The 845,422-nt window shown below is 38.4% G+C and overlaps 11 protein-coding genes across 26 annotated transcripts; 4 read left to right on the top strand and 7 right to left on the bottom strand.

The window, feature by feature from the left end:
- Positions 1-16,595: 16,595 nt before the first annotated feature.
- On the bottom strand, positions 16,596-518,858 carry CTNNA3 (catenin alpha 3; the record flags this gene model as incomplete). The annotated part of the gene is made up of 17 exons (XM_080620404.1): positions 518,352-518,858; positions 512,042-512,234; positions 503,080-503,246; positions 491,954-492,073; positions 415,076-415,339; positions 407,838-408,041; positions 221,120-221,200; positions 216,031-216,183; positions 189,913-190,005; positions 164,132-164,288; positions 136,265-136,465; positions 105,942-106,093; positions 80,890-80,982; positions 77,668-77,849; positions 38,158-38,263; positions 30,698-30,832; positions 16,596-16,883 (listed from the first exon to the last, which is right to left on the bottom strand). The coding sequence occupies exons 1-17, from the start codon at positions 518,451-518,453 to the stop codon at positions 16,596-16,598; spliced, it is 2,691 nt and encodes an 896-aa protein (XP_080476530.1). The 5' UTR covers positions 518,454-518,858.
- Positions 290,326-378,719, top strand: LRRTM3 (leucine rich repeat transmembrane neuronal 3; the record flags this gene model as incomplete). Its single annotated transcript, XM_080621930.1, has 2 exons — positions 290,326-291,906; positions 378,510-378,719. The coding sequence occupies 2 exons, from the start codon at positions 290,326-290,328 to the stop codon at positions 378,717-378,719; spliced, it is 1,791 nt and encodes a 596-aa protein (XP_080478056.1).
- Positions 518,859-546,800: 27,942 nt separating the features above from the next.
- Positions 546,801-558,197, bottom strand: DNAJC12 (DnaJ heat shock protein family (Hsp40) member C12). Of its 2 annotated transcripts, XR_013957250.1 has the most exons (6): positions 557,145-558,197; positions 555,075-555,153; positions 552,576-552,715; positions 551,310-551,511; positions 548,892-548,994; positions 546,801-547,902 (listed from the first exon to the last, which is right to left on the bottom strand). XR_013957250.1 is itself a non-coding variant. In XM_080621929.1 (5 exons), the coding sequence occupies exons 1-5, from the start codon at positions 557,220-557,222 to the stop codon at positions 547,808-547,810; spliced, it is 594 nt and encodes a 197-aa protein (XP_080478055.1). In that variant the 5' UTR covers positions 557,223-558,197; the 3' UTR covers positions 546,801-547,807. The 2 variants fall into 2 exon arrangements, 1 of the variants encoding a protein (XP_080478055.1); XM_080621929.1 differs by lacking the exon at positions 548,892-548,994.
- A 4,648-nt stretch (positions 558,198-562,845) lies between these two features.
- On the top strand, positions 562,846-584,546 carry SIRT1 (sirtuin 1). 2 transcript variants are annotated; one of them, XM_080621927.1, is made up of 9 exons: positions 562,846-563,389; positions 566,120-566,236; positions 567,573-567,814; positions 569,006-569,158; positions 571,882-572,029; positions 575,246-575,325; positions 579,466-579,652; positions 581,005-581,565; positions 582,445-584,546. In XM_080621927.1, the coding sequence occupies exons 1-9, from the start codon at positions 562,927-562,929 to the stop codon at positions 582,765-582,767; spliced, it is 2,274 nt and encodes a 757-aa protein (XP_080478053.1). In that variant the 5' UTR covers positions 562,846-562,926; the 3' UTR covers positions 582,768-584,546. The 2 variants fall into 2 exon arrangements, with proteins under 2 accessions (XP_080478053.1, XP_080478054.1); XM_080621928.1 differs by lacking the exons at positions 562,846-563,389; positions 566,120-566,236; positions 567,573-567,814 and adding an exon at positions 567,901-567,997.
- A 7,624-nt stretch (positions 584,547-592,170) lies between these two features.
- HERC4 (HECT and RLD domain containing E3 ubiquitin protein ligase 4) lies at positions 592,171-629,649 on the bottom strand. Of its 5 annotated transcripts, none has more exons than XM_080620399.1 (26): positions 629,219-629,648; positions 628,130-628,295; positions 626,593-626,884; positions 623,503-623,662; positions 621,594-621,670; positions 619,046-619,267; positions 617,511-617,602; positions 614,065-614,195; positions 612,916-613,076; positions 612,446-612,522; positions 610,239-610,363; positions 609,652-609,711; positions 609,020-609,131; positions 608,505-608,694; positions 607,264-607,436; positions 605,555-605,671; positions 602,922-602,945; positions 602,325-602,423; positions 600,270-600,437; positions 600,002-600,145; positions 598,460-598,626; positions 597,936-598,002; positions 597,669-597,751; positions 595,286-595,469; positions 594,617-594,719; positions 592,171-593,526 (listed from the first exon to the last, which is right to left on the bottom strand). In XM_080620399.1, the coding sequence occupies exons 3-26, from the start codon at positions 626,816-626,818 to the stop codon at positions 593,318-593,320; spliced, it is 3,171 nt and encodes a 1,056-aa protein (XP_080476525.1). In that variant the 5' UTR covers positions 626,819-626,884; positions 628,130-628,295; positions 629,219-629,648; the 3' UTR covers positions 592,171-593,317. The 5 variants fall into 5 exon arrangements, with proteins under 5 accessions (XP_080476525.1, XP_080476526.1, XP_080476527.1 ...); XM_080620400.1 differs by having other exon boundaries at positions 628,190-628,295; XM_080620401.1 differs by lacking the exon at positions 629,219-629,648 and adding an exon at positions 628,571-629,204.
- Positions 629,650-658,084: 28,435 nt separating this feature from the next.
- Positions 658,085-704,470, top strand: MYPN (myopalladin; the record flags this gene model as incomplete). The annotated part of the gene is given in 21 exon segments (XM_080620571.1): positions 658,085-658,995; positions 669,182-669,357; positions 670,486-670,537; positions 672,066-672,213; positions 673,739-673,810; positions 674,020-674,161; positions 675,101-675,124; positions 677,261-677,377; positions 678,122-678,491; positions 680,403-680,990; positions 683,293-683,440; positions 695,163-695,384; positions 695,637-695,786; positions 696,826-696,905; positions 697,398-697,524; positions 698,194-698,269; positions 698,272-698,282; positions 699,051-699,258; positions 699,964-700,129; positions 702,445-702,578; positions 704,301-704,470. Coding segments are annotated over 21 exon segments (4,092 nt in total).
- A 9,150-nt stretch (positions 704,471-713,620) lies between these two features.
- On the bottom strand, positions 713,621-714,971 carry ATOH7 (atonal bHLH transcription factor 7; the record flags this gene model as incomplete). Its single annotated transcript, XM_080621539.1, has 1 exon — positions 713,621-714,971. One exon carries the CDS (start codon positions 714,969-714,971, stop codon positions 714,516-714,518), a length of 456 nt encoding a protein of 151 aa, XP_080477665.1. The 3' UTR covers positions 713,621-714,515.
- Positions 714,972-732,245: 17,274 nt separating this feature from the next.
- On the bottom strand, positions 732,246-785,418 carry LOC308222521 (RUN and FYVE domain-containing protein 2-like; the record flags this gene model as incomplete). Of its 2 annotated transcripts, XM_080620651.1 has the most annotated exons (25): positions 732,246-733,155; positions 737,825-737,887; positions 740,484-740,662; positions 741,783-741,871; positions 742,380-742,409; positions 742,563-742,672; positions 743,193-743,291; positions 746,153-746,252; positions 761,236-761,313; positions 762,251-762,299; positions 763,375-763,469; positions 764,066-764,195; positions 765,971-766,090; positions 770,012-770,109; positions 771,520-771,687; positions 772,019-772,135; positions 772,852-772,953; positions 774,177-774,246; positions 776,071-776,136; positions 776,750-776,811; positions 779,003-779,126; positions 780,382-780,483; positions 781,936-782,053; positions 782,538-782,711; positions 785,367-785,418. In XM_080620651.1, the coding sequence occupies 25 exons, from the start codon at positions 785,368-785,370 to the stop codon at positions 733,043-733,045; spliced, it is 2,460 nt and encodes an 819-aa protein (XP_080476777.1). In that variant the 3' UTR covers positions 732,246-733,042. The 2 variants fall into 2 exon arrangements, with proteins under 2 accessions (XP_080476777.1, XP_080476776.1); XM_080620650.1 differs by lacking the exons at positions 761,236-761,313; positions 762,251-762,299; positions 763,375-763,469; ... (12 more) ...; positions 782,538-782,711; positions 785,367-785,418 and adding an exon at positions 749,335-749,418.
- HNRNPH3 (heterogeneous nuclear ribonucleoprotein H3) lies at positions 750,086-756,290 on the top strand. 4 transcript variants are annotated; one of them, XM_080621584.1, is made up of 10 exons: positions 750,086-750,273; positions 751,508-751,644; positions 752,183-752,321; positions 752,870-753,012; positions 753,466-753,552; positions 753,896-754,014; positions 755,023-755,158; positions 755,409-755,489; positions 755,574-755,660; positions 755,987-756,290. In XM_080621584.1, exons 2-10 carry the CDS (start codon positions 751,527-751,529, stop codon positions 756,061-756,063), a joined length of 987 nt encoding a protein of 328 aa, XP_080477710.1. In that variant the 5' UTR covers positions 750,086-750,273; positions 751,508-751,526; the 3' UTR covers positions 756,064-756,290. The 4 variants fall into 4 exon arrangements, with proteins under 4 accessions (XP_080477710.1, XP_080477708.1, XP_080477711.1 ...); XM_080621582.1 differs by having other exon boundaries at positions 752,870-753,057; XM_080621585.1 differs by having other exon boundaries at positions 752,870-753,057; positions 755,952-756,086.
- A 4,865-nt stretch (positions 785,419-790,283) lies between the features above and the next one.
- DNA2 (DNA replication helicase/nuclease 2) lies at positions 790,284-809,923 on the bottom strand (the record flags this gene model as incomplete). The annotated part of the gene is made up of 20 exons (XM_080622009.1): positions 790,284-790,469; positions 790,594-790,776; positions 791,511-791,600; positions 794,900-795,092; positions 795,187-795,276; positions 795,387-795,580; positions 796,652-796,876; positions 797,865-797,974; positions 799,050-799,159; positions 799,253-799,369; positions 799,862-800,092; positions 801,002-801,196; positions 802,472-802,637; positions 802,940-803,057; positions 803,621-803,840; positions 804,774-804,899; positions 806,441-806,586; positions 807,963-808,146; positions 808,977-809,156; positions 809,913-809,923. The coding sequence occupies 20 exons, from the start codon at positions 809,921-809,923 to the stop codon at positions 790,284-790,286; spliced, it is 3,075 nt and encodes a 1,024-aa protein (XP_080478135.1).
- Positions 809,924-812,621: 2,698 nt separating this feature from the next.
- On the bottom strand, positions 812,622-831,083 carry SLC25A16 (solute carrier family 25 member 16). Of its 6 annotated transcripts, XR_013957224.1 has the most exons (10): positions 830,960-831,083; positions 829,897-829,989; positions 827,628-827,761; positions 826,010-826,073; positions 818,899-819,020; positions 818,358-818,424; positions 817,391-817,553; positions 816,399-816,467; positions 814,447-814,660; positions 812,622-813,174 (listed from the first exon to the last, which is right to left on the bottom strand). XR_013957224.1 is itself a non-coding variant. In XM_080621435.1 (9 exons), the coding sequence occupies exons 1-9, from the start codon at positions 831,051-831,053 to the stop codon at positions 814,504-814,506; spliced, it is 963 nt and encodes a 320-aa protein (XP_080477561.1). In that variant the 5' UTR covers positions 831,054-831,083; the 3' UTR covers positions 812,622-814,503. The 6 variants fall into 6 exon arrangements, 5 of the variants coding, with proteins under 5 accessions (XP_080477561.1, XP_080477563.1, XP_080477564.1 ...); XM_080621435.1 differs by having other exon boundaries at positions 812,622-814,660; XM_080621437.1 differs by lacking the exon at positions 830,960-831,083 and adding an exon at positions 827,957-828,065 and having other exon boundaries at positions 812,622-814,660; positions 829,897-829,978.
- Between the last annotated feature and the right edge of the window lie 14,339 nt (positions 831,084-845,422).

Raw genomic sequence — 845,422 nt, 5'->3', positions numbered from 1 at the left:
TATTCTTTTTTGTAAGACAATGTGAACAGAATTTGTAGTGTTGATTTCTATATTTGTTTAGATAACCAATTTACATTAGATTTATCATTAAAATTCTATGCTTATGAAGACAGTTTGGAGTTGTCTTACTCCCTTCAATGTGTGAAATAGTGTAAGAAAAAAACATTCTGTTTCATAATAATTCAAAACCTTCAAGCAAAGTTGGAATAGTCTGTTTTCCTTAATCATAGCTTCAACATACAAATTGCTGTATTAAATATTTCTCATAGAAGGGTTCTCAGCTGCAATTACTGTATCAGTGTAGGACAGAATAAATAAATACATAAATATTTCTGCAAAAAAAGTAACACTAGTCTTTTTGCAGACTTACAAATCTGCCTTCTTTACTTTCTCCATCTTCTCTCATATGCACTATCAAAAGTCAGCTTGTTAGGATATAATGGCATATATGAGTGTTCCTTTACAAGACTCCCTTTCAGTGTTTTCTCTCCATAGAGGAGACTGGTATTTGATGATCTTCTGAATCAGCAATTGTTTTCTGAAGCAGAAAATTAAGTTTTCTTTACTGTGAAGAAGCCAATGTGTGTTTCATATTCACACTAGACTGTTCTGACATACAAGCAGCAGAAAATGGGCAGATAGTGTGTCCAAGCAGCTAGGACAGCAAAACCCAGTTTTCCAGCAGTCTATATCAGAAATGTCTCACAGGTTGTGATTCTTATTCATACTAAGACACCTTTAAATTGCTTTGGGAATGCGAACAGTTTTCCCATGGATGAAAGTGTAATTTATGCACTTTGCACTGCCAAGAGACCGTAATGTAAAGAATCAAATCCTGTATCTATTCTCTCAAAACAATATGGTATCCAGATTTGAGCAAGGCATCTGAATTTTCAAGTGAGAACAAAGAAATGTCTCAGATAGTTCAAGTAACAAAATTAAAATTAAAAAAATTGGATTTTGAATATTATATGCACAGATGCTTTAGGAGAAGCTGAAAAGGGGAGCAGTGACAAAATTTGTCCCGAAATGTCAGGTTGTGTAGTATCATTAAAGTTGGTGAATGGATGTCTTCACTTGCATGGAGTTCAGATGTTTACCAGGGCAGCAGGTATCCCAGCCGAAGCACCCAGCCCCTTGCATTGGGATTTCCACTCAGAGGAAGTGCTTCATCTTTAGAATCCTGACAGTTGGGTTTTTCAGGTTATGCTGCTCTGGATAATCAGCCTAACATTTTGTCTTAGTGCTATTGTTATCACTTCTCTAGATCCTGAATCTGTTCACGTATATTCAGGATCATTTATTAAAACAGGGTAAAATACTGTATCAACCCACAGTGGGGATTATGTAATAGTTTTTCTTGGGGGCTTTCCTATAGCTCTACTGTAGACCTGCTCAATAATGTAATTCATTCTTCCTGCTGAACATTATTCAGCTCCTCCTTTAATTTAGGTTGGAATAACAAGCAGAGAATAGTGTATTGGGCCTTGGAATATGGGCTTGCTGAATACAGTCAGTACACAAGCTGTGTGTCTTACATGAAAGACATAGGGTTACCATAAAAGTTAATCAAATCACAGTGTCCCACTTCTCAGTAAATGGTACAGCCTTTCTTGTGTCTTTCTTCCCTGAAGTAAATAAAAGAGATTATGCTTAATTAGGCTGAATTTTGAAATAATATATATGTTTGTACTTGCAGAAAATAGGGAAGTGAAAACATTTTTTCCCATCCTGAACAGAAATGGAAGGGAAGCTAATCAAATGAGTGGAAACAGTACAGAAGAGCACTACACTCATATTAAAGATGGATTGAATCTTGTTATTCATGCTCTGTTGTTGGCAGATAGCTTAATGTATTGAAACGGACAAGAGAGCATTACAGACAGCATGGCATCATAGCTGTACAAATGGAGACAGTTCAGGCAGTAGCTCATTGCAGTTTGGGGAGTGACTGAGAAAAGAAAATGACTCTGTCACACTTAATTAGAAAAGTAGAGCTACAGTACAGAGTCAAAGCTCAGTGACAAATATTGTCCCTGCAGATCAAGCATTGGATACCTTGTACAGTCTATACGGAATCTTGCAGCTTCTTAGCTTACTCACTGCATAGGTGATACAACTTTTCACTAATCTGACAGTCATAAAGAGAAAAGCAAGCAAAGATCAGCCAAGGGAGGAAGACGCTGAAACTGGACAATTCCTTCGCTTCCTTCCTTCTTAGATAAATATGGGTCTCACTGCTGCTCTCACCTCCTGGATTTCTGTTTCAGTGCTTAAATATGATTTATTTCTGTGCATAACTGAATATCAGATCACCCTTCTGGATCCTTTCAGCAAATTTTTACTTATTTTTGGTGCAAGCAGCACTTTTGAAATCTTACAGCTGCTAGGAAAAACAAGGAACTTTTTTCTTTTTTTCTTTTTTTTTTTTTTTTTTTTTTTAATGTATTTCTTTTTATCCCTAACTTCCAGAAAATAATTTCTTCTTCTTAGCAGTAAGCTTTAATCATTTTCAGCAGTGATTTCCCTCTCTTTATAGTTGAAGTAATTTAATAGGTTTGAGGTGTCACAGACATTCTTTCAGATATCTAAGGTGCAGTAGTTTCATTAATGGATTTTCATTAATGGCTGTGGTCAGTTTTTGGTTCACAATCAGCATGAAGTGGCTTTGGGCCAGCCAGTGATTCCCAGCAGATAAATTACCTTGTGCTAGCATCATCGTTGCATACACAGCGCTAGTGAGCATGGCATGGCCCCCTCCCACGCCGTTTGCCCAGCCGTACCCTGTTCCATGCAGGTTATCAGATGCACGCAAGGGCAGCATTAGTGCAAGATGGACAGGCAGAGCTGAGCTCTGCTGCAGTCACCAACAGCTCCCTTCCCAGCAACATGTGTGAATTGAACCCAGGGAGACAAATCCCACCCAAGTTTGAGACCTTAGCTGGTTGTCTTAATCTCCCTAGGCCAGCTCTGTGGTCAGTGGAAAGTGATAAGACACAGCATAATTCAAAGCATATCACTGTGCAGGTGTTCTGAATTGCCCACAGGAGTTTAAAACATAAGTGGAGATTTAGTTAGTTTGTGTAGTTAGCTAATTTAGGTACCTAAAGTTGGAACAATATGAATACGTCCAAAGTTTCTGTGTGCTGTCCGAGGCTAACCAAATCGAGGGTTCATTCACAGATGTAATCTTGGTTACTGATGGATTCTGCAAGCTGTTGCTCTCATTGGCCTACAGCACTGATAGGGCATTATCTTAATTCCAGCACCCTGCCTAAAATTGAAGTTTTCCAGGCTACATGTTGTCTTCCTACAGGAGTGTATTATGTGTCCCACAGCAAAGGGGCTACAGGCATGAAACTTGGAGTTTTATCTTGAAGGGTTTATTGACTAATTAATTTTATGATTTGAAAACTTTTTTAATCCCAGAAAACTTTGACCAAAATTAGTTATCCAAACTTTTCAGGAATTTTGCTTTATTTGTCAGAAATGGATCAGTATTAATTGTTAATTCCCCCTCTGTCATTTGCCTAGTTTCTTCCTCTTCAAGCATTCTACCTGCTGCTCCAGTTCATGGTCATCCAAGAGGTTCCAGGCAGGCTGTCTACTGTTTTATCATATAAATAAATAAGAAACAAAAAGCATGTTGTTTGATGTTCTTTGTATACCTGCTACCAAACCATGAAGTCAGAGTTGCTTTAGGATTAATATAAAAGTCCTAGTTAGTCTTTTGCTTTTTCTATATTTTTTTTACCAACTTTTATGAATAAGAATGCAAAGGATCCTAAAGGAGGATCCAGGCTTTAACTAGAAGACCTCTTCCAGAAGTATATTTCCAGTGTTACACATTGTCTCTTCATGACCAAAGGAACAGGACTTCCTTAACAGTCCTTCCAAGCAGTTGAACAAGCTCACAATCAGCAAGTTTTTCATGGGGCACAATGATTTTTTTTCAAGGCGACTTTGATTTTTTCTGGTTTGTTTCTTGTTGTCATGCAATAGGTTATCCTTCAGTATATCTCTTTCATTCACAAAAACACCAAAGGTTTCACTCCTGGCATGTAAACAAGATCTTAGATATCCCTAGCATCTAAGAAAACTGGTCGTGTCTTTACTGGTGTAACTTAACAGCCTTCACATCCTATCTTGTGTATTTTACCTTTCTTTATTGTAGAGAATCCAACTGTTGAATTATAAATCATCTTACACATTTTTTAATTACCATAGATAAATTATGTAGCATTTCTGCACTTCATACTGCAGCAAAACTCCAGGTGCTTTCAGTTGGAACTTCACCTTAATGAAGCAAATCACCAGTGGCCCACAGATATTTAAGTCTTCAGCTTCCTAGGGAAGTTTTTTACATGCATTTACCTCTGTGTAACTTGCCAAGCCTGCCTGCTTGCCTTCCTCCTTCCTTTTTCTTCCTTCCTTTGTCTTCCTTCCTTTGTCTTCCTTCCTTTGTCTTTCTTCATGTCCTTTCTCCATATCTGTCTCTCCTTTGTGATAATGGAGAAAGCTGCTTTTTACCAATCTCAGTTCACTTTTTTTGTTTTCCTTTTTTTTTTTTTTTTTTTTTCCCTTTGTTGCAGTACTTTTTCATTTCTAGCTTTGGAGTTCCTGAATGTTTTGTTAGATGACTACAGTGGTGGAGGTATGGGATGTTTAGGAAGTAGAGCATTTCCTCAGTATATTTAATAAGCAAATTCAAATCTCTTTTTTAAACACCAATTCCTTTGAATTCCTGCTACCTCCCTCCTCAGAACAGGCTAGATTTTAATTTTTCTGTTGCAGTCTATTGCTCTGAATTTACTCTTTACTTTAAGAGCATTTCATTTGTTCTCCAGTCATCGGTAAATCATGAGAGTTTGCAAGGCTTTCCACATCACATGAAGCTTGTCAATCATTGTTTACATCTTACTTCCATCATCTAATGAGGGGCTTTCATCTAAAAGTCTTGGTTTACATGTTGTGGTTCTTAAGCTGAAATAAGTTTTCTGTGATTGTTTGCCATATCAGAAATCTTTTGCTAATCTCCTTTGTCCTTTACCTTTGGTTTGAATTGCTTTATAGAACTCAATTACACACATTCTATAATTACATCACCTGTGTTACTTTGTAATAATTCTCAGAAAGGCCAAATGACTTTCCTAAGGTTAAATGTAAGAAACCGAGACAAGACTCTCAAATTGTATAATTTATTCTAGACAGGAAATAAGGAGCTCTAGTGCAAAACCTTGCTAAAGAATAAAGCATATCTAAAACAAGTGCATATTAAAAATTATCATTAGAATGTACGATAGGTCCAGTTATTCTTTGTACAGCCAAATTACCTTGAAAATATGTGGATGTGGACAGAACGCACACATCCCTACATAAAGACACATTACATACAATTCTGTTATAAAAATCTACTCAATATGGCAAATAATTGGAAGAAGAAAGTTCAACTGGCTTTAACAGTTAATTTATCAGTCTTCAAATGTTTCCGTTTTCTTCAATAAAATACAACAAAATTATGGAAGATGATATCAGTCAAGATAAAGTCTTGTGCACAAAAGATTTATCCAAATAATTCATTCTTATCTGTACTTTGTATAAATTCATGCTAAACTAATTCATCATCACCCAAAATCCTGTTTGCAGGAGTTTATAAAGTTATATAGCTGTTCCTCCATTTGAATAATCCGTGCTATGCTACAGAAAGTTATCACTATCCAGGAAGCAAGACATGGCCTACTGCTTAGGTGGCCAGCAAAATATGAAGTAAAATCATCTTGATTTTGAAACAGAGTATATGAATACTGGATTTGTTTTGTTGTCATGCATTTAGTGTGAATCCTTGTTTTATGGTCTGTATCTTACTCTCCTGCAGTAAAATGTCCACAGTTGTCCTATTCGCATTGTTATTCTATTCCTGGAGTATGACACCATTTTCTCTTGGAGTGCATGCTGTTCTGAAAGCTGGAGACCCAGCCCCCGCAGGTGGTTGCCCCATGCTGGCCCAAACAGTGCTTCCTTGCTTCTGGAAATCAGACCAGCCTGGGGTCAATTGTGCAGATGTGGGAGACTGGGGGGAAGCTCCTCTCTCTAAATTCTGCATCTCTGACACACAGAACACATCCACATTGCAGGAGAAGGCATTCTTTCAGTCATCTGTCTTCCATTTGCTCACTTCAGGCAGTCAGTAGTATTTTGAAAGCTCCTTTCAGGTGAAATAATCCTCTTAAACATGTTACAGAGACATGATAAGGTTATAATGTATCTGAGTCTACCAGAGGATCAGCTTTCTTTTCATGAAATAAACTGGGCCTGCTCACAGTTCATTGCTTGGGACAAGAGATCTTGGGAAAGTTGCCTACAACCTACTACCATTTTAATGGAGAACAATAAGCAATGGCTCTTTTTTCCATGCCAGATGTATCTTAGAATTGCCTTGCAGCATTGTATATCTGTTATATTCCTTACCTGTGTGGCTAAGAGAAATAAAATGCCAACCTCTGAGATTCAAAAAGAATTAAAAAAAAAAAAAAAGATGGTCACTGTGCTTCTGGGAAGAGCTAGACATCAGCAATCACAGAATATTGAAACCAGTGTCCTTAAAACTCAGAAACAGCTACAGAAGTGAGCAATGACAGAGAGCTGGCTGCGGTCTTCTAGATACTTCATATTATCTCCTTTTTTTAATGTAATTCTCAGGAGATAGCTGATTTATTTGAGAGCCTGTTGGACTAGCTTATGTAACAAGGAATTGCAGTGCAGTGGCTTCAGGAGTCCAATGAAGAATTCCTGTTTTTGAAGTAGTAAATTTGTCTTGCATCTCTCTTCTGTCTAAAATTCTTGTTTTGTTTTATATGTAGTTTGCCATCTGTCCCCAGAGCACACATGTTTAAGGATGGGAGTTTTAAAAATTAAGGTAACTTTTTTCTAAACAAGTAAATATTACTGCTGTTGACAAATAGCATTGTGTTTTGCAAAACCAGAGGGAGAAGCCTGTGGCCACTGCAATTATTTTGTTGACTTTGCAAGTATAGCTTGTTCTGTTTGCAGTCTAAGGGTTTGAGGTTTTTGTAAGTTCTTCTCTGTGTGCTGCATTGATTCTTTAGTATTTTGCTACTAGTCCCTCTTTTATCCTCCCTTTAGATATCAGAATCAGTGGGCATTACAGTGGGCAATTAACACATCTCGCTAAAACAGACAGCTGTTGCCAAAAAAAAGAAGTTAGAGTTCTATTGCCAGGGAGACAGTGTTGTGAATGATTACAATTAGGCTGAGCCTGTGGTGGAAGCTGGTCAATGGATTTTTTTTTTAATTGATTTATGGAGATCTGTCTCTAAGGGAAAAAAAGATGTGTTGAAAAAATACAGGGAGTTTATATGTATCTGCTTCTGCCAGGTTAGAAAAGTGGGAGAGCACGAGCAGGGCATAAGCATACAGATTTGACAGGAGGAGGAAAGACATTTCACTCCAGAGGCAGGGATAGGGTTCAGGTAAATATTTGATTTTTATAAATAATAGCAGTATTAGAACCACTGCAAAGTGATCTGACTGCTGTCCCAGCAGCACAGCTTTGATTCAGCAAAGCACTTGCATATAATCCTAAAACCAGGCCTGCTGAAGAGATCATTTAAGGATGTGCTTAATTATATTGTCTGCAATACTGGCAGATCCATGAGACTTCTTTGAAGTGGGAATCATTGCTTGTACTCACTGTGATAAAATGTGATGAGGTATGTTATATTGGTATGTGTTGGAAGATAAAGCACCTTACTGTTAGTCTGACCAAATACAGCAGCTGTCAATTCAGGCTAGATTAACTGTAAAAAAAGATAATTCAGCCAAGGTTTCCTCACACACACTCATTATCTTACCTAACACTTGCATGTTATAGGGAATACTACATCTGAAATGAGTAATTCCATTTTTCATTATAACAGACTATATCAATCTGTAAAAATACCAAACCAACAAAGAAGTGAGAAGTATACCATATGCTATCTAATAACTTGGCATGATTCCTGGTTTAAATAAGTCTGTATCCCTTGTCTAGGTAGCATATTGTATGTTCCTTTTGAGTTTTTGTTAAGTCTGTTTATATGAAAGTCAAATAATAAGATATAACTTGTTTTCAAAATAAATACTAAATTGTAGTCTTTAGGTTTCTAGTTGCTTTTCCAGTCCTTCTGCGTTGGTAATAAACTTTGGAACCTTCAAATACTTGGTGGCAAATTCTGTACTGAAGTGTGCGTCTCATAGCTAGATGTAGTTGGATAACCATTCTTCTTTAGATGATGCCTTTTTTTTAAGGAAAAAGAGATTGCAGTATCAGGGTGCAAAGTTTCTGGATGAGGAATTAAGATTTGGCCAGAAAAGGGGCTTTTTAAAAAATGTCTTGCAAATTGCTCCATTTAAAATATGGCTGACCATGCTTTTCTTAACAAAACCAAAAAAAGCATAATGTTTTTATCTGACGAGTAGCCAACCCAAATTATTTCACAGAAATCCCTTCCTTGAATGACACACATCTCTTAATGCATAAGCCACTGGTGGGGGATGCATTCTATTAAGTATGTACCTTAACCAAAAGGTCCTCATCTACATGGTTTTTGAACACTTCTAGGGATGGTGATTCCACCACTGCCCTGGTCAGCCTGTTCCAATGCCTGATCACCTTCTCAGTGAAGAAATTTTTTCTAATATCCAACCTAAACCTCCCTTGGTTGCAGCTTGATACCGTTACCTCTTGTCCTGTCACTTGTTACTTGGGAGAAGAGACCCACCCCCACCTCACTACAACCTCCTTTCAGGTAGTTGTAGAGAGTGGTATGGTGCCCCCTAAGCCTTCTCTTCTCCAGACTAAACATCCCCAGTTCCCTCAGCCACTCCTTATATAACACTTGTGTTCCAGAACCTTCACCAGCTTTGTTGCCCTTCTGTGGACTCGCTCCAGCACCTCAATGTCTTTCTTGCAGTTAGGGACCCAGAACTGAACACAAGATTTGAGGTGCAGCCTCACTAGTGCTGAGTACTAGTGGGGGATGATCACTACCCTGGCCCTGCCGGCCACACTATTTCTGATACAAGGCAGGATGCCATTGGTGTTCGTTGCTGCCTAGGCACAAGCTGGCTCATGTTCAGCCATTGATCAGCACCCGCAAATCCTTTTTTGCCAAGTGGCTTTCCAGCCATTCTTCCCCAAGCACGTAGTGTTGCATGGGGTTGTTGTGGCCCAAATGCAGGACCTGGCACTTTGCCTTGTTGAACCTCATACCATTTGCCACAGTCTGTGGCCACAGGTCAATCCACCCTGTCCAGATCCCTCTACAAAGCCTTCTTATCCTTCAACAAATCAACACTCCCAGCCAACTTGGTGTCGTCCACAAATTTACCGAGAGTGCACTTGATCTCATCCATATCATCGGTGAAGATACTAAACATTGGCCCTAACACTGAGCCACTAGTGACCAGTTGCCAAGTAAATGTGATACTATTTACCACCACTGTTTGAGCTCGGCCATCCAGTCAGTTTCCAACCCTGTGAAGAATACACCTATCCAGGCCATGAGCAGCCAGTTTCTCCAGGAGAAAGCTGTATCGAATGCTTTACTGAAGTCCAAAAAAGTACGGCTACTTGGGAGCTGAAATATAATGTTTCTGAAAACCAATATTGTAAGGGCTGTTATACCTGGGAACAACTTCCTTTGTAGTCCTTTTGCTGCATTCTGTTACATTCTGCTGTTAATAATTTAGGAGGTGATGGGAAGGCTTGTTTGTGCATGTATTTTGCTTACACTGGACTCATGTATCATTGGCTGTCAGCTTTGGTCCTCAGCTGTTGGTGATGCAGAAAATTAATGGAGTCTTCAGCCCAGGCATTATGGTAATAGAGTGCTTGAGAATGTGCCATCACCACCCCGCATGATTCAGTAGTTCATTCTACCGATAAGCTCTTTGCCCTTTGGATTGAGTATTAATAACCTTCATATTTTGTATTTTGGTATTTTAAAGTTGACCCCAGCATGTCTAAATAAAGACAAGTTATTTGAAATGCAGCAAGAGGAAAGGGCAAGGAAGACATATTTTCTTTTGGGGAGCATATCTCTTCACTGGTGGTGTGCTTTCTACCTGTTCAAAAGCAAACTTCAAGGTGACTGATCAGTCTTAGCCATCCTGAATGAGGGATAACATTTTTAGGGAGCTGCTACAGAGGAAGGACTACCGTAACTACTGTAAGAGGGATATTTTACCACTGACATAAAAATAGCTTTGCTGATATAGCCTGACTGCTAAGCTGGCCACACAGCATTTCTCCTTGTTCTTTTGTTGTAGTGTTTTGACAAGATGATAAAATGAAGCAAGATCTTGGGAAATGGGGTGGGTGTGCTGATAGCCTATATGGTCTCCTTTCATTTAAAGAAGTTGCAGTGTCCAGGACAGAAGACAGGAGGCTAATGCTGAGGGAGAAATATCAAAATGATAGGAAAATAGGATAGATGGAAGCTAAAAGATGGCTTAAAAGGGAATAGGACAAGTGGGTTACTTGGTCACTGCCTACAAGTAATGCTAGAAAGTTGTGGGGAAGGGTTACGGTTCCTTTCCTACTTTCTTAGCCAACCTTGCAGACAGACATGCCAAGCACCTCTGTGAAGCCATTGAAGATCCACTCCAAGTTATATTCCTGAACATCATATGAGCTATGGCTCCTCTGAATGACACAGTGGGCACAGTGTGGTTACAGTATGTCAGTGATGAACAATAGTAAAAGAAAGATGTTAATCTAAGCAAGCCCATTCCCACACCTGACAGTAAAATACAGAAAGCTGTGAAAACAGCCACATCCTGAATGTGAAAGACCTTAGCTGCTGGTGCTTAAATAGGTAGCCTGCCATGACTATCTGAATCTTAATGCATGACTAGGTACCATCTACATGCAACATTACAGCTGTAATGCTGTTCTTCTTCCTCTAGAAGAGGGCTCACCTGTGATTGTTACACAGTCATGACTGAGCAGAGGAATATGGTACAAACCACACAACATATTTGCACACAAGATATTTACACAAATAGTAGGAATGATTTAATGCCTGCTTCTCTTGATTGCTGCCTATCCAAGCTCTGAGAGACATCACTGAGGCTTTGCGCTTTGCAGCTTGTTAGGTGAGTCCTTAGTAACTCAAAAATAAGTAATATGAAACAATCAGTGCAACTTACTGTTAAGGTGGCTTCCAGTATGTGCATCAGTTGCTGTAAAATAACAGCTGGGTGAATAATGCAAAATTTATACTTAGATAATCTGTGCTTAGGAGCAATTTAAGACTGAGAAAAGAGAGGACTAGAGTGGGCTCATAGAGGGATAAGAAGGTGGAAAAGAATCTCATGCTGTTTTTTTCCCTGGTCCTTGTAAAACTGTGACTCCAGGGAAATTTTGCTTTGCTGGAGAAATCATTCCTTTGAATGATGGTCTTTCTCCACCAGAGAAGCTGAAAAAAACAGGATAGTTTTCTTCCTTTCTTCCATCCCTTCAGCCATGCTGGTAGTTGACCAAACAGAGCATGGTGCTCTGTTCTGTATTTTGAAAGCATGGGAGCAATTTCCTATTGTGTTTCCATCTAATAAGGGAGCTCTGGGAACTAAGCAGACAAAACACCTAGCAGGAGGCTTGCTAGAGCAGATAGCACCAGCTCCCTTAACATCCTGCCTCCCTGAAAGAGCAGTGTCAAAAAGTAAGTCTGCCCCACAGCTCATGAGCTACATGATTATTTTCAGTTGCTGTTATATCACTTTCTGTCTTCTATAAAAATAATTGAGAACTACAGCAGAAAAGTCAATGGCTCTAAAATGGCCACGCTGATAGAAGACTGCGTCCAGAGGAAACATCATCCTGCATGACAAGGCATCACTGTAGTCTCCGGCATGCTTAAATGCCGTCATTTTCACCATCAGGAAGTAGAATGTGAATATTTCCTATCCTATAAAAAGCCCCTTAAAAATAAACTCACTAGCTCCATCTCGTGCATTGCAAGCTTTCATCTTAAGTATTTCTAGTTTTTAGCTTAACTATTTCTAGTATCCTGGATTCAAAACTTAGACCCTCAGCTTTTAATTCCTTTGACCATAGCAACAAGTTTCTTGTGTTGATAGTAAACAACAGGGGCTTTGAAGCATTTTCCTGCTTTGTGTTTATGTAACTTTTAAGCCATTTCTGCTTTGGATATATTTTGTTTCTCCTTATTGCAAGAAAGTTTCCACAGCATTACAGTTTATTAACTGAAAGGTGGTATTTTTCATTGCAGCAATACTTTTCGGTGTACAATACAAAACCCCTAAGATACTTCATCAACAGTGCTAGTGCATTTTTGTAACTTTAAGAAGTAGTTCTGAAAACAAACCCACTAACCATCTTAGGAGAAAGAGTAAGCCAATTCCAGTGGCCTCCCAGGGAAAACAAAAATTAAGCATATAACATCATATGCTTGATCAAATTCTTATTTAATTACTCTGCTAATACGCTTTACATTGCATGGTTTTGGACAATTTCAGATGACTGCTTCTGTTACCTTAACTTTCTCTTCCCAGCACTCCTGTGGTTTTAGTGGCCTATTAGAGGGGAAGCAGTTTATTAACAGTTGTGTATAACCAGAGCTGTCGAATAAGAATGGAGGTGGGAGTGCAGAAGAGGGTAGGGGAAGAGTCACTTGTGCCTCAGGTGTCCACCAAGAGCTGCTGGCAAGGACCAGGAGGATGAGAGAGGTGTGTTTTTCAAGACTCCTGGGGTTGAGGGGGTTGCAGGACTGTGAGGCAGAGGACAGGCATCATCCACTTGCTGAATCCAAAGTGCTAGTCCTAGTCTCAGGTACAAGATCAAGATGTCCGGCACTGTTTTATCAAACCCGTCTGTCTCTGGAGTTTCAACAACTTCCATGTCCTCTGACAAAAGTACCACCCCTGCTTACAAACCGCACTTACTTCTTACCCCAGAGCTCAAGGTGTAAGTACAGAGAGGGTTAGCACAATCTGTTCCCACCAAAAAAAAGGCCAATCAGTTATGTCAGAACCATGCAAAAGAGCAGGGCTCCAAGGATGGGCAGAGGTAGAGGGACAGGTGGTTTTACATTTTCCTGAGGGCCCAAGAGGTGAGAGGGCTTTCATTACTTACTGGGAGCAGCTCACTAAGTCAGGGCAGTAAGGAAGGAATTGGGACAAATAGCAAACTATGCGCAACCCAATCTGCAATGACAGAATCATAGAATCATAGAATAGTTAGGGTTGGAAAGGACCTTAAGATCATCTAGTTCCAACCCCCCTGCCATAGGCAGGGACACCTCACACTAAACCATGTCACCCAAGGCTCTGTCCAACCTGGCCTTGAATGCTCCCAGGGATGGAGCATTCATAGCTTCCTTGGGCAACCTGTTTACAGCTCAGCATCACTAAGTACTAAAGCAGTGAGAGCAGAGTGACACGATCAAGTTGCTTATTAAAAAAATAAAAAATTTAACAGCTTTGGGTTTCATGGAAATGGCATGGATGCGGCCTCTTGTACTGCTGTGCTTCAACACTGAAAATACCGTCTAGCGCAGGGCTTAGTGCTTCACAGAATTTTTTTTTATTTTTTTTTTTTTTCTAAAATTACCTTCAGTTGTCCATCGAACTTTGCTCTCTAATGGGGTGAGGACAAGGCAAGTTAGTGAAATAATCTGAGCTGCTGAGGTGAGAAAGTTGCAAAGCTGCAGTTAACAGCATAGTTTCAAGGGGCACACTGATACGCTGCGGACATTATGCAAACACAGAGGCAAGCAACAGTGGAGTGAAAATTTATACTCTGAAAACTGGGGCTAAGAAGGAATGAGAGCAGACTGCAGGATGAATTAAGTAGCTGCTTTTGAATAAAACTTACTGAGCAGCACATCCTCCTTTAGCATTATTGATAGTGGCATAGAAGTGGTAGTTCCCTACTTTGCAGGCTACAGAGGGGGTAATGAGCTATTGTGGTGGGCTTTTTACATCTCCAGGACTTGTTTCTTACCCTTCTGCATCTTGAGACAGGAATACACTTTACCTTGTAATGTTTTCACTTGCTTTTGAAATTTAGCCAAGAAAAAGCAGTCTAAATACAATTAACTTATCATTCTTTTGGCTGTTTTCAAAAAAACAGCAGTGTGTATTTTCTTGTTCATTTAAAAGGTTGGGTTTTGCCCAATATATTCAATGTAATAGGAATAGTACTGAAAGTTGATATCAGACTGGCTATTGAGTATGGCCACAATAAGAGAGTAGTAAGTAACACTGCAGGAAGGAGCATTAAATTAAGCAATAAACTGTGCTTTAATGATACTAATGCTAGGAAAACTCTCAATTAGACCTAAGTGTACATACACTTAGTGAGCTGGAAGACTGGCACCCCTATGGGCAAACCTGACAGACTTCTGAACTGAGTGTTCACTTGTCTTAGAGACCAATAAGGAGACACATCAAAGAAAAATAAAAATCCCACAACACTAGAAGACATCTTCTCAGTGGTGCAAATGCTTTTTATTAATAATGTGAAAACAAGCTATTAGTTGCAAACATTTGAGGTCAAGGTGACCTATATCAAAGGTGTAACCCAGAGACATGAGGATTTATTAGGAAAGTAACACCCTTCCAAAACAAGGAACTCTTCTGCTGGCTTCTGGACCTGAACATTGCTGGGGACATAGGTAGTCTGAGGGAGTGGGCCAGAATCTGGTTTTGGCTTTAAAGTGTGACAACAGTGTATGCTCTCCCGATCTGTGTACCAAACAGAATCTTTATCTTGGCTCTGCCAGTTTGCCAGCAGACCTACTGAAAGCAGGTGATACAACCTGCTCTGTATTAGCTCTGCCTGCTCCACTTGAATGTCAGCTGGTTCCCACTCGTTAGTCCCAAGAGGACGAGCAAAGACCTATACATGGTGCAAAGATCTTGATGCAAACAAGCTTGAGGGAATCTCAGTTTGAAAAAAGTACTTTTTGTTACAAACTTCTACTTTTGTATCATTTAACAGATAGTAAAGTTAAGAAACATGAAGTAGTGATCTGCAAAATTTTTAATTCATGATTGCTGTATGTTTCATGAGATTTCTTAACCAACAGCCTAGAAATTATACTGCTTTTCTGTCCTGAGCTTAAAAACATAGTGGTACCTGAAAGAAGATAAATGGAGTTTATGGTTATTTTTGCTGCCCACATTGTGCTGTGCCAAACAAGGTAATAAATGACATGGAGCAGCAGCCTATAGTCTGGAGCCACCTCACAGTGGTAGCCAATGACCATCATGAAGTTCTGGCATTTGAGCACTTTCACCTTAGCAAATACAAAAAGGATCTACTTAACTGCTAAGTCGGACATTTTGAGTAACGAGTGCAGTCTGGGAAAACTCAGTGACATGGCAGGGAAGAGAGGGGTTAGATTGTTTACCAAAAAAAAAAAAAAGAAAAATCATTCGAACTGCATTTGATTCAAACAACTTCAGAAAAATTGTCTTTAATTATCTTACAGAAGCCTGGTGTTGACCACAGGCTAGCAGCACTTACCTTCCTTATATATGCTGAGATACAGCACAGCCATTTAGCAGACTGCTTACTGGCACAGTCGTGCATTTAGGATTCTACTGTCATAAGAAAAAGAATTTAAGTCACTACAGTTACCTTGCAAAAATCTCGTAATTCCTAAGATTCAGGATAGGTGTATGTGTATTTCACACACTGATCTCAGAATAATGATTTATTTCATACTTTTTCTTTTGTGCACTGATTAGTTTTTTTACTGTTAACATCTGATTTATCTGAACTTCCAAATGTAACAGTTGGCAGATTTATTAGTGCTCACAGAATAGAGTAGGAAGCGGAACACAGTTTAATTTTAATGTTTCAAAAGGCCTTTTAAAGAGATATTATTACTGCTATGTTGTAGTCAGGTGTTTTTGTTTGTTTTTTTTTTTTTTTTTTTTTTTGTTATTACATTGTTATATCCATGTTGTTAGAAATTTTTTTCTATTTCATAAAAAAATTTCCAACTTAGATTTCTAAGATTGTGCCTTGGATGAGGAGAGATCTTCAGATCTTTCAATCTAGATACAAGTTGAGGGCCTAGACTCAGCTAGCATCAAGCAGTCCAGCTGATTTGATCATGGTGTAATGATGCTGATAAAGGATTTGGCCCAACAGCACGTTTGAAAAGCTGTATATCATAAAACACAGGGAGTTTAACAGTGGCTACATTCATCCCTGGTAAAGGAATGCTGAAGCCTAGTGAACATGGTACAACTTTGGGCAGGTTGGCAGATTGCATCCTCCTTTCCAACTACTGCACTGTCCCATAACATATCTCTCAAAGTGCTCTGCTGAAAACCAGTATATGTGCCAGTATAAAGCCATGATAAGTTTGTCACTGCAAGATGAGTATTTTTCAACTATGTGTTTCTAATTAATCCAAAAGCATTTTCAAATAATTTGTTACCTTACAGATTTAGAGAAAAGCAAAACATTAACATAGTATAGTTATTAAATAAGTGGGGGAAAAGATGAAAATTCAAAGATCAGAAATTCAAGATAGAAACCAAAATGTGGCAGAATATTAGACTACCTCTCTGCCTCTAAATTCACTCATGACTTGAACAGGATGGATTCTCTTCTTTGCAGAACCTTTCCTGACAGCTGCATAGATTTCTTCTGGCTTCTCTCTTTTAATTAGGGGCTTCTTTTCTGGAGCCTTCATTCTCCACATGACAACAGGATGTCGTGGGCCAGCAGGACTCTGAATCTTGATAATCTTTGTGGATGCAATATAGGACATCTTCACTGTCTGTACCACAGCATTCATTAAATTTTTGGCTGCCTGAATTAGTGAAGTGACGCTATCCAACTGTAAGAAGAAATAGAAACATTAGCCTAGGAAGCCGGTCTGCTTTTAAATTCAATATGTTCAGGAATAAACAACAGTTAAAAAGTAAGGCTACCATACCAAGCCCTAACTTCTTTGTTGTCCCTTGGCGTGTTTATATTCATGTTCCACAGCTCAGACTTAAAGTGATATACAGAAATTTGTGCTGGTGGTTTACAAATGCTTATTTGATAATGTTTATTGTTTTCTTTTTTTAAATGTGAATTTATGGTGCTTGTCTGCAGGGTCTCATTGCTATTACTACTGATGAGTAATGAAACCAGCTCAAAGAGTTATGAAAATGTGATCCATTACTTCTTTTGTATCGGCACGAGGCAAAGTCTCCAGCTGCTGCTGCTGTCACATTCCAGGCTCTCACACATGCTCCTGAGCAATGCTGGGATACTGTGAAGTGGCTGGTTTTGTCAGAGCTGGTGAACCTAGTCTTAGCTACCAAGAATTTTAAGGGTAATTATGAGCCAGATAGCACACAGAAATCGCAGTAACTTTGTGGCCTCTCAAACTGTTTAAGGAGTGCCAACCTAAGAGGCAGAATGTGTTAACAAACTAATCCTTATCACCTACTACCATCTTCAACAGCATAATCCATATGCATACAAGTGCTAAAGCAAAGGCATTTTCCCATCAATACTCATAGAAACAGTGCATTTAATTAGATCTGAAAATCTGCCAACTGCAACAAAAATGACAGCTTTAACAAGAAATTTGGCTTTGCCATACTGCACTGTATCATAATACAAGCAAACTCACCAATAGCACTGCTCCCTTCATAGATTTGAGGCCTGCAGGCTCCAGCATCTATAGGCTGAGAGCAGTGCGCTGGGGACATTACACTGTCCTAGTCACCTCCTCACATGTGACTGGCATCACAGCTAGAGGCTAGTTGCACAGTGCAGATGCTACGATCTTGGGAACTTTGGCTTATCAAAAACCAAGGACATGCACAAGTATATGACAAAAGACCAACACTGGCTAAAGAACTGTTGCCTGTAACTGGCCATCAGTATTGTTCCAGCACTTGGAAATGAGCCTTTTCTTTCATTTCTCCTGTTCCCAAAACACAGACTGATAAGGCTTAGGCTCATCCCTTCAGAAGTAACAGGGACAACAGACACATAATAGGTGAGAAACTGGGTGGGCAGGGGGTGGGAGAGGGCGAGACCACTATGGTTTGGATGTAAAAGTAGTAGGATTACTCTATGTAGGATTACTCTATGTATTACTCTAGGAAATGTAGGAGAACCTACATTTCAACTTCTAAACATCCTCTTTGTTGAAACATTTGCCTGTAAAAGCAATGAAGCCAGTGCTCTAAAAGGGCCATCCATTTTAGTGGGAGGACAGTCTTGCACTTTGTCATCCAGCCTGTCTTTTGCAATATGCAGGTTTGCAAGCTGAGTTTTTAGGAAAGGTTCAGGGTCTTCTCCCCTTTGCCAGGTCACATGAATTGATCAGGTGAGAAGAGTGTGTTATTATCTGTCATGCTGATTGTGCAAGACTTTGCACACATACACCCAAAGTCAAATAAGGCAACAACAAAAATGCAAGGGATGGGATTTAGTTGCATTCTGGAAACACCTCTGAACTGACAGAAAAACCCTCCGGTTATTATCATGTTTACTGCTGCTCTCTGGAAGTGAGAAATAACCCTAATACCCCCCAAAAACTAAAATAACGTGCACATGTGTGATGACAAACTGAAATTATCTCTGTACTCTGAGAAAAGGTGTAAAATTTACCAGATGGCCTCTAAAGTTCATTCCTTTCTGCAGCATGTGAGCTTTTTCAGAAGGGATTTGCACTGTATTATAGTCATGTAATCTTTGCATGGTAGTATTTTAACATAAGCTGGTAGGTGTACTTGGAGCCTGTGATGTATAAACTTTACTTTGGGGAGCAGGCTGTCCAGCCACTCTGCTAAGTTCAGCAGTACAACATATTTACTGTCATATGATTTCCCATGAAGTTCAAAGCACACAGTGACCTCCAACCTAAAGCTTATTTCAAATGCTGCTTTTAAACTAAACATGTTAAAAACCTCCAGGCTGCCAGTAAGGTGTTCTGCTCAGAGGCTTTGTCATTACCCTCCTGATACATCTTCAGTCTCCAGCATATCCATTTTTCTAAGGAGGCTGCCTAGTGGTGCAGCTTTAGCACACTGGCACATGAACGGATGTCCTGTCCAGTTTTCAAGCTGCTGAATGTTCACTGTTGTAATATTTATTTATTTGGTTGGTTAGAAGGAATCAGGAGGGGAGAGAGACCAAGTTTCATGCAAACGTTTTCTTTCTTGCTAACGGGAGGATTATACACACAGACACACACGCATACGGATGTGTACATAGTCCCAAAATTTCAATTTTCTGTTGTTTTCTAGAACAGCTGATGCCTCCATGTTCCTGACAGCTTCCTAAAGAGACTTTGAATAAGCTTTTTTTCTGTCAACGGTCAATATTGGTGGCATCATACACACTTTTCTAGCACTGGCTGTGTAGTAACACCACTATGAAGCTGCTGTATACCAGAGGGGGCAAAAGAAAAGATAGTCTTGGTTCTATGGCAGCAGGTGTATGGGCATAAGGGGCAGGCTTTTTCATGAAGTTTCTCAGTGATACCAGTTTCTGTAATCCTTCCACTCTTTTAAAGTTGCCTAGAGTTAAGAGTTACACTGGGAGGAAATATGTTTGCAGCTTCTACATGAAATTGGTAGCAGCATTGAGGCAGGATAAAGGTTGTCCCAAAACTTCATCCAGTTTTTACTGTGACTATAGTTTATACTGTGAAATACGGCTAATAAAGCAGCATCCTTTCAGGAGACCGTTACAACTTGCCTTTCCTCTCCTGTAGAAACTGAACAGTTATCACTTCATGCTGGCATCTGTAGCTCCTTTCACAAAATGGCTGTGGAGCAGTCCACAGCTCCTTCACCACACCACTGTGATACTGTATTTTAATTTATTAAACCATAATCATATATCTACTATAAACAAATTATAAACAAGCTTACTTAATAGGTCTTCAGTTTTGCTGAGGTTGGCATTACAAGGCTGTTTAATTTAGGGATTTGGCTGTGGTTACTTACCATAGTGGCAGAGGTAGGTGGTTTATGTCAGAACAGACAGCAATTGCCGTTAGTTTTACTTTGCTCTTAGCATCTCTGCATAGGCAATGAAATATAGGGAGACTTACATAATGCTGCCCTTTAGGCTATCCATGTTATTTGCTGTGTCTTAGTGTCCAGGTTCTCCCTCAGTTTTCTGGTGCTCACACTAGTCTCACTTCTATACAGAAAATGTGAATATTAATGGGAGGGAGAGGGAAGCTATTTTTCAAACTGCATTCAGAATTTCAGAACTTTCAGAAGATGTTGTTAGACGTGTACCACAGATGGTAAGAGTCAGGCCATATATGCCATCTTTTTTGTCTCTAGAGAGCAGCTGTTTTTATACTTCAATGCCACTAACATTATAGAGTTTGGTGTAAATCTATTCTATAAATCTAATCTACTTAGGGACTCCCTTCACTTGGTTGCTTTTATCTCAGATATTCAGCAGGCTTTCAAGGTCTCATAATGTATCTAGGAAAACTGATGAAATGAAACTTGGCATAAATGAAAGATTGATAACATATTCATTGAGCATTTAAGCTCATTTCATGTAGCTGCAAACTCTTCAATGTGTAGCAAGTGGTGCATAAAGATTCACCAGCAAAACAAACAAACAAACCAACCTCAAACTAAAAGCTGTTTTATTTTTGGGTGACTTCCACTTTTGCTCTTTTGGCACTTTACATTGAGACACAACATTCCCGCCTCCACATTTCACAGGTCTGACTGTGTCAGTCAAGACGGTAATTCATTAAAAGATTTAGGAAAAGCATCTTTTGCCATATCTTTCCTTATTTAAATGTCATCTGTACTGGTTTCCATTGCAAAAGAAACACAGAACAGTTCCATAACCACTGTGGTGAAACACGGAAGATACAGATCTAAAGACAGTGGGGTTTTTAAAAAAAGAAAAACCCGAAAACCTGCCCAACCCTTCTCTCCCCCAAGATCAGACTGGCAGCGCTCATGCTGAAATCGAATCCCTCTTCTCCAGCACTTGCATTTCTCTTCTGTAGTGAGTTAGATGTGCAAGTAAATTAACTCCACTGAAGAACAAAACCAAAGGGAGTTCAGAAAAAAATGAATTCTGAAACTTTATTTCCAATTTGTTTACATGTACCATATTTTTCACATTTTTGTAAAATAATTTCATGTCTTGGCAGCAGTAGCAATCCATTATTATAAGAAGTTTAACTGTATGGTCAGTAATTTTTGTTTAATATTCAGAATGATTAACAGAATCATGATTTAGAATATTAAGAAACTCTTCTGCTGGCAAAGTATTTTCTGTTCAGTGTGCCAAGAAATACTTGCCTTGTCAGGTGTCAGTAGGAGTTGTTTCCATATCAAATAAATAGAGAATTTCCTTATTTTCAAAGCCTGTAAATAAGTCAGTCTCCTGCTCACATTCTTTGCAAAGATTTGCAGATGCTGTCTCTATGACATAAACAAGTGGCAGGCAATTGCCTCCTGGAATAAAGCTGTGAGAACCTGTGCAAAACAATACTCACAAATCATTTCTTGATACGTAAGGCACCAGTTTGCTCAAACCCCAGCTGGGATACTCTTGATTGATCTGCTGTCAGCATTCATTTTTTTTGCAGGGAACTGAGATTTTACTATTGAAGCACAGATTTTTCAATTGGCTCTTTACAATCTCCCTAGTCCTATTTATAGTTCATCCGGACTTTAATTTTTCATACAGGTGAAAACTAAGAATTGACCATCAAACACACAATAATTAATGTTTGAAGTCTGAACTTAAGATTCTACTGGAAACAAGGCCAGTTATTAAAAATTAATCCTAATTTAACCTCTAGGTTTAAATATGTTCCTAGAAACAAATTTTCTTTGTTACATCATACTGTGAGACTAAAATTGAATCTTTATTTCTTTGACAACTACTTCTGAAAATAAAATGAATTCTACATTACTATGAAGAACAGTAAGCATCTGTGTAATGCTGCATTTAAGGTAAGGAGTACTTATTACATTGTCCTTTTCGTTTTCTATCACTTTTTTACTCTAACAATTTGCTGTTGTAAAATATTTTGCGGTTCTTTCACTGAGGTTGCTATATAAAATAAAGTCCAAGGTTGCTTTATAAAATAAAGCTATTTAATCTCTTAAAAGTAGCAGAACAATGCAAAACAGATAACATTATCAAGAGTGAAATCATGACAGCTGAAAATATGTGAAGTTTTCCTTGGCCTGGGCCAGGATTTTAACATTAGTTACTTGCCTTGTTTTCTGAGCTGAAGATATTCATCTTTCCACAGTTGTTTCTCCACCCAGAACTGTGATAATTTCATTGTAATGAAAACAGAGATCTTAGTGTAGAAGATGGGTATTCAAGAAAGCACAGGAAAAAATTCCAGAGTTGGAAGCACTACCATGTTTCTTCATGTAACTGCCAGGCGATAAATAATAAAAAAAATAATAAAAATTCCATAAATGGATTCAACCCCATACAGGTTATATATGGGGTTTATATTGGGGTATATAGGTATATATATACATATATATAGGTATGTATATATATATTGTCCTGGGTTCAGCAGTAGAAGTCACTTTTTCTCCTTCTTAGTAGCTGGTGCAGTGCTGTGGTTTTGACTTTCGGCCTGGGGACAGTACTGATAAAACCGATGTTTTCAGTTGCTGGTCAGAATGTTTAGTCTGACTAAGGACTTTGTGAGTCTCATGCTCTGCCAGGGAGGAGGGGAAGCTGGGAGGAAGCAGGGACAGGACACCTGACCCAAACTAGCCGAAGAGGTATTCCATACCACAGCATGTCATGCCCAGGATGTAACTGGGAGTTACCCGGAAGGGCACTCTCTGCTCGGTCAGGCTCATTTTCGGCGGGTGGTGTCGTATTCTCTCCCCTTGTTATTTCCCTTATCATTATTATTATTGGTGGTAGCAGTAGTGGTTTGTGTTATACCTTAGTTACTGGGCTGTTCTTATCTCAACCCGTGGGAGTTACATTCTTTCGATTCTCCTCCCCATCCCTCCAGGAGGGGAGGGTGGGGAGTAGAAACTGTGTGGCTGACTTGCCGACTGGCTTAAACCACAACATATATATAGGTATATATTGGGGGTTGGAACTAGATGACCTTCAGGTCCTTTCCAACCCTAACTATTCTGATTCTATGATATACAATAAGGCAAAAGGAGACTTGCCATTGCAGTTCCTTTTTCCCATTACTGGAAAATGTTCCCTCAGCATTTTGCTCACCTCTGCTTTGCCATGCTCTCTCCCTTTGGGATATCAGAGATTTATTTTATATATCCAATTTATGCAACTGGCCTCAGGAAATCTGCCTCACCATTTGGGTGGGTAATCTGGGGTGTTAATTTTCAATGAACTGAGTTTTCCTAAAAAATATGCTATTGGTCATCTATGTCTATCGGTTTATCTAGTAATTATGTTATACACCTCAAAGGTATCTGGTGTTTGTTCTGTTTTGGTTTACCTATTTTTCAGGCAAGGAAATTGAATGTAATGAACTAAATAACCATTACCAGAATCTGCTTCAGGCTATGTAGGATTCACAGAATGAAACCGAGTGCTATAATTGGACCAGGCCCTGTGTCTAAGTTAAATGATAAACAACTTACACTAAGTACTGTAAAACTGTTTCCCTGAAACACCATAATGGAACATATGCTCAGGCAGGCGGTTAGCCCAGTCCCTCCCAAGTCCTGCTGCTTTCACTGGCAGGATGGTTTTAAAAAAAAGGAAACTGTTTTTTAAAAAACAGGTCCTTGAGAAATGATTTAATAGAAATCCTTTCCTTGCTGTTTTCATCAGTTGCTTTAGTTTGTGAAGAAATGGAGTGCTTGCTGCAATAATCTTTTACATGCACTGAGGCCAAGAACTATAAAATACAATCTGATTTTGCTAATTAGCAAAGTAATTATTATTAGGAAAAGTTAACTGTCTTGTAGTGTACATTACCAGTAACACTTCTTGCTGCTTTAATTTAATTGTTCTCAGTAGAAAGCAACTGAGCTTTCTGTGAGTACTTGTCCTGGGTTCAGTAGTAGCAGTCATTTTTCCTCCTTCTTAGTAGCTGTTGCAGCACTGTGTTTTTGACTTTCAGCCTGGGAACAGAGCTGATAACGCCGATGTTTAGACTGACCAAGGACTTTGTGAGTCTCATGCTCTGCCAGGGAGGAGGAGAAGCCGGGAGGAAGCAGGGACAGGACACCTGACCCAAGCTAGCCAAAGAGGTATTCCATACCACAGCACGTCATGCCCAGGATGTAGAACTGAGAATTCCCGGAAGGGCTAGATCACTGCGGGGTGGGGGCGAGGTGCCAGTTTGTGAGCGGTTGTATTCTCTTCCTTGTTATTTCCTTTATCATTATTACTATTAGTGGTAGCAGAAGTGATTTGTGTTATACCTTAGTTATTAAACTGTTCTTATCTCAACCCATGGGAGTTGCATTCTTTTGATTCTCCTCCCCATCCCTCCAGGAGTGGGGGGAAGAAAGGTTGGGGGGGAAGTAGACTGCGTGGTTCTAATTTACGGCCTGGGCTTAAACCACGACAGTACTTAACAGGAAAAAAATATATCCCTTGCTTTGCTTCCAAAGGCCAGGAGTTCTATATACACACATACCAGCACAGACTAGGCAAAACCAGTGACAGATGTAGTGGTATTACATTAAAAAAAAACCCAACTCAAACAGTGAAACATTCCTGTCAACTCTCAGTAAAAGAAAATTTTAAAATAATATCCTAGCTCTTGGGGTTAACATCAACTTTCAGAAAATCAGCATTTTAGTATTTTCAGAATCAAATACCGATATAAGAAATAATTCTGTGCATAGTGTAAGACCCTACAAATAGTCTTCCACCATTAGTTCAAACAAACTGAACAGCAAGTTTCCAATGACATCAGAGAAATACCAAAGAGGAGAAGCAAACAGGCTGAACAAGGAGCAGTAGCTGTGCCTCTGGCACGCAGGCATCAGCTTTGTCAGAATAGCAGATATTAAAGATATTAAAGAAGGTAGAAGTAAAATTTTTTAACTAAAGGTTGCACAGCAGTAAAAGCAGGACAGTGGTACTGAAGTAAATGGAAAAAACTGTCTACCTCTAATAAATCAAGAGGGCTGTTGCAGAAGCCAGTCAATGTGACTGCCAGCTTGTTGTCCAGCTCTTGTTCCTATTCTTCAGTATTACAGGACCTGAAGCTAGGAAGCCATTCTGCACATCGTGACTTCTCTTTTAGCAGGAAAAAGCAAACCCAAACAGAAACCCTAAAACAAATTGAAAGGCACTACTTTACTTTCCATCTCCTCCCCTGCCAAGACAGCAGCTCTTCACGAGGTCAGCAAAATGCCAGCTCTTGCTGCATGGCTTCACTCGAGCAGTAACTGAAACCCCCCAACTGTAACAAAGGTGTTGAGCAGCTTGCCAGCTGCTCAGATGCTGGCCGAGATGTGATTTTTCTCGGATATGGTTATCCAAGGATTGGCGCTGTGTCAGCCAAAGGCCTGGTGGCAGCTATAGATACCCTACCTTGTATTTTTCCACCTGCTAGCTTATAGCTTTGACTCCATCTGTTTTTTATCTATGGTATAGCCTTCAAACCTGAAACATGTTCATAGGAATAGTGTCCAGGCAACTTTTGATTTAACTGGCATAGGAACTCAGTGGTAACTCGCTAAGTGAAACAGACATTTAAATACAGCCTTCAAGCCTAAAGTTAGAAGTACTAAATCACCTACATTTGGCACAAAAGTGGACTTATGTCACTGTTTAAGTAAGTCTGGTTCTTGACATACTAACAGGAAGAATCAAAGATGAATCAAATGATGCATTTGATTTATCCCATTTTTTCCCTGTGGCAGAACAGGATGCAGGGTTACATCAACATGGGCATCATCAGCAGAGATAAAGATCTCATTATCCTCCTATAATTGGTGCTTGTATGGCCACACCTAGAATACTGTGTTCAGGTTTGGTCCCTGCTCTACAAAAAAAAGATGTGGACAGGCTGGAGAGGGTTCTGAGAAGGGCCGCAAAGATCATCAAAGGACTGGGAATCCTGATCTACGAGGAAAGGCTGTGAGAGAACTGTATCTGTTCAGCCTTGAGGAAAAAAGGCTTAAGGGAAACCTTATTGCCATGTTCTAGTATTTAAAAGGTGGCTACAGAGAAGATAGAGCCTCTTTTTACAAGGAGTCACATGGGAAAAACAAAGAGGTAATGGGTACAAGTTATACTCCTGGGGAGATTCCGACTGGACATAGGAGGAAGATTTTCAAAATGAAAACAATCAGCCACTGGGATTTCCACAGGGATTTGGTAGATTCTCCAGCATTGGACACTTGAAACTCAGCTGGACAATGTGCTGGGTTATCTAGTCTAGATCACACTTGCCTAGAAAGGTTGGACCAGATGATCGCTGAGGTTCCTTCCAGCCTGATATTCTGTGATTCTGTGATTTGCAGGAAAAACAGAGCGAAACAGCCTTCAGTGCACAGGTAGGGCTGGCTAACCTGAGAGATCTTTTCTATGCCATTTATCAAATTCTGTGATACTGTAACTCTGAGAACTCTTTCTTCCAGATTTCTATTTTCTTTCTAAAGCAAAAAACCTTTAATGACCACCATAACTGGGGGTCTGAGCATTACTGTGCTACTGGCTAGAATGAAGGTACTGGATGGAGCTCAGGGAAGGGCATGAGACTACAACATTCTGTGGACTGAAGTCAAAAAAACATTAACTGAGGAGAACAGTTAGGAGGACTATCAGCTGGATACTCCCACAGCATTCCAGCTGCCCAGGTACACTGGCCTGTTTAACCTACACTAATGATATGGCAGGGATATTAATTTAAGTAAGAAACATTATAAGGGAGCTTGTTAGAGGAGTGTTACAGGGAAGACATGGGGGGGACAGAAGAAAAACAACTAAAGATAATGTGATCTAGAGAACGAATGATTATGAGCTGTGTTTTGTAGATTACAGTGTACTTTTTCATATGCATAATGCTCTTTGTTGTCATGGCAGTAAGTCCCAAACTGAACTATGCTGGCTGTCACCAGCACCTCCTTAGGTACAGTGCTTCTATCAATAAGAATACATTTTTCTATTGACAGATACATGGATGGCCTTACACCGTAGCACTGCTGACCAATAGTAGTGTATCAGGTTAATGTGTGATGCCATTTTATGTTTCCTTTGCTTTCTTCTCCACAGCTTCATCCAGAAAGATGACACTGGTAAGGCAGGTGTTACGATTTAGCTCTATTTCAAGATGAGAGTTCTTTCTTTTAAAGATCAACAAATATGTGATAGACTACATCCTCTGCTCTTCATCTCCCCTATTCTTTCCTCTGACTCGATCCTTAGGCTTCAGTAGCGCATTTTTTTCATGAACTGCTACTCTTCTTGTGAGAAATAAAACCCCAAACAATTCAAAATTCGAGACTGATTTAAATCCGAGATCCTTGTACACAGTTGGAGGAAGGGAAGTGGAGGATGGACATAAGTGCTACCTGACATCCGTATGACAGTGCTTTTATGTGTGGATTTGTGGTCTATTGCCAGCCTTTACTCAATCATTTTTACTTTGTGCAGCATAGCTGACTTCCCAGCTTGGAAGCTGATATTAACTATCTGAATGGAGCTTTCCTCCTTAGCTTTTCTGTTTGCATACCTTATCACAGTTCGTGAAGGAGACGAGATGACAAAAGTGAACTTTGAGGAGCCAATGACAGACATCTGAGAGATGACCAAGAATCAGGTAGTTCAATCTTAAGCATACATGTACATGGGCACAGAACACAGAAATCACAGGGAAACAGTGAAAGCAAAATGATTATTTCCTAATGCTCTTTCTAATACACTTTTTTTTTCACTAGATAGACCTTTACTATCCAGAGGACTGATGGAGTTTCCAGTATCTTTATATTTTTACTTAATACATAATGATAGCTTTACTATCTGCAAGGGCATGCCCTCTTTTTTTACTTATTCATGCCTGATGTCTCTTTTTCTGACTCTCATTCTTTATTAGCTGAAACAGAGGAATGAGAGAAAATAAGAACTGGGGAGAATATAATCCTATTCCAGCTGCAGTTCTGACTCCTTAAAAAATAGAGATTTGCTATTGATTTTGTGTGAACAAAATCAGAAGATTTCCTAGTGTTGCATAAACTATAAAAACCCCTTTTGGCTCAAAGGGTAAAACTCAGCTGCCTGAGCAGATACCTGACAGATAAACAGGACACATGTGCTGTTCACATATTTTCTATAGAGCTTTTTCCTTACTATGCTCCCAGATCCTGGAGTAAGGAAGGAGAACCTCTGTGCTTTCTTATGCAGAACGCTGTTTTGTCACTTTTTTCAAGGCCAGCTAACCTACCTGATCAAATTCTAAAGCCCCCACAGAGACTTTCAAAGCCAGAATTTGCTCCAGGTTTTTAAAAAAGTAATTCAATCAGCCATTTTGTATTAGTAGTGAATTTCTCTCCCTCTCTGCTTATCACTGTATACATACAACATATTTTTAACTCCCATATTCTCCTAAAATAGAAGCAAGAAAATACAAATAGTTCACTTACATACAGGTTAGGTTAACCTAATCCTCCTTCCCTGAAACAGGATTAAGCTTTATAGTCATCCCTCTGGGATTATGAAGTTAAGTTTGGGTTTTTAGTTTTAGAATTAAAATATTTGCACCAGGATTGTGTACTTCCCACTGTTGACATATGGGTTACACAATAAAATGGTAAAAAAAAAAAGCGACTATCAATTACCGTGGGAGAAAAAAAGAGGCTTTCAAAATTTCTTGCAGTAAGTCTACCAATCAGCTGTGCTCAATAACAGAAACAGGACCAGGAAAATTACAGCTAGTGTGTACTAGGCGGTATGCAGATTTTTGTAGCTCAAGGATCCTTGTGAATCCAAATTTGCCAAAGTAGTCAGATATACATTGTGATGTGCAAGAATCTGTATCTTTTAACTAGGTTTGTAAGTGAATGAAGTTTATTTGTGTTGCCCATTTATTATTTTTTCAGTCCTCCAGTAGTTTTCTATATTACTAGTTAGCTAATCTCCAAATTTCATGGAGACACAAAAATGCCAAAGACAAATAATAAATCTCTATCAGATCACAAAACCAGAGACTGCATAGAGAAAAAAGAGTCACAAATAAGAGATCTTAGAGGGAAAAAGGCAGAGACAGCCCAATTCTTGTTGGCTCTCAAGTGGGTGACCAACAGCCTGCCAGCACAGACTGAGCAGTCAGTATCTGCACCACTGTTTCTTGCTGCACAGCTGTTGTGGACTTTGGGGGAGGTTCACTCCATCTATGTATGTCTCTGTCTGTCTGTCATGATCAGGGGTGACATGTTAGAAACATAGAAGCTGAGGTAAAAAAGCATTAGTACTCTAAGAAACACGTGAACAGTTTATATGCAGGTGAGGGTAGAACAAAGTACTGAAATAAAGCCTCTAAGCACAGAGGGAATCATGGATTTCTGTTGTGTAGAACCATTGGAAGTAGGTTTAAAGACAACATGGGCAAGTTCAGAGCACTGACAGCAGATGTACGCACAGAGGGCATGAAACAATGAGATTTGGCTTTACTAATCCACTCTGCTCATTCAGATGTTGGTAAAAGGAAGAAGAAACATAACGAAGCTAAACTTGATTAATTTACAACCCCAGTGAAAACAAGTATTTGCTTCAGAAGGTATACATTCAATTCAAAATTACTAACCTGTAAGTTCTACACGAGGTTTAAATACGACCTCTGAATTTTCATTTGACTGTACCAACAAAAATGGCCTACAGAAATTAATGTTTCAGATCTTATATCAGATGTAGAGGCTTGATTTCTGATTAGTTTATAAACCATATAAAATGTACTAGTAGTTTTAGTGATGCATACATTCCATACTATGTGAATGTGAAGTCATCATAAAAAGCGAAGTACTTAAATAGTAAGAATGTAGGGTGGGAAGATTTTGTTATCTGGTTTATGTACCATTTAGCAGATTTTATGTCTTGAAATCATAATCCCATATGCTACAAGTAATAACGCTAATAAATAATATATGAATGCCTGGGATCAGATTTGTGCTGAGGACAAGTACAGAAAAGTTCCACAAAATCATAAACAATATCTTTTCTGCTGCTAATGATACTTAATTGTAATGGAGCTAATGACTCTTAAATTAATGCACAGTCAAGAAATCTGCTCAGACTACTTGCTCTTAATTTTAATTTTCTTTATTTCTATAGAGATGTAGAGTGTCTTTTATTACTTTCTTCTGAACTGGAAGTGAATCTGGGGATTTATTTTTTGGGTACAGACACACACGTGTGCTCCATATATGTAAATAAATGAGCCACAATCTTAAAAGGGGTTACAGTTCTTATATCAAATTACTCCAGAGTAACAGTGAAGAATAGTATGTTTTGAGAATTTAAAAGAAAAATAACTGCAAGTGATTACTATTCCTTTTAAGCCACCAATGTTACATTTCAGTGCCTCAGATGCTCTGTGTTAAGTCAGTGTAAAAAACAGGAATAAAGCAAGCAATTCAGGGCCTCACTGGAACATCTTGCAAGCACAGGAAAGCACAACTGAAATTTAAAACATATTTTGCTTGACAGAGTAATTTATGCCATTTTTCTACTTACAGCAGACATGATGAGCTCTCCACCTAGATTCTGGATTTCTGCTTTAACTTGGCTGCAGATTTTGAGCTGATGGGAGTACAGCTTGATCTGTTCCAGGTAAGCCAACAAATCCTGTTTGCATGATTGGTCAGGACACTGAAGATTAAGAAAAGAACAATTAATAAGGCATTTCAGCAATTGCTGATTCAAAATTTTGTCTGAAACATTATGTTAATATTTCACTGAGGAGTATTCAAATTGTATACCAATCTAGCCTTGCTTTTCACTGCAGCTGTGTCAGATCACAGTTCATTCCTCCTGTGAATCTTTTTAACAAAATAATTGGAGAAGTTCAGAATAATCCTACACTTTCCCATATTAACTTTTTTTCTTTAAACAGTGCTGGGCGTGCCTTAGGAATATTTCTAAACAAATTCTTTAATGTATGGAATAGTTACTTTCCCTTCAACTCCTAAGAGGTTATGCTTTCTTTTTTAGAAGATACCTACAAGAGCAATGCTAACATTTATAGGAAATTATGCTTAATTTTATAGTACAATCTATTTTTCTGTATTCCATCCAGAATTTATTCAACTCAATCCACAGATCTTCTGTAACAGTGGGAATAGGACAATAAAAATGTCTTACAGAAAACACCAGTTTCAATACTTTTAATAGCACAGGATTTTTTTATAAAAATAGCATCTTTCCACCCTCATTTCTTTGACCTCCCTAAATACCTGGAGTACTGGGCGGGGAAATACTATTCTGTGAGTACCAAGCTAAACACTTCAGGCCTGCTATGCGGTTGTTCTAAAGCTGCTTGCTCTGGCAGAACAAGGGTTCTTAAGGTGAATGGTAAGTCTCTATTGTGCTACCACAGATGTAAAAAGTGAGCATGATAAATAATAAATAGATCCCTACAAGTTTTTCAGAGATGTATTTTTAGCCTGTGTGCGTAGTTACATTAGAAATATGGTTACTGCCTTTTGATGGAAACTTGTGTTCAGCTTTGTGTATTAAGAAAGATATGTTCCCACCAACTGCAGTGTCAACAGCCATATATGGGTTTGTATAGTTATTTAAACTCTTGAGTCTTATGGAATTGTGGTCAATGGATTTAAATCCAAAACCTACCAGAATTTAGAAAAAGCACTAATTCTATTTAATTCATGAAACACTGTACCTAAACTACTGGCATGGCTGAAGAAACTTGATACTTGTTTAAAATGGGGGTGTGACAATTCCACACTTCATGCAGTTATGTTTGGTTAAACAAAGCAGTCCATGTTTTAGACTTAGGAAAAGATAATAAATACTGAAAAGTAGGGTGAACTATTTTAAATTACTTACTTAATATGAATTAAATGCTCTCGTGAGACCTCACTTGGGAGTATTGTGTACAGTTCTGGTGTCCTCAACATAAAAAGGACATGGAATTGTTGGAGCAAGTCCAGAGGAGGGCCATGAGGATTATCAGAGGGTTGAAGCACCTCCTGTATGAAGACAGGCTGAGAAAGTTGGGGTTGTTCAGCCTGGAGAAGAGAAGGCTGCATGGAGACCTCATAGCAGCCTTCCAGTATCAGAAGGGGGATCTGGGGAGGGACTCTTCATTAGGGACTGTAGTGACAGGACAAGGGGTAACGGGTTCAAACTTAAACAGGGGAAGTTTAGATTGGATCTAAGGAAGAAATTCTTTACTGAGAGGGTGGTGAGGCACTGGCACAGGTTGCCCAAGGATGCTATGAATGCTCCATCCCTGGCAGTGTTTAAGGTCAGGTTGGACACAGCCTTCGATGACATGGTTTATTGTGAGGTGTCCCTGCCCATGGCAGGGGGGTTGGAACTATATGATCTTAAGGTCCTTTCCCACCCTGACTATTCTATGATTCTATGAAATGTCAGTCCCTACCTCATGTTCTACTAGATCCATTACTAAAATGTTTTCTGTACTTTGGCAAAATTTAGGGGAAAAATAGAAAAGCTTCTTGACATCCTCTCTTATGTGTGATATTTTCAAAGTGTTAGCATATTACAGAAAGTTGTACTAAAATATGCCTTTGCTTCTTCCTTACTCAACACTGCTTTAAGAACTGCACAAAGCAGTATTTAAATATTAGTATCTCAGTTTAGAGAGATTAGACTGCTTGGAAAACTGGAATAATCATTGTTTATTTAATTAATAAAAAAATCTGTCCTATCAGTCAAATGCAACTGTAATCCCTTTAAGTGTCAGAATTAATTATATAAAGACAGCATGTATTTCCTGCAATGAGAGATGCTTGCTCCTCTTTTTTTTTTTTTTCCTTAAATATAGCATGATCTCTCCCCCCTGCCCCAAAAAACCCAAGAGATGGGCAAACAGGGTACTTACATAGTGTCTCATCCACTTCAAATAGTGACAATGTCAATTACAGAATGTCAGAGACAAGAATAATTTAACCTTATTATAGAGTACTCTTTCATATAATATTGGCAGGCCAGTCACGTTTACTATCTGTCTTACTTATATACCATATAGAGAAGAAATGTGTAACATTTTAGGAATGCTAAAGATGACGTGCATCAAAGACCAAGAAACTGCTGCTCAAAACCAAAATATGGAAACACTGTTCAATGCTCAGTAGATTCAAAAAAGGTAAATGCTAGGTGTTATTAGGAAAAGACTTCTGAAATGTAATTACGCAACTGTACAACTCTGTGGTACACCCACAACTTTTCCACCTAGTGGAGGTATGATGCATTTTTCCCTTGCCCACTACAAGGCATGTAGAAAAACAGAAGGACAACAAAGATTTTTGTGAAGACAGGTATTCTTTCCTCCACTACAAGAGGTCATTAAAAGTAACTAGCCTGAGTTCAAAACAAAAGGAGATGGCTTTTAACACTGTTGTTAAGTTGCAGAAATCTTTGTTGCAGGATGGTTATACTAAAAGCTTACACAGGTCAAAAAAGTTGCTGGACAAATTAATGAAAAAAAAATACCAAGGACTATTTAATGTATCAAGTGCATCAAAAATAGGTTTGGTTAAGTCAACTCTTGAATGGCTGCTGGAGGTTGGGAAACCATATTGTGGAAGAATCATGAAATGCACGCCATTATCTCACCAGGTTCTGAAGATACTCACTATTGACTATTGTCAACAACAGGAAATCGGCCTAAGTGAACCTACAGGGCCTGACTAAGTGTGCTCATTTTTATGTACTTTACCCATGAAACTTCGCAAGAGCATATGATCAAAGCAGGGACCAACACAATAGAAAGAAGAGGCATTTACAGGGGTAAAGATGAGAATTCTGCACTATTTTTAGCAGGATAATGACTAAAAGAAAAACAGCATATCCAAATCAACCTTAAACAGATGTTAGAAAGAAATGTACTGTGTAGAGAGGATAGTTCGTAAGGAATCCTCTACATATTGCTCAGAAGCATCTGGTACAAGTTGCTCACTAGTGAAACCAAACACTAGACTGCAACAGAAGGACGGTTAATAAATTCTGAGTTTAATCATCCCAAAGGTAATTGATGGTTACCAGTTTAATGCCTCACATTCTTAGCTAGAGATCCTGGCAAATTATGCAAGGTTCTTTTCCATACACATTTAAGACAGTGGGGTATTAACACAGGCTCTCCATAACAAGAGGATCAGAACTGACTTGCATCCAAAATATGCCGCCATGTTTTACCTAAAAGAGATAATATCCACAGAAACTTCCATATGATTTGATTAATTGTGCAGTGATCAAAATCACAGTGAAATCAGCATTCAACAATGAAATTAAAAAGCCACTGGCATAGTAGCGCCAAGACAAACAATTCTGCAGGAACGTCTGATTACAGCAATGCTGTTCTTACTTCACTATAATTTTATCCCTTTGCTAACAAAGTTTGTAGCATTTCTTTAGAATCTGAAGCTGTCTTTATGGTGATTAATACTGGGTATAATCACACACAGACCCACTACTATAAATGTGTAATTTATTGCAATTATTTGTTAACTGCAAGCTTTTAGGTAAGATGATCCTGTAATCAAAACATCTTTTTGGCACATCTGCTTGCATCATATTTATCAGCTTATCATTTTAGATGCATTTTTCATTTTACTTTCAGGTAAACATTTTTGAAGTACATGAAATCAGCTAAGTCAGGAGACTACCTGGTTCTACAGAATATAGATGTTTCATACTGATCCCTACACTTCCAGATTGGAAGTCTTTAACATTTCATTGCCTTGATGTATTGATCCTGACCAAGAGACCACTGTACATTTTGGAGCTGGTAACCCACACAGCAGCTGACCTGTGAACTAGGGCCAGACATAGGCTGTGCTGCAGTGCACAAATCCCTTGGCCATAGCGTACACCTAGCTAATGTACGGCTGCAGACAAGCTTGCAGGAAGCTCCAACTCAGTAATGAGTTTGGAACACCTGCATAGCCTTCCCTTTATCTGGGACTGCAGCAAAAAGTTCCATTGTGAACATCCCGTTTAACAGTGGAAATTACCTAGTTATTAAATTTATTATCAGTTTGTGATTAATCTGCCTAGTTTTATGCTGATGCTGTACTGTGATTATTTTCACAGTTCTTAACACTGAGTCATCTTAAAAGTGCTGTCAGGATGGATTGAAATGTAACATTCTGCTAATTGTATCACACTGTGTCCCTTTCCTTCAAACACAGGAAGAGAGGGTTATAAAAGCCTGTTCTGTTAACTGCAAAGGCAGAGTAATAGTTCAGTCATGGGATGACTGTGAACAGTAACGGGATGTGGCCTAATTAAATGACAGTATCAGACTTACAGGGTAGACTAAGCTCAATAGCAAGTGGTGAAAAAGTGGTGAAAAGTATGTGCAGGAAGTTACTTGAAACTGGTACAATGTAGAGGTCTTTTCACTTTTGAAACAGAGCATACAAATTCATTTTTACAGGGAGTAAAAATTCCACATAATTTAAATGTTATTAAAAGGCAACGGGTGCAATACTCCACTAAAAAGCATTAGCGCCATTGAGAAAGGCACTCATAAAGCCTCCTTGGAATTTATGTTCCAGTCTGGGCACTGGATTCTTGAAGAGCTCCTTCAGTTTGGACCATATTCAGAGAACAGCTATCAGGTATCCCAGAAGAATGTAGTTTATTTTATTTTAGGACCCCAAGAAAGCAGGGCATAGGAAATTTAGCAAAGTAATAGTTGAGAAAAGGAATTACTAGTCTTTACAAATACCTTGGAGATTAAAAAAGAACACAATGAGGAAAAAGCTTTATAAGTTAAAGGATGACTTGGCACAGGCAAAACAGGTTAGAGAAGTTAAACGATTTCTAGCCATCAGAGGAGTGAGAGGATAGTATTAAGCATCTCTGTAATAGGAGGAATAAAGGCAAGATTCTCTTTCATACTATGTTTGACACACAGCTAGCAATGCTTGTAGTTGTGCTCACCACAGTTGTACTGGAAGGGCTGCTTTGGTTCACTTGTTTATTTTTTTTTAAATTGTATATGCTCATTTGCTTCTAATCCCTATAGCATGAAATAACATCTAAAATACAAGCAACACCTCTAACAGTGTATTTCTGATGCACACAACATACCACAGGAAATAAATACCAGAGGTCAGGTGGCTCAAGGGTATCAACTATGTGCAAGGTTCTGAGCTAGGTCATATGGAAATAATTTGAGTGAATTCAATAAAAGGGTTACAATAACTTGAATGATGTCACATCATTCCAGCAGCTGCTGTTTCCAGCAGCTGCTGGGAAATGTGTCACACAAATTATTAGTACTAATGATTCATGGCTACTTTTTGCTCATACTAATTTGTTCAGGTTTCTGGTCTGCAGTCATTGTAGTAATACAGAAAAAGGAAAATTTTAGGAATGAAGTGACTCAGTGAGACTAGATTCCCTATTGTAAGAGCAAGAGATTGTGACCCTTGCTCATCTTCAGCTTTGATAACATATTGTTTTCTGCAATGGATCAGTGATGGGTTAGAATTTTAATTTGTAACTGGTAAAAGCTTGAAAGGAGCCATTCTCCAATGCTCTTGAAAAGAGGTAAGTGCTGGAAGAATATCTGTCAAGATCACAAATGGGCACTTAACAACATTTTACCTTGTTTTTCCACAAATCAGATCACAACTGTATAAATGGAAAATATAAGTTCTTTGTCTTGTTATCTGGAATTCAGACACATATGGCAGAAAACACTAACAGATTGTTGCTGCTTCACAAGTATTAGAAAAACAAGGGTTGTATATGAAAATTAAAAGTGAATGGAAGAGAAACAGTATGTAAGGGTGTGGAAGGCAGTGACTTGCATGCTGCCCTGGGCCTAAAAGGCAGTTACAAAGCCTAGGAATGTGTACATGCTTTAGATGTGATGCTTGCACACTGACATTTCACTACACTCTTTTTCTGGCATTGTCTGGCCCTAAAACCACCAAGCTTACTTAACAAAGCAGGCTGCATGTGGCAAGTTGCTTGGTATATTAATTTCCTAAGCTACTACGGAGTTGTCCTAGCGAGGAACATGAGCATGCTTATCGATTTACGTACATCTGGTTTAGGTATTTTGGGTGGGTTTTTTTGAGCTGTTTGAGGTATTTAAAATTCAGTGAAAAGAAAGTAGACCTTATTGTTCCAACTCTGCATTTGATGATGGCACATATTTCTTTTAAAGGCAAAAAAATCACCTCAAGACTGCAGGCATGCAGAGGCCAAAACTGACTATCCAGAAGGATATTTACATAGAAAACCATTTGACATCAGTACTCCAAAGAAATGGCCGCTGTTGGGGGACAGAAATGGAAGACAGATAAAACTAGGTACACCAGAAGTACAGATTCTGTAACTACAAAGGGAGATTAGGGTGAAAAATAAGTCATTTCAAAGAAAAAAGAAGCAAAGTCAGTAACCTTACTAAGGGTGGTGCTGAGACCTAGAACATGTCTAAGCCTGCTCAGCAGAATTCTATGCCAGTGCAACACTCCACTTCTAAGCTGACTCACCTGAAACAATTACAGTTGTTTCTAGGTAATTTACCCGAGGAAAAATGGACTATACATCTAAAATGTTGCATTCATAGCTCTAAGGAGGTATGAATATATGTATATATTTATACATGATATATTCATGTATCTGTCTAAAATTTTGCATTTATAGCTTAAAGGAGCTCACAAATATACCCATATGTACAAATACATGTGTAGATAAATACATAAATGCACATACACATCTGTGATATATGTACAAAGACATTTATGTGTGTTCATAAGTGTATTTAAACAGACACATTGATATGTAAGAAGAGAATCCACACATACATTTAAGACAGGATCTACGTATTCAAAAATTGAGAAGAAAAAGAAGATCAGACAGTAAAAATGTCATGAGCACTTTTGTAAGTGACTTTCTTAAGTGTTAGGGGTTCTGTGGATGGATTAATTTGTGACACAGTTTAATGCATTGCTGCATCAATAACCTACCTGATTGGCAATCAGCCGTGCTAGGACATCCATCCTTGATCCCGACTCTGAAATCATTTTTGCTGCATTAATTACATCAGATGTGTTCTTCAGTGGTCCTCTACCCCTTCAAATGAAACAAAGAACTCTCTTACATTATTAAAAAAAATGGGAATAAATCATATCCATGCAAGTTAGGCACAGAAGAACTCTACTAAATAAAATAATTAAACCATACGGAAGCAACATTAACAACATTAATTATTTAATCCCCACCGCCCCAACTGTTTTGTTTTCATGTCCCACAAATTTATATTGTTTGGCATCAAGTGGATGCAGAAGTACCAGAAAGATGTTACTGTGTTTTCATACTGGAAGCACAACACATGTCAAATCCTAAGGATAGGATAGGGATTTTAGAAGACTACTTGTGGCATTTCCTTTTCCCATGGTTATACGAATTTTTTGTGCCTTTCTCCCCCAGAAAAATTTCTAGTAAATATGTTCAAAGAAAGTTCAGCCCAGGGATGTATTTGGAGACTCTTATGGGTATCTGGTCAGAAAAATAGTTGTTTGATTGATTTTTGGTTGTGGGGTTTTTGGGGGGTTTCTCTTCCTTCCCCCACGCCCCAACCGAAAACTATGAAGTTCTTTTGAATGGTTTGTCAAGAAGCCAGCTAATATTTTTGTACATCCCCCAACCCAAAACACTTAATTAATTACATGAGACTGTTTCTAGAACCCAAGACAAAATGTGAATACCTAAGGTAGGCAATATTGACAACCATTATTTTCACATTTTCCTGTGCTTCAGCTTCTTCAATGCTGAAATACTTCAGATAACTAAACTAAAATAACAATTTTATTTCACACATGTATAAAGTGAGCAATCCTGCTAAGTAAGTTTAACTTTGCATTTCAACATCTTTGACAGGAATACTTTCAGTTTTATGCAGACATTTAATTCCTGAACACCTCACATCAATTTACAAGTTCTGCTCTACAAACTATAAGCAGTCCGGCACCCTCCTCCAAAATTACAACCCAGACTCCAGTCAGATAACACAAGAGATGAACACAGAATTAAACAACCCAGAATTAAAGCAGCAGGGAAAGGCGAGAGCACGTAACAGTGCAAGTAACTTATGCTTAGGAAATTCTTGTTAATATCAGCCAGCACCTTTTTTGATATGTGAAGATACGCTGGCTGGGTATTTTGAGGGTGAAGTTGGTAAATTAAACTAGCAATTTTCTTGTACCTGTGCAAGTCCCTCAGAGGATCTGGCTAATGAGAATGAAGCAATTCTAACCCAAGAGAGGTATTTCAAACAAATTAAAAGAAAGCATTTCTTCCCACCACAAAAACGGTCACTGTGAGAGTCATTAGAGGAACACTCAGGAATGAGGACTAAGACTTCTGCTCTATTTGCCACCTGACTGCACTAACGATTCAAGGTCTTCTCTGCTTCCTTCTGTAAGAAATGTCGGGCCGGATGCTTATGAGCTATAAACCACAGCTAGGTCTTGAAACAAATACTTAGAAATAGTGTTTAAGAATGCCTCGGCCTTATATTAGAGTGCTGAAAAACCAGCATGGTAAGTTACACGTACAAAGAGGTCTCCTTTGCTACACAACCAAGAAGAACTATCTGTGCTCGTTTTTTTTACCTTCACATAAAATCCAGATCCTTTACATAAAGTACAGCTTTAATTGCCTTGGGGTATGGCATAATGAGCTGTTAGTCCCAATTTATGATGTTTTGCAATTATTACCCACTGGACACTTTAAAAAGAACACTTGGGAGAGCACACCAGATCTGCTGAATCACCAGACAAATGGAAGCAACAGACAGGAAAAAAAACAGGATGAAACTTCTAAAGAGACAAGTGCACACTCTAGATTTTGACGAAAATCATCAACTCCATAGAGAGAGAGAGAGAGCCTATAAAGTTGTTTTGAAAAAAGACACAGGAATTATCACATGGGTCAGTCTGAACACCATGAGGTAGTGCTGTTAGGAAAGTAGCAGGTGCCACAATGTGGTACACAGGTAAAAGTTTTCCTTTCACTTTCTCAGTTTTATTAAGACTGCAGCTGCAGTTCTGTGTGGGTTTCCATGAAGAAAGTTTTGACACAGTTGGAAATTGCGTAAATAGGATGGTTAGATATGTCATAATGAATAAGGAATGACTGAAGGGCTTAGACCCTTGATTTGATTTAGAAATTTGAAAATTAGCAGTGGGGCAAAGGAGGAAGCATAAGCAAGAGAGCCTGTAGGATAGACATGGTAACAATCCTTAATTGGGCTTCATGGCTGTATTGGATAGGGGAGGTAGTACTGAGCTTATATTTGGGAAAAGAAGTTTCACGTGAAGTGCTGAGATGGTGAGAAACTGGAACAGAGCAGCCAGGATGTTGTGGTGTCTCCACCACTGGACGAGACTAGACAGACATTTGTTACGAATGGTGAGATGATTTAAGTCCCCTCTTGAGGTCTCTTCCAGTCCAACGTTTGATTATTTTAAATTTAACGAAGAAGTTTCATGTTGTTTGGCAGATGAGTACCAGTTTCAATGCATGCTGCCTTCTAATGTTATCAGTGCAGCTGTGCATTTTGTGAATTCCCAGTTTTCCTGATTTAGCACCAGATCAGCAGATTCAGAATGCCACTAGCTCAGATTAACTCCCTGAATCCAGATGTCAGAGATGCATAAAGTCCATTAAATGTTTTCCCCAGCCATCATGTGGCTTCCTACCAGTTTTATATTTACTTGTGTTTTGTCTTGCAAGTTTGAAGTATGGAAAAACACTTTATAGAGGAGGCTGTTTCCCTGAGCTACTCATCTCACTGCCTGGAATTTTTTTTTCAGATACTTCACTTAGTTCTCTCTCCACATCACTGTACTGACACCCCTTTCCTTCTACAGATGTAGTCCACGATCCTCCCCCACCAAATGCTTAAGAATCCCTGCCTAATCTGAGAGACTCTTGTGGTATTTTTTTTGTGGTATTTGTTAAAAATAACCAAATTACTAGAGATAATGCAGATCTGCATGCAGAAGCTTAAGATGAGCTTAACTCATGCACCTACAGCAGATGCTTAGACAGATTAAAAAAAATCCTTCCCACCAAGTACCATCTGGTGGTCAACAGCACCACAAAATTTCTCCTTCATGGAGTTCTCCAGCTTTTCCCTCTTCTACAACATGAATTCCAGTTTCTTAGAATGGATGTTCATGATGCTATGGCATCCATGGAACATGTCGGGTTATTTTTTAGTCACTGTTCTCTTACTATTTCTCCCTGTTTCCAGTCTCTATTTTCAAAGCCAAACTCCATCTTGCACACTCAGTTACTGCATTTACTGAAATTCTTTCCCAATAATTTGATTGGGTTCACAGCCTACAGTAGACTCTGAATGCCTGATCTGGATTCACTGCATGGGAAGTCTAATTTTTCTCACACTTCATTATTTCCAAGCATAAAGCCCTACTAGCTACGTAAGCTGGTACCATATTCAAGGCTATGAAAACAAAGATGAAACACAAAGTACTGTATTTATGAGCAATTATATGCCTCCAAGATAGTGATGGATTGTTCTCTTATATCACCTGCTCTACCCAATAAAGAAACTGGGAAGACCATGAATAACTTGAGAATCATCCATCTAAGTCTAAATAGAAGGAATGTAGTTGGATTGGGTACAACAAAATCAGTTTAGAGTATCTCCACAAAGCTGTAGGAGAAAAACAGGCTTCACATAAATGTTTCTTGAAAGATAAAATCATAAGAAGAAAATAAAGCTGGACTGCATTAACTGGTAGGACAGCACGGGTTTTGTAGAATTGTGAAAGAGAGATTTAAGCCTCTCATGTCTAAACATTCTTGCTTCAAGCCATGATAGTGTTGCAGTGTAACTCCATCCCTGTCTGCCTAAACTATAATTATCAGGCATCAGAATCAGGCACTGTGATCTGTTTTCCTTCATACTGGAATTTCACTCTGAAAAGTGAGGATCAAAAATATTCTCCTAATTTTACATCAACAAAAACTTGTACTCTTACCTAAAATCCAAAAGGCCTTTGGCATTACATTTTCCAGGAATAGTCTTCTGTCTCTGAGCAAAGCTGAGTGGCTTACCTCTACTCACTGCACTCACATCAGCAAATGTTTTGTACTTCCCCCATGTAAGAAACAACAATAGGGAGCTCTACTGACTAGTCACTCTCAAAAAATAAACTTCTATCTAAAATATGTCTAACATCATAAACTACCACCAAACACAAACATTTCTTAGCACCGCAGGCATTTGAAGATGTGCACTGAATTTTCACAACTACTGTCATCTCCAACCCAAAATCCAAGTGGCCTTTGTCACATTAAAGTCTTGAGTTTCAGACATCATCAGTACGAATTTCTAGCTCAGCAAATCCTGACAGGATTACAGGTTTTTCTGGGCACACTGCAGAAGAGGCACTAACTCCAAACCAGTATGGATCCAGCAACACATCTCTCTCTTTGTTCCTTGGTGTTCCCATGAAAGCTCTGTGCAGGATCCAGTCTGGCAATCCCAGCCAACCCCAGACCAATGATCCCCAGAATCGACTGGAACATTTCTTGACTTTGTGAAGAAGGTGCAAGCACTCATTCAGGTGACTGTCATATTACTTAAGATACACTGGGAGAAAGTGCATTAATTATATTGCTATGTGTTTAGTTTTATAAAGCACATCCATTATCTTACTGTCCTGGGTTCAGCAGTAGCAGTCATTTTTTCTCCTTCCTAGTAGCTGGTGCAGTGCTGTGGTTTTGACTTTCAGCCTGGGAACAACGCTGATAACACCAATGTTTTTAGCTGTTGCTAAGTAATGTTTATTCTGACCAAGGACTTTCTGAGCCTCATGCTTTGCCAGGGAGGAGGAGAAGCCGGGAGGAAGCAGAGACAGGACACCTGACCCAAACTAGCCAAAGGGGTATTCCATACCACAGCACATCATGCCCACTATATAAACTGGGGGCAGTTACCTGGAAGGGCTAGATCACTGCTCAGGTCGGGCTGGGTATCAGTCGGCGGGTGGTGAGCGGTTGTATTCCCTTCCCTTGTTATTTCCCTTATCATTATTATTATTGGTGGTAGCAGTAGTGGTTTTGTGTTACACCTTAGTTACTGGACTGTTTTTATCTCAACCCATGAGAGTTACATTCTTTTGAATCTCCTCTCCATCCCTCTGGGAGCGGAGCAAGGAAGAAGGGGGGGAGCGAGTGAGCGAGCAGGTCTATGGTTCTGAGTTGCCGGCTGGGTTTAAACCACGACACTTATCCACAGAGATAGAAAGATATTCCAAACAAAATAACTGTATTTTATATACACTACAGTATTTAGTTAATTCAGTTGTCACTAAATTCCATGGTTACAGTTCTGCTTCCTGCAGTTCTTCCTTAAATACTTAGCATTTCTCCATTCTTCTGCCTTCCTACTGCTGCTCTGCAAAATGCTTTAATACTGGCAAGGTTAAGAAATTTGGATTCCCACCACACATTCTGAGCTCTATCCAAAGAGCTGTTTCTTAAGTTTGGGTATTTCTGTTCCTGAGATTTTTACCTTTTTTTTAACCTAGTGATTGGATGAAGTCCTGGGAGCAGGGATAAGGAAGCAGGATTCACATCTCAGTCATTACAAGTGCTCTATTAAATTACTGAGTAATTACTGTTATTACACCTGGCTGCATGTCTCTATCAGCTATACCTAGACAAACAGGAGGCAGCAGAGTTCCTCAGGAAATTCAGTTAGGAGAACATAATTGTAGATTGTACAGGAGGATCCCAGAGCTGACCTCTGCCATTTCATTACTGCTGTAGACACAGAAGCAAAAGAGATTCTAATTTCACTTACTTTCTATCCCTGTCTGAGTTTACAGGTTTGAAAATCAGGAGAAAATAATTCCTAATGCTAGCGAAACTGCTAGCATAACTAAGACCAAACCCACACTGAACATTTCAAGATGCATTGGCTGAAGCAGTTATAGCCAGATGAGAAAAGGATAGTGTGAAGAAACACTAGAAGACATGAGACAAATTACCATAGATGCTCTGTATTAAATAATATTTTGTACCTAGAAACACTTTCTGTGAGTAAAGGAAATTAAGACTTACGAAAATATCTGGATTATATGAACCCAGGAATGGGTCAGTGAAGTTGCAGGCAATGTGAACGCAGCATATATATTACTATCTGTTCTTTAAATCTGGAAATAAAAATCAGGTTAAGACAGAAGTTCCTCTTCGTCTTCTTTTTTATCCTCCTGCACTGGCAATGTATCAGGTCTGCAACTCCCTCAAAGGGGAATAAGGGAGAGGATGCATAGTCTGTTTTACAGCAAGAGTGGGGTGATACAGATGAAACAAATACACTTTGTAAATGAGTATTACATGGGCTGATCTAGCTAAGACTGCTTTTTATTGGATTGATACCTTTGAGTGTGCAGAAGTCAGCCATAGACCCTGCTGAAGTTCCTGAGTGCCACCTTTCAAAATCTCTTGGTAGGAATGTTGGCAGAGCAATCGATCTTATTTTGTCTGTCAGTTCCAAATGGTGTTTGCTGAGAGCCAATAGATCCTATCATTTCCTAATCAAACAAACAAACAAACAAAACAAGTTGGAAGCATGCAGAATATAACAAAGAGATGAGTAACAGCCAACTTGATTTTTCAAGGATAAATATTGTCAGACCAATGTAAAATAAGCTTTTACAGCTTTTGAAAGATGACAAGCTGTAAATACCATATATCTTCAGACAGGCTTCTGAAACTGTCTCCTGTTGTATTTTCATAAGCTACCTAAAGAATATATAGTCTAGACAAAATACTTGGGAGACGCAAAACTGTTAGAAGAGCATAATCCAGGACAGACTGGTTATCAAAGGGCTGCTGTCACAATGGAGTTTAAAAATAGAAGGAACCTGGTTTTGCTGGAATCTGCCATGGTTTCTGTGCTGCTTATTTCTTTACTGATGATGTGAATGAAGGAAAGAAGAGAATGCTTAGTGAACTTGATACTGATGTGAAAGGAGAAGGAAAGGGGCTGGCAGGCCAGACTGGACTTAAGAATTATCGTGGGAAGAGTATGGAAGAAAAAGTAGATGCAATTAAAAAGGGATAAATGCACTTAGGTAGGATAATCAAATTAACAGATACAAGCGGAGAGTCAGTCTCTACACAACAGAACAGGGAACTCCAAGCAATGTGGAGTTTCAGTGGATCACAGATTCATCAGGAATGAACACTAGTATGCTGCAGAAGGCAGTGGGAAAATGGTAAACAGGGAGAAGAAGTAACACTTCTGTTCTTTTTTACAGTAACAGGGTCTCTAGAGAATTTCTGGGAAGATGTAAGACAATTTAGAAAAGACTGAGTGCCAACAGAATGGATTAGGTTTGGGTTTGTTTCATAAACCTAATCTAATGCTGGAATAAGCAGTAAGGCTCTGTGAAAAATACTGACATAGGAATTCCTGTTCAACTGCAGCCACTGGGTTATGTGGCACAAAAGGATTATATGTCATTTACACAGTCATGGTTACATGGTCTATCAACAATGATATCTTATGTAACATTATGCATGTCTTATCTCAGAGGCTCCTGTTCTGTCAAAGTGTCTACCTTCTGTTCCAGTGACACAGAATCTCTGGATGAACCTGCAATAATTAGCTCAATGAATTCTACAGCACTAGCTTTAAAGAAACAAAGATGTGTGAAAAATACTAAACACAGAATCAGTACAAATGTCCAGACTTTTCCTTTGAGTTATATTGGCAGGAGGCAAACTATACTTCCCCCTTCTCCCAGGCTTTTACACAGCGATAACGCAACTATGGATAAAAAAGTACTGAAAATGAAGGGCAATGCAATAATCCACGTGCGTAGTTAAATCATTTACACCACTGTGGCTGTTAAATGGGAACTGGAAAGTACTGTTATTTACAGCATTTTTTTTTTTACGTCAATGCAAGTGCGTATCAGTTTTATGATTTCTTTCTTTTTCTGCTCTGGGGCAGATTCTACTATCTAGATACTTCAATGTTGATCTCCTGTTGGTGATTTTCTTGTCTAGATCATCCTTCTCTCCCCAAATCCTTGTGCTTTTGACAGCTTTACAAAACAAAGCAAGCTATTATTTAGAAGGCTGTGCTCTAAGAGGAACCCAGTAATTTATTCTTTTTGTTGCTCTTACTTCCTGTATTTTGCCACCTAAGACCAAAATAGGGTAATCAAGGATTTTATCAGCACTTAGTAGACAATACAGAAGGAGATTTTTCAAAGGCCTTTAGTGTCTACCAATTTCAATTCTGACAGTGATGTCCAAAACTCTCTGAATTTCACTGAAAACATGATCATTTGTTGTGGCCTCTGAAGAAAGGCTTCGTGTTCTGATAATTTCACAATACATCATGAAGACTTCATGGTATATTTCTAGTTCATCTCTGGTGCCGTGCCTATGCAACAGTGATTCTCATTCGTGGGTCACTGCTGCCCCTCAGGCACTGCGATGCAGAATAGTATGGCCCTTCCTCCTTCTTCACCCCCCAGCTCTTGTCAGGTGGCATGGTCCTTGCAGGCTACCAGTCTGCAAAAGCCTTTACGTCCATCCTTGATAGTGTCTGTTCCTGACCTCTTCATACTTTTCCCAAAGCAAGCCACTTGTGACCCGGTAAAATAAAATGTAACTGCTTTTCAACAAACCAAATGCCCTTCATTTGTGTTACTGTTTGGACAAACTATTTGATAATATTAAAACACAGAAGAGACCTTTTCTTAATGATCCACTGTATTATTTTCCTCTCTCTGCTTTGCTTAATGAAGTACAAGTACAGCTATTTAAACGTGAAAAAGGACAAAACACTCTTGTTTCTAAGCTGACATATCCTATTCTGTCAGTTGTATAAACTTTGTCAGAAAACCCCAGGCACTGAAAACTTGGCTGAAAGGTCAAAGGTGAATATGACAGTATCTCAAAATAACTGTCACTAGAAGTGCTAATTCTGGTCTTTAAAAAGCATACAGCTTAACACCAAGGAATTTTTTCTTCAGAATGTAGTCCTACATAGCAGAGTGCTGCTCCGTCATCCTAATCATAACACTTCTGAAACGGAGAAATCCTGAAATAGTAGGGAAAAAAAATGCTGATATTACCTGAATAGTTACTGAACATTATGTTACCTGTCAAAGATGCTTCCTAACTTGGAACTGCATCTTAAAATAGTATGGAAGAAAAGTGAAGCAAGGAGATGTCGAGGCAGAAGTCAAGTGGAAACAGAAATGAATGTATGTCAAGAGAGAAGCTGTACATGTAGTCTGGGAGGTGTAAGAGCAGCTGAAAGCCTGACTACACGTTGTTAAATCAGAAGTCTGACAAAACTAATCATAGCAACAACAAAATATGGAAAGCAAAGCAGCAAAGGGATATGTTTGTACATGTCTGACTGTGATGTTTATGTATATGCATTGAATATTTATATGTGCAACAATCAGGCACAGAATTGTCTGTATAGAGATGAAACTCCAAGAATTGTGAGATCTTGTCATAGGTATATTTGTGCACACTGATAGACACTCTTTCCCCTCACCTATAAATCCCAAAGTCCAAATCTTCACAAAGACATGTGAAGCTCTCTTGCCAACCCTGAAGAAATGCGTTAAAGAAAATGTCCAATTTCTACCCAGTTAAGACCCACTGTGGGTGGTATATATATTAAAAAACAACAACAAACAAAACACCATATAATTAAATGTATTCTTTATATACATATATAAAAATAATATATAATTATTACTGTGATCTGAAGATGAAAAGCTCTTCATAGTGCTTCACAAAGCTAGTTGTTATGAAATTATTTTATCAATGGATTTTACACTGGACGCAAAGAAAGAAAACAATGCTGAAACCTGTAGTGATAAAAACAGAGGAAAGACAGGAAGCTGCCCTCCTGCAGTGGGTCACAACTGGGTATAAACCAGACATTTCAATGATGTATTTCATCAAAGAGTGCAAGAGAAGTTCAAATACCCAAGGGTGCTCTTCTGTGCACACAATTGCACACAGAGCTTGCAATTTTCAGCTCTGTAGATTCATGTAATCATATAAATATTTCAGTGTTTCGTAGTAGTTTATTAAAAAATAGAGATGAAATTGTAATGAGAGCAGTGGTTTGTACAATAAAGCTCACCTGAATAAATTTGATGTTGTTACTGAGCAGATGCTATCCATGAAGCTCAATGATTTGAGTTTTTGTTGAGGGACTGTAGTGATAGGACAAGGATTAACGGGTTAAAACTTAAACAGGGGAAGTTTAGATTGGATATAAGGAAGAAATTCTTTACTGTGAGGGTGGTGAGGCACTGGAATGGGTTGCCCAGGGAGGTTGTGAATGCTCTATCCCTGGCAGTGTTCAAGGCTGGGTTGGACAGAGCCCTAGGTGACATGGTTTAGTGTGAGGTGTCCCTGCCCATGGCAGAGGGATTGGAACTAGATGATCTTAAGGTCCTTTCCAACCCTAACTATTTTATGATTCTAAATAATTTACAGATGTAGAAACTGGCTCCCCCAGTCAGCTATTTCATAGCTATTTCACTTTTTCCTGCACCACCAGAAATCTCTCCCCAAATCTCCCTCTGATCTATCATATCGATACATAAACATTGTTGGTGCAATGTAAGAGAATACCACATCACAACTGAGTCTTGGTATCTAAACCAGGGATCAATTATTTGTTTCTCACCTCTTCTCCCTCTCATTACCTCTAAGATATTTCTCCATCTCTTCCTGCTTCCTGATCCAGCTTTTCAAAGGACACTTTGATTTTTTAGTTGCTAAGAAGGTCAGCAGACCTTCCCAACCATGGGCTTTAATTTGGATGCCTATCATCTTTAATTACTGTGTTACATCTTTACAGTTACTGTTTTTACTGTTGATAACAAGGAAAGTGTCTGCTATTTGACTCATCAGTCTCCCTTCTCCTATTTTCCCTGTCAGTCATGAACAGAAATTATCCAGGGACCTTAAGATCTCTAATACAAGACATCATCCAATAGCTGCACAAACTGTATGCTTCAGTAATTTTAAAAATTCAACCCTTTTCATGAATAGAAACTATTTGGTTATAAACAAATAATATTAAAATTGTACACATGTATGTTAATAAATGCACAGTTTCCTTGCAGAGTGACCTGGATTGTGCAACAAAATGGACAATGCAGAGATGTGAAATCTTGCCCTTTATGAACAGGCCAGACACACACTGATACTTCTTCAGGCACTGATAGCCTGTCTGCAGAAATATTTCAGGTTGTCTCCTGCAATAGCAGATGTTTGGCTATGTGGAATATGTTTCAAATGTAACAGCAAAACAGCCTCCATATTTGCACTTTTTCAAAGCACAGAGGTTAATTCCAGCTGAGACAGAAAGTCAACATTATCTCTAACGACTCCCACCGCTGAGTAGCCCCTCTGCTTCCCACTCTTCTGGACCATGTGTTGAATTTTCAACAGGAGTTATAACATGGTCTAGAAAAAGCAAGTGTTAACAGCCTGGAAGCAGAAAAAAAGCCATCAGAGGGTTACTAATGAAACAAAATATGAATGTAAGCAGTACAGTGCAAACATGTAGCAATGCCACTTAAATAAGTCAATATTGTCCTACAAAATCCTCTTGTTATGCTGTAAACTTTAAAAATGGAAGAAATATTCTTTGTTCTTCAAAGCATGTCTTTTCAGTTCTCCAATGAGAGAAAGCAAATAAATTATTCTGCAAATCACTTGTTGCATTTGTTTTCTATTAACAAACACTTTTCCTTAAAAAATAAAACCATAGATATATATGTAGTATGTATATATATATGGATATATATGTAGTGTGTGTATATATATAGTGTATATATAGAGAGAGATATATATATCCAGACTACTTCCTTGCTGCTTCAGAACATGCCTTGTACCAAGGCCTGTCATAGCCATTAACTCAGTGAATCCCAAAAGGTAGAGCTTAAAACTCAAATGGCAAATTTTAATTTGGTGCTTCATGACCACCATGCTATGATTTTTTGATGGTATTTATTCTCCATGTAATTTAAAACAACTTAATGCAGATCTTACCTTTGATATTTTACAGCAGTGCACAGACACTCTTGGAACAGACTGTTAAAATTGCATTACTGGGAATGCAGCGCAGGGTAATGCTGTTGTTGGAAATCACCTCTCTAAACCAGAATACTTGATCTCTCTCTGGACTCTATTGCAAGTGTCCCTACAACAGCATCTTCAGCTGGATTGTGAGAGCCTTCTCAAACTTCTGCTGAGCTTTTATCATTCAGTTGACCTGTGGTCCTAAATTGTCCCTTCAGCCTGTGCATGATCAATCCATTGCTATTCATTAACCAAACTACATGCATCGTTATTACTTTAGTGAGGTGAAAAGGACTGTCCTAAGTCACCATTTCTGCATCTGCAGCAACAGTTTCAACTGGCTAGTTACAAGTACCTGCTGTGTGTATTTTCATCCATTTTTCAGCAGGAACTGCTTGGGGAGTCTGGTGGGCCAGAATCTCCACCCTAGCTGTTTATCAACACAGCAGGAGCTGCCTGGGAAACCTTAAAGGCATGCTGGAGCTCCCACCAGAAAGCTTCTGCACCACTTGGCTACATCCTTCTTCATGAAGGTGGCTAGAAGTTCAGTCAGTCACCTTGTCTATGCTTAGTCCACTGTTCCAAGTCCATCCATTGTCTCACGGATGCAAATGATTATATGGGGAGTTCCTGAACCACACTCACAATTAAATAATAATACTAGCACATTTTGTGAAACATCAAATTGTCATGTTTTTCTAACTTTTAAATTCTCTTTCATGTTTTTACAACAAAGCAGGGATGAAGTGCATGGTAGGATCTGACCCCACATATTTTAACAGTAAAATGAATGGCATATATGAACAAACAGAAAGTACTTCCCCCTCTGGCCACAAGTAGGTATGATCATTCCTGGATGTAGAAAATAAGGTAATACAGAATAAATCAATGCAATTTAAAAACACAAACTACTTGGGGAAAACCATTAGGAACTCTGGCCGATGTGTAACTAAACACTTAAATTCAGGAGGGCTGAGCTAAAGGTTGAAGATGCCAACTACCCTCTGAACATGGAGTTATAAAGATGCTTTTAATCCCTAGGCATATGACAGTAGAACTGAGAAAGAGATAATGTTTTCAGTTTACTCTGATGTACGTCATAGTTTACATAATTAGACACCACATGTATTTTATGGTGAGACAATTAGATATCTTTTGGAGTAACTGGCTCTATATAGAGGCTACCTTACACACAGACATAAACACAGACACACAGAGAGAAACGCAAAATACCTTTATATATGAAGCAGAGCCCTGAGAGGCTCATCTACCTACAGGTCTCCAGAAGCAGATACTTTAAGGCAAAAGACAGAGACACTAATATTGTTAGATGCAGGAGAAAACTGGGAGAACTGGCAAAACTGATTAGCAGTAGTAATATCATGGGCTAGAAAGGAGGCTATGCTACAGTCAGGTTTGTGCTGTGGTGTTATTTTACTCTATGCAGTTACACTCTGAAAATCTCTTTCTAATCTTCCCACTAACATTTTTCGAATTCTTTGATTCACAGCACAATCATTTTACCTCTTTCTTGCCAATACTTCCTGGTGTAATATTTTTTACTGAAGGGTTTATCAGTCAACTGAAATGGAATGATAAATGAAAATAATTTAAAAGAAGATGAAATGAATCTTTCAGAATGCCTTTGCTACGTGTAACATGATCTCACTCATCACCAGTCATGCCACATTTCTGAGTTTACATATGCTGTCCTACTTCTGGTATGAACATGTGCTATTAATAATCATATTAATCTGATTAATAATCATATTTTCCAACACTTTTGCCCACAAGGTATCATCATTAGCTCTTAAAGCTACTTGAAAAACCTGCCTGTGGTGCAATTATAATTTTAACTACCCACTATGCACAACAAAGGAATCAGTCTTCTCAAAAATCCCCAGAAAAATACCAGTCCTGAAGTTTGATTCGAAAACTCACATGGCCTATCAGTAACCTGCTAATATTTTTTGCTCAAAAAGATGCACTTGACTAACTACATATATATAAAAATTCTGCAAAATTGTATTTCAGAGTGCTCATTTAGTACTTTGCAAAGAAAATTTGCACTGATTCACAAATATGAAAAGTGGAATTTAAGCTGAGTAAGTTTAGGACACAATATGGAGATGAAAGAAAGTTTGGAGTTAGGGAGTCATGTTTTCTGATAGTTAAACTACTATACCTTATAATTGTATTTATCAAGTTTTCCAGTTTCATCTTCAGAAATCAATGGTGATATTTGCCTCATGGTAACATTTGACATTTAGAAAAGGGAGTCACTCTACATGCCCTGAATTCAACAGCAGTTAAGCTATTGAACCTAGAGAGCTCCCAAAATCAGGATTACCAGGACCAAAATGCTTCAACAAACTTGTAATGACAGGCTGTAGGTGAGTAACGGAAGACAGTAAACTTCAGCTTTCAAAATTAGTTCATTCAATTGTAGTGAAATTTTAGAATTTATCAGAAAACCGTAGTCAGGTTTTTTAATAAAAGCACTTTCTGTGTGCATGAAGCAAATGGCATGACACATAATGCAATTAAAACATTTTGTAATAAAAAATAATAAATTACATATAAAAAATTTATGTTTTGCTATATATCCACCTAGCACATCTGCTATGCCATTGTGACAGATGTATATTAATATGGATATCTAATCATATTGCTAGATTGCTAATGGCTTAGTAATCCATCTTCTAAACACTGCATATGTTTCTGATTATATGCTGAACCAATTACCAAAATATTTCCTAAGAATTAGTTCTTTACCTCTGTTGGCCTCTGGAAAGCACCATGAACTTGCAGTTTTGATTTCAACAACAACGTACAATTCTGTCACAGCACTACTTAAAACATGTTGGGTTTATAATATATATGCTTTATGAAAGACTTAAAGACACTTCCTTAAATATGGTAACTAGTATGAAAACTAGATGATCTTAAGGTCCTTTCCAACCCTAACTATTCTATGATTCTAAAATTGGCTAAAATTAATAGAAACATCTTTTGAAAGAATACGTTCTATGTAAGGCTGGTGACCATAAAACAGGGCACAACTACTTTCAGTTATCTTCAGGAATGAAGGTCCTAAATACTACTTCATCATGTATTAGCCCACTCTAAAAACTGTATGCTTTGCAACCAGCAACCTGTTCTTTCTTCCTCCCAGTTTGGTTCTTGTGTTCAGAGGAAAAGAGTAAACTGCCCCACTACAAAATAGGACACTGATTTTCTAATTTCTTTTTCTTGTTGAATTTCAAAATCTAGGAGTACAAAGTCTCACATCTTCCTGCAAGAGTTCTACAGATCATGCACTTATTTGACATTCTGGCATTTGGCTACAGTGTTAATTAGTTGGACAATTTGATTAATTACTGAAATAGTTACAGCTGAACATCATTGTTTTCAGATTCTGCAAACTGTGGGAATAATAATGGTTTATTAAATTATACCTTCTTCTAATAGCACATCTTTTTCTAATAGCCCACCCATTAACTACTGATGCCCACTATGTCTTTGTACTCACCTTTACCTTGGACATATTCCCTTACCAACTCTTTTCCTAATTTCTAAGCCCTCATGAAGGTACAGATAAAGCTTACTTTATTTCAAGTAAGTTCACAGATGAACTGGACTTGCTGGGCTTGAATTTCTGAATTCTCTTGCTTTTTCTGATACTACTATAGCCCCAGTTATTTTTTTACTAGACACTGACTAGCTCACTGGCAACTTGCTGTTTCATGTGGCACTGCCACATTATGAGACTATAAGGCAACAGAAGCTTTTAAAAGTGTTACCTTAGACATCAGATGTGATCGGAATCCTTCAGATACAACTTTTCAGAGTTAATTCTGTTTGTTTCATTTGAAGGTTACAGGCCTTTGGGTTTGTTTGTGTTTTGGTTTTTTTTGAGTAAAACTAGTCACTTTTACTTTGTTTACTTTGTCTACTTTTTACTTTGTTTTTCTTGTTTTTACTTTTACTTTTTCCATATTACAGTTGCCTACTGGGCATGACCAGAAGCCATTTCAGTCCTAGGTGGTTTTCACGACTGCAATACTTAGAATCATAGAATCATAGAATCATAGAATAGTTAGGGTTGGAAAGGACCTTAAGATCATCTAGTTCCAACCCCCCTGCCATGGGCAGGGACACCCCACACTAAACCATGTCACCCAAGGCCTCATCCAACCTGGCCTTGAACACCGCCAAGGATGCAGCATTCACAACCTCCCTGGGCAACCCATTCCAGTGCCTCACCACCCTCTCAGTAAAGAATTTCTTCCCTAGATCCAATCTAAACTTCCCCTGTTTAAGTTTTAACCCATTACCCCTTGTCCTATCACTACAGTCCCTAATATAGAGTCCCTCCCCAGCATCCTTGTAGGCCCCCTTCAGATACTGGAAGGCTGCTATGAGGTCTCCACGCAGCCTTCTCTTCTCTAGGCTGAACAGCCCCAACTTTCTCAGCCTGTCTTCATACAGGAGGTGCTCCAGTCCCCTGATCATCCTCGTGGCCCTCCTCTGGACTTGTTCCAACACTTTCATGTCCTTTTTATGTTGAGGACATCAGAACTGCACACAATACTCCAAGTGAGGTCTCACACGAGAGCAGAGTAGAGGGGCAGGATCACCTCCTTCGAACTGCTGGTCACGCTCCTCTTGATGCATCCCAGGATACGGTTGGCTTTCTGGGCTGCGAGCGCACACTGCCGGCTCATGTTCATTTTCTCATCAACCAACACCCCCAAGTCCTTCTCTGCAGGGCTGCTCTGAATCTCTTCTCTGCCCAACCTGTAGCCATGCCTGGGATTGCTCCGACCCAGAGGTAGGACCTTGCACTTGGCATGGTTAAACTTCATCAGGTTGGCATCAGCCCACCTCACAAAGTGTGTTGAGGTCTCTCTGGATGGCATCCCTTCCCTCCGGCGTATCAACCGTACCACACAGCTTGGTGTCATTGACAAACTTGCTGAGGGCGCACTCAATCCCACTGTCCGAGACAGAGATGTTGAACAAGATCGGTCCCAGCACCGATCCCTGAGGGACACCACTCGTTACTGGTTTCCAGCCGGACATCAAGCCATTGACCACAACTCTTTGCGTGCGGCCATCCAGCCAGTTCTTTTTCCACCGAGTGGTCCACCCATCAAATTGATGTCTCTCCAATTTAGAGATAAGGATGTCATGTGGGACAGTGTCAAAGGCTTTGCACAAGTCCAGGTAGATGACGTCAAATGCTCTGCCCCTGTCCATCAGTTTCGTAGCCCCATCATAGAAGGCTACCAAATTGGTCAGGCAGGATTTCCCCTTAGTGAAGCCATGCTGGCTGTCACCAACCACCTCCTTGTTTTTCATGTGCCTTAGCATGCCTTCCAGGAGAATCTGCTCCAAGATTTTGCTAGGCACAAAGGTGAGACTGACTGGTCTGTAATTCCCCGAGTCATCCATTTTCCCCTTCTTGAAAATGGGGGTTATATTTCCCTTTTTCCAGTTGTCCGGAACTTCACCTGACTGCCATGATTTTTCAAATATGACGGACAGCAGCTTAGCAACTTCATCCGCCAGCTCCTTCAGGACCCATGGATAGATTTCATCAGGTCCCATGGACTTGTGTACGTTCAGGTTTTTAAGATGGTCTTGAATCAGATCCTCTCCTACAGTGGGCCTAGGGTCTTCATTCTCACAGTCCCTGCGTTCGCCTTCCAAGAGTTGGGTGGTGTAGTCAGAGCCTTTGCCAGTGAAGACCGAGGCAAAGAAGTCATTAAGAACCTCAGCCTTCTCCAAATCCTGGGTAGCCAGTTCTCCCGATAGCTTCCGGAGGGGGCCTGCGTTGTCCCTAGTCTGTCTTTTACTCGCTACGTACCTATAGAATCCCTTCCTGTTATCCTTAACATCCCTAGCCAAGTTGAATTCTAACTGGGCCTTAGCCTTCCTCACCTGGTCCCTAGCTTCCCGGACAGCATCCCTGTATTCTTCCTAGGCCGCCTGTCCCCACTTCCACCTTCTATAAGCCTCTTTTTTCCTTCACATTTTCCTGAGCAGCTCCTTATCCATCCAAGGAGGTCTCCTGGCCCTCCTGCTGCACTTCCTTCTAGTTGGGATGCAACACTCCTGAGCTTGGAGCAGGTGATCCTTGAATAACAACCAGCAGTCTTGGGCCCCCCTGCCCTCTAGGGCTGTATCCCATGGAACCTTACTAAGCAGGCTCCTGAAGAGGCCAAAGTCTGCTCTCTTGAAGTCCAGGGCAGTGATCTTGCTGCACGCTCTTCTCACTGTCCCGAGGATCTCAAATTCGACCATCTCGTGGTCACTGCAACCAAGGCTGCTCTGGAGCATCACATTTCCAACCAGCCCTTCCCTGTTGGTGAGCACAAGGTCAAGCATGGCACCTCTCCTTGTCGGCTCCTCTATTACTTGCAGAAGGAAGTTGTCTTCCACACTATCGAGGAACCTCCTGGATTGCTTGTGCCGGGCCGTACCTTCACTCCAACAGATGTCAGGGTGGTTGAAGTCCCCCATGAGAACAAGGGCCTGTGAGCGTGAGGCTGTTCCTATCTGCCTATAGAGCACTTTAGTCACAGATTCCTCTTGATCAGGCGGTCTGTAACAGATCCCCACAGTAATGTCTCCCATCGCCGCTCTCCCTTTAACCTTGACCCACAAACTCTCTGTCGACTATCACCCATCCCCAGACAGAGTTCCATACTCCCCAGTCTATCCCTAACATAAATAGCCACTCCCCCTCCCCGCCTGCCAGGCCTGTCTTACTTGACTCTTACTTAAAAAGTACCTGGCTTTAAAATGCTGTGCAAGGAGGAAACTAATTTCAAAATCTTAGAATAAAAATATATACTTTGCATAATGAAAAAAGTTTTAGAGACAAACTATCATATTTTCTTTGTATTTTATCAATTTGATACTTACCTTGTTCATGCTTTGAAAAAAAATAATGAAGTAAACATATTCTCATTTATACTGTTAATGACTCAGAGAGTTATTAGCAGCTCTACAGCACCAATGAAAAATGGTCATAATGTTTCCATCCTCCCAGATCACCCACATTTTTCATGGTGGGCTCTCCTCATCACTCTTACCCACTTATGTAAACACAGTGTAACATAGTGAGGGTGTGAACGAAACCTTCGTATTGTCAGCCTCAAACATTAAAATACCAGGAGTCAGGCTCCAAAATATCACAGAACTGGAATAAATACCATGAGACTTGAAATAATAAATCTGAAGTTCTTTGTATTTACTTTCTGGTTTCCAAGCCTTCAGGGGTCACATTTTCAGGATTTGCTCAACAGCCATGAAACTCACTTTAAAAATGCTGGAGGTAAGTTTCACCTGCAATAACATATCTCAAGTGCCAAGACATGAAGTAATATACATAGAAAGATCACAGTATCACAGTATGTTAGAGATTGGAAGGGACCTCAAAAGATCATCTAGTCCAATCCCCCTGCCGGAGCAGGAATACCTAGATAAGGTTACACAGGAAGGCGTCCAGGCGGGTTTTGAATGTCTCCAGAGAAGGAGACTCCACAACCCCCCTGGGCAGCCTGTTCCAGTGTTCCGTCACCCTCACTGAGAAGAAGTTTCTTCTCAAGTTTAAGTGGAACCTCTTGTGTTCCAGTTTGTACCCATTACCCCTTGTCCTATCATTGTTTGCCACTGAGAAGAGCCTGGCTCCATCCTCGTGACACTTCCCCTTTATATATTTATATACACTAATAAGGTCACCCCTCAGTCTCCTCTTCTCCAAACTATAGAGACCCAGCTCCCTCAGCCTTTCCTCATAAGGGAGATGCTCCACTCCCTTAATCATCTTAGTTGCCCTGCGCTGGACTCTCTCCAGCAGGTCCCTGTCCTTCTTGAGCTGAGGGGCCCAGAACTGGACACAATATTCCAGATGCGGTCTCACCAGGGCCGAGTAGAGGGGAAGGAGGACCTCTCTCGACCTACTGACCACCCCCCTTCTAATACACCCCAGGATGCCATTGGCCTTCTTGGCCACAAGGGCACAGTCTTGGCTCATGGTCATCCTGCCGTCCCCTAGGACCCCCAGGTCCCTCTCCCCTACACTGCTCTCTAACAGGTCGTTCCCCAACCTATACTGGAACCTGGGGTTGTTCCTGCCCAGATGCAGGACTCTACACTTTCCCTTGTTATATTTCATCAAGTTACTCCCTGCCCAACTCTCCAGCCTGTCCAGGTCACGCTGGATGGCAGCACAGCCTTCTGGCGTGTCAGCCACTCCTCCCAGCTTAGTGTCATCAGCAAACTTGCTGATAGTACACTCAATTCCCTCATCTAAATCATTGATGAATATATTAAATAATACTGGTCCCAATACTGACCCTTGAGGCACTCCACTAGATACAGGCCTCCAACTAGACTCCGCCCCATAGACTACAACTCTCTGGCTTCTCTCCTTCAGCCAGTTCGCAGTCCACCTCACTACCTGATCATCCAGACCACACTTCCTCAGTTTAGCTATGAGGATGCTGTGGGAGACTGTGTCAAATGCTTTGCTGAAGTCAAGGTAGACCACATCCACCGCTCTGCCATTGTCCATCCACAATGTTATTTCCTCATAAAAGGCTATGAGGTTGGTCAAGCATGACTTCCCCTTGGTAAAGCCATGTTGACTGCCCCTCATAACCCTCTTATCCTTGACATGCCTTAAGATGGCATCAAGGATAAGGTGCTCCATCACTTTCCCAGCGATGGAGGTGAGGCTGACCGGTCTATAGTTACCCGGGTCCTCCTTCTTGCCCTTTTTGAAGACTGGAGTAACATTTGCTTTCCTCCAGTCCTCAGGCACCTCTCCCATTTCCCAAGACTTGGTAAAGATGATGGACTTCCGCCAGTTCCCTCAGCACCCGCGGGTGCATCCCATCTGGACCCATGGATTTATGGATGTCCAGATTGCTCAACTGGTCTCTAACCCATTCCTCATCGACTAAGGCAAACTGCTCCAGTGACCTGACTTCATCTGAGGTCTCAGGAGTACAGGGCTCTTCAGGACTGCCTCCGGCAGAGTAGACTGACACAAAGAAGGCATTCAATAACTCTGCCATCTCTGTATCTTCTGTCACCAGGGCACCCATCCCGTTCACCAGTGGGCCTACCTTGCCTCTGGTGTTAGTTTTATCAGCTATGTATTTGAAAAAGCTCTTTCTGCTGTCCTTGACCCCTCTGGCCAGATTTAATTCTAAGGAGGCCTTAGCCATCCTAGCTGCCTTCCTACATCCTCCAGCAGCAGCCTTATATTCCTCCCAAGTGGCCAGCCCCTCCTTCCATGACCTGTAAACTCTCCTCTTCCACTTGAGCATATCCAGCAGTTCCTTATTTAGCTACGCAGGTCTCCTGGCCCTCTTCCTTGACTTCCTACGTGTCGGGATGCTCTGCTCTTGAGCTCGGAATAAGCAATTCTTGAATGCCAACCAACTATCTTGGGCCCCTTTACCTTCAAGCAGCCTTGCCCATGGGATTTCCCCTAGCAATTGCTTGAAAAGGCCAAAGTTTGCCCTGCTAAAGTCCAGGGTTGCAATTCTACTTGCTATTGTACTGGGCCTACCACTCAAGATCCTGAATTCCACCATCTTGTGGTCGCTGCAACCAAGGCAGCCCTCAACCTTTACTGCTTCAACCAGACCCTCCTTGTTAGTGAGGATGAGATCCAGCAGCGCTCCTCCCCTGGTTGGCTCATCCACCATTTCTAATAATGTGGTGAGTCATCAACACTAACTATATGAGTCTAAGAAAAGAGCATTTAAAAGATGGAAGTTGCTAATTCCTGTTCTGTTCATCAAACATCACTAAGAGAGCTCTCTTACAGCCACATGGTGGTGAGAGGTAAATAGTAGTATAAGAGGACATGGTCCCTGGCTAGAATCCATCACTGATGCCAGACAGAAAAAAGAGCAAAGACGTGGGAAAAAATTACTAACACGGGTGCTGTTCCCTAGAATGTATACACTCTGGCAGACAGTTATGTCTGCTTACAGTGTTGCACAGAGCTGCTTAGCTCACTTTACTGTTCCCCCCCCCCCATCTTAAGAATAAGTAATTTGTTACAGACTGGCAATAGAGAGCATTCATCATTTCTGCTGCAGAAATGCTGGGTGTGAAGAAGGGATTTCCTTCCCTGTAATGATGCAAAAATTCACCTGAATTCATGAGGCTGAAATGCCTGGCTGCAGAGACTGCAAACTAGAGCCAGGATTTGAGCCTTACATAGATCCTAACAGTTTTCAACTGCCTGGTGCAACCTCAGCACAATAGACCATTCCTGGTTATATTAATTACATACTTGAAAGGGTTTCTTAACAGCCAAGAAGGCTACAAACTTTTCTTAATCGATACAGAGTTTCTACAGGAAATTATATTCACACAATTAACACAATTCAATAGATCAAGTTACTTGCCATTGGCAAGTGCCACTGTCACATTGCTATGTCAAGATGAAAGCACTGGAAAAGATGTTTGGCCCAGGCTCTCTGGTTAATGACACTTTTAAATTTTATCAGTGTAGCTGAAATTTCATAGGACTGGAGGGAGAAGCATCCTCTGAGAGTATTTCAGTTGAATACAACATGCCCCAAAAGTAACATCATAGGCCTGAACAAAAATGCCACTTTGTCTATTTTTAAATCACAATTACACCATGCTTTATTCTGAGGCCTAAAACTAGAGCTGCAGCTTGTTTCCTCAGCCTACAGGACTTAAATTTGAAAAGAACTTTCGGAATCAGTTACTGCCTTGGCACACAATGCAGTACACACAGCAGCTTGTTCACTGAAATCCTGACCAAATTCTGAAGGTTTCTGCTCTGAGGCTTGTGCTCCCGCTCAGGCCATGAGAAGTTCTCTTTCTGTATTAATAACCCTGCTTTACTGATGAGAAAAGCTGCTTAAGCAACCAATTAAACAGGCATGTTTACTTACATACTTATCTTCACATTTATAATGGTCCACTCACTGCAAGATTATGGAGTTGTAATAGCTTTTTAGCATGGCTTGTTTTAGGATTAGTTGGAAAGACAAATATTCCAAATTTTGTTAAAGTACTAGTAATATTCACTCAGTCAAACACTGCACAGCCTGACTCTGAAAAGGAAACACAAGATGTAGGCTCCACACTTAAGCAAAGAGGTAAACAACAAAAGCATGGTGATTGAGAAACTTGGTGAGGACTTCCCTCTATAGTATTTCCATAATAATTCTTCTTTCCACCCACCTTTTGCTTGTTTCGCCTACTGTCAGAAGCCCAGGTGAGACCTTATCTGAGTGGTTTGCACTTGGGAATGTGAGAAAGCACGGAGGCGATGTGCATTCCCAATTCCAGCCCTGGCGGTTCTTTAAACACCTGCCAGATGTCACATGAGGTCCACTGAGAAAGCTTTATGATTACTGTGGGGCCTCAGGGCCTGCCATATTGTAGACAAGAACTGGTTTTGGAAAGAATCTGGTGGATTACTCTGGAAATGTCCTTCGAGGAAAAAAAATCAAACAAATCCGAGAGTCAGTTAAAAAAGGTATAAGAAGATAAAGTTAAGATTCTCCAACTCATTGCCTCTCTTATTAAACTATTTGAAACTGCAAGTCTCAGAAGCAAAATTATGGCTTGTGTAAAGGAAAAGATGCAAAAATCCCACATGTGAAAACCAGAACACTCTTGACAGTCTTGGCTCACAGAAGAGCTGCAATGATTCATCTGGATATGACCTACACATTTATAGCAACTCAATATTTAAAAAGGCAAACAACACATTTTAGGCATAAAAGGAAAATCAGAGGAAATACGGAGTGAACACTTGCAATACTCCTTCCAACAGCAGTAACTTCTTCGTCAGCAACTTTTTCCTGCCATATCCTATGTTGCCCACACCATGACAGCAAACCCCTTGGTGTAACATAGCACCAAACTCTCACAGTTGCTAGGAGCAGATGTCTAGCATCTGGTGCCTGCACTGAGAACTCTTTAAGGAAATCACTTTTAGAATATTCATGTTATCATCATCTGCTACCTCTGACTGGCCCACTTGAAAAGCAATAGACAGAGACCAGACAGCCTTAATGAAGACATTCAAGAGACAGAAATTGAATCATGCATATTCCCATATAGAAACCTTGAAATCCTAAATTAACTGGGAACTATGCTGTTCATAACAATTTAGCCACAAAAATGCTAATTAAGAGCAGAGCATTACAGCATGTCTAGCAATTACCACAGGCCCATACAGACAGAAGAAGCTTCTCAGCCATTACTCAGTGAAGAATATACTGCTCTGCACAGATGATTCAGCCAACAGAAAAAAGGTGTTTAAAAGAATGAATGGAACTGTGAAAGTAAACCATTACCTAATGCTAAATATAAATCAAAGGTATTAGTGTAAATGGCCAAATATTTTCTTATTTTTAGTTGCAGTTGATTAGTTTACCTTCAGCTCAAGGGAAGAGAGACAGACCCACCTAAGGATAGCAAGAGAACTAGTGATCAAGTCATCCAGGTGGAAGTGAGAGGATGACCTGCATGGTGAAAAGCAGAAATTACATTCTTCTGCTTCCTCTTTCTCTGACACAACACTAATCAGAAGCACACCATCTTCAGAACACCACACATTCCTGGGGGTAGGCATGTGAGACCAAGTGCACTCACAACCCCCCATCCCTCCTCCTATACACCTCCAGTTGTATTTTATTTTACTCCTCAGTATGTTGATGATATGTGGCCCTTCCATAAAACTAAAGATGTCCTCAGTGCCAATGTCAGCTACTTCTTTTATGGGAATAAGTGGTGTATATGTAGGGATGATCTCAATGGTCTGTAGCAGTTTTCTTTAAAAATAGCTTTTCAATAAGTTTACCATGAAGTGAAGATAGCCTGCTGAACTCTCAGACTCCTTCCATTAACTCTCACCCACCCAGAGTATCCTGAACAGTGTCACTCCTTCCCCCTGTTATCACAGAGCACACAGAACTAGTGAAATTGTTTGATCCACCACTTGCTGATAGTAAGGATAGTTCTCAGATGACCTTAACAGTTCTGGATTGAGACAGGTATGGGAAAATACTGAGAAAGAAAAATCTTCTGTTTGCACTCTGTGATACAAATCCCTCTACGTTTCTACCTTTTACTATTTCTAGAGGTCAGGTAACAGCTGTGATGCAATCTTTCAATAATGAAATCATGGTATTAGTGCTGTGTGGTGTATGCTACATTAAGGCTACATGTGCATGACATGACTGTTCCCAAATACCGCATCATGTTTACTCACACATCCTCCATATTCCCAGATACTGACCTCCAAGTGGTCAACTGGCTGTTGACATTCTACAAATCAGCCTTGAAGCAGCAATAATTTCCCATACCATATGTTCTGTGGCAGATAGAATGGCACCTACTCTAATTGTACTTCAACTTGACTGATGAAAACAAGATCTAGTATAGGGAGGCAGCACCATGTTCTGATCAGGTATTTGTATGAACATGCCTCACTGCAATAATGGTGATTGTTGGCCATCTGGCTTACAGAAATCTAGCACTATAAGCCAGTCCATCCAAATACAAACTTTGTCCATCATTTCTTGTTTGACATTCTTTCCATCATGTCTCTACACAGAACACAGGCCATAACAAGTGAAATGCCACCTTTATACCATGAAAGCTGAAATCTGCTCTCATCTAGCATCAGGGCACTCAGGAGTTTGGGCCAGAGGCTCAGTATGAGCCTACCTCTTTCTGCCCTACAATATTATGCCTCAAAGGTGTCAAGAATATAGGATGGAGATGCAAACCATTTGCTAACCTTTTGAGCAGTACTATTACATCAGGCCTAAGGCATACCAAGACAAGTTGAATGCCACTACCACTGCCATTCAAAGGAGAAAGACAGAATTTTAATTCCCAGTAGTACCAAAACAGCAGCCACCAAAGGCACTGAATAAAAAAAAAAAAAAAAGTGTGTTAAAAAGTGCTGCATAAAAACCACTGGCAGGCTGTGTGAGCCCTGAAAGGTCCTGGTTTAACTGAAAAAGAATGGAAGAGATTCCAGTTGTATTTTTAGCAGAAAACAAAGCAGTTCAGCATTTTTTCTGTTGTTTGCCATGCTCCCAAGGTGAGCATCTGTGAACACTTTTTCTCAGAACTATGCATATTCAAGAAAGAAAACTAAACTAAAAGTATACTAAATAAAATTAATCATATAGAAAATACAGTAAGGCTTCTTGTACCTCTGCAGCTTCTGGGACCAATTATATTTTATTAAATGCAAACTCCATCCTAGCTTGACTCTTGGCCATACAGAAACCAAGGTTCAACTGAAATTATTTCTTGTGGATTGATCATTCAGGCAGGAAAAAGGTCAGACATTTGGTAGGAGAAACAATACAGGTGAACTGATTTTATGAAGATGAAGGCCTTATATCTCTGAAATAACTGTGGCTTCATCTGCACAGAGTGCCTATAGCAAGTGCTATGTTGTGCTACAGTGCCATTAAAACAACTCGTCTGTAACCCAGTTTAGGAAAGAGGGGAAAATAACAGTAAAGTAATCCTTTAGGAAAGACTGTAGTCATGTACTGAAAATTCCAAACATATTTCCTGTCCCTACCCTATAATGTACTTCTCACATACCAAATGACCAAGGCCACATACACAATTTGGAAAGCCTCAAGCTGATTTGGATATGGCTGAGTACCTCTGTAATATCTGCTTTATACAGTGTGCTGTGCCTTCACCTCATTTACATGTTCAAGGATATGGGATATGTCCAGAACATGAAAGGCCAAAGCCTAATTTTTCTCCAATGCCTATAACTTACTGTACATATGAATGTAAAATAAGGTAATTTGCTTAAAGTAACTGGTTCTTAGATAAAAATTACAAAATCTCTTTGCTTCGGAGAATACAACTTCTGGCACCAAAATGTTTTTATGTTTTACATTCTGATAAAGAAGCCTTGAAATACAAAGTTGACAGAGTTTCTTCTAAGGGTGAAGAAAAGGGAATAAGATGGCAGAGAAGCCCCTGACTACAATCCTTCCTCCAAACTGCTCACTTCCCTCCTCAGTAGATAAGAGCAGCATCCCAGAAAATGACACCACTTTACTAGATTCATCTCATCGTGGAAATTGTGAGCAATCCTGTCAAGAGCATCTGCAAACTGTGATGACCAGCACTGCAAAGCCTACACAGCATCAAAAGCACTCCACTTTAAAAAATAACATCCTACTGAATTGTCTCCCTTCTGTTTCACTATCTGCAATTGCTATTTGTCTTCTCTATTTCAACTGTTACTACTTATTTTTACATATCAGGTACTATCTGTACTATGAAGTTTACAAACTCTACCTTGACAATTAGATTCCAGTCTTCTATTTCACAAATACCAGCCAGGTCAACAGTTCAGTAAGTGCCATAAACCCATTTTTTTTTCATGCCTGGACAATAAATAGTCAAAAGAAATATGAGTGTTCATCATATTCTGAATGTGACTGATCTCTTGGAGAAGCAAAACTTTCAGTTGAATCAGCATTAAATTCACAGGGGAAAAAAAAGGCAACTAATACTTTACGTAAAATTTCTGGTCGTAATTAATTCACTGATGTGCCTACACTTCCAAGGAAGGGCCTGATAAAAGCAATAGTTTCCTGCCTTTATTTCTTGGAAACTCTCCACAGGTTTAAGCTTCTAATTTCTGCTAATTAATTCAGGAGGAACCGGAACATATGGTGTTATAGAAAAAAATATACAGCATGTACAAAATATAGCAAATAAATTCCATAAGAATAGGCCTACATTTTAAAGGGGGGAAAAAGCTGGGAGAGGTGCTCTGCCTTTTTAATTACTTCCTTATTTCTCTAGGAGACATTGCTGGGTGTTCTTACCCAACAACAGCTTGAGCAAAATAAACAGAAAAAACAAGTCTTGCATTAAGCCATTAAAGGTCAAAATGTGGCTCAATGATGTGCCAACTGAAAAACGCTACAAAAATCATCATTTTCCTGAACATTATCAAAAGAACAACAAATTGTAATACGTACTGACCATGACTTCATATCCAGTTTGGACACTGTCTGCCCACTGGGTGGGCTTAAGCCACCAGAATGGACCAAGAAAAGGGACAGAGGAAAAGTGGCCCCAGTCAGAGTGATGGTGCTAACTGACCCTGCAGGACCAACACAGAATTTATTACTTCTATTACTTATTACTATTACTTCTGGGGTGCTCAGATGCCCACCCTTGCAAATGGTTAATGTCTACAGTGCACAACCTTAACATCTGCAAGGTGGCCCAGCACTTTTTCCTTGGTCTGTCATGCCCAAGGGAGACTGCTCTGCCACAGGCTTCCCATTTGTCTATGAAAACTGGTCTCAAAGCTGTTAAATTACTGCCTGAACTGCTCCTCCCTTACTATCCTTATGTCTCTGTGGGCAGAAGCTAATAGGTGGGAGTGTTTTGCTGAAGAGCTTGGGTTTTCCCAGTATGATTGCTCTGTCAATGAACAGTTTCAGAGGCTTAGAAATCTACCCTCTCCATATAGGAGAGAAAACATCAGCTAACTCCAATCCAATAGGAATTTAGCAGTGGAACAGTTCCTGCAAATTTTGTGAATTAGCTCAGACTTTGAGAGACTGGGAAGGAACAGTGACAATAATGTGCAACTAGACATTCAAAAAAGCAGAAGATGCTCATTGGCCATCACAGTAATGACTACCATGAATCCGACACTGTCGTGGACCCACTGGAGTACTTGCTAGGCAACCTGCTCCCAAAGAATGTGCAAGCTAACATAGAAGGAACAACAGATAGCTCCAAGCTAGTCTTCAGATTCATCTTTAAAAAGTTGGGGATATGCAGACCTAAAGGCTAAGGCCTCACCTCAGTCCTGGGGCAAATTAGGGAGCAAGTCTCCATGGAAGGCATTTTGAGGATGGGAATATGAATCTTGGGTCCTCTGTGAGCGTCCAGAGATTTGGGGCTGGAGCATATTATGTATAGAGCAGAGGCTGAAGAAACAAAGCTTCAGCCTCAAGAAATGAAGGCAAAGGAGAGGTCTAACCAACATTCTTCCACTATGTGAAGGGGAGTTTATAGAAGACATGGACTTGTTCCTCAGATGCACAGTACTAATAATTAAAAAAAAAAAAAAAATGGATAAAGTGCACAGGACACAAAAAATCCTGTTAGATCAAGATGTAAAATTTCTTTACTGTGGGTGGCAAAACACAGGTTGGCCAGAGGATGGACATGCTGGAATCTCCACCTTAGGAATTTCCAAAGCTTGACTGGACAAGCCCCTGAGCAAGTTGATGTAACATAGAAATTCATCTGATTGAAGAGGCTGGACTAGGTGACCTCCAAATGTCCATTCTAGCCTCATTTTTAATACGAGCTGGTAGGAACAAACTGAGAAGCAATGAGATGAGACTGGACTGCTGGGCAGTATCACAGTATCACAGTATGTTAGAGATTGGAAGGGACCTCAAAAGATCATCTAGTCCAATCCCCCTGCCAGAGCAGGAACACCTAGATAAGATTACACAGGAATGTGTCCAGGCGGGTTTTGAATGTCTCCAGAGAAGGAGACTCCACAACCTCCCTGGGCAGCCTGTTCCAGTATTCTGTCACCCTCACTGAGAAGAAGTTTCTTCTCAAGTTTAAGTGGAACCTCTTGTGTTCCAGTTTATACCCATTACCCCTTGTCTTATCATAGTTTGCCATTGAGAAGAGCCTGGCTCCATCCTCATGACACTCCCCCTTTATATATTTATATACACTAATAAGGTCACCCCTCAGTCTCCTCTTCTCCAAACTATAGAGACCCAGCTCCCTCAGCCTTTCCTCATAAGGGAGATGCTCCACTCCCTTAATCATCTTTGTCGCCCTGCGCTGGACTCTCTCCAGCAGGTCCCTGTCCTTCTTGAGCTGAGGGGCCCAGAACTGGACACAATATTCCAGATGCGGTCTCACCAGGGCAGAGTAGAGGGGAAGGAGGACCTCTCTCGACCTACTGACCACCCCCCTTCTAATACACCCCAGGATGCCATTGGCCTTCTTGGCCACAAGGGCACAGTGTTGGCTCATGGTCATCCTGCTGTCCCCTAGGACCCCCAGGTCCCTCTCCCCTACACTGCTCTCTAACAGGTCGTTCCCCAACCTATACTGGAACCTGGGGTTGTTCCTGCCCAGATGCAGGACTCTACACTTTCCCTTGTTATATTTCATCAAGTTTCTCCCTGCCCAACTCTCCAGCCTGTCCAGGTCATGCTGGATGGCAGCACAGCCTTCTGGCGTGTCAGCCACTCCTCCCAGCTTAGTGTCATCAGCAAACTTGCTGATAGTACACTCAATTCCCTCATCTAAATCATTGATGAATATATTAAATAATACTGGTCCCAATACTGACCCTTGAGGCACTCCACTAGATACAGGCCTCCAACTAGACTCCGCCCCATAGACTACAACTCTCTGGCTTCTCTCCTTCAGCCAGTTCGCAGTCCACCTCACCACCTGATCATCCAGGCCACACTTCCTCAATTTAGCTATGAGGATGCTGTGGGAGACTGTGTCAAATGCTTTGCTGAAGTCAAGGTAGACCACATCCACCGCTCTGCCATCATCCATCCACAATGTTATTTCCTCATAAAAGGCTAGGACTTCCCCTTGGTAAAGCCATGTTGACTGCCCCTCATAACCCTCTTATCCTTGACATGCCTTAAGATGGCACCAAGGATAAGGTGTTCCATCACTTTCCCAGCGATGGAGGTGAGGCTGACCGGTCTATAGTTACCCGGGTCCTCCTTCTTGCCTTTTTTGAAGACTGGAGTAACATTTGCTTTCCTCCAGTCCTCAGGCACCTCTCCCGTTTCCCAAGACTTGGTAAAGATGATGGAGAGTGGTCTAGCAATGACTTCCGCCAGTTCCCTCAGCACCCGCGGGTGCATCCCATCTGGACCCATGGATTTATGGATGTCCAGATTGCTCAACTGGTCCCTAACCCATTCCTCATGGACTAAGGCAAACCGCTCCAGTGACCTGACTTCATCTGAGGTCTCAGGAGTACAGGGTTCTTCAGGACTGCCTCCGGCAGAGTAGACTGACACAAAGAAGGCATTCAATAACTCTGCCATCTCTGTATCTTCTGTCACCAGGGCACCCATCCCATTCACCAGTGGGCCAACCTTGCCTCTGGTGTTAGTTTTATCAGCTATGTATTTGAAAAAGCTCTTTCTGTTGTCCTTGACCCCTCTGGCCAGATTTAATTCTAAGGAGGCCTTAGCCATCCTAGCTGCCTTCCTACATCCTCTAGCAGCAGCCTTATATTCCTCCCGAGTGGCCAGCCCCTCCTTCCATGACCTATAAACTCTGCTCTTCCACTTGAGCATACCCAGCAGTTCCTTATTCAGCCACGCAGGTCTCCTGGCCCTCTTCCTTGACTTCCTACGTGTCGGGATGCTCTGCTCTTGAGCTTGGAATAAGCAATTCTTGAATGCCAACCAACTATCTTGGGCCCCTTTACCTTCAAGCAGCCTTGCCCATGGGACTTCCCCTAGCAATTGCTTGAAAAGGCCAAAGTTTGCCCTGCTGAAGTCCAGGGTTGCAATTCTACTTGCTATTCCACTGGTCCTACCACACAAGATCCTGAATTCCACCATCTCGTGGTCGCTGCAACCAAGGCAGCCCTCAACCCTTACTGCTTCGACCAGCCCCTCCTTGTTAGTGAGGATGAGATCCAGCAGCGCTCCTCTCCTGGTTGGCTGATCCACCATTTGCATGAGGAAGGTATCATCCATACACTGGAGGAACCTCCTGGACTGTGGCTGGGTTGCTGAGTAGTCCTTCCAGCAAACATCAGGGAAATTAAAATCCCCCACGACGACCATGGCCTGTGACTGTGAGGCAGCACAGCAACTAACATGCCTGCCAGTGTCCATTTCCCAACCTGGAATGTTTCTGTGATATGCATTAGAATAATGAGCTTCCAAAGCACAGCACTGACTCATTTTAAAAAACTAGTAGGTGTTAAAGGAATAGGGTGGTATTATGAATGTTATGAGCTGGAGACAGAAGCAGTACTAAGTGAGAAATGTGCTTAAGGGTTTTGACAGTGAAGGCAGGTGGTTGGTTTGATGCAGCAGAAGCGAGAAGCATGTAGTAACGCTGTGGTTAAAGGAACAACAGAGATGATGTAGATGAAAATGCATGAAATTCAGACTCAGTCAAAATCTTTTGAGATGGGCAAGAGGACAGATACAGGATTTTTGCTTTCAAAATCCTCACTTGAGTAAGCTGGATTTGTATGTATCTTAGAAGCCCTGTGACGTTCAGGTAGAATGAGTGTTATCAGCTGATTCTGTGTTACATGGTATGACTTAACTTGACACATCTCAACAATTCATCACAAATCTGAGAGACCATGTTTCTACTTGAGGGTAACAACTGCCTGAGGCTACTACATGTAGTTCTTCTGCAAGGACAGTCAATATCCTGCAAGTACCGTAAAATCTTAAATAGTATTTACACTACTCTAGTTAATGCAATTCTACTGCTCATTTTAATAGTAAAATTTATATGCTTCATCTACTTTGTTGTAACAAGTAAATTCTGGTGGCTCTTTTTATCAAAGTATGTATAGTAAAACACATGCACTATGCACACACAACTAAGTTGAACTTCCTTTAGAAATAAATTTATTTATTTCTAATAAATGACTCAGCTGGACAACACCACTGTTTCAGAAACTTTTGCAGCCTTCAGCCTTCGTGTGATTTTTGATAAAATACTTGATTTTAAAGTTGTTTGTTCTTGTATGCATCTTATGATCAAACACTGAGCAGCTATGGACTCTCGAAAGCATCTCGGACTGTTTAATAAAATAATACTAACCTATGAATTCTCTGACATAAATAATGGAGGTAGGTAAAAGGGAAAGTTTTCTATGTATCTGAAGCGGAACTGTAGATGTAATGGCACTTAGGCAGGTCTGGGTTTTTTGTAGTAAAGGTACCATTATCTTTTGTGGCAGTGACAGACTGGGTTGATGACCAGAGAGAAAACAGAGTAGGAGGTCTGGGACCAGTGACTGATTTCCAAAGGGGTGAGAGTAGCTGGTTGAAACTGACAGAAATTTGAGGGCTAAGAGAGGCCAGAAAAAGACAAGGAAAGTGGATATTTGGGTGCAGTGGAAAAGCTGTACAGTAGTATTTCAGAAGCATCTGGCTGCTGAAGGGAAACTAGAAGGATCATGGGTACCTCTAAAGTGTAAAGGGACACAAGGAAAGATAAATCAAATAGTGTGTTATGGTGAGAATCTTCATGGATAAACTTGAGTAGGAATAGAATCCCTCTTCTCTTCCATCATCATCTTTCTGTCCCATGGTCTCTTCAAATCCCAGTAACTACAGAACTGTCATCTTTGACTACTCATCATCTTTTTAGACCCCCCCCCTTGATTTTCCTCAGCAAAGACTAGAATGTCATGGAGAACATATGAAATAAGACTGAAGACTGGCTGTTATCAGGTTAGGAGACTTGCTAGATTGGGCAGCAGCTTAACCAAAAGAACTACAGAGAGAAAAGTTAAGGCTAAGATGCAGTCGCTGGAAGTACTAGAGGTATAAGCAGAATTGTATTTAGCTTTACTGTAAGGATAAAGGAGAATAGCTTTTCTGGGATGACTTTGTTAGATTTATTTTTCCAAATCTTGTTAATTTGTTTTGCTATTTTTACTATTTTTCTAATATTAACACTGATATTGATGCCATTTTAGAAACAAATGTCAAGTATCAAGAGCAAATATAAGACATTTTCTGAACAGTTTGCTGAAAGCTGCACTTTCAAAAAAAAAAAAAAAGTTTTCATATGGTCTCATTTGGAATCTCAACAAACCTACAAAATGGATAAAAGGGATAAAAGCCCAGTGATTCTCATTTACCGTTTATACCACAGAAAACTGAAAGGGATTGTCATGGAGACTTCAACCAGGCACTGTGAATCCTGAATCCATGGACTGCATGCCCTCAGGACATTCTGTGAAACAGCCTAGCGGAAGTTAGTTACCAGAGCTGGTCTGTCCCTTGTGTGTCTTTAAAATCACCTCAGACACGGCAGCATGCTCTGCCTTGCATGTCCAGATCTCATCTGAGGACCTGGTACTATCTTTCCTATCAGCAAAATGCTGTGAAATACTTTCACTGAAGATATCCTGTAGTTTTCTGTTATTATAAAGGAATTTGCCTTGGAGAGCAAGGCTCAAACAGTAAGGCTGTCCACTACAACTATTCTCAACAAGTTCATGACAGACTTCCCTTTCTGCTTAAACAACTGACCCTTTCTTGCTACTTTGTCAATATAAATTAAAAATGACAGTGTCCGTATCCTAAGCACTGCTTGAATTAGGTATGAATTCCTTTATATAAGCCAAAGGAGATTTGTCTGTTTACTGGTAAATGCCCCCTTAATTACAAATCCACTGTGACAATCAGAAAACAAAACAAAACAAAACTGTTCCATTTACACAAAGTGTAGGGGAAAAAAAACCCACAACTCCAGGATTTTTCTTATACCTTTTTAGCCAGTCAGCAGAGAAATTAGAACATCTTCACCAAAATATTATTAAAACTATTACCTTACTTGAGGCAATTTCTTGTTATACACCTCTACAGGAGACATAGCAAAAAGACAGAACATTGACATGTGATTGACCCATGTGGTTAAATACATTTCCCCCATAAAATTAAAAGCTCCAACTCCTTTTTATACTTAGATGTTTTTCAGTGAATATTCATGCTTTTGCACCAGGAAAATGTAATGTGACAAGGCACAAGGAAGAAAAAATGTTCAAATCATGTAAGCACACGTGTATGTTTATAAATAAAAAAATGCCTATTTTTTCAACCTTCCATTCCTTTTACAGGTAGTTCTGCCTGTTGCACATTCCAAGACACTGTCAGAGAATAGAGATTCCTGTATAGCAGCATTGCTTTCTGAAGTCAACATATACAGACACGTGTGTATCTCCCTAACCCAGTGTCATCTTCAGGGTAATTTTGTCCACACTTTTCAATGTGTTTAAAAACACAATTCATGCTTGTATTTGAGATGAATGCATAAAAAAGCAGTTATTTCAAAAGCCCTGCAAGGCTTCTTTCCAATAATGATGTAATTTTAAAACAGTTAGAAGGCTTGGGGAACACAGTTTTTTCTTATTGAGAGGAAAAATGAGTGCATTTTGGCACTAGATCAATAATGTATCCAAGCCTGTTTATCAGCTACTTGCTCAGTTTCTGTAAACACAGGTGTGAAAAATAGTAACTCCAGAAGTCATCAGATGAGAGCTCTGAATTGCTTAAAGAATTGTAACCAGCTTTTCTTAAGAAAACTCTGAATCATATATGCTGGTTGTACCCTAATGTAGTTGTTTGTAAGTGCTTCAGAGTTCCTTGTTCCATAAAACTTTCTTTAATCTTAAAACTTTGTAAGATCTCTTTTATTTGAGGTGAACCAAGTGGTTCACAAGCCAAGATTTAAAACTAAAATACAGTGCACAGTATCTGCTTCCCAGATAGATCCCACTTCCCAAATCCAAAATAGTCTCCTCTTCCCTACAAGTCTGCTTGTTCAGATGCCAGTTCTGTTCTAATCTTTCATTTAGATACCACCCATTAATACAATAAAACAATGTCACATACAATAAAGTTTAAGCAGCAAGTTAACTGACTGCTCTGTATTTATACAGATTCTTTCCAGGAATTATGTTCACTTAAATGCTCAATTTAAAGGAATAAAACTCCTTCATTGCTAAGAAAGAAGCTCTTCCTTTAAACCAGTATATTCCCACACAGCAGGATGGGTCTCTCACAGATGCAAAAGTGGACACTCAAAACCAAAACAAACTTGGATTTTGAAACCGGTATTCATTATGTTTTAGATTGATTTTTCAAGTCAGCAGTGGCGTTTCTACACCTGTAGCATGTCAGATGTCAGGCATCTAAGACTACAAAGTTGTAGTTATGTGCAACTAAGTGAATATCACAGCACTTACTTAAATATATCTTCAGTACTTAGATACACACATTGCAGTGTTAGACAGCAGAAAACCCTACAAATGAGAGTTAAGTAATTCAAAATGGGTTTTGAATTTTGAAGTTTAAAAGGTGGGTTTAAACTAGATGTGTTGGGGGAGGGAGTCTTCAATCCATCCCCACACTCCCAGTCAGTTGCCAGCACCTGTACTAAGTGCTTGGAGCGATGCAGAGCTATTTCAGCCGCTCCAGCTAATGTGAGTCAGCCTTATTAGGAGCTCAGCTCAGATAACACTCTACGAACGCCCCTAGTATGAGAAATAAACAAGAGGAATTAGAGATGTGTGCACGCTACAGGGATATGATATCATTGGCATCACAGAAACATGGTGGGATGGCTCCTATGATTGGAGTGTTGGAATGGAAGGTTATAAGCTCTTTAGAATAAAGGCAGGCCTGGCAGACGGGGACGGGGAGTCGCTATTTATGTCAGTGATAGGCTGGAAAGAATGGAACTCCATCTGGGGACAGGTGATCAGTCAAAAGAGAGTTTGTGGGTCAGGGTCAAAGCGGGAACAGCGATAGGGGACATCACTGTGGGGATCTGTTACAGACTGCCTGATCAGGAGGACTCTGTGGATGAAGCACTCTACAGATAGGAGCAGCCTCACACTCACAGGCCCTTGTCTTCATGGGGGACTTGAAACATGCTGATACCTTCTGGAGGGATGGTACGGCTTGGCACAAGCAGTCTAGGAGGTTCCTTGGTTGTGTGGAAGACAACTTCCTCTTGCAAGCAACAGAGGAGACGACAAGCAGAGGTGCCATGCTCACTACCAGCGAGGGGCTGATTGTAAATGTTATGCTCCAGGGCAGCCTTGGCTGTTGTGACACGAGACAGTTGAGTTTGAGATCCTCAGGACAGTGAGAAAAGTGTGCAGCAAGCTCACTGCCCTGGATTTCAAGAGAGCAGATTTTGGCCTCTTCAGGAGCCTGCTTAGTAAGGTTCCATGGGATACAGCCCTAGAGGGCAGGGGGGCCCAAGACTCTTGGTTGTTATTCAAGGATCACCTGCTCCAAGCTCTGGCGCATGGGTGTCTTGACTAGAAGGAAATGGGGCAAGAAGGCCAGGAGACCTCCATTGATGGATAATAAGCTGCTGAGAAAACTTGGAGGGGAAAACAGAAGCTTATAGAAGGTGGAAGTGAAGACAGGCAGCCTGGGAAGAGTACATGGATGTTGTCTGGGAAGCTAGGGACCAGATCAGGAAAGCTAAGGCCCAGTCAGAACAGAGTCTGGCAAGGGATGTGAAAGATAACAGGAAGGGATTCTATAGGTATGTAGCAAATAAAGGACAGAGTAGGGACAACATGGGCCCTCTCCAGAAGCTATCAGGAGAACTGGCTACCCTGGATTTGGAGAAGGCTGAGGTTCTCAACGACTTCTTTGCCTCAGTCTTCATTGTCAAGTGCTCCGACCACACTGCCCAAGTGTTGGAAGGCAGATGCAGGGACTGTGAGAATGAAGACCTTAGGCCCACTGTAGGAGAGGATCAGGTTTGCGATCATCTTAAGAACCTGAATGTGCACAAGTCCTTGGGACCTGATGAAATCTATCCATGGGTCCTGAAGGAGCTGGAGAATGAAGCTGCTAAGCCGCTGTCCGTCATATTAGAAAAATCATGGCAGTCAGGTGAAGTTCCCGACGACTGGAAAAAGGGAAATATAACCCCCATTTTCAAGAAGGGGAAAATGGAAGACCCAGGGAAATACAGACGAGTCAGTCTCACCTTTGTGCCTGGCAAGATCTTGGAGCAGATTCTCCTGGAAGGCATGCTAAGGCACATGAAAAACAAGGAGGTGGTTGGTGACAGCCAGCATGGCTTCACTAAGGGGAAATCCTGCCTGACCAATTTGGTAGTCTTCTATGATGGGGCTACAGAACTGATGGACAGGGGCAGAGCAGTTGACATCATCTACCTGGACTAGTGCAAAGCCTTTGACACTGTCCCGCACGACATCCTTGTCTCTAAACTGGAGACATCAATTTGATGGGTGGACTACTTGGTGGATAAAGAATTGGCTGGATGGCCGCACGCAGAGTTGTGGTTAATGGCTCAATGTCCAACTGGAGACCAATAACAAGTGGTGTCCCTCAGGGGTCGGTGTTGGGACTGATCTTGTTCAACATCTTTGTCAGTGACATGGACAGTGGGATTGAGTGCGCCCTCAGCAAGTTTGCCAATGACACCAAGCTGTGTGGTTCGGTTGATATGCTGGAAGGAAGGAATGCCATCCAGAGGGAAATTGGCATGCTTGTGAGGTTAGCCAGTGCCAGCCTCATGAAGTTTAACCATGCCAAGTGCAAGGTCCTACACCTGGGTCAGGGCAATCCAAGGTACAGGTTGGACAGAGAAGAGATTCAGAGCAGCCGTGTGGAGAAGGTCTTGGTTGATGAGAAACTGAACATGAGCCGGCAGTGTGCACTCACAGCCCAGAAGGCCAACTTTATCCTGGGGTGTATCAAAATAAGCGTGACCAGCAGGTCGAAGGAGGTGATCCTGCCCCTCTACTCTGCTCTCGTGAGACCTCACTTGGAGTATTGTGTGCAGTTCTGGTGTCCTCAACATAAAAAGGACATGGAAGTGTTGGAACAAGTCCAGAGGAGGGCCATGAGGATGATCAGGGGACTGGAGCACCTCCCGTACGGAGACAGGCTGAGACAGTTTGGGCTCTTCAGCCTGGAGAAGAGAAGGCTGCGTGGAGACCTCATAGCAGCCTTCCAGTATCTGAAGGTGGCCTACAAGGATGGTGGGGAGGGACTCTTCATTAGTACTGTAGTGACAGGACACGGGTTAATGGGTCCAAACTGAAACAGGGGAAGTTTTGGGTAGATATAACGAAGAAGTTCTTTACTTTGACAGTGGTGAGGCACTGGAACATGTTGCCCAAAGAAATTGTAAACGCTCCATGCCTGGCAGTGTTCAAGGCAAGGCTGGATAGAGTCTTGGGCGACATGATCTAGTGTGAGGCATCCCTGCCATGGCAGGGGGATTGGAACTAGGTGATCTTAAGGTCCTTTCCAAACCTAACTATTCTATGATTCTACGACAAACATAGTTCAAAACTTCAAACCTCCCTTCCAGCATTTCAGTACTACTAGCTAGTGTGCCAACACTAACTATGTTAGCTTAGCTACTCCATTTTGTAAAGATGCCTGACATTAAAATCTCTGTATTTCCTGCTGTAACAATATGAAAATGGCCTCTAATATTTATAAATACTGAAATACCTTTTTTTGCATAATTACCTTGTGAAGTCAGTCATCTCCATCATAATCACACACATCCTCTTGGCCAAAACAATGATGTCATTGCTAGTATCGTCCCATATTTCAATCTCTGCATCAAGCTTACTCTTGACTTTTTTGAAGTCAGCCACTTGCTCAGCTATCTTTTCCTTTTCAGCCTCTGGCAGTTGAGTCATCTTTGCCTGAAACATAAAATAATTTGATTTGCAAAACTTTCATGTCTGGGTATTTTTCTTTTTTAAAACTAAATCTCTGGATATTATTAAATATGTAGTTTAAACACACTGTGGCCTGAGCACTTCTGATCTATATGCTATCACTGGGTTGAGCCGAATAAATTACTTCCATGTAATAGGGGCTGTGGTGTCTGTGAAACCATTAGTAATAAGTAGACAGGGGCTAAGATATTATGTGGCCATCTGGCAGTCCTGGCCCTTCATAATACCTCTGCCACAGGAAGCAAGATCTTTTGGCCTGTTTGTCTTGATGGCTCTGCTGTATACTGAGCACTTTCTCTGTGAAGTGGTCCATCTCTTGCACCACAGGCCATGAAGAACTCAGTTACATACAGCAACTATTAACACACTGTAATTTTGCTACAATTAAACAATAAAAATTCTTGTTTATAAAATATTATCTACCATCCATAAAATGGAAAAACAATTTGACAAAGCAAGAGGAATCCAGAGTGCTGTTATGCAAACTAGTATCGAGACAGATATGTACAAATAAATTGAATTACTATATTGGAAATGCCCAAAAGAAAGAGCTTAAAAAGGAAAAAAGGTTACTCTGCAATCTTGCCATCTCACTTCTGGAACACTGTCATTCTTAGTGTTACCACTGCATGCAAAAGCCTTGCAATAGCACAGAAATCTACTGCAGAATAAAAACCAAAACAATCCCTATCTAAGCCTTAAAAACTATCTTCCCTATACAGATTCTTCATATTGCTAAATAGGTTCTAGGTATAAATCTTCAAATACCATTATCAAAAAGCAGTCCAAAAAAAGAGGCCTTAAATCATTGTTCATGCTTGCTGCAGCAGCAAATACATTTGTTCAAACACTTGTTTAAGAAAAATGTCCATGAAGGTTTTGTCAATATGTTGATTTAGGCTGAGAGGACATGTACCTACTTTAATCCAAGCTATAATTTTCTATTAATTTTGCATGTAATGCACCAGTTATGGCCCTGATATAATCTGAAATATAGGAAAATTTTTCCCAACTAAAGATACAGAATCAGGCATTAAGCAATGACTGCTATCTAGATACCCCAAAAAGGAACATTTACAGTAATTGTATTATTTTGGGGAGAAATAGAAGAAAAAAATAGAAATGCACATCCTATACTGTCAAAATATTGTTGCTGGTGTTTTTTCAGGTGTATTAACCATAGTTTATCTATAAATAATGGTCTCTTCCACCTCCCCACCAAATTCACTGACAGTACAAATTATATATAATGTGTGTAATACACGGAAAATCATATGCCAAAGGTACCTCTCTACAGCAATAAACTATGCCTCTGATTCTCAATATCCAGCTCCCTACCTACAACAGTCTTCAGCATCTACTTACTGTTCCATGTAGTCATCTGGAAGTATGTGTTACATATGGGTTGTTTTTTTTTTCCCCAACCCATTCCCTTTAAAGTAGTACTCTGCTTAACTAAGAAGTGGAAGACCACATATGTAAACACGATATTTTAAAGCTTTAGTGGATCTTTTGTTATTACACTGTGACAGTAAACATCTACAAACTTCAACTTCTGTTCTCCCAGTAAGAGGAAAAACTTCAAGTGCTTTCATTATGGGGTATTTATGAAAATATGCAAGCACAAGCATCTGTACCTGTTCCAAACAAGTTGAAAGCATCCTATATGGTTAACATTTTGAAGGAAAACCTTGCCTGTCTTAACTACAATAGAAATTTCAGCCTGTAACGTGGTGAAAATGTGCTAACATTTCCAAAGAGTAATTTAAATTGAAAAGGGCAGCTAGTATATCTTAATTGCCAATCATGTTTATTGAGTAATAAGATTGTATGAGGTGATCTTTCACACAGCTGTATTTCTCACAAGTGTTTTAAGCATCAACTGACAACATATAACTGATACACATATATGCAACACAAGTGAACAATGTTCATTTTGGATTGGGTCTTTTTTATTATTATTGGGGTCTTAATAAATAAAATACTTGGTTTTGTTGAATTAAAAACTATGTGTCCTGAAAAACAGATGTGAATTAAAATGCCATTTTCTTCACATAACTCTTTTTATACTGAGAAGCTTTGCTTTTTCCCAGCTAGTTCTATAATTTGTAATTTCCATAATAGGAATAATACTACAATCAATCCAGTGTGAGAGAGATGTTATTGTTCTAGGTATTAAGTAAACAAATAATGAAGTAGACATTTCTGGTCCCATGGATCTTTTCAGTTCAGAAAGTTGTGAACATACATCTTTGCTGAAACATGATTTAAAACTGAAACATAAAGAATATTGTTTGCTAAATGTATCTATTTTGTGCTAAGAAACCTTTTGCTATCTCAAAAATGTTTTCAGGCTTTTAAAAACAATAGGCTCTTTAAAACAATAAAATAAACTGTAATGTAGTGAAGTCCTTAGGTTAAATGATGATACAACAGGAAAACCTGATTAAGCACTTCCAGAAACACTGAAATTGTCAATACTGTATTAATTTGTTCACGTTTCTTTATTAATTCCCCAGTTAAGCAATAAACTATAGAATAGGTTCACACATGAACACAGCAGGAAATGTCTGTAACTCATGCACTGCAACGGCTAAGATTCCAGATATATCTCTTTCTCTTTTGTGCATGTGAATTTGCTTGTACATAGAGGTTATTTTTTGTTAATTTGCATTGCAGCCTTCAATGGCATAAGACCAATAGAAACCTAGTTTCTATTAGACCAAGACACATTTATGAAACTGTAACATGGTGGAATTTTATTCATTAAGAATTTTTCTAATTTACGTGTTCACCAAGTATTTGCCACTTAATTACACTTTGACTCTTTCAGATCATACACATCAGTTTTATGCCCTCACCACATTTTCACAAATCTATTAAGAGTTGAAAAAGATTTTAATGATTTGCTGCATGCCTTTAAATGGCTTTGTAGGAGCAGTATCACAATTAGCATTTTTCCTGTCATCAAATTATTTTTTAAATCAACTGGTATAATACATACCCTGTCAGTTTTCCCTTCAGTCTGGATACTTGTACGACTACATGCATCATGGTCCTCTTCAAGGTCAGATACATCTTCTAGCTCCTCAGGTGTCTGGGAAAAAGAATACAGAAATGGATTATTCTCTTTTGTGCTTAGTAACTTCGGTATTAATGCCAAACATGTATTATAATTTGGTCTAAAATAATGTCTGAAAAACAAAAGTCAGTCCTGTTCCAGCAGTTACTGGTTACTGAATGCTAATTAAAATCAACTAGTCAGACAGCTTTGACTAGTTCAGAATAGCCATGCTTTAATTAAAGCACTGACTTTTTGAAGTTGGTACTTAGGTGTCCTGGGTTCTGTTATTTTTCTCCTTCTTAATAACTGGTGCAGTGCTGTGTTTCGGCTTTAGTCTGAGAACAATGCTGGTAACACACCGGTGGTTTTAGTTGTTGCTAAATAATGCTTACCCCAATCAAGGACTTTTAAAACACTCTCTCATGTTCTGCCAGTGAGGAGGGGCACAAGAGGCCAGGAGGAAGCAGAGAGAGGACACCTGACCCAAACTAGCCAAAGGGGTGTTCCATACCACAGCACATCATGCCCAGTATATAAACTGGGGGGAGGCACTCGGAAGGCCCAGATTGCCGCTTGGGTCAGGTGGGGTATTGGTTGGTGGGTAGTGAGCAATTGTACTGTGCATCAGTTGGGCTTTGTTTTTTTCCTTCCCTTTCAAGTTTTATATTCTCTCCCTTTGTTATTTCCCTTATCATTATCATTATTAGTGGTAGCAGTAGTGGGTTTGTGTTATACCTTAGTTACTGGACTGTTCTTATCTCAACCTGTGGGATTTACATTCTTTAGATTCTCCTCCCCGTCCTGCCAAGAGCAGAAGGGAAGAAACGGAGGAGTGAGTGAGCGGCTGCAGGGTTCTGAGTTACTGGCTGGGCTTAAACCATGATATTAGGGAAGCTCTTTTGTTTTAATACTGTGTTACTGCTGCTAGCAAAGGTGTCTTACAAGAAATCTTTACATGATGAGAATGCATGCCTCAGTTTTTAGAATCAAAACATTTTTCTACTTGCCTACTTTCTACTTTCCTACTACTGCTTTTCACTGCCCAGAAATATTAATACACCTACCCTCCCATCTTCACATTAAACACAGGTGATCTAGTAGACCCTAATATTTTTTTGTTAGTGGGAGTAGGAGGCTTCAGGATCCTGCTGATTTTTATTGCTACACTGACACCAAACAGTGCTACAAGTCAGCTATGTACTCTGGGAGGGAAAGAGCACCTCTCCACCAGTTTTGAATGTGTCACTTCTCAATTCTATCAAGGAGCACAAGTTCCTGCATTAAAGGAAAAATTAAGTGGCCCTAATTTGCTATTTATTTGTTTACATGGCACTATTTCATATGCCACTGTCTGTTCCTTTTTGTCACCTCAACTGCCAATAAAGCAACACCAGTTTATTACATGAAAATACATATGTGCGTTATGATAATCTGCTATTCTTTCCTACTGTTTGTGATGTTTACTCTAGGGCAGTCTGATTTCACCTGTAGGTATATAGGAAGAAGATATCAATTACTGACATAAACCTATTGCCTCATAATGGAAAGTTAATCCCAACAGCATTAGGTAAACACATTTCCACTTTATTCAGCATATAAGCCTTCCACAAACCTTAAACTATTATCCTTCAGTTACTATATACACTGGGAAAAATGTAAATTCTATTTTTAGCCTTCTCTCTTAAATATGCTTTCCTAGTTCTGTTCCTCCCTCTTGCTTTTCTTTTTACTTTATTTTTTCCTCGTAAGTTCCAAAACATGAATGATTTGGGCCGACTTTTACTGTGTATACTGTATGTTCTCTAATGTACCCTTAGTTAAAAGAATCTGTTTTGGAAACATATGGTTTGGGTACTAATTTCTTCAGCCATGCATCAGCAACTCCATCAAAAAACATTGTCTAAGTTATGACAAGAGGAATTGTCTATACGATCCAAGTCTTCACATTTATTTCCTCCTTCCCACTTAACCAAGATATTATTAAAAAATATTCTTCATCATAAGTTCTAAATTTTATTATAAATAACTTTGTAAAAAAAGGCAAAAAAAGCATAATGAACATGGCTCTGCAAAGGAAACTTTAAAAAAACCCCAAACACTACCAAAACCAAACATTAAAAACAACTGTACTCATATTATGAAGACACTACACACAGGCACACCAAACTTAAAAATATACAGAACTAGATTCCATACATAACTGGTGACAGATCTGCTACTGAATGATCTACTACCAGCTTGACATCTAGACTTCCAATTAGAGAGAAATCCTGATGGTCTTAGTTTCCCAAAAGCCTGACATGTGAAGAGAGACATGATAAGAGGACTATCAGATAACCTTACCAAAAGCGAGGCAGAAAAAAACCCTGGTCAACTCTTTTTTCAATCATGTCAAATGTAATTTTTTAAATCCAGAATTGCTACATGTTCTCACTGTCTTTTTTTACTGTCAAGTTACTTATAAACAAGATTTGTTGACAGGGACACTGCAGGGTTCTGTTATCTTATTTCTAGTCCATAGCACAGTAATGGCACTACTTAAACTAAACAAATTCACCTGCATACGTTGCTGGCATGTGGGAAAGCACCTCTGTGGCCAGAGGGTGGTATGTAAGCCACTAGACTTCCAACATCAGCCTTGAATAAAGGTTTAAATAGCATTCCATTACTTAAAGAGCACACAAATTTCCCTCACTGAAGAAAACAATACTTCCTATGAGGTAACACTGTAAGAAATAAGGAACTCAAAGCTAGTGCACATGCTGGAAGAAATACAAAGCTGGTGATGAAAAACACACCTAGATTTCCTCAAGAAAACAGGTAGTCAATTTGGGGATTAAAGATTAGCATAATGGTATGCTGGTAAAGCAGGAAAAGAAAAATTTATTTTCAGGCAAAGACTAACAATGTGATGAAGTCTCTCAGCTTTACTCCTGGAATTAGAGATAGTAAGAATTCCACAGTAGCCAAAAGCTACTTTCATAAAAAGTTTTTGAAAACCTGCAGTGTGGAAGGAAAATCACGTTTTGCTGTGGGTGGATATCCATAAAATAAAAAAAAAACCCTACCACAAACTCACTTTAATTGAAACACTTACAGACACTCTTATTAGAGGAACAATAACGAAAAGGTATTAAACCAGTAACTTTAGCTTCTCAGGATTACACTGGCCTTGAGGCAGTTAATAATAGCCTTGATTCAGTGCGAGATTTACAGAAAAAAAGAAATCTTTCTTTTTAAAGGTACACAATACTTGGTTACAACATAAAGAAATACATTGTGATTCTGAAGTTTTTCTAAACATTAGTTACAATTTCCACCCCCCCGAATGATCAAAAAGTTGGATTCACAGCAGTAGGCACCATTCCTTCCTGGGTGAACACACACTTGGGAATGTTTGACCATCCCACATTTCCAGTACATGGGGTTTTTTTAATTCTATAAAACATGGAATACAAGATGTTATGACAGGGGATAATAGTTCATAATTTTGAGGCAGTTGCATTATTTGTAAGTGACATGATTTAGACCACTGGGTCAGAGTTTAGAGTGCAAGTGAGCTTGTCTTTGAGCCCCTCAGCCCAGATGTTGTCAGGATTTTTTTTTTTTTCCTCTTTTAAATAATGTATATGCCTTTTTGAGATTAGTAAAATTTATTTGTGGCTACAATGAGAAGTTTCTTGTAGAAAGCCTATTTTCCTAGCCAGACGAGTGCACTGCCATTGAGTTCTTCCAAAGTGATTTTCTCTGAAGTCCAGATTTCCCAGGTTTTGAATTACCAGTACTGCAGAATTCAGAAAATAACTTATCCAGGTATTAAAGACTAAGGACAAAGTTTCAAAGCAGAAATAAGTTACTGTGTTATTATATCTGAAATGACAAACCATAAACCATAGTAATTTTCAGACATAAAGCATCAAAAATTGGGGGAGGAGGGGAGAGTAAAATATCACCATAATAATGAGGACAATAAAATTAGTTACTCAATTGTTTTCTCTCCTGGGAAGCTGTTTTATGTAATCCAAGATTTGTGATTTTTCATATTACTTGCATGATCCACTATTAAATACCTAAGACACATATGTGTCTATTTGTATTTATATGAGTATTCCATGTGTAAGCATACGGATAATCCATACTGGGAAAACTGAACATAACACAACTCTCTGTTGGTTTTGAATTCAACACTCACTCTGAATGTTACAGTAAGAAAACGTTACTGCATATGTGAACTGCTATGGACTACCAGTTTGTAACACAAGATAGGGTGCTATCATCCATAATGAGAAATTTTGTACAGAAAGAACAGCAGAGATTAAGTGCTGGAATAAGAATTTCAAGGAAGGGATTTGAGAATATTTAGGGCTCTCACATAAACTGCACATAACCTCTGACATAAACTGGAGTCTTGGCAATTGCAAGTGACAGAAGAGGAAGAGGGTTGGGCGTACACAGTCAGTGACAAGATGAATACAAGACATAATGGCAAATTCACTATTAAGACATATGAAGTGTGGAATTTCCAGTAGATGTAAGGAAGAAAGTTGAGGTATAATGAAGTCCTTTGCAAGACTCTGGTTGGCAACAACCTACAAACCTATGCATGAAGCACAGTGGTTGAATGAGTTCCGAAACAGATCTGAACAGGAAAATTTATAAAAAGATTTCCAGCAGCTATAGGAGCAGAACTCCTGAATGGTCTTCCCTAAGGGTGTTGAAGGAGGGGAGAAATCAATTGTAAGATGTAGCCTGAGCAGTCTACAAAAAAGATTTTTTAACAGCCGGCTGTTAAAAAAGAGCAAAGGTGTGAGATGGGACAGACCAGCTCTCCCAGCCTCCTGGCCCAAGATTCTAAAAGAGATTTTGGTCAGTTGTGGAAAGTCATTGTTGACCCCAACAAAAGTGCATCCATGTATGTCCCTAAACATTTAAGACTATAACTATAGGACTCCTACTTTCTTTCCAAATTTTAATGATTGTAACAAAATTTGCATTCCCTATGATTTTGCTACTGAAGACTCACTCTGAAGACTTGAAATAATATCTATAGCCGTGTCTATTACTCATGAATTTTACACCTTCCTGGTATTCAACTTCAAACTGCAATAGCAAGTTGTTACTACTGCGCATGGGTGATTTCAGGCTATGTATTACCTCTTCATCTATGAAAAGGAAAACTCTCTAACAAATACTTACTTGCTTTTCTACTAGGACATTAGAGAGAGTAATTAGTAAAACCAAGGCTTGGCCTTAGTCTTTAGATCTTTGACCAGTCTTTCCAAACTGGGTGCAAATGTGCTCTTTGGTTTATTTGCTTTTTAATCCAAGCTTTATAGAACTATGTGTTTGACTATGCTGTAAAGCATTTTATCCAAAACAAAGTTTTTTACTGTCCTGCTTTCAGCTGTAAGAGTTATTTTTCTTCCTAGAACCTGGTACAGTGGTGTGTTTCAGCTTAAGTCTGAGAATAATGCTGATTAACACATAGAATCATAGAATCACAGAATAGTTAAGGTTGGAAAGGACGCTAAGATTATCTAGTTCCAATCCCCCTGCCATGGCAGGGATGCCTCACACTAGATCGTGTCACCAAAGGCTCTGTCCAACCTGGCCTTGAACACTGCCAGGGATGGAGGATTCACAATTCCTTGGGCAGCCTGTTGCAGTGCCTCACCACTCTCAAAGTAAAGAATTTCTTCCTTATATCTAACCTAAGCTTCCCCTGTGAAAGTTTGAACCCATTAACCCTTGTCTTATTGCTGCAATCCCTGATGAAGAGGCCCTCTCCAGCATCCTTGTAGGCCCCCTTCACATACTGGAAGGCTGCTATGAGGTCTCCACAGAGCCTTCTCTTTTCCAGGCTGAACAGCCCCAGCTTTCTCAGCCTGTCTTAATACGGGAGGTGCTAGACCTCCCTTATCATCCTCGTGGCCCTCAGAGTAGAGCAAGCATTATTTATTTTTCCTTACTACATTAGTAGGAACCTCATGTAATTGTTGCTATCTATTCTTTAAAAGCACTTTCTAGGTTTTTCTGCTAAAAGCAATTACTTTGAGTGTTATTTTCAAAACAATAAACCCCACATTAAAAAGGACAAATTTAAAACCTGTGGTCTTAATTTATTTGTCAATATTGTGACATCTCAATGCTATGGTTAATACTATCCCCTCTGGTTATCATTAAAAATTATCATGTCTATTCTTTAAACCTGTTCTTGACACTTCCCTTAGAATTAAGTCCTTTGCATGCACATTATTTGGAATAGTATGAATATAATGCTAAAAATGGTTAATTAAACCAGAGATCAGAACTCTGCTAGCAGTATTTTCACCAACTCCTGTCAAGGAATTTGTCATCAAGTAATAGTAAAATCATTATCCTGCCACAGCCTACACACATTACAGATACTTTATTTTCGAATGCAGGTGATAAACAGTTCTGGTTACTAACAGAAAAAGTTGTGAAAAAGATCTTTTATATACATAAGTTATAATTTCATGTAAGGTTAGTGGTGAAAACAAACTTTGGTGAAGACCAATCAGTTTAATTAAGAAAAAATGATGACCCTCAACACTGAAAGATGAAAGTATTTTCAATAAAACATGATTAGGTTATACGGTAAACAGTTGAGGTTTTAAAAATAACAAATGCCTTGAACTCATAGTATGGTGCAAAATTCACCTTATGTCTACTGGATGCTAGGAGGTTTCAATTGCTTGTTTAATGAGAAGCCAACTTGGTTTTGTCTTGATCTCCTTAATTCCAGGAGATTAAGACAAAAAAGAGTAATCACCATTAGAAACAGCTAGATAGATCAATAGCCTGACTTTATGTGACAATTCCTGTGTTTTCAGTTCTCACTGAGCATACATTAAGATAATAGTTTTCTCAATAAATGGCCTGAGATACAGGAAGGGTGTGAGCAGTGAAGTCCAATTTAAAAGTTTGAAGTGAAATTTTTGAGAACTGCCTTCTGAAAATCCATTTGAAGTAAAAACTGTAAAGTTGTCATAGCTGAGTAAGCTGGCACAGAGAATTTTAGCACCTATTTTCTAAGTTACACCTCTTTTGCTGTAAGCCTGTATTTTAGGTGCAGTACAACAAATCCACTTCTGTGAACTATGCTTTGAAAACATGTGATACAGCCTGCCTGCCTGCAGAACTTCCCTTCCTTCCTAGAAAACTCAACTTTTTTATGAAGGAGAGTATATCCCAAAGCCTCATTCTCAAAGCCAAAACAAAAAAAATGTTTCATGGCTGACTGCATGCAAATAAGAAAACTGAAACTGCTTTTGGAAATCATCAGTATTTTGAAGTCAAAAAAGGTGCAGTGAAGATCTCAAAGTTTGACTGCCTTAAAAAGACATTTCAGTGTTCAGAAAGGACAAGAAACAAGAGGTAGAACAAACAATTCCGAATTCTGTAAGAAATGTGGGTTTCTCAGATGAATAAAGCCTGACCAATGGCAGCTCCTGCATCAAAAATCTTCTCTAATGTGCCAAATCCATCTGTTTCTGTTAAATAAATTAGAAAAAAATCAAATCTCAACAATCTCAAGATTTGTTCATGTCTCTTCTGTCTCAACTGACTCTCTCTACTTTACTGTGGAGGTGGTGAGGCACTGGCACAGGTTGCCCAAGGATGCTATGAATGCTCCATCACTGGTGGTGTTCAAGGCCAGGTTGGACAGAGCCTTGGGTGACATAGATTAGTGTGAGGTGTCCCTGCCCATGGCAGGGGGGTTGGACCTAGATGATCTTAAGGTCCTTTCCAACCCTAACTATTCTATGATTCTATGACCTGCATGTAAAATATATCTTCTTAAAAAAGGTACATAGAAAAAGCCTGTCAATCAAAAACTTGCACGTAATTGTGAAAATACACAATCTAAATGCATAGCCAACTTCCGAATGCACAGGTACCACTACCATCATCCTTCCCACACATTCTCCACCTATGACTTTGTGTTGAAATGTAAATTTCTCTGTTTTAGCAGATGTTCCTCCCAGACACTAAGACACTGAAAATAAAACCATCCTAGCCATGAACCATATATCCATTACTTTAATTCCTGTTTTAAATTATCCAGAGGCTTCTGAAGCCCAGGACAAGCATCCAGCCACATTTAGTCATTCAGTAACCAGTAACTGTTCCACTGAGCAATCACTGCCAGTTGACATGGAACTAAATAGCCCATTAAGCACATCATTGTGCAAACCAGCCTTCATGCCACAAATCAGTAATTAAATTCCACTTTATTATAAACTAGGGTCCCTAAGTGAAGTGGAATTAAGCACATACACACACCCAACCACCCCTCAAAGAACACTGTTTCAGGCATTGTTTCTGAACAAATTACTTATTACATGATTTTGTTACAATTTTTATAGGTGCTAAAGAGAATCATAGACCAACATCTTTTTAGTTATAGGTGCACTGCTATTACTAATGCATTTAACAGTTCATGGAAAATTCCTGGGTTTGGATGTGAAATGATTTAACTTGGGAAGATTTCATGACAAGAAGATACATGAAACAAGGCAGCAAGGAATACTCCCCTCTAACACATCAAATGAGAATTTTTTTCAGATCAGTATTTTCCCTTTACCTATTTTTTCACAATATGCAGCTTTGACAGCCGCTGTTGGCCAGTGAAATGGAAGGGGAGATATTCAGCATAACTCTGTCCTTCACAAACAAATACTACTGTAAATAAAAATGATACAAAGACACAACTTCTTTATTATCTATGGAAATTTAGCAAATTCTTAGTCACAGAATTTGGTTTTCAAATGTCTAAACTGAATCCTCCCCCATGCAGTTAGAGCCTACTCTCTTTGTATCCATTATGTTGAACAGAGATCTTCTCCTTAGAATCACAGAATCAACTGGGTTGGAAAAGACCTTCAAGATCAAGTCCAACCATTACCCCAGGACTTCCAAGTCCAGCACTGAACCATGTCTTGTGCAACATTTTATGTAACTGAAAAACAGCCATCAGATCTTACCCTTCTTTCTCCCCTTTTGTTGCTCTATTCACTAGGTTAATTAAGACTAATCCATTCAGTGTTTCTCTCATTGGTCACATTTTCTAATACTCTGATTATTCTAGCAGCAATAAATCAGAGTGCATTTGCTTAAACAACTAGGAAATTCTGGAGGTGCTCACTGCTCATCTTCAGATCATAAAACTACACTTCCCTTACTTTTAACTAAGGTACATAAAAAGCAGAATAACTGCAGCCAACTGAAACTCAATCAAATCTTGCTTGATTGCATGGGGTGAAAGTGGTCTTTCACAAATTGTCAGTATTATCTGACTTGAACAGTAAGTGAACAGTAAGAACTAATGAATCTAAATATCAATTTTGGCTGGTTATGGTTAATTTGATCAGTAACCGGAGCTGGTCAGCAATATTTTTATCCCATAGGCAATGGATGCAATTTTCTTTCAAAAAAAGTCTTTCTTACTAGAACAGAGCAGAATACAGACTGTTTTTCCTGAAAAAAACACCTTTGATAAATACTTGTTAGAAAAGTATTAATGAGATTCATTTGGTTTGTCAATGGTGCTGCCTACCCATAATTTTACATTTTCGTAGAAACTGCTTAGGCACATGAATAATTTAAGTAAAACCCCTTCACAGTCAGTAAATATTACAGCCACATCTAGTTTCAAATCTCCTGAAGAATTGTAATTTTGGCAATGAAAACAAACCACCCTTATACACATTTTATCCCTTTTATGGATAGAGGCAAAAGTTTTTGCATGCTTTCACATGACCTCTTATTCAGTAAATTAGTGAAATAGGTTCTTGTCCTGGGTTAAGCAATAGCAGTCATTTTCCTCCTTTTTAGTAGCTGGTGCAGTGCTGTGTTTTTGACTTTCAACCTGGGAACAGCACTGATAACACCGATGTTTTTAGTTGCTGCTCAGTAATTTTTACTCTGACCAAGGACTTTGTAAGTCTCATGCTCTGCCAGGGAGGAGGGGAAGCTGGGAGGAAGCAGAGACAGGACACCTGACCCAAATTAACCAAAGAGGTATTCCATACCACAGCACGTCATGCCCACTATATAAACTGGGGGGCAGTTACCTGGAAGGGCTAGATCACTGCTTGGGTCGGGCTGGGAATCAGTGGGTGGTGAGAGGTTGTGTTCTCTTCCCTTGTTATTTCCCTTATCGTTATTATTATTGGTGGTAGCAGTAGTGGTTTGTGTTATACCTTAGTTACTGGACTGTTTTTATCTGAACCCATGGGAGTTACATTCTTTCGATTCTCCTCCCCATCCGTCCAGGAGCGGGGTGAGGAATGGGGGGGGGGTTGAGCAAGTGGCCGCGTAGTTCTGGGTTGTCGGCTGGGCTTAAACCACAACAGTTCTAGATGAACCTATGATGAAGTTTGCACATAACTGGTTAAAAAATTATCCTCCAAACCAGTTACCAAAATTAGTCTGTCAAAATGACAGTGTTATCAAGTAGAAAACTTTGTACAATGGAATAGAGTGGTCTTACTAAATCTGTAGGTGAATTATTAAGACTGTGATTATAAAGCCAGTGTTAAAATGTAATGTGTCTTGACAAACAGACTGAGAAAGGAAGATAGCACAGTAGAAACAACTGCAAAGTACTGAATTTAGGCAGGAAAAATCAGCTGTACAAGTAAGAGATGGGAACTAAAGTGGCTAATAAGAACGCTACAGAAAAACTTTCAAGAATTACAGTGAATCACAGACTAAACAGAAAGCAGCAATGTCACATTCTTGAAAATAAAGGCAACCAGATTGTTGCAATTATCTGCAGGAGCACAGTAAGTAAGCCGTATGAAACAAGCCTTCTACCAAACTCAGAGCTGAGGCCTCCACTGAAAGTACTGTACCTAGTGTTGGGCACTGCACTTCCAAAAGGAGGTAAACCAGCTGAAGAAAAGGATCATAACAAGCATGAGCATGAGACAGCATGATATGAAAATTAAGAGTCTTTAAGTATGCAAGAAACAAGAAGGAGGAGATAGATAGTCTGTTCTCCACAGCCCTGATGTGAAGAAGAAAGAACAAGAAAGACAAGAAGCTTCCACAAGAAGACGTGGGGTGGATTTTAGGAAGAACTGCCTAAATTTAATGAAGGAGTAGAATAAATTGCTTGAAAACACCAGGAAGTTTCCAGCTGTTTGTAAGAACAGGTCAGACAAATGAACTTTGAGATTTGAAATTAATGCTGGGCTGCACAAGAAATGATACTGACAAGAGTACCACTGTGCTTCAACTACTGAACTGTAACTGGACATGAAGGAAGTAGAAGCAAATATTATACAAGATTCAAGTCTGTAATTTTTGTAATTTTTTTTTAAAAAGCAAAGATGCTTTGTTATGCACAGATCACATTATGGAACACCTGCTGTTAGAGTACAAGCCAGGTCTTTACAAGAATGATGACTTTAAACACAAACTGATATTACCTAATTAGAATTACCTTAATTCTAATTAGAGAGTGTAAATCCTCAGAAATAGATGAAAAAACATGTAGCAGTCATTTTGCAGATTTCTTCACTAATACAGCACAAACTGTTAATTTGTTGTAGGAGTTATTACTGCTTGAAAGCTTAGGACGGGACTTGCACTATTCAATGTAATGTAAAAACCAGACTTACACAATTGAATAGATTTTGCTTATAACTGGTCATAGATCCTTGATTCCTATAGGAAAATCACTTTTGAAAACAGTGATCACATAACTGATACTCTAATTCATTTATATAAAATTATTTGCCATAATGTATATGTTGATCAGAAAACCAGTAAATCATTTATAACCATTTCAATCATCCAAACTCTACAATTTTCTCTCACACTAAATAAAAAACAATCTACTTGCTGATTTGACTAAAACTTTTGTTTTCTTTTATGGAAATACTAACATATCAGTATGCATATATATGCAAATAGTACGGGTATTTAATTCAGTGCAAGATTTACTATTGTCAATTATTGAGATACCATGAAAAAACACACCTGCTTGCTAAATATACACTAGGGATGATACAATGACATATTACTTAGACACAGTGTATTAAGTTCACAGAGAACCTCAACAGTTGTATTTACTAGCTATTTAATAACTTTTAAGTGCTTGTTTCTAGAACATTCACAGTTTTTTAGTGCAGTATTTTAATATAGAGGCAACATAAGAAACAGATGGAAATGAAAACAGGTGCAAATATCTAGATGTGTCTGCAAGACTAAAAAGAGAAGAGAGTGGAACCTTACTTTAGCAAGTAAGAAATCCAATTCCAAATGGGAGGGAAGGGTAAAAAAATTACTTCAAAAAGTTAAAAAGCAGGAAATAACTAGTTATGAATGCTCAGTGAACTGTGCTGTACCACAGGACCACGTGAAGGTCACATATAGGCTGAGGGAGATAGGTAATAAATAGGTCTTATCACTATATTCCAGTAGGAAGAGATCAGCACATCCCTCTCCAACTCCGCTCCTCAGGAAGCTGTGGAGAGCAATGAGTTTGCCCCTCAGCCTCCTTTTCTCCAAACTAGATGAGCTCAAAGTCCTTAGCAGTTCCTCATACAGAATTCCTTCCAGCCCTTTCACCAGCTTTGTTGTCCTCCTCTAGACGCATTCAAGTACCTTAACACGCCCCTTAAATTGTGGGGCTCAGAACTGCACACAGTACTCAAGATGAGGCTGCATCAACACTGAATATGGTGGAATAATCATCTCTTGCCCTCTTGGCTGCCAGCACACCCTGCTTACTCCTACTGGGCCTGCTGTCGACTAGCATACCCAGATTCCTTTCTACAGGGCTGCTCTCCAGCCACTCCATTCCCAGTTTACACATGTACCCGGCATTAACTCTGTCCTAGGTGCAGAATCTGGTATTTCCACTTGTTAAATTCCAACCCGTTAATCATAGCCTAATGCTCCAATCTATCTAGATCCCTCTGCAAGGCCTGCAGTCCCTCAAGACAGTCAACAGTTCCTCCCAGTTTGGTATCATCAGCAACCTTGCTAATGGTGCATTCAATTTCTGCATCCCTATCATTGATAAACACAATGAACACAACTGGCTCTGGAATTCAGTCCTGAGAAACTGGTGACTAGCTGGATGTAGCCCCACTCACTACAACCCTTTGAGCTTTGCTGTTCAGCCAGTTCTTCACCTAGCGCACTGTGAATCCACTTATCCCATAGCTGGACAACTTGTTCAGAAGAATGCTGTGAGGGATAATATCAAATACCTTACTAAAATCCAGATAAACTACACCCACCACTCTCCCTTCATCTACCAGGTGGGTGACCTTATCGAAGAACAGAACTTTCCCTTTGTGAATCCATGCTGACTGTGCCTGATGACTGCATTATTCTTTAAATGCCTTTCAACAATATGCAGTACAATCTTCTCCATAATTTTTCCAGGAACTGGAGTCAGATTAACAGGTCTGTAGTTGCCTGTGTCTTCCCTCACACCCTTTCTGTAGATAGGAATAAGACTGGCCAGCTTCTAGTCAGCAAGGACCTCCCCAGACTCCCAAGACCTTTGGTAGATGATCAAGAGGGATCCTGCCATAACATGTTAGCTCCTTCAGTACTCTGGGATGAATCCCATTAGGCCCCATGGATTTGTGAACATTCAGCTGATACAGTTGGTCCCTTATAATTTCAGTGTTCACAAATGGAAAGTCACTGTTTCCACACTTGTGGTTCTCCAGCTCAAGGGACTGAGTAGGCAAGCTTACTTTTAAAAGCATGTTAAACATTTAATAATACTGACAAACTTTTAATGTGTATGTCCACACTTCTATCAAGATTTTTTGAATTGGATTACTGTATTATACAATTTCTATAGTTCAGCATCTTTAAATTTCATACTTGATTATACTATTTATTTTAGCCAAGATAAAAATCAGAATTCATGCACTAGTTACCCTTTTCCAAAGAGACTGGCACCCAGAGGGAATTCCAGTTTTCATGCTGTAAAGCATGTAAAAAAGGTAATTCTTACACTACCTCAGTACCAGGCAGGAGAGTGAATCTGCACACAAACAACACAGAACCACAGAATGATTTTTATCAGAAAGGGCCTTAAAGATTATCCATTTCCAGCCCCCCTGCCACAGGCAGAGACACCTTCCACTAGAGCAGGTTGCTGAAAGCCCTGTCCAACCTGGCCTTGAACACTGCCAGGAATGGGGCCTCCACAACTTTTCTGGGCAACTTGTTCCACTGTCTCACCACCTTCATGAAAGAAACTGTAAGGTAACAGGAGAGAAAATGGAAAAGGAAAATAGAAAAGGAGAGGAAGAAAAACAAGAGGATACAAAGAAACATTACTGTGTGAGGCAGGACAATGCATAGCTACACTTGTAATGCAGCACAATGTTTCTCCAAGCACGTCCTCATGGTAAGCTATTCATGTTGGTTATTGAATAGTCCCTAACATGAATTTCAATTGTTCTTTTACTTTCTCTTTTTGAAGGGTGGTATTTTTTGGCAATTAATAATGCTCTCAGATTTCCTTTTTTTTTTTTTTTTTTTCCCCCAGGCATTAGATAAATCTCTGGGCTCATCAACATATCCAAGAAAAAAAAAATGAAAAAGGAGCAGAGATATATCACAGCCTAAAATCCAATTATGCCTGGTAAAAGCTGCCTGCCAAACCTCTGAGCTATCTGGCAATCCTACAGACTACGTAAAAGCAAATCATTCCATGTCTAAATATCCAGGCTGCAGGTAATAGTCGCCACTGAGTTTTCTGAATTAGGAAGTATCAGGAGAAAATTACAGGATTTTTTTACTGATGAACTAAACACAGCCTAAAATTTCACCTGCATTTGACTCTACCAGTGAAGAAATGTGATAATTTTACTGGGAGAAAACAGTCCTATAAATTATAAAGGTAGTATGTTCTACAAATGCATGGTGCAATTTCATATACCAAAAAACCCCACACTCAAACAAAACCAAACATACAGCAGCAAAATTATTAGATAGGATGATCTCTTCATCCAGGAAAATAACTTCCTTCATGCAGATCCTTTCTGCAGTTAAAAGGCAACAAGGGTGAGTCATCTGCTTTCTGATCTGTGAGTTTCCTATAAACAAGAGAAAAATCAAGCAGCAAGCCTGTGACAGTGAAAGCTTCAAGGTGCAAGGCTTAAGGCTGTACTAATGGAATAGAACAGCAAAGTGGAAAGGGAAGCCTAAGTCTAGGCAAACACAATTTTAGGTTTCATCTCTGCTGTGATCGGGGCTCCATTTCAGAAACAAGTGATTGGTAAGCAAACCCCAACACTGGCAAATGAAGCCAAACTTTGTGCTGGTGCTGCTCTGTTTAAAATCTGGGTATGTTTCTACTTCTGGCTTCACTTACCAAGGTGACAAGCTTGTTTTATTTGTTGGCCACCAACCAGTGAGACTGAGCTTTATACATAAATAGATCCAGGGCACTGGTGAGATCTCACATCACTTCAAGCACGTCACTGTGTGCTACATAAGGTTTACCTTTGCTTGTTGTGGTTAGTTCTTCCTCACTGAAACAGCAAACAAATATTCACCTTTGCTCTTTATTTACTGAATATTAATTAAGCTACATACTTGTGTTTTTTTACATATTTGGAATCCATCTCTCACAAAACAAAAACACTTCAGAGTGTATTTAGTAGAACCACCTATGTGGTCCACAGAACTCAGACACAGCATAGCATGTATCATGCAGATGGGATGCCAGACTGGTTTCTCACTAAGGCAAAAGGGACTGATTCCCATTCTCATGGCACATCAGCAACAAAGAATGTAGAGTTGTCTGTCATCTGCTTATCTGATTCCTCAATGAGCAAATTACACACTGATTAAGAAGAAGTTAAAGGGCAGGCAGTGGTACGGTTAATACAATAAATATAGGCAGAGGAACAATGGATGTCAGTTATCCAGCTGCCTCTGAAACCAATTACTACAGTCAAGCATGTGGCCCTTCACTGAAAGACTACACACAGTCAGCCAGTGTATTTCAGCACACCTGAAAGAATGATGATATTCCCATTCCTGCACTGGCCATAGTCCCAGTGGAGGAAATTCAATTACACTGTAATAAGGGAATGAGCCGTTGCTGCTGCTCTGGGTGCAAGGGGGCTAACAAAGGTAGTCATGTGTTGACAAAGCCATTCTCAGGGACATGTTACTGCTCAAGCTGCTGCTGCCTCACTCTAGATAGCTACTGGCAGCTCTTTATCTTCAGTAGTTCATGCATATATGCCTTGCTGTATCGTAACATGGAAGTTGCTACTTTTTTTTTTTTTTTTTTTTTTTAATGAATTTAACAGATTCCATGATATTTCAAAGGATAATCAAATTGGCACAAAAATTTCTCATGCACTATTTCATGCTGAACTATGTCGAGGAAAAAGGAAGGCTTCTATTTTCAGGAAGAACTTGCTGAATAATTGCCTTTTCTTACATTTTCTACAATCATTTCATGCAGACTGCTTCAGGAGACTAGTATAATAAGGACACTTGGAGAAACAAACTAATTCTATATTAATGTTACTGTGCTAATTTCCTAAAGTACTGAGTATAGTGGGCTCAAAAAAAAAGGGCCTCAAAAGCTAATAGCTTAGTTATACTGAAGGAACGGTGGTCTAAAACTGCAATTTCAACACAATCCATGCACTAGATGATGCACAGTACTCTCTTGCTGCAAAACACTTCATTACCAATATACACTGACTTTGTTGATAATATAATGAAGGGTCTCCTTTCTGTCTTTTTAAGAACAGGCAGTAAGTCTCAGAGATTCTCAGGTAATTAGGTAGTATCTGGTTTGTCAACCTCTACATAATCTTTTCAGGTAAGCAGTACTTGAAAATAATGTCTTCCATTTGGCAAGCTCAGTAGCTCAGTGGAAGATTATTATTTTTTTTTAATTCTCCAAAGAATTTTCTTTCAAGTTTTCTGTTCTTTCTCAGTCAGTTTCCCTGTTATTAGTATGGCTCCTTACTTAGTGTGCTCACCTACCTTCACTAACTCTGCATTCCAACTTCATGAGCACACTTCAAAGAAAATAAACTGGTGTGATTCAAGTTTGCAAGCAATGGTTAAAAAATAAATAAATAAAAAAAAAGGCAGGAGGGTAGCTCAAATATACCTATGGAATACTAATGAATTAAAAGAATGTAAACCAAAAGAAACTACTCAGGGTTAAACCAATCAGTAATTCACCCCAAACCTTTTTCACTGCCACACTGCTGCATCAGCAGGGAAATGCATGACAACGGGACCAGATCTTACACCAAGGTCAAGGCACAGAATGACCCAGGCCATAGCACTACTACTCCAGTCTTGTGCCAGGAAAACTGAAATCACAGTTTAGCACAAAATAATCATTATTACATTTCTGAGGTCCCGTTATATATTGAATACATTTGTAATGTACCTCACTGCTTTTCTGCATCATGCTAAAGACAGTCCATTCTACCAGTAAAGCGATTCCACAGTGAAAATAATGGCAATTGAGAAGTTTCAACTAGGCCATGGACTGTACAGATGACTGTGATCAGTAAAAGGAAATCTATGGCCAGATTTACACTGAGCAATGAAGATCTATGAGCCAGAACTGGCACTAGCATCAACAGGGCTGATTTCAGAATCAGAACCATAGCCTGAGCTATTAACACTACTAAGAGACTGCAGTCTCCATTTCCAGGCTTGCATATCTCACAGTCCACTGAACCATGTGGCAGGATGCATATTTTAATATAGTATCTGTGATTTGTAACACTTTTGCTGCACCTCCCAGTTTTACTCCAAAAATTCACTCCTTCCCTTTTAACAGAATAATATTCATTCCATTTCTCTGGGAATATAACTTATATTGGACAGTAAGCACCAAATGGTATGGAAGGAATACACATCACTTTTCCTCGCTGTAAGAAAAAAAAACCCTCAGCAAAGATTTTAATGGTCCAGAAAAAATACTGCCTTGTGCTTAAGTTTCCAATAAGCCACAAAAGTAGAGCTACCAAATCATTCTGTTTTCCTGAGAGGGGGATGATTTTGTGAACAATTAAAAACATAAGCATACGTGACAGTTGTCATATGATTTAATCCCTAAACTGGGAAGAACTGAAATTTCAAGTAGTAAGTCAAAACTGTTCATGCTGCCCATGTCTGTAAAAAGCATACTGGCTTCTGTCTGAACCAGTAGCCCCAGCACTAACAGACTCTGATGATAAGCCATGCAGCAATTTGCTGCTGAGAAGTTCTTAATTCACAGCCTTGCATGGATACAGCCTTAGGCTGTATAGCTTGGGCAAGAGACAATGCAGATTTGCCAGGATGGATAATTACACATTTATACTGTAATGGATGCAGCATGCAGCTGACACTTTCACCACTGGTCCCTGTATGAGCATTTCTGAAATCATTCACTATTTTTGCTTATATATAGAGCCTTTCTTTTCTTCTTTAATTTTTAGAAAACAGCACATCTTTGCCATTAGCTGACACAAACTGAAAATCTAAGGCAGATTTAAGAAAATTACATTTTTAACCTGAAAAAGAGTAAAAAAAGAAAGAGAAGATGATTCATACAGTCATGTACTGAATGTGAACAAGCAAGCATAAACACAGCAAGCATAGAAGTATTATAGTCTAGTAGTGGCCCCCCCCAGAAGGGATGCCATCCAGAGGGACCTCGACACGCTTGTGAGGTGGGCTGATGCCAACCTGATGAAGTTTAACCATGCCAAGTGCAAGGTCCTACCCCTGGATCAGAGCAATCCCAGGCACAGCTACAGGTTGGGCAGAGAAGAGATTCAGAGCAGCCCTGCAGAGAAGGACTTGGGGGTGTTGGTGGATGAGAAAATGAACATGAGCCGGCAGTGTGCGCTCGCAGCCCAGAAAGCCAACCATATCCTGGGCTGCATCAAGAGGAGCGTGACCAGCAGGTCGAAGGAGGTGATCCTGCCCCTCTACTCTGCTCTCATGAGACCTCACTTGGAGTATTGTGTGCAGTTGTGGTGTCCTCAGCATAAAAAGGACATGGAACTGCTGGAACAAGTCCAGAGGAGGGCCACGAGGATGATCAGGGGACTGGAGCACCTCCCATATGAAGACAAGCTGAGAAAGTTGGGGCTGTTCAGCCTGGAGAAGAGAAGGCTGCGTGGAGATCTCAGAGCAGCCTTCCAGTATCGGAAGGGGGGTTATAGGGATGCTGGGGATGGACTCTTCATCAGGGACTGTAGTGACAGGACAAGGGGTAACGGGTTCAAACTGAAACAGGGGAAGTTTAGATTGGATCTAAGGAAGAAATTCTTTACTGAGAGGGTGGTGAGGCACTGGAATGGGTTGCCCAGAGAGGCTGTGAATGCTCCATCCTTGGCGGTGTTCAAGGCCAGGTTGGATGAGGCCTTGGGTGACATGGTTTAGTGTGGGGTGCCCCTGCCCATGGCAGGGGGGTTGGAACTAGATGATCTTAAGGTCCTTTCCAACCCTAACTATTCTATGATTCTATGATTCTATGATCTCTTCAGGTCCCTTCCTTCTGTGATCCTCTAGGTATGTTTGTCTTCTCTCTTTCTCCTCACTGATGAGAATGTGAGACAAGTAAAAGGTGCGACAGTAAAAAGTAAGGTTTGGTTCAATAGATACTGCAGTATTTTGGGTTTAGAAAGAAGGCTTTGTTAACCATAATATTTTGGACAAAATACCAAGTATATTAAAATAATTTAAAATACTGAAGAAAAGTAAAAGATGTTAACATACAGTAACTACAGTACTGATACTATCCAAGTAGTGAGTTCCTAGAACTCCTTCTAAGCACTTACTTCCATTTAGTCATACCTAGGGTCACCTGGATGGTGCATGTGAGCTGCTGATTTGGAGGGAGAGGAAAATCTTCACCATTAGACCTGTATGCAAGATGTAGCCTGACAACACCAACTGCTTTCTCATATGCTTATACATGCAGTTAGAGAAAGAGTCTACTCCTCCAACATATACATAAAACAGCATGAAAATCCTACATATTCTTGCTCGGAAGGGGGTATCTGCTTTTGACACTCCTATACTACAGGATGATTTCTCTGTATAGAAATAATATAGTACAAGAATGTAAAAAGACAATTTTGGAACTGCACATATGGGGATGAACAGGCACTTTTTTCCTACCCACTAGTCATTTTATTTGTGAAAAGAACACAGAATCTAAGATCAGAAATCTTCCTGTAAAATCTGAGCGAATGGTTGGAGCATAGGAGCAGAGTTAATACTGAGAAGAATGTACAATGAACTGAAAAGTTAAAACTTTTTATCCTGAAAGCGCAGGTATGTAGAAGCACAAAAGCTTCTTCTGTCTCCTTCCCCCTACATGAGGTGAGAACACACCACCTGTTTTTTAAATCAATAAATGAATCTGTTTTTCTACTAAAAGAGTTTTAAATTTTTTTGTGGGAAGACCTGAACTCTTAAGAACAGATACTTGTTATGGAAACTGTGGTTAACTCCAAACTCTAAAGATATTTCCTAGGGTAACCCACCCACATGTTCAAGTAAACAAGATGCAACTTTCAAGGAAAAGGAGAAGGTAGGGTTTTTTTAACAGATACGCTGCTGAGCAGCACTTCGTTCTGTAAAGCAACAAAACCAGCAACACTATAACACGGAGAACCAGAATGGTCATCTGATTTGTTTAAGGTGTTAAAGGCCTTAAACTAATGAAACTGGCAGAAAATCAGACCTTTGAGAGTTTGTTACACGGTACATAAATATGAAATGCAAGCAAACTGATATGTGTAGTTATTTGCCAGAAAACAGAAATCAGCTTTATTTGTTTGGAAACACAACAGACCTGGTACTATATGGAGACTAGCACTTAAAAAAATGTCAGCATATTAAACTGAAACATGTGCAGACAGTGTCCCAAAACTATTGCAGTATAGAGCATTTTGATGAGACATCTACAATGCAGACTCACAATAATAATACAGTTTATGATGCTAATCCAGACGTAAATATAAATATTTCTACAACATGAGATGACCTCCCAGGTCTGTTTATCTTCCAATAAAAACAAGTAATTCCATGAAACTTCAACTTAGTGAATTCTCTTTCACCGTTCTTGATGTATTTGTTAAGATGACTTTATTACTGCTTTAGCTATCAGCAGTTATTATTCACTTGAAGTTACTACAACTTTCCACTGTTTTTAATATTCTAATGGAATACTACTAGCTGTTACTTCAATCCACTGTCTCATTTTCTTCAAGCAACTATGCTTTCACATAGCAGCTTTTTCTTAAGTTCTAGCATCAGTCTTAATATTCTGCAACATTTAATACATGGTCTTAAAGACTGTCAACCTGTTTCCTTTGACTTTTCCATATATTTCACATGGCAGAATTCCTGTCTTTAATTCTACTATTTACCCTCATTTATTTCTGTAACAGCAGTATCATGGTTAAAACACTATCCAGATAACACTCAAATGTTCCTGTGCAAGATCAAGCTCCCAAAGCCTCTACACTTAAACAAAAATCAGATGCTTCAAGAGTAAAATAAGGCCTGAGGAACATAGACACTGAGAAGGACATGTAGCTGTATGCCTTGGATCAAGTATCTCATGATTTCAAATCAGCAGCTACCACTGGATGAATTAATCCTTGTGAGTGAAACAATTAAAGGCATCTTAAGGGAAGCATCCTGCAGCTCCAGGGGCATTTCTATGTCAGCTCATCAGTGCAGCACACCTTCTAATATCTAGTTGCTCTCAAGTGTTATCCACATTATACCTGCAGGACTGGAATGAATGTTTTATGTATCTATGGTTAAGTTTGGACATTGAAAAGCAGATCTGATTATCAGCATTAACCATACCATTTGGCAGAATTTCACATTTCGGAACTCCAGTTTTAAAAACATTCTATGTAATTACATGCTTGAAATCCTTCCTGAGGAACTGATCTGGAGAGTTTCTGCTTTTATTTTGATTTTGAAAAAGTTTCCCCTGTGGGTCACCATCCTCATTCATTTATACTTCTCAATTATATTTTGATTAACAATTTCTTTCCCTGATTTAGTCTTGCAATGCCCTGTAATTGGCAATCCATTGTTCTTTGGCACTGTATCTGTAAGCCCGTATAAGCTGGCCATGGAATACTTTTATTTCCTCACCTCAGCGGCTGTGGTAACAGCATACCTCTGAAGAACCATCAGATTTGCTAAAGCTTCTTCCAGGCAGACTGAAATGAAACTGGCATTGTCTGGAATGTATCTAATTAGGAATGCAAATGCATCCTTACTCAAAAATTTAATGCCAGGGTTTCCTCAGCACTCTCTGTGCTGGCAGTCAGTATCTCAAAGGGATGGCAGAGTAGCTGAATATCAATTCACCAAACCTCCAAAAAACCCTCTCACGGCAGTGTCTGAATAATGGTATTCATTAAGAAGAAAGCTGTGCATGTCCCTTTAAATGAATAAAATCCTTTTTGATCTCCTGAGCTTTTGTGAGGACTCTGCAATTGCTGGGCTGTTGAATACATTCAGATATAGCTGAACGCACTTCAAGTTACGTTTATTTCTGAGGCAAACACATACATTGTTTTGGATAATGAAAGGTTCGGCACAGGTGGAGGCAGGCTCAGAACTTCAGTTCACAAGAGGAGGAGCATCTGCTCTTTGCTACCCACAGCTTCAGGTACGGCCAACAAGGTAATTTCTGGTAACTTTTGCTTCCTCTTGCATTGTCAAATTGCACTCGCAAAGCAGAAGTGGAAGATGGCACTGACAGAAATCTTCATATTAATACTGTCAATTTAGGTGTGGTGCAATGACTTGCAATTTTACAGATGCACTATGCACTTCCATTGTACACATACACCGTGAATATATGAGTTATGCATATGTGCAATCTCTTTCAGGTGAAAGTATTTTCCCCTCATGCTTCAGAAAGTAGTACAGGGGATAGAGCATACTTTTCTTTTTTGAGTGACTGTCCACATATATATGCACATCACAGAGGACTGTAAGAATATATACTCAGAGCTTCCCACAGAGCAGTTTCTACAACTTCATAGAAACTGACTGAAGCTTTGTTACACTCCTCAATGAATTTCCAAAATTAATCTCTAAAAAAATAGTCAGTCATGATCAAGCCCAAGAAGACTGAACATATAGAAGACTCAGATCTCACTGAAGAACAGAGAGAAACAACTTTGTAATCTTAAAAAAAAAAGAATCCCTGAGTTACTAAGGGAAGACAGGATAAGCAACAGAGGCATTAAATGAAGCTTAACATTATACATGAATATATGAAGCTTATAAATGAGGCATTAAATGAAGCTTAACAACATTAAACAAATTATTTTTAAACAACAAAGCATCTAGACAAAAATTTGATGTCCTAACCAAAACTCTTAGCCTGTGTTCACTGAAGTAGGAACTGATCAGAAGACCTACAGAGGATCAGCCTCAGCCTGGTTTGTTTTGCCAGCTAACTCCAACTCAAATATCCTCCTAGAGGCAAGATACATGTTTCAGGATCTCTCTTCAGTATATAAAAAATTTCGTAATTGACAACTGCAATAAGGATGAGACATGTTAACGATTTTGCAGATTGGAATTCCTACTGAAAGGGTTTAACTTATACACCACAATACATTAAGACTCACTTATGCATATTAGAATCATAGAATGGTTTGGGCTGGAAGGGACCTTTAAAGCTCATCTAGTCCAAGCCCTCTGCAACGAGCATTGATATCTTCCACTAGACTAAATCGCCCGGAGTCCCATCCAGCCTGACCATGAATGTTTCCAGGGGGGGTATCTACTGCCTCTCTGTGCAACTGTCCCAGTGCTTCACCACCCTCACTGTAAAATATTTCTTCCTTGTATCGAGTCTGAATCTATCTTCCTGGTTTAAAACCATTCCCCTTTGTCCTATCCCTACAGGCTGTACCAAAAAGTAGGCCCATCTTTCTTGTAAGCCTTCTTTGAGTAGTGGAAGGCTTCCCTGGAGCCTTCCCTTCTCCAGGTCGAGTAAACCCAACACTCTCAGCCTTTCTTCATAGGAGAGGGGCTCCAGCCCCTTCATCATTTTTTGTAGCCCTCCTCTGGACTCACTCCAACAGGTTCACGTCTTTCCTGTGCTCAGGACTCCGGGGCTGGATGCAGACCCCAGGCGGGGTCTTACCAGAGTAGAGCAGGGAAGACAATTACCTCCCTTAACTTGCTGGTCATGCTAGCCTGTAATATTTTTTTATATTTAAAAGAAAGTTGAAATCTGTTTCTTTCTTTCAACTGAAAAAACAGTGCAGCAGACAAGCTTCCTTTGAAAAATGTATCTCCATTTTTATTAGTGCTTAATTTTTTTAAAAAATAAATTGCTGAACATACAGATAGTGCGGCTGAGTCGTTTTATCATTTGAAATGGGATTTGTGGGCTGAAGATATCTGAGGAAAATTCTGCGTATGACGAAACTATTTCAGATTTTAAAAATAAGCATCTTCTTCAACTTCTGGAAAGCACCAGGATTGGTACATTGACTGAGTTTGTGTAAAACTGATAGAAATCAGGCTGTTAAGTGTGTGAAGCTGACAAAACTTCAACAAGAGATTATCAGGATCACCTGAATCTCTGTTACTACATTCCACTAAATAAGGTGAAAGTTGAAGAATTACAAACAGATTTTGGTTTGTAGTCACAAGTTGGTAATTAATGAAGTGAATGAAGTTCTCTACCAACAAAATATAAATCAGTATTTTTAAACAACAAAGCAAATTTTAATGCGACACTGTGATCTAGTATTCAAGGCAACTCTCGTCTTCTTGAACTGTAATCATGTCTGTTTCACTGTAATCCAGATTTCCCAGATCAGTTCAATCTGGATATGAGTTTACACAGTTCACATACACAGTTCTAAGTTATCTTGAAAATGCCCTGATGTCTTGAACTATCTTAGAAATGAATATTTAATAAACAAAAACCTTACCCGAATCATCATGACTGAGCATCTGATGTTATGAATTGTATCATACACCTTCTTAGAAATGTCCACAAACTGGTTATCATCAAAAAGATGCACTGTGTTCTTGCTTAAGCTCTCCAATGCAATATTTACTTGATTCATAAACTCCGGAATCACTGTTCAAAAAACAAAACACAAACAAAATTCAGTGAGCATAAAAAAAAATAAAACATGCAATTGTAACATGGATTTAACAAGGCAGTTTACCTTGTCTGACTGAATCAAACAAATCATAATTTTTGCGTTAGTTTGATATTAACTTGTACTTTACCCACAATGTCCTGGCCTTATTTTGCGTGGCGACCTGGTACCATTATATCCCTCTTGATTATCAATTGAAAGCAAAGTAAACCCAACACACAGAATATAGAGTGAAGAGAGAATACAGCTGGAAAATGCATCACGCAGAGAAGGACCTCAAACAAGTACACATCAGGCTCATTTGCAACAACTGAAGACAGAAAAAATGGAAAGTATAAAGGGACAGAACTCAACTTCTGTAATATTCAATATGAGTAAGAACAGAACATGGAACAGAAGCTTTCTCAGGAATTGTGCTGGTTTCAAACACAAGTATAATATGTGTTCAGTCCCTTCCTCCACTATTATGTGCTATGTAATTCATAAATTCATACCACATGAAAGCAGTACTACCAATACCTTAATTACAAACCACTTCAGGAAAATTTTGAAGTATGTAATAAATTTTTATACTGACAAAGCTTCAAAGTCAGCAAGCTATCTGAATTAGAAAACCTGTAACATATACTTTAAATATTAGGAAAGATGACTCAATAATGTTTTAACCCCTAACTTTACATGGAGAAACCCACATAATGCTTGGAGACATTTAAATTCACTCAAGTTACAGTAATTTCACTGTCTTCAAGCTCAGTTATTTCTCTCTAGAATTCAGAACAATTACTTCATGTGTCAGTTCTTAGAAATATCAAACTTCAGTTAATTCAGTGCTAGTGGGAAGATTCATCTTCTTCTGTAAAACTGGTCCCCACAACTGTGAGACAAGTAGGTGCCATTTAATTTGAAAAATATTATATTTAAAATCCTTTCTTCCCTCTTCCAATTATCACTTGAATCATCCTGCTTTCTGAAAACATCAGTGGGAAGAACAGTTTCCTTAAATAGTATGGAAAAAAAGGCAATGTATATTTTTCATTAGCAACCAAATTAGCAATTAGGGAGAGCAGCTTCTATTTATTCAGTGCTTTCTGGGGAAAAAAAACCCAAACAAACAACCCCACCAAAACAAACAAACAAACAAAAAACAAACCCACAAAAAAAACCCCCAAGAAAACCACAACTCACAAATATACAATTTCAGAACTTTTTTTTTTTTCTCTGTTAAACAAAGACCTTGGCCCCTAGACTATCAAAATAATTGCAACCGTGGCAACTTTTAACTGGTCCATCACCTCATACATTTACATAAACATAAACATTCAGCTCTTCACATCTGTTGCAAAACTGCTGCAAAGGAGAATGTAAGAAGCTTCCAGGAATTCAAGATTTCCATTGGTATAGTGAAAACCATGAGGTGTTTCCCACAGTCTCATACATCCTCACATCTCAGTACATTGTATGTCATATACGTGCAGCACTGTAAAGCACAGACTTGCTGCTTACCAGCAGCATTGTCAGTGGCTACTACCTACCTCCAGCCCTCTTTTACAGGACAGACTATTTCTTCTCATTTATCTAGTCAGGTTCCATCTTGATGCCATATGCTTATTAATGGTTTTTTTACAGCTCCTTCTGAGACCAAACTCATTATCACAGTCTATTTGTTTGTCTGAATGAATACATTGCTTATGAAAAAGGATTTGACCCAGATACATACTCTATAGCTCGTATTCTACTGGTTGAGTCAGTGCTAAACCACAGGCTGCACTTGATTATAGAAATATGATCTCAGTGGCTTCACTTTGGGAACATTTTTAAGATGGTTGCTTTTCGTCAATATAAGTTTTAGACACTGACAATTAAAACACAAGACTAAACTGTAATTCTAAAATATGCACATAACAATCTGCTAATGAAGTATAAAAGTACACTTCAGCTGTTATATGATTATAAAATAGTTCTTATTGTTTGGTCATTTACCCTGTATCTGACCGGATAATTCCCTCAAATCCAAGATTTTTCTTGCCTGCATGCAATTCATTTAATTTTTGAGTTCCCAACTAAAAGACTACTTAAAAAGTGTTTTCAGTGGGCATACGAGTTCTTATCCATGAATCACTGGCATTCAAAAATACTTCATAATCCCCTAATAGTCCAGGCACCACTCTGAAATACTACATTAAGTGAACCAGAATTACATTAATATGCATCTTTGCTGTATTCTCCTTTACTTTTCTAGGCAGCCTAAATACAGCAAAGTGGATATAAATAAAAATAGATTGGACAAGATTGATTTTTACAATCTTTCAAAAGCAAAGAAAAATTAAACAAATTGAGTTGTAAGCAAAATGAGAAATAGCAAGCGTTATACAGTTGAGAAGTAGTATTAGGTTTTTTTATGATTTTAGCATTAAAATATTTTGGAAGAAAACTTAAATTTTTTATTTTTGCCTTTCCTCACCCCCCCTCCCCCCCAGTGAAAACATGAACATCTGTAATCCTGCCTCTCCTGAGGGGGAAGGAGTGGAAAGGAGGAGGATATTTTGGAAAATACCAATACCACTCGTGTCATGTTAAAAGTCCACAAACTAACTTACAGATTTCACACCACCAAACCACGTTCTGCTCTCTTCTTGAAATTATTTATTTTAAAATTCATCATTTCTTACCTAATTCTTCTCTTGTTTTAAATAAAAAATATTATTTGGCTTTCTTTGTATGCCATGTCTTTTTAGACCTTGATACCGTAAAAGTTGGCAGTTTAAACTCTAAGATTTGTGATGCTGAGATCTTAGAAAGCAGGCATTCTTTATTGCAGTACTGGAGACACGGGGGATCCTTCCACCTAACACGTCTACCTGGTGTTCCCAAAGCAAGCATTATATGGTAATAATACATACATATTTATTAAATTTCCCAGAAGAGTCATACGTATATCTATTTAAATCAAGCATGACAAGTTCATTAAGTTTCACGGAAAAGTTACGTATATATTTAAATAATTTCTTGAATCTCATTAATAATATTTTTCTTTTGTCAAAGTTTACCAGAGTTTGCTTCAACAGGGCCTAGGCCAATGCCCTTTGTTTCTATCTTGCTTACAGGGATACCTATTCTTCTCCTACTTAAACATTTTCTGTTATCTAAATTGCTTAGCAAAGAATGTGCAGCTCAGTTCATTATCTGCCAGGCTTAGCCCAGTCCATAAAGATTAACCCTTTAAGGCACAAGCAAGTTGAGTATCAACTTCTAATATCTTCAACCAAAAACAACTAAGGAATCCTGTTTGTAGTTTAATATCTGTCACAGCCCAGATCTTAATTGACGCTATCACATCTATATGTCACAATCACATTAGATAATACAGAAAAGTAAGCTTCACTAATCATTTTATTCCAGTTGGCAACTCTGTTGTTTTTAGTAACAGATTCATCAGGACAACTGTTTTTCAACTATGCAGAAAGCTAGTGACAACAGATGAAAACATGAGCCGTTCTACTTACACCTTTTGATGAAGTCGTGTTAAGTGATTACCATCACTTCATCAGTGATCAACACAGCTTGATACTGAAAAAGCAACGGTCTCCACAGCTAAAACATCCACATGTACGCAACACTCACTCTAAAGATTGCCTTAAGAAAATCAATGTAACAGACATGGACAGACATGACCTCCTACTACTGATAAAAAAAAAAAAAATAATTACTTTCATTTATTTATTTAAAAAAAAATCAAAATGTTTACGATTTTTAATTGGGGAGGAAAAAAAATCACAACAAAACCCTTGCTTCATTTATTTGACAAGGAGAGGGAACAAACAGGAAGCATCTTCATAAAAAAATAAACAGAGATTACTTATTTTCCATCATTCTTATACTCAAGCACTGAAACAGGACTATTTGGTACTCTGACATCTCTACAGGACAATCCCCAGATCCCATCCCTTGTGCTTATTATGCTGGAATTATATAGGCAGGGCGTTTTTCTCCCTTGCAGTTCCTCTCAAGTCAGAATGCCACAGTTTCTCTAAGGATGTCAAGGGAGAGCAGATGTGGTGGATTACTGAATGAACATATACACAATTTATCTCAAAAAATTAATTTGTTTAAAGTAACTAAACTTTCAACTTCAATGTTTTTCTGTATGTATAAACACCATGAGCAACTTACTGTATGGTGTAAATAGAAAAGGCTCAAGAACTCCCACTAGTATGAAGACTGAAAAACTGCTCTTTCAAAGGCACTTTTGAAATGGAAACAAAAGCAGAACCCAGATGAATGAATGAAGCTGTCTGTAGTAGACCTACAGATCCCAGGACAGGCAGACTGCAAGACTGCCACAGCTATTGCTTGAACTTAAGTTCAGTGACCGTTCAACAAAGAAGAATACTTTGTTGGGCAGTCAGCCATCCAGAGATGATATCTGTGCTCAGAGCCACAGGACTGTTTGGTAGCAGATATGAAACGATGAGCAGCCTTCCTACAAAGTTTATTTTCTCATTATACAAAAATACAGAATACCCAGAGTGAATGAAAACTTTCAACTAATGAAGCACATGAAAGTTAGTACCTAAACTGAACCTCTAATATTGAAGTGAATAATGACTGCAGGAGTATTTAACAAGAATGGCATGAGGATTTGTTCTAAGACTAGAATCTCCATCCTTAACAGTTAGTTGAAGTAACTGCTACAAAAGAAGAGCTTTTTCTTTTCTTTTAAATGTGGTCAAGATTGAGTTAAAAAACGGTTTTCCTCATAACGGTAATCAAATCAGGGTTAGTTATTCCTGATGAATTAGGATTCTAACAGGAGGAAAAAGCCCTATGAGAACTGCCAGAAGCCCACCAGAAGAGAGATTCTAAAAAAGGATGCAAAAGACAAAAGCTTAGTCATGTAAGGCCTAAAAAGATAATGAATGAAACTAATATGAAACTAGCATGATCACAGATCACAGAAATAAAACATCTGCAGGCAGGCAAGTTAAAAGGAGATGAGTGCAACCTAGACCTATGCTAAGCCAAATGTTTCAACCACTAATACCTTCTTTCAGCACACTATGCCCTTGTATTATTTAGCCCACAAGGAGAAAAGAACAGCTCCACTGAAATCTTGAAAACCATCCATCATTTAGGCAATAAGATGGCAAAACGCCTAGAGACTCATGTCTTGATAATGAGCTCAGCTTGTCATCATATCAGCAAGATATGAAATCACAGGAAGAGCTACAGGTCTCCAAACCAAGAAACACTACAACTCCTGAAACTCAAAACTATCTGCTGTAGCTCAAGATGCCACAAAGGCAGTCTTTTGTCATCCAGAAGATACCTCTTGACAAAAAACCCTCTTGAAAGTATTAATATACTACCATTCTTAACCAGAGAGGTAAGAGCACACCTGAAAAATCCCTGGAAGAGATTTCTTCCAGATAAAAAAAAAGCTGTCATTTGTTGATACTAAAGGTTAAGAAACTGATCTCAGGGCACCCACAATCCTGCAAAATGGTCTTCAGAACATCGTCATGTATCTCCCTATTTCTGAACATCAGCCTGAAGGAACTTAGGTTGCCTTCAAGACCAAGAGCGCTCCTTGGAACTAACCCAGTAATACACGAATCCAAAGCTCTCAACCCGAGACAGACAATGCTAACTTCAAGCACAAGTGATCATTAGGAGTAGTATTCTTATAAAAATACTTCAGTGCAACAGAGAAAACAAACCCCAGAATTCTACACTGCTAATGCTTCCAGGGCAATTTTAAACCAAAGAAACTTGCAGAGTTTCTCCAGAATAACATCTAAAGGTAAAACTAGCTGCCAAAGCTCTAAGAGGGACCTGTTAGTATAAGCAACATAAATGGTAGTAAGGCTTTCACGGCTGGCAAGACCAAACTACCTGAACAAGATGATTCTAAGCCTTCCAAAGATGGTCTTTATAAGATACCCTACTGTACATTACAAAGCACCCATTGAACTTTGAGAACCTGATCTAAGCCGTATTCATACAATAGCGTGTCTTGATTTGATCTCAGCAGGTCTGGGATCACACCAGAATGGATACTGGCCTTTGGTTTGACCCCATATGTTGCAGTAAGGTAACTCACACTCTTTCCTATATACAGGAACAACATTATCCATCAAATCTGAAATACCCATCCTTTTCTAAGACTGAAAATTTAAGATTCCAATTTCAGAGAATATACCATTGATTCTTTTAAGTTCTGTAGGCAAAAACTATCAGGAGCTGCTGGTTAGAAAAAAGAAACCTATCCTTGGAACAGCCAGCTAGTAGATGATACTTTTTTAACACTCTCCTGACTTCCCTACTTAAAGGAACAAGATTATACAACAAAGGAAATAACGAGTTGCCATGTACACTTAAATTCTGACACCAGGTAAATATTACAGGTAAGCAGCAAGGGTATAGGAATAGCTTCCATCCCTCAGGTTAACAGTCAAAAAAACCAACAACGATAAAGGGAAAAAAAACAAAACCAAAAACAAACAAAAAACCCCCCACCAAAACAAAAGGAAATATAATCAAAAGCAAAAGGAAAAAAAAACAAAACCAAAACAAAAAACAACCCCACAAAACGTAGTAAAGAAGCAAAGCAACAACTACTCTTCCACCAGGAAAAAATAAATCTTTTTTTCTTGTCATAAGGTAACTCACTATTTCTTCTCTGTATGTGTTTTCAATTTTCCTCTGTGCTTGTCTGCATACCTTGAGTTTAATTTTTATTGCATTTATCTAATTTTTTTGAGCAGTAAGGAAGTGGCATACTAAAAGGAATAAAAGCTTGAACTCTACCCTCTTGAGGAGTATATATATATCTATATCTATATCTATATCTATATCTATATATATATATATATATATCCTGGAATTGTACATGATGCTAAACTGAACTAATACAGAATTTATTCATGGGAATGAAAGATTTCTTTAAGGATGTCCTTCACCTTCCAACAGGAATTTCCAATGAGTCCTCCTTTGGCAGCATAAGCAGACAGTTGTGGCAAGTGGTGTGTATCTCAAGTACTTTATTATCTCCCATAATCTGATCACCAAGCATGAAAGTCAGTGTGATCAATACAGAGTTTGCTTTCAGAGGATTTAAATAGTTTTCCAGTTGCAGGGATTCAGCTAAAGTGAAGCATAAGCAAGATACGGTTGAAAAGATTAAAAACACAGCTACCACTTAAATATAGAGTAATGTTAGAGTAAAGAAGAAATCAGTTAATTAACTAACAGTCTGTATTTAGTACTCCTTTACTGCATTTTGCTCTTTGAGACCAAAGAAGAGTTTGTACTCCTTGCAGTTTAAAATGAAACATTTTCAAATTTCTTCTGGAGTGGTATCTAAAAATTTCAGGTAGTAAGAAGACCATATTTTCCAGTAACCCAGTTTTACTGCCAAGTATTACCTCTATTCTTAATGCCATTTCAATTCAAAATATACAAAGTTACACAAAGAACTAATAAGTAAATAAAATGAAAACCATCTAAATTAAGGCAACTGCACTGGTTATGGCGTACCATCCAAAATACAAGGACTTCTGGCAGAAGCTTGAGTTACATGATCCACTCTTTTTAGAATGAAATAAATCTGAAAGAAAAGATCTCTGAATCACCCATTGTGCCCATCCCTCCTTGACTATTTAGAGCACAAGCAACTATAATTATCTTTGTGGTGTTTAGTATTTTATGCTGAAGTTTTTGCATCCTTAAAGTGTAGCAGAACATGAAGTAGCCAAGGCAGAGGCCTGTTGCATGTAAAAAGAATTTGCATACTAAAAGAAGGTATGACTGTATTTGCTTCTCCTTAAGCCAAACATATGCATACTAAAATAGTGAAACCAGAAACAGTGTATAAGCATTTTGCAACACTGTATGCACTTGCAAAGATGTAATACTGGCATAACCAGCAATCGTTTAGTAACTGTCCTGGTTTCAGTCACACAGCTAAGCATAAATAAATGCATATAAAATAAATATTTAGAAAAATAGGTATGTATATATAAATGCATGGAATATTTATTTATAATCTATGCACATGTTTACATTTATATTTACGTATAAGCTATACGTATACGACAGCAAGTTTGTGGTATTACATCTTTACAGCTAGGGTAAGACTTTTCAGAGTTAACTGTCCTGAATCTGAGAAATTATTGGTAATAGGTGAGACCAAATTATTGGCAGTATTATTAAAGAATGGCAACTGAGTAAACTGCTGCTTTTAACTTTGAAAAGGTCATACTTTATCCCTCTTTCAAACACACCCATGACAAGTGATTCAACTTCCTACCTGGAAAACACACTGATTTTCATTTGCACCATGACAGTTTAGATATATACAAAGTCACTGTTACTCTGTAAGCAGACTGGACAGGTAAGGGTATGGGTACAGTTAAACGAGCCTCTGGACTTTCCCCTCCCTCAAGCTCTCTCTCCACAGTCCTTGCACAGCCTGGCAAATGCACGTAACACTGCAGCTGGGAATTAAGACCATCCCTGTAATTGAACATCATGTTTCAAGACTGTAGTGGTGGCTTAAAGGGATCTTTTTTCCCTCACTGCACAAATGTCCAGAAAAAAAAAAAAACCAAAACATAGAGAGAGGGTGGATTTGGTTTTGAGGGTGTAGACTGATTTCCCTATATGAGGTATTAGAGGCAGGTCACAGCATCTAAAAGACCAGAAAGATACCTGTAGATCACATAAATAATGTACACGTTTAAATCTCTCTACTCACTGTGTTTTTCTGCCATGCTCAAGGACAGACTAACCATTAGATCTCAGATGAGAAAGACATTTCCCCCTAGGTCATACTAGTGAAGAATTTTAGGACTTTTTTGCATTTCTTCGCAAACAGTGTGCACCGTGTGGGCCTGTCTTATCTCATCAGTGCCCTGCTATTGCAGGGCCTTTATGTGCTGTGGGAATATCCACTTGCCCTAAACACAGTTCACAGTACAGAATAGCATGACCTTCTTTAGCCTAACTGGGCTTAATTTAGAGGCAACTGTAATAAATTGAATGATGTGATACATATAAGCTAAGACTAGTAAATACCTTTAAATATGTACCTAAAGAAAAATCATGATTACTTTTCATAAGTGAATTTCATGGGGCACACAGGGTTTCAGTTCAGCTTACCTTCAGTCCAACTGCAGACTACCATAGAACCTCCATATATATACCCTCACTTCAAAACTAGTGATCATACAGCAGCATGATGACAAAGTTCAGTGAACTGAAGCAGTTCAAGATTTCATTTTTTTTTTGGCTGCCAAGCTAGTATTGAGGTCGTTCCGTATTCCAGCCCAACTTGCTACCAGGCCAGATAGTTGACTTGCTAGTACTGGAACAAGGAAGGTGGCATGAAAAGGCAGATGGGGCAGGCGGGCACCACTGCTGTCAATAAAAGCTGCATTTAGAACCACTTAAAATGACTGTAAATTGCAGCCTCCATTTCTCTGACTAGAATTTGTTACAACAGATTTCTGATGAAGTTTTTCTTCACTGGTTTTGTTATATCCAAAGCCAAAGCTCTACCAGCAAGAGCAGGGAGACAACTAACACATCAGGCAATTTCTAAAGGCTGCTGAACAAATAAATAATCCCAAATTGGTATTGTTCAAATGTACTGAATAGGACACAGGAAACGTACAACCTATTAAGAGGAAATAGAGGTCGTTCTATGGGGTAGTCCCTTCATCATATGTAAGAGAGATTACCTGAACAGAGAACAGCTTTTCAGTAATTTAGGTGGAGAAACAAGCAGCACACACCCCCACAAGCCACCAACTCTGTGAAACTTGGTTGTTTCTAGTGAATAAGCATTATGCTATATACTGCTTTAGCTAAAGAATGTTGGGAATTAGCAAAAAAACTAAATCAGTCAGACTTCTCTATTAATATATGTTTTCTTTTAGTTTCATATTTAGAATGATAATTTCCATGAAATTTGAAGTAATAAGAATTATGCTTAACAAAGTATATTATGGGGTATTTTGAGGTAACACTGTTTTAGTCATTAAAAAGACTGACCTTTTAAAAGGTTATTTCAAAGATATTTAAAGTCATTTAAGAGTATTCAAAAAGAAACTAAAATAGAAATCTTATTAAGTCTGATCTGGAGAGGAATACTGAAAAGATAACAGACTTCACTTAATGCAATAAATTTGCTGTTGTATTAGTCTACCTATTTGGGAAAAAGACACCCTGGAGATGGAATATATTATTATTTCATGTGCAACGCAATCCCAGGTTTTGCTAAGATTTTATACATTAATATTGCCATGACTGAAATGCAGGCTTCTGCATGTATTTCCCTATGAATGCCAAGACTACCTGCAGACTGACAGTCTGCATATTACACATTTACTTTTGCATCCCAGAAATTGCTGGTTAGAATTACCCTGGCCTATGCCCTGGGCTTGTAACTCTTAGTGCACCTTCTCCTTTTTTTGAAGGTAATACAAGCATCTTCAGAAAATGCCCAAAGCGTTCAGATTTCATCGGATAGTAAAGGACAAATGAAATAATAAAAACAATCTGTTGCTGCGTAAGGTAAATCTGTTTGTAAATATACTTATTGTAACAGAGCAAACACATTCTACGTAAGTATTGTTTCTGAAAACACAATGTGTTTTTTAAAAGAGAAAGCAGTATTACAGGATTATTTTTTCACCTTCTGTCTGACAGACTGCAATTTCTGAGTCTTAGAAAAGCGGCCTCATTTATTTTCCTCACTATGAACCATAACTTAAACATTTTAAACCCTCTAACTTTCTATTCAACTGCATAAACTTGTATGTACACACATACACACTTTCATATCTATTGAACACTTTAACTAGCTTGCTTCTAGCACTTGACTCTTAATAAACAACATCAGTGCAACAACAGGCTACTCTCACTGATTTTTCACCAATCTTGTGTTGGGATAGACAAAGCACTCTGATTTTTAATACCTAGTATCAGATTTCATTTCCAATTAAAAACTGTCATAGTGAGTGGGATGTGGCAAGTTACTGTTTTCATCTGGAGGATAATGATGACGTTTAATTCAATTTAAGCATGTAGAAGTACTGGGGAAAACCAATCAGAACAATAAAATCAATGGACAAACACTAATATCTAACTTCTCCCTAAAGTGCAAATAGCTAAACGTAAATAGCTAAATAGTGATCTTGAAAATAAGATCACTAACACTGCCTCTAAAAACAAAATGAAAATGTACAAAGAATCAAGAGAAACATATATTGGCTTTTGTACATTGTCTTCTTGTTGCCCCCATCCCCAAATGGGAGGTGAGGGGAAAGCACATGCACAGAAGACCTCACTGAAAGCACACTGGTAATATTTGGACACATCTAATACTACAATGTCCGAATGCCTTAGTCTCTAATATGCTGCAGTGCTCTGAAAATGCTAGTCATGTTTCCTAGTAATAGGAATGAGTCACCATCTTCATAACAGGAAAGCCTGTCAATTACACAATGGCAAAAAACACTTGTTTCTACATTTTCCATGTATCTGTAGACAGACCATAAAAATAAATTACATTGTTTTGGAAAGAAACAAGTCTGTGATGCTTGCACCAGCCTTCTCCAGGCTGATCACCATGTAACTTTTCATGAACTCAACAGCGCAAGGATTTTGTTCTAGACCCCTTTATGTCAGATTAACATGTATCAAATGCTACAGTGAAGGATCACATAACTTTCATAAGTTGCAAGGTTGATCACTTCTTCATTCTGGCCCCAATTACTGCACAACACCCTGCTAACCAGAAGGAACACCAAATGAATGCTTTAATCCAAGCATATTTGTTTTGTTATGCAGGAGTTGTATTAAAATTATATTTTTAAGGATTTCTTGAATCAGTTTCAAGTATAAAATTACCTAAAAAAAGATTATTCAACAAGGTAAGAAATTCTAAGACTTTTCTTCCCCTTTACAAATGTAATGTTTCCACCAAATAGACTTTTTGAGAGACAAAGAATGATGCAATTCAATGACAAACTAAGAAATTAGATTTCTCCAAATAATTTTATAACAAAGATATTTAAATTATATTACAAACAAACAAGCTATACTGACTGGTACAGTACTACCTCACTTTCTCCATCCTATTGTGTTTTCTTTGGGGTGTAACTATAGACACTTTTCAGGCCCTACTTTTATAGCAGAGCAAGCGATACCTCAATTAACAAAAAGGCCACCAAACACAGAAATAAGAATAAACAAAATAAGAAGAAATTATTTAAACCTGCATCATTACATTTTTTGTCTAATATGAGTAAGATAGATACTCACAGACTGGCATGCACGTTTCAGTGTAACACTAGCACTAAGTACACAGTAGTTTGACCAGTGTTTTGTACCATTACCTTTCACATCTTATTCCAGTTTGACTTGCAATGTCAAACTGCCACTGCACCCCTTCAGTACAATATGCTTTCTGCAGAGAAAAAGGCAGAAAATCCATTTATTTTAAGGAGAACCATCTAGGCCATAAATCTGCAAAGGAACCTTTTGTAGCCTAACATGCTTGGTCTGTATGACGCATCTTAATATTTCTCATATCTAGGCACTTTTCTTTGCAATTTTTACAACACTTTGGGATGTTTTATATTACATCTAAAGGACAAAAATGAAACATGGTTTTGTTTTTCCTCTGCATGTCACACTACATTTCATTCAAGTCATGAACAACAAAATACAGGAACGTAAAAGGAAGAACCTTTCTGCAACACTCCCCCCTAATCCCCCCCCCCCCAAAAAAAAAAAGGCAGCTGTATTTCTATTTTCGACAATTTGAGACATGGCACAGAATGTCTCTTTTGCAATGGCAAAAATAGTAACATGTCAGAGTTTCATAAATAATATTTCAGAGTAGAGAATGTGGTTTATCAAACACGACAAAAATGGATTTGTCTACACAGAAGCATTAAGCAGTGGGTGTATACTATCTTGAGTACCAAACGTAACGGGCTCTTGAGCCAAATATATACCTGTAAGAGAAGACAAGGCTATGTCCAGCACCCTCAGTTACTGAAGAAAGGTCCAGACCAGGCAAAACATGGGAGCAGTAACTGCAGTCCTGCCCATCTCTTGCTAGAAATGTAAAGTTTAGAAAGATGCATAGGTAGGTATGTGTGAACAGAAACAAGAGCACCGCATACACCTCTGCCAAACACTGCTAGAAATCTCTACACAAGACTACTGTATTTGTTGCCTTCGGCAGTAAAAATATGTCCCTATAAAATCAGCTGCATACTTGACACATGAATGATTTGTTTCCCAACGGCAGCTTAGATTATTTCATACCTGTAAGATAAACTTCAAGAATCAAAACAAATCTGAATGTTAACATTGTTAGAGTTGCCTGCAAGGCATACTTATTTAAACTGGTATTAAATGAAACAACCATTCTACAGGGACAGCAAGAATTGGATTCCAAGTGGAGAGAAAGAATTTCCCATGAGAACAGGGGAATGCTTCACAAGGAGAGGTGGGCTGCATCTGCAGGTTTAGAGAAAAAACTGCAGCAACAATGTTCTTCAAATTTCTCCCTCTATTTACCACCCTAACTACAGAACACAAATGGCATACCAGAAATGAAAACTAATGGCTACGGCTATAGTATTCTGAAAGAGGGCCTTCAAAAACGTCACAAGACATGCTGTCCACTCTTTACATTTTGCCTCCTTGCAAACAACCTGCAGGTTATTAAATGCCTGTATGTAAGTTCTGGGGCTAGAACATGCTGGTTTTACAGGCTGCCCAGAGAAGCTGTGGACGCCCCATCCCTGGCGGCGTTCAAGGTCAGGCTGAATGGGTCTTCGAGCAACCTGGTCTAGTGAAAGGTGCCCCTGCCCATGGCAGTGGGGTTGGAAATGGATGATCCTTAACATCCCTGCCAACACAAACTATGATTCTATGATTCTATACTCCAACAGTACTTGAGAACATGCTTCTGAAAATGTGGGGTCCAACAGTGGTGAGCTGTATCTTGAGAAATGTCTTTTTCACTATATCATCAAAAAGCATTGTACGGTGCATATGCAAACACTCTTTGTACAGCTGAGGAACTCTGGTCTCATTAAAAGCTCCAAATTACATGCAGAGTTCAATTTGCAAAACTTGTATTTTGCTTTTAGAAGTTTCCAGATCTGAAACATCTGTAGGAAACAGTTCCATTCAGATACCTCCAGAGATCTGTTCTCTTGCCTAATTAATTTGTTCTCATAAAGCAGATCACTCATTAGAAAACAACAAAACACCAAACCAAAACAACCAAAACAAACAAAACAAAAAATAAAAACCAAACAACAACCCCCCCCCGCACACACACAAAAAACCTCCCACCAAACAAAAAAAAAAACCCACAACAAAAAACATCCCCTAAAAACTTGGCCAAGAATAGTGAGCTACAGTGACAACTTCCATAGTGTTTAAATTCCAAGTGACATAAAACTTCAAAGTCCTATCTCAACAATACTTAGAATACAATCAAAATTGCCATGAGGCTGATGAGCAACAGATATAGTGAAATATCAGGAAAATGCAGTGCCTGAATCTGAGTTAACTCCAGTAATCCTGTAAGGTAAAGAAGAAGGGAAAGCCAGCCCTGAGTCCCAGAGTTCCTAACATACAAACTTCTGTATTATCTCCAACCCAGTGACAAATATGACTCACAGGCAGCCTTCACAATGCCACCTTCTGGACAACCATTTCTACTTCAGGAAGGTAAGAAATGACTGCTTGAGAAACAAATGCTGTCCTGGTAACATTCTTCCAGCATCTCTGCTTACAACCAAATTTTGAGGCCAAATCACATTCATGGCCATGCAGAAAGACAAAAATGAGCTCTAAGTATAGTTCCCAGCTTCAGACAGAGCCTGCGGTAGTTACGACCATACTAACACAACCTGTAGGAGGATCCTCAATTTGGACAGCTTTGGGCCTCTCCTATTACATCCCTAAATATGCTAAAAGTATACATCGTTCTCAAACTTACAGACACTTAGAACATTGCATTTTAATACGTAAGGTTGCTACCTACTATAAGAACTTGACCCAAAGTGGTTTTATTTTAGTGGTCCTATTTGTAGTGAAAAATTACTTTCAGACTAGGGAATAAAATAATTGTAATTAGAAGATCAGTGAACAAATACCAAACTGTACATATGAGCAAACTAAGCACATTTATCACATAATCAAGCATCTACCTATGCTGTAAATACAACCGTAAAACGAAATTAGCAATCCAATCTCCAGACTCACAGATCCCTTTTTATTACAGCTATGCTTTTAAAGACTCTGTCAGAAGTGTTGAAGCGTGAGCTCACCATCTTACTGAGCTGAAAAAGGAGGCCAAGGAAGAAGATTTTTATAAACAAAGGAATTTAGGGTGGAAATTCCTACAATTCTAAGTATAATGAAAGATGGACATTATCATAATATTCTTGCTGCAAGCAGGAGAGCAGCCTCTGGACACCTGGCTTCCCTGAACGTAAAGTCATATCTGAAGAGAAATTTTCAGTATTGGGACTCAACCATTTTACTCACAACCCTCTACAGAAAGTAATGACAATTAGAGACATATAAGATAACAAAGAACACCTTTCTTTTGTAGAAAACAGTGCTGCTGTGCTTGAGCACCTTCTTTCACAAAAAAAAGTTTAGCTCTAGATGAGGCTATTAAGGAGCCCAGTTCTACTGGCTCCTGCTTGTTATGGGTTTGAAAAGGCTCAGGTTCCCTAAACCTGCCTTAAACCACTCACCAATATGAAACAAATAAAACCAAGAGGGAGCAATTTCAGTGCATTGAAACAAGTGTCAGAAGGCAAAAAAAAAAAAAAAAAAAGTTAATTTCTTCTAGCAGATGGCTGCAAAAGTATAATAAGCATCAAAGTATGCATCAAAAGAGGGGCATCACCAGGTGCTCTGCAAAAATTCCTACATACAGACAATGCTTCAGGGAAAAATAAACCAACACGACTCAAGAAATCAAAACATCATCTAGTTCACCTTCTGCTCAAATCATTATGAGTTGTGCCACACTTTGCCCTATTGGACTTTGACCAAAATCCTACTTGTCAACCTTTCAAAAGCTGTCATGAAGATTTGGATAGAACCTGCATATCTTTTTATCTTGTCAAAACTAATTTAACTATATCTACCACATGTATTTTAGAGCATTTTTTGAGTATCTAATTAAAATCTAAAACCAAATGTGAAAGTCATTCTGAAAATTGTTTCAAGTGGAATCAGAAGATGACTGAAAGCCCAAAAGATCAAACATAAATACAACAGAATGAGCAGAGTATCATGGTACACAATGGCCCCCAAATCAGATAGGATTCACATGAAGAATTAAACTATTCACACAACCTAACAAAATTGCTTTTATCTTTCTTACTTTTTTACTAAAAGATGAAGAAACAGAGCATATAATACTCTCATTTACCAATTCTCTACTGAAAACAGCAGGATGGGCTACCACATAAAATAAAGAAGAAAATAAAAAAAGGTAGAACACTGAAATAATCCCAGTCATACTATTCAACTTGCTCCTTCCTTTGATTCTTATCCCAGGGAAAAAAAAAAAAAAAAAAGGCATTCAAAGCAAGAATGGGCTGTTTGCACTCAGTATATTGACAATAATTCCATCTTGCATTTCATATTTTGCCCCTACAGAAATCTTGCCTTAGCCAGTTAGCTACCAATAACATGTTATTGATACATTCCTCAGTATTTACCTTAAATTTCTTAATCAACATCACAGATATTAGTGCAAATGCTAGTATTATTAGCAGGAAGAAGTTCTTTAGGTAAAGAAAGTTCTGTACAAGAACACAGAGAAACAGTGACAATGATTAACTGTTCTGTACAGACAATCATTTTGAATTCCAACTGCAAAGGACTGCTGACAGACAAGAAAGTGTGTGTTAGTTTTATTTCCTCCTAATTTCACTTCTATGTAGAGAGTATGGAAAGGCTGAAAAAGTTCCAGAAGGTCTTTTAGTTCTTTACTTGTGGTTTAGTTTACAAAGGCTGACCACAAGAATACTCCCTCCTAACCTGCAATGCAGAAAGAGTAACTTCTCCAAAATTCAAGAACATCAGTTATCAACTCACTAACAATGGTTATAAACTGAATAAAAATGCACTGAATAAAAGTAACATTACTTCTAATACTATTAAGATATAATCTCTGAAGGTGTTTTCAGCTACATGTACTTATCTGCCTCACAGAATATATAAGCAAGATACGCAAAGAAATTTGAGTAAATACAAGATGACTGTGCTGTTTTGAAGAAATCTGGAGCACTGTTGAAGATCATACTCTTAACTCTTGGGAAAAAAAGAAGCCAACATAGTTTTAAAAGAGAACACTACAGAGCAAACAAACATTTTGAAAAACAGAGTACCAATAGGCTTTAAATGTTTATCTGCCTACCTGGAAATGTATGAGATTAAATCATGCGATCAACTGAATCCATTTGCAACTTTGCTATGCTTCACCTCTGCTTAATATACACGGTACTTCATATAAGAAATTTTTATTAGCATTCTGGAGAAATCTGTAGATTCAGAATGAGGTTATCTACAACCCTTTTGCACTAAAAGTCCTTCTCAAATACTAACACTCTATTTTTAACAAAAAGATAGTCACTAAGGAAGAGAAGGAATGGTCCTCTGAGAATTTGAGACTGCTACCGCAGAGTATGAATGCACATGTTAAAGCAATTTCCCAGAAAAAGTTACTCTCATCTGAATGTTGCTGGTGTCTAACACAAGGAAAAAAAATATAAAACTTTGTTTGAAAATTACTTCCATACATCATTTGGATCAACCTCCTCCTTAAAAATAAGAATAACACTACATCAGGTCATAGTTTTGGCTACCTAGGTCCTAAAAGCCTCAAAGGAGAGAAATCTCACTGCATGTCTTCAAAGAAAAAAATTCTCATTGCACCTCTCTTCTAGAGCTGCACTACACAGGAAATACTCCGTCTCCTGCTCCGTGTCCTACCAAACTTCTCATACTGCATACTGTGGGTATTGCCCTTTATTGTGCTGTCTCTACCAAGAAAAGTCTGACATCATTGTCTCTAACCATCTCTCAAGAAGTTGTAGGCTTCTATTTGATTGCCCCTTGGCCTCCACACAAACCCTCAATCTCTCACTGTCCTCACAGGTCACCTGCTCTAGGCCATGGCCAATCTGAGAGCCCTCTGTTTTCCAGAGCTTTTCTCTGCTTTTAGCTTACATGGCATGCCAGGAGAGGATAAAATAATTAATCAACGTCAGAGTGGCCAGGAGAAACAGACCACAAAGCCTTCTTATGTTTTCTCCTTGGCAGGTGCCTTTTGAATGAGAGAGAATGTAACATTCTTGAACTGGAGAAAACAGACAATCCCTACTGGACAAAGAGAACTGCCATTCATTTTGCATAAGCTGTTGTGATGAGCCTACAAACTGTATTTGAAAAAGGCAAGTGAAACATCTAGCAAAGTCCTTAGCTTGTGCACATAAGCATGTAAGACATAGAAAAGCTAAATAAAAAGCAGATGGAAGTGCACTTGTATCAGCATTCCTATCTTCTATTGCTAAGATAAACCACCTTTTCCCAGGAAAAAGCAATGCAGTACATTTAATCCACCCTACAGAAACATTTAATAAAGTACCTTACCGAAAATTTCTGTTTCTTTGGTGGAGTGGACTAGTATTAGCATGGAGGCTGCATAACTGATCACACTGAAAAGGCTGGAAAGTGAGACTCTGGAATGTGGCCAAAATAACAATTTTGGGACCAAGAAATAAACAAATGAACAAATAAAATTCATTACTGATAATGGCAAACAGTTAAATGGCAAACGTTAAAGCATGTACGTTAGGGCATGTAGTGACAGGACAAGAAGGAATGGCTTTAAGCTGAGAGAGGGTAGATTCAGATCTGATATTAGGAAGAAGTTCTTCTGTGAGAATGGTGAGACACTGGAGCAGGTTTCCTGGAAAAGCTATGGATGCCCCACCCCTGGAAGTGTTCAAGGCCAAGCTTGATGGGGCTTTGAGCAACCTGGTCTTAGTGGAGATGTCCCTGCCCACAAAAGGGGGTATATGGACCTACATGATCTTCCCTGTCGCCTTCCAATCCAAACCATTTAATGATCTTTGTCTCCAGCCTTTTCCTTGTTTTTTACAAGATCTAAATAACTAGAGGATTTATATATGTGTATACATGCATATGTAAGTATACAGTATATCATACATTGACATGAAAGCATAACTACAGCTAAAATTTGCAGCTACATAAATACAGGCTTTATTCAATATCAACAGAATATGCTTTAATATATATTATTTACTTAAATTTAACTGCAGCTGATTCTGGCACAGAGTAAAATAAGAGAGTAGACTTTGATATTTAGAAGTCTAGTACAAGGTTATTTTTCCAGTTATGAAGAGGAAATACCTTATGTTTTTATAAACAATGTTTCTAGAGCTTTCATTTTGCTTTCATGCAACTGTACACAAACCCTATGGAAATGCAAGGATCTGCATATTTGAAACTAATCAATAGTGCCAGACTTCAGGAATGACAGAAAGGTACCAGTAGTAACATTTTCACAGTCTTAATTAACCATACCAGAATAACACCTGAAGCTTTTTTTTTTTTTTAATATTATTTAGCTATTTATTACTACCTTTGCACTTGTAAAATCAAGATAGGAAATGCTAGGTTAAACAAGTGCCTGCACAGAGTATGCAGACTACATGATTGAACACTCTTTTTTCTCCAGTGGTCTGTAAAGGTTTCACACAGAGCCTGAGGCACACATTTTCAGGGCATGATTCTCCATGCTAACTTCCAGTCATCTAGAGTAGCAACGTGGCTGCAATGCTTTGCAGCTCTCTCTCCTACCCACATACATACATGCCCTTCCCACTGAAGCCTAAGAACAGAAGGAGACAGAGTACGTTCCAGTCTCACTGTGATGAAGAACAAGGATGCAGTGAGCATGATACTGGCTGAGACCAGGAGCTGGGAAATGTTCCTGCACCCCACAAGTAGCTGTAGCTTCATGAACTTACACAGTATCACAGGGGAACTCAGTACAGACAGTGGCAGTCCAAATGACCTATAGAATCACAGAATCATTTACGCTGGAAAAGACCTTTAAGATTGAGTCCAACTGTAACTATACTCACAATCGGACCCATACTCTCTTCCAGCAGTCTTCTGCTTCATTACTTTCCAAACTGACCCTATGGACACCAGCCCTTTCTAATGTGTGACCCTGGCATACATCTAAAGCAGGTCCATCCAGAGACCTGAATTAAGCAGCTGTTTTGTAATGTAACTGCATATGATCACTTAATCACAATGCCACAATTCATACACAGAGTGCAAATCAAAGCTGCAAAGACAATTTTAGTTTTGGTATTACCTAACTACTAGGGGCTTGACTGCACAACATAAATGGTATTCCTACATGGTCTTGTTAGTTTGTTTGGGGTTTTTCTTCTTGTTGAAGAAAAAAGAAGGAGCAAAATGGAGGAGTGACATAACATAAGCCTGAGAAAACAGACACTCTATTGTATGGTGCTGGCAAGATCCACTCATCTATTAACAACTTGTATCTAAACAGGACTACTCAACCTGAGCTAAGGAATTAAGCACCAGTTTCTAACACTCACTGTAAGGCAGCATTATGATACTACTGTTGAACAGCTCACTTTACTATCTCTAGTATACCTGATGTCTTATAGCTAAACACACAGATTAGCAATCTTATGCTCTTTTCTTGAACATACTGTAATGCAGAGAATTTAAGCTCTTTTTTTCATATAAATTACCTCAACATATGTGCTACAATTTAACCTCAGTCTTTGTTTTAACAAACAGTAAATGTAGGTTCCTCCTTATACACAATTTCTCTGTTCTGTTACCTCCAATCTGCACTCTTCCCATTTCTGGCTCATGTTCTCTCTTCAATTTTTCTTTTTATTTCTCTGCAATTTCTGTGCACAATATATGCTATAATTCTTTTTTCTACTGCAATAATTTCTTTCTAGTAACACATTACCTTTTAACTTGGTGTAAAGGATGCACTTCACTGCCATAGGTTACTCGTGTAAGCTAACTTCAGAGCAAATGACAGCATAAATACATAGTTCTCCCCTAGTGAAGTGCACCTTCCAATCAACTGGCTCCCAAAAGTCCCAGAAGTGATACAATATTTTTGGCTACACCTGAGGGCTGCAGCTTACCCACATTTTCCCTGTAAGCTGTAACAGTTAAACATAAAAATGAAAACCATCAAGCAAACAAAAAACATGACTTGATGTTTGTACACTGCAGATCAGATAAATATGCGTGGGAATGAAAAGCAAATTTCTTTTTTTTCACTGCTATTGAATGGTGTAAAGAGAATGAATCTTCGGTTTGAAGTACTACAAAGACATCTAAGATGACACCATGCTTGATGTCCCTTGACAAAGCCAAACATTCCAACTAAAACCAGTTTTATGTCTTGCTGTTTTCTGTAGATAAGACAGATTTAGACATGTTATATATTACTGTCAAAGCAAGGCAACAGAACAGAAATCAGTGTCATAGAATCACAGAATAGTCAGGGTTGGAAAGGACCTTAAGATCATCTAGTTCCAACCCCCCTGCCAAGGGCAAGGACCTAACAATAAACCATGTCACCCAAGGCTCTGTCCAACCTAGCCTTGAACACCGCCAGGGATGGAGCATTCACAACTTCCTTGGGCAACCCATTCCAGTGCCTCATCACCCTCTCAGTAAAGAAATTCCTTATATCTAACCTAAACTTCCCCTGTTTAAGTTTGAACCCCTTACCCTTGTCCTATCAATACAGTCCCTAATGAAGAGTCCCTCCGCAGCATCTTTATAGGCCCCCTCCAGATACCAGAAGGCTGCTATGAGGTCTCCATGCAGCCTTCTCTTCTCCAGGCTGAACAGCCCCAACTTCCTAAGCCTGTCTTAATATGGGAGGTGCTCCATCCTTGTGGCCCTCCTCTGGACTTGCTCCAACAGCTCCATGTCCTACTTACATTGAGGACACCAAAATTAAACACAGTGCTCCCAGTGGGGTCTCACGAGAGCAGAGTAGAGGGGCAGGATTGCCTCCTTCGATCTCCTGGTCATGCTCCTCTTGATGCAGCCCAGGATACGGTTGGTATTTTGGGCTGTGAGCGCACACCACTGGCTCATGTTCAGTTTCTCATCAACCAATACCCCCAAATCCTTCTCCACACGGCTGCTCTGAATCTCTTCTCTGCCCAACCTGTAGCTGTGCCTGGGATTGCCCTGACCCCCGTGTAGTACCTTTCACATGGCTTGACTGAACTTCATGAGGCTGGCACTGGCCCACCTTACAAGCACGTCAAGATCCCTCTGGATGGCATTCCTTCCCTCCAGTGTATCAACTCAGCCACACAGCTTGGTGTCATTGGCAAACTTGCTGAGGGTGCACTCAATCCCACTGTCCATGTCACCGACAAAGATGTTGAAAAAGACCGGTCCCAACACCAATCCCTGAGGGACACCACTCGTTACCGGTCTCCAACTGGACAATGATCCATTGACCACAAATCTCTGTGTGTGGCAATGCAGCCAGTTCTTTATCCACCAAGTGGTCCACCCATCAAATTGATATCTCCCCAGTTTAGAGATATAAGGATATTGTGTGGGACAGTGTCAAATGCTTTGCACAAGTCCAGGTAGATGATGTCAACTGCTCTACCCCTGTCCATCAGTTCCGTAGCCCCATCATAGAAGGCCACCAAATTGGTCAGGCAGGATTTCACAGAATCACAGTAACACAGTATGTTAGAGATTGGAAGGGACCTCAAAAGATCATCTAGTCCAATCCCCCTGCCAGAGCAGGAATACCTAGATAAGGTTACACAGGAAGGCGTCCAGGCGGGTTTTGAATGTCTCCAGAGAAGGAGACTCCACAGCTCCCCTGGGCAGCCTGTTCCAGTGTTCCGTCACCCTCACTGAGAAGAAGTTTCTTCTCAAGTTTAAGTGGAACCTCTTGTGTTCCAGTTTGTACCCATTACCCCTTGTCCTATCATTGTTTGCCACTGAGAAGAGCCTGGCTCCATCCTCGTGACACTTCCCCTTTATATATTTATATACACTAATAAGGTCACCCCTCAGTCTCCTCTTCTCCAAACTATAGAGACCCAGCTCCCTCAGCCTTTCCTCATAAGGGAGATGCTCCACTCCCTTAATCAGTTGCCCTGCGCTGGACTCTCTCCAGCAGGTCCCTGTCCTTCTTGAACTGAGGGGCCCAGAACTGGACACAATATTCCAGGTGCGATCTCACCAGGGCAGAGTAGAGGGGAAGGAGGACCTCTCTCGACCTACTGACCACCCCCCTTCTAATACACCCCAGGATGCCATTGGCCTTCTTGGCCACAAGGGCACAGTGTTGGCTCATGGTCATCCTGTCGTCCACTAGGACCCCCAGGTCCCTCTCCCCTACACTGCTCTCTAACAGGTCGTTCCCCAACCTATACTGGAACCTGGGGTTGTTCCTGCCCAGATGCAGGACTCTACACTTTCCCTTGTTATATTTCATCAAGTTACTCCCTGCCCAACTCTCCAGCCTGTCCAGGTCACGCTGGATGGCAGCACAGCCTTCTGGCGTGTCAGCCACTCCTCCCAGCTTAGTGTCATCAGCAAACTTGCTGATAGTACACTCAATTCCCTCATCTAAATCATTGATGAATATATTAAATAATACTGGTCCCAATACTGACCCTTGAGGCACTCCACTAGATACAGGCCTCCAACTAGACTCCGCCCCATAGACTACAACTCTCTGGCTTCTCTCCTTCAGCCAGTTCGCAGTCCACCTCACTATCTGATCATCCAGACCACACTTCCTCAATTTAGCTATGAGGATGCTGTGGGAGACTGTGTCAAATGCTTTGCTGAAGTCAAGGTAGACCACATCCACCGCTCTGCCATCATCCATCCACAATGTTATTTCCTCATAAAAGGCTATGAGGTTGGTCAAGCATGACTTCCCCTTGGTAAAGCCATGTTGACTGCCCCTCATAACCCTCTTATCCTTGACATGCCTTAAGATGGCACCAAGGATAAGGTGTTCCATCACTTTCCCAGCGATGGAGGTGAGGCTGACCGGTCTATAGTTACCCGGGTCCTCCTTCTGGCCCTTTTTGAAGACTGGAGTGACATTTGCTTTCCTCCAGTCCTCAGGCACCTCTCCCGTTTCCCAAGACTTGGTAAAGATGATGGACTTCCGCCAGTTCCCTCAGCACCCGCGGGTGCATCCCATCTGGACCCATGGATTTATGGATGTCCAGATTGCTCAACTGGTCTCTAACCCATTCCTCATCGACTAAGGCAAACTGCTCCAGTGACCTGACTTCATCTGAGGTCTCAGGAGTACAGGGCTCTTCAGGACTGCCTCCGGCAGAGTAGACTGAGACAAAGAAGGCATTCAATAACTCTGCCATCTCTGTATCTTCTGTCACCAGGGCACCCATCCCGTTCACCAGTGGGCCTACCTTGCCTCTGGTGTTAGTTTTATCAGCTATGTATTTGATAAAGCTCTTTCTGCTGTCCTTGACCCCTCTGGCCAGATTTAATTCTAAGGAGGCCTTAGCCATCCTAGCTGCCTTCCTACATCCTCCAGCAGCAGCCTTATATTCCTCCCAAGTGGCCAGCCCCTCCTTCCATGACCTGTAAACTCTCCTCTTCCACTTGAGCATATCCAGCAGTTCCTTATTTAGCTACGCAGGTCTCCTGGCCCTCTTCCTTGACTTCCTACGTGTCGGGATGCTCTGCTCTTGAGCTTGGAATAAGCAATTCTTGAATGCCAACCAACTATCTTGGGCCCCTTTACCTTCAAGCAGCCTTGCCCATGGGATTTCCCCTAGCAATTGCTTGAAAAGGCCAAAGTTTGCCCTGCTGAAGTCCAGGGTTGCAATTCTACTTGCTATTCCACTGGTCCTACCACTCAAGATCCTGAATTCCACCATCTCGTGGTCGCTGCAACCAAGGCAGCCCTCAACCTTTACTGCTTCGACCAGACCCTCCTTGTTAGTGAGGATGAGATCCAGCAGCGCTCCTCTCCTGGTTGGCTCATCCACCATTTGCATGAGGAAGTTATCATCCATACACTGGAGGAACCTCCTGGACTGTGGCTGGGTTGCTGAGTAGTCCTTTCAGCAAACATCTGGGAAGTTAAAATCCCCCACGACGACCACGGCCTGTGACTGTGAGGCCACTCTCAGCTGCCTGTAGAAGGCCTCGTCAACTTCCTCACCCTGATCTGGTGGCCTGTAACAGACACCCACAACAGTATCGCCCCTGCCAGCCTGCCCCTTAATTCTCACCCACAGACTCTCAACTCGCTCGTCATCTGTCCCTGGACAGAACTCAGTACATTGCAGCTGCTCTCGCACATAAAGAGCAACCCCACCACCCCGCCCGGCTGGCCTGTCTTTCCTGAAAAGGACATAGCCCTCCATGACTATATTCCAGCCATGTGAGCTGTCCCACCACGTCTCTGTAATTGCCACCAGATCATTCCCCTTAGTGAAGCCATGCTGGCTGTCACCAACCACCTCCTTGTTTTTCATGTGCCTTAGCATGCCTTCCAGGAGAATCTGCTCCAAGATCTTGCCAGGCACAAAGGTGAGACTGACTCGTCTGTATTTCCCTGGGTCTTCCATTTTCCCCTTCTTGAAAATGGGGGTTATATTTCCCTTCTTCCAGTCGTCGGGAACTTCACCTGACTGCCATGATTTTTCTAATATGACGGACAGCAGCTTAGCAGCTTCATTCTCCAGCTCCTTCAGGACCCATGGATAGATTTCATCAGGTCCCAAGGACTTGTGCACATTCAGGTTCTTAAGATGATCGCAAACCTGATCCTCTCCTACAGTGGGCCTAAGGTCTTCATTCTCACAGTCCCTGCATCTGCCTTCCAACACTTGGGCAGTGTGGTCGGAGCACTTGACAATGAAGACTGAGGCAAAGAAGTCATTGAGAACCTCAGCCTTCTCCAAATCCAGGGTAGCCAGTTCTCCTGATAGCTTCTGGAGAGGGCCCATGTTGTCCCTACTCTGTCCTTTATTTGCTACATACCTATAGAATCCCTTCCTGTTATCTTTCACATCCCTTGCCAGACTCTGTTCTGACTGGGCCTTAGCTTTCCTGATCTGGTCCCTAGCTTCCCAGACAACATCCATGTACTCTTCCCAGGCTGCCTGTCTTCACTTCCACCTTCTATAAGCTTCTTTTTTCCCTTCTAAGTTTTTCCTCAGCAACTCCTTATCCATCCATGAAGGCCTCCTGGTCCTCTTGCCGTATTTCCTTCTAGTTGGGACACAATGCTCCCAAGCTTGGAACAGCTCAGTGATCTTTGAATATCTACCAAGGTGATCCTTGAATATCAACCAGAAGTCTTGGGTCCCCCTGCCTTCTAGGGCTTTTCCCTAGGAACCTTACTGAGCAGGCTCCTGAAGAGGCCAAAATCTGCTCTCTTGAAATCCAGGGCAGTGAGCTTGCTGCATGCTCTTTTCACTGTCCTGAGGATACTGTCCTGAGGATCTCAAACTCAACCGTCTCGTGTCACAACAGCCAAGGCTGCCCTGGAGCATAACATTTACAATCAACCCCTCGCTGCTAGTGAGCATGGCACCTCTCCTTGTCAGCTCCTCTGTTGCTTGCAAGAGGAAGTTGTCTTCCACACAACCAAGGAACCTCCTAGACTGCTTGTGCCAAGCCGTACCATCCCTCCAGAAGGTATCAGCATGTTTCAAGTCCCCCATGAAGACAAGGGCCTGCGAGTGTGAGGCTGCTCCTATCTGTCTGTAGAGTGCTTCATCCACAGAGTCCTCCTGATCAGGCAGTCTGTAACAGATCCCCACAGTGATGTCCCCTATCGCTGTTCCCGCTTTGACCCTGACCCACAAACTCTCTTTTGACTGATCACCTGTCCCCAGATGGAGTTCCATTCTTTCCAGCCTATCACTGACATAAATAGCGACTCCCCGTCCCCGTCTGCCAGGCCTGCCTTTATTCTAAAGAGCTTATAACCTTCCATTCCAACACTCCAATCATAGGAGCCATCCCACCATGTTTCTGTGATGCCAATGATATCATATCCCTGTAGCATGCACACATCTCTAATTCCTCTTGTTTATTTCCCATAGTAGGGGCATTTGTACAGAGGCATCTGAGCCGAGCTTCTAATAAAGCTGACTCACATTGGCTGGAGCGGCTGAAATATCTCTGCATCGCTCCAAGCACTTAGTACAGGTGCTGGCAACTGACTGGGAGTGTGGGGATGGATCGATGACTCCCTCCCCCAACACATCTAGTTTAAACCCACCTTGACCAGCCTAGCAAGTCTCCTGCGAAAGAAGCTCTCCTCCTTCTTTGTCAGAGCAGCTCCACCAGCCTCCAGTAGATCTGGCCTCCCAAATTGAGTCCCATGTTCTAAATAACCAAACCCCTGACTATGGCACCACTGTTCTAACCATTTATTAACCTGCCAAATCCACCTGGCCTTTTCAAGGTCCTCCCCTTTGATCTGGAGGACTGATGAAAAAAACTATCTGAGCTCCAGAGCCCCAACCAGCTCTCCCATGGCTCTGGAGTCCTTCTTAATGTTGTCCAGGCTACTGCTATCTGTATCACTAGCACCCACATGTACCACTAGAAGCACATAGTAGTCAGTATTACATGCCTAGACCAGGCAGCCTCTCAGCAACATCCCTTATCCGAGCCCCTGGTAGGCAACACCTCCCTTAAGACTGGGTCAGGAAGACACATAGGTGCCCCTGTGCCCTTCAAAGTACAGTCACCTACTACTATGACCCATTGCTTTTTCCTGGGGGCACCAGCAGTGATCCTCTTTACTGGTGCATCAGCAGGTTGTTCATTTGGTGTGGTGTGCGCTTCCCCGTTAGCCCCCTGCAGAGCTGTGAAACAGTTCTAGGTGAGGAAATCAGATTTTGGAGGAAGATCCTTGCTTTTAATTGTCCTCTTCCTCCTTTTTTTTTTTTTGTGTTGTTTTTATATTTGTTACTAGCTCCCAGCTTCCCAGATTAATGCCCTCCTTTTCTGTATGCGCTATGGTGGACGCTTGTGCCCCCTGCACAGTTTGGGCCTGGAGCAAGCAGTCCAGTTCCCTCTCAGCTTCCCTGACATGTTTCAGCCTACTGACAGTGTCCCGCAGCTCAGCCTCTGCTGCAGGAGGACCTCCACCAGGGCACACTGAGTGCAGCCCTGTCCATTACGCACTCCTGCCTCAATAGACAAATGGAAGCACCCACTACACCCCGAGCTCTGCACTGCTGCCTCCCCTCTCATCGGCTCTGTTCGGTGCCGACCGTGTCACCGCCGGGGCAGCCAGAGCAGAGCTCCCAGACCGGACCCTGGCCCTGAGGCGAGCGCTCCCCATCCCGCTCGCCCCCCATCCCGCTCGCCCCCCATCCCGCTCGCTCCCCGCTCGCGCCGCCGGCACCAACTGCCGCGCCACGCCCTGCTCCAGCGCTCCCCGGGGCGGGTTTTGCCCGCTCAGGGCGGTGCCTCCCTCCTGGCACCGCCCCCTGTGAGTCCCTGCAGCGTCAGCAGAGCTGCGGGCTCCTGGGCAAGAGCTGTTAAGGTGTTGAGGCTTCCTCGGTGGCTCTGGCCGCTCAGAACTGAGGCTCCCGGGCGCGGGGTTTCCTCTTTCTCCGGGATTGAAGGCTCCTCTCTGGAGGTATCTCGGCAAAACAGTGTTTAAACATTACCAGTTTCAAGAAAGAAGAGCTCTGCTGTTACATGGGTATCAAAACCATGCTTTCCTGGAACTGCTAATTCTCTTGGTATTTATATACGTCACAGCACTTTCAGATGTTATGAAAAGAAGAATGTCATGTTGAACGTTCTCAGATTTTTTTATCAAAATATCAGAAAAGAAGATAAAAACATTCAAGTCTATTTCAAATTCTTCTCACTATTCTGTCCCTTCTGCCAATTTATTGCAGTGTCAGTTCACTCTTTTCACATGAAGACAATTCTGTCCTGGATGTATTTGAACTGATGAAGAAAAAGCTCCAACAAAATTCCTGGTTTTTTTGCAGTAGAATAGAGTAAATGTCAAATATAAGGTACAAGAAATTTGTTTAGACTGAAAGAGCTAGGATTTAGACTTCTGAGTTCATGAAGCTAAACCCTGTACTCCAGAGATGTTCAGACTTGCCAGAAAAATTCCTAGTAACAATTATTTAACTGCCTGACTATTAGACTTGCTACCAATGAAAACATGGAAGTCCTGGGAATTCCACATATTTTTTAATGTGAAATATACAACATGAAAGGCCAAAGATTCATTTCTATAAACAACAACTGTTGTAGACCACAGAAACCATCTATAGAATAGTGCTGTTACACCCCTCCTAACAGTACAGGAATATTCCAGTACAGAACACCTTCTTTTTGAATATTACGAAAAAGTAAATGGACATTATTTACCATTTTATGAAGTTCCAAATTTGCTTAGCAAAACTGAAGGTATTTGGGAATATTTAATGACTTTTCAACTGTCCTTAAAGTTTTGTGGTAGTACCCACAAATCATGAACCTGCTTCTCTTTCTCTGAGTTTGCCTTTGATCTGCTTACAACAGATGTGGTGAGGCCAGTACAACTAAGTGGAAAGCTGCTGCCTCATCAGTTGCAAGTCTCCAAACATGCTACTTGCATTTATGTAAGAACTCCAGTCACCTGGGGGCTGACCTACTAGAAAGCAGCTCTGCTGAGAAGGACCTGGGAGTACTGGTAGATGGTAAGTTGACTATGAGCAGGCAGTGTGTCCCTGTGGCCAGGAGGACCAATAGTATCTTGGTTTGCATATTAAAATTAATCTTAAAAATTAGTTTTTAACTGCATGATATCATCATAACTGGATAACATGCTGAAAGGAGATTAGAGCTCATATAGTGAATCATTAGTGCATTAGAGATTCACAGGATTCTCTTTAAATGTGAAATTAAAATAAGTATTTAAAGTGAAGTTTATATCATGAAAGAAACCAAGAATATATTTTAGAAATCAGACTTACCACTCTTGGTCAAATACTGAACATTTGACATCACTTCTTTAGTGTAAGTCCCTGGTTCATAATTATCCATCTCACCCGAAACAATATGAGCTACTCTCGAAGCACGACCTCGGATTGCACCTGCTGCACGATCTAAATTGTCTGCATTTTGCTCTCTCAGGGCAATGATACACTTGTTTACATCCTCAAGAATATGTCTTTCTGCAAAGAAAACAACATTTCTTTTAAGATGAGCCTCTTATACAATCAGACATATTTTAGACATGGAGTTGATTGCATTTTTCTTCCCCTATTGAAATGCATTGGCCAACACAAGCTTGGATAAAAAACTTACAATGCAAAATGAACACTGAACTGTCCTTGAAATTCTTAAAACAACTTACTGAATCTTAGAATTCAAAGGTATGGTAATAATCTCCTATAAGCAACAGCAACAATAAAATGTTGAGAAGAGAGTGTGAAAAATCTGAAAACCACAAAACCTCACATGAATAGCAAATATTTGCAGAATGAAGGAAAATTTCATGGGAATAAAACTGTTACTTACTGTTGAAACTTTCTTAAGCCTTAAAGTGACAAAAGTTGCCGTGAGATGAATCTCTGTCAACAACTGCTCGAACAATTAAACTAACCTGTTTTATATCAATGTGTTAGGATGTTCATGCTGAATCAAACTCTTAGATGAATAGAATGAGCAGTATTTTTGCCTAGTATTAAAATTATGCTACTACTTATTAAATTATTGCAATACGCATCATTATAGATTACATATTTTACATATGATTTACATTTCTTATTTATAGCAATATATTTACTATATTATAGTATATTATTTACTATATATATAGTATATTATAGGTTTATATGCTATTGGTGAGGTTCAAATAAATACGTGCAAATATGCACGCACATACAGTATCACTTATCAATATATTAAAATGATGACACAGCACTGGCTTTCCTGATACAGCTACTTTATTTCATTATGTCTTCTTGCCAAAGAATATTCCTCCCCTTCAGCTATCTCTGTTATTGCCTAATAACAGCACCTCTTTTTTATATGATGATGCTTTCATTCCTTCAATATTCTTTCCTTGTTAGAATTTTCCTGTTTAAAATTCATCATCACCTCAGAAATATAAAGCCCCATTAAGGAAATAAATTATTTCTTGCTTCATCTTTTCTACAGCAACTGGTTTATTGTCAACGCTTGTTACATGATGTGCTATAACATATTCTAAGCTTATACATTTTTACTTTACAAATTAAAACATACACACACTACAGTCACCTTCTGTCTGACCAAATATATATACATTCAAAATTTTACATTTGTGGCACAGAAAAGAACACAAAGTCTGGGACTAGCAGGGACATGCTGGTAATCTATGTGAAACACATAATGACAGAGAACCCCTGAAAGTCAAAAAGTCTCTTAGACACCAGTTCTTGAATGAGAAATCAAATGCAACCACTTGCTTCACCCCATCTCCCACCCTGGGAAACTGCAGAAGACAATCAGACAAAAGGTAAACCCCATAGGTTAAGAACAGTATAACTGAAATGAAGTACAATATAGTAACAATCGTATATAGGACTTGATGAAATCCATTCGTGGGTCCTGAAGGAGCTGGCAAATGAAGTTGCTAAGCAACTGGCAATCATATTTGAAGAATCATGGCAGTCAGGTGGAGTTCCAGACAACTGGAAAAAGGGAAATATAACCCCCATTTTCAAGAAGGGGAAAATGGGTGACCCAGGGAACTACAGACCAGTCAGTCTCACCTCTGTGCCTGGCAAGATCTTGGAGCAGATTCTCCTGGAAGAAATGCTAAGGCACAAGAAAAGCAATGAGGTGGTTGGTGACAGAAAGCATGGCTTCACTAAAGGGAAATCCTGCCTGACCAATTTGGTGGCCTTCTATGATGGGGCTACGAAACTGATGGACAGGGGCAGAGCAGTTGACATCATCTACCTGGACTTGTGCAAAGCATTCGACACTGTCCTGCATGACATCCTCGTCTCTAAATTGGAGAGACATCAATTTGATGGGTGGACCACTCGGTGGATAAAGAACTGGCTGGATGGCCGCATGCAAAGAGTTGTGGTCAATGTCCGGCTGGAGATGAGTAACGAGTGGTGTCCCTCAGGGATCGGTGCTGGGACCGATCTTGTTCAACATCTTTGTTGCTGACATGGACAGTGGGATTAAGTGCACCCTCAGCAAGTTTGCTGATGACACCAAGCTGTGTGGTTCAGTTGATACGCCGGAGGGAAGGGATGCCATCCAGAGGGACCTCGACACGCTTGTAAGGTGGGCTGATGCCAATCTTATGAAGTTGAACCATGCCAAGTGCAAGGTCCTCTACCTGGGTCGGAGCAATCCCAGGCACAGCTACAGGTTGGGCAGAGAAGAGATTCAGAGTAGCCCTGCAGAGAAGGACTTGGGGGTGTTGGTCGATGAGAAAATGAACATGAGCCGGCAGTGTGCGCTCGCAGCCCAGAAAGCCAACCGTATCCTGGGCTGCATCAAAAGGAGCATGACCAGCAGGTGGAAGGAGGTGATCCTGTCCCTCTACTCCGCTCTCGTGAGACCTCACTTGGAGTATTATGTGCAGTTCTGGTGTCCTCAACATAAAAAGGACATGGAAGTGTTGGAACAAGTCCAGAGGAGGGCCACAAGGATGATCAGGGGACTGGAGCACCTCCCATATGAAGACAAGCTGAGAAAGTTGGGGCTGTTCAGCCTGGAGAAGAGAAGGCTGCGTGGAGACCTCATAGCAGCCTTCCAGTATCGGAAGGGGGCCTACAAGGATGCTGGGGATGGACTCTTCATCAGGGACTGTAGTGATAGGACAAGGGGTAACGGGTTCAAACTTAAACAGGGGAAGTTTAGATTGGATATAAGGAAGAAATTCTTTACTGTTAGGGTGGGATATACTGAAATGGGCTGCCCAGGGAAGTTGTGAATGCTCCATCCTTGGCGGTGTTCAAGGCCAGGTTGGATGAGGCCTTGGGTGACATGGTTTAGTGTGGGGTGTCCCTGCCCATGGCAGGGGGGTTGGAACTAGATGATCTTAAGGTCCTTTCCAACCCTAACTATTCTATGATTCTATGATTATCGTAATGAAAAAGGAGGTAACAAAAAGAGAAAGAAACAAACCCCAAGAAAAAGCAGTCATGCAAAATGAAGTTGTCTCACCACTGACCAATTCCAACCCCTTCCCCAGGTAGCCATCAGGCCCCTTCCAGCCAACTCCCCCCAGTTTCTATACTAAGCATGACATACTGTGGTCAGAATATCCCTTTGCATAGTTCTCGTCAGCTGCTCTGGTTATGCTCCGCTGTGGCTTCTTGTGCCCCTCCTCACTGGCAGAGCATAAGACTGAAAAGTTCTTGACTTTGGATAAGCACTACTTAGCAACAGTTAAAACATTTTGTGCGTTATCAACATTATTCTTATAGTAAATTAAAAAACTGTGCCAGCTAGGGAGAAAATTTATTCTATCACAACCAAAACCAGGACATATTTTCTCAACATTTTTCAAATTACAATATTAAAGTTCTATCTGCTTAAACTATTTTTTGATACTCAAATACATATTAATAGGAAAAAAGAACATCAGCAGGAAGGATGGAGATGAAGGAGAAAATACTGGTACATTAGACTGGTCATAAAATCAAAGGCTAACAGGCCTGAGTAAGAAGCTCGAAGACAGTCACGTCAAGAGTTACAGAGTGAACAGGTATGTCATGTGCTAGCATTCCCATCTATACCACCAATACTGAAGGGCATATTCCATTTTTTCAGGCAAAGCAATGTAAATATAGAATTTAACTTAGGATATAGAGGGTAATACAATATAATTGAAAAAGAGAGTATGTTTATAGCCTTAAAGTTTAAAGACTTCTTAAAAACTTCCATATTAGTTTTGGCATTTAATTTCCTTTTGCCTCTCAGAGAACAAAATAGGAATATCAGAAAGGTAGGATGTGAAGGTAACAGGTTTTCTGTATCTTCAAAAGAACCAACGTGAAACATCTCTTGCACCAAACCATGAAGTAATTCAGAGCTCATGTTTTTTATTGTTAACTCCCATGGCTGCTATTCAGTACACCAGTGTTAAATTACATTTTTTGTTATACAGTGAATTGGACAACCACAGTAATTTGGACAGATCAAACATACCGTTACGTAATCCTGAATTACTGACTCCACCTGACATGAGTATCTTGGGATTCTACCTATGCAAAATTTGTGAATTCTGATTCAGTTTATGGCACTTCTACATCACGGAACACCTCTGTGAATATGGAATGTCCAAACCCTTTCAGGTACATGTCACCAACCTCCAAGGTCAGCCAGAAAAGAATAGCTTAATAATGGAGACTTTGTTAGCACTGTTTGTTTAGTCTATACATACTCTGTAACTGCACCCATGAGCTACCATCTACATGCAAGTCGAGCAATAAGAGGTCCAGCAACTACTTCAGTTCCACCCACGCCAAAAACAACACATGAAACAATGATAGAAAGGGCAAATGACAAAATGTGCACAGATGTTACAGGGACCACCCTGTGCTGTACAGGTTAATATCTCATCTTTCTTTTCTCTGGCATCTTCTGTGCATTCCACAGTAGGAATCTTCCAAGCAAACCAGTTTGCAAATGTGTCCAAGGTTGAAAAAGGCTGAAGAACTGAAGGAAAGAGAAGGTTGACGTGCACAGAATGCAGGAGAAAGGACTAAACCCCACACTTCTGCTGCCATAGTTAAGATCTGAAGTAGTATACGTCACCACTGCATTATGTTTAATATTGTCAAGTAGTAATAATCACAGAAATAAACAGCACAACTTCCAAGGGCCTTTGTGTGAAGAATACACTGCCTTTTCACTGCTCAGCAAAGACAACTAAAGAACTTACTCCTGTGTAAATAGAAAGGTAGGGCTCTTCTGATATCTACCAAGTGAAATCTCCATAATGGAAAAGTGTAGTTAACTGGTTATTTTGTGTGATACACGTCACAAAATCATAGAATCATAGAATAGTTAGGGTTGGAAAGGACCTTAAGATCATCTAGTTCCAACCCCCCTGCCATAAGCAGGGACACCCCACACTAAACCATGCCACCCAAGGCCTCGTCCAACCTGGCCTTGAACACTGCCAGGGATGGAGCATTCACAGCCTCCCTGGGCAACCCATTCCAGTGCCTCACCACCCTCTCAGTAAAAAATTTCTTCCTTAGATCCAATCTAAACTTCCCCTGTTCAAGTTTTAACTCGTTACCCCTTGTCCTATCACTACAGTCCCTCATGAAGAGTCCCTCCCCAGCATCCTTGTAGGCCCCCTTCCGATACTGGAAGGCTGCTATGAGGTCTCCACGCAGCCTTCTCTTCTCCAGGCTGAACAGCCCCAACTTTCTCAGCCTGTCTTCATACAGGAGGTGCTCCAGTCCCCTGATCATCCTCATGGCCCTCCTCTGGACTTGTTCCAACACTTCCATGTCCTTTTTATGTTGAGGACACCAGAACTGCACACAATACTCCAAGTGAGGTCTCACGAGAGCAGAGTAGAGGAACAGAATCACCTCCTTCGACCTGCTGGTCATGCTCCTTTTGATGCAGCCCAGGATACGGTTGGCTTTCTGGGCTGCGAGCGCACACTGCCGGCTCATGTTCATTTTCTCATCAACCAACACCCCCAAGTCCTTCTCTGCAGGGCTACTCTGAATCTCTTCTTTGCCCAACCTGTAGCTGTGCCTGGGATTGCTCTGATCCAGGGGTAGGACCTTGCACTTGGCATGGTTAAACTTCATAAGATTGGCATCAGCCCACCCCACAAGCGTGTCAAGGTCCCTCTTTGTTGGCATTCCTTCCCTCCAGCTTTATCAACTGAATCACACAGCTTGGTGTCATCGGCAAACTTGCTGAGGGCACATTCAATCCCACTGTCCATGTCAGCAACAAAGATGTTGAACAAGACCGGTCCCAGCACCGATCCCTGAGGGACACCACAGTATCACAGCATCACAGTATGTTAGAGATTGGAAGGGACCTCAAAAGATCATCTAGTCCAATCCCCCTGCCGGAGCAAGAACACCTAGATAAGGTTACACAGGAATGTGTCCAGGCGGGTTTTGAATGTCTCCAGAGAAGGAGACTCCACAACCCCCCTGGGCAGCCTGTTCCAGTGTTCCATCACCCTCACTGAGAAGAAGTTTCTTCTCAAGTTTAAGTGGAACCTCTTGTGTTCCAGTTTGTACCCATTACCCCTTGTCCTATCATTGTTTGCCACTGAGAAGAGCCTGGCTCCATCCTCGTGACACTTCCCCTTTATATATTTATATACACTAATAAGGTCACCCCTCAGTCTCCTCTTCTCCAAACTATAGAGACCCAGCTCCCTCAGCCTTTCCTCATAAGGGAGATGCTCCACTCCTTTAATCAGTTGCCCTGCGCTGGACTCTCTCCAGCAGGTCCCTGTCCTTCTTGAACTGAGGGGCCCAGAACTGGACACAATATTCCAGATGCGGTCTCACCAAGGCAGAGTAGAGGGGAAGGAGGACCTCTCTCGACCTACTGACCACCCCCCTTCTAATACACCCCAGGATGCCATTGGCCTTCTTGGCCACAAGGGCACAGTGTTGGCTCATGGTCATCCTGTCGTCCACTAGGACCCCCAGGTCCCTCTCCCCTACACTGCTCTCTAACAGGTCGTTCCCCAACCTATACTGGAACCTGGGGTTGTTCCTGCCCAGATGCAGGACTCTACACTTTCCCTTGTTATATTTCATCAAGTTACTCCCTGCCCAACTCTCCAGCCTGTCCAGGTCACGCTGGATGGCAGCACAGCCTTCTGGCGTGTCAGCCACTCCTCCCAGCTTAGTGTCATCAGCAAACTTGCTGACAGTACACTCAATTCCCTCATCTAAATCATTGATGAATATATTAAATAATACTGGTCCCAATACTGACCCTTGAGGCACTCCACTAGATACAGGCCTCCAACTAGACTCCGCCCCATAGACTACAACTCTCTGGCTTCTCTCCTTCAGCCAGTTCGCAGTCCACCTCACTATCTGATCATCCAGACCACACTTCCTCAATTTAGCTATGAGGATGCTGTGGGAGACTGTGTCAAATGCTTTGCTGAAGTCAAGGTAGACCACATCCACCGCTCTGCCATCATCCATCCACAATGTTATTTCCTCATAAAAGGCTATGAGGTTGGTCAAGCATGACTTCCCCTTGGTAAAGCCATGTTGACTGCCCCTCATAACCCTCTTATCCTTGACATGCCTTAAGATGGCACCAAGGATAAGGTGTTCCATCACTTTCCCAGCGATGGAGGTGAGGCTGACCGGTCTATAGTTACCCGGGTCCTCCTTCTGGCCCTTTTTGAAGACTGGAGTGACATTTGCTTTCCTCCAGTCCTCAGGCACCTCTCCCGTTTCCCAAGACTTGGTAAAGATGATGGACTTCCGCCAGTTCCCTCAGCACCCGCGGGTGCATCCCATCTGGACCCATGGATTTATGGATGTCCAGATTGCTCAACTGGTCCCTAACCCATTCCTCATCGACTAAGGCAAACTGCTCCAGTGACCTGACTTCATCTGAGGTCTCAGGAGTACAGGGCTCTTCAGGACTGCCTCCGGCAGAGTAGACTGACACAAAGAAGGCATTCAATAACTCTGCCATCTCTGTATCTTCTGTCACCAGGGCACCCATCCCATTCACCAGTGGGCCTACCTTGCCTCTGGCGTTAGTTTTATCAGCTATGTATTTGAAAAAGCTCTTTCTGCTGTCCTTGACCCCTCTGGCCAGATTTAATTCTAAGGAGGCCTTAGCCATCCTAGCTGCCTTCCTACATCCTCCAGCAGCAGCCTTATATTCCTCCCAAGTGGCCAGCCCCTCCTTCCATGACCTGTAAACTCTCCTCTTCCACTTGAGCATACCCAGCAGTTCCTTATTTAGCTACGCAGGTCTCCTGGCCCTCTTCCTTGACTTCCTACGTGTCGGGATGCTCTGCTCTTGAGCTTGGAATAAGCAATTCTTGAATGCCAACCAACTATCTTGGGCCCCTTTACCTTCAAGCAGCCTTGCCCATGGGATTTCCCCTAGCAATTGCTTGAAAAGGCCAAAGTTTGCCCTGCTGAAGTCCAGGGTTGCAATTCTACTTGCTATTGTACTGGTCCTACCACTCAAGATCCTGAATTCCACCATCTCGTGGTCGCTGCAACCAAGGCAGCCCTCAACCTTTACTGCTTCGACCAGACCCTCCTTGTTAGTGAGGATGAGATCCAGCAGGGCATTGTATCAGTATTGTATTACAATCAGTAATTTTAGAATCTTAACTATCAACGCCCATAATAATATTAAGGAATATAAATTAGAATGTGGCATATCCTTCCAGATACTTTGTTTCAGAGAAGACAGACACATATTTAATTAACTGTATATTGTCTATCCACCCTGTACTAGAAAAGATGTGCAACATGTTTTCTTGCTACATCCATGCACTGCCTACATGTAAGGGGTCAGTTGAGAACAGAATGTACGACAATATGTGCACTCAGTAAGCATAAATGATCCTGTCTCCACATACAGGTGCTATACAGCGGTTGCCTTTCCAAATATCTATAGGCAACACACAGTCTCTCTCAGTGTTCTGAAGCTCTTTCCAGATGAGGTGGTTCACAATCAAGAAAACCTTGCTTAACTTCATTTTCCCAAGGCACAAACAAGTTCATACATTTGCCTTAGTACATCAAATAGAAATCAGCACTGATCACAGTCCAGCTGAGACTGTTTTAACCTGCATCTTTCTTACAGATGCTTCCTCCTATACAAAATACATTAGATCAACTTTTGATTTTCATCCAAGTATCCTACTTTCCAAAGCAGAAAAACGAACTGTAGGATGATGTACCATCTCTTTGTCATCAGTCAGTGTCTACTGTAAGAGTCAGTTGTAACAATGGATTGATAGATGTTTAAAGAAATTGTCAAATTGCCACAGTCACCAGAGCAATTATCAAGAGTGGCACACTGTACCTTCTGATTTTCCTCTGGGATCTTGGTGTAGTTGTACTGGCCAAAAATCATATCTCAGCTGAGCCAACTAGTGTATACTAAAGCTGTCTTTGACAAAGCCATGACTCAGACTGTCTCAGGGACAAAATCAATAGCTCTTCCTTTGCATTTCATCTGAAGAAAAAGATATGTGATGCCCTTCCACTCCACTTGGCACTTACTAAGGTCTGAGTTGAAGTACTTTTTATTAAAGTTTTCCCATTCAGTTCAAGAAAATTGTGCACCAAATGGAGATATGCCAGGAAAAAAAACGAGATTTAAGAAATATAGTATATGAAAAAGTGTTAGAAAACTCTGTTTGGTCTCCTGAAGACAAGATGGAAAATAAAAAGTACTTTTCTGCAAACCCCAAACCATAAAATTAGATGCAGAAGTATGCAGTGATAATTAAGCCTGACCAAAATGATTTCTACCTTTTACCATCCATTCACATGATAAAATGGGAAGCAAAGCAGCTTTTTACAAAAAATAACCTTCCTTTCAGACCACTCCTATTTTCTGGATGTTGTGGTACCTTATAGTGTTCTGCAGAAAAGGATTCCAATGTTTCCAATAATGGCACTACCTAGTACAGCAACAGACATGCTTCCACAGACTCACAATGCTTTGGTGAATCCCCAAAAGATTTTTGAAAGCAAATATTTATTAATAATATCCACACTTAGATTTAGCAACTTCTGGTTGTTAAAACAGTTAAGACAACATGACCACTAAGTGGAAGGTGCAAGTCCTAGTATACCATTCCACGCTATCAGTCCTCCTATATTCAGAACAAAAAAAGAAGTTGCATTTAATTCCTACCTTTTTGCTACATACTGAAGTTCAGGGAATACCCAATGAGCAATCTTATGACACAGATTTTCTTGGCAGATTTTCTTGGCACTTAGGACTCTTTTGATATAATATCTACACTGTACAAGCAAGACAGTGTCTTATACATTTTTCAAAAAAATAATCACTGATGATCACTTAATGTTTAAAGACCCTGGGAACGTCAACAGAACAATTTTTAAATTAATAAAAAAGTGGAAAAAAAATTACTCAGAACAAGGAAAATAATTTCTTCTCTGATTGTATTACTAAATATATTTTATCTGTAAAAACTATTTGTTTATTATATTTATATATATCTATATTTTATAATATCTATATTATATATATTAGAATATCTAATATTATTTGTTGCTAATCCATCTGAAAACACTGTCATTCTATCTCAGACTAAGAGTGGCATTGAGAGGCAGGATTCGTAATGGTCTGATATTTACTCAACCGCATGCATGGTGCTTCCAAAACTTTTTAGACACATACACCTATAGTATAAAATGCACGTAAGTGTGATGTCAGGCAAGGAGAAGGATCCAGAAAGTTATAGGCTAAGGCTTCATATCAATTCCTGGAAAAATTATTGAATAAGATCTCATGGAAGGCACTTTCAGGCCTTGAAGGACAGGAAGATGATAATGAATAAACAGCATTTATTTACCAAGGGCAAATCAAGCATGGCCAAACTGACTGCTTTGAGTGACATAGGACTGGCTCTGTGGATGAGAGGAGAACATTGATTATTGCTTACTTCAAGAACATTTTTTACACAGTCTCCTTACAGAAAAACTAGAGTGATAGCATCTGGATGGGTGAAGAACAAGGTGGATGAATCAGCAGTCATATCATCAGGCTCAGAGGAGTGGTCAGTACTTCAAAGTGAAACTGGAGGCTACTTAGGACAGCTGCTCTTCAGGAAGGGATGATGAGGCTGATAGTGTTTAACTTCTTCATTAACACTTTGGGCAATAACACAGAACGCATCTTCAGCAAGCCTGGTGGCGACATCAACTTGCTAGACTGGCTGGCTGGTACTCTAGAGGACAGGGCTGCTGCTCCGAGCAACTGTGACAAGCTGGGCAAAAGCACCAACAGGCTATTGGTCAGAAGCTGAAGCAAAGAAAACTTAGAACTTGATGTAAGGGTCATGGAGGAGTAGGAGGGATGGGAGTAATTCTTCATTATGAGCATGGTGGAACACTTTAACAAATTGCCTGTGGAAACCAGAAATTAACTGATGCAGAGAAATGGGTGCAAATGCTTTTGTTTTCAGGTGCTAGGTAAAATAAACTAGTAGTATTTTTAAACTGAGGAAGTCTGCCACAAAGACAATCTCTTCCTGAAAGAGTAACTGTGATGCAAAGAGACCAAATTTTGAAAAACACATACATGAAAAGCCTCTTAGTTAATAGGTATGTCTCACATTAATGGGTATTAGACTGCAAGGACAAACTTTCCTGAAAGAGCATACCTAGGAAGTATGCCAGAGAGTTCCAGGAAAGAGTGAGCTAACCTGGAGAAAGGTAAGATAAAAGTGTCCAGTGTTATGGACATAAGCACCATAAACACAAAAATATGGTGACTATCTCACACAGTGAGCCGAAGGCTGAAAGACAAAAGCTACAAGAGGAAAAAAAGGGATGGAAAATGAAGGTGAATGTGGGCAGAGAAAAGAGGGAATGGCATAAAGGCACCCCCCTAGGCAAGGTACTGAAAATTCTTCAGGATCTAGCACTAGTTATGCAAGTCTCTACAAATGACTTCTGAAGGAAAAGAGAAGAAACATATTCAACTGTATAATAAAGTTCTTGTTTATGGTTCTTAAAACTTCAACTTGTAGTCTGAAACATTAACTTCTGTTCTATTCACAGAAAATTCTGTTCACAGATTTTACCTTAGGGTGAATAAAGTATTGATTGAGTTGGCAGCCTCTCCTTAAGGTTCATTTTTATTCACATATGCATAAATGATTCCAAGATGTTAGCATTTAAACCAAGGAAGCTAAAAAGAGAAAAACAAACAAACAAAAAAATCCCCACCACATCACACACATACACACACAAAAATATCTCTGAAAATAACATTTTTTAAAATGTTTATTAATTACATACTTGGCAACCCAAAACCATCAGTTTAACTGGCTAACAGTTTTAGATTACAGAATATTTATCTCCCTGCATGACTGAGAACCTTATAGCAATATTAATCCTTTCAACAGTTTTATTTCTTTCCCTCATTTATTTTAACATGATTACAAAGAGATTTGGTTCATCTGAGATGGTAACTGCTTGTGCTTCAACCCTTGCCCTCCTTTTCCCAGGCACAAAATTCAGCCTACGAACAGGCTTTCTTGACTGTCAGCTTCCCTATTCAGCATCTAGTTGTATTCCAGGACCTTGGGGAAATTAAGGAAGCAGTGTCTTATATTCTCAGCATATTTAAGTCTCTCTCCTTTCCTACATGAGCAAGGCCCAGAGAACTCTGAAAATGAGGAAGTACACTGTAAAAGCATACAAGCAATCTTAATGTCTAGGTAAGGATCTGGAGAGAAGAAAGGCAGAGGAAAAGTAGACCAGAAACATGGAGACCTGGATGGGCCAGAGAGAAACAAAAGCCAGAAAAAAGCAAAAACGTGAGTATACCCAGCTGCACAGGGGTCAGTATCTGCATACTCCAATTCTCTCCTGGCCTACAAAACCAAGGAAACACTTTACCCCAGAAAAAGGCAGGGGTGGCATGCACTCATATAACTTGCTCCTAGCCTTTTTATTTGGCCTAGTCATCTTAAACACACCCATAACAACAACTGAAATTACATGTTTTAGAGACAATCAACCTCATTATTTACATACACATGTAAACGTATATCAAATGACTGAGCCCTTTGAGTACCCCATTTCTTCCCTCTGGCTATAAAAAGCTGAAAATGCTTACTCTAAAAATTACAGGAGATGGTTCATACTCCCATTATACATGATACTGTGCAGGGCAACAAAGAATTTTTGATGTATTAAAACTCTGTAATATGATGCTGACTTTGTAGGACAAGATAGAAAAATAATGAATTGGAGATGGTAACAGGACATTAAAGAAGAGACAAGGAGGGAGAAGAAGAAATAGAGCATTCTTCTTTAATCTCTGGAAATCAGCACAACCACAAATTATGTTGCAGTATGTCCTCCCACCTCCAGCTGCTACTAACTTCCAGAATTAACAAATTTTACTCAGACTAGCCATGTCTCAGCTATGAACCTAAGAAACTATGTTAATAACCATTCTCTCCTTAAAGAGTATTCTCTTCACCAAAGCACCTATAACCAACATACAGTAAATTTTTTTGGTGTGTAATTTACCTTTCTAAAAAAACAAACTGAACTTCAGCTTCTTCAAGTATAATGCAATAAACCACTTCAATCTCATGTTAACTTCTGATAACACTGACCAGAAGGCCATTTGGCCTAGACTAGGAAGCTAGGCAGCAGTGGACTAGATGACCTTTTTTATTCTCAGCTATTGCAGGTAAGGCTGATGGTTCAATGTTATGTTATTTATATTAGAAGTCTCATAGTACACGTGTATCTCTTACATCTGATCACAAATGTGGGACCTAACAAATGCCTCCCCTTTCCTCTTCCATAACTACTAGTACTTCAGTGGACCTGCATTATACATCCAGTTTTGCTTAACAGCTCCAAAAAGCACCTCCACCATTTAAATACATTTACACCTAAAACAGTAAGTGCTTCCAGACAGATGAAAGAAGCCATGAATTAACCATCATACATCGCTCATCTCCTATGCCACTTTTCAGAAATATAAGTTTTAGCAAACACATCATGCTGGAAGAACATTGCCAGGTAACCTTAACTCTGCTTTAATAGGTTAATTGACTTTTGTCTTTTACTTCTTCACTGAGGTGTGAGGATGGTGAATGAGAGATAACAGTCAAAATAGAACAGTGGAGGATCTGAAGGGGGTGGGGAGGAAATCACTGCAAGGATAATGAGGTTCACTAGAATAATTAACAGTCGCTCAGACAGGTTGCAAAATCTCTGTTCTTGGTCCAAACACAGTGTGAGCCCAACTGTGAGTAATAGGATAGACTAAACCTTGAGGTCCCTTGCAACCAGAATAATTTTAAGATTCTGTGATAGAGGGAAAAAACAATAAAAAGTGCCAGCCAAAACGACCTTGGGCTAAGGCAGACCTACCCAGGCTCTACAATTACTGAAGCACCCTTCTCTGCATCAGCAAGTCCTTTTACAGATTTGATCATAAAATTCTTCAGAATATTTGCCACCAACTGTCAGCTTTAACTTATACTTTCCTTCTCAGTTTGTTATCTCAGACATAATAATTACTTTTCACTCTTCCCTTCAGCTACTGGATAACAGAGAATTGTTTGCCTTACTAAAGAAAAATATGGCTGATTTCTTATGTGGCATTCAGTTCATAAAATACACAGGAAAACTATTTTATTTATACTCATTCTGGGCTTGTTCCCTTCATTTATACAGCAATGCACAATCAAAGCATTTATTATTCTCCTCAGAACACTCATTATCAAAAAAATACGGGAGACAGCTTCTCTTTCTGTCACCTTTATGAACCTCAGCTAAAAATTTTGGGAGGCTTCTTTTTCCAGTGAATGAACTACAAAAGAAGAGATACTTTTCTTTGGAATTTTTATTTTTGACATTTGATTCTTCATTCCAATCAGCCTTTCAGCCGTGTACTGGAACTGTCTTGTGGAGGAGAATTCTTAATGACAAGAGAAGATTCTCCTTCAGCATATGAGCAGGAGTCTGCATCATACACAAAATGCTCCATAAGCCTTTGTTTGGTCTTTTGTGCACCACTTGCCCCTTTTGAAGGCAGAGTTGCTCACACAGCTGATGAATTAAAGCAGATAGAGACTAAAACAGGAGTTGTATTCTCAGTGATGTAGTTCTCAGTAGAAGTAGAGATTCAATTTTCCGTATCATTTGCTCTGCCAAAAGAGCTGAAGTCTGCAGTTTTACTGCCCTAGGTGAAATATGAGTTGGCCCTAAACAGGGCATAAATAAATCTGTTTCCTGCCCCTCTGTGGCTGTGAAATGAAAAATCTATTGTTGCTTTCTAAAGTCTGCATTGAAAATCCAAATCTAGCTAAAATATTATTTAATTTCATGAGAATATCTCTTAAAAACTCAGAAAGGTCTTGATAAATCATAAATCCTTAAGTCTAAAATGGCAAAAGCAATGTTATCTGAATAACAAATTATCTAGAGGAATTAGTTTATGCCAGGAATTACAGTTTTCCACTGCGCTCCAGTCTTACCTCACTAGAAATGAAAGCCTTTTGAACAGTGAAATAACTAGGCAGATTACACAGAAAGAGTTCAGAGCACATATCTTAAAAATCAATGTATAGCTGGTATCCTGGTTATCAATTTCAGTGGAAATGCTATTGCATGAAGACCTGGCCCTTTTCCTAGTTTGGACCAAAAGCATGAAGAAAAAAATCTGCAATTACTAGGGAATACTCCATGCCTATCTTTGAATCAGTTTAGGATTTGGTCAATTTAGCACCTTCAAAAGATTTAAGGGGAGGGAACGGGGGGAAGAATTAACAAACATTAAAATTTATTACCTACTTCCTTTTGATGGATTAGTGGTGTATAACTGGAGACCTTTTGCATTATCTGTTTTACAATGTGTGCAACAAAGCAGATCATATTATGTTAAACGGTAGCTATTTCATTTATGTCTAGAAAATATTGTCAAAAGGTAATAGTCATCTGCCACTGTGATAATTGTCCAGGTGAAAACACTGACTTTATAATAATATTATCTTGTAACAGCTCTATATCTGCTATAGTGAATATCTGATGAACACCAAATAATTCTGTTTGACAGAATAGCCAACGCACAGATACAGCAAATGTTAACAGAGGGAAAACTAACTGACAAGAAATAATTTGGGGTAGGAAACTCCAAAGCCTTCCATCAAAAATGATAAATTTTAAGCTGTGATAAATTTATCAGTTTTCCTGGTGGACGCATTATCCTGAAATTGCATTGTTTACTGTTGAAAATAGTTATCTCTCAAAGTATCAAACTTGCAGAAAGAAACGCTGCCTTTTCATTAGATCAGTTTTTCCACTGAAGTGTAAGCTGGCATGATTTTTGGTGGTGGTGGAGGGCTGGTGGTGATGTTGGTTTGAGCATTTTTGGGAGGCTGGGGTTTTGTTTGTTTTTAAAGGTTTACCATGCACCACATTTCTGGGGCCAAATTTAACATCTCTGCTAAATTTGTTGACAACAGCAGCTTAGACACATCAGAACTTGTGCAACCTATGAATTCAATTATGCACATTCCTTGATTTTGCACTTTTTTTTTTTTTTTTTTTCCCTGATGTAACAGACACAACTGGAGGTTCCAAAAGGCAGGCTGCCTTGCGGTCAAGAAAACCTCATTAGTATCTTACTGCTTGTTATCAAGATCACAAGAGAGGAGCTTAAAGGAATAGATCACATTTAACCATCAACTTTTGCTGCACATGCATGTACATATGTCTGTTTTCTCAAGTTTCATTTTTAAAGAAAATATAGGTTGGACATGCTGCACATTAGCCTAGCTGGCTGTCAGTAGGAAAAGCACATTCCAGGAGTTTCCGAACACAACTGGAACCTGCTCTCCCAGTTAAAGATTTTGTGTCCTATCCTAGAAACAAGTCTGGCAATCTGTACCATAGTAGCACAGAATCACAAAATATCTCTTAGCATCACTGATCAAAAAATCTTCCATTATCATTTGGTTGTGCTTATTTAGATACCATTTTTTAAAACACTTGCATATGCTTCCAGTAGGCCCCATTAGATTAAGCAAGCAGATCAATTCCTGCATAGCTGCACAAAACCATTAAAAGCTACTGCCATAGCTGCAGCTGGAAAGCTATTAGCAACCAACCTGTTAGGAAATACATGCAGAAAACATTATTCCCAATCTGCATCAAACCCATGCATCTTTGACCATGCTCCAAAGGCTGCCAAATCTGAACTCAGCCACATCAAATACAAAGTGAATTCCAAATGCATGAGTCTTTAAAAATCTGGAAGAGGCTGCCAGCAATTTGCCCAAAGGTTGTGATAAGAAACAAATCTTGCAGATAACTACACCTCAGCAACAACTTACTGAAATCCAATATGGAATTAAATATGAAATTTCATTTTGGTATGGAAACTTCAATAATCCAAATGACTAAGTCCACAGCTGAACTGCGCTGCCTAGCTTCTTACTCCTGCCTGCTTACCGAATGACTTGCTCTTATCCTCTACAGCTCTGCCAGAAGTTCACCATTAAAACTTTCCCAGGACCTTAGTAACAGGTACAACAAAGTCTTTAATTACAAAATGCTCATTTGAAGTAGCAGGGTTTTATGGGCCAACACTTGCCAAAACAGTTTCTGAAAATCAGCGTGTGATACATGGTCCAATTTAGTGGCTAGAATATGGCATATCTAAAAAACAGTCTCTAAGAATGCATCAGTTACCTAAGAAGTGTAACACCATTATAATGTTTGCCCTTGAGCCTAAGCAATCAGTATTAAAAGAGTAATTTGCATGTATATCGGTGTAACAGGGACTGTCTGCTACCTCTGACGCAAGAATATGGATAGCAAAGGAAGGGAGGTGGCAACACTACATTTTCAGTTAAAACAAAATGGATGCAATGAGCATCAACAAATTTGCAGGAACAAGACATTCCTCTAAAGGAAACTGAAAACGAACTGTTGCATTACATCCCTGGCGGTGGTCAAGGCCAGGTTGGACCGAGCCTTGGGTGGCATGGTTTAGTGGGAAGTGTTCCTGCCCATGGCAGGGAGGGTTGGAACTAGATGATCTTAAGATCCTTTCCAACCCTAACTATTCTATGATTCTATGATTCTATTACTTGTTATGACATGTAACATATCAAGTTCTATTAGCCTTGATAATACAGTAAGAAAAACTGTGTACTATGGTGGTAACTTTTAAGGTGTTTGGACGGAATGAAGAGAAACAAACCTATATAGAAATAATTTCTGTTGGGCAAACAGGTAGAAACTTTTATATAAATCGAACAGAGAGAGTTCTTTATTAATAATCATACTCAGATGAGTCAAAATAGCTTTGTAGAGAAACATGTATCACTAACTAGAGATTTTTAAAGGTGCTAGTGAACAGTAAGATAAGTGATTCATTTGATAAGTACAGACTGGATTTCCAAAAGGCTTTCAACTACTATGCCTAGACAACTCTGAGATGGCATGGGATAAGATGACATATTTTCCTGGGTGTTAATTCTTATAAAACAAAAAGCAAAGATAGAAATAAGCAGACTGTCTTCACAATTACATAAACCAGCAGTTCCACAGGGATGGGCTCTGAAATTGTGTGATTTGATTCTTCAGAAAGAATATAAAAAGACAGTATTGAAGCAACAAAAGAGGGATTTTTTTTTATTTTCTCATTTGAATAGCAAAGAACTGAAAATGGGTATCACAGTAACAATGATAGCCACATTCATAGAATCATAGAATAGTTAGAGTTGGAAAGGACCTTAAAGTCATCTAGTTCCAATCAACGTCAAAAAAGTCAAATTAATGTGTATAATGAAAAAACAGCCCTAACTCTCTAAAAAGTACTGAGCTATAAATTAGTTACTTTAAGCGTAGAATTTCTGAAGCCAATTAAAAAAATTCTAGAAGCACACTTGCTCAAGAATTAGAAGGTTAACAATGTTAGGATCTTCCAGGAAAGTACCTGACAGTAATGAAAAAAGAAGTTTATTATTCCATCATAAACCATGATATGTCTACATGCTGCAAATATTTATTGTCCTTACTTCCATCTAAAAGCATCAATTTCAGTAAGCAGGAGGACTAAAACCAGAACAACCTACTTTTTCACTAAATACATCTCTAACTTGTTGAAATAATAGTTATATAATGGCATGGAAGACAGACAGGTTAAAAGAAACAAGACACAGGAAAGGATATGCCCAGCAAGAGCACAGTTGTATGATGGCTTCGACAGAACTTTCAGGTGGGTCATAAAACTGATGGAAGCTATACCAACAGAAGCAAACTTTGTGTGTTCAGTGACACATGCATAGAGCTTTTAGTCTTCATCAAAAAGGGAAAAATTCAAAGCCATTTTCTTATACTACAGGTGAGAACCACAAAGAAGAAGCTCAACTGTTTTAGCGAATTACTTACTATCCAGAAGCACATGACAGTTGGGCCAAACAAACTTGAGATAAATAGTATTGAAACCCACTGTATAATTTACCTTCCTGTTTCAATACTGTTTCACCTTAAGTAAGTGCATGTACCTCTACTTAGATTCTTATAGCTCTTTGAAAAAGCATGGCATGGCATTTTGCTAGTGCAGGTGACAAAAACCCAGCATGAAAACATAAAATGTACTCTTAAGTGTCTGAATAGCATCTTGTTCTTCTCCCTTATCTCCATAGCTACACTAAGAGTGAATCTGTAATTGGCAATTTTTGTGATGTTTTCATCTGTAAACGTGGTACATAGACTGGAAAAGTAGTAATAAACTGAACCAGAACTTTAAACCATTGATGGAAAACAAATTACACCAAGAGACATAAGCAAGCCAGAAATCTGAATCATTCCCTTACTTCTCACTCAAGTATTTACAGTATATTTTGTAGTTTATTTTGAGTGACTTTAACTGTCCAGATTGCCATCTTAATGATTGTAGCTGTCCAAAGTGATTTGAAACATGAGCCTGATCAAAATCTAAAATTTAATGCAATAAATACTTACAGACCAAGGCCTGGCCTTAAGATTCATTGTACTTGAATGCTATTCATCAAGCGTGGGTTTTTTAACAGAAGATGTAGCAATATTATAAGGTTAAAAGAAGGGTGACCACAGTCATAAATTTGGTGGATGGACCACTCAGTGGATAAGGACTTGGGTGGATGGCTGCACGCAAAGAGTTGTGGTGAATGGCTCAATGTCCCATTGGAGACCAGTAAGAAGTGGTGTCCCTCAGGGATCAGTGTTGGGACCTATCCTGTTCAACATCTTTGTCGCTGACATGGACAGTGGGATTGAGCGTCCCTTTAGCAAGTTTGCCGATGACACCAAGCTGTGTGGTTCAGTTGATACACTGAAATGCCCAAGTGGTGGACTTGTGTCTCAACTCTCTCTCTGCCTGCATTGTTTGTATTCCTTATAGGCTTTCTGTAAATTTTGATTTTATGATTGGTTGCAGAGGTTTGTTAATTTAGGTTTGGTACAGCTCTTTCCTGTCTTACTCTTCCAGGTTCATGAGTCTACCCTTATCCACCAAGTAGTCCATCTACCAAGTTTATGTCTCTCCAGTATAGAGACAAGGATGTCATGCAGGACAGTGTCACATGCTTTGCATAAGTCCAGGTAGATGACATAAGATCCTGATGCCCCTATCCATCATTTCTATAGCCCCATCGTAGGCCACCAAATTGGCCCTTAGTGAAGCCATGTTGGCTGTCAAAACCTGCTTGTTCCAACAGCTTTACAATAACATCCTATCTTTTGCTGCTTTCCATGAAGTAAAAGTAGTTTCTGATGGCACAAGTTTACATTAAAAGCCAACTTGTCTTCTATTCTAATGCTGTGGTATCTCACTGTTTAGGCTTGGAAAGACTTAACAGATTCCAAGGGAAAAATTAAGATATTGGGAACAAACTTCTAAGCTGCACAACTTCAGATTTTTAGGAAATTCCTCGCATGCACAGCATTTGGAGTATGCTCTTCTCAACTCCATTGAGTGGGAGAGCCAACTTTTCCCTGGATTTCTTGTGAAAGTCTGTACATCACAGTGGAACAAGATTATTACAGGACAGTGAAATATGACTCTCCCTCTTGCCAGGAGTGATTTGTTCCAATTCTTTAGTAAAATAAAAAAAAATACTCCCTTTTGCGTACTCAAGTCAGCTTGAATGATCTTTAGTCCTATCACAGAATTGCCTTAGCAGCCTCAGAAGTCTTTATTTAAGACACTTCAGTCCAATTTCTGCAAGAAGTTGAACTGTGGGGCACATCTGTACATAAGTACGATGTATACAGTAGAAAAATGAAATCTTCTCCAGATTTTACTGCAGATTGATGTGCTGATGTTTAATGTCCACGTTTACCACTGTCAACTGATAGCAGCAGAAACTGAACAGGGGAGTTACACAAATCCTTACCTGAGGCACACATTAAGTCATTCAACTCACTTTCATTCCGCCAGGTAAATGGCAAGTAAAAGAATTTCTAGTAGAGAAACAACAAACTAGACATTAGACAAAACCATCTCAACATCTAATGACTATAAGCTACTACTTGGAATGCATTTACACTAAAAAAAAAACAAACCTCAATTGAAAGTGTTGAGGCTACAAGAAGCAAAATACATTTTAGATAAATTTTATTTTAAGGAGGTATTTGAAATGGCAGAGAGCAGAGACATCATTACACTGAGAACACAACAGGAGAAAGTCTATGTTGCCTGCATAACAGTACATGAGGAGGGATGAGAACAGAGATGAGCAAGGAAGTATTTTTATGAAAACATTAAACTTCAGTTTTGGCAAAAGAGGAACTAACATTGTAAAGATGAAATGACAAACCAAAACTCAGATTTAATGAAAGGCTGGAGAGAAGTTTCAGTAGATGAAACAATCATTGTTTGGGCAAGGATCCTAAGAAGAGGACAGAAAAGCAGCACAAGGATCTGCCATTCAAGCTCTTCAAGACCACAGAAAGGAAAAATCACAAATCCTGATAATTTTGTGTATATAAACACACTTTTGATGCTTTTCTTACTGATGCAGTCCTTGTAGTAGCTAACTCTTGGACTAAAGGATCTACCTCTTCCTGGTTTTCTAAAACATAATAATATTAACATATTTAATAATGCAATTAACTTGACATTGCAATTACACATCATCATCATCAGAAGATGAAAATATGTATACAAAGCAAGGAAACACTGACATTCGAGATTTTCCATCTATATCCGGAAAGTTTATTAATATAATTTTGAATAGAGGGTAGTAAATTGACACAGAAGAATCAATATTAGAAAACGGACGTCATTAAATATTTTCAGCCGAACTGCATCAGGAAAGAGACACTGAAGAATCAGTTTATGAAGTCAATTGAGGATAAAAATTAAGATTCACCAACATAAAATTACAACCATATCAAAACTAGCCTCCTGGTAATTCATGCATCAAATGCAATAGCACATTTCAATTTACTTATATGAATCTAAAACCTTCACATCATCATGATAAATGGATGACATTGGTTTTTAAACTTAATATCAATGGGTTGTAAAGATTAATACCCTCATTCTTCCTTGCATAAATTAATTATCCAAAACTGACAGGCTGCTACCAATTCTCTGTTCTTAGAAAGTATAACAAATCTATGAACAATGGTATAATAATTTATACTATATCGTAATTGCAATGACACTGAGATGACCCAGAAAGCCAACCGTATCCTGGGCTGCATCAAAAGGAGCATGACCAGCAGGTGGAAGAAGGTGATTCTGTTCCTCTACTCTGCTCTCGTGAGACCTCACTTGGAGTATTGTGTACAGTTCTGGTGTCCTCAACATAAAAAGGACATGGAACTGTTGGAACAAGTCCAGAGGAGGGCCATGAGGATGATCAGGGGACTGGAGCACCTCCCATATGAAAACAAGCTGAGAAAGTTTGGGCTGTTCAGCCTAGAGAAGAGAAGGCTGCATGGAGACCTCATAGCAGCCTTCCAGTATCGGAAGGGAGGCTATAGGGATGCTGGAGAGGGACTCTGCATTAGGGACTGTAGTGATAGGACAAGGGGTAACGAGTTAAAACTTGAACAGGGGAAGTTTAGACTGGATCTAAGGAAGAAATTCTTTACTGTTAGGGTGGGATACACTGGAATGGGTTGCCCAGGGAGGCTGTGAATGCTCCATCCTTGGTGGTGTTCAAGGCCAGGTTGGACGAGGCCTTGGGTGGCATGGTTTAGTGTGGGGTGTCCCTGCTCATGCCAGGGGGGTTGGAACTAGATGATCTTAAGGTCCTTTCCAACCCTAACTATTCTATGATTCTATGATTCTATGATTATAAGGAGCAGACGTTCATTTAAACTGGCTAGCTGCAATCAGACCTCTCTTTCACTTGTAAACATCCGATTTCATCTACTTTTTTGTTTACTGTAGTGCTAGTTTTCCTTTGAGTACAGTATCACATACAGAGAAATAGCAAGAATAAACCACAACTGAAACAAAAAAATATTTCATGAGGATAGGTGAATCTGAAAAGGAAAGACCAATACACTTACAAAAGTAAGAACAGCATTACTGGCACTTTAAAAAAAAACAACAAAAAACAAACCACAAACAAACCCAAACTTTTCAGATGCTCACAATTCACCCCTTTTGATCTGCCACAGAACTCTCCTTCCCCTAGTGCTACATCAGAGAAGTACATGAATCACAACAGGAGAGACGCAGTTTTGCTGTGTGCATATGTTTTGTTTCACATGTGGCTTGCGAAGGGTCACAAGATCTTTTCATGTAGAGCTCAGTTCCCTTATTCAGCATATTTTAAGGACAAAAACATCCTGAATTGAATAAACATAGGAAATATTCCACTTGCTACTGAGCTCTGCACAAAAATTTGCGGTGACATCACGAGTTACACTGTATTTTAAAAATGTTCGTAACAGAAAAACAGCTAAAACTACTTAATTTGCCCTCCAAACGACCCCCCAGAATAACTCACATTATATATACATATATATATATAGACACATCCTTTTGTAGAATGACTTGCCATCCAAGGCTCAAGAGACACTGTGAAAAGGGCTACATAATGTATCTTTTCACCTCAGTCTTCAACAGCAAGTGCTCCAGTCATGCTGCCTAAGTCACAGAAGGCAACAGCAGAGGCTGGAAGAATGAAGAACTGCCTGCTGTAGGAGATCAGGTTTGAAAACATCTAAATATTAAGTTTATGCACAAGTCCATGGGACCTGACAAGAAGCATCCACAGCTCCTGAGGGAACGGACAGATGAAGTGGCTAAGCCGCTATCCATTGTATTTGAGAAGTCATGGCAGTCTGGTGAAATTCCTGCTGACTGGAAGAGGGGAAATATAACTCCCATTTTCATGAAGGGAAAAAGGAAGACCCAGGGAATTACAAGCCAGTCAGTTTCACCTTGATGCCTCACAAAACCATGAAGCAGATCCTCTTGGAAACCATGCTAAGGCACATGAAAAATAAGGTGATTGGTGACAGCCAGCACGGCTTCACTAAGGGCAAATCACACCTGACAATTTAGCGGCCTTCTGAGGCAGGTTGACAGTGTATATGAATAAGGGGAGAGCGACTGACATCATCTTTCAGTGACACCTGACACCACACAACATCCCTGTCTCAAAACTGGAGAGGCCTGGATTTTATGGATGGACCACTCAGTGGACAAGGAATTGGCTGGATGGTCACACTCAAGAATTTGTGGACAACAGCTTGATGTGCAAGTGGAGACCAGTGATAAGTGGCATCTCTCAAGGGTCAGTGTTGGGACCAACCCTGTTCAATGTCCTTCTCAGTGACATAGACAGTAGGACTGAGTGCATCCTCAGCAAGTATGCCACCTACACCAAGCTGTGAGGTGAGGTCAACATGCTTCAGGGATGCCATCAGAGGAACCCCGACAGGCTCAAGATGGGACTGTGTAACCCTCATGGAGTTCAGTGAGGCCAAGCACAAGGTCCTACACCTGGGTCAGGGCAATCCCAAGCACAAACACAGACTGGGTGGAGAACGGATTGATAGCAGCCCTGAAGAGAAGGACTTGGGGGTGTTGGTTGATGAGAAGCTCAACATGAGCCAGGAGTCTGCGCTCACAGCCCAGAAAGTCAACCATATGCTGGGCTGCACCAGAAGACTGTGATGAGCAGGTCTCTCATGAGACCCTACCTGAAGTACTGCATCCAGCTCTGGGGCCACCGACACAAGAGGAATGTGGATTTGTTCAAGCATCATGAAGATCAGAAGGCTGGAGCACCTCTCCTCTGAAGACAGGCTGAGAGCTGGGCTTGCTCAGCCTGGAGAAGGCTCCAGGGAGATGTTAGAGCAGCCTTCCAGTACCTAAAGGGATCCTACAAGAAATTTGGAGAGCGACTTCTTACCAGGACATGCAGTGATAGGACAAGGGGAAATGGCTTTAAACTGACAGGGGAGATTTAGACCAAATATAAGGAACAAGTTCTTTACTCTGAGGGTGATGAGACACTAGAACAAGTTGCTCAGAGCAGCTGTGGCTCTCCCATCCCTGGAAGTGTTCAAGGCCAGGTTGGATGGGGCTTTGAGCAACCTGGTCTAGTGGCAGTTATCCCTGCCTGTGGCCAGGGGGGTTGGTACTGAATGATCTTGAAGGTCCCTTCCAAACCATTTTATGATTAATGTAGACTACAAAATACGTATTCCCAACTCTTCAGAAGTTTGGGAACTCTGTTTCTGTCAGATACATTTTGTATCTGGTAGAGAAATCTGACCTATCAATCAGAAATGCATTTTAAAATAAACTTTCAAGTAGGCAATTCTGTTTTATGATTTAGAATTTTGAATCACCAGAATTACTAGGGAAAGCATGTTTACCATATTTATTAAAAAAGTGTACTATGTTTTCCAATGTGATTTTAACACTACAGGACTAATCACTACTCTCACCAATCTGGAAGATGCAGTCAGGGCTGCATCCTCAGCCATTCAACTCAAATGTAAGTATCAGACACTGAAACAACACAGTATCAATTTTGAATGGAGTATGTTATTTAAAAAACGCTCTTCCCCCAAGTATGTTCATCCTGGCATGTGGTGTAGAATACTATTTTCTGTAGAAAAAACAGATTCATTATACATCCATTCCTTTCATCCCAAAGATGAAAAAAACTCAGTATGCATTATTTTTCCTGATTACCAAGGTATTTCTGAAAAAGTCAGATACCATCTTCCATTATACATTTAACTTTTCTATTTAAATAGAGCTACGCATGAATTTTCTACTCCCTCAGAACATAGTAATGGTGCTATAACACTGAGGAGTAGACAAAGAGTGGCTTGCACTATTCCTTGCAAGTAGCCTTAATAATTGCTGCTTTGTACATGAGCTAATAAAAAACCCAAAGTATCTTCTCAAAGCAAGAAAGTTATACCACCACAGGGAAATATCTACTCACAGCACACACTTAAGAACAAGCATGACACTGAAAGTTAAACAAATTAAATTCACATGTGCCAAAAGGTTCTACCAAAGCCTACGGAAGATGCTCTACACATGGTTTAGAGCAAATACATGAATGTTTACATTTTGACCTCATGATAGGCAGGCCTACACATCACTGCTATTCTAGTTACAGTTTCTGCTTTACTTACGGTGAATTATTGTCAATCATTCACTTGTGCTTAATCAAAGAATATAACGTACATCAAAAATCCTGGAGTCTACTATGAAAAGAGCAGCTGTCCAATGACAGATCGCTCACCACCACCCCCCCAGTTATTACTGGAATGTTTAACTTTATTCTTCAAGTCAAGGAAACTTTGAAAAAATATCTGTAATGTGTCATTTAAATGAATCATAGTTGTAAAGTTAGCAAGAAATGTTTAGCTCAGTGAATTTTAAAACTCAGGAGACTTCACAGTAGAAGATAATTCACTTCCACTACAGCCTATCTTACACAGAGAAAATTAACCTCTGGTTATTTTTTTCTACACTAAGAAGCTGAGATATACTTAGGAGAGTAACTCAATACACTTGCACTAGTTACAATAAATTCTTCTACATTCAGACCTAAATCACTTGCTAGATATATGTCCTGGCAGCTGTAAAGCAAGAACAACTTTCATGCTTACAATTTTTATACTGTAATATCCATATTCTGGGGACTCCAGTCCAGCAAATTCTAGTTACCACAGTAAAGGTGGTATTTTTGAAGATATGCAAGTAACCTTTAGAACAATTATATCCAAGCTAAATCTCCCTCTAGACAAGATTCCAACCTCATGTTTAGTAACCAAAGAATAATTTGGGTAAATTAACTTAGTTCTAACTTATTTTTTAATGGTTTCACACTACTGACATTTGTAGAACCATTCATGTTCTAGATTGCTGCATAAACCAAATAATCTTAACAAATGAAATTAAGCGCAAAAGACATGCCCAGATTAAAATGGGCAAAGCAGGACTCACTGGCCATCAGGAAACACAAAAGTTAAACTACATTTAATGATGATGAGACAAAATTTTCTTCCTGTTCAGGTTACAAAAGTCAAAAACATAGAACTGAGATCTTTGAACTGCAAGAAAGAAAACAAATGTTTCCTATCTTTGGCTTAAATGTTGAAGACACTCACTGCTTCAGTAAGTACAATTTACTGCTACCAAAGGTCTCTTCAGTGAGAAGACTGAAAAGTACATTTTGCTTGACAAATATTTGCAACAGTGAAAATTTGGGAAATGCTACAGTGCATTCCATAGTAATTGGAACACAGGATATCGTGAGAATCTCCTTGTTTATGTATATGCACACTGCTACACACTTCCTTTTCTAGAAGGAGACTACTCACAGCTGTAGAGAGGATTTAGAAACTTAATACCCAAATGAACCTTCGAGGATGGATAAATGTACCCACTGTAACATACCCGTTCTGCTTCATGCACCTAGTTTGCTCCAATAACTGCTAGCTGGGTCCACATTGTGCAGAATATAAATATATACTGTGCTTGAACATTTTAAACAGAAGCAACAGCTTCACAAAACCTTACATGATCTAACCTTCCATTGGTTTCCTGTGGAAATGTTACTAAAAGTTTTTAAAGCATATAAAAGAATAATCAGATTCTGAAAATTATCATACCTGATACAGCAAGAAAATCATCAATACTTGTTATATCATCCACAGCTTCAGTAAGGACATGGATGTGATTCTCCCATGTACTCCTATACATCTCCATGTTGTTTTTCACAACTTGACTTTTTGGTCTGGCAGCAAGAGCTAAAGCAGCATTAATAACCTGTACCAAAAATAAAGACAAAATCCAACATCAAAATAATTATGTCTTCAGAAACAAAATCTAATGTTTTACTTAAAACTGCAGAGCAGTATTTCTGTTCTCTAAGCAAAAGCAATGTTCAGTTTTTGTTTCTGTTCTCAGCAGGACTATCAGGCAGATGTTGCTTAGGCCATCTTCCATGAGCTTTTTAACTTACGAAGCTAAAAAGGAATATGATAGCAAAAATCCCAACTTTTATTTTTAGTTGGAGAATTCATACTATTCCAGTTTGCAATATATTAATACAAGGAGGTTTTTACTTCCACAAACTTAAAGCATACACTTACTGGTATGACATACATCAGTTTTAAATTTAAACTCTTTTAGGAACTGTTGCCACAGAGCTTATTATGGAGTATCTTCACTGACAGAGGTATTATCAACCTCTCATAATGATAGAGGTAAGTTTTGGCAGGACAACAGGTATCTTTTTTAGGATCAGTGGCATGGGACATAACACATACTACATTTATATAAAAGCCATAGACTGATATTTCTATACCAGTTAGGCCTAAAAATAGTAACTAAGTTCACATGAAGAGGGTAGATCCCATCTCTCCCTGGAAAGACTAATTAAAGACAGAAATATTGGATCCTAAAGTGATTACTTCTCTAGATACCTCTTCAATCAATTAATTAGCTAGAGGATTTTCTTCCTAATATGGCTTTTTGTTGATGTTTTATCTGTAAATGTTATTTAAATTAATCTAATACATAATCCAGGCAGAAATGAACATTAGCCTTATAATAATCTTTTTTTCCCCTTCCCAATGTTGCTTACTTATCAAGAGTAAAATTGTTTTAAGACAAAAAACACCATGTGAAGCAAAAAATGAGAAGATTAAAACCAAAATGCCACACTAATCCCCAGTGCTGACAGTATATGTTCCTGAAATGTTCTGGTACATCATGCCACTCTAACCAAGTCATATTTCTAACTCTAAGCCCACCTGATGTCTCTTCTACAATAATATCAATCCTCTTGACTCTGTTCCAGCTCATAAGCTAAATCTGTAATCAGTTCGGTTTGTATTTTTATGTATCACATGAACTTATACAGCGGGTGAAATTTAAATAATGACGAACTTACTAATGACTCTCCTCTCTAAATCAAGGAACGTGTATCATTAGTCTTTCACAAAGAACACTGCTAGGATTGAGTCTTTTTACTAACACTTTTGATAAAGAAGAAAAGATCATGTGCTTATTACTTTACCAGCCATCTGGAAAAGACAGAGTATGCAACTACACTGAAGGAAAGGGTAAGATTTCTTCACAAGTGATTTTTAAATAAAATACAAGTCTGTCCTGTAAATAAAAACACAAAAGGATCTTACTCTCCAGCAATAAAACCAAAAAAAACCTCAATAGGTAGAAGAAATTTAGAATTGGAATCAAGTGGACAGGTAGCAACAAAAATGCATGTGCGTTTATAGTGCGTCAGTCAAATGCAAGTCCACTATGCCAAGTGGTAGAGAACAAAAAAACTACTGTCACAGAAACCAACAGTCTGAGAAGCAAAACCAGAATTCCTGAAAAAAAACCCCAAACATGAAGCAAGTGTTTTGCTCTACTGCTGTACTGTTAAAGTTTTTAGGTGGAATATTGCTATGCATTTTGGGGCACCATGCTTCTAGAAAGACAAGGAATTTCTTTTCCACTGATGACAGAACCACATCAGTATCATCATTATAGATTAAGAAACATAAAAACATGAGAAGACTGAAAAAACTGAAACCAGTCTAGAGAAAGAGAGAACCTAAAGAGAGAGCAGCTGCAGAGATTAAATGAATTAACTACTCTATATGCATTATGAAAAGCAAAGAAGCTGTAAACTGAGAAAAAGAATAAAAGCTACAAACATTACCAGCAAAAAAACCAAAAAACAAACAAAAAAAACCCCACAACAAAAAACCAACCAAAAAAAAGAAAATCAATGAAAAAGCGAATTCATTTTTGCAGGCAAAAAGCTCTCCATTTACCTGAAATTATCTAACACATGAAAACAGTAATTTGCTTAAGATCAAAATATCAAGCACATTAAATGCTGAACTGAGGAAGATGACATTATTAATTTGTCATCAGCTCCATAAAATAGTGCTAACATGCAATATTACATCAACATATCAGGATGATGTACAACATATTTTTGTAAAACAAGAATGGAATTATCATAAAGAAGTTACTTGATTTTAAATAATGATATAATATGCTTAAACCCTGTTTAAATTTTGTCTAAATTTAACCAATCAGGAGCCCGAACATCTCAGAATTACTACTGAACTAGTAGCAATCTCCACTGCAAAACCTTCTTATTCTGACAAAACATCTGCAAAGTTATGCAGAAAACCACAGAATGCACTGAATAAAGCAGACGTGGTCATTCTCCCCATTTTCTAGATTACTAATACCCAAATTATTTCATTCATTAGACTTTCAGCTTTTCGACAATAAATTCTGCCTTCATATATACAGCACAGAACCACGCAGCTACCTTAAAGAATGTGCTACCAGACTACCTGTATTTGAAAAAGAATTTAAAATTTTAGTAAAGAACCAAAGTAAAGAATCATGTTAATTCTGATTAAAAGCAGAAAGTATATGCTATAGGAAAAAAACTGCTGAGCAGATGAGCAATTAACAGTTTGAAATTCTTGTGTCCGATCAGTGTTTAAAAAAAAAAAAAAAAAAAGCTACAAAATTTTTACAAAATAGAAAAATAAAATACAAATCAAAAGCACCTCAAAATCCACCACCACCTGCTACGGTTTCAGCAGTTTTTTTGAAAGTTCAGTTCAGCTCACCAGCCACATAGCATGGACATAAGTAAACGCTCATTTAAAAGAAGTCTGATTTCATGCAGTATCCTTAAAACTAAGCCACTGACTTTTAAAACAGTTAATGTTACAAGCAGGTGATAGAATACTGCTCTAACCAGGGCCTATTAAGGACTTGGAAATTACTATTCTTTTTCCTTTCTGATTATAATTTTGTTTGTGCCATACACAGAGTTTTCTTCATAGTTTTCAGACATCCTTTCAAAAAAGCCCCTTCCTTGTGTTATACAAGTTTATTTTGTCCATACTCCAGATCTACAAAATCTGTAGCAAAAGCATTTATCAGCTGTATCAACTGGCAGCAGATCTGTCTTAATGGTGATTATTAATTAATTAAATAAATAATAAATAAATAATTAATATTAATATAATAATTATAATATAATAATATAATACATTATATTATATTAAATATAATTTTATAATTAATTTTTTAATAAATTAATTATTAATTATAAAATATCTATAAATTTTTATAATTATAAATAATATTAAATATAATATCATAATCATAATATAATTATAATATATTTAATATTAATATAATAAATAATTAAATTATTAATTAATTAATTTAAAAATTTAATAAGAAATTAATTCTACCACTAAAAGCAGGCAAACAATTTGTGTCTCATGTTAAAACCACTATCTCAGTGTAAAAACCACTATCCCAGTGCTCTCCCCGCCCCCTTTTTTTTAATGTCAGGAAATATATATGTTTAAGAATCTGAATGTACAAGAGATGCCTTGTATTTTAATTTGTAGATAAAATTCTCTCCTCCAATAAAATGCAGGACAGAATCATAGTAACTTCTAGGGGGATTGAAAGAGCAGCTCTCCCAGATGAATGCTGAGTGCAGCCTGCCAATTTTAGCCTGCTGATTTTAGCACTGTTAAAATCATACACCGTTTGTAACATCTGAAAAATAGTACTAGCATAGCAAAGCTGACACAGATGAAAATGTTCATCATTTATACTTTATCAAAATGTAGAAATTACAAAATGAGTCACCAGGGACTTTGAAGCCCTATTCAGACACCAAAGGTGCCTATAACCTAGGCATAGGCAAAGCATCGTAATAAACCTTCTGCCTACATCCCCACACACACTACTTATTTGCAGCACCACCTTGGAAACATAGGGTCTTTTCCTGCATACATTTATTTATGGTTGGATAGCCGATTGCTTCTGGCTTCTCAAATAAGTCAACAGACTACTCAAGCAGCTGAAAGCTTGTATTTCCATTCATATACATTGCTCCTACTGAAGGCTCTCTGCGAGTACAGACTGTAGTGGGGTTTTTTTGGGGTTTTGGTGTTTTTTTTGTGAAGAGTTAAAGCAGGGAATTTAAGAGCATATTGGGGTACCTTTTTATAAAGATAAGTGTACAGCAAATTCCACAGTTGCACTACAAACCTCACAGTTCAGGTAAACATTACCAGTAAGTTGTTAATACTCCTTCTCTATTGCTTGGGCATATCGTTAGGAGCTAAATTTATAGTTTTCAAATACCTCTTTGCAATTCTGAGCGAAAGTTAGCTGAGGACAGCATTTTTTATTATTACTTGCATTCATGTTCATCTGCATCTCCAGCAGATGAATTTTGAACAAAATTAAGTGGGCAGATCCATCAAAATGATACGCTAAGAGCAGAGCCAAATTCAGTCATTTTTTTCTCAACTATGCCAGAGAAATTTTCTTTGAAGAAAAGAAGGGTCTATTCTGCTCACTCTAGGATACATGGTTTACCAACCGAATCAAAATAGGAACATGCACAGCTTTGAAAATAAATATTCTCAAACCATTTTATTCCTCTGGGAGATTAGTAATACCTTAAAAGTCTACATGTAATTATAACTAAGTATAACTGCGTACAATTTGAAATGATGGGGGAAGAGAGTAAATTTAAGCCTCCTCTCATTTATAACTGAATTCTAATTTTTCTGTAACCAGCCTTTCAATTATCTACACACTTCTATGCCACTGATAATTCTTTTAATCAGGTCTCTACAGAAGGTTGCTACAAAGGTGAATGTGACACAGTTCATTTGGTGAACTCAAAACCAAAAGTTGATAGTCATCACTGTATTGTCCTTAAGAATTATATTACCCTAAAAAAAAAGGCTTCTGACACTGAATTTACATCTCTGGTTGTTTCATATTCTGTGCCTTATTTTCTTTTCTACACTGGCCATGCTATGCCAACTTTACTCACACTGAGCAGTAAGGGTTTATAATGGCTAATATTTAAAACAGATTAGCATGAAAAGCACACACATGGACAACTTTACTCTTCAGACTCAACTGCTGAGTGATTGACAACTTCATACTAGCCTTTATAATGATGACATGCTTCATTTACTGTGCATGGTGTTCATCTCTAAGGCATAGGCATGGATAACTATGTAGAAAAATAAGATCTATCTATCCGATAGTATGCATATGGAAAATGGATTGCACTCAAATGTAGCTCAGCACAGCTATCACGGACTCAGCCAAAAGGGTCTTTCAGACATACATACCACAAGTGTAGCTCTTGTGCAGAGAATACAAAAAATTAGCTCCAGACACTATTACAGAAATGTAAAAAACATGCTCATGAGGTGAAGTCCAAAAAGGGACTCTACTTGTTGCCTTCTCTAGTCTCACCACGTTGGCAAGCACAACAGTCTGTAAAGTTGGTGTTCCTGAGTAACTGCTAATGTTCACAGAAGATGTAAAAGGCCACAAAGTTCTCTTAATTTATGTGCAGAGCTACATGATTGAGAACCATGGCCCCAAACATTAAACTAACTCATGTTTCTTAGTATTACAACTGTACATCTATCTTACATACATTAACATAATCTCTTATAAGAAAGAATTCGTTTGTGCCTTAATATTAGAGGATAATTAAACGTAGTTGTAAAATGGTACATTTACTGCCATCCTGCTCCCTGAAATACAGTAATAGGTCCACACTTTCTCCAGAGCAAATCCTCCCAGAAATTTCATGTTCTGGCTGGGGTAAAAAGTTTTGAGCTGAATGTAGGCTGGAATTCCTCTGGAGTCAAAAGTATAGAAATGGTTTCCAATCAGTTCTTCCTGTGTATAGGACAGCAGCCCTACATTCATGTAAATAGATAGAAACTGAGTTCAGCATCTGACTTGACTGTAAAGTTTTATTACTTGAAGATGGAACTCAGTAGCTCTGTATTTTTATACCTAAGAAAAGTATAATGGGATGGTCATATTCAAGGTGAACAGTACATCAAATATGCTGTTTGATTCTGTTACTTACAGAAATCAGAATGTATGTCAAATGCAAAATCAAAACTATTTTCTGCATCTTGTATTAATTCCAATTCATTTATGTAATGCGAACAGTTTCTAAGCATACCTCACAAGATTCATCGAGGCATGCACACGAGTAACACAACAAAATAACACAGAAAACTCTTTTTTGAGCTTCTAGAGGGTCCTTTCTTCCAAGCTATTACTGAACTAATTATCTCATTCTACTTCACAATAGGAATTACAGTACGGATGGGACAGTATAAGTATGTTCAGTCATGTTCAACTACTTTTTATCTAAGAGAACCTAAGGTGCTTTTTCCATCTCAAAAATGATAGTTAACAGAAAAAATGTGAACAGTTATCAACAGATAATGCAACAACATTTCCTGACACAAGGGTTACTACTAAAGAAACCACAAAAACATGTTGGCAGTCTGTCTTTTTGTTCTTATAAACAGAAAATTCTGCAGAACCTTATTTCTGTCTATCTGTGCCTTTTATTTCTCTTAAAAAACACAGCAGGGGAGCTTAAATATCCATACATCCCCAAGCTCTGTAAGAAGGCATATGTATGTACTACTAATGCAAAAAACAACTCTGCAAGTGAAAAAAAACCACTCTAATAACAAGGCTCAGGGATACATGACACTGTTGCTTAGGTATCTGCCATAAAAGCCATCAAAATAACAAAGATCTGAAATCCCTTAAAAATTTAAAAACTTTGAAAGCTGAGTATCTTGTATACAAAGTATGTCAGTCGATATAATTAAATAAAATTGAGGCCATGTTGATAACACAGCTCTAGACATCGGACAAATTTTACCCAAGGAATAAGTGCATTCCAAGAGCAAATAAATTACTTGCTATATTTATTAATAAAATCAACTTTAATTGCTTAGTAAATTAAAAAGGTGAAATCTACCCTCACTGAAAATCTGATCCAAAGTTAGGGAACATTGTTCAATCATCAGATCAGAAGCAACACATCAGTAACAAAGCAAGATTGTACTTTCACAAGAAACTTGTCTTCTGAAAACAGGAAAAGTTCCATCTACAGCAGAGCACTTGCTCTCTCATACCATTCTGAAAGACTTCTATCTCAGCAGCATTATCAAGTACTGACAGTTGTGAGCAGTTAGGTGTACGGCTGTTATGACAGGACAAGTACATCACTGTAAGTGTTTACATTATATTCAGAAAAACTAAGACACCTATCGCTCCAGGCAGAGATTCAAAAATTCCAGCAAGACATAATGATGCAATCATAAGAACACAGCAATTCTTAAAATACTAAATGTAACTGTTAAGATACTTAGGACAAATTACGATCTAACATTATTTTTCAACGTCCTATTTGCAATCTCTTTCCCCTTTGGCAAAACTGGCATTTAAATAACTTTATGTTCTGTTTCTTTCTTCTTTCCAATCATTTAAAGCTGGAAGAAGGGATTGGCACTGAAGGTACTTGGTCTGATAGTGACATAGTTGACTATGTTTGGTAGTAAGTTTTAGAGGTGAAAACCAAATAGTTAACTTGAGAAAAGATCACTGACCAAAGTTGGTACATATTAATCCACTGTTCAAATATAGCAAAGGCCTTCTTGAATATCAACCATTAAATGCATATTTACATTGTTATTACAAGCCAATGGTCAAGGATCTTGAAAATAAATAAGGAGCACACAGGGAAAGCAACCCCTCAAGAACAAACAGAATTGTGGGGCTGGGGTTAAGCCAACAGTACAATGAACATTATTAATCTGACACTCCAGGGTAAAAATTAAATACAATCCTGCATAGCTTTATCTTCTGATGTTTGGGCATCAGTTGCTGGTGAGACACAGAAATATATTTTTATTACACTGCGATAAAGTTTTTGAATTTCATTAAAAGTTTGTGTAACCTAACTCAAAAGCATACCTCCCAACATAGCCTAGCGTTGCTGAGAGGCATGGTGCACTCGAAGAAGACAACAAAACGAAAACCAAACAAAACCACCACCAAAAACCAAACCAAACCAAACCAAACAAAAAACCTCACCTCTACTAAATCAAAAACCACACAAAACCAGCTCTCTAAAGCTCTACCCTACCCTCAGCCATAACTATGCCTTGGTTTAATATAGGGACTACATGCACATTTCTGAATGCATCTGAAAACCTTTTACAGGAAAGCCACACAAAGTTATCTTCAACACTTCAGGGACTGAACAGAGGTAAGGCTTTGACAAGGTCATGCACTTTTTTAGGTCATGCTTTGCAAAGAAAGATTGGTCCAGACTTAAGGTTTCTTCCAACCTGGCATTCTATGATTCAGAGATATAATAGAAATATTCCAAGACAAGAAAGTTAAAATAAAGCTTAAAAATAAAAACATACATTCACATTATTTTAGTTTTAAATTTCACAAAAGTGTAGAAGAACTGAAAATGCACTAAAGTATTCAGCATTCACACATTTGGTGGATAGTTTATTTTTTTGAGACAGAGCACAAAATAGACTGAACACTTAAAAACTCATTTTTAAATCCATCTGACAGAACCTTCTTTCCAGAACTAATTCACTTGACCTGAAAAGTGAAGCAGACAGCAGATCACGAAATAAACTAGGTTTTTTTTTGCAGGTCGGATTGCAGGTGCTTGATTCACATGAAATTACCAGTTTCAGTTCTTAAGTAGTTTCTATATTTTAAAATGCTGAAACTAAAGTAATGATAATAAATATTTCTGTTATGCTTTATTGAATACAATGTCTGTAAATGACCAGGGAACATTTTGGACATGATAGTCAAAGGTCTGGGGGGTGGATCACACAAATCTCTTAGCTTTATTTCAAGGATGAAAAGTATACTTTTCCACTAGACACACTATTCCTTAAACCATATTTTTTTAATTAGATACACAAGCAGTATCCAATATCTTATTTAGGATCAAGAAAATCATAAATATTGGTCAATTATCATAGAATCATAGAATCATAGAATAGTTAGGGTTGGAAAGGACCTTAAGATCATCTAGTTCCAACCCCCCTGCCATGGGCAGGGACACCCCACACTAAACCATGCCACCCAAGGCCTCATCCAACCTGGCCTTGAACACTGCCAGGGATGGAGCATTCACAACCTCCCTGGGCAACCCATTCCAGTGCCTTACCACCCTCTCAGTAAAGAATTTCTTCCTTAGATCCAGTCTAAACTTCCCCTGTTTCAGTTTGAACCCATTACCCCTTGTCCTGTCACTACAGTCCCTGATGAAGAGTCCATCCCCAGCATCCTTGTAGGCCCCCTTCAGATACTGGAAGGCTGCTATGAGGTCTCCACGCAGCCTTCTCTTCTCCAGGCTGAACAGCCCCAACTTTCTCAGCCTGTCTCCATACGGGAGGTGCTCCAGTCCCCTGATCATCCTCGTGGCCCTCCTCTGGACTTGTTCCAACACTTCCATGTCCTTTTTATGTTGAGGACACCAGAACTGTACACAATACTCCAAGTGAGGTCTCATGAGAGCAGAGTAGAGGGGCAGGATCACCTCCTTCGACCTGCTGGTCACGCTCCTCTTGATGCAGAACAGGATACAGTTGGCTTTCTGGGCTGCGAGCACACACTGCTGGCTTCTGTTCATTTTCTCATCGACCAACACCCCCAAGTCCTTCTCTGCAGGGCTGCTCTGAATCTCTTCTCTGCCCAACCTGTAGCTGTGCCTGGGATTGCTCCGACGCAGGGGTAGGACCTTGCACTTGGCATGGTTAACTTCATCAGGTTGGCATCAGCCCACCTCACAAGTGTGTCTAGGTCCCTCTGGATGGCATCCCTTCCCTCCGGCGTATCAACCAAACCACCCAGCTTGGTGTCATTGACAAACTTGCTGAGGGCGCACTCAATCCCGCTGTCCATGTCACTGACAAAGATGTTGAACAAGACCGGTCCCAACACCGATCCCTGAGGGACACCACTCGTTACCGGTCTCCAGCCGGACATCAAGCCATTGACTACAACTCTTTGCGTGCGGCCATCCAGCCAGTTCTTTATCCACCGAGTGGTCCACCCATCAAATTGATGTCTCTCCAATTTAGAGACAAGGATGTCATGCGGGACAGTGTCAAACGCTTTGCACAAGTCCAGGTAGATGACATCAACTGCTCTGCCCCTGTCCATCAGTTTCGTAGCCCCATCATAGAAGGCCACCAAATTGGTCAGGCAGGATTTCCCCTTAGTGAAGCCATGCTGGCTGTCACCAACAACCTCCTTGTTTTTCATGTCCCTTAGCATGTCTGCCAGGAGAATCTGCTCCAAGAGTTTGCCAGGCACAGAGCGGAGACTGACTGGTCTGTAATTCCCCGGGTCATCCGTTTTTCCCTTCTCTAAAAATGGGGGTTATATTTCCCTTTTTCCAGTCGTCGGGAACTTCACCTGACTGCCATGATCTTTCAAATATGATGGACAGTGGCTTAGCAATTTCATTCGCCAGCCCCTTCAGGACCCATGGATGGATTTCATCAGGTCCCATGGACTTGTGTACGTTCAGGTTTTTAAGATGGTCTCGAACCAGATCCTCTCCTACAGTGGGCCTAGGGTCTTCATTCTCACAGTCCCTGCGTCCGCCTTCCAAGACTTGGGTGCTGCGGTCAGAGCCTTTGCCAGTGAAAACCGAGGCAAAGAAGTCATTAAGAACCTCAGCCTTCTCCAAATCCTGGGTAGCCAGTTCTCCCGATATCTTCCGAAGGGGGCCTACGTTGTCCCTAGTCTGTCTTTTACTCGCTACGTACCTATAGAATCCCTTCCTGTTATCCTTAACATCCCTAGACAAGTTCAATTCTAACTGGGTCTTAGCCTTCCTAACCTGGTCCCTAGCTTCCCAGACAACATCCCTGTATTCTTCCTAGGCTGCCTGTCCCCACTTCCACCTTCTATAAGCCTCTTTTTTCCTTCACATTTTCCTGAGCAGCTCCTTATCCATCCAAGGAGGTCTCCTGGCCCTCCTGCTGCACTTCCTTCTAGTTGGGATGCAACACTCCTGAGCTTGGAGGAGGTGATCCTTGAATAACAACCAGCAGTCTTGGGCCCCCCTGCCCTCTAGGGCTGTATCCCATGGAGCCTTACTAAGCAGCTTCCTGAAGAGGCCAAAGTCTGCTCTCTTGAAGGCCAGGGCAGTGAGCTTGCTGCACGCTCTTCTCACTGTCCCAAGGATCTCGAATTCGACCATCTCGTGGCCTCTGCAACCAAGGCTGCCCTGGAGCATCACATTTCAACCAGCCCTTCCCTGTTGGTGAGCACGAGGTCAAGCATGGCACCTCTCCTTGTCGGCTCCTCTATTACTTGCAGAAGGAACTTGTCTTCCACACTATCGAGGAACCTCCTGGATTGCTTGTGCCGGGCCGTACCTTCACTCCAACAGATGTCTGGGTGGTTGAAGTCCCCCATGAGAACAAGGGCCTGTGAGCGTGAGGCTGTTCCTATCTGCCTATAGAGCACTTCATCCACAGATTCCTCTTGATCAGGCGGTCTGTAACAGATCCCCACAGTCATGTCCCCCATAGCTGTTCTCCCTGTAACCCTGACCCACAAGCTCTCTGTCGACTGCCCACCCGTCCCCAGACAGAGTTCCATACTCTCCAGCCTATCCCTAACATAAATAGCAACTCCCCCTCCCCGCCTGCCAGGCCTGTCTTTTCTAAAGAGCCTGTAACCTTCCATTCCAACATTCCAGTCGTAGGAGCCATCCCACCGTGTTTCTGTGATGCCTACTATATCATACTCCCATAGTTGTGCACACATCTCTAATTCCTCTTGTTTGTTCCCCATTCTATGGGTGTTTGTATAGAGGCATCTGAGCCGAGCTCCAAATGTAGCTGGCTCATTGGCTGGAGCGGCTGGAATACCTCTGCATCACTCTGAGCATTTATTGTAGGTGCTGGCAACTGACTGGGTGTGATGGGATGAAAAAATGCCCCCCTCTCCCAACACATCTAGTTTAAAGAAACCTTGACCAGCCTGGCAAGCCTCCTACCAAAACCACTCTTCCTCTTCTTTGTCAGATCAGCTCCACCAGCCCACAGTCAGCTCCACCAGCCCCCAATACTCCAAGTGAGGTCTCACAAGAGCAGAGTAGAGAGGCAGGGTCACCTCCTTCAACTTGCCGGTCATGCTCCTTTTGATGCAGCCCAGGATACAGCTGGCTTTCTGGACTGCAAGCACACACTGACAGCTCATGTTCAATTTCTCATTGACCAAACCCTTCTGCAGCCAGCCAAACAACCAAACTAAAAAAATAAAAGAATTTAAAAAGGGTGCAAAGTGAAAACAATATGTTGACAATATCTTAGCGGGTATGCATGACATTAAGGTAAGCTAAGTATTTCCAAATTTCCTCTAAGCTTTCATTGTCTGTTGTATGTTTCACATACACAGAAAGTGCAAAAACTAACATAAAATCCTTGTTACCTTCCAGATAGCAAGGATAATTCTGGGCAGATAATGAGAAAATCAAAAAAAGAAAATCTTTTCTCCTCTCAGGAAGGAATCTTTATTCTGATGTTATTATTAAGAATCATTTCTGAAGCTCAAGTAAAGAAACTCATAAACATGAAATTAGGTTCCACCATATCATTCACATTATCATCCTGTAAAAAGGAACACGACATTGCCTAAATTGTATGCCACCCACCATCAAATGACTACGTCCCCCCCAGGCTCTTGTTGTTGGTACTATTTTTCTAATGACTTCAGTCTTTTAATATATTTCCCACAGACAGAAACGCCAGCAGAATATTGATTTAAAATAGTATCTAGAAATAGGCAAGCTATTGCCTCCAACAGAAAGATGTACCATTAAGGAAATGAAAAATGGGGTGATTTTTGAAGTGTCTCTAATTATTTATACATGCCATGGCACAGGTAAAATTAATGTTGGAAGGATGCAGTGTGTTATCCAGAAAAAAATTCCTTTTGAGAACATTTTTTCCTTCCCAGAAAACTATGCACAGATGAGTAATAATTCTGCCTTAAAGATACAGATCAAGCATCAACAGCAACAGTCTGCATTTTTCAAGAACTTCATCAATGCTACAGTAGACCATAAAGTTAGTGTGACTGCAGTTATTAATTTAAAATTAATTTTGCATTTTCCCTGAAAAAGTTGAAAGGTGACTGAAGTGATATACTGAGAAATACACATACCTTGTATCTATTTGACGCATAAACATAAACATGAGTTCACATCTAGCTAGCAAGTCATGTAACACAGCAAGTTCCAAAGAAATCAAAAAGAAAACTTTGCTTGGAATTATTCTGTTTAAAAGAGTAGTGACAGCTTTAGGATGGTAAACTTAAATTTTTTCTAACTCAGCACAGCAAATTAGTATCAACAATAATGTACAATCATCTAAGAGACAAAGGAATAGAACCAACTGGTGCTATACTTGCTTTTTCTATTCCTTACAAAGCTGCTCTTAATGATACATTTCCTAACGACTTTTAAATTTGGAATTTAGCAAAGCATAAAGTCAAATTGCCAGAAATACTTTGCATTTACTATTCTGCAAATGTAACACAGAAAATCCAGTTGCAGACCACATTACCTCTCTTTGTCTTTTTTAATGACATTTTAACGTTTCCAGAAGAAATCATGAAAACAAGAAAGGTAGCCATCTGCTTCCTTGAATCTGAAGCTACTTCACTAGAAACCATTTAAAAAATCAATTTAAAAACTTGGAAGCTCAGAGATATGAATTGGACAAAGTTTCTAACATTCAACTTCTTCATGCTTCCATCAGAAGTGTGCTAGAATTTCCTGTCTACATCATCAGCTGCCTCCATGGTGCTGAAGCACCCATGAGGATCCCCATCGCACTTAGAATCAGAGACTCATAGAATAGTTAGGGTTGGAAAGGACCTTAAGATCATCTAGTTCCAATCTCCCTGCCATGGTCAGGGACACCTCCCACTAAACCATGTCACCCAAGGCTATGTCCAACCTGGCCTTGAACGCCACCAGGGATGGAGCATTCACAATTTTCTTGGGTAACCCATTCCAGTGCCTCACCACCCTTACAGTAAAGAACTTCTTCCTTATATCCAATCTAAACTTCCCCTGTTAAGTTTTAACCCGTTACCCCTTGTCCTAGTTGGAAAAACATCTCAAAATTGGTAAAAAGCTGACAGTAGTGATATCCTCAATGCCAGAGAACAAAGTCAAGTCAGATGGAACCATGTATCAATGATTTTAGCTTCTTGCTTCAACAAGAGGAACGTGCTCTCTTGTCAACCTATGCTTGCTATATCTCTCTATTAGTGCCTGCTATAACTATTTACGTTCTCAGCTCTTCATTGCTGTTCACCCCTTTCTTTTCAAACCATGCAAAACTACATCTCTAAACAGTAGTATTATTTTGCCATCCTGTACTACTCTAAGCTTTCCTACTGTATGACTACTCTCCTCCCCAGACTCAGTAGGTTGGGGGTTTTTTTTAATCACAACAAGCCTCTAATAATAAAGTTTTATTGCTTTTCTTTCCTTCCCTGGCATTCCGTTGCAGGACTGTCACCAAAAAAATGTGGCATCTCAGGGAAACTTATAAATTCAGAAAAAAGGAAGAAGTCAAAGAGGTAAAAAAGAAACACCTTTCCAGGAAGAACACTTTGAAGTTTTAAGGGCACAGTGAAAGATAAATTGTTTATAAAACATTAGTAGCATTTTTGTGCGGTACAAATCTACAGCTAATGCCCTCCAACAACTTTAAGATACTCAATCATTCTCATGTCTTATGCCCACTAACTGCAGGTGGGGCAGGTGAAAGAGAATAAAACAGAACAGTTTCTATATTGTTACATAAGTTGATACTTTGGGTTGGTATTTTTATTTAATATTAGAAACTGAAAATTAGTTGAGCATTCTAACATAACAGATGTTGAAAGATGAAAGTTAAGACTAAAATCCTCAAAGCATTTAGTAGTTATTCTCTCTCTGATTACTATCATAAAACTGCCAAGCGCCACAGCCAAAATGAGACTTCCAGGAGAATCCAAGTCACACTTTAGGGTTTTTTTTTTCCCCCCTTCAGAGTGTTTACTGGAGAAGTACAAGCCAAAGCAAAAATCTAGCTAAATCCATTTGTGTAAGAGCATAAAGCGTTAGGCCTTCCAAAACATTTTGGTGGCCCACAGCTTTAGGATTCCATAATACTGAACCAGCTAAAAATGCCACAGGCTTTACCATCTTTTTAAACCAACATTTTAAACCAAACTTCATTTTCACAAACCAAGAAAGGTAACATCCTGTGGGGAGTGAAGGCGATTAAGATTTGCATGAAAAAGAGTTTGGGAATGAGCTCTGAGGTCTTGGTGCTTGACAAGCCCTGGAGCAATGAGTTGGAACATTGAAAGACAGGGAAGGTAAAAGAGCAAGCCTTGGGAGGATGGGCCAGGATGTAGATGTGGCAGGAATCTCAGTTGTAGGCCAGAGGATGTGGGGGTTGTGCGAGGGTCTGCAACATTGCGATTGGTCTATTTACCTGGACAGTTTCACAGTGGCCAATGAGATTGAACGTTCTATGTATGTGCCTGTTGGGAAAGTAGTAAACAAAGGGATAAAAAGTGCTTGGTGGTAATAAACGAGGATTTGAGTCTCTCCATCAACTTTAGTCCGTGTCATGAAATGCCACAACATCCTACAACTACTAGGTCAGTAAATTACTATAGAGGATATGGAAAAGGTTTTCTTCTATCATTTTCAACCCTTGGGAGATAGCCAGACTGGAAATTGGAGCACAGCTAGTTACACACATGTTCCTTTTTTGATGAGTGCCTGTCACATTAAGACTGCAGTGTTCTGATGATACAAAGGATCATCCATCCAAATAAGATCACTATTATTATTATTATTATACTTCTGAACTAGACTATCAACCTCTTCCATGCAATGTCTCCTAGAAGCCAGTAACAACAGCTGTCTACTAATACTAAAACCAAATATTAACTTCCAGCACCAAAGATGTGCCACTATCAGCTCAATCTGGCACTGCCAGTGGCCTGCTCCAACTTCACCCTCCTTTTCCCTCACTCCTTCCCTTGACCCAGTAAGGATTGTTCATACACCCATGTAACAGACAACATCAAGCAACTGGCTTTAATCACAGAATGGTTTGGGTTGGAAGGATTTTAAAATATTATCTTGTTCCTGCCTCCCTGCCATGGGAAGGAATAACTTCCACTAGAGCAGGTTGCTCAAAGCCCCATCCAGCCTGGTCTTGAACGCTTCCAGGGATGGGATGGCCACAGCTTCTCTGAGCAACCTGTTCCAGTGCCTCACCACCCTCACACTAAAGAATTTCTTCCTTATATCTAATTTAAATCTACCCTCTTTCAGTCTAAAGCAATTCCCCTTTGTCACTACATGCCTTTGTAAAAAGTTCCTCTCCAGCTTTCATTTCTTGAACAAAAACTGACCTTCTTACTTGTTTCCCAGGTTAATTCTCAGCTGCATCAGTATTCTGATTGAGATTGCTGAATAGCTGTTAAGATTGCTATTGTTAGTCACAAGGAGGAAGGCAGAAATAATAGACTGAAAGTAGAGAGGGAGATCAAGTCTCTAGCAGCACTGATGATGTATACCAGATTAAACTGGTTGAAGAACAAAGATGTAAGAGAAAGAATTAAACATAGGATTGCTCCAGCAGACTACCACAGCTATCAAGGTTAATGACAATTTCTTCATGAACTTCAGCAGCACTGTGTGTGGACTTAGCCAACATGGTGAAAACCTACATGGAAAATGTATCACTTCACCAAAGTATCTTTCCTGTAGTTTCAAAAATATTACTATTAAGGCATGATACGCACTTTCAATTAATCTCTCAATTGAAAGGTTGAGGATGGTACTTCAGAAGATGTCTGATACTGCTAGAGATACTAACATCTGTTTTCCCTCTTTTAAAGCAAATGGTAGAGAACTCACTGGTTTACCATGTCCTTGCAAAAGACTACTGTATTTGAAGAAAATGGTATTAAGACAGATAAAAGGAGATGCCACACAGATGATTCAACCAAGAAGATGAAACAATGAAACAACTGGTTATTAAAATGATATTGGTCAAGAGTTTTTCCAAGACTAATACGAAACTTCTTCAGTGTCTCCTTCCATTTAATGTACCAGAGCAAATAACAAAATTATTGATTTTCCCTCATGAAAAAACAAATACATAGGAAACACAAAATGTGCTTCAAAAATCCACTGGATCATAATATATAATTAAACTCCAATACCTGAAAAATGTAACACATCAAAAGATGCTGCCCACTTATTAGATATCAAGCCTCATTTTTGTGAATGAGAATATTCAGGTTTGTTCAATACAGTACCTACTTTCTAGAAAATAACACAGAAGCAAATAATATCTGTCTATCTGTATCAGCTAAACAATTTCAGTGTAAATCAAAATATAGCTCAAAGGAAAGACTAAACTCCCTGTTCATTTTTATAAAGGAAACATGCACTGATAAATGTTTAATTTTGAGTATAAGATTTTGTAGGACATTCACATTTAAAGCTTGAGCAAAACTTACAGGAAGCATAAGAAAATTATGATCATAGTTTTAACAAAAAAATAAAATAAAATGCAGAGAACATGCAAGCTGTGCTTGGAAATTAGAGCTTTTCAGCTGAATATTCATATGCATGGGGCACACTGATGTAACTGTTAACCTGCCGAAGGTTTTCATGTTATTTTGCACCAGGTTATAGGTGTAATCAATGTACTTTGGAAAAGGATGGATTACAATTGGCTTGTGGATTGGAGATGCCTTTTCTGGATCACTTCTACAGCCACATATAAAAACACACTATACAAAGAACATCTCAGTTCCTCAGCTCATGGTTCCATGCTATTTCTGAATTTACTGATAAACACAAACCATTTTATATGATCCTAAAAACACACAGCAGGCTTAATAGTGTCTGCTAGATAGATAGGAAAGAAAGCACCACAACAGTGCTGAAATTACTACAACTGAAAGAAAGGAAGGCTGCAGAGGCTAGTTTTTTGCAAGGGGTCTTGGTGGGTTTTGCCATTCTCCTCATTGCAGGTACACACGCCAATAGAGAAGCAGATCTGTAACACCCAAAACAACAGTCAATTCCAGACAGCCATTCTGGCACGGAACATGAGGTGAATTACGCTGGACAAACCAAATACAAAATGTTAAAGACAGCTGTCAGATCAGTATTTGAATGACCTCAAAACATAAAGTGTAGAAATATATTCCCACTGATCAGCTTAGCATCTTGCTTATCCAAATACCGGTCCACGTTACTTGAACTACCACACTGACTTATTTCAAACCCACACAGCCAAAAATTCAGCTTCTGTATTTAGTGGCAGCAATATTAAAAATAACTACCAGCATACTAAGTTCCAAGCAGCAAGAAAAGATGGCACTGCAAATTAGAGTTGTATCTTCCACAAATGTGACAAGTGTTATGCTCTTTTCAGTCATTTTACTATTATTTTTAATTATTGTAGGAGGGCGCGAATAACAAATATAAAAATAGAAACCAAAACTCCATTTTGGGAATCAGCCATTTTGTTAAGAATTTACAGCCAGTTTTGTAGCATGGTATTACTGAATGGTGTTAAATTATATAATCCAAGTAATTATTTAAAAGATGACAGATAAAAAAATGTAATTTCTAGGCAAGCTTATTTGGATTGTGGGAGTGCTGAAAACTGCACCGAGATAGGATGCTTACCAGAAGCTTTTGCATACATTCAACATTCTTAGTCAAAGAATTTTGTGGGAAAGGTGAGAGCACCCATTTAAAAAGCAACAATTCTGTGTTCTATGTAATTTCTGTATTAAATTCTATATTGAAAAAATGACATCTTAGCAAAACAAACCTAGCAAAGCCAGACATCCAAAACAGGTCCTAATGCACTGCAAACCAAAATAATAATCAGCCTGATTTAGAGCAGAATACTAACAAGGCTGTTTTCAGGAAAGAAGCAAGCAGAAGTATGACCAGAACATCTATGTTTTGTTCCCAGGACTTTTTCAAGTGAGGGAGGATGAGTCTATACATATATTTTTATATTCTGAAATTTAAACAGAAGCACTGGAAGTTTCTGAGACATCCTTAAAGAGTGGGAACACACCAAAACCCCTTGTGTCCTTTCTAAACCTCTCACAAAGACAGATAGGAGTCTTATAAAGCCCTCATGTAGTTCTGTAGGAGTTCATGAGTGAAATCACGATTTTGATTGCCCTGCATTGAGAACAATGAAACTATGAAGCAGTTTCTTACATTTTGATCAGTGAATTTAGTAGCCTAAATAGAAAATGGACTCTTCTAACAGAACATGTATGAAGAATAGCAAATTATGGGGTCCAATGAAGTCAGTCCATGTGTCCCTACTAACTGAAGTTGGAGTGAAACAGCAAACGGTTTTTTCTAGAGGCAGCTCAGTTTCATAAGCACAGAATATCTTTTTTTTTTTTGTTTAATCATGTATTTCAATATTTGTAACATAATTATCTCATTTAAAAATTTGACAGAAATCTGGTGTGAAGTATTCCCAGAAGTTTTTGCAAGATCTCAAAACTAAGTCTGCTGTCATGTGTCATCACTACAAGTTGCCAGTCTAACCTCAACCGCTCTGCTTTTCTCACTGCCTTTTAACTATTTACAGAATTATAAATTTCGTTAGATCCTGATTACATTTTTGTTATTTTCTTGCAGCTTTTTCCTACTAGAAGCATTATAGGAATAGGGCTAACAAACTTATGCCTCCATTTCCAAATACACCAATTTAACTTCTTGCAGCACAGTATTTCGCTAATGCGTAAGAGGAACTGTAGGTGCAGATGTACAAGGTAAACAAGCGTAGGAGGAAAAGAGCCCTAAATTAATTACAGAAGATATTTTAACTTAAGGAGAAACAGGATAAAGAAGAAATCACACACACTTAGATATCCATTTGCTGAATATTACAAACTCAGTAAATCAATATGAGCAGATAAGAGTAAAGTCTGTGACACAAAGATTGCTGACAATGAACATTTTATTCTTTGGCAGGAAAAAGTTCTGAACAAGCAGCACAGGGCAAAAATGCTACCATAGGTACCAAACCTCGCCTACAACTGGGCATGCCACTGCAGAACAATCTTATGAGCAGAGACATCAAGATAGAGACACCAAGAGAACTAACACATCCATTACAACTACAAAACAAATAAAACTATATCAAATCTCAAATACTGTTTCCAAACTAAGATACTCCACATAAACCAGTGAAGACATGTTAGAAGCATGTAATTTGCTTTAAAAATAACATCTTCCTGTTCATACTTTTCCTCAATAACTAGTCACCATGAAAAAAACACTTGCCTCTACAGATGTTACACCAGCATGTGAGAAAACATAGAACCATATGTTCCATGGTTCTTAGAAGAAATGTGCCCTTAAATAGAGTGCAAAAGACCAAGAAGAAGCCAGCTTCCATCTAAGCAACAGTAAGTAGTTCACTACAAATTCTACGATATTTGCCCACAGAAGCTGTAGATGCCCCATCCCTGGAAGTGTTCAAGACCAGGTTGGATGGGACTTTGATCATCCTGATCTAGTGGAAGGTTTCCCTGCCCATGGCAGCAGGGTTGTAACTACATGATCTTTAAGGTCCCTCACAACGTACTTGGATGCCCAAGAGCTGCGTAGCTGATGCTCTGTCATTAAAGGTTCACTCACCTCCCCTACTTCCGAATGGTTTCTTCAGAATGGTGTAGGGCTATGGCTGGCAAAAAATAGTTTAAATTATGAACTCTTACAGGCAACAGGTAACTGGGCAGGGAAATGTCTGAACTCTCAAGCTCTAGCCTGGTACTAGCCAATTGCAACTGGTATGTGTCGGTTTTAAATTCTGTTAACATCTCAACTAAACAAAGATGACATCCTGAATCATACAACTAATAAAGAGATATAAAACCACAGCCACCAAGTAGGAGGTGGATCACACTTCATGCTTCTGCACACACACTTAAGACTGGGAAAAATCAAAGAGTTATGGGGCCCAAAAAAGAGGCTGATGAAAATCCTGGCTAGATAAACAGTCCTAGAAGTAAGGACAGACCCTTGAAGTCAGGAAACCATGTGGTGACAGATACTGGGAGACCAAGGGACCTTGGACAGCACGACTTAAGACAGTTTACTGCAAGCAGATGTAAAAGACAAAACCATCATAACTTTCCACCCAACTTTCCAGGACTAGCAGCAAATTCCCTGCTCAGAAGAAAAGTCGAGACCCAGTGAAAATAATGCTGTGTGGAAAATCAAGAAGTGAGCATGTGGTATCATCAAGCAGGGTGAAATATGATCTCCCCAATTCTTAAATAAACGCTAGTATCTAGAACTACTACGGCCTGTAACTCTGTCTTGCTTGTGAAGACACTTTTGGCCTACCACAAGGTGCTCACTTTTCATCATATGTACTCAGTAAATGTTGTGTAATGAGCACTACTTTTTAGCCAATAGCTCCAATAGCCTTAATACAAAGATAAGACTCAGGCTGACAGCATTCTCAGAACCAGTATCATCATCTGAGCATGTACACTTCACATAAGAAGTGACAGCAAATTTACTTGGTTCAGTGTGCCTTTCATACCCATTGAATCAATGTCTTGCACATAATACATTCTGCATCAACAATAGCTAGCTGTAAAGAAGGGTGTTTATGTCTTTGCAAAATTCCTCCAGTAGCTCAGGAACTAGTTCTGAAATATGCTGCAACATCTGCGTTAGGTGCAAGCTAGGAAGAGAAATGAGATGACAGCTTCATATACATTTAACAAGATGAACACTTTTTTTAAGGCTATTCCCCCCATCTCCATTTTTATTTTTTAAACACAAAGAACAACTCAACGTCTAATGTATTTCCTATTATACAGAAACCATCTATCTGCACAGCCATTAGATGAGAAGGAAATTTATCTATCTCACAATAGTTCAGAGAAAAACAGAAGTGACCAAACGTACTAAGATATAAGGTTCTAGTTATACCAGTGTGCACCTTTTCTTTTTTTAAACAGCTGGTAAAAATATTGCATGAGATTGAATGATTTTATAAAAATTACTTAGCACCAAATAAACATTACATGAACATACATGTGGTTTTCCTGTATTTTGCTTCCTTGCATGATGCATCAGAACTAATCACCCTGTGCCATTTCGGTAACTAGTAGAAAGCTCTAGTAGCAATCTCTAGCAAGACCTGATCTCCAAAGCCCTAGAATTTGCTTTTTCAGGTATAGCTTTTACAAAACAAGCCTAAACCTCCTGCTCCTTAAAATTCTCCAAGGATCTTTATGCTAATAAAAAGGCTCTAGCCAGAGCCCTGTGACATGCTGAAACTATTTCCAACTGCTGCCTTGAGACTAGCCACTTCTGATCTCCACTTTGAAATATCAGTTCCAGCTTTAGGCTCAAGGTCATTCTTCCCCTCAAAAATACCAGCTCAGGATCTGCTTGTATTGACGTTCTTGGCACTCCCTGGCTGTCATTCATTCATGGAGGAAAATGCTATTACCTTCCATTATGTGCATGAGAGCCCCTCCACTACATGTGTTTCTGACAAACACAAGTTTCAGAGAGAACAAGTACACTGTCACTCACCTCAGCTGCTGTTCAGTCTTGCTTTTCTGCTCTCTTCCAACACCATATCCTTATCCCAGGTTCAGTCACGTCTGAGGCCTTCAACTACATCGAGGTTCTAATCAATGGCTTCCTTCTCACCGATTCCCTCTTTCAGAGCTTATTGCATAAGGCATCCTTATTCCTCAAGTTTATCCCTCAGCAGAGCTCCCCAACCCAGTAAAACCAGAGGCCTACCCTTAAGGGAGGTAAGGAAAGACAACCCAGTACTAACACAGAAGTCAGGTCAAATAACAGGCTAGATTCTCCTTATACACAAATACAGTTTTTTCTAGGTCTTTTCTCCCTTGTTCCTCCTTTTGTTGGCCTGATGTAGCAGACATACTTATTGAACCACCTGAAAGCTCATTAGCCTGTAAAAATGTAAAAACCTATAAAAGATTTAGAGAAGCCACATTCCTTTCTGCTCATCTCTGCTTTCCTACATTTAGGATATTTTTCCATCTCTATATTGAAGGTTTACCCTTTGTGGGGTATCTTTGCCTATTCCAGAGGACTATTAGAAGAACCTAAGACTTCTTTAAACATGACACTGAACTGAAGCACGCAGATACGAAACCCAAGATTTGTATTAGCCGAACAGTTCTATGGGTTTATACCCTTGCTGTTTAGAACAGAAGCTTGCTTGCCTTTGTGGGTCCTTTTCCTTTTCTCTCTTCCTCATATATGCAATGAGATCATGACTTTGCACACCAGGAGAGTAACATGGACTCCCACACAGAACAAGTGACTATGTAGATTCTATCTACTTGACAACACTCAAGAAAATTCTTGCAAACAAAAGCTAGCTGACATGAACAGAAATAATTCTTCCTTCATCAGAACATATTCTAGCAGCCTTTTATTACTTTATTCTATTCCTTATTACTAATTTAAACATTATATATTCTTAAAATTAATTTCTCATGAAGCATTCATGAAATTTCAGGAACAACACGCATTCTGTGTTTTGTGTTGGCTCTAACATACATGCCTAGCTTATTTCATTTATTGTACAAAATATTTGCTAATAGTCTCATTTGAGGAAAAAAAAAACCCAACCCCATGGTCAGAGTTCAGAACCAACCCTCTCCATTTTAAATACAGTACAGTGTAAAAGAAGCAAAAAGGCTCTTCTTCAGGGTTTGCCAACTCTGTATCTGCCTTTTCCGTAGCGCAACATAGGAAGTTTTCCTGGTCAAATCTGCAGAACTCTCAAGACTCCAAGGCGTTTTCTGTAGGTGGTGGTTTTATTGCTGATTTTTTGGTTATGTGTTTGGGTGTTGGTTTTTGGTGGTGTTCTTTTCCTGTTGTTGTTTTCTATTTCAATTCAATCATTTCAGATTTCAATCCAAAACATGTGGTTCCCGTCAAGAAATAGATTTTTCAGAGCACAGAAGAAAACATTTTTTACTTTGAAGATTTAAAAATATTGTGGAGTTCTAAATACAAATATCTCCATTCCAAACTCCAATTGATATGCCCTGCAGGGATCTTCAGAGATAATTCTTTTCCCTGTGGAGGATTTTTAAATGATACGGCATAATCTGATTTACTGAAAAATGCAGAATCCTTATTCAACTATTTCTTTACTTAGGTAAAATGCCAATTGCTTTCACAGAGAATGACCCTTGTCTAAGCAAGCAGCAAATCCTGCACCATGAACACATCATTAATAGCAACATGATCTTATCGTGTGCACACCACAGTCTCTGTTTGGACAGATCTATAATCAACTATTTCACCCCTGGTTTACCTTGAGGTTTAAAAAGAAAAAAAAAGTTCTTCTTACAAGCAAACAATCTTACAAAACCAGTTAACAGGTTAAATCAAATAGAGTGGGATGTGAATCACAGAACTGTAAAAGTTATAAAAAAAGACACTGAAACTAGACATTTCAAGAGAGAACACTGATCTGTGATATTTTCAGAATACCACATTTCCTTGATTAAAGTTTCTCTTCCCCTCTCCCCCCCCAGTCTTGCATTTACTCAACAGGCATAAAATGGACTTCTCAAGCTTATAATTGAATATATTACTAATATTTGCTCTTCACCTCCTATTTCAACCACATTTAGCCTGCAAACACACAAAAGGATAATAATATTTAGGCCACTGCGTAAACGACAGTATTCTTCAAAGAACTAATGATCTGGAAATTATGCAGCTTCAAGTCTGAAACATTCAAGTCTGAAACACAAATCAGTAAAAATCTTTGCTCTGAACAGATGTTAACTACAGAAGTTTTACATCTCTATAATTCTAAACATTACAAATACAGAGTGAATACACATTTTATAATGTTTTAAGTACCAAAAATTTATTTGTATCTGTGCTGGTTTTCATTCATTTGCTTAAGACAAGCTTTTGAATTGGTAATAATGAGAAGAATCCATAATAACGTTCACATACACAAAATCCAAATCAAATGGTAATAATATTTCACTTTAAAGGTCAAAATATGTTGCTTTCTAAGTGTAAAAATACTCCCAATTTGCCTATTATGTTACACTGTTCATTCAATCAGGTGTAATTTCAGAAACAGAGCAGCATGTTTCTTCAATTGCCATTCCTACAGCTTTTTAAAACTCCCCAAATTATTTACAATTCCTATGTTAACCACTAATAAAAAAATAAATCAACTGAGTATTTGCCCTTGATTTATCATTTGGTCTCCATTTACTCACTAAGCTGTATGAATGGAATGTGAAGTTAGACTGAAGGAGCATGACTACTTATGCTGTGTGACAAAAATACAGTGTATGCTCAGTGCACTGTAATGCGAATTGATTGAAAAAGCCATACCTGTGGACACAAAGTCTCTATGTGATAAGCTGCCATTTGGACAATTTTCATTCCATCTTCATTTGTTGATAAGGAACAAGCAAGATTAGCAACCTTAAATAAACAAACAAACAGTTTTGTAAGTATTCATCCGCAGACTCTGAAACTTGCCAAAAATACATCTCTGCCAGAAAGCTTTAACTACTTGGGGAATTTAATTTGTCAAAGAATGTATCTGAACAAGGAAACACAGGAGAAGAAGGCAGGGGTGGGAGAGCTGTATAAAGGTGTGACACTAATGAGGAATCTTGTGACCTCTCCCCAATTTAGGTTCAGCACATAATAGCTTCAGAGTGCTGTTTAGATAATATCATGAAATTTCAAAGATCCTAAGGCTTCAGCTAGACTGCTTGATCATGACTCTTTTTCAGACCACTTCAAACGATGACCAGATTTTTTTTTTTTTACCTTACTTTAAAGACCTTCAAGATCAAGTTCATTTGCCTCGATTTGTTGTAATGAAACACAGATTGATTTATGCCCTGCACTATCCATAGGTCATTATTCTAATTAGTGGCACAGTTTTCTACTGTAATAGTCATATCAGTGTAACTTGCACTAAAAAAATCTAACACCTAAGGGAACCTGAAGTTTGAAGAAATGAAGGGAAAAAGAGCACTCACTGCAGCTCACTGCAACTCAGCATCAACAGGCTGAAACAGATAGGGTTGACAAAGGTATAAAGAGGGGTTGGGATACTGACATCAGTTGATTTTTTCATCCTACTCAAGTCATGTAATGCCCTTATGTAAACTACTTCACACTTGCTAGTCTTCACAGCCTTCACTGAAGCAGCTGAATTACATATATATCACTCCAATGTTAATGTAGATCAAGAGCTGCCTGAGAAATAGACCTCTGTAGTGCTGCAAATACTAACAGAGATATAGGTATGCATAGTTAATGCTGCAAAATACAAGCCAGGCTACTAGCATTTTACAACACTACTTCTAAGGGGGAACAATAGTCAATGATGGTCTATAACCAAAGGATTTATCATTCTTACATAATTGATAATAATAATTACAGGGAGTTAGTATATAGTCAAATTACTTTTCCTGTCCAAAATTCAGAAAAGATTACGTAAGATGCTTCCTGAAAAGGATGAAGACTAGAATGCATGGTCCTCCACGTTACACCTATGCCTACTTATAAATATTTTATGAACCTATCCCTGGTATTCCAATACAACTCACTGGTTGCTCTCAAAGCACAAGTAGCAAATTAAGGATGTAAGCATTAGGAATTCATGTTAAGCCACTTTACAATGACAAACAGAGATCTATTATTTAAATTGCATGTCTTTGAAAAACCAATATTCAAAGAAGGCTACTTTAGAAAACAAACATCATGTTACACTTCTGCTGGTTATTTGGAATTCATACTACAGAGTGCTATACCAACAGTGAATTTAATCTTTTGCCTTTTATTTTGATCGACATTAGAAAATGTTTTGTTTCCGTTAGAAAAAGAGTAGAATTTTCTTCTCCCAGTATTTACGTGTCACACTTTTCTACACATAGCTTATGCATAAGTAAAAGGGTTCTCTGTCAATCTCAGTAGGTGATCAGGCTAACAGCTCTTCCATCCAAAAGACAATACAAGCAGTCATTAGCATGGTTGCCACCATCAGTACACTCACTGTCAGTATTTTCCTCACCAGCTCCTGAAAAGATCTCCTTAATGCAAATCCAAAACACAATAATCCAAATAAATCAAATGGGAAGAGTCAAATGGGAATGTTCCTGTCTTGACATCTTTTTCAAAGCCTCAATGTTACTACTAAGGATAAGGAGCTGTTTCATCACTACTAAAGGCTCATAACCCATAAGAAAAGTCAGGCCCTAGCTGTAAGAAGATCTATCACCTAACTTTCTTTAAAGTACCATGTACATCTTGGAACGTTCCTCAAAGAGCAAAAATCCTTTATTACACTACAATCTCTCCCATAAGCATTGTAAGCTCCATCACATTTCTTTTGTATCCTCCAAGAGAGCTACTAGCTTTCTTTAAAGGGACCTGAAGTCCAAGTACACTGCAACTTCAAAAATAAGTAAAATTTTAAAATGAAGAGCCAGTGATTCCTCTCAGTCTGAAAATCATTCTCTTTCTGAAGAGCAGTGTTTGTCAGGACTGGTCTGATTGAAATCAGCCCCAACATAACTTTAAAAACAAAGAAATTTTTCAACTTTTTTTTTTTTTTTAACCACATGAAAAAGCTTGCTTGTTCACCTTGTACTACTCAGTGCAACAGACCTATTTGTAATCATTCTCTTCAAACATTTCCAAGATACTATGAAAGCAGAACATAGCTCTTCCTTGAAAACATTAAGAAGTGAACAAACCAGGATTTTTAACATGAATTAATACACTAGTTAAGGTGCAGTGGCAACAGCAAAACTCTGAACTGAGCCTGTAAGTGTAGGGTCAACAGTAGACAAAATACTCCATTAGTCTGATGGGGTTTTTAGATTATTTGATGCCCATTTTGAAGAGTAAGACCTGTGGATACTAGATGCAATCAATAATTAGGAAAAAAAAAAAAAAAAAAAAAAAAAAGAGAAACAACCCCCAGTTAATCATATTCCTCTATTCCTCTCACACATTACAACATTATATGGAATGTGCATGTATATTTAGGGGACTGCACAACTGGAAAAGCTTTTATCTGAAAATGTGTGCATTAACTTCTCAAATTCCTACTCTTTATCGAACAATCAAAAGTAAAAGAAAATAGTATTTAGAGGCTGTTTGAGATATATTATCTATGAACAAGCTTGCACAATTCTGAAAAATTCTTGAGATGGAAGGCTTTTTACCTTGACTACGATCACACAAATGCACTCACACTACGTATCATAATGTCCTCTCCCTTAGTGGAAGGTACATGCATTAAGAAGCCCTCAGCTTCTTTCATCCTCAGATTTCCAGATGCTTTCCACTGGACATAACAAGGCTAAAGGGAAAAAAACATACAGGCAAACAAAAAAAAAATATTCTTGGAGATCCATCAACTGCTCTCAGTGGATCTCCAGTAAGGTGTGCCAAGAAAGATTCTTCAGAAAGATATGGTAATTTGCAGCAGCTAATGCCCTAAAGCCATATATGGCTGGAGGTGATGAAGATAATGTAATATCCTTCCTGTAAGCAAAAGAAAAATGCTCCCAAACCATTAAGGGCCTCAGGACAAGTGGAAATTCACCTGCAAAATGAGTCTGCCTCTTCACTGTCAGAGGAACAAGAGGTCTTACCATATTCATTCTGCTGAAAAGGAAGAAGAAAGCACAATACTGTTGGTAAGAGTCCTTGAGAGAGACATTCCAACCGTGACTCAAGGATGCATGAGAGTGGTTTAAGAATGAGCTGATGCTCAGAGTTAACTCCAAGATGAGAACACATGTGCAAAGCCAAATGCAAAGTGAGATTTTTAGAGAGGAAGAGTAAAAGCACTACATTGCCTCACCACCAGTTTCATTCTCAGGTAAGAACAGCTTTATTGGTCTAGTACTGTGCATGGTTTAAGTCCAGTCAGTAACTCAGAACCATGTAGTCACTCTCTCACTCTCCCCCCTTCCCCCACTCCCGGAGGGATGGGGAGGAGAATTGAAAGAATGTAACTCCCACGGGTTGAGATAAGAACAGTCCAGTAACTAAGGTATAACACAAATCACTACTGCTACCACCAATGATAATAATGATAAGGGAAATAACAAGGGAAGAGAATACAACTGCTCACCACCCGCCAACCAATACCCAGACCAACTGAGCGGTGATGTAGCTCTTCTGGGTAACTGCCCCCAGTTCTACATCCTGGGCATGGTGTGCTGTGGTATGGAATACCTCTTTGGTCAGTTTGGGTCAAGTGCCCTGTTCTCTGCTTCCTCCTGGCTTCCCTTCCTTCCTAGCAGAGCATGAGACTCACAAAGTCCTTGGTCAGAGTAAACATTACTTAGCAACAACTAAAAACATTGGTGTTATCAGTGCTGTTCCCAGGCCGAAAGTCAAAACACAGCACTGCACCAGCTACTAAGAAGGAGAAAAATGACTGCTACTGCTGAACCCAGAACATACTGTTTGCCCACACTGCAAGCTAAGGATTAAATGAACCCTGAGGGATTTTTTTTTCAGTCAACTTTACTGCACTAACACCAAAAAATTAGTATTTTCTTGGGAATAGTCTGCCAACTACTTAAATTCCTCTTATATACATTGTACAAAATGAAGTAACATGTTATTAGCACATGGAACTGTTAAAGGACATGGAACTGTTAAAGGACATGGACATGTTAAAGGACATGGAACTGTTGGAACAAGTCCAGAGGAGGGCCACGAGGATGATCAGGGGACTGGAGCACCTCCCGTATGGAGACAGGCTGAGAAAGTTGGGGCTGTTCAGCCTGGAGAAGAGAAGGCTGCGTGGAGACCTCATAGCAGCCTTCCAGTATCTGAAGAGGGCCTACAAGGATGCTGGGGAGGGACTCTTCATCAGGGACTGTAGTGACAGGACAAGGGGTAACGGGTTCAAACTTAAACAGGAGAAGTTTAGATTGGATATAAGGAAGAAGTTCTTTACTGAGAGGGTGGTGAGGCACTGGAATGGGTTGCCCAGGGAGGTTGTGAAGGCTCCATCCTTGGCAGTGTTCAAGGCCAGGTTGGATGAGGCCTTGGGTGGCATGGTTTAGTGTGAGGTGTCCATGCCCATGGCAGGGGGGTTGGAACTTGATGATCTTCAGGTCCTTTCTAACCCTAACTATTCTATGATTCTATGATTAAGATGTGCTGCCCCTCGCTCCACCAAGAAGTGTTTAGTATCTTCCCATTTTTTTTCTGGACTCCTAACTCAATTATACCATAAATCACTTGTGTTTCCCCTTCTTGGTGAAGACTTCCTATTCTTCATAGCTAAAACTTCCTGTCAAGGAAACCCAACCGCTACCCCAGTATGGCCAAGTCCATCACTAAACCATGCCACTGAGGGTCTCATCTGCATGGTTTTTGACCATTTCCCTGGCCAGGTAATAAAGATCAGAACCAAGCACAAGTACTTCTTTCTCTTGAGAACTCTAATCAGATACACTGTAAATTTAATGTTGTCATGGTTTAAGCCCAGCTATGCAGCTCGCTTTCTCATTCCCCCCACTTCCTTTCCCCCACTCCCGGAGGGATGGGGAGGAGAATCGAAAGAATGTAACTCCCACGGGTTGAGATAAGAACAATCCAGTAACTAAGGTATAACACAAACGACTACTGCTGCCACCAATAGTAATAATGATAAGGGAAATAACAAGGGAAGAGAATACAACTGCTCACCACCCGCCGACCAATACCCAGCCCGATCCCGGCAGTCAACTAGCCCTTCCGGGTAACTGTCCCCAGTTCTACATCCTGGCCATGGTGTGCTGTGGTATGGAATACCTTTTTGGCTAGTTTGGGTCAGGTGTCCTGTCTCTGCTTCCTCCCTGCTTCCCTTCCTCCTAGCAGAGCATGAGACTCACAAAGTCCTTGGTCAGAGTAAACATTACTTAGCAACAACTAAAAATATCAGTGTTATCAGAGCTGTTCCCAGGCTGAAAGTCAAAAGCACAGCACTGCACCAGCTACTAAGAAGGAGAAAAATGACTGCTACTGCTGAACCCAGGACAAATGTGTATATGAATTTATCAAGTCACTGACAGGATGACTGTAATGTAGGAAATTAAAAAGGCTGAAACCGAGATGAGGACCTTGCTTTGCCAAATGTTTCAAAGAAGGCAAAGCCTCAAAGACCTTGTGATCCATCAAACTTTAACTGCCAAAGAGATGGGCATCAAATACAAACAAAACAATAGGGAAGGGGAAGAGCAGGGGGGAAAGAACGATGGCATAGGGATGATACACAACACATCATACTACAACACAGACACAAATGCAATAAAGCAATCCATTAACGTAGAAATTAATCCTGAGTAATCACTGTTCAGAAGATATTTCATTTGTAGGAGCAGCTGAATACTGAACTGATGAGTAACATTATTTTCAGCATTACAGCAGTCAACATGGCTTTTGATATGTTATATACTCTCTGAAAATTGATTTTAACTGTTAGTCTGCTCTCCTCCAATTATAAATGAAAAAAGGTACTTACATATTCTTTGCTTCTAATTTCGTGGTATACTAAATTATCTTCTACAAGTTTATTATGCATTCTTAGCTTCGACACCTAGCTCTATTCATGAAGCCTTAAAAAGTCTTTTGAGAAAAATGACTTTTCATATAAAAAAAATGCCATGGAAAAACTAAAAGGTCAGCAGTAAATAACAACTCTATATTTTTAAGAAAAAGGCTACACTGATGTATGTATGTATGTCTTCTAGTTGTTGCTGCATTTTTATATGAATTTATGATTATTATGTGCATTTTTACGAGCTTAATAAAACACAGACTGCAATATTTGTTTAGAGTGAAAAAACGTATTCCTATAGACTGAAAACTTATCCCCAAGTGTGCAATAAAGTAGTATCACAATATTGCTTGTTTTTCATCCCATTTACCCATTTTCTATAGTAAAACTTAACTTTTTTCCAGATCAAGTAAAATTGTGATACTGAGCTATTTATAAGCTGCCTCCAAAGTTTATAGGTTATTTCTGCATTGCTTATAAAATGCTTTAGGGTACTTCAGGTCAAAAGCTACACTATTACTTTAATTTTTATTACTCATCACTTTTGTGGGAATAGATACAAACTATACTGAAAATATACTTAACATATATTATGTTGCTTTCTATGTTTTTTCTAGCTTACACCTCCAAGTTTTCAAGAAGGATTCTGGAAACTGCTAATTTAGCTACGGTGGAGGACTACATATCTGCAAGCCTCTACCTGTTACACTTCGCTTAATTTTACATGTCTCTCTCCTCCATTTTTCTGCAGAATTGAACTCTAGTCCATTAATGCCACAATCACTACTTTGACAAAGTTAGCTCTACCTTGTACATCCGAGGCTTATCGCTGCCCCTGTTCAACTGTAACCAGCTACCTTGTTAATATGAAGAAACTCCTCAGGGTATTCTAGAACTTTAATGTTTCCCATAATGTTATTTGTCAAGCATGCTAAAGATTCTATTTCCATAATTAATTAATAAAGGATATTTGAATACCAATGGACTAGTTCTCTCTTTTTTTTTTTTATTTTTTTTTTTTTTAAATCTACAGAAATCTAGAACAACCCAGTTCAACCTATTTATTTCAACTTTCATGTGCTTAGGTAAGTCTTATTTCACACAAGTTCGTTTAGGAGACTGCTTTAATAAACTGGCCCTCAACCAAATTAAAAATGGAAAATAACACAAACACAACAATGCAATACTCTGAGGCAAAGATCGTAGATGTGTAAGGGAGAATTCTGCACAGTAACATTTCACAAACCATTTCCTTTTTGGTAAAGCTGTCAAGCCTGATGCAGAGCCCCATTAATCTTTCTCTCACTGCTTTGCATCACAGTACAGACCACGAAAGAGCTAAGCTAAAGATTCCCTCTCCAGACCCCAGTCTGTAGAGCCCCAGTTACAACCAGGGAGATTACACTGTATCTCGACTGCATTTGTGCTCTGCAAGCCAAGTTAGCTGAAGAGTCCACTAAACAGTAACAGTCCACAGGTGTGATCTGTGTCTCACTGAGAGTTTCTCAAAAAAGGCACCGTCTGCATGAGCACTAGACTTAATCCATTGGAATAATCACAAAGTGGCCTTTGATATGTGAAGATAGGTCCTTCTTTAGCACCATTTGCTGAAAAGTTAGCGATAGATGGCTTTCCAGCAGTACCACACAAGTACAGAAATACAAAGAAAACTATGTGAAAAGGAGACTAGGACAAGCAAAGAACTGACTGAAATGCAACAGTTTTACCCCTTACCTCTTTCTTCATGCAGACAGAAAAAAATGTCAGTATAAAAGCAAAAAGAATATTTTACCAGGACACACAGATGTTATATACTGTATTAAACTGGAAGAGAGCACGGTTTTCAAAAGGAGAAAGTGACTATCCAACTCCATAAGCATGTAACCAATAACCAATCTTCTGATTTTCCTTATCTCAGCCTGACAACAAACATGGAAAATAAAACAGCAGTTCACCATGGAGCAAGTGAAATATGCCATCAGTCATGCACATTATCAGCCAATTCCTTACAATATGTAAGACGAGGAGTTGTCAAAACTTAATGCCAGAATATACAGTCCTTGAGGGGAATGGGCACCACACAGAGAAATGCTTCTGAACACATTAGTGAGCTGGACTCTGCTGTCTGACACTGACCTTTTGGACACCAACATCTATCACCAACTAAAGCCTGGAAGGATCAGGGTGGATCAACCACTTCTCAAAACAAATGTATCATCTCATACTCTGAATATCCCATATATTAATCTTTTTTTTATCGTAAATGTTTCAGTGTAAAATTTCCAAACATCTTTTTTCTTTTGCATGTGCATTTTTCTTCTTTCCTCTCTGCATGAAACCCTCTATCTCCTGCACCTAAATAACAATGAGGCATATAGTAAAACTGTCATTAGAATACACAAGATTTCAGGCCCTTCCCTGTATAAAACAAAGGTAAGCTCCAAACATACCCATGAATACACCCTTACTTATTTTCTTACTACTCATTATTCCAATATTCTACGAAACAATATCCATTACCCTTGCTTTACAGATTTTTCTGTTAGACTAAATAACATATGGCTTTGTCATCTACAAATACCTAAGCATACTTGGGTGATCTTTGTTTCTCTTAGCCACATCTTAGACCCTAAGATGTCTTAGAAACACTTCTGTTGCCAGAAACGTCCACCTCCTTGCCTCTGACTAGTTAACTGAGATGTAAATCAACCCCAGGAGATGCAGTGTAGTTCTTCCAACGTGCATATAACCTATATCATTAAATCAGTGTGAGCTAAGATGACTCTCAGTCTACTAACAAAATGAAACCACACAGCTCTCACTTAGCATTTAATAAATATTAGCAGAGCAGGAGAGGAAACACACTTCTTTTTAGCAGTGTAATCACACAATCTGCTAGAAATTCTTTCATTTCAATGTAAACGTTTTAAATTTCTTGAAGTAGGACACCTGACAAATAAAACATTACATGATTAGTTTTGAATGAGGGAAAATAAAATAATAAAAAAATCACAGTTCAGGTAACAGTTCTTTCAAGAGTTCAAAATAGAAGCAAAATGTCAAAATAGACATTTATCCTTTTACAAAAAAGAGTTATACTCTAAGCACATTGTTCTGATTCAACACCTGGATTCATTACACATGCTATAGATTTACATTCTTATAAATAAAAGGTCGATCATACTGATCATAAATTAATCTCTGGAAAGTTACAAAGAATGACCATTCAGAAATGTAATAGACATTGTATCACAAATACTTTTCAAGAAATCATTATGAGTGGGGAAGAGACTCTGACAATCCACCAACAAATCCACAGATAATCAAAGATAATGCAAAGATAGCACATCTACACATAGGAAAAAAAATGTATTTTCAGAATTTTTGTTTGTTTGTGGTTTACAATTAATTAGATGACTGAATTCCTGCCTCACACACACACACACACACAGGGCTTTCCAACAGCTGAAATTTTGACAACTGCTGTTTCTTGGAATGAAAACAAAGGAAAGGAACTTAGAGGAGCCCTTGTAGAGAAGACTACCTTAATCATTACCAGACAGCAAAGTAGACCTTTCCATATCGCCACATTCAGGACAGGAACCAATCACAGCACACAGATGCATAAATTTATATCTACCATAAGCAAGAAATACATTCATTTCAGAGTTAAACAGGATACAATATACCTTACTGTTATCAGTGCTATTATAAAGACCTTAGAATGTTCTTGTCCTGCTTCCACTGAACAGGACTTGAAAAAGTAATACCCAGAGGAGGACTACTTTACTACTCCATCACCAACCAGCTGTAAGCATAAGCATAATGAAAAATAATTAATTTCAAATACTGACCAAAATAATACTCTAAGCTGTACCGTATGTCATTCACTTACACTGATCAGCAGTTGCTCACACAGGTGCTCCCAAAATCTCATGATTGCTTAAATGCAGCCCTTTAAAAGGAGGCCAAACATTCAGACTGAAGAACTGAAACTGAAAATTTGGGAACCTAGGAAAACATACACTTTTTAATATATTGTTTTCTACTGTTTCCTCACGGATTAGTACTTCAGATATTACATTGCACTAAATTAGGCCTTAAAATGACAAGGCTATTGAGCTTATTGCTTGCAAAAGGCAAACACCACCTCTTACCATATACAACTCATAAGTAATAAAAAAACAGAGTCATTACTAGCTCTTAGCAGCCTGAACTGCCCCGCAAGCTCCGGCTACAAACTGGCCTGCCCATGCAGTTTTCTCCTCAGCACCCAGCAGCTCAGCACTCAGAAAAGCCTCAGCCAGGAACAGCAGAATTCTCCTTCCACAAGACATAACGCACTTTTGGCTATCTACATCAAAACCTCGATAGAGAAACGCACAACAAAACTTACCCACACCCGCTGGCCATGACCCGCCGCCTCTTACCTAGACACAGGCAAGAGCTTCACCACAACACAACAGCAGGGTGGCCACTGAACCTTCCAGAACGATGGAGGCGGGGCTAGGTGTTGCTGGGGGTTGGGGCGCTGCCACAGAGTAGAGGTGCAAGGTGGCCTGAAGCGAGGGGAACGGTGCACTCTCCGCCTCACTACACCCAGCTGTTCCACGGCTGCTTCTGTACCCGCAGTGGCTGCGTCTTAAGTGCGCAGAAAGGGGACTGAGTGTAAGGGATGGTGCCTCAGCTTCGGCAGCCAGCCGACTCCCACCAGGAAGTGAGGAGTTGTGGTGCGGAGCGTGGCAGTGACCAGCCCAGCGAGGCCCAGCCATAGCAACAGCCGGATGAGAGACATCCATGCCTGGAAAGCTTAAAAGAGCCTTTTAATTGAAAGGGTGGCTTAAAAAAAAGCCACTTTAAACAATGTGACTTCCTACTCCCAATGGTTTTGATTTATTCTCACTGAGTACTAACTAACCGTACAGGACAGGCATGAGGTCTGGGTCTAGCTCTTCAAAAAAACTTCCCATACTGGAGTGACTTGAAAATTTAAATTGAAATTTAAGGATGTAAACATGCTTTTTTATGAAATGCCCAAGCAAATGGAATTTGCGGTGGCTGTAAAGCAATCCCTGACTCACTTATAATGAAGTACATACATGTACGTATACTAGGTATCTAAGTTAGCAGAACGTTACACTGCTTTAGTTTAAAAATCAAGTATGTGCCACAGGCACATAGTATATTCTTAACACATTAAAATACGTCATTAGTGCAGTTATATTCTTACACATTCACTATAGGCTGCATTTCAAATATCTAGCAAAAATCTATTTAATCCTCTTGTTCATTATTACCCTTCCTTTATCCCTTCAGTGAATATCTAAAGAATTTTGCAGGTTTATAGTTTTTCTTCTCTTTGTGAATGGTGTCATGAGCTGTGCTCCTGCAGCTACTGAGAAAGCCATCTATAGACAGCAAATTCCAATTGCAGTGGAGCTGGAAGTAGTCTCCTAGCTACTGTAGTTTATATGGAGTAAATGTACTAACATAAAATGTTTCTGTGTCAGTGGAAGTCTTTATTTCATGTTGAGTTTAAAGGTTCATAAGATATTTTATAAGAAATCCTTGACTCATTTGTGCAATGTGATCTCTCATCTAGGAAAGGTAACATTGATCACAAAGGAGAACACATAAAATGCAACCTTGCAACCAAAAGCTTACATATAAAGTCATCCAGATTTCAAAGTTGCAGACTGCAGTGCAGTCTGAGGCATCGTGTGGGCTCACCCTTAAGGATGTGGATAGAATTCAAAGTACAGGACTGTTACACTACTAAATTCGCTGATAAAACTCTTACAGAGACTCTATCTTGTTTACAGTACGCTGACCTTTAGAAGGGGCAGATGAAGTCACTGTTAATCACTGTAAACCAATGCACGGATGAGAAACAGTCTTAACACATGGTAGACATCCATCCAACAACGACACAGTAAGAGATGCTAATACATTTCAAAAGAAACAAATGCTGTGCAAGACAGTCTAGAATTATGAACTATAAATGATTCCTAATAAAGGACTGACAGGGTATGTGTTAATAAAGCTAAAACACAGAATGGTGATCTAAACTTGCCACTGCAAATGTACATGGGATATGCCTGCTACTGTCCGTCTGTCCCTTTACTGGACCAGTTGTGTAAAAGACAGATGAGAGAGTTGTGGCTGATGACAGTTCATTAGAGAAAACATGCCTACTTTAATTCTGTCCTACTGAGTCTAGTGAGGAGGTTTCTTGTTCTAGCAAGACCAGCCTGTGTTTTCCAGAAGAAGAAAGATTCAGAAATTTGTTATGAACTTAGTATTTTCAATACTACACTAACAGTTATAAAAAAAAGGACTTTAAATGATGTTAAAATGTGAGCAATGTGATTTCCTTGCAAGTAACTATGTTGACCTTACTACATATTGCTCAAGTTTGTTGTTCAGTTTCTTTTACAGAGCTTCTGCAGAGGATGAATTACACCAAAGGAAAATACCTAACTGTATGCACCTTTTGCCTCAAAGCTGTCAAAAACAAAACCAGCCAACTTCCCTGTTAAACAAAGATCTGTTCCCTTCCTTGATCAGAAATTCTAGTCTATGACTTCCCATTGTATGTTTTCTTAATAATTTTCTTGCCTTTTTTTTGAGAGTTCAGCTACTATTAGTTTAATTTTATTTCTACTGTTAAGTCTGTAATATGAAATTATTCGTCCTGCATTTTGTTTTCTTGACTCAAATACAAGATAATAGATAGCTTCTCTAAGTATTGTGCACAAACTGCATTTCAGAACAAGAACATTTATTACTTATTTCAATGTATTCAGGAATTCACATTATTAAGTACAGTCTTGTAAAAACCAACAGCCTGGCAGTGGGGAAAAAAAAACCCCACTAGCTCAAAAGCCCTTTGGCAGTGCTAAAATAGCCAGAAGGATTCATAGAGAAGTGATTAAATTTGACAAATAAACATGTTGCCTGATCGTCTACAAAATACTCTTAAAGTCGTAGAATGCTTTGGTTGGAAAGGATCATCTTGTTCCAACTCCCTTGTCACGGGCAGGGACACCTTCCAGTAGACCAGGTTGCTCAAAGCTCCTCCTTCACCAGATATTACAGCATCCATGGTCTAGGGGAGAAAAAAAAAACAACAACCACAAACCAACAAACTTCAACAGGTACACACACAGAGATATTTGGTATTTAAAAAGCACAAGCTTTAGTGAGCTGCTGTTAACATTTTGATGTGTGACTTTTTTAGCACCTTCAGAATTATTCTGTTATAGGTGAGTGGCTCAATACAGATCAGTACTATCAAAACTGTGAGATTTGGGGGGATTAAGATAGAATCATGATTCCTGATATTGTGAAGAACTTCTAAATCTGGTTTCTGTAGTAATACAAGGGAAAATTCACTGCCACTGCACTTGTGTCAGCTGCCTTTACATTATCAGCAAAAATGTTAACTGGGTGTATTTTGATGAGGAGTCCATGTTGAAGCAAGAAAATTTTCCTTTTGAAGCTGATATAACTTAGAGTACGCTCTGCCTCACCATTCTAGGTGGCTGACATTTCTAGCTGTAGAAATATGCCTCTCAGACATATGAAGTCTGATAAATCTTCGTGTTGTTTATCTTTTGCTCCCTTGCGTCACACTTATGCAATAAAGGCTGTGATTAAGAGGATTAATGAAAATGTCACCATTTATCACCTGAAGCTCAATCAGTAATAGGAAAGTTGGACCTTATTTGATTAATTACATAAAGGCGCAAAAATTCTCACATTATGAATTCAGGACTTGCTGCAAGATGCTGGAACTCTGTGAGGTCCAAAATCTCAAGGTTCAAAGTCTTAAAGTTTACATACACTTAGAAGTACATGCTTAACTTTAAGCTAACTTTATTGAATTAGTTTTCTTAATTCACTAACTCAACCACATTAACTCTGCATAAAGCCTCCATCTACCAGCTCTAATATATCAAGGAGAAGTCACCTGTCTTTAAAAGCCTCCTCTCATCTGCCTGCTACCTCTCAATTACTGTTGCCAGGCTTCTTTTATTAGAATTTAATGTATTTTTGCATTTAAAACATTTGTGCATTTTTCCTGTGCTGCCTTTCAATTTCAGAAATAATTCCACACACCTCCCACAGATGCCATTACCATATTTAGGCTTGCCTTTTGCATGCTATCTGCATGCAACCAGGCAGAGCCACTCCTGACAACAGAGGGTTCGTAGGCTGTAATCATTAACGATGTCTATGCGGTTATTGACAACTGTCACATCTTGACAATCAGGTCAATTTGCTGAAGGCAAAATTTTGAATTTCTAGAGCACAGAAATGAATTCTAGATTAAATGGGGAAAATACAGGTTTAGACCTAAATCTTGGGCTTACTGGCATAAAATTTGTGTTTCAGACATTGAAAATCTGATTTTTAAAAAAAAGTTGAAGAGAAAAAAAATACCAGTAAGTAAAATAAGGAATTACATTTTTGGCTTTGTAGTTAGATTGGTAGTTCTTGCTACAAACCTATCTAATCTAAATGTCCCTGCTCATTGCAGGGGGTTGGACTAGATGGCCTTTGATGGTCCCTTCTAACCCAAACTATCCTATGATTCTATGATCCTAATTACAGATTCGCTAAAACTAGCTAAATCAGCAGTTGGGTTGCTAAAATGGATCTATTTAGATCTCTGGATTTAACTGAATTGCAGCAATGAAGAACCTACAAGAAAGGAACCTTCGCTACTGAGATCTCATGAATGTGCCATTAACTAAATCCTGCCTGAAGAGGCAGACTGCACACTGCTCTCTCTTGAAAGTGAGATAGTGAAACAAAACAAGGGTAGTGCTGAATGGAAATTCTGAATCACACAAACTGAGGATACATAGAAATTAGCAAACCGAAGGTGATTGTCCTCGCAAAACCAAAGCATTATGTTAAATAGCTAAATAAAGAGTTACAAAATAAAATGGGTGTGATGAGAGGAGAGTTAAATTTATCGAGGTTAGATTGATTCTAGAAATAAATATGGTAATGTAATGAAAATCCACTTCCCAGTCATAAATATTGATCCTGCTTGAAAGTGCTCATCTTATTTACAAAAATTGTCCTCCTACTCTGCTGACAGGTACATTTTATTCCCAAATGCTGACCAGTATTCTGCATGCATATCTCTATATGCTTATTGCTTCATGTTTCACACTTAGATACATGCTCTTTCAAGCAGAAAACCATACTTAAGTTCTGTGTCCACAGATCATATTGTACAACAGGATCCTGCATTCTAGTGACAGCTGCTGTGTATGTTTATGTAAATGATAGAAGTTACACTGTAATGCAAAAATAGGGATGACAGTATATTCTTCAATTTAGAGTCTTAAACTGCTATTATGACACAGATGTGGTTAAATATTATGCCACTGTTAATATATGATGGTTTTAAGAAAAATAGTAAGAACAAAAGTGCCAGGAAAAAAAAAAATTACAAGCCCTGGGCTTAGATCTTATATTTGGGGATCAAATTCCTCACCATTGAATTGCCTGAAACTAAAAACTTCTGCATAACAGGATTCATTTTTCTTGTGATTATGCTCCTAAGAAGAATGATAGAAGATTCTGCTCTTTTCTGATATCCTGAAAGTTAATAAAGGTGTTCCAATAATCTGTCAGTTTGACCCCTTCGTATGTAGTTGTGGAGTTTTGCCACTGTCAGAAGTAGTTTTGTGTTTCAATAGCTCAGTAAAATGAGAGTCTTCCAGTTAACATGACTTTGTATATGTAGTAGTTTAATATGTAAATCAAAATTCATTACTGGATTGTTAAATTCCATTTTAGATTAAGTTGCTATTTGCCAGGAAACTGTGTTACATTGAATGGCAAATCTGGGGGGTTTTATTGGTTTTCAGAATGCAAGTAGTTTGATTCCCATTGCCCAAGTGGCAAGTAAGAGCTATCATCTTTTATATATATGTCAATAAAACAGATTGAAGTAGAGAGATTTTCCCCACTGTACTTGAAGAGAAATATTTACTGTTTGTATAGAAAATGAAAAGCAACTGATCATGATTAAGTTGCAGATTCTGTGTTGAAACTGGTTCCTGGCAGAACTGTTTTCCACAAGAGGTAGATATAGAAAGCTTTAGTTCAAGACCCAGTTGCCCTGTGTTTTGCTTGAGAGAAAGTAAGGATTTTATGTAGCATGCTTATTAAGTTATTATCAATACAGATTCATTTTGCTTACAAAATACTCTACTGTTATTTCCACCATGCTGGGTTTTGCAAATATTTTAACACATTTAACCCTGAAAATGTTTCATTGTACCACATGTGAGTTCTTCCATAGCTTGCCAAAATGGCATTTTAATAGCATTGAATGAAAAATAACTTATATCTATGTATATCACAAACTTCAAATTCTTTCTAGAAATTGCACCAATTAACGGTTTTCTAAATAGGAGTTAATTCAGATAAATCCTTACATGTACATTCTTAACCAAGTCTAATGGTGACTGATTTTGAGTTAGCTAAATTCACTTATCTCTGTTTCATTCCAGGCTCTGTCATTGATCCATAACAGATTCATTCTCCCGTTCTGCCTTCTTCTACAGTTTATCTGTCTCATATTTTTTCCCAAATGTAGGGACCCAAATATTTTGTGGTGTCTCCAGAATGCTACTGAAACACAAATGTAGTAAATGTTACCTCTGAAGAACGTCTGTGAAGGATGAGCAATTCTGTAAGTTTGGCTCACGTGAATTCAAACACATTTTCTGAGTCCAGCTCTTAGGTAAGTAGGAGAGGCTCTAAACCAACAAACTAAAAAAATATTTATACTTAAATTTAAAAAAAATAAAGGTGCCAATCCAAACTGCTGTCGTTCAATACACAATAGTTTGATTGTGGTAAAATGGCAAAAAGCTATGAACTCTTCAGTTAGTATTGTTTAAATTAATTTCCCTTATCCTTATTGCTGTGCTGTGCTATCAAGAGACAGAGACCACCTTCTCAGGTAAGGGGCCAGAAGCCCTATATTAAGCAAGGAGTGCCTGGACTCAAATTATAAGTTGTGAAGGAAAGTTCTCCCAACACATTCAGGACATCAGTCTTACCTTTTTAAAAGCGAGTTTTAGAAGTAACTGAAGTAACAACAGCCAGCAAGTTATTTTATTCAAGATCTTAACTTTTTTTTTTTCCCTCCTTGAAGTTAAGGTTCTATCAGTATTCGCATAGTTTGTTCCTATGCATCTTGTTCAACTAGAAAGTGACAAACTAATTTATTTCTATATACATATATATATATTTATAACTCAAGATTTGTTCTTCCTTACCTCTTCTAACTTCATTTAAAAAGAATGATTTCTTAACGAGAATTCACATTGAAAATATGTGCTGGATTCCCTGAACTGAAAATCTTCAATAACTGGCAAACTTGTTTTAACAACACTCTATGTTCTGTATGCCTTTCTTGTTCTACATCAACAAATTACAACACTGATGAACTTAAATATATGTGCTGTGTGTTACTGTCCATTGTTTATAACAGATTCAACCTTAGAAATCCTAATTCCTAGGAAATGGGAATTTCAATGACAAAGCCAGCACTGTCATATTGGATACACTCAAAACTGAAAAAAAACCAAAGGCAACAAATAGGCAATAGGCTAAACCCTCAAGTTTATGTATCAGAGTAGTAGATCTGAAGTCAGTGTTATTAGATCAAACTACAGAGAGTATGATCTATCCATGTACTGAGAGATGAAGAACCCAAAGTTCACTTCATCATCACTTCCACTTCTCCTGTTAAATCTCTCAGCCTCTGCTTCATTCAGCTGACCTTTACAGTGGGAGATTTGCATCTGAGCCAAAAGGAAAGATAATCAGAGGATTCTTCCCCGCTTCCACCAAATTCCTTTTTTAATCTCAAGTTCACCCAGCCTATCACTCCTCCTTTCAGAAAGCATTACATCTCTTTTATAGATCGGCTCAGGAGAACAGCCTGTCAGCTTTCCCAAACAAGAAATTTTCAGTAACAGAGGACCTGCTTTTTTCTTCTGTAGATGTGACATTTCATTCTTCCTTTTTACCTCTTTTGTTCATTTTTACATACTTGTTCTCTCAACACCAGAATTTGTTTTGGTCTTTGGCAGAAGTGAACCACAGGCACAACACTATATTCACTAAAACCAGGCACGTCTTACAAGCCAAAAAGCTTGTAAAGCACAAGAAGTCCCCTAAGGCTTTTTATTATTATTGTGTCATAACTTTAAATAGTGGTTATATTCAGAGCTAATTTTCAAATTCTCTAGAAGACAGGACTGTTCAAAAATATTTCCATATAATCAAATATTTCAATTAGATTTGCAATTTAATTGTAACGTTTTAAATGTAAAGGCATTTCAAAGCAAAGCCAAATGTGTGAAATCTCAAAGCAGTTAATACTGATTTTTTGAAATATTTTTATCAAAATTGCTGCATTATAATAAGGAATTCCAATTAATAACAAGCCTTTTCTAACAGAAACAAACCTTTTGGAAATTTATTTTAGCCAAGGTTCACAGACAAACACATCAAGTACAGACAGAATCGTAATCCAGATTTGGTTGCTTTTTTCATTCTGCAATATACCCTAGTTTTTCAATGTCACAAAATCAATATTCACACTCACAAATATTTAATGCAGTATATGAGCAATATAAGGCACTGTAGCCTAGAATAATCTCCATCTGAAGAATCTTTAACATGACCTTTGCTACTCATGAAGATACTTCAGCTATGGAGTGTCCATTTCATACGTAGGAAGGGTTCGATATAACAGCCAAAGTGGACATCTTAATGTTTTGGGTTTTTTTAGTTTTTATGGTGTAACTAGGACTATTTAACTTCCTCCACAGAACAGAAGATACTATTCACATTCACAACTAAGAGACTCTGTTTTGTGCAATTACTGTGCAGCTATAATACTGCAAAGATATTTGCCAAGGTATCTCATATTCTTTGCCACTGTTGGAGGTTTTCGAGTACTAGCACTGTCCACAAAGCACCAGCTAATATTCCTCCGCAGCGTGGCTAACATCTCAAGTGTCTGCATTTTTTAACACAACCTAGAACATCTTGGGTAAGAGCACAGAGTAGTTAATAAACTCAGGAGAGAGAAAACATAAGAAAAAAAGGAAGAAGATATTACCTACTACCTTTGGAAACATCACTGTCCCAGACGTGGTATTCAGTCTTTCTGTATCACTGATGTTTTGTACTTCACTGAATTCATAAACATGCTCCTGAGCTGTATTATATTGTAATGTCTTGAATCAATTTTGAAAGGAAAGACTGTAACTTCCAAGTGTTAATTCAGGAGAAACACACTTGTAACAGATCTTAATCCTCAGACTTATTTACAAAGGTCACTGGCCTATGAGGATACTGTTTGTTTTTTAAATTACAATATGAGCACTGAATCACTGTAGTGAGCAGTTTAGCTTAGCTCAATTAACTTTGCATATTTAAAGAGGAAAAAAACACGCTCTTCCTCAAGATCTACTGTTTCTATTTGAGAAGTTTTATTTTTCAGATTAAAACAGAAGACACCAAAAATCTTTCTTGATATTTCAAGTAGGACTTCTAAAATCCGTATCAAATTCATTGCTGGAGAAACCTTTGTGAGACGATGAACTTTTGTTCTTATAATGTCCCACTCAGTCTATTGTATTTATATACATAGCAATATCATAACCTACTATTCAAATGTCCCTGGTCTTTCAAAAACAGATTTAAAAAAATGCACTGAAAAACATAGAATCATAGAATCATAGATTAGTCAGGGTTGGAAAGGACCTTAAGATCATCTAGTTCCAACCCCCCTGCCATGGGCAGGGACACCTCACACTAAACCATGCCACCCAAGGCCTCATCCAACCTGGCCTTGAACACCGCCAAGGATGGAGCATTCACAGCCTCCCTGGGCAACCCATTCCAGTGCCTCACCACCCTCTCAGTAAAGAATTTCTTCCTTAGATCCAATCTAAACTTCCCCTGTTTAAGTTTGAACCCGTTACCCCTTGTCCTGTCACTACAGTCCCTGATGAAGAGTCCATCCCCAGCATCCTTGTAGGCCCCCTTCAGATACTGGAAGGCTGCTATGAGGTCTCCACGCAGCCTTCTCTTCTCCAGGCTGAACAGCTCCAACTTTCTCAGCCTGTCTCCATACGGGAGGTGCTCCAGTCCCCTGATCATCCTCGAGGCCCTCCTCTGGACTTGTTCCAACACTTCCATGTCCTTTTTATGTTGAGGACACCAGAACTGCACACAATACTCCAAGTGAGGTCTCACGAGAGCAGAGTAGAAGAACAGAATCACCTCCTTCGACCTGCTGGTCACGCTCCTCTTGATGCAGCCCAGGATACGATTGGCTTTCTGGGCTGCGAGTGCACGCTGAAGATGGCTCATGTTCATTTTTTCATCGACCAACACCCCCAAGTCCTTCTCTGCAGGGCTGCTCTGAATCTCTTCTCTGCCCAACCTGTAGCTGTGCCTGGGATTGCTCCGACCCAGGTGTAGGACCTTGCACTTGGCATGGTTAAACTTCATCCGGTTGGCATCAGCCCACCTCACAAGTGTGTCGAGGTCCCTCTGGATGGCATCCCTTCCCTCTGGCGTACCAACAGAACCACACAGCTTGGTGTCATCGGCAAACTTGCTGAGGGTGCACTCAATCCCGCTGTCCATGTCACTGACAAAGATGTTGAACAAGACCGGTCCCAACACCGATCCCTGAGGGACACCACTCGTTACCGGTCTCCAGCCGGACATCAAGCCATTGACTACAACTCTTTGCGTGCGGCCATCCAGCCAGTTCTTTATCCACCGAGTGGTCCACCCATCAAATTGATGTCTCTCCAATTTAGAGACAAGGATGTCGTGTGGGACAGTGTCAAAGGCTTTGCACAAGTCCAGGTAGATGACATCAACTGCTCTGCCCCTGTCCATCAGTTTCATAGCCCCATCATAGAAGGCCACCAAATTGGTCAGGCAGGATTTCCCCTTAGTGAAGCCATGCTGGCTGTCACCAACCACCTCCTTGTTTTTCATGTCCCTTAGCATTTCTTCCAGGAGAATCTGCTCCAAGAGTTTGCCAGGCACAGAGGTGAGACTGACTGGTCTGTAATTCCCCGAGTCATCCATTTTCCCCTTCTTGAAAATGGGGGTTATATTTCCCTTTTTCCAGTCGTCGGGAACTTCACCTGACTGCCATGATCTTTCAAATATGATGGACAGTGGCTTAGCAATTTCATTCGCCAGCTCCTTCAGGACCCATGGATGGATTTCATCAGGTCCCATGGACTTGTGTACGTTTAGGTTTTTAAGATGGTCTCGAACCAGATCCTCTCCTACAGTGGGCCTAGGGTCTTCATTCTCACAGTTCCTGCGTTCGCCTTCCAAGACTTGGGTGCTGCGGTCAGAGCCTTTGCCAGTGAAGACTGAGGCAAAGAAGTCATTAGGAACCTCAGCCTTTTCCAAATCCTGGGTAGCCAGTTCTCCTGTTATCTTCCGGAGGGGGCCTATGTTGTCCCTAGTCTGTCTTTTATTCGCTACGTACCTATAGAATGCCTTCCTGTTATCCTTAACATCTCTAGCCAAGTTCAATTCTAACTGAGCCTTAGCCTTCCTCACCTGGTGCCTAGCTTCCCGGACAAAACAAGATACACCTGATTAAAAACTGTTATATGGAGCATAAGAAAATGTAACCTAATGTATGTCTCAAAATAGACCAAACTCATGGTATAATTCATCTCATCTCACTTCAACCATCTAGAAATTAAGACATCCAGGCTAAACTAGTCATTTAGTCAAAGAAGAGGAAGGCAGTTAATATAATCAAGATAAATCATCATTGGGAAATCTTTATCTTGAGTTAAGATTAAATGGGCTAAATAAGGTTTTAAATTGGAAAAAACACCAACACAATGAAATCTAGAATACCTACCTGAATTTTTCAGCTTTGAAAAAAGATAAAACAAGTGAAACAAGTGGAGTGATACTGGTGGTTTGGGGAGTGGAGAAGGGACAGTATTGTTAGTATATGCTTTAATTTGAACAGAAAAACAACACAAATATCAATGGCTTGTTTTACTTAAAAATAGATTTAGATCCTAACCCTGTAATACCAAAATCACTGCATTTTCTATCACCACTGGACTTGCTTGGCTGCAATACTAAAACTGATTTTTAAGTGATTGGAGATGTGGCTATACAAACACTCAGGCCTTTGTGGACCAGATTCAGAATTTTATTTTGCTAATTTCTGCAATCAAATAAAATATCATGGAAAGAAAATTAAGCACTGATGGTTTTATCAATATGGCAACAACAGCTTCATTTACAACTGACAAAGTCATAGAATCATAGAATTGTTTGGTTTGGAAGCAACGTTCAAGATCACCTAATTCCAATAAAGGACATATTGGAGTAGGTAATAAAACTATGCTGATTCAAATTATGGCTTACTGATTATTTTGAGAATGCAATATCATCTATTTATTACAATATGTTGTCCTGCCTCCATTTTTAAATTGATATTATCAAATGAAACGTAACCCTGGCAAAGGGCTAGGCAACTGTTCCAAAGGGCAGAGGTAATGTTAATACATTAGAAGTTTCACCAGGAAAAAGTAAATTATTTGATAGACAAATGGATAATAGAAGTAGCAAGGATTCAAACTCAACTCATCTCCTTTCTATCTGTTCTATCTTTCTTGCAGAATCAGGCTCCCCAATTTTAGTAGTAATTTTGGCTGTGCCTGATTTTTATGGAGTACCCATAACCCACGGCACAATGTCCAGTTGAAAATGAAGCTCCATACATATTTGTCACTTCTCATTTTCTGAATGTCATGGTTTAAGCCCAGCTGGTAACTCAGAACCATGCAACTGCTCGCTCACTCCTCTCCCTCCCTCCACAGCACTCACTCCTGCAGGGATGGGGAGGAGAATCAAAAGAATGTAAATCTCACGAGTTGAGATAAGAACAGTCCAGTAACTAAGGTATAGTACAAAACTACTATTGCTACCAGCAAAGATAATAATGATAAGGAAACAAGAGGAAAGAATATAAAACTAAAAGGGGAAAGGAAAAGAACCCAATAAACACAAGTAACGCACAATACCACCCATCAACCGATACACAGCCAGACCAGAGCAGCGATCGGGGGATTCTGGGTAACTCCCCCCAGTTACTGGGCATGACGTGCTGTGGTATGGAATACCCCTTTGGCTACTTCAGGTCAGGTGTCCTGTCTCTGCTTCCTCCCAGCTTCTTGTGCCCCTACTCACTGGCAGAATACGAGAGACTGAAAAGTCCTTGATTGGGGTAAGCATTACTTAGCAACAACTAAAAACATCAGTGTGTTATCACCATCATTCTCAGAGTAAAGTCATAAACACAGCACTGCACCAGCTACTAATAAGGAGAAAAATAACTGTTACAGTTGAACCTAGGACACTGAAGTATGTGTACGTACATGCATGAAAACTAAGACAACTAAGATCGAAGTCTATCTATCTGTTCTATTCCTTGAGAAATTAAAGCAATAGTGCAGTGCTCTACAACTGTCAATTTAAATATATATGCATACTCTCAGTTTAACAGGCTTCAGGCCACTTAAACCAAAACATGCTTCTAATTTACAGCTCTGATTTATTTAAATGCTATTCCATCTAGATCAATTGAATTTGTATTACACTTTCCACAAAACAGCTGCCATAATTCTTTCTCTTTGAATTTGCTGTCAGAAATGACTGAATTTTTCGTAAAAATCAGATAAATCTGTTCGTGTATAGAAAGCCCCTTTGTGGCCGCTTGCTTAGCTGTCAATATTTTTTTGATTACTGGTTGTTTATTTTAAGCTTGATAGGCTAGCAGTTGATGGATGCAGTACAACTACTAATTAATCTGCTGGAGAGTTTAGCAGTACAGGTTATCAAAAAGCCATAAATCAAGCTCTTACTTAGGGATAGTGGAAAGTGCATTAGACCAATTTAAGCAACTTTTAAATAAGATACTTCAGTTCTAGTAGATATCCAGAAGATAATTTCAATTTTATTTTATATTCATTTTCAGTAGCACCATATGATAAAAGCACCAGTAGAGCAACAATCTGGAATAACTAGTACAACAACAAGAGGTGGTACTGGGTACAATCTCTTTGAAAGCTACTTACTTACAACATTTTTAGAAGTACGTTCTCTTTACTGTATGCAGCATATTATAGGACAAATATAAATATTTAGATTTAATACATAGCCTGTATACTTATACATAGAATAAGATGATGTAAGGCTACCATTTAATAGAAACCCTTTTATACAACATCACTAAGGATAGCTGTCTTCTGGGCAGTCTTATGTTCACAGGCAGCTGCTACATGTCCTTGTAGATTTTTTAGTCAGTGTATCTGTGTAGTCATCAGTCCCTTTAGTCACAAACCTAGCCTGATGGCCAGCTATTCTTTGCATTTTGGAAACAAATTCAAACCCATGAATGGAAATTAATATTGGATTTTTGGTTTCACATCTTCTAAACTGAATAATGATTTGGGTATTCCAGCTGACCTGGCCTCAATTCCAAATTCAGTAAAGTTATCAGATATTCAGAGATCACCTGTCCTTTCTAAAAATCTAGCTGCTTTAAGCTTTAAAACCTTTAAAACTTCAGGTTTCTGCTTTAGTTTTCATTTGATTTTGCAGCATGGTAAAAATGAGACACTCTTGTAAATCTTTTTAAGATTTAAAAATTAAATTTTTATTTAGCTTTAAGCTTTAAAAAGCTGCTTTAAGCTTTAAAACCTTTAAAACTTCAGGTTTCTGCTTTAGTTTTCATTTGATTTTGCAGCATGGTAAAAATGAGACACTCTTGTAAATCACAGAATAATAACTAGTGTTAGTCTGTAACTACATAACCATGAAGAGAAACATAAATACAATACCCTACTTTTACTTTAGCTATTTAACTATTTGTCTTTCATTATTTGTAGACCACCCAAGATTAATTCATTCATTCTGAGCCAAATACTTTTTCTAAGTAAATTTTCAGCCACAGACGGAATTCATTGATTTTTCCCATTTTTTGCGTTTTACTGCACACAAAAAGCACTAAAAGCTTAAAACCCCACAAAAATTAGCAATTCATTCCTTACAGGCACTTGAGATAATATTCCTGCAAAATCCATGACTTCTGTATTCCAGCAGTGTTTCCAGCTCCAGTTTGACTGAGTTAAAGTCAGTAAATATTTAGTCACATTTACAACATTGATTGTCCAGCAAACTGAAATCTCCCCCAGATTCTATCTGCAAATTGCTAAGTGATGAGTAAGTGTCATTTATAAGTAATAAATAAGTATATATTTTAGAAATGAGTATACGATGTATGCGAGCGAATTTTTTCAGCAATGCTTAACATGCTTTCAGTCTGCTAGAGGGTTCATGGCTCTCAACTGGGCGTCAGCACCAGTTCCTTTTCAGCATATCATTACACAGGCTATGAACTTTCAAAGTGAGAAAGCTGGCAAACAACTAACATTAATATGGTCTTTCACATAGTTTGGGTGGCAGTTTCTGAACACTTTGAGCTAATACTCTTTAGAATCACACATTTGATCAAGTTCACACTGAATATCTTACGCTGATTTCTCTAATTAGGATTCCCCACCACCTCATTTCTATGCAATGAAATACTATATAAATGCTAATACCATAAAAACCACTATCTTACTCCATACCATTATATAAAAAATAGAGTACGTTTACTTTACCCTAGGCCATCTATTTATTCTTTCCTGAAATGTCAGGCTTAATTGTTTTATGATATCTACCAGCAAAGGAAACGTGCAGCAGCAAGTCACTTGTACCATATATTCAAAAAAAGTGGAACTCATCAAACATACCTCCACAAGCCTGCTGGTATGTTCTCGAAATATAGCAGCATATTCCTTTATTTCTTTCTCTCTTCCATTTTTAGCAGCTTCAATGAGAACTAGAAGGGGAACAGTGGTATCCAAGAAGGAGTCTGAGATGTGATCTATAATGGCTTTACGGAGCTGCAAAAGAAAGCATTACATTAGTATCTCCTAAGTAGACTATTTATTAAAGCCTACTGTACTTACTGTCTAGTAGTATTTTATAACATAAACCTGTACACACTGTATTCCTGCATTATTTGCAGGATTATGTGTCTGAAACCTACTGCACTTGCAATTCATCTATTACACAGAAAATTATTTAATTTTAGGGACAATTTTAATATCCCACTACCTAAATATGCATGTTTGTATGTGTGAGTGTACATGTGTGTGAGCACAGATACGTAAAACACTTCAAACATGTAGTACTTCTGTTGAAATCAAGGGAGCCGAATATTCATGTTCCTTGATGAACAGAATGATTCCACATATGAAAAATTACTGTTAGACCAAACCTAATATCTCCTGGGTACTCCTTGAAGTTCAGGTGCCAAGGGAGACGGCTGTTTCATTTTATAAAGAAAATATTAATTATGTTTATACTCAGAAAACAGCCTACACCACATATTTTCATAGTTGTAAACTTACTCAAATATTTTCAACATTGCTGGAAAACCCAGCAATACAGTTTGATTAACAAAATGCTAGTCTTCATGGTTATTATACCAGTAAGATTACTAATAATGCTACCTGAACATAGAGTGAAAGAGCAAGAACTATAAATGAGTCTTAAGTTCAATTTTCTCTACTTAAATTAATTGTTCTTGAACTTTTAAAGTTATTGAAGAACAAATTACATCTCCGAGATTAGGTTTCATGTAAGGTTACAACTGATCACTGGGACATTACTTCACCTAATTCCATGTTACAAACCCACACATGGCAATCATTCATTTTAATCACAGAACACTACAAGAAATGTACCAATTGTAACAATACATGCAATGCAACTAAATTATCAAGTTTCAACTTTAATTTCCTACTGCAAAAAAATTTTTACAATATATAGAAAAGATATGGATTGGAACAGAAAAGAACACAAAAGGCTTTTAAGCTCTTAAATGCTGACAGGCTTGTTGCCAAAGGAGGTGTTTTTACTTGGTATTTTACTCCAATATATCTATATGAAAACTCAGTAGAAGTAAAAACTCACACAGCTAGAAAAATGCAAGAAACCACAATCTTTTTCATGCTGTTGTCCTTGCAGGTAGTCCAGTGAATATGCACAACAGAAGTAATAGTAGATAAGTCATTTGATTGTCAAGACAAGATTTGGATATGAATTCCTCCACTAGATTTTGGGTAAACTCACATTCTAAAGCCAGTTCTCATTGACTCACTAGGCACATGGGACAGACAACTCTTCCAAAAAATGCAGGTAAGTTTACGTTTGGAATGTTTATGTGTCTTCTGACTTACTGTAACTTACCACATTAGGATATACTATCTGGATATGTTCTCAAAAGTAATTTTCACAGGCAGAGCCTATAGGTTTCCAATACAAAAATAGAATTTTAGTGTCATGTTCACATTCCCAGCTTTAATTTGTGGAATCACAGTTTAAAAATTAAGATTTCAATTTACAATAATCAGCAACAGAAGTCTGTTAAATCATATCCATGGCCAGTGATCCATTACACCAAGAGAAATATTTTTGTGTTCTGCATAGCCCAGATTGTAGGACTTTTGCAGCCTTCATTGATTATTTGAGAACCAGTGACTGCAATAACCTTAGTCACATTGGTGGCGAACTTGAGGCATCCAATTTTCAAAGCAGCAGCCTAATTTAATGTCGCATCACATATTTCTTTGCTGCAGCTTTTTACTGGTTTGCTTGGTTTAATTAACCTTTCACATATAAATTGTCATTACTATTTTGTTCTAAGAAATACTCTATCCTGCAATTAAAAGGTAAAAAGCTTCTTCAAAAACAAGATAATGCTGTGTCTTTGCTGAATACAAACACGTTTGAAATTATGTTCCCATTTCAGCTATGTGTAGCAATACATGAGGGCTGAGATTTTCAAAAGATGGCTTGCACAGCATTAAAGAATGAAGAAATACAATGTAGAACAAAGAAAGGAAAAAGCCAAAAGAAAAAAAGGAGTATCTGAAGCAGTATCTATTTCTCTTCATCATAATTAAAACAATAATTTTTCACTACTCGGTAAGTCTGTTTCTGACTCTGGCCACCTCTACAGCAAAATGCTAAAAGCTAAGTAGCCATACCAGGAGACACATAAAGTGACAAAGAATAGCACCAGCAGTGTTAGCAGGGAATACCAGGGAAGTTACTGTGCTATAATTAATATTTTTCTCATACCTCTAAGTAAAAGAGACACCATCAGAAGTGGGAAGATAGAGGGAGAATGATATTTGACAAACTAATTTTTAAGTTGCAAGGCCTTATTCTTACCCTTTGAGCAGATTGTTACAGAAGTGGAAGCATGGAGCATTTTTCTTTTGATATTGAGGTGCATTGAAAAATAACATAGAAACATGCTGTTTATAAAACGAGGGGCATAAGGTTGTCAAAAAAAGTGGAGGGTAGAGAAGAAAATCCCAGAAGCTGTTTACAACACTATTAAATATCCATATCCTGATGAGTACAGAAAACAGTGTTTGCCTCTATTTGCCTATTGCTTCTCAAGACTACATTGGCAAAAGTCCTGGAAAAACTAAAGATTAGCTTTATTGATGGCTCTCTCTTTGCTGTTTCAAAGGAGTACTGGAAGACAATCTTCTTTAAGTTCAGAAAAAGCTATCCATGGTGAAAAAGCAACACAGAAATATAAGAATATCATCAGGATATTCTATAAAAAAAAAAAAAACACAACAACCAATCAAAACTCTGGAGCAACAACAGGAGGAACATCTGTGCAGTCTATTCACGGTATGCTGGAAAACAACGGGGAGGAAAGAACTGAGTATGGTAATTTCTCAGAATTAGAAATCAGAATGAATAGGCAATTTCTTCCTAAATATTCATACAGCTCTACTAGGCAGGGAAGCAGTAATCTAGGTAAAACTGCACACACAGAAATGACATGCTACATCTCTGGCACAATACCAGTAAAAATCAAACCAAAACAGAATAGTTTAAAATCCCCACAAGTGCTGGCCAAGTTCCTGAAGTGAATACAAATAACTTCATTTGAAAAGACAGAGATTTTAAAAACTTCCAGAATACACTGTTCTTGAGATACTTTTGCCATCCTTCGCTCTACTTACTGTGGTCTACAAAGACATTCCACAGGGGCCCATGGCATAACCCATTGTCAGTTGGTGACTGCATTAGCACTTATGTGACAGTTTTGTTTATTGTACACAACACTGAAGAGATTTCAAAATTACACCTTCATATGGTTTCATCTTCAACCCCAGCTTTGCAGAGGTATCCCAGTAATTGACTGAAATCTGAGTACATTGTGCGCATCTTAGCCCCAAGTCCAGCATGAGTGTCTTATATGAGACAAGCTGTGGTGCTCCATACCATTAAAAGAAAATTTTAAGTATTATAAAAGCTGCAAGTGTAGACCAAATAACAATGTTAATGTTTCTAGAAAATGTGCTGAGAGGCAGAATAATGAATGTTGTAAGTGAAAGCAAGTAAGACTCTACTGCAATACCTGCAGGCATAGAACTTGCAATTTCATGTTTCCCAGATCAGGAATTAGACATGCAGTAAGCACTCCTCCTAAAACAATTCTTATGCAATTCACATGTATGAATACAGAACAGGATGAAGTAGATTAAGTATTTCTCATAAATACCTTCCAGTGGAAAATGTCAAGAAAGCATACAGCTACTCTGGTTAGAGAAAATTACTGGTTCTAGATTGACTGTAAATTGGGAATAATTACATTCAGCCTCAGTGTTTTTCAGAAGTTTCTAGAAACACACAAATTTAATTATTTAATAGATTTTAAACACTGTAATAGAATCAGTAAACTGCTATAAGGTTGAGTTTAAGTAATGGACGTGACAGTAGGACAAAAGGGAAATACATGTTTCTAGACACACTGAGCCTGTGACCTAAGACGCTGGATATCTGATCTGAACATATTTTTGAAATTATATAGCTAGTTAGTTGTAGATACTATAGTTATATTATATTCATATCATCTTTCAAGGCTGGCCATGGCTGATTATTGGGGGACATGAAGGAAGTTATTCATCACCTTGAAGCACAGGCTGGCTTGTAAGACTGTTCACAAAGTTGGGAGGGATATTCTTCCATCAAGGAGCTGACAAATAGCCACAGCTAGAGATAGCATGAAAGCAGTGTGTGCTCATGTTTTGTGCAGCCATAAATTTTCATATAGTTGTTTGGGGCAGCCTTGCTGAAAGAACTGCTGGCTTTCTAGGTCTTTTTTCTGAAGTGGCACATTTTATACTTTCAACATAATTTACAATTTTTCTCAAACATGTTCCTTGAAGAAAAAGGATTTAAACACAGCTAATGTCTACTGCTCAATGTCTGCAGTACACTGAAGTTGTAGATTTTGGTGCATGTCTTACATTAGTTTTAGGATACTGGGATGAAAAATGGGTGCGTGGACTGTGGACCAGGTATTCCAAGGACCCTTTTTTGTTGTATGAGTTCTTACAACTGTATAGAACTAGACATAGTGACTCAGTGTTCCTTTCAAGGTATCTGTTCCAACAACCAATAATAATTCAATCTTATTTAAAATAAAATTTCTTTTGATGTCCAAAGTACATTACCAGTATATTTCAAAAGCAAGTACATATTTAGACATGTACACATGAAGAGCTTTGTTTATATACATACATATAATTCAGCTGGTATCATTTGCTAGAGTTTTTCCCCTTACTTTTGAAAATTTGCATGCATATGTTCTGGGGAATAGTGTAACTATCTTCAGTATTTTCTTAACATAGAAGAAATATTTATTTTCAAAATGCAGCGCTACAAAAGATGAAAGAAGCAATTTGGAAAAGCATCCTTCAAGTCTCCTTTTCTACCTTTTCAGTTCTCCAGCTTGCTTACCTGTCTGCGGAGGTCTCTTGTCTTCTTGCACATACTATCTATTGCAACATTCAAGGCATTGCTTCTCTCTTTCTTGTCTGTCTATAATAAATACAATAGAAAACACAACAAGTTATTTGTGATCTCTTAGAAAGCATGTTCTTTGTGCCCTCAGTTCATCACAGCATTTCTTAAATCATATATGCCTAAGGAATTTTTTGAATTTTAATACATTTCAGGAACCAGTACCACAATATTCACAGAATGCCAATTTCTAATGATAAATATAATCTGCTGAATCAAAACATATGCTTTACAAGCAGTATATCCAAATGAAATTAAACACTTTTTTTTTTTCCTTCTGAATTGCTGTAATACTCTGTTTATAGTGTAGGGTTACTTATGGAACAGCATTAATGTAATAATTATTGTATTGGCAATATAATGTAAGAGGGTGGTGAGACATTGGAACAGGTTGCTTAAAGAAGTTGTGGATGCCTCATCCCTGGCAGTGTTCAAAGTCAGGTTGGACAGGGCCTTGGATGACTTGATCTAGTGCAAGGTGTCCCTGCCCATGGCAGGGCAGTTGGAACTAGATAATCTTTAAGATTGCTTCCAACTATAACCATTATATGATTATATTATTTATGCCAATCCATTATGACCAAATTCATATGAAAAATCGTATTATGTTTCTATAATCCACTTATAAATTCAGCTGCCCACAATGCAGTTTGGTACTGCTTTAGTCTACAGCATATATTATTTTACTCCTGTAAAACAAAACAGGTGAATTTCAAAATGTTGCAATGCAAACATTCATTGTCATTGAAAATGGTCAATCTCTTCATTTAACAGCACATTCATTCTCAGCATCAATAGAAGACTGAGTTTTGGAGATTTTTGAGAGTTCTTCCCAGAATCAGTTGTATACTTCCAAACAATCTTACTTTTTTTTTTTTTTTTATCTATCAGCAAAGTGGTTATATCATTATTAGCTATTTGAGAAGTGTAATTAACACTTTTACTGTACTACTTACCTTTCTTCTATACAATATTAACACAGTATTTCTGTGTCGACTAGCTGTTTCGAATAAGCTTTTTTTCATGTTTGTACAGAAACTATATGAAAATACAAAATGTCTGATGAACTTTGTTTCTCTAAAGCAGTCATTCATTACTCACTATTTTGGACTGCCCTGGTCCAAAGGAAAGAAACCAGAAACAGTGAAAGTATCTTTGCGTGAAGTTTTAAGTCAGTATACATTACATCTCCAGGGAGAGGACCAGATTCTCAGAAATGCTGAAAAAATAACTGTGCATACTGGTTATAGGATTTGGGCTTCAGTTATAGTACACTAGGGAGTCTATTATTATGAACATGACTCTTGTTTTATAAATCATACTAAAATAAATACTAGTGAAAACAAAAGTAGTAATGTACTGGTAGGCACCTAGGTGTATAACTTTGTTATGTACAATATATCATACTTCAGAGTTATTTCCTTACTAAAAAAAAAAGCAATAATCTTTGAACAGAACAATATCCTTAATACTAAAGCAAAGACTAGACAAGATCAGGAAAGAACTTTTTACATTGAAAGTGAATGTGTCACGTAATAAATGCCTTGAAACGTTTAGTACATATTTAACTCAAATGAAAAATTGCTTCAAAAGATAAAGCTTATATATTCAAAGTGACTTAGAAATTTTCCTATTACTTTACTTTTCTGAAATTGCTTACAGTCTTTCCAGGGAACAGCTGGTCAAACACAGGTCTTGGAGAGAGGTCTGAACTCCACCTTGAAACCATCAAGGAATCCCTGAAGGCACATACTGACCTATTTCATAGTAATGGGACCATTTTTCATACCAATGTTTGCATATGAACTGAAGTAAATAATGACTCTTCTACTGTATTTTTCAAGCTATTGTCAGCCTTCGCAACAAATCAATCCCTTCTAAACTGTGAGGTAAACAGGACCAGTAAAAGCATTGTGGATACAACTCAGCTTATGCCTATGCATTTTCAGATTACAAAAATGCAGTTCCGCATTGAAACTTTAAAAGCTTTATATTTAGAGCTTATTTTTCTAAGACAACAAAATTAATGTAAAATATTGGGTTTTTTTCAGGTTGTCTAGTAAGCTGTAACTTCAAAGATGGCAACTAATGATGCAACTCTAAGCAAACCTAAATCTTTGAGGCAGCTAATATGAAATAACCTCACTCAGCGAGGGACATAAAAATATTGAGCAGTGAACAAGGAAAAAATACTTCATTTGCAAACTCTTAATGTAATTGTCAATAGACAAAGTCTAGAAAGCAAAACTAATAATAATTGAAGTTATTCTTCACCTTGTGTTTTCCCCAAGAACTAAATACACTGTAAAATGCAGCTTCGGACTATAGAATGTGGGCAGGCTCAGAACTTGGGTAACCTCAAACCTGCAAACTCTCATTCTTCCTTTGATATTTAAACATCAAAAAGAACACATTGCTGTTTGGATCAACCCTGACAAAGATTTAAATATTTCAAAATTGTGTGCAGTCTGTTAAAGTCAGGGGGATGCCTGATGACAAAGTCTACTCTGGGAGCACTTCTAAATACGAATGGCCTCGTGCCATTTTGTCCAGCTTCCGTAAGGTATTGTCCATTGGGCCCAAGTATATTTGAATGCTGAATTATTCCTTTAAGTTAAGTTTATACTCCTCTGCAGACTTCCACCTCAGATATAAGACAGTAACAGTTCAAGATCTACACTATGATTACACTTTTATAGCTGAAAAATTCTGTATTTAATATTTTTTAAAAAATCTATTAAAATAATGGCATAATGGAAGTAAACGTGATCTGACCATCTCTATGCAATGTTCCACTTTCCAGTAATGCAGATAACGCCTGTGTTTGCAATACTCTGCATCTGGTTGTCAATTAACATTCTTCTCATGACTGCTGTACTTAAAAACAAGCAAGTCTATCCTGAAGTAGTTCATTCTTGTACAGGGTGACTGAATTAAGAAAAGGGGTAGGAAAATTATGCACATTTTTCTAGGCTCTGGATTTCAAAAATCATGCAGTTGAGCTCACTCCTTTCAGTTCTCCTGCACTCAGCTACAGTTTTATTCTGTAAAATATATATAATAACAGCTATATGGTTCCCTTGTGAAGATATTATAAGAAATATCCAGCTCCTATTTCAATGCACTTTTAACATATGGAAAATTTTACAAACACTAAGTCATATTATTATTAATACTCCACTAAGTGAAAACAAGTATTTTTAATTAACACTGCATAGCCTGAAGACAAATGCTGAGTATTGCCAATAATACAGCCTATCAATTTCACACACTGACATGCAGCGTTAGTTGCATGACTCAAAAACCGCATGTGCAGAAAATCTTTTCTGACAGATTTTCATTCAAAACAGTACATATCTAAGGGCAGATTCTCTGTTGAAACAAATCACAATATCTCCACTATTTTTAATGTAGGAGTTTTTTTACATCAGCAGGGGACCATGACCTTCATGGTTATTACAGATCCTTCCACACTCCAAGGTGTCTAGATGCAAAATAATATGTTTTTATTAGCTACACAATGTAAGGACTCAAGAACATGTCTGCAGTGGAGTCTTTTGTGGGTACATGCCAACAGTTAACAGTATTAACAAACACAATGGTAATTCAACAGCCTTCACACTTCATTGAGTCGAAGAGATAGCTTAAACAAAGGCATATCATTATTGTGACAAGGTTTTGAATTTCACTTTGTTTATACTACTGAAGTGCTACAAATATTTACCCAATAGTTGCACTAGTGCCTCCCATCTGAAAACTGATTAGCAAATTATAAAGAATATCTGGGGCAGAACTACTTGAGTGATCATCTAAACTCTTCAAGTACTGAGGCTAATAGATAAGGAGTAAATTTATGAAAAAGGACATAAAATAGGATATTTAAAGAACACAATCAGCCATAGGTATTAAAACAGTAATATAACCCCTTTAGTCATAATCAAGAATTCAATTACAACACAGAAATGGTCACATTAGCAGTACTAAAATAAACAAGACATGGCCAAGTGAAATGGAGACATTTTATCTGGGTATGTACTGGTGATAATGTATTAACAAGGATTTCCTTAAATCTTGCAAGGCCACACTCCCTGTCCCCTTATAGTCATCAGAGAAAGTAAACCTCTGAAGGTTCTGAGCCTGTACTTGCTAGGTGAGAGACACCTAGTTTGGTAGGTTGGAGTTTTGTCTTGTGATTAGTCCCCAGAAATACTCATTTCATATTAAAAAAAACCTAAATTCATAAAGCGCCCTGGGTATTTTGGACATATCCACCTGAAATAGGTACCAAGATTTCAATACAAAGTAATTGTTTTTCAGAAGTAGCCATACATGGTCAAAACCATGTCTGTAGACTATAATTTTTCAATGCTGTGGTATAAAAGGGAGCAATATTAATTTATCACATCCATGGTGATATCAGATATCTTCTGAATTCTGTATTCCAGAACAGCAGGAATATTAGCTATAAACCTAACCTATTTGACTTTAGTCCTAAAGGATTCCTTCAAATATTTTTATGGCAACAACACAGTCAGGACATTCTACAGCCATGCCATTAGGCAGGGCCTCAAGATACAACTGCTGAATTAAGATCTAGATTGCAAACAGCAGAAGCGGTCAGGATGTATCTGGGTCCCCTATACAGGAAAAGTGATTTCGAAGAAGTGAATGAAAAACCTGGAGCTTGAGCCTCACTCTGAATTTTTAATAACTGTCCTCCTCAGCCAGGTTGTCTGTAAAGGAATAAATACATGCAGGTACTGGTCAGTATAAGGTTATAAACAGAATGCATCAATATAAGCTGAGTTAGATCATACACGTCTCTGTGTGCCATTGACTGCAGAAATTACACAGCAGTAAGCAATTTTTCTTGTAAGGCACCCTGACTTTTTTTCCTTAGACACCACTATAAAGAATTATTTGCAAACATGCAAAATAGGCTTGAGATTCAGGGCATTTGTGATGTTTGAGGATATTCAGATACAAGTTCATCTTGCACGCCTGGGCTTACCTACAGGTTTAAATTAACAGGTTAAAAGCAAGCAAGCAAGCAATGATACTTCACTGCGATGTTTGAAATTACATACATGACCAAAAACAACCTTAGAACCTTAATCCATATTGTACTTTCCTGAAAATAGGTTTCCATACTTAAAGGCCTAAGGCCAGAAACTGAGCACTTGGTTTCCTGGAATGTGTCTGTTCCTAAACACTTGATAAAAAATAAATCCAGCACACTAGCATGATTTTCATTGCTTATCTCTAGCAGCTGCACCATGACTCTGTGACAAACATCTTTTGATTTAGTTCGATGTATCCAAGGACAATTATATTTTTAAAAAGACAAGCTTATTTATTGAAATTCGTTCACTATGGAAGTATCAAAAGAATGTCAAGCTATAAAGTAAACACAATTCAAAACAACAATATATTAATAAATGTCAGAGTTCTAATTAAATGACTGATCATTTCAGGCTATATGTTGACTGACAATAATCCTGTAACTCAATATTTATAGGGTCCTGTACATTGTACCTTGATAAAAAGAAAACAACAAACCCTCACCCAACCTAAATAAGATATTAACACGAAGTCACAGTCTCTACAGAGATAGCAGTCATTTTATGCCTGCTGTTAAAATTTAACATTTACCATTTTTTGATATATGGTGCTTATAAATGTTTCCTCTTTTGAATTATAAAATCATTTTGAATTCTAGACAAAACTAACTGATAAAAAAGTTGCATAAAAAGCAGCTTCACAGCTTTTTGTGTGTGTTGAAACAATGCTGTCATTACTTGGGAAAATTCTCAGCATGAGTTTGCTGTGCAAAGACAGAAATAAGATTTTTAACTTTTTTTTTCATACCCAGGTCATAGAAACTGTGATCTTTCAAATCCTGTTTTGCAATTAAACAAAGTAAACACAACTGCAAGGATCTGTCTCAAAAAAAGCCCAAAAACCAACAAACCAAACCAAACACAAACCATAAGCCTTTATGAGGGAAGACCCAGCTCAATCCTGTTGCAGTCTTCATTTATATTTAAACATACGAACTAACAAAGAAAGGGCAAGAGGCTTGTTGATTACAGGGGGCTTGCTTCTGGAAAAATTAGTTAACCCAGTGCTTCAGACATTAAAAAGTATATAGAACTAATTTCACTGCTTACATTTTTTTTGCTGGGAGAAGGCAAATGACTTGTCACCTTTAAAGTCACATGAAGAGTGAAGAAATCTGAGATGAGTGCTTGGCTATGAAACACCTTTTAGAAGTGCCAAGTCTAGGGCAGCCACACCACAAGAATGGTAACAGTGCCCCAGAAACATGATGGGAACAGCATAATAGGACATGGAAGGTCCAAATCAGCAATGCTGGAATAACCTCTGTTTCTCACACCTCTTGCCAAAGTGAGGCCTCAGGGCAGCTATTTCCATGTGGAGAACCTCCCTCCCTCTGGCATCTCCTCTTGCGGAACAAGTAACTAGAACCATATAATCTAAACCCTTCTCTGATCAGTGGGCCTTACTGTAGTCAATCTGCTTGCCACTAGGCTACTGTGTGGGCCTCCTCTCTGCCCCTTGCTCTGTGCACAGCCCATGCTAGCTACAGGACTTGCACTGTGCAGCAACAGACACTTCTCTGGCATTAGGCCCCCTGGAGTCCCTGTATTTCTTGGGACACCGTAAGTATACTATTACCAGAATCTGAAAATTAAGCTTCAGCTGTCTTCTCATCTAACAGAAATTTGTACTCAAATGCATCTGGCTTCCTAGTTCAATCTAATATAAAGAAGAGATCTCTCAAGCAAGTTTTCTTTCTTACTGTCGCCTTGTCTCAGTTTAGACTGATAAATCCTTCAGTCCTGTTGCTGTTTGGTCCCAACCCTACAGTTCCCAGCACAGTAGGAACAAAACCTCTATTAACCAAAAGGCAAAATCAAAGAAATTTAAATGCTGTTAAGAACCTCTTTCTACTTCCTTGTACCAATTTGTGTATCGCTAGGCCCCAGGAATATTTGCTTTACATGAAGAATTAATGGAAACAGTATTTTACCCTTCAAATTTTCAACTTGCTCCTCAAAATACAACTTCCATACAAAAGACAAGATCCCTTGTTGAATGTCATATGTCTAGTTAAACAAACCCAAACTATAATATCCAAAGCTATAGATATCACTAGACAAGTTTGTGTCTGATTCAAACACAAAAGAAAGCCAGTTGTTTATAATTCTAGTTTCTAAGTATCTCTCACACTTTTAAACAAACTTTTGAAAAGACCTCTGTGTTCCTCATCCTGGAAATGGATAGCAAAAACTTTTTAAGTGCAAATAACTTCATTAAAACAATGGGATGATATAGATGCATAAACTATTATTTGCATGTTTCTCCTTCCCTCCCCTCCCCCAAATCTTTAAGGATTCACAGCATTGCCATGTTATTAACTGCTGCCTGAGAAATTTCTTAAATTAACATTTAAGAAGTTATTAGGGAATCCTCTGACAAGACAGTAAAGGCAGAACTTGACATTTCTGACATTTTCATACGGCATTTCCAAGCATATTTTTACTGTACATCAAAAGTCTGCAAAAGGAAATTCATTTATGGGTATATTTATTACCTTTCTTTGCTAATACAGGAAACATACAGAATGAATAATCCAGGAATATTTTAAGTTGAAAACCACTATACTCAGTAACACAGATTCCCTTCTTTAGCCGAGTACACTTTTCTTAAAGACACTTGATTCAAGAAAACCTGTTTCTATGAAAAACAAGTAAGTATATTTAAATAGTGTGAGGGAAAAAAAAAAAAAAGCTGGGGGGAGAGGAAATGTCCCACAAAAAAACAACCAACCAATCAAACACAACAAGAGCATGGAAAATCATATGCAACTGAGGAATCTTTCATTAAGGAATCTTTCATGTGGAACTGTTTCTCATTATAAATTCTTTTTCTCCTCAACAGCTTCAATGAGATTGTCATTTTTTGCTTCTTCAAGCCATCATGGACAGGTCCCTGTGGATCTAATGCTGTGAGATGTGAAATTCCACATAAGAAATGAATTACCTCAACCTCTGTCAATATCAAGTGGAGTACCAAGGGCTCACCCCACTGTGTGAATTACCCCTTCTCAATCAATCTGCAAGAACTCTTGAATGTAAAGCCTCTCTGTATAACTCTCTTAGCATTCAGTTAGATGTAGTTCATAATACTGCAAAACAAATTTAATTCTAAATGAGCATGCATAAAACAGCCAAACCCTCCCCCCAGAAAAACAATTTAGAATTTATAATCCTTTAGCTAAAAAAAAAAAAAAAAAAAGAAACCCAAAAAACCAAAACCTGAAAATTTTAGATCCTAATGTGATCCTAAATTATCAGAAATAATTATGTTGCTGGAATATACGTAACATTGCATTTTCTAATACATGCTGAAAAACATCGGTGCCGGGCAACTGAAGCTGCGGAGGTTAGCAGGGATTTCTCTAAGGACGGAACTGGATCCCTCATTTCTGGTAAGAGAATAAGGAACTTGAAATACTGAGCAATCCAAAAAGACTGAAGGAGGAACCTATGCTGCTTTCAGTTCTTATTGTTTCTTTCTGCTATATAAGGTAAATATCTTATTGTATCAGTTTTTCTTTTACTTTTTTGCATTGGCAACATTAGAAAAATTCAGCACAATTCCTAGGTGAACTTGAAAAAAAAACCCAACCCCTCCCCAAAAAAACGAAAAACAAAACCCAGGCTTTGCTTCTACTTATTTGGGTTAAAATTGTCACAGGAAGTAAATGCATCGTAACTGGTCTATTGCAAAGCAAATATAATCATAATTTACTTTTTCTAACGAAAAATCAAAAGCAAAGGGTACTTAGTATTTGAAAAATGACAGTCTTCACTTAACAGAGAAATCATAAAGACCAATGGCACTGTATTTTGGTTTGCATTTCAACTTTAAAACTATTGGAGGAATCTGCAGGGAGTAAAAAGTTAATTTTCTTTCAATCTGATGTTACTGTCATTCACTGATGATGCAGGTAGGTAAAGCAAATATAACCAGAAACAGAGCAATATCCATACTACAGAAATGAAAACAGGAAACATAATTAAGGTTAATCTGCTTTTTACTAATTTTCTAAGTTCGTAGTACGTAAGTTTTTAATTGAATATCCATCTACCATTCACCAAAGTGTTTCGGCAGTTTTACCGCAGCAAAATAGGAAATTAGTTGGAGAAAATCTCACCTTACAGCTACAGCGTAAGAGTTTTGTATGATGAACTATCATATAAATTGCTTGGAGTAATCTCTGTTGTCAGAGGAGGAAAGTGATGGAGGTGAAAGAAAATTCAAAATAAAATATAGTAGAGTTGCTGAAACAGTCCTTCACATACAGATTGTTTAAAAGTCTGAGCTGTACTCTAAATCAAAAAGTTAAACAGGAGTCAAACAGGGAAAAATGTCCAGTGTGAAGCTACTTAAGTTCTTCCATACCTTGGGATATACTGAGATACTACAAGTTCCAAAGTGGTATTTCTACAGCAAAGCAAAGGCATATCCTGTGGTTTTCAAGACAACAAAAACCAATTTAGTGTGGTTTTAGATGGGGTATTTTAATGCACTATGTACTACATAAAGGGATTCCAACAGACTTACAGGGAGTATAACAGCATTCAAATCAATCAGCACATATATATACACACACATATTTAAATATATACATGTAGTGATTACAAATATATTTCTGAAAAAAGGCCTCTTTCAGGTCCTCATAGCCACTCCTCACCATCCAGTAACATCACACTCTCTCCTTATATTCCCATCATATCAAAGAGCAACATGACGAGATAAGGAAGGTAGAACAGTAACAAGATGGTAATTTTTTTTTTTTTCCTTCATGAAGTTTGATGTACATATTACATTTATTATCCTGAGATAACCTCTATGATCCTATTCATGATCACTTACAGATCAGACATGCCATATTTCTTTTCACCCAGCATACTTTTTTTTCGCCACGGATGGGTAATGAAGATTGATTTCCCTATTTCCAAAATTTCACCTACTCACATGTCCATAAACAAGGGAAGTTCCACTTGTAAATATTACTTAAAAACCTTGTAGTTTCACTCACACATACCTCATACTCTATGGAGTGGAATGATTTCAAAGCAGCTGTTTGAGACAAACAGGGGTGGACCCATGACAGAACTTGGTCTACAGACAGAAACTTTATGAAAAATAGCTACTTGTCATAGACTTTCGTTCTAAACTGGGCAAAATTTGGTCTTTTCAGATAACATCTGTGTTACAGATTTGGTTTTGTTCATAACCATGCTTTTAAGTAAAAGCTAAGGCTGAAACCCAAAACAGACAAAAACTGTAATTCCATGGAATTATATATTAAATTTATTACCTAATCCCTTCCTAATCCAGAGCAATTAATTTAATTTAACACTATACTGTGATGTAATATGTGAATCTAGGAGGCTAGGAGTCACTTAAGAATGTGCAGTGAATGAAAATCCATCTTCTAGGGAAAGGACTAGGGCAAGTGGTTTAAACATTTAGCTCTGAAATTCACAGATACTTCAGCTAAACACTCACCATACTGCACATATAATGAATCTAGAACGTGCGAATTCCTTTATACATATCTTGTAGTCCTCTATTATAGACAAGACAAGAGATAGCAACATAAGATGTTCTGGGCATTGTCAAAGCAAATAATAGTTGATGCAATCACTTCACCAGGTGAATACAGTACTACCAGTCACTCCTGAATAAAACATACCATTATTTATAGCAACACAATGAAATGACTCCAAGGTGTTATTCCCAGAAGCTCATGATTAAATGTTTTCAATACTCAAATGTTATTTAAAAAAAACCACTATTCTTAACTAGAGAAAATCTATTCCACTTCAGATAGTTTCTGCTGTTAGGACTTAAAGGGGAAAGAACATGAAAGAGATTGATAAAAGAGCACTTGAATGATCCTTTTCACACTGAGACTGCCAGAAAAGAGGCCATTGCATAGCCATTTATTTAGCAAATTGATTTGGAGAGTGAGAAAGCAAAGCATTACTTTGGCCGTTGGATTATACTCTTAGTACAAGTTTGAAGATCCTGGGTTTCTGTGCTACAAGAGAGGGTAAAAAAAAGCAATGTGTTATATGTAGCAGCTAACAAATGGAACAAGGGAGGCTGTATGTGATGGCATGCAGGGAAGACAACTGAAAATTACAGTCTCCTACAGAGTAGGGATTTGCAGGATCCTGCATGAGATCAAGAAAGTCTGCTATTCAGGGCATATTCCTCTGCAGTTCTATGCAAAAATTCTCTGCTGCTTTTTTCTGTATTTATTTTTACACAGAAAAAAAAACATATACTTGTGAAAAAATTCAAACTCAGCATACAACATTCTTGTCATTCTAATGAAATGATCATACTTTATGTTGGAAGTTCTTTTTCTGATGTACTTTTAGTTTAAACATTGTAGAGAATTTTTGTCTAAATTAAGATTTCCAAGTTTCATGTTTCATTTTTTAACCATTTACATCCCTAATTAGCCAAAGAATTAATTTACTGTAAAGTAACCTAAATTTGTATACAATTGTCATCACAAAGAATGTAGCAAAAATGGAAAGGAAATAAAAGTATCCAACTAGAACAGAATCAGTAGACAAGTAACAAAGAATTACGTTGAGTAAACCTAGGAGCAGAACAAAGATTCATTAAAGGTTTAAGAGAGATGTATGTAAGTTAAAATCGTGTCATAGAATCATATGCTTATGCATCATTAATTGTACAGAGTGAGCTTTTAACTTGACAGGCAGCAGCGAAGGTAAAGAGCAGTGAAAAGTCCTTGGCATAAGCAGAAAGCTTAAGGAAAACTGTTAATACATAGGTAGAAGAAAAGACACAGGAAGCATGATGACTTATGGCTATAGAAGTTAAGAGTCATGCAGACTAATGACATTTGAAAGTAAACAGGAACATACCCTGTAGAGGTATGGCCTACTGGTTTTAACAGCCGTGTTCATACTTTTAGATAGCCATACATAATGAAGCAATGGGTAATAAAAATGCTCTGGAGAAGAGAAATTAATGGTTGGCACCTGGTGACAGCATTTTGTAATGACACCAGTTATCTCAGTTGAAGTAGAACCAGGCAAGGTGTCTAAATACGCAATGATATAAGCTAGTTTCATGGACTATCCCTGCTGAACATACAACATATCAGAACCAAAAATCCCTAATAGATTCAAATTTGACTTTTAGTGGATGATAACATGTTTTAAAAGTATGTTACTTACATTTTAAAAGCATGCTACTTATGTCTAATCAAGAGACCAATAAAAATTACAAACCCATGGTCTAACAAAAGCTGCATTGAAGGTAGACATCATTCTGCTTCTTTAAGAAACCACACCCACTTGATATACTTTTATTGGCATAACATCAGAGATATGGCAGCACACTGCCACCATACAGCAGGAAAAAAGAAGAAAAAAGGAGCCTTAAAATAAAAAAAAAAAAAAAACCCCACCAGAAAAATACAATAAAGTGAGGTTTTTCACCAATACAGTAATATCATAGAGTACAAAAAACATTTTTGCCTGTAAGATTAATACTCTTACCTTCACTTTCAATGAAATTAATGAAATACCTGACTGAAATCTAATGAAAAACCTCCTCCTTCTATTAATGTGTGTTACTTAATTATATGTGAAGTTCAAATAATGTTTAAAATACACAAAGTCAGAAGATTAAAAGTAAGAAGTTAAGTAGGATCATTTTAAGTATTGTTTACTGCTTGTTATGTACATGTAAATTCAGACATGTATGTCTGAACATTTATATTAAAGGAAATCCTCAGGTTGTGTTAATGACCTGTAACCAGGGTCTTAAAAGATACGCTGTTTGCATACTCTAAAAGTGCACCACTATGTAAGATTTTAATATTTTCCTTATAATATCTACAGAGTGTTTGCTCTCAGACATCCCCTACTGCTCCTCAAGATAGTGCATGTAGGTCACAGTGACAGCTACTAGTTCAGTTAACTCTCAACCACATGACTGGCACATAAGAATAAGAAAAGACAGGTGGGAGTCAAATATCCACACAAACTGCGAACTTCAAGGAACAGTTTACTAGTAAGGAAGTCTTCTTTATACACTACAAGGCCTTGTACATATTCTAACAGGTGCAGCTAGTTACCATTTTCATTTATTAGCTCACAGTAGTTTTGACATTTCTCATTTCACAGAATCACAGAACATTAGGAATTGGAAGGGACCTCAAAAGATCATCTAGTCCAATCCCCCTGCCGGAGCAGGAATACCTAGATGAGGTTACACAGGAAGGCGTCCAGGCGGGTTTTGAATGTCTCCAGAGAAGGAGACTCCACAACCCCCCTGGGCAGCCTGTTCCAGTGTTCCGTCACCCTCACTGAGAAGAAGTTTCTTCTCAAGTTTAAGTGGAACCTCTTGTGTTCCAGTTTGTACCCATTACCCCTTGTCCTATCATTGTTTGCCATTGAGAAGAGCCTGGCTCCATCCTCGTGACACTTCCCCTTTATATATTTATATACACTAATAAGGTCACCCCCCAGCCTCCTCTTCTCCAAACTATAGAGACCCAGCTCCCTCAGCCTTTCCTCATAAGGGAGATGCTCCACTCCCTTAATCAGTTGCCCTGCGCTGGACTCTCTCCAGCAGGTCCCTGTCCTTCTTGAACTGAGGGGCCCAGAACTGGACACAATATTCCAGATGCGGTCTCACCAGGGCAGAGTAGAGGGGAAGGAGGACCTCTCTCGACCTACTGACCACCCCCCTTCTAATACACCCCAGGATGCCATTGGCCTTCTTGGCCACAAGGGCACATTGCTGGCTCATGGTCATCCTGCCGTCCACTAGGACTCCCAGGTCCCTCTCCCCTACACTGCTCTCTAACAGGTCGTTCCCCAACCTATACTGGAACCTGGGGTTGTTCCTGCCCAGATGCAGGACTCTACACTTTCCCTTGTTATATTTCATCCCATTTTTCACAGCCCAACTCTAGTAGCACCATCATGTGAAAAGCCACATCATCTCCTGATTCTTCAAAAATGCTGTCTCATTTGATAAAAGTGACTCAGCTTCAGGTGGCAACACAGCAGCATCTAGAGTTACAATCTCAGCCCAGCCACAGAACTTTTCAAGGAATCTTACAACATGCTCTGACTATTCTAAGATGGCTCCTTTCAGCAGTTTCCTAGCAGGCCCAGATACAGCTTGCTACCCACTTCAGTAGTCCTTAGGAAACAGCTGGACACAAAGATCTCCCAATAGCGAGCACCAGTAAATTGAAAAACTTCACAAGAGAACTGTTTCATTGACTCTGGGTGGTGCATGAATCATTCATGTGGAGAAAACAGTATTCAAGGATGTATTTAAAGACTGTGCTAGCATGTGTCCTGCTGATAGGACATGATAGGTGTGAAGAAGAATCTTAATTCCACAATTTCCTTGCTGCTTTGAATTTCGTTGCCATTAACTAGAGATCTATGGATTTGATCGTACACATAGCCATATGAGGAGCGTGGCAAACAGGGCGGGCAAACAGGATGGGTCGAGGCAGATTGCGCGGCAGTTCGCGCAAGCAGGCGAGCGGGATGGTGAGTACTCGCCGTATGACCGGGGCCCGGTCTGGGAGCGTTGCTCTGGCTGCCCCCGCAGTACCCAGCGTAGGCACCCAGACAGAACCGATGAGAGGGGAGGCTGCAGTGCAATGCTGAGAGTGTAGAGAGTGCCTGCACTGGTCTCCTGAGGGAACGGTGCCAAATGGGCAGGGCTGCACGCAGTGCTCCCTGGTGGAGGTCCTCTTGCAGCAGGTGGCTGAGCTGCAGGATGCTGTTAATAGGCTGCAAGATATCAGGGAAGATGAGAGGAAGCAGGACTGTTTGCTCCAGGCCCAAACTGTGCAGGGGCCTCAGGCGTCCCCTGAAGCTCATGGAGGAGAGGAGGAGGCTGTCAACCCGGGAAGCTGGGAAATAGTAACAACAGAAAACAACAAAAAAAAGAGGAAGAGGACAATTAAAAACAAGGGGCTTCCTCCTAAAGCTGTTGTCCCCACCCAGAACCGCTTTGCTGTCCTGCAGGGTGCTAAGAAGGAAGGGCACTGGCACCAGAAACAACCGGCTGGTGCGCCGGTAAAGAAGATCACTACTGGTGCTGCCAGGAAAAAGAGGCGGGTCATAGTGGTAGGGGACTCTACTTTGAAAGGGACAGAGGCACTCATCTGTTGGCCTGACCCGGTCTCGAGGGAGGTGTGTTGCCTACCTGGGGCACAGATCAGGGATGTTGCAGAGAGGCTGCCTGCTCTAGTGAGTCCCACTGACTATAACCCACTTCTGGTGATCCATGTGGGTGCTAGCGATGTTGATAGCAGTAGCCTGGAGAACATCAAGAAGGACTGCAGAGCCCTGGGAGAGGTGGTTAGGGGCTCTGGAGCTCAGATTGTCTTTTCATCAATTCTCCAGGATACAGGGGGAGACCTTCAAAAAGCTAGGAGGATTGGCCAAGTTAATAAATGGTTAAAAGGATGGTGCCATAGTCAGGGGTTTGGCTGTTTTGAATACGGGACCCAAGTTAGTAGGCCAGGTCTACTGGGGGCTGGTAGAGCTGATCTGACAAAGAAGAGGAAGAGTGGTTTTGGTAGGAGGCTTGCCAGGCTGGTCAAGGTTTCTTTAAACTAGATGTGTTGGGGGAGGGGGGCATCGTTCCATCCCAACACACCCAGTCAGTTGCCAGCACCTACAATAAATGCTCGGAGTGATGCAGAGATATTCCAACCACTCCAGCCAATGAGCTGGCTTCATTTGGAGCTCGGCTCAGATGCCTCTATACAAACACCCATAGAATGGGGAACAAACAAGAGGAATTAGAGATGTGTGCACGACTACGGGAGTATGATATAGTAGGCATCACAGAAACATGGTGGGATGGCTCCTACGACTGGAGTGTTGGAATGGAGGGTTACAGGCTCTATAGAAATGACAGGCCTGGCAGGCGGGGAGGGGGAGTTGCTATTTATGTTAGGGATAGGCTGGAGAGTATGGAACTCTGTCTGGGGACGGGTGAGCAGTCGACAGAGAGCTTGTGGGTCAAGGTTAAAGGGAGAGCAGCGATGAGGGACATTGCTGTGGGGATCTGATACAGATCGCCTGATCAAGAGGAATCTGTGGATGAAGTGCTCTATAGGCAGATAGGAACAGCCTCACACTCACAGGCCCTTGTTCTCATGGGGGACTTCAACCACCCAGACATCTGTTGGAGTGAAGGTACGGCCCGGCACAAGCAATCCAGGAGGTTCCTCGATAGTGTGGAAGACAACTTCCTTCTGCAAGTAATAGAGGAGCTGACAAGGAGAGGTACCATGCTTGACCTCGTGCTCACCAACAGGGAAGGGCTCATTAGAAATGTGACGCTCCAGGGCAGCCTTGGTTGCAGTCACCACGAGATGGTCGAATTCGAGATCCTTGGGACAGTGAGAAGAGCGTGCAGCAAGCTCACTGCCCTGAACTTCAAGAGAGCAGACTTTGGCCTCTTCAGGAACCTGCTTAGTAAGGTTCCATGGGACACAGCCCTAGAGGGCAGGGGGGCCCAAGACTGCTGGTTGTTATTCAAGGATCACCTGCTCCAAGCTCAGGAGTGTTGCATCCCAACTAGAAGGAAGTGCAGCAGGAGGGCCAGGAGACCTCCTTGGATGGATAAGGAGCTGCTCAGGAAAATGTGAAGGAAAAAAGAGGCTTATAGAAGGTGGAAGCAGGGACAGGTGGCCTGGGAAGAATACAGGGATGCTGTCCGGGAAGCTAGGGACCAGGTGAGGAAGGCTAAGGCCCAGTTAGAATTGAACTTGGCTAGGGATGTTAGGGATAATAGGAAGGGATTCCATAGGTACGTAGCGAGTAAAAGACAGACTAGGGACAACGTAGGCCCCCTTCGGAAGATATCGGGAGAACTGGCTACCCTGGATTTGGAGAAGGCTGAGGTTCTTAAAGACTTTTTTGCCTCAGTCTTCACTGGCAAAGGCTCTGACCGCAGCACCCAAGTCTTGGAAGGCGAACGCAGGGACTGTGAGAATGAAGACCCTAGGCCCACTGTAGGAGAGGATCTGGTTCGAGACCATCTTAAAAACCTAAACGTACACAAGTCCATGGGACCTGATGACATCCATCCACGGGTCCTGAAGGGGCTGGCGAACGAAGTTGCTAAGCCACTGGCCATCATATTTGAAAAATCATGGCAGTCAGGTAAAGTTCCCGACGACTGGAAAAAGGGAAATATAACCCCCATTTTCAAGAAGGGGAAAATGGATGACTCGGGGAATTACAGACCAGTCAGTCTCACCTCTGTGCCTGGCAAACTCTTGGAGCAGATTCTCCTGGAAGAAATGCTAAGGGACATGAAAAACAAGGAGGTGGTTGGTGACAGCCAGCATGGCTTCACTAAGGGGAAATCCTGCCTGACCAATTTGGTGGCCTTCTATGATGGGGCTATGAAACTGATGGACAGGGGAAGAGCAGTTGATGTCATCTACCTGGACTTGTGCAAAGCGTTCGACACTGTTCCACATGACATCCTTGTCTCTAAATTGGAGAGACATCAATTTGATGGGTAGACCACTCGGTGGATAAAGAACTGGCTGGATGGCCGCACGCAAAGAGTTGTGGTCAATGGCTTGATGTCCGGCTGGAGACCGGTAATGAGTGGTGTCCCTCAGGGATCGGTGTTGGGACCGGTCTTGTTCAACATCTTTGTCGTTGACATGGACAGTGGGATTGAGTGCACCCTCAGCAAGTTTGCTGATGACACCAAGCTGTGTGGTTCGGTTGATACGCCAGAGGGAAGGGATGCCATCCAGAGGGACCTCAACACACTTGTGAGGTGGGCTGATGCCAACCGGATGAAGTTTAACCATGCCAAGTGCAAGGTCCTACACCTGGGTTGGAGCAATCCCAGGCACAGCTACAGGTTGGGCAGAGAAGAGATTCAGAGCAGCCCTGCAGAGAAGGACTTGGGGGTGTTGGTCGATGAAAAAATGAACATGAGCCGGCAGTGTGCACTCGCAGCCAAGAAAGCCAACTGTATCCTGGGCTGCATCAAAAGGAGCATGACCAGCAGGTCGAAGGAGGTGATCCTGCCCCTCTACTCTGCTCTCGTGAGACCTCACTTGGAGTATTGTGTGCAGTTCTGGTGTCCTCAACATAAAAAGGACATGGAAGTGTTGGAACAAGTCCAGAGGAGGGCCACAAGGATGATCAGGGGACTGGAGCACCTCCCGTATGAAGATAGGCTGAGAAAGTTGGGGCTGTTCAGCCTGGAGAAGAGAAGGCTGCGTGGAGACCTCATAGCAGCCTTCCAGTATCGGAAGGGGGCCTACAAGGATGCTGGGGATGGACTATTCATCAGGGACTGTAGTGACAGGACAAGGGGTAACGGGTTCAAACTTAAACAGGAGAAGTTTAAATTGGATCTAAGGAAGAAATTCTTTACTGAGAGGGTGGTGAGGCACTGGAATGGGTTGCCCAGGGAGGTTGTGAATGCTCCATCCTTGGCAGTGTTCAAGGCCAGATTGGATGAGGCCTTGGGTGGCATGGTTTAGTGTGGGGTGTCCCTGCCCATGGCAGGGGGGTTGGAACTAGATGATCTCAAGGTCCCTTCCAACCCTAACTATTCTATGATTCTATGATTCTATATTATGCAAACACACTGCAATACTCACATACGCATGCAAATATAAATACGGGTAACAATATGTCAGACTGCATCTGGTCTACTTTATAAACACTGTTTGGACTGAAAGAACTGGCAACACCACATGCTGATCTGATGGAAATCTGGAAACAGCAAGTTGCACAAAACTGAAGGACTAACCTGACAGCTTCCCATGTTTGAGAGCCACCTGTTCAAGCATTGCAAATCAAAGAAACCCAAATTTTCTATTAATTTAAGCATATATAATCACAGTTACCATGGAAAACACTGTTAATAAATGCCATGGAATGAGAGTTTAGCATATAGTAAAGTGAATGAGATTCTGAGAACGAAGATAATGTTGATACTTATTATATATATTTATCTTATTTCAAGCTTTCATGAATAAAGTACTTGCTATGGGACTGTGAACAATATGGCAGAATGTAAGCTTTCTTCCATTATCCCTTCCACTCCCTCTTTTGTTGCAACAAAGGATAACCCTACATCTCTATTCTAAAATCACAAAGAAAATTATATGCCTATTGAGGGGAGGGGGGGGAGTGGGAGGGGGGAGAGGGAAGTGGAATCAGTTTAAATATCAACTGTTTATGGAAGTATAAGACATATTAAAAAAACTCAGTGCTGAAAGTATAACTTTAGTTTGGCATCATCTTTTGTATATAAATAAAGGTATTTAAAACAATACTTGTGACATCAAGTACACTTCAGCGTGCTATGCTTCCAAACTACCACAACAAGCATTGCCTGAAAATAAATATTCGTAGATATGTCCTTTATCAAACTACTTAAACTCATCACACTGGAGGTACCTATATAACTGTCTATTTTTCAGGCATATTAAAGGGTGCATATATTCATTTTTAACTAGAATATGTGTTCCAATGTAGACAAGACCTCTACAATCACATGACAGCATATATATTAACAAAAACCTAAAATAATAATTGAACAAAACCACATTAATGTGAGCCAAGAAAATATAAGAGCAATTGTACATGAAAAAGCTTTATGTCAGATTGTGCTGACAGCATAAGAGAAAACGGATGCTCTAGTAAACCATATTACATAAAGAGCAAATCTGATGTGACAGTGAGTCTGTGAAGAATATTAAGAAGAACAAAATCATTAAAAAAAGAGAATGGAAAAGCTAAGCAAGAAAAGCAAAGTAAGTATTCCAGGCAAGATTTGTTCTCTAATTATGAAATAGAAATTATAAATTATGGATGAGTTGTTTCCTACTCACAAGGCTAAGAAAGGTACTTGGAACTGAAACAAGTTTGCAGAACTGGGGCTTCATTTTGCTTAAGACTACCAAACTCAGGCTCATGATCTTTTTTTTTCTTTTCTTGTTCCTTCTTAAGATTACTGATACACTTCTTTTCCGCTCATCCATAACAACAGCATATTAAATATACAAGATGTTTTTGCTAGTGATAGCAGAAATTGCATACATAGGGTAGATCAAATAGGCTAAATAAAATACACTGAATAATATCTGTTTATTTCTCATACAATAATGAGATAAAGATCCATGATATGACAAATATCTGTAAACACTTACCACTCTATATTTACTGAAAATGTTGCACATTTAAATTAGCATTATTAACTGCTTTAACATTAGTTTGTTAGCAATCACAACATAGTGACATGTGCAGCACACAAGTGCTATACTTTTTACATATTTCATCGACTAAAAACTAATCCTACCTAATGGCATCCAATATAATTTTGAAAGATAAATACACTTAAATTTTACCTGTAACCTTACATTTTTACCTTTATTTTAACCTGTAACCTGAGCCTAAATAAAAACAAGGCAACAAAACTTCAAGATTCAATGCATTAGTTGAAAGAGTTGGTACACGTAAATACACTGTAGGCAACTTTGTTGATAAAGCTGAAAAAAAAGATAAGAACAAGCTGCTAAGAAGCACAGACAACACTTTGCTTTCATTTTCATATATAATTAAAATACTGAAGAGTAGTATACGCAGAGATTCTAAATGATGTATGAGGGAAATCAGTGAAGAAACAAAAATCAAGTAACTTGATTCCAGTATCAATCAGGCAGAATATTCAACATATTTCAATGATAGAAATTGTCAGTTGTTACTGTTTAAATTTCTGAGGTTGTTCCATGCAATATTGCCATCCCTGAATTTTTAAGGTACTAACTATAATAAAAAAACACATCATCACTTAGCAGCTCGTTCCTCATCCACTTCAAGCATGATATGAAGAGACATAGCATAAAACAGAGGCATGGACCAATTCTGTAGACTGAAGCAGAAAATTAACAGATTCCCATTTACAGAATAAGTTTAGCAATGGAAAATGGACAGTTGAGCATGAAAAAGCCAGAGGACAGAATGGCATCTTGGGAAGCTAATTCAAGAAAGTCTGAGAACAATATCTATAATTAACAAGTTTACTGTTGACTTATTAGGCAGCAATATGGAATTGCAAAGCAGGCTTTTTCAAGCGATTTTTTCCAGTCTTCGGACATAGAAACTTAAGTTCAATAAACAAAATCTTTGGTCCAAATTTCTCTTTGTTACTGCTTTTACAGAACAGTTCAGTTAGCATCCTTTCACAAAATATGGGTCATAATCCTTGCTGCATAATAATATGCACTGTTAAAACAGTTAAATTGGTGTAAGAAAAGACTAATCCGATTTTGAATCCATATTTAAATAAGACAAAAATCTGATTCAATTTACTGATTGATAAGCCAGCAAATGACATAAATTTTATGTGTGCACAACATGCACTTCTTTAGAGCACAGACAACATCGATACCATTCTTGGAATTTATATTTAAATGAATCTAAAAAGTTGCTAAACTGAAAATTGCTTTGCAATTAATTCCCTTCATTAGCACATGCACTGCAAAGTGATGGAAGCCAGCACAGAAGACTCAGACTGAAACTCTAAAAGCTGGTGTTTCATACGAAGTATCACCATCTGTGACCTCATGAAGAATTTAACCTCCACGAGTCTTTGGACCATTCACTGTGTTTGTAACAACGCACTCCTAAATCTCTTCAGTTTTTTGACATCTGCCAGAACAAAATTAAAGCCTCTCTTACTCAATTTTGCTAACTGCAGAAACCCATTCACCTGAGGCTTAATGATGAAAACTTGATTCAATTGTAAATCAAAATCAGTAAGTTTTATAAAATAAATTTTCTGTCTGCACACTGTGAAATGCTATGCTAAAACAAATGAAGTTCTCTCTTTTTTAATCTTTTAAGTATCTAAGTGCTACTTGTAGTTTACCAATATAAAAGCTGTAAACATTTTCAGATTCTGCTACAAGAGTCTGTTTAGATTCTCTGCCTCTTATTCTTTAAAGTTAAATAAAACTTCGGTAGGTAAAAAGCTTTTGAAAACTACATGCTGTCATTAAGTAATTACTCAGACTGTCTAATATATATGTCGCATGACATGGCCATAGAAGTACAGCGATGTTTGTTAGCTGTGTCATGATTTTCAATAATTCTTGCTAGATCCACATACAGATTAAGGTAACTTGCTCAATAAAGAGAATGCTGAAGAACAGCTACCCCTAGTGATCAGAGAAATAGGAGATGAAATTCAAAGTCTATCACTGTTTATAGGAATCCCTTTTTTCTCCACAAGCTTGTAGCCAGACACAGAGCAAACACTGAACAAAGACAATACCTCCATGTGCATACACGTACGTGGATAAATCACTGCAAATAATTTTACCAGAAACAGCTTTCTGAATAGGTTTGTGTCATATTGATACATCCAAGTCAGACTCCAGTTTCAAAGGCTAATGTGCCATCTAAAGACTTAAAGCCCAATCTCTGTAAATTTCTCTGGTGTGACCCCCTGAGACACAGAATAGCAAACAGAATCTTCTCTGGATCTCTATGCAATATGTATGCATTTCAATGCATTAAGAGCAGTCTTTTTTAAGTGTCCTGATCACTTAGCAAAGATCCCTTATGTGGAGAGTCATACATGGGAGTGGTACCAACAGCAGATGGAGAGCAAAAGATAAGAATTTAAACTGGGCAACAGGGGTAAAAGTCCTCAATACAGTAACAGGCCCTGAGCCAAATAGTGTAAGGGAGAGGACATCAACGCATTTATACTGTGCCTAACAGAGTACCAGTTCATAAGAAGAAAATCCAGATGCTATCACAGGGAAAAAAAAAAAATCATAGAATTATTTAGGTTGGAAAAGACCTTTATGACCATCAAGTCCTACTGTTAACCGAGCACTGCCAAATCCACCACTAAACTATGTCCCTAAGCATCACATCTACATGTCTTTTAAATAAGTCATGGGATGGTGACTCCACCACTTCCCTGAGCAGCCTGTCCTAAGGCTTGACAACTCTTTCAGTGAAGAAATTCTTCCTACTGTCCAATCTAAACCTTTCTTGGCACAGCTTGAGGCTGTTTCCTCTTGTCCTATCCACCGGAACAGGTTGCCCAGAGAAGTTGTGGATGCCCCATCCCGGGAAGTGTTTAATGCCAGGTTGCATGGGGCTTTAAGCAACCTGATCTAGTGGAAGGTGTCTCTGCATGTGGCAGAGGGGTTGGAACCAGATGATCTTAAAGGTCCCTTCCAACCCTAACCATTCTGTGATTCTATCGCTTCTAACTTGGAAAAACAGACTGACACCAACCTCACTACAACCTCCTTCCAGGCAATTGTAGAGAGCAATAAGGTCTAACCTCAGCATCCTTTCCTCTGGGCTGAACAACCTCAGTTCCCTCAGCCTCTCCAGGTAGAACTTGTGCTCTACACTCTTCACCACTTTTGTTACCCTTTTTTGGACATGCTCCAGCACCACAATGTTTTTCTTTCACTGAGGGTCCCAAAACCAAACACAGTGTTCCAAGTGGGGCCTCACCAGTGCTGGATACAGGGGGACACCCACCTCCCCAGTCCTGCTGGCTGCAGGATTTCTGATACTGTTGGCCTTCTTGGCTACCTGAATATGAGCTGCTGGCTCATATTCAGCTGGCTGTTGACCAACATCACCAAGTCCTTTTCTGCCAGGCACCTTTCCTGTCAGCAACACAGACTACTTGAAGATGTTATTACCTGGAACTTTCCGAGTGCTGTATGGGCTCTTTACTCAAGTTATGCAACTCTATTATGCAGGTCAGAGTTCTGTCTGTGTTCATAAATACTATACAGTTACTTCAAAATATGCATAATATACTGTTTATAGACTCAAAAGATGGATGCAGGTCTAGGAAAACAATTTTTACAAGAAAGCAAAGAAAAAAATTAGCATAAAGAATATTCATGTGGCAGGAAATTTAAAGCATGCAAGCTGCAAGAGCAAGAAGAGATAAGAGTGAGGAAGAAATCAAAATCTCAGTGAAGGGAAACAAAACAGAGACAAATTATAAACAATATTATTTTCCATAAAGCAGAAGGCAAAATCACTACATTCCTTGCTTGGAACAGTGCAATTTGCTATAAACTTCACGCATCTTCTATGCACATATCAAATACTTTTTTGAATTGTATTTGCCTTCTGGACAGTCCTGCTTGAGCATCTTCCTTACACCTCCTGTCTATACTCACTGATTTCTGACCTCTTTTTTCTCCTAATAACCAAATATACTGTACCAGCCTCCATCATACCCAGCTCTTCTCAGACTTGATAGTCTCTGGTTATTGCTACTTGTCCACCTTTTCATTCACCATTTATGGATTTACAGAACTTTCATGTGATAGATTCTGTACAGATCTTTGGAGAGATTATTTAAATCATGTCTTCTCCTGCACATAACTTGTATCATTAGCTTTCTATGCAACCAAGAGAGAAGCTGAGTGAAAAGAGAGAGAGAATATGCATGTGTGCAAGGATTTTGCTCTATACAACCTCACTTTTAAAAAAAAAAATACCTTTTCACTTTATACTCTTTCTGTGAAGTAAGAGTGAAGTAAGTGAAATAAACCAAGTCAAAACCAGCAGGTTACACTACAAGTGCCTTATCATAGGTGCTCATTTCAGAATGTAAACACTCCTTTGAAAATAGGAGAAATAAGTAACATTGCATAATGGCTATAAAATAAATAGTCTAATCCAGAACTAGAAAAATTTTTTTCTAACATTTCTGTTATAAACCACCAACTCTCAGTTTATTTGAAATAAGGGAGAAAGACATTTGAGAGCCCAAGAAAAAAGTCAGTTTGCAGAATATATGTACATTATAAAAGAAATAAAAAAGGAGGGGGGGGAGGAAGGGAAAAAGAGGGAGGAGAGACATAGGGAAGGGCGAAGTTCATTATGTAACTTTAAAATGTGTCTTCCACTGACACATCACATCTAGATGACTGCAACAATTTTCCATTTAGATCTCTGCAGAGGAAAACCAGAAGGTGGATAACTGCTTCCTGCATGCTAGAAGCAGCATGGACCTGGCTTCAATGAGGGCATGGTATTTCTGACAGTACAAAGCCCAGTGCATGGAATCACTCCACACCTGAGACCTGAGATACAGTTAATCTACAGCCTGGCTAACCTGTCTGTGGGTGACATGGAGTTATCTTAACAGTGTTAAGCACGGACTATGATTCTGTCATTTTATGATTAAACTGAGAAATCACTGAAAAAGTTGTGAAATACCTGCCCCTTTTAAAATAACTACTTTCACAGATTGTTGTCTATAAAATGGCTATTTTCATTTTGAAAGGCAAAAAAGATAAACAAATTGTGTTGGCCTGCTATAAAACAGGGAGGCATATTTTCATCTCTATTACTCAAAAGATAATAAAAAATAAGTTTCAAATGTGGTCAGTGATACCTGTTCACCAGCAAGTATCAACTGGGCATATCAACATGAAAAATGCAATATACGGATGGAGCCAAACTCTGACAAATTCACTTTGGGTGGGAAACACTTGAAATCAAGGAGCATTACTTCTAGTGCCAGGGAAATGCAGCTGTCAGGAAATAAAAGCAAGGTCAAAACACAGATACTATCTCTAAAAAGTAATAAATCCTATTCAAATGTAACACTGGAGGTGACTTGGAAGCTGACACAGGTAAACACAGAACAGACAAGCTGGAAGACAACAGCAAACTGCAAAAGAGTGGACAGTATTAGCCACTCTAATTAATGTGTTATTACAGGGCACATGTGCACATCCAGCATATTATAATTCTTTACTTAGATTTTTTTACTTTCCATGTTGGTACGCATGTGTGTATATATAACGGTATCTTCCCTATAAAATATTTCCTTAATATATATCTAATGTGTCCTGGGTTCAGCAGTAGCAGTCAGTTTTTCTCCTTCTTAGTAGCTGTTGCAGCACCGTGTTTTTGACTTTTGGCCTAGGAACAAAGCTGATAACACTGATGTTTAGACTGACCAAGGACTTTGTGAGTCTCATGCTCTGCCAGGGAGGAGGAGGGGCCGGGAGGAAGCAGGGACAGGACGCCTGACCCAAACTAGCCAAAGAGGTATTCCATACCACAGCACGTCATGCCGGGGGATGTAACTGGGAGCTACCCGGAAGGGCACGTTCTCTTTTCTGTCGGGCTCTCTTTTCCGGCGGGCGGTATCGTATTCTCTTCCCTTGTTATTTCTCTTATCATTATTATTATTGGTGGCAGCAGTAGTGATTTGTGTTATACCTTAGTTATTAAACTGTTCTTATCTCAACTCGTGGGAGCTGCATTCTTTTGATTCTCCTCCCCGTCCCTCCAGAAGCGGACGGAAGAAAGGTGGCGGGGGGGGAAGTGGACTTTGTGGTTCTGATGTACGGCCTGGGCTTAAACCACGACATAATGTTAAAAAAAATTTATGAGTTTGTCAGAAAAAACACCCCAAATTACCTAAAATCTAGAGGAAGTGAATTCATAGCTGAATTTCTAGAACTGCTTGCATTTTCTGAAGCAACTGCTAGTCCCATTTTAAAGATGTCAATGCTTCTCTCAAGTATATTTCTGTTACAAACAATTTTGTATCATTAGTTTAAAAGAAAGGTATTTTAAAAGCCAAAAAGAAAAAAAAATCCCTTTTGATATTCAGAAGCAATTCTATGAACTGCCTGATTTTGACTAGGCCATTCCTTACAATGAAAAAACAATTTAAGGATGTAAGTGGCATGTTATTACTCAAACGGAAACCCCTCCTTGAGATAAAAATTCACACAACATAAGCTTGTTCTGAGGTAACAAAAAATACAGATACCATCTGCTAAATAACTGCTCCAACTGTAATAGGCATGAACTGAAAATTTAAGGCATCTTAGCCTAATATAAAGGCAGACTACTTTAGCTATGAAGTTTACAATCAAGAGTAAGCTCAGTTGTACAGTAAGCCATCTCAGTAATACAGGAGGGAGACGCGCATACAATGTTAACATCGCTGTTAAAACCCATTCTAGTTAAAGCCTATGTAAACACAAAAAAGAATGAAATCTATTATCTGCCTTGCTCCTACTTCTCTTGCAACCTCCAAAGCAAATATTCAACTTGAGCATTATCACAGTAACTAGATGCTCGGCAATGAGATCAATAGAAGCTTTTCTCCAACTATATCTTCTGATGCTTTTTCAGACAATTTTCAACATTCATCATCTGACAGACCTAATAAGCAGCGCCCTGGACTTCTCAGTGAACCCAGAATAGAGAGCTATTGGCCCACACCTTACAAAATGCATACAGAGACACTCCTGAGAGACACTTTCAGCTCAGCTACTAAATACACTACTTTGTTGATTTATTTTACTCTTCCTGCAAAAAAATAGGATCTATAGCCAAAAGGTCTTCTCTGGAGACACAGGTTGACTCATTAGTATTTATACTTTGTTATTATGTCAATACAATCAGAATAATGTAATACATAATTCATATCACAATGAGGCCAACAACTGCAGAACTGAAAAATATAATAGCAATAATTAAATCTGAAACTGAGCTTTTCTCAAAGTGTTTTGCAAAACTCTTCCCTTATTTTCCCATGAGAAAACTGAGAACAGTGAAGTTACTTGGCCATTGCCACCTTCAGTCCACCAGCAAAGATAAGTATAGAAAATAAAACTGAAAAAAAGCAATCTTTAAGTCAAAGGGATCATACCTGAAATGGTGGTAGAAATGAACTCACTGTTGGCAAACAAAATAATTCACAGGTCATGCAAACTATAAAAATGAAAATGCATTTCTTCTGCTTAATCTGGATCTTACTCTGTGTGGAATTAGATGAATTAAATAATTGGTTCATTACTCATCCTAATAAGGACCCTCAAATTAGATATATTTTCCTGAACGAATCTCTACGAATTCCAGAAACAGAATTTGCAAATGTTATCGAGTTAGGGCAATAGAAAGAGTTGGCTGAAATACTTCCGCACATCACAAACTAAGCCATGAATTAATTACAGCAAAAGCTTAAATTTATCACTTCCAAGATGAATGTCTGCAAGTTGTTTCAATGTCTTTGGAACAGTCTATGGCACATAAGTCTTACAAGCAGCACCATCCCTGTCTGTCTTGGTCATCATTAACCAAGCAGTAGTGAAAAGCAGTTTCTGTTACTGTTTTGTTCAATGGATTTGAGGATGGATAAATCTTATTTCAGTTCTCCAAAGTGACAGTTCAGAGTGTTTCGGATGAACATTTCTTTGTTTAACTATGAAACTAGTCAAAAAAGCATGTCAGAGCACAATAAGCTACCACTCATGATTTCTTTTTCTCTCACATTACAGAATAACTCTCAGAATGAAATTATTTAATTTTACACACCCACAGAGTCCTTAGCTTTGAGGTTAAGAAAATAAAAAAGGATTCAAGTTTATTATATAATAAAAATAAAAGTAAGCACTGCCCTTTGGACTTGTCCTCTGTTCAGCCATAACAGTTATTTTTCTTCTTCCTAGTAGCTGGTGCAGTGCTCTGTTTTGGCTTTAGTCTGAGAACAATGCTGATAACACGCTGATGTTTTAGTTGTTGCTAAGTAATACTCACCCCAATCAAGGACTTTTCAGTCTCTCATGCTCTGCCAGTGAGGAGGGGCACAAGAAGCCAGGAGGGAGCAAAGACAGAACACCTGACCCAAACTAGCCAAAGGGGTGTTCCATACCACAGCACATAATGCCCAGTACAGAAACTGGGGGCAGTTACCCCAGAAAGGCACATCGCTGCTGAGGTCAGGCTGGGTGTTGGTCAGTGGGTGATGAGCAATCGTATTGTGCATCACTTGTGTTTATTGCTGGGTTTTTCCTCTTCCCTTTTTAGTTTATATTCTGTCTCTTGTTATTTCCCTTATCATTCTTCGTAGTATTAATAGTAGCTTTGTATTATACTCTAGTTATTGGACTGTTCTTACCTCAACCTGTGGGGTTTTACATTTTCTCAGTTCTCCTCCCCATTCCACCTGGAGGAGGGGGTGAAGTGGGTGGGTAAGCAAGTGTCTGAGTTACCAGCTGTGTTTAAACCATGACATGACTGCAGTCAATATACCTTTTTTCAGCAGATCAAACACAGCTTCACATTTTGAATTTTAAGTTTTCCTCCTATTTCCTAAGGACATGCAACTTAATTCCAGAAAGTCTGTTCCTTACCAATTACATTCTCAGGTGTTGCCACTCTAGTGCTTCTACAGAGCAGCAGCTGATCTGCACTGTTACAATATGCAGGTACGCTGAGATCTGTCTCTCCAATGCCAGGAGGGATGAATGTGCTTCTCAGAGTACAGAAGAGGACAAACTATCTTACTGTTCTTGCAACCTCTCCCTACACAGTGGCAATGGCATACAGGAGGCTTATTAGCCATCATGAGTCAATTCCCCTGGGCCTGTACCCAGCAGGCTGCCATAGCCACCCTCTAGACTGCAAGGAACAAGCAGGATCTCTGCACTTACCACTCACAGGCAACAAACACACAGTTCGAGGGGAGCATCTGGAGATCTCCCATTTGTTTGTTGGCAAAAAGAGAACAATACCATAAAGCTTTAAATCTCTTCAGCTTTTACAGTGTTTAGGAATCAACGGTGCTCCTGAACTATACCATCAATACAAAAGTTGTCTCTGGATAGAATCATAGAATAGTCAGGGTTGGAAAGGACCTTAAGATCATCTAGTTCCAACCCTCTTGCCACGGGCAGGGACACCCCACACTAAACCATGTCACCCAAGGCCTCATCCAACCTGGCCTTGAACACCGCCAAGGATGGAGCATTCACAACCTCCCTGGGCAACCCATTCCAGTGCCTCACCACCCTAACAGTAAAGAATTTCTTCCTTAGATCCAATCTAAACTTCCCTGTTTAAGTTTTAACCCATTACCCCTTGTCCTGTCACTACAGTCCCTGACAAATAGTCCATCCCCAGCATCTTTGTAGGCCCCCTTCAGATACTGGAAGGCTGCTATGAGATCTCCACACAGCCTTCTCTTCTCCAGGCTGAACAGCCCCAACTTTCTCAGCCTGTCTCCATACGGGAGGTGCTCCAGTCCCCTGATCATCCTCGTGGCCCTCCTCTGGACTTGTTCCAACACTTCCATGTCCTTTTTATGTTGAGGACACCAGAACTGCACACAATACTCCAAGTGAGGTCTCACGAGAGCAGAGTAGAGGGACAGGATCATCTCCTTTGACCTGCTGGTCATGCTCCTTTTGATGCAGCCCAGGATACGGTTGGCTTTCTTGGCTGCGAGCGCACACTGCCGGCTCATGTTCATTTTTTCATCGACCAACACCCCCAAGTCCTTCTCTGCAGGGCTGCTCTGAATCTCTTCTCTGCCCAACCTGTAGCTGTGCCTCGGATTGAAGAACAGTGAAACACTTTGCCTCTTAGAAAAACTGATAAGAAGTGTTAATGTAGGATGCATTAAGTATAAAATCATACACAGTCCAAAAGATGACAGTATGGAATAGACAGAACCATCCAGCCTGGAACTGAGGCAACAACCACTTGTGCATATATGAGCTACTACAACAGCTAATCCATCCAGATTTTGGTAGATTTATGAATCAATCTTTTGAACAGTCCAAACTATGATTATGGACCAATGTTGAGCCTTCAGAGTAGGCATTTTCTGGTCACTAATAACTTGAGGCTTAAAGGCACATCTGCAAAGCATCTGAGAAAAAAAAAATCTATTAATTGTACTGTCAAGTCAATACCTTCCCTAATTGAAAAACATTTCATCAGGTGGAATATGTAGTACAATATCTCCTTTCCCACTACACCTGGCAGAAAAAAACCCCTGCAAATCCATTATGCCAAAAGCAAACCATAACTGGGGTTTGCAACTCCAGTGGCTGGACAAGTTCCTGTGTGATGTACTCTAGGTTACTCTGCTCTTGCAGGGGGGTTGGACTAGATGATCTTTTGAGGTCCCTTCCAACCCTTGGGATTCTGTGATTCTGTGGCTTATTAAATGTCATAGGTTATAAAAGGCCATGTGGACTGTCATGTCTTCCAGTGAAGGAACTGAATATTGAGGCTGTATAACCTGCTGTCACATCAAGAATGTAGAAGAAACATCCACAGCAGCTTTACAGGCCTGACAATAGTGATGCCTTTCCTCATACATGCTTCTCTGGCTCACCATTCCACAGAGTAACTTTGCCACATAGTAGTACAGCCATAGAGATAATAAGGCAACTTCTAATGCATTTAGTCATAATAAATACTCTGGATTAAATGGCTGTTAGTATCCAGTTTGCAAAGTGCACTTTGCAGTTGTGAAATGTTTATAAACAGCCAAGCCTTTGTTCATAACTCAGCAGAACAATCCTATAGTGCTGTGTTTCACATAATGGGAAAGGCAGTCTTGATGCTACTCGTACTTTGCCTCTATTCTTTTCATGAGATGCCCACATGAAATACTGGTTATGACCATTACAGAAACACAATTATGTGCTAACCACAGAGAGTATCCCTGGACAAGATTTTGACTGGCTTCAGCATGAAAAAAATATTTCCCAGACACCTACAGTTACTTCAGAAGCAATAGCGATACAAATAAAATATAAAAACAAGAGTCTTTGAGCTGTTCAGATCACCAGGAAATACAGAGCCTAATTTAGTATTGATATATGCCTACTGGGAATTTACTGGTGTGCGTGTCAAGTAGATTTGCTTGAATTAAGTAATTATTAAGAACGAGAAATATTTCTATGGTTTACTTGCAACGTCACATGGGAGTATTTTTTTTTAAAATCCTTTTTAAGGTCTTTTTTATTGGTCCTGCAAAATGGACTTCATATTACAATTGCGTTAGACTTCACTAAGATACAATACCTTTATTACACCAAATTCCCTTTATTTTTTTCAGCCTTTAGGCCACAAATCTTACAATGTTTCATGGTGGTTATTTATTTCTTTTATTTGTTCTAACCCCAGTATTCATTTTCCTCCACAGAGTATTTTGATTAGGTTCACAGTCATTCCAATTTGGACGAAGGAAAAAAATCAAGCTTCCACAATTTTGCACTTGACCACCACAAAACTTACTTGTTTTCTTTTTCTTTTAAAATTATTTATACAGCATTTGGGATTTATACCCAAATGGGCCTAACTGACTGGTACAGTCATAGATCTTAGAAATACCAATTCCCTTTGAAGGGATTACAAGCTGCACAGAATGTAAAATAGAAGTGGAATAACTGCTGGCTGGACATCTAGCATCACATTCAGAACTGCAAATTCATCTTTCTAAAACAACCTATCTTGTTTAGGATAGTCTCAAACAACTCACACCTACTTTCCAGGTATTTTATGAGATCTCAGAATTTATCGTTTGCATTATGTTGACAATATAGCATATCACAGCTGGTAAGGTAGATGGAGGAAGTATTATGTATAGGAATTTACGCTTCTGACCTTAAAGGTTAGTTATCTTCTGAATTCTATTCCAGCTTCATATTTTGATGAAGTCCCCTGATCTTTAACAGCATAAATTAACAAATTCAATTAAAATTGCTGATCTATTTTCTAGCTATTTTTAGTCAATATCTGAAAGACCCTACTGTATCAAATGTTTGCTACTTTAAATTTCAAGTTGTCTGTTTTTAATATCCGTGTCTATAGATTCATCAACACTTAGCAATGCAACAACAAGAAAATTCACACATTGCAATGCAGGCAAATCATCTTACTCAGTTCAAACCATCTGACTTCTGACATCTACAGTATTGATATTTAAACCCGAGTGAGTTGCTTTGAACTTTTACTGTGTCAGTGAAGACAGAATCAAGACAAATGGTAGAATTAAACTCAGCCTAAATTTAGCATTTATATTTGATCAGACTGTAGACTCCACTGATTGTACTAATTCATCCACCCAGCACTGTGATGGGAACCTAGACAGCTAGGTTAGGTGTCAATCACTACACTGGAAATACTAAAAATTAAGCAACACTCTCAGTGTCGAAAAAGCAGAGATCCCTTTATTTTTAGATGGGTTTGATGGGATCATTATAAAATGTCTTTCACTGCATAATTTTAAACTAAAGGCCTCCAGATTTTCTGTATTTCCTTTTTTGCAAAGAAGCATAAAAAGCATGTCCTCTGAGTCAAGAAAACTTTTTACAACTTCCTTAGGCACTACAGTAAACACCTGAAATTGTTTAGCTATCAGCAAATCTGGATGAAAACATATAGACAACAAAAAATATTTCAAACATTTGATAGAAAATAGTAGAAGATGTAATACTGCATTCACTGAAGGCAGCAGGAGCACTACCATTTACTTAAATGGAAGCAGAATTGAATATAAGATTTTTTATGAGAAAGTTTTGAACTATTTTGAAACTAAACATCTATTTTCAAAATATGTAAGTTTTTAGAAACATACAATTAAGATTTGGGTTTTTTTCCTGAGGGTTTTTTTTTTTTCATATCAAAAGCTCCAAAATATTTCTAAAATAAAATAGAAAAAAACCTGGGATTTCCTGCTTGAATGATTTTCAAGTAAAAGTGGCAGTCTTACAGAAATGTTACTGAAAAATACAGATTTTCCCTATGTAAAAGTCATACCAACATATTCTCTTTCAGCAGTTCAAGCCAAATGGGAAGATTTCACTGTACTACAATGATATGGAGAGTTTTGTTAGAAGTTAGCACAAAAAAAAAAAAAAAAGAGTAATATTTTCTTTTCTTCCCTGTGCATTAAATAATTGGAACTATAGCTGGGATTCCAAAGAAGACCTACACATCTCCCTCACAATAATGAAACATGAGAAAACCTGTACACTGCATGAAAGCAAGCTGGCTATCTATAGGTGTGAAACAGGAGGTGACTGTTGAGCCAAGGAAGCTGATGTCTCTCTCCTTCCACACTCTTCACCTCAGCCTGGCCATCCTCAGGTCAGTTATGCGAAGTGAAATACACTCCTTTTTATTTCAAAATGTAAAAAGCTTTCTATTCCTATCAGAAAAGTTACAATAAAATGTTCACATTTTCATAGTCTTAATCAACATTACCTTACCTCAAAGTCCCTTTTCAAGAGCAAGAATAAAGAATTGGAGTTTTTCAGAAGATTGAAACTGCCATTTCAAAACAAACTATTTTGGGTTATGAAAATAAACATTACCACTGACAATGCCATTTAAAAGTGTACTGGGGCCCATGTCCAAATGCTGGAAGCATGGCTGAGAGTTCTCTGTGAGAAGAGGCTTGGGCTGCCCTGTGCTGAACGCAGCTGGTTCCAGCTGGTTCTGAAAGGTTCTGGAGTACTGCAGGCAAACAGAGGCTAAGCCCCTCAGTCACACTGGTAGTGCCCTATGAAAACAGATTTAATAAATGGCAAAAACACCAGAAAGAAGAGGAATACGGAAAAAACAGTGTGAGGAACAGCCCAGTGAGCACCTAGGGATGAAGGGGGGAGGTGGTGGTACTCCAGGAACTGGCACAGACTTCTGGTTTTTTTAACATTAGGTTCCAAGACAGATTTATGCATAAAAAACCCTTTCTCAGATTTACAGATAAAACCTTCCCTTGTGGCTGTATATTCATTGACAGATATAGCATATTATGAAACATAAAGATAATTTAATATAATTAAATGACAGGTACAATCTGTAACAGTAGCCAAGAAAAAATAGCAACTGAAAGCAAATATTAGCTCATTGAAAGAAGAGAATAATATCTACCTGATAAAAAGCCAAAGATGAGTAAACAGGACAGAGGTTGATGCTTTCTTTGCAAAGCTCCTAAATTCTGCTCACAAAGCTAATTCTATTTTCTATTATAAATCCATTCACTTTAAATATCTTTTACTGCCTGTCATTAGAGAAATATTTTTTTAGCCAAAGCCCATGTTATGCACTAGACCAAGTCTAAACCTGAAATTTCAGCAATATACAGATATCCATTAGATGTGCAAATTTTAATAATATTTTGCTATTACGCTTGCAAAAACTGGGGGAGGTTTGGTATAACTTAATTTAAAAAACAGATTTCATGCTTATTCTTTTTTTGTTGTTGTTATAGCTGAATTCTCTACAATATATTACAGTATTTCCTACAGACATTACCCTGATTAGTGTAGCTTAACATAGAGCAGCTGGCCAACATGGTCAGATTTAACTGATCCAAAGGATGAAAGAGAGAAACTGTGTTGTTGTGCATGCAAACACATTGATATTTTCATGGACTTTAATTACAGTTAAAAATATGGACTGAAAATACATTATAAGATTACGGCAAATTATATACTTCCTCAGAATCAGCCTGATACTATATTTCGATTTTTAAAGATGACATTCCTGGTTTAATACGTTTCTGTCCTGAGTTTGGTTCTTCAGCTGTTTCACCTGTGAAGTCGTTTGAGACAGAAGAAAGTCCTGACTGTCCCAGTTATGGACTAATATTCTCACAGATAACACCTCTAACTGCATCTCTATCAATAGCTGCAAGAATACAGGTGGGCAAAAGCCATTTCCTCAGAGCTGAACTGAGGGTGCTTGAAGACAGGCAGCTCAGTGCCCTGGGAGTTTCAGAAAACTACGCCAGTCATCAGCACATACATTCCTGTTTGCATCCAACAAGGTACAACAGTACATTTACCACAAGACCTGAGCTAGTTCATTCTCAATCAGCATAAATAAAGTGTTTTTCTACACAATTAATTTTGTTTATTACTCAAAGTAAGAGCCTAGTGTACTCCACAAGTCATTCATATACAGCCCCTCAACAGAACAATCTGAAGGAGGGTGTACATATTTATGCAGAGAGACTATAAAAATGGAGAGAAGAATAACATGATGGCACAGCCTCTGTTTGCAATACATTCTACATTGATGGATTTCAAATAAACTAGTTATCACTCACCACTAACAGGAATAAACCAAAATGGCACATTACAGAGAAATGCTATCTCAAAACAACAGCTGTATGCATATTTTGGCTGTGAATGCAACTGGCACACAGTTCCAGCAGCGTTGCCTATTCTGTCATCCCCCCCCTCCCCGGGAATCAACGCCTGATTACATTTATCATGGCCTCTCTTTTTGCTACCTTCATTTCATCTGCTAGGAAATCATGATTCTCTGTTTTTCATTTCCTCCCCAAGGTTTCTTTGTCCCTGAATTCCTCAGATTACTAATTCCCTGTTCACAGTCTTTGTATATCTTTTTAAGAGCCAGAGCCCACACTGGAGATCTTTTATGTCGGGTTTTCCCCTCCAGAAGTGAACCTGCAATCCTTCACCATAGAGACTGGAAAAAACCTTACTGCACCAAGTTTGGCACCATTCCACTGCCTTAAGGTAAGTTAGGGAACACTGTGAAGAGTATGCTGAGTACACTATACTTCCCCTCCCAACCTCCCCCAAAGCAAAAAGTTGCGCCCTGCACTAAAGAATCTACCCAGTGGTGGAAAGAATATAGCTAAGCCTCACAATAGTAATTTCATGTACAGGGAGGGGTATGGGTTCCTTACTCTCCTTATTTAAGATAACACAAGATTTGTAGTATGCAAAAGAAGCACACTTTACCTCCAGGTTAAGTGGTCTCTCAAATCAATATTCATACCTTTGAGATTATAACATAGCTGACTGGTGTACCAAAAACATATTGACATTTCTACAGTTAATGTACAAGGATTTCTTCTTTACTGAGGACAAACCAATTCATCATAACTATAGCAATGCTGAATACCTTGAAAAGTAAATGGATTTTCTGAAGTTTCCAGAATGTCCTAAAGACTCATCTATTAATTCTCCATTAATACCCATTAGTATATTGGGAATTACACTAACACTTCTCACAAATTATTTTCAGGTTTTTTTCCCTTATTATAGCATATATTCAATATAGAATCACAGAATCATAGAATAGTTAGGGTTGGAAAGGACCTTAAGATCATCTAGTTCCAACCCCCCTGCCATGGGCAGGGACACCTCACACTAAACCATGTCACCCAAGGCCTCATCCAACCTGGCCTTGAACACCGCCAAGGATGGAGCATTCACAACCTCCCTGGGCAACCCATTCCAGTGCCTCACCACCCTAACAGTAAAGAATTTCTTCCTTAGATCCAATCTAAACTTCCCCTGTTTCAGTTTGAACCCGTTACCCCTTGTCCTGTCACTACAGTCCCTGATGAAGAGTCCATCCCCAGCATCCTTGTAGGCCCCCTTCAGATCCTGGAAGGCTGCTATGAGGTCTCCACGCAGCCTTCTCTTCTCCAGGCTGAACAGCCCAAACTTTCTCAGCCTGTCTCCATACGGGAGGTGCTCCAGTCCCCTGATCATCCTCGTGGCCCTCCTCTGGACTTGTTCCAACACTTCCATGTCCTTTTTATGTTCAGGACACCAGAACTGTACACAATACTCCAAGTGAGGTCTCACGAGAGCAGAGTAGAGGGGCAGGATCACCTCCTTCGACCTGCTGGTCACGCTCCTCTTGATGCAGCCCAGGATACGGTTGGCCTTCTGGGCTGCGAGTGCACGCTGAAGATGGCTCATGTTCATTTTTTCATCGACCAACACCCCCAAGTCCTTCTCTGCAGGGCTGCTCTGAATCTCTTCTCTGCCCAACCTGTAGCTGTGCCTGGGATTGCTCCGACCCAGGTGTAGGACCTTGCACTTGGCATGGTTAAACTTCATCCGGTTGGCATCAGCCCACCTCAGAAGTGTGTCGAGGTCCCTACGGATGGCATCCCTTCCCTCTGGCGTATCAACCAAACCACACAGATTGGTGTCATCGGCAAACTTGCTGAGGGTGCACTCAATCCCACTGTCCATGTCAACGACAAAGATGTTGAACAAGACCAGTCCCAACACCGATCCCTGAGGGACACCACTCGTTACCGGTCTCCAGCTGGACATCGAGCCATTGACCACAACTCTTTGCGTGCGGCCATCCAGCCAGTTCTTTATCCACCGAGTGGTCCACCCATCAAATTGATGTCTCTCCAATTTAGAGACAAGGATGTCATGCGGGACAGTGTCAAACGCTTTGCACAAGTCCAGGTAGATGACATCAACTGCTCTGCCCCTGTCCATCAGTTTCGTAGCACCATCATAGAAGGCTACCAAATTGGTCAGGCAGGATTTCCCCTTAGTGAAGCCATGCTGGCTGTCACCAACCACCTCCTTGTTTTTCATGTCCCTTAGCATGTCTGCCAGGAGAATCTGCTCCAAGAGTTTGCCAGGCACAGAGGTGAGACTGACTGGTCTGTAATTCCCCGGGTCATCCATTTTCCCCTTCTTGAAAATGGGGGTTATATTTCCCCTTTTCCAGTTGTCGGGAACTTTACCTGACTGCCATGATTTTTCAAATATGATGGCCAGTGGCTTAGCAACTTCGTTCGCCAGCTCCTTCAGGACCCGTGGATGGATGTTGTCAGGTCCCATGGACTTGTGTACGTTTAGGTTTTTAAGATGGTTTTGAACCAGATCCTCTCCTACAGTGGGCCTAGGGTCCTCATTCTCACAGTCTCTGCGTCCGCCTTCCAAGAGTTGGGTGGTGTAGTCAGAGCCTTTGCCAGTGAAGACTGAGGCAAAGAAGTCATTAAGAACCTCAGCCTTCTCCAAATCCAGGGTAGCCAGTTCTCCCGATATCTTCCGAAGGGGGCCTACGTTGTCCCTAGTCTGTCTTTTACTCGCTACGTACCTATGGAATCCCTTCCTATTATCCCTAACATCCCTAGCCAAGTTCAATTCTAACTGGGCCTTAGCCTTCCTCACCTGGTTCCTAGCTTCCCAGACAGCATCCCTGTATTCTTCCCAGGCCGCCTGTCCCTGCTTCCACCTTCTATAAGCCTCTTTTTTCCTTTGAATTTTCCTGAGCAGCTCCTTATCCATCCAAGGAGGTCTCCTGGCCCTCCTGCTGCACTTCCTTCTAGTTGGGATGCAACACTCCTGAGCTTGTAGCAGGTGATCCTTGAATAACAACCAGCAGTCTTGAGCCCCCCTGCCCTCTAGGGCTGTGTCCCATGGAACCTTACTAAGCAGGTTCCTGAAGAGGCCAAAGTCTGCTCTCTTGAAGTTCAGGGCAGTGAGCTTGCTGCACGCTCTTCTCACTGTCCCAAGGATCTCGAATTCGACCATCTCGTGGTGACTGCAACCAAGGCTGCCCTGGAGTGTCACATTTCTAATGAGCCCTTCCCTGTTGGTGAGCACGAGGTCAAGCATGGCACTTCTCCCACCATGTTTCTGTGATGCCTACTATATCATACTCCTGTAGTCATGCACACATCTCTAATTCCTCTTGTTTGTTTCCCATGCTACGGGCGTTTGTATAGAGGCATCTGAGCCGAGCTCCAAATGAAGCCAGCTCATTGGCTGGAGTGGCTGGAATATCTCTGCATCACTCCGAGCATTTATTATAGGTGCTGGCAACTGAGTGGGTGTGTTGGGATGAAAAAATGCCCCCTTCCCCCAACACATCTAGTTTAAAGAAACCTTGACCAGCCTGGCAAGCCTCCTACCAAAACCACTCTTCCTCTTCTTTGTCAGATCAGCTCTACCAGCCCCCAGTAGACCTGGCCTACTAACTTGGGTCCCGTATTCAAAACAGCCAAACCCCTGACTATGGCACCATCCTTTTAACCATTTATTAACCTGGCCAATCCTCCTAGCTTTTTTAAGGTCTCCCCCTGTATCCTGGAGAATTGATGAAAAGACAATCTGAGCTCCAGAGCCCCTAACCACCTCTCCCAGGGCTCTGTAGCCCTTCTTGATGTTCTCCAGCCTACTGCTATCAACATCGCTAGCACCCACATGGATCACCAGAAGTGGGTAATAGTCAGTGGGACTCACTAGAGCAGGCAGCCTCTCTGCAACATCCCTGATCTGTGCCCCAGGTAGGCAACACACCTCCCTCGAGACCGAGTCAGGCCAACAGATGAGTGCCTCTGTCCCTTTCAAAGTAGAGTCCCCTACCACTATGACCTGCCTCTTTTTCCTGGCAGAACCAGTAGTGATCTTCTTTACCGGTGCACCAGCCGGTTGTTTCTGGTGCAAGTGCCCTTCCTTCTTAGCACCCTGCAGGACAGCAAAGCTGCTCTGGGTGGGGACAACAGCTTTAGGAGGAAGCCCCTTGTTTTTAATTGTCCTCTTCCTCTTTTTTTTGTTGATTTTTGTTGTTACTGTTTCCCAGCTTCCCGGGTTGACAGCCTCCTCCTCTCCTCCATGAGCTTCAGGGGACGCCTGAGGCCCCTGCACAGCTTGAGACTGGAGCAAACAGTCCTGCTTACTCTCAGCTTCCCTGACATCTTGCAGTCTATTAACAGCATCCCGCAGCTCAGCCCCTGCTGCAGGAGGACCTCCACCAGGGAGCACTGCGTGCAGCCCTGCCCATTGGGCACCGTTCCCTCAGGAGACCAGTGCAGGCACTCTCTACACTCTCAGCATTGCACTGCAGCCTCCCCTCTCATCGGCTCTGCCTGGGTGCCTACGCTGGCTACTGCCAGGGCAGCCAGAGCAGAGCTCCCAGACCGGGCCCCGGTCATATGGTGAGTACTCACCATCCCGCTCGAACTGCCGCGCAAACTGCCTCGACCCGTCCTGTTCGCTGCGCCCCCAGGGACAGGTTTTTAACCAGAGAGAGCTGGTGCCGCTCCTCGTGGCTCCGCCCCCTGTGAGTCAGCTGCTCGCGTCAGCTGAGCTGCCGGCTCCTGGGCAAGTCCTGCCGAGGACCTGAGGCTCCCTCGCTGGCTCTGGCCGCTCTGAGTAGTGGCTCCTGGACGCTGATCTCCTCCCTGCTCCAGTGTTGAAGGCGTCCTCTCTCAAGCTACTCACCTCAGCAATTGACCGACAATGGTCCAATATGCATACATGACAGAGTAAGACATGAATAAGCCCACAGGAAACAACATAATGTGATGTGAAATTCGAAAACTATTGAGAGTAAAATCAATTCATTTAGGACACATCATCTTGGCTCCTCTTAGATGGACATATAAGACTATAGAGGCCTTTGAAAAATGAGCACAACATCCATGTAGTGATTTCCAGTGGATTTGTGCTATACACCTAACAACCTGTCCCATTCTGTCTGCTCCCTCTCTCATGTGTCCTGTCCACTTAACAGGCCACATGTCAGCACGCAGCATGAGAAGCCAGGTGTAAGGTTATTCACCCATCCAACTATGCTGACTGACCAACAGGCCAGTGACCCTCTCACTATGGCTAAAGTGTACTTTAAACTACTTCATGCTCCATCGAAGCTCTAATGTGGACCTCTACTCCCCAACCAACACAACTGATTTTTTTTTATTTTTTGTTTTTAATCTTTATCATAATAACTTCCACACTGACATATTGACTGGAATCAGCCAAAAGTTTAAAAATTATCAACAGGGGGCCCACAGTTGGCAGTGTAATCACTTACATCTAATTTTCCTAAGAAACCAAGCTAAATTAGTGATTATTTCAGAAAAGCCCCAAGACAGGAAAGCACATTAAATGGATGTCCTATTTTAAGTAGGAATAACTCAAATTGAATAAGCAGTAGCATAGCAAAGGGGTTTTGAGTGCAGTAAAACTTTGCACACCAACAAATAAGACAGTCCTCATACTGGTTGCACCTTTTCCCATCAGCAGATGAAACCAGCACTGGAAACTAATAGAACAGGCTTAATTTAAGCAGAGACTGTTGAGCTCATGTCAGTTCCTACTCTGGTGATGTAAATAAGACTTTTTACTTTGGTTGGTTTTTTTTTCCCCCTCTGTTTTATTTTTTGCACATAATTCCTTTATAACCAAAACAATGTGTACAGTACTGTTTTAGCATTTACTCTATTCTGTATACACATATTTTAAATCTGAAGCTCAAACAAAATTTCAAGATAGGCAAAACTTGTTTTTGAGATTTCTTACTGATAATATAACCAGTAAAATATGCATTTGCTCAATAATAGCAGCTAGAGTTTCTAATGACATTTCCTGCAAGAGTATACTATAATATGTAAATAGTAGTATAGAAAAAAATACTTTATGCAGTAAACAATTATCTATGATACATCTTAATAGATAAACAATTTTACTGTACCATGAAAATGATATTGTATTTTTTACTATCTTTTTTCCTCTTTTTCCTCTCAATTTTAAACAACAGAAAATCTAATGCCATGCAGAGAAAGAAGTCTACCATTTGTGTACAGGACATATATTGCATTTATAATGGAGCGCAGAAATAGACTGGGTGAGGAAGCATTTAACAAGAAGGAACACTCTTAAAGAATAAATATGAAAGAATTCAAATTAAGAAATCTTTAGTATGCTGTTGCTACTACAGTTTCTATCATCCCATTCAGCTACTCCAAACTATACCAAAAAATCAAAATATATTTTTATTACTCCCTATGTCCTAGACTTTCAATTCACTGAATTTTCATATGACCTTCTATCTGTCTTTAACAGTATCGTACAGGTTCAATAAGAATCATTCACTTAGTTTCAATGGTAAAGTGAGGAAAAATTATCTCTTCCATAATTCAGCAGAACAATCTACCTAACACAATAGCAACCCATAAAAATGACCCCATGTTTAATGTTTGTGCTCAGGTGGAAAGCATTTTCAGATGGTCCCCAAAAGATCAGACCCAGTTAATTGTTACATTAAACCAAACTACATCAGAAAAGGTATACACACAAGTACTTGGGATTTCAGATAAATGCAGCAACATGTGTAAGAGATCAGACCATGCATCCCCACTGCTTCGTGTCCTACCTCTGACAGTAATCACCCAGGAACAGTTACGAAAAGTATGTAGGACAGAAAAAATACACACTGATACTTTCTAAATTGCGTGCTCAAACCTATTGGCAATACACAGCAACAATTCCTGAGCTTGGGACTTCTTGAGCCAGAGGTGGCATCCACCTCTTAGTACAAATCCACAGCTGCAGAGAACAAAAATGTGTCTTACTACTGGCTATGCATAATTCACTACTGTTCAGTCACCAAATCTGAAGTAGAAACAAAACTCTGTGACCTAGGTGACCAGCTGCACACAACGAACAACCCATCGCAATTAATTCAAGCTAAGAGTTTATGCCCGTGGGCTAACATTTGTTTACAAAATATTTCAATTTCATTTGTGAATAATATATAAGCAAAGAGGAATGCCTGTTCATGAACAATTCACAGTCAAAAAAACCCTATAAATAATGCTGCTTTAGACAGATAATTCTTCCGTGACAAAGAATTTGGCCAACTTCCATGCTCAGAGATCTGCTAATTTATGGTGGTCTCCCCTTCTCTTCTCTCCAGGTTCCACTGGGGGGAATGTCAATGATTGAGGGATGGGAACTACTAGGTCATCTGAAGTCTGTCTCTTCATTCTAACTCCTTTACTTTCCCTGAGCATGAAGCAAACAGAAATCAGCCAGGACCACAGCCCCACAGCTAATGTTTTCTACGTACTGTAGCAATTTCAAAGATGCTTCTCTTCTCTTTCCCTTCAATTTAAGATGCTACATAACATGAGGAGCAAAAAGACAAGACAGTAACATGTGTATCTCCTGGAATTTCTAGCCATGTCTCAATGCTGCTATCTGAGAGAAAAGAGGACTACTAGAAACTATCACTGAAAAACATGCTACCTACTGCTGACATTGATATTCACTACATACCAAAGAGTGGAAGCCCCTTCTAAATGTCTGTCCCAAATCCCTTGTGTATCTTGTTAATCCCCTTCAATTTTCAGCATTTCCAAACTAGTTTTCAAAACAGCCAGAGGGTTTAAACAAAGAATTTCAATATAATACACAAAAAGAACAGCTACCAAGAGGTAACTAGTAGAAAGTAACAAACACAGAGTGCATCCAATTCCTCTCCTAGCTTGAGAGATTAGATCCATACCTCTTCCAGGCCTGACTACCAGATTTTAGAATAGATTAGGTAGGTCAGTGTTTCATCCCTCACACTGAAGGAGGGTGACAATGGAGGTGCCATAGAGCCAGAGTGTGCACTGACAAACTTCAGGGTAGACCACCCTGAAAAAAAATCTCTTGACTTAGTTTCAGATTTTGTACTCAGTTTCTGAACAACTAGATTTTATTTTCACTGGATCACTCAGACTTGTCTTATTGGGTTTTTTGATGTTAAAAGAAGCAAATCCCCAAGGTAAATTCTCTTTCTAGGTATTCACATCATTGCAGCATTCATTTGGGATCTCAGTTCTATTTTGTGCTGATCATGAAAATCAAACCTCCTGCTTATCCCATTAATACTGGCAGATAATTTAATTTTGTTCTTACTTGGTAGGGATCCATTTTTGCCTTTGTTTGTAGAAGTCCAAAATAAATTCAAAGGCGATACCAAGTCAAATTAAGACTAGACTTACAATACTGCAAACTAAAAACTCCTGTTAGTTGGGTTTGTTTGTTTGTTTGTTTGTTTGTGGTATCGCACATATTGTTAGATGATTAAAATAGAGGAGGAGGGGGGATTGATCTCATACTACTCAAGTTAACCAAATAAACTCCATAAACTCCAACAAACAAGCCTTAGCTGCTAGACTTGTCATCATATTCCGTAAGTTGTGTTTCTAAATCATCTGCACTGCTTTGCAAATTTTATATTGAAAGATTGAAGATTCTCACAAAAGTCTCCTCCATTAGTATCAATGACTAAACAATAACACAGTATACGAAGTAAAATATACAGCAAAAAAAATATATCCTATGGTAAATGAAGCCAGAGAAACAGAATATTTCCAACAGGTATGGCAGGTATTACAGAAATCATATTTTTATTCTTCGAATCTTGTTCACCAAATTAAAAATCAGTAAGTTATCCTCTTTGTTTCACACTTCATAAAATATGCATTCTGCTATAACAGTATTCACTGTACATACCACTTCCATTTTCAGTCTTTGCCACACGCATTCATATAAAACATGACTGCCAGCAAAAAGCACATATGCTTCTAGATACCACTTAAAATTAAGTATGTCCTAATCTAGTAACAAATATATTCTCTGACACATCAGAATTCTTCACTATTTTGAATGGGAATGAAGACAAAATACACCAGTGCTAACGATTTTGTCATCAGACCAACCATATTATGCCATACATTCTAAAACCAACATTTTCCTTGGCCTACCAGTCAGTGCATATACAAAATGTGTGTGAAACATACACCTCAAAACCGCGATTTTGTCATGAGTAAACAGCCCAAATATTTAACTATGAATCTAAATGGCTTTGAAAACACAAACAAGGGTCACACGCACACGAGCAGATATGCATGTAGTTTTACATGCCTGCCCAAGGCATTTCCTGATAAATCAAGTCCTTAACTTAGCGAATATTTGGCTTAACAGATATTTACACAATAACCAAAATTGAAATCTGGGCATTGTGAGAGGATGAAGAAATCCCTGTGAGGGCTATGAATAGCAAGGGAAGGACGTAACCAGCATTCTTGGGCTGCAGAGAACAGAGGACTGCCAGCCAGCTGTCCTATGGGGTTTTGGGTAGTCATCTTTAAGTGTCTGCCTTTCCAAATTCCAATTAATGTTGCCCCCAAGTAATCTTTATACTTCCCACTCTCTCACAATTTGTCCTGTCCTACAGCCTTCACTTCTCAGTTCTCCTCCCTCACGGTTTGGATCCTTCATGTTTGTGCTTTCACGCCTCTGTGGCTCCCAGCTCACAAATTCACAAGCCTAGATGCTGTCTTTTCACTCCCAAACACTTCACTCTCAATTTTGAGACAACGTTGTATGACTACTGGGGGCATCAAGAGATACAAATGCTGTTGCTACTACCTCTTGTAACCAGTATTCCAAGGATCTGACTTTACTTGAAAATGTGTTAATTTCTATAAAAGTTAAGTCAACACATGCACACCTAGTCTCACAATTATGTGTATGAAAAAAAAAAAAAAAAGAAAACCAAATAATTGCTAAGTATTATATTTTGAATGCAGGAATCGAAGCTTCCTTACAAAGAACATTGTATACTTTTACAGCTTATTTCTGAAGTTTAGCATCTCAGCTCAAACTACTAGTAACATTCCTGCAACTTACATTTCAAGTTTTGACTCTGGGATGACAATTCTGCAGAGTTGCATCATTCATATGTTTATTTGCCCATCAAATCTAATGCTAAACACTGAAGCTAATATTTTCCTACTTTACATACTGCAATTACAAGTTTATTTCTATAAAATATAGTTCTGTTGCTAGAGATGTCTCATAAACCCTGTTTTTTTCCTATAATTTCAATTCCAGACCCTATAATGAGAATCAGGGATTAAAAAAAAATATCACTACTTTAAAACAGTTTCCAGGCAGTGTGACAGAGTTGGATACAGTTAAAACATCTATGAAAATGACTGAGGCATAGAGACTTTAAATCTGGCATCTTAAACCTGATTAAACTCTTCTACAATGCAAAGAACTGCAACTATTTCTACCAAAAATTGAATTTAGCCCTGAGTACAGAATAAGCACTTGAGAGCTGCTGTGGGATGGCAAACTGAAGGATCACAAGTAATGCCCTCTGGCCCACAGAGGGTTTAAGGAAAGCAGCTCATTGAAGTGACGCACATTTCTCAGATTTTCTGAGCTTATATAGAAGATAAAAAGTACAAAGTTTCATTTCTCTGGCTTTCAGTGGAAATCATATGGCTAGTTATTTAATCAATGGTAATTTGACAAACCAGTAAACCAAAACGCATTTCTATCAAAGCAGAAAAACCATGATTATTTTAATGTCATTTACAGCCTAACTAAAGACAAAGGCATATACCCAGTATTGAGTTAACAGAGAAGTCTGGTCAACACTAACTATATAGTTCTGCCTACACTGCTATTTACCAATTGTGAGGGGAGATGGGATTTTAACAGTGAAAGTATGAAGCTCAGCATACATCCTTCCCCTAATTAGCTTTTTAAATACTCTGAAAATGTAGTATACTTTCAGGGGAAGAGTACTTGTCTAGCCCCATAGGCACACTGTGGATTAAAAATTGTACTTCATCACTGGTTTCAGCATGTAACCTCAGCAGCAGCCACAAGCATGCCAGAGGTGATGGCTGCCAGTTATATTCAGGTCAACCAACCTTAAAAATTTGGCAAGGCAAGCACTGGTGGCATTTGAAGCTATATTTTTTTATCATCAGTAGGTTAATATGATTTATATTTACACCAACTTCCTTGGAAGAAAATAAACCTCTCAGTAAAGAGCCTTTTCTAAAGCACCCACACTTCAGCATAGAACCATTTGGCTGTCATTAACTGAGTCACATTTATGCAGATGAGGAATTCACCAATAAAATCTATGAACATGGTTATCTTGTTCCTCATCTCTGATTTTCAGAATCTAAACAAAACAATAAAAATCCTGATTTCTTTTATTGTTATCAGCCCATCGTATTTTGCAATAATGTTAAGCTGCTTGCAATTCTCAGAGAATGTACGCATTCAAACATTATACATTCTAAAATTCAATGTCATTGAAAAGTGCCAATGCAATGCGTACGGTAAATTAAGACTGTTCTGTACATGCATTAATTTTTATTAATTCCATGCTTATTAAGTGTTAGTTAAATCCAGTTTGCCGGCTAATTCTAACATAAATACCTTTCTGTAGTCTTGAGAAATGATCTGCCTTTTGCTGCAACAGTGTAACATGTTTCTAACAGAACTTGTGTAATTATTTCAATTCAAGCAGCTTCCACTGTGAGAGACAATTTGGTTGTGGTCTGAGAGTTCTGTGGTCTGAGATTGCCATAAGCATCCAAAGAAATCACTTTAATACATACTCAGAATTAAACAATGCTGTTTCTACAAGGTGACATTCCCACTGAGACCAGACTGGCAGGCAAGTCTCTATGTTCTATAATTTCATTCTTCCCCAGGGAACAATTTTTGCCATAAAAGTTTCATTCCCATTCAATAAATTTAACTCCCCTTTAAGAGAAAGACCTTTTCTTGCTGTAGGATAAACAGAATTTTAAAGATTCAGGACTGAAGTTTAACTTATCCCATGCCGTGTCCAATACCTACAGCCTGACTATGTTACACACTCCATCCAGACAACGTATCTTGCTGGAGTCTGTTTACTCTCTTCTTCCCCTCTTTTTGTTATGTTTAATCACTCTATGTAGAAAGATTCACCAAGCTTTTTCATCACCCAAGTTGTCTTTTTACATAATCCTAACTAGTGGGGAAGAAAACAAGTGTGATTTTAGGTAGGACAGCTATGGGAGCCCTAGAGATGTGCATTCAATACCCAACACAAGAAATAATTAAACACCCTTACATACTATTATTAAGTAAAACAGTGAGGATGGAGAGAGATATGTGCATTTCATTCCATTTCTGAAAAGAGAAGCAGTAATTACACCACTACTAAATATTTAGTGAATCCAAAGAAATCTCAAAAATCTTTCATCACACAATGTGTACAACAATTAGTTTTTGCTAACAATGTAAATACACTAAGACTGAAATCCAAAGTACAGACAGGTTTTCCTCTTTCTCTAATTGTCGACAGACAATTATTGAATTGTCTAACATGTGCTGTGCATTGTCTAATATGCTTTTCCTATCTGTGCTAAAGACCACCTTTCAGGTAAAGCTGGTCAATTAACCTTATTTATCAGTGTATAAAGCACTATGAAATTGAAGCACAGCAGTGAAACTACAGTATATACTTTTTTGTCTGTAGTTGTAGTTTCATAGCACCAATTAGGAAGGTGAAATCGGCAGCAATTACTCTTAACATTCCAATCAAGGCAGTATGGGTCAATAATGTGAAACCATCAAGCTGTACAGAAAGTTGGTCTATGCACAGTTCTGAAAAGAACTATCACATCTTCCATTCTTCCAGTCCTTTGAGAGCACTTGTCATGTCTTTTTCTCATAGAGGTTATAAACTCCTAGGGCAGGGATTAAGCCATTCGGTATACTGTCTACAGTTGCTGCTCCAGCCAATAATTTATGCATTGAAGATCTTCACAGAATTTGTATTTTAAATTAAAATTATGTTATCAAGTGCTGATGATTAATAAATCTAGAACCATTTAATTCCTGAACACTCCCCATTCAGTGGTCCTAAAAGCACAGCACCAGCTACTCTTGCCTAAAACAGCATTTCATTCTCTATTTCATAATCCTCATCCATGATGATCAGCCAAACCTAACACTTAATACCTAGCTGAACAGAGTATTAACCCGGAGACTTCAAGATCAAGCAATACGCTCAACCTTTTGAATTCTGTTCCAGTCAATACCACAGAAATTGATTTTTCTCTTATTCAGTATAACCAAATGGTTTCATTAAACTGAAAGACCTCCTAACAAGGAAAGGCCATCAGAACCTATTCTGTAGCCTGTGTTATATAAAAGCTCAAATCAGCAACCACTATCTGAGAATATCGAACACATCCACCACAGTTATTATACAACAATCACACTGGAAGTTGTGCTCAGAAGAAACTATGAACAGAATATTAAACTATCAAATTTTGGACATTGTTAAATGTCTGACAACAGATCACACAGCTGGATTTGGACTGTATGAACATACAAATTCAGCCATTACCAGTTCATTGTAGCAAGTATGTCAGGAAGTTTCCTAATCCAAATGCATTCGAGGACTTTGATACACCAGAAAGTTTCTCCCTCTCAGGTGACAACTTCCCCCAATTGCATGTTTAACCTAGAATAAATGGGGTAATGACATTACAGTCACTATTAGCCGTAAATGCTTTACTTCTGTAGAGGTGGTGAGGTCCAAAGGATAAAGGTGATGTCAAGAGTATCTAAAAGGGAGAATGTGTTTTATCATAGAATCCTTTAGGTTGGAAAAATACCTTTAAGATCATTGAGTCCAACCATTAACCTAGCACTGCCCAGTTCACCACTAAACCATGTACCTAAGCACCACATCTAGACATCTTTTGAATACCTCCAGCAATGGTGACTCCGCCAGCTACACCATGCTGTCATCTCAAACCCTCCTGCCTTCATAGTACCTGGACTTACATTCTTCTACCCTAATCCCACAATGACCATGACCCTGCACACACATTTACACTAGCCATCCTCCTTTGATCCCTCGTTCAGCCATTTGAGTCCACACATGCTTGTTCTTTAACTCAATTAAGCAAATTATATTTTGTAGTGTGTGGTTGATTGGGTGCAGGCATGAGGAAGAAGGGGAATGAAAGAGTAACCTCAAAAAACTCTGCGTAAGCCAGCAATTATTAAAACAAGTTTTTCCTGACAAGAGCGTAGGGATAAGCAAATGCTTTGCAACTGAATGGAGGATAGCAACATTTCATGGTAATTTTCCCCAGTACTTATCCAAGCTCAACAGCAAATACATCTACTTTACATCTACTTGTCTCCACAAAAATTAGAGAAAAAAATAAAAAAAGCACTTTGCAAGATTTTTTTAATCTTGTATTTCTTCAAATAAATTAATTTTAGAAAATCTGAGTTAGGGTTAGCCTGGTGGAAAAACAGCATACCATAGAATAGATAGTGTTGGAAAGAATCTTAAGATCATCTAGTTCCAACCCCCTGCCATGGAAAAACCATAAACAGGAATTTTAAAAGTGCAGTTTAACAAATGCTTAATCCCAATGAATCACCAGTAAAAGGAGGAAAAAAACCCAACAAAACAAAATTTATTGCATGGCAACACTGTAGTGGTGGGAGTTTTATCTGACAGAGAAGAAATAAGGGAAGGAATATTAACCATTCCATGCCTTAAATCAAAGCTGGGGTTTTTGGGAGGATGAGTTTTCTTTTTTGGTTTTGGCTTGGTTTGTATTTTGTTTGTTTTGATTTTTTTTTTTTTTTTTTTATTATTCATTCAAAGCACGTTTTCCTGATTATAAGGTTCTGGAAGATCCTAGGCATAAAACAGACATATAATAATGTATACTACTCATTTTAACCTGCTATTGCCCTTTTAAATTAAGTTATAGGAATGACACAAAAATTATTTTGCCATAGACACTCAGATTTAATCTGAAAATAATATAGTGGTAGCAAAGCCTTTTTGAAAATAATATAATACTAGCAAACCTTTTTTGCTCCATCCCTGGCAGTGTTCAAGGCCAGGCTGGATGGAGTCTTGGGTGACATGGTTTAGTGCGAGGTATCCCTGCCCATGGCAGAGGGGTTGGAACTAGATGATCTTAAGGTCCTTTCCAACCCTAACTGTTCTATGATTCTATGACTGGACTGGGGAAATATTAAATTTTTTTGCTCTACCCTCACTCTGTCAGTACTGTTTAAATCAACTCCAAAATGGAAAGCTCCAATCTTTCCCTAACTCCATCCATTTCCATACAGCTTCAGTAAACCATGAAACATTCATAAATGATGAAATGCCTCCTCAGTAAGACCAGTGATTTTCCTTGCCCCAAATCTTCCAAGACTTTGTTTTCTGAGCACATTTCTTAACACAATAATATATAACTTTAATACTCAGCACAACCCTACATTTGGCATATCCATTCTGAGCCCAGGCAAGACAGCTTGACAAATTCCCAACCTCAACCTTTATTGAAAATAACTGTGGAGTCCTTATGCTTCCATAGAATCAGTCAAACAATGGCTGCAGATACCTTTATCTGGATAAAAGACAAGCACATGTCAGTGCCACACAAAAAAAACCAAGATATGCAAAACTGGTCAGAAATTAGACCACATAGTTAAAGTGGCAATGGTTGTTGCTTTGTGTAGGTTTGTGAATGTGCGGTAGGGAAAAGCAGGGAGAAACATTACAGAAACAGACACAAAGTAAATTAAACTATCTAATCTCACCAGATCCCGGGACCGTAGAACCCAGGAAAAAACCTAAGAGAGTATGTTTTCTTGGGATGTGGCCCAGCTGAAAAAGACTTGAAACAGTACTGACAAGGCCTAACTCAACAGCTATTTGATTCTTGCTGTGTACCAGGAAACTGGAGTTAACAAGGAAGATAATCTTTGCCTCCAACATTTACTCTTCCTCCTAAGCAAAGCTATTGGCAGAACTGTAACATCTGTCCACCTCTCACATCAAAAGGGATACCAATACAGACATAAGCCCAAACACACAACTAACTAATATTTTAAGCACATTTAATAAAATTTCTATTTCTCTACATTCATATATGTTTAATCTAAATGAAGCATTTCTAAATTATCAGCATAAAATACTTCAAATAAGCTGAGGCAATTTTGTACTCCTTTCGAAAATCACCTCATGAAATAAACCCTGAAACCTTGATTTTCAACACAATTTGTGATTTAAAACCCCACAAACCTTGAAAACTGGTAAACAGTAGGAGTAAATTTCCCTGCCAATGTGTAATATACACAACACAAAATCTGATGTCAATTTACTAAAACAGCAGCTGCTAGGAAAAAAAAAATTAAAAACTAATTTCTATATGAAACACAATGCCATCTAAGCAGTCCAAAAGCACGTAAAGTGGGTCACAGCTGGTGCTCCCCTGGGTGAAGATATCAAAATAAAACAGCCAGATAGGGAAGAAGACATAAAGAAAATTCAGTGACTCGCTCTTTGCTTCAGTCACTAAAGAAAGCACTTAAGAACTGCTGTGTAACTATTGTCTTCAAACATGAAAAGTCTGAAGTAGGAGGAGGAAAAAATCCAAACATTTCCAAGGCTAAAAATCTAAGGACTAAAAACACAGGATCATAGTGATTTACTAACTATATTGCCCTTATTTACAAGAAAGATTTTCAAGACTTTAAAGAGGAGAGGTTTCAGGATTTTGAGGCGGGGAGAGCTATATTTTAGGTCTAGAGAGCTGTTCCCAGCATAGAGGAGGTAACAGTAAGGTAGGCTGACATACAACAGTGACCATCTGGACAGCAATATAAGATACTGTCTTACAGAGAGAACATTGGAAACATACCTTTACCTTATGAGATGGAAACCTGCATGGTCAACAGCCATCTATAAAATCAGGGGGGTTTCTTTGTTTTTAACAGATGAAATGGCAATAGTGAAGTTCCTCATGGTTAGAAAAGGTTTGAATCAATGAATAAAATTGATACCTTTTTATCTAGCTGCTGTATCTACTTGCTGAGCTTCAAGCATATTTTAATTTCCACTTTTATCTCTTGAACAGGAAATGGATCCCAAAGAGACTGCAAGAATGTCTAAGAACAACTTTTTTAGCAATCTGGAATTCATGGTAGTATCTTTTTTTTTTTTTTTTTTTTTTTTTTTTATCTGACCTGTTAAAAGGTTATAAATTAGCCATTAAACATAGACATTTTCTTAACAACCTCTTCTGAATTTCTTATTAAGTATCCTATCAAACTGGCAAGAATAATTATACACCATAGATAGAGACAAAGCTCTTAGATACAGCAGTAAATATAATGCTTTGCTTTCTTTTTGTAATAATCCCTATTTGGCTCACCTGAAACAAAAGGTCTGAGTCACAGGAAATGCAATACAGAGGAAAGTGCACTGAATTTTCATCACTGTTATGTAATCTTCAAAGACTCTCTGTGTTAAATTTTTCAACCAACATGCATGTTTCTACAATAACTTCAGTTCCTTTCCAGCTGTGTGCATAGGAGCTCTGCACTTTTAAACAGCTAAGGAAGAGAAGTGAAATTCACTTGAAACTTACACAAAACTTTGTCTATACCCTGCTTCAACCAAATGCTGTGAGCACAGGTTGACTATCTTCATAGATCATAGAATCATTTAGGTTGGAAAAAGACCTTTAAGATCGAGTCTAACCATCAACCTAGCACTGCCCAGTTCACCACTAAACCATGTCCCTAAGCACCATATCTGCACATTTTTTTAATAACTCCAGCAACAGTGACTCCACCACTTCCCTGAGGAGCCTGTCCCAAGGCTTGATGATCCTTTCAGTGAAGAAATTCTTCCTGCTATCCAACCTAAACCTCCCCTGGTGCAGCCTGAGGCTGTTTCCTCTTGTCCTATCGCTACTTACTTGGAAAAAGAGACTGACACCCACCTCACTACAATCTCCTTCCAAGCAGTTGTAGAGAGAAACAAGGTCTCCCCTCAGCCTCCTTTCCTCTGGGCTAAACAACTTCAGTTCCCTCAGCCTCTTCTCATAGGATTTTAGACCCTTCACCAGCTTTGTTGCCCTTTTTTGGACATGCTCCAGCACCTCAATGGGTTTTTTTTTTCATTTAGGGGCCCTAAATTGAAGACAGTGTTCCAGGTGGGGCTTCACCAGTGCCCAGTACAGGGAGACACTGACCTCCCTAGTCCTTCTGGCCACAGGATTTCTGATACAAGCCAGGATGCTGTTGGCTTTCTTGACCACATGAGTACACTGCTGGCTCATATTCAGCTGGATACTGATCAGCACCACCAGATCCTTTTCTGCTGGGCAGCTTTTCAGCCACTCCAAGCCTGTAGCATTGCATGGATGGTTGTGATCCAAGCACGGGACCCAGCACTGAGCCTTGCTGAACCTCACACAACTGTCCTTGGCTCATCCATCCAGGCAGCCTGTCCAGATCTCTCTGCAGAGCCTTCTCACCCTCAAGCACATCAAGTCTTTACTAAAGTCTAGATAGACAAAATCCACAGCCTTTCCCTCATCCACTAATCAGGTCACCTTGTCATAGAAGGTGATCACGTTAGTCAAATAGGACCTGCCTTTCATCAACCCATGTTCACTGGGTGTGATGATTGGTTGTCCTGTACATGCTGCATGGTGGCTCTCAAGGTGATCTGCTCCCTAGCCTTCACCAGCACCAAGGTCAGACTGACATGCCTATAGCTTCCCAGATCCTACTTCTGGCCTATCTTGTAGATGACCATCACATTTGCAAACTTCCAGTCAGCAGGGACCTCCCTGATTAGCTAGGACTGCTGATAAATGATTGAAAGTGGCCCACTGAGCACTTCTGCCAGTTCCCTCAGTACCCTCAGGTGGATCCCATCTAGCCCCTTAGACTTATGTCAGAAGCATTCATTATTGTGATTAAATGGGAATGTCAAGTATCTTGATAAAAGGATTATTGCATTTCCCTTGTATTATTTTCCAGAGCAATAACATTTTTCAACAATCTTCATAAATACCAAACAAAAATATTGTCTGCTATAGCAAAATTTCTGTATATAAATCTCATATGAATATTTATTTATTTGTGCATTAGAAAATGATTCAAATTATATCTTGATTAAAGGGAGTAGTGGGGAGAAGGAAAACAACTCAAATCATGCAAGAATGCCACTATCACCAGGCTGTAATGAACCTGTAAGCTTACAAATTGGTACCAGTACACTTGGATACACACACAGACTCTCAGAAACTACTCACTTCAGTGTAATGTGGATGAATCTGCATGACTTAAAACTGACCTTTAATTGTAGATCTAAGAAGGAGCTGAGAACAGTAAAACATGACGTCCTATATTCCCCTACTACTTAGCAAAAATGAACCTTGCAAACAAGAATTTTAGCCAGTACCTGAGGGACTTTTCATAAGGTGGTGAGAATCTGATTATCTCAGCCTCTTTCCCTGTGGAATACTAATCCTGAATAACTGGACACAAAAGCTCTCCTTTAGAATGTCAAATAAGTTATCTGCTTCAGTTTAACGTTAATTAAGATGCAAATTGAACACACAATGCTACAGCATAACTCCCTAACCCTAAATGAAGACATTCAATAGTACGAGGAATAGCTGCTCATAATAGAAGAACAATCTTCATGCCAGTATGTTTAGACTAAATGGAATATACTTCTTGCGGTAACCAGAGCCAAGCAAATTTAACTCTATGCTGTTTATATGGTTCTTGACTTATGAAGGCAGTCTCCATTTAACAGACAAATTCAAAGTGTTCTTCACATGAAATAATTCCCTTTCTTGGGGAAGGAAAGACAATGGAAGGCCCGTTCAGCTGACTACTGAATGCCAAAACCTATTCCATTACATAAGAGTACAGACAAAACTCGGGAGAGACAGCAGGACTTTTTAGTGTGTTCTTATTTATTAATTTTTTTTCAAATCCAGCAGCAACTCCTTTAGATTGTCTACTATAGATTCACTCCAAGACAACAGAATATTTCCATTTTGGATTTTATCAATCTTCTAAAATCACTGGCTACAGCACACACAAGTAAGTCTAACACATACTCAATTGGTCCTGTAAGAGTAATTACAGCTTAACTTAGAAAGGCATAAACGAAATTTTAATACAAAACATGATGGCTGAATCAACTTGAATATCAGGAGTAAAACTATCCAAAGAGTGACTCTACGCAAAGTATTTACTTCTGACCCTTGTTCTAATCATGTAGAGTACAAGTTAGAGACAAATAGAGACACAGTCATTAATTCCACAGGGAACAGAAATCAGCAAAACATACTCCCAGGAACTGTTATGTTAAATCATGAAGCTTATCACTAAGTTCCTAATAATGACCTCTGGCAGACATATCTAAAATATGTGCTGGAGGATACTGTTGTCCTGACATACACGTTCATACCTGACTCACTGATATGCCTATTCACTAGCACTCCTGAGAAGTGTTTAAATAGTATATCACTCCATATAATGATGAGCAAAACTCTCCATAATTTTTCAATTCTTTTTTGTTTGAGAACATGAGAAACTCCCTAATGATTTCACAAATGGTTTTATATGTGGTTCCTACCTTTCCTGAATGGTAACAATGGAAAGAATGTGAACTGAAACAAAGCAGATTCCTTTTCTATTGCTGACTGGTTTTGCATTAAACTGTGGTGAGTAAATTAAGCCACTACTGACATGTGATACCTTCAGCAAACATCTGACAGGGAAGTAGGATACAGTATCAAGCAAATTGTCCAGAAAGCAAAAGACAAATACTAGTGAAGGGTGGAAGAGGATGCAAACTTGTAAAGCACTGAAAGCTTTATTTTAAAATATATTCTAGGCACAGTGGGACATATAGGACTTCATGTATTTTTCCTGCAAGTGGCCTTGAGTAAAAAATGCCAGGTAAGTGGCAATGTAAGCAAAGAATACAAACACTTTGAAGTAGGACATAAAATAGCTATCAAGTACTTCCAGTAGTTGTAAAAAGAAGAGCAACAGAAGAAAGGTCACTGGCATATGTATTAAATTATATGCAGAACATTCAAGAGGCTAATTTTGCCAGACTTAAAAGGGTCAGCAATTCCTCCCATAAGCTTTGGATGAAACTTGTTGTACTAGTTCATGATATGATACGGGATTAAATATTCTAAAACAGAGAGAAAAACATACACCAATGGAGAATCCTCTCTCACTGTGAAATTGAGCAAACGAACTACATTCATTACGTGATAATTAATACTGCCATCAGTTAAGACATTTGACTGTAAAAAAACTGTGCTACAATGAGTAAGAACTCTCTTTCTCAGTGTCCCTGATCTAATTTACAACAACTTTTTCTAAGCAGAAAATCCAAGCTAGAAGTTTATCAGTACTGTGCTAATTCCCACTATGTCAGTAATGGGCAATGACAGGAGTAGGCTTCCAGTTCTCACTAAAGGTACAATAACTGTTACAAACCGATTGGACTTTGTACCCAGATACAAATAACCAGAGTAGTAACTGTTACTAGAAACCTTTTCTAAATCTGGCTTTAGATAAAACTTTTTTTAAAATCAAAATAAAGTAGCTTTGCAAAATCAACTCTTGCAGTTAAACTGTTACAGAGCCTGGCATATTCACTCCTATGTTCCTCTTGTGATTCTGTGTGTAAGGAAGGGTGGACTGTTAAATCCTGGTACTTATGTGAACATATGAATTATCAACTTCTTTAAAATCTTAATCTTTGATCAGCAAGTATCTGATACAAAATACCATGCTATTTATGCAAGGAGGAAATACATACAAGGACACTTAGAGCTTTCGGAGATTCTCTCATACACTGGTATACACCTAGACTTTTATCCATTTTCCCTATTCTAACAGTATATTTCTACTTGACTAATTCACACAGAGAAGAACATTGAAAATGCTGTATCAGATAACAGAACTAGGTCTCTTCCAGCTTTCTGTCTCACAGTGACAAGTACTAAGTATTTTAAAGGAAAATGCAAAGATCTTCATAAGAAACAGCTCTTATTCAGTACTATGGCCATACAGTCCTTTTTTTTTCTTTTCCCCCTAAAAACCGTTAGTTACTTTTTGGCTTTTACATTGAAACATGAGACTTTTATGTCTTTTAGCTTTCATTATGTGAATTTTTTATGCAGGCAAACAGCACCAAGGCACATCACCTTAGAAAGAATTGCACAGAAATTGCATTGTGGGGTTCAATTACCACAGTGTACTATACTATACAGGTGAAATTATGCATACAGATTAAAAAAAAAGTTTTTTTTAAAAAAATTAAAGGTATATTTGGCTTCCCCTGAAAAGTTCTTTGCTACTTTTTCTAGGAATTTCAAATAAAACAACATTTTGAGATCACTATATTCATAGTTGTTCTGTGTATCAGATTTTTACATAGTTATCTTAAGATTAGGGTCCCTTTCAATCTTACATTGCTATAATAAAGCACATTCCTTTTCTACAAGCTTACAGTCTTACAAAGTAACATGGGAAACTGCTCAACATACAGCACTAGAAATTCCCACAAGAAGTATTTTTGTTGTGTTAATTATACTGGTACACGACTATTAATGCTCTGGATTTCAGTCAATCTGTCCAAATGACAAGCAAGTGATGACACAAACATATGCTGTAAGATCAAATCAGCAAGTCACATGATTTACATGTTCTCTCTATTAGACAGAAGATTTTCTGTCATATATTTATGACAAAAGAGGTGGCTTGTCAGAACAAGTGGATGGAGATGTGGCTGCTTCCTGTGTCTGAGGCAAAATGTTTGGTTTTGAAACAGCTCATATTTACAAGACCTTACTGTTTTCTCCCAATTCCTGTTACCATTTAGAGACACAGAAATGAAGCTGTTGACTCACTCAGGTTCAGCTCTTCAATGTCTCCACTATGTGGGCTGACCAGAGTCTCTACTTGGTTATCAACTGGCAGCACTTCTTGCTTTCTAACCTTTTCTGTATGCAGCTAAGCTATAAGAGAGAAAGGTGGTTTTAAGCTTCTTACCTACTTAAGAGACAGAGAATACTGGATAGAAGAATTTACAAAATAAAAAAAAAAAACCAAAACCAAACCAAACAAACCCCTATCTGACTGTTGTTGCAAGAAAGAGAAGAAAGAGTGAATGCTCCAGTTCTTTTCATGTCAGCTTCCTCTCTTCCTCCCTGTGCCTGCGGCACTCTTCAACATTTTGGTCAATCAGAAATTAACATTTTGCAGACATTTATTGTTTTATACTGCGACATAGCAGACAAATGCCACGTATAATATTTGAGTCCCTCTGAGTTGGTTTTGTCATTTGTTTGCTGTCCTGTTCACTGGATAAAAGACACTTAGTTTTAATAAACAGTAGTGTGTACTCTCACAGAAACAAAAATAGATCTGCTGTAACCAAGGTTTTTGTTCTGAAATTACTTATATTGGAGTCCGTTGCATTTCTGCAAAACATTTAAATATGCTGGGATTCGGGTGCATGTTTGTTTTTTTATTTAATCACATTTAATTTAGGACAATTTTCTTTGGTAGGCATGGCCTGAAAAGATGAGCTAATATGTCATTTAAATCACGTATGTTTTTTTCAGAGCTCTGTTTGCCAGACACACCAACGGGAAAAGAATAAGAAGGACGGCAAATACAGAATAGAATAGCCAAAATGGACCTGCAACATTCCAAATTTTGTTTTGTTTTTTTTTTAAACCAGAAAGTTGTAGTCCATCATTACTGGGCATGGACGAGAGACCTCTGTGATGAAGTAGAAGCAGGTTACAGTTCGGGTAACTAACCAAGACTGTCAGTATAATTAAGATTCTAAACTTTCTCAGGAGCAGCAGCTACTAAAGCTGGAATATCTAAAAACTGCTGTAGCTTGCCTTAATTAAAAAAGACTTCATCGAATTATTGAAAGCTAAAAAAAACCCTGAACCTTTTGATGAAAAAGAGCACAAACATGTATTTTTTTGCAGGCAAATGCCAGAAAACAGAATTAGGCTGAAGCCAGGGAAGGAAGTGACTAAACACACAACTGTAACCATTTGGAATAAATCATTTTTATGCTAGTCACAGTGTGAATGAACATAATTATATGCTTCTTAACTTTGTTCATGTTTTTCTCTTTCAGTTGCAAATCTGCTCAACTGTCATGTTTAGTTTTCTCTTCAAAATGTTACTAATGCTGTATAATAACACATCACTTCACCTGTCTTTGGATTTGAAATCACAGTCTCAGAATACCACACTTGAGTCCAAGTATGAGTCCTAATTGAGGTAAGCTAGAATGTGGTTTTCCCTGTAGAGCTGTTCATGCATAAGCAAGTGAAAGGAGAAAATGGAATTATTTAAGAATATTTCAACAAGTCAAACGAAATCAAACTATTCTGCATTCTTTACTTGCTTACACCTGTATTACTGTTTGCACTGAAGAGCAGTAAGACTAGGGAGTACAAGAACAATTGTCTTATCTACTAATGTAAGTCTGATCCTAAGAAATGCTGTGTATATATACATTTTATTTCAACTAGCTGAAAAATGTTAGCCACCTGTCACAAATTTTATATGGAAAATTACAGGCAGTATTCAGAAGATTCCAAAACAGTTTTCAAAATGGTACTCTTGTAAGATAAAAAAAAGGTCCTGCAGTGAACAGAAGTTGACAAGCTTTATTAATCAAAGATTTAAGATAATTTTGCATTTTGAAAAAAAAAGCCTGTTTTCCTGCATTTCACAATGATATTGGCCTCACATGGAACTTTGCTATTTCATCATTCTAGATCAAAAAAAGTGCATCAAAATAAATTATACCAATAGCAAGTAATAAGAGCAACAACAGATACGGAATAACTTGTGTTGAAAGTCCAAAAACTAATCATAGAATCATAGAATCATAGAATAGTTAGGGTTGGAAAGGACCTTGAGATCATCTAGTTCCAACCCTCTTGCCATGGGCAGGGACACCCCACACTAAACCATGCCACCCAAGGCCTCATCCAACCTGGCCTTGAACACCGCCAAGGATGGAGCATTCACAACCTCCCTGGGCAACCCATTCCAGTGCCTCACCACCCTAACAGTAAAGAATTTCTTCCTTAGATCCAATCTAAACTTCCTCTGTTTCAGTTTGAACCCATTACCCCTTGTCCTGTCACTACAGTCCCTGATGAAGAGTCCATCCCCAGCATCCTTGTAGGCCCCCTTCAGATACTGGAAGGCTGCTATGAGGTCTCCACGCAGCCTTCTCTTCTCCAGGCTGAACAGCCCCAACTTTCTCAGCCTGTCTCCATACGGGAGGTGCTCCAGTCCCCTGATCATCCTTGTGGCCCTCCTCTGGACTTGTTCCAACACTTCCATGTCCTTTTTATGTTGAGGACACCAGAACTGCACACAATACTCCAAGTGAGGTCTCACGAGAGCAGAGTAAGATGGCTTAAGATGGAAAAGACACGTTTGAAAGTAACCAGTGTCAGACAAAAAGCAAAGCAAGTCATCTATTATGCTGATCAACTTATAGGATAATTAAATGTCACTATCCCTTCTCTCATAAGCGGAGATACTAAGACCAAAAGATAATTACAGTAAAAGCTGAAATTTGGAAAGCACGTTATAAGATTTTTAATATCTTTTGATATGATGTGGATGTCATGACTTGCCTATAATGAAAGTTCTTGCCAGTTGCATCCCTCTAGCAGTCAAAGAGGCACAGCAGACAATAGATATTCCCATGCTGACCTGAACTCTACAGCTTCAGCATATGGTGAGATACCAAGGCAGTTCAATTTGGAAAAACAAGGAGCAATTAATGAAATGCATAATACGGAATGTCTGAAATTCCTAAGAACACGTGTGAACATGCACTGTACAGCTGAGCAACTGATAAATATTTGTTCCTCAGATATACATATAGGTATTTGTTCCTCAATATATGTAGGGTAGCAGATAACAAGGAGAAGCTTTAGGCAAAGGCATGAAGGCAGAGAGAACAGCTGAGAAGGAAAGGCTAGCCCTGAGGTTTTTAACTACACATCAACATTGAAGACTGCAAAGGTCTAGGATTTGGTGGAAAATAAAACACTGTCAAAATGGCCATATTACTGACACTACTACCACTTCATTAGTCCTCAGTCAAATGTTCCTGTTCTTACCAATAGGACAGGACATGCTCAGAACATCCTCCTTTCCCTCTGGCCAGAATGGACACTGTCAGGATCATTTTTATATGCAACATTATCTACCCTGGGACAGCTTAAAGACCTCTGTGACCTAACCACAATGTACAGATTTAAACAATACTGTACAGCTGGAAAAGCTTCTTTATTCAACAGTGTGTAACTGTGCATGAGGAAAGCAATAGCCTGTGTTGCCCTGTGAAGAAGCACAGCAGTGAGGAAATCCTCCGGGTATACAGAAACTGACAGATGTGTCCCTGATGTCCTCTACAAGCAATCGGATGTTAAGGAGTTTACTGACTCCAAAAAAGGGGGCACGGCTCCTATTCAGCTTCAGATGTTCCTTCATCTTATCGCAGAATTCGTAACATGGGATCCTTTCAGAGGCCAGGGGAAGCCTTGCAAAGCTAACTGCTCCTAGCAGGAGAGCAAGGGGATATTTTCACTTATCCATCTACCACTTTACCACCATGGCCCTTTAGGTCAGTACAGACAAACCGCTGGGATAAGACCCTCCCTACTCTTAGTCCTCTTTCCCTGTTTCTTCAGAGCATTTTCTGTTGCCTCAATTTCCCTTGCCTGCATGTTCCTTGAATCTGGCTTTCCCACACTTCCTTTATATCTGCCTTTAGCCAATCCTGCATCCTGAGTTTCCTCTCTGTCTTCCCACGCTCTGATATTTACACTGGGACTTACACTCCCCCAGCTCTAATCTGATCCTCATGGAACAGCAGGTTCATTTAATCACTGGCTCAAAAATTGTAAACACATTTTATTAGACTTATCTACTCTTAATGATACAGTAACACACTACAGTACCATTTAGAACAAACTACTATTGCTAACCCAACTGACTCCTAGTTTCTTTATAGTGAAATAAAGTCAAGGGAAAGACATGTGTTGTCACTTCATAAACCAAAAAGAACACAGCGCAGCACTTGTTAACTATGGTTCTCCAAAGGATCATGCAATTACACACATAAAGGCACTCCTAGACCCAGGAGCTCTATCCGTGAACAGAAAAATGCTGTATCCAGAAGTCAAAATTCTGAAGTTTGTGTGCTAAGAACATAATGCAGTGTGGCTAGAAAGATCATACTGCTTTTCTGAATAGATTTCTTATGGGAGTAACAGAAATGGAAATATTTTTTTCTTTATTATTTCTTTTTTTTTTTTTTTTTTTTTTTTTTTTTTTTTTTTTTTTTTTGGGGGTACAGTATCATTGAACAAGAACTGCATTTTAAAGAGTAAGCATGAAATGTCCTCAGGAAGGCTGATGAGAAGCAAGTGACAGAACAAGAGAAGGTTTTGAATGCTGATTTACATGAATTCCCACCAGCATCTCCTAACTGCTGGTTCCTTAGGCTTTGGGAAGTTTATATCTCTTCCCTGCACTCCTCATCCCCATTCTACTGGAGCCTGATCATTATGTCACTCCCCTTTTTCAAATGTACTTAGCAAACAGATGTACCTGGTCATTAGAGGTGCTTTCTCATAACCCTAAAAATGGCAAGATTTGCTGTTTCCCCTTTCTTCTTCAAAATGTTTAAATTCCAAACTAGCTCTGTGGAGGAACAGGCTTTCACAGTGTATGTCATCTTTTGATTCACTTTCTACTATTCCAGCTGTAGTTCATGTTAAGCTTTCCATAGGGAAGTTGCATCTAAGTACAGACACCACAGCCACAATAAATGAAAAAAGAAAATATACTAGAATTTATCTATATAAGCAAAACCAAAATCAATCATGAAACTAAATTAAAGCAAATTACTACAAAATCAGGTAATAGTGAAATCCATCTAGAACAATTTCCAGGCAGAAAACCTATTGAAAGTTTAGTAACAAGAGGAAAATCTAGGCCATCACTACCTTGGGATAGTGCTTCATTTCCAAACAATTTTGACTTTTATTTGTCTGTCATTCTGTCACGGTTTAAGCCCAGGCCGTACATCAGAACCACGCAGTCCACTTCCCCCCCGACCCTTTCCTCCCCCTCCTGGAGGGACAGGGAGGAGAATCGAAAGAATGCAACTCCCACGGGTTGAGATAAGAACAGTTTAATAACTAAGGTATAACACAAATCACTACTGCTACCACCAATAATAATGATAAAGGAAATAACAAGGGAAGAGAATACAACCACTAACCAACCGGTACTTCGCCCTCCACCCGGCAGCATTCTAGCCCTTCCGGGCACTCTCAGTTCTACATCCTGGGCATGACGTGCTGTGGTATGGAATACCTCTTTGGCTAGTTTGGGTCAGGTGCCCTGTCTCTGCTTCCTCCCGGCTTCCCCTTCTCCCTGCCAGAGTATGAGACTCACAAAGTCCTTGGTCAAGGTAAACATTCTGACCAGCAACTGAAAACATCGGCTTTATCAGTATTATTCCCAGGCCGAAAGTCAAAACCACAGCACTGCACCAGCTACTAAGAAGAAGAAAAACTGACTGCTGCTGCTGAACCCAGGACACATTCTAATAAAGAAAACAGTGTATTCATCACAGGCTCCACCCAACACACCCTTTTTCACCTGCATAAATGTTAAGACATATTTAGGTACACATTTCTCAAAGTATTTTCTGATCTATGCCATTTTCCCTCTCTATGAAATCCCAAAAAAACAAGTTGGAATGATCATGGAGGTGTACAACTCAAAACTAATAAGCTTCACAGGTTCTGTGGCACCTCAATTTATGTCTAAGGCTGAAATCCCAAACTATAAACTGTGTGCAAGAATACATATGAACTCATGTCGTGGTTTAAGCCAGTCGTCAAGTTAGCCACACAGTTCCTACTCCCGCCCCCCCCCCCCCCCAAAGGGATGGGGAGGAGAATCGAAATAATGTAACTCCCACGGGTTGAGATAAGAACAGTCCAGTAACTAAGGTATAACACAAATCACTACTGCTACCACCAATAATAATAATGATAAGAGAAATAACAAGGGAAGAGAATACGATACCACCCTCCGAAAATGAGCCCGACAGAGAGAGAATGTGCCCTTCTGGGAAACTCCCAGTTACATCCCCAGGCATGACGTGCTGTGGTACGGAATACCTCTTTGGCTAGTTTGGGTCAGGTGTCCTGTCTCTGCTTCCTCCTGGCTTCTCCTCCTCCCTGGCAGAGCATGAGACTCACAAAGTCCTTGGTCAGGGTAAACATTCTGACCAGCAACTGAAAACATCGGCTTTATCAGTATTATTCCCAGGCCGAAAGTCAAAACCACAGCACTGCACCAGCTACTAAGGAGAAAAACTGACTGCTGCTGCTGAACCCAGGACAACTCACATGGAGTAGAGTTACATTCACACCAAGCCTTCAACAGTGCATTTTAGGCATTCAGGAATTGTAGTATTACTTCTAATGAAAACTAGCTTATCTATAAGAGATGTTAACTACTTTGGCCTCAATTTCATTCTTCCTGGTTACATGAGTTACATGGTAATGCAAAGGGGTTGCACAGTTATATAAGGTGGCGTTGATACATAGTAAAGATTAAACAACCTACAAAAGTTATCTAAAACACAGCTTTAACATAATTTCTATTTTTCATAGTTTATAATATGGTTGGACTAGTCTGAAATTTTGTATGAAATGTTTCCTACTGGGCACAGCTTTATTTCCACAATTTGAAAAGAATCCATTCAGCTGTACGAAGATACAGAAATGAAATTTTCAAAACCTGTTTATCAGACACTGGCACTTTTCCTGCTTGTGTAATTCAAAAAGTATCTCAGTAAAGAAAATTCAATTTGGCAATCCATTAACATAAATTTGATGCTCTCTCTGTTCATCTCTTGATGTCTCGTCCCTTTCAGAAAAATGAAAATAACTCATGGTAAAAAAGTGGCTGTTCCCTCTTATTTGTCCAGTATTATATTGGCAATTATTAAAACCCTGGAAGAGCTGCCGAAGCTCTGCTCACTCATGGTGGCAGAGAAGTTACTTGTTAACTCCACATGAAGATGGAGGAGGGAGAGGAAACAAAAGAGGAAAATTCAGAGACTTGACAAAGTTGGGCAGAAGGCACAGAATGAGCTGGTATACTGAGTAGCACCAACTCTTAAGAAAAAAGAATTTGGATGTTATCTGAAGCTTTACATGCTGTGTTTGAACCAGATAAAGATGCAGACCTAGTTTCATGCCATCTAAGTTTAGGAACCTAATTGAGCCATGTCAATAAACAGTTTACTTCTTACAGGCACCTCTACTATCAACAGAGGAAGAGCAGCAGTTCTAAGAGGCAAATTGGGTTACCAAAGGTCTGAATTGTCTTCTGAAACTGTCATTCCTGATCCATCGAATCCAGAGAGATCCCAAAGCCTACAACAAGTGCACCAGGACTGACATGTAACACTGCTGTCAGCAGAACAGCTCTCCAGACTATTGCAGTTCCCAGTGCAGTCTGCAGTTTGTTGTTGGCTCCTCAACCCTACAGATAGATCTAAGGGCCAGAAACAAGCTGTGGTAGAGAATGAGAGATGGTGACAATGACAGAGATTAATGGAGTTAACCCTTTTGATCTCCACAGATCTGACCCAAAGGAAAGAATTTTCACAGGATGTGCCTTGACGCAGGTATGTATTTCTGACTCACATGAAAGATGTTTACAGCTGTTAGCCAGGGGTGACAGTGCTCCTAATTTAGGCACCATGGATAGGTGCATTAATACTAGTGGGATTACTCTGAGCCTGAAGTCATTCACAGACTAAGTAAGTACCAAGCAATGTTGGCATTTTAATGTGTGGAAAATTTCGGGTTTCACCTCATTTTAAGTTCTATGCTCACAGCAGTGAATAGTAGGGGAAAAGTCAAAGCACATTACTCCAAGGGGTAAGGATTCTGCCTCAGAAAGGAAAAGCAGTTCTCAGAGCTGTCTGGTTGCATTTGAGGGACTGTAATCTGTACTCCTCTTCTAACGAGCAGCATACTTCTCTTCAGGCTCTAGACTATTCTTGCACAATAAAGAGTCATGATTTTATATTTCCCCACCATCATCTCTGATCACATATTTCTTGGTGAAGGAGGACTGCCAGCATGGTGCATTTGCTGTAATGCCATCTTACCTTTGCTCTACACAGACAAAAGGATGTGTCCTTTCTCTACTATGTGCAGGAAAGAAGGGAGGAATAAGGAAAGAGAAGGCAGCTCTTTACGTGTCACACATCTGAAAAAACCCTCTGCATATTGTACCTTCACAAAAAATCCTGTACACATCATAAGTTACAGTAAATGCAATTCACCTGATTAAGGTACTACACCAAGCTGCTTAGTCCCTACATTGTAAGGGTTACAGAAGGCTGTGTTTGAAGTGTTAGTGCTGTGGAACAAAGTGACAGCAAGTTGGAAAATAAATGAGCACAATATCCTCCTGGCACTGTGCCTTTTAACAGAGAAGAAAAAAGAAAAAGGCAAAATGTCAGCTCCAAAACATTTTTCATGTTGTAAAATATAGTGTCCCCACAGAAACACTTGATAAGAGACATACTGAGAGGGCTGATACTTCACTAAAAAATAGTGAATTATTGCAAAAAGGTCATGTAGATACATCAAATGCAGTAAGGAAAAAAAGAAAAAAATCCACAACAACCCCTATGAGTGAAAATTTCTATCTATGTTCTACCAATGTCATGTTAGCCCTTCAGACAAAAGTCTTGGCAGTGCATGCTGAGCTGTTAAGTTCAAAGATGCAAACCAGCTTTCATAAACAGCAGAAGAGACTAAGAGGATTTGGATCTTCCAGCACACCTCGCTAGTTTACATCGATGCTGCCCATTCTGCTTCTATTAGTCACTGTGAACAGTCACTCTTCCCAGCAGAGCTTACTCATTTGCAGGATAAAAGGAAGGCATTTCTGCACATGCCCATAATACTCTTCACCACTGGGGGCAGCTTTACATAAGACTGCATTCACCGAAACCAAAGCAACAGTCGGACGGAGCTTTCAGAATGACAGTATGCAGAAGTGAGCAGGGCTTGTTTGTTGTGCGGGCTTATTCAACCTTCTATGCTACAAAGCAGCTTCCTAGCTGGACCGGGTACTAAGTAAGGGAACTGCTGTTCTATGGAATACAGATGTGTGAATTCAGATAGCTAAATGGTGCTTGGAGGAATTTAACATGCTTTCCTTTAAAATGATATTTTAAAAGCCAGGTTCTTAACTAAAGATGCAAAAACGTAATATCCATGAAGATCCTATTACCTAGGAAGAATCTGACATTTTGCTGCGAATGCTGTGTTGGGATTGATTTATTCTTGGAGTATTCTACATGGCTGGCAAAGAATAATGTTCCAAAATCGGTCCATCTCCCAAGGGGTCCAATTTTTCTTCCCGAGTGTCAGCGAGCCCTGACTCACTACAGTGCAGCTGACAGGGGCTGCCATGCTTGTGGCACACTAAGCAAAAAACAAAAGACCTAAGGACGACCTTTGAACAACACAAAGGATGGGTATGTTTTTCATGTTATTTTTTTAATGTAGAGTTAATAGTCACTGCATAGCCTGTGCTTAAATTACTCCATAGACTTACCTTGATATGCTTTATTATTACAGTTAAATTGATTAGGGATTACATCTTTTACCCAGATGTTTTTCAGTATTTCTATAAAGGTATTCTTTAAAAAAAAAATCTGAGTAAAGAAAACAGTGTGAAAAGTAGTTGAGTCGAGCTAGGGATTTTTAAATGATTGTTGAAATAAAAGATTTTAGCATGATTGAAAGAAATGACTGATGTGTGGGGGGATAACTTTTCTAAGTTGTTTTTATTTCCAGGTTTCAATGTAATTAGGCTACTGAGCGGATCAGCTGTAGCTCTGGTAATAGCCCCTACTGTATTACTGACAATGCTTTCTTCTGCTGAACGAGGATGCCCTAAGGGCTGTAGGTGTGAAGGCAAAATGGTATATTGTGAATCTCAGAAATTGCAGGAGATTCCCTCAAGTATATCTGCTGGTTGTTTAGGTTTGTCCCTTCGATATAACATCCTCCAAAAACTAAAATACAATCAATTTAAAGGTCTTAATCAACTCACCTGGCTCTATTTAGACCATAACCACATCAGCAATATTGACGAAAATGCTTTCAGTGGAATACGCAGACTAAAAGAGTTGATCTTGAGTTCCAACAGAATCTCCTATTTTCTTAATAATACCTTCAGACCTGTGTCAAATCTCCGGAATTTGGATCTGTCATACAATCAGCTGCAGTCTCTGGGATCTGAACAGTTCAGGGGCTTAAGGAAGCTGCTGAGTTTACATTTGCGGTCCAATTCCCTAAGAACCATCCCTGTTCGAATATTTCAAGATTGTAGAAACCTTGAACTGTTGGACCTGGGTTATAATCGCATCAGAAGTTTAGCAAGGAATGTCTTTGCAGGCATGATCAGACTGAAAGAGCTGCATCTGGAGCACAATCAATTTTCTAAGCTCAACCTGGCACTTTTTCCAAGGCTAGTCAGCCTTCAAAACCTTTATTTACAGTGGAATAAAATCAGTGTGATAGGACAAACTATGTCCTGGACCTGGAGCTCATTACAAAGACTTGATTTATCTGGCAATGAAATAGAAGCTTTCAGTGGACCTAGTGTTTTTCAGTGTGTGCCCAATTTACAGCGCCTCAACCTGGATTCAAACAAGCTCACATTTATTGGTCAAGAAATTTTGGATTCTTGGATATCTCTCAATGACATCAGCCTTTCTGGGAATATATGGGAATGCAGCAGAAACATTTGCTCCCTGGTAAACTGGCTTAAAAGTTTTAAAGGGCTGAGGGAAAATACAATTATTTGTGCCAGCCCCAAAGAGCTGCAAGGGGTGAATGTTATTGATGCAGTGAAAAACTATAGCATCTGTGGCAAAAGTACTACAGAAAGGTTTGAACTAGCACGAGCTCTCCCAAAGCCAACGTTTAAACCAAAACTCACCAGGCCTAAACATGACAGCAAGCCCCCTCTGCCCCCAACTATTGGAGCCACTGAATCCAGCTCTGAACCTGCGCATGACACAGAACATATCTCCTTCCATAAAATCATAGCAGGCAGCGTAGCCCTTTTCTTGTCTGTGCTTGTGATCCTGCTGGTAATTTATGTGTCATGGAAGCGTTACCCAGCCAGTATGAAGCAGCTGCAGCAGCGCTCCCTCATGAGAAGGCACAGGAAAAAGAAAAGACAGTCACTGAAGCAAATGACTCCAAGCACACAGGAATTTTATGTAGATTACAAACCTACCAACACTGAAACCAGTGAGATGCTGCTGAACGGAACAGGACCCTGCACGTATAACAAATCAGGCTCCAGGGAATGTGAGGTATGAACCATTGTGATAAAAGAGCTTTTAAAAGCTGGGGAATAGTGGTGCTTTATTGAACTCTAGGGACTATAAAGGGAACGTTTTTCTCACTTTTCTGGCACAGCTCTTCCATGTCTCTCTTTTGTACATTCATAATACTGGTCATTTTACTCCCATACATAATCAACTCATTGAAATTTAAATACCGCAATCAATGTGAAGCCTGAGCTCTGGTTTAATACAATACCTATTGTACAAACCCTCTCCTGATTTCATTAAAGTCTCTCTTGTTTTTAAATAGAAAACTTATTTCGTAAGTAATCCACTGCACCTGCAGCGACTGTGCCTCTATGTAGGGGGAAAAATTACAACAAGGGGGGGGTGGTGATCAAGCTCAGTCATCCCCCTTTCCCACCTCCCTCCCCACGCACACACCTAACCCCAGCCTTTGCTCTGAAACTCACTTTTTGAACCAAGACCAAACTAAACACCCAGGTACTGTAGCGTCATATGAATACTGAGTTGTCTGAGGAAAGAGACAGTGCAGGAGCAGCTCTGAAAAAATGTCCTATTTCTGCCCAACACAAGCTGTAACAAAAAGCCAGTGGGGAGTTAAAGCACTGTCTTAGGATATGAGGTATCACATCAAAAGCAAAGCAGAGGGAAGCCTAGACTTAATAAACATTTTAAAATAAAAATAACTGCATTATAATGCAGTGTTTTTAGGGCCGATAACAATTAATTGAAACCTGTTTACGCGACTTCATATAAAAGGTGCCAGTGTTTATCCCCTACATCCAGTTGCCTTTCAGAAAGCAGTCAAAAGGCATTCATTAAGTGAGGAGTAGAAATTCCTTACTGATGCAATTAGAGGAACTCAAATGTGCAGCAGCAAAAGCAAGACCACTTCCTGCACACATTTGTTTCAGTGCTCATTAGAAATTCTCTTTTCAAAGACTGTCAAAGACAGCTGAGGAAACCATTAAATCTGTCATTTTCTTCTATTTCTTTTTATTTGCTGGGCTGAGCTTTTTAGGGTTTTGTCATGTGCTTTGCACACTGTCCCTCTAATAACTAAATAAAGCTTCATTACGTACAAAGCCAAACAGTGTACATTTTAGAAATAATACAACTGCAAAGGGCTTTCTGAGAAAATTGGGTACTCACCGAGCTGAGTGCATCCAAAAATCCTTAAAGAAATCAGTGACAAATTATTTTTCTCTCTTAGCAAAGCCCTAACATCATTACAGAATTCACAGATGTTCATCTCTAATGCGCAGTCATTCATCAGTGATTCTCAAAAATACAGATTTATAGCACAGATACTCCCTGCCCTCCCTTTCCCAAAGTCATGTATTTGTGTTGGCTGCAGAAGAATATAACATCCTCCAGATTTCCAAATAAATCATACCATTTTGACTATCAGGAAGGGGGTAAGGAGGGTGGGTGTGTGTGGGTGTGGGTGTGTGTGGGTGTCTTTCATTCTTGAAATAATACAGTGGCACCTATATAGAAGCAAGTCAGTAATCTAATTATCTCTATTTTGTGACTTGATTTGGCTTAGTAAACTGCATGTCTTCAATCACTTGGGAAGGAATGTTTCTACAAAGCAGTTTCACTGCAGCATATTAGAAAAAGCAAAACCTTAGCAAAATGTTCTTCTGCATTTTTATTGGAAAAAACCTAATCACAGCCAATCACCTTGAAAAATGCTAGATACCACTGAAACCAAAGCTAGAACACATCTCTTGAAAAGAACTAATACATCTAAGGCAAATTGTTTTGGTTTTTTTCATATAATGAAAACATTCTCATTTCAAGGACTGTAGTGAAGAAATAGCCAAGAATAGAAGCTTGAGACTGTATTGAACCCTGCAACACTGAGACCCTGTTTTACTGAGTGCAAAGAAGATCCCACACAATTAATAATGCAAATGATTGAGATGTTTTCCCAGTACTGAGCAGGCTGTGATTTTTAACCTGAGTTACACCTTGAAAGTTGCTAGTAAGAAGCCAATACACATCAAATTATCTTTCCTATTATAGGATTCAGTTTTCTACCAGCAGGTCTTGGTTATCTCTGTACTGAAGGATTATTTTGCTGTAAACTTTGTGTTAAGAACCATCTCCATACTTCTAAAGGCTTTAATCTCTGCAGTGGACTAACATTAGGTACAGCCAAAACAAGACAGATTTGTCCTAAAACATACATACATTATATATACATACATATACACACACACGTGTGTCTGTGTATATATATAAAAATAACAGAAAATTTTGCTATTTAGTTTTGAGAGGGCTAACTGTAATCAGAAAATAATTTCAACAATTTCATACTATTAATTTAGAATTTTTGCTATTTAAAAACATTCAATACATCTTTTAAAACTCTTTACTGGAGTGTGATTGTGAATGAGTTGTACGTAACTTGAGTTCGACTTTACATGCTTCCTTCTGTGTTTCTTTAAGCCTTGTCCTCACCATAACAATACTCAGAAGGAGCCAATTCATAACCTCCTACAGGAAACAATACCTGTAAAATTATTACTACCTCCCTTGGAAAAAATATTTAATTATGATCATGAAAAAGAAAATAAAGCCAGTATGTTATCCATCATCATAGATGGATAATAAAAATAACAATGAAAATCCAGCATGTCTATATTCAAGCACAGACATGCTCAGATCAACTAATTCATTTATTGCCTGAAAAACTATAGATTCACTTTTCATGAATTTCCAAATACATACCAAATGACTACAGATGAATGTCTAATTGCTGCTATAGTCATTGATAACGAAACCACTGTCTACACAACAAAAAAGATGCCCAATATAACTCTTTGAATCCTCTTGCACAGACTGAGGCCTGCGAGCTGAGTTTTTTAAACCCACTCTAGTGGCTATTGCTCAGAAAACATTTTAAATCTGCTTCATAGCATGTTAATGTACATTACAAACTCCATGCTTTCATCTGTGCAAAGACTACATGAACTAAGCTAAACTTGGTCTCATAATTCTCACATTAAACACTACAGAAGTGACTTGTTTTGGGTGGCTAGGCCACCAGAGTTACAAATTCTAATAATCTTGTAGGGAACAACCTGGTCTTAGCTGAGCAATGTTCAGTCCCTGTGAAAGGCTGCCTCTTTCCTGAATATAAACTGTTAAAGCCTCAAGGATTCCAAAGAAGAAATTTCTCCTTTGCTTCACTCCAGCTTGGGCAGCAGATATGTAGTTTGATATGGGGTTTGGATATTTTAGTGCCAGTCTCTCACAAACTTAAAACCTTGCTGGAGTGATGTCAAGGAATCCTCAGAGGATGCATCAGAGCAATGCTGGCTCCCAGAAACCTCTAAACCTTAAGGCATTTAAGCACCAACTCGAGGAAGGAGATGTGACTGAGTGCCTCTAATGACCTGGCTATCCTTTAATGGATCTGATGCTGCCTACATATTCCAAGTTTAGGAGAGTAACAATGCATTTTGAAGGTGTCTGGGGTTTGCAATGTTGTGTTGGGGTTTTTATGTTTGTGGATTTTGGTGGGTTTTGGTTTTGGTGGGAGTTTTGGTTGGTTGGTTTTTATTTTTGTGTGTGTGTGTTGGTTTTGGTTGTTTCTTGGTTTGGTTTGGTTTTTTAAATCAACTTCTGTTCTGGGGCTACCCCTTGAAGACCAGAGCTTTTCAAGACACAGACAAAGTGCAGTTACTCTTCCATGCCTGTTTTCATTTTCATTGGTTTTGCAGTCTACCTTTATTTAAACAATGGAATCACCACACAAAACTGTTAGTTTGTGTGAAAGTTGGAATCACCACACAAAACTGTTCCACTTTAGTGTGGCACCCCAAAAATCTTAAAATAAATCAGGACTTTCTCTGCTAGACACTGTACAAACATCTTTCAACAATTTCTCACATTAAATGTTTATATGGTATGTTGAGAAGACAGAAGATGGCAAATAAACGTGACAGATTTGAGGTAATTTGCTCAAGATCATACACAGGTTGAGTACTGAGAATATAATCCAATCTCCTCACACCAGGACACCCTTCTAGCCAGTGGACTACTTGGCCTCTCAAATAAATGACTTAGCTCCTGTAATATTCAAGGGGTATTTCAGAATAATAAATCACACAGACGGCAGGTCTTTGGGAAAAGAAAATAACTAATGTACCAAGCAAATTCAAGGAGACTGGTAATGTTCATTCAGTGTGTTGAGATTACCTCCAGCAATTGCAGAGTAAGAGAATAATAATGAGAACAAGTGGCTTGAGTATAATAAATGCAAGCTTCTCTGCTGGCTGGTAGGTTTTCATTACTATCTGCACTTACACAGTCATCACAGCTTAAGGTTTGGCAACGCTCTTTTTTTTATTATTATGAAATAGTGAACCTTGATGTAAAATGCAGTTTCAAGATGAATATAAATGTACAATATTCCTGCAAACACAATTAGAAATTTTCAGTTTGCTGCAAGATAATGGTCTTTGCTGTCAGCCACGCAACTCTAGATAAATATTGTCTCAGATGAATTTCAGTGGAACAATAGTGACATCCAGCGGGTAGTTAGCTTAATCACAGGTATCTATTGTCTAGATCAATTCACACAGATGTGTTTGCTCTTACTCTGCATTCTTCTGTATCACAGGGTAACAGCAGCAAATCCTTTCAGCATACATTCAACTTATCCATGTATAGGAGCCATAACTTGAATGCAGTGAATAAGTGGAGACAATAAGAGTAGATGAATGCTAGCAAGAAATAGCCTATCTAGTGTGCAAGTCACTACTGTCAGTAAAAGGCAAGAAACATATAATAAGTGAGCTAGGACATGAGCTGTAACAAATTTGTGGCCACTGATTTAGAACTTATTACTTATAAAACACCAGTAAGTGACTTTAAGATACTATAAACTCAAACTACTCATTCAGCTTCCTAACAGCAAAGATTAAAAAAAATTATAAAAAATATTGTTTATTTTACAGTAATGACAGAAAGATCTTATTAGACGTTAATAATTAATTCTTATTACTTAATTAACTATTAATATTATTTAGTAATATTAATATTATTTACTAATATTAGTACTATAATAAACAAGTTAAAGTAACAGCTTCATCTCAAAAACACACAAGGGACAAATGAGACAAGAAGCAAACAATGGAAGATCAAATTCACAAGCAATAGTAAATTCAAGCAAGGGGAAACTCACCAGGAACATAAATATGCACTGCATTTGCTTGGGGAAAGGTTCCTTGCAGCAATCTCTGGTATGTTTTGCGGCAACTGCTTTAGCCTCTTAGAGTAACTCTATGCCAATGTTACTGGCAGTTATTTTAAACCAGAGTGAATAACATAAGAATTAAATCAGGACTACAGCTCTATTGACAACAGACAGATTTCAATTCCCTTAAAAAGATGCACAAGAAGTCATTGCACTCTGCACTGAATGGAATACAGCTGAATTTTTGATGTCTTATTTACTTAGGTGTGTTTGGAGGTTACCTATCTGTCCATGTTATGTAGCTTTGATTTTTATTCCTAGCTAGGCTTTCCAGAATCGGTGTTATCACAGTGCTACAGAATAGGATATTGATGTGATTCTCAGGGTTACAGCCAAACTATTTCTTGGCATAACAGTGAATGGAACACAATAAGGTGTATAAGTGGTAAAACAGGAGTGAGCTATGAACAGATCACCAATGTCATAAAGTAAAAAAGGAGTTTATTCAAGACAGTTTGGGATGGCTCGTTGATGGCCAACATTTTACTCACCAGAGAAAATGCAAATCTCATTTAGAATGAGCACAAACATCATAAAAGCAATAATCAAAAGATTTTCAAGTAGTAGGCAGAACCTTTTATATATCAATTCATCACAGAAATCACATCTCCCTACAGAAATCACATCTCCCTATAGTTTCTATCTTGCTTGTATAGTTAGACTATCATGACCATAGCGTTAGCATCCTAATGCAAGAATGAGCATTGTTTACTGAGAAGGGACAAAGGGGCAGTTAATCCCTATTTTCTTTCTAAACAACTTTGTGAAACTTACTGATGTAATATTTTATTAGAAATATTTTTATTATATTAGAATATATTAGAATTATATTAGAATATTATATAATATTAGAAAAATAGAAAAAAACAAGAAATATTTTATATTCATGGTAAAAATTACAAGTTTAAGATTCTTCACTACTGAAATCAACCAAACTCTTTAGCAAAACAAAATATTTCATTCTTTACTTACAGCTTCTTACTGTTTTTCAAAACTCTTTTGCTTGCCAAGAAGAAACTGTATGACTGGAGATGTAAACTTGAAAGAGTTCTCCAACAAGCCTCCACATGTGTCACCTTAACCACTAAAACCATCCCCTCCTGTGTTGCTGCGTGACTAATACATTGGCCATGTTTCACGGCTTGAACTCCTGCTATATGTCAAATTTCTATTACTTCGGAAGAATTACTAGCAGTAGCACTCAGATCATGTAAGGCTTCATAATTACAGTTCAACCTTGCAAATTCTCAAAGCGTTCTATGGCAGCCAACCTCATCATAAGGACATACAAAAATAAAACATCCTAATTACTCATCTGTTTACACTCCAAAGACATAAATGCATTATAAGGTTTATTGCTTCACTAGACCACTGAGAAAATCATCTGCTCAGTTCTGTGTTCAAATCCTTTTCTTCTTTAACCTAACAAAACATTTAACTAGCTAGGTCTCTCAGGAAGCTAATTGCCTAATGCTGACAGAAAAAAACCCTCAACATGTTGGTATTGACAGCAGCCTGCAGAAGTTGTCACCATGAACTCAGCCTTTATTAGTTATTCTCACTTGAAATCCATCACTACCTCCTACACTTGTCATGTATTATACCTGCACTATATCCTGCACTATAGTGATGTACAAGCATCCTAAAACTTTGCATTTTTATGTGCACCTCTATTCATGGGCATAATTATACTGAGAGATGGAAAAGAGAAAAGACTCAGGAAAAGGACTGCATATAGCTTACAGTGCTAGATAAAAGTTAAGGATTACTCAACTTTTCCATAAGTTAAACAACTAGTTTTAAAGGACATAAAATCACATTCTAAAGCAAAACTGGAATGCTAAATAAATATTTGTGCATTTCTTAGAAGTATTTTAAACATCTGTTTTTTAAAAACTACTACTGTCTGGTTCTAGGCATCTTTAAACATCAAACAAAACCCTTCTCTAACTTTTGTTTCTCACCTAACTTAATGACAGGGAGAAAATAAACTTATAATAGAAGACACCTTTTTCTCAAATTGCGAGGCTGAGCTGATGAGGAATAATCAAAATATATTTCAAAATACTACTTTGTTGTTTCTTGTATGTACATTCACAATATCTGTAGGAACAATATGATACTGCTAACTGGTAAGATCTACAATGCTCTAGCTGAGTACATTCTCCTGGCATGTATTTTGTGTTTCATGACAAATCATAAGTTGTGTTTTTGGGTCTTCTATGTGCCCTTTATGGTCAGGAACAACTTACTGAATGTCTGAATACCAGTTCTTTAACTAGTTTCTATAATAGTTCATGCTGTAGAACTCATAGTTATGATTTTAAATCGGGCACTTATGTTTTTCACTTCCTTAAAGGCTGCAAAACTCACAAATCAATTTCAGAATAATGTAATGACATTACTATCCCCTTCCTGGTTTCGCTGTAACTCAGGGAAGAAAACACGCACAAAACATTCAAAGGTACAAACCAAGATCTCCAATGGAAGCTGGGCATCCTAGTTGCCGTTTTAATTCTTCCCTTCATTGCCCTCAAGATTAAAAGCAGCTGTAGATGAAGGAAACGTGAAGACTGAACATGTGTTTTGCTAGAGTGTGGATAAAAAGCCATAATAATACATTAGTCATACAATCTCTGAGCCACTGAAAATACAACCATCTTAAACGGATTTGTTATTCTGAAGTACAGAGTTTATAATATATATTCTATCATACACATTGTTTCTTGTAGGCTGCTTTTTTTGTTTGTTTTTGTTTTGTTGTTTTCTTGTGGGTTTTTCTAACACATGCAGGAACATCTATTTGGCTTGTGATCAGTTGTGTAAAAGCTGCAGATAATGAAAGTATAAAAAAGGGAACACAGTTTACAAAATGAAAACTAGAGTAAAACTGAAAAACACATTAGACTTCATCTTAATTAGTGTTTTGGTACTAAATTTTCAGTTCTCCATAGATTATGCTCTTTAGTTTAAAACAGACTATAGGAAAGATTTTCAAAACTGCAACACCCAATTGTGATAGAAGATTTATCTCCTCTCCCCTTCTGCCCAGACTCTGAAATTCAAACAAGACTGTGTGTAAGGTCTGAGCAGCTGCTCTGACCAGCTTCATGAAGCTAGTTTAAAAAAAAGAACCTACCCAGAGACTTTGGTAAGTTTTTTTGCAAGTGAAAAGAAGCACTTGTGCCTCAACGTTGTGCAAATGCATCATATTAACATTGAGTGGGATGCATATTGGAAAGGGTATATACCGGAAAATTGCCTTCTGATCTATTACAGAAGAGATTGATGCTAATTCCTGGCACACAGTTAAAATCAACTGACCTCAGAAAAATAATTACCTATGGTTTGGTTTAAAAACCAGCTACAGATTCTGAAGTCTGTTTTTTTTAAGTAGGTGAGTTTATTCCTCATATTCCTCACTAATAACAGTCATAGCAATCTCATACAAAAATATTTAGTCAAAGTTTGAGATATGGAACATCTTTTTCTCTTAAAAAAAAAAGGAGTATCAAATAATCATTCCAACACATCAGACTTTTGTTAGCAGTGCACTATTACTTGTAATATAACACTTTCATATCACAGTATTAGCCTTCTAGCCATCTGTAATATGAGTCATATTCTCAGAACAGCGCAGGCTTCATTCTATATTGCTTCATACCAGCCAGCTTCTCCCAAAATGCACTGTACTATCCAGAATACATATGCACTGCATATAATAGCAATTTCCAACTCAAAAATTAATTTCATGTGCTATTACACCTGTGACTCACAATGTAATATACATACTATCTGCCCTCCAAGAAAGGATCACAACAGACAGGGATGGAAACCCTTCAGTGGTTACTTTTCGTAAGGCTAATTGTACCTATCGGAAAGAGTCTTCATATTTTTGGGACAAAATGTTTACTTTTTCCCACTCGCATCTATCCTTAACAACAGTTTCCAGGCTACACTACTGATACAAAATGTGGGACTGAAGCAGAACCTATCAGTATTATTATATGGGTTCATAAGCTCCAATTACTAGCCAGTAACTTGCCCTTCATTAAAGAACAGATTTACTTCATATTTCATTTTTACAGCATATTTCTATCCATCCCTAGTGACATCTGCAAGACAAAAATTATTTTGCATTTTTCTTAGTAAGTCACAGTCACAGAGAATATGGGGGAAAAATACTAACATTCTAAATCAGAATCTTTATACCTTCCACATTTTGCATAAGTGGCTTCTTATTTTTAAAATATGTATGTCAAAAATAAACTATTTGCCACAGGGGAAGGAATAAGCTTTGCGAGGCAGTCTGTACATAACTGCCAGTAACCACATTCTTTTCACTGAGAGTTTGAACTTATAGCCAGTGTTTATTTTACTGCTTAAGGAAACCTGCAGTACACAGCTCTGGTGTCTCAACAGTCTCTTACTTTTTTATTAACTTCTGCATATGACCTTTCTTAGGACAAACTTTGAAATATTTTAAAGTGAGAAATCATTGACTATCAGGCTGAGCAGAAGGCAGCAACACTGTAGGTGTAAAAGTGAGAAACTGAGTGTGAGTGGTATACAGCTGCCTTTAATTTGCATTTACTAAAGTTCAGCAGTATTCATTGAGGTTTGTTTTTATGAAAGCTCAGTAAAGACACAGTAACTTAAACAATTACGCATAATTCCTTGCTATCCAAATGATACAGGTTTGCTGTAGCCATTGCATACAATAGTGAGTTCTGATGTGTAAGAGATATCTTATAGCAGTATAAACCAATTTGAAATCATAATATAATAGACTGCATTCTCAAATCTGAAAGCATGCTGTGTTTGGACTGTAACAGTATCATAAATTAAAAATGCCTATATATTGGTAATAATAATAATTATAATAATAAAAAATAAAATGCATTTTACCAAAGCTACAGAACTAATGCTTTGGCTTCATGTATAAACTGACATGGCAAATCCTAAATTTAACAAAGCCAATTTTGTTTAAAGCTTCCTCACGCTAATTACATCCATCGAGTGTGTAAAATAAATTTTGTCAGCTAGGAACAGAGGACTTCAATTAAATTTAAATCCTTATTCAGCACTTTAAGCTGTTAATGGCTCAAACTCATTAATGAGATGATGAAAAGAAACTGCTCCTACATACAGATTCTGTAGTAAGAATTTAATACAAGCACTCATTATTTCCACCTAGTTCATATACTTAAAAAGTGTTCCATATTTATGTCAACACTCCAATGTGAACAGAGAAAGATACCAAAATAAACTTGTTCGTGAATGTACTTGTATACATATTTGGAGCTTGACAGTCATTTCCAAGAGAGATGACCTTCTTCCCTAACCAACAGGCCTCCCAGAATAGCCAGTAGGACACTCTAACCAGCTGTGATCTGCTGTTGATTCAAATTTAAGACACCTTCTGTACAATGCTTGCTATAGCTATTTGATAACCTTATTGCGCAATACTAGCAGTTCATCTGAAAAAATATTTCATGTTCCCAAATCTTTCTTCAGCCATCCAGCAGCATGGGTATCTAAAACTGACAGCAAAGTTCACCTGGCAGGTACCAAAATTCTGCCTCAGAATCAAAATAGAAAAGTCTGTCTTTTCAGCTGTATGGTTGATAAGGCCGTAACTAGGGGAAACTGAGAGACAGGTATTACAGGCTAACTGTCCAGCACTGGTTTTTTTTCAAATAAGTAATATGAACACTAATGGCAGACTGCACAGCATGCCTGGGCTCATAAATTTTTTTATCATTTTGGATAGATCCTCTATTTTAAATAGTTCAGAAAAGCTGTGGAAAGAGGTTTACAGAACTACAGGTGAACTACTACAGCAGGACAAGGGGAAGCATCTGTGTCAGAACATAGCCCTGTTCTACAAAACTTGTAGATTTCATTTCAATTTAGCAACATCAGGATTTACAAATTTTTTTCCTTGTTGTGGACCAAAGGATTTTCTGTATGTGCTTATAACCTTCAGGAATGTTATTGAAGGGATTTCCCAGTTGCAGGACTCCCCTAGATGAGGCTTAATTCTTGTAGAAAGTAAAAGTATAATTCTATTGATTTCTTTTTCATGTTTCTGTCTCTCACTCCACTCTCTTTTTATCCTCCAGTCTGGGCTCCTCTTTTGATTATCTATTTCCTAGAAATCAAAAGAGACTCCAAGGACCATATGGAAGCATACTGCATGCCCTTGAATTTCTAAGTCTACCAAGTTCTGCCCCTGCAAAGCCTTGTTTACAAACAAGCTCAGCTCCAACAGCAAGCAAGCTTTCAGCAACAAAGAAGCATTATAGACATTTTCACAACAGTTTTGAATTACTTCCCCCAGTAGAGAAGACTCATTGATCAAATAATATGTAAAATGAGATACAGTGCAGTGATTCATACCCAAATACTAACAACAAAAAAAAAAGGTTGTAGGCATTTGTACCTTCTGCAGGAGCCCTATCCTACCAATTTTAAGTGAAAATTAACATAATGTTCACAAATTGTTATGCATGGGAAAAAAAAGTTATCTCAAATCATGGGCCTTGCTGTAACAGTATCATGATTAGTTACAAAGAATTTAATTTTTTCTATCAACGCTTTATTGGGCACTGTATGGACAGGACAGGACACATCCCTGTACAAAAAGAAACAGTTTTGCCAAAGGTTAATTCCACACTAGCTTAATTATTAATTAATCTCTCCCAAATGCTTTTTTTTTTTTCTTTCTTTAGTGTATGTAAAAAGGCCTTTGGAAACAGAAGTCCTCTGATTATCGATAGGATAGTTTTCAAGGCAGACAGCTCTGCTGCAGTATATCGACAACATTTCTTCAGCTGATCTGGTTAATTAAAATGCATGATTATAACAAGCTCTGTTAGAACTGCAGCTGAATAACCCATGATCCTTTTTTTCTCAGTACCACAGAACTCTTTGCATGTATTTAATAGGGCTGTTTTCAGGATTTAATCAAAGATTTCCAATCTACACTCTGGAACAAGTGGTCCTTCCCTTTTTAAAAGGTTTCAAATAAAACACTAATTTTTGTAGAGATCCCTTCTGAGTATCTGTAGCCTGTGTCCCTTACCTACACCTTACTTAATTTAATGCTTGTTTCATGCAATTTAACACTTCCTCTTCCACTTCTCTCTATCCTTAACACAAAGAAAAAACAAACACCATTATGACATGTTCCTTCCAGCATAAATCTGTAAGGCCAATTTCATTGAATGAGTTCAGGAGAACATATTAACAGCTTTGAAGGGGGAGGGTAACTGAGAGAAATGTGAAAGCTGATAGAAAACCTGTGACAGGCAGTTGATGAAGCAGGACTGAAAGTGGAAATCCACCTGATATGTAGCATTTGCTAACACACTGCAGTGGTGCTGCATGCTAATATATGTAAAAGAAAGAAGAAGGGGATTTGCAAATGAATATTAACTTCGAAGATGTATAGCCATTAAATTGTTTGGTAAACAGCCCAGAACAAAGGCTCAAAATCAACCACTTAAAACTAGTGGACACTTGAAAACACAGCCCCTTTCTATTTCTGTCTATACATTGTAAAAATCACTGTCATAATTACAAGGCTCATTTAGTCAATAATGGTAAAAAATGTGGACACCTGAAAAATAAATATCTTCAATTCAATTTCAATTCTGACTATATCTGACTCAGTTCCTTCAATTGGATCAGCTGGTTATTCACCCAGAGCTAATGTGGATTATTTATGACAGTATCCTGGAAGAATCCTCTATGCCAAATCTCTAACTCAAAATCTCGAGTCAAATACCTTGACTGGGTTGGCCAGTTGGCATCTTTTCCAAGCAGTACTGGAAGTCTCCAGTAAGTTGATATGGCTCTGTATACTTCAGAGAAAGATTCTGTATTAGGCCTCATCTGCATTAAATTCAGCTGTCCCATGAGCCTACCAAAAATGACCAGAAAGCAGCCGTTCTCTAAAACATATTTTGCTTTCTAACGGGCAAACTCAAGTAGACCTCCATGGTGAGAATGCAAAAGGGGCCCTAACTGGCAAGACCATACTCATTGGGCATTCAGAGTGGTCTGATTATCTTTGCAAATAACTTTACCTTCTTTTTATGCCACTGAAGCAACACAGATCAGCGAGGAATCACTGCACATCCCTCTTCTGCTGGTTTCATTCTATTTAAAGAGTTTGTTTAATGGACAAAACAGTTCACTTTCCAGGTTCTTCAACAGCAGCATTAGTTTTCTCAGTTTAACAGTCAGCTCCATATACGTTATTTTTTAGGAAGTGCTGTTTTGCTTGACAGTAGTAACACTATAAGAACAATATGTAAAAGCAATAGCCTTATGCTTTCCTATTCTATTAACGTTCCAGAAATCAAGGCTTGCAGAGCCTGTGGGAAAGAAGCCAATGACCATTAACCTTCACTTTATTTTAAGCTTTTATAATTTTAGGAGTTCAATTTCAGGCTTGCAGCCTTCAAGCTGCAGAGTTGAGACTGAAGTAAAATACAGCAAAGAAGAAAATGTGTGGTACAAGTTAAAAAAGCTCTTATCCTGAGACCCCTTGGTCATTTCCTCAGCCATAATGCAAAATTCAGTTGAAAGTCTTTAACGTATTTTTCCCTACTTGGAGTAAATGTGATATAGTTTCAATTTCAAATAGATGAGGAGGGAGAGAGATTTCCAAATCTTCACTAAGAATCTTGTGAAATCGCCACTAACTTTGCACCACAGACATGACCTGCTTTTGTAACAAAGAAATGCCTCCTGGTTTGATTAGTGGCTGGTTCAGTAAATCTCCAGACCTCCCTGAGAAGTTATGCTGAATAGGCAACACTTGACTATCTTTTAAACCCTGAATTTCTTATCAATAGACTGGCTGAATCAGGGCTGGAGAGATGGCTAGGACAGCAAACTCATCTCTTAATTTTTGCAATTCATATGAATCCAGCACAAAATTCTACTGCTATTAAAAAGCAGGAAAACCACTCTTGTACCCTCATTCTCTCCTTTTTTTCAAATCGGATTGGTCTACTGGAACTCAAGACAAGTTAAGAGTTTTCCAAAGGATAAGGGTCCCGCAAAACTCAAAGACGGAGCTTATTAAGAATGCTCTTGCAGGAGTACTTTCTGGGTATGGTTACCCATAGAGCTGAAAGGGTGTTTCTGAGAGTTTAACCTTTATAACTAATTCATACAGTAAAGCATCCCAAAAGGTTAGCTGAATTTTACAGACGACTGTCATACGCTGTGGTGTTTAAATCAGCAGTATGAAAGTAGGACAGTGGTACCATGCTGACAAGATGCCTTAGTATTTTAACAATTTCATCACTAAATAAGCATGACTTGTGGTGGCTACAACAAATCCACTCTTCTCAGTGTCAGCTTTTCAGCACAGCCATTGACAGGGGGAAGGAAAGACGAAGAAGCAGCCTAACATACCACCTTTCCTTCTGAACACAACACACAGCAGTTGAAGTATGCCCTTTCCATAGCATCTACACACTTCTGTACAGCACAAGGACCAGGCTGGAGCAGCTGAAACATTACACTACTGTTGTTGAGGAGCAGAACCAGAAACCATCAGTGGGCTACACCTCAGACCTTCACAGACATGTGTTACACTAATGTAACATTATTCCTGTTAAAATTCCTATTAAATTTACAGAATTACTCAGTTTAAGATTTACAAAATTGTGGTGACTGTATAGGGTGCAAGGGAAACCAGCACTACAATGAAAAGATGATTAAATCATAAACAGCCCTTTTTGCATTCTATTTTTCACAGGCTTGGTTGATTAAATAATATTCATTAGCTCCTATTACACACGAAAGCTGTAGAAGAGGGCAACAAGGCTAATCTGTTCAGTGGAAAGGAATATGGCACTATTGATTCTTCATGCCTCCTAGAAATCAGGGTCAGGGGATTCAGGACATCTTGACCTGTAGATGAAGAAACAGCTGATAATATCTATGTCATGTCCCAAATCCTCCTCAGGGAGAAGATTCTAGAGCCACCACACTGTAAAAAGGGCTGTTTCTTCCTCTGAGTTTTATGGGCTGATGGCTTTCAGTAATGGATTATGTTCATCTTATATATCACTGTCTTTTCTGTTCTTAATACTCCAGGTGAGAAGGCCTGGCAACAGATGCAGGCAATATTCTGACATGCTGCAGTATGCCGCTGCAGGGGAATCAGGCTACTGCCCATGAGCCCGCAATTCCTTCCAAACCAAAGGAGGTCACAAACCACCAAATTATTTTCACTTTTCCAGTTCAAGCCAGTCCCCCCGTGAGCCAAATACGTGTTGTGATCTTCATCTGTCAACCTTCATATTTATGTTTTGGAAAGTTAACAGCTAAGGACATAAAGATTTTTTCTCAATTATAACCTCAACAAGAAGGCAACAACTCTTTTCTTTTGCTTCTTTCCTTGGTGCATGCAGAAATAAAACTCATCAATCTAGCAAGTATTTTTCTTATTTGGAGTTTTAATATCAAATATTAAAAAACCCCAGGAATTTTCCATTCCAATTTTGCAGGAATTTCAAAATGAAAATAAACAGCTCATCAAGTCAGGTATCAATTAATAAATTAAAGCTTATATTCCTACCCATCTGCTTCATAATAGAACAAACTACATGTAATTAGAAATAGAAGTCACTCCTTAAAGTAATCTTAACAACAAAAATATTGAAGCACCTTTCATTAGAGTCTTAAAACATTTTACGAGACATTACTAATGCCATGTATAAAGAAGAGACACCTGGTTTTCTTACAGCCTATGTTAGCATTGGAAGCAGATGCTCAGCCTCCCACTCCCAACCCCCAGCTCTGACTACTACATCTGTGTGACTGTCTTTTTCCACACAACTCAGAGCAACTTTTTTTAATCAAACCAGAGTGGATTTCCTTTTCTGTTTATACTTTAATGACGGTATTCAAATAAATGTTGTACTTGGGAAAAGGGCTAGTCTCTCTGCATCTTAAGAACCTTTTCAGTGACCTCTTTTGTGAGATGGGTGGGAAGAACATCCATCACACAGAGTGATGGATGTGAGTGCCTCACAACCATCAGAGAAACTTCGTAGGTTTTTCCCAAAGGCAGGTATGCTAACTCTCAGATGTGCCAAACAGCTTTAACTGTGCAAGGGAGCATGGACAACCTAATCTGTGCAGCTCTTAGCTGCAGCTTAGGAAACCTAATGAGAATTGCCTTCCCTCCATCATACATGGTAAAAACTGCATCTTTATCTCAGCTATTGTCTAGCTTCTACTTCAGCAGCAGTGGTGGTGACATTTTTGTTTGTATGATTAATGTAATCTCATTTTATGCAAGGAAAATTACATATTATTGCCTCTACATCCTTATTCCATTTTTAAAAGCTTATTCATTAATATTATTTTATCATTTTCTTACAAAGAAAGTGGAAATCGGGTAGGAGGAAAGTCAGATGAAGTGAGAGTGAAAGACTATGCAGCAGCAAGTGAGCAACCTCAGAAACTACCATCTGAATTTAGAAAGGTACATTTTTTTTTTAATTAAGATATAACTTTAATCCCATAATAGCACACTTTCACAAGTGTTGTTTGAAGATGTATATAGCCAGTCAGCCCATAAAATAAAATTACTCAGAGCTTATAATTACCACAGAAATCACATAGGCCTGTTAAGGTTTGGCAGGCTTTCCTTGTACATTGACAAACATAAATGAGATGATGGTGGCCTAAGAACTTCAGGGAAACATATGCTTGACAGCATAACACCACTGTATTGGAAAGCACTGTATGTCTTTCAATAAAATAAACAGGCTAGAACAGGCTAAATATTCATTCCAGCAATTATGACCACCACAATAAATCCAGAGTTTCAGGTTTTCTAGTTTTAAAAGACTCATTCCACTTTGTGAATGACTATTCTTTCTAAAGTGGCTCATGATCTGATTGGTTAGAGATTCATGTACATTATTGAGAATGCCCATTCAGACGAATGCTTTCTATATATTGAGAAAATTACTAAAATCAGACTTCGTATTTATCATGAAGTAGCAATTTTTTTGTTGTTGTTGTTAAGAACAATGGAAATAACTTCGTATTTATAGTACCAGACAAAAATCTGTTTCATTGCCAAACTCTGTATATTGATTTTCACTACCTGTCCTACCCAACATGACTTAGCATGTTGTGCTTATAATTTCCAAAGGTCCAGGTTTACTGTTAAAAAACAACACATTTTGATCCAAGTATTTATATTAGTACCAACAAGTAGCATTGAAACACAACTGTTTACGATAAACTAATGAAATCCAATTTAAAGACAAGCAGTGATCTGTCCTAGCAGAGCCAGGCTTTCCCATACAGAAAGAACAGGGGATTATTTACAAGGAAGCAGACTGCAACAAGTGACATACTACCACACCCTCTACAGTAGTAGCAGCTCAAGACAGTTCTCTTACATTCATAAAAGGGGTCTAGCTACACACTGCCAAATGCTGCTTTTCTCCATCCCTCCCTATAAATCATGATGGCAGGTGAGGAGGGTGTATAAATTGTCTTTTACAAGCTGAAAATTCTGATCCATCTTCTGTTGACCACATTAGCATTACAAAGGAGTTGGAATACTAACGAGATTATGCACTCAGAATCAAACTGAAAAAAAATCAACATGAAAATTTTTTTTCTTTAATTCCATTGTGACTCTCTTTAAAAAGCTCAGATCATGATGTCACATGATACAATAATCTACCTTAAATTCAGGGATATATTTGCAGAAGCACAGACAATTGCAATACCTCATAAAATGAAGGAATTTAAATATACTGCATTTAACTATTTGTCCTTTCTCCGAAGCTGAGAGTATCACAATAACACTAGGAAATGTCATACTAGACCTGCCTAGCAGGCGCTCTAACTGTGAGTAACCTGTGTCTAACAGATATAAGCATATATTGATACTGGATAAGCAACAATAGTTAGAGAAAAAAATGCTACTGTCTTAGTCCTTAACGTATTATACCTTCAGATATATGGATCACATATCATACTTTTTAAATAACATACTTATAAGTCTTCTCATTATACATTTAGAAATAAAATCTTTTTATTCATAAATTCTATTGAAACTTTAACATCACCAAGTTCCAGCAGAATGTTCTACAGATGAATTACACACTGTGAATAAGAATATTTTAATAGGCCATTATAAAACCAATTCCTCATCCCTTGAATCAAATGCTTCTAAACATTTCACTCAGCAAGTTCCAAACCCTTTCTGTTTCAGCTAACCTTCTTTGATAATCCATAAGTAGAATGGAACATAGGCTTGAGAGAAAAGGTGAAATATTTACACGGAGGCATTTATTAATTTTTTTCTGTATTTGCTAGTCTATCTGTACTCTGAACAAGCCTTTTGAACACTGCTCAGAAGGACACAACATACTTTTTTTTTCACTGCTAACATTTTGCTTAAATACTAACAAGAGATGCTTATAGTTCAAATTATTCCTACCATTGCCAACAGGTGTTATTATACATTCATCAATTTTGCAAAATTAATTCATGCAATTAATTTTGGTATGGTAGTCTCATTCATCAAGTTTTGTTGAGATCTGGAAGGTCCTGGTTGCATTTCCTAGATCTGACAGACTTAAACAAATGTACATTATCTGCACATTTTATTATTTTCCCTTTCACAGAGACTACCACATGAATCTAACCTGAATACCTGAAGGCTCCCTCCTGTTAACTTTTTGCTATGTGGAAAACTGACACTATTCCTTCTCTTTGTTTTCTGTCTCCAGCCAGTTTCTACCGCAGAAGTAACTTCTACTTCCCCTTTCACCTCACAAATATTTAGTTTCCTAAATGGCTTCCTATAAGGAACCCTAGCAAAAGCTTTCTGAGAGCACAGATAAATTCTGCCAATGTGCTCTTCTTTACCCTGTCAGACAGTACCAATTAGCTGTTGTGCTAAAGCTGTTCTAGAAAGAAAAAAAAAAATATTCCTGGTTTGGTGCTACTTTTGAGCACATAAGGCAGCAGTACTCAGCTCTATTTACCACATCTACTTGATATGACATTTAGGAGACTGATAAAAAGCAGCTATGTGAAATATTTCAAGTATATACTGTACCACTCCCTGGGAAACACGTAAGAAGGACTTTCCAACAGTGGTTCTGAATTTTCCTCTTTGGTGAATTCAGGTCAAACCCCTAATGTTACCCTTAATTATTTTTGTTTTCTGATTTAATTATGCTTAGCGCTAGTTTCCAACAGGATGTCCTTATATTAGGCTAGACATACTACAAAGCAGTAGGGCTTAACAGAGTGTAAAGATACAGATAAAGATACTGTTATTTTAATTCATACACAATGGATTAAATCTAGAAAAGTTTATTACACAGCTATCATTCTGTAGGGAGAACTCAGTCAACAGTTCTTTCACTTCCCCTTTGGAAATCAGTAAGATGAATATAAAAATCAAGACTTACTATGTTAAAAACTATCATTCAGTAATGAGTGTGGAATTAAATTTCATTAGAGTCTTATTGATATACAATGCAAATGTATGTAAATGATGAAAATTAAAATCTATTTATTTTATAGTTTACAAGTAGAAGTGTATGTAATACTAGACACAAATAGCATGCAAGTCTACAAGCATAGTCAATATTCAGATAAAGGCATATTTACTTCAAGTAATGTCTGTTATTCTAATAATCAATGCATGAACGCCTCCATATTAGATTAAAAAAGAGAAGAAAAATAACATTATACAAATTACTTATTTATAAAAAACATATATGACATCAGTCACTTTTTTGGCTATCCTATTAAAATACCATCTTACAAAAACTACTACTGTCTCCTCTGAGGTATTTTTCACTAAACAAATAATTTGTCCCTTTACGCCACAAATAGACAACACTATAAACACATTCTAAGTAAACATATTTTTATACATCTTGCATATATAAAAACAGGAGCCACTGCTTGTTAATGCCAATAATTAAATACCATCAAACGATATCTCCAGATATCTTCATGGCACTATAATTCAAGCAATTTCTTCTTTTGAATACTAATCCACATAAAAAGACACATGCCTCTGTGCTTCTAGCTAGGCTATCAAATCCTAACACAAGTACCTTAACTTCTATTCCAGAGGTAGATTACTGGTGTGAGGTATATGGAAGAGGAAAGGACCACACCAAACTTCACAGCAGCAAACTCAATACCTACATTATGAATAAAGTATCTTATTATCCATCCACCTAAATTAGACCCAGTATAATCACAGAGGTGTGAATGGGCCTGCTTAGTGTATAAAATTGAATGAGGTAATGGATGTTCTCAAAGTAACGTTTGGATGACTACTTTAATAGGTGTGGTTTTTAAGATTCAGGCCTCCATCATCAATTTCTCTTTAGGTGGCTAAAACAAAGTTGTAAAAGTTCAGCCCTGGCTAGAACATTGTTCAAATGTATTTTCCCTTCACAGTTTTATATAGTGTTCATTTTTAATGTACTTCAAATATTTGTAGATATGCGCATACCTTTTCAAAGTACAAAGCCACTATTATAACACACCTGTTAAGAGAGAAGCTTCAGAAAACTGTCTTGTGCAAAAGTAGAAACACTGCAATTTTCATAGTCAATAAAATGCATACCTTTATTTACAAAACCGCAGAGCAATATCTATCTTGCAGGTGCCAACAAGGCAGGGTTTATTTTTCCTTTTTGTAATCAATTAAACAAAATTTAAATTAAAAACCATTTGCAACTAAGTTACAGAAATGTCATTGTAATATGGAATATTGTTAGTTCATCTGCCTGCTTTATCTGATCAAGATTAAATCTATTTGTGCTAATGTTATTCTTACAGCCCCACAGAAAGTTAAATATCTCATTTCTGTAATAAATCAGCTGTTCTCTGATTGCATGTTAAATAGTATGTATTTGTAAAACAGCAAAGGAAATAGGCTATTGCCATATGAGTACAAAATTTACTGTGGTTCAAAATCCTATTTCATCATATAGCTTTACACCTCATTGCAAAAAAAACAAATAAAAAAGCAAGCAAACAAAAAAACCAAAAAAGCAACAAACAAAAAACCCACAAAACAAACCCACTCAGAATTTTCTCGTATTCTTGTCTCCTTTATACATTATTGCCAATAATTTTTCAGATTATTTTAGGAAATTATTCGGTGACATTTCTAGAGCAAAGCAGTATGGAAAAAACATTTAACCCTAAATGTGCAGGGGCTTATTCTTCACTAGCCAGTGTGCATAATGACACAAACATTCTCTTTTCTTACTAAAAATACTGAAGCTCCCACTTGTATTACTTGCCTTGCATTTCTAAAATGAAATTGGAACAGTTTTGAAAAGTTCATCAAATGCTATCAAAAAGCAGCATTTTTCACAGTGCCCCACTTACTTCTACAGATTTCAGGGCAAGACTTCAGCCTTAGCATCTGCAACTATGCTCACAAAAAACATTAACTAAAGCTGACTCAGGAATGAATTTAAGCAGCTGATTGAAACTTCATTAATTTGAGTCACCCACCCCATAAACATAAATCTGTAATAAAGCATGGAAACTCAACAGTCTACCTGCAAAATTCACCTGAGTATTGAGATTTTGTAAAAAGAGAAGAGGATCCCCAAGGAAAGATAAATGCATGGTGTGACTTTATGTCTCCTTCCCCCAATCTGTCCACAAACAAAAGCACAGAAAACATTATCAGCCAAAGTCAAACATGAAACAGCGAGAGCACTTCCCAGAAGAGACAGAAAATAAAAGAAAAAAAACCCAAACATATATGCGTTTCTACACAAATGCTGGGAATGTTAGAAAACAGATGCCTAAAGTAGAACACCTACTTTTAAGGGACTGTGTTTTGAAGCATGTCAAACACTTGGAAGAAAGGGACCAATTATTGTTACTTTAGTACCTGGACATAAAGGATAAAGAAAAGATGCAATATCTCATGTCAATAGAGGAATCGTACTAAGAAATCGTATTACGAATACCTTAGAATCAAATCAGAGCTTGGTAAAATGCAGCAATGAATACAGAGAATCCATAAAATTTGAAGTCCATGTCCAAATACAGGAAAGACATATTATTAAGGGCAACCTTCCCTCTGCCATTTGGCAGCTGCGTTCCAGTCATGCCTATAGAAATAGAATAATTGCTAGCAAAGGAAGAACAGCAATAATGGTAGATCTTAGTTATCTCAGACATGCTGTTATGCCAAACTTAATCTGCAGATTGCACTTCATGGAGTGGCTAGACAGGGAACACACTAAAAGAAAACCAGCTTGTGACACAGACATCAGCAACATCAAGGACTTCACTGAGAATGACCAACAAGATGACCCTCTGTAAGAGGGACGCAAATATATTTAGATTCAAAATATCCACAGTAGACAGGATACACTTCATTTTAAAATATACTTCATTTTAAAAAGGTGATCTAACTAAATTTGAAAGCTTATTAACAGAAAACAAAATACCAAAAGGCAAGTACTGGCAAGTATATGAATGTTACATATGCATTGCATAGTAGACCAAAACTGAGAAGGCATTTTAATGCAGAGTAAATGGAAAAGGTAAACAATAAGGACTCATCAGGACCAGCCAGAATTCACTCACAAATACAAAAGAAATTCAAGTTAAAATAAGTAAACTAATCACTGTGGCATGCAACCTAATGCTTTGAAACTACATCAGTGTTAAAAGAACAGAAGACAGTACAAGTGACACAGGTTCTCATGAAGAAGCCTTGACCACAAGGAACAGTACATACAAAGTCCATCTAATGTTAAACAGCACGTAGGAGCAATAACAAATAATTAAAGTAATAGGCAAATGGACAATTACTGTGTCTCAACAAAGGGTTAAGGAGATTTTTGTAAAAAAATTCACACCTATTAAATTAATTCAAAGCTATTGAAACTTCAGGTAGCACTTCAATAACAGCTGGGAGAGCTTTTCAACTAGTTCTTAATTTAAAATCTAGAAACCTATTAAAATTATATCCATGGTGGAGCAACTGACTTGTAAAATGTAAAATCAAAATTGTCACACACACAGAATAAAATCCAGCTTTCTAGACTCTCAATACCATATATCTCAACTGGGATTTTCAAAGGTTAACAGAATTGGGCATGTATGTGTACTTCTTTAAATACTAGAATTTAACATTTCTCAGCATGATTCTGTGACAAAGTTAGCTCCATCCATTCCACTAACAACTACCTCCAACTCATTTCTGTTATTTCAAGGTAAAATTAACTCCTTGAGTGGTGTTATTTTGCTGCTTGAACACCATAGTTGTACAAATCCCAAGCTGCTCCTGAAGTTTAAAATACATATATTGTTTTTCTTTCACCGTCACTGTTCTCCTACCTTCAAAATTCTCTCAGTCCTTATTCATCACACTCCAATACGTATTTGATAGATGACAAAATGGCAGACAACTAACAAAAATATATTTTTAAAGTTTATGTTGAGAACAACAGCCAGCAAAGATCAACTCACTCTTTTCATAAGCAAAGAGAAGGTTATATGGAACTTCCAAGGAAGATGGAAGTAAGAGCTCACTGAAGGAGGAAGGAGATGGGCAGGTGGACACACGGTTAAAAAGCCCCCCAGTAAGCTCTGCTTCTATTTATTACTGGCCCTCTCCCCCAAAGCCAAGCTGTCTATGCCTGATTCAGAAGGCAGCTCTTTCCCCCTTCCTCTTCAAGATTCCCTATTGATCCACACATGGGGTCCCCGGTCTATGACCTCAAAACAAACTTCTGGTGTTGTACAGCCTGTCCCTACTGATAAGCTTTTAAAGAAGAAGTGAAAGAAAGTAAAGTTGAGAGTGTAGGGAGGGGACGGAGGTAAGAGGAAAAGCAGGGTAATGAAGAGGAGAATCCAAGCACTTTTAGACACACAAAAGGATTAAAAGGAAAACAACAAGTAACAGATGACTGTAGCTCTGCAGATTAATGTAACAGTGTTAAATACCACACTAAAACACAGCTATGGTGGCTGTTTTCTGCTTCTACCTTGTAGCAGTTTTTTCTTTGCAAGGGCTCTGCATTAATCAAGATCAGACACAAAAGCCTTAGAGATTCACTTAAAGCACTGCAGTTTTATAAATCTAAACACAAGTCGTGCACAGTGTGTCACACACACGCTTCAAAGGGAAATAAATACAAATACATCTTTAAATGTTATTAAAAAAAAAAATAAAAAAAAAAAACCAACCCAAGAGTGAAGAAAACAAGTGATACACTCAACTAATTCTTAACAAAACCACCCTTCACAGCTACCATCTTCACTTTAATCACTAGTTCCCTGAACAGAGCCTTGAGGAAATTGAAACAAAGTGATTTAGGCTGGATTTAAAGCTACACCCTAAATACCTAAATGTTGTACATTGTGCTCAGATTTGGAGAAATTCTACATGTCCATGGGTAGCAGTGAGCAAGTCCTCTCTCAGCATATGCACTCTCTGCAGCAGTCTGCATCTCTTCCTGCTAGTATTTAGTGTAGAGCATTTTCCATGGCGAGCTGACCACTGCATCAGGAGTCAATGAGATAGAAAACTTTCAACCCTATTACTAGTCATGCCTGCCCATTCTTCAGCCTTAAACACAGTGCTGGGAGAAATAATCTCCCCCTGTGTGAGGCTGTTCAGGACACTGAAGGAACTGAAGGACATTCAATTCCCGCCCAGGCATGTTAGGCAGCTCATAATTAAACCTTCTGCTGCAAAGCTTTTAAATATTTTTCTATTAACTGCTACAAGGCATTTTTTGAGCAGCTCTACTTATATAGTACCAATTGTGACTTTCTAGAAGAAACATTAATTTAATATGCCATGCTAGTACTTCTCTTAAAACAGTAAGAGCAAAGGAAAAGCTTTATAATACAGAAGAGATTTGGATTTAGCAATTAAGCCTTAATTTGTATTTCATTTAGCAATATGAGAATTCTGACAGTATCTGCAGAATATTTTTAATATATTTGCACTAATGCACAGCACGTAACTCACCAGTGCTTTCATTTACTAAGAGCTCTAATGCAGCTATAGTTACCAGATCAGCTGGTGCCTGGCAAAATAATTTCCTTGGTTTGACTAGATTATCCAGTCAGCTTCAATGAAATAAAATTGAAGCAGTTCAAAACTTCAGCTTCAGAAAAACTCTAATAGATTACACTTCATGTTAATCAGGTCTTTCAAATAACATACAACCTTCAGTGACTCAACATTACCATTCAGAGAAGCAAGAGTACTACATTAAGCAATTCTTCGGTCAAAAGAAGTCTTTCAAAATACAGGTATGTCTCTTTAATCTATTTTTCATGCTATAAAAATTAAATAGACTTTAAATTCTAAAAGGACTGATGCAGTGTTCCCTTTAAAGCAAAAAGGAAGCACAACAACTAATATCAGCCAGCTACGCAAAGGGGCTCCATGTTCCCGGTCTCAAGGGAGAATTTTGCTCAGAAACATGTTCTTATGAGGTTTATATTGTATCATTATACTCACGTCATTTCAAGGAGGCGCATAATTTACGTATTAGCTCAAAGTATGTGTGTCCTGTCAATGGTGCAATACGAATTTATCCTTCCATCCTGCTTGCAGTGATCCTTGAACAAATCAGCGCTATGGAAGCTCTGCACATAGATGCAATCTACATTCCATTGTAATAACAAGGACTGCCCAAATCATGCAGATTTTCCAGAACAGGCTCTTAGAATCGATTCCTTTTTACCAATCTAACAACCATTCTTCTGTCTACTTCCCATACATTTATGAGTGATTATGCTTTCCTGGTCTGAGCCACAAACTTATTCTTTGAAAACGTTTTATATCTGTATGTGAGCCAAAAATGGCTACCTACTTGAGCAGTCAGGAAACTTGACTTCTCCCATGACTCATCCATCTAACACTAATAAAAAAATACCTCATTTTTTTATATTTGGAATTAAACATCAAGAAAGAACAATTATATTATTGATCAACAATACTGGAAAAGAATATAAATTAAGATTTTATTAATATAGAATCATAGAATTACAGAATAGTTACGGTTGGAAAGGACCCTAAGATCATCTAGTTCCAACCCCCCTGCCATGGGCAGGGACACCTCACACTAAACCATGCCACCCAAGGCTCTGTCCAACCTGGCCTTGAACACCGTCAGGGATGGAGCATTCACAACTTCCCTGGGCAACCCATTCCAGTGCCTCACCACTCTTACAGTAAAGAATTTCTTCCTTATATCCAAACTAAACTTTCCCTGTTTAAGTTTGAACCCATTACTCCTTGTCCTGTCACTACAGTCCCTAATGAATAGTCCATCCCCAGCATCCCTAACATGGCATTAGGATCCACACCCACTGCAAGATAAGCAAGAGAAGTCTAGAGGAAATGATTTGTTGTAAAATATTTACCTGGGTCTTGAATTAGCCAGGGCTAATGTCCCCTTTAAAGGTGTTACAAGTTGTTACAAAGAAGAAAAAACAAAGCCTAAAGGCCAGACTGTGATCCCCTTACTTATATTGGCTAATGTTAATCAATGGTGTTTCCATAAATTCATATGAGTATGGAATGTACTCATACTATGTACTGATGAGTATGGAGTACTCATACCCATATGAGTATCCTTGTTTCCACAGGAGATAAGGACATCACTACCTAGGTCTGAAAACACGGAACATGGGAATATAAATGGAAAGAAAAAAAAAATCTTTAAGATAAGCAAAAGTCCAGCAAATTCAAGACTCTTCCTCCTACCTTAAGATTGCACGATAACATAATTTCATGCAAGAGCACCAACCTTCATTAGCCAGCAGGCTACTGTGCTGAAACAGTAGAAACCTCCTAAAGATCTGCAATGACTTTTTTCCTTTAAAATGGTTCCCTTAGGTAACCACTGTTACCACTAACCACTAGTACTGCTAATAATTCCCTTCTCCAGGAAGAAGATACAATACCTGATAAAATACTGGTGAGGCTTTGAAGCCATTTTTGTTCTAGGGAAGGATGAACGCAGACCATTTAGATATCTTCTCTGTCCCTGGGACGCTGTTGTAAATATTTCTTAGAAAGTCAACTCTAAAGTCCTGAGCTCTGCCTGAGGTAGATAACTAAAGAAATAGAGCCTGTTGGATGGCTTTTGCTGTTGTTTGTTTTTTTAATTATCAGTATTATTAAATCTGTTATTTTTAAATTGGGCAGAGCTGTGATTTAAAGTTTATCACTGTCCTAAATCAGTCTCTGAACCACCCATTTACTCACTCCTTTTTAAAATAATCTGTTTGATTTGATTCATCCAGCTGACAAAATGTTTCCGTTTCATCATGACAAAAAATACATTTTTCTGTGATTTTGGTTTGGTTTGCTTGCTTATTCTTAACTACTTCAGCTTTCAAAAGCAACTGCAAATGCAAAGCTACCCTCCAAACTTCCTGATGACAATAAATAGTTCTAGCTACAAACTACAGTAGCAGTGAGAGGCAGGAATAAATCCTGAGAAGCAATAGAGTAGCTGATGAAAGTAAAGAAGTGAGGAGAAAGGTGCTAATGGGAAGTACTAGTGCTTGGAGCATAGGAGGGAAGTTCCAGGGTGCTGTAGGCAGGCAAGGAATGAATAAAGAGAACTGAGCCTTCAGCATGCTTTTACTGCACAGGCTAGACCCTGCTGCTGACTCAAGACAATCAAAAGTCTATTGTACTGTATGCAATGCCTTCAGGAAAATAAGCAGACTAGATAATGAGAAAGAAACCCTTATCAAGAGAAGAATTTGCCGATCTTTTCCACCCCAGGCTGAAGCTTCACAATTACTTCACACTGACCTAATTACAGACTGTTGTCTGTATGAGGGTGGGGCAGCCAGGATTTTCTCTCCCTCCCTTGTCCTGGCACTAGACCTGGTATTGGGGCACACTGAGAGAAATTTGGAGTTTCACACAGGGAACTGAGTCAACTGAACACTATTTTTTCTGCTCTTTGTAAATTCTTATCAAATTACTTCTAGGTTGGATCAGTTGCCTCCTTTGGCTGAGCCCTAGCATCTCAAAGGAACACTTGGATTATACAAAGCATGAAACCTCACCTAGAGAAGGCCCTAGTCCTGCTTAGAAAGACAGAAAATAACCATGTCCTGGGCAACTCTCCTACCTTTACAGCAACTCCCTGTGGTTTTTAAGAACTCCCATCCACTGCTACTTAATAAGCATTTCCAGTCTGCTCAAATCACTAAGTTTTTTTTACTCACAGCAAAAGGCTGCAAGAGGGAAAACACTCGTGTGCCCACCAGACTGCAAACAAGCAGATACAACGTATGCAATGTGTAGTGGAGAGATTTTAGACTTCAAGTAACATGACACAGTTCAGCAAGGTATCAGGAAGAACATTTGGCTATCAGTTTTCCATAAATAGCAAATTTGCAAAACAAGCTACTCAAGTTCTAGAAATCGGTCACTTTTTTATTTTTCATTCTTTACCTCATTATTTTATGTAAGTGTTTGGAACAGACTTCATACTTCTGAGATTTAAAGTGGATGTCTTTGTGGTTTTGGCTAAAAGACTACATGCTTCACAGATACAAAGGATGGAAATTAATTTGTGTGATAAACTAAATAAGGGATCAAATGGCTGTAGCTCCGGTTCTGCAAATCAAGCAGTAATCATTCAAAAATTAAATAAGAATCACTTTATAAGCAGAATTGCCATTTACATTTGTCTGTAAATAAGCAATTTATTTCTTTCCAGAGCCTGCTCAAACAAACTTTGAAGCTCCTCTTTGATGTTTCTCAGTGACACTAAGTAGATTCAAGAATCACCTTTTAGCAATTCTCTAGGCCTCTGTCCTTCTTTAGCTGCTTAAACATTGCTCCTTCTGGTTGATCTGTAGCTCCATACCTGACAAACCATTCTTCTAGGGTTTTTTTGTTAAGTTTCATTTCTTCCTCTTCCCCTTGGTCTCTCTCACTCTAAATGGAAAATGCACAGAAGTACCAAGACAGTAATTTAGAGATCCTGCTGAAACAAGCTGGCTTCAGACAAGTCAGCTGTAGGACCATTCGGGAAGTGCATCGTAGATCACTTCGTCTGGAAGAAGATACGATTAGGATGGAAAGAAAGGAGTGAGGTTATATAAAGGGCTCTTGGATCTGAGACTGCAGAAGTAATTACAGATCAAAGACAAATCCAGAAACAAAGTCACTACTGCCAAAAATTACCCTGGACTGCTCTTCATGGACGCTACCACTTAGCATATGGGCCTGTCAAAATCTTCCATTGCTGTGCCTCAGAAACATTAATGAAATCTGAGAGAACTGGACTACTGAAACAGATAAATTAAGACTCATGTAAGTCAGGAGTGAACATATAGCAACTGACAAGTATCATCTTTGATAGATCTATCCTTAAAACCAGTTTTTAGAAGAGCTCTTGGTTGAACTTAATCATGAAATTTAATATGTACACTGCCAATTCACACATAGCCTAAAAATGCAGTACTTGTGCAGAAGAATACTGAGAGCTCATCCTTCCAGTGAAAAGTTTAGGAACTCAGTTAAGATCAATTTTGCGCAGTTTATCTGTTCATTTCCTAAGACATAAGTCTATGAAAAATATTACCTCACTGGTATTTCCCAAGAACACTGAAATAACTGAAAAATTTCAGCATTTTCTCAGATCATTGTTGCCATGAATATGCCATGCTGTTCAGGTTCACTCAAACCTAGTTCAGGCTCCTCAATACTCTCACAATGTATTAGATAGCAAGAGAAAGTACTTTGTGTTTTTTGAGAGCTGACAAAAATACAGTCCCTAATATAGCTGCTTTACTGAAAAGTGGAATCAGATTACTCTTGTAAGAACAGAAGAGAAAGTAGTATTTTCTCACATCTCTTAACCACTAAGAATTATTCTTCCCCTTTTCATTTTATATTAAAATGAAGGTCAAGTTAGTGACTCAAATAAAACTGATGCTGTAAATACTGACCTCCATAGGTCTGAAATGATTGCTGGTACCACTGAATCCTTGAAACAGGGTTGGAAGAAGTAAGTTGAAAAGTTCTGTAAACTACTGTAGAATTTTCTAGTGCTCTGTGCACCTTGTGAAATCTTAAATATCTGCCAGACTGTATAGACAGAAGTGATTTAAAACAAACAAGCTCTGTTCAAAACTAGCTAGCACTGAAGAGCTGACTGATTCTCATTTAACATTATTACACAACCATGAATTAAAATAAGAACTCTCTGCCTTTCCAATGTGAAACTCAATTTATCGCAGTGTCTCTTTCACGCTTCATGATAAATGACAAGATAATTTCTGTCTGTTTTGTTTTGTTTTGTTTTTTTATGTAACGCAACCACAGTTTACAGATATTTACTGCAACATATCATTACGCAGGTTAACATGCAGCGTGGAATATCCTCATAGTGTGTTTATATAAAATACAACTTTTTAAATGTCACTGAGTTTAAAGAGATAACTGGAATAGGAAGAGTGGAAAATCCATTTATTCCTTCTCCCTGAGGATAAAGCCATTTTTACTTCAACAGACAATGAAAAGGAAAGTAGGAAAAGAGTTTTCTGTGGAGCACCTTTGCACATAAACAGGTATAGAGGCCTAATTTACAAAAATAATGCAAAACAGTTCATTCCCTAGACCTCTGCCAAAAAGCAGCTTAGGTAGATCCTTACAAAGCTTCAGCTTCACAGAAACTCATAGCTTCTAAAAAAGCTAGACAACTTGTGAAATAGTATATTCCCTAGCGGAGGTCTTAGCAGACTAAATGCAACCCTGGGGAGGCTGTAATTGATTATGCTGCTGTCAGTGGCTGAATAAACAAATGAAGGAGCAGACATGGTCACAGTTTCATTTATCAAGCTTTAAAATTCTATGTTGTCATATTTGCTCAATTAGTAAGTAAATGAGTTCACAGTGTAATCTTTCATATTTAAAGATGAAACGAGCAGTATCTATTTGTACTGGAAGCCAGGGACACACTCATTCTGCTGCCCAAAGTTCACACACTTTGGGACAAGTGGCACTACAATTCTTATCCTGCCACAGAGAAAGACAAGCAAAATGAACCTCATAAATTGAAACCACTTTTCAAACATGTTTATGATGCAAGCAAGCCTTTTGTTCATTCAAAAAGAATGTTAATTTAAAAATACTACTAATTTTAAGTAGTACAAAACAGCACAACATTAAGAGGCATTCACTGATAATACACTAATTAACTGTCAAACAAAAAAAGTTATCCAACAGAAGAAACCCCCAAGCCCATAACATACTAAGAATAACCGAATTTACTTTAGTGGGAACCTTGGATGAAAACAAATAGACTTATCAGACCAAATATAGTTCAACCTGCAAGTCTAGAGAAATAATGCAACTGCTATTTAATGGAGAAAACTGATCTCACTCTGAAATAATTGTCATGAAAGTTAATGAAAGCCTTGCTAGTGTTTTATCATGGGAACTTGATTGTGCCTTAGCTTTGTTTCAGTATCAGAGACCATTAGTCCGCTCTGTGGTTTCTAACGGGCCAGGAAAGGGCTGTGGGGAAAGGAACAGGTACTAATTCTGAGTAGCCAAACAAAGTAACTACCTGAAAAGCTGATTTCCATAACAAATGTTTCTGAAATTCTGTTAATTCCTGCTAATAATTTACCCAGATGGATTTTAAAAGGTCTGAAATACAGGTCAGAATAAGGGTTAGTGACATCAAAACTAATCCATGGTGTGTAAGTACTGTGAATATTGGTTACTAAAATTTTTATGCATAAGATACTAAGTATTTGTTACCTGATTACATTTCAGGAGAACTACAGATGAATGGAAGCATCTTTTTTAAAATTCTGCCCCACAGTTCTAATTAGCCAAGCACACTTACATTTAGGAGAAAAGGAGCTTTTAAAGAAAAGCTGAAAATAAGGCTGATGAGAAATCTTGACAGTACTCAAGAAGAATGATTATATGAAAAAATGGGACTGGAGGAAGGAAAGAACAGATACCAAAGTTACCTTCAAACAGGATAAGCAATTAATGTTGGCTCCAGGATATTTTATATAAAGCACAGAAAACGTAGTAGAATTATTTCACTACAATTGACCTGAGCTGATACACTGCATCCAGTTGCAGATACTACATTTTAAGGAAAATAAAGAAAAAACATAAAACAATCTAGAGAACAGAAAAGAAAATTAGAAATAATACTGTTAAAATTACCTATGATGTGTTAAATTGGTTCAATTTGGAAAAGATTGAACGAAATTAGAGAATAATCCTCCACATCATAAAATTTTGGGGAAAAAAACCCACAAAAAACCCAACAAAAAAGTACAAAAACACCAGAACAAAACCCAAACCAACAAAACAAAACAAAAACAAAGCAAAAAAACAACAACAAAAACAAAAAACAAAACCAAAACAAAACCAAAAAAACCAAAACAAATAAACAAACAAACCACAAACACATTCCATTTCAACCATGGTTCTGAGTTGTCAGATGTTGGCAAAGAATACATAAACTTCTTACAAGCCACAAATAAAAACCACAATCTATCTGAGGTTCTATGCAACTTTAATACTTCCTATATTAGGCTATCAAAGATATGAAGTAGTCTTAGGTTAAAGCAATGTAATGGATTACAAGTTTGTCAGTGCAAGTAGAAAACCAGACTTCAAAACAATGACAGATTTACACATGACAAAACATAAATGGCTAGCTGTATAAATAATACAGAGCAAGAGGGGTGATTGTCAATAAGCTAGCAAGAGGCAAACAATAAGACTTCAGGACCACACAATGCCAAGATGTCCTAGAAGTTTCTCTACCCTGGGTCAAAGAGTAAAATCAGTGGGTATTCCAGTAAAGACAGACTCTAAACCGCTAAATATAAAAACCATGCCAATGAACTACAAATCACATATTTAGCACAATAGGTAATAAAGATGCCTCAGAAATAAAGGAAAAGCAGTAGCAGCCAGGTATGATGTCATCGAGCTAATTTAAAATATGCCTAGACCTAATTATAACAGCCCAAGCTCATTCCACCTTTCAGTATAAATCAAGTCTATGTGTTAACTGCATGATGGGATGTGCTAAAATTGAGCGATAACATAGACTTTTACTTTCTTGCATCTCCCTGAAACTGGGTATAAACTTAGTTTTTCAAGGCACATCCTTCTCTAAAGAAACTGAAACATTCAGTAGCATATTTCAAGGCAACTCAGTTAGGAGGCTGCTAATATGGCATGGAATTTGGCACCAATATGAGTGAACACAATAGCAAGTGTTTTAAGTATACAAAGTTGCTCAGAGACAAGTATGGCCTTTTATCTTGTAAATACCTATGGCTGGAAGGTATTTAGCTCCTGGCAGATACCAAAGGATAATATTTAGTTGAGGAGTCCGGTTTGATAGCATATGTGTTACAAACAGTTAACAGAAAACATTAAAAAAAAACATTAAAAAAACCCATTAAAACCAAAAGGTTAACACATCAGGGAGTTCTGAGGTACAACTAAAACTTCGTGTGAAAGGATCAAAACTTATAATAATCCTGCCTTTTTTCCCATGTCCCCACCCAAAATCTCTAAAGCAAATGGAATCAGATTTGCCTCACATCTCTCCATCTCTCCAGAAAACACAGCACAGGCTCCAGATATAACGGGCAGATTTTAAACCTGACCATTACATTGAAAAGTAGTTAAGGCTTGCCATTTAATTCTGCCTTTCTGATGCTCACACCTTCCTCTCACCTGCTGTTAGTCAGTGAAATTAATTCAGCAAGCAGATTGTGTAAAGGCAACAGATTATATCAGTTTAGTTTTCCTCACTTGTTCTGTATACTATTCTCTTAACAGCTGTTTTGAAGTGCCATCTAGAGGTCTTGGTGAAATCATGAAACTGGCCAGCATTTCGGAGCTGAAAAACTGCAAAATAAAATATTACTAGAAATAGTAATAAAATATTACTTGAAATATGAAAACTGGAAAATAGAGATGGATTTAAAAAAAAGGGGTGGATTTTAACAGCTATATTTAATTACATGAAATGAGAATAGACAGTATTTGTCTGAATTAAATGGATAGCTTAGCAACTTACAGACAGGACAGCCTACCTCATACACGGGAGATTGAGAGTTCCAGCGGTATTCCATGTTGCTCTTCTACAGCCCAAGGTCTTAGAAATGCTTTGAGAAGAACAGCTTTTATTGTCATGAATGTTCATAAATTCTGCAATGCCTAATAGCTCTTCTTTGCCTGGACAATTATACAAATAGGGCTAGCAATTTTTTTTCTTTTTTTAATATCAAGACAAAACTCCAGCTCTCCTTATACCACATACTGCAGCTAGAACTGTGACATCTGTCTTATTTTCAATGTTTGCTCCATATCTAGAATTCTCATGTCACAAGCCAACAGCCACAGGCCTTTTTATAACCAAATTCTGGTTTATGTAATATAGGAGAAAATGCATTTCACTTGAAAGCTGGCCTTCTTCAGTGTTCTTTACCTAAATCAGGAGGGTAAGCTTGGCTAATCCCAGCTCAGCTGCTTCTGACTCTCTGCCAACTACTACAGGAGAAATTGTCACTTGAAAGTACACCTCCCACAGAACAGTACTGTGCCTGTGCAGGCTTCCTACCAAGAGCAAAAGTCAATACAGCAGCTAGGCTTGTCTAATGTTATGCATGAATAAAACATTACCAAAAAAAAGCTGCAGCAGAAAACCTAAACGCAAGTCAGAGATGTTCTTGAATCAAAATCCTAGACTTGATCATCATCCCAAACTTTGGAAAGCCTCAGTACTGGACAGCATGCTGTCCTCATAAGAATAGGTGTACAAACTCTGTGACCTCTTCTTCACTTACCAGCCTGATAGAATGCAAGCTAAGAAAAAGCAACTTACCCCCATTTAAAGGTGGAGCCATCCTCATCACAACTGATTCTGTTCACACAACTGGATGAAGTAAGTGTGTGCCAGTTTGCCAGAGGGGACTAGAAAATTAGGTGTTTAAACAGCATAGCGAGTACAAAGATCTTCTGCAAGAGACAAAGTACCTGCAGTGTTCCTCTTCACATTTGTTTCCAAATATGTGGTCTTGCTATCTTCTCCCAACAGATGAGGTAGATAGATACAAGTCATGATCCATCTTACAGCACTGAGAAAATATTAGCTAAGATTTTAACTAAAAAATGATGATACAGATTTTGCATGCCAAAATTAAGTGCTAATAGAAACAGGCCATATTAGTCAGGTGCGTACCATATGCACAAAATGTATGCAGAAACTAACCACAAGGCCAGATGACGTTCAAAGACACAATCTCCTGAGAACCTCTCCTCTATGTTTTCAATGTCCTAGTACCTTCAGCTACTGAAAGCTCAAAAGAAAGCATCTCTAAAGCTCCGAAGTTGTTCTTTTGTCCTTTAATGCAGTTTAAAAATATGTCAAAACTACTTAATTCTTGAGACAGGCATATTTATCCAGAGACTTAATAGCATCACTTAGTGCACCACATTCAGACAAATGATACCAGTTCTCAAATACCTTTGTAAGAGTTACAACCTTCTCATCTGAGTACTACAAAAGGGACTCAAACCAAACTGGCTTCTCAGAGGCAATCACACATAAGACGTTAACAGCATTAATACCCTCTTTGTCTAAATGCCCATTGACACAGACTACACATCTAGTTACTAACTTTCAAGACACCCTACTCTCAAGAAGCAGGTGTAATTTCCTTTTCTAACTATGCCACATAAAACCCAATCTAGAAAATACACTAGATTTTGCTAATATATTACAGGTAACCACTATCCCTTAGTATTTTTTATCTAACTCATTGGTTTTGACTTGAAAAATAAACACATGCATTAAAATTGTCTTTTCTTATAATTATACAATACCTTTCCCTGTAACTTTACCAAATATTTATCAAATTTTTAACTACAAGTTACTTAGGGAAGGTCTTATTGTACTGCCATTATTATTGCCAAGAAGTTCAATCAAATTTAATGGCATCATTTGTTTAATAAGATACTACTCAACATTAGAAAGAATGGATGAACTCAACTACCAGTAAGGTGTCTGCCTTATTTCAGCCAGAATTATGCTTCTGCTAACCACATACACATTACATGGTAATTTTCTCCCATCTTTCCCCTGTGCTAGCTTTTCAAGTAGTTCTTAATTAGCTCTGTTTTATTTATGAAAGCATATTTTGCTAGACTCTCCCAAGAGCTTTAGAAAACTACTATATAAAGCTTGATTTATCACATTTCCTGTAATGCTTTCAAAAAGGAGGGGAGAAGAGGAGAATGTTTAGAGGGCTAGAGCTGTGTTTGGGTATGAAGGTTTCTGCTACTTTTAGCCCACCTCTTAAGCCCTATTTCCTCAGGAAATCGTTTTTCCATGTTTATATATGTGCAAGTGCCAATTTCTCTCCTTTCTTGTTAGCTTTTAGCTAACTAGCCTATTTTGTCCTAATTTAGTGGAGGGCAAAGCTCTTAAACACACAAACTTCTTATAAATTCTGGGAACTCTGGGAATGGATGGAAGAGACTGTGGACTATTCAGCTCATTAGGTGCAACAAAACTGAAAAGAACTAGCTTTTCCCTCCAAGGCAGTACTTCCATCAACACTGACCATCTGGTATTGCTGTTTTCCACACATACTTCAGTAGTAGTTGCTGAGTTTACAAAAAGGATGGCTGTTAATTGTCTTGAAAGGATGGCCATCACTCTAAAGAAAGGTAGAAAAGTGTTTCCCTGGTTCTGAAAAAACAAGCACTCTCAGCCAGGAAAGAGAGTTTAAGCATTCTGCACCTCAGTTTAGCATGCTATGCTTCAGTTTGCTGGACTGTACCAACCACATTTAAAAAGCACAGAGAATGACAATAAATATATTCACCTTGCAAATCACTTGCTAGTGAAATGAACTGCTAATGTTATATGACAAACCTCTTCTGAAGCAAAAAAAAACCCTACATACTTTTTATTCCATAGAGCTCACATGCAGAATGGGGACTGTAAAATGGAAAGTGAATATGCACTCATTTACTTCTCAGGCTAAACAAATCTTGCAGCTTTTTGATTTTTAATTTTTTTGGTTGTCATGGTTTAAGCCCAGCTGGTAACTGAGAACCACACAGTCACTCACTCACTCCTTTCCATTTCCCACCTCCAGGGAGGATGGAGAAGAGAATCGAAAGAATGTAAACCCCACAGGTTGAGATAAGAACAGTCCAATAATTAAAGTATAAAACAAAACAACTACTACTACTACTACTACTAATAATAATAATGAGAACGGGAAATAACAAGGGGAAAGAATATAAAATAAAAAGAGAAGGAAAAAAACCCAATAAACACAAGTGATACACAATAGAATTGCTCACCACCCACCGACCCCAATCAGAGCAAGCAGTACCTAGCAACAACCAAAACACTGGTGTGTCACTAGCGTCGCTCTCAGATCAAAGTTGAAACACAGCACTGCACCAGCCACTAGGAAGGAAAAAAATAACTGTTACAGCTGAACCCAGGACACTGATGTATACACATCTAAGAACTGATTGTCCATCTAAATAGTCCAATAAGTACAGTATCTTTCCATAAAGTGGAGAAAGAAACAGAATTAAGTCAGAGAAAAATTTTTGCCCCACCTCCTTTCTTTTTTTTTCTTTTCCAATGAGCATAGGTACCTAAAGGGACATAGAAGAAAGCTGGAGAGGGCTTTCTACAAGGGCATGAAGTGATAACTCAAAGAGAGTAGATTTAGATTAGATATTAGGAAGTCCTTTACTATGAGGGTGGAGAGACACAGGCACAGGTTGCCCAGAGAAGTTGTGGACATCCCATCCCCGGAAGTGTTCAAGGCCAGGCTGGAAGGGGCTTTGAGCAACCTGCTCTAGTGGAAGATATCCCTGCCTATGGCAGGGGGGCTGGAACTCGTTGAAGTTTAAGGTCCCCTCCAACCATAACCATTCTGTGATTCTATGAATTTCTAAAAAATGCCCATTTTTCTCCAAAGAGCAATTATTTACTTATCCTAATTGTCAGCACACCCTCTGATGCCACTTAGCATCCAGTACTTGTACAGTTCTTTATACTAGGAAACAGTGGTATAAGTACAGAAGCCTCTGAGGAAAAGAAGGGGTACATAGTCTAGGCACAGGATTGAAAATAACTCCTGTGATTCCTTCCAATGTCTTGGGAAAGTTATCTAACTTCTTTCCTTTAATCTCCCCCTCTTTAAAATCGGAATATTAATACTTAACAACTTTGAAGGATATGATGAACATTAAGTCATACTTGTAAACTGCCCTGAAGGCCAAAAACACTATATAAAGGCTAAGTATCATTCTCATCATCAGAAGTTCATGGTATGTCCTTTTCTCCTCCAAATATATGAAGGCAGGAAATTATCTGACCAGGGAGATTGATGGCGACTGGAAATCGTAGGCAGCCACCCTCTAAATTACTGTGCATGAGTCACTTTAAAGTATTACAGTTCCTTCCTCAATGGGAATGTGTTGACTCTAGCATATATTGTCAGAAATGTATTACAAAGATGTTTGTAAAAGGGTAATTGTTACTGAAGACTACTTGTAACTGGTACATAAAACAGCTAGGGTGAACTTCCCGATGATGGAAGAGATGTTGGCTGTGTTTCAGTATTCACAACCCAAAAGATGTATTTCAGATCATGCTAGAGAGAAGCTGCGCTGCATGTTCAAGGTGCCCCAACACATCAGATAAGGAACTGACAAAAGATATTTTAATCAAAAGCAAATTTAGAATAAGAACTATTTCTGGTTCTTTCGAACAATTCATAGGCAGATCCTCAGTAAGTTTAAATAGCTTCCTTTATATTAGTGGAGCTCTGCTGCTTAACAGGGTTTGAAGATAGGTTATTTAATTCTAAGAAATAACTAAAGCACCACTTGAGGTACTTGAAGATGAATCTCCACTGAAATTTCGTTCCTTATAGCTTCATCTTCTGATGGTCTGCATCCATTAGTCTTTGTAAGAAGCAACTTCATTCTGCTACTCTATGACAGCCATAGTATAAGCACATGAGCTGTTTGGGTTTGTCCTTGTGCAAATGAAATAATGATGAGTGACGTTCTATGAGGCAGTGACAGCATACACATTAAAGAAAGTTTAGAAGACTAAAACTGACCACTCAGGCTATTTTGACACCAAACCTGTCTGCCCAAACTCCGAGTCATCATTTTGGAATCGAACACATGACAATCAAGGGTTCACATAAAGATAAAGGACCTTTAGTTAAAAATATTTATTTTTTCTCAACCTAAAATTGCAGTCTTACATATCTCAGAAACAGAAATCTAAAACCAAAACAATCAAATTTTTATTTTTTCGCTATCTCACCTTGTAAGGCTGCAAAGTGCCTCATATCTTAGTTTTAGCCTTGAAGTGCCTCATATGTTAGTTTTAGCACTTCAACTTCAAGGGTTAAATTCAAACTGCTAGAACATATCTTCTTCTGAAGGCATTGAGCAAGTTCAACAACATTTTATGCATCAAAAAACTGTTTCATCAGTTTCCATCATCTCTTCCCTCAACTTAGCAAGCCCAGCTCTTTCAATCTTTCCTCATAGGTATTATTTTCTAAGTCTCTTATTTCTATTTCTCCAGCTTGTTTACACTCTAAGAGTGATGCCCAAACCCAACACAACATACTTCCTTTTCATAATTAAGTAGTATCCAAACTGCACTTATCCTAAGCATGAGTACTGTAAATGTTTCAGCAATATCTGAAAATATCAGTAAAAATATAACTGAATCTCCCACCTCTTGAGATTTTGCTGTGTGCATATTTTCCCAGCATGCAAAAGTGAAAGGTGAAAAAAGTGAATTATATGTTACTTAAAAAAAAAAAAATGAAAAAATGTTAATAAGTCAAGAGTAAAGATTCCAAAATTAAGGTGAAAAATAAAAATAACTTTTACATGCATTCATTCCCCATCTCCTTTTCCCAAACCTTATATTGTGATTTTGGACAGTCCAGTTGGTGCCTTTTGAACACTTTCCACCTTTGAAAAATTGCCAGTGCTTTATATAAGAAACAAAGCAAAAGACACTCCTGAAAAGTCTTTTTTCTCTGTTACATTTAAGATAACAAGACATATACGTGACCTAGTGTTCTCTCAGCACTAGAGTAATGGAAATCATAAGTAATTCTGTCCATACTATGAATTTTTCAATTTGATTCTTAATATCACTTTGCATTTCCTGTTTCCAAAGGAAGATGAATACTGTCACACATTGCTCATTATAAAGTATTCTAAACTAGTTTTTCAGCCTTACGCATTATGACTGATGTGTGGAAGAATACTCTTGAAAAATTGAAGCTGAAAATCTCATTTGGATTACGTTCTTTCACATGATCTCTAAGAATGAAAAAATGGGTTACGGTCAGAGAGAGCAATTTCCACATATATTTTCACTGTGCATAAAGGACATGTGAAGTTCTGTCTTCAAGAGATACAATTTTTCAATTTTACATTGATTTTGACTTAATAATTTTAGGGATGACTTGAGAAAAGTAACGTAAGAAAGCAGAAGACACAGAATCATGCCACTAGAAGTTAAAGGCTGAACACTCTTCTTAAGAGCATGAGGTTAAGAAAATTCTTCTATTAATCTTACTTAACACCATATAAAAAGAAGTGCAAACTTCTAAGCAAGCTTTTTTCTTCAGTTATGATTGTTTCCATCGGTGATAAAAATCAAATGTATTTTAAGCCAACAGAAAACAGCACAAAAAGACTGCAAAAAAGGTGAAGAACCATTTAACTCTCAAGCTACCATAGACAAGCAGGAATTTAATTTCTATCAGGAAGTGAAACTTTTTTTAAGGAATGGTAAAGTACCCATCCACCTTCTATTTTCACAAGTGTATCCAATGCAAGCCCTCAAAACCCTTTACAGGGAGTTTTAAGTTGTCAGGCACTTCTTCCCATGCAGCCAATGCTTATTTTGCTATGAAAGAGATTTTTTTATTTTTCATATGAAGACTAACATAACTCTAATGCGGGGTTTCCAAACATCCTGACATGTCAGTGTGTTCTCTGTGTTGCAAAATAAACAGCATAACTCAAATACTCAAGGCATTAACCTATATTATTCATAGAATGAATCAAAGCATCACTTTCTACATTACACTAGAGATACCTGCACTTCCACTTCCAGTATTTTTTCCTAATTGTTCTGATGCCAGCTGCCTCCATATTTTTGTTGGAGCAGTATAACCACCACAGCATGTCCTGCATGTCTGGGAACAAATGAGAACAAGAACGTTCCCATTTTGTTCATGTCCCTTCCTGTTATGCTGTATACATCAACTCTTGGGTCTGATACTTCAGTGCATGACTTCTCACGTCACAATGTATTAGCTGCAAATTTGCAGTTACTACTAATCTCCAAAACAGTTTTATAAAGATGTGGATAGGCATGAATAGGTAATGACTGACAAAAACACCCAGTTCATCAGTAAATCAAAAAGCAGTGTCCAAAGGTCAGCGTAAAAAATCTGCATTTGAGAGACGAGGAAGCCAGTTTTCCTGTTCCTTATACCCTCCGCACAGGACTGACAAACTCAGAAATCCAACCACAGTTTAACAATTTTACTCTGTTAAGCCAGGCAATGATGCTAAAACCAAAAACTGTCCACTCATGTAAACAAATGGTTTAACTGCTCAGGATAATGTAACTAGTACAAAAAAACACCCGAACTTCATCTTTCTTCGATTAGCCAAGATTTGATAGCTAAAGTTTCAGGATTATATAGGCATTACAGACTATATCGTATCAACCATTAAACACAAAAACAGCTGATCTGCAACAATTCCACCTTTAAAGTGCAAGTTCAAAAGACTCAGTACTAGAAGCCTATTGCTAAAGACATAACTTTGGTGCACAGGAAATGTGGATATAAAACATAGTCTTTATGAAACTGAAGCATTGATATTAATGAACAAGGCCAGGCAGGTCTTGTTCAAACATTTCCATAAGCTCTGTGAATACTCATGAGTCCTAACCTCTGATGTTAAGGTGTGCCTTTTCCAAGACTGCTGCAGTGGATCTTGAATGTTTCACTTTTCATGAATAAAAAAGTAAAAAAAATATATTACTATTCATGATGTTTCTTAAGACTGCTGTTAATCAAGAAGAGTTAAGATGGAATAAAAATTACAGGAGATACAATTTCAGAACTTGTAGTGTTGCCAGACTTCTGTTAGCTGCCTTTACATTCATTAAATAATAGAGTCAGCAGGAGGATGGGCAAGTCACCTATACAGGAGCATTAACTAATGAAATCCTCTCTGTCCATTTAGGTGAGAAAGTACGACCTGGCAATAATGCCTTTTACCCCTTAATAACAGCCCCTGAACATGATGATTTCTCATTAGCTGAAGATTCCTTGCCACTTACAGATTCACTTAAGGGAAGAATACACTGGTCTTACCTCTCAATCTGTGCTTTTGTTTGCAGTAAAAGCAAGCACTGCCTTGCTGATAATGACAGTTTTAAAAGATGTCAGACTTATAAATTCAGCATAAGAAGAGACAGATAAAAAGGTCTACATCAACCAGGCAATTCCATAATCCAGCTCCCTATGAATTTATGACCAGTGTCAACAAGTTATTGCAGCAAACTCTAAAATTAACAGTGATCATAAAATAAAATACAGCTTCCGTAATGCCTTTTGTTTCTTCCAGAAACAGCTACCAGCATTTAGCCTTATTCTTTTCTTAACAAAGGATTGTGCAAAACAAGCACAATGTAACTCCACTGAATGCAATGGAAGTATCCAAGAAAATGCCAGTGCAACTGAGCTGCAAATGTGAGGTAGAAATACTGAAAGTTGAGTGGGCCAGAAGTATTTGCTGCCTAAAGAAAATACTATGTAAAACACATTACTTTTTAATCTCTATGCAGAATTGGTAACATTTTCAAAGTAATCAATTATACCAACTGAGCCACGATTTTTAGCGTTGCTCTATTTCAGATCTTTAGGAAGCTGTCTTAATTAGGGCAGTAGTCAATTAGTACTTTATGCCATCATTGGTCTTTCTTCTTCATGGTCTGATAACAACATTAGAAACCATTGAAAGCCTTGATGAGTACTATCTATTTCAGACTACTGACCAGATTTTACTAGTCACTTCTCTGTCATCTTACCCAATGCAGGCATCTCTCATAATAGCAATCACTAGCTTTCACTGACTTCAAAATAAATCTGAGATTGAGTAGGTATTTTGCAGTATTTTCTTATGATAAAAAGATGTAACTGGGTGTCACAGTCTCACAAATAAATTATAGTACCCATACAAGCTAATACAGTGCCAAATCTTTTGATGCTGTAAATGTCATCAGTGGAATTTTTACACTGGCAGAAAATTTGCCTACAGATTTAATAAAGCATCAGCAAACACATTTCAGCATTTTTGTGGAGGCACAAGTTGGAACTCATTAGGTTTCTGCCTAATAGAAGTAGCTGATAGCCAAGAAACTCATCTGGAGTATTGAAAATTAACTTCATTAATCACCTGCAAGCACTCTTAGTATGCTGCCTTCTCCTCCAGCTGTTATAAACCATGCATTTTGCAGGAGACACAGATGAAAAGGTACAGTTTATGTCAATTTAGTGTAATCTGACTGAGGACTGCTATGAGCTATCAGATCAAGCCAACTTGAGGAATAAAAAGTTGCATCATTTCTTGATAATATGTTAATAGTTGGATAAAACATCCCAGTGACCTGATGTTTGGAGCATCATATCAGAAATACCATGAAGACAGAACAAGCAAAGGAGGATCATAAATTTAGACACTAATATCCAAAAATGCAAATGCTCATCTGGAACAAACCAGAAGGTTATGGATGCTGACTCATTGCAAAACTACCATCTGATCTTCAGTTTACAATACCAACTTCTGAAATTAATGGGAAAGCCATAAACCAGCATGCTAATTCCATATTCAAATTAATTTCATATTCATATTCAAATAAACCCAGCCTCCTATATTCTACACAGGCAAATATGAATACAAAGTTTCTTTGTAAGAGTTCTTGAAAGAGTTGTGTGTTTAAAAAGGATTACTTCCTCAGAAAGGTGACATATAGTGGCACTACAAACACAAAGCCCACCAGAATTCTTCTGGTTAAGATTCTGTGCATTCATGTTCCTCAAATGTCCAATAGTTTCCTCATCTCAGGAGACACCTGCTGAAAATGATTCTTTAGTGTTATTCCCTCTTGTTCTGCAGAGACCACCTCCAGATTAGTGAAAGAAACTCATGCCCATTAAGTTGTTAGACTCTAATGAAACTGGCACAATGAGGCCCACTTTTAAAAGAGTGAGAAGGGAGACTGCATGAAGGCTTCCAGCTGGAAGTATATTTTTAGGTGCTGTTTAAGATTCACTACAAGCAAGAGTAGCTCTTAAACTGAAAAGCAGCTCTGGAAGCTACAGGAGCCCCTAACACCTGTGACATTTGCTGAGGATGGGGAAACCTGAAAAAATGCAGTCACACTTCTTGCGACATGGGAGGCAGGGAAGAATCAAAGAAATAATGATATAAAACATTTTCAAAACAGGTGCCTGATGTTAGATTGCTTAGACATGGCCTCTAACAATAAAAATCCCACCCATGAGATTTAAAACAGGTTCTTCTGCATATGGATTTTACAAGCTTTCTAAGTTCTAGTTTCATAAATTCAAACAGCCTTCTGGCAGCCTTCTTCCCCCAGATAATCCCCTGACATTTACCGTTGTCAGGTTTATTATATACATATTAAAGCATGACCACAATTTTGTGCTTCCCTTAACCGAGTTATAGTCCAACTACTTCTAATTACTTATATACATTATAAACTCAGAGAACAAGAATCAACATTTGCACACTGAATATAGTTATAGCACTTAGAACTGCTAAAAGGATACAACATCAAAGACAAGAAAAATAGGTAAATCAGTCATGAGCAATGAATTTGTTGCATTTTGCAAGAAAAGTAGCATGGTCTGATTCCTGAATTCTGTCACTCCAGGACAGTTTATTTTCAGTCTTTCCTACATAAGGTATCAGTTAAGGGTAGAGGATAAAAAAAAAGTACCAATTGCAAAAGAAGTGTTCACAACCAGACTGTATCAGATAGTCTAAAGATGCAACGTTGGCTCCTAAACCAAAGGAAATATGAATCAATTTAAAGTGAAAAGTACATTCCCTGTATATTAGCTGAATAGATTTTCAACGGACTGTTATTACTTCCCTTGCCCTAAACATGTAACATATGTATCTATAATTTCTTCTAAAATGTTACTTGAGCCTATCAAACTGACAATGTTAGCAGCTCCCTGACTCAAAGGACACCTTTGCGTTGTTATGCTCCAGAATTAACAGTATACTTCCTGACCCTCATTCCTGTGAAAGACTTTTACTCCCCAGTTCTACAACCGTGTCCTGGCCTGCCTCAAAAGAAGTGTGACCAGCAGGTTGAAGGAGGTGATCATGCCCCTCTGCTCTCATGAGAACTCAGAGTATTGTGTGCAGTTCCCGTGTCTTCAACATAAGGACATGGAGCTGTTGGAACAAGTCCAGAGGAGGGCCACGAGGATGATCAGGGGCTGGAGCACCTCCCGTATGGAGACAGGCTGAGAAAGTTGGGGCTGTTCAGCCTGGAGAAGGCTGCGTGGAGACCTCATAGCAGCCTTCCAGTATCGGAAGGGGGCCTACAAGGATGCTGGAGAGGACTCTTCATTAGGGACAGCAGTGGTAGGACAAGGGGTAATGGGTTCAAACTTAAACAGGGGAAGTTTAGATTAGATATAAGGAACAAGTTCTTTATTGTTAGGGTGGTGAGGCACTGGAACAGGTTGCTCAAGGAAGCTGTGAATGCTCCATCCCTGGTGGTGTCCAAGGCCAGGTTGGACAGAGCCTTTGGTGGCATGGTTTAGTGTGAGGTGTCCCTGCCCATGGCAGGGGGGGTGAAACTTGATGATCTTAAGGTCCTTTCCAACCCTAACTATTCTACAATCCTATGATTTCACCTCTGAAACTTCTTCCCCTCAAAGATAGTCACAGCTCACATTTGGACTTCTATAAAGCAAAAAAATGGAAAAGCCACTAGTTTTGAGGAAGAGATCAGCAGTGAGAATTCTGGGGTGGATACGCAGATAGTTAAAAGAAAAGCAAAAAAAAAAAAAAAACAAACAGTGTTTGAAGAGAAAGTAAACAGCAGGTGAGAGATTATAAATGGTTTATCTCAATATTTTCATTAATGATCTTAACATAAAAAAGTAAAATTATGCTAATGGAATTTGCTGGTACACAGATTTATGTAGTATCATCAATAAAGTGGGACTGGAGCATTACATTGAAAGAGGGAGATGTCAGAGAAGACTGCAATAGTAGGAAAAAGATTAAAATTAATGGGAAATAGTACAAAGTCATGCATTAAGAGACAACTTTTTTTTCTGTAAACAATAGGCTTATTCACTGGAAATAACAGCACAAAAAAGGATATTAATGTGTTCAGCAACTTCAACCGTACTGTGAAGGAATAATACAATATGGCTTTGAAAAAGGTAAATCTGATCCTCAGTATGCCAACTGAGTCACTTCTTTAAAGGGAATTGTGAACATTATTATAAAGGGTACAAGAGTTAAATGGACAATATGTAACTGTTCAGCTAGATTAGAGAAAGAGATTCAAGGTGAGTCTCTGTTGGAGAGATGAACCTGTATGAAAATCACTATGATGGATGAAAGGAAATTAACAGCTTGGATTTTTAGTATACAAAAATTAAGGACAAAGGAGAAAATTAGGTATATATCAGTAAATCGTTTCCAGGAGAAAATAAGGTTAATTTAAACAGAAGGGCAGCAAAGTGGGCTTATATTGATCCTGTACTGTAATCAGAAATTAAAGAATTTCTAACATCAGGAAGATGAGGTCTTACAACAAAATTACTGAAAGAAAAAGGAAGGGAAAAAATCTGGGTTTCAGAAATGAGCTTAAGCAGAAAAACGAGAAACTTATAGATTTACATTCTATTCATCCCAAACCACTGTGTTGAACAGAACCCTTCCTGAAACTTGTCTCCTATTGCTCTGTATCAACACAGCCTCAACGGTACTGCATAGAGACCTGGGTGTATATGAGCGAATGTAGGCTGTTTTCTGTTAGCAACCTCTGCACACTTGAGCGTACAGAGAATGAAGGAGTGTCAGGCAATGAATGAAAAGGACATCTCAGAAATACCTAATTCACTCCAACACATTGCTATTTTAAAGTAACCTGTTTAAAAATAATGTGTTGGTTCCCAAGTTGACAGGAAGTAGTTCTAGGGCCCTTTGTACAGGAATCAGAAACTGGATTCAGCAGAGAGACATTTCACAAGCTTTTGTCCTTAGATAGGGTATCTTTTCCTCCAGGTTACATTTGATGGTATCTTGCAACTAGATTAATCACATCAGATTTCCCTATGTCTTTTTGACTAACTCATATTCCTACAAAACAGCTGCTCTGGTTATATGCACTGAATTACGGAAAACCTCAAACCTCTGACAGATGCTGTACCAAATTTAATTTTGAATTTGAGCTGGTTTTGAGCTATTTTTAAGGCTTCTAAGATTTTGGAAGCAGAGTTCTTTGGCCATCACAAATTTAATCAAACTACTACCAAGTGGATTCATGACCCTTTTCTTGTCCCTAGAAGATCTTTTAACATAAAAAGAGATTACTAATAAAAGGAGCAGAGCTAACTAGAGAGCCTAGCAATCTCATTATGGTCCTCCAGTGAGATGCTACTTTTTGACACACATTTGTTATACACTTGCTTTTGGACATATATATGTTGCACAATCTCTTTTGGACACAGAATGCTTACGGTTATGGTTATGGTTTCTACAGTGAACCCTTGATTATGAGAGAATAGTCAGAACAGATTTTTATGGCACAATTTATTCATTTACCAAGCTCCTTAATAAAGGTAAAATGTGCCCAGTTGCTTTCTTGACTATGCTGTCCCAGAAATTATGTTAGCATAAAACATACTTTTAGTCTCAGGGATTTCAGGAGATAAATGACAAGCCTTAATCATTAAAATATTCCTAAGGCAATGCAGATACCAAATATCACATCCTGTAATGCTGTAACCCTTGTCAGGAGGATTTACAGGATTATAAGAAACTTTAGGATTATATAGAAGCCTGAAAGCCCTGAAACTGATGACTTCTCTGAATTCAGTGAGTTTTAAATTCTCTTTTTTACAGAAGGTGTTGCAGCTTTCAGACAGATCACAGTAAATAGAATCATAGAATCATAGAATAGTTAGGGCTGGAAAGGACCTTAAGATCACCCAGTTCCAATCCCTGTGCCATGGGGGGGGAACCTCCCACTAAACCATGCCACCCAAGGCTCTCTCCAACCTGGCCTTGAACACCGCCAGGGATGGACCATTCACAATTTCCTTGGGCAACCCATTCCAGTGCCTCACCACCCTAACAGTAAAGAATTTCTTCCTTATATTCAATCTAAACTTCCCCTGTTTAAGTTTTAACCCGTTACCCCTTGTCCTATCAGTACAGTCCCTGTATATTAGCTGAATACTTAATACTTAGGGAAATACTTACGACAGTTAAGGTACTCCCATTTAAAAAGACCAATGACAATCCTGGGGGCATGGGAACCATGAAGATTGTCCAGCTATTTTGTATTATTTGTAGTTCCTACCATCTTTAAAACATTCTGACTGTATCTATTGAGAGATTGCCATCCCTATGTCCATTTCACTGTAGCTGCTGACTACATACTAGCATACTGGTTGAAGAAAAATAATTTTAGTACTTCTGACAAAATCTGCAGTTTAAATGGTTGGGAATTTCCACCTTATTCATTTGAACACACACGTCTGTCAGTACATTCAGACAAGCACTGCAAGAGCTTATCACATTTTGGCTGGTGCTGCGCAGTGGTCTCAAAGCAAACAAACTGCGCTCCTTTTTCATGAAACTAAATCAGAGGATGTGCTCCAGGAATGTTTCAACTGCTTGAGTGTGCTCCCTTCCCAAGATCAGACATGGTCTGATAGAAAAATCACACAAAGCAGACTCGGGTCCTCTTCACAGACTCTACACTCTGCCTCTGTTTGCACTCATTAATTTAGATATAGCCAGTGGCTTCTCTAGAAGCTCCTCTAACAAAAGCAATACTGACGTGATACAGGGTCCATTAGACCTGATCCTTCTTGGAACAGCAGAAACTGAATGAAGACAACAATTAGCTGTATTTTTTTTTCTTTCTCCTAATGAAAGATAAAAATAATAATAACTTTATATTGCAAAGCTTCTGTAAAGCAGAGGAGACCACAGAACAAGATTAAAGAGCACAAAAATAAAACAAGATTACCATCTCCCAGAGGTATCCATCCTGATATGCAGAAGACACTCTCCCCATGAAACAGGTTTAAACTTCCAAACTATCATGCGCATGCTAGGCTATTTTATATAAGCAACATGCTTATTTTCAATTCTTTTCCCTGTTCCACAGCATGCATAAGTACAAAGTATGGGAAGCTATGAAATCAGGCCACATTAATATTTCAAGTAAAACTTGACATTTAAATCAATTACATTCAAGGTACATAAATATCACCTAATCACAATTTCCAAAATTTTCATTTGGCAAATTGAGGAATGCTTTCTATTTCATGACACATCAATTTCAGACTTTTTAATAACAAAATCACACGCTCATCAATATGCCTGGTTAGATAATACAGATGCATAGAAAATCGCTAGTGTTAAAAAATAAATAAATAAATATAGGATTAATTATTTTACCGGTAATTTTCTTTGCAAAACATTGCCTCTGCAATGTTCATATGTCCCTGTGCAATGTTTCTCATTAAAGTAATTTTAGGATGGTATTAATGGAAGCCATTGGTGGTACTGTTACAACATCAGACAGTTGCAAAAGGTAACGAAAATCTAGAGGGACTACTGTCCTATGGCAGAATGATGTCACTGCCAGTCTGAGAAGATGACTTCAGAGCAGTCACTGCCCATGAGAGTCTTTGTGGATGACACCATGATCACACCACCACATTGCAGTTCTGGTAAAGCCATAATAATTTGAAAATTTAATTTGATTGCTTGATATCTAAATAAATTACTCACATAGAACCAGCTGGAAACTAATCAAGCATTGACTCAGCAGCACTCACTCACCAGTGCCATAAAATGATAAATAGAAACTTTCAAAGGAGATGAGGTATGAGAAGAAGGGAAAGCTAACAAGCAAATTATTTTGTGTGCAACTGCTGGAACAGACCTCCCTAACAAACAAATTCTGCATTCATCATAATTACAAATAGACACAACCCAAGAATATGTTTATTTTGCTGGCATTTGAATTCTGAGCTCATCTGTTGATGCCAAGCACCATTTCTGAAATGTTACAATACAAATAATGTCTCCCAGAACTCTGAGACATAAGGTATTAAGATTTGGATGCAAATTTTGCAATTCAAGTCTACTTCTACCAATCTTAAATCAAATGTCCTGAAAACACAGTTTCCAAGTACCTGTCTTACAGGGGGCAAGGGGAGTTAAGAAAGAGAGAGAGAAGGAAACAAAGGAAATAATCAAGTAGAAACTTTAATGTTGCTAAGTAGTACAAAACTTTTCAAGTCAGGATTTACCTTGTTCTTATCTATGCAATTGACAAATTTTGTTTTCCAATCCTTCTGGTGATAGTAAAATTTTATATAGTTGTGATATTAAGAAGAACACTACACCATCAACATGTTCTTGAAGTGCCAAACAGGACACGGACACCTGTCTCTTTTGTCATTTCATCTTTCTCAGTATGTTTCATCTCTTTGTCTGAGATTAATTGCCAACAGCAATAGAGTAGATAAGTAGGATTTTGGTGTGACATATTATTAATGAATGTGTGATAAATCAAATTTCTGGTGCCTTTCAAACTCACTTTCTCCTCAAAAGGCATATCCTGTTTCCCTCCTAAAAGTTCCTTTGCTAATTATTTTAATTTTTTTGTCATCTCTCTATTTTTCTGTTAGACTTTACAGGCTTGATTCTTACCCCCTTTAAAACAGAGAAATGCAAAAGCCATAACGCTCAGTGCCTGTGCACATACTCATAACAAATTTACAGCAATGACTCCCCAGATCTAGTTTCATGAAAAATGTGTGACAAAAATTATGGCTTTATTAAATGAGAGAAAAACAAACAAACAAAACCCACAACATTTTTAAGCATAAAAAAGACAGCCTTAGAATCACAAGGACTATTTTCACAACATAAGGAACAATTATACAACGTATATACATGTACTATCAGGCAGATTTGTTTGTTCTCCACTTAAAACTGCTTCTGCCTCTTATGTCTATCTGCAAATACAGATGAGAGGTCAAGTTTGAGAGTATTGCACTTGGCCCATAACACTTAAGAGGCTAAAAATAAGTAAAGAAAAGTTCTTTTGGTAGGCGTGATAATCTAAATCACAGCAGATGGGGAAAAGCCTTTCTCTAAGCAACCAGCACACCAAAACACAAAAGGAGATGGAACCCTCAACTTTCCCTCACACACTACAGATTCCACACATTGTCTGTCTCCCAGGAGGAGAACAAGCAATCTCCACTCTGACACCCTGAACAATCCAAAGACTCTTCAGAAGATAAAAAGAGAACTATTTCCAGATTATGTGACTGAATTCAATTCTCTTAATTCTGTTGCAACAAAAATTGCAATGAAATTAAGATTTACTGGGCTTGTCATTCCTGTATTCCAATGTCCCTACTTTAAAAATAAAGCTACAAATAACACAATTTCTTTTATATGAATTGTAGTCCACTGACCAGATTTTAGCTCAAAATCTACAGGTATAAAAAGTAGTTACAAGAGTATTGAATATATATACTGTATTGGATGAGACATAGAAGGTAAAAGTTAAGCTAAATACTAACCTTTCTAATAAAAGCAAATATTTTCTACAGAGTGTTTAAACTAATGACCTGAAAAGCCCCACTCCTGAACCCATGTAAACCTTCATTATAATGCTAAAAACACCCCAAATAAAGTTGTAAAAAATAGTATGCAGAAGATAAAAAGATAAAATTATGGAGGTCCCTGTAACTTCCAAATGAAATCTGTGGCTAGAACTTTGATGAATTTTTTTTTTTTTTTAAACAGTTATTTCAATCCTACCTCACCTCAGTACCTGAAAAAAATACGATTTTTTCAACTACAGACTGCAGATTCTCCAACTAATACACACTGAAGACCTGGGAAAAAAGCTGCAAAATTTAAAATAAATAAATAAACAAAAATAAAACCAAAACCAAACCACAAACTCCCCCAAAAAACCCCAAAAACTTCGTTATGCCTAAATGATAGCAATTTCAAAATAAGCAAAACACTAAAAAATGACAACGATAAGTCCATTAACTTTAGGCTACTTTCATTAGGTTATCTTTTCACTGTCACTGCAAAATGGAATGCAATCATTAGATAAACTACTGAATTACAAATTCCACCCACACATGAACAGGTACATAGGGTTTTCACAATAATTTAAGTATACATTTCTGCACCAGGATTACTAAGAAGCATTCCCTCATTTTTCCTTCAAGTTTACTCACCACAAAAGGCAACACTGATTTCATAAAACTATTTGACAAATGTGGGTTAAATTTACAAAATTGTTTTTGCCAAACCACTAAAAATATAGGGGAACATGAAGGATACTAACTTAACTCAAAACTATTTTACTTTATTGAGGTCTTTCAACCCTTCCCATAGCTAGTTAGAATTGTTGAGAAAAGGCTGTGATGAAGTTTCAGCAAATAAAGGTAGCAAGTTTTTTTTTTTATACAACTTTTTTGTATGTCATACAGGTTTTTTAATTAATAACAATAAAATCTGAATTCTACAAGAGGCAAAAAATGTCAAGACCCACACTAAATAAGTATCAGTAGTCTGGAAGTTGATTATACTATCACCTGTGCTTTTTTCTTTGCAAAATTCCATTGCAAAATTCTGTTTAGTGTACTTTTACTCCATGACATAATAACCAGCCTTATTTCTTTCTGGATGCTTCAGACAAGAGAGAAATTATTAACTATTCAAAATTGCAAATTTATCTTTTCTAGTAAATACATGAGACTTCAACCTTCTTGTCCTGAAAGACTTAAGGTATATCCTATTTCTGGTTTAGTCCAAATATAAAACAGCTGCTTATGAAGATATTGGTGATTCTTCTATTCACATTTAATTTGCTGTATTGCTGTAACTCTATCATAAACACAGCCATGCATGAGATTAAAATGCATTTTATGAAATAAGAACATCATTTGCTTTATTTGTTTCAAGTCATTCAACCCTAGTGCATTTAACAACATAATTAAGTTAACACCAGTGCTGTTCTCTACTGCATTGTGTCAGGAAGTGCCACACTTAAACCTGCATCAAGGTCACCTTTTCCCATAACTCTCATAATACCAAATCACCACACAATAAATAACACCTGCTGTCAGTGTCTGAACAGATTTGACTTTTGACAGCCTGGTAGAATTAAAGAGTTGTGCTACCTCAAATAAGGGCCAGATTTTAAGTTACTAGGCAAGTAGGAATATTAGACACATACTTAAAATGAGCTATGATGCTTCCCATATTTCATAAAAGTCAGCTTCCTTGGTGGCTTCTACAGACCTATAGAATTGCACTAAAACTTTTTGGGAAAGGAGAAGAAATTGCTCATTATACTAAAACTACCTCACTTAAATATATTTTGTTTGGCCTATTTTAAATACGGTCAAGTGATATTTACAAGGCATGAAAATGATATGAATACCATCACAGTAGAAAGTAAAACTAAGATATATATATATACAGAAGTATACCGAAATAAATATATATATACACATTCACTGCAATTGGCTTCACCATGGTAGATTAGCAGACCTGCAAAGAGACCTCCTTCAGTCAGCTAAGCTTCAAACTGGCCATGTGTCTAGCAGATCAAAATTCACTAAGTAGAACATTTCATAATTTCTTTGTATTTCCAATATATAGGGAATACATGGAAATATATGCACAGAAAACTTTCATGCTTATTTCTCTTAAATTGTCATTTATTAGACTTTATTACAGTCTTTTGACTTTCATTACAGACTGGAAAACTCTCAGTATCACAGAACAGTATTTGCTGTGTGAAAGGTCACAGTCCCACAGATTTTATTCATCGATCTTAGTCCAACCTTGTCCCACCTTGGGGCTAAATTATATTTTCAAGTCCTGCTTCCTTAAAATAAGGCTTCCAGAAACTAGAGACGCTAAGAATGGCACCAGAGCATTTTTCTCTACCCAGATTTTCCAGTCTAGCTATTTAAAAAGCACCTATTGCTGCAATTCAAATGCATACCTCCATATTCTGTACATTTTTAGATACTTAGGTCTTAACCCACACTCTGTGTTGCTACTGATCTCCTCCTGCTGTACAGCACTTCTAGCAGGATCATCCAGAGGTTCTTCAAGTAATAGCTCCCTCCCTCAATTTCAGAGAAACAACATAATAAATCACAACATATATGCACTTTTACAGATCACACTGCATTTTATTACTTCACTCTCTGTGTCTGTTATAAAGGTAAATGCAATCTATAAAGCAGTGAGCAATTATTTTTACTGACTTAGCAGTTCTGCAGCTTATATTGCAAGACAGCAGCGCCCATGAACCGCTAACTTGAATAGATTGCTATAGAAGTTAATTTTTTTCACTGTATGATTAGTATAGAAAGGCTGGAAGAGAAATTATTTGATCCAGGAGAATAACACTTTACAGAAGACCAAATGATAATTTTCTAAGTTCCATCACTGGACATGAAAGATTGACTTAATCAGTCTGGATTTCAGGAAGTACTCCATTTCTACTTGTCTTTTGATCAAGCTATATGTGTTAACGTGCAATAACTCCAGGCAGGCCAAATTTATGCACAAGCTTCTTTGAACTTCAAACAAGCTTGTTGGACCCTTTAAATTCAATTTTATCTGCAACTCAATTACAGAGAAGCAGTTCTCTCTCCTCCCTGCAAGAAAATATATTTCCATTTGCATCATCCCATAATTTCATATAACCTCTAGTGGAATCCTATTTCCCTTGTCAAATGTGATCAGCTTCCCTGGGAAAGTTACAGACAGGAGATAGCACAGTATTTATTCACAAAGCTTTCTGTAGTCTATGGCCAGGTGAGGATGATTTCAACACTTAAAATAATTCCATTATTGTCATATATGAAAAACTAGAAACATACCTTGTAAGTTTTGTACTACAATCAGTTTAGTTCTCTATATACTGACATCTTGTAGGAAAATCACCTGATTTAGAAAAAAAATTGCTTATAATTTGTTAGATGCTAGAGATGTGTGGGCAGTCAATCTTGAGAGGAAACTAACAGCAACAAAACCCAGACTGCTATTACTTAGCTATGTCTAAAAGCAGATATAGTACCTGCAGTGAATACATGAGTACAACACAGGAAAGAAATGCAAAGCAAACTCTGTACATACAGATGCTACATGGACATCGTAGCACACAGAACTTTATCACAGTGGGAAACTGTGATTCCAATGCGATACAATGTCAAACAAAATACTGAGTTGTCTTCTGACGTATTTCTAACTCTAAGTCAAAAATCTGTTTCTACTGTAGGCCAAAATGGCAAAAATCTTTTTGCTCAATAAGACTGGTATATTGTCAAGAAGTCACGTACTTCACCTTCAGCCTCAGGACCCATTCAGCTATTACCAGATCAGTCTGACGGTATCTAGAAGCTGTCCTGATGACAGAGAATCCACACCTTCCCTACACAAACTGCTTCAATATTTTGCTATTTTGTATTAAAACAAATGAAGCCCGTTGCTTCTTGTCCTATCACTCAGTCCAGGAGAGGAAGCCCCTTCCCCAAAAGCAGTTTTTAAAGCCTTCTCGTGCAGTTACCTACCAGGATTGCTATCAGATTTCTTCCAGCTCAATTCATAACACTGCTGATACAGAAATAGAGAAGGAAACTTCACATATCTTAATGGTTGGACAGACAACTCAAGCTAACTCCACTGCACACCAGCTCTGCCTACACACTGATTCTCTTGCACACCATATTATGCTATTTAGCCAGAATGGTGAGGCTTAACCTGGGTAATCTGCTTTATTTAATTATCTGAATTACAAATTACCAATAAATCTTTTATTAAAAACTTCACTACCTTTGCCAGTAACTTAGCACTCTACAATCCTGGGCAAAACTGTAGTAGAAAGATGATATCTTGCAGCCAGTTAACAACTCCTGAACTTCAAAGCTGAATTTTTGCAATTGTATGGTCCTGTGCTCTCAGGAAACAGTATATAGAATAAACAGCAATGACAGATATCCCCTACTGCTTTACATGCTGTTACATATACCCTTCTAGCAATTGAATTATTTTATTTACAAATATATCTAACAGAAAGAACTTTTTAATCCATTCTGAATTTGCCCTTACTCAAGTAGCCTGTGCCAACTCTACAGTGCTTTAGCACTCATTTTGCTACAATGCTGCAGCATATTCAGTTCATTGCCATGTGTGGTATGAAAATAGGGCCAGGCCAAGAAAGAAACGTTAGGAAAAAAGATGCCTAGCTTCCAAGGAAACACTCAGTAGCTTACAATACATGCATTTAATGTCTCGAATTACCCAAGAGTTATTTTGACAAGTGTGGTGAATTTAATTAAGTCCTAATGAAATATATCAGATTAACCCCCTGTTTTTCTTTTACCTCTACTGTGTTATTACAAAAACCCAGTTGAATCAGTCCTGATTTATGATGCTTTAAGTGGGAGTATAATTAAATCCATTATCCCACTCTCCCTGAAATAAAATATGACATATATCATTCTAACTGGCTTGATGGGGGGAAAGGTATTACATCTACCCTCTTTTGCATTTCAAACATTAAAGCCTTTGTGCTGTCCATCCTACAGAACTGTCTCTCTCAGACTGCTGCCACCTTCAGCAAGGTCTCATTCTCCAGGATAGACAAAGAGAGAAACTCCATTAGAACTTCTATAGAGAACAGACAGAAATGGCAGCCATATATTCTGAGCAAAATATTACGCAACAGAACTCTCTTCAAGGAATGCTTCTCTCAAGAGGAAATATCCTCTTGTCTCTCCCGTGAGCCACCAACAAGCAACACAAAGAAATATTCCTCAGACCTACAGGCTACCCACACGGGTGCTGCAATAAAATGCAAATTCAGGATTTCCGATGTTTTAAGCCTGCTGTAGGTGCTATCCTTCAATCACTCAGCCTCTAGATACATTCCCAGGCTATAGGCTACCCATGATTTCCTTACCACAGAGCTATGCCATATGCTATAAGCTACATGCTTATGACAGAGGATTCAGTCCTCAGTTTTCCTATAATTTCAATTAAGGTGCAATTTTCCTGTTTCATAGTTACTGATAGGTGTGATTAACATACACACTAACACAAACTTTGCAAAGAGTCCTGAATACAGGGTTTCTCAGTCAGTTACACACATCTTGAGTGGGGTTGTCATCTATGTCCAGAACAGCATAATCATTCCTTTACTTGCTTCCATTGGTTATAGAGGGCTTCTTAAGCTTTGCTGGATCAGACCATTCCTTGATCAGATGACTTTACTACCAAAGAAATCTCTCCATGAAAACTCAGTCACTATTTGTGATATCTGCATTTGTAGAGACAACCAGAATGACATCAGGACTTCAGTCAGTTTGTTATGTCTGCATCTGGATTGCTAGCACAACAGAGATGTGAAAAGAAAACATTGCTGAAGAGCTGAGCTGATGGGACTTTGGCAAGAAGATCTCTGATCCCACACAAAACATACATCTCTCCAAATTCTCTTTTAACCTACTTGCTGGATCTATTTCTCTACCTTACAAGGACTATCCTCACTTAAAAGCACATGTCTTTGGTGTATACCTTTTAATTCTGGAAATGATCAACAGCTTTTACTTATCTAGGAACTAACTAGGCTAAACAGGATTGTTTTCTAATTATTTCTGGGGTGGGGAGGAATACCAATTCCAACTACAACAAGAGGAAGTTTTCTATCTAGAAGCTTACTGAGAAAATATTTACCTCAAACCAGTCTTTGGAAACACAATAAGATTTTCTTTTTTTTCTTTTTTTCTTTTTTTCTTTTTTTCTTTTTTTTTTTTGTTTAGATGCAAAACATCTTTGAAAACTTACATTTTAGAAAAAGACTGGAAGGGGGATCACCTTGCTCATCACTTGCCCCAGGAGGAATGGCCATGATCTGTCTGTTATCCTTGACAGAAGTCTGGCTAATCTATTCCTAACTTGCATCCTGTGAAGTACACTTCACTATTTCCTCTGGCAATCTATTATATTACTTAACTATTCCTAATATGAAAAGCTTAATCCAATTTAATCCTATTTAAGACCTACTTCTTGTGTTACCCACCATTATGAGGGAAAACAGATCCTCCCTTCTTTGCAGCATCATTTCATGCATCTGAAGACTTTTATCACATCTTGCTTCATCTTCTCGTAAGACTCCAAATCATTCCCCTAAATCATCATTTCTAGATTCTGATTTCTCCTGATGCTGTCCTTCAGACTGTCTCAGATTATTTTGTATTTTTCCTTAACCACACTGCTCAATATTGGTCAATATTTCTCCCCAGCCAGTGCCTCAGCAGTACTGTATAGTATGATGTATAGCACTATAGTCAAATTAACATACACTAAACGATCTATGTGAAGTACCCATTTTGTCACTGTTTTTCAATTTAATAACATTTCTGCAATATGCGAATATTAGAAAGATAGCCTATGCTATAGATACATTAAAACCCTACTTTCTAAACATACAATTAAAACATATCTAATATGCAAAATAGACATTCAGATTTCTTCTCTAGTGTTTGTAGTTTGTATGGCTACCAGGTAGAAAACTGATCATAATACCATGTACCACAAGCGCCATGAGCAGTCTGAAACACATAGGAGATTTTGGTGTTACGGCACATGTCCTAAGCAGGGGCAGGCATGTCAGGCACATCTACTGCCTCTGTTCAATATTCCCTGGACCCACTGAGCCAAATGCACTAAGCAGATCAATTGCACACATTCAATAAATGGAGGTATGCCAGCTCTACTGTTCATGTGTGCAGCTCAGGAGCAGAGAGTGATCTCTTAGGAAACACTCATGCATACACCTTTGAAATCATCTCTCTCCAATTTTAATATATATAAGTTTGAGAGTTCCTCCAAGAACATACAGAAATCAAATAGAAAAGAGAAGCAACTGTGAATATAATAAAAGCTAATTCACTTACCATGCATTTATCTACAGCTACTGTGAAAATTGCTTTAACCAGTCATAGCTGTAGGGTGAGAATGAAATACACTCTTTTTAAAGCTTAGTGGAAGAAATAGGCATTAATGAAACACTTGGATTTTAAAAGCAAAGATAAGAAAATTGGAAATTAAAGTTCCCAAAGCAACTGAAACTCTATCATATTTTATATGTGTATTGAAGTAAAAAATGAAAATGCATGTATGCACAAATGGAGATAATTATAAGAACTGCTATGAAACAGTATAACAGCACAGTATATCTTCAAGGACAAGTTTCATCAGATTTATGTTTCACTCCCCTTCTGGAAATGCAGCACATCCCAAGAGAACGGAGGGCTGGATCAAGGAACACAAAGAATTTCCTTGAAAAATCGAAAAAGCAAAAGGACCTTTCATCTAGACAGGTTTGAAATCAGGATTAGTACTGTTATACTAGCCAAATGGACCACAGTTGTACACAGATGAAAAATCCTTCACAATTGGACCTGGTCTGATATTAATTAACGCACTACTCATCTTGAAGTGCTGATCTTGATGAAAAGTAGCTTCAATTATGACAGGAGCAGATGTTCTTCGTAACACTTCTGATACCTAACAGACACGATCATAACCAATTAACAAACACTTCAAAGCTAGGGTATTATACACACCAAACTACAGTGTTACTCAACATACTCATTTTGAAAAAGTGTAACTTGCAACAAGTAGACAAATGCAACTATGCAAGGTGCACGCACAGGAGAGTTTAACATGGGATATTATAAATAAAGACAGTTTAAAATCAGCCTGCAGCTTTTTAAAATTCATTTACAGTAAATAGATGCTCGGTGCCATGTATAGAATTGAGATTTTAATATACGATCACACATTATCATTTACAAGCCCTGATGTCACAATAAATCAGGAGATTTCTGAAAGGACACCAAGTGATACTGAATACTCTTTCAATACTCTGAAATCTTGATTTAGTAAATTCTCTCATCCTGATTTCTAATAAATGTATATACAAGAGGCCAGACTGGAATACAGAGCCTGAATTTCTGATATTATTCAAGGATTAATAATCCGTCAGTGAGACTGAATATATCTGTCTGTCCCTCACTGTAATTCAGTAGTCAGCTGAAAATATTATTTGATCAATCAACCATAATGACTGAAAGGATAGTAACAGATTAGATACAGTACCAAGATGATATATCAATCTTTGATTTCTACCATTTATTTGAACACAGAGATATACTATATCAGATGCAAAAGATGCAACAAAACTGTGAAATATCTGTGAAATTAGTAAGACACTGGCAATTAAGAGAAAAGGAATATTTAAGGCTGAGTAAAGATTCTCATTGTATACTTCAAGCAAGATACTCAGCAATAATCACCCAGTAACATTAAGAATATATATTAATTTATTAAATATAAATATTTAAATATAAAGAAAAAAATAACATATATTAAGAATGTATATAGTTCTCTTGCTGCTTAAACAAAACTAGCCTAAACAGCCTTTTCAATCTGAAGGAAAGAGCTTTAAATTATTGCACATTCTACAAACACCACAAGCACCTGTTTAAACTTAAAAAAAAACCTTCAGCCAAAACAAGGGGAGAAGGATGGGCAAAAAATCGAGTAGAAATGTTTTATGCTAAATCCTCTCTGCACAAAGACTGTCGCTCAAAAAAAAAAAAAAAAAAGGGATGTAAATGAAATGTTATTTCAGTTCAGATTTATATGTAAACAAGGTTTCAGTACAGTTCAGTCTACAAAGGCATCTAGTAAAAAAAACTCTTTGCATACACTCTTAACTGGTAAATTAGAAACACACCTTCTCAAAAAAACAGAGGGATAGTATTTTTTAACATAACAATATCAAACGACTTTTACATAGAATCATAGAACAGTTAGGGTTGGAAAGGACCTTAAGATTATCTAGTTGCAACCCTCCTGCCATGGGCAGGGACACCCCACACTAAACCATGTCTCCAAGGCTCTGTCCAACACTTGAACACCGTCAGGAACGGAGCATTCAGAACTTCCTTGGGCAATCCATTCCAGTGCCTCACTACCTTTACAGTAAAGAACTTCCTCCTTATATCCAGTCTAAACTTCCCCTGTTTAAGTTTGAACCCGTTACCCCTTGTCCTGTCACTACAGTCCCTGATGAATAGTCCCTCCCCAGCATCCTTGTAGGCCCCCTTCAGATACTGGAAGGCTGCTATGAGGTCTCCACACAGGCTTCTCTTCTCCAGGCTGAACAGCCCCAACTTTCTCAGCCTGTCTCCATACGGGAGGTGCTCCAGTCCCCTGATCATCCTCGTGGCCCTTTGGCATGTCTACGTAAATACGATGGTAATACTAGTACTGCATCTTTCCTAAGTAGGTCACCATAAATACTTGGAACTACATTACGTTTGTCAAATACGAAAAGTAGGATTGCAGCTGGTAACAACCTCTGCCAGTTTATGCATCTTGGTGCAACCATCCACCTTATATTTATAGTAAATACTTCCACAAATACATAAAAAAGACAAAACTTTAGATTTCAACATTTAATACAGACCAGTTGATTTAAAGATCCTGTGATGCCCTGTATTTATGATTTGTGTATGATTAAGAATCATGCTAGTATACAGTACTATTCTAATACTGACAATGGAGCAGTCTTAGTAAAAGAAAATTCACTCTATCCCAGCCAAAACCAGCTTGCTTAGGTGATGGAGTAGTCCACTTGTTTCACTGGAAAGTAATACTGACTCTACCATCCAGGAAGTTAACAATGGCGTATATGTTAAAAACCTCCTAAAAACTGGCTACTGGGTGTGCTGGCTTGTTTTGACAACTACTCACCAAGAGTGAGTATCCTAGAGGATTTTAATATGTCCTCAAATTTCTGAGGAATAAAAAACCTGTATTATATGCACATTTGCCCTCTTGCCTACACGGATAACCATTTCCCTTCCCTATCAGACTCAGTCTCCAAATAAGAATGAGGTCTAGCCTTCCAGTTAGTTAGAACATTAGGTAAGGAGAAAAGCCTCTCTCTTTCTGCCCCAATGTCAATGGCTACTCACTTGCTGCTTCGATAACACACAATCCAAGTATTCACCTCATGCCCTGGCTTTAAGAACCCTGGGTGACAGCCTTTCACAATGGGAAGGCGAAACCATATACTTGGGTTCGGGTTTTCCTCCTAAAACAAGAAGAGATTGCTATCTTCAAAAGCAATGTAGAAAGAAAAGAAATACTTTCTTACGAATGCATGAAAAGCAGGTCCCATCCAGTCTTATTTCACCTTAATATCACAATACATACAAGAAACTTCTGGGTGATTTGGATGAGATAGAGTTAACATTGAAGACATTATTTTATTGTTACACATTCTGTATGAAGTGGTGGTGCAATGCTGAACAAGGAAAAAGATGGCTGGCAGGAGCAGTATGAGTCTTTTAATTACAAGAAGCTACATCCTGGCTGGTGCTTTATGTTAAACAATTTGCTGGTTAAGCAACCACCTCTTCCATCAAGTTAGAATTGGCCCTGACTTAAGAAAAACATTTAGAGAGGCAGCTGAGAAATATTAATAATCCTCCAACACTTAAAAAATCTTAAAGGAAAAAAGGGATATACAGTTCTACCCAAAGCAGAATATTCCATGAAAATCAGTAAAACGCATGTTTGTTGCATATATTTTAGATGCTAGAACAATCTAAAGAACAGGCATATTCCTGATTACAAAATAAAATGAAGATAGACAAAAAGCTCTGCCAATCCTCATGTTACCATGACCGTATGATGGAGCTCTGACAAGTAAGTGAGGTATCACACACGTACAAAGGGATGCTCAGTGAGAAAGTCACTAACACAACCATACAGGAAGTAATGCTGTGTTGCTTCCTATGTGGAAGGTAAAGGAGATACAGAAATGAAAAAGCATCTATCTGAATAGCTACCATGACATTGCTCAGAACTCAATATATTACGATCACAGCACAACAGGCAGATTAAAAAGGACCCCGACCAATGGGAATATCAATAAAAATTACTATGCTTAAAAAAAAAAAAAAAAAAAACCAAAAAAAAAAACAACTACACAGAATACTTCTCAGGAAAATTGTTTCATTCCTGGAGAGTTTTTCTCCAAAATGGTGTTTTCAACATCAAAATTAACAATATTTAGCTTGACAATGGCAAATATTCCCATAATTCTGAAAACCTAGCATTGAGGTTCTCAAATAGGACTGCTCTCACTGCACTAGTTTTTCCCAATCGGACACCTAGACAAGCATAGCTTTTTAAAACCACCTTCTTATGACATGTGCATTTGTGTTGCTTTTCAACAGATATATTGTCTCAGCAATATCATCATGCTTCTCATAGTTTGGATAAGTTGCAATTTCCTTACCTTTCTTCATTTATGTGAACAAGCTGCAAGAGTTACTGATTTCCTTGCACTAGCCATGAGATTTCTGCACAGTTCACACTGGCTTTATGTCTGGGCTGTGAACATCAGATCAATGTCATTCAGACCTTGGGGGGAGCTGAGCAGAATCAGTGGAAAAAGTACAGTATACGCAGCAAAAATAACAATCTTATTTCTCACATGCAAAAAAAATGCTATAGTTTAGAGACTATGCGTTTGCTGAAGAGAAGCAAAGCGGTGATATAAAACAGTAGCACAAGTTGCTCAAACATCTCCAGAGGCAGAAAGGAATAGAAAGGACAGGTAGATTAGAGACTAGAATACTTTAGGGATACTTTTTTTCGTTTGGTTTTGTCTCCTCATTTTCTTTTAGTCAAACACTATGTGTGAAAGCATCACATAATTGGGTAATAACAGAACATAAAGAATCTCAGAAACTGAAAATCCCATTAGGATCCTGTGTGGGAGGAATAGAATACTTAGCAAGGCCACAATTCTGGATTTCCGAAGGGCCGACTTTGGCCTCTTCAATCAATTGCTAAGGGAAGTCTCACGGGAAAGGGTACTAGGTGGTAAAGAGGCTCAACATAGTTGGTCAGCATTCAAGGACCACTTCTTCCAAGCTCAGGATCAGAGTGTCCCAAAGGGTAGGAAATCAAGTAAGGGAGCCAGGAGACCAGCATGGTTAAACAAGGAACTGCTGGGCAAACTCATGTGGAAAAAGAGAATCTATGGATTATGGAAGGTGGGGCTGGCCACTTGGGAGGAATATAGGACAGTTGTTAGAGGATGTAGGGAGGCAATTAGGACAGCTAAGGCCTCCTGAGAACTTAATCTTGCAAGTCGAGTTAAGGACAATAGAAAGGGCTTCTTCAAATACATAGCAGATAAAACTAACACAAGAGGCAATATAGGCCCACTGCTGAACGAGGTGGGTGCCCTGGAGACAGAGGATATAAAGAAGGCAGAGGTGCTGAATGCCTTCTTTGCCTCTGTCTTTACTCCTGCAGACTCTCCCCGGGGGCCCCAGATTCCTATAGCCCCAGAAGGAGTCAGGATAAAGGAGGAGGTTGCTTTGGTAGATGAGGATTGGGTTAGGGATCAGTTAAGCAATCTGGACATCTATAAATCGATGGGTCCGGATGGAATATACCCACGGGTGCCGAGGGAGCTGGCGGAGGTCATTGCTAGGCCACTCTCCATCATCTTTGGTAAGTCGTGGGAAACAGGAGAGGTGCCTGAGGATTGGGGATGGCAAATGTCACGCCAGTCTTCAAAAAGGGCAAGAAGGAGGACCCAGGTAATTATAGACCGGTCAGCCTTACCTCCATCCCTGGAAAGGTGCTGGAACGACTTATTCTTGACACCATCTCTAGACATATCAAGGATGAGGGGGTCATTAAGAGTAGCCAACATGGTTTTACCAAGGGGAAGTCATGTTTGACCAACCTTATAGCCTTTTATGAGGAAGTAACTAGGTGGATGGATGATGGTAGAGCGGTAGATGTGGTTTTTCTTGATTCAGTAAGGCATTTGATACTGTCTCCCACAGCATCCTCATAGATAAGCTAAGGAAGTGTGGGCTTAATGAACAGGTAGTGAGGTGGATCAAGAACTGGTTGAAAGGAAGAAGGCAGAGAGTTGTGGTCAATGGGGCAGAACCTAGCTGGAGGTCTGTGACTAGCGGAGTCCCTCAGGGGTCGGTGCTGGGACCAGTGCTGTTTAATATTTTCATCAACGACCTGGATGAGGGAACTGAATGTACCCTCAGCAAGGTCACTGATGACACTAAACTGGGAGGAGTGGCTGACACGCCAGAAGGCTGTGTTGCCATTCAGCGGGACCTGGACAGGCTGGAGAGTTGGGCGGGGAGAAACTTGATGAAATTCAACAAGGGCAAGTGTAGAGTCTTGCATCTGGGGAGGAACAGCCCCATGTACCAGTACAGGTTGGGGGTTGACCTGCTGGAAAGTAGTGATGGGGAAAGGGACCTGGGGGTCCTGGTGGATAGGAGGATGACCATGAGCCAGCAATGTGCCCTTGTGGCCAAGAAGGCCAATGGCATCCTAGGGTGCATTAGAAAGGGTGTGGTTAGTAGGTCAAAAGAGATTCTCCTTCCCCTCTACTCTGCCTTGGTGAGGCCGCACCTGGAATATTGCGTCCAGTTCTGGGCCCCTCAGTTCAAAAAGGACAGGGAATTGCTTGAAAGAGTCCAGCGCAGAGCCACAAAGATGATTAAGGGAGTGGAACATCTCCCTTATGGGAAAGGCTGAGGGAGCTGGGTCTCGTTAGCTTGGAGAAGAGGAGACTGAGGGGTGACCTCATCAATGTTTACCAATATGTAAAGGGTGAGTGTCAGGATGATGGAGCTAGGTTTTTCTCAGTGATGTCCAGTGATAGGACAAGGGGTAATGGGTGTAAACTGGAGCATAAGAGGTTTCATGTGAACATCAGGAAAAACTTCTTTACTGTGAGAGTGACAGAGCACTGGAACAGGTTGCCCAGGAGGGTTGTGGAGTCTCCTACGTTGGAGATATTCAAGGCCCGGCTGGACAAGTTCCTGTGTGATGTACTCTAGGTTACCCTGCTCTTGCAGGGGGGTTGGACTAGATGATCTTTTGAGGTCCCTTCCAACCCTCGGGATTCTGTGATTCTGTGATTAGGCTGTAGGTATTGCTCTTACAGATTAAAACAGACCATGTCATGAAGGATAAATGAACATATCAACAATTTAACACCGAACCATAAAATAACATCTCTGAATGGTAAATAATTTTTACCCTTCTCATTTTTTGTTTGTTAAAGATTTTCTTTCCAAACAAAAAAGATAATATGTCATTTATTCAAAGTGCATTAACTACTTTTCAGAAAACGAATTCATAAAAGTGTTTTGAAACCTCTACTGTGATTTTTACTTTTACTCCATAAACTGAATGACAGCATGCACTGAAAAAGCTGGATATCTAGGATGCTGAGTGGTGTATCTTACAGATACAACCCAAGTTTAAAATCAGTTGTTTCTCCCTTCCCTTTTTGAATTCCTTTCAGGTTGCTGCCTTATCTCTGGAGTAGGCTGCAACATAATTTTTCCATCCTTTCTCTCATTAACATTCAGACAATGGTAACACTGACAGTGTTTATCATTTTACTTTCTTAATTTCAAACAAGTTATTATTTCCAGATAAGCCAATTTTAAGTATCACTGTTACAAGATTTAAAGGACACTGCAGGTAAATCTGCACTGCAGAGCAACGGAGAAAGGAAGCAATCCAACCCTGACTGAGCTTGCTTATAAACAAAAGGCAATGGGGCTGGCAGTGTTACACGCAGACCTTACGTAACTGTATTGCTTCTGGGATTTGAGTTAGCAGTTCTGTTCCACAGTGTGTAATTTAGAAACTCCCTTTAGGGCATTTTCATTGGACTGATTTACTTCCTTGAGTATGGTACCTTTGCTCAGTATTTTCAGGCATCCAGAAGTCTAATCAGTGTATCTCACTGTACTGTCAAGGACATAATCTTCAGATATGACAGGTCTTTGATACCTTAGGGAATGGTGAAAACACTGATGGAGAAAATGCAAGGTACTACTTTAACTGGCAGGAAAACTAGCAAGGATTACCTTGTGTTGACAGTAAAGCAAGAGCATTGTCTTAGAAAAATCAATGCAGTATAAATCAATATACACACCATTTAGTTACTTCAAAGTAACTTCCTTCTCAAGCCAGCCTTGACTTACTAAAGAAATTAACACACTTGAAATTAGTGCCTTTGTCCTCAACAGTCAATGATTTGGCTATATCTTTCAATAATCATGATGACTGAACTATTCTATCACCCTTCTTTTACAACAGAGTGCCAAACTAAGAGTTATCACCAAATAGTCCTTTTCCACCAATTTCCTGAAATAGTCCTAAGAAAAGAATAATCTTTTCTGGACAGCATTTCGCCTCCTCCAGATCCATTTCCTATCAATGCCAGATCCAGAGGGCAGATAAAGTCAAAGACTGTAGCTGCTCAGACAGCTTTGTGGAAGGCAAATTAAACAGGACCCACCCATGTGGCTGGGACACAAAACCACAGTAGAGACATAAAGTCTTCTAACAAACTTCCAGATAACCAAAGCCAGATGCCTGATTTAGGTGCCACAGACTCAGCGCATGCTACTTTTTAATCCTTAGGTGATTTAGAAAATGTGTTATTAACATTCATGACATTAGAGAATTTTGTCTGTACAACTGTAAAATCCACTGCTAGAAAATAAACATGCATTCCAGTTAACTTCACTAGCTTCAAGGTAAAAAGCCTTTCATAAAGAATTTTCCGATACAGATTTGAGAGACTGGCAGATTCCTGTACCAGTCACCTGGTTAGCTCAGCTGAATAGCTCTCTGTTCATATATTCTTAATGTGCAAATCACATTACCAGAAGGAATTAAATAATAAAATAAATAGCAAACTAGTCTTTAATAACATCTCTGTCATATGAAGTTACATAGAATATTTCTCTTCTCAAAAATCACCCTAAAGAAATTCTGCCCAATTTTTCTTTTTTTTTTTTTTTTTTTTTTTTTCCATTTAATTATATGTTACCTGTGACACCCGAGTGTGAAATTTCATCAGATTTTCACAGCCCATCTGGTGTGTATGTTAAAGCATGTAGATCCAGATTTTGAGAAAGTACTAGAAATTAATTATGTTTTGGTCATTCTTAAACAAATTCTTGTAACAAAAGTTTTGCACAAAGGTTTTCAAGTAAGATGGATGTAGAGAGGGTTTTATAAGAGGTAAAGTTAGCCAAGACAATTGCCTGTGGGATCCCACAGTGGTTTCTCAAAAGATATAGGCTCATCAAGCACCTATACTGGTCCTTCTTCAGGTCTCGTCAGATTCTTTGAATGAAATGCTATCAGTATATATAACTAGTGTTGTAAGCGAATATCTATCTTCCATTCCTTTAGTGGTCAGCACCATTTAATCCAGCTTTCAGATCCAAACACCACTTAACACAGCTGATGGATTCCCCAGTAGTCAAATTTGGGTGGTTCTGAGTCTACAAGTAACACTGAACTGCAGCACTACAGGAATTTACAGGTCGAAAAACTAAGGAAGAGGACTAGGGGTTTCCTTCTCTGGTTCAGGTACATTAGCATCCACTTAAGTGCCATTTAAGCTTAGACATCCTTCTGTCAATGAGGCCTTTAATCTGCTGCATGACTTTTAAAATCAGACCCGTAAATACTACTTTGAACATGCATTATTTTCACAGGGAATGGTCCAACTGCATGCCAGCATCCTCTAATTCAAAAGTAGTTCAGAACTGATCTTGTAGGATTATAGAACCATAAGAGCACTCGATGGTGACTAACCGAACAGAGGAAAATCCTGTTCTTTCACTGACAAAATGCTATTTGAGCTGTGAATCAGTCAACCAAATGCAAGTAATCTGTTACTGTTCTGTTGTCAGCAATTCCATGCAAGAGAACAATACTCCAAAGAAGTGACCTTTTTGTTTCCTTATAGCTAATAAATATTAAAATAGAAATTTATGATTACATAAAGTCACATTACTCTCAACACCTTTTGCCTTAGAATTCCTAATACGATACAGAATAGGTGGCATCAGAGCCCTTCACATGAGACAAGTCAAAGTTTGTGCCTATTCTTTTATCACTATACTCCAAAAGAGAGAATGCAGAAATGCCTATGGAAATCATAAGGAAGAAAAAGGGGATCCATGCCACATACTGGTGCATAACATACACCAGAGAACGGTTTTCTCAAGCAGCCAGATGATAAAGAACTGACACAGTGATTATCTATATTCTTGCATGACAGCTTAAGTCCTTTAATCATTACCAGCCACTAAGCACTGCATTACTACTATTAGCTCAATCTATTGCTGTTAGATTGCCTTTTGTGTCTGAATCTGATGTCTCAGATGAGATGTGATGGTACCTTGCTAATACCATCATGCTAATGGCATTATCTGGCCTCAGCAAAGGAACCAATCCTTGGCACTATTCTCAAGGTACTCAGAATTGGTCAAACACACATGGAAAGATTTTCAGAATCCAATCAACAAAAGGGATTTACAAAAAAAAAAAAAATTCCGAAACAACTGCATTAGACCAAAATATTCTCGTTATGATTTTAATACACTGTTACCATTTTTAATCTCTAATGATAAATCACATTGTTACAACTTTATTAATACAGCATGCAACAAAACCAGAACAAAATATTATAATTCAAAATGAACAGGCTTCAGTGCTGTGAAAAAATTAAGGTCCTAAACTATTTTTCATTCTAATTCACTCTGTATCCAAAATCTCAGTTTCCTGAATTTCCATCTAAGTGGAAGTTTATATTCTATCATCAGGAGCTCCCTAGAGCTACTGAAGGTAGAGCACGCAGGCTACTGAAGGTACATTAATCAACATTTTGAAAAGCAGCACTATTTTATCATCTTTAACATGCACAGACCCATTAACATGGATAGCTTACACATCATCTTCATATTTCTCAAATACAGAAGGTAATTCCTTTATTACCAGCACAGTCTTGCCCTCTTCTCACTGCCACCTACAGACAGCAAATGCTGCATGGAGACCTCATAGCAGCCTTCCAGTATCTGAAGGGGGCCTACAAGGATGCTGGGGAGGGACTCTTCATTAGGGACGGTAGTGGTAGGACAACGGGTAACAGATTCAAACTTAAACAGGGGAAGTTTAGATTAGATATAAGGAACAAGTTCTTTACTGTGAGTGTGGTGAGGCACTGGAATGGGTTGCCCAAGGAAGTTGTGAATGTTGCATCCCTGGTGGTGTTCAAGGCCAGGTTGGAGAGAGCCTTGGGTGACATGGTTTAGTGTGAGGTGTCCCTGCCCATGGCAGGGGGGTTGGAACTAGATGATCTTAAGGTCCTTTCCAACCCTAACTATTCTATGAGTCTATGATACTAGGCCAAACAGACTAATGAAGATCTAGTACACCTGTATTTAAATTTTCCTTGTACACAGCTGGGCTAGTTTACTATGCCTCACTCTTGAGCCCTGTAAGTTTGTAGTTCTCTCAGATAGCAAATAAGTTATCTGATAAGAAACACATCTTCTATTGCAAATTCTGTGGAAGTTTCCATATAAAATTACATAAATAGAATATATTTATTACATTTGTTGTAATATTTTCACTTGTTTTAAAAATATTCTGGATCCACACCAGACCCATTAGAGGTGGCTGGCAGTGCTGCTCATGACCCACTTTGTGTGTTCCTTTAAACTCATGCTGGACTTCTGCTATACATGTGGGCTTTTTTAATACTGCTTAACATCTCAGGTTGCATGTTCTGAAGAGAACCATCATCTGCCTACCCACAATACCAAAAATAGTACAAGCTACTTCTTTTATTGCAGCAACATGATTCCATTTTGACCTAAAGAAAACATGCTAACCAAAATAGCCATGCAGTAAATATGTATTGATGATCCTGCCCCTCTACTCTGCTCTCGTGAGACCTCACTTGGAGTATTGTGTGCAGTTCTGGTGTCCTCAACATAAAAAGGACATGGAACTGTTGGAACAAGTCCAGAGGAGGGCCACGAGGATGATCAGGGGACTGGAGCACCTCCCGTATGGAGACAGGCTGAGAAAGTTGGGGCTGTTCAGCCTGGAGAAGAGAAGGCTGCGTGGAGACCTCATAGCAGCCTTCCAGTATCTGAAGGGGGCCTACAAGGATGCTGGGGAGGGACTATTCATCAGGGACTGTAGTGACAGGACAAGGGGTAACGGGTTCAAACTTAAACAGGGGAAGTTTAGATTGGATATAAGGAAGAAATTTTTTACTGAGAGGGTGGTGAGGCACTGGAATGGGTTGCCCAGGGAGGTTGTGAATGCTGCATCCTTGGCAGTGTTCAAGGCCAGGTTGGATGAGGCCTTGGGTGGCATGGTTTAGTGTGGGGTGTCCCTGCCCATGGCAGGGGGGTTGGAACTAGATGATCTTAAGGTCTTTTCCAACCCTAACTATTCTATGATTCTATGTCTCTTTCCATAGTTAATATAAGAAAGTAAACATATTTGCATGACTGGGTACTAGAAAAGATCAAAGTGACTGGGCCTAACTGTCCGGCTCTAGATGAATATCTTTATCAGTTTTCATTCCCTCACTACTTCAGAATTTCTTTAAAAGGGAAATGCATTTCACCTGTACAAATCTGAAAAGAGTATTACTGGTATCAACAGGAGGATGGGGTTTTAAGATCCACTTGTCAAAACAGCCAGGAAGCAGAATAACCCAGACACAGAATGAGAGAGGGTCTTTTTCTTTTTTATATTAGGTCTATTCTAGTTCCTGTACCAGAAGGATTATAAAGGAGTCAACTGTACAGAGTTAACTGAACAACCTCCTAATGGCTTCTGGTAATGATCACACTGGGCTAAACACGAGTCACCTGGATATCTAAAACTTTGAAATAGAGTTTGAAATAGAGTCCCAATTCTATGAACCATGCAAACCAGCAATTAAGGTCATCTTTAATGAACCAAAAAGGTCTATGACAACATTTCCAGGATTTTTTTAAGTCCTGTACTCAGCTTTGGTCCCCTGCCTGCACACCTCAACTCTGTCACAGTGTATTGTCTATGCTCCCTTCCTTACCATAATTTCCCTGAAAATCTGGCCTGAGTGACACACAAATATCTTAGGAGCAGTGCAACTGATGCACACAATATAAATATTTTAACAAGTGCAAATAATAATACTTCTTGTCAATAGAAATAATCTAGCATATACTGCTTGGAATGTAACAGCTTTTTCTTTCCATGATTATAAAATGATGTAATATGAAGGCCACTTATACATACAGTTAAAAGAAAATTATTTCACTAGCACAGATATTAAACAATATGCGTAGAGGACGTCTTGGTTAAGGAAAATAAATGCTGTATTATTACTACTGTCACAGCAGTAAACAAAAATTTTGTATTTGTCAGGTAAACACAGTGAATTTAAGAACCTTTCCTAAGAAATGAAAGAATCATATATCCCATGCTCCCCATCCATGAGATACATAAATAATTTTAACCCTTGCTCTTGCTTTAAAAGCTGCATCTGGTACTAACCTTGTGTTATAATATCATTCAATTTTTAACAAAGTTTTTTTTTTAATTTACTTAAATAATCACACAGAGCTTATTCACTAACGTAATCGAAAATAATTCACTCAAATGAGTTTTATGAAATTGCACTATTTTGTGCAAATAAACAAAATGCTGCTCATTGCATGATAAATTACAAGAACTGAGTCTTTTTAAAGCAGTATTTGAACATTAAATGAAAAATCCTTTTTTTTTTTTCTTTCAGATATATTAATCTCTATTAATACTATAAGTTTCCAGATAGAAATTCGACTTTTGGTTTAAATTCTGTGTTTTGGGTTGTTTCTACCAATATCCTTTAGGAAGTCTCTTCACTCTGGGTAAACATGTCAGTTCTCCTACCACTAATAAAGGAGGACTTATTCCAGGAAAGCCTCTGCCAAATCTCTACTAACATTCTGGCATCATTCAAAAGGTTTTCTTAAGATTCATGAAAATGCCCTTGTTCAAACAATTAGAAAAGAGCAACACGCTAACTATATGTAGAATTGATTTTTTTTTATTCTATTTTCTTGATAGATGATGATGCAATTCTTTCCACTCCTCACATGCATTCTTTGAGCAACACAAACCCACCCCACAGAACAAGGACTCCTACTAATTAAGAGTTGCTTTGTGACTGTACACCCCTACATTAACCCCCCTCAACCTGCCTGCCTTCACCTCCCATTCTGTGATGTCCTGGCATTGCCTGAGTTTCAGCATAATGCTCACTGTACACACAGCTACAAACTACAACTGACAGTACCAAATTGCCTTTAGCCAACCAAGAGTTTCCAGCTTTTGCTTCTTCAGCAGAGAAGAGTGTACTTCACAGCAACAACAACAGAAACAAAAACTAGCCTTTGTCGACTTGGTGGGGAGAAAGAACAAGAAAGAAAGGATGGAAGAATACCTGGAATTCTGTGCAGCATGTACTAAGTTTTTCAAATGAGAAATGCTCCATAGATGCGTCATACAGTTCAAATTAGATTTTAAATATAAACTACTTCCTACAATAAATAAACAATTTAAGCTTCGAAAAATTATTTAATCCCAAAGGAATTTGTCTATGTCTTCCAACTAATTTTAAAGATCCACATGCAAAACTCAGCATGTGGGGCACATCTGGATTTCAGTCAGGTACTTCAAGGGACTTTGGGATGATAAAAATCAGCAAATGGAATAAAACAGTCTCAGATAGGCTTTCCATATCTGAGAGGGATGTCTGAATTAGTCACTGAAATAATACTCGTATCATAAGCTGATGCAAGTTATGAATGTAAGTCAGATTTTTAAATCTTATTTATTAATTTAAGAACACTGTGCACAAGAGGACACCACTCCATGAAAACTGGTTGTTTAAAACATAGAAAGAGGCATTTATATTGCAACACACTTGAGAATGATATTAAAAAACACATGCTTAACATCCTCATTCTTCATAAGTTGTTTACTACATCTAAAGATATATTTTCATAATACGCCTTTTAAATGAATCCACATATGCCACCTATATAGAGGTATATTTTGGGCAACCTTAAGTACTTATCAGCATTCCCTCACAAAATAATGCAGCAGTACAAAGAGGGCGTAAGCTGAAGTTGAAGCGAAAGAGTTTCTTGGTTTGCGGAAGGAGGGAGTGTCGACCTTTCTTACATACTTCATAAGGCTTCTGGAACTTGAGATTTCATTACACAGGAATATTCCTGATATCATATCGCTGACCACTGAATGCCTCAGTATTACTGAAAGTCAGCCAAGAGAGCTGTAACAGCAATCACCCTTATTAGAAAAATCTAACAGCAGGCCCCCTGCACCAGCTGAAGAACATCCTGACTAATACAACCTAAGCTAATAAAATTAAGCATGGCTTCATCCTCATGAAGGGTTTTGCCAGCACACAGGAGAGGATTAAAAGCATCAGGTTTTGGTTGTTGGTTTTTTGTGTTTTTTAAACTGATACCTCAGTTTAATCTTGAGCTATCAGTAATGTAGAATTCAAACGAAACACATCAAGTTTGTCTTCAACTCAGTATTCTACACAGAGAGAGAGCACAATTTCTTTTCCCTTCAGATCTACGAATTTTTTGGCCTTGGCATTTGTTGGCCCATACAACTCCAACTTATACAAACACTAGATTAACTACATGGATGTCTCATCAGCTTATTCTAGCAGGCTAGTCACAACCGCATGCAACAGTTGGCAGCATTAGACTTCGGACACTATGAAACACACAGTCACACTCCATTCAGCAGAGAACTGTTGGGAGATAACAGAGAAAGGGCAAAGTGGAAAAAGGAAGACATCTATATCATCAGTATTATCAAATTTCCTGATATTTCCTAAATCCCTACTATTGGAGCTTTAAGAACTTCAGCTTTAGCAAAAGTAAGAACCTAACCTTTTGTACCAACTCTTCATAGCTTGGTACAAAAGCTATATAATATTCCCCTAATGCTCACACACCAGAAAGTAATCAAGAAGCTAAAGATTATGTCAACAAAAATATCCTCTTTTTCTTAACATAGGCTCATGACTTTTTCAGAGCCTGACTCATAGTTCAGAATACTCAGAGTAGGTAATACTTCAACTTCTGGTTTATTCAGCGTTATTTATTTTGCAGCTGGTTTATTTCTCTGTAAACAAGCTTAAAGAAAAGTAATGAGATTGCCTGTTATAGCACTTAGGGGATATTAAAATTGGTTGTTACATTAAAATAATTAGAGAAGGATAAAGAAAATAAGATCCTATTAATCACACTCTACACAAGCCTATCAAATATATGAGAATATAACATTTGAGGAATAGAGTTCTCAAAAATCCTACTTACAGCCCTGCAATGGGCAAAGAAGTTCAGCTATGAGCCAAAACAATCACCCTTAATGAAAATCTGGAAAAATAACTGCAGTCTGTACTACAACTGATTAGATTTTTGGATATAGCCACTTTTCAGAGATTTCTGCCCATTAAAAGGACACACCTTACTCTCCACTGAGACAGGAAGCATTCCCTTTGATTTCTGCAAGACATCCTGCATGACCAGGCCCTAGGATATTCAACTAAAAAAGGCACTCCAATGTTTTTCTATACTTATCTGTAATACATTGTCTCTTGAACTTGCTGATATAATAGGGATTTTTTTTTTTTAAGTAAAATAGACCTGCCTTAAATAAGAAACAAATCTTTACTATAAATCAAACTCATTTCACTCATTCCTTCCATTCAGCTCCCTTTTATTCTACATTTACCAATAAAGTCTAGTTTCCTTTTTAGTATTCTAAAGCTTTCAGAAGAAAAGGGAAGGAGCTCCACTGACTTCTTTTAGGTCTTGTAAGGCTTACAAGTCTATCCATACAACATATACATATCTACCTACGTATGTGTGCTTTACAAACTTATTCCTTTAAGACATCTCTATAAACACATTATTTACTTCTGAAAGGTGCCTTTTTTCATGTGCATTTTATGTATGCAGAGTCTTCATATTTTAAAATTATCTACTGATTGCTAAATAATAAATTATAATGAAGATCAATTATGATGGTCCGGTTCTCCAAGCCACAACAAACTTTACTAAGACAAAAATAGCTAGTTTTTCCTAACAAAATGCTTGCTGTCTAATATTTCAAACTGAATTTAGTCAGCATCTAAAGTAAAAACTATCTGCACTGATTTACTTTTAGATCCATGAAGTTCAGAGCTGTCTTTTTTAAATGATACTTCTTTTTTAAATCATATGCCTTCAGAGTCTATCAATGAACACCTAGTTTTGTATGCAAACAAAAAACCATTAAGAAATCTAAAAAGATACAGATCTAACTGTAATAACATTTTTAGAAATACTTAAGGCAATATACACTTCATTTTTAAATATTATGAAGCATATTTCAAACAATGTATTGACTGAAAAGATAAATTTTTACTCACAATCATACACTCGCATAAGTACTTCCATAATTCAGTTTACTACACTAGCATTTGAAGGACTGTTATTAAAAAAAAAAAAAGTGTTCAAAATTGCAGGCTGTTAAAATAAAAATAATTAAAAAAACCCCCATAAACGCCCCCTACCATTAACACAAACACACAAATTAAAAAAGAAAAAATCAGAAAGGCAGAGCAGAACAGTATATAGAATTTGTTCATTTTTTAACATTAATAGCTAACAGATCTAACAAAATAACTAAACCAAAATGTAATACATACGGCTTTCAAAGCCAAGCAAGCAATTAAAGATAATCAAGTCATAAGCTGTTCTCATCTCATGAATGTCACATCCTCTGCAGGAACGAAATATGTTAAGCAAATGTCAACCTGTTTGAATTTTGAGAAACTAACAACATGCAAGACAAAATGTCCAGCAACTAGAAAGTTACAGCTATTTGTTAGTCTGAATCCGAATGAAAAATAAAACCTTTTTTGTTCTGTTTCCTCCTCTTCCTTATCTTCTTCTACTTAAAAATGAAATTTATAGGGTGATACTCTGTAGCAGCTGTTAGCAGTTGTTCATTTTGGCATTCCAAACACTGGTAAAGGCCGTTGTCAAACCTAGTATATTCAACTTGCAAAAAATTTTTGCCAATTCCTTCTACTTAAAAATTAAAATACCAAATCTCCAATAACATAGCTAAAAAAATTTGTGTGGTTTTTCTGATGGAATCCAACAGTGGTTGAATGATGTATTCTCCTCCATCCCTCAGATCAAAAATAAGCTTACTGCTTACATGTCCAGCATTCAACATAAAGGTTTGAAAGTACCGGCCTTTGTTTTTAAATGTGTTTTTTAACACCACCGTCCTCTCCCAGGGAATATGCTGCATCAAAAATTACTTAAAATTCATGTTAAACATTGAACAGATAAGAATACTATTACTGATGAACTATAGTACTAATCATGCACTTACTAAAGCTTCTTTTTTGGTATCAATATAAACACAGGGTATTCAGCCACTAGAAGAAGTGGCTACTTCAATAGGATCTCTCAAATAATACGGTTTTTATATTGCCATGGAGACAACTGGTCCTCATCTACAATGTGGCTGAATGGATGGTTTAAAAAGATGAAACCACAGATGTGATGCAGACCTCTCATCTGTCCTTTGCTTCCTCACTCTGATGAGAATGCACAGCTGTGACACATTCAGTTGAACATGGCACTGAAGACTGGGTGCAAAACTGTTATTCAGTAACAAGTTTGGTTTCAGTAGCATTATTTACCACAAAGTGGGACCCCAATTTAGGTAACCAGAGATAAACACATTGGAATAGAAAAAATTCTAAACCAAAGCAGAGCATATGAAACATATTGCTACTGTACTTTATTGCCCAGATTTACTTCAGAGAAGGAAAAATCATAGCAGAAGAAAAGCAAGTATCCTTGAGCAATAGAAATTTTCGTATTGAAATCCTATACAAAATCTGAACAGATGTGCCCTTTGAATAGAAAATATAATACTCCCTCATCAGGAGGGCATTAACTTAATGTTTGTACGAAGAAAAATTTTGCTGTTTCACAAAAGCTATTGCTACTGCTTACACTTCTGGTACACTTTTAGTTACAGCCTGAACTGGGGAGAGATTAATTTTGAGAGAAGCAGAAAAACGTTGGGGAAAAAAAAACTTGTTTCCCTTTGTATTCCTTCACTGCACAAGCACAACTCTTCCCTGCCATTCACAAGTAAAACTGGGTGAGTTAATACCAATACCTTGTGACATTTCATGCCAAAGCTCTTACCAGCTGATCTAACAACATATTGCTCTTTCCCAAGCCTTTAGAATTTGAACTTAGAAAGACTGAAATATGCAGACACAAGTTTAAAGAATCACCATCTAAGAACTTGGAAGTTTAAAGGAAAACTATAAGGTCTTTAAAAGTGAATGGCAATTTTTGCAGTCCATTTTCAGCACTTCAAAGGGACCACAACTCAATCTGAGGTACTCGTGGCCCTACAGTAAGGCCTCCTCACAGTGTACACAAATACCACCAACAACAAAAAGTAACTTTTCGTAACCTTACCCCCATAGATGAGTTACAATTTGGTAGCTCAGAGCTTGGAGGATCTGAACTGTAAATCCCTGACCATCACAAACTGGCTCATCAGATTTACCCTGAAGCTTGAGTTTCATTTTCTCTCGTTTCACAGAACAGGACTTCTATGTAAATATGCACTTGAAGAAGCAGACAATGAAAGTAATGGGATAAAATCATAAACAGATAGGTACTTTTTTTTCATAACTATACCTACCAGATAGCTGTAGTGCCTTCACAGAAAGCCACTGGACATGCTACTTGAGAGAAAATAAGGGACTTGTTACATGCAAGACCTGCCTAAATCACAGAGAGGATTTAAATGCACCAGTGCAGGGGATGGAGGCATAGACAGAGGTACAGAACAATTCTGCTATAGTCCTGTGCTAGGACTCCATAAGGAACAGGGACTCACAGTATCACAGTATGTTAGAGATTGGAAGGGACCTCAAAAGATCATCTAGTCCAACCCCCCTGCTGGAGCAGGAATACCTAGATAAGGTTACACAGGAATGTGTCCAGGCGAGTTTTGAATGTCTCCAGAGAAGGAGACTCCACAACCCCCCTGGGCAACCTGTTCCAGTGCTCTGTCACTCTCACAGTAAAGAAGTTTTTCCTGATGTTCACATGGAACCTCTTATGCTCCAGTTTACACCCATTACCCCTTGTCCTATCACTGGACATCACTGAGAAAAACCTAGCTCCGTCATCCTGACACTCACCCTTTACATATTTGTAAACATTGATGAGGTCACCCCTCAGTCTCCTCTTCTCCAAACTATAGAGACCCAGCTCCCTCAGCCTTTCCTCATAAGGGAGATGCTCCACTCCCTTAATCATCTTTGTCGCCCTGCGCTGGACTCTCTCCAGCAGGTCCCTGTCCTTCTTGAACTGAGGGGCCCAGAACTGGACACAATATTCCAGGTGCGGTCTCACCAGGGCAGAGTAGAGGGGAAGGAGGACCTCTCTCGACCTACTGACCACCCCCCTTCTAGTACATTCCAGGATGCCATTGGCCTTCTTGGCCACAAGGGCACATTGCTGGCTCATGGTCATCCTGCCGTCCACTAGGACCCCCAGGTCCCTCTCCCCTACACTGCTCTCTAACAGGTCGTTCCCCAACCTATACTGGAACCTGGGGTTGTTCCTGCCCAGATGCAGGACTCTACACTTTCCCTTGTTATATTTCATCAAGTTACTCCCTGCCCAACTCTCCAGCCTGTCCAGGTCTTGCTGGATGGCAGCACAGCCTTCTGGCGTGTCAGCCACTCCTCCCAGCTTAGTGTCATCAGCAAACTTGCTGACAGTACACTCAATTCCCTCATCTAAATCATTGATGAATATATTAAATAATACTGGTCCCAATACTGACCCTTGAGGCACTCCACTAGATACAGGCCTCCAACTAGACTCCACTCCATAGACTACAACTCTCTGGCTTCTCTCCTTCAGCCAGTTCGCAGTCCACCTCACTACCTGATCATCCAGACCACACTTCCTCAGTTTAGCTATGAGGATGCTGTGGGAGACGGTGTCAAATGCTTTGCTGAAGTCAAGGTAGACCACATCCACCGCTCTGCCATTGTCCATCCACAATGTTATTTCCTCATAAAAGGCTATGAGGTTGGTCAAGCATGACTTCCCCTTGGTAAAGCCATGTTGACTGCCCCTCATAACCCTCTTATCCTTGACATGCCTTAAGATGGCATCAAGGATAAGGTGCTCCATCACTTTCCCAGCGATGGAGGTGAGGCTGACCGGTCTATAGTTACCTGGGTCCTCCTTCTGGCCCTTTTTGAAGACTGGAGTGACATTTGCTTTCCTCCAGTCCTCAGGCACCTCTCCTGTTTCCCAAGACTTGGTAAAGATGATGGAGAGTGGTCTAGCAATGACTTCCGCCAGTTCCCTCAGCACCCGCGGGTGCATCCCATCTGGACCCATGGATTTATGGATGTCCAGATTGCTCAACTGGTCCCTAACCCATTCCTCATCGACTAAGGCAAACTGCTCCAGTGACCTGACTTCATCTGAGGTCTCAGGAGTACAGGGCTCTTCAGGACTGCCTCCGGCAGAGTAGACTGACACAAAGAAGGCATTCAATAACTCTGCCATCTCTGTATCTTCTGTCACCAGGGCACCCACCCCATTCACCAGTGGGCCTACCTTGCCTCTGGTGTTAGTTTTATCAGCTATGTATTTGATAAAGCTCTTTCTGCTGTCCTTGACCCCTCTCGCCAGATTTAATTCTAAGGAGGCCTTAGCCATCCTAGCTGCCTTCCTACATCCTCTAGCAGCAGCCTTATATTCCTCCCAAGTGGCCAGCCCCTCCTTCCATGACCTGTAAACTCTCCTCTTCCACTTGAGCATACCCAGCAGTTCCTTATTCAGCCACGCAGGTCTCCTGGCCCTCTTCCTTGACTTCCTACGTGTCGGGATGCTCTGCTCTTGAGCTCGGAATAAGCAATTCTTGAATGCCAACCAACTATTTTGGACCCCTTTACCTTCAAGCAGCCTTGCCCATGGGATTTCCCCTAGCAATTGCTTGAAAAGGCCAAAGTTTGCCCTGCTAAAGTCCAGGGTTGCAATTCTACTTGCTATTGTACTGGCCCTACCACACAAGATCCTGAATTCCACCATCTCGTGGTCGCTGCAACCAAGGCAGCCCTCAACCTTTACTGCTTCGACCAGACCCTCCTTGTTAGTGAGGATGAGATCCAGCAGCGCTCCTCTCCTGGTTGGCTGATCCACCATTTGCATGAGGAAGTTATCCTCCATACACTGGAGGAACCTCCTGGACTGTGGCTGGGTTGCTGAGTAGTCCTTTCAGAAAACATCAGGGAAGTTAAAATCCCCCACGACGACCACGGCCTGTGACTGTGAGGCCACTCTCAGCTGCCTGTAGAAGGCCTCGTCAACTTCCTCACCCTGATCTGGTGGCCTGTAACAGACACCCACAACAGTATCACCCCTGCCAGCCTGCCCCCTTAATTCTCACCCACAGACTCTCAACTCGCTCGTCATCTCTCCCTGGACAGAACCCAGTACATTGCAGCTGCTCTCGCACATAAAGAGCAACCTCACCACCCCGCCTGGCTGGCCTGTCTTTCCTGAAAAGGACATAGCCCTCCATGACTATATTCCAGTCATGTGAGCTGTCCCACCACGTCTCTGTAATTGCCACCAGATCATAATCTCCTGACTTAACACAGGTCTCCAACTCCTCCTGCTTATTTCCCATGCTGCACACATTGGTGTATAGGCATTTCAAGGAGGGAGCTGAGCTCACCGATTTCACCCTAGGATTATAGGAGGCCTCTCAGTCTTCATCAATTCTAGAGTGCTGCCCCACTGGGGCAAGCCCAGTTACAACCCCATCCCCCTTCGAATCTAGTTTAAAGCTCTCCAAATGAGCCCTGCTAATTCATGCCCCAGCATCCTTTTGCCTCGGTGAGATAAACCTTTCCCACGTGCCATCATCCGGACTGGAGCCTTAAAAAACCAGCCGTTATCAAAGAATGCAAAGCCCTGCCTGAAGCACCAGTCTTGTAGCCAATTGTTTATGGACTGAATTTTCCCATTCAGTCCCACATCATCACTGGAAGATGGAAGAAGTGAGGAGAAGATCACTTGAGCCCCAGACTCTTTCACCATCCGCCCCAAGGCCCTGCAGTCTTTCTTCATCCCCCTCAGACTGTGGGAAGCAGCTTCCCCCCCACCTGTCTGGAAGACCAGCAGCGGGTAGTAGTCTGTTGGGTGCACCAGGTTGGGGAGCGCCCTGGTGATATCCCTGATCCGGGCTCCAGGCAGACTACACACTTCCCTATGATGAGGGTCAACTCTGCATATCGGGCCCTCTGTTCCTCTCAGAAGGGAATCGCCTACAACAGTGACCTTCCTTTCTTTCTTTCTTGTCAGAGGCAGTCTTGAGGTGCGAAGTCGACCACCTTTTCCTATGTGACCTTGTAGTCTGGCCTTGCACCACATCCTCACCTACCTCTCCATCAAGATCCAGGGCCTCAAACCTATTACGGAGGGGCACCTGGGGAAGCAGGGCAGGAAGGGAGGAAGGTTGCCCATGGTTCCGAACTGGAACTTGTTTCCAGTCCTCATCGTCTTTTTGGTCCCTTACCTCTGTGCGACAGCTACAGGGCAGGGGCTGTCTCGGGCCATCCCCCTCTGTCTGAGAGGGCAGGGGGTCCATCCCCTTTTGGGGGGTATCTCCCTGGAACCGTTCCGGCTGGCACGCCAGGGAGTTACTCCACCAGTCGATCTCCCTTTCACACTCCCTGATGGTCCTCAGCGTCTCGACCTCCTCCTTAAGTTCGGCCACCAATCTAAGCAGATCTTCTACCTGCTCACACCTCACACAGGTGGAATTCTGGCCTCCCTCCCTCGGCAGCAGCAGGCTCTGGCACTCCCTGCAGCCAGAGACCTGAACAGCCACGGTTTGGGGCAGGGTCTCTGTCTGAGTTGCTACAGTCTCCTCACTGCAAGCTCTCCTTCTGGAGGCGACCATATTGGTCAGCAGTCTGGGACACCAGCAACAGGGCTCGCAACACGACCTGCTTGTTCCTCCCTGCGCCTGGTGTCGCTGTCCTCTCAGAGGCTCTTTCAAGGCAAGGGGCAGGGGTGCGGTCGCCGTTACCGCGGGAACGCCCCCTGCCACGTCAGCCGCTCTCTCGCAAGGGCTGCTGGGGCTTCGGGGATCGGGAGATGTCGGGAATCGCGATGTCTCTGCGATATCCCGTCTGATTTTCCTAATCTCTGCTGAACCTCGTGGTCTCTGAAGCGTGCCGGCTCCGGCTCTAGCTGGGCTAGCTCTGATCAGCTTCAAGGAGAAGCCAGTTAAGAAGTTTGAATGAGTGTTCAGGTAATTCTTGCACAACTTTATCAATAAACCAGAATACTGTGAAGTACTTCAAACATTCCAAGACCTGTCTAAGTTATTTGAAGAAAACAGGAACCACTAAGGAGCAGAGTATCTGCAAGGCTACTGTGCTGTGCCTGGGGTGTCCATTCAACTGGTTTTCTCCATTTAGCATGAGAAGTAGTTCCTTACGCGAGCCAAAAAATTCACAGAACTGTTCTAGTCCAGCAGCATTAGAACAAGACTTTTTGGATTACACTCTTACATAGCACTTTCTCTGCATCTTAGACCAACAGAAGAAAAGGGAACAATCAAGTTAATATAGACCTCTTCCGGAAAGAACAGTGCTAGAGAGCAATGGAAAATCCCACTTCCAGAATTTATGGCAGTCTTTAAGTTACATATAGACAGGACCAGAAATGCTTTCACTCCACAGTACCACAGCAACTGTAGGCACAATCATCCTAGGAGGGATGGAATCTGTCCTGTTTACAGTAGGGCTTGAGAACTGTGACGGTTGTATTGAAACAGCTACTTGAGGAGATCATTAGGGTTCAGGGTTCTGGATGTGATCACAGTAACAGTGAGTACATAGCAAAGCCCTGTAGTCTTTCATCTATCATGAGAGCAAAGCTTCTGGAGAGAGTACGTACATGCTAATTGCACTGCAGACTACGAAAGTAATCAGTGCCCATAGTGCATCCAATATTGTGCTGCATCCATTAAATTAGCTTAGGAAATATATCTTGAGCTGTAAAAGGAAATGTTGAATAGTTTAAGAAAAGATACTGCTAGTGTTTATGAAGCGGGGTGAGGAAATGTGAAGCATTTTTTTTATTGCATGTATTTAAAATACCAGAGTTCTTCCTCAGATAAAGTCTCTTCATTATTCTAAGAAAGCCCAGGTGTTCATCAAGGGTTTAATAAAAAAAAAAACAACCAAACAAAACCAACCAAAAACCCAAACCCACATCCAAGGCGGCTACATAAACTGCAGAGAGAGCTCATGAATATTTGGAAGTCAACAGTTACAGATCACCAGACACCTGTGATACAGTGTGGCATCTTTAACCTTAAATCTTTCAAATACAAGAGTAAGGATAGAAAAAGGTGTATCTCACTGTTTTTCTGCTTCTATTCTGTGAAGGCACAGTTTTGTCATTGGTTTAACTAATATTCTTTTGATTCAGACAGTACAATCATATGATGTGCCATGTACATCCATCTTCCAAGCTGAATGTTATTCAGCTCTTCATGAGCTATCAATATCTTATGTAGGTAGAAAAAAAAAAAAAGTAGAAAACACATCAACCAGCTGTGTTAATGAGAAAGTTTTAGTTTGTACTATTTCACTTTTCAAATTGAAATGCTTTTAAATATTACCTATCTTCATATGAAGTTTTATTACATTTCAGCCAATCTTCAAAATGATAACAAGAGAACAATAAAAGGAACAAATAAAAATTGTTCTCTTTGGTTTTACAATGGACTAGAAATCTGATTTTTAAATACTTTAACACATAACTCGCACAGCCATTACAATATAGTCACCTTTTCCATCCTTAAATTCTCTTAATACATACAAAAAGAAATCTTATAATACAGATGCAGTTAAAAATATGAATTAATTTCACCTGTGATTCTACAGTGTATTGTAAATAATTCTATGCTGAAGTGTGCTCAAAATCCTCAAGAAAATTGTAAAAAAAAAAAGTTAATAACTTTTCAGCCTAAAGCATTTGAAGGAAACCTACAATAGTGAAACTTTCGGAGCTACCACAGCATGGCAATGGATGAAGTCATCATCTACCATGGTCCAATATTTACCGAAAGCTGCTACATTCAAGTCAATGCTTATGCTATAAATAATAAGAAATGTGACATCTGTATTTCCCAGCAGACCAAAGGTATCTCACCCACTGACATATTCAAGCAAGATCCACCAGCCTTAAGCCACTCTTAAACTTCAAGTCATTTAAATTTCATTTGACATATTCCACATATCTTCAGTTGAGTCACTTCTCTTCCTCCTGCCTGATAGATTGATTTTAACAGATGCTAATTACATTCTAAAGATAATTTGAATTCAATTACATCCTAATCCTGACAAACACATTCAAGCACACCCTGTGCCACAAGATCAAAGATGGCAGTGGTTAGGCTTAAGATACCCTAGTAAAAACCAAGGTTTGGGTGGAGTGGAAGGGGTAGAGGGATAGAGAAAAGGAAGAAATTTGTTATATGCAGCACTGCATTTTGCATTAGCTAATGTTTTAGACAGTCCATTTCTTAGACATCAAATTCAGGCAAGCACAATTTGATTATGTCTTGGTAATTGGCTAGTGTTCATCTTTGTTTTTCCCCTAGATACCATTGTCTATGAATGTGTCGACATTTCTTGCTTATGATCAGCCCACAATAAGTTACTGTGGAGTACATCATGAACTGCTTGCTCACAAGCCCTATGACTCGAATAACCAGGAAGAAACAGTGGAAACACACCTAGAAACTGACCTGGATCTGAGCACAATAACAACAGCAGCACGAATCAAGGAACACAGTCAGCAGCTGGCTTAACTGGGTTGGAGTTTTTTTGTTGTCTTTTTTTTCCTGTAGCAGAGGCTGCAACCAAATTCTATGTAACATTATGGACCGAAGTTAGAAGACATATATTATGGATTCTAGGATCCCTGTTCAAATTAAAAATTGATCACAAAGATTAATTGTTTCGAGTCTACAATTTGTAATTAGTTAAGTTGTGCAGTATTTTTTTGACTTCAAAGTATGACCCTTCAAGTGAATCTTTTTCAAAACTCATCCTACCTACCTGTATAAACTGTACAGATGTAATGTATTTTTCATATTGTAAAGTTCCAATTTCCAAGAACAACTGGTATGTACAGTACCATAATTTAATTACATCTTAATTTACAAGTTTCAGTTTCTAAAGTTTCAAATTAACAAAAGTTATTTCTTGTGTTATTAAGTTACTCTGTTTTGTAGGGATCATTTTGTTACCACTTTTGTGCCCAGAAAACTTTAATCTAAAATTCTGTACTTTGCAGAATATGCACCATTTTTACTGTGTTTAGTGTGTAGAATTTTATCTACTGGTTCCAGAAGTAATGCATTAACCAAATGGAGGGTTTAACTATTCAGACTTCTAAGAAATTCTTGAAATATACAAGCAGGTTTTCTTACAAATGAAAATATAAAAAAATTTAACAATTCTCCTCAAAGTTACCTGTTGCCTTGAAATACAGTCTGATTTCTGAATCAGAAAAACTTAATGGTAAACAGATGTATTTTAACAACAAAGTTTATGTATGCACTCTTGGTCGATGCTGATGTTTGTAAAGTCTCACTGTTCCGCAAGACAATATGGACAGGAGACTTCTCTAGGCAGCTGTCTTTACAAAATCTGCTGGGAAAGTATAGCCTACCAAATTAGGCGTTTGTATTTCTACTTAAAGACAAATGGGCACAAAACCTACTTCTGTCAAAGATAGCTGTTGATAAAGGTGGCAACAGAAACAAGCCTTTGGAATTATTCTACTGCTAGCATGCAAATTGTTACTGAAAAGTAAGAAACCTCTACTTTGCTGAAAAATACAGTAATTTGGACCAAATGGTAAAGGGTAATAATCCTTTAACATTCTGATACATCAAGCTAAGAAACAAACACAAAAAAACAAACAAACAAACAACAAACCACCAAAAAAAATAAATAAAAAGAAATCCAAAAATCAAAAAAGAAAACACAAAACCTTTAAATATTTAAAAAAAAATTTAGTATTAAGTCTTTAACAATTACTACATTGCTTATTTGTCTAGCATTTAATATCTGGATTGAAACATTGTTATATCCCATTCTTTGGTTTTAAATCTTCAAGAATTCTTGATACTGTATGAGAATAACTTTTATAATACTACCCTCATGCTGTAATCAATAAAAGATTACAAAAATTAGAAACACATTATTATCACGCCAACTTGGTGAATTATAAAAGGGAACCTGAGCCTTCCAAAATATAGGAGAAAAAACTTTCATATGGTGAAGCAACATTTTTTATAATAAAGAGAAATTCTATAAACACATACCTATTTTTCTGAACGTTTATCTTACCATATTTCCATGTAGCTTCAAAGCAGAAGACTGAAATTTAAAATTACAGTTCAATTGTTTGTACAAAATGTAAAACAAATATAATGAAAAATAGCTTCAAAATATTGTTAACAAATTAATCTGCATTCACTATCTTTTAAGTGGAAACAAAGTATCAAAACAATACATTGTATTGGTTGTTTATTTGGCATTTTAGATTTTGTAACATATTTTGCATAAATTATTTGCTATTCAAAACATTACTTGTCTTTTTAAGACTCATCTTAAACCTCCATACTTCAGTTTCTGATTTCTTTTCTACATGGGTTCTTGGATTTCTGGTAATCTTCTACAGTGCTGGCATTTTACTACGCAGTTTCAAAATGCATTTTGCCAATTATAACATTAAACCAGAAATGCAGGTGTCATTCTGGAGCCGAGTGACTTTTGTACAGCAGGAAGAAGTTAACTGCTTCATTTGAAAGTTGTTTTAAGGTTTAATGTTTAGGCATTCTGGTCATAATAGAAGGCCTGAGCTGTTAGGATCACATATCATTCTCCCAAAAGATTATTTCAGTTATTCTGTCCTTCCTATTCTTTACTTTGACCCACTGCCTTCAGATATTTATGGTGCTCAGAAGTGATCCTGGCACCAATGCAGTTACTCAAAATGCACAATGTTCAAAGGCTCCAGGTACTTCTAATTTATGGAGAACTGTATGACATGACTATTTTCAATGTTAGACACTCTAATGAACCTAGGATAAGGAACATGATAATATATTTTCTTATGCCAAGTGACAAAATCTTTTTGACGTTACCTGGTTAAACAATCACAACTGGGTATGTATTCACACACACACAAATGTTTCTCTTCCTTTTTTTTCCTCAATGATGAAGCATACATTAATGAACCTGGTTTGTCTCGGACCTCTCCTTGAAAGACTTGTAGTTTCAAACCAGCATATCAATACACAAGTGGTACAATGGCATGGTCACAGATGTAGCAACGATTTTGCACCTCACAGGTCTGTCACACTACCACAATCAAGGTTTTGGGCATTTGTAGTGCTCGCTGTAGTGCCAGGCTCTCTGTGACCCCAATGGGACACACCAGTGCTCTGAATGACAGATACAACATCCCAGGGCCAAAAGCAGCAATCGAATACATGCCAACCCCAAATTTAAATGTGTTAAAACATATTTTTCACTACATATAACTTGATACCTTTTTTTTAATGGACTCTATCAACCTGAAATCTGCTATTCTCAACAAGATGACTGTCTTCAAGAAAACTAAATGGCGGGTAGGTACCTTCCCTGAAAAAATCACTATAATGAAAAAAATGTGTTCTGGTTTAGCCCCTGCCAGCAACTAAGCAACACACAGCCACTTTTTCACTCCCCTGTGTCAGGGATGAGAGACAGAATTAGAAAAGTGAAAAATCTCATGGGCTGAGATAAAGACGGTTTAATAAATAAAGCAAAAGCTGTGCACACAAGCAAAGCAAAGCAAGGAATCCATTCACTACTTCCCATCAGCAGGCAGATGTTCAGCCATCTCCAGGAAAGCAGGGCTCCATCATGCATAATCATTACATGGGAAAACAAACACCGTTACTCCAAATGTCCCTTCCCTTCCTTTTTCCTTCCCCAGCCTTCTGTGGTGAGAAAGATGTCATATTATATGGGATGTCCCTTTGGTTAGTCTAAGTCAGCTCTCCAGCTGTGTCCCTTCCAAACTTCCTGTGCACTCCCAAGCCTCCTTGCTGATGGGCTGGTGCGAGATGCAGAAAAGGCCTGGACTCTGTGTAAGCACTGCTCAGCAATAATGAAAACACCCCTGAATTACCAACACTGTTCGCAGTACAAATCTACAACATAGTCCCACAGTAGCTACTACAAAGAAAATAAACTCTACCTCAGCCAAAACTAGGACACTCAGTTAAGCTAACACAAACATGTACTCACTCATAACATTCTATGTCAGTGTGTGTACACCTGCTTTCCAACAGGTTATTGCAAACTATATATTGACTCAGCATGCACAGAAATAGTAAGTCCTCTAGTTATGTGGACAAAACAAAAAAGTATCACCTAATACAGCCCCAGTCTTCTAAGCTACAAGTTAGCAAGAAGAAAGTACACCAAGCCTATGGGCTCAAATATCTATTTACAGAGGGTTACTTTCATATATCATTTCCCTTTGCAATAAGATCCATAAACCACAAATAGAGGTAAGCCAACAGCATCAATCTCAGTCTTACAGTTAAGTGACACCACTATATACTGGTAGATCATTTCATCAAGAAAAAGCTGGGTAAATTCATTATTATTGCAAAATACAAACTGATGGAGAGTATAACCTCCATCAACATTATTTCCCCAGAATGCCCCTGTGGTCCCCAACAATTTGTAGGTCAGGGACTTACTGAGCCAAATGTGGTGTCTTAATAGTCACTCTTTGAATGTGTGCATGGCTTCTCTGAAACCACATAAATCTGTCATATTCACAAGTCCTGCAGAAAGTAAATTTACATTGACAGGAAAACTGTATCTCGTCATTGTTCCAGTAGAAATAAAAGATGGAGGAGTGTAATAATAACACTTCTCACTTCCATTTTTGAAATAGAAATACCATAGAATGGTTTGGGTTGGAGGAGACCTTAAGATCATCTGGTTCCAAACCCCCTGACAAATGCAGAGACACCTTCCACTAGAGCAGGTTGCTCAAAGCCCCACCCAGCCTGGCCTTGAAGACTTCCAGGATGGGGCATTCACAGCTTCCCTGAGCAACCTGTTCTAGTGTCTCACCACCCTCACAGTAAAGAACTTCTTCCTAATATCTTATTTAAATCTATCCTCTTTCAGTTCAAAGCCATTCCCCCTTGTCCTGTTACTACAGATTATTTCTGTAATGATAATCTAATCTAAATCTACCTTCCTCCAGTTTAAAGTCATTCCCTCTTGTCCTATCACTGCATGCCCTTGTAAAATGTCCCTCTCCAGATTTCAGGTAGTCCGCTTTTACGTACTGGAAGGCTGCTATAAGGTCGCCCTGGAGCCGCCTTTTCTCCAGGCTGAACAACCCTACGTCTCTCGGCCTGCCTTCATAGGAGAGCTGCTCCAGCCCTCTGATCAGCTTTGTGGCCTTCCTCTGAACTCAGTCCAACAGGTCCACATCCTTATGTTGGGCAGTATGGCTGGAGCACTAGCTGCTGAAGACCAAGGCAAAAAAATCATTGAACACTTCAGCTTTCTCCACATCCCGGGTAACCAAGTCCCTGATTTCCTTCTGGAGAGGGCCCACATTTTCCTTAGTCTTCCTTTTATCACTGACATACCCAGAAAAGCATTTCCTGTTGCCCTTGATGTCCCTTGGATTTACTTCTGTCTGCCTTCAGCTTTCCTAACCTGATCCCTGGCTATTTGGACAATTTCTTTGTATTCCTCCCAGGCTACCAATACTCGCTTCTACCCTCTGAAGGCTTCCCTTTTGTACTGGAGTTTGTCCATAACCTCCATGTTCATCCACACAGGCCTCCTGGCATTTTTGCCTAACTTCCTCTTTGTTGGGACGCATCACACTGGAGCTTGGAAGAGGTGACACTTTAATATTACCCAGCTTTCTTGGGCACCTCTTCTCTCCAGGGCATTATCCCATGCTACTCTACCAAGCAGATATATGAAGAAGCCAAAGTCTGCTCTTCTGAAGTCCAGGGTAGGAAGCTTGCTACACACCCTCCTCACTGTCCTACCACCATTTCATGGTCACTGCAGCCAAGGCTGGCCTCAAGCTTCACATTCTCCAGACACTCCTTATTGGTGAGTAAAAGGTTCAGCATAGTAACTCTGCTTGTTGGCTCCTCTATCAGTTGCAGAAGGAAGTTACCATCAGCGCATTCCAGGAACCTCCCGGATTGCTTATGTCCTGCTGTGTTGTCCCCACAGCGGATATTGGGGTGATAGAAGTTTCCCATGAGGACCAGGGCTTGCAAAATATGGTTATCACATACTTAATAATGACAGACTGTCAATTTCCAAATAGCTTGAACAACATCCACCCAGTCCTCTAAAGTACAGACATTAGCTGAAACCCTGTACATTTACTTATCAGATTACCTTTAGAGGCGGGTCCTAAATCAAGATCAATCTTACCAGAAAGCAGAATATTATTTCGGCTTTTTCAAGTTCATCACGATGGTAAACAAAAAATAAGCCTATTTCCTACAAAGTATTGCAAAACACTTTTCCTTGTAGAAAGACACATATGAAACTCTTACTAGATACAAGTTTGATTGTATGATCCATATTTAAAAGCAGATGTTCATTAAATTCCTCAAAAAATTCTAAGATTTAAGTGAATTAATAGTTCTACTATAAAGTAACAAGGCCAAATACCATTTTCCTGCTCTACCTAATTATAGAATCTGATTAATTTTAATTAAAAAGTTTCAAAATAAATCAATGGTATTTTAATGAACACCTAAGGAATTAATATTTTGCCACTAGAATCTTGCCAAGAATTTTTATGTAAGATGAAGTGCAGCATGTACAACTATGAAAATCTCACATGGCATGGAGCTTATATTCTCCTTTATCAACATCAATTTTGTATGCAAATAACTCATTCTCAAAAATGTCTCTTTAGATGGTTAAGTACAAAGTAGCACCCACTGTGTAACAGCAAATGAGCCTGCAATATGGAATTCATTATACCTGATCCTGTTACATTAAAGCTCTAATACACTCATAACACTGGACACTTCAAAGTGTCACCACTGTAGTCAGGATGATAGTAGTATAAAAGTGAGCATTAATGTTGTATCAGTACGGAATTTCTTTGGATTGACATTGATGTTTGATCATTGCTTTATTAATTACCTTAGGTCAACTGACATATACAGGATGGACATTACTGTAATAAACACTAAAGGAATTTAAAATGTTCAGTTATATAAGAATACAGGTTTTTTCAACTTACATAAAATACCTTCCACTTTGTATTCCATAACAAAGAGACTTTCAAGGTGGATGCAGCTCAGCAATAGGTCTATCTAATCTAATTGTAAAGTGATTGCACCAGTGAAACATATTTCAAAGTCAAATAATTTAAACACGGTATATACTAATTCTGTGCTGCTTAGACAACAAAATCTCATCATCTAGAGATGAGAATACTCATTAAAAAAAATTGAGGGTTCCCTCCAGCACTGTGCACTTCATTTCAGCAGTTTTATACAAGAGTGTGTCATAAATGAGGCATGGAAAGCCATTACCTGAAACATTCATATTGAATACTGCTTTTAGTAATTTATTCCTTCAAAAGAAATAATCTAACTGATTTATTTTGCTAGTAATGATGATGCACCCCCCTTTTACATCTTGCTATTGGTAACTTCATTTTGAAGAACCTCTAAACTCACATGATTAGCCTAGACTTCACTATCCAAAACCCTTATTCACATTTGTAAGAAAAGAAAAAAATACAGCTATCGATGGTATATCTGAATATGCAAATAAGATTAATGACAATCTGTTTTTCTTGTTTTCTGCTGTAGCATTATCTCGACAGTTCATCTTACTTCTACTTACGCTTCTGCAACTTGCCTCCTTCTCCAAGTTCAGACTTGGAGGATGGGGGGAAGTGTAAATGCCTTTCAGGTACCCATCTCCAGAGGTGAACAGGTTTGCTGCCTACCAACCGCATGCTCAATCTTGTCTGACTTAAGTGCCCTTTACTTCACCACTAGACCTTGCAAATATAAACTCATAAATATCCTAATGCTGTAACATACTAATAAACTTTTTTTTTTTTTCATTCTACTACTACACACAGTGCTGTTGGGTTTCAGTGGGGTTTTTTTGTTCAATTTTTTTTTTTTTTTTGGTGGGTTTTTTTGTGGGGTTTGGTTCTTTTTGGGGGGGAGGGGAGGGTCTTCTTTTTTATCTGTTTGCATCCTAAGGCCTTAAATACAGATTATTATTGGATGTCACTATAAGCTGTCCTAATTCCACTTTTATCGTGTGATCGCAACACAGACTTTAAAAGTGAAACTATAAGGGATAAACATGATGTCCTCCCTCAAAGCAAAATCAACTTTACTATAAGAGACACTTCTCTAGCTTCTTCAAAAACCTTCAGTCTTTGGGGAACACAGTATCTGCATCGACCTGTATCCATGCTTAAATATTCTTGCTGTTAGAACAATTTTCCTTATGCCTAACTTAATTGCTACTTGTAGCTTTTGAGGTCTACACCTATATATGCTTGGAAAATGTCATACTGACTGAAAATCTCACAATGTTTTAAGGGAAGAAAGTAAGATATTTTCCAGTATTGGAGCTTTCAGAAAGACAAGTGTACTGGTTGTGAAGATGAATGGTACATGGGGTTTTTAACCTTTCTTTAAAAAAATATATTTAAATAGGAATGGAGCTGATTAACCTAACTGGGAATCAGCATTAATGATTACATTTCTATTTCCATTTTCAGGATGATATAATTCGTAAGGTTTGTAAAACAAGATTTGTAATCCTATCTAATGTCTGGTGTAAATATAGCCATTTCTATGCTACTTTTTTTCCTGAAGCTTTCCTTAATTTATTTTTTTTAATAATTCCTTGAGTCTACGAAGAATTTCATTGAAAGCAAATGGATCCCAAACAGGCATAAAGATCTGCTTCTGCTCTCCACTGAAGGATTAAATTTAAAATGACAACTCAAATGTAAATTGTTTATGGTCTTTTCTCCCATATTCACAAGCTTTGGCACTTGTTCATGTTTTTTTTCCTTACCTGCATGCATTTTGCCTCAAGATTTTTGAATTTCTTCTGCAAAAATATTAAGAAACACACTGAAATTAAGAACTGATTTCAGATAATTTATACTGCTAAATTATATTTTAAGATTCCTTCACGTAAAATAGAAGTACCTTACTAAAACTCAAAATTATTCTTAGAAAAAAGAATAAATTGAGCTTCCAGAAGTAAGAATTAATGGCCTATTGTAAGACTGTGTGTTTTTCTTCTAAAAATCTGGAGGAAGGGGGAAATTTATGCAAGGGCAATGCCAACACCACAAAAATATAAGTTACTGAAATAAAACACATTGCTAGCAAAAACGACATTACTTCAATGCAAAGAAAATTCAGTGTTACTCCTGAGAGAGGATGCAAAGAAAGAGGATATAAACAACATAAATACAACTAAGTTACGATACAGAAACAAAATAAAATATTCTCAAAAATTACAGGGATCCAGAATAGAAGATATTTAACGCTGTTTCTTAAAAGCACATACAGGCTAATAAGGCACTAATTAAAGTAGGAGATGAGGATTAGATTTAAGTCTGGACTGAATACACACAGGCAAACAACCTGATAATGAAAATGTCTCCTGTCTTCCTCTCAAATGAAAAACATTTTGTTTCCATTTTCTCTGGTACACTAAATATCTTCTGTATGTCTGAGTAATCAGGAAGACAGTATCCAAATGTAAATCACTAAGAGCAATAAAAAAGCTGGCCTTATATACAGGAACTAAAAAGCGTGAATGACCACAGAGAAAAAGAAGATGAGACCCACATATGCAAACATTTAAATCTTAATTCTCTAACTGCTCTGGGAGGCAAATAACTCCACATTAGAGACTAAATCACCTGCTTTTATGTTAAAAATAACATTTTGCTGATGACCTTTAAGAGAACTTTAGGGAAAACAATGGAAGCAGAAAAGTAAATCAAAGACAGAATCATTAATAAATAAACAAATACATGATAATATACGTAAGAACACCAAAATATTGCTCACATGAGAATTACTCAGTCACATGGGGCAATGAGGATATACAATGCTGACTATAAAAACAGAGATCTGCTATGCTTTAGCATCATATTTTTCCATTAACAACACAGTTTTCAACACTCTCAGTTGGAAAATAATGTAAAAACTAAGCAAGGGTTATTAAAAGGAGTCTTTAACATATATATTGTAGCATCGACAGGTCTCCTAAGCTGAAATAGTATGAGTTCCTTTACAAGTTGTCTATACTGTCTGTCACTTAGTAAGTTGTTTATACTGTCTGACTGAAGAGATAAATAAGCAAACCAGCAATTAAGAATGAAAGTGAAATGTGCTAACTAAGACCCCTTTAGATCCTTACAGTTATTTCTCACACAAAGCAAATAACTCCATTAAAGTTGACCAACAATGAATCAGCATTTCACTGCAAAACATCATCTTCTATGCCACAAACTTTGGGAAATAAATCCAACTAGGAAAAAGATTGATTCTATCTATACAAGAGAAGGGGTAGATATGTAAAATGGAGAGAGAAAACAATAGAAAAACTGATGTAAAAGGAAGACCAAAATGATTCAACTAGGAAAAACTTGAAAAAAAAAGTATAATTGGTCATTATGGTAACAGATTAAGATAAGCAAGTAAGTAGGAATTAATGAAAATGTGAAGGCACAAATTAAGCTGCTTGTTCATATTGATTAGCCCCAAATCAGATTTAATCCTCTGGGAACAGGAGTGAACACAACAGCAAGACTCAAGAAGTTGTCTACCTCATCCACCACGGCAGTAAAAACAGGTGAATAAGATGTTATGTTATGTCAGGATAGTCACACAATATATACATATATTAAGACAATTCTACCTGAATGGATGTTATCTTTTGAGCTTGAATACTTCATTCTGTTTGGACATCTCAAGGTAGATCCATTATTTTTCTATTGACAAAATGCGCTTTTACTTTGCAGCAATAACTCTCTAAAGAATTAGTTTTAAGAAACGTATTTTTCACCTTTAATAAAGGCACACCAAAAACTGTAAATACTCCCCAAATTCTTCTAAAAATAAGAGCTTTGCAATCAGTTATACGTGATTTAAGGATAATGAATCAGGTTTTTTGGGCTGCAGGACCTTATCAATCTTTTCTGATATCTTTTGAGGTAGAGTGAAAATGGGAATTGTTGAAGGAAAAGACAATAGATTACATTTCCTGCAGGTAATAAGGCTTCCTACAAGGAGAAATGGCATACTCTGAATAATTACATGCACTTTGAGGCCAAAAGAGACAGAGAGAGTCTAGTCCTTTTTGGAAATTTTATCTGCCAGAAAATACTGATTAAAAATGAATAAGAATAACAGGATAAATTCACACTATTTTTCAACATTCTTTTGGTTTGACTGATTTCACGTAGTTTAAACAGCAATTTCTTCCTTCTGCTTTGCAGAAACTCTTCCATTTTGCCTCATGAGTGTCAATAGTGAAAGAAAATTGTAGCCAAACTGCACAGAATATCAAAACATCAAAACCACACCACAATAACAACAAAAAAAAAGATACAACCAGAACTGTATTTTAACAAAAATATTGAGTACATTTTTCCAAGAATGTTTATAAGCCACTACAATATACATGGGTGTCACGCAATACAGATGATAATGAAAAGCACAGCATGAAACACTAAATACATACCACGCTGCTTAAACAATATGACTCCCTCTGTCCCTCATCCCCCCTAATTTTTACCAGATGCTACACAGCTGTGTTTTAATATCCACAGAGCTGAGCTTAACTCCTTGATAGAAGATGATACCCTGGCTCCATTAAAATCAGTTGAAGTTCGTCCATTGGCTTTAGAGCATTTGACCTTTTATAGTAGTGGGATTTTTGCACTTCTACTGATGATAGTCAAGAGTTGGCAATGGAGATAAGAATGTTTTTTATGTAGCAATATTTGACATAGGCAATAGCCGCAACACACAAGCTAATCTCCTAACTAAATACTCACAGCTTTCTGAGACATTTTCTATAATAGAAAGACTATTTGATGAGAGGGTAATTCCTTCCTTCTCACAATGAAACCATATATTGATTTAAGCACTTAAATTTTATGTGTCACTGAGAAATTGCTATAAGGAGCCTTCTTGACCAGAACCTCCTTCACTTTCACCGTATCAAAAAGGAGAATCAAAAATCCACTGAAATCAAAGTGTGCCTTACTGCAACATAATTCTGAAAAAGCAAAAACCTGAGCCACTGGGTAGAAGAAACTGAAAAATCAAAGTGTTAGCTAGCCAATCTCTCTCATGCTCATCACATACCCTTCCTTTCCTACAAGCTTGTTCTCAGGCTATGAATTTTCAGAGGGGTTTTTTTGAGATGCAGTAACTTTATAAAACTTCCTCAGGGTCCACAGAAATATTGCCTTCTTTCTCAGATCTCCTCCAAGAGCTACCAGTCCCTAGCTTAGGAAAGTCCAGAAATTCCCCTAAGCTGAGCACGCTCAGCTGTTCTCAAAGGAAGTGCATTCTCCTTTCTGAAAAAGCTCCACCTCAACAAAGGCTACAAGGGAAAACAAGGAAAATAAGCAACTTTTCTTCCTGCCTCTGAGCCAAGATATAATATACAGTAACATTCAGTAAAGAATAAAAAATCAAATAACAAAAATCATACTATCAATCACATCATTCCAGAATATCAAAAGTCACATCTTATATCACAACTCATAGGTCAAAAGCATCACAATAACTTAACTTTTTCTTCCTTGTAGTTTTAGGAACTTCAGGCCATTTTCTAGGTTGCCTTATGTATTACTTCAGTACAAACTAACAAGATAGTGAGAACTCATTAGCGACTGGTCAAGTGTGAACAGCCCATCAATCACTCTAATTTCCTTACTGTCTGCAATTCTATTTTCAACTCTGGAAAAAAATTGTGGTTTAAACTGTGATATATCTTACATAAAATAGTGATATTGGATAATATGTTTTTAGATTCTTAGGCTTATTGTGAAGTCAGTTCAACACATAACGAAGTCATTGTTTCTCTATAACCACCAAACCCAATTATAAGGGAAAACAAACTTGCTTCAGCTAGATCAGACTAACAGACTACAATCTATTCCAGAATAAATACATCAGTTTGCACTTGAAGCACCTGTAAAAATTCTGGAAGAATTGCAAAGCTGCTTCATGCCTTATATTGACACGATTTCTGCCCAGTGAAAAGCAATTACATATTCTGGGTTGTTCTTATATTCCAGTCAGTTACTATATCCCAGTCAACCAGTTACTGTAAAAGGACCTTTCAGCTGACGACAGGAATCACATTAAAAGAATTACTATTAAAAGTAACAGTAGGTTAAAAGAGTAATGCTTAATATTAAATATTATTTATTAGATATTAACACTGGGAAATTACTGTGGATTTCTGCCATACAACCAAATTCTAGAAAGATTTTTCTGTTGTTGGTTGGTTGCTTTTTTACAGTGTATGTCAACTTTCCTCAGAGAAACATGTTTATATGAGAAAACGGCTCACACATTACATTACACAAATGCAATTTTCTGGCTAAACATTTAATCTTGTACAGCAAAATTCCAATCTTCTATTTCTTTTACTTGAGTCCTAGACAATGAAAAGATTATAGGATCTAAAATTGTTAGGTAGATTCTAAAATACTATACTTGGGTAAATCTTTCTAATGTATTCATAAATTTAGCGGGGGGGGGGGGGGGGGGAATCCTGAAGATATGATAAGCTGAATCACTGTTCAATGCACTACATTCATGCAAACAGCTCATGAAGAAATAGACTCATAGTATGCTGCCGTGGTTTAAGTCCAGTCAGTAACTCAGAACCACGTAGCCACTCGCTCACTCCCCCCTTTCATCCCCCCCACTCCTGGAGGAATGGGTAGGAGAATCAAAAGAATGTAACTCCCATGGGTTGAGATAAGAGCAGTCCAGTAACTAAGGTATAACACAAACCACTACTGCTACCACCAATAATAATAATGATAAGGGAAATCACAAGGGAAGAGAATACAACCACTCACCACCCGCCGACTGACACCCAGCCTGACCCCAGCAGTGATCTAGCCCTTCTGGGTAACTGCCCCCAGTTTATATAGTGGGCATGATGTGCTGTGGTATGGAATACCCCTTTGGCTAGTTTGGGTCAGGTGTCCTGACTCTGCTTCCTCCCAGCTTCTCCTCCTCCCTGGCAGAGTATGAGACTCACAAAGTCCTTCATCAGAGTAAACATTACCGAGCAGCAACTAAAAACATCGGTGTTATCAGTGCTGTTCCCAGGCTGAAAGTGAAAAACAGAGCACTGCACCAGCTACTAAGAAGGAGAAAAATGACTGCTACTGCTGAACCCAGGACGTATGCATACAACTATTTATAGCTTCTTTGGACTATATCCAGCCTTCCCCAGATACTGAAGGCAAAATTGTAGAAGGGACAGATAACCTGGAAGTCTAACAGCCCCACCAGATTTCAGTCCAGCTCCAGTAACTGCATACGAAAAACATTCACCATTACAATCCTACACTAATCTGGGGAACAGGAGGAAATTGTGGTAAGAAAATAAACAATGAAGACTGAGAATATTACTTGAATAAAGATGCAAGCCAATAATCAGTGGGGCTAGAAGAGCCCTTGTGGACACTTTCTCCATTCTGACCACTCTGAAACAGTACAAATGTTCCTAGAGCTGCCCAAATAGATGTTTGTCTAACCAGTAGTCTTTAATTGTGTCCACAAATGAATCTCTATTGTCTCCCACGGTAACTTCGTCCAGTGTTTGCTTATCTATATGGTTGATTTTTTTTAATCTTAACAATGCACAGATTTCACCTTTTGCCAATTACATGTCTTTCTCTTAACAGATATAGAGAATAACTTAACAACATACACCTTATGAAAACCTCTTCCATATTAGTGATCACTTGCATCTGTCATTTCAGCATGCAGATTTCATGCCAATTCTCCAAATTAATGAAAAAAAGAATAAATAAATAAAATAAAAAAAGGGAGGGGATGTGTGCTTTTACTGGTATATAAAATAATTCAAACTCTCAATAAGTCCATTCTTCATTCCCTCAGCCATCTTATTAATGAAAACATGTAAAACACAAGGACCTTGCAGAATCACACTTTACTACAATATCTCAAGTTGACCCACAATAATATAAATAACAACTCACTAGGAAAGTTATTTTTCAGTGAACTGTATTTTCCCTTAATACTAAGTTAACTATGCTTCTAAAGTTTGCTTATGAAAATGTCCTCCTCTCAGTGTGACACACTGTGCACAAAGTTACAGAATCACAGAATGGTTAGGGTTGGAAGGGACCTTTAGGATCATCTGGTTCCAACCCTTCTGCCACATGCAGAGACACCTTCCACTAGATCAGGTTGCTTAAAGCCCCATCCAACCTGGCATTAAACATTTCCCGAGATGGGGCATCCACAACTTCTCTGGGCAACCTGTTCCGGTGTCTCATCAACACTCACAGTAAAGAACTTCTTCCTAATATCTAATTTAAATCTACCCTCTTCCACTTTAAAGCCATTCCTGCTTGTCCTATCACTACATGTCCTGGTAAAAAGTCCTTCTCCAGCCTTCTTGTAGGCTTCCTTTAATCAATGGAAGGCTGCTATAAGGTCTCCCTAGAGCCTTCTCTTCTCAAGGCTAAGCCCAGCTCTCTCTGCCTGTCTTCTTAGGAGAGGTACTCCAACTCTCTGATCATCTTTGTGGCCGATCTCTGGACTCGCTTGAGCAGGTCCACGTCCCTCTTTTGTTGCGGTGCCCAGAGTTGAATGCAGTACTTCTTGTGGAGTCTCACAAAAGTGGAGTAGAGGAGCAGAATCACCTTCCTTGACCTGCTGGCCATGCTTTTTTTGATGCAGCCCAGCATACGGTTGGCTTCCCAGGTTACAAGCCCAAACTGACAGTTCATGTTGAGCTTCTTATCAACCAACATCACCAAGTCCTCCTCCTCAGGGCTGCATTCTCTACCCAGCCTGTATCTGTGCTTGGGATTGCCCTGACCCAGGTGCAGGACCTTGCACTGGCCTTGTTGAACTTCACAAGGTCTGAGCTGGCCCACCTCTCAGGCTTGTCAAGGTCCTTCTGGATGGCACTCCTTCCCTCCAGCATGTTAACCATACCACATATCTTGGTGTCATCAGTAAACTTGCTGAGAGTGCACCCAATCCCACGTTTACTACTGGAACAGGCAATTACTATTTCATACTTACTACTGTGGATTTAAATTCACATCTTTAGTATCATGTTTCTTACTTTCTCATAGTATTTTTGACCAAATTACTTCCAGCACTCAGATTTCCAGCACTCTTCTTCACTATTAAAAGTCACGAGTTACTTCTTTTTTTAAGAGACAAAAGGTCTTTGATGCTATACAAAAACTTGTTGGAGTGTGCCTTGCCTTTTGCAACAGGATGTTTGTTATTTGGACAAATGAGCGAACAGCCATTCTGACCTAGAAACCACATACAAAAACCATCTGGCCAACAACCAGACCTTACAGAACCGAGGAGAAGGTGTGACTTTCATAGACGGATAGCAGCAATGGTTTCCCAGTACTCCTAGAGGAGCACTGTTACAAGGTTGTCCTAAGCAGAGGTCTAGATCTCACAGCAACTCCATGAGACTATTTGCAAATTCCTCCTCATTTACTTTCTCCTGTCACTGAAGATTCACTCTCACCACCAGCCAGAGGGAATACCAAGGACAGAATAGTATTTCGACTGTTAGCAAGCAATAGATGATTTGAGATTTACAGGCTGGCCGATAGATCTATATCATAGATACACAGAGACTCTCCACTACAATAGTAAACTAGAGGATAAAAAAATGAGTTTCACTTTGAATTAGTGGCCAAAACAAAAACATAAAAACACTCCTCCTGGTTATTTTTTTCAACCTCTCTATTTTAATTAAGTTATAATAACTATTTGGGTTTGTAGTAGTATTCCACCACGCCTTTATCTAAATAAATGCTAGGCAAATAATTTAATAACTGACCAAACATCACTTTTGCTCCAGATATGGAAAATCCAAACTCTTTGACAATGTGTATGAATATACAGAAGTCTGAATTACATCACCAAATTCACCTCTGTCCTCACCAGCATTAAGAACAGGACTGCCTCCTCCCTTTGTTGCAAATCATAATCCTACTAATAAAATTTTACTTTCCTGTTGTTTCTTTTTTTAAATACATGTTCAAAGGAACGTCATCTACTTCCCCCTTTAACCTCACCCTTGGAAACTGTCATCATGTAGCTCATACACAATCCACATGACATTCAATTACAGTGTGTTCCTGGAAAACCCAGTTTCCCCAACCTGGCTAATCACATCTGCATTTTTTTTGTCTCAGCCAAGATCCAATTATAATCTACAGATACATGCAGAACAGACACATTAGCTTAAAACACATTATACACTGAAACAAATCACTGAGACACAAAACCAAGTGAAAGGATGGAAGAGGCCTCTCCTGTTTCCAAGAGTAAGAGCCGTTAACCTAAAAAGAGGTGTTGGCGTATCCAAGAAAGTGAAACTGGCTTACGTTTCTTCATTAAAATAAGGATTATCTTTCTATGGGAGTGCAAACCAGAAAAAAATCATGGAGGAAAACCTCCTTTAAGCTTTCTAAGGAGGAATGAGCTAGTATGCGTTAAGAAGCTCTCTAATGAGAACCTCTCTATGGGTGCAACCTTAGGCTTAAGACACATAATAACAGCAAAGCCATAACACACACCTAGCCAAGAAAGGATGACAAGTCAGATGGTTAAGGGAGAAAATGAATGAGTCTTTCTCATTTCCCAGGGTAGTGCGATTTAATAGCTCACAGTCCACAAAAGGAGCAGTTCTGCTCAGCTAGCCCACTTCTGCACTCTCAGTTACACATTCCTGTTTCCCTGGGGATGTAGAAATCTGACCTGATTGAATATGGCCCTGAGGAGCCTGATCTGATCATGTAATGGGCCCTTCTTTGAGCAGGGAGTATTACCAGATGTCATATGTCTCTGATAACCTAGAATATTTTTATATGATTACATTTTAACTAACAGTTTCAATTATTGATATTGATGAAAGCTACAGATACAAATTTACAGAGACAAAATTAAGAAGTCAGAGCGCTTACTACTTGCTTACAATTCTATCAAACATTTAAAATCACATTGACAACATTTTAGACTAACTGAAAAACAAATATAAAAATTAAAGCACTGTCGTGGTTTAAGCCCCAGCTGTAAATTAGAACCACGCAGTCTACTTCCACCCCCACCCCCCCAGAGGGATGGGGAGGAGAATAGAAAGAATGTAACTCCCATGGGTTGAGATAAAAACAGTCCAGTAACTAAGGTATAACACAAATCATTACTGCTGCCACCAATAATAATAATGATAAGAGAAATAACAAGGGAAGAGAATACGATACCACCCGCCGGAAAAGAGCCCAACAGAAAAGAGGACGTGCCCTTCCAGGTAGTTCCCAGTTACATCCCCCGGCGTGACGTGCTGTGGTATGGAATACCCCTTTGGCTAGTTTGGGTCAGGTGTCCTGTCCCTGCTTCCTCCCAGCTTCTCCTCCTCCCTGGCAGAGCATGAGACTCACAAAGTCCTTGGTCAGTCTAAACATAGGTGTTATCAGCTCCGTTCCCAGGCCGAAAGTCAAAAACACAGTGCTGCAACAGCTACTAAGGGAAAAACTGACTGCTGCTGCTGAACCCAGAACAAGCACAACATCAGAAGTCAGGAATACAGCTGACTGGATATTCTCCACAGGAATCTTTTTTCTACTGAATTTTGCTATTTTATCATAAGTAAAATTTTCCATGGAAATAGTGCAAGTACAGCAGATCTTCTGACAAAAACATATGCCCTGCCAGCTCTGCAAAATGGTCTTGAAACCAAAATCTGAAAGTTTCAGATCCACTGCTCCCAGTCAGCTCTGGGAAGAACTTGGAGATACCAGTCCCTAAGTAGTCTTGCTCTAAAAGTCCCCTTTTTTTACAGCTCAGAGGGGCAGGTGTTCTGAGGATCACAATAACTAAGGAGCCAAAAAGCCTAAGAATCTGGAAGCCTTATCTGGGGCTTATTCAGATTTTGCTTGTTCACTTACTCATACGCAACAGCCAAGAAATAAAAGCTCAATTTTCTAGCCAATTGTAGCAAGGATCAAAAATGTCATTATAAACTTGCATCCTTACAAAATGGCTACAAGCTATCATGTAGAATTTCACAATTCTTTATCTAGTCATTGTTTGGTTTCATTCAGTTCACACTTTCTATTGGAGCTTTGCAAAATTTTTATCTATTTCTCTTCCTTATTATTCCAAACAGTAGACTGGAAACACCATTACCAAACTGAAGTGGTTACTGCTTGTGTGCATATGGTCTGTCACATATACATTGTCCATTTGTGTATGTGCACAGTTAGTAAAGACATGTTAATAATACAGTGCTTTTGTTGTATTAAGAAAAAAGAAAAAAAAAAAGAAGTACTAATCAAGTTTCCAGAGAAGACATTTACCCTGGACTCCAGTTTTATTTTTTATTAACTGCTTCTAGGGTGTATGTAATTATTATGTTTCTTATTTCTACCTATTTATGTGGAGTTCAAATTGATGATTATTATTCATTTCTCCTGCAAAGAGCTAAACATATTCAGTAAGAGAACGCAGGAAGGAATCCGTTTATCAGTTATTTTTTCAGACTAGTAATTCCTCCTCTATAATATTAAGGTTCTGAAAAAATTAGAAACATCACTGTTTGACAGAAAAGATAACCTTAAATTATTTCTCAGTACAGCTCCTTTTAAACAGGTGGCTCATCCTTCTTTTCCATCTTCAAGTTTTCTTTTTTTTGCTGCTGATAATGAAACAATGTTCAAAAATAATTGGAATAATCTACAATGGCAAAGATTTTCCAGTACACAGAGTAATTAGATGACTCTATTAGATTATTAGTAGTATGTTACTAAGCATTGCAGCTGTCTGACTCAAGACATTTGTTTTTTCACTCTAACAGAAAGAAAATGTGCCAGTTGGCAACAGAGGCTTAGAAAACAACCACAAGAAGCAGTTCTTGAGGAAAGCTGATCTTGAAAAGACCTTTTTGGTTTTTTAATATGATATTGCAGGTTGGTTATTTGCTTGCTTTTCAAGCCTTCTAATCATACACATTGGTCATAAATGAAATTATACAAAATAATATTCCTTTTTAGCTAGTTAAGAAAAATAAGAGTAGCACATCAGACAGAGAAACAACAACGGGAAATTAATCCACTGAAATGAAAGTTAAAATACAAAGGAAGTGCCACTAAATGTTGTTTAGGACCACAAAGAAAGATCTGGTTTTATTCTTTAAGCCATGTTTTGATTTTGTTTTCAGAAAGAAAATGGAAATGTGGAATTTGGATTTAGATCCCCAATATCTTTTAAATCACTGTTTTAAGATCTGGCTGAATAGTAAAGACAAAGCATTAGAATGTTTTATGATATAGTACTGATTTCATTAAAAGAGATCATGAGCTGTTTCACATAAAACTCCTCTGTTCATTCTTCATTAAAAAAAAAAAAAAAAAACAACAAAACCAAAACAATAGAAGTTAGGCAAGAAATTAAGTTGAAAAGCCAGTTGAGAACTATGCAGATATCTCCATTTCTATCAAAGAGAAGCCACCCTCAGTTTGAGAAATTAAGAACTGCAGCATCTCATAGGTTGGTGGTGTTCCAGTAAACTACATCTGAGTAACTACAAGAAAAATCGTTTGCTTTTTACTATGGAGTAGACCTCAACACTCTCGCTGATGAAATTCAGAGGCACAGCCTTTAATCAACCACTTCCCAAATAATTTTTACAAGGAATTCAAAGTGCCATTTTAACTTTTGTTTTATAACTGGCACAGAACTTACCTTAGTAACTACTCATCCTTTTACCAACCCAAGGTGGCCAGAGATTATTTAAATTAAACAAACTTTCTTTTTACTACTTTTTGTAATTTCTTGTCCTACCCTCATTACCAGAGTATCTCTTTATCTTCCATTAACAAATAATGGGATTTACTTTACATTAAAAGAAATTGGCAGGGACATCCAGGAAGTTGCACAGACTTTGGAATTTATTCAAATGTTTACAAGCTGCATATTGAAGTCAGCAGGGATGTCTAGAGATCATCCAGTTCACCCCACTTTTCAAAGCACAGTCAACTACAGCCAATTTTGTTTAGGGTTTCGAAAGGGGAACTCCACAAACTCTCTGGGAAACCTGTACCAGTGTCCTTCCACTCTCACATAAAAAAAGAAGTTTCTTCTTATTAAAGTGCAATTTCCTGTATTTCCATTTGTGCCCATTGCTTCTTGACCTGTCACTAGGAATCCCTCAGACATGGCTAGCTGTGTGTTCCTTACTCATTCCCATCAGGTATTTGTACGCATTGGTAAGATCCCCCTGGAGCCTTCTCTTCTCCAGGCTGAACAAGCCCAGCTCTGTCAGCCCCTCCTTGTACGGTCAACACCCCAAATCCTTAATCAGCTTCATAGCCCTCCACTGGACTCTGTTCAGTATAGCTGTGTCTCCTTTGTACTGGAGAGCTCAGCACTGGACTGCAGATGCGTCTCACCAGAGTTCAGTAAAGGCAAGGATCACCCCCTTGATCTGCTAGCTGTGATTTTCCTAATGGAGCAAATGAGTCTGTTGGCCTTCGCTCAAAGAGCACATTGCTAGCTCGTGGCAAATTCAGTGTAGGGTCACCTAGTCTTTCCCTTTGTTGAACTTCATGAGGTTCCTTGTCAGCCGTTTTCTCCTGCCTGTTAAGGTCCCTCTAAAGGACAGTACAGCCAGCTGGTGCACCAGCCATTTGGCTGAGATCTGTACTAGCTGCAAGCTTGCTGACAGCGCTCGCTCCCATCATTCAAGGCATTAATGGGTTAAAATGGCACTGGACCCAGTACTGACCCTAGGGATATACTGCTAGCTACTTGCCTTCAGCTGGACTCTGTGCTGCTGATCCCAACCTTCTGAGCACAGCGCTTTAGCCAATTTTCAGTCCACCTCACAGTCAACTTATCTACTCCATACTTCTTCAGTTTGTTATGGGAGACAGTGGCAGAATTGTGACTAAAGTTAAGTTAAACAACATTCAGCATGCTATCACAGTGAACACGTGTTTGAAGATTGCATATATAGAGATATTTGGGGTATTGTAGGTTACATACTTAGCCATTAAGAGAAGAATTTAAGAAATCCATGATTTGTTTAGAAAGAAAGTAATTCTTTCATTAAAACATTAGATTTGGTCTTCATTTGTCTGCAATAGCAATATTCCATTAACAATTTCTAAACTACCAAAACTTAATCTTAATGAGAATTGTTACATAAACAAGCAGTAAATACCTTTCAATCTAAAACAGAATGCAACTTAGAAATATATTCAGACAGCAAAATCAGCTGTCCTATAAAAAGGATAAAAAACCAATATAAATGCATTCTGAAACACCAGACTTCGACAGCATTCCTAGAAATGCTATAGAAACATTTTGAAAATTATCAGTCTTTAAAACTCTTCAGAAAATAAGAAACTGGTCAGGAAAAACCTCACATAATGGCAACCATTTTCCATTAACTGTTAAAAATGGAAAAAAAAAAATCTTGTAAATTAAAGTTAGGTAGATACTGAGTTAACGAATACCTTAATATTTATTTGCAATGCATGTTTATAGCCATAATCAAGATTTATTTCATCTTGGGAGAGAGGAAATGCTACTTTATTGAAGGTTCCCTGAAAAAAAAAAAATCATTCTTCAACAACCCAATATATTTCCAGTACTGTCAGGTGTACCAAACACAAATTACAGATTATTGTACTGAATCATACTCTACAAACCCATGACTCACTCATCGTGCTACATTACTTCAATGCAATCCTTCCGTTAAGATCTGATTAATTCTGAAATAGCTTGGCTCAGAAGCATTAAATGAAAAACAGGGCTTAAGAATAGAAAGTCTTTCATTATCTTTACCTAGCTCATGTGCATAAATTTCAGTTCACTGTATGTTCTGTAAGACCATCTATAATCAGGTAAACTTAACTGCAGCTTATTTCTCAACTGTAAATCTATTTGGGGAATTCACAAGACTACTCCTGTTTTCTAAGCAGTTCATATCTTATTTCCCTATAAAACTGTTTGACAAAAGTTGACATTTAGAAAAATAACTTTCAATTACACATGCTGCATATAAAATGTAAGAAAAGCCACTGCAGTGATGCTCAAAGTCAACTGAACTAAGTAATCAGCCAATGTCAACAACAGAATTATGAAAACTGCATATTTTCCTGCATAAATGCCATCATAATGTGCAATATGGGCCAACTTAATAGAAATAAATCTTTTTTATGAAAAAAATAATATTTGATAAAGTCATTTAAAAAAAAACTGAATAAGAAAAATCTCAGTGGCACTCTCCACCACATATCACACACTAAAATTTTTATAATTTATATTTTGCTATACCTGACTTCCAAAATTCTCTGGAACAGCAAGTTTTTTAAATGTTTGACTGTGAAGTGGACACTGAAGTATGAACATTTGAGTCCATTCTTTTTACAAAAAGAGAGGAACAGAATCCCTGTTTGTTGATGTTCCTATATAGAAATATAGAAAAAAGGATTTCAGGAAGCCACTTGGTTAAAAGAACACTTGCATGAATAACCAACAGTTATTCTGTTCTTGAAGACTTTAACATAGAATTTCTTTAAACTCCCTGGTTAGTCTAGTCTGCCAAGTTTGGGCTCAGTTCTTCAACAAGAGAGCAATTACACAGAACTTTTCAAGATACATTTTAGTGAAAGAAAGTGGAAGTAACCAAAAAAAACAAGTCAGATAGTGCCCTAGTCTTTGCTCCCTAGACATCACTGGCTCCCTCCTAGACATCACTAGCAATAATTTGGAGCATTCAAATACTGAAGCATATTACTGAACAAATAATATAACTCTAATGAGTTGCTGTAATCTTCAGCTGCATCATATGTGATTGTTCAGAATAATTTACATTATATGGAGGAAGTTAGAGACACATCAAGCTAAACAGATAAACGTACAAAGCTGCATATGAAAATGCATTTCTTCAGTCATAGCTCATATTCTTCAAATAATGAGCTGAATTATCAATTTTACAGATTCACAATATCATGTAGCCACACAGACAATTTCACTGGAAGCTACGATCCACATTTTGGAGCTATGAAAAAAGGTATACACACCTTAGCAGAACTGGCAATGTCCTTCTAGAAGTTTCACCATCATCATCAACAACAAAGGACAAACAATGTGAAAATGGTAAAACACACATATCTAGACACGCAGCAATATATGATCTGTTGACTGGTTGTAGCACTTTTGATCTCTTTAGACAAAATTTTAATACACAACATTATAGCAGCTTTCTATAGAAGAATGAACAGTAGCTGGTAGGTACTGAGATGTGAAGGTTTGCGTTTTTAATCATGGAAAATGTATCCATGAAGGAAATTATACATTCCAAATACATTTTCAGCATACTATTAAAAACAAATTCATATTAGACTGCTCACTACACTCCCTACTCCAAAATATAAATGCAAATTAGCCCCAAATTAATGAAACTTTAAAGTGCCAAACACTATTTTCTGAAACAGCCCGTGTTCTCCAAAGCCTGTCTGAGAGGAACAGGTTAGGTGAACACTTATGTGAATGAAGAACATAAACTTCATGGTAAATTAGCAGAAACCAAAAGTGTATGGGGCTTTTTCACAAGTTAGGTTATCTTATTCATGCAATGTGAATTTTCTCTGGCAAGACATACCATTTTATGCCATAATTTTTATTTATGGAGTACCACTCTTTTCGCATACATATTACTGAATACTAGTAATCCACTTTTCTGGAGCTATAGCACACAGATAATTAAGTGAAAATAGCCCCAAGAGATACAAATATCTAATAGAAACAAACAGGCCATTCTTTACATTGAAAATATGAAACATTCCCTTTTTAAGCTGAATAAAATTATTCCTTCAATCTGAAATTACTCTTTTGGCAGAATTCTTGCAATTTTCAGAACTACCAGAAATGTTCCCCCAAGTACTGAAATAAAAAATCCACTGCTCAGAGCAAGATTAAGTAGCTTAAATGCAAGACACACTGCACCACTGTGATGATAAACCAAAGTGTCTTGTCTTCCCTCTACCCAGGGAAGCATTAAAAGACTTCATCAGGAAACCATAAAGTACAAGTAACACGAAGTTTGAGATATCTGTATTCTTGATGCATCTATATGTCCTTCCACTCTAAAAGAGTAAGAATCGCAATAAAATACCACACAGGACATTGTCAATCACAGGTAGTCTCTGCATAGAGACAGAGGGTCTGACCTTAAGCTGTTTTTCAAGAGTACTCAATACAGGAGTAAGGCAAGGCATGAGCACTCCACAGGGCTCAAATTTATGAGTTGACAAGGGAAAGGCCCAGATCATGCTATCAATAAACAAAAAATCCTGGCTTTCTATTCACTTTCTGGTTTTAAATTTTCAATCTTTGGAAAGATCATAAGAATATTGGTTTTATACATATATTTTCTAATCTCAATGCTTCAGATATTCCTTTGAAACTATTTTTAAAGATAAAAATCTTAAAAATTTCGAAACTTTCAAAGTAAAAACTTTGAAAACAACAATGAAAATGCAAACTGTTTAACTGACATTATTTGACTCAAAAAAACTTAGGTAATTTTAGCATAAACCCAGTTAATAAACAGAAGGCTTTGAAATACATGAAAGAATGAAATCACAACTTATCAAAAAAGGCATAAAGTATACTGGCCCAACATGAATAATACTGTGTGTGTATACCTACCCAAATCCAACCAATATCCAGAAGAGCTGAGAAACTACTAAAGCTCAAATATCATGAAACAGCATTCTAAAAGTAATGAAACTTTAATTCAATTTCAGCTATTCAATTCAGCTATCACACCATCAGCATATATGACCTTTCCTTACCAACCTTTTTTCAGCCTTGCCTGAACAATCTAGCCAGTTTTCATTTTATTAAAACCCAAAGGTGGGTGCAGAATAATTATTCAGACATATACCTTTAATGAAGGCAGAGAAAGCAGTGCCTGCAATCATCCTAATTGCTGCTCACAACAGCCACTTTAACCCACATTCAATTGCAACTCTATTATTGCTTTTGATCACCCAGAGAAGTGCAAATTCCTGTTATGTGTCGGAGTAAAAGCAGACAGAGATCCCAAACAGCATGGAATTAGTATCACTACACTCCAACGTATTCAATAACTTTAAAGGATGAGTAGAGACAAGACAAAAGCTTGTCATTAGGAAAATGCAAGTGCCTATTATTAGAACAAAATGATTGCTCCTATGAATACATTTTTATCCACACACTGTAGTTTGATTCTGCTGTTGATAAGCTATCCAAATTTACAGTAGTAATTCTGTTATTTGATGTGCTGAAAGGCAAATATATCCCTTAACAATGTATGTCTGTGAGTAAAATTCAGAGAGGATAACAATAGTACATGAAGGATCCTCAAATACCAGAAGAAAAATTGCTGCCTTTCAGAAGAATTACAAATATATTTGCAATTTACTACATGTCTGAATTACTTTGTGAACAGAAGAACTTAAAGCTTCTTGGAGACAGAGGGTGGAGGGGTTCTTTATTAGTGTAGAGAACATTTTGATAACTTTCCATTACACCAACTCTGTGATACAGCCTCTGTGAAAAACAGCTACTTACTTAAAGGCAGTATCTGCTGAAAAGATGTTTCTCCCAGCTTCCAGTAAAAACTAAATTTCATCACTAGCACCAACAGGCCGTTGATTTCACTTGATATCTTTCAGGCTTACTAGAGGCTTTGAGAAAAAAAATAATAGGAACCACAAAAGCTACATTCCTTGTACTGTTTCAAATAGGGTTAAAACATAAGTTCCTGGATATTTGTTTAGGCACTGAGGGCTAGTTTCAAAAACAAAGATGATGCAGAACTTAACTTCAACAGAATTCAGGCACTCAAGACCTCGACAATGATCCTATTCAAGCTAAACACTTATTAGGCAGGTCGCACCTACCATTAGCATCAGACTGAGGGGCTTCAGAGATCAACTGAATGTTACCAGTGTCAGCACAGCTCATAAAGCTTCCTGGCAAACCAGCTTTCAGAGAAGGATTTGCAAAGGTGGCACAAACCCTGTGTGCCTCTGAAGCCATACGGCTCCTGCCATCAACACTCAGATAGGGAGAAACCTTAAGAAGAGTAATCAAACCAATATACCAGCAAGAAATGACAGACACAAATCCAGGGGGAAAAAAAAAAAAAAAAGTCTTCCAAGCAGCTGACAAGTACAGTTCAAGTGACTGAAAACAAATCAATTGACAGTGGGTAGGCTATGTTTTGTGAACCATACGCCATCAGGACAAAGACAGGAGCAAAAGCATGCTCCTTGTGGATAGTGGGCAGGGTAAACTTTCCATTCTCACATTCAAGCAGAGCTACAGAGCCTCTGTGCCTTGCTCTGGCACAGGGCACAAATACATCATGAGAACATCAACATAAACTCACATGGATTTTAAGTAGACAGTGCAACTGCTTCTGGAGTACAACAGTGTCCCCAAGGAGAGGAACAGAATCACAATGTACTCCTTAAATTGCAACTATGTTAACAAACATCTGGCATAATTGTAATAGCTCATTCAATTCACAGTTATAGCTTATTGAAGTTATTAATAGAAGACATTCTATCTCAGAAGACAGTCATAAGTCAGCACTGTCTCCTGGATCCATCATCTATTCTTCAGTGAGTGTGGAATAAAGTAACTGACACCTGATAATCTTCTCATTGAAAAACTTATTAATCTGGTCTCAGTAACAGCCATAAACTATTCTTGGTGAGAGTTTTTCCACTGAAATATTAATTGTATAAGCAGATCAAGAGCACTAAAAGCTACTAAAAGCTTTAAATACATTCCTGTCATTCAACCCTAGTTGAACACCTCCTACCTTTAAACCTTCTGTATTTTTTCTTTTCTGCTTCCCTCCTTGTCTATGTCACCTTGTGCAGATACTTTCCCTTTTTGCCATATTTAAAAAACTGCTTCCTGACTTGAGAAAGTTGAGGGGGTTACATATTCCTCTTTTCCCCTTAGTCTGCACTACGTAACCCTAAAACTGTGGTTATTTCTCACATAGAAAAGATAATCACAATTTTGTTTCAAGAGTCTAAGAATTTAAGACCATTTGACTTAACACTCATGAAGTTTTACTTTAAGACCATCGAGTGCAATCATTAAAGTTTGATGCCCTCTCTTATTAAACTTTCAGCCATGTAACAGCAAACCTCATCCACCCTAGAGCAGATACTGCAATAGACAACTGCTGCAAGAAGGTGTCAAAGACTAACTTTCCAAGCTAACCAGACCTAAAGAAATCTCACATAGCAAATCCCTGTGAAAAGCACCACCATAAAGGTTCAAGAATTGTGTTGCATTCAACAGAAGCTGCAGCTATATTTTGAGTAAAATATGACAGCATCTTTATCTGGCATAGGGACTGAAAGAGGAACTTGAATTCACAGAAAATGAAATCAGCTGTGAATTCCACCTGCCTCCTGATAAATAAAGAGAAAATAGCCAAAAGTACAGTATCTGTGAAATGAAAAAACATCTGACGTGCACAGATTATCTTAGTCCCTACACTTCATTATTCTAATGACAATAGGGTAAGACAAAGAAAACAGTCTTATTAGAACAGCTTCAGACTGCGTTAACTAGCATGACTTGAAGGAGATAGAGGAATTTCAGCTTCCCAAAACCAATAGATGTATCATACAATTATCCTCTCAAGTGTTTGAGGAACCATCTTGAGGTATCTTTAGATAACAACAATATGTGTACCAAAAAATGTTTCCAGAGGAAAAAAATTATATTAACACTGTGTAACCATATTAATAGTATCTGAGTCTCCACTACTTTACTGCCAGACGTAGGTGCCAAATCCACTCTATAACAGTTATTTTTAAAACATAATCAAACTTTAATCCTTTTAAAAAATTCACAGATTAATTGGCCTGTAAAAATGCCAGACAACCAAACTTCTGGGTTTACTGAGCAGCCAGCCCCAGCTTTCTAATTTATCAATGAAGTCATTTTCACACTTGTAACTTGGTGCTCTTACACAGAGCAAATCTCTACTACAAACTTCTACACTCTACTTTAAAATGATACTAAGTTTACTTAAATTTTAGCACATTGCTATTTAAATTGTTGCATCCTACACAAATAGAGATTACATTTTAAAACTGTAGTCAAGAAAGTGACATTACAAAGACACTCTCGCTGCCAGCGTATGATGGATTACATCTGTTCTTACTAGTGACTGTTCACAATAAGTATAAATTAACCTAAACAAGTACCTTGTACCTATAATGCAATATTTTCCACTGATTGTGTGATATAATATGATTCGTACTCATTCTGGGGATATGTATTTAGCTTTTGCTTAGATTTATGCAGAAAAATGTTCCCTTCAACCTTTTAAAGAGCATGTTGAGAAATGATGGTTAAACTCTAATTTACACTAATTATAGGTTAAATTCTAATGTACACTAAAGTAGGCTTTGAAACACACATAAAAAAGAAAAAGAAAAAAAGAAAAAAAGAAAAAAAAAAAGAAAAAGCCTGGTTACCTACATTGTTTATGTATTCAGAAAGCAGGTCTTGGAGAGCTTGGCGGATAGCATTGCATTCAGCAATGATGCGTTCTCGATGAAAATCACGTGTGCAGGAAGAATCAGCTAGCAAAGCCGCTCCACTGATAATAGCTTCCAGACGTTTCTCTAGTGATGGCCTTATTTTCTCTTCATTCACTACAATAGGATCCAGGATAATTAAATTCTGGAAAATATTAGGAGTACAGGTAGGAAAAGTCAGCCCAATTAAGTTGCCGCATTTTTTTTTTTTTTTTTTACCTGCATGAACACAGAATCATAGAATGGTTAGGCTGGGAAAGGATCTTAAGACCACCTAGTTCCCATCCCCTGCCATTCCATTAGATCAGGTTGCTCAAAGACCTATCCAATCTGGCCTTGAACACTGCCAAGGATGGAACTACAGTGATTTTATGCTTTCTAGACTTGCAACTAGACCTTTCTGCTTGAAATACTTAAATTACTTTTGACCATGGCAAATTCTGTTTTCCTTACTGGGGCTACACATACAAGTCATCTGCAGACAAAGCCAAGTTCTTTCTGCCATTCAGCTCCCACTAGTTCTAAGCCAATAACCACTTTATCAAATCCCACTGGCATGGACCCAGTGCTAAGATGGCCACAGAGCTTTCAAGCTGGAGCTGGTTCATACCTATGCATCTCACAGAACAAGTAGAACAAGATCACATCTACCTGCAGAGGCCACGTTGACATTTTCTGACTATAACTGCCTTGTCTTTGAATCCTTCCTCTGATACCTATTTTTGCTGCATGAGATTCAAGATTTTCATCCTCATCTTCAGTCTCTTCTACACCTGTATCTAAGCATTTCTTCTTCTACAAGGCATTTCACTTCTGGAAAAAAAAATGTTATTTGTCTACCTTTATAAATATGCATGCACTCTTACCACTGAAGTATCTATTTGGTCTATCAGTCTTTACAACATCCTACTCTACAACAAAAAGCTATCAACCCCATTTTACAAGCAAAGAAATGAGTCCCAGACTGCCAGGTTCATGGCCATACAGAAGGTATATCTTAAAATACACAACTGTGTGACATCTTCCCAGTTTCTCAATCAGCATTGTTTCTCCTCTTCAAGCATTGACCTTGTGGCTGTAAAAAAAAAAAGAAGTATTTCTTCTTTCAAACTCTTTCATGTGTCTGTCCATGCTTCTTGACGGTCATCTGTCTTCTTTATCCTACCATACAATGGGCCTGTTTTGTATACTTACTTTGTCAATTCTTAAAAAAGATAGGTATCTTATACTAAGCTTGTAATGTCTATATACAATCGTGACACTGTGTATGAGTTTACTACTCAGTAACATTCCATGTTTTATCCAAGTATCTCAGGCCAGACTGCCAGTTTTGTTTGAAAGAGAGGTTCAACACCCCCAAAATTTAGTCTTTTAGAGATCAGGAGGGCCTCTTTATTTAACACAAAACCAGCACTGCTAGCTTACAACCGTGAATGTTAAATCATATTACATGAGCAGTCTAGTTCTGCTGATTTTTACTCTGATAGAATCCCACACTGTGACAGAAAGTCACTGCTGCTACCTTTAAGAGACTGAATACGGGCAAAGATCAAAATAGTAGCTGTTGTTCAACAATTCTTTTTTTTCAAAGGACATAGATATAAGTGTCCTTTTGCTTTTCACTACCTAGGGTAAACAAAAGCCATCTGCCACTCTGGCATAATAAATTAATTACATTTATGTGTCAAGCGAATCGTCTAAAGAAAAAGTAGTGATATTTTCATGAAATGTGAAAGTAAGTATATTCAAGCTTCAGCATTTCAAGAAATTCAAACTAGTAATTTTTAATCTAACTGAACATCTGAAACAGTGTCATGACTGTCAAGACCACCAAGCTATATTCCATTCAAATCCATCCATCTATTAAATCCATACGTGGTTCCAAGCTTTCAGAGAAAATATTAAACAGGCAAACTATGCCATATACCCTTAAGTAGAATTTAGGTCAGGTAAATCAGAATTTATCTGTGTGTATCCAGTATGTACCAGACTACTTTTAAGCTGGAGAATTTTAATTGTACTTTTAATTTAATGTCACAATTTCAGGTACTGTCTAGCTTAGGCAATTCTAAGAGCAGTGAGTGTTCTACCCAGAACATCGTAAGATAAAAGCTTAAAAAGCTAGGAAAAAAGAGTACAGTTACCTTGAAATTTTCTTGTTGGTTATTAATAACATGCTCTTACACACTAGGAATGATTTAGGGAAAGGTAAATGCTCCATCCCTGGCAGTGTTCAAGGCCAGGCTGGACAGAGCCTTGGGCAACAGGGTTTAGTGTGAGGCATTCCTGCCCATGGCAGAGGGGTTGGAACTAAATGACCTTAAGGTTCTTCCCAACTCAAACCATTTTGTGATTCGATGAAATAAAATTAGTGAACAATGAGCCTTATTAAACAACTTCTATAAGACCTTCTGTGGCCTGAAGTTCTAGGATTATGTTATGCTTTGTACCAGAAACTCGGACTACATGAACTCTAGCCCTCAAATTTCTATGGATAATGACTAGAAAGAAAAGGTACTAGCGAAATTCTGTCTGTCTCCACATTTTCCACATTGAATTTTTGAATTTTCATACCACTGCAGTGATACTGCTAGTACAATTTTCTATTGTCTATATTATGAGAGACTATAAAAAGTCTAAAACTAAGTTATAGACTTGTTTCAGCAACTGACAGGATAGACATGGTTTATAAGTCTGTGTCAGGGTCAGGTGTTTATGCGCATCTAGCAGATGCAACCATAGATTAACGTATTAAGCATGTACTTCCAAACTCCTGGATTTTCTCAAACCAATGGTCACCTATCCAGATACACATAATATACTGAAAAGGAGTTCATATGCAAGCAGAAGGGAAAGAGCATAAATATTTTGAAGATGAAAACCACAGCTATTTGTATATCCATAAAAGCAACATACTAACCCCCTATTTGTATCTCTGGATTATTTCCTAATTGAAAGATATAAAAAATATTTTGATTATGGAAACATTAATCTCACATGCAACTTTGAAACCAAAGCCAAATTGGGATGGAACAATAATATGCTCAGTCACAAAGACAAAAACAAAGGAAACAGGTAGTCCACTGCCTCCCTCTTCTTTTGCGGAAGTAGAGAAGTTGGAGCCAGTTAAGAACTACTTGGTAGTTACAAAAAATTCAACTTCTGTACTCTTCAGGACAGAGAGAAGAAAAGCTGAAATTCTGTCAGTACCTGGCAGACCCTGAAGGCTATGCCATGAAGGCTAAAATCCAAAGAAATGTGCTTGGATAGAATAAAGATGGCTTGCTCTTCTACTCTGAAACATCTCCATATACCCTAAGCTCTTGCTGGCAGTGGATGAAGCCAGACTGGCTCTCCCTGGCAACAGCACAGAAGTCATTTTGCTTTAGTGGGCAAATTCTTAATTATCAATGCCTAGAGTCAGGTCTCATAACAGCAGTAATACAGATCTTCATGTTGTCATGAGAAGCCTTCATTTTCTATAATACTTCCACAGAAGAAAGGAAATGTACTTGAAGACACTTTTCTGGAAGGGTGAAGGTAGTGAGGTACCGTTTTTTTTCCACAAAGATAGTTTAGTGACACATTAAGAGGATTAGTATCAGGCATCCATTTTTGCCTCATTTCTTCTCTTTGTGGAGCTTTCTTACAATAGTAAGATTGCAGGTGAGTGTAAAGAAAAACTGCACCCAACTTAGCTGGAGGCAAGCTAAGTGACTACATGTCTCAAACACAATATGCATTGCATGAAATTACAGAAATGCAGTAAAGGAACTCTTTGCACAGAAAAGCTAAGAAGTGCCATGAAAGACTGAAACACAGCTGAAATTAACCCCTTTCAGCTGTCACCTCTCTAAGAAAGAATGCATAACCTTAAAAGTAGACTCAAAATAGTTCTCAGCAGTAGGGCCTTCATTATTTTGGCCATATCCAAAGACACAGGAAAATTAAAAATAAGTTTTGATTAGCATATTGATACAGATTTGTAAAACTGCATAAAGCTAGTCATTAATGCTTAAATACTTATATTTTAAAATATATAAAAGAACTTACTACACCCAATAGATAGTTTTAAACTAAACTTATACATAAAAGACTCATCCATAATGATCTAAGAATAACAAAGGAAGGCACTGTAAGATATAGTCAGTTTCTAGAGGTCAGGACATTCATCCTGATGTGGAAGACAGCTTTATTTGTGGTAGAGACCTGAAATTCTGTCTCCCTCATTCACATTACAGTCCTCAATACCAAAGTGTTCTGTGCACCTCACCTCTACTGGAGTTGTGCCACTTGGTTACTATTTATTGGAGCAGCAACTTCACTGTTGTGCACTCACATCTCAAGTAAGCACCCTTAATACTAGGCTATACATAAAATGTCCATCATAATGTAAAACACACCTGCCAAGTAGAATATTTAAGTGTTACTACAAAAAGAAACAGCTTCACTGATTGTGGAAGACTAAGACACACCTGAAGGCTACAGCAAATCAGCCATTTAGCAAAATTACTGCCTTCAGTTTTCATACAAAATGTGAGAAGAAATGTCTTCTTTAGGAAGTTCATGCAGAGATGGATATATATAATAATAATATAATAAATAATAATAAAAAAACTACAGTTCATCTCTAAATTAAAAAAAAATAATAATAAAAATCCAGGTAATAATAACAAGAAAAATATGATTTAAGATTCTGCTCACAGATTACATACTTCAAGAATTTTCATCAAATATTTATGATCAATACATCTACGCAGAAAAAACAATCCAATTTCCAACCAATTAGAAGACACCAGATATCCAATTAGCAGTATCATGGTTTTGCTTTAACAGGACTAAACAGTGGTTAGCTACCTCAGTTCTTAAGGACAAACTGGACATTTAAAAGGAGTTATTAGACCTGTATTTTCTCCCTCACTGGTCTTTCGATGCATGAAAAAGAGAGATCATGGGTATCTACAAACTTTGTTATATTTCCTGAGGGTTTTGACTGATTTACCGTATTTTAACATCTCATATGAAATTTCTCTGCTAGATAGCCATGGTCTTTAAAGGACCACATATCAGATGAATATACTGACAGAGTCAGGCATGAAGACTTGTATCATTTTGTGAGAAATCTCATATTCAGAAGATGCAAGACCAGTGAAAGGCATTAAATAATGTACACTCTTTTAACACAAATCTTAATATGCAATTAAATTCATAATATTATGATTTCTTGCTTATTTATGAACAAAAATGGTAGTTATATGGAGCTTTTAAGAGAAATTCTTGAGAATCTACTGATTTAATTAGCTGCTCTAATTTTACTGACAGTTTCCTCACCTGTAAATCTGTAACAACTTACACACCACCAGCACTGGCAAAGGAAGAACGACATTGCAAAACATCTAGATACTAGACTGTTGGGTAAGCTCCATGATACATTTCCACACTGTAAACATTTGATGAGATTTGTTCTTTATTAGATTTGTGATTTACTACAATCTATCTATCAATCTATTTCATGGCACTGTATTTGGCACAAGAAGACAGAGAAAAGTTTATTTCAGGCCCTTAGCCAATAGAACTTTCTGTGAAGAAATAGAAGTGCAACCATCTAATTCATAAAATCATCTTAAGAAGTTAAATGCTCTATAAATTGTGTTTTATCTAACCCACACAGTTTCAGTACCCATTTGTGTTACCTAGGTAAAAATGTATTTAGAACTCCATAAACAAATTTTTTTTACAACAGTCAGACTTCTATGTTCTTATGTTTCTGGATATAAACAAATTCAATCCAAAAGACTTTTTTTCCCCCATTTTGTTATTATTGCAAATCTTAAGCACTTTAAAACAATAATAAATTTAATTAATTTTTAAAATCATTAAAATGGTACTGCTTACATACAGTCAAGATGCATTAATCTTCAGTCATAAGATGCAATCTTTTGGCCAAATTTAGGTTACAAAATTTTAAGTAAAATAGGTAAATAATAGCTCTCATCTAAAATACATAATTTGTCATTCAGAGTTTCATGTATATAAATCATGTATTACTCTTAAAAAGTTTACCTTTTTCTTTCATTTATTAAAGAAAATAGATTAGAAACTGTAATTTTAAAACCCAGTGTGAGAAGCATGGAAGGATGACATATGACATGTAATTGGAGTCTATTCCTTTGGGGGGAAACTTTAAGCATGACTGAGAGGTCTGTTTTGATCAATAAAGTGCCACTACAAGATTTGAGTCCTATTTCAACGTATTTCTCTAAGCTTTCATTGAAAATCTTAGCCAAAATCTATTACCATCAGTCAAAACATTAATCCTCCTGAAAATGTATCAACAAAGTTTGCGTTCTGAGCCTGATATCTGGAAAGTCTGAGAATTTACAACCAAAAAGACCCATATCTGCAAAGGTGTTTAGAAACTTTTCATTCCTTTTTTGTTGATCTGGGCCTACATCAGTTACACCAGATGAGAAGCATTGTTGGCAATCTCATCTACAGGAGTTTTTTTACCATTTTGGCAGGACAATGAAAAATAACACTGGTAAGAGGCAGAGCAGCTGTGAGAAAAGGGGAAAGCTCTGTACAAAAGGGTCAGTCCAGGAGTAGAGAAAGAACTACCTGCTCAAAAAATTTGTTTTAATATTGGAAGTAGAAAAGCAGAATTTGTGAAAGCATATTGGTTATGTCACTTCAGTTAATGATAAGCAAAAACATAATCAGGTTTCTAAATCCTTCAATTATATAAATTATATAATGATCCAAATGAGAAGTTTTGGAGTAAATGACTTCAACTTCTGTTGTACCAACTGGAATACAGCCATGGTAGCAGTGATCACCATCATCTGATAATCACTTATTTGTAAACTAAACTCATGGTTTTGCCCATTTATTCAAGGACTTGTCAATCTCCATCATTAGTGATGCACTTGCAACTTTCCTGCTCTTTGGATGAACCTAATATTGAACATACATGAAGACTTAATTCCAAACTCTTTTGAAGGAAGTGATCCCTTGCAATGAAATAATTTATAGTTATAGTATTTAGACTAGGACTAAGCAGAGCATAAATTTCTAATGCCATTAGGTCCATCACTTGCGACAGCAATAGTTAATTAAAAAAAAAAAAAAAAAACAAAACCTATTTTTCAAAAAATGTTTTAGTTTCACAGGTTTACATACCTCAAGCTCATCAAGTGCACTTCCAAGAGTAGCTGCACGAGATGTAGGTTGTCCCTCTTTATTTCCAACTCCTTGGGAAGCATTAGAAATTACACTGAGAGCATTCTGTATTTCACTGCAAATTGTATCTTTGCTGGCTGATAGGGATGCAACATCTGAATGTTCCAAACAAGCTGAACATATTGAATGTAGGAGAGAGGAATTTTCCTTCAGGGATGCACGTGCTGCAGCAATTTCATCTCGCTGATTGCTGGATTTCAAATCCTGTCAGCAAAAGAATATGCTGTTTATTTCCAAAAGCACTTCAGAACTGACAAGTAATGTATAAACAAATTTCTTCTATCTGTTTAAGGAAACATCAAGTTGAATTTATCAAAGATTGCGAAAAGAGAGCACAATAGTGTTTACAATTGAATCACCTTTATATCACAAGAAATGAACAAACTGTGTGTAAAATAACCCCAATTTTTGTTGTCTTATAACCAGCACCATGAACTGTCCATATTTTTCTTATTTTTAAGCACAGTTTTCCTATGAGAAAACTGGCCTGGAAATAAGCTGTCTTTCCTCCCAGACATGTTTTTCTTCATAAGCAATAGAGAAGGACAAAGGTGCAAACAGGGTTAAACAAGGAATTCTGTGATTGTTCCATCAAAACAAATCTGTGTTTGCTTCCCTGCCCCACCAGCATATATTCCAAGCATACTGCAGAAAGGAACAGCAGGTCAGGGATGAGAATCCTGTATTCCTGGGAAATAGGAAGTATGAAAGGTGTGGAAATTAAAATAGCGCTTGAGAGAAGCCATATCCTGGAAGTACCACTACCTGTTTTTCTTCTCTCCCCACTATGTACATACTTAAAACACTCAGGTCCCACCATATTGATCTTGTTCCTCCCTTCTCCACCCAGATCTTCTTGATACCTTACTTCCTCCTGCCAGCCCAGACAATAAGGAACACACAGCTCAACAGAGCTGCCAAGTCGGATTTAACTGTTTCTAGGAATCAAGCTTGGGAGCTGTTATTTGGACAGACAAAAGTTACGGACTTTAAGACAACCACACAGTCAACATCAGAATTCTAAGGAGCCTCCTGTCTCATCCTACTTTACTCTAGATATTCTTCCCACTCTCCTTCTGTATCTTGTCCTTTGAAAACAAACTAGTAGATATTTGCAAAATGGCTTGTGTGAAGGAGAGAGTTAAATTCCAGGCAAAAATAAAAAAGGAAGGAAAAATAGTGCATCAGAACAACAAAAAGCCTATGGCACCAACTTCAAATAATGAGAAGAGGCACAATGAAGAATGAACAACAAAATGCATACAAAACTGCTTGTGGCCTGCTGTAAAGCAAGCTGAAGTCTTTCTAATTATTTTCCTTTGCATTGCATCAGGCTCTAATATGCATTATTTACAAAAGCATCCCAATATCCACTTTTCACTGCATAAAGTTTGTAAGTTTATGGCTGAAGAACATTCAATATTAAATGAACCAGTCTTATGTTTTTAAAATCTCGTTTACTTCAAGTTATGCCCTGGACATCAGACTGTGTATTACTTCCTCAGGGTAACTCTGAAATCTCAGGGATATACTAAAAAAAACAAAAAAACCCAAAACCAAAACACCACAAATGGGAGAGGGGGAAGGAGGGGGAGAGAGAGAGAGAGAGAGAGAGGTGGAGCCTTAAAAAGAAGCAGAGAGCTGTTTAACCAGCTGATCATCTGAATTAGAAAACTGACTTACTCTCTTGGGCATATTAGTACTTAAAATATCTTTATATTTTCAACAAACCAATATATAAATGAATCACCACTGTGCAAGAACGACTTCATTGCCCAATGTGCTCAAATGCAAATATTAGCGCACCTCCAACTTTGATAAAGCAGCTGCAGTTTAATCCAGTGCACTCTCAGCAGAAAGTGCTATTTATTTTTAAACAGAAACTCATTCTACCTTTCCTACAATTAAATATAAGACAAAAGAAGGACCTCTTTCCTCTTGTGCTGCAAGGAAGCCACAGACCTAGAGTTACAACGGTAAGTTAATGTAACACTTCAGTCTAGCTGCCTTCTTCGCTTAAACGTGTTTTACTTTGCTGTGTCATATGCAAACAGTCAAACTCAAAAGTCCTTCCGAATTACTTTTTCCTTCTAAAACAGTACTGTCTAACAAGGAAATGAGGTGTTCACAAGATATAAAAAACTGGAAAGCCAGTAGCAGAAAGCCCGTAATGGCAAGTTACATAACATGGCATCTGGAAACATGTCTGGAAACAGTCCATAAACTCAATGCATTAATGTTCCTAAAACACAGAATGTTTTGTTTCACGCGATATTGTGTAGAGTTTCAGAAACATGGTATCATGGTATTGGTAAATTCACCTATGAAAAGCCTTGCATTTGTTCAGTAATACTTAAATAGTTATTGAGTACTTAAATATTCAATAATACTTAAAAAAAAAAAAAAATAAAATAAATAAAGTTTAAATCCATTAAACTCATCACTACTTTGCTGTTCAGTTGTGAGCCTTGGACAGCCCCGAAAGAAACTGTAGGGTCATTTTTCTTTTCCACCTTGATGAAGAATTAATTCCTCAAAATTTTTCATGTGAACAGAGGCATCTGACAATCTTAGTCTGATCTTCTGCAAAATCGGCCAAAAAAACACCACCTAAAATCAACTGATTTCTCTATCAAATCTTTGCACATGTGGACTATCAGACTAATGTAACTAGTTCTGTTAAGAAAGAAGTTAGTCTCTACAAACAAATTATTAATCCATAGTCCATAAACTTTTTCCACTGGAGAGAAAAATACAGAAACAACCTGATTGCTATTTTATTTTTCAAAGAGAATATACCACTAGTAAAGACAAGAAACTCAAACAGGTCTTCTTCACATACTGAACGTTGCCCAAAGTTCATACTACATTACCTTTGATACAGAATACAAGAAGACAACATGTTACTCAAGCATGGGAATCATACAGAGGAAAAAGTACGTATGTATAGGACTGAAATATTTATCAGTAAAATATGGCACCAGAACAAGAGGAACAGGAGAACGCAAACTACAACTATGTTTTTTGTTATTCTGAGATTGTTGTAAAGATGGATCATCTTTCACCTGCAGAGAGGCAAAAGACAAACAGGACTACAGAGAAGAAATTTCCCAAACCAGTTCTTATTACTACTCTCTTCATACCATAACATCTGAGCATCTGTAGTCCATCCAACTGCATTATTGAGCTTTATTCTGTTTTTTCTTTTTCTTCACAGTCTACCACTTTCCTCTTACTCAAACTTCTTTTTACATTAGTGGACTATTTCCACTGGTCTGGGATGTGATCTTACATACTCAGTCATCAGCTGAGCTCTAGATATGCCATAGGAGATGAGCTGGGATCAAGGATAATCCTGTTTCCAACCACTGCCAAACTAAGAGGGCCAGTATAGTGATAATTCCCCAGGCTGCTGTCCCACACCCCCGGGATGTACTATTATGTCTTCATCACCATACCTGGTTGTCCCTGATAAGAGTGGAAAATGAACTGATAGTCACAGATTTCCAACTGTGGCTTGTTTCAGCTAAATAGGGTGAATAAACAAGAAGACTCTGAATTGTAACTTGAAAACTACCTTCACAGTTAAGCTTCAGTTTTACTACTTCGTTAAGAGTTAGAAAAATCAATATCTGTTCTTTATAACTCTTTTAAGGTCTGAGAGCACAATACACCAGGAACCCAGCTCTTGTTCACTGTGCATTCCTATCAGCACAACTCATGAGGACAAGGCCTCATGATGGGTATAAATCACACTGCTGTATTTTACATCTGCTGCAGTCAACACCAGGTTCACAAAGGTAGCTTCAAATAAAGCATGCTGCAGTCCTCTAGCTCACTCTTTGCAGAGACAGATGTCATGGAACTGAGTTTTACATCCAGCAAAAACACAGATATAACAAACTCCCACGATTTCATACTACTATATGGCTGTGGGACAAAAGCATTACTTTTTATCACAGCTTAAAATTGGTCTTTAGTATTCAGCCAAATTCAGTGACTGCCAAATTAAGTGTATTTGGTGAATCAAAGACAACAAAGCTCAAACTCTTCCAAGTGCATTCATGAACCATTTATCAGGGTAGGGCTCCAGTTTACGTATTTCATAAGTACTGTGTAGTCTTATTCAGTTGAAGAAGATATCTCACAGACAAGAAAGTGAAAAAGATACTGACTCTTACATCATTCTTGAGGTGTGTCAGTTCTTCCAAGGTAATACTACTTTCACACAGGTTTTAAAGGCTTATGCCTGTCAAGGCCCTGAGAGCACTACTAGGTCTCAAAGGCCTGCCTAGCCTTAGCTGGGGCTCCATCCACCTCTCACCATTGGGCCCTCGAGCTCCCTTTCAGCTCACCCTGGGACCTTCAGTCCCTGTCTGAGCTATGTTGCAGGAGTGCTGGTCTCCAGCTCAGTCACAGCTGCCACACATCTGGCCACTGTCCCCCAGTCTAGACTGCCACCCACAGACTGACCTCCTGAGCTGTCTTGCCCTTACAATATCGTGCTTCTGAGATATCACTGTCTCTCACTTTCTCAAGGCCTGACCCTCAACTTGATCCATGGACTGACTTCCCATCTTGTCCTGACATACCTCATTACCACAAACTTTCCTGATGATCTGGATTCTTGGTTGAACACAGTCACCATCACCTGGCATGCCCAACTCTGATGCAGGGCAGTTGGACAGGGCCTGGCCAGAGAAGCCCCTGCCTCAGACAGCAGCCAGCCCTTGCTGCGCCCCGACAATACCTTTTTCTAAACAAATAAGCATTTGCCATCAGCAAGGATCACTTTTTACAAACTCTATTATAAAGCTGACTCTGCCTGCTCTAGAAAATGCTAAATATACAGAAGTTGAACAGCATGACCTAATGGATCCTCCATGTAAGGCTTTTAGCTACAGATCTGATGACCTACACAAATGACTGTAACTGTACAAAAGAAAGACTACAAATACACATTGGGAAAATTGCCTGACATAGGATAATGACTTTCTTAAAACAAATGAAACATCACTAGATCACAGAACTGTACAACACTGACTACAAAGGGTCACCTTACATGCATTCCCACCAAGTTAACCACTCAGAAGGTATGGCAGTAAATTAAGAACAGCACTGAATCAAAGGAATTTGTTTAAAGACACCTTGTGCATTTCATATTGATGAATTTAAATCTTTCCATTACCTCTAGAAAGCAAATGATTATATCCTCCAGTAGAGATGTAAACTCACTGGAAACTCTTCTTAAAAACATCTCATCTGCTCCTTCACAGAGAAAGCATGTACTCCTGAAGCCAGTTTGTTCACACTTTGTTGCTTTGGTTTGCTGGATTTTTTTCAAATACATATGTTTCCAGAAATTATTCCGATAAACTAGCCCTGTTAACACTCCAGAAACATAAAAATTGTTCCTTTCTCATTTCTCTTCTCCAATAGACATACAATCCTGAAACACTGACAATCCTTAAAACAACAGTGTTTGCAGGCAGCACAGAATTAAGCGGTTTTCAAAGATGCATCTAATAGATTGGCCAGGTCTAGAGACAAAAGTAGGAACTCACATTTACAAAGCAGCAACACAGTATGCTTGATTGCCAGGAATTCCAAGCTGACTTGCTACTAAAAAACTCTTAACCTGCCTCGATTTATTTTTCCTGACTTCAGAAGTCATCAGTAGTTCTTAGTGTCTCATGCTATAATTATACTACACCATGTATACAGAGTACATTAACACCATACATACATACACACATAATATATATACTCTGTATGGTATAAACTGTAGGCAGTTTGCTTGCATCAACCTTATGCATGAATACACAAATGTGAAGTGTTACAGAACAAAGCCATACTAATGTTATGATAGGACTAAGCCTTAAGCAATACCCTCTGCCTCTAAGAAAACTCTGAACTGTCTTTATAAAACCGTAACTTTCAGCTAACTTAGAGCAAACAAGAAACAGATTTACAGAACTGAAGTTCCCAGTAGAAGTGAAGCCTTGCAATTTCCTCTCTGTATCTATTTATTATTAACTGTATTTAAACTGGTAATATAATATCACATAAAAGCAAAGCTGTCTTACACAGAGGATCAAAAACTGCCCATGACAGGTTAATATCACAGGGTTCCTTCAATTCAGTAATTTTTTTCAGGAATTTACTGTTCAGCTATGGAAGATACCATTTATTTTGATGCATCAGATGGCAATTACTGCACAATATTCTGTACGTCTCATGCTTCAGCAGCTTCTAGCCCAGTTACAGATGGTAAAGCATCACCTTGCTGTCACTTCTCTATCCATTATTTTACGATTTGGTCCCCACACTTTTAATACCTTGCTCTGTTAACTTTCAGTCTCCTAGATGAAGTACCTGGTTTTGAAAGATAGCAAAGCAATTTTTCCCTGGAAGAATGAAAGATTTTTTTCTTTAAATCCATCAATCCTTCTTCCGCAAACACATACCAGTTAACGTATTAGCTCACAAAGGTTTTCTCCGAGTATGATTATGATCATATTTGTCATGTGCTTGGAACTACAGCAGGAAACATTCATCAGGGAGAGGGCTTTGAAGAACCTCCAGAAGGTCTTATCATACCTTGAAGAGAAAAAGATGGCTAACAAAGATGTGAAGATGAAGCAAGGGGGGGGGGGGGTGGGGTGGGGGGTGGAATACAGCAGAAATACAGATTAATTTAAAGAGAGAAAAATAGGAAACAGAGGAGATGCAATATAAAAGAGTGAGAGTGAAAAAGTGTAAGGAAGATTCAGAAGAAGAAATAATGGATTTGGAGAAGACAACGATATACCATCCTTACTTGATTCCAAACATTTAAAAATACAATAGCCAGTGTAGAAGCATCCAAAAGTAGGGCAGCAGCAGCCTACAGTCCTCTTATGTAATATCATGAGTAAAGCAGCAATCTTTAATTTGTAAAGAAAATAGTAAATAAAAGCAGCACCTTTTCTTTGTTAACATTTCTACCTAAGAAATACCTTCTCTTTACCCTGCTGTCAAATAGAGCTTAACATTTTCACAAGTCCAGTGTTTTCATGGCATTTTTCTTTTTCCTATCTGAACTTGCTTTGTTTTCAGTGTTTAGCACTGAATGTGATTTAGAGATAGATCTCTTTCCAGAAAGCTGAAAAGGTGGTAGATATAAGCTGCTTGTTTCAGAAGCATTACTGTTAGCTTGACCCATGAGAAATCAGAGACTAAAACTACTCCGTAAACATTCATTAAAAAAAAAAAAAAAAAAAGAAAAAGAAAAAAACACACTACATAGAGCAAGGCTCAATACAAGATCTTCCATAGTGTAGTTATTTCAAAGGTATGGAAAACACAAAGTACCAACATTCATATATAGTACAATGCACATAATACAGTTGTTAAAGCTTTCAGGAAATATTTTCGCCTGTAACTTTTTCAATTGAAAACTCATTGAAAAATGTGGCAGAATGACATTATCCACAATTACTTATTTCTGCCATTTTATTACATTCTCATAATACCATACGTGATTATCTTTTTCTTGTTTCTTTTTTTGAGACTTTAAAGTTAGAAGAAATTTGGGGATATTCCTTAAATTGAAAACTTGTTTCATTATTTGCACTAGTGGCCTTAGGCTACCCAGAAAAAACTTAAGTAAACCTATTAGTAATGGAAGATCATGTTATACACAGTCCACTAGCATTTGCACTGACACACAGTTTAACAGGTACCAAACAAACAGATATTTCACATTTAGCCTGTTCTGGTTTAGCTTTTTTTCATACAAATAATCACTTCTAAACATATTCCTTCTGACGGAAGAGTTCAGGATCTCTTTCTCCAACAGATCAGCTTAAGTTCCACCAGGTACAAGTTTCTCCTGATCTTGAACCGGGCACAGTTCAATTTTCCTAGCTATAGTATCTCAATGTGAAAGATGTGAAATCATCAACAATAAACAGATAAACTACTCCTATCAGGCATCCTGTTCCAATTGCTGTTTTCTCAGAGATTACATAATCAACAAATATTCATGGCCCTAGCCCCTATTTTTCTGTCAAACTCCAGGTACTGTTTAACTATTTTTAACATTCATTATACATACTTCCCAAATATTTAAAATAAGCTAGTTTCCCTTTATTCTAATTTAAAAAATCCAAAACTAAAGCTGAATTGAGTAAAGCAATGACAACTTCACACACTGTCTTAAGATGCACACAATTCAAACACTGCGGGGAGTATTAAGTTTCTGTAACATGAAGACACAGACAATTGACATGCATAAGAAGTGACACTCAAGCAAACGGAACTGAAATGCTAATCCATCAAAACAAGTTTATTAGCATTACCAATTTCAGAAATGTTAACAGTAGGTTTTGATTTTGCTGTTCAGCTTAAACTGAAAAATGAGCTGTTTTCGAGTATTTATCATGGACAATATAGCACTCTTTTTTTTTTTTTTCTTGTATATCAGTTTAAGCTTTCTGATGTTGTTTTCTGCAGACCTTGCAGACACAGGACAGCAACCCAGAGCAAGAAAGAAAAAGCCACAAGCCCTTGAGCTCTGTATTGAATCTTAGTGCATTTGTATATGATAGGTTTAATACAAATACAAAAATAAATTACTTCCAGCAGCTATATTCCAGACCTGTGAGTACTAAAAAATCCATACAAAGAACAGCTGTATAATTTACAGCATCAGTATCTGTCAAGAAATGCTGCAAATACAGAACCCGATTTTCTCATTTTAACATTTCTATAAAAATTAGAAATTCCCCTTACATAGATTCTACTTAGATTAGAAATTGTATTCATCTTCTCTAACGACACTTCAGTGCAGAACACTATTTAATTCTTACCAGTGTTAAACTAAATCCAGGAAGCATAAACACCAAATTATAAAACACAGAATTTTTTTTTTTTTTTTACACAGAATATGCTTTGAGAAAATCAGAATAATACTCTGATCACATGATTTATGCAATATGGCAGATGCATGCTACACAAATCTACAAGAAGCAAAACTCATGGCAAAGGTTTAAACAGTTGGATTTTTCTCAAGATGCATCCTTACTAACAGTACTGACAGCCACCGTATCACACACTCCTTCTTTATACTTGAGAGAATTTTGCATTACCTTCAGAGCATTATGTGACCAGTCCCAGTATGACTTAATATACTATAAAAACATGCACCATAACACAGCAGCTATAAAAACGGTATACACTGTAACCAATACTCAAAACTGGCAGAATTTCATTAATTTTATGGAAGAAGTCCAAAGTTTTGGATCCCAAAGTCAAATACCCACTTAACAGTTATAGATTATTGCTTACTTCATAAAATCATAGAATAGTTAGGGTTGGAAAGGACCTTAAGATCATCTCGTTCCAACCCCCCTGACATGTGCAGGGACACCCCACACTAAACCATGCCACCCAAGGCCTCATCCAACCTGGCCTTGAACACTGCCAGGGATGAAGCATTCACAACTTCCTTGGGCAACCCATTCCAGTGCCTCAGCACCTTCACAGTAAAGAATTTCTTCCTTGGATGTAAATCCAACTTGAACTTTCCCTGTTTAAGTTTAAACCCATTACCCCTTGTCCTGTCACTACTGTCCCTGATGAAGAGTCCCTCCCCAGCATCCTTGTAGGCCCCCTTCAGATACTGGAAGGCTGCTATGAGGTCTCCACGCAGCCTTCTCTTCTCCAGGCTGAACAGCCCCAACTTTCTCAGCCTGTCTTCATGCGGGAACATTTATGAACTCCAAACAATGGAATTTGAAGGTATGAACAAGATCTGAATTTTTCACTAAAGAGGTAGTACAACTTACCAGTCTGTGATTTTGATTCAGAAAATGGGGGGCAAAAATCTGACTTTTTTTTCCAGACAAGAGAAATGTTAAAAGCTGTATTTATAAAAAACAGTCTGTAGTAACATCCTTATTAACACAAGTAATTTCAAAATTCATGGAACCAAAGTGATTTTGTTTTGTTGAAGGCATTAAAAATAGTTCCTTCAAGAATGAGATCAACATAGAACTGCATTGGCTAGTATGTCTATTACTTTAAAAGATTAATATCTGTTAATAGTAGTTTAAATGCCCAGCGTCAGCTTCCAAATCTATTGTTGAAATGACCCAATTTACAGCCAAAATTACTAAGTAGGAGACAAGGTCTTCTTGGTTTTATAGCAAATGACAGCTAACCCTATAGTGCCTTTCTTATATAATAATGTTAGTAAACACAGTTTTCTTGATGTCTAAATATATAAATAAGGCATTCAAAGTCCCATGAAAAATCCACCTGAGGTAAACTGATCTGAAATAAGACATTTCATTACAATTCTTGATGCATAAAGTCAGAAAAGTTTCAAAACATAATTTCCAAAGTTCAACCACATAAAAGACCTTCAGATCCATCAGAATTCAGCTTTATTCCTGTATCAGACACATAACACTAGAAAACAAAGTATCAAGCCTGTTTGTATTATCTCACACAGCACTAGCTGTTCGGATTCAGTGGGTTCAACACCCTTAACCTTAATACAAAGGGTATCACAGACAACATGATCCAAGACAGCCATGTTCAGAAGATACAACATCACAAATATTATGATTCTTATTAATACAAGAAAAAGCAGTGCAAAGCAGTCACAGTTTAAAGTTCATTCGAGGAAATTTGATGAGGACTGTACAGATGCTGTGAAACACTGAAATTTTACTTTCACCAAACCGTCCTTTAAGAAATAAGTTACAGAGTTGCAGCATATCTCCTAAAGAATAAAATTATGAATCCACAGCTGATGATAGTAATCAGAAAGAAACACTTTGGTATCATCTCTTTACCTCAGGACAGACCAAAACAAACTATAATGGTCTTTTCATGAAAGAGAGGAAACAGTGAAGAACTTAAAGCTTCATGCAGCAGCGGCAGTAGTTTTACCAAACATCCTCCACACATTCATATGCTGACTTACCTATTTTTTGACTCATCTAGGAGATAGAAACCTATTAATAATTTTTCCTCATTAATGCCATCTTTTGACTAGAAGCGGAAAACTTCTGTAAATGGCTAAAAACTGTTATCAGAATTAACTGGTTTTTTTTTTTTTTTCTTTGGTAGTGTTAACTGAGTGGAAGAACACTGATGAATTAGAAAATCCAGAGATTCAGCTAGTCCAACTGCTTGAGAAGTTTTTTAGTCCAAGGGCTTTGTTTAAGTGCAGTTATCCCCTGTAGTATCAAATTCTTCCTTTGGAGCAACTTCTTATTTTTCCTATACACCCCTCAGCATAATAAGCCTTAATAGAATGCAGGCAGTTCTATGACTAGCAGTTTATATCACAAATGATAATAAGGTCAGGTTTTCCATTGAGGGAAGGTCACTGTCAAAGAAAATGTCCTCAGCAGCAGCATTTCTAGTTACAAACTACAACACTGGAAGGACCTCAGACAATTTAGGGACTGCGGTACAACCTGCTTGGTTGAGAAATACTTACATCACTCAGACTTAAGTGTTCCTAAATAAGCCATTCTTTCCCCTGTTGAATAAAAAGATACCTCATTAGTATCAGCTAAACCCCAGAACCTTATAAATTGTAAAATAACTTATACAGTCTTCAGTAAACACTTGTCATGGTTTAAACCCTGTCGTCAAGTTAGCCACGCAGTCTCTCTCTCACTCACCCCTTTCTTTTCTTCCCCCCGCTCCTGGAGGGATGGGAAGGAGAATCAAAAGAACGTAACTCCCACGGGTTGAGATAAGAACAGTCCAGTAACTAAGGTATAACAGAAACCACTAGTGCTACCAGCAATAATAATAGTGATAAAGGAAATAACAAGGTAAGAGAAAACAACACCTCACAACACATCGACTGATACCTCGCTCCCACCCTGCAGTGAAACAGCCCTTCTGGGTTACTCTCAGTTACCTCCTGGGCATGACGTGCTGTGGTATGGAATACCTCTTTGGCTAGTTTGGGTCAGGTGTCCTGTCCCTGCTTCCTCCCGGCTTCCCCTCCTCCCTGGCAGAGCATGAGACTCACAAAGTCCTTGGTCAGACCAAACATCAGTGTTATCAGCACTGTTCCCAGGCCAAAAGTCAAAACCACAGCGCTGCAACAGCTACTAAGAAGAAGAAAAAAAATGACTGCTACTGCTAAACCCAGGACAACACTTAAAGTGATCATGGTAAAAATCTAGAAAAAAACATCAAATTATTTTATTTAAGAAAGTTAAGAGGTTAAAAAAAAAAAAAAAATCATCTTTCTCTGCTTCCTTTGATCATAAGAAAAATCAAAAAAACAAAAAGAACAAAAAAAAAAAAAAAAAAAAAAAAAAAACAACAAAACAAACCCAAACCTTAGGACATGATTCTCTGCAGATAGTTTAGAAAATTTTAGAAAGGCAGGTATGTTTTACACTTCCTCAAAAATAAGTCACAAGCTTTCACGTTTGTCAAGTTTTCAAGAGCTCAGTGGAAAGGAGCCACGATTGTTAGCTGTGCAGGAAGACACAGCATCAGGCTGCAGGGACTAGGTTTACTCAGGCTTGAAAAGAGAAGGTTGCACAATGTGAGGGATCCTGTTTACAGTCTTTCATTGTGAAGACGGATCTAATGAAGAACATGGAGCCAGACCCTTCTCAGAGATCCACAGCTAAAGGATAAGAGGAAAGTATATTGCTATCAAGACTTACAAGGAGGAAAAAACTTCACATCACAAATGGATGATGCACTGCAAGAGAGACAGACTATGACATTTTCATCCTTAAATATACTCAGAAGCCAATCAGATAGGACCTGAGCCCTCAGTCTAACTTAGAACCTAGCCCTGCTTTGAGCAAAACATTAGACTAGATCTCTGGAGGTCCCTTTCAGCTAAAATATGATACTAACTTTCATTATTTAAGAAACCGTTACTAGGACACAGGATTTGACAAACATTAGAAAAAGCAAAAATTAGGGGAAAAAATAAGATACGTAGGTAAGTGAACAAGGAGGAAGAACACATTGAAGGAAAACAAGCTAAAAAGCAAGAACATTTAATTAAAGAAAGAGGCAGGGGGAAAGTTAAAGGCAACAAGCAGAAAGAATATCAGGTTTAGCAGACTAGTACACACTAGAATGAGGCCAGGTAAATCAGTCTAAGCAGCACTGTGCTGAATACTTAAGGATTAAGACTGTACACCACTGTATACTTTTCACGAGTGGTCACTCCTCTGAGATGAATACCATGTTACTAATGAGCCTATAATTTTCCACTGTTAGTTAGAATTCAACTGAACAAAGATTTGATCCAAAATCCCCTCAAGCCAAGAGGAAACTGCTATATAAGTCTTTGCAAAAAAAAACCAAAAAAAAGTTAATAAAATACTGTAGCATAAACCACAACAGTCATCTCATATTTCTGGATCTACTTTTTAAAAAGTTGACTTATTTCTTTCATTGACTAGCTAAGTATTGCCCAATTAATTTAAAGTTAATTACTTTCATCTCATTATAGTATCAGCCTTCTCTTTGCAGCACACTCACGAATTCTAAGATTTACAAGTATCCAGAGTACTTTTCATTTATAATTTTGGATGAATTATGTAATTTCCTGTTTTGCTGAGACTAAAATGCAGTAAATTATATTCTTTCTTTATCCACCGTAAGCCACGCTACAATCAATGTAACATCTATAATTTCAGGACTGTGAATTAGATTTATGTAAAAACTGCAGTAGAGTTCTTTTGTCTTGGAAAGTTCATTTAACATGAAAATAACCTTTCTGAACTGTTTCCTTTCTTCTAGAAATTTTCTTCTAGAAAGGAAACATTCTTATGATCTATTAATGCAGCATTAGTTGGGGTTTTTTTATAAGACAATACCTCACTGTTAAAATGATAAATCACACCCAATGACTATCTAATCCATTTACATTCTAGACTATCGTTAGAACATCATTTCTGAAAAGTGAACAGAATTTTTTAAAGGTGTAATCTTTCAGAATGCATAAATGCCTTCTGAAAAGGAACAAATGTTTTGTATTTTATTATATTAGTAAATTTTCGCAGAGTATTGGAGAAGTTATTTTTGCTCAGGAAAAAACCTCCATTTCTAACATAAACTTCTTTCAGAACGAATGTGAGATGCAGTTGTGCATTTGTATATTTCAAAAGTTATTTTCATAGGTTCTCCTCCCCATTAGAATTTAAACTTGTGAACCATATTCTGATCCTGCAGTATTAGCTCTTGAAGAGAACAGGTAAAGAATGTCCATTCCTCTGCTAGAACAGTTAGCTGTAGGATTGCATAGTAGCAGCTGGGATCATAGTCTTTGCATACAAGAACTTCATAAAACTAAGATGATGGACACTTAGCTCCAGACACAAGATAAAAGAAACAGGTCATGCTATAAATAGATAAGAGAAACTACATGGAAATGAGAAAATAAACGCGAGCAGATGGATACATCATTTTAGCCACATGTTCAGCTTTTTTTTTTTCTCTTAAGCACAATCAGGCTAGCAGGAGAAAGGAATGGAATAGGAGAAGGCAGGAAGTGTTTGTAATTATATGGGACTGCAACAGTCTTAGGAAAGCTTGTTAAATTTATGTGACATTCTCAGCATGTCAATAATAGTAACAATAAAAAAGATAGCTCACTCCTTTTAACAGTTTCAGAAATGGAAAGACTAGCACCTGGCACAGCAGTCTTCTAACAGAGAACAAATGAACAATGGTCTCAAACGAACAAAAACCATCAGGACTACTGCAAAATATCAGTAAAAAACACTCCTATCTCATCTTAAGAAGCCATATATTTCCCAGTTTGGGGAGTGCTTTTTGTGTTGGGGTTTTTTGGTGAGATTTTTGTTTGGGGTTTTTATGGTTGTTGGTCTCCAACATAATTTCAATGGTCTTCATCTGACATTCTCTCTACAAAATTGTGATCAAAATGGAAACTGTATTAGGAAATTGTAGCATGGAAAACATTCCTTTGTTAAAGTGCTAATTATGCACTAACAACAGCAACAAACCCATCCAAAAAAAACCAAGTGCATACACCTTACACTTGCATTCTGCATATTTACTCAATTTAGAATACCCACACAGCAGCTGTGGTATGTCTGTTATTAACTATTTTTCCTGCTTTACAGATGCTCCTAATTTAGACAAAAATAATTTGTCCTTTTTAAGCAGTCACAGAATGCCAACTTCTAGATTTAAAATTAGTCTCATCAATCACTCCAGCAGAGAAAAATGTCCCAAACACAAAACATTTGAAGCTCTTTTGAGCACTGTATTAAACAGCTAGCCCTGAAAGCTCAGGTTTGTGAAAGCCAGTGAAATACGTTCAAGTCCTCTACTCATTCAGCCTGTTAATGCCACAGGAACATTTAGACCAGGAAGCTGACAAAAAATCCAATCCCATAATAACAATTCCCACTGGAAACAATTTTGAATTTCAGTCTCCTCAGGTCATCAAGAAAAAAACAATTTAATATCTCTATAAAAAGATTATTTTTTCTTTCATAACAAAATTCTTGCTATAGCATTTGTACGTTGCATTAAATAGCGGCTATACTGTAGGAATCCCTCTGATAGCTCTGGACTACTGCCGTTTTTGTTGTTCAACGCAGTACACGTGGCAACTCTATGAGGGTCTGCTTGTGGACTTGCACCTAGTCATCTGCAAGGAGGTTTGCGTGTTGATTAGTAAGAATCCTTCAAAAGAGAATGAGAGATACATAGATGATTGCTGAAAAGTACGTAAACTATGTATTGAGAATTCCAATTATGATAATCATTACAGTTTACAGTAATCATACAGTAATTTGCAAAACCAAAATACGCATTTTACCTGACCTGGCTAAGCTTGCAGTTTCAGTAAATTGCAAAAATAGTGGCTGAAATGGATGCACATGCCAGGAAAATAAATAAATAAACAAACAAATAAATAATCCAGGTGAGAAAAGTACATCACCAATTAGTGATATATTATGAGACAAGGGGAGCAAAAGTTCATTGTCTGTGCAATGTAAATATCTAGGCACCTTTTACCCCACTGGTTGCTGCATGGCCAATACTGCTGCAGGCGTACAGTTCTTCACAGAATGACTTAATATAAGGATACTCTCTGCCCCCTCAAGTGAAAATGCCAGGTCAAACTCGTTTTGCAGTTTAGGATCTGTGGCCTGCTGTCACCTTGGAGGAAATGCAACACTACTTACTCCCTTCTGGAATGGAATAATTATCTTTGCTTCCAAATGAGGCTACTTAACTCCTCCAATAGAGATGGTAGATTTCCTCCTCCTTCCCCTGAGACTTTGTACCTAAAGAGTACTGTGGTGTGCAAAACCTTGTTAACATTACTTCTCCGCACTTAACTGAAAACCTGCAGGGATTAATTAGTAGCTTTTGGAAAGCTTTGCAAAGCTGCAGCTCCAAGTAGCTTTATATTCTGTTTAAAGTGTTGCTTCCTGTTGTCCTCCCTATGATGAAAAATCTCATGTGGAATGGAAACTTACTGACTTCCAGCTTGCTCCAAATAGGATATGGATGAGGTTAGCACAGAGAATGCTGGAGAACCAGCAAAAGCTGTGACCTCTAACAACTGAACACATTTCTCCTGTGATTAAAGAGGGATGTAGAGTGAAGGAACGTGACAAAACCCTTCCATGCACCCAGAAACCCAGGCAGAAACAATGACTACTTAAGTCCATGTTTCCCTAAGCTTTCACTTCCTAGTGAAAACAGGCCTGTTGTTTGCTGTTATAAAATAGGAAAAATTGAAAAAAAATACACCAAACAAATAAGGAAAAAGAAACCTTCAGAGGACAAATCAGTAAACCAAGTTTTAGCTACTTCTGATGTGCAAAGAAAAATTGCTTCAAAATTGTAGCAGTTTGCTTCTTAAAGAGAACAAAACCAAAATGTGAATGTTACTAGTATCTTGCTCTTTAAAAACGTTTCTTATCAATACACAGACTAATGTACTGGCCTATTAGTCCCTGTCAGACCTGGACTCAGCTCCTACACACAGGGCACCAATCCAGGAGAACCTGAAAAGTATGACTAAGCTTTTAATCATTGAGCTGGAAACAGTACCAGCTACAGCATGACCTTCAAATAAGGAATAATTTATTTTCAAAGAGTTGACCTAGACTTTATAGTTAGGTTAAAGAATAATTTATTCTGCAGTTTCTCTCCAGGGAGAGGTGCAGAATTTTCCAACAGGCTATCTACCCATCCACTAACACTGGGAAAAACTGTTCCAAAGTCATTACAACTCATTCTTTTTCTTCAAGGAACATTTTTTAGAAATAATTTTTTTAAGATAACAAAGAGACTTGATTCATGAGAGACTGCACCTATGCTCTAGTCATTCAAGAGAATTAAGTCATTCTCTTCAGTTCTGATTCAGCAAAGGACTACATAAATCTAACTGAAAACACAAGTGACATCACCAACCTCCATGGGATAAGAGACATACTTTCTGCTTAATTTAAAATAATTCTAATGTGGGCATTGCTAGATAATAAATGGACAGAGATGATTGCCAGTAAGACAGAGAACAGCTGTTACTGTCATCTCTAATCATCAGAAGAATGTTCAGATTTGAACCTCTGGTCTTCAAGAGAAGGCCCCATATACTGGTATCAAATCCTTGGACAAAACAGTTCATCAAATACCATACGGCAAAAATCAAAGATTCTACACAAGTCTTCCTAGTCAGAAATGAATCCTCAAAGAAAAATCATTCTATCCCTTAGATGGAATACATTTTACATATCAGAGCCTTCAAATTGATAGTTTGTACAAACCATAAAACAAGACTGTTCGTTAGAAAAACTACAGGTAATGAGTTTATCATCTTTCTGTTGTACAGTCAAGAAAGAAAAACAGACATTTTCACTCCGAAATCAACAAAAGGCATTCATCTTTTCCTAAACAGACAATTTTTGATGGTAGTTAGGAGAAAGCCAAGAGCCATATGCTCAGAATATGGTGTAGTTAACACAGCCAAGAGATCAAGGCAGTTTGTTTTGTATACCAAAATCTAGAAATAATTCAACATAAAACTCCTGTGCTTTCCACTTTAGTGCACAGGATGTCCAGTTTTTACAGATATTGGTACATTTTTTGTCAGGATTATGGTTCTATATGCTAGCAAAAATAGATCAACTTCTGTAGGACTCAATACTCTTAAATGCTGCAAACCTTTTTGTAACCTCTTTGCTTGCTTTTGCTTTCAGCTGAGGGAGGATAAGTGATTAGAATAATAGCCTTTTTTTTACTTCAAACTTGACTTCAAAGAACAATTGCAATCATTAGTTAAAATCAGAAAAGAATAGTAAGATTCCAGATTAATATTGGAAAAGAACACAGAATACTTAGGATAACATGGCAGGTTTAAAATTGCCTAAACCTATTTAGTTTAATCCCATCATACCTTGACCAAGCTTGAGAGTCATAGGAGATTAAACTGAGACCTTGTTGATGAGGTAACTAGAGGACTAGCAGAAAAACAACAAAAACAACCCCTCAAAACACCCCAACTCTTTAGAAGTGGGGATTCCATAAAAGGAGGAAAACAAGAAGCAGTGAGGGAACAGACATTTAACTGCAATTAAAAAAAAAAAAAAAAAAAAATCCTAAATCCCTTATTTGTAAGCACAAAAAGGAAAAGCAACAAGTGAATTAAGCTAATTTGGGTTGGCTCAAAAAATCTAATTTCCTTCCTATAACAGGGCCATGGGAGTGTGACTGAAAGTTGTAGACAACAATAACGTACTCCATTTCTCTAGCATGGTTTTTAACCCCATCACAAATAAGGTTCTTCAAAGCAGGCTCAGAAAACACACTCTAAATGAAATTAGTGTAAGAACCATACAAAAATGTTGATAGTGGAAGTATCTTGGAATAGATAACAATGGACCACTATCAAGTGGAAATATATATCAATTAAGGCTCTTACAAAATATTTTCTTTGGCTGGAAAAAACTAAATATTCTCAACCGAGGTTATGAAAAAGAGAGAAAGCTGAAAGAGAAAACAAAGATGACAAAGGGAAAGATTAAAATTTGCAGAAGCAGGCCTAAACATAAAAGCAATTTTAAAAGCACATGTTTCAACACGCAGGAATGTCTGTAATCAAAGTGAAAAAAATAAACTGCCGGCTATATTATGGTCCTACAAATAAAGAATCACAAGCAATCAACAAATGAATTCACAAGATTGGTGCAAGGAAAATAAGCTTCCTTGTTGTAAATCCCTTTCCTGTCCAAAACAGCAAATATCAAAGTTAAGTGAATGAATAGAATCTAGCCTGTAAAAATATCTGGTTACCTTTCATCATCTCCAACAATGATAAATCCAGATCTGATGCATTGTGAATAGTTGTGGCATTATAATTCATTCCCCTCACACCCCCTGCACTCCCCAGCTCCAAAACCCTCTCTTCAAACAAGAGGGAAGAGAGCACTGAGCATGCACAGAAAGCCTAAGAAACCCCACTTTAATTTAGAGTAATAACAGGGGAGACTGAGGCTGCAAAGAGAAAAGTTATGAGAATTATGGATCTTTTTCAAATAAATAAAAAGGAAATGAATCATTTGTCTCTGTGTTCACTGTGGACAACAGATTAAAAAAAAAAAAACCAAAACAAAACCAACAACAACAACAAAAAAACCCACAGGTTTAAATGACAATAAGGAAAACAATTAAAGGAGAAGCATTTTAACAGTAAGGACAGTGAAACGGCACAGATAGGGATAGATATTAAAAAAAAATAATAATCTGTTGGGATTGGTCACGATTGCTCACTTGTATTTAATTCTGGTTTGGGATGCACAGATACTGGATGACTTCCTGTGTTTCTTTCAGACCTACTTTTCTGATTCTGTGAACACACATTTGGAAATGGCTAATAAATATCACAACTCTCCACCAGACTAAGCAAAGAGAGATTTCACATCAAATACAGCAGGAAATGTTCTGACTAATAGAAGAGAGCTATAAAGGTGTTGTGGTTTAAGCCCAGGCCGTAAATCAGAACCACGCAGTCCACTTCCCCCCCCCACCTTTCTTCCCTCCGCTTCTGGAGGGACGGGGAGGAGAATCAAAAGAATGCAACTCCCACAGGTTGAGATAAGAACAGTTTAATAACTAAGGTATAACACAAACCACTACTGCTACCACCATAATAATAATAATAAAGGAAATAACAAGGAAGAGAATACAACCGCTCACCAACCGGTACCTCACCCCCACCCTGCAGTGATCTTGCCCTTCCGGGAACTCTCAGTTCTACATCCTGGGCATGACGTGTTGTGGTATGGAATACTTCTTTGGCTAGCTTGGGTCAGATGTCCTATCCCTGCTTCCTCCCAGCTTCTCCTCCTCCCTGGCAGAGCATGAGACTCACAAAGTCCTTGGTCAGGGTAAACATTCTGACCAGTAACTGAAAACATCAGCTTTATCAATATTTTTCCCAGGCCGAAAGTCAAAACCACAGCGCTGCACCAGCTACTAAGAAGAAGAAAAACTGACTGCTGCTGCTGAACCCAGGACAGTATCCACCCCTTATTCCATACCATTCACGTCATGCTCAGATCCCACATTTTCAATATACCATCACTTTCATCTCAGTGTACTCTTATCTTAGTGCACAGACCAATCCCTATAAAGCTGCTGAGTCCATTCGGTCCATGATGGTGGGCTCCATCTCTTGTAACAGTCTTTCAGAGCAGGAGAGGCCCATTGCAAAGTCCACCCCTCGATCATGAGTCCATCTCTGTGTTGCATCTCTGCCCTGATGGCCTGAAGTGCCATGGGCCCATCAGGCTCAAAATAATTCACCCTCCCCTGCAGCAGTCTCTGCAACTTGTCGTCGGGGACTCCATACAGCTGCCTTCCATCTCCGATGCTTCCAAAGCACTGGAGGGGCCCAGTGGATTAGATACTCGCCCATTCTGTCCCACACACCGTGACACTCATGGCTGTCCAGCCTCGGGGAAAATCTCTCGGTCCCCCTATTTTGTCGTCTAACCCCAGACAAGACCCAAACCAGACTCTGCTTAACTCTTGAGATCAGACGTAATGGTTGTGAACAAAACACACTCTGTATGCGTGCCAACATGGTGACCCCCATCACAATCAGCAAACAGGTCTCAACAATATTAAAAGGCCACTCAAAAATTTCAAAACTCTCAAACGATGCTGTAAACGGTCTGGGAGGGGCACTGGGAGGGTAAAAGAATGTCTCCTTCATAGGTTGACCACCCAGGAAGGAGAAAAAAGACGTATAGTTGCTAAGCATTTGTATTATATACCTCCCAAAGTATAAAGGTGGTGACCACACTGGGAACACAAGCCAGATCAGTTTCATGATCAATCCTTCTATTGTATTACAAGTCATTGCCACAAAATACAACGAGACAACAACCTCAGCCCAAGCCCCACACTTGAAAAACACCAACACAGCAAATACCGGCTCTAAGTAACCTACGGCATATTGAGACTGTGAGATCAAAAACAACAACTTTGAGAGCCAATAAATCAGCATTGTGACGAGTGACTATTAATCTAAAACACTGAATGCTTATCACAAATACGATTAGACACACTCTGGTCAGATCTGTCGTTATCTCAACCCTTCGTTCCCCACGTTGGGCGCCAAAAAGAACTGTCGTGGTTTAAGCCCCGGCTGTAAATTAGAACCACGCAGTCTACTTCCCCCCCCCCACTCCCCAGAGGGATGGGGAGCAGAATCGAAAGAATGTAACTCCCACGGGTTGAGATAAGAACAGTCCAGTAACTCAGGTATAACACAAATCACTACTGCTGCCACCAATAATAATAATGATAAGAGAAATAACAAGGGAAGAAAATATGATACCGCTCGCCGGAAAAGAGCCCGACCGAAAAGAGGACGTGCCCTTCCGGGTAGCTCCCAGTTACATCCCCCGGCATGACGTGCTGTGGTATGGAATACCTCTTTGGCTAGTTTGGGCCAGGTGTCCTGTCCCTGCTTCCTCCCGGCCCCTCCTCCTCCCTGGCACAGCATGAGACTCACAAAGTCCTTGGTCAGTCTAAACATCAGTGTTATCAGCTCTGTTCTGAGGCTGAAAGTCAAAAACACAGTGCTGCAACAGCTACTAAGAAGGAGAAAAACTGACTGCTACTGCTGAACCCAGGACAAAAGGCATAAAGAGGTTTTCACTGTGGGTCAGTAAACTGGATCTCAGTTTCTCTGGTCATGATCACAATAACTGCTTTGTACAGACTTATGTAAAAATACCAGGTACGTTGTCAGAACAAGCCATGTAAGGTCCATACTTCTGCTCTATTGGCCTTGTGGCTAAACAGACCCATGCATGTCAATTCTGTTCAACGCAGCACCTTGCACACCAACTAAATGTTAGTACCATACAGTGCTGTGCTATGCCGACGCCACAGGCTGATTTTACTGTCCCAGAATAACTCCTCCAGATATAAAGGATTAATATCTCTGCTGTTTTACAATGAGCAGTGTAGCACAGTGAAAGCATGACAGTTCAAATCATCATTCAGGTGTGTGTGCCTACCAGATTTCTTTGCTTAGTTGTAGTTCAATCTCTGTTTCCTTTCTGCATGTGAAATCCATTCCATGCACTCTGTTTCTCTGCTATATGAAGGTCAGAAATATCACCAAACATACATACAGCAATTTTATTGATTTTCCCCCCCCCTCATAGAACCTGTGGAAAATGTTTCATGAATCATAGTAATATTCATTTCATTATTAATAGCAATAATTTAGTTATGTATCTTCCAACCTGTCACATAAACTTTAAGCAAGCTATTACTCATATTCTGCATATCATTACAGTTCTCAAGCTTGAAACACACTATCAGGCCTAAAATCTTCTTACAGACTCTTGAACACATCTCAAACTTTTAATTGAAAAATCTCTTGGAAAACACTGCTTACAAGAGTTCCATGACACAGTCACATACCCTGGCACACCACAGTTTTGCAGACCACTAACTTAGAGGATCTTTATACATCACAAGAGTGCTGTAGCTAGTGCCATACAGACCGGAAAGTAACAGAGAGAACTGATTAACCACAAGCAGGGAACTTTGTTAACTGTTAAAGGTTTTAACAGGTAGTCAACAGGTATCCTATCAAGTATACCATCCCATTTTTTTCCCACCACTGATTAAAATTATGTGCCTCTGACAGCACCTTCTTCCCTTCCCCTTCCATTTCCTCATCTAAGTGCTCTTTGTTTACTTGCTTTACTGGTCTTGTGAGGCAAGCAAATTACAGACATGTAGTTATCTGTTCCATGGGCAATGCAGGTTTTAAAGTCTTGTTATTCTCTCCCTCAAGCCTGTGACAAATAATGTTTACAAACACATGTTATCATGGGTCTTTTTTAACTACACCAAACCAGTAATCACCCTGAAATATTTCCTCTTACAGCATGTTTAGATCATACTACAGTTTTGCATTTAGTCATTGTGGGATCTCTCACAACTCTTCTACAAAGAATATCATACAAATAATACTCAAAAAGAACATTTTTCAAATATTTTCCTGCTCTCCAGTTTCAAATCCACCATAAAGCTGTACCAAGCCACCTATCTCACGTTATACATCACTGCAAAATTTCAAAAGATGAAGAGTAGGAAAGTTAAATCAATTAACATGTACTTCTTCACTATGTGTTGAAATAAATCAGCATGAGAGTATAAAAATCATTGCTTTTTCAAAAGTACATATGGATAGACAGAGGACTAAGACTCACATTATTTAATACATTTTGTTTTCAATTCCATGTTTACAGTGAGTGACCTTTCATTTTCATTTCTTGGAAACTCTGGGCAGATCAGTAAACTAATGACAATTTTGACATATTGTTTGAACTAAGATCTGACTGTTACAAACCTTTTATCTTAATTTGGCTGCATATCAATTGATCTTGTGAATCCTATGCTAAATGTGAAAACCTGTCTTTCTCATTTAAGCACAGGCATTCCTGAACTGAAATAGTTTTCAGATAATTATTCACAGATTGGGAGTTAACTCTGCAACCTCAGATACTCATTACATAACCTCTATATATTCATTTGAAGACTGTCTTCTCAGTTTATTATTTCCAGTCAAGCACAACAGATACATAATGTGTTCATATATGAAACATGATTAGTGGCTGGCCATGGTGAGACATCAGTCATGTTTCATTGCAAGTGTTCAAGATTATTTGCTCTACTTCAGCACTTACAAAATATGGCGAGACAGTTATATAGATGAAAACATTAAATCCAACCTAATGAACACACAACTACCTCTTCAATACTCCAGCCCTGCCTTTCACACAGAAATTACAGCCCATGTAACCCCCCCAAATTATCCTAAGTCTGACATGCAAGTCACAGCTATCAGAAGTAGGAAAGAACTTTTCAGAAAAGGCAGAGACTGGCCACAATACTAAAATCATTTTCACCACCATTTGTGTTTTGCATTCACCGTCCTTAGTGACCTCAAGATTGAGAACTGAAAATCCTAAAATTAAAACTTTCTGAAATTCTGATACAAGTCACAAGCTTAGAAAAGAAGAAGCTACCCTGACACACCTCTACACATTTCATAAACAACAGTCACTGCTCAGCAGTCTGTCAGTCATTCTGCACTCAATGAATTTCCGTAACATTTCCACATAGAGCTAAGGAACAGCTTTAAAGGAACATATTTAAGATGTTTGTGCTGGCATCCCGGCCCCATCAGACCTTTAGCACTGACTTTAATAAAGAGGAGGAACTAAAACAGGAGGGGAGTGAGGGGAGAAAAAGGAATGAAAAATTCATTTTAAGTTACTTAAGTTATTTACAAAGCAAAACACTTCCTGTTTTCAAGGACATTTCACACAAGAATAGAAAAGGTCAAGATTATTTTGTTCTACTTAACCATAAAAAAGAATTTCTAACATTTGAGAAGTCTGCCTATTTAAACAGAAAGCAATAATATCTACAGCAGTATTGCGCAGGATTTTCAATTAGAAAATAACTCCTACAAATACTATGAAATCAGAAGAATCTCTAAAAAATAGATAATTATTCCAATAGATTAGTTAATCCATACACAACTTCAGTCCAACTCTTAACAACTATGACACATCACATTTTTAAGTATCACAGAAGGCCTTACTTTGTAATACAGCTGCACTACCATTAGCCCAAGCTAAAAATAATGTATAAGAGCAGCAGAATTGCTTAAATGTTACATTTCTTCATGAATGTTAAAAATTAGGAAAATTATGACATTTCTTTGGAAATAATGTAAAATATATCTACTGATTAGTTTACTGAATGTCAGATTTTTTTGGTGTGGTGGGTTGACCTTGACTGGACACCAGATGCCCATCAAAGCCACTCTATTGCTCCTCCTCCTCAGCTGGACAGGGGAGAGAAAATGTAACAAAAGGCTTATGGGTTGAGATAAGAACAGGGAGAGATCATTCACCAATTACCATCATGGGCAAAATAGACTGAAATTGGGAAAATTAGATTAATTTAGAATCATAGAATTATAGAATAGTTAGGGTTGAAAAGGATCTTAATATCATCAAATCAGAGAAGGAAAATGAGAAAGAAAACCAAACCTTAAAAACATCTTTCTCTCACCCCTCCCTTCATTCTGGACTTAACTTTACTCGCAAATTTTCTATCTCCTCCCCTCCAGCAGCACAGTGGGATGGGAATAGGGGTGTTGATCAGTTCATTACATGTTGTTTCTGACATTCCCTCCTCAGGGGAGGACTCCTCATACTCTTCCCCTGCTCCTGTGTAGCGTCCCTTGCATAGGAAGACAGTACTCCAGGAACTTCTCCAACCAAGTTCTTCTTACAGGCTACAGTTCTTCACAAACTGCTCCAGCATGGGTCACTTTCACAGGGTGCAGTTCTTCAGGACCAGACTGCTCCAGCATGGGTACCCACAGGGTCACAGCTTTCTCTCACATGCATAATGCACATTCATTAATGAATAGTTGAAAAGTTTAACAAAGAGTACAGACTCAAACTCTGTAATACAAACTCCTTAATTCAGCCATGTAAAAATTCTCCATGGTATCCATTCTCCCACAGATCCGAAAGCCAGTCTTTGTCACACGAGCAGTTTCTCCACAGTGCAGAGTAACTACTCCATTTCTCTCGTAGTCCATATTCTCTCCTCCTCTACAACAACAGACCATTCAGCAACACTGAAGTAGAAAAAAAAAAAAAAAAGGAGGTGGGAGAGGGAGCAGGAGGGAGCTAGCTCTCTTTTTGAGAAGTAGATAGATTCACTTGCAGGGGCAAAGAACAATCCCTGTACTCCCGATCACAACAGCTAGGAAACTACCAGGCTTTCCATAGCAACCACACATTAATGATAACTGAGCTTTATTTCCCTTCAGTTGCCAAAGGTATCCTATATTTTCTAGCTACTGAACCAAGGATTCAAGAAGGCATTCTAGGGGAGACAACCCATGTTTCATTTCCATCCGGTTTTGACAAGTTTTTCATATCTCCTTTTGTTCTGCAGGATAGAGGAAGTCAACTCCCCAGCCTACATACTGCACACCATCATGAAAGGACTGCCAAGAAGCAGGAGGCAGTAGGTTCAGCACTTTATGGCCACATAATACTGCCTGCATAAACAGCTGTGTAAACATTCAGATATTTAAGATTCAGGCTTCAAGTAGTATTTCTATAAAACAAGCTCTAGGAAACCACAGTTATATTATTTTTTCTGATCAAGCTATGCATACAAAAAGGACAACAAAAAAATTATCAATGTGTATTATCTTTCATGGTCATATTAATTTAATGGAAACATATACAGCAACACATTAAAAAGAGCTTCAGTTATTTCACAAAGCCAAGGAAAACCCTGAGAGGTTATTCATTATTCATCTGTGCTTCCATTAGAGCCATAAAATCACCTATGATATTGAAAATACTTTAGAGACTGCAAAAATGCAAAACAAAAAGAGATCTATAAATATACTTAAACATTATGAATGCTAAGTTACATAATAAAATTAGAACAAAACCTTTAAACTTCTTCTTTTCTTCCAACATTTACACTTTCCTTGAATCCACACAGGTCAAAGATGCTAACAGAATATTGCGGCTAATTATACTTCTTATTTTTGGTTTGTCATTGAAAACAACCTGGTATAATCTTGTCTTACTAACTCTTTGTTCCAAAATCCTGCAACCTTACATCCCTAATGGCTGCTGTGATCAATCATTTGAAAATTATTGCAACAAATCATAGAATCATAGAATCATAGAACAGATAGGGTTGGAAAAGACCTTGAGATCATCTAGTTCCAAACCCCCTGCCATGGGCAGGGACACCTCACACTAAACCATGCCACCCAAGGCCTCATCCAACCTGGCCTTGAACACCGCCAAGGATGGAGCATTCACAGCCTCCCTGGGCAACCCATTCCAGTGCCTCACCACCTTCACAGTAAAGAATTTCTTCCTTATATCCAATCTAAACTTCCCCTGTTTAAGTTTGAACCCGTTACCCCTTGTCCTGTCACTACAGTCCCTGATGAAGAGTCCATCCCCAGCATCCTTGTAGGCCCCCTTCAGATACTGGAAGGCTGCTATGAGGTCTCCACGCGGCCTTCTCTTCTCCAGGCTGAACAGCCCCAACTTTCTCAGCCTGTCTCCATACGGGAGGTGCTCCAGTCCCCTGATCATCCTCGTGGCCCTCCTCTGGACTTGTTCCAACACTTCCATGTCCTTTTTATGTTGAGGACACCAGAACTGCACACAATACTCCAAGTGAGGTCTCACGAGAGCAGAGTAGAGGGGCAGGATCACCTCCTTCGACCTGCTGGTCATGATCCTTTTGATGCAGCCCAGGATACGGTTGGCTTTCTGGGCTGTGAGCGCACACTGCCGGCTCATGTTCATTTTCTCATCGACCAACACCCCCAAGTCCTTCTCTGCAGGGCTGCTCTGAATCTCTTCTCTGCCCAACCTATGGCTGTGCCTGGGATTGCTCCGACCCAGGTGCAGGACCTTGCACTTGGCATGGTTAAACTTCATAAGGTTGGCATCAGCCCACCTCACAAGTGTGTCGAGGTCCCTCTGGATGGCATCCCTTCCCTCCGGTGTATCAACCGAACCACACCCCACAGTGCTCCAGCCCTTCCGGGAACTCTCCATTCTACCTCCTGGGCATGATGTGCTGTGGTATGGAATACCTCTTTGGCTAGTTTGGGTCAGGTGTCCTGTCCCTGCTTCCTCCCAGCTTCTCCTCCTCCCTGGCAGAGCATGAGACTCACAAAGTCCTTGGTCAGTCTAAACATCAGTGTTATCAGCTCTGTTCTGAGGCTGAAAGTCAAAAACACAGTGCTGCAGCAGCTACTAAGAAGAAGAAAAAATTACTGCTGCTGCTGAACTCAGGACACTGCTCTGCCCCTGTCCATCAGTTTCGTAACCCCATCATAGAAGGCCACCAAATTGGTCAGGCAGGATTTCCCCTTAGTGAAGCCATGCTGGCTGTCACCAACCACCTCCTTGTTTTTCATGTCCCTTAGCATGCCTTCCAGGAGAATCTGCTCCAAGAGTTTGTCAGGCACAGAGGTGAGACTGACTGGTCTGTAATTCCCCGAGTCATCCATTTTCCCCTTCTTGAAAATGGGGGTTATATTTCCCTTTTTCCAGTCGTCGGGAACTTCACCTGACTGCCATGATTTTTCAAATATGATGGCCAGTGGCTTAGCAACTTCATTCGCCAGCCCCTTCAGGACCCATGGATGGATTTTGTCAGGTCCCATGGACTTGTGTACGTTTAGGTTTTTAAGATGGTCTCGAACCATCAAATGTCAAAATGGAAGAAAGTAAGATAGAGGTTGCACTAGAAGGATTATGTAAAGCACATCACACTACTCTGATTTAAATAGGTCTTGAGCTAGAGAGGAAACAAACACCTCTCAGGTACCAGGGAGCTATGTAATGTTAAAAACCTTGCCTTTTCTCTGACACTGTAGGATGAACAGAAATATACTGAATTCTATTAGAGAATTAATACTAAAATAGTTCCATTTTTATCAAATTTGTTCATCAGAAAATTCTAAAATACTGTGGAAGCCAAAATAATTTCTCAAAAAAAAGTGGGAATATTCCATGGTGGCCATATTCCATGGTACACAGGAACAGTTAGACTTCACATAGAACCAGATACTCTGTGGTTCAGCTATTTTTCACACTGGATTTCATCTGCAGCCCTGAAAGATTTATACCCACTGCACATCACGTGTTGACTGAATGGCTCTCATTTATTTTTTTAGAATGTTTCGTTAAAAAATAGGTTATGTTCTAACTTTTCAAGGTTTCTGAAATGCTGTCCATGAGCATTTATGCCAGTACTAACAGGAATGCTGGCAAATCCCTGTTAAATCCAGTTTGATCCAAAGCCCAATAGATAGATCCTTCTCTGATAGCAACAGATTCTACATTAGTCCAGTGGTTATGCAGCTGTCCTAATTTTTACATTTTTCCAAGCTCTCAATGTTGTAGTCATTTAACAGTAAATAGGTTTTTCAGAGAAGGTTAGAAATCCTAATACTTACAAGTCTCAAAAATCTTTACAGAAGATTACAATGTAACTATGTAATTTGGTATCATACTGAGCTCTTTAGTGAGTCTTTAGTGATTACTGAATATTTGCCAGGATAAGCTGCATGTTATTCCCTACATTTTTCATTATCACATGACTACCATAAGCTTTAAAAGCATTTCTTAAAAGAGTAAGCATGATTATAATTTTTCATCACGAGATGCATGCCGTCTTCTGCACTTCTATCCTCTGTTATTCTTCATAGGTTTACCTTTCTTTAATGGGTTTGAGGCACTACTGCAGCTCCTGAGAAGAATCCTGTGAAGGTCTAAAACATTTTCATTACAAAGAATGTTTCCAGTTTCTTTTTCATAGTTGTTGTCAAGTATTTCCCAAGAAGCCTGCACATCTCACAAACAAACAGTTAGTGTTAAACCCTAAACAGAATTTGTGTTCCTATGCCTAGGGTCTTATTCCCATCTGATCCTAGCTGTCACACGTATTTTAAATGCAGACACATCTTGCTACATGCAAAGGAGGTGTTTGTACCCCTTGAACTACACATGACCTAAAAGCAGTGTAAATGCTGCTCCCACATAACTGACTGCATGAGTAATCTCCAACTAGAAGAGCAGGACTGCAGACTTAGAAGGGGCTGCCTTAAAATTTAGACAGATGGACAGTGGCAGAACTACTCAATGATGTCTTCCCTTCCCTGATCAGTGAAAATGTGATTTTGGTGTGAGAAGCACTAACAGATAATTGAGTAGCAGGTCAAAATTAGGCAACAGTTGTCAGAATAGTGTATGACAGAGCATTAAAAAATAATTGCTACAATATCTGCAGTCTCAGATGGCAGGAAATACTCAGGTAACTGAAGAAGCAAGACCCGGAGAAAAAAACAAAACAAACCAAAACAAACACCACCACACACTTGGATGAGGCCTTGGGTGGCATGGTTTAATGTGGGGTGTCCCTGCCCATGGCAGGGGGGTTGGAACTAGATGATCTTAAAGTCCTTTCCAACCCTGACTATTCTATGATTCTATGATCTCGACTTACTGCTTTTCCAACATTACTAGTTCCAACTTTGCAAAGCTACATGGGAACAGACTTGTAGAATGCTATTTTCTTCAAGTGCCACACTGCGCTACAGTTAAAAGTTGAATTGTGTTCTTTTACATAAACCAGAAATGCCTTGATCAGTACTTCAATTTTATCCTATAGCAGGAAATGACCCCCTAAATCCAAAATACAAATTCAGTTTACAAATATTACCATCAGTCAAAACACACTGCATTTTGTTGCAGCTTAACATTGCTAATGAAGTTTATGCCGATTATGCTGATTAATAAAGGTTATGCTTATTTAACTAACAAGCCAGAAACTAAAGAACCATGTATAATCAAAGCTATCCCATAGGCTGTTTTAAATTTACATCTACACTGGAACATTCAGATTTATTGCCATAATTTTAGTAATTGCCACTAGACCAGCACATCAAAAGCAGATATGATGACAATATAGACAATGTGTACATGTCAGTATATAGCACTACTGCTCAGCATATGACAGGGTTGCAAAACAGGTCCAGGATGAAGAAAAATCATCTTATTGTTGCAGTAAAGTGTTATAACTAGCACCACGGTAGAGACAAACTCCTTATAATACACAGTTGTGTCCATGTAGATGTCATTCATCACTGCTTTTTAAAAACCACTAAAATCCACTTTAAAAAACAAACAAACAAACAAACAAACCCACAAAACCATCTTCCCCTTAACCACCTTCCCGTAACACAGCTGGTTTGGAATTTTCAGCACTTGCTGCATGAACATGCAACTACATAGTGGTTTTTGTAAAAACTTCATGGGCTCTTCTGCTCCTCATGCTCTCAACAGGCATCATTTTTTCAAGTGTGGTTAGCCAATTAGGCATTGAGCTCTCAAGCAAGATGTATTTTTAAGAACATGTAACACCAACCATTCAGTGAGAAAAAAGGTGTGGCTCACAATTTGGGAAAACAGGCTACTGCACTTGAAAACACTGATCTATCCACATCGTAATTGAACCATAATTGAAAGGACCATAATTGAAAATGTGTAACCCTACATCAAGACCCAGGCAACTTGAATTGTTCAGCAAGTTTATCAAGTGCAGCATGAAGATATTTGCAGAGAGAATTTAGGAAGCAAGCAAAAAGGAAGATTTTCTATACTGGGGTAGAGAAAGAGGCAAAAACCTCTGTAGAAGGGAGCCAAGAAAAATCAACGCACTTCTAGAATATGCCCCATTTCTTCTCCCCTAGAAACTTACTACAAAGTTTCAGGAGTCCCATCTTTAAATGCACACAACATAACACCTGGAATTCATTACCTAGGTGGAAAGCCAAATCCAGCTGTCTTTAGAAAGGCAATTAATAGTTTCAAAGAAAAAGACATTTAGGGCATGAAATTTCTCCAGCATAACCCAAAAGCAACATTCTACTCTTGGAAATTTCAGTCTTACAAATACCTTTCTACCAAATGCTCACCTTTTTCTGCTATATTTTGCTCATTACTTCATTACCATTTCCCACCCTTCCAGATCTATGGAGAGAAATAAAAAAAAAAAGAAAAGTCTGATGCGCTTTATGGCCTCTACTCCTGAGATTTGTACAGACATGGTTACAACATTGGTCTACAACAGCAAAGCTGTGAATGACATGATTAAGGCATCAGGTGGAATACTTGCCTATTTGTGGTTAAAAAGGTATTCAGATGCTTGGCTGATTCAGGACATCAGTATTTTCGAAGAACAAACATTAACAACAGTCTCCATGTTTTCCAGGTTGTACAGATAATGACTTCTGTTTTTTTCACTTTGAGGGAATCTATTTAAACAAGAAACTGTTTTTGCCCTCCTGCAGAAACAGCTGTGATAAAGACATTAATATTACATGAGTGAGGTAGGAGGCAAAACTGAACAGACAATTCTTTAGAAGTTATCTTAAAATTATGTCCAAATGTAGATGTTATGGTTCCTTAAGAATTCAGGGGTTGCTAGATTTAATCAGAAAGAGTAATATAGGATCTGTCTGCATTTTAAAATGAAATTTTAATCTTAAAAGCACTGAAGTACATATCATGACTCTATACTGAGCATATGACATATCAAACACAAAGCTAACTTCTAAGAATCTTCCAGAGCAGATTATGTTCCTATGTCTTCACATAACTTTATGAGTAAAGGGACTAGACAGTGTTTTCTCCTGCATCCAAAAATAAGTTCACCTCTGAGAAAAGGTCATCCATGAAAAATTTTAGCCTCAGGGATGAATACTTGGAAAGCTCTGAGCATACAAAATAGAATGCCAAAAGAAAAATATTATTTCAACTCAAAGCACACGCTGGTGTTTCAAAAGAGCAAATTTTGAAGGAGAAATATATTCTAGTGCTACTGTGAATTTCTATTTCCTCACAAATAACACTGACCAAAGGAATTTATTTTCCTTGAAAAGACACTCATTTTGGAAAATTAATTTTTTTTGTTTCAAAAATTTTATCAGAGACATATTAATTCCCTTCCTCTGGATAAACTGTATGCAATAAAGAAAAATGTATCTAAAATTATGGGAGAGCACATTTTCAACTGTATTTATAGTATCAATAAGAAATTCATGTACAAATGTAAGCCACAAAGTATAATAATGGGTAAATAAATCCTCGTTGGATTTATTTCTAAAGCTAATATAAATAACCTATTGGTAGACTTTTTCCCCTTTAGGGAATGAGTTACATCTTTGTCTAGTTTGCAGTTTCTTTTAATAATACACACCAGATACCAGAAAGATGCTCTCTCAGCCCTTCCAGTCCAAAGATTACAGCCTGCAGGTTCACTCTATATGGTATGGTATATTGGAAAATCTGTATAAAGTATGATTTTATTTATTAGCTATTTACTTACAACCTTTTAAAACCATTTCAGGTTTACCATCTCCCATTCCAATACTTCAATTAACTTAAGTAAAAATCTTCCAAACCTAGACTAATCAAAGCTGTAGTTTCTCATCTAAGCAGCAAGTATACACAGATATCTATGTACATTTTCCTGTATTTTTAGTATATGTATTTTTTATTTCATTGCTGGTGCTAAAAAAGCCATAAGTACGTTATATACATTAAAAACAGAAACATAGTTGAAAACTTTTTCTGCTCAGGCATTTTCAGGGATGATCTGTCAAAGGAAGAAAAGGGCAAAACAAGGTCAAATATTTTCCATTTTCTTGTGCATTTTAAATAATCCATTTGCTCCATTATTTGCACTAAGAAGAACTAACCCACTTTGTTCTCATGAAGATTTACACATGATTAAATGCACTGCATAGTTTACACAGAACTTTACTGTATATTATACCTTCAAGAATTGTTTCAGAAACTTAAATGAGCTCCTATCTATCCCATTTTTGCCACATTTGACATGATTTTGTGATTTCACTGTCTTTTGGGTAACCTGAACCACAGAAGACTGTAAAATACAGCTCTGCTAATGTTTAGATTGAAAGATTTGGTCAGGACTATAATGAAGACCAAAATAAAACAATACATTGTAAATTTCTATTGGAAAGACTGTAAATAACTGTAAGGTAAAAGAACTCTGAGAAGCAGCACTATATTTTTTTATTCACTACGATGAAAGAAAAAAAGCAGGAATGACAAAAAGAAGATGACTTTAGAAGTCTCTGGGGCCAAATTCATTTTGAATACACCTTGAAAAATTGTTCCCAAAGCATTCCACATTCATAAATGTTTTGATTAGGAAGAAGAAAACCACTCCAAATACAAGAAGGCCAAATTTATTAGCAGTCAAGGCTCACACTGCTTTCATATGAACTACTAACATTCATTGCATAGAAAAAGACAGGACACACACGTGTGAGCCAGCAATGGCACTATATTACACCTGTTACTCCAAAGGAGATCCTCACAAGCAGCATTATGAGCTACAGATCCTGCTTCTTATGGTTAAGTTACATAAATCCATATATGAATCAATATACACGGTTCTGAAGACGCAAGTCCCTGATTTGTCCCTATGGCCAACACAGAGAGATTACCACAAATATGCACTGGATCAGCTTGAAGACTTTTTATTTTTTTGTGCAGAAAAAAATGTGAAGCCATCTACTCCCACAAAGAAAAACCCGTAACAATTAATGGTCAAAATAAATAAGCTGCTTTTTTTGTGGAAGATGAGTGATTATACTTGCTACTGACAGGTAACAGGAGTTTTATACATTTTCCATCAGATGAGCATACGAAAAGATAAGAGTAGCAGCCCTTCAGTAAAGCTGTGATTTAACACTGTGCAAAACAGCAACATGGAAAAAGGAAATGTCTTCAAGAACATGGGGAGAAGGAAAAAAAAAAGAAGAGGAAGAGAAGAGGAAAAGGAGGAAGAGGGAGAGGGGGAAGGAGAAAAGAAGGAAGTAAAAGGAAAAAAGGGAAATGGAAAAACGGAAAAACAGAAAAAAGGCAAAAAGAAAAATGGAAAAAAGAAAAAAAGAAAAAATGAAAAAAGGAAAAAAAGGAAAAAAGAGAAAAAAGGGAAAAATGGAAAAAAGGAAAAGGAATAGGAAAAAGAAAAGACAAAATAAAAAAGAAAAAAGACAAAAGACAAAAGGAAAAAGAAAAAAGAGAAAAGAGGAAAAAAAAGGAGAAGGAAAAAGGAAAAGGAAAAATTAAAAGGAAAAGGAAAGTGAAAAGGAAAAGAAAAAAAGACAAAGAGAAATAAAAAAGAAAAAGAGGAAAACAAAAAGAAAAAGGAAAATAAAAAGAAAAAGAAAAAAAAGAAGAAGAAGAAAGAGAAAAAGGAAAAAAAGGAAAACAAAACTAAAAAGAAAAAAAGGAAAATAAAAATTAAAAAAAGAAAAAAAAAAAGAAATAAAGAAAACAGAAAAAAGAGAAAAGAAAAAGCCCAGAGCTGTGCTAGGAAAGCACTCCTAAATGAGATGTGAGAACCTTAAGTCTCCGGCCACACTGTCGATGAGGCTCAGTCATTGCTTCCTTCAATGACATTCAGGCCATTCACCTCATCCCTGTTCTTTTCAAGTGCCACTCAGTCCACACTGAGGCCATACCTGCTGTATCACACAGTCTGTTCTGCTATACCCTGAACCCTAGAAGTGGCATGTAGAGCCCAGCATGTTTTGTGCCTTCTAAGAAGAATCAGTTTCCTTTCTGCTTTGTGGTGGAGCATCTTTAACAGACCTGGACACACAAAGAAGTTCTACTGGCTATCTCGTACTGGTTCAAGGAGTAGGTAAAAACTGAGATACTTTGTGGATTCTTTGGCTGCAAAAATTCAGCTGTAAATTGGAGCAAAACTGGGAAGAGTCTACTTGACAGAGTCCACATTCAGTTCATTTCACAGCAGATCCTGAAAACCATCTCTTGCATTCACAACATCCCACAGTTCTTGGCCTTCTAAGCATAGCAATGGGAGGAAAGATGCATTATCTTTGAATATAATCCACTGATAAATTGTAAATGCAGGAATAATACAACTCCATCTTGTTAATAGCAGTCCTTCAGACTTACAAGATCCTATGACATTCATGAAATATTATATAACTGCGCTTTGGAAGATTAGAATAATATTTTGATACAAAAGCAAATTAACTTTCAATGTAGGAATTTTTTTTGTCCGCTGCCTTTCAACCAAACAGATACTGCACAAAAAATATTAGCTATTTGTATACAAAGTAAAACCCTACTAGAAATACTTAACATGCTCCTTCAGTGTATTATGAGATCAACCAAAATGAGATTGCTTTACTTCTAATCTTATCTTTAATACCATACTCTCCAAATTTACAGAAACATTTTCCTGCACAGACAAGTAGGGCAATACAATACTCTGCATTAAAGCCTCTACTCAGCTTTTCTTCCTCAAGCAGAATTCCCAGTGAAATCAAGGGAAACTGCGCAAAACAGGGCTGCTGAAGAGATCCAAAAGTAGTGATGCCTCCAGTTCAGGACAATTTCTACCTGCTAACAGGCTACAATCAGGCATGAAATCCTCACTCTACTGAAATCAAAGGATCCTGCAACTGGGGGTCTAGACTTCACCCTTTCTACTTGGTGTTTTTGTGTCCTGAAAGTGCTACAACACCGCTCTTCAGAAGAGGGATAGCACACTGGCAGGACATAGACTATACTTGGTGGTCTACACATCTTTCCTGTTTTCACATATACTGCATACTACTAAGATAACAATTTTGTGCACGTCATCACAGCAGAGAGAAATAAAAGCAGTTTAGTCTGTGAGAGATTTTTAGGTGAACTACAAAGTCAACCCAATATGACAGTCCCTAGGAGTTTGGCTTTGCCAAAACATATAAACAAAGATGGTTCCTGATCACTTAGAAATCAGCTAACCCTGTTTTTAATGTGTTGCATGCATGGTGTTAATAGAAGTCCATGAAGAGAATGCAGATCAATTAAAATGCTTTTATCAAAACAAATCCGATTTGGGGGATACAGGTTTGTAGAGGTTTTTTTTACTTACTTACTCATTATTAATTGGATTTATAATTGTATATAATTCATGCAGATTAAAAGTCATCTGTCACACTGTGCTGCTTTTTTTTTTTTGCTGTAGTGGCACCTAAAGGACCAAGTTCCAACCAAATGCCAGTTTTAAGCGTCAAGAATATTTTGGTGAATTTTCTATTTTTGTGGTAAGGATGTTCAATACAGAAGTCAGAGACAAATGTACAGCTGTACTGTCCCTTTGTACTAAATTGCTTTTCAGGAAAGGAATACACTATGATTTATCTTCTTTCCAATGTAGCTTTACAGCTCAGAACAAAGCTCCATCCTGTGATAAACCCCCACAAATGTGCTGAAGAGCAACACCAAGTACTTGTCACAGTTTATGAACTTAAAAAAATAAATACAAACAAAAAACCCAAAACAAAAAAACCCTACCAGCACTTGACACTACAAACTAGTGCTACAATAAACTGCTTTAATTTTAGCAATAAATAATGCTAACAATACCACTGAATTTCTATCACTTACAATCTCATATCCTTTCACATTTTAGAAGCAACTACAGCAAATCGAGCTACTGTTGTAATCTCTATTTATTCAATCTAACCAACTACCAACTCTAAGTTTTGCTTGTTTGAATATAGAATAGCACATTTCCCTGTTCCCTAATAATTACAGTTTAAAGATTATTAGTTAACAAAGACAAAATTTTCTCAGTCATCAGTCTTTGCTTGCATGTGCAGACATTACAGATTTCCTACTTAATTTCCTACTAATCTTACAAAAGTTCTTTAAGACCATATAACTGAAATATTCTAATTGGTCTCTAGAGGCAGGATCACTGGAAAGACTTTGCAGCAGAGTGCCAATAACAACATGAAAGGTATACAGGAACATATGAGAGGCAGAGTATTTTATTTTTTTCACTTGCTAGACATCAGTAGAGGAAGAAAATATTACATTCCAAAATGCTTTGATACAGCATATCAAAGGGATTCTCATATTCTAAGGGATTAGGTCTAGAATTGTCGTCGCACACGGAGGGAACACATGCACAATCAATATGATTGATAAAAGTGATCCGTTTATTGTGCTCAAATAATGGGTATATATACTGTCAAACTGCCACGTACACACAGCTTCCTGTAGTGATTGGTTGGCATATACAGCATTGGGTACATTCCAGGTGCATTTCGGTGATTTCCCCTGCTCATATACACATCCTCCTCTCAAGGTCTCTGCTCCTAGTTCACAGACAATTTTTAGCTACAAGGTAGGCCAGCTGGTCTTCTATCTCTATTGGTTAACTTCCAGGGTTTTTACACTGCTGGCAACTGTACACAACTGGTGTTTTTTCTCACTTTCACAGAATCTGTGCTTAATTAAGCTCAGACATGGGAACATGATCTTTGCTCGCTAACCATGTCTCCACATAGAATCTCAAGCAACACTGTGAATCTCACTTCTTTAAAATGTTGCTAAGTATGGAAGGATTAGATAAACTTGTTTTAATGTACAGGCTAATAATATTTTTGAACAGTCAACATGGCTGTTAGCATTTGCTTTTATTACAGTAAATTTGTTACTTTTCATGTATTTAAGTACTGCAATCTACATTCTTTCTGTTACCTTTTGTTTAAAAATGGATGTATCACGAAAGAACACGAAGTGACCTAAATAATCCATAAGTCTACATAAAGTCATATCCAGTGTTCAACGCATGGCATAATGAAAATATCAGAGCATGAATGAAAAATAGAAAACTGATCTTTTTAACATTACAGGACCACTTTGAATGTTACAAAGGACTTAGTAAGGTGTATTTTTTTGAATGGTTGACTGTGGTCTTATTCAGTAAGTGATTGAGCTGTGCTGAACTGCACTTCCAAAACTGCTGTTGTTGATTAACATTACCTGGACAACAAATGTCAAAATACAGCAATTATATCTGTCAAAACTTTCTCCCTCCTCTTCCCCTCATTCCTCTTTTTTTTTTTTTTTTTTTTTTTTTTAAAGTTTCTCAGAAATGAATTGTTGGCAATATTAAAATAATTTTGGGCAAGCTGGTTTCAATGGAAACTCACTTTCAAAACCAACATTATTTTCCAATTTTTTCAATGTAAACACAAGTTATAAACTTTCAGAGCTGACTGGTTCCCGGAAACAATTTTGCAATATATGAATGCATTTTTGCTTATGTTTATGCCACCACTCCATATATGTGAATCTACTTAGACATTTGAACAGCTTTATTGGATTATGGCCATAAAGACCAATGCTTTAAGTCTCTGTACACAGAAGCCTCATTCAAATCAACAGGATTTTTATCCACTAAAAAATGGCATAACCAAAGCCATATGGCTTTTTGGCTTGTATTATAGTGTCAAGACTTTTTACTCTCCTAAGGGCAAATTAACATAGTCATGGAATATGCAGTATCCTAAGGAAGTATTTGTGCCCAAAACCTAGAGCTGACTCTTTAAAATCACAATGCTTGTTCTTTCGTGTTTCTAAAGTAAAGCATTGGAATTCAGTCAGTAACTGTTGAAAAATTTACAATATATGATGCACTTACACTGTTCTGTTTTCATTTCTTTACCTCTGCACCAACAAATTTAGACATACACATGAAAATATTTGCACCTTTTAAAGTAACTAGTTTACACATTGACTGTTCCATTATGCTAAGGTGGCTAATACACAATTCCAATAAAATTACTCATGTAATTCTTTAATGAACAAACCACTAATATCCTGCAGACTTCCACAGATACAGAGGAAGAAAATAAATAAGTTGATATTTCTAAATCATTGATCTTATTTCTATCATAAGTAAGTGTACATCATTTTTATCCTCACATTCAACTTCATAAAAACTCCCAGGGTTTACTTCTGTATCAGTGTTCCCCAATGCTGCAACTCAGTAATAATTAACGTCTTCCCTATTATAAAGATGTTAACATAGTTCTTTCAAGTTTCATTACTGAATTTTTCAGAATGAAGATGAATGTTGACTTGTGTAAACCTCCTGGTGCTCTGTACACCTGCAGACTGCCTTATGTAGCCCTCCTATTGTCCAGAGCATCTGTTCATATTTTAACTTCAAAACATACTGTTTCTTCCCATTCCTATTTCACCTACAACTCCTTAGTAAAATCTTTGTAGAGTCAAATGGTGAGAAACTGTAAGCCTAGCAAAATTACTTTCCATTTTTTTCCAATGGCAGGTTTTGTAGTACCTCAAAAACTGCTCCATTACATCCCCTTGCAACAGTTTTTTATTAATAATGCATTTAAGGCAATTAGGGGTCACTGAAACAATTTACTTCCCAGATGAAGAGAGTACATAACTTGAAAATATTGAATGCTAGTCATACAAAATTTATTCTGCCACTGCCTTTTAATTCCTCCTTGAATTTCTTCCAATAGCAGCATTCATATGACTAAATTCCCAAGAATAAGCCATTAAAAACAGGAATACAATATACTTATAATGTGCTAAAAAATCTGCACTAAATTCTATTGAGTTTTACCAGAATGGCAAAAATCTACAAATCACAAAAATTATCCTATTCAAGTTATTCCAGAGGGAAAAAAAACCCAACTTTTCCCAGATAGAAATGCTTTTGTAACTGCATGCTATCTTTAATCATAAAAGCTAACATCTGGTTTAGTGGTTTGCTATGAAAATAAAGTATTTTCTAACCATTAACAATGGAGAAATACTATAATTCTAAGGAAAAAGCCCTACAGACAACAAGCTAAAAAATTGCGTGCAACAAATCAAATCTACGATGAAAAGAAAGTATTTTTAAATATTTTTTTGTTGGAAGGAACCTTTCTATGTGATCAGAATTAATCAATACTACAGGAATAAACCTAACAGATAATGACCATGACAGGTAGTTTCAGACATGAAACAGAAAAGGAACATATCTCTGCATTGTCTCTGTCTTTAAATTTAGAATTGATAGTGTGTGCGTATAAACATGATCTTTGCTACATATATTCACAAAAAGATAGAATTATAAAAATTTACTCAACAATATAATTTTAATAAGCCACTGTCCAGCTCATGGAGTAAAAAAGCTTATGGGAAAGAGGTGTGATGACTACTAAAGCTGTTACAAAATCCTGTTCATAAAGTATTTATACCTACAATTTCTGATTTTTTCTTCTTTAAAAATGGCATTTAAGCAACAGTAAATGATTCTCTGTAGCAAAGAAATATTGCCATTCATCCCTCTGTTACTAATGCAGCAGCCACATTTGTCTCTTTCTGTAATGCAGGATTGTACTGAATGGACATGATATGAAAATACAATTTTATGTTTTTTATTATGAAAATAACTTTTCCTCTGTGCCACAAAAAATCTCATCAATGTTGTAATGAATTACAATGTACTAGTCAAACCTGCCAATTCACAAACTTCTCCAAGTCCTTCCCCATTCCTATGGAACGATTTAACAGTGCAGGTGGCCGAAATTCTGGCTTATGAATACTCCATTATTTTCACAAGGTATTTATCAGTACACTATGAATAAGTCTACGACCACATAGCTATGAGTTCTACAGTTCTTCCAAGCAAACATCTACAAAGATAATTATTGCAGCAAAAAAGTACCAGTATCAAACTAGGACACACTGTAAAAATTTTACTAGCAGTAATTCTTCTGGATAAAGGGGTCACACAAAGTTTGAAAGCTTACCAGAAGCCATAGTAATTGCAAGCTGCCCCTCTGCTGAGGTGCAGGCACAATACTTCCAAGGAGCTAACACGAAAATGAGAACACCAGTGAAGAGAAAGAATCAAAACTAAAGTTTCAGAAAGGGGCATTGTCGTGGTTTAAGCCCAGCCAGCAACTCAGAACCACGCAGCAGCCTGCTCGCTCCCCAACTTCCTCCCGCCCAGCTCCTGGAGGGATGGGGAAGAGAATCAAAAGAATATAAAACCCACAGGTTGAGATAAGAACAGTCCAGCAACTAATGTATAACACAAACCCACCACTGCTACCACCAATGATAATAATGATAAGGGAAATAACAAGAGGAGAGAATATAAAACTAAAGGGGGAAAGGGATAAAAAAAAAAATAAATACAAGTAATGCGCAATACAATCACTCACCACTCACCACCCGATACCAGCCCAACCCAACCAGCGATCTGGGCCTTCTGGGTAACTTCCCCCAGTTTATATACTGGGCATGACGCGCTGTGGTATGGAATACCCCTTTGGCTTAACTTGGGTCAGGTGTTCTGCCTCTGCTTCCTTCTGGCTTCCCGTGCCCCACCTCACTGGCAAAGTATCAGAGACTGAAAAGTCCTTGATCAGCATAAGCATTACTTAGAATTAACTAAAAACATCAGTATGTTTATCAGCACTGTTCTTAGACTAAAGTCATAAACACAGTGCTGCACCAGCTACTAAGAAGGAGAAAAATAACTGCGACAGCTGAACCCAGGACAGACATAAAAACATATGGCCCCTCAGTAGTACTGAGGATTCCTCAATATCTGCTGGATTTACTGGAGAGAAACTCACTCCACTAAGATGAGGGAACCAACACATGGAAACAAGTCCATAATCAGGTAGACTGCTTTTTCCCCTTCTTATGCCATTCTGATTACAGTCACTTTTTGTCATACTATCACAATGCGTTATGGAAGTAAGAAATATAGAGGAGTCATCCACTGTGAAACAGTATCATGCATTCCTATCTAGCAGCTCCCAATGCAACGAAGAGCAAGCGTTACTAATTTTTTTTATTTATAATTCTTCTTATGAGTTATGACATAAGACAGGAGATGGCATTTTTTTCCATCCAAGCATTTGCTTCCTTTAATTTTGAGACAACACTCCTATACTCAGGAAAAACTACAGATTACACATATTGCAAAATAATTCATCTTCTAAGATAACTGCAAAACAATTGTTAAATAAGATTAAAGCCTCTTCCACTTAAGACAACCATATGTTGGAATGACCACTGATTTTACCAGCCTGTTGAATTTTAAGTCATTTGGTCTACTGCAAGTTGCAAAAAGAAGCAGTGTACAAGGCTGTAGGAAAAAGTTCCTTCATTTGTAAGGAAATACAGAAAACACCTTCATGATACTGCCTTCAACAACACCTGAACCATAAACACATACCATTCTATTTGCAGAATAGTATTTATAAAGTCTATGCACTATAATCTAGCCACAGAAAAGGGATTTACTGTATAACTTACACACACAACATAATTAGAAGACCATGACTCTTCACATGCATATTTCACTGGCACTAGTCATGCCAACAAAGATATCAGCCTGCACGTACAGTGTCAAAGGGATTCTCTGAGAAGATGCTTAAAGAACTGAGGGATCAAAAGTATCCTGGGCTATATTATTATAATCAGTAGGTCAAGGGAAGTGAATATTCCCCTTTATTTGGGGTTTGTTAGATCTAGAAAACTGTTTTTTGGGCCCTCTGATACAGGAAAGACATCAGGAAGCTGCAGATTACTGATCTGACATCATTAATCAAATGATGGGGAGGGCCATCAAATTGCCAGGGGGCTGGAGCACTTCTCTGTCAGGAGTGACTGAAAGAACAGGGCTTTCTCAGCCTGGAGAAGATACAGCTTTGGGTGCACTCACAGCAGCCCCTCCAGTACCTATAAGAAGGTCATAAATAAGACAAAGTCTGCACAGCAGTGCATGGTTGGAGGATGAGAGTCACAGGCATAAACTAAAAAAAAGAAAGGTCCAGAATAGATGTAAGCAAAATCCTTTTCCCCAGAGGGACACCTCAACAGTGGAAGAGGTTGCTCAGAGAGGCCATGCAGTCTCTCTTCTGAGGGATTTCCAAGATGCAACTGGATAAGGTCCTGAGCAACCTCATCTGACCCCTAAACTGACCCTAATTTGAGCAGGAGGTTGTACCAGGACCTTCATGAGGTCTCTTCCAATCTGAATTATTCCATGATTCTATAATTGTAAGGAGAAACTAGAAGACCTGGTAGTCATAAATGAATCACTGTGACATTTTTGTAGCATATAAAATAATATTGCAGCAAAAATATTATACAAGAGTATAAAGTCTTTATACAAAAATCACAAGCCATTCTTACAGTATGTATGAACATAGTAAAATTTATATGCATGATAAAATGTGTAATTTTAAACTTTTGTAAGATTTAACTACTTACATTTTATTAGCAATACTTCCTTCCAAAAAAGAGGATTAAGTATTACAATTAAGCACATCTTGCTAAAAGGCAAGTATGCATTTTAATATTTAAGTAATGGACATGCTTCAGATTTTAACTTTGATTTTCTAACTAAATAAATCTTATCTGTGCCAGAAAACTTTACAGAACAATTCCCACCAGTTCAGTCTTTACTGAACTCCATAATTCCATACCACAGTATTCAAACCAGATTCTTTAACTAGGACCAATCTTTTCATTTTGTCCCCTACCTTTCCAACTTAACTACCAGAACAGGAAATGTGCTGCAATAACGTGAAACCTTTTTTACATTATGGCTAACATCAATTCACTTGAACCCACCAGAAGAGGGGTGTTCTGTTGTGGGTTTGTGGTTTCTTTGGGTTTTTTTAAGTGTGAGATGTGCTTTAATATCTCTATACCTGACTACACAAAGTATGTTTCAGTCACATCTCCAAAGCAGTTTTTTGAGAGCACACAGTCACGTTTGTTCATGTATTTCCTACATCTGTCAAACTCTGTAACAGAGAAAGCTCGAAGAAACAAGATCTGAGCAGAACTCTTTCAGAGAATGCATGCACAAAGCAATACCCCTAAAGGAAAAATATAACATATATGGATCAGACTAAATGTATGTTTTGTCAAACATCTCTGACATCTGAATAGGACTAGGCCAATCACAGCTGCCTCAAAGAATATTGATGAAAGGTTTGACTTCTCTGGTTGGGGCTTTAGGGTATTTGCTATAGTAGAACTTGGAAAATTAGAAATATCAATGTGTGTACCTCACAGCATGCTTCACATACAGTTTCATAAAATTCTGATTTGGTATAGGAATGAGCACCACAACAAGCCTTTTGTCACAAGTCACATCAACAACAGTGACAGAAAAGAGAACAAGTACTTAATGCAATGAGACACATTTTCCTTTCCTGGCTTTCAGGTACATTGTTTCCCAGCTAAAAAGTACTGTTTTCTAGCTTTCTTTTAATTGACAGATAAGTTGATCTCTATACTAACCAGCTGACTATCTGCAAATTAAAGTCTAAGCACAAAAAAAAATACCATTTATTTTTTCTTGTCTAGTTCCCATATCACTCAGATGTGGATGAATACTACTGACAGCTCTCATCCCACACTGGGGAGTTCATCCTAGGCAAAGATCCATAAACTGTGGGACCATGAAAATACGAGTAATGTAGGCTAACATGTACAGATGTATGGGCTTGCAGGACACTGTATAATTGCAGCTATGCCAGACTCACTTAGCAGCAACACACCCACTGCTTAGACATGTGGGTGGTCAGTATCCTAAGTTCTGCTTCCATCATGAGTACTGTTTCCTAGAGGGAAGGGTACCAGTGCTCAGTGGATAGGTGACAGCTCCCAGCAGAAATACATGAAGATTCCATCTCTAATAACATTTTCTAAAATCTCATTCCTAGTAACATTCCTTGCAAGACTCCTGTAAGATGGGTTAAGGTTTATAACTGCTTACAAAGTATTGTCTTAATGAGATTACAAAAAGCAGTAACGACACGATAGAGACAGAATGGATTGAAATTATTTTGAATTTTCTTACAATATTTCTCTTCTGCATCTTCTTTGGAGGACTCCAACAATGCCCAAATCTTTTTTTATATTATTTCTGTTTATATTTTATTTTCACAGAATCACAGAATGGTTTGGGTTGGAAGGAATCTTAAAGATCATCTCGTATCAAACCCTCTGCCACATGCAGGGACACTCTCCACTAGATCAGGTTGCTCAAAGCCTCATCAGCCTGGCCTTGAACACTTCCAGAGATGAGGCATCCACAACTTCTCTGGGCAACCTGTTCCAATGTCTCATCACCCTCACAGTAAAGAACATCTTCCTTACTTCTAATCTAAATCTACTCTCTCTCAGTTTAAAGCCATTCCTGCTCATCCTGTCACTACATGTCCCTGTAAAAAGTCCCTCTCCAGCTTTCCCGTAATATTAGTATTACTGCAAACACAACCTTTGCAGGAATCTTACTCAGAGACATATGGTGAGCAGCTCATTTCTGGCACATTATTTGTCTATGAACTAATAATCAGTAAGGAAGTTATATGTAATGCTACACAGTCTTCAGATCCTGAAACAATCTATTGGCCTCTACTAACTTAGCAGAAGAGGAGGAATACTGCAGTATTTTTCTCAAGACAGTCAACTAAAGACTCACGTAACATTGGCTAACTCATCTGAATGTATGAAGAAACATAAAACTTCTCTTTAGTGTCTGTCCTTGCTATGAGCATAGTGTAATATCTGCATCAGTCAGTAAAGAGAATCAGTAGCTCACAAAACCATCAAGCTATTACTCAAAATACATAATCAAACACCATCAGCTCCAAGGACTTCCATCTCACACTTTCCATTTGCCACTTGCTGTGATGGTTTGTGACTATGTAAACAGTTCAGAGAACACAACTGCTTTACTCTCAAATCTTTTTTAAACTGACTATGCCTAAACTCACTGTTCCAAGCCAGATTTAGTACTGATTGTACTACAGTACAATCTGAAGTACTTTCCCAGCAACAGATTTGAATTATAACCTTTTATATATTCAGTCTATACCTACCGCACATTACTAGACCATGTCAAGATCACATAAGAGCAACCCACAGTCTGCTGATCAGACATTTTGAATCCATAACAGCAAATCTTCTAGGTCTCATTCTTTGTTTGTGGGCCATGCTCCAATTGCAAATTAAATACATCCCTGATACAGAAACTCTACACTTCAGACATACCATCTGCAGGAACTGCTCAGAGACACCTTTCCCAGGTACCAAAAATGAAAAAAAAACTCCAGTTCTCTTTTCCCTGAGGATATTTAACTCTACTCTATGACCATGTGGTTGGTTAGTCTCTTTTGTAAGTTAGTGAATACACTGCTGAATTTCTTGAGTGCAAATAACAGAACTCAGTAAGTTTATATTATAAAGCATGCCTCTAATTTTTTTTTTCCTTTTTTTTTTTAACACTTTCTGACCTAGCTAAAACAAACTACATAAAGCTGTCCTGCGGTACAGTTTGTACTTCTCCCCTACACACCAAACAGGATCTTATCTTTCTCTGGGTGTTAACCAATCAAGCTACAGATAAAATTACAGTAATTGATGTTGCATACGTAAAGCTTGACTAAAGTAAGACTTCATTACATATTATAGAATCATAGAATCGTTAGGATTGGAAAGGACCTTAAGGTCATCTAGTTCCAACCCCCCTGCCATGGGCAGGGACACCTCACACTAAACCATGCCACCCAAGGCCTCATCCAACCTGGCCTTGAACACCGCCAAGGATGGAGCATTCACAGCCTCCCTGGGCAACCCATTCCAGTGCCTCACCACCCTCTCAGTAAAGAATTTCTTCCTTATATCCAATCTAAACTTCCCCTGTTTAAGTTTGAACCCGTTACCCCTTGTCCTGTCACTACAGTCCCTGATGAAGAGTCCATCCCCAGCATCCTTGTAGGCCCCCTTCAGATACTGGAAGGCTGCTATGAGGTCTCCACGCAGCCTTCTCTTCTCCAGGCTGAACAGCCCAAACTTTCTCAGCCTATCTTCATGCGGGAGGTGCTCCACTCCCCTGATCATCCTCGTGGCCCTCCTCTGGACTTGTTCCAACACTTCCATGTCCTTTTTATGTTGAGGACACCAGAACTGCACACAATACTCCAAGTGAGGTCTCACGAGAGCAGAGTAGAGGGGCAGGATCACCTCCTTCGACCTGCTGGTCATGATCCTTTTGATGCAGCCCAGGATACAGTTGGCTTTCTGGGCTGCGAGCGCACACTGCCGGCTCATGTTCATTTTTTCATCGACCAACACCCCCAAGTCCTTCTCTGCAGGGCTGCTCTGAATCTCTTCTCTGCCCAACCTATGGCTGTGCCTGGGATTGCTCCGACCCAGGTGTAGGACCTTGCACTTGGCATGGTTAAACTTCATCAGGTTGGCATCAGCCCACCTCACAAGCGTGTCAAGGTCCCTCTGGATGGCATCCCTTCCCTCCAGCGTATCAACCGAACCACACAGCTTGGTGTCATCGGCAAACTTGCTGAGGGTGCACTCAATCCCGCTGTCCATGTCACCGACAAAGATGTTGAACAAGACCGACCCCAACACCGATCCCTGAGGGACACCACTTGTTACTCATCTCCAGCCGGACATAGAGCCATTGACCACAACTGTCACCAACCACCTCCTTCTTTTTCATGTCCCTTAGCATGTCTGCCAGGAGAATCTGCTCCAAGAGTTTGCCAGGCACAGAGGTGAGACTGACTGGTCTGTAATTCCCCGGGTCATCCATTTTCCCCTTCTTGAAAATGGGGGTTATATTTCCCTTTTTCCAGTCGTCGGGAACTTCACCTGACTGCCATGATCTTCCAAATATGATGGACAGTGGCTTAGCAACTTCATTTGCCAGCTCCTTCAGGACCCATGGATGGATTTCGTCAGGTCCCATGGACTTGTGTACGTTTAGGTTTCTAAGATGATCTCTAACCAGATCCTCACCTACAGCGGGCCTAGGGTCCTCATTCTCACAGTCTCTGCGTTCGCCTTCCAAGACTTGGGTGGTGCAGTCAGAGCCTTTGCCAGTGAAGACCAAGTCATTAAGAACCTCAGCCTTCTCCAAATCCTGGGTAGCCAGTTCTCCCGATAGCTTCCGAAGGGGGCCTACGTTGTCCCTAGTCTGTCTTTTATTCGCTACATACCTATAGAATCCCTTCCTATTATCCTTAATATCCCTAGCCAAGTTCAATTCTAACTGGGTCTTAGCCTTCCTAACCTGGTTCCTAGCTTCCCAAACAACATCCCTGTATTCTTCCCAGGCCGCCTGTCCCTGCTTCCACCTTCTATAAGCCTCTTTTTTCCTTTGAATTTTCCTGAGCAGCTCCTTATCCATCCAAGGAGGTCTCCTGGCCCTCCTACTGCACTTCCCTCTAGTTGGGATGCAACACTCCTGAGCTTGGAGCAGGTGATCCTTGAATAACAACCAACAGTCTTGGGCCCCCCTGCCCTCTAGGGCTGTATCCCATGGAACCTTACTAAGCAGGTTCCTGAAGAGGCCAAAGTCTGCTCTCTTGAAGTCCAGGGCAGTGACCTTGCTGCACGCTCTTCTCACTGTCCCAAGGATCTCGAATTAGACCATCTCGTGGTGACTGCAACCAAGGCTGCCCTGGAGCGTCACATTTCTAACCAGCCCTTCCCTGTTGGTGAGCACGAGGTCAAGCATGGCACTGCTCCTTGTCGGCTCCTCTATTACTTGCAGAAGGAAGCTGTCTTCCACACAATCGAGGAACCTCCTGGATTGCTTGTGCTGGGCCGTACCTTCACTCCAACAGATGTCAGGGTGGTTGAAGTCCCCCATGAGAACAAGGGCCTGTGAGTGTGAGGCTGTTCCTATCTGCCTATAGAACACTTCATCCACAGATTCCTCTTGATCAGGCGGTCTGTAACAGATCCCCACAGCAATGTCCCTCATCGCTGCTCTCCCTTTAACCCTGACCCACAAACTCTCTGTCGACTGCTCACCCGTCCCCAGACAGAGTTCCATACTCTCCAGCCTATCCCTAACATAAATAGCAACTCCCACTCCCCACCTGCCAGGCCTGTCATTTCTATAGAGCCTGTAACCCTCCATTCCAACACTCCAGTCGTAGGAGCCATCCCACCATGTTTCTGTGATGCCTACTATATCATACTTCCGTAGTCGTGCACACATCTCTAATTCCTCTTGTTTGTTTCCCATGCTATGGGCGTTTGTATAGAGGCATCTGAGCCGAGCTCCAAATGTAGCTGGCTCATTGGCTGGAGTGGCTGGAATATCTCTGCATCACTCCGAGCATTTATTGTAGGTGCTGGCAACTGAGTGGGTGTGTTGGGATGGAACGATGCCCCTCTCCCCCAACACATCTAGTTTAAAGAAACCTTGACCAGCCTGGCAAGCCTCCTACCAAAACCACTCTTCCTCTTCTTTGCCAGATCAGCTCTACCAGCCCCCAGTAGACCTGGCCTACTAACTTGGGTCCCGTATTCAAAACAGCCAAACCCCTGACTATGGCACCATCCTTTTAATCATTTATTAACCTGGCCAATCCTCCTAGCTTTTTGAAGGTCTCCCCCTGTATCCTGGAGAATTGATGAAAAGACAATCTGAGCTCCAGAGCCCCTAACCACCTCTCCCAGGGCTCTGTAGTCATTCTTGATGTTCTCCAGGCTACTGCTATCAACATCGCTAGCACCCACATGGATCACCAGAAGTGGGTAATAGTCAGTGGGACTCACTAGAGCAGGCAGCCTCTCTGCAACATCCCTGATCCGTGCCCCAGGTAGGCAACACACCTCCCTCGAGACCGAGTCAGGCCAACAGATGAGTGCCTCTGTCCCTTTCAAAGTAGAGTCCCCTACCACTATGACCCGCCTCTTTTTCCTGGCAGCACCAGTAGTGATCTTCTTTACCGGCGCACCAGCAGGTTGTTTCTGGTGCCAGTGCCCTTCCTTCTTAGCACCCTGCAGGACAGCAAAGCTGCTCTGGGTGGGGACAACAGCTTTAGGAGGAAGCCCCTTGCTTTTAATTGTCCTCTTCCTCTTTTTTTTGTTGTTTTCTGTTGTTACTATTTCCCAGCTTCCCGGGTTGACAGCCTCCTCCTCTCCTCCATGAGCTTCAGGGGACGCCTGAGGCCCCTGCACAGTTTGGGCCTGGAGGAGGCAGCCCTGTTTCCTCTCAGCTTCCCTGACATCTTGCAGCCTATTAACAGCATCCCACAGTTCAGCCACCTGCTGCAAGAGGACCTCCACCAGGGAGCACTGCGTGCAGCCCTGCCCATTGGGCACCGTTCCCTCAGGAGACCAGTGCAGACACTCACTACACTCTCAGCATTGCACTGCAGCCTCCCCTCTCATCGGCTCTGCCTGGGTGCCTACGCTGGCTACTGCCAGGGCAGCCAGAGCAGAGCTCCCAGACCGGGCCCCGGTCATACGGCGAGTACTCACCATCCCGCTCGCCTGCCCGCGCAAACTGCCTCGACCCGTCCTGTTCGCTGCGCTCCCAGGGGCAGGTTTTTAACCAGAGAGAGCTGGTGCCGCTCCTCGTGGCTCCGCCCCCTGTGAGTCAGCTGCTCGCGTCAGCTGAGCTGCCGGCTCCTGGGCAAGTCCTGCCGAGGACCTGAGGCTCCCTCGCTGGCTCTGGCCGCTCTGAGTAGTGGCTCCTGGACACTGAACACCTCCCTGCTCCGGTGTTGAAGGCGTCCTCTCACGAGCTACTCACCTCAGCAATTGACCCTCTTGTTCTTACAAGGCAAACATAGATCCGTTCAGGGGAAGAAAAAAAACATCATAACAAAACAAACAAAAAACAACCAACCAAACAAAAAATCACAATAAAAACAAAACCCAAAACTTTCTTACCCAAGGAAATAAATCTAGATTTAAATTAGACATAGGAAAGCATTCACTGTTCCATTGCCAGCAGAATCTATTATCATGAGTTATAAAAGTACTGTTACAAGTATCAAAATCTTACCTACAAAGTTTTGTTCCATAATGACCATCTATAAAGCTATACTTTCACTAAATAATATGAAGAAAGACTTCAAGATAGATCAACTGAGTAATAAGGTCTATACTGAAGAGCAACCAGCTGTAGCACTTTTAAACCATGAAGATCTAAAATACAGACTCGTATTTTAACAAAAGCTAGGTAACAAATACAGGAAAATATTAGAGCCTGGTGAGCCCCAATCAAGCAAGGGGAAGGCCTAACTGTGCTCTCCCAAATCCTTGATGATAAAATCAGTGATGAAATGCCTATATATTGCAGACAATCGGATGCATTTCTGCTGGGTTGGGACAAGGATTAGGAGTTCTCAGAGGAATAAGAAGAGTGAATCCTAATCAGTAAGGTGGAAACTATGTTGGGGCGGTGACCTCCATTATGACCCATCCTTTGCCCTCCTTCATCCATGCTCAAAATCACTGTGACCTGTCAGTCCACACATACACACGCCCCAACAATTAATGGTAATCCTTCAGACCCAAAATACATACATACCAAAGTATATCTTTGTGCATGGACAGACAAGAATAAAAGGAAACAGCATATGTGTGGGTGGGATTGTGATATTGTTTGAGTCTAATGCAATAAACATTCTTCTGTGAGCAAAATGAATGAGTAAATACCTTTAGAAATAAGGAGTGGATGACAAATGGCAAAGGCTTGGAGAAGGAAGGAGACGGAACAAAAATTGATGTAGAGTGACTGGAGCACCTCCCATATGAAGATAGGCTGAGAAAGTTGGGGCTGTTCAGCCTGGAGGAGAGAAGGCTGCATGGAAACCTCATAGCAGCCCTTTAGTATCTGAAGGGGGCCTATAAGGATGCTGGAGAGGGACACTTCATCAGGGACTGTAGTGACAGGACAAGGGGTAATGGGTTCAAACTTCAACGGGGGAAGTTTAGATTAGATATAAGGAAGAAGTTCTTTACTGTGAGGGTGGTGAGGCACTGGAATGGGTTGCCCGAGGAAGTTGAGAATGCGCTATCCCTGGCAGTGTTCAAGGCCAGGCTGGACACAGCCTTGGGTGACATGGTTTAGTGTGAGGTGTCCCTGCCAATGGCAGGGGGGTTGGAACTAGATGATCTTAAGGTCCTTTCCAACCCTAACTATTCTATGTTTCTATGATAAGAAATTTATCTGCTAAACTAGAGTGAGTTTTAGACGGAAACTGCAAATGGGTACATTATGTAAATGCAAAATATAGAATGCAACTTTATATAACACATGTTCTGGGGAAGAGGTGTGAGACAATACAGAAAGAAGGACTAAGAGCCCAACTTGATAATGATGCAAAGTACTAGTATTGATTGGATTCAAGACAAGACTAACAAGTAATCCACTAGTATATGCAACTTTGATTTCTGTCTTTAGGGTTTTATTTCAGCCCTGGGTAGCATTGCTCCAGCTTAGCAGTTTCCTCAAACAGCTGGAATGTAAAGGCCATACAGGTACCTACTATTCAAGTGACAGAAACCTCATGAGAAGGACTTTCCTCAAAACAAGGTTCATAGCCAGGGGTGAGCTATGAAGTTCACCTGTTACATAATCCTAACTGCTTACAGAACTGAATTTCATAAGAGACACAGGGATCCCTACCTCTGCCTCCTAAATCTGTGGCAGTTAGGGGTATCCACACAAGAAAAAAAAAAAAAAATCTATATCCTGTATTAGGTTCAAGAAGTGCATTAAATCCAAGACTTCTATTTCCTATCTGAATGTTGAAGTATGGGCAAGTAGTACAGGCATAGTAACTGCCACACAAGCTCAACCATAGAATACAGCAAGACAACACACCTGTTCCTGGCAGAGTATACTTTTGCTGTTGTGCATACAATATAACATTCCCTTCAGATACTCTTTTACCAACTACTATTACTGTCATTTTCACCATGACATCATTCATTAGATGGCTTTTCCTAACCAGGGCTCTACATTCCAAACCGTTATTCCACTTCTAATTTGCATTATTTTGGCATCTGAACACAGGTTTTTCTTATATTTATAAATAAAAATATAAAAACCAACCAAACCAAAAACCACCACAAACATTAAAAGAGCATATCAGACTAGATGTTTTATGCTGCCTCTGATTCTGTAAAGATGTGTCAGTTGTGCTCAGACTGAACTTCACTGAACCACTTCACTCAGGTGAGACAAGTGAGAGCAAATTCTTTTGGCATGAAGACCCTATGCCAGACTGGCCTAATATAGGAATCAACCTCCTGTCTTTTAATCCTATGTTGACATGATTTACCTAGTCTGACATAAATCTGTCATAGTCTGACAAAAGCAAGTTCAAATATCCACAGAATTTTACTGGCAAGACCTTATACACCTATAAATTTTTAACTTTTGGATAGAGGCAATTAGTAATGTCATCCAGTACATCTGGTCCTAAGAGGCTTGCTCAAGAAAGCTGTGAGACAGGAAATTTGAAAATATTTGCAAGACACCTATATACATATCTCCCTCTTCTATTTCTTTTTCGTCACTTTTCAGTAAGGAAAATCTTAATCTAACCACCACTCCCTACTGTCCAGACTGGTTTACTTAAAAAAGAGAAAAAAAAGTTCCAATCAAAACAGCACGCACATCACCTTTGATAATGTTCAATAAATGAAGTATCCTCCATAATTCCTGCTTTTTCTGTAGAATATTCATAGATTGGTTGGGTTGGAAGGGACCTTAAAGATCACCTAGTTCCAACCCCGCTGCCACATGCAGGGACACTTTCCACTAGACCAGGTTGCTCAAAGTCCCGTCCAACCCAGCCTTGAATACGTCCAGGGATGAGGCCTCAGCAACGGCTCTGGGCAACCCGTTACAGTGCCTCACCACCCTCACAGTGAGTATTCACATATGTTACTCCCCAGAAAATTAGGGAATGCATTTTCTCTTTCAATTATGGCTAAGAATCATGGACCACTCTACTAGGTGATGATTTCAACAAATAAAAATGTACTGAGCTGTAAATCTATAAGACAGGGACAAAGAACTTGGCACAATCTTTGAAAACAGCAACCCTTAAGTATTTCAGATTTCAAGCAAATTTTTTATTATTTCTAGAGAGATAAAGTCAACACTTAGACCTAGTCCAAATGAAAATATTGCTTTTCATGCACAAATATGAAAGTGTTACAGAATCATAGAATCATAGAAGAGTTAGGGTTGGAAAGGACCTTAAAATCATCTAGTTCCAACCCCCCTGCCAGGGGCAGGGACACCTCACACTAAACTATGCCACCCAAGGTCTCATCCAACCTGGTTATGTTTTATATTTTTTATTAAAAACTTTGTCAAAGTTCCTTAGAGTGCAGCACTTTACAGATCATAATGTTGCATAAGCTTTTATACAAGGCTTACATAATATAGGAATCTTGACAGGTGTGTGAATGATGACATTAAAAAACAGCAGTCCTGTGTCCCAGCAAGACCTACAAGCAAGCTGCTGCAAAAAGGAGTTCAGCTAGAGTGAACCATCCGTAGATGAAGAGAGGAAGATCTGTACAGCAAACCATACTGAGAACGTAACATAAGGGAAATTTTTCTTGGTATAAACTGTACCTAGACAGAGAACTTAGCTTGTGTGGTTATGCTCTGAAAATTATGATTTAATTTTCTTAATGCTTTTAATATGAGAGGGAAAGGACAATTTGGAGTAGCCTGTCCCCAGTGATATGGAGAATCTGCAGTCAAATTCAGACACCATCATACTTTTCTTCCATGAAATTCAGAGCTTTCTATGAAGCAAATTATGTATTATCAGCCCTTTCATTGTCTTGCATATTGCAAACTTTTATTGTAAGAAAACTAACCCAAGTTCTCAAGCTGCAATCTTTTCCTCGTTCATAAAAACCCCATATACACATTTCATATGATTACCAAATACAGAAGGAAATGCATATGCATAAATCACAGATATACCACACCCAAACATGTAAATTACTTCTGAAAATATTGAGTCGTTCAATTCCAGGACATAGTAATGAATTCCAGCTGTAAATGCACTGGCACTGGCCTAAACCGAGTTAGCTGAGGGGAATTCGACAGTGACAGTAAAATCTTCATCCAAAATATACTATGTCCTTATCAGTAATATGCTTCCAAAATTTTTTTGCCCTACTCAGGTTGTCAGTTACTGTATGCTATATGATGGGGAAAAACAAACAAAAAAACCTTCTATGTTTTTATTTTGCATTCACATCTTGAAATAGCTCATTTCTCAACAGCAATTTATAGGATTAATATATATATTGACTCCCTTACTTGTTAATTTACAGAAGTCTTATATGTAATCTTGAAAAGTATTTGGAGCACTTCCAGTGAGGAAGATGGCAGCAAGAAAATATTAAATACACTTCATCTGCATTAAAGCAAGACATTAATGTACCAGCACACAGTCATAAATGACACCTGTATGCAAAATAAAGGTATAACACAGTTCCTCAGAAACATGTTTAGCTACATTTAGGGCATTGAATAAACGTACTGCCTACTTTAGGGAGCACAATTTTTGGTATAGCTCATATTCTGAAAATTGCCTTAAGACAACCAATTTGTATGGATTCTAAAGGACAAGATCTTTGCTATCTGTACGGATGAGACAGATGTGAGTCTAATGAACAGTGTAAGTCATGAGTATTTTTCCAGGAGTGCTACTATAAACAGAATGTTCTTACAAATTTAAGAAGCTATCAGGGCTTACTACTTTCTTTAGACTTTAGACTAGTTGATATCAGCCAAAAAGCCTAATATTTGATATAAATCTAACTTGCCTAATACACACTTTAATAAATGCTGCATTGCCCCCCATTTCTGACTTTCTGCATGTTCTGAACACAGTCTGCTACTTTTTTCTCCTCCTCATATTTTATCTTTAGCTGTACTGAATTCAGCTGAATGCTGCAGTTCCAGACATAAAGCATCAATGTCTTAATAGCTTGAATTCAGTCAATCTGATGCCCTTGAAATGCAATTCCACAAGAAAAAGAACTGCTTGATTTAGGATGGAACATTTTTCTCCTATCAGATTACTCCAACATGAAATATTTGGCAAACTCTATAACAAATAATACATATATACAAGAAAAATGTATTTTCAGTTCATTAGGGGAAAAAGTGTTGGCTTATTTAGGGGTCATTAGGGAGTATGTATGTTCACATATTAATTCTCAGAAGACAGCAGATTTTTCAGTTGTACAATCCACAATGTAATGTATTCTGATTTTATCTTCAGAGATATCTAGGCTTGTGATTGTTTTTGTCATTCAGCAGTGAGAGCATTCATTTTTAGGATGACCACATTCATACAAGAAATAAGATGGAACTTTGATGTATTTCGTTTTCTCACAGCCTTCACTGCAGTGATTTACTGAGTAGAAACAGTAACATGTAATAGCTGGTTCTCACAGTGGCAGTCGGAAGACTCACACTGGTTGGCACCTTTTTTCGTTTGTGTATTTTCCTCTCCCTCACCTGGACCTGTTATGTTATGGATAATTCAACAGCAACAAAAATCAGATTTTCTTTGACATGTTACTGGCAAGGCTAAGCAGCTTGCCCAGCACAACACTGGTAAATGGAAAAATAAATAAATAAATAAATAAAGTACTGCCAGCAGTCTGTCTGTGCTTGAACTCTAAGTTGCATTCATCAAAATGGTGGTCAAAGATAAAATCTTAAAAATAGTTTTTAAGTAGTGAAAATCAGAGGAAAAGTCATGGTAACAAACTTCACATATGATATACTCACCTTACAGAAAATAACCAGTGTTCCTTAGTAAGTCATCTTTGGCTCCACTTTCATGGCAAGTACATGTAGTGTGTGCCAGTAACAGGAAATCACTTTGAAGCTATGAACTGACCTACTGGATTTTAAAGATTTTTAAGTTGTCTTTGCAAATGATGGAGTTCCTTGTTTCAGTGCTTTGTTGCTGTTGACCTCCTGACCTCAAGCAGTTTTCAATTAACTCCATTCATGGGGCAGGTAGACACATTCTGTGTCATAAAAAACGCTGAAGGACATCCACCCACTCTCAGAAATTTATAGAGCATATTTGCAACCCCACCCCTCTCCCTCATACCCAGCTACATAAAATACTACAGGGAGCACAGTACATCTTTAGTGTCACTGAATGGCCCCGCATTTATAGATTCACTCAGATCTGCACAGTAGCCCAGCTTCAGAATGCAAAAAAAAGTACAGTGCCAGCCCTTTTTGGTGAGCTGTGCGAGAACAGAAGGAAGGCAAAAGGCCAAGACACAACTGCATACTGCAGCATTCCACAGGGTCTTGGAGGATTCAGTAAAAGCTGATCTGGTATATGGAAATAACCCAGCCTCACAGAAATGCACGAGGAACTTTGTCCCTGGCTGATACAACCTGAAGCACTGACAGAGGGTGTGAATACTACAACTCTTCATTCAGCCAATCTCAGCAATCACTTAGTGACCTGTGCCTCAGCTCTGAAAACCTAGTCAACTAATACTAGAGATACCAGGGGCTATAACTGCACATTTAAGGACAGAACTGAATAAAATTTATTCAAAGAAAGGTAAAATACTGGTGCTTTGCTTGGAGTTAATGTAGACTGTCCCTGAGGAAGCCACATTCTGTAACACATCCTGCTGCTACTGTCCACCTATGATCTCTGCAACTAAGCATAGCACCTTGTTAGTAGAGTTCTCTATGTGTAGTGGTCCTGTCACATTCTTTTTTACATAAGTGTTGTTTTAATGTTCTCCTTTCTTACACACCAATCACTTATGAACATAAAGATGTAAGGGAGAATTGGAAGATGTATATGGGGTGGGAAAAAAGTGTGTCTCAAAAAAAAAAAAAATTATTATCACCTGCTTTTTAATGAGAAACAGAAGGAAGTATCCCAAAATCAAAAGCACTGTGTGAAAAACTATTCTCCATGGCAAGGGCAAACCCAGGAAAAGGCAGACAATTGGCAAGTCCACAGCCTGTTAACAGTCATTGTCCAGACCATTATGATGAAGTTTTTGAAGAGTTAGATTATTTTAAGCACTGGATGCTTTTAGCATAGTGCAACGGGTATGGTATGTCAGAATCTTTACCTCAAGGTTCTTATCTAAACATATGATAAAAGATGATATGATTTCCAAAAAGAAGGCAGAAAGCTTCTGACTGCAGGGACCTTGTCTACTGGCAGAGCTCCAGGTTCAAAATTGTCTGGCATAAATACAGTAGGACTACAGAGGCGAGCTTAGCTCTTTTATTTGCTGGGAGTTATTCCTGACGAGTTCATGATCCATTTCCAGTACTCAGAATCTGACAAACACTACAACATATCAAGGCAGGGGGAGACGGGTGTAGACTAGAAGTCAGGAAAACCACAATCCCATTGATGCAACACGGTTGTTTACTAGAAGCTAACATACCAGGCACAAAGAAAGCAAACAAAAGCAGAAAAGAACAATACCATCTGAACGATAGAGACAAGTGTTGTGATAAATACACCACACTTGTCAAAACACCAATCTTTCTTGGGGAAGAATTCTGCATGCAGTTTCTACATTAATTTACTCAACTGTATTTAATGTCTTTTTTTTTTAAGTTCTCTCTTGTTCTTTTTTTTATTATTATTATTATTTTTAAAATAAGATTTATTAGGAATGCAGAAAACAGGTTTTGTTTCTGCACACACAATAGATTGCCACAATCACAGAAACTTCCACTATCAAGTAATTGAACCTGCTGCTTTCAGCCTAATTTAATTTTTTTAAGTTTGCCCTGGGAAGGTTAGCTATATCTTGATGTGAACAATAAGACATTCCTTCAAAAATGTGCTGGCTACTTAAACTACAGGGCTGGTTCTTGTATATATTATGTAAAATCTCCACTGGTAAAATATTTTTTATCAGACAAAACCAAAGTCATAACAGATGAACATGCTTCCCAAGACACGCTCCCTGACATGGTACTTAGGGACATGGTTCAGTGGTGGACTTGGCAGTGTTAGGTTAACTGTTGGACTCAATGATCCTAAGGGTCTTTGCCAATCTAAATTATTCTATGATTCTACAATTCCTTCAAATGCTTGTCAGCTATTTCTCCTTCCATTCTAAGATATGCTAATGATAACTTCCTGAGATGTGGTTTGAGCCACAAGAAACCTCATTTATGCTTAATCTGACCGATGGCTTTTTGAACATAGAAGTGTTCAACATTCTTTGCCTGGTTCTGAGACAAGTCATACAGCGCTCAACTTACAACTAGAAGTTCTACTGCTTCAATAAAAACAGCCACAGAATACATTTTGCTCACGAGGTAGAACGTCACAGTTTAGAAAAAAGGGAAAAGTACTAAAAGATACTGAACACTATAATTTACTCTTTCATAAAAGTGGAAAAGGCATTTAAAAAAATTAGGAGGGAAAAGAAAATATTCCCAACCTTTTTCTGCACAGCAGAAGTAGGTCTTCAGACTTGCATAGCCCACAGCCACAGGCTTTTCATGGTTCTGAGGCACGGCCTTTTTTCCAAGATGATGTTCCTCCCACTAAGCCCTAGACTAGAAAGCTCACGGGTTCTCTGGTGACGTTTACACTTATCTTTAGACTTCTCTAATGCTTTAGACTTTTCTAATGCAAATGGCTCTCGTTGACAACCAAAGAAACCCCATGCAAACTTCGATTTCCACAAGTACACTTGGAGTTGAACCAAAACAGCACTTAAAAGAAGTGGTAGTTCCTCTGATTCTCTCTGCTCCATCTTCCCTTCCCATATTACTGCTGCTTCTTTTCCCTCCCTAATGTTCTCTCCATTCTAACAAGAGTTTTGTAAAATAGGAAAGGATATATAACCAAATGTTTCCAACAAACAGTCCCATTAATCTTCATGTAGCTTCAAACATACATGAAACAATCATATATGGGATCAGATCAGGGAGTTGGAACTAGATGATCTTTAAGGTCCCTTCCAAAGCAAACCATTCGATGACTGTATGAAGCTACTTGGCCAGAGTAATTAGAAGGAGAAACAACCACAAACAAGGATTGTTATCAAGTTTGATGCTGTACTTGATCTTCTCTTTGCTTGTACTTTCACAACTATTTGTTTATCCTCTCTTCCAATGTCTCTTGCACTGATGCTACTATTCAGTTAATAGAAGTATAGAATGGTTTGGGTTGGAAAGGACCTTCAAATTCACCTAGTCCGAACTCCCTGCAATAAGCAGAGACATCTTCAACTAGGTCAGGTTGCCCAGAACCACACCCAGCCTGGCCTTGAAAGTGTCCAGGGATGGCACATCCGCCACCTCTCTGGGCAACCAGCTCCAATACCTTACCACTCTCATCGTTAAATTATTTTTCCGCACATCCAGCCCAAATCTGCTCTCTTTTACTTTAAAACCATTACACCTCAACCGATTGCAACGGGCCTTGCTAGAAAAACTCATCTTTCTTATAGGTCCCTTTTAAGAACCAAAAGGCCAAAATAAGGTTACCCCAGAGTCTTCTCCAGGCTGCTCCCTTATACACATGAGCAGTTCACAACTCAAAGTACATTTCTTCTATGACCATATAGAGATTTATTTTTCCTTTAACATATGCATCAGTGCCTTTCTTTGGCAAAATTCTTACAGGTACCAATAAATTTATTTTGCCTGTGTATCTTGAAACAGGAAAAAATCAACAGAACAAATACAGTAACTAAGATTTACCAATCAAGTTCATTTCTTTCCTGGTTGCTAAGCTCACTCTCAATGACTCCTGAACACACAGAATATTTTATTGTCTTCTCTAGTAGGTTATTATTTATTCCAAAAGTAAAGAATATAATTCATGAAGTTCACACTGATTTGCAAAGGAGAGAGATGTGTGGCATTCACAGCTGTGTATTGCTCAAGTTTACAGTAGTCCGTGCAAAGCTTACTGCTGATAAATTCTTCCCCAGAAATAGGACTAAGTATATGTAATGGAAATTACTACAAAGGATTTCAGGAAGAACATTACTTCTGAAAAAGGAAGACTAAACAAAATAAACAAGAGGGGAAATAAAACATCAAAAAAAATTGCTTGATATCTCCTGTAATACTTCAAATTTTTATTTTAGCTGGGAGTGTTTGCTAAAGTACGAAAATTGTTATAGAGACCCCTCGATTCCACTATTCTTTGGTCTCTTCTAAAAGGTGGAATGCTTCATGTCTCTCCTAAACAAAAAACTATTCAGGAAGGAAGGAAAATTACAACTACAGATACTCCAAAAAATACACACACACCCCCATCTTGGTACTCTTTGCATAGAAAGTATCTGTTGAATAAGTCTACACATGCCATCAAAGAGAGACAGTTTTTTTAAGTTTCCATTATCTCAAAGTGAATTATGCAGTAATAATAATACTGCTGTGTCTTCTAAAAGTTCATTCTGAATACAATTCATACAAATTGTGTGAAAAGAGAACAAAGCCAGGCCTCAAAGTAAGAGGCAGGCAATTTAGTTTTAAAACATTTCATTTACTGATACTGCTCTTATCCAATTAGAATAGATTTTGACCTTAGCTATATTGGTGTAAGTTTACAACACTATTAAACTGCTGAAACTACTTCATTTTTAAACCAGTATAAAGTCAGTTCAGAATACAGAAACTAAATATTGAAGTCAATAAAATAAAAGGTAGACAACCTAACATGGAGTCCATACACCACCTGGGTTATATAGATCTATTGATACTGACTGCAACAGAGATCAGACAAAACAAAGTATTAACTGGACAGTATAAAAGAAGTCCCCTGCAAAGTGGATTGTTTATGATCGTTGATTATTTCCTCAGTACAGAAGTTTACTAAAATGTAATCCTTTATTCAGAGGAGCTTCCATTAATCAGAAAACATAACATATAAACTTGACGTATACCCGGTTTAGATATGCTTCCCAAGCCATTGCTTTCTTAACATTTCCAATTATTCTTAAAAACTTTGCATAGCTCAAAGCCATTTGGATAACGTGGGAATTATCTTATTAAGCACCACAAACTCATCCAGGGCTTTTTCTTAAAATTTATTACTCATTCTCCATTACAGAGAGAATTAACAAGAAGATGATCACATACAGATGACAAAATTTGCACTGGTTACAGTTCAGATGTGGCTTACAAAGTGGACAAGCCACACAGAAACGCAGCTTGTGTGTCTCATTATGTGTGTATCCTGGACATACATAAGGGGCTCAGGGGAGCCCAGAAAATCATCCAAGGCAAACCACTGTCAATCATCTGATGCACTGTATGCCCAGAGAAGCAAGCTGTTTCTCACTGCAACAAGATCAGTGCAATTTTGTATCTGCAAGGAAATAGTACTTCAATAACCCCTGTGTTCTGAACTAAGCAGGAGCTTGCAGCCACTGCACTGTGTTGTCTCATTTCTCCAGGAAAGGTAGTATCTCTCCATCTACGGAAACTGCCTAGAAACCCCATGTGGTATCCCAGAATGCAGACCCATGCTGACTGCCCAGGAATTTTCAGGTAAACTTGGACTGCTATGACTATTACCAAAAGAAAACAAACCCAGGCAACTTCAAGAAAAGAGAGTGCAATTCTTCGTGGTTCTATAAAACTGATCATGCTGAAACAATTTAAATGTGTTGATTTGCAAAGTCCACAGCAAAAGATGCCTGCTTGATACTGGCATTTGGAGGTATGAAAGTATACTTTTGATAACTCTAAGGTCAAAGAATGGAATTTCTCTGAGAGAATGGCTGAATTCCACCAAAATTATTACTTCAGTGCTGTTAGATTTTTACAGCTAATGGGTCAGTGTACCAAGAACTTTGGCTTTAGCTGGTTTCAATCCAATTTTTAAAAAAATCTTCTGTTTAAACTAATTAACACTTTGGATCACTAGACATAATGTTAATTCAGCCACACATTGATTTCTCCTGTATTTGTTCATCAGAAGTGCTGGTGACCACTTGTAATTCTAAAATCATCCCATGAATTTCAAGACTTTTCTCATTTTCCAGTGGACCAAAAATGAAGCAGTGGACCAGAAACTGAAAAACTTTTGCCAAGAGAAAAGACACGTTACCCAGAATTACAAATATCAAACTCACTAGACCATGTTGGTATAAGCCTCACAAATCAAATAGAACAGGAACTTTAATCTGAATTTGGATCAAATACTATTTTTGGATGGAAGTCAGTCAGTCTGTACGTCTCATGCTCTTGAAAACAAGAAAAAACAAACAAAAAATATTTTTGTGGTGCATATATATATATATATTGGGTATATACATATACACCCAAATGTAACTTTTTAATAAAAAAATCCAACCAATTCCAGCAGTTACCTGTACCAGAAATGTCACAGCTAATGACTGCCATTTCAGAGTCTGGGCTTTGTAGCACAGAATTATTCCTTCATGCATTTTAATACAGATTCATTATTTCATCTTTACTCTCTGATAAATCATACAATCTACTTTACAGCACTCTATCTGTTCCATCCAGTTATTTGTCCATATCAGATGCCCTTTATTTCTGTCTTCCTTGCAAGTGTGAGCAACTCAAATTATTAGGCCAGAAAAGTTATCATTGAAACAAGGGCAAGTAGTCACTTTGTCAAACCACTCTCTTATCCTAGATTTCCAATATACGCACCTAAACCTAAACCTAGTTAATGTCATTGCATCTTCAGTAGCTTAGAGAATACCTTTTTCTTTAAAAATCCTGATTATTAAGATAGAAAGCCTGATCTTACAGTCCCTGCTCAAGAAAATCCAATACCACCTTAAAGTTAGAAATAGGTTTGCCTTGGGAAAGGCTGAAGAAATAAGACTCACAGGCTTAATCAAATTAATTCTAAATCACTTTGCTTCTCTTTAAAGCACTGAATGCTTCTGCTTTGAATCCCTGCATCATCCCATATTTGCACTGTATTTTCTTAATATAAAACAAAGATTTATAACTTATAACAAAGTGCAAATTCTGGCTTGTGTGAGAGTGGTTCATCTGACCATTTTTCCAAAATTAAAATTCTACTCTGCTACACAATATCCTGCTTTATTCATCACTTTGTCTAATCCACTATAAGCTTACTGATGTTGCAGGCAATTTTAACAGCCACATTCTGAACCACTGGTGGGTACAAATTCAGATGTAGTAAAAAGATTCAACAAGGACACACCTGCTTGTAGAGCAGATTGTATCTGAAAAAAATGATCTGCTTTCCCACATCTTGGGCAAAGAAGAGATTCAGAGCAGCCCTGTGGAGAAGGACTTGGGGGTATTGGTCAATGAGAAAATGAACATGAGCCGGCAGTGTGCGCTCACAGCCCAGAAAGCCAACCGTATCCTGGGCTGCATCAAAAGGATCATGACCAGCAGGTCGAAGGAGGTGATCCTGCCCCTCTACTCTGCTCTCGTGAGACCTCACTTGGAGTATTGTGTGCAGTTCTGGTGTCCTCAACATAAAAAGGACATGGAAGTGTTGGAACAAGTCCAGAGGAGAGCCACGAGGATGATGAGGGGACTGGAGCACCTCCAGTATGAAGATAGGCTGAGAAAGTTTGGGCTGTTCAGCCTGGAGAAGAGAAGCCTGTGTGGAGACCTCATAGCAGCCTTCCAGTATCTGAAGGGGGCCTACAAGGATGCTGGGGATGGACTCTTCATCAGGGACTGTAGTGACAGGACAAGGGGTAACGGGTTCAAACTTAAAGAGGGGAAGTTTAGATTGGATCTAAGGAAGAAATTCTTTACTGAGAGGGTGGTGAGGCACTGGAATGGGTTGCCCAGGGAGGTTGTGAGTGCTCCATCCTTGGCGGTGTTCAAGGCCAGGTTGGATGAGGCCTTGGGTGGCATGGTTTAGTGTGAGGTGTCCCTGCCCATGGCAGGGGGGTTGGAACTAGATGATCTTAAGGTCCCTTCCAACCCTAACTATTCTATGATTCTATGATCTTTGATTAGGGCTAAATAATTAAAACATACACTGCTATGGATTATACCTGAAGACCGATTAAAAGCTACTATTATTTCAAAAGATGGTACACTATCTGCAAAATGACATTTTTCATTACTAGTACGTAACCACCAGTGAAGTGCTGCTGGCGAACAGGAGCAGCAGAGTGAAATTAAAGGTGTCCACTTTAACCTATCACCTGGAACTGGTTCACCACTGAAAATCTGGCTCTCCCTTTTTACCATATTTCCTTCCTTCCACCTTACTCCTTACTTACTCATTTGTGTCTAGAGCAGTAGATCTGAGATCTCTTAAAACTGCACTCTGCAAGGTCCTGTCTAGGGAACAACCAATCCTTTTGGTCAACATTTTCAAATAAACGGGAGGCAGCAAGGAGAAACTAGTGTTGCCACTAACCGTAGCACTGAGGGATTGTGGGACAGGAATCATTAGGATAACATGGGTTATTAGCAGCTGATTAAATCAGGTCAGGGTAATCAATCACTGTTTTTTAAAGATGGCCAGTGGGAGATCAACATGCAGCACAGATTCATCTAGCATCAACATGAAACAGAGTTGTACTACTTAACTCTGCTTTATCAGTGACGAGAAATGTTAAAATACACTTGACAAATACTTTGCACTCTTCTTCTTTCTTTAATAAACTCTCCTGAGAAATCTAAAACTATTAACCCCAAACGATTTCTTCCTTTCAAGTCTTACCTCATTCCTGCTCTATAAAAAACACAGTTTTATTAGCTCCTTGAGAGGACATTGCCACCTAACAGAATACTGTAATTGCCATATTAACAGTTACTGATGCATCAGTAAGTACCGTTCTCTTTAGACTCTGACCCCACTTACACTGCACAAAGGGAAAAAAAAAAAAACAAACAGAACAAAAGAAAAAACAAACAACTGTTTCTAGTCTACTGAAAGACCAGTGTTCTAATCAAATACTACTGAAATAAAATACCTACACATCACAACTCACATAGGACACATACACAATACCATATCAAATGTTCAGGTACAAAATCAGTGGTGTTTGCAAGTCCCCCATGTCATGCACTCAAAATTCTTTATCAGCTTTTTAAGTCATGCCCTTTTAGTGTTACTTAGTTGTCACTGTAATTTAATTCCTAGCTGAAAATCTTATTTCCTTCCCACTGTTATACTCAATTTTGTATTGTTTGGTTGGTTTTATATTACCTGGGCATTCCATGGTTGAATTTGGTAGCCAAGGATGATACATCATCTGTCCTTCTGTCCTTTGCTCCCCATACATTTTATATACATTTATCAGAGACAAGACTAGACTGGAATCTTTTCCCCAAACCAAGGACATTTTGTGTGCAGGTAAATGGTAACTCAGTTTCATATAAACAGCAACAAACTGAGCTTTGAAAAGACCAGAGGTGGGGAGTCTTTTTAGCCTTCTTCTCAGGTCTCAAGCTCCCTAGAAGTCACCTGTTTTCTCAAGAAAGTGAGAAGCAGGTTTAAATAAACCCCTCATAGCTATTTCAACCTCTTTACAGCACCACTGTTTTTATGCCTGTTTCTGAACTTCTTTTTTTTTATTTCCTTTCTAGTATCAAAATTTAAGGGCTTTTTGGCACAGGCATGTCAGATAATACTTCAACTCTTCGTATCTTGGAGGCTGACTGTTTTACATACTAACTACTTATATCCTCCACAGACTATACGAAAGAGAGAAAGAGATTATTTCTCGTCATTCTCATTGTGGATTCAAGATAAACCAGAATTCTGTCCATTTCCCCCAAATTCCAAAACATTTACAATAGCTCACATAAGAATATTTCAAAGACATGCAAAACAGTTATGCTTTTACCTTCATGACCAGACTTCCAGCAAGATTTGAGTGACTACTTTTACATTTGGAAGAGAAAAATATACCTCCCTGGTTTTTTAAGTTTCTTCCATTTATCACAGCTGTGGAAAAAGTAATCAAGTGCAAATGGCTCCTGTTTGAATTCTGGATACACCTTTATTGACACAAAACAGGAGTCCTACCCACTCTTCAGTTTGTCAGTTTGTTCATAGTTTCAAAAGTTTCAATATCTTTTTAAAATCAGAGTACCCCTCTGCAGTGATGCTTTCAATTACTTACTAAAAATCAGCTTCTTGTTATTCCCTCGTCATACTGACTAACATAAGGCTGGATTCTGAAGCCATCAGCATCAGGGACCTTTGGCATTAACCACAGAACAGCTATCAGGCACTTAGATGCAAATTTGACCAACTATGCAACTATAATTCTTGGTTTCCACCTAAGGATTCTTGTCTATTTTACATAATTCTGATGCTCAAATGTTTACAATTAAAAGCTGTACCTACAAGAAGACCAGAAAAAACTCCCTCCTACTCTTTGTGCAGCTGCAGTGAGCACACCACGTCCCCATATCATGAGCCATACACACAAAAAACCCCATACACAGAAGCTGCCACAGTTGTTTTTTTTGAATAAATTCTCTATCAGGTCTCATTTTATTTTCCTTATTATTTGACTACACACATGGAGATACAAACTGCTTGCAGCTTAAAATCATGCAAGACTAGCATCAGAGAAAAATCCAGCTGAAGACCTTAGCTATAAAACTATGGTGCACGCAGCGGCAAAGTTGATGGGGGATGCAAAAGTCTTCCACCCCACTACTCAGAATACATACTAAAAAATTGTAACCAGGGGCATATCAGCACTTTTAGCAGAGCAGGGGAAAGAAAAACCTCTTCATCCCTGTGACACACAGAAGGAATGGCTACATTACAGAGTTATAATCACAGAACTACCAAGCCATGTCAGGTGGCTGGAAACAGGTTTCTCACAACTTTTTACTCTCTTAGCTACTGAGACTGATTTATTGTTTGCTTTCAATGAATGCATAAATCAATTATTTTAATTACACAACAACATAATAGATGTTCTTATGTCAAGGGGAGATAATAAGCTAAAATACTGGAAATACATTTTATATTTATAAAAATACATTTTACATTTATAATTTATATAGCATGGCTAAATATTAAAGAAGGAAAGAAAGGAGGCATCTTCAGAAAAGTCTATGGGAATCAGATGCCTACATGTCCATACTCTGAAGTGCTATGCTTGTTTAAAAATTCCTGAACAAGAATCCAACACATCCAACCCTGCAGAAGAATAGAGAGTGTCAGAGTGGTAAATACAAAAGTAAACAAACTCACCCATTTATTAATCCAGGATGGCAATTCGAAAGACATAATTTTAGCTTTATTCTCAAATACACAACAAAATACACTGTCATTCTTAAGTCTAAGGGAAAAAAATATTCTGATTCAAATTCATTGGATAGCATAAGCCTCAAAAAACTTTTATGCCCTTTGATTTGCATCTCAGTTGCTGCACATCTTTTAGAAAGGCATGGATTATGGATATAAAGGCTACAAGCAATGATTAATGTACTGTAGTTCTTAACTAAGCCATCTCAGTAGTTTAGTCTCAAAAACATTCATGTGCTTTCTGGTTTTAACTTTTCAAACTTCCATCCATTGGATCTTGTCACACTTCTAGGTACTAGAAAAGAAATTTAGTTACAGTGCCTGTATTTGTGGTATTTCCATGCCATAACCTCCTCCAGACAAGCTACCAATGACTGTGCTCCTCAAGTTTTCTATGATGATGCTTGTTTTCTTGACAACAAATAATTCACCTCTACTCTGAACTCCCTTCAGTTTTCACACACAGAGACACACACAAAAAAAAAAAAAAAAAAAAAAAGGTGCCAGTTGATAAGCAGCAGTCTCTTCTGAAAACTTGTCTCCAGTTTCTGGAGTAGAACACTTTTGTGAACAAATCTCATGCTGTACCAGTTTTGGCTGGGATGGAGTTAGTTTTCTTCATAGTGGATATTATGGGGCTATGTTTTGGATTTGTGCTGGAAACAGTGTTGATAATTCAGGGATATTTTTATTACTGCTCAGCAGTGCTTACACAGAGCCAAGGCCTTTTCTGCTTCTTGCCCCACCCCATTAGGAAGAAAGCTGGAGGTGCACAACAGCTGACCCTAACTGACGAAAAGGATGTCCCATACCATGTAACTTCATGCTTAGTATATAAAGCTGGGGAGAAACCAAGGAAGGGAATAACAGAGTTATGATGTTTCGTCTTCCCAAATAACAATTATGCCTGATGGAGCCCTGGTTTGCTGGAGATGGCTGAACACCTGCCTTCTGATGGGCAGTAGTGAATGAATTCCTTGTTTTGCTTTGCTTGCATGCATGGCTTTTGCTTTACTTATTAAACCGTCTTTATCTCAACCCACAAGTTTTTTCACTTTTACTCTTCCAAAGCTCTCCCCCACTCCACCAGAGGGGAGTGACCGAGCAGCTGTGTGGCATGTTAGCTGCCAGCTGGGGTAAAACCACAACACAGGCTCAACACAATGCCATTTAAAAAGCAAAGTGAACGATCAAAGGTAGAGAACAAAAATACACTTACTCCATTTTAACAAAGAGAAATACCGTTGGACAGTAGAAACAAGTCTTAATTCCAAAATTAAGACTTTGAAAATGTAAATTTGACCTGTATGATCATGAAGACAACTGCAATACTGATAATGATGGACTGCTCTGAAGTAAAACAGGTTAAGGGCTCTGCTTCATCTCCTGGAAGCATCATTTCCCATAAACAAAGTTAATTACTGTGTGCCCCATAAGTATCTTTGATAGAGCCCTCAACTCCTTCAGTTTCTAAAGCAACTTCTCAACTCATTTCTAGATACAGCAATTATCAGGAAGCAATCCTAAAAATATTTTAAAATGGAATAACCAAACTGTTTTCACATAGATTCAGTCCTTTAACACACAATTACCTTGAGGGCAAACAATCAGAATCAAATTAGTAAGCCTTAAATTAACACACCTTTACAGTAAGATACTGCTTTTCTGTGTGTTCATATACTAAAGTTCTGTTGTCAACTGTTAGATGACCACACTGCTGGAGACTTCTAGGAGAAACCTAAGTATCTTCGAATTACAGCCAGTACTGCTACAGGCATCCTAAAAGCACTGTTAACACTACGTTAAAACTAAGAACAGCAGTTTTTCACTTTCATAGAATCACAGAATAGTTAGGATTGGAAAGGACCTTCAGACCATCTAGTTCCAACCCCCCTGCCATGGGCAGGGACACCTCACACTAAACCATGCCACCCAAGGCCTCATCCAACCTGGCCTTGAACACCGCCAAGGATGGAGCACTCACAAACTCCCTGGGCAACCCATTCCAGTGCCTCACCACCCTCTCAGTAAAGAATTTCTTCCTTAGATCCAATTTAAACTTCTCCTGTTTAAGTTTGAACCCGTTACCCCTTGTCCTGTCACTACAGTCCCTGATGAAGAGTCCCTCCCCAGCATCCTTGTAGGCCCCCTTCAGATACTGGAAGGCTGCTATGAGGTCTCCACACAGGCTTCTCTTCTCTAGGCTGAACAGCCCCAACTTTCTCAGCCTGTCTCCATACGGGAGGTACTCCAGGCCCCTGATCATCCTTGTGGCCCTCCTCTGGACTTGTTCCAACACTTCCATGTCCTTTTTATGTTGAGGACACCAGAACTGCACACAATACTCCAAGTGAGGTCTCACGAGAGCAGAGTAGAGGGGCAGGATCACCTCCTTCGACCTGCTGGTCATGATCCTTTTGATGCAGCCCAGGATACGGTTGGCTTTCTGGGCTGTGAGCGCACACTGTCGGCTCATGTTCATTTTCTCATCGACCAACACCCCCAAGTCCTTCTCTGCAGGGCTGCTCTGAATCTCTTCTTTGCCCAACGTGTAGCTGTGCCTGGGATTGCTCCGACCCAGGTGTAGGACCTTGCACTTGGCGTGGTTAAACTTCATCCGGTTGGCATCAGCCCACCTCACAAGTGTGTCAAGGTCCCTCTGGATGGCATCCCTTCCCTCCGGCATATCAACCAAACCACACAGCTTGGTGTCATCGGCAAACTTGCTGAGCGCGCTCAATCCCACTGTCCATGTCACCAACAAAGATGTTGAACAAGACTGTCCCAACACCGATCCCTGAGGGACACCACTCGTTACTGGTCTCCAGCCGGACATAGAGCCATTGACCACAACTCTTTGCGTGCGGCCATCCAGCCAGTTCTTTATCCACTGAGTGGTCCACCCATCAAATTGATGTCTCTCCAATTTAGAGACAAGGATGTCATGTGGGACAGTGTCAAACGCTTTGCACAAATCCAGGTAGATGACGTCAAGTGCTCTACACCTGTCCATCAGTTCTGTAGCCCCATCATAGAAGGCTACCAAATTGGTCAGGCAGGATTTCCCCTTAGTGAAGCCATGCTGGCTGTCACCAACCACCTCCTTGTTTTTCATGTGCCTTAGCATGCCTTCCAGGAGAATCTGCTCCAAGATTTTGCCAGGCACAGAGGTGAGACTGACTGGTCTGTAATTCCCTGGATCATCCATTTTCCCCTTCTTGAAAATGGGGGTATATTTCCCTTTCCAGTCGTCGGGAACTTCACCTGACTGCCATGATTTTTCAAATATGATGGACAGTGGCTTAGCAACTTCATTTGCCAGCTCCTTCAGGACCCATGGATGGATTTCGTCAGGTCCCATGGACTTGTGTACGTTTAGGTTTCTAAGATGATCTCTAACCAGATCCTCACCTACAGCGGGCCTAGGGTCCTCATTCTCACAGTCTCTGCGTTCGCCTTCCAAGACTTGGGTGGTGCAGTCAGAGCCTTTGCCAGTGAAGACCAAGTCATTAAGAACCTTAGCCTTCTCCAAATCCTGGGTAGCCAGTTCTCCCAATATCTTCCGAAGGGGGCCTATGTTGTCCCTAGTCTGTCTTTTATTCACTACATACCTATAGAATCCCTTTCTGTTATCCTTAACATCCCTAGCCAAGTTCAATTCTAACTGGGCCTTAGCTTTCCTCACCTGGTCCCTAGCTTCCCAAACAACATCCCTGTATTCTTCCCAGGCCGCCTGTCCCTGCTTCCACCTTCTATAAGCCTCTTTTTTCCTTTGAATTTTCCTGAGCAGCTCCTTATCCATCCAAGGAGGTCTCCTGGCCCTCCTACTGCACTTCCCTCTAGTTGGGATGCAACACTCCTGAGCTTGGAGCAGGTGATCCTTGAATAACAACCAACAGTCTTGGGCCCCCCTGCCCTCTAGGGCTGTATCCCATGGAACCTTACTAAGCAGGTTCCTGAAGAGGCCAAAGTCTGCTCTCTTGAAGTCCAGGGCAGTGACCTTGCTGCACGCTCTTCTCACTGTCCTGAGGATATCGAATTAGACCATCTCGTGGTGACTGCAACCAAGGCTGCCCTGGAGCGTCACATTTCCAACCAGCCCTTCGCTGTTGGTGAGCACAAGGTATGTGCTAAATACCACTGAATATGGTTATAATTCCATTTTTATTGTAGACATGCTCAACACTCCTGAAATGACTTTACATTAAGATCATTACAACGAATGGTCTTAAACCAGTACTGTTCCAGCTGAACATATATATATGGACATATATATATGGACAACTTCCCTTCAATAGGAATAGTGTCCTATATAATAAAAATGGAAGTGTACACCTGCTACAGAATCCCAAGAAGAGTGTTGGGATAGATAGGGATCTATCACTGAGTTTCCTCTTATCCCAGGGTGCTTTACCATTTTGTCCTGTGTCATTTCACCTCTAAATATTCATTTTGCAGTGTTCATATTTAGGTTCATACAAAATAATGTTCAATGTAAAGCTTACTTAACGTTTATCAACATTTGCAAGGGATCAGCCTACATTCCGCTATTGAGTATAAATGTTTTATTTGTATTTTATCTTCATCTGGCCCAAGTTAAACATACTTTCAACTAAGCTGGCTAATAAGCCATCTCTCTCAGAAAAGTATGGGAAGTCTGTAAAGATGGAAATGTGCGTTCCACTAACCAACAGTAAGAAGGAAAGCTCTGACATGCAGCAATATATTTGAGAGCAGATTTGAATATGGTGGGAGTTCACAGACAGCAACAGTAACTAGATCAGGCATACAGATGCAATTCAATACTTCATATTTTATTTGGGACAGAACGGTGAAGAGCATCATTCAGCCTTCTTGACCATAACACCAGATGTCATGCACACAGTTTGTAGAATCATAGAATAGTTAGGGTTGGAAAGGATCTTAAGATCATCTAGTTCCAACCCCCCTGCCATGGGCAGGGACACCTTGCACTGAACCATGTTGTCCAAGACTCCATCCAACCTGGCCTTGAACATTGCCAGGGATGGAGCATTCACAACTTCCTTGGGCAACCCATTCCAGTGCCTCACCACCCTCACAGTAAAGAACTTCTTCCTTGTATCTAACCTGAACTTCCCCTGTTTAAGTTTTAACCCATTACCCCTTGTCCTATCACTACAGTCCCTAATGAAGAGTCCCTCCTCAGCATCCTTGCAGCCCCCCTTCTTCGCAATATTTTGAAGTCTCCAACTCCAAAAACTTCTCATCTTCCTCCTTTGTACCAAGGAATTTAGCCACCCTGACAAGTTCCATGCCAGCTTATACATACATTCAGCCTATTTGCAAAATTAGAATCTGGAAGCTCTGTGAGGTTTGACCAAAATATGCTAACAGCTTTGGGGGTTTTGTATAAAGAAAGCCAGAACTAAATTCTTGACCTTGCTGCACATTCTAAAGAGACATTTCTGGTGGCAATCTGCTGGCTATCAAAAACTCAAGACCTTCTGACCCATTCTGAAAACTGCCAGTTAAAAATTACTTAATATGAACTATCATCCCAAACATGCTTGTCTCTTGTATACTTCTACCACTTACAGAAGTTTGGTCCATATTTATAAATCAGAGTCATGTGGGTCATTTTAAACTTCCTTTAAAAAGCACAGTTTTAATTTCCCATCTGCCCTGTAAACTTCATCACTGAATAATCACATTGCTATATTGCACTTTTTATCTCTTGTCTAAAAAATAAGGACAGAAGCAGATACCCGTATTTCATTCAAAAGCAGTATTTATTACTTTGACTATATAAAACACTTTACCATGAATGGATTCACATTCATATTGTATACAATTGTCTGTCTCCAAATAGATGGGTGTGACTCAACATTTTGCCAGTGAGGCTAGGAATACACCCTTAATCTATTAAGAGATCATATAAGTCTTTATCAATTAAATGCACACACTCCACAAACTCATATACAAATGTCACGGACTCAAGACAGCTTCAGTCTCAATCCAGGTCTGTAATTTTTACACAGTAAACCAAATCTTAACCTTTTCACAGAAAAATCACTTTCTTTTCAAAGGACAACACAATTTAAAGCATCTTTTATAATAAATAGATATGACAGCTCTTCAAATCCCTCGCTGCAGATTCTCCAGCAAGCTCTATTGAGATGAAAATCTCAGTATCAAAACCAGCTAAAATACTACTCAAGAAAAGCAGGAAGTGATATTACATTTAATACACCTTTAGTGCCTCTAAATGCAAAAGCTTCTGCCAACACAGTTAAACAGCAGAAACAGCATGGGAAGCTATATGCATGCCTGACATTAAATAAGGATGTTCAGATTCTCCAAATGGCTTGAAAGTGCAAAGTATTGAAATGGGAAGAGTAGTGAAGACATGATAACAGGAAAAAAGATGCCCTGCTCAAGGTGAAATGAAGTATGTTATTGAAGCATATTCAGAGTCTGCTAGAAAACCAGATATACATCACTTTAAATAACATGGAATTTTGCAGAGTCCTGAGTGGGAATTCAGACCAGAGAAAACTAGCCTAAATACAGTGCAATGATAGCCTAAGAAGTAATTACAGAATTTACACTTCCCTGGTTTAGAAACATTCTCCAAGCCCTTTCAGATGTGACATTATTATGTTTGACACAATTATGAGACCAGATAACATAAACACACATTAGTTGCCTGTTAAAACATTATCTTTTGGTTGCTGGCAGCGCCATGTCAAAGGGCACAAAGAACTATGCTTAGAGCTACCAGAGTTAACATCTCCCACCACAATGAAACTCACCCAAGCCAACTGTTTCCTAACCTGCCTATCTCAATAATCAAATATTCATGTGTTCAGATACCAACGGTCCCTGAGCCCTTTCCTAAGTTTTAACTATCTAATCAATTACCTGATATAAACAACTGTGAGCTGCTTCCAAGCAAAAGACATGTTTGACAACACTGACACCAAGCGACAGAATTCAGAAAAATAAAAACCAAAACAACTCCCACATAGAAATGTTCAGAGTATTTCATCAATATTCTCTGAAAGAGGCAAGTTGTCTTTTTACCAAGAACACAAAATGAAGACCTATTATGAAAGCTGACTTTTTCACAGAAGCCACACATAAGTGACAGAAAATATGTCCAACATTAAATACATGTTAATTCTATTTCACCTTGACCTTGCAAGCACAAGTCAAAGACCACATACACTTGAGTTTATGCAATCTAGCCTCAAATTCATTTCTAAAGAAGAAAAAATCAGTGGTTTGCATACATGGTTAATATATGATTCCATTAACTTGCATGGACTTAGTTCATTTTTCAAGTAAAAAAAATCCGAACAGTACTCTTATGCCCTTTAATTGGAAAAAAACCCCAAACCAAACAGAAAAAAAAAAAAAAAAAAAAACCACACCAAAACATGTTAATTCAATGTTAATTCAAAGCTTAATAGTCTACCAAGTCTCACTTAGTTGCTTTACCTCTCTGCTGACAAATCAAAACAATGCAGTTCAACATCATATGCATTAAATAGAACTGTCACCCCTCCTACTAGCTTACCTGATGACATTATACGAATCATAAACCCTACTGACAGAACAGTAACTCTACAAACACATCAGTTTTCCTACCCACCATGTTTATGCACAGTATTCTATGTCTTTCTACCAAGCTTCCATGTTCTTACCTGCTGACGCTTGTGTGCCAAATAATCAAGATTTTCCAGATCTTTTTGAAACTTCTGGTAGATTTTCTGTAGATCAGATCTACTGGATACATTTCTTAAAGATTCAAATGTTCTTTGAAACTGTGATGGTAAAAAAAAAAAAAAAAAAGAAAAAAAAATCACAAAGTTGCTGTATTTTTCTGCTCCATTAGGATTTTGTTCTACTAAATACTCATGTTATGGAGCTGTGTCACCTCTTGGGTATACTACCTTCCAGACATTCTTATAATTCTGTTTTGAAATCAATCCCAAAATTTAAAGCATACTACAAATGCCCTGTTTAATTAAATTAAATCCTCTGATAGCTCAGACTTGCATAAGACAAAACACTAGCGATCAACACAATCTCTAAAGGTTAGTTCTTTTTCTATGCCATGTTACAGGATGAAAATAAAAAAAAGCCAAGCTTTTTAAAAAAAAAATTAACTAATAAAAGCACATGCAACTTTATAGAGGCCATGAAGTCCTCATTTTATCATGCACAACAGTAGATCTTACATATAACAGGGTACTCCTTGTCAAGTTAATTTGCTTTAGAGTAATTTGCAGATACTGACCTTGGGCAATGTGCTCACATTCTGTATGAAAGCTGTGACATTAATTATACTTCATTACAGATGTTACTTCTAAATTTAAAACTTCTTTTATGCATACACTATTATTAAAAATAGTACTGGTATTTTTCAAATAGATGAACACCACCAACACAGCTTTAGGGATCTGTAAGAGAAAAGCTAAGATTTGTGTGAAAGGAGAATGGGAGTTACAGCTTCTTTGCCACCTTCAGGAAATCATGAACCTTCTCTGATTTTCTCTGTTTTCTCATCTATAAAAATTCTTTTATATATAAATATATATATATAAAATATATATATAGATTCTCATCTATAAAAATTCTTCACCCCATAAGCATGCTGACAGCTGTAAAGCTGTAAGTAGTTCAGAATTGTTATCACAGTGATTACCACCAGAAGCAAGTCTATAAATGTTTATTTACACTGATATAATCTTGAAGAACTACATGTCTTCTGAATCCATCCAAAATATTGCCTTAGCTTACTACAGTTAGAGGCCCTGTAGATGACATACCTACTGTACGCTTGCATATGGTACTGACATCTAGGCAATGAGGCAAAAGACCAAAAGAAATGGACCGCTTTCCAGTCAGTTCTGAAAACCAAGTACTTCACTAGTAACTACAGTTCACATTTCTCTAATCCTACTGAACTGAGAAAATGAACCATAGGAGTAGAAGATTAAAAAAAAAAAAAAGAAAAGAAAAAAGAAACAAAAAATACTTCACTCATCTTCAGTCCTTTTAAGAAGCTGACAAGATATTTGACCACTGCTCCACAGTGTGATGCATTCTGTGGGCATTTGACTGGACTGAGATCAAGCCCAAGCAGTATACAGTGCTGAACAGCCACTAGGTAATTCCTCTTCAAGGATAACAACAGAGAGATACATCCTAGATCTTCAGGCAAGTTAGCACTTCTTGTTTGCCATGTTGCAGCCTTTATTTCAGTCTCACTGCTCTCATAACCAAGAAGGAAGTTAAGGCAGTGTTTATATCTCCTTGTAATTTACCTTACTATACCTCATTCAGCACCACTAGAGGTTAGCTGGAGACTTTCTAGCTGCATTTAAAATGCGTGCTATCAGAAATTAAAAGCTTTCTCACCCCATTCACTTCATGGAATGTGGTAACAACATGGGTGACAACATAAACAATAAAACAAAAATGCAAGACTCTGTTCTTTTCTGTTTGACTTCATTATCTTTCATTTTTCATAGGATCTGTTGTTTTCATGTTTCCTCTGCTCCAGAGCTGCTCTTAAAGCCCTAATTTGAAATGCTTGTTTTCACTGGTTCCCACTCGAGAATAGCCCTCTTAGGTAGAAGCAAATTATTTACATCTGCAAGCATGACCCAAGTACAGTTTAAGCTGACCAAAAGCTATCCATAGTGCTTTCTATATATGTGTGGAAGAAACAGCTTATGATATATCTGTACAAGTTCACCATATACCTTCAGCTCCAAATCATGACACACATTTCCAGAAATTACCCCAAAGCTGCTGCCCCCTGTAATGGGCTTGAGTAATACAAGGAAAAGGTCTCTTAACGATTCCCAAACTCACTAAGTGGACATAAGGTAGCCTTTTTTTTGAGCTTGCTTGTTTTTTAATCATCAACATGTTAGACTACAGTACAGTTGTAGAAGCAGCAGTATCATCCAGCTAAGGATGTACTTAATATCAAAGCTTTAACTCTTCCTTTGGCAGGAACTCTACTAGAAAGCTCACCCACTTCCTTATGTCCTGAAGCAACTTAAACATTAATAATGCATTTAGCTCTATGAAAAGAGATATAAGAACCAGCATGTGAAGATGAGTAAATACAAACCAAATGTGTAATTCTAAGGATAATATACTTCAATAAAATAGATGAGTAATAGTCAGGACATCCACTTAGAATAAATCTGTCTTTAGATTAAAGGAATATCCTTTTTTTTTTTTTCTTTTTTTTTTCTCCCCAGAAGTAAATAAACAAGCAATTTTAAGAAAACATACACATGCTCTTTTCACTGCTATCAATATGAAATCAGACAAGTATGCCTTGGACACACAAAGTTTTTCAGAACACATGTTAAACTTAAAATCACATCTGGACCTCTGTGTGCCATTCTGCTATCAGTGTGAACCACCATTTTTGGGTGAACAGCAAGACTGACACAGGCACATTAAGTTGCATTCATGAAAATTACAATGTTCCTTTCACAATTTTTTTTTTAAAAAAAAAGGTAAAAAAAAAAAAAGTAAAAAAAAAATCAACAACTGTAAAACTAGAGCCAAGCACCCTGACACTACAACACACAAGGTGGATAGCACACCAGATGCTATGTCCTGAACATGCACTGTCAAGACATTGCTGAACGAAGGTTGCATGCTTATCCAACTGGAAGCCAATACACAATGGATGTCAAACTAAGTGGAGTAACTCTCACAGTCCCATTTCAGCTATCTTGGAGCAACAAATACCATCAAAACTCTGAAAATGATGAACATCCCAGATATGGATAGATGAGTGTTATTAATATGGCCACTTCATAAACACAATGCCCCTGATTAGTATGGGAACCTCCTCTCAGATAATGATCTTACTAATTGGCAAGTGTCCTGGGTTCAGCTGTAGCAGTCATTTTTCTCCTTCTTAGTAGATGGTGCAGTGCTGTATTTTTGACTTTAGTCTGGGAACAGTGCTGATAACACACTGATGTTTTCAGTTGTTCCTAAGTAATGTTTATTTCAATCAAGGACTTTTCAGTTTCTCATGCTCTGCCAGTGAGGAGGGGCATGGGAAGCTGGGAGGAAGTAGAGACAGGACACCTGACCCAAACTAGCCAAAGGGGTATTCCATGCCACAGCACGTCATGCTCAGTATATAAACCGGGGAAAGTTACCCAGAAGGCCCACATCGCTGCTTGGGTCGGGCTGGGTATCGGCTGGTGGGTGGTGAGCAATTGTATTTTCTCCCTTTATTATTTCCCTTACCATTGTTTTTATTGGTGGTAACCCAACTTTAACAATTTTTTCCTTAAGTCTTTTTTTTAATTCATAATAAAAAGAAGTTTTTATCCTCCATTCCGAGTTTTTCCACCCACCCCTACATGCACAGTTTTCACTCTCTCCCAGGCAGGGGTTTTGGAATGGCAACCTATTCCCTCTTGGTCCTTTCTCTCTCTCTTTTTTTTTTTTTTTTTTTCTCCTTTTTTTTTTTTCTTTTTTTTTTTTTTTACCTGTGTTCTTCTCTAGAGTGTGGTAGATGAGAGTGATTTTCCTTCACTATTACAACCCATGACTCTCAAAAAGGCAGTGGCTGAGCAGTAGAGAGGAAGGCTGCATATTTATCTGCCCTGCCACTACTAAGGGCAAAGATTTGCTCCTACTATACTCTGAATCATGCAGACGCTCTGGAAGAAATGGTAATGATCCTCTCTCAAATCTACCAAGCATACTTTGCTCATGGAGACCCTTGTAGAATATTCAGTAGGACAGGAAACAGTGAAAGACAAGGTGCTTGCAACAAAAACAAAACTAGGAAATTTCTAAGAAGTAGAAATTCCCAACGGAGCTGACCCATACCTAAGTCTTAGATGTGATAGCAAAGAATAGTTTTCAGTGCATGTAAAGACACTGAAGAGTATTGTTGACGTATCTGCTGAGAGGTACTGAACTAGAAATGAGACTGAAAGTAAGGCTGTACATTGCAAAGAAGCAAAGATTAGATTTGTTTCCAAACCTTTTCATTTGAGTGTGTTTTTAACCCAGCAATTGTGTTTTTCTCTTGGAAATACAGCCACTATATTCCATTGGTTTTCCTGTGCTCTAGTAAAGCAGGTTTGTGAGCCTTCATGCTTCATCACTTCAGAGAAATTCTGGAACAGTAGTACCTGAAGCTGGCTAGTCAGGGTCCCTTCAAAGCCATGTTTCCAACAGGCAAGAAAAGGATAATGCTCTTTTTTTCAGTGATTCCCAAGTTAAGAGCAAATACAAATATTATATAAACAGAAGTGCAGTCACTGGGGAGTCTGTTCCTTTGGAATGGTTTGTTAGAAGAGTCATTAAAAATATGATTGTTTCAAGAGAAACCCTAGGGGTTGGTAAAGCTATGAGTCATTAGGGAGTTACAAAGCAGCAGTCAAGAGGCCACACTATACCAAGAACAGAAGTGGATCCAGGTTTCTATTGCACTCAAAAGGATATTCACTTTGAAAAGCCCAAACATAATTATTTGGAAGCTGCTTTTTCTCTGTCATTTATGGCACATTACAGACTGCCACAGCATTTGCAAAGTTCAACGATAAACACGGTAGCCCTGAATACAAACAACTGCATTCCATGTACCACATACAGACCTCAGATTAGTAGCAAGAATCCTTTTCTGCTGGTTGATGAGAAAATCAGTATGAACCAAAGGAGATGCCAAATTCTCTCCCAAAGACTCCTGTCATCTTCTTCATACTCCTTATTTTCAGAGATCTCTCTCCATGAGAACGACCCATGCCCACCAAAAGAAAAGTGGGAAGAAAGTAGAACTTAATCTTGCTACTGCCATAAAAGACAATAAAAAAATGTGTCTATAAATACATTTAAAACAAAAAAAGGACTAAAGAGAATGTACATCCTTTATTGGATGTGGCAGGAAACATAATGACAAAGGATGGGGAAAAGGCTGAGGTACTTAGTGTGTTCTTTGCCTCAGTTTTTAAACAGTAAGACCAGTTGCTTTGGGGTACCCAGGCCCCCATAATCCAAGGGTTTAGTGACCTACTACACCACTTAAACACGCACAAGTCTATGAGGCTGGATGGGATCCACTCAAGGGTACTGTGGAAGCTAGCAAAAGTGTTCATTGAGGCACTTTCAATCAATCATTTCTCAGCAATCCTAGCTAACTGGGGAGGTCTCAGTTGACTGGAAGTTAGCTAGTGTGATGCCCTTTTACAAGAAGAGCCAGAAGGAGGATCCAGGGAACTACAGGCCTGTCAATCTGACCTCTGTGCCAGGAAAGGTTATGGAGAAGATCATCGTGACTGCCATCATGTGACATGTACAGGACAACCAGGTGATCAGGCTCAGTCAGCATGGGTTTATGAAAGGCAGATCCTGCTTGACCAACCTGATTTTCCATGACAAGACGATCCACTTAGTGGATGAGGGAAAGGCTGTAGATATTGTCTGCCTAGACTTTACTAAAGCCTTTGTTTCCCACAGAACTCTCCTGAAGAAACTGGCTGCTCATGGCCCAAATGGGTATACCCTTTGCTGGGTTAAAAACTGGCTGGATGGCCAGGCCCAAAGAGTGGTAGCAAATGGAATTAACTCCAGTTGGTGGCTGTGCACAAGTGGTGTTCCCCATGGCTCAGTGCTGGGGCCAGTTCTGTTTAATATCCTTATCAATGGCATGGACAAGAGGATCAAGTGCACCCTCAGTAAGTTTGCAGATGATAAGTTGGGCAGGAGTGTCTATCTGCTTAAAGGTAGGAAGACTCTCCAGAGAAATCTGCACAGGCTGGATCAATGGGCTGTGGCCAGCGGTATGAGGTCCAACAAGGCCCTGTGCCAGGTCACAACCCAAATCGAGACTACAGGCTTGAGAAAGAGTGGCCAGGAAGTTGCCCAGCAGAAAAGGACCCGGTGGTATTGGTCAACATCCAGCTGAATATGAGCTAGCAGTGCATTCAGGTGGCCAAGAAGGCCAACAGCATCCTGGCTTGAACAAAAAATTGTGCGACTAGCAGGGCTACGGAGGTGACTGTCCCCCTGTAGCTGGCATTGATGAGGCCACACCTGGAACACCGTGTTCAGTTTTGGGCCCACTGCTGCAAGAAAAACACTGAGGTGCTGGAGCGTGTCAAAGGAAGGACAATGAAGCTGGTGAAAGGTCTAGAGCACTAGTCCTGTGAGCAGCCGCTGAGGGAACTGGGGTTGTTCAGCCTGGACAAAAGGAGGTTCAGGGGAGACATTATTGCTCTCTATAACCACCTGAAAGGAGGTTGTAGTGAGATGAGTGTCTATCTCTTCTCCCAAGTAACAAACAATAGGACAAGCAGAAATGGCCTCAAGTTGTACTAGGAAAGGTTTAGATGGGGCATTAGGAAAAATTTCTTTACCAAAAGGTTGATCAGTGGAACAGGCTGCCCAGAGAAGTGGTAGAGTCACTACTGCTGGAGGTATTTAAAAGACATGTAGATGTGGTGCTTTAGGGACATGGTTTGGTGGTGGACTTGGCAGTGCTAGGTTTATGGTTGGACTCAACAATCTTAAAGGTCTTTTCCAAATGATTATGTGATTCTGATAATTTTCAGTTTCACAACCTGACCCTGTGACCTCAGGGTAATCTACATTCTTTTTTTCCCCTTTTCCATTTTTTAATGTTTTACTGCATGATACCACACCACAAGAACAGTCAGAAAGTAATGGGGGGAGCAAGTTAAATTCCAGTTTAAGCAGAGTTATGCAAGTCAAACCAAATACCTAAACGTGAAGCGTAGATAAGCCTGAGATGACTTACCTCTCTTTTTTTATGTAACTATACTGTTTTTCTCGTGCTTAAAACATTTTTAATGCTGATGAACACTCTGCAGTGAAGGGAAGAACAGACAGCACTATACCCACAGGTCCCAAGTTCACAAGTTGCTGCTTATCTGCAGCCATTTTAATTTTTTTTCCTGGCAAGAATTTTAAATAACTGTAAGCAAGCATTTTATAAAGATCACACTGTCTTGAGGCGTTAATGAAAAATATTGAAGACTTAAACAGTAAATCTACAAGCATGACAAGAAGGGAAAAAAAGCAGATAAAACATGTTGGCTCAGCATGATCTGAAATAGTTTAGAGAAAGACAGACTGCTAATGTCCTTTTGAGTGAAATTCTCAGAATTTGTCACTTTCTTGCTGTTCTCCCCTGATCAATAAATTCCAGCAATTCCATTAGTCTGTTAATTCACTTAATTAAATAATATGGAGCATTACTAACCATAGTGAATGAAGCTGGTAATACAGGTCTGAAACACAGTGCAATAAATGCAATAGCCCTTTGACTACATTTTTCACAACTTGTTTTTTTTTATTAGATACTTCAATCTCTAAAATCAGTACAGAAACCCAGATACAGACAACTATTTATTTAAACTCTTCCCCATTTAAAAAACAAATTGAGTTGTTTCAAGAAGAAACACTCTTCTTATCAGTGTGATGTACTTTTTTTCTTAGTCAACTCTAAAACGAGCTTGCTGTTTGCACCACACCATCATAAACCAGCCAAAATTCTCTTTATCAGTGAAATTTCAGAAAGATCTAACCTAATCTTCACAAAAGTATGGTTTTGGACATTTGGAGCTAAATTCCTGCCAAGTTTATCAAATTCTTGCAAAGAGACTGGCCTGTTATTTGTAGTTTAAAACTTGCATTTCAGGTTTTTTGTGACAAAAACGTATTTTCAGCATTTTACTCTTTTATATGAAGATTTTATTACACAGAAGTCAAAACCAGTCCAAAGTCTAAGTAAAATATACAGAAAACAACACTCATACAGTATATAAACTGGAAGGCGGTAGCTGAGATTCCTCTTTTTTCCTAGATATACTTTGAATGGCAGATGTGACAGGTAACACTAGACAAGACTTTATAGGACAGCTAAGTCATATTGTCATTGTTTCCTTTCTATTTTTATTCACAGATTACAGAGGAAATTAAAGTTTAATGATCCAGACTACATTCTATCAGTACAAGTATGGTTTCAAATGTTTTGAATGTCAGTGCTGGAATTAACCAGCTTTACTGAGTGAGCAAGACTAAAAACCTTCATCAGTCTCTCATAAATGGGTTTGAAAAATATATAAATAGATCATTCTCCCTTAAATACTTCCGTATTGATTAAGAACTGACTAGTACTCTACAGAGTTCTTTGATGATGCTGGACAACTTTGTTTCATTTCATACATGAAACCAGAAAAAAAAAAATCCTTGGTTAGAATTTTCATTTCATTTCTTCTACTATTACTTTTTTTTTTCCATTTTAAAAATTAATTTTGGCTCAGTCCTTTAAATGTCTCAATTTTATTTTATGAGAATTATAGAGATTAGAGTTATGGAAATAAAGAGCAATGAAATTTCTCATCTCTTAAATGGTTCATAAAGCTGTAACATCCATGTCTGTGAAGAGAATAGGCTAGATGTATTAAACTTTTAGAACAGGTTCAAAGAAAAACTGCTCATGACTTTTAAAAAGAGTTGATCTTAAGTCATATGAACATGCAGACATTAAGACTATTAAAGCTGATACAGCACAGACAAGGTCTATTTTCTACGCTGCATCCACTGTATGAATACAGTCTTTTTGTCAGAGCAATTCCACATTGAAGATAAACTGACTTCCTAAGGGAGTTCTAAAGTATTATTAAAGGTAAGGACTTCAAAAAGAGCAAAATTGAGACTCATTAAAATACTTAATTGCATTTAAATCTGGCTCAGTTAGGCATGACCAAATGTTGTTACAAATTGAAGTATGTTTAGGAGCATATGTTGAAAGTATTCTATCTTCTAAGTTGATTTCCTGATTAGATATCAATATAAAAAGATACCAATACCACTGATAGCCAGGGCAGAGACTAAATAAACATGGGAAGTGTACCACCTTCCTCTAGGGACTAGGGTGAAACTTTTTACATAGACATTTTGGAGAGCGTTATGCCTCACTAATTTATTCTAAGAGTCAATTAAAGAATTCAGTTGTCATTCTTACTCAGAGAACTAAATTAAAGTATGAAGAAGAACAAGAAAACTTAATTGCACTCTTTGCAGTGTTTTTCCTGAATATGCTTTTCATTCCTTTATGATTTTCATCTACTGTTTATTTTCATTTTCAAAGGAAAAACATGAAGTGAATTACACAGTTGTTTAGAAACACTGAAACTCTAGGAAGGAAAACTACCCATTTTATGTCTCTCATGTAAAACATACTGAAAACATTTTAGAAGGGTGCATCTAGGATTATGAAAATGCATATGAAAAAATGTAATAGGCTACCAATGAAAAAGATCATAATTTAAGAAATTTTCCACAAATGGTGCAAAAGCAGTCCACTCCTTTTACAGCTGACAAATTTCATACATATGTAACAACATAGAAGTTTCTGCAAGTCAGAGCTCATTTAGCTTGTACTGCATCTCCAACAATTGTCAACATTTGATGTTTCAAACACAGCACTGAAACCCACACAACATTGTTTTATTATAAAACACTGTTACTACTGTAAGTGGGAGCTAGATTTTCATTCCTCTGTCTTTACCAAACTGAACTTGCTTCAAAAGGGTCCCCTTTAAGTTAGCAGGTTCTCCTGTGGCATGAGGCATTATTAGAGGTGGCACTGATTATTCACCTCTACCCTGAAATATTAAATCAGTCAACGGAACTTAGAATTTTTATCAGTCTGTCACACATTACTGAAGATGCTAGGAGGAAAAAAAAAAAAAAAGACAACAAAACAAAAATAAAACAATTTCTTTCTCTTCCCAGCAAAGACATAGACTGAATGGAGTAAGGAGCCAGAGAAGAAATGTCAATAAACACATTTCTGTGGTCAGACATACGATCAAATAATGCTTGACAGATTAAAATCACACTGTTCAAAAAAGGAAGGAAGCTTGCTCACATGGGACGCTATGGCTGACATTAAAGGAACTTGAATTTATGTAGACATGGAAAGTATGTTGATGTTGAACAACAGAAGTGTGGACATTTTGCCTAATTCAGCAATAGTGACAAAATCACTGGTTAGTTTTATATGAGAAAAGAAGAATGAAGCCATCCCTTCTGTATAAAGAGAGCCAAGTGGAAAAAAAGGTGATGCAAAACACAACACTTATGATATGCTTCTAAAATACATTATTCCTTTGAGTAAAAATAATAAGTGGCTTTTAGACAATATTTTCTACTGCACAATTTTTAAATCTTTGCCAGCATTTGGGCTTTCTAGTCTTCTATCTGCAGTGTACAAATATATAGTTGGAGTTGGGGGGTTGCTACAGGCCTCTCTCACACATCTTCCCCCTCTCCTTCTACTTGATGTCTCCCACAAAATTACTTGAATACAGAGATAGATCCTTACCTACCCAGTTCTTTCCCTTGTAAATATCCACATAAAATTCCACCTTCAAGATTCTCTTCAAATAAATTATTCCCTACTACTGCCACAAACATCAAGAAGGCTTCATGCATGAAAAGCTATATAGCAATACAAGTAATAAAATAGGAAATAAGAAATCAAAGGAACTTAAAATATAACTGTATGGATAACCATTCATTTCCCCAGTTCAGATATGTTCAGTTAGAAGACTTCAGGTTTTTTGGTATGTTCTACAAATCTCATCTAGAATCTATAGTTCTACCAATTGCCAAAGCGTTATGTGCATGAGATCTGCAACACCCAGGCACAAAAAAAAAGAATTTTAAATGCAGAAAGAACAATGAACAGACACTTCTCTGGCTAAAGGGAGCCCAAGTTAAGTCAAATTCTACTCACCACAGTTAAATGTTCCAGTAAGTATGCCACATCAACCATGTCCGCCAGAACTAGAAGCCTTGTGACAGCTGTAAGCAGACATCGTGCTGCTTGGACAACAGCTTGCCTCTTAGGCAGATAGCAGGGATCACTGGTAAATGCCTCTGCTGATACCTTTAAGGCTTGACCTGCAAAATGAAGACATAAATTCCCTTAGACTATATCACAACAGCGAGGTTGCCATGCCTTGAAATGAAGGTCAATTATTACAGATCATGCAGAATGTTCCACATTTTGAATTATGCCCCCTTCCTGCTCTTCTGAATCATTTAATTCTGAAATAATTCCTTTGGCAATCACACTGTTGCTCTTCACTGTACACAATGAGGCCAGGAATGCTTTGTTAAACTTTTCCAGTCACTGCTTTTTATATTACTATGTACTTTGCTGACCTTGCTATTAAATAATTCCTGGTTACAGAAGGGAATCAAGTTTTCTCATCATAAGTATAAGTTAATGGAATGAAAATCTCATACACTTGAACACAGGACTGACATAAAATATGTGAAGTCCATGCAGTGGAGCTAGTAACAGTGCCAGTCGACAATATATTGCTGTGAAACATGAAGTTTTGCAAATGAAATTTAACAGCGAGAACAATGACAAACACCCAAGTTTCCTTTCAGCAGTGTGACACCTAGACTGAGAAAAAAAAATGCCATCCTACATTTCCAAAAGCATTTTGAAGTCTATTATCACCTGCAGAGCTTTGCTAGTGATGGCGCAACCTTGACAGAAATCACTCTATGCAGAACAGCACTGGAAAAGTCTTGTTTTCAGCACAAACTGATTAAAAAAAAAAAAAAACCACCATTAAACTTTTGAACATTTGACCCATTAAACTCTATATAACAGCTTGGAAACCAAAGATAGATTGATCAAAAGTCACAAAAAATCAATAGTTTCAGCTGTGCTAAAATTAGGAAACATCATCGTATGTACTTTGTACAAATCATGTACTAATCAGTAACTACTGCAAATTTATAGATATACATACAAAAATAAGGGATTTCCTGTAATTACATAGATATAGACTTCCATGTGCTCCCTCAATCAGAATTAAATGAGAACTATTCAACTGCACCAGTTTGCCTGACTGGTTCTATGTGTGACTTCATTTCTCAAGACTCAGAGATAAAACAAGTTTTACTGTTCTTAATAGAAACTGCATTTGAGACAAATACTGAGCAAAGGCTACAGAAATAAACCTCCTAATTACTTCAGAGTCCTTATACAAGCATCTGAGATAATACTGGCCTGATTCTCAGAACACTGGATAGTTCCAACATGCTGAAACTCATCTGTTTTCCAATAAACACCCATCTTTAATAGTGCTGTTTGGTTCCCTCTTGGATTTGTTAAAGTTTTTGTGAAAATCATGTATCTTAAGTACATGCTTAGCAAACTCTATAAATAAAAATCATACCAAACTGAGATCAGGTTCTAGCACCTGCGACATCATAAGCTACTGAAAATAAAAAATACCAATTTCTTGTGCTTGGGACAGCAAGTTTGAACTTTTCTCTAGTAGTTGGTGAGATAATGCACCACAGCTGAGCATATCACAACAAATAAAACTACAGGAAATTAAAAAAATATCAAATATTAATCAGAATGACTGATGTTTAAGGTTCCCTATCTGCAATGGACAGAAACACCTCTCCAGATGAGTACCCTTTTCAGTACTAGAAGTTTCAAATCACTGATTTGAGCCCAGTGAGAGAGTAAATCCTGCTAACATGCATACATATCTTTAGATGTAATTCTGAAGGTGACTATTACAAATGTTAATAAATTAATAGCAATTTGGGAAGCTTTAGTATGATTTTAAGATACTAACTCTGGAATTTCCTTGTGCCTTAATAAGGACATGGGAAATACAATGCATACATACTACCATAAATCTAAAATCCTCGCCCTTTCATTTCTTTCATGAATAGAAGCAATCAGCAGTCAAAGAATCCAAGAAAAAAAAAAAAAAAAAAAAAAAAACAACACTGAAATGAGAAGTTATAAACCTTAGGCAAAAAGACCTAGGAACATGCAAGATAACTTTGCAAGACTGAGCCACAGCTCCAAAGCAGCAACAAAGGCCAACATTTTCCCATGTGACTGACAACCGTCTTCCCATTACTGGGGTAATAAATACATTAACACTTTGCTCAGTCACTCAGTCTTAGCTGTCTACTGAATGCATTAGCCAATAACCAACTACTTTTTATTTTTTAAGTTCAGTAGCTCCTGCTACTAGTCTCTTTGCACACAATAAAAAGGGTCCAAACAATAAAGGGGTCCAAACAAAACTGGCCTGTAAAGCAGAGCTACAGATTTGAAAGGAACTGGTTGGGAGTGGAAGAAGTTGAAGTACTCAGTTGTGAGAAGCCAGACAGGAGTGAATGGTGAGCCCAGAGAACTGCATGTGCCTTCCAGAAGTCAACGTTGTTGAAGGCTATTGTGCCTTCTGGAAGAAAACAGCCATATAATCCATATGGTGTCCTTCAAGCACCTGAGAAATTCTGAAACCTCAAATAGTCCTAAATCCTGAAAATAATACCATTTCAATGCTGGTATTTTCTGGGTACTTGAGCCACAAATATGATTAAGGGACTAGAGCACTTCCCGTATGAGGAAAGGCCAAAAGAGCTGAGGACTGTTCAGGGTGGAAAAGAGAAAGCTCAGAGGGATCTTATATTAGCATATATAAATACCTGAAAGGAGGCTGCAGAGAAGATGGAGACAGACTGTTCTCAGTGGTACCCACGACAGGGCAAGGGGCAATGGGCGCAAACTGACACACAGGAGGTTCTGGCTGAACGTCAGAAAAGTATTTTTTCCACTGTAAGAGTGACTTAGCAGTGGTACAGGCTGACTAGGAAGGTTGTGGAGTCTCCATCCTTGGCGATACTCAGAAGCTGACTGGACATGGTTCTGGGCAGACTGTTGGCCCTGCCTGAGATGGGCAATTGGACCATATGACCTTCTGAGACCCCTTTCAACCTCAGCGCTTCCGTGATTGAGTGTGTGAGCAAGGACAAGCCAGAAGGATGTAAATATGACCAATCCCTTAGAAAGAAGCTGGACATAAGCTGCGATGGCTGGATGAACAACTATAAAATCATGACCCTAAAACAGAGGTACAAGATCCAGGCTAGGCAGACAGGAGCTATGAGTACAAGCAGTAGAAAATTACAGCTCCAACAACAACATGATGTTAGAGCTGCCTTTAAATGGATTACACAGCATGACAGGTTGATGCAATTTTATCCATTTTACTGTAATTCTCATCAAGTGGATGTTCTTCCATAATTATATGTCACAAACAGTTAAACATGAAAAACAGTGCCCTTTTAGTGGCACACAAATAGGGAAGCAGAAAGATGGGAGGATTCATAGTATTTCAATTATTCTAGACATTCAAATGAGAAGTAATTCAAAGTACCAAAGTCAGGATATATCATAACTACATAATCATTGGAAGACAGATACTTCCAAGATTCTATTCAGAACACACAACACACAGATGGATGACCCCCAAAGTAAATGGAGTTATTACCATTAGCTGAACAGCTACTGCCAGCTACTGCCACTGTCAAATGCCCACTAATTACACATGCACATACACAAAAGGATAAACAAAAACAAACAAAAAAAAAACAAAAACAAAAAAACCCACAAAAACAAAACAAAACAAAAAAAAAAAAAAAAAAAAAAAAATAAAGAAAACCTATGCTCAGGTATAGGGAAAGATAGAAACACAGTTCCCAAGTAATTTTTAAAAAAGTTAGAGGATCCACACACTATATCCAGCATCAAAAATATCCAAAAACTGTCACTGCAATTCCTTTGAAAACAAAGTCAACTGTAAGCCTGTTGGTAAATTTGCTGTTGGTAAATAGCTGACAAAAGGCACACACGTCTGCTGGGCTGCTGGCCGATTGCAGGCAATCTGTCTACACAGACACTTGCAGGAACACCAACTGCAGTCAGTGAGCACCACTTAGAGATAGTGTTCAACATCACACTCTGACAGCAGCTAAATGTTCTTTATTGGTTCACGCAAGACCATCAGAATTATGCCTTCTTCTTTTATTTCTTTGAATAGATTTTCTTTCTTCTACTAAATCCCATTTAAGGACCACATTTCCATTTGTTTTTACATCTCGTTTTCTCCTCTCATTTTTATTTTTAACAGCAACAATGTGAAATCCACATGGAATGCAGTGAATTTATGCCATTCTTGTATCCTCCCACAAGGAGGTATTGTTGCCAAGAAAGTCCACTCCTCTGAACTGCACCCTTAGAGGCTAGTGGATTTACAGTTCCAGAGAAATACAGTTGTAAAAAGGAGCTAATTGACTAGTGGAGGGAGGGACTTTCCAGAGTCAGTAAAAAGAGAGGATTTTAAATGTCCTATTCTCAAACTTGATAGAAAACTGGGGGGGGGGGGGGGGGGGCAGAATCTCAATGGCTTATACTAAGAATAGAAAACTTACAAATTGATTTACACTACTATTTGCAAATTCAATTTCCTTAGGCATGAACTAACACATAAGCAGAATCACTATCAGAGAAGGCTGGGAATCAATGTCACATTAGAACACAAAATAACCTACCCTTTCCATAAAACAAGAGATTAAGCAATACTAGTAACTGGCATAATCATCTGTTCTGCTCCCACAAATACCATCTCCAATCTGCTACAGCAAATAAAGGATCCTGCTTCAGCCAGCCAGCTGTAAGTGACACTGTGTCAGGGCAAAGCAGATTGATTCCTTCTGCATGTTCCCAATATTCAACACCATAATAACTCAGATTCTCACAACAGCTTTCTGTAGATATTAAAGGACATTTTTCTTCTGCCACACAATCCCTTACCCACTCAGATACCACTGTATTCTGTTGCACTGCAGTTATTTCAGAACTGCATTCCAGGAAGTTCCACTTCCACATGTCATACAGTTCTTTCTAATGTGTAACCAGAGCCACCACACACCCCTTTCATACCTTATACCCATCTCTTCATTCCCCCTTTCCCACTCAGGAACATCTGATCTGATGATGATGTCAGAAGCTTTTTTACAAGGGATCTGTTCTTAGTTTGATTAAAAGGGTGTACAGGACAGGTTATTTTGAGCCACTTGATTATCTAAATTCTGACTCCCAAAATGAAAGTCCCTTTGATGCAGACCATACGCATGTACCTCTACGCAGGATAAGAAAACTTAGCTTATTTTTAAGACTTTTTGGGGGGACAAATACGAATATAGTATAATACAAGAGATCACTATCCCCTTCCTGTAGTAAATATCCTTACAGTACACTCCCCATCTTGCCAGTGAATGGTAGTTTCTTCTATGCCATCAAAGTCTTGTCTCCCCTGTTTAATGCCAAGAGACATTAAATATGGACATCTGAAATACCTTTTTTTTCTTTTTTTTTTTTCCTGATTTCCTTTTAAAGGGTAACTGAAGGCTCAAAATGTAACTCCAACAAGTAACTTGCTTTGAATTCACTGTTATGTGTGATGAAAGGCTTATCTAGGAACACGCTTGGGCCTGATAACAGCTAAACACATGGAACATTGACATGACAATAGGCAGAAACAACTCAGACAACAAGTGTTGTGATTCTGACCATATATAGTCAGTAGGCAATGGCAATAAATACCAAACATTTTAGCTCTGCCTGTACAGCTGTTCGAAATCTATAAGCAACCACACCTTGACATAAATGCAAAAAATCACTACCCTATGTATAATGCTTAGACTTTAATGCAAATTCCTAAGAGAACGTTTCCCTACACAAACTACATCGTTTGTCTTAAATTGATTCAATATCAGAATTGGGACATCAGTTATAGGCTGATATATAGCATCAGAAGCATTCATGTTTGAACAATGCTTAGAACCACAGAATCATAGAATAGTTAGGTTTGGAAAGGACCTTAAGATCATCTAGTTCCAACCCCTCTGCCATGTGCAGGGAGACCTTGCACTAAACCATGTGACCCAAGACTCCGTCCAACCTGGCCTTGAACGCCACCAGGGATGGAGCATTCACAACCTCCTTCGGCCTTGCTTCTTACTTCTTTGTGTAGAAGTCAGTTATTTTATCATTAATTCACAGCACATTATGAGTCAGAAGGCAATTTTTTGAAATCTGGCAGCAAGAATTTTTCAAAATGCTTGCATTTGGGTTTATTACACTACTTTAGAATAAAAATGTGAACATGAGTACATCTAACAAAGCTTCACCGAACCAGATGAACAGGAAAACATAGCATTTCTAGGTGATGCACACAGTCTACCATCCAGAAGTCTGCCTGATGATTCAGTCAGTAGAATTCCAGAAGACGGTGAATCAAGATGTGGATGGAGATTGGCCATGGAGGTAATGAGGAAAGATGGGGAAGTCCAATGTGTACCTCAAAGGCATTTGATTTTCGGGGAAAACAGCCAATGCTTGTGTGTGTGTGGATGTACACATATATATATATATATATGAGACAAAAGCAATGGTATATTGAAAAATGTGCTGTGTTTTTGACTTTCAGCTTGGGGGCCAGAGAGCAAAGACTTTGGAATGTCACCAGAGGAGGAGGTGATGTGTGCTGAAGAGGAGAGCAACTGACAACACAGAGGTAAGCCCATCTGGGCTGCTGCACTGCAGCAAGATATCGCTGCCTGGGTACAGAACCTGGTGGTGAAGGCCAATGGGCTTTTGGTATTGCTGCTTTGAAGACAGAGGAAAGTGGCCAGTACTTTATCTCCAGAGCTGAGGTAGGTTTTCCATCCCACTTTCTCATGTTTTCTCTGTGATCCCACAGGTAAAACCATAGAGTGGCCCATGGCGTGTACCTCCTATATCTTCTCTCTCCAGCAGTAGGAAGCCTTTAAGCTTGATATCATCATCATACTGGCTGCAAGGAGAGGCCACTGTTTGCTGAAGGTGTCTCAGGACCACAGAGAAAAATGACTGCTACTGCTGAACCCAGAACACCCCTTATTCCATAACCATTTGCGCTTCCTTTCTCAAGAGGAAGCTCAAATTAAAATGTGGAGGCCCTCTATATTAAAATGATCAGCTCCAAGACTATAAATCTTCAATAAAACTTTGCAGATGTCAAAAGAAGCAGAAACTAGATCCATTCAGGGAACATGCCTGCCACCCATTATAGCAACACCTCCTTTTAGGTGTCACTAACAGAACTCAAATGAGTTTGAGAGACCATCTACTGACAGCGTTTGTCAAGACTGAACTGTAGTCAGCAAAGCCATAGCCATGGCCCCATTTCTGAAGACATCAGATGAGTCACTAATGCATCAGACGAATTAAATATGACAAGTCTTCTATTTATCTTACCTTCACTGTTCACTTCATCCTATTTTGCCCCTTTCTTCCCCAAAACGTTATTATAAGCAAGATTAACGGCAGCATCTTGGAAAAAGCCTATCACTCCTCTGAAAGGAATCCCTATTAACGAGCTCCAAAAGTATCAAAGCAGCATTTTCACACTAGCAAATGACATTCAAAAGAAAATAATTTAATACTCATGTTACAGATTCAACTCAACAAGCTGAGTGACACAAGCGAAAATGCAAGAATTGGTGAGAGAGTATTTATTATTTCCAGATGGTATGCAATTCTGGGAATGATAGCTTGGCTCACATCTGAGTGAAAATACAAGCTGTAGTCACATGCGAAAATTCATAACTTATTTAAGAGTATGTTAATAAACATAGCTGCTAGTCACCACAAAAGTATGCCCACAGAAGATTAAACACTATATGCTATGACATGCATGGCAGGTGACCACATACAAGCACAGTTTATGATCCACATCCTTTCAAAGAGCTTGAAGTAAATAACATGAGGCATTTAACAGCAGCAGAATGTGACTTGAATAACAGGCAATAAAGTTACATATAATGCAGCATACCACAAATCAAAAATGATACACAGCTTCAAAAGACTAAAAATATCTGCAAAATTATCAAACTGCTATTTATTTTACAGTTGTCCACCAACTTCTTAAAAGTATAGATAGTATACTTTATGTTTTATTTTTGTAGTTATCTCTGGTCTTGGCTGAGAATAAATAAATAAATAGAAAATGTGAAATATTTTTATATAAAAATCAATATAAAACTATGCATTTTATTCTCGTGTTATCTGCCTGGAATGGATGGGCGAACTTTAAGAGTATTCCAAAATTAATGATTTTTTTAAAAGCTTCAGCTGATCAGTGTGACAGATAACAATGACACTTGCTGGTCATAACGCTTTCAATCACAAAAGACCTTAAGGTATCTCAGACACCATACGCATATATCTAAAATGCAGCCACTTCTGGATTCAGAGGAAGCCAATAGCTAGTAATCATTACCCTGAACAACAACAGAGACTCAGAAACTGCCCCTGTTGTACATCAAAGATGACAAAAAAACCCAACGAAACAAACATAAAAAACCAACAGAAAAAAACCCCAACCTCATTCAGTTGCAACTTTAGTAACAGCAGGGTGATATAAAGACCCAATTTAAGCAGCTAACACACAGTCCTTAAGGCACAGGGAAGATTTCTGGTTTTAAATTTTTGACTAAAAGGCCTTAAACCCAGATACAGGTAAATAGGTCTTTTCAAGAGCATTAAAACATGCATAAACTTAAGCTTGTGCTTAACAGCCACTAAAATTAACAAGGTGCAACCTGTCTTACTTGGAATGTTTTTCCACAATGGGGTCCAGCTTGCACACTTTACCTCCTTACAAGTGGCATATGAGAACATACAATTAGACAACTCAAAGTTCAGACATTTGTACATCATAATATATTTCTAATGGATATCCTAGATCATTTTGATAGCAGTGTTACATGGTTAAACTAATTCCTTGTGGTGCCTAAATTAGTTTTCAGATACTTACTCTCTTTCTGGACATCAGCAAGTGCTGAATGAAGTTCTTCTTTAAACACAATTGCTTCCTTGGCAATTTTTTCCCCCTTGTCCAACAGATTCCATGTGGCTTCTTCCACAGAAGCTAGCAAGACACGAGCTCTTTTGGAACGGCCCTTTTTCTTACTAGAAGGATTCTGTGGACAGTTCACTAGTGTTGTAACCTACATTTAAAAGAAACAAAAAAGACAATAGAGGTGTAAGTTCAATATAAATTCACCTATTATAGTTCTCAGATTTTAAAAAAATCAAATATACTTAAGAATAAGCAGTGCTGTTCCCCCGATTTAGAGAGAGACAGGCAAGCTCAGCATACATACTGAGAATGGGCAAAACTACTGAATTGAATCTGACAGATAATTTTACATAACATGCCTCATATTTGTGTTCTTTCTGTATGATCAAAGCAAAGTCAATAGAAATCTCACTGTCACATTAACCCTGATGCAAATTCCTGACACGGCTTATTTTAAAATTTCTTCATGATGAAAAAAATTACTACTGCTATCTAAGGAAGCTTCAGCCAAGGCAGGAATTATAATCAGTGCTGAATTTTTCCATCTCCCAAGCCATCTCAGAAGTAAATACTTCAAATGAGTACAGACACATTTCAAAATGCTTTCTTCTCTTATAAAGGAGGATTGCCATGGTCAGAACTCAGCACCTCAGAATTCTCACGGGGCTCTCAACATTATAATTGCACATAATTTTATCCAAAATGTAGGTTTACTGCAGCTTTGTTCAAATTACGTTTTTTAACAATGCACTTCAACATGCATGAACGTATTTTTATATAGCATCCTACTCCACATTCCTTATCATCTGAGCACAGCCCCCACATTCCAACAGAATGTTTCTAACAGACCGGTCTCTAGGGCTTTGCTAGAGCTGCCATGCTAAGGAAAGAATCTTAAAAGATTTTAAAATACAAGTTCTACATAGGTATTTTAAAATATATTTATAAATATATATTATACTTTTTAATTATAATAATTTATAATTTTTAATTATACTTTTAAAATATACTTTAAAATAGCTGCAGTACAGCTTGTGGTTTGAGTTGCTCTATGAAAAAGTGCGCCATTCACGGGTAAATGTGTGCTAGCTGTGTCCTGCCTCACCTCTAGATCTTTTTCATCAATCAGTACTTTTAAAAGTAACTGACAAACATCCTCTGGGAAGCATTTCTATAAACACACCTCTGACAGACAAAAGCCCTGACCCCTACATCATTCATGTAGAATTGTGAGGGAAAAAGGATCAGCCACTTGACATCGATGCTTGGGCATGTCAGAAGGGAGACAGTAACATAAATAACTCTAGCTCAGATTGTTGAAGAGGGCTTGGGTATCTTCCTGACTCTGGCTCAAAGAAAGTAAATGAAATTATGTATTGCACATAAATCAGCCAGCTGATACAGAATGCACTGTGGATAACAATCTTAATATCTTTTATTTTTACAAACCCTTTAAAATTAGTTCTAGAGCATTTAATGCAGTTTCCATTATCATATTTTTTAAAGTAGTTAAAGAGAGTATAGGCTGATACTTCCAACAAGGAAGACATAAAACACTGTAAAAAATTAGATATTGCCCCAGAAATACATCAAGTAAAAGACTTTGTGTCTTGATTATTCAATAACCATTCCCAGAAAATGCATGTTATTTCTCAGACTTTTACTGTAGTCTCCTTTATATGCAAAATACCATTCTGTGTACTGTTCACTCATATTTTTTGGAGGAAAGGAAACAAAACAAATTGAAAAATATGAAAAATGATTCCTGCAGGTAAAAACTCTTGACTGTAACCCTCTTCATCTTGAACTGCCAGGAAATATCAGAAGCAGCTTCTGATCTCAAATACAAGTCAAAATTTGATAGGTCATTCTTGGCTCTTGGAGAGTAAGTAATACAGAACAACTACTCTGAATTTTCTAACAGAATCCCACTGAGGAATGCAAAAAATTCATGCAGATCCTACACAGAAAGAATGGAACTACACAGTAGCTAATATAGTGTGCCCCTTTGATCCACTGTCAACACAGCATGTGCTGCAGTGGCAGAATACCAAGTCAAAATGATATCTTTACAGAAAAAAAAAAAACCCTAAACAAACAAACAAAACAAAACACCCCCATTAATCCTGCTTATGCCCAATTGCATTTCCCGGTTATTAACACCTTCTTACAGCCATATTACAGCAGGTCTCCCAGGGTTAAATTGACATCATTGTCCAGAGGTTATTTTGTATCTCTGGTAGGAATAACAGAGCTGTACTAAAAGCACAAAGCTTTAAATGATATTTTCAAGCCCATATGCCACCACAGCTGCAAAGCTGAATCATGATGTTGTTGCCTGTTACTGCCATTATTTATTAGGCTGAAAGGGTGGGATTTTTTGTCATGATTATCCCAAATACTGAATTCCTAAGGAACTGTGCAGCAGTTCTTCCAATGCTATATTCAGTTTCTGCCAGCCCTTATAGACAATCTTTTAACATAGCAGTAGTTAAGAAAACAATGCCTTGGGTATCAAAAGCTTTGGTTCACCTTTTCTATTAATAAAAAATTATTTTAAAACATCATAAGCTTTTTTTATTTAAAATTATTTTCAGTGTAACTACAATCCCTAAACATTTTAAAAAAACAAGACATGAACTCAGTGATCCAATGAGAACAGCAGAACTGTTTCAAACCCTGCTCACTGTTTCAATTCCAAAGTATTGCCCATACAAATAAATACTGGTTAATCACTTTCAGTGTGCATAAAGCAAATTCACCATAACTAAAACTCATATTACATCATCAAAACTCATCAAAACCAAAATATCACATAAAACTAAAGCAAACAGTGTAAGTTTTCTGTATGAGCAGACTTCTGTCAGTGTGGATGACAGGTGAGAGTAAATGACTTTCAACTTGCCCATTTTTCATCAGTGAAGCAAGAGACTCTAAAATACATGGATGTTTCTACATACTTTGTAAAACGTACCTGTCTCTTGCAGCCATAAACTTTCCTTAGCTCATGTTTGTATAAAATATAAAGATATGGAAGCAAGAGGTTTTCAGGAGGAAAAGCTCTTACAAATACTTGCTTATGTACGCATACACACCTAATGCATATATTAAGTATGTGTGTATAAATAAATATATAGAAAGAGCTTTAGCTACAATATCCAAATAAGTGTCAAATTCACAGCTTGTAAGACTTGCAACGACTGCAAAGACAGTTACAAAGTGTTTCCTGCATTAAGTGATACGACTCTCATCAAGTCATATCTTTCAAAACTTTTACTTGTAATATGGTTTGCTACAGAAGGAAGTTTATACCTAGCCATAACTGTAATCATTATATAGTATAGCAAAGAGATTAAACAGACTTCAGTGCCTCAGGATGACATAAAACAAGAGAATATTTTCCATTATATTAATTGTTATATGTTGTGAGTAAATCTAGTAGAAGCATAACAAATATTAGACATCAACTATGCAAATGAAAGTGCTTTATGATCTACTGATTGCTTCACACTACTCCATATCAGAGTGCATCTCTAACCTCTAATAAAAACCCAGAATTAAGGAATAATTGTTTGTCTGAGCAAGTACTCAATTTACATTAAGGCAGCTGGCAGCTGAATTATGTCAATTTGGACAACTGTCACTTTTAATGTGCCAGACACATTGTCAGAGAACTTTACCTGAAAGACATCCTTTCAAAACTAACGTCCTTAAAGCACCTGGAATAAAACAAAGGCCACAGACAGATGTAACCCCTTCTGATGAGGGGGCAGTTGGACAGGATTAAATAAAATTTTCTGCAATACATAGAAAACAGAGTAATACAGCCCCATGAGAATACAGATTGTAAGGTTGGTCACAGAATTATACTAATGCAGTTACGCCATGTCGAACATACGAGTTTCTCTTTCTGCAGAGCCCTTCACAGCACTTTCCACTCAATCTGTAAATTTCCCTCCCACAATCCTGTTATGAAACAAACAAAGCATTAAGGTTAGGAGGGGGAAGAGACAATCAAAATTGTATTCTCTTTGAACCAAAGTATTTCCATTTTTGGCAGACTCAAGACTTTTAAAGATGCTTGAGAAGAGTTTAAAAAACTGTTCTGTTTTAGAACTGTATCTCTTTGTTATGACAGGGCAGCTTGATCCTGCAGAACTCAGGTCAAAATTTACATTTCTTCATCTCCTCTAAAAAAAGCCACACTGTTGCAGCTGCTTGAGCACCATCGGGCATACTGATATACAAGAGAAGGTTTTAAAATGCAGTCTATCAAGACCTCTACTCCTAGTACTCTGAAACTGATTTTATAATCCATCCTCTTATGATGCTCCAGCTTGACAATTTCCCACAAACCACTGAACTGTTAACTAAGGTTTTAGACACTGTCAATCATACACAAGCAAAAATAAATAAATAAAGACAGAAAAAATGCATGAAAGGCAGGTGGAAATGAAGTAATGATAAAAAGTAAAAAGTTACTTTCTGAAGAAAAGAATCTTCCAGAAGGAATAAATGAGTAAGGGAAGAAAAGAAGATCAAAAGAAGTCAAAAATAAGAGAAGAAATTTCAAAGATTATAATGAAAAAGGAATGAAACTGGATGAGCTAGTGAGAGGCAAAAGTTTCAAATGGGGAAAATACAACTTTATTAAAGAGAAACTTATTTCAATAAATTATTTTTAAAAGCAACTTTTCTTATAACTAAAACATGATCGGCACTTCTTTGCTTTTCCTAGCTTTTAGTGCACATACAGCACTTCTGGTATAAAGGACTTTTCCAACATGACAGTCCAAATAAACATATAAACCATTACACCAAACATACTCATAATCTTATTGTCCTCATCTTTCATCTCTGTATTCTTCTTCCCTCCAATCATTATGTGCTGCCTCTTTAATTAGAATCTGACTGTTCCCCTGTATCTGGTCACCATTCTTTGGCAAGCCCAAAGAAACACCATGCAAAGGACTGACTCCAGACAAAGAAGGAAAGATGTCATCACAGCAGTGTGTGTGAAAAGAAGTGCATTCCTGGAATAACAAAATTTACCACGTACATAAGTGGCTAAGAGCAGTCAAATGAGTTGTATGATTTTTTTTTCCTTTAATATCTGTCAAAGTAAAATAATAATAGTTTCAGTCATAATTAAATGGTTATTTATCTCAAAAAAAAAGTTGCAAATGGAGAAAAATAATTGAAAACTTGGTAGACGCATCTTTACTTTTTTCTATTAAGCTGTACACCTCCAACTTTTGCATGTTCAGAAATAGTTACAGAGTACAGTTCTCTATCTGGCTTTGCTCTGTGTACCTGAAGTCATCCTCCCAGTAAGTTTTATTTGTTGATTGTTAACTTAACCTATTCAAAAAAAGTTACTGTCTTGTAAGAGGCATCACAAAGAGCTCAACCAACCACTGAATCCACTTCATAGCAGTTATACCTGACCATCTTCACAACCTGAAAAACAACAAAGTATTCTTTTACATTAGCAAGTGAAAGGAAATTCTGAATAAAGTTGCACCTATCTGCACCTACACAAACCACTGTCAGAGCAGAGACTGCCATGTGAACACACCCCTAGGCACCAGGAAAAGAATACTAAGTAAGCAGTGTACACCTGTGATAAGTAGTTTGATCTACCTCATCTTGTCAAAGCTGAAGGACAATGATAAGCAGGCATCCTTGCATTATGTGTAATTGACTAATTACATGCAAGCACCCAAAATTTTTGTTCTAAGTACAATGAAGAGAAATTCAAAACAGCCTGAGTTTCAAAATAGATATCCTTTCTGTTCTTTACCCTGAAAAATACCGCTACAGAGATCTTTTAACACTTTAATAGTTATACACATTATTTGCAAAATGAGGTCAGGTCTTCAAGTATGTCCTTTCCATTGTACTAAAAAACTCACTTGTAATCCATGCCAAAAAAAAGATACAATGAGATAATCTTTAACACATTAAGCACTGTGTATTTAACCAGTTAATACTTGAAATAGAACTGGAATATGCAGTGAAATTGCTCCTCCTAAAAAGGAAGCTTTATCAACAAACCTGAAAGCATTTTTGTAAATCCATTCAGTGCAGATGCAATTCTTTCCAAAATTCAGATAAAGAAACTCACCTACAGATTTCAAGGCTTGTCTTTTCCACCCTGTCCACTACTTGCAATACGAAACTTTTTGTATGTTGGAAATTCATTTGCAGTGTATTTTACATTTAAACATGGTTATCCAATTTATTTTTTGCAATATTAAAATACCTGAATTATCAATGGTTCCAATAATTTCTCCACTGTAAAGGTCTGGATCTGCAGATCCCGAGGATCAATTTTCAGTTTAATGCTTGGCACTTTTGTTGACATTTCACCTAGGTACAAAAAAAAAAAAAAAAAAAAAAAGCAATAACCAACTATTAGCCACAACCACAAGTCTCACTGCCTCTGTGCCTCTGTACAGTCACAGTACAGAGGTGGTTCCAGAACAGGCTTAGAATTTCAAGAGATTATTTTTTTCAGATTCCTCAATTCTAAATTGTGAAAATATATGCAGATACCTCCATAAACTGTAAAATTACAGATTTAAAGTACATATAATTCCTTGTCTTCTGTTCCAGAGAATTTACCATCTATTAAAAAAATATATACAGCTAACTGCATTAGAAGACCTTTGAAAATAAATTCTCTAGTAGTCAATAAGAAGGAGCTTTAAAACCAAATTATACATTACATTTTTGAATTAAAACAAAATCATTAATGCTATGTGCACAATACCTGTATCTTATAAATTCCAAACTGCAATGGTCATAATAAACTCTTTAAGAACAAAAATACAGCAGCCCTTAAAAGTCCTGACAATTAATAGCAGGAGAAAGTGAAGCATTTAGTTATTTTACACCCTGCAATAACAAATACTTTCTAAGTGCCAAGAAAGCCTATTACTGAAGTCAATAAGATGAAAGTAAAGCTAAGTAGGGTCTTTCAAGTGAATAAATCATTCATTAGGACCTTGATCCAAAGTTCACTGATGTTAATTTAAGGCTTTTCACCCAGTTCACTGAGACGTGGTTCAGGCCTTTAGCCACAGTGCAGTATGTGTCCCAACAGTTATAACTGTGCTCTAGTAGGAATGCAACTGATTATTGTCCTGAAAATAAAATACATTTTAAATTTTCCAGTAACTTAACTTCCCATAAAACATAGCTCTGCAGAGCCCTTTTAGCCAATAAAGACTTTGGATACAAATATAATGGGTATCTGCCCTTTTTAAGCAGGACTTATTACAACTATTGCTGCTGTATAATAAAGTAATAAGATACTGCAATTGTGGAGGCTAAAGAGATATATTGTCACCTTCCAGTGAACCTAGCAGTGGTTTAATACAGCACAGTAGCTTTAGGGTTTCTATAGCAAGTTGCATAGAAATAGATCTGAATTGTTTATCACAGAATATTCATTCCACATTTCACTTGCAAGCAAAGATAATAAGAGCAATTAGTAAAGAATTAAGGTTAAAGGTAATTCAGTGTTTTAGTATTCTTAGTAAAGGTTATACAAGTGCCAAGTTTGTTCTTTTATTACAAGCTATACTAGTCGCACCCTCAAGTTCACAGATTCAAGCTGCATAGAGTGAAGTGATAGCATATAGCATAAAGAACTGATATTTCAGCTTTAATGCCTAGTCAAAAGATAAAGAGAACAAAAACTTGAAATCAGACTGACCAGAATTATACTTTTTCTTCCACGGGCATTAATAACAGAAAGGGAACTACAGAAATGTTAAATTATTTGACCCTGTTTCACACATTTAACTTTCAGATAGTTGTACGAAACTCCAAGGAAATAAAGCTTGAGACTCCCCAAATCACCAGTGTCAGCAGTTCTCTTTCTGCCCAATCATAGAATCATAGAATAGTTAGGATTGGAAAGGACCTTAAGATCATCTAGTTCCAACCCCCCTGCCATGGGCAGGGACACCTCACACTAAACCATGCCACCCAAGGCCTCATCCAACCTGGCCTTGAACACCACCAAGGATGGAGCACTCACAACCTCCCTGGGCAACCCATTCCAGTGCCTCACCACCCTCTCAGTAAAGAATTTCCTCCTTATATCCAATCTAAACTTCCCCTGTTTAAGTTTGAACCCGTTACCCCTTGTCCTGTCACTACAGTCCCTGATGAAGAGTCCATCCCCAGCATCCTTGTAGGCCCCCTTCAGATACTGGAAGGCTGCTATGAGGTCTCAATGAAGCCTTCTCTTCTCTAGGCTGAACAGCCCCAACTTTCTCAGCCTGTCTCCATACGGGAGGTGCTCCAGGCCCCTGATCATCCTTGTGGCCCTCCTCTGGACTTGTTCCAACACTTCCATGTCCTTTTTATGTTGAGGACACCAGAACTGCACACAATAATCCACGTGAGGTCTCACAACAGCAGAGTAGAGGGGCAGGATCACCTCCTTCGACCTGCTGGTCACGCTCCTCTTGATGCAGCCCAGGATATGGTTGGCTTTCTGGGCTGCGAGTGCACACTGCCGGCTCATGTTCATTTTCTCATCGACCAACACCCCCAAGTCCTTCTCCACAGGGCTGCTCTGAATCTCTTCTTTGCCCAACGTGTAGCTGTGCCTGGGATTGCTCCGACCCAGGTGTAGGACCTTGCACTTGGCGTGGTTAAACTTCATCCGGTTGGCATCAGCCCACCTCACAAGCATGTGGAGGTCCCTCTGGATGGCATTCCTTCCCTCCAGCGTATCAACCAAACCACACAGCTTGGTGTCATCGGCAAACTTGCTGAGGGCGCACTCAACCTCACTGTCCATGTCACCAACAAAGATGTTGAATAAGACCGGTCCCAACACCAATCCCTGAGGGTCACCACTCGTTACTCATCTCCAGCCGGACATTGAGCCATTGACCACAACTCTTCGCGTGCGGCCATCCAGACAGTTCTTTATCCACCGAGTGGTCCACCCATCAAATTGATGTCTCTCCAATTTAGAGACAAGGATGTCATGTGGGACAGTGTCAAACGCTTTGCACAAATCCAGGTAGATGACGTCAAGTGCTCTACCCCGTCCATCAGTTCCGTAGCCCCATCATAGAAGGCCACCAAATTGGTCAGGCAGGATTTCCCCTTAGTGAAGCCATGCTGGCTGTCACCAACCACCTCCTTGTTTTTCATGTGCCTTAGCATGCCTTCCAGGAGAATCTGCTCCAAGAGTTTGTCAGGCACAGAGGTGAGACTGACTGGTCTGTAATTCCCTGGGTTATCCATTTTCCCCTTCTTGAAAATGGGGGTTATATTTCCCTTTTTCCAGTCGTCGGGAACTTCACCTGACTGCCATGATTTTTCAAATATGATGGACAGTGGCTTAGCAACTTCATTCCCCAGCTCCTTCAGGACCCACAGATGGATTTCATCAGGTCCCATGGACTTGTGTACGTTTAGGTTTTTAAGATGGTCTCGAACCAGATCCTCTTCTACAGCAGGCCTAGAGTCTTCATTCTCACACTCCCTGCGTCTGCCTTCCAAGACTTGGGTGGTGCAGTCAGAGCTTTTGCCACTGAAGACTGAGGCAAAGAAGTCATTAAGAACCTTAGCCTTCTCCAAATCCAGGGTAGCCAACGAATCAGTAGGTAGGATACTCCCATGGTTTTTAAATACTCCAGTTTAACTTACCCCTCTGTTTGAAGGGAACTGAGCTTTCTCACCATTCACTATTTCAGAAACAAGTGGTGGCTCCTAGTCAAGAAAAGGACTGCAGCCCTTCTACTAGATCAAATTGTTATGTATGATGAAGTTGTAGCTATGCAAGTGTACAGCTCACACCTCTTATTCACAAAGCCACACTGCAACTGTTACAAAGTCCTTTGAGTACCTTCTGCTGGTTCTGTTTTACTGAAGGTAAAATACTTTACCCACTGAGCTTAGATAAAAACAAGCTGAAAACACAGCAAAGCTGTAAAGGCTGGTAGGTCTGGCAATGCCCTTAGAAGACAAAGTACTTTGTTTCCAAACTTTGCTTAACTAATATTTTCAGAATTTCAGACCAAGGATAACAACAAGCAACAGAAAACATCAAAATTCAATGAACTCAAAATATCCACAAGCACATCCAACATAATAAATGTCCTACTGAATCAGATCAACAGTCCATCTAGCCCAGTATCTTTGTTATGATCAGGCTATCAACTCTTAACAATACACTGTATATGCAACAAAGCAAGAAATAAGGTAGGCTCTTTGCATCTGCTGTTTAGTAGAGGAATGACTAAGAGACAAATCCGCAATCACCCAGAGGGCTTCTTACAACTACAGCTTAGGTCATCATGAAAAAACACCACCACCTTGCTTTTTCATTCTGTGCAGAGTTACAATAACATCTTGGTGCAGAGCCAAGCTCTGCAACAAGAGCTTAGTCTTACATCCCAGGCCAAACACATACCCACTCTGTGCTCACACAAACAGTTGTGGGTTTTTTTTACTTTTTACCTTCTTCATGTATGGAAACTAAAAACAAACATGAAACCAATTTCTCGACCATCTAATTCTCTGGAAATACACTACATATAAAATGATGTAAGTACAGTCTGTAAACCACAAGAGCAAAAGGTCTAGTACAAAACACAATCTCAAAGGGACATCTGCATCATTTTATTGAACAACGAACATTCAGAAAGGTTGTGTGTCTGCAAAGTTGATTAAAATTCAGGCTTTCTTATAGCTACAGCCATAGAGTTATTTCCAGCAACATTTGTTTTACTAGCAAGGCAGCTATCAGTGGCCTGGAAGCCAGGTTCCCACTGACATTCAGACCTACACACAATTTCTTGAATCAAAGAAAGCAAATATTAATGAGACCTCCTTTTTTAGCCTGTTAAAGTAAACTTTCCTACAGCACTAATAGCTTGCTCTGAAAGTCACAAATGTGTGTCACTGACATCCCTGGTCTCCTCAATTAGCTTTAATTCCAAACCACATTGGCTATTTAATAGCTTCTTAAACTGCCTCTCCCATAACAAAAGAGCAGCATATGGCCAATTCCAGTGTTGGCAAACAGCGTACCATGTCTGTGCCTACCTGTCAGCATGATGGTGCAGCCTATGAACACGCAGCAGAGAAGCACCCACACTTCTGAAAAACTGCTTCTGCTGTGTCCACCCCTGAACCAAAAAAGGCTTTTAATTAAAAAAAGGTATTCTACTCCAGCTTCACTGGGATGGCATCAAACCACATAATTTCACATCTTTGAAAAGACAGATTTATTTTTTTTTTTACTATCTGCAGTTCACTGGTTCTCTGAATCTCTGGTCAGCATTTCAAAGAATCTACTTTTTATTCACATTAAAAAAAAATCTTTATGGTATTGCTGGTTCACAATCCTAGTATTTTACATTTTCACAAGTGACCCAGTACACAGGTACTTCTGAAATCCATCACAACAGTTGCAAATAGAAGATACTGACTGTGCTGTGCATTTTTTTTTTCTGGTCAAGACATACATCAGTTGAAGGGGACATGTGAGAACTGGATAGAGACAGCACTTCATACTTTACTGAGATTTGAAGAAATCACTAGATGATTTTCATATTACTTTTTCAGCAGATACACCCATGCTTTAACTTTGCAGTGGCTTCCCCTCAATTCCTTGATGGAAGGGTATTAGCAACTAGTTTACTCAAAATTCAGGAATAAAAACTTTGCTGCTTACAGTAGGAGCTGCTCTCCATTTTCACAACACAACTTCCTATAATACAGGTCATCTATAGTGATCAGATCTGGTCAAATTTGGCTGATAAAAATGTAGTTGCAATTTTCTGTAATAAGAGACCACTGTGCTCCAGAATCCTGAGCAGTCTCAAACTTGTGAAGCTTTACAAATCCAATTCTACTTCTGCAGATCTGAAAAATGTGAATACATGTCCTATGACTTTCCCCTTTCTGGGTTTTGGGGTTGTTTCGGGAGTTTTGAGTTTTGGTTTATAACCTTACCATTTTATCTAACATAAGCATTTTTATTCTTTGCTTGAGCCCTGGCTTGACAGGTTTTTGAACTAAGCAATAGCTTTTTAGCCTTGGGTCAGGGGCATAACTTACCATTAACTGAAAGTCAATTGCAAAAATAATTGTTTCTGAAATTTTCATTTATATGCTAAGGTATAAATAACCTACTTAAGTGCTTACTTGCTGATTGGGCTCACTTGCTGATTCTAGTCTTTTTAGTTTTGGGGGTTTTGGTTGGTGGTTTTTTGGTTTGTTTGGGTTTTTTTTGTAAAATGTTAATGTGTCCTGAAATTTTCTTAAAGCAGCCAATATGAAAACAAGCTTACAAGCCAATGCAGTGAAAACTACAAACTCTTAAATTATCTTGACACCCTGAATGCATACTTCAAACTTACCAGGCTCTCCTTACTGTTATTTACCATACTAGCTAATAAGTATTTATATAGGATTTTTCTTTAATCAAAGGAAGGGTAACAGGTGATTAAGAAAAACATGTACTCAGTAAATATTATTTGGGGTTTTTTGCTGATATTTCCACTTAGAAAGTGAATTTGTGTCCTTCTAGATCTTCTTAATTAAGATGACAATTTTTTTGGTGCTTGTCTCAGGAAAGTGAGAACTACATGCCATTTTTTTTTTTTTAATACATATGTTTGCTCCAGTATAATTTGCCCTCTAATTACAGTGGGGATCTTCATGGCAAGATATTCTGGTAAAAGACTGCTATAACCCCACACTCAGCTATATTAACCTTTACAGTAGGTGATTTCAGCACTGTAGGTCAGTAGCTCTTACAACACTCAGGATGTTAAGCATGTGTCAGAAGATAGTTGTGTCTCAGAAGTCAGAAAAGCAGCCACTTGCACACTCCTACCAAGTGCTACAAACTTCAAGATAATGAGAATTTTGACTTTTTAGCAGACGCATCCAAACTGAAACTGCTGAGTGTTTTGGTGTAGGAAAAAAAGACATCAGAAAAACAAAGTCAGTATTCATTCGCAACACATCGTGAACAGAGTACCTGCAGCTTTTAAACAATCTGTAAGTACACTGTATACAGGCATAGATAAACTGAGAGCCAGGCATAGATATATATAACTATATATATATATAACTATATATATATATATAACTGTATACAGGCATAGATAAACAAGAGCCAAACATATTCTGCATAATTAGAAAGCATTAACTTTAGAATCCATTTCCTGCTAGATCATTAGAAAGCCAATAGCACATCACTCACCTATCCTAGAATATACACGTTCCATATTCAGCACTAAAACAACTGTCTATGTAATTTCCTTGTGTTAAGAACTACAGTGCAACTGCTATGCCTCACTATTTGGCTTCTAAGGCATCTGCAAGGGACTGCCTGACAAGCTCTCCAGTGTATTTCAGGATGACTGACAGGACACAGCGGCTGCTGGAGGGGTGGCAGGGGGATGGGCATCTTTAAAGCTATATACTACAGCACAAATATGTAAAAAAAAAAACAACAAACAAACAAAAAAAAAACAAACTTAAAAGCTTGTGAGCAATTACAAGACATGAAATATGTCATTACTGATAGTTTTGGTACTTATAGTTTTCAGCACAGCTACTGTTTTCCCATCTGTTCTGATTGTACGCCAGCTTCTGTCCCAAGGCAATGACGCAGTTTCAGGCTTCTGAGCTGGACAGCAAAGAGATTCGTAAGGCCTTCACCCAGTAACTTGGTACAGAATTTGTTTTCTTTATGGAGTTGGGTTCTTTTTTTTCTATTAGACATTACACTACATCGACATAAAATATATTATCCTATCAATTTCATAAAATGCACAGGCCTATTGCCTTCTAAAAAACAGAAAAGAAAAATATTAAACCAGTCTGGATTAGTATTTTTAAGCAAGATACACATGGACAGGACACCTGAAGACTTCTAAGACATGAAACATTGCTGAGTGTATGTAACAGAGTATGTTTTAATATTGTTCTTAATTTCAATATTTATTATAGAGCTTCATTAATTGGTGCAAACACTGCTATAGAGTCAGTACACCAAGTGCAAACCACATTTTATAGAAGCCACAACAGTCACTGTGTTTTTAATTATCTAGCTGATAAATGAAGTAAGACATTCAGAATACTAAAATATACTAGTCCTGTTTGCAATACAACAGCATGGACTTTTTTTTTGTTTTATGTTTGAAGACTTGCTGTATTTTGTGGGCCAGATCATGCCCTGGTATAGACTGATACCTCTGACACTTCGGAAGGATGTGGCCCATTTAACACCAAAGAAAACCTATAATGCGCCTGCCAAATTATTTAGATTTCTACACAAACCTGTCAGGTTCATTCTCATCATCACAGATTTTATCACCTCTTATCACTAGTAACAGGAAACACGTCTGTTAATGCATAGAAATCACAAAGGAAAAAAGAGCTGGAGAACTGAAGGCGGCATCAAAATTTGAATCTGTTAGTATTCACGGAAGACTACTTTGTTTAAACAGGTTTTACAATTAGGAATTTAGATACACAGTGAAGTAACTGAAGATCATTTTTAATGCTGAGAGGGGGAAAAAACCAACCAACCAAACAAACAAACAAAAAACCACAATTTTTTCTCTTACATTCCCTTTCACTTGCCTTTGTGTCTACTACAGTACTTTTTCAACCCACAATGGCCAACTTCAACCACATTCTGAAAAGTAGCTGAAATTCCCAAGGACACAAGATTTTCACCAAGCTCTTCAGCACCATTCTCAGCATAAACAGTGTCATATGTCATCCCTTATAATGAATCTACCACAGAAAAAACACAAGTATAAGCCCTGCTCTTACTGGATGCTCGAGACTCCATACGGCAAGGAACAGGTTACAACTCACCTAATGGCATGGAAACGTTTAACTAAGGTTTCTGGAAAAAAGTTTGAGATGGGCGAAAGTATTACAACTTAATGAACTTGTGTCGTGCAGACTTTCTGATGTCTAGTGAGATAACAAATTAAGACAATATTCATAACATGCTCTCTTCCTTATTTAATAGTCATCTCTACTTTTTCTACAGCGTATTTCATCAAAGCACTTTTTCAGGCAAAGGTCATCTTCCAATATCACATAACGAAATACAACCATAGAGGAAAAATTATCTACTTAAGATCACACAAAATGCCAGTGGCAGAATCAGGGATGGAGTGCTGGGATACAACCATCTGGTCATTAGACTACCTTATTCACACCTTAACTGGGGCCAATAAGCAGGCTAAGGATTACCAGATACAATTTATACTAGAAACATAAGAAAGCAGGCTAAGGATTACCAGATACAATTTATACTAGAAACATAAGAATATAATCTTATCTTCCATACTCATGTCAAAATTACCCAGATACTAGGCACTTCTTCATAGTAAGGTCAGTTAATGCATTCTTCTCCCTTAAACATACTATCACAATTACTGCCTTGGTTGAATGCATACACACACTGATGAATTCTAGATCTTCCATCAGAGGTGTGAATTCTATAGCCTACAGCTACAGAACTTTTGGCTTTGCACTAGCATGCCAAACTCTGCTTTTTAACCAACACCTACCCTGCTTGGTTTAGAAATGCTTTGCCAATCTTATCTTATTAACACTTCTTCCAGGTACTTTTATTTGGAGGTACTGGAGCTTTTGGTCTCAGAACTGCAGCTGTAATATTTAAAATACTGAAAAAGCATTTGCTTCAAAAAAGACAAAAGAAGGTGGTGTGACCTAATACGGCAGCATTTCATTCAAAATTAAAAGGTTTTCCTTAATACTCTTTAGAGCCATTTCAAATTCTTAAAGGAAAAAAAAAATCCTTTCACATGAGTCTCTGTGCTACTTTCACCACATGCACTTTGAGCACAGAACAAGGATTCCTCCCTATTTAAGTGACGTTAAGTTCCTACATGGATGGCTATCCTGTGCGGGTAACAACAGGTTAAGAGGTCTGGCTCCAAGCCCTTCCTTTTGTTATCACTTTTAAAGTGTTCCTATCTCTATTCAGAACCAGAGACTGTTTAAATAAAGTTCAAGTTGACCTTCCACTAAAAATAGGATTTGTTCAACTCATTAAAAAAATTGACAAGAAAAATATTTACGAAGTGCTACTATAAGGATTTTAAATTTTATTTTTATTAAATGCAGTCTCCTCATTTCCCCTTTTTGTTATTTGCTGAGGGTTACCTATTGCAACATTATACTACACTGTTTTGCTTAATAAATGTCTCTCTTAGTTGCAATGAGATAAACCCCATGGTTTTCCCTTTTCTTTTTAGAGCTGCTACTCTTGACAACTGATTTTGTAGTTTCATGCCGATGCATTACCCCAGGATGTGTCACCATTACATACCATTTTATGTAACTCTTTTCAAATTGATATAAAGGTTTGCATTATTTTTGTCCAGTGACCCCAGTATTATAACTCTTCTCCCCTGTTGTCTACAGACACATACAAAACAATCCCAAAATGAAAGGTAACAAATGTGATTGATACTTCTTGAGTATATATTAATTCTGAGATATGCATGAAAACAAAAGAAATGGTTCTCAAACTGGATGTTGCAGCTAGCAGCCAGTTAGCTAACACCTACAAAAGCACGATCAAAAATACAGGGAACAGGAAAAACAGTATTTAAGCAAAACCATAATCCCACCATGCCATGCCTGTATACATGGCCAGACCTCTGACATGCAGATTAATTCTTCCAGCAGGGTTCCGGGTGCTGTATGCCACCCTATTTCCTCTATCAACTCAGACAACCAGTTTCGAATCAAAATGCATCTCAGAAGAAAAGCCCTACTTAGTTGATACATCATTTCTGGTGAAACAGCTTCAGAAATAAAGACTGTTAGACATCTGCTCTCATTACAATTCAAAAGGACATGGCTAAAAAGCAACCAATAAAAAAAAAAAAAAGAAAGATAAAAAACAAACAAACACACACCAACCAAGAATAAAAAAAAAAAAAAAAAAAAAAAAGAAGTTTGTTTTGAGGTGGATTAGCTTCCTAAAATTAACCAACTGTTTAGGAATATGAGAGAACAGCAACAATTCATTACGCATTTTTTTCTAAATGCCTATCACCAGGCCTAATGCTTCTCTGTTGGATGCCTTCTGGGCTTCACTAGCTGTGAGCATAGTTCTTGTCTTTAATAAAAAGAATCCAAATGAATTTTACATAAAGGAAAATCTGTACATGAAGTTTTTTAAATATGTCAAGCGTTATATTGAATGTAACAGCCCTCCAATACTCCTCGCTCTTAAACAAGTGCCTTTCATATTTTAAAATCAAATTGCATAAAATATCCTTGTACAGTAATTCAGTATTTCCAATATTGAGATGATAAATGTACATTTACATATACCTTCCTTGAATTAGATGCAAAATTGAGTAAAGTACCAAGAGGCAAGCTAAACTTTTTACAATAACAGCACCCATTAAACCTTTATACTTCCTTTTCCAGTATTCCAACATGCTTTTTCATATTTGGAAAATAGGCAAACACATTGTACAACTTTGACTACTGGCTTCAACTGACAAGGCCACTATGATTTAAAAATATGCAGAACATTAAAAAAAAAATGTTTAAAAGTTCTTTTTCTAGAAAGTTGGTTAAGAAAAATCAGCTTTTTAACTCAAACTTTTGAGCTGATTATTTGATTAAGCAACTACAGTTCCATTCATAGCTTCATGTATTTTCACTAAGTGGAAAATTCCCTGCATTCCTCTTCAATCTCACCTTTTGAATTGAGTATCTAATGAAATCCTAGAAACAGCTCCGTGAAGAACTCCTCTTGATGCAGCTTGACTCCAGAGGTACTGACAGTGAGACAGCAAATGGTTCCTGTCATTCCTAGTCTATGAGAAACAAAATAGGGGGGGAAGAGAGTCAAAATGGGGACGGCAATACTCATTTGGGACCTCCTCCTAAACTGTTAATTCCTGTCTGCACTGACAAGTTGCTACTGAAAATACACTTAAAGAAACCCCAAGCTCATTCCTAGACTTGCAAACACAGTTTGGCACTGAGCTTCTAGACCTTACATCATACGCCATTTAAGTCAATGGCAAAGGCCCCTGAGAAATCAATGAGGCTTAGTTCAAACATTAGAGGGGAAAAGGGAAGAAGGAAAGCAAAGGGCATTATTATAAAACCCAGGCCAAATATAGTTGCAATGTACATATTATAAAAGTTCATATAAACTATGCTTTACATGACAACCTTCTTCATTTACCTTCACAAAATATTCAAAATATATTTCTAGACAGATAACCCCACATTTATAAGACTTCCCACCAGGGCAGCCATTCGAGCAATGGACATGAGTGAAGTTATAGCAAATTTGAGTACCCTTAAGTGTAGTATGCAAAAGCACTCACGTAAAAAAACCTAGAAACTCTGAAAAGGCAGAGGTTGCTCAATACTTCTATCTATTCTGCTACAGACCCTCCATTCTGCTGCTTAAGAACTTAATGGTACTAAACCATTCAATCAGAAAAATTGTATAAAGTACATGTGTCAGGCTGAATTTTCTTTTTGGAAAATTTCAAGCACAGCAATTTGGCTATTTTTAGTTGATTTAGAGGTAAAAAGGGCAGATACAGCATGAAGGTTGAGGTAATCTGACACCAGCTAACAGCATTGGAGAGGCTCAACTAGAAGGAAAGGAAGAGAAAGAAGAAAGAAAAAAAAAAAAAAAAGACAGAGAGAGAGACCTGAGCAATGGGCACACATGTGACTACTTACAGGTGAGGAAAAAAAAACAAGCCTTGGACAAGCATAAGAGAGAGTACCAAAATAACTGGAGGGAATGAGGGAGAGGGGAAATCAATCATATTAGGCCCTATCATGCAATGGCCAACAGATTTCAGTAGCATCTTCTACACTTGAAGCATAGAAGGAAAGATTTGAAGGGCAGATAAAAGATGTATACAGATGATATTACAGATTTTGTTCCCCTGCAAAAGCATCAAATATTATTCACAGAAACTAAGCACACTTTCCCAGAGAATGCAATAATTTAATATGGGGAAATGTACCTGCTATTGCCACATTAAACTTACAATTTTATTCAGAATTCATTCCTCAGAATTTTTTTCTGGGTTCAACCTTGAACCATAACCCTTTCTTCACTCATCTTCAACTCATGAATTCAGAAAGCATGAACAACAGCAGTCAGAAGAAAGCTTCCAGATCAAGAAAGATTTGATTTTCTTGGCACTATATTAAATCTGTGTGACACAATGCAAGTCTAAATCTTACTAACTGCAGTTACAGTACTTCTCAGCATTTCTCAGCTCTCTTACTTCATGAATGTTATTTGAAAGTTAAGAATAAACAAAAACAGAATTCACTTAACTGAAAGACTGAATATAGACAAGTGGAGTTACGCAGCTGATACCTATTACACCTTTTTCAATCATTAAATCTTTGTAACTACATCAGTGCTTCATAAATTAAACAAATTACTACAGTGGTGAGCAAAGATCCTCCTTATTTTAACAGGTACACTAAGGAGAGGTGTGAAAAATACTCGTTTTATTTAAAGTTCTTTGTTCTGGATTCAGTTGCTTAAGCTAGGCTGCTAGTGCCACCTTAGATACCGTAGGGTATCCATCATACAAGCCCCCAGGGCACTGTAGGTTTCCCAATAGACTTCAACTAGCCAAGGCTGGATATGGGGATGCTTTCTGAGGCCATATGTGTCTAAAATGTTTCTAGACATGTATGCTCTGGCACCTGAATCATTCACAAGTTGTCTTTAGCTTAAAAAATAACCTCTCCTATTCATTTGTTGCTATAAAACTTTTCCACCTGAATTTGGCTTTAATAGGTCACTTGTGAAGGTCACCTGTGAAAGTGGCAGGTACATGTCATTAGAAGTTTTGAAGTCATGCAGTGCCACTGCAAATACCACTGCAGCACCACTTCTTAAGCACCATTAAAATGTTCCACACACAGTATCTAAAAATATGTTAAAGGTATAAGGTACTGCAAACTACTATATACTATACTTTTCCACTTTGGCTGTCCTCCAGATTTCCTTAACAGTCTTCATGTAACCTTGTCCATGCCTCTAACACCTGCTCTCTATTACCTAGTCATAACTACCTATAACTTTACATCTTGCAAAATTTAATCCTTTGACTTTTATACCTAGCCCATCTTTCACTACTAATTTCTTAATCTGTCATGCAGTGTTTTGCTGGACAATCCAATTCAATGGCTTCCACACAGAAAAAATGAGCTCTCATCACAGAAATACCAGTCATTTTGCTGTGAAAACTACATTAAACTAAACACAAAATAACACTTGGATTTTTTCAACTCCCTTGTTCTACATTTATTTTAAAACCTGTTTTTTTAGATAAGATTATTTTTCCTTTGTTCAAATATTTCTCTCCTTTTATGTTAAATTTAAGAAGTTTACAAAATAGGTGATCATTGTTCAGGTACTTACAGAACTCAACAGCTTCTTCCAGGCCACAAACTTGGCAATTCCTCTGACAAATTATAAGAACTCTATACACTGCAGTCATTTCATTCTCTCATACCAAGGTAATTTACTCTTGAACTTTCTAAAACAAAATGCACCAACCAAGCTGCATAACCACTAAGCAATATTAAAAGGTTTAACCCAACAGAAAAAAAGAAGCTAAAAGCAAAAGGACCCTACTCCCAACTCTTCTTCCCCTCCATTTTTATCCCCAATTTGTGATGATTGTTAAGGATTATTTCAAAAGCTCTGATAACTTCAGAGCTGCAGTCAGAATAGGCAGGTTTTGAACAAGGGTCTTGCTACCCCAAACCACTGAAAATAATCACCTTGTTACAAAAGACCCTGAAAGCACTTTCAAATTTTGCTGAGGCAGTTGCTGGTAAAGATATGTGTGCGATACGACAGAAACAGGGCAGCAGAGATGAGCACATACATTTCCCTTGCAAGTGGGCTGGCAAAATGGATGAAAGAAGATGCTACACTAAAAAACATCCATCGAAGCCCCTATATGAAATACATTTTCACCTACTTAACATGCTTATACCATTCATGCCACAGAAGTCAGTTTAAAATGCCAGAACAGCTCTGAGCAAAAAGCAACCAGATTCGTAATACACCAGAGCACTACCATTGTATCTAGTGATTCCGAGAAAACTCCAGGAACAAACTTGCCAACGAAGTTTTCAAGTTGACAAGCAGATATTCTTTACTGCGGCGCCAGGAGACACAGGGGATAGCTCCTACTAACGTGTGTCCCCGTATTGCTACACAAGCCATCCTTATACAGTCCCTGGGTATACATACATATTCATGAGGCTAGTATGGATTACATCATTTTCCAGAAAGTTCCCCTCATGTGTACAAAAATGTGGTGGTGGTCTCTGAGGGTTGTTTACTTCTTCCAACAATCTTCATCACTTCTGGCTGCCTTTGAAGCACTCGCAGTAGATGCTTATACCAGCTTAATTGGTTTGTTAACACCACAGACATAACAATCCTCCTGTCCTTCTACTTATCAGTTAGCTTAGCTGCAGCCCATCCTGGACACCTGCCATTCCCAGATACTCCTTATCCTTACATCCTGTTCTTCTAGCCTGTTTTTCTTACACTCATTTTGTACTAAGGTCATAAGGGCCTAAAACTATGTAACTACAATGGTTTATCTTATACAAGAATTCTCAGTATGTTCTCTAGCTGTACTCAATTTTTTTTCTGTGAATTATGCACCTCAGTAATTTTCCATTGCTACTGTTACAAAGCCATCACACTTAACATTACTTAAAACTGATTCTAAAGGTTTATATTTCCTTTTGTAATTTTGTGCCTCCCTTGTCTCACTAGAAACACCTGAGACACATTCTCTTTTCAGTAAGAGGGGTTATTCATATACCTGTTTGCCCCTAAGTGTCTTCCCAGTTTCTACATTCTGGGGACTGCCTCAACAGCCTGCTGCATACACACCCTCCCGTTACAACCTGCATTCTAACACTCCCAGCTTCCTGTTTCAATCGCTCCCTTCTCCCACTCTCTGCTCCTTCTCCACCTCCACAGGACACAGATGCTCTTGCCGTATTACTTGGGGTAGGCACGAAAACCCATCTGAGCTGAGGGTGGTCCGGAGGTGGAGGGAGCCCACCCCCTGCTGCCCTCTACTCCCCACGCTACTCTGCTCCGCCTCTCCCTGAACGGGAACAGAACGCTATACACCTCACCTCACCCCGCCACGATGCTCAATCCGCGCCAACGGCCGCAGCCCCGCCCCAACGGCTCTGCACACGCCAGAGCCGCAGGGCCCAGCACCCGCCCCAACGGCTGCTTTCCCTCGCGCCACTGACAGGCACGCGGCGCGGTGTGGAGGCGCTGCCTCTCGTTCTCCGTTTGTACCTTGACAGGTAGTTTACAGAGGAAATCTCACCCTCTTCATGCACCCGCTGCCCGCGAACCTGGTGCTTCTTCGACAGTTTCTTCCTTTACACCGTGTGATAAACAGCTCTTGTTCTGAAGTGTGTCTGCAAACAAGAGAGCTGTCTCCTAAACACATTCACGTGAAGATCCCACACCACAATGGGCATTGTGCAGTGCCGTATTTGCTTGAGTAATCTGGAGCATGCTAGGCCAAAGGAAATTTTAAACCCGAATTACTTAGCAAATTTTCACACTGCTGCAGTAACTCCTGATGTTAGCTGTCACTTGAATCACTTCAGAAATAATAATTTTTTCTTTCACAGACAGCACTTTCCCATATTCTAACTGTCCATTTGCCTTCAGCTGTTATCTGTAAGTAAATTCAGTTATTAGTAATTTCTAATTTAAGTTGCTTTACTAGTTTATTCAATTTTAATGGGAGTACTGAGCAGAGTTAATGTAATTCACATTTATACATTACTAACCAAACTTGTCAGAACTCTAATTCAATTCATAAACTGTAATTTTGTGCAAACAATAAATAATATTATGTAAAGACAGAACTCTTTAAAAACAGCCTGCTTACAAGGCACTACTTCCCACTACTACTCCATACCATGCAGTATGAAATTAGCAGTATGGAAGCTTAATTGCAAAATTAATCATCACCATGAGTGTCAGAAAGAAAACAGCAGTGCCTGCAGTTCCTGAACCCATGTTTAAATCTTCCAGGGATCCACATAAAGAAGACACAAATCTCAATACTTCCATTGCTTGAAGTTTATTTCTTAAAACTATCTTTTGGAATTTTCACCAGGAATATTTTTCTTAAGTAGGAAACACAAGCTATAAAGGTGAGAATAACCAAAGATCAAAAATTATTGTAATATCATGAATATCACAAGGTTCTCAATTCAACAAAAGCACCTTACCACTGTGTTTCTCCATATGCAGCCTGCCAGCGACATAAATCATCAATATAGACCTATAACAAGCTTTTAACAATGAGTGCTAATATTGTATACCATAGATGTCTGCACAAGCAAAATGCTAACAGTAGATGTGTAATTAGTAGATTTTCTAATATTGTATAACATGTATATGTAGAAGCTGAATTTGAAACTAGGAGGACACCGAGTTGAAAGACTTGTGGTAAACTGACTTCAAAGGATAATCAAAGTTGTATCTGTTCTGTGACTCAGCCTTCCTACATTCAAGGGTTTATAATTCAAAATATACAAAGTATTTTACGTTATATGTGTAAAGAATTTCAAAAGTTTATTGCTACAATCTACCACTGAGGCTTAATAGGAATTAAAATTAAAGTGGTAGTTTACCCAGAATAATTGCAACCTGCCAATACTACAAATAGGTTTTATGTTTAGGCACAAATGTGGTTAAGCCAGTCACTGATCAACAGGGAGACTTTCTGATGTTTTAATACACGATTTGTGTCAGGTTCATTAACTCACATTCTTCAAGGGAGATGTAAAATTTACTCTTGAGTATTTTAAATTACATATAGGCACAAAATTACTGTTCCACTGACACAGCTGTATTTCTTGTTAACTCAGGCAGCATCTAAGCTAATTTTTCTGTTGCAAGCATCACAGATACAACATATGAATATTTCTGTCAGGAATAGATGTTGAAACTATTGCATTTGTGAAGCTGATAGAGACTGATTAAGTAAGAAGCCACAGAGGAAATGTATGAGAAGGGGTGGATTAGGTATTACTGAATGGAAGTTGTGCTTGAGGTCAAAAAAGGCAAGAAAATGGAAGCGTTGAAACGCTTGGGGCTCAGTCCTGTATTTCTAAAGAAGACAGTAACAATATAAAGATTATTTAATGCTGAAGAATACATTTGAAGCTGATTATCGGTTGCACATTTTTTCTACTGGTTGGTTAAACTGCCCATATTCCTAATGAAAATTTTGCAGTAACTGTCATCTTCACTTACAGAAGTTAGACTTGAAAAAAATACGGGCAAAGCTATCTAGTACCATTATCTTATCTAAGTCCTAAACCAGAATTTTCTTTGTTATCTATTCCAGAGTCCAGCTCTTGCTAGTTTTAAGTAATAAAGTAATAAATTAAGAAATAAAACTTTTAAGATTCTTTTGGGAGATTAAGTTTACTTTCCTAAATGCACTTATCCAATTGGAAATGTCACCTGTTACCTGTGTTCTTTTTTGACCAGTTACATCTTCATTAAAAGCCCATGAGATATACTAAAGCTTTTTTTAGTGTTTACTTCACGTATAGAACTGCCATGAAGAAAAATTCTAGGCACTGATGGTTTTCATTTAGTTTGCATTTCCAAAGCAGGTGTATTATAATTGCATTTTCAGTTTAGGAAAACTTTCTAAATACCACAATCCTGGAGGCTGTCAGCTGTAATTCTTATTCCCACTTAAAAATAGGTACCATATGTTCAAAAATTCTAGATCTATAGAACAATACATTAATAAAGCAATGTTATATGCATGAATTCTGATAATGAACCAATTCTTTGACAATATCATTGTATGCACATTAATCATATATATGCATAAACTTAGCTAATTTTAGCCTACGACATACCAAATGCTTTAGTAGGCTGTTAGTCTCGTAACTAGTCATCTTAAGGGCTGCTCAATGGCTACTGGAAAGTATTTCTGAAGAATTTCTCACACCATTCTGAAGTAGGTGAGCTTACCCTTGCCCATTGCAGACAAGGATCTCCCTCTCTGATGTCTATAAAAGATGACCTGAGCAGCTGGCTGCAGCATCTAAAAGCCAAGCGCTTACTTGAATGCTGTGGAAGGTCTGTCCTACTCGAACTACCCAAGACCATTTTTCATTTTATCTCTCTCCCCTTACATTGCTTGAGCCCCTTAAGGTAGCCAAATATCTCAGATTTTAAGGTCTTTAAAATAAGATTATGTAGAGTAGGGCCATGCTTTATTAATTAAACACCTCTACATGCAGAGGCTCTCCAGTACTTGCAGCAGACCTTATTACATTTCAAGAATTTCAGAGTTTTACTTCAGGCTTGTATGTCAAGGTTTTAATGACTTTTTTAGATAGTGAGCTTCCCTATCTCAATAACTTAACACTGCAATGCTATTTTAGTTGAGGCTTTCTTTAGAATATTTTTAGTGATTTCTGTTGTAGTAAGATCTCCTTCTGTCTTGGGAGCACAGTAGCTTCATAGTGAAGCTCTAGAAATCAAATAGCACTCAGCAAATTATAACATTCTCCCCTAATCTCTTTTTGATCACTGCTCATCTTCAAAGATTTTTATATAAAAGTGTTTAAACCTGATCTTTCTGCATGTGGTACCTGCAAACACATTCTATCGGCTCTTTTACTTGCAGCTTGCACAAGGAACACTGGAGGTCACCCTAGCATTGCTCAAGTAACAATTTTCTCTAGAGAGAGACACCAAGTTTTTCAAGACTTAACTTGAATTCAGTTGGTTAAATATAACACTTTGTGTGTTATTTACGCAAGTCAGACAACTCTCATGATTTATTATGTTTTACTGAACTTGCACATTTAACTCTAGTCCTAGATCCCATCAACACAAAATAAAGGGACCTGTCATTTAAAGAAAATAAGTTTCTTCTTAGTCCTCCTAGGAAATAAAGACTCCTAAATTCAAAATATAGAAGTTGGACATTGCAAATTGTGATAAAAAAGTAACACTGAGTCTGCTTCCAGGTTTCAATGGCACAGGGTACTGCATGTATGTTCTGTATGTTTCTTTACAATTCTTTGTTCATTGTAAGCTGGCAAAAGCCTATGGACTTAAAATGGTTAGGGTATAGGGTTTCACCTTTCAAGGAAAGCCTGAGGGAGAACAACGGAACTCAAGTGTTCCCTCAAGCTCCAGATCCAAACCCTCAGACCACAGTCATAGCTGTTTGTGTGTGAGGAGGATGCGGGGGGAGTGGGTGAACAACCGAAGAACAACAGCTATGGTTCAGTCTCTTCAGGAACACTTAGAACAAATACCTTACTTGAAGGGTACTACCAAATCTGGTCTTCGATGTGTTCTTACAATTTGGTTTCCTTTGGCTTTGAGTACTAAAAAGTTCTTGCATTCTGTAAGATTTTCCTAAGACAAACTACTTGTATGGATTTCAAGTAGTCTCTTTTCTGTAAAGAAAATAAACCTGCAGCAGATGTATTAGTGTAGCAGTAAAGAGCTCTGCTTCTTGTCTCCAAATCAATTTACAAATAAAAATTAAAAAAGCATCAGCTTTGACTAAAAGTCCCAACAAGTCTTTTTTGGCTTTTACACCTGAAAAAACACTTGTTTCTCCACCACCAGACATGATCTCTGACTGTCTCCGCTTCTGTATCTGCTCTTTAAGAGTCCCCTGTGACTATAATGTGGTATACTGAAGGCACTACTTCTCCTCACCCTGCTCTTCACACACTTGCTATTTACATTATCATAAATATTTGGTATAATCATGCTTTTTGTCTTCATATATATGAAACTAGGTACACTACGGGATAAAGACAGCATCTTACCAAGCATAATGCAGTTTATGAGAGCCTTACCCAAACACACAAAACTCGATGAACATTGGCAAAACTGTCCAAATCACTCTTAAGTATAAGCACTGTAAGCAACCACAATTTAAATGAAGATTATTATGACACTAAACTACTGAGTTGGATAGGGGGATATAAAGCAGGATAATAAGGACCATTTGGTATGTTAATGTGTTTAAGGTGTTCCTTTATTACCTAAAACATAGCAAACAGCAAAAACATAAGTCTGGTTGTTGGGTGTTTTTTTTAGTATCCCGAGTAATACAGAAGTACATACAGGAGAGAAAGAAGAAATACACAGATAATAGAAACAGTAGCACTGAACCCTATGCAATGAAGTGAACAACAACAAATCACTAATATGTAGTATCAATTTTTCTGTGTCAATCCAGCCTTTTACTGTCGACTTTAGAGAAATGATTAAAGGTCTGTTACCACAACAGGCCTGAATATAGATAAGGGACTATCCCTGTTCCTACACAGTGGCCCATAAACATGCTGTCATTCTTGTTTCCCATTGAAACTAATCATAAATTCACAACTGTTTTCCTAACTCAGAACTGAGCAGCCACAGCTGTCTGACAATGACCACAAACTGACCTAACTCCCAATTGTTAATGGGCAATTAAAGATGAGGAATCAAAACCTTTTAAAAAGCTGTAACAACTTAAATGGTAAAGAGAATTTAATAAATGTTGGAGTACAACAAAATAGCAGAATCATAGAATCACAGAATGGTTCAGGTTGGAATGAACCTTAAGGCTCATCCAGTTCCAACCCCTCTGCCACATGCAGAGACACCTTCCACTAGACCAGGTTGCTCAAAGCCCCATCCAAACAGACGTTAAACACTTGCAGTGATGGGGCCTCCACAACTTCTCTGGTGTCTCACCATCCTCATAGGAAAGAACTACTTCCTGATATCTAATTTAAATCTGTCTCTTTCAGCTTACAGCCATTCTCCCTTGTCCTAGCACACATGCCTTTGTAAAAAGTTCCTCTTCATATTTCTTGTCAGCACCTTTAGGTACCAGAAGCTGCTATAAGGTCTCCCCAGAGCCTTCTCTTCTTCAAGGTGAACAATCCCAACTCTCTCAGCCTATCGACATATGAGAGCTGCTCCAGCACACTGATCATCTTTGTGGCCCTCCTCTGGACTCACCCTAGCAGGTCCATGTCCCTCTTGTTGGGGAACTGAGTTCTTTTAAAATTATAGAAACACTTTGTCCTTTCCATGTCTGTCTGTCCTCTATATTCCCCAGGTTAGGTTGGAGAGAAAAGTCCTAAAAGATTAATTTTATAAGACTGTTTTGAGATCCTTATTAATCCAGCAATACTTCTAGTGCTGAGGAATTATTAAAGAGTACTTCTTAATTAATAACCCATACAAAGGAAAAAAAACAAACCGAAACAAAAAAACCCACCCAGAAAACAGAAATGGGGTGGATGGCTGGGAAGAGAAGCACTATCATCAACATCACTCCAGCTATTAAATTAAAAAAAAAAAAAAAAAAAAAAAAAAAAAAAAAAAGGTGTTAACAAAAACTGTGACTATAGAAGGGGAAAGAGGGTAAAATTCCTAGCACAGGCATACCCAGCAAACTGAAGGGATGAAAAGGGAAATTATTTGTATCCATTGCAGCATATATATAAAGTCAAGTAAGATTTAATTTTCATTATACTACTCCTGACACAATTAACTATCGCTAGGGTAAAAAAAGAACAATCCACAGTGAACGGAATTACATATAAAAGTTATAACAGAATTCCTGTTATAGTTGAGAAGCAGAATTAGTAAAACCAGGAAAGGTATTTACAGTACCACTGTAAAAATTAATGCAATGCCTGATAAGTTACTGTATTGTGTAGCACAAACTGGTTGCATTCAAACTAGCAAATCCAAGCGTGCCTGCAGACATTCCCAGGCAGAATTTGCAGGAGCAGACAGAGCCTTTATGGTTCAGGTTGAAAACCCCAGCAGCATATAAAGTGACCCTAATTTTTTCCTGAGCTGAAAAGCTGCATGGAAAATTCAGTCAAGTTATTACCTACTCTAGAAAAAGTACAGTGAACTGCACCGGTTATCTTCTCAACAGCGAGAACTGATGCTTATAGCAGCGAAAAATCACTGTATGAAAGACGGCGCTAATTTCAGCTGTCTAAAGCCTCACGGTACTGAGCAGAATGGAATTCTTTTAACTGGGGAGACAGAAGGGAAATTTAAAAGGTGACAGCGGTTGCTAACACGTCTGCTTCCCCACGCTCAAACAGTACTCTCAAACCCACCGACACTCAGTCCCGCAGTAACCTCCAGCCAGGCCCGGCTGAAGTGCGGTGGACGACCGCGCTCAGCGACGCCACCGTTACTGCAAAGCAGCCATTACGACGGGCGGGCGGGGGCCGGCAACAGTGGGACGCGGCGGTACCCATTGGCTCCTCGCACGGGTGGAGGCAGAACTTCCGCCGCCGGAACACTGGGTAAGGATTTCAGCCCAGAGTAGTTGATACCAACAGCAGCGATGGCCGAGTGGTTAAGGCGTTGGACTTGAAATCCAATGGGGTCTCCCCGCGCAGGTTCGAACCCTGCTCGCTGCGACCCCCGAGGGGGGTTAGTGTTTTTTCATGTTCTGTGAAGGTTTTATTCATCATGTCTTCTTTCACTGCTAAACATGCTTCTGCACCAAGAAGAAGGAATATCTAGTATTTATCCGATTGCAACTCATTAGGCTACACCTGTACACTCCTCCCCTGCTTTTGTCAAGAAATAAAAGTAGTATTAAAGCAGCAACAGGTCCCACTCACCCCTGTAATCTGGAACAGATGAGAGAAACTGTGTAATGCAGTTTTAGGTAACATTCCAAATTAATAAAAAGAATTAAGAGAGTCAAAATACTAAACACAGTGGGCAAGCTTTGCACTAAGTCCTTCTTTTTCACTGCATTACTGAAGAATTCGCCAGGGTTTTTACTGACCATTCAGTCTTACTTCCAAAAGACTGCTTCAGCAGATCTGAAGACAAAGCACCAATCCAATAAATATTTATTAGGATGTTTGCAATTTCAAAATGTCCTTTTCACTGGCGCTTTATGGGAATGGAAATGTCAAATGACTGACACCAAAATATGTGGTTATTTTGAATTTTATGTTGAAAACCAGGCTGTTGGAAAAGGAACAAAAATCTCCTCTAAGGACATATTTGCATTCAATGAACCTTTTCTCCTTGAAACTGATTTTGCTTAAAATTTGCAGTTGCAAAATAAAAAAGCAGCCACAAAAATAAGCAAACAAAAAAGTTATTTTCCACCCTCACCCTTCAGCAAAATTTATTAAAATGTTTCCATTAAAGCACTAAAGAACCATATGGTTTTAATTGCAATAATTCTTTGTAATTCCAGAAGAAAGTAAGGACTGCTAAAAGGCCAACTAAAGCTACATATGCATCAGTAGCACTAGTGTTTGGAGTTCAGTGCTGTCCTCTTGACACCTATCATTTTCATCTCCATTTTATAACAAAGAGTTAAAGTAGTACTGTCCTGATCTGCTTCCCTTTTTAAACCTCAGGTATAACACTGAGAAAGAGCAAGGCAGTAATGACTCTGGTGCTGGAGTACAGACCCTGAAAGGTACATTTGGGCTTAACCCATGTTGAACCCATACGTACCAACGTGTACCATATCTCTGCCCCTCACTGCAATTTTCCTCCCCAAACCTGGCTCAGGCCCACTGCACAGTACCGTTTGGGATCAAGGTACCTCCAGACAGCTAAACAAAGAGATGCTCAAGATGACAAGTTCCCTTGCATCATCAGCTGTCCACACTAAAGCAAGAAGCCTAGTCGTTTGGCAGTGGCAGGCCAAGGATGGACATGGGAATCCTGGGAAGACTCAGATCCTTTGAAAGCAAGGATTGCAAATAGCATAAAGCACTAAAAGCATTCAGGCCCAACCATCTGGAACAGTCTCTTACTCCTCTGGAACTTTCTGCTCATCCTCCTGCCTCACCTGATCCCATCAATATTATTCACACAAAGTTGCTTATGAGGAGAAGCTGACAGTCCTCCTCTTGGGGGTTCCATGGGAATTACTGCCAGTGAAAGACCAGCTCTGACAATCCTGGCAAAATAAATGTAGTTTCTGTAAGGATTAATGCCTGAGAGTCAAACTGCATCTCCTTAGGAAAGATGTTTCCCTTTGGTGCCAAGAGTCCTTTGGTATTTTTGGAAAAACAGTTTTGACAAAGCAACAAGCAAATAATTTTGTCCAAAGCACATCAAGACTGGAAACCTAACAAACACTGGCAGCAAATTTCTTCTAGAAGTAACCCCTCTTCCTTACTGCCCCACAAGAAGAAGGGAACAAGAGCAAACCACTGTGAGGATGGAATCAAGAGGAAAGAAAATTTGGTTTTTTAAAATTTGTTTTTTAAAAATTTAAAATTTTTAAAATTAAAAATTTGGTTTTTTTAAACCTAACAGGTTAGGATATCCATCAGAGACATAAAATGTGTAAAGGTTCCCAGTATGTATTGTGTACTATCATAATGACTCAGACACAAGCCTTTCAAAGCTGGGACAAAAAGAGTACATGAAGAGCCTCATTTTCATTAACATGGGCGGAAGAAGAGACTAATAACTGAAGGTGAAAGAACAAACATACGCAGTGTCTCCCATTACGGGGGAGGCTTGGCACCTCTTATAACAGCAGGATGAGCACGTACACCGGGTTGCAATAAAAATACCCAGCATAAACTAACTGATAAATATCACCTCATCTGACAATGACAGAGGCTGACTTACTGAATTGCTTTATCTTTTGCTATGTAATTTTATCAGCCTCACAACAGCTTCGCTGCTTACCTTCTCAGCAGTCGTGTCTCTCATTTCAGATATGAAACTGTGAGATAGCAATGTTCATGCTCAGGAAATTAAAACTACCCACTATCTGTTTTAATCATCAGGATACTTGCTTCTATTACAGGACATATATACTGCCTTTTTTTCTCCCTATCCTCCACCCCCACTCAAAGAGGAAAACAAGCATTCAGGAAATGACCTTACCTATCATTAAGCATTATTCAGCCTGATATTTTAAGTCATATACTATCTGTATTCATCATCAAAACTTCAAACTCTTATAGCGCCACTTGGGAAACATTGGCAAAACAACTTGGCAAATACTGGCAAAATAAAAAGCTTGTGTAGAACTAGAACATTCTCAATCCTACATTTTCAGCATTTGCACAAGGACAAGGCAGCAGTAATTAAAAATGTATTCATTTTATACAATTCAAGAACACCCCCTCCCCTCGAGCTGCTCCGTTTCATTGCAAACAGCTGGCTAAATAGTTGCTTATTTTTTAATATTACAAAATTGATTGATATGGTTTCAGAGACCAAGAAATAGTATTAAACAACATGCCCTATTCTCTGTATTTTATCATCATCCACCTGTACCCCCATCTGCTACCTCATAACTTCCAGCTGAAATACCACTAGCCCTCACAAGTCCAGTTACAGCCAAGTTTAATCCATACTTTTGACCAGACTCCAGAGGAACTAGGCTCACCTCCCAGGTCTGCTTATTTTCATACCAAGCTATGCCAAGTCATTTGGAGCTACAGCTAACAAAGCACTCAAGCATATTAATGCTCAGTCACTGTGTAGTGGAAGCACACTCCAAGTCAGACTCCTCAGGTACCCAGAAGGTTCAGGACCCTTTGCTACCTAGGTTACCAACTCAGAAGAAATGCTAAAGAAGAAAACGGGACCTTACCGTCCCTTTACAGGTAGCAGCCCTCTTTCTCCAACTTTAGATACTTCTAATACATAGCATCTGCTTTGTTGCTGTTGTTCCCCGCGCCACAACTGTCCTTTTGCAGCTGTCTCCATTTTGCAAAGAAACTTAAATTTTCCGTTGCCACTGAAAAGCTGTGTGTACCCAACTCTTGCCTCTTAATCACACCTTCACAGAGCTTTAGAGATCCACCTTACAACCCCTGCTTCAATTAGTATTTAAGCATATTAAGCATGTTATGTGCTTACCAATGCAGAGGCCAAGGCACACATTATTGTGGATAATGGGGCATTTGCTGGATCTTTTTATGCTACTTGCAAAAATCTTCTAAAAATACTATGTATTTAAAATAATAAAAAGAAAAAAACGCAGTTCATACTTGGGAGGTAGACCCTGAATCATCTAACAGACTGATTTGTCAGCTTATTTCTTCTATTTCTAATGTGAGGGAGAACTGGGCTTCCCACTTACTCTAATTAAATGTTCTTACTGGCCAACAGGTCAGGTCTCACCAATGTTTTCCCAAAAGCAAAACAGGCTGCACAGCTTCCTCTTGCTTTCCAGTGCCTCTGGGTTTGCTCTGCTAGGAATAGGTTAGTTGAACTCTATTTCAGAAATACAGAAAATTGGACCATTTCAAGTTAAATACAAACATAAATAGAAAAAAAAAAAAAAAAGGCTGTACTGGTGCACTAGAGCATCAGTTAATAATCTGCCCCCTTCACTAAGGCAAATACCTGTTAGAGATTTAGAGATCAGTACTCACATTTTTGTGTTGCAAAATGTAGGTGTTGTTACCAGTTTTTCCTGGGCTAAGAGTCTTCCAAATATCTGCAATTATTCAGGATATCTAAAGGTGTTTTGCCAAAACAAACCATGTTGTAATTGGCTAATAATGACATCAGTTCTAATGACATGAAAAATTAGTTTGCTCTTTAAAGATCTATTGTATTACTCACTTCTCATGGGAAACCAGCTGGTTAGGTGCTAAATCATCCATCCAACTACCCCCTTTTACCATTACAAGCAAGTGAAATTGAGAGAGGAGAATCTGAGCTGCCATCTGACTTAAAGAAATCCAGCTGGTTGCATTTCCATCTTTTTGTTAGAGAAAAATTCTACCATATTACTTTGTATCCTTTACATGAACTAGAGTTACTACTGTTTGACATTCCTTACAGTCCCTCCCTACAAAATCGATTGAAAGTCTTTCTTGAGTAAAATATGTTTATATGAAGAAGTATATGCACTAGAAGAAAATTTGTAATTCCATTTAGCAGATATTACAGAGAATTATTAATCTAATCTCTATAAAATTTTCAGCTGCAAAATATGCAAGAGAAAAACATGTAGGAAGAAATAAAATATTTTGGATAAGCAGGATGATGTGCTGTAAAAATAGCTGTTGCTACTGATGCCATCAAATCTAGGATTGATGTAGTTTTATCAGCACAACACTAGTACTTTGAACTTTTAAAGTGGTACAAACACAACCAGCATGAACACTGGCATCATCCTCCATAAAGAAAACTGGCACCAGGATAAGTATTCTAAGAAGGTTAATGTTGCACATATTATCAGGATTCCATTGGCAGGCACTTCTGTTACAATTTATAGCAAATAGGCACCAAACAGGAGAAGGTCAGGAGGTCACTCCACACATCATACCCTCGCACAATAGACCCAAACATATCACTCCAGGGCAGGGAGAGACAGAAGTCATAATATTGTTTCCATGCTGGGAGAAGACTGGAATTTTCAGATAGGACTTTCCATGGAGATGCTGAAGATTCGTAACTGGACTCCCTTAAGCTTTTACCCACTGAGGGTACAAATAAGAAATTCAAAAGGGATCTCTGTGGTGGGCAGAGGATTTTAATTTAACAAAAAATGAGAACAACCCCTTTTTGTATGCATGCGTTTTTATTTGTTGTTGATGGAATTACTTGCCTGCACAAAAACATAGTGTCAATACCTGACACATTATCTGGGTTTACAAAGAAGAAAATAAACAATGTAGAATATGAAAAGTTGTCCAAAATATGGAAAACATTAATGCTGACTAGCGTGATTCTTCATTCTTCACCATACAAAACCTTGATAAGACTCTGTCTACCCAGCCAGAGCCAGGAGGGAAATTACTATTAAGCCACAGTGTGAGAAATGGTCTCTAGGTTCAGGCAGACCAATGCTGGCACACACACCAGGGGTATTAGTTGTTCACCAATAAATCTTAAGGAGAAAGTTGCTAACTGGAGAACTGAAGTTCAGAAACTGCCTTCCACAATAAACAGCTGGTGCAAAAGGTATACTTGCTTAACAAATTAGAAAGTTCAGGGATTTCTAGGAGTGCTTGATCTATCATGGTGACCTTGAATAATAAGAACCTTCTTATTCATACCATAAGATCACAATTCTCCAACAGATTAAGTTTGTAATAGTATTGGGCACATGTGCATTATAAATCACTGCAGGAAGAACAATGCAATGGAGAAGTGAACTAGAATACACAGTTTAGAAATAAGCACAGTTTTGTTTAAAGCTCACTGTCATATGGCTTTTGGAAGATAATTACTTAATAGCATGATTTGCCAGAGTTTAACATTGACTTTGATTCTACCGAGAGTACGCTCTTTATAACATCACAGTATTAAGAAAAATATTATTCACTACACAGTATTTAAGAGTACAAGAAACAACATATAGGATGTTACATAACGTCACAAAACTACTTTATGTTAATACTGAAAAGGTCTTTGCTTATTTATGTTTGCTCATTAAACAAAAAGACCTCCACCTGTAATGCTCATATCATGTGTGAGCAAACCAGTATTGAAACATTTATTCAAACAACGTTCACATCACAATGCATGAATACAAAATACAAATAACTTATAACTGCTGAAAAAAACGGTACTGAACTGTTGAACAGATGATCTTACGCATACTTTTAGATCTCGTAGTTTCTGAATTTCCTCAAAAGCTCTGATGGAGCATCCCCTGACCAGCGGAAACGCAAGTGCCAGTAATTTGCCTCTGAAAATCCTGAGGTATAAAACAGAAAGACAAGTACATTATTATAAACATGTATAAAACTAAGTTGTCTGAAGTAATACTCTATAATCTTCCCAAGAAAAAATAAAAGAATGGTTACTGCCAGGGCTCTTGACTAGCAGGGACAACCTGTATTCCTGGCACCAGTTGAACAAGAACTCAAGCAAACACCAATCTTCAAGATATGTATCAGCTGGAAAGACTCTAAAGGAGAACACCAAAAATAATGGCTATCCAGAAAAGGAGGACCTACAAAGAAAAACTGAACAAATTGCATTTGCTTAGTCTAAAGAAAAAGGGAGAGTGACATGCTGAATCTCCAAGTACATGAAAGGCAGCAGTGAGGACAGAAGCCACAGAGAGCACTTTTTTTTTCCAGACTCTGCGAAATTTTTATGATCTATGGCCTCTCAATGCTAAAATGTGATCTTTCTATATCACGAAGCTGAAACCTATTACCAGACTTTGTGTTACCATCTCTTACTATGTGTACTTGTAGTCCCTAATTCTTACAAACAAGCAGATAGGAACTGAAAATCTCCCAGTTTAATAGTGGAATCCTATATACAAAATTTTTCTGGACGAAGAAAAAACCATTATCAATGTCCTAACAACAGCTATGAACACTGAAGGGCATACAGGCCCTGTCAAATATCTTTTAATATTAACATTTATTAATATAAATATATGCCTATTGGATAAATTAAGTAGGCATTTGATGAGTTCGATATTTTTACCACTCAGATCTCTGGAAGTTAAACTAAAACTTAAAAAACATTATGAGAAAGAAGATGCCTGGAAAGAAAGATCACCATTACAAGGAACAAGATGATGGTTTATTTACTTTGAAATTTTATTGATCTACAAAGGATACAGTGACAATTTCATTACCAAAAAATAGCCAATAGTTATAAATGTTATAAATGTTTATGTTATAAAACATTTTTACAATATAAAATTTTCCATTGTGCCTCACATACATTTGTACAATTTTCTTATCTATTTTCTGCATTCCACCAATGTTTGGGATTCGGTCAGGTTTTGCTGTCCTCATAGTTCAACATAATTTCCTGTTTGATCAAGCTGGGAAGAAATTACAGGACTTTGTTGAATAATAGTTCTCTGATAACATAAGCCTAAGGTTATAAAACCCCTGAAGAATCAAGCAGAACAGAGGGTGGTGATTGTGGTAAGTAAACTTTGATTCAAGCATACAAACCTAAGCAGCAGACAGGAAATGGTCAAATGAAAGCTTTTAAAATACACATTTCTTCTGCTGCATGCACTATTTAAAAACAAACTGTTCAAATACAAAAGAAACCTTCAACTCTCAATTTTTAGTCCTCATTAACTCATCAGGTGCAAACCGTGCAGAAATACTGAATGATGCATAAAAAAAAAAGTAAAATACCTAAATATTTTAACAGGTTTTAAAGTTATTTTAAATAAAATCACAAAAATAATTCCCCTCCTCCACCTCTTGTTACTCAATAAGAGGAAGTTAGAGAATTGTTGAGGCACCTGAACATTTACAAATCAATGGGACCAGATGGAATCCATCCCAGGGTGATGAGGGAGATGGCGGATGAGCTTGCAAAGCCACTCTCCATCATTTACCAACACTTGTGGCTCACTGGCGAGGTTCCAGATGATTGGAAGCTGGCCAATGTGACCCCCATCTATAAAAAGGGTAGGAGGGAGGATCCTGGTAATTACAGGCCAGTTAGTCTGACCTCAGTGCCGGGAAAGTTAATGGAAAAGTTCATACTGAGTGCTATTAAGCAGCACTTAAGAAATGGCCAGGTATTAGACCCAGCCAGCATGGGTTTATGAAGGGTAGGTCATGCTTGACCAACCTGATTTACTTTTATGATCAGGTGACCCGCCTGGTGGATGTGGGAAGGGCTGTGGATGTTGTCTATTTGGATTTCAGCAAGGCTTTTGATACTGTCCCCCATAACATACTCCTGGAAAAGCTAGCAGCTCACGGCTTGGACAGGAGCACTCTTTGCTGGGTCAGTAACTGGCTGGATGGCAGGGCCCAGAGGGTGATGGTGAACAGTGTTGCATCCAGCTGGCAACCAGTCACCAGTGGTGTCCCTCAGGGGTCTGTGCTGGGACCGGTGTTGTTCAATATTTTTACTGATGACATGGATGAGGGTATTGAGTCCTTCATCAGTAAGTTTGCAGATGACGCTAAGCTGGGAGCTTGTGTCGATCTTTTGGAAGGAAGGAGGGCTCTGCAGGGAGACCTGGATAGGTTGGATAGATGGGCAGAATCCAATAAGATGAAATTTAGTAAGTCTAAGTGCCGAGTCCTACATTTTGGCCATAAAAACCCCTTGCAATGTTACAAGTTGGGGACAGTGTGGCTGGATAGTGTCCAGGCAGAAAGGGATCTGGGGGTATTGGTGGATGGCCAGCTGAATATGAGCCGGCAGTGTGCCCTGGTGGCCAAGAAGGCCAATGGCATCCTAGCCTGCATTAGGAATGGTGTGGCCAGCAGAAACAGGGAGGTTATTCTTCCCCTGTACTCCGCACTGGTGAGGCCGCACCTTGAGTACTGTGTCCAGTTCTGGGCTCCTCAGTTTAAGAAGGACGTGGAAATGATTGAGCGTGTCCAAAGGAGGGCAACAAGGCTGGTGAGGGGCTTGGACCACAAGCCCTACGAGGAGCGATTGAGAGCGTTGGAGTTGTTTGGCCTGGAGAAAAGGAGACTCAGAGGTGACCTTATCACTCTCTACAACTTCCTGAAAGGAGGTTGTAGACAGGTGAGGGTTGGTCTCTTTCACCAGGCAGCAACTGACAGAATGAGAGGACACAGTCTCAAACTGCGCCAAGGAAGGTACAGGTTGGATATTAGGAAGAAATTTTTCACAGAAAGAATAATAAAATATTGGAACGGTCTGCCCAGGGTGGTGGTGGAGTCTCCATCCCTGGATGTGTTTAAAAAGAGACTGGATGTGGCACTTGGTGACATGGTTTAGTCGAGGTGTAGGGCATGGGTTGGACTCGATGATCTTGAAGGTCCCTTCCAACCTGGTAGATCTGATTCTGATTCCTCTTTTTTTTTTTTTTTTTTTTTTTTTTAATTTGGATATAGCAGTAAATCTGAACTTTCCATTTTGGTTTAAAAAGGAATTTTTTCTTCTCCAGTTTTGAGGTTTACTAGCAATCAAGCAAACAAACATGGGGTAGGGAGGAAGAAAGGTCTGAAAGCTTCAAAGTTAGGTAAATAATAAACAACATAAAACCCAAAACAAAATCCCAACCCAAACCCACATTAAAAAAGCTACCAGTTAAACATATTATTCTGGAGAAGAATTCTCATGACAAAGCCTGCTTTTCGGGTCAATTCCTGGATAATGCAATTTTCTGTAACTTCTGGTTTCACTTACTTGGGGAGTCTGGATTCTTTGAACACTGTGGTTTCCCATCAGGAATTGCAACATCATCTTGCTCCCTGTTCCCATCTGACAGTCCTTCTTCATTGTTTTCAGTCTTTTGGGTCCAAATCTCACTAGTTATGTTGCTGCTATTATTTGAGTCAGGAGCTTCCAGCATTTGGTCCTTCTTATTTTGGACAGCCCAATGCATTGACTAAAGAAATACAAAAATTACAAATAAAGAACGAACTACTATGCTTTAAAAGATTTTTAGTGAACTTTTCTTTTTTACATTGTTGTAATGAATGGTCAAACAAAACATATACTACAGAGAAACTTCCAGGTCAATAGGTTAGGGGAAAGCACAGCTAATTACAGAAATAGCATTTGAGAGGATAGTTTATGTCAGGGGACAAAGAACAAAGTACAAGTGCACCAAATAATTCTAAGGGTGTTTTGATCAGTTTCTTCTCTCATGTCTTCAGACACTTTTTAAAGAGGGCTTGAGTGACTTAGAAATGTCTGTTTTCAAAGCTGTCTTTGACTTTAAGGTGCCTTTTGAAAACAAGATGATTTGGAAAGACTCACTACTGAAGTCTGTGGAATTATTTCTGTTTGGAACTGAACTAAGCTTGATAGGATATTTCCAGCAAACATTTAAACTTAGTTGTAATGCTTTAGTTGAAGAGGCTCTCAAGCTTCTCTCGTATGCAGAACTGAGGTGGGAAGAACTGGCAATACGAGTATGTATTCACCTGCCCTAAAATATGACCATGTAGACTTGTAACTATCATTCACCCTCATAAGGAAGGCAAAAAAAAATTATCAAACATTACAGAATTACGATCTAATAGGAACATGCCACCAAATTAATTCACTAACAGAATTAGGAGGGCAAACAACCCTCAGAACACCTGCCTGTCACAAATCACCCCAGTAGCCTAGCAGGGCCCCTCCAAAGATGTGTATGAAGCCCAGGGTTCCAAGGAACCTAGATTTTTCAGTGAGCTCTTTATTTCACCAGATAGCACAAAAACCTATCTGATAAGCAACCTACCAAAAGGAGAATATATTATACAAAGGTCCTAGCCTTAATCTGACTTTGAAAATAATAAAAGGTTCCTACAAAAAGCAAAGTGTGCTGAAGTGTTTGAAAGCAGCCCTTTAAGTTGTTTAACCCTTAAGCGTTGTAACTCATCCCCCCACTCACTGCTGCATTTTCTTGGACCAGCCCTACCTCCCCCTGCTCCTGAAGGCCCAGACTTAGACATCACCAACCGTTTTCACAGAATTGCTCAAGGCCTCCCATTGCTGGAACGGAATGGTAATTTTGCTTCGTCGCCAGTAATCGTAACGCGCTCGACTCTCTTCATTAGTAAGAATCTCCTTAGCTTGCTGCAGCTTCTGGAAATTCTCCACTAGAACAAAAAAACAAAACAATACTGAAGTCAGTATTTGGTTTCAAATAAATTAATTCAGATGTGAAACGGGAGCTGCCAACAAAGGCTTAGAGTAAGCAGAGTAAAGGAGGCACAAGAACTAAATCACAAAGGTATGTGTGTGGTTGTTCTGCTTACAGCTTTGCACAGTTTAGCTGACTTTAGGATCATAGCACCTTTGATGGACAACTGATACCCTTTTCAAATGAGGACTAAAATGCTCGTTTGTCTACCATCTTCAAAATCTCCTAAATTTAAAGTCCAGAGAAACTTACAGCAGGCAAAAGGCACAACTTGCCCCCTTCATACTTCCTTTAAAAAGAAAATTAAACCAGTCACAATGCTTAGAAGGAACATGCTTACATCGACAGCAGCAAGGAAGTTAGAGCAAAGCACACCACCAAGAAAAAACATAAGTGGGGGAAAGGGGACAGGACGGGACACAACACACAAGCGAAAATTGACAAACAAGAAGAGAAATCTAAATATAATTTAAATAACTTGTGCATTTTATTAGATATGTTTTCTACATGTACTAAAATGCTGTCCTGAATACCAGGCTGCATGAATGAGAGCTCTTTTTTTTCCCTACAGGGTAATTTGTCATTAAATGGTTATCAAGGATGCAGCTGCATGTTACTATTTGTAGAAGGGCTATAAAGACTTAGATTTTATCTATGAGTCACCTGTATTACAGTGATCTATTATTATTACTATTAATTTATTCCAGTTTACAAATTGGAGAGATTTCTTTTGAAATACACTAAGCCCAAATGTTAATCAAAATTGGTAACTATAAAGCAAACAACAGGTTAAGGGGGTAGTTCTATCAGGTTTCCTTTTTCTAGCATTACTACTTTTCAACAAATAAAAGGACTACCTTAACTACTCTTTACTGAACTTTAAGATGATGAAATAAACAATAAAAAGTAAACTGTCACTACTGCTGTAAAAAGTTACTTCAGATAAATACAGCATGTTCAGGTAAATGGAGCGTAAAATTTTTCTTCTTGTCAAACAAGGCTGCTCTAACATTTGTCACGTGGCCTCCTTCTTTCAGTTAATTAATTGGGGGTGGTGATGGCGTGAACCACATGCAGGGTGGTGCAAACAGAACAGGACCATGCGCTGGAATAGTCTCGTTTCCCTGCTGCAATAGCCAGAATTTCCAGCCGACAAAGTTGATTCCATTGGTTTCCTTGGTACTTGTGCAATCATTCATAATAAATGATTACTTACCAGGTTACTGTAAATAGGTGGCAGATTGCCTCTCAAACACCAAATCTCAGGATTTCCCTGTAAGGCAGTCTGAAAATGAAAACCCCCACCTATTTCAGCCTTTAACCTCTCTACGCCATCAGCTCTCTGATTCTAGGCCAGGACAGCACATCAATAAGGAAAGCCAAGCCCTGCTGAGAGCTCTGCTCAAGGCAGTGGAGTACAAGTCTCACTTAACATCTACTATATTTGCAGCTCTGCTGCTTCAGAGGAGAGTGGGGATGAAGTCAAATTCAAACAAGTAGGTAAGCTGTGATGTTCAGTTTATGCATATGTTGTTCAGCTTAAAACTAATAGGAAGAATCAAAAGGAAAACCTTTATGCATTACTCAGAAGTATATTTAATTATACTACATCAAATTTCTGGTGGAAATCATAAATATGATCAGAACAACCTTTACTATAAACTATTCAGATATTGGTGAGCACTGATTACAGCTATCTTGTGGTTATGAATCAGTACGATTGCCTCCAAATAACTCAGGTGCTGCTTTGCTGTCACACATATGATGAACTGCACACTTTCATAAACACAAATGCTAGCTGCTGTTCTGCAAACAGATGGCTACTCATCTGGTGCTGGTTTCTCTTTATTTCAAGTCATTAAATTACATTAAAAGAAACTAAAGTACATTTAATGTGTTCCTGATGGGCTTGTTCATGGAAGCAAATTAACTAGTTGATGCGAGTATGGCACTTGAATGCCACTGAGCATGGAAGCAGGCCAACTTCACAGGACTAGAAAAGGATACGTTCCATAAATATTTTCTGGATTAAAAGATGTTTTGCCATAGAAAGAAAAAAACCTGAAAGTCCTAAGGGAAAAAAAAAAAAAAAATCCAAAAAGTGCCTTCCTGCTCTAGTGTCTAGGAACGTGCAAGTGTTAGAAATAAGCACTAAAGCTTGCTATTTAAAAACAGTATGCTCAATACACCTGATAATTAAATTATATTGGGGGAAAATAATATTTAATAAAGTTTTAAAGCTGAATTTAACATCTTAGTCATGTTACAATAAGAAAAAAGAAAATAGATTGGTTTTAAGGAGGAAGAATACATACCTGCTTTGGGGTTTCCAGGATGTTTGTCAGGGTGACATTCAAGGGCTTTAATCTTAAATTCTGCAATAATTTGTTCAACCTAAACAGCATGTCAAGACTTAAAGTGAGTAAGTACATACACACAGAAACTATTTTCAAATTTGCCTTTTGAAAGGGGTTGAGAAGAACAACAAAGAATGCTGAAATATTCTTTCCTATTCATTTTTACAAGCTTTAATACAGGCAAAAAATTAGGTTATATAGAGGGGAACTGGAAAGTTAAAATATGTGCAATAGGAGAGGTGTAGTGTGCATGACTTCAGTTTAAAAAAAATAAATCAGTAGATATAAAAGTTTATACAAAATATATGAAATTTATATAAAAGATTCAGTGAGATGTTTTGCCAAGAAAGGTATCTAATAGCCACTATTTATGAATAACACTGTTTGTGGAAGAAGGATGTAGCTTAAATCTCCCCTGTTCCTCTCAAATCAGAAGATGAATTAGGTGTTCCTGTGCTCAATCCTACAAGAAGCCGAGGATGAACACAGACATTTACCTGAACACAGGGAAAATCTTTAGAAATTGAGAATTAAAATTAATCTTAAATTTAATCAAGTCAGATCAAGACCAGAATATTCAGCAGCTTAGATGAAAGTACTCAGCTGGGAATATGCTGTATATGCCCAAAGAAGCCTGTGCTGCTACAGATAGTTGATCGGGTATGCAAAGTAATGTGATTGCAAAGCACCTGTAATGCTTCAGATTTCTGTTAGATGCTAAAAGTAGTGTGCACCATCCTGAAGGAAGGCAATCGTGGTATTCAGTCAACTCATGATCAGAGTTCCTACTCCCATGTCAAAAATAATTTAGTAACATCTGCTGCTTCTCTTAACAAATAATACTCAACAGATTATTTTTCAAGACCTATTAGCATTTATTCCATCTTTTTACTTTAATTTTAAGCAATTTGAAAAATCATCATCGCATGTACCTGAACTACTCATTAATTGCTAAGCCCTTAAGGAATTAGTGCGAGGTAGAAAATTAAGAAATAGCATCTGCGAACAAGCCTGCACTGAAACTTTAACTCCGCCCTCTGCTGGGATGACTTTTTAGGACTTACCTCAGGAAAAGCTTTAAATTGCCTTCCGTAACAGATCAAAAATAACTTATTAGTATGCTTTTAGTGATAGAAATGAGAGAGATATTTTCCCAGCATTTGAACACTACGCCAGATGAGAGCATCAGATTACATTTTCTGAGCAAAATACAGCTTTTATCCACAGTGAACACATCCTTCATTAATCAAAACTCCTTTTCCAAAATTCCAAAACTGAAACACAAATTTCAGTTAATATAACAACTAGATTAAAAAAATATTAGCATACCACTAACTTAGACTATCAAAAAGATTATAGAGGCACCATTGAGAAAAAAACTCCACTTGTTTTAGCTACAAAATGTTCAACAATTGCTTAGCTAGATCTCATTATGAAGTATGTATCTGCTACCAAAACAAACTACTAAAACTAGTATTTGAATATTATTAAAGTTAGCATTTATTAATAATTAATATGATGAATGAAAAAGGTATTATTTTTTGTTTTCCAACCAATGAATACAAGTTTTTTTAAATTTTAAAATATGCATATAACTTGAGAAACTCAATAGCATTATCAATTACCTACACCTATGAACATTCATTCATATTAGTTGCAACTTTTAAAACAAAAAAATATATTAAGAAAAATATTATTTGGATGTTGTCAAATTGAAGCAGTTGGCTCATGATTTATGACCATATCACATGCTGAACTAAACTAATGAATAAATTATTATTTCAGCTATATCTATAATACAGTCCAGCTTTATAGGACACTTTTGAGCTTTGTTCTAGGATCTTAACATCGGTATGCAGATCAGAAAATTGAGCTTTACAAAGGGAGATACTAAAAGCAACAAGAAAGAAGGTTCACAATGCATTTCACGTAGTCCTGTCTGTAGACATAAAAAACTCCAAATCCTCCCTGTAGATAAATAAGCACACTCAAAATATTAGCCGGGAGGGCAGTGGGGAAGGCTCTTACCGTAGACAGTTCATCACATTCTAACAAGTTGTAGTAATCTTCCAAGTCATCCGGTCTGCACTTCAGAATTGCATCCATCTGGACCAGTCCAGCAGGCTTTTTCAACCCAGGCACACAGAGTGTAAACCAGAATATCACTACAAAGCTCACACAAGGGTGAGCTACAGAAACCGCAGGGGAAAACACAACTTCCACCCAGGTCTGCAGTTCTCTCCAGTGAATTTTAATGCCGGCAGCTGACACACATTCTTGAATTCTCGGCCTGCCATTGGTCCCTGCAGGATGCCAATCCGGTTGCACAAACCTGCTAAAAGCAATGCTCCCTGGGATTTGTAGTTGCCAAGGTCACTTCAACTGCAGGTCTGACGCAGCCTGAAGAGAGTTCTGAATACTAAGTAAAATCTAACTGTATTTGAGATTTAGATCACACTATCATGTGTATAGCAACTTAAAATCAGGCACATACTCATGGGCTTTCCTGCACCTCAACCTATGTATGCTAAAATACATTTTCTGCTTAATTTTTAATTTCAACTTTTGCCACAGTCTTTGACAAGGGAATTATATATGTAATTATAGAACAAAGCAAGGATTGCTTCCAAAATAATAATTACAGGGGTGCAAACTTTTGTACCAACCTTGCCAAAGCCTCTCAAAGTTCTGTCAGTCACTTCATTTTTACTCTTTGAAGGCTACCTAGGGTACATGCATAGCACTCTTCAAAACCAAACAGCTTATATCAGTTACAAATCTGACAAAATTGAGACTATGAAAAGACAACATGAAACACTTACTACTATCAAATTAAATAGATTCTCCCTCATGCTAAATTACATTCAAATTATGTCTTGAAAGTCTATATGGTGTGAAAAACACATTCCTTGTAAAGCTCATTTTACGTTGAAGTGAAATACCTTTAATTTTGACCCATGAGTAACAATCAAGGCCTCAGTCCAACAAAGACTACAGACAATGGTTAACCATACTGTCTCCTATGATCTGCTGATTTTAAATCAACCCTTCCTAGGTGTAATACTAACCACTTGCTGAAGTCTTTCCTCTGGCCCCTAAGGAGTTCTGGTTTTATTTTTCCCATCCTTGCAAGAGCTTTGTGATCCAAGATGTTTCACATCATTAAATACCATTGATTCTGTAAACTAACACAAACAGATGCCTTGAATAGTTTCACAATTTTAGATGCCGTGACCTAGTATATGAGTCTATGCAGAACAGACACACAGGGCATGACCAATGCTAGAACTAACGTGTTCATCAGTGAAGGACCTACTCGCTATTCGTAACTGTTTATAAGATACTGAGTATATAATTCCTGCATTTACAAGGGCTTTATGTTATTATCTATATTATTTATCTTCTGAAATTACCTACATATTAGTGTTCCACTGCTTTCTCTGAAAGGTTGTATTGTCTGAAATTTCCTATTTTTACTGTATGTTCAGATAGCCTATTAAGATTAAAAAATATATAGAGTACATGAAAAGAATAAGAAATTATATTCAACAGCAGAGCACAAGCCTCAATGAAACCATTTAAATGTGTTTATAAACCACTACTACCATATTTCTCTGAGTAAATAAAATAAATACACTGTTTCAAAGTGGAGGAATTACCAATTACAAATCTTTTCCTCTCCCCCATTCGTAACTTAATAGTAAACCAAAAAAGTATAGGAAAGGCAGCCTTTTAGCAAGAGACCATGTAAATATTTAAATAGATTGTACTCTGAGGGAGGATAAAAAACAAACAGCTGTCCCTCTTCCCAGCTGCACTCCTGACATAGTGTTCTTGTCCAAGTACTTATTGCGTATTTGCCTAAGGTGAAACAGAAGGCTCTTTAACCCTTTCTCCCTCCAGCTTTCAGGGCCTGTTTCTGTGCTGCAAGGTGAACTGCAGGTCCAAGAGCTGAATTTCGACAATAAAACCCTGAGATTTGCAAGCTGCATGTTCACAGGGAATTTGCTCACTGAAGCCTTGGTATAGTCTGTACTCTTGTCTGTTCATACCAAATAAACAAGAGCTTTGATCCAAACTGCAGCAATGACCATACTTGTGCCCCCTCACCTCACATACATTCCGCCCCAAGATTTCCAGTGCCTGGGGCACAAAGGGTTCCATAGTGCAGTCTGAGGGTTCATGTATGGGGACCACAAAATACTGATACTGAATAGTCAATTTTACTGCTCCTATCAACTTCAGTGGGACAATTCACAGCATCATGGAAAAAAAAAAAAAAAGTAGAGCAAAAGAACCTGTATATAATACACAGAAAAATACAAAGACTGCCTTCGGAACACACAACTTTATTTATTTGAAAGAGAATTACAGTGCAGGAGATGGCACAGCTCCTGTGGCTACACACACTTTGGTTAGTTTTGCTCAGAACGCACAAACGGTACTGAAAGTGAAGAAATCTCATATTTGTTCTGTGTACATAACCACGAACAAAACATTTCCATTCATTCCTAACACATGCCAAATGCAAGGTCCTACACCTGGGTCGGAGCAATCCCAGGCACAGCTACAGGTTGGGCAGAGAAGAGATTCAGAGCAGCCCTGTGGAGAAGGACTTGGGGGTGTTGGTCGATGAGAAAATGAACATGAGCCGGCTTCAGTGTGCGCTCGCAGCCCAGAAAGCCAACCGTATCCTGGGATGCATCAAGAGGAGCATGACCAGCAGGTCGAAGGAGGTGATCCTGCCCCTCTACTCTGCTCTCGTGAGACCCCACTTGGAGTATTGTGTGCAGTTCTGGTGTCCTCAACATAAAAAGGACATGGAACTGTTGGAACAAGTCCAGAGGAGGGCCACGAGGATGATCAGGGGACTGGAGCACCTCCCGTATGGAGACAGGCTGAGAAAGTTTGGGCTGTTCAGCCTGGAGAAGAGAAGCCTGTGTGGAGACCTCATAGCAGCCTTCCAGTATCTGAAGGGGGCCTACAAGGATGCTGGGGAGGGACTCTTCGTCAGGGACTGTAGTGACAGGACAAGGGGTAACGGGTTCAAACTGAAACAGGGGAAGTTTAGATTGGATATAAGGAGGAAATTCTTTACTGTGAGGGTGGTGAGGCACTGGAATGGGTTGCCCAGGGAGTTTGTGAATGCTCCATCCTTGGCAGTGTTCAAGGCCAGGTTGGATGAGGCCTTGGGTGGCATGGTTTAGTGTGAGGTGTCCCTGCCCATGGCAGGGGGGTTGGAACCAGATGATCTTAAGGTCCTTTCCAACCCTAACTATTCTGTGATTCTATGATTATCAATATTTTTTGCTGGTTTAGAGCCAAGAGTGAAACTAAATTCTGGTTCAGTGTAACTGAAGGTTTACCAGCAACTTGTGAAAGTCATAAATGGCCCTTTAAATAAATCAGCAAGATCTGGAAATCTCTATTTGGATTTATTCCCTTAAAATATATCAAATCTTCAAGTACCCATTCTTCTTAACTGACTTCAGTTGTTCTGCTTCCTGAGGGTAGAGTACACATTTTCAAGAAGTTCAAGACACAGTATAACTCAAATTGAATTTTGCATTTCATGCTCCCTCTTTGTCCCCACACATGCTCCAAGTTGCAGAAATAACAGAGGACCTAAGCCCTACCAAACTGACTTCCCAATTTAGGGGTAACTACTGCAACAACAACATTAACATGTATAAATGCTTTCAGTATTAGAGTCAGCTTTAACATCCTTGAATCAGTTCCTCACCGATACCTTCTCAGAAAGTTTCAGATCATACACCTGTATGACTTAACACTTTTCTTCCTTAGAATGCAGTCTCCACATTATTTGGTGCTTTTTTAAGTCACATCTCTCCTTTGCATGCTGACAAACCATTCTCTATGTGACTTTTAAGAACTCTGAATCTTCCCTCTGCCTCAATAAGGAGAAAGAATGTTTGCATACAAGTTCACACAGAATAATAAAAATGTTCTGATTCACATCTGGTTACTTCATATCTAGATTTTGAGAAAGAGACAGTGTAAGAAATGGCATGTACATCTTTTTTGGGGTTGTTAATACCTGAAAGAACCGGGGGGGGGGAAGAAAGTACCCCCCAATACATATATCACATAGAAAGTTATCTATAAATATGTTTTGAAGCCAACAAAACACATACCAATATTTTTAAATCTAAGGGTTTTAAAAGTTGTAGTTATCAAGGCCTGCAAGGGAGAAATTCTACTTGTGTAATCTTGGTCATGCCAGTAAATTTAGTGATTCAGTTGTATTAAATTCACTGAAACTGTTCTGCAAGTAGTCTGTGATGTTAAGCAGTACCATTAAACAAAACAGTATTAATTTTATATCCATTAAGTTTATATAAAAATTCTGTGTTGGTAAAAGTCCTGGGAAATTGGCCAAATTCTATCCTGACAAGACTTCAAGGTAGAAAGAGACACTATGTGTAAGAAAGCCCATGTGTAATACCTCCGTATTCCATATTCGGTGGCGGTCCACAATTCAGCATCAAGGTCAGCCACTACAGATTGTCTCTACAATTTACACAACAGAAGAGATCACTGGAAAACCACAGGTCACCACAGGTCACCACAGCTACTGTAGTGCACATCCCACCAGGGAGCGCTAATGTGAAAAAAAAAAATAAATTGTGAATCTCATTAGAGCAAATCCCAACTCACGATTTGCCATCAGGTTTCTCACATTATGTAGAGTCGTCCAGCTGTTGTTCAGAAGACTGCTCAGCCCCCCACTCCCCTAAAAAGACTTCCTGTAGTTCAAGGAGTCCAAGTACCCTAGCAATACGTTTAAACATCCCTACCACAAAGCTTAACCTGTAGGTGCAAAACCTTTCCCAGGCAGTCCGCAGACACACCCATGTCGTCAGCAGAAGCTATCATCCTGCAAATACTGCTGTGTATCCCCAGCTCTGTTTACAGAAAGGGAAGAGCCGCTATGACACTCCCGATAACGCGGCTCGACTGCCAAACGAGCTTACGGGGAGAGTCGCACGAGTTTCCCTGGCGGGTTCCACCTCATCAAGCGCTGTAGAGATACATGGCAGCCCAACAGAGCGCCTCTACAGCCTTAAGCCTGCGCCAGGCAACGCGTTTGTTCCTCGGAAAGACGCGTTCTCTATCTGATACTCTGAATACACGACAGAGAGGCCCGCGGGTTTCTCAAACAGCTTGTGACAAGAAGACTACCGAGACCCACGGCCACGCCGCGACCGCCGTTTGCCGTGAGCGTCCCACTAGAAGAGCTCACTGCGGGGTGAGCCTACGGGGGGGGGGGGGGGGGGAACGACGTCACGAGCAACCTCCACATGGACAGGACTCCCCCTTCCCGCCGCAGGCGGTCACCCCTCCCCAGGCTGCAGCTGCCCCGCCAGTGAACAATACACTGCAACAAGGGAAAGGCGGCGGCGGTGCGAGCTGACAGCCGGGCCCGGGCCGCCAGCGGCTGCCGCGCTCCTCCCTGCCCCCTACTGGGCGAGGCTCTGCACGGGGACACGCGGCCACGTGACGAGAAGCCGTCATGGCACGGGGGGGAGGCACAGCACCGTGCCACGCGAGGGTGGAGCCGGCACGAGCGTCAGGTGACGGCGGCAGCGCCCCCGCCCCCTACGTCCCGCTCACGTGATCTGGTTTGTTGTTGTTGCTGCTGCCTCCGCGGGGCGGGTGCCCGCGTGGGCGGTGGCGCGGTCACGTGCCGGGTTTAAATCGCTCCCTGGGGTGGGGGAGGGGGCCGTGGCGGAGGCGCTGCTAGCGCTGCTGCGCCGGGCGGGAGGGGGGAGGCTGTTGCTACTCCAAGATGGCGGACGATGAGATTCCACTCCTCCGTCCGCGCGACTGCGGCCCCGGCGGCGCGGCCGAGAGCGTCGAGCCCTCTCTGAAGCGCCAGCGCCTGGACTCGGAAGACGGTGGCTGCGGGCGGGGCGCGGCGTACGCCCAACGCTCGGACTGGGGCGTGGGGCCGCCGCCCGCCACCTCTGTGGCGGCGGAGCTGCCGGGTGCGGCGGCTGCCGTTACCGCTGATGGCGGCGGCCGGACGGAGGAAGAAGAGGACGAAGAGGTGGCAGCGGCCTGGAGCGGCGCGGACAATAGGGCCGGGTTGCGGGGCCTGCCCCGGGCGGAGCCGCCTCCGCAGCCGCGGCAGCCGGGCCGGGGGGAGGGGGCGGAGGCGGCGCCCGGCGAAGACGCGGCGGAGGCGGCCATTGGCTGCAGGCGAGCGCAGTGTTCAAATGGGGCGGCCGAGGCGACGGCCCTGCATCCCGGTGAGGACCCCATCCTTCCCCTCCTCCGCTTGGCCCACCGGCACAGGCCGCGGGCTGGCACCTCGCAGCCGTCAGGGAGTGGCCCGGCCGCGCGCCCACGTCGGGAAAGGCGGCAGCCGCGGCAGGCTCCCTCCGACTTACGCGGGCGCTTGGTGCCGGCTCTGCTCTGGGGCTCCCCGCGGGCGCCTCGCCGCGGTAGCCGCCCGGGCTTTCCCGCCTAGCGTTGGCCCTGGGGCCTTGTCGCTCGCAGTGAAGGTCGGTGTTCACCTGCTGCAACCCGGGGCCAGCGCTGGTCTGCCCCGGTCTGGGGGGGAGAGAGCGCCGCTACTAGCGGGCGCTGCTTGCGGGGTGATCCCTGAATACACGCTGTGCTACCTACATCTCCTGAACCGTACATCGAACACAAACTCGAGCAAGCTGCTGCATCCATTTTTTTAAACCTTATCAGTTCTAATCAGTCCTTGTCAAAGCCTGTTATTTTTTGTGGACGGCTTTTAAGAAGCAGCTCCTTCACAGGAGGAGATCGATTTGGCTCTTATTTCTGAAAACATTTATTTTACTCTGTTGCTGGCAACAAGTTATTAAAAATCATAAGCTGCGTTTCCTTTTCACAGTCAACTTGCACAGAAAGCACAGGAGCAGCAGTCTTGAACAAGTCTTTACATAACTTCAAATTACAGTTTTGGTTAAGATTTCAGTGATTGCAGCACAAAACTAAACTATAATCTTCTGAAAGAGTTTCTTTGCAGATCATGTTAGAAGCATATTGTTTGGGCAGTATCAAAATGAACGTACCTTGCATTGCATTATTGAAATGGATAGGGTTTGCTCATTTTGGTTTTTAAGTTAGTGCTTTGGAAAGACTTCTTAAAAGATCTGAGATGCTGCATTCTCCTAGTAAAGTCTTTATATTTTATTCTAGAATGCAGTTAAAAGATACTTTTAACTCAATACTAAAATTCAACAGAAATTCTTTGCCTGTGCAAAAGCAATCCAAAAGGGAACAGAGCTGTATGATAAGCTTGGACAGCCTTGGTATTTAAAAATTTCATTGGAACAGCACAAGAGTAAAGCTAATGATCTCTTACCAGTGCCTCATATGAAGCGGTTTTGCTCAAGTTACTCAGGTCCTCAGGCATGTTTTGCTGTGGATTGCTTAGTTCTGGCAAGCATTCCCTTTAGTCCTTTGAAGAACCAAATGGATACATAGGGAGTGTGCAGTTTAAGCTGTTGCTTTAGCCTGCATGTATCTGTCACAGTGTTTTTTAAATACCAGACAACCAGACCTGTATGTGATAAGTCTTTAACACTGTAACCTTTCTTTCTTTATACAATAGACATAAACTTTGTTTTAGTAAAACTTGCACTTCACACTTACTGATGTGTACCAGTCAGCTTTTTTCTTAGTAATGCTTTTTGCATAGTATGTTCACTGACTTCATGCATAATGAGATGGAACTGATATGCTGTAAATGAATAGGTTAATAATAAGAAACACCAGTGTCAGTGAGTACCTGTGGTCTCAGAAGAACAAGACAGCAAGTACAAAACACAAATTTCTGTCCTCCACCTCTTTCCATTCTAACCAGAATAAAGTACTTATGCCAGCAACAGAAAGAACAGGACAACAGAATCTCTGAATAAAACCTGATGGTGTTTCATGGTGTTCTTTATTTAAGAGTAAAGTGAGGTAACCTAGCTAAAATATTGTAGGGGCTTATTCAAAAAGAAGTTGAAAACTATTATAGTGATTCTTTGCTTTAGAGATCTTTACTGAAACCTGTTCTCCTTTGTTCATCATTTTAGCTTTTCAAAAAATTAAGCTGCTTGTGCTATTTCTAATAAAGCCAATTAAAAAAAAGTCTTAGTAGTCTAAATTCTGATAAGCTGTTCAGGTTAAAATTTAGATTTCCCTTTAAATGTTAGCTTAGTAATGCATGCTGTAATACAAGTATCTCATTCTTCTTTGGGCTCCTCCATCTAGATACGTGATGAAGTTAGATTGAGTTACTCTGGCTTAAGGCCATGAGCTGAGCTGAAGTAACTCTGGTAGTCTAAGCCAAACCCAGCTGCAGGGTAAACTGGATGAGATAAAGTGGTTCAAGGCAGCACATTTTCTGTCATAACTGAAATATCATAAAAATGTGTATGTGGTCACCTATTGCAGCTCAGCTGCAAGGTAACCACCTAACAGAATTCTGTAACTTTGTTGTATCCAAATGTGTATTTGTGGGCTTTTATAAAACACTGTGCTCTTAAAACCTAGTCATAGACTGGTCTATAAGTAGTGATGCATTTTCATTTTATCCAGTTTCTCAGCTGAAGTGAGAATTTGTAAGAGAAGATAATTTTTAATTGTACCTTTAAAACATCTGGATTTTTTCTAAGATACAAAATCCTTAAGGCCCAACACTTCTGAAAATTTCACTATGGTCAACATCCAGCCCACTAAAGCCCAGTATTAAGATAGCAAATCCTGCCGTAAATCTACTGAAGGCTTGAAAGTGTATCTATAAACTAAAAAAAAAAAAAAAAAAAAAAAAAAAAAAAAAAAAAAAAAAAAAAAAAAAGTAGAAGTTTCCCATGTCTATGTGACAAAACTGCTTATTTATAATTCATTGCAATCAGATTTTATAGCATACAATTTTAGGGTTTGTGATGTATTTAAATATATACCTGTGCAATTTAGCTCTAGTGTAACCCATCTACCATTGTTGTGCTGTCTTGCAGATAACTTCCTTTTTAGTGATGAAATCATAGCCAATGGTTTTCACTCTTGTGACAGTGATGAAGATGACAGAGCTTCACATGCAAGTTCTAGTGACTGGACTCCAAGACCACGCATAGGTAGAAACCTAAATAATATAATTCTTAGATGCTGTTTGCCTTTGAACAGTTACTTAATTCTTCCCACTCTCCAAATGATTTATGTTGAAAAAAAAAAATAAATAAAAATTGGCAATTACTGCTTTTGAGCAGCTGAGAGTTGTTGACTGTTCTGCATGTTAATTAAGGAGTTTAAAAATTAACCTCTTTAAACCTGCTGTATTTTGATAAAAACTGTCAATATCTTTTTGTGTAGAAAACTGGCTGTGGTCCATATTGAAAGCATACACACAGGCTCACTAAATTGAATGAGTTAGCATATTTCTTGCCTATTTACTTAGTATTCTTAAAGGAACAAGAAGATGATTTGTGTGTGATTTTAGCCAATCTGTACGGCTTCACTGTCCTAAGTATTACATCAGTTTGGGAATTACTAGTCTGCATATATATTGCATACTAACAGTAGATAAGTTAACTATAGCAGTTAGGAACTTGGTAGAAAGTTCATGCCCTGTACAGAGGCAAGATAACTGTTCAGGTCCCTGGTGATTTGTGTGGGACAGTGGCTTCCAGGGTGCAGCGGGGTTGGGTCTTTGTCTTACCCAGGCGTGACAATACCACAGCATTTATTTTGTTAGTCTTGATAGGAACAGCAGAAAGAAAACACATTATGATGACACAATATTCCACTTTAAAAATTGTCTTTGTTAATCCCTCGTTGCAGGATCACTATTGGTTCCTTTTGGGCGAATATGTGTAACAGTTGTTTATATGTACTGTAACTAGCCTTAGTGATAGATATTTGAGTCCTCTTAGTTCAGCTTCTTAAGATTCATCTGTTTTACTGCTCTAATCTTGTATGTTTCTGGAAAGACTGATTTGATGGCTTTAAGTGTCATGTCTGAAATCATGAGTGGCTAAAAGAACAACAGAAATCCATGGATTGGTGGGCCCTACTTGACTCTTTAGAGTGATGTTTTATAATACGCATGTTTATCGTCTCCTCAACTTACTACTGTAAATAGCTTACAAAATGTTGAAAGAATACCAATGAAGCCATAAAATGGAGATACACTGTGAAAATCTCATTGCTAAATAAGTGCATCTCTAAGAGCCATCAAGTTTGCTATGAACTGGGATTTTTACCTTGACTTTCATTAAATCCTTCATGGGTTAACATCATATTGAGTAAAAACCCAAGCTATACTATAACTTAGAGCAAAACACGCAGAGGCTTTGATGAACAAAGTATTAAATTGGATTAATAAAATGTTAGTACCAAGCATTAATAAATGGGGCAATGATATAATAATCTGAACTACTTGACTCAATTCTAATTTTTTTTTTTTTTTCTTAGGTCCCTACACTTTTGTTCAGCAGCATCTCATGTTAGGTACAGACCCACGGACAATTCTGAAAGACCTGCTACCAGAAACAATCCCTCCACCTGAACTAGATGATATGACACTGTGGCAAATTGTTATAAACATTCTTTCAGAACCACCAAAAAGAAAAAAACGAAAAGATATTAATACTATCGATGATGCTGTGAAACTTTTACAAGAATGTAAAAAAATAATGGTCTTGACTGGAGCTGGGGTACGTACTGCTACACTTAAGAGTGGGAGAATACGTAGATGGTTAAATACTTACCCAATGCTTTACAGCGTGCAGGTGATGTGAACCTCATGATGTTCATAATCGAATAATTACGCTAGATGAGAAGAGGAGGCACAGCTGTCCACTACAGACGATGCACACTGCAAGACTGGAGCTTAAATTGTAAATTACAAGATCTCTCATAAGAAAATATTCTTACAAGCATTTAAGTCCTTATACAGTTGTTTCCATGCAAAATAGATCACTTCCACCTGTTCCAGAACATTTTCTATCCTAGTCTTTTTTTTTTCATGTGAAACGAAGGTAATGATTTTTTAAACAAAATGTCAGTTTCAGTAGACTAAATCCTACTTTTCACATGTGCTGCTCTATCATGGTAATAAGTTTACTCGCTGTTTTACTGAAGACCATTTCTAAGCTGAGGTAAATTTGCAGCTTTATATCTGTGTACCAGATCATTATACAAAAGTTGATATTTTTTTGCTTCTGTTGTTCATACACAGAGGGTATGACATGATTCAGAAAAGATGAGTGATTCAAATCAGCTTGTTAGAAAAGCACTGCTATTTGTTACCCAATCTTGCTCTTTCTATAATTGTTATCATACACCTGTTTCTTCTCCTTTTTCCTTAGTGTTTTGGCGTAGTCTGAGACAATAAACTTCAGTCTTTATTGACTACTACAATGCTCTTATAAACAGTATTTATCAAAAGGGTTTTATTTATCAAAAGAAAGTCTACTTTTTTACTGTGTTAGCATGTTAAAAAAAATAGATCAACCACCGTGTCCAAGCCTAAGTTGACAGATCAATGAACACCTATTAATTAAATTTAATACAATGGTATTTTAGATTTTTGTTCACTTCTTACAAAACTTCCAGTAGTAAAAGTAAGTGTCCTATTACTGCCTGTGAGATTGTGCTAACAGGGTTTTCTGTGCTGTTTTTTCCTGTTTGGGATTTCAGAATTGTTCTATTGGTTAAAAAAAAAAAAAAATGGAAGCAGGAAACAAAAGAAAAATAAGTAAGAGAGCCCAGACTGGGTTTGTTCTTGAAGTCTTCAGCGCAGTCAGCATACAGAAACATGATTTCCCAAATAGTTTGTATCACAGCAACTCTTTACAGCTGAATATATAGTTTTGCTTATTTCAGATTGCAAAAATATATTTCAGGTGTCTGTGTCTTGTGGAATACCTGACTTTAGATCAAGAGATGGCATCTATGCACGCCTTGCTGTAGACTTCCCAGACCTTCCAGATCCTCAAGCAATGTTCGATATAGAATACTTCAGAAAGGATCCCAGGCCATTTTTTAAATTTGCAAAGGTATGGTTTTCCAGCAGTTCTTTTCTTGGTCAGTGAAGACAGATGACAGTATTAAAATGCATAAATCAGATATAAAACTATTCTATTAACAAAACAATATATGTCTTTTTTTTTTTTATAAGCAAGATAGAAAAATATGTTAATAGATTGAATTGAATTTAATGAGAGACCTCATTCAGTGGCATAACAACTCTGTCCTTGGGCAGGTCTTTGTAATGTACCAATTTGATATCCTCGTATTTCTTCAGTCATTGCGTGCAACCACATACTGGCCTTATTAAAAATATTCAGCAACTCTTTTTTTTTTTAATGTTATTTTTACCGTTCCTGTTACAAGTCCATTGTATATACAACCATTGTGGATGGTACATCTCTAATTTCAGGGAGGATAAATAAAAACTTGTAGCTATGTGATTAAACTTTAAGAGTCTTAGCTGCCGGTACTTTTTCTGAAACATGAAAGAATATGAGAAATTTTTGGCCAGCACATGAGTAATGTGGAAAGCTACATTTGGATTTGATACTCTGTGGCATGCTTTCCAGTGTTGTACAATACATTCACATTTTATCACTGTATTTACAGTAAAGAGGACTAAAGCAGTTTCATGCACTAATAAGTGCCTGTTTCGGGTTTTCATATAGCCGTCACAAGAATCTGTACATCTTCAGGAATTAAAGCCTTTTTGCAGGGACTGTGTTCACTTGAAAGGAAGAACAGAGCAGTTTTTAGAAAGATGTTAGAGGTATTAAACAGTTTAAAAAGCAGGGAGTACACTGAAGAGACAAAGAATTGTAGAAACTATAGACACATGTAGAAACAATAAAATAATGACACTTAATCTGGTATTTCCTTGGTGAGAAAAAAAAAAAAGTCAAAACCAAAACATTTAGGAATTCCTACAGGACCTAAGGACTTGTGAAAATCAATCACTACTAGTTTTGCTCACTTTCTTCCCTTTGCTCACTATTTATACTACTGTTATGGTATAAAGGTCAGAAGAGAAAAATAAATGTATTTTGCAGCTGTTCAGCTTTCTCTGAAAGCCTCCAATCTAGATACTAATATGTTTTGGTGCTCATTAATGTACTCAGTTCCTTGGTTGTTTTGTTTTGGTGGTTTTGGTTTTTTTTTGTTAATATTAGAACAAACCAACCAACCAACCAACCAACCAAAAAAAACGAACCCAACCGCAAATCCCACCAAAAGAGCAAACAAAAAAAACCGAACTTAACTTGATGCCTGGTTTTACCAGAATAGTCCAGTGTGGCTGATAGGTTTTTACTAAAATGATTTCTCCTACTTCTTTTTTGTCCATCAGCTTAGTTAGAATATTGATGTCTGATTTGATGAAGTCTTAAATTCTTTTAATTTTAAGAATGGCCAAATAAATTTTCAGAGTTCAGTGGCAGAACACATCTTGCTTCTTCAGGCTAAGATATAAAAGCTGTTACGACCACATGAATAACTGACTATAATTGTGTAGTATAGTAGCCCTAGTCATAATCTAGATAATCTAGCACAATGAGCAATCATTGATCATTGCTGCGGCTTAACTCCAAAGACCCATGTAGTTTCGGAATTATGAGTAACTTGAAATATTTTGGGAAAAAAACAAGTATGTTAATAGTTGGGCTGTATGACAGCTGAAGGCAGAGCTGTCACAAAGATTAACTTTACAGTTCACTGTTGTTCTAGAACATTTGATTCAGCTTTAAGCATCTACTGGTAAAGGTAGCACCTTCCTTCTTGCTAACTTTCTTTTGGCCAGTTACTCTTGTTCTTTTTCCACAAAAAGGCCTCACTTGCACAGGTGGGACTCCAGCCCAGTTGCTATTCAGTGGTGACAGAAAAACAGAGGTTCTAAAATTCAAGTTCCTCCCCTAAATAAGTGCTTCTGAGCAATAGAGTGGTGGTGGTGCTGCTGCTGTCTTCCTTATCACACAGCAACCAGAGGTACCACATGGGGTGGTCAGCTCCAGACAGAAGCTTTCAGCTGGGTGCCCAGATTCAATTTTTGTTTTGGCAGGCTCCTTGTTCTCTGTGAGGAAGTATCAAATCATTCTGCAAAGGTGCCTACATTTTTTTCCGTATGCTCTTTAGATACACCTACCTACTGTACTTTGACCTAACAGAGAGGTTAAGCATCTATCAGGCACAGCAGAATTGCTCTACTAAGCCAATGGTTACTACTGTAACTGGCTAAATTGACAAAGCTGGTCCAAGTACCACTTGTCTTACCCTTTATATTATTATGCCATTCTGCTTTCTGGCCTTCCATCTTCTAGGAATGGCTGCTGATAATGCTGAGGAGTAAAAACTGCTTATCCCAGACCAAGAGACCAGAATCCAAATTTTTAATGAAATTTTTGTCCAACTGCAGTTAAACCATGTATATTTCAAACAACAAATATTGAGGTTACTTGACACTTACCAAAGGAAAAATGGCCTTTCTATTTCATAATTCTCAAACCCCCAAAAGATCTAAACCTTGCTTTTATGCTGTGTGAAGAACAAAATGCCAGCTTGCATGGAACAGTTAATCCTGACACGATCAGAAGCTTAGCTGTTGAAAGAAAAGTTGGGATTTGAGAGATGGCAAAATGCAAAGGGAGTGATAATATTAACTGCCAGCACAATCATTGTTGATGATATTTAGGCCTGTATGAACTGCTGCAGTTGTATATCCATTTGCACTTTTCTAATATGCTTCTGAATTCCCCAGGAAATCTATCCAGGACAGTTCCAGCCGTCTCTCTGTCACAAGTTCATAGCTTTGATGGATAAAGAAGGAAAACTACTTCGCAACTACACTCAGAACATAGACACACTGGAACAGGTTGCAGGAATCCAAAGGATAATACAGTGTCATGGTTAGTGGTTTTAGTTTCACTTTTCCTATTTTATGTGTAGGAATGATTTTTACTGGTACATGTGACAATCACTATTGGAAGTTTTGGGGTTTTTTTGTTGAATTGGTATCTCTTGGCAACAGATATACTGCTTTTTAAATGTTGCTTGTTTTGTTGGGGTTTTTTAGGTAGCTTATGTATTTAAATCAGAAGTGATTTAAGTGGACTTCATGCATCAGTAAAGATCCCTGTTCACACAAGCTTAGACCTTAAGTTTTATTAAAGTTTATTTGTTACTTCTTTCTATTAATGTATGAGAACATAGTGTGGAAATCAGTCTTTTCATAGGTCCCTCTCACTGTGTATCAATAAAATGGAGTTCGGCTGTTATCTGATGCTTTAGGTTATAGTCAATTGAAATCCTAAAATATCCTGACACTTCAGTGACTTTACCTCATGTACAAAATATTGTGGATTAAGTACCAGTTCAGTTGAATTGAAGATCATCTTGTTACACCTTCAGTGTCATACACATTCTGTAATTATGTTACCACATCGAGTGGAATCCCTTAATTAGTTGCTTGATATGCTTTCCATTTCCAAGGAGTTGCAAATGTCAAGCTAAGAGTTCAAGAATTAATTTTTAAGGAAAGCACTCAAAATTGGTTCTTAAGGTGCACTTTTCGTTCATTTAGTAGACTTGTGGCAAAGAAATTGATCAAAAGCAGCACTAGCATGTTTGTAAGATTTGTCTGTCTAATTCCACCTTTTCCAGGGAAAAAAAAAAACTCTCTTGGTTTCTTTACCTACATAGCTTAACTCTGCCAGATTTGTCAGTATCCTTTTTTTAGACAGAGCAAATGCTGTGCTGTTGTGGTGACCAAAGAGCACACATTAGAATCCTACTTGTCGAATAACCCAAATCTAGTTTCCATTTGTGCTAAGTGTGTCACACATTTTCTTTTGGTTGTCATTCTGTTTGACATATTTGTCATTAACTTCTCACATAGCTGTGGTTTTGCACATCACTACCACACTCAAGCTTCCCATTTTTTCCAGTGCACACTACATTAAGTAGGTTTCAGACCATCTTTAGTGTATGTTCTGTATAAGCTGATATTAAATTAGAAAGATTCTTGAAAACATGCTATGGATTTTGAGGCCTTTGGAAATTAGCAAAGATTGTTTTGAGTACATCAAGCTTTATCTGACGTACAATTATGTTGCTCTTTTTTACAAATGCTAGCTGACTAATGGTAGTGGCTGAAGAGAAACTGAAACTTTATGTAAGGGTTTATACTGCTATATTTATTATTTTTATCTTTTTTTTTTTTTTTCTAACTGTGGCATTGACAAGTTAATAATGAATGTGCCAAATTACAAGGAACCTTGTAATGAATTGGGGAGTTCATATATGAACCTTTGAACCAATTTCACACTGCAGATGTACAGCAAAGGTACTAGTTAGATGCATTTTTCTGAATTTAAAATGGCTGTTGCATTCAACGAATGTGTCTCAAATTAGATCACATTCCTTGCTATTGCTGTAGCTGAATGATCAGAGGCAGTGTGCTAGCTATACACCTCATGAATAGAGCAGCATAATTTCTTGATCAAGTCCTTCTGACAGTGAAAAGTATCTCACAGAGTTGCAGGTAGGTATCAACAGATGCCTCAGACAGGGTTAGATCTGCTAGCCTGACCGACGTCCTTAACACACTATATAAAGGCCTAAATTATTTCTATGGACAAATTACAATGGGCAAGTAACTATCATACTTCTGTAGTCTTTGGAATCCCTCAAGTTCTGGGAGTTGCAATGATGAGTGTTTCAGAAGCTGTGCACTTTCCACTCCAGCTGTGATAGGCAGACCTGAACTGCCAGTTGTTCCTGAATGATCTGCTCCAAGTTTTTCTGTGCTTTTGCTCTCTTTGTCTTGACCAAATCTAGTATTCTCAAAACATATTTTGAAGTTATACTTACCCCCAGAACCCCTTTATTTAGCAGTGTAAGTATTGGTTGGCTGCTGTATGTAGGTTATGAGCAGAAAACATCTTTGGTTTGGGTGGCCTAAAATAAAACTGTATCTACAGTTTTGGTACCAGGGGTTTTTAGCTGTTCCTGGCTTCTGCAAATCTTTCAACATCTTAATTGTTACCTTTCTAAAAGTTCCCTTTGAAGGTAGACTTTTGTACCTTCCTGAACATTATTGAGTCACAGGGCTTTCTTACTGCCCTTGTATCACCATGAGAAATTAGACAGCTACAGAATTCTACTGTATGATTCTATGAGTGATGCATTTCAGTGCAGGGTCAAAAATCCCAGATTCGTTGTTGGTTTGTTTTTTTTTTTTTACCCCTTTTTTCATGGTTAGGAGAAAATCTGTCATTTTTTTCTACTTTATTTTTCATTATTCTGTGAACTTCTAGCATTATTCCTTCCACAGATAAAAGGCCTTACAGGCTTATCTTTCCTGGACATATGCACACCAAAAGACCACTCCAATTTGCCATAGTGACTTCAGACTGTATTTTCATATGTGTTAGCCACCTGATAAGGTTTCCCCTTAGACAGACAGAGACGCAAATGCTCTACCAGATACTCGAGCATCACCTTCAGCTGCTTCAGAAACAGGTCAGTTAGAGCTACCAAGTGGCTAGACGGAGCAACACACTTAACGCAGTCTTGCCAAATAAACACCGTAGCTAAGCTGGATACCAAGCTCAGAACAGTATTTCAATTTAAACAATGTAGCTTTAAGTTCTCACTTCTGCTGAAAGTAACAGTACTAGTGCTATTTAGTTGTGTATAATGAAGTATTTACAAACGCATTTTCTTAAATTATTTTCCCCTAGTTTCTTGAGTTCATATGGGTTCTTGTTCTGCTGCTGCTGTTTGCAGAGCTGCTGGCGCTGTTAGTTGTATAAAGGGGAAAAGGGAAGGTTCTGTTCTCTGATTGTATATGCTTGCGTAGGTTGGGGGAATCAGAGACACAGTATAACTTGTGTTGACATGCATGTGGTATATCAGTACTCCTAAAACAAGATTTCTGCTAACATGCAAAGAACTACTTTTAGTACTAATAAGTATCTTCTCTGAATTTTACATTACTTTTTAATGACTGATTTTTTTAGCACTGCAACATAACAGCCTTTGTGTCAAAACAGCTTGGCCAGAAAGACCAAATCTGAATGACTGAAAATCCTTATTTCTACCATATGGGTTCTTCCCCTCAGGTTCCTTTGCAACAGCTTCCTGCCTGATCTGTAAATACAAAGTTGATTGTGAAGTTGTTCGAGGAGATATTTTCAATCAGGTAAAAAATTTACTTTAACTCACAGCAGCTTTGTAATCAGTAATTGTGTCTCTCACAAAAAAAACCCAAACCAAACCCAAGCCACCATGATTGGATCACTGAAAAGATCTGCTTTTAAAAGGCTACATATCTTTGCATGTATTTCCTAAAAGTGCCTATCTGTATTTCATCATTTCCTCTAGTATTTAGAAGTATACTCAAATACTATACTGCAAAAATTAGATAATGGGAAAAAAGAACAAAACCTTAAGAATCCATTTTGAGAAAAGTAGAGGTTAAAATGGTAAGTAGAAAGTTGGATTTATACCTGGTTTATGTTAGTTTGAACTCACACTCACACTGAGAAAGCATTCTTAGCTGTTAAGAACATCGGTTGCTCTTTGAGCATTTACTTATGTTAAAAACACATTTAAATGGTAGATGATACATGGAGAAATTGCTAACTACAGACGATCCTCGGAGCAAGGAAGAGGATCAAATGAGATGCTGGACATTGCTTTCTAGGACTTCTGAATTACTGCATATTTGGGACTCCCTGCATCTGGGTGTTAATTGCCTCAGGGCCGAAGCAGGTAGTTCTGCTGTGTCAGAGTGATGAACCTTTGGCTTTGCAAGACCCCCTTTGCTATTCTTCCCCTTCTTTTGAAAGAACGTAGGTGATGATTCTCTGATCAAAAAGATCTTTTTTACACAAATGGAAGAGGATGCTTTCTACGGACCCATGGGGTTTTATGATAAATGCTTAAGAGTCCACAGTGGCAACTTCAGATGAGAAACATAGAAGGGAGGTAAATCTTTCAGGTGTTACATTTGAAATTGAACTTGATGAAAGCCTTTCAAAAAAGATGTTTGAGTTAAAGCTTTAAGAAATGTAAATCTCCTAAGCCTGAAGCTTTGTAACACTGAATATGATGTCTGGTTTACTTTTCTGTTAAGAATATTATTTTTGAGAACTTTTTATCTTACAGATGTTTGCTTTTCCTTTACCTTCAAAACCAGCTGGCTGGAGGTTAGGGTTTTTCTTTCTGAACAACTTTTCTAAGCATACTATAATTTTCTGGTTTGACTGTCCGTGGTTGGCTCTCCTTTTCCCAACAGCACTTTAATCATTGTATGTTCATATTACTGAACCAAACTTCTGCCCCAATGACCTGTCGCTGCTGGTGGTCTGCAATGGAAGCATGGAGAAGTGGAAAGAAGCAGCCTGTAGCAATACTTCTGCATGGGAACAGAGAGTTCTTACTCCCAAGATGAGACCAAAGCATCTTTTTAAACTCAGTCTCTCAGGCCTGATCTTACAGTACTATTGACAGGTACATGTCTCCAGGGCTGGCCCTAGCTGTAATACTGAATTATTTTCATAATGGCCAAATATCATTTCATATGAGAAACGCAGCTACTGAAAGAAAATCTGTTCCTCCTCCTCTGGAGAAAAAAACAAAAAAAAAAAATTCTGTTTTCCATAGCCTGCATTTCCCAAACCAGTGCTATGCAGTTTCTTTTTCTGTTGCCTCTTTAGACTATAGAATTTGGTTCCCTAGATATAAAAAGAAACCTTTTCTGTACTTCTGAAACAAAACACTGTCTATTTCAACAGCTTTATTTTCTAACAAGTCCTCTTTCACAAAATATTTTTGGCACCTAGGTCCTAATAGATAGCCCAGTTTCTAGCCTTCGCTGTCCTCCACTCTTCAAAGTTCAGTTATACATGACCCCAGGTCCTTAGTTTTCCCTAGAAAATACCACCTTTCCTTTGCTCTGGTCCATCCCCTGATGGTCTGAAGTGCTTCGCAAGGAAGTGAGTCTAGCTAACAACTTTCTGCCAGGATTTCCGTTCAACATACTATAGACTGAGAATTGTTTGAAATTATCTGTTTAGAAGAATACCAATTTCTTATTGCTGCACTTTATTCTTTTTCCACTTCCAAGATAATGTGCTTGTGCTCTGTAGCATGATTTTTTTCTCTGGGTTGCTGCACACAATCACCCTTCTGGATGAGAAGCAGCAGCAGCAGTCATAAGTTGCACATAGAACTTCTGATTAAGAAAGTTGTCAGTCACTTCCAAAAATACCATTTTTACTTTGCTTTTAACTATATTAGGCAGCTCCAGGAAATAGCGAAAGGGTCTAAGATTTAGGAAGTAAAGGCCCTGCAAATGGAAAACTTGCACCAGTTCTTGGATATTCTTAAACCAACGTAATCTTTACTACTCTTAGCTTTTATACATAAATACCATCAATAGTCAGTGAGAAATTCCATTTTTCTTTAATTAGACATGAGCAGAGGCAGTGGGGCTTTGGGGGAGTGCTGCTTCTGGAGGGAAAGAGAACCCTATGTAATTGAGTGGCCAATTATCTAGCTTTAAATTCTTGGTATCAATTTCAGCTCTTGGAATAGATCTTACCCCTTACTGACGACCTTTCTGAGGATTAGCAGAGAAGCTGGTGAGCAGTGTAGTGCTGAAAAGCATTTATGGGCCCATTACAGTGTCTCAAATGATTTGGATAGGGACATCAGTTGTTCTATAGAGATCTACTAAGAAACAAGCCATTGGACTTCCTGTGAGAAACGATGGAAGAAACAGAGTTAATATTACCTGATCTCTTTGCATCAAAAGTTAGAGGTCCTCATTTCACCTTCCTCCCAAGACAGAGCAAATTATTTTCCCTCGTTAAGGTTCCAGCTGAAAGTGCAAAGGCATCACTAACATCAACAGAAGAGACAGCAGGGTAGAAAGCTTCATAAAAGTTTTAAGCTGTTTATATGTTATGCACTCTCTAATATATAAAGATATGAGGAAAATGTTCAAGATTCATTCTACCCATCTGCTGCTTTTGGTGGAATTCTTCTGGTTGGTTTCCTTTTACCAAGGGGTTATGAGACTCTCTTAACTTTGGTACATGGTGAAGGTTTCCTCTAGACCAATTCCTAGTTCCTGTGCTGTATTGCTCCTTGTGTGTCCCACAATGTTTTCTTCAAACAAGGATTAGATTCTTTGTTTGAAGACTTAAATTTCTGGGAAGGGTCCTTTAACACTAGAGGAAGGCCTTGTGATGTTTATCATTTGGAAAGCATTGTCCTTTGTCCTAGTGCAGGCATCCATAAACCAGTTCTTCAATTTAAACTTTCTACGTTCTGTATTATTTTTCTGCATATGTTCTCTGTACAAGAGGGAGTTGTTACGCATTTAAATATCAGTTGTCATATTCTCATATTACAGGAGGTAACATACATATTTTTACACCTTTACATAGCACTAATTTGCTTGTGATGACTGCTGTAGGATTGCAACTAAATTTAGCTCCTTAGATTTATTCTGGGGCATTTTATTTTAATACTGCAGCTGAAAAGACTTGAACTATTTTAAAGAGAAATTGCTCAGTCTGTACATCTATTGCTCACCTTCTTGCTCTTCTTCTCTCTGAAAAAAGTCTTAAAATAGGAAAAAGTTGAAAGGGTGGTCCAAAGGTCAGAAAATCTCTGGTTTCAGGAGGAAAGGCAGCCTGCTTATTCCACAAAACCTGACTCTTGTTTTTTTAGTGAACAAAGATTCTGCTCTGTTTTTAGAGAAACTGGAAACATTTAAAATGGAGACCAAACAGAAGTTATTCCCTGTGTTCTTGTCCTGTATGCTTTTTGCTAGCTGCTACAGTAGTTGCTTTTTGTCTTTAACACACATAACCTCTGTAGGGAGAGAGAAAGTAGAGAGGTAAAGCTCTACAATATACTCTTTGATTAGAGAGGGGTTTATATCAGATCCTACAATGGAAACTGACTGAAACGTCAGCTGTTGCCCCAGTTAAACTGAGAAAAATACATTCCTATCAAACAGAAGGTAATTACTCACCAGTTCTGAGCATGACTTCTGGACTTAGGCTTAGTAGTCAGATAAGAACTGTGGTGAAGAGCTGCATGGTTTCTTCCCTTTTGATTTAAGAGGACTCCCTCTTTATTCCTGCAGTTGCTGCAGGCTAGAATAAGAAATGCACTTGTCTGTATATCCGCAGAAAAATGAAAAGAGGAAATACCACTGAAGCTTCCCTGTCTTTTGCCAAAATAAGTGACTGTGAATTGCTAAAATCTGAGGTTTTCAAGGGTGCAGCCTTGAACTGTAATAATAGAAGCTGGTTTAATGCAGGTTGTACCTAGATGTCCCAGATGTCCACCTGATGAACCACTCGCTATCATGAAGCCAGATATAGTGTTCTTCGGAGAGAACTTACCTGAGCAGTTCCATCGCGCCATGAAGTATGACAAAAATGAAGTTGATCTCCTTATTGTCATTGGGTCTTCACTGAAAGTAAGACCAGTAGCATTGATTCCAAGTAAGTGGCTATCTGGTAATACTTTCTTTCAGATATTTGGATCAAAAGTGAAATTCAGAGTTAAGAGCTCTAAGAAATGCTTTTGGCTTGACTCAGTAAAGAAACTAGATTAAGCATCTAGTTTTCCAAGATGAAAACTGATTGCCTACATAAAGCTGAAATGCAAAATAGGGAATAGAGAAAACAAACTCGAAGTGTTTTTTCTACATTCCAGACAGCTATCAAGGTAATGAAATGATAATCTGAAAAACTGCTCCCCTAAAACTTAAATTACTTCATTTTTCTCCCTGCTTGCAATGTCCTTTCAGAGTTACTTGAAAGATTTAGAAAGGAATCAGCTCTAAAGATCAATGTAGTATCAAAAAAATCATATCAAGTTCATCAGGTGTTTGAGTTATAGCTTATTTTAAAGTCAGTACTTAACACTAAATGATGCACAGCAGGTATTACATAGCATGTCACCATTTGAATCCTTAGCTTTTAAAAAATATATGGAAAAACATCTCTGCTAATATGTGTTACATTATATAGAAAAATGACCTTTGGTAAGGCTGAGAAAATACCATTATACAGGTGCTCTGTTTGCCTACTGAGTGAAAGACTTAGTGGTACTAAAGAAATCCTCTTCACGCGCAAGCCTTAGAAGGATGTGTGTTAGCATCTCCTGTTAACTGGGAATAGTACTTCATCCCTGGCATTTGTATCAACATCCTCTTCACTGTACAAGAGGCAGAGTCTAGGCTGCTGGGAAATGCATAAGGAGTGGAAAGTTAGGATCTATTATACAAGCCATTGCTCATCCCATGCCCCAGAACTGGATTTCATTAGTTAGTTATCTGAGGAATTGATGCTAGTTTACCAAACTGGTGGGTGAACCCTAATTATCAGAAATGGATTGAGCATCCCTGGACAGTGTTGACCACTGGAAATATTTGCCTAATTAAGGGGATGTCATTTACTAGCACTATGTTCTTCGTTTGCACTTGAGTACATAAAATGAATGCACAAAATCAACATAATTCTTGTAAGAGATTATAGTATTAATTTTAATAATCTTTTTAATACTTGACCAAACATCGGCATAGTCAAGTTTCTGTGTGTGTGTTTCTCAATGACTGAGTAGATGAACACCTTTTACTGGAAAATAAATGGGGAAAAAAGTCTAGACAGGCTACAGTAGGCATAGCACCTCAAACTGCTGCTGTTAAATTTGGGATTTGTTTGTCTTCTTCCTGATGTGTTTTGGTCTTGTTTCAAGCGAAGGGAGGTCTGAGGAATCAAGCTTTCTAAGTAGATCTCTGCTGAAAGTAAAACTGAAGTGAGTACCTTGACATTGTCTTTTCTATGTGTAGGTTCCATCCCTCATGAAGTGCCTCAGATCTTAATTAATAGGGAACCTTTGCCTCATCTACACTTTGATGTGGAGCTTCTTGGAGACTGTGATGTTATTATTAATGAATTATGTCAAAGGCTAGGTAGTGAATATACAAAACTTTGCTACAACTCAGTTAAACTTTCAGAAATAACAGAAAAGCCGCCACGAACGCACAAGGAGCTTGAAATGCCCTCATCTGAGCTACCACCTACCCCTTTAAACATTTCGGAAGATTCTAGTTCACCAGAAAGAATGACTCCACCAGATACTTTGGTGGTGTCTTCAGAACACCCAGCTGAATGTAAGGTAGAAAACTGTGATCCTGCCTCAGAAACTAAAGGGGCCTGCATAGAGGAAAAGCTTCAGGACACACAGACATCACCAGAAAACCCTGAAAATCCTACTAGTGAACTAATGAACTCTGAAACTATGAAGGAAAATGGATCTAACAATGGAGAAAGTAAAGAAAAAAATGAAATCTTAAAGAAGTGCTGGGTAAACAGATCTGCAAAAGAACAGATCAGCAAAAGGCTGGATGGTAAGTGGTAACTCATTTTAGCATTTTGCATCTTTTGGCTGAGATGTTTATTCTAGACTTACTTTAAAGTAATAAATAAGTTACCCTTGAGTGGATTTTGGTGGTTATTTTTGTTCAGACAAGCATCTACCTAACTCATCATTTTATCATTTGTTTCTTTTGGAGAAGCTGATAGGAAATTCTTTTGTAATTCCTAATTTTATAATCAGTGATAACGTACTCCCTAAACAGGTCAAAGTTGAGGAGGCTGAAGGTAGGTATCAAAAAATAAATGCATTTTCAGAAAAATTAGTTTGATTCTCACATGTTCAGAAGCTGGTCACACTACATCATAATTTGGTGTGGGAGTAGAACTGAAAGATGAAGCCATGATAGTCCAACTGCAAATCTCACAGCTGGAGCCAGGCACATTTTGCAGGAAACTAGAGTTTCCAAGAAAACCTTCCAGTATGCAGCCTCTTAACTGATACAGGGAGTTACCACACTAGGAAATCAGTGTGGATGAACCAGGTATTAAACTGCAACTTTCCAAAGCAAAAGCTGCTTTTAAACTTTGTCAAATAATCCGTGCACTGCGTTCCAGTTCTGGTACAAGTGATGGAAATCCGGCTGTGAATACATGTACAGTGAAAAGAGCTGCTGAACATTGAAGTTTAAATGCTCTTTTGTGTCAGAGGGGAGGGGGCAGAAGGAATGCTGATCCTTCTAGTAGAGCATTTGGTTTTTGCTTTATAATAAATACACATACATCAAAATCTGTCAGTTAAGTTTCACTGTCAAAAAATACACATATGCGGGTAGCTTCCAACCAGGAGCCTGCAAGATCTTGTACAAATCATTTCTTTTAGCCTTTTACTGACTTTCAAAATTGTGTTTCAGGTACTCAGTATCTCTTTTTACCACCAAATCGCTATATTTTCCATGGTGCTGAGGTATACTCGGATTCCGAAGATGATATCATATCTTCCAGCTCCTGCGGGAGTAGTAGTGAAAGTGGTTCCTGTCATAGTCAGAGCTTAGATGTGGAGGATGAGAGCGAGATTGAAGAGTTTTACAATGGCATAGAGGATGAAGATGCTCCAGAAAGGGAAGAGGAACCTGGATTTGGGGAAGACGGAGTTGAACAAGATGAATCGGCAGCTGATGAATCAGCTTATGCAACTGCAGCTGCAGGGACTGACCATCTGAGCAACAAGTTGTGAAGTGGTCATAGACTGGTTACAGGAACTTTCCACCAGCATTAGGAGCTTTGGCATGTCAGAATGAATGTTTACGTCTGAATTTAGAACAACAGAAACATCAGGATGTAGTGTTTATAAATAACAAAACCAGATTTTCATGCTTAGTTTTTTACCTTTTTCAATAAAATTCTATTACTGCACACTCGACACTAACATTTTTTATTTTTTTTTTTTTTTAAGGTACTAGGAATACCTGAACAATTGTCACTGTCTTCACTTTTAAGTTCCTCTGTCTGATCAGGCATCCATGTATATAATACATATTTTTGCTCAACAAATTGCAGCTTATATTATTTTTAAACTGTTTTGAAAAAGCCATTGGAATGTTAAACTAATATAAAGGGAACAGCTAATTTAGACCAAAGAATGGTATTTTCACACCTCTTGCTTTGTAACAGTTTGGTTTATTTAAAACCTTCTTGCTCTTCTGCTAAACCTTTAGCTCTTGCCTAATCTGTCATTAAACACTGGCATTTTCTAAGACCTACTGTGGCAGCTAATTTTTTGCTTTAACAGTTACTTTGTATGTTTGAGACATACTTAAGTGCAAGTAGGTAGTTAAATGGAAACAGGACAGCAAGCATTTGAGAAATCCGATGGGTTTTAGGCTGATCAAGAAGTGTTGTGAAAATGCTTGGGGTATTGAATTTAATCCTTCCTGTGGGCAGGAAGCGATGATGACATTGGCTCCACAGCAGTTGTAACACTGGCATTTCAAACAAAATGGATCCCCCACAAAAGAAGTTTTTCATGTTGTACACAAAAGTCAGATACAGCACAGCTTGCATTAAAACCAGCATTTGCTAAATTGCCAAGGCTCCAGTGTGGAAGCTAGGACAAGTCCAGAATAGTGTTTCCACCAGCATGTGAGAAGGCACAAAAAAATAAGCTCTTCCTTTATTGATGCAACTAAGTCAAGAGAAGCTATCTCGAATACCAAGAGCCTCTGCTTTCCCTGCTGAGTGGCTAAAGCACAGCTTCACAACCCAACCTGGAAGCACACGACCCAGAGCTCATGCCTCAGGTTGGGAAAATAACTCTCTACCTGCTAGCCCCACCTTGCCGATTAAAAGCAAAGCAGCTACTCAAATTACTACATTGTGTATCTAAGCGCTAGTAGGCTGCCTTAAAACTGGATGTGGCAAATGTTTAAGTGTGGATTGTTTCTGAGCCTTTAGAACTATTTTGTAAAATTGCACAGTGCAGTAGGAAGTGAAGCAGCGTTTTTCTATAACCACTTTTTTCAACATTGGCCCAGATGAACTCCACGATATAGATTATTCCTATACTTTGCTTTAATATTTATTACATTTTGGAAGATGTATAGTAGCTGTTCTTTGAACATAAGATACATCAGTTAATAAGTATTTAAGAACAGCTTCCTGTAGTCATCAAAAAATGTTGGCATGTTGCGTCTCATTGTCCAAATTTAATGCAGCTCTTATTTGGCTACACTAAAGAATGCAATATGTTTTGTTTCCACTTGCATGTCACAATGTATTAGTTTGTGCTATAGGAGATATTTTAAATTGAAATACTTTGGTTTAAATTATTTTTACAGTGAGGATTGTTTTCTGCTCTTTTATAATTGTATATAGTGTCTTTTATGTAATCTACTGGCATATGTTTTGTAGAAGACTGTTTAAAATGACTGGCTATCTTCCTGCAACTTTTGAGATACAAAACCAGTGTTTTATACTCGTACGCTCTGTTCTAAAGTCTATTAAAATTGTCATTTGATTTCCAGTTTCTGTTAATTTCTAGTTAGATCGTAAAAACGTACTAAAAGATGCCCTGTAACCTCAAGCTACATGCTGGCTCATGTAGGGCATTACACAGCAAATAGGTTTTCTTCCATCTGCCCCCTTGGGGGGGGAAAAAAAACACCCAGCCTTGAAGGAGGCTGCTCAGCGCTGTCTTTGGTAAAATGACCTCCTAAAGCACAACACAACATTGTCCTTCACAAAAAATACTTCTCTCCTTTCAAATCCCAAGTTAATTTTAGCTGTCTGTGCTGAACAAGAGTGCTTCTTCCTGCTTGTGCTGCAGGACCATGCAGCTCTGCCACCCTTTCTCTACCTAGCCCAAAGCTTCCTTCACTTCTTGCACTTGCCGCGCCCACCCTGACCCTACACCCAGGAGAAGGTCTCTATAAAGGAACCTGAGCCATGCAGGAGCACGGGGCACTTTCTGGCATCACAGACACAAATATTTCACTTGTGTTTCACAGTGCTGACAGTAAGACCCCATGTTTCCCCTGCGGGGTGGCCCTGCCTGCCTGGGCTGCAGATTGAAGCCCAGCTCCACCCAGAGAGCTCTGGGCAGCCACTCTGGTTTGTACCATGGTTTCCTATGACCACAGCAGTACTGACCCCCAAGTACAACCAAGAGCCTCTCCCCTTGGACCCGTTCAGTTGGCGTTCCACTATGTAACACCTTACCATTTTTATGGCTCCATTGTACTTCTGAACCACCACCCCCCAAACACAGATTACATTTGGCTTAGGAAAAAACAAACAAACAAACACAGAAATTTATAAAACTCCCACACTTGAGCCAGGAAATATTATAAACACTTAGGAATTTTTTACACGAATAATGTTTCTCCATTAATTCCTTATTACTCTGAAAGGACTTGAAAACATTTTTCCTCTGGAATAAAACAGCTGCAGCTTTTTCTGAACTTCAATGAAGAAGTTCTGCTTTCTGTTCTTTCCTGTATCTTTGCCAGTATTACTTGAACAGAAGCATAACCTCAAACGACAATGTGTCACCTTATTCCTCCACTTCACACACCATCCTTCCCCTGTGGTGAAGGTGCTGTCATTAAATAACATTTAAAACAATCATACAGCAAACAATGGAAATGAGGAAATATTTGCTCTCACAGCTTTTATTATTTAGTATCTCAGATGAAAATCATCTGGATGCATGGAAGAGCATGTTCAGTTCCAGCTGTAATTCATACAATCTCGAAAAGGAAGATGACTTATCTTCCTCATCATTTGCATTACCACCCTACGAAAGCACCTTAACCCTCTTAGCATATATATATATTAAATATATGCACTGAAAAAAGCAAAAGCACAAGGATTTGCTTAATAAGACGGTGCCATTCCCCAGCCCCCTTCCAGTCTATTTTGATGCATCCGTCACCATAATGACTTGCAAAAGTATTTCAAATGATGTGAAAGAAGTCCACATTTTAAAATCTTGTACTAATTTTTTCCATGGCCAGGTATTCTCTACAGCTCTGTCCTAAACCCAGGTACATTTTCAATTCATGGGGTTTGACTGTGGAAAATACTTTTTTTTTTTAAAAAAAAATGTTCAATGGCAAAGCACCAAACACCATCCAACTGGGAGGGTTCCAAGAGCGCAAAGTCTGAATGAAAGCAGCATTCAGGAGACATCTGAAAATCATTTGAGAAGAAAGAAGATGTCATTTGGTCCCTCAGGTTCAGTATCAGTGCTGAAATACCAAACCAGAATGGTCAAACCTAAAGACAGTTGCAATTATTTTCATAATATACTTACCTACAGAGTGACTGGAAAAGACAGTCCAGTTCAAAACGTAGAATTTCAGGCTAAAACAACTGGCCATGACTACATAAGGAATGGTTCTACACTAGCTATAACCCATCAAGTTATGAAGCCTTAAAGTACCTGTAGCATAGTCCTTCTTGGCCCAGCAGTTCTGAGACGATAGGCTTTTAGGGCTCAGCAGGAAAAGTAGTAATAGTGTCAACAACGGTGCATGATGGGAAAGGAGTTGCTATTATACCATCCCAGCCACTCACTCACTCCTCCCCACCTCCCACACCCCCAGGTGGGAGGGGAGGCGAATCCAAAGAAGGAAACACCTGCAGTTTGAGATGGCAAACAACAAAAAGAGAAAGCCAACTCTCCCCAGTTTCTACATGTGATGTGCTGTGCTGTGGTAGGGAATATCTCTTCGGCAGTCTGAGTTAGTTGTCCTGTCTCTGCTTCCTCCCAGCTTCTTGTGCCCCTCCTCACTGGCAGAGCATGAGGCTGAAAAGTCCTTGATCAGGGTAAGTGCTACTTAGCAACAACTAAAACATCAGTGTGTTATCAGCACTGTTCTCAGACTAAAGCCAAAACACAACCTTGTACCAGCAACTAGGAACAAAATTAACTCTATACCAGCCAAAAACAGAACGCGGACAAAGGACAATTCTGCTGAACATGCAGGAAAGCAGAGGCAGTGAAGTAAACAATCACACAGGAACTGTGGGACTCCCTGACATAGGATGCTGTGAGAGCTCAAAGTGGCCTCAAAAAGGAACTGGTCAAATTCAGGTGAGACAGGCCTCCTGAAGCTCCTTGAGGAGGATTCCAAGGAAAAGAGTATTTTCCTCTCCCTACACTCTCCTGTAAGTTACAGGTGGAGAAAGTTTGTACCTGAAATTAACCCAGTACAGCAGTTCTCAAGTGACATACAGAAACAGAGAGCTTTGGAGGGCTATTTATACTGGATCTTTAAAAACCAAACCAAGCAAACACTCATAAGGCACATCCCATGTGCATGTTCATCTGCCCTGGACATGGTGGAAGCAGATACGTCACCACAGGTCTTCACAGGACTAAATTTCTTAAGACACAAACCTGGGACTGCTGGTTTTCCTCTCACAGAGGCAGAGACACACCACCCTTCCTGCCAGCCACCCCACGGCCCTGGGGTGCAGCCCAGCCCTGCTCAGAGTTGCTCCTGCACCAGTGTTCCCTGTGAGTCACTGACAGAGCAAACACAGGCAAACTACAGAGTCACAGCTTCTAGATACTCCCTATGACTTTTTGAAACCCACAAAGAAACACAAGCACAAAGCCCTTAAAACCAGCACAGAAACACCTTTCAGTTGTCATTCACAGTACTGCTAAAGAACAAAGCACCGCTTCCGAGCACAGCACCAGCAGAAGGATCCCCTTTCCTACAGCACGCGGGTGGCTCACTCGGAGCCCGGGATAACCAGATCACACTCCCAGCGCCCAAACCCCGAGCCGGCACAGAGCAGCACCCGCACCCCGGCCCCTCTTACCACTCGACGCCTGCCACGGCGGCCCCAGAAACCAGCGGGACGGGAGAAGCAAGTCCAGGCGAAGCCGGGCCAGGCCGCGCGGCGGCAGCTCCTCGCGTGGCTTTACACGCACCCGCCATATGGCTTACTCGGGGAAGCGAGAGTGCTGGTGAGCGGCCTCCTGCCGGCCAGGGAAAGCGCTTCAAGGCTGCGCTGCTCCCGTCAGGTGAGCCCGCAGTGACTGCTCGGCCCCAACAAGCGGTCGGATTTAGGATGGGATGCGGCCAACACCAGCGAAAGCGCCCGCTGCAGCCGCCAGGAGCCCGACACCGCTGCGCTCCCGCTTCGGCTGCTCGGGGCGCCGGCAGCACCGCGCAAAGCCGCCCTCGAAGGCGCCGACATCGACCCAGCCCGCTCATGCCCCGCAGCTGTTCTACATGAGCTGCCCCGCATCCCCGTGCTGGGCTCCACACAGCAACTACTCTAGAAACAGCGTATGGCAAAGATGATCACTCTCAGCCCCTACTATGGAGCATCACTGCCTTCTTACCCCAATCTTTAGCACTGCTCTAGGCATTCGCTGCCAGCCACCAACAGGGAGGAGGCTACAGAATCCTCTAACGTGCTGCTGGCCACCGGGCTCCGCTGACCACTGCCCTAATGCAGCTCGCTGCAGCGCTGGACCCTGAGCACAGCCAGTGCACGGGCACCACAGAACACCCCAAACTGCTGTGGGCTTGTTCCAGCAGTGCTCTCATCTAAAGATACAATGGATCTCCTCGGTTACCCTCGCCCTTTGTTATTGCCAATTTAATCTTGGCACCTCAGAGTGCGTTAGAATATTCATACCTTGCCACTAGACAGCCTCAAGTTTGTTGAGATGCTAGATGTAGCTCCCACCATACTCAAGCACTGCTGCTAACAGGTGCACCTACATCACCTCTGTGCAGAATTAAGGCACAAATAATTGAATTAGATTCACCTTTAAATTTTTTTCAAAGCCATGGCAAATAATTTCTATAGGAAGCTGGGTTTTAGCTATGGTCTAACAGCTCTGTTTCTCCTAATGAAAAAGCTTATGTATTTTTTCAAAAAAGAGAACTAAATTGAACTTACACATTCTATGCAAGTCGAAGTCTTCACATAATATTCATCTTCTGTTTCCTCACTGCAATTCCTCATGGGATCAGGCATGTGAGGGAAAGCAGTGAGTACCTGTGCACATGCACTGCCCAGTCTGGGATTCACATGCTCAGGGTATGACCACCCTGAAATCTTGGTATGATAAAGATTCCTCCTAGCACCACACACACTATGCTGAACATGGTAGCTCTGTAGTTTATACATGGCACAGGATTCACAAACCTCATTTTCCTTTCTAATAATCTGAGACTGATGCAAGTGCCTTTGGCTGGAAAAGAAAAATTATGCTAACTGCTACCCACGGATGTTCTCTGATCACACTCCACGCATCAGCAAAATGTTATTTTGTTGTTTTGTAAAAGATCAGTGAAGTGTGTTCAAAGCCAAGGGATGTGCTCAGTGTGTTCAGTCTACTGACAGTAAGAGACCTGTGGGTATTCCAGGTAGTATATTCCAGAAAAAGAGTCACAGGGATTTCTCAAGGCTTTAAGGTATGGTAATAAATCTGGCTATGGCAGGTGATCAAGGATGCACTGAGCTTTCAAAGTCCAAGTTTTTAAAGTTACTGTTTCAAACCTGATCAACATAAACCTGAACAGCATATTGGAAAACAAACTGACCCGCCCAAACTCCAGCCTGACCTATCAATTAAGAAATACCCACTTGGTAATCAACAGGAACTATCACTTTTAAGGGAAACAAATGTTTTGTTGTCCCCTGTCCCCCATCTCCCCCCCCAAGAACCGAGTTAAACATTTGTATGCAGAACACACAAGTACATAGGTCTGGTTGCACAATGGAGAACGTCAACACAGCCATTCTTGTAACTCAGTATATACACAAGTCTATCATGCCAAACCCTGTATTATTCTTATCAAAAGAAAGCTTTTAAGTATTTGTAAGTATTTATCTTAACTGCAGAACCTCTTGTGCTTTTAAATAAAAAACTCTTTAAATTTCATTCACTATACTTCATCCATTCCTGACAAATCAAGTTTATTGCAACAGAGAGAAATGCAATGAATTAAATTCCCTTTTAAATTGATGTCCTACATTAATAACCACCTTCTTAGCACCAAAGAAGACAAGTCATTATGCTTAAGCAGGGCTTGTTGCTTTAATAGTTCTACACCCACGTAGGGCAACATTTTTAGATTTTCCCTGGAACAGGAGGGACACACTTCTGCTGTACGTGTAGCTGAAACAGCCTGTGTACTTCTGTTACACAAATTCAACCTTCAACCCTGTACTAATGCGATGGGTACAATAAACCTAGTACATGACTGTACCTCTATGACAAGTTCTTCAGTAACCACAACAGAGATATAAGTTGGACATGCAACTGGCATTCTCCAGTGATAATCCAGGATCTTTATCAAAATGCTAAACTAATTATCAAATAAGAATACTTCAGAGATTTTGAATTTTTGCTAATTTTGCTCCCACTGCAGCCCAAACTACTGCTATCCCCCAGTTACCTGCATCAACCCCTTTTTCAAAAGTGGCATTTAAGCTTTCCTGATTAATTGGAGATTTACAAGGAAGAAGGCCCTAGGCTTTCTTCATTAACACCATGGATATTTTAGCTAAGAATATGGAAGGGATAACGCTTTCCCCCGTATCTCACATGATGCACAGCATCAAATAGTGTATGCAAAATGACACTTGCCCACCTTTTTCCAGCCAGAGAAAACACTTCAGAGTACAACTTCTGTAGAGATCCTTCACAGGGACGTTAAGACTGTTAACAGAACTAATGGCAATGTAAGTACTGCAGAAAGCATTAAATTGCTTGAAAGAAGTAATATAATAACTAGCAATTACTCTAGTACTACATAGAAGTCTTTTACCTTGTTATATGTAGATAATGTCTGTTTTGCCACAGGGCACCTGTCTCGCTGTACAGAATGTGCTAACATCTGTAAGACAATCAGGAGCATTTAGCAAATATAACCATGCTCTGTAGGACCCAACTCCATTTCTTGCAGCTGTGGACAAAATCAAGGCCAAAATTACAGAAAGTCTCAGGTGAATGCTGTCCTGAGGAAAGTGACTCTAGCCTTGCTCTGCCAGTGGGTTCTGAACATGACATTTAACCAAACATTCAACACCCTCCCGACCCTCCCATGTTCCATCCCAACACTTATTTCTTACTGTCTTGGAACATTAGTATGTCTTGCTGATGCTGCAGAAACTTTTGCAGTAACATGAAGTAATTGCCACAGCAGTTTTAGTCAATAATAACTCTACTTCAAAGATAAAGGACACCCAAGCTCTCTAGTACATCCTAAATTAGGCACCAAAAACTGGCAAGTGTCCAATAACTATGGCTTAGATTCTGTCTCAGACCCTCTCATCTACAGCATAAGAATATTACTCATTTTTCTGATTAATATTGGTGAAAAGTCCAATACAGCAATAATCTGAGAAAGTCCCATAGAGAAATTAAATACATATATACAGTACTGGGTTTAGATCATACAGACTAAATTAGGACCTGCACAATTAAGCATAAAAAAACCCCTCAGTGAACATCATCAACTGTGTACACTGAATGAAGCAACAGTCCCATAGGAAAAAAACCCAGCTCCTGACTGTGTAAAACACGAGAATAAAACCCGGAAGAGAGCTTTACATTATCCACTTCTCAAGTTTGAAGTATCTGCCTTTGCAATCTTGGTGTTTCACAATTTCAAAACAATGTTTTAATATTACCTGGTAAAATGAGGAATAATACTTTTTTATTTTCACTCCTTTTCTTTCTTCCATGTATTGTAAGTAAGATTAAGCTGCTTTAATATTTGTTCTTTTCTTGTTTTTCACAAGAGGGAGAATTTCCCAACCAGATAACAAATGCTGGAAAAGATGGAATATGGGCTGCATACAAAGATATTACTAGAGGTGACACTGCACGAGAAAGCTGTAAAAACACAGTGTTAAGGAAAAGAGAATTATTTTCACTGTACCAACCACTTTGTATGTTATCCACATCTCCTGCCAGCACAGAAACTGCATGCTATACAATTCATTACAACGAATTAATTTCTCTGCTTTTCAATTGAGATCTTGGTACCCTAGCTGTACTCTTGATTTAATATATGCAAAAGTTACTCTCCAATTGAAGAAATATGCATGATGCAAGCATCCATACACATCAACCAACAAAGGTTTTCATTTGAGGTTTTTATTATAGCTTGAATTTTTTCACTGCATTTAAAAATCTAAAAAAAATAAATATTTGTTTCACAGCTGCAAGTCACATATGCATTAACACCACAAAGTCTGGAATTTAACCAGAGAAGGAAAGTCAAATCCAAAAGTGTCCAGCTAAGCACAATCGTCTCAGGGCAATTATACTAAAAATAAAATCTTAAGAAAAGGGAAGGGGGGTGTTAAAGAGTTATTTCAAATGCATTTTTCTGGAAAAAAGTGAAAATTCTATTAGAAACCATAAACTACGCTTTCAGCATTTAAAAATAAATGTTTAACCTCTTGACAGCAACAACTGTCTGGTGCATCTCTTGCTTTTAAGCTGTATTCTTGACACATGGCTGCAGAGGTTTCGAATGATAAATTAACCTCTTGTAACTGTGTCCACTTAATTACAGAATCAGTCCTTAAAATAAAACTGCGTAGTAAGTCAGCTTGTCCATCCACATACTGAAAATGCCACTGTATGCAGTTTTTTTTATCGGCACTAAGTGACTGCTTCATGGATTGTACATTGTGAAGATAAATGTCTCTTAAACAATCACTTTTGGTATTAAGGTTCTTAAAACAAATCAGAAAAATATATATCTTCAGAAATCAGAGTAGTCACTTTTTTTTTTTTAAAAGCCATAAAATAAGCTCATATTCAATTACAAGCAATAGAAACCATACTGCTATTGGAACATAATTATTTTATCACAAAAATTTATTATTTACAAAATGAAAAGATATCAAGTGAATTTATCAGGGAAAAAGTTAAATGTTCTTACTAGGTGATCTGAAAAACTTAAGCAAGTCTCTCATGCACTCACACGCCAAATTGTTTGCATAAGGAGAAATGTTAATTCATGTTAGTGAAACTTGACTCCCATTCACAATATTCTTGTTTTTATTGTAAGATGGCAAAACCCACATGGTTCTGTACAAGGTATGTATTACGACAGTTCCTCATTTTTGTTAATGTGTTTTGGCTCCCATGAATATCCGTACCACTGAACATTTTCTCAGATAATCAGTTATATTATCAACTCAATCATTTAATCCACTGAACTTACCACCACAAGAAAGACACAAAGAGTTAGTTTAATGATCCCACGTTACACAGAACTCTCATTTCTGAAGTTATACTAAACTGAAACCTTCATAGTGATCTATAGCCTGGATCAATTTAGACTTCAGGGTTTCTTTATCTGTGTATTTTGGAAGATCAAGAAGATTAAAGCAAGTGTGAGCTACCGGAAGATAATCTTCTCCACCTCCTGTTGGCTGGATGACTAGCTTAAGACACTTCATTCCAAGAATCGGAATACGATCACTGCCTGTTAGAAACACTGCCAAGAAAAAAACAAACAAGATCTTGAAAGTAGTTTAAGATGGTCTCTGTCATATCTACTCTTCCAATCACTGTTTGCACTTTATTAATTATTCCAGCAAGGGTTAGCTTTTCACATTGAAGTTGTTCTGCTAAGTTTGAGAACCACAGAATAATGATTTAACCCCATCTCCAGCTCACACATGGACTCTTAACTGTAACACAACAGGTGATATATAAAGGAAAACACTTAATTTTAACATAGGAAACCAGTCTTAGGAAAGAGGGAAAAAAAAAAAAAAAATCCCCAAAACCCAAACCACAAAAAAAACCCCAAAACAAACAAAAAAAAAAAAGGGAAAAAAAAAAAAGTACCCAAGAACCACCACGAAAATAAAGAAAGAGAGAAAACAGCAGGATGTTCTTCATACATCAGACTTTGTTATTTAAAATCCACTAGCTAAACCTTTACTGAGCACTTGCAAGCATCCTGTAAATATACAGAATTAGTTTGTACGTTATGAAGTTTATCTGAATTCAAAACTAATCTATGACCTGTTCTCAACAATGCTCATTCACAGGAAGCTTCAGTAACTTTCTCTTCCCTGCACTTCTGCACTCGTATCAGTACCATGATGTATTAACAACCAGCTATAGCTCCAAAATTCAACCTATGTGTAATGAAAAAAAAAGTAATGCAGAATGTGAACCTTAGCTCAAAAGAGAGGAAAAAAATTCCTAGTCACCAGCAGTTTAGATTGCTGGGGTTTTAGGTGGTTTTGGGTTTTTCATGGTTTGGTTTTGGAGGTTTTTTTTGGGGAGTGGGGTGGAGGTGGCGTTTGATTTTGTTTTCATTCTTGCATTCAATGCTGCTCTGGTATACTGTGATCCTGTAACTTCCCATCACCCAGAATTACTCAGGGCAACCCCAGCAAAATCAGAAACAAGCTCATAATCAATTTCTTCTACTTTTTTTTTCTTCCAAATAAAATTGATCACATTGCAGACAAACATGGATGTCTGCTCTCTCTCATCAGGCCTTATCAGGCCTAAAATCACAGTGCTCCTGTTCAGTTAGCAACTTCTGCAAAGTAGTTTCAAATACTTACGCAAAAACTGTTTTTTCTTCTCCAAAGACAGCTCATGAAAAACTTCCCAGAATATTTTAATTGTAGGATGGTCTGCCCAGTATTCTCCTTTGTATTCTGTATTCTAAAATGAGCAGGAAATCAGGTTATTGTTTGCATGAAGAATTAGTGGGATAATCTGATATTAAAGTAGAATGAATGTGGTTTGTGTAAACGGATACTGCAAGTGACATTGTTTTTCTTCAGCTGTTCACTCTGACTTCAACTATACAGACAGATGCAGGCCCTCCAAAGCATATTCAATCCCAATAAAGTAGAGACAAAGTCTCACAGTGAGTTTTGGCAATCAAGAATATTTACTTGCATAAACTATACGCATTTTTTCCACTTCCCCCTTCTAATGTAACACATTATCTAGAGCTGCCTTTTAGTTTTGTGGACCTTTCTTCTTCTACGTCCAATTTCCTTCAGAAATTAGATGGAAAAACTTTAAGCAGGAAGATAAAAATAATATTTTAGTGTCTTCATTCACTGACACGTAAAAAAAAAAAAAAAAATTCCTTACTCATGCAGTCAATCCAATCAAAGCTGGAAGTCATATTAATGAAAACAGAGTTCAAAAGAACATGTTTTATTCTTCTTTTCCAGATGCAAAAACATGTGAAACAAATAGCTAACCCTGGTTCTTACCTTCTCCAATTCTTTCCAATCATAATTTGTGTTCCCAATCACCATTGCCTGCAACTCGCTGGGCTGGAAGAGCTGAAGAACTTTACCTCCACATACTTTGTGGAAGCCTGCATGGAATGCATCGAACAAGGAAGCCACAGATTTATTGAAGATGTAATCCACATATGCATCTACAAAATCCTGCCTGTGCAGAGAAGAAAAAATAAATTATGATGAAGAAAAAAAAAAAAAAAGCACGTGTCACCCTTCTACTGATAAAATGGGAGACACCTCTGTACAGAACACAGCATAGGAAGTGAAGCAAAAAGGACCATATTACATGATCTTCTTCATGTTACAACAATGATGAAGACAACCTCAATGAAAATGACACATAAATGTATTTCCCCACCACACCCTCCAACACCCACCATGCACTCTAAGAGTCCATAATGCGCAACAGCAAAATAGTAACTTTTAGTGTTATTTCAGGCACTGTAACCATTTTTCTCATTTGGATGCATTGCAGTGAAATCAGACTGAATGGCAACAAGCTTAAGGGCTTGAATTACATGCAGCGTCCTGAAACTGACTAGTCAAGCTCTGCTGTATTTTAAAAAGTTACATACGCATTAAAAATGCTAATCAACTTCAAACAGACATTTGAATCCTCTACAGCAGAAGGATCAGTTAATTACCTTTTAATCAATTCTAGTTAACACTGTTAGTTTCTACACTGGCAGAGTGACTTCAGTTATAGAGTAGTTACCCTACCAAGCACACATTCTTTGTGGAAAAACCAAACTATCTGAACACCATCCACAGTACTCAAATAGCATCACCAACAATTAAAAAAGAAAAATAAATTATCTGAACACATTTTGATGATACATCTATTAAAATGATTGAACTGAAAATACTGAAGAGGAACTGAGGGAGTGGCGAATCACGCTCCTTCTCTTCCAGCATTCAATGAGATACCCATTTTATGCGCACCATGTAATTAGCAGAGAGGCAGGTAACTTGTATAAAACTAACCCTGGAAAAAAAGGTTGCTCCATAGATAATTCATAGCAATAAACTAATTAGCATTATTATACTCTATGCTAGTATTTTAAAAAATGAATTAAAGCATCATGGAATATTTGGATTTTCAGAAACAGGAATTCTTCACTGCTGCAAGACAGCAGATGATGACAGTGCTGCATACATTACATGGACACCTTGGAACTTTTCTTGTAATTCAACTCCAATTTTACTGCCACTTGGTGACAGACCACCAGACCAACATCAGGGAACTTCAAAACTATTTTGTGACGTACCACAAAATGATATATCCCCAGATTTAAGGCAAGGATTTTAAAAGACCACCCAAACTCTTTCCTCTAAAAGGAGTAAATTTACAAAAAAATGCTGCCAAAAATTTGACCTCTAGGAACATGCTTAGAGGTACATTTCCTCCCTCGTTCCTACCATGCATAACTTAGATGCATTCTGTTCTCAGAGTATGCTCTTGCCATTTGATTATCTCTTTACTGTGGGAGAAGTAAAAGCACAGAGAATTCACCAAGGTTAAAGAACAGACAAGAATATGAGAGGAATGGACAGAGAGGGATATGAAAATCATAGTATTCTGCAAAAAAAGGGACAAACCACCAGATGTATTTTATACCTATATATACAAGAATCCCACCTCTCACACACTCTTCCAACAATAGCACTAGATAACAACTTATCTGCTCTACAAATGGAACACTTCTCTGAAATAATATTTCATATATGAATAGTTGCCACACACTTGTATTTTGCATACTAATATATAAATTATTGCACCAAGGTTGAATTTTCAATCATTATGCAGTAAATTCCAGTTACATATAACTTCCTGCAGAATCATAACCATTTTTGATCTTAGAAAATGAAGATCATGCGGTCAAAATGGGCCCTAAAGAGCTTCAAAATATTTCTAAGCTCAAAGTGAAAAAGAAGTATTACACATTCTGAGTAAAATTAGATATCCTCTCCACAACTGGCAAATCCTTAAATACAGAATCATAGAATGGTTTGGGTTGGAAGGGACCAAGGAAAATCATCTAGTTCCAACCCCCCCTGCCATGGGCAGGGACACTTTCCACTAGACCAGGTTGCTCAAAGCCCTATTCGAGCCTGGCCTTGAACACTTCAAGGGATGAGGCATCCACAACCTCTCTGGCAACCTGTTGCAGTGTCAATACAATACAATAGCTATTTCAACAATACAAATGAGAACAGCTTGGAGAAACAACTAAAGTAGTTTTGCCTCCAACATTAGTGTAACGGCTTGGTACAGGATATTTATTGCAATCCAGTTATGTTCCCAACACACAGAGCAACACTGAACTACCCTGTAACCCATAAAACTCACCTATTTTGTTTGACTACAGGAACATCAGCACCATTAGGAACAAGCTCTTTAATTTCTGTTGTACCAAAATTTTCCACAGTGATCTATTTAAAACAAACAAGAACAGTACAAATTGTATTTACTGCATACTATACTTCTTCCCACCACTTAGCAGCTGATGCTTTTGCTCAAACACTCCATCAGAGGCAGTTCTAACAAATGGTGACAGATAATATAATATTTCTGATGAGCTTGATCAGAAATTTTCAAAAACTTTGTAAAACTTACAGTAAAATTAAGACAAAATGCTTCTTCTATGTCATCTTCTGGATAGTCCAGTAACTGTTGCATTCCCCTGCAAAATAAACAACAAATCACTTGTATCAGTGGAAAGAAAGATTAACTTCTTGTCCTGAAGCATTCTTTATGCTTCTATAATTCAAGTTAAAAAAAAAAATAAAAAAATTACAATCTGTCTACTGTTACTTTTTTATTAGCTCATTAACTTGCACTTTGTAGTGTTATTTCCTTTTAATTAATGGCTAAAATGTAAAGGTATGAATTCCAAATATTATTTTCCCTTAAAATTACTGTAGGATAATAAAACAGAAAACACAAATATTAAACCCAAGCATTCAGAAGCACATGTTTAACAACAGCATGCATTTTTTCTGAAATGACATGATGGGTGCAAATTATACCAAGCTGTTTATCCTGTTTGTGTGAAAATAACACATTCTGTTTATGTTCTTAAAAAAAGCACTGAATTAAAAATTAATTCCTATTAATACTCATTTTTCTTTTTTGCTTACCTGCCAACATCTGGCATCAATTCTTTTAAGTCATCCAGGGATGGTTTCTTATTCAAAAGCTTTTTATACAAAGCCAAAGGGAAATGAAGGTCTATTATAGTAAAATTATATATTGCTAGCCCACAGACAACACCAATCAAATGAAACAAGTCACTGTCTTCAAAGGTCTAAGAACAGAAAACAGACAATATGGTTTAAAATAAAGATTTTAATCTTACAGAGTCCAGGAAAAAAAAAAAAAAAAGAAAAAACTGTAAAGTGCAGTATAATCTGAGTGAGTTTAATTTATATTTTCTTTAATTCTGTATGTAGACATAAGTATTGAGGAAAACAGCCTAAAGTTTTAACCAGCCGAAAGACATTGAAACCTAAGGAAACATAACTCTGGCTTTGCCAGTGACTTATTACTGCATTATTTAGTCTTAAATATGCATCAATTTTTGCAAAAAAATGTTTCTGTGAGGAGAAGTTCACTATTGACTCCTTTGGAGTTAATAGCCAAGGCTTAAAACACAATTGTGGAAATGTTAACATTCAGGTATTTGTGATATAGCCACCCTAGTGAGTGTTTTTTTTTGAAAGAGGACAAAAAAGTCAAAGATCAAAACTTCTGGGAAAATATGACTAGATGACTACCTACAAAATGGACCCACAAATGTGACTGAACACTGACCTGTTCAACATGCACTTCAACAGTTTATCTCTGCCAGCTTCATTTACTGATCTTGTTCTTGGAATTGGTTTACTCTAGCTGGCACTTCTTCCTATGAAACTTGTCTGGTAAGGACTAAGTGAGGAATGGGGAAAACAGAAGGGAAAAGTTTTGATCTAACAATGTGTCCTGGGTTCAGCAGTAGCAGTCATTTTTCTCCTTCTTAGTAGCTGGTGCAGTGCTGTGTTTTTGACTTTCAGCCTGGGAACAGCACTGATAACACCCATGTTTTTAGTTGTTGCTAAGTAATGTTTACGCCAACCAATGACTTCCTCAGTCTCATGCTCTGCCAGGGAGGAGGGGAAGCTGGGAGGGAGCAGAGACAGGACACCTGACCCAAACTAGCCAAAGAGGTATTCCATACCACAGCACGTCATGCCCACTATATAAACTGGGGGCAGCTACCCGGAAGGGAAAGATCACTGCTCGGGTCAGGCTGGGTATCGGTTGGCGGGTGATGAGCAGTTGTATCCTCTCCCCTTGTTATTTCCCTTATCATTATTATTGTTATTGGTGGTAGCAGCAGTGGTTTTGTGTTATACCTTACTTACTGGACTGTTCTTATCTCAACCTGTGGGAGTTAAATTCTTCCGATTCTCCTCCCCATCCGTCTGGGAGCGGGGGAAGAAAGAACAGGGGGAGTGAGTGAGGGGCTATGTGGTTCTGAGTTGCCGGCTGGGCTTGAATCACGACACAATGACAAAAAAAAACATTTTGTTGAGATGACTTCAGCTTCTCCTCTTGAAATAAAACTACCACAAACTACTATATTCACCCATTATAAATATTGTAAGTTAAAAGAAAATTAATGACCACAGATCTCATCCTACCTGATCAGAGAACCAGATCAGTCTGGACTCTTCATAATACCTGAACATCCCATATTTGGGATCAAGCAACTCCCTCATGATGAGCAAAAAAAATTCTTTCCGAACACCTCCAGCATCAACAGCTTCTTCCCCTACAAAAATAACCTGAAACACACAATTCAGTTAGCACTGAATTAAAAACACATTGTGAAACAAGAATCACCCAAAAATAGTCTCAGTTACTTGCATGGCAGTGAAAGACACTTTAAGAAATAGGTACTGATAATACCTTGAGTGGCTTCTTGTAGTCTACATTTTTTGTTTTCCTTAGGACTTCCACAGCATCTCCTACAATATTGTCTCTCCGTACCATTAATATCAGGCATGGGTTGACAGATTCAAATACTGGCAGAAAAAGAGAAGACAAATTCTGCCTGTGAGCCTGATCAACAGCCATCTGGGAGGAAAACAAAGTGGAAGTGTCAGTAGGTAACATAAGATTCCTGTCGACATTACATAGCCATCAGTTTGGTCTTAAGAAGTGCAGAAGACATGAATGGGAATAGCTATTGTGAAAGCTACTAAATTTGCCCAGATTTTCTTTATATTCCTTTTATCTCAGGAAATGTTTCATGTCAGAAAACTTTTTTCCCTTACCCATTAGCCTCATCATTGCTAATGTTCAGGAAGTCTTAGCAAATGTTCAGGGAAGTCTTAGAATACAATTTTGGACATTCCAGTCAAAATACTTTTGGTAAGAAAAGGAAGAAAAAAACCACTGCACTTCATCTAATGAAGAATAAGCTGTTTAACATAAATCTGACATTAAAACATCCATTAAAAGCTAATTCACAGAATGAAAAGTGATTGCTCATCTATTTAATTTGTATTTTTTGTATTAGTTGTTCAAAAACTAAACACTGCTGCAAATGTTCCGAACACAACCTAGGGCTCTTGAAAGTTTGTGTGTTTTAACACTATGTAATTGCTTGTAGGAAAACCCAATGTGAACATTTCCCTGAATTCATCAAATATTTGTGTTAACCATGTATATATGTTTTTAAAGGCATAAGAAACTATGTTTATTATGAACTACGAAAGTAAGTTAGCACTTTTCCTAATGAGCTCATTACTTGAGCATGACTTATCTCTTCTATTTAATTTCAGACTCAGAACAATTAAGTTTTATTATGTTAAACATTATAAACATGGGGAGGGAAAGAATGCTGCACTTACTGCTGTTAATTTAGCAGTAGCCTCCCTTCATTCTTCCTTTCCTTTAAGAATATGATTTATTATACCTTTACAGCAACTAAACAGATAAAGATTATATGTATACAAAAAATTCCAAACACTGAACAAAAGAATAGCTTAACCACTGGTTTCAGCTCTACCAATAAAATCATGAAAACACAGATACTCTCAGCTACTTTAGGGTTGTCTAGTGCATCTACCTCTAGACAATAGATACAGGTCAAGATATAGAATTATTTGTATAAAGTATCTCTAAGAAAGTCTCTAGTTGAAATAGAAGTGAACAAATTAGGAGTAATACATAATTACATGTAACGGGAAAAGAGCCAAAAACTATCATAAACTGCAAGATTATGGAACCTACTCCCACTGTCCCAAGTAGATGCTAGATTTTCAAGATAAGCTTCCCTTCAACTGCCTTGTAGACACTGACCAGACTTCAGAGATCAGCAGCACCCTGAGGGTTGTTACGACAGATGAAATAAGAAATTGGGTGTGCACTACATATTCACGTGGTTCCAACATATTGCTCTCTGATACTAACTAAAGAACAGCAATAGCTCCTAAATCCCATCAAGAAAAGAAATTAAAGTTAACTGTAACTGGCTGCTGCCTCTAGCAAGACAGATAGACTTCCAGCTCCAGGCTCTACACATATATACAATTTAAAGTCTGCACATATGGCAGGTGGGGTTGTTTTTTTTGGTTGGGGGTGATGGCTGGGGTTTTTTTGTAGGTTAGGGGTTTGTTTGCCTATTGCTTGTTTGGAGGTGGTGTGATTTCTTTTTTTTTTTTTTTTTTTTTTTTACACACGTACTATGGGTTGTTAACACCTCAAAAAAAGCTCTCTCATTCATGAAAGAAAAAGAAGTTCCTTAGAAAATCAAGCAATTAATAGACAAAGCCACTAACTTCTATCATGTACATACCCCAAGATTAAAATTAGATCCATCATTCTTATGGAGCAGAGATTACAGAGATTTCAAACAAAGAAAAGAACCAAATAAAACCCACCAACACCAGGAATATCCCAAAGCCCCCAACTAGATAACTAAATAATATTCACAACATTAAAAACTGAGACTCTTACCTGCATCTGTATGACTGCATCTGTTTGTAGGAGAGTTGTCTTTGCCTGGGCATCAAATACAAATGGGTATGTGCAAATTGTAACAGGAATATCTGTTAACTACAATGAAAAGAATTGTGTCATATCTCTGCTTATTTAAAAAACACAACTATAGTTAAAGAAGCCATTAAAACAGTGCTCATTTAATACATGAATTTTGCTACAAAGATTAAAAAAAACTCTTTACTCATCATCAAAGAAAGACAAAAGCATCTTAGGAAAATTAAGTACATTTTCAAATATTTAGTACTTCAGCTAACAAAACAAAAACCAAACTCACACACAAACATTTAATACAAATACAAATGGTTAATACATATTAATTTCAGAACTTTTATTACAGCTAGTGGGTATTATCAAAGTAGTCCTTGTTTTCAAATGCTGCTCTATATTTACAGTACAAAAATTATGTATTTTTGCCCCACAAAAACATTTTCATATTACAGTTGTGCTAACCAAGAACTTTATGCCCAACAAAACACACAAGACAATCCCTGACATTCATATTTCTGATTTCCTTACATTCTGCAAAAGAAATCAGACTGCAACCAATCTTACCTCAGTCAATCCATGGTTGACATCCTATGACAGCATTTGCACAAAGGTAGCAATAATTAAGATGAAAAAGCAGCATTAGTGTCTGCATTAATTATTCATCTCTGATGTAGAAATAAAAATATTTATCTACAGGTTCCCCCCCAAGAGAAAGTTTACTGAGAAGTATCAACCATAAGCATTCTAATTAATCTACCAAATACAACTACGCCTTTTTGACACCTTATGTATCAGCCCTCAGAAAAAAGACCATTGAAGTATTGTGTTTTCTTGGATGCAAAAAGTAAAGATTTTAAATGTTTACTTCCATACACTAATAAATTACATTTGCATTTATCTATGTATATTCAGTCTCAGATGACTATAGTATGTCAACTGAAATGCAAAATATTTTGAATGAGTAAAAATTTAAAACCACAAAGGAACCCTACCACTTTACCATGAAGTCTGAAGAATTATTTTGGTCTATAATGTATTATATAAGAAAACAAACTGACTCTTGAAATTTGAGACAGGCCAATATATATAGTCGTGACTGTGTGGAGACTTCCACACCAAACGGAGAAACCATCTGGTGTTGCACCCTCCTTATCCTCCGCTGAAAGTTACGTTTGTTTCTACACAGCAGGCAGAGAACAAACAGAATAAAAAGTAATGACAAACTAATACTTTTTAAATTTGACTATATAAGACTAGTAAGTCAAATATCTAGGCATCCATGGCTCAGAGAAAGAGATGGCCAGAATACTTTCTATCTGTATCCTTAATTCCTACAAGAAACATCCGATTTGAGTATCCCATTCATCACAGATCTATGCAATTTTGCACTCCTACTGTATACACCATTATTTATTTCTAATTCAAATGTTTTTTCTTAATTCCTTTAAGCTGTATCTCAAGAATACCTCTTCAAATCAATAGTTCCATTATTTTGTACCTTTGTTCCCCCCACCCCATTTTTCTCTAGTTAAAAGAATAAGAGGTTTTTTTCTTCCAAGTTTCTCTCTGAGAATACTCTGAATACTTCTCAGGTTCTCTTTTCTTCCATATTTTACCCTCCACATTTTAATTAAGGAACTGAGCAAACAGTTTTGCCTCAAGTAATGACAGTAAAAATTAGACCAGCAAATGAAATGTTGATTTATTATTACTGTTTCAACAGGCAAGTAGGGTTTCTTATAATTTTAAAAGCAAAAACACAGGAAACTAGCTGATATGAAGGCAGAATAAGGCCATCAAAACCACTTATGAAGAAGATCTGACTAGAGCCATTGAATTTTTTTTTTCCAGTCCTATCATAAATCAGAGTAACATTTTCTGCTGAGCTTGAAACTACATAAATGAATGACAAAACAATGATGATTAAAAGGAAATCTAGTACCTAGTATTTTCACAGTAATGTTAAGTTCAATCTTCATATTTAAATAACAAATGGTGCTTAAGACTTCCATTATAAGGCAATTTTCCAGCTCTCATTTTCCCATATTCAGTATTTTCTTCCCCAATTATGATATGCAATTTGGGTTTGTTTACATTCACTTAAAGCACAGTTACAAAGATCATTATTTTTAAATTCCACCACTTCTGTATCCTTCATTGGCATATGCTTCTCTGTTCCAAATATACGGCCTGTCTCTAATTCCAAGTTCCTGCAATGCTTATCCCTAGCTTCTACATCTCATTTAGTGTACCACCCCTCTTAGCTATCAACACCAGTTTATATCACACACTGGTTATGTCTTCAGACAACTCTGACTGAAACAAATGTCTGTCATGACTGCCAGTACAGACTCATTATTTCTTTACACTCCCCAATCCTCCTGCTGTTGTTACTTTACAATTTTAATTCTTTGGGAGATGGCATCGCTTGCTTTGTACTCATAAAATACAGCAAAAGTAGGTCTCCCATGCTCAGCACCTTCCAGGTACTGCTGCAAAAAATTTAAACTTATGTGGCTAGTGAAAGCATATTAACTTTTCCAATATTCTTCCAAAGCATAAGTCAAAGAACTGTGTGGCAAATTCCTATCCAACTCACTAATTCTCTGTACAGTCATTAATTTAATCCCACTTACCACTCCTGTGTTTACAGATCCAGGAATTAATTATCTCTGTTCTTGTTATACTCACAGTAGAAAACTATGTTAATATCATGGTTTAACCCCAGCAGCAACTAAGCACCACACAGCCACTCACTCACTCACTCCCCCAGCTAGGATGTCTGTCTAGTTATTCACCCCCTGTAACTCCCTATTATGCTTGTAGACTTAGTTTTCCAAGATAGTTTCAGCTTTCTCAATAACGGAACCCATATTATACAGCAATTCAGATTACCTGGGTGTTCTGTTATCATGAATTATCACTTTCCTAACTTTTTTGGCATGGCAAGTCTCAAGTAACAGCATTCTAAATCACTTTTTAATTGAACACATTGATCAGTGTCAGTACCAAGAATGATAACCTACAAGAGGCACACCTATTTAGCAATTCTTTCTTTGCTAGTACCTGACATAAGTCTGTCCAGCATCAGTGATCTGTGAAGAAAAAAACCAGACTTCTCTAAAGGGGAAAAAACCAAAACAAAATACGGGGGAAAAACTCACAAAAAACCCCCAATAAAACCTAACACAACTTACCATTCCAAATACCTGCTGCTGGACCCAGTTGACGTAGTCATTTCTGATATCTATCAAATCTTGTATCTCATGAATGTAAAATCTGTCATACTGTATAACTTGTCCTCTTTCATTTACCTAGAGAAGTGCAGTTTGTTATTAGTGCTTTGTATAACAGTTTTGAAAAGAACATTTTCCATGTTTTTCAAGCATTTGGTACACCAACCACAGACACAGCTACTAAAAAACTTGTAGAAAAACCAATAATGCCTACCAAAATGAAGAAAACAGTGTTAAAGACATTGATACACTGATTATTCAAAATATCAAAGAAAAGATGCAAAGTATATTAACAGAGCACACAATACCACACAACACAGTGCTGTGAGGCACTGGAACAGGCTGTCCAAAGAAGTGGTGAACGTCCTATCCCTGACAGTGTTCAAGGCCAGACCGGATGGGGCCTTGAGCAACATGGTCTAATGGAAGGTGTCCCTGCTCACAGCAGTGGGGTTGGAACTGGATGATCTTAAGGTCCTTTCCAACCCTGACTATTCCAGAATTCTGTGATTCTATGACACTTTGAAGCATCATATGATCTCACAGGAACAGTGATGAATATATGCATTCACGTATATAATGGATAAAAATACTTGTTCCTGTATTTGCGCAAGTTTAAGAACTATGATTCAAGAACTCTACTCTTAATTACAGTATGAATACAATCTCTATTACTGTGACCAGAGGAACAGTTTCATTTAAAAACATTAATCTTAGAAAGAGAAGTGGAAAAATAGCTTTATACAAAGGTTTGTCTCTATAGTATAATTTTAATCCAGAAGCATCCACACTTTACTAACACATGCTTCTTTTCCCAAGCCCTGTTAAGCACTGTTAACTGACAAAACAGCAAGATCACCAGTTCTGCCTTTATAACCAGATAATCTAAGCCTGCTTTTCTCAAGCATCGTTCCTCCCATTCCCCACCACCACCCAGAACACAGATACTAAATATGTGAAACACACCAGATATATCACCCCATTTTTATCTCTTTAGTCCATACCAGCTAATTGTTAAGATTGGAACAATATAAACAGTTTTGCAGCAGGGTAGTACAAAGTTAACTATTTCTATGCTCTTTTAGCATTATAAATACAAAATTACAAAATAAACTACAGAGGGAAAAATATAAGGGGTGCAAGGGGAAACCTCAGCAGCCACTAGACAATCGCTCTGATGTGCACAGTCTGGTTACCCCAAATGATTTTTATTTTTGGGTAAAGTTCACAAATTCGTTAGTTTTCATGAATGAAGTTACAATACTAACAAACTGAATAAACAAATCAGAAAATAAATGTTTGTCTTGGTAATACTGTGCACATCTTTCTTGTTCAAAATATAGTTTGCTCTTATCTTCCATTTCTGATCTTGCTATTATTTCAACTTTAAGAGGCAATTCTTTCCAGCATTTCCTCACAGATGTAATTGACTGGGTCAGTCTGTGTTCCCAAGAAAATAGATAATTCCATCACAATGTCACATTGGAATCCAGAATTCCAACAGCTCATAGGTCCAGATGGAAGAACTATAAAAGTCTCTGCAGATGCACATCTAAGTACTTAAAACTCTGTAGTAAATTAACTTTTTTAAACAACTACACAACAAACAGATGCTGACAAAAAAAAAAAAAAAAGAGATAAGTAATTGGTTAAAATTGATGTAAACATACTCTGTGCAGTATTTCCAAAACTCTGAAAGCTATGTGTAGAAAATTGGTAAGTATTCTTCTTTCAGAAGCTGGAATGCCCATCTTGCACAATTTCAAAAGGTGGACCACAACATCCTTGTAGAGTTCCACTATCTTGAGGAACAAGGGAGGTTCAAGTACAGACCACCAATTTTCTGTAAACAAATGGTGAATATACAAACTCAGTACTTGCCATTACGATGCTATGTTATGCTACTCTTTTAACTAAAAACCATGTTTTCCTAGAAAGCACCCTTGTACGTTACCTTAACACAGTAACAAGTAACACAGCAAGACTGGTGCAGATTTTAAACAGCAAACTACTCTGCATAAATAATGAAACCTCTATTCAAACACTCTACAGTTACACACCAACTCTTTAAAAAAAGTCTGTGTTCATCTTGAGTACATGACAGCATCATGAAGTAACATTTGGCATAAAAGCAGATGGCTCAAACTGTGAAACCTTGACTTAAGCATATAGTCCTGAGAGCAATGGAAAGCCACGGAAAAGAATCTACAGTTCAAAGGAATTATCCGTTTGCTTTTCTTTACAGCAGACAAGCCCTTTATCCTCACAAAAAACTACTGAAAGACACAATAAATGGGTTACAAGGCAAAAAAATAATGAGGAAGAAGGAAGTTCCCTCTCAACCAGGTATCAATTAAAAAGATTTTTTAATTGATATTTTCTTAATATTCTTAAACCTCAATTCTTTAAGCAGAATTTCAGGTGATAGGAGTCATAGTAAGGTGTTAGGATATAGAGTTAAAACAACTCGGGATCAGTGAGAAAACATGAAGCATCAAAACAAGCACTGTAGTCAAAACAAATACAGATGTAACATCTGCTCTGTAACACTTCTGTAAATTGCTTAGAGCTTGTTAGCTGTTTGACCACATAATTTTCACTTTAAAGTGCAAATCACATATTAAATTCACTGAACTACAGAGTTTAATTTCTCCCAGATGGGATCAGTCCAAAAATTACACCACCAGATGAATTCATATGGATGGCCAGTTAACTCACCCAGAAGGAAAAGAATAGGTGTTAACTTACATACCAAGCAATGTTAACCCTTAACTTCCTCATTGGGGAATTCTACACAACTGTAAATACACAGCAGGTGTTGCTGAGACCATGTCTTCCCTGATGGAATTTCTGTAAGGCTTTTTTTTCCTGGAGATCCTTAGTTTTAACAGTAAAGAATTCATTTTCTTACCAAGAACTTTCAGAGGAGCTTTTTCTAGGTTCAGAATAGCTGTCCCAAAGGGAATAGCTAATGTTGTGAAATTGTTTGCATCACTCATCAGTGGGCATTCTGGTAGAGTGAGATACAGCCTCAAAGCTTCAACATCTGGTAAGGAGCTGGTCAATTTGGGAATAAGGTTCTTTTCCAAACTAGCTGCCACCTACAGCACAGAATAAAGTTCTGTTTATTTTAATGCAATTGTGAATTTAAACAGATGCCCACTTAGATAAATAATAATCAAGAAAACAGTCACCAAGAGTTTAAATTAGACTACTATACATTTAGAAAGCAGACAGTATATTAAATATTGTAACATGCTGATGTGCTACCTGTCAACACAATACAGTTTTACATATTTGCAGTTGATATATTATTGAGCAAAGAAAAGTTATTAAAAGGGTCAGAGCAAGCATAATGATGGTATTTTTTGATAGATGTAACACAGAAGGTTAATTCCAAACCTAAGGAAAACATGCAGCACAAACCTGTTGTGATATATGAGAGTGGTCAGGCTGTATAAGTTTGTGAAATAGTAGTCTAGCAGCATTCATATCAACCCCTGAGAATTTAGTGCTGGTTTTGTAATGATCATCATTGCTGCAAGGGAAAAAAAAAAAAATCCAGAGAAAAAGATTGAACCCTGTATTCTCAGGAACTCAAGAATTTTCCTCACCTTGAATTTTTAGCCCTACTATGCAACTAAAACATAAGATCACAGTAACAGACTTCCATTTTTATATTACCTTTGAAGCAACCGAAAAAAAAATTTCTCTAACTGCAAGACAATTACGTAAAAACATTAGGATCTAAACCAGATTGTGCAATATATTCTCCCTGAATTATACACAACCTATGTCGGAGAACTAATGAGTTTTGCTGGCTTACATGGTAGCAGCCAGGCAGCACACACTTCCAAACTGCCTTAAGACATGCTGCATTTTAGGCCAGCTGACAAACCATATGGCTGTAAAGGAACTAGAAGTTTAAACTTTGGGTATTAGAGTTATGGATAAGGAAATACTGGGAAGGTGTTACAATTGAAAACAATAGACATTAGGAAGGTAGCTACCATTAGTTCTGTCACAGGTATACTTTGTTTAAAAGCTTCACCACTTACCTTAAAGCCAAAAAGCTCCCATTCAGACACCCAGCTGAGGAGAATGTTCCATCAATTTCACTGAAATTGTTCACATGAAATAATTTACATTTGTTTTCTTTTCACAAATTAGCATTTGCAATAAAAACTGTATTTAATCCCTAAAAAATTACATTGTACAAAGGGTGGAACTCTGACTTCAATATGACTGAACAACACTACGTAGAATCTCCACTCCAGACTCAATGCTTAAGACAGCTCGAATCAAAGCAAATCTTGGAATTTTTTTTTTCTTTGCATCTTCCTTTATTAAAGTAGAAGCAATAATCTTCGAGTTGTTTTCCCATTCCTTTACATGTACTGTTATTCTTCAATGTGCAGCTAGATACCTAATTTAACCTTGTATAGTCATCTAAACTGTGACAGGGATGACACAGAGTAAAGGAGCTAAACAACTTCACAAGCACGACAATGAAAGCACAGCAAAAGCTCTGTATGTAATAAAAATCAGTAATTAAAACCAGGTTTTCTATGTATGCAAAAAAAACCAGTAATGCCCAATTCATAAGTAAAAGTAAAAGACAACTTCTTTTCTCAAATTCACTTACTTAGCTATCTCTACTGGAAGTCTTCCAGATGGGAAAGTCAACAATCTTTGAATAAACGTTTCATTCACAGTCCAGATCTGCTTCAAAAGGTCAGGATACCTAAAATCATCTGATGGCACCATGTTCTAAATTTTGAAGAAAGTGTAAAGAATCAGGCACACAAAACTGATTTTCAGAAAAATAAATCTTGTGGTTAAGCTTTTTATCTCTTCAACCATTTGCCTATACAGACTATTACTGTGAAATAAGCCCAAGGATAAATTTACTGTATTCTAGCAGTTCTGCACTCACTACAAAAACAGAGCATACTAATCTAGATGGTTTTAGCATATGTTAATTCACATTATATCTTATTTAATGGTAAACTCCCTAAACATACACTATCTCTGTTTAATGAACTTTTCTGTTTAATGAACCCTAAACAAGCTTTAGACAGAGTAGCAAGCATCTCCTCTCCCTAGTCACTGAGCCATTTAGCTCACTTCTAAGCTGCAAGCACGCAAAAAAGGAGCCATTCCATTTTTCGGACAGCTGCTCTCTCACCCCACTTCATTCCTCTGAGAATGAATCATTTTTCTCTGAACATTCACTGCATCATCAGATGAGCTGCATTTTGATGTGCCGCTCATACCAAATGAATTCCAGCAAGATTTCTAATAGTAAAGAGGAGCAGAACCTAGATCATCCTTTTAAGTAGGAGCATTGGTTCAAAAAGAGATGGCAATAGCACCAAAAATAAGATTAAACTAGTAAAAGGAAACATATTTCTCCTGAGGGTGGAGTCTAACATAGGTGACTCTGTATAATGATGACATTTTAGCTGTTGCTAAAAATGAGTACTTCTGATCCCATCCTACAGGATCAGGATGAGAAATCCTCTTGCTGTTTCCCTTGTGTCCAACCAAAGTGTCATTTAAACCCACAGAGAAACAACTCAGGGAACAGAGCTGCTCAAAAACTAACATGACAAAACAGATTTTGGCTGAGACCCCTTAACTGGCAAGAGCACACAAGTCCCAGGAGTACACAGTGCTTGCACAACTTGGATAATTCCATACAAATTGACAAAGAGTACTAAAAGGGATATTTTTGCAGCAAAGTTTATCTATTGCTAATACTTTCTGAAACAAGTCACAATAACTGCAATCATAGTCTCCAGTTCACCTCAGCCAGTCAGAATCTACTTCAATAATTATGAAAATTGCATAGAAGAAAGGAGTTTTAATAGAGAAGTTTTGAGGCTATATTATCAGTAATTTTTCCAGCCTACACCTGCTAAACAAACTTCTCTCAAGTACAACAATAGTTACCACAACTCATTCAGAATTTAAAAAAGAAAAACAAACACACACACACAAAAACAACAACAAAAAAACCTCACAAACTAGAAAATTTGTTGATTCTGTACAAGTGGAACAGACTGTGGGAGCAAAGAGTTGCCGCAAGTCTGACCCGTACTCAGTTTTTCTTGTCAACAAACATGTTACCCACTAAAATTTGCTTTCCTTCATGCCCAAATTCAGTTTTCACCTCTCATACTCAACTTTTGATGTTTCATTAATCCCTATGGTCTAGTATCTGCTGCACTATACTGGAAACAGTCCTATGTATCTCGATCTTGTTTTTTCCTCCCAACTCATCCTCTAACAGTATTTTGCTTTCACATTTGCATTTTTACTGTAAAGTCCTTCCAGATTTTTTCTGTACTAGAATTTAAAAGATCAATTCTTGTCCATTTAAAACTTAAATTTAAACACTAGCATAGAACTATCACATAAGAAACTATGCCACCACCTACATTTTTTTTTGCAAAAAATTCTATTTCTTCCCTCATCATTGTGGTATGCTAACATAGCTGCAGAGAAGACAAAAAAGCTGCAGTCAGGAGTTACTGAGGAGGACTAGGCAGAGGCAAATCGAGTATTCAATCACCTTTTCCTTAATGAAAGGAAAAGAAGTACATGCATCCATCACTCAAGAAAAAAGCTTATGCCAAAAAGCCTCAAGGGCTTACTAACAGCTAACAGTAAGTGTATGCATGCCCTCCAATCGCTAAATTGACTTAAGTGTCTTGCACTTCCACACTGTTCTAATGAGCTTTATAGCATTGTCATGCATCTTCAATGTGAAAATCTTAAAATGCATCAGAAAAAAACTAAAATTTAACTCTGACAGACTTTGAAACCAAAGTATATTTAACTTGTTACCTGTGGATAAAAGTAGTGTGCAAAACTTTGGTCCCCACCAGAGAAAATTCTCTTTACACAATAATACTCCTCCCTGTCTGCAATAAGAATAAACACAGGCAACTGTGAATATACGAATTTGAGAAATGATTAAGACACTGCAATTAACACTCAGTTAGAAAAAGGTTCCTTTGTTACATAACCTCGCTGTAGCAGATACTTGCAATACAATAGTTAAGACTATCTTTAACTGAGATAAATGCTAACAGCTCTAGTCTTTATCTACAGTGCTAACAAAGGACCTAATCCAACAACACAAGCAAGCATGTATCACCTACAGCAGAAACAGACTTTTAGTGAATAGAGCACAGTGAAAATTAACTGGTTTAGAAGAAAGTGATTATAGTTCATTCTTAGTTTAAATCTCAAGACTTTTAAGACATTATAAAGAAAGGGGAATCCAAGAAGTAAATATGCTAGATGTTGCTTACCTGTAGTTATCGGGCATTGAGTGCTATAAGGAAGCCAGTTTCCTTTCACTGTGAAGGGACTTTTCCTATTACTGGTTGTTCCTGTACCTAATTGCCCATTACCTCCAAGTCCAAAAGAATAAATTCTTCCAGATGAAGGAACAAATGCAGTGGTGTGCTGCCTAGGGCAAACAAAATTCAGTAACAGAAACCTAAGCATTATAACATGCTTTGTGCAAGCCAGCCTAAGAATTGTTTTAAACAGTATGTTAGAAGTCCTGTAGTATCAAACACTCCACTCGCCTATTTGGCAATACTCCGCGTTTACACTCCAACAGGCAGTATTCCATTTTCAAGAATTTCAATGACTGAAGATGCCAGGTTCTGACTTTAGCCCCTGCTTAGCCACAGTCTGGCCTCTAGAGCATCTCTCTAGACATTCAGAAATTTGAATGTTTCTACCAGGCTGGCTGCATCTCCTTTCCCCTCCCATTCATCTCAAGTCTAGATGCCCTCTCTCCCATTACAAGGGAATGGGTCTATTCAGTGTCAGTCAAACTGCTAGGTTTACATTTACATATTCTTTAAACCAAATAGCAAAGTGTGCTCATCTTGTAAAAAGTTATGCTGCCTCCCTCATTTTGTCATGTGCTGGGAATATTTTGAGTTTCTTTGGTGCTATTTATAATACATGCAATAAAACCCCATTAGGAACTGAAGTGCCATACAGTGTTACAGATTATTTCACAAAACAAATTATGTTTCCACATTTTACATTTATCCTCAGTGATGCTCATGTACCCCGTTCAAACACACTTACTCCTAAGTAGAAAATGATAAACTGACGGCAATAAACACCTTCACACTGATTAGTCACACTTTCAGTTTAGAAAATCAGAGCCTCTCTCTCACACAGTATAACTTCCTTTACTTTTTCTATTGAATGTTTTTTAAATCCCAGTCAGGTCTCTAAATATCTTTTGTTAGAGACCATCTTGTATTCCCTAACAAAACAACAACAAAAAACCAACTAAAACCAACCAACCAAAAAAAAAAAAAAAAAAAATCCAAAAAAGCCCACAAAAAAAAAACCAAAACACACAAAACAAACAAAAATCAAAAACCAACAAAAAAAAAAACCTCCCACCCAAAACACAGAATAGGCCTTACCTGCCACAAGTTATCTGTGTGACAACACTTCCCATAAGCTCAAAAACTTTCCTTGGGTTTATCTCATGGCTGGTAGAGTTATGGCCCAACTGACCATAGCCTCCAGCTCCAAATGTAAAAACTCCACCTTCCTAAACAAATAAATTATTCTTATTAAAAAGACAGTATCTTTCAGAACAAGAAACTTAACAGAAAACAGGGTCTAATAAGTCTCCCTCTTTGATGATTTTAGAATTGTGGAGAAAGGAGTGAAAAAAAATACATGCACAAGAGAGCTCCGAGACACAGAACGGTCACAAGTTAACTGCAGTTATGAAAACATGGCACAGCTATTGAGTATTATCTTATTCATGTTAAATTGTATTCTGATAATTTCCACATTATTATATAATAGTCCTGCCATTGTCATTAATAGATACTAATCCTTGTTTTTCATCTTTTCCAGTTTTCCTAATGAACTACAACAGTATAAAAACTCATACGATTAAAAAAGTATACTTTGGCTTTTAAATTCTGAATATAAATTTCAATGCAATTACCAAATAAGAAGCTGCTCTCAGGCAGACAATGCAGGGTATGACTCAAATAACCAGGTTCATTACTTGAAAGCATAAGAAACCAGACACTTTAAATATTGCTGTAAGACAATTTTTAAAGTGTTTTTGATAAATTTAATCAAGAAATTAACAAAAAAACTTTAACGAATGTTAAATCAGAAATACTATCAGAGATTATACAACTTAAAACAACTTTGAAACTTCCAATTTTCAAATAGTTTTGAAATTGTAAAGCTGTTTCATCTAATTCTACTCTGCATCAGACTGGACCTCTGCTGGAAATCATCATTAAAATGGCAGCAGCCCCTGAGAAAAACCAACAGCCTCATTCACTGAATCACAATAACAAGTAGTGAGGATTTTTCAAAAATTCAGAAAGACCTGAAGAATGTTCACACATATGCAGTACTGTCTACAAAAGACATAAATCGAGACCCCTCATTCTGCAAGGCCTATCATGCAAGGGAAAAGGGAGCTATACAAATTTACAGTAAATTCAGTATCTTAATCAAGTTCATCAGCTATAAAGCAAATTTAAAGTTAACTTCTATATATTAAAAAGGGAAAAACATTCAGAATGCAAGTTATAGATACTGTTATCTTTACATTTCTCTATTTTCCTAACCTTACACAATAAATCAGTATCAATTTCTGGATTACAAAGTTGCCACATCTTTTTCAGTCAAAGTTAGAGAATATTTTAGGACAAAAAGCAATTGTTTGTCAACTGTCTTTTCCTTTCACTGTAGAAGTTTAAGTGTGCATAAACAACAAAAGTATGACCACACTTAGGTAAATTATATTCTTCAAAAACAACTTTTAACTTGCTGCAGTGTAAAAATTCAAACCAAGACATTAAAAATCACATTTTCCAATTTTCTTCAGAAATAATATTAAACCCAATTACTTTCAAAATGCTAATGCCTTCTACAGCACTATTCTGAATTCAACAGTTTCAGACACAAAACGGGTATTTAGTTGCCTGCCCAAATCTTGATCAGCCAGAATCGTTTTCTACTGCTATCAGTAATAAACTCAAAATAATCTGCTTATATACTGATAAATCTTACTGAGTGATGAACAGCAGGAAACTTCAAAATGTTAATACACACTGATTTATACCTAAACATTGAAGTCTAATCCAACTATCAAAACACAGAAAGAAAACTACAGGGGTCGATCATTTAAAGTAGAACATAGATATACTGTTTTAGCTACCACAGAATAAAGGTACTTATCATCACTTGATGAAGCACACTCTTCACCACTAAAATGAGTGTAAGAAAGAGCACTAGCATTATACATTCTGTGTTGCTTCAGAAAGTTTCCAAATAGGTTTAAGAGTTTAAAAATAAGACTCCAAATAATGCATTTAGCCAACAGTAATGTATAAAGCAATCTGACACATCTCTATATGAACATGCCACACAGACACGATACATTTTTCCCAAATCAACTCTGAAATAAATGATTAACTTTTCATAGAACCTCACACTAAGACTTACTAGTGGATTATGTACACCTTCAATTTCTTCAACTGGTTTGCCAATAGTATGTACTGCTGCACAACAGCAGACAGAAGAGAGGAGTAAGAATATGTGAAAGAAACAACTCTACAGACACTGATAAGTGAAGGAGGAGAGGGAGGAGGTGCTCCAGGCACTAGAGCAGAGATTCCCCTGAAGCCTGTGGTGGAGACCATGGTGAGGCAGGCTGATCCCTGCAGCCCCTGGAGAGACCATGGTGGAGCAAATATCCACCTGCAGCCTGTGGAAGACCCCACACTATGGCAGGTGGATGCATCCAAAGGGGACTGACCCTGCAGAGAGCTCACACTGAAGCAGGCTCCTGGCAGGACCTGTGGCCCCATGGAGAGAGAAGCCCATGCTGGAGCAGGTTTGCTGGCAAGACTCATGAAGCCACAGGGAACCCATGCTGGGGCAGTCTGTTCCTGAAGGACTGCACCCTGTAGAAGGGACACACGCTGGAGCAGTTTGTGAAGAACTGCAGCCTGTAGGAAGGACCCACACTAGAGAAGTTCATGAAGGACTGTCTCCTGTGGGTGTGATCCCATGTTGGAGAAAGGGAAGAGAGCAAAATAGAAGGAGCAGCAGAGACAAAGTGTGATGAACTGACTGCAACATCCATTTGCCATCACCTTGCACCACTCGGGCAGGAGGTAGAGAGTCTGGGAGTGAATTGGAGCCCAGGAGAGGGCTGAGGAAATGGGTGAGGAAATTTTTTTTTAAGATTTGGCTTTATTCCTTATTACGTTACTGACTTTTCATTGGCAATTAATTAATTTCCCTGCTCAAGTCCATTTTGCCAGTGACAGTAATCCATGAGCGACTTCTTTGTCCTTATCCTAATGTGAGCATGTAACATATTTTCTCTCTGCATTCATCTGAGAAGGGGGAGTGATGGAGTAGCTTTGATGGGCACCTGGCATCCAGCAAAGCTCCACCCAGCACAACAGCAAACAACCACACACACCAGTCCCCCCTAATTTAATTTAAATTCAAAATTAACTTGGTTTGATCAGTGATGCAGGAGGCATTAGAGTCTGAAAACAGATAATCTCTTCAGGATACAATGTAAATTTCAGTATCTGCAAAATCTTCATAATGCAACGTACACTGTCATGTCAGAAATGCTGTACTTTGTATACTCAATTTCACTAAATCTGACAAAAATTTAAAACTACTTAAAGATTGATTGCATTTGGTAAAGTTTTTTCAAATATTTAACCATTCTTCCACTGTTTCTTCAACTTCACCCTACAAAATTTGAAGAAATTTTATGCAGAATTTTATTATTTCCTATTCAGGTAGTATCTTCTCCTTAAAACATTAAAATATCAAAGCATAAATACATTTTTAAATATTGTACCTTTGTAAGGGCAGCAGTATGATCTTCTCCACAACATATATGAACAACCTTCTGAGTTCTCAGTGACTTTAGCAGCGTAGGGACATACCTGTCTGAAAAGTTTAACACAGCAGTAGGTCACTTACATGGAAAATAAAAATCAGAAAAGAAATAGTGTTGCTCATTTATTTGAATTCTGTTCCAGTCAAACAAGCACTTTAAACCTGCTAGTGTAATGCAATGATTGTAACTAAGTTTATGTATCTTTGAGAAGTGTTATTACAGTACTGTGCTGGAATACTTCATAGCAAACAATTTCATTTCCTTAGCACAAGATCATAGGTCAATATATAAATCATGAAATACGGAGCAGTATGTCAGAACTCATACTGGCCATGAGGAACAAAAAAAAGACTTTTTGAGTTATGTGCTTTATGTTTTTAAAGTGTTCCTCTAAGTTGATATCACCTAGTCATAGTTCAATATTACTAAATGTGTAATAGAATGGAACACAGAATAATTAAGAGGCACAACTAAGTTCCCCCCATCACTAGTACAAAGAAACTTTGTCATCCAGTTGCACAAAGGCAGCTTTTTCAGATGTTAATGCTAAGGTCTTAAAATTTTTCAGGTATGCCACAATGCCTGGAAGAAGCCCTATCAAGCTAGAAAAAAGGAATTTTGCTCAGAAGTGATACTACATAAAAACCCGGGGTCATACATATTCCAAGGAATATGTAGAAGCAACTGAAGTCTCACATGAAGATTTTACTTCTGAAAAGTACATGTAATTTTCTTATTACTGTGACCAGATTTATAGCGTTAATTCAGATATGCAGTTTAGCCACAGAACATTTTTCTTATTTCAAATAGTGCTGACAACAGTGAATCCATGAGAAAAATCTGAATTCACAAAACCAGCTATAGATTATTCTATACTAAACTGTGTGTTACAGGAATCCGATAGCACAGATAGTGTGCATGTAACATAACAAAACTAACAAATGTTTTTTGTCTAACCTAAACACCTGACAAAAAAATCATTAATGAGTATCAGTACCCTGGTAGATGAAATTTTGGAAATTATTAGCTGAAAATTGAGAATGACTATAAAAGTGGCCTCAGAAAGGCAGATATTCATATGGCAGTAAAACACTGAAGATGCCTTAAATGTGTCTACAAAAGACACCTTTTTTTTTTTAATAAATTACTGGTTTTGTCAAGCAATTTCATCTACCTAAAATTCAGTTCAAACTAACTACTGCATAGTATCTTATCTCAATCTCATTCAGAAAGCTTAAGTTGCAGAAAAATGTAGAACAGGGAAAGAAAACAAGTCAAGTAGGCTAGAATTTCAACATAACATTGTCAGAATTTTCATTACAAAACAGCAGAGGAAAAAGATTATGCCTTCCTTATGCAATCTTATATGATAGCAGCACTCCCTGACTATATTCAACTGAAGTTTGTTCTGTCTGGTCCTGTTCTAGAAATAGTGCTGTCCTTAGATTCACAAACCAAGATCTTTAGCACCAATTTTATTAAAATTTACTTACCATTATCATCATTAAGACCCAGCTGCCCAAATTTGTTGCGTCCCCATCCAAAAATGGCTCCAGAAAGAGTTAGTACAAAACTATGAGCTCCTCCTGCTGCAATCTGTGCAAAAGGGATTCCCAGCAGAGATTTAATCACTTGTGGCGAGTTTTGTTTTTTATACTCATACCCTAAGCCCAGCTGGCCATATTTATTTTGTCCCCAGGAAAACACTTCACTTCCTGTTTAAAGGAAATAAAGAAAAAGCACCAATACAATCAATACAGTTTAATTAAAGTTTATTTAAGATATGCTAGAAGTTAGACAGTTAATCTTTAAATACCGTTTAGTTTGAAAATGCATAAAAATTACTGACTTCTGAAGCAAAGCATTCTTGTGTAATTTGCAGACATTCAACCCAAATATTTAATCAACGTATTTAAATCACATTCATAACCCTCCAAACTCTTCTTAACATCCCTGTTTCAAAAAGTCGTAAGTAAATTGACTTTGGTTATTACAAAACAAGATGCTGTTCCATTGGGAGTTCCACTACTGCATGTATCTATAGGCACAGATCTTGTTGAAGCTGCACACTGGGCGTGCAAAAATCTCCAATTTCCAATCACAAGCCTCATTTAAGCTTTTATACAGTAACATACTTCATTTTCACGTATCAACGGAATTACATATATTTTTAAATTGTAAATATTGTATTAATGATATTAATTGATGAAGCACAAACTTTGTCATTTGATGCTTTACAAAGAATATAAAAAAATTGAAGAAGCAAGAATTACAGAGCTATCTGCCTCCAAAATAAAACGTTCTATGGAACAACCAATATTTTGCCAATATATTTACTATCCTGAAGATCAACACTAATTACAAAGATACTTTGGTTTTACTGATGTGATGTGCTACCTTCAAACAGTAATGTTTCAACAACCAAAAAAAAAAAAAAAAAAATCAAACCAAAACCAATGAGACCAAAAAAAGCCCTAAACCCACCACTTTTATATAAAACAATTTTCCTAACACCAAAGAAATCCTATGCCAACCATTTACAATCACATGAACTCACCAACCTGATCAATATCCGATATATACAAAAATACTATGAAGTCTCCTCTCAAAATACCCAATTCAAGTAAATTTATCCCATTTTCCTCCCTGTGCAAGTACATTTTCAAGACCATAACCTCACTACATTGCAAGTAATTTTGTGGGTTCTCTGCAAATCAGAAGAAAACCCAAAACAAAACAAAGACAAAACTACCTTAACAAAGCATGTGAAGAACAGAAACATAGAGCTGCAAACCCATGAACTGGCAATAGGATAGTGATGTTGTATATGAAGCTTGTGAGTAAAATTCACTGAGTGAATTTCCAATTCCAAACTCCTATTAAATTCTTGCACCTCTGATCAACAGAACACTTAACAGCATAATGCTGATACTCCCCACATCTGCTGCTGATCTTAACCCAGGCAAAGGGTTATTTGTAAATCTGACTGTCCTGAAAACAAGCAATCTCACTATGTTATAATGGTAAAGACATAGGTAATGGCAAAGAAAACACTTAATATGAGCCCATGAAAAGTCATGTACAGAATTAAAGCACATGTAGTCAGTATAAACTGTCATACAAAACAGTAAACAAAACAAACATACAAAAACTGTCATACAAAACAGTAAACAAAACATACAAAAACTGTCATACAAAACAGTAAACAAAACAAACAAACCCACAAACATTCAGCATACAATTAACACCTCTCTCCCCACAACTTTAGTTTATATTTTAACTACGTATTTTTAAGCAACACTGTCAAACTAAAATCTTTCTGGATTTTGTGGTTTTTTTAAGTTTCTATTAACCCCGTCCAGCAGCCAGTTCTTCCAAATGGAAGTTTTGGCAACAATTTTTCCTTTGTTACAATGAAATAAACAAGCAGCAAATTTAAATTCATATTCATTCTGGAGAGCTATATTATAATGAGATATGCAGTACTCTTACACAAGTTAAGCCAACTAAGTATGTTCTTATAGCTCCAGCAAAATTTTGGAGACAGACATTTAAACCTTTCAAAAGGTGGATTATAATATAACATTATATTTTAACTGTAGAAACACCAACAAACCAGGGGCTTTGCAATAGAAAAGTCAGACAAGGAAGTCATTGCCTGCAAGCCTCAGTAACTTGAAGTTACAAATTAAAACAGACTAATAGACAAAGCAGCATGCTAGCAGGATGAAAAAGAAACAGGACCAAAATAAGGAGAAGAACAAAAATTAATTAAAAGACAGTTACATGAAATCAAATGATAAAGAGCAAAAAAAAAAAGGTAAGAAAAAAAAGCAGAACATCATCGTTTGTTTGTACCTTTATTTTTTAAATTCCATCATTAAATTACACTTCCCCTACCAACCTGAAATCCCATCTGTGTTAAGTGGTAGCATGTTTTTTAAAAAAAAAAAAAATCTCCTTTATAAAACTAACAAGTGTTGAAACCTTTAGAATTACCTGGTAAGAAATCACACAAAACTTCAGACGAATCTGGCTTACCTTTTGAGAGTGCTAGCGAATGATAATAGCCACAAGCTACTTGAACAATCTGGATCTCTGATAAGCTTTTAATATTTCTATTAGGGTAAGAAAACAAGAGAAAGAATTAAGCTGCTAGTTCACAGTATAGAAATATGAAGTCACACAAAAGGGTAAAACACAGACAGTGAATCCTTTACAGTGAAGTATATATAAAACTAATTTAAATATCCTAACTTTAATTAGAAGCTATTTAATAAAGTCTTGAGTCAAAACTGCTTCTTTTCTAATGCTTTCAAGAACAGGTTCTGTCTTATCTTCAAATTAATATCATCAGTAAAAGACCATAATCAAGGATTAGGGAGGCTCATGTGTTAGGAAGGAGATGCTACACAGCTGAATGGAGGAAATAAATACCAGATGCAAGAAGAAAATTATTCCTATTTTCTAGTTTCCAAAAGGAAAAGGTTTTGCCATTTTCTGTATAACAATATTAGAGTTACAGTCTTCATCTCACACACTCAATTTTTCATCTCTACCAACATCAAGATCATAAAAATCACAGAATACCAGTTTGGAAGGGACCTCAAGGATCATCTGGTCCAACCTTTCTTGGCAAAGCATGACCTAGGCTAGATGTTCCAGCACGCTGTCCAGCCAAGTTTTAGAAAAGAAAGTGTCCAGTGTTGGGGAATCCACCACATCCCTAGTGAGATTATTCCAACACTGACTGTTCTTATCATGAAAGATTTCTCTCATATCCAGTCGCAATCTCCCCAGAAGTAACTTGTAGCCATTACCCCTCACCTTTTCCATGACTCCTGTAAAAAACAAGTCTTCTTTATAGCTACCCTTTAAATACTGAAATATGGTGATAAGGTCACTCCTGAGCCTTATTTTCTCAAGGCTGAACAAATCCAGTTCTCTCAGCCTTTCCACATAGGACAAGCTTTCCAGTCATTTGATCATCTTTGCCGCCCTTCGTGGGACAGCCTGCCCAGGCAGGGACCAAAACTGAACACACAACTTGAATCCAAAGTTCAGTTTACAGAACTGGTAAGTATTGCACAATATTATAAAGAAGTTGTAAACACATACAAATGTGCATTAAATCTAGTATGCTTTCAACTTCTGATGAGAAAACCAGGAGTTTCTAAAAGGCCTCCGGGTTTTTTAATTTGGAATAAAAAAAACTTTACAGTAGTTATTTGTATCTTTCATATTTACCATGTTTATCTGTGACATGTATAAAGTTATGCATTACTAACATTTCAAGCAATTGTTATTTTCTTGTGTTTTTTTCCTATGTAAAAAACAAAATTAGAAAAGAAAACCTCCAGCTTGCAAACATACAAACTTCCTGCTACAGACAGTTCCACTGATTTCAGTGAACCTATTCATCACAGTAAAAATGTGGACTTCAGCTAGCTGGAACACCTACAGCATTCTGAAAACAAGCAAGTGAATCTGGCTAGCATTCATTTTTATAACTAGAAGGCATATTATTTGATCACAGCTAAAATTTGCAGTGAGAACTGCAAAGATGAGACAGCAAACATACCTTCTTCAAACATACTCCCACAACTGGTTTAATACTCTTTTTCTCTAACTTCTTTTAAAGAGCAGTTATCAATTCCTACTTACATTATTAAAATACCCATCCTACTTTTCCAACATAACTCTCATTCTTAGTAGGTGGCCATTAAAAAAAAAAAAAGGAAAAAAGCAAACCAACCAACTAACCTGTAACACACTTCTCATGTGAGCTGACTTTTGAGAAATTAAACTGTCTACAGCATATAAGTGCCATAACTAAAATACACTTTCTAATGTGTGTTTTTCATTATAAGAGCAGAATACATTAACCAATATGATTTAACTACTTTTTTTTCCCAAAAAAATTATTTATTATATACTAATTTTTTTTAACCTGGGCACTCTGATGCATTCCTCTGTTCCCGGCAAGCCAAGCTGTCCATCAGTAGCCAGACCCCAAGCATATACCTGACCCTTGTCATTCAGTGCAAGAGTGTGGGCTTCTCCACATGACACAGCTACAATATTTTGGGCATCCAGTGCACCAACATGCTCTAAAATAAATAAATAAATAAATAAATAATTAGTTGCCTAAAACCAAACTACTAAGAAAAAGAAAGAAAAGCTACTAAGAAGCTACTGCTGCTCAAGACAGTTATACTCAGTACTAAAATATCAATTGAAATGACACAGAAGTAAGCCCAAAAGTCTGCCAAAACATCCTCCATTTAAAATTATAAGCATGCTCTTCTTAGGAGAAGTAAGTTAAATTTGACAGCCAAAATTAACCAAACAACAAGTATATCTGGAACAATATAAGAAGTGCACAAAAACTGCAGTTTGATCATAATGGTTCCTTCTAATCCTGCCAATCTGGAAATGAGTTCAGAAACTAATTAACATTAAGGTCAAATAGATTATTGTCAAATGACTACATGTGTTGGCATTATGTAAGAGGAAAACATTCCACCACAGCAAATTAAATTCACCTATTCATTATTAACAAAAAAGCCTGGAAAACAAGGCAGGGCAAACTAAAGACTAATGCTACTGATTTTGCAATGAGCTACACAATGTCCTCTTTATAATGCAAAACTCTGTAGAAACAGATCCTAAAGAGTAATTTTTCTAGATATACAGTGCATGCCCTGAAAAGCAAACACTAAAATATCTGTGATTTTTGTTTTCCAGCAGCCTGCATCAATACCTTTAAATACATTCGGAAAACTTTGTTTTCATGCTTGTTATTTGTGATCATAAGCCTAACATTTTCATTTCAGCAAGAGTAAAGTGGAGAAATACTATCAGGGCCTGCCACTCAGGCTGGAATTTTCAACAGTCCTCTTAAATAAGAGCCTGCTTGGACATTTTAAACACTTTTCTATTCCTAAGAATGGCACACCACTGAAAAAGCCTGTGTATCATCAACGTAATATGCACTGTAAACACAACCTATCATAGCCTAAGATGATTTCCAAACAGTAGCTAATAGTATCTGCAACATGACAGGCACTCAGTTTCCAAAAGAAAGTAAAACAAGCAGCGGACATCAGTTCATTTGTTTAAACAGCTGGTCTGATTAAAGAGGTTACCACCCCAATTCAACCCATTATGGCCTTCACAGCCCTACCAATGGAAGGGGTCATGCAAGTGCTCTCCAGTTTAGGCAAGATCATGCAGATTAGTTCATATCATCTTAACCAGTTGCTAAACTAGCCAGGGTGACCGATACAGGTTAAAGAGCACTCACACAGTCCCTATGGTAAGCAGAGCTCTGTGGGGAGGAAAGAGGGTAGGCACAGCTAAATAGTGCCACTGGTGACACAGAGGTGGCAAAGACATGCAGTCAGGGACAACAGCATCTTCAGTTAACAGAAAGACATTCAAAAGAGAGCATCCACCCATTTGTAAAGACTGAGCCTCTTTATATTGCGCAAGAAAAGTTATCCCACTGCACTGACTTCACATTAGAACATTCAACAGCGTTGTCAGTAGCCTCTTAGATGAAAGAAAAATTAGGGAGGACGACATTACAGTCCTCATGACTGCTGTGCCTGGGCATGTTAATAAAGAAAAAACTAAAAATAGAGAGACTTTTAGTAGATGTTTCTCCATGATATAGTAAAGCTCATGCAAGTCTTAAAAAATAAAATAAAATAAAATAAATAAAAAAAAAAAAGAAGACCAGAACACAGAAGTCAAGTATTTTTGTAGTAACTTTAACATTTAAAAGACAATTCAGCATCATTTTCAAAGTGGGTAACAACTATTCAGGCAGTTTGACAAGCTAAGTTTCTATTCATGCTCGCGAAGCAAATACTTGCACAAGATTAAAATTTATCAGTTTTAATATTCATTCACTGTTTCCCAATAGAAGTCCAAACTAGTTTTAAAAAGTTACACATCAATGACACACACACATAAAAACCCCACCACAAAACAAAAAACAAACAAACAAACAAAAAACAAACAAACAAACAAAAAAAAACCCCACAAAACAACAATAAAAAAAATCTTTATTTGGCACCAAAGCTGAAACTCTGAATAAAGGAGTACTAAAATACTGCATAATGACTTATTTCCATTTGAAATATTTCTATCAATTATTGTGCCAAGTAACTAATAAAATTCCTATAGCAATGATTAGAATAAACTCTTACTAAGCCTTTTCAGTTTGCTTACGGTATGCCATAAGTACTGTCAGAAGCATACAGCTATGACTCACATGCACAGCTCTGAAGGGAGCCTATGTGCACACTCCTCTGCAGTCCCTGCAAGACGTTTACCCACTTCTGCTATAGAACTGCACTAGCAGGAAGCAGAAACACACATTTCACATAGATGCGAAACATTTTGAGCTTTTTGTTTCCTATTTAATGTTTTAGGCTTTTCCAAATCCTCTTCCCATCACACTGCATATGCTGAAAAGTTTTTTATCAAAAGTTGTACTTTCAGTTCTTAAAATAAATAAATAAATAAATAAAATAAAAAATAACACTGCTTTAATCAGACCTGCTCTACATCACGTTAGATGATTAAACAACACAACATGTTTCTCAACTATGGTATGCCACACGTTTGTTTCTACCATATTACAGGAGCCAAACCCATATATACAGAACAATGCTAATCCATGTACTAAAGCAGGTCACCTCCTCTTGAGATTAACAACAGCCACTGAGTCTCCCATAGCCTTAGGTAAAGTGATTCCATGCTGGAAATAAAACACAGTGGCACTGTCCAGCTGCATGGCAGACAAAAATATGAGGAGACATACATTTTTCACAGTTGGTCGTTTCCAATTGTCACAAGATGCAATCCAAGCAAAGGAATGCTTTTCAAGTTAAAAACATGGCCATTCTTGGAAGGCCCACTCTGCATACAATTCAGCACATGCGCAAATGCTTGGCAATCTTGGTAGCATAATGAAAACAAATACATGCACAACTAAGTACTTCCCGCAGTTCATTACTTCTGAACTTACCGGGTCTTTTCCTGGCTTTTTCATGCCCTAGTTGTCCTAGATCATTGCATCCACATGTATAAACAGTCCCATCATCCAGGACAAAAACAGTATGCCTCAGTCCACATCCTACATCTCTCACCCTTTTATTTAAGAAAAAGTCACTTTTTCTGGGTTCTAAAACAATCTCTTCGTCAATTCCACCTAATCCAAGCTGTCCAAAAGATGCGTTTCCCCAGCACAACATGTTTATGCTTCTTTTGATCACAGTGATCCTCCAACTTGACTTTTCTAGAATATCCCTTCTGTGTAGCTGTTAAAAAAAAAAAAAAGTGCAGTTTTTCAGTATTGTCCTCAACCTTCTACAAAGCATGTAATCCATAAGTTCACTTTCTATATACCAGTATATTGAAATACAGAACAATTTTTAAGACTGTCATTTACTTTCTTGGACAGTATTTACATTAACTTTGCAGTAAAATGCTTTCCTTCCTATTTCAGATAAATTTTTTTAAGATGTGCAAGTTCCCAGTTTTATAAAACTTTTTTAAAGTACCATTCTTTGTTAAACTTCTCTAATTCTTAATCCAGATCTATATAAGTGGCAGTCATAACCAATTCTAACAAGTGGCAAAGACCTCAAACATTTTTTAAAAAGATGATAAAGACTCATGTCATTGCATGAAGAGCTGCATGACTCCAGAAAGCACTGGGTACAGTCTCAAGATCATCCCCAAAAACAACATTTGACTCATAGCTTGGAAAAAATTGGTCATCTCTGATCAATCTAGTTATGCAACACAAAGAAGAATACAATGTGTCAATCATTACATTTAAACAACTATGAGTCAACTGAACTTCCAATTTTAAAGAAAATATACAGGCAAAACTCAAGTTGCCAGCCTTCAAATGCAAACAACATGAGCTACAGCTCCATAGTTACTCTGCATAACAGGAGGCCACATACACAAACTCCCCCATGCAACCCCCCAGCCCGAACGCCTAAATTTTAATTAACAGTGTTTGTGATAACAGACTCTGTACCTATCTGGAAAGAATACAAAGCTACACTTGTCTTTCATTTTCAGTATTGCAGATGATGAAGAAATTATGACAATGATTTCAGCATTACTCATACTACACTTCTGTGACAGCAAGTTTCCCCCATCTTTTCAGAACAATTTAAAAATCAATGCAATACAGTGTAAAATTTCTGTAATTTTTCAGCTCTGACCATTGTTTGGAAGACAGCACAACTAACGGAATGTGGAATAAAATGCACCATGAACGCATTCAGTCTTACGTGCTGCAGGATTTTAACACATACAAACTGCTTCAACATAAAACTGCTCACATTAGCAAGCCACCAGCTAACACCCAAGCGTTACACGAAACAGAAAAGGGCAGAATTCTTGCCAGCACAACACGATGATCTATTTTTCTCTGCAAAAGTCAAAATGCAGTAAACAAGATGCTTATTTTTGTGACGTCATAAAAACCCCCAACCAAATAAAACTAGAACAGTCAAACAGCTTAAAATATATTGCTTTCTGTTTACCTATATCAGAGGATGACGCATGGCCAAATATTTCCCTAGCTATCACTAGCTATATCCTACCACATTCAGAAGGGGACATCAAAACGATGAAGTCTTCGGTTAAGACATAGCTATGCAACAGCAAATTTCACACACTTGTAGCAGTGACTGCAATGCAACCTTCAACCTGCAACACAAGAAGAGAGAAAAGATGTGTAAGTATAGTGCTTTAAGATTTCTGTAGTCAAGATTTATCTCCATCTCCAGTGGGGCAAGAGGAAACGTTCTCCTTTCAGCTGAAACAGGTACGTATTTCCATAGAAGGTGCGGGTTTTGTTTTTTTCTTTCTTTCTTCCTTTCTCTTCCTTTCTTTTCTTTCGTCAGTATCGATAGCAGCTTTGTACTCTGCCCTCAAATCACAGCAGTATTTTAGCCCTGAACGTTGCCATCAAGCCAACTCACATTGTCAGCTCCTAGATACTACCACGCGTGACGTCAAAAGCAGTCCAGTGCCGACACCAAATACGGAACGCGAGGGAAACCACCCAACCCCTTTTCTATTAGCAGAGGCAGGGCGGGTAACGGTGCCACAGGAAGAGTCTGGATGTTTCCCGCAGACTGAAGCGGGCTATGTAACGTCGCTGCGCTCGGCCACCCGAAGGGCCGAGCCACACGCCCGCTCCAGCGGTCCCTTCGCGTGGGACACCGCAAATGCGGTAAGCCTGCGGTACGGGTTCCACAGCTTTCCTCCCTGGGGCACCGCTACTTCGCTGGGCTCCGGAGAAAGCAGCCACGGGACAGAGTGAAGGAAGCCTCGGCGGAGGGGCACAGGTCCCCGACCGGAGCGGGGCCTCCGCCCGTTCCGACGGGGGCGGTGCCAGGCGCCGAGGTCCCTCCCCAGCGCTCCCCACAACTGCTAAGCGGCATCACCCGTAAACGGTCCTAACTGCCTCGGCCCAACGGGCGCCCCACGCCTTCCTGCCTCCCCTTCCCAGGTCCCACAGCCGACTGCGGCCCCGTCCACTTTCTTGCCCGCCCCGCGGGGCCGAAGGGCGGCAGCGCCCGCGTCCGCGGAGGTCCGACAGCGCACCGCGGAGAGGCGGAACTCACCGGTGAGGCGCTTCAGTTCGGTCAGGTCCACTCCACTTCCACCGGCGCCGCGATGTGATGCCGCACCCAAGCCCGGCCAACCGGCTGCAGGCACCCACCGGCCACTGCGAGGGTGTGAGCAGCCCAACCCAGAGCGATGACAGGGCCCGGCCGCCACTTCTGCGCAGGCGCGAACTCAGCGGGCGGGGCCGCAGAGCTCACGCTTCACCCCTCGCCTCCTTCCCACCCGGCCTCGTGGTCAGGGGTGGTGACGCAGCGGCGGCGCGGCGTGACGTCAGCCCGGAGCTCAGCAGCGGGAGCCAGTGCTTGCCTGGTGTGGTCTGGAGTTTAGGGTGCTGGAGTTAGGTTCCGCGTGGCTTTGGTTCCCTCTGTTGGGCTATGGAGAGGCTGAGCGAGAAGCTGACTATAAAAAAAGAACTGTAGAGGGACGAGCATGAAGTGGGGAATGAGGGAGTGATGCCTCCTTCTTCCCAGTGCGCCCGGGGAACGGCACTGGAAAAGCTCAGAGCTGGGGTGGGAGGGGGCTGTGAGCTGTGGGACTCGGTCCTTGGTGGTGATGGCAGCTCTGCATTAGCCTTGGCTTGGTAACAGGTGAGCCCAGGGGAAATACAGCTGCGTTAAAACGGGCCGTCGTTGTATCGCATCACTATTTTTAAATCGGTAATTAAAAAAGTGAGCAAGTTCTGGAGCAAATCGTTCTCTCCGTGTTTGCTGAGGAGAGATCTTTGTGATGATGTCATATTTCTCCTTCCCTATGGGCTACTAAGAGACTTGGTGGTGTGTTGCTAGTCTCTGAGATCTATGGAGATATGCAGAAGCCTTTGCTTGATCTCGAGGGCACGAAAAGAATGAGATCAGTGAACGGGAAGGAACTGGATCCACCAGCAAGAAGCAGGAACAAACTGTTGTTCATACTCCAATTACCTGTCAGTAACTTCTGACAAGAGTGATGTAGGTGGTGGTGCCGCAGCGTGTGACAGCCTTGCAAAGGCCAGTCCTGCCACTGGCCCGCTGGATTCAGGGCGAGGGGCAGGTGTGAGGGGTTTGCTGTATCCCCCCAGCAGGAACGAAGGCAGTTTTCTCAATTCTGCATTCTGTTACAAACTTATGTCAGTGTTGGAGCATCCACAGGGTGGGCATGTTAAAACGTTTTCGCTGAATGCATATCTGTAGTGGAGCAACTAAATACAAGTTTACATGCTAGACACATTTTTAGCCACCTTTTGCTTACTACCAGGAGGAAAATACATTGCAATTTATGTAAGTGGATCAGGTTGAGAATCCTTATTTAACAGTCTCTGTAGCAGTTCCAGGATCCACTTTTATGTAGGTCAGGAAGTAAAAAAAGCAAGGAGCAGGCATACTTCAAGGCAAAGTGATTCTGGAAACTATGGGGTAAGAAAGTTCTGTGTTTGGTGTCATTTTGCCCTGTAATGGAAAGCATTTAAATAAATAAACCCACTAAACAAATGGGATGTCTTGGTCCAGCAATTAAGTCCTTCGTGTCTCTAAATGAGTAAGATTCTACAGGACTTCTCAGAATTTGTGGTTGTAGATTTATCAGTAAGCATCCAAACCAGAAATATTAAATTCATACATGGAGAAAATGAGATAGCTGCGTAGCTGACAGAGGCTAAATGATGCAGCACTTTTCAAGGTAGCAAATCCCCAGGTTTGTTACTTAATGGAGAGGTGAGTGATTTGCCTTTTTTCATTCTGCATGTAAGAATGGGAGGTTAGCAGTAGCTGCTACATGTAGCAGATGGAGGAAAACATTTAATTCATTTTGTAGTTCTAATCTTCCTTCTCCCTATATTTGGGACCACTGGAGTAATAACTGTGAATAATCCCACTCTGAAATAGATTTTAAATAGTCATCCATTGTGCAATGTGTCCTCTGACCAGCATGTGGGGATATGTTCATGTACTTGAGAACATTGTATGCCCAGTACAATTTTTACATGGAAAAGGATTTTGATATAACTGGCCTAATTCATTAAGTAATATATAAAGGGTGAAACAACATATAATGTTGCACAAATGTCAACTCCCTTCTGTAACAGACATAGCTATTTTATTTAAAAAAATTATTTTAGTCCTAAGATTACTGCTAGTTAAGTAATTCAAATGTATCTTCAAATAAAGTATAAGCTGTATTTTTATTCTGTTTACCACCTATCTTAGCAAATTTTATTTTCTCTGCCAGAGAAGCCACACCCTGCCTGTCTTAATGCTTTGAGAGTGCCCCTTCCTTCATGGGGCTAAAGATACACAAGCAGTGGAGGAAAGAGAGTGCCTGCTCTGATGCTACATCACTGATTGGACTCCCAGTCACTTAGTACAACCATCTCTGCATCCACTGGCATTGAATCTGCCAAAATGTGGTTCTCTAGTTGCAGTGGTCAAGAGAACTGCAGGTGAGCATGCCTGCACCTCAGTATTTCCAATGTCCACTCTAGTACTTGTGAAAAAAACCCAATATTTTGCAGTGATGCAAAATCCAGTGAAAACAAGACATGTAAGTCTGGTTAACTTCAGGGAAGACATTTATTTCTTCTGGGTGTCTTAGCACAGAAGGATTTCTATTACAACTGCACTGGCTTCTTACTGATGGTCACAACAAACAGGAAACTATTTTCAGTTGCCCTGTCATTATTAAAATAGCAATGCTTAGCTACTCCTGGTGATTGCTGTCAGCACAACTGTAGTTTTTAAATTCTGTCGCTGTTAATCACCCATTCAGATAATGCAAAAATAATTAAAAAAAAAGTATGTACTGTTAATTAACATATATCTTATGCTGTTACTGGAAAACATGGAAAGCATATTTTGAAGGCTATAGTGTTATAGCACGAAACTTCCTATGTAGCTGATAACAGAGATGGACTGTTCTCTGCTTCCATTTTCTCCTGGCAACAGTGAGTACATGCTTTAGAAACATTAGTTCCTCATTTCAAACCTCTTTGTTTATACTTTGATGTGTCACAGACTACAGAAAACAGAAATGAGTGTCCAGAACAGCTGATAACATGAAATTAGAGATGTCAGCATTTTGCTGTGAGAAATTACTAACCTTTGTGTGAAGCCTTTGTGTAGAATATTCTTGATTAAGACAAAGGAAAGGCTTTAGAATGCAAACAGCCTGATGAGAAAGGTACAGTGAGACCCTTTATGCCGTTTCAGTTTTACATTTTATCTTTATATTCTTTACAATACCAGTATTTGGATGTTAGTAATTAATGAAAGTGCCAGTGTAGAGAGACAGACATAACTCACGTACACACAGAGTACATGTTTTATGTGCTTTGATACTTTATAGCTTAGCATGTTTTAGTTCTCTGTCTGCCCACCCTGCTCATTGTATTGATTATGGTTAGCTCAAATGCAAATATGCTTACAAGTAAGATCAATTATTTAATAACTGATGGTGATGCAGTGAAAAAAATGAATGTTTTTTCACCTGTTTGTGAAGGTAAATCACTATATAAATACTAAATTGATCGTATTGCAAGTTCTGTGTCTATCTATCTCAAGGCACCTAATTAAGGGAGCTGTTTAAGGATAAGCTGAGGAGTCATACCTTCAAATAAGATAAGCAAAACCAAAAACTTGCAACACCCTATTCCCCTCATCTCAGGTAACAAAATACATCTGAAATATCCAAAAGAATGCTTTTCATAAGATATCAGATGTAAAGAAAATGGAAAAGCAGTGAAGGTTAAGAATGAACCATGGACAGGAAGACTGGAGTGAAAGAAACAAGCTGACTTCTGCATTAGGTATGAAGCTCTTGTGCTTACAAACTCTTCTGTGGATCTCATATCATCCAGCCCACACAAATTGCAGCTGGCACTCAGAGGACTACCCCATATCCTGGCAGTATGGCAGAAGCTACAAAAGTGCCAGGCACCTGCAGGCTGGGGCCGAAGATGCTGAACATTTTCGAGTGTCCTACACAGAGGGTTGGAAGTGCAGTCCCTCCTCACATACAGCATGTTCTTTTCCTATTGCCATGATGTTTCACACTATTACATGAATCTTTCTGTTACAAATAGATTAGCAGACAAGGTGCTAACCAAACACCAGGAAAAATTCCCAAGTAATCCAAGTGTTGGATGCTGAGACAGCAATTCACATGTAATTAAGCTGAGCTTTTGGTCAGGCCACAACTGATCTTTGATTTTTAAGGTGCAGTCCTACAGGAATACAAGATCAATAATTGAACTAGTTCTGCCCTATAGAGACCAATCTGAGAACACAGTGAACCTCAGCTTATAAAATAGCAGCTCCAAGTGGTGCCACATGCTGCTGGTTCTGACATGACACTGTGTCTTTGCATGGCAGGATGATGAAGCACCCTAAAATTAGCCTTCTTACTATTTTGTAAAGAGCAGGCAGAAAGGTAGCAGCCTGCACTGAGGAGAACAAAGAGGCACAGGAGAGGACAAGAACTGAGGCTCACACACAGGCTGGTCACAACACTTCATGGTGAGCACTCTTGGCTTCTTTGCAAATTTCCATTTGGATTGTTTAGTGTCATTTCTTATCCCAAGCACTGGGTGACCTAGTTGCGAAAAAAGAAAGGTCCTCACGTAAACAGAGGTGGGGTGGAGGGATCTGCTCTCTCAGGGGGCTTGGGAGAGAGCAGAGAGGAGAACTATCTGTGAAAATTACACAGATGGTCTCTTTTCTTAGTTGTGTGGTGGGACCTGGCATTTAAGTGACAGAATTAAGTTTGTTGTTACTGGAATAGAAGAAAAAATCTAGATGATATAGAAACCAGAAATACCATGATAAAGTCCCTTCTCTGTTGAACCAGACTGAGGGTTTCCTGATATTCATCTCTCTCCCCACCCCATTTATTGGGTTATAAGTTCCTTGGATTTACAAAGAGTAAGATTCAAAATTAAAAAATCCTTCCAGGCAGTAGGAGGATAAGCATGGATGTGTTTGGGCATGGGAACAGAAATAGTGAAGGAAAAGGTCCTACACCAGAAAAATGCTAGCAGAGGACAAGGAAAAAGAAACATTTGAATATCAGGGGGCACAGTAGGCATGACGTGAAATGAACACTAGGGTGGATTGCTAGGAGAGAAGATAAAACAGTATGCATCTCTAGGAAACCTAGGACATCAGCTAGGTGTAATAGCCTGTGGGCCTGTGCCTAAACAATTGTCAGGACCCACTGTTTTCTCTGTTCCTATGGCAGGACTCTGAGAATTATAGTTGGGAAGAAAATAAATCTGAATTATAAACCAACCAGTATGTTTGAACTACATTCAGCTGTTTCTGCTATTAGTTATCACTTAAAAATATGTGACTATTTTGCAACAAAAATATTTCTCTTTAGTAAAGATGATTGGACAGTACTCAGGGTAAGACTCATGATTTCACATATATTACTGAAACCTAGAGGGACATGATAATGTAATATCTATTTTAGTGCACTTAGCAACGATAGACATTTGGTATAGCATGGACTGAAACATCGTGTCAAAGTGATAAGGAATCTGTGCTATTTGTACCAACTGCAGTACATAACATCTCTGTTCAAAAAGTGGATTAAATATTCACAGTGGACAAAGACTCACGGACAGATGGAAAATTACATTTCTCTTGCAGAAGTTGTCAAGAAGCTCCACAGAAATTGCATATGAGCAGTCAGAGCTCTGAGTCCTTGGAGGGCTGTAACGCTGAATTTCCTATAATGTCAGAATGAAATTAGAATAAAAGATGAAAAAAAATATTTGGGATAGAGAAGGAAAGTGAGCTGTATAAGAAGAACAATAAAATCCTCATGGCTGTGTGAAAAACAGAATCACTGCTGCTACCTACACACAATTTATATGTAGAGAATCCTATTGACTACTCATGTTCGCAGAGATCTCTTATGCCAATACTTACTAAGCTCCTATTTAGGAAAGAAAAATTTCCACAAACTTACAATCTTTCATTTCTGTTTACTTAGACTGCAGTTACACTTGTTGATTTTTTAATATGAGTGATTTAGAGGTTCATATTTCTCTCCAAAAAATCTTGGACAATGTTTTGGGGATAATGTTTCTTTGTTTATTTGGTCTACCAGCATACAACAAACTGTTACAATTTAAAACTTCAAGCTTGCAGAGGGGAGGCCAAAGAAGCTATATATCATTTGGAAGCAGAAACAGTAGAGCAGCCACCTGTGCCAAAACTCCATTGCATTTAGCTGGCTTTTTTCTTCTTGGGTAGGGAGGGAGATAGCAGTGATTCATCACCTGTGTCTGATTGATGAAGGCTTTCTTGTCATTAATGCCAGCAAGCCACTAGGACACCACTAAATATGATACCAATCAGAAATGATTATTTGAGGGGTACTGAATAGTCCCCACTTAACATATGTATATTTACTTTCATAAAATAAGAACACAGGGCCATTTCCAGCTCCTTGGCAGGGTTCTAGAGCAGCATTGTTACTCTTAAACATACATAGACATAAGTCTGGGAGTAGTCGTAGGGCTTGGATCCCTGAGATTCAAAAGGGATTGTTCCCAAGACTGTCTCAGGGAAAGACACAGCATTTCTACAGTACCCAACTGAGACACGGGAGTTTCTGTTCATCCCGTGACCCAGTGGAGACATCCAGCACCAGGCAGATTACCAGCAGGAAAGTAATCTTGAAATGCCAGTTTCAACAGAAAGCACTTCCATAACAGTTTTTAGACAGCAGACTTGTAAAAAAATATTGTGCCCAATGTGATCAAACTTTTGCAAACAGAAATAATTCAATACAAACAATATTGTATGCTTGTAAGTTTGTAGCAAACTTGGCGAGGCTAACTGGCTTGTTAACAGACAGTAAAAATATTACAAATTAAATTCCTTTGAGTATAAGATTGTGGGGGTTTTTTTAATAAAATGAACAAAAACAATGCTTGTTTGGTGTTATGGCCAAGTGGTTGCTTTGTATACAAACAGCATTAGGGTTAAAAATCACTTTTCCTGAGAGGCAAATGACGTGGTCTTTATAATTTTTCTTGACCTATTATTCAAGGTTGAGCCTCTAAATAGCTCATTACCATTATGAATCTGTTTGTGTTATCTTCTGAGTTTATAATAACCATAAGCATTAAAATAGTCTGTTCATAAGGATAATAATCCCTACTGGCTTCCCTGCAGAATTACAATAGACATGAACCTAGAAGCATTTTGTTTATAACCATTACAAATAGTCATAATTTCCAGTGAGTTATATCAGCAATGATGTCTTAAGAATAAAGTATTTGGGATTACATTGTCTTCATATTTTCAAGTCAAATTTATAAAAATTGTTATCTTTTGGCTAAGATTTACTTTAGAATACTTAATAGTAATACATATAATCTTAATGTCTTCACTTTAAAAGTTCCTGCACCATCAGTTTTACAGCTTTTTTTTTTTTTCACAGCTAATACAGCTAATTTTGACTAAATACAATTTAGATTTACTTTTATTCTGAAGTGAGATTTTAAAGTTCAAGAGTTACTGAAAAAAAATATTATTACAGCTGTATTTCATAAAACTTGTAATATTTAAAAAAATTGATAAATTAAAGATTCAAATACCATCCTTGTCTCTGCCATAATGTCTTTACACATACAGCACTTAGTCACAGAATCATAGAATGGTTTGGGTTAGAAGCAACCTTAAAGCTCATCTAGTTCCAAGCCCCTGCCATGGGCAGGGACACCTTCCACTAGACCAGGTTGCTCAAAGCCCCATCCAACCTGGAAACTAATAATATATTTATTGTCACGTATTTTCTGATGTAAATATTTGGCTGCATGGAAACCTGCATCTCAGGATCTAGACCAGAGGGAACTTCACATCTCTGCAAAAGAACCAAAGATTTTCTCTTGCACCATGTATATAGAGAACAACTATTTCAGGATTAGAAAGCATACAGTATGTAAGTAATTTCTTTCCTAGGTTTTTCAAAACAGGACAGGAAACAATACTGCTTGGAACACTGTCATTCCTCCTCAATAGTTTCAATAATACGATAAAAAGGAGTCCATGGGAATGCACAGAAAGTAGCTGTATCTGCAAGGTGGAGACTGTTATTAGAGGCCTCATTCTTGAGAATCAAATCATTCATTGGTTCTTGGATTTTAAACTTAATTATTTTGACTATAGCTGGGAAAACTCTGAAAGTTCTTCCCACTGAGTTCTTTCTTTTGGCCCTTCCTGGCCAAGAAGTCAAAGCCATAATTTTCCCCCCCTGCTTCCCTTTCCTCTAGGTCAAACCCTCAGGGGTAACTTATTTCTCAATGCAACTAATGCCAATTCAAACTAGCTGAGTCTTTATGGGGTTTATATCATAGCTCAAAAATCCACAGCTGAGTATGTCAGGTATGAAAAAATACATGTTTATACTCCTTTCATGCAGTGCAGTCAGCAAACTGAAATGCATTTCACATAAACGCAATCCATCATAGCATGATACCAGCAGTTCTGGCACCCCTGCCTGCTCCAGTCCCCACTTACACTTCTCTATTCACTCAAACACCTTAAATCCTATTCAATAGCTCAATGCACAACAAAACAAATCTGTTCTATATAGGAGAAATACTTTCCATATACAATATCCACAGGTTATAAACACTAGAGTCAAGGCTTTCTAAAAGTATGTGTTTTCAAAATATGTATTCTGATATTCAAAAAATTATGAGTAAAGATTTAGGTAACTGCCTCTAGTCTCTCAAAAGTCAAAATCTTGGGCAATATGAAATTATATGAACACCTCAAATGAGAATATATAACTCTATCCCTTAGTTTTTCAGCAAATTCATAAGATAATTTAAAGTATGTAGTTCTAATTATTTAATGAAAACACAGCCTTGGTCCTCATATCCTGTATTTAAATTTCAAAACTTGTAAATATTTCTTTATAATGTAGATGTTTTCTGGATTTACTGTGTTGTCCTGATTTAACATTAACCTATACTTTAAAAGCATTATGTCTAAAATTTAGCTCTAATATCGAGTTTCCACAGCCCCACACCACCAATTAAGCATGCCAGATAGGTTTTGTTCTGCTTTAAAAGGCCTTCACTAATCAGATTAAATGAAAAATACTCACCATAATATTTCCATTTTCTTTCTAAGTGTCACAGCTTGGAGTCTCCCAATATTCTTTTTTTCCTAAAGCACGAAGAAGCGAGACATTTAAAAAAACATTTTCAAAGGCACCCTAGGCAGAAAGAAAATTCCTTTTTATAACTTGTGTGATAGCACATGGCATTACTATATATCACAGATGTAGCAGTTGGTCTAAACTTGGCTTGTAACATGCGTGGTTTATCAGATCAGAATATATTTTAAATCCTGCCTGATATATCTTTTGACTCCTTCCATTGAGCATAGTAATATTTTGATTGTTTGGAAATAAGATGTTTCTGGAAACTGACAACTGCATAAGCAGAACCACTGGCTTAAATATGGCCTGGGAAAGTAGTAAGAAACATTTTTAATTGCTACGTGATTTATTTGAAATAAATTAGAGAACTTACTTAGTTTCCAATTAGAAAAGCTATATCCTCTCTCTTCCTCTCTTTGTTTCTCTGTGTTACAAGAAGTTTTACTTGTGAAAAAGTCACTGGTATAGTTAACAATTTGCATGGGTAGTCAGAATAGCCAGTACCTCCTGCTATTGTTGCTCTGAATTACTTTTCTGGATTGTGATCCTTACTTTGGCAACTGAGACAATGTTATCTGAACATCACTCGTTCTTTAGCTAGACAGAGTGATTCTGGTGGTGTTTAATAAGCTGGTACTATCAAATTACTTTAATTCTTATCTCTGTTCCTTCTGAAAGTTTGCTTGTGTTTTGACAAAAAAAAAAAACCAAACCCTTATTTTAAAATTGATTCTGTCAGCAAAGTTGTATCCTAAAAAAACCACAAGCATTTTTTTAAGTTTCATCAGTATCTATACATTTTTTGCAGTGCGACTTCATATATATTTTTATAAACTATGTTATAGTGCAAGTCAGTTTAAAATTACAATGAAAAAAGCAACATTTAAAGTGGGAAGGTGACTCAGTGGCCTGAGGGAAGGCGTTCCAGACAGATGAGGCAGCATAAGGGAGAGAGCCAGAATCATCGGGATGGGCTGGTAAGCTGATCCCAAGTGTACATAATAAAGTGACACATTAAAGTGCTGCTAAAACAGTAACTATTTCTCCAATCAGTCACCTAATGACATTCAGAGTTTGGGAATAATATCTTAGTTATAATTTTGTTACTTAATGGCACTGTTTTAATACAAAGGAGGAAAATTTTAAAATCTATAGAACATCTGCAGGAGTTTTCTTCCCTTGTCTGTACAATCAGAGAGCTGGGCAGAGTCAATGCTTTTTGAATGCTATGCACAAAGGGTCAAATAGCAGCTATCACTCATTCTCTTGGTTATAACGAGAAAACATGATTCCCCTAACCCACATGTCATTACTGCATTTTATTTGTTGGCACAAAAACTGCCATGCTTTGCTGCTGCCACCATGTGTCAAGATGCTAGGTTCCATGTAAGTATGGGTATAATCTTCCTTCAGACTGACCATTTCTCAGTTCGTCCCGTTGTCCCACTGTAATATACTATATATACATGGTTTCACCTGTCCATGGAGTTTCCTTCTGTTGTGTTTTAGCAAACTGTTATCAGACTACACTCTTCTGCTACCTAACCTATGCATATCAAGCTGTTGTCTTTAGCTGGTTCCTGTAGTCACCTCACTGAACAACCATGTTGCTATCCTCCAAACTGTCCCAGGCCTACCTAGCTGAGGTGATCCATGATCACAAGTTCGCAGACGAGCTGACTAACATGTACACTGCTGATAAACCACTGAAACTCTCATCTGAGTGTACTTGGAAAGCAAGAGGTCTCAAGAAATTATTTTTAAAATGTAGGCTATCCATGAATGCCCTCCCCTTAATCTCGCAACAATCCCTTAAGACATTCTAATTAGGGGTATATCTCATGAAGTATAATTTTGGCAACTAAGTTATTGAACGCTTTGTCGTATTAAACATCTGACTAGAGTTGATATTCTCTACAGTTCTACTTGTCAATAACAGGTGCAAAAGCCTCTAGCCATTCATTCTGGTTTTGGTTACTCTAGAATCCCAAAGGTCCTGATCTACACTACCATTAGGCTGAGCTGCCTCTGGCTCCTGCCAGCTGCCTGGCCCTTTGTGTTTAATTTGCTGTAGGCCTCAGGGCCTCTAAAAAACCCCAAAGAAATACACTAGGAAGCCACTGTATCTAATTAGAGAAAAAATACTGAAGATAATATTTTATATAAACAACATACATATATAGTTCAGGCAAGAACCTCTGAGTATATTTTCCTCATTACCATGCAACTCACGTTAACCAGGTTTCCACAAATAATAGCCAACCCTTATTTTGTTCTTTTATGTTAAAAGCACTTACAGATGAACTCTCAGTGAAGTCTGTCAGTTCTTTAAGGGATTTGGAATTTCTTTGTAAGTAGCCTGGGTGAAATTATGCTCTCTATTCTAGATGTGCAATGCCATTTAAGTGATAAGAATCAGAACTGCTCTGTAAATCTCTGATGAATGTGTAATTGGAAGTAGAGACTGTGTGGTTACCAAATATGCTTCACTAGACTGACTCTTTTAAAAATACAATCCGTAATGTGGTGTTGGGTCAAGCTCAACCCCAAGTCAGAAACATTCATGTATATATGACTCTGTCCCCAGAGAACAGTAAGCAGTTAACAAAGGCAAACAAGATAAATGTCAGGTCTGCTTAATATCAACCATAGAAATAGCTAACATGAGGGAAAAAAACTCCACCCAAAAACAAAACCAAAAAAACCTGACAACCTTAAAATTAAAGGAGAAAAAGTTCAAGTAATCAAAATACGAAGTATATAATATGGCTTTCGCTTTAGTAATATTCCTGTTTTTCCTTTAGCTTTAGGTTACAGTCTTTGCACCAGTCCCTCTGACAATCCGTTCAGTTGGTATTAATCATGGCTATAAACATATGTTTTAGATGTTTTGGAGATGTTTGTTCTGAAGAAAGGTAAAGAAGCCAATTAAAATGGATAGATCTGTAGCTGCTAGGGTCTAATCCTGTTTTATCTGAAGAAGAATTTTGACAAGCCATGGAAGAGAGCAAAACTCAGAAAAGAATAGCAAAAGTACAAACACATTGTTTGGCTTAATGCCCTCTCTTACATATAATCTGAGGAAAACAAGTCCCGCAAGATCTGGCAAAACTGTACCAGCATCAGAGTCGGTGCCAACCAGCACTCTCTTAATTGAAGATGTGAAAAAACACAGCAAAATTAGTCTTGTCTGCTAAGCCAGGTTCTTGTTAAAAACAAAAGAAGGGAAGATATGAAAGACAAGAGGAAATAAAGGAAGACAGGGAAGGAGAGGGTCATAGTCATAGTAGGAATGCAAATCTCACATAACACAGAGGGTCCCAAATTAGGTGAAGACAGTAGAACTGCATTTTCAGATCCCTTTTTGTGATCTGTTTTGGACTAGTGAAATCCTATACTGTCAGTAGTCTCTGAAAATGCTAAGAGTAGTAACCCTGATTGTAAATCTCACACTTTTCAATCATGCAGGTTTTTTGGCATCAATGTCAAATAAAGCTTCTTCCTGCTTCACTTGCCCAAAGCAAATCATGAAGAGAACAGCACATTCCCTTGATATTTTGTTCAGTAATCAAACCCAGTTTCTGGGTTATTAATTTTAATCCATTGATTTCTGATCTTGTGTTTCTATCAATTAGCAGACATAGTCTCCACCAAGTCATTGGATTTTATAGTGCTATATCTATTACATTTTATAGTATTACTTGATTAGTATTATCTCAGTTTTTTCTGTATTTGATTTTTTAATTATTTTTTTTAATAATCTTATATAACAGGTTTCATCAAAATTCTGCTTCTTTGGGCAACTGCCAGTTTCTATATATCAATACTTGCTGTGTGCTCTACAAATCATTGAAGTCTGCTAGCACTGCCCCAGAAAGAAGGCTGATGTGAGCCAACCCTGCACCCAGACATGGTGGGAACTTCATGGGGATCCTACTCAGCCATGTGAGCACTTCCAGGTAGAGCTCATGCACTTTATATTTGAACCATAAAGGGAAAATATCCACTTTAAAATTTGAATGCTAGCAAACTAAACAACCTAGCCGCTTGTACAATGTTGTTTAGCTATCCCAACTTAAAAAAAAAATAAAATAAAATTTCTTTACAAAAGGAAGAATGTAGGAGAACCTAATAAAACATTAACTGTACAGGCAACAGTAAAATGCTTGTGAACAGAGACTTTTTACTAATGCTTTTGTATTACAGGCATCTTTGCAAGTTGACCAAAGTCTTTGAAAGGCTAACATTATACAAGATAGCACTTTACAATGGATAATATTGAACAAGAAAAATAAAAAATCATTACTTAAAAGAAGGACACAGTGTCCTCCATGGTTTTTAGGCAGGGAATCCATCTTAAAGGATCTACACTTTTACAATTCACTAAAATTTTATTACAAAAAAGGGATTTTTACAAATCTGCTTTTACAGTCCCCACCCATAACATCAATTCCTGTTCTAGGGATTAGCTCTGTGTTTTATAGAAATCTTTATAATAATTTTCAGCTGCACCCTGTACAATTTCTACTGCAATAAAGCAAAATACTGGTATATTTTTACCTATTGATTCATTTTGAAAAGCAAATATATGGAACATTGGATGAAACTCGATGAGGACAATACAACAGACTGTGGCTCTGTGTGGATGACTTGAAGACTGCTTTCATTACTATGGTTATAACTAACTTGTTATATTATTAGAAAAGTCTGACTCCTCTCCCATTGATGTTAGTAACAGAACAATAACTTATTTCATTGGAAACAGCATCAGGCCCTATACATTACTAGTAAATTTCATCCAAATAATTAAGGAGACTGAAAAATTCTGTGGTAACACTCAGGCAACCCTCACAAGAACACTGCCTTGTTAAATGATCAAGCCTGTTTTGGACTGGGTGAAAAAGAAATAGGCACTGAAGGAATGTTTCAACTTTATAATTTCTGCTGTCTACAGAAAAGAGCTACCATTTCTTTCATCCTTCTGATATGTCTCCACTTCTAAAATTAGAATCTGAATTACAATCACACAACACCTAGCAGGCTCATGCTAACAGATGCACTGCATGATTATATGAATAGAAAATATCCAACTCATATTATTATGTAATGGTTGGGGTTTTTGCCAATGTGATATATAGAATATATCAATTCTCTCTGGATCTGCCTTAGCACTCTTGCCTGTCCCTTGCAGGAGCAGACATGGCAATGTCAATCTGTATTTGCCCATCAGCCAACACTTCTAGTACAGAATCACAACCTTTGACATGCACAACATTGCCCATATCTTTAATCACACTGCAAACTCATTTTATTGGTTTAGAAATTAAGGCAAGAGATTGAGAGGTGTAAACCAGGAAATTCTTGCTCCTGTAGACACTGATGGCACTAACACCCCAGAAAAAACACACTGAGCACTGTTATGTTCTGAAATAATGACAGAACAAATGCAAGAGGACATCAGAATGAGCTTTCATTTCCAGGGACACTGCCATGTGAGGAAGTATCAGAAGTCACTCTTGCAGACAAAGATACCTTTCAGATCACAGGTGCTTACCTGAAACATAGGACAGGCTGCAGGGACCAGCAGTAGTTCTGGTTATACATGGGAGGGAACTCTCCATAGCTGACAGTGACTGATCGGCTCCTGAAGGAAGCATAATTGTGGTGCGCTCTGTGACTTGTGCTTCTTAGGTCTCTTTGTGACTTCAACACCTCTTTCTGACTCTGCACATGTTTCTTAACCGGTGTGTCCACTGTACACAATTAAATCGTTGATAAATTTACATTTTCCATTCAGATCCAGTTATAATGGTTGAATGGGTTAGGAAGCATCACCTGAGCTGCAGTAACTTTACATACTTGCCCTTAAAGAGCAGAAACTCTCACTACTTGGATCTCCCCACAGGCACACAGAGAGTTGCTGTGTGTAAACTGACTGGAGCTGATCTGAAAGTGGCTTGGTCTAGTTCAGTTGAGCTTAATTAAAATCAGAGTCACTTTCGCAAACCAGCTGTTAAAACATGTTGCCAGCAAGTTTTTATTTCTGGAACTGATGTCCTCTTTCCTGTGAGTTGCACTGTTAATGTTCAGCTTAGTGCAGGTTTTTTCTCTTTCTTGGACTGCCTGAGCCTGTGTGTGGCTCCTTAGCTGGCTCCCAGTCTTTCTAGTCCTGTCTCTGTCCTATCTCTGGAGGTCATGATATGTTGAAGTGGGCTTTTTAGTGCTCAGCAGTCAAAAGCCTTAATTTACTGTCTTCTAAGAGTAGACAGAGGAACAACAGTCTTTTCATGGACTTTATGCTGTTACTTGCAAATTAGTGAATCTGAAATTTTCTGATGTTGCTCTATCAAGATGACAGCTCTGCAAGATACAGCACATGTACTGTGTATGCTCTAATTTCTTGTGGTTCCTGGAAGTTTTGTCCTTGTACCACTTGCTGTTACAACGGTCAGTCTGTTTGCCACAGTAAAGGCTCATAGCTTTTATGGTTTCTCTATGCTGTACTTTCTGCATAACTCTTAGCTCATTTGTTGTACAGATTATTCAATGGTTTTGCAATTCTAGCATCTTATATAAAACTCCTTAAAGTGGAAAAGTTTTGCTTTTTTTTTCATCAGTCGAATAGTCACTTTGAATTGCTTAATTCTGCATATCATGCATGAACAATTCATTAACAGTTCATAGCTCAGGAAGACTCCATGCGCATTTTATAATAACTGCATCTCAGCAGAAGTCCACATAGATTTACAGTTATTTTATCAGACATATCAGGCTTTATTTTCAGGCTTCAGACTTTGTAGCCTACAGATACTGTAATGTCCAAGCCACAGCAGAGTGTGGTACAGTATCAACATGCAGTTCCTGTCAGCACTGTATGGCTCACATCTGCTGTTACAGATTTTACAAAGAATACATTAGATCTCTATTCTGGGTATAAAGTTACCTTAGACATCAGCCATGCCATAAAATGCCTAACTTGTCTCAAAAAGAAGGGCTGACTTCACTGTACAACTTTTCTGTATAACTGAAGAAGCCATACCACAACCTGACGCTCACAAGCTATTCTGGCAATATTTGTGCTGGGTTTGGCTGGAATGGAGCTATTTTTTTTAATATTTGCTTGCTTGGGACTATGTGTTGGATTTGTGCTGGAAACAGTGTTGATTATGCAGGGATGTTTTCTCTATTGCTGAGCAGTGCTCTACATTGTAAAGGTCTTTTCTGCTCCTCAATCCAACCCATCAGTGAGAAGGCTGGGGGTGCACAAGACATTGGGAGGTGACACAGCCGGGACAGCTGACCCCATCTGACCTGAGGATATTCTGTTCCATATGGTGTCATACTCAGCATATAAAGCTAGGGGAAGAAGAAGGAAGGTGGAGATGTTCAATGTATGGCATTTGTCTTCCCAAGTAACTGTTAAACATGATGGAGCCTTGCTTTCCTTGAGATGGCTGAGCATTTGCCTGTTGATGGGCAGTAGTGAATGAATTCCTTGTTTTGCTCTACCTGCATGCGCGGCTTTTGCTTTACTTATTAAACTGACTTTATCTCAACCCACAAGTTTTATTCTCCTGATTCTCTTCCCCCATCCCACTGTGGGGAGTGAGTAAATGGCTCTGTGGTGTTTTGTTGCCAGCTGGGACTAAACCCAATATTTTCCAAAAAGGGAGAGAAACCTCCAACACATCAGGAAATTTTTCGTAAAAGAATTACCTTTACCTCTCTTTTTTCATACTGCTACGCCTCATCAAACTTCTTTCTGAAGAGCTATATCCTACATGGGAACCACATTCCTAGCAAAGGTGCTCACCTGATAATATTTTGAGAGAACTGGGAGGAGGTCAAAAAGCCAGCTAATTGCGTTATTAGCTGTGTAAAGGGCTATATATGGATTCCCCATAATAAATGCAAAACATTCTAGTAATCTTTTAAAATCAGAATTGTGATGAGCATTTTTAATAAAATACCAACAATCAAGCAGCATTTTTGGTAAGCTGAACTGTTTAGAATTATGGATTATTTTCTGTTGCCAGTGTACAGGATGAGGAGAAAAGAAACTCGAGTCTACATTTTCCAAGTGATGTAGTAGGTTTCAGTCACCCAAGGTTTTAACCGGTTAGCTCAGTTTTACAAAATTAAATTCTATATAGTAATAGGGTTTTTCTGCGTACTGCTTAAAGTATTTTGAAATTATTCTACCTAGGTTTATACCTCAGCTTTATTTACAGCTAAATTTCACTTGCCTCTTTAAATTACTTTTCCCCAACAGTTTATTTCTGTGCATTCAATAACAAGTTCAGAAGTTCTATTTTTTTATTTTTTTTTTTTTGAGGATTTGTAGTTACAGGCCATCCTTAAGGATTTCTGCATTGTTGCACTGTATTTATTAAATCAAACACTTCAAAGAAATCAGGAATATTTTTACATTAAATCACTTGCATTTGCTGAGTTTGCCTTTGGAGCTGCAAAACTTTTACACTGTTGCCAGTGGATGGGTTTCCCAGTGACTGTACTCTTCAAGTTCTGACTGAAACATAAAGACAATAGCAATAACTAATTTTACAAGGCTGAAGTCTAAACCGGCTGACAAGAGTAATGCAATGCTACTACGGTGCCTCTTGGATGAATCAGCAAAATCCACATAAGCATCTATAGGGGATGTTTCATGAGTGAGGAGAAGGCACTCGGTGCCCATAGGTGCTGTCAGAGCAGTGGATTCCCTGTCCAATGAGGTGGAATGCTCCGCGGGCACATGGTTTACGCTGCTCAAAATAACTTGGGACCTGCAAACTGACAAATGCTATTGCTCCGGTGGTGACAGGTTGTCCAGCTTCTTACAGCCATCCTTATAATAACGAAGGTTAACTTCCTTCACTGTATGGACTTGTAGCTGCTTGTGTTCCTGAGGACTCGAAGAATTCCCTTGCTTCCTTGATTTTAATCTCATATTTCTGGATAATCGTCATCGCTACTAACTGCCAGAGTTGGGCAGCAACATCTGGAGGAACTGAAAAAGGTAATCCCTCAACTTTAGATCGGTCTACATTTTGATTTTGCAGTGCAGGTGCAAAGGGTTTGATGAGCATGTGTATTTGAATGCTAATTATTGCTGTTAAGACATAGAGAAGAAATACTTTTTATACTTACTGGCTTAAATTATGCTGAGGCGTATGTATTGCAGTGAAAGAGAAACAATATTCTGCAGCACTTGAAGGGCTTGAATAGCACTGATGGGGCTCTCAAATCTCTTGGAGCCAGTCTGACTCCTCCAAAGAGTCAACAGAAGATTGTAACGACCTAAAAAGTTCCTTGTATTCTTCCTGCTTATTTTCCTTTCGCGTTCTGAAACATTAGCATTCTGGTATTCAGCCTTAAACCAAGATGCCATAATTTGGATTTCCTTCTTAAGCAAAATCAAACCTAATTTAATGTGACCCCATAGTTAAATACTTTCTATTTATTTATTTATTTTGTCATGTAAAATGATCCCACTGGCTATATTTAGTGCTGGGAGATCTGTTCGCTGGATTAATGAACACAACAGCTGCAGAAACAGTCCTGCTAGAAGGGCATAGCTCTCACCCTTGAGCTCTCACTATCTCCCTTGCTCTCTTTCTCTCTCACAAAAGTATTTGACTGTCAGTAGCAAATGTCTGGCCCTATATATTGCAACATGAAGCAGTAATCAGAAGCCAGTCTTACGTTTTACAAAATAATATGTCAACAATTGACAAGAGAACAGAGTAGCTCTTGGGTTTACATCAATAGTACATTACACAAATAATGCTAAAGACACTGATTACTTTTCAGTAGTTTTGGTTTGGTCATGAGGTTTACATTTGTGAAGAGTGGAAACAAAATCAGCAAATGTTAATGGAACAATTTCACAAACTTCAACTCTGCTCTTCTCCCTCTCCAACACCTCCTGAAGGTTCCTAAGGTCAGGATATTTCTTTCTTTTTGTTTTTGTTTTTCCTTCAGAAATAGCTAACAAAATTAAACAGCAATAGGAAGTGCATCAGTTCCTGTAGCTGAGTAGAATTATATTTATGTATCAGAAATTATTTATAGTCAATTCAGGAGTTAGGTTTTGTATCTAACAGACTACCAAAGACAAAGGAGAACTGTGTGCTCTCTGTTGGTTTGCTATTCCTATGCATTCTGAAGAGATTTTACAGTAGTTCTTGCTGTGGTACTGAAGGAACATTTCTTATCAACAGCTGCTAGGAATTAGCAATCTAGTATATTTGCACATTAATGTAACACTAAGATCATTTGTTAAGTATCATAACAGCAATTAGACAATGAAATGCAAATGTAATCTAAATCACTGAGAAAAACAAAAAACCCAGAACAAAACCATAAACCAGTTTACTTTTTTGTTTCAAACTTCAGTGGTTTAGTACTTGTTTTCATAAACAATAATATTCTATTGAGGATGGGAAAATTAATTTTGCCTAATGCAATTCTCATCTAAACACTGTAGTTTGAAAATATGAATTAAATATGAAGGCTTTTGGGTTACAGTGTTTTTAGGGAAGACTGATGAAAACGCATAGAAAAGACAGAAGAGCGGACAAAAAGACACAAATACAGGAGAGCTTGAAAAAAGAAAGGCACAACTTGAAAAACCTTGGGGGGAGAAATGCAAGCCAGATTTCTTTTGTGTCTAATTTAAGGCTTGAGTTCCCTTTTTCACTAGGAAAAAGCATTTGTATGAAAACTGAATCTCATCTAAAAAAAAAAAAAAAAAAAGGCAGCCCATAGATTTGACATTAACAGACAAAAAGATGTGCAAATGGCATGTTGTTGGCATACCCCTGCTTTTCAGGGCTTTTTGTTGTCCAGTTTGTGCTTCTTCAGTCTAGCTACACAAGCAGTCAGCTGTCCAGTCTTCAGATAAATGTGTGTGATTGCCTTAACATTGGTGCCACTTCCATGAACAGGTAGAACACAGACTTGCTCAACATTTTAAGTTGTGCAAATTCTCATTACAGTACCTTATGCACTAATTTGTCAGTCTAGATTGAGCCCATACAACACATAAATCACTTTTTAACACTGAGAAGTAAGCTGTAGCTTCAGTTTCAAACTAAAACTTCACAGTAGTCCTCAACTGCTTGCATTTGTGGATTTCTGCACTGCTCACGCATGCTGCTAGCAGAAAAAATAGAAACGGCCTAGTTTAAATCATTTGGGTCACAGTCCATGAAAGGCTTGCAGAGTGCTGTCCCTGTGTTTGAACCAGGATAAATGAATATTATTGCCTGTTAGCTATATTTTCCATTGAGGACTTTTGTACATACATTCAGTACCAAATTGCGGACCTCTGCTGTATCTTTTGGGGCCTTTTATTAAACTCTTCCTCATATGGAAAATCCTTGAAGGAAACTGGACTACATACATTATTTGAATCATTAAAACTTATCCTAAATTACCAGCACTTGAAGTACTACAGTCAGAGCTTGTCCTGACATCTGAGGTCTGGCCTTCACAGGAGAGGAGAATGGAGAAGCATCCCAGGCAGGCCTCTAAGACAGCCGTTGCCTGTTTTCTTTTTTGACCTTCTAATTTAAAAACAGCTTAAATTTATTTCAATTTCAGTTTGACTTCATCTGATTTTTCTTCAAGATATTGTTTACCTTGCAGTTCAAGGAGATTCACTGAGGAGGCAAAGAGAACTTGAGACTTGGGTAAGAAAAGGTCTCAGTTCTCATTTTGAGAACTACTAAGCGACAATATTAATTACAAAAAAGACATTTTGTGATCAGAGTAAAAATAAAAACGGTCTTTTCACTATAGAATAGTATGCAGGAAATGCTGAAATATTTAAAGAGCTTTGAATGTGCTTTCCCCTTGAAGAACAGTTGAATATTTCATGCTGCTTAGGATGCCTACTACTGTAACACTCAGGTCACAGGCCAGGGCATAACTCCAGCTGCACAGAGGCCACTTCCAGTGTCTTTTGCAGAATGACTTGGAGAGAGAATATCCCATCCCACTTCTGAGATGATGAATTCTAACCTTTTTATTTTTTTCCTTTTGTGGGCTGTGTGATTATGCAGGAAAGGGAAGAGCCATGAGGATCAAAATACAGTGGTAATGAAGAACACATTTCACCTTTAACATTTCTAGCACCAGGAGGACAAATATTCCTGTATGCTTGCAAAATAGGTGCTCCTAAGACTCCTTAAAATTTCTTAAAGCAAAATAGGTACTTTGAGGCTATAACATTTGTACTCTTTGACTCGCATTCAGATGCCTGTGGGTGAAATGGAGAATACCTCCAGACAAGAGGAAAAGAGCTGTGTTAGAGGAGACTAACATAACTACAAAATGAAATCCAGATAGATCATCTGCTACAGAAAGCTAGACTCTTAAATATTCCAGCTTCAAATCACTTGCTTGTGGTTTGAGATTATCTACCTAATGTGCATACAATATCCATATATTAAATCCTATCTCAGGATTTCTATTTATTTTATTTATTTAATTATTTAAAATTTAAATTATTTTCACTTTAGCATATGATCTTAAGCTAAATATACATTACACATAACTGTATATAGATAATTCTGTATTCCCTTTCCAATGAAAATCCAGATGGCCATTTCAGTTTCAAAGGAATTTAAAGTGGTTTTACCAATTAAGGCCCCAATCCATTATCACAAGTATTCAAAAGATGAGCCACTGTTCAACTCCCAAGCCATTAATAATTTATTAAAAAGTAATGAAATTTTCCCGAAATTTTCCCAAAATTTTAAAATACTGGTTGTTCTGTATTTACCTTTTTTCTCCTTCTTTCTTCCCTTTTCCTTCCCTTTCTTCTCTTCCTTTCTCTTTTTCCCCTTCTTTTTAGAAGGTAACTTTCTTCTATAGGTAACACTTTTCAAGGTTTAAACTTCAAGTTTGTATAGGAAAAGTTTGCATTTTATCTGAAAACTGCTTAAAAAATTTACCTGTGCGGCATTTACAAATATAGGTGCTGTGAAGTGAGAGTTAGTAATTCTGTTCACAGCTGCAAGTAAACCCTGAGCAGTTTAAGTGAAGTTGCACCAGTCTATCCTGTAATGTATCTAAGGGCAGAAGCTGGACTGTCAGAGGTTTTATTTACAGAAGAGGGCCCAATTCTACTTATTTTTCCAAACAGAAGCAGTAGCCATACCTCAGTTATAACAGCAATCAAAAGATCCCCTTAACAGCAGTGATTTACATTAAAGCAAAGAGCAGCAGCATGTGAAGAAACTTAAAACACCACCACCAGTCTTTTCGCTATTTACAGAATTATGTAACAGTGAGCAAGAAACAGCTACCAGCCTCTTTTGGACTTACATTAAGTGAGAGGTTTAAGGTCTGGAATTTATAAAATTGATTAGAGATGAAAGAAAATGCAACATATACTTAGAATATTAAATAGCTTATATTGAAAAATATACATAAGGATACATATACATAGGATGTTTCCTAAACATGGACATAACATTTAGCCTACTTGTTCTTAGAATGATTTTGTTTCGTAAGAAGTTGTTACACTCCTGGGCTTGGAAGCTCTCTATTTTCCATTATTTAATTACATTACTTGGAAATAGAAGTTTAGTTATCTGACTTTCTTGATTCATTACAAGGAATGGAATTCAAAACTACTAATGTGTCTAAAAAGGAAAAGTAAACCATCTTTTCGTACATAACTTTCTAAACAAATTATTAAGAAGTATCTGACTCATGCCACCAAACACACACAAGACCACTAACCTTAGTTCTCTGCTCCAGCCTAACCTTTCCCATGTCTGGAGCCTCAAAGTCTTGTCTTGCAGCAGCTACAGCTTATCAACAGGCAGTGACAGAAATGGTGACAATGGCAACTGCTAAATGAGAATTCCTGTGAGCATGTAAGAATGTGATTGTGATCACTAGATGTCTGCAAGACAGATCACTTGTGTCATCTCTTAGCTGTTCATAGCTGTAGTCACACAGCTGAAACACCTGTATAACTGTGTTCAACAGCATACTCATAAAAGCAATTCATGTGAAGTTAAATTAATTGGAAAAGGATATACTCTCTAATATTTGCTAAACTTTCAAGTTTCCAAACAGAGGTGCTGGGCACACAGGTCTGGAGCCTTGCTGCATAACGCGCACAAAGGTGCCACAATGCAGAGAAAGAAGCAGCTATCTGTTGGTTGTTTTGGTACTGGGGTTTCATACAAAAGCAGTCTCAATTAAAGTAATGGTAGCTTGAAAATCTAGACAGGAACACATACTAAATTACTGACTTTTAACTACTAAATTTGACTAAATTACTGATTTTTAACTACAACTGAAGACCAAAGATGCTCAAATGCCATTTCACATTAAATCAGCTATTTGCAGGTAATATCTTTATTATAATACAGAGAAGGGTGTTTAAAAAAAACATCTTTGGGGAATCAAGCATTCAAAGCTGCCTCTGACCAAATAAAACAGAGGATCTGCACTCAGATACATCAGGGATTCCCTTCAGTTTTGCTGAGATTTCACTACTGCTGTTTTTTTAGGAAAAGCTCTGATTCTTTCAGTGATGACTCAGCAATGAGTCTAACAAACCTCAAACAAGAGGAAATGAAAGGGTTTGGTGTCACACAGTGCAAGCTTCCTGTGGTGTGATTTTCTTCATTTTCATGTATAGATTTTCAGGTCAAGCCACTGCCAGAACACTCTACAGAAACTAATTCTACCTTTGAGAATATTTTATCCTAAATATCACTTGGCTAATAAGAGAACATGGCCATAAATATAGGCTCTTGGAAACTCAGAAACCTTTGTGCAATTACTTGGCTAGTAGAAACTGAATTAGTAAACTAAAGAAGTTCATGCAGTCAGTTTTGTTCATGACACTCTCTGATGTCTCTCAAGATAATAGGTGCCCAAGGGTACTGGTGTTAATGTCCCAGGAAAACAAAGAAATGCACTTGTTTGGTGCTGTAGGTAATAAACCAGTCAAGAGTAGAGAACTGCTTGCTGACTGCTGGAGTCAGTCATCCTAGTTTCAATCCTAAATAACACCAGTTTAGAGTTATTATTCATAACTAGCATTGCAATTCCTCCCTTTGATACCTGTTCATTATGAAAGACTTTCCAGTCTGCAAAATTATTGATGCTTTCATTAACACCACAGGTTGCTGTCTACTGTGTTTTTACTACAGTTTGTCCTTACTGCTTACTCAACAGTTACATGCAGTTATCTGCACTTATTTGATCAACAGAAATGTCTGCAATTACAGGATGTTTTGCTAGCTCCATGATATAGTAGTGGTGTGCCGTGCACTGTCACCCAGTGCCACCGTTCTATGCCACTGCACACTGAGGGACTGTGGGGTGTGCCACAAAGACACTTCTGTTCCAAAGGCCCTGTCAGGAAAAATTAAAGGGAAGGCTCAAGGCATTTGAAGGCCAACTCCACATGTCACTCTAAACAATACAGAAAGGAAAAGACTGAATTCAAGATCAGATCTTAATTTTGGAGCTTAGATTCCAATTTTGGCTATAGAAAGGCTAAATTATTATTAATTATCATTAATCAAACCTGTAATAGCATAGTTGCTCCTCTGATGATGTCTTTTTACTCACTAGAAAGATGGTTTAACAGATATTTTAGAAAATGTATTGAATTCACCTTATTGCTGTCTAGCCCAGACACCCTCTCAGGCTGAATGCTTGCTCTCCTGTGAATAAAAGCTGTTGTCCCTTAAAAGCTGTTGTCCCCTGACTGTGAAATCTAAATGGCCTCAGCCTACCCAATGCTTCCTTCAATCATCAGTCCTCTGTAGCCCTTGGAGAGTATAAAACCTTGTAATAAAATAAAAAAATAATAAAAAAAAAAAGAAACTGGACATCTCTCAAGGCATAAGCAAGGCATAATTAATAACTGTAAGTGGATTGTCCAGGAGCCTCACAGCAACATTTGCTAAAACTCAACATTTTACCTTTAATTAGAAATATCACATAATTCAAAATGTCTCAAAACTTCAGTAGTCACTGCCTCAAAGTGCTACTTTTGACTAGTACCCAACTTCTTCCTTACTAAAAATAGAATTAAAAGTTATCTTCTATGCAAGCTGAAAATAGAGAAGAGTTAGATATAATATCCTGACCCTGAGTGAGCTCTAAAGGAAAGTGATGTCTCTCTAAGGATTAAGAATTTGGCATCATAATCATTCTCATCAATATCTTGCTTCCTAACACAAGAAGGAGCACTCTGCTTTCTTCTACCTCTTCCAGCCCCACAGGCACAAGGAAGGAAGGAAGTTGTTCCAGCTCCTTTGCTCTGTCTCTGCCCCCTCTGAGAGAGGGCAGAGCTGAACCCATGAACCAGCTGAACCAGTGATTTGTACATTTGTTTCCCATATGTTCATTCAAGACTGTGACAGACAAGCAGGTTATGCTCTTCCATCTTTGGTTATGCTGTCTAGCCTGGTCATCTGAATGGAAGATGCTTTATACAACTGCATTAAAGCTAGCCAAAATGAACCATAAGTACAAGGAAGTTTTGATTTGACTACTTTAATTTCCTCTATAATTTTATATTTTCACCAGGTACAGGCACCCCTGGTTTTGCTATGTTGTAATAATATGCATGTAATTTTCCTCCTCTTGCTATCACAGCAGCTTCTTTAACTATACTTTCTTGCAAAATCGAATGATAAAGCTATTTTGCCAATCTAAACACATCTTCTTTGAAAACATCTCCTCATATTGCAGTAATATTCCCCAAGGGAATTAGCAGAAATTATTTCTTTCAAGTTTTGATGCTTTGTTCAAAAGATGAATAGAAGATACACAAGACCCAAACCCTAAGTCTCAAATAAACATACTGAACAAACAGCTGCTTTACTATGTTTATCCACAGAAAAGCTGCTCTGTGATTAACAACCTCTGTTGAAATATAGCACAATATCTGTAGAACAGAGGAAAATGAAACCCTGAATAGTCACAGTCAAATGATACCATATACTTAATAAAATTATTGCAGGAGTTCTTCAACTTCACTTGACTTTAGCAGGTTTTGATCACACAGTATTATTTCCCTACCCGCTTTTCCTCCTTGGATGGCCCAGTGTTCTCAAAAGACCTTCATTGTCTTTTTTCAGCTCTAATGACCTTTACAGACATTGAGATTAAAAGATGTGCCATCCTGAAATGTTTCAGTAAAAGTGGCCAAGAAATGTAGCAAGCTAAATTTTGCAAACCTGCAAAACACATACTTCTCTAACCACATCAAATACAACCTTCCACTGTTGCATAGCATCTGAAGCTACACGAATATACATACAGCTGGATGTTATAATTTAGCCAAAGACACATGTAGAGAGATCAGCATGGAGCTGCACCCCTCCAGAGATAATTCTGAGAGACTGTACCTTCTGTAACATCCCACTAAAAGCATACACTGTTCTCTTTTTGCAAGCCAGCGGCACGGTGCAGAGAAAAGAGCTGTTCTGTCTGTGGCTCTGCTTTTTCCCTTCTGTTTTTAAGTAGGTACAAGGTGGCACATGAGGAGGAGGTCTACAGCAAACTTGCCCTATGTTACAGCTATATTCTAGGTCTACAGTTTATTAATGTGTGAGATTTGTATTCCAGTCTGTACACTTCTCATGTTAGAATGTATTTAAACTCTTTGGAGTTAAAGCTGTAGCTTTAGCTGTGACCTTTACAGCACATAGTATGCTATCAACACATAAGATAATATAACCCCTTAAACACATTCAGCTTCAGTAAGGTCGCACAGCTGTTTAAGAAGTAAAAGCTGAGCAAGCAGAAGTAGTATCCATAGGGTGGGAACTTCAAGTCTCACGGAGACCTCTTTGTTCTCTTAAGAGTCTATCCGGTCATGAAACAGCTTACAACATTATCTCATGTGGGCTTCCCAAATCAATGTTCTCTTATGTGGCACAGCTTCACTGAAACACTGTGCCAGATAATTTAATGCCAAGTATTCAATTGATGGGGTGCTTAGAAGCATATCATTTATATGGCATTGTATTTGTCATTTTTTTGTACAGGCACAGACTTACCAATATTTTGATTGGGTGCATTTGTTGTCTTGCTGATTTTGCTCGGTTCATATTTACCAAAATAAAATCAATAAATCTAAAATGCCAAGTATTTACATAAGAAAAAGAATTTCAATGTAACAAATTGTGCCTCAGGCATAAGGGTTAAGGTCTCAAAATTCATATCATAATATGATAGCTTTATGTTCGTTCACTGAAGAAGAATATAAACAGTTTAAACTGAAGCTTTCCTTTTTGTAAATAATGAAGAAGGGCTGTCACTCACATTCCAGGAAGAAATACTGCAGCAATACAAGATATTGCCACCTCATTTGCTTTTTACTAGCCCTTTTCCAGGGACAAGTATCCCAGTATCAGAGAAGAAAGCTTTTCACAGCAGAAATACCTATTTTATTTTTCTTCTCTTTCTTGGCAGCTTCAGCTGTTACATAAGGCTATAAATGGAAATGGCTGAGGCAAGGGTCCCTTCTCTTGATGCCACAACAGGAACAGAACCTTCCGCAGTGCAACAAATCAGCCACCTTGGGTTAGAAATATTTGAAAGCATCACAGCAAGACTTGCCAGGGCATAAATGAAGTATGAGAGAGACACTGTGCACCTACATATTTTGAAGGACAGAGGCAGTAAATAGTCATGTGCTTGTTTCAGTATCTGTGAGGAACTAGTGCTCTGAAAGGTTGTGAAGAGTATTTGTGTTATGTCTTCATATTTAAGTCACATTAAGATAAGTGTGCTCATACAATGTCTGAACCCCTCTACATTCATAATGACTATTATGTGAATAAATGGGAGAATATTATGCAGAAGTACTTACTGAAGTGTCAGAAGGGATACTTTAGCTTTGCTTATCAGTCATGCAGGTGAAGTATGGACTTTCTGATACTGTCTTCTCATGTGGTACATTTTTTCAGAACCAGGATGACGGGATATAATGGTTTTGAAAGGCCTGTAGTATAAATGATGTTCATATTATGAGAATTATGTCAAGCAATGACATAAATCTCTGTTTACTTTGAATAGATTATTAGAAATCATGTTTCATTTAAGAAGGTATGGAACATTAGCACCATTATTGCTTCCTATGATGCAACATCTTCAAGAATTTTAAATGAAAAATTGTCATTATAGAATATTTTTGTTCTTCTCTCCCCTTCTTCTTCCTCTTCTCATCCCCCAAGTGATTTTGAGGGTTCATTTACTTACTACTTCAGTGTCTTTCAAGCTAAATTTACTTAATTTAAAAGCACTGTTATTGTCTCACAACTTTCAGTCCTTGAGATACCCAGCATTTAGTCATTTAGCTAAGAAACACGTCAGCAGTGATAAAGATTTGACATTGAAACTTAGTTAATAGCTCTGTAGTTGAAGTTTTGGCTGAAACAAAGTATAAACTACTGCGCTGGCAGTTGCTTTAGCTGTGTGTTCTACCAACACTAGAAAGCGATAAAAGATTCATTTTACTGATTAAAGGCAATAGTATCTGTCAGTATACAGAAGGAGGCCTTTAAAACAAGGCTATACTTACAAGTTAATACTCAGCACACAGATGCACTTTGAAAATGCTGTGTTCTGCTTTTCAGAAACCTATAATTGTGTGCAATCAAAAACTTTGCTATTGATAAGGTGTGGTGCTATTTGTCCTTCTTGTTGGCAGCATGCAAGACGACAGTTTAGAATCCTCGACTTCAATATCTCAACTTCTGAGAGAAAGTTACTTAGCTGAAACCAAGCATCAAGGGAAGAGTGAAAGAAGCAGATCAGAAACAGCTTCTCATAACTTCCACTATGGCAACGCTTGCAGTGATCTAGATGAGGTAGCTGCCCAAGATGACCTTCCAGATCTCTCTGCCTTTTTGAGCCAAGAAGAACTAAATGAAAGTGTAAACCTGGCAAGACAAGCTATTGATCAGAATCCACTGGAAACTAAACAAGATGAGATTCAGGCACGTTCACAGCATCCCCCAGATCAGCTGAAAAACATAGGAAAATACAAACAAATGGCCCATTCTCCAGCTTTGAAAACAGCAGACAATGGCTTGCACTCAAACTTTTGTGAGGACCACATCAGAAATTCAAAGGGGTCCAAAGGGAACTCTCAAGATCTAAAGAAACACCACCTCCCTTCTGAATCAGAATCAAAAAAGGAATTTCTAAACAAGGCTGCAGATTTTATTCAGGAGCTCTCATCACTTTTCAAAGCTCACAACTCTGAAAGAATAAGACCCCGAACATGCAAAAACTACAGGAGTAAAAAAGGTAGCTCTAGCCTATCTAACACATCAGTAAACAGAGAAAGGCTTTCCATTCCAGTACCTCAAGACTTGGAAAACAAAACAGAGAAAACACTTGAACAAACAGATGATCATCAGGCAGCAAACTTGGAATCCATCAATCAATTAACAAACACAGAGCTAAAAACAGAGTCAGAATCTGCATCTGTATATTCTGATGAGCCTATTGGACAACCACCACGCTTTACTCAAAAATTGAAGAGCAGGGAAGTTCCTGAAGGAACCAAAGTGCAATTGGACTGCATTGTGGTAGGGATCCCAGCACCTGAAGTCAGGTAAACATATTCCACACTTGTCATTTTGTATTTCTGTAACAGTAAGTGTATGCCTTACTTTTTCCAGATATTTTGATGCATACATTTCAGTATTCTGTAGCAGAAGTCTCTTGATCTTGGTTGTTTAAAATCATTAAGAAAAAAATTGCTTTCTTTAAATCATACAGAAGGTTGCTTATATTTTAAGACAACATATTTGGGGACACATTACTTTCTTTGAATTTTAAGGAACTGTTTTTAAAAAGTGTACTTCCATAAGTAAAGCAAAGTGCTAACTCCTTAGTGAGAAATGTTAGCTATCTTTCTGGAAATCAAGATTGATTGAGTAAACTGGCTAAAACCATGAATGGCCATGATACCTTCAGACATCAGCATTAGGTGTTTGAGATGAGTGAACACAGGATCCCATAAACTAAAAAAATCCATGCATGATCAGAGAGGAAAGGAGTTCATTGAAGATATTATATAACTAACCAGGAGCAGGTCAGTTCTAATTCAGATTCTGACAATGATTCTGTTGTGACCTTAGAAAAAATTCTTCTGTTTTATCAAGAGTAAGACACCATTATTAACTGATTCATGTTGTGTGACTAGCCTGATAATTCTGATGCTTTAGTTTTCACCTATATCTATGAGGATTTTGAATGTTAGATAAGTAACATTTTTAAAGATTACCGGAGGTGATACGAAATGTGAAAAAGCTACACTTCATTCATCAATGACATAAGTGGAGTGAGAAACAGATTATTGTACCTTATAAGTTTATCTTGAAAATTCTTATATCTCATCAGCATTTCTAAATCTAAAGTTGTTCATATAGAGCTTATTAGTCAAATTTACCTCCGATTTAGAGTGGTGGAATTGGATTTCCTTTGCTGGGACTGTACCAATCCAATAGGAAGGAAAGCTCTATTCATCTTTTAAAGACATACTATACATACTTGCATCCTAATATCTGAAGTATCGTAAATAGACACCCTTAGTCTAGATGGTTGCTGATCCTTTTGCAGGCATTTTAGTAATCTATGTTGCTCTTCTAAACATTGGGAGGAACTATTTGCATCTTCAGGATCTAACTAAAGGACTCGGAGCTTCATGGATGGTCCGCTTTTTCAAATTGTCAGCTTATTGTCTTCTTTATATACTTAGACAATGCTGAATACAGCACTACTACCACTTCTACTGCAGTCAACACCTTTTATCATCTTTCTTACTGTACTAATAGGCACAATCATCAAATGAAAGCAATCTTAACATCCAAAGATGGAAGGTCCAAAGATTTTTGGGGTAAAGAATCTTTGTGTTCCACTCCCTTGAATTTCTGGCACACCAGATGCTAATTTTTCAGAAGGAAGAAGCTTTTACAATGCACCATTAAGTACATAGGATCAAGGACCTACAAATGAATCCTCTTGTTATTGGCAGTCTTGTCATGAAGACAAGAAGTTACCCAGTTCACAGGATCCCTGAACTGTGACTGCCAGACCATTTTGCCCCACTAGTGCCTTCAGTAGTAACGTGTGTGTTCTCAGTCCCTAACAAGACCCTGAGCCACAGTGCCATGCAGGGTCTCTTGTCCATGACACAAATGTAAACTTCCGAAGGCTAAATGATTTGTTTATAGAAGAGGAATCTGTTCTAAAGCTAGCGGAAATACCTTGTTTGGGAAAAATATGCTTTCTACTATGCATTATGTCTAAACTCACTGCTTTGATTAACAATTTTGAGGCATTCCCTTGGGGAAGCTTCTGCCATTATAATTGTTGTATTGTGTTCAGCCCTTAAATTCATAGAGGAATCTAATCAAAACGGAAAACAGAGCCAGAAACTGGGGGGAGGAGGGCCTTGACTGAAACCAGACAGGAAATATCATCATCCCTTAGACATTAGCCACACTCTCTGAAGACTTCTCTTGCTTATAAAGTCTTTGAGACTTATTTCTCCAGGCACATGCCTTGATAAATCTTTTTTATATTAAAAATGGCAGTAGGATTTCTCATCATTCATAGTTTATAATACAAAGGAAACCACTGAAATAATATTCTTTTACGTGTATAGACCTGTACACAAACTCAATCTGACTTTCTTTGTATTTAGAAAAGGTGAACACTGAATTGCTTGTTTATAGATATACACTACAGTGCACAGTGTTAATTTTATATATTTCTCCAGAATGCCACAACACCACCCTTACAACAGCACATCATGCCCATGCCATTGACACACACATAAAACTGAGAAGGTGTTCATGCCATCAAAGTTTAGGCATTTAACAGCTATCTGAATTAGAAGTTGACACTATAAAGTCACTGAGGCCTCTCAAAGGCAGATCAGAGAACCTAGGAACAATGACTCATCCCATGGAGTAACCAGGGATGGCCAGGATGCCTATGCACCCAGTTCAGGGACTGCTTCATTCCACAGGATTGGATGACAGATATCTTTGTAACTTGAGTCTTCTTTTATCCCAACAAAACTGAAGGTTTTCAACTGAAATTTCTATTTCAATATTTGATTTTGTTAATTTTAAATAATAAAATAAGCTACTTATGTGAATGCCAGTCAGTACAGGAACTATTACACTTTTATAGAATAAGTGTCCATCAAACATTTCCAACAACAATACACTGCTGCCAGGCACAGTACTGCTCCAAACAGAAATGCAACCCTGGTTTACTGACTCATGCTTGTAGTCAGATCAGGGTCCTAGAGGAACTAACACAGAAGCCCAAAACTTACATGCTCCAAGGCCACAGATAGTAGGGACAGGGAGAAAGAAGTCCCATAGGGGAAATCAGTCCCAAGTAGTCAAGCTCAAGAAAAAGACTGGGCTCGGTCTTCAGTTTTACAATTAAAACTAACAAGTAAGAGATAAATCACAAGGGGATAAGTTGTGATTTATGCAGTACATACATACTCCTTGTGTGTGTATGTACGTACTGTATTAAGCAGAAAGCTGGTAATGTTAGCTGCTTGAACACTTTTCTGATCATACTTGTTTGTTAACAATTTCTGTTCTGTTCATCCAAGATTCTTTGAACTCCATCAATGTGTAGGAGTAACACTCAGAAAGGGTGTAAAATAATTCACTTGCTTGAGTGATAAACATTCATGTGCTTCCAGTGGCCAAGGACTTTTTAGTCAGTGCTACAGCACAAGGAAACCAGAAAATGTAATGTACTTTGGGATATGTGTGCCATTAACTATGGAGACATGAGAACACAGGGTTTCATTTTTGTTTTTGTTTTCACAAAGAATAGTGTGTGTCTTTGATGTGCTGTGCAAAGTTTCAAAAATGAAGGAAGCATTTTGTTGGCCATAGTTGTGGAACTGTGCAGAACTGGGCTCAGAATTAGCATATCTTGCTTTGAGGGTAACAGTTTTTCAAGGTTTGTGATGAGTTAGGTTCAGTATCTGTGGAGCTGGTCAAGGAGAGAAGAATTCTGATAGATAAGCAAGACAGGTACGAAAATCAGTAGTCTCAGGACAGGACTAACTGGCAAAGTGGCAACTGATGAAAGAAAGCTTTAAGGCGTAAGTGTGGTGGTGCATGCTTGCCTGTGTCCTTTGATTTAAAATGGACTTCCTAACCATAGAAAGGAATCAATCCCAAGTTACTTATAATGCTTATAATACATACACTCACCATGTAGAAGCGGTACTGTGGGAACCCAGGGTATTGAGAAATAAGAACATGATTCAACAAGCTCTGTAACATAGTTTCTCAGTCAACACTAGGAGCAATCTGATGGTTAAACAAACGCAATGGGAATTATAAGACAGAAATTAGAGACAGGAGATTTAGAAAGAAGCTGATCACGGGAATGGAAAGGACTGGAGAATATGATGGACAGATACCATGTTTGAAAGCAAGACAGTACAAAACAAAATTGATGATGTAAAAATGGTGTAAATATCATTCGTGATGGATCAGGGTCAAACTATCACTGGCAATGATACAGCATTATAATCTAGATGCTTGGTAGGTAACTGTCTGGTCTATACAAGGGCTCACTGAGGGACAGAAAACTGGATGTTGGAGCAAGAGAAGAAAACAGAAACTGATTTGAAATATGAATATGGATATGGAAAGCTAAATCCTGCTTGGCTGAATACAGACAGACCTGTCCAATTGCTTCTTAAGATAACTCAGCCTTAATTTAACACACTCACATGTTAGAGGAAGCTCGTTAAGCCCACCTATCTGGAAAGAAGCTTAAATTAAATGTTACCCCTTTTTCAGTATCATCAGCTGAATGCAGTGTCAGAAGTGACAAAGACTGACACTGTAGTATATGGGCCTCTAGCTAACTCAAACCTTAGCTTGCAACTAAAAAGCACTACTAAGTTTATTGATTTATTACTTTGACTAGACTGCAGGTTAGAAATAAGCATTTAAGAGAAGTATTTCTTCATATTTCCAAACTGTTAAAGGTTTTTATGACCTCTTTCTCATGCTTCCTTCTACAGCTTTGTTTCTGTATGAGTAATGATAGGTGTGACATTCACTCCTCTCTGTGAGGACAGCACTCCTTCTTCCCTCAAGTTCAGAGGTGCCTACATTTTTCCAAACTGTTTGGCACATCACTCTTAGGTTAATTTTACTTATGAATCACATTGCATGGTTTGGCATACAGAGCTATCCTGAAAGTGTCATGAGGATTTGAAGTTCTAAAAACAGGCTGTATGTCATAAGGTTTCCATGAAAACATTCTTTAACATAGGCATACAAAGCTTAATAAAATGCGTTTTAGTGCTGCTTTGTTTAAGGAGACTGGAGCTGTAACTAATCACAGATTTTTAGAGACTCTGAAGCCATGTAAGATTGATTAAGACTTTTTTCTTCCTGGCTGCCAAATGCAAACATGTATCTGTTTTAGTGTTCAAAGTCTAGAGAGCCAAACTTCTCTTACATGCAACTCCAGTCAAGTCAATAGATTAAGACCTAGGATTAATTTGGCACAGTGGATGACACTGCTTGTGCTTAATGTGAACCTGCCTTGTATGATGAAGCTATCATTACAATTCATGGCAGGAATGAAATGTCAGTGACAGACAGCATTGCTACTTCAGTCATGCCATGTATCTCAATGTCAGAACTCCCCTTGGAACTGACATTTCATTGCTAACATGTACGACGTTTGGATGGTAAGAATAAACTAAAATGTTAACAAGCAAAGAGTAGGTATGGACATGCCAAAGATTTACATAAAACTTAATTTCACAAAAGAGAATTGTTTTTCATTTATAAATATTTCAAAGAGATAACATACATGGAGAATGTTCTTTTTCTAAGCTTAATCTCAAAATAACTTTATTATGAAAATAGTGACTAAAGAATGCACTGCATAGAAGAACTAAACAAATGTTTGAAACAGAAGTTTATTCCTGAATTATTAAATCACTTATGTTGCGAATTTTTAACTAGTCAAAGGAAAAAATAACCACAAAGAAAAGAATTAACTCAATCCTGCTCCACTGTCTGTTTAAGTCAAGTAAAGGAATATACTACTAAAGGAACATACTACTGACATACTACTAAAATAATTGAGATAAATAGCTTACACGGGGTTTTTAAATTTGCTCATAAGAAATTAGAATTGTGCCTCACATAGGCACGCAATATAGGCTTATCTTCACACAGACACACAAAGGTTAATTGGAAAAGCTGACCACTAGTAACACAAAGAGTTATTACATCTGAATAGTGATTGTATACAGCATTCTGTGTAATGTGTTTTGCTTTATGCGTCACTTGAGTGAGGAGCCACATTTGAGTGAACACAAAACCAGAATATCACCATACTATATAAGTTAATTTAATGTTCTGAAAAGGTGCTGCTGAAAATGAGATAAAATTCTAGAACATGGGTATTCTCTTGAATAGTTTTTCGTATCTGCTAAAGCTAACATGCTAAACCAAGGCTACATTAGAAGAAGGAGGCATGAGGTAAGTATATAAAAAGACATGAGTAAGTCCCTTGACTCATCTCCCAAAGTACACAGTTGCCTATATGTATTAGACACCTAAAAGCAACTTGTACATTCACATACCAAATTTATGCTTGTAGTCATACAACTTCTCTCCTGAAAATGTGACCATTTTCGATTATCACCAATTGCAGATCTTGAAAGCAACATAAGAATAAACCATATAATACATATAATACAACATATAATAAAAAAATAAATAAAAATTCCCCTTTGGGATAACAGGAATCTTATGTAATTTCCTGGTCTGAAATTTAAAACTGGCACTAATCAATTTCAAAGGACATTTTCAGTCAGCTCTGTAATGCACATATCCATATTTCTTCATTGGGACTGCTAAACATTTCCTCTACATACTTGTGGTAGAGTTGTTCCTTTATCCCAGCCACTAGATGTTTCTGTTCCGGTGTCCAGGGACCCCACTACTAGCTATGGTATCTGTATCTACATGTTTATAAGGACATCACTGTACAGAAAAGCAAATGTGATATGCACTTCTGTGGAGCCAGTCAAAAAAGCTCCACTGTATCTAACTATTAGTGGGAGGAAATACCAGGTTTGGGCAAGTCATTGTGGGCAAAGTCTAAAATAGTTGTTGCTCTTCCTTCTGTCTGAAAAGGTTTGTATTAGAGGATCTGAAAGGTTCCTGACTGGACTATGATGGAATATGAACACTATAGCTCAATCAGAAGCTGGAAGGATCATTATTTTTAAAGGAAATGCATTCTAAATAGAAGTGTAAAACGATTATTTCAAAATAGACACAAATAAAAAGCAGGATTTGCAAGCTAAATGTTAATGAAGATTCATACAATCTACTAGAAAATAATGGCAACGGTACTGTGATAGCGAAATCCTTTAAAAAAGAAGTAGTTTGCAAATAATAATTTTAAGACCACTGATTTCACCTTTTAAAAATTATTTTTAAGTGCTGCTTCACAGCTTCTAAAAAAGATAGAGGATGGTAGATAAAAGATAAAGATACAAGATAGAAAGATAAAATAGATAAGGAGAATGGTTACATACTCTAGGATAAGTCTATTAATATACATACATATATTTTTATACTCTTTCATGAGTGTCTGCTTTTGGCCACTGTCAAGTCAGCATGCTGGGTTAGGTGGACTTGTAGTCTGAACACCCAGGAAGTTCTTATTTGTCTTTGTACATGTGCTAGCTCACCTAGCATCCTAGGGTATATGCTGATGTTATTACTCCCTTTTGTATGATGACAGCTATCTCTTAAATTTCCAATGATATTGCATGTTGTATGCGTTTGGTTAATATCCAAAACACTGTTTACAATTGTATTGTGAAGCACCTTAAACAAGTTCTATTGAGGTTTGAGAAGCAGCATGAGTGGCTGCTGAAAGCTATCCTGAAGTAAAGTGTTGCCCTAGGCAGATTGTCCATTAACAGAAAGTACCTTGGACCATCTCATTTTGCCATTCAGAGTGGTAGAAAACCTAGCAAATGCCAAACTTCAAAGGGATAGAGGAATATATTCTTAATGTTGAGGCTCACATTGAGTTCATGCAAGCACCCGTGGCAATTTAAATGCACCTGTAGCTTCCTGACTGTCCAGTCCCTTCTTTTATGGTTATTAACATTTACCAAGGGTGATATATAGGAGAATTTGTATAATTCAGTTACCTGAAATTCACATATCCAGTATCCTGGTGCAAACCCATTTTCATTAAACTAAGACTGGGGCAGCTGAGCCTGGGAACACGTTTGAACGTCCTCGCTTCAGAGTGAGAAACCTTCAGCAAAGAAGTCAGCATCAGGATTTTAGCATTCTAAAGCACTGCTGCCATATCTGAAAAAGCTGGTCTATCAGAGCCCTAAGGCTCAAACAGAAGAGAAATTAGCAACTTTGGTTGAAGTTCTCCGCATAAAGCAGTGCCAGTTTCTCGGTGGTAAAACCCTGCAAGAAGGTTGTGGATGTATTTTAGTAAACTGTACTTGGCTGTGAAATGTCAGGGAAGAGATCTGGGACATTTTACACCCTACTGGCATCCTCTTTTAACATGATGATATTTACTAAATGACTGTCTGTTGCAATCAGAAATGTTAAATTTATAAAAGTCATTTTCTTAGACACATTTTCAATTCTTGTTACAAAGGAGGCTTGTAAAAAAGGATAAGCAAGCAGATGTAGACACGAACCAAGTTCTAGCTTTCTAGCTACAAAGGTTTGCCTTTCTAAAAGCGGAAATTGTGTTAAGCAGCATGATTCATTCCATAGTGCAGGAGTCTCCCTCAGTAACAGGCAGATCTGTACACTTTCCAAGCTGCTTATTCAAGTCAGTTGGCTGTACAGCTACAGATTACACTAGTGTGCAACTCAAAGTAGACTGGGGAATACCCTGTCTACTTTAAGAAAGCCATGTTGGATGGCTAGGACTAATGGTGCACAAATAGTACATGGTTTACTTCTTAGCTATGTAATCAGCATTTAAATTCTAGATTTGTACTCCTTCATATCTCACAGTCTCTTTGTGGCTTTTTTTTCAATTCTACATTGCATTTCTATCAAATTCTGGTCTTCCATTGGTATGGACTGTCTTACAGATTTATTTTTTTTCCTCCCTAAGATGTTAATTTGGGCTTTTCTTCATGTTCAATTTGTAGCACAAATTTTTATAAAAAGTTGTGCTTCCGAGAGGTGAATTCAACTGAATGGTTAAACAAATTTATTTATTAATGTTTTTCTAAATTATCTGAGATGAAAATGTATTGAAGCACCTTGTATTATGAGCCACAAAATATGAATTATTATAATTTATTACTCAGAAATATATTTTTATCCTTTTTACAACTGATCTTATTTTGTGTGATATATAATAGTAAATACATTTGCCATTGCATTGATAGCATTTGTATGCACTCAGAAACTGGCAGGTACTTATATAAAGATGGATGAAACAATTATTTGTTTTAAAAGGTCAATTAAATAAAAAATGTCAGTGTGACAGTTCTCACCCACAAAGCACAAGATGCATTAATCAACCATATGTAGTTAAGAAAGCAGCAATAAACAGAAAATACAAATATTTTTGTGCAGTTTTATATCTATGTTTATGAGAAAGTTTTTAGTGAAAACACAAATGCACCTTAGTTTGGGTCTTCAAATTCAGCTAATTATCAAAAAATCATACAGATATTTCTGAGTATTATCTTAAACATTTAACTCTGGATCCCTATACATAGTACTACAGCTTCTCTATAAAAGTAGATTGTCTTATTACATTTGAATCTGGTTCTTCAAACCCACCTGCTTTTTCTCTTTCTGTTCTGTCTTCATATTAACAAGCAATAGCAATCAGGCCTGCTCTCCTCTCCTACTAGCTCTCAGATTGAGTCACGGTTACTGTCATTTGGTGCTTTTTAGGTGCTGCTTTTACTTTTGGTTGGATTCCTGTATTTTCTACTGAAATAACCCTTCTGAACACTGAGGCACATAGAAATGCCTCAGATGAAAGCATGAAGTCTCTAAAGGGCCGAGTATATTCTTGAATGTGTAACTGGGTTTAACAGAGAAACACAGCAGTATGATGCAGAAAAGAATTCAAGGTCCAGCTGTCTCACTGCCCATGTCCTTGTAAGGAAATGCCTCTATATTGCAATAAATCACTTATCTTTCCTTGTGATACACTTATGCCATCTTTTATAAAAAGTAGATTGTCTTAAATATACAATAAAACAAAGAACAATATTATAGTAAATTTCAGTCACATTCTGAATGAACATGAACTTTGGAATCACAAGTTTGAGGGGAATTTGCTTACTTAGGTGTGGTTTTTATTTTTCTACAGTTTAAGCCACAACACATATCTGAATGTACAGCAAGATAAATTCAGAGCAAAATCGACAGCATTCCAAATTCAGAGCTCTTCTACTCTACTACTGAAATCTGTGTATCAAGAAAAACATGTGCTAGAATCGTTTATATAAATTAGTTTGTTCGCATGTTTAAATACTGCAAAGAAAGGAGCTCTATTATTTACTGTAGTTGAATATTATGAAAAAAAAAAAAATTATTCCTATGACTATTGATTCTACACTTACCTGCAATACTCTGTCAGAATCTTCAGGCTAACAACCACCCATTTGATCATCAGAAAGACTTTGAACAATGTCATTCTATTTGTCAGGTTAATTGCGTTGATAAACAGTGTATTTTGCCTTGCAGGTGGTACTGTGAAGGGAAGGAGCTTGAAAACTCACCAGACATTCAAATTATCCAGACAGGTGATCAACACTCATTGGTTATTGTTGAAGCTTTTGAGGAGGATACAGGACGTTACTCGTGCTTTGCTTCAAACATCTATGGAACAGACTCTACCTCAGCAGAGATTTACATAGAAGGTAATGATAGAATTGTTGCAGAAATTGTTGTTTAAATTGATCATACAGGATTAAGATATAATTATGTACTTTGTATGCTAACTGTGTAAATAGATTCGTCACAAAAAAATACACAGCAGAGAGTCAATGCTTCATCGTTATTAACGTCTTTATTATTTCTCTGTAAAATAACCTTCAGATGAGTGACTGCCCTTTACATGTAATTTTATTGTGTTGTTCCCCAGAGACTTTCTATATCTCACCACAAGATTAAAGTCTAGAAATATTCAGATTCTGATGCCAACTTATATTTTTTTGTCTGTCATACCCTACAGAAAGATAAAAATTTAAATTTGTATCTAATTCTTTCTAATATCTTTCCCCCACAGTCATTATTCCAAATTGAATATAGGATAGCTTCATCCTAACTTATTATTGGGACCTTGTAACCAAAATAAATATGCCAGCAATTTGATATTTTACTTGCACAATAGATGCTATAAATGTCTGTGCTTGGCAGGGATTTACTACTGCTCGAGACTGGGGCCAAGGCCTGCTTTTACCTAACTCAGAGGATGTTGGATGGAAGCCATGACTGATGGAGATGCTCACTGGCAGGAACGGCAGAGAAAATGCAAATTCCAAATGCAGTGAGAGCTGAATCAGAAGTGTAAAATGTCTCAGTAAGACAGCTGTTAGTAAACTGAGCTAGTATCTTCTCCAAACTGTGCTACAAGGCACTAGTTTCATTGCAATAGCTATATTCCCCTCCCCCCTTTCTATTTTTTTAGCCAGTAGATAGAAAAAGGTCTTATGTGATTCACAACAAAAATTACAGACTAAAACCTACTGGTGTCATTTTAAAGAAAGTCTGGGGAGACCAAGGTATGCATTCACTCTTGGATGCTGTATTCCTCATTTCATTCACACTTTATCCCAAATTTGCCTTATGTCAATAGCAGTTCTGCATCTTGCACAGTATGCAATGTTGGTTCATTTCCATTGCAATGTGATCTTCCGTTTTGGCTTAGCTTTATAATATACACCCTTAGAATGTGCCAAAGGAAATATGAATAAAGGTTTGTATCATTCATAGATAAACTCCCAAAACTCCTCTGCTAAGTGTTCGGGTTTTTTTCTTTTTCACAGGAGTCTCTTCTTCTGACTCTGAAGGTGAAATAATCAAAGACGAAATGGATCAGTAAGTTGAAAATCAATTACATCTTCCATATCTCTTACAGTTTAAAAACTTCACAAGCATAGACATTTCGGTTTCCATTAATATTTTGCAGCTTCCAACACATTAGGCTTTTGTTTGAGATTTGCTTGGATTGTTTGGGTTGCATTTTGTTTGTGTGTTTGCTTGTTTGCTTTAAAATAGCATGGAACAACTACACATTTGCTTGTGTCTTCAACTTTAGCTTAAGAATTGAAACTTTTATATCAAATATAAACATAAGGAGACATATGTTACCTGAAAGATTAAACTACTAAAATTAATGTACTAAACCAGATGCCATTTGATGGCATCTTAAAATTCAGACCCACCTTAAATGCTGATTTAGGTATCTAATTTAAAAGTAAGATTTCTTACATGAAAGTATGGTATATCATGAAGTTTTTGGCAGAAGATGGCTCTACATGCATTATTTAGATTTAAGATAAGGAAATTAACACATATGAACTAATGCAAACTGAAATGATGGCATAAAATACTATTTAATTATAAAAATAAAGAAAAGGTGTCAGATGTAATCTAAAACGAAATAATTATGTTTTTCCTAAATGAAATCCATTCCCCGTGCATTTAGAACCTGATCCAATCTTTCAGAATCAAAGTCTTTCTGTGAATTCAAAGGGTGCAAATAGCAGTTTTGGGTATAAATCAGAGTGCCTTTATATTTGCTTAGCTTCCAGCTGTTGTCACATGAATCTGAACACCTGTAATTAAAGGGAATTAATATGAGAACAGGTGAAAAAAATTCCATAATTTTAAAAGAGAAAATCAGTGATCACCATAACTGTATGTTCACCCTGAGTAAGGCTTCCTCTGGTTTCAAGGATGGCTTTCCTGCGGGGACCTGTGGTACATTCCAGAGCAGTCAGTGCTCAAACTGAATAAAAAGACCATCTCTTCATTGTCTGCATTATTTCATTTAGCAGTAAAAAAAAAAAAAAAAAAATAGGGTCAACTCTTTTACTTCCATAGAAAAATAACCTAGAAAAAGTGAAGATGTGACCACCTGTACGCTTCCAAAGTTGTATGATATGTAGGTCAGAAAGCATACCTTTCTTTTTTTATTTTTCAGCAGTAAATTATTGAATCTGTATCCTAGTAGACCATGGTATTTTCATTACCTTATAGGCCCAAATCTTCATACAAGTTCAGGGAGAAAGAGAAATTAGCATTGTCCTCTGAGAAACTAGCACTGCTCTCATGCTGCTCAGAGCTGGTAACAGTAGCTTTCAAGCCATAAATGAGTTAATCCAGGCCATTTATTACACTTGGTGTAACTGAACTAAGTATGAGAGATTAGAGTGGCAAGATATACAGACTGATTCTTATAAAATACAGTTTACCTAGGAGTACATATCAGTTTAGATCAATCGTAATTCAATCCTGGAAGTCAACATGGGGTCAACAGGTAACTGGGAGAGACATAAATAAGGTGGACACACGCAGCTCTAGCTTTCAATTAGAGAATTTGTTTTCGGTTATTATTCCACAGCAAACCAAAGCCAGCTGACACCTTCCTGAATGAAGTATCTTCTGCTGCTAGAACTGCAACAAAGCATCTAGAGACCTCCAAGGCACCATCTGCTGTGGCTCAGGCTGTGTCTGTACCTATCCAGTCTGTGTCAACACCAGTTAATCAGGTAAGGGAGACAATATGGTGAATTTCAAGGACCAAAAGCAGCTCTTAAAAAGGTGTTTCTTCTCCAGTTTGTGACTCAGAATCCACAAATGTTCTAGTTTTTGCTTTGCTGATGAACTTTAGCTTTGAACCTTACCACCATACAGTAGTTGCATACACAAGAAGAGATGTTCTGCCTACTAGCTAACCTTTAGCACCTGGCAGAGGGAAGGGAATCTTTCACCCCCAGGTTACAGGCGTCTCTGCGGCAATGAGCAGAAGGAGCAGCTGCTGCTAGCTCAGCCAGTGGTGGGAATCTGTGTGCACTCCAGCAGGTCAGAGACTGCATGCCGTGAAGGGCACTTGGATGTGTAACTCAGCGCACTGGCCTCATTGCAGATTGACTCATTCACTTTCAATAGTGGCAGCCTATAACTTTTTCCTGTAACTTTCCTAAAAGCTTCAAATAACTTTTTTTCTCTCTCAAGAACTCACCTGAAATAGTTTTCTTTCAATGAAACTTATTTTAAGCAGAAAGATTTCCCTACTATGTTTACTTTATATGTAGATATGCTATTTACACATAACATTTTAATATCCATATCAAAGAGTTTCTAATTAACGTTAGCATGCGTTTAGAGTCCTTTTTGCTTCAAACTATCAGAATATTCATTACTGTGCATTTTTTCCTAATGGAAGGAAGACCCGTATCTCCTTAAAAATGAAACTGAGGGACTTTACACTGCCTTTTCAATGTTTACAAACTAGAATTAGGTGGTAACCAGTAAACAGATACTGACTAGGTGAAGCAACGCACATGTATTTTTGACTACAAAGAGAACAGAACTAAGCCCTAGTGACATTATGTCATTTTGACAGAGGCTGCCTAAGTCCAGAGTAGTGGTTATCTCAAAAATCACCATTTTTAATTCTGTTGGCCTATAAGACACCATCTATAGAATTTGGCTGTTTCCTGAGATACTCAAGCACTAATTCTGCTGTTCTGGGGCATATTCTATTTCACTAAAATGGAAAACTCTATTAATCAAGTCATATAAGGATGTTTTCCAGGAGGAGAATAATTTCATTCTGATTTCACTGAGTAGGCTCAATAGGGCCATATTCCACCTCTGAAATTATTTGGTTTTGGCAAAGGATTAGTCACACACATGACTTAACTTTTCCTTATTAACATCCACAGATATTTTCTAAGTAAAAGGTTTTAAAAGGAGGCTACCACCAAGCAACCTACATAGATCTGCCTTAGTGAAGTATTGAGGAAAGATATTACGTTGCAGTGAAGTTTTCCTTGCCATGACTAACTCAGTAAGGCAATAAGAGCATTGTTACTCAGGCAGTATCCCATTAAGGAAGATCACTAGCAGTTGCCTACAATAGAGCAACGTTTTCTCATTTCATTAAATATTTTGCTTTAGACTTCACCCACCAAAATCTCTTGCATCATTCCAAAAGCACGTTTCTTCTATATATGGGAAAATAACCACTATACACCTAAATATCATCATATGATGTTTTGCAATCTGCAGGCTCAAAGCCCCACTAACTATTTGCAAGGACTGGATGGAAGACCTATAATTGCTGCTCCTGTATTTACGAAGGTAATTTGTTCTACGACATATTTGAAAACCAGAGACAAATTAATTGTATTGAGAGGTAATCAAAAATTTCTAACAAAGATAAAAAAAACGGAATTATGCATTTCTTAAGTCATTCAAGGATTAAGTGGCTTTACGAAATCTTACTGAAATCAGTATTACTTCCAGACCAAAAAGACATTTACTGACTGTCTATTCATTTTCTCTATTAGATGTTACAGGATATTTCAGCTTCTGAGGGACAGCTTGTGGTCTTTGAATGTCGGGTGAAAGGAGCTCCTTCCCCAAAGGTTGAATGGTATAGAGAAGGAACACTGATAGAAGATTCTCCAGATTTTAGGATATTACAGAAAAGTACGTTTGTTGTGTGGAAATACTGTGTCTAATGAAATACAGGCAAGCAACGAAACTGCTAATAGCAACACTTTGAATTTCTCACTGCGATGGTAAGAACCATATAAGCCATACTTATGGCAATATATCTGGGTTCCAGAAGCCAAAACTGTGGATGAATTAAACAACATACTCACAGACTCATTTGTCTGAGATTCCCCAAACTACTGAGTTGTTTTTCCTTGTGCTTTGATCCCTTTGCCACTTCAATGTCCTTTTCTAATCCAGACTTACTTTCAGTGTTTGTTTTTGGGTTTGCACCATTTATGTAGAGCTCCATTGCCCATAAATCCCTCATCTTATAGTTAAGTGCTATTGCAATAGAACTTACAGGCAGTGGATTGCTTATTTATCCACAAAAGTAACCTGATGTACATATTAGCATGCTTACATATGTATGTGCACAATAGATGTTAGGTTGTAAACATATACTTCTACTTTAATTTTTAAGTGCAGTCAAAAAATCTGCAGTTTTCTCACAAGTCACTGGCATGCTAAAATTGCTAAAACTCAATAAAAATTCCTTACATACCACACAAAATTTAACCTATAGGAAAACATATTTTATCATAACTTGTTTTCATGTGTGTAATAGTTTCAGAAATTGTCTTCAAGACACAATTCAGTAGTACTAAGATTGCAAAAAAAAAAAGCTTCCTGCAGAATTTATTTCCTATTCATAAATTCTCAAAAATGTTCATAAGTGTTCATATTGTTCACTGGATTTGACATACATTTGAGTATAAGGCCTGGCTGTCTCCACCACCCCTTAGAAAATTGCATCAAAAGGAGTATTCCATCTTATTGAGAAGATCAAGCTTTGTATTTAGTGTTTAAGAAAAATTATTGGCAAAAGGCAATAGTAACTCAATCTACTAATTCTGCTCTTCTTCTCTTTAGAACCAAGATCTATGGCTGAACCAGGTGAGGATCATCAAAAAAGCTCATACTTTTTTGATTATACAAATGTATATTCACAAAATACTAATTAAACTCCACTATTTAATTAACATAATTTCTTCCTTCTCCCACATTCTATAGCTACTTGTAAGATGCATGTCATTCTAGACTGTTCCATAAACATATAATTTGAATTAATTCTATCATTTTTTAAGAAAATAATGTTTCCATTCTGCTTTGACCCAGTTCTAACTTAGAACCTAAATGTTGCCACCTTACGAGCTGAAGATTAACAAAATTAATGGACGAGGGTCCCCTGTATATCTGAGGCTCGTAAGTACACCAGATGATGTAGGACTGAGCTATTTTTATCTAGTTTACCAGTTAGGGAACATTGCATAAGACATTTAGCCATGTCAGCCATTCCCTTTGCTCTCTACTAGCGTAATATGAGAGTATCACACCAGGTGCTCCACCCCTGCTATCAGCAAATCCTATAAAAGTGGCTGGACTTGCTAATTTCATGGATCAGAGCAGCATATAGGCTACTCTGCATACTTTGAGCAAAGAAGCCTTACAGACTTTTACTACTTCTCCATGAGACAATCACTCTCTCCATTATAATTTTCACTATTAAAAATGTAAAGCTGCCCCTCTTAAGACAGAAAATTACTAAATGATTTTTTTCTGTGGAATTATATTAATGAATTCCTGTGGAATATAAAGTTCTGTGACTCTTCTCCTTGCCCTGTTAAAAGATTTTTGCCCCCAGAAATGTCTTGAATGCAACTTCCTCTCTCTGCAATGTCTGTTTCCGAGACCTAGGAAAGAATAAACAGAGCTTCTACCAGAACCCACCAATGCTGTTCCTTTACTGTCCAGTGGCATCGCTGCTGAGTAATGTGAAGCAGTTTTTAGAGGGTAATCAGTTAGGTGCAGTTGTCACTGCCTCATCACCTGTTGCTGATTGAGAAGGAATCTGCATTTCCATGCATGCAGTGGTTGGCAAATGCAAGTACGTAAACTAGATACTATAATACCTTAAACTAGTTCTAAAATCCTAGTGCTATAATAAACTATTATTCTCCTATAGTTGTTAGCAAATAGTCTCTTTGTTGCTACTAGGTTTTCCTCAGTGATGACATGAAATAAGCGAGCTTAAGTGTAGTTATGGTCTTCCACAGAAATACTCATGAGATATAATCCTGTCGGGTTTTAGGAAAGTTTCTTGCAAAATGGTAGCAAAACTGATTAGCAGAAGAAATGCTATCAGCCCACATTTCAATACACTTCCAATGCTACTTTTCCTCTCCATCCCAGCTACCCAATCAAACAAAAGATTTAAAATCCCATCACCATATGTATAGTAGATATCTAGATACTAGATATCTAGATACTGTATCTACTAGATATAGTAGATATATAGATATATAGTAGATATATAGTACTATAGTAGATACTAGCTGGTATTGCTGCCGAAACGTGTCAGATCCTGGTCAGACAGGAATGTCATAGCCCCAGACTGACTTTTCAAGATGGAATTTAATTTCTTCTAGTACAATTTTGATCGCACATTTTTGGTGCCCATTAATCTTCTTCACAAAGAAATGAAAATGCAGCTTTCTAGAAGCACAATTAGCACAGTCGCCTCTATCTGCAAATCTGCACTGGTACTTTTGGAAAGTGCCAGCCTATACGTATGTTTTGCATTTCTTCACCTTACAGAGTGACTCCACTTGAATTGTTCCCAGTTAATTATAAATAATCTTTCCATTTGCAGAGGTGAAAATACATATATTTGAATGAGTTGTGAATATAGAATACACTGTATTTCTCCAAATTAAATTTCAAGTTCTTCAGAGAGAAAGTCTGTGTTTCATGTGGTTAGGAAAACATTTTCTAATGTTTCCCAAACACTGCTGACACCTGTTCTTCACTTTGTTGGGCATGCTGCAGCATAGAGCATACCAGTTGCTACAGACAATGCTGATAACAGCTGCTGCACACAAAGGCTGCCAAAACTGATAATACTGATAAAACTAAAATCAAACTAAGCAAGGTGGAAAACTTAAGGAAATGTCCCCAAGGGTAGTCAAGGCTTTATGTGTTTGTTCAATGCATGTTCACTTCAAGTAATAATACTGTTCTGATGCTTTGCAGAGGAAATTTGTACTCTTGTTATCGCTGAAGTATTTTCAGAAGACTCTGGCAGTTTTACCTGTACTGCAAGCAATAAATATGGCACAGTATCTAGTATAGCTCATCTAACTGTCAAAGGTAAGAGTTTGGTTTAGTCTTTTGCTTGCTAATAAATACAAGCAGAGCAGGCTGCTACCCTGTGCAGTCCAGGCTGCTTATTGTACATAGAGATTGCTATGCCTTTTTAAAGTGCCATTCTGCAATTAGAAATGTGAAGGTACAAAGGACATTAGGGAATGAATCTCACACAGCCCTTCCAAAAACACAGCTCTTGCTGACCTCAAGATTTGGGCAATAGCCATTTCTGGAATCTCTGTGGATTGTCTAGATAGCTGTTTCAATAACCCTTTGGTGCAGAGCCCAAAGGAGGAAACCTCAAGACAGATTCTTTCATACTGCCTACATGATTTAAGCTGCCAAGGCACTATGCAGTTAAGTGAGCAAAGTACAGTATATAAAAAAGAATAGTGTGCTGTTAACTCCAATTCAGCTCAAGTTCTGACAGTGTTTTTCATGACTAAAAGTAAGAGAATTCTCTGAAAAGAAAGTTTGCATTTCAAAGATGCTAGTGGAATTCACAGGACACATGGCTGAAGGCCACTGCTGGATCTTCCAAACTAGAATGGTGTCTCTTTTTCCCCCACCTTTACAATATTCCTTTGTTAAGGGAACTTGTTGCTAAACAAATGAGGTGAAACAACTCAGTCCCACAGCTGGAAGGACATCAGAGTGAGTTTTTTTTAACTGTAACTTTTGTGATTTCATTTCATTATAATTTATGGGTTTTACATATCACCAGAAGTTTGATATTTACTATTTCAGCATCTGAAGACAGTAGTAATGCTGCTACCCTTCACACAATGAGCTCAATCAACTTAATTGCTGCTGAACATCAACCTCCCCCATGTACTCCTTCCCATCGTGTAGCAAATCAAACCCCCAAACCTAAACTTGAAGGTGTTCTTGTGAACCACAATGAACCCAGATCGAGTTCCAAGATAGGTCTCCGGGTGCACTTCAAGCTGCCTGAAGATGATAAAGGAAGTGAATCATCATCAGAGGATGGACCTGGCATTACAAACCAAACCAGACCCAACTATTTCCAAGAGAAGATAAATGGACAGCCAATGAAAATACCAGAGCCAACATCACCGTCTAAGGAACCCCCCCCAGTACTGGCTAAACCAAAGCTGTAAGTAAAAGGGCTTCTAAGTCTCAGGTGCATCACTGATATTATTTGGTATTCATAGAACACCACACTATTGCAGTAGAGAAAAAAAATCAAATGCAGAACAAAAAGACAGTCACTATCACATGGTGCTGGCCTTAAAAACATAGAGCATAGAAAACACAGCTAGATAATTTTTTCCTGTCTATCACTCTCGTGAAAACTGTTCCCCGATTTTGAAAGAGAAATGTTTTCCCTTTGAAATTTTATTTAATTCCATAAAGTTTTCTGCTGCAAACAAAAGATCGACAACATGGATTTTATTTGGGCAAAGTAAAAGCAGTTTTTTCAAATATATCTCACTCAATTCTGGGTATGCAATTTTGCCAAGACCAGACAGATTCAGTCTTACACATAGCATCGGGTAGCTGCTAGCTAGCAACTGTAGATCCCAAGACCTCATGACCACAAGAATAACTTGGGGCAGTAATTTTTTAATTTGCTAAGCCCATGTTCACAGCTCTATACACTTTCAGAGCTATGGTGTGTTTAAGAGGGTAACAGAAGCAGCATTTAAATTGTCCAGTGCTTGCATAAAACAGAATTTCTCCCCCCCCGCCCACCCAAACATAACAAAGGAGTGCATTATTATGCACATGTATATATGAAGTACACAAAATCAGGATTGCACAACTTCTAAGTCTCTAAAATGGTACTTTTGGAAAGCTTTACATTGTCATCTTTAGCTTCAATGTGATTTTTGTTTAGTACATTCTAGAAACAATAATTCTTTAAAAGAATTTCTCTTGACTTCATGTATTGGGTTAACCAGTACCAGTTGTGGTTGGTCTCTACTTTTACATTTTTTCACTATTTAACAATAGTTATTTCATATTCAACAATTTATTACATTATAATTCTCCATATTTTCTGTGTTGGTTTTGGTTTTCAAAGGGGAAAAGTTAGCCTGCTTTTCATATGCTCTATTTCCACATACTTAATAACTAAATTAACCCCTTGACAAGGCAAAATAATTTTCCTCAGTTGCAAAGTAAAAAAAGCCCTGAAGATCTATACAGTAAATAGTATCTAGGAAATAACAACTGCATGAAATGCAAGTACTCTGAATTGCACTCCTGCCTGTAACCAAATGCCAATACCACCTTAAACTACATTGGTAATATCTCTTTCGGTGGATTACTACAAAGCTTCATTAGCCAAATGCTGGTTTCAGAACCCCCTTTAATAAGAGCTAAGTAACTGCAATCTGCCTTACAAATGCTCATTTAAAATTCAATAAACCAAATCCTTCTCTTAGTTACACAAGCAGAGAGGTACTAAAGTGATACAGAACAGTGTATGACAACGCTGTTCCCTTAATATTTTTTACGAAGGCTTTTAGTGATAGATCAAGGGGGAATGGCATTAAACTGAAAGAGGGTAGATTTAGATCAGATATTAAGAAGAAATTCTTCACTATGGGGTTGGTGAGAAACTGGTACAGATTGCCCGGAGAAGCTGTGGATGCCCCACCCCTGGAAGTGTTCAAAGCCAGGCTGGATGGGGCTTTGAGCAACCTGGTCTAGTGTGAGGTGTCCCTGCCCACGGCAAGGGGTTGGACCTACATGATTTTAAGGTCCCTTCCAACCCAAACCATTCAATGATTTTATGATTCATGTGTTAAAATTTAAGAAATGTCTTCAGTCAAATCATTTTCATAGAAAATAATTTTGTGCCTCTGGCAAAGAATGGAAGAAGAAGGAAAAGTTTGTTTCAGTAGCAAACTAATATTATGCTTTCCTCATAATGTTAGAGAATACGTCATGTAGCAGTTTCCCATACCTCTTACTGTGTCACAATTCACGTATGGAACTGTAGCTAGCCAGCACATTCAGGGCTCATGACCAATTTTGTTCATCTTTGTTTTCTATGCAGTGATCAGACCCAGTTAAAACAGCTCCACAACCAGGTCTTGCTTGAACAACAGCAGGTCCATCAGACATCTGCAAGAGAGTTGTCATTTAACCCAGCTTTACTGAATTCTGCTACTTCACTTCATCAACAGTCAACCTCGACTACATACAAGCAAAGCAATGCTTCTGCTTCTCAAGCACACAGCTGTACCCGACCGAAGCAACTCCCACCATCACAAACCACACCATCTATCAGCTCCTCTTCTAGCTTCTTAGTTACAACATTCAGCAACATCCCTCAAGGAATTCAAAGGACAAATAACAAAGAAAATTTCACAGGAAATCCTCCACCTGCCCAATCAATGTCTTCAGGAGGGTTTACAAGCAAAACCGAACAGTCTCTACCAAGCCCTAAAGAATCCATGGTGTCTCCATTAACCCTTTCTACATCAAGTGTAAAACAATTTCAGCCACAAAGTGTGACTCCTGCTCCTATCTCCCCAACTGGCCGGATTCAGAATCCAGTAGCTTTCCTTAGTGCTGTTCTTCCTTCACTTCCTACTGTGCCGTCAACCAATGCTATGGGACTACCCAGAACTACACCAACCACGTAAGTAGCATAAACCACATGCAAGGAAGCAGGGACAAGACATATGCATAATGGAAACTAAGACATATTTCTGTTCAAGGGTTCAGTGGGGAGTCTACTGAAATGCAAGTAATTCATAAAATCAAAAAGCAAGTTAGTCATATATTCTGGTCCTTTAATCTAAACTTTACATTAAGAAAGGGGCAGTAGCTTCTATAATAAGATACATCAAGGGTAAGATAAATTCAACATAGAGAAATGTGAGTTTATAAACAGATATATACCAGAATTTGGGGGCTCAGAGATTCATAAGACTGTACGAGTGGGAGAGAAGAGATTTCATAAGTTTGCAGGGTAGGTCACTCTAAGACTATTTGCCTGTATGAGCCATAAAAACATTCTTATCTACTGTAAGCAACAAGTGAAGTTGTAAAAGGTACCTCATAATCTAAGCTATTTTTTAGTCCAGGTAAATCTAAGAAATAACCTATGTAAAGGTATTTGTCTGGTTGCAGTATTTTCTATGTTTAAAGTCCACCAGAAAATCTCAGGAGAGTTATTTTCACACAAATATTTTAATTGATAGTATGATTTCTGTGACAAAATGGCTACCACTAAATAAGCAAATAAGGATGATGATGTTCTGGAAAGGTTGTGGCTTTAAGAGTTCCTTCTTTACTAGTACAATTGAAATTATCACCCCTTTTGCGGACCATGTAAACCGTGTGTTATCATGGCTAGCATGAGTAGATTGATACAACTTTTTATCCATAGAACTTCCAAATTCTGCACAAAGTTACCAATGGTATACCAATGGTATACTTCCAGGTAGTGACAGCCATCAGTAAGTCACAATCTCCTAACTATCCTGCTGATAGTGCATCAACCGATCTCTAATTAGAAAATGTGTTCCTGTGTACATAACATTCACCACTCCTTGTGCCAAGAAATCCTGCCTTCAAACCACTATTGCACTCATATTCACAGACTTCCTAGCTGCCCAGCACAGCCACCTAATCACCATCACCCTGTGGCACACGCCTGGAGACCTTCACCTCTCTGGCATCATGGGCAGGCATATGTAATAAAGTTACAATGTTCACAGTGAAGGTTTTAACTATAGCCAACTCAAGCCCTGGGCCTGCTTTCACAGTATTGCAAGAGCAAGCAGAAGCCAACTGCAACTGCTCATCCACTCTCCTACCTCCCCTTCAGAGCTGGTGCACAAATGCACAAGCCCTATTCTCTTTGCATTAATGACATTTAACCCTTGCAAAGTGCTTTACATTGTCTAACTGCTGTACAGGCATTATCAAATACATCCTTACAGTATGTAGAGTAGTTAAATATTGTTTTCTTCATTTCACCTTTCCTGGGTCCCAGCCCAGAGATGAATTTCCACATAACTAGAGCTCATCATGCTGAGATTCAAATCTAGATCTCTGCATGGGAGAGAGTCAAAGTGAGGGCAGAAAAGATAAGGTAGGAAACTGAACAGTATTTGTGTTAATCCATGAATATCTACTGAAGTTCAAGTTTCCTTCTTTGGCATTATCAACTGCAATAATTCTGGCTACAAGAGCAGTGAGATCACCATGTCTGCAGAACAACAAAAGGAAGAACATCTTGCACAGCAACCATCAGTTATGCCCTTTACCTAGACGCCCTGTTATTAAGATCCCAACTCCTGGTAAACTACTAGAATGCTGCACACTCTTTAGTAGTGTGCTACTGCCGTGCTTCAGCAATGCACTCTCACTCTCCTGACAGTCTTATTTAAGAATTTAACAATTTTCAAGTCTTATTAAAATTAAACAGACTACATCTATAAAATAAAAAGAACTGTTGATGTTAGGGGCCATGAAAGGGTGAGAGGAATGAAAGAAGTAGAAGTGCATGGGGAGAGTAAATGATTAATGAAGGTGATAAAGATCAATGAGAAATTGTATTAACTTTACAATTATTGCCTGACTCTGTAAAATGTACAAATTGTACACCTAAGGTAACACCTATACAAATTCCTTTAGCATTAATTGTGACATCATTATTCCAGTATAAATACAAATGGAACTTAGATGCTTATTATAGTACTACAATGCTTATTCTCTTTCGCATGTGTGTCCTTAATTCCTACTGGCAAGGGAATGGGATGCACCTTTAAAATAGTATAAAAAAAAATAAATTACACATTGTGGTTTGGCTTCTACATAAATAAATAACATGCTCCTCCAGACAACTGAAGTGTAACATTTCATTTCACTCAGGTGACAAAAAATATATATACTGGTTGCTGCATGTTAGTATCAGAATTTTCTTTTAATAGCCCAACCCAGGGATTAATAAAGAAAAATCTGAAGCCTCTGCCATTAGCAACAGATGATTCTATTCGGGAAAATAAAGCTGCACTTGTGAAGGACCTGGAAAGAAAACTGCATTTCAGAGAGGATGTTAATCAACAAAGTAGTCAGCAGGTAAGAAAAATGAGTGCTATTAAAATAAATTTCAGTCATGAACAAGACATGTATTGTGGTACAAAAGGTGTTTGTGCAGTTTTAGCTGCTCCGGTACTTCGCAGAGTGAGCTTTTTTGGTAAGTACTGGTTTGGAATAGCAAACTAGAGCTTTAAATAGGAAGTATGAGGGGTTGCAGCTGTAGAGGGTTACTTTGTGACTGTGTAGCATTTTTATTTTTCTGAGCATCTCTGTTAGAGACCAGTAGGAATGTAAAACTTCCTTCTTTTCATGGAAGCTTCTGTACATCGGATTTCATTTTTTCACTTCACAAGTTGTTCAACTCATTGCACACATACACATCCATACGCTGTATATTTTTAACACACATTAAGGAGTAATCAAACTGTTTAAGAAAAGGTTTCTGTTTTTACTTTGGTTGAACTAAAATGCAGTATTCAGTTTTTAGCATTAAACCTATTTTTCCAAATCTCCCAAATTACATGTATTGACAGGGACTTGTTAGGAACCTAACAAAGTTTTTGATACCTGTTACAGGTGTATACCAAACTTCAGGCATTAGTAATGTTTAGCAGAATATGAAGCCTTTTCCATAGTTCAAGGAACTAAATATCAGTTCATTCTTAATTGGAATCAATGAATTCACCAGATCTGGTCAGTGTCTATGAAATTAAAGAGGAAATAAAAAATGAAATTATGTTTTGAGGTTGAAATCACTGTAAATCAGGTTCAATCGCCTTCATATAACAGTAGGACAACAAAGGACGGCTAGATAGCTGTTCTGTCTGTAGGTGATTGTGCTACTCTCACCTTGGCCACAAAGCCCTCTCTAGCTGTCCACTCAGCTCAGGCTTAATGCAGCAAATAATGGTTTACCCTGATCTGCTGTCGACAAGGGAAGTTTTCACTATGTCTGTTAGCCCTTCTGACAGAGAACATGCTAAGGTAAGCAAAAAGCCATGGAGTCTCTGGAGCAAATTGCTCTCTGTGGACAACTGCAGTGTAATCCCTGGCTTTTTTAGTTTTGCTGTTGACCTTTCCATCATATCATGCTGCCAAAGCACTTTGAGTAAAACAACTGGCAAGCAGTATGTTTTGCAGATGAATCACAAGTGTTACAATTTGTACTTGCAATGGTAATAAGACAAATTATTTAGAGAGCTACTGTGAAATACCTATCAGTCTTTTGACTTAACTGCATGATAACCCCTTTAGAAACAATGACCGCTACTAGTGTCACAGTTATTTGCTGACAGCACAAGTTATTTATACACTTATTTGCTATTCTGTATGAGACTAAATTAAAATCTTGATTCCTATATCCCACAAACACTGAAAAACTTCAAAGCTGGCAATTCTCTAATTGTTATGGTAGTTAGAATGCTGATGGTAATGAACTAGCAAACAATTTTAGGATTGCTCAATAGAAGTTCCCTCATTTTCCCCAGTTCCCACCTTTAACCACTTCCAATTTTATTCTTCCACATCCAAGAAGACTACTGCTCAGACTGACTGAAGAAAACTCAAGTCTGAGTCTTCTCCTAAGTGAAAGCAGTGATTATTTAAAGAGATAGAGAATGCATAATATTTTCCAAAGTTCTTACTGCTTTGCCCGTTTTAGAACAATCAATATCATGAGAATAATATGTTGGAATGCTGGATACACACCCATTGATTTTGTCCTGTTTTTTCCTCTTATATTTAACAAAGAATTAAAAAGGAGACATTTTAATCCTATATATAGCACATCTGCATTAAATTGGTTATTATAATGGTAGGAAGGGGCTCCTTATTCACTTTCTCATACATATGAATGTAACTCTACTCTGTGTGAGAGATCACTGCATAATGAATGGAGTACAGCATCCAATACGAATCCCAAAGTGTTGGCTTCCTTGTATTTTCTACATGCTATTTTAAAAATTTCTTCTCATAAAATGCATCCTATACAGTATTTTTATTTAGAGAATGGTATTGTAACCCCATATTTCAATAGTAGCATTTGGTCTCATTTAAAATACCTGCAGAACATCTATGGATCATCCAGAATGAAAGCTGCAGATGACAAGTCTGTGCTTTAAAGCACTGGCATTGACTTACATTACTATATAAAGTGCAGTAATAAACATGAGTGATTTACATTCTGGTGCTCTATTTATTATCTATCATTGACTTCCGTATGAAAAATGTTTAGCTTACAAGTCAAGATTTTCCTAAGTGTCAGCATTACACACTCAGCATGATATCTAATATTCCAGATGTACTCCTTCTGTTTCACCCAGTACATCATTCATCACCAACAGTAAAGAAATACAGAATCAGAACATAGTTGGTAATTTTGCTGATGTTGCACGAGATAGAACAGATTAGTCTCTGGTCTTCTACAGCTATGACAATCATGCAGTGCTGACAGAAATACAAATATGATTTTGCTAAGATTATAGCTGCAAGTTTGATCAAGTACATGCAATAACAAGCTGTCATTTTTACCAGGAAAAAAAAAAACCCCACAACAAAACAAACCCACACCATACCTGTCATTCATGCAGATGGCTGGATGCTATATTGCCAGGTTAAATTTCATCACAATTAGGAGTGTTGAAAAAAATGTGGTTCAGTTAAAGCAAACATCTTCAGTCAGATTTGCTCAGTTCTTTCAAATGGAAGACACACTAAATGGGGATTAGCTTTACACAATTGCAGAAGGAGGTTAGGACAAATCCCAGGATACAGGAGACTTAGTTTCTTCCTCGGCCTGAAGGCAGTCAGTTCACAACTCTTAACTCCCATGAGGACAGCATAGCTCCTTGCTAGTGAGTATGTGTACTGTTGGTGCTGTCTCAGGTTGCACAAATAATTAAGCATCCTTAGTCAGCAGGATAAAAATCTGGAAATTTCACCTTTCAGAACAGCTCCCCTAACAGGAGACTTGAGCCTTTCTCTCATCTTCGCCCACCTAATAAATAAAACTTAATACTTTCAGGCAGTGTGGAACAGGCCCTCCTTTAGCAGGACATTTTGGAGAGCATTTCAGCTTAATGGTTAGGATTGTTTGAGGAAGCTGCTAGAATTCTTTCTTCCAGTTTGGGTTGGAGACAAGAAACAGACTGAGACAGAGAAAGAAAAAGATAATCACTTTCCTGCCTAGGAACTAGAACAAACACCTGGATTCTTGTCCTTGCTGCAGTGGATGTTTCAGTACATCTGAAAGTGAAACCCCAGCCCCATCATGTTTTATTAGCATAGAGCTCACAGCTTCCTCTTGGAGACTAAGGTTAAAATCCTGTGAGATAAAGTATCCAAGTCTCGTAACCTCAGTGAATATCCGGGCTTCTGCACCATTCGATGAAAGAAGAGTACAGCCAGTGTTACCTCCACTTCCCAAAAACTGTCAGTTTTGTCTATTGGTCTTTTTATCTTCCTTACGAGTAAATTATCTTGGTAATGTTTAGTTAGAATATGTCATGCAGAAACAAAAAGATGTGTGGGGAGAAAACAGCAGACAGAGAATTTGGGGGGATTTTGGCAAATGGAAAAAAATATAAATGTGTCATGCAAACTGATTCTTTTACCTTGGTATTTGAAAATATTTACAGGCTTCAGCAATGGGACTATAAATAGAGGAAATTCAGCTTTACAGCAAACCTTAGAAATGAATTATATTACCTCCTCAAAACTTTGCTATGCAAATAATACAAAATAAAAAAAATGAGATAATTAAACCTCAAAATCCTGTACAGTAATAAAGAAAAAGAAATAACTGTGCAATAATAAAGGAAAGGTGAGTTAAGTACCTGGGCCTGGCTTATGCCTTTTGGTTATAAGAACTACAGACTACGCTCACAGATCTGTGTCATTTACTACGAAGAATATAACGTGGCAATGCTGGTTGGTTGTGTCCTGTGTAAGAGCCAGACAACAGCATTATCACTGCCTTATTTTAGGATAAAGAGTAAATCTACAGCTGTTTAGAAAATTATGCAGAGCCCTTACATGAATATTCTTTATTTTTGCTAGGAAATATTTTGGAAGAAATTTCAAAGTAGAAGAGATGCAGGGTTTGTCCAAAAGCTTTTAGATCACTAAAACCACAGCCTGTAAAGTCATATGCAGAACTCAACTCATCACACAAGCCACTAACACTGCAACATTGATCAGACAGAATCACCACCTCTCAATTCTCATACTAAGCAGTCAGCCACAGAAAGGTCCCAAGAATCACTAAGAACTCTGTTCCCCAGAGCGTAAGAATTACACTTACTTCAATCACCCCAAAAATCTTGCTCAAAACCAAGCTTCATATCATCTCTCAAAGGTCAGCAAATGTAGGCAGTTTTGGATTAAGGATGGGAATTAAATCACAAGGAGTCCTCACAGTAGCTTGTTTGCTCTGTACTAGAAGTGAGAAGAGATTTAAGACCCTGACCAAGACAAACTACCAGTTCTTGATATCAATAGGTATGAACTCCCAATAATCATGGGAATGAACAGATGAACAACCACTTGTAGCTGTCTTCTCAACACCTAGATCTAATCAACAACAAAGTACAGATAGGTTTTCCTGGTCAGGGTCTTGGCTTGCGAACTCTTCACCTAGGAAAGGGAACCTGAGCTCCTCATGCTTTCACACACACTCCTAAGCCACTTGCTCCAGCCGGTACACATGTGGAAGTTTAGAGATGCAAACCTCATTTGCTTGCTTTTCTGTTTTCCTCTTGCTCAATCACAGAGCTGAACTGTACTTAGAATATTGTCTAGCCATGTACCAAAGATGACTTGCTAAACTCTTCAAGGTTTTTTGTTTACATAGGCATAGCATGATATTCATGTCTTGTGCCATGTAAGACAGCTGAACATAATTCATCTGCAAGAAATAAGTCACTTCAGTGATACATCTTCATGGGACAGAAGTGCAGAAAAGCATGCACATTAGATCTATTGTTTTTGACTCCCACTGCTGAAATGGGAGGGGGGAGGGAAAGGAGAGAGAATCCAAACTAAACAGAAGATTTCAGTCAGAGTAGCTGTGATTAGACTTTAAAGCCAAGGAAAGTTAAAGCTTGGAAACATATACTGAGATGCAATATATGTCAGTTCTTAGATAAACTGTCAACTAGATTTAGAGCGTCTCTGCCAAAAAGCCAATCTAATAAAAGTCACAAAACTGGGATTAAATTGGGAAATCTGTCTGGAGTTGGCAACAAGTGACAAACAGAATTAAGCTTTTTATACAGTATATGAGAATCAACATTCAAATAAAGTTCTTCTAGCCATTCTATTTGTGGTAATTTCCATGGGTTACTATGCTAATGTCAGATTATTTTGATACTAACTATTAGCATGCTAAAGTCAACAGCAAGATAGGTTTTAACTTCAACAGACCCAGGATTTTAGAATTCATACTCACACTCAAAAGTGCTACGAAACTTACAGGAATTACTACAATCTATGCAATTCCCATTTTTGCCAAAAAGGTTACAGATAGCAGAATGGCTCAGGAGCTAGATTATGTGACTCAAGGTCTAGCTTTTTTCCTAGTTGTATAGCTATGTGATAGAGCAATACAACTCATTGCTCTATCACAGACTTTCTATGTTACCTTACCAGGTTAAATAGCTTCCTTAGGTCTCAGTTTCTCATACATAAAATGCAGGTAATAGCCATGCCTTAAAGGGTGCCTTGCTGTTAGGTGCTCAAAAAATTATGGTGATGGGGTCAAACAGATCAGTCACAGAGAGAAAATTATGTGAATCTGTACCTTCAAAAAGACTTGCATTGAGAGAAGATTTTGTTTGCCACTGGACAAATTATAACCATCCAGCAGCATCCTACAACAATATTGCCAAGGCACTGCAAAGGCTCACCAGAAGAGAAGCTGCATTTCACTTCTCCATGTGCCCCAAATTTCCACATTTCCACTAAAATTTGTTTGACACACCCCACTCCCTCACCCCCCATTTTTGGGTTAACTTTCTTCTACCTCACTCCTGCAGAACATGTCACTGTGGGATCGAATGACCACCAGTAATGGCAGGAGGGACATGTGGAGCATATGAATATGAGCAGGGAGGGAAGCAGGTGAATACTGCTGATAGCAACTAAAGCTGTCAGCTAAACAGATTCAGCTACACTGCAAATCACGCTGAATACGCTACATGTCTCTGTGGGCAATAATGTTGCACAGCCCACTTACAAGGTGATACTAATGGCTAGAGAAGAGTAGTACACAACTGCTTGAGACATATTTACCAGTGCATTTCTTACCGCCTCTCTGGCCGGTTTTGAGTCTTTTGACCTGACAATATTAATGCAACCACCGCTGCTTTTCACTAATGCTTGTATATGAACTATCCAAGTTTCAAAAGTTACAGTCTATTCAGCATATGTAAATATAATTATACGTAAATTATTATATATATTATATATATTCTAATTTGTACAGAACATTTATACCTCGAGATAGGAGCATGAATTTTACAGTTTTCTAGCTGGTAGACAGCACAATTTTAAATATCTGGCTACTATATTAAATAAGTGTGTGATTCCTTTCTGTGAAAACTTTGTGTTCCAGGAAAGTTGCCAAAAAACAACCAGCACCCTACATTTTTGACCCAGCAACAGAGCTTGAACCTTTGTACTCTCTCCCTTAGTCTCCTCAGAATGCTGAACTGCAGCCTAGTTTTAACACTGTACCCAATGATCACATTTACTTGTTCTTTGTGTGACACTTTATGAAATATTTGTCTGAACCACAAACACTTTGCCCTACTCCACTTATGTAATCACATTCAGAAATAGGTTTATAGCTTACGTGATAAAGACAGTTCTTCAGAAAGCTGTATTAACAACTATTTTCTGTTCTTACTAATCCAAGAAGATAATCTACAAAACAAGGAAAAACATCCAAGATTATATTCTCTATGCAATGGTGTATTTCCACTTATTTCAGAGATTCCTGTTGTTTATAAGAAATTTGGTATAACACCTTCAGTCTACGTGTGCTGGTATTAACATTTTCCCAGCAATGTTAACTTAGTCTTGTAATTCATAAAGTGTATGTATGCACACTAAAAAATACAATTAGAAAGACAAACACTTAAGTATGAGCACAACACACAGGCAATACTTTGGGGCTGTGGGAACCCTAACTTCAATATTTTCTAATTTAAAATGTAATTTTGAACATAACTCCTTAAAATAGCCAGTCCCAACATGCAGTCAGACTGCACGGCTCCTAGCAGAGCCTGTGGTGTTTGTGTGGAAACACAGTGACTCTTGTGTCTTCCATGGGCAGAAAAGCAGCCACCAGAATTGATTGCCCAGTGTTGATGGTGCAGCAATATGCATTTGTTTTGACAAATTGCAACTTTTATTTGATACCTTTTTCTTTGTATGTACCTACATTCAGAGTCACATGCACTCAAGAAACGTGAGAGAAAACCTGTCCATGATTAACTTCAAAGTGGCCCCATGAAATGCATTGCCTCCACTATCATATTTTCTTCTGCAAGCAGACACATGAAAAAGGAGAACTGCCCATATTTCTTAATGAAGTGACATTTGTAAGAAATCAATATCTTCAGCACATCAGTCAGGAAAAAAATTATACACCGTTCACATAACACTTTTTCAGATCCAAAACAGAGGCAAGAAACATGAGGTAAATTGCAGCTTGAAAATAATTGCTCTAAGTTTAATTTATGTTAGTTGGATAGAGAACTTACACCTGTATCATAGAATCATAGAATCACAGAATAGTTAGGGTTGGAAAGGACCTTAAGATCATCTAGTTCCAACCCCCCTGCCATGGGCAGGGACACCTCACACTATCTATGGAGTAGAGGAAATAAAAGATATTAATTATCTTTATCAGCATTGTTTGGTTTCATCTGTAGGCCATTATGACTACAACAACCCTACACTATTAATATTCTATACCACAACTTCTTTAGGACAGCAGTGAATCTGAAAAAGAAAAAATAATTATGAAAAACTGCTGACTAAACTCAACTATAAACAATACTGGACTCTCCCATTAGCTTGAAGTATTTCATTGCCTTTTAACTCCACTCTGTAGCATTTTGTTCTGGAGTCAACACCTTACTCATTAACAGGATGCCTTCAAAGTGTAATGCTAATGCCTTCCTAGCCCCATTACTTCCCTCTGCTAGAGAACATCATATCGTGAACAGCTCACTTCATGGACCAAGCAATGATTCCCTCATCTTCCACATATAATTGAGAATGCATTTAAAGTACAATACTGCCTTTTTAATTTCAAATATTATTCTTGTCATTAGCAATTTTCATTTCCAAAACCTGCTTTTGACACAGTCTCCACAAAACTGAACTAAAGAAAATCTTGATCTAGAGATTAGTTACATCATTCTGAAAAAAGTCATCACATACACATTTTGTAGGTCTAATGAAACATGCATATAGCTCAATAATAAATAATAAATAAAGTTCAAGACTGCATACAACTAAGATAGTCCAGTGACAGATTTACGTACTGCCATAAAAAAAAATGACGTTAATTGTTGGTAAGGTTCACAGGGCAGTAAATAACTGGTCTGCTGACTTACAGACTATGCAGATTGAACAGTTTTGTATGCAAGAGCAGATGCAGGCCCCCTACCTTTTCTTCCTTTTTTCTTTATTGTGTTGTACTTAAAATGTAAAAGGTGTTGGCTCTTGCAAAAGCCCTCTTCCATTTTTTAGCCTTCTAGACTACTGCTTCTAGATTACTGACTATGACAAGTTCTAACACTTTTCATTCCTACTCATTTTATTCTAATCTGAGTTCAGAGTTGCCCTCTCCAAGTAAAAATTCTTCACAGACTTACTGCAACTAGCTTCAGAGATAATCAATTTGTGAGTTACTTCGCCTACTGCATCCATCAGCCCTGTTGCCCTCTAAGCATACCTAACACTTGAAAAATGGCTTATCTTTGCAAAGGCAATAACAGTGCTCAAAAGTGCTCAAATATGATAAATGGGAAACATGTATGCAAACCTGTATTTATAATGATGTTGTCATATAACCAATATTCAGAAATTACATAATTTTTGAGAGGTTCATTACACAATAAACATGTTTAAACAGGCAGAAATGAGACTTTCAGGACCATACTTGTGATGTTGCTCTGACCTTTATTCATGTGCCAAATCGTTAGATGATGGAAAGGGAAGGAGAGAAATAGATAAGCCCTACCTTAATTAATCCTAATCCAAAGGCCACACAGCATGTGAAATTCCTGAAAACAATTTCATTCTTAAAAGAATTATATATATATAGTATCTTCAGGTCCTACTGGAAAACACAAACACCCAAAGTAATCCTTTCTCAGTAGGTTATTTTTTTTGCTACAGATTCTGCTCTTTGCTGCTAAGAACTACTTAAAACAACATGAAGGAAATTACTGAAAGCTCTCAAAGAAGTAGAAGGAAACCAAAACTCCAGACATGTTCTTCAGCACATTGCTTGCAACAAAGTATTTAGGTTTGAATTCCTTAATTTATGTGAGACTCTAGAAACAAAATATGACTGCAGTATATTTTGATATTTTGATGACATGGCTGCTTCTTAGAACTCAGTAGTCACTCCCTGAATTTTACTTGATTCTTCCTTCCTAAAAATACACAGGCCTTCTTCTCAGTATCAAATGTAGAAAACTGATTGCTTAACTTTCCCTTGGAACACTATAACCAGCTCTCACCATCTAAGCTGAAAAATAACAGCTTTGGTTGATCAGATATCCAAGAATTTCAAGTTTTACACTGGCTTAACTGAGATTAGAATTTGATCTATTAAAGTGATTTGTTGAGACATGCTGTGTGAAAGAAAAAAGCTCAACAAGATGAAACTTTATAAGGCTCTCAGAGCCCACAGAGCAAACAAAGCCAACTAACAAAGTGGATGGTACCATCTAGTGGCTGGCTCCTATCCTTTGGCACACAGGCCTGCAAGCTCAAAAACTGCTTGGCAAAACTGTACATGCAGTGGTAATTTGAAGAAACTATCAGAGAGCAGACTGTGCCTGTCAGAGTGGAGGGAGAGCATTAAAGGTAAGAAAGGTATCCTGAAGGAGAGACCGAGCGATCTAAGCTCCCTGTAAACATTCCTGTTACCTTGTAATTAACAGCACTGCTCCAAAGCTGTGTAGAAGGAACAGCCCCTGCAGCATCAGAGACGGGAGGAGTGAAAGAAGGACGCAGTTTCCAGTAACGGGAGTTCATTCATCAAAGTCCTTTCCTCCCTACTCAGCTGTCTGCCTTTTCTCACCACAGGTAGACCTTACTAGAGCTGACCTTACAGCAACACCCCCCAAAAACATTTTAGATTAAGAGACCAATATTCAACATCTACCATTACAGTACCAATATCAGGTATTATCAGGGTATTTATTTCACCATGCAATTTCTATCTTTTTTTATTTTGTGGCTGCCATGTTTTCCTCCTCTCACCCCCAAGTCTTACAGATCCCTTTCTGCTCAAAGCTGCCTTATAACCTCTCAACCTTCTGCTACTTCTGTCTCCTTGGTCTCCTGAAGAAGTCAGAAGATTTTGTCAGTGAAAATTTTATGCTGCCTCTCCATTTTTGCTCCTTACTATTTGGAAACTACTGGTCAAGAGCATAATCAGCAGTATGATGAAATGGCTAAAGGATCAGGGATGTAAGTCTCAGTGATTAGAGATCTTTGCTGGTTCTCTTACTTTCTAGAACATTTCAGACAAGATGTTTCTTCTGAAACTTGGGGTTTTTTTCAGAATTGCTCAAGTATTTACCTTTCAAGCCACAGATCATTTCCTTCCTATAGTAAAGCAACAAAACCCATTGTAATAGCACTATCTGACAGATTAAAGTGAGATTCTGAAGATCCAAGCTTGCCACAGCAGAATAAAACAAGCCTGCTCACAGAGATGTCAGTGTCCTCCAATAGAAGTAGGAATGCAAGCTCTGGACTTGCAAACTGCACAAATCCAGGTCTGAGCAAACTGATTTGGTTACTGCTACAGGCCTACATATCATAATACAAGCTTCCATGTAAGACAGTTCATTACCATTTAAGCAAGACATTCTTGTAGCTGTCTATGTTAGTGTAGCTAGGCAGCATCTGCTACCAGAGAAGTCCATTCAGGTGTATCTGTAGTGCTCCACCATTCCCAGGATAAACATTCATTTGGTGTGAAGAACTGAAGCTGGCTGTTGTTCTGAAGCTTCACATGTCACAGCAAGAGACATTTGGCCAAATGCCTCTTGGTCTAGATAAGAGTCATCCTCATGCAAAACAGCTAAGTAGAGAGGTTTCTAATTGACTTCATGGGATTAGGAGGAGAGTCATAATCACATCAAACTACCTGGAAATGGTCATTTATGGTAGGAATAGACTGAGTTTCTTGCATCATCTGTTTAATCTTCTAAGGATTTAAATGTGGTGTGTTTTGTTTTCTGTTACACCAGCTAGAAATCTGGTCAAGTTTTAACCTGAGGGCAAATTACCCGAAAATATTTAATTTTCTTCCTAGCTTTCTCTTTTAGTAGATACAGTTTTCCTTATTTAATTCTGAATTGAAATATATAGCAGCTTTCATTTCTATAATTAGCAGATAACTAATATTTGAACATTAAATCCTCAAAAATGTGGTATATCTTAATGATCTTTTTTGATGAACAACACAACTTGTCTTGTTCAGAACCGTGTCTCTCTCACTCTACAGGAATACAGGATTTCAAGCTTTGAGCAGAGGCTGATGAACGAAATAGAATTTCGCCTTGAACGTACCCCCGTGGATGAATCAGACGATGAAGTCCAACACGAGGAAATCCCTACAGGCAAATACATAGCACCAATATTTGATAAGAGACTTAAGCACTTTCGGGTAATGGAAGGATCTCCAATTACATTCACTTGCAAAATAGTTGGAATACCTGTTCCCAAGGTAGGTCATTCTCACTGTTAGTGGTAAAGGAGTAAAAATGCTATTTTCTATACATCCCTCATTCCTAAGAACATGGCCCTCTGGAAAGAGCTCTAAAACAAATAATATATTATTTATTTTAGAAAGTAACTACTTTCTAAACACATTCTTCTGAGCACGTATCAGGCCTTGATGTAATGTATGGACTGTCTCACAAGTTCCTGACTACAGGTAGCAAGTGTTAAGTCACTGGGGGTTGTCTGATCACTACAGGTATACTGGTTCAAGGATGGCAAGCAGATTTCAAAGAAAAACACGCATTTCAAAATGAACAGAGAAGAAGACGGAACATGTTCTTTACATATTGAAGCTTCCACTAATGATGATGATGGCAACTATACAATTATGGCTGCAAACCCACAAGTAAGGTGTTTCAATTTCCACTACAAAAATTCTTTTTTCATCTTTTTCTAATATATGTTAAAAGGAACAGAGATTGGGCCACCTAGTCTGACCTTGAGTGGTGACTATCAAAAAACAAATTGCTTCAGAGGTTAAGAGAGGAAACCATGTAATGAAGAACGATGAAACTACTGCCCTATTCTTACACATCCCAGTCACAATCATTAAGGACATTTTTTCACATTAGTAACTCCTGTCCTATCTTCTGACCCCACCACCCCTGCTTCTGATAGATACCTTTTGAGATGTGGTGAGAAGACAGACATATATGAGGCAGAAAGAATAGAGCAAGAGGAAACAAAGAGTTATGACGAATTTGGAAGTGTTACTGAACACAACTATTCTATTCTTAGGATGCAAAAATGTGGATCTGCAAATAGTCTCATATCCTAATACCATTCCCCTTCACCCTATGTGTTAACTTAGTTGTTTATTTAGCAGTACAACCAAACACAACTATTCTATTCTTAGGATGCAAAAATGTGGATCTGCAAATGGTCTCATACCCTAATACCATTCTCCTTCACCCTATGTGTTAACTTAGTTGTTTATTTAGCAGTACACTCAAGTAGATCAGGCAACTTGTTCCAGTTTGAATTTTTCCTTTTTTGTTGAGTTATATTTCAGCCCAACTACTTTCCAGTTTCTGTGTGACTGCACAAACATGTATGCTAGACCTTGCGGAGAGACAGTGGCAGGAATGAACAAGGAAGGACAGACACTGCTCCGGCTGGCTTACATAGCACCACTGCTAAATACGTTGCCATAGCCTTGAAGAGGCTGAGAAACACACAGCTCTAGACACACAAAGAAACCCCTGCCTCACTTGCACTCCACCACATGATAATAGCATTTGCTTTGAAAAAGTAATATTTCTACTATAATTCACCTACTTTATAAAATAAATCCTATTGCACTGTAAATGATTGATAACTATTTATATGTTACACAAAATGAATTATTAACCAACTATTAATTCTGTTTCCATTGTAATTTGTAGGGGAGAATCAGTTGTTCAGGCCATCTGATGGTTCAGAGTATCCCTGTTCGGGGCCGAATATCAACAGCTCAGCCTCACAGGTAAAAAAAGACAAGTCCTTCAGACCCTCTTTATGCTTCTTACTCAAGATGTTCAAAATAACTAGCTACTGTACTTCAATGCACTCTTACTTCAGTTGTCAACGATAAAATGGAAGTAACAGTGACCCAAAAGGTCACATGTAGTATGTTTGAAGGTCATCTTCAAATACTGAGAAGTTTAAGTGTAAAGTATTATTTTATTTACCTGTTGCAGTAAAGGCAAGGGGTGGATTAGCAAGATGAAATTCAGCCAAAAGAAGGCAAAAAGAAGTGAAGGATAGCCTGGGAATCCAATGATACTACATGATGTAGTTAATTTGGTAATCTTTCTAAGTGGAAAATATGCAAGTATTAAATTTCAGTCAGTCCATTTCTTTCTACCCTTTTATTTAACTCTATCTGTTCATCGTTTTTGACAATTTCTTCCTTTTTTTAAGCATTAAGAAAAAACCTTTGCCTTCCAAACATATACATGCAATTTTTGTGTTGCAGAACACGATCTCGGGTGCCAGAAGGAGACAAAGAGACAGTTCAAGAACGCTTTTTCAGGCCATACTTTCTACAGGCTCCAGGTGACATGGTAGCACATGAAGGTCGACTTTGTAGGTTGGATTGTAAGGTATTTCCTCTGTTCATTCTTACTTTCTCTACCTGTGTACATGGATTGCTAGGTGTTTTCAGGGTTTTTAATGCATGAGTGAACACCTCCTGTTAAAGTTTAATGCTACATTTAAAAAAATTATTTCTTATTGCCATTGTATCTGAGCTGATTCATGCATGGCATTTCTTTTCAACACATGCTACATGGAATGAAGAACATAGAAAACACAACCCCAGAAACAGAAGTCTTACTTACAAGGTTGTTCAAATTACTAGACATGTGCACTGTGGCCTTTACCAGTCTGAACTCTGCTCCATTATCAGATTCTTGAACATAATCCAGAATAGCACAAAACCATGAGAGAGGATTCAGCATGTTGCATTCTGTTCAAACAAATGTTTCCATTGTATTGGACTGAATTACTGAAGATTAATACTCCCTGAAAAGAGGGAACAGAGCCCAGTTCATTTTATGCTTCCCTGGCATGCAGAGATGCAGAAACATCCCCATTTACAGATTCAAATCCTGACATGAGAGAGTTGTCAGAGGCTAGAGTACATGCAGGAAATATCCTGTTGTTCAAAACTTTAAGAAAGTCATCTTCTCCAATGTATTTTAGTAGTACTTCAATGTCCCAGTAGTGCAGCAAAGGTGGTAGTGCTGACGGTGACCCCTTCCACACTCCAAAATGTCTCTTACCCTGAAGAGGGTAGAAGCTCTGAAGCACAAGTTAATGTCCTTAAGATGAACAGGATTCATTACTACTAATTTACGATGAAAAGCTTACTAGCGAGCATGCCAAAGAATTTTGTTATTCTTAGCTCTGCTACCCTCGCAGAGCTTATGAAGCCTTTAAAGCATGTCTGGTATTGCACAAACCTAGAAGACAGCAGTCCTCATTCAGGCAAGTTCCACTTCCCTCTTTCTCTGGTTTGTAGAATATTGTTTGGAAAGCAGTATTTTAGACATGAGTAAGTACTTCTATCTATTGGAAAGATCTTTAAGACTATAATACAGCCTAATAAACTTTCTAAGAGATATTTAATCAACAGTGTTTTAAAGCATGTAAGCTTAGCAGCTACAAAGAACTATATCATTCTTCATCAAATTTATGAAACAAAGTAATTTGTGTAAAACACTTCATATCTCTATTAAACTCTGAAGTGCTTTAGATCCAGGGGTTTTATACTCAGCATTACAAAAAACCCAGAAAACTAGCAGATTACTAGGAGTCTTTTGTGACTGATATATAACCAAGTATCTTCCCTTCTGACTAAGAAAAAGGTAGGTATTTCATGTATTTTTTGCTTGTTTATTTTCTGGATTTCTCCCTTTTGGAACTAATCAGCAGAAAACAGAAGCTGAGAAATAAAAAAACCCCAAACAAACAAACCCCAGTCTTTCTGTTCTAGACTTTGACATCATTTAGATAGCATCTGAAAAAAAAAAAAAAAAAAAAAAAAAAAAAAAAGGCTTACCTATTATTTTACTAAAATCTATCTGTCATTTTGACATTTGTCTTTGTCTGTTTCACTGTCCGTTAGGTGAGTGGATTACCAACTCCAGACCTGACATGGCTTCTGAACGGCAAACCTGTGCTACCAGATGGCACCCATAAGATGCTGATCAGAGAGACTGGAGTCCACTCTCTTCTTATTGATCCTCTCTCACAAAATGATGCTGGAACTTATACTTGCCTTGCCACTAATAAAACAGGACAAAATTCATTTAGTCTGGAGCTCACTGTTGTAGGTAAGAATAACTGAAAAACTGTCACAATGATGAAGTTATTTGTACATATTTCTTCAAATGTACTTCGCTTAGTTTCTCTACAGAGAAGTATAAATAAATAGTTAATCCATTGAGATTAGGAGTTCAAGAGCTACAAAACTCATCTGATAGAAGGAAACAGACCTGGTGCTCAGTCAATAGATGCATTCCTGTTATTAACAGACGGTTGTAATTCTGTCTCATCATCACTTTACCTCTTCTCTCGGCAAAATGACAAAATTCTCCCCAGCAAGTGCGTAGGGTTTGAATTCATAATATATGTTGAGGCCTCCTAGATGTCAGTCCCAATTTTATTACTTTAAAAATGTTTTTAAATAGAAAAATACAAATTTGAATACTATTCTTTAGTAAAGCCTTACAAGATGTGAGATATAGAAATTCATATATCTGACATTAGTTTCTTGCAATGGTAGTATGTTTAGACCCATTAGATATGCATACATTCTTTTATGAACATCAGTTCTGCCTATCATTTTCTTTATGTTACCTTACAGAGGCTATGTATATATATACAGAGGCATTTCATTTTCCTTCCAATACCCCAGTAAAAATTCACAACCTATTTTGATATCATGAGAATAATTTTTGGTCATGTTCTTCCATACTGTTCTAAAGTGAAACAAACAATAAAGTATCTGTTGTTCAATAATTCTTTTACTTTTCCAGCAAAGGAAGTGAAAAAAGCCCCCATGTTTTTGGAGAAGCTTCAGAACTGTGGTATTCCTGAAGGGTACCCTGTCAGATTAGAGTGCAGAGTTGTGGGAATGCCACCTCCCATATTTTACTGGAAGAAGGATAATGAGACCATCCCATCAAACAGAGAGAGGATGAGGTACTGCACCATCATACCCATGCTTGGAGTTTCTTGTGTCTGAAGTAATTGTTTCCTTGAAGACCTTTGTTATAAGTACAGGTGGTGGTGTTCTTAAAACAACTTCTTTCACCCACAAAAAGTTTTAAAAGCTGGTTTCACTGTGAGGTGAACAATAGCTACTACCTTGATTGAGAATAAAGGCATGGAGTATAATTTGCCACTGATTTGGAGAGTGGTGATAGACTTTTCGGGCCATAGGCCTGATACAGCATATACAGCTTCTTATTAAAAATACTATGATAGGGTATTTTAAGGCATTTTAGCAACTTATTCTTTCTCTCAACTGTTTTTTCCTCAGTTTAGTTCTATGAATGAATTCAAACTCAAAACAGTTAAAACATGGTTGTGAATGCCCCAGAGAATAAAATAATAGAGAGTTTAGCATATCAGATACAGAGGCTGATAACAAAGTTTGGTCACAAACATAGGCAAAGACTTTGATCCCTGCTGATAAAATAGAACAATGTTTGGGATCAGATCTTGCATTCAAATGCATCACTATTTTTTAGGTTTTGCAAAAGAAAATCTGATGAAATAATGTGCCTGGCTGTAATTAATGAGAAATTAATTGCTTTCATTTCTTTTTAAAGATTTCTACTCCAACATAACTCTTATTTTTAATATTTTATTTCACTTGGCTTCAACTAATGATTGGATTTTGAGTCATTGGATCTCTGAGATCAGCTTCAAGTAGTACTATATTTTTACATGCATATCCTGCAGGCTTTCTGTAAAGAAATCTGGCTCTGCAGCAGCATTTGTTATGAATGCACACCTATCACGAGGTGTGTTTCAAGCTTACTTGAAAATCTTTCAGTGGTCTCCCTGTCCCCATTCAAAGATTACTGCCCCTCTCCAAAAAGTCCACCTGACTCTGATCTTCTACAGCCTGTAGCCTATTCCTCTGCCTCTAAGCATATTACTCAAGGATATATTTCAAATACTGGTACTTTCACAGGAATTATGGTTATACACATTGGAAACACTGTAGTTGATGTAAAATGAATAACTGTCCTAAAAAGCCTCATTTCCAGTTCTTTCACAGAAAGAAATTAAATATATATTATATTTATTAGAATATATATATTAGAAAATGAGGTTTTGATTCAGCTTAGCAGAGAAATATCTAAGGGAAACCTCCCACACCTCACAAAGCCAGAAGCTAACATCAGGTTTGTAACAACTCTGCTATTTTGGCCAGTCATGACCAGACTGCCTGCCCCCAAAGGCTTCAAGTGCTTTTGCACAGGTCCATGTGAGTGATGGCCAGCATTGTCCTTGTTTGTTCCTAACTTGGCTCACTATTATTTTCCTGCCTAAAGCTGAGAGACCTTTTTTGTATCATGGTGTGGACCTGCATAAGTTTCTATACTAGTACACCCCCAGCATAAGGCAAATTATGAAGTGCAGAGAGCAAATGGTGAATGTTCCTTTTTTCATTAGAGCTACTGGAAGCAGAATATGTCCTCTTGGCCTGAAATTCTTGGTTTGCTTTTTCATTCTAGTTCATAAGAAAATAAAACCTCAAATTTCAGAACTTCCTGCCACTTTAAGTATTTTGATGTACTCATCTCCCAGCTCTTCCTTAATAATGAGGGAACCACTTGGGTTAATAATAAGGACCAACCACAGCCTACAGAGCAGAGGAGCCTCAGTTCTCTGATATACTACCAAACAGTTTTTCCTGGAAATTGCAGCCAGGAAGTCTGAGATCACTGAAAAGCAAAAGAAGAGGAGGGAATAATGAAGCAGGTTTCTTTTAGAGTGTTGGCCAAACAAATCTTTAGGATTTTGCCACTCAGTCATTTTCTCATGGAAAAGGTTGCCATAAGAAAGTTTATGAGTGGCTCTGGTTATTGTTGTGAAGAATATCACTACTTTCTATAAATGTTCTTGGTATTTTGTTACATTATTCTTCCAGCTTCTGAACTAGGAAAAAATACAATATGACTTCACAGCAGCTTTGCATGGGTTTAGTCCATTGAGTTCAATAAGAAATTCCAATATTAAAATACACAGAGTAACAATTTAGCTCACACTGTCACAGGATGGCTTTGCACAACTGGGAGGAGGAAGAATAAATTAGTTACTCTTGTCATTGGCTGAGGCCATACTGAAAACAAATCTACTGACTAAAAATATCTTGGAATGCTACCTCTCTGAGAATAGAAGCTGTCACCTATCTATATATATATATTTAATGTATGTATTGTAAAATCTCAAAGTTGCTATGTTCTTGAGAAATACTAATTCCAAAACAACTACTTTCCCAGCATTCATCAAGATACAACAGGCTATGTCTGCCTCCTCATTCAACCTGCCAAGAAAGCAGATGCTGGCTGGTATACCTTGTCTGCAAAAAACGAAGCTGGTATTGTCTCTTGTACTGCTAGACTTGACATATACGGTAGGTATTGGCTAGTAAATCAAACAAATCAGAATTTATTTTCTTTGACTGGTTCCACTTCTCATCTAGTTCTTAGTCTGTAAATTGCTGGTTTTGACATGGATTAGAAATTAGTGTCACAGAATAACCACAGATTAATGTGGTTATCAGGATGCATAATGGTGCAGCTAAATGGCCAAATTAGCTCTCCTGCATCAGTTTAAAGGCCGGTAAAATAAAAGTAAAAAAAAAAAAAACAAAACAACACAACAACCACAAAAAAACACCACCAACAGAGGAAGCATTTTGCACAGTATCAGAGATAACCATAAGTCACCACAGCATCTCTTGTCAGTTTTCTGCCACCTTGTGGTGCTATAGACAATAGTAATGTAATGCTCAAGAGAGGTCTAGTGAGAGTCTGATTCAGAAAAGGTCACATAAAATGAAAAATAATTCCTTAGGTATCTAAATGTTGCAAGACATAAATTAAATTTTCATACGAAGAATTCAAGGTAGAAACAGGAAAAAGATGGCAAATATTAAATGCTTCCTGTTTCCAACCATATTTTCTAATGGCTCTACAAGCCTTATGCACCAAAAGGAGTTACAGAAACAATTTTTCTTTGTGTTATTTTGAATGGATGGGGTTGGGGGATTGAAAGAGTGGTCTGATATTTGCAATTCCATGTGCAAAGAGAAAGTACAGTAAATAATGAGTGTTTTGTTTACACAGAAACAAACTGGGGGCTGTAAGAAAAAAGGAAGCTCTTTTTCAAGTATTTACAGATAGACAGGGTTAAAATTCAGCAAGGAAAGATATTTCCTATCAGGGCTTCAGAAGCAGATTGTGGGTCCCAAGAATTAAGTTATTCTTGGAGTTTTTAGCCTCAACTACCCCTTCATTTCAATTGCTCACAGATATGTTTGTCCCGTTTGTGTGCAGACGTGGAGGTTTTGTATGGATAAATACCAGCAATGATAATATCAATGTCCCCTTCTGAAGTGTTTTAAGAATTGTAACTATTACATATTATATAGTAGCTAGATATTCATACAAAATTATAACAGTCTTTGTTCATATGGGAACATGCTGAATGTCACTTTTAAATTACTTAGTGTGTTTGGATAACATTTCTTTCAGTATCTTTAAAAAAATTAGGAAACTTGTTACTAGTCGTAAGTAGTAGAGGGAAATAAAAATTGTAATCACTTCTTTAAATCAAATCCTTGTATTACTACTTTGAAATTAAACACCACCAAAAAAAACCCAAAACACCCCCCAAAAAACAAAAAACCAAACCACCACCACCCCCAAAAAAAAAAAAAATCAAGAAGAAAAGTCCCCCAAAGGAAAGAGTAGCACAAAACAAAAATCAAAGCCATGTCCAGTTTGTTCATCTCTCTTCATGCTATGGTATGGTTTTAGTTATGATTTCAAGAGCTTTGGGGAAGGCTCCAAAGATTAAATGATTGAATTTTGAACTTAGTAAAATCCATGTAATGATTACCACTGAACTGAAATTGATGAAATTCCATCTGTGGACTTCAATAAAAATACTCAACATATAAACTACATGAATGATAATATTTGAAGAAACAAAGCTTAAAACAGGGAGCCACAATGCTGTGCTCTGTCCAAGGATGCTGAAATCAACTTTCAGTTGTGTGCACTGATTTCTGTTGTTTCATTGCTAACTTAATGAGAGGTTTATACAGCCTATTCTGTTTCTGTTGCTTCAGCTCAGTGGCATCGTCAAATTCCACAACCAATAAAGCTTCGACCTGGTGGCAGCCGGTATGCAAGCCTTACGGGTCAAGGACTTGACATTTTTTCTGCTTTCCCAACTACTGAAAGCTCTATGCTGTTTTCATCACCAACCCAAAAGGTGGTGGAGAGTGAAGAACTTTGAAAAACAATTGTTCCAGTTACACCTGCAGAGATACTGGGGTGGGGGGTGGGGAGTGGGGAGGGGAAGGAAGGGAAGGTGAAACAAACCCAAACACAAAAAGAAAACCAAAACCAAAAAAGAGGTACAAGTCAAGACGCTCAATGTTTACAAGCAACTTGTTTGTAATTAAGTGTACTGCTGCAGCAAATGTTGCAAGTAACACATCATACAAGACTTTTGCAAATTATTTTACTGCAGGATAATTGTGGTATGGAGTGTCATGCAATAAATTCAGTACTGTGTAGTTTGCTAAGAATTACATAGTAAACATAGTTTTCAGCACCTAAAAGCCAATACCACTTTTACTGCTTGAATTAAAGCTACTGTACTGTAGCAAGCCATGTTAAGGATTGATGATTAGCTGGAGTACTGCCAGTGAAAACATTGACATTACAACAACAATAATCCTGAATGAGCATAAACAACAAGACTTTGAATGTAATGCTAAAAAACATGCCAGATAATCACAAAGCACAAGTTACAGGTAAAAGATGTAACTCATTTTTATATATTATTATACCAATAATCTTTGAATTTTTGAACTGAAGATTAGACAAATATAGTGTTTAATGTAGGTGCAGCTGCATACGCTATATATTTATATGTGTGTGTGTGTGTGTACTCCATGAACTGTACTCACGATGTAAGGATTCATAAATTAAGGGACCGGGCACATGCATAGGATGCTAACATAGGAAACCAAAATTCCTGTTGTCTGAAGCATGTTCTCAGGAGCCCATAGCTGAAACTGTTTTCCAGATGTGCTTCATATTTTTTCTTTGAAATGTTAACGATTTTCTGACTTCAAACACAGATGATACCAAGTTTGTAGCTTTGTGGGGTTTAAATACCATTTAATGCCATTTTAAAAAATACCTTTTTTCCTGATTTTTTACATGACTAAATTAAAAATGCATCTGCCATCTAGCTCATTTTTTAACTAACTGAAAAGGCGTTATGATCTGGTGGAATTTAAATTTTCACCATCATTAAGGAAATTATCACAAATGTGGTGCATTCTATAAAGAAAAAATTCTATTAATATACAAAAGTTATGAAGTTAAGCAACAGTTATGTGCCAAGAGCTAAAAACCCTATTATAACTGATAGTAGTAATAAATAAGGCAATTTATTGAAAGTGCAACAGAAGGTGTTAAGTGACAACACTTAATGATTGATACAAACATATTTAGCATCTACACACTTGCATTAATACCTCCCAGGACTTAGAATCTGTGAATATCTAAGATTATTTCTTGCACCTTTAAACTACTGCTATCCCTCTTCTTTGGACATTGTTTTCAAGCAGTTCTTACTTACTGCTTTCACCATGGCAAGAGAATGCAATGAAGTCCTGATCAAAGTCACAGAGAGTACAAGAAAAATGAACAGGTAGTTTCATTTTAGACCTTATTTGGATTTTTTTCAAAATAAAAATGTAACTTTATAAAAATAACATATGCAAAGTAAATAATGAGCTCTCTTTAGAGCAAAAGGATACTGGATATAGGCAGAGACTGAGAAAGAGATAGTCCTTCATTGGGTTTCCTACAAATACAGCTTATGTTGTTTCCAACTGTTGGTTCCCTAAGGGTTTAGAGGAAGTTAATTTCTTGTATTGTTCCGCTTCCTACCCGAGTGAAGACAATAAAACAAAACCATCATTATAACATTCATGCTTTTGTTACAAATCGCAGGCAAGTCACCCCAGACCAAACAGACCAGGAAACTCAAATCCATTCTTATCCTGCGAGATAAAACAATGTGCAGATATTTCAGCGGGAAAGCAGAAACACCAGTTGTTGCCTGTGTTGTACCTCCTCCCTGGCAAACAAAATAAAACTAATAGCTATTAAAAGTTCTGCATTGATTCAAGTGACTTCAGTTACAGGATGCCCAATTTAAGACACATTGTGGGTCTAATTTTCCAGGCTAAAGAACCTACTGCTCCTCTACCTTCAGTTGTTTTTAGGATGACTTAGGGATTCCAAAACCAAACCTAGACTGAGTCAGAGTTGGACAACCCAAAATTTAAAGTGTCCCATATTAGTAACCACTCCTGTGAAAATAATCCAAGGTAAGTCATTGAGTTTTGCTTGTTTAATCCAGTGCTGTTGGAAAGTAGAAAATAGATCAAATTCTACTCCTGTGTACAGCCCTGGTCTTCCCCTTATTTCATGCCAGAACTGAAAAGTAGATTTTGATCCAACGTATTCCAGGCTGTGTATCAGCCATCAGGCTTTATAGCTAGCACAGGCTTTATACCTAGCACAGGCTTAGTCAAAGGATTGTCTGCTTAGAACTCCCCTGTGTCTCCCTTGCCTGGCTTTGAGTGAGAGATCAGACAAGATGACCTCCAGAAGTTCCTTCAGACCTAAATCACTCTGTACTTTCTAATTTATTTTACTTTCCACTGCCTCTCTGAATACCCTATGTGTATTAAATTACTTATTGACTGAGTAGGAACTAAGAATTCAACTAAGTACAACCTTTTCCTTTTTAACTGGGATATATCCTATGAGGCAATTCTAGCTACAAGAGTGATCATTTTAATCACAGTTCTTTACATAGTTTAGAAAAAAAGAAATACTATTAGCAAATAACTGGTTACCAGTGCTGGAATCATACTTTTAATATTACTGACAGTAGTAGTGGTTCTCCCATTTTACAACATCAGCCAACACCCCCAAAAACTCAGTACAAATTAAAAGACAAAGTGCGCAGAGAAAATACGTAAACCACAATTCTTCAACTTTTTCTCCATGATTTCAGTGGAATGTCTCCAAACTTACATCATTATAACCTGAACTGACAAGATGAGGATGAAGTGGTACAGTGCTTTTTTAAAATATACATTCAGTTCTTTGGAAGTTGGAGGACAAAGTCCAGTGTTGAAAGATTTTTCAAAAACATTTGTGTAACAAGGATTAATCCTTAGTCATTCAGCAAGAGGCCCCAGAAGTTTCCGTGAGAGGTAGGCTACAGAGAGCGGATCACCAAAATTTGTCAGCTGAACTATAATATTATCTCTTTGACAGTATTTACTAGCAAAAGGATCAAAACTTCACCCACCACACCTCCCTACATAATGCAGAAGCTGGTAATTTCAATTACTTTCAGTGCGTCTGATGCAAACAAAATCAGAGCCTGACTCCAAATGTTCTGTAGTCATTTTGCATGTTAACTGCTACAGGACATTTCTCCTCTGTGTATACTGAGTCCATAAAAGGAGTATGTAAAGGAAGCTGATGTGGATGGAACTGTTAATTAGTAGTATTGATGTCCTCATCACAAAGACAACTTGCTAGAAAAGGACAAAAAAATTATGTTGATGCTGCTAACTGATGGAAAAGCCATGGGAAAAAGGCTTGTGTAAGGAGCAGAGACAACACTGAGCTGTCACAAAACATGCGATACTGTCTGAGATCATGTCCTGTGGAGGATGGCACTGTCTTATCACTTGAGACTTGTAACTGTGCTCCCTTCCTGAACGGCTTGGCTGTTCATTGTTTTTGTTTAATTGAATAATTGATTTGACTTCACACTTGCATGGTATTTCATTCTCTTATTCAGGGCAGGCTACTGCAACAAGAAAAATTAATGTTAGAACTTCCACTGAAGTCAGTGTTAGCTACATTCTTCCAAAAGTCCATTAAATCACCACAATGTGGAGCATAACGTTCTATCAGTAAGATACAGAAATGCTCAGGTTTGTCACCTCTCAGTATTTTCTGAATCAGTGCCCTTAGTTTCCTGTTTTCTTCTAGTCCTGGTTTTAAACAGAGAGACACAGTATATTTCAAAGAAGAGCAGAAATGACTTTTGTATTGCAGTTCTAGAAAGCAGAACTTTATCTTTGCTAAATCTTTGCTTTAAAATTCTGGTCCAGCTTGGTGCAGACCCAGTGCTCAGCAGCACCACATAGCAGTTTGCACTGATGTGGATTTCATGCCTTAAAATAGCTGGATTGAGTTCCTTAGCTTCCATATGGAAGGTGGAGCACACCTTCTGAATGCTTCACATGTACTAATGTGAGGAGATGAGAGCACACACTTCAAATATGAAAAGCCAAGTCTCCAGTTTTTATCTTACTATGTAAACAATAGCCAATCCCAACTGTTTACAGTAATCATAGTTACTTCAAAGCAACAGATCTGGATTAAGAATTTCTTTAAGAACCATGTTCTTAATGCTACCAGGTTTAAAAGCATTTCTGGAAAATGCCTTCATACAACTTTATTAGCAAGACCTAAATTTTAACTGTTAAATATTTCAGAAGTGATTCATTGCAATTGCCTTACAATTTACAATACAAAGATGTTCACTTTGAGCCTTAAAATTCTATTTTATATTTTTTTCTTTACTAAATCTGCAATTGTATTTTTTTTTGGTCAACTTCATTCTCACTGGGAACGAAAATGTTAATGTCAGTTTTAAAGTATATTTTAAGTGCATATGAAAGGAAAAACCAAACACTTGCCTATTCAGTAATATATTTCCCTTCGTCTCACCTAAACTTCAATAAATGCTTCAGAGTTGCATACAAGACTGTGTTCTTCATGTGCTCAAATAATATTGACAGTGTGCAATATGATCAGAGGTATACTCAGAACTTTTCTGTGACAGCTGATTAATGGAAACAGGCCTTACAATATTTAATAGAAAAAATAAAATACTGTCAAGTTATACAAAAGCCATGCTTCCAGACGGTAGTTATGAAATGTAGTTGTTGGGGTTTTGAACAATTCTTCATATCAATTCACTCTGGTTTTAAATTATGCTTTCTTTTTCTGATAACCTCAGCTACACCTCCATGGGTTAAAGCAGCTGCTACACATTTTATGATTTCCTCTAAGCAACACAAGCTGCTTTTAGTGACACCTTTATACTTCAAGTCCACTATAAAGAACTACTTATTGCATAATACAAAGAAATCGTGGGCTGTATGTTCTGTGAATTTAAGTGGAGTTTTCCAATTACACCAGTGGGAAATTCTGTTCAGAAACTGACCATCCTTTAGGATCACACAATCGATTAGCAGCAGGCAACACAGCTTTGTAAAGAAATGGAAAAACACTGAAAACATTCTGAAATCTCGGAAAAAATGGCAGGAAGCCATTCAAAAATGAACTTCTTACTCCTTGGAGTTATATATCCAGATATTTTAAGCAAACTCTGTGTAAGATACATTTTGTATGCTAGTTTCTGTACAAATGAAAACTGAAGTACAAACCAGGAAAAAAAAAATAGTAGACAATATTAAAAAGTACTCTTTGGTAGAAAATATATTTAAATATTATACATGGGTTTTCTTAAAGCCATGTTTTCTTGATATGTAGTTGAAGTTACAAACATAAGGCATGTTTTTAAAAGTGTCCAAGTACCAGGTGAAATCAGTATTTCTTACAAGATACCTGTGCAGAGGAAATGCTGGACTGCTTCTTCAATGAAAAAACATGCCTTTATTCTCTGTACATTTGTTTTTTCCTGAATATTCTGTAGAGATAGAACAGCTGAACATAATTAGAGCAAACAGATGCTGTTCTGTAAATTCTTACTGAATTTAAAAGAAAAATAAATAAACCTAGATAAATTTCACTCCTAAATTACAGCAAACTGCATCCATGTCGCTTAGCTCAAGTAGCCGGAAACCTAACCTAAGTGTAAGACTGCCTATCTTAAGGAAAAAGCGTATTTTGGAAAATCAAAAATTTGACTGAAAATCATATTATTCTTTGTGCCTAAGGAATCACATCACACTACAGGAGTTCCACAAAGATTTCACCAGAGAAGTTCTACTTAAGAAGGTATAGGCAACTTCATTAAAAAAATCTAATGATACTCATGCTTGCCTACATGAAGCAGTTGCAATGTCATTGACTTTACAAGAGTATAACCAGGGCTAGCAACATTTTTACTTTTCAGAATTTGTACTGCAGCACTATTTAACAATTCCAGTCCAAAACTGAGCTTTGCCCTGTATGTGTGTACAGTACAAGATGGTCTCTTCCCTAAATACCTTATAAATGGTGAAATGGAAAATAGAAGCCTGAAATTGGAATGAATTGAAGTTGTAAGATATGCTGCTAATACATACTCACTGATGACTTCAATACTGAGGAAGAAACCACTGTCTTTTCATAACTAACATACCTTTAAGGAATGTGCTACCCTAGTTCTGGTCTCAGCCACTGAAAAGTCACTGCAGTTAAAAATGTCACTCCAGTTTCGAGTTCAAAAATAATTCTGGTCACCTTGTCAGAATAGGGTGATAGAATTCAAAGAATCACAGAAGCAGAGTATCCATAGCTACTTCAAATAGAAACCCCTGCAATCTGAACCTTTTAGAAGAATAAAGGTTAATTTCCCACAAATAGTCCATTAGAATTTCACACTGGATTTCAATAGTAAAACATGTATGTGTGTAGTATGCAACAAATATTCAATGAAGCAAGCATTTCACATCCCCACTGTTTTCACAATAAAGTGGGTTTAGAATTACAATGCACTGATACTACAAATATAAGTATTTTGGGTTTGCACTGCTGTTCAGTGGGACAAAAGTCACAAGCAGACAAACTCAGTCACTAAGAACATACCCAGCTCTGAGCATCTAAGCTTCTTCTTCATTTGGAGGGTCACTGGCAGCAATAATTATTTAAGGGGAGGGGGCTTCAAAAGCCTATACCAGCAAAGTCCAGGATAGACAAACAGTCACAGCCCTTATCTGACAAGCATCAAACAGCAGTGGGGAACATATTTGAGAGCAATAATCAAACCCAAGTTAAACTTAAACAGTCAAATTTACATTTCACAAAGTGTCATTAAGGAATTTGTAAAGGAAAGCTATGAAAATGAACCTACGATTTCCTGAATAGTTGTGTTTTGGAAGTCCAAAACAGCATAGATAGTTTCTGCTTTTTGGACTGCCTTCAGAAAGAATTTTTTATGTTTAAACTTCACCCTCACCCCAATTCACTTCCCAAAAAACCTTTGACAAGTCATCAATAGACAGACAGCTGTCTATATACTACAAAGAACTACTCTGCTGCCTTCAGTACTATAGCAAATTGGAAATCCCAACATCTAGCTCAACACTGCATCCTCCCAAGAAACAAAAAATACTACAGCATTATATAAAAGCACAATTTTTCCACTAGTAATATTACTAATTATTATCAGTAGAGATCAATAAAAAATTCACATTCCATTAGCACAACCAAATCTAACAGAAAAGGCATTATAATCTTACCATATTATTAAACACCAGAAACTGATGAAATTATCTGATTTGCAAGTGTTCACAAGCTATGTACTGCAGTGAAGTGCTTTTTAGGACTTTGGCTTCAATTCTTAATAATTTTTGGAAATATGGCCACAAATATTTTATGGTTTGTGTTGGTTTGTTCCTTTTTATGTGAACTTACTATCATTCATCTAAGCATTCACTGCATACTAAACCATTATTTTTATAATTATATCTATCATCATATGCAGTAGACATTAAATTACAACACTGCATGGAAGAAACACAATCTGAAATTTATATTAAGTACTTCTACATAAATTACATATAAACTGCATTGTCATGTCCCACAGAATCAAATTATATGCCAGCAGTGCAGAAATGCACCAGTACCATTCTTGCACACTATTCTGGTATTTATAGCTTTGTATCGTATTACTTTTCCCACCTAAGGTTTAGAAGGCTATCTTTCACTAAGCTAAGTCATCCATGTCATATAATTGCACAATTTATTTGCATCATATTCCCGTTTCCGGACAGAAAAGCCACTACTATGCTAGCAGTGCAGGTGAGAATGTCTCACAGCTAATAATGTTTACAGCTAATAAACTACTGTAATATGGCACACCATCTAATTATTTAAGGATTGCAGTAATTATTATTACAGATATAAACTTGCCCTTTAGTGATGAGTAAAATTCAAACAGTATCAAATTGGTTACATGATGGACAGCAAATAATTCTATTCTCCATATACGTAAACTTAAGCAAAGAAATCAGTAACATGACTTCATACTCCCAGAAGGCTAAATCCACTTTCTGTTGGCTGGTAAAGATCTAATGTAATTCCTAAGAAGAAAAAAGCACACACTTAAATAATCAGCACTATCCATTACCTTTAGAGAGGCTAAAGTATACATTAAAAACATTCCTGAATTCCAGTGTTTAAAGGAGAGAGTTGCTCAGAATACATAGTGCCTCTTCTATGTGTGTTTAATCTAGCCTGAAATGCTGTCCCAGCAGCTTTCACTCCAGGAACAGTCCAACTCCCTCCTCAGGAAAAGCACAAGTCTGCAATACAGTGATCAAGCGCAAAACATAAGGGTTCTGAGAGAAGACAGACAGGAAGGTCAGATCTTTGCATGCAACTGTTCCTCTGGCAGAGTCCCTCTCCTCCCAAATAGGGCTTTGTTCCTATTAATGCTTTTGTTTTCTGCTGAAAGCTGCTTAGTTGTTGAAAGTAACTCATATCAAAGCTATTCGTTTGTCATTTGAAAGAATTCTAAAACATGAGACATGGCAGCAGCCAGCAGGGAACCTGCCAGGCTTCCCTGCTGGAAACCCACCAACAGACAGCTGTTCTGGGACAGCAGCTCTTTTTCTCCTTCTCCCTCATGTCTAACACTAGCAAAGGCTTGTTTCTGGGAACTCCACACAGCAACAACAGCAAAAATACCTTTCAGCCTCATAGTCTGCCACCATCACACCAGCCATTGGCAGCAGAACTTTTGCAGACTCTACATCATGCTGCAAACACATCTGCTTCTTCAGCTAACTTGCGTCTATTCAGTTTTTGATCTTCCCAACCCCCTTTCCTCTTCTGCCTTTTCTACCCAGATCCCTCTATACTCTACAAGTGAAAGAAGCAAACAAACAAAAGGCTATTCAGGACATCACCAGTGCTGAAATGTACTCAACTGCTTTGCAAGAATGCTCTATAACATTTTACCAAACTTTTCTCTTTAAAGACTGTTTTTCAGAGGGTACATAAAACACACTAACTGGGAAGCAAGCATCATTTCCCAGTTGATCCTTCTGCACTACCTAGTCGATCCTTTAATAAACTAAAAGGACTGTGACAGAAGTAGTAAAACATTTGTGGTAGGAAATCCACCAGTAATTCCTTAGAGCAGGAATTTCAGGCAGTTGGTGAGGACATAGCATAGAAAACACTTTATTTATGATTTACAAACTCTGTTATCATTACTAGATAACATAAAATTAGAAAATAAAATCCAAACATTTAAAGTCTACAAAAGTCTAGAGGTTTAGGTTATTTTCACATGAGCATTCTCATTTATGGTATATAATAACATGGGCTTTTACAACCATTGAAAACAAAACATCCCTTCTATGACTTGCAAATAGCTCTTTTTTGAGCATACAAGAGACACCATTAATTGGATTAAAGCAAATCTACACAAACTTGGAACCCATATGTCAAACTTACAAAGTTTAAGAAGGTTAGTTCTCAGAGGATTAGAACCCCAATACATTATCAAACTTTTTCCATGGGAGCTATTTATGTGAAAACAAAACAAAGAATAACTTTAAACCTGACAGTAAAATAAAAACATATAATGAAGTTAATTTCTGATGTTATTCCATTCCATTACACCATGGGCCAATCCAGCCCATAATTCGTAAAAAATACTGTCAATGATTCACCACAGTAAAAAAAAAAAAATCCACCAAAACCTTACTAAATATAAGAATTAAATGAACTAGATGAACTACAAAACAACCATCAACAAAATTTCAAATTAAAAGTATGCTTTCCACCAGGATTAAATAAATTCAATCTTCTTAAATGCATTTTGATTTAAAGTTCTCAAAGCAAATTTATTGTCAAATTAGTATAAGATGCAAACAAGAATAAGCTATTATAATGCCAGTATTACCTTATTCAAGCAGATTAACTCTTGCTAATTATTAAATTACACATCTGGCCTGCTGTATATTCTTAGTTCAAAAAAAGTTTTAATTAGCTATTTGAAAGTGTTCAGGGTGATAACCGAATATTCGCTGTGCATATGGATCACTGTCCGTTGCCATTTTTGGTCCCGTGTAATGGTGGTAACTCTCTGGATGAAAGTGTTCACAGTGAAGGCTAATCCATTCTCTTTCAGTACTGTATCGTTCTGCTTCAGCAAGGATTCTAGTGAGAGCCATGATATAACTCAAAGCCATCTGAAGAGTCTCATACTTGGACAGCTTCTTATCTTGACCCCACTGTGGAACCACCTTTCTCAAACGATCAAAGGCTGTGTTCAGCCCTTGCATCCGTCTTCTCTCCCTGGCATTGGCAGCCAGTCTTCTCTTTGCAGCACTTTCCATCCTTTCTGAACTGCACTTCACAACACAGCCTGGTCCACTTCTGCACTGGATGTCTGACTCTATGCCTGAATCCAAATGACTGGTTTTACAGGTTTTCATATTTGATGCAGCGTCAGTTTCACAGACACAAAGATTACAATTAAAAAATTTATTAAAAAATTTTTAAAAATTGGGTATCTAAAAAGTAGTCGGGAAAGCACTCATGTGAGTAGCCTGCATACCTCTTGAATCTGTTTCCAAATGTCAATGATAGGATATTTTTCTTAGCATCTAGTAATAAAAAAGAGAAATAAAAGGTCTTCTGGTTCTTCTGAAAATGTCTGAAAATTTCTTCTTATTGTTTAAATAAAGAATAAAGAGTTTTTAATGTCTTATGCTTTCATTCTTTTCATTTCTTTGAACTCAGAGATAGAAAACAATGAAATCTCCATTCTCAAAATGTATGTTACTGAAGAAAATTGTCCATTTAATCCAAAAAGGGTCTTAACAGATTAAAGACATTTCAATTCCAAATGACCATTTCAAATGAAAGAAGTTCTGATTCAATTTAGAAGAGTATTTTGAAATGATGAACTGTTGCAATCTGAAGACGTAACTTCGTAACAGAAATCTCTCCTTTCTTGACTCCTGCTGGCAAGCAATGATTGTCTCTTACAGACAAGATGAGGCTTTATAGAAACTGCAAAAGCTAAACAGGTGGTAGCAGGTGGGCGGGCGGCACTCTGCTTCCATCCCAGTACCTTCCCACCCTGGGAACTACAGGGGGAAAAAAAACCCAAACCAGTAAAATCCGAACATTACAGCCTTCAGCTGTTGAGAAGTCTTCCAAAGCCAGTCTGTCCAGCCCTAACAACTTGCCATCTGGAGTAGTGTCTGGCTGGCCCCACAAGACCCTGGGCAGTTAAGCAAAAGATCCTTTCAATGGATAATCTGTTGCAAGCCAGGGAAAAAAGAAAAATCTCTGTGCATTGTAGTATTTATATTTTAAAATGTGAAAATTCTACTTAGACAGTATTAAGGGTAGAAGAAATAGCTATTCTAATGAAACAGAAGAGAATTACCTTAACGGTATATGGCCAAGAATACTACGGAGATACATTATACAGTACCAAAGTAAGCAGACTCTATTTATCAGAAACACTTCAGAACCCTTCAGGATTTTAACATTGTATAAAGTATGCAACACTACAGAGAGTCTAGTATCTTGAGGAAAATGGGCATTATGTATTTGCCTGTCAGCAAATCTAATGTCATGAAAATAATTAAAATATATTTAAACAGTTAAGATGTAGTTATGAATTTATGTAATAATGACTGTAAAAATATTTAGATAGGTCATGATACAGACATACACAGAAATATGTAATTACACAAATTATATGAAAACTGTCCTGTTTAATACACCATATTAAAGTACGTAGGTGTATTTTATGGGGGGGGGGGGGGGAAGTGTCCTTTTAGTAATATCCCTAAATAAGCAAATGGAATAAAAGAGCATGTGAAGAAATCTGTTTGCTGGTAGTAAGGGATCATTTCTGCTACCAGTTGTAATGATAGAGAAGCCACCATACATACACTCACAACCCATAATCAAAACATATTTCTTTTACAGTATTCATATTATTAAAACGATTATCTACATAAACCTACAAGGAAACATCATTTATTATATACACAAGAGGTAAAAAAAAACCAACCCTGCCATGCAATGATTTATTATCTGTATTGATTTCAAACTTAATTAAATTGTTACCAGCATTCATAAATTAGTAACTTTTTTCATTAGAGACTGAATATTGTATGTTTATTTAGAACTATAGCTCAATTGTTTTCCTTATGACCCCAGAACTTGGTGTAGTTGTAAACAGCTGATTAATCCCTAGCAGAAGCAATGACAATGAAATGAGGTTGAATAATCCAAAAACAATAGGATGCAATTGAACACTAATGGACTTCAGCACAACAGATGTTGAATGTAGACTGTTACGCCCAGTTGCTCTGCTCTTAATATTCTGAATCCTAATGGTCTTGAACAGACAGGATAGTTGGGGTAGGGAGTCTCCATTATTCCATTATCAAAATGTATGCCACATCTTGAATTTTTAAAGAACTATAACTGCATCATGTTTCATTATAAATATTCAACATTCCTTGCTGTGTGCATTGACCTATTCTCCCAAACATAAAGAACTACTTTTAACACTAACCTTAAAATGCTACTTTCTGAATGAAAATTTCTGATTATTTGTGTGTGAAAGTTGAGAACAGCACCATTTAGAAAAAAAAACACATAACCATAAGTCTTTTACAGAAGGATCAGCAATTAGAACATGTGAGATATTTATTTTCTGAAAACGTTTCACGGGAAATATTGCATGTGCAGTATAAAAAAAACAATACACCTCTGATCTTCATGCTATTGCTATAGCGTATTTTAGTGCTACAACCTTCTATGCCCAAATAAGTCTGTTAATTAGATCCTTTGTCTCTTAAAGAAAATCTCAAAGGATTTTTAATATAAACACAATAAAATTAAGGTGTTTTGTAAGTTAATAAATATTGTGTGTTTTCATGAGATAGCTATTACTCATTTCAGAGAATTAACCACTCTTAGTGTTAAGAGTGCTGTTAATTTCATACCAGAAATATGAAATCACCCCTTTAAAATATCATATGGTATAATATCGTATTTTTTCACTTGTCAGCAGTTTTCCTATTTTTAACTTAATATCTCATGCCAGTATGAATTACAATGAAGACTTCAAACATACCAAAAATCCGTTCTTTAAAACTTTGTATTTCACTCCACTAATGCATAGTAATGTAACACACAATGCTGTTAATCTTCCCCTTCCTAATTGACTCACCACCTTTATTATGCTTTGACTAACACACTGATATAATCTCAAGAGAGAAGCTGTGATTTATCGCTCTTACTGAACAAATTGTAACTTTACTTTAAATGATTTACTACCAAATCACAGGACAAGGGCCAAAATCCATCTGGACTAGTAACAGACCTCTAACAGGATTTTACAGCTTATAGGCAAAGCTAAAAATTATTCCATGACAGATCAAATGCCTGGTTTTCATTACTTATAATTTTCTTAAGCTTCTGCTTTATGAAAGAGAAATAAGAAAAGTAAATTTTAAGGTCTCATGTACACCAATTAATTTAGTTCATCTGCATAGCCCACCAGCCATATGAAAATACATTAGCTCAAGCTTTTAGAAAATAAACTGCTTTATTGCTCAGTCAGTAATAGAAATGCTATCAGTGAAATTTTCCCAGGTTTCCTCCACCAGGTTTGATTTCCTCTATATTTCAGCTTGCCTCTGTTACTGCTTTTGTAATTCTATTCCCTTCTTCATTTATTTCTAATAATTTCTCAGAGGTCTTATTCTTTGAACTGTTTTTCAAATTATTCTCAAAATTGCTGGAAGCTTTCAAAAAGCTATTAATATATTCTGATGTGATATATTGCTGTGGAGCTAAAAACCTTTCTAGATCCCACCTTATATTTTCTCATCTTTATTGTACATTAATAATTTCTCAATAATTTACCTTTACTTTTATTTTATGCCATAACATAATCTCAAGCCAGAAGAACATTAGAATCACCAGAGTCTACTTGTGTCTACTCAACTACTCAGATTTCAATCTTTGAATCTCTGATTATGCAGGTACAAAAAGTGTTACTCCATGACCCTTGCAGCAATATTCTTGATTCACGTTTTAATTTTAAAGCAATATCTTTAATCAAAATACAATGTTTTTCTCAGAAAAAAACAAGAGTGACAGGCAAGAATGCTCTTTCAGTCATAAGCCAAATTATTTTAGCATCACTAAGTCACCACTAATACTAGGAAAATAAAGGGTAGTTTCAGTCCATTAAAGAAACAAACTAGTTTCAGGATTTATGACTATATAAATACATACATTAAATATTGCCTGCTAGGATAGTTAATAACTCAGATGTGATTATCACAGCACCCACTATGAAGAGCCGGATTTCTTCCATCAGTACTAATATGGAAAGCAAAATCTAATTACTTCTGTTGGCCAAATAATAATTTTAAGAGGAAGTGAAAGTAACATTTCTGGTTATAGTCTAATTCATCAGTACCTTCTCTAGTTCTTCCAAAAATAACATATACAAGCAGTATATCAAAACAAGAATCTTACCTCTTCCTTCCAGCCAGCATTCACTATTTAATCTCAGATAGATCCTTTCTGGAAGTCTCATCAAGACTTCTTACCACCATAGTTTATACTGAGCAAACGTGAAAGACTGGCATGTTGTATGCTGCTTAATTAAGAGCAGGTGGGTAACTAGCAAAATATGACCATCCTTAAGGGCCCAATTTCTAGTAATATTTGACTCAGCTCACAAGACAGGCTAGAAATCCATGGTGTGCAGAATAATGGATTTTCCTTCCTTGGTTATTTACACTGTTTTCCCTATCACTGCTATAGGACAATTAGCAAACAAAATAATTCACAAGTGAATATTGTATCCTCAACAGACAGAAAATGGAGACACTAACTGATACTGTTAAGTTGATGTAGCAAACATATAGATAAGTTGAATAGCAAACTACAGCAGTAATATGAGTTTACAGTCATTTCACTTAGGGCTTCCCAACTTCATACTGGACACTCTCTTATACAGAGTGCTTAGAACATTTCATTTTCCTCTTAAGTCCGTCCGGGGTGAGCTTTTCTTTCTAACAGTTCGACAAGTAAGTCTCCTAACCACACTTAAAGCTCTACTTGCCATACTACTCTCAAGCTATCACTTCTTCTCAATTTATCCATTTCTCCTTGACAGTCATCCTTTTCTGTTCCATGTTACGTTTCTTAAGTAGCATTCCCTCAGGTGAGGCTCAAAATGCATAGCCTTCCTCAGTGATCCTGACCAGAACAGCCTTTCAACGTAACTTTGTTTTAAAGTGTTATTTTACAAGAGGTCTGAAACCCCTTTAAAAAAAAAAAAAAAAGTAATAAAATAGAAAGCCTTAATTTTATCATGGTACTAGAGGAACATGCTTTGAACATTCAACTGTCTTCAAATGTTTCCCACCTGTATTACATATTGAATATGATTACTGTTACATACATGCATATATACACACATAAATATACATGAGACAGCTCATGAAAAGAAAGAAATTTCCACTTAGAATGGTACTGGAAACCATCGTACCACTAAGGCAGCAAAAAAACGCTTTGACACATTATTACAAAGCCGGCAAATTTTCTGAGTACTTCACACCACAAAGGTTCTCATGTGCCGACAAATAAAGTTCTCTATCAAGGTCAATTCCATCTGTGCATGTTCAGTGATCTGCAAAAGCTGGCCTAAAATTTTTCACAAAGAGACCTATAGGCAACACACAGTAGGGGCCACACATACCTGGCACAATATTCACTGTTCACCATTCAACTAGCATTGTGCAAGGAATCTTTGATACTGAAATAGTCATCATCATCATGGCTTGACTTCATAAATGAAGATTTGGGAAGGGCTTTCCCACGCTTACTACAAGCGCGCTGATGACTAAAAAGGCCAATGTGGGATAGGCAAATCCAGTTGCAAAAAGCACAGTGAAAGGTCTCCCTGGGTGGTAAAGGCGGGGCGCGATTCTTTCTACGTTGTCTTTTCTCCTCGAGACTAATTCTGTGTGTGTTCTCAAAGGAGACAACGGTGTTATGTACAGTGTGTCTCCAAGTCTCCCAGTTGAAGGCCAAGGTGGACCACTGGTGGTAGTCAATATGGCCAAGGCTGAGGTATTGTTTCAGGGAGTCCTTATATCTCTTCTCTGGGGCACTTCTCTTGCGGTAACTGGTGGCAAGTTCACTGTAAAACACAATCTTAGGGAGGCAGTGATCCTTCATCCTAGAGATGTGCCCTGCCCAGCACAGCTGTGATTTCAGCAATAAGGCCTTGGTACTGGTGACCCCTGCCTGTTCAAGGACAGTAACATTTGACACATAGTCAGTCCAATAGATGTTTAGAATTGTATGCAGGCAGCGCTGATGGAAGTGTTCGAGGAGTCGCAGGTGATGGTGGTAGATAACCCATGATTCAGACCCATATAAAAGAGTAGACAGTACAATGGCTCTATAGACGGTAATCTTTGTACTTTTCTTCAGGTGTTTATTGCACCAGACTCTTTTATGGAGTTTTCCGAAGGCTCTATACACCTTTGTTATTCTGTTGTCTATCTCTTTGTCGATCATGGCATCCGAGGAATTAATGCTTCCCAGATAGCTGAACTGCTGAACTGACCTAAGCTCTGACTCACCAATGGTAATGTGGGGATGATGATAATCTTCTTGTGGTGCGGATTGGTAGAGAACTTCCGTCTTCTTCAAGCTGACTTCCAGCCCAAAAAGCTCAGCTGCCTCCACAAAGCAAGATGTTAGGCGCTGCAGAGCTGCTTCTGTGTGGGCAACAAGGGTGGCATCATTAGCAAAAAGCAGTTCACGGACAAGATGATTTAGGGTCTTAGTGTGGGCCTTCAGTCGCCTTAGATTGAATAGGCTCCCATCCATGCGATATGGAATTTAAATGCCGTTTCGTTCATCGAGGTCTACTGTAGCCCTTTGGAGCATCATGATGAAGAAGATTGTGAATAAAGTTGGTGTGAGAACGTAACCTTGTTTCACACCATTGGTTATTGGCAAGGCTCAGAGAGCGCATCGCCATATCTGACTTGGCCTTGCTGATCCTCATGTTAACTGAATAATCATTTTGAGGAACCTGAGGGGACAACCTAATCGTTCCAAGATCAGCCACAGGCCTTTTCTGCTCTCAGTGTACAGCTTAAATTTAAGGTTTGCTTTATAGCTGACCTAGCTACCCTGTGCAAAACACTGATCCTCTGTTCATCTTTCAAACATGTTTGGCACTAACTTCAGTAGCACTGGACAGTACAAATTTGTCCACATCAACCACTTCAAAAAAATCAAAATTACTTGTTAGGCATTACAAACGTATTTTGGTACAGGCAAGGACAGAATCCCTCCATCTGGATGTAATTCAGTTTCTCTAATCATATTTTATTTTCCTATATACCCAGTTTCAATATAGCTTCAGACTTATTAAAAACACTACCTACGCTATACACCGATAAACAGATGAGAGAAGGGGATTTAGTTTACCCTCCAGACTCCAGACAAGAATTACTGTTTTTACAGTCTCTGACAGATGTTTTTCTAACTTGTTATGAAAAACCTCTAACAGGGTAACTAGCAACACAAGGGATAAACTTGTCTTTTACTGCATCAGGCATCTCAGGATTAGAAAGATGAAGTAGGTGGTTAAGACACATTTCATCAGCTGATTTGACCAAAGGAAGTATAAACTTGGGACTCTTGCATTCAACTCCAGATTCTGGAGTAAGCAGTACTTCAGTGGTTACTCAGTCTTGGTCCTGACTTCCCCCTGTTATAGCCCCTACACTCCCTCTACCCTTTTCATGTCTCCCATCTAATTTTCATCCTGCTATTCCACACTCTTGTGCATCACAATCACCTCTGTAAAATAAGGGGATCTCTGAGATTACAGGGGGATAAACTCTCATGCTTCATCTCCTGTGCCACTGTCCTCCAAATACAGTAACTTTAAATCAGACATTTGTTCCCAAGGCTGGAGATAGTAACAGCCAAAGTCCAGCACATGTGAACTAGGATTCATGTGTTTATTTATAAACTTTATAAATGTAACAAGATTTAATAAGTCCCTGACACAGAAACAACACCAGCGCTACAAAGAAAACAAAACCAAAAAATTCTTTTCTCTGTCAAAAGGCATGAAGACCCTCAGACTGAAGCTGACACCTTCCCAGCACCTATAACCACAGAAAAATAAGAAAACACATAACCTAGTGCTGCAAGTTAGTCAATCTATGGAACACTATAGTGTATATCTATACTATAAAGACTTTACCTGCAACCTGCAACCTGCTTCACTCAAAGCATGAAAGGAATTAAAGTCCAGGGAGTTCAAAATACAAGGTAGTTTAAGTAGGAAAATGAGTGTTGAAATTGTTGAAAACAGAAATACTTCTTGACAAGTAGACAATAACCCAAAAACCATAGAGAATGGTCCCTGTTTTGCAAAGCAGGAAGGTGCACAAGAAAGAAGCTCTGTAAGGGGTAAAATATGGTGTCTAATGCCATGAACATGTAAGGACTTAAGTATGTTTAATATTAATCCCTAAGTAATCCCACTGAATTCAATGGCAGACTGCTTACTTTTTAAGTTAAGCACCAGCACTTGCAATTTTTGGGAAGAGCACAGAAAGACAATGGGGAAAAACAAGGACCACAAGATGTGATATAAGCAGAGATAGAAGCAGCAACAGAAAGTCAGAATAAAAGGAAGATGAAAAACAAGGAAAGGTTTCAAGTGGGCTGAGCTGCATCAGTTTACACTGGCTGGAATCTATAGTCTATAATATTACAGTGTCTTTTTTTTTCCTTCTTAAACACTTTGTTGTAACACACAGAGAATGTAATGCACTTTGTAAATGAATTAGTTATACAACTGGTTCCTAACCAATTAGGAAGAAGAATCTCAAAACTCCTCACTTCCCAAAACATAATCAATGCTACAATTAATGTTGCTTGTCCAAGCCAAAATCATGTATAGGGTGTGCCATACAGTTTATTGACTGAAATAAAAATACACGAAGCAACAACGGTGAGAGTGATGACAAAGAATGCTGTAATATTTCTATAAAATAATTTTTCAGTTCAGGAGGAGTTATTTTCTTGTGCAAGCAGGCATAAAATTACTACCCACTACCCTGCTTCTCATTGATTTTTATTTGGCACAGTTTGCCAGATGCTGTTTGGTCTAAGTGTTGCCTTGACCTCCACTGGTGACGCTGGCCCCTTTTGGCTTTGTTGTGCAGTATTTTCCCAGCAGGGAGGTCCCACCCCTCTAATAGTTCAGTTGCAGGTTTTGCTAAAGGCTTATAGGTTCCCCATATGTTGTACTGGAGGGGCCAGCCTGACTGGAATTAACTCAGAAGTGGCGTCCAGCATTGTGGCTGTAGCTGGCCCAGAGGAGATTATAAATGCCCCAAAACTAATTAAATATTTTGTCTCCTGCTGGTAAACAAAAGCGAATGAGGGCAAAAATATGAAATGCCTGATTTAACTAGGATCTGTAAGTAGCTTGACAACAGCAACCCTGAAGTCAGTGATGCATGATTTAAAAGCCTCTAATGGGTCAAAGCTGCTACACAAATGAGACTTCTGTCGATTATCCTTCACTTTGTATACTTGCAAAATGGTTACATAAATGTACTTATTATCTGTTTTCAAAATATTTCACAACAGCATTTCTGTGGTAAGAGCCATGCAGTCCAGATATTTCTTTGGAAGCATTCTTAGCTTTCACTTCTGCACTGAAACTATGTAGAAAATAAATGTGTCCACCTAAAGAAATATGTACAAATAAGAAGTGACAGTATTTGCAGTAACATTTTCAAGGATCTGAACTGACAAATGGTGCTTTATAAAAATGAGACAGAAGAATTCTTTTTTAATAAAATTGTTAGCTAAGTGCCTTTTTCAAAGTTTCTCTATTCAAAGATACATAGAATACATATAGAAGAATATGTATTAAAAACCAGTTAAATTATTTAAATACAGAATAATATATATTTAATCAGCTAAATTATTAAAATAATGGATCAAGTTATTTTGATATATGTAATTCAGATTTAATGTATTCAGTTCTGCAAATTAAAAATCCTCCTCATGGCATTTTAAATATTGTATGTCCATAAGGGTATGCTATATTTTAAAATACATTACTGCAGACTTAACATCTTTTTTTTAGTAATGTGTAATAGTTAACTTATAAATATTCCATGAATAAGTTTCAGGATGCGAAGAAATGTTCTACAAAAACCCCATTAGTAAAGAAAATTAGAATTCCAATTAGATGTTCTACATACTAATTTCACATACATGCTTAACTTCTCATGTTTATGTAATCCTACTGCAGTTAATGAGACTAATCAAGTGTCCAAAGGTGAAAACAGCTGCAAGTTTTGCTTGTCCAGGATCTCAGTTCACAATGCTGTCAGTGTGAACTAGAAAGTCACTTGTTTAACGAAAACACAGCATTCACCTTTTCTGGGAGGGCATGTTAAATCCTCATGTGTTCCATAAGCCCATTTTTACTTACTTTAAAAAAAAAAAAATTACAATAAGGTTATCTTTACTTGCTGAAATTCAAAACTTACTGAAAAATGGCAAGGATCAAACATACAGGTAAAAGAAAATGAAACCTCAGAACAAATTGATAGATACATGTATACACCTACATACATAGAAAACATACATACATCTCACTTTGTTTTTTATAGTACTTTACCATTAGATTCTTGCTTTATATTTAAACTGCTATGCAAATTAAGTAATCCACATTCAGTTTAAGTAAAAAATTACACTATTAACTGTAAGGGCTGATGTTGTAATTATTGCTTTTCCAGGAACTTTTGTAGCTGTATTGGTTTGCATTCTGCCAGACAGATGAGTGCACATGCACACATGCATATAACACATCTGCTCTTTTGTCCAAATGGACAGCAGGACGCCACAGAGGTTTTTCCATCAAAAAAAAAGCAAATCTAAAAGATTAAGTTGTTCTAGTTAAGCACACGGTAACATTTGATGTTTCAGATTTTCAGGTCTCCTAAGTGTCACATTTCCATGCTATAATGAATTAGATGTGACAGCTATATTCTAAAAGCTACAAGTAAAGTGGTTTTGAATGAAGAAACACTTAATGTGGTGACTGCAAATATATAATGCTGGACTTAGAATGTACAAGGACAATGTTTCCCATTAGGTACATGAGAATAGTAGAGAATAAAAAGTGATAAACCATGACTAGAAGAGCAAAAAAAATCAATTCATCCAATATACAGAAAAAGGACTGAGTATTTGGTACCAAAAAGTTCATTGTTTGTTTTTCTCCCATAAACCTAGTTGCTTTTTCCATCCCTTATTTCAGAGATTTCAAGAATCCCAAATGATGGCATTCTATCAGACTTTAGCAGAGTTTTCTCTTGAATTATCAAAACTTCAGAATGGGGAAGTTTTCCAAGACTTAACGAATATCACAGTGGAAATTTCAAATTAAAAGCTTTTTACAGCAATATATTCATCCACTTCTGTTAAACTGGTTTCCTTCTAGATGTTCAAAATAAGTGACACAATCTTCCTTATATAAGTGCATACATTGTTTTTTTTTTTGTCATCAACTACTCATGGACCCTAATTCCCAATGCAAAAATTGCAGTGAGGCAGCTGTATTTCAGTTGCAGCTGGTCTTCTTCATAAACAATTAAGAAGCAAAAAGGTATGCATTACTCGTTTTTATTTACAGCTTAAAAAGTAGTGCCTGATCATAGTAATAACTATATTTTTGTAATTCAGACTCACTGAAAAATACTCTGAATGAAAGTGCTATCAGTTTAAAGAATTAGGGGTGCTTTTAGAGCAAAACACTAGGAGAACTTTCCACCCAAGTTTTCCACCAGAAAGTCAAGAATGCAAGCTTTACAGCAATGGCTATTTAATCTAACAGACAAACCCATAAAAAGATCCAATAGCTGGAGGACAAAGTTTCAAAACCATGAACTGGAAACACAGAAAATATTTACAAGAGAAAATTCCTAGATATTTTACCAAGGAATATAATAGGGGTTCTTCAGAAGCTTATATTTTATATTTTATTTTGATATCTTTCCACTATACTTAAATCACAAAGTATTGGCTTCAGTACAATGATTGTTTAGGGGAATATTACAGTCTGTGATACATATTCAGGTCATCAGAGCAGATGAGGCCTTACAGGCCTAATACGTTTGCATCTATGAAATGCAGAAAATACTATCAAAGTTATCTAATAATCCCAGACAGCGACCCAGTCAGAGTCTGAAACTACACAGAACTCTGACAAACTGCATAGAGATTAATTTTCCTTATTCCCTACATCTTTTTGTTTAGGGATAGCGCGTATCTTCTTTATGGTAAGTAGCAACCATTTAATGTATCTCAGGTATTCAGAGAATAAAGAAGCTGGTAAATTCAAAGTGTTCAATGAAGAAGAAATACCTTAAATATTTTACAGGTATCACTGAAGCCCAAAACATATCACCAAATCACTCTGCCATCCTCTGAATCTCAAGTATGGATGTGAAATAGGCACATTTATGACTGGACATGGAATGCAAGCTTGTATCTATTTTTTACAGAAGGACTGTTTTCTAGAAAGGGCTATAATGTATTCTTCAACAAAGAAAAAGTATCTATTGATCAAACTGGTCTCAATACATTGTACAAAGCCTTAGCAAAGAAGAAGCAGCATGTGAGAAAATTTGTCCTAGTGAAGAAAAGACCAGTATAATCAGTCTCAGGTCTCAATAGAAGAAGTAAAATGGCTGAAAACAGTTGAGGAGGGAAAACAAACATAGAGAACTTAGAATCTCTCTTCTTTTTCTTGGCTGACAGTGAAGTCTAACAGAAGTGATGAATTCATATTTTAACCTTTTAAGGATGAAGATTCCACCTTCTTTTTGTCCATCTCAAAATCCTAGGGCATAGCACAACCCGATCACATTCAGCAGGGAAATCTAGCAAAGATTACACCTCCTGAAGTACAATACCCTTTAGAGCTCTTCCTAGAACTGTCTGATTGTACCACCTTTTAACCAGTGCTAGTCCTTGATGAGACAACTGAATCCTTTGTCAAGAACTTTCAAAATGAAAGAGAAGTACCAATTAATTGGTATGCCGACTGGGACTAATTCAGAGGTGCCTCCTAGTGCCTTGGGATATGATGTATTCTACTTTGGAGAGAATCAATCAGTCAGAGATTGATGAAGGGGTGGTGAGGTCAGGTCTGCAAATACAGAACCATCTGCAGAGTCTCCTGGGTTGGTACCTGCAAGCATAGTAATTTCCAGGAGCAGGTGTTTCCTTTTATTCTACCTTTTTTTTCTGCTGAAATTGTAACTTTATTGAGAAAGTGCCTGTAGTTTGTTAAGAGGGTACTTTATTGTTGCTATCAACTGCTGAAAGGTTTCTGAAAGTTGTAGTAACCACACTCCTAACATTAGTAAGAATACAGACTGTGATGTTAAATATGTAAGCCAAACAGACACATCTTCAGAAAGTTGCTATGCATAAACAGATTAAAGTACAAAAGGCTGTTTTAAAACCACTTATTTTCTTTTTAAAGGAGCCATTTCTGTCTGAATATGGGTGACTAAAACTATCATAGTCATTAAGATAATTTATTTGTTTATAGCCATAAATATTTATAGAGAAAGGATGCTTTCTGAAACAAAAGAAAACTTCAAGAATTCCAGCTGGAATTTCCCACCTGAATTCAGCTTGGTGGGATGGGAACTCTGGTAGGTCCCCTTTGGTTTGGATTCAAAGCATAGCAAAAGGTCAGTAGAGAATATATCTGAATTCAAATTTAGGTTCCTGGCTTTGCTACACTTCATACCCTGCTCCAGCTCTACAATAATCTACATAATATCTTCTCTAGCCTAACATCTCTCAACCTGACTCCCAGATCAGACAAACTGTCTTTGCATCATTAACTCCAACTAGTGGCAAAACCTGAGGGCATGCCCTTAAGTATTTTAACTATGGTGACGTATTTCAGACTTTACACAGGAATAACACCTCCTTCTCCTGCTCCTCACAAACATAATTCATCTCCATCAAACTCCTTGCTCTTTACAATTCTATAAATGTTGTTGATACACTAAGCAAACCCAAGAAAATTTATTTTATCTACCCTGTGATTCCTAACGGGACAAAAATTACATACAGGAAAGTGGTTTCTTGGTTTGGGTGTATCACCAAAAAAGTCACAGAACACTGGAAAGTGGATAAAACTTAGGCTTATGTGACTCATGACATTAAAAAAATGGGGATTATCCTCCTGTGCCATTCAGTGAGGCAAAAAAACAGGTAAAAGTGAACCTCTCACTAAAGAAATCACCAGTCTAAACTAAAGGTCTTAGACTAAAACTGACCTCTAGTAAAAATAAATAAATAAATAAATCACACTTTTCTACTGTCTGCTAACACATTGGGTTTTGTTATTCCACTTTCTCATCCTTTTGAAAAATTTTAATTATAGTTTGCAGTAAATTTTAGGAACTAAAAGGAGGACAGTGACTCACCAATTGAGAAAAACACTTTGGTTCTCCTTTGTTCTGTCTTTTTGTTAAAGTCTGGTAATTAAAGAGAAATCTACTCCTCAGGAGGAGGGGGGAATAGAAGTCAGAATCAAACTGCTTAATTGGCAGATTTTTTTGATTTTTAATTGAAATTAATTAATGTTTGCCTGATCTGGCATCACCCTAATTTTCATTTAGTTTCCTTTTTTTTTACTTCTGGGAACTTTCCCTCTGTTTCTGGCATGTTTCCCTGTCACTCTGATAAATATTGAGACAAAGAAATCTTCCCTTTCCCAGAAATAACTGTCTCATCTGTTGCTAATTTCCCTTCCTCTCTCTTATGGACCACATGGCTCCTTTCTATGACCTCTTGCTGTCATGAAATCTTTTATTTCCACCTTTTGCAAAAATTTCCAACTTTGATAACAACTTGCTGTCTACTCTCATCTAGATAATACAAAAGAAATGTGAAGTATTTTCATGAATACTTTAAGTAGATCTGTTAAGGGCTTATTAAATTAAAACATGGCTTCCCAGTTTATTTTCATCCCTTTAATCTGTACATTCATTCCATAGCAAAAAACTTCTATGGTTTATTTTGCTCAATTTTTATTTTTTTTTTCTTTTTTTGCTTACTTCCTCAGGATTATGTACTTTCTTCCTCACCCCTACATGAGGTAATGGCTCTGCAAAGGCATATACCAAAGAAGTAAAATGAGCAAACATGCATTTAAACATTAATGTTTCAGCTGTCGGATCTACCCACAGATTTACTCAAAACTAACAGTGACCTGTAGCTTAATGACCTGATGGTCACTGGACACATGACAAATAACTCCCAAGCACACGGGAATTTCTGGAATTGCATTTTCCCTTCACATAATTTGCTCTTTTTTATTAAGAGAGCAGCACAAAAAGTTCTGCAAATCCTCTGCAGCAGAAACACTAACCAAAGAGACACTGCATTTCAGAGCCTCCCCTTAGTATCTTCACTTAAATTTAACTCGTGATTCATTTTAATTTAATCAAAACAATGCAAATTAACTGTTTTCTTAGAAAAAAAATTAAATTCCAAACTTGTGTTACTAACTGTAATATTATACAGGCAGTTCCAGAAAATTCTCTCTTTAAAAAAAAGTTTTATTTAATTAATGAGGAAGGTCTAGGAACCTGCATTAAGAAGAATCCATGGAAAGTCCATTATGATGAAGCCCACAGCACTCAAAGATTGTATTTAGCATTATACAGACCTAAAATTGTGCTACTTAGATTGAAGATTACATGATATTAATATTTATTTAAATTATAGTAGTCTCTTCACAGAAATCTACCTTTAAGTATTGTCTCCTTTCTGCACTTTCTGTGCAGACTTTGGCTTTTGGAAATTAACTTAAACATCCCTGTGCTCCTTTTTTTCTTGATGTGACTCGTGATTTTGAGTCTGAATTCTCATTTCAAGTGACAATCAGACATTTCATTTGGTGCTAAGGTAACTTAAATTTGAGCAAGATTCTGAATGCTAAGATAGTTACATTAGATTAACAATATACAGCTAATAAAAACACCAGGTAAATCCTTCACATGAAAACATAAAACAACGTCATACAAATTCCAAATAATTTCATTTTAAGCTTGTACAACCTATTTTCTGCACTAGGAAAGATAAACAGAATTTGTCACAATTCATTTCCTTTACTGTTGACCGAAAATTTGCAGTGTATTAAAGTATGTCTAGGTAATTACAATCATCAGGTCAACTACACAATATTTCACCAAAGTAAAGTTGCTACTCAGAAAATGAGTGCTTTTTCTTGCCACTCTCAGCAGCCTTGCTTATTTTGCATATGGTTGCATGTTTAATTAGCAATCCTTCTGTAAGTGTCTGCAATTAGCACAATGATGATTAATAAAATAACTCCTTTAAAGCTCCATTTAGGCAGCAGAACTGCACAATCAGGTATAATTAATTCATCAATAATAAATCATGGCTGATTAACTAATCTGTTGATTACAAACACATTACTGCATAATCTCCCACCTGAGTTCTGGTGATTTTTCTATCCTGAACAGAAACAGAGACAAAGAAGCAGTAAACTATACAAAAATGCAGTAAGCAGCAGAGATATTGGTTGGGTCAGGATATTTAGATAGCAAGTATATTTAAAATTTACTGGGGTTTGTTCATTATTATTTCTCTACAGTTAAAAGAAAAAAAAATAATTGTACTATTTATTAAATGTGGATGAATAGTAATTGCTTCTTTAGTTCATCTATATTCTTAAAGAAGCTTTTTTTTGTTTGTTTTTGGTTTTTGTGGTTTTTTTTTTTTTTTTTTCCCAAAGAATCTCAGATTCACTCTTTGCATAAACCAGCAGGAAGTAGCAAATGCAGCAGAACAAGCCTGCAGTATTGCTCCTCAAGAAGATCCAGGTACTAGCCAGAAGGTGACCAATTTGCTTTGTAAGACAGCAAAGTCAAGATGGCTGCTAAATGACATTGCAACACTGCTGTTAAGCTATCTCCATAGCCATGTCTTGCATTTGATAATGAGTCCATGTCTACAAATGCATTTCAGGTCCATGAACTCCAGCAAGATTCAGTAGGAAAGAACATGCATTTTTCATTCTGAAATTCCTTTTGCTTGCCATCTAGCTCTTGAGCTTTGTAGTGCATTTAAATCACATTTTTAATATATTCTGTGTAGCAGTAGGAGCTAGAAACTTTTATTTCAAAGGAACCATAGGATTTTCTCACTGTTACTTGCCTCCAGATACTTAGGCTTAAGTAAGATGTAAGTAACAAGTTATGATAAAATTCAAAATAACTGAAAATAGGCACAACTAAGATCCTCATCATTTATAGACATCCAGCTGTTCCCACAGTATGAAAATGCCTTTGAGTTCAAAACACTTCATGCTGAAATATTGCAAAGAAAAAGAACTAATGCAAAGCTTAGGAGAAAAGCAAATTGAATAGGAAAACAGAGTTTTAGCTAGAATAACTGAAACAATTCAATATCGCCAATAAATCCAGAGAAAGACCAGAACACTAAAGGAAAAAGTGATAAATCTGAAAGAGTAAACTTCATGAAGAAAATTACAGCAGATCTTCAGCCTTTTAAACACAGATTACATTGCTGTGACCAATAAAGTTTTATTGCAGTTTTTAACCAGTTTTATGTGCATCAGTATGTCAATCTCTTAAATCCTTCTGCTAAAATTGTTAATTAAAAATAGACTAAGCAGCAGTACTATGAGCCACTGCAATACCATTCATGTTTGAAAACTACTGTTCATAAAAGCACATTTCTAAACCATTTACACTTTTTCATATTTTAATTCAAGTAAATTAATAAACATATGAGCATCATTACAATATATGGCAGAGAATTTTTTTATATTTTTTTTTTTTTAAAAGACTGTAGTCAGATTTCATGGAAAATGAAATGGAAAAATGAATGGAAGAAGTCTGATTATTTTATCAGAGAAGCTTACAATTCAAGCCAGGAAGCAGGAGCTTCTAACACAGAATCTTGAAACAAAGAACGGAATCATTTAAAAGCAGAAAACCAAGACTGTTGTCAGTGGACATTTTCTGAGGTCAGTGTATGTATGAAATGGCAAGATGAAAGTGAAGAAAATAATATTAAGAATCTTGAAGATTAGGAATATTGTCAATAAATTTTTTTAAATTAACAATAAGCAATCAAAGACTTTTGAGGACAGTGGTAATTCACTGCTTAGAACTAAGTTATAATCAGTGTAATATGAATTATGTGAAGGTGTGGGAAATCAGTGTCAATTTTTTCATGGTGAGTTGTTGAGGCTTTTTTTTTTGGTTGGTTGGTTTGGTTTTTGGGGTTTTGAGGGGTTTTTTGTTTGGGTTTGTTTGGTTTTTTTTTTGGGGGGGGGGGGTTTTGGGGGTTTTTTTTTGTTTTTTCAGAAAGTCAGGTTTCCTTTTAAAACAATAGCAACTCGCCCTGCAATGTCAACTCTTCCATCATTACGCAATGAAATCTTCAACTCTCCTCCACGGCGGGAACATTGAAAAGCTAAATGGAAACAAGAATCCATGGTTAAAAAAATAGTATCTATCACAAATTATATAAAAATCCAGAAACACTCATGGAAATAAGGCCTCTGTCTCCAGAAAACAAGCAGCACCAGGGCAAGAACTGTTCTAAGACACCCTGGATGGATTGTTTTTATGGATGAAGATTAGCTGGGAGTCTATCTCAGACCACAACTTGTTTATTAAGTCTGACAAAAATGCTTATTAATACAAGTAGCAAAGGATGCTTTGCTCTGATGTAGCCAAAGTTTCCTTTGTATATCTAAAGAAGCCTGTAGACCTACTATAAAGATTTTGATAATTCTCCCATTCACAGGATAGACAGTTTCTGTAGGGAAGAAGGAAGAACACTGAGTATTATCTGCATAAGAATGAAGAATCACTTTACTAGTGCTGAACATCTGAAGTAGATACTAGGTTCAAAGGATGCATTTGGCTAATAGGTAAATAAAGGTCAAGCAGGCAGTGGAAAAAGTCTACAAAGAAACAGATACTGCTTCAGTTTTCACAAACTAAGACCAAATTCTTACACAGACAAGAACAGCTATTGATTTATATAATCCTGAATATAGAATTTAATGCAGCTGGATAAAGTTTAAGTAGAAAAAACCTTCCACTTGTAAATAATTACAGAACTAAACTTTTGCCTGAACTGTTAAGTCATGTAACAGGTGGGACAATAATGCTCACTTAGCTGGTTGAGTCTATAGAGTTGTTTCAGTAGTCCAATTTTAGTTGCACAACTACTTGATCAGAAAATCATCTTGTTCAGATGGCATTAAGCAAAGGCTTGAGCTTCATATAGTGTTGTTTTTGTAAAAGACTGTAAATGGATGAAGAGGCAGGAACTTCTGCAGTCTCCTTACTCAATGGACTTTTAACAACTACAAAATTAGTTCAAAGCTAACATGCAGGCTTTTCCCCCACAAACCCCCAATTTGTAAATTAGGTAGTGATTGTATTCAGATTCCAACAGAGCACAGGATCTCACCATCTAACAAATGGTATATATATATATTGTGAGCTTTAAAACAATTTCTCAGCCACAGCTGACAAGAATGCTCTTTCTTTTAACAGGATATTAGATTCCTAGACAAAGCAAACGCTCCAAAAAGGCGGAAACAGATTGAAATAGATACTTATTACCTTTTCCATTTATAGAACCACTGGTTATTGTTTTTAACTTGTGAGCACATCTATGTATGGATTAATGCCTTCAACCCAATATTTTGGACTCTCATAAAGATCCAGATCATGCTAAATTTTATCAGTTATTATTGCCAAGTGTGGATACACAGCTAAACTCTCCCTCATGATGGCAGATGTAAATAAAAGAGATCAATTATTTTAAATCTTCAGAGGTTGGTTGGTGTTTTTTTTTTTCCTTCTTTAAATGTGGAGCTAGTGCTGCCTGTTTCGTGGCAATAAAAAAAAAGTGAAAAAAATAACCTACAAAAGCTTATATGAAAATTACATTGGACCTATTCTTTCTCTCACAAAGAAATACTGATATGTCACCCTATGTCTGGAAGTAAACAAAAATGTTACACTTGTGTATAAATGTGATGTGGTCAATCTATATGCTGCGATTACCTGGGAAAGAGGAAAGCTGCAATTACAACTCTGCAAAACTCTTCACTTCATGAGAATTCAAATTAGCAATATTTTAAATACAGGTAGATTTACTGAAGCAGCTTCCTCACATATAAAAAAAAAAAAAAAAAAAAAAAGAAAAAGGTGAAGAGATTGAAAAGTTATAAGATAAGACAGACTGTGTTGATTAAAAATTTTCCTGCATAAAGCCCCTTTTCTTCACAATAACCTGAAAGTCCTCCATAATCTGTTTGGTTCTATTAAATTCCTTACGCATCCTTATAAATGTTATCTTAGAAATGTGAAAACTACGTGAAGGGCTGGATGCAGAGACAGTTGCTAAACATGATATTCATTAGCAATTATGAAAGTCTATACATCTAATACAAGAGATTATTTTTCTTTTAAATATTGCACTCTTCAAATGAAAGAAGGCAAGGATTGACACCAAACTTTGATTTAACACTCAGCTTAAATTCAAGGACAAGTACATTGTTTCAAGAAAGATCATAAAGTATTTCACCTTGTAAAAAGACTGGAAAATTCTTTGTTGTTGGTGGGGCTAGATGTTCTTTGAAGATTTGGTCTAATAAAAGTAGGAAAAGAACCCAAACACAGGAAATTATGTCTGATACTTCAGCAGAGATGCAACTGACCTCCTCCTAGAGGTCACAATACCCGGAGATGAGAAAATAGCGTTCCTTGTTTTTATATGATTTCATTATTTATTATTTCATATGGGATCTATCTTGGAACTAACAGATCTTTCATTTTATGGAAGAAAATACTCCTTTATTCTTGCAATAAAACATATCAGATATTACAGAAGCTACCAGAGAGGTTTCTAAAAAGTCAAAAGATACCCTTATTTATTAATCTTTGGTGATATGGGCTCTTCTTGATTGGCAGCCATCTTCTCCAAATAATCTCATTAGTAATAGAATTCGCCCCACTACCACATGATACTCCTCAGTCACATGCACATAAAGAAAAGTTATTTCTCACAAACACACACAGAGACCACATGTTGATCAGATGTCTTATTCTCTTTAGATCTGTTTTGTATGATTTCTGCCATAAAAGTTGTTTGAGGACATAAATGCATGAAATATGGGGGGGCGGGGGGAAAATGGGAAGATAGAAAAAATTAGAAGATAAGACATTTTTTTCACTAACACATCAGAGAAGCTGATTACAGTACCAACTGCCTTGCTGCTTGAGATAGTTTTTCTGAAATAGCAAATGGCACAGTACATACAAAATACATGAAAACAAAAAACAGGTAGAAAGTATAATTTAAAAATACGGACAGAATTCCTGTGTGATTACTTAAAGAAGCAGTGTCTGTAAGATGGCATGGAAGAATTTCAAAATCCATATTAACATCTGAAAATGTCAAAAACTTCCGAAAAACAGACAGTCCATAAGGATGCATTACAAAAGACAGCTCCTTCTCTTCAGAAAATATGTTGAGATCACTCTCCTCCCCTTCCCCCACCCCCCCCCCCCCGAGTTATGGCAACTATCACAGATTTCATAAAGTCATAAAATGGTTTGGGTTGGAAGGGACCTTAAAGAACATCCAGTTCCAACCCCGCTGGCATGTGCAGGGACACCTTCCATTAGACCAGGTTGCTCAAAGCACCATCCAGCCTGGCCTTGAACAATTTCAGGAACGGGGCAGCCTCTACTTCTCTGGGCAACCTATGCCAGTGTCTCACCACCCTCACAGTGAAGAACATCTTCCTTGTATCTAACCTAAATCTACCCTCTTCTAGCTTAAAATCATTCCCTCTTATCGCAACTTGCCCTTGTGCGAGTTCCTCTCCAGCTTTCCTGTAGACCCCCCTTTAGGTTAATGAAAATACTAATACCTGTTCCAAATGCCCAAAATGCAAGCCATAAAGACTAAGAGGCAAAATTCCATCAAAACACATTGTCGTGGTTTAAGCCCAGCCAATAACTCAGAACCATGCAGCCGCTCTCTTACTCCCCCCACTTCTTCCTCCCCTGGCTCCTGGAGGGATGGGGAGGAGAATCAAAAGAATGTAAATCCCACGGGCTGAGATAAGAACAGTCCAGTAACTAAGGTATAACACAAAACTACTACAGCTACCATCAATAATAATAATGATAAGGGAAATAACAAGGGGAGAGAATACAATTGCTCACCACCTGCCAATCGATACCCAGCCAAACCTGAGCAGTGATCAGGGCCTTCCAGGTAATTGTCCCCAGTTTATATACTAGCATGACATGCTGTGGTATGGAATACCCCTTTGGCTACTTTGCATCAGGTGTCCTGTTTCTGCTCCCTCCCAACTTCCTGTGCCCCTCCTTCCTGGCAGAGCATAAGACTGAAATGTCCTTGCTCAGAGCAAACATTACTTAGCAACAACTAAAAACATTGGTGTTATCAGCATTGTTCCCAGGCTGAAAGTCACTGAACAGCACTGCGCCAGCTACCAAGAAGGAAAAAAAAAATGACTGCTGCTGCTGAACCCAGGACACACATAAACAACATAATCTGAAATTCACCAAGCTTCAATTACAATGAAAGGTCCAAAGAACTAAAATCCAAAATCAGAAACCAAAAACTAACCGCAGAGAATTGCAATCCAAAAACTGACACTTCATGTCATGTTGGCGGGTAGGAAAAAAAGTGATTTCTTAAAGATTACTTCACACAAAATATTACATAATAGAATCATAGAATAGTTTGGGTTGGAAGGGACCTTAAAATAATTTAGTTCCAATCCCCCTGCCATGGCAGAGACACCTTCCACTAGACCAGGTTGCTCCAAGCCCCAGTCAACCTGGCCTTGAACTTTTCTACAAAAGGAGTATCCACAACTTCTCTGGGAAGCCTGTTCCAGTGTCTCATCACCTTCACAGTAAAGAACTTTTTCCTTATGTCTAATATTCTACTTATACTGAGAAAATGGATAGGCAGTTATTGTTACATTTTGTATTCTAGTAATAATGTAAGTTTTTCCTTTTCTAGTGTGTAGCTTTCACATAAATGAGCAGCTTTGCAGGAAAACAGTTTCTCTTACCAAGCATTTCTTTCTTCCCCAGCTGCTCCGACCAGTAGCTGCCTAAGACAGCATGGGCAGATCCTTAAAAGAAATGGTAAAATAAAGTACAGAATTAAATTGGAATCACTACTTTGTAGAGCAAGCACATTCGAAATCTAAACACCATTAACAAATCAAGTGCCACATGTGTGTTTAGGACAAAACATCTGAGAGTTTGCACAGCAAACAGATCTTAAAGCTTTATGATTTAATTTATTTATGATAAAGTAGTACTACTTCCTCATCCTCTGGCTTCAATGGAGATTTTGCCTAGGCAAAGGCTTCATGATTAGTCACAATTGGTAGCTAAATAGAAATATACAAATAGTACCAATTAAAATACTTGATCCAAAGTACTCATTTGTTTACCAAAAGGGAAGTTTCCTAATAACAGAATCTCAAAATATTAAATTTGAAATATTTATTCAATGAAACACAAACAGCTCTCCATCAAAAATGTGAATAGACTTTTGGATATTTTTTTAAAAATAGAACAGGTGAATAGAAGTCATTGTGTAAAACAAAAGTATTTCCTCTTCTAACAGTTTTCACAACAAAACCTCAGAGTTTTTTTTCCAGTCTTTAATGATGGTAAGTATCAGGGTGTAACTCTAAGAAAAATGTAAGGTCTCACCACAGCTTCCGAAAACTAAAAGACCAATTTTTTAATTCCTGACCAGCAGATAACTTAAAAACTTAAGATGACTTCTCAGATTCATAGCTAGGAATGCTGCTTCAGTCTGCCTTAGCAGCTAGGAGCAAAGACACTCTGCTGGAAAACCTACTGCGAAGTAACTATCAAGGCTCAAGGACACCAGGACATGTAGCATTATTAAGAAATCATTACAAAAGAAGTATCATACAAAGCCATACCACTGTTAAAAGTATACTTCAGCAATACAATAAAAAGTTAGGTTTCTATAAAAGAAAGGACACTTAAAGATGGGAGACAAGCAACAGCAAGCTCAGAAGAATCTCAGAGATTCCAGAAACTTCTAGCTTTTCCTACATATCATAGTCATAGAATAGTTAGGGTTGGAAAGCAACTTCAGATCATTCCAACCCCCCTGTCACAGGCAGGGAAAATATCAATACTAGTCTTCCCAGAAATCCTTAGGAATGATCCCTGGTATTAGATATATCTACCAGACTCTGTCCCCAGCTTTATCAAGAAAGCAGGACTGAGAATAAGAAATAACTGAAATTCACAGCTCTTATTTCTTTGTAAACCTTTATTTCTGCTAGGAGTGTTGAATAATTAACATTATTCCAACAAAGAAATTTTCTCTTTATTTTGCAAAACATTTAATGAACATTTTTGACCAAGTTCTCAGCTGAATCATAGAATCATAGAATAGTTAGGGTTGGAAAGGACCTTAAGATCATCTAGTTCCAACCCCCCTGCCATGGGCAGGCACACCTCACACTAAACCATGCCACCCAAGGCCTCATCCAACCTGGCCTTGAACACCGTCAAGGATGGAGCATTCACAAACTCCCTGGGCAACCCATTCCAGTGCCTCACCACCCTCTCAGTAAAGAATTTCTTCCTTAGATCCAATCTAAACTTCCCCTGTTTAACCAGTTACCCCTTGTCCTATCACTACAGTCCCTGATGAAGAGTCCATCCCCAGCACCCCTATAGCCCCCCTTCAGATACTGGAAGGCTGCTATGAGGTCTCCATGAAGCCTTCTCTTCTCTAGGCTGAATAGCCCCAACTTTCTCAGCCTATCTTCATATGGGAGGTGCTCCAGTCCCCTGATCATCCTCGTGGCCCTCCTCTGGACTTGTTCCAGCAGTTCCATGTCCTTTTTATGTTGAGGACGCCAAAACTGCACACAATACTCCAAGTGAGGTCTCACAAGAGCAGAGTAGAGGGGCAGGATCACCTCCTTTGACCTGCTGGTCATGCTCCTTTTGATGCAGCCCAGGATACGGTTGGCTTTCTGGGCTGCGAGTGCACACTGCCGGCTCATGTTAATTTTCTCATCAACCAACACCCCCAAGTCCTTCTCTGCAGGGCTACTCTGAATCTCTTCTCTGCCCTACCTGTAGCTGTGCCTGGGATTGCTTCGACCCAGGAATAATAATTAACCTGTGATTAACTGGTACCTAAGCAAATAACATCATTCTGTAGCAACCACCATCACACCCACTGAGTGGAATATCAAAGGAATAGGCAGAGAACAAGTAAGTCTTCCTGTCACCAAATACACAACTGGCTGAGTTGTTATTATTCATAGGCATGAATATCCATAATAAGTGTCAAGAAACTAGAGGACAGCTCAGCTGAAGTACAAAAATAAATACAGACACCAACAAAAGTGGATATGAACTTCTACTGCAATATTCATTCAATACTATACTAGCCTTTCACTTTAATTGGAATACTTCAGGGAAAAGACCTGAAAAAAGATATAGGAATATCTGGCCTGATGGTAATAAGCTGATTTTTTCTGCAAGAGTTGGCATCAATCCTGAAAGGTTTCAGTTTAATGAGCACACTCCTGCTACCCATATAAAACAGCCACTTATAAGAGAGACCCCAAAGTACAAAACAAGATTAATAAAGTTTAGTAAGAACCTTTTAATTGAACTGAAACAAGAGTAAGAGTTGCTTATCACCCAAGCACATACCTGTAACAGGGTCTTCCAGAACTCCATACCAAGGTGCAAAATATCTGGAGTAAAAATCATGGCCTTTATGTTTTCCACTGGAATTTCCCTTAAGAGTGAGTATGAGTCCTTTCACCTTTCCTGTCCTTTCAGCTGACAAAAAGCGTTGTGCGCTCACCTGTAGTTCTTCCAACACAGACCTTGAATGTAATTGTAGAATTTTATTAGCCCATATTCTTCACTTTACATGAATTTAAGTATTGGAAAGGAACTACAAAATCATCTTCTCTACAATTCCTAAACAACCACAGTAAAATGTTAGAAAAACAAGATTCCTAGCATTGCCCTCCCAAAGAAATTTGACAGAAGACCACCCTGAATATAATATGCTCTGAGTGGGCACAGAAAGAACTTCAAGCCATGCATTTCCTATTTATTTCTGAAAACAGAGCATCCTGGAATATTAGCTACAGAAGAGCACACTTTGTTTCAATGTTTAACAATTGAAAGGAGTATTTCATCACTACAGAACGCAAATAAGTAAGCACTCTAACTCCTTTCAGAGAAAGCAAATAACTAACACCATTCAGATCTTCATGGAATTCTAAAGCACTCTACAACAGTCTCAAGTCTGTGAAGTTGCAGATTGCTCACAACAAAATAAAGTCTGAAAGAGTAACAATAAAAGTACTTAGCTGAGGATATTTCTATCCCCCAGCTATCCAAATCTCTAAGCATTAGTTAGGCCAAACTTCAAGTGAAAATGATAACTTGGCCTGATTAATGAGGTTGCGTTTTGGCAATATATATTCAAATGATACTTAACGATGAAATTCAGATCTCTGAAATTAACAAATGCTTTGGAATCTGAATTGGAGTAAATAGCTACAAAGCTACTTATGATGCTGTTAAGTACATGTAAGCAGATTACAGTCAAATATGAGTAAGAATCCATGGCACTGTCTAGCAAAGCAGACCTCTAAGCTATGCAACTATTACTTCTTCATATGAGAAACAAGACTCCTATTTTCCTGCTACATTACTGGATCATTTTTTTACTCAGACAGATGGGGAAAACACGCCATTGTCAAAACTGTTTCGTACACCTCTGCAGGTTCAATAAGCTCACATTAGAAGATAACTGTTTAACACAGAAGTTTAAATAAGAGTTTTTAATCTTCACCTAGTTTTAATCTTCAATCTAGTTTTAAAACTAGACAAACCAGCCTAGTATGTACGGAATGGAGGCTAAGCAAGCAGACTCAATTACTGTACACTTGATTTTAAAAAAAAAAAAAAAAAAAAAAAAGGATAAGACACCTTTCATAAGCATCACTGAGGCGGACTAAGAGTTTCTTTGTGTCAGGAGAGTAACGAAGATCTTGAACAATCATGTCACCAACGGCTGCCTGGTGTAAAAATTAAAGGAGACCAAGAAAACTTCTTAATTTGAATATAAAATATTATTTTCTCAAGATTTTCATAGAACACATTCCCTGCTAGAACAGGGCTTATGAAAGGTCTCTCATGCAGCCACAAAGTACATGCAAGCAAGAAAAAAAAAAATGCACGAAGTGCATGAATGGATATGGGTAGGTGCTAAGATCTCTCTGCATGTCAACTCACAAAGAAATTCAGGGATCCAGAAGAGCACAAGGACACTAGATTGCCCTCACATGCATACAATAGGATGAAAACGCCACAGAGAGAAATACTAACGCTCTAAACAATGGTAGTGGGAAACAAACATTCAACTGCAGAATTTTTGAGAATTCAATTTCTCAGGCTGCATGACTCAGACCTTCAAAGCTTAATGTTTCAAGAGTACATTAAGCAATGGCATCTTAACACTTTTCAACAATTTTAACATACAAGTATAGCTATTATGTGTTTCTAAAACATAGATTCTTTATTTACCTTTATTAACTCTTCTACTTCCTGAAGTACCTGAAGAAAATATCAAAAAAATCCACACTGTAATAAATAGAACATATATATGTATGTATCTATTCAACTACAGATAGATACACTTATAATACACATGTAAACGTAAACACATGATTTCCTTGAAAGCATTTAATGAATAAAACTGTGACTGACCTGTGGGTAGGTTAAGTAAAGTGGTAAGTCCAGGACAATATGATCTTCCACTTGTCTGGATCTTAATTCCCCACTCAGTGTCACAAATGTGAGAACTGGATTTTTGTTTTCTAGAAAGAAAAAACATTGCAATATTATCAAATGTAAGAATTGGAACCTATATTATAGTTCTTAGAGTAGCTCAGTACAGTTAGAAAAAGTTATTTGCGTTAGTTACTAAAATACAGTAACTACAATAAACCTACAGTAAAAAACTATAGACAAAATTCCCAACTAAATAAATAAACTGCTGAGGCTAATAAAAGCAGTGACTACAAGGAATCTTTTCTCTGTGTTTCTAGAATGAATGGAAATTTCCTTTAAACAGGAAGAGCAATATTCCATATTCATCAAATTCTACTGTCACTCTCCCAGATGACATCTGCATATTTAGTACTTAGGGCATCAGAATCCAAGGCATCAGACTACAACCTTGTAATTACAGAGCAGTTGCAAAAGACAATACCTAAGGTATCTCCATGTGTGTTCTCTAAATGTTCTAAATATTTAATTGCCTTTGTTGTAGAAAATACAGATTTTTTTAATTAAATTTTCTAAAAAGTTATAGTAATAAATAGCTTGTAATAATACTTTGTATGTGAAACAACACAGCAGCTGCTGCAAGTGTAGCATGACCACAGAGAGGAACTTCGTTGGCTGGGGTGAACCATCTGAGTCCAAAGCAGGAACCTTGAAAATAAAATTTAGTGTTACTAAGTTGAAGAAGTCTCAAAACTTTATGTAGAATGATGACATTTCAGTTAATCAGAACGCATGTTATAATCTGTCTTGGTCTTAAACACACTTTTAGTAATTTAGGAATTACACTTTTAGGAACCTATTTTGTACTGACTTTTGAAACAGCTATTGCTTTTCAGTCAGGTCAACAACAGGAGACTACTACTAACAGAGGAAAGCTACTTGGTTACAAAAACAAAGGAGCTGCAGAGCAGAAATGACTGTCTGCCTGAGAACTAAACCTGTGAATCAGAGGCATTCTTGAGAAGTTCAGCTGGCACCTTTGAAGCGCTGCTGAGTAGCTAGAAACTGGAGACATGCCGATATCGTGGGTTAGCACACAAACAAAACTGGAACAGCAACTTATCACCTGCAAAGGTGAAAAATAATCTGGAAAAAGGGAAAAACATTCTGAGAAAGTAAAATCGGTAACTGACACTGGGTGTTCTAACTGAAAGAACAGGAGAACAACCTGGAAAAATAAAAACTGGTTTGAAAGAATAGAAAACATCATCATCTATTGGCTGTTCAAGTAAAAACCAGGAATTTACAGCATTTACTGGCCTCTTGAAGTGGCAGCGTCCTATGTTCTCTTATGTCTCTCAATTAATTATGTCTAATTAATTCTTACCCAAAATGAAACTTTTCTCTCTGACAACTTTCTGTGCTGCATAGATCCTTTAGGGGTTAGATAGTTTTAATGGTATAAGTGAAATTTTATCAGAGCTAGATCAGTTATGAATTATTTTGCTTAAACCACAATCAAGTCTGGTAAAAGCCTCTAGTGTATACTAACTCTTCATTTCACTAGAAACCGTATTTCTATTTGTTGTTTAAAAAAAATTGGAACCCAAGTGCACTATAGTTGGTTTCGTGTAGCTCTTGCAGACTTACACCACAACATTTAAGATAATGCTTATGAAAATATATTTCAAGTGAATAATTACCAAACACAACTAAAAGGTGCAAGAGAAACAAATGATATCTAAAAAGAAACCCCAAACAAGTCTTGTCATCACTCCTACGAAAAACCAGTGCATTAAAATCAGTCCGCTCTCCAATGAAAACAAATAGAATCCCACAAAACCTAGTGGATGAAACTAAAGAGCGTGGCAGAGAACTGCAGACACAGAACCACAGAACCTAGAAGCCTGCCCTAGTGTTAATACACTCCCTCAAGTGGAAATTGTGGCTGAAAGCTGGAGAAAATGGAATCAGCCATGCCCAACCAGAGACAGACAGGCTGTGTGACCCAGAACACTTGCCTGAATGTTGAGATATACAGTCATACACAAACTAAGAAGATATTTTGTACTCTCATAAGTCAATATAACCCTAAAATAATGTAGATATTTTTAAAATTAAAAATGCACTGATCACAAACTCATACTCCTGGCAAAAACACACTTTGTCCGGGAGCCCTTAAGACATCAATTATGTTCCAGAGAGGATGACAGTCTCACAAATGACATTCTGATGTGTCTGGTCTACTCTTGCTCCTACCACCACTCAATACACATTCTCAGGTGTAGCTCAGTTGCTATATTTCTTTGCAAAAATTGTGCTACTCTTCAGCAGTTGCATGGGTCTCATGTCACAAATTCTACTCCCATTAACATCAAAAGCACTTTGATAAAATAAATAAATGTATTAAATGTATTGGCAAGGTGTTAACATGAAACAATGTTAATATGAGAAATGAAAAGTGTCATCACTTCTTGATTCAAGCATTAGTCTAACCCTAAAATAAATTCCAATTTATTAACAATAGGAGTAAATGAGGATAGTTACAACTTTAAGAAAATCCTCTTTAATAACAGAGAATGTACAAAATCCCACTCTCTGAACAATCAAACAATAAAGAACAGTTTCTTTGCATGCTGTTCTAAGGCCTCTTTCATACAGCCAGTAACTCCAAAGCTGTTCATACCGCTCTTCCACTATGTCGTATCAAAGCAAGGGCGTGCCAACACAAATACTTTAGCCTAGAATCAAACTCCAGGCTAGCGGTTTCCAGTCCCTTGGCTCTTGCTACCACACAACTGCAAAGTAAGCAGATTCAGCAAACTGATTCAGCTGAAAACTAATCCACAAAGCTATTTAGAATGGATTCTGTATTTGTCTGGTTTTTATCTTCTCTAGTGTCCCTCCATTTCATTGCCCATAATATATATATATACACACACATGCTCTCACAACACCAGTGAAGTCTCTCCTTTCAAACCAATCAAAAGAGTAGCCTAATGTGCTTCCTTTGGGCAACTTCTGATTTCCCACTTTTGTTGGAAACCTGTCTTTTCTGGTACTGGCTCCACAGATCACTTACAAGATTTAGTGACAAACTCAGATAATAGCTTATGGTTACCCCCAGTGATGACTTCCTGAACAGCCAAGCCAGATTCTACTCACTTTGCAGTCTTGTGCATGTGAAATAAACACATTCCATCTCTATTCTTCTGAAGAAATTCTCTCAGGAGATTGTTAATAGTAAGGGAACAACTAATTGAAGGATCTTTGCATAGCATTTTCAGGAGATTTTCTATATATAACTTGCTTATTTAGTAAAAGACACTAAGCCAAATGGTTTAATTTATGAATAATAAATGTTTGCATATTCTAAAATGGATTTCACGTAGAGCACAAACACTTTAAAGAATCCATGTGTAAAAGGCTTACTATATTCTTAAGAAGATACATCACAATTCCAAGATTTTGCTTTGGCTGTCTTAAAAGTTACCACCATTCCTTATAAATGCACCCAGTGTTTCCTATTCCCTTGTGAGAGATTGTGGTGGGTAAACAGATCCACTCACTTTTGGTGAAGTCATCTCCAGGGTACAGTTTTCTGATGAAAGCAGTTTCTGAAAGGCTCATTTCCATTGCAATTTTTTGGTGCAAATCTTCATCCAAGTCCTAATGATGAAACAATAAATCCAACTAAAAGCAGGCCAAAAAAAATGCAGAATCAAACTTTCTGTCAAATAAACACAGTCATTTCATTTTCTATTATAATAAAACAGATTCATTTTTAGTTCAAAATACTGAGAATAAAAAAAAAAGAAAAAAAAGAAAAAAAAAAAAACAAACCAAAAACCCCAAACTAAGCATAAAATGGAAAGACTAGTCAACTAGTTCCATCATTGTGATAAATAGGCATTTCTAATATCTGTCTTATTAGTTTACAAATTCTTGGAATACATGGAAAATCAAATCACCAAAGAACCTAAACTTAGTCTTTCCATGAACATGATACTTTTTTTTTTTTTAGTTATAAGTCACACTGAGAAGACATTATTATCATAACCTAAAAATAACTACAACTCTCTTCTAACTCTGAACAATGCATGCCAGAAAGAGGTGTGTAGTAATTGCTGCGGCAATGACCAAAGTGGCTGATCAGTGCTTATGGCCTCGATACTCTTCTTTAGACAATGGGAACAAAATGGTAAATCAAAAGAAGCTGAGGGGAGATAAACTGAAAAAAAAAAAAAAAAAAAAAAAAAAAAGGCTGGAGCTCACTACATTCTGCTTTAACTGCCCGCAGCTTTAAATCCTGAGAAGGGTTCAAAAGTGAACATTGATTCCAGGACACACAAGTTGCAGTGACTGTATAAAATTCTACTTCATCCTTGCTTCACTGCTTTTTCCCGACAATTATGGTGAACAAAGAATCTGGTCTATAAATATGGAAACACAAATGAAATAAAGTGCTGCGTGGACTTGGTTAGGTTCAACCTCTAAGAGATAAGCAAAGTTAGCAGAGCGAATTTTTATTTCCCTTAATAATGTTAATACTTTTCAGCCAAAGATCCCATATTACACAAATGAAACAATAACTAATGCATACCATAGACCCGTATTTGCAGAGTGAATTCTATGCAGTGAAACAACATTCTAACTTTTTACAGTAGCAAGCGCCTCTCCTTTATTCCAGAACAACAGTTCTGTCAGTTATTCTAAAGACACTAAACCAGAACAAAGACCAACCAAAATGTTATTAAAAATAATAGAACTTTACTGAACTACTGCCATCCTGTGGCATTCCTGAAACACAGAAAGGGCTTGTTTTGCCATCCCTGCATTACTCCCAAGGGATTTTGTAAAACATCTGCTGAGACTCTGAATGGAACAGAAATATTGCCACTAGCTGCACCTTGCTTTCTTGGAGCTTAGAACAAAATTATGAATGAGAACATCAGCTTCAACTATGACACTAAAGCCTGTAGCCACAGGCACTGGAGAAAAAAAAAATAATAAAAAATCTCCACATTCCAAAGGCAACATGCAAGTAACTTGCCCCCACAACATATTAATGTAATGAAGTAAAATTAATATGAAAATGCAAATAGAAGCTCATCGTTTCAAAGTAAGTTCATTCTGAGAGAAATTATTTAGATTTCAGGTAGCCAAAAATACCTCTGAAGTGAGATGTTCTCAGTCATAACTTTAGCTGATCTGATAAGTAGGCTACATTGTACAAGATCTAGGCTTAGAAACATCTAGAAAGGATTCATATTGTCAGTTCAAGCTACTGCCATTGACTGCTCTAGATACATTTTCTTATAATTTTCATGAACTGTTACTATACTGATACAGGGGGCTTGATATAAGAAACACTAGTGCCTGGAAAAAACAGAGTTAAAGTACTTTTTAGCTTAACTTAAGTTGTAGAAAGAAAACTATGTTATAAGTCTGTGGAATTTAGGGGCCCCACTAAACATGAGTTAATTGTTTCACACTAGCCTTCTAAAGTATAACATTTCACACCAGCCTTCTAAAGTATAACATTTCACACCAGCCTTCTACTTATCAGTTAGTTCAAAGAAAGAGCCTCCCAAACATCTGCTAGCTTGGGATACTCCTTGCCTGCCCATCCTGCAATAAATTTTGCAGGAAGGTCACCCTGTTCTAAATCTTTGCTAGTTAACAGAAGAATTACAGATATGGCTGGTTTCAGCCAATTGTGTAACCACTGGGGCGTCCAACTGTGCCAAAGGTGAAAAGTTTAAGAAGAGGAAGGCTCGTTTACTTCATCTTGAAGACCCCTACTTACAAGAGGAAGACTCATTTACTTCATCCTGAGACCTTCACCCATGACCACGGGGGGGCCACTGCGCATGCGCAAAGGACCTTTTACCTCATAATACGAAGCAGGGATAGGTCATGAATATGTATAGGCGTGTAACTTTAGAGGATAAATGTAGCAGGAGACGACACTGAGGTGTGCATACTTTGGAGGAGCTATCCCCATGCACCTCAGCGCTGAATAAAAGCATACCTACTTTACAACTTTAACGAGCTGTGGAGTCAATCCGCGTATCAATACAAATAATGTAAGGCCTATTTGGTAGAAATTGTCAACAGTGTACCAGTTAGAACCAACTTGTTCAGAGCACTTTAAGGAGAAAGAAGTCTACTGTCAATTGCACCAAAACCACCATGCAAATTCGAAGCAACAAAATTGACTGTGGAAACTTGGTTAAAGCTGAACTTGACGTACTAATGGTATGAGATTCAGATCCAGGTCTATACTCCCCCTCATTCTTTCCCTAAAAAGAAAAAAGAAAGAAAAAAAAAAAAAAAAAGGGGGGGGGGGAACTCATAACCAATCACAAAACCCCCACATCAAAATCACAAAATCAAACCCCACACTCTTTTAAGAGTTAATAGTTCAAAAACTATAGAGTGATTTAACGCACTTCTTTTCAGAGATTTCATTCTTAATGCAGTTAGAATACAACCAGTATGTGCCCTAATAAAAATGAATCTAAAACCCCACAAAAAATACACAACATGTCATGTATGAAATCGTTCTAATGGAAAAAGCGCACCTCTGTGCTAATATCGCTATATTCAGGAGCAAGAGCGAACGCTTTCAAGCGGAACTCCTGAGTAAAGAAACCAAAACCTAATGTAGTGCTAAGAGCCTAGGTCAAGTACAGAATGGTAAATACCAGTACAGTCACCCTAAAGTAGTTAGGGTTTTTTAACTTACATTTTCAAGCAGACAAACTGCCGCAGGATTTCCAAAAAACGGAAGGTTTGTAAAAGCATCAACCGTAAAAACAGGAATTTGCATTGTTGCTCGCACCTATTTAGTCTTAAACTGTTTTCTGCAAAGTGCTTTCTAACCTGTTTTAGCCCCAGCTGATAGCAGAACTCCAAGTTAATGTTTCCCTAACACCAAGAAGAGCCAGCGGCTCTCATCTCGTCACTTCCGAGTGCATACACGAACAGAAGCTTCCTTTCACACCCCCAGCGCTCAGCGCCCATTTTCAATTCTTTAAGAAAGCTTTTAACCTCTTCTTTTGTATCGACTTCTTCCAAGCACCAGAACACTCCCACCACAGAGCCCGCCCCAGCGGCATTTATGAGAGGCTTCCCTGGGTCTGACCTGCCGCGGGTTCACCTCTGCTGCGGGAACACGCCCACCCTCCCAAATCCACGCGGGGGAAGCCGGCCACCCTGCGCGACACACTCAAGGGGAGGGCCACCCAATCGCCGCCCGTGTGAGGCGATCCCTGGGCAGCCATTGCGGCGCACGCGCCGCAGCCACTTTCTACTAGAACCGCGCGCGCGCTCCCAACCGTGAGCTCGCTTAGCGCCAAAGTGAACAGGAGGACCGCGTGATTATGAGCCCACTGCGCATGCACCTCAACGCCCTTCAGCCGCAGCCGTGAAAGGAATAGGCGGGAACTCACTAGCCACCGCGCGCGTGCGCTATTGCTTCCCCGCGGAGGCGCGCATGTGCCTGGTGCGCCTAGCCAGGGCTAAGGAGCGTGGCGTGGCTATCGCGATATTTGCGTAGTCGGGACGCTCTTCAGCCCGCGTCCCTTCCGTAGATTTTGAGCCTCCTGGCTCGTTGGTAGTGTGGAGTCTCCTTTCCGGCAGAAGCTCCTGTCGGAGCACGTCGAGGGGTGCGCGAAGGTCTCCGGTGAGTGGGGAGGGGGAGTGGACGTGATGTGCCCTAGCTGGACAGGCCAGGCGGCGATAGCAGTCGGGGCTTGGGCTCTGAGGCGAGCTGTCCTTCCTGCTTCTCGGCGTGGCGTTGGGGCCAGCGCCCGCCTGAGGGAGCCGTGGGCGGCGGCAAACCTGGAGAAGAGCGTGGGGGAGGGGGCGGTACGGCGCCTCTACGCGGAGCCTCGTTCCTGAGCGCGGCCGCCATTTTGAGTGGTGGAGTCGAGGGTGGTGGCGGCCTCAGGAGAACGGTGGCTGGCGGCGAAGGACTCTTGTGGGGCTGAGATTGAACGGGGGGAGGCCGCGCAGCTCCTCCGAGGCGGAGAGGTGGCAACGGGGCCCGGCGGGGAGCTGGGTTGGAGCGGGGGGGTTGGGAGGGGGCGGTACCGAGGAGGCGCGGTAAATGGCGCCGGGAAGTGAGCGGTGGGTCAAGGCCGCGATTTCGGCGGTAGTCAGTGCTGCGGATCGGATGGATTGTGGCGTGGAGGGAAAGCGTGCGGTGGTGCGTCGATCAGCGCACAAAGAGGGCGGCGATTGAGGTTCTCGGACTGTTGAGGATCGATTGCCACGCCGCCCATTGTGGAGCGCTTACGGGCGCGCTTCCCGCCGCCAGTCTGTTCCTTTCACCCCTCCCAACACAGCTCCGGGCCCAGGGCGGTGTGAGGGACCGAGGCGGCGGCGCGGGTCCGACTTCCCCTTCCCGCTGGGGTCTCGGTGCGCCAACACCCCTCTGCCCCTCAAGGTGATGCCGCGGGTCCCCGGCTTGTCCCGGGCAATGTAACTCGAGTTAACGCATCGCCGGTACTTCCGGTAGGGAAGACGGAAAAAAAACCCCAAACAAACCAACAAAACCAAAAACCCCCACATCTGGGCGCTTTATTTGCAGACAAAGGATGGTCTTGTGGTTCCTGCCCCTTCTTCAACTGACATGCTTTAAAAGAAAATAAATAATAAAAAATGCTGAACACAAAACCTTAAAGCCTGGATGTTGAATGTACTCTTGAGTAAATAATGAGCTTTATGTGCTGTGCCTCCCCACGTGCTTCCCTCCCTACACACTGTGTTCCCTGTCAGAGTACAGTTTTAAATTTGTAATAGAAATACAGCTTATTATCCACAGTACTAGATATCCAAAGACAAACTACCTGGTGTGTTGTTTTTTTTTTTTAACGTTTCAACATTTTTCTTTATTTTTTTTTTCTTTTTTGAAGGGTTTGGTTTAAATAAAAGATGGACTGGACTGGAAAACATAATGGGCCAAATGATACAACTAATGATGGAACAGTGGTACGACTTCGAGGCCTGCCATTTGGTTGCAGCAAAGAAGAGATTGTTCAGTTTTTCCAAGGTACCTCTAGTATAGTCGAAGTCTAGTGACTGGATTTTCTTACCTCTTTTACACAATGTGTTGTACATTTTAATTTGTAATAGCCATTAATGGGGTGGATTGGGAGGGATTGTGTTAAATTAGTTTATCTTGAATAAGAATTATGCCCTGTAAATGAAGTAGAAATAACAATAGATGTAGTAAAATACACAGTATATTTCTAACTTTGTCAAGGTGGTAAACACGTTATGCATATTGGGATAACTGAATGTTAGCTGATGATCCAAGTGGATCAGTTAAATTGACTGGTAGCTATATTTTCTTCATGTAACTTAGGTGGTTGTATTTTTGCATAGCTTAAACTGAAAAGAAGTATGGATAAATCCATAAATGTTTAATGAAAGATGACTGGCTTGTATTGTTGGGTGATGGGGGAAATGAGGTGGTTTTCTTTTTCGTTCTTGTTGTTTAGATATGCTATAAGTATTTGCTACAGATGGGAATGTTTCAGCCTTTAACACTGTTCCCCTTGATGGGGTTATTTGTCCTTGGGTTAAAGGGTTGGAAATCGTGCCAAATGGGATAACATTGACGCTGGACTACCAGGGGAGAAGCACAGGGGAGGCCTTCGTGCAGTTTGCTTCAAAGGAGATAGCAGAAAATGCTCTGGGGAAACACAAGGAAAGAATAGGGCACAGGTGGGGATGGAGAGTTTGGGATGGTGTTACATCTTTATTTTTGGGGGTTGTGGGTCAGTAATGCTTTTGGGTGGGTGGGGACCATTATATGGAACTGGCTGTTTTTAAGAATTTCTGTAACTGATCCTAAGTTAACTTGGGAAATACAATAGACTTGGGGGGTGGGGGAGACAGTATTGCCTGGGTAGCTTTCTAAACTCAGAAAATTGTATCAGTCGTTCTTGTGTAGGGTAATTTGTGATTAATGCTACTATAGCTTAGACACTGTTTTTCAGCAGTATGTTTCTCATACTGGAAAGACATGATTTATGCTTAATTTGTACAGCTAGAATTTTCACATAGTAATTTCTGCCACTGTAAAGTGTTTTGGGGTTTTTTGTATACTTAAGATTCTTACGGTTTTGAGGAGAAACTTAAGTTGTATGGTAGCTAGCCAACTTCTATTGGATTGTATATCTAGCTATAGAAAACATAGTATGGCCTTTTTTAATATTCAGACAGCTTTTGCATGTATGCTTATTGGTACCTTGAAAATCCTCTTTTATTAGATATATTGAAATCTTCAAAAGTAGTAAGAGCGAAATCAGAGGATTCAGTGACATGCCAAGAAGAATGATGGGACAACAACGGCCTGGACCATATGATAGACCATTAGGAGGAAGAGGGGGTTATTATGGAGCTGGGCGTGGAAGTATGTATGACAGAATGCGTCGAGGAGGTGGTGGATATGACGGTGGTATGTTTATCTAATGAATGGAGGTTCTGTTGTCAGTCTTGTGTTTCTGACATTTTTGTCAAGAAATAAAGAAATGGCAGTAGCTGCAGGTCCCACTGGGTTTGATGCACTTCCCAAGAAATTTTTACTTGTGATGTATCAAGAAATGTGACTTAGTACTTAAAATTAATGGAAATAATAAGGAAACTCTGCTTTCAGCAAAATTGGATCTCACTTGCATGTTTCAGCCCTTTTACTATGTAAAAGGAAACGTACATCTGCACTCTGTACGGGAATTTAGGTTTAACAGTCTTAGAGGCTGTTTGTGAACTGCTGGGTGTCCAAAGACTGAAAAGTTGACTCTTGTGCTTTGCTTTGTGAATTTTGAGTATTAATGTAATGATTTCTTTCTTTCTGTCCTCTGCCCAGGATATGGTGGCTTTGATGATTATGGTGGCTATAATAACTATGGCTATGGAAACGATGGCTATGATGACAGAATGAGGGATGGGAGAGGTAAAATAAACTTTTTGCTAATAGCTTGCTTAAAAATACATTATTTGAGTTGTAGGACATCCAAGTCAGAAACAATTGCTTTCTTCATTAGATTATTTTGTTCAGAAATAAGGTTGTTCAAAAGGGGGGGGAGGGGTGGAATTGGGGCATCTTAGGAAAAGGTAAATACATTGCTTAGGGTGTTTTCTGATTAAGTGTTTGGGTTGATAGATAGGAAGTGTAAACAACTTGCATTCAGTGGTATAACATGAGTGCTTTCAGAAAACCAGTAGTAAAGACTTTCCTGGCTTTTCAGGATGATCTTACAAGTGTGTGGTCTTGTTTGGTTTGGGTTTTTTAACAGGCATGGGGGGACATGGCTATGGTGGAGCTGGAGAAGCAGGCTCAGGTTTCCACGGTGGCGGTCACTTTGTTCACATGAGAGGACTGCCTTTTCGAGCAACAGAAAATGATATTGCTAATGTAAGTACAATAGGAAAAAGGGCTTTTTAATGCGAAGAGTTTGCATGTTCCTGTCTGTCTTACTAGAAACTTGAAGTTCCCGAACAAGTGATTGATAGTTCTAATAGGTCTGCAGACTCTCGTAAGAGAGCAGGGTGGTGGATAAAAGCACCTCTGTAAAATTTTGGGAATACATTCTTGTGTCAGAATAGATGTGCTGTTTCTAGGGGGAGAAGTTTTCTTAAGATACAAGGCCCTAGGGCCTGGTTTAAACAGAGCCCTTTTCCAGGTTGGGGCTCCATCTTTGTTAGTTGTACCTATATATTATATATGGAAATCTTGATTCTTCGTTACTTGGGGCTGTGGAGGGGTGTGTGTGGTTTTTCTTGGAGGGGGAGGGGAGTTAATTGAGCTACATTCTCTTCAGTCAGTTTGATAATTTTCTTTAAGACTCAAGAGAACAAGGGCTAAACTTGAGGCTTTGAATCGGAGCATGTTATTGCAAGTTGATGAGTAGTACTTCTGTACTGTATCAAAGGTTCATTTGCATATACTGGTTGGTAAAAAGGCTGTTAGTCAGAAGCACCACTGTATCTCTTTTGAGTTCTGTAGCAAGGAAGACTGGTCTGATTGACAGCTTTAGTATGTCCTTGAGAAATGTATTTGGCTCTGCTGCTTCAAAACCAAACTAATTATCTTCCTTTTCCAGCATGGCATCATATTAAAACTTGTTGCTTAAAGCAGTGTGTGTGGGCAGGAATTCTTGTTCCTATCTTTGCTTTTAAAGAAAGCTCCTCGAGCTCTGTAGCTGGAGCTCTTTGAGCTGTATAATAATAATAGATAGTAAAAGCAGACTGACCTAATGTTGAAGGTCCACTATTGCTGAGTAATACTTTGGAAATTAATTACTAAATTTATACGGTAGAATGAGGTTAAATTGATGCAGTGCTCCACTAACCACTGGGGTGGGAGAAGTACCTGGTTTGAATTCTGTATTAATCTGATTTTATGGTTGTTTTATATTCTTAGTTCTTCTCACCACTGAACCCTATAAGAGTTCACATTGATATTGGAGCAGATGGAAGAGCCACTGGAGAGGCAGATGTGGAATTTGTAACACATGAGGATGCAGTAGCTGCCATGTCTAAGGATAAAAATCACATGCGTGAGTATTGTATTTACCTGAAGCTTTCTTTGACTAGGCTTTAGCAGGGTATATAAGGGTAAAATTAATATTATGGTTTAAATGGCATTTAACTTAGTTTGCTCTGCCATTTATCTTTCAGAATTGCTTTTTGTGGGCAACTGTTACTTGTAAGGTGGTGGGGTTTTGTTTGGTTTGGTTTTATTTTTCTTTTTTGCTGTGTGCTTCTGGTTTCTGAAACAAAACACAAAGGCTTTTTTGTTTCCTACAGAGCATCGATATATTGAACTGTTCCTGAATTCAACTGCTGGAGGTGGTTCTGGCATGGGAGGCTATGGCAGAGATGGAATGGGTATGTATCAATTCCAACCTTAGCCAACATTTTGCCCAGTGTAAAGAGTTCCAAGTTTGTAATGATGCACTTCTTGCTTTTCAGATCAAGGTTACGGCCCTGTGGGTAGAATGGGAATGGGTAGCAATTACAGTGGAGGATATGGAACTCCTGATGGCCTGGGTGGATATAGTAAGTATAAGTTTTGCTTTTCATGTATTTGTTGGAAATGCTGTTAATGTCCATCTAGTAATGGATGATGGGGCAGGGTGGGGGGCATTGTGGGCTGGGGGGGGCTGGGAGGAGAGGGAGGGGGGCAAGCAGTTCAGTTTAAACTGTAAATCACTTGGGGGTTTATCATTTTGCTACTACAGCAAATGCTTGTTAAAAAAAAACAGTGCTGATGTATTTTTGTTTTAGTAGAAGTTAAGTCATTTCAACCAACTGTTCTGTATTACCCATCACATTTTTTCTTTTTTTAAGGTATGTATGCGTGACCTTGTGTCAATTGTTTGCAGGTCGTGGCAGTGGAAATAGTGGAGGATACTATGGGCAAGGCAGTATGGGTGGAGGAGGATGGCGTGGAATGTATTGAAGGGTAGCCTTGCTTCTACAAAACATCCTGGAAGAAACAGTCTCTGGTCTACTAGACTTTCTTACAAAATTTAATTTCTTTTGTATTTTAAGAACTTTATAATGACTGAAGGAATGTGTTTTCACAATATTATTTGGTAAGCAACAGATTGTGATGGGAAAATCTGTTTTCTGTAGGTTTTATTTGTTGCATACTCTGACTTTAAATAAATTTTTATATTCAAACCACTGATGTTGATACTTTTTATACTAGTTACTCCTAAGGATGTATTACATATTCAAGACTACAGTCGGTTTAAGATGTTGTACTGTGGTTCAATAAAGGTGGTTGTACTGTGACTCCTATGAACACTGATTCAGTTCTATGTAATCTTGGTGTAGTAATTGAATTTGAAAAATCCACTTGTTCAAGGGGATAAAAGGTAGATGACTAGGTTAGTTGATTTGGTAACAGTATTTCCTAAACCCTTTTCATAAGTTGTGTAATAATCTCAACACAGCGTAAAGCTCTGGAGGCCAAGTCATTGTGCTGGCTTTTTTGTACTACCACAATCCACCATCACCTTCAAGCGCATGGCTGCTTAAACAAGTAGTGCCCAGGTTTTGTGCCTGCACAAAATCAAGCAGTGATGGTTATTTCCACACATGTAACGTGCAAACTAAACTGTAATACTAGCACAGCTTTTTGCTAACACATAATGGGTCACATACCAGTTAGTTTGGAGCTCTCTACTTAATCTTTCTTTTCCCTAAAAACTGCTTTTGGGAAGAGCAGGGGCTTTGGGAGCAAGTTACTTTTTCTTTCATGAAATTACTGTATTTAAACACAGGTTTGCTTTTTGCTTTTCTTCCTGCACAGAGCTGATTGTTCATGTTTTTTCAAAACTTAACAAGCCATTCTCTATATGAGCTCATTTGAAGCAAAATATCTAAAATAATAAGCCCACTACCTGGTAAATTCCACACAACCCGAACGCATTGATAAAACTTTCTGTGCATTTGTGACATGTAAGATATGTAAGCAACTATTGTTTGAAAACACTTAACATACCTGATGTGTAATGAGAAAAGGTATTTATTCTTCTGAGCCAGTGTGATCTCCCAAATTAATTGCTTTGTTCTCAATGCCTCCCTTAAAATGTCAAATGTGATCTTGGGTATTGAAAGTCTGTCACCTGTTTTGCTAGTACTGTGTTATATATGTAATAAATGTCTTCTTGTGGGATAGAGGAGAATGGAATTTATTTCACTAGAGATTGTGGTTTTGTCTCATAGTGACTGGAAATAAAAGCTCTGAAAGGGTAATTGGCACAGGAAGCTTTCCAAGTTCTGGAATATTTGTGGCTAGGTAAGAGAGGGAAGATGAGACCTCAACACCAGTGATAGTGCAGGGCTGTGTTTTAATTCTGCTCTTGTGGGTTGGTCTGCTGAAAAAGCTGCTGTTTCAGAAAACTTAAGATGGCAAAAGTCAGGACAAAGAGTTAATCCAGGTGCAGGAAAAGTATCTTGGAGCAAGGTGGAGGACATGTACATGTAATAGAAGCAGCTTTTTTTCTACCAGCACAGCAGGTCTCTGCAAAATACTGTCAGTTCTGGTCCGTTTCCTCACTCAGGTTTATTTTGTGTTCCGTTTTATGAGAAGGAACACCAATATCTGTTTTAGATTTACCTTCTGAGAGCAAGGTGGGAGTTAGGCTTTGAGCTATTTTGTATAACCGATCTCCAAACTGAACTTCTGACAAATGAAATTCCCTTGTACTGGACAGGGAAGCCCATGGGACTTCACCCTGTAATGAGAGCAGCCTTTGTCATTGAATCTCAACTCACTTAAGCAGCGTTTAAATGGGTTTTGAGAAAACTACAAGAAAAGATTGCTAGGTCTTCCCGGAAGCTCTAGGTTGATCACCGCATACAAAGTTACATTTTAACATTGGCTGTGAAAAGGAGTGGAAGTGCAATTTGCCTAGTGAGGGCTCTGGTGCAAGCAGCTGTGTGAGGAATGCCAGCAGTCAGCTGGGGTTTCCCTTTACTTTCAGAGAGACAGGTGCAAACACAGTAGGTTGACCCACCTTTGTAAGAAAGTGGGCTCAGTGTGTGTTGACCCGTGTGGGGAAAGGGAGGAGCGTATTCTTCTCTGTTTACTTGCTCAGGCCCTAAATTCATGAACTCAGAAATCATTTCCCAAGAAGAACAAACTATGCTCTGATACTCTGCCCAGTTCAAATTTCTTTTGATGAACACAGATGTTCCTATGCTGGGTGTGAGGATAATTCAGAACCACAATCTGTCAAAGAACAGTGTTTGTTTGACAGAAAGGGGAAATCACCTAGAACACAGAGTACTCACCCCTTTGTTCAAGGCAGTTGTTTTGCAAATAGGCAAGCACAGAGGAGAGGGGAAGATTGCAGTTAAGTAATACAAATTTAATTTACTGTATGTTACAGAAATGCGCTGTCTTCTTACTTTAAAAGATTGCCTATTTTAAAATTAATTTTGTTTGGTTGCATACTTTTCAAAAAGTGACTTAGGAAAGCAGTACCAGTGAGCATTCTCTGTAACCTAGATTGAACCCTGCTGTCTCCATACTTACCCCACATAAAGCCTAATGGAAAACACTTGGAATACTTTCAGGAGCATAAGCAGCACTTGCTTTGTTACCTCGTTAGTAGGGGATAGGTCACCACTCCTCAATATATGCAAAGACTTCTAAGCAACTTGAACAAGTCCTACCTAGTAAAATGCTCAAATACACTGAATTACAAATTTAGTGACATTATTTACATAGTTCAGTGGCAGATCAATTAAATTTATTTTTCCCAAAAGCTATTTACAGATTTACAAATATTTGTTTTGTATTCACAAAAAAGTTACATCAGGTAATTTTAAAAACATTTTTCTTTACAAAAGCTACATAAGCAACTACACTGGTGTTCTGTTTTAACAAAAGAACAGGCCTATTGGCTTTTAGAATATTAACTAAATACCTATCCTCAAGAGACAACACTAAGCTAAACAAAGTGCAAGAATAATTAGAAGACCTGTTTCAAGAGAGACCTTTTCCTGTTAATAAACATATTTCAAGCCCATGGCTGAAGAAACTACCAGGTTGGTAATTCTGCTGATGGCTTGTCAGTACTGCCCAGAGTATAGAGATTCCACATCTGGACCCCATCACAAAAGCAGCTAAAGGGCAGAAAGTACATTGGTTCTAGTGCAGTGATAGTGAAGTGGGGACAATTTACCAAGGGATGTATTTGCCTATAGGAAGAATGAGGATTTACATTGTAGCAGAAGTTACCATTGGTGTGAAGAGTGGTCAGACCCAGATATACTGAAAAGTGCTCTGGAAAAAAAATGCTGTTTAGGAGCAAACTCTGAAAGTTTGAGAAAGATGATGACCAAATAAGGAAGAACCTTCCTGTCCAACACCAAAAGGATGCCGTCTCCAGTAGTTAACCCTAGTCTTTCCAACTGGCAGATTCACCCTGCTTCCAGAGCCATACAGCAACTATGTGTAACCATGGCTTACATGAAAACAATGCAGATAATTTTACAGACAATGTCAGGCAAAGACTTTGTAATGGACATCTCTCTTTTAACTGAAAACACAGATATGTCAAATTAATAGTTAATTTAAAAAGATAATTCAACAAAATGCACCTCCCCTGACCAAGTGCCTAGAGGCACTGCTTGTTTCCTGCTTGACAAAATCTCCCCTTACACCTGTGAGTACAAAGAACAGAGCTGTCAGCGCAATATTCTTGGATATATCTAATCTTGATCAGAGGGGAAGTAAACAAATAAAGAGTTATTTGGCAGTAACTTACTGGACCACTGCATTAATCGCATTGCCTTTTTTTTTTTTTAATACAATTTTAAACTACCTACTGCATGGTTTTGCTTCACAGCAGCATATCACAGGCACATTCTGCAGCAGTATTAGGTTGGCCTTGTTGCAGACTAGCCTGTAAAAGCAGGTAAGTACATCATCTTTTCCAAGATCATCATAATGACTAAGATACTCATCAAATGCATGTTAACACCAAGTCTCCGCTATAACCAGCCTTGCTTCCTCCAAAAGAGCTTCTGAGCCATTTGTTAGACTAACATTGTCATCTGTATTTTTAACATGTCCATTTTCTACGCTTGGGTCCCATTTTCTCTGTTTCAAAACAAAGCAGGAATGTAACTCCTCCACAGTACCTTGAAAACACTTGAAATTCTGGAAATGCTGCTCTATGTTCTTTAGTTCACATTCTCTTTTTACAGGATTAGCCAAATACCAAAAGGTAATAAATATCTTATAGCATACTCTTACGGCACATTAGAAGAGCACCTCTGTATAAGTATTGCATGGCAGGAATCGCAGACCCGAACAGGCTTTGGTGAAGAAGGCAGAGGCAGTTCATTGTCCGAACAGGCATTACAGAAAATCTCACCACAGTTTCTACAATGATGCTAAATAATGGAGAGAAGATTAAAAATTAAAACTTAAACTAGAAATATACTTGGTAATCGGATACCAATAAACAATATACACAGAGCAATCTGAAATGTGATTCCTTCCACTTCTTTGGTCTGAGCATGGAATCAGTTTTCAGAAGATAATTCATCTAAATTCATCTAGACAGACCATGGTCTGTCTAGGATTGAACCACCGGTTCCAGATTTAATTTAATCCGCAGATTAAGAACATACTCTGCTATATAAAAATATAGCATAAGCAATGATATTCCAGACTGGATGATTCTGTCAGGCACTTAATTGAGATTTAACATAAAATTCCTGCATGCATTAATAAAGCATGGAAATTAACATCACATTTTATTTTAAAATGACAATAACCTCATACTTTCTTAGCCTATTGTATAAAAAATGCCACAAAAACGTGTCAAAATGTGACAGTTCCAGAGCTGACAAGCATTTGAGATGATGATTCCACAAAGCAGGTTGAACGATTTTTACGTTCTGCAGTGGCACATCACCAAAAGGCAGTGTTTCTCTTGAAACCTGGGCTTAGGTGCATTGTAAATACCAAGTAACTAGAAAGGCACCTCAGAAATAACAATGCATTCATCTGAGTGTTGACATTTCATGCTACATCTCTAACACATTTAATGTTTTTCTCACAATACATGTAAACAAGTTGTAAGAAAATTCAGTGAAGTTTTACCTTCCTTTTGGAAAGAGAAAATTCTTTTTCACATAACTTGCAATGTGTAGCCTCTTTGTCCTTCAACCAAACCTGGCCCTGGAGAAAAAAATATCGTAACTGTATGTATCTGATGAAGTTAAACTTTGGGTTCCAGGGGACAAGACAAATCAACAGCAGTATTTACTGCCTGAATTATTTCATGCCCTTAGGTCAGTATAATGTCACAGAGACTCTACAGCACAAGGCCGCTCTAAAACAATGCAAAACTTTGTGAGACAAGACAGAGCAGGAAGTGCAAAGTGAATGTGCTTGAGGTAGTAAAGCTGGTCAAGGGCTGAGCTGGAAAAAGCAGAAAACTATCTCAAGTCTCAGAGCTAAAGTCTATTTCCCTGCCCATCACACAGGAACAGCCCCCAAGTTGCAGAGAAGAAAAAACAAAACAAAACAGGTCAGTGTCAAGAACTGTTAATTTCCTTCTGTCTAAACCAATTAACAAAACCAGGAATCTGCTCAACAAAACTATTTTGGACATCTTCACTTGGGCTGAAGTAATATGCAAGTTGACATGCCACGTGATTAAACATGTGCAGACAAAATCTCTGCTCTCAGTGCTTCCTGCATATCTTTAAGAAAGTTCCAAACCTCTTAACATTTCATATTGTTTTATCAGCTTTGGTGCTACAAGTTTACTTAATTCCTCAGATGATCAAATATTTATTGATCATTGAGAAGTAATACATAATTTAAGCTCAGTTGGCTACATTCTGTCCCAGATATGCTTTGTAAAATACCAAATGCTGCACCATCAAAAGTGTCAAAATGCATAGCTGTACTTCAAACAAGAAAAGTCAAAAGCAACTGAGCTTCTTTTTCCCCATGATGTTACAGGGAATCTGTGGTTCCCTCCTGCTGGAGGAAGTCAGACGAGTCTCTTCCATAGAGCTGCTGTTGAAGAGAAGTCTGCTCATGCTCACGAAAGATTTTTAAGGGAACAGTAAAAAAAAATTCTTTCCCCCCTCCCAAAACTCCTCACCTGTAACGCTTTATTCGCTTCTTTTATATCTTCTATTTTCAGCTTTGATCTGAAGAATAACATAATGCTCTTTCAAACTTCTGTACTGTCAGTTACAGTCTGACAACTTCAAAAGTTGCAGGTACTTAAAAAATTATAAGCAAAGTACTTTGAACTTTTAGTTAGCATTTTATATTACAACAGCATCCAGGAGATGCAATCAGTATCATGCCCTGCTCTACTAAGCACTTCACAAAGACAAGCTCTCTCTAAAGAGCTTGAATGGCTGTTTAGAATCCTCTGAATGGCTGTAAATTTGCTTGGGGTTATGTGGATGAGAGAAATTTGCATCGGCAGAGCTCTGTGCAAGTACCTAAAACTAGCACACAGCATTGGTACAAAACCATAATTTGAATTTCTTGACATGTACAAGATCACATTATGTCATAGAGAAACCAGCCTCCTCACAGCCATCCAGTGCCAACCCACTCAGAACTGACTTGATTCATAGTTTATATACTAAGTTATTCTAGGGCATGAAAGTCCACACTAGTCATGGCAAAACTACTTAAAAGACTGAGATCATTAAATGAAACTTTAACAACACACAACAATAACAAAACCTGTGCTCAGAGCTCATTGTTCACTATAGTTTGAAGGGGTTTTGATAAAGCAATCCCCTACATCCTCTACAGACCTGGCAACAATGCCCTATGACTATCATACAGAGAATCTTCATCTCTTCAAAGAAGGGAATCCATGAACATGCATTCATTCTCACAAAGAGATAAAAGCAATGTCCTGCTGGAACCACAGCTGTTAACCTCTACTTGGGTTCTTCTTTGGAATGCCACAACATGCAAACTAGCCAACTGTTTTCAATGCAAAACAACTCCTAATGCCCCCTGGCCCTTTTAAACTATGATCGTCTGTTCAGAGCGCTGTAATTTCCCATACGTTCCCAGCTAGCCCACCAGCCAAAAGTAAAAATAAACAGACCTGAACTAACTAGACACAGTTCTTTTTGATAAGTGCTTAGGCAACATGGCCATATACAGTCTAATTCACATGACCACCATCCTGTTATTTTTCTTAATTCAAATTTATATGACAAAAATAATCATCATCATGAATAAGGAAATTACTCGCTCAGCTTGGATGCCAGTTCTTGGAGAGCAGCTTCTTGGTCTTGACATATCCTTCGCAGTTGCTTGTTCTTTTCCTGAAGCTTAAGGAACTCCTTAAAACAAAAAACAGAACAGACAAAAAAATACCAATTCTTCTCAAAATTGTATTTGCCTACTGCCGAGAAAACTGCTACTACACAAAACTGATCTTACTGAGAAAGCCAAGTGAATGAATGATCCATCACACTCCCTATCTATTAAGATTCCCAAATCCAACTCAAACAGCAACAAGTTAGGATTAAACTCCCTTAGACCCCAAGAAATGAAGCTTTCTTGCTTCTGCAGTCCTCTCCAAGAAGAAAATAAAAATGATTGATGGCAGAGACCAACAACACTATATAGTCATGTATGTGTATACAAAGTCAGAAAGAAGCTGAAGCACTTTCTGGTCTACGATGAGAAGACAGAAACTTCAAAACAACTGAGAAAGGAAAATGAAGATTTAATTTATTCCAAGTACCGAGTCCTAATCTAAGGACTAAATGGAGAGCAAAAAATCATAGCTTTTTTATTAGTCTATTTGTGAAAATGCATTAATCTAATCTTTCTTATCTACTAGCAGAAAGTCTTAAAAGTACCATGTCTAAGTCCATAATTAACTTTGCAGTCAATTTCTAAATTACTAGTCAAGTTTCACCACAGAATTTACTTTTTTAAGATTAATTATTTCTTGGGTCTCTGTTTTCAGATGAGATACAGTTTCCTTTTCCTTCTGAAGATCATCCTCTAGGGTTTGCCGCCACTCTTTTTCTATCTTCAAATCTGTTTCCAGCTGAAGTCTAGAATATGCAAAACAACCAAAAACATCACTGTGCACAAGAGTATAATTTTTAAAAAACAAAAATTAGTTTTCTGGGTGCAATATACTTTTATGATAATAAACAAATTATCAACTCTTACTTTATCTAAAACATAAATAATGTAACAGTAACATATTTTAGACAGTGATGTAATAAACAAACCAAAACTGACATTTAGAACACACTTTCAAAAAGAAGTGTATTTAAAGGACCAAGAATATGGCATAATTTTGAAGAGCTTATCTTTGTAATAAAAGAGCAAGAGATTAACCACAAAATTCAGAAGTATTTTTGAGACATGCATAAGGCAAAGCCCCCTTAACCTTACATAACTTGTTTCTAAAATAAAGCAAATCAACCAGCCACACTGCCATTGGTGATGCAGATAATGACTGCATGTATCTCTGGTGCTTATAAAAGCTATTTAATATTATACCCTTAGATGTGAATCTTCTATTTTAGACTAAGGCTTATGGCATTTTGAAGAGAACTGAAAATAAAGGAGGAACTTTAAATGACTATTTTTAATGAGCTTTTTACATAGTTGAGGTTCAACATAACGAGGTATCTAAATTCTATTACGTTAACTGGAGTTCAGTTAAAGGAATTAGGACTACTCTATCAAAAGATCCACTCAAGCTGGAATTTCACTACCATTTTCATGGGAGTGTTGGTGTTTACAATGTTACAGAGAAACCAAAACATGGAAGTACACTGATCAACCTTCTAGATCTAAATTGTGCCAACAGAATAAAAGAGGAAAGAATCTGAGAGTAGTCACACAAGGGTTTTTTGATGGAAAACCTGTACTTTTATTAATTTTCCTGTTTTAAAACCAAAACCATTTTTAAAGGTAAGACTTACATTTTGGGACACTACCTCAGCATCTGGCTGGAAAAGATCAGAAGTGAATGTGACCTTGAAGTTTCAGAATTGCAGAATTCTAAGGCTGGGGGCTGAACTGTTCTTTTGCCAAAATCTGCAAAGATGACTGTGTAGTAAAGTGAACATTTGTCATGACAATTAAACAAGTTTATTAACATTCAGAATTGTAAGAGAGGCAGGGTGAGCTAATAATTGGATTTGAAATCACTAATTTTTGATCCCAAATTGTTGATGGACCACTGATTTGCACTGTCTTAAATAATTTACTTGTTACCTTTCCGAACAGGGACAACACCTGCCCTTAGAGGGAGCTTTTTTACACTATATGTTTATTTAAATCAGTACTGAAAGATTTAATATTAGAAAGACTAGAGGGCTGGCTTTTATATTACTTTTTAATGTTTATGACTCCAGTGAATTTTTATTTCCTACACAGTGGTGAGCTAAACCACTTCCACCTTATGCATAAGCCTGATTAATTACACTATTCTTACGCTATTTCTGTTTCAAGTTTGTACTACCATATACTTGTGGGTTTTGTTAGTCAGTGTGTATTACTCCTACACTACATATTTTGCCCTACTTAAGATAATTTTTTCACGTATTAAGATGGCACTTCAAGACAGAAAATGCTACTCTTCCCCCTTCTTTCAAACTGCACATCATTTTATAGGCACCCAAAGGTAGCTTGACTTCCTTGGAGTGACATATCTTTTTCCACCTTGCCAGTACCTAACATGAAGAACGTTAGTATTTACCTTCTGTTCAAAACCATTTATCAACAATCACTGTGTATGAAGACACAGGACATACTGAAATGTAGAACGTTTACTGCTATATATTTTTACAAACAGAAAAGATGTACTTACAGCTGTTTCTCCTTCTGGGAGAATTCTTTCTGCAGACTTTCAGATTTATTCACGTATTCCTGCTTAAGTTTCTCATCCTCAGCCTCAGCATCCATTTGAGCCTTCTCTGCTTGCTGCAATCTGGTGTAATTCAAATCAACTTTGGGTAAAACTGAAGCTAGAACTAGGGTGTAGAGGGTGAAGAAGACAAATAAAAGAAAAAATGGGGAAATAGAAATATTTCTAAATAAAAATAAAGTTTGGGGGAAACTCACAAACTCAAACGAGAAATCCATACAATGTCTACAGAACTAGCTCCTGTTTTTTCATACAGTAAGAGAGTAATCAGTGTAAGTAATCACTGTTTTATTTTATGTTCAAGAATAACAGATGCCAAAACATTATGATACATATTTTAGAACTGATGCATATACCTTCTTTGATGCTCTTTTTTTTTTTGGAAGCTTTTTTTCTTCCCTGCAAATAGATCCTATAAAAGCACTTGGTTTTTACTAATCACCCCTTAAGACAGGGCAGAGCATGTTTTGTGCAAAAGCAGCTCAAACAATTCAGGCATAAGACTGAATACAGAGCACTGCAGTGAGACAGCAAAAAAACTTAACTAGCCTAATACAACAAGACACACCCTGACAGGTCCCACTACATTAATAGAACTACCTCTACTACATCATACTATTCAATTAATTTAAATAATCTGTATTAAAAATAACATGTTCTTACACTGGTTAAAATAGCTCCATATTATAGACAAAATAAATAAAACTGATTAATCAAGAAATTGGGGATTGTTTGAGGGGTTTTTTACTTAATCTTTCCCTTCTGAATTCCAGGGTTTTGCTTCTGCTTCAGCTAGCACTCCCTTGGAATCCACTAGTTCAGTGTGGTTCCTCTCTTCTTGGTCATTCAGTCCAAAAAAAGATGGATGTAATGTAACAAAGTAAAAGTACTAAAATGGAACTTGTGCTATATCATGACTACACTTGTCTTGATGAACAGGCAGGAGAGTGAAAGAGCACATAAAATACCACTTAATGTCCCCACCTACTGCATTGTGTTTAACAAAACTGTTTCAAGGGCCTCTCAGGTAAGTGGTGGGAGAAATCTGTGATACTCTCTGTGTTTGATTTCTCACTTCCTGGCAGCTAGCTGAACGTAGAGTAACCCACAACTCCCAATGTCAGCTAAAAAGAAATTAAGTCAGCAGTATGTCTACATTTGTGCTTCTACTGATGAAGCTGCACCAGCAGGAGTTTATAAAGATGCCAGTACACAAGTGTAAAAAGGCTGGAATTAAACTATCATATAAAGCGTGTACTATCTCATTCAACTATACCAGTTGTTTTAGGAATGCTCCCAGTCACATTTGCAATGGTAGTGCACAGAGGGCCAAAAAATATATGGAAAGTAAACTACTGGGAAAAAGCAGGGTCAATTCACTGGGCAAAAGCAGCTGAATTAAGCTATACAAGACTACAAAAGCAAAAGTAACTTAAAACTGTCCCTTAATCACAAATCAAACTGCAGTGTCATTTCCATGGCAAAGGTAGAAAAGGAGCTTGCTACCCAAAAAACACGCCAGCCAAACCAAACTACAGCACCAGCCTCTAGACTTAGCACCAAGGCTAACTGCAAAGCTGTACTCCAGACAAATGCTGAGCTGGACCTAGTTTGCAGCAGGATTTGAGAATTAGATGATATTGAGACAGATAACTGTTTGCATAGATAATCGTGAGATGGTTAACACTCTACCTGTTGTTCTATTCAGTGTTTCTGGTTTGGACTTTCTTGAGGATGGGAGATACTTCTTTTTTCGTAGCCAGCCCATGTTAAAGGCTCCTTCTGCTACCAAACCAAGGAATGAGGCAGTATATAATCATGGAGTAGAAACCCTTTCTGAACTACTGTGCCCTGCCCCAGCTTTTGCAATCACATCCCCTTCTTTCTGAAAGACCCTAAGTCTCTTTTCCCAGTCAACTTCCCTTCCACACTTCAGAGCAAACACTGGGAAGTGCATCAAAAGCAGTCAGCAACTATAACTCTATTTCTGCAGTGCAGGCAGGTAGCATCTCAAAGCAGAAATGAGTTGTGAAGACTGCCTAATGATGGGTGGAGGGAGGGAAAAGGGGCTGGGCAAAACCACAGGTTATGATTACAGTGTAAATATAGCCACAGATGGGCAAGATCCTTAGCTGACAAGCAAGTTAGACAAGTTGAGGATCTGGGCCCTAAATGTAAATCCTATTTGTTACCACAACTTCTACTGTAGCTATCATGGTGCAGCTGTTCTAGGCAGGAAACAGTACTACAGAATTTACTAGAGCACGCTGCCCTTCCTGCCTGGAGCCAAGTCCAGGCTCCAAACACATTTTAACCCCATGAAAATATTTTACCCCACATCTTTGGCTGTTTTATCCCCAAATCCTGTAATTCCTCCACTGTATATAATGAATACATATGTTGACATCACCTTCTTTTTCTAAATATATTGTTCTGATATAGCGCTCAGCCCCCTTCCCCCAAACTCCTGTCACTCTGTTTAAGAAAACAGTGCTAGGTACAAGCGAAAAAAAAAAAAAGAACAACAAGGAGCATGCTTTTGGGATAAATACAGCCTTACAGTGAAAGAAATAAGCAGGGGGGAAGGGATATATTAGTCAGAATGGCTAATTTTAAAATCTATTAGTACCATAAAGAACAGGAAAACCCACTAATTGGAAACAAATGTCACAAAAACATACAGTCAAAGATAGCTAGCCTTTTAAAATAAACTTTGTTTGATAATTAAGAAGTGATTAAATAGCATTAGAAAACTAGCTTACATTTGCTCAACAACAGTGCAGTAGGTTACTTTTTTTTTTTGTTTTTTGTTAAGGGGGTAAAGTGAGATCGGAGATGATGTTCTTTCAGAAAACAAAATAGAACCAGCTACGATCAGTTACAGTGCAGGATTTCTAATACCACTTTATATTTAAAGTTGTAATTTTAAAATTCTTAAGTTATATTGTATCAGTGATTATTTAAACACAACAGATCTGGAGGAGCTTTCAGAATGATATGTCTTTGACAAGTTTATACTGGTGCTGAGCTTCATTGCTGGCACATTTGACGAATGACATTGCAATTGTCCTAGTTTGAGTTAACAGATCTTTGTCACTTCATGAATGCAGTGGACAAAAATCAAAGACAGATGAAGACAGCAAAATATTAAAAACAAAAATTGGGATAAAGGATAAAAAGAAAAAGAAAAAAGAGGGAAAAGGATGTCAATAAAAGAATATTCATGTCACTAACTTTTTTAATACATAGCCATGTTTTTCATAAACAGATTTAAACAAAAAAAAGGACATGTCAAACACCAACATATGACAGGGCTTATGGATATGTTATATTTTACAGTTAAAAAGATCAATGTTGAATATAGGCCACTATAAATTAAAATATATAAACTACATTTTAATATTATGTAATACATGCAGTCTAACCATAATGTAAATTCATATACTAGAATGTTAGTCTTTCACTTTTCAGCCTTTCAGTGTAAAAAAGTCATTATGTCATTGAAAATAATGGTACTTCCAAAGCAATGGAGAACAATTTTAATACCTTCAGCAAATACAGCACTGATCCATGAAGGCATTAAATGTTTATATTAAGCACATGCTTAAGTATAAGCAAGATTAATGCTTTGATTTCTACTGCATTTCATTCAGGTGGGCATGAGGGGGAAGAGGTAATAACGACACAATTTCAGACTTTTGAAAACAGCTGAAAGAACAACTTTTGATATCAGCACAAAAACCTAGGACAAGAAGAAAGATGGCAGAGGAAGAAAACTGAAACATTAAGTTTCTATTTAAAAATAAGTGTGTATTTTTTAAAAAGAAAAAAATAATCAAACACTAAAGCACTAGTTAAAGTTTCAGAAATGTTCTTGTTAAATATTCTGGTTGAAAGTCACATTTCAGTGGCAACTGTGTAGGAATGCAGTAAAATGTAAGGGGATGGAGACATGAATGAAGTAAAACAAAGATGGGCCTGTACCTTTGTTCTAGTTGTTTCATAGTTGCATTAATTTGATTAGTCTTATCCTCTAATCGACCAATTATTTCATTCTTTTCCTTCATAGCATCTTCAGAAACCTGTGTTACAAAAAAGTTAAAACTGAAGTAGGTATATATTACACTTTTACCTCACAGCTTGGGGTTTTTTTTCAGTATCGAAAGAGGAAAATGCTAATATGGCTTCAGATTTTGAGAATTTTTATACATTCCTATCTAAAAACCATAGCTGACAGTACTTAAAATTTTATGCCTAAATTCACTACTTGTCTTTTCAAGAAATCCACTAGAACTGTACCAATAAAGAAATAAGATGCTTACTCCTGGAAATCACTACAGTTCTCCAACTCTTATCGAACTACCATAGGCACACCTAAAAATCTTTCCAGAATGTTACTAACATGTTTCACAATTTTGATTGCTTGCAGAGCAGTTACAACTGTGGCTTGAAGATCTCAATAAAAGGCAGAGCATTACACTTGCTGCACAGATCAACACTTATCAACTGGTCCCTAAGCAGCAGAGAGTGAGCACGATTAAACTGTTTCACTCTACCCAGGAAGTGAGTCTGAATGTCATTAAGTGAAATCAGTGTTACCTCCAGTCCCCAGAAGTACAGCCTTAAAAGAAACAAAACCCTTCAGATCCAAACACACCGAAAAACATTCTCTTTTTTTTTTTTTTTTTTTTTGCAGTTCTATTTATATTTCATCTGGTCCAGTTTCATCACAGCTGCAGGTGCAAAAGTTAGCATCATTTGTTCATCACCTCAATTATCTCTCTACAGCACCCTAATTTTTTCCTGCTCATTCTGCCACAGATTTGATTGTTCTTGTGCTGTTTTTTGATAATTTATTCCATAAATAAAATTTATATTCTGCATGAATAAGATGTTTACAACCCCAACTATTGTATGATTTGGTGATTCCCTGGTGTTTGGACATCTGTTAGCTGCATATTGGGTCTCTAAGATTCATATTTTCAAAAAAAAAAACACTGCCTTGGTACATATTTTCTTAATTTGTTAACAAGTTAAAAAATGAAAATGAAACCAAACTGTAATTAGCTTTTTCCATTTAACACAACTTAATTTTCCAAATGCCTTTCCTTACTTTGAAAGTTCAGACGTCCTCTTTAACTCATCATTACCTGCCTACATTCTCCTGGCTTTTTATATAACACAGGCCAAAAAGTGTTATTATCACTAGATACACTGTTACTCTCTCTATTCCACATTGCATGTAATTAGGCCATGAACTTATTCTCATGCTCTTTTCTTCTATAAACCCACTAACGTTAAGTGACTGCCTTAAGAACTTCTTTGGGTGAAATCATGCTTGCGTCGATAATGCTCAAAAATGACAAGCCAATGTAAGAAGTGGAAAGAAACAAAAAATTAAGGAAACAGCAATATTTAACTAAACAAAACTGTAATGCATCTCTCTCAGTCCGAAGTCATTTCATCAGTTTAACAGCAGATTGTTTCTCTACCTGCAGCTTTTGATACATTTCCATGTTAATTGCTTTAACTTCATCAAGCTGCTGTCGAAGGCCTATGAGGGTATCCTGCTTCTCATGGATGTCCTTCTCCAGCAACTTCATGGCAAGTTCTATCTCATGTTTCATACTAACTTGAACGACTAGCTCATTCTCCATATCCTATAAAACACAAACACAGTGCCACACAGAATATTTAAATAACTATGCAACATTTTATCGCTGTTTTGAAAAAGACAAAAGCTAACTCTAACAGTGCTACAGTATCACCTATTTCACCACTTCAGAAATTCCATCCCTTTTTAAAAAGGGACAGAATTTTAACAACCCTGTTAAAAACTCCTTCTTATTACAGGCAACTAAAGGCAATTGAAGTTGATTAAAGACAGCATCTAAGCTCAGCAAAAGCAAAATTAGAAGTATTTATATACAGACTCTTCTCACGCATAATCTTTTCTAGAAGTGCTGTGTGATCCTAGAAAAGAACACTTACTTGCCGAAGTTGTGATTCTTCTCGAAGCTGTCTACGTGCTTCATTGTACATTTCATCTAAACCCTGCCTGGAGTGTTTGTATGTCTGAAGCTCTGCTTCAACATCCACTTTAGTTGCCTACAAAGATATAGAGAATCTATCTTTCTTTTTCACAAGTTTAGCAATTAATAGCATGAATTTAACACTTGGGGGAGGGGAGGGTAAAACTTCAAAATATATTCTTCAAGCACAGTACCAACATGGAAGAAGATGTTTCTGCTATGTGGTCATCAGTTTTACAGTAAGAATTGAGTATATTAACCAAAATAAACATCTATACTACAGTACAGTCCTCCTTCAGTAAATCACTCTAACATGCAACTGTTTCAGTACTAAACAATCGAAACATCTGCTTAACCTGTGCTTTTACCAATTATTCTGTGAAACACATACAAAAAGTTACACAAGTACAAATAACAGCTTTAAAAAAATAGTTCAGCAATTGTAGACACAACTACTCCAAATGACATTCCATATAATGAGACAAGTCAGAATAGACATTTGTCAAATAAAACACACACTACTTTGATAAGGTTTTCAGATAATACTGCCTTAAACGCTTAGATATAGCTTACAGTCTAATGAAAAAAGGAAGAAGGGAAGAAAATTAGAAAGAATACAAAAAAAAACACTACAAAAATTGCATATGGTTATAAAACAATCTAGTGTCCTACAATTTTGATATATTTATGCCATTATAAAGCTTTCCAGCTTACTTCAAGTTATTATGTAGGAACATTCGAATGACAACAAACCACACATTACTACATTTAATGCAGTAAAAGCTACCATACCTCTAGATGATGCTGTGTTTTCATTAAAATAAGAGTATTTTCACTCCTTAATTGATGGTTTTCTTCCTGGAGTTTAATTATATTGTTTTTGGCTATTGCTAACTGAAAAGTTAAGAGGAAAAAAAAAAAAAAGGGAAAAGTAGGGTGACCACTTTTGTGAATGGAAATAAAGAAAAAAATCTTCTGATGAATGCAAGACCAAGACATTCTCTGCTCTATTCTCACAGTCTTACCAAACTGAGGTTTAATTGTTTTTAAAGAAAACATACAGCTCCTGGGTTTAGTAACAAGCACTTTCATTACAGAAAAACAGTGTATTCAAGATACTTCATTATTTCACATCTGGTAAAGAATTGGATCATTATGACTTAAAGACCCTCAATTCCTCCTTCCTCATCCTATTTATTGGGTTGGTTTTTTTTTTCCATTTGGATTAAAATATATCCTGTTTCGTTGTTTGGTTCGGGGTTTTTTGATATCTTAATATATTAGACAAAGCAATTTACATAAGAAAGGCTCTTCCAAATGAAAACATATTTACAAAAGAGAAAACATTATGAGTGAGCCCTATAGGATATACCTTAATGTCAGAATTATAAGCCATCTGATCAAAATAGGTTGATAGTAGGGCTGAGGGCTTGTAAAGGAACCAGAATACCCTGAGAATTAACACTTAGTAAAAAAGTTTTCCCTCTCTCTGGATACATGAATACTCAGAGCAAGCTAGCTATGACCTTCAACAGCTGAATTTAGATGTTTTGATTCTCCACTATTTCTCAAGCAGCTTGGATTAAAAAAATGTTGTGCTTTCTCTATAAAGCTAAAAATACTGGAATCTAGTCAAGCATCAAAGATAACCAGAAATACAGGATATAAATACAAAACCAGAGCCAGACAAGTCTAAAAATTTGTATATATGTATATGGTAAAGAAGCAAGAAAATCCTTTGCCTAAAGCTGAGAATTGCAATAGGAATTGTTTGGTGAACTACTTTTTGTCTCTTTGTAGCATCTGGTGTCATCCATTATGGAGTAGTCAGCTGCACAAAATCAGACTGACAGCTAGCATTAAGAAAGGCTTCGCTTCTGGCTTTGTCCAAAGCAGGAAAATGCAACATTCTGCAGAATAAATTTACTGACGTTGGAGGCTACCTAAGCAAGCTGACTTCAAATCCCTGCACCTACCACACCTTTTATTCAAGCCAAACTCAAGGTAGCTGAACAAATCATGCATTATTTTAATCTACGTAAGTTCCGTAAACGTTACTTTGAAAAAAGCTTCTGAGAATAAATATCACACAATTTAAATATAAAAGAAAATAATACCTCTTCAATCAGTTTAGTGTTTGATTTCTCTAGTGAATCAACTCTCGCATGTAGACTGCTAACTGTGCTACTAAAAGAGAAAAAGAAAAAACATTATTCAGAATTACATCAAAATTCACCCAACCAAGCTCAAAAGCTTTAATGCAAGATACAATGATTAACGGTTAAGTGCTAAAAGATCTGCTCCCATTATTTGAGGTTTTCCTAAATATAAGAAAAATTAAGTCTCCTTTCTTGAACATTTATACACTTCTTTCCAACTTCCGAAGTCACCCCTGTCACTCAAACTCCTGGTTGGGTGTGACTTTCGATGTATTCTCCCTTTCCTTTACCCTCACAACTACATTGTATCCAAACATTTAACGAGTTGCCTTAAAAGAGAGTTTACAATCTTGGAACAAAGAGAGTTTGCAATCTTCTTGGGGGGTTTTCCCACCATGTAACAAACCCATTCTCCAGGTTCTCTTCCTCCAAACCCTACTTCTTTTAAAAAATCATCTGCTTCTCCACATTTTTTGAGATTTATCCTCAAGCTACCTCTTTCTTGATGCTGCTTGACTTAATTTACACGTCTCATCAGAATTTTATTTCCTTGGATTACTGTGGGGTTTTCTGTTGTACCAAGCTACATCCAGGCCTTCGCCATCACCTGCCTGCCTATACCTGCTGTAACCATATCTTTTTAGGCTGCACTTCACAAACAAAAAAAAAAACCCTATTCTCTAACACTGTTTACTTTTCTATGCATTTCTACTGTGGTATTCTTAAGAGTTACCAGTTAATTAAGAATGGCAAGGTAGAGGAGATTAATGCATTTTAGGATGTGTGGAAAGAAACACCTGACCTGAAATGAAAGAGAAGAATTGCTGAACCACTGGTTTGCAAATAAGTTAATGCATAAACTAGTGTACAAGACATATTTAGCACACAGGGGCTCATGTGAGTAACAGCTATCACCACACAAACACCACTGTTCTTCATTGTGATAGTTCCTTTCTCCTCCTTAACTTTCATTTTTCTTGTGCTGGACGCACTCAGTTATTCTGCTCAGTGACTGACACAATTTCAAATCAGAATATCTTTATCCCAACAGAAGACATATAGCAACTAATGATCAAGATTAGAAGCATTAAAAATTAAAAATATTATTACATCTCATAAAGAGATCAAGATCAGCTATACTACAGGGTCTACAGAAGTTCTTTGTGGATGTGATGTTTCATTTTGGTTGGAGCTTTTTGTTTGGTTTTGCTTTTTTAGCTCCTCCCACTGTTTAATTTTGTACAATACTCCTCAGAGAATTACAACCACTGTTCCTCTATTTGTACAGTAACATAAACAGTGGTGAACGAGGTTTGATCCATCCAGCAAAGTAAGGCGAAAAGGCTGCTTTCCTGAAAACTTTCTACAGGAACCACAACCTACAGCGTGTAAGTAGTTTCCAGCAGGCAATGAACTTACTCAGTTTTAGGCCAAGGCATTAAAGCTATAAACAAAAATAATATGAAAGGCAAAGAAACAAAAACATGTTTTCATCCAGAACACCCAATAACACTTTCTGAAAACTATTAAATAGAATGCAGTTAAAATCCAGATCAAGCTTTTAATTCCTGTTAAGTTATGAATCATAAGGACCTTGACAAGTTAGGCCTGCTGTTTTTTGTTTCCTTAAAGAATTAAGATTCTGACTGTCTACAACAAAAGCATAAAAACAGAATTCGTAAGTCTCTCCAGAAGAGTGTATCCTTTCCAACTTCATTACATCCACAATTTAAACATGAAAAATTTGCACATCTTTCCCTGGAGTTCTCCCGCAAAGCTGTGGGATAAAAGGAATTAGAGGTGTTTTACCTCTAAGCCTGGCCTGACATGCATACTTCAAAGTAATACTTACTTCAGTTGTCTGTTTAGTTCTTCAACATAATTCTTTTGGTCCAAAATTGCTGCAATCTGTATATTCCTAAAGCAAGCACATAATAAAATTAGCTTTAACAAAATTATATAGTGAACTATAATATAATGTACATGTATGTACTGAAAATACGTATCTCATGCAAATGTCCATCTTAATTGCGCTTTTTAAAAAAAAAGGAAGCAACTTCATCTCACAATCATGAAGTCAGTAACTGACACGTTACGACATTACTGAGAGACAAAACCACCCCAATGCTTTAACTACAAACAAATTCTCTACACAAAACATAAGAACACATAGTCTCGAAAGAAAAAAGATGTTTTTTACTCAGCCATAATTCTGGGGGGTTTTTAAACACTGACTAAATCCCAAGGTGGGGGCTTAAAGGTTAGCAGGTTCCTTTTCACTGACACCTTGCAATCCTCCAATACTGTCCATGAGGTAAAGGAAGCAGATGATGCTGCTGAAGCTTGCTTCAGAGTACAAGTATTCTTCCAGCCAACTAGTAATACAGAACCATGTAGCATGCCATTTTTCTCAAGAATGAGATCAGAATACTTCATCTTTGGGAATCTGACTTATTTTTACAAAGAACAGGGCACCAGCCAAGAAATCACTTGTTAAAATGCAAAATCTGAGGTATTTGGTGAGGACATACCTTTCCTTACCTCCAATGTCATCATCACTCTTTAAATACACAGAGAAATCAATCACCCCAACCTAGGGTAAAGCAAACATATAGTTTTATACCATACAATTAACTGCTGTTGATATTCATGGTCTTCTATCTATATAATTAATAAAACCTGAGTTACATCAGCTTTCTTAAGATTGGTCCAGTTTCAGCCAGAAGCTCAAAAAACTGAACTGTAACATTTTAAGCAATTTTTTTTTTAAGTATAGCCGCACATAGTTGTTACGAATTATGTTCCCTTTGAGCAAAATTAACAATGTGCTGTATACCAAATCCCAAAGAAAAGATCATTTCTTACCTCTGACTGAGCTTAGCCAAGAATTCACAGGAAGACTTTCATTTGGGGAATTATCAGAAACTACTGAACCCCATCACTGATAGAGTAGAGCTGTGATAAATCATCTGTAGTGTTTCACATGATTTCCTGCCACAGCACATCTCCCAAACTGATGTTTCTTCCATGTTTATTTTTTTCAGTTTTCCTTGTCAAATAATACTACCTCTCCACACTTGCTGATTCCCAGGTATACCAACTCAACTGCATTCATTTTTTTTAAACCTTGTTAAATTAATTTCTTTTCTGTTCAATTGTAATTTATTAATGTAAAAAAAACCATTACCATAAGTTCTGCTTCCAATTCTATTCACAAAAGTATTTAAAAAGTCTGCTTTACCAAAACCCTTCCTTTTTGGTCTCTAGCTGCCTCTTAACAAAAGTATTTCAATTTCTCCGATTTACTGCTTCCTTCTTGAACTTCCTTTAGCTTCTGAATACAAGTAACTTGCTCAGTCTAACATTTCCTTTGTTTATATGATGCTCTGCTGCTCTCTTGTCAGCTTCCTATGATGATCTTCTACTTGCTCTTTCCCTACCTTTTCTAAAAAGTGTCTTCTCTAAGAGTTTTATAAATATCAATTTAATAAGCAAAATATTTTAACAGGGAGAGTATTATCTCGGTAGAAGTTACTTTGTTTTAATTCTCCATGAGTGCATTTTCACCATTTCATACGTTTCACCACTGAATAGCATTCTTCCACCATACCAAAACTATGCTCCTGGATGTGACTTCCATCATCCTTCAGAAGTTTACCTTTCTGCCCAATAAAACTTGCTGCTTCTGGCTTCACTGAGTGCCTTATTTATATTACTCTTCGAACAGAATTGCTCTAAAATCCCATTTGGACAGCCACCACCACCTTCTCAAACCAACTTTTCCTTCATTCATCAAAACCAAGTAACCTAGATAAAAAAATATTTCTGGCTACTCCTTTGTTATGATTATTTCTAATACATACATATAACTCTCAATACTAAGAAAAGCACATTGATAAGTTTCCCATAATTACAGGCCTTTCAGTTTTACATCTTCTGGTATGCAAGATTAGTGCCTAAAACTTTAGATAGTAACTAGAATGAATAGTCGAAAACAAGTTAACCCTATGATTCAAGAGCACATATACTAAATTAGCTATAACTTTTCTTTTGCCGTAGAAATTGCTTTTTCAGCAAATATATACTGAAATACAGTAATAATCACTTAAACTATTACATTTTTTCCACAAAGTTGGAAAAAACCCAATCAGGACTGAACATAGCCTACACTTATTTACAGATACCTGTGTATCTGCCTTTAAAAATAATCTGTCAAGCTTTTCATGGAAAAGATCAGAGTTCAAAGTCAAAGCACTTTACAAATGAGGAAGAATTCTAAGCCTTGTTTTCCAGATTGAAAGCAGTCACCCTCTTACAAGGTCTTCTATTACACTACACAAAGTAAGTTTTTGTTTCAGGTCCCTGAAACATTCTTATTACACCCCCTTTATCATCTGATTAAATATCCATACTTCTTATGTTCCAGAACAGGAACAAATGAACTACATGGGACAGATAAACTGATCATGGAACTATACTTCTCCCACAAAGGAAAAGTATGAGTTATGCAACTAAAATGGAAAGTACTCTGCACTGCTACTATTGCACCCATTTGACAACAGAGCATAAAACATTTGCCTTGCACTCTGACAATTATCACCATCTAAAGGTCTGGCTCAACTGATACTGAAGTAAATACAACAGCCCGCAGAGATATGGGAGCTGGATCACACCCCAAACAGTTTCTAGTAAGATTTCTAGCAAGTCACAACTCCATAGGAACAAAATTTACTGTACATAATCTTATGGATTGCATGTAAATTACTTTACCTGTATTGACTTACTTGTGAATCTAGGTCTTCTCCCTTCACACACAGGTTAGCATCTATTACATTCAACCCAACTAACAGCCCAACAATAACTGCTCCTTCTTCCTCCATCATTAGTGCATGATACTCATAAAATTCACTGTTAATGAAGAAAAATGCATCTTATTGGATATTCAGTATATTTAATTGCAATAAATTAATAAGTGACATCTATAACTGAATTGTTTCTCTTACTTAAGCCTTACTGCAACATCCTTAAAGATGAACTGGGTCTGCCCACACTTTCACCTGCTAAACATTTAAAAATTGGAAGTGCATGGTTTGTCTCAGAGGCTATTAAAAACAAAGATACTACACCAGCTTCCAGAAATGTGAGCCACAAGCTGCTGGAGCACTGGAAAACTTGGGGGCAAGACTTATTTTGCTATAAAAAACCCAGAACAAAACAAAACAAAAAAAGGCTTTTCCCTATACACTTGCTATTAGCCACTTTTGAATAGGATACTGCAACAGATGGAAGTTTGGCCACACTAAGACAATTCTTATGTTGTTAACAAATACTGGAGAATGCAAAAATACTAGAGAATGGTAAAACATGTACCGTGTGTGAAAAAAGATCTGGACTTGAATGGAACACATCCTTGAAATTAAAGAAGCCAAGTAAGAGATAAAATGGGTAAGAGAAGAGAAAGGGCTGAAATATTAAAAAAGTTTTTAGAAGAAAAACACTTCTCTGAGCAACATAATACCAACATTTACTTCCTCCTCCTTGCCTTTTTTAAATAACGTTTTAGACTCTGTGAAACAAACTGTGCTTTCAATGGAAAAGTCCATAGCTGCTGAACACCAATGTCATCCTGAGATACCAGCACTATCTAGGCATGCAAAGAAAGTCTTAAAAATACATTTAGGTTATAGGACTGAAATTAAGATGACAAAGTTTTTTCCCTTTGTGCTTCAACTACACTATCAGACAGAAGTTATACTAGAAGACAGCAATGCCAGTTTCAGAACTGTGAAATAAAATTTCATGGCAATAGTCCTCCATGCAATGGTAGCTCAGTAGGAAACCATGCAGGCAGGGGTGAATTCACCTCCTTTCCAGAGGCTTCTAACCCATATTCTGCATGGCACAGTAATGCAGCAGGAGCCCTTCCCATTACCCCACCCTACAGGAAGGGAAGGAAACATCCCTTCAACCATCAGCTGGTCTTCAGTCTTGATGAGGCAGTGTTGTTTGGTCCATCTGCCCTGAGGACTGGAAGAAATCAGCCCATAGGCTAGATGTTACACCTTGCTATGCTAAGGATACATTAAAAAGTAGTAAATAGCATTAAATCTTTTTCATAAATAATTAAAAATAAATTACAAACAAAATCTACTTAATTGTTTACCTGAGAAGATCTCTCTGAATGATCAAACAGCGAAGATAGTCAGCCATTTTCTTCTGCATTAGTGCTAACCGTAACCAGGCCCGAGCACGGCCCAGTGGTGTTCTGGAAAAAAGGGCAAGAAGACAAACAGTTCCAAATCAACAATATATCAATTAATTCACTGTCTTAAACATATGTCTAGTGGTAGAGCTATTGGTATTTCTGAAAGGGTACTTTAAACTATTAGTTGAGAAATCCAGTCTGGGAAGCCATAATGTTTAGGCTTTGACTCCAAGCTTTGGGATTACATCAGAAAAATTTCCATCAACTGAGCTGGGCTTGGGAGAAGATGCTGGAAAGAAAACAACAGAGAAAGCACAAGAGCCTGACAGTAAAATTAACTGTTTTGCTCAGAGAGTGAAAACATGCAACTTTATACACACTGCTGTATTTCAGTGTACTTTGTTCTCACACAGTACATGGCTAGCACTGCTGCTAAGTACCTTCTTAACCTGACAGTGCTGCAATGATGATCTTAGAATTCCTATTTCTAGTTGAAGTAAAACATCTGCAACAGTTCAGATTCCCTTCTGCAACTTCCTTATAGTTTTCAGAGGACTTGTGAGAAAAGTAATCAAATGTCCATTACATCCCGTCACGCAAGCCTTCCTAATCCTATTCTCTGGATCTACACAACATGTACTGAATTTTAGCTTTAACTCATAGTTCTTTACAAATTCAAGGTATCTCAGACAATTCAAAAAAGACAAAAATGTATGTAACTGGCAAACAATATCCAACAAATTATACCTGGACCTTTAGATCCTTCTCTTCTAGTGCTTACAGGCTTCAAAGTGGTAAGCATGTAAATGAAACACCACCACAATAAACAACAAAACCTAAACACATGCTGTATGAGGATAGGAAGAGTATAATACACTTTGCAGAAGACATTATTTAATTTGTCCTGATACAACAGTAAATAATAGTTTATATACCTATGTGCCTGAGATAAGGTCTAAGCTATAAATTATAACCCTTATACTGCCATATACCAATGGCAATGTAACCAAATCCTTTTGGAATTCAATGTATAAAGCTAAATACAAGAGCAGAGTGCAGTGGAATGGGAGGAGATTGTAGTTCACAGCATAAATTTAGATTTGAGAAGAACCCTACACACCAGAATCTGAAAAGCTGCCTAATACTTTCCTCTTCCATGTGTTACCTTTTGTTTTTATACAGCCTTTGCTGACTAGACTCATTAGCTTGGTGCAGGTATAGACTGTTCTCTCCAGGTATAGACTCCTTTTTGCACTGTTTTTGTTGACCATTCAGAAAACTTCTCCCAGGAACATCAGGAAAGAATACTGGAAATATCAGGAAAAATACTACCTTGTTTAGCTGTTTTGTGCGGAACATGAAAAGCTAGCATGATTAATCTGTGCTCTCCCTCAGTATCATTTCAAAATGTTTGTTCAAAAGCTTGATTAACGCCAAATGGAAACATGAGACATCTGCAGATTCTCAATCAGGTCCTTTATTTTCTTGCTGTATTTTACCAATACTACTTACTTAAGGCCAGGCAAATCTCTGACGCTTGCTGCTATTTCCTCAGCTTCTGGATATAACTTCTCCACAAGTTCCAGAGGACCCCAGATGGTTTTATTGTAACTTAGAAAGGATTTTCTTACTAGGAAAAGAAAAATTAAATAACTGAATTAATTAAAATTACTGGAGTAGCTTCCTTCACAATAGCTGGTGTGACAGAAGAATTGCTGAGCCTAGACTTCCACATAACTTGTAATTGTGACACTGGTCAGTTCACCGGCATTCAAAGCCATCTTCTGAATTACATCCCTGTGAACATAAAATTGCTGTGCTAGAACAAAATAGTACAAAAGGGATGACTAGCTAAAAATACAAGCTGCATACATAGATACATGTAGTTGTGGAAATTCCAGGACCACTTGCAACAAATAGTATACAAAAGAGAAATTGGTAAATATGGAAATGGCTGTTGTGAAGTATTAATAATGACACTATCAATTATAAAAGGTAGCAATTTTCTCCACTTCTTAAAGCAGGATAACACACTTCAATTTTATCTTATTCACAAAAGGAAGAAAAATAGCATAGCTGGGATGAGAACTATGCAGCTAGAGCAATTACCACACCTTTAAGACCATGCTTCAGGCAGTGCTCCATGACAACAAAGAACTGCTGCAAAGGTGGGTAGTCAGAATCCAGAGTTCGGCCAAAGCTCAAAGCTGATTCAATGAGTCCTTTGATACTCAATTTAGCCATGTTCAATAAATTCGCTCTTTCTACAGCTGTAGGATCCTTTACAGCTAAGACAATAAAAGAAAAAAAAAAAGGTTATGGTTTAAATTTCAGAAGAGACATAAAGTAATAAAATGGTCCGTGGCCACCTTGTTCAAAGATAAACTTAACTTAATGTAGATAAACTCAAATAAATATTTAATAAGCGCTATAAACCACCATGTTACAGAAAAGCATCCACTCCAACAAATACCCTTACAGATCTTACACAGTTTTAATAGATGAATGAAAAAACAAGGCCAGAAATGTCAGTTCTCAGATACATCTCAGTACAACTCAGAAGCAGTCAGTAACTGCAAATTAAAACAGGCATCATTGTTGCTCAAAAGCCCTGCTGCCTAACAGCAGTTGGTGTCCTTACCATGATATCAAAGCAACATTCCTATTAAGGTATCTATTAAGTATTATTATTATTGTTATTAACATATCTATTAAGGTATCCTATTAAGTATCTATTTAATGTATTATAGTCTACCTACAGAAACAGACATCATACTTTTTATATATAATCACTTTCCACTACAGTCTTAATTTCACAGTGACATGAACATGTGTTTTCCTTCTGAGGCTGTACATAGTCTCAGCCAGCAAACCAGGAACAGGTTCAGGAAAACATTACATATTACATGCTGAAATTTGAGTTTCTCATATAGCTACACATAATCGTTAAAGACATTAAGACATAGATGTCAAAATATATATACATATTTGTGTCTTGAGAAAAAATGTGAGCCTCTTCCACTACAAATTTGAGTATTGATGTATGACCTTATCTCTGCACATCAGAGAGCATAAAGACTAAAAACCCCTTATCATTATAATAGATACTTTCTCAGTTCCTCAAACAGCAATTAAATTACTCATCTCATTTCCTGCACATCACAGCTTTATGCAATTAGGTATTAAATATTAGAATCTTAGAAAATTACTTTCTGATTTTCTGTACCGAAATATCAAATTACCCTATTACCACAGAACATAACCTATCACAATTTTCTAGGAAAAAACATAATGACTGAGATAATGTAAGTAAGATAACCTGACCACTGCTCGGGTGGGGCTGGGTATCAGTCGGCGAGTGGTGAGCGGTTATATTCTCTTCCCTTGTTATTTCCCTTATCATTATTATTATTGGTGGTAGCAGTGGTGGGTTTGTGTTATACCTTAGTTACTGGACTGCTCTTATCTCAACCCGTGGGATTTACATTCTTTTGATTCTCCTCCCCACCCCTCCGGGAGCTGCAGGAGGCAGAAAGGGGAAGAAGTGAGCGAGCAGCTGCGTGGTTCTGAGTTGCCAGCTGCACTTAAACCACGACACCTTAAAAACTACTATTATAGTCTCTCAATTTACCAGTACTTCAACCAAAAAAAAAAAAACAACCAAACAAACCACTAGAAGATGTTAGAAGACACAGCAGACAATTACCAACCATGCTCTGGCAAAAATTTACCCAGTCAGCACTCACAGCTCACTAGCCTCTTGACTTCCTGCTCACTCAGCCGCCAGGAACTGAACCAACTCTACCAAGGGCAGCCCCAGTTACCCCTGTCTGGAACAGAGACTTGCAACAACTGGAGCATTTCTGTTGGTAAAGCTGATGTCAGTCTTCCTGCCTTTTTATTTGGTCTGCTATTGGCAGTACTACATACAAGTGTTATTACAGGAAAAGCCTTGCTCGAAACAGACTTCAGGTAGGTAGCTCTTCCTCAGTCTGTTTTCATAATTCAGTCTGTTTCCCCAAGGCACCTTACAAATTTCTTTTTCAGATGACCTCATTTTGACTTCTGGAGCTGACACACTTCCATGCCTACTATCCTTTCAAATATCAGCCCTCTTCCCTGGTCTGAAGCAGAAACACATTTTAGGTCTGTTTTAAAGCTTAGTCTACCTGTGTATAGCATTTTTTCTTCACCTGCTTCCTAAAAAACCACTAAGATTTAAAATTTCATATGACATATTTTCTAGTAACTGCTTCTCAAGCATTGGACAGGGTAGACTATACATACATGGAGCAAAATAAGCTCCTTAAGGGCTCTGAAAGGCCCTTCCCACCCCAAAGCACCAGGCCACAAAAGGGACTATTTGCAGGTGGTACTGATGTCACCTGTCTAACCAGGGACTGACTAGCAAGGCTTGAAGAGGTAACATTCCTTTTCCAGTCTTGATGAGCAGCCAAACCCTTGCTACAAACAATATTTGTGCAAAAAAACACAAGCAGAAAAAACAACCCAAACCTGCAGTCGCTACAGCTACAGGTCTCCCTGTGTCACTCAACACCTAGCAGAAAAGTAAATTTGCTCCACTAACCCGTCCCCACGGGCATAATCCCCTTACAGCCTGCCTCTGGCACATCACCCGGTTTACATGAGGGCCCGCTGCACCTGCCCGTGACAAGGGGCAGGGAGGGAGATCCGCCAGCGCTAGGGCCCGTACCGGCTGACGGACTGCAGGGCTGGAGGCCGCCCCCGCCGCCAATCCCCGAGGCCGCGCGCCGTCCCTAGCCCCAGTTCCCGCTGCAGACGACACTTTCTGGCTGTGCGGGCATCGCCGCAACGCAGCGCACAGCCGCTACCTCCGACGCCTGAGGGACAGCTGCCACTGTAGGTCCCCTTCTTCCCCTCCGCTGGCCGCGGAATCCCCCACCCCGCCCGGCCCCACTCACCCATGGCTAGAGAGGAGGAGCCACCACCCCAGCCGCTCCCGTTCCGCCGTTGCGTGGGGTCGACCCGGCCCCTCCACCCGCGCCCAACGGCGCCCCCGCCGGCGGGAGGACCCGCCCGGCGGCCGCGGTCCTTCCACAGCCGGGGTTTAGCGACAGGGCTGCAGGTACTGCAGTCCTCGTACTGCCTGAAAATGGTGACAGCAAGCTGACCACCTTGGAGAGCTGTATTTTCAGAAAGAGAGAGCCAGGAGTGCCCGGGGTTCCAGCCTAGGCACATGAAGCTTTTCATGCAAGAAAAGCACAACCTCGAGCCCTCACTACCTCTCTCAACCTGTAACATCTATTGCAGATAATAATTCTGACACATTTTCCAGTGCTAGAAAACTAATACTATTACTCCAGACAAATGTCCATGTTCAGAATCTCACATAGCGTGGTGGGAATAAAAGTTAATCTCCTAAAACCACAGATACTGCAACTTTTTAGATTGCTATTTTAAACCCCTCCAAAATGCAAATCTCAGCAAACCTAAAACCACTGTAACCCCAGAGGAGGAGGGTGTTTAACACCAAGGAGTTGCATCAGGTTGGGCAAAGAAGAGATTCAGAGCAGTCCTGCAGAGAAGGACTTGGGGGTGTTGGTTGATGAGAAAATGAACATGAGCCGGCTTCAGTGTGCGCTCACACAGAAAGCCAACCGTATCCTGGGCTGCATCAAGGGGAGCATGACCAGCAGGTCGAAGGAGGTGATCCTGCCCCTCTACTCTGCTCTCGTGTGAGACCACACTTGGAGTATTGTGTGCACTTCTGGTGTCCTCATCATAAAAAGGACATGGAACTGTTGGAACAAGTCCAGAGGAGGGCCACAAGGATGATCAGGGGACTGGAGCACCTCCCGTATGGAGACAGGCTGAGAAAGTTGGGGCTGTTCAGCCTGGAGAAGAGAAGGCTGCGTGGAGACCTCATAGCAGCCTTCCAGTATCTGAAGGGGGCCTACAAGGATGCTGGTGAGGGACTCTTCATCAGGGATTGTAGTGACAGGACAAGGGGTAACGGGTTCAAACTTAAACAGAGGAAGCTTAGATTGGACATAAGGAAGAAATTCTTTACTGTGAGGGTGGTGAGGCACTGGAATGGGCTGCCCAGGGAGGTTGTGAATGCTCCATCCCTGGTGGTGTTCAAGGCCAGGTTGGACAGAGCCTTGGGTGGCATGGCTTAGTGTGAGGTGTGCCTGCCCATGGCAGGGGGGTTGGAACTAGGTGATCTTAAGGTCCTTTCCAACCCTAACTATTCTACAATTCTATGATCCTATATAAAGATGGTATATCAGTTTATGCTTACTGCACCCTAAGCACTAAAATTTGCTTTGCTTAATTCATGCTCTTTCCTCTTTCCTTCTTAGGAAAGGCTAATGAGCAAGCTGTAGAACAAAATGATAAGCTTTACCTTACTCAAAACAGCACAGGAAAGAAGGATACCCGTACCTTGGCCCGCAAGGAAGGACAAGGGCAACATAGGGATAGAACATGGTAACAAGGCCACTTCTTACATCCATGATTCCTACCTCTTAAAAGAAAATTCCCACCTCTTATAAGAAAAAAGGAACCTATACATTTAAACATTAAACAGTTCTAATAGTCAGGGCTCTGATTCTACAAGTCTGGCATGAAACAGCATGCCTTTCTTTCTTTGTTTAAGAATCCCAGCGACACATAAGTCTGAGTTAAGATCATTGCAGTTTACTTTCAGGTAGTCGTGTGAGGAACAAGAATTTGGACTTGATCTTATGGATCCCTTCCAACTTGAAATATTCTACAATGCACTAAGGCAGTGCTCAACCTGTGTCTGCATTTTTTCCACTAGTATCAACAGCTGTTTTTGCATAAAGCCATTGTAAAGGCAAATAGGAAAAATGATGGTTTTTTTACAAGATACTCCTTTGATATATATGCATTAGAATGCAAAAGTGTTTTAGCGAATCACATCTCAATTTTGTTTGAGGGTACTAGATCAAAATATTTAAACTGTAGATCTCTGCTCAATCTAATTTTTACCACGCAACAAGGAGAAATGATGCATTTTAGAAGTAGATAAGGAAATACGGCACTGGTTTGTGCCTGTGTCTGATGCAAATATGTAGCGGGAGGGCAATACCTCAGATTTATTTATTAACATTTGAATAGCATGCACATCATTTTCTGGATAAGCATAACCTGGTCTAAGAAAAAAAGTTAAGTCTTAGGAGTTTTATACACATAGATCCTAAACACAGAAAGAAAAGCTTTTTATATAAGGGTATGTTATTCTGAAATAAATTCTGTAATAAGAGTATATTTTACCGTATTTCTGATTTTTTGAAAGACCCAGAGCACATACAGTTGAAAAAGTGTGCATTTTCACCTGAAAAAGAGGATATCCTGTCAACTATTCAAACTATTTTTGTACTGTTCAAAATATTGATTATATGAAGAAAAGTATTAGCAAAGTATAAAGCACTATAATAAAAGCAACATCAAACTTTTATTTCAAACATTACAAAAGTTAGGGAGCAGTTTAAAAAAAAAAAAAAAAATCTACAAGTTTGTCTGCAACTCTCTAGGCACACAACTACTTGACACTGACCCAAAAGAAAACAAATACTAACAATTAACAAAACAAAAAAAAAACCAAAAAAAACTATTTTCAGGTTTCCACCAGCAATCTTGGAAAGAAGTTTCTCAGTAATAGTCTAGAGTGTGAGGTAGTATAAAAAAAAAAAAAAAAAAACAAACAAAAACAGATCTGTTAAGTAAAGGATATTTTGCATCGTACATATTTCTCATCTTTACAAAAAATACAACCTGAGCATGTAAACTTCTTAGTCATAAAGCTGCATCTCTAGTTTTGGGGTTCTGGGGAGGTTGGTTGTTTGTGGGGTTTTTTGTTTAAGAAAAAACTACAGATCAGATACACTGAAACTAGAGTTTTACTATGATCTTCATACGGGCATAAGATGCTTCCCTGGGCATCATTTCACTCCAGATTTATCTGCTAAATACATTAACTCATAAAAGTGAATCAACATCACATTTCTTCCAGATGTATGCAAAATCAAGAGATTAGAAAAGTCATGGGATGTTTATAATAGATTAATTGCATTATTTATATAAATATAAAAATATATTTATATAAAAGAAATACTTCGGTATTTAAAAAAGCAGAAGCACCCTTTAAAGAACATCATGAGGCTTTGAGGAACAGAATTTTTTCCTCTTTTTTTTTTTTTTTTTCCCAAATAGCACAACACCACAGCACCTTACTTTGGAAGTCTAATAAAAGGAATTACTGTATGTAGACTACATTTTAAAGTCCTTAAAAACAAACTCAGCCCAAAAACTATGACACAATGCAGCACTGGTTCCTCCTCTTCCTCAAGAGTTTCCTCACTCCCTTATGCAGATAACCGTTTATCAAGATAAAAGTGAAAATAAAAGCTATCCAGTACCAGAAGGAAGAGTACTTAATATTTCTGATTTGTCTGAAGTACACCGGTACCAAACCTACCATCTTAAAGATAGAAATGTGTGTTGTTCTCTTTCCAGAAGGAAACCTTTAAAATAACTGAATCTTATTTCTGGTTTTGCTTCATTCAGAGTAAACAACGCACATCAGCACTCGTACTCCACTAAGCAATCATTTAAATTAAGCAGCACCAGAAGGAAATATACAAACGCTTGTAAAACTCTTCATCTTCACAATCACAAAATGTTACACATGTGGATATTTTCATGAGCCCCTGCTGGAAGACTGAAGATGTAGGAAGTTAAGGAAGCACTTTGTTATCATCACTTTCACAAAAAACCCACAAAATCTATTTGAGTATGTATTGGTGCAAAGAAAGCAGCTACCAAGGTCCTCCCTGTTTAAACAGGCCACAGAAACAGCCGTAGGTAGAGCAAATTCAGTACAATGCCAGAGAAAGAAATAATTAAGCAAGTGTCCTGGGTTCAGCAGCAGCAGTCAGTTTTTCTTCTTCTTAGTAGCTGGTGCAGCACTGTGGTTTTGACTTTCGGCCTGGGAAAATATTGATAAAGCCGATGTTTTCAGTTGCTGGTCAGAATGTTTATCCTGACCAAGGACTTTGTGAGTCTCATGCTCTGCCAGGGAGGAGGAGAAGCCGGGAGGAAGCAGGGACAGGACACCTGACCCAAACTAGCCAAAGAGGTATTCCATACCACAGCACGTCATGCCCAGGAGGTAGAACTGAGAGTGCCCGGAAGGGCTGGATCATGGCAGGGTGGGGGTGAAGTACCGGTTGGTGAGCGGTTGTATTCTCTTGCTTGTTATTTCCCTTATCATTATTACTATTGGTGATAGCAGTAGTGATTTGTGTTATACCTTAGTTATTAAACTGTTCTTATCTCAACCCGTGGGAGTTGCATTCTTTTGATTCTCCTCCCCGTCCCTCCAGGAGCAGGGGGAAGAAAGGTGGGGGGGGAAGTGGACTTCGTGGTTCTGATTTACGGCCTGGGCTTAAACCACGACAGCAAGTCACCTGAAAGTTACACCATTTTCCATTCCAGCAGCATTATTCACAAACAGTTCTCTCACCAGATGTATTTAAATGCACGGTACTTAAGCGGAAAACAAATCACACTGACATTAGATGCCTAAATCACCCAAAAACACCCACAAAAGCATTAAACATTAAAAATTCAGGCGTCAAAACTAGAAAATGTCAATTTGACTTGCAAATCAGCATGAACTGCTTTTGCTTTTGAAGACAGTGAAGGTTCTAAATCCATATATTAGCTTGATCTCAAGTATATTTTTGTCATATTTAATTATCACATTTTGGACTGTGATGCCAATAAGTGTTAAAAGTATAACCTAACTAATCAAAGATCTTCCCATTCTTATCTTGATACGCCAATCTTACCTATCCCCTTTCACAAAACAGCACAGAGAAAAAGGATATCATTGCCTCAGACTGCAAATGGCAGAGTAGCTTCTCCAAAGGCGGATAGTAGGACAGGGATGGAACACAGCCCACCATGATTAGTTTGTGCTTGGCTCTTGTGATAGCAACATTAAGACGTCGCCAGTCCTTCAGGAGGGTGCCAAGCTGTTAAATAAATGTAACTTGCTTTCATTATTCTTAAATTTCAGAATTTAATGTAGGTAGATGCATTTCAAAAATCAATGGTTTATCTATTAAAACCCACTGAAAGTTAATATGACCAACTTACATTTTCTTCATTGCTGTTTCTAACAAAAGATACAATTATGATACTTTTGTCTCTTCCTTGGTATTTGTCTACCGTGTTGACTTCCACTCTATTCTCCTTCAGTTTTGCCATCAAATCAGTGATTGTTTTTAATTGATGTCTGTATGGTGATATAATGCCAATGTCTGAAGGGTTACAGCCAGCCTGAAAGAAGAAGAAACAGAAGTAAAACAAACAAAAAAACCAACCAAACAAAACCCCAAACAAAGCAAACAAAAACAAAAACAAGTAGTCACTGCAGTTAACTTGGGATACTCATTACTGCCACAAGACTCTCAAGGATTTTTTTTTATCTCTTTAAACAGAGCTGCGAGATATTGTATCTACACCAAGCCACCAATGGAACTCTAGGTATAACTGGTATTAACTGAAAAAAGATTAGTTACTGCAAGCTCCCAATCTTTGCCTTAACCTAGCACAAAGATATTCTCAAAATCCTAATTTTTCTTTCTTCCTCAAATGGTGAGGTGAACATTCAGAACTCCTTGTCTGTACTACTCCTGAAGCTGACTGGATGAAATAAGGAAGAAAGGCAAATCTCTCCCCTCCCTCACAAGAAAGTCATCTCTTAAAAGAATATAGCATCCAGCTTTTGTTGTATCCCAAATCCAACTGGGCAAGGGACGGGGAACAGAATGCAGACCTCAAGCTCCTCACTATATTCACATGTAGCCAACCTTCAATTTATCTTTATGATCATAATTCAACAAATAAACCATTACATATATAGTATCTACATATATTAATATATACATATATATTCATATATACATATACATATATATTCATATATACATATAGTCTCCATTACTACAGCAGCATAAAAATGACTAATTATAAAGCTGTCCCTCCGTACAATGTAATAAAGTTAAAGATACCTTAATAAATAAGGATGTGAGGAAGAGTACTAGCTTAGCTTCTGTCATGTTACTTACACCACCTTTTTCTGCATGTTCTGGTGCTGGAACCTATAAAAACAAACCAGGAAATAATGACTTTTGCTAACGTACAGTGACATACTATGTTCTGATCGCCATATCATGCATGGTTATAGTAACAGTTTTAATTAAAAAAATACAGCTAAATGCTAAATTTTAGAGAGTATAACAGCCTATACTGTGAAGTAACTTCAGAAAACATTTGCAAAACAAGTTGAAAAAATTTACTTAAATGACTTCCTAGTATTAGCAAGTGACCTTAATAAACTGCAAATCTTGATCTTTTGACTTTACAGTTCACACAATATACATCATATGAAAAACCCCAGACATTTCCCAGCCTGCCAAAGTAACAGAACAAACTGCATTTCACACAGGACTTCTGTTTTAAAGCTTCCCATTCAAGAAGGTTTACAGCGAATTTTTCCCATTCCGATGGCAGATACTTTTTCTTTTTTAATGTTTCAAAGCCTACATTTAAAACTACAGGAAGAACTACCCAAAATGGTAGTATTGAATCCCTGCATCATGTATGAATGAGATCATAAAGGCAGGAACAAGATTATAACATGAACTCTTGTTTTATCAGTGTCAGTTTTACAATTTATTGTCTTTGCTTAGCTCTTGCCTTCTCTAAAGTTTAACTAGTATAACTAGTAATAAATGTGTCCCTGATATTGTCCATCTAGTAACCTGAGGCACAGCTAAACATCTGGGGTCAAGCAACAAACCCCTTTACAAACAGTCCAAAACCGAGCATACACTAAACTGCTTTTTGGCTCCAAATTCCATTTACTACCATTCCCATTTACTGCCATTTACTACTTCACCAATTCCACTACTTGCCTCTGATACTAGTGACATAGGTCAACTCTGCTTTCTTAGATGCTACTTTGTTCAGTTTTCCTTCCAAATTACTATGACACTTCAAGTGGAAGGTGGTATAACCTGACTTAAAGAACCACTCTCAGAATCCTATTACAACTAGTTTTACTTCTCCAAACATCCACCCCAATATAATCCAAATGACTGAATTTGGAGATCACTATAATTTTTAACATGCAGGTAAAGTAATACATTGTTAATATTTGCATTGTTAATATTTGCAAGAGTATATAAGTGGCATCTCCTTGCCACCATGTATGAAATCTGATGCTGTACAATATGCATCAAGAACTTCACAAATCCAGGAATTTAACTGACTGGGAAGCTCGCTAAGTGTGATCTATGTTCAATACCTAGCACACTAAAGCACTGCACTTGAACAGAAAAATAATCTAATAGAGATTCACAAACCCATGTGCGACACTGCTGCAACTCTAAATAGTGGTCTTTGAGGCAGCCCATATATATTAATAGTAGGCTACTGAATCACATTTATTTTAGGATTCCAGCCACATACAAAAAAAATAGTTTGTATTATGTTAAGTAGGGTACTACGCACTTCAGCAAGAATCCTATTCTTCTACATGTCATCCAAGCTTTTTACATGACATAGTTAATTTTCAGTATGTTGGATACAGAAGCAGAATATATTTTCCTTCATATTAGAAGATTCCATTGCCTCTTCCAAAACAGCAGCTTCACGATAGCTTGTGTCTCAACAACACATAGCTTAATACTTACTGTAAGTTATCTTTTTTACACTGCCATTATGCACTCAGTCCAACTGTAATGACCTGTCATATCACAACTGAATTAAGAGCTAAGCTACACTGTTACAGCTATGCTGTTTTCTGGGAGTTTGGTGGTTGGGTTTTTTTGTTGTTTTGGGTTTGCTTGTCCAGGTTTTGTTTTGTTTTTAAATTCACTATTCTGAAAACATCACACTTAAGAAGCCTCCAAATTTGCATGTGATTAATTTTTCTTCAAGCAGAAAACCAGTTTTAATGAACTGTTCATTATTATCGATACTAGCATTGACATAGCAAAGACTACAAAACTACTTCAGGGGAAAAAAGTTCTAAAAGCCAGGTCATGCTTATGATATCACATAATACGCCATAAAAACCTAACAAAACCAACTTTGGCCTAGAATTACTCAGAAAACTGATAATAAGTCAAGGATATAATTTTCAAAAATTCTCACCCAAACTGTCAGAGGATTGGCAGACTGACACGGGATTTAGCAGAAAACCAACAAATGCATTTGTTTACTGTAACAAACATGTCACATTAATAATCAGAAACAAATAGAGGCTTTTTCCAAAAAATAAGCAGAATAAATCTAAGCTACCTTGCTTGGTGTCATTTGGTATTTTTTCCTGGTTACACTACGAATAACAGAATACGGGAGGAGGGGAGGGGACAGGGACAAAAAGCAGCTCAAAGAAAACAAAAGAAATGCTGGTTTTATTATTGTGTTTGGAGGAGAGGGGGTGGTTCCCTCCTTCCCCCACCCCATGACTACAACAATACATGGAGTTTTGACAGGAAGCCCAAAAAGAGATAGATGACATTATAGTCTAATGTCTTAAAACCAGGAGCGTTTTGGAAAGTGAAGCTTTCCTGCTGGTCCTACCAGCAGAAGAGCTGTTTCGTACTGAGAATGGGCTTTGTAGGGAAGAAAAAAAAAAAACGGAACAGGAACTCTAGCTTTCAGATTACCAATTTTAGTATGATTAATAGATGTACAGTGTATCAGCCAGTTCTCTGCTGGAATAAACCTCTTCCCAAGGACCAACTATCTGCTTTTCTATGAAAGGGAGAGCAGCTATTGAGGCATTCCTAGAAAAGGTCCCCCTGTTTCGTTCAGGCATTTATAGAAATGTCTGTAAGTCACTAATTAAACAGTTTCTTTTTAGACCAAAAACTGTAAATATATACTAACTTATTAGTCTTTTCCCACATGCATTTAAACTCTTGCTCATTTTATTTAGAAGTCAGTTTCTTTACATGATTCTTAACCACTCTATAGAGTTTTATTTTTCTGGCAAACATTTGAGTCTCCATTAAAGGACACACCTAAAGCAACTTACTTCTCCCTCACACTTCAGTGTATACAACGTCTTTGAAATTCAATGGAGAATTGCAATTATTCCTGCCATTGGTACACAGCCTAGACACTATGGACACTGGAAATGAGGTCATTCTATGCTTACAAGGGCATCCAATTTGGCCACATACTTTGAGCTATACTCTGTACATGAGAAGAAAGTTTATAGCACATTCAGTATTTGTCTAAAATATCCAAATTAAACTTTTCTGCTGCTCTTAGATGCAATTGTTCCAGCAGTACCTGTATTACATGTTTTACATGTTGACTGTATTGAGAACTTGCATCAAAACAACAATTTTGAAGGGAGAACATAACAAAAAGAGAACATTACCTTCTCTGTGTTCAGAAAACACACAGGTGTGCCCGGATCAAGTACATTTTTCAACCATGTTTTTGAGCCATCTGCAAGGTCCAGTTTCAATTTTATTAGGTTGGGCAAGTTAACAGTGGCATTTGACACCTTCTCTGAGCCACATTCCAGTTTGCCTTCATACACTAACATGTTACTCAGTGACATAATTTTGCTGAAGATTGAAAGAACAAGAAGAAGCATTAAATCTTGGATTTTCAATCCCACAACATTAAAAACCCAACATAATAGATAAAAGTTTAAAATACCTATTCATTCTGTATTGCACAGTCAACTGGACAACAGCATTTTGGTTTTGTTCCAGCCTTTTAAATAAGCTTTCACTCATGCCAAGATCTCTGTCACAAAACAAAAAAATAAAACCAACAAAGATGTGTCACTTGAAACACTGCAAAACCCTTTGAAAAATTAATGTTACTAATAATTGTCCAGTAGCATTTTCTCTTACTTTGCTTCTACATTCTGTACAAGTGGAGGCAGCTGCTGATGATCCCCTACCAGCACAAACCTCTTGGAGCAGAACAGTGGGCCCAGACAGATGAGCTGGCTTATCTGGGAAGCTTCATCAACAATACAGAAATCAAACTGCCTCTGAACAAAGACAGGGTGATTTACTCCCATGCAAGATGTTGCTACCACAGCCTGAAAATTGAGACACATTTTAAGGATAAGATACATCTTATACCCTTTAGTATTACATTTGCCAGATTAAAAGAAAAAAAATCCCACTAAACGAAAATGTAAATCAAATTATTAATCTTCAAAATCAGACCAGCACACTTTAGTTACCTACTGGTCTCATGCTTGCACTGATTGCAAGGGACAAATCAACACCAGCTTATAGCAGACTGTAGTAAATAACTTGTTCCTGCATTGTGTTCAGTGTATCAGGTTCTATACAGATACAATCCACGGAGTGTGCTGAAATGACTACTGTGGAAAACTACATGTTTGGTTGGGGTTTTTTTAATCCCAAAGATAAAGCTGCAGCACAGTTCTTCCCAGTGCTGTGCTTCCACCGCAATACAAAATGACTACAATATGAAACATTAAGTCACTTCCCTAATGACTTTAATCATTCCCCTGCAATGCCTATCAACAAAAAAAGTAAATGGCATCTTTTGCAAAGTTGGCATTTATTCCAACTACCATGAAGCTTCATTCTATCAAGAAATCTAATCGGAAGCTGCCACTGACTCAGTTTACCCAGCTCCCATTATGGTTTGCATTGATATTCACACAGGCAGCACTTATTTTTCAATCAAAAATTAATGTTTGGCCAGGTCAGCTCCACAACACACCACTTCCTCTTCCCCATCTGCTCATTGTATTAACAGCCCAACATGCACAAGTGGGAGGAAAAAAGAGACCAACAGCAGCAACAGGTACATAATGATAGAGAAGGTTGCAGCAGTTCACTGCCCCCACCCCCCCACAAGATCTCAGATAAAGGCACTGGAGTCTTTGGGACTTATTACAAAGCTAAGTTACCTTTTGTAGACATAAACAATGATTTTCAACTTTCAGACAGTTAACATTGGTCATTATTGCTATAAAGAAATTGAAGAGATGGAGTATCTTTTTCAGCTCAGATTTCATATAGCAATAACACACCTTTGGGATGAGTTCCTTCCCTGTGGCATCCAACCAACCACAATACTAATGTAGTTATCCCTTAAGAATTGGCAGTGCTAACGCAAAAACTCTTCTCACCTGACTGTTATAGACCTTTTCCAGATCTGCTACAGATTTAATTGATTTGGACCTGAAAATTTCTTCTTCTGTAAATTTCCGTATATCTGGATGAACCTTCTGAGCTCGCCCCAAGCGCAGGAAACCCACTTTGAATTTGGCTAGCTTTAGCAGGATATTGTCCACAGCAGTGTGTGTAAAACTAGTCAGAAGAACACTGAAGCCACAAGCAGAAAGAATTCTCACCTAACAAGTTGCAAAGGGAAGGAAAAGGTATTAGTTCATATAGAAGAATCAGCAATTCCATGTTTGACTAGGTAAAAAACACAAAATTTTGGAAGGAGCGAATAACCAGCGTGACTTCATTTATATCAGTCTTTCTTGCCAGATCTGCCAGTTAGCTATTGTCAAAGCAATATGGGCAATAGACCTGATGGTTCTCATAAACAGCAGGCCTACTATACATGTCAGAAACAGTGAGAGCTAAGAAAATCCACACACTGCACTGAAAATCCACTCAAACTGCACTGAAAAGAAGGAACTGCACTCTAAAGATCCTCACAGTCAGAACAAGTCATGCAGCCAATTCCCACAAGCACTGTTCTCCATGACAATTTATCCACAACAGATTCAGCAGAACAGGCTGATCTGATGATAGCAGCAGCTGCTTGCTTCCCAGCCTCCTCTTTCCCCATGAGTTGATGACAACTGGAAATGAGACAACACTGCAATTTCAAGAAAAATTTGCTCAGCTCACAGTCTGAATCCAGTACACTCCTATAGGCCATTCCTGGGGAAACAGAACCACTAACTAGAGGAGAGAGCTAGCAGGCTGTACATAGCTGCGGCACCATGGGTTTATAAAGTTTACAGTGAACAAGTTACTGAATACCCCAAGGAGTCCCTTTTCCGAACTGTAACTCAGGATTTGAGGACACTTGGGGCCAAAAAATTTTAATATTAAAGTGTCACAGAAGCGATTAAATATCACACTTCAATCTCCTCCCTCCCACATATATTCCTACACAAGCAAGAGGCTCCTACTCCACAAAATACATTTTAGTTATAATAAATATAAGTTCTTAAGTAGAAGGAAATGCATTTTCTTTGAAATTATGCAGATAGCAGTAGACTAAGTCACAACAATTTTGGGCAGTATGCTTTGGACACTATTTGTCTAATGCTATCCTCTAAATCTCATAAAAAATTTAAACATCAAGGTACACAATCTTACTAGAGCACATATTGTAGTAGTTTTTCCTGTTCCAGGCATACCCACAATAAGTGTGTAGTCTTTTGAAAGGAGCACCTTTTTCATTGCCTGTTTCTGAGGCTTATTTAGACCTTTAAAAAGAAAAATCAAAATGAAATGTCTATACTTCATAAACATTGCAATAATTGCTAAAGTTAGTAAAACAAAACCTCCTCCACTAGACCCCTTAAAGAAAAAAAAATTGAGCAGAGTAAGTCTGTATGTTCTAATGAAGTGATGATATTAAACATAATACACAAAACACATAATACAGCATCTGTACTACTGGAAATAAATCACTGAGGATATTTTTATTCTCAGACCTTTTGTGCCTTTTTTTCCGCTATCCTAAATGACCACCACCTCCATATGATATCGTGTACAGGCATTTCTATTTTATCATACCCACTATCACATTCAAGCATACAGCTCAGAGAAACGGGAAATGAGTTGCACATATAGCATCATTTTGTTTAGAAGCAGCATTATGTCAGAGCTGTGCTTCCCCAGCCTGATATAAATATGTAGTACATTCCAGCTATTTGAGCTAGGCAAAGCTCAAGTAAAAAAATAAGTCTTCAGACTGAGTTTTAATGAAACGTTCTGTTTGCTCCAAGAAGATTCAGTTAAATTTCTGCTTTCACAGATAACTGTCAGAGAACAATGCAATATTATCACCAAATACCAAACATTGCTACATACCTAAATAAGTTTTGTTTTCAAAAAAGACATTAAAAAGCACCACAAAGTATCACACACTACAGAACAGCCAACAAGTCAACAAGAGTGATTATGCAAGTGAATGCTTACACCAAAGCTTATCTCATTCCACTCTCCCAGTCTGCTTCCTCTATCCCAAGAGCCTTCCCTGTTCCTTCCTTTTGTAAAGGTTGGGGAGGTAATTATACAGTGCACTGTTTAAAATTGCAAGCTGCAGCAACAGGAGTAAAATAAAGCTGTACACAAATATCTGGTCAGGTCTCCCAACTAGTTTAAGATTTATTTAGTCAAAGGAGAACATGCAAGGTACAAACTTGTTTTTAATTTTCAAGCAGAAAACTACCAATGGAACCAAAAGTAGGAAAAACCCCTTATATTTAGTGTGATAAATGTTTTGGCTATAGAGATGCACTACCTAACAGGATTTTGGAGAAAGCCACTTTGTACCTTTTAAAATATTTGCAACAGTTTCCTTTGCTTCTGGAGGAAGGACAGAGCTCAAATGCTGAATAAAACGTGGTTTGTGGAAGTCAATTATCAAGTTGCGGAGCCTTTCGCTGTGGATAAAAGAAACCAACCAAGAAGAGTTATCAGTTGAAAAACTTAACCTGAAAATATTGAAAGTGTGAAATTAATTTGATTTCTCGTACCTGACTGGGGAATCTTTCATCAATTTAGAAAGGTTTTCAAAAGTGACTCCTATGCCAAAATTGCCTTCTTCATGATCCAACCTAAATATGATGTTCTTGGGGAGCTTTGACAAATTCCTGAAGGATGACAGTAACACGGACAAAATGATTCTGTTTACAAGCAGTACGTTGATGATTAAAATCTTGTTACTAAGTGTTAAATGTTATCTGCCAGGGGTCCTAGGGTGAAGCAACAACTAGAAGAAACACACTTAACTGACCTAAATAAAACACTTATTGGAGCCCAATTTAAAGGCAACATAGTCCAAATAACAAAAATTACTATTAGTACAGTAATCACTGTATCCATATGGTCTCACACTGGAGTCACAAGTAAATGGACATTTGCAAGCATGCTTTTATTCAAACAACATAGTTAAACAGACCAGCATATATGCTGACCAAGTATTGAACTTCTCAATCAAGGTATGAGAATTTCTGAAGGGTACCTCCCCAAGCCCAGCCAGAGAAGTCAGAGCATGTCAGAGCTTTTAGGACACCCAGAAGCACCCTTCCTGAAGCTAGTATCATACTGTCTTCAAACAGGCATTTTGCCTTGCATTCTGTTACCTGTCTAATAAACAGGAGATCTTTGTCACACTGACTTCGTTAACATAGCCAGTAGCCAAACCAAGTAAACCATTTTCCTCTCCACTCACAACCACTCGATCACCAACCAATAGGTTTCTTCCAGGGATGGCACCATTTCCAGATTGGAAGAAATGTAGATACTTTCCCTCAGAAATTTCCTGTACTTCTTCAATTCTGATCATGTTCCCAACACAATCTCCAGTCTTCTCTCTGAAGATAACGGAAAAATAAATATGCTTTAGTATTAAGACACTCTCAGTGAGAGAAATATAAAAAAAAAAAAAAAACCAAAAAACTAAAAACATATCACCTATAACCAACCAAACCCAACGGACACTCCCCCAAAAGCAAAAAAAAAAAAACACAAAGCAGAAACACCCCACAAACAACCCTAAAGCAACAAAACAAAAAACAAACAAACAAAAAAACCCCACAAACCACGCACACCAAGAACAAGGAAGATTAAGCAGTCAACCTTTATACTTGTTCCAAGAACAGATTCTAATATTTAGGCTAAAGTTATCTATAATCTCCTATTAAAAAGCAAATAGCAAAACGTACAGATCCACTTCACTAAAATGTTCCATATTTGCTTATGGAGTTGCTTGTTTCACTTAGAACAACACAGCTACATTTCACTTTTACAGACACCTTGAAATGGGCCTACAAACTGCCAATTATTTTTTCGCAGCTGCTGGACTAGGTAATGCATAACAACACACTACTTCAGCCAACAAGAGCCTTTAGTCTGCTTTTACCCACATTCACAGCCACACCTAGGAGTACAGTCCAAAATGCACCACTGTTTGCCAAGTAAGGCCTCAGGAAAAGGGCACAATGAGCTAGGCTTCTGAAGACTGAGGCTGCCGGTTGCTGCTTCCTAAGTGTCACTTCAAAAAAAAAAAAAAAAAAAAAAAGAAAAAAGAACAAATACAAACCCAATATACCTCACAAAAACTCTACTTGTGCAAGTAGCACAGGTGACTATTTCTACAAGCACTATTCTACACTAGAAAACTAGAATCTTGTATTCCTTGCAGTGAGAAGACGAGTTACAATGCTTCATTTCCTGTTACTGAAGAGAACATTATTTGTACCAAGTTAGAATTTACATCTTACCTTTCCGAAGATGGCATCATCCATATATTTTTATATCCCTTTTTATCCTCTCCACTTCGCTGTTCCAAGGTTAACATCAGGTACCACAGGCTGAAATACTCCAAGTGGGAGGGTTTCAGGTGCTGGGTCTCTCTTTCAATAATGGGTACCATAGCAGGAGGAAAAGACACGCTGGCCATCTTCTGTTCTACAGCTCTAAGAGTAGAGCCAAACACAGGAAAGAATCAACTTGTATCTTTTTTTTCTTGTAAGTCTATATGTAAATAATGCTGATCTAAATATATGCGTAACATACCAGATAGATTCAACTTTGTTTCAGTGATGACAGATCAATCTATATCCTTTACTCATGTGAACAATCTCATATTACTAACTTTACATCATCTCTATGATTTTGAATTATGGAGGACAATAAGTCAACCAAAGAACAGTTAAAGACATTTCAAAGATAGTACTGTATACATTCAGTTGATCTTTGATTCCTTTTTTGTAACGTATGAATACTATATTGAGATTTAGGTAAGGAAAGTGGATTTAATAGTTAATACACAAGGAGACTTTAATTGAATTTATTGAATTTATCTCAAAACTATGTACCTAATCAGAGATACGAAATGCAATGAAAAAAAAGTTGTTGCAGAAGTGAACAGCTACCCAGTTAGCAATAATCCTCTTGCTCTAACAACTGAATGTTAGAAGTAATATTTCACAAAAACTGGTTTACAAAAACCTATCATGTATGGCCATTAATCTAGCTCCTTCAACCTACACTTTCACCTCTACAAGTTGAAAAACAATCATGCATTATATTTACACAAGATTATCCCAAAAGCTCTCCTGTTCTAACATATCTCATTTGATCTCTTAAATATACAATTTTGGTTCTGTTTTTTTGTGCAGCACATAAACAAGAGTAAAACCTAACTGTTTTTAAAACAATTCAATAACTTAATGTGAAAATTTGTCAAGTATTTGCTCATTACTTCTCTTCAACAGGAGATGCTTTAGCATAGTAATATCAATGCACCAGTAAACCACAACAGTATCAGTACTTGTGTGATACCCTATAGGAAAGCAGTCTCCTACAGAGTCAAAGTGAAAGAGTTGCTGTCCCACCATAATTCAGCCTTAAAAGACTGCTACTGCAAAGAGCTGAAAGAATATACCTTTTAAAATCATTATTATTTACTTAGATGCAACAGAAATCAGTTATTGTCATCAAATATTTTGTTGAGGCTTATCTCAGACTTTGCCTTGCAGAAAGCGTACCTGAGCAAACACATTGAGTGTGTGTGAGAGTAGGGACCTGCATTATAAAAGTTGCAGTGGGGTCTGTGGAGCATTCTTTTGGAGTGCAAGAGTTCTCAAAGAAATAAGAGGCTGTCAACCACAGAAATGAAACCACAGTATCAAAGTCTACAATTACTCAAGCTTATTTAAAAACATGAGTCAAAACCTTTTTCTTTTTACCTGCCGTACAGAAAGCAATTGTGTACTTGGGAGCAATATTTGCAGGCTTGACTGTCATCTATTACAGGAGGCAAAGCAGCAAGCTGTGAATTTTGTCTTCCCATGGCAGATTCACATGTACTGTGCATTAAGTAGAAGGCCACATGGTTTCTTAACTTCATTAATTCTGTTAAAGAATTAAAAAACAGACTAAGCTGAAGGGTATGGTTTTGGGTTTGTCTGTAATACTAACTCAAAGTAACTAGCTATCAACTTTTAGTCAGCTAAGAAACATATAGCAAAGTCCTAGTGGAGTACTAATAGAACAATTAAGTTCTTAGCATAAACTTATTGGAATTAGTAACATTGTAACAAGCAATACATCCCTAAGTGCAGATATGTTCATAAGAGTAAACCTTATAACTATTACTAAAATGTTTCATTTTAATTACGATAATTAAGATCTATGGGGAAAGGGAACAACCTTACCTCTTCGGTCCATGCGACCTCCAGAAACAGGGTACATAGTACCAGTTTTAAGATAAAGAAGAAATCCAGCTTCGGGATCTACTCTTCGTTCCAAATTCAACAATGTATACAGAATAACCTGCAAAACATTATATATAAACTTATTACAATGTATTAAAACCAAAATACTTTATACAGTGTACTTAATTTTTCCATTATTGGTATGGTTAAGCAGCCACTATCAAGACAACTAATATAGAAGCTGTAAGTAGTAAGCACCTAGCCAAGGATTTCAATTAAAAGGCATCTTCCTTAACAGAAGCTTGTACATAAGGCTACTACCTCTAGATCAGGACAGTTAACCAGAAAGATGTATAACACTAATTCCTCAAGCAGTCTGCCTGAACCTAATACTTGCATACAGTAAGAAGAGACTAAAGAACAGATACACTAAGATTAAAAAAAAGCCCCAAACAAACAACAACCTACAAATGCATTTGAAAGTGGTAAACATAATATACTTCTCACTGCTCAGTTCATTTTCATTTCGTATCAGCGGCTTCGGGCATGCTAGGATCAGCCATCCATAAATCTAGATGATACCACATACAAAATGTTTCATATTCATAAGACAAAACAGATCAGCTAATTAAAAAAATTACATAGCCATTGACAGTGAAATTAGACACATGGGTTTTGTACCTGACTTCTGTGCTCTATGGAATTAGATTCCTTGCCAGACTTGAGCTCCAATGGCATTACTCTAGACTGTACTCCAGGCTGGCGATGGATTTTCACTCTGGCTGTAACATCAATCTTTCCCTTCAATCCAAACCTGGGAGACCATATATTCTCTTCAATATCTAAGATATCTACAATCTCTATCTTACAAGAGAAATCTTCTGTTTTTTCACCATTGGACCTAGGAAGAAAATCAAGTTGAAAGTTAAGTTTCCCTTATTTCTTACTATTGAAATATTAAAATGTGTTGTAATTTAATATTTATGGCTTTGCAATATAGGTACTCTTCAGGCACTAACTTTCTATCTAAAGTGCATTGAGTCTCAGTCAAACTCTCTTCCCCTTACAGAGGAGCCATCATATCAGAAAGCTACTTTAAATTGCACATTAACTGTTTTTAATAGGTTTTGGTCTCTTCTGAATAGCCACACTCTAAAATACTTTGTTCTTAAAGTTTAATGATATACACTGATTTTATACATATACAGATTTTACTCAGATCTGCCATCTCAGCAAAACTTTCACACATGGCTATTAACAGCAGGAAGCCACGGACAAGAGCTTAGCAGCAGTTGAGTAAAATAAACATTTCACTGATAAAATGTTACCCTAGTAATAAATAATTTCACATTTTGATTTGTAGTCTTGCACATGCCTACAGTAATAATAGAATCATAGACTTCTATGATTTGGGTTTGGGTTGGAAGAGACCGTAAAGATCATCTGCCATGGGGAAGGACGTCTTCCACTAGGCCAGGTTGCTCAAAGTCCCATCCAACCTGGCCTGTAACTTCTAGTATACTAGATCAAATATTCTTCCTTTTCTAATTACTAAAATTTCTACTTTGTACTACCTAGTTTACAAGGATTTTAAGACCAGTATGATTTTTATAATCAGTTCATCCTGAACTGACAAAATGTTTAACGTCTTCCCTAGTGCTCATACTGGCAGCTGAACATGCAGCGCTCAAGATAAGCCATTTTGGCAGTAAGGCCATAAATTAGCTCCATATGCAAACAGGTCTGCATAAAAAGTGTTGATCCAAATATGAAAGGTGAACCAAACAAGATATACAATGTAGAATAGTTTTAACTTTTAATTCTGGCTTCTTACAGTTTTAGTTGCATTTTATTTTGGTTAGCTGGATTGTGCATAAAGTCTTCAGCCCATTTAAAAAATGACGGCAAATACTCTTCCACTTCCCTCATTATTTCTGTTTGTCTCAGATTTAAATGATACCTAAAAAATAAAGTCATGCACATAAGAAGGCAGAAATATTAGATTTGCTGCTGGTACAAACAAGATTTTTCATGAAATAGCAACAAGATTAATGGAAATAACTATCAAGTTTTAATAAACATCTATAAATTGTAGATAATGGCAGATTCATTAAGGTTCAACTTGCTGATTTGTTCATAAAACTATACCTGAACAACCACTATAAAAGACAGAACACATTGTGTTCTTTTCTGATGTAGCCTTCGAAATGTCAACAGTATCTCAATGAAAGCATCAACATGGTAGATGTGATGAAATGAAACTAATAGCTAGACTGTAAAAAAGGGGTACCAGACTCATGCATTTTAAAATGGCTAATCCTATGCTTTATGTAAAATTAAAACCATTAAAAAAATACAATAAAAATTGAAAGACAGACATTTGGGGTTTGCCTGAATAGTGATGTGCTACTTGTTCTTCACATACATTTTGACAGGTCTTAAACCATTTTAAATTTTAATTGGAAAGGAATCATGATCATCTGCAGTTGCTACAGTTAGGAATACACATGAAAGCATAAGTCTCATTAAACTGAACCTAATCGAGTGGCATTAGAAAATTCAGGGCTGGCATCCTACAATTCAGTGGATATAATGTCATTTTTCTACAGCAACAGGGAAATACAAGTGAGCTTTGCACAAAAATGTTTATACAAGTGCAAATGAACACAGCCAGCAGACGTATGTAACTTACTTTTCAATCCTAACAATTAACAGCCTAGACACAAAAAGAGTAATAGCAAGTCATCAGTTTCAGAGATGCACAGAGTGATACAAAAGGCTTTAAGTCATTTCAGAAGTCACAATTCAAAATGTTACCTTCATAACAGAACTAGTGTAATAAATATTTTAATTAATTTTAACTTCCAACTCATCTGGGGCTAACAGATACTGACATTGCCCAATATATAATTCTTAACAATATTTCTTTTTTTTTTTTTTTTTTCATTACTTAAATCACATTTTAATCAAGTCTACATTTCTACCATCTTTGCAGAGAAAACAGGTTAAAGGTCCTCTAACAACTGAGCCATTAAGTAATCTGACAAAGAACATGAAAATATCAGACACTCAGTGCTTGGTCAGTCACAAGTTTCAAGTTACTCTCCTGAAGATCAAAATTAGTTATACTTATCACATGTAACTCAACTTTGGGAGATGCCTGGAAATTTAATGTTACAGGTACAAACACTCCAACCTGCTTGGTTTGAAAGAAAAAACACCCCACACATACAGTTACTTCAGAAGCATAGTTCAGATCTGTAGAAGTTGCTCAGCAGGGAAAGCAAATTACACTACAGAACATTATCTTACTAAGAAATACCCAAGTTTCATTAAGCAAGGTCATTTGGTAGAACATTCTCAGAATATTAGAGCTATGGTTTTCAAATTAAAACTAAGGTTCTAAGATACATCTGCTAATAAGGCTCTAAGATAAGTCTGCAAGTTCAAGTGCTCCTACCCTGTCTTCCAAACATAAAAGTCACCTGCAATGCTACTTACATTTCTTTGAGATACTTCTGTCCATACACAATTTTATTTGCAAGTTCTTTTACTTTTTCTTGTGCCAAGTTATTTGTTACTGATTGCTGGAAAATTTCATGAAGAATTGTACCAACAAGCGTTTGGCGTGAACCAGACTCTGAGCCCTGCAACAGATGTTACATAACACATGTATATATGTGAAGATTCACACCCACTTCACTCAAACTTACCTACAAAATTTCTTGGTTTTATTTGCTGCACAATGGACTGCACTTATTTAATTCTAAGACCATTAGGGCTTTCACTTCACTAATATCTGTTCAAACTTGACTGTGAAAACAGACAGTTTGAAATGGGTCTCTCCCTCTTTATCTCTCAGTTTTATCCGAACCCTGATAATGTTAGGATTCAATCACTACGTGACTGAAAGGTGAGAAACATAGATAAAAAACTGTTTTGAGCAAGTTTTGCCTGTGGGTAGTATTAATATTAGTATTTTCTTATGCAAATCCCTTTTACAATCTTACAGATACTATCTTTTTGTATGCAGCAGTTTCCTGTGTGTTAGCAACTCGCACAGAATTATTCCAAATATCACCAAAATGGCTCAGAAACCCATGTAAGCATCACAAGGATTGGGCTCTGTAGACTCGTAAGAACTGAAAGCGGTAATCAGTTATGACCTCTGCACAAGCCATCACCAAACAACTGGAAATCTAATCACTGTGGTTTAAGTACTTACTAGTATCTTTTACACCCGTGGCACTTGTGGGTTGCATTCACAACTGGTGGATGGCATTATCCCAGAGTCAGGACTTTCTGCATTGTCCCTTCCAAATGATTAGTTTGTTCCTACTACTCCTCTAATGAAGGGCTGACACCATTTCAGAGTCTTCTCCTGTGCTTTAATCTTCTTGTTTTAGTCACAGGCTCTCAGCCAGCCCATGTACTCTCCATTATGATTCCTGGCCCATTTGGATTTATATCCCTACCACATCCGGAAGTTTTCTCCAGCTGAAACTGGCAGCTGTGGCTTCTCTGCCACATATCAGTGCTGGTGCTACCACAGGAAACTTTTCCTGTTTCCAAGTTCTAGCAGCTGGATTCAGATCACCAAATCAGCCACACCAATTCTTAATGAATTGGCTGATTTTTTCAGATGCTTCTAACTTGGCCAAGTGTGGCTATGTATTCATATGGTTAACAAGAGGCAGATCACTCACAAGAGAACACTCACATCCACCGAAAATGTGGCAAGAACTTATCAAAAAGTTGCCAGAATTTTAAGTAGGAAGACTTTTTTTTTTCCCATTAGCTATATTAAGAATATAGAATTATTTCTGCCACAGTTCTCAAAAAACAAGAAGTTCAATGAAAGACACAGTTTCCATTCCAAGTAATTGCACTGCAAACATTAAGAAAAGCTATTAATAACATTTTGCAATACAGCATCTTGGTCAATTTAATATTGGACTAAACCACCAGTCTCAATGGAACAGTAACCCATTAATACACTTGATGCTTTAGAATTAACACTTACCCTAAACCTTTCACTCAGCACTGCTCTTCTCATACATCGAATACTATTTGATATTGTAGTACCAGAAAGCAGCAAATCTGGGTAAAGAACCAGGTATCCAGACTGTTCATCGATGACCCAGGTACCGGTGCTACACTCGCCTTCTAAATGAATTATGTCTCCTGGAACAACTGGAACAGACTCCCTATAATGTAATACGTTTGAACAATCATTTGTAAGCTATGGACACAATGTATTAGAAATTATGCGTTAATAGAGCAGATTCAACATACTTTGAAACAGGAGGTTACTGCAACTCTTTTTTAAGAAGTTGATCTAAATCAATTCTGAAAGTGAATAAAGGAATTCTTACTGACAAAACTTCAATCATTTTGAATACTGGATCATGTATCAGGAAAACCAGAATGCATGGAAATCCTGTTGACTTCAGGTCATTCCAGACCTATGTATAGAGCCATTTCGGTATCTTTATGTTGCTAAGTAACATAATCACACCTATGGGTTTCAGAAGACTCAGCCAGCCTTTTCTTCTGTAACACACCATGCAATCACTACACAAACACCTAAATTAAAATCCTATCCTTGCTTGAAAAAACTTCTGCAGGAGAACTCAAGCTAAGACTATTTTAACAGACTGTATAAAACCTCATGTTTTACAAGCATAGCTTTGTACATTTATACGTATGATAAGGGTACATCATTTAGCAGAACATTTTAATTATTGCAAGGCAACACTTACATAGCCTGCTTCATGTTTATTGTCTTGTTTGTTAGTACAAAGACACATTAAAAATTCAAGGTAGCAATACCCACTCAACGCAAGATACATGACATCAGTTTTCTCAAGGCGAATATCCATTACACTAATATACTGGTAATATTGCATTAAATAAAGGTTACTTCAAGATTTGGTATCACTTTTAGGACTCATCTCAAAGCTAACACAAAGAAAATTGACTTAATAACCCAATATTTCATCCTCTTTTCAGACATTTATATTCCTGTATGGATTACCAGCCGTTTCTAAGAATGCACAATTCTATATCTTGCAGCGACTGAGATGCCGTAATTGTCAAGTGCTTCTCAGCATCACTTCCATTCCTCTGTAGTATGCTGACTTCCAACACACAGTATCTGTTGTTCAACCCATTCTTAAGTATTGTGTCAGGGAGGTTGGTTGCTTTCTTCTGAAAACTGAATTAACAATTCATTACAACGACATAACGATTTGAAAAGAGGCAACCCATACATAAGAAATAGGAAAGCTTCAAGCATAAGCTCAACTTTAACACTCTGCAATTTCTATATATATTTAGTGTGGCTTTTTAGTTCTAAACAGGTAAAGCATCACATTGTCTCATCGATGAGAGGGATGAAAAACAAGCATTTGGGCATAAAAAACACAAGGAAGGAGACATAAATATAAAGCTGCTATTTACTGCAGCTAGTGCTTCCTTTTGGTGCCCATATATCCACATTCATTTATAGAGCAATTATAACCGTATTGCAAACCCTGTTCTTGCAAGAAAGCTTTTATCTTCCTGAACACTGTAAAGCACACGAGAATTTCCACAGACATCCACGTACCTCAAACAGAGCCAGCTAGTTTTTTTTCGCCTTAACCTAAAGTTAATTAGAACACTGGTATTCAAGGTTCAGCTCCCCTCTGGCCAACAGCCAAAATCTCAGGCAGAGAGACCAGGCCAGCCAGTCTCCCGACACAGGCCGACGTCTGCCGGAGCTTCGAATGCAGCTCTAAGAGCAGCAGGTTCCTCTCACCGACTATTCCGGGCATTCCCGACCTCTTCTCAACTAAAGCCCGTGCAGCCCCGGCGGCCCTCTGAACTCCCTCCCGCGCCCGGAGCAGCAGAGAAGGCTGCCAGGCACGCTCCGCGCGCACGCTTTACGTTTCAAACCTCCCGCGCTCGTGCAGTACCACTCGGCTGTTACCTCTCTGCCATGAGCGGGTCCTCAGCCACCCACGGCTCTTCCCGCCTCAGCTTCGCAGCCCCACAGCCCAGCTCGCAGCCCAACCCCGACGCGAACAGACAGCTAAACGCAGGACCCCTAAAACCCACGCCTTCCACAACACCCCCACACCCTGGCAGTGCGCAGGCGCAGTACTGCTACATTCCCCGCCCGACTCTGGGGAAACCCCTCCCCTCGCCGGTCCCAGCTCGGTCACTGGCGGGGGACGAATAAGCGCAGCCAATAGGAAGGCTGACTGGAGGGCGGTTCTTAGACGGGGCGGCAAGCGGGGTTGAATGCACGAAGTGGCGCGCGGTTCCCCGAGCCGCTAGAGCAGGGTTGGGGCCCGCGCCGTGAGGGAGCCCGAGGGTGCCCTGGGGCCCGTGGCGGTTACGTCTGCGCGGAACAGGGTAGATCTCAGCCCTACCTGTCATTATTTCCACAGCGTCAAGTGCTGGTACAGCCGTGGCCCCTCTTCTGATACCAGTGCATAGTATGACGTAAAATTAGATACGCTTTTTGCCCCAACTGCTTATGGGAGCAAATTTTTTCCTCTGATAAGAAATGGTTATGGTTCTGAGCTGACACTCCCTGACAGACAGATGCTTTCTGAGGCGATACAGAAGCTTCAGACTCACGGATATCTTATTTTTGCCACAAACCCACTTCTCCAGCAAAGGATTCCAGATCTGAGACCATCACTTTCAGCAAATATTGAAGGGCTCTGGTATTATGTGTCTTCTTAGTGCAGCAGTATCACTTTTTTGTAGTTCAAATGGAAATTATATATTAAGAATTTGGTCTTGTATCTATTTAATGCAGCCAAACACTAGGAAACAGCATGGAGGCTCCAGTCCTGCAAAGACTAACAGTTTTGCACAGTAGTTGGACATCCCAAAAGAAAGAACAAGTGTGGATTTTAAAAGGTGAGAATATACTTAGATTAGCCCCTTTAGTTTTCTTTGGATAGTGCCAAAACACATGCAGTAAATTATGTTCATGTTGCTTTCCATTGCAGAACCTCTAATATGAGCTGACTTGTAATTTAATAATTATGCAGTAATACTATCAAATGCATAGTCACATTATTTGGTATGGTATTAAGAGATTACATAAATACTTCTACTTTGATCACTGGATAACCTTGTGTTCTGCAGTCTCTTTGTTGCCTATGCTGCTCTTATACACTAAAAAAGAAACTTTGCTTCTCTTATACACTAAAAATTTTTTTAACAGAATATGGTTATAGAAGTTTAAAATATGCTTTAAATATATATATATATTTTTAAGTTAAGTACACTCCAGGCAGTCTGGGGTATTTGTACAAAAATCTGAAATCCAGAAAAATACCAAACGTTACTTTAGTATCAAAAGTTCCCTGAAGCATTCAGGCTATCACCTTTAAAATTCTTTCTGGCACCACTAGTTGAGAAAAATGTGCCTACAATTTGAAGATGCTTAAGCATTCTCCAAGTTTGAACTGTGTAAATTATGGAATTTATTGTAAAAAAAAAAAAAAAGTTATCACAAGATAATCAGTTTTTTCCCTTCTAATCCTGTGACAAACAGAGAGACTATCTATACGTATGAACAGTTAACATGCTTTATATGCTCTCATTTTTTAGGCCATACATTGAATCACGGAAATCTATGAGGGGAACCTAAAGCTGTGTCTTCCCCAGCACCTGACTCAGTAATATATTATTTGCCTGCTGCCACCCCAGGTAGCAAGTTTATTCTTAAAAGGTAAACTGAGATTAAATTTACCATGCATCAGATTTAGCAAGTGTGCAGTCACAGTGTGAGCTGGTTCAGTAAGGCAACACCAATAAAATCCAGTATTTTCTTTTTGTGGGTTAACGTCTCATCAGAACAGTAAAAGCACTATGTATTCAATCTACCCTGAATGAGGCAAAAAGTCAAACAGCACCCAAAGGTTAAATAGCAGAACAAAACAGTATAAATGGCAAGTAAAGCCATCAACTTCCTTAACTGTTTTACTATGCAGGTGTCCTAGCAATATGGTAAGAGAACATGTCAGATTCTGCCAATAGGAGTGGAAAGGAGTACAGGAATCCTGACTCAGACCAGCCTGAAGCATCCATCCCAAGATCCACTCTGAGGATGCGGGGGGGGGCGGCAGTCTATCACATCACTCAAGCAGAGATCTCAGTTGAACAGACACTAATTGCACAGAATGAAAACACAGTTAAGGACCAAGCAGACAGGACACAGATCTTTTGTTTTATACCTGTTTTTCTTGAACAAATATAGTAATTTTGAGGTGCAAATGTAAAAGACGGCTTATAATAAGTGCCTTCAGCACTCCTTTATTTAAGAAAAGAGGGGAGGAATTTGAAGAATCAGAATTTGTCGACTTTGAGGTCTCAGCTCATTTAAATGAGCAACAAAAAAACATCTGGAGAACATTAGCAGGGAAAATCTTCAATTCTAAGAATGTGGAGGTGAAGTATGGAGTTTATTGTAAAGACACAATGTTTAATCACTGCACACTAACTCCCTCAGGACTGAGATTGTCAACACATATCATGGATAAGCCTCTGTAAGACTATCTCAAGTAAAGGAGTCCGAAATTGGTGAGGATTTCTTTTCTATTATGTCAAAGAGTATTGGAAATAGGTGGGTTTAAAAATATTCACCAAGGCTAATTGATTTAAAAAAAAAAATAAATTACTGGATAGAACTATTAGTTCTATCTATTATGATATGGACAAAGTCAGATATTCAGGCTCCTTATATGTGCTGAAAAAGTAATCAGAAAAAATAATTAGGAAGTATGTGATTAAGGTATAGAAATGAGCTTTGCTGGACCCTAATCTTGTACTTCTTGCTGTCTAAAATTAGATATTTGCTTGTTCAGTACATTGAAAATACTGAAGAGACAGATGGGGGAAACAAGTCAATATATCAGTCCTTTTTTAATACAGTGAATTTAGCTTTACTGAAAGGACAACAACGAAAAAAAAATCACTGATATTGGTTAGTTTTCCAACCCTAACTATTCTATGATTCTATAAATGATCAGATGAAAATTCTTATTTGTTGTCTCTTAATTAAGAATGACAATGTTACACAAATTTCCCTACATGCATTCTTTCTTACTGTAATACATACAAATCACACACATTAGTTCAAAATTTTTAATAAAATAAATTCAGATACATTTCTTTTTCTGTCCACAGCTCCATTGTTAAGTATCAAAGAAATACATACTTCTAAGAAACTGGAAAAAAAAAAAACCAAAAATTTGAGCCACAAAGTTGGTATTGAATATATAACTCAAGATCCAGTCTGTCAAATTTGTCTAGATGAAGCAAATCGATCTTAAGCTATCCACCACTTAACATAACCCATTCTTGAAAGACACTGCTAAAATATTTACAATAAATAACTTACATCACTTAGAGTAAAAATGCTTTACAGTTTCCTGAATCAAGTGACTAAAATCAAAAGTACCAATGCAAATCATGTATAAACAAGTCTGTAAAATAACTTCCTCTAAAAAAGGAACTGTAGAAGGAGGAAAACATGTAATAGTCTATTGCATACCATACTCTAGAAACAGTACATATACACATCTACAGCCTTCAATACAATCTTCATTTTCTTTTCTTGTGCAAGAGGTTGAATATGGTCCATATGCTTAAATAAGTAAAAGCAGCAGCATGCAGTCATGTTTGTCACCATGTTTTAAGGTAGGGACAAACCTGTTTACACAAGCTAGAACCACAAAGTATGTAAAATACTCGGCCATCAATAAGCTGAATCAAGAACATTCAGCTCCACAGAAGAGGTACAGAAATGCCTTTTAAGAGTAGGCCCATACTATCTGCCTTAAGGAGACCTTTTCTAGCACTTGTCACCGTAAAAGTTCCCCCTGCTTTTATTTGTGTAGCATTTTTCAGAACAGAACGTATGCCAAGTAACGAGCTTCCAAATTACAAGATCGCTAATAATGTTAAATACAACTGAGCATTTTTTCTTGATACGGGTGAAGAGACTGTCATATGTACCAGTCTAAAGACAGATGCATTGTTCTTGCATACAGAAAACTTAAGCATCTTTTCATTACTTTTTTGCACAAGTTCAGCTTCTACAGAACTGGCAGGTATTTGAACATGAAAACCATTGCACTTTGTTCAAATCGGTTTATTTCATTTTTAAAGAAGAACAGATGTCTACTGTCTTAAAAAGCAATATAACCATGTGTGTAACTCCTGGAATGGTGATAAAGCTAAATAACTAACAGCTTGAAACCCGTATAAAATGTGGGTGTAATATTAAAACTGTGCAATTCTTAACATTGATCTAATGAAGCCTAGAAGGTCAAGTGCATAAAGGTGTTTATAGCTAACTAATGTTTATTTTGATCTGTCCCCTGGTTTGACTCCAGGAAATTAACTGCATTTTGGCAAATAAAAATGTCAGACAACAGCAGTTCCACAGCAACAGATAACTTTTCTTTTTTTTTTTAATCTTCAAACAATTTACTCACCAATATAATTTAAGGACTGATAATGTAGTTTTACGGTAAAGTCTTCTAAAATAAAAATCAGTTGAGATGCAAGAATTGTTTCATAAGTTCATATGTGGTAAAAGCTACAGCCTGAGAAGGAATGCAACGAATGTAATTTAGAGATAAACCACGGTATAATCCTCTTCGTATCCCATGTTGTTGATACACATATTTGAGTGTCTGCACCATTGTACTGGAAAAGGAAGAACTCAAATCATTACTGGATACACACATTCAGCAGTCAAAATCACTGCAAGACACTTGTTACACTTGGTTCTTAAGAGATCTATGGAGAAAAACCTATGGGACTTCGTAAAGCATTATAGACTTTTCAGGACTCAGAACACAGCCTGAGCTTCTGCAAGAAACTTGGCCATAAGAGCCAGGAATTGGAAAGAGGACAGCGAAATCCCATCTAAAGAAGTTTAAGTCTGAAAAAACCTGCCCTAATAGATACACTAAGACATTTTACATCAGAATGGCTATACATCTGTTGTCTGTCTGACAGGAAGAAGTTGAGAAGCATCAATTCTTCTTACAAATATAACACAGTAACAGAAACATAATTTGCTCAATGTAGCACACACTTCTTGCATTACAGATCAGTATTTAGGCTTGTATCCTATTCTCTTTCTTTGAGCACTTGATCATACTACCCATCCTTCTAAAGTTCTGCATAGAAAGTTTCTGTTTAGCTCTCTGTGTAGCTTCGTCCACAATGACAAAAAGCTAGTATTTTCTCTCAGAAGTGCTAAAATTTGTTATGGATATATTCAACCTTAATGAAAGAAGAATTTGCTTTGTATATGCAAGAAGAACAGTTTTCTTCACATGCTTACATTGAAACTGAGCAAATGAGTGTTGAATGCAAAACAATGTAAAAATCTGCAAGGTGCTCAATATTTCCCAGTTGTTAAAGATACTGCTGTTTGAGAACAGCTTCCATATGCCTCAAAGCTTCAAGGTTTCCTACTTGTTTTATAATCTCCTTCTCTGAAGGTATATATGCCTACTCTCCTTCAAGGCACAGCTCTCTCCAAACACAGTCACAACAATATTGTTAAATTGGGAAGGCTAATGTCTGTAAAAGTAGGCCACACAAATGCAGAAAGTAAACCCCCAATAAAAATTAACATATTTTTATTTTAAAAGTATCTGGAGTGGAAAACAGGCAAGGCCGGGGGGGGAAAGGGATTTAAGGCTGCTAAGGAAACAGAACATCAGCTTTCACAGTAAGCAACATATACATTTGTTTATGAAAGGTCACCAAGAGAGACTACTGTTACTAAGATCCAACTCATCATAGAGGAGATTAACAGTTAATCACACTGGATTTAGACATGCAGTTCCACAAGATTGAAAGTAACCAAGATAAAACTGCCCTGCAAATTAATTTTATTGAGGCAATTTAAAATTTAGGAAGTTTTTCAAGATGAAAGCTGATTTAATCCTATGATTTTAAGGATATGGTACTTGTATTTCTATTGGAAAACCCCAACGTGTGGGGTGTGGGATATTACCACCAATGCAAGAAAAGTCAAATAAATATTGTGTAAAATCATCTCATGGAACAGATTCTGCACCATTAAAAACCACTTTGAAACAATTCAGTTTCAGTAAAAGCATGCAGTCTCTCAGCAATCCTGCCAATATTAAAGGAAGACATTGCAAGTTGAGTTAATGCAAAAAGTGTTACTAATACAAACGCGGTATTATAAACAAAAGTGCTGTTGTGATTTCAGGTTTTTTTCCTAATCCCAGAATGATAATGGCAGCTTTTGCCTGTGTGGAAACTTACTCATTAAAAAAATGAAGAAATCAACAACACAATAGTTTGGGGGGTTTTATTTTGTTACTTTTAAAACTAAGATTTTAAACTTTGCTCACACATCTAAGAATCCCATTATTATGGATGAAAATAAAATACTTACAGGCACTTTTCAGAGTCTGGGAGAACTGCTCCTAACTGCATCCGCCTACGAGTTACATCAAGGGGATATCTATAGAAAAGATATTTGAACAGCAGTTCAACCAGATGTGTGATGACTATATGAATATTGTTTAAAAAAAGAATACAAAGAAGTTCACAAACAACTCCCAAGCTCCCTTTTCAGGGAGTCAGGAATCTGGCTCAGATTCTCAACACATCTGAAAGTTCTCCTAAAAAGGGAGACTTCCCCTATACAACCAAAATGAGCAAATCAGATCTCTTAATATACTCCATTTGGCATGAGTAAGGAAGATACATGAAGATCAGATGAGAGTATAAAACAGTCTGTAAAACACTGGAGAGTGAATCAAAAATAAAATTAACAGTTTAAGAATAGGAAATTAATTTGTAATGTAGTGCTTTAGTGAAAAATTGATGCCATGTAAGTCCATTAAAATAATTTTATGGACAAAATAAAACATGACAAGGACAGCATGAAAATAGAGAAAGCAGGCAAAGTAATTTAAAAAATGCCAAATACAATATATAAGACTTGGGGTTTCTTTTTTTTTTTTTTTTTTTTTTTTTTGGCTTTTTTGTTTGGTTGTTGTTGTTGTGTTTTGTTTGTTCTATGGCTTCCCAGGTTACATTGTTTTGAAAATAAATTCCAGTAATAAATTTCTGCAAGTTATACTTATGGTCAGAATTTCATAGCTTACCAAACAAGATTCCAACTGATTTTAGGAGATCTGTCTGAATTTGTTTAATTGACTCAATGCAAGTATCTTTAAAGACCCTGAAGATTAAACAGATATTTAGTAAATTAAACAGTAGGAAATAACTGAATTCCCATGTCTGACTGACCTGATTTAAAAATTTCACTAATAATAATGAGACTTATGTAAAATCATATTCGCAGATACAAGTTGCTTTAGAATGAACAGCTGTATAGGCAAACAAACAAACAACCCCACAAACAATACCCAAACTTACGATATTGTCTGAGCTATTGCTCCAGCTATGCCACCACACAGCAGATTTATGTGTGTTTTCAAAACTAAGACATCAGGATTATCTAATGAAGGCCGTCCAAGCAAGTTAGGTGCTTGAGAAAGTCCAATGCTCTTTAGGGTACCAAAGGTAAAAAACGAAAAACCTAAAAGAAAATTTAATGTACTTTCATAAAAAAAAAGCAAACTTTATCAATGCATCATCATAATAAACAAAAAGCTGCACTTACAAAATTAAACTAGTTTCCAGTTCTTTTAGAAGTTTTTCTTCAACAGAAAGAAATAAGACAAATAATATTTTGAACTTCTACGCTAACTTCTGTCCAAATGAATCAGTGTTTATAATTAACATTGGAAGAATTCTTTAAATAAGACAGGCTGAGGGTTTTAAATTACTGGATTGCTCAGGAGTTAAGAGTAACTCCTAAGATCTTTTTTAACTGAAGAAAATCTCTCATCTTTTAATTACAGGTATGTTTTAGCTAGGCACTTCTGAGGTTCCTCCATTCCACATGGCTTTAGGTTGTCTAAGTAGTTACATTAAGGTCACCAGGAGATGGAGCCAATACAGAGGCTCTGGATCTCAATCCATAAAGCTCTCTGCTCTCTTATGGATCTACTGGTTTGAGAAAAAAATACCTGAAGTGCTTTCTTGTGGGAAAACTGGGAAGCAGAAGAGAAAGAACCACTACTTTACCTCTCTCCCTCTTACCTCCAAGTTTCAGAAAAGGTAAGCTTTGCCTATTGAGGTTGCTTTAACACACATTGATCAGTTCTAGATTAAGACTGAAGAGTTGCAAATGCTTCTACTGGCCTCCCCTCTCCACTCAGTAAAAACCAGAATCTTTTTATTTTAACAGAAGCTAATTAACTAGGTGTACAAATGCATTATGTAAATCTAATAGTACACATAACTGCTGAAGGATTGCCATGTCCTGTTTTCAACTTACCCGCATATGGCGCCATTCCTACAATAGTTGGCATCAGCCCTCTGTAGAACCCACTAAAACCACCTTCCTTTGAAAGAAAAATACAAGTACATTTTTGGCAAGAAATACAACAGATATCTTAAGAAGTCATATGACTGTTCATACAAATTCACATGACAGCAATCTGATTTGCATCATCTAGCACAAAGGAGCTGGAATTGAGGGAACTGCTGCCACAGGATATACAGAAGTGAAGGAGAAAAATCTACATCCAATAGAGACATCTCTGCATTATACATATCCCTTCTCCCCATTTTTTTTTCCTGTATCATTACTACTAGCTCTTGAAAAGCAATTCCTCTCTGCTGTTTTTGAACTCCTACTTACATAGTCTTAGCAGCCTAAGTAGAAGCATCTAGATAATTTTTTACATTAAAACGATTCAATGTGCACGCAATGAAGTCATGTTATTTTCCACCAAGCCACTATTTTCAATGCAGTGCAACATTCTTTAAAGAGCATACTTTGCTTTGACAGGACTGAAGATTAAAAGAAAAAATACCTTTGTGTAAATCATCTTGAATGTATGGATAATTCCCATGTACTTGTGTTCCCCTTTTACTTGGAATGCCAGACGAACTCTAACCATATCAAGAGGGTAAGTACAAATCACTGCTGTAATACCTTTATTAAAAACAAAAACAAAACAAGCAAACAAAACTCACCTACACCTTATCTGATTCTAGGATTATTTTGAAAATCAAAATTTCCTTTTGTGGCAGTGAATATAATTAGCATATACAAATTACTTGGTTAAAAAAACACTTAAAGTCACTTATAATCAGCAAATAGAAACACTAACTTCAGGAACACGTGAAGGATTTATGTTTATACTTTGTGTTCACTGAAGTGGTACATCTAGGCTTTGATTTTCCAAAGACTTACAGGCCTAACTGTATTCAAATGAACAATCTTATTTAAGTTCATGGTTTATAAGCATCAGGCTAGCCAACTGCATCAGCTTTTCTGGATTGCAACCATGAAACTTAATCCAACCATAGCTTGGGAAAAAAAAATAAAAAAGCAAACAAAAAAAATAAAAAAGCAAACCACCAAATTTACATGTTTAATTTCAAAAAGGTTGTCAGAATTTGATGTGATTACTGGATACAGACACATGTATCTACTGCCTCTGAAAATATTAAATATATTCTAATGGCATTTAAAGGAAAGTCAGAGTGGTAGTGATGAAAAGTACTTCACTGCATTGCATTACTGCATTTTAATAGTTCATGTCAACACCTGCTTTAAAACTCTGACCAAAACAACCTAGTTCTAGACTTAAGATGCCCAGAAAAACAAATCTTGGTATTTATCCAGCTATGAACTGCTTCAAAACTGCTTAGATGCTGATCAACTTGTACTTTTGGAAACAGACCTTCAGTACATAAAACAACTCCTCCAACAGTTACCTGAGTAACAAATTATTTCCTACTGCTAGTTTTTGAGATAAACCACTCAATTGCTGACAAATGATTTGAAGGTAACAGTTAAAACTGTTTACTAAAAACAGAGGTCATTTCTGATGTCATATCACCAGCACTTCAAAACAAAACAGAACAAAACAAACAAGCAAAAAAAAACTAGGAAAAGGAGAAAAAGAAAGCAAAAACCTTTTGTTTTTCCTAGCAGACTCTGAATTAGTTAAACATTACCTTTAAAAATTAGTCTCACAGAAGATAAGCACACTTTTTATGCTGGCAAGAAATTACCAACTCCTCTTTAAGTTTTAATAGTGTCTGAATAATACTTCTTTTTGTAGGTGTGTAATTTCTCCTCCTTTCCAAAAAGTCAAAAGAAAACCATAACAGGGAGGGGATAAAAAAAATAAAAACATCAAAACCCAAACACAACTCCACCAGCAAACAAACTCTTCACAGAAAGTCATTCCTTTTTTTTTTTTTTTTTTTTTCCTTTCTCTTAAAATCCTCTAGCCGTGAAGTCTGGGGAAAAAAATGGGATTTTTAGTATCAGCCACAAAATATGCTTTCTTGAAGCAACTGAGAGAGGCATGTTACTGCTTACTGTTCATATAAGCAAAATATATATACAAGGGATCAACATTTCTTTTAGGACTCACAAGAGACACTATCCTTTCTGGGAAGAATGGTGATCAGTTTTGGGACACAAAGTTATTCTGGTGAAATCAACAAAATTACTCATCTCTATTCCCTAATTATGAGTTGTCAGAAATCAAACCACAGCATCTTAAGGCTGATTCCCTGTCTTGAGGGAGCAAAGTCTATCCCAGATAATGACAGTTGAGATAAAAATTTCTCCCACGGTCAGTTAAACAGGACAGAATTAGAAGTATCTCAACACTTAAGGGACACATACTGCAGTTCCCAGTGTCTGATCTGAATAACCATAATAGGTTACTGGGTTATAAGATACCGGGTTACACAGATCTTTACTGAGACTTAGCATCAATGAAGCACATCAGGAATTAGTGTTCTCAATTTGCTTCCCAGGCTTTGGGAGATAAATCCCTGTACAGATAATCTCATAGTTATCTCCCAATTTCCCTACTATTCCTCCAATCTTAATAACTTATTTTCTTTGGAAATGAAAAATTGTCTGGAGGCAAGGAAAAAAAAAAATTGTTTTTTATACCTGTATTTACAGAGATCAGGTCCTGCAAACATATCCAACAGGCAAGTTTTTACCATTTCTGTATTCTGCTCTTTGTACTTTATCATTGACTATGTACATCAAATTAAGTAGTACAGGCCAGTCTCACCTCTGCCCAGCAAGATCACGGAGCAGATTCTCCTGGAAACTATGCTACGGCACATGGAAAATGAGGTGATTGGTGACAGCCAACATGGCCTCACTAAGGGCAAATCGTGCCTGACAGATTTGATGGCCTTCTACAACAGGTTGACAGCACTGGTAGGTAAAAGAAGAGCAATTGACATCACCTACCCAGACCTGTGCAAAGCATCTGACACTATCCCACACGACATACTTCTTTCTAAATTGGAGAAGCATGGATTTGATGGATAGACTCAGTGGCTAAGGAACTGGCTGGACAGTCACACTCAAAGAGATCAATGACTTGATGTACAAGTGTAGACCAGTGAGGACTGGTGTTCTTCTGACATCAGTATTAAGACCAGCACTACTGAACATCTTTGTCAATGACATGGACAGTGCGATTGAGTGAACTCTCAGCAGGTTTTCTGATAGCACCAATCTGTGTGATGTGGCTGACCTGCTGGAGGGAAGGTAAGCTATTCAAAGGGGCCTTGACATGCTTAAAAGGTGGGCCCATGTGAACCTCTCGAAGTTTAAGAAGGCCAAGTACAAGGTCCTACACCTCAGTTGCGACAATCCCAAGCACAAAGACAGACTCGGCAGAAAGCGGATTGAGAACAGCCCTACGGAGAAGGACTTGGAAGTGTTAGTTAATGAGAAGCTCAACAGGAGACAGCAGTGTGTGCTCGCAGCCCAGAAACAAACCGTATCCTGGGCTGCACTAGAAGAAGCATGACCAGCAGGTCATAGAATCGTAGAATAGTTACAGTTGGAAAGGACCTTAAGATCATATAATTCCAACTCCCCTGGCATGGGCAGGGACACCTCGCACTAAACCATGCCACCCAAGACTCCATCTAACCCAGCCTTGAACACTGTCAGGGATGGAGCATTCACAACTTCTTTGGGCAACCTGTTCCAGTGGCTCATCACCCTCACAGTAATTAATTTCTTCCTTATATCTAACCTAAACTCCCCTATTTAAGTTTGAACCCATTACCTCTTAACCAAGGGAGGCAATGCTCCCCTTCTAATCCACGCTCGTGAGACTCCTCCTGCAGTACTGCATTCAGCTCTGGGACCCCCAACATAAGGACACAGACCTGCTCAAGAGAGTCCAGAGGAGGCCACAAAGATGATGAGAGGGCCTGAGCACCTTTCCTGTGATGACAGGCTGAAAGAGCAGGGCTTGTTCAACCTGGAGAAGAAAAGCCTCTGGGGAAACCTTAGAGCAGTCTTCAGATACCTAAATGGGGCCTACAGGAAAGCTGGAGGAACTTTTTACAAAGGCATGTAGCAAGAGGACAAGGGGGAATGGCTTTAAGCTGAAAAAGGGTAGATTTATATTAGATAAAAAGAAGTTATTTACTGAGAGGGTAGTGAGGCACTGCAAGAGGTTGCCCAGAGAAGCTGTGAAGGTTGCCCCATCGCTGGAAGTGTCCAAGGCCAGGTTGGATAGGGCTTTGAGCAACCTGGTCTAGTGAAAGGTATCCCTGCCCATGGCTTGGGGAATTGGAACAAGATAATCTTCCTTGGTCCCTTCCAACTCAAACCATTCAGAGGTATATAGTTCAACAAGCAGTAAGCACAAGTCAAATCCTTGAACTGCAGAAGATAACTAGCTCCTTAACTAGTGTAAAGATTAATTTATCAAGGAAGCACCTCATGAGCCAAGCAAAGCTTCAGGAACTATACATTCAGAGAAACAGCTGATGACAAAGAATATTCATCGGACAGGTTGTTCCAGTTTGAGCTGGAATACAGTTAATTTTCTTCCTAGTAGCTGGTGCAGTGCTATATTTTGGCTTTAGTCTGAGAATAATGCTGATAACACACAGATGTTTTAGTTGTTGCTTAAGTAGTGCTTAGCCTAAATCAAGGACTTCTCAGTCTCTCATGCTCTGCCATTGAGGAGCAAGAAGCTGGGAGGGAGCAGAGACAGGACACCTGACTCAAACTAGCCAGAAGTATTCCATACCACATCATGCTCAGTAAATAAACTGGGGGGAGTTGGCCAGGAGGCACCTTATCACTGATGACTCAGGGACCAACTGAGTATCAGTGGGTGGTGTGAGCAAGTGTACTGTGTATCACTTGGGGGTTGCTTAGGGGCCTTTATTCCTTTCTCTCCTTATATTTCCTATTATTACAGTTTACTTTATTTCAATTATTAAACTGTTCTTATCTCAACCCAAGGGGTTTTATCTTTTTCTGATTCTCCTCCCCACCCCACCAAGACACAGGTTGAAGAAAGGCCTAATTTACAAGTCCTAATATTTCTAGTCTTACAATATGTAATTCTGAGTCTTAATGACACCTGAAGAAATAAACAGCACAGATTCTTTTTAAATGGTGACTCACATAGGTAACTGTTAATTACATACTATTTAAAATTGAGACAGTATCCTCTCAGATCCACACCATTTTCCAATTGCATTTACTAAAAGTAAAAAACTAAAAACATGTTTTCTGTAAAAGTTTAATGGAATTTGAGTTGATTCTAGATAACATTTGGTAATTTTTAGCTTTTTTGATTTTTAAGTTCATCAAGTGCAGGGTAGGAAATACACATTTCTGTGCTTTGGTTCAGATTTTTCAATTAGAAAATACAAAAATACTTACATTTGCAAAATCACCCTGTGATATAGGTGTTATTTGATCATTTTGTTTCCTAAACCCCACAGACCTCTATGATTTCTCTATCTTCTCTCCAGCTGTCTTTCCTTAGAAGTTATGCACCATCCATCTCTTAATGAGGTGTTACAACTGAAATTTGAATCACACAAGACTCAGGAAATTCAGAGTTAAAGTTTCCACAGTAACTTTAACTTGGCCTCCTTAAATATATGCATTACAATAGGTTTTTCTTTTCCCTTACTCCACTGCCCCCATCCTCATTGCCTTGTTTTCCCTTGCTTTTGATCCTGTTTATCCGTTACAGAAGATACTCATCACTTCGAAACTAATTCTGTTGACTGCTAGTAATGTTGGAAACACTGACATAAGCAACACTTAAGTACCAGTAGTGTAGACAGAAGTGAAAGCAGGCAGCTGTGTGGGTACTTGGTGTAAAGAGGACAAAAAGGAAAGAGAAACAAGGGTTATCCATTTTCAGCTGCATAATATTGGGCTTCAGGAAACTGTGAAGACCCCTCTCCAACAACACTGAGGTGCATGCAGCGTGCCATCTCCTTTAGTCAGTTAAACTTGAAAGAAACAGAGTAATATCCCTCATTGGAGCAAGCAAGAAACTATGCCACAGGATTTAAAGCAAGAAATATTAATAGTTGCTTTTAAAAGTCTTTTCTTATTTTGTTTGCAAACCTAGATAACTTCTGTATCAGATTTCAAACTCTACGCTCTTCTTAGTGCCTCTTTTCTCTTCATATTTTCTCAGCATACTCAATATAAATAGTAGGACACTCACACGTGATAGTATTACTATACCTGACTGCTGTATTGATTTCACCACATGCCCAAGTCTAGCTCATCTATGCAGCTTTGGGGTTCTCCATACCAGACTATTGAGTATATTGTACTTAAATGCACCACATGAAACATTTCATTTGATCACAGTTTCCAGGTAGTACTGTATATGAATTTTAATTCTATTACTTAAGCACACAAACCAGATTTAACCAGTAAGATGCCTCAAACAATGCCAGATGCTATTAATTTATCTACACAAAGAATTCCAGCATGTCCAACACTGCCAGAGTTAAGCTGATTAGTCAATGTTTTCACAGTGCCTCAAGTCAGGTTCTAGGTCTCTGACAAAGCTCCTCAAACTCTCCTTTGGGGAAGGTGGAAGAGGAGAGGAAGGGTGTGTTCTTTACTACAGTTAAAGAAACAAAAAAAGAAAAAAAAGAAACAAACAAACAAAAAAAAACACACAACAAAAAAACCACCTAAGTATTTTTTCCACTTCTTTCAGATACAAAGCCAAGTTCTGGAACATATCTTGCCAAATGTGTTTTGCTGAGTTTTAGGATCTTTGAATTGTTTCACTCCATTCTCTTTCGTTTTCTTCTGATGGCATGCAAAACCAAAATACTTTCATAATATCTTCGTAGTTTAACTAAAGCTAGTATTAACAAATCCCATTATTTTTATTCCAAAAAGAAGCTAAATATTAATATTCATGTCATAACTACTTATAAAACAGTATTAAGCCTAAAAACTACAAACTAAAGAACCACCTCAACTGAAAAACAGTCCACTATTACTTAGCCTTCTCTGTTTTTTCTTAGCCACCTATGGCTAAATGACTAGCAAAAGGAAAACAGAAATGTATAATCATACTATATACTGGCAGTTTAAAATGGGATTTTTCTACTGATATTGCACTAATTGATAAATTATGCTTTTTAACGTTCACATGTATGATCTAAAAAGTATCATGACACTCCTTCATTGCATGTTGAAAAGTACAGACATTCCTGGCAAATCCAAAAAATCCACCCATTTAAGGGTAGATTCTTACAATTCTCTCTAATTCTATGGACTTATATTCAACATAGTAGAAATGGCAGTCAGGCTGATAAGCCAATTCTATTAAAATCTGCATCTTTATACTTGATGAGGCTGGATTTTTCATTTTTTTAAAGCCATAATGAACACAAAAACTGTGCTTTACAACACAGCACAGAATTCAATGCTTGAGAAAATATATTTTAAAGAATACTGAGACAAACGGTTTTCAATTAGGCAACTATTCATTCCATTAACCATTTACTAGTATTTTTGCTTAACACAAATCTGCAACAGTTTGACCTGAGAACACATCAAATCATCCTCTAAACAAATATTAACTTTCCAGCAAAAGGGATGTCTGAAATCCAAGTACAGAACTATACCTGCCATAGATCCAGCCATTAATCGATGCACATGCCCTGAAATCCCAAGTTGCTTCTTTATTACCTACAAAATACAGCACATTTACAACAATTGTACATCAGAAAATACAGGGAAGTACATCACACAGTTTATTAGCACATGCAACCTCTGCAGCTGTTTCCAAAAAGTTTACAACACTACAAATTCAAACCAAATCACTTAATTACTGTTAAAGGAATTTTCTGAGCATTGCTGCTGTTACCAAGTTCTTACTAAAAACATGAAAGTGCCAAAATTCTACTAACAAGGCAGAATGATTAGTTCAAAGTATTTGTACTTTTTACTACTTCAGAAACTAGACTGATTAGTTATCTTTAACACGTTATACAAGGCAAACAATACTATCCTTGCATGAGAGAATGAAAAGGACACTGAGAAAAGCTGAAAAGTGAGACATTTCAGATGAGTAAATTTTTCTTCTACACATAGCACATGAAACATACTCCTATAAGGTTGTTTTTAAGACTTTAACTGGATTAAAAAAAAAAATGCAAGCTTTTATCGAATAACAGACTATTTAAGAAGCAATTACTGCTATCAAGAAAATAATTTCACATCTTCCTTCATATTTTTTCCCATTCTACGCATTTCTGCAAAACATCTTGAATGTTGTTGTCAATTAATAAATAAATTGCTCTGATGCCAAATGGTTTCTCAAAATCTGCAGATTTGTAAATCATTTCATTATAAAGCATGGCATGCAGTCTTTCCCTCAACACAACATAAAACAAGCACAAATCAACAGCATTTATGATTACACCACAAAAAAGAAACTGTAAAGCTTGTAACAATTACTTCTTTGTATCAGCCTTCTGAAATTTGCTCTTTAGGGAAGGGAAAAGCAATTTCAGTCTGTCTTTCAGTAAAGATCATGCAATTTACTTCACTGGGTATTCAATCTGACCTCCTGAACACAGAATTCTTTATCGCTAACAGTAAAATGGTATTTGTCACCACATATAGGGAATGTTTAAAACATGTTTATGTTAACACCTGACCTCCAAAAGAAGTTGCATGGATTTATTATGTATTAATGCATTAAATGCAGAAGAGCAGAAAGGAATCCACCAATTTTGTACAACCCTGAAATAAGGATTTTCTCTTCCAGGTCATTTCTATCTAGAGCCTGACATAGTCATTTGTGAAGTCAAATACAGCAGTCATATCCTGACAGATTTTCAAATTTAAGTTATTCCATCCATCAAGTACTAAGAAACCCAACACAATAGGTTCCATTTCATGTCTTGTTGCTACATTATTCACAAAGGGCTACTTTATAGCAATATAAACAGCAGCAGACTTGAGATTAATTTTTTTTTCATTAAAAAAAAGTATTCTCACAATACAAAGGTACGAAAATCAGTGGGGTTTTTTTCCCTTTAAGTAATACTACAAAAAGTTTCACTGGTGTCCTGACATTTTTAACAGGTAGATTCAGATAAACTTAATAAGCAACCTTAGAAAAGACATGCAGCTAATTAATATCGTAAAAGTGTCAGTTTTGACCACTTAAAGAATCTGTATGCACTGTAGGCAGGAAAATAAAAAAGAAAAAGAAAACAAAATAAATATGACTACCTTTTTATATTGGTCAAATGCCATAAACTGAATTGCGCCATATGGAAAGATTCTAATCATCATTGCCCCGTTTCCTTTATACAGCCCAAGGTAACCTTCCTTTCTGGGGACTGCACACAACGTAGAAAACACTCCTGCCAGCAATACAAAAAAGGTATTTTTTGTGGGGAGGGGAAAAAATCAATCAAGCAAATATTAATAACAAAGTATGCATAGAACTGAGGCTGGATAGTGTTGCCTATTAACTATGAGAGTGGAAAATCCACTTTCAATGCCCAAACACTGCCAGAAGGAGGAGATTTAAGGTTAAATCTTATCAGTTTTCTCACCTCCCAGACTCAGTGAACCTCTTTCCAAATCACACATTCAGGCCCCATGACTTCCTGGGCTGCAAGCAATCCTACTGCAGATGATGCTATCCACCCACAGAAGCTAATACTAGCAACAGAAGGAAAGAAACTGGTTGACTTGCAATTCAGCCAATTCAAAATAAATACTTAAAAATCTAAAGCCATGGGGAAACAATCTGATATTGCTACATGCCATCATGAAGGAAAGGAAGTAAATGAGTTTAAGACTGTCACTACTTCCACCTTAAACATTTCACACTTCCTGTCTCAGGATTGTTGCAATGTGAAGCAATCCTATTCCCTTAATAGGTAAGAAATAATGCAAGATCACACAAAGTTTGGGAAGAACCTACAGTTTTATTATAAACATATTATCAGTTATGCACAATTGCTATCAAATGGAGTTTTAAATTCTTTTTTAAAGGAACAAACTAACAGTTAAACAGTTTTCATTCATATGCAACTATTTAATTATGTAAGAGCTGAACATGAAAAAGGCTTACACATTTATCTTACTTTCAGCCAGTTAAAAAAAAAAAAAAAAAAAAGAGTAGTTGAAAAACTTCAAATGGAAGTTTCACTAAAACAAGTATTATTTAGTTTCTGGAATTCCAAGAATACAATATTAAATGTGTTTTTAAGATGTCATGCAAAAACTTATGCCATGATTAAAATTTCTCTCTATTCTGCCATGAGGAGTTACTGTTCTTATTTCTTAAAACTCATGCTCCAAGAGCCATGTGGCACCAAAGCCAGACCAAGGGCAGCAAAAACATTTAGTGAGGGCTTTGTAACTAATCAATCCATCATGTCTCTGCACTTACAGGTATCTCACCCACATAATATTCTTCTTTGTCTACATGTAACAAGGATATGCAGTGAAGTCAGACACATTTCAAATAATCAGCACCATATCTAACCCCCTAAATAGGGAAGAATAGATGATTTTATTTGCTAATTATGACATAGTACAAAGCAAACAAAATAAAAAATTAATGTATCAGTCAAACCAATTATTTCAGCCTTCAATTCTTAGACTGCAGATCTGAGTGCCTATTTATGTTATCGAAACACTACCCTACTTGTGTTTTCCTTTTTGGTACAGTCAAGGGAGTATATTCACAAAAACTCCATTGAATTCTGTTTCTGTTTAGTGTCTGAGGGGAAAAATTCCAAAGTTTCGTTACACGTAAAATTAACCTATTCCATTTGTTTTCTTGGCACTTATATTCAGAACCTAAGTTATGACATTTTTCAAGAACGTACGACATAAAATACCTCAAATGCTATGCACAAGAGGGAACTGTTACAGCCCCACAGAGAATGGTTCTGAACATGCTAACTGTAGGGTTTTTTTCTCACCATGATGCAACACAGATGCTGAAGACAGATTGGCTGCACAAATCCACTTCTACCTTCAATTCACAACCACCATGCTGCTGTCTGTAAGCGAGCACGTGTGAGTTTTGCAGGATTCAGTGGTCATTATCTTGTAATCACCATCACCTGTGCACAAGGGCTGCTGAGCCCTGAGAACTGGCAATCGCTGTAGCAGACTGCAGCAGTTACCAGCAGCAATGACGGTTCTTAAGGATATGATCCAAGCTTTGAACCTGTGATTACCAATCTCCTGCAGGCTTCAGTGAGGGGAAGATCAAGCCGAGCTCTTACATGTCTTATTGAGGATTATTCTGATATCTCAATCTCTAACACACCAACCAATGCCACAATTTACTTGCACAGGACTTCAATTTTCTTCTTAAACACTAACAAAACGTGGCACAGAGACTGATCAGACTGATGCAACCTTCTGTCCGGTCAATGCCTTTTTTTTTTTAATCAGCCACATCATATATATCAGCATGCACAAGCTATACATATTGCATTTAAAATAAAAAATGAGACAGTAGCCATCTTACCTAGGTGTTTGTAATGGTGGTTATGAGCTTGCAGCAAAATCTTTACTCGATCCAGTGGTGCAGTAGTTGTTTTGGCACAACATCCTGCAACACCTTTCCAAAAGGGGAAACAGAAAAGTGATGGGATGCAAAAGTTCTTTACATCAGAGATAAATAAGGTATTTCTTTAAAAAATTTAAATTTAAATGGAATAGGGGAGGAGAAACTCAGGAACTGAAAAAAGCCCTTATGATGAGTAAACAGCCTCTATTAGAAACAAGCTACAAAATCCTTAAAGCCTTAATGAAACATATAAACTACTTTTCCGGATTACAAAAACCCAGGACTCCACTGCTCTCAGCTGCTGCAGTCACAGCAGAACCTGTCAGAGAAAGCTGCGCAGTTTTCCACCTGGTTTCCTCCTCCTCCTCTTCTGCGGAAAACTGCCCCGGCTACTCTCCCAGAGGAGTGAAATACGTGTCCACTGTGTACCCTGCGCTGCTTCAGAGCCAGAGATGCAACAGCGAGCGCAGACTGACATGAAAAGTTTAAATGAACGAAACGTCTTTCTATCCCCTTGCAAACCAGGCAAATGGGACGACACCCCATGGGAAGAACAAAGAGGCTTTTTCTGTCAGAGGTTAATAATACGGGACACTGCTCGCGAGGCTGGCTCCCACTTCACAATCCCGGAATCCTCACAACCGCAGTCACAATTGCTTCCGGAAGCGGACAACCAACCTTTCCCCCGCACCCTGGCGAGGGCTAGCGCTCTCGGATCCTTTAATTGACGACTGCCCGGGACTCCTCACTGGTGCTGATACACGTGCGAGTCACTCACCTGTACCGAGCCACCGCGCACTAACACATCGGGGAAGGAAAAAAAGAAACCCCCACTTCCCCTAGTGACGATCCTCTCGACAACAGCTTTACGGGGGATATTGACACGGAAGTGACCTTCACCCTCCCCCACACTCCGCACCCCGCCCCCCCTCCCTGCTCTCCCGCTCCTTGCAGCCCGTGGAAGGCCCGCACAGACCAGGGACCGCACGCCGCCAGGCAGCGGCCCGCCTGGAACACCCACCTCCAGCGATGAAGGAGCGCAGCCAGTAGAAGTCGCGGTGTGCCGCGCCCGGGGGCAGCGCGGCACCGGGCCCCGCCGCCGCCGGGGAAGCCATGGGGCAGAGCCACGCCTGGCGCGGGCAGCGGCGGCTCCCTCAGGCGGCGAGCGGGCAGGGCACGGGGCAGCGGCGCCCCGGCCGCGGCGCAGGGGCGGAGCTCGGGGCGGCCCGCGATGAGCCATAGCTGGGGCCGGCAGGCCGCGCCGAGGCGCCTGCGGATCGCGTCAGACGCGGGGAGGCGGGCGTGGGGAGGCGTTGGGTGGTCCGGGAGAGCCGCGAGTTAATCCGCCCGGGGCTGTCGGTGTGGCCGGTGGTCACTGTTTACTCGGTCCGGCGCAGCGCGGAGGATAGCTGAACGGGGAGCCAGCTCCTCAGCCAGCCGTGTGAATTGTCAGTACCCCCGGGAACCGCTTGTTGCTGATGGAAAAAACGTCATCGATACTCTACTTTTCCGACGCATACATATTTGTAGACCTGTGTGTGCAACCAAAGCATAAATAGTGTTAATTAGGCTATACAGTAAAATACATCCGTTTGATTAAGCGTTTAAATGGTTACTTAAACCTCATACTAGAACGTAGGTATTTCTTTTGTCTGCAATTATGGTTTCATAGTAAGCAAAAAATACCGAGGTTTTATTCAAGTTTCAAACTGCATTGGAAAGGAAAGTAGATACTGAAAAACCAACCAACAAACAGCTTTTTTAGAATCAGAAGGGTCAAGGCCAGGGTCTTCTCTGCAACTGCCACCATTTTTTGCAATTTCTTCGGTTTTCTGCAACGTCTCTTCTGAATACAGCACATGGGGCTTTCCAGGAGACATTTAGTTAAACTTTTGTCCTTAACTGTTGGAAAACACCCTCAGATGGTCTGAGTGCTGGTGCATGGTGTAAGGAAGGTCAGCATATCTGATGCCAGACACTGGTGGGAAAGTCAATGCTGTCAGCTTTTCTCTCTGTTTTCGAGTGTCACTCATCTATTTTTTCACGCATATTTTGTTCATCATCTTGACCAGAGTGTCCAGTATTTCAGATACGAAAATCCCCTCTTTAAAAGTCAGTCCTCACTGCTTGCACAAGTAAAATGAACCCATTTCCGAACAATTTTGTTGGAACATTTTTTTCTTCCTGCTTGTGTCAAACTGCCTTCAAGAGGAAATACTCTTTTTTTTCTTTTAATAGGTTACATTCCCTAAAATTAATGTTTTTCTGCATTGGCAAAACTTTATTTTGCTGTTTGATCATTATGTCATTTATATATTTGGGAAATGACTGTTACAGTATACATTTTCTCTAATAATAAAAAAAATGTGTAGCACAGGTGGACAGATTTCTTCCAGAACATATGGAGTAAGTCCTTTATAGCAGAAAACTCTCAAGCCTTTTACATTTTTTAATATACCCAGGAAATTCATAATTTTTGTTGAAGCCACTCTGATAGTTAAATCTTTAATGGAAAAGCAATTGTTCCGTGTGTGATTGAAGCAAGCTTTGTAGTCACTGTTGATACGGTTTTCCCCAACCAGTTTGTGTTCTTTTGGGATTCTGCTCAGGAAAAGCATCCCACCACCACAGCAATCATACTGCTGTAACAGCTCCAACTGTAGAAACTTAATTTATTTACTGCTTTCCCACAGAAAAGTGCTGCAACTACACTAACAGCTGAAAGTCATCTGGTTTCTAGAGTTTCACCAATTACTAGAAAAATCGGGTAACTGCATAAATGGGCTATTACTTGCTTTGAATACAGGCAAGGTATTTCAGGAGGGTACTGTGTCAACCCTTGTAATTTAGGGAAGTATGCGGTGTGAATGCATACTGCTTAGGAAAGCAATAAGAAACCTGTATTGCAAAGTTAAACAGAATATTTCATAGAAATATACTAACACATAAAGAAATTCAGCAATGAGCTTTATGCATTCTTGCTGCTGTCTTTTTACCTTGAAGCATTTCTGCCCTTTGCAGGATTTCTCTGGTGACTTCTCTTTTATGATCCATTCTTAGAAGTCATCAGCATTTTTAATGCCACTCAGGTTACACTTACGCCTGACACTGCATCATCCTTCCCTAGCAGATTGATGATAAACAGGGGAAGACAATTAAAGTCAAGATGCTCAAGAGCAGAGCTGCTAACTTAAGGAATAATTCAAGCAGGTAGATAGTTTTATAAATAGCTGTAATTTGTGTCTGAATTTTTTGTTGTTGAAGAGGCTTATTTTCATAAAGATATTTCAAATATTTATCAATTGAAATAAATTATCAAGTCTAAAGTTAGATAAGCTATTTTCATGACAGTTGTTGCCAAAAAGATTATTTTCAGTGCTTTTACAATGCTGATTTACATCAAACTGATTTGAGACAGTTGTACAAATTATCTTCAAGAGTTATGCCTCTGGGCTATAGACATCAGAAATAAGTTTTCCCCCCACCACCACTTTATACTTGCTTCTGGTCTTTACTAGTTACCAATCTGAAGTGACATCTATCTAGTTGTCTGTTCTTTTGCCCCAAACCTTATCCAAACCCACCAAGAGTACACAACTTTTCCTACATGAAACTCAGGTATTTGAGGATTTCTTCTTTGAGAATTTTTTTCCTTCTTCTGCAACAGGCTTGAAGATTGGAAACACTCAAGCAAATCTCAATTCCTTACTAATGTTTCATCTCAAGCTCTCTTTATCTCTGCCACCAAGAAACAAAACAGCACTGCTTCCTGCAGTGAGGTGAGCTAGGAGCCAAGGGTGACCACAGCACAGGTAGTATATTTACCAACCAGCATAATCCTGTAGCAGGACAGACAGAACTGGGTGCAAGGAACAGGTTCCATCAACAGTCACAGCAAGGGCACAAAGGAGGTCTAAAGCCTATCCAGAGGAACAGCAGCAGATAAAGCCCAAAACAATACTGGAGACAAGTCTGAAGGTCATCTAGCAGCCAGGTCCAGACAAGAAACAAGATCAGCAACAGAACCCAAAACAGGACACTTATAGCTGAGCCAAGGAGTAGTTGCCTGCCCGGGCCTGAGCTTAAATGGAGCTCCTGGGCCCATGAACCGCATGTGTGGGTGGAGGCCCCAGGTGAGGCTGGCAAGGGCCACTAGCACCTATTGGCGCCCTCAGGACCCCAACAGTCCTTACCTGCAGTATGTCACTAAGATCTTTGAGAAACAGAAATACGTGACTCTCTCAAGTCATTCGGTCTGCAAATGCAGTGATGCCAAATTTCTCTAGATAAACAGTTCTCTTCCTTTCTTTCAGGTGCAGGGAAGAGGTGTGCATTTCATACCCTCAGGTATCACATGGCTTGCTGCAAAAGTACAGTAGACTTGAAGCACCCAAAAATGCCAGGTTGGTGCATGCAGAATTAGCCCTGTCTTCCCAAATGTAGTGTTTACTACCCAGGCACAACACAGTCATTCTGCACTCATGCTTTATGTTGCTTACCCACAATCATGCAATTAAGTAAGGGCCAAGATTTCCAATAAAAAGAAACTGGGGACAAAATGCTGCCCGCCACAGCTCAGGTACATCTGATAGGAAATATTTAGAATAAATTAAATGGACCTGTATAATGGGCATCATAAGATTAAATCATAGTCACTTTTGGCCATACTTCATGTAAAATGGTATAAATGCTTAAACTATCTGTGTTCAGCATGCTTACAAATGTTAACTTGCTTTCACTGCCAATCAGGCACGTAGATACTATCTACAGAACCAGGGCCAAAAAAGAATAAAGGAGGAAGTAATTGTCAAAACCACAATTAGGATTCAAGAGTTTTTGCATTAAACTCATGGTGTTCAAAAATTTACTCTTTCAGATACTGCCAACTAACAATGTTGTGGGTAATTTATCTGATCATCTGTATTACAAACACAGAGGCACTGACAGTGGTTGGCCTGTGTTCAGCTGGGTTCACAGGCACAGCACCACATCAGTGCAACATATAGGTTCCTAGGTCATATCTGGTCCAGGAGCAGGCTAGTCACTTTGTCACATTGGAGTCTGAGCTAATAAATATGAAGGAGGCTTTGCAAGGTAGATGCTTTAATCCATGATGTATAATCACAGAAGGAGCAAACTTTAATGTCTCAGCATCACGTTTCCACTATGAAGAAGGCAGGGCTAGCCAAGATAGGCCTGGTTAGATTGAATCTTTCCCTTATAAATCAGCATAAGTGTCTTTGCAGTGTAATTCCTGGAGCTTTTGGTTTGTGGAGAGCTTAACTTAGGTTCATCATCAGTGACATGTCTAACCTTCCCTAGCCTGAACTGATGCCGCATCTGTTGCAGAGGTCTGATCCAGATGATTCTGCAGGATTGATTTAATGACAGCATACCCGAACAGTTCTGTTTCCAGGGTCAGGGTTCTGAGGGCACTAATAGGTCTTAGTGGACCTGACCAGCTGCACTTGGGACTTCTGCCTACATCCTCTACCCATAGGTCCAGGAGCTTTATTTAAGCCCAGCCCTGAGTAAGGTATATTCCCTGATGAGTTAGAGCCTAGTTTTGGTTCTCTTTTGTCATTATAGACCCTGCTTGGTAGCTTCTTGCATTGTGTCTAATTTTGTTTACCCACTGGGTCACTAGATCTGACTTGCAGGTTGACTTCTTAATTCAGCCTCAGACTGGCTTCATTTTCTGGAAGCTGATTTATTGTCTGGACTCCTTTTTGCATGGGAATACCACCCGTAGGCCTGGCCTGTTTGCCTTGTGTGTGTACAGTGGTGCTGGCTAGTGAGGTCTTTGCCCTGTTGGTTGTCATGTGAGGCTCCCTGTCTCTCAGAGACCAGCTACCCCTCACAGCTCTCTGATACTCACCACAGACTCAGATTTTGCCAGACCTGCCTGCAGTGCGGAACTACTTTGTGGGGGTTTTCACTGTATTCCTTGGTACTGTGTTGACTGGTTTTATTAATTTTGCAGGTATGTACCAATTTGCATTTTCTTCTGGGTAAGAACCCAGGGATGGTACCATTGTGTTGGACTGAAGTTCCACTAGCTTCAAACTTTATCTCTGACAGTAACCAGTAGCACATACACAAGAAAAAAGGCTTGAGTAGTATACAGGGCTATTTCTACTCTTCCATCCGCAAGTATAATATACAGCTAAAATAATATTTGTCTTAAATAGCTTTTGATTAAACTTCACTTAATTTTGCTTTTAAAAAATCTAACCTGTAAAGATTAAAAAAATCTACAATGTGTTGTAACAGTGAGTTCCACGGTTTGACAACACAGTGCATGAAGAAGTAGCTGTCTTCTGTTCCAATGTGTCTATTTCCTACATTGATTTGTTACCCTCTACTTCAGAAAAACAGTGACTGTTCACTCTCTGATAAGGCTTTCCATGCTGCTCTTGCTTTTGCCCAGATTGCCTTCTTTCCAGGGTGAAAAATACTGGTGTATTTTAGCTGCTTGTGCTTTTGGCCACCCTTGCCACATTTCTCTGTGCCTTTTTAAGTTCCAGCTTTTAAGCATACTAGAACTGCATGTTATATTCAAGATGCACTAAATCTGGACTAAATAATGACGGTGTAGTGATGTTTCCTGTTCTGTTCTCCCCTTCTTTTGTAATGTTTCCAAACACTCAAGCATGCAGAACAGTTTCACAGAACTTATCTGTCACAGTACCAGGGTCTCTATTTTGAATGGTAGTGGCTAATTCAAAGCCTGTGATTTCCATGTTTCCCCCACTATGTACCTCACTTTGAAAGGATTTCACCCACCATTTTGTTGCCCAGCCAGTCATTATTGTGGGATCTTTCTCCAAGCCTTTAGCATCACCTCGTCTTGGTAAGCTGAGTGTCTTAGTGTTGCCAGGAAAGACTCACCTGGTGCTTACTCGCTTGCTAGGGTATTTTAGTGTTGAAAAAGACCATGAGCATATATGTCTGTGGCTGTGAAAATGAACAATTGTTAGTTCTTGTTTGTTTCCTAGCTTTTAGCATGTTTTTAGAGGAGCTGTGATTGTACATGTTCGTGTTTGGCTGCTCCAATTAAGCTGCTTATTTTCATCAAGCCCTAGCTCTCCTTTCTTGTTGCTTTCCTTCAAGTTACTGATTTCTCACTCTGCATTTGGTTCAAGTCCACAACTCTTACATTATTACCATCTACTACTTAATTTAGCTGTTTGCAGCACTTTGAGAGCAACTGTTCTTTTACTTCTCAAATAATCTATGGCTTTATCTTATAAAAATAGCTTGTGTTACTACTTCTAGCAGCGCAGGGCTTTGGAATTACAGAAGTGTTGATTGCTAGTCCTCTAGAAAAGCAGTCTTTTCAGCAAAGTGTCAGATTGAGGAGAAGATGGTATGGTTACACTCAGCAATGAGAACTCATGTACATTGCTAAAATTACCTGCCACTGAGAGCTGATCAGGCCAATATTCAAAATTCAGATGTATGTGTTGTTGGTTTCACCTTGTTGCATCTGAAGTGTCTGTGAGCTTGACTAAGATTTCTCGGAGTGTATTCCTTTTTCACTGAAAGAAAATAAAGGGGAGTAGAGAAGAGGATGGAGGAAGTACAGGTTGGTAATGGGCTACCTCCCCACTAGCACTGAACTTTAACAGTAACAATAAACTCTGCAAATCTGTGCCACTGCTTCTCCTTTCCCTCACGTTAATTAAAATAGCAAAACACTGGCATTTAAAGCATCTTCATAGAATGGACGTGGACAGTGCTGCTCCCTTGTATGCAACAGAAAAATCCCTCTGCAGGCTTGCATTTTAATGGGCTGTTTCACATTTGAAGTGCTTTATACTACAAGAGAGAGACTTAATAATAATGAAGCTTTTTTAAGAAAAGTACTGCTTGGGTATATTGTTTCACAGATCCCATTTCCAACATCTGTTTTGCAGTCTGAAGAGACATTAGACTTGGTGGCCTTGTTTCCACTTGGCAAAAGGCTGTAGTGATAATGAGACGCGTAAGAACACTGGACCAACTCTTCCTTTTACTATAACACTGTACTATAACTCTGGGAAGGAGCAGCAAATATCATCAGTGGCTCTTAACGGATGAGGTGAGCAAGGCTCATTATGTGTTTCTTCTTCCTTGGTGGACAGAGAGCAGCTCAGCAGCCCTTCCTCCTTAATCAGCATCTTACCCATGCTTCTGGGCGTGTTTGCTCCAGTCGTGGGACGGCCAGGTCAGGGTGGGTGTCTGTGTCTGAAGGTCCTCCTGGATAGCCCATGTAAGGAGATGGGGGTCAGGCCCACCGGCGAACCTATCGCTGCTGATCAGACTTTACCTCTTCCAGCCTTAAAAAACCAAAAACCAAACAAAACAAAAAGATGATTTCAGACGGTGCCACCTTCGTTGCTGATCGTGAGGTATGCGGCGTCAAACCGCGGCCTCCCCAAGTAACGGAATAATTTTCCTTTCGTGTTATTATCGCCGTTTTATTTGTTTTCATTGTTGCTAGATGTTTCCTGGAGCTGCCAGCCTGGCACACCGACAGCTGCTCCGAGGGGGCCGCCGCCACCCTCGCCGCTTTCCTCATGGTCGTGCCGGGCCAGCCCCTGCGGTGCTGCCGCCGGCGGCTCGCCCCGCAGCGCGGCGGTGGGAGGGGGGGGCGGCGAATCCCGCTCCAGCCGCGGGGATCCAGGGCGCGTTTTGCCGCCTGCCGGGAGGGCTCGGTGCGGCGAGCGCCCCGCCGAGCCGCCCCCTCCCCGCTCCGTCCCGGAGGGTCCGGCCAGGGGCGACGCGCGCCGCCGCCGAGAGCACGTTTAGAGGCCCGGGGCTCCCTCTCCCGCGCCTGGGCTCGTCGCGCCATGGGAGCCGCCAGCCCGCGGGGGCCCGGGCCGTGAACCGCGCCTCGCCCCCAGCCGTTCCCTCTCCCCGTGTCCCCCTCCGTTGCCCCCTCCCCGAGAGCAGACAGCCGAGCCATGCCAGCATCGCCCCTTCCTGTGAGCTGAGGGCCGGCCGCGCCGCAGCCCTGGTACGTGTATGGGACTGGTCTGCTGAGGGTGGGGTGGGGAGAACGGAGACCTCAGCTTTCGGACCCCCCTCTTTTTTTTATTTTTAATCCCTCTGTTTTTCCATCCGTCCCCTCTCCCTTAGCCGCTTGGCTTCCTGGAAAGTTGAGTGAGGGTGGAGTGGGGACTGAGAGGCAGGGGCACCCCCGGAGCTAGGCTTGCAGCCCCGCGGGTAGGGCTGTTTCGAAGCGGGGAGGCAAGCAGGCAAGCGGGAGGCTGTGGGTTATTCAAATGTAAAACGCAGTTTGTTGGCTGAAAGAGCGAAAAAGTCCGGTCTCCCTGGCTGTGCTGGAGCGTGTTTGCGCTGCAGTAGCCAGACCCTGCCTGGAAAAACCCGCCAGGCGAGAGAAACTGCCTGCAGCCTTCGCGGAGGGCAGGGAACAATTAAAAGGGACCCTGCCCGACAGCCGGGGCGCCCGGCCAGCCGGAAAAAACCCGCAGCCACCCCACCCTACCCCCCAGAGGAAAAATAACCCAGGCGAGCCAAGGCCGCGCAGTAGCATCACCTTCTGGAGGTGCCGCTGGTGTGCGGAGCCGGGGGGAGCATCCCCCGGGGTGGCTCCTGCCTCTGCCGCGGATCCCCAGCGTGAACGCTGGGGCCGGTCCCATTGTCTGCAGCCCCGGGGGGTTCCTGGTGCTGGGGGACACGGCCAGCGGCGGAGCTGTGCCGCGAGGAGCTGCCTCCCCCCTAGGCGGGCCCTGCCTGCCCCTTCCCCCCCGGGTTCCGCCGGCCTGCGCTAAAGGGGCTAGAACCCGGCGGGGCTGCAGCCCTGGAGGTGCTTTTGCGTGCTGAGCGCCTCTTGGAGCTGGAGGAGAAGAGGTGGTGGCCTTGTGGGAAGTGGAGGTTTGGTGCTGGTGGAGGTGGTTCCTGCCACACTTGTGATGGAGTCAGGAGAGAAAGGTGCTGTTGGCTGAATGGGATGCGTAAGGGAAAAGGACCAGGCGACTTGCTGGGAGGCAGGATCAGTTAACCGTACAGAGATAGGGCTGCTAGTGCCTGTGGAGCAAGCGGTGGAGCATGCTGGATTTGCTATAGGACCAGGCGCAGCGGTAGTCTGAAGAGTCGCGCCAATCGTGTGCCTAGCCAGTACTACACGCAGCCAGCCTATCCTGCTGCCCCCCAGAGATATTTAAAGAGCAACGTAGTCTGCATCCCTTGCATCTCTTAGCGTGCTGAGATGGTGCTCCTGTAAGGTGAGCAATGGAGTGTGCAAGTAGGCATCTAGAGCAGGGCATGAGCACACCGATGTCGGTGCACACTCTCAAGTGGGGTGGTGAGAGATGTCTCTGCGAACAAGCTGGCCAGGTTGGCCGCACCAGTGTGCATCTGGCCAATGAGCTCTCTTCCTAGGAGTGTTAATACAGTAATGGCAAAACTCTGCAAAGATGCACTTGCAACGGTAGATATGCAAACATAACTGAGCAGACTCCTATGGCAAAGGTGTCTCTTTACATTTTAAAGCCAAGGGGGAGTCCACCTATAAAAAAAAAAAATAATAAAATTATCTTCCAAATAGCAGCTCTTTGCAGCTGAACTCAGTGCTGGTTTTAAGGTACTTTTGTGGAAAGGCAAAAGGCTCTTCTGTGCAGTAATCACCTTGTTTTCATTAACGTAAATCAACATGAATTAGGAGTAGAGATTGAATCCAGAAAGCTCTGTGTTTATTCTTGGTCTGGGCAAACCTGGGCCGGTAGCCTGGTTGACCCTGACTGTAAAGGCAGAGAAGGCTGGTTTGTGCTTTTGAGAAGCAGTTTCTCCAGCAGCACAAGGACAGGTAGTGGTTGCTCTCGGGATGAGGCTCAGTCCCTCTGGACAAGAGGGTTTGGTTGTACTTGAAGGAGACAAGGGCGGGCTGGGTTACACAAAGCAGCTAATCAGGGAAGAATTCAAGATGAGATGTACCAAGGAACTTTCTGATATTTATGGTTTCTGTAAGGCCTAAGTCTTCACTGTATAATAATTCAAAATCCCCACTGATAGTGTTTTATTATGGCTGGCATACTACCCGTGGTTGTTAAAGCTGGCCTAAGCATTTCCATCCTGCTTTCTGTTTTCAGTTACTTACATTTCAAAACACCTTTCAGGCTGAAGTTTTCCAGGCTTAATCTCTGTCTGAAGGTTCTCCCATCCACCTCCCCCTTCTTTTAATTGAGTTTGAGATAAGGTGATTCAGTTAGCCTTTTTTTCTTTTTTTTTTTTTTTTTTCCTAAGAAAAGGCAAACCCCATGAAGAATGGAGTCAAATACAGTAAAAAAGAACTGTAGTGTTTGAAACAGCATAAATGCAGAATTAGAAGAGCATATGATTAGCTGAAGGGTTTTGGTTTGCTTGCTTTTTTTTATATTCTGGAGTACAGCTGGAGTGTTCTGGTGGAATGGGCTTTCATTTGGTGGCACCTTCAACATTACTTGGTATCTTTTTACTTTTTAGCATTCCCCATTGAGGTCAGTGTTTGGCTGCACTGAAGAGAGGGTAAAACAAGCACATGCTCCTGCCTGGGCTGGAGGGAGGATACTTGCACATGTGGTGTGAGTCTTCACAATGGGTTTGTGATGCCAGTTGTTTGTTTGAGGCTTAATCTGTTCTTGTGGTTTAGGCATGTGTGGTTCCTTGCCACACTTTTATTTTTTTAATCATTGTTCTAATAGAGCTTTCCCTAAACCAGGAGGGTTTCTTTTTTGTGGTATTTTGTTTTATTTGCTTCACTTACAGTGCAGGCTCCAAGGTGTGTGAACTCATGACATTGAAAAATGCTAAACATCAGCATCTCTTGCTGAATTCGTTGAGAGTGTGTATTTCAGAGCAGTCTTCAGCTCCCCAGGCAGCAGGGGGAAACAGGATGTTGCAGCAGTTCTGCCTTATCCAGACTTGTCCTCCAAGCACAGATGTGGCCTTGATCCAAAGAGGACAAAAATTTAGGAAGAAGGCCTTGGTGCTTGGTCTGTTCAACATCATCTTGTGTTACTGATGTCAGAAAAAAAGATTATGCTTTGAGTATGTATGCCTTTGTGAGAAACTGAGGTGGCATCCTACAGTGCCTCTCCCATGTGCAGTTATGCTACTGGAAAGTGTTGACTTCAAGGTTTAATATATCTGGATAAAATATGCCTGATTGCCTGAAAAGTGGCATACTCATGAAAGTAAAGCAGAAAACGGATACATTGTAAAATGGAAACCAGTATCCTTGAATGGCACCTGAGGTTATAAAAAACCGTCTTGAAACACGGCTGCAGGAGGAGAGGTCTGGGGGGGTTGTGGGGTGGTGAGTGAGAGGGGACCTTAGGGGTGCCTCTGCAGAGGGAGCATGGGGAGGCCTCTTTGACAAGACTGTGTATGAAATAACTCAGGATCATGAGAAGGCAGATGAGAAGTTTAATTTTTATTTCTTAACCAAAATCAAATGAGTATTCAAGGGTTGAAGAAGGGGTAAAGGGTAAATTAAAGCTATTTCTCTTCTTATAACCCATTTCCCTTCTTTTTATATACAAAGTGCTGTACAGAACAATCAGTAGATGCAGGGAATTAGGCAAGATTGAAAACCAGGTTGACATTGGTGTAGCTGGGAAGAATATGTGGATGATGCAACATAATCCTGACAAGATTGTGCAAAAAGCTTTTTCACCTAACCTGGTGGTCAGATTTTCTAATGTCTGTCTTCTCTGGCATCTCTTGACCTGTAGCATTTGCTGCCAGAAGATGAGATGCTTTCAATTCAAAGTTGTAGATCTGAGCTTGTGTGACAACTTCTAAGTCAAAGTGTAGCCCTTATTGCTTGGGACCTGTGTATTACTAAGTGGCTTTTACGAAAGCTTCCAGGTATTATTTCCCCACTGAGCCAATCTCAAGTGACTCTTAAAAAGATACCTGAACACTGAAACAAAATGTATTTAATTAGTGCATCTGTCTGTAGTGAAACCAGGTTCAACTAGTCCTAGCTGTGTCATTTCCGCTCCCATGTAGCTGTGTTTATTCAGGGGTCACTTGCTCTTTTTCATGATGCCATGAAAAGGCTGCCATTATTTTATGGGAACATATCTTTTAATCTTTTCCCTCCCCCTAATCTTTCAATAAGAATCAAGTTATGGAACAGAATCTTGATGGACGCTACCTCTAAATGGAAAACTTGCTTTATTTTTTTTATCCTTTTGTGTAAAGTGAAATAAGAAAAGTAAATTTTTTTTTTTTTTTTTAGTGTGTGTGTGTGTATTCTGGGTTTCTTCTTTTGTTTGTTTGGAGGCATTCCAGCAGTACGGGGTTAAATTCCTCAATTACTTAGCAGCTAAAATTCTCATTATAATTGTTTGGCATTTTGGCCAGGACAGGAATAAAAGATTTAGCCCTTGATTGGCTTTTTAGCAGTATTTGTTGAGGATTATAGCAGTGAGTGGGATTGCTCCAGATTTATTACTGTGAATGAGTAGAACTTAAGCAACTAGCCTTAAAACCAGCTTTCAGCTTTGCACATGAATTAGAAGAGATAAGTCAGCTCAAGTAGCAAACAGCTTCGGGATGCAATGTTATTATCTAGGGCAGTTCCCTGCAAACCCTCCTGTACCTATTACTCATTGTATTTCATAGAGATGCCTACCCTCTGCTCTCAATGGGGATATGGTAGATCCCATCTGATTTGAGCATTGAAGTAAGTTTGTTTTTCTCCAGGATGATGGAAAACTGCCAAGTTATTATATTGCCCAATGACATTTATGTTTGACAGTCCTGCTAAGTCCACATAGGTATTTTGGAAATACAATTAATTTTGTGTTATGAAATGTGACTAACGTGATACAGCCATTTGTTGTCCTTAAGAAGGCAATATGTAACTACTGCAGGCATCAACAGATAGATTGATTGCCAGTGCTTTAAGTATGAAAAGGAAGGTTACAGAAAACAAATCTTGAACACTGAGCTTGTGGCTACCTAATATTTTGGTCCTAAATGTGAAAGAGTAAAAAAAAAAAAATAAATAAAATTTAGTTTTATTATGTACTTTGTTTAAAAAATGTTAGTTGTTACCTAGCAGTTAAGGTTGTTGTGGCAAACTAGTACGGACCAAGGCTATGGGCTTTCTTTAAGGGAAGCAAAAAATCTGTTGCTGACAGGTATTTCTCCCAAGAGTTTACTGTCACCTTGGAGGTCCAGTGCTCAGAGTCCCAGACAAATATAACTGAAATCAAGTATTAATCACAAGGGATCGGGGAGCCCAAATCCTTTAGGGATCTATCACCCTGATTGCTTCTGAAATAACTAAATTCACTCCGGTGACAAAATTGAAACAAAAGGGGTAAAGCTGTTGCTGTTCTTGTTGCCTCTGTTGTCCTCTCTGAGCAAGTCAAATACCAGGAGCCTCTGCCATCTTCTTTCCTGTAGCATTTAAATGACAGTAATTTTCCTACAGATATCAAATTTCTTTGTTTACTAAGAAAAAGGGAAGTTTTCGACCACTCCATGTTCATAGCCTCTAATTTTGGCTCTGAAAAGAAGCAATGCTTTGGCTATACTTCTCTATATTCTTGCCAGACAGGTAAGTTTTTCTGTATCAAAAGAAAAAGACCCCAGGATGCTCTTGCTTCTTCAGCCCTGAAGCATCCATGTTGCGATTTCCAAACACATGATGTAAAGACACATTATCATATAATTGTAATGATGATTTTTAAAAAGATACAAAATTGTTATAAATGAAGCTACTAATTGATAATTTTAATGGTAATGCTTCCCGAACTTTCACAATAGCAGTGGCAACTGCTTATGTAGAGAAGCAATATGAGCAAAGCATTATACATATTCAGTATCTTCAAAAACTCAGTTTCTTTCCTCTCCAGATCTCTTCTGTCATCATTTTGCTTCTGCTTCAGAGCTGGTAAAGAGAAAAAACTTTTACCTCTTCAGTCCCTCTCCTGATTCACACATCCCCATGTTGCTTGGCCCTTGTTGTTCTCTTGCTTTCTTCCTTGCTGTCTTGGCTATAGTCTGAAAGTAGCTCGCATTTCCTCTCCTGCTACTGTTAAGTAGCACCAGGCTGCTAATAGCTACAGATGCCTGCCTGCTGCTTGCTTCCAATTGGTTTGGCAGCCCTCCAGGCTATCCTTTGGAATGAGAAGCCCAGTCTGTTAAAACCACAAGAAACTGGGGAAGCTTCTTGCAAGCTGCCAACAGCTATTTCATGGACCTGTTGACGTGATGCCCATGCCCTCTTTGATTCATGGATGACTCATAGTGGCCATGTCTCCCTTCTCCCATGCATGTCCAGAGAAGGCAAGGAGGGAGAGAAGGAGAAGAAAGCACTCAGATTACCTTCATTTCAGCTTTGTATTTATTTTGCTATCTCAATGTCTGATCCAAGGTTTATAGAGGGCTTCTGCAGGAGCTGTTCAGGTCTCTTCTTCTGTGGCTTTTGAAGCATTACCGTAAATTATAAACAACTGCATGTGTCTGCTTAGTCTCTCCA

The sequence above is a fragment of the Psittacula echo genome (genome assembly GCF_963264785.1).
Source record: "Psittacula echo genome assembly, chromosome: 6".
Classification (NCBI taxonomy): domain Eukaryota; kingdom Metazoa; phylum Chordata; class Aves; order Psittaciformes; family Psittacidae; genus Psittacula; species Psittacula echo.
This window is presented reverse-complemented; position numbering and strand designations above follow the sequence as displayed.

Excerpts from the sequence above, each read along its gene's own strand:
- DNAJC12 (XM_080621929.1), bottom strand. The coding sequence starts at position 557,222 with ATGGATGCAATTCTGAAGTGCAGACCGGATGACTTGGAAGATTACTAC. Across the intron at positions 555,154-557,144 it reads AATGTGATGAACTGTCTACG|GTTGAACAAATTATTGCAGA; the intron begins GTAAGAGCCTTC and ends CATGCTGTTTAG. Across the intron at positions 552,716-555,074 it reads TCCTGGAAACCCCAAAGCAG|TGGAGAATTTCCAGAAGCTG; the intron begins GTATGTATTCTT and ends TTTTTGTTCTAG.
- SIRT1 (XM_080621927.1), top strand. The coding sequence starts at position 562,927 with ATGGCGGACGATGAGATTCCACTCCTCCGTCCGCGCGACTGCGGCCCC. Across the intron at positions 563,390-566,119 it reads GGCGACGGCCCTGCATCCCG|ATAACTTCCTTTTTAGTGAT; the intron begins GTGAGGACCCCA and ends GCTGTCTTGCAG. Across the intron at positions 575,326-579,465 it reads GAGGAGATATTTTCAATCAG|GTTGTACCTAGATGTCCCAG; the intron begins GTAAAAAATTTA and ends GGTTTAATGCAG.
- HERC4 (XM_080620399.1), bottom strand. The coding sequence starts at position 626,818 with ATGTTGTGCTGGGGAAACGCATCTTTTGGACAGCTTGGATTAGGTGGA. Across the intron at positions 605,672-607,263 it reads TTTTGGAAATACTGCACAGA|GTAAATGAAAGAGGACAAGT; the intron begins GTATGTTTACAT and ends GCACTTCTCTAG. Across the intron at positions 597,752-597,935 it reads CATTTTGTCTTAATTTTACT|ATCACTGTGGAAAATTTTGG; the intron begins GTAAGTTTTACA and ends TGTTTTAAATAG.
- HNRNPH3 (XM_080621582.1), top strand. The coding sequence starts at position 751,527 with ATGGACTGGACTGGAAAACATAATGGGCCAAATGATACAACTAATGAT. Across the intron at positions 753,553-753,895 it reads CAGAATGAGGGATGGGAGAG|GCATGGGGGGACATGGCTAT; the intron begins GTAAAATAAACT and ends GTTTTTTAACAG. Across the intron at positions 755,490-755,573 it reads CTATGGCAGAGATGGAATGG|ATCAAGGTTACGGCCCTGTG; the intron begins GTATGTATCAAT and ends CTTGCTTTTCAG.
- SLC25A16 (XM_080621435.1), bottom strand. The coding sequence starts at position 831,053 with ATGGCTTCCCCGGCGGCGGCGGGGCCCGGTGCCGCGCTGCCCCCGGGC. Across the intron at positions 817,554-818,357 it reads AGGAATGGCGCCATATGCGG|GTTTTTCGTTTTTTACCTTT; the intron begins GTAAGTTGAAAA and ends ATTTTCTTTTAG. Across the intron at positions 816,468-817,390 it reads GCAATAGCTCAGACAATATC|ATATCCCCTTGATGTAACTC; the intron begins GTAAGTTTGGGT and ends TCTTTTCTATAG.